Source organism: Phyllobates terribilis, unplaced genomic scaffold, assembly GCF_046119375.1.
Source record: "Phyllobates terribilis strain yellow unplaced genomic scaffold, ASM4611937v1 Scaffold_7__3_contigs__length_470593459, whole genome shotgun sequence".
Taxonomy (NCBI): domain Eukaryota; kingdom Metazoa; phylum Chordata; class Amphibia; order Anura; family Dendrobatidae; genus Phyllobates; species Phyllobates terribilis.
The window spans coordinates 106,201,120-107,354,552 of NW_027362767.1; the positions used below are offsets into that span (position 1 = coordinate 106,201,120).

Here is a 1,153,433-nt window from a genome sequence, read left to right on the forward strand (position 1 = left end):
CCCCAGTGAAGAACCTTCTCACGGTCAGGAGGCGCCACGAATGTCTTGCCGGGTGGAAGACGAGTCAAATCCAGGGGGGCCACATTCATCACCTTGGAGGGGTCGATAATGTGCATAGGCTCCTTCTCTTGGTCGGAGGACAGGAAGGATCGGGACAAGGCATCAGCTTTGTCCGCCGGGCGGAAATGAAGGATGAAATCGAAGCGGGCAAAAAACAAAGACCACCGGGCCTGACGTGGATTAAGTCTCTGGGCATTTTGGAGATATGCCAGGTTTTTGTGATCCGTGTAGATGATCACCGGGTATAGAGCCCCTTCAAGCAGGTAACGCCACTCCTCCAGCGCCAATTTAACGGCTAACAGTTCTCGGTCTCCAATGGAGTAATTGCGCTCAGAGGAGGAGAAGATTTTAGAGAAGAAGCCGCAGGTTACCATTCTCCCGGAAGAAGACTTTTGGGTGAGCACCGCTCCGGCTCCAGAGGAGGAAGCATCAACTTCCAGGTAGAACTGTTTGTTGCAGTCCGGACGGTGCAGCACAGGGGCAGAGGAGAAGGCTTGCTTCAGGGAAAGGAAGGCCTCCTCAGCTTCGGGTGGCCATACCTTGGGATTTGCTCCCTTACGGGTGAGCGCAGATATGGGCGCAGTCCGAGACGAGAAGTGAGGAATGAAGAGACGATAGTAATTAGCGAAGCCCAGGAATCGCTGTATCGCCTTCAAGCCCTCCGGCCGGGGCCACTTTAGGACAGCAGAGAGCTTCTCGGGATCCATTCGCAAACCCGTCTGGGAGATAACGTAGCCCAGAAATGGAAGAGAGGTCTGCTCAAAAAGGCACTTCTCGTATTTAGCATAGAGGTGGTTCTGCCTGAGCCTCAGCAGGACCTGACGAACATCCCTCCGGTGTGAGGGAAGATCCGGAGAGAAGACCAAGATATCGTCCAGGTATACCACCATGCAGGAGTAAAGAAGGTCACGGAAGATGTCGTTGACCAGTTCTTGGAAGACGGCGGGAGCATTGCAGAGACCGAAGGGCATCACACGGTACTCATAGTGTCCGTCACGGGTATTAAATGCCGTTTTCCACTCGTCTCCCTGACGGATACGGACCAGGTTATACGCTCCACGTAGATCCAGCTTGGAAAAGATCCTGGCGCCTTTAAGGCGATCAAATAACTCGGAGATGAGCGGAAGGGGGTATTTATTTTTAACCGTGATCTGATTGAGTCCTCTATAGTCAATACAGGGGCGTAGCGAGCCATCTTTTTTTTTGACAAAGAAGAATCCGGCTCCAGCCGGGGAAGTAGACTTCCGGATGAATCCCCTGGCCAGATTCTCCTCTATGTACTCAGACATGGCCCGGGTTTCGGCCGCAGACAACGGATAAATACGCCCACGGGGTGGAGTGGCGCCAGGAACCAGGTCAATCGGGCAATCATATGGCCTATGAGGTGGCAATGTCTCTGCTTCCTTCTTACCAAAGACGTCAGCATAGGTCCAGTAAGGAGCCGGAAGACCGGGTAAGTTAGCTGGGGTAGGTGGAGGACGAACCGGACGAACCGGAACCAGGCAGGTCTTATGGCAGTCCGGCCCCCACCGGAGTACTTCACCGGAATGCCAGTTCAACACGGGTTCGTGTGTTTGGAGCCAAGGTAGACCTAGCAATAGGGAGTGGGAGAGTCCGGGCAACACATGGAAGGAGATTACCTCAGAGTGCAGCATTCCCACCTGCAGGGTTATGGGTTCCGTGGCGAGCAGGATGGTCACCGGAAGGAGTCTTCCATCCACTGAGGCGACCGACAAGGGTTCAGACAGAGACTTGGTGGGAATACGGTATTTCTCAACCAGGGACTGGGAGATGAGGTTTCCAGCGGATCCAGAATCCAGGTGGGCGAGTTCAAAGTGACGGGTCTCTCCCCAGGAGATAGATACAGACAAAGTCAGGGTTGGAGAGGATTTATTTTTGTCTAGGGCAACCTCTCCGAGCGGTCCTAGACACTGGAGTTTCCCGGCCTCTCCGGGCAGGAACGAATCAAGTGCTCCTTACTGCCACAATAGAAGCAGCTCCCCTCGGCTCGGCGAGACTCCTGGCGAGATTTGACCATCTTGGTCTGGTCGACCTGCCCGGGGAGTGACAGAAGAGGAGACAAGTTTCTGGAAAGTAGGAGCTAGGCGGGGAAACCTTCTCTCTCGGGTGGTCTCTTTGGTGCGTTCTTGAAACCGGATGTCAATTCGGGTAGCCAACGACACCAGGTCATCCAGGGTAGTAGGAATATCCCGACCGGCGAGCTCATCTTTAATCCGACCGGAAAGGCCCTCCCAGAAGACGGACACCAGGGCCTCATTATCCCAGGCAAGCTCAGAAGCGAGGGTGCGGAACCGTATGGCATATTGGCCCACGGTGAGACTCCCTTGACGGAGACGTAGCAAAGAGGAGGCAGATGAGGTTTTTCGTCCCGGTTCATCGAAGACTCTCCGGAAAGCAATGAGGAAAGACGACAGGTCGGACACCAGGGGATCCCCTCTCTCCCACAGGGGGTTAAGCCATGCCAGTGCCTCCCCAGTGAGATGGGACATGATGAATGCCACTTTGGCCCGGTCGGAGATAAACTGGTGAGTCAAGAGTTCAAAGTGCAGGGTGCACTGGTTTATGAAGCCCCAAGCTTGAGCGGGGTCCCCTCCGAAGCGAGGAGGTGCAGACAGCCGGGGTCCGAGACAGGATGCCATGGTATTGGTGGGCAACGGTGCTGCCGGGGTGCGAGTCGTGACACTAGCGGTGGTTGCTGGTGGAGCAGACAGTGTGTCCAGGCGGGAGTTGACATTCCGAGGTGGTTCAGGATGGACTCCTGCTGGGATCTCTGACGGGAGAGTTCATGGTATAGGTCAGAGAGCGAGGGAGCTTGTGTGCCACCGGGTTCCATGGCCCGAGCAAACTGTAACGGGTCTGGGAGGCGGAACCTCTGAGCTACTATACAAGGGGGCGGTCCTTGTAAGGGAGCGGGTGGCGACCAGGCAGGCAGTCACAGCAGGTGACCGGGACAGCCTCTAGAAGAACGGGCAGGAGGTCACGGCAAGTGACCGGGGCAGTCTCTGGATGAACGGGCAGATGGTCACGGCAAGTGACCGGGGCAGTCTCTGGGTGAACGGGCAGATGGTCAGGGCAAGTGACCGGGGCAGTCTCTGGGTGAACGGGCAGATGGTCACGGCAAGTGACCGGGGCAGTCTCTGGGTGAACGGGCAGATGGTCACGGCAAGTGACCGGGGCAGTCTCTGGGTAAAGGGTTGGTACGACCTGTGGCGGCTGATGGTAGACGTGAGCTCCCAGGTGAGCAGGCGAGAGTCTCTGGATAAACGGGTGGTCACAGCATGTGACGGCGGAGCCTCCAGGAAGACCAACAGACAGGCGGCAGATGAGCGCTCCCAGGTGAGCGGGCAGAAGTCTCTGGACAGGCGGGTGGTCACAGCACGTGACGGCAGAGCCTCCGGGTAGGCTAGCAGACAGGCAGCAGATGAGCGCTCCCAGGTGAGCGGGCAGGAGTCACTGGACAGGCAGGTGGTCACAGCTCATGACGGCAGAGCATCCAGGTAGGCTAGCAGGCAGGTAGCAGGAGTGCGCTCCCAGGTGAGCGGGCAAGCTGGTCCATAGACAGACTGACAGGAGTAGTAAGGCAGACCGTCGGACCTCAGGCTAGCAGGCAGGTAGCAGGATATCAGGCAGGAATTAGACAGCAGACTGGCAGGAATCTGGCAGGTATCTGGCAGGTAACTGGCAACGGGACCTGAGGGCTGAAGCAGAGTAGTGAACAGTGCTACAACATTGCTCGGGCACCTCCAATTTGGAGGAGGTGCCTTTTATATGGGAGGTCCTCCGGCAATTGGCCGGGGACTCCTTAGGACGGCGCGCGCGGTCCCTTTAAGAGAGGGGGAGCGCGCGCGCGCGCGCACCCTAAGCACACTGCCGGGGAAGGAGCGCGTGCCGGAAGCAGCGGGGAGAGCAGCGCTGGAGGATGCCGCGCCAGGAGCGGGGAGGTGAGAGGGACGGCGTCTCTGCCTAGAACGGGGCAGAGACGCCGATGCTACAGGATAGCGGGAAACGGGGCCCACGTTTGCCCGCATAGATCCGCGGCAGCTGGACAGAATTTTGGTCACTGGTGGGGCATGAGCCAGAGAGAGGACAGAAGGGAGTCCTGTGCCATACTCCTGAATTGCCTGAGGGTTGACCGAGCCCCTCACCTTGTGGACGCAGCACGGCTTGGGCAGTCATTACCTATACAGAAGTGGCTTGGAGTATACGAACTGTGAGTAAAAGACCCTGGACTGCAACACGTTGTCTTTGAGTTTCTTACTTCGCCAGCACTAACGGTACTGGGACTCCCTGCACCACAACCCCCACCATCTACGCTCACTGCCCTGAGGCTACACTCCTCCCATGGGGAGTTATACTATTCTCTGCTGCACCCACAACACCAGCCTCAGCGGTCTGCCCTGCAGCGGCGGTTCACTCTGACCGCAATCCACGGGTGGCGTAGTCGGACATTTAAAACCTAACAAATAGACTGCCACAACATTTGGTCTGACCACCCTGAGCCACGGACCGGGTTGCCACTACTACCCCCATTATTGCCCTGTTGCCCGGCTCCGAGTGCCCCACGGCCCAGGGGGCGAGTCACAAGTCTCTTCCGGAGAGGTTGCTCAATGGGGCACTCCAAGGAGTGCAAATATTTACAAAGAAAAGTCTTTGGGCTGCGCATAGTCCTCAGCCACAGAGTTCTTGGGTACATATCACTTGAATTGTCCGTTAACGAAGGCAAAAATATAAGTTAAATGCATATAAAAGGCAATGAATACATGGCAATATACAAGATAATAGATACATATACATGAAAATACACAATATAATACAATATAACACAATACCCCAGGGGCAACTATCTACACTTGTCAGAAGTTCAACTATTTTACTCAGTGTATCTGACAGGGGGTTGACCTTTAGTACAACGTGTGGACCTGCGTGGTACTGGGATACGTGAGGCACTAGTATTTGCACTACCTCCCATTCTGTCAGTACTAGGTGTGGAGGGGCTACAAGACTGCCTTGACCTCTCTGCGGGACTGGCAAATATACCATTGTCTGGGCCCTCTTGCTCTTCTCCTACCGGGGATCCTTCGTCCAGGGATTCTTCTTGAGCTGGCTCTTCTGCAGCACTTACAGGTTCAACTTGCTGTGAAGAGTCCTCTGGCTGTTGAAAGAAGTGGATCACAGGTATTATTACTGCTCCTCCTAGTTGAGGCCAATCTGCCGGGAAATCTCCTAATTCAGTGTGTATTACTGTTTCTTTAGGTTCCTCCGGGATGAGAGGCACTTCTCCTTGGGGCTTTAGCAGATCTGGACACAACTTCAGGTGGTCTCTAGATACGGTTGCAGTCGTTCTTCCTCCGTCTCTACTACTTAGGCAGGTCTTCCTATTATCGAATCTTGACTGTAACACAGTGTAGGGTTCTCTCTCCCACTGGTCATCAAGTTTGTGGTTTCTTCTCTTCCTTTTTAACACTACTTCACCAGGTGTGAAGGGTTCTGCTGGGACACCTCTGTTGTATTGAGCTTCCTGCTTGTCCCTCACCCGAGTGAGACTGTCTTCGACACAGGCTTGTATTCTTCTGTACTGCTCCTGTCTGGTCATGTCCCAGTCCTCAGTGGTCACATCTGCTTGGAGTTCTACAACACCGAGCTCCAGGTCCATGGGCAACTTTCCTGGTCTTGCTCGCAAGAGATATGCTGGAGTGCAATTGGTGGAACTTACAGGTATGTGATTGTACAGGTCTACCAGGTCAGGTAGTAGGTCTGGCCACTGGTTTCTCTCCTCAAGTGGTAAGGTCTTCAGCAGGTCAATGACGGTGTTGTTCATCTTTTCACAGAGACCATTGGTTTGTGGGTGGTACGGTGTAGTTCTTATCTTCTTACACCCGTAGAGATGGCAGAACTCCTTGAACAACTCAGCCTCAAAGGCCGGGCCTTGGTCCGTCAACACCTGCTCAGGGTATCCATGGGGTCTGCAGAAACACACCTGGAATGTTTTCGCTGCTGTCTCTGCCATCAGGTCCTTGACGGGGGTGACCACCAGGAACCTGGAGTTGTGATCCACCATGGTCAGGGCATAGGAGTACCCTGACCTGCTGGGTGACAGCTTGACATGGTCCAGAGCCACGATCTCCAGGGGTCGAGTCATCTTGATGGGTTGCAGGGGTGCCTTCTGGCTGCTGTAGTCTTTTCTTCTGAGGCTACAGGGTCCACAGTTTCGGCACCACCGCTCAATGGAGCTGCGTATTCCTACCCAGTAGAATCAACACTTCAGCAGGGTCTCTATCTTCTTCCAGCCAAAGTGCCCCGCCTGATCGTGGTAGGCCTCCAACACCATTTGGATGTCTGTCTTGGGGACCACTATCTGCCATACCATCTCATGGGTTTTTGGATTGACGTACCTCCGGCACAGCTTCTCACGGTAGATAAACAGCCGGCTTCTCTCGTTCCACAGCTGCTTTGCCTGAAGAGACACTTCCTTCTCCAGAGAGGAACCTTCTTGGGTTATCAGCTCCTTGATACGGCTGACAACCGGGTCACTGTCCTGGGTCTCTTTCCAGCTGTGGTGAGGCAAAGGGTTTAACGTCTTCCCACGCTGCCTCCTGGAGGCTCGTTGCTCGCGGATCATCCCATTCCAGTGAAAGGCAGGTATCTCAAGCTCCTCCAGGTCATCCACTTCTTCTTCTGTGTCTGACTGGTGAGGCATCCTGGACAGGGCATCGGCATTGGCGTTCTTGCAGCCCGCCTGGTATTTAATTGTGAATTGGTAGTTTGACAGCCGAGCCATCCATCGCTGCTCCATGGCTCCCAGCTTGGCTGTTTCAAGATGGGTCAAGGGGTTATTGTCTGTGTAGGCAGTGAACTTGCTGGAGGCTAGGTAGTGCTTGAACCTTTCAGTGATGGCCCAGACCAAGGCCAGGAACTCTAACTTAAAGCTACTATAGTTCTCTGGGTTCTTCTCGGTCGGGTGGAGCTTCCTACTTGCGTATGCAATCACTTTCTCTTGGCCATTCTGCTTCTGACTTAGAACAGCCCCCAGTCCTTCGTTGCTGGCATCAGTATACAGTAGGAACGGTTGGCTGTAGTCAGGGTAGACTAGGATCTCATCGCCTGTCAGGATCTCCTTCATCTCCTGAAATGACTCGGCTTGCTCTTTACCCCAATGGAATGGGGGATTTCTGCCTTTGGGGGACTGTCCTACCAGGAGGTCTTGCAGAGGGGCTGCTTTCTTAGTGTAGTCTTTTACAAACCTCTGGTAGTATCCTACTAGTCCCAGGAACTGATGCACCTCCTTGAGGTTCTTCGGCTCTGGCCACTTCTGGATGGCAGTGACCTTATCCGGGTCTGGTGCTACCCCTTCTGGACTGACAATATGCCCCAGGTACTGTACCTTTCTCTTGAGCAGGTGGCACTTTGAGGGCTTCAGCTTCATGCCATACCAGGACAGTGACTCAAATACCTCCGCCAGGGGCTTCAAGTGGTCCTCATACGTCTTGGAGTACACTATCACGTCATCCAGGTATAGTAACATAGTCTCGAAGTTGCGGTGTCCCAGGCAGCACTCCATCAATCTCTGAAACGTTCCGGGGGCATTGCAGAGTCCAAACGGCATACTGTTGAACTCGCAGAGTCCCATCGGAGTGGTGAAGGCCATCTTCTCCCGATCCTCCTCAGCCACAGCTACTTGCCAGTACCCACTAGTGAGGTCAAGGGTGGAGAAGTAATTTGCAGACTTCAAGGCAGCCAGGGATTCCTCAATACGTGGTAAAGGGTATGCATCTCTATGTGTAATGCGATTTACTGGTCTGTAATCTACACACATTCTCACGCTTCCATCCTTTTTCCTGACTAGCACTAGGGGAGCTGCCCAGGGACTCCAACTATCCCTTACTACTCCTGCCTTCTTCATGTCGTGCAACATCTCCTTTGCCTTCCGGTAGTATGCTGGTGGTATAGGCCTGTAACGTTCTTTGATGGGTGGATGATCACCTGTGGGGATGTGATGTTGTACCCCCTTAATCCTCCCAAAGTCAAGTGGGTGTTTACTGAATACCTGCGTGTATTCCTGAACCACCCGGTGTACACCCTGCTTCTGGTGGGCAGGAGTGGTATCTGTCCCAACATGGAGCTGTTGACACCAATCCTCCATCTGGGTTGCCGGGTCATTATCCTCCACTTCGTCTGATGAGGTTAAGGACTCCGCCGTGTGAATGGAGTTATTTACAGCATGTAACTTGGCAACAGTGGCATAGCGTGGTAACCTGACCTCATCTTCCCCATAGTTGAGAAGACGGACGGGCACCCTCCCATTGCGTACATCCACTACCCCTCTGGCAGTAAAGAGTGTAGGTCTGTGTAGTGCCGGCGTCCCTGCCCTCTGCTAGGCAGGGACGCTGCTCCCCTCACCGCTCTGCTCCGTGCCCGGCATCCTCCCCCCGCTCTGCTGTCAGCGCGCGCTCCGTCCCGGCGTCCTCCTCCTGCTCTGCTCTCAGCGCGCGCTCCTTCCCGGCCCCTGTGCTTAGGGCGCGCGCGCGCTTCCCTCCTCTTAAAGGGGCCGCGCGCGCCGCCCTAAAGAGTCCCCGGCCAATGGCCGGAGGACTTCATCATATATAAGGCACCTCCTCCAAAATGGAGGTGCCCGAGCAATGTTGTTTGCACCTGTGTCTCACCTGTGCTTCAGCCCTCAGGTCCCGTTGCCAGTTACCTGCCAGTTACCTGCCTGATTCCTGCCTGAATACTTGTTACCTGTCTGCCAGTCTGAGGTCCGACGGTCTGCCTTACTACTCCTGTCAGTCTGTCTAAAGGACCAGCTTGCCCGCTCACCTGGGAGCGCTTCTCCGTTATCTGCCTGCTTGCCAGCCCGGAGGCTCCGTTGTCACGTGCTGTGACCACCAGCTATCTCAGAGACTCTTGCCCGCTCACCTGGGAGCGCATCTCCGTTACCTGCCTGCTTGCCAGCCCGGAGGTCCCGTTGTCACGTGCGGTGACCACCAGCTATTCCAGAGACTCTTGCCCGCTCACCTGGGAGCGCTTCTCCGTTACCTACCTGCCTGCCAGCCCGGAGGTTCCGCCGTCACGTGCCGTGACCACCTGCTATTCCAGAGACTCTCGCTTGCTCACCTGGGAGCACACATCTACCATCTGCCTGCTAGCCTACCCGGAGGCTCTGCCATCACAGGTCGTACCTACCCCTTACCCAGAGACTGCCCTGATCACTTGCCGTAACTCCCTGTCCGTTCACCCAGAGACTGCCACCCGCTCCCTTACAAGGGCCGCCCCCTTGTATAGTAGCTCAGAGGTTCCGCCTCCCGGACCCGTTACAGTCTGTGCTCTGAGCTAAGGGGTTCTACTACCGCCTGGTAGCTCTGTCCTTTAAGACCTATTGCTGCTCTACACCAGATAAGCATTTCACTCATTGGGGGGATCACAATGGGTATGGGGTCTGTTACCCGCACATTACCAATCTCACCACCGGATAGCTTTACTTGCTGCTGATACATCAGGGCTCGGATCTCCTTCTGGATCGCTTTCTCTGCCCCGGTCTGGCGGCGTTAGCGAGCTGTTGAAGCAAAAACACCACTTCATCCAAACAGTTACCAACAATGTTAGTGCCTAGTACCATATTCAGTCCTGAGTCATCAGAGACAGTCTCTACTACTATGAGTTCCTGGTCCTTCAGCTCCATTCTCCCCACTTTTACCGTCACATCCTTAACCCCGACTAGGTTAAGAGGGAGGCCGTTGGAGGCATATACTGAAAAATCTGGGTTCGGGGGTTGGAGACTGTCCATGGACCAGTATCTCTTGTAAAGGACATCAGGCATAATTGTTACCTGAGATCCAGTGTCCAGCAGGGCTGGTATCGCAATGCCGTCCAGGATTATGGACAGGAAAGGTCTTCCTCCCACGTACCTGCTGTGCCAGTCTGAGGGGCCTGCTGAGTCTATTCCTGGGTGTCGGCCCTGGGACCCAGGGTCTTCTCGTTTAAAGGACAGCTCTGGATGGTGTGACCTGACTTGTGGCAGACAGGGTCTCTCGGTGGACGGCGTTGGTCGCTGATCCTCCCAGGGGGTGGCATTGTCCTCTTTCTCCTTCTCATCCAGGGGACATCCTCAGGGCTGTCTGCTAGCAGGATCCTTCCTTCCTCCTCGGGCTCCGTCCGCAGCTGCAGGGCACTCAGTACAGTGGTCAGGGTTTTGCTCAACTGACGCACTTCAGAGCGCAGGCTGTCCAGCTCACTAGGGGACTTTGCTTGCACCTTGGCTTCAGCAGCCACTGGGGAAAAGGTGGACGCTGCAGGCACTGGTGTGGCCCCACCCTGGTAACATTGGATAGCAGTTGTTTCCAGGGGTTGCAGTCCTTTTATAGCCATGTCCCTAAGGGTTTCAAAGGTGGCATCTGGATGATCCAGGGACCACCAACGCACAGTCCTGCTCTCCTCTTGGGACCTCAGTCCCCGTATAAACTGTTCCTTCAGCATTCTATTTTCATCATTGATGATGGTTGGACTAACCTGTTTCAGAGCTCGCAGGGCCCCTTGTAAATGCCAGGCATAGTCCCGAACACTGTCTTCCGGTTTCTGAGAGCAGTTGTAGAACCTCATCCGGAGGTCTGTCTCAGTACGGTTCTCAAAGACAGTCTGTAACTTTTTAAAGATGGCGGACACTGACTCCTGGTCTGCGGCCGACCTGGTTTCTACTTCTCGCTCCGCAGCACCAGTCAATTGTCCTAATACAACAGCGGCTCTTTGCTTGCCTGTCATAGAGTACATGTCCAGTATACCGCATATTTTCCCTTTAAATCCAGACAGGGTATCTGGTTTGCCGCTGTACTAGGGGAGCCACTTCGCTCTAGGGATGTACGGTAGGGCCATGGGTATGACAGGGGTTACAGGCCCTGCTGGTGGAGCGGCTGCTTCGGCCTGCTCGGCGTCGGGCGCGGGTTGAGCGTCAGGGTGATTAACCGGTATTCCAGCGTTGTGCTGTTCCTCGGACATTCTGGCGCCCCCCTAGCGAACCGTGGCCTACCTTCTTTACTTTTCTTCCGGTAGGTCGCAGCTCCGCAGGGGACGGTCTTCTTCAGGACCTTGCGTCTCTTGCGTCCTACGTCAGAGCGCTCACTGGTGCTCCTTCCAGGACCTGGCGCTTCCTGGCTTGACGTCGAGGCGTGGGGCGTGTCCAGGGCTTTGCGCGCTTTTACAGGTACGCCTCTCAGTTTCCCACGGTTACGCCCTTCTTCTCGCTCGGTGGCCCAACAATGGCGGCAATCTTCGCCACAGTTAAATACACAGTTTTTGATTAAAGGCGCACAGTACCCGGTGGCAACGGGCACAACACTCCGTCGTTGCAGCGGGCACGGAATCCTGTTCGTGACACCAGGAAAGAGATGATGCGCCCAGGGGATGGGGAGGACTCGGCGCCCGGGCCTTGTTGTTAGCTTTGGAAGGGGATGTTGCGGCAGTCGGCTCCCGGGCCCGTACCCTGGGCCTCTCTTTTAAAGGGTGGTTAATTATGTGGAAGTTCGTGACGCCACCTGTGGTATCTGGTGAGGATTACCAGCGCTGCGGCAGCCCACTGAGGCCGGTGTTCTGGCAGCTAAGATGGTGTAGCTCCCCACAGGTGGAGCTGGGCCTCAGGGCAGCATAGGTATAGGGAACGCAGGGATGCCGGACAGAGGAAACTCAGCCAGATCTATGGAAGGATAGGCAAACACACAGTTCACTTCAGTACCTTTTACTGATGGAAGTTCAGGCACATCCCGGAGCACTGTAAGGTGAAGGGTGCATATCAGGATTCTCCCCAGTGAGCGGGTATAGGGCCTCCTGTTTCTTGCCTTTGTGTGGTAAGTTTCTGACCCGCCTGGAGCTAGGCCTAACTTTGTCTCTGTCCTGCACCGGCTGACTTTGTGGTAGGGCCTTCTCTTGGAGTACACGCTCCCAGATTGCGGGGCTTCTGTGACTCCTGGCTCTGGTACGTTTCAGCTCTTGGGTGATCCTGAGACCTGAAGTCTTCCTGGGGTCTCCGGTTGTCTCTACAGGGGGGTATACGGCCCTGTAGACGCGGACCCGGTGTCCGGTATATGTTTTCTGGGGTGAGCTTGTACAGCTCCTCTGCCCCCAATGCTACTCACTCCTCTAGCCTTCGACCTCTCTCGGGGCCCTCACTAGGCTATACACACTAGCGGCAGCTTGCCGCGCTTCACCGCTCTTATGGCGTCGGCACGCCGTAGGCTCACTAGTCTGAGCTCTCTCTGGACTGAGCTCCACTGCAGGCCGTCCTCTCTCAGGCACATCTACTGCAGGAACTGACTTATACTGAGCTCGACTCTGTATTCAGACCTGTACTTGCTGAACTCTCCAGAGGAACTGACTGCCTAGCTCCACCCTCCGCATATATAACCCTATCCGGGCTCCCTCTGGTGGTCTGAGGTGGAAGGTGGAGGTGTGTGTATGCTGTGAGGGCCTCTTGTGGAGGAATCAGTCCATGCACCCCTCTAGGATCTGTGGCACGATTGCGCAGCAGGGGCGCCACAGACGCAAACACGGGGAGAACATACAAAGCCCTTCCAGATGTTGTCCTTGCTGGGATTTGAACCCAAGATCCCAGCGCTGCAAGGCTTCAGTGCTAACCACTGATCCATTGTGCTGCCGTTCACCCTCTAATATCTAACAGGCTGGAGAAATTTGCACCTACAGCCACTCTACGTTCAGCTCCTTTGTGAGAAAATGTATTTGGACAGCCACTCAGTCTACCAAATAAAATTCCTGAGAAGGAAATTGGGGATGGCTTCGCTACTGGTACTGGGGGCAGTGCTAATACCATGGCGTCGTACCATAGTTTGCTGGAAATATTCCAGGCTGGAAGGAGGCAAGCAAATTCCCTCAGAAAAGTACCAGCAGTAATGTTCAGGCCACATTTCAAGTGCAAGCAGCTTTAGAGGACTTCCTTGAAGAAATGACACACAGGGTAGATATGGTTTCCCTTTATGCCAGTCCTTTCACTGAGCTAAATACAACTCTTAGCGAAAAAAAGTTGTGGACTGGCTCCGTACTGTCCCTGGCCACATTCACCTGTTCACGTGTTTGTGGTTAGGCGGTCCTTCCCAGTAAGTGCACTGGGGAGGTCACGGGTAATGTTGTGAGACCCATGCTTGTGGAAGGTGGAGGCGATACCGGGAAATATCGTGGCGACTGGGGACCGAGTATGGACACCCGGCCGCCGCTGGCATGAGGTTATGAAAAGCTTCCGCCTCCACGAGCCTGAAGGCCACATTTCAAGTGCAAGCAGCTGTCAAAAATTTGGCAGTATAGTATTGCAGCCTGTGGGTGGGTGGCTGCCTGCATACTTGCGCTTGTATTCCAAGGAATGGGGAAGGGACAACTGAACGCTGCACTGGGACAAGGATGTGGACGGTGATTGTTGCAAGTCTGCAATGACAGGTGCATGGTGGGAGGCATCTTCACATGCGCCAAGGATCACTTCTGATGGGCACACTTTTAGGCAGTGACTCAGGAGTCAGAGATGTTTCCAGAGGTCTTCCCCATGCTGTTCCCATGTCTTTTCAGCACTGTATGCATGTGTCTGATGATGTGTCACACATCTCATGGCCAGATAAGGTTGTAAAATGTTAAAATGACATTTCCTGGTGAATGCATTTGTCTTGGTTGAAAGCAATGCAAAAGTGCAAAAACGCATCAAAAACATTACGTGTCAACATAACACAAGGTGTGGAGGAGTATTTTTGTTTTTGGTTATTTATTTTGCCTTATATACAGTCATATGAAAAAGTTTGGGCACCCCTATTAATCTTAAGCTTAATGTTTTATAAAAAATTGTGTTTTTGCAACAGCTATTTCAGTTTGATATATGTAATAACTGTTGGACACAGTAATGTTTCTGCCTTGAAATGAGGTTTATTGTGCTAACAGAAAATGTGCAATCTGCATTCAAACAAAATTTGACCGGTGCATAAGTATGGGCACCCTTATCATTTTCTTGTTTTAAATACTCCTGCCTACTTTTTACTGACTTACTAAAGCACTTTTTTTGGTTTTGTAACCTCATTGAGCTTTGAACTTTATAGCCAGGTGTATGCAATCATGACAAAAGCTACTTAAAGTGGCCACTTGCAAGTTGTTCTCCTGTTTGAATCTCCTCTGAAGAGTGGCATCATGGGCTCCTCAAAACAACTGTCAAATGATCTGAAAACAAAGATTATTCAACATAGTTGTTCAGGGGAAGGATACAAAAAGCTGTCTCAGAGATTTAACCTGTCAGTTTCCACTGTGAGGAACATAGTAAGGAAATGGAAGAACATAGGGACAGTTCTTGTTAAGGCCAGAAGTGTCAGGACAAGAAAAACATCAGAAAGGCAGAGAAGAAGAATGGTGAGATCAGTCAAGGACAATCCTCAGACCACCTCCAGAGAGCTGCAGCATCAACTTGCTGCAGATGGTGTCACTGTGCATCGGTCAACTATACAACGCACTTTGCACAAGGAGAAGCTGTATGGGAGAGTGATACGAAAGAAGCCGTTTCTGCAAGTACGCACAAACAGAGTCGGCTGAGGTATGCAAAAGCACATTGGAAGAAGCCTATTTCTTTTTGGAAGAAGGTCCTGTGGACTGATGAAACCAAGATTGAGTTGTTTGGTCATACAAAAAGGCGTTATGCATGGCAGCAAAAAAACACAGCATTCCAAGAAAAACACTTGCTACCCACAGTAAAATTTGGTAGAGGTTCCATCATGCTTTGGGGCTGTGTGGTCAATGCCGGCACTGGGAATCTTGTTAAAGTTGAGGGACGCATGGATTCCACTCAGTATCAGCAGATTCTTGGCAATAGTGTTCAAGAATCAGTGATAAAGTTGAAGTTACGCAGTGGATGGATCTTTCAGCAAGACAATGATCCAAAACACCGCTCCAAATCTACTCAGGCATTCATGCAGAGGAACAATTACAATGTTCTGGAATGGCCATCCCAGTCCCCAGACCTGAATATCATTGAACATCTGTGGGATCATTTGAAGAGGCTGTCCATGCTCGGCGACCATCAAACTTAACTGAACTGGAATTGTTTTGTAAAGAGGAATGGTCAAAAATTCCTTCATCCAGGATCCAGGAACTCATTAAAAGCTACAGGAAGCGACTAGAGGCTGTTATTTTTGCAAAAGGAGGATCTACTAAATATTAATGTCACTTTTCTGGTGAGGTGCCCATACTTATGCACCTGTAAAATTTTGTTTGAATGCAGATTGCACATTTTCTGTTAGTACAATAAACCTCATTTCAAGGCAGAAACATTACTGTATCCAACAGTTATTACATATATCAAACTGAAATAGCTGTTGCAAAAACACCAATTTTTATAAAACATTAAGCTTAAGATTAATAGGGGTGCCCAAACTTTTTCATATGACTGTAATTGCTTTCATACAGTTTAATGCCCCCCCACATACCCCTCAAAATATTATAATGGCCCTACATAGCCTTCCATATAGTATAATAAGCCACTCATAATCATTCATATAGTATAATGAGCCCCCCATAATCCTCCATATAGTATAATGCGCGCCCATAATCCTCCATATAGTGTAATGAACTTCCCATGGTCCTCCATAGAATATAATGCACTCCGTATAGTCCTCCATACAGTATATTACACACCCCATAGGGTAAAATGCAGGCCCAATATAGTATAATGCACCCCACAGTCCTGCAGAATTATGGCCACCACATACTCACTGATTTAAAAATACCATATATTTTAAATAAGCCGACCTGAGTATAAGCCGAGGCCCCTAATTTTACCACAAGAAAACAGTGAAAATGTATTGACTCGGGTATACGCCTAGGGTGGGAAATGCAGCAGCTACTGGTAAATTTCCCCATCCTGGTACGTATGGCACCCCTCATCCCCCAATCCTGTTACATATGGCACCCCTCATCCCCCAATCCTGGTGCATATGGCACCCCTCATCCCCCAATCCTGGTATGTGTAGCCTCCTCATCCCCCAATCCTGGTATGTATAGCACCCCTCATCCCCCAATCCTGGTATGTGTAGCCCCCTCATCCCCCAATCCTGGTAAGCATGGCCTCTTCATCCCCAATCCTGGTATGTGTAGCCCCCTCATCCCCCGATCCTAGTATGCATGGCCCCCTCATTCCTCAATCCTGGTATTTGTGGGCTCCCTCATCCCCCAATTCTGGTATGCATAGGACCCCTCATCCCCCAATCCTGCCATGTGTAGCCCCCTCATGCCCCAATCCTAGTATGCATGGCCCCTTCATTCCCCAATCCTGGTATGTGCGGCCAACTCATCCCCCAATCCTGGTATGTGTGGGCCCCCTCATCCCCCAATCCTGGGATGTGTGGGCCCCCTCATCATCCAATCCTGGTATGCATGGCCTCCTCATCCCCCAATCCTGCCATGTGTAGCCCCCTCATCCCCCAATCCTAGTATGCATGGCCCCTTCATTCCCCAATCCTGGTATGTGCGGCCAAGTCATCCCCCAATCCTGGTATGTGTGGGCCCCCTCTTCCCCCAATCCTGGTATGTGTGGCCCCCTCATCCCCCAATCCTGATATGTGCTCGCCCCCTCATCCCCCAATCCTGGTATGCATGGCCTCCTCATCCCCCAATCCTGGTATGTGTGGGCACCCTCATTCCCCAATCTTTCTATGCATAGGACCCCTCATCCCCCAATCCTGGTATGTATAGGACCCCTCATCCCCCAATCCTAGTATGCATTGCCTCCCCATTCCCCAATCCTTGTATGTGTAGCCCCCTCATTGGCCAATCCTGGTATGTATGGCCTCCTCATCCCCACAATCCTGGTATGTATGGCGTCCTCATCCCCCAATCCTCGTATGTGTGTCCCAATCACATTACGAATAAAAAAAAAAATAAAAACTTATACTCACCTTCCTTACTCACCTCTGCTCCAGCGCTGTGTCCTGTCTGCCAGCAGCTCATGTCAGCATCTGATCAGCATGCGCTCTCAAATGCTGATGTGAGCTGCTGCTGTCGGCACATTCACTCCTCTCCACGCTGGGACTATGGGAGTGAAGAAGAGTGAATATGCATTCTCTTTAGTAGCAGGCACTGTCAGATGGAGCCGCGGCTCAGCGCTCCTCCATGCCCGCTACTAAAGAGAATGAATATTCGCTCTTCTCCATGCCCATGGGAGTGGAGAAGAGGGATTATTCATGTCTCTTTAGCACCGGGCACATGTGGTAGCTGCAGCAGCGGCTACTGCGTGTGCCCTGCTCCTCCGCCGCCACAACCTCCCTCCCCCTAATACCCACCTATCCTCCTCGTTTCCCTGCTGCTTCGGGGCCTTCCCGACTCACGGACCCCATAGCAGTGGCGAGACCTGCTGCCATTGGCGGTACCCACTGCCTAAGTCGTTTGTGACCAAAGTGAGGAGTTAAATAATGGGAGCTGAAACAAGAACTTTTACACTTTTAAGCGCTTCATTTTTTTCTACCTTTTACTATTCTTTACATTTTTTTTTATTGGATAATGTATAGCAGGATTCGAGGTTTCCTTCATTCTGCTGTAAGCATGCCCAATTGGAAAACCGGTTTGTTGGTGAATACTACTGTGGTGAATGTGAGCATGTTGCCCACTTGGAAGATTAGCGTTCTTTAAGTTCCAAATGCAGCACTGGTTGATTTACAATCTTGAGAGGAACATGATTCTCACTGACAAAGCATTCAGTGGCGTAGATGGAGATGTGGGTCTGGATGGGCAAGCAAATAGCAGGGTTAATGCTGTGAATTGGAATGGAAAAGGCCTACAAAAAGGAAGGCCACTTCCGTTTCTGTACTTCCAAGCAAAATTGCTAAATATGATAATTAGTGATGAGTAAGCACTAAAATGCTCGGGTACTCGTTGCTCAGGTAGAGCAAATTAGAATACTCGGGTGCTCGACCCGAGCAACGAGCCCAATGTAAGTCTAGGGGAAACTCGAGCATTTTTCAGGCGGCTTCCCCCGGCGGTCTGCAGAGGGCCTAAAAATTGCCCAAATCGATGGGAACAATGCTCAAATGACATGGGAACAGCATGGGGAAGACCCCTGGAAGCATCTCTGACTCCCAGATCACTGTTGTCAGCAAAGTTGTCAAAGTGTTATGCCACTTTTTCGGACTCCCAATAAAACATACAAAAACGAAACCAAAATGGATTTTCCTGGGAAATATGTTAAGGAACATCCTTTCCAGGGTAATGACTTGTACAGTCATATGAAAAAGTTTGGGCACCCCTATTAATCTTAAGCTTAATGTTTTATAAAAATTGGTGTTTTTGCAACAGCTATTTCAGTTTGATATATGTAATAACTGTTGGATACAGTAATGTTTCTGCCTTGAAATGAGGTTTATTGTACTAACAGAAAATGTGCAATCTGCATTCAAACAAAATTTTACAGGTGCATAAGTATGGGCACCTCACCAGAAAAGTGACATTAATATTTAGTAGATCCTCCTTTTGCAAAAATAACAGCCTCTAGTCGCTTCCTGTAGCTTTTAATGAGTTCCTGGATCCTGGATGAAGGAATTTTTGACCATTCCTCTTTACAAAACAATTCCAGTTCAGTTAAGTTTGATGGTCGCCGAGCATGGACAGCCTCTTCAAATGATCCCACAGATGTTCAATGATATTCAGGTCTGGGGACTGGGATGGCCATTCCAGAACATTGTAATTGTTCCTCTGCATGAATGCCTGAGTAGATTTGGAGCGGTGTTTTGGATCATTGTCTTGCTGAAAGATCCATCCACTGCGTAACTTCAACTTTATCACTGATTCTTGAACACTATTGCCAAGAATCTGCTGATACTGAGTGGAATCCATGCGTCCCTCAACTTTAACAAGATTCCCAGTGCCGGCATTGACCACACAGCCCCAAAGCATGATGGAACCTCCACCAAATTTTACTGTGGGTAGCAAGTGTTTTTCTTGGAATGCTGTGTTTTTTTGCTGCCATGCATAACGCCTTTTTGTATGACCAAACAACTCAATCTTGGTTTCATCAGTCCACAGGACCTTCTTCCAAAAAGAAATAGGCTTCTTCCAATGTGCTTTTGCATACCTCAGCCGACTCTGTTTGTGCGTACTTGCAGAAACGGCTTCTTTCGCATCACTCTCCCATACAGCTTCTCCTTGTGCAAAGTGCGTTGTATAGTTGACCGATGCACAGTGACACCATCTGCAGCAAGTTGATGCTGCAGCTCTCTGGAGGTGGTCTGAGGATTGTCCTTGACTGATCTCACCATTCTTCTTCTCTGCCTTTCTGATGTTTTTCTTGTCCTGACACTTCTGGCCTTAACAAGAACTGTCCCTATGTTCTTCCATTTCCTTACTATGTTCCTCACAGTGGAAACTGACAGGTTAAATCTCTGAGACAACTTTTTGTATCCTTCCCCTGAACAACTATGTTGAATAATCTTTGTTTTCAGATCATTTGACAGTTGTTTTGAGGAGCCCATGATGCCACTCTTCAGAGGAGATTCAAACAGGAGAACAACTTGCAAGTGGCCACTTTAAGTAGCTTTTCTCATGATTGCATACACCTGGCTATAAAGTTCAAAGCTCAATGAGGTTACAAAACCAAAAAAAGTGCTTTAGTAAGTCAGTAAAAAGTAGGCAGGAGTATTTAAAACAAGAAAATGATAAGGGTGCCCATACTTATGCACCGGTCAAATTTTGTTTGAATGCAGATTGCACATTTTCTGTTAGCACAATAAACCTCATTTCAAGGCAGAAACATTACTGTGTCCAACAGTTATTACATATATCAAACTGAAATAGCTGTTGCAAAAACACCATTTTTTATAAAACATTAAGCTTAAGATTAATAGGGGTGCCCAAACTTTTTCATATGACTGTATATGGTGTGAAGGTTTGTGTGGGGTCCATCATACTGTTTGGAGGGCTACTGCGGGCCATTATACTGTATGTAGGCCCATTATACTGTATGGAGGGCTGTGTGGGGCCATTATACTGTATGGAGGGCTGTGTGGGAGTCACAGTTGGGGGATCATACTGTGTTGGGGTCACCATACTTTGCCTTGGGAGTTGAGGTCGGGCACAGTACGGGTCATTATACTGTGCATGTGGAAGCTAATGTGGATAAATGCACCATGGGGGTATCATACTGTGCTGGGGGGGGCACTTTTATTGGCATCATACTTTATGGGGCAATGAAAGAGGAATCTAGGACTTCAGCAGGAGGACAATTACTAAGTAAAGGCTGGAAAGTTGCGAGATCTGCTCTTCTGTGACACAGACAAATATTTGTTTACCTTTTTTTTGGGGGGGGGCCCAATTAGAACTTCTACTATGGGGCCCCATGATTTCTATATACGCCCTGCACTTAGGTCACCAAGACTGAGAAGATGCAGATTGAGTAATTTTGTTGAATTTAAGCACCTGAGAAAAAATAATTCCTCTTCCTAATTAAACACAACATTTGGGAAAAAAATAGTTTTAAATTGTCAAGCCTTATAACAAAAACTGTGCAAAACAAAACCTTGTTAACTGGTATGGGCAAAAAAAAACATGTTAATTGCAACATTCAACTTGTTTACGGATTCTCAATCAACTGCAAGAGCTCTCATTTTTTAACTCCCCACCTTGTTCATAAAATATTTATATAACTATCGTCTCTTAGACTACTGGGAGCCTATAATTCCTTACAATTTATCCTATCCCTCTTGGCAGCTCTCAGATACCTGCAAGCTTCCCCTCTGTAGCTACTCAATGCAGCCCTAGGGGCAAAGTAAGCAGGGTCGGTCTGGGGTGTCTGGAATTGACTCTAGGGGCCCACCTACAGCAATATGCAAATATCTGTTAGCCGCTATCCCTGTTATATTGGAGCATTGATTGGCGGCTCCTGCACATCTAATGTGCACCACTATAACTGGGACGTACAGTTATGTTAGTTTGCATTAAAGAGCTTCTTTGGTTAAAACAAGTTATCACCGATCCATGGGCTCCACAGGATCGGTGATCACTTATTGATCGTTTGGGTCCGAACATTGGAAACCACACCGATTGGAATAATGGTGAAGTTTTATCCCTGACAGAACACTTATCCCCATTTTAAAATGCAGCGACAGGTGGGACATCTGACCGCAGCCTCATTTATTCTCTTGGGGGCTTCCAAAAAAGAGCAACGCTCACAGCCACTGAGGGAATGAATGGATCAGTGGTCGAGTCACACATGAGCTCCAGTCTAATGGGGAGAAAAGCTCCATATTCCGCCAATTGGTGCAGGTCCCAGCAGTCAGACCCCCACCAATCAATAAGTTATCACTTATCCTGTGGAGAGGTGATTACTTGTTTTCACCGGAGAACCCCTGTAAGCGCATCTCTGACGCTCTGGTCCAAGTATTTAATCTCTAAGGCCACGGCCCGACTATCAATGTTCGGTTAGTATTTTTTCTCACGAGTGGGAGCCAAAACCAGGTGAGGAACAATCAGAGGAAAGGTATAATATAAACAAGTCACCAATTCTGCATTTATCACCCACTCCTGGTTTTGGCTCCGACTCCTGAGGAAAAAATACTGACTGAACACTGACCAAATACTGATAGTGGGGCCATGGCCTTATGGAAAAAAATCTTTTCCTAGTTAATATCAGCGAGAACAAATGACGCCATACACAACATAATCCACTATACCAACACCAATAATACCACATACAAAAGGGACAAATATCGCCACACCATGACCAGACCACATATTACCGCCACAAAGTGACCGAATAATACCACATACAAGGAACAAATACAGCCACACCATGACTGGACCACATATTACCACTATAAAGTGACCGAGCAATGCCACATACAAGGAACAAATACTGCCACACCATGACCAGATCACAAACTACCACCACATAGTGACCAAATAATACAATACTGATCATGAATACAAGCCACAATACTAACAACACTGTCACTATACACATGAGCTCTGTATATAGTGTCAGTGTACAGGTAATACAGTGATCACCGGTGACATTATACACAGGAGCTCTGTATATAGTGTCAGTGTACAGGTAATACGGTGATCACCGGTGACATTATACACAGGAGTTCTGTATATAGTGTATAGGTAATGCAAAAAGTTTGGACACACATTCTCATGTAAAGATTTTTCTGTATTTTCATGACTATGAAAATTGTACATTCACACTGAAGGCATCAAAACTATGAATTAACACATGTGGAATTATATACTTAACAAAAAAGTGTGAAACACCTGAAAATATGTCTTATATTCTAGGTTCTTCAAAGTAGCCACATTTTGCTTTGATGACTGCTTTGCACACTCTTGGCATTCTCTTGATGAGCTTCAAGAGGTAGTCACCGGAAATGGTCTTCCAACAATCTTGAAGGAGTTCCCAGAGATGCTTAGCACTTGTTGGCCCTTTTGCCTTCACTCTGCGGTCCAGCTCACCCCAAACCATCTTGATTGGGTTCAGGTCTGGTGTCTGTGGAGGCCAGGTCATCTGGCGTAGCACCCCATCACTCTCCTTCTTGGTCAAATAGCCCTTACACAGCCCGGAGGTGTGTTTGGGGTCATTGTCCTGTTGAAAAATAAATGATGGTCCAACTAAACACAAACCGGATGGAATGGCATGCCGCTGCAAGATCCTGTGGTAGCCATGCTGGTTCAGTATGCCTTCAATTTTGAATAAATCCCCAACAGCGTCACCAGTAAAGCACCCCCACACCATCACACCTCCTCCTCCATGCTTCACGGTGGGAACCAGGCATGTAGAGTCCATCCGTTCACCTTTTCTGCGTCTCAGAACCAAAGATCTCAAATTTGGACTCATTAGACCAAAGTACAGATTTCCACTGGTCTAATGTCCATTCCTTGTGTTCTTTAGCCCAAACAAGTCTCTTCTGCTTTTGCCTGTCCTTAGCAGTGGTTTCCTAGCAGCTATTTTACCATGAAGGCCTGCTGCACAAAGTCTCCTCTTAACAGTTGCTGAAGAGATGTGTCTGCTGCTAGAACTCTGTGTGGCATTGACCTGGTCTCTAATCTGAGCTGCTGTTAACTTGCAATTTCTGAGGCTGGTGACTCGGATAAACTTATCCTCAGAAGCAGAGGTGACTCTTGGTCTTCCTTTCCTGGGGCGGTCCTCATGTGAGCCAGTTTCTTTTCAGCGCTTGATGGTTTTTGCAACTGCACTTGGGTAAACTTTCAAAGTTTGCCCAATTTTTCGGACTGGCTGACTTTCATTTCTTAAAGTAATGATGGCCACTCGTTTTTCTTTACTTAGCTGCTTTTTTCTTGCCATAATACAAATTCTAACAGTCTGTTCAGTAGGACTATGAGCTGTCTATCCACCTGACTTCTGCACAACACAACTGATGGTCCCAACCTCATTTATAAGGAAAGAAATCCCACTTATTAAACCTGACAGGGCACACCTGTGAAGTGAAAACCATTTCCAGTGACTACTTCTTGAAGCTTATCAAGAGAATGCCAAGAGTGTGCAAAGCAGTCATCAAAGCAAAAGGTGGCTACTTTGAAGAACCTAGAATATAAGACATATTTTCAGCTGTTTCACACTTTTTTGTTAAGTATATAATTCAACATGTGTTAATTCATAGTTTTGATGCCTTCAGTGTGAATTTACAATTTTCATAGTCATGAAAATACAGAAAAATCTTTAAATGAGAAGGTGTGTCCAAACTTTTGGTCTGTACTGTACACAGGAGCTCTGTATATACTATTTAGTGTAAGTGTACATGTAATACACTAGTAACAAAGAAAATGACGGCACTTCCACTACAAGAAATCGGTGTGAACAGGTGCTTACTAAGAGGAGCTACCTCCATGTACAATGAACAAACAAAGTAGCACTCTGTAACGCTGAGTATGTAAATATGAAGTATGAAATATGAATAGCATTACTGCTGTAGAATATAGAAATAAATGAGAAATCTTAGCGCATAAATTGGCCAATTCATGTGTACCTGACAGCCGCGATAAGGCGTTTCTCGATGTCAGGACCTTACAATGTGAATACCTCTATAAGGGACATCCGTCTGCTTATGTGTGAGAAAGTAAGATCCTGATACAATTAAAACCACCTGCGGCATGGGCGTGGAGTGCTCAGTCAAAGCTTAAATCTAGTAACAAAGAAAATGACGGCACCTCCATGTATCCATCCAGGTCCCCATGTGTCCAGCCTGCCCCCTCCACCTCCATGTATCCATCCAGGTCCCCATGTGTCCAGCCTGCCCCCCCTCACCTCCATGTGTCCATCCTGCCCCCCCTCACCTCCATGTATCCATCCAGGTCCCCATGTGTCCAGCCTGCCCCCCCTCACCTCCATGTACCCATCCTACGCCCCCCTCACCTCCATGCATCCATCCAGTTCCCCATTTGTTCAGCCTGCCCCTCTCACCTTCATGTATCCATCCAGGTCCCCATGTGTTCAGCCTGCCCCCCCTCACCTCCATGTATCCATCCTACCCCCTGTGTCCAGCCTGCTCCCCCTTACCTCCATTTATCCATCCACGGTCCCCATGTGTCCAGCCTTCCCCCCCTCACCTCCATATATCTGTCCAGGTCCCCATGTGTCCAGCCTGCCCCCCCTCATCTCCATGTATCCATCCAGGTCCCCATGTGTTCAGCCAGCCCCCCCTCACCTCCATGTATCCATCCAGGTCCCCATGTGTCCAGCCTGCCCCCCCACCTCCTTGTATCCATCCAGGTCCCTATGTGTTCAGCCTGCCCCCCTCACCTCCTTGTATCCATCTTGCACCCTATGTGTCCAGCCTGCCACCCCCCCTCACCTCCATGTATCCATCCAGGTCCCCGTGTGTCCAGCCTGCCCCCCCCTCACCTCCATGTATCCATCCAGGTCCCCATGTGTCCAGCCTGCCCCCCTCATCTCCATGTATCCATCCAGGTCCCCATGTGTTCAGCCTGCCCCCCCCTCACCTCCATGTATCCATCCAGGTTCCCATGTGTCCAGCCTGCCCCCCCCCTCATCTCCATGTATCCATCCAGGTCCCCATGTGTTCAGCCTGCCCCCCCTCACCTCCATGTATCCATCCAGGTCCCCATATGTCCAGCCTGCCCCCCCTCACCTCCATATACCCATCCTACACCCTGTGTCCAGCCTGCTACCCCCCTCACCTCCATGTATCCATCCAGGTCCCCATGTGTCCAGCCTGCCCCCCCTCACCTTCATGTATCCATCCAGGTCCCTATGTGTTCAGCCTGCCCCCCCCACACCTTCTTGTATCCATCCTACGCCCTATGTGTCCAGCCTGCCACCCCCCCTCACCTCCATGTATCCATCCAGGTCCTCGTGTGTCCAGCCTGCCCCCCCTCACCTCCATGCATCCATCCAGGTCCCCATTTGTTCAGCCTGCCCCTCTCACCTTCATGTATCCATCTAGGTCCCCATGTGTCCAGCCTGCTACCCCCTCACCTCCATGCATCCATCCAGTTCCCCATGTGTCCAGCCTGCCCCCCCTCACCTCCATGTATCCATCCTGGTCTCCATGTGTCCAGCCTGCCCCCCCTCACCTCCATGTACCCATCCTACGCCCTGTGTCCAGCCTGCTACCCCCTCACCTTCTTGTATCCCTCCAGGTCCCAATTTGTCCAGCCTGCCCCCCCTCACCTCTATGTATCCATCCAGGTCCCCATGTGTCCAGCCTGCCCCCCCCTCACCTCCTTGTATCCATCTTACGACCTATGTGTCCAGCCTGCCACGCCCCCTCACCTCCATGTATCCATCCAGGTCCCCGTGTGTCCTGTCTGCCCCCCCTCACCTCCATGTATCCATCCTAGGCCCTATGTGTCCATCCTGCCCCCCCATCACCTCCATGTACCCATCCTACGCCCTGTGTACAGTCTGATACCCCCTCACCTCCTTGTATCCATCCAGGTCCCCATGTGTCCAGCCTGGCCCCCGTCACCCTATGTATCCATCCTAGGCCCTATGTGTCCAGCCTGCCCCCCCCATATATGCATGATGGCCAATGCTGGGAACATTCACCCAGAAAAACGTGGATATTGCACTTGACTTGAAATTGAATCAGAGAAAGCTGTAGCTAGGCCTGCAACCTTGTTTCCAGGGTGATGGTGAGAGAGCAGAATGCAGGTCACCACATACCCAGCCAGGGAGCCGGCGTTAAAAGGTCAAGAGCGCAGGAGAGAAGAGGGCGGTGTGTGGTGCCAGTGCGGTGTTACATACCTGGAAATGAGCTGATGTTACAAGGCCAACTCCAAGGGGAGCAGGAGTCAGGACTGGAGAGCAGAGAGCGGCATCAGCGTATCAAAAGCCGGCCGGGAAGCAGGGAGAGCAGAGCGCCACGTCAGTGTGTCACCTGACAAAACACCACTGCCAGCCACCAGTGGAAAAGCAGAGCATGGTGCGTGTCACCGCACACCAAGAACACGTCCTCCTGTCATGTGAACATGCGCGTCACCCGCTGTCACCACTGAATAGTATGTGTGCCACACGTGATGCTACATTTACTTTGGCTCCGCTTTTAAAGGGCCCACAATTTTAAAGGGCTCTCGCTACCAATTCTCTTACTCACTCATCGGGGCCCACCGGGAATTTTCCCGCTATCCCGCCAGGCCAGTCCGACCCTGAAAGTAAGCGTAGCCAGGGACCTAGGCAGTATAGGTTGTGTAGGCCCACATTAGTCACCTGATGTGTCTTGTAAACTATCACAAACGTGATCATAGTTTGGTGGTGCTTTTCTGCAAAGTGTGCAGGACGACTGCAATGTGTAGCATCGGCGTCTCTGCCCCGTTCTAGGCAGAGACGCCGTCCCTCTCACCTCCCCGCTCCTGGCGCGGCATCCTCCAGCGCTGCTCTCCCCGCTGCTTCCGGCACGCGCTCCTTCCCCGGCAGTGTGCTTAGGGCGCGCGCGCGCGCGCTCCCCCTCTCTTAAAGGGACCGCGCGCGCCGTCCTAAGGAGTCCCCGGCCAATTGCCGGAGGACCTCCCATATAAAAGGCACCTCCTCCAAATTGGAGGTGCCCGAGCAATGTTGTAGCACTGTTCACTACTCTGCTTCAGCCCTCAGGTCCCGTTGCCAGTTACCTGCCAGATACCTGCCAGATTCCTGCCAGTCTGCTGTCTAATTCCTGCCTGATATCCTGCTACCTGCCTGCTAGCCTGAGGTCCGACGGTCTGCCTTACTACTCCTGTCAGTCTGTCTATGGACCAGCTTGCCCGCTCACCTGGGAGCGCACTCCTGCTACCTGCCTGCTAGCCTACCTGGAGGCTCTGCCGTCACGAGCTGTGACCACCTGCCTGTCCAGTGACTCCTGCCCGCTCACCTGGGAGCGCTCATCTGCTGCCTGTCTGCTAGCCTACCTGGAGGCTCTGCCGTCACATGCTGTGACCACCCGCCTGTCCAGAGACTTCTGCCCGCTCACCTGGGAGCGCTCATCTGCCGCCTGTCTGTTGGTCTTCCTGGAGGCTCCGCCGTCACATGCTGTGACCACCCGTTTATCCAGAGACTCTCGCCTGCTCACCTGGGAGCTCACGTCTACCATCAGCCGCCACAGGTCGTACCAACCCTTTACCCAGAGACTGCCCCGGTCACTTGCCGTGACCATCTGCCCGTTCACCCAGAGACTGCCCCGGTCACTTGCCGTGACCATCTGCCCGTTCACCCAGAGACTGCCCCGGTCACTTGCCCTGACCATCTGCCCGTTCACCCAGAGACTGCCCCGGTCACTTGCCGTGACCATCTGCCCGTTCATCCAGAGACTGCCCCGGTCACTTGCCGTGACCTCCTGCCCGTTCTTCTAGAGACTGTCCCGGTCACCTGCTGTGACTGCCTGCCTGGTCGCCACCCACTCCCTTACAAGGACCGCCCCCTTGTATAGTAGCTCAGAGGTTCCGCCTCCCAGACCCGTTACAGTTTGCTCGGGCCATGGAACCCGGTGGCACCCAAGCTCCCTCGCTCTCTGACCTATACCATGAACTCTCCCGTCAGAGATCCCAGCAGGAGTCCATCCTGAACCACCTGCGGAATGTCAACTCCCGCCTGGACACACTGTCTGCTCCACCAGCAACCACCGCTAGTGTCACGACTCGCACCCCGGCAGCACCGTTGCCCACCAATACCATGGCATCCTGTCTCGGACCCCGGCTGTCTGCACCTCCTCGCTTCGGAGGGGACCCCGCTCAAGCTCGGGGCTTCATAAACCAGTGCACCCTGCACTTTGAACTCTTGACTCACCAGTTTATCTCCGACCGGGCCAAAGTGGCATTCATCATGTCCCATCTCACTGGGGAGGCACTGGCATGGCTTAACCCCCTGTGGGAGAGAGGGGATCCCCTGGTGTCCGACCTGTCGTCTTTCCTCATTGCTTTCCGGAGAGTCTTCGATGAACCGGGACGAAAAACCTCATCTGCCTCCTCTTTGCTTCGTCTCCGTCAAGGGAGTCTCACCGTGGGCCAATATGCCATACGGTTCCGCACCCTCGCTTCTGAGCTTGCCTGGGATAATGAGGCCCTGGTGTCCGTCTTCTGGGAGGGCCTTTCCGGTCGGATTAAAGATGAGCTCGCCGGTCGGGATATTCCTACCACCCTGGATGACCTGGTGTCGTTGGCTACCCGAATTGACATCCGGTTTCAAGAACGCACCAAAGAGACCACCCGAGAGAGAAGGTTTCCCCGCCTAGCTCCTACTTTCCAGAAACCTGTCTCCTCTTCTGTCACTCCCCGGGCACACTCACCCGAGCCCATGCAGGTCGACCAGACCAAGATGGTCAAATCTCGCCAGGAGTCTCGCCGAGCCGAGGGGAGCTGCTTCTATTGTGGCAGTAAGGAGCACTTGATTCGTTCCTGCCCGGAGAGGCCGGTAAACTCCAGTGTCTAGGACCGCTCGGAGAGGTCGCCCTAGACAAAAATAAATCCTCTCCAACCCTGACTTTGTCTGTATCTATCTCCTGGGGAGAGACCCGTCACTTTGAACTCGCCCACCTGGATTCTGGATCCGCTGGAAACCTCATCTCCCAGTCCCTGGTTGAGAAATACCGTATTCCCACCAAGTCTCTGGCTGAACCCTTGTCGGTCGCCTCAGTGGATGGAAGACTCCTTCCGGTGACCATCCTGCTCGCCACGGAACCCATAACCCTGCAGGTGGGAATGCTGCACTCTGAGGTAATCTCCTTCCATGTGTTGCCCGGACTCTCCCACTCCCTATTGCTAGGTCTACCTTGGCTCCAAACACACGAACCCGTGTTGAACTGGCATTCCGGTGAAGTACTCCGGTGGGGGCCGGACTGCCATAAGACCTGCCTGGTTCCGGTTCGTCCGGTTCGTCCTCCACCTACCCCAGCTAACTTACCCGGTCTTCCGGCTCCTTACTGGACCTATGCTGACGTCTTTGGCAAGAAGGAAGCAGAGACATTGCCACCTCATAGGCCATATGATTGCCCGATTGACCTGGTTCCTGGCGCCACTCCACCCCGTGGGCGTATTTATCCGTTGTCTGCGGCCGAAACCCGGGCCATGTCTGAGTACATAGAGGAGAATCTGGCCAGGGGATTCATCCGGAAGTCTACTTCCCCGGCTGGAGCCGGATTCTTCTTTGTCAAAAAAAAAGATGGCTCGCTACGCCCCTGTATTGACTATAGAGGACTCAATCAGATCACGGTTAAAAATAAATACCCCCTTCCGCTCATCTCCGAGTTATTTGATCGCCTTAAAGGCACCAGGATCTTTTCCAAGCTGGATCTACGTGGAGCGTATAACCTGGTCCGTATCCGTCAGGGAGACGAGTGGAAAACGGCATTTAATACCCGTGACGGACACTATGAGTACCGTGTGATGCCCTTCGGTCTCTGCAATGCTCCCGCCGTCTTCCAAGAACTGGTCAACGACATCTTCCGTGACCTTCTTTACTCCTGCGTGGTGGTATACCTGGACGATATCTTGGTCTTCTCTCCGGATCTTCCCTCACACCGGAGGGATGTTCGTCAGGTCCTGCTGAGGCTCAGGCAGAACCACCTCTATGCTAAATACGAGAAGTGCCTTTTTGAGCAGACCTCTCTTCCATTTCTGGGCTACGTTATCTCCCAGATGGGTTTGCGAATGGATCCCGAGAAGCTCTCTGCTGTCCTAAAGTGGCTCCGGCCGGAGGGCTTGAAGGCGATACAGCGATTCCTGGGCTTCGCTAATTACTATCGTCTCTTCATTCCTCACTTCTCGTCTCGGACTGCGCCCATATCTGCGCTCACCCGTAAGGGAGCAAATCCCAAGGTATGGCCACCCGAAGCTGAGGAGGCCTTCCTTTCCCTGAAGCAAGCCTTCTCCTCTGCCCCTGTGCTGCACCGTCCAGACTGCAACAAACAGTTCTACCTGGAAGTTGATGCTTCCTCCTCTGGAGCCGGAGCGGTGCTCACCCAAAAGTCTTCTTCCGGGAGAATGGTAACCTGCGGCTTCTTCTCTAAAATCTTCTCCTCCTCTGAGCGCAATTACTCCATTGGAGACCGAGAACTGTTAGCCGTTAAATTGGCGCTGGAGGAGTGGCGTTACCTGCTTGAAGGGGCTCTATACCCGGTGATCATCTACACGGATCACAAAAACCTGGCATATCTCCAAAATGCCCAGAGACTTAATCCACGTCAGGCCCGGTGGTCTTTGTTTTTTGCCCGCTTCGATTTCATCCTTCATTTCCGCCCGGCGGACAAGAATGTCAAAGCTGATGCCTTGTCCCGATCCTTCCTGTCCTCCGACCAAGAGGAGGAGCCTATGCACATTATCGACCCCTCCAAGGTGATGAATGTGGCCCCCCTGGATTTGACTCGTCTTCCACCCGGCAAGACGTTCGTGGTGCCTCCTGACCGTGAGAAGGTTCTTCACTGGGGTCATTCTTCTAAACTTGCTGGCCATGCCGGCCAAAAAAAGACCTTCCTACTCATTTCCCGGCATTACTGGTGGTCTACCCTGCGTAAGGATGTGGTGGACTTCGTCTCTGCATGTTCATCTTGTGGCCGCAACAAGGTTCCCAGACACTTACCAGCTGGTCATCTCCTGCCGCTTCCCATACCTGTTGCCCCGTGGCAACACATCGCTATGGACTTCATTACCGATCTTCCTGTCTCTGCCGGATGTACTGTCATTTGGGTGGTCGCTGACCGCTTTTCTAAAATGGCCCACTTCATTCCCCTGCCTGGTCTTCCATCTGCACCTGAGCTGGCTAAGGACTTTATCCGCCATATCTTCCGTCTTCATGGCCTACCCCTCCACATCGTGTCGGATCGAGGAGTTCAGTTCACCTCGCGCTTCTGGAGAGCCACATGTAAACTGCTGGACGTCACCCTGGACTTCTCCTCCGCTTACCACCCTCAGTCCAATGGTCAAGTGGAGCGGATCAATCAGATCCTTACCAGCTATCTCCGGCACTTTGTTAATGCCCACCATTCTGATTGGGTGGACCTCCTCCCTTGGGCCGAGTTCTCTTACAATAACCACGAGAGCGAGTCCTCTTCCAAATCCCCGTTCTTTGTTGTCTTTGGCCAGCACCCCCGGATTCCGTTTCCCGTCTCCGCCTCTGTGGACAACCCTGCCGCGCAGTCTCTTGTCAGCGAGTTTTCTACCATTTGGGAAAGTACTAGATCCGCACTTCTTCTGTCCTCCGAGCGGATGAAGAGATATGCTGATAAGAGACGTCTGGATCCGCCTCAATTCCGTCCGGGAGACAAGGTTTGGCTCTCCTCCAAACATGTGTGGCTCAAGATACCCTCCTACAAGTTAGGTCCTCGCTTCATCGGCCCATTCGAAATCCTCAGGCAAATAAATCCGGTGGCCTACAAACTGAAACTCCCGGCCACCTTACGGATTCCTAACTCCTTCCATGTGTCTCTCCTCAAACCCGTTGTCTTTAACTCTTTTTCCAATAATCCAGGTGCCCCTCCTGCTCCGGTTTCCGCTGATGACGTCTTTGAGGTAGAGAGTATTCTGGCCTCCAAGAGGGTAAGAGGAAAGACCTTTTTTCTGGTAGATTGGAGGGGGTTTGGTCCTGAGGAGAGAACTTGGGAACCCAGGGAGAACATCAACGCCCCGCTTCTCCTTGAGAAATTTCTTTCTGGCCAAAAAAAGAGGGGGCCTAAAGGGGGGGGGGTACTGTAGCATCGGCGTCTCTGCCCCGTTCTAGGCAGAGACGCCGTCCCTCTCACCTCCCCGCTCCTGGCGCGGCATCCTCCAGCGCTGCTCTCCCCGCTGCTTCCGGCACGCGCTCCTTCCCCGGCAGTGTGCTTAGGGCGCGCGCGCGCTCCCCCTCTCTTAAAGGGACCGCGCGCGCCGTCCTAAGGAGTTCCCGGCCAATTGCCGGAGGACCTCCCATATAAAAGGCACCTCCTCCAAATTGGAGGTGCCCGAGCAATGTTGTAGCACTGTTCACTACTCTGCTTCAGCCCTCAGGTCCCGTTGCCAGTTACCTGCCAGATACCTGCCAGATTCCTGCCAGTCTGCTGTCTAATTCCTGCCTGATATCCTGCTACCTGCCTGCTAGCCTGAGGTCCGACGGTCTGCCTTACTACTCCTGTCAGTCTGTCTATGGACCAGCTTGCCCGCTCACCTGGGAGCGCACTCCTGCTACCTGCCTGCTAGCCTACCTGGAGGCTCTGCCGTCACGAGCTGTGACCACCTGCCTGTCCAGTGACTCCTGCCCGCTCACCTGGGAGCGCTCATCTGCTGCCTGTCTGCTAGCCTACCTGGAGGCTCTGCCGTCACGTGCTGTGACCACCCGCCTGTCCAGAGACTTCTGCCCGCTCACCTGGGAGCGCTCATCTGCCGCCTGTCTGTTGGTCTTCCTGGAGGCTCCGCCGTCACATGCTGTGACCACCCGTTTATCCAGAGACTCTCGCCTGCTCACCTGGGAGCTCACGTCTACCATCAGCCGCCACAGGTCGTACCAACCCTTTACCCAGAGACTGCCCCGGTCACTTGCCGTGACCATCTGCCCGTTCACCCAGAGACTGCCCCGGTCACTTGCCGTGACCATCTGCCCGTTCACCCAGAGACTGCCCCGGTCACTTGCCCTGACCATCTGCCCGTTCACCCAGAGACTGCCCCGGTCACTTGCCGTGACCATCTGCCCGTTCATCCAGAGACTGCCCCGGTCACTTGCCGTGACCTCCTGCCCGTTCTTCTAGAGACTGTCCCGGTCACCTGCTGTGACTGCCTGCCTGGTCGCCACCCGCTCCCTTACAAGGACCGCCCCCTTGTATAGTAGCTCAGAGGTTCCGCCTCCCAGACCCGTTACATATCCTATATGGTGCCTTCCTAGCAAGTTTGGCGGGGGGTCGCACCAATAAATGATCACGACCTCCGGTTCTTGGCTGAGGGATGATTTACCTCCACCAATTTGGGATCCGGTACGCTTATTCTGCCTGACCCTTCACCCGTTATCTCGTGGGTTCTTAGGGTCCCTTCTGCCTTCTTGTTTCTGAGCCTTTCTACTTCTCTGTCTCTTCTCCTTCTTTCCTGTTCCTTCTTCTCCTCATTCCCTCGGCCTCTTCTCCAGGCCTACTTCTCCTTCCTTCCTCCTCTCTGGCCCCGGCCTTTTCTCTAGGCCTGCCTCTGAGCAGAGCTCCTACAGAGCCTCTGCTCCCTGTCACCTCTCCACTGAACTTCTCTTTCTTTTTCTCCTCCCTGAACTAAGATGGTGCCCGCCTTATATACCTCCTCCTCTGTGTGTGAGCTCAGGTGACCAACACCCAATGAGCTCCTACCTATGCTCAGAACCCAACCCCTATCTGCTCCTACACCACTGGGTTTTCCTCCCCCCTTCCCACTCCAGCCAGGGACATAGTCAGATGTGCCTGCATAAATATATAAATGGGAGCACTGTAGAGCTGTCCCCCGGAAATGGGGTGTGTGTGGTGTATGCAGCTAACTGAGCACTGGTCCATACTCCATCCTTACCCGGGAGTGGAATACCACACCTCTGGTTGAGGTGCAATACCCCTGTAGCAACCGAACCCTCGGGGCACTACACTTGGACTTCTAGGTTGCTTATTCCAATACATATATTTATTTATTACTTATTAATGTTATATGCAACATTTAAGAATGTGCCTCTCATAAAGGGTAGATTGTTATAATAGTTGTTTCAAAATGTACTTCAGCCCGGGAGTGCTGAACTTTGCTAGGGGGGAATGTGGCGCCCTTGCTACGCATTCGTGCCACAGATCCTAGAGGGGTGCATGGATGGATTCCTCCACAAGAGGCCCTCACAGCATACACACACCTCCACCTTCCACCTCAGACCACCAGAGGGAGCCCGGATAGGGTTATATATGCAGAGGGTGGAGCTAGGCAGTCAGTTCCTCTGGAGAGTTCAGCAAGTACAGGTCTGAATACAGAGTCGAGCTCAGTCTAAGTCAGTTCCTGCAGTAGATGTGCCTGAGAGAGGATGGCCTGCAGTGGAGCTCAGTCCAGAAAGAGCTCAGACTAGTGAGCCTACAGCGTGCCGACGCCATAAGAGCGGTGTAGCGCGGCAAGCTGCCGCTAGTGTGTATAGCCTAGTGAGGGCCCCGAGAGAGGCCGAAGGCTAGAGGAGTGAGTAGCATTGGGGGCAGAGGAGCTGTACAAGCTCACCCCAGAAAACATATACCGGACACCGGGTCCGCGTCTACAGGGCCGTATACCCCCCTGTAGAGAAAACCGGAGACCCCAGGAAGACTTCAGGTCCCAGGATCACCCAAGAGCTGATACGTACCAGAGCCAGGAGTCACGGAAGCCCCGCAATCTGGGAGCGTGTACTCCAAGAGAAGGCCCTACCACAAAGTCAGCCGGTGCAGGACAGAGACAAAGTTAGGCCTAGCTCCAGGCAGGTCAGAAACTTACCACACAAAGGCAAGAAACAGGAGGCCCTATACCCGCTCACTGGGGAGAATCCTGATATGTGTAACGGGTCTGGGAGGCGGAACCTCTGAGCTACTATACAAGAGGGCGGTCCTTGTAAGGGAGCGGGTGGCGACCAGGCAGGCAGTCACAGCAGGTGACCGGGACAGTCTCTGGAAGAACGGGAGATGGTCACGGCGAGTGATCGGGGCAGTCTCTGGGTAAAGGGTAGATGGTCACGACAACTGACCGGGGCAGTCTCTGGGTAAAGGGTTGGTACGACCTGTGGCGGCTGATGGTAGACGTGAGCTCCCAGGTGAGCAGGCGAGAGTCTCTGGATAAACGGGTGGTCACAGCATGTGACGGCGGAGCCTCCAGGAAGACCAACAGACAGGCGGCAGATGAGCGCTCCCAGGTGAGCGGGCAGAAGTCTCTGGACAGGCGGGTGGTCACAGCACGTGACGGCAGAGCCTCCAGGTAGGCTAGCAGACAGGCAGCAGATGAGCGCTCCCAGGTGAGCGGGCAGGAGTCACTGGACAGGCAGGTGGTTACAGCACGTGACGGCGGAGCCTCCAGGTAGGCTAGCAGGCAGGTAGCAGATGTGCGCTCCCAGGTGAGCGGGCAAGCTGGTCCATAGACAGACTGACAGGAGTTGGAAGGCAGACCGTCGGACCTCAGGCAAGCAGGCAGGTAGCTGATGTGCGCTCCCAGGTGAGCGGGCAAGCTGGTCCTTAGACAGACTGACAGGAGTTGTAAGGCAGACCGTCGGACCTCAGGCTAGCAGGCATGTAGCAGAATATCAGGCAGGAATAAGACAGCAAGCTGGCAGGAATCTGGCAGGTATCTGGCAGGTAACTGGCAACGGGACCTGAGGGCTGAAGCAGAGTAGTGAACAGTGCAACAACATTGCTCGGGCACCTCCATTTTGGAGGAGGTGCCTTAAATATGGTGAAGTCCTCCGGCCATTGGCCGGGGACTCCTTAGGACGGCGCGCGCGGCCCCTTTAAGAGGGAGGGAGAGCGCGCGCGCGCGCCCTAAGCACAGTGGCCGGGAAGGAGCGCGCGCTGCCAGCAGAGCGGGAGGAGGACGCCGGGCACGGAGCAGAGAGGTGAGGGGAACAGCGTCCCTGCCTAGCAGAGGGCAGGGACGCCGGCGCAACAGTACCCCCCCCTTTAGGCCCCCCCTTTTTTAGGCCAGACAGAAATTTAGCAAGGATAAGAGGGGCATGGATGTTCTCCCGGGGCTCCCACGTTCTCTCCTCAGGACCAAACCCCTTCCAATCTACTAGAAAAAAGGTCTCTCCTCTTACCCTTTTGGTGGCAAGAATGTTCTCTACCTCAAACTCGTCCTCAGCAGAAACCGGAGCAGGAGGCGTACCTGTAGACTTGGAAAAAGAGTTAAGTACCACAGGTTTGAGGAGAGATACATGGAAGGAGTTAGGGATCTGTAAGTTGGCCGGAAGTTTCAATTTATAGGCCACCGGGTTGATCTGACTGATGACCTCCAGAGGACCGATGAACCGAGGCCCTAACTTGTAAGAAGGTATCTTGAGTCGGACATATTTAGATGAGAGCCAGACTTTATCTCCAGGACGAAATTGTGGAGGATCCAGGCGTTTTTTGTCAGCGTGTCTTTTCATCCGTTCGGACGACTGAAGGAGTGCGGATCGGGTACTCTCCCAAATGGAGGAAAATTTGCTAACGAGAGATTCCGCAGCCGGGTTGTCCACAGAGGTGGAGACAGGAAAAGGAATCCGAGGATGCTGACCGAAGACTACAAAAAACGGGGATTTGGAGGAGGATTCGCTCTCGTGATTGTTATAAGAGAACTCGGCCCATGGTAGGAGATCCACCCAGTCTGAATGATGGGCATTAACGAAGTGCCGGAGGTAACTGGTCAGGTTCTGATTGATCCGCTCCACTTGACCATTGGACTGTGGGTGGTAAGCGGAAGAGAAGTCCAGGGTGACGTCTAGCAGTTTACAAGTGGCTCTCCAGAAGCGTGAGGTGAACTGTACCCCACGATCCGACACGATATGGAGGGGCAGGCCATGAAGATGAAAGATGTGACGAATAAAGTCTTTAGCTAGCTCGGGTGCAGACGGGAGGCCTGGCAGGGGAACGAAATGAGCCATCTTGGAGAAGCGGTCAGCGACCACCCAAATGACCGTACAACCGGCAGAGACTGGGAGGTCAGTTATAAAGTCCATTGCTATATGCTGCCAGGGGGCAGCAGGTACAGAAAGCGGAAGGAGGCGACCGGCTGGCAGATGTCTCGGAACCTTGTTGCGGGCGCAGGACACACAGGCAGAAACAAAGTCTATTACGTCCTTGTGCAGGGTAGGCCACCAGTAGTGCCGGGTAATAAGCTGGAGGGTCTTTTTCTGACCGGCGTGGCCAGCCAGTTTAGACGAGTGACCCCAGTGAAGGATCTTCTCCCGATCAGGTACTGATACGAACGTCTTTCTGGGAGGGAGACGATTTAGACTCACGAGAGCCACCTGCATTACTCTGGCGGGATCGATGATGTGTTTCGGATCTTCCTCGAGATCAGACACCAGAAAGGATCGAGACAAGGCGTCCGCCTTGACGTTTTTGTCAGCCGGGCGAAAATGAAGAACAAAATCAAAGCGAGCAAAAAACAAGGACCACCGGGCTTGGCGCTGGTTAAGTCTCTGGGCATGCTGGAGGTAAGCCAAGTTCTTGTGGTCAGTGTAAATTATTAAAGGGTGAAGAGCCCCCTCGAGCAGGTAACGCCACTCCTCCAAGGCCAGTTTGATGGCCAATAACTCTCGGTCTCCTATGGAATAATTGCGCTCTGAGGAGGAGAAGAGTTTAGAGAAGAAGCCGCAAGTTACCATCCTCCCGGAAGATGATTTTTGAGTAAGTACCACTCTGGCTCCAGAGGAGGAGGCGTCAACTTCCAGGAAGAACTGCTTGTTGCCGTCCGGGCGATGCAGCACCGGGGCGGAAGAGAAGGCCTGTTTTAAGGAAAGAAAGGCCTCCTCTGCTTCGGGCGGCCACTCTTTGGGATTAGTACCCTTACGGGTGAGCGCGGAAATTGGGGCAGTCCGGGAAGAGAAGTGTGGTATGAAGAGGCGGTAGTAGTTGGCGAAGCCCAGGAACCGCTGAATGGCCTTCAACCCCTCCGGTCGAGGCCATTTCTCGATGGCAGACAGTTTCTCTGGATCCATTCGTAGGCCGGTCTGAGAAATAATGTAGCCCAAAAACGGAAGCGAGGTCTGCTCAAAGAGGCACTTCTCATATTTAGCGAAGAGGTGATTCTGCCTGAGCCTGAGCAGGACCTGACGAACGTCCCTCCGGTGAGTCTGGCGATCCGGAGAGAAGACCAAGATGTCGTCCAGGTACACCACTACGCAGGAGTAGAGAAGGTCCCGGAAGATGTCATTGACCAACTCTTGAAAGACGGCAGGAGCGTTACAGAGACCAAAGGGCATTACCAGATATTCATAGTGGCCGTCCCGGGTGTTGAATGCCGTCTTCCATTCATCCCCCTGTCGGATACGAACCAGGTTGTACGCCCCACGGAGGTCCAGTTTGGTGAAGATTCTAGCCCCCCTCAGACGATCAAATAACTCCGGAATGAGCGGAAGGGGGTACTTATTCTTCACCGTGATCTGGTTAAGGCCTCTATAGTCTATACAGGGACGGAGAGAGCCGTCCTTCTTTTTGACGAAAAAGAAGCCTGCTCCCGCCGGGGAGGTAGATTTCTGGATGAATCCCCTGGCCAGATTCTCCTCAATATATTCGGACATCGACCGGGTCTCAGCAGCGGATAATGGATAAATACGCCCACGGGGAGGAGTAGTACCGGGTAACAGGTCGATAGGGCAGTCGTATGGTCTATGAGGGGGTAGTGTCTCTGCCTCCTTTTTATTAAAGACATCAGCATAAGACCAATAAGGAATCGGAAGTCCAGGTAGATTAGCTGGGGTAGGAGAAGGACGGACGGGATGGACGGGAACCAGACAGGTCTTATGGCAGTCCTGTCCCCAGCGAAGGACTTCTCCGGTCTGCCAGTCAAGCACGGGTGCATGTCTCTGGAGCCAAGGTAGACCTAGCAAGAGGGCGTGAGAGAGTCCAGGCAGAACATGAAAGGAGATACTCTCAGAATGCAGCATTCCCACCTGCAAAGTAATGGATTCGGTGATGAGTTGGATGGGGCGTGGTAAGAGACCCCATCCACGGCAGCAACAGACAAGGGTACAGCCAGAGGTTTGGTGGGGATGCGGTATTTCTCTACCAGGGACTGTGAAATAAGATTCCCGGCTGCTCCAGAGTCAAGTTGGGCTAGTTCGAAATAACGGTTCTCCCCGCAGACGATTGAGACTGACAGTAGCAGAGATGGAGAGGATTTATTCTTGTCTAGGTCGACCTCTCTGAGCGAACCTAGACACAGGCGTTTCCCGACCTCTCCGGGCAGGCACGGATCCGGTGCTCCTTACTGCCACAGTAGAAGCAGCTCCCCTCGGCACGGCGTATGTCCTGACGGGTTTTGACCATCTTGGTCTGGTCGACCTGCATAGGCTCAGGAGAGTGTACCTGGGGAGAGACGGAGTGAATGACGGGTTTCTGAAAAGTAGGAGCTAGACGTGGAAACCTCCTCTCACGGGTGACCTCTTTGGCACGCTCCTGGAACCGTAGGTCAATCCGGGTGGCAAGAGTTATTAGGTCATCGAGAGTGGTAGGAATGTCCCGACCAGCAAGTTCATCTTTAATACGGCCGGACAGACCCTCCCAGAAGACGGATACCAGAGCGTCGTTATCCCAGGCCAGCTCTGAGGCAAGGGTACGGAACCGTATGGCATATTGGCCCACGGTGAGACTTCCCTGACGAAGGCGTAGCAGTGATGATGCGGATGAGGTCCTCCGTCCGGGTTCGTCGAAGACTTTCCGGAAAGCCGTGAGAAAGGCAGACAAGTCGGACACCAGGGGGTCTCTTCTCTCCCATAGAGGATTTAGCCAGGCCAGGGCCTCCCCGGTGAGATGGGACATGATGAAGGCAATTTTGGCCCGGTCGGAGTTAAACTGGTGGGACAGGAGTTCAAAGTGCAGGGTGCACTGATTTATGAAGCCCCGAGCCTGGGCGGAGTCGCCTCCGAAGCGAGGAGGTGCAGAAAGCCGGGGTCCGGGGTAGGATACCATGGTATTAGTGGGCAGTGGAGCTGCCGGATTGCGAGTCATGGCACTGGCGGAGGTTGCTGGCGGATCAGTCAGAGTGTCCAGGCGAGAATTGACATTCCGCAGGTGACCCAGGATGGACTCCTGTTGGGACATCTGACGGGACAGTTCATGACACAGGTCCGAGAGCGAGGGAGCTTGGGTGCCACCGGGTTCCATGGCCCGAGCAAACTGTAACGGGTCTGGGAGGCGGAACCTCTGAGCTACTATACAAGAGGGTGGTCCTTGTAAGGGAGCGGGTGGCGACCAGGCAGGCAGTCACAGCAGGAGACCGGGACAGTCTCTGGAAGAACGGGCAGATGGTCACGGCAAGTGATCGGGGCAGTCTCTGGGTAAAGGGTAGATGGTCACGACAAGTGACCGGGGCAGTCTCTGGGTAAAGGGTTGGTACGACCTGTGGCGGCTGATGGTAGACGTGAGCTCCCAGGTGAGCAGGCGAGAGTCTCTGGATAAACCGGTGGTCACAGCATGTGACGGCGGAGCCTCCAGGAAGACCAACAGACAGGCGGCAGATGAGCGCTCCCAGGTGAGCGGGCAGAAGTCTCTGGACAGGCGGGTGGTCACAGCACGTGACGGCAGAGCCTCCAGGTAGGCTAGCAGACAGGCAGCAGATGAGCGCTCCCAGGTGAGCGGGCAGGAGTCACTGGACAGGCAGGTGGTTACAGCACGTGACGGCGGAGCCTCCAGGTAGGCTAGCAGGCAGGTAGCAGAAGTGCGCTCCCAGGTGAGCGGGCAAGCTGGTCCATAGACAGACTGACAGGAGTTGGAAGGCAGACCGTCGGACCTCAGGCAAGCAGGCAGGTAGCTGATGTGCGCTCCCAGGTGAGCGGGCAAGCTGGTCCTTAGACAGACTGACAGGAGTTGTAAGGCAGACCGTCGGACCTCAGGCTAGCAGGCACGTAGCAGAATATCAGGCAGGAATAAGACAGCAAGCTGGCAGGAATCTGGCAGGTATCTGGCAGGTAACTGGCAACGGGACCTGAGGGCTGAAGCAGAGTAGTGAACAGTGCAACAACATTGCTCGGGCACCTCCATTTGGAGGAGGTGCCTTAAATATGGTGAAGTCCTCCGGCCATTGGCCGGGGACTCCTTAGGACGGCGCGCGCGGCCCCTTTAAGAGGGAGGGAGAGCGCGCGCGCCCTAAGCACAGTGGCCGGGAAGGAGCGCGCGCTGCCAGCAGAGCGGGAGGAGGATGCCAGGCACGGAGCAGAGAGGTGAGGGGAATAGCGTCCCTGCCTAGCAGAGGGCAGGGACGCCGGCGCTACAATATGCACCCTTCACCTTACAGTGCTCCGGGATGTGCCTGAACTTCCATCAGTAAAAGGTACTGAAGTGAACTGTGTGTTTGCCTATCCTTCCATAGATCCAGCTGGGTCTCCTCTGTCCTGCATCCCTGCGATCCCTATACCTACGCTGCTCTGAGGCCCAGCTCCACCTGTGGGGAGCTACACAATCTTAGCTGCCAGAACACTGGCCTCAGTGGGCTGCTGCAGCGCTGGTGATCCTCACCAGATACCACAGGTGGCGTCACGAACTTCCACATAATTATCCACCCTTTAAAAGAGAGGCCCAGGGTACGGGCCCGGGAGCTGACTGTCGCGACATCCCCCCCAGAGCTAACAACAAGGCCCGGGCGCCGAGTCCTCCCCATCCCCTGGGCGCGTCACGTCTGTTTCCTCCTCAGTAAAAAAAGCAGCCATAGAGTGTCCGGGAACCTTCCCACACACTTTTCTTAGCCAGGACTGCTTCTCGGCAGGGTTGGACGGTCCCACCAGGGAATCCTCTGATGTGCCTTGGCTTCTACCTCAGGAGAGTTCCTGACAGCACTAACTTTGCAGCTGTTATGGGGCTCTTGAGCGGGTGAGAAAGGTTAACCCTCAGAATCAAATCCTCTGGTGGGCACAATGTTTTTCAATCTGAAACAGCTTCTCAGTGGGAGTTGTATTTCACCACAGCCATATTCTTTAGCTCGGTGAAAGGACTGGCATAGAGGGAAACCGTATCTACCCTGGCTGTCATTTCTCTGTCACCAGGTTCTGCCCATTGTCACACACGACCATGCCTGGCTGTATGTTCAGTGGTGAGAGCCACAGATTAGGCTGCTGTGTTACAGCTTTCAACAACTCTGCAGCGCTGGGCAGTTTGTCAATTAAGCTTGTTATCTTTAGCACAGCCTGTTGCCGCTTGGCCAAGGCAGTGCTGCAGTGCTGTCATCTTGTGACTGATATGGTCATTTCGGAGATGGAGGTGCATAAGCTGAACAATGTGATTACATTGAGGTTAAATTGATGACGCTGTTTTTTATACTAAAGAAAGATCCTATTGTTTTGTTTTTTTTACATTATTTTTTAAGACAAATGCATTCACCGCGAAATGTCATTTTTACATTTTACAACCTTATCTGGCAATGTGGTGTGTGACATATCCTTTTTAATTTATGATGGAGGGACTCTGAAAGTCATAAAGCCTATTTTTATAGGGACATCAGATGGCCCTTACTATTCTTAAAAGGCCAGCAGTCGGCCCTAGCTATTGTTAGAGAGCCATCAGCCGGCTATGCTTTGTTGTTTCCATTATTAACAAGTGGGTCTCCTATACTGTTATTGCTTATTCAGTGACTGCAAGGGCTGCCAAAAATTTGGACACAACCCAATACCCCTTTGAAGAAACATAAACTAGGGTCTTAGTAAAAAAAATATTCCCATTATAAAGGAGCGGGTCTCCTATATTGGTAATGCCCATGCTGTGACTGCAAGGGCTGCCAAAATTTGGGAAAAACCCCACTAAGAATTTAAAGACACATAGAGCAGGGCCACAGTAACAAGGTAAGACATGTTCCTATTAGAAAGGAGAGGGTCTGCTATACAGTTATAGGGTATGCAGTGAGTCCAACGGCTGACCAATTTTAGGAAAAACCCCACTAAGAATTTAAAAACACATGGAGCAGGGCCACAGTAACAAGGTACGACATGTTCTTATTAGAAAGGAGAGGGTCTGCTATACAGTTATAGGGTATGCAGTGAGTCCAAAGCCTGACCAATTTTAAGAAAAACCTCACTAAGAATTTAAAGACACATAGAGCAGGGCCACGGTAACGACAAATTCCCATTAGAAAGGAGAGAGTCTCCCATAGTGTTGGCCTATGCAGTGAATGCAAGGGCTGCCAAAAATTTGGAGGCACTTCAATGCCCCATGGAAGAGACATGGAGGAGGGCCTCATAAAAAAATGTTCCCATTAGAAAGGAGCTCCTATACTTGTAATGCCCATGCACTAAGTGTATGGGCTGACAAACTTTTATCCCTGGGGGGTATACATGAACATACTGTATAAAAAATTTTTTTACGGGCATCAAAAACACCCTTTAAAAAAATTATGTGGGTATTGCATCACGGACCATGGTCACCCTGATGATATGGTGGTGGAGGATGAGGAGAAGGAGGAGGACAAGAGCAAATAGACAAAATCAGGAAGCGTATACCCATGTGTGGGTGTGAAAAGGTGCATGGGAATACACCTCCCAAGAAAAGACACTGGATTTGAGTTTATGTTACGCTGCTATCATTCGGTGGTGTTGGGAAGTCTGGCCCAATCCAGCCCTTGTTCATTTTTATAAGAGTCAGCCTGTCAGCATTTACAGTTGACAGGCGGATGCGCTTATCAGTTATAATTCCACCAGCAGCACTAAAAACCCGCTCTGATAAAATGCTGGCGGCAGGGCAGGCCAGGACCTCCAAGGCATAGAGAGCCAGTTCATTCCACGTATCCAGCTTAGATACCCAATAATCAGCATCTTCCCAAACTTTCCACTCCTTGTGAGAGTACCCCGCGCCTCATGGCTTGTGCGATGGGAGCGTCTGAGAAAACTCTCCCAGAACTTTGACAGTGTTCCCCTGCCTCTGCAGGATTGAAGTTGTGTCTCTCTCACCTGTACTCCTTGGTTGTCCAACGAAGTGTGCCCTCTGCCGCCAGCGTTTTCAGATGGGAATATTTTTAATAGTTCCACAACAAGGGCCTTCTGGTACAGCCCCATTTTTGTAGACCTGTCCGCCTCAGGAATAAGAGATATAAAGTTCTCCTTGTAGCATGGGTCTAGAAGTGTCACCAACCAGTAATGACTGTCACCCCAAATTTTGAGAACGCGAGGGTCATGGGAAAGGCAGCGTAACATAAACTCAGCCATGCGTGCCAGACTACTAACAGGCAAGACTTCTGTGTCCTCACCAAGAGCATGACTGACCATGCTCTCCTCCTCCTCCTCCTCTCTGTCCTCTGGCCATTCACGCTGAACAGACGGTATGACAGCTGTGCAGGTAGCACCATCTATAGTGCATGAAACTAGCTCCTGTCCTTCCTCTTCCTCCTCCTCTTGCTCATTGTCACCCAATCCATGTTAGGATGAGATGAGGCTGGGCTGTGTAATCACCCTGTATGGTTCCTTGCTCCATCTCATCGTGCTCCGCCTGCAATGCATCCTCTTTGATTGTGAGCAGAGAGCGTTTCAGAAGACAGAGAAGCGGGATGGTGATGCTAATTATGGCGTCATCGCTGCTCCCCATCTTGGTGGAGTCTTCAAAGTTTTGGAGGATGGTACATATGTCTGACATCCATGTCCACTCCTGAGGTCTTATGTGTGGAGTCTGAACTGAATACCGACGGCCTTGTTGATGCTGGTACTCAACACCTGCCCTCTCCTGCTCACAAATCCTTCCCAACATCTGCAGTGTAGAGTTCCAACGCGTGCGGACATCACACATCAGTCCGTGAGCCGGAAGCTACAAACGCTGCTGAAATACTGCAAGGGCGGCGGAAGCTGTAGCTGACTTTCTAAAATGGGCACACAGGCGGCATACTTTAACAAGCAGATCTAGCAGCTCCGGGTAGGATTTGAGAAACCGCTAAACCACGAGGTTAAGCACATGGGCCAGGCATGGTACCTGTGTGAGCTTGCCTCGCCTCAGAGCCGCCACCAGGTTCCGGCCATTGTCACACACCACCATGCCTGGCTGTAGGTTCAGCTGTGTGAGCCACAGATCTGCTTGCTGTTTCAGAGCTATCCACAACTCTTCAGCATTGTGCGTTTTTTCACCTAAGCATATTAGCTTCAGCACAGCCTGTTACCGCTTGGCTGAGGCAGTGCTGCAGTGCTTCCAGCTTGTGACTGATGTGGTCATTTTGGAGATGGAGGCTGAAGAGGAGGAGGAGGCTGAGGATGATGAGGTGCAGGAGCTGTAGACCGTGGGGGCAACTCTGATTGACCTAGGGCCCGCAATCCTTGGCGTCGGGAAGACGTGTTCCATCCCAATGTCCGACTGGGTCTCGGCTTCCACTATGTTAACCCAGTGTGCCGTCAGCGAGCTGTACCATCCCTACCCACAAGCACTTGTCCACGTGTCCGTGGTTAGGTGGACTTTACCGGTAACTGCGTTGTTGAGAGCACAGCTAATGTTTTGGGACACGTGCTTGTGTAATGCGGGGATGGCAGACCGGGAGAAATAGTGGTGGCTGGGGACCGATTACCGAGTGACAGCCGTCGCCATCAGGTTGCGGAATGCTTTCGTCTCCACGAGCCTAAAAGGCAACATTTCGAGTGCAAGCAGTCGTGAAATGTGAGAATTTAGTAGTGTGGCCTGTGGGGCGTTGGCTGCATATTTGCGCTTGCGTTCAAAGGATTGAGGTATAGACAACTGAACGCTGCGCTGGGACAAGGACATGGACGTGCTTCCTGATGCTACTACTTGAGAGTGTGCAAGGACAGGTGCAGGGCAGGAGGCATCTTCGCATGCACCATGGACAGGGGATTGGCTTGCATGCACAACAGCGGAAGAAGCAATGGTGCCACCCGCAGACACTGTTCCTGGACCCTGGGGTTCGGCCCACAAAGTCAGGTGCTTTGCTGCCATGTGCCTGATCATGCTGGTCGTTTTGCCACCCCTGCTGATGCTGGCCTGGCAGGTGGTGCAAATGGCCTTTTTGTGGTTATCGAAAGAGTCTTTAAAAAACAACCAGACTCGGGAAGACCTAACAGTTGTACTGGCAACTTTCTTCGTGTTGGTGTTACGGGGAACGGTTGCCTGCCTTCTATTTGTGGCCACCACACTGCTTCTTCCTGCCTGTTGAGGTGCTCTACCTGCCTCCCCCTGTGTGCTGCTGTCCTCGCTCTGCATGTCCTCCTGCCAGGTTGGGTCAGTTATTATATCATCCACCACCTCGTCTTCCACTTCCACACCCTGGTCCTCCTCCTGACTTTCTGGCAATTGTGTCTCATCATCGTCCACCTCTTGTGACACTTTCCCACCGTCGCCTTCATGTGACCGTGGCTGCTCAAATATTTGGACATCGCTACGCGCGATCTCCTCTTGCCCCGCTTCAAGTGGACCGGGCGAGAGGCCCGAATCTATAAATGGAAAAGTGAACAGCTCTTCAGAGTGTCCAAGTTTGGGATCAGTTGTCTCTGGGTACTCGGCATGGTGGGAGGAAAGAGGATCAGGGTGAGGAATATCTGGTCCAGACTCACGGCTACTGAGACTTGCAGGTGTGGAAGACAGGGTGGTGGTGGGTAAGTGACTGGAAGCATTATCTGCTATCCAACCAACAACCTTTTAACATTGCTCTGGGTTCAATAGTGGTGTGCTGTGGTTCCCTAAAAATTGCTCATTTTAAATTGAGGATAGTATCTTCCACGCTCACTACAAATGACTGAGTTTGGAGTGAACTTATATGTGATCCGTGTGATGTAGAAAACAGAGTTTGAAATATCTAGCCTGTAGGTAAGTAGTTTGAACAGCAAACTGGTGTGAATTGCTTCACTGACACACTGAAGGAAATTTTTAATGGAGGCCAGAAATGGCAGTATTTTCTGACAATGTATATGTGATCCGTTTGACGGAGAAAACACAGTTTTAAGTAACTGGATTTCTAGTGCTGTAATATGGAAAGGACCTGGCTGTATTCTGCAGTGCCAACAAGCAAATGGCGCAGAAAAAACAGTGTTCTCTGGATTGCTTTTTAAGCAAATAATGAGGATTAAGATCCAAACAAAAGTATTCTTGGCCCCTGAGACCTGGGCCTTTGTATAGAAATATCTAACAGCAGCAGAAGGCAGAATTGGAATGGAGCCTCTTGTGCTATATGCACTGCAGTCTGCTATATACACTGCCTGTCTATACACCCTGCCTGCCTGATATCTCTGAAGATGGATTAGTCCTCAGAAGGACTGTTTGTTAAGATGGATATGTGTAATGTACGGTTTTTCTCCCTACACTACCTAATACACTATCAAATCTCTCCTTGACACAGCAGCCACTCTCCCTACCCTGTCTGATCCGGAGTGACTGTGACGAGCATGGCGGCTCCAGGTCTGATATAGACCTGATGATGCTGTGTGGCCAGCCAATCACTATAATGCCCACAACCAACATGGCTACGGCATTACAGTGCATGGCAGGCAATCCCTGCATGTTCATTGGCTCTCTAAAGAGCGCCAAACATGCAGGGAGGGGACCCGAGTTCCCGCCCAGCAACCCGGAAATACTCGGCGAGTACCGTGCATCTCGAGCAGTGAGATGCTCGGGCGAGCACCGAACAGTAGCGAGCATGCTTGCTCATCACTAATGATAACGATACAGTGGTCTCAGTCTCAGAAATGCTAAGCATAATAGATACCGCTCTTCCTGACAGCCAAGAGGACAGCCAATCTGGTAGCTGGGGGGATGATAATGAAGGTGACGCGCCCCCTGGGCCATATTCTTTAGGGGAATACCCGGAGCCGGATCAGATGGGGGTTGTAGTCTCCGAGTGGCTGTGACCCGGTCCGTGCCCAGGGTGTCAAGCTCAGTGTGTGGCAGTCCTATGATGTTACTGGATGTTCTTTATGTCGACTACGCCACCCGTTGGATTGCGGTCACTACGGCCGCCGCTGCAGCAGGGTCCGCTGAGGCTGATGGTGTTGGTGCAGCTTTAGATAGTATAACCCCCAACGGGAGGGGTATGGCCTCAGGGGGTCAGGTGCAGAGGATGGGGGTTGTGGTGGTGCAGCGTAGATGATAAGTAAAGACAGAGTCGGGTTGTGCAGTTCAGGGTGTTTACTTACTGCAGATATTCCGGTCACTCCGGCCTTGAGTGACCACCCGAGCCGTGCTGCGTCCACCAGGTCCTGGATTCAGCCAACCCCCAAGCAAGTCCGGAGCGTGTCCCTGAGCCCTCCTTCTTGTCCTTTCTTCTGGCCGTCCCCACCAGGGATCCACCTAAGTCCAGCTCCCTCGGGCCTTCTGTTGGGCGACCCTTGGCCTTGGGTTCCCTGACCCTACACGTGGTTTGCCTTCAGGGTGGATGTGGTGGGTGGCCGTGGCAGATCCTGCCCACGGCCTCCGGTCTCTGGCTGAGGTGTGCTTAAGCCCCCACCAGTTTGGGATCCGGTACCCTATTGCCAACTCTTCACCCTAGGTTTGTATGTGGGTTCTCAGAGTTCCTTCTTGTTTCCCCCTCTGGGTCTTTCTTGCTCCACTCTCACTCTCTCTGGGGCTTCTCTGCTCTCTGCTCTCTTCCTCTGACTTCTCACAGACTGACCCTGATCTTAGATGGTGCCCACCTTAAATACTCCCTCTATGTGTGAGCTCAGGTGACCAGCACCCAATGAGCTCCTATCTTTACCCAGGCTGCTCCCCCTATCTGCCCCTACACTACTGGGATGTACCACCCCCCTCCCACTCCAGCCAGGAACAGACTCGGTCGTACCTGCACATTTCTAAGTGGGAGTACCGTTGGTCTGTTCCTCGGAAATGGGATGTGTGTAGTGCATGCAGCTTTCTGAGCTCAGCTCCACACTCCATCCTTACCCGGGAGTGGAATATCACACCTCTGGGTTGAGGTGCAATACCCCTGTAGCAGCCGAATCCTCAGGGTGCTACATTCCCCCCTGGTAAATCACAGCACGTCCTCGGGCTGTAAGATATAAAACATCATCCAAACATACAATTTTTTTTTTTCATAAACAACATAATAAAACATATAAAACATATATATTAGCAGCATCATAAAACTTTTCATATTAACATTCTTGTTTCTGGTTCCTCCTCCGGACACTGTGCAACGTGTGCCCGGGAAAAGTGCAACAGTTTCTCTTAGAAAAATGGTTTTCCTATAAAACCGGTAGGGGGCGCTTTAGGAAGCGCAACTATATACAAAAGGGGTAGTGGCCGCTCTCAGTCCTCGGCCAGGTAATGGGAATAGGGATGACCGCTCTCAGTCCTCGGTCAGTGGGATTAAGGGAAATACGGGTAACAGTTCAATTCGCTGGTCCCAACGGGGACTATATTAGCAACAGTTCACTGTGCCCCGACGGGCAACTATATACAGCTTGTACTCTGCTGTACTTAACGACGGCGTCCTCCTGCTCTTTCTTTGTGGTTACCTTTAGCTTCAGACCCGTCCGGGTCCTCTTGCTCTTCCTCACACCGCAGCTCCTCCTCCGTCAGGCGATGCACATGGAGGGCGTAGGGTCCTTTGGCACACTTGTGCCGGGTGAAGGTGACCTCGTCCCCTATATACAGGTCACGTCCTCTGTGTCCCTCCGGTAGGTGGGACTCAACGTCTCTTCTTGTCACGAAGACGTCGCCTGGGGTGCGGTGATCTCGGATGAAGCCCCACCCGTCCTGCATATTGAACTTGATCACAGTCCCGGTGGAAGGGGGACCATGAGCTGCACGGGGACTCCTCCTGACCCGGCTCTTCTGCTCCGCGCTCTTTATTTGGGCTTGTTGTTCCCGGACCCGCCTCTCTCTCCGCTCCCTCTCGAAGACCTCGAGTTGCTGCCGGCAGCACTCTGCACGTTCCGCTGCAGCTGCCCGAGTCTCCTGAGTGAACCCCATGAGATCTTCTCCGGTGGGGTCCCACTCAAACTGTGCCTCCTCTAGCGGGGGCGAGGTCCTTTTTACGGGCTTTGGAACCGGAATCAGGGGCTCGTCTAGGGCTCTCTCTTTCCGGAGTCGGGGATGGTGAAACTCCGGTGGCCATATAAAGGGCTGCCCATCTGGGCACGTATGTTGGGCGAACAGATCTTCTCCCAGATGCGGCACTCTTGGTTTTATGGGCGCGGTGGTGGTGGCGCCCGGGTTGCCCAGGCCTTGCGGCCAGGCCTGGGGCACCTGGAAAGTGAAGGGCACCGTAAGGACGGCGGCGCCCTGGGCTACTTGGCCCTGCGACCAGGCCGGGGGCTCCGCGGAGGTAGGGGGCGCTGTTGGTATTGCGGCGCCCGGGGGTACTAGGCCTTGCGACCAGGCCGATGGTACTTCCTGCTTGGTCACGCTTGGGGTCGAGGCGTGTGACGTCACAGGGGTCGCGGCTGCGGCTTCCGGTTGAGGCCTAGTCTGTGGCGGTGACGTTGCGGTTACGGGCACGGCAGGGGGTACTTCGGGCTCTGCGACGGGGAGCTGGGGCAGGCACGCGGTTTCCCGGTTTGGGGTAGAAACGTCCCCTTTACCTGCCTCCTTTCGTTCGGCTCCCTTCTCGGCGCCGTCTCCTGCCTTCAGTCCTCCTGCGCCATCCTCAGAGGCGGTCTGTCTCCTCGTCTCGGGTGGCGTGCTCCGCTGACGAGTTCTTGTCTGCTGGGCCATCTCACGGCTCCACTCCGCCAACGTCTCTCGTTGCACCCGGGCCATCCTCCGTGCGAGGCCCTCCAGCGCAGTCTGTGCACACTCCCGATCTCGGGGGAGCTGTGCCAGGACCTCCACTAAGCCTAGTGGGGTCGTTGCTTCTAGCAGGCTCCTGACCAACGGGTCGGTGCTGCTCTGCTCTCCTTCCGTTGTCTCCAGCAGGCTCCTGGCCAGCGGGCCGGTGCTGCTCTGCTCTTCTTCCATCTCCGGGTAAGCTTCTTCTGGACTCAGCTCTAGGCTTCTTGTCTCCGGGTGCGCTCTCTCCAGACTGCTCCAGGCGACACCCATCTTTGCTCTCTTCTTCTCAGTCCTCCCACTTCGAGGGCGGTCCCGGGGCCACTTGGTGATTGTCAGCTCCAGGGGCAGTTCTTTCACGCTGACAGACACTTCCAGCATCACAGTCTCTGTTGGTGGGGGCGGTTTCCACTTTTGGCGCCATTTTCGGTCCTGGCCCACGATGGGAGGCGGCCTCTTGCCATCCTCTGGCACGCCCATAATGGCGTCCGCTCTGACAAGGCGGGAAACCTTTGGAAATGGCGGGAATCGTCTCCCAGTGGCGGGAAACTCTGCAGATGGCGGGAAAAAGCTGTTAATGGCGGACAACTGGTGGGAATCGACCTGTGATGGAGTCCGATGGCGGGGACCCTCCGGAACCGGCAGGAGACTTCTTTTTGAGGTAAACTCGTTCTTTTCTTCAGGCACGCAGTACCCGGTTGTTGTGGGCACGTAATCCTGCCGACTACGCCAAAGTTGACGCGCCCCCTGGGCCATATTCTTTAGGGGAATACCCGGAGCCGGATCAGATGGGGGTTGTAGTCTCCGAGTGGCTGTGACCCGGTCCGTGCCCAGGGTGTCAAGCTCAGTGTGTGGCAGTCCTATGATGTTACTGGATGTTCTTTATGTCGACTACGCCACCCGTTGGATTGCGGTCACTACGGCCGCCGCTGCAGCAGGGTCCGCTGAGGCTGATGGTGTTGGTGCAGCTTTAGATAGTATAACCCCCAACGGGAGGGGTATGGCCTCAGGGGGTCAGGTGCAGAGGATGGGGGTTGTGGTGGTGCAGCGTAGATGATAAGTAAAGACAGAGTCGGGTTGTGCAGTTCAGGGTGTTTACTTACTGCAGATATTCCGGTCACTCCGGCCTTGAGTGACCACCCGAGCCGTGCTGCGTCCACCAGGTCCTGGATTCAGCCAACCCCCAAGCAAGTCCGGAGCGTGTCCCTGAGCCCTCCTTCTTGTCCTTTCTTCTGGCCGTCCCCACCAGGGATCCACCTAAGTCCAGCTCCCTCGGGCCTTCTGTTGGGCGACCCTTGGCCTTGGGTTCCCTGACCCTACACGTGGTTTGCCTTCAGGGTGGATGTGGTGGGTGGCCGTGGCAGATCCTGCCCACGGCCTCCGGTCTCTGGCTGAGGTGTGCTTAAGCCCCCACCAGTTTGGGATCCGGTACCCTATTGCCAACTCTTCACCCTAGGTTTGTATGTGGGTTCTCAGAGTTCCTTCTTGTTTCCCCCTCTGGGTCTTTCTTGCTCCACTCTCACTCTCTCTGGGGCTTCTCTGCTCTCTGCTCTCTTCCTCTGACTTCTCACAGACTGACCCTGATCTTAGATGGTGCCCACCTTAAATACTCCCTCTATGTGTGAGCTCAGGTGACCAGCACCCAATGAGCTCCTATCTTTACCCAGGCTGCTCCCCCTATCTGCCCCTACACTACTGGGATGTACCACCCCCCTCCCACTCCAGCCAGGAACAGACTCGGTCGTACCTGCACATTTCTAAGTGGGAGTACCGTTGGTCTGTTCCTCGGAAATGGGATGTGTGTAGTGCATGCAGCTTTCTGAGCTCAGCTCCACACTCCATCCTTACCCGGGAGTGGAATATCACACCTCTGGGTTGAGGTGCAATACCCCTGTAGCAGCCGAATCCTCAGGGTGCTACAAAGGTACTGTAGGTTAAGCATTTGGTAGTTGGTAGGGGATTCTATATTCAGGAAGACAGAACAATTTGTCATCAAGACTGCCTCAAATGAGTAGTTTACTGTCTCCCTGGTGCCAGGGTCTTGCATATGGTTGAACGGGTTGATACATTTCATTGAGAAGATTGTGTTGTTCCAGTTGGCGTGGTCCATGTGGGAAACAAAGACAGAAAAACTGGTAAGTGGAAGATCCTTAGAAATCACTTAAAAAAATGTATACTCGATTCAGAAAGACCAGCTAGAGCTGAGGGGGCAAGTCTAGCATTTAACCCCTTTAACCCCCAGTTCAGCGCGGGCTCCGGTGCTGAGCCTGCACTAAACCGGGCACATGTCTTTATACAGCGGACATGTGTCCGCAACAGCCGTGGGTGGAATCGTGATCCACCCACCGCTGTTAACTAGTTAAATCTGCTGTCAATCTCTGACAGAGGCATTTAACACCGCCACACCGGAATCGCGTCACTTACCCCGCCCATCGGTGACCCCGTCACATGATCGCGGGTCACCAATGGGTTGGCATGTCAACCCGGAGTCTGCAAGAGACCCCTGTGGTTGTCATGTCCAGATTGCTATGAGCGCCGCCCAGTGGTTGGCGCTCATAGCAAGTGAACAAATCTGCTAGTTGCAAGCAATGTGCTCATCGCCTATATATAGCAGAGCTGATCAGGCAAGTGCTGCTTTTAGTCTCCCACGGAGACTATTGAAGCAAGCAAAAAGTTTAAAAAATGTTTTTAAAAATATAAAAAAATAAAAATATATAAAAAATATATAAGTTTAAATCACCCCCCCTTTCGTCCCATTCAAAATAAAACAATAAAAGAAAAACCCCACATGCACATATTCAGTATCGCCCCGTTCTTAATCGCCCTATTTACCAATATTAAAAAAGAATTAATCTGATAGGTAAACGGCGTAATGATAAAAAAATCTAAATGCCAGAATTACGTTTTTTTGGTCGCCGCAACATTGCAATAAAATGCAATAATGGGCAATCAAAACATTGGTTCTACTCCAAAATGATATCAATAAAAATGTCAGCTTGGTGCACAAAAAATAAGCCCTCACCCGGCCCTAGATCACGAAAAATGGAGACGCTACAGGTCTCGGAAAATTGCGCTTTTTTTTTTTTAGCAAACTTTGAATTTCTTTTTCACCACTGAAATAAAAAAGAACCTATACATGTTTGATGTCTATGAACTTTTAATGACCTGGATAATAATAATAGAAGGTCAGTTTAAGCATTCAGTGAATGTGGTAACAAAAAAACCCAGAAAACAACTGTGGAATTGCACTGTTTTTGCAATTTCACTGCACTTGGAATTGTTTTCCCGTTTTCCAGTACACGATATGGTAAAACCAGTGATGCCATTCAAAAGTACAACTCGTCCTGCAAAAAATAAGCCCTCACATGGCCATATTGACAGAAAATTAAAAAAGTTATGGCTCTGGGAACAAGAGGAGCAAAAAATTAAAACGGAAAATAGACTTTAAAAACTTCGAAATGCTAAATATAATCTGTAAACAAGTTATTAAATCAGCTAAATTATAAAATGAATAGTGGATAGGCAATAACGACATGACATTATGAGCTCTGGCATGGATGCGTCTGGGAGTCCTGGTCAGTGGTGAGGTGAGTGGATTGGGATTTTTTTCTGAACATCCTAAGTTGGTAACTAGGAGTCGTATGCAAGTTAGATGTTCATAAGTCTGCCTGTAGTTTGTATTAACTTTTAACGGTTTAAAAAAAAAATCTGAACTTTTTGGTGTGTTCAGCCATTTAATAATGTGGTGAACAAGGGAAAGTGTCTTTTTTTTATCACTCTGTGTTTTGTGCGTATGTTGTTTCCAGGCTTCCATTTGTGGTCTACGTCGGATTCATTTCAATGTGATCATTTGTGGCACCCTGCTTTTCACAGGTACCACAGGACCCAAAAGGGTGCATGGACGGACTTCTCCACAAGAGGCCCTCATTACATACAAACACCTCCACCCTTCCACCTCATACCACCAGAGGGAGCTCGTTAGGGATATATATATATGGAGGGTGGAGCCAGGCAGTTCAGTCAGTCAGAGAGTCTCTCAGTCTGAGAGGAGAGCGTGCTTATGCTGAAAGCAGCGAAGACGCAGCACGTCTGCTGCTCTATTGAGGGCCCCGAGTGTGGCCAAAGGCAAAGAGGAGAGGACAGAGTCGTTGAGGGGGCAGAGACGCATCATAGGCTCACCCCGAGTACACAAACCGGACACCAGGTCCGCGCCTACAGGGTCCCTTTATACCCAGCAGGGATCACCGGCATACCAGGAGGACTAAAAGTCCCTGGCCGACCTGAAGCTAAACCCATTACAGGACCAGGAACCATGAAGGCCCCGGCACCCAGGGATAGTGGTTGCCAGTGGAAGGTCCTAATACCAAGCGACAGGTGAAGAGAGCAACACGATACAGAAGCTAGGCCCAGTTGCAGGCTGGCCAGGAGCTTAGAGAGAGGGAGACACGGACCAGGAGGCCCTATACCCGCTCATTGGAGAGAAGTCCTGAAGTGCACCTGTAGCACCCGAGGGCTCGGCTGCTACAGGGGTATTGCACCTCGACCCAGAGGTGTGATATTCCACTCCCGGGTAAGGATGGAGTGTGGACCAGGACTCGTTTAGCTGCATGCACCACACACACCCCATTTCCGAGGGACAGGTCAACGGTGCTCCCACTAGACAGAAGTGCAGGCACGACAGCATCTGTCCCTGGCTGGAGTGGGGCGGGGGGTGGAATACCCAGTGGTGTAGGAGCAGATAGGGGTGGGTTTCTGGGCATAGGTAGGAGCCCATTGGTTGCTAGTCATCTGGGCTCGGGTGTCAGAAGGAGGTATATAAGGTGGGCACCATCTTAGAGTCAGTGTTAAGAGTGAGAGGAGAAGACAGGAAGCAGAGCCTCTGCATGGGCTCTGCTCCGCAGGCAGGCCTTGTCAGAAGGCTGGAGCCTGAGAGAGAGAAGAAAGAACAGAAAGGAAAGTAAGAAAGGAACTGGAACAGAGGAGAAAGGAAGCAAGGAACACAGAGAAAGGCCCAGAGACACGAGGACAGAAGGAACCCCATATGCCCAGGAGATTGCGGGTGAAGGGTTGGCAGAACAGGGTACCGGAACCCAAACTGGTGGAGGCAACAGATTCCTCAGCCAAAGACCGGAGGTTGTTACCACATCTTGGTGTGACCCCTCACTACATCCACCAGGAAAGCATACCGCAAAGGGTCAGGGAAACCGGAGATAGGTTTCGCCAAGAGAAGGCCCAAGGGAGCTGGACAAAGGTGGGTCACTGGTGGGGACGGCCAGAGAAAGGAAAGGAAGGGAGCCCTGTGCCACGCTCTGGAATTGCCTGGGAGTTGGTCGAGTCCCTTGCCTGGTGAACGCAGCACGGCTCAGGCGGTCCCTCATGTGCACAAGTGACCAGAATAACAACCGTGAGTAAAGCATTGGAAACTGCAATTACAAGTCTCTGTGTTTCATCGCCGCACCAGCACCATCAGTAATGGGATGCTCACACAATAACTCCCAACATTCACTCTAGCTGCCCTGAGGCAATACTTCTCCCGTGGGGAGTCATCCCATTCCTGGCTGCGCATATAACATCAGCCTCAGCAGTCTGCAGTGCAGCGGCGGTCCCCACTGACCGCAATCCACGGGTGGCGTAGTCGGACAATTACAATACCAATAGACTGCCACTGGTTTGACCGCCCTGGGCACGGACCGGGTCACCGCCACGGAAGACTACAACCCCCCCAGCGATCCGGCTCCGGGTATCCCCCTGCACAGCACAGGCCCAGGGGGCGCGTCACACCCTTCCTACCGAGTACCCTGGACCGTACCTGACATCCGCACCAGTAAAGGTATTGAAGCGAATCCCCTGTCTCTGTCAGTTACTCCTGCTGCGCCATCCTGACTGCACTACAAGCCACAGCATCACCACCCACCATCAAACTCTACACTGCCCTGAGGCCCACTCCACCTGTGGGGAGCTGTTCCATCCTAGCTGCCCTATCAACTGCCTCAGAGGTCTGCAGCAGCGCTGGTACAAATTACCAGAAACCACAGGTGGCGTCACGATCAAACTACAAAACCCATAAAAACTATCCCCTTTTTGTTGACCACCCTGGCCACGGACCGGGCCAGCCACTGTGACATATTCCCCCCCAGCATCCATAGGCCCGGACACCGAGTACCCCACTGCCCTGGGGGCGCGTTACATTTAATTCCATATTTCAATATCAGGAAGTTGTCTAAACAGGAGAGATTGACTTCCTTACTACAAAAGAGAGCAAATTTTGGACTGTTCAACTGGGTAGGATAACATGACCAATGTATCTATATTGAAGAAGTTCAAAATGTGTGGATTCACCTAAGTTGGGATGAAAAACTATGTCCAAAATTTTGGTCTTATGTGTTCTTGTAGATTAGCTCTTTGACTGTCCTACAGTCCTACAGGAGAGCACAATCTTGCATTAGCCGTGGTCAGTGTGTACCTTAGAACACTATTTTCCAAACTCCAGTCCTCTTGTCCCCCAACAGATCATGTTTTCAAGATTTCCTTAGTATGGCACAGATGAAAGAATTATTTTTAAGGCATCACAAATTGCCACATATTCTCCCCCCTGGGCCATACTATGGAACTCCTGAAAACATGATCTGTTGAGGGGCCAAGAGGACGGAGTTTGGGAAACACTGCCTTAGAACAAAACAAGTACAAATCCCATTATCGACATATGTTTTCTCAGCATTATTGTACTAATTACATGTTGTTGACTTCTGTTTGATCTACACACTGTTGGTAGCCATCTGTGTAACTAATTCTGACCGGACGTCATATACAGGTGAGGTGGCCATTTCTGGATGCTTCACACAAGCTGCTTTTACTCCACTTTATTATTTTTCTCATGAAAGTTAGGAAAAATTACAGAAATGGCCATAAAGAAAAGTTTTCCCCCAAAGATAATATTAATATTTCCATTAGTTTCCTTTTCTCAAAATTATCAGCTTAAATCTTCAACTCTTAACTGTAAAGTGCCATATCATCGATATCTCTATCCATTCTCGAGGCTCTTAGTGAAATTTTAGTTGTGTTGAGAGGCATTAATTCAACACGGCTTCTCTGCTATAGTCTACACTATTGCTAGACTGTGATGGAATGGTTTTGATGGCACTGAACTGTTGTAAATTTCCATTGTACTTATGTTTGTTTTTATTTTGGCAGCTTCATTTCACAAAACTACATTTAAAGCCATTAAGTATTTTTTTTAAATAAATTGTGGTTTATATTGAAATTTGGAATTTGCCTTCAAAAGACAAAAGAAGCCTGTCTTGTCTTATTTTTTGGCTTCTAAGTAAATTTTAAAGCTTTTTAACAAACGATAGTAAAACATGACGATAAATATGCAACTTTGAATGATTCACTTGTCTCAAGTTTCCTGAAATTATTTTGAGACATTTTCTAGCTTTTTTCTGTCCAACTCATCTGTGATTCCTTCTGCAACACGAACGAGGGATATCGATGGAGCACGCTCGAGTCCTAACCGGGTGTCTTTGGCGTCCTCGTAAAAAATGTTTGTGCTGCCGCGGCTGCATGTTATCACCAGCGGCAGCACATGCAGGGATTGCTTAACAAACAAGCAATCCCTGCATGTGTTACAGATAGTGAACAGTCATGAAACATGCTGCTGCAGAGATGCAAACATATTTTACGAGAATGCCAAAAACACTCGGTTAGAACTCGAGCGTGCTCGGATAACACCTTATCCGAGCACGTTCGCTCATCACTAAAAATTTGGCTCTTAGAAGTGAGGAATAATTAAGATAGTAGAAATGAAAATTGGCAGTGGTGGGAAGGGTTTAAATCATGTTTGTATTTTAAATGTATTCAATTGAATGTTATTTTTTTACATAAATATCTATATTACAAAAAATCCTAAAATCTTTCAATTTTTCACAATGGTGCCACCCACCCAACACACATTTGTGCACGCACATTAGGTAGCTTTTGGATGAACAATGGTTTGGCTGATCTTTTTGCCAGCAGCTATCTTGCGAAACTTTTCCATACACAAGAGCGTTGACACAGCCGAGAGCTCCTGTGTTCTCTATGAGAGAGCCGCTGCCAGATAACTCTGGTGGAGACTTATGTCTTAGAGAATAAAAGGATTGGCAATTTGAAATCAGGAATGTCGGATTCTTACCATCAACTGTCAGGGTTGAAGCAGGTTATCGCATACACATTAAACGATCAGCCGTATCCATCGGTGATGGAAAATTCTCCCAACATTGGTCTAATGTGTATGGGTTCTTTAAGTCTATAATAGACTCATTCTCCTTGTTTTGTATAGATCATTTTTCATTAGCCTTGGCATTGTCATTATAGACAGGATATCAATAACAGATAACACATGTAAATACAGTACATAACACAGGATCCATCATTCACAAAAGATGATGGTCTCAACTGACTTCCTCTCCCTCCCTGCTGAGTGACCTCTGCACAGATTACAGAGCATGCCATAAAACTCTCCTATAGAACTATATAGACTATTGCCTGCCATGGTTCTTGTGGCTGCTTTAAAGCATGTCTCAAAATTCTGCTACCTAAAATTCAGACAAGAAGGCCGCCCCCCGTAATCATGTATAAAAGAAAAATAAAAAATGTACAATCCGAAAATTAAAACAGACTACAAAAATAAGAAAAAGAATATGTTTCACTATCTGGTTTAATTATTACAGGTAATACATTCCTTTGAGAGCCATTTTCACCAGAAATTATCGTTCTGTCATTACTGTCAGCAGCACATCCCTGTTTATACAAAGGGATGTGCTGCCAACCAAAAATAATTTTTAGGTCTACATAAAAGATATGATCAACCAAGCATTTGCTTTTCCGTTGACTGATCGCTGGCATGTTTACATGCAGCGAGTGGGAATGATCACTCCTACGAGCGTTCATTTGGCCGATCATCGTCTCGAGTAAAAAAGCTTTAGGCAGTTAAATAGAAATTTCAAACTCCCAAGGGAAGAAAACTATTCCCAACTTTTTATTTATTTGTGATACCTTAAATAACATAAAAATGCTCTTTTGCTTGGAAATGTAACATGTAAGCTCGGTTATTTACTTTAGTTGGAGGTTTTTTTTAAATTAATTTGGTAATAAATATTGTTTATGCCAGTGGTTGACATATTCTTGCATCCTTACATCTATCATTTAGCTTTTCATGATCTGTGTACTGTTGAACTAATTGTAAAAAGACCAACACGATTACTTTCTGAGGCTGAAAGTTTTATACGACTATATAATTAGGGATTTCTCTAAATTAGAATATGCAGCTTATGTAAATGACTTGTAATTGCAGCTATGAATTAGCGTCATTTTATCAACTCTGGCTCACTCTGAATAATGATTGAAAAGCTACCACAGATTCATATGGCATAACACTGTATAGCCCACTGTACATTTTCAGAATCGTCTCAAACTACTGTGCAGATTTCCTTGGTTTAAATTCACCCCATGCACTGTACATTTTTATATGCATTGCTTATACATTTCATGGAAATATTCAATATTTCAAACGGAAAAATACATTTTGCATACATTATATAGAAAACGTAATTTTACTGATTAATAGACTAAAGTGCTGTTATATATAGAATTGCCAGAAAGTTTTACTCCTCATTGAGAGAGAAAGTTTGTAGCACTAACACAGTCTAAGGGTGAAAATCCAAATCTGATCTCAACTAGGTCTATAATAGATAATATCTAAAAAATAAATGGCAGCTCTCCTCCAATAAGTGACAAAATAAGGTGCCTTTAAGTGCATATCAAGTCTGCCAAAAGCATGTGGGAAAACGTATTATGGTCTGACAAGACCAAGGTTGAACTTTTCTGACATGATTTCAAAAGCTATGTGTAGCAGAAAACCAGCACTGTGCATCATCAAAAAAAAAACATACCCACAGTGAAGCATAGTGGAGGCAGCATTATGCTTTGGGGTTGTTTTTCAGCAGCAGGAACTGGGGCTTAAATCAAAGTGAAGGGAATTATGAACAGTTCCAAATATCAATCAAATTTGCATCAAAACCTTAAGGACTCTGCTAAAAATCTGAAGATGAAGATGGATTTATTAATTTACCTTTAAGGGCCACAGTGATTCCGAGCTTGTCTCCGAATCACCAAAAGAATGGCTTTGCCAGGAGAAGATTATAGTTTTGGAATGGCCCAGCCACAGCCCAGACCTGAATTCAATTGAAAATCTGTGGGTGTCCTGTAGTGGGTGCTGTACACAGGAGATGCCTTTTCAATCTTACAGATTTGGAGCTACTGCAAGGAAGAGTGGGCAATGATTGCCAATTCTAGCTGTGCCATGCTTATAGGTTCCTACGTAAAAGACTGAATGCTGTCATAAATTCATAGGGTACTTCAACAAAGTATTAGTTGATTGTGTGCATATTTATGCAACTGCATTATTTTAGTTTGTTATTTTTCTTTTTCCAACCAAAAAGATTTCAGTTTATTTTTCAATTGAATTGTAAAAATTATGGGTGACATTAAAGGTGGAAAAAGCACTGAAATGGGACCACTTGGGGACTCATCGGTTTATTTCTGTTAATGTTGATGATTATGGCTTACAGCCAATGAGAACACAAAAGTCATTATCTCAGTAAATTAGAATACTTTAGAACAACAGCTTGAAAAATGTTTTTAAAATCCGAAAAGTTGGCCTACTGAAATGTATGATCAGTAAATGTCCTCAATACTTGGTCGGGGCTCCTTTTGCATCAATTACTGCATCAATACGGCGTGGCATGGAGGCGATCAGCCTGTGGCACTGCTGAGGTGTTATGGAAGACCAGGTTGCTTTGATAGCAGCCTTCAGCTCGTCTGCATTGTTGGGTCTGGTGTCTCATCTTCTTCTTGACAATACGCCATAGATTCTCTATGGGGTTAAGGTTAGGCGAGTTTGCTGGCCAATCAAGCACAGTGATACTGTTGTGTGTAAACCAGGTATTGGTACTTTTGGCAGTGTGGACAGGTGCCAAGTCCTGCTGGAGAATGAAATTTCCATCTCCAAAAATCTTGTCGGCAGAGGGAAGCATGAAGTGCTCCAAAATTTCCTGGTAGACAGCTGCGCTGACTTTGGTCTTGATAAAACACAGTGGACCTACACCAGCAGATGACATGGCTCCCCAAACCATCACTGATTGTGGAAACTTCACACTAGACCTCAAGCAGCTTGGATTGTGGCCTCTCTACTCTTCCTCCAGACTCTGGGACCTTGATTTCCAAATGAAATGCAAAATTTACTTTCATCTGAAAACAACACCTTGGATCACTGAGCAACAGCCCAGGTATTTTTCTTCTTGACCCAGGTAAGACGCTTCTGGCGTTGTCTATTGGTCATGAGTGGCTTGATACAAGGAATGTGACACTTGTAGCCCATGTCCTGGATACGTCTGTGTGTGGTGGCTCTTGAAGCAATGACTCCAGCAGCAGTCCACTACTTGTGAATCTACCCCAAATTTTTGAATGGCCTTTTCATAACAATCCTTTCAAGGCTGCAGTTATCCCGGTTGCTTGCGCACCTTTTTCTACTACACTTTTTCCTTCCACTCAACTTTCCATTAATATGCTTGGATACAGTACTCTGAACAGCCAGCTTCTTTTGCAATGTCCTTTTGTAGCTTACCCTCCTTGTGGAGTGTGTCAATGACTGCCTTCTGGACATCTATCAAGTCAGCAGTCTTCCCCATGATTGTGGAGCATACTGAAACAGACTAAGGAACCTTTTTAAATGCTTAGGAAGCCTTTGCAGGTGTTTTTTGCTAATTATTCTAATTTACTGAGATAATGACTTTTGTGTTTTCATTGGCTGTAAGCCATAATCATCAACATTAACAGAAATAAACACTTGAAATAGATCACTCTGTGTGTAATGACTCTATATAATACGAGTTTCGCTTTTTGTATTGAAGAACTGAAATAAATTACCTTTTTGATGATATTCTAATTTAGTGAGATGCACCTGTATACACACACACACATATATATATATATAGGTTTATAAACATGATTGTAGTTCTTTTTTTGGTACTCTTGCTTTTAACATAGAGTCAGATATGGACAATGGACTCTATTGTATTTCTCATGACATGGGAAAAGAGGTATTAATGGTACTATACAATTAAATCCATAACACAGGTTATTGGCCCAATAAGATAAGTAACTCTATGTTTACATACATTAATTTCTATTTCTTCTGCCCTTTGTGTTCCGTTTCCTGCCTTTCTCTACTTGCTCATTTATTACTCTTTTGTGACATTTCTATAAACAAATATATATAAATATTCATTTAACTACTTTGGTTAGTAAACATTTTAGCATTTTCATTATAGATATTTGTCATCCACATAGACAGGCAAGAACGAGATTCAACAGTTAAGATGCAATTATGCAGTCTCTTGTTAGGTAAAAACAACGGATGTTAATAAGAACGTGGAAATATCTATGCAAAATATGTAAATAGTGAGAAAGGTCAACCAATATGGAGCTTACTCTATATAATATTGGAGTTACTTAACATAAACCTCCAATTATTGCTCTGAAGTCCCACACAAAGAATTTTCTTGGAATGTGTATATATAGTAATAAAAAAAGTGTTACGGAATGTATATGGTTTGATGCGCAGAATAGCACACATCATACACTGTATTAAATTCAATGAAAATCCTTACAATATAAGATGATAGAGATAGCAGGGATTGTACATGCATTAGAAGCATGGGTGACTCAGTGAATAAATAAGAACACAAAATAAGGGTTCAGTACAAAAATAATTATTTGTTTCATTTTTTATGGGGACAAAGATTTAGGAGCCTTTGGGCAAAGTGGTTATCATGACTTTGTTGTTGGGTATCCCGGGGCCAGGGGCTCCTTCTCTTCCCTAATGCTAGGGGCGCCCTAGCTATCCCTGCTCCCCAGATTACTTCTAATGGTGAAGATGCTGGGGCCAGGTACCTTGTTGAGCTCCTGAATCTGTCCTTAATCTGTTCCCTCTCACAACCAGGGAAGTGGGGAGTAGTAGTGTATGAAAATACACAAATCAGACTTACAAGGGAATACGTACCGGGATAAAGAAAAATACCAATCATACAAATATGCACTCACAAACAACAAAGTGGAACACCGGGGAGTGAAGGCAGGAAAAAAACAAATAGGAGAGGATGAGGATTAGCGCACAACTGAATAACCAAGCAACGGTTTTTAGATAAACACTCCAAATGCCTCCTCAAACAACCAACTCCCTCAGCTCAAGAACCAGGCAGCATGAAACTAACACTGGCATCCCTGATAGCCAGCGGCGAGTATATATAGGAGAGGGGAGTGGCCAACACTGAACAGCTGAGACCATCATTGGTGGAAAACTCTAGAAGTTCTCAACTGAACAGTTTAACCCCTACACTGCTAGCAGAAATCTGCATGGTTTAATATGATCATGAGATGTTTCTAATCAGTGCAGGAGAATGTGAAATCAGATGCTGTGGTCTTCTGGCAGCTCTCTGTCACGGTAAACCCATGACTGTGGTCTTATATCACAGGACGCATTACGAATCCTTTTCACATCTCTACTCAATGAAAGCTAAGCACTGATTGGTTTAGGTTTGCACAAAGGACTCTTTTAACCGCATGAAGACTTTTTCTATGTTACATAACTTTGAACATTGTCTGGCTTTTCTTTACCAAGGTTTTTTTATGCCTTCAACTATTACTTTTTTCTTATTCAATTCAAATTCCTTAAAAACTGTGTTCAAGCATACCTAGAAGAATTGATGCTGTTTTGAAGGCAAATGGCGATCACACCAAATATTGATTTGAGTTAGATTTCTCTTTTTTGCATTTATAAAAATAAACTACTGTCACTTCTATTTTTTTAAAGGGAATCTGTCAGCAGGTTTTTGCTATGAAATCTTAGAGCAGCATGATGTAGGGGCTGAGAGCCTGATTTCAGAATGTTTTGGCAAAGCGGAGATTATCACGATGTGCGGGCTGCGTTCACAGAAATGATGAGATCGAGAGATTATAAGCAAAGTCATTTATTCACACCAACGCATTTCGGCATTCTAAATAATGATCATATTACATAATAATAGGTGGTATTAAAGAGATATATTACCGGACTAATGTAAAGAGTAGATAAATACGGAAATAGCTATAGATAAATGACAAAGCATATAATTTATCATAGGAACAGAGCTTACAAATGAATCAATATGAGTAAATGTGCAAGTGCATTAACGTACAAAAATGCACATAAATGTACATCAATGTACCTATTACCTTATGCTATATAAACAATCCAAAAAATTGTCTGTAACATATCACATAGGTGTTTTAATTGTCATATTGCATAATAATGCAATTGGAGCAGATAAATATTCACCAAAACCAGACACGAAAGGAGAAATTTGGAGCTAAAGCAACATATTTGCTGAAAAATCTTAATATTTCATTTTCACGACCCCATATTATAGCACTTTATGAAGCACCTGTGGCTTCAAGAAGCTCATCACACCCCTAAATAAATTACTTAAAGGGCGTAGATTCCAAAATAAGGTCATTAATGGAGGATTCTGCTGTTTTGGCACCCAAGGGGTTCTGCAAATGAGACACGGCATCTGCAATTTATTCCTAACAAATTTTCACTCAAAAAGTCAAATAGTGATTCTTCAGCTCATCTTTCCGAGCCCGGCCGTGCACCCAAACATTAGTTTCCGACCACATATTGGAGTATTTAGAAGAGATTGCACTAATTTTGGGGTCAAATTTATTTTGTTACCCTTGTGAAAATGAAAAATTTGGGGATAAAGCAAAAATGTTATTACATTTTTTTTTTTATCTTCTTCGACTTTGGGTTAATTCCTGTAAAGAAAATTAAGGGTTAGCAAACTTTCTGAACACATTTTTTAATACTTTGTGTAGTGCAGTTTTTAAAATGGGGTCTTGTTTGGGAGTATTCTGACATATAGACCCCTCAAAGTCACTTGAAGCGATCCCGAAAAAAAAGTTTTGGAAATGTCATTGAAAAAAATGAAAAATTGCTGCTCAATATTTAACCCTCAAAAATGATGATGTCTTAAAGTTGGCATTTGTGAAATGAAATTTAGGAACTTATTTGTGTGGTATGACCATCTGTTTTAAGAGAAAGCAAAGTTTTCATCTCACCATCTGCAGCAGGAGATCAACAGCCAGGTTCAATCAATGACTAGAGATGAGCGGACCCGTGAAAGTTCAGGTTCGTTGAGTTTGACAGAACTTTGGTCCAAAGTTCGGTTCGGGTGCCAGAACTGTACCCGAACCCCATAAAAATAAATGGGGACCCAAACTTTGGAGCTGGAAAATGTCTCTCTCCCTCCCTCCCTCTCTCTTTCTCTCCTCCCCAGACTCCCGAACTGTAAAACGGACTACCAGGAGAAGTCTGTGTTCGGAGGTTCAGCACCCAGAACTTAACAGCTCGGGTTTACTTATCTCTGTCCATGACGCAATCAAAGAAGTAGAGAAAGCCAGTATCAACTAATAAAACCACAGATCTTTATTTTCTTTCTAATTTAAAAGAATACTGGAGACAGGTATCACTATGTCAGATCCAGGTGACTGAGTGAGTGATTAGACCTGCCAGAGGAGGCAAGATATGGCGTAAACTCCTTAACACGGGAGCATATTGGATATTTATCTTCCAAACTCATCATCTCAATGGTTTAAATAATGGGCAAGAATTTTCTCTTGAAGGAGTTGTCTTCCTTTGTGTACATTTTTTTTCTTACTTAAATGTATGTAATTGGGGCTAAAAATTATTTTTGCAATTGTCCTTCGCTAAAAATTTTGCACCTTTTGCCTCCTATAGCCGCTGTGTTAAGCTGTCTATTAGAGATGAGCGTTGTTCTACTCGAACTGTTCGCCAATCTCAAATTCGAGCTGTTTTGGGCGGTGTTCGAGCCGTTCGGCGAACACGAACAATTTGAGAAAAATTCGGCTGTTCGAGGTTATGTTCGATAACTGTTCGTGCACCAAAATCATAACTGGATTTTTTCTCAGTAATGATGAAAATTAATGTTAATACGCAGTTTGAGTGTACAGCGGGGTGGGGGGAGGGGCAGGGGATGGATCTCTGCAGGAACAATGAAGATCTCCATTTTTTTTTCTCTTTCCCGCATTTGCAGTGGGGAGGTGCAATCTGTCAGCCTATCAGCAGCGCACACATGGAGCGAAGTGCTTTTTTTCACACAAGCAAGGGCATGTGTCATTGGCAGTGTATGTCACATGTCCTTGCCCTATAAGACCAAGCCATTTTCCCCGTCGCCACCATTTTCTCACTGCTGCAGCTGCGTGTTAGACGGCACCGCTGTTGCTGTGTGCGCTATACCTTGTTAATTTCAAGCCAATTTTCGCACAAATATACAGATAGCTTGGGAGTAGGGAATAGTTGTGATTGCAGTCCTTTTAAGGACTAGGTTACAGCATTTCCTACGACTTTTATCAGGGAGGTCTGTGCTCTTAAATAGATAGGTTGTGGGAGTAAAGACTAATTGTAATTGGAGTCCTTTTCAGGACTAGGTTACATGAGTTCCTATCAGTTTTTGCTAGGCAGGTCTGTGCCAGTGCTGTGCAAGTTTTTTTCACAGCATTTGGCTGAATCTAGCAAAGCTAATCCTTTTTGGCCTATTGCAGAGTGTGTTAGTCAGTGGAGTAGCCTATCTGTGTTGCAAGATATACCACCTGTGTATAGAATACCATTTTTTTTACTGCACCTAGTGAAGTAAAATCTTTTGGGCATAGCATCATTCTATTAGTCCATCTATACTGACCTCCATCAGGTTGCAAACTGAATATAATTTTTTTCTGCATCTAGCTCTGAAAAAATATTTGGCCTTCTAGCAGTGTGTGGGACTTGGTCTATTAGTCCATCTATACTGACCTCCAACAGGTTGCAAATTAAAAATAATTTTTTTCTTCATTTAGCTCTGAAAAAATATTTGGGCTTCTAGCAGTGTGTGGGACTTGTTCTATTAGTCCTTCTATACTGACCTCCAGCAGGTTGCAAATTGAATATAATTTTTTTCTGCATCTAGCTCTGAAAAAATAGTTGGGCTTCTAGCGGTGTGTGGGACTTGGTCTATTAGTCCATCTATACTGACCTCCATCAGGTTGCAAATTAAAAATATTTTTTTTCTGCATCTAGCTCTGAAAAAATATTTGGGCTTCTAGCAGTGTGTGGGACTTGGTCTATTAGTCCATCTATACTGACCTCCATCAGGTTGCAAATTAAAAATAATTTTTATCTGCATCTACAGTACCTCTGAAAAAATATTTGGGCTTCTAGCTGTGTGTGGGACTATTTGTATTAGTCCATCTATACTGACCTCCATCAGGTTGCAAACTGAATATATTTTTTTCTGCATCTACCTCTGAAAAAATATTTGGTCTTCTAGTAGTGTGTCGGACTTTCTCTATTAGTCCATCTATACTGACCTCCATCAGGTTGCAAATTAAAACTAATTTTTATCTGCATCTACAGTACCTCTGAAAAAATATTTGGGCTTCTAGCTGTGTGTGGGACTATTTGTATTAGTCCATCTATACTGACCTCCATCAGGTTGCAAATTCAAAATAATTTTTTTCTGCATCTAACCCAGCCAATAGTTTTGGCCTAATACCACAGTTTGGCCACTCAGCTCTGCTCGGTTACCATCCATTGTTTTTTTGTGCAAACAACTCCAGAGTTGTGAATTAGTTAACCACCAAAATGAGTGGAAAAAGGCCTGCTGCTGGTGGAAAGGGGAATAGGCGTGTTGGGAAGGGGAAAAAAGGTTGTGTCCGTGGGGTAGGTGTTAAAGCAACAGTAACATCTGCAGAAGAAAGACCATCTTCCAGCCAAACTAAAATGTCTACTTCTTTTAGCGGACAATGTGATAAGATCCCTTTCTTACGGCCACGCCAATCGCTACAAATTCCAGATGAGGCACAAAAACAGCAGGTGCTTCAACGAATATCAAGTGCTCCTTTAAGTGGGCTCTCCTCCACATCAACTTCAACATCACAAATACTCCAGTCCTCAAAGGTGTCACCCAAATCGCACTTGCTTCCTCACAGCTCCCAAATCTCCAGCTGCCCGTCTGAGTATGAGGTAGAACAGATGGTTGAGTCTGCAGAGCTGTTTACTCATACTATAGCCTGGGAATCAGAGGTCGACTCCAGCGCTTCTGTGAATCCAGACGAGGAAATGATCTGCACTGATGCCGAGAATCTTTATGAGTCGGATCCAGGACCAGACGCAGAAGGTTCTGACCATAATGTAGACCCTCATTCCCAAACTGTAACTCCTGTTGGTGGAGACAATGAGGAAGACGATGATAAGACTCAAATACCTGATTGGAGCGACAACTTTAGTTTTTTGTCAGGGCAGGAACAGGTTGGCTCTGAGGACGACGGGTGTGATAACGCACAGGGTGATGATGATGAGGTCGGAGATCCCACTTACTGTCAACCCACAGTCAGCCAAGAGATGAGGTCAGCAGAGGAGGTGGAGGAAGATGCTAGTGACGACGAGGTCAGGTTGCGCCTTCCTGGACAGAGACGTAGTACTGGAAGCACGTCAACAACTGCATCCTCAAACACAACTCTGCCTCTCACCACAAGTCGTGGTGGCTCTTCAGGTCGCATGGGTGCTAAGCCTTGCATAGCCTGGGCATTTTTTCAGATCGATAAAGATGACCCAACTCGTGTTATCTGTAACATTTGTCAGCAAAAGCTAAGTAGAGGCCAAAAAATACATAGTTTGAGTACTTCATGCATGAACCGGCACATGGACATGAAGCATAAGTTGCAGTGGGAAGCTCAGTGTGCTACAATGCGGCCTAGCCGGCCGGGCCAATCACCGTCTGCCATATCTTGTGCATCCGCGGCCTGTTCATCCTCTGTGACTGGGGGGACAGCAGTCACACCTGTTTTGGGGCGCAGACCTGCCACCTCTTTACCCGCAACAGCCAGCGTGATTGGCAGGTCATCATTTTCTTTGGAGGTGGTAACACCAGCTGGTGTTGAGCGCTGTCCGACATCGATAGCACCACCTTTGGATCAAGGCAACCTAACATGTCCGCCTGCATCTTCCTCACAGACCGGCAGTTTGCCGGGGACACCCTTATCAACCCCGTCTAAGCACAATAGCCAGCCCTCGGTCCCTCAGATGTGGACAAGTAAAAGACCATTTCCTCCTAGCCATGAGAAAGCTAAGAGGTTGAATTTCACCATCTGCAAGCTCTTGGCTACAGAAATGCTGCCTTTCCGCCTGGTGGACACAGAGGATTTTCGAGACCTTATGTCCGTCGCAGTGCCCCAGTACCAGATACCCAGTCGGCACTACTTCTCAAAGAAAGGTGTGCCTGCGCTCCACCAGCATGTCGCACACAACATCACCGCTTCTTTGAGAAACTCTGTGTGTGACAGGGTGCATTTCACCACAGACACTTGGACGAGTAGGCATGGACAGGGGCGTTACATGTCGCTGACTGGGCACTGGGTAACTATGGTGACAGCAGGACAAGGGGCTGCTGTCCAAGTCTTGCCGTCCCCACGAGTTGTGCGTCAATCCTCTTTATGTCAAAGTTCCTCCACTGCTTCTGCCTCCTCAACCTCCTCTCGGTCTTCCACCTGCACCCAAAGCCTGTCTGGTCATGCCACAAGCTTTCTAACTGCGCAGAAGGGATCCTGCACACCTCCTTACTATGCTGGCAGTAGGGCTCAACGTCATCAGGCGGTTTTTACTTTGAAATGTCTGGGAAATGTGAGTCACACAGCTGAGGAGTTGTGGTCAGCTCTGGAGAACCAATTTCATGAATGGTTGTCTCCACTGGACCTGAAACCAGGGAAGGCCGTGTGCGACAATGCTGCAAACCTGGGTGCGGCCCTTCGCCGGGGCAATGTCACACACGTGCCTTGTATGGCTCACGTGTTGAACCTGGTTGTCCAGCAATTTTTAGCCCACTATCCCAGACTAGATGGCCTTCTGCAGAGGGCACGGTCGCTGTGTGCTCACTTCCGCCGTTCGCATCCCGCAGCTCAGCGACTTACATCTCTACAGAAGTCGTTGGGCCTGCCACTTCACCGGCTAAAATGCGATGTGCCTACCCGGTGGAATTCAACTCTGCACATGTTGCAGCGACTGTGGCAGCACCGACAAGCCCTGGTGCAATACGTTCTGACGTATAGCCTGGGCCAACGAGATTCAGAGGTGGGGCAAATCACGCTGGAGGAGTGGTCTCAGATCAGGGACCTATGCACCCTTCTGCACAGTTTTGAAATGGCGACGAAGATGTTTAGTGCTGACGATGCCATTATCAGCATGACTATTCCGGTGATTTACATGCTGGAGCACATGTTAAACAGAATTCGGAGTCAGGTGGTGGCACAAGAGGAGGTGGAGGAAGTAGAGGGGGAGGAGTTGTATGCGGAAGGGCTAACATCTGCAAGGTCCAGACGGTCGGCAGCACCAAGGCGGCAGGCATGTGAGGGTGGGGGAGATGGTTTTACCAGGGCGCATGGTAGCAGCCAAACTAGTGAGGAAGGTGCAGGAGCCCAGGAAGAAGTGGAGGACGAACTGATGGAAGACTCATCAGATGAGGGAGACCTTGATCACATTTCTGTTGTGCGAGGTTGGGGGGAGAGGACAGAGGAAGGAAGCATGATTGTTACCTCGCCACCAACACAACAGGGACTTGGTGCTCCTGGATGAGCAACACACATGAGTGCCTTCTTGCTGCACTACCTGCAACATGACCCTCGAATTGTAAGAATTAGAAATAATCCTGACTACTGGGTTGCCACACTGTTAGATCCCCGGTACAAAAGTAAATTTGCCGAAATTATTCCTGCCATAGAAAGGGATGCACGCATGCAGGAGTATCAGCAGAGACTGTTGCAGAATCTTACATGTGCTTTTCCACAAAATACCAGTGGTGCACGTAGTGAATCTCACAGTTCCAACTTGCCAACCGTGGGACCGTCAAGTGTTCAGCACTCAAACCGTAACAGAACCACAGTATCTGCTGGTAACATCAATTTTGCGGAATCATTTCACCACTTTTTTAGCCCATCCTTTGCAAGGCCACAGGAGACAAGAAGTCTGACACATAGTCAACGCCTAGAGACGATGGTACAGGAGTATCTCCAAGTAAACATTGAAGCCACGACTGTGTCACTGGACCCTTGCTCTTTTTGGGCTTCCAATCTGGATAAATGGCCGGAGCTAGCCACTTACGCCTTGGAGATCTTGTCATGCCCCGCAGCCAGCGTTCTGTCTGAACGTGTGTTCAGCGCTGCTGGTGGTGTGCTGACAGATAAGTGCACGCGGCTCTCCACTGATAATGTAGACAGACTCACGTTCATAAAGATGAACAAATCATGGATCCGAAACGACTTTTCTACCCCTGTGTCATCCTGGGGAGAGTAAAAGCTTGATGATTGGTTAAAATCACCCTACCAACCGTTTTAAGCTTTCAAATTACTAATCATGTTTATCTGTATCTTGACTGGAAAATAATTTGGGCTTTGTAGCAGTGTGCAGCACTGATCCTATTAGGCCATCTATACTAAAGCTTCACCAGATTTAAAATTAAAAATAATTTTTAGCTGCATCTAGCCCGGAAAATAATTTTGGGGCTCCGAGATGCGCAAGGCACATAAGTGCCTTCTTGCTGCACTACCTGGAGCATGACCCTCATATTGTCAGAATTCGAAGTAATCATGACTACTGGGTTGCCACACTCTTAGATCCCCCAAACTTTTCGATCAACCTTTTCATTTTAATAAAGACCAAAAAAATGGTCATTTTTGAAATTATAAGCATTAGCAGGTTGTTAGAAACTGAAATCAAACAGTTTTCAACTCAAAACTTTATTCTAGGTGATGTTACATTTTCACATAGGACCCCTTGTTCGAAAGGAGCTTCTGAACTCTCTCGTCCATTGAATTTGTCAGGTTTTGGATGGTTTCTGCTTCAATTGTTTTGCATGAGGACAGAATACCCTCCCAGAGCTGTTGCTTAGATGTGAACTGCCTCCCGCCATCATAGACACTCCTTTTAATGATGCTCCAAAGGTTCTGAATGGGGTAGAGGTCAGGGGAGCATGGGGGTCACACCATAAGTTTGTCCCCTTTTATGCCCATATCAGCCAGAGATGCAGATGTTTTATGTGCAGCATGAGATGGTGCATTATCATGCAGAAAAATGATCTTGCTGTGAAATACACGGTTCTTCTTCTTGAACCATGGCAGGAAGTGCTGTTTGAGAAAATCCACATACATTATGGAGTTCATCTTTAGCGCCTTCAGGGATCCTAAAGGGGCCGACAATCTCTCTCCCCATGATTCCAGCCCAAAACATTACTCCACCTCCTCCTTGTTGGCGCTGTAGCCGTGTTTGCGTGGGGTGTCCATCAACCAGCCATCCTCCACTCCATCCATCTGGACCATCGAGCGCTGCACGGCACTCATCCGTGAACAAAACAGTTTTGAAATCAGTCTTCATGTAATGTTTGGCCCACTGGAGCCGTTTCTGCTTGTGTGAAGTGGATAGAGGAGGTCGACAGGATGGCGCATGCACAGCTGCAAACCTCTGAAGGACCCTGCATCTTGTTGTTCGGGGGACGTTGGAGGCACAAGCAGCTTCAAAAACTTGTCTGCTGCTATGACAAGGCTTTTTTGCCGCTGCTCTTTCAACCTGACGTAATTGCCTGTAGGAAAGAGTCCTCAATTTGCCCTTATCAGCACGCACACGTGTGTACTGTGAATCAGCTACATACTTCTTGATTGCCAAGACACTTCATCCTGATCATCGCACAATGTTGATTGTAGTCATGCCTTGACCTAAACACTCCACAATTTGTTGCTTCTCAGCAGCCGACACATCCTTTTTCTTTCCCATTTTGGCAGAAAATGTAGGCTGCTTAATAATGTGAGAGAGCCTTCTTAAGTAGTCTTGCCTTTCATTGGACACACCTGCCAAACTAATTAGCACAGGTGTCTGCAATTGCTTACAGTGATATAAAGATCCCTGACACACATCACCATCAATGAGTTTAACTGACAAACAAACAAATTCTTCCCTTATCACTCCTAAACACTTTTTGTATAATAATTTGGAACGCAGTGTACATGTGCTTTTCCACAAAACACCAGTGGTTCACGTAGTGAATCTTACAGTTCTAACTTGCCAACCGTGGTCTGTATGGAGTTGTTCAATAAAGGGCCCAAAATTAAGATAACATAGATGGGAGAGGTTTCTATGAATAGGAATTCCTAAGTATTTGCTACCCTGTGAGGGCCAGGCAAAGGGAAAGTTGGACTGGATGGAATCCTATATGGATTTGGGGAGGGAGACATCGAGGGCCTCAGACTTCGCTGCATTGATTTTAAAATTTTACCATGTAACAAAGTGATCTATTTCAGCCATAACAGCATGGATGGATATATGTGATTGAGTGATATATACTAGGACATCATCAGCAAATAGAGAGCACTTGTACTCGGTGCCTCCCACCTCAATCCACCTAATATTGGGGTTATGGCGAATTGATGAGAGCAGGTGCTCCGTCACTAGGATGTATAAGAGAGGGGACAGAGGACATCACTGCCTTGTCCCATTGGTGATTGTGAAAGGTGATGAAAATGTTCTGACGCACCCCCTGGGCCTTGGGACACCCGGAGCCGGACCCTTTTTGGTGGATGCTGGTGGTTGTAGTCTTCGTGGCGGCGACCCGGTTCCGTGGCTCAGGGCGGTCAAACCAGTGGCGGATCTATTTATGTGGTTTTCATGTTTAAATGTCCGACTACGCCACCCGTGGATTGCGGTCAGAGTGAACCGCCGCTACAGGGCAGACCACTGAGGCTGGTGTTGTGGGTGCAGCAGAGCGTAGCATAACTCCCCACGGGAGGAGTATAGCCTCAGGGCAGTGTATGCGGAGGATGGGGGTGATGGTGCAGGGCAGCAGCAGTAACGACACGGAGTCAGTGATGCAGTTCAGGGCCTTTACTCACAGTTCTTATTATCCAGACCACGTCTGCAGGTAACGGCTGCCCACGTCGTACTGTGCTCACCAGGTGAGGGGCTCAGACAACTCCCAGATAACTTTGGAGCACTTCACAGGACCCCCTTTGTGTGTCCTTTGTCTGGCCTTTCTTACCAACACTTCTGTCCGGCTGCCTCGGGCCTCCTCTTGGTAAACTTGGCGCCAGTTTCCCTGACCCTATGTGGTGCCTTCCTAGCGGGTGTAGCGAGGGGCTGCGCCACATAAAATGTCAGAGCCTCCGGTTTCTAGCTGAGGGTCGTTTCCTGCCTCCACTAGTTCGGGGACCGGTCTCCCCCTTTGGGCTGACCCCTCCACGCAGGTGGATTCGGGCATGCGGTGGCGACTTGCCCGTCCGCACCCCTGGGATCCCTTCATTCCTCGTTCCTGGAGCCTTCTCCGCTCCTCTTCCTTCCTTCTCCCTCTTCCAGGCCTGGGCCTCTGTTACTAGGTCCGCCTCCGGAGCAGAGCTCATGCAGAGCCCCTGCTCCCTGCCACTTCTGCTCAGACTTCTCTGCACTGAACTAAGATGGTGCCCACCTTTTATACTCCCTTCTCAATGCACCCAGGAACTGCTTCCTCCCTGCTCCTGCACTACAGGGTTCCCCTTCCTCAGTGTTCCCTCCCCCCACTCCAGCCAGGGACAGGGACTGTCGTGCCCATCTCAGGGGCATATTGGTCGCCCTGCCCCACGGCAATGTGGTGTAATGCATGCAGGTGTCGGGTCCTGATCCACACTCCATCCTTACCTGAGAGTGAGATATCACACCTATGGGTGAGGTGCAATACGTCTGTAGCAACCGAGCCCTCAGGGTGCTACAGTTCCATTTATCTTCAGCCTAGGTGACGTATTGCGATACAGGGCCGTGATTTTGGCTATAAAAGGGTCCCCTAGACCCCTACCCCAAGCTTTTTAAGAGAATCATATATGGCGTGCCAGGAGACTCTATGGAATGCTTTCTCAGCATCCAACGAGAGTATCTAATTACAAATTTTTAACTGCATCTAGCCCAGGAAATACTTTGTGCCTAGTAGCAGTGTCTGCTAGTGAGCGGATTATCCCGGCTGTTAAGCAAGCTGCACCACCTGTAGTTTAGACACTTAATTTTTTCAAAGGAAATGCTTCGGGAATAGCCTGAAACTTATCATATAGTGATAAATTAAGAAGAAAATAAAAATCTTTGGTTTTATTCGTTCATGCTGGCTTCTTCGAATGACTGTTTTATGTGCAAAGAAAAAATAGAACTTTTAAAATTGCTAATTTTTGAAAGCTTTCGTCAATAAATGCAAATGATATTGATTTAACTATACCACGTATCACGCCCACAGGTGGCGTATGTGGTTTGCGGACCTACTGTGCCACGGGACATGGCTTACCTAGGAGCGGAGTTGCTAAGCAACTACCTGGTTTTCACTGGCGCTCCTGATGGTGGAGTCAGTTTGAGCTGCAGGTAGCCACCAGGTAAAAACTCCTAGGCAGTGGCAGGTACTGCCGCTGCTGACCCCAAAGGGGCAGGTACGCTGGCACAGACTGGATTCGGAATCACAGACAAAGCTGGATTCAGAGCCTGTTCAGACAGGTGAGGCTTCAGGGCTCAGGTACTGCCAGACCTTCCAACTGGGGAGGGTGCCTTTTAAACAAGATGTCTCCCAGCTATTGGCTGGGGGCATTTTCACAGTATGCTCACTGCCCCTTTAAGAACAGGTGAGCGTGAGCGCACACTAGGTGCGCTGCTGAGAAGCCTGTGGGCGTGCACAACAAGCAGGGAGAGGGAAGGAGGAGACGGGGAGCTTGCCGCACAGCCGGGGTGGTATGTTGGCGTCACTGCATGGAGCGGGAAGGGGAACCAAGCAGGGGCACTGGCATTAGTGTTACACTACAAACGTAAAGTACAATCCGTCATGAAAAGAAAAACAATCTCAGAATAACTGGGATAAGTAGAATCATGCCAGAGTTACTACAACTTAAAGTGACACATCTGATATGAAAAAAAAATGACCTGATCAGGAAGGGTAAAACTGGTTTTGATAGTAAAGGGTTAAAACCTCAGTCGCTGGTAAATCGGTGCAGATTTTTGGTGTAGTCATCTTGCTAAGTCTACACCTTTGTAGAAATAAGTGTACAATAGCATATCCTTCCAAATTAAACAGCATGATAGAGGTGATACATTTCATGAGATAATTGGGACAAGGAAAGATTTGATGATATGATGGGGTGTTATATTTTGTCATATTATTACTTTTTCAGTTGCATAAATATAGAAAATTATTTTAATCCCTAACTCTTTCATACATTTAGCACCTGATTTCCTGAATCTGAATTTGATCTTTCCTGGTTTAATGCCTTTATAATGGAACTGATGCACTCTAGTTTGACAGGGTCTCATCACAAAATAGGAGAACAAAGCATGACTTTTTACTTTAGGCTATTTCAATCCAACCCTTTCTCAGTTCTCCAAAAGGAACAAGTGAGACGTCTTACAGGACAGGGCAGGTTTCTGCCTCTAATCTATGAAGAGGTCACATGAATGGCCCGATTTATATCGCGGTTCTGACGAATGAGAACAAGCACTGATTTCCGCCAGACAAACGCACAGTTTAGTCCTCTTCTGTAACCAGGTTCTTTCTGTCTCTCTCACTGCTACAAGAATGTAATTAAGCTGTCAGATTGAAACTTTTGATATCAATCTTGATCTGCTCTCTCAGACAAGTATTCCTGAAACATTATATCATAAACAAGCAGCATGTTTAATTAAACAACTGCTGAAGTGCAACAGAGAATGTACGTCTTAATGGAATAATAGATACAAGCCATGGAAATTGCAAAGTGCATTTTAAAAATATTTTTTAAGTAGCGATAATTCCGACTTAAAAGGCGGTAAAGAGACTGATACATTTATTGGCTCATTTGTGAAAACAGGAGGTTGTTTTGCACCTAAGTATATAAATTATTATGTTTCTGCGTTCAGTAAAAAAAAAAAAGAACAAATTCTACTTTTTTTTTTTTCAAAAAGTTAGATGTCGAACATAGACATTTACTGTTCTTAACCCCTTAACGACAACACGGCATGTTTTTATACAGCAAACACAAAAAGGCTACATTCTGCAACTGCCTAACATAGAGCTCTAATATCAGCTGAGCAGAATATCGTGCAGTCATAGATTCTCCACATATATTGTTTTTTCTATCTTTTTTCAGCGATGCTGGGCCTAACTAGACTGGGCAAACTGTGATTTTAATATCAGTCGCATTATCATTGATTTTCGATCTGCAGCTAGGCTTTCTCTGCAGGGTCTGACTGGCCCACCTGAGTACCAAAACATCTTCTCTGACGCCACAATAAGCCTCAAAGTGGTTGTCCAGCCCTAAGCTACAAGTCTACAGAGATTCTGTCTGGTTATCGACTTGTGAATCTTCACATCGCGTGCACTGCGCACTGTGAGGGTTCTCAGATGCTGGTGCCGTTATGTGATTTGCATACATGTGGTCACGTGCCGACTAGACTTGTTCAATCTCACTCAATGGAAGTGTATTGAGCAAGGCTGGACACATCTAGTCGGTGTCTGGCCGGAAGTATGCAAATCACATACTTAAGGTCACAGACCTACCGCTCAAGGAGAATCCTCACAGCGCTCAGTGCTCGCAAAGTGAGGATTCACAAGTCTTCAGTCACATAGACTTGTAGCCCAAGGCCGGACAACTCCTTTAAACAGAAGAATACCCCTCCAACTGTATTCTTTTTCATATAAAGTACCTCTAAACACAAGGCCCAGGTCTTAATGTGACAGTAGTGAACTTGGATCAACCCACTGATTTCAAAGAAATGAGATTCTTTTTTCTAACTACTATATGTTGGGAGAAAAATGGATTGGGCACATAAAGAGGTTGACTTGAGAAGAGCTGCTGACACCCACTGATTACCCCTGTGCCCTCTTACAAAAGGAGTATCCTTGAACTGTTTAAAGATAATGGTTTCACTGGTTATTATATGGCATGTTTTATTCCTGTTTTTATAAGTTGCAGAAAATGACGTTTGAGTTGACCATTTGGGTCCACCTTGCATTCACTGCCTACCATAGAAATAATGAATAATATGGAGTCAGGCAGGTCTAAAATATTTCATATAGTTATGTACAATGCAGGTCCCTGTGTTTTTAATTGTGATCAAAGTGTAATTATGTGAGTGTATTACGTCAGCAGTGGGAACACAGGCAGTTTGAATTTTGTAAGTCACACAGTAGAAGCCATAACTAAAATCCACTGGATCTCTGTTCTAGGTAGGTCTGCAGACTAGAAGGAGGGAACAACCACACGTTATGGTCAGTTGGAGGTAGTTGTATGTCGATTTCCATATAGCTCATATTACACACCTGTCCTTGGTATTCCGGTCCATGCATCCTTCCCTTGGGTTTGCTGCCCTCTTTTGTGGTCCACTTTGGGTTTTTCAAGTTTCCCGGTATGGATCAATGACATCATCTCCCTACACCTACTTAAAGCCCATTAATACACACATCTTTGTCTTGGGATTAAGACTCCTAGTCCTATGCTAGGAGTACTCCACCATCCATGCTGTTTGTGAGCCTTTACAGTCCTCGCTTCCTGCTTGCCGCATCAATGCCTGGGGTCCATATGCCAATGGACCTAAGGCTTAGAGGATTCACCTCACTTGTGATCAATGAAAGCATCTATAGTCAGTATTAGAAAGCTCTGCGGTGGTTTGAGACAATGGAGAGAACTGATGTCTGAACCATTGAGTATGTGGTGGTCTGAGGCAGTGAGGAAAACTGTGACCCATCCTGTGGGTTTTAGGCTATGTTCACACATGTTGTGTATTTTTTACGTCACAAATCTGGAGCAAAACTGATCTCTGGCAGGAAATCAGCTGCGTCAAAAATGTAGATTTTGCTGCGTTTTTTGTGGGGTTTTTTCACTGTCCTTCTCTGTCTCTATTTAGGCATGTACATAAAGTTCTATAAAAAAAAAAGAACCCCATTCTATTTTGCCATAAAAAACGCTGACGCAAATTTTGGTGCATTTTTTCAGCGCTTTTTTCACCACTCATTACTTCCTATGGGAGAAAAAAGGCAGAAAGAAGTGACATGCTCTATTTTCTAAAAACATAACCAAGGCACAAAATACGCAACAAAAAAAAACAAGATTTGTGAACAGAGAATTTGGTTTCTCATAGACTTTGCTGGTACTGCAAAACGCAGCTGAAAATTTGCATAAAAATCTGCAGCAAAATACGCTGAAAAACCCAACATGTGTGAACATAGCTTTACTGTGCAAATGGGATCAACATTAATGATTGGTCCAAGAGAGAGAAACTCTAGATTGCACCCAGTGAGATAATGGCAGGATGTGCCATGTTGAGTGTCCTAAAATCCAAAGTTGTTGAACTTTGCCTGTTATATTTATAAAATGACACTTACCTTTTAGTTTTTCGAAAAAAGTTCTTCTTCAGTTATGAAGTGTAAACAGCAAGTTCTGTAATCATTGTTGCGATGTAACCACCAAGCTCTATACCGCAATCCAATCTGCAACCAGTAAGAATAGCTCTTCTCTCCGGTACTGTAAACAGTCAAAGATGACATATAAAAAACAAACTAAGCCATTTGTATGCATGTTGAATTTCAATATGGCTGATCTTTTTTTCTTTAAGCACCACTCCAGCGGTTTCTTTTTCAGTGTTGGAGTGGTGCTTTTAATCTAAGGACCCTGCCAATAGTCTTATACTTACCCACCACTGTCTTCACCTTTTATCTGCGCCGTGCCGGTCCTGCAGCATCATCTTTAGTCAGCAACTTCTGACTGGCCGGAAGTCAGAAGCTGCGGTCACAAGCTCTCAATGTAAGTCTATGAGAGCCAGAATAAGTGTCCCATAGATTTGCATTGAAAAGTGACTTCCGGCAAACATTGGAGCGATCTGAAGGTCACAAACTGCTGGAACTGATGGGAGCAGCAGCGATAGATGGTGAAGACTGCAGCTGATAAGTATGAGACTAGGGGCAGGGATCTTAGACTTGAAGCACCACTACAGCGCTGCAATAAAAAAAAATATCGGAGTGGTGCTTTAAGAGAGACAAGTTGCTACTAGAGGTGTGTGGCAGTGATTTACTCATGTCTCCCCATTAACAAGACCTGCGTAATCAGCTGAAGAGTATGTGTATGGGATACTTGAGAAGAATAATTGTTGACTGAACGAGCATTCGGCCAACAGCTTTTAAGTGGCCAACTTAAAAAAACATCAGCAAAAAGAAGGAAAAACAATTATAATACAAATTGTATAGCCTGTGAAGAGCCTTTATCATAGGCTATGTTCACATGTTCAGTATTTGGTCAGTATTTTACATCAGTATTTGTAAGACAAATCCAGGAGTGGACCAGTTAGAGGAAAAGTATAATAGAAACACGTCACCACTTCTGCATTTTTCACCCACTCCTGGTTTTGGCTTACATATACTGATGTAAAATACTGACCAAATACTGAACGTGTGAACGTGGCATTAAAGGGTTTTTTTCCTGAATATTTATCACTTATTCATGTTCCTGTGTCCCCCTTGTTAATGGAGAGGTAATGTGTATGTGTGACCACCACTTTAATCACTGTGCACTGCTACTCCCGTAGACCAATAGAGCAGTGGTCATGCATGCTCACTACTAGGGAGGAGCAGACCCGAGGAAGTTTGGGTTCTGGTACTCGACCCAAACTTTAATCTAAAGTCCGGTTCGGGTACCTGAACTTGAACCAGAACCCGAACCCCAATGAAAAAAATGGAAACCAGAACTGCGAATCTGGAAAATCTCTCTCTCTTTCGTCCCTGGATGACCCCCGGAACTCCGAACATTAAAACAGACTTCCGGGAGAAGTCAGTGTTCAGTACCGGACATTACCGGTATGAAACCTGAACTTTTAAGTTCGCTCATCTCTACTCACTACCATTCTATTCACATGGGACTATGGGACCCTCATTCTCAGGATCAGTGGGAGTCCCTACAGTTGGATAAATAGGAGATAGATGTTAGAAGGGAACCGGTCATCTGAGTCATACTGACCAATCCTCGAGCAGCATGAATCATATTCTAGTTCCATAAAGGCACTAGACTATCAAAAGTATAAATCTAGTAAACAGCTTTAATGCAAAAAATGTTAAGTAAATGCTGATGAATTTTCACTCTTTTTAGAAGAATTAAAAACCTAACATCACAAACTTAGTGAACTCTTTCACTATGGTTATAAAAAAAAATCAGACCTTCCAGTCTTCAGCTACACTCCCCTGCCTATACTGAAATGCTTACAGTATACAATAAGGAGGCATACAATAGACTATGCCATTTCTTTCAGGTAGGAAATTTGAGCATTTTTTGGTAGAACGGCTCAGTTTAACCTTGTGCAATGGTGCATTGAGGGTAATGAGCAACATTCCTAAATGAGTCTCTAGAATTCGGGCACTCTCTGAAACATAGGAACTCAAATGCGATAGTCTTGTTTTTACAAGATGCTACTGGGGAAAAGCATGTAGAACTAATAAATTAGGAATGTAAGAAAATAGGTAAATATCAGCATTGTAATGTCAGGCCAAATCCTGTTATTTGAGTAACCATTTCTGTGACAGAAGTTACTTACAAATAATATAGAATATTGTGTTATTTTTTATTTTAATAATTTAAAGCTAAGGTAGAAACTAGAAACTAAACAATATTTCCAAAAAGAAAATATACAAAAAAATATATGTTATATATATTTTATGTGTCCAGTGATTAAAAACATACCGTATATTTCGTAGATACGAAAAAATAATGAGTGTTATAAATTTGTACAAACCAGATAATAATTACCTTTATTTTAAGACTTTTCGGGAGAGAGAAGAAATTCTTATATTGAGTGAACAAAACTTTTAAATGCAGGGTTGTACAAAAGTTGTAGAAAAGCAATAATGGCGTCCATGGTTAGAAGAAGTTCACATTCTCTACTCCCTTCACCATAAGAACCATGCAGACCTAAAGGGCAGCCTTCAAGGCATGTGGTCATATATTAACCATTGATATGAGTCTGAGGGCATGTGCATAGACCTGCAATCAAGACTACATTCATTAGTACATCCGTATTGCTGGATGGCTTCATTCCCAATCTTGGAAGAAATATACAGTTGTAGTTTATTTCACTGGCGGACACAGACAGAAAGGGCCCCTGTGCAAGAACAATATATGGGCCCTTTGCAGTCCAATTGCTCATCATAATGCACAATTCCAGCAGATTTGGAGGTGGCAGAGGCCCCCTTACCTCTTGGTCCCTTATGTGGCTGCACAGATGGCACCAATATGTCCACCCCTGGTTTATTCACTTTACCAATCTTTCACTACAGATTGGTGAAGAAAAAGAAAATACATGTAATTTCCAAAAACTAATTGCACAAAGAGTCATGCTTACATATTATCTAACAATTCTGAATCCCAGAAGTTACTGGTAGACATATGAAGTAGACATTATCCTATTGAGTCACCAAGTAGTAGACACAGGAAACTAACAAACCTTAAAATATTTGTATCAAGATTTGAAGTTGTCACTTATCCATGCGTTTTGGGGATAACTCCCTGATTTCACCAAACCCCAGATTAGGGCTATGAAAAGCCATGTCTGAACGGAGTAGAGGTCGGGCATGTGCACCTTTGATTTATTCATTCTATTTGGGACTACTTGCAGGTTAACTGGACTTCCCTGCCTATACACATCAGCCATAACAATAAAAACAGCTGTCTTTTATTGCTTTGTACAGTTTACATTCAACAAGGTATGGACTTTACAAGACCTATGGAGGTGTCATGATGTACCTAGCACCAAGACAGGGACGCAGTCACCAGGTGTTTGCTAAATTTTCTGATTGCAGTATAATGTAGGAAAAGTGACCCTGATTCCAGAGATGTATCGCTAAGTTTACTGGGTGCAGCAGTTGTGACAATGTCCTGTAGCCCATCCCAGCCTTGTGCAGGTCTACCATTTTGTCCTTGGTGTCCTTTGACAGCTCTTTGGTCTTGGCCATGGTGGAGAGGTTGGAGTGTGATGGATTGTGTGGACAGGTGTCTTTCATACAGGTAACAAGTTCAGACATGTGCAATTAATACATGTAATGAGTGCAGAGTAGGAGGCTTCTTAAAGAAAAACTAACAGGGCTGTGAGAGCCAGAATTCTTGCTGGTTGGTGATCAAATACTTATTTCATGCAATAAAATGCAAATTAATTATGTAAAAATCGTACAGTGTAATTTTCTGGTTTTTATTTTTAGATTCTGTCTCTCACAGGTGAAGTGTACCTACGATAAAAATTACCGACCTCTCTACTCTCTGTAGGAGGGAAAACTTGCAAAATCAGCAATGTATCAAATACTTATTTTCCCCGCTATATATAGAGTTGTGCTCAAAACTTTACATACCCCAGCAGAATTTTTTTATCTTTTTAAATCTTAATGACAACCAAAAACACCCAAAGGACCCTGATCAAAAGTTCACATACCCTGGTGATTTTGGCCTGATAACATGTACAGAATTTGACACAAATGGGTTGACACAAAAGAGAAAACACAGTAGTTTGACAATAAATGGCTTCACCCAACCAATAACCATGAGTGGAGAAAAATATTTTTTTTATCATTCATATTCTCTGAAACAAGACCAAGAAAGGAAAAATTCTGTCTAACTGTAACTTGGGCAAGTGGCCACCCTGCCCCCCTTAGCTATGTACCAACATATTCAGCGAATTGATGTTTCTTTTCAGGAAGCTTGCTAAGAAAATGTAGACATTGATTAGTAGCACAAGTCTGAAGACCATTGTTCCAGACAAAACCATGAATAATAGTACTGAAAGCAATCACTTTTATTGTTTCCCCATTGATCTTTTTCTGTTGACCTGGTATGATTTATTATCTTCATGTAGTATTGTTTAAATTGTTGTAATTTGTATTTGTGTAGAACCATTTATACACATAAAGCTGCACTGCAATTGTTGTATCATTGATCTTGCTTGTCTCTTGTTTTCAATCATGGTAAGGCTACTGTTTTTGTGTGCAACATTAGAAATTTGTAAATCCATTACATGTATTTTATGTGGGATAAAATGACAATAAGAATATAACAAACAAGTTTCACATTAATCTTGTAAAGTCTGATAGATGTATATTCCATATTTAATGAGACAAAAAACATTCATATTTCGTCAATAAGCCTAAGACTTTTAACTAAAGATGATCGGATCTATTGAAATTATAACTTGGCAGGTTTGACAAATTTCCCAAAAAAATAGATTCACAGCAAACTGCAATTCTGTAAAGCCTTCAATTGCCCTGAAAAGATGTTTACAACACCTGAGGTCTCCAAGGATTTTATCCAACATTTTTAAGCTTTTTAGCATAAATATAGATTTAGTAATATCAAAGTGGCTTTTTACCACAGAAAAGGATAGCAATCTGGTAGTACCCAATAGCCCATTTAATAACACTTTTAGGCCTTTCCTGTTGTTAAAATCAAAAAATGGTCCAAAAATTATCCCTCCTAATAATTTGTAATCAATCAGACTCTTCTGCGCAGAACACTGACTCAAGCAGATGGTGTCGTTGTCAGAGGTAACATGATCCTTCTGTAACTGAGGCGAGTGATGTGATATATATTACATTATACCGAGCAAACTTACAGGCTTTTCCTGTTTTTAAAATTAAAAGAGGTCCAAAAATCATCCCTCTGAATCCTTTGTAATTAATCAAACTGTTCTCTGCAGAACACTGACTCAAAATAATGGTGTCGCTGACAGAGGTAACATAAACCTTCTGTGACTGAGGCGAGTGATGCGACAAATATTCCATTATACTCTCCATTTCCTCGACAATAATATGATTGCTAGATGCAAAGGAGGCCAATTGTTATGTGTTCGGTAGTACTGCTGTCTGGACGTCTGTTGCTAGTGATGGTGGTGCTTCTGATGCTGCTAGTAACTCCAACATTTTTAGCTGTGATATATATATTTGTAATTATAATTAAAATTCTGCAAGACCTGTCAATCACACTGAGTCTGGCACTGCTGCTCTACTTTCTATTTCCTTCTAAATTGAATCTCTGTATTATTCACAGACTTTAACACTCATCTTCTTGTGTGCTTCAACACATAACTGTCTAGAGTATTTGTCCAATACCCTATCTCTGGCTGCACTCATACTTTTTTTCACTTGGTGGCAAATAAGGATGAGCAAATATAAAGAAATTTAAATTCATCACATTTGCTTGATTCAGGCTGGGAAAATTGATTTGTAGCACATTTATTCAATGCAAATGAAGTGTATATTATTATTTTCTGGGGTCTCTCTAGACCCCATTGCATAATAGACATAATTAAAACAAAAAAAATTATACTCATCTGGCTTTTGCATGGCCTGACGCTCAGTGCATCTTTGGCACAAATGATTAACTGGAAGAGGCTGCTCTTGTGACTTGACAGAAGAAGACTACCTGAATGGAGCGGGGCTGCACATGACAGCCGTCAAGGCCGGCTCCAGGTTTTCGTGGGCCCCGGGCGAAAGAGTCTCAGTAGGCCCCTTTAACACATAGCACCATTCAGAAGGCACAGATATGGCAGAGAAATATATATATAGTACAAGGCCAAAGATTTCACTTACTTCTTACATTACATGAGTGATATCTATTGTAAATTCTACAACATCTCAGAAACCGGCGAATCCTCGCAGCGCACAGTGCAGACCAGACAGTATAGTCCTCCATACAGTATTATGGGCCCCATATAATGCTCCATACAGAATACTGGCCCCCATATAATGCTCCATACAGGATACTGGCCCCCATAAAATGCTCCATACAGAATAGTGGCCCCCATATAATGCTCCATGCAGGATGGGCCCCTATATAATTCTGCATGCAGAATACTGGCCCCCATATAATGCTCCATGCAGAATACTGGCCCCCATATAATGCTGCATGCAGAATACTGCCCTCAATGCTTCCATACATAAAAAAATAAAAAACTCACCTCACCTTTCTTGCTGCCGCTGCTCTGCTCTGGACTCCTCAGCATCGCCGTCTTCCCGCTCTCTGCGATGTGACTGCTCAGCAGAGGGCGCACTGGAAAGACGTTATGGCGCCCTCTGACCTGAGACGTCACAGTCAGGAGACGCGGAAAAGGCCAGAGCTGCGGGGAACAGGGAGAGGTAAATATAGTGCCAGCTGGGGCCCTGAGCAAGTGGGGGAGCCCATTCATAGGCACTGGCACTGGACTTCTCTGCTCACAGGCCCCATAGCGTGCCGGGGTGCCTGGCAGCGAATGGGCCCCCCCGCCTGCTCAGGCCTTCCGGCACTTGCCCGGGTGCTGACGCCGTGCCTGACAGCAGTACAGGTGAGGGCTGTCTTATAAATTATGTCACCCCTTCTGGGTCCTCTATAATTCATCAAAATAGTATCTGGCTATTTTGTGGTTTTTCTTGAACCAAATCATCAAACAATTGGAGCAAATCCAAATTTTTTGTAAAATTTGAGCCAAACTTGATTATCCTTAACTGACTTGCTAATCTCTACTGGCAAATCTTCTCTCTATTAGGGTTGTCCCATTTCAATGTTTGCTATGGGTCCTTGCCACTGCACTTCCAGCTATGATATCACACACATGCATAGATAGTTCAATAAGTGACATCTTGCAACTTTTTCTTCAAATTTCTGCACACTTCCTTTCCCAGAGCAATGTGCTGAAACCCTTAGCTCAAAGTCCTACCCAAAGTTGCCAACCATACATAGAGGAAAAATATATTTCTGTACTGTGTTAGCCAGTAGATAGAAAAATATTAAAATTTGAGAGTTCTCAGTGGTTGATGCCTTTTAATGTCTAACTGAAAAGTTGGCAACAAATATCAGCTTTCAAGACTACTTTTGTCTCTTCGTCCGGCATAGTACTATGCCACTGAGGACTCTCACATTTTAATATTTTGCAACCCTACATAAAATTCCTGGATACTCTGGAAAGGCAGGTCCATTTTTTTTTAAGTGTCTGTAAAAATGTTTTGACTTGTCCAAGATTATAGATGAGCGAACCCGAACTTAAAAGTTCGAGGCTCGTATCGGACAGTCAGTATCCAGTGCTAAACGCCAAACACAGACTTCCCTCGGAAGTCCGTTGCAATGATCGCAGTTCCAGGGGAAGTCCATTGCAGAGAGAGAGAGAATTTTCCAGCTCAAAAGTTTGGGTCTTCATTGTTTTCAACGTGGTTCGGGTTCTGGTTCAAGTTCGGGTAAAGTTCTGGCACCAGAATCAAACTTTGGAATAAAGTTTGAAATGAGCGAACCCGAACTTAAAAGTTCGAGGCTCGTATCGGACAGTCAGTATCCAGTGCCAAACGCCAAACACAGACTTCCCTCGGAAGTCTGTTGCAATGATCGCAGTTCCAGGGGAAGTCCATTGCAGAGAGAGAGAGAATTTTCCAGCTCAAAAGTTTGGGTCTTCATTGTTTTCAACGTGGTTCGGGTTCTGGTTCAAGTTCGGGTAAAGTTCTGGCACCAGAATCGAACTTTGGAATAAAGTTTGAATACGGTAGCAGAACCCGAATTTCCATGGGTCTGCTCATCGATATCAAGATACTTTTTTATGCTGGAAGCTTGTACAGGTGTTTATGATTTTAATTATCACCATTGTACAGGTCACAGTAACTGTTTTTATATCATTACTTTGACCTATGAATGTGGATTACTTCTAATCTGAAAAATGCTCTCCGTGAATTTTGGATAAGTTGTGCGGAACAAACGAAAAAGTCAGGTTGGTGATTCAGTGATCACATTTGTGTGTAATAATTCCATGTTTTTGTTACGTAATAGAAGTGCAGGGGACAAATTCATCACATGATAGAAACAAGATGTTGCCAGTGGACCACATTAATTGTAATGTTGCACTATTTTTTCCTGTAAAAATGATGGCATCAACAATGGAGGCTCCTAATGGAGTCTCTGACACAGATGTCTACAGAGCCTTACCCAGTTTCTGTCTATGGAGGCACACTGATGTAGAATCGTTTATTAAACAGTCATGAGTCTTGCAAAACGAACACCTTAGTCACCTGGTTCAGACATTTTCATGATCCTAAATATTTTCCTTAAAGTTTAAAAAGGTGTTTCAGGTTAAACAAGACATCACCTACTTCCTGGATAGGTGGTAATTGTTAGCTAGGAGTGGGTTTCACCTCTGAAACCCCCACTTACCACCATAATGGGGGACTTATGTCCCTTGTTTTCCCATAATGGCAAGATCAAGGTTTGGAGGAGTTGAATAGTGCTCCAAATTGCATGTGCAGCCTACTGTTCAACTCAAGTACTTGACACTGAAGATACGCAACGATATCCAAGTACTGCCCTATGCTCACTTCAACGCTGTCATAGACTTCAGTAAAGTGCAGGGGGAATATGTAGCCTGCTTTTCTCTTAATTTTTTTGGGCTTCCTAGTAGAACGAGAGACACCTGGGTGAAATTACTATATCATATCCTATAGACTAGTTACAAAGCACAAATAAGTACCCGAAAGCAGGCTAAAAATGCCAATTAGTCCTATCAGTAGGTCTCCTAAATATCTCTTTGGTGCTCTGTGATAGGAACCCATAAAGCATGACTGATTAGTAAGCAATAAGTCATCTTTGGGACTATTCCTGTAAGACATCATATCTAAGTGTAACTTTCATTTGACTTTAGATGCATGCATCAATCTTCATTTACACATGGTAAATATTTAAAGGGTTTGTCAAGATATGGGATGAAAGTCTGTAGTCATGCATGAGACTGCATTCTTATGAATCTTTAAGCGCATACCGCACACTGTCAGGATTCTCCGGTGTTGGTGGTGAGAGCGGGTGGTTCTTTGACTGCAAGTTTACTATTTGCATACATGCAGTCACATGTCAACTAGTCGTTCTTGGCCACGGTAAACACTTTTACTTGCACTGAAGCACACTGCGCACACCTAGTCACTCAACTATGCAAATCACGTGACTGTTTGTTCTCACCATCGGTGCCGGAAAATTTGGCAGCGCGCACACTGTGCGCTTTGAAGATTCAGAAGTCTGCAGTCACATAGAGTGATTACAGACTGTCATCCCAAATCTCGGTGCATACCTGCGCATCCTAGGCAAACTCGAGTAACGAGCACTTGTGCTTATCACTACATATTGTATATATATATATATATCACTGCATACTATATATATATATATATATATATATATATATATATATATATATTCACATACACACACATACATGTATCTAAAATGTAAATTAAATATATATTTACTTTACTTTCATGGAGCAGCTCTGACAATTTATTGCAGTTCTCAGTGACTGTGAAAACATGTATTCCAATGATTATGAAAGGAAGGTGTATTATACTGCCATATCTGTCAGCAATGGGAGATTACATTTGTTCGGCATAATGTTTTTTAGAATCATTGTTTTTTTAAGCACAATGCATTAAAAAGCATATTCCCTAATAACAAAGGCAAAATCAGCAAGTGGCAGCAAACTCGCTTCTGCTCAATGTTCTACTACAAAGCAAAAGCAACAATAATTGCTAACTATCAATATCGAAAACAATAATGCAGCAGCAGAAAAGGTCATTTTGCTATGAAGATTACACTGCTAAGAAGAAAGCGCGCGTACGAAGCCTAATAACAAAATAATGTCTGCGAGCTCTGGGCTTGTACATTTCCATCGGGACCACAGGTTTGGAGTAAACGTCGCCCAGTGTGCTCATACCTTTCTTGCAATAAGAGATTTAAGAAAAAAAAAAATCAACAAGGCTCAGACATTCCTTCAAAATCCAGCACTGAACCGCGAAAGAATGAAGATGGGCCCTATTTATTTATTTTTTTTTTTTTTTACTCCTCCTCCTCTCTTTCTGGGTGAAACAGGTTCCCTATCAGTTAGTTAGAGGCGACAGTCTGTCTGCTGGTGGTAAGACGATACGCTCAATGTTAGAGTGAAGCCGACAGGATTCCTGGCTTGAAAAGCACAGATATTGATCTGACTCAAGCACCTAAACAATACCTCACCTGTTTGCCTTGTCCATACCTTATTTTGCGCAGTTAAATGCTTGTTTTGTTTAACTTTTCTTTTATTCCTGTGGATCTGAGCTTTGATACACTTTGGGGAGTAGGTAAACAGAGAGAGTCATGTATGGACATCCTCGTAACGGGGATGATTTTTTTCGACCACCCCTCCCTGCCGCCGGAGAACAGCGCTCTTCTTGAAAATTATAAGCAACACGGAGAATAAGAAACCATACACAAAGACGTTTGATGTTCTACTCAGTGTCCAATAACACCAAAAGTGAGAGACAAGCTAATTACAACCCTGTATGCCTCAGTTGAAATCTCTTAAACTGGAACATATCAAAGACTTTTTTTAATGTTATTAAATCTGTTCTTCTTATTATTTTTCTTCATCTTCTTCTTCTTTTTCTTCTTATTTGTCTTTTAGTTCTTCGTCTTGTTCTGTCTTTTTCTTTTTCTTCTTCTTCGTCTTTTTCTTCATCTTCTTAGTCTTCTTTCTCTTCTTTGTCTTTTACTTCTTTGTGTTTTACTTCTTTTTCTTTGTCTTTTTCTTCTTCGTCTTCTTCTTCATCTTTTTCTTTGTCTTCTTCTTCATCTTTTTCTTTGTCTTCTTCTTTCTCTTTTTCTTCTTCATCGTCGTTTTCTTCTTAGTCTTTTTTTTCTTTGTCTTCTTCTTTGTCTTTTTCTTTCTCTTTGTCCTCATAGGTACCAAGTATAAGAAGTAAAAAAAAACCTCTGTTTAAGATTCTGCTCACTTGACGGAGGACAATGCGTTACTGCGGCAGTACAAAAAAAAAGAAAAAAGGAGACTGTGTGCTTTCATTTTACCCGGCAAATTATTGTATAAATATATTTCTACTCTTTATTATTAGCTGGAGATCCCCGCTGACAATGCATGCAAATCTCGCCAGCAGGCCCTGGGATTTATAATTGCGTTATGTTTGAAACTAATAACCATAAACAGAAATTCTAACAAAACAAATGAACATTTTGCCACCCCGGCGCTACTGGATACGAGGCAGGCTTGTGTATATAGTCTGACACTTGCTGTTGCATAATTTGCATACACGGTAGCGTGTTTCCACGTAGGTGACAAGCGAAGAAAGTGAGATATTAGGTCCTCTCCTATTGGGGGGGAGATGCAACCGGTTGCTAAGCAACGTATTATTGGCCCCTCCAGTTGCAAAAAAAAAAAAAAAAACAGAAAATGGAACCGCTGCTTAAAACAACTTTATTCCAGCAATACTGCAAATCAAAAGCATTCAGAGCGATGTTGGACGAGGGGGCTATTAATTACGGGTTGTTACTGCTAATATTATGACAGCTAAATCTGCATATCTTGCTTATTAGTAGTCAGGTAAGTAAGCCTGTAAATAAATTAGATGCAGGGATACACAAATGATGCGTATACATTAATAGCACCACACCTTATACCAACGTGCAATGATTAAAATCTGCATTAACCTTATTTTATGGTCTTGGGTGAAGCATACCGCTCCCTTTTTGCAGAGCGGTATGCATCACCAAAGTGGTCGTGAAGCATCCCTCCATTTCTATATTTTTTCCCCGCTACATCTGGCACTCTTTTTGTGTAATTGTATAGAAGTAATGCTGCTATTTCTGTCCCTGTTTACACGTTCCAGTTTTGCAAACAGATATGAGAGAAAGCTGTCCTGCGATGAATAAAGCGAGATCTCTGCTCCCTCTCTCGTCCCCATCCATGACATACGTACAATAGTCAACTGGTTCCATAGAGGGAAAATGATGGCATTTATTAACTAAACATCAAAAATGTCGCCACCTAATGTATTTAAATCCAAATAATGCAATTCCAGGATGGAAACGGATTAATATCCTTACATGAAAGGGATCAGAAGTAAATTACAAAAGTTACCATTTTCATTTACTGGCAATTATATTGCTATTAATTACATTGCATGTTCAATATCATCGCATGGTAAAGAAGCAGTAATTAGGATGGTAGAAGAAGACGTGACTAATAAAGCTCATCATTAATTTAGGTGTGTGAGCACTTATGCAAAAAAAGCCCAGGGTGCCAGGGGCAAACTCGATAGTCGCCTTCATTCTTGGTGGCTCCCGAGCTGAATCCGTCTCACCGTTTCAGGCTGGCTTAACACTTGCAGCTATTATATACCTAGCACATATGGAATGTTTATTTGATGCAACAATTAAAATACTCATTATTACATGTAAATGATTTTGCTTTAGGGATACTCTGTGACAAGTGAGTTTAAATTCATCAGTCAGCTTTATCCTATTTCCTAGCGAATGTAGCAAAATTCACTTATAGGCTAAGTTCACACCACCATATGATCAGTCCGAGTGATGTCCGTGGAAAAAAAATGACAGCAATCTGGACTGATGTTAATAAGACGACCATTTTTTTTTTTTAACATGGAACGAATGTCTGCCTGAAACAAATGGCAGCCTGCACTAGTGTCTTCCGAATGTCGGTGGGTGTGCAAAAAACCCCCCAAAAAAACAGATCCCATATGGATCATCCGTGTAAGATATAGAACAAATAGGTCAGATCAGGGAAACATGCAGTGTCGCAGGAAAATCAAATTGAAAAGGAGGGGAATTCCAGCATTGTAGAATTAATTTCCATATCCATTCGATCATCTGTGTAATCATGCCATTATTAAAGAAGCACTCCTCCTCCTCCCATCAAAGTTTTCATCCTCTTAATATATTGTAATCATCATATCATATAGCACTGTGTACTTATTTTGCCTTTCTACCCAGATAATTCTTCTCTTTTCTCTGCTTTATGTAGAAACCGGAAGTTTCTTTTCCCGACATTTATCATCCCCCTCTTCTCTTACTGACCCAGAAAGAAGCCCCCCCTCCAATGCGTTTCTGCCTCCATGGCAATGGCAGTTACACCTTGGAGTGACCGCGCAGAGTGCTGCCTGGTCTAAAAATGCAGTACCTGGCAATGCAACTTTTGCGTGCTGTTTAGACCTATTGTGTTTTTTTTTTAACCCCGCATATGGACTTTGGGTCCTTATATGCTCATATTCTTAAGTACGCTGATGAGGCCTCGCCATTGAGGCAGAAACGCGTTTCAGTTTGGGGTTACTTATGTATATAGGTTACACTTGGGCACTGCTTTTGTGAGAGCAGGAGACATACAGGACACGACAGGATATAGAAGGAACATTTATTGTACCCGTCTGCTTCGGCTTGCCCGTCTCTGTGTTGAGGGCCCGCCTGGAGTCATCACTTTGGGCGAGATCGTGATTTTTTTAATGAGCACTGGCACTGTGAGCACTTTATTATTTGGAGAGTGTTGCATTTGGCATAATTATTTTAATATATCTAATAAAAGTTAGGTTTTATATAAATTCTTTGCTGCATACAACAAATTGTTGTCATCTTACCATAACTACTATGCTGGAAACAAGAGGCCTATGGTTTGTTCACTCATTGTAGTAGAGAGGAGAGGTAAGTTATCTTTGTTTCTTAAAGGGGTTGTCTACTTAGCATGCTTTAGAATAAAAAATGTTTACTCTCCTACTGTATCAATCCTGCAGTCAATATTGTTACATCTTGTTTCGGTCACATCGACACATGGGAGCACTGCAGCCAATCATTCACCAGTCAAATGACTCTTCCTGCTAGAAGAGGAAGCAAGAGACTGGCGTTTTGCATACTTACGGCCACATTTCGACTAGACTTGTCCAACCCCGCTCAATGCACTTGCATTGAGCGAGGCCGAGCCCATCTAGTTGGCATGTGGCTGCATGTATGAACATCACATACTTGCAGTAATGCACCCGCTGCTCCCAGAGCCTCACAGAGAATCCTTACATGACTGCCTGCTCCTGACACCGTTACTGGAGAATCCTTATGGCGTAGAGTGTGCACAATGTGAGGATTCACAAGTCTGCAGTCACATAGAATGACTGCAGACTTATAACCTAGAGATGGACAACCCCTTTAAAGACGAGCTCGAATATAGAAACAATTTCACTACATGATCAAATTGCCAATCACCAGAGGCCTTATCCCCTCAGTATTTGTTCACTATATTAAATCAGTAGGTGTAATCCAAAATCCGGAATGGAACCAACAGAGAGAAAATCTCATTGAAAGGCTCTCACTTGACCTGTGTTCTGGAGCTGACAAAACTAAAGAAAAATCTGTCCCAAAATGCTGACATTGTGAACAAGGACTTATTAACTGTAGTGTTAATAACCCAAGTGTGGTGAGCCTTAATTTTGCATAAGTGGTACTTATATTGGTTTCCTTACAAAATAGCAAGCTCTCTGTCATAATTTAGACAATACTAATTAGCTTTCCTTCCCTCGGTTAATTTGAATATTGTCAACCTTCATGGAATTTTGTATGGAGGTCTGCCATCTCCTCTAACTTGGCCAATGCCATACATATTAGACAGAAGTTGGTTGATGGTTGAACAGTTGATGAATGAATGTTCATCTTCGGGATGATCGTTAGGCAGCCATACACATTTTAGTCCATATTGCCAGTTACAGTAATTCAAAATGGCCATACATGTTCAATCATAAAAAGATCAATGATCCCTCTTCTGGGAATATTTCAGAAACATTCGGAGAACAACCCCATTTCAGAAAGATCTTGTCTGGACTAGCGTCTATCGGATGAATATTTTAAACTAAGCTGACTTTTTTCTAGTTGATAACAGTTTGTTATTGGCCAAAGGGTATATATCACCAAGTTTTTGCTACAAATCTGACAGCAATATAATGTAGAGACAAAGACCCTAATTCCAACAATGTGCCACTTACTGGACTGTTTGCTGTAGTTGTGATAAAATCAGCTTTATCAGCAGGAGATTATCATTAAAGGACCAGTAAACCTGCTGCCAGGTAGTCCTCCATAGTCAGGAGCTCTGTTTGACCCCACCGCTGATTGTCAGCTTTCTGCCTATGCATAGGGATTTCACAATGAGTAGTGGTGATCACAAGAGGACCAGACATGTGTCGGTGAGTAGCGGAGGGGCCAGAGAGGTGAGTATAAGGATTTTTCTTTATTTTTAATATCATACGTTTATTATGCTCTGTGATCTGGACCATAATGAGGGACATTAAATTAGCGGAGAATAAATTCTTTGTGCATCAAATTTCCCGGGAAAATCGTCGCAAACAGGCAAATTAGAATTTTGCCTGATCCGCTCATCACTAATGAGTAGAGATGAGCGAACCCAAACTTAAAAGTTCAAGGTTCGTACTGGACAGTTAGTGTCCGGTGCTAAACGCTGAAAACGGACTTCTCCTGGAAGTTCGTTGTAATGTTCGGAGTTCTGGGGGAAGAGGAAAGTGAGAGAATTTTTCAATTTTCCAGATCAAAAGTTGTTTCTAATGGGGTTCGGGTTCCAATTCAAGTCCGGGTACAGTTCTGGTACCTGAGCCGAACTTTGGAATGAAGTTCGGGTCGGGTACCAGAACCTGAACTTCCATGGGTCCACTCATCCCTACTAATGAGTTCATTCATTTTTTTCTAATGTGTGTGTGGTTCTTTCATCAGATAATCTTTTTTTACTATGCTCAAATTATGTAGGCAGTAGTAACTACATTTATTTCTTCTATAGCACCAACATATTCCATTGCACTGAAGATAGTCATCATTCACTTTAGTTGCCATTCCCCAGTGATATCACAATCTAGTTTCCATCACACAAACACACACGGGGACCAATTTTGGAAACAACCATTGAATCAATATTTTTGGAGTGTGAGCAGAGACCAGAGAACCTCAATCTGCATGGATTTGAATCGAAGACCTGAAATAAAGTTTACAAAAGTTAACTTTTTTCTTTCAAACAAAACTTTTCATCAGCTTTTACTCTCAAATGTGTTAACTTTGGTTTAAATACCTGCAGAAAACATGAACGTAATTAACAATTTGCAGATATTTGATCTACAGAAAAAAAAAAAAAGAATGTAGGTTTTACCGCACCTACACCATAGAAAAGAGTGCTTTGCTAGCTGTAGTGCTTGCTTTGCACATGTCACTGCCAGAACAATGTAAGATCAATTTGTTCGCAGAGATATGACCAAAGCTGTGACAATAGGGAACACGAGTATCAGCTTATGAGGCAATAGAAATGCAATTTCTGGAGGCTACGCATGACCAAAAAAAAAAGGTCTGATGGTGGTGAGAGTTTGAAACCCGAGAGAAGGAAAGCAATTGACTGAAGTTTGGAAAGAGTGTTGACTGATCCCCATGTTGGAAAGGAACTGATGAAAGACAGTGGAAGTCCTGAATCAGTGTGGCATATTTTATATAGCGTAGGATACCTAGAAAAAAAAGACAAACTCTTGTAACCGTATTTGTAAGCTTAACGTGTTGGTAATAGACTGAAATATAAGGGAAGATAGTTACAACTTATAGACCAGAAGGAAAACATTTACAGCATATACAGTATAATAGAGCAGGGTTTAACCCCTTTACGACATAGGGCGTATTAGTACGTATCTGTGCCCTGGGCCTTATGGACCAGATACGCATTAATACGCCCTATCTTTAATGCAGCACCGCGACCGAAGTCGCGGTGATAGCATTAAAATTCCGGTGCCATCTTACCTTAGGGTAGATGGCGCCAGCATCTCGGGGGGTGTCGCCACCCCTTCACACTCACGATCGCTGTGATTGCCTGTTCAGAATTGAACAGCCAATCACAGCATTTCTCACTGTTTCCGGCAATCAGATTGCCGGAAACAGTGATGTGCAGCCTAGGATCGGTGCTCCTAAACTGCTCTCCCCAAACTGCTAGGATCGGTGCGATCGCCGATCAAATCGATTGCACCGATCACAGCAGGACCGCGCGGTAACATGGCGGTCACGGGGTGGTGACCGGCTTGTGACTTGCCTGTCACCTCCCCATGACCCCCTGTGATGTCAAAGAAGCCCCAGCCAGCTCTGATTGGAGTGATCGATGATGACATCGATCACTCCAATCAGAGTACCTGAACACAGGTGACAGGGCAGTCACAGGGCGGTGACCGGCTTGTGACCTGCCTGTCCCCTCCCTGTGACCCCCTGTGGTGCATGCCCAGGTCCCAGCCATCTCTGATTGGTGCGATTGATGTCATCATCGATCGCACCAATCAGAGTACCTGACAGGGAGGTGACCGGGTGGTGACCGGCCTGTGACCTGCCTGTCACCACCCTGTGACCGCCCTGTAGATCCTCACACTTGGTGAGGATTTCTACAGAGCGGTCACATCTGATCTGCGCTGTGCTGGGCCTTGTAGTGCCACAGAATCTTCTGTTACACTACAAGACCTTTCTCCTACCTGCTCCAGTCGCTGCTGCTGCTCCGGCATCCTGCTGCGGTCTCCAGGGTCCTGGATCTCCTGCTCCGGCGTCCTGCTGCTGTCTCCAGGTTGCTGGGTCTCCAACTACGGCATCCTGCTGCTGTCTCCAGGGTCCTGAGTCTCCAGCTCCTTATCCTGCTGCTGCGGATCCTGCTCCAGAGCCTCTTCCAGAACCTGCTGCTGATCCTGCTGAAAGAAGAAGAGAGAAGCCTTTGGTAAGTCCATCTCTGTTCTCCCCTCATCCACCCCTCTCCCCCCCTCCTCCTCTCCCCCCTCCTTTTACCCCCAATCATCCACCCCCCCAGTTTTTTTTTTTTTTTCGTGCGTCCTGCAGCGGCCGAGCGCTGAGCAGTGTCTACGTCACTGATCAACGTCCGTACTCGCTGCTTTTCAGGACTTTTTCTTGTCCCTGTCAATTCTCCCCCCACCACCTTTGCACCACATCCGCGCACATACCCAGTAGCTGCCAAGAGTTGATTGGTGACATAGTTCACCGATCCGCACTCGTGCTCGCTGTTTGCACCACCTATGGTAGTTCCTTTTTTTCTCTTTTTTCAGAAAAAAAAAGTTCACACCAAGCACACTGACACACACACACTCTAAATAAAGTACTGACACACACACACCACATACACGAGAGAAAAAAATGTCCGGCTCACCCCAAACTCGCTATTCAGCGGAGGAGGCATATGCTATTGTTGCCTCCGACACTGAGACTGACAGCGAGGGCGAGGATCCCACATTTCTTTACTTTTCCGACGCCTCATCGTCCTCCTCTTCCTCCTCTTCTTCCTCCTCTTCCTCCTCAGGTGCTGCTGGACCGCCCCGCAGTCGTCGCAGGAGAGAAGATGTTCCAGCGCCCCCCACTACTGACCCCATATGGACCTTGCACCCCAAAAATTTTGAGCCACTGATTCCTGATTTCGTGGTGGAATCAGGAATCAAGTTTGACACCACCGGCCTCACAGAAATACACTTTTTCAAAGTCTTTTTCTCTGAGGATTTTATAAACCTCATGGTGGGCCAAACTAATTTGTATGCTCATCAATTTTTGGAACAAAACCCCTCTTCATCATTTTCTAACTGGTCTCCTGTAGATGCAGAAGAAATGATGAAGTTTTGGGGCCTGGCCCTTCATATGAGGATCCTGAAAAAGACAGAGGTTCGGCAATACTGGAGTGTTGACGTTTTGTATTACACTCCAGTGTTCCGAATGGTCATGACCCGGACACGTTTTGAGGCCATCCGCAAGTTCTTGCATTACCAAGATAATGCAAGGTGTCCTGCACGCGATGACCCGAACTTTTCAAAGTTCGGCTGGTCATCGAGCACTTCAACAACAAGTTTGGTGAAGTGTACGTGCCCCAAAGGGACATCTGCGTGGATGAGTCCTTAATTTCTTTTAAGGGGCGGCTTGGATTCCGGCAGTACCTGCCCAGTAAAACGTCCAGGTACGGGATCAAGCTGTATAAACTTTGTGAGAGTACCTCAGGGTACACTCACAAGTTTAGAGTTTATGAAGGGAAGGACTCCCGGATTGAACCCCCTGAATGCCCCCCTGTTCTGGGAGTGAGTGGGAAAATTTTGTGGGACTTGGTGCACCCACTGCTGGATAAAGGTTATCACCTGTACGTGGATAATTTTTATACAAGTATCCCGCTCTTAAAGTTCCTCTCTGCGCGACATACCGCAGCTTGTGGTGCTGTCCGCAAAAATCAGAAAGGCCTCCCAAAGACGCTAATTGGGCAGCTGCTCAGAAGGGGTGAGAGCAGAGCCCAATGTAGCGACCACCTGTTGGTGGTCAAGTACAAGGACAAGAGGGATGTCCTTCTCTTTACCACCATACATGGTGATGGCAGCACCCTCAGCACTGTAAGAGGTTCCACTACACAGGTCGCCAAAAAAGACTGCGTAGTGGGGTACAACAAGTACATGGGGGGAGTTGATCTCTCCGATCAAGTCCTCCAGCCATACAGTGCTTTGAGAAAGGCCAAGGTATGGTATAAGAAGCAGGCCGTGCACATTGTTCAGATGGCAATGCACAACGCTTTCCTTCTGTCAAAATGTGCAGGCCAGACTTCTACGTCGTACCTTCACTTCCAGGAGACAGTTATCAAGGCCCTGATATTTGGCAGTGGTGGCGGAGCGGGCAACACTACTTCTGGAACTGAAGGACCTCGAATTGTACCGGGCCAGCATTTCCCGGGGCAGATCCCTCACAGCGGAAAAAAGGTAAGTCACAAAAGAAGTGCCGAGTGTGTTACCGAAGGGGAATACGCAAGGACACCATTTACCAATGTGACACCTGCCCCGACAAACCTGGCCTCTGCATGAAAGACTGCTTCAAAAAGTACCATACTTCCATGGACTATTGAATTAATTTCTGACGTATGACAACCTGACGAACACTACACAGCTGACATAGTGTTCGTCAGGTTGTCATGCTTCAGTTGTGTAGTGTTTGTCTGGTTGTCCTACACAACTGGCGTATAACACTACATTATAAAATTGACAAATCAGGTATCCGTTCCAAAAAGGGGGCACTTGTTGGGCATTTCCACTGTTTAGGCACATCAGGGGCTCTGAGAACGTGACATGACGCCCGCAGACCATTCCATCAAAGTCTGCATTCCAAAGTGTCACTCCTTGCCTTCCGAGCCCTGACATGCGCCCAAACAGTAGTTTTCTCCAACACATGGGGTATCAGCGTACTCAGGAGAAATTGCACAACAACTTTTGGGGTCCAATTTCTCCTAGTACCCTCGTGAAAATAAAAATATTGCGGTTAAAAGAGCGTTTTTGTGGAAAAAAAATGATTTTTTTTTTTCACGGCTCTACGTTATAAACCTTTGCAAAACACTTGGTGGTTCAAAGTGCTCACCACACATCTAGATAAGTTCCCTGAGGGGTCTAGTTTCCAAAATGGGGTCACTTGTGGGGGAGCTCCAATGTTTAGGCACACAGGGGCTCTCCAAACGCGACATGGTGTCCGCTAACAAATTGGAACCATATCGCGTTTGGAGAGCCCCTGTGTGCCTAAACATTAGAGCTCCCCCACAAGTGACCCGATTTTGGAAACTAGACCCCCAAGGCACATATCTAGATGCATAGTGAGCACTTGGAACCCCCAGGTGCTTCACAAATTAATCTGTAAAAATAGAAAAGTGTTTTTTTTTCCACTTTTTCATTTTTACAAATCAATTTGTGATGCACCTGGGGGTTCCAAGTGCTCACTATGCATCTAGATAGGTGCCATGGGGGGTCTAGTTTCCAAAATGGGGTCACTTGTGGGGGAGTTCCAATGTTTAGGCACACAGGGGCTCTCCAAACGCGACATGGTGTCCGCTAACAAATTGAATGGAAAATCGGCTCAAATTGTTAGCGGACACCATGTTGCGTTTGGAGAGCCCCTGTGTGCCTAAACATTGGAGCTCCCCCACAAGTGACCCCATTTTGGAAACTAGACCCCCCAAGGCACCTATCTAGATGCATAGTGAGCACTTGAAACCCCCAGGTGCTTCACAAATGAATCCGTAAAAATAAAAAAGTGTTTTTTTTTCCACTTTTTCATTTTTACAAATCAATTTGTGAAGCACCTGGGGGTTCCAAGTGCTCACTATGCATCTAGATAGGTGCCTTGGGGGGTCTAGTTTCCAAAATGGGGTCACTTGTGGGGGAGCTCCAATGTTTAGGCACACAGGGGCTCTCCAAACGCGACATGGCGTCCGCTAATTATTCAAGCAAATTTTACAATCAAAAAGTCAAATGGCGCTCCTTCCCTTCCGAGCCCTGTCGTGCGCCCAAACAGTGGTTTTTCACCACATATGGGGTATCTGCGTGCCCAGGGGAAATTGCACAACAAATTTTGGGGTCCATTTTCTCTTGTTACCCCTGCAAAAATAAAAAAAATTGGGTCTAAAGTAACATTTTTGTGAAAAAAGTTAAATGTTAATTTTTTTCTTCCACATTCCAAAAATTCCTGTGAAGCACCTGAAGGGTTAATAAAGTTCTTGAATGTGGTTTTGAGCACCTTGAGGGGTGCAGTTTTTAGAATGGTGTCACTTTTGGGTATTTTCTGTCATAAAGACCTCTCAAAGTGACTGCAAATGTGATGTGGTCCCTAAAAAAATGGTTTTGTAAATTTTGGTGGAAAAATGAGAAATCGCTGGTCAACTTTTAACCCTTATAGCTCCCTAACAAAAAAAAATGTTGGTTCCAAAATTGTGCTGATATAAAGTAATCATGTGGGAAATCTTATTTATTAACTATTTTGTGTGACATATCTCTCTGATTTAAGGGCATAAAAATTCAAATTTTGAAAATTGCAAAATTTTCAAAATTTTCACCAAATTTCCATTTTTTTCACAAATAAACGCAAGTGATATCGAAGAAATTTTACTACAATCATGAAGTAGAATATGTCACGAAAAAAAAATCTCAGAATCAGGGGGATCCGTTGAAGCGTTCCAGGGTAATTACCTCATAAAGTGACAGTGGTCAGAATTGTAAAAATTGGCCTGGTCATTAACGTGCAAACCATCCTCGGGGGTAAAGGGGTTAATACAACTTTCCAACTTTTGAAAATAAATATTGAGGAGATGCCAAAAATGGGAGCAAAATTGGAGCACAATGTGGAAAATGTTTTCCCTATGCGCTGTTCAATATAAAGGACAAGCTAATAATACACATTTCGATCAAGAATTATACATATGACTTTCGTTCGGCATACCCCAAAAATGAATGTGGACCTTGTAACATAAGCACTAATTAAAGTGTATCCCCTTAAAAGGGTTGTCCCATGAACAAAGTACATTTTAATCAATAGATCTTCGTATAATAATAAGTGTCACAAATGGGGTGTTAAATAAAATGTTCCTGTTCTGAGATAATCTTATAAATGTGCCCCTGCTGTGTACTGTGTAATGGCTGTGTGTGACAGTACAGGAATATGGACTGATCATACCACAGCTCCTGGAAAGGCGAGGAACCAAAAGAGAGTATATAGACATTACAGCAGGGGATAACAGCTGATTCTTTGAGGTAAAACCCTGTTTAAAACTGGCAGGGAAATGTTTTACCTCACAGAAAGCAGCAGTTGTGATCCCGTGCTGTAATGTCTGTATACTCTTTTGCTTCATCCCCTGCCCAGGAGCTGTGGTATGATCAGACCATGTTCCTGCACGGTCAGACACAGCCATTACACAGTACACAGCAGGGGCACATTTATAAGATTATCTCAGCACAGGAAAAATTTTTAGCACTTCCAATTGTGGAACTTATTTTTATTCCAAGATCTATTAATTAAAATGTACTTTGTTCATGGGAAAACCCCTTTAATACTGACCCGGCTGAGCTTTTTATACAGACATCAAATCAGAAACCTCTGTACACAGATCCTAGGCTAGAACAGTCTTCTATACAAACAAGACTCCATCTTGTCTTGTACACAGACCCCTTAATTAAAAAAAACAGCTGTTTTAGCTGTAGATGAGATGTATTATATATGAGCACCCTAATCTTTGTGAATTGACTAATATGCAATAATGAAGCCCCTCTCGAAATATACTGCAAACATTCATATGGTGACCATTGAACTGTCTGCATCAGTGCACATGTCTATACATAGCCCTTGTGAGTGGTCTGTGCAATATAAAGGAAAACTATACAGCAGAAGCTAAACGTTTGGTTTTCTGTGAGCAAGAGCTGTGTTCAGCTTGAGATGCATTGGAGGTTTGCACACAGCGTCGAACTAGGGTGCCAAGGGCCCACCAGTAACCTCATGTCACGATGCTGTTGTCTGACAACTCGGGACCAGGGGCTCCTACCCTGTCCCTAACACTAGGGGCACCCTATATATCCCTGTCCCCCAGGTTACTTCAGATGGTGAAGATGCTGGGGCCACGTACCTTGCTGCTCTCATGAATCAGTCCTTATCTGTCCCCTCCCCCACTCAGTGAAGTGGGGAGAAATAGTGTATGTAAATACACCAATCAGACAACAAGGGTGGATGTACAGGGGCAATTGAAAATACCAAACACACAAAATTTGCACTCACAGACAACAGAGGAAAAACACCAAAGGGATTAGGAGGGTAAACAAAAATAGAAGAGGATGGGACATATGCACACAACCAAAACACCAAGTAACAGTCACAGAACAACTCTCCTTAAATCCTCTACTGAACACTGACACCTCCACTCCTTCACCAAGCAGTGCAAGACTTAACACTAGCAATCCAGATTGCCAGAGCAGAGACTATACAGGAGAGCGGAGTGGCTGATGCTGCACAGCTGAGAACTTCCAGAAGGAAGCTTCAGAGACTAAAAGCTGAGAAGATTAACTCCTGCACTGCTGAAAGAAACTTGCACCATTTAATAAGAGGGAGAAGTGCTTCTACTCAACTCAGGTGCTGCTGTCTTCTGGCTCCTCTCTGTCACGGTAAACCCGTGACACCTCAACTCCAGGGCCCCACTTTTCAGCTACATGCAAATATGACTTTATTCTCATTCACAAATTTCTATATAAATAAACTGGGTTTATTCTGAAATGAATAAGATGCTGCCTTCATCTGTACATAGTGAATCAAGTGTATTGCTCAGATAAAAAGCTGATGGCCCACTCCTGCACAGGGGCCCACCGGAGGATCCTCCTGTTCTCCTGTGGGCAAGTCTGTGCCTTGCACACATGTTTTGGCATTGCCAATATGTGGATTACATTTATTTAAAAGATAGAATAAAGCTTTGGAAAATTCAAACTCATCCTACAAAAAAAAAGCCCTCATATAGCTATACTGACAAAAATTAAAAACGTCTTGGGTCTTGGAAGACTGAGACAAAAAAGCATGAAAAAGCGCCCATTTTTTAAGAGGTTAAAAAATGTTTCCACTGCATCTTATAGAGGTTGTCCAGACTGAAATGAAATGTCTGTGCGCACACTGTCACAATTCTTCTGTATTGTACGTGAGGGTGGGTGGTTATGTGACTATGTCTATGCCAGACAATGACTATATTCATCTAGCTTCTTTCACTTCTCTTCTGGGGTGCGGATATTCTTGACTCAGACAGAAGATGCTTGACTCCTATGGAACGAGAAGGCTGTGGCTGCTTGTTGGCTGCAGCCATCACATGATAACACGGATGGATGTTGTTGGTGGCGAAAAGCGAAAAGAGTTAGGAGAGCAGAAGAACGGCGCTTCTCAGGGAGGTGGGTACAAGGTTTTTATTTTATTATACCTCATTGGGCCAAAAGAGCTTTACTTAAAACACCTTTAAAACCCATAACAATCAACTTCATCAAGGCGGTATTAGTGATGAGTGAGTATGTTCTGTTCACCCTTTTGGTGAGCATGCTCGGCTGCTTGCAAAGTATCTTCAGCGTGCTCAGGTGTTATGTTTGAGTTGAGCTATGTGCATGATTTGCGACTGTTTGATAGCTTTACTACATGTGAGGAATGCCTAAGAAACATGCATTCCTCACAATGTATTAAAGCTGTCAAACAGTCGCAAATCATGCACACAGCCGACCCAAACATAACACCCGGGCACGCTGAAGATACTCGGGAAACACCCGAGCATGCTCGTAAATCTTGAGTAACGAGCATGCTCGCTCATCACTAGGCGGTACGCTATATAAAAAATAAATAAAAATGCATTTTTCCCACAGGAGAACATCTCTGTAAAATGGTGCTGTGTGGTCACCATTCCTCTTCTACTGTCCAAAATGTCATGGTCTTGCAAGAGGTCAATGAAAAAGTTGACTGACAGATTCATTAGATTCCACAATTAACATTACATCGATTATATTCTACTTCTTATGTTTATATGTTAAACTATAGTAAAACATAACATTTACCTGTTGGTTGTAATACAAAAAAAAATCAAAGAATTGCTAACGCATGTGTTTCTTCTACCTCCTCCTGATGATGCTTGTAACAATCTCTCTGTGATTGTTTTGTTCTAAATGAGTTGTTAAGAAACAGAGTGTCTCCCTCTGAGAGAACTTTGCAGTCAGTGAAATTCAGTGTGAAAACACATTCCCATTTTAATATTTCATTAAGCGATACAATGAGCCAGATATTTTAATTAATAGTTATATTGTACATGTCTCTCGGTTGGAGATTGCACTCTGTCAGCATTTTATGTGTGGAAGGGAGACATACTTTGACCTTTGATTCAATCAAACTTCACATCTGCTTGTACGTGATTTTCATATCATAAAATATTATCAGCTTTTAAGAAAATCATTTTCTGTAATGATTCTCTTGGCTTCTGATGAATAAAGCTTAAAAGGAGACCTTTAGCTTTTTGGCTTTATTGGATACATAGTCCTAACATGAAGTTAGGAGCCTTGGTGTATAGTAAGAGGAAAAAAGGAAATGATGTTAATTATACATTTTTTATTGTCTAAACTGTTTGCTTCAATAACGTGGTGGAGAGGATTAACCAGTAAGAGGCCTCTCACCTAGCCAAATCCGATCTCCTGATTTGCACTGAGGAGAAGTAACACCCAGAAACATGTTTCTGCAAATGGAATTTCTGGTTTGGCTTGACTTTTAGAGTTCGTTCACACTAGCGTATGAAAAAAAATCTGTCCCCTTCTCATCCAGGAAAATGGGCCAATTTTTTCTCACTTGTTATCCGTGTGCTGTCCGCATGCGATCCATTTTTTTTACTCAGCAGCTTTTAATCATTTACAGGGCCAGTTACAGTTTCCTATGCTACACAATTGTAATGTATCTGTAAAAATTGGATGCCATACTGATGGTCCGAATGGTGTGCAATTTTTTTCTCGCATCCATCAGGATTTCAGAGTGAATGCTGTGATTTTTTTTCTCATGCTGAATACAACTGAGAAAAAATACGCAGATCTGCACTACCTCATTGAATGACATTGGTTTTACTAACTGACCTTTGTTGGAGTAGTGGTATTGCAACCACTAGGGACAGCACCGGCAAGTAGCGTAGTCAGGAATCGGTACACAGGGACAGCAGCATAGTCTGGAAGGATTTAGCAGGTTGCTTGGTCAGGAAAAGTCAGGAATTGGTACACAGGAACAGCAGTATAGGCATGTATGAGGCAGAAGGTGAAGCGAGAGCTTGACTAAAGGCTGGGAGCTCAATAATCTCACAAGGAAGGAGGTGCCAGACCAGGTTTAAATAGGGTGTTGAATCAGGAACTCACAGGATGCAGCCAATCAGAAACAACACAGGGTGGAGCCACTCAGGAACAACACAGGTACTAGAATCTAGGTTAGCCAGGAACTGTCCAGCGAGCTGAATAGCTCAGAGGGAAGAGCCGCTGCCTGGTGCATAAGAACTGCTGGGTTCGAGTCCTGACAATTGGTCTGAGTGCAATCCAATTTTTTATGGGATTGCACTTGTCCGATTTATACTCTAGTGTGAGTGAACCCTTAAGATTGATACATTCAATAGGTGGCACCAGAGATCAAGTCCTCTTCAATCTGAGGGGGCTATTTGCATATTAAAATTTACAGAGGAGCATTGAATGGCCTATAAGTATCCTTACACCGACTTGACACTCTGCGCAAGGAAAAGCGTTCCTTCTTGTCTCCTCCAACAAATGTGTTGATTATAACTTTGTCCATTCTTAGCACTCCTAAAAGTGCATTTACTTCACATGATTGTGTGACATTAAACAACCATTGATCTTCAAATATTTAATAGCTTGTTGACATAGGTAGACCGATCTTAGCACGTCACAGCACTTTGACAGCCGGTCCTGCACTGATGCACTGCAGAGTCAGCTGTCAGTCAAAGTGCCAGGGTGTGTTTACAGTGCCACTCCCAGTAAATTGAGCGATGACTAGTGTTGAGCGATACCTTCCGATATCAGGAAATATCGTATCGGATTGGATCGGGCCGATACCCAAAAAGTATCGGATATCGCCGATTCCGATACCGGAAACCAATGCAAGTCAATGGGACACAAATATCGGAATGAAAATAAACCCTTTCTTTCCTTGTAGGTTAATTCTACATGAAGTAAAACAACTAAGAATAATGTAGAATGACATGAAAAGCCGGCAATTCATCAGCGGCATTCACCGGTACCCGACAATTTACAACAGAAAGAATAGAGCTTCACACATAGATTAGATAGATAGAAACATGTCAGTCACATATCTATGAAGTACAGTGATAGAGTTGCTTACAGAACTTGTCATTTAGTGTAAAGGATTTATTTAAAAAAATAATAGTGTTTTCATGCACCGTCTCTTTAAAAAAGCCGGCCGGCAATTCAGCATCTGTACCCGACAATTTAGAATAGAAAGAATAGAGCATAACACATAGATTAGATACATAGAAACATGTCAGTCACATATATATGCAGTACAGTGACAGTGTTGATTACTGTACTTGTCATTTAGTGTTAAAATAAAGGATTTATTTAAAAAAAAATTGGCGTGGGGTTCCCCTTAATTTTAGGCTCTAGCGGAGGTTAAGCAGACAGCTGGGGCAAATGTTTGAAGCCTGGGAAGGGGGTAATACCCACGGAGCTTCCCAGGCTACTAATATCAGCCCCCAGCTGAATACCTAGCCTTTACTAGCTATTAAAATGGGGGACCCCCCCAAAAAAAATAACGTGGGGTCCCCCCTAATTTAATAGCTAGCAAAGGCTAGACAGACAGCTGGGGGCTGATTTTAATAGCCCAGGAAGGGTGCCATGAATATTGGCCCCCTCCCAGGCCAGAAACACCAGCCGTCAGCCGCCCCAGAAATGGCGCATCCATAGGAGAAGACACGGAGGAGCGCAAGCATGCCTGTGCTTCTCAGTGTCTGGCAATTTTTTTAAAATTATTTCATGAAATAATTTTTTTAAAAAAGGGCTTCCCTATATTGTTGTGTCCGGCCAGGTACAAATAGGCAGCACACTGAATTTTCCCACGCTGTCAGTGACGTGCATGAGGTGACGATCTCCTGCAATAAAAGTAAAATAATAAAGCAACCTCATCCTTACCTTTCCATGGTTCCCACGACGGCTCCAGCTCTGCTACATCGAGATGACAGGCTGGACTGCAGCAGAACGCTGCCATCCAGCCTGTCATCCCGCAGACACTGAGAAGTGCAGGCATACTTGCACTCCTCAGTGTCTGGCTGTGACGGCATCCAGATGAGCCGAGTTCATGTCCAATGAACTCGGCGCACCTCATGCACGTCACTGACAGCGTGGGAAAATTCTCACGCTGAAGCGCTGAGTGCAGGAGAATTTTCCCACGCTGTCAGTGACGTGCATGAGGTGAGCTGAGTTCATTGGACATGACCTCGGCTCATCTTTATGCCGTCACAGCCTGACACTGAGGAGCGCAAGCATGCCTGCGCTTCTCAGTGTCTGCGGGATGACAGGCTGGATGGCAGCTTTCTGCTGCGGTCCAGCCAGTCATCTCGATGTAGCAGAGCTGAAGCTGTCCTGGGAACCATGGAAAGTTAAGGATGAGGTTGCTTTATTATTTTTCTTTTATTGCAGGAGATCGTTGGCTTCAGCTGGAATGGGCGTGACGGTAAGTATGGTTTAATTTAGAACAATAAAGAATTGTGTGTTTATTTCAATTAAAGGACTTTTTTCTGGGTGTTTGTGTTTTTTTTAAATACTTTACTAGAAATTCATGGCGGTCATGTCTAATATTGGCGTGACCCCATGAATTTCGGGCTTAGGGCCAGCTGATAATGCCAAGCTGGCCTTAACCCCTTTATTACCCAGTGAGCCACCGCACCAGGGCCCTGGATGAGTTGGGTACAGCGCCAGAAGATGGCGCTTCTATGAACGCGCCATTTTCCGGGGCGGCTGCGGACTGCAATTTGCAGCGGGTGGGGCCCAGAAAGCTTGGGCCTCCCTGCGCTGCAGATTCCAGCCCCCAGCTGCCTAGTTGTACCTGGCTGGACACAAAAATAGGGCGAAGCCCCACGTATTTTTTTTTTTAAATTATTTCATGAAATTCATGGAATAATTAAGAAAAAAAGGGCTTCCCTATATTGTTGTGTCCGGCTAGGTACAAATAGGCAGCTGGTGGTTGGGCGCAGCCCGTTCCTGCCTGCTGTACCTGACTGGACACAAATATAGGGCGAAGCCCCACATCAATTTTTTTTAATTATTTCATGAATTTCCTGAAATAATTTAAAAAAAATTGACGTGGGGCTTTGCACTATATTTGTGTCCAGCCAGGTACAGCAGGCAGGAACGGGCTGCCCCCAACCACCAGCTGCCTATTTGTACCTGGTTGGACACAACAATATAGGGAAGCCCTTTTTTTCTTAATTATTCCATGAATTTCATGAAATAATTTAAAAAAAAAAAAACGTGGAGCTTCTCCCTATTTTTGTGTCCAGCCAGGTACAACTAGGCAGCTGGGGGATGGAATCTGCAGCGCAGGGAGGCCCAAGCTTTCTGCCCCCCCCCCTGAAAATTGCAGTCCGCAGCCGCCCCGGAAAATGGCGCGTTCATAGAAGCTGGATGCTGTACCTGGCTGGCATACAAAAATATGGCGAAGCCCACGTCAAAAGTTTTGGGAAAAATTAATTAAAAAATAAATAATAATTTAGGGACTGCATCTTTATTAACTCCTCAAACGTCATTTAGTGTTAAAATAAAGGATTTATTTAAAAAAAAAAATGGCGTGTGATCCCCCATAATTTTAGTCTCTAGCGGAGGTTAAGCAGACGGCTGGGGCAGATGTTTGAAGCCTGGGAAGGGGATAAAACCCACGGAGCTTCCCAGGCTACTAATATCAGCCCCCAGCTGAATACCTAGCCTTTAATAGCTATTAAAATGGGGGACCCCCCCCAAAAAAAATGACGTGGGGTCCCCCCTATTTTAATAGCTAGCAAAGGCTAGGCAGACAGCTGGGGGCTGATATTAATAGCCCAGGAAGGGTGCCATGAATAATGGCCCCCTCCCAGGCTAGAAACACCAGCCATCAGCCGCCCCAGAAATGGCGCATCCATATGATGCGCCAATTCTGGCACTTAGCCTCGCTCTTCCACGCTGCCCTGGTGCGGTGGCAGGGGGTAATAGTGGTGGGGTTCATGTCAGCGCCAGCTGCCATGAAGCCCAGGTTAGTAATGATGGGCGTCTATGAGACACCCCCATTACTAACCTACAAAGTGTTAAAAAGAAAAAACACACTACACCCAGAAAAAAATAATTTATTTGAAATAAAACATACAATTTTATTTACCGTAATTCTTAGTTTACTAAAAATAATAGTTACCTGTCCACGTTCCTGCGCTGATCTCCCATGCACAGCTGTCACATCTGGAGATGGTGACAGCTGTGCATGGCTGCTGTAAGCTCACGATGCCGGGAACACGTCCGCTCCTGGCAGCAGGAGCCACTGACTGAGGTCACCGGAGTGCATTCAGGCAGCGCAGCTCCGGAGACCTCCTTTATGGCAGTGCTGTACCGTGGGAATTTCTCACGATACAGCAGGGCCGTAAAGCAGCTAACCGGAGCAGCGCTGCCTGAACTCCGGCGAACCCGCTTATGCAATGACGGGGCTGCTTTACGGCCCCGTCATTCTAGCGGCGGCAGCGGTTCAGAGCGGTCACATTCTATGTGGCTGCTCTAAACTGGAGATCTTCGTGGGACACTCGTGGACTACTACGGAGGGGTAAGGATAAGGTTGTGGTTTCTTATTTTATATTTTATTACAGGAGATCGATGGCTTCGGGGAATTAGGTGTCTAGGTGAGTATAGGTGTAGTTTTTTATTTTTTACTTTATTTTAGGTGGCGATCGACGGGGACAGGTAATGTATGAACTAATTTATTGTAGGTAACCACTGTCCACCAATGACATGTATTTAAAATTTATTGGGGCACAGTAGGGCAATTTAAATAGCAGGATCAGGCTGATGGGAACTACTGCTCCCATCGAGCTGATCCTGCTGGCACGAGTGGACGGGGGACAGACATAGGCCGATGGGAGTAGTAGTGTCACATCGGCCTATGTCTGCCTGCACGCACACACCCGCACACATCGCAGACACCACGCACACCCGCAGACACCGCGCACACCCGCACACACCCACAAACATCGCACAGACACCCCGCACACACACGCAGACATCGCACACACACCCCGCACACACACGCAGACATCGCACACACACCCCGCACACACACTAATCATGACCGGTCTGATGGTCTGGGAGGTGAGGCTGACCTGTGCGGCCGTGGGAAAGTTCATGTGAGTTCATGCAGTCAAGCATGAACTCACATGAACCCTCTGAGGGCACCGCGGCTACTTCAAATGAACAGCTGATCGGCATCACCTGATACCTCAGCTGTTCATTTGAAATAACCGGCGGGAAAGAGCAGCACAGAACGGGAAAGCCGGCGGTGAAGTCTTTTCACTGCCGGCTTCCCCGCCTGGGTCCTTCGCTCCTTGGTGCTGCGCTCCCCGCCCGGTCCTAACTTACGATCGGGATGGGAGGTGGCGAGGGGAGCGGAGGATCGGGGTGGGAGGCTGCGGGGAAGCAGTATGGGGCTGTGTGATTGTTTAAAAGCCGGCGGCTTTTTACCGCGCGCCGGCTTTTAAACAATCAGGAGAATTCTCCCCCGCTGGGATGGCATTCTGATGACAGGCTGGATCTCAGCTGAGCGCTGCCATCCAGCTTGTCATCCTTCAGAGACACTGCAGAGCGCAGGCATTATGGGAACTTCCGATTCCAGTATTCGATATTGTAAAAGTATCGGAATTAAGTATCGGAATTCCGATACTGTGAATATCGGCCGATACCAGATATTTCAGTATCGGAATGCTCAACACTAGTCATCAGTAGTGATGGGCGAGCACTAAAATGCTCGGGTGCTCGATGCTCGGGTCGAACACATTGGAATACTCGGGTGCTCGACTCAAGCAACGAGCCCAATGTAAGTCTATGGAAACTCGAGCATTTTTCAGACGGCTCCCCCCGGCGGTCTGCAGAGGGCCTAAAAATTGCCCAAATCGATGGGAACAGTGCTCAAATGACATGGGGACAGCATGGGGAAGACCCCTGGAAGCATTTCTCACTCCCAGGTCATTTCTGTCAACAACGTTGTCAGAGGTATTACGCCACTTTTATGGACTCACAATAAAACATACCAAAACAAAACCAAAATGGATTTTCCTGGGAAATATGTAAAGTAACATCCTTTCCAGGGTAATGACTTGAATATAAAGCAAAATAAATAACCAAAACAAAAATACTCCTCCACACCTTGGGCTATGTTCACATGCAGCGTTTTTGATGCATTTTTTCAATTTTGCATTGCTTTCAACCGTGAAAAAAAGCATGCACCAGGAAATTATATTTTAAAATTTTACAACCTTATCTGGCCATGAGTGTGTGAGATATCAGCAGACACATCCTGTTTCATTTATGAAGGAGGGACTCTGAAAGTCACAAAGCCTATTTTTATAGGGCCATCATGCGACCTTTACTATTCTTAAAGGGCCAGCAATCGGCCCTCACTATTCTTAGAGAGCCATCAGCCGGCTATGTTTTATTGTTTCCATTACTAAAGAGTGGGTCTCCTATACCATTATTGCGTATGCAGTGAGTGGCAGGGTTGCCCAAAATTTGGATGCACCCCAATACCCCTTTGAAGAGACTTAGAGGAGGGCCTCCTGAAAACAATGTTCCCATTATTAGGAAGTGGGTCTCCCATTGTGTTTGACTATGCAGTGAATGCAAGGGTTGCCAAAAATTTGGAGGCACTCCAATGACCCTTGGAAGAGACGTGGATGTCAGATGGTGGTGGAGGATAAGGAGAAGGAGGAGGACAAGAGCTAACAGACAAAATCAGGAAGCGTATACCCATGTGTTAGTGTGAAGAAGTGCATGGGAATACACCTCCCAAAAAAAGACACTGGATTTGAGTTTATGTTACGCTGCTATCATACGGTGGTGTTGAGAAGTCTGGCGCAATCCAGCCCTTGTTCATTTTTATAAGAGTCAGCCTGTCAGCATTTTCAGTTGACAGGCGGATGCGCTCATCAGTTATAATTCCACCAGTGGCACTAAAAACCCGCTCTGATAAAACGCTGGTGGCAGGGCAGGCAGGACCTCCAAGGCATAGAGAGCCAGTTCATTCCACGTGTCCAGCTTGGATACCCAATAATTATAAGGCACAGAGGAATCACAGAGGACGTTGGTACGGTCGGCAAGGTACTCCCTCAGCATCTTCCCAAACTTTGCACTCCTTGTGAGAGTACCCCATGCCTCAGGGCTTGTGCGATGGGAGGGGCTGAGAAAATTCTCCCAGAACTTTGACAGTGTTCCCCTGCCTCTGCTGGATTGAAGTTGTGTCTCTCTCGCCTGTACCCCTTGGTTGTCCAACGAAGTGTGACCTCTGCTGCCAGAGTTTTCAGATGGGAATTTTTTTAATAGTTCCACAACAAGGGCCTTCTGGTACAGACCCATTTTTGTAGACCTGTCCGCCTCAGGAATAAGAGATATAAAGTTCTCCTTCTAGCGTGGGTCTAGAAGTGTCACCAACCAGTAATGAATGTCACCCAAAATTTTGAGAATGCGACGGTCATGGGAAAGGCAGCGTAACATAAACTCAGCCATTCGTGCCAGACTACTAACAGGCAAGACTTCCGTGTCCTCACCAAGAGGATGACTGACCATGCTTTCCTCCTCTCTGTCCTCTGGCCATCCACGCTGAACAGACGGCATGACAGCTGTGCAGGTAGTACCGTCTATAGTGCATGAAACTAGCTCCTGTTCTTCCTCCTCCTCTTCCTCATTGTCACCCAAACCACGTTGGGATGAGATATGGCTGGGCTATGTGTAAAAATAGGCTAGACCCTCTTTGCAGTCTCCTGCTAATTAAAATCGCCTGTGCCAAATGGGATGAGTGCACATACAAAAAAAAAGAGGGTCTAGCCTATTTTTGCTCTCACTTGAGAGCTTGAGGAAGGTGAGTCACAATACTCCTTTCATGTGGTGTTGGTGCAGTGTGTCGGCCATTGTTGCTGTGGTTTTGTGCTTGTGGGGCAGCGTGGCCTGGAGTCATGGGGACTCGGTCTTGCAGGATGGGTGCTGTGAGGAACCAGGCCGCCCGCCTTGCTGGTGCATTGTCGCTGCGGTGGTGGTTGGCGCACGACTCCACTCCCGTTCAGGCAGGAAATGTTAGGACCCACTACGAGGTTTGCCGTGACGTGGCAGTGGGATTCCTACAGTCTGATCAGAATGTTAAACTAAGAACCTAATGTTCAGTTATATATATTTTTGCCAAGAGGCATTAGATCAAATGTATGATTTTTTGGAGGTGCGGTCCATGCTCCCATTTTTTTGTCTTGCTGCCATGTGCCTGATCATGCTGGTGGTGGTCAGGCTGCTAGTTTTGCCACCATTGCTGATGCTGGCCTGGCAAGTGGTGCAAATGGCCTTTTTAGGGTTATCGGCAGTGTCTTTAAAAAACCACCAGACTCGGGAAGACCCAACAGTTGTACTGGCAACTTCCTTCGTGTTGGTGTTAAGGGGAACGGTTGCCTGCCTTTTGTCTGCGGCCACCACACTGCTTCTTCCTGCCTGTTGCGGTGCTCTGCCTCCCTCACTCTGTGTGCTGCTGTCCTCACTCTGCATGTCCTCCTGCCAGGTTAGGTCAGTTACTATATCATCCACCCCCTCGTCTTCCACTTAGGCTCCCCCACGTCCTCCTCCTGACTTTCTGGCAATTGTGTCTCATCATCATCCTCCTCTTGTGACACTTTCCCACCGTCGCCTTCGTGTGACCATGGCTGCTCAAATATTTGGGCATCGCTACATGCGACCTCCTCTTGCCCCGCTTCAAGTGGACCAGGCGAGAGGCCCGAATCTATAAATGGAAAACTGAACAGCTCTTCAGAGTGTCCAAGTGTCGGATCAGTTGTCTCCGGGCACTCGGCATGGTGGGAGGAAGGAGGATCAAGGTGAGGAATATGCGGTCCAGACTTTCGGCTACTGAGACTTGACTGTGTGGAAGACAGGGTGGTGGTGGTGGTGGTGGCTAAGTGACTGGAAGCATTATCTGCTATCCAACCAACAACCTTTTGAGACTGCTCTGGGTTCAATAGTGTTGTGCTGTGGTCCCCTGGGCATTGGGACAGGAAGGTTGGGTGAGAAGATGTGGGTGTTTGTTGTGGCACAATTTCAGCTTGCCCACGGCCTTGGCATCTGCATGCACCATCACCATCACATCCAGTACCCCGTTCCTTGCCACGCACCTTGCCCATTTTAAATGGAGGACAATATCTTCCACGCTCACTACAAATGTCAGAATTTGGAGTGAAGTTATATGTAATCCGTGTGATGAAGAAACTACAGTTTTAAATACCTGGCCTGTAGATAACTATTTTGAACAGCAAACCAGTGCCAAAAACTTTCCTGACACACTGGAAAAAAATTAGAATGGAGGACAAAAATGGCAGTATTTTCAATGCAATTATATGTGATCCGTGTGACGGACAAACCATAGTTTTAAATAGCTGGATTTTTAGCGCTGTAACATAGAAAGGATCTGGCTGTATTCTGCAGTGCCAACAAGCAAATGGCACAGAAAAACAGTGTTCTCTGGATTGCTTTTTAAACAAATAATGAGGATTAAGATCCAAAAAAAAGTATTCCTGGCCCCTGAGACCTGGGCCTTTGTCTCGTCCTGCCCTGCTCTTGCTCACCGCTCCAGGCGGTCTCGTCCTGCCCTGCTCTTGCTCACCGCTCCAGGCGGTCTCGTCCTGCCCTGCTCTTGCTCACCGCTCCAGGCGGTCTCGTCCTGCCCTGCTCTTGCTCACCGCTCCAGGCGGTCTCGTCCTGCCCTGCTCTTGCTCACCGCTCTGGGCGGTCTCGTCCTGCCCTGCTCTCGCTCACCTCTCTGGGCGGCCTCACTCTGCTGTGTTTGTCCGCCACATCTGTGGTTCTGTTCCAGAGTCCCAGTGTGTACTGGGTCCTATCCCGCCTGTGTTCCTACCTGCTAGTGCCTTCCTGTCTGCACTCTAGCCGTGCTTGCCTGTACCCCCCTGCCTCCATACCCGCCTGCCTGCATACCAGTTGTGCCAGCCTAACCAGTCTGTTCCTGTATTCCCCTGTGTGGGTCAACAGCCGTGTCCGGGGTCTGTCCTGGAGTAGCACCTGGTCCCTCTGCTCGGTTCCTCCTTGGTGCACTGGCGTCGTATGCCGTCGTGCGACCCTGGTCGGATCGGGTGAATACCTAGTTACGCCCCTCCAGGCATTCACTCTCCGGCACGGTCCAGTGGGATCACACTCACACGCCGCTCAGTCCGGGCGTGTGCATTACACAAATCTCTCGCTAGCTCAGCAGCTCCTCTCCCTACACAGCCTGATTCCAGAGTGACTGTGACGAGCACAGCGGTGCCAGGTCTGATATAGACCTGATGACGCTGTGCGGCCAGCCAATCACTGTAATGCCACAACCAACTTGGCTGCAGCATTATAATGAGTGTCGTAAGACAGACTTGAGCAGCAAATTCAGAGACAAGTCTACTAAGTGGGGGAAGGAAGTATTTTTTCTTTAGTAAGAAATATTTCAAAGTTTATTATCTTCACTTATGCTATATTGATTTATAAAACAAAATTGAAACCACAGTTATTCTTTAATGTTGCAGTTAACTCTAGCTAGTGCAGGGATGTCAAACTTAAACACATAGAGGGCCAAAATGAAAAAACTTGAACCAAGTCACGGGCCAACCAGTATACAGTATAATGGGCCCCACATAGTCCTCTGTACAGTATAATGGCCCCACACAGTGCTCCATGCAGTATAATGGGCCCAACATAGTCCTCCATATAGAATAATGGGCACCACATAGTCCTCCATACAGTATAATGGTCACCACATAGTCCTCAATACAGTATAATGGGCCTTACATAGTGCTCCATACAGAATAATGGGCCCACATAGTCCTCCATACAGGATAATGGGCCCCACATAGTCCTCCGTACAGTATAATAGCATCACACAGTCTTCAATACAGTATAATGGGCCCCACATAGTCCTCCATACAGAATAATGGGCCCCACATAGTCCTCCATACAGTATAATGGACCACACATAGTCCTCCATACAGAATAATGGGCCCCACATAGTCTTCCATACAGTATAATGGGCCCCACATAGTCCTCCATACAGTATAATGGGCCGCACATAGTCCTCCATACAGTATAATGGCCTGACATAGCTTTCCATACAGAATTATGGCCCCACATAGTCCTCCATACAGTATAATGGGCCCCACATAGTCCTCCATACAGTATAATGGGCCCCACATAGTCCTCCATACAGTATAATGGCTCCACATTTTCCTCCATACAGAATAATGGGCCCCACATAGTCCTCCATACAGTATAATGGGCCCCACATAGTCCTCCATACAGTATAATGGCTCCACATTTTCCTCCATACAGTATAATGGGCCCCACATAGTGCTCCATACAGAATAATGGGCCCCACATAGTCCTCCATATAGAATAATAGCCCCACATAGGGGTGGCGGTTCTGGTATCTGGGGCCAAATATAACCACCCTGTGGGCCAGATCTGGCCCACGGGCCAGAGTTTGACATGTGTGAGCTAGTGCTATATGCTTAAACTTTCTAGAATATAATTTAAACAGTCCTAAACATACAGTAATTGTACAATGGCAGGTCACTAATAGTTTCACAGCACCCTCAGGTCAATGTTATGTTCACACACCTCTGGACAGTAATAAGTTTACACAACAGAACTTGTTGCAGTAAACTAATAATTCACACTTATAAAACAACTTTCCATATGCACAGGAGGCCAGTGACTACTGCTTCTCACCCTATTCCTAAGAGTCTTCCTATAACTTATTCCTCTTAATTAGAGATGAGCAAATAAATTTGAGGGGAACTGAATTCTACTTGGTTTTTACAAAAAGCCATTTTGGAAAAAATTCAGATTTTTTGTAATTCGCCTCTGCGCGGACTTAACAGAATGACAGCCATCAGCCACTACTTTTCTGGACCATAAAAAGCCACCAAAATGTAAAAAAAAATAAAATCCTTATATGCATCTTACCGCCCCCCTGCCCGTCACTGTCATTCGTCCACTCGTCCAATCTTTGTCACATCTTAAGATTGCCACTGTTTGTGTTGCATTCCCCGGGCCACTCATGCTGGGCCAGGGCTTCTGGGTCTAACCAGGCCCCGGAGGGTTCTGGCTTGCACGCTGGGTCATGGCATACACCATGAGGTTGTGACCTTTGGCGCTCACTTGTACAGAGCCATATTGTGCCTCATCTGACCCGGAAGTCCAGGCCCAACATAAATTCAACATGAGAGGCTGCAATCTGAAGATGTGATGTTGACCGGACAGGTGACAGTGAAGAGCGAAGGGGCCAGAGAGGTGAATTGTGAAGTGAGCATAAGGATATTTTTTATTTTTTACATATTATATCTATTTTGCTCTGGGGTCTAAAGATACCCCAGAGAATTATAAGGGAGATTAAATTCACAGAGAATAACTTCTCCGTGAATCGAATTTCCCAGGAAAATCTGCACGAACAGGCAAATTCGAATTTTGCCTGATTTGCTCATGTCTACTCTTAAGGCTTCTGTAGCCATGTGAAAAAACGTATTTCTGAAATTTTATTTCAGAAACTATTTTGACTATGTCCATTATTTATGTGAGCTCAAGGTCTGAAAGTTTTGAAAAAAAAACAGAATAGATTAGCTTCAAAGTCCCATTGACCATTTTCTCGCCTGATTAGGTCTCGTTCGGAAGTCCAATTTTACTCATACATGAAAGCTTCTACTGGCCATTGCAATGTTAAAATCAGACAGCTCATGAATTGTACATGGATGACATTCGTGTTCTGTCCAGGATTTTCATGGTCCTGTATGGGTGATTCTGATTATTGATTAGGATCAAAACGGACATTTTTTTGTATGTTTTTGCAGAAATATTACACAGACATGTGAATAGCACCATGGACTATAGTGAGTGTGTGTTCTATCCATAAAAAACATGGATAAAACACGTACATGAAAACGGATGTCTGAATGAGCCCTTACTGTATATCTGCAAGTGATCATCACCTTTTAGCATCACCATAAATGTTTGTCATCCTTATCAGTTTCCAAAAAATCTACTTAGTGTAAAAGAGTAAATAGAAGTCAGTGAATTTAGAAAAAAAGCGCAAAAATAAACCAAATAAACCAAGATAACACAACATTTTTGGCTTCCCTATGTAATACACACCTATATCTCACAAAGGAGAGATAGAGATTTATACTAACAATGTGTTTGCTTGAATATGGAATTGAATATAAATCTTTACTTCAATGTACGAAAGCTAGACGGTAAAATAGTTACATACTCCTCTGTATTAAGACATGATTAAGATGATTCAGATTAACATTTGCCCCTGTGTGATAGATCACAAAAATATGACTCTGTTCCTTCCCAACCTTTATATTTGGCTTGACAGTCATAGCAAAAATTATTGCTGTCACTGAATGCTAAATTGTAGACTTTAAAGAGCAAGTAGAGCCGGCATTTGACATTAACATATATCAAAGACTGTGTAATACTGAGCTGAGTAATATACCCAAGACACAAGATTTAAACTTAACTAAATATGTCAATCATGTCGTATTTCTCTCCTCTACAGTAGGTTGCCATGCAACAGAGGAACTTTTCTAAATCAATTGATGGAAACATTTACAGGCTTGCTCAGGATAAATGCAGTGCGTGGATTGGTAGCTATACTGCATAAGAACTACCTGTCCCTTTTGTATATATCTGTCTACATTACAGCTTTCATAACTTATACATGGACCAGAGCTTCACATGGTGGCATATGTAAGAAATAAGGGAATATTATTTTCTTGTACTGGATTGTGCGGTTATTGATCACCAATAACCTAAATTAGAGTGTATTGTATGCATGAATAGGTAGAGAACTGTCAATCAAAGCCGGAGAGAAGCAGCCAGGAACCCACTTCTGTGATTAGTAGTGTTGAGCATTCCGATACTGAAATATCGGGTATCGGCCAATATTCGCGGTATCGGAATTCCGATACTTAATTCCGATACTTTTGCAATATCGTATACCGGAATCGGAAGTTCCCATAATGCAATGAGCCATTTTCATTTTATTCAGCCAATGAGGATCCTAAGAAGTGTGGGCACATCCTGTTAGGCATGTAGGCATCTTAACTAATGGCATGGCTGTGATTGGCTGCTGAAATGATGTCATGATGCACTATAAAAGCCGCCGCCGCCATTTTGAGCTCACTCTGCTGTGAATTCAGTTAGGGATAGGACGCTGTTGTTCTGAGGGACAGTTTTAGCTACCTATTTGGTCTATTCTGCTTTACCCAAGCTACTTTATAAATCGCTGTGCCTTGCAGTGCTAGTGCACAGTTCTCTGTGCTGTTCACCGCTGTCTGCAAGCTCTCTGTGTGTGAGTGCAGCTCACCCTGTAGTGTGTGCTTCAACCACGTCTGGTTGTAGTGCACTCAGTGTGTGTCACTGCCTCATACATTGTCCTTTTTTGCCAATTCATAATTTTTCCTGATTTCTCCTATTAGTGTGGTGGTTCCATCCGTATTCAGCTAAATTGGTTCCAAACACACTATATAGGAGTAGTTAGAGAAATTTTTTTGGTCTTGCAGCGCTAGTGCACAGTGCTCTGCATCTGTACTGTTCACCGCTGTCTGCAAGGTCTGGTGTGTGAGTGCAGCTCACCCTGTAGTGTGTGCTTCAGCCACGTCTGGTTGTAGTGCACTCAGTGTGTGTCACTGCCTCATACATTGTCCTTTTTTGCCAATTCATAATTTTTCCTGATTTCTCCTATTAGTGTGGTGGTTCCATCCGTATTCAGCTAAATTGGTTCCAAACACACTATATAGGAGTAGTTAGAGGAGCCTTTCTGCAGCATTGGGCCCTGCAGCCCCAGCCAGATTAGTATTAGCCTATTTTTTGCAGCCTCATCTATTGCATTGTAGGTTACCTTCCTACATTGTAATAGCTACAAAAAGTTTGTGATACTATCGTTATTACATCTTTAGGCACATCCAGTGTCTTTTTGTGACAAAAAAAACCTAAATAAAGTTCACCAAACACTCCACTTTACAGTTGTGTAGGCCACATTAGCTCTTATTAAAGTCTAGTCCACACTTTATAAAATGAGTGTTTCTTATACCTGTTAGCAGCTGTTCAGGAATAAGCACACTAAGCCCTTAGTACTTTTCTGCCTATCTTTATCAGTCTACCAAGATTAAGAAGGCAGGGAGTAAGGCATGTGGTCGTGGGCGTGGGCGTGGAGTTTCTGCAGGGAGAGGACGTGAGGATTCTGTGCCTGCAGGGAGAGGACGTGGGGATTCTGTGCCTGCTGCGGGCACCAGTGACTCAGCATCCCCCAGTTTTACCAGGGAACAGTCCTTTATGCGCAGCTTTGTAGGAGCTAGCCGTACCCCACTGCTGCGCGAGGACCAAATTGAAGCCGTTGTCGGATGGATGGCAGCTAACGCATCGACTTCAATTAGTTCCAGATCCTCTCAGGTCCTGAGCACTGAAGAGCACCCATCTGTCTCTTCACCACCTGCCAAATTGCCCAGGCAGTCAGAGAGCCCTGGACAGGAGCCATCTCTACTTCTGTTCTCTGAATCTCTTGGCTTGGAAAGAGGGGGCCAACCAAGCAGAATTCGAGAATTTGAAGAAGAGGTAGTATGCAGTGATGCGCAACCGTTTTGTCTCTCTGAATCTGAAGAGGCGGGTGGGCCAGTGCCTATGGTCAGCAGCACACCTCAGTACGCATCTGATGATGAGACTCAGGTGCCACTTTCTGGTGCGTACTGTGCTGTCGAGACTACCCAGGAGAAGCAGTTGTTTGAAGAGGGTGGTGTAGATGATGAGGTCCTTGACCCATCATGGCGTGAGGGACAGGAAGGTGGTGGGAGCAGCTCTGAGGAAGAGATTCCCCGAACAGCCCAAAAAGGAGGGAGAGGGAGGGGGCAGACTTGGTTGCCTGTAGCCTCCACTTCGGCACCCATTAGGAGCATGGCTCTTCCAAAATCCAAAGCGGGTGCTCCCAAGACTTGCAGTGCCTGGTCATTTTTTGACACAGTTGCAGATGACATTTGCTTTGTCAAATGCAAGCTGTGTAATCAGAAGGTGAAAAGAGGGAAAAGTGTCAGCAACCTCAATACCACAAATATGTGGAAACATGTGCGGACCAAGCACGTGGTGGAGTTACAAAAACACACTGAAGACCTAGGCCAACCTACAGCGCCACCTACCACCTCTTCAGCTCGTGTTGTAGCCTCTTCCTCCAGCTCACACACAGCTGGTTCGGCTTCCTCACAGGATCGCCATGGAAGAATCTCTGGCACTGTTGTACAGAGACACAGTGTAATTCCACCCACAGCACCACTTTCCCAGTCATCCTCACACTCCCAGGCCAGTCTACAGCCATCGTTAGCACAGGCATGGGAGAAAAGGCGCCCATACTCGGCAAACCACCCCCGAGCACAGGCTCTGAATGCTGGCATTGCTAAACTACTGGCCCTTGAAATGCTATCATTCAGGCTGGTGGAGACTGACACATTCCGTAACTTTATGGCATTGGCAGTCCCACAATACAACGTGCCCAGCCGATTTTATTTCAGCATGCAAGCCGTCCCTGCCCTGCAACATCATGTGGAGGGAAAAATTAAACATGCACTACAAAACGCCGTCAGTAGCAAGGTCCACCTGACCACCGATGCGTGGACCAGTAAGCATGGACAGGGACGATACCTTTCCCTCACTGCCCATTGGGTAAATGTTGTGGAGCCGGGTAAAGATCTTGAGAGTGGCGCTGTACGTGTTCTGCCAACTCCAAGGATTGCAGGAATCCAGTCTGTACACATTGACTCCTCCTCATACTCCAGTTCCTCTGAATCAGCGCTGCAGGAGCCGTCACGGTCTACCTCCACATCGAACGGTTACCTGTTATGGTGACCAATATGAGCACAGCCGTGGCCAAACGTCAACAGGCCGTATTAAAATTAATTTCTTTGGGGAATCGAAGCCACACAGCGCAGGAGCTCTGGAATGCCATCAAGCAGCAGAGCGACGTGTGGTTTGTGCCAGCGAATCTCCAGCCAGGCATGGTAGTGTGTGACAATGGCCGAAATCTGGTGGCAGCTCTGGGCCTAGGCAACCTCACTCACATCCCATGTCTGGCACATGTGCTCAACTTGGTCGTGCAGAGTTTTTTGAGGGACTATCCGGATCTTGATGCACTGCTTCACAAGGTCCGCATAGAGTGCGCTCACTTGCAGCGTTCCAGCAATGCAAGATCACGCATTGCAGCTCTGCAGCGCCGATTACATCTTCCGGAACATCGCATCATATGTGACCTACCCACCAGGTGGAATTCAACGTTACATATGTTGGAGAGGTTGTGTGAGCAGCAGGCAGCAGTAATGGAGTACCAGCTGCAGCAGGCGCAAACAAGTCGCAGTGCGCGCCGTTCACATTTCACCACCACTGAGTGGGCCTCTATGAAGTACATTTGTCACGTTTTGCGTGCCTTCGATTATTCCACGCGGATGGCGAGTGCAGATGATGCACTAGTCAGCATGACTATCCCCCTTATCTGCCTGCTTGAAAAAACACTGCAAGCACTAAGGGACGAGGTTTTGGAAGAGGTGGAGGATGAGGAGTCACAAATGCCATCTGCTTCTCTACAGTCTGCGCAACGTGGTTCCTCACAAAGGCCTAGGCAGGGGACACTTTGTGAGGAGGATGAGGAGGAGTCAATGGATGAGGAAGACATCTGTCCAGAGGAGGGAGGTACACAATGCTCTGGTAGTCAGTATCTAGAGCGAGGGTGGGGTGATGCAGAGCAGGCAGAGATCACGCCTCAAGCAGGGGACAGCGTTTCTTGGCCAGTTGGCAGTCTGCAGCACATGGTTGATTTCATGCTGCAGTGCCTGAGAAACGACCGCCGCATCGCCCACATTCTCAACACGGCTGATTATTGGGTGTCCACCCTCCTAGATCCTCGCTACCGGGACAACTTACAAAGCCTCATAACACCGTTGAACCGGGAGCGTAAAATGCGGGAGTACCAAGACGCACTGGTGCATTCCATCATGTTCTCCATTCCAACCGAGAGCAGTTCTGCTAGTGCTTTACAAAGCAGCTCAGTGCGTCGAGGCAGTGGAGGAAGCTCTGCACAAAGAGGGAGCAGAAGCAGCGCCTCAGCACAAGGCAAGACCAGTATGGCCGAAATGTGGCAAAGTTTTGTGTCTCCGCCGCCACAAATGTCTACACCATCACAGACGGCTCCAGTCCGCAGGAGGCAACGTTTCCGTCAGATGGTGACAGACTACATGTCTTGCCCTCTTAGTGTACTCCCAGACGGCTCTACTCCCTTCAAGTTTTGGGTCTGTAAGCTAGATACATGGCCAGAGCTAAGTCAGTATGCATTGGAGGTGCTAGCTTGCCCTGCTGCTAGTGCATTATCGGAACGCGTCTTTAGTGCCGCAGGTGGTGTACTAACAGACCGTCGCATGCGACTATCCTCCGATAACGTTGACCGGCTTACTTTTCTCAAAATGAACAAGGCCTGGATCTCTCATGAATTTGCCAGTCCTCTTCCAGAATAAATAATTGGTTGGCAACAGTATCCAGGTCTCCTGTTCTGTTCATGTTTCTACCACCTGAACTGTAATCCCTGAGCTCCAACACCGCCAGTTGGCGCTCGGAAGTGCCGTCTGCACAGTCAACACTTGCTGCCATGTCAATGGGGTTCAGTAACGTCAGCTGTTCCCCTGCTGTGCGGACGGCAATTTCTTCTGCTCTGTCCACATTCTCACTACTACAGATTTTAAAGTTGCTCCAATTACACCTCTGGCTCCTCTGTTTTCAGTATTATACCTGAGCTCCAACACCGCCAGTTGGCGCTCTGAAGTGCCGTCTGCACAGTCAACACTTGCTGCCGTGTTATTGGGGTTCAGTAACGTCAGCTGTTCCCCTGCTGTGCGGACGGCAATTTCTCCTGCTCTGTCCACATTCTCACTACTACAGATTTTAAAGTTGCTCCAATTACACCTCTGGCTCCTCTGTTTTCAGTATTATCCCTGAGCTCCAACACCGCCAGTTGGCGCTCGGAAGTGCCGTCTGCACAGTCAACACTTGCTGCCGTGTTATTGGGGTTCAGTAACGTCAGCTGTTCCCCTGCTGTGCGGACGGCAATTTCTCCTGCTCTGTCCACATTCTCACTACTACAGATTTTAAAGTTGCTCCAATTACACCTCTGGCTCCTCTGTTTTCAGTATTATCCCTGAGCTCCAACACCACCAGTTGGCGCTCGGAAGTGCCGTCTGCACAGTCAACACTTGCTGCCGTGTTATTGGGGTTCAGTAACGTCAGCTGTTCCCCTGCTGTGCGGACGGCAATTTCTCCTGCTCTGTCCACATTCTCACTACTACAGATTTTAAAGTTGCTCCAATTACACCTCTGGCTCCTCTGTTTTCAGTATTATCCCTGAGCTCCAACACCGCCAGTTGGCGCTCGGAAGTGCCGTCTGCACAGTCAACACTTGCTGCCGTGTTATTGGGGTTCAGTAACGTCAGCTGTTCCCCTGCTGTGCGGACGGCAATTTCTCCTGCTCTGTCCACATTCTCACTACTACAGATTTTAAAGTTGCTCCAATTATACCTCTGGCTCCTCTGTTTTCAGTATTATCCCTGAGCTCCAACACCGCCAGTTGGCGCTCGGAAGTGCCGTCTGCACAGTCAACACTTGCTGCCATGTTATTGGGGTTCAGTAACGTCAGCTGTTCCCCTGCTGTGCGGACGGCAATTTCTCCTGCTCTGTCCACATTCTCACTACTACAGATTTTAAAGTTGCTCCAATTACACCTCTGGCTCCTCTGTTTTCAGTATTATCTCTGAGCTCGAAACACCGCCAGTTGGCGCTCGGAAGTGCCGTCTGCACAGTCAACACTTGCTGCCGTGTTATTGGGGTTCAGTAACGTCAGCTGATCCCCAGCTGTGTGTCCGGCAAATTCTCCTGCTTTGTCCACATCCACTGTACTACGGATTTAAAACCTCCTCCAAATACACCTCTGGCTCCTCTGTTTTTAGTATTTACCCTGGGCTCCAATACCGCTAGTTGCTGCTCAGAAGTGCCGTCTGCACAGTCAACGCTTGCTCCAGTGTTATTGGGGTTCAGTAACGTCAGCTGATCCCCAGCTGTGTGTCCGGCAAATTCTCCTGCTTTGTCCACATCCACTGTACTACGGATTTAAAACCTCCTCCAAATACACCTCTGGCTCCTCTGTTTTAAGTATTTACCCTGGGCTCCAATACCGCTAGTTGCTGCTCAGAAGTGCCGTCTGCACAGTCAACACTTGCTGCCGTGTTATTGGGGTTCAGTAACGTCAGCTGTTCCCCTGCTGTGCGGACGGCAATTTCTCCTGCTCTGTCCACATTCTCACTACTACAGATTTTAAAGTTGCTCCAATTACACCTCTGGCTCCTCTGTTTTCAGTATTATCCCTGAGCTCCAACACCGCCAGTTGGCGCTCGGAAGTGCCGTCTGCACAGTCAACACTTGCTTCCGTGTTATTGGGGTTCAGTAACGTCAGCTGTTCCCCTGCTGTGCGGACGGCAATTTCTCCTGCTCTGTCCACATTCTCACTACTACAGATTTTAAAGTTGCTCCAATTACACCTCTGGCTCCTCTGTTTTCAGTATTATCCCTGAGCTCCAACACCGCCAGTTGGCGCTCGGAAGTGCCGTCTGCACAGTCAACACTTGCTGCCGTGTTATTGGGGTTCAGTAACATCAGCTGTTCCCCTGCTGTGCGGACGGCAATTTCTCCTGCTCTGTCCACATTCTCACTACTACAGATTTTAAAGTTGCTCCAATTACACCTCTGGCTCCTCTGTTTTCAGTATTATCCCTGAGCTCCAACACCGCCAGTTGGCGCTCGGAAGTGCCGTCTGCACAGTCAACACTTGCTGCCGTGTTATTGGGGTTCAGTAACGTCAGCTGTTCCCCTGCTGTGCGGACGGCAATTTCTCCTGCTCTGTCCACATTCTCACTACTACAGATTTTAAAGTTGCTCCAATTACACCTCTGGCTCCTCTGTTTTCAGTATTATCCCTGAGCTTCAACACCGCCAGTTGGCGCTCGGAAGTGCCGTCTGCACAGTCAACACTTGCTGCCGTGTTATTGGGGTTCAGTAACGTCAGCTGTTCCCCTGCTGTGCGGACGGCAATTTCTCCTGCTCTGTCCACATTCTCACTACTACAGATTTTAAAGTTGCTCCAATTACACCTCTGGCTCCTCTGTTTTCAGTATTATCCCTGAGCTCCAACACCGCCAGTTGGCGCTCGGAAGTGCCGTCTGCACAGTCAACACTTGCTGCCGTGTTATTGGGGTTCAGTAACGTCAGCTGTTCCCCTGCTGTGCGGACGGCAATTTCTCCTGCTCTGTCCACATTCTCACTACTACAGATTTTAAAGTTGCTCCAATTACACCTCTGGCTCCTCTGTTTTCAGTATTATCCCTGAGCTCCAACACCGCCAGTTGGCGCTCGGAAGTGCCGTCTGCACAGTCAACACTTGCTGCCGTGTTATTGGGGTTCAGTAACGTCAGCTGTTCCCCTGCTGTGCGGACGGCAATTTCTCCTGCTCTGTCCACATTCTCACTACTACAGATTTTAAAGTTGCTCCAATTACACCTCTGGCTCCTCTGTTTTCAGTATTATCCCTGAGCTCCAACACCGCCAGTTGGCGCTCGGAAGTGCCGTCTGCACAGTCAACACTTGCTGCCGTGTTATTGGGGTTCAGTAACGTCAGCTGTTCCCCTGCTGTGCGGACGGCAATTTCTCCTGCTCTGTCCACATTCTCACTACTACAGATTTTAAAGTTGCTCCAATTACACCTCTGGCTCCTCTGTTTTCAGTATTATCCCTGAGCTCCAACACCGCCAGTTGGCGCTCGGAAGTGCCGTCTGCACAGTCAACACTTGCTGCCGTGTTATTGGGGTTCAGTAACGTCAGCTGATCCCCAGCTGTGTGTCCGGCAAATTCTCCTGCTTTGTCCACATCCACTGTACTACGGATTTAAAACCTCCTCCAAATACACCTCTGGCTCCTCTGTTTTTACTATTTACCCTGGGCTCCAATACCGCTAGTTGCTGCTCAGATGTGCCGTATGCACAGTCAACGCTTGCTCCAGTGTTATTGAGGTTCAGTAACGTCAGCTGATCCCCAGCTGTGTGTCCGGCAAATTCTCCTGCTTTGTCCACATCCACTGTACTACGGATTTAAAACCTCCTCCAAATACACCTCTGGCTCCTCTGTTTTTAGTATTTACCCTGGGCTCCAATACCGCTAGTTGCTGCTCAGAAGTGCCGTCTGCACAGTCAACGCTTGCTCCAGTGTTATTGGGGTTCAGTAACGTCAGCTGATCCCCAGCTGTGTGTCCGGCAAATTCTCCTGCTTTGTCCACATCCACTGTACTACGGATTTAAAACTTGCTCCAATTACACCTCTGGCTCCACTCTGTTTTTAGTATTTACCCTGGGTTCCAGCACCGCCAGCTGGTTCTCGGTAGTTCCATTTGCTCTTGTACCTTCTACTACCCATCCGGGTTCCAGCACCGTCAGCTGGTTCTCGGCAGTGACTTTGGCATGGGTACTCCCTCCTGCCCAGCCTGGTTCCAGCACGCCAGCTGTTTCCGGGTAGTGTCAACGTCACTTTGCCTCCAATGCGTTGTCCTGTCGTGTTGCGGTCGGGTTAGCCGACTCTATGGTGCCTGCAGTTTAGGTGACTCCTATGTGGGCTGCGGGATCTGGCAATGAAGACTGGTTCCATAGTGCCAATAGGACAAGCACCCCCTGTAGGACTGTGGGTTTTGGTAACTGCGGCCGGCTCGCGGCCTTGAACTTTTTTTTACATGGGTACCTTCTGCTACCCATCCGGGTTCCAGTTCCGTCAGCTGGTTCTCGGCAGTGCCTTTGGATTAGGTGCCTCCTTCTCGGTATCCAAGTTCCACCAACGTCTGCTGGTCCTTGGTAGTGCTTTCTGGCACAGGTACCTCCTGCTTAGTAACCGAGTTCCAGTACCGTCAGCTGGTCTTCGGCAGTTCCATTGGCTCTTGTACCTTCTGCTACCCATCCAGGTTCCAGTACCGTCAGCTGGTCCTCGGTAGTTCCATTTGCTCTTGTACTTTCTACTACCCATCCGGGTTCCAGTACCGTCAGCTGGTTCTCGGCAGTGACTTTGGCATGGGTACTCCCTCCTGTCCAGCCTGGTTCCAGCACGCCAGCTGTTTCCGAGTAGTGTCAACGTCACTTTGCCTCCAATGCGTTGTCCTGTTGTGTTGCGGTCGGGTTAGCCGACTCTATGGTGCCTGCAGTTTAGGTGACTCCTATGTGGGCTGCGGGATCTGGCAATGAAGGCTGGTTCCATAGTGCCAATAGGACAAGCACCCCCTGTAGGACTGTGGGTTTTGGTAACTGCGGCCGGCTCGCGGCCTTGAACTTTTTTTTACATGGGTACCTTCTGCTACCCATCCGGGTTCCAGTACCGTCAGCTGGTTCTCGGCAGTGCCTTTGGATTAGGTGCCTCCTTCTCGGTATCCAAGTTCCACCAACGTCTGCTGGTCCTTGGTAGTGCTTTCTGGCAAAGGTACCTCCTGCTTAGTAACCGAGTTCCAGTACCGTCAGCTGGTCTTCGGCAGTTCCATTGGCTCTTGTACCTTCTGCTACCCATCTGGGTTCCAGTATCGTCAGCTGGTCCTTGGTAGTTCCTCAGCTTTCTTGTACCTTCTGCTACATTTCCAAGTTCTAGCTTTTTGAAATGGTTCTTGGTAATCACTCTAGATCTCCCTGACGAGGACCCTGAAGACGAGGACCCTGAAGACCAACCCTAAGAAGACGAGGACCCCGAAGACGACGACCCTGAAGACCACCCCGAAGAAGACGAGGACCCTGAACACCACCCCGAAGAAGACGAGGTCCCTGAAGACCACCCCGAAGAAGACGAGGACCCCGAATACGAGGACCCAGAAGACCAACCCGAAGAAGACGAGGACCCCGAAGATGAGGACCCCCGAAGACGACGACCCTGAAGACCACCCCGAAGAAGACCAAGAAGATGACCCTGAAGAAGTTGACCAAGAGGACAAAGAAGAGAAGACAAGCACCAAGATACAGAAGAACAAGAGACAGAAATACAAGAAGCTGCAGAACAAAAAGCAGAAGAACATTAAGCATAAGACTAAAAATCAGAGCAAAAGATAATATCTAAATTATAAGCAGAAGATGACTAAGCAGTGTATGGGGGTGAGTCCGTTCCTCCTCGTGGTGCCCCTGGAAAAGACCTGCTGCTGCAGGCCAAACTGAACGCGGACAAATCCTGTTGTAAATCTTTTGTGACGGGCAGAACGAAAGGTGTAATGTCCAACCTTTTATAGATAACAACTACAGGAATGCCTGCCACAAATAAGAATATGATGAAGAAGAAGAAGATGAAGAAGATGAAGAAGTAGAATATGAAGAATGTAAAAAAAAAGAATAATACGAAGAAGGTGAAGAAGAAGAAGATGAAGAAGGTGAAGAAGAAGTGGATGAAAAAGATGCTGAGGATGATGAAGGAGAAAGTGTGGGAGAAGTTTAAAAGAAGGTGAAGAGCATGGAAGTAGTGAAACATAAATATCTGACAAAATATAAAAATACTTAACATAGTCAATATTTCCGTAACTCAGAATGTCTTAATAAAAAATATTAATTCCTGCTATTCCATTTGATTGGGCTAAACCTCTATGCCTTTATTGTCTCCTCCACCTCCCCCAATACTTTCTACATTATTCTTAGTTGTTTTCCTTCATGTAGAATTAACCTACAAGGAAAGAAAGGGTTTATTTTCATTCCGATATTTCTGTGCCATTGACTTGCATTGGTTTCCGGTATCGGAATCGGCGATATCCGATACTTTTTCGGTATCGGTCCGATCCAATCCGATCCGATATTTCCCGATATCGGAAGGTATCGCTCAACACTAGTGATTAGTCTTCTTTGTCACCTTGTTCATTTCCATCTCTACCACCTCAAATCCATCTCTTCTTCAACACTAGTGTTCTTCTCCATCTCATTTTCTTCCACCTCACCTCCATCTTTTCTCCACCACTAGTACTCTTCTAGTGTTGAGCGAGTATGTTCGGTTAACCCTTTCGCTGAGTATACTCGGCAGAGCACCGAGTATTTATAGAATGCTCGGGCTTTAAGTTTTCGTCGCTCCGTGAACATGATTTGCGACTGTTTGACAGATTTAATACATGTGAGGAATGTCTGTTTTTCCAGCATTCCTCACATGTATTAAATCTGTCAAACAGTTGCAAATCATGTTCAAGGAGCGACGAAAACTTAAAGCCCGAGCATTCTATAAATGCTCGGTGCTCGGCCGAGAATACTCGGCGAAAGGATTAACTGAACATACTCGCTCAACACTACTCTTCTCCACTTCATTCTCTTTCAGCTCACCTCTGCCTCTTCTCCACCTCTAGTCCTCTTCTCATTTTGTTCACGTCCTCCTCTTCCACCTCCCTTCCACCTCTTCTCTACCCCCATTCACCTTCTCCATCTTGTTCTGTTCCGCCTCTTACATATCACCTCCACCTCTTCTCTACCATTAGTCCTCTTCCCTACTTCATTCTCTTCCAACTCACCTCCACCACTAGTCCTCTTCTACATCTCATTCTCTGCCACCTCACTTCCGCCTCTAGTCCTCTTCTCCATCTCGTTTACTTCCACCTCACCTCCTCCTCTTCTTCACCACCAGTCATCTTCTTCATTTCTTTCTTTTCCACCTCACTTCCACTTCTTCACCACTAGTCCTTTTTTCCACCTCCTTCCCAGTTCTCTGCCACAGCATTTCAGAGTAAAATATGGATAAATGTAACAATGGTGCCTGTCTTTGATCCATGATGTCTATGGTTCAAATCATCTGACTGTTAGAACCTTGCTGTTAGGTTTTTTTTCCTTTGCTGGTCACATGACCTTGTTGGCCTATTTAATCCTGCTCCGCCCTTCTGGCTTTGCTGGACTTCATTGTATATCTACTTTCTAGCTAGCCTGTGCTCTGTATCTAACTCTGTTAGTTTGCTTGGTCTACGGACCTCTATGTTCTATCTATTTTGTTTGTTCGTCTGTCTGCTACTATTTCTGTTAGGAGGTGTCCCATATTCCTCCCAGTCCTTAGTACTTGTAGGGATTCCCTCCTCACATCTATAGGTCTCCGTACAGACTAGATTAGGACTTTAGCAGGTCTGATCGCAGGATCAGGTTCCCTGTTACATCGTAGGGATTCAGCTGAGTCTTATAGTAGGGACAGATCTCCTCTCTTTCCTTAGCTTTGGTAGCAAGAACATAACAGTAAGTCCAGCCTGCAAATTCTCTAAGGAAAGATTTATTTATTTATTTATTTTTTTTTTGTTCCATCATGGTGTCGGTTCAGGATTTGGCTAAACACCTGCAGGGACTCTCTCTGGAAGTGGCCGAGCTCCGTCAGCACGTGAGTAACTGTCCTGGAGCATATTTCTTGGAGCCTAAGGTATGTTTGCCGGATTTATTTTTTGGTGAACATCGAGAATTTTTTTCATTTAAAAATGCTTGCTTATTGTATTTTCGTTTGAGACCCAAGTCCTCTGGGGATGAATCCCAGCGCGTAGGGTTCATAATGTCACTTTTGCGCAAAGAGCCTCAGGAGTGGGCCTTTTCTTTGCAACCTAGTGATACATGCTTCAGATCAGTGGATAGTTTTTTTTCTGCTTTAGGACTATTATATGATGATCCTGACCGTGTGGCATCAGCTGAGACTGAGTTGAGACGTTTAAAACAAGGATCAGGTAATGTCGAAAAATATTGTACTCATTTTCGTCGTTGGTCCACTCAAACAGGGTGGAACGATTCTGCTCTGAAAAGTCTATTTCTTGCTGGGCTCAGTGAAAGGGTTAAAGACCTGCTAATTGCTTATCCTACACCTGAGGATTTGCAACAGGCTATGCAATTAGCTATACGGGTGGATAGAAGACTGCGTGCTAGGGTTAATGAAAGCAAATCCTCTGCTATGTCAGTTTCTGGTTATGATAATGTGTGTACTAACAGTGGTGAACCGATGGAGATTGGATCGGTGGCACCTCGCTCTCAAGAAAAAGACCGTCGTTTTTCAGAAGGCTTGTGTTTCTATTGCGGAAAATCTGGTCATTTGATTAAAGGCTGTGAGCTTCGTATGAAGAAAGAAAAAAAAATGGTCAGTCACGCCCGTATTGCCTGTTTAAATTCCAAGGGTATATTTTTAGCTGCTTCCACGATTGCTCAGGAAAAATTAATGGAATTTTGGGTGTTTGTTGATTGCGGGTCTACACTGAATGTAATTGATGGGGGATTCGTGGAAAAACTCAATTTAAAACCTGAACCTTTATCATCCCCCATTGCTGTGGTTTCTGTGGATGGCTCCCCTTTGAAGAATATTACTCTCAAGGTCAGTGAATTTCCTCTCACTATTAATGGTGTTCACCATGAGAAATTGGATTTGGTAGTGTTGAATAACTTGCCTTCTCCAGTAATATTGGGTTTGCCCTGGTTAAAATTTCACAATCCTGTACTGGATTGGTCTACCAGTGAAATTAAATCCTGGAGCCATAAATGTTATGACAAGTGTTGTAACGGGCGTATTGCAGCTTTGGATAGGGGAGAATTGCCTGTTCCTATTCAGGATTTTTGGAGAGTTTTTTCTCAGAAGGAATCGCAGGTTTTGCCTCCCCATAGAGACTATGATTGTTCTATTGAATTTGTCCCTGGAGCGACTCTTCCTAAAAGTCGTTTATTTAACCTTACCATTCCTGAGAGGAAGGCTTTGGAGGAATACATACAGACAAGTTTGGCCGCCGGTCACATTAGGCCCTCTAAGTCTCCTGTGGCGGTTGGATTTTTTTTTGTAAAAAAAAAGGACGGCGGTTTACGTCCTTGTCTGGATTTTCGTGAGATTAACAAAATTACGGTACGCAATCCTTACCCACTGCCATTGATTCCTGATCTGTTTAACCAGTTATTGGGGGCCAAGTGGTTCTCTAAAATTGACCTTAAGGGGGCATACAATCTGTTGCGCATGAAGGAGGGTGATGAATGGAAGACTGCTTTTAACACTCCTGTGGGTCATTTTGAGAATCTGGTTATGCCTTTTGGTCTTACTAATGCTCCTGCATTTTTTCAGAATCTGATTAATGACATCCTTAGACCTTTGATCGGTAAAAATGTGGTTGTGTATTTGGATGACATTTTGATTTATTCGCCAGATCTGGAGTCTCATTGGCGGAGCGTGCGTGAGGTATTACAGTTATTAATGGACAATTCGCTTTTTGCTAAGCTGGAGAAATGTGAGTTCGCTGTACAGAGAATTAGTTTTTTGGGCTACATTATCTCCAGCAAAGGTTTTGAGATGGATCCGGTTAAGGTTCAGGCTGTGCAGGAATGGCCTAGGCCTATTGGTTTGAAATCGATACAGAGGTTTTTGGGTTTCGCCAATTACTACAGAAAATTCATAAAAATTTTTTCTAGTATTGTCAAACCTCTGACTGATCTCACCAGGAAAGGTGCTGATGCGGTTCAGTGGTCTTCTGAGGCCATTGAAGCTTTTGTGTATCTCAAGGAGAGGTTCACCTCTGCTCCCATCCTTATGCAGCCTGATGTTACTAGGCCGTTTTTGGTTGAGGTTGATGCTTCCTCTGTGGGGGTTGGCGCAGTATTGTCTCAGGATAACGGGGATGGATTACATCCCTGTGCCTTTTTTTCAAAAAAATTTTCGGAGACTGAACTGAATTACGATATTGGTAATCGGGAATTATTGGCTATTAAACTCGCATTTGAACACTGGCGCCACTTCTTGGAAGGTGCGGAATTTCCCGTTCAGGTTCTTACGGATCATAAAAATCTGATATATCTTGATGCTGCCAAGCGCCTGAATGCCCGTCAGGCTAGGTGGGCACTGTTTTTCTCGCGGTTTAATTTCTCCGTTACTTACATCCCTGGTACTAAGAATGTTAAGGCGGATGCCTTGTCTCGCAGTTTTTCTCCGATAGTCGGTGCTGAGAAAGAGGAAAACATTTTACAAGAAGGTGTTGTGATAGCTGCTTTAGACTCCGTTTTGGAAGATGAGATTCTTAAAGCACAGGAGAATGCCCCATCTAACACTCCTCATGGGAGGTTGTTTGTGCCTGGGACCTTTAGGAGAGATTTGTTTGTTGAGTGTCACGAATCTCGGTTGGCAGGTCATCCCGGAATCTCTGAGACCAAGAGACTGGTGGGTCGCAGTTTTTGGTGGCCTGGATGGCAGAAGGAAGTCATTAAGTGGGTGCGCCAATGTACTATATGTGCTAGATCTAAGTCCTCACATACTCCTGCTGCGGGGTTGCTTTGTCCTTTGGAGGTCCCCAGTGCTCCTTGGACACATTTGGCTATGGACTTTATAACTGACCTTCCCTCCTCTGAGGGTTTTACTGTCATCTGGGTGGTCGTGGACCGTTTTAGCAAGATGTGTCACTTGGTTCCCTTCGTCAAACTGCCCTGCGCTAAAACTCTCGCTAAGGCCTTTGTCAAGGAAATTGTCAGACTTCATGGAGTTCCTACTGACATTGTTTCTGATAGGGGTCCTCAGTTCGTGGCTCGTTTTTGGCGTGCCTTTTGTGACAGGTTGGGAATTCATTTGTCGTTTTCGTCCGGATATCATCCTGAATCTAATGGCCAGACAGAAAGGAAAAACCAGGATGTTGAGCAGTTCTTGCGTTGTTTTGTGGCAGACAATCAAGAGGGGTGGTCTGAGTTTCTGCCACTTGCCGAATTTGCTCTGAACAATCATACATCTTCTTCTGCTGGTTGTTCGCCTTTTTTTTGTTGTTCTGGGAGACATCCGTCGTTTGGGTCGTTCTCCAAGTTGGGATCTGCCGTGCCTGAGGAGGAGAATTTTTCCGGTGATTTGGAAAGAGTTTGGACGGATGTGCGTGGTAATCTTCAGGAGGCCAACAGAAAATCTAAAGACTACTTTGATAGGAAACGACAGGAGGTTTTGTTCGCTGTTGGTGACATGGTTTGGTTGTCCTCTAGGAATCTGCGGTTGAGGATTCCTTCTAAGAAATTGGGTCCCAAGTTTGTAGGGCCCTTTAAGGTGCTTCAGGTTGTCAACCAATCTGCTGTTAGGTTGGAGGTTCCTACCTCCTGGAGAATTAATCCGGTCTTTCATGTCTCTCTGTTAAAAAAAGCTGTTGTGTCGGATGGTGACGCCTCTGCCTCTGTTCCTCCGGTGGTGGAGGACGGGGAATATGAAATTTCTCGCATCCTTGACTCTAGACGTTATAGAGGTAGTTTGCAGTATCTTGTGGCCTGGAAAGGTTTCGGACCCGAGGATAACTCTTGGGTGAGGTCAGATGATGTTTCCGCGTCCAGACTTATCAGAGCGTTTCACAGGAGATTTCCTGATAAGCCTGGTCCTAGGGGATCCGGAGGATCCTCTTAGAAGGGGGGGTACTGTTAGAACCTTGCTGTTAGGTTTTTTTTCCTTTGCTGGTCACATGACCTTGTTGGCCTATTTAATCCTGCTCCGCCCTTCTGGCTTTGCTGGACTTCATTGTATATCTACTTTCTAGCTAGCCTGTGCTCTGTATCTAACTCTGTTAGTTTGCTTGGTCTACGGACCTCTATGTTCTATCTATTTTGTTTGTTCGTCTGTCTGCTACTATTTCTGTTAGGAGGTGTCCCATATTCCTCCCAGTCCTTAGTACTTGTAGGGATTCCCTCCTCACATCTATAGGTCTCCGTACAGACTAGATTAGGACTTTAGCAGGTCTGATCGCAGGATCAGGTTCCCTGTTACATCGTAGGGATTCAGCTGAGTCTTATAGTAGGGACAGATCTCCTCTCTTTCCTTAGCTTTGGTAGCAAGAACATAACACTGACAAGTTCCACTTAAGAATATCTCATTGGCACACATTATGCCATACAGTAAATATATTTAAAGGTTGACACCAACTGAAGTCAACGAAATAGCCACTTTAATATGTACCATGGAGGTTTGTCCATGTTGCTAAAATGTTGTCTCTGGTGAAAAGTGACCCACTCCAGAAAAGTGTAGGGTAACAGGAATGTCATCTTCAAGAGCAGAACAGTGGCTCAGTGGTTAGTAGAGATCACAATGGAGTATGTTTCCCCAGATTTGCTTCCACATTCTAAAAATATACTTTTAGGTAAAATGCTATAGATTAGATATATTTTAGATTAGCGGCCCACTGGTGACAGTGCCCATATGAGTGTTGAGATTCACAATACCCATGTGAGTGTTGTGCTGAATAATATATTGGCTCCTTTAAATGAACATAATTATTCAAACTGTTACTGCAACATTTACAAAGTGGAAGTGGAAACTATACTTGTTAGTAAAATAATGGTATCAATCAGTAGTTATTATAGTGATGTCAATCAGCATCTAAAAGGGTCCTCCACCGTCTCTGTACACCACTGGTTGTGACCTGCCTTCCTTTATACATGCTTTGGTGGACAGCTCTATTAAAGTTAAGAAATTCAGATTTTTGGGTTGTAACTGGAAGAAACCTTTCCTAAAATTAGAGTCAAAATAATCATGACAATGCTACATTTTAGAACATTACATTGATAAAGTCTAGATTTCTAGAATGAAGGGGTCTATAGAGAAATCATCCCCTTTGGCAGCGCTCACAGATTCCATTTTCTAGAAATTTCACATAATATTCTAAAGACCATCCTGATCAATAATAATAGCTGCAAACAAAGGGCAAAACGTTTATAGTTCATGGCAAACCAGTCAAATTCCCGGTAAATGCACATAGAAACAATCGATCGTCCCTAAATTAAAATTTCTATGTGTCTATGACGAAGCAAAAATGTTGATACATAAGAAACCAAGTTATGTCATAGCTCATTCAGTCTAAAAGATTTCATATACTTGGTATTTGAGACAAAAGCGTCATTTATATATACACCCCCAATGTGTTTTATGACTTTGTCTGGCACAAACCTTATCTTAAGTTGTATAACAAACTGCCTGAGCTTCTAGACAAGGGGGTTAAGTGATTATATGTCATAGTGTGTAGCTTTTACATTGACACTTTCCAGATTCTGACATCTCTCGGCAAAGAAATCACTTGTCTGTTAAAATTACTTTTAAAAAGCTGTCAAAATTGGAAGACCTGCTGTCAGGAATAGCAGGAGAAAAACACTAAAAAATATTATCTCCTGGTGTTGCCCTCCCAGGAATACAAGCAGAGGTGCAGAATGAGACTGGAATTGGCATGTATCTGTGGATGTCGTGTCACTGCTCAGTTTCAGAAGGTCGGGAGATTGAAAGTTCTAGGCAATTGTACGTAAAGAAGGGAATAACTGTGGTCATACCGTACAACTAAAATGTTGGCGCACGTAGTGTAAATGGAACCTACAGAGACCATATTCACTAAAGTTGGCTAAACCCAATGTATTTCAACATGACCGATAGACCATCCAACGTGTATTTGATGGCCATCTGATTTTCATTCAGCCTATGTAGGCAAAAGAAGATGTATGCTCTACTGAATCTAGCATACATGTGTATGGGAAAGTCATAAAGAATGGCTGTTTGGCTGAATAGCCGTCTGCTGTACGAGCATTTGACCAAGGGCGTAACGATACCGATCGCAGAGAGTACAACTGGGCCTGTGTTGGAGGAGGGCTTGCCAATGCCAGCACCGTTTTCAGCTGAATGTGCATCCAAGGGAGCACATTCAACTGAAGTGTATTGCTGCGTAGGAACCCACCGGGTCCCTGCACTGCAATACATACCACCTGCCAACCAGAGGCCAGCAGCTGATGTCAACATGCCAGTCAAGAGCGGAGAATGGCAGTGATGTCATGTGCTGCCCGTGCTGCCCGTGCCATGGAAGAGGACGAGGCACATTGTTATAGCAATGGAAGGTAAGAAGAATTATTTTTTTATTTTTTTTATTTAATGTATTGGAAAAAAAGAGGCAGAACATTATAACAGGACATTATACCAGGAAGGGGCCTAGGATGGGAAGCATTACATCAGGGACATTATTCCAGGAAGGGGCTCAGGACAGGGGATATTATAACATGAAGGGGCACAGGATGGGGGACATTATACTAGGAAGGGGGACATTATACCAGGAAAGGGCCCAGGATTGGGGACATTGTAACAGGAAGAAGTCCAAGACAGGGGACATTATAACAGGAAGGGGCACAGGATGGGGACTAATGATATCAGGAAGGGGGAATGGTATAATGATACCAGAAGGGGGACATTATACCAGGAAGAGGCCCAGGACAGGGGATATTATAACATGAAGGGGTATATGATGGAGGTAATTATACAAGGAAGGGGCCCAGGATTAAAAACATTATTACAGGATGGGGGCCATGATGTGGGAGATTATTACAGAAAACTGGCAGGACGAGGGGCAGTATTGCATGGGGGGGTGAACAACTAAGCATGCATGTCATTATAGGATCTAGAATGCTAAAAGGGCCCATACATCTGATCAACATGCAGGTGGGGGCCCAGGTGCAAATTTTGCACCTGGGCCAATTGGACTCCCCTGCATTTGACCAATAGCTATTGAATATGCATGACAATCTCTCTTGTGGAGTATGCCAAGATATATATAAGAAACCAATGGTTCCATACAGCTCTATCTTTTTATACAGAATCAGTAGGAATATCTTCTGTATTGAATTACTAGGATTGCATTCACAAACTTCATTACTGGGTCTTGTTTTTGGATGAAACAGATGTCATGTTTTTTCTGTTATATTGCTGGGCATTATGTATTTATTGTCTGCTTCATGATAATCTGATTCAATACAAATCAATTTTTGGACATTTCTAAATAGGGAATGTATGATTTATTATACCACCAGAAATTAACCATGTTAGCAACCCAATTTAAACAAGCTTTAAAATTTATACATACAGTGCCTACAAGTAGTATTCAACCCCCTGCAGATTTAGCTGGTTGACACATGCGGCATTGTGACATTTGTACTGTAGATCAGCCTGGAAGTGGGAAATGCACTGCAGCAAATATTGTTGTTTTTTTTTTTTTTTTTTTTTTTTTTTTTTTTAAAACGTTAAAAGTTAACTCAGAGTGTCATTTATTATTCAACCCCTCAAACCACAAGAATTCAGTTTGGTCCCCCTAAGGTATTAAGAAGTAGTTCAGGCACCAAGAATAATGAGCTTCACATGTGTGGATTAAAGATCTCTTTTGCCAGCCTTTTCTGACTATTTAAGACACTCCCCAAACTTGTGAACAGCACTCAGACATGGTCAACATGGGAAAGACAAAGGAGCATTCCAAGGCCATCAGAGACAAGATCGTGGAGGGTCACAAGGCTGGCAAGGGGTACAAAACCCTTTCCAAGGAGTTTGGCCTACCTGTCTCCACTGTTGGGAGCATCATCCGTAAGTGGAAGGCTTATGGAACTACTGTTAGCCTTCCACGGCCTGGACAGTCTTTGAAAGTGTCCTCCCTTGCCGAGGTCAGGCTTGTCCGAAGAGTCAAGGCTAACCCAAGGACAACAAGGAAGGAGCTCCGGGAAGATCTCATGGCAGTGGGGACATTGGTTTCAGTCAATACCATAAGTAACGTACTCCACCGCAATGGTCTCCGTTCCAGACGAGCCCGTAAGGTACCTTTACTTTCAAAGCGTCATGTCAAGGCTCGTCTACAGTTTGCTCATGATCACTTGGAGGACTCTGAGACAGACTGGTTCTAGGTTCTATGGTCTGATGAGACCAAGATCGAGATCTTTGGTGCCAACCACACACGTAATGTTTGGAGACTGGATGGCACTGCATACGACCCCAAGAATACCATCCCTACAGTCAAGCATGGTGGTGGCAGCATCATGCTGTGGGGCTGTTTCTCAGCCAAGGGGCCTGGCCATCTGGTCCACATCCATGGGAAGATGGATAGCACGGCCTACCTGGAGATTTTGGCCAAGAACCTCCGCTCCTCCATCAAGGATCTTAAGATGGGTCGTAATTTCATCTTCCAACAAGACAACGACCCAAAGCACACAGCCAAGAAAACCAAGGCCTGGTTCAAGAGGGAAAAAGTCAAGGTGTTGGAGTGGCCTAGTCAGTCTCCTGACCTTAACCCAATTGAAAACTTGTGGAAGGAGCTCAAGAATAAAGTCCACATGAGACACCCAAAGAACCTAGATAACTTGGAGAAGATCTGCATGGAGGAGTGGGCCAAGATAACTCCACAGACCTGTGCCGGCCTGATCAGGTCTTATAAAACACGATTATTAGCTGTAATTGCAAACAAGGGTTATTCCACAAAATATTAAACATAGGGGTTGTATAATAATTGACCCACACTTTTATGTTTAAAATTTATTAAAATTCAACTGAGCAACATAACTTTTTGGTTTGTAAGATTTATGCTTCTGTTCATAAATCCTACTCTCATTTGCAGTTTGAAGGCTCTAACTTATTTGCATCTTATCAAACCAGCTAAATCTGCAGGGGGTTGAATACTACTTGTAGGCACTGTAAGTAAAAGGGAAGCACATGTCAAAATATTGTAAGTCCCGAAACTATAAAAAACAATAGAAAATAAGACATGAAAATAATAGAGCACTGCTTGTCTTCAAAATGTAACAAAATAGACCCTATAAGGGTGAAATTGGCATGTCCGGGAAGAAATATATCCCAGATTTGCCAATCTAAGCCAACTCGTGAAATACATAAATACATAGGAGAAAAACGAGTAGATAGGCATAAGAAATGTATAAATTTTTATTCCATCAAATTTAAAAGCGTACATAGTAGAGAGAAAGAAAAATTGACATAATACGGATAATATAGAAACACTAATTAAATTACCAGTGAAAATAAACAACATTGATTATATAGCAGCAGGCTGATGTGTCAAGATGATTGGACGAGTACAATAGTATATCAGGCAGTAATCTATAAATATTCCATATTCATCGGATATACGTTTGCCACAAGTTTCCATCTCAATGATGTTCACACCAACAAGTAATCAGATATGTGCCACATAAAATGTATATAGGTAGTCTCTTATAACAAAGAGTGTCAGAAGAGGGGACGGTAGAGTGCGCACAGTATCAACCCCCAATAGACACACATGTGATCACAGAAGGATGAGAACAACATAAACAATATAGAATAAAGTTAATGTATCAAGGCAATCCGATGAGTATAGTATTATATCAGAAAATAGTCCATAGGTGTTACCATGATCATAGGGGAACGCACAGAGATATCTCTGTGCGTTCCCCTATGCACCTTACCTTCTCTCTGACATATTGTGCGGTAAGCGATTACCTCTTATTATTCTATGTGATATATATTTGATTATTTGTGGCAACTACTGAGTTGGACGCCTAACGTATGTGGCAAGTGTCAATTTATTGATCATGGTAACACCTATGGACTATTTTCTGATATAATACTATACTCATCGGATTGCCTTGATACATTAACTTTATTCTATATTGTTTATGTTGTTCTCATCCTTCTGTGATCACATGTGTGTCTATTGGGGGTTGATACTGTGCGCACTCTACCGTCCCCTCTTCTGACACTCTTTGTTATAAGAGACTACCTATATACATTTTATGTGGCACATATCTGATTACTTGTTGGTGTGAACATCATTGAGATGGAAACTTGTGGCAAACGTATATCCGATGAATATGGAATATTTATAGATTACTGCCTGATATACTATTGTACTCGTCCAATCATCTTGACACATCAGCCTGCTGCTATATAATCAATGTTGTTTATTTTCACTGGTAATTTAATTAGTGTTTCTATATTATCCGTATTATGTCAATTTTTCTTTCTCTCTACTATGTACGCTTTTAAATTTGATGGAATAAAAATGTATACATTTCTTATGCCTATCTACTCGTTTTTCTCCTATGTATTTATTGTCTTCAAAATGGTAGTGATGATAGCAATTTTACTAATGCTAGAGATGAGCAAAAGGGTTCCCAGGAACCTGATTAATATTTTGTGGTAGTCAGACAAGGGTCGTGCAAACTTCCTCAGCCAGCACTTTTAAAAGTTCATTGTCAGAGGTGCCAAGGAGGTCATCATTTGAGTGGCTAAGGAATCTTTTTGCTTAACTCAACTCAAGTGTCTCATGAAAGCACGGCTAGAAAGCCATGTTGTAACTTGGTGCAGGTAGGCAGGGCCGGCTCCAGGTTTTTGTGGGCCCTGGGCGAAAGAGTCTCAGTGGGCCCCTTTAACACATACCACGATTCATGATGCACGGATACAGCAGAAAAAAAAAAATATATATATGTATGTATATATATATAGTACAATGCCAAAGATTTCACTTCTTACATTACATGAGCGATATCTATAGTAGATTCTACAACAGCTCAGAAACCGGCAAATCCTCACAGCGCACAGTGCAGACCGGACAGTATAGTCCTCCATACAGTATTATGGGCATCACTAACTCCTCCATACAGTATTATGGGCACAATATATTGCTCCATACAGAATAATGGACCCCATTTAATGCTCCATACAGAATAACGGCCCTCATATAACGCTCCATACAGGATACTGGCCCCCATATAACGCTCCATACAGGATACTGGTCCCCATATAATGCCCCATGCAGGATGTCACTCCCCCCATATAATTCCCCATGCAGGATGTCACTTCCCTCCCCCCAAATAATACCCCATGCAGGATGTCACTCAGGATGTCACTTCCCCCCATATAATGCCCCATGCAGGATGTCACTCCCCCCCCATATAATGCCAAATGCAGGATGTCACTTCCCCCCTATATAATGCCCCATGCAGGATGTCACTTCCCCCCATATAATACCCCATGCAGGATGTCACTCCCCCCATATAATCCATATAATGCCCCATGCAGGATGTCGCTCAGGATGACACTCCCCCCCCTATAATGCCCCATGCAGGATGTCACTCCCCCCCATATAATGCCCCATGCAGGATGTCACTTCCCCCCCATATAATACCCCATGCAGGATGTCACTTCCCCCCCATATAATGCCCCATGCAGGATGTCACCCCCCATATAATGCCCCATGCAGGATGTCACTCCCCCCTCCCGTATAATGCCCCATGAAGGATGTCACTCCCACCCCACATAATGCCCTATGCAAGATGTCACTCCCCCCCATATAATGCCCCATGCAGGATGTCACTCCCCCCCCCGTATAATGCCCCATGCAGGATGTCACTTCCCCCCCTCATATAATGCCCCATGCAGGATGTCATCACCCCGTCATCATATAATGCCCCATGTGTCCATACATATAGAAAAAAAAATCAAACACTCACCTTAATTCCCCTCACCTGCTGCCGCTGCTCTCGACTCCTCACCCGCGCCGGCGTCTTCCCACTCTGCGCTGTGATGGCTCAGCAGAGGGCACTGTGGAAAGACGTCACCGCACCCTCTGACCTGAAACGTCAGTCAGAGGACGCGGAAGATGCAGGAGCTGCTGCGGAGGAACGGGGAGAGGTAAGTATTGTGCCACCAGCTGCCTGGGCCCTGAGCAAGCAGGAGGCGGGGGTGGGCGCTGGCACTGGCACCGCACAGCTCACGGGTCCCATTGCGCACAGGGGTGCTAGATGGCGAGTGGGTTCCCCCCGCCTGCTCAGGGCCCCGGCACTTGCCCGGGTGTGCCGGGTGATGACGCTGGGCCTGCAGGTTGGTTTCCGTGGGCGAGGCACTCGTCTTCCATGCCTCAGCATGCTACATGAAAATGGGGGTCCTGACTATGTGCATTCTTCATTTCATTTGGGCAATATGCCGCTGCAGACTGAATAATGCTGCTAGATAAGGTAGGCCAGCACCAGATGTTAGAGAACAAACTTAGGGAGACCAAAGTCTAAAATAAAGGCTATGTTCACACATTGTGTTTTTTTCAGCGTTTTTTATGTGTTTTCTATGCAAATTTTCTGCTGCGTTTTACAGTACCAGCAATGTCTATTTGTTTCCAGAAATCTCATGCACACACCTTGGTTTTTGTTTGATCAGTATTTTGTGCTTTGCATGATTTTTCGCAGAAAAGAGCATATCACTTCTTTCATCGTTTTATTCAGCGTTTTTCACCCATTTGAAGTAATGTGTGGTGAAAAAAAGCTGAAAAAACGCCAATCTGAACATAGCTATCAGATTTTGTTGCGTTTTTAGTGAAAAAAAGGCAATTACAACAGTGGGTCAAACTTTTTTATTTTTGTGATTTTACCATCTTGTCTTGGTCACCTGAGATGGCAGTTTGGATTAGGACAGTTTAATTAAATTAGTAATGCGCACACAGTAAACATTGGCTGAGCTTAATGTGAGATTGAACAATACCTGTGGCCCACGGACATGTGAAATTGAACAATGCCTGAGCAATTCAATGGCAGATCATAGAGTGAAAATAAATAGTGTCATAATGCACCGCCAGTGTCTTAGGTAAACTATTCCTGAACAATTCACCTCCCCACACTGTTACATTTGAAATTCTGGTTAATATGGTTTCACATATGTCTTGCATTGGCCTGTGTTCATTCTTCTGTGGTGGAAGCAAAACTGAACTTTGGGATCCTGAAAAACGTGACAAAAATGCACCCAAAAAATGCAGCAAAAAACAAGGAAAGAAACAAGCAAAATCCTGAACAAACCTTCCTGGCAAGAGACCAGGTTGTGCTGTAGAAAAAAAATGCTGAAAAAACGCAATGTGTGAACATAGTCTAAACTTGTTTTTACTAAATGAACTTGATAAGAACTATGTACATCAGATAAAAGGTACATTTCTTCATACAGGTTTCTCTTGCTTTAAGCAGGCATGGGCACTTCACAATTACATTTAATAACGCTTAATTTCTCTTGCTTTTTACACTCTTGCATCTCATGAACAATCCAGCAAACAATTATGAGTCTTCCCCTAAGGGCCGCACGGTTTGAGGGGTAATGCTTCGACCACTCCCAGCTACTCTCAGTTCCCAACTGACTAATGAGGACCCCATTGTTTGAGGTGCGTTGGTACAACTCTTCACTAGAACCTTGAAAGTCCGCTGTTCTTGGTAGGAGAGTTTAGGTCCCAACATGGTGACCATTGCTTATTTTCAATACACACAATTAAATTCCCTTTCACTGTAGATAACTGTTCACCAAAGTCCTGCTGATACAATTCCTTCTCACTCAATCCAATTTAAATGTGCCTCCTACTTCCCCTGGGTTAAGCTCGGTACCGTTTAGGTAGCCTCCCTGGCATGGGTTCCAATCTGTCACATTGTTCCATCAAATCTTCCAGTCAGATATCTCTTAAAGTTTCCTTTGTACTCATGATGTATTATCTTATGTCCTGTGGTCTTCGCTCTTCACACACATCACAGCAAAACATGTCATTCTGCCAACTGTCACAACTTAGGTCTGTCTTTGCTGAACACTGGGCACTAACTGACTCACTACCAGGAAGTCATCTTCTGTCTTCCCACATAGCCCCCCCCCATTCTGGGCTAGTCCCAACTGTTAGTCTATTCCCCAACTAAGTGCATGCAAACTACTAAACAGACAAAATGTCATTTAAAACAGGGTGATGCATTATTTTCAAACTCATAACTTCAAGGAGAGTGTGGGCAGCACCTCCACTTCCTACATCAGTACAGGATTTAACTGAAGGCAAGAAGAGAATAACAAAGAATTTTCAGAATGTTGCCAAAGAGGAAATCTCAAGCTTAGATGTTATACCCTAACTTGGAATCTCAAGCTTGGCCCTTATGCCATATGAATGTGATCGTGGATAATTACACAATTGCTGGGGCTCTGACGGCTGGGACCCTACCAAACCCAGAAACTGGTCATTCATCATGTGCACTGCCAATCCATTCACTTTTTTAGGCATGCTGAAGACTAGACGAGCTCTGCACTTGGCTATTTCCAGCGGTCCCAGTGGTGCAAAGGATCCACCACCACTCCATTCACCTAGAGCTCTTTTGAGCCCCTATTCTTGGGATTTGTGAGAGTCCAAGCAGTCAGACCCTCAATAATCAGTAAGTTATCCCCTATCCAAACAAAGTAACTTTCATACTTGATACAACCCTATTAGGTGCTGTGAGGTTTAGTTGGGACAGAAGCGCACAATAGGGCAATAGCGGAAGAGAAATTAGAGAAGGTGATAGTAATGGTAGCGGTCACCTGGTGGGTTTGCATAGGGACAAAACAACCAGAACAGCTTAAGAATCCGTGATTGCAGCCCCGTGGCTGGAAGAAAAATTGTTCCAGATAGCAATTCATTTTAGTGGAGATACCACGGCACCGAGGCTGGGTTTTTGGAAATAAAGAATCCTCGATGGTATAAAATTAAGGTTTTTATTACACCAATGTGTTTCGGTGCCATACTAGTGCTTTTATAAGGTAAAAATACAAATGTTACATGAAGTATATATTTACTGTGCTAATCTTTTAAATCGCATCCTCAATTATTACCCATTTTCATTAAATCCAAAAGGATTTATGCAAAAGGAGGCGCACAATCTTATTCTGTATAGCTGCAACACATTTGGGACATTTTATAAGAGAGCGGTTTTAACAATTAGTAATAAAGTATTTGATGCAGCCGTTAAGAAAATTTGACCTCTTTCTACTTTGTCTTTTTGACATTAGGCTAAAGGAATGCCAAGTGTGGATATTGAATAGAGAGGGTAGAAAGCCTCAGCGCCAGCCATCAGAATAGGCTTTTTAGAGATAGGATTATAATCATCCTAGTGTTGACCTGTCGAGTACCTTTTGCTGTTCTCTAATTGTGTAGGAGAAGGTGATAATAAGAACACAGTAAAGAGGATCACCATGTTCTCTTCTCACTTTCACTAAGCTGATAAAAGTCATAGGACAGGGACAAGTTGAGGCTAGTCAAGACTTAAGGTTTACTGTCAGGAGCACTGAGATGAGATCTGAAAGGTAAAGGACAAAGTAAGTCCTCCTAATAACTTTCCCTAACTTTAGTCATGACATCTCCTCTAAAGTTACATAAAATCACTGATAAAGAAAACTAATTGTTAAACTTCCGCTTTCAAAATTTCATCTTCTTTTTATCAATATTCCTTTATTATTTTCTGCATAGAGGGTTGTGTATGGGTATATCATGATGTAAGGAGTTGGTTTGCCAAAAACATTAAGAATATTCTCTAAGACTCTAAGAATATAAAACTCATAGCTAATTGAAAATTATTGGGTTATTATAGTTTATTAAGGCTTTTATAAATATTTCCATTCCATTTTGAAATTTGTACTAGTATGTCATTAATTTTGTTTTATGGTTATGCTTAACAGCAAGGTGATGAAAACCACAGTGAGCTTGGCACTGGTTAACAAGTTGTGGAGTCTAATGCCTGATATTCACCCTTTACAATGATCTGGACTTCACTGCAGGACATCCCCAGGTCACAAAATCTGGAGTAGTCTCTGACTGGAAGTTATGGCAGATGAGGAAGATATGGTCAAAGATGGAGCAGGGTCCTACACAGAAGTCAGACAAATGGAGAACAACAAAGCAGAGGATGTGGTTGGAAACAGGTCAGGAACAAGCCAAGGTCAATATATAACGAAAGAACAACTAGTCAAAGAGCAAAATAGAAGTTAAATGATCCAAAGATCAGCATCAAATATGAAGATAAATAAGGAAAGAACCCAGAAGAAAGGAGAGGTAATAAGCAAGATCAAAACCAAGCAGTAGCACATTGTATTATAGAACAGAACCAGGTAGCCTAAACTAATAAATGGCACCTGATTGGTTCATATAGAGCTCACCGTGCTCTGATTGGCCACACAGCCAGATCTCCTGATCCAGTGAGTCTATGAGTCTATTGATATTTATTACCATTTAACGGCCATCGGCACGATATCAAGCCATGGCGACTTGATGGATGAACGATCTGTAGGAAGATCGGTCTTGTGTAAGCCTAGATAGGTTCACTAGGGTCTTCGCCGTTATTTTGATTGTATCAAGTCATCGGGTTGCTGGTCTTCCTCTTTGCTTTGTTCCTTCTATTCTTCTGACCATGATGTCCTTCTACAGTGATTGCTCTTTTTGTATAATGTGTCCAAAGTAGGCAAGTCGTAGCTTGGTGATCCTTTGCTTCGAGTGACATGTCTGGCTTGATTTGTTCCAAGATTGATTTGTTTGTTCTTCTTGCCATTCATGCTATTGATAATATCCTTCTCCAGCACCACATTTCGAAGGCATCGATTCTTCAGTCTTGTTTCTTTATCGTCCAGGTTTCGCATCCATATGTTACTGCAGAAAAGACCAGACTATGTCTTCTTCGGCCTTGAAATATTTCTCTATTAAGATTGTTGAAATAGCCAAGTACACAGATAGACTGGACAACCATGTTCATTTTACATAGAAAGCACAAGACCCCCATTTACGACCTCTATCACGTTTTTTGACTGTGGAGGTCATAATGTTAGCTTTAGACATTCTATATGTACAGTATGTGTACTAATATAAGAGCACTAACACACACAAAAGATGGGTTGGCAATGTCTGTTTAGACAAAAAGATCCAATCACAAGAAAGATGATCCCAAAAAATACAAGACTTCAATGATTACATAAAAGAAAAAAAGCCGACTCTTGACTACATTATACATGGCCCTAGAGATTAGTTTACGTCAAGAAAATAAATTGGCAAGAGCTCCAAAGAGACTCGGGCGTCTATCTGTACAACAGACTACATTTTATAAAAATACAACAATATTTCCATAATAATGAATTCTATTAAAAATTTCAATATTCTACAATGTGATTTCTTATTTTTTTTTTGCTTTTGCAGAACAATACCCCTATTATAAATGGTCGTAAAATGTATTTAAAAATTCTTCTTTTTGAAATATTATATACTTAAAATACAATCTTTACTATTATAAAAAAGATATAAATCACCATATCTCTCAGTATCTATATATGAAGAAGAGTTATCTGGGACTATATTTAAGCCAAACACGAAAATTGTTTTCTGGTCTCAGTGTTCAAGCGTCTAAAAAGATCTAGCATTTATTGGCAAAATCTACATTTTACGAAGACACTCATTTTTTTTCAGGCAGTTCCATGATGTGTGACCAATTATTCCGTAATAGCCAGCTTGTGTAACCCTTAACACCCCGCTCAAGATTTCACTTCAATTGCAAGCAGGCGAGAGCCCAGTTGATGTGCCAATATCTCAATCTATGTCATTTGTAACATTTGAAGCGTTTGTGAGCCTCCTGCAAATCTCTTGTGAGCACCTCTGCTTTTCACAAACCTCATTTAGCAATGCAAGGCTTCTATTCTCATCCCTGATGGGCGGCAATTTGCTTGTTGTTTTTAATTGCATGGAGATGCTCCTTAAGGCACCCAATTTGAGAATTCGCAAGGTTTGCCTCTGGAGGCTGATTATTAACAAAACATATATATTAATTTGAGAGCTAACAAGCTGGATGAGATTCAGGCCGTACTATCAATTTGATCCTACCACAAGAGACACAGAAATTAGATCGGGGAACCTTGTAGGTTTTCCCATAATAAAGACTTATTTGAACAATATGGTGAAGAAATTAGAGAACGCACATGGTAATATGCCAGTACACATGCATATGGCCTTGGACGGAGCAATAAACATGGGAACGTATAATTGTCCATGGCTCCACTTCAAGTGTCATAATAATTGAAAAGCGTTTCTCCTAGCAGGACTATTGTGTGAATCTCAGTAGTGTATCGTAGGGTTACATTCTAGCCGTAGACCACTTGTCTTTCCATTGTGTTGGAATATAAATATTCCGCTCTACAGCTGGTAACCCGACTTGCGATTTCCCGAGTAACGTGAATATTTTCACCCATCTATTGCTAAAATATGTGTGTTCAACGTACTATTTATTGTTGCAACTCTTTTGAATATTTTGACTTAATGCTGGGAAAAAAATGAAAAACGACTCAACAGGATGGCAAAATAATTACGCTGCGTTTTTTCATGTGCCGTGAACCCAACGTAGAGAAGCTTCTATCCATTCTTCAGACATCTGTGCATCAGAGAGAGCATGAGAATTGAATCTTTTCTAATTGTGCACTGGCTACACAATTAAAATCTCACCTTGTGCTAATAACACAGTGAAACCTATACTTAAAACCACCTGTCAAAGAAGAGAGACATCTGATAACACAGGCTGCCTAATGTAAGCAATACATGCTTGTGTTTTTATCTAGTTTTTTTTTTTTTTTTTCTTTTTTCCTGACCTGTCACAGGAGAGTGCCTGTTATCTGTGGATTAAGTACTGCTCAGCGAGAGAACAGCACAGGTAGCACACATCAAAACTCGCCTGCTAATTAACACCACAGCACATAAATATAACAGCATGGCTGCCGGCCAGGAGAAAAACTCTTCTTTATGTAGCAGAACAGCGGCAAAAGGGTCTGGCCTTTAAAGTTGGTGCCATCCAAGAGAAAGTCACTGAGCCATGGAAAACTCTCGTCATTTCAATATCATTGTGTCAAGGGTAAGGTCGTATATATTACGCTTTCATCTGTGTACAAACATTATATAAAAGTATAGATTTAATAAACAGGTATAACCTCTACAGTATATGCATTATTTTTTGGACTATAGGACGCACCTTACCATAAGATGCTCCCTTGTTTAGACAGCAGAAAATAGGAAAAACATTTTTCTTATTAATAAAAACTTCCCTTTTGGGTGTAAAGTGGAGGGATCACTAATATTAATGCAAAAGGGTAGAGAAGGGAAGTAATAAATCTATTGTTAGTGTTTCTTTGCAGTGTGTGTATTAATACCCACAGCTCTGCTACATATGTACATATAGACACACAGCTCTGCTACATATGCACATAGAGACACACAGTTCTGCTACCTGCAGATATAGATACACACAGCTCTGCTACATATACTTATAGCTCTGCTACATAAGCAAAAATTCATACACAGCTCTGCTACATGCAAATATAGACACAAAGCTCTACTACATATGCATATATAGACACACAGCTTTGCTACATGCAAATGTAGACACACAGCTCTGCTACATATGCACCTATACATACACATCTCTGCTACATATGCACATATAAACACACACAGCTCTGCTACATATGCACATATAAACACACAGAGATATAGACATGCACAGCTTTGCTACATATTGTGAGGCAGTGACGGGGATCGTATACGAGGGATGGTATATATCCCACAGAATGTGTACAGAGACCTACTTAACCCATTGAAGTGCATTGCAGTCACAGACACACCTGCGGCTGCAACGCAGGAATGAAGGTGAGCATTGACCTGGTCAGGCTATCTGGCTAAGGCAGATTAGTAAAACCCGGAAGGGCCTTCATTTCTTGGAGGAGGCTACAGGAAGGCAGTGCGGCGGCCTCCTCCCTCCAACCCAGGTTTTCCAATGGCTCTTGCCACAGGTCCTTTAAAAACCCTGCATTAAGGATTAGGAGTGTTCAATATTGGGACCTGCTAGGAGTATAGCAGGAAAGCTTGGTGGGCCTGTGTGTAGCTGAACCCACACCTGGGAAGGCTCTGCACCTGTCAGGCTCTAGGCGGCCCGGCAGTTGCCCACGGCAACCGTTATTTATGGACTTATGGTAACCCGGCTGCGAACCGGAGGACTTTCTGTTTCCCATAAGTTGCTGAATAAAAGCTGTTTATATTGGACTTGCTTGGGTCACTGCCTCAGTTACTGCATGTTGTGAACACCACCGCCTTACAGCATGGTGGAGAATGAGGGCATTGTGACTGAGGCATACCCCACCGGCAGCTGCATGACCACATTCCGGCCTGCCACCTTTCAGCCCAACCCCGTGGACAAAATGGAGGAGCTGTTAAAGCAGCTGGTACTCACCCAGCAGCAGCTGCGGCAGTCGCAGTGGCAACAGCAGGATCAGCACCAGAGTCTCCAACAGCAACAGCAGGAGCAGCACCTGAGTCTCCAACGGCAACAGCAGGAGCGGGAGCAGCAGCATAATCAGCAGCAGCTACTGTACCAGCAGCAGCAAAAAACAAATGAACTGTTGCTGCAACAGACTGCTGCCCTGAGGGAAACGGCCACAACACCAATTCCGGAACGTGGAGAGGCCCGGGACAAGATTTGCTCAGTGTTGAGGAAGATGGGACCGAAGGACGACGTGGAAGCATTCCTGACCGTCTACAAACGCACATCAAAGCGGGAAAACCTACTAGATGGCCAGTGGGCGGAAGTGGTGGCTCCGTTTTTGGTCGGTGATTCACAGAAGGCCTACTTCGACCTCAGTTGGGAGGACGCCCAGGACTACCAGAGGCTCAAAGGTGAGATCCTTGCCCGGCTGGGGGTCAATACGTACGTGAGGGCTCAGCGCGTGTTTTCATGGGCCTTTGTGGAGACCCGACCCTCCCGGTCTCAGGCTTATAACCTTTTTCAGCTGGTCAAGAGGTGGCTTCAGCCTGAGTCTTTGACTCCAGCCCAGATGGTGGAGAGGGTGGTGGTCGACCGGCTGGTAAGGACTCTGCCGGCCGCTATCCAACGTTGGGTGGGGCAAGGAGACCCCGGCACCCTCGACCAGGTGGTCAGCCTGATCGAGCGCTACTCGACCACTCAGGACTTTATCCGGGACTCTGCCCCCACGCGACTGTCATGCCGATCCCGGTCAACCCAGGAACCGGGAAGGAGGTCGTGTCCTTCTGCTGAGGACAGTCAGCACCGTACCCGTGCTGAAGGGGTACCCCGGAGTGAGAGTAGCAGGAGACCGGTTCCCTCCCAAACGGTCATAAGAACTAACAGTACCCCCACCATTAGGTGCTATCTGCTACCTGACTACGGAGCCCATGGACTGCGGGTATAACCGCCGAGTCTCAATATACGCCCAAACCGTCTGCACTGCGAGTGCCGACCCCTCGGACAATGAACCCCAATTGTGCCAGGCACTGGTTAATGGGTAACCCACAGAGGCCCTCCTAGACTCGGGGAGCCTAGTGACTTTGGTGCATGGGTCTCTGGTGGCAGGAGACAACCCCAGTGGACGGACAGTTGGGGTTGTGTGTATCCATGGGGACCTCCGAGAGTACCCAACCATGGAGGTAGTTTTGTCCACACCATGTGGCGACATAAAATATGTGGTGAGGGTGGTAAAAACTCTTCCCTATGGGACTGTGTTGGGAAGAGACTTGCCCCTGTTCTGGATTGTGTGGAAAAACAAAATCAATTCTCCCCCGGTAAAATTTATTACAGGCGCTGTACCCGATGAACCCGAGTCAGGGGTACCTGCTGTAGTGGTGTGCAACCTAGGGACAGAGTGTGACCCCGATAGGTCTCCCCTAGAGGTGCTGGCAGGAGAGGTCGAGCTTGAAGTGTCCTGGGGCACGTTTGGGACAGCTCAGCTACAGGATCCCACCCTGACTCGGGCGCGGGTAAGGGTGTTAGAGGTAAATTGCGTAGCTCAACAGTCCGATGCAGATACTGTATTTCCACGCATGGTAGTCAATGGTGAGTTGCTCTATAGGGTAGACAAAATCAGGGATGAGGTCATGGAACAGTTAATGGTACCTAAGTTGTATCGTCGGGCGGTTCTGGAGATGGCACACTGTTACGCTCACGCCCGGACTGACTGGCGTGAGCGTGATTAATGGTCCCACTGGACCACGAACCGAGAAGTGCCTGGAGGGGCATGACTAGGGGCCTTGCCAGATCCGACCACGAACACACGGCGGCTTAATCGACTCCGTGGTCCGAGGAGGGACATGGGAGGTGGCCCAGGTGCTACTCCAGGTCAGACCCCGGTCACAGCTGTTGACCCACACTGGGGAATGCAGGAATGGGCAGGTTTGGCTGGTATGCAGACAGGCAGGTGCTGGCAGGCATGACTGGTATGCAGACAGGTGGGTACTGGCAGGCACGGCTGGTATGCAGGCAGGTGGGTACCGGCAGGCACGGCTGGTATGCAGGCAGGCGGGTACTGGCAGGCACAGCTGGTATGCAGGCAGGCGGGTACTGGCAGGCGCGGCTGGTATACAGACAGGCGGGTAATTGCAGGTAGGAAAACAGGCTGGATAGGGACCAGTACAGACTGGGATACAGGAACAGAGCTGCAGGTGCGGTGGAAAATCAGAGCAGAGCCGCAGGCGCGGAGGACAAGCAGAGCAGAACAGAGCAGAACCGCAGACGCGGAGGACAAGCGGAGCAGAGCAGAGCAGAACCGCAGACGCGGAGGACAAGCAGGGCAGAGCAGAACCGCAGACGTGGAGGACAAGCAGGGCAGAGCAGAACCGCAGACGCGGAGGACAAGCGAAGCAGAGCAGAGCCGCAGACGCTGAGGACAAGCGGAGCACAGCAGAGCAGAACCGCAGACGCGGAGGACAAGCGGAGCAGAGATGAGCAGAACCGCAGACGCAAAGGACAAGTGGAGCAGAGCAGAGCAGAACCACAGACGTGGAGGACAAGCAGAGCAGAGATGAGCAGAACCGCAGACGCGGAGGACAGGCGGAGCAGAGATGAGCAGAACCGCAGACGCGGAGGACAAGCGGAGCAGAGCAGAGTTAAGCTGCAGGTGCAGAGGGCAAGAAGAGTAGAGCGGAGCAGAGCCGCAGGTGCAGAGGACAAGCGGAGCAGAGCAGAGCGGAGCAGGGCAGCAGGTGCAGGTAGACAGGACAGGGCACTGTTCACATGGAACAGACTGGGAAGCACAGGAAGATAGCTAGAACAAAGGAGGTAGATATGGAGGCAGGGAAACGGGACAAGCAGAACCAGATACACACAAGGTACTTGCAATGAAGTAGCGAGTGGACACAAAACTCACAAACAGAAGTACAGAGACAATGAGTTGGAGTTAGGTGCAGGTTCAGACACTGCAGGAAAAGAGAAGAATCGGACATAGAGACAAACAGGTAATGGGCAAGGACACAGTTCAGACAGGAACTGAACCTGGAACAAGCTACAGGAACGAGCCTGGGTACTCAGCCCCCAGGGTGGGGGAAACAGACTAAAAGTCACAGATACAGGTAACGAGCCTGGGTACTCTGCCCCCAGGGTGGCGGAAACAGACTAGAAATCACAGAGACAGGTAACAGGCCTGGGTACTCAGCCGCCAGGGTGGCGGAAACAGACAAGCTACAGGACAGGACCTGGCAACTCAGTTGCACAGAACACACTGAAAGTGTTGCTCAGGCACCTCCTACTGGGTGGAGGGCGTTTAAGTATCCAGTGACTCACAGCAATAGGCTGGGGAAGCATTAGGAATGCGCACACTGTAACTTTAAGAATCAGGAAGTAACAGGGCCACCGCCCTAAGTAATCAGACAAGAGACATGCACACAGCAAGTAATGGAGCAAAGTGTGCAGCCCGGACTGATAGGTAAGTTGGCAGTCTTGCATGGTGGGAGATGGTAAGCCATGCCAGCACGCCGCCAGGGATGTTACACACACACACATACACACACACCTGCTGGGTGGACACTTCGGGGTTAAAAAGACGCAAGAACGTATCTTGCAGCGGTTCTTTTGGTCTAGGATTTACACGGAGGTCCAAAAGTACTGCGAATCCTGCCCCGAATGTCAACTGACCACACACACCGCCAGTTTCCGTAGACCATTGGTACCTCTGCCAGTGATAGAGGTACCTTTTGAACGGATTGCAATGGACTTGGTAGGGTCCATTGTAAAATCCGCTCGTGGCCACCAACATATACTTGTGGTCGTCGACTATGCTACCCGGTACCCGGAGGCTGTACCGCTACACCACACCTCGGCGAAACTGATTGCACGGGAGCAGTTTGCCATGTTCTGTCGCCTTTGTCTACCCAAGAAGATCCTGACGGATCAAGGGACCCCTTTTATGTCCAAGATAACAAGGGAACTGTGCAAACTGCTAAAAATAAAACAATCGCGCACCTCGGTGTACCACCCTCAAACAGACGGGTAAGTAGAACGGTTCAATAAAACCCTCAAGTCCATGTTAAAAAAGGTGGTGTAGCATCGGCGTCTCTGCCCCCTGCCATGTATGTATGTAATAAATAATCCCGGCACACAAAATAGGAAGACAAGAAAATAATGTGCAAAAAAGAAGGTGACGGCGCGACGGTCCGTATACCCAACACGGCACACAACCAAGCCCGATATCTACTGCATACTCCATCCTTGGGGATAACGGAACACTGTTTCTATTCAAATAAGAATTGCCTATATGCACAGGTTTGCTCTTTCCATATATTGTGATTCTCCCCAAATTCCTAGACGGACTATATGCCATATAGCATTTCGAGAACACTTACGTACAATGAACTAGAGCCCTATTAGGCTTACCTCACCGGGCTATCAGGACCCAAACGTGGGTTGTCCTATTGAGCCACACTAATGGCTTTTCCTGAAAATGCTTGATTTGAGATCCTTGTCACTGATGAAAATCATGTTATGATTGAAACGATCGTCGGATATTTTTCTTGGATATAATCAATAAAAGAACCTTCTTTTTTGCACATTATTTTCTTGTCTTCCTATTTTGTGTGCCGGGATTATTTATTACATATTTGGACCTTTTTCCCTGAGCACCAGTACATTATCGGTTGAGCACAGCTTTATCTTTAATTATTGTAGGAAAAGAAAATCCCGGCACTCACGTGTTGATAATCAGTTGATTTATTCCACAACTCACACAAGACGTTTCAGCCTGTCCAAGGCTTTTTTCAATTGAAAAAAGCCTTGGACAGGCTGAAACGTCTTGTGTGAGTTGTGGAATAAATCAACTGATTATCAACACGTGAGTGCCGGGATTTTCTTTTCCTACAGACATTGTTTTCCACGTGCACCACTCTAGCTATACGGAGTGCCGACTATTCCTTTTTGATATTATCTTTAATTATTGTCTGCCCCCTGCAGGCCGAGATACCGTCCCCCTTACCGCCGCAGTCCTGCTCCAGCATCTTCCGGCCTCCCTTCAGCTGCTTCTGGTGCACGCAGCTTCCCTGGCCCTGTGCTTAGGGCGCACGCTCCCTCTCTCTTAAAGGGGCCGTGCACGCCATCCTAAAAAGTCCCCAGCCAATCACCAGAGGGCTTTCCCTATAAGAGGCACCTCCTCCAATATGGCGGTGCCTGTGCAATGTTGTTGCTTTGTGATTCTTACTTTGCTTCAGCCCCCAGGTCCTCTGCAAGTCAGTCCTGTTTGCCAGTCTGATCTTCTGCTCAGTCCGCTAGCCTGACTTCTCTTCTGCCTGACAGTCTGTCTCCAGTCCAGTCCGCCTGTCTGTCTATGGGCTCTGCCCGCCTGCTTACCTGGAAGCACCTGCCTGTTACCTGCCTTGCCTGCCAGCCCGCTTACCTGGAAGCACCTGCCTTTTACCTGCCGTGCCTGCCTGCCCGCTTACCTGGAAGCACCTGCCTGTTACCTGCCGTGCCTGCCAGCCCGCTTACCTGGAAGCACCTGCCTTTTACCTGCCGTGCCTGCCTGCCCACTTACCTGGAAGCACCAGCCAGCTACTTGCTGTGCCGCCAGCTTGCCTACCTGGAACTCTCGCCTGTCTATCTGCCTAATCAGCCTGCTTGTCTACCCGGACCACCTTGTCAGCCTGCCAGCCGAAGCTCATCCGCTGTACTTGTCAGTTCCTGCCTTCTGACCTGTGGGAGTCACCTGCTCTCATACAAGGTCGGTCCCAGAGTGGCACCTGGTCCCTCTGCTCGGTTCCTCCCTGGTTCACGGAGTCGACTGAGCCGCCATGCGACCTTGGTCAGACCGAGTTGATACTTAGTCACGCCCCTCTGGCCCCTCCTTGCACCGCAGCACAGAGGTTCCACCACCCGGATCCGTAACAGGTGGTTTCTAAGGATAGAAGGGATTGGGACATGTTGCTACCCTATTTGATGTTTGCTGTCCGTGAGGTACCCCAGGATTCCACAGGGTTCTCTCCCTTTGAGTTATTGTATGGCAGACACCCTAGGGGTCTGTTGGACGTAGCCAAAGAGACGTGGGAACAAGAGCCGACTCCACATAGGAGTATAATTGAACACGTGGCTAATATGCAGGACCGGATCGCGGCTGTCATGCCCATCGTGAAAGAACATCTGTTAGATGCCCAGGCAGCATAGAAGTGTACATATAATAAAAGAGCCACAGTCAGGTCTTTTAACAAGGGTGACCGGGTGTTAGTACTGTTACCCACAGCTGAGAGTAAGCTCATGGTCAAGTGGCAAGGGCCATATGAGGTTCGAGAAAAGATGGGGGAGGCCGTTATTTATGGACTTTTGTTAACCCGGCTGCGAACAGGAGGACTTTCTGTTTATCCGTAAGTTGCTGAATAAAAGCTGTTTATGTTGGACTTGCTTGGGTCACTGCCTCAGTTACTGCACGGTGTGAACACCGCTGCCTTACAATATGCACATATAGACACACAGCTCTGCTACATATGCATATGTACACACAGCTCTACTTCATATCCACATATAGACACACAGCTTTGCTACATGCAGATATAGAAACACACAGCTCTGCTACATATGCATATATACACACAGCTCTGCTTCATATTCACATATAGACACACAGCTCTGCTACATATGCACATATAGACACACAGCTCTGCTACATGCAGATATAGAAACACACAGCTCTGCTACATATACATATGTACACACAGCTCTACTTCATATCCACGTATAGACACACAGCTTTGCTACATGCAGATATAGAAACACACAGCTCTGCTACATATGCATATATACACACAGCTCTGCTTCATATTCACATATAGACACACACAGCTTTGCTACATATGCACATATAGACACACAGCTCTGCTACATGCACATTTACTTATCTTAACACACTTACACACACTATACATTACCACATCTTGCAGTTCTTGGTTAGGACGTGAACGGAGGCTGCAGGAGCAGAGCAGCTGAAGGACCTTCCACTAGATTAATTCAAGGACCTTTAAAGTCATGTGATTAGTCATATGACCTGAAAGGTCCTTGAGTTAATCGGGTGGAAGGTCTTCCTGTTGCCCAGCTCCTGCAGCCTCTGTTCAGGTAGCTTCCTCTACTGCTCTGCACCAATCATATAGATCAGTGTCGGGCAGGAGGAGACACAGCAGCGCTCTCTGTGATCAGGAAGGACAACATGTCATCATTCTACTCCATCACAGAAAGCTGCCTCCAGGCTATAAGACGCACACACTATTTAGCAAAAGTTTTTCTTGTTAAAAAGTACAACTTATACTCTGAAAAATATGGTAATTTACAAGACTATGGGCAAGTCAGGACCGGCATTTTAGCGCTATGAGAATGGTAATAAACAGGGTGTTTAATATGGTATATAGGTCCATCATCAAAAATATCTTAACCCCATAGGGGCACATGGTGAGGGGTGATGATTTCACTGTAATGTTTTTTAACCTCCTCATTGAACCCTACTGCAAGTATTTGGTGGGCACCCAAGGGGGTTTAATGACTACTGGTTATTAAATGATTAAGAACAGGTCTTGATGATTTCTGTAAAGTGCTGTGGAATTAATGTCACTATATTAGTGAGTAAAATAAATAAATACTTGTTTCAAACGTGTCATCAATAATGACTATGTCTGTCTGTATGGATGTTTTAAGATGTTCATAATAGAGGCTGGAAGATTTTAAAATGAATCTGCTTTTAGGATCAACCTTCCTTGTCTATATGGGCATGCAGGTTATATTGAATTGAGCAAAATGATACCTTAATATCTGTGATCCACTGTCTTATTCCAGAGAAATACAAATTTTTCTTAATATGTAAATGAGCTGTTAAAATCTATGTGCTGGACATAGATCTGCCTGAGAATCTGCTACCACAGATTATTTTATATACAAAGAGTCGTTACCAGTGTGAGACATGTTGTGACTGACAGTTTGCTCTCCTGATCTACATGTCTCACACAGGTAACGCCCCCTTTCATTTAAAATAATCTCTGGAGGCGGAGTCTCAGAGAGATCTATGTCCGGCCCAGAGACCTTAACAGCTAATTTACATATTTAAAAAAATGTGGATTTCTCTGAAATAAAACATCAGATCGCAGATATCAAGGTGTCATTTTATTCTGCTTTCTATGACCTACATGCTCATATAGCCAGCTTAGGAGGGTTGATCCTACTGACAGATTCCCTTTAACTCTTTTAAAGCGCAGGATTGAATTTCCTTTTCTATTACTATGTTTAACAGGCACAATATGTGGCAGTATTAATTTTAGGAAGTACAATCTGTGGCAATATTATTTTTAATATTTTTAGGGGGCAGAGGATGAGCCAGTATTATTTTTTGGAGGCACAGTATGTGTATTAATATTATTTTTAGAAGGTAAAGCATGTGGCTGTTTTATTCTCAGTAAAAAGTTGGTGGCAATACTATTTTTAGGTGCAGAGTATGTAGTATTTTTTTTTTTAGGATGCACAGTACGTGACAGTCTGGGAACAGTCTGTGGAAATATTAGTTTTAGGAGGCACAGAAAGTGTCAGTATTATTTTTAAGAGGCACCATATGTAGCAATATTATTTTTAGCAGGTACAGTATGTAGCAATACTATTTTTAGGATGCACAGTATCTAGCAATATTATTTTTAGGAGGCACAGTATGTAGCAGCATAATTTTTAGAAGGCACAGTATGTTGCAGTATCATTTTTAGGAGGTACTGTATGTGTTAGTTTTATTCTCATGGAACAGTCTGTGGCAATGCTATTTTTAGGAAGCACAGCATGTGGCAACATTATTTTTAGGAAGTACATTAACAGTATTATTCTCAGTAAACAGCTTGTAGCAATATAACTTTTTAGGGACAGTACATGGCATTATTATTTTTAGGAGGCATAGTATGTGGCAAAACAATTTTTAGGGAGCACAGTGAGTATCAGAATAAGACGTTTGTCACCATGCTCTGGTTGAGGCCCTACTGAAAGTGAAGAGCTGAGATGCTTCAGCAACACACTGCAAACTCAGAGAAGAGGTCACATTGAGTCACTGAATGTCATCGTGTATTGTGCTTATTGTGGATATAGCAGCAAGTGAAAAATGTAAATGTGTCCACAATGCTATTTGTTGTGAGAAAAAGCATTCAACCCTTTTTTTATGCTGATATGCCTATATGGTATTTGCCGTTACTTCCTCTTGTGGTCGGCATTCCACAGTCTGACTGCTCTGACTGTAAAGAATCCTTTCCTGTTTAGGTGCCGGAATCGCCTTTCTTCCACCCGCAAGGAGTGCCCCCTGGTCCTTAGTATGGTCTTTGGAAGGAATAAGTGATGTGCTAGTCCTTTGTACTGACCACACATATTTATACATATAAATGAGATCTCCTCTGAGACGTCTTTTTTTTTAGCTAAACAAACCCAACTTTTCCAGCCTCTCATCATATTAATGGCCTTCCATCCATTGTAATAATCTATTTGCCGCCTCTGAACTAACTTTAACTTGCCAATACACTTTTTAAAATGTGAAGCCCAAAACTGGATCTCGTGTTCTAGATGTGGCCTCACCAGTGATTTATAAAGGGCTAAAAGTACATTGGAATCACAGGTTTTTCTCTCTCTTTTTATACACCCTAAAATCTTGTTTGCTTTTGCAGCTGCTGCTTGACATTGAGTACTGCTGCTCCGCTTACTAGTAATCAGAATACCCAAGTCCTTCTCCTGTTCTGTACTCCCGAGTATATGACCAGTTAAAAAATAATTCATTCTGCCACAAATGTTTTGAGGAAATCTGCATGAACACATGCAGATTTTTCCCAATTTTTGTTTGCAGATTCATTTTACTAAATTTTGTTTTTTTCTACACATTCCTAAAGTTTTGATACAATTTTGATTCTATTAGAATCAATTTACTCATCTCTACTATAAACAAAACAAGTGGGCACACGTATTTTCTTGCTGGTCATGGTGGAGTCAGACGCTCGTGATTCATTAAGAGGAGCATGCTTCTTAATAAATCAGGATTGTCTGATGAGTGGCGCACACCTCCATCTGCCACGCCATAAATCTTACTCCAGTTTGTGCCAGAGTAGTGTTGAGCGAACATGCTGGACACTGCTCGGTACTCGCCCGAGCATCACGCTACTCGGGATGTTCGGCGAGCACCGAGCATTTCCGGGTTACTCGGGCGGGAGCTCGGGTCTCCGCCCTGCATGTTTGGCGCTCTTTACAGAGCCAATGAACATGCAGGGATTGCCAGACAGTCACTGTAATGCTGCAGCCATGTTGGTTGTGGGCATTACAGTGATTGGCTGGCCGCACAGCGTCACCTCGAGTATTTAAAACGGGGCGCCGCCTTCTTGGACACAGTCGCTCCGGATCAGACAGTGTAGGGACAGCGCTGCTGATTTAGGGAGAGATATAAACTGCAAAATAGTTAGTGTAGGGTCTGTAAAGGCTGCCAGAACAAACAAACAGTCCTTTTCAGGACTAATATCCATCCCAGATACCAGGCAGGCAGGCTGTATAGGAGACACAGTGGTTATACCAGCAAACGCTGCATTACAGTCCTGTGTGCTCCTGTTGCTGAAATTGCTGGACTTAGCACCAGGTGTCGGGGGCCAGGAAAAATCCTTTTTTTTTCATCTAAATCCTCCTTTTTTTTTCCTCCTTCACACTGTACAAATACCCGTCTTATTAACCTTTTGGTGTGTGCCCCCCCCCCCCCCCAAAAAAAAGCGTGTCTCTGATTTTTCAGACACAAATATAACTGTTGAAAATAGTCTGGTGTAGGCTAGAGATACAGAAGTGTTGTTTAGCACTTCCACGGTTCAAACCTCTGTATTATTCATTTTGGGCCATTTGTATCTAAAAAAAAAAGCAGTTTGAGTGTGTCGCTCACTGTTCAGCCGCAAATATCTCTATTTAAAAAAGTGTGGTATACCCAAGTAAACAAAAACTGTGGTTTTGCCATCCCACGGTAAAAAATCTCTATTATTCAGCTTTTGGTATTTTTTTCCGTAAAGAAAAACAGTAGTGTCTCCTGACTGTTGTGACACAAAAATATATCTGTTGAAAATAGTCTTGTGTAGGCCCAACATCCCAGTGTGGTTTCGCAGTTCCACGGGTCAAATCGCTGTACTATCCAGTTTTGGGCCTTTGGTATCTAAAAAAAAAGCAGTTTGAGTGTGTCGCTCACTGTTCAGCCGCAAATATCTCTATTTAAAAAAGTGTGGTATACCCCAGTAAACAATAACTGTGGTTTTCCTCTTCCACGGTTCTAATCTACTCTTTATTACCCTTTTTCCATTGATAGTGCAAGTGTAAGCTATTTTACTTCATTTACAATGGGCAAGGCGCGTGGCAAGGGACGTGGAAGTGGACGTTCTGGTGATGGTTCGTGCAGAGGACGGGGCCGTGGCCAAGGTGAAAATGTGCCACAACTAACAGCCACATCTTCTCGCTCCCACTTCTTGACCGAATTACTAGGGAAGCACAGAACAACACCAGTATTGAGAACTGATCAGTGTGAACAGGTTATTAATTGGATAGCAGATAATACTTCCAGTTACCTGGGCACCACCACCTCCGGTCTGTCTTCCACACGGTCAACTCTTAGTAGCCGTGAGTCTCGACCGCATACTCCTCCTCACCCTGATGCTCCTTCCTCCCACCATGCCGAGTGTCGTCAGACAGCAAGTGATCCCACACTTGGACACTCTGAAGAGCTGTTCACTGGTCCATTTCCATATTTGGGCCCCTCGCCTGATACGCTTGAAGTGGTGGAAGAGGAGATCCCATGTTGCGATGCCCAAATATTTGAACAGCCACGGCCACAGGAAGTCGACGTTGGCAATCTGTCACAAGAGGTGGACGATGACGAGACACAATTGCCAGGAAGTGAGGAGGAGGATCGTGGTGCGCAAGTGGAAGAGGAGGAGGTGGTGGATGATCTAGTAACTGACCCAACGTGGAAGGAGGACATGCAGAGTGAGGCAAGCAGCACACAGGGGGAGGGAGGCAGAGTACCCCAACAGGCAGGAAGAAGCAGTGTGGTGGCCGCAGACAGAAGGCAGGCAACCGTTCCCCGTAACACCAACTCGAGGGACGTTGCCAGTACAAGCGGTAGGTCTTCCAGAGTCAGAAATTTTTTAAAGACTCTGCTGATAACCCCAAAAAGGCCATATGTTCCACCTGCCATGCCAGCATCAGCAGGGGTGACAAAACAACCACCCTGACCACCACCAGCATGATCACGCACATGGCAGCAAAGCACCCGACTTTGTGGGGCGAAACCCAGGGTCCGCGACCAGTGTCAGCGGGTGTCACCACTGCTTCTTCCACTGTTGTGCATGCAATAGAACCCCCTGTTGTGTGTGCAAGGCAATCCCCTGTCCATACTGCATGTAAAGATGCCCCCTCCTCTCAGTCTTCACTTGTTATGGCAGTTTCTCAAGAAACAGCATCAACGTCCACGTCCACGTCCCACCGCAGCGTTCAATTGTCCATATCCCAGACCTTTGAACGAAAGCGGAAATTCGCAGCTAACGCCCCACAGGCCACAGTCCTAAATTCACACATTTCACGACTGCTTGCATTGGAAATGCTGCCTTTTATGCTGGTGGAGACTGAATCCTTCCGCAATCTTATGGCCGTGGCTGTCCCTCGGTACTCGGTCCCCAGCCGACACTATTTTGCCCGGTGTGCCATCCCCGCACTACACAAGCACGTGTCCCAAAGCATCTGCCGTGCCCTCAACAACGCAGTTACTGGGAGAGTCCACCTGACAATGGACACGTGGACAATTGCTTGTGGCCAGGGACGGTACATCTCTCTGATGGCAGACTGAGTAAACATAGTGGAAGACGGGACCCAGTCGGACCTTGGGACGGAACACATCCTCCCCACACCGAGGATTGCGGGCCCTATGTCAGTCAGAGTTGCCCCCACAGTGTACAGCTCCTGCGCATCCTCCTCCTCCTCCTCATGTTCAGCCTCCATCTCAGATATCACCACTAGTGTTGAGCGATACCTTCCGATATCGGGAAATATCGGATCGGATTGGATCGGACCGATACCGAAAAAGTATCGGATATCGCCGATTCCGATACCGGAAACCAATGCAAGTCAATGGGACAGAAATATCGGAATGAAAATAAACCCTTTCTTTCCTTGTAGGTTAATTCTACATGAAGGAAAACAACTAAGAATAATGTAGAATGTATTGGGGGAGGTGGGGGAGACAATAAAGGCATAGAGGTTTAGCCCAATCAAATGGAATAGCAGGAATTAATATTTTTTTTAAGACGTTCTGAGTTACGGAAATATTGACTATGTTAAGTATTTTTATATTTTGTCAGATATTTATGTTTCACTACTTCCATGCTCTTCACCTTCTTTTTTACTTCTCCCACACTTTCTCCTTCATCATTCTCAGCATCTTTTTCATCCTCTTCTTCTTCACCTTCTTCATCTTCTTCTTCTTCACCTTCTTCGTATTATTCTTTTTTTTTACATTCTTCATATTCTACTTCTTCATCTTCTTCATATTCTTCTCTTCATCATATTCTTATTTGTGACAGGCATTCCTGTAGTTGTTATCTATAAAAGGTTGGACATTACACCTTTCGTTCTGCCCGTCACAAAAGATTTACAACAGGATTTGTCCGCGTTCAGTTTGGCCTGCAGCAGCAGGTCTTTTCCAGGGGCACCACGAGGAGGAACGGACTCATCCCCATACACTGCTTAGTCATCTTCTGCTTATAATTTAGATATTATCTTTTGCTCTGATTTTTAGTCTTATGCTTAATGTTCTTCCGCTTTTTGTTCTGCAGCTTCTTGGTTTTCTGTCTCTTGTTCTTCTGTATCTTGGTGCTTGTCTTCTCTTCTTTGTCCTCTTGGTCAACTTCTTCAGGGTCATCTTCTTGGTCTTCTTCGGGGTGGTCTTCAGGGTCGTCGTCTTCGGGGGTCCTCGTCTTCGGGGTCCTCGTCTTCTTCGGGTTGGTCTTCTGGGTCCTCGTCTTCGGAGTCCTCGTCTTCTTCGGGGTGGTCTTCAGGGTCCTCGTCTTCTTCGGGGTGGTCTTCAGGGTCCTCGTCTTCTTCGGAGTGGTCTTCAGGGTCCTCGTCTTCAGGGTTGATGTCTTCGGGGTCCTCGTCTTCTTAGGGTTGGTCTTCAGGGTCCTCGTCTTCAGGGTCGTTGTCTTCGGGGTCCTCGTCTTCTTAGGGTTGGTCTTCAGGGTCCTCGTCTTCAGGGTCCTCGTCAGGGAGATCCAGAGTGATTACCAAGAACCATTTCAAAAAGCTTGAACTTGGAAATGTAGCAGAAGGTACAAGAAAGCTGAGGAACTACCGAGAACCAGCTGACGATACTGGAACCCGGATGGGTAGCAGAAGGTACAAGAGCCAATGGAACTGCCGAAGACCAGTTGACGGTACTGGAACTCGGTTACTAAGCAGGAGGTACCTGTGCCAGAAAGCACTACCAAGGACCAGCAGACGTTGGTGGAACTTGGATACCGAGAAGGAGGCACCTAATCCAAAGGCACTGCCGAGAACCAGCTGACGGTACTGGAACCCGGATGGGTAGTAGAAGGTACAAGAGCAAATGGAACTACCGAGGACCAGCTGACGGTACTGGAACCCGGATGGGTAGCAGAAGGTACAAAAGCCAATGGAATTGCCGAAGACCAGCTGACGGTACTGGAACTCGGTTACTAAGCAGGAGGTACCTGTGCCAGAAAGCACTACCAAGGACCAGCAGACGTTGGTGGAACTTGGATACCGAGAAGGAGGCACCTAATCCAAAGGCACCATAGAGTCGGCTAACCCGACCGCAACACGACAGGACAACGCATTGGAGGCAAAGTGACGTTGACACTACCCGGAAACAGCTGGCGTGCTGGAACCAGGCTGGACAGGAGGGAGTACCCGTGCCAAAGACACTGCCGAGAGCCAGCTGACGGTACTGGAACCCGATGGGTAGTAGAAGGTACAAGAGCCAATGGAACTGCCGAAGACCAGCTGACGGTACTGGAACTCGGTTACTAAGCAGGAGGTACCTGTGCCAGAAAGCACTACCAAGGACCAGCAGATGTTGGTGGAACTTGGATACCGAGAAGGAGGCACCTAATCCAAAGGCACTGCCGAGAACCAGCTGACGGTACTGGAACCCGGATGGGTAGCAGAAGGTACCCATGTAAAAAAAAGTTCAAGGCCGCGAGCCGGCCGCAGTTACCAAGACCAACAGTCCTACAGGGGGTGCTTGTCCTATTGGCACTATGGAACCAGCCTTCATTGCCAGATCCCGCAGCCCACATAGGAGTCACCTAAACTGCAGGCACCATACAGTCGGCTAACTCGACCGCAACACGACAGGACAACGCATTGGAGGCAAAGTGACGTTGACACTACCCGGAAACAGCTGGCGTGCTGGAACCAGGCTGGGCAGGAGGGAGTACCCATGCCAAAGTCACTGCCGAGAACCAGCTGACGGTACTGGAAACCGGATGGGTAGTAGAAGGTACAAGAGCAAATGGAACTACCGAGGACCAGCTGACGGTACTGGAACCTGGATGGGTAGCAGAAGGTACAAGAGCCAATGGAACTGCCGAAGACCAGCTGACGGTACTGGAACTCTGTTACTAAGCAGGAGGTACCTGTGCCAGAAAGCACTACCAAGGACCAGCAGACGTTGGTGGAACTTGGATACCGAGAAGGAGGCACCTAATCCAAAGGCACTGCCGAGAAACAGCTGACGGTACTGGAACCCGGATGAGTAGCAGAAGGTACCCATGTAAAAAAAGGTTCAAGGCCGCGAGCCGGCCGCAGTTACCAAAACCCACAGTCCTACAGGGGGTGCTTGTCCTATTGGCACTATGGATCCAGCCTTCATTGCCAGATCCCGCAGCCCACATAGGAGTCACCTAAACTGCAGGCACCATAGAGTCGGCTAACCCGACCGCAACACGACAGCACAACGCATTGGAGGCAAAGTGACATTGACACTACCCGGAAACAGCTGGCGTGCTGGAACCAGGCTGGGCATGAGGGAGTACCCGTGCCAAAGACACTGCCGAGAACCAGCTGACGGTACTGGAACCCAGATGGGTAGTAGAACGTACAAGAGCCAATGGAACTGCCGAAGACCAGCTGACGGTACTGGAACTCGGTTACTAAGCAGGAGGTACCTGTGCCAGAAAGCACTACCAAGGACCAGCAGACGTTGGTGGAACTTGGATACTGAGAAGGAGGCACCTAATCCAAAGGCACTGCCGAGAACCAGCTGACGGTACTGGAACCCGGATGGGTAGTAGAAGGTACAAGAGCAAATGGAACTACCGAGGACCAGCTGACGGTACTGGAACCCGGATGGGTAGCAGAAGGTACAAGAGCCAATGGAATTGCCGAAGACCAGCTGACGGTACTGGAACTCGGTTACTAAGCAGGAGGTACCTGTGCCAGAAAGCACTACCAAGGACCAGCAGACGTTGGTGGAACTTGGATACTGAGAAGGAGGCACCTAATCCAAAGGCACTGCCGAGAACCAGCTGACGGTACTGGAACCCGGATGGGTAGCAGAAGGTACCCATGTAAAAAAAAGTTCAAGGCCGCGAGCCGGCCGCAGTTACCAAAACCAACAGTCCTACAGGGGGTGCTTGTCCTATTGGCACTATGGAACCAGCCTTCATTGCCAGATCCCGCAGCCCACATAGGAGTCACCTAAACTGCAGGCACCATAGAGTCGGCTAACCCGACCGCAACACGACAGGACAACGCATTGGAGGCAAAGTGACGTTGACACTACCCGGAAACAGCTGGCGTGCTGGAACCAGGCTGGGCAGGAGGGAGTACCCGTGCCAAAGACACTGCCGAGAACCAGCTGACGGTACTGGAACCCGGATGGGTAGTAGAAGGTACAAGAGCCAATGGAACTGCCGAAGACCAGCTGACGGTACTGGAACTCGGTTACTAAGCAGGAGGTACCTGTGCCAGAAAGCACTACCAAGGACCAGCAGACGTTGGTGGAACTTGGATACCGAGAAGGAGGCACCTAATCCAAAGGCACTGCCGAGAACCAGCTGACGGTACTGGAACCCGGATGGGTAGCAGAAGGTACCCATGTAAAAAAAAGTTCAAGGCCGCGAGCCGGCCGCAGTTACCAAGACCAACAGTCCTACAGGGGGTGCTTGTCCTATTGGCACTATGGAACCAGCCTTCATTGCCAGATCCCGCAGCCCACATAGGAGTCACCTAAACTGCAGGCACCATACAGTCGGCTAACTCGACCGCAACACGACAGGACAACGCATTGGAGGCAAAGTGATGTTGACACTACCCGGAAACAGCTGGCGTGCTGGAACCAGGCTGGGCAGGAGGGAGTACCCATGCCAAAGTCACTGCCGAGAACCAGCTGACGGTACTGGAACCCGGATGGGTAGTAGAAGGTACAAGAGCAAATGGAACTACCGAGGACCAGCTGACGGTACTGGAACCTGGATGGGTAGCAGAAGGTACAAGAGCCAATGGAACTGCCGAAGACCAGCTGACGGTACTGGAACTCTGTTACTAAGCAGGAGGTACCTGTGCCAGAAAGCACTACCAAGGACCAGCAGACGTTGGTGGAACTTGGATACTGAGAAGGAGGCACCTAATCCAAAGGCACTGCCGAGAACCAGCTGACGGTACTGGAACCCGGATGGGTAGTAGAAGGTACAAGAGCAAATGGAACTACCGAGGACCAGCTGACGGTACTGGAACCCGGATGGGTAGCAGAAGGTACAAGAGCCAATGGAATTGCCGAAGACCAGCTGACGGTACTGGAACTCGGTTACTAAGCAGGAGGTACCTGTGCCAGAAAGCACTACCAAGGACCAGCAGACGTTGGTGGAACTTGGATACTGAGAAGGAGGCACCTAATCCAAAGGCACTGCCGTGAACCAGCTGACGGTACTGGAACCCGGATGGGTAGCAGAAGGTACCCATGTAAAAAAAAGTTCAAGGCCGCGAGCCGGCCACAGTTACCAAAACCAACAGTCCTACAGGGGGTGCTTGTCCTATTGGCACTATGGAACCAGCCTTCATTGCCAGATCCCGCAGCCCACATAGGAGTCACCTAAACTGCAGGCACCATAGAGTCGGCTAACCCGACCGCAACACGACAGGACAACGCATTGGAGGCAAAGTGACGTTGACACTACCCGGAAACAGCTGGCGTGCTGGAACCAGGCTGGGCAGGAGGGAGTACCCGTGCCAAAGACACTGCCGAGAACCAGCTGACGGTACTGGAACCCGGATGGGTAGTAGAAGGTACAAGAGCCAATGGAACTGCCGAAGACCAGCTGACGGTACTGGAACTCGGTTACTAAGCAGGAGGTACCTGTGCCAGAAAGCACTACCAAGGACCAGCAGACGTTGGTGGAACTTGGATACCGAGAAGGAGGCACCTAATCCAAAGGCACTGCCGAGAACCAGCTGACGGTACTGGAACCCGGATGGGTAGCAGAAGGTACCCATGTAAAAAAAAGTTCAAGGCCCAAGCCGGCCGCAGTTACCAAAACCAACAGTCCTACAGGGGGTGCTTGTCCTATTGTTACTATGGAACCAGCCTTCATTGCCAGATCCCGCAGCCCACATAGGAGTCACCTAAACTGCAGGCACCATAGAGTCGGCTAACTCGACCGCAACACGACAGGACAACGCATTGGAGGCAAAGTGACGTTGACACTACCCGGAAACAGCTGGCGTGCTGGAACCAGGCTGGGCAGGAGGGAGTACCCATGCCAAAGTCACTGCCGAGAACCAGCTGACGGTACTGGAACCCGGATGGGTAGTAGAAGGTACAAGAGCAAATGGAACTACCGAGGACCAGCTGACGGTACTGGAACCTGGATGGGTAGCAGAAGGTACAAGAGCCAATGGAACTGCCGAAGACCAGCTGACGGTACTGGAACTCTGTTACTAAGCAGGAGGTACCTGTGCCAGAAAGCACTACCAAGGACCAGCAGACGTTGGTGGAACTTGGATACCGAGAAGGAGGCACCTAATCCAAAGGCACTGCCGAGAACCAGCTGACGGTACTGGAACCCGGATGAGTAGCAGAAGGTACCCATGTAAAAAAAAGTTCAAGGCCGCGAGCCGGCCGCAGTTACCAAAACCCACAGTCCTACAGGGGGTGCTTGTCCTATTGGCACTATGGAACCAGCCTTCATTGCCAGATCCCGCAGCCCACATAGGAGTCACCTAAACTGCACGCACCATAGAGTCGGCTAACCCGACCGCAACACGACAGGACAACGCATTGGAGGCAAAGTGACATTGACACTACCCGGAAACAGATGGCGTGCTGGAACCAGGCTGGGCAGGAGGGAGTACCCGTGCCAAAGACACTGCCGAGAACCAGCTGACGGTACTGGAACCCAGATGGATAGTAGAACGTACAAGAGCCAATGGAACTGCCGAAGACCAGCTGACGGTACTGGAACTCGGTTACTAAGCAGGAGGTACCTGTGCCAGAAAGCACTACCAAGGACCAGCAGAAGTTGGTGGAACTTGGATACCGAGAAGGAGGCACCTAATCCAAAGGCACTGCCGAGAACCAGCTGACGGTACTGGAACCCGGATGGGTAGCAGAAGGTACCCATGTAAAAAAAAGTTCAAGGCCGCGAGCCTGCCGCAGTTACCAAAACCCACAGTCCTACAGGGGGTGCTTGTCCTATTGGCACTATGGAACCAGCCTTCATTGCCTGATCCCGCAGCCCACATAGGAGTCACCTAAACTGCAGGCACCATAGAGTCGGCTAACCCGACCGCAACACGACAGGACAATGCATTGGAGGCAAAGTGACGTTGACACTACCCGGAAACAGCTGGCGTGCTGGAACCAGGCTGGGCAGGAGGGAGTGCCCGTGCCAAAGACACTGCCGAGAACCAGCTGACGGTACTGGAACCCGGATGGGTAGTAGAAGGTACAAGAGCCAATGGAACTGCCGAAGACCAGCTGACGGTACTGGAACTCGGTTACTAAGCAGGAGGTACCTGTGCCAGAAAGCACTACCAAGGACCAGCAGACGTTGGTGGAACTTGGATACCGAGAAGGAGGCACATAATCCAAAGGCACTACCGAGAACCAGATGACGGTACTGGAACCCGGATGGGTAGCAGAAGGTACCCATGTAAAAAAAAGTTCAAGGCCGCAAGCCGGCCGCAGTTACCAAAACCCACAGTTCTACAGGGGGTGCTTGTCCTATTGGCACTATGGAACCAGCCTTCATTGCCAGATCCCGCAGCCCACATAGGAGTCACCTAAACTGCAGGCACCATAGAGTCGGCTAACCCGACCGCAACACGACAGGACAACGCATTGGAGGCAAAATGATTTTGACACTACCCGGAAACAGCTGGCGTGCTGGAACCAGGCTGGGCAGGAGGGAGTACCCGTGCCAAGGTCACTGCCGAGAACCAGCTGACGGTACTGGAACCCGGATGGGTAGTAGAAGGTACAAGAGCAAATTGAACTACCGAGGACCAGCTGACGGTACTGGAACCCGGATGGGTAGCAGAAGGTACAAGAGCCATTGGAACTGCCGAAGACCAGCTGACGGTACTGGAACTCGGTTACTAAGCAGGAGGTACCTGTGCCAGAAAGCACTACCAAGAACCAGGAGACGTTGGTGGAACTTGGATACCGAGAAGGAAGCACCTAATCCAAAGGCACTGCCGAGAACCAGCTGACGGTACTGGAACCCGGATGGGTAGTAGAAGGTACAAGAGCAAATGGAACTACCGAGAACCAGCTGGCGGTGCTGGAACCCAGGGTAAATACTAAAAACAGAGTGGAGCCAGAGGTTTAATTGGAGCAAGTTTTAAATCAGTAGTACAGTGGATGTGGACAAAGCAGGAGAATTTGCCGGACACACAGCAGGGGAACAGCTGACGTTACTGAACCCCAATAACACTGGAGCAAGCGTTGACTGTGCAGACGGCACTTCTGAGCAGCAACTAGCGGTATTGGAGCCCAGGGTAACACTGGTCCAAGCATCGGTGGTCAGGTGGACCTTGCTACTGACGGCGTTTTGTAGCGCATGTTTAATTTGTCCCTCCACATGATGTTGCAGGGCAGGGACGGCTTGCCTGCTGAAATAAAATTGGCTGGGCACGTTGTATTGTGGGACTGCCAATGCCAAAAAGTTACGGAATGTGTCAGTCTCCACCAGCCTGAATGATAGCATTTCAAGGGCCAGTAGTTTAGCAATGCCAGCATTCAGAGCCTGTGCTCGGGGGTGGTTTGCCGAGTATGGGCGCCTTTTCTCCCATGCCTGTGCTAACGATGGCTGTAGACTGGCCTGGGAGTGTGAGGATGACTGGGAAAGTGGTGCTGTGGGTGGAATTACACTGTGTCTCTGTACAACAGTGCCAGAGATTCTTCCATGGCGATCCTGTGAGGAAGCCGAACCAGCTGTGTGTGAGCTGGAGGAAGAGGCTACAACACGAGCTGAAGAGGTGGTAGGTGGCGCTGTAGGTTGGCCTAGGTCTTCAGTGTGTTTTTGTAACTCCACCACGTGCTTGGTCCGCACATGTTTCCACATATTTGTGGTATTGAGGTTGCTGACACTTTTCCCTCTTTTCACCTTCTGATTACACAGCTTGCATTTGACAAAGCAAATGTCATCTGCAACTGTGTCAAAAAAGGACCAGGCACTGCAAGTCTTGGGAGCGCCCGATTTGGATTTTGGAAGAGCCATGCTCCTAATGGGTGCCGAAGTGGATGCTACAGGCAACCAAGTCTGCCCCCTCCCTCTCCCTCCTTTTTGGGCTGTTCGGGGAATCTCTTCCTCAGAGCTGCTCCCACCACCTTCCTGTCCCTCACGCCATGATGGGTCAAGGACCTCATCATCTACACCACCCTCTTCAAACAACTGCTTCTCCTGGGTAGTCTCGACAGCACAGTACGCACCAGAAAGTGGCACCTGAGTCTCATCATCAGATGCGTACTGAGGTGTGCTGCTGACCATAGGCACTGGCCCACCCGCCTCTTCAGATTCAGAGAGACAAAACGGTTGCGCATCACTGCATACTACCTCTTCTTCAAATTCTCGAATTCTGCTTGGCTGGCCCCCTCTTTCCAAGCCAAGAGATTCAGAGAACAGAAGTAGAGATGGCTCCTGTCCAGGGCTCTCTGACTGCCTGGGCCATTTGGCAGGTGGTTAAGAGACAGATGGGTGCTCTTCAGTGCTCAGGACCTGAGAGGATCTGGAACTAATTGAAGCCGATGCGTTAGCTGCCATCCATCCGACAACGGCTTCAATTTGGTCCTCCCGCAGCAGTGGGGTACGGCTAGCTCCTACAAAGCTGCGCATAAAGGACTGTTCCCTGGTAAAACTGGGGGATGCTGAGTCACTGGTGCCCGCAGCAGGCACAGAATCCCCACGTCCTCTCCCTGCAGGCACAGAATCCTCACGTCCTCTCCCTGCAGAAACTCCACGCCCACGCCCACGACCACATGCCTTACTCTCTGCCTTCTTCATCTTGGTAGACTGATAAAGATAGGCAGAAAAGTACTAAGGGCTTAGTGTGCTTATTCCTGAACAGCTGCTAACAGGTATAAGAAACACTAATTTTATAAAGTGTGGACTAGACTTTAATATGAGCTAATGTGGCCTATACAACTGTAAAGTGGAGTGTTTGGTGAACTTTATTTAGTTTTTTTTTGTCACAAAAAGACACTGGATATGCCTAAAGATGTAATAACGATAGTATCACAAACTTTTTGTAGCTATTACAATGTAGGAATGTAACCTACAATGCAATAGATGAGGCTGCAAAAAATAGGCTAATACTAATCTGGCTGGGGCTGCAGGGCCCAATGCTGCAGAAAGGCTCCTCTAACTACTCCTATATAGTGTGTTTGGAACCAGTTTAGCTGAATACGGATGGAACCACCACACTAATAGGAGAAATCAGGAAAAATTATGAATTGGCAAAAAAGGACAATGTATGAGGCAGTGACACACACTGAGTGCACTACAACCAGACGTGGTTGAAGCACACACTACAGGGTGAGCTGCACTCACACACCAGACCTTGCAGACAGCGGTGAACAGTACAGATGCAGAGCACTGTGCACTAGCGCTGCAAGACCAAAAAAATTTCTCTATCTACTCCTATATAGTGTGTTTGGAACAAATTTAGCTGAATACGGATGGAACCACCACACTAATAGGAGATATCAGGAAAAATTATGTATTGGCAAAAAAGGACAATGTATGAGGCAGTGACACACACTGAGTGCACTACAACCAGACGTGGTTGAAGCACACACTACAGGGTGAGCTGCACTCACACACCAGACCTTGCAGACAGCGGTGAACAGTACAGATGCAGAGCACTGTGCACTAGCGCTGCAAGACCAAAAAAATTCTCTATCTACTCCTATATAGTGCGTTTGGAACAAATTTAGCTGAATACGGATGGAACCACCACACTAATAGGAGATATCAGGAAAAATTATGAATTGGCAAAAAAGGACAATGTATGAGGCAGTGACACACACTGAGTGCACTATAACCAGACGTGGCTGAAGCACACACTACAGGGTGAGCTGCACTCACACACAGAGACCTTGCAGAAAGCGGTGAACAGCACAGAGAACTGTGCACTAGCACTGCAAGGCACAGCGATTTATAAAGTAGCTTGGGTAAAGCAGAATAGACCAAATAGGTAGCTAAAACTGTCCCTCAGAACAACAGCATCCTATCCCTAACTGAATTCACAGCAGAGTGAGCTCAAAATGGCGGCGGCGGCTTTTATAGTGCATCATGACATCATTTCAGCAGCCAATCACAGCCATGCCATTAGTTAAGATGCCTACATGCCTAACAGGATGTGCCCACACTTCTTAGGATCCTCATTGGCTGAATAAAATGAAAATGGCTCATTGCATTATGGGAACTTCCGATTCCGGTATACGATATTGCAAAAGTATCGAAATTAAGTATCGGAATTCCGATACCACGAATATCGGCCGATACCCGATATTTCAGTATCGGAATGCTCAACACTAATCACCACATAAGTTACAAGCTGGAAGCATTGCAGTACTGCCTCCGCCAAGCGGCAACAGGCTGTGTTGAAACTCATAAGCTTAGGTGATAAACCTCACACTGCTTGTGAGTTTTGGACAGCTGTGAAAGAGCAGGCAGATCTGTGGCTGAGACCGCTGAACCTACATCCCGGCATGGTCGTGTGTGACAATGGCCGTAACCTGGTGGCGAGGTGAGATCACACACGTACCATGCCTGGCTCATGTGCGGTTTCTTAAATCGTACCCCGAGTTGCCAGATCTGCTCGTGAAAGTACGCCGCCTGTCAGCTCATTTTCGCAAGTCGGCTACAGCTTCCGCCGCCCTTGCTGTGTTGCAGCAGCGTTTGCAGCTTCCGGCACACCGACTGGTGTGTGATGTCCCCACATGTTGGAACTCTACCCTCCACATGTTGCAAAGGATTTGTGAGCAGAAGAGAGCAGTTGTGGAGTACCAGCTGCAACAAGGCCGTCGATATTCAGGTCAGACTCCACACATAAGACCTCAGGAGTGGACCTGGATGTCTGACATCTGTACCATCTTGACAAACTTTGAGGAGTCCACCCAGATGGTGAGTGGCGATGACGCCATCATTAGCGTCAGCATCCCACTTGTCTGTCTTTTGCAATGCTCTCTGCAGAGAATTAAAAAGGAGGCATTGCAGCCAGAGTATGATGAGATGGATCAAGAAGCCGTAGCGGGCGATTACACACAGCCCAGCCTCATCTCATTCCAACGTGCATTGGGGGACAATGAGGGAGAGGAGGAGGAGGAAGAACAGGAGCTGCTATCATGCGTTGTAGACGGTAGTACCTGTACAAGTGTCATACCGTCGGTTCAGCGTGGGAGGCCTGAGGACAGGGGGGAGGAGGAAGAGGAGGAGGAGGAGGAGAGAGCATGGTCAGTCGTCATCTTGGTGAGGACACGGAAATCTTGCCCGTTACCAGTCTGGCACGCATGGCTGACTTTATGTTACGCTGCCTTAACCGTGACCCTCGCGTTGTCAAAATGTTGGGTGACAGTCATTACTGGTTGGTGACACTTGTAGACCCCCGCTACAAGGAGAACTTTCCCTCTCTTATTCCTGAGGTGGAGAGGTCTACAAAAATGGGGCAATACCAGAAGGCCCTTGCTGCAGAACTCTTAAAAAAATTCCCATCTGAACACGCTAGCGGCAGAGGTCACAGTTCGTTGCCCAACCAAGGCCTACAGGCGAGAGAGATGCAACTCCAATCCAGCAGAGGCAGGGGAACACTGTCAATGTTCTGGGAAAGTTTTCTGACACCCGCCCAGCTTACAGGCCCTGAGGCGCTGGGTACTCTCACAAGGAGTGGAAAGTTTCAAAAGATGGTGAGGGAGTACCTTGCCTATCGTACCAGCATCCTCTGTGAGTCCTCTGTGCCTTTTAATTATTGGGTATCCAAGCTGGACACTTGGAATGAACTCGCTCTGTACGCCTTTGAGGTCCTGGCCTGCCCTGCCGCTAGCGTGTTATCGGAGCTTGTTTTTAGTGCCGCTGGGGGAATTATAACTGATAAGAGCACTCGCCTGTCAACTGACAATGCTGACAAGCTGACCCTTATCAAAATGAACAAGGGCTGGATTGGGCCAGACTTCTCATCACCACCAAATGACAGCAGAGTAACGTAAAGTCAAATCCACTGTGTTATTTCGGGAGGTGTATTCACATGCACCGCTTCACACCCACACATGGGTATACGTTTCCTCGTTTCGGCTGTTTAATCTTCTTCTCCTTAACCTCAGCCTCCACCACCACTATACCACCAGGGTGCCAGCATTGCAAGTTCCTCCGTCCTTATTTTTGGCAGCTTTTGCTTGCAAGGCATAAGCAAATACTATGGGACACCCACTCCCCAATAATGGGACTTATGTTTGTAATATGCTGTACTGCATGGCTCTTGTAAGGGGCATTGCAAGTTGCTCCGTCCTAATTTTTGGCAGCTTTTGCTGGGAAAGCATAAGCAAATACCATGGGACACCCACTCCCCAATAATGGGACTTATGTTTGTAATATGCTGTACTGCATATGACGCGCCCCCTGGGCCATGTGTACACGTGTGTGGGATACCCGGTGCCGGGTCTCTGGGGTCTGTAGTCTCCGTGGCGGTGACCCGGTCCCGTGGCTCAGGCTTGTCAAACCAGTGGCAGTCTTTCTTAGGTTTTGAGGTTAATTGTCCGACTGCGCCACCCGTGGATTGCGGTCAGGGAGTACCACCGCTGCGAGGCAGACCGCTGAGGCTGGTGTTGTGTGCGCAGCATAGAATGGGATAACTCCCCTCGGGAGGAGTATAGCCTCAGGGCAGTGAGTGTGGATGATGGGGGTGATGGTGCACGAGCGCAGCAGGAATGACTCAGAGTCTTTGCAGTGCAGTTCAGGGTCTTTACTGATGATTATAAGGTAGACCCTCCTGGGAGTACTGGCTAGCATAAGAGACCTGGTCAGTCTGTGAGCAAGCAGGAGTTCCCCTGGCCAGGTGGAGTTGTAGGCCTCCCCGTCTGTCTGCACTCTTCCTGGCTACCTTGCTGTAAGCGGGTAGAAGTAGCCCACGTCCCTGAGTGTACCGTGTAGTGCTCACCCGTATGGCTGGTGACTTGGGGCCTTCTGTTAACCCCCGTTGGGGGTTATACCATCACTGCTGCACATATACCACCGGCCTCAGCGGACTGCTCTGCAGCGGCGGCGTCAAAGCCGCACTCAACGGGTGGCGTAGTCGACAATCAAATTAACATCTACTGCCATAGACTGCCACTTAGTTTGACACCCTGGGCACGGACCGGGTCACCGCCACAAGGACTACTACCCCCATCGAGATCCGGCTCTGGGTATCCCTTGCACATGGCCCAGGGGGTGCGTCACAAGGAATGGGGGAGGTACAATTGAACACTTCCCTGGGACTAGAACTTGCATGGGGATAGTTGCAAGTCTGCATCTTCTGATGCGGTAAGGATCACTTATGATGGGCACACTTTTAGACAGTGACCTGGGAGTCAGAGATGCTTCCAGGGGTCTTCCCCATGCTGTTCCCTTGTCTTTTCAACACTTTATGCATGTGTCACACAGCACATGGCCAGATAAGGTTGTAAAATGTTAAAATGACATTTCACGGTGAATGCATTTGTCATAGTTGAAAGCAATACAAAAGTGCAAAAACGCATAAAAAATGCTACTTGTGAACATAGCCGAAGGTGTGGAGGAGTATTTTTGTTTTTGGTCATTTATTTTAACTTATACACAAGTCTTTACCCTGGAAAGGATGTTCCTTAACATATTTCACAGGAAAAAAGTTTCACTTTCGTTTTTGAACGTTTTATTGTGAGCCTGTAAAAGTGGCTTAATACCTCTGACCGCGTTGTTGACAGCAGTGACCTGGGGGTCAGAAATGCTTCCTGGGGCGATCCCCATGCTGTCCCCATGCCATTTGAGCACTGTCACTATCGTTTTGGGCACTTGTTAGGCTTTTAAAAGAATGCCGGGGGTGCCACCGCAAAAATGCTCTAGTCTCCCATAGACTAACATTGGGCTCGTTGCTCGGGTCGAGCACCGGAGTATCACGGCGAGCTCGGCCCGAGCTTCGAGCACCCGAGCATTTTAGTGCTCGCTCAACACTATGCCAGAGTAAGATTTTGGCAATAAGAACCGCCACAGCTTGCTATGAATTAGAGGAGCTGAGGCATCACAACCCCGCGGCGCCCCCTCCTTGACAATAAAGTTCAACTCTGGGGAATGGTACAAATACCTATAATGTGTGGTAAGACAACTCACTCGGCTGCTTTCAGAAGTAGACTCAGGAAATGGCTTCCTCTGCAGGTTTATTGTAATGGCATAAAGCCATGCAGCTCCAGCAAAATAAACACGGCCTTTCTGGCATAACGACAAAACAAAAGATAATGATAGCACAGTCCATATGTGTGTGGGGTTCGCCTACACAAGTTATAGCACACTCTTCAGCTCCTCCTGAACAGAATCTTTCCAATCTGGAGACTTGCCTCCCCAGACACACAACTACTGAAAAAAAAATAGTGACTGAGCATTTAACCTTGTTCAGCCACCCCCTGAGGTGGAGGTAGGGTGAATGACTTCCCACCCATCTCTATTTTATTCACACAAAACCACTCCCTTTAAGTGATTTAACTCCCCAACCTATAACATGCTGGAGGAAAGTTGTTGGTTCAGTTCGCTAAGGCTAGCTGCCGAGGCGAAACATACCCCCCCTCACATATAACACCAGTGACTGTCACAAATTATAAAATCAATAAATGTTTCAATTTATATCACAAATATGTAAAACGATTCCAAACCAGAGCTTCACTTTCCACATATTCCACCAAATGATGTTTCAGTTTCTTTGAGAAACCTAACTCCTAAACTATCTATAGGGGAGGTACAGATTGAAGAAACACATAACTGCAGGAATACACTACACACAGGGTTTGCTTGTAGTCTGAAAACATAGAAACACAGATAAGGTTGTGTAGAAAAATAAAATCATATTAAGCCATGAGATTATAACACTGATATGTACCAAAGCAGATCATCACTTTTTACAGTTTGTTACTGTATATAAAAGCTAAGTACATTTATGCACTTTATAAAATTTGCCCAAAACAAACAAACGAAAAAAAAAATCCTACAAAGCCAAAAAAGCTACAAAGCTACACAGATTTATTTGTCATATTATGATACATAAAAAAGGATTTGGAAAAACGGCAAAGGGAAGAGTAAATATTTTTGTCAATTAATTGGCAAAGTGGCCACAGAATAACAGGCCAGACATTTGTGTTATTGTTTATTCATTATCATCATATGTATTAGCTAATTCCACTAACATAAGTGAATGTAGAATCTGCCTTGTTAAAAACACAGCAGGGGGTGTTGCATCATTCCAAAAGCACAGAATCGCTCATCTGACTGTAATGACGGATGTCTGTATGCAAACACTGGACACGTCTTATAGTAGAACACGACTTTACTGATTTACTTGTTGATGCAAACAGATGAGCAGCTCCGGGAACAAGTCCGATACAACAATTATAAAATGGATACAACCCATAACAGATTATGGAAGTCTTTGTTTAATAGTTTTTTAACTGGGCTCAACTGAGATGGCTTATTGATAGTCATAATTGTTCTATGGTGGGAACTATTCCATAGTCTTTTACTTTAAGGCTATGTTCACATGTCCTGCAATCATCCGTTAGATCCAATCCGACAGAAATCCTTAGACAAAAAAATTAGGCAGACAACTTTTTTGTCAGGCAAAAAAAAACAAAACGGATTTCTACTGGATCGTTTTTTTTTTTAATTAAAATCTTTTTAAAACGTATCCGTTAAATAGACATCTGTTTTCTTGCAACTGCTCCAGTAAGCAAAAAATGGATCCTTTTCAAATGAAAGAAAAAAAGGATCTGTTTTCCATAGACGGATCCAGTTGAAATCAGTTTTTTTTGCCGGACAAAATCTTGTCTGTGCAACTTTTTCGTCAACTGATTGCTGCTGGATCCGTTCTAAGGGATGATTACTGGACATGTGAACATAGCTTCATGGTATCAGTGCACCAGGAAGCTGCGTAATAATGTGGGGCTTCCTTGTAGATCCACTATTTAATCTGTGTGGTCGCTAACATACTCGTACATACTTAGGTAATGTATCTTAACAATATGGAAAATAAGAATAAAAGAGTTTTAACAACAAGTATTTTCGGCTAGGCTGTATTTAACCACTTCGCGCCAGAGCCTGTTTTTGCCTTCGTGACCAGGCCAATTTTTTCAATTCTGACCACTGTCATTTTATGAAGTAATTACTCTGGAACGCTTAAACGGATTCCCCTGATTCTGAGATTGTTTTTTCGTGACATATTGTACTTCATGATTGTGGTAAAATTTCTTCGATATCACTTGCATTTATTTGTGAAAAAATCGGAAATTTGTCGAAAATGTTGAAAATTTTGCAATTTTAAAACTTTGAATTTTCATGCCCTTAAATCAAAGAGATATGTCACGCAAAATAGTTAATAAATAACATTTCCCACATGTCTACTTTACAACAGCACAATTTTGGAACCAAAATTTTTTTTTGTTAGGAAGCTATAAGGGTTAAAAGTTGACCACCGATTTCTCATTTTTCCAACAAAATTTTCAAAAAAATTTTTTTAGGGACCACATCTTATTTGAAGTGACATTGAGGGGCCTTTATGACAGAAAATACCCAAAAGTGACACCATTCTAAAAACGGCACCCCTCAAGGTGCTCAAAACTACATTCAAGAAGTTTATTAACCCTTCAGGTGTTTCACAGGAATTTTTGGAATGTGGAAGAAAACAATGAATATTTAACTTTATTTCACAAAAATGTTACTTTAGACCCAATTTTTTTATTCTCACAAGGGTAACAGGAAAAAATGGACTACACAATTTGTAGTGCAATTTCTCATGAGCACGCTAATACCCCATATGTGAGGGAAAACCACTGTTTGGGCGCACGGCAGGGTTCGGAAGGGAAGGAGCGCCATTAGACTTTTTGAATGTAAAATTTGTTTGAATAATTAGCAGACGCCATGTTGCGTTTGGAGAGCTCCTGATGTTCCTAAACAGTGGAAACCCCCCACAAGTGACACCATTTTGGAAACTACACCCCTTAGGGAACTTATCTAGATGCATGGTGAGCACCTTGAACCCCCAGGTGCTTCACAGAAGTTTATAATATTGAGCCGTAAAAATAAAATTTTCACATTTTTCCCACAAAAATGTTTTTCATCCCTTAATTTTGCTTTATCATAAGGGTAATAAGATAAATTGCACCATGAAATTTGTTGTGCAATTTCTCCTGAACACGCTGATACCCCATATGTGGAGGAAAACCACTGTTTGGGCGCACGGCAGGGTTTGGAAGGGAAGGAGCGCCATTTGACTTTTTGAATGTAAAATTTGCTTGAATAATTAGCAGATGCCATGTTGCATTTGGGGAGCCCCTAATGTGCCTAAACAGTGGAAACCCCCCACAAGTGACACCATTTTGGAAACTAGACCCCTTAGGGAACTTATCTAGATGTGTGGTGAGCACCTTGCACAACCAGGTGCTTCACAGAAGTTTATAATATTGAGCCGTAAAAATAACATTTTCACATTTTTCCCACAAAAAATGTTTTTCATCCCCTAATTTTGTATTATCATAAGGGTAACAGGATAAATTGCACCATGAAATTTGTTGTGCAATTTCTCCTGAGTACGCCGATACCCCATATGTGGGGGAAAACCACTGCTTTGGCGTACGGTAGGGTTCGGAAGAGAAAGGAGCGCTATGTTGGCTGGGATAGGTTGCAGACACCATGTCACATTTGAAGAGTCGCTGACATGCCGAAACAGCAGAAACCCCCACAAAGGACCCCATTTTGTAAACTACACCTCTCAAGGAATTCATCTAGGGAAGTAGTGAGTATTTTTTAATTTATACCATTGGGCAGTGAAGAAAGCATAACTAAATTTTTACCACAAAAATTGGGTAAAAATGGTGCCGAAATGTGTCACACAATTTCTTCTAAAAGTGGCAATATCCCATATGTGGCTGTATCGTACCGCTCAGCCATACGGCGAGATCTGGGAGGGATGGAGCACTATTTGACAATTGGAGAACAAATTATTGTAGAATAGGCATTTGGATTTGGGAGCACAAAATTTTCAGAATTTCTTTTGGGGGGCAAGGGCCATTTCGCTTTTCCAGAGTCTTTCTGCTACCAGTAACTTGGAATATTTTTAACAGATGACGGACCAGAGTGGGGACTAGCTTTTTTTGAGGACTGAGTTGAAGCTTTTATTGGGAACATTTTACATATTGTTTATCCGGCGCTCTAGGCTGAGCACTTACATCGGGGTTTCCATCTAAATTTCCAAGTGATGTAATTCAGATGAAACCCCTGCAGGATCCATTCACTATAATGAGGCAGCAGAGTTACTCTGGACTCCGTCTGGCCTCTGTTTAGCGGTGTCCTTTTTTTCAGAAGTGCACAAAACTGTGGCCAACCGCACTTTTATGCACGCCTAAAAAAACTGACACCGTGGGATCACAGGCCAGACGGCATCCACAGTGGCCTATTTCTGCCTCATTACAGGGAATCTTCCGTCATGGGTTCCGGCTGAATCACATATTTCAGAGATTTACACGGAAACTCTGGCTGAAGTGCTCAGCGCAGAGCGCAGGATAAATGTGAGCAGAGCCTTACTGCGATCTTTGGGAGACATAATAAACAAATCAGTAGCAGGTGAAGAATTGTTTTTTTTTATTTTTTACGCCGTTCATCATGCGATATAAGTGATGAGATTACTTTATTCTTCGGGTCGGTGCGATTACAGAGATACCAGATTTATATCGTGTTTTTATGACTGACGGCTGTCACACACTAAAAGACGCTTTTTTTTGCAAAATCTAGTTTTTACATTGCCATATTTTGAGAGCTATAATTTTTCCATATTTCGACCGACAGTGTCATGTGATGACTTGTTTTTTGCGGGACGAGTTGACATTTTTATTGGTACCATTTTTGGGTACGTGACATTTTTTGATCGCTTTCTATTCCATTTTTTGGGAGGTAAAATTAACAAAAACAAACAATTCAGGAATTGTTTTTTGAGGTTTTTTTTATGCCGTTCTGCTTGTGGTAAAAGTGATAAGGCAGCATTATTCTTTGGGTCAGTACGTTTACAGCGATACTACACTTACCGTATATTTTTTTATGTTTTGGCGCTTTTACACAATAAAACAATTTTATAGAAAAAATATTTTTTTTGCATCGCTTTATTCTGAGAGCTATAACTTTTTGATTTTTCGGCTGATGGAGCTGTATGGCAGTTTTTATTTTGCGGAACAAGATGACGTTTTCAGCGGTACCATTTTTATTTCCATTTTGCTTTTTGATCGCATTTTTTTCAACTTTTTGTTTGGCGATATGATGAAAAAGCATAGTTTTTTGCTCAGTTTTTTATTTATTTTTATTACGGTGTGCACAGAAGGAGTTAATTAGTGTGACAGTTTTATAGATCGGGTTGTTTTGGATGCGGCGATACCAAATATGTGTACTTTTTTTGTTTTTGCATAAATATATGGATTTATTGGTTTAATATTTTATTTATTTATTTTTATTTATTTTGTGATTTTTTTTAAACAGTTTGAAAACATTTTTTAGTCTTTTTTTTACATTTTTACTTAGTCCCTGTATGGGACATTAATTTTTATTTTTCTAATCACTGTTCTCATGCAATGCAATAGACATGTATTGCATTGCATGAGAGCTTTGCTGACAGTTTCACAGTCAGTGTCTCCTGCTACACTTCAGCTGCAGGCTGAGTCTAGAAGGACACCGTACATGGCAGACACAGAGGCGGTCATGTGACCTCCGGCTGCCAAGACAACGGCAGGTCCTGTCAGACATCAGGGGGCCGTCAGAGAGGTAAGTGGACGACCCCCTTTCCTCTCACTATCTTCTAAATGCTGCGATCACTATAGATCATGGCATCTAGAAGATAGCAAAGGGTTAACATCATTGGGACCTGATCCAGTCATCTGAACTGCAACCGCAGCGCCTGCAGAACCCTGGAGGTCCTGAGCGCTGCGGGACGACGTTTATATACAGTGGGCGGTCGGGAAGAGGTTAAGTACTATGTTTTGCAAATAGTTTGAGAGAACTAGATGTAATATACTGTATGTGGATGTGGCGCCCCTGAGGGTTCAGTCGCCACAGAGGTACTGCACCTCACTCAGAGGTGTGGTGTCTCCTACTCTCAGGTAAGGAGGGAGTGCTGCCCGGAACCTCAACACCCGCATTCAACACTACACTGCTCCAGGCCGGCTGGAAGGGCAAGATGCACTGTGTTTCCTGCTGAGCCCTGTCCCTGGCTGGAGTGGGGGGAACCAAAGGTAGGGGGAACCAGTAGTGGATGTAGATGGAGGAAGTAGAGTAGGGGAACACCATTGTAGGAGGTATATAAAGGGAAGCCATCTTAGGGTGGCAGAAGAGAACAGAATGGTCAGTCAGTGGAGAAGTGAGTGAGAAGTAAGGTGGGGAGCAGAGTCTCGTTAGGAGCTCTGCTCCACAAGTGGGGCCTAGTGATAGAGGCCCAGGAGGGGAGCAGAGGAGAAAGGCTCTGTTCTACTGAAGGAATCCCAGGGGGTACGGGGAGTGCAGGACGGCACCCGTATGCCCCGAATCTGCCAGGTGTCAGAGGGATCAAGCCACAAGAAGGGGACCGGCCCCTGGACCAGCCGTGTTACTGCAGGTCTCGGCTGGAAAAACCGGAGGCTTCTGACTTTTATAGTGCAGTTGCCACAGCCTCATCCTAGTCACCGTGAGGGTCAAGTAGGTCCGGGAACTCCAGGTTTCTCAGAGGGACTTCAGAGCACCCGAGCGGGGCTGAGTGTGGGGAAGCGCAGGGCAGGAGGGAGAAGACCCAGCATGAGAAGTCGGTCTAGCAAGGAACATAAGGAAAGCGGGGTTCCGTCAAGCGCTCCTGACATATCTGAGGTAGAGCTGAACCCCCGGTCTGGTGAACGCAGCGCGACGTGGGAGGCTGACACCCGTACAGTGTACCTGTGGAACTTACATAAGAACTGTGAGTTAAAACTCGGATGACTGCACTGCACTGCCTCCGTCAATTATTTCAGCTACGCCATCTCTCCCTCCGCACTACAAGCCCCAGCATCACCACCATCTACACCTACACTGCCCCAGGGGCCTGCTCTGCCTGTGGGGAGCAGAAACATCCCAGCTGCCATCCCATCACCCCCCGGAGGTCTGCAGCAGCGCTGGTAATCCTTACCAGGTTCCACAGGTGGCCTCACAAACTATTTACTTTATTTTTATTTCTATCCAAGTTCCAATCCCCTTTTTCAAGAGTGACCCCAGGGTACGGGCCCGGGAGCCAACCACCGCGACATCCCCAAACCAGGTAAAGGCCTGGGTACCGAGTCGTCCCCATCCCGTGGGCGCGTCATGGTCATGCGCTGCTTTGGCCTCCCCCTATTTTTCTGTTTTTCTTTGCAATCAGGCATAACAAGAACACACCAAATCACATTCTCTTAATTAACAGATAGTTTAGAGTTATTTAGAAATATGCAAAAAAAAATTAAACAATTTTAGTTTCTTTCCTTTTTTTTTACTTTTCTGTCCCTGTCTATACTGTGGTAGGATGACTCGTGCGGCCGCTTCTGTAAGTAGACTCAGGAACCAGGTTTTCTCTGCAGGCTTTATTATATGGCATAAAGCCCTGCAACTCCAGCAAATATAAACACTGCCTTACTGGCAAAACAACAAAGCAAAAGATAAATGGTAGCACAGTCCATATGTGTGTGTGCGGTTCGCCCACACAGGTTTTGTCTAGCCTTCAGATCCTTACTGAGCTATGGCTGTCCAGTCCAGTCTGGAGACCTAGCCTCTCCAAACACAACACAGAGGAAAAAAAAAGCAGGACTGAACATTTGAAGTTTGCTTAGCCACACCCTGAGGGGGAGGTATGGGGAATGACTTCCCTCCCTCTCTACATCATTCCCATAAAACCACACCCTTTAAAAGAGCAAACACACAGCACATAACATGCTGGCAGAAATTCAGTAGGTCTTAATTCACACAGGAGAGCATCCTGAGTGACACATACCTCCCCTCGCATTTAATACCAGTGACTCTGTCACATATTCCCTCCCTCTGCCCAAAGCCGGGGGTTTGGGCACCTTTAGACACCAAGCAAGGAATTCTGGAGAGGGCATCAGCATTAGCATGTAACTTCCCACGTGAAAATGAAAGTCTTGGAGACCTAATAACCACCTAGTTACTCGGGCATTCTTACCCTTTTTTTCCCTCAACCATCTCAAAGGGGCATGGTCTGAAACCAATTTAAACTTTCTACCAAGTAGGTAATACCTTAGGTTATCTATGACCCATTTTGTTGCTAGGCATTTGTTCTCTACAATGGCATAATTTTTCTCGCAGGATGAGAGTTTCCGGCTAAAAAGGAACACAGGTACTTTAGATGCAGTGACACAGAAGCACAGAGCAGCCAATACAGGGTTAATAAACAGGGAAAGTTTATGATAACAAGGTGAATCTCCATGCAGGGAGTAACAGGGGAAAATATGGGGAAATAGCAGGTATTAGTCTGTAACTGACAGTTTTCAGTTTAACTAGATGTAGCAGAGTCAAACCGGTAACAAATGACAGTTTTTTTCACTTAGCTGACTTGTGTCCTCTACAAGGCAGTTGCCAGCTGGTACTGGTGACGCTGTCTTCAGGCTTCCCCGCTCAAACAGTGCTCCGTCTTCTGGCGGCAGTGGGTGGTCTCCGGTTTTACCCGCTGAGCCCCTAGTCCATAACAGTGCACCTCACGAGCTCAGCTCCACGGACCCTGCGTCTCTTCTCCCTACAGTCAGCTTGACTCCTCCGGTCCACTGCACTCGGATCCCTAGCTCCAAGTCCTGTAGCCAGGAGCCTGGACCCTCTCACACTGCTCTGCTCCTCAGGACCCAGCTTCGCTTTCCAGCGCAAACGTCCTCTTCTCTCCCTCTCTCTCGTCACACCAGGAGTCGCTCTGTCACCTGACCTCCCAGCTCTCTCTCTTGACACACCCCCTGCTTCCCTGTCACATGACTCCTCTGCTTGCAGCCTGTCTTCCCCCTGCAACAAGAGGTACGGCCCCGGCAGTTCCGGATCCCTTGTTCTGAAAGCACTCACACCCCGGTTTTCCCCCTTACACATATACAGGATGGGATGCTCTTCGCCATTTATCTCCTGCGACAAAACAGCTTCTAGGCCAACCTCTGAGGCATCTGTCTGGAACACAAATTCTTTAGTGAAGTCTGGTGCGACCAGGACCGGCTGCTTAAAGAGCAGCTTCTGCTGTTGGAACGCCATCTCAGTTTCAACTGTCCATTTCGCCATTGTTGTTTTTGTGCCTTTCAGGAGGTCTGTCAGTGGTGCGGCAATCATGACAAAAGTTGTGATAAACCGCCGGTAATATCCCATGATTCCAAGAAACGCTGTCACCTGCTTCTTGGAGAGCGGTTGCGGCCAATTCTGAATTGCCTTGATCTTATTGACCTGTGGTTTAATTTCACCTCTCCCGACGACATAGCCTAAGTACTTGGCCTCCTCCTTCCCAATGGCACACTTTCTCGGATTTATGGTAACTCCTGCCTTCCTTAGAGCATCCAGAATCGCCTGTACCTTTGGCAGATGACTAGCCCAGTCTGGGCTAAACACGACAATGTCATCAAGGTAGGCTGCGGCATACTTCTTATGTGGGCTGAGAATCCGATCCATGGCCCTCTCTAAGGTGGCTGGTGCCCCCTGCACTCTGAAAGGCATTTGGGTGTACTGGAAGCATCCATCAGGTGTTCTTCTTGGCCCTCTGGGACATGGGGATCTGCCAGTAGCCCTTCGTCAAGTCGAGGGTGGTAATGTATCTCGCAGGTCCAAGCCTCTCGATGAGTTAATTGACACGGGGCATCAGGTATGCGTCACAGTTGGAAACCTCATTCATCCTGCGGTAGTCGTTACAAAATCTCAACTCCCTGTCGGGCTTTGGCACGAGAACGATGGGACTCGGCCATCAGCTCTTCGATTCCTCTATCACGCCGAGGTCCAGCATCCTCTTCACCTCAGCTAAGATTACCTCATGGCGGGCTTCAGGAATCCTATAGGGTTTGAGGTTTACCCTAACATGCACTTCAATCAGCACGTCACGCTCGACCACCTCTGTACGCATTGGCAACTCCGAGAACAGGTCACGGTTCCATTCCAGCAGCTCTCTACAATGTTGCTTCTGTGCCGGCGATAGAGTCTCTGCTATCGTGACATCCTCAACTTTGGCTTTCAGACTGGCTGCCAAAACAAGAAGCCTCCAGCGTTTCCCAATCTCGCCACAGATTGAGCAAGTTCACATGGTACACTTTGGGAAGCTTTCTTCGGCCAGGCTGGTGAACTTTGTAGTTCACTTTACTGAGTTTCTCCACCACCTCATACGGGTCTTGCCATTTGGCCAGGAACTTGCTCTCAACGCTGGGAAAAAGCACCAGAACACAATCCCCAGGCTGGAACTGCTTCAGCCTCGCTGACTGGCTATAGACTCTTGACTGGGCCTCTTGTGCCTGGAGGCGATGAGCCTTCACGACTGGCATCACTTTCGCCATTCTCTCCTGCATCTGGGCGACATGTTCTATGATGCTCCAGTGGGGCGTAACCTCGGCTTCCCAGGTTTCCTTGGCAATATCCAGGAGCCCTCGCAGATGTCATCCATACACTAACTCAAACGGGGAGACACCTGTAGAGGCTTGTGGGACCTCTCAAAGAGAAGAGTAGGAACGGTAGCACGTAGTCCAAGTCACGACCGTCCTTCTCTACGACCGTTTTGAGCATCGCTTTTAAGATTTTATTAAAGCGTTCTACCAGGCCGTCTGTCTGCGGATGGTAGATGGAGGTTTGCAGCTGGGTAATCTGAAGGACTTTACACAGCTCCTTCATTATTTTGCTCATGATCAGGGTTCCTTGGTCAGTTAGTATCTCCTTTGGCAGTCCGGTCCTGGCATATATATGGACAAGTTCGCGGGCTATGCTTCTACTCGACGAGTTCCTCAGTGGTACCACTTCTGGGTACCAGGTCACATAGTCCATGACCATCAGGATGTATTGGTGGCCCCGGGCTGATTTGACTAAGGGCTCCACAAGGTCCATGGCAATCCTCTCAAAGGGGATTTCTATCACAGGTAGGGGGATTAAAGGACTACAGAAGTGGGAGGAGGACGCAGTTATCTGGCCGATGGGGTAGGACCTACAATAGTTCAGGATCTCCCGTTAATACCCTGGCCAATTAAACCTCCTCAGTATCCTCTCCTGAGTTTTCTCGACTCCCAGGTGTCCCCCCAGAACATGAGAATGGGCCATATCTAATACCCTCTGTCGGTAAGGCCCTGGAACTAACAGCTGCTCAACTATCTCATCACCCCTTGGTTTGGTCACCCGATACAATAACTCCCCCTGAACTGCGAAGGGTGGGTACCTGGTGTCTGCCCCCGGCTCTTGAGCAACCCGATTACAGACAGTAACATTGTCCCATGCCCCCTTCAAGGTCAAGTCCCAAACTTGAGCAGACCCAAAGTTCTCTCCTGTCGCCTCTAACTCAGGGAGGTCGGCCTCCTCGGTCACAGTCTCATACTCGTCGCCATCAAGGACACACAATGGGAACTCATCCCCTTCAGATGTCGACAGGGGTATTTCCTTAGGGACCTGGGATTTTTCCACGCGAATCAGTCTTGTACCTTTCCCCCACAAGTCCCAGAACAATGGGAAATCATGCCCCAATATGACGGAATGTATGAGGTCCTTAACCACCCCGACCTTGTGGGTTTGGGCACCACAGTCTGTTCCCACTGTCACTGTGGCCACATGGTAGTCCTTGGTGTCCCCATGTATGCAGCGGACGCCCACAGTCTTGGCAGAGATCAGCTGATGGGGAAGGTTGGCACTGATTAGGGTCACTAGATTCCCTGAAGCACAGTATGTGGTGTGTATGTTCTGGTGACCGAAAAAGATGTTCAATGGATGCTGGTGGACTGTTGATTTTTCTTACCTACACTAAGCACAGTTACTTTCCTGTGCATATATTTCCAATGAGCAGCATATGGAATTGTCCAATCAGTCAGTATCATACAGATAATGGACTGTAACTATTACCTAATGTATACTGTCATAGCTTTTAAACTGCCTGCCTAATACTGTATAGGTTGGCCTCAAAGTGTGTTGTGCTATTCGGCTCTAAAGCCATTCATATTAGAGAGATATCAACCGAACAATCATTCGTCCAACATCTCTCTCTCCTAATTCCCTCATTCACAAGAATTCATCAACTCCCAAAGAACAATAGAATCATCCATTGAAAATCCAACAGGCTGGATCCTTCTTTCTTGCCCCAATATCATCTTAAGAGGGAAAGTTGGGAGATCCCCATATGAAAAAGACTGTTGGCCAATCCCACCGATATCGGCAGGTCTGCATGGATTGCACTTGCTTTTCCAGCACATTTTACAGATGCCTACTAGTATTGAGCACAAGTGCTTGTTACTCCAGTATCGTGGGTGCTCTAGGGACATGTTCGAGTCTCCGCGGCCGCATGTTTCGCAGCTGTTTGACAGCCACAAAACAGGCAGGGATTGCCTGACAAACATGGGAAACTCGAATAACGAGTATTTGCCCTCATCACTAATGCCTACTAGATTGAGATCTTGGGAGTTTGAAGGTCAAGTCAAAAGCTAGAACTTTATTACATGTGCTTCAGACAATTGTTGAACAAATTTTGCAGTGTGGCAGGATGCATAATCCCGTTGAAAGAGACCACTGCCTTTAGGGAATACCATTGCCGTGAAGAGGTGTACTTTGCCTTCAACAGTGCTTCATAGCTGGTAAATGTCAAGGTAGCATTCACATGGATGCCAGGTACCAAGGAATTAAATTTGCTTGTACAAAAACGTGCTGTTGACTTTAGGCACAGGCAGTGGGGTGAGGAATGTTCAAGTTTTAGGAACAGACAAGGGCTTATAGCATTCTTAACCCGCCACTGACCATGGAGCCATTGCCAGCTTGCTTTCTTTCAGTAGTGCATCTTGGTGACATCTTTTCTCCAAGTGAGCAACATACATTCACCGTGATTCATCAGAGCAGGTCATCGTCCATATAAAACCTGGCTATGTGCCCCATGGTGCAGTTCTGATGCTAGTATAGCACCTGAAGGTTATTTGGGCTATATGGACATACTGTCTGAACTAGACTATATTTTCTGACACATTTCTAGCATAGCCAGAATTAAAAATTTCAAAAATGTGTAACTTAGTAGCTTTTTGAAACACAGAGTCTAGACCACAACCCACAAGCATTAGACAAGGTCACTGCTTTACTGGAACACATCACAAAACTAGCCATCATAAAGGTTTCCCATATTCTTATGCATTCGCACATTTTTTTCAATTGCCTTAACTTCAAGAACACTTTCTGCATAATTCCCCCTACCCCATGACAGGGGCCATTGTGACAAAATAATAAACGTTATTCACTTCACCTGTTAATAGTGTTAATGTTATAGCCCATCAGTGATCAGTAAATTTTAATGCTTATTTCATCATCAAAATGATCCATATAACCAGACCAGTCCTATATGAAATGACTCTAAACATTGTATAACAGCAACACTGTAAACTACATGGATATCAATAGTTAATACAATGCATTTCTGATTTGTTGCAAAGGGCAGCACAGGATTAAGCTCCATCCCTAGAGTAAACTGTTGCCATATATTTATAGGTCCATATGATTCTGCAAGATGGCAGTAAAAACAACACTTTGAGACTAAAGCTTCTTTTTATGGATTAATCTATAATTTAAATCCCATGATGCCAGCCATACTGAATTAAAGCAGCATACACACGATTTCTGAATCCGCACAAATTGCAACAATCAGTTATTTCATTTTAAATATTAATAACTTATTTTAATAAATAATAATGTTCAGCTGCATGGATTGTAGCTGACTTGCCTGGTAAAGGTGCTATATAGATGCCTACAAAATTGCAGCTTAAATAGGTGCCCTTTGCAGCCAATCAGATTCCAGTGACTTAAGTTGTCCAATAAAGACATGGATCTGATAGGTTGATATATGAAAGTTATGATTTATGTAAGCACTATGTAGCGGGTAAAGTGGTGGTAGAGAGAGTACTGGTAGTCCACAAAATTGTGGCATTTCATAAGTTTAGGGGGCATGATAAAGAAGCACTCCTCAAAGTTTTTATCCTCTTAATTGATTGCAATCATCAGATTATATAGCACTTTGGGCTTATAATTGCTCATTTTGCCTTTCTGCCCAGTTAATTCTTCTCTTTTCCATTAGGTCTATGACATCACGTGATTAAAAACTGACTAGCTGAATCCGTCTATTCTTTAAGTAGAAACAGGAAGACTCTTACCTACATGAGTCATCATTAGAACTACAATCCTACATCACTGCAAAGTCCCTAGCAGCCCAGTTCCACCAACTCTTCAACTCCTCATCCAGCTGCTCAGCTCCTCTGTCCTACCAGGGTCTTTGCAGGGATGTAGAATTATAGTTCTAACGATGACTCATGAAAGGAAGAGAGACCTCCTGTTTCTAGATAGTGCTTAGAAGAATTCAGATAGCCTGTTTTTATCATGTGATATCATAGACCTAATGGAAAAGAGAAGAATTAACTGGGTAGAAAGGCAAAATGATCAATTGTAAGTACACAGAGCTATGTAATATGATGACTGCAATATATTAAGAGGATAAAAACTTTGATGGGAGTGCATCTTTCATAAAAAATATTCCACTTGACTAAATTTCAAGTTACGCATAGACTTATCTTTAAGTAATCTAATAGCAGTTTTTATATACATTATATTAACATTGCCATACCAATAATGGGATATAATGTAGCATTTCTGCAAAATAATGGAAACACAATTTACTATTTAATTGCTCAGTAATTAAAGAAGAGTTTTATCATTGTACAAAAATAGTCATTAACAAAATGTAGTTAATGGACAATGCTGTGCATAGTGCAGCTGGTCCCACATATTAGATGAAGATTTGCCAAAAACTGTATTTTTGGTGAGATCTAATGTGAACAAAGCTGTTTGTAACCGTGTGAGATATTCCACTTTCCCTATCCTTTGTGGAAAAAACGTGCATGATTAGCACTGATACAACTGCGTTTTTACAGTGAATTCGGAAGGCATAGCAATTGGATGACTTATCTAATGTATCAGGCTGGTACAACTCTGTACACAAAGTGAAGATTTTACCAGCTCCATAGACACCAAATAGCATGAAAATGACCTGCAGCAGACAAAATAAATGTGTTGTCGGAACCAACTGTTCATAAAGCAAAACATTTCTTGAAGTAGCCTACAATATATGCAAGTATGCCCCATGCTGATTGCACTTAGAGCCACACAAGGTCCAGATGACAGCATGATTAGCTGTAAAACAGGATAACAGAGCATAATATGTATTACCAATAATCTTGGAAAACAAATAAGGCATATATTTATTTGTGTGCATTATTTAGTTCACATAAAACATGCAAATGTATAAATAAGACCAACATAGTATGTATTCAGAGGAAGCAAACTCGGGCTCATGCATTTATTGCCATCAGAAGAGCTTCAGGAAGAGCCTAAACCCTGTGATATGCCTATTTAGGGGGCTGATTCATAAACCTCGCAGCATGCACCACCCTGGACTAAGGGTCCAATATATGGAGTAACTGGCACTACTAAACGACCTTTACTGGTCAGTAGTCATTTTATAGCCTTGCTGTCCCATCTCCACCAGAATCCGCTCCTGCGACTTCTGGTTCAGTCTCCTGGCGCCGCCATATTCACTTTGCAGGCAGTGCTGGTGACAGAGGAGATGTCAGAACCTGAAGTTCTGAATATCGCAGACTCTGTCCAGCCAATAAGGTTGGAGAGGCTGGGACCTACAGTGCTGTCCAATCTGACAGTATGGGTGTGCCTGCCATCCAGCTGGAATTATCAGCTTCCTGCTCTTGCCAATTGGAGAGCACCCCACCCTACTGAAGCTTCCAGCTTACTGCTAGAAGCTGCCAGATATAGCTTTGTGCTTCCCTGGTTTGGTCGGTGATTTCTGCTCCTGTTCAGGATTAGTGTCTTGTTTTGACCTCGGCTTGTTATTTGATGTTTCTTCTGGCTGATGATTTTGTACCTTTGCTGCGCTCCTGGTTTTGCCCCAACTACCTAACCATCCTTCTTGTCAGCTTGCGCCACCGAACAGCAGCTGATTCTGTAGCCCTTTCCCAAGGGTCTCTGTGTAAGTCCAGATACCTGTATATGGGTTAAAGGGTGAAGGCCAGGTCAACCCCTTGGCTCTGGGAAACAGAGTAGCTTGCGCCAAGCCTGTTTGTGGTAGCCATTTTAGAGCTGTCAATCAACCATTGACAGGGGCACCTGACACTTGTACACAAGGAGACCAAAGTGAATGATGCGTACTGAGCGATCTATGATAGATCTGTAGTGGATCACGCAGTGTGCATATGACGCGCCCCTGGGCCTACTTGGTGTAGAGTTGCGCACGCGGGGACTACCCGGAGCCGGGCCTGTTGGGGGTAGTAGTCTCGTGGCGGTGACCCGGTCCGTGCCCAGGGAGTCAAACTGTGTGGCTGAGTAGTAGCAGTAGATGTTGGACGACTACGCCACCCGTTGAATGCAGCTATGGAGCTGCCGCTGCAGGGCAGACCGCTGAGGCCGGTGGTACGATTGTGCAGCGTAGATGGTATAACCCCCAACGGGATGGGTATGGCCTCAGGGCAGCCGACGTGGATGATGGGGGTAACAGGAACCACTCAGAGACGATGCGGTGTAGTTCAGGGTCTTTACTGGTGATAAAGATAGACCCTCCCGGAGTACTGGCTAGCGATCGGGGCCTGGTCAGTCTTTGAGCAGATGGGATTTCCCCTGGCCAGGCGGAGTTGTAGGCCTCCCCAACTAATTGTACTCTTCTGGCTACCTTGCTAGAGGCGGGTAAAAGTAGCCCACGTCCCTGAGTGTACCGTGTGGTGCTCACCCGTATGGCCGGTGACTCGGGACCTTCTAGTGGCTTCCGCTCCACGACGGCGGTGCTGGTCCCACGCGTGTGACCGTGCCTTCGGGTTTCTTGGCCAGAGGACCTGAAATCCCCTGCCGGTCGGTTTCTGCTGCTGGGTAAGGATTAGTCCCCACAGCCTCGGACTCCGGGTCCGGTGGTAACTCTTCAATCAGGGCGAGCTCTTCAGCTGCCAGCCCCTGATTCCTTGTAGCACTGCTCCCACTGAGCTCCTGATCTTTCTTTCCTATAGCTGCTCCTCTTCTTAACTCTCCTTCTTAACTAACTAACCCTGCCTCAGCCCCAGTTTTATATAGGGGAAGTTCTTCCCCTCCCAGGACTGGGCAGGAGGTGTGGCATGCACAGGATTCCTGACCAAGAGACCCCCCACCTGCTCTCAGACGTAATATCTCTATTACTGTGGCAACCAGACCCCTGGGGTGTCACATTCCCCCCTAGTGAAAGTTAGTACTCCGGGACTAAACATATTTTTGTAACATAACAAATTACAAACAGAAACAACGCAATAAAGAAAAACATTAGGATGGTCACGGCGTGTCCGCAACCGGGTGCAGTTTTTCAAGAAAACAAGGGTGTCCATTTCACCAAAAACAGGGAGACGTAACCAGGTAGGGGTCTGTCCTGCCCCGAGTCCTTATCAGTCTTTTAGTCCATCCTGGGTTACGCTCCAACTATATGCAAAAAGGATTCCCGGTAAATCCACCAAAGACTCCTATGAAATAACTAGAAACACATAATTATTTACAAGTAACAGACAGGTGACCTCAATAAAACAATTTAAACACTTCAAATCCTCCAACGTGCGGGTAACTGGCCTGTAGTGGCCCTAGTGGACCTACGGAGCTGACTGTCTGGCCCTGAACTACAGGGTGTAGGAGCTGTCAAGGGTAAACTGGGCAGCTGTTTACGGGCTCTTTGGCTCACTAGGGGTACGGCAGGCTCACTATGAGCAGAGGGTTAATCCTCCTGTTCTGCTTGTGTGGAGTCTGCTGCCTCCTGGACCGGCTGCTCTTCCAGCTCTACCTGTTGCTCCGTAGGCACTTGGGATGCTGGTTGGAGGAACGTGAGGACGGGTACCACAACTGCACCATTGACTTGAGTCCAGGACCGAGGGAAGTCTCCGAGCACAGTACTAACCATATCTTCCCTTTCCTCTACGGGTCGAGGGTCTTCTTGCTCTCCTTCTGGGTTCCGTAGCTGTTCGGGACACTTCTTCAGGTGATCCCGGGATACAATGGCTGTGGTTTCCCCTCCGTCTTTACTGATGGTACAAACCTTCGGGTTGTCGTGGCTTGAGGGCAGTACGGTGTACGGGTCCTTCTCCCACTGGTCGTCCAACTTGTGGAGCCGTCTCTTCCTCTTCAAGACCTGCTCTCCGGGTACCAGGGGAACAGCGGGAGCATACTGGTTGTAAGTTTTCTCTTGTCTTTCCCTAGCGAGACAGAGACTTCGCTCCACGCTCTCCTGTACTTTCCGGTACTGCTGCTGCCTCTCTGTGTCCCAGTCTGCTTCCGGTGAAGTGTCCTCGGGTGTCAGGACTCCCATCTCCAGGTCAACAGGTAGCTTACCAGGCCTTGCCCTCATTAGGTAAGCCGGGGTACAGTTGGTGGAACCTACAGGGATGTAGTTGTATAGGTCCACCAGGTCGGGCAGCTTCTCAGGCCACAGACTGCGTTCTTCCAGGGGCAACGTTTTCAGAAGATCCATTACCACCTGGTTCATTTTCTCACAAAGTCCATTAGTTTGCGGATGATAGGGTGTCGTCCTTATCTTCCGGCAGCCATACAGATTGCAGAATTCCTGGAAGACCTCCGCTTCAAAGGCAGGTCCCTGATCCGTCAGCACTTGGTCCGGGTACCCGTGTGGACGGCAGAAATGCTGCTGGAAGGCTCTAGCTGCCGTTTGAGCTGTTAAGTCCTTAACGGGGACGACAACCAAGAACCGGGAGTAATGATCCACAATGGTTAACGCGTAGACGTAGCCACATCTGCTTGGGGTCAGTTTTACATGATCCAAGGCTACCAGTTCCAACGGCTGCTTGGTGACGATGGACTGAAGGGGGGTCTTCTGGCTGGCACGGTCCTTCCTTCTTAGGTTGCACGGGCCACAGTCTCTGCACCACCTCTCGATGGTTCCCCTCATGCCTACCCAGTGGAACCGCCCGCGCAGCAGGAACTCCAACTTCTTCCATCCGAAGTGTCCAGCCCCGTCGTGGTATGCCTCCATCACCATGGCTGCGTCTCTTCGTGGCACCACTACTTGCCAGATTAGTTCATGCGTCCGGGAGTTAACCATTCTGCGGCACAACTTCCCCTTGTAAAGGAACAGTCGACTCTTCTCAGCCCACAGTTGTTTGGCTTCCTCCGGAGCATCTGGGTCAAGGCGAGCCTCTGGCCGAGTCAGCATCTCCTTCACCAGTCGGACGGCAGGGTCACTGTCTTGCGTTTCCTCCCAGTTGTAGTGAGGCAAGGGGTTAAACGTAGCGGCTTGCTTACTCCTTACCCGATGGGAATACTGGATAGTCCCATGACGGTGGAACGCGGGGAGTTCGACTTCTTCCAGCCCCTCTGAATCTTCTCCTACGTCCGGTAGGTTTGGCATCCTGGACAGGGCGTCCGCGTTGGTATTGGAGCGTCCTGCCCGGTATTTGATTGTGAACTCGTAGTTGGACAGACGGGCCATCCATCTCTGCTCTAAGGCACCGAGTCTTGCCGTGTCCAGGTGTGTCAACGGGTTGTTATCCGTGTACACGGTGAACCGGGAAGAAGCGAGGTAGTGCTTAAAGCGTTCGGTGACTGCCCACACCACTGCCAGGAACTCTAGCTTAAATGAGCTGTAATTCTCAGGGTTTCTTTCGGTGGGTCGCAGTTTTCGACTGGCATAAGCGATTACTCGTTCTTTCCCCTGCTGGATCTGGGACAGTACGGCTCCTAGCCCGATGTTACTTGCGTCGGTGTAGAGGATAAAGGGCTGGCTGTAATCAGGGTACGCCAGGATTTCATCCCCCGTGAGGGCCATCTTCAGCTGGCGGAAGGACTCTTCTTCTAACTTCTCCCATTTGAAGGGCGGCTTCTGGTTCTTGGCCTTCCGGGACTGGCCTATCAGGAGGTCCTGCATAGGAGCTGCCTTTTTGGTGAAACCGGGGATGAATCTGCGGTAATAGCCTACCAACCCGAGGAACTGCCGCACTTCCTTTACACTGGAGGGACTTGGCCATTCCTTAATTGCGGTGATCTTATCAGGGTCGGGAGCCACTCCGTCAGCGCTCACCACGTGTCCCAGGTACTGCACCTTTGGCTTCAGGAGGTGACACTTGGAGGGTTTCACCTTTAGGCCGTAACTTGCCAGGGCTTCGAACACTTCCGCCAGGTGTTTCAGGTGGTCCTCGTAGGTCTTGGAATAGACGATGACATCGTCCAGGTATAACAGGACCGTCTCAAAGTTTCGGTGTCCCAGACAGCATTCCATCAATCGCTGGAAGGTTCCTGGTGCGTTGCAGAGTCCGAACGGCATGCAGGTAAACTCGCTAAGTCCCATCGGGGTGGTGAATGCGGTCTTCTCCTGGTCCGCCTCTGCTACAGGAACCTGCCAGTACCCGCTAGTGAGATCCAAGGTGGAGAAGAAGTTAGCAGATTTTAAAGCAGCCAAAGACTCCTCTATCCTTGGTAACGGGTACGCATCTTTGTGTGTGATACGGTTGATTTTCCGGTAATCTACACACATTCTCATGGTGTTGTCTTTCTTTTTGACCAAGACTAGTGGAGCTGCCCAGGGGCTACAGCTATCCCTGATTACCCCAGCCTCCTTCATGTCTCTAAGCATCCCCTTGGCGTGTTGGTAGTGTGCAGGGGGTACGGGTCGATACCTCTCTTTTATGGGAGGATGGTCTCCCGTGGGGATGTGGTGTTCTACCCCCTTGACTCGCCCGAAGTCTAACGGGTGTTTACTAAACACTCTCTCGTACTCTCGAACCACCCGGTAGACTCCCTGTTTCTGGTGGGAGGGAGTGGAGTCAGTACCCAAATGTAGTTGCTGACACCAATCCCCCATTATTTTCGTAGAGCCGTTACCTTCCTCCGGGTGAGATGGAGGCAAGGGTTCCACAGACTGTATAGAATTTTGGTTGATAGTATATAATTTGGCTAGCGTAGCATACCGGGGCAGGTATACTTCCCTTTTCCCGATATTTATTATACGAACGGGCACCCTCCCATGGCGTACATCAACTACCCCCCGTGCTGTCAAAATGGTGGGCCTACTGTCTGAGTAGACTGGTTCTACCATGGCCTGGTAATCTCTACCTCTCAGACCAATAGCTGCCCGGCACCAAATCATCATTTCACTTTTCGGGGGCATGGCAATAGGGAAAGGGTCACACATTCTTACGCTACCAATCTCACCACCGGAGAGTTCCACCTGTTGCCGTCGCATCAGTGCCCGGATCTCTTTCTGGAGCACTCGCTGCTGGCCGGAGCTGGCGTTCTAGGCAACCTGCTGTAAAATGAAAATCACCTCTGCAAGACAATTTTCAATCACATTAGTTCCTAGAGTTATCTTTGGGTGACTCTCGCGCTTGTCAATGTCTACAATGATCAGTCCTTGTGCTGCCAGTTCGACTCTACCGATTTTAATGGTCATTTCTTTAAATCCGATCTGTGGCATGGGCTGACCATTACTGGCGATGATACTCAAGTCGTCGTCTGGATAGCGGGTTATATCCGAGTCATTCCAGTACTGCTTGAAGAGCACGTACGGGATGGTGGTGACCTGTGACCCGGTGTCCAGTAGGGCACTCATAGGGATGCCATCCAGTACCACAGGCAAGACTGGACGTCCTCCCACATATTTGTCGCGCCAGTTCGATGGGCCTGGTGATCTTTTTCCTGGGGGTTGGCCCTCTACCCAAGGTTGTGCCAGTTTAAAGGACAGTACCTTGCCATATGTCCGGGTTGATTGCAGCGGCGGCAGATAGGTTGTCCGTCCTCGTTGTATCGGTCGCTGGGTCTTCCTCTGGCCGGTGGGGTCCTCCTTGGTCGACGCCACGGGATGTCCTCCGGTCCGGATGCCAGCTGGATCTTCCCTGGAGTGGAAACCTGTAAAGACTGCACAGTTCGGGTTAGCGCAGCAACGCTTTTAGCTAGCTCTTGGACCTGATGGTGCAGGTCTGGAGCCGGGTCATTGCTCAAAGCCTGCGCATCAGCTCCCACAGGCCCTGCCGACAAGGGCGCCGCCTCCTGGTGGTAAGTGGTAGTAGGGCGCCTGTGGGTCACAACGCCACCCGGTGCCGGTTCTCGGAGCACCCGGATGGCTCTGTCCTTGAACTGTGCAAAGTCTAGATGAGGATCCTGTAAGGCCATTGCCCGCAACTGGGTTCGGTGGGCATTGCAATATAATCCCTCTATAAATTGTTCGGTCAACAGCCTGTCCTCGTTTCCCATGCCGTCAGGGTCGGTCTGCTTAATGGCTCTCAGGGCCTCTTGTAGGTTTAGTGCATAGTCCCTTATACTCTCATGTGCTCGCTGCTTGCACCCATAGAATCTAAGCTTAATCTCGGCTGAGGTTCGGGTATCAAAGGTTTCCCTCAGCCGGGTTAGTATCCCTGCGACAGTCCTCCTCCCAGGTGGCCAGGACTTTACCTCCCTTTGGGCTGCCCCGGTTAGTTGGGCCACCAGGATGCTCACTTTTTGCTCTTCTGTGAGGGGGTACACCTGGAAGAGGCTATCCAGCTTTTCTTTAAAGTCATTCAGGGTATGTGACTCCCCTGAGTACTGGGGTAGCCAGGCTGCTCCCGGGATATAGGGCATGGTGAAAGGCATGACTGCAGCAGCGGTGGCGCTGGCGGGGGTTGAGGCAGTGAAGCTCTCCTCCGTATCCGACATCTTTCTCCCCCCCTAGTGGACCGTGGCCTACCTTGCGATGATCATCTTCCGTAGGCCGCGGCTCCGCAGTGGATCGTCAGGGTTGAGGACCTTCCGTCGCGCTCCTGTGACGTCGGCGTCTGCTGGGCTCCTTCCAGGACCTTACGCAACGTCCTGACGTGAGGCGGGGCTTCAGTTCTCGCGCGCTTTCAGAGTCCACGCCCCTCTTCTTCCCGCGCGGCGTCTTCAAGATGGCGTCCAATGGCGGGAAAACTCCACAGATGGCGGGAAGAAGGCAGAAGATGGCGCCGGATGGCGGGAAAACTTCGCGGATGGCGGGAAGAAGGTAGAAGATGGCGCCGGATGGCGGGAAACCTCCACGGATGGCGGGAATCTTCACCACTGGTAAGTTTGAACAGTCTCTTTCAGGCACGCAGTACCCGGTGGTTGCGGGCACGAAATCCTGCCGACTACGCCAAAAGTTGACGCGCCCCTGGGCCTACTTGGTGTAGCGTTGCGCACGCGGGGACTACCCGGAGCCGGGCCTGTTGGGGGTAGTAGTCTCGTGGCGGTGACCCGGTCCGTGCCCAGGGAGTCAAACTGTGTGGCTGAGTAGTAGCAGTAGATGTTGGACGACTACGCCACCCGTTGAATGCAGCTATGGAGCTGCCGCTGCAGGGCAGACCGCTGAGGCCGGTGGTATGATTGTGCAGCGTAGATGGTATAACCCCCAACGGGAGGGGTATGGCCTCAGGGCAGCCGACGTGGATGATGGGGGTAACAGGAACCACTCAGAGACGATGCGGTGTAGTTCAGGGTCTTTACTGGTGATAAAGATAGACCCTCCCGGAGTACTGGCTAGCGATCGGGGCCTGGTCAGTCTTTGAGCAGATGGGATTTCCCCTGGCCAGGCGGAGTTGTAGGCCTCCCCAACTAATTGTACTCTTCTGGCTACCTTGCTAGAGGCGGGTAAAAGTAGCCCACGTCCCTGAGTGTACCGTGTGGTGCTCACCCGTATGGCCGGTGACTCGGGACCTTCTAGTGGCTTCCGCTCCACGACGGCGGTGCTGGTCCCACGCGTGTGACCGTGCCTTCGGGTTTCTTGGCCAGAGGACCTGAAATCCCCTGCCGGTCGGTTTCTGCTGCTGGGTAAGGATTAGTCCCCACAGCCTCGGACTCCGGGTCCAGTGGTAACTCTTAAATCAGGGCGAGCTCTTCAGCTGCCAGCCCCTGATTCCTTGTAGCACTGCTCCCACTGAGCTCCTGATCTTTCTTTCCTATAGCTGCTCCTCTTCTTAACTCTCCTTCTTAACTAACTAACCCTGCCTCAGCCCCAGTTTTATATAGGGGAAGTTCTTCCCCTCCCAGGACTGGGCAGGAGGTGTGGCATGCACAGGATTCCTGACCAAGAGACCTCCCACCTGCTCTCAGACGTAATATCTCTATTACTGTGGCAACCAGACCCCTGGGGTGTCACACATAAGCTGTCATAGTTCATGGCAGCGCGAGTCCTACTTACATAGGATGTTGCACCGCCGAGATTGATAATTTTTTGTGCTGCGCAAAAGATAATTTCACTCTCGTTTACGATTTTTTGTCAGTATAAATGCAGCTTTAGAATAACACATTGCATAATTGTTCCCAAGTACCCAGTTATATGTCCTTTTACAGTGCTGATTATCACAAATGAGCATTGCTAAGAACATACAGTCTAAACAGGCTGCTGATCGCTCAACGAACGGACGAAACGCTCGTTCATCAGGTGGATAGTTCTTTTGTGCAGCAAAAAATATCATTGTTCTCAGCAGCACTCGTACTGTGTAAACAGATCATTAAGTGCGTATCGGAAGCTAAGTGAGCCTTTGTAAACGACAGCCAATCGGCAAGCATGTTGCTGGTCAGCAGTCACTTAACACTGCTCATCATTGTTACTTATTCTTCCACAGATCTTGGATTTGGAGACTCTCTAGAATTTCTTACCCAAAGTTTCTTTCAATGTTACATTGTGCCCTGACAATATGAACTAGTGTGGTTAAGTGTGACCTGAAAAGGGGACATGGCCTGTCAAAAAGAGTGTAAAAAAATCTCCTAAACCACAGTTTTTTAAATTTGGCACAAATGATTAAAAAGAACACAGCAACTCCTTCCCTCATGCAAACTTCAAATGAAGGAAGACTGAGATTTACCAATATTCTAATGAATTCTTTCATGAAAACAAAATATTTATTGTGCCATATATCATTCTGTTATGCTCTTGCGTCATTTTAAAGGCCAAGTTCAGCTTCTTTCCCCTATGGCTGCCGTTCTTTGCAGTACACCATGTTGGGTCTTAAAAATGGCCTGGCGTTCCTTAGTAACAAGGCCAGATTAAATAAATTCCTGTGTCTGAGTATTGACTCTGTAATACACTCAGCTGCTGTTTGGAGTTTGCCACCATCCAGTGTCTTCTGTTGCCATCATCTCAGACTCCAATGATTTGCTCAATTTGCACTTAACACTCATCAAGACCTGCTGGTTAACCCATTGTTTGCTGTAAGCTTCTTGCACTGCATCTTAGAGACTGGTTGCATTATGTGGCATTCAATTTTGCAAACTCCTGTGATTTCTACAAACCCTCAGACCTACTAGTTAACCCTCTAGCATCACAAACTGTTATTAAAGACGGTTCACATTAAGCTATAATTTGCTGTGGATCTTGCCACCTTCATCTGTATCCTACTTAAGACAGGGTAATTTTCCTCTATATCTGTCCTTCTGCTATCCATGTGGATGGAGAGCTGGAGAGCAAATACGAGCAAATAGGGTGTTATCCAACAACACTTAATTTATTTAAAAACATGCTAACCTGATGTAATAGAAACGATGCATTTTAATAGGTATTTAGCTGCTGCAGATCCACGTGTCACCAGACTGATTGCAGATTAAGAATCAAAAATTGGTGGATCTTTCCCCGCTGCTGAAGAAACAAAAAAAAATCCGGTGCCAAGAGATGTATTAATGCAGTTTTTATTTGACACGTTTCGAAGTAAATCACACTTCTTCTGGAAATAACCATATAAGACTTCAGCCATCTAGCATTGCCTGTTGTCCAAGTTCTCGCAATTTCATGTCCCTTGCAGCCTACTCTGCCAATGCCCTGGATCTATGTGTCCACCCTGACCGGCAACTTTTTGAATCCAGCCAAACATATTCATTGTTCCCTAGTAAAATGGTATAGCATAAAAATGCAACAGCTGTAGGAATTCCACCACTAAATTCCTTCATAGGTAACCATTGCGATTTAGTTTTTAGATTTATTGCCTTTTTTCCTTTTTGTCTGATTTTAGCCTTTTTACAGGTTGAAGCTTTTGATCATGTGTCCTGACAGGACGTGACATATAACGCTGACCGATTTGTTTCCTACACATGCAATGATTAAAGGCTTTTGTCTGAAACGCGTTTGATAATAACTTCTCCCCATGGGGGTTGTGACTTCTATCTTCCATTCTTATATTTTTAATACTTACCAAATAAGTTTGATTTTTAACGAAAATCCTGACTTTGGAATCCTTGTTCTTCGACAACACAAACAAAATCAGGTATGTTGCTAAACCACAGATTATTTTTGTCAAGTCTGTACGGAAGATATGCAACATAATGACTATACAGTAAACAATCGCATCCCTAGTTGTGTTTCGTCAACATCTGATGGACTCTTCATTAGAGATGAGCGTTGTTCGACTCGAACTGTTCGCCAATCTCAAATTCGAGCTGTTTTGGGCGGTGTTCGAGCCGTTCGGCGAACACGAACGATTTGAGAAAAATTCGGCTGTTCGAGGTTATGTTCGATAACTGTTCGTGCACCAAAATCATAACTGGATTTTTTCTCAGTAATGATGAAAATTAATGTTAATATGCAGTTTGAGTGTACAGCGGGGTGGGGGGAGGGGCAGGGGATGGATCTCTGCAGGAATAATGAAGATCTCCATTTTTTTTTCTCTTTCCCGCATTTACAGTGGGGAGGTGCAATCTGTCAGCCTATCAGCAGCGCACACACGGAGCGAAGTGCTTTTTTTCACACAAGCAAGGGCATGTGTCATTGGCAGTGTATGTCACATGTCCTTGCCCTATAAGACCAAGCCATTTTCCCCGTCGCCACCATTTTCTCACTGCTGCAGCTGCGTGTTAGACGGCACCGCTGTTGCTGTGTGCGCTATACCTTGTTAATTTCAAGCCAATTTTCGCACAAATCTACAGATAGCTTTGGAGTAGGGAATAGTTGTGATTGCAGTCCTTTTAAGGACTAGGTTACAGCATTTCTTACGACTTTTATCAGGCAGGTCTGTGCTCTTAAATAGATAGATTGTGGGAGTAAAGACTAATTGTAATTGCAGTCCTTTTCAGGACTAGGTTACATCAGTTCCTATCAGTTTTTGCCAGGCAGGTCTGTGCCAGTGCTGTGCAAGTTTTTTTCACAGCATTTGGCTGAATCTAGCAAAGCTAATCCTTTTTGGCCTATTGCAGAGTGTGTTAGTCAGTGGAGTAGCCTATCTGTGTTGCAAGATATACCACCTGTGTATAGAATACCAATTTTTTTACTGCACCTAGTGAAGTAAAATCTTTTGGGCATAGCATCATTCTATTAGTCCATCTATACTGACCTCCATCAGGTTGCAAATTGAATATAATTTTTTTATGCATCTAGCTCTGAAAAAATATTTGGGCTTCTAGCAGTGTGTGGGACTTGTTCTATTAGTCCATCTATACTGACCTCCATCAGGTTGCAAACTGAATATAATTATTTTCTGCATCTAGCTCTGAAAAAATATTTGGGCTTCTAGCAGTGTGTGGGACTTGTTCTATTAGTCCATCTATACTGACCTCTATCAAGTTGCAAACTGAATATAATTTTTTTCTGCATCTAGCTATGAAAAAATATTTGGCCTTCTAGCAGTGTGTGGTACTTGTTCTATTAGTCCATCTATACTGACCTCCATCACGCTGCAAATTCAAAATAATTTTTTGTTTGCATCTAGCTCTGAAAAAATATTTGGCCTTCTAGCAGTGTGTGGGACTTTCTCTATTAGTCCATCTATACTGACCTCCATCAGGTTGCAAATTAAAAATAATTTATATCTGCATCTAGCTCTGAAAAAATATTTGGCCTTCTAGCAGTGTGTGGGACTTTCTCTATTAGTCCATCTATACTGACCTCCATCAGGTTGCAAATTAAAAATAATTTTTATCTGCATCTAGCTCTGAAAAAATATTTGGCCTTCTAGCAGTGTGTGGGACTTTCACTATTAGTACATCTATACTGACCTCCATCAGGTTGCAAATTAAAAATAATTTTTTGTCTGCATCTAGCTCTGAAAAAATATTTGGCCTTCTAGCAGTGTGTGGGACTTTCTCTATTAGTCCATCTATACTGACCTCCATCAGGTTGCAAATTAAAAATAATTTTTATCTGCATCTACCTCTGAAAAAATATTTGGCCTTCTACCTGTGTGTGGGACTTGTTCTATTAGTCCATCTATACTGACCTCCATCAGGTTGCAAACTGAATATAATTTTTTTCTGCATCTAGCTCTGAAAAAATATTTGGCCTTCTAGCAGTGTGTGGGACTTTCTCTATTAGTCCATCTATACTGACCTCCATCTGGTTGCAAATTAAAAATAATTTATATCTGCATCTAGCTCTGAAAAAATATTTGGCCTTCTAGCAGTGTGTGGGACTTTCTCTATTAGTCCATCTATACTGACCTCCATCAGGTTGCAAATTAAAAATAATTTTTTGTCTGCATCTAGCTCTGAAAAAATATTTGGCCTTCTAGCAGTGTGTGGGACTTTCTCTATTAGTCCATCTATACTGACCTCCATCAGGTTGCAAACTGAATATATTTTTTTTCTGCATCTACCTCTGAAAAAATATTTGGGCTTCTAGCTGTGTGTAGGACTTGTTCTTGTTCTATTAGTCCATCTATACTGACCTCCATCAGGTTGCAAACTGAATACAATTTTTTTCTGCATCTACCTCTGAAAAAATATTTGGGCTTCTAGCTGTGTGTGGGACTTGTTCTATTAGTCCATCTATACTGACCTTCATCAGGTTGCAAATTGAATATAATTTTTTTCTGCATCTAACCCAGCCAATAGTTTTGGCCTAATACCACAGTTTGGCCACTCAGCTCTGCTCGGTTCCCATCCATTGTTTTTTTGTGCAAACAACTCCAGAGTTGTGAATTAGTTAACCACCAAAATGAGTGGAAAAAGGCCTGCTGCTGGTGGAAACAGGAATAGGCGTGTTGGGAAGGGGAAAAAAGGTTGTGTCCGTGGGGTAGGTGTTAAAGCAACAGTAACATCTGCAGAAGAAAGACCATCTTCCAGCCAAACTAAAATGTCTACTTCTTTTAGTGGACAATGTGATAAGATCCCTTTCTTACGGCCACGCCAATCGCTACAAATTCCAGATGAGGCACAAAAACAGCAGGTGCTTCAACGGATATCAAGTGCTCCTTTAAGTGGGCTCTCCTCCACATCAACTTCAACATCACAAATACTCCAGTCCTCAAAGGTGTCACCCCAATCGCACTTGCTTCCTCACAGCTCCCAAATCTCCAGCTGCCCGTCTGAGTATGAGGTAGAACAGATGGTTGAGTCTGCAGAGCTGTTTACTCATACTATAGCCTGGGAATCAGAGGTAGACTCCAGCGCTTCTGTGAATCCAGACGAGGAAATGATCTGCACTGATGCCCAGAATCTTTATGAGTCGGATCCAGGACCAGACGCAGAAGGTTCTGACCATAATGTAGACCCTCATTCCCAAACTGTAACTCCTGTTGGTGGAGACAATGAGGAAGACGATGATGAGACTCAAATACCTGATTGGAGCGACAACTTTAGTTTTTTGTCAGGGCAGGAACAGGTCGGCTCTGAGGACGACGGGTGTGATAACGCACAGAGTGATGATGATGAGGTTGGAGATCCCACTTACTGTCAACCCACAGTCAGCCAAGAGATGAGGTCAGCAGAGGAGGTGGAGGAAGATGCTAGTGACGACGAGGTCAGGTTGCGCCTTCCTGGACAGAGACGTAGTACTGGAAGCACGTCAACAACTGCATCCTCAAACACAACTCTGCCTCTCACCACAAGTCGTGGTGGCTCTTCAGGTCGCATGGGTGCTAAGCCTTGCATAGCCTGGGCATTTTTTCAGATCGATAAAGATGACCCAACTCGTGTTATCTGTAACATTTGTCAGCAAAAGCTAAGTAGAGGCCAAAAAATACATAGTTTGAGTACTTCATGCATGAACCGGCACATGGACATGAAGCATAAGTTGCAGTGGGAAGCTCAGTGTGCTACAATGCGGCCTAGCCGGCCGGGCCAACCACCGTCTGCCATATCTTGTGCATCCGCGGCCTCTTCATCCTCTGTGACTGGGGGGACAGCAGTCACACCTGTTTTGGGGCGCAGACCTGCCACCTCTTTACCCGCAACAGCCAGCGTGATTGGCAGGTCATCATTTTCTTTGGAGGTGGTAACACCAGCTGGTGTTGAGCGCTGTCCGACATCGATAGCACCACCTTTGGATCAAGGCAACCTAACATGTCCACCTGCATCTTCCTCACAGACCGGCAGTTTGCCGGGGACACCCTTATCAACCCCGTCTAAGCACAATAGCCAGCCCTCGGTCCCTCAGATGTGGACAAGTAAAAGACCATTTCCTCCTAGCCATGAGAAAGCTAAGAGGTTGAATTTCACCATCTGCAAGCTCTTGGCTACAGAAATGCTGCCTTTCCGTCTGGTGGACACAGAGGATTTTCGAAACCTTATGTCCGTCGTAGTGCCCCAGTACCAGATGCCCAGTCGGCACTACTTCTCAACGAAAGGTGTGCCTGCGCTCCACCAGCATGTCGCACACAACATCACCGCTTCTTTGAGAAACTCTGTGTGTGACAGGGTGCATTTCACCACAGACACTTGGACGAGTAGGCATGGACAGGGGCGTTACATGTCACTGACTGGGCACTGGGTAACTATGGTGGCAGCAGGACAAGGGGCTGCTGTCCAAGTCTTGCCGTCCCCACGAGTTGTGCATCAATCCTCTTTATGTCAAACTTCCTCCACTGCTTCTGCCTCCTCAACCTCCTCTCGGTCTTCCACCTGCACCCAAAGCCTGTCTGGTCATGCCACAAGCTTTCTAACTGCGCAGAAGGGATCCTGTACACCTCCTTACTATGCTGGCAGTAGGGCTCAACGTCATTCAGGCGGTTTTTACTTTGAAATGTCTGGGAAATGTGAGTCACACAGCTGAGGAGTTGTGGTCAGCTCTGGAGAACCAATTTCATGAATGGTTGTCTCCACTGGACCTGAAACCAGGGAAGGCTGTGTGCGACAATGCTGCAAACCTGGGTGCAGCCCTTCGCCGGGGCAATGTCACACACGTGCCTTGTATGGCTCACGTGTTGAACCTGGTTGTCCAGCAATTTTTAGCCCACTATCCCAGACTAGATGGCCTTCTGCAGAGGGCACGGTCGCTGTGTGCTCACTTCCGCCGTTCGCATCCCGCAGCTCAGCGACTTACATCTCTACAGAAGTCGTTGGGCCTGCCACTTCACCGGCTAAAATGCGATGTGCCTACCCGGTGGAATTCAACTCTGCACATGTTGCAGCGACTGTGGCAGCACCGACAAGCCCTAGTGCAATACGTTCTGACGTATAGCCTGGGCCAACGAGATCCAGAGGTGGGGCAAATCACGCTGGAGGAGTGGTCTCAGATCAGGGACCTATGCACCCTTCTGCACAGTTTTGAAATGGCGACGAAGATGTTTAGTGCTGACGATGCCATTATCAGCATGACTATTCCGGTGATTTACATGCTGGAGCACATGTTAAACAGAATTTGGAGTCAGGTGGTGGCACAAGAGGAGGTGGAGGAAGTAGAGGAGGAAGAGTTGTATGCAGAAGGGCTAACATCTGCAAGGTCCAGACGGTCAGCAGCACCAAGGCGGCAGGCATGTGAGGGTGGGGGAGATGGTTTTACCAGGGCGCATGGTAGCAGCCAAACTAGTGAGGAAGGTGCAGGAGCCCAGGAAGAAGTGGAGGACGAACTGATGGAAGACTCATCAGATGAGGGAGACCTTGATCACATTTCTGTTGTGCGAGGTTGGGGGGAGAGGACAGAGGAAGGAAGCATGATTGTTACCTCGCCACCAACACAACAGGGACTTGGTGCTCCTGGATGCGCAACACACATGAGTGCCTTCTTGCTGCACTACCTGCAACATGACCCTCGAATTGTGAGAATTAGAAATAATCCTGACTACTGCGTTGCCACACTGTTAGATCCCCGTTACAAAAGTAAATTTGCAGAAATTATTCCTGCCATAGAAAGGGATGCATGCATGCAGGAGTATCAGCAGAGACTGTTGCAGAATCTTACATGTGCTTTTCCACAAAACACCAGTGGTGCACGTAGTGAATCTCACAGTTCCAACTTGCCAACCGTGGGACCGTCAAGTGTTCAGCACTCAAACCGTAACAGAACCACAGTATCTGCTGGTAACATCAATTTTGCGGAATCATTTCACCACTTTTTTAGCCCATCCTTTGCAAGGCCACAGGAGACAAGAAGTCTGACACATAGTCAACGCCTAGAGACGATGGTACAGGAGTATCTCCAAGTAAACATTGAAGCCATGACTGTGTCACTGGACCCTTGCTCTTTTTGGGCTTCCAATCTGCATAAATGGCTGGAGCTAGCCACTTACGCCTTGGAGATCTTGTCATGCCCCGCAGCCAGCGTTCTGTCTGAACATGTGTTCAGCGCTGCTGGTGGTGTGCTGACAGATAAGCGCACGCGGCTCTCCACTGATAATGTAGACAGACTCACGTTCATAAAGATGAACAAATCATGGATCCGAAACGACTTTTCTACCCCTGTGTCATACTGGGGAGAGTAAAAGCTTGATGATTGGTTAAAATCACCCTACCAACCGTTTTAAGCTTTCAAATTACTAATCATGTTTATCTGTATCTTGGCTGGAAAATAATTTGGGCTTTGTAGCAGTGTGCAGCACTGATTCTATTAGGCCATTTATAATAAGCTCCACCAGATTTAAAATTACTAATCATGTTTATCTGTATCTTGACTGGAAAATAATTTGGGCTTTGTAGCAGTGTGCAGCACTGATCCTATTAGGCCATCTATAGTAAGCTCCACCAGATTTAAAATTAATAATAATTTTTAGCTGCATCTAGCCCGGAAAATAATTTTGGGGCTCCGAGATGCGCAAGACACATAAGTGCCTTCTTGCTGCACTACCTGCAACATGACCCTCATATTGTCAGAATTCGAAGTAATCATGACTACTGGGTTGCCACACTCTTAGATCCCCCAAACTTTTCGATCAACCTTTTCATTTTAATAAAGACCAAAAAAATGGTCATTTTTGAAATTATAAGCATTAGCAGGTTATTAGAAACTGAAATCAAACAGTTTTCAACTCAAAACTTTATTCTAGGTGATGTTACATTTTCACATAGGACCCCTTGTTCGAAAGGAGCTTCTGAACTCTCTCGTCCATTGAATTTGTCAGGTTTTGGATGGTTTCTGCTTCAATTGTTTTGCATGAGGACAGAATACCCTCCCAGAGCTGTTGCTTAGATGTGAACTGCCTCCCGCCATCATAGACACTCCTTTTGATGATGCTCCAGAGGTTCTGAATGGGGTAGAGGTCAGAGGAGCATGGGGGTCACACCATAAGTTTGTCCCCTTTTATGCCCATATCAGCCAGAGATGCAGATGTTTTATGTGCAGCATGAGATGGTGCATTATCATGCAAAAAAATGATCTTGCTGTGAAATACACGGTTCTTCTTCTTGAACCATGGCAGGAAGTGCTGTTTGAGAAAATCCACATACATTATGGAGTTCATCTTTAGCGCCTTCAGGGATCCTAAAGGGGCTGACAATCTCTCTCCCCATGATTCCAGCCGAAAACATTACTCCACCTGCTCCTTGTTGGCGCTGTAGCCGTGTTTGCGTGGGGTGTCCGTCAACCAGCCATCCTCCACTCCATCCATCTGGACCATCGAGCACTGCACGGCATACATCCGTGAACAAAACAGTTTTGAAATCAGTCTTCATGTAATGTTTGGCCCACTGGAGCCGTTTCTGCTTGTGTGAAGTGGATAGAGGAGGTCGACAGGATGGCGTATGCACAGCTGCAAACCTCTGAAGGACCCTGCATCTTGTTGTTCGGGGGACGTTGGAGGCACCAGCAGCTTCAAAAACTTGTCTGCTGCTATGACAAGGCTTTTTTGACGCTGCTCTTTTAACCTGACGTAATTGCCTGTAGGAAAGAGTCCTCAATTTGCCCTTATCAGCACGCACACGTGTGTACTGTGAATCAGCTACATACTTCTTGATTGCCAAGACACTTCATCCTGATCATCGCACAATGTTGATTGTAGTCATGCCTTGACCTAAACACTCCACAATTTGTTGCTTCTCAGCAGCCGACACATCCTTTTTCTTTCCCATTTTGGCAGAAAATGTAGGCTGCTTAATAATGTGAGACAGCCTTCTTAAGTAGTCTTGCCTTTCATTGGACACACCTGCCAAACTAATTAGCACAGGTGTCTGCAATTGCTTACAGTGATATAAAGAGCCCTGACACACATCACCATCAATGAGTTTAACTGACAAATTCTTCCCTCATCACTCCTAAACACTTTTTGCATAATAATTTGGAACACAGTGTACATGTGCTTTTCCACAAAACACCAGTGGTTCACGTAGTGAATCTTACAGTTCTAACTTGCCAACCGTGGTCTGTATGGAGTTGTTCAATAAAGGGCCCAAAATTAAGATAACATAGATGGGAGAGGTCTCTATGAATAGGAATTCCTAAGTATTTGATACCCTGTGAGGGCCAGGCAAAGGGAAAGTTGGACTGGATGGAATCCTATTTGGATTTGGGGAGGGAGACATCGAGGGCCTCAGACTTCGCTGCATTGATTTTAAAATTTGACCATGTAACAAAGTGATCTATTTCAGCCATAACAGCATGGATGGATATATGTGATTGAGTGATATATACTAGGACATCATCAGCAAATAGAGAGCACTTGTAGTCGGTGCCTCCCACCTCAATCCACCTAATATTGGGGTTATGGCGAATTGATGAGAGCAGGTGCTCCGTCACTAGGATGTATAAGAGAGGGGACAGAGGACATCCCTGCCTTGTCCCATTGGTGATTGTGAAAGGTGATGAAAATGTTCTGATGCACCCCCTGGGCCTTGGGACACCCGGAGCCGGACCCTTTTTGGTGGATGCTGGTGGTTGTAGTCTTCGTGGCGGCGACCCGGTTCCGTGGCTCAGGGTGGTCAAACCAGTGGCGGAACTATTTATGTGGTTTTGATGTTTAAATGTCCGACTACGCCACCCGTGGATTGCGGTCAGAGTGAACCGCCGCTGCAGGGCAGACCGCTGAGGCTGGTGTTGTGGGTGCAGCAGAGCGTAGCATAACTCCCCACGGGAGGAGTATAGCCTCAGGGCAGTGTATGCGGAGGATGGGGGTGATGGTGCAGGGCAGCAGCAGTAACGACACGGAGTCAGTGATGCAGTCCAGGGCCTTTACTCACAGTTCTTATTATCCAGACCACGTCTGCAGGTAACGGATGCCCACGTCATACTGTGCTCACCAGGTGAGGGGCTCAGACAACTCCCAGATAACTTTGGAGCGCTTCACAGGACCCCCTTTGTGTGTCTTTTGTCTGGCCTTTCTTACCAACCCTTCTGTCCGGCTGCCTCGGGCCTCCTCTTGGTAAACTTGGCGCCAGTTTCCCTGACCCTATGTGGTGACTTCCTAGCGGGTGTAGCGAGGGGCTGCGCCACATAAAATGTCACAGCCTCAAGTTTCTAGCTGAGGGTCGTTTCCTGCCTCCACTAGTTTCGGGGACCGGTCTCCCCCTTTGGCCTGACCCCTCCACGCAGGTGGATTCGGGTGTGCGGTGGCGACTCGCCCGTCCGCACCCCTGGGATCCCTTCATTCCTCGTTCCTGGAGCCTTCTCCGCTCCTCTTCCTTCCTTCTCCCTCTTCCAGGCCTGGGCCTCTGTTACTAGGCCCGCCTCCGGAGCAGAGCTCATGCAGAGCCCCTGCTCCCTGCCACTTCTGCTCAGACTTCTCTGCACTGAACTAAGATGGTGCCCACCTTTTATACTCCCTTCTCAATGCACCCAGGAACTGCTTCCTCCCTGCTCCTGCACTACAGGGTTCCCCTTCCTCAGTGTTCCCTCCCCCCACTCCAGCCAGGGACAGGGACTGTCGTGCCCATCTCAGAGGCATATTGGTCGCCCTGCCCCACGGCAATGTGGTGTAATGCATGCAGGTGTCGGGTCCTGATCCACACTCCATCCTTACCTGAGAGTGAGATATCACACCTCTGGGTGAGGTGCAATACCTCTGTAGCAACCGAGCCCTCAGGGTGCTACAGTTCCATTTATCTTCAGCCTAGGTGACGTATTGTGATGCAGGGCCGTGATTTTGGCTATAAAAGGGTCCCCTAGACCCCTACCCCAAGCTTTTTAAGAGAATCATATATGGCGTGCCAGGAGACTCTATGGAATGCTTTCTCAGCATCCAACGAGAGTATCTAATTACAAATTTTTAACTGCATCTAGCCCAGGAAATACTTTGTGCCTAGTAGCAGTGTCTGCTAGTCAGCGGATTATCCCGGCTGTTAAGCAAGCTACACCACCTGTAGTTTGGACACTTAATTTTTTCAAAGGAAATGCTTCGGGACCACGGGATACTCAGTGAAGAGCATCAGGAGGCACCCCAAGGCATAGGGGCTGGGACTGGCAATAGGATGCCTTGCGGTGGACAGCCGAGCTCGATCCTTATAAAAGCTTTTTAACTGCAGCAGCTTTAGTGGACGCTACTGGAGCTGGAATTACGCGGCTGCTGGCATGAGACTTGCCCTCCAATAGATCCTTGTAAATGGATTTAAAGTGTATTCATTCAAATTAGAGAGACAATTTAAATTAAAAAGCTTAGAGCTGCCTCCACCACAGGGGGGCTCGCTCGACCCACCAGCGGACAGGCACCAGTATTGGGAGAGGGGGGCTGGCCGTCAGGGTTCACCGCGGCTCTGGCACAAACCCGGCGACACGGAGGTGGCACGGGCAGGAGCGGACTGAACGTGTCGGCTTCTCACTTTTTGGATTTTAGAAGGGCATGACATGCCTATATCTGTGTCTCCCCCTCCTTTTACTCCTCCACCTCTTTTCTTTTCGCATGACTATATGTACTTGTCACTTTTCCATGTGTTAGTTGTGTCTTCTGAGCAGTTTGTCAGCTTTTGGACACCTTTGAAGGTGTTTTCTATGTGTTTCTATGTGTTTTTGTTTGCCTGCCATTGGTTTTAACGGTGTTCGAAGGTGTTCGACGAACAGTTCGGTGAACACACGGGTGTTCGACGAACCAAACCGAACTCGAACACTACGGGGGTGGCTCAACACTACTCTTCATCAGTAAGATCCACCTCATTGTTTGAATCATATCAGTGTAGAAAAAACTTTATTGACTTGTGACCATCTTAAGAAGAGACTATGAACAGCTTTGTCCCAGCAACTGTATATATGCAAAAAAATATTTTATTCTGGTACATGCCCCTTATGAAAGTGCTCCAAAGGGGTGCAAAGCAATAAGGAACCTACAAGACTGAAGGCGTTTGTAATATATAGCAAGCATAGAAAATTGAGGTAGTCTTGGAAAACCTCAATTTTAGTGATCACCTATTTACATAAGAAGATTCCTTTCTCTGCCTTTTCCTGGAAAAAAACAAGATTGTCAAGGGAAGGAACAAGGTAGGACTAGGTTCACTACTGTTAGCTTTGGAATGGTAGCCCTATTCAAGTAAATATACATTGCACCTTTCAGGGTGGAGCAGGAGCACTAATCCTTTCTTTTGTATGTCCAAATAAACACACACTTCTCAATGTCCAAAGCTGTAGGAGAAGGTTATAAACTTATCATTAGTTATAGAAATGTAGAGATCTACTGGCCCATATTTATCTTGCTATGACTTGGTAGCTAGCTCTCTAAGAAAGCAGGTATTAGATGCTTGGATGGAGCTTACCTCTCTCTGTGTGGAGCAGGTTAAGAGTTTAACTCGTATAACATAACAAACATGAATAAACACTACTGACAATCAATGGCTATGCTTCACTGCATACAAATTCATGGGAAATGCAAGTTCATGGATAGAGTTTTAACGTCACAACTTCTTCAGATACTGACTAAGCCTACACACATGAAACAATAAAGTTCACTCTGTTCAAGTACATTTGACGTCTAAGGTTCGGCTTACAGGTTGATAAACATGTAATACAAATGTTGTATATTAGCGTTATTGTAAGTTGTGACAATAGGTTTATGATAGAATTTAGAAATGGCTTCAGAAGACATAAGCGAAAAAAATCTCAAACATTGGAAAGGACGTAATAATGTAATGTGAAGTGTCGCTGTAGAGATCTGAGGTTGTGGGTTGTAAGTAGAGATGAGCGTTGTTCTACTCGAACTGTTCGCCAATCTCAAATTCGAGCTGTTTTGGGCGGTGTTCGAGCCGTTCGGCGAACACGAACAATTTGAGAAAAATTCGGCTGTTCGAGGTTATGTTCGATAACTGTTCGTGCACCAAAATCATAACTGGATTTTTTCTCAGTAATGATGAAAATTAATGTTAATACGCAGTTTGAGTGTACAGCGGGGCGGGGGGAGGGGCAGGGGATGGATCTCTGCAGGAACAATGAAGATCTCCATTTTTTTTTCTCTTTCCCGCATTTACAGTGGGGAGGTGCAATCTGTCAGCCTATCAGCAGCGCACACACGGAGCGAAGTGCTTTTTTTCACACAAGCAAGGGCATGTGTCATTGGCAGTGTATGTCACATGTCCTTGCCCTATAAGACCAAGCCATTTTCCCCGTCGCCACCATTTTCTCACTGCTGCAGCTGCGTGTTAGACGGCACCGCTGTTGCTGTGTGCGCTATACCTTGTTAATTTCAAGCCAATTTTCGCACAAATCTACAGATAGCTTGGGAGTAGGGAATAGTTGTGATTGCAGTCCTTTTAAGGACTAGGTTACAGCATTTCCTACGACTTTTATCAGGCAGGTCTGTGCTCTTAAATAGATAGGTTGTGGGAGTAAAGACTAATTGTAATTGGAGTCCTTTTCAGGACTAGGTTACATCAGTTCCTATCAGTTTTTGCCAGGCAGGTCTGTGCCAGTGCTGTGCAAGTTTTTTTCACAGCATTTGGCTGAATCTAGCAAAGCTAATCCTTTTTGGCCTATTGCAGAGTGTGTTAGTCAGTGGAGTACCCTATCTGTGTTGCAAGATATACCACCTGTGTATAGAATACCAATTTTTTTACTGCACCTAGTGAAGTAAAATCTTTTGGGCATAGCATCATTCTATTAGTCCATCTATACTGACCTCCATCAGGTTGCAAACTGAATCTAATTTTTTTCTGCATCTAGCTCTGAAAAAATATTTGGCCTTCTAGCAGTGTGTCGGACTTTCTCAATTAGTCCATCTATACTGACCTCCATCAGGTTGCAAATACAAAATAATTTTTATCTGCATCTACAGTACCTCTGAAAAAATATTTGGGCTTCTAGCTGTGTGTGGGACTTGTTGTATTAGTCCATCTATGCTGACCTCCATCAGGTTGCAAACTGAATATATTTTTTTCTGCATCTACCTCTGAAAAAATATTGGGCTTCTAGCTGTGTGTGGGACTTGTTGTATTAGTCCATCTATACTGACCTCCATCAGGTTGCAAACTGAATATATTTTTTTCTGCATCTACCTCTGAAAAAATATTGGGCTTCTAGCTGTGTGTGGGACTTGTTGTATTAGTCCATCTATACTGACCTCCATCAGGTTGCAAACTGAATATATTTTTTTCTGCATCTACCTCTGAAAAAATATTGGGCTTCTAGCTGTGTGTGGGACTTGTTGTATTAGTCCATCTATACTGACCTCCATCAGGTTGCAAACTGAATATATTTTTTTCTGCATCTAACTCTGAAAAAATATTGGGCTTCTAGCTGTGTGTGGGACTTGTTGTATTAGTCCATCTATACTGACCTCCATCAGGTTGCAAATTGAATATAATTTTTTTCTGCATCTAACCCAGCCAATAGTTTTGGCCTAATACCACAGTTTGGCCACTCAGCTCTGCTCGGTTACCATCCATTGTTTTTTTGTGCAAACAAATCCAGAGTTGTGAATTAGTTAACCACCAAAATCAGTGGAAAAAGGCCTGCTGCTGGTGGAAAGGGGAATAGGCGTGTTGGGAAGGGGAAAAAAGGTTGTGTCCGTGGGGTAGGTGTTAAAGCAACAGTAACATCTGCAGAAGAAAGACCATCTTCCAGCCAAACTAAAATGTCTACTTCTTTTAGCGGACAATGTGATAAGATCCCTTTCTTACGGCCACGCCAATCACTACAAATTCCAGATGAGGCACAAAAACAGCAGGTGCTTCAACGGATATCAAGTGCTCCTTTAAGTGGGCTCTCCTCCACATCAACTTCAACATCACAAATACTCCAGTCCTCAAAGGTGTCACCCAAATCGCACTTGCTTCCTCACAGCTCCCAAATCTCCAGCTGCCCGTCTGAGTATGAGGTAGAACAGATGGTTGAGTCTGCAGAGCTGTTTACTCATACTATAGCCTGGGAATCAGAGGTCGACTCCAGCGCTTCTGTGAATCCAGACGAGGAAATGATCTGCACTGATGCCCAGAATCCTTATGAGTCGGATCCAGGACCAGACGCAGAAGGTTCTGACCATAATGTAGACCCTCATTCCCAAACTGTAACTCCTGTTGGTGGAGACAATGAGGAAGACGATGATAAGACTCAAATACCTGATTGGAGCGACAACTTTAGTTTTTTGTCAGGGCAGGAACAGGTTGGCTCTGAGGACGACGGGTGTGATAACACACAGGGTGATGATGATGAGGTTGGAGATCCCACTTACTGTCAACCCACAGTCAGCCAAGAGATGAGGTCAGCAGAGGAGGTGGAGGAAGATGCTAGTGACGACGAGGTCAGGTTGCGCCTTCCTGGACAGAGACGTAGTACTGGAAGCACGTCAACAACTGCATCCTCAAACACAACTCTGCCTCTCACCACAAGTCGTGGTGGCTCTTCAGGTCGCATGGGTGCTAAGCCTTGCATAGCCTGGGCATTTTTTCAGATCGATAAAAATGACCCAACTCGTGTTATCTGTAACATTTGTCAGCAAAAGCTAAGTAGAGGCCAAAAAATACATAGTTTGAGTACTTCATGCATGAACCGGCACATGGACATGAAACATAAGTTGCAGTGGGAAGCTCAGTGTGCTACAATGCGGCCTAGCCGGCCGGGCCAACCACCGTCTGCCATATCTTGTGCATCCGCGGCCTATTCATCCTCTGTGACTGGGGGGACAGCAGTCACACCTGTTTTGGGGCGCAGACCTGCCACCTCTTTACCCGAAACAGCCAGCGTGATTGCCAGGTCATCATTTTCTTTGGAGGTGGTAACACCAGCTGGTGTTGAGCGCTGTCTGACATCGATAGCACCACCTTTGGATCAAGGCAACCTAACATGTCCGCCTGCATCTTCCTCACAGACCGGCAGTTTGCCGGGGACACCCTTATCAACCCCGTCTAAGCACAATAGCCAGCCCTCGGTCCCTCAGATGTGGACAAGTAAAAGACCATTTCTGTTATGTTCTGCTACCAAAGCTAAGGAAAGAGAGGAGATCTGTCCCTACTATAGGACTCAGCTGAATCCCTACGATGTAACAGGGAACCTGATCCTGCGATCAGACCTGCTAAAGTCCTAATCTAGTCTGTACGGAGACCTATAGATGTGGGGAGGGAATCCCTACAAGTACTAAGGACTGGGAGGAATATGGGACACCTCCTAACAGAAATAGTAGCAGACAGACGAACAAACAAAATAGATAGAACATAGAGGTCCGTAGACCAAGCAAACTAACAGAGTTAGATACAGAGCACAGGCTAGCTAGAAAGTAGATATACAATGAAGTCCAGCAAAGCCAGAAGGGCGGAGCAGGATTAAATAGGCCAACAAGGTCATGTGACCAGCAAAGGAAAAAAAACCTAACAGCAAGGTTCTAACAGTACCCCCCCTTCTAAGAGGATCCTCCGGATCCCCTAGGACCAGGCTTATCAGGAAATCTCCTGTGAAACGCTCTGATAAGTCTGGACGCGGAAACATCATCTGACCTCACCCAAGAGTTATCCTCGGGTCTGAAACCTTTCCAGGCCACAAGATACTGCAAACTACCTCTATACCGTCTAGAGTCAAGGATGCGAGAAATTTCATATTCCCCGTCCTCCACCACCGGAGGAACAGAGGCAGAGGCGTCACCATCCGACACAACAGCTTTTTTTAACAGAGAGACATGAAAAACCGGATTAATTCTCCAGGAGGTAGGAACCTCCAACCTAACAGCAGATTGGTTGACAACCTGAAGCACCTTAAAGGGCCCTACAAACTTGGGACCCAATTTCTTAGAAGGAATCCTCAACCGCAGATTCCTAGAGGACAACCAAACCATGTCACCAACAGCGAACAAAACCTCCTGTCGTTTCCTATCAAAGTAGTCTTTAGATTTTCTGTTGGCCCCCTGAAGATTACCACGCACATCCGTCCAAACTCTTTCCAAATCACCGGAAAAATTCTCCTCCTCAGGCACGGCAGATCCCAACTTGGAGAACGACCCAAACGACGGATGTCTCCCAGAACAACAAAAAAAAGGCGAACAACCAGCAGAAGAAGATGTATGATTGTTCAGAGCAAATTCGGCAAGTGGCAGAAACTCAGACCACCCCTCTTGATTGTCTGCCACAAAACAACGCAAGAACTGCTCAACATCCTGGTTTTTCCTTTCTGTCTGGCCATTAGATTCAGGATGATATCCGGACGAAAACGACAAATGAATTCCCAACCTGTCACAAAAGGCACGCCAAAAACGAGCCACGAACTGAGGACTCCTATCAGAAACAATGTCAGTAGGAACGCCATGAAGTCTGACAATTTCCTTGACAAAGGCCTTAGCGAGAGTTTTAGCGCAGGGCAGTTTGACGAAGGGAACCAAGTGACACATCTTGCTAAAACGGTCCACGACCACCCAGATGACAGTAAAACCCTCAGAGGGGGGAAGGTCAGTTATAAAGTCCATAGCCAAATGTGTCCAAGGAGCACTGGGGACCTCCAAAGGACAAAGCAACCCCGCAGCAGGAGTATGTGAGGACTTAGATCTAGCACATATAGTACATTGGCGCACCCACTTAATGACTTCCTTCTGCCATCCAGGCCACCAAAAACTGCGACCCACCAGTCTCTTGGTCTCAGAGATTCCGGGATGACCTGCCAACCGAGATTCGTGACACTCAACAAACAAATCTCTCCTAAAGGTCCCAGGCACAAACAACCTCCCATGAGGAGTGTTAGATGGGGCATTCTCCTGAGCTTTAAGAATCTCATCTTCCAAAACGGAGTCTAAAGCAGCTATCACAACACCTTCTTGTAAAATGTTTTCCTCTTTCTCAGCACCGACTATGGGAGAAAAACTGCGAGACAAGGCATCCGCCTTAACATTCTTAGTACCAGGGATGTAAGTAACGGAGAAATTAAACCGCGAGAATAACAGTGCCCACCTAGCCTGACGGGCATTCAGGCGCTTGGCAGCATCAAGATATATCAGATTTTTATGATCCGTAAGAACCTGAACGGGAAATTCCGCACCTTCCAAGAAGTGGCGCCAGTGTTCAAATGCGAGTTTAATAGCCAATAATTCCCGATTACCAATATCGTAATTCAATTCAGTCTCCGAAAATTTTTTTGAAAAAAAGGCACAGGGATGTAATCCATCCCCGTTATCCTGAGACAATACTGCGCCAACCCCCACAGAGGAAGCATCAACCTCAACCAAAAACGGCCTAGTAACATCAGGCTGCATAAGGATGGGAGCAGAGGTGAACCTCTCTTTGAGATACACAAAAGCTTCAATGGCCTCAGAAGACCACTGAACCGCATCAGCACCTTTCCTGGTGAGATCAGTCAGAGGTTTGACAATACTAGAAAATTTTTTTATGAATTTTCTATAGTAATTGGCGAAACCCAAAAACCTCTGTATCGATTTCAAACCAATAGGCCTAGGCCATTCCTGCACAGCCTGAACCTTAACCGGATCCATCTCAAAACCTTTGCTGGAGATAATGTAGCCCAAAAAACTAATTCTCTGTACAGCGAACTCACATTTCTCCAGCTTAGCAAAAAGCGAATTGTCCATTAATAACTGTAATACCTCACGCACGCTCCGCCAATGAGACTCCAGATCTGGCGAATAAATCAAAATGTCATCCAAATACACAACCACATTTTTACCGATCAAAGGTCTAAGGATGTCATTAATCAGATTCTGAAAAAATGCAGGAGCATTAGTAAGACCAAAAGGCATAACCAGATTCTCAAAATGACCCACAGGAGTGTTAAAAGCAGTCTTCCATTCATCCGTATAGCTAATTGCATAGCCTGTTGCAAATCCTCAGGTGTAGGATAAGCAATTAGCAGGTCTTTAACCCTTTCACTGAGCCCAGCAAGAAATAGACTTTTCAGAGCAGAATCGTTCCACCCTGTTTGAGTGGACCAACGACGAAAATGTGTACAATATTTTTCCACATTACCTGATCCTTGTTTTAAACGTCTCAACTCAGTCTCAGCTGATGCGACACGGTCAGGATCATCATATAATAGTCCCAAAGCAGAAAAAAAACTATCCACTGATCTGAAGCATGAATCACTAGGTTGCAAATAAAAGGCCCACTCCTGAGGCTCTTTGCGCAAAAGTGACATTATGAACCCTACGCGCTGGGATTCATCCCCAGAGGACTTAGGTCTCAAACGAAAATACAATAAGCAAGCATTTTTAAATGAAAAAAATTCTCGGTGTTCACCAAAAAATAAATCCGGCAAACATACCTTAGGCTCCAAGAAATGTGCTCCAGGACAGTTACTCACGTGCTGACGGAGCTCGGCCACCTCCAGAGAGAGTCCCTGCAGGCGATGAGCCAAATCCTGAACCGACACCATGATGGAACAGAAAAATCTTTCCTTAGAGAATTTGCTGGCTGGACTTACTGTTATGTTCTGCTACCAAAGCTAAGGAAAGAGAGGAGATCTGTCCCTACTATAGGACTCAGCTGAATCCCTACGATGTAACAGGGAACCTGATCCTGCGATCAGACCTGCTAAAGTCCTAATCTAGTCTGTACGGAGACCTATAGATGTGGGGAGGGAATCCCTACAAGTACTAAGGACTGGGAGGAATATGGGACACCTCCTAACAGAAATAGTAGCAGACAGACGAACAAACAAAATAGATAGAACATAGAGGTCCGTAGACCAAGCAAACTAACAGAGTTAGATACAGAGCACAGGCTAGCTAGAAAGTAGATATACAATGAAGTCCAGCAAAGCCAGAAGGGCGGAGCAGGATTAAATAGGCCAACAAGGTCATGTGACCAGCAAAGGAAAAAAAACCTAACAGCAAGGTTCTAACAATTTCCTCCTAGCCATGAGAAAGCTAAGAGGTTGAATTTCACCATCTGCAAGCTCTTGGCTACAGAAATGCTGCCTTTCCGCCTGGTGGACACAGAGGATTTTCGAGACCTTATGTCCGTCGCAGTGCCCCAGTACCAGATGCCCAGTCGGCACTACTTCTCAAAGAAAGGTGTGCCTGCGCTCCACCAGCATGTCGCACACAACATCACCGCTTCTTTTAGAAACTCTGTGTGTGACAGGGTGCATTTCACCACAGACACTTGGACGAGTAGGCATGGACAGGGGCGTTACATGTCGCTGACTGGGCACTGGGTAACTATGGTGGCAGCAGGACAAGGGGCTGCTGTCCAAGTCTTGCCGTCCCCACGAGTTGTGCGTCAATCCTCTTTATGTCAAAGTTCCTCCACTGCTTCTGCCTCCTCAACCTCCTCTCGGTCTTCCACCTGCACCCAAAGCCTGTCTGGTCATGCCACAAGCTTTCTAACTGCGCAGAAGGGATCCTGCACACCTCCTTACTATGCTGGCAGTAGGGCTCAACGTCATCAGGCGGTTTTTACTTTGAAATGTCTGGGAAATGTGAGTCACACAGCTGAGGAGTTGTGGTCAGCTCTGGAGAACCAATTTCATGAATGGTTGTCTCCACTGGACCTGAAACCAGGGAAGGCCGTGTGCGACAATGCTGCAAACCTGGGTGCGGCCCTTCGCCGGGGCAATGTCACACACGTGCCTTGTATGGCTCACGTGTTGAACCTGGTTGTCCAGCAATTTTTAGCCCACTATCCCAGACTAGATGGCCTTCTGCAGAGGGCACGGTCGCTGTGTGCTCACTTCCGCCGTTCGCATCCCGCAGCTCAGCGACTTACATCTCTACAGAAGTCGTTGGGCCTGCCACTTCACCGGCTAAAATGCGATGTGCCTACCCGGTGGAATTCAACTCTGCACATGTTGCAGCGACTGTGGCAGCACCGACAAGCCCTGGTGCAATACGTTCTGACGTATAGCCTGGGCCAATGAGATTCAGAGGTGGGGCAAATCGCGCTGAAGGAGTGGTCTCAGATCAGGGACCTATGCACCCTTCTGCACAGTTTTGAAATGGCGACGAAGATGTTTAGTGCTGACGATGCCATTATCAGCATGACTATTCTGGTGATTTACATGCTGGAGCACATGTTAAACAGAATTCGGAGTCAGGTGGTGGCACAAGAGGAGGTGGAGGAAGTAGAGGAGGAGGAGTTGTATGCGGAAGGGCTAACATCTGCAAGGTCCAGACGGTCGGCAGCACCAAGGCGGCAGGCATGTGAGGGTGGGGGAGATGGTTTTACCAGGGCGCATGGTAGCAGCCAAACTAGTGAGGAAGGTGCAGGAGCCCAGGAAGAAGTGGAGGACGAACTGATGGAAGACTCATCAGATGAGGGAGACCTTGATCACATTTCTGTTGTGCGAGGTTGGGGGGAGAGGACAGAGGAAGGAAGCATGATTGTTACCTCGCCACCAACACAACAGGGACTTGGTGCTCCTGGATGCGCAACACACATGAGTGCCTTCTTGCTGCACTACCTGCAACATGACCCTCGAATTGTGAGAATTAGAAATAATCCTGACTACTGGGTTGCCACACTGTTAGATCCCCGGTACAAAAGTAAATTTGCCGAAATTATTCCTGCCATAGAAAGGGATGCACGCATGCAGGAGTATCAGCAGAGACTGTTGCAGAATCTTACATGTGCTTTTCCACAAAATACCAGTGGTGCACGTAGTGAATCTCACAGTTCCAACTTGCCAACCGTGGGACCGTCAAGTGTTCAGCACTCAAACCGTAACAGAACCACAGTATCTGCTGGTAACATCAATTTTGCGGAATCATTTCACCACTTTTTTAGCCCATCCTTTGCAAGGCCACAGGAGACAAGAAGTCTGACACATAGTCAACGCCTAGAGACGATGGTACAGGAGTATCTCCAAGTAAACATTGAAGCCACGACTGTGTCACTGGACCCTTGCTCTTTTTGGGCTTCCAATCTGGATAAATGGCCGGAGCTAGCCACTTACGCCTTGGAGATCTTGTCATGCCCCGCAGCCAGCGTTCTGTCTGAACGTGTGTTCAGCGCTGCTGGTGGTGTGCTGACAGATAAGCGCACGCGGCTCTCCACTGATAATGTAGACAGACTCACGTTCATAAAGATGAACAAATCATGGATCCGAAACGACTTTTCTACCCCTGTGTCATCCTGGGGAGAGTAAAAGCTTGATGATTGGTTAAAATCACCCTACCAACCGTTTTAAGCTTTCAAATTACTAATCATGTTTATCTGTATCTTGACTGGAAAATAATTTGGGCTTTGTAGCAGTGTGCAGCACTGATCCTATTAGGCCATCTATAATAAGCTCCACCAGATTTAAAATTAAAAATAATTTTTAGCTGCATCTAGCCCGGAAAATAATTTTGGGGCTCCGAGATGCGCAAGACACATAAGTGCCTTCTTGCTGCACTACCTGCAGCATGACCCTCATATTGTCAGAATTCGAAGTAATCATGACTACTGGGTTGCCACACTCTTAGATCCCCCGAACTTTTCGATCAACCTTTTCATTTTAATAAAGACCAAAAAAATGGTCATTTTTGAAATTATAAGCATTAGCAGGTTGTTAGAAACTGAAATCAAACAGTTTTCAACTCAAAACTTTATTGTAGGTGATGTTACATTTTCACATAGGACCCCTTGTTCGAAAGGAGCTTCTGAACTCTCTCGTCCATTGAATTTGTCAGGTTTTGGATGGTTTCTGCTTCAATTGTTTTGCATGAGGACAGAATACCCTCCCAGAGCTGTTGCTTAGATGTGAACTGCCTCTCGCCATCATAGACACTCCTTTTAATGATGCTCCAAAGGTTCTGAATGGGGTAGAGGTCAGGGGAGCATGGGGGTCACACCATAAGTTTGTCCCCTTTTATGCCCATATCAGCCAGAGATGCAGATGTTTTATGTGCAGCATGAGATGGTGCATTATCATGCAGAAAAATGATCTTGCTGTGAAATACACGGTTCTTCTTCTTGAACCATGGCAGGAAGTGCTGTTTGAGAAAATCCACATACATTATGGAGTTCATCTTTAGCGCCTTCAGGGATCCTAAAGGGGCTGACAATCTCTCTCCCCATGATTCCAGCCCAAAACATTACTCCACCTCCTCCTTGTTGGCGCTGTAGCCGTGTTTGCGTGGGGTGTCCATCAACCAGCCATCCTCCACTCCATCCATCTGGACCATCGAGCGCTGCACGGCACTCATCCGTGAACAAAACAGTTTTGAAATCAGTCTTCATGTAATGTTTGGCCCACTGGAGCCGTTTCTGCTTGTGTGAAGTGGATAGAGGAGGTCGACAGGATGGCGTATGCACAGCTGCAAACCTCTGAAGGACCCTGCATCTTGTTGTTCGGGGGACGTTGGAGGCACCAGCAGCTTCAAAAACTTGTCTGCTGCTATGACAAGGCTTTCTTGCCGCTGCTCTTTTAACCTGACGTAATTGCCTGTAGGAAAGAGTCCTCAATTTGCCCTTATCAGCACGCACACGTGTGTACTGTGAATCAGTTACATACTTCTTGATTGCCAAGACACTTCATCCTGATCATCGCACAATGTTGATTGTAGTCATGCCTTGACCTAAACACTCCACAATTTGTTGCTTCTCAGCAGCCGACACATCCTTTTTCTTTCCCATTTTGGCAGAAAATGTAGGCTGCTTAATAATGTGAGACAGCCTTCTTAAGTAGTCTTGCCTTTCATTGGACACACCTGCCAAACTAATTAGCACAGGTGTCTGCAATTGCTTACAGTGATATAAAGAGCCCTGACACACATCACCATCAATGAGTTTAACTGACAAACAAACAAATTCTTCCCTCATCACTCCTAAACACTTTTTGCATAATAATTTGGAACGCAGTGTACATGTGCTTTTCCATAAAACACCAGTGGTTCACGTAGTGAATCTTACAGTTCTAACTTGCCAACCGTGGTCTATATGGAATTGTTCAATAAAGGGCCCAAAATTAAGATAACATAGATGGGAGAGGTCTCTATGAATAGGAATTCCTAAGTATTTGATACCCTGTGAGGGCCAGGCAAAGGGAAAGTTGGACTGGATGGAATCCTATATGGATTTGGGGAGGGAGACATCGAGGGCCTCAGACTTCGCTGCATTGATTTTAAAATTTTACCATGTAACAAAGTGATCTATTTCAGCCATAACAGCAGGGATGGATATATGTGATTGAGTGATATATACTAGGACATCATCAGCAAATAGAGAGCACTTGTACTCGGTGCCTCCCACCTCAATCCAGCTAATATTGGGGTTATGGCGAATTGATGAGAGCAGGTGCTCCGTCACTAGGATGTATAAGAGAGGGGACAGAGGACATCCCTGCCTTGTCCCATTGGTGATTGTGAAAGGTGATGAAAATGTTCTGACGCACCCCCTGGGCCTTGGGACACCCGGAGCCGGACCCTTTTTGGTGGATGCTGGTGGTTGTAGTCTTCGTGGCGGCGACCCGGTTCCGTGGCTCAGGGCGGTCAAACCAGTGGCGGAACTATTTATGTGGTTTTGATGTTTAAATGTCCGACTACGCCAACCGTGGATTGCGGTCAGAGTGAACCGCCGCTACAGGGCAGACCGCTGAGGCTGGTGTTGTGGGTGCAGCAGAGCGTAGCATAACTCCCCACGGGAGGAGTATAGCCTCAGGGCAGTGTATGCGGAGGATGGGGGTGATGGTGCAGGGCAGCAGCAGTAACGACACGGAGTCAGTGATGCAGTCCAGGGCCTTTACTCACAGTTCTTATTATCCAGACCACGTCTGCAGGTAACGGCTGCCCACGTCATACTGTGCTCACCAGGTGAGGGGCTCAGACAACTCCCAGATAACTTTGGAGCACTTCACAGGACCCCCTTTGTGTGTCCTTTGTCTGGCCTTTCTTACCAACACTTCTGTCCGGCTGCCTCGGGCCTCCTCTTGGTAAACTTGGCGCCAGTTTCCCTGACCCTATGTGGTGCCTTCCTAGCGGGTGTAGCGAGGGGCTGCGCCACATAAAATGTCAGAGCCTCCGGTTTCTAGCTGAGGGTCGTTTCCTGCCTCCACTAGTTCGGGGACCGGTCTCCCCCTTTGGCCTGACCCCTCCACGCAGGTGGATTCGGGCGTGCGGTGGCGACTCGCCCGTCCGCACCCCTGGGATCCCTTCATTCCTCGTTCCTGGAGCCTTCTCCGCTCCTCTTCCTTCCTTCTCCCTCTTCCAGGCCTGGGCCTCTGTTACTAGGCCCGCCTCCGGAGCAGAGCTCATGCAGAGCCCCTGCTCCCTGCCACTTCTGCTCAGACTTCTCTGCACTGAACTAAGATGGTGCCCACCTTTTATACTCCCTTCTCAATGCACCCAGGAACTGCTTCCTCCCTGCTCCTGCACTACAGGGTTCCCCTTCCTCAGTGTTCCCTCCCCCCACTCCAGCCAGGGACAGGGACTGTCGTGCCCATCTCAGGGGCATATTGGTCGCCCTGCCCCACGGCAATGTGGTGTAATGCATGCAGGTGTCGGGTCCTGATCCACACTCCATCCTTACCTGAGAGTGAGATATCACACCTCTGGGTGAGGTGCAATACGTCTGTAGCAACCGAGCCCTCAGGGTGCTACAGTTCCATTTATCTTCAGCCTAGGTGAGATATTGCGATACAGGGCCGTGATTTTGGCTATAAAAGGGTCCCCTAGACCCCTACCCCAAGCTTTTTAAGAGAATCATATATGGCGTGCCAGGAGACTCTATGGAATGCTTTCTCAGCATCCAACGAGAGTATCTAATTACAAATTTTTAACTGCATCTAGCCCAGGAAATACTTTGTGCCTAGTAGCAGTGTCTGCTAGTCAGCGGATTATCCCGGCTGTTAAGCAAGCTACACCACCTGTAGTTTAGACACTTAATTTTTTCAAAGGAAATGCTTCGGGACCATGGGATACTTAGTGAAGAGCATCAGGAGGCACCCCAAGGCATAGGGGCTGGGTCTGGCAGTAGGATGCCTTGCGGTGGACAGCCGAGCTCGATCCTTATAAAAGCTTTTTAACTGCAGCAGCTTTAGTGGACGCTACTGGAGCTGGAATTACCGCGGCTGCTGGCATGAGACTTGCCCTCCAATAGATCCTTGTAAATGGATTTAAAGTGTATTCATTCAAATTAGAGAGACAATTTAAATTAAAAAGCTTAGAGCTGCCTCCACCACAGGGGGGCCCGCTCGACCCACCAGCGGACAGGCACCAGTATTGGGAGAGGGGGGCTGGCCGTCAGGGTTCACCGCGGCTCTGCACAAACCCGGCGACACGGAGGTGGCACGGGCAGGAGCGGACTGGCCGTGTCGGCTTCTCACTTTTTGGATTTTAGAAGGGCATGACATGCCTATATCTGTGTCTCCCCCTCCTTTTACTCCTCCACCTCTTTTATTTTCGCATGACTATATGTACTTGTCACTTTTCCATGTGTTAGTTATGTCTTCTGAGCAGTTTGTCAGCTTTTGGACACCTTTGAAGGTGTTTTCTATGTGTTTCTATGTGTTTTTGTTTGCCTGCCATTGGTTTTAACGGTGTTTTAACGGTGTTCGAAGGTGTTCGACGAACAGTTCGACGAACAGTTCGGCGAACACACGGGTGTTCGACGAACCGAACCGAACTCGAACACTACGGGGGTGGCTCAACACTAGTTGTAAGTAATCACCTAGGCAGGTCTCCATCCTCTTCCTTCAATCCTCCCACACAACTCTCTACATGTCTCCACTTTCTTTCACTGGGATCAGTCCCCTCCCCGGTCAGAAGTGATCACATCCTCCCCCTTAAACATTCACTGTTCGCTAAAGCAATGAAGAATATTCTAGAAGCCTTCATCTGAGACTGCATGTAAGACCCCCTGTGGTGACGGCTCCACTGTGTCTCAATCCACACTCACCTAATGAGACCACTGGCTGTTGAAACAATGGACTCCTGAGATAAAGATAAGATTAGTGGAATGCTGTACATTTTACAAGTGAATCTTACATACTGACAAGTAAGCAGAACTATATAAAACATAACAAGTAAATCACTAATAATACACAATAATAATATTGACAAAAATGGTGGTCCGTTGCTGGAAAAGTATCATAGTCTTTAGTAAGTGGGCAGCTCCCCACATACCTCCCCCACTTTTTCAGCACGGACACGAATGTAAGAGGTCTCCCCTTTATGAGAACGAAACTTTGTATCATCCAGTTTCCTCAAAGCATATTCCATGTCGTCCTTGTTAATATACTCCACAGTCCCCATTCCACCCTGGTATACGTCAGTGTAATAGACATCTCCCACTTCTCTCATATGGTCTTTCAGATCCTGCCAACTTCCAGATGGGGGAAGCCCTGAGACAAGGACTCTGTATTTAGTTCGCTGGATCAGGGGTCTGTCCTTTCCACGGGGTCCTCCATATTCCCCCCCTGATCCCCAGTTTGTCCTGGGAAACTCCCAACGTGCCCAATGAGAACCATACTTGTATCCATTTCGACCACCCCCAGAGTGCTGACACCCAGTTAGGGGAATGGTCACTTGATGGCCTGGTAAAGGGAGCTTTGGGGGGACAGTATCTGGGCTGACCAGGGTGATGGTAGATCCAGTGTCCCGAAGTCCCTGGGCCTCCTCCCTGATGTCATTTCCCTCCCCCAGGTCACATTCCTTCATGGTAGCAGTTATTGTATTTTGAGTATTACTCACCACAGGTGGGGGGTTAGTCTGCAGATAGTGCCGCTTTCTCTCGGCTGAAGCATTTAGAGCCAGTCTTTGGCTTTGGGTTACGACATTTGCCCAGTGGCACACCAATCTTCCTCCTAGGTTGTGATGTGGGCTAGAATGTTCCCAGCATTCCCTGGCAAAATGCCCCATGCGTCCACAGTTATGGCAGTTAAGCCTTCCTCGCCCCAACACCGGCCGTACTTGGGGGCTTGGGCAACCTCCCCCTCTTTGTGAAGTCCAAACTCCCTGCCGTTCCTCCTCTGGCCAGTCCATGGGTTTCAGTGGCCTCCCTGTAAGCTCCTGTTCCCGACTCACTGGGGCTGTACTTCCACGTTGCCCTGGTCGAATAGCAGACCAATCATCAGCCAATTTTGCAGCCTCATCCAGGCTGAGTGGTTTTCTATCTGCCACCCATTCTTTTAAATTACCTGGGAGCTTTGACATAAATTGTTCCAGCATGATTATATCCATTACATGTTCTGCTTCCCGAGCCCTCAGTCCTTCTATCCACCAAATACATGCCTTACATAGTGTGTTGGCAACTCCCGATGTGTGTGTGCAGCGGGCTTGTCAGTCTCCCGAAATTTCCTCTGGTAGGTTTCCGGCATGACCGCATACCTCTCTAGTAATGTGCTGCGAATGGTAGCATAACATCTCTGATCCCCAGAAGTCAAGTTATTAAAAGCTTCTCTTGCTTTTCCGGTCAGGCCAACACTCAAAAATCTGGGCCAGTCACAGACTGATACCTCATGCAGCATACAGAGGTTCTCAAATAACCGGAGATGTTCATCAATATCCAAGGTGTCCTCATTGAACTGTGGTATATCCCGGTACCTTAAAGGTATGGGTCCCTCTCTCCTGTTATCCACTGTCCTCTGTGCTGGGGCGGGTGGGGGGTACTGCTACGTGCAACCCAGATATTTGCTTAACCCGGCCGCCCGCTCTTTCTCCGTAGCCCGATCTCCTAGCGCGTCCAGCATCCGCCTCTACTCGGACGGTCAAACCTCCACCATCTGGATGACAGCCTTGACTGTTGTCCCTCATCCACGTCTGAACTGACCTCCTCAAGTGGTTGTTCCTGGTCCCAATCGTCCAAGCGTTGCATTAGGGTCGCCCGATTGTCCTCCGGCAACCACTCTAGTTCTCTCTCAGAGTAAAGGGCTCTCAGTTTCTCCTTCTTGAGCCTCTTGTAGATGGAGTCTGCCATTTCTTCTGCCAAGTCACCTCTCAGTAACTTTCCCTGGTATGCTGTCCAGAGATAGGTGATCCCACCGCTTGCCACCACTTGTAAAGACCTGAGGTTGTGGGTTGTAAGTAATCACCTAGGCAGGTTAACGATGCAACAAAATTTTATTGATCACAGCCACAGTAATAAAGCAATTCCAGGTAAATGGCCAAAATACCGTTCTCTCAGTCCTCAAATTCCCAATCTGGGTTCAGTAGTTCCACTGGCTTTGTATAAGGCCATACCCACTGTCTCACAACTTTTGGTTGGCCCACAGATTTCGTATCTCCAGCCAGTATAGTCTGCAGCCACAGTCCATGATCCTCTAGACGGCCGATAAAACTATGAAAGCACAGGTATCCAGTAGCAGCAGTCCTTTTAAGAAAGTGTAAATCCAAACGACATAATCCATAATAGTAACATGTTTATCCATTCATCCTTCCAAGTCCACGTTCTCCATCCTCTTCCTTCAATCCTCCCACACAACTCTCTACATGTCTCCACTTTCTTTCACTGGGATCAGTCCCCTCCCAGGTCAGAAGTGATCACACCCACCCCCTTAAACATTCACTGTTTGCTAAAACAATGAAGAATATTCTAGAAGCCTTCACCTGAGACTGCATGTAAGACCCCCTGTGGTGACTGCTCCACTGTGTCTCAATCCACACTCACCTAATGAGACCATTGGCTGTTGAAACAATGGACTCCTGAGATAAAGATAAGATTAGTGGAATGCTGGACATTTTACAAGTGAATCTTACATACTGACAAGTAAGCAGAACGATATAAAACATAACAAGTAAAACACTAATAATACACAATAATAATAGTGACAAAAATGGTGGTCCGTTGCTGGAAAAGTATCATAGTCTTTAGTAAGTGGGCAGCTCCTCACAGTCGCGAATATGGATGTGCTATAAAAGCACGCATAATAATAAATAAATAACACCATAGTGAGAGCTCTGCTTAGATCATCACAATTTTCCATCTTCTTGTGTTTTTCTTTTGCAAGCTGGTGTTAGATAGTTATTAGCTGAAGAAGACTTATCCCCCCCCCAATACATATTAGACTAATATCGGCTGAACCCACCGATATCACCACATTCAGTCTACAGTTGACTATGTATGGGAGCCCTAGACAATAGTGTCAGTGGAAGTATCGATCTGACATGTCATATTTTGGACTGTTGATCGTAAGCCACTGCCAGAAATGTTTGGTCACAAGTCTCTCATGGAAAACACGGCAGCGCCCAGATGAACGAACAATGCTGTTTATGGGAGAGCTGGCCGAGATGGCTGTCCACTGAATGTTCAGATGAATCATCGTTTGGCCAACAGCCTTTTAATGTGTCTTTATTAGCACAGCTGACGGTTAGTTTGGTCTCATTGGTGAGAGAGAAGTAAGCTACTACCAGATAACTTTGGAATGGCTTACGAAGGGATTCTGGTCAAATTCAAAATACGTGATTCTTCTTTCTCCTGACATGTAAAAAGTTGTAAGCTTCCCACACACATGAGATGGTGGACTTCCAGCTGGAATTGGCTGTTATGGCCAACTTTTATCTAATGTGTCTTGGGTTTTGGGCTTTCAGTGCTGCACATTTTATCAGGAAGAAGATAAGGACAAGACACAAATACTCTTTACCCAAGAGTCAACAATCAGCACTTATGGTTGAAGTCCAGGCATCTTGCCACCATACAGATTGTGAAGACTGCTCTGAAGGACTCCATTGATTTGACTGAGCGCCATATGATGCTATGTTTCTCCAGCAGAGGCCATTGGAAGAGAAATTTCATAGAAACTTGATAACGAGAACAACATCGTTGTTGTAGATTTTGCCTATTTTAAACCTCTACTAGAATAAACATTGCAAATACTTAAATATTAATTATTACATTATTAATAATTAATTATTAAATTGAATCTGTAACCCCCTGAGACTTATCAGACCTCTAATATGGGGCATACAGGTCTGTATAGATTTACATTTCTATCACCGGTATGCCCTGTGACAAAGTCACTGGCAGAATACTGGAGGAGAGATATGTTTCACTGAGGCTGTTAATGACCAGAATTGAGGACGGGAGGTTATTCACCATATCTCCACCCCAGGCTGTTGTCTGGGGGCTTTAAATAGCCAGTCTTTTCACTCAGGTGTGGCTCAGTATCTGGAGGCCAGCTCCAGAGAGAGGAGTTTGTGTTTGTTTCTGCTAACCTGAACCGTGTGGTATTTGCTAATCCTGAGTGGCCGGACCCTGGCCGGTGCAAAGAACTTTGCTGGACATTTTCTTATTTTGTTTTGCCGTTATGCCAGATAGGCTGTGTTTATTTTAATGAACTCTACATTGGTTTATGCTGCTTAATAAACCAACTGAAAATTTAAAGAGACAGTGTTCCATTTCTACCTCCATGTGCAGCCGAGTGAGCAGATCTACCACAGCCCATATTAGAGGTCTGATAAGTCCCAGGTGGTGACAGAGTCCCTTTAATAAATTATTATGAAATTATTGAAGGCTTCAATATGGGAGTTCAGATACCCAAATAATCTCTTTTTCAACATTGATTTTCTAGCAGCGTTCATCTGGTTACATACATTTAGCCTTCTATGTGCTAATACAATGAGTTCATTTAGAGATGAGCTGCTCAAGGAAAATTAAAATTCACCTGTTCACGGGAATTTCACTGGGAAATTCGATTCGCAGAGAAGTTATTCTTCACAAAGTTAATGTCCATTATTAAATTCTGGGATCTTTACAGTCCCCAGAGTATAATAAACGTAAGATGTAAGAAATAAAAAAATACTGATTCTCACCTCACTGCACACCTCTCTGGCTGCTTCCACTGCTGCCTGCCTGAAGTATAGTCCTCTGCAACTCCATTGAATCACATCTTAGGCCCCACTGTTCACTCTAGGCTGGGGCTTTAGGTCATGATTATGCTTTGGAGTAAGCGCAGTGAACACCAGGGCCTGCTCACAGCTGGAAGCCCAGCCTAGCGCAAACAGTGGGCTGGAGATGAGATGCAATGCGATGGAGGCACGGAGGATTGGACAGTGGGCACGGAGGAACAGGGACAGATAGGAAAGAGAAGTAGGCAGCAAAAGATTAAAAAGAAAAGAAATCCATATATCTCACTGGTCACCTTGTCACCTCTCACTGGTCATCGGTCACCTTGTTGCTCCCTGCTCACTATCTAGCCCTATGCGCTTCCGTTGTGTCGCATCTCCAGTCTTGTATTCACTCTAGGCCAGGGCATCCGCCAGTGAGTAGGCTCCAGAGCATACAGTTGAACGTGATGTTATGAAGGTGTGGCGGACTGGACAGTGGGAAGGACGCAGCGGGCGGCAGACGAAGAGGTGAGCAATGAGTAGGTTTTCTTTTCCTTTCTAACCTTTCGCTGGCCCTATACTGTTCAGCAAGATGGCGGTCACAGCTGGCCACCATTTTACTGAATTCTCACTTAGCGAATTAGAAAAAAATCCATATTCTCCACGATGCAGATTTTTTTGTAAAATTCATGTAGAATTCAATTCCACTTGAATAAATTCGGTCATCTCTAACTGCACTAGTTTGGCATGCAAAACAGAATATTACACCGAACATGTCATAAACATGCACTTCATGGGTATATAAAAGAGTGTGGGAAGTAAGGAAAGGTTCTTATCTTTTTACATATTAATTAGTATGTCAGACATTTTGAGATTTGTGAGAAATTTCACTGAAATGAATTGGATTTTCCTTTTTCCCCATAAAGTGGATACGAATCCAATGTAATATACACTGTACAGATGGAGGCATTACCAGTTATTTCGGTTTTGTTACTTTTTCCAGGTTTTAGTTTATTTATATTAAACTGATGTCATTAAAACGAATTCTGTCCTTTTAAGTCTAACTGCTTTTAGTGATGACAGCCTTGCTGGAACTGCACAGCTGATGTCGGCCTCCAATAAATGAACACTGCATGTGATTGCTGCATCCAGTTTCATACAACCATCTAAGGGGCCACCGCATGGCACTTGCAGGAATTCCAGAGCTTCCACAGATGGAGCGATCATTACTAATAATACAATATTATTTGGTCATTTCTGTTTATGCTTAGGGATGGAAATCTATTCAAATCAAAAAATAAATCATGGTCTGTAGTAGTTATATGTGCAGCAAAATTATTAAGAGACTGAGAATCTGCAAATTAAGGCTCAGAAAATGTATAATTCTTTTTTACCATGAGCTGAATGATTATCCCATAGCAAAATACTTTTGTATGTATTATAAAGATAATTATTCCAACGTAGGAATGCTTATCTGACTTTGAGCAAATTTCTGCATTTAAGGTCATCTTAAACGGGGTGACATTTTTTGCCATCATCTTCAGATGTTAAAGAGGTTGTTCACTACTTTAACATTGATGGCCCATCCTTAGGATAGGTCAACAATGTCTGATCGGCTGGGATCTGACACCCGGCACCCCTGCTGATTAGCTGTCATGGATGTTGGTGGCTGCTGGGCAGAAGCACTTGCGGAGCTGGCCGTCTACAGTACTTGTAGTGGCCATAGCAGGGTACTACACATCTGCCTCCTATTGATTTGAATAGGAGGTGGATGTGTAGTAACCTGCGGCGGTCACTACAAGTGGTCGCAAAGCTGTGCAAGGAAGCACCGCAGGCTGGGGGCTACCGCCGGCAATCACTGCTGATTGGCAGGGGTGCCGGGTGTCGGACCCCCGCCAATCAGACATTGATGACCTACCCTAAGGATATGCCATCAATGTAAAAGTAGTGGACGACCTCTTTAATCCATTTATGCTGTTTCTATACTGCCTGTATATTCTGCAGCACTTTACTTTGCATGTGAACTTGGGGGACTAAGCAACCTCATTCTCATGATAGGTGAAGAAGGGTCTCAGTAGTGAGAATGACACTAAATAGATATTAATGGGGTGGTAGCAAGATTACAAATTATCATCTATCCACAAGATAGGCAGTAAGCTGCTGATCACTGGGTGTCACATCATTCCCAAAACAGAATCTTGAGTCCCCTCCTCCCATTTGAATGGAGCTATAGTGCTTCCGATGATGTCACATTGATAGAGCAGCTTCTTCTCTTCCCCTCTGCTCTGTCGATGGGGCATCACCGCTGAAGTCATGCTCCCTGCTGCCTATTTGCGGGGAGCCAACTGTCAGCATGATGTCAGAACAGTAGACCAAAAAAGGAAGAGCTACTCTGTTGATGCGAGGTCAAATGAAGCATAAGAATTGCAGGTAGCAGTAGTCTATGATCTCTCTGAGCAGACAGAGATCAGCGCCGGGCAGAAAAGGAGGTAGTTAGTTATTACCTGCCTGTAAGATCTTAGCCCCATGAGGAATAATAAGTAAAGTCCCAGATAAACCCTTTAAAGTGGTTGTCCTGGATTTTCACAAAAGTATGCAGTTTGACTATGGAGAAAAGACAAATTAGTTAGCACTCCATATGGTTCCGTGGTGCACGTGGAAGAAGCCTGTTATGGGCTGATTGATCACAATAAGCAGCTAATTATTCCACACGTGAGTGCTGGGATCTTCCTTGGTTTGATCTGCAGTTTGACTATACACTTGCGAATCCACACATCGCACACAGCACGCGCTGTCAAGATTCACCTGTGCCAGCATCGGGAGCAGGCGGTAATGTGACTGAAAGCATGTAATATGCATACTCCTGTCCATATTCCAACTCTCTCAATACAAGTAAATTGACCAGTTAGTCAGCAAGGGCATAATTATAGGGGTACAGATGTTTAAAATGAACTTTGAAGCCTGGCAAGCGCAACAGAAGACCATAACTTTAAATGACACTTGAGCATTTAGATCTGTGAGGCATATTGAAATTGATACTTGAGAAATTTACGTTTTCTCTGCTCATTTTTAATAGGAACACCCAGTGGTGTACCGATAGTGGTTGCAGAGGTTGTGACCGCGACCGGGACCCTGCTTGAGGAGGGCCAGTCAATGCTGTCCATATTGCAGCTGGATGTGTGTCCAAGGACTCACATTCAGCTGAAATGCATTGTGGTGCTGAGACCCACTGGGTTCCTGCACCACAATACATGCCGCCGACCAAACACTGGCAGCTAATGCCAGCATGCAAGTTACTGTCAACACATGGCAGTGATGTCATGTGCTGCCCATTAATTGCAATCTGAAGTCAGCTGCAAGCTCCTGCACTGGCTACAGAAAAGGATGCCACACAAGGGGAGTATAATTATTTATTTTTATGCGTTAATGAACAGCGGCGGGACGGGGACATGTATAGCAGGAAGGAGCCCAGGATGGGGGACATATATACCAGGAAGTGTCTCAGGATGGGCGATGTACTATAAATACCAGGACGGGAGACATATCAGGAAAGGGCCCAGGAAGGGGGATATATATACCAGTAAGAGGCGCTGGATAGAGGACATATATACAGGATAAGCCCAGGACAGGAGACATATATACCAGGATGGAGAGCATATATAACAAGAAGGGGTCCAGGATGGGAGACATATATACCAGGATGGAGGACATACTGTATATGTGGCGCCCCTGAGGGTTCGACCGCCACAGGGATGCTGCACTTCTTCAATGGAGTGTGGTGTTCCTCCTCTGAGGTAAGGCCAGTGTGATAGTCGTGACCCAACCTTTTGCACCCAACACCACATTTCTCCACCAGAGGGAACTAGTATACACTAGGTGCTGCTCCCCTGGTTACAGGGAGACTGGGGAACCAAGAGTGAGGGGAACAAGTTAGTGGGTGAGGGTGGAGGACTTACAAGTTAGTTACACTTTAGATTTCATATTTAATAAAAAGCCATCTTTGATGTTGGTCGGTCGGTCTTTGACTGTTCTTAAGTCGTGATCTCCCACCCTGATAGTGGACCCTGTGTGGGCCTGCAGAGGTCGGAGACACAGCCCTCGTACCCCGTCCTTGGGACGAGAGGCAGGTTGCAGACGGGGAATGTCTCGACCCGGTCAAGGATCAGGACCAAGAAGGCCCGGAGCTTAAGAGTGTGGCTCCAAAGCAAATGGATCCCAGGCAGGATGCAGACGGAGCGGTGTACACCACCTGTCCTCGCCGACCTGATATATTCAGTTGGACTCCGGCTGCAAGAGGGGTACCAGCCCTCGACACCCGACCTTGCTACTCTACGTCCTGGACGGGAAAGCCCGGTAGGCTCAGAGGATCCCACCGGGTATCGGACGGAGCGGAGCTGCCACCCGTACCCTTGTTCTGAGAGGAGATCAGAGGGAGACCCGGCCTATTTGCACACACACGGACAGGAAAGGATTCGGTCTGTAGTTCAGGAACACTCTGCGGTAGGGTCGCGACTGAATGCTGGACTTACTCGGAGGTTGTCGGACCCCCGTCCCTGGTGACCGCAGGACTCCGCGGGGAGCAGGGAGTCGCCTTCCTTTGCCATCTAAGTGAGTAAAGCCTTGGAAGTTCACCCCTATGGCCTCCGGACTGTTATTTCTGTGCCACACCGCGGGATGCGGGATCTCTTTTCCTTAACTACTACCCCCCTCCATCCTGTCCCTCTGCCCTGAGGCCTTGCTCTGCCTGTGGGGAGTAGTAAGAACTTTGGCTGCAGTACCACCAGGCCTCAGCGGACTGCAGCAGCGCTGGTGACCCTTCACCAGGCACCACAGGTGGCGTAGTCGTTAATCAGCCACTCAACCCGGACAAGCCCATACCATCTCTTTCTAATGTGACGGCCCTGAGCACGGGTCAGGCCCGGGCCACGGCTGCATCCCACCTCTCCATCACGGGGCCCGACACCGAGTCCCCCAACACCCAGGATAAATCACGGGCTTTACGAGTAGAGGCGTCACAACCTGGCATAGTCGGCAGGATCGCGTGCCCGCAGCATAGGAAGAAGTGCCCATTGCTATCGGGTACTGTGTGCCTTACACCTTGAACAGTCGTTTTCAACTTAAAATGGCGCCCGCCCAAGTAGAACAGGCGCCATAATGCTCTGAAAAGACTGTCTTTGAACGCCTCTCATCGTGGGCTGGGCTCCCGCTAGGCGCCAAAAATGTGGACTGCCCCTTCCATCAGAGACTGTCCGCGGGGTAATGTCCGTCAAACTGGATGGGCCGAACAAAGGCGGGCCTGTCATCATTCCGCCCAGGAACCGCCCCGAAAGAGTAGGAAGAAGAAAAGCAACAAGGTGCGGCCATTGCAGTCGGAGCTTGGCAATCAACAGAGGCAGACATGGACTGCAGAGGACCCGCATCAACCTGTTCTTACCCCGCTACCCGCACCAGCAGTAACCTGGCCCGAGGCTGAGGAGTGGGCCCGGGAAAACCAGGGGGGGGCGACCTAATGGGCTTCCCCCAGGAGACCCGGGCTGAAGCGCGGAGGAGGAGCCAGTGGTGCAGTGATCAGATATTCCAGCTCGCACGGGAGCAGCGTCAGCGGGAGCAGCGTTGCGAGCGCCTTGAGGTACGGGCCAAAGCTGCCAAATCCCGGGCGCGTCAGGAGGCGGCCACCCATCCCAGCACCCGAATGGAAGGCCGAGTCGTCCGTTTTCACCATGAGGCGGGGTGGGGGTTCATCCGATGTCCCCAGCACCAGGACGATGTGTTCGTCAGTCGGCGGGACGTTGAGCCGCGCCTAAAGAAGGGACATCCTGGCCGGAACCTCTTCCCGGGCGATACAGTGACTTTCTCTCGCCACCAGGGGGTGCGAGGGTGGTATGCCCTGGACGTCCACAAAGTGTCCGTGAGCGACGCCACCCCACGCTCAGCCTCAGGGGACCGGCTAGCCTCCGTCGGGAGGAATGAGCCCTTTGCAAGGGACGAGTCCGAGATTTGAAGAAGCCCCCGGCTGTTTCCGTTTTTGTTTACAAGTTTAATATGTTGACTTTTTCTATTATTGCTTAATTTCTTACCCGGCTTCTAGAGACACATGTCCCTGCAGACTGGCAGCAGACAGACTCTTTAAATTGTAAATAGTTTGCATCTCTTTAGGTGCTCCATATTGGTTTTATACAAAACCGCAGATATTTTCTACCTCAAGACCTCAGAAGAAAAACCTGTCAGTATGGCTCTCCGGGAGGTCCAACTCGGGATTTTCATGCCCTGCAACCACCCCAGGGCCCAGGTTGGGGGTTTAGGACGGGTCCCTCGCACTTCTGAACTGACTCTGCGTCCTTGCACTTTTATCTGTCTGTTTGCACGAATGTCTTCGGAAAATGCTAGCACTTTTATAATTTTATACCTTTGTACTTTTATACTGTATACCCTGTTATGCAACGTTTAAGGATATGTGCCTCCCATAAAGGGATGATAGTTTTTCTTGTTATATTAAAAAAGAAATTTCCTGGGTGTTACTTCTTTTGCAGCCCGCGTACGTTCTGTGTTTTACCAGGGGAGAATGTGGCGCCCCTGAGGGTTCGACCGCCACAGGGATGCTGCACTTCTTCAATGGAGTGTGGTGTTCCTCCTCTGAGGTAAGGCCAGTGTGATAGTCGTGACCCAACCTTTTGCATCCAACACCTCATTTCTCCACCAGAGGGAGCTAATATGCACTAGGTGCTGCTCCCCTGGTTACTGGGTGACTGGGGAACCAAGAATGAGGGGAACCAGTTAGTGGGTGAGGGTGGAGGACTTACAAGTTAGTTACACTTTAGATTTCATATTTAATAAAAAGCCATCTTTGATGTTGGTCGGTCGGTCTTTGGGCTGTTCTTCTGTGCTGTCAAATACTGTGTGTAATATGACCTCCCTCCCGGAGCGCAGATCCTGTGTGGGCCTGCGCCGGCAAGGGACACAGCCCTCGTACCCTGGCCTTGGGACGAGAGGTAGGTTGTAGACAAGGAATGTCTCAACCCGGCCAAGGACCAAGATCAAGAAGGCCCGGAGCTTAAGAGTGTGGCTCCACAGCAAATGGATCCCAGGCAGGATGCAGACAGAGTGGTGTACGCCACCTGTCCTCGCCAACCTGATATATTCAGAGGGACTCCGGCTGCAAGAGGGGTACCGGCCCCCGACCTTGCTACTCTATGTCCTGGACGAGAAAGCTCGGTTAGGCCCAGAGGATCCCACCGGGTATCGGACGGAGCGGAGCTGCCACCCATACCCTTGTTCTGAGAGGAGATTAGAGGGAGACCCGGCCTATTTTCACACACACGGACAGGAAAGGATTCGGTCTGTAGTTCAGGTCCACTCTGCGGTAGGGTCGCGACTGAATGCTGGACTTACTCGGAGGTTGTCGGACCCCCGTCCCTGGTGACCGCAGGACTCCGCGGGGAGCAGGGAGTCGCCTTCCTTTGCCATCTAAGTGAGTAAAGCCTTGGAATTTCACCCCTATGGCCTCCGGACTGTTATTTCTGCGCCACACAGCGGGATGCGGGATCTCTTTTCCTTAACTACTACCCCCCTCCATCCTGTCCCTCTGCCCTGAGGCATTGCTCCACCTGTGGGGAGTAGTAAGAACTTTGGCCGCAGTACCACCAGGCCTCAGGAGACTGCAGCGGAGCTGGTGACCCTTCACCAGGCACCACAGGTGGCGTAGTCGTTAATCAGCCACTCAACCCGGACAAGCCCATACCATCTCTTTCTAATGTGACAGGCCTGAGCACGGGTCGGGCCCGGGCCACGGCTGCATCCCACCTCTCCATCACGGGGCCCGACACCGAGTCCCCCAACACCCAGGGTAAAGCACGGGCTTTACGAGTAGAGGCGTCACATATATAACAGGAAGGGGCCTAGGATGGGGGACATTTAGCTATGAAGGGGCCCAGGCTGAGGGACATATATACCAGGTCGGGCGACATATATGCCGGGATGGTCCCAGGATGGGGGACATATATACTAGGAGGGGGCACAGAATGGGGTACATACATACCTGGAAAGGGCCCAGGATGAGGGACATTAGTACAGGGTGAGGGAGGGGATCAAATCACTTGTCCTTATTGGATTTAGAATGCTAAAAGGGCCCATACATCTCACCAACGTGCAGCGGGCGGGGGGGACATCGAGCTCTAGTTACGCCACTGGGAATACCCCTTTAATAATGCCCTATCTTTTGATTTGTTGGGGTTTGATTGATGTATGAATTCTATTTCTGGTTTAACCCTTTCACTAATAATAGCAATCATCACAGCAGATGTAAAGATATACTCTTGTTGTAAAATAGTAAAACACAGTTTAGAGGTTTTCCTTTGATAAAAAAAAAAATGATTGGAAAATGCCTGGTTTCCAAGCATGTGCCACATAGGAGTCCTGTTTCTATAGTAAAGAGTAAAGGGGTTAATTTCTTCTGCAGCATCCACTAACAATCTGAAAAGGCTCTGGCAGCATAGGCATCTGTTTCACCAGATTCCCTATGACTCACTGTTCCTTTTTAAGCAGCTACAAACCTATACTTTGGCCAAAGTTCACACGGTGAGACATATTCAATGGGAAACAACAACTGTTGTTTGAGCTAAATGCTTCCGAAAAGTAAAAGTGGTATTTATAAATGCAGCCCGTGAAAACAGTGTATTGTGCTTTGCCTTAAGTGCGGGTGGCAAGAAGGGATTATAAAGTGTTATTTGTGTTAAAACTGGATGCAGTTGCAAGTGTGTATTTACTGATGTCTGTTTGCAGAGAAAGTGCTTTTAAAGAAAGATTGAGGAAAATAATAAGGCGCATTTAAATGCTCCTGAAGAAGCTAAATTTACACGGACCATCATTCTTACTTTGTCAGTACTTACGTAACAGGTTGATGTCATAATATCAAAAGGGAAAAAATGATATATCTTTATTATAAATGGAAACCAAAGCAAAAGTAAAATAAATTCCCCCTTTAAATAATAATAAAAAAATAATCACAGAATATTGATATTACAGAATACTAAGGCTCTGATTCATGAAGACTGGTCCCTTTCTAGATCAGTGTTAATGAAGACTGCACTGGAGTGAGATTTTGGAATGTGTGGCAGTTCTTGCCATCCATTTGTGAGGTCAGACAATGGCTTTAGACGACAGGGCCTGGCTTGCTCTCTCCATTCTAGTAAATTCCAAAAGTTGTGGATGGGGTTGAGGCCAGGGCTCTGTGCAGACCAGTCATGTTCTTCGCACCACACTGACCCAACAATGTCTTTTTGGGTCTTTTCCAAACTATTCCTACAAAGTTGGAAGCAAACCCCCTGAGGAAGCCTACGCGAAACATGTGTTGGGGTTAAGGATATGCACAGGAGCCCTTCAGAATATGGGTAAACACTCATACTTTTTGAATTAACTAATACTCTGTCTTTTTTGGATTTTGCAAGGTTTTGTTCTAATAGTAATTATCACTTGATTGTCACTGTGACTATGCCATTTTTAAATACAATTATTGGCTCCTATGTTTGTGTATTGTCTATTGGAATTTCTGTCTTTGAATTTTGACATTTCTTATACCTTTATTGACCTGATTTCACTATACAGTAGGACTTGTTATCCATGATCTTCGGCCTCTCTGTGTCCTTTTCCTTTGAGTCTTCACCTTGGACCCCATTTTTTAACTATTTCTTTTGTATTCATTTAAACTTTTTTGAAGTATCTTGGATCTTTTTGGCATGTAATAAAATCTATGTATTTCTTTACTTATACGTTTGTGATTTTATGACTCCATACATATAGGATCTATTAATTCATTGAAGTTTTTCCCATACAACTAAATTAATATTTGAGGACTTGATTATTCCCCCAATTTTATATATTTTCAAACTCTTTATGGCTAATTTAAAAAGTTGCAAGCATACAATTATCCTGTTGTCCAACTGTTAACTCTGCAATTTTACGTCGCTGAGTTTTTGTTGTTCCTAAACGCGTCCAGTTTTCAATAATAACACAGTTGACCGTGGAATATTTAGAAAAGAAGAAATATCATAACTTGACTTGTTGGTTTTATACCACTTGCATTTTAGTTGTATTTTTGGATGCACAGTACAATTTTTGTGATTCATTTTATCCATTTTTAGTCTTATCATATGTTACATAGTGACATCCTATTACAAGAACTAGATTGGTATCAGAAAGCTCTTAATAATGACCCTTTTTATGACAAATGTTTGTAAAATGAGACAGTATGGTGGGGGGGCTGATTGTTAAACACCTATGGCAGAGGCGTACCTAGCAGGGGAGGGTCCCACCAGCAAATTGGCGAGTTAGTGAGTTCTCTGAGCCATGCTTATTTCTTGCGTCTTCCCAGGAGCAGAAAGAGCACTCAACACATTTTTATACTATCATTGTCATCTCTGTTATTACATTACTTTGCATATGTCTTTTTAATCGTATCTGTTCCAGCACAACGGACAGGGATGAAAACTTAACCCATCTTGAAAAGACATTTTTAAACCAAGGCTACCACCCCACCTCCATTGATGACCAGATCATTAAAGCCACAAGGATCCCTAGAAGTCAATTATTTCAATACGGAGAAAAACCTCTGGTGGTGACCTACAACCTACAGCTTGAGATATTGAGAAAAACTGCTAAAAAACGTCACCAAATCCTACACAAGGATGACCGGCAAAAAACAATATTCAAAAGACCCTCCCTTGCTGTGCTACAGGCAACTTCCAAATTTAAGAAACATTATGATCCAAAGTTCAATGCCCTCAGATACACCAAGAGGAACTTTTCCTTGTGAAGAGCTGTAAAACCTGCACCCATGTAGAGACTGGACAGGACCGGACAGGATACAGATTCCCAACACACAACAGGGCTATAATATTCCTGGGACTTTCACATGTTCCTCTTCCAATGTGGGGTACTTAAAGAAGTTTTCCCACGAACAAAAGTTCATTTTAATCCATGGCTGTGTCTGACCGTGTACAGAACATGGTCTGATCATACCACAGCTCCTGGGCAGGGGAGGAAGAAAAAGAATATACAGACATTACAGCAGGGGATCACAGAGGATTCATTTTGTGATGGAAAATATTGTTTAAAAACAGGCAGTGAAGTATTTACCTCACAAAGTGAATCCTCTTTGATCCCACGCTGTAATGTCTGTATTGTCTTTTCCTTCATCCCCTGCCCAGGAGCTCTGATATGTTCCTGCACGGTCAGACACAGACAATTATTAAAATGAACTTTTGTTTGTGGGGAAAACCCCTTTAATTCTGTGCACTATATGTCCTATTGGGGGTCTCTATGTGGGAGAAACAGGACAGAAACTGAGAGCAAGGATGAGGTCTCATCGCCAAACGATTACAGATAAAAAAAAAAACATGTACCGATGGCCAAACATTCTGTGGTCCAGGACACAATATCAACAATATGAAAGTTGTCGTATTAAAAGGCAACTTAAAGTCACAGAAAAATTGAAGGGTTTGGGAATACAAACTGACTACAGTCTTTGACACCCTCCACACAGGAATAAATCTGTCAGGAGGATTTATGACTCACTACATAATCTGAGGAATCTGCTCCAGAGACAATGAAGGCACCAGGCCTCTGATCTTACATGGACATTGGGACCATAAAATGTTCACACCACTAATCCAATTAAGGATTCACTCTCTAAGCTCAGTTTGTTTATTTAAATGTCCATTTATTATGCCATGCATCTGCTATTTCTTTTTTTTTTGTGTGTGCATATATTTGGGTTTCTTCATATATTTTGCTATACCATGCCTGAGGAAGAGACCTAAGATGTCTCGAAAGCTTGCCTTGTAACATAATTTATTTTATTTCTGTTAGCCATTAAAATGTATCATTGTAACATACCTGGTGGCATCCTTGCATAGTGGTCCATCTCCCACTCCCACTGTGCAAGAGCGCGCACTTGATCTCCAGTCCAGTCTGCTAGCCTGGCTTCCCTCCATGCTGTCTGCTTGCCTCTGTTTCTGCTGCTTAAGGGCGGCGCCCGATCACTTCCTGCTTCTTGTAGCTGCTGCAGGCACACCCCTTGTGCGTCCTCAGCCTATTGCTGTCTGTCACCTGGTATTTAACCCAGCTCCTCCCTGGAATCCATGCCTGAGCATTGTGTTCTGTCAGTTGGCTTCCAGTCACTGATCTGCCAGGTCTTGTCTATGCTTCCTGCCTTGCGGTATCAGTTCCCGTGTCTGAACTGTGTCCTGTCTGAACCATCTTCTAGCCTGTTGTCTTCTGTCTATCCTGGAGGTTGTATTTCCAGGCCAGTGTGAACATGCTCCTAGCCTGCTCTTTCCGCCTTCTAGGGGCCGCATACCTAGACCCGTTCCTGTATCTTGCCTGTTCCTGTCTGAACACGCTCCTAGCCTTTTCGTTCCGCCTTCTAGGGGCCGCATACCTAGACCCGCTCCTGTATCTTGCTGCTGTGTCTGTTCTTGTCTGAATACTCTCCTAGCCTGCTACCCGTTTTTCTCTATGTCCGTACCTTCCCTTTTCCTGCAGAATCTGATTCAGTACCTAACTCCTACTCGTTGTCCCTGTACTCCCGTTTGTGAGTTTAGAGTCCACTCGCTACTTCATTGCAAGTATCCTGTGTGTACCTGGTTCTGCCTTTCCCTTCCAGTCTGTTCCGTGTGAACAGAGCCCTGTCCCCTCTGCTCTGCCTTGCTCACCGCTCCGGCGGTTCTTGCCTGCTCTGCCTTGCTCGCTGCTCCGGCAGTCTCGCTCTGCTCTGACCCTTTGCTCGCTGCTCCAGCGGTCTCGCTCTGCTCTGACCCTTTGCTCGCTGCTCCGGCAGTCTCGCTCTGCTCTGACCCTTTGCTCGCTGCTCCGCAAGTCTCGCTCTGCTCTGACCCTTTGCTCGCTGCTCCGGCAGTCTCGTCCTGCTCCTCTCTCTCTCACCGCTCCAGGCGGCCTTGTCCTGCTCTTCTCTCGCTCACCGCTCCGGCGGTCTCATCTTGTTCTGCTCTTGCTCGCCGCTCTGGGCGGCCTCACTCTGCTGTTTGTCCACCGCATCTGCGGTTCTGTTCCTGAGTCCCAGTCTGTACTGGGTCCTATCCACTCGGTGCTCCAACCTGTCGTACCTGCCAGTACCTCCCTGCCTGCATACCAGTCGTGCTTACCAGCATCCGCCAGTCTGCATACCAGCCGTGTCTGCCTATACCCAGCAGTCTGTGTGCCAGCCTAACCAGCCTGTTCCTGTATTCCCCTGTGTGGGTCAACAGCCGTGTCCGGGTTCTGTCCTGGAGTAGCACCAGGTCCCTCTGCTCGGTTCCTCCTTGGTGCACTGGCGTCGTATGCCGTCGTGCGACCCTGGTCGTATCGGGTGGATACTTAGTTACGCCCCTCCAGGCATTCACTCTCCGGCACGGTCCAGTGGAATCACTACATATACACGCACGCGCCACTCAGCCCGGGCGTGTGCATTACAATCATAACTACAAGATTATCTTGTTTTTCTCACTGAGAGCAATCTTTGATGGCTGCAACATGGCCGCAAAGACTTTATCATGGTGATGTATTATATATATATATATACACATACACAGTCATGGCCAAAAGAGTGGGCACCCATAAATTTGTTCCAGAAAATGAAATATTTTTGGGATCATTGTCCTGCTGGAAGACCCATGACCTAGGATGGAAACCCAGCTTTCTGACACTGGGCACTACATTGCGACCCAAAATCCTTTGGTAATCTTCAGATTTTATGATGCCTCGCACAGTCAAGATGCCCAGTGACAGTGTGGTGCCCCTGAGGGTTCAGTCGCCACAGAGGTACTGCACCTCACCCAGAGGTGTGGTGTCTCCTTCTCTCAGGTAAGCAGGGAGTGCTGCCCGGAACCCCAACACCCGCATCCAACACTACACTGCTCCAGGCCGGCTGGAGGGGCAACATGCGTGCGTGCTGAGCCCTGACCCAGGCTGGAGTGGGGGGAACCCAGAGGTAGGGGGAACCAGTAGTGGGTGTGGGTGGAGGAAGCAGTTTAGGGGAGCACCCTTGAAGGAGGTATAAAAAGGGAAGCCATCTTGGAGAGGACAGAAGGAGAGTTCAGTGAGAGAAGTCAGTCTGGGAGCAGAGTCTCTTAGGAGCTCTGCTCCACAAGTTGGGGCCTAGTGCTAGAGGCCCAGGAGGGGAGCAGAGGAGTAGGCTCCGTTCTAGTAAAGGGATCCCAGGGGGTACGGCGAGTGCGGGACGGCACCCGTACGCCCCGAATCTGTCAGAAGACAGAGGGATCGTAGGCCGCGAGAAGGGGACCGGCCCCTGGACCAGTCGTGTAACTCCAAGTCTCGGCTGGAAAAACCGGAGGCTTCTGGCTTATATAGTCAGTTGCCAAAAGCCTCATTCTAATCTCCGAGGGTCAAGCAGGTCTGGGAACTCCAGTAAGACAGGAGGGACATCAGAGCACCCGAGCGGGATTGAGAGTGGGGAAGCGCAGGGCAGGAGGGAGAAGACCCAGCGTGAAGACGGTCTAGCAAGGAGCACAAGAAAGGGGGGTTCCATCAGGTGCTCCTAATTTGCCTGAGGAAGAGCTGAACCCCTACCTGGTGAACGCAGCACGACGTGGGAAGGCTGGCACCCGTACAGTGCACCAGTGGAGCTGTCATAAGAACTGTGAGTAAAGACTCGGATGACTGCACCGTGCTGCCTCCGTCCATTGTTTCATCTGCGCCATCCCCCCCCCCCCCTGCACTACAACGCCCAGCGCAACCATTACCTATACTTCCCTGGAGCTAGCTCTTCCTGTGGAGAGCCATACCATCCCTGCTGCAGTAACATTAGCTTCAGAGGACTGCTCCGCAGTGGCTGCTCCCTTTAGCCGCATTCCACAGGTGTTGTCACGAACACTTTACAAATCCCCTATAAATAATTCCCCTTTTTGTTGACCGCCCTGGGCCACGGACCGGGCCAGCCACCATGGTATCCCCCACCAGCATCCCTAGGCCCGGCTGCCGAGTACCCCACGGCCCAGGGGGCGCGTCAACAGAGGCAGAAAAACTGCCATAAAACATCTTTGAACCACCATTATATTTGACTGTAGATATTGTGTTCTTTTCTTTATAGGTCTTCATAGGTCAACAGTAGAATGATGTGCTTTATCAAAAAGCTGAATTTTGGTCTCATCTTTCCACAAGAATTTTTACCATTAAGATTTTGGCTTACTCACATACATTTTGGCAAACTGCAGTATAGCATTTTATGCCTTTGAGTCAGCAGTGGGTCTCCTGCCATAGCGTTTCATTTCATTCAAATGTCGATGGATAGTTTGCGCTGACACTGATGCACCCTGAGCCTGCAGGACAGCTTGAATTTCTTTGGAACTTGATTGGGGCTGCTTATACACCATCCGGACTATCCTATGTTGCCACCTTTCATCAATTTTTCTCTGCTGTCCATGTCCAGAGATATTAGCTACAGTGCAATGGGTTGTAAATTTCTTGATTATGTTGCGCATTGTGAACAAAGGAACATCAAGATCTCTGGAGATGGACTTGTAACATTGAGATTGTTGATATTGTTCAATAATTTTGGTTCTTAAATCCTCAGACAGTTCTCTTCTCCTCTTTCTGGTATATACGGTATATATTGTTATATATATATACACAGGGTGGTCCAAAAGAAGGTGGACAGAAAGTGTAATAAGGTTATGAAGGGGGAGATTTATCAAACATGGTATAAAGTGAAACTGGCTCAGTTGCCCTTAGCAACCAATCAGATTCCAATTTTCATGCCTTACAAAGTTTATAGTCGAAAACCAAAAAGTGTCAGTGATTTGAAAATTACATAAGAGATGCATTGCAAGAAATTAATACCCGAAGAGACTTGTGCAAAAAAGTTTGTAGAAGCGTAAGAGGCAGAGTTCAAAGCTGTGCAAATTGTAATGGAAAACAGTTTGAGCGCCTGCGTTGATAAAATTTAAGGGCTTTTGTATTATTGTTCAGAATAAAATTTAATTGTCAATGTTATGCTTGTGTTAGTAAATATAATTTTATATATAAATCAAAATAAATGTTATTATTTTCTGGCCACCTACTTTTGGACCACCCTGTATATATATATACAGTGGATAAAATAAGTATTGCACATGTCACCATTTTTCTAGGAAGATATATTTCTAAAGGTCATCCAATGCAAATAAATAGAAAATGAAAAACCGGAACTTATTCCAAACGCATACCTTTTTTGCAGTCCAATGAGAGTCAGTCACAAATACCCAGGGATCACTAATTAGCAGGTGCTCTGCCCGAAGAAAGATTTTTCCTTTGATATCGTGTTAGTAAATAGAAGGCAAATATTTGGACCCGTTGAAGCACCAACTTGATGCGAAACGACCGTTGTCCTGAAGGACCCCCGCTTCCCCGGCTCCATGTTTTAAAATTGTATGTAAAGAATAAAGGATCTTCATATTTAATCGCTTGCTGCAGTGCCAACTTCTATCTACTAACAGGATATCATATTTCTAAAGGTTCTCATGACTAGTGTTGAGCCACCCCCGTAGTGTTCGAGTTCGGTTCGGTTCGTCGAACACCCGTGTGTTCGCCGAACTGTTCGTCGAACTGTTCGTCGAACACCTTCAAACACCGTTAAAACCAATGGCAGGCAAACAAAAACACATAGAAACACAAAGAAAACAGGTGTCCAAAAGCTGACAAACTGCTCAGATGACACAACTAACACATGGAAAAGTGACAAGTACATATAGTCATGCGAAAAGAAAAGAGGTGGAGGAGTAAAAGGAGGGGGAGACACAGATATAGGCATGTCATGCCCTTCTAAAATCCAAAAAGTGAGAAGCCGACACGTTCAGTCCGCTCCTGCCCGTGCCACCTCCGTGTCGCCGGGTTTGTGCCAGAGCCGCGGTGAACCTTGACGGCCAGCCCCCCTCTCCCAATACTGGTGCCTGTCCGCTGGTGGGTCGAGCGAGCCCCCCTGTGGTGGAGGCAGCTCTAAGCTTTTTAATTTAAATTGTCTCTCTAATTTGAATGAATACACTTTAAATCCATTTACAAGGATCTATTGGAGGGCAAGTCTCATGCCAGCAGCCGCGTAATTCCAGCTCCAGTAGCGTCCACTAAAGCTGCTGCAGTTAAAAAGCTTTAATAAGGATCGAGCTCGGCTGTCCACCGCAAGGCATCCTACTGCCAGTCCCAGCCCCTATGCCTTGGGGTGCCTCCTGATGCTCTTCACTGAGTATCCCGTGGTCCCGAAGCATTTCCTTTGAAAAAATTAAGTGTCCAAACTACAGGTGGTGTAGCTTGCTTAACAGCCGGGATAATCCGCTGACTAGCAGACACTGCTACTAGGCACAAAGTATTTCCTGGGCTAGATGCAGTTAAAAATTTGTAATTAGATACTCTCATTGGATGCTGAGAAAGCATTCCATAGAGTCTCCTGGCACGCCATATATGATTCTCTTAAAAAGCTTGGGGTAGGGGTCTAGGGGACCCTTTTATAGCCAAAATCATGGCCCTGTATCACAATACGTCACCTAGGCTGAAGATAAATGGAACTGTAGCACCCTGAGGGCTCGGTTGCTACAGAGGTATTGCACCTCACCCAGAGGTGTGATATCTCACTCTCAGGTAAGGATGGAGTGTGGATCAGGACCCGACACCTGCATGCATTACACCACATTGCCGTGGGGCAGGGCGACCAATATGCCTCTGAGATGGGCACGACAGTCCCTGTCCCTGGCTGGAGTGGGGGGAGGGAACACTGAGGAAGGGGAACCCTGTAGTGCAGGAGCAGGGAGGAAGCAGTTCCTGGGTGCATTGAGAAGGGAGTATAAAAGGTGGGCACCATCTTAGTTCAGTGCAGAGAAGTCTGAGCAGAAGTGGCAGGGAGCAGGGGCTCTGCATGAGCTCTGCTCCGGAGGTGGGCCTAGTAACAGAGGCCCAGGCCTGGAAGAGGGAGAAGGAAGGAAGAGGAGTGGAGAAGGCTCCAGGAACGAGGAATGAAGAGATCCCAGGGGTGCGGACGGGCGAGTCGCCACCGCACGCCCGAATCCACCTGCGTGGAGGGGTCAGACCAAAGGGGGAGACCGGTCCCTGAAACTAGTGGAGGCAGGAAACGACCCTCAGCTAGAAACCGGAGGCTGTGACATTTTATGTGGCGCAGCCCCTCGCTACACCCACTAGGAAGGCACAACATAGGGTCAGGGAAACTGGCACCAAGTTTACCAAGAGGAGGCCCGAGGCAGCCGGACAGAAGGGTTGGTAAGAAAGGCCAGACAAAGGACACACAAAGGGGGTCCTGTGAAGCGCTCCAAAGTTATCTGGGAGTTGTCCAAGCCCCTCACCTGGTGAGCACAGTACGACGTGGGCAGCCGTTACCTGCAGACGTGGTCTGGATAATAAGAACTGTGAGTAAAGGCCCTGGACTGCATCACTGACTCCGTGTCGTTACTGCTGCTGCCCTGCACCATCACCCCCATCCTCCGCATACACTGCCCTGAGGCTATACTCCTCCCGTGGGGAGTTATGCTACGCTCTGCTGCACCCACAACATCAGCCTCAGCGGTCTGCCCTGCAGCGGCGGTTCACTCTGACCGCAATCCACGGGTGGCGTAGTCGGACATTTAAACATCAAAACCACATAAATAGTTCCGCCACTGGTTTGACCATCGTGAGCCACGGAACCGGGTCGCCGCCACGAAGACTACAACCACCAGCATCCACCAAAAAGGGTCTGGCTCCGGGTGTCCCTTTGCCTGGCCCTCACAGGGTATCAAATACTTAGGAATTCCTATTCATAGAGACCTCTCCCATCTATGTTATCTTAATTTTGGGCCCTTTATTGAACAACTCCATACAGACCACGGTTGGCAAGTTAGAACTGTAAGATTCACTACGTGAACCACTGGTGTTTTGTGGAAAAGCACATGTACACTGTGTTCCAAATTATTATGCAAAAAGTGTTTAGGAATGATAAGGGAAGAATTTGTTTGTTTGTCAGTTAAACTCATTGATGGTGATGTGTGTCAGGGCTCTATATATCACTGTAAGCAATTGCAGACACCTGTGCTAATTAGTTTGGCAGGTGTGTCCAATGAAAGGCAAGACTACTTAAGAAGGCTGTCTCACATTATTAAGCAGCCTACATTTTCTGCCAAAATGGGAAAGAAAAAGGATGTGTCGGCTGCTGAGAAGCAACAAATTGTGGAGTGTTTAGGTCAAGGCATGACTACAATCAACATTGTGCGATGATCAGGATGAAGTGTCTTGGCAATCAAGAAGTATGTAGCTGATTCACAGTACACACGTGTGCGTGCTGATAAGGGCAAATTGAGGACTCTTTCCTACAGGCAATTACGTCAGGTTAAAAGAGCAGCGTCAAAAAAGCCTTGTCATAGCAGCAGACAAGTTTTTGAAGCTGCTGGTGCCTCCAACGTCCCCCGAACAACAAGATGCAGGGTCCTTCAGAGGTTTGCAGCTGTGCATACGCCATCCTGTCGACCTCCTCTATCCACTTCACACAAGCAGAAACGGCTCCAGTGGGCCAAACATTACATGAAGACTGATTTCAAAACTGTTTTGTTCACGGATGAGTGCCGTGCAGCGCTCGATGGTCCAGATGGATGGAGTGGAGGATGGCTGGTTGATGGACACCCCACGCAAACACGGCTACAGCGCCAACAAGGAGGAGGTGGAGTAATGTTTTCGGCTGGAATCATGGGGAGAGAGATTGTCGGCCCCTTTAGGATACCTGAAGGCGCTAAAGATGAACTCCATAATGTATGTGGATTTTCTCAAACAGCACTTCCTGCCATGGTTCAAGAAGAAGAACCGTGTATTTCACAGCAAGATTATTTTTTTGCATGATAATGCACCATCTCATGCTGCACATAAAACATCTGCATCTCTGGCTGATATGGGCATAAAATGTTATGTTCTGCTACCAGAGCTAAGGAAAGAGAGGAGATCTGTCCCTACGATAGAACTCAGCTGAATCCCTACGATGTAACAGGGAACCTGATCCTGCGATCAGACCTGCTAAAGTCCTAAGCTAGTCTGTACGGAGACCTATAGATGTGGGGAAGGAATCCCTACAAGTACTAAGGACTGGGAGGAAAATGGGACACCTCCTAACAGAAATAGTAGCAGACAGACGAACAAACAAAATATATAGAACATAGAGGTCCGTAGACCAAGCAAACTAACAGAGTTAGATACAGAGCACAGGCTAGCTAGAAAGTAGTTATACAATGAAGTCCAGCAAAGCCAGAAGGGCGGAGCAGGATTAAATAGGCCAACAAGGTCATGTGACCAGCAAAGGAAAAAACCTAAGAGCAAGGTTCTAACAGTACCCCCCCTTCTAAGAGGATCCTCCGGATCCCCTAGGACCAGGCTTATCAGGAAATCTCCTGTGAAACGCTCTGATAAGTCTGGACGCGGAAACATCATCTGACCTCACCCAAGAGTTATCCTCGGGTCCGAAACCTTTCCAGGCCACAAGATACTGCAAACTACCTCTATACCGTCTATGTTATGATCTGCTACCAGAGCTAAGGAAAGAGAGGAGATCTGTCCCTACGATAGAACTCAGCTTAATCCCTACGATGTAACAGGGGACCTGATCCTGCGATCAGACCTGCTAAAGTCCTAATCTAGTCTGTACGGAGACCTATAGATGTGGGGAGGGAATCCCTACAAGTACTAAGGACTGGGAGGAATATGGGACACCTCCTAACAGAAATAGTAGCAGACAGACGAACAAACAAAATAGATAGAACATAGAGGTCCGTAGACCAAGCAAACTAACAGAGTTAGATACAGAGCACAGGCTAGCTAGAAAGTAGATATACAATGAAGTCCAGCAAAGCCAGAAGGGCGGAGCAGGATTAAATAGGCCAACAAGGTCATGTGACCAGCAAAGGAAAAAAAACCTAACAGCAAGGTTCTAACAGTACCCCCCCTTCTAAGAGGATCCTCCGGATCCCCTAGGACCAGGCTTATCAGGAAATCTCCTGTGAAACGCTCTGATAAGTCTGGACGCGGAAACATCATCTGACCTCACCCAAGAGTTATCCTCGGGTCCGAAACCTTTCCAGGCCACAAGATACTGCAAACTACCTCTATACCGTCTAGAGTCAAGGATGCGAGAAATTTCATATACCCCGTCCTCCACCACCGGAGGAACAGAGGCAGAGGCGTCACCATCCGACACAACAGCTTTTTGTAAAATGTTTTCCTCTTTCTCAGCACCGACTATGGGAGAAAAACTGCGAGACAAGGCATCCGCCTTAACATTCTTAGTACCAGGGATGTAAGTAACGGAGAAATTAAACCGCGAGAAAAACAGTGCCCACCTAGCCTGACGGGCATTCAGGCGCTTGGCAGCATCAAGATATATCAGATTTTTATGATCCGTAAGAACCTGAACGGGAAATTCCGCACCTTCCAAGAAGTGGCGCCAGTGTTCAAATGCGAGTTTAATAGCCAATAATTCCCGATTACCAATATCGTAATTCAATTCAGTCTCCGAAAATTTTTTTGAAAAAAAGGCACAGGGATGTAATCCATCCCCGTTATCCTGAGACAATACTGCGCCAACCCCCACAGAGGAAGCATCAACCTCAACCAAAAACGGCCTAGTAACATCAGGCTGCATAAGGATGGGAGCAGAGGTGAACCTCTCTTTGAGATACACAAAAGCTTCAATGGCCTCAGAAGACCACTGAACCGCATCAGCACCTTTCCTGGTGAGATCAGTCAGAGGTTTGACAATACTAGAAAAATTTTTTATGAATTTTCTATAGTAATTGGCGAAACCCAAAAACCTCTGTATCGATTTCAAACCAATAGGCCTAGGCCATTCCTGCACAGCCTGAACCTTAACCGGATCCATCTCAAAACCTTTGCTGGAGATAATGTAGCCCAAAAAACTAATTCTCTGTACAGCGAACTCACATTTCTCCAGCTTAGCAAAAAGCGAATTGTCCATTAATAACTGTAATACCTCACGCACGCTCCGCCAATGAGACTCCAGATCTGGCGAATAAATCAAAATGTCATCCAAATACACAACCACATTTTTACCGATCAAAGGTCTAAGGATGTCATTAATCAGATTCTGAAAAAAATGCAGGAGCATTAGTAAGACCAAAAGGCATAACCAGATTCTCAAAATGACCCACAGGAGTGTTAAAAGCAGTCTTCCATTCATCACCCTCCTTCATGCGCAACAGATTGTATGCCCCCTTAAGGTCAATTTTAGAGAACCACTTGGCCCCCAATAACTGGTTAAACAGATCAGGAATCAATGGCAGTGGGTAAGGATTGCGTACCGTAATTTTGTTAATCTCACGAAAATCCAGACAAGGACGTAAACCGCCGTCCTTTTTTTTTACAAAAAAAAATCCAACCGCCACAGGAGACTTAGAGGGCCTAATGTGACCGGCGGCCAAGCTTGTCTGTATGTATTCCTCCAAAGCCTTCCTCTCAGGAATAGTAAGGTTAAATAAACGACTCTTAGGAAGAGTCGCTCCAGGGACAAATTCAATAGAACAATCATAGTCTCTATGGGGAGGCAAAACCTGCGATTCTTTCTCAGAAAAAAACTCTCCAAAAATCCTGAATAGGAACAGGCAATTCTCCCCTATCCAAAGCTGCAATACGCCCGTTACAACACTTGTCATAACATTTATGGCTCCAGGATTTAATTTCACTGGTAGACCAATCCAGTACAGGATTGTGAAATTTTAACCAGGGCAAACCCAATATTACTGGAGAAGGCAAGTTATTCAACACTACCAAATCCAATTTCTCATGGTGAACACCATTAATAGTGAGAGGAAATTCACTGACCTTGAGAGTAATATTCTTCAAAGGGGAGCCATCCACAGAAACCACAGCAATGGGGGATGATAAAGGTTCAGGTTTTAAATTGAGTTTTTCCACGAATCCCCCATCAATTACATTCAGTGTAGACCCGCAATCAACAAACACCCGAAATTCCATTAATTTTTCCTGAGCAATCGTGGAAGCAGCTAAAAATACACCCTTGGAATTTAAACAGGCAATACGGGCGTGACTGACCATTTTTTTTTCTTTCTTCATACGAAGCTCACAGCCTTTAATCAAATGACCAGATTTTCCGCAATAGAAACACAAGCCTTCCGAAAAACGACGGTCTTTTTCTTGAGAGCGAGGTGCCACCGATCCAATCTCCATCGGTTCACCACTGTTAGTACACACATTATCATAACCAGAAACTGACATAGCAGAGGATTTGCTCTCATTAACCCTAGCACGCAGTCTTCTATCCACCCGTATAGCTAATTGCATAGCCTGTTGCAAATCCTCAGGTGTAGGATAAGCAATTAGCAGGTCTTTAACCCTTTCACTGAGCCCAGCAAGAAATAGACTTTTCAGAGCAGAATCGTTCCACCCTGTTTGAGTGGACCAACGACGAAAATGTGTACAATATTTTTCCACATTACCTGATCCTTGTTTTAAACGTCTCAACTCAGTCTCAGCTGATGCGACACGGTCAGGATCATCATATAATAATCTTAAAGCAGAAAAAAAACTATCCACTGATCTGAAGCATGAATCACTAGGTTGCAAAGAAAAGGCCCACTCCTGAGGCTCTTTGCGCAAAAGTGACATTATGAACCCTACGCGCTGGGATTCATCCCCAGAGGACTTAGGTCTCAAACGAAAATACAATAAGCAAGCATTTTTAAATGAAAAAAATTCTCGGTGTTCACCAAAAAATAAATCCGGCAAACATACCTTAGGCTCCAAGAAATGTGCTCCAGGACAGTTACTCACGTGCTGACGGAGCTCGGCCACCTCCAGAGAGAGTCCCTGCAGGCGATGAGCCAAATCCTGAACCGACACCATGATGGAACAGAAAAATCTTTCCTTAGAGAATTTGCTGGCTGGACTTACTGTTATGATCTGCTACCAGAGCTAAGGAAAGAGAGGAGATCTGTCCCTACGATAGAACTCAGCTTAATCCCTACGATGTAACAGGGGACCTGATCCTGCGATCAGACCTGCTAAAGTCCTAATCTAGTCTGTACGGAGACCTATAGATGTGGGGAGGGAATCCCTACAAGTACTAAGGACTGGGAGGAATATGGGACACCTCCTAACAGAAATAGTAGCAGACAGACGAACAAACAAAATAGATAGAACATAGAGGTCCGTAGACCAAGCAAACTAACAGAGTTAGATACAGAGCACAGGCTAGCTAGAAAGTAGATATACAATGAAGTCCAGCAAAGCCAGAAGGGCGGAGCAGGATTAAATAGGCCAACAAGGTCATGTGACCAGCAAAGGAAAAAAAAACTAACAGCAAGGTTCTAACAGTCTAGAGTTAAGGATGCGAGAAATTTCATATTCCCCGTCCTCCACCACCGGAGGAACAGAGGCAGAGGCGTCACCATCCGACACAACAGCTTTTTTTTAACAGAGAGACATGAAATACCGGATTAATTCTCCAGGAGGTAGGAAACTCCAACCTAACAGCAGATTGGTTGACAACCTGAAGCACCTTAAAGGGCCCTACAAACTTGGGACCCAATTTCTTAGAAGGAATCCTCAACCGCAGATTCCTAGAGGACAACCAAACCATGTCACCAACAGCGAACAAAACCTCCTGTCGTTTCCTATCAAAGTAGTCTTTAGATTTTCTGTTGGCCTCCTGAAGATTACCACGCACATCCGTCCAAACTCTCTCCAAATCACCGGAAAAATTCTCCTCCTCAGGCACGGCAGATCCCAACTTGGAGAACGACCCAAACGACGGATGTCTCCCAGAACAACAAAAAAAAGGCGAACAACCAGCAGAAGAAGATGTATGATTGTTCAGAGCAAATTCATCAAGTGGCAGAAACTCAGACCACCCCTCTTGATTGTCTGCCACAAAACAACGCAAGAACTGCTCAACATCCTGTTTTTTCCTTTCTGTCTGGCCATTAGATTCAGGATGATATCCGGACGAGAACGACAAATGAACTCCCAACCTGTCACAAAAGGCACGCCAAAAACGAGCCACGAACTGAGGACCCCTATCAGAAACAATGTCAGTAGGAACGCCATGAAGTCTGACAATTTCCTTGACAAAGGCCTTAGCGAGAGTTTTAGCGCAGGGCAGTTTGACGAAGGGAACCAAGTGACACATCTTGCTAAAACGGTCCACGACCACCCAGATAACAGTAAAACCCTCAGAGGGGGGAAGGTCAGTTATAAAGTCCATAGCCAAATGTGTCCAAGGAGCACTGGGAACCTCCAAAGGACAAAGCAACCCCGCAGCAGGAGTATGTGAGGACTTAGACCTAGCACATATAGTACATTGACGCACCCACTTAATGACCTCCTTCTGCCATCCAGGCCACCAAAAACTGCGACCCACCAGTCTCTTGGTCTCAGAGATTCCGGGATGACCTGCCAACCGAGACTCGTGACACTCAACAAACAAATCTCTCCTAAAGGTCCCAGGCACAAACAACCTCCCATGAGGAGTGTTAGATGGGGCATTCTCCTGTGCTTTAAGAATCTCATCTTCCAAAACGGAGTCCAAAGCAGCTATCACAACACCTTCTTGTAAAATGTTCTCCTCTTTCTCAGCACCGACTATGGGAGAAAAACTGCGAGACAAGGCATCCGCCTTAACATTCTTAGTACCAGGGATGTAAGTAACGGAGAAATTAAACCGCGAGAAAAACAGTGCCCACCTAGCCTGACGGGCATTCAGGCGCTTGGCAGCATCAAGATATATCAGATTTTTATGATCTGTAAGAACCTGAACGGGAAATTCCGCACCTTCCAAGAAGTGGCGCCAGTGTTCAAATGCGAGTTTAATAGCCAGCAATTCCCGATTACCAATATCGTAATTCAGTTCAGTCTCCGAAAATTTTTTTGAAAAAAAGGCACAGGGATGTAATCCATCCCCGTTATCCTGAGACAATACTGCGCCAACCCCCACAGAGGAAGCATCAACCTCAACCAAAAACGGCTTAGTCACATCAGGCTGCATAAGGATGGGAGCAGAGGTGAACCTCTCCTTGAGATACACAAAAGCTTCAATGGCCTCAGAAGACCACTGAACCGCATCAGCACCTTTCCTGGTGAGATCGGTCAGAGGTTTGACAATACTAGAAAATTTTTTTATGAATTTTCTGTAAAAATTGGCGAAACCTAAAAACCTCTGTATCGATTTCAAACCAATAGGCCTAGGCCATTCCTGTACAGCTTGAACTTTCACCGGGTCCATCTCAAAACCATCGCTGGAGATAATGTAACCCAAAAAACTAATTCTCTGTACAGCGAACTCACATTTCTCCAGCTTAGCAAAAAGCGAATTGTCCATTAATAACTGTAATACCTCACGTACGCTTCGCCAATGAGACTCCAGATCCGGCGAATAAATCAAAATGTCATCCAAATACACAACCACACTTTTGCCGATCAAAGGTCTAAGGATGTCATTAATAAGATTCTGAAAAAATGCAGGAGCATTAGTAAGACCAAAAGGCATAACCAGATTCTCAAAATGACCCACAGGAGTGTTAAAAGCAGTCTTCCATTCATCACCCTCCTTCATGCGCAACAGATTGTATGCCCCCTTAAGGTCAATTTTAGAGAACCACTTGGCCCCCATTAACTGGTTAAACAGATCAGGAATCAATGGCAGTGGGTAAGGATTGCGTACAGTAATTTTGTTAATCTCACGAAAATCCAGACAAGGACGTAAACCGCCGTCCTTTTTTTTTACAAAAAAAAATCCAACCGCCACAGGAGACTTAGAGGGCCTAATGTGACCGGCGGCCAAGCTTGTCTGTATGTATTCCTCCAAAGCCTTTCTCTCAGGAATAGTAAGGTTAAATAAACGACTTTTAGGAAGAGTCGCTCCAGGGACAAATTCAATAGAACAATCATAGTCTCTATGGGGAGGCAAAACCTGCGATTCCTTCTCAGAAAAAACTCTCCAAAAATCCTGAATAGGAACAGGCAATTCTCCCCTATCCAAAGCTGCAATACGCCCGTTACAACACTTGTCATAACATCTATGGCTCCAGGATTTAATTTCACTGGTAGACCAATCCAGTACAGGATTGTGAAATTTTAACCAGGGCAATCCCAATATTACTGGAGAAGGCAAGTTATTCAACACTACCAAATCCAATTTCTCATGGTGAACACCATTAATAGAGAGAGGAAATTCACAGACCTTGAGAGTAATATTCTTCAAAGGGGAACCATCCACAGAAACCACAGCAATGGGGGATGATAAAGGTTCGGGTTTTAAATTGAGTCTTTCCAAGAATCCCCCATCAATTACATTCAGAGTAGACCCGCAATCAACAAACACCCGAAATTCCATTAATTTTTCCTGAGCAATCGTGGAAGCAGCTAAAAATACACCCTTGGAATTTAAACAGGCAATACGGGCATGACTGACCATTTTTTTTTTCTTTCTTCATACGAAGCTCACAGCCTTTAATCAAATGACCAGATTTTCCGCAATAGAAACACAAGCCTTCAAAAAATCTTCGGTCTTTTTCTTGAGAGCGAGGTGCCACCGATCCAATCTCCATCGGTTCACCACTGTTAGTACACACATTCTCATAACCAGAAACTGACATAGCAGAGGATTTGCTCTCATTAACCCTTGCACGCAGTCTCCTATCCACCCGTATAGCTAATTGCATAGCCTGTTGCAAATCTTCAGGTGTAGGATAAGCAATTAGCAGGTCTTTAACCCTTTCATTGAGCCCAGCAAGAAATAGACTTTTCAGAGCAGAATCGTTCCACCCTGTTTGAGTAGACCAACGACGGAAATGAGTACAATATTTTTCCACATTACCTGATCCCTGTTTCAAACGTCTCAACTCAGTCTCAGCTGATGAGACACGGTCAGGATCATCATATAATAGTCCCAAAGCAGAAAAAAAAACTATCCACTGATCTGAAGCATGTATCACTAGGTTGCAAAGAAAAGGCCCACTCCTGAGGCTCTTTGCGCAAAAGTGACATTATGAACCCTATGCGCTGGGATTCATCCCCAGAGGACTTGGGTCTCAAACGAAAATACAATAAGCAAGCATTTTTAAATGAAAAAAATTCTCGGTGTTCACCAAAAAATAAATCCGGCAAACATACCTTAGGCTCCAAGAAATGTGCTCCAGGACAGTTACTCACGTGCTGACGGAGCTCGGCCACCTCCAGAGAGAGTCCCTGCAGGCGATGAGCCAAATCCTGAACCGACACCATGATGGAACAGAAAAATCTTTCCTTAGAGAATTTGCAGGCTGGACTTACTGTTATGTTCTGCTACCAGAGCTAAGGAAAGAGAGGAGATCTGTCCCTACGATAGAACTCAGCTGAATCCCTACGATGTAACAGGGAACCTGATCCTGCGATCAGACCTGCTAAAGTCCTAAGCTAGTCTGTACGGAGACCTATAGATGTGGGGAAGGAATCCCTACAAGTACTAAGGACTGGGATGAAAATGGGACACCTCCTAACAGAAATAGTAGCAGACAGACGAACAAACAAAATATATAGAACATAGAGGTCCGTAGACCAAGCAAACTAGCAGAGTTAGATACAGAGCACAGGCTAGCTAGAAAGTAGTTATACAATGAAGTCCAGCAAAGCCAGAAGGGCGGAGCAGGATTAAATAGGCCAACAAGGTCATGTGACCAGCAAAGGAAAAAACCTAAGAGCAAGGTTCTAACATAAAAGGGGACAAACTTATGGTGTGACCCCCATGCTCCCCTGACCTCTACCCCATTCAGAACCTCTGGAGCATCATCAAAAGGAGTGTCTATGATGGCGGGAGGCAGTTCACATCTAAGCAACAGCTCTGGGAGGGTATTCTGTCCTCATGCAAAACAATTGAAGCAGAAACCATCCAAAACCTGACAAATTCAATGGACGAGAGAGTTCAGAAGCTCCTTTCGAACAAGGGGTCCTATGTGAAAATGTAACATCACCTAGAATAAAGTTTTGAGTTGAAAACTGTTTGATTTCAGTTTCTAATAACCTGCTAATGCTTATAATTTCAAAAATGACCATTTTTTTGGTCTTTATTAAAATGAAAAGGTTGATCGAAAAGCTTGGGGGATCTAAGAGTGTGGCAACCCAGTAGTCATGATTACTTCGAATTCTGACAATATGAGGGTCATGTTGCAGGTAGTGCAGCAAGAAGGCACTTATGTGTCTTGCGCATCTCGGAGCCCCAAAATTATTTTCCGGGCTAGATGCAGCTAAATATTATTATTAATTTTAAATCTGGTGGAGCTTAGTATAGATGGCCTAATAGGATCAGTGCTGCACACTGCTACAAAGCCCAAATTATTTTCCAGTCAAGATACAGATAAACATGATTAGTAATTTTAAATCTGGTGGAGCTTATTATAGATGGCCTAATAGAATCAGTGCTGCACACTGCTACAAAGCCCAAATTATTTTCCAGCCAAGATACAGATAAACATGATTAGTAATTTGAAAGCTTAAAACGGTTGGTAGGGTGATTTTAACCAATCATCAAGCTTTTACTCTCCCCAGGATGACACAGGGGTAGAAAAGTCGTTTCGGATCCATGATTTGTTCATCTTTATGAACGTGAGTCTGTCTACATTATCAGTGGAGAGCCGCGTGCGCTTATCTGTCAGCACACCACCAGCAGCGCTGAACACACGTTCAGACAGAACGCTGGCTGCGGGGCATGACAAGATCTCCAAGGCGTAAGTGGCTAGCTCCGGCCATTTATCCAGATTGGAAGCCCAAAAAGAGCAAGGGTCCAGTGACACAGTCATGGCTTCAATGTTTACTTGGAGATACTCCTGTACCATCGTCTCTAGGCGTTGACTATGTGTCAGACTTCTTGTCTCCTGTGGCCTTGCAAAGGATGGGCTAAAAAAGTGGTGAAATGATTCCGCAAAATTGATGTTACCAGCAGATACTGTGGTTCTGTTACGGTTTGAGTGCTGAACTCTTGAGGGTCCCACGGTTGGCAAGTTGGAACTGTGAGATTCACTACGTGCACCACTGGTGTTTTGTGGAAAAGCACATGTAAGATTCTGCAACAGTCTCTGCGGATACTCCTGCATGCGTGCATCCCTTTCTATGGCAGGAATAATTTCTGCAAATTTACTTTTGTACCGGGGATCTAACAGTGTGGCAACCCAGTAGTCAGGATTATTTCTAATTCTCACAATTCGAGGGTCATGTTGCAGGTAGTGCAGCAAGAAGGCACTCATGTGTGTTGCGCATCCAGGAGCACCAAGTCCCTGTTGTGTTGGTGGCGAGGTAACAATCATGCTTCCTTCCTCTGTCCTCTCCCCCCAACCTCGCACAACAGAAATGTGATCAAGGTCTCCCTCATCTGATGAGTCTTCCATCAGTTCGTCCTCCACTTCTTCCTGGGCTCCTGCACCTTCCTCACTAGTTTGGCTGCTACCATGCGCCCTGGTAAAACCATCTCCCCCACCCTCACATGCCTGCCGCCTTGGTGCTGCCGACCGTCTGGACCTTGCAGATGTTAGCCCTTCCGCATACAACTCCTCCTCCTCTACTTCCTCCACCTCCTCTTGTGCCACCACCTGACTCCGAATTCTGTTTAACATGTGCTCCAGCATGTAAATCACCGGAATAGTCATGCTGATAATGGCATCGTCAGCACTAAACATCTTCGTCGCCATTTCAAAACTGTGCAGAAGGGTGCATAGGTCCCTGATCTGAGACCACTCCTCCAGCGTGATTTGCCCCACCTCTGGATCTCGTTGGCCCAGGCTATACGTCAGAACGTATTGCACCAGGGCTTGTCGGTGCTGCCACAGTCACTGCAACATGTGCAGAGTTGAATTCCACTGGGTAGGCACATCGCATTTTAGCCGGTGAAGTGGCAGGCCCAACGACTTCTGTAGAGATGTAAGTCGCTGAGCTGCGGGATGCGAATGGCGGAAGTGAGCACACAGCGACCGTGCCCTCTGCAGAAGGCCATCTAGTCTGGGATAGTGGGCTAAAAATTGCTGGACAACCAGGTTCAACACGTGAGCCATACAAGGCACGTGTGTGACATTGCCCCGGCGAAGGGCCGCACCCAGGTTTGCAGCATTGTCGCACACGGCCTTCCCTGGTTTCAGGTCCAGTGGAGACAACCATTCATGAAATTGGTTCTCCAGAGCTGACCACAACTCCTCAGCTGTGTGACTCACATTTCCCAGACATTTCAAAGTAAAAACCGCCTGATGACGTTGAGCCCTACTGCCAGCATAGTAAGGAGGTGTGCAGGATCCCTTCTGCGCAGTTAGAAAGCTTGTGGCATGACCAGACAGGCTTTGGGTGCAGGTGGAAGACCGAGAGGAGGTTGAGGAGGCAGAAGCAGTGGAGGAACTTTGACATAAAGAGGATTGACGCACAACTCGTGGGGACAGCAAGACTTAGACAGCAGCCCCTTGTCTTGCTGTCACCATAGTTACCCAGTGCCCAGTCAGCGACATGTAATGCCCCTGTCCATGCCTACTCGTCCAAGTGTCTGTGGTGAAATGCACCCTGTCACACACAGAGTTTCTCAAAGAAGCGGTGATGTTGTGTGCGACATGCTGGTGGAGCGCAGGCACACCTTTCTTTGAGAAGTAGTGCCGACTGGGCATCTGGTACTGGGGCACTGCGACGGACATAAGGCCTCAAAAATCCTCTGTGTCCACCAGGCGGAAAGGCAGCATTTCTGTAGCCAAGAACTTGCAGATGGTGAAATTCAACCTCTTAGCTTTCTCATGGCTAGGAGGAAATGGTCTTTTACTTGTCCACATCTGAGGGACCGAGGGCTGGCTATTGTGCTTAGACGGGGTTGATAAGGGTGTCCCCGGCAAACTGCCGGTCTGTGAGGAAGATGCAGGCGGACATGTTAGGTTGCCTTGATCCAAAGGTGGTGCTATCGATGTCGGACAGCGCTCAACACCAGCTGGTGTTACCACCTCCAAAGAAAATGATGACCTGCCAATCACGCTGGCTGTTGCGGGTAAAGAGGTGGCAGGTCTGCGCCCCAAAACAGGTGTGACTGCTGTCCCCCCAGTCACAGAGGATGAAGAGGCCGCGGATGCACAAGATATGGCAGACGGTGGTTGGCCCGGCCGGCTAGGCCGCATTGTAGCACACTGAGCTTCCCACTGCAACTTATGCTTCATGTCCATGTGCCGGTTCATGCATGAAGTACTCAAACTATGTATTTTTTGGCCTCTACTTAGCTTTTGCTGACAAATGTTACAGATAACACGAGTTGGGTCATCTTTATCGATCTGAAAAAATGCCCAGTCTATGCAAGGCTTAGCACCCATGCGACCTGAAGAGCCACCACGACTTGTGGTGAGAGGCAGAGTTGTGTTTGAGGATGCAGTTGTTGACGTGCTTCCAGTACTTCGTCTCTGTCCAGGAAGGCGCAACCTGACCTCGTCGTCACTAGCATCTTCCTCCACCTCCTCTGTTGACCTCATCTCTTGGCTGACTGTGGGTTGACAGTAAGTGGGATCTCCAAACTCATCATCATCACCCTGTGCGTTATCACACCCGTCGAGCTCAGAGCCAACCTGTTCCTGCCCTGACAAAAAACTAAAGTTGTCGCTCCAATCAGGTATTTGAGTCTCATCATCGTCTTCCTCATTGTCTCCACCAACAGGAGTTACAGTTTGGGAATGAGGGTCTACATTATGGTCAGAACCTTCTGCGTCTGGTCCTGGATCCGACTCATAAAGATTCTGGGCATCAGTGCAGATCATTTCCTCGTCTGAATTCACAGAAGCGCTGGAGTCGACCTCTGATTCCCAGGCTATAGTATGAGTAAACAGCTCTGCAGACTCAACCATCTGTTCTACCTCATACTCAGACGGGCAGCTGGAGATTTGGGAGCTGTGAGGAAGCAAGTGCGATTGGGGTGACACCTTTGAGGACTGGAGTATTTGTGATGTTGAAGTTGATGTGGAGGAGAGCCCACTTAAAGGAGCACTTGATATCCGTTGAAGCACCTGCTGTTTTTGTGCCTCATCTGGAATTTGTAGCGATTGGCGTGGCCGTAAGAAAGGGATCTTATCACATTGTCCGCTAAAAGAAGTAGACATTTTAGTTTGGCTGGAAGATGGTCTTTCTTCTGCAGATGTTACTGTTGCTTTATCACCTACCCCACGGACACAACCTTTTTTCCCCTTCCCAACAAGCCTATTCCCCTTTCCACCAGCAGCAGGCCTTTTTCCACTCATTTTGGTGGTTAACTAATTCACAACTCTGGAGTTGTTTGCACAAAAAAACAATGGATGGGAACCGAGCAGAGCTGAGTGGCCAAACTGTGGTATTAGGCCAAAACTATTGGCTGGGTTAGATGCAGAAAAAAATTATTTTTAATTTGCAGCCTGATGGAGGTCAGCATAGATGGACTAATAGAGAAAGTCCCACACACTGCTAGAAGGCCAAATATTTTTTCAGAGCTAGATGCAGACAAAAAATTATTTTTAATTTGCAACCTGATGGAGGTCAGTATAGATGGACTAATAGAGAAAGTCCCACACACTGCTAGAAGGCCAAATATTTTTTCAGAGCTAGATGCAGACAAAAAATTATTTTTAATTTGCAACCTGATGGAGGTCAGTATAGATGGACTAATAGAGAAAGTCCCACACACTGCTAGAAGGCCAAATATATTTTCAGAGCTAGATGCAGATAAAAATTATTTTTAATTTGCAACCTGATGGAGGTCAGTATAGATGGACTAATAGAGAAAGTCCCACACACTGCTAGAAGGCCAAATATTTTTTCAGAGCTAGATGCAGAAAAAAATTATATTCAGTTTGCAACCTGATGGAGGTCAGTATAGATGGACTAATAGAACAAGTCCCACACACAGCTAGAAGCCCAAATATTTTTTCAGAGGTAGATGCAGATAAAAATTATTTTAAATTTGCAACCTGATGGAGGTCAGTATAGATGGACTAATAGAGAAAGTCCCACACACTGCTAGAAGGCCAAATATTTTTTCAGAGCTAGATGCAGACAAAAAATTATTTTGAATTTGCAGCGTGATGGAGGTCAGTATAGATGGACTAATAGAACAAGTCCCACACACTGCTAGAAGGCCAAATATTTTTTCAGAGCTAGATGCAGAAAAAAATTATATTCAATTTGCAACCTGATGGAGGTCAGTATAGATGGACTAATAGAATGATGCTATGCCCAAAAGATTTTACTTCACTAGGTGCAGTAAAAAAATTGGTATTCTATACACAGGTGGTATATCTTGCAACACAGATAGGCTACTCCACTGACTAACACACTCTGCAATAGGCCAAAAAGGATTAGCTTTGCTAGATTCAGCCAAATGCTGTGAAAAAAACTTGCACAGCACTGGCACAGACCTGCCTGGCAAAAACTGATAGGAACTGATGTAACCTAGTCCTGAAAAGGACTGCAATTACAATTAGTCTTTACTCCCACAATCTATCTATTTAAGAGCACAGACCTGCCTGATAAAAGTCGTAGGAAATGCTGTAACCTAGTCCTTAAAAGGACTGCAATCACAACTATTCCCTACTCCCAAGCTATCTGTAGATTTGTGCGAAAATTGGCTTGAAATTAACAAGGTATAGCGCACACAGCAACAGCGGTGCCGTCTAACACGCAGCTGCAGCAGTGAGAAAATGGTGGCGACGGGGAAAATGGCTTGGTCTTATAGGGCAAGGACATGTGACATACACTGCCAATGACACATGCCCTTGCTTGTGTGAAAAAAAGCACTTCGCTCCGTGTGTGCGCTGCTGATAGGCTGACAGATTGCACCTCCCCACTGTAAATGCGGGAAAGAGAAAAAAAAATGGAGATCTTCATTATTCCTGCAGAGATCCATCCCCTGCCCCTCCCCCCACCCCGCTGTACACTCAAACTGCGTATTAACATTAATTTTCATCATTACTGAGAAAAAATCCAGTTATGATTTTGGTGCACGAACAGTTATCGAACAAAACCTCGAACAGCCGAATTTTTCTCAAATCGTTCGTGTTCGCCGAACGGCTCGAACACCGCCCCAAACAGCTCGAATTTGAGATTGGCGAACAGTTCGAGTCGAACAACGCTCATCTCTACTCATGACATGAAATTCTCACCAGATGTCGGTAACAACCCATCCACTCCACAAAGGCTAAGAAATCAAACCATAGATGTCATAAATTATGTGTAATAATGAGAAATGATACAGGGAAAAAGTATTGAACACGCGTATTGAAATGTATTTAATACTTGGTACAAAAGCCTTTGTTGGTGATGACAGATTCAGGACGTCTCCTGCATGGGGAAACTAGTTGCAGGCATTCCTCAGGTGGAATTTTGTCCCATTCTTCCACACAAACACTCTTAAAATAAAGAAGATCTCGTGGGCTTTTTCTATGAAGTCTGAGTTTTAGTTCATTCCATAAATTTTCTATTGGATTCAGGTCAGGTGATTGGCTGGGCTATTCTAGCAGCTTTACTTTCTTTTTCTGAAACTAATTGAGAGTTTCCTTGACTATGTGTTTGGGATCATTGTCTTGCTGAAATGTCAACCCACATTTCATCTTCATCATTCCGGCAGATGGCAGCAGATTTTTATCAAGAATGTCTCTGTACATTTGTCCATTCGTTCTTCCTTCAATTACCGTACATGAAGTTTGCCAGAGCTGAATGCTGAAAGACAGCCCCACACCATGATGTTCCACTTCCAAACTTCACTGTTGGTATGGTGTTTATAATGTGTGTATTATGATATCCAACGTGTTCAATTTTGGTTTCATCTGACCAGATTATATTTTCCTAGTATTTCACAGGCTTGTCTAAATGTTGTTCAACAAACAGTAAATGCATTTGAATATGCATTTTGCTCAGCATTAGAGTCTTGCCTGGTGATCGTGCATGCAGGCCTTGGATGTTGAGTGCATTACTTATTGTTTTCTTTGAAACAATTGTACCTGCTGAGTCCAGGTCTTTTTGTAGCACTCCACAGATGGTCCTTGTCTCTTGAATAACTCTTTGGATAATTCTTTTCACGTTTCTGACTGAAATCTTATGTGGAGCACATGGTCATGGCCGGTTTTTGGTGAAATTATGGTCTTTCCATTTCTGGATTATTGCCCCAACAGTGCTCACTGTAATCTTCAGTTGATTAGAAATTCTTCTTTCAAAGCCATCAGTATGTTTTGTAACAATAAGGTTGTGAAGGTCTTGAGAAAGCTCGCTGGTTTTACATATCATGATGTTTCTTCTGTGGCACCCTGGTAATGAGACACCATCAGTTGAACCAGCTGATATCATTTTTTGCTAAGTGGTAGGATTGCTCTCTCATTACTGATAGATTTCAGCTGGTGTCGTGACTTTACATGGCTTTTTGCACCTCTTATTCTTCATGTGTTCAATATTTCAATAATTTTTCCCTGTGTCACTCCTCATTATTACATATAACTTAATTTATGGACATCTATGATTTGATTTCTTTGCCTGTGAGGACTGGATGAGTTATTACCAACATCTGATGAGAATTTCATGGCAATAGCAACTTTAGAAATATATTTACTTAGAAAATTGGTGACGTGTTTGTGACGGATCAACCCCGTACTCCAAGATTTTGCCACATGGGGGTTGTCGTAGCGCCTATGCAGCAAATGGGACATAATGTTATAAATTGGGGTGAATATTGTGGATCGCATATTGTTGGACATTCTGTGATGTGACCGAAGCACTCTTGGCCCCCACCTTCCTGTGCTCACTTAGCAGTGGCAAACAGACAATGTGCTGATTAATGGGTTGTTGCATAACTGCTGTCTGGGAACCTAATGTGGGTATTATCTGGTGAGAACAATGGGTGCTAAAAATAGCCTGTGTGATTCTCTATAAAACCTGCTTGTGAGAATAAAAGTTGAGTACATCTTGGAGACACTGTGCGATAGTCATATTTTATATATCCCAGTGTAAGAAAAGCCTTTCCATGTCAGGGGCCTGCAGAAGAAGATTGGACATCTGCGGATGGGGTAACTAGCTCCCGTCACAGTGCTCAATACTTACTTCACCCACTGTATATATATATATATATATATATATATATATATATATATATATATATATATATATATATATACTGCTCAAAAAAATAAAGGGAACACTCAAATAACACAGCCTAGATCTGAATGAATGCAATATTCTCATTGAATACTTTGTTCTGTACAAAAATCACACAAAAATCATCAATGGAAATCAAATTTATTAACCAATGGAGGCCTGGATTTGGAGTCACCCCCAAAACTAAAGTGGAAAAACACACTATAGGCTGATGCAACTTTGATGTAATGCTCTTAAAATAAGTCAAAATGAGGCTCAGTATTGTGTGTGGCCTTCACGTGACTGTATGACCTCCCTACACCGCCTAGGCATGCTCCTGATGAGGTTGCGGATTGTCTCCTGTGGGATCTCCTCCCAGACCTGGACTAAAGCATCTGCCAACTCCTGGACAGTCTGTGGTGCAATGTGACGTTGGTGGATGGAGCGAGACATGATGTCCCAGATGTGCTCAATCGGATTTGGGTCTGGGGAACGGGCGGGCCAGTCCATAGCTTCAATGCCTTCATCTTGCAGGAACTGCTGACACACTCCAGCCACATGAGGTCTGGCATTGTCCTGCATTAGGAGGAACCCAGGGCCAACCGCACCAGCATATGGTCCCACAAGGGGTCTGAGGATCTCACCTCGGTACCTAACGGCAGTCAGGCTACCTCTGGCGAGCACCTGGAGGGCTGTGCGGCCCTCCAAAGAAATGCCACCCCACACCATTACTGACCCACTGCCAAACCGGTCATGCTGAAGGATGTTGCAGGCAGCAGATCGCTCTCCACGGCGTCTCCAGACTCTGTCACGTCTGTCACATGTGCTCAGTCTGAACCTGCTTTCATCTGTGAAGCGCACAGGGTGCCAGTGGCGACTGTGCCAATCCTGGTGTTCTGTGACTTGGAAGAAGATTCGCTCTCATGGTTGTTATAGGAGAACTCGGCCCATGGTAGGAGCTCTACCCAATCGGTATGGTGAGCGTTGACGAAGTGCCGGAGGAAGCTGATAAGGATATGGTTGATACGTTCCACTTGGCCATTGGACAGAGGATGATAAGCAGAGGAGAAATCCAGGGAGACATTCAGCAGCTTACACATAGCTTTCCAGAAGCGCAAAGTGACCCCTCGATCAGACACAATGTGGAGGGGTAGGCCGTGGAGACGAAAGATGTGATGGATGAAGTCCTTAGCCAGCACAAATGCAGACGGGAGACCAGGCAGAGGGATAAAGTGGGCCATTTTAGAAAAGCTGTCAGCGACCACCCAAATGACAGTACAACCGGCAGAAACAGGGAGATCAGTAATAAAGTCCATAGCAATGTGTTGCCACGGGGCAGCAGGTATGGGAAGAGGCAGGAGACGGCTGGCTGGAAGATGTCTGGGAACCTTGTTGCGGGCACAGGATGAACAGGCCGTGACAAAGTCTACAACATCCTTGCGCAGGGAAGGCCACCAGTAATGCCGGGTAATGAGCAGGAAGGTCTTCCTCTGGCCAACATGGCCAGCTAGTTTAGATGAATGACCCCAGTGAAGAACCTTGTTACGATCTGTAACTGCTACAAACGTCTTACCGGGTGGGAGACGAGACAGGTCCAACGGAGCCACATTCATCACTTTGGAGGGATCGATGATATGCATAGGCTCCTCCTCTTGATCGGAAGACAGAAAGGATCGGGACAAAGCGTCGGCTTTAACGTTCTTGTCCGCAGGGTGGTAATGTAGGGTAAAGTTGAAACGGGCGAAGAACAAAGACCACCGGGCCTGATGCGGATTGAGTCTTTGGGCATTTTGCAGAGCCCCCTCTAGCAGGTAACGCCCCTCCTCCAGCGCCAATTTGATGGCTAGTAGTTCTCGGTCTCCTATGGAGTAGTTGCGGTCGGACAAGGAGAAGAGCTTGGAGAAGAAGCCGCAGGTTACCATTCTCCCGGACAGAGATTTCTGGGTGAGCACCGCTCCGGCTCAAGAAGAGGAAGCATCAACTTCCAGAAAAAACTGTTTGTTGCAATCCGGATGGTGCAGCACCGGGGCAGAAGAAAAGGCTTGTTTTAAGGAGAGGAAGGCCTCCTCCGCTTCGGACGTCCATTCCTTAGGATTTGCTCCCTTACGGGTGAGCGCAGAGATGGGTGCAGTCCGGGAAGAGAAATGTGGGATGAAAAGGCGGTATTAGTTAGCGAAGCCCAGGAATTGCTGAATCGCCTTCATCCCCTCCAGTCGGGGCCACTTTAAGATGGCAAAGACCTTCTCGGGTCCATCCGTAGATCAGTCTTAGAGATAATATAGCCCAGGAATGGAAGAGAGGTTTGCTCGAAGAGGCATATCTCAAATTTTACGTATAGGTGATTCTGCCTGAGCCTAAGCAGGACCTGATGAACATCCCTCCGGTGTGTGGGTAGATCCGGAGATGTCGTCCAGGTAAGTTAACTAGTTCTTGGAAGACGGCTGGAGCATTACAGAGGTGGAAGGGCATCACATGGTATTCATAGTGGTCGTCCCGCGTATTGAATGCCATCTTCCACTCGTCTCCTTGGCGGATCCGGACCAAGTTAAACGCCCCACGAAGATCGAGCTTGGTGAAATCTTCGCAGTCGAACAGCTCAGAGATGAGCGGCAGGGGGTATTTGTTTTTGATGGTAATCTGGATGAGTCCCCTATAATCAATACAGGGGCATAGTGAACCGTCTTTCTTTTTTACGAAGATGAATCCTGCTCCAGCCGGGGAGGTAGATTTCTGGATGAATCCCTTAGCCAGATTTTCTTCGATATACTCAGACATGGCCCGGGTTTCGGCCAGCGACAAGGGGTAGAAACGCCCACAGGGTGGAGAGGCACAGGGTACCAGGTCGATAGGGCAATCATATGGCCTATGAGGTGGCAGTGTCTCTGCTTCCTTCTTGTCGAAGACATCTGCATAGGACCAGTAAGATGTCAGTAGACCAGGTAAATTAGCCGGAGTAGACGGAGGTCGAGCTGGACGGACCGGAACCAGGCAGGACTCATGGCATTCCTGACCCCAACGAAGCACTTCACCAGATCTCCAATTCAGGACGGGCTCATGTTTCTGAAGCCAGGGCAGACCAAGCAGGAGAGCGTGAGAGAGACTGGACAGCACGTGAAAGGAGATCTTCTCCGAGTGCAGCATTCCCACCTGAAGGGTTACAGGCTCTGTGATGAGCAGGATGTTCACTGGAAGAGGCCTCCCGTCCACAGAGGCGACCGCCAATGGTTCAGCCAGACGTATAGTAGGAATCTGGTACCGCTCCACTACCGCCTGTGAGAAGAGATTCCCGGCGGATCCGGAATCCAGGTAGGCTGCCTCAAAGAAGCGTGCCTTGCCACTGGAAATACAAACAGATAGAGTCAATGATGGAGAGGTTTTACTCTTGTCTAGGAAGACCTCTCCAAGCGGTCCTAGACACTGGAGTTTTCCGACTTCACCGGACATGAACTGATCTGATGCTCTTTATTGCCGCAATAGAAGCAACTCCCCTCCGCTCGGCGTGTCTCCAGGCGAGATTTGGCCATCTTGGTTTGGTCAACTTGCATGGGTTCAGGCGAGCGTGCCCTGGGAATTGTTGGTTGCGGTACTGGCTCTTGGAAGGTTGGTGCGAGATGCGGAAATCTACTCTCCCGGGTTGTCTCCTTGGCACGTTCCTGGAAACGGATGTCAATCTGGGTAGCCAACGACTCTAGGTCGTCCAGGGTGGAAGGAATGTCCCGACCGGCTAGTTCATCCTTAATCTGTCTGGAAAGACCTTCCCAGAAGACGGACACCAGGGGCTCATTGGTCCAAGCAAGCTCCGATGCCAGGGTCCGGAAATGTATTGCAAACTGACCCACTGTGAGACTCCATTGACGGAGATGGAGAAGAGCGGAGGCAGTAGAGGATTTTTGTCCTGGTTCATTGAAGACCTTCCGGAAGGCAGTGAGGAAAGCAGGTAGATTAGACACCAGGGGGTCCCCTTTCTCCCACAGGGGGTTTAGCCATGCCAGTGCTTCTCCGGTGAGGTGAGACATGATAAATGCCACCTTGGCCCGGTCAGAGATGAACTGGTGTGCCAGGAGCTAAAAGTGCAGGATGCACTGATTGATGAAGCCCTGAGCTAGGGCAGGGTCGCCAGCAAAACTTGGGGGTGCCGAGAGCCAGGATCCATAGCTGGACGCCATAGTGATACTGGGTTGTGGTGCCGCCGGAGCCGGTGCCGCTCGGCTAGAGACAGACACAGACGGGATGGACAGCGTGTCCAGGCGTGAGTTAACAGTCCATAGAAAATACAGGATAGTCTCCTGTTGGGCTCTCTGACGTGAGACCCCTGGTGCAGGTCAGAGAGCGAGGGGCCTGGGGGCCACCGGGTTCCATGGCCCATGCAAACGGTTATGGATCCGGGTGGTGGAACCTCTGTGCTGCAGTGCAAGGAGGGACCAGAGGGGTGTAACTAGGTATCAACTTGGACTGACCAAGGTCGCACGGCGGCTCACTCGACTCCGTGAACCAGGGAAGGACCGAGCAGAGGGACCAGGTGCTACTCTGGGCCAGTCCTTGCATGAGAGCAGGTGACTCCCATGGGTCAGAAGGCAGGGACTGACCGGTACAGCAGATGAGTACGGCAGGCAGGCTGACGGGTGATCAGGGTAGAATGACTGGCAGACACCATGGGTAACTGGCAGGAGCCTCCAGGTAGGCAGGCTGGTAGGCACGGCAGGTAACAAGCAGGAGCCTCCAGGTAGACTGGCTGGTAGGTACGGCAGGTAACTGGTACGCTCTCCGGGTAGGCCCGACTTGCCTGGCCCATAGACAGACTGGCGGGTTGGACCGTTGTACTTAGCTGGCGAAAACAGGTAGCAGGTAAAGGCTCTGGATAAGTGGACTGGCAAAGCCCATAGACCGACTGGCGGACTGGACTGTAAGCAGACTGTCGGGCTGGACTGGTAGTCAGGCTGGCAGACTGGACTGGTAGTCAGGCTGGCAGCGGGACCTGAGGGCTGAAGCAGAGTTAGTACACAGAGCATCAACCTTGCACGGGCACCTCCATTTTGGAGGAGGTGCCTTTTATATGAGAAGTCCTCCGGCCATTGGCCGGGGACTCCTTAGGACGGCGCGTGTGGCCCCTTTAAGAGGGAGGGAGCACGCGTGCTTTAAGCACAGTGCCCGGGAAGCTGCACGCGCCGGCAGCAGCAGGAGAGCCGGAAGACGCCGGGCCAGGAGCGCGGCGGTAAGGGAGACGGCGTCTCTGCCTGTCAGGGGGCAGAGACACCGATGCTACATTGCCCACAGGAAAATTACCCTCAGGGATAGTTGCCCACACAGAAAAGAAAATTACCCACATGGAAAATTGCCCACACAGAAAATTACCCACCCGGAAAATTGCCCACAAAGACAAAATAACAAAAGTTTATTAAAACAGTTTATTATTGGAGCACAGACGCCGGCTGAGGAGACTACTTCTCCCCTCAGCGGGGCCTGCTCCCGCTGTTATCAGCAGGAACGGCCGTAGGCTGATTGGAGGAGTAGTCTCCCATGGGCAATTCTTTGTGCATTTTTGCCGCGTTTTTGACTCATTGACTTGACTTGAGTCAGTCAAATCCGCAGCAAAAATCCGCTGCAAATCCGCAAATATTTTTATACCTGCGTTTTTGCTGCGCATTTGACTGACTCAATTGAAGTCAATGGGTGAAAAACGCTGCAAAAACGCACAAAGAATTGACATGCTGCAGATTTAAAACAATGACAATCCTGTCAGGAAAATTCCTGATCATGTTAACAGCACTTCAGGATTGTCATTGCATTAGCTGGCACAAGGATTCCCTAGTGTTTTTGGCCCATTTCCGCATGGAGAAAACACACCAAGAATGCACAGTGTGCATATAGCCTAGCACTGCTAAAATAGTTTTTGGGGTAAACAATCCCTAGGTGTAAGTGACTGCAAAGACTGAACCCCTAGAGTTTTACCATTCCTTAGCTGAAAGATCATTGAATACTAAAGGGATTGCCAACCTCCTCTTCATCACCCAAAAAAATTAACAAACAAAACAAAGACGGACTAATATATTGTTGACCTATCTGTAGGTTAGCTCATCAATGTGAGATCATCAGGTGTCTGTGTGGCGCCCCTGTGGGTCCAGTTGCCACAGAGGTACTGCATCTCAGCTAGAGGTGTGGTACCCCACTCTTCGGTAAGGAGGGAGTACTACCCATACACCTACATCCAACACTACACTACTCCAGACCAGGAGGAGGGGCAAGATGCACTTGGTCACAGCTGAGCCCTGTCCCTGGCTGGAAGGGAGGGAACCAAGAGAGAGGGAACCTTGTAGTGGGTGTGGGTGGAGGAAGAAGTTTAGGGAGCACAGAGGGTAGGAGTATAAAAAGAAGGGTAGAAAGTTCTAGAAGGAGTTCAAAGGGGAGTTCTGCTTAGGAGCAGTTCAGTTTGGTCCTGCTCAGGAGAGCAGAGAAGTGGGGCCTAGTGAGAGAGGCCCAGGAGGAGGAAAGTGAAGAAAGAAGACAGGAGCAGTGAGGAGGGCTCCAGAGAGACAGAAGGAATCCTAGGGGCATGGCGAGTGCGGGAGGCCACCCGTGCGCCCGAATTCACGCTGACGTGAAGGGATCAGGCCGCAGTATTCATGTGTATATTTAACTTATATTTCTTCCCTTTGATTGGACAATCTAAGTGAAATGGACACTTTAACCCTAACCTGCTTATTCCTCATATATGAACTTTGTGGCTGAGGACTTTGTGCAGCCCAAAGACTTTGTATTGTAAATATTTGCGATCCCTGGAGTGCCCCTTTGAGCAACCTCTCCGGAAGAGACTTGGACTTTCTAGTTGCTCCTTGCCAATTATTTATTGCATTATATATATGTATTCATTACTAACTTGTTATGCAACGTTCGAGTGTCCTAACCTCCCATAAAGGGAAGCTTGTTATTTTTGTTATTACAAAATGTGCTTCAGCCCGGGAGTGCTGAGTTCAACTAGGGGAGAATGTGACGCCCTGCTGTGCATGGAGTCACAGACCCAAGGGGGGTGCATTTTAGGTTTTCTCCACAAGAGGCCCTCAGAGCATGCACACACCTCCACCCTACCTCAGAACCACCAGAGGGAGCCCTACAAGGAGATATAAATAGGGGTGGTGGAGCTAGGCAGGAGAGGACTCAGCAGGTTTCTGCAGTGAGAGAGGAGTCTGGAGTCTGCTGCAGCCTGAGACAGAGAGACAGTGTGTCAGCAGGTTCTGCAAGCAGTCTAGCAGAGCAGAGAAGGAGACAGCTAGGAGCGTTGCCGACGCTCTAGAGAGCGGCAGAAGAGGCAGCCAGCTAACTGCCAGTGTGTGTAGCCTAGTGAGGGCCCAGAGTAGGCCGAAGGCTAGTGGAACAGTAGTGTTGGGGACAGAGGAGCTTCATAAGCTCACCCCAGAAATATACCGGACACCGGCTCCGAGTCTGCAGAGCAGTATACCCTCTGTGGAAAACAGCCGGATCTTTCCTGGAAGATTTCAGGTCTCAGGATAGCCCAGGAGCTGACACATAGCAGGACCAGGAACATGGAGGCTCCGCCATACCAGGAGCGTGCTCTTCAGCAAAAGGCCCTAACACCAAGTCAGCCGACGTATCACAAGAACTAAGTTGGGCCTAGTTTCAGACGGGCCATAAACTACACGAAGCGGCAAGGATACAGGAGGCCCTATACCTGCTCACTGGGGAGAGACCTGCAGTGCACCCCTCACCCTACAGTGCTCCGTGCGGTACCGCAACTCCACCAGTAAAAAGGTACTGAAGCCAAACGTGAGTGTGTCTCCCATTTTTCCTTGGACCCGGCTGGGTCACCGCCATATCGTGCACCTTACCAAACACCTCTGCCCTGAGGCCTAGCTCCACCTGTGGGGAGCTACACCATCATAGCTGCCGTAACACCGGCCTCAGTGGACTGCCGCAGCGCTGGTGGTCCTCACCAGACACCACAGGTGGCGTCACGAACTTCGACATTTCATTTTCCTTTTTTCCCTTTTTAAGAGAGACCCCAGGGTACGGGCCCGGGAGCCGACCACCGCAACATCCCCCAAGACCAGGCATTAAGGCCCGGGCGCCGAGTAGTCCCCATCCCCTGAGCGCTACATCTCTCTAACTGGCGTCACAAACAGGATTGCGTGCCCGCGGCAACGGAAAGAGTTGTGCCCGTTGCCACCGGGTACTGTGCACCTTAAGAAACTGTAAAACTCGCAGTGGAGAAGCTTTTCCCGCCATTTTCTGGAGTTTCCCGCCACTGGCCGCCATCTTTCCAGTCACCGCGCGAGAAGAAGGACGTAACCGCGGGAAAACTAGGGGGCGTAACCGCTGAAAGCGCGCGAAGTTGAGGACACGCCCCACGCACTGACGCAGCGTCAAGTCCTGGCAGGAAAACCCAGCGAACGCGCTGACGTGGAACGTAAGCGACGCAAGGTCCTATCAGCAGACCGTCACCTGCGGAGCTGAGGCCTACAGAAGGAAGGTAGGCCACGGTTCACTAGGGGGGGCGCCAAGATGTTGCAGCAACAGCCCGACGTCGCTGCCCAGGCTGACAGCCCCGATGATGTACCCGCAGCCGCCGCCGTGCAGGACGGAGCAGCCGCCTCATTACCAGGGCCTGTAGCCCCTATCGTACCATTGACTTTACCGTACATGCCCGGAGCAAAGTGGCTCCCCCAGTACAGCGGCAAGCCGGACACCCTGTCTGGATTCAAGCGCAAAATATGCAGCATCCTGGACATATATTCTATGACGGGCAAACAAAAGCTGCAGTAGTTGTGGGACAATTGACTGGTGCTGCGGAGAGGGAAGTAGAAACTTGGACGGCCGCAGACCAGGAATCAGTGTCCGTAATTTTCGAAAAGTTACAGACTGCCTTCAAGGACCGCACTGAAGCAGACCTCCGGATGAGGTTCTACCAATGCTCTCAGAAACCGGAAGACAGCGTTCGGGACTACGCCCGCCGCTTACAAGGGGCCCTGCGGGCTCTAAAACTGGTTAGTCTAATTAGCATAACTAATGAGAGTAAAATGCTAAAAGAACAATTTGTCCGGGGGCTGAGGTCCCAAGCGGAGAGCCGGACTGTGCGTTGGTGGTCCTTGGACCATCCAGATGCTACCTTTGACACCCTTAAGGACATGGCTATCAAGGGACTACAACCCCTGGAGACAGCAGATACGTCTATCCAGCGTTACCAGGGTGGGGCCACTCCAACGCCAGCAGCACCCACCTTTTCCCCGCTGGCTGCTGAAGCCAAAGTCCAGGCAGCGCCCCCTACTGAGCTGGACTGTCTGCGCTCAGAAGTGCGCCAGCTGACCAAAACCTGGCCACTGTGATGAGTGCCCTGCAGCTACGGACGGAGCCAGAGACGGAGGGAAAGATCCTGCTAGCCGACTGCCCTGAGTATGTTCCCTGGATGAACTGGAGGAGAAGGAGGACGTTGCCACCCTGGAGGAGGACGTCGCCACCACGGAGGAGGACAACGCCACCCCCAGGAAGGGCCAACAACCAGCATCATCCTCGCCAAGAGTTCGTCTGTCACCGCTGCCAGAAGGCAGGTCACACAGTGCACCAGTGTCCTTTAAACGAGCGAACCCTGGGTCCGAGGGCCAGCACCCAGGAATAGACTCAGCAGGCCCCTCAGACTGGCACCGCAGGTTCGTGGGAGGAAGACCTTTCTTATCCATCATACTGGACGGCATTGCGATACCTGCCCTGCTGGACACCGGATCCCAGGTAACAATCATACCTGATATCCTCTATAGGAAATACTGGTCCATGGACAGTCTCCAGCCCCCAAACCCAGACTTTTCAGTATATGCCTCTAACGGCCTCCCTCTTGACCTACTTGGGGTTAAGAATGTAGCAGTAAAAGTGGGGAGAGTGGAGTTAAAGGACCAGGGACTCATTGTGGTGAAGACTGCCCATGAGGAAAATGGACTGAATATGGTACTAGGCACTAACATTGTTGGTAACTGTTTGGAGGAGGTTGTGTTTTTACTCCAACAGCTCGCTGACGTTGCTAGACCAGGGCAGAAGAGAGCGATCCAGAAGGAGATCCGAGCCCTGACGTACCAGCAGCAAGTGAAGCTGACCGGTGGTGAGATTGGTAATGTGCGGGTAACAGAACCGATACCCATTGTGATTCCCCCAATGAGTGAAATGCTTATCTGGTGTAGAGCAGCAATAGGTCTTAAAGGACAGAGCTACCAGGCGGTAGTAGAACCCCTTAGCTCAGAGCACAGACTTACACTCTTGACTGCCAGGGGGGTAGTAGATGTACGCAATGGGAGGGTGCCCGTCTGCCTTTTTAACTATGGGGAAGACGAGGTCAGATTACCATGTTATGCCACTATTGCCAAACTCTACACTGTAAATAATAACTCTATTCACACGGCGGAGTCCTTAACCTTCCCAGACCAAGTGGAGGATAATGACCCTACAATACAGGTGGAGGATTGGTGTCAACAGCTCCACGTTGGGACAGACACCACTCCTGCCCACCAGAAACAGGGAGTACACCAGGTGGTTCAGGAATACGCGCAGGTATTCAGCAAACACCCACTTGACTTTGGGAGGATTAAGGGGGTACAACATCACATCCCCACAGGCAACCATCCCCCCATCAAGGAACGGTACAGGCCTATACCTCCAGCACACTACCAGAAAGCCAAGGAGATGTTGCATGACATGAAGAAGGCAGGGGTAGTAAGGGATAGTTGTAGTCCCTGGGCAGCTCCCCTAGTTCTAGTCAGGAGAAAGGATGGAAGCATGAGAATGTGTGTAGATTACAGACAAGTAAATCGCATTACACATAAAGATGCATACCCTTTACCACATATTGAGGAATCCCTGGCTGCCTTGAAGTCTGCAAATTACTTTTCCACCCTTGACCTCACTAGTGGGTACTGGCAAGTAGCTGTGGCTGAGGAGGATCGGGAGAAGACGGCCTTCACCACCCCGATGGGACTCTGCGAGTTCAACAGTATGCCATTTGGACTCTGCAATGCCCCCGGAACGTTCCAGAGATTGATGGAGTGCTGCCTGAGACACCGCAACTTCGAGACTGTGTTACTATACCTGGATGACATGATTGTGTACTCCAAGATGTATGAGGACCACTTGAAGCACCTGGCGGAGGTATTTGAGTCACTGTCCCTGTATGTAATGAAGTTGAAGCCCTCCAAGTGCCACCTGCTCAAGAAGAAGGTACAGTACCTGGGACACATTGTCAGAGCAGAAGGGGTAGCACCAGACCCAGAGAAGGTCACTGCCATCCAGAAATGGCCGGAGCCGAAGAACCTCAAGGAGGTGCGTCAGTTCCTGGGACTGATAGGATACTACCGGAGGTTTGTAAAAGATTACACCAAGAGAGCAGCACCTCTGCAAGACCTCCTGGTAGGACAGTTCCCCAAAGGCAGAAATCCCCCGTTCTACTGGGGTAAAGAACAGGCTGAATCATTTCAAGAAATGAAGGAGATCCTGACAGGTGATGAGATCCTAGCCTACCCTGACTACAGCCAACCGTTCCTGCTGTATATTGATGCCAGCAATGAAGGATTGGGAGCTGTCCTAAGTCAGAAGCAGAATGGCCCGGAGAAAGTCATTGCGTATGCAAGCAGGAAGCTCCGTCCGACTGAGAGGAACCCAGAGAACTATAGCAACTTCAAGTTGGAGTTCCTGGCCTTGGTCTGGGCCATCACAGAAAGGTTCAAGCACTACCTAGCCTCCAGCAAGTTTACTGCCTACACTGACAATAACCCCTTAACTCATCTTGAAACAGCCAAGCTGGGAGCCATGGAACAACGATGGATGGCTCGGCTGTCAAACTACCAATTCACCATAAAGTACCGGGCGGGCCGCAAGAACGCCAACGCCGATGCCCTGTCCAGGATGCCTCACCAGTCAGACACAGAAGAAGAAGTGGATGACCTGGAAGAGGTTGAACTACCTGCCTTCCACCGGAATGGTATGGCCCACGAGCTACGAGCCTCCAGGAAGCAACGCGGTAAGGCGTTAAACCCCTTGCCTCACCACAGCTGGAAAGAGACCCAGGACAGCGACCCGGTTGTCAGCCGTATCAAGGAGCTGATAACCCAAGAAGGTTCTTCCTTGGAGAATGATGCGTCTCTCCAAGCAAAGCAGCTGTGGAATGAGAGAAGCCGGTTGTTTATCTACCGTGAGAAGTTGTGCCGGAGGTACGTCAATTCCAAAACCCACGAGATGGTGTGGCAGATAGTGGTCCGCAAGACGGACATCCAGATGGTGTTGGAGGCCTACCACGATCAGGCGGGGCACTTTGGCTGGAAAAAGCTAGAGACCCTGTTGAAGTGTCGATTCTACTGGGTGGGGATGCGCAGCTCCATTGAGAGGTGGTGCAGAGACTGTGGACCCTGTAGCCTCAGAAGAAAAGACTACAGCAGCCAGAAGGCACCCCTGCAACCCATCAAGACGACTCGCTCTCTGGAGATCGTGGCCCTGGACCATGTCAAGTTGTCACCCAGTCGGTCAGGATACTCCTATGCCCTGACCATGGTGGATCACTACTCCAGGTTCCTGGTGGTCGCCCCTGTCAAAGACCTGACAGCAGAGACAGCAGCTAAGACATTCCAAGTGTACTTCTGCAGGCCCCATGGATACCCTGAGCAGGTACTGACTGACCAAGGCCCGGCCTTTGAGGCTGAATTGTTCAAAGAGTTCTGCCATTTGTACGGGTGTAAAAAGATCAGGACTATACCGTACCACCCCCAAACTAACGGTCTCTGTGAAAAGATGAATAACATCATCATCGATCTACTGAAGACCATACCACTAGAAGAGAGAAACCAGTGGCCAGACCTACTACCTGACCTAGTGGATCTGTATAATCACATACCAGTAAGTTCCACCAATTGCACTCCGGCATATCTCATGCGGGCAAGACCTGGGAAGTTGCCCATGGACCTGGAGCTTGGTGTTGTAGAACCTGAAGCTGATGTGACCACTGAGGACTGGGACCCGACCAGACAGGAGCAGTACAGGAGAGTCCAAGCCTCTGTCGAAGACAGTCTCACTCGGGTGAGGGATAAACAAGAGGCACAATACAACAGAAGTGCACCAGCAGAACCCTTCACACCAGGAGAAGTGGTATTGAAAAGGAAGCGGAGGAACCACAAGCTTGATGACCAGTGGGAGAGAGAACCCTACACTGTGTTGAATTCAAGGTTTGACAACAGGAAGACGTGTTTGATCAGCAAAGATGGAGGGAGAACCACTGCAACAGTATCTCGGGACCACCTGAAGTTGTGTCCGGATCTGCTTAAACCCCAAGAAGAAGTGCCTCTCATCATCCAGGAGGAACCTGAAGAAGCAGTAATTCATACTGACTTAGGCGACTTCCCGGCAGATTGGCCTCAAATAGGAGGAGCGGTAATCGTCCCAGTACTCCACTTCTTCCAACAACCAGAAAACTCCCCACAGCAAGTTGAACCTGCTAATACTGGAGAAGAGCCTGCTCAAGAAGGATCACCGGCGGGAGCAGAGCAAGAAGGCCCAGCAAACGGTATACTTGCCAGTCTGTTAGGGAGGTCAAAACACACCAGCAGTCCATCTATATCTAGTATTGACCACATGGGAAATAGTGCAAACACTAGTGTCTCACGCATCCCGTTTCTTCGCAGATCAACCAGCACCACACAAGGTCAAACCCCTGCTAGATATAGAATCTAAAATAGAAGCAATGATTTATGTAGATAGTTACCCCTGAGATATTATGTATTATACTGCATATTGTATTCATGTGTGTATTTAACGTCTATTTCTTCCCTTTGATTGGACAATCTAAGTGAAATGGACACTTTAACCCTAACCTGCTTATTCTTCATATAAGAACTTTGTGGCTGAGGACTTTGTGCAGCCCAAAGACTTTGTATTGTAAATATTTGCGATCCCTGGAGTGCCCCTTTGAGCAACCTCTCCGGAAGAGACTTGGACTTTCTAGTTGCTCATTGCCAATTATTTATTGCATTATATATATGTATTCATTACTAACTTGTTATGCAATGTTCGAGTGTCCTAACCTCCCATAAAGGGAAGCTTGTTATTTTTGTTATTACAAAATGTGCTTCAGCCCGGGAGTGCTGAGTTCAACTAGGGGGGAATGTGACGCCCTGCTGTGCATGGAGTCACAGACCCAAGGGGGGTGCATTTTAGGTTTTCTCCACAAGAGGCCCTCAGAGCATGCACACACCTCCACCCTACCTCAGAACCACCAGAGGGAGCCCTACAGGGAGATATAAATAGGGGTGGTGGAGCTGGCAGGAGAGGACTCAGCAGGTTTCTGCAGTGAGAGAGGAGTCTGGAGTCTGCTGCAGCCTGAGACAGAGAGACAGTGTGTCAGCAGGTTCTGCAAGCAGTCTAGCAGAGCAGAGAAGGAGACAGCTAGGAGCGTTGCCGACGCTCTAGAGAGCGGCAGAAGAGGCAGCCAGCTAACTGCCAGTGTGTGTAGCCTAGTGAGGGCCCAGAGTAGGCCGAAGGCTAGTGGAACAGTAGTGTTGGGGACAGAGGAGCTTCATAAGCTCACCCCAGAAATATACCGGACACCGGCTCCGAGTCTGCAGAGCAGTATACCCTCTGTGGAAAACAGCCGGATCTTTCCTGGAAGATTTCAGGATAGCCCAGGAGCAGACACGTAGCAGGACCAGGAGGCACAGAGGCTCCGCCATACCAGGAGTGTGCTCTTCAGCAAAAGGCCCTAACACCAAGTCAGCCGGCGTATCACAAGAACTAAGTTGGGCCTAGTTTCAGACGGGCCATAAACTACACGAAGCGGCAAGGATACAGGAGGCCCTATACCTGCTCACTGGGGAGAGACCTGCAGTGCACCCCTCACCCTACAGTGCTCCGGGCGGTACCGCAACTCCACCAGTAAAAAGGTACTGAAGCCAAACGTGAGTGTGTCTACCATTTTTCCTTGGACCCGGCTGGGTCACCGCCATATCGTGCACCTTACCAAACACCGCTGCCCTGAGGCCTAGCTCCACCTGTGGGGAGCTACACCATCATAGCTGCCGTAACACCGGCCTCAGTGGACTGCCGCAGAGCTGGTGGTCCTCACCAGACACCACAGGTGGCGTTACGAACTTCGACATTTCATTTTCCTTTTTCCCCTTTTTAAGAGAGACCCCAGGGTACGGGCCTGGGAGCCGACCACCGCAACATCCCCCAAGACCAGGCATTAAGGCCCGGGCGCCGAGTAGTCCCCATCCCCTGGGCGCTACAATTGTAACTTGGAGCAGCTTAACAACTGTGAGTAAAGCCTGAAGACTGTGCCCCACTGTGTTCTTGACTAATTACTGCATCACCAGCCCTGCACTAGACTGTCCCTGCCGGCAACATCTACCTCATCAATTACCATATTCTGCCCTGGAGCTTAGCTCTGCCCGTGGAGAGCTGAACCAACTCTGCTGCGTCACCATCAGCTCCAGTGGATCTGCACAGCAGCGGCGGTCCCATATAGCCGCATACCACGGGTGGCGTCACCAACATTATCCCAAAAACTTTATTCCCCTTTTTTCTTTAATTATTTGACCACCCGGGGCCACAGACCGGGTCACTGCTGCCGTGACTACCCCAAAAAAGGACCGGCCCGGCTACCAAGTACCCCACGACCGCAGGGGGCGCGTCATCTGACATTCATCGTCTCTACTGATCAGCTGATATTTGCTTTGGCAGCTTTTAACAACTACGAAACTGTGCCTATATGAGTGGTCGTAATCATGGATGCTTAAGCTACTGCAATGCTCTGCACATGTGGTAAGCGACATAGCAAATCAGAAGAAATATACTACATTTCTAATTGAAGGTATTTGCTAATATTATTATTATTACTCCTACTACATATTGGTATAGGATGTTGGAGAAGAGAATACCCCTTTAACAAAAGTTAACTCATTATGTGCCAATACTTTGACTGCAAATATCTCCTCAACGGAGAGGCGAAATAAAAAAAAAAATAACCCAAACGTTTTTTTCCGCTCTGCAGCCACTATTACATCCTGTGTCCAGTTCAACGTGAAAAAATTGGTGAAAGGTCCTCATAAACTGGATGATCCGTACCATGCTTAATGCTGTGAATATTTGGAAACATTCCGATGTTGTGAGCTCCCCATTGCTTACAGATGTATTTCATTCCTGATACTTTTGCTGAAAATAAAAAAATAGAGATCTGAATATAAGACGTTCACATCTATCTAGAGACGGTAACTGACAGTGCCTCAAGAGGCAAAACACTTTTTTGGAATGGTGATGCACTGTTTAATTTACATGCTGACCCTTCTCTTTGGCGCTCATGTTTAAGTACATATCAGATCTCCTTTGACTCCCACCAGTAAATTCCATTACCGGTCGTCCTTTGCCTGTCCCACAATGCTCTGCCTTCTCCGTATGAGGCCTTAGAGTCCAAGTGAATTCCATCCCTTCTGCCACACAGTGCCGAATCTACACTATTTCTTCTCCCTCCGAGCCCGAAGCCTCCTATCACAGACGGACGCCATCTACTAACTCCAATAATTTCACCATGCTGTGTCTATGCATCTACTAGGCCTTGCCTCATTTATTCAGAAATGAGCAATTGCCATGGCAACGGCAGGCCTCACTTGGCATTGCTCATCTAAAAGTGTAATGATTCTGTAAAGCCAGAGTCCCACGTACACCTCCCAAAAAATACAAATTGCCTTTCCTTTCCATCCTGAGCACATCGTTCAGAAATCACACAGTATCTATCAATTTCTAAGTAGATACTGTAAAAATGTTTTCAATCCATTTCTGCACTAGCTTGTAAGATGGAGGTAATATGGGACTGCCTTGGTCTGGCTCTGACAGTAAGCCTTTTTTTTTAAGTTGTTCACGGCATCTGTTTGGTGCACATCACTCATCAAACCTTGGGCACAGTACCTGCCATTTGTTTGATGAAGTCACACTATTTGTATTAAGTGTTGCTTCGAAATTGCCAGTACATATTAAAAACAGGTAATAAGGTAAAACGTGGTAGACAAGAGGAAAAAATACCAGCAAATGAATACGGAAAAGTGTTCACTCACAACGCAGGGTGACAAAGCGGAATAATAAAATGAATACGTTTATTAAAATGGAAATGAGCCATAAAAAGAAAATTTGTGTTCATGACCATATTGCTGCTAAGGTCCATATACAAACCCATGAGCCATCTTACATGGGTACATGAAAAAAGAGTAACAATGCCCTATAATAGTCTCATATCAGAAGTTTTTTTTTTTTTTTTGCTAGGGTCTTCGGGTAAGGTCTCGTGCACACAACCGTAAAAATTGGACGAGCGATATCCGTCGTTTTAACAAAAAGCACTCATGCCCATGTAATTCTATGGGGCTATCCAACTTTTGCCTTAAGTAAACAATGGTGCAGCGGTCTCAGGGAGCGCCAAAGGAATACTGGACAATTTAATAGATGACAACCGACTTTTATTCTTCCTCCAATACCACTGCGACTCTAGTGGCAGTGGTATTGGAGGAAGAATAAAAGTCGGTTGCCATCTATTAAATTGTCCAGTATTCCTTTGGCGCTCCCTGAGACCGCTGCACCATTGTTTACTTGTGAAATATCTCCATACGGAGCCAAAGCGGCAGGAGCAGCCTGGTCTATTTGGATGTGTGAGGACCTGCGGTTATCCAGCCACCGGGTTAAACTACTGAGGACCTGCGGTGACGTGGTATCTGGTCCGGCAGGATCGTGTGACCACTTGAGGAGCACGGAGTTGCGAGGCAAACACCGACAGGACGGTACTACAAATAGAGGTGACCCGGAGCCTCATTAATCACCCGCTTAATCTTGGTTGTGTAGATGTACACAACCATCACAGGTGAGTGTACTGGCACTTTTTAAATTATTTAAATAGCCCTGTGAGTCTACACATGCGCCCTTTCTTTTCTTTTCGCAACTTTTGCCTTAGACTGAGTGGAAAAAAAATGTAGCATGCACGATTTGCCCCCGAGAATCAGTTGGTACTCGCCCATTCAATTCCACAGAACCATTGGGAAAAATCAGCCCGCACTGAGATGACATCCAAGCGCAGTCCGATTTTCATGGACTGACATTAGAAAGGAGGTGGGGAAACTTTTTTTTTGTTCTGCCCACTTCTGAGAAAATTGGATCAAACTGTAATCAGAGTGTGATTAGCATGATCGTACTGATTTTCTCGGATGAGAAGAAAATGGTTGTGTGACCCTAGACTAAGGAGGAGAGCCAAATACAACCACAAGGGCACGGCACTAAGCTGATCACATCTGCTCCTCCAATTAGTGATCAGTGGATACTTCAACACCCCAGATTTCCACCAATTAAAACCCATGACAAGTCAAAGGTCCGGTCAGCTTCAGATCAGCACCTGCAAGTTCTATGGCAAAGAGCTTGTAAGCACTACACTCCTAGTCTAGGAGACCTGCCACCTCTGCTAGACTGTAGCAGTAGCCAGTAACATAGGCATTGAGCAGTACACTACAGAATTAAAAATCTCTCCAATTTTGAGAAACAAAAGGAATTTAACAAGGTAAATAGCAAAGTTTCTTGTTTTTACAAACTTATTATGTATGATTATGAGAAACCCCCATTAAATTATCATGCCACTAACTGACCATTTTATAATAAAATTAACTAATCAAGCTCTTATCTCTGGCTGTGGTAGTGTACTGTAACATTATTTCTCTACATATTATCCACCATATAGATTACAATTGAAAACAGATTTTAATAAGTGTTGAGTGAGCACTAAAATGCTCGGGTGCTCGAAGCTCGGGCCCAGCTCGCCGTGATACTTGGGTGCTCGACCCAAGCCACGAGCCCAATGTTAGTCTACGGGAGACCTGAGCATTTTTGCGGCGGCACCCCCGGCAGTCTGTAGAAAGCCTAAAAAGTGCCCAAAACTATAATGACAGTGCTCAAATGACATGGGGACAGCATGGGGATCGCCCCAGGAAGCATTTCTGACCCCCAGGTCACTGCTGTCAACAGCATGGTCAGAGGTATTAAGCCACTTTAACGGGCTCACAAGAAAACGTTCAAAAAAGAAACAAACTCTTTTTCTGTGAAATATGTTAAGGAACATTCTTTCCAGGGTAAAGACTTGTGTATAAGGTAAAATAAATAACCAGAAACAAAAATACTCCTCCACACCTTGGGCTATGTTCACAAGTAGCATTTTTTATGCGTTTTTGCACTTCTGTATTGCTTTCAACCGTGACAAATGCATTCACCGGAAAATGTCATTTTAACATTTTACAACCTTATCTGGCCATGTGCTGTGTGACACATGCATACAGTGCTGAAAAGACATGGGAACAGCATGGGGAAGACCCCTGGAAGCATCTCTGACACCGAGGTCACTGCCTAAAAGTATGCCCATCAGAAGTGATCCTTGCCGCATCAGAAGATGCAGACTTGCAACTATCCCCGTTCAAGTCCTTGTCCCCGGGCAGTGTTCAATTGTACCTCCACCATTACTTGCAATGCAAGCGCAAATATGCAGCCAACCACCCACCCACCCGCAGGCTGCAATACTATACTGCTTGCTTGCACTTGAAATGGGGTCTTTTAGTTTGGAGGAGGCCGAAGCTGGCCACTACCTCATGGCTGCTTCAGCAGCGAGGTCTCCATACTCAGTCCCCAGCCGCCACTATTTGTCCCGGTAACCTTCCCCACACTTTTCTTAACCTGGCCTGCTTTAGGGCAGCATTGGACGAGCCCACCAGACAACCAGACTCCTCTGGTGGGCCCTGGCTTCTCCATCAGGGGAGTTGAGAGTGCCAAGGTGAGGAGCATGATGATGATGATAGAAGTTAGCATCTGCTTTGTTTTCTTGGAATGCAAGCGTAAGTGTGCAGCCTGCCACCCACCCACACCCAGGCTGCAATACCATACTGCTAGCTTGCTTGCACTTGAAATGAGGCCTTTTAGGCTTGTGGAGGCAGACGTCGGCCACCATGTCATGGCTGCATCGACGGCCTGATATCCATACTCAGTCCCCAGCCGCCCGGCAGCCGGGTGTCCACACTCGGTCCCCAGCCGCCCCTACTTGTCCCGGTGCGCCTTATACACAAGCTCGCATACCAAAACATTACCTGTGCCCTCCCCAGTGCATTTAGTGGGAAGGACAGCCTATTCCTCTGTAGTGTGTGCACGCCAAACCCCTGCTCATGGTACATGCGAAGATGCCTCCCGCCCTGCACCTGTCGTTGCAGACTTGCAACTATCCCCGTGCAAGTCCTTGTCCCAGGGCAGTGTTCAATTGTACCTCCCCCATTTCTTGCAATGCAAGCGCAAGTATGCAGCCTGCCACCCACCTACCCCCAAGACTGCAATACCATACTGCTTGCTTGCACTTGAAATTGGGCCTTTTAGGCATGTGGAGGCGGAATCTGGCCACCACGTCATGGCTGCGTCGGTGGCCTGGTATCCATACTCAGTCCCCAGCCGCCCGGGCGTCCACGCTTGGTCCCCAGCCGCCAGGGGGCGGCCGGGTGTCCATACTCGGTCCCCAGCCGCCCTGCGGCCGGGTGCCCACACACGGTCCCCAGCCGCCTGGGGGCAGCCGGGTGTCCATAAACGGTCCCCAGCCGCCCCTATTTGTCCCGGTGTGCCTTATACACAAGCGTGCATACCAAAACATTACTTGTGCCCTCCCTAGTGCATTTAGTGGGAGGAACAGCCTAACCACAAACACGTGGACAAGTGAATGTGGCCAGGGATGGTCCATCTCACTGACGCCTTCACACTGGGATAATATTGTGGAAGCCGGGACACAGTTGGACACTGGGATGCAACACGTCCTCCAGACATAGAGGATTGCGGGTCCTGGGTCAATCAGGCTTCAACACAAAGTTCAGAAGGTAGACAGCAGCAGTGGTCGGCCTCCTACACAATGAGTAAATTATTCATGATCATGAGGCCATCCATCTCCTTAGCTTTCTTTCCTTGGAATGCAAGCGCATGTATGTAGTAGCGGCTAGGCCTGAGGTGGTCAGCGTTGTGGCGCATATCCTACCTCCTCCGAGGATTGCTGGATGTTTTCCTGCTACTATCCCAGTTCTATGACTCCCGTTAAAACAAAGCTTCAGGTGATGAATGATGGATGAGGTGGTGGCAAAGGAGAAAGAGCAGGAGGAACAGGGACCATTCACATCAATATCAGGCCAGTCAACCACACATGTCTTGTAGGATATGTTTCTGTACCAAAAGGAGCGGTTCGGCTACACAGTTATAGGGCATACAGTGAGTGCAATGCCTACTAAAAATTTTGAGGCACTCCAATGCCCCTTGGAAATGACATGGAGGTCAGAGGGCCTTAACTAAACCGTTTTTTCCATTTATAGCAACTGGGTCTCCTGTGCACTATTGGCCTAAGCAGTGAATGGAAGGCTTTCCAAAAATTATGAGGAACTGCAATGGCCCTTGAAACAGACGTGGATTACAGCATACTAAAAACCTTCTACCCATTATTGGGGAGTGAGTCTCCCTTAGTGTTCGCCTGGGCATTGAAAAGCAAAAGCTGACTAAAATTAGGAGGAAATGCAATGCCAGTTGGAAGAGTCGTGGAGGTTAGAGGTAATTAAAAACAACATTTCAATGCCCCTTGGAAGAGCTGTGGAGCTCAGAGTGGTTTAACAAGACGGTTTTAATACCCCTTGGAAGAGACGTGGAGGTCACAGTAGCTTAACAAGACGGTTTTAATGCCCCTTGGAAGAGTGGTGGAGGTTACAGTGGAATAAAAAGACAATATCAATGCCCCGTGGAAGAGACGTGGAGGTCACAGTAGCTTAACAAGACGGTTTTAATGCCCCTTGGACGAGTGGTGGAGGTCACAGAGGAATAAAAAGACAATATCCATGCCCCTTGGAAGAGACGTGGAGGTCACAGTAGCTTAACAAGACGGTTTTAATGCCCTTTGGAAGGGTGGTAGAGGTCGCAGTGGAATAAAAAGACAATATCAATGCCCCTTGGAAGAGACGTGGAGGTCACAGTAGCTTAACAAGACTATTTTAATGCCCCTTACAAGAGCCATTCAGTACAGCATATTAAAAGCATTATTCCCATTATTGCGGAGTGGGTCACCCATAGTCTTTGCCTATGCCTTCCAAGCAAAAGCTGTCAAAAATTAGGAAAGAGGAGCTTGCAATGCCCCTTACAAGAGCCATGCAGTACAGCATATTAAAAACATTATTCCCATTATTGGGGAGTGGGTCTCCCATAGTCTTTGCCTATGCCTTCCAAGCAAAAGCTGCCAAAAATTAGGACAGAGGAACTTGCAATGCTGGCAACATGGACCACGGTCACCCTGGTGGTATAGTGGTGGTGGAGGCAGAGGATAAGGAGAAGAGCAAAAAACAGCTGAAATGAGGAAGCAAATACCCATGTGTGGGTGTGAATCGGTGCATGGGAATACACCTCCCGAAAAAACACAGTGGATTTGACTTTATGTTACTCTGCTGTCATTTGGTGGTGATGAGAAGTCTGTCCCAATCCAGCCCTTGTTCATTTTCATAAGGGTCAGCTTGTCAGCATTGTCAGTTGACAGGCGAGTGCGCTTTTCAGTTATAATTCCCCCCAGCGGCACTAAAAACACGCTCCGATAACACTCTAGCGGCAGGGCAAGCCAGGACCTCCAAGGCGTACAGAACGAGTTCATTCCAAGTGTCCAGCTTGGATACCCAATAATTAAAAGGCACAGAGGAATCACGGAGGACGCTGGTACGGTCCGCAAGGTACTCCCTCACCATCTTTTGAAACTTTCCACTCCTTGTGAGAGTACCCCGCGCCTCAGGGCCTGTAAGCGGTGCGGGTCTCAGAAAACTGTCCCAGAACATGGACAGTAATCCCCTGCCTCTGCTGGATTGGAGTTGTGTCTCTCTCGCCTGTACGTCTTGGTTGGGCAACGAACTGTGACCTCTGCCGCTAGCGTGTTCAGATGGGAATTTTTTGAACAGTTCCGTAGCAAGGGCTTTGTGGTACTGCCCCATTTTTGTAGACCTCTCCATCTCAGGAATAAGAGAGTGAAAGTTCTCCTTGTAGCGGGGTTCTAAAAGTGTCACCAACCAGTAATGAATGTCACCCAACATTTTGACAACGCGAGGGTCACGGTTAAGGCAGCGTAACATAAAGTCAGCCATGCGTGCCAGACTGGTAACAGGCAAGACTTCCGTGTCCTCACCAAGATGATGACTGACCATGCGCTCCTCCTCCTCCTCCTCCCCCCTGTCCTCAGGCTACCCATGCTGAACCGACGGTATGACAGTTGTACAGGTACTACTGTCTACAGCGCATGATACCAGCTCCTGTTCTTCCACCTCCTCTTCTCCCTCATTGTCCCCCAATGCACGTTGGGATGAGATGAGGCTGGGCTGTGTGTAATCGCCCACTACGGCTTCTTGATCCATCTCATCATACTCTGGCTGCAATGCCTACTCTTTAATTCTCTGCAGAGAGCGTTGCAAAAGACAGACAAGTGGGATGCTGACGCTAAAGATGGCATCATCGCCACTCACCATCTTGGTGGACTCCTCAAAGTTTGTCAGGATGGTACATATGTCAGACATCCAGGTCCACTCCTGAGGCCTTATGTATGGAGTCTGACCTGAATATCGACGGCCTTGTTGCAGCTGGTACTCCATAACTGCTCTCTTCTGCTCACAAATCCTTTGCAACATGTGGAAGGTAGAGTTCCAATGTGTGGGGACATCACACACCAGTTGGTGTGCCGGAAGTTGCAAACGCTGCTGCAACACAGCAAGGGCGGCAGAGGCTGTAGCCGACTTCCGAAAATGAGCTGACAGGCGGCGTACTTTGACGAGCAGATCTGGCAACTCGGGGTATGATTTAAGAAACCGCTGAACCACGAGGTTAAGTACATGAGCCAGGCATGGTACGTGTGTGATCTCACCTCGCCTCAGAGCCGCCACCAGGTTATGGCCATTGTCACACACCACCATGCCTGGATGTAGGTTCAGCGGTGTCAGCCACAGATCTGCCTGCTCTTTCACAGCTGTCCACAACTCACAAGCAGTGTGAGGTTTATCACCTAAGCTTATGAGTTTCAGCACAGCCTGTTGCCCCTTGGCTGTGGCAGTACTGCAGTGCTTCCAGCTTTTAACTGATGTGATATCTGAGATGGAGGCTGAATATGAGGAGGAGGAGGAGGAGGATGATGATGCGCAGGAGCTGTACACTGTGGGGGCAACTCTGACTGACATAGGGTCCGCAATCCTCTGTGTGGGGAGGATGTGTTCCGTCCCAAGGTCCGACTGGGTCTCGGCTTCCACTATGTTTACCCAGTGTGCCGTCAGGGAGATGTACCGTCCCTGGCCACAAGCACTTGTCCACGTGTCCGTTGTCAGGTGGACTCTCCCAGTAACTGCGTTGTTGAGGGCACGGCAGATGTTTTGGGACACGTGCTTGTGTAGTGCGGGGATGGCACACCGGGCAAAATAGTGTCGGCTGGGGACCGAGTACCGAGGGACGGCCACCGCCATAAGGTTGCGGAAGGATTCCATCTCCACCAGCCTGAAAAGGAGCATTTCCAACACAAGCAGTCGTGAAATGTGCGAATTTAGGACTGTGGCCTGTGGGGCATTGACTGCGAATTTGCGCTTTCATTCAAAGGTCTGGGATATGGACAATTGAATGCTGCGGTGGGACGTGGACGTTGATGCTGTTTCTTGAGAAACTGCCATAACAAGTAAAGATTGAGAGTAGGGGGCATCTTTACATGCAGTATGGACAGGGGATTGCCTTGCACACACAACAGCGGAAAAAGCAGTGGTGACACCCGCTGACACTGGTCGTGGACCCTGGGGTTTGCCCCACAAAGTCGGGTGCTTTGCTGACATGTGCCTGATCATGCTGGTGGTGGTCAGGCTGGTAGTTTTGTCACCCCTGCTGATGCTGACCTGGCAGGTGGTACAAATAGCCTTTTTCGGGTTATCAGTAGAGATGAGCGTTGTTCGACTCGAACTGTTCGCCAATCTCAAATTCGAGCTGTTTTGGGCGGCGTTCGAGCCGTTCGGCGAACACGAACGATTTGAGAAAAATTCGGCTGTTCGAGGTTATGTTCGATAACTGTTCGTGCACAAAAATCATAACTGGATTTTTTCTCAGTAATGATGAAAATTAATGTTAATACGCAGTTTGAGTGTACAGCGGGGTGGGGGGAGGGGCAGGGGATGGATCTCTGCAGGAATAATGAAGATCTCCATTTTTTTTTCTCTTTCCCGCATTTACAGTGGGGAGGTGCAATCTGTCAGCCTATCAGCAGCGCACACACGGAGCGAAGTACTTTTTTTCACACAAGCAAGGGCATGTGTCATTGGCAGTGTATGTCACATGTCCTTGCCCTATAAGACCAAGCCATTTTCCCCGTCGTCACCATTTTCTCACTGCTGCAGCTGCGTGTTAGACGGCACCGCTGTTGCTGTGTGTGCTATACCTTGTTAATTTCAAGCCAATTTTCGCACAAATATACAGATAGCTTGGGAGTAGGGAATAGTTGTGATTGCAGTCCTTTTAAGGACTAGGTTACAGCATTTCCTACGACTTTTATCAGGCAGGTCTGTGCTCTTAAATAGATAGATTGTGGGAGTAAAGACTAATTGTAATTGCAGTCCTTTTCAGGACTAGGTTACATCAGTTCCTATCAGTTTTTGCCAGGCAGGTCTGTGCCAGTGCTGTGCAAGTTTTTTTCACAGCATTTGGCTGAATCTAGCAAAGCTAATCCTTTTTGGCCTATTGCAGAGTGTGTTAGTCAGTGGAGTAGCCTATCTGTGTTGCAAGATATACCACCTGTGTATAGAATACCAATTTTTTTACTGCACCTAGTGAAGTAAAATCTTTTGGGCATAGCATCATTCTATTAGTCCATCTATACTGACCTCCATCAGGTTGCAAATTGAATATAATTTTTTTCTGCATCTAGCTCTGAAAAAATATTTGGGCTTCTAGCAGTGTGTGGGACTTGTTCTATTAGTCCATCTATACTGACCTCCATCAGGTTGCAAACTGAATATAATTTTTTTCTGCATCTAGCTCTGAAAAAATATTTGGCCTTCTAGCACTGTGTGGGACTTGTTCTATTAGTCCATCTATACTGACCTCCATCACGCTGCAAATTCAAAATAATTTTTTGTCTGCATCTAGCTCTGAAAAAATATTTGGCCTTCTAGCAGTGTGTGGGACTTTCTCTATTAGTCCATCTATACTGACCTCCATCAGGTTGCAAATTAAAAATAATTTTTATCTGCATCTACCTCTGAAAAAATATTTGGGCTTCTAGCTGTGTGTGGGACTGGTTCTATTAGTCCATCTATACTGACCTCCATCAGGTTGCAAACTGAATATAATTTTTTTCTGCATCTAGCTCTGAAAAAATATTTGGCCTTCTAGCAGTGTGTGGGACTTTCTCTATTAGTCCATCTATACTGACCTCCATCAGGTTGCAAATTAAAAATAATTTTTTGTCTGCATCTACATCTGAAAAAATATTTGGGCTTCTAGCTGTGTGTGGGACTTGTTCTATTAGTCCATCTATACTGACCTCCATCAGGTTGCAAACTGAATATATTTTTTTTCTGCATCTACCTCTGAAAAAATATTTGGGCTTCTAGCTGTGTGTAGGACTTGTTCTATTAGTCCATCTATACTGACCTCCATCAGGTTGCAAACTGAATACAATTTTTTTCTGCATCTACCTCTGAAAAAATATTTGGGCTTCTAGCTGTGTGTGGGACTTGTTCTATTAGTCCATCTATACTGACCTCCATCAGGTTGCAAATTGAATATAATTTTTTTCTGCATCTAACCCAGCCAATAGTTTTGGCCTAATACCACAGTTTGGCCACTCAGCTCTGCTCGATTCCCATCCATTGTTTTTTTGTGCAAACAACTCCAGAGTTGTGAATTAGTTAACCACCAAAATGAGTGGAAAAAGGCCTGCTGTTGGTGGAAAGGGGAAAAAAGGTTGTGTCCGTGGGGTAGGTGTTAAAGCAACAGTAACATCTGCAGAAGAAAGACCATCTTCCAGCCAAACTAAAATGTCTACTTCTTTTAGCGGACAATGTGATAAGATCCCTTTCTTACGGCCACGCCAATCGCTACAAATTCCAGATGAGGCACAAAAACAGCAGGTGCTTTAACGGATATCAAGTGCTCCTTTAAGTGGGCTCTCCTCCACATCAACTTCAACATCACAAATACTCCAGTCCTCAAAGGTGTCACCCCAATCGCACTTGCTTCCTCACAGCTCCCAAATCTCCAGCTGCCCGTCTGAGTATGAGGTAGAACAGATGGTTGAGTCTGCAGAGCTGTTTACTCATACTATAGCCTGGGAATCAGAGGTCGACTCCAGCGCTTCTGTGAATCCAGACGAGGAAATGATCTGCACTGATGCCCAGAATCTTTATGAGTCGGATCCAGGACCAGACGCAGAAGGTTCTGACCATAATGTAGACCCTCATTCCCAAACTGTAACTCCTGTTGGTGGAGACAATGAGGAAGACGATGATGAGACTCAAATACCTGATTGGAGCGACAACTTTAGTTTTTTGTCAGGGCAGGAAGAGGTTGGCTCTGAGGACGACGGGTGTGATAACGCACAGGGTGACGATGATGAGGTTGAAGATCCCACTTACTGTCAACCCACAGTCAGCCAAGAGATGAGGTCAGCAGAGGAGGTGGAGGAAGATGCTAGTGACGACGAGGTCAGGTTGCGCCTTCCTGGACAGAGACGTAGTACTGGAAGCACGTCAACAACTGCATCCTCAAACACAACTCTGCCTCTCACCACAAGTCGTGGTGGCTCTTCAGGTCGCATGGGTGCTAAGCCTTGCATAGCCTGGGCATTTTTTCAGATCGATAAAGATGACCCAACTCGTGTTATCTGTAACATTTGTCAGCAAAAGCTAAGTAGAGGCCAAAAAATACATAGTTTGAGTACTTCATGCATGAACCGGCACATGGACATGAAGCATAAGTTGCAGTGGGAAGCTCAGTGTGCTACAATGCGGCCTAGCCGGCCGGGCCAACCACCGTCTGCCATATCTTGTGCATCCGCGGCCTCTTTATCCTCTGTGACTGGGGGGACAGCAGTCATACCTGTTTTGGGGCTCAGACCTGCCACCTCTTTACCCGCAACAGCTAGTGTGATTGGCAGGTCATCATTTTCTTTGGAGGTGGTAACACCAGCTGGTGTTGAGTGCTGTTCGACATCGATAGCACCACCTTTGGATCAAGGCAACCTAACATGTCCGCCTGCATCTTCCTCACAGACCGGCAGTTTGCCGGGGACACCCTTATCAACCCCGTCTAAGCACAATAGCCAGCCCTCGGTCCCTCTGATGTGGACAAGTAAAAGACCATTTCCTCCTAGCCATGAGAAAGCTAAGAGGTTGAATTTCACCATCTGCAAGCTCTTGGCTACAGAAATGCTGCCTTTCCGCCTGGTGGACACAGAGGATTTTTGAGGCCTTATGTCCGTCGCAGTGCCCCAGTACCAGATGCCCAGTCGGCACTACTTCTCAAAGAAAGGTGTGCCTGCGCTCCACCAGCATGTCGCACACAACATCACCGCTTCTTTGAGAAACTCTGTGTGTGACAGGGTGCATTTCACCACAGACACTTGGACGAGTAGGCATGGACAGGGGAATTACATGTCGCTGACTGGGCACTGGGTAACTATGGTGGCAGCAGGACAAGGGGCTGCTGTCCAAGTCTTGCCGTCCCCACGAGTTGTGCGTCAATCCTCTTTATGTCAAAGTTCCTCCACTGCTTCTGCCTCCTCAACCTCCTCTCGGTCTTCCACCTGCACCCAAAGCCTGTCTGGTCATGCCACAAGCTTTCTAACTGCGCAGAAGGGATCCTGCACACCTCCTTACTATGCTGGCAGTAGGGCTCAACGTCATCAGGCGGTTTTTACTTTGAAATGTCTGGGAAATGTGAGTCACACAGCTGAGGAGTTGTGGTCAGCTCTGGAGAACCAATTTCATGAATGGTTGTCTCCACTGGACCTGAAACCAGGGAAGGCCGTGTGCGACAATGCTGCAAACCTGGGTGCGGCCCTTCGCCGGGGCAATGTCACACACGTGCCTTGTATGGCTCACGTGTTGAACCTGATTGTCCAGCAATTTTTAGCCCACTATCCCAGACTAGATGGCCTTCTGCAGAGCGCACGGTCGCTGTGTGCTCACTTACTCCGTTCGCATCCCGCAGCTCAGCGACTTACATCTCTACAGAAGTCGTTGGGCCTGCCACTTCACCGGCTAAAATGCGATGTGCCTACCCGGTGGAATTCAACTCTGCACATGTTGCAGTGACTGTGGCAGCACCGACAAGCCCTGGTGCAATACGTTCTGACGTATAGCCTGGGCCAACGAGATCCAGAGGTGGGGCAAATCACGCTGGAGGAGTGGTCTCAGATCAGGGACCTATGCACCCTTCTGCACAGTTTTGAAATGGCGACGAAGATGTTTAGTGCTGACGATGCCATTATCAGCATGACTATTCCGGTGATTTACATGCTGGAGCACATGTTAAACAGAATTCGGAGTCAGGTGGTGGCACAAGAGGAGGTGGAGGAAGTAGAGGAGGAGGAGTTGTATGCGGAAGGGCTAACATCTGCAAGGTCCAGACGGTCGGCAGCACCAAGGCGGCAGGCATGTGAGGGTGGAGGAGATGGTTTTACCAGGGCGCATGGTAGCAGCCAAACTAGTGAGGAAGGTGCAGGAGCCCAGGAAGAAGTGGAGGACGAACTGATGGAAGACTCATCAGATGAGGGAGACCTTGATCACATTTCTGTTGTGCGAGGTTGGGGGGAGAGGACAGAGGAAGGAAGCATGATTGCTACCTCGCCACCAACACAACAGGGACTTGGTGCTCCTGGATGCGCAACACACATGAGTGCCTTCTTGCTGCACTACCTGCAACATGACCCTCGAATTGTGAGAATTAGAAATAATCCTGACTACTGGGTTGCCACACTGTTAGATCCCCGGTACAAAAGTAAATTTGCAGAAATTATTCCTGCCATAGAAAGGGATGCACGCATGCAGGAGTATCAGCAGAGACTGTTGCAGAATCTTACATGTGCTTTTCCACAAAACACCAGTGGTGCACGTAGTGAATCTCACAGTTCCAACTTGCCAACCGTGGGACCGTCAAGTGTTCAGCACTCAAACCGTAACAGAACCACAGTATCTGCTGGTAACATCAATTTTGCGGAATCATTTCACCACTTTTTTAGCCCATCCTTTGCAAGGCCACAGGAGACAAGAAGTCTGACACATAGTCAACGCCTAGAGACGATGGTACAGGAGTATCTCCAAGTAAACATTGAAGCCATGACTGTGTCACTGGACCATTGCTCTTTTTGGGCTTCCAATCTGGATAAATGGCCGGAGCTAGCCACTTACGCCTTGGAGATCTTGTCATGCCCCGCAGCCAGCATTCTGTCTGAACGTGTGTTCAGCGCTGCTGGTGGTGTGCTGACAGATAAGCGCACGCGGCTCTCCACTGATAATGTAGACAGACTCACGCTCATAAAGATGAACAAATCATGGATCCGAAACGACTTTTCTACCCCTGTGTCATCCTGGGGAGAGTAAAAGCTTGATGATTGGTTAAAATCACCCTACCAACCGTTTTAAGCTTTCAAATTACTAATCATGTTTATCTATATCTTGACTGGAAAATAATTTGGGCTTTGTAGCAGTGCGCAGCACTGATCCTATTAGGCCATCTATACTAAGCTCCACCAGATTTAAGATTAATAAAAATTTTTAGCTGCATCTAGCCCGGAAAATAATTTTGGGGCTCCGAGATGCGCAAGACACATAAGTGCCTTCTTGCTGCACTACCTGCAACATGACCCTCATATTGTCAGAATTCGAAGTAATCATGACTACTGGGTTGCCACACTCTTAGATCCCCGAAACTTTTCGATCAACCTTTTCATTTTAATAAAGACCAAAAAAATGGTCATTTTTGAAATTATAAGCATTAGCAGGTTATTAGAAACTGAAATCAAACAGTTCTCAACTCAAAACTTTATTCTAGGTGATGTTACATTTTCACATAGGACCCCTTGTTCGAAAGGAGCTTCTGAACTCTCTCGTCCATTGAATTTGTCAGGTTTTGGATGGTTTCTGCTTCAATTGTTTTGCATGAGGACAGAATACCCTCCCAGAGCAGTTGCTTAGATGTGAACTGCCTCCCGCCATCATAGACACTCCTTTTGATGATGCTCCAGAGGTTCTGAATGGGGTAGAGGTCAGGGGAGCATGAGGGTCACACCATAAGTTTGTCCCCTTTTATGCCCATATCAGCCAGAGATGCAGATGTTTTATGTGCAGCATGAGATGGTGCATTATCATGCAAAAAAATGATCTTGCTGTGAAATACACGGTTCTTCTTCTTGAACCATGGCAGGAAGTGCTGTTTGAGAAAATCCACATACATTATGGAGTTCATCTTTAGCGCCTTCAGGTATCCTAAAGGGGCCGACAATCTCTCTCCCCATGATTCCAGCCCAAAACATTACTCCACCTCCTCCTTGTTGGCGCTGTAGCCGTGTTTGCGTGGGGTGTCCATCAACCAGCCATCCTCCACTCCATCCATCTGGACCATCGAGCGCTGCACGGCACTCATCCGTGAACAAAACAGTTTTGAAATCAGTCTTCATGTAATGTTTGGCCCACTGGAGCCGTTTCTGCTTGTGTGAAGTGGATAGAGGAGGTCGACAGGATGGCGTATGCACAGCTGCAAACCTCTGAAGGACCCTGCATCTTGTTGTTCGGGGGACGTTGGAGGCACCAGCAGCTTCAAAAACTTGTCTGCTGCTATGACAAGGCTTTTTTGACGCTGCTCTTTTAACCTGACGTAATTGCCTGTAGGAAAGAGTCCTCAATTTGCCCTTATCAGCACGCACACGTGTGTACTGTGAATCAGCTACATACTTCTTGATTGCCAAGACACTTCATCCTGATCATCGCACAATGTTGATTGTAGTCATGCCTTGACCTAAACACTCCACAATTTGTTGCTTCTCAGCAGCCGACACATCCTTTTTCTTTCCCATTTTGGCAGAAAATGTAGGCTGCTTAATAATGTGAGACAGCCTTCTTAAGTAGTCTTGCCTTTCATTGGACACACCTGCCAAACTAATTAGCACAGGTGTCTGCAATTGCTTACAGTGATATAAAGAGCCCTGACACACATCACCATCAATGAGTTTAACTGACAAACAAATTCTTCCCTCATCACTCCTAAACACTTTTTGCATAATAATTTGGAACACAGTGTACATGTGCTTTTCCACAAAACACCAGTGGTTCACGTAGTGAATCTTACAGTTCTAACTTGCCAACCGTGGTCTGTATGGAGTTGTTCAATAAAGGGCCCAAAATTAAGATAACATAGATGGGAGAGGTCTCTATGAATAGGAATTCCTAAGTATTTGATACCCTGTGAGGGCCAGGCAAAGGGAAAGTTGGACTGGATGGAATCCTATTTGGATTTGGGGAGGGAGACATCGAGGGCCTCAGACTTCGCTGCATTGATTTTAAAATTTGACCATGTAACAAAGTGATCTATTTCAGCCATAACAGCATGGATGGATATATGTGATTGAGAGATATATACTAGGACATCATCAGCAAATAGAGAGCACTTGTAGTCGGTGCCTCCCACCTCAATCCACCTAATATTGGGGTTATGGCGAATTGATGAGAGCAGGTGCTCCGTCACTAGGATGTATAAGAGAGGGGACAGAGGACATCCCTGCCTTGTCCCATTGGTGATTGTGAAAGGTGATGAAAATGTTCTGATGCACCCCCTGGGCCTTGGGACACCCGGAGCCGGACCCTTTTTGGTGGATGCTGGTGGTTGTAGTCTTCGTGGCGGCGACCCGGTTCCGTGGCTCAGGGTGGTCAAACCAGTGGCGGAACTATTTATGTGGTTTTGATGTTTAAATGTCCGACTACGCCACCCGTGGATTGTGGTCAGAGTGAACCGCCGCTGCAGGGCAGACCGCTGAGGCTGGTGTTGTGGGTGCAGCAGAGCGTAGCATAACTCCCCACGGGAGGAGTATAGCCTCAGGGCAGTGTATGCGGAGGATGGGGGTGATGGTGCAGGGCAGCAGCAGTAACGACACGGAGTCAGTGATGCAGTCCAGGGCCTTTACTCACAGTTCTTATTATCCAGACCACGTCTGCAGGTAACGGCTGCCCACGTCGTACTGTGCTCACCAGGTGAAGGGCTCAGACAACTCCCAGATAACTTTGGAGCGCTTCACAGGACCCCCTTTGTGTGTCCTTTGTCTGGCCTTTCTTACCAACCCTTCTGTCCGGCTGCCTCGGGCCTCCTCTTGGTAAACTTGGCGCCAGTTTCCCTGACCCTATGTGGTGCCTTCCTAGCGGGTGTAGCGAGGGGCTGCGCCACATAAAATGTCACAGCCTCCGGTTTCTAGCTGAGGGTCGTTTCCTGCCTCCACTAGTTTCGGGGACCGGTCTCCCCCTTTGGCCTGACCCCTCCACGCAGGTGGATTCGGGCGTGCGGTGGCGACTCGCCCGTCCGCACCCCTGGGATCCCTTCATTCCTCGTTCCTGGAGCCTTCTCCGCTCCTCTTCCTTCCTTCTCCCTCTTCCAGGCCTGGGCCTCTGTTACTAGGCCCGCCTCCGGAGCAGAGCTCATGCAGAGCCCCTGCTCCCTGCCACTTCTGCTCAGACTTCTCTGCACTGAACTAAGATGGTGCCCACCTTTTATACTCCCTTCTCAATACACCCAGGAACTGCTTCCTCCCTGCTCCTGCACTACAGGGTTCCCCTTCCTCAGTGTTCCCTCCCCCCACTCCAGCCAGGGACAGGGACTGTCGTGCCCATCTCAGAGGCATATTGGTCGCCCTGCCCCACGGCAATGTGGTGTAATGCATGCAGGTGTCGGGTCCTGATCCACACTCCATCCTTACCTGAGAGTGAGATATCACACCTCTGGGTGAGGTGCAATACCTCTGTAGCAACCGAGCCCTCAGGGTGCTACAGTTCCATTTATCTTCAGCCTAGGTGACGTATTGCGATACAGGGCCGTGATTTTGGCTATAAAAGGGTCCCCTAGACCCCTACCCCAAGCTTTTTAAGAGAATCATATATGGCGTGCCAGGAGACTCTATGGAATGCTTTCTCAGCATCCAACGAGAGTATCTAATTACAAATTTTTAACTGCATCTAGCCCAGGAAATACTTTGTGCCTAGTAGCAGTGTCTGCTAGTCAGCGGATTATCCCGGCTGTTAAGCAAGCTACACCACCTGTAGTTTGGACACTTAATTTTTTCAAAGGAAATGCTTCGGGACCACGGGATACTCAGTGAAGAGCATCAGGAGGCACCCCAAGGCATAGGGGCTGGGACTGGCAGTAGGATGCCTTGCGGTGGACAGCCGAGCTCGATCCTTATAGAAGCTTTTTAACTGCAGCAGCTTTAGTGGACGCTACTGGAGCTGGAATTACGTGGCTGCTGGCATGAGACTTGCCCTCCAATAGATCCTTGTAAATGGATTTAAAGTGTATTCATTGAAATTAGAGAGACAATTTAAATTAAAAAGCTTAGAGCTGCCTCCACCACAGGGGGGCTCGCTCGACCCACCAGCAGACAGGAACCAGTATTGGGAGAGGGGGGCTGGCCGTCAGGGTTCACTGCGGCTCTGGCACAAACCCGGCGACACGGAGGTGGCACGGGCAGGAGCGGACTGAACGTGTCGGCTTCTCACTTTTTGGATTTTAGAAGGGCATGACATGCCTATATCTGTGTCTCCCCCTCCTTTTACTCCTCCACCTCTTTTCTTTTCGCATGACTATATGTACTTGTCACTTTTCCATGTGTTAGTTGTGCCTTCTGAGCAGTTTGTCAGCTTTTGGACACCTTTGAAGGTGTTTTCTATGTGTTTCTATGTGTTTTTGTTTGCCTGCCATTGGTTTTAACGGTGTTCGAAGGTGTTCGACGAACAGTTCGACGAACAGTTCGGCGAACACACGGGTGTTCGACGAACCGAACTCGAACACTACGGGGGTGGCTCAACACTAGTTATCAGCAGAGTCTTTAAAAAAAATCCAGACTCTGGAAGACCTACCGGTTGTACTGGCAACGTCCCTCGTGTTGGTGTTATGGGGAACGGTTGCCCGCCTTCTGTCTGCGGCCACTACACTGCTTCTTCCTGCCTGTTGGGGTACTCTGCCTCCCTCCCCCTGTGTGCTGCTGGCCTCGCTCTGCGTGTCCTCCTGCCACATTGGGTCAGTTACTAGATCATCCACCACCTCCTCCTCTTCCAATTACACAACACGGTCCTCCTCCTCACTTCCTGGTAATTGTGTCTCGTCATTGTCCACCTCATGTGACAAATTGCCAGTGTCGACTTCCTGTGGCCGTGGCTGTTCAAATATTTGGCCATCGCTACATGGGATCTCTTCTTCCACCACTTCAAGCGGAGCAGGCGAGGGGCCCAAATATGGAAATGGACCAGTGAACAGCTCTTCAGAGTGTCCAACTGTGGGATCAGTTGCTGTCTGACGACACTCAGCATGGTGAGAGGAAGGAGCATCAGGGTGAGGAGGAGTGTGTGGTCGAGATTAGTGTTGAGTAGAGATGAGCGGTGTTCGACTCGAACTGTTCGGCAATCTCAAATTCGAGCTGTTTCGGGCAGTGTTCGAATCGTTCGACGAACTCGAACGATTTGCAAAAAATTTGGCTGTTCGAGGTTATGTTCGATAACTGTTCGTGCACCAAAAGCGTAACTGGATTTTTTCACAGTAATACTGTTAATTAGTGATGAGCGAGCATGCTCGGAGCTCGCCGAGTACTTTCGAGATGCTGGCGCTATTTAGAGCACCAATCATGGAGGGATTGTCTGCCACTCACTGTAGTGCCACAACCCTGGTGGTTGTGGCATTACAGTGGTTGCCCAAATCGATGGGAACAGTGCTCACAGTGAAACATGAAAAGCCGGCAATTCAGCAGCGGCATACACTGGTACCGCCAATTTAGAACAGAAAGAATAGAGAATCACACAGATTAGATAGATAGAAACATGTCAGTCACATATATAAGAAGTACAGTGACAGTGTTGGTTACTGTACTTGTCATTTAGTGTTAAAATAAAGTATTTATTAAAAAAAATTGACGTGGGGTTCCCCGTAATTTTAGTCTCTTGCAGAGGTTAAGCAGACGGCTGGGGCAGATGTTTGAAGCATGGGAAGGGGGTAATACCCACAGACCTTCCCAGGCTACTAATATCAGCCCCCAGCTGAATACCTAGCCTTTACTAGCTATTAAAATGGGGGACCCCCCCAAAAAAATGACGTGGGGTCCTCCCTATTTTAATAGCTAGCAAAGGCTAGGCAGACAGCTGGGGGTTGATATTAATAGCCCAGGAAGGGTGCCATGAATATCGGCTCCCTCCCAGGCTAGAAACACCAGCCGTCAGCCGCCACAGAAACGGCATTCTATAGGATGTCCCAATTCTGGCACTTAGCCTTGCTCTTCCTACTGCCCTGTAGCGGTGGCAGTGGGGTAATAGGGTTGGGGTCGAACACCGCTCGTCTCTAGTCGAGACTCACGGCTACTAACACTTGACCGTGTGGAAGACAGACCGGAGGTGGTGGTGCCCAGGTGACTGGAAGTTTTATCTGCTATCCAATTAATAACCTGTTCACACTGATCAGTTCGCAATAGTGGTGTTGTTGTGTGCTTCCATAGTAATTCGGTCAAGAACTGGGAGCGAGAAGATGTGGCTGTTGGTTGTGGCACATTTTCACCTTGGCCACGGCCCCGTCCTCTGCACGCACCATCACCAGAACGTCCAGTTACACGTCCCTTGCCACGCGCCTTGCTCATTGTAAATTAAGTAAAATAGCTTACACTCGCACTATCAATGGGAAAAGGGTAGTAAAAAGGAGATTTGAACCATGGAAGAGGAAAACCACAGTTCTAGTTATCTGGCCAAAACCAGACTCTTTTAAACAGATATATTTGTGTCTGAACACTCACAGACACACTCAATTTTTTTATTTTGGGGGGGGGGTGGGGAATACCAAAACGTTATTAAGACGGGTATTTGTACAGTCTGACTGAGGAAAAAAAAAAAAAGAGGATTTAGATGAGAAAAAAAAAGGATTTTCCCTGGCCTCTGAGACCGGGGGCTAAGTCTAGCAATTTGAGCAGCAGCAGCACACAGGACTGTATAATGCAGTGTTTGTTGGTATAACCACTGCGTCTCCTATACAGCCTGCCTGCCTGATATCTGGGATGGATATTAGTCCTGAGAAGGACTGTTTGTTTGATTTTTCAGGCTTTAGAGACCGTACACTACCTATTTCGCAGTATATATCTCTCCCTAGCTCAGCAGCACTCTCCCTACACTGTCTGATCCCGGGCGACTGTGTCCAAGATGGCGGCACCCGGTTTTAAATACTCGAGGTGACGCTGTGCGGCCAGCCAATCACTGTAATACCCACAACCAACATGGCTGCGGCATTACAGTGACTGGCTGGCAATCCCTGCATGTTCATTGGCTCTGTAAAGAGCGCCAAACATGCAGGGCGGAGACCCGAGTTCCCACCCGAGTAACCCGAAAATGCTCAGTGCTCGCCAAACATCCCGAGTAGTGAGATGCTTGGGCGAGTACCTGTAGCACCCTGAGGATTCGGCTGCTACAGGGGTATTGCACCTCAACCCAGAGGTGTGATATTCCACTCCCGGGTAAGGAAGGAGTGTGGAACTGAGCTCAGATAGACTGCATGCACTACATACATCCCATTCCAGAGGAGCAGGCCGACGGTACTCCCACTTAGAAATGTGCAGGTACAACCGAGCCTGTTCCTGGCTGGAGTGGGAGGGGGGTGGTACATCCCATGTAGTGTAGGGGCAGATAGGGGGAGCAGTCTGGGTAGTGATAGGAGCTCATTGGGTGCTGGTCACCTGAGCTCACACATAGAGGGATATATAAGGAGGGCACCAACTTAGATCAGGGTCAGACGCTGAGAACAAGTCAGTTGGAGAGGAGAGAGAAGGAAACAGCAGCCCTGGAGAGAGAGAGAGTGGAGCAGAGAAAGACCCAGAGGGGGAAGACTGAAGGGACCCAAGAACCCAAATTAGAACACCGGGTGAGGAGTCAGCAAGAGGGTACCGGAACCCAAGCTGGTGGGGGCAAAGACATTCCCCAGCCAGAGACCGGAGACCGTGGGCAGTGTCTGTCACGGTCACCCACCACATTCACCCCGAAGGCACACCACATGAAGGGTCAGGGAACCCAGGGCCAAGGGTGTCCCAAAAGAAGGCCCGAGGGAGCTGGACCTAGGTGAATCACTGGTGGGGACGGCTGAAGAAAGGACAGAGGGAGAGCTCAGGGCCACGCTCTGGACTTGTTTGGGGGTTGGCCGGATCCAGGACCTGGTGGACGCAGCACGGCTCGGGTGGTCACTAGCAGCTGGAGTGACCAGTACAACATCAGCAGTAAGTAAACATCCTTAACTGCACAACCCGAGTCTGTCTTCATTGCCGGCTGCATCGCACCACCACAACCCCCATCCTCTGCGCCTGTCCCCTCTGAGGCTATACCCCTCCCGTTGGGGGTTATCCCACCAAGCTGCGCATCCACCATCAGCCTCAGTGGACCCTGCTGCAGCGGCGGCCACAGTGACCGCATCACAACGGGTGGCGTAGTCGACACAAAAGAACTTTAGTAACATCTGTAAAGCTGCCACATAACACTTAGCTTGACGCCCTGGGCACGGGACCGGGTCACAGCCGCTCGGAGACTACAACCCCCCATCTGATCCGGTGCCGGGTATTCCCCTCAAAAAGGAATATGTCCCAGGGGGCGCGTCAACTTTGGCGTAGTCGGCAGGATTACGTGCCCGCAACACCCGGGTACTGCGTGCCTGAAGAAAAGTGCAAGTTTACCTCAGAAAGAAGTCTCCTGCCGGTTCCGGAGGGTCCACGCCATCGGACTCCATCACCAGTCGTTTCCCGCCGATTGTCCGCCATTTCCAACTTGTTCCCGCCATCTGCAGAGTTTCCCGCCACTGGGCGACGCTTCCCGCCAAAACCGCAGATTTCCCGCCTTGGAAGAGCAGCGGACGCCATTATGGGCGTGCCAAAGGAGGGCAAGAGGCCACATCCCATCGTGGGCCGGGACAGAAAATGGCGCCAAAAGTGGAAACCGCCCCCACCAACAGAGACTGTGATGCTGGAGGTGTCTGTCGGCGTGAAAGAACTCCCCCTGGAGCTGACAGTCACCGAGTTGCCCCGGGACCGCCCTCGAAGTGGGAGGAGACGAAAGAGAAGAGAAAAGATGGGTGTCGCTTGGAGCAGTCTGGAGCGAGCGCACCCGGAGGCAAGAGGTCTAACAAGGAGTAGCGGAGAAGCTCACCCGGAGATGGAAAGAAAGCAGAACAGCACCGGCCCGCTGGCCAGGAGTCTGCTAGAGACCGAGGAAGGAGGGCAGAGCAGCACCGGCCCGCTGGCCAGGAGCCTGCCGGAAGCCGAGCAGAGCAGCACCGACCCGATGGTCAGGAGCCTGCTAGAGTCCACAACCCCGCTAGGTCTAGCGGAGATCCTAGCGCAGCTCCCCCGAGACCGGGAGTGTGCACAAACTGCCCTGGAGGGCCTCGCACGGAGGATGGCCCGGGTACAGCGAGAGACATTGGCGGAGTGGAGCCGGGAGATGGCCCAGCAAACCAAGACCCGGAGCACGCCAGCCGAGATGAGGAAGCAGACCGCCTCTGAGGATGGCGCGGGAGGACCCAAGGCCGGAGACGGCGCCGAGGAGGGAGCCGAACGCATGGAGGCAGGTAAAGGGGACGCCTATACCCCAAGCCGTGACACCGCTTACCTGCCCCAGCTCCCCGTCGCAGAGCCCGAAAGTCCCCCTGCTGTGCCCGAAAACGCCATGTCACCGACGCAGACTAGGCCCCAACCGGAAGCCGCCGCCGCGACCCCTGTGACGTCACACGCCTCGACCCCGAGCGTGACCAAGCAGGAAGTACCACCAGCCTGGTCGCAGGGCCTAGAATTCCCGGGCGCCGCATCACCAACAGCGCCCCCTACCTCCGCGGAGCCTCCGGCCTGGCCGCAAGGCCAGGTAGCCTAGGGCGCCGCCGTCCTAACGGTGCCCTTCACCTTCCAGGTGCCCCAGGCCTGGCCGCAAGGCCTGGGCAACCCGGGCGCCACCACCACCGCGCCCGCGCCCGCAATACCTAGGGTGCCACACCTGGGGGAGGACCTCTTCGGCCAGCTCACATGGCCGGACGGGCGGCCCTTCATCTGGCCCGAAGGGTACCCTGAGCTGGAGCGGCAGCAAAGACTAGGGCCCTTGTGTGAGCCCCTAATCCCGGCTCCGAAGCCCGTGGCTCGGGTCTCGCCTCCTCTAGCAGAAGCCCAATTCGTGTGGGACCCCACGGGAGAAGATTTGATGGGGTTCACCAGAGAAACTCGGGCAGCCGCAGCTGAACGTACAGAGTGTTGCCGTCAACAGCTGGCAGAGTTTAAGAGAGAACGGGAGGAGAGGCGGGTCAGAGAACAACAGGCCCAAATCCAGAGCGCGGAGCAGAAGAGCCGGACTAGGAGGAACCCCCGTGCAGCGCATTGTCCCCGCACCATCGGGACAGTGATAAAGTTCAACCCGCAGCATGGGTGGGGCTTTATTCGGGACCGTAACAACCGCGGTGACGTTTTTGTGACCCGCAGAGACGTCGAGTCCCACCTGCCGGAAGGTCACAAAGGCCGTGACCTCTACGTCGGAGACGAGGTCACTTTCACCCGGCACAAGTGTGCCAAAGGACCTTACGCCCTCCACGTACACCGCTTGACGGAGGAGGAGTTGCGGTACGGGGAGGAGGAGCCAGAGGACCCGGACGGGTCTGAAGAAACATCATATCAAGAAAGAGCAGGAGGAAGACGCCGTTGAGTGCGGCAGAGAAGGAGCTGTAAATAGTTACCCAATCGGGGTATATAGAAACTGGAACTGTTGCTGCTGCTAAAATAGTCCCCGTTGGGACCAGTGAACTGTTTTACCCGTTAACCCCTTCATCCTACAGGCTGAGGACTGTGAGCAGCCATTCCCTACCCTCTACCTGGCCGAGGACTGAGAGCGGCCAACTTTCAACTTCCCCTGTATATAGTTGCGCGTCCTAAAGCGCCCCCTACCGGTTTTATAGAAAACCAGTTTTTCTAAGAGACTGTCGCACTTTTCCCGGACACACGTTGCACAGTGTCCGGAGGAGGAACCAGAGACAAGAGAAGTCTACGAGAATGTTTATATATAAAAAGTTTTATATATATATAATGTTTTATTATGTTTATGAAAAAAAAATGTATGTTTTTGGTGTTTTATGTCTTACAGCCCGAGGACGTGCTGTGATTTACCAGGGGGGAATGTAGCACCCTGAGGATTCGGCTGCTACAGGGGTATTGCACCTCAACCCAGAGGTGTGATATTCCACTCCCGGGTAAGGAAGGAGTGTGGAACTGAGCTCAGATAGACTGCATGCACTACATACATCCCATTCCAGAGGAGCAGGCCGACGGTACTCCCACTTAGAAATGTGCAGGTACAACCGAGCCTGTTCCTGGCTGGAGTGGGAGGGGGGTGGTACATCCCATGTAGTGTAGGGGCAGATAGGGGGAGCAGTCTGGGTAGTGATAGGAGCTCATTGGGTGCTGGTCACCTGAGCTCACACATAGAGGGATATATAAGGAGGGCACCAACTTAGATCAGGGTCAGACGCTGAGAACAAGTCAGTTGGAGAGGAGAGAGAAGGAAACAGCAGCCCTGGAGAGAGAGAGAGTGGAGCAGAGAAAGACCCAGAGGGGGAAGACTGAAGGGACCCAAGAACCCAAATTAGAACACCGGGTGAGGAGTCAGCAAGAGGGTACCGGAACCCAAGCTGGTGGGGGCAAAGACATTCCCCAGCCAGAGACCGGAGACCGTGGGCAGTGTCTGTCACGGTCACCCACCACATTCACCCCGAAGGCACACCACATGAAGGGTCAGGGAACCCAGGGCCAAGGGTGTCCCAAAAGAAGGCCCGAGGGAGCTGGACCTAGGTGAATCACTGGTGGGGACGGCTGAAGAAAGGACAGAGGGAGAGCTCAGGGCCACGCTCTGGACTTGTTTGGGGGTTGGCCGGATCCAGGACCTGGTGGACGCAGCACGGCTCGGGTGGTCACTAGCAGCTGGAGTGACCAGTACAACATCAGCAGTAAGTAAACATCCTTAACTGCACAACCCGAGTCTGTCTTCATTGCCGGCTGCATCGCACCACCACAACCCCCATCCTCTGCGCCTGTCCCCTCTGAGGCTATACCCCTCCCGTTGGGGGTTATCCCACCAAGCTGCGCATCCACCATCAGCCTCAGTGGACCCTGCTGCAGCGGCGGCCACAGTGACCGCATCACAACGGGTGGCGTAGTCGACACAAAAGAACTTTAGTAACATCTGTAAAGCTGCCACATAACACTTAGCTTGACGCCCTGGGCACGGGACCGGGTCACAGCCGCTCGGAGACTACAACCCCCCATCTGATCCGGTGCCGGGTATTCCCCTCAAAAAGGAATATGTCCCAGGGGGCGCGTCATACCGAGCAGTGTCGAGCATGCTCGCTCAACGCTAATTCTAATACATGCAAAAAGTCACAGCCCTCTAAAAAGTTACGACTGTAAGGCTTAAAAAAGACATGACTTGATAATATGACATTCAGTGAATTCATTCAGGCCCCTGTTAACTATGTTCCCACAACGAGATTTTGGTGAGTTTTTGATGCTACAGATTTTCTGCGCCATTTCTGCACCCATTAAGTAAAATAGGTTGCATGTTTGTTTTTTTTGTTTTTTAAAAAAAAAAAGAGTAAAAAACTCACCTAAAACTCATTGTAGAAAAGTAGCCTTAAACTTTTTAATTGAATTCTCTGTGAAAACTTTGTCAAGCAGAAAGTTCCATATTCTCAATGCTCTTATGGTAAATAATTATTTTCTACATCATAGTAGAAAACTAAGAAATTAAATCTTAATACATGGAGTTTATGTTTTAATCATAGTACAAAAAGTCACAAACATATCAGTAAATATTGTTGCCAATAAGTGTGCTATATTTATTGCCATATTCATGTTTGGGAACCTTTTTTTGGCTTGAAGAGTAACCATGTCCTTATAACATTTGCAGTGCTTTAAAAAATATAAATAAAAAAGTCTTTCCATTTTTTACAAAATTAATATTATTTAAAGGAAATCTGTCATCAGGTTTTTGCCACTTAATTTGAGAGCAGCATGAAGTCGACACAGAGACCCTGATTCCAGTGATGTGTCACTTACTGAGCTGCTGAGTGTAGTTTTTATAAAACCATTGTTTTATCAGCAGGAGATTATCACTAGAGGACTACTCGGTCTGCTGATCACTAGAAGGCTACTTTGGCCTTCCATCTTTGGTTTCCTGGGAAACCTGGGGTTCCGGTGGCCCCACCTAGGAGAGGGGGTAGTGTTATGATTCCTCCGCCCAGTGTGTCTTGGACACAGAAAGTGACAGGTCAGTCATCCAATCTAGTGCAGGAGCGTGCTGAGCTGTCGGTATTTGTATAGACAGGTCAGCTGTCCAATCGGAGACTGGGAGGTGCTGGGCTTCCTTCAGGTGTTCCCTGTTCTAAGTAACTACTACCCAGCTACTTAGCAAAGCTGTCAGTCCCAGATCTCTGCCAATCGTAGTATTTGCTTGGTGGTTCATGTTTGACTTGTATTCCTGTGCTCTGTTTGTTGACGTATTGCTGCTTGATCTTGGACCTCATTCTGACCATCTGTTTGCCTAGCCTCTTTGCTCTGATCCACTATCTTGCTGGTATTCTGACCTCTGACTTTGACCTTACTATGCCTTTGTCTTTCCCCTTTAGTTGATGACATGCTCTCTTGCTATCTGACCTTGGAACGTTTGACTACCCTGCCTCACAGCTTGTCCGAGAGTAGTGACTAGTGTTACATTATGATTAGCCATATACTTTTTTTCCCCACCAATGGATCCAGCTCGTACACTCTGTGATTAAGTGGCGAATCCGACATGGATGGTCCAGGATCTGGCCAGGGAGCATCAGAAGCTAGAATCTTCACAGTCCCAGCTGCCGGTTCAGTTTTCTAGTACTATGGGTTAGTGATGAGCGAGCATGCTTGCTACTGCTTGGTACTTGCCTGAGCATCTCACTGCTCGAGATGCTTGTGTGGCGCCCCTGTGGGTCCAGTTGCCACAGAGGTACTGCATCTCAACTAGATGTGTGGTACCCCATTCTCATGTAAGGAGGGAGCACTACCCGGGACCCACACACCTACATCCAACACTACACCACTCCAGACCAGCAGGCGGGGCAAGATGCACTTGGTCACTGCTGAGCCCTGTCCCTGGCTGGAAGGGGGGGAACCAAAAGAGAGGGAATCATATAGTGGGTGTAGGAAGAAGTTCAGGGGAGCACTGAAGTGGGAGTATAAAAGGAAGGTAGAAAGTTCTAGAATGGTCCAGTCCTGCTCAGGAGATCAAGGAAGGAGCTCAGTGGAGAGGAGTGAGAGAGGAGAGGGGCCCAGTCAGAGAGGCCCAGAAGGAGGAAAGTGAGGAAATGAGACAGGAGCAGCGAGGAGGGCTCCAGAGAGACAGAAGGGATCCCAGGGGCACGGCGTGTGCGGAGGCCACCCGTGCGCCTGAATTCACGCTGACGTGGAGGGATCAGGCTGCAGTAGGGAACCGGGCCTACCGCCACTGGCTTGGGACACTGGGTGTGAGGCGCAGGACAGGAGGGCGAGAGCCAGTGCAGTGAGACGACCTGGAGAGGTACACAGAGCGGGGTCCCGTCCAAGTGCTCCTGAGATACCTGAGAGATTGCTGGATCACTTCCCCGGAAGACACAGGATGACGTGGGTGGTTATAACCAGCTACAGCGGTAACCTGGAACTGCCTAGAACTGTGAGTAAAGCCTGAAGACTGCACCCCACTGTGTTCTTGACTCATTACGGCGTCACCAGCCCTGCACTACACTGCACCAACAACATCTACCCCTTAAATTCAGAGCTTTGCTCTGCCCGTGGAGAGCTGAACCAACTCTGCTGCATCACCATCAGCTCCAGTGGATCTGCACCGCAGCGGCGGCCCCATATAGCCACGGCCCCATATAGCCGCATACCATGGGTGGCGTCATGAACATTATCCCAAAAACTTTATTCCCCTTTTCTTTAATTATCTGACCGTCCAGGGCCATGGACCGGGACACTGCCACCGTGACTACCCCGAAAAGGACCGGCCTGGCTACCGAGTACCCCACGACCCCAGGGGGCGCGTCACTTGGCGCTCGGTAAGTACTTCCGGGATGCTTGAGAGTGAGTTCGGGTCCCCGTCCCGCATATTTGGTACTCTTTAGACAGCCAATTAACATTCAGGGATTGCCTACCACTCACTGTAATGCCGTAGCCATGTTGGTTGCTGCATTACAGTGATTGGATGGCCGCACAGCGGCCTGGTGACCTGGTGACCCTATGCTTGTCACTTGTCTACAGGCAGAGTAGGGAGAGCTGCTGCTGAGTGAGGGACAGAATTGGAAGTTTATTAGTTAGGTATAGGTATTCTACAGCAAGATATATATCCATTTGAACTAATAGTCCTTCTGCGGTAAGGACTAATCCAGCTGCATATATTACTGGTGATAGCAAAAGTTAGGCAGGCAGAGTTTGTGGACACTGTATATGACTCGCCCCCTGGGCCAAGGGGCACCCGGAACCGGGCTTCTGGGGGGGTTGTAGTATCCGTGGCGGTGACCCAGTTCCGTGGCTCAGGGTGGTCAGGCCAATGGCGGTATTTTGTGGGGGATTTAGGTTAATTGTCCGACTATGCCACCCGTGGATTGCGGTCAGCGCGGACCGCCGCTGCAAGGCAGACCGCTGGGGCCGATGGTGTGTGCAGCTGAGGTAGTGTGACTCCCCACGGGAAGAGTGGAGCCCCAGGGCAGTGTAGTAGATGATGGGAGCGATGGTGCGAGCGTCCCAGCACTAGTAGTGCTGGCGCGGCGATGAAGCACAGAGACGTGGGATTGCAGTTCAAAGGCTTTACTCACAGTTCTTTATATTCCAAATCACTTTGGTACCGGTAGTGACTGCCCAAGCCGTGCTGCGTCCACCAGGCAAGGGGCTCGGTCAACCCCCAGGCAATTCCAGAGTGTGGCACAGGACTCCCTTCGATTCCTTTCTCTGGCCGTGCCCCACCAGTGACACTACCTTTGTCCAGCTGCCTCGGGCCTTCTCTTGGGATGTTGGATGTCCACTTCCCTGACCCTATGTGGTATGCCTTTCTAGTAGGTGTAGTGAGGGGTCGCACCAAGATGTGATCACGACCACCGGTCCTTGGCTGAGGATTAGTCGCCTCCACCAACTTGGGATCCGGTCCCCTGTTCTGCTAACCCGTCACCCGCAATCTCCTGGGCCTTTCGGGTTCCTTCTGCCCTCGTGTCTCTGGGCCTCTCTTAGCGTTCTGTTCCTTTCTTCCTCTCCTTTCTGTTCCTCTCTGCTGTTTCTGGCCTTCACTCCAGGCCTGCCTCGTGGAGCTGGGTCCAGACTGAGCCACAGCTCCCTGTCAGCCCTCTCTGGCTGCGCTCCTTCTCTCCCTGAACAGACCCCTGAGCTAAGATGGTGCCCACCTTATATACCTCCCTCTCTGTGTATGAGCCCAGGTGACTTGCAACCAATGGGCTCCTACCTATGCCCAGAAACCCAACCCCTATCTGCTCCTACATCACTGGGTTTTCCTCCCCCCTCCCCACTCTAGCCAGGGACAGATGCTGTCGTGCCTGCACTTCTGTCTAGTGGGAGCATCGTTGAGCTGTCCCTCGGAAATGGGGTGTGTGTGATGCATGCAGCTTACTAAGTCTTGGTCCACACTCCATCCTTACCCGGGAGTGGAATATCACACCTCTGGTCTGAGGTGCAATACCCCTGTAGCGGCCGAACCCTCAGGGCGCTACATTCCCCCCTGGTAAATCACAGCACGTCCTCGGGATGGAAAAGAGCAAAAACAATTTAAAACATACAAAATTTTTGAATGCATTCCCATATAAGACATTAACTATTAACCCATCCCTTTATGGGAGGTATTCTTCTCTTCTTAACGTTTCTGGTTACATTTTCATACAACATCTTGCTAAGGCCACTGGAACTCTTCTATAAAACACTATGTAAAACTTTTTGCACTACTATTTTAGCAGCATATTAAACTTCTTCACATAAGACATTTTCAAGTAAAACATTTTTTTCAAAAACACATTCTTGAGTTCTGGCCGCGGTGCAACTTGCGACCAGGTGTTCCTTCTTCTTAAAGGTGCAACAGTCCAATTAATTTGTTCTGAGGTAGACGTTGCAGTCTTTTTATAAAACCAATAGGGGGCGCTTTAAGAAGCGCAACTATTTACAGGGGATTGGCCGTTCCCAGTCCTCGGCCAGGTAGAAAAGGGGGTATGGCTGTTCTCAGTCCCCAGCCAGATAACTTAGGGATATAGAGGGCAACTTTGACAGGTAACAGTCCTTTATCAGTTCCACATTAGTCCCAACGGGGACCACACTCCAATCTAGTAACAGTCCCAACAACAACTCTTATACCCTTACAGGTAACTATTTACAGTTCAGTTTACGTGCCCGGGAGTGGCGCAGTCAGGGTAGGGGGCGCTGGTGAGGCAGTGGCGCCCGGGTGCACTAGGCCTTGCGTCCCGGCCTGTGACGTCTCTCTTTTTATTGCGCCCGGGTTCAAAGGGCACAGCATGGGGCGAGGCGTGACAGTGACGCTTGCAGCCTGAGGCCTAGCTGGCGGCGGTGGAGGCGTGGTGTCAGGTACGGTCCCCGGGGCTTCGGGTCCCGCAACGGAAGGTGGGGGCAGGCTGGTGGCCTCAGGGTTTGGGGTGCTGACGTCCCCGTTACCTGCCTCAGTCTGTTTGGCCTCCTCCGCGGCGTCGTCCTCGGCCACTGGTCCTCCTTCACCGCCCTCGGAGGCAGGCGCGCTGTTCGGTCCTCGCGAGGTCTCCTGCTGGCGGGTTCCATGCTGCCGGGCCAACTCCTCCTTCCACCCGGCAAACACATCTCGCTGCGCCCGGACCATCCTCCGATTTAAATCTTCCAGCGCAGCTCGCGCACACTCTGGGTCTCTGGGCAGCTGTGCCAGTAACTCCGTTAGGCTGCACGGTGGTTCAGCCTGCAGCAGGCTGCGGGCCAGGGTGCTGGTGGGGTTTGCTGCTCCTTCCATCTCCGGGTGCGGTACGTCCAGACTGATCCAGGCCGCACCCGTCCCCACAGTTTTCTTTTCTGTCCGCCCCCATGGGGGGTGGTCTTGGGGCCACCTGTTGACAATCACCTTTAGGGGCAGCCCACCCACCTTGATGGACATCTCCACAGCTGTACTCATGGCTGTGGGGGGCGGGCTCCTTCTTTGGCGCCACTCTGGGACCTGGCCCACGATGGGAGGTGGCCTCCTGCTGTCCTTTGGTGCGCACATAATGGCGTCCGCTCTGCCGGGGCGGAAAAAACGTCTGAAGATGGCGGGAAAAGACCAAAGATGACGTCCGATGGCGGGAAACGACTCCGGATAGCGGGAAACTTCTCTTAGGTAAGTGCAAAGTCTCTTTTAGGCACGCAATACCCGTTAGTGGCGGGCTGGTAACGATCCTGCCGACTACGCCAAAGCTGACTCGCCCCCTGGGCCGAGGGGCACCCGGAACCGGGTTTCTAGGGGGGTTGTAGTATCCGTGGCGGTGACCCGGTCTCGTGGCTCAGGGTGGTCAGGCCAATGGCGGTATTTTGTGGGGGATTTAGGCTAATTGTCTGACTACGCCCCCCGTGGATTGCGGTCAGTGCGGACCGCCGCTGCAAGGCAGACCGCTGGGGCCGATGGTGTGTGCAGCTGAGGTAGTGTGACTCCCCACGGGAAGAGTGGAGCCCCAGGGCAGTGTAGTAGATGATGGGAGTGATGGTGCGAGCGTCCCAGCACTAGTAGTGCTGGCGAGGCGATGAAGCACAGAGACGTGGGATTGCAGTTCAAAGGCTTTACTCACAGTTCTTTATATTCCAAATCACTTCGGTACCGGTAGTGACTGCCCAAGCCGTGCTGCGTCCACCAGGCAAGGGGCTCGGTCAACCCCTAGGCAATTCCAGAGTGTGGCACAGGACTCCCTTCGATTCCTTTCTCTGGCCGTGCCCCACCAGTGACACTACCTTTGTCCAGCTGCCTCGGGCCTTCTCTTGGGATGTTGGATGTCCACTTCCCTGACCCTATGTGGTATGCCTTTCTAGTAGGTGTAGTGAGGGGTCGCACCAAGATGTGATCATGACCACCTGTCCTTGGCTGAGGATTAGTCGCCTCCACCAACTTGGGATCCGGTCCCCTGTTCTGCCAACCCGTCACCCGCAATCTTCTGGGCCTTTGGGGTTCCTTCTGCCCTCGTGTCTCTGGGCCTCTCTTAGCGTTCTGTTCCTTTCTTCCTCTCCTTTCTGTTCCTCTCTGCTGTTTCTGGCCTTCACTCCAGGCCTGCCTCGTGGAGCTGGGCCCAGACTGAGCCACAGCTCCCTGTCAGCCCTCTCTGGCTGCGCTCCTTCTCTCCCTGAACAGACCCCTGAGCTAAGATGGTGCCCACCTTATATACCTCCCTCTCTGTGTATGAGACCAGGTGACTTGCAACCAATGGGCTCCTACCTATGCCCAGAAACCCAACCCCTATCTGCTCCTACATCACTGGGTTTTCCTCCACCCTCCCCACTCCAGCCAGGGACAGATGCTGTCGTGCCTGCACTTCTGTCTAGTGGGAGCACCGTTGAGCTGTCCCTCGGAAATGAGGTGTGTGTGATGCATGCAGCTTACTGAGTCTTGGTCCACACTCCATCCTTACCCGGGAGTGGAATATCACACCTCTGGTCTGAGGTGCAATAGCCCTGTAGCGGCCGAACCCTCGGGGCGCTACATATACAGCACAATAGGGTCCACGTTCAGGGCTAGATATCAGGGCTAGTGATGAGCGCGCACTAAAATGCTTAGTTACTTGTTGCTCGAATCAAGCAAATTGGAATGCTCGAGTATTCGATCTGAACAACGAGCCCAAAGTGTAAGTATATGGAAAACTCGAACATTGTTCTGGCGCCCCCCCCCCCGGCGGTCTGCAGAGGGCCTAAAAATTGCCCAAATCGATGAAAACAGTGCTCAAATGACATGAGGACAGCATGGGGAAGACCTCTGTAAGCATCCTTGACTCCCAGTCCCAGGTCACTGCTGTGAACAACGTTGTCAGAGGTATTACGCCACTTTTACAGACTCACAATAAAACATACCAAAACGAAACCAAAATGGATTTTTCTGGCAAAAATGTTAAGGAACATCCAGGGGTGGATTAAGAGGGCCCTGGGTAGTTTAAAAGGCGTGGCCCCCCCAGGTACTCAGTGGATCACGTGACATGTCACATGATCCATTTTTGATAAATCATATGATAGTTTGAGTAACAGGTACTCTGGTGCATATCTGTAGAGAAAAAGATAGACAACGGCACACATAACGCACCGCGCAAATTTTTCCCTTATGTACAGAACTATATATAACATAACACTATATAAAATAGAGCAGGAGTGGGAGATTAATTTTCCCAAGGGGCCACATGAGAGACCATGACTGTTGTGGAGGCCGAACCAATAGGTTCAAATTAATTCTGCTCAATATTATTAGCATATTAATTGTACTTTTTTTTATATTAATTGCATGACTTAATACTGAGCACAATTAAGTATGCTGACGTCCCTCTATATACAGTATGATGCCGCACGTAGCTCCCTAGATAAAGTATGAGGCCACACGCAGTTCCCTATATACAGTATGAGGCCACACGCAATTCCCTATATACAGTATGAGGCCGCACGTAGCTCCCTAAATACAGTATGAGGCTGCATACAGTTCCCTATATACAGTATGAGGCCGCATGCAGCTCCCTATATACAGTATAAGGCAGCACGCAGCTCCCTAGATACAGAATGAGGCCGCACGCAGCTCCTTAGATAGAGTATGAGGCCGCAAGCAGCTCCTTAGATACAGTATGAGGCTACATGCAGCTCCCTATATACAATATGAGGTCGCTCGCAGCTCCCTATATACAGTATGAGGCCGCACGCAGCTCCCTAGATACAGAATGAGGCCGCACGCAGCTCCCTAGATAGAGTATGAGGCCGCAAGCAGCTCCTTAGATACAGTATGAGGCTGCACGCAGCTCCCTATTTACAATATGAGGTCGCTCGCAGCTCCCTATATACAGTATGAGGCCGCTCGCAGCTCCCTATATACAGTATGAGGCCGCTCGCAACTCCCTATATACAGTATGAAGTCGCTCGCAGCTCCCTATATACAATATGAGGCCGCACGCAGCTCCCTAGATACAGTATGAGGCCGCTCGCAGCTCCCTATATAAAATACGAGGCCGCTCGCAGCTCCCTATATACAGTATGAGGCCGCTTGCAGCTCCCTAGATATGGTACACACATGCAGTCACGCACACACACGGTCATGCACATGCAGTCATGTATACACATGCAGACTTGCACCCATACGGGTCACAGATACGTGCACACACACATATACAGGCATGAACACATTTGAAGAGTGCAGGAGACTTGAACCCCGGCCCAGCCCGCCCCTGCCTACCAGAATATGTGCACTGCACAATGCAAAAGAGAGGGGCAATACAGTCATGCCAACCCCCGAAGTGTGTATGCATGCATGTAATAAATATATATACTGTATATACAGTGCATTGTGAAAGTATTTGGCCCCCTTGAACTTTTCTACCTTTTGCCACATTTCTGGCTTCAAACATAAAGATATAAAATTCTAATTTTTTTGGGAAGAATCAACAACAAGTGGGACACAATCGTGAAGTGGAAAGAAATTTATTGGATATTTTAAACTTTTTAAAAAAAATAAAAAATGAAAAAAGTGGGGCGTGCAATATTATTCGGCCCCTTTACTTTCAGTGCAGCAAACTCACTCCAGAAGTTCAGTGAGGATCTCTGAATGATCCAATGCTGTCCTAAATGACTGGTAATGATAAATAGGATCCACCTGTGTGTAATCAAGTCTCCGTATAAATGCACCTGCTCTGTGATAGTCTCAGGGTTCTGTTTCAAGTGCAGAGAGCATCATGAAGACCAAGGAACACACCAGGCAGGTCCGAGATACTGTTGTGGTGAAGTTTAAAGCCGGATTTGGATACAAAAAGATTTCTCAAGTTTTAAACATCTCAAGGAGCACTGTGCAAGCGATCATATTGAAATGGAAGGAGTATCAGACCACTGCAAATCTACAAAGACCCGGCCGTCCCTCTAAACTTTCATCTCGAACAAGGAGAAGATTGATCAGAGATGCAGCCAAAAGGCCCATGATTACTCTGGATGAACTGCAGAGATCTACAGCTGAGGTGGGAGAGTCTGTCCATATGACAACAATCAGTTGCACACTGCACATATATGGCCTTTATGCAAGAGGGGCAAGAAGAAAGCCATTTCTCAAAGATATCCATAAAAAGTCTCAGTTGAAGTTTGCCACAAGCCATCTGGGAGACACACCAAACATGTGGAATAAGGTGCTCTGGTCAGATGAAACCAAAATCGAACATTTTGGCCACAATGCAAAACGATACGTTTGGCGTAAAAGCCATCACAGCTTATCACCCTCAAAACACCATCCCCACTGTCAAACATGGTGGTGGCAGTATCATGGTTTGGGCCTGCTTTTCTTCAGCAGGGACAGGGAAGATGGTTAAAATTGATGGGAAGATGGACGGAGCCAAATACAGGACCATTCTGGAAGAAAACCTGTTGGAGTCTGCAATAGACCTGAGACTGGGACGGAGATTTATCTTCCAACAAGACAATGATCCCAAACATAAAGCAAAATCTACAATGGAATGGTTCAAAAATAAACGTATCCAGGTGTTAGAATGGCCAAGTCAAAGTCCAGACCTGAATCCAATTGAGAATCTGTGGAAAGAGCTGAAAACTGCTGTTCACAAACACCCTCCATCCAACCTCAATGAGCTTGAGCGGTTTTGCAAGAAAGAATGGGCAAGAATTTCAGCCTCTCGATGTGCAACACTGATAGAGACATACCCCAAGTGACTTGCAGCTGTAATCGCAGCAAAAGGTGGCGCTACAAAGTATTAACTCAAGGGGGCCGAATAATATTGCACGCCCCACTTTTCATTTTTAATTTTTTTTAAAAAGTTTAAAATATCCAATAAATTTCGTTCCATTTCACAATTGTGTCCCACTTGTTGTTGATTCTTCCAAAAAACATTAGAATTTTATATCTTTATGTTTAAAGCCAGAAATGTGGCAAAAGGTAGGAAAGTTCAAGGGGGCCAAATACTTTCACAATGCACTGTATATACACTGCTCAAAAAAATAAAGGGAACACTTAAACAACAGAATATAACTCCAAGTAAATCAAACTTCAGTGGAATCAAAATGTCCACTTAGGAAGCAACACTGATTGACAATCAATTTCACATGCTGTTGTGCAAATGGAATAGACAATAGATGGAAATTATTGGCAATTATCAAGACACACTCAATGAAGGAGTGGTTCTGCAGGTGGGGACCACAGATCACATCTCAGTATCAATGCTTTCTGGCTGATGTTTTGGTCACTTTTGAATGTTGGTTGTGCTTTCACACTCGTGGTAGCATGAAACGGACTCTACAACCCACAGAAGTTGCTCAGGTAGTGCAGCTCATCCAGGATGGCACATCAATGCGAGCTGCGGGAAGGTTAGCTGTGTCTGTCAGCGTAGTGTCTAGAGGCTGGAGGCGCTGCCAGGAGACAGGCCAGTACACCAGGAGACGTGGAGGGGGTCATAGGAGAGCAACAACCCAGCAGCAGGACCGCTACCTCCACCTTTGTGCAAGGAGGAACAGGAGGAGCACTGCCAGAGCCCTGAAAAATGACCTCCCGAAGGCCACAAATGTGCATGTGTCTGCACAAATGGTTAGAAACCGACTCCATGAGGGTGGTATGAGTGCCCGACGTCCACAGATGGGGGTTGTGCTCACAGTCCAACATCGTGCGGGATGATTTGCATTTGCCACAGAACACCAGGATTGGCATAGTCGCCACTGGCGCCCTGTGCTCTTCACAGATGAAAGCAGGTTCACACTGAGCACATGTGACAGACGTGACAGAGTCTGGAGAAGTTATGGAGAGCGATTTGCTGCCTGCAACATCTTTCAGCATGACTGGTTTGGCAGTGGGTCAGTAATGGTGTGGGGTGGCATTTCTTTGAAGGGTCGCACAGCCCTATATGTGCTTGCCAGAGGTAGCCTGACTGCCATTAGGTACTGAGATGAGATCCTCAGACCCCTTGTGAGACCATATGCTGGTGTGGTTGACCCTGGGTTCCTCCTAAAGCAGGACAATGCCAGACCTCATGTGGCTGGAGTGTGTCAGCAGTTCCTGCAAGATGAAGGCATTGAAGCTATGGACTGGCCTGCCCGTTCCCCAGACCTGAATCCGATTGAGCACATCTGGGACATCATGTCTCGCTCCATCCACCGACGTCACTTTGCACCACAGACTGTCCAGGAGTTGGCGGATGCTTTAGTCCAGGTCTGGGAGGAGATCCCACAGGAGACCATCTGCAACCTCATCAGAATCATGCCTAGGCATTGTGGGGAGGTCATACAGGCACGTGGAGGCCACACACAATACTGAGCCTCATTTTGACTTGTTTTAAGGACATTACATCAAAGTTGGATCAGCCTGTAGTGTATTTTTCCACCTTTATTTTGAGGGTGACTTCAAATCCAGGCCTCCATTGGTTAATAAATTTGATTTCCATTGATGATTTTTGCGTGATTTTGTTGTCAGCACATTCAACTTTGTACAGAACAAAGTATTCAATGAGAATATTTCATTCATTCAGATCTAGGATGTGTTATTTGAGTGTTCCCTTTATTTTTTTGAGCAGTGTATATATATAATACACAATTCAACATACATAGAAATATTTATATATATACAGTACAGACCAAAACTTCCGTGTCCTCACCAAGAGGATGACTGACCATGCTCTCCTACTTATCTTTCTCTTCCTCTTCCTCCCTGTATTCAGGCCATCCACGCTGAACAGACGGTATGACAGTTGTGCAGGTCACACCGTCTATAGTGCAGGAAACTAGCTCCTGTTCTTCCTCCTCCGCCTCCTCTTCCTCATTGTCACGCAATGCACATTGGGATGAGAGGAGGCTGGGCTGTGTGGAAACACCCTGTATGGTTCCTTGCTTCATCTTATCGTGCTCCGCCTGCAATGCATCCTCTTTCATTGTGAGCAGACAGCATTTCAGAAGACAGAAGTGGGATGATGATGCTAATTATGGCATAATCGCAGCTCACCATCTTGGTGGAGTCCTCAAAGTTTTGGAGGATGGTACAGATGTTTGACATCCATGTCCACTCCTGTGGTCTTATGTATGGAGTCTGACCTGAATACAGATGGCCGTGTTGATACTGGTAGTCAACAACTGCCCTGTTCTGCTCACAAATCCTTCCCAATATCTGCAATGTAGAGTTACAATGCATGGGGACACCCGCACACAAGTCGGTGAGGTGGAAGCTGCAAATGCTGCTGAAGCATGACGGAATCTGTAGCTGACTTTCTAAAATGGGCACACATGAGGCATACTTTGACAAGCAGATCCAGCAGATCTGGGTAGGTTTTGAGTAACCGCTGAACCTCGAGGTTGAGCACATGGGGCAGGCATGGTACGTATGTGAGCTCGCCTCGCTTCAGAGCCGCCAGCAGGTTCCGGCCATTGTCACACACGACCATGCCTGGCTGTATGTTCAGCTGTGTCAGCCACAGATCTGCCTGCCCTTTTAGAGAGGTTCACAGCTCTTCAGCATTGTGCAGTTTGTCACCTAAACATATTAGCTTCAGCACAGCCTGTTGCCACTTGGCCGAGGCAGTGCTGCAGTGCTTCCAGCTTGTGACTGATGTGGTCATTTCGGAGATGGATGCTGAAGAGGAGGAGAAGGAGGTGAAGGAGCTGTAGACTGTGGGGGCAACCCTGATTGACCCAGGGCCCGCAATCCTCCAACTGGGTCTTGGCTTCCACTATATTAACCCAGTGTTCTGTCAGTGAGATGTACCATCCCTGCCCACAAGCACTTGTCCATGTGTCCGTGGTTAGGTAGACTTTCCCAGTAACTGTAATGTTATTGGACACGTGCTTGTGTAATGCGGGGGCGGCACACCAGGAGAAATAGTTGCAGCTGGGGACCGAGTACCGAGGGATGGCCACCGCCATCAGGTTGTGGTAAGTGTTAGAACCCTCCTGTTTGTTTTTGTTTCTATCTTGTGTTTTGCGGTCACGTGACCATCTTCCTATATATTCCAGCTCCGCCCTTCTGGCTTTGCTGGACTTCAGTGTTGTTTTGACTGTCTCTCTAGCCAGGTGCTTTTGTGCCTATCTATCTCTAGTTTGCTTGGTCCTCTGGGACCTCTAGTACTTTTTGTCAGTTTATCTTTTGCTCTGCAACAACTTCTGTTAGGAGGTGTCCCATTTTGTCCTAGTCCTTAGTTCCTTTAGGGACCCCTCCCTTTCTCTATAGGTCTCCGTTCAGACTAGCCGAGGACGAAGGCGGGTCTGTTCACAAGGAACAGGTAGCCTGCTACAACATAGGGGCTCTGCTTAGTCTTACTGTAGGGACAGCCCTCCCCTTCTTTCCTTAGCCTATGTTGCAGATCATATCAGTAAGCTTCCGTCTCTACGAACCTAAAAGGCAACATTTTGAGAGCAAGCATTCGCGAAATGTGTGAATTTACTAGTGTGGCCTTTGGGGCGTTGGCTGAGTATTTACGCTTGCGTTCCAAGGACCTATGGTAGGGATAACTGAATGCTGCGCTGGGATAAGGACGTGCTTGCTGATGGTGCTAGTTGAGAGTGTGCAATGACAGGAGCAGGGCGGGAGGCATCTTCGCATGCACCATGGACAGGGGATTGGCGTGCATGCACAACAGCGGAAGACGCAGTCATGTCACCCGCAGACACTGTTGCAGGACCTTGGAGCTCGGCCCACTTAGTCAGGTGCTTTGCTGCCATGTGCCTGGTCATGCTGGTGGTGGTCAGGCTGCTAGTTTTGCTACCCCTGCTGATGCTGGCCTGGTAGGTGGTGTGAATGGCCTTTTTGGGGTTATCTGCAGAGTCTTTAAAAACAAACAAAATTCGGGAAGACCTAACAGTTGTACTGACAACTTTTGTCATGTTGGTGTTACGGGAAACGCTTTCCCGCCTTGTTTCTGTGGCCACCACACTGCTTCTTCCTGCCTGTTGTGGTGCTACGCCTCCCTCCCCCTGTGTGCTGCTGTCCTTGCTCTCCATGTTCCCCTGCCAGATTGGGTCAGTTACTATATCATCCACCACCTCGTCTTCCACTTCCACACCCAGGTCCTCCTCCTGACTTTCTGGCAATTGTGTCTCATCATCATCCACCTCTTGAGACAGTAATTCCACTTTCCCATCGTTGCCGTCATGTGACTGTGGCTGCTCAAATATTTGGGCATCACTACACATGTTCTCCTCTTGCTCTTGACCCGCTTGAAGCTGTCCGGGCACTCGTCATAGTGGGAGGAAGGAGGATCAGAGTGAGTAATATGCGGTCCAGACTCATGGCTACAGAGACTTGACCATGTGGAAGACAGGGTGGTGGTGGTGGTGACAAAGTGATTGGAAGCATTATCTGCTATTCAACAAACAACCTTCTGACACTGCTCTGTGTTCAATAGTGGTGTTCTGCAGTCCCCTAGTAATTGGAACAGGAAGGTCGAGCGACAAGATGTGGGTGTTTGTTGTGGCACAATTTCAGTTATCCCACGGCCTCGGCCTCTGCATGTACCATCACCATCACATCCACTTCCCCGTCCCTTGCCACGCGCCTTGCCCATTTTAAATGGAGGACAATATTTTCCATGTTCACTACAAATGGCTGGATTTGAACTGCAGTTATATGTGATACGTCTGGCCTGTAGCTTATTATTCGTCACAAGACCTCGTGTGAATAGCTTCACTGACACACTGCAACAAAATGTAAATGGAGGCTAGAAATGGCTGAATTTGGACCGCAGTTATATGTGATACGTCTGACGGACAACCACTATTTTAAATACCGGGTCTGTAGTTTACTAATAATATTCTTCACAGTGACCTTGTGTGAATAGCTTTACTGACACACTGCAACAAATTGTAAATGGAGGCCAATATTTTCCACGTTCACTACAAATTTCTGGATTTTTATCGCTGTAATATGGAAAAGATCTGGCTGTATTCTGCAGTGTTAACAAGCAAATGGAGCAGAAAAATGGTGTACTCTGGATTGCTTTTTAAGCAAATAATCAGGATTAAGATAAAAAAAAATAGCCCTTACCGCTGATACCTGATGCTATGTCTACAAATATCTGCAAATGCAGGATCAGTCAGATCATGCAATGGACCCTCTTGTGCTGTATAAACTGTCTGCCACAAACCCTGCCTGCCTAACTCCAGCTCTCACCACTGAATATACATTACAGTCCAAAAGTTTGGACACACCCTCTCATTTAAAGATTTTTCTGTATTTTCTTGACTATGGAAGTTGTACATTCCCACTGAAGGCATCAAAACTATTAATTAACACATGTGGAATTATATACTTAACAAAAAAGCATGAAACAACTGAAAATATATTCCAGGTTCTTCAAAGTAGATGACTTTGATGACTGCTTTACACACTCTTGGCATTCTCTTAATGAGCTACAAGAGGTAGTCACCGGAAATGGTCTTCCAACAATCTTGAAGGAGTTCCCAGAGATGCTTAGCACTTGTGGGCCCTTTTGCCTTCACTCTGCGGTCCAGCTCAACCCAAACCATCTTGATTGGGTTTAGGTCTGGTGACTGTGGAGGCCGTAGCACCGCATCACTCTCCTTCTTGGTCAAATAGCCCTTACACAGCCTGGAGGTGTGTTTGGGGTCATTGTCCTGTTGAAAAATAAATGATGGTCCAACTAAACGCAAACCGGATGGAATAGCATGCCGCTGCAAGATGCTGTGGTAGCCATGCTGGTTCAGTATGCCTTCAATTTTGAATAAATCCCCAACAGTGTCAACAGCAAAGCACCCCCACACCATTACACCTCCTCCTCCATGCTTCACGGTGGGAACCAGGTATGTAGAGTCCATCCGTTCACCTTCTCTGCGTCGCACAAAGACAAGGTGGTTGGAACCAAAGATCTCAAATTTGGACTCATCAGACCAAAGCACAGATTTCCACTGGTCTAATGTCCATTCCTTGTGTTCTTTAGCCCAAACAAGTCTCTTCTGCTTGTTGCCTGTCCTTAGCAGTGGTTTCCTAGCAGCTATTTTACCATTAAGGCCTGCTGCACAAAGTCTCCTCTTAACAGTTGTTGTAGAGATGTGTCTGCTGCTAGAAGTCTGTGTGGCACTGACCTGGTCTCTAATCTGAGCTGCTGTTAGCCTGCGATTTCTGAGGCAGGTGACTCGGATAAAGTTATCCTCAGAAGAAGAGGTGACTCTTGGTCTTCCTTTCCTGGGGCGGTCCTCATGTGAGCCAGTTTCTTTGTAGCACTTGTTGATTTTTGCAACTGCACTTGGGGACACTTTCAAAGTTTTCCCAATTTTTCAGACTGACTGACCTTCATTTCTTAAAGTAATAATGGCCACTCGTTTTTCTTTACTTAGCTGCTTTTTTCTTGCCATAATACAAATTCTAACAGTTTATTCAGTAGGACTATCAGCTGTGTATCCACCTGCACAACGCAACTGATGGTCCCAACTGCATTTATAAGGCAAGAAATCCCACTTATTAAACCTGACAGGGCACACTTGTGAAGTGAAAACCATTTCCGGCGACTACCTCTTGAAGCTCATCAAGAGAATGCCAAGAGTGTGCAAAACAGTCATCAAAGCAAAAGGTGGCTACTTTGAAGAACCTAGAATATGACATATTTTCAGTTGTTTCACACTTTTTTGTTAAGTATATAATTCCACATGTGTTAATTCATAGTTTTGATGCCTTCAGTGTGAATGTACAATTTTCATAGTAATGAAAATACAGAAAAATCTTTAAATGAGAAGGCGTGTCCAAACTTTTGGTCTGTACTGTATGTTGCTGGATTAGTCCTTTAGAAGGACTGTTCAGATGGATATATAGATATCATGTGGAATACTTTTACTAACTATAAACAAGCAAATCTCTCCCTGACTCAGCAGCAGATCTCCCTACTCTGCCTGTTTCCGGGTAGACTGTGACGAGCCTAGTGCCACCGGGTCTTAAATAGACTCGATGATGCTATGCAGCCAGCCAATCACTGTAATGCCACAACCAACATGGCTACGGAATTACAGTGTGTGGCAAGTAATCCCTGCATGTTCATTGGCTCTGTAAAGAGCGCCAAACATGCAGGGAGGGAACCCGAGCTCCTGCCCGATCAACCCAGAAATATGCACCGAGCTTGTCGAGCACAGTGATGCATGGGCGAGTACCGAGTAGTGGCGAGCACGTTCGCTCATCACTAATTAGAGCTAATATTTCTTGCCCTTAATCCTGATTAAAAAGCAATACAGTACACCATTTTACTGCTTCATTTGCTTGCTTGCAGAATACAGCCATATTTTTTTGCATTGCTGTATTGTGAAAGCAGAGAAACTTTTCCATCATCAGACATGATCCCATATTACTGCCGCAATAATCATGGCATCTTTTGTAGCGTGCCAAATATTAACCTCCATTTTAAATCTGCCACTTGGATGTTTTTCATCCTATTCACACTTGGTCGCTGACCAATACCACATCTATAAGGCCACTTCCAAAAACTGTGGTTATCAGACGTGATCCCATATTACTGCAGTAATACTCATGACATTTTATTGAGCAGACCAAATATTACACTCTATTTAAAATGTGCAAGGCGTGTGGCAAGGGACGGGGAAGTGGACGTGATGGTGATGGTGCACGCAGAGGTCGAGGCTGTGGGCAAGATTAAAATGTGACTGCTGAGGGAGCACAACAAACACCAACATCATGTCAAACTACTAGTGTTGAGCGAGCATGTTCGACACTGCTCGGTACTCGCCCAAGCATCACGCTACTCGGGATGTTCGGCGAGCACCGAGCATTTCCGGGTTACTCGGGCGGGAGCTCGGGTCTCCGCCCTGCATGTGTGGCGCTCTTTACAGAGCCAATAAACATGCAGGGATTGCCAGCCAGTCACTGTAATGCCGCAGCCATGTTGGTTGTGGCCATTACAGTGATTGGCTGGCCACACAGCGTCACCTCGAGTATTTAAAACCGGGCGCCGCCATTTTGGACACAGACGCTCCGGATCAGACAGTGTAGGGACAGCGCTGCTGATTTAGGGAGAGATGTATCCTGCGAAATAGTTAGTGTAGGGTCTGTAAAGGCTGCCAGATCAAACAAACAGTCCTTCTCAGGACTAATATTCATCCCAGATATCAGGCAGGCAGGCTGTATAGGAGACGCAGTGGTTATACCAGCAAACGCTGTATTACAGTCCTGTGTGCTCCTGTTGCTGAAATTGCTGGACTTAGCTCCAGGCCTCGGGGGCCAGGAAAAATACTTTTTTTTTCATCTAAATCCTCTTTTTTTTTTCCTCCTTCACACTGTACAAATACCTGTCTTATTAACCTTTTGGTCCCCCCCCCGCCCAAAAAAAAAATAGTGTCTCTGATTTTTCAGACACAAATATATCTGTTGAAAATAGTCTGGTGTAGGCTAGAGAAACAGAAGTGTGGTTTTGCAGTTCCATGGGCCATTTGTATCTAAAAAAAACAGTATGAGTGTGTCGCTCACTGTTCAGCCGCAAATATATATATTTAAAAAAGTCTGGTATACTATACACCAGTAAATTATAACTGTGGTTTTGCTGTTCCACGGTAAGAAATCTCTATTATTCAGCTTTTCGTATTATTTCCGTAAAGAAAAACAGTAATATTTTCTCCCTGATAGTTCAGATTGTTTAAAAGAGACGGGTGTAGGCCAGAGAAATAGAACTGTGGTTTTCCTCTTCCACGGTTCTAATCTACTTTTTATTACCCTTTTTCCATTGATAATGCGAATGTAAGCTAATTAACTTACTTTACAATGGGCAAGGGGCGTGGCAAGGGACGTGGAAGTGGACGTTCTGGTGATGGTGCATGCAGAGGACGGGGCCGTGGCCAAGGTGAAAATGTGCCACAACCAACAGCCACATCTTCTCGCTCCCACTTCTTGACCGAATTACTAAGGAAGCACAGAACAACACCAGTATTGCGAACTGATCAGTGTGAACAGGTTATTAATTGGATAGCAGATAATACTTCCAGTTACCTGGGCACCACCACCTCCGGTCTGTCTTCCACACGGTCGACTCTTATTAGCCGTGAGTCTCGACCGCATACTCCTCCTCACCCTGATGCTCCTTCCTCCCACCATGCCGAGTTTCGTCAGACAGCAACTGATCCCACACTTGGACACTCTGAAGAGCTGTTCACTGGTCCATTTCCAGATTTGTGCCCCTCGCCTACTCCGCTTGAAGTGGTGGAAGAGGAGATCCCATGTAGCGATGCCCAAATATTTGAATAGCCAGGGCCACAGGAAGTCGACGCTGGCAATTTGTCACAAGAGGTGGACGATGATGAGACACAATTGCCAGGAAGTGAGGAGGAGGATCGTGGTGCGCAAGTGGAAGAGGAGGAGGTGGTGGATGATCTAGTAACTGACCCAACGTGGCAGGAGGACATGCAGAGTGAGGCCAGCAGCACATAGGGGGAGGGAGGCAGAGTACCCCAACAGGCAGGAAAAAGCAGTGTGGTGGCAGCAGACAGAAGGCGGGCAACCGTTCCCCGTAAAACGAGGGACTTTGCCAGTACAACCGGTAGGTCTACCAGAGTCTGGAATTTTTTTAAAGACTCTGCTGATAACACCAAAAAGGCCATTTGTACCACCTGCCATGCATCAGCAGGGGAGACAAAACTACCAGCCTGACCACCACCAGCATGATCAGGCACATGGCAGCAAAGCACCCGACTTTGTGGGCCGAACCCCAGGGTCCACGACCAGTGTCAGCTGGTGTCACCACTGCTTCTTCTGCTGTTGTGCGTGCAATAGAACCCCCTGTTGTGTGTGCAAGGCAATCCCCTGTCCATACTGCATGCAAAGATGCCCCCTCCTCTCAGTCTTCACTTGTTATGGCAGTTTCTCAAGAAACAACATCAACGTCCACGTCCACGTCCCACTGCAGCGTTCAATTGTCCATATCCCAGACCTTTGAACGAAAGTGGAAATTCGCAGCTAACGCCCCACAGGCCACAGTCCTAAATTCGCACATTTCACGACTGCTTGCGCTGGAAATGATGCCTTTTAGGCTGGTGGAGACGGAATCCTTCCGCAACCTTATGGCGGTGGCCGTCCCTCGGTACTCGGTCCCCAACCGACACTATTTTGCCCGGTGTGCCATCCCCGCACTACACAAGCACGTGTCCCAAAACATCTGCCGTGCCCTCAACAATGCAGTTACTGGGAGAGTCCACCTGACAACGGACACGTGGACAAGTGCTTATGGCCAGGGATGGTACATCTCCCTGACGGCACACTGGGTAAACATAGTGGAAGTTGGGACCCAGTAGGACCTTGGGACGGAACACATCCTCCCCACACCAAGGATTACGGGCCTTATGTCAGTCATAGTTGCCCACACAGTGTACAGCTCCTGTGCATCATCCTCCTCCTCCTCCTCATGTTCAGCCTCCATCTCAGATATCACCACATCCCTTACAAGCTGGAAGCACTGCAGTACTGCCTCCGCCAAGCGACAACAGGCTGTGCTGAAACTCCTAAGCTTAGGTGAGAAACTTCACACTGCTTGTGAGTTGTGGACAGCTATGAAAGAGCAGGCAGATCTGTGGTTGAGACCGCTGAACCTACATCCAGGCATGGTGGTGTGTGACAATAGCCGTAACCTGGTGGCGGCTCTGAGGCGAGGCGAGATCACACACGTACCATGCCTGGCTCATGTGCTTAACCTCGTGGTTCAGCGGTTTCTTAAATCGTACCCCGAGTTGCCAGATCTGTTGGTCAAAGTACGCCGCCTGTCAGCTCATTTTTGCAAGTCGGCTACAGCTTCCACCGCCCTTGCTGTGTTGCAGCAGCGTTTGCAACTTCCGTCACACCGACTGGTGTGTGATGTCCCCACACGTTGGAACTCTACCCTCCACATGTTGCAAAGGATTTGTGAGCAGAAGAGAGCAGTTGTGGAGTACCAGCTGCAACAAGGCCGTCGATATTCAGGTCAGACTCCACACATAAGACCTCAGGAGTGGACCTGGATGTCTGACATCTGTACCATCTTGACAAACTTTGAGGAGTCCACCCAGATGGTGAGTGGCGATGACGCCATCATTAGCGTCAGCATCCCACTTGTCTGTCTTTTGCAATGCTCTCTGCAGAGAATTAAAAAGGAGGCATTGCAGCCAGAGTATGATGAGATGGATCAAGAAGCCGTAGCGGGCGATTACACACAGCCCAGCCTCATCTCATCCCAACGTGCATTGGGGGACAATGAGGGAGAGGAGGAGGAGGAGGAAGAAGAACAGGAGCTTGTATCATGCGCTGTAGACGGTATTACCTGTACAACTGTCATACCGTCAGTTCAGCGTGGGTGGCCTGAGGACAGGGGGGAGGAGGAGGAGGAGGAGAGCATGGTCAGTCGTCATCTTGGTGAGGACACGGAAGTCTTGCCCGTTACCAGTCCGGCACGCATGGCTGACTTTATGTTACGCTGCCTTAACCATGACCCTTGCATTGTCAAAATGTTGGGTGACAGTCATTACTGGTTGGTGACACTTTTAGACACCCGCTACAAGGAGAACTTTCACTCTCTTATTCCTGAGGTGGAGAGGTCTACAAAAATGGGGCAGTACCAGAAGGCCCTTGCTGCAGAACTGTTAAAAAAATTCCCATCTGAACACGCTAGCGGCAGAGGTCACAGTTCATTGACCAACCAAGGCATACAAGTGAGAGAGAGGCAACTCCAATCCAGCAGAGGCAGGGGAACACTGTCAACGTTCTGGGACAGTTTTCTGAGACCCGCCCAGCTTACAGGCCCTGAGGCGCGGGGTACTCTCACAAGGAGTGAAAAGTTTCAAAAGATGGTGAGGGAGTACCTTGCCGACCGTACCAGCGTCCTCCGTGATTCCTCTGTGCCTTTTAATTATTGGGTATCCAAGCTGGACACTTGGAATGAACTCGCTCTGTGCGCCTTGGAGGTCCTGGCCTGCCCTGCCGCTAGCGTGTTATCGGAGCGTGTTTTTAGTGCCGCTGGGGGAATTATAACTGATAAGCGCACTCGCCTGTCAACTGACAATGCTGACAAGCTGACACTTATCAAAATGAACAAGGGCTGGATTGGGCCAGACTAATCATCACCACCAAATGACAGCAGAGTAACAAAGTCAAATCCACTGTGTTTTTCCGGGAGGTGTATTCACATACACCGCTTCACACCCACACATGGGTATACGCTTCCTCATTTTGGCTGTTTTATGTTCTTCTCCTTATCCTCAGTCTCCACCACCACTATACCACTAGGGTGACCAAGGTCCGTGTTGCCATTATTGAAAGTTCCTCCGTCCTTATTTTTGGCAGCTTTTGCTTGGAAGGCATAAGCAAATACTGTGGGAGACCCACTCCCCAATAATGGGAATAATGTTTGTAATATGCTGTACTGCATTGCTCTTGTAAGGGGCATTGCAATTTCCTCCGTTCTAATTTTTGGCAGCTTTTGCTTGGAAGGCATAAGCAAATACTATGGGAGACCCACTCCCCAATCATGGGAATAATGTTTGTAATATGCTGTACTGCATGGCTCTTGTAAGGGGCATTGCAAGTTCCTCCGTTCTAATTTTTGGCAGCTTTTGCTTGGAAGGCATAAGCAAAGACTATGGGAGACCCACTCCCCAATAATGGGAATAATGTTTTTAAGATGCTGTACTATATGGCTCTCGTAAGGGGCATTAAAATCGTCTTGTTAAGCTACTGCGACCTCCACCACTTTTCCGAGGGGCATTAAAAGCGTCTTGTTAAGCTACTGTGACCTCCACCACTTTTCTGAGGGGCATTAAAAGCATCTTGTTAAGCTACTGCGACCTCCACGTCTCTTCTAAGGGGCATTAAAAGCGTCTTGTTAAGCTACTGCGACATCCACCACTTTTCTGAGGGGCATTAAAAGCGTCTTGTTCAGCTACTGCGACCTCCACCACTTTTCCGAGGGGCACTAAATCAGTCTTGTTAAGCTACTGCGACCTCCACGTCTCTTCTGAGGGGCATTAAAAGCATCTTGTTAAGCTACTGCGACCTCCACCACTTTTCCGAGGGGCATTAAAAGCGTCTTGTTAAGCTACTGGGACCTCCACGTCTCTTCTGAGGGGCATTAAAAGCATCTTGTTAAGCTACTGCGACCTCCACCACTTTTCCGAGGGGCATTAAAAGCGTCTTGTTAAACTACTGGGACCTCCACGTCTCTTCTGAGGTGCATTAAAAGTGTCTTGTTAAGCTACTGCGACCTCCACCACTTTTCCGAGGGGCATTAAAAGAGTCTTATTAAGCTACTGTGACCTCCACCACTTTTCTGAGGGGCATTAAAAGCGTCTTGTTAAGCTACCGGGACCTCCACGTCTCTTCTGAGGGGTATTAAAAGCGTCTTGTTAAGCTACTGCGACCTCCACCACTTTTCCGAGGGGCATTAAAAGCATCTTGTTAAGCTACTGTGACCTCCACCACTTTTCCGAGGGGCATTAAAAGCGTCCTGTTAAGCTACTGGGACCTCCACCACTTTTCCGAGGGGCATTAAAACCATCTTGTTAAGCTACTGGGACCTCCACGTCTCTTCTGAGGGGCATTCAAACCATCTTGTTAAGCTACTGGGACCTCCACCTCTCTTCTGAGGGGCATTAAAAGCATCTTGTTAAGCTACTGTGACCTCCACATCTCTTCAAAGGGGCATTAAAAGCGTCTTCTTAAGCCACTCTGAATGCCACAGCTCTTCCAACGGGCATTGCATTTCCTCCTAATTTTAGTCAGCTTTTGCTTTTCAATAAAAAGGCGAAAACTAAGGGAGACCCACTCCCCAATAGTGGGTAGAAGGTTTTTAGTACGCTATAATCCATGTCTGTTCAAGGGGCATTGCAGTTCCTCATAATTTTTGTAAAGCCTTCCATTCACTGCTTAGGCCAACAGTGTACAGGAGACCCAGTTGCTATAAATGGAAAAAACGGTTTAGTTATGGCCCTCTGACCTCCATGTCATTTCCAAGGGGCATTGGAGTGCCTCGAAATTTTTGGTAGGCATTGCACTCACTGTATGCCCTATAACTGTGTAGCTGAACCGCTCATTTTGTTACAGAAACATATCCTACAAGACATATGTGGTTGACTGGCCTTATATTGATGTGAATGGTCCCTGATCCTCCTGCTCTTTCTCCTTTGCCACTACCTCATCCATCATTTATTACCTGAAGCTTTGTTTAAACGGGAGTCATAAAACTGGGATAGTAGCAGGAAAACATCCAGCAATCCTCAGAGTAGGTAGGATATGCGCCAAAACACTGACCACCTCAGGCCTAGCCGCTACTATATACATGCACTTGCATTCCAAGAAAACAAAGCAGATGCTAACTTCTATCATCATCATCATCATCATCATGGTCCTCACCTTGGCACTTTCAACTCCCCTGATGGAGAAGCCAGGGCCCACCGGAGGAGTCTGGTTCTCTGGTGGGCTCATCCAATACTGCCCAAAAGCAGGCCGGGCTAAGAAAAGTGTGTGGGGGGATGTTCCAAGGAGAAATAGGGGCGGCTGGGGACCGTTTATGGACACCCGGATGCCCCCAGGCAGCTGGGGACTGAATATGGACACCCGGCCGCCGGGCGGCTGGGGACTGAGTATGGATTCCAGGCCGCCAACGCAGCCATGACGTGGTGGCCAGATTCCGCCTCCACATCCCTAAAAGGCCCAATTTCAAGTGCAAGCAAGCAGTATGGTATTGCAGCCTGGGGGTGGGTGGGTGGTTGGCTGCATATTTGCGCTTGCATTCCAAGAAAACAAAGTAGATGCTAACTTGTATCATCATCATCATGGTCCTCACCTTGGTACTCTCAACTCCCCTGATGGAGAAGCCAGGGCCGACCGGAGGAGTCTGGTTCTCTGGTGGGCTCGTCCAATGCTGCCCTAAAGCAGGCCGGGCTAAGAAAAGTGTGTGGGGGGATGTTCCAAGGAGAAATAGGGGCTGCTGGGGACCATTTATGGACACCCGGCCGCCAGGCGGCTGGGGACTGAGTATGGATTCTAGGCTCCCAACGCAGCCATGACGTGGTGGCCAGATTCTGCCTCCACATGCCTAAAAGGCCCAATTTCAAGTGCAAACAAGCAGTATGGTATTGCAGCCTGGGGGTGGGTGGGTGGTTGGCTGCATATTTGCGCTTGCATTGCAAGGAATGGGGGAGGTACAATTGAACACTGCCCTGGGACAAGGACTTGCACGGGGATAGTTGCAAGTCTGCATCTTCTGATGTGGAAAGTATCACTTCTGATGGGCACACTTTTAGGCAGTGACCTGGGTGTCAGAGATACTTCCAGGGGTATTCCCCATGCTGTTACCATGTCTTTTTAGCACTGTATGCATGTGTCACACAGCACATGGCCATTTAAGGTTGTAAAATGTTAAAATTACATTTCCTGGTGAACGCATTTGTCACGGTTGAAAGCAATACAAAAGTGCAAAAACGCATAAAAATTGCTACTTGTGAACATAGCCCAAGGTGTGGAGGAGTATATTTTTGGGGGGTTATTTATTTTACCTTATACACAAGTCTTTACCCTGGAAAGGAACTTCCTTAACATATTTCACAGGAAAGCAGTTTCAGTTTCGTTTTTGAACGTTTTATTGTGAGCCCTTAAAAGTGGCTTAATACCTCTGACCACGTTGTTGACAGCATTGACCTGGGGGTCAGAAATGCTTCCTGGGGCGATCCCCATGCTGTCCCCATGTCATTTGAGCACTGTCACTATCGTTTTGGGCACTTGTTAGGCTTTTAAAAGACTGCCGGGGGTGCCGCCGCAAAAAGCCCGGGTCTCCCATAGACTAACATTGGGCTCGTTGCTCGGGTCGAGCACCCGAGTATCACGGCGAGCTCGGCCCGAGCTTCGAGCACCCGAGCATTTTAGTGCTCGCTCAACACTACAAACTACCTTCCTGTCCAAATTACTAGGGGGAAGAGGAAAACCACTCTTGAAGCCAGAGCAGTGTGAAAAGGTTGTTGGATGGATAGCTGATAATGCTTCCAGTCAGTTTGCCACCACCACCACCCTGTCTTCCATACGGTCAAGTCTCAGTAGCTGTGAGTCTGGACCACATATTCCTCACCCTGATCCCCCTTCCTCCACCATGCCGAGTGCCTGGAGACAACTGATCCCACACTTGGACACTCCAAAGAGCTGTTTATTTTTCCATTTATAGATTCGGGCCTCTCGCCTGGCCCGCTTCAAGAGGGGCAAGAGGAGATCGCATGTAGCGATGCCCAAATATTTGAGCAGCCACGGTCACACGAAGGCGATGGAGGGAAACTGTCGCAAAAGGTGGATGATGATAAGACACAATTGCCACCAAGTCAGGAGGAGGCCCAGGGTGCGTACGTGGAAGATTAGATGATGGACGATGAAGTCACTGACCCAACCTGGCAAGGTGACATGCATAGCAGGGACAGCACCACAACAGGCAGGAACAAACAGTGGGGTGGCCACAGAAACAAGGCGGGCAACTGTTCCTCGGAATCCCAACACGAGTGAAGTTGCCAGTCCAACTGTTAGGTGTTCCAGAGTCTGGCTCTTTTTTAAAGACTGTTCAGATAACCCCAAAAAGGCCATTTGCAACCTCTGCCATGCCAGTATCAGCAGGGGCAGCAAAACTACCAGTCTGATCACCACCAGCAAGCTCAAGCACATGACATCAAAGCAAATGACATCAAAGCACCGACTAGTTGGCCCGAATGCAAGGGGCCAGAAACAGTGTCTGTGGGTGACACCACTGCCTGTTCCGCTGCTGTGCGTGCACGCCAATTTGCTGTCCATGGAGCAGGCGAAGATGCCTCCTGCCCTGCACCTGTTGTTGCACACTTGCAACCATCATCATCAGCATCCACATCCTTGTCCCAACGCAGCGTTCAGTTGTCACTACCCCAGTTGTTTGAACGCAAGCGCAAATATGCAGCCAACGCCCCACAGGCCACAATACTAAACTCACACATTTCTCGAATGCTTGCACTTGAAATGTTGCCTTTTAGGCTCATGGAGACAGAATCTTTTTGCAACCTGATGGCAGTGGCCGTCCCTAGGTACTCTGTCCCCAGCCACCACTATTTTTCCTGGTGTGCTGTCCCTGCATTGCACAAGCACATGTCCCAGAACATTACCCGTGCCCTCAACAACACAGTTACTGGGAAGGTCCACCTAACCACGGACACATGGACAAGTGCTTGTGGTCAGGGATGGTACATCTTGCTGTCGGCACACTGGGTTAATATAGTGGAAGTCGGGACCCAGTCGAAGCCTGGGATGGAACATGTCCTCTCGACGCTGAGGATTGCAGGCCCTGGGTCAATCAGGGTTGCCCCCACATTCTACAGCTACTGCACCTCCTCCTCCTCGGTCTCCATCACCGAAATGACCACATCATTCGAAAGCTGCAAGCACTGCAGCACTGCCTCGGCTAAGTGGCAACAGGCACTGCTGAAGCTAATATGCTTAGGTGACAAACCGCACACCGCTCCAGAGTTGTTGACAGCTGTAAAAGAGCAGGCAGATCTGTGGCTGTCACCGCTGAACCTACAACAAGGCATGGTCATGTGTGACAATGGCTGGAATCTGGTGGCGGCTCTGAAGCTAGGCGAGCTCGCACACGTACCATACCTGCCCCATGTGCTTAACCTCGTGGTTCATCAGTTTCTCAAAACCTACCCAGACCTGCCTGAGCTGCTTGTCAAAGTATGCCACATGTGTGCCCATTTTCACCTTCAGCTTCCGCCACCCTCACGCTTCAGGAGCATTTGCAGCTTCCAGCTCACCGACTGGTGTGCGATGTCACCACACGTTGAAACGCAACCTTGCAGATGTTGGAAAGGATTTGTGAGCAGCAGAGGGCAGTTTTTGAGTACCAGCTTCAACATGCCCATCGTTATTCAGGTCAGCCTCCGCACATAAGAGCTAATGAGTGGGCATGGATGTCAGACATCTGTGCCATCCTCCAAAACTTTGAGGACTTCACCAAGATAGTGAGAGGCGATGATGCCATAATTAGCGTCACCATCCCTCTTCTCTGTCTACTGCATGGGAATTACCAGTATATGAGACCCGCTCCTTAACAATGGTAACAATTTTTTTAATGAGGACCTCCTCTATGTCTCTTCAAAGGGGTATTGGAGTGCGTCCAAATATTTTTCAGCCCTTGCAGTCACTGCATATGCAATAACAGTGTAGGAAACCCCCTCTTTTATAATGGGAACATTTTTTTTGCTGAGGCCCTCCTCTATGTCTCTTCAAAGGAGTATTGGGATGTGTCCAAATGTTTGGCAGCCCTTGCAGTCACTGCATTCGCAATAACAGTATAGGAGACCTTCTCCTTTATAATGGAAACAACAAAGCCTAGCCGGCTGATGGCCCTCTAACAATAGTGAGGGCCGACTGTTGGCCCTTTAACACTAGTAAGGACCACCTGATGGCCCTATAAAAGTAGGCTTTGTGAATTTCAGAGTCCCTCCTTCATAAAAGAAACAGGATGTGTCTGATCATGTCTCACACACCACATTGGCAGATAAGGTAGTAAAATGTTAAAATGACATTTACTGGTGAATGTATTTTTCACCGTTGAAAGCTATGCCAAAGTGCAAAAACACATCAAAAACACTACATGGGAACATAGTCCAAGGTGTAGAGGAGTATTTTTTTGTGTGTTTTTGTTGCCTTTTATACAAGTCATTACCCTGGAAAGAATGTCCCTTAATATTTTTTCCAGGAAAATCCATTTTGGCTTCGGTTTTGTATGTTTTATTGCTTGTAAAAGTGGTGTAATACTCTGACAACATTGTTGACAGCATTGACCTGGGAGTCAGAAATGCTTCCAGGGGTCTTCCCCATGCTATTCCCATGTCATTTCAGCACTGTTCCCATCGATTTGGGCAATTTGCTCCCTTAGTCTAGAGGGTCTGCCGGGTAACCGGAAAGACTTCAGAGATGTGTTCTTGGAAAAAGAGGCAGAGATTTCTTGATTCGCACCATGATAATATCCAGTTTGCTTTCTGAAAGCTTAGAGATAGAGAGAATTCTTTATTTGATAAATTGGAGAAATGTATCTTTTCTGTCCAAGCGATATTGTTCTTGGGGTTCATTGCATTAGCTGAAGGGTTTAACATGGATCTTGGAAAGGTGCAGGCCATAATTGATTGGGTTTAACCTAGTGGCCTTAAAGCATTTTTTATTTATCCTAGAGGGCACTGATGTGTCAGAGGCAGGATTGTTTTTTTCGCTGGAAATAATTGCCATAGTAGAATATATAAGATATAGGACGTAAAATCATAGTCCTCTTCTTTATCCTTATATAAATATTATTTGTGTTTGCACTTTACATCCGGTAGGACAGTATTTTAAATTGTTTTGTAAATTATACGTCATTTTAAGCAAAAATATTGAAAGCTATCTTTTAACTAATACCAGAGGGTGGATCTTAAGTTTTGGTCACTGGAGGCTATTTGGGCATTTAATAAATTAAAAGAGTGTTTCCAATCCGCTCCAGTTTAAATCCAATTTGATCTCCAGAAACTATTCATTGTGGAGATGGATGTTTCAGAGGTTGGGGTAGGGCTACATTTTCTCAAGATTCCAAAACACTGATCAACTTGCGACCATATGCATTTTTCTTTAGGAAATTTTCATCTGCCAAGAGAAATTATTTTGTTAAGAATAGCGAGCTACTCTGGGTTAAATTAGTTTTTGAACTATGGAGACATTTTTTGGAGGGGGCAATTCATCAAGTCACAGTGGTAACAGATCATAAAAATGTATCCCATATTAAATCAGCTAAACAGTTAATTCCAAGACTGGCCAGATGGTCCTTATTTTTTATCACGTTCAAGCCTGGGTCGAAGAATGTGAGGGCTGATGCTTTATCATGCAGCCTTGATTCTGTTTCTCCTCCAGAGCCTCCATCCGCCATTTTTCCTCAGGGCATTGTGGTTTCTATGGTACCCTCGAAGTTGGATGCGGAGATCCATAAAGCCCAGCCATTGGCCCCTTCCGCTACTCCAGGTTCCAACTTATTTGTGCCGGTGTACCTAAGATTGCGTCTGTTGCAGGAGTTTCATTATTCCATCTTGAGTGGTCATACTGGGGTTACTGCTACACAGAAAGCTATTGATAGACTCTTTTGGTTTTCATCCATGTACAATGATATTAAAAATTTTGTATCCGCTTGTGAAACTTGCACGCGTGCTACAGTCTGTCAAACAGCCAACCGGGAAATTGTCTCCACTGTCAATTCCAGAAAGATCCGTGAACTCATTTGTCTATGGATTTCATTATTTATTTGCCTACGTCTTGTGGTAAAACTATTATTTGGGTGGCAATTGACTGATTCAGTAAACAAGCTCACTATGTTCCATTATTGAGGTTACCTAATGCTGAAATGCTTTCCAGATTGTTTATCAATCATGTGGCAAGATTGCATGGTATTCCTTTGAACATTGTATCAGATGGGGGGGTGCAATTTGTCTCCAAATTCTGGAGAGCATTTTGTAAGAAATTGGCGATTGGTTTGTCATTCTCCTTTGCTTACCACCCTGAAGCCAATGGTCAGGCAGAAAGGACAAATGAGTAATTGGAATATATTTTTAGATGTTTCATTGCAATTCAGCAGGGGGACTGGTCCTCATTTTTAAGTCTTGCGGAGTTCGCCTTTAACAGTAGTGTAAGTCAGTCCACTGGAGCCTTGGCTTATTTTTTGCAATTATGGGTTTCATCCTGATTTTGGTGAATTTTCTAGGATGAGTTCTGGGTGTCCTGGAGTAGAGGTCGCCATACAGAAACTTGGAGATGTCTGGAGGGAGGTTCAAAATAATATTGGGATGGCTCAACCTCGTCAAAAACGGTAGGCCAATAGGAAACGTTCGATAACGTCTCCAAAGTAGGGAATAAGGTTTGGTTATCTTCCAAAAATATTAAGCTGAAAGTACCATTGGCAAAGTTGATTCCAAAATGTATTGGCTCATACGAGACTGTGGAGGTAGTCAGTCCGGTTGCCTTCAGATTAAAATGTCCTCAGTCTCTTCATGTCCCTAATGTGTTCCACAGATCCCTCTTAAAAAGTTTTTTCCTTCGATGTTGTCTGTCTTGTCCCCGCCTCCTCCAGTTTCTTTCAGTGGAGGTTTAGAGTATGTGGTGCAGAGGCTCGTGGATTCTCGGAGAGTCCAAAATTCCCTCCAATATCTTGTTCATTGGAGGGGATACGAACTTGAGGAAATATCCTGGGTTCTGGCTTGTTCTGTGAAGGCCAATCGTTTGGTCAGGACCTTCCATCTTCGGTTTCCTGGGAAACCTGGGGTTCCGGTGGCCCCACCTAGGAGAGGGGGTAGTGTTATGATTAGTGTTGATCGAGCACTAAAATGCTCGGGTGCTCGAAGCTCGGGCCGAGCTCGCCGTGATACTCGGGTGCTCAACCCGAGCAATGAGCCCAATGTTATTCTATGGGAGACCCGAGCATTTTTGCGGTGGCACCCCCAGCAGTCTTTTAAAAGCCTAACAAGTGCCCAAAACGATAGTGACAGTGCTCAAATGACATGGGGACAGCATGGGGATCACCCCAGGAAGCATTTTTGACCCCCAGGTCACTGCTGTCAACAACGTGGTCAGAGTTATTAAGCCACTTTTACGGGCTCACAATAAAACATTCAAAAACGAAACTGAAACTGCTTTCATGTGAAATATGTTAAGGAAGTTCATTTCCAGGGTAAAGACTTGTGTATAAGATAAAATAAATAACCAAAAACAAAAATACTCCTCCACACCTTGCGCTATGTTCACAAGTAGCATTTTTTATGCGTTTTTGCACTTTTGTATTTGTTTCAACTGTGACAAATGCATTCACGGGGAAATGTCATTTTAACATTTTACAACCTTATCTGGCCATGTGCTGTGTGACACATGCATAAAGTGCTGAAAAGACATGGGAACAGCATGGGGAAGACCCCTGGAAGCATCTCTGACACCCAGGTCACTGTCTAAAAGTGTGCCCATCATAAGTGATCCTTGCCGCATCAGAAGATGCAGACTTGCAACTATCCCCGTGCAAGTTCTAGTCCCAGGGCAGTGTTCAATTGTACCTCCCCCATTCCTTGCATTACAAGCGCAAGTATGCAGCCTGCCACCCACCCACCCCCAGGCTGCAATACTATACTGCTTGCTTGCTTGCACTTGAAATTGGGCCTTTTAGGCATGTGGAGGCGGAATCTGGCCACCACATCATGGCTGCATTGGCGGCCTGGAATCCATACTCAGTCCCCAGCCGCCTGGCAGCCGGGTGTCCATGCTCGGTCCCCAGCCGCCCCGCGGCCGGGTGTCCACACACGGTTCCCAGCCGCCTGGGGGCAGCCGGGTGTCCATAAACGGTCCCCAGCCGCCCCTATTTCTCCTTGGAACATCCCCCCACACACTTTTCTTAGCCCGGCCTGCTTTAGGGCAGCATTGGACGAGCCCACCAGAGAATCAGACTCCTCCGGTGGGCCCTGGCTTCTCCATCAGGGGAGTTGAGAGTGCCAAGGTGAGGCGCATGATGATGATGACAGAAGTTAGCATCTGCTATGTTTTCTTTTAATGCAAGTGTAAGTGTGCAGCCTGCCACCCACCCACCCCCAGACTGCAATGCCATACTGCTAGCTTGCACTTGAAATGGGGCCTTTTAGTTTGGAGGAGGCCGAAGCTGGCCACTACCTCATGGCTGCTTCGGCAGCGAGGTATCCATACTCAGTCCCCAGCCGCCCCTATTTGTCCTGGTGTGCCTTATACATAAGATTAAGCGCATATACCAAAACATTACCTGTGCCCTCCCCAGTGCATTTAGTGGGAAGAAGAGCCTATTCCGCTGTAGTGTGTGCATGCCAAACCCCTGTTCATGGTACATGCAAAGATGCCTCCCACCCTGCACCTGTCGTTGCAGACTTGCAACTATCCCCATTCAAGTCCTTGTCCCAGGGAAGTGTTCAATTGTACCTCTCCCATTCCTTGCAATGCAAGCTCAAGTATGCAGCCTGCCACCCACCCACCCCCAGGCTGCAATACCATACTGCTTGCTTGCTTGCACTTTAAATTGGGCCTTTTAGGCATGTGGAGGCGGAATCTGGCCACCACGCCATGGCTGCGTCGGTGGTCTGGTATCCATACTCAGTCCCCAGCCGCCCGGTGGCCGGATGTCCCCGCTTGCTCCCCAGCCTCCAGGGGAAGGCCGGGTGTCCATACTCTGTCCCCAGCCACCCCTATTTGTCCCGGTAACCTTTCCCACACTTTTCTTAGCCTGGCCTGCTTTAGGACAGCATTGGCCGAGCCCACCAGACAACCAGACTCCTCCGGTGGGCCCTGGCTTCTCCATCAGGGGAGTTGAGAGTGCCAAGGTGAGGAGCATGAGGAGGATGATAGAAGTTAGCATCTGCTTTGTTTTGTTGGAATGCAAGCGCATGTATGTAGTAGCGGCTAGGCCTGAGGTGGTCAGCGTTTAGGCGCATATCCTACCTCCTCCGAGGATTGCTGGATGTTTTCCTGCTACTATCCAAGTTCTATGACTCCCGTTAAAACAAAGCTTCAGGTGATAAATGATGGATGAGGTAGTGGCAAAGGAGAAAGAGCATGAGGAACAGGGACCATTCACATCAATATCAGGCCAGTCAACCAGATATGTCTTGTAGGATATGTTTCTGTAACAAAAGGAGTGGTTCGGCTACACAGTTATAGGGCATACAGTGAGTGCAATGCCTACCAAAAATTTCGAGGCACTCCAATGCCCCTTGGAAGTGACATGGAGGTCAGGGGGCCTTAACTAAACCTTTTTTTCCATTTATAGCAACTGGGTCTCCTGTGCACTGTTGGCCTAAGCAGTGAATGGAAGGCTTTCCAAAAATTATGAGGAACTGCAATGCCCCTTACAAGAGCCATGCAGTACAGCATATTACAAACATAAGTCTCATTATTGTGGAGTGGGTCTCCCATAGGATTTGCTTAAGCCTTCCAAGCAAAAGCTTCCAAAAATTAGGATGGAGCAACTTGCAATGCCCCTTACAAGAGCCATGCAGTACAGCATATTACAAACATAAGTCCCATTATTGGGGAGTGGGTCTCCCATAGGATTTGCTTATGCCTTCCAAGCAAAAGCTTCCAAAAATTAGGATGGAGCAACTTGCAATGCCCCTTACAAGAGCCATGCAGTACAGCATATTACAAACATAAGTACCATTATTGGGGAGTGGGTCTCCCACAGTCTTTGCTTATGCCTTCCAAGCAAAAGCTGACAAAAATAAGGACGGAGGAACTTGCAATGCTGGCACCCTGGTGGTATAGTGGTGGTGGAGGCTGAGGATAAGGAGAAGAACATAAAACTGCTGAAATGAGGAAGCGTATACCCATGTGTGGGTGTGAAGCGGTGCATGTGAATACACCTCCCGAAATAACACAGTGGATTTGACTTTATGTTACTCTGCTGTCATTTGGTGGTGATGAGAAGTCTGGCCCAATCCAGCCCTTGTTCATTTTCATAAGGGTCAGCTTGTCAGCATTGTCAGTTGACAGCGAGTGCGCTTATCAGTTATAATTCCCCCAGCGGCACTAAAAACACGCTCCGATAACACGCTAGCGGCAGGGCAGGCCAGGACCTCCAAGGCGTACAGAGCGAGTTCATTCCAAGTGTCCAGCTTGGATACCCAATAATTAAAAGGCACAGAGGAATCACGGAGGACGCTGGTACGGTCGGCAAGGTACTCCCTCACCATCTTTTGAAACTTTTCACTCCTTGTGAGAGTACCCCGCGCCTCAGGGTCTGTCCGAAGGGAGGGTCTGAGAAATCTGTCCCAGAATGTTGACAGTGTTCCCCTGCCTCTGCTGGATTGGAGTTGCATCTCTCTCGCCTGTACACTTTGGTTTGTCAACGAACTGTGACCTCTGCCGCTAGCGTGTTCAGATGGGAATTTTTTTAAGAGTTCTGCAGCAAGGGCCTTCTGGTACTGCCCCATTTTTGTAGACCTCTCCACCTCAGGAATAGTGTTGAGCCACCCCCGTAGTGTTCGAGTTCGGTTCGGTTCGTCGAACACCCGTGTGTTCGCCGAACTGTTCGTCGAACACCTTCGAACACCGTTAAAACCAATGGCAGGCAAACAAAAACACATAGAAACACATAGAAAACACCTTCAAAGGTGTCCAAAAGCTGACAAACTGCTCAGAAGACATAACTAACACATGGAAAAGTGACAAGTACATATAGTCATGCGAAAATAAAAGAGGTGGAGGAGTAAAAGGAGGGGGAGGCACAGATATAGGCATGTCATGCCCTTCTAAAATCCAAAAAGTGAGAAGCCGACACTGCCAGTCCGCTCCTGCCCGTGCCACCTCCGTGTCGCCGGGTTTGTGCCAGAGCCGCGGTGAACCCTGACGGCCAGCCCCCCTCTCCCAATACTGGTGCCTGTCCGCTGGTGGGTCGAGCGAGCCCCCCTGTGGTGGAGGCAGCTCTAAGCTTTTTAATTTAAATTGTCTCTCTAATTTGAATGAATACACTTTAAATCCATTTACAAGGATCTATTGGAGGGCAAGTCTCATGCCAGCAGCTGCGGTAATTCCAGCTCCAGTAGCGTCCACTAAAGCTGCTGCAGTTAAAAAGCTTTTATAAGGATCGAGCTCGGCTGTCCACCGCAAGGCATCCTACTGCCAGTCCCAGCCCCTATGCCTTGGGGTGCCTCCTGATGCTCTTCACTAAGTATCCCATGGTCCCGAAGCATTTCCTTTGAAAAAATTAAGTGTCTAAACTACAGGTGGTGTAGCTTGCTTAACAGCCGGGATAATCTGCTGACTAGCAGACACTGCTACTAGGCACAAAGTATTTCCTGGGCTAGATGCAGTTAAAAATTTGTAATTAGATACTCTCGTTGGATGCTGAGAAAGCATTCCATAGAGTCTCCTGGCACGCCATATATGATTCTCTTAAAAAGCTTGGGGTAGGGGTCTAGGGGACCCTTTTATAGCCAAAATCACGGCCCTGTATCGCAATACGTCACCTAGGCTGAAGATAAATGGAACTGTAGCACCCTGAGGGCTCGGTTGCTACAGACGTATTGCACCTCACCCAGAGGTGTGATATCTCACTCTCAGGTAAGGATGGAGTGTGGATCAGGACCCGACACCTGCATGCATTACACCACATTGCCGTGGGGCAGGGCGACCAATATGCCCCTGAGATGGGCACGACAGTCCCTGTCCCTGGCTGGAGTGGGGGGAGGGAACACTGAGGAAGGGGAACCCTGTAGTGCAGGAGCAGGGAGGAAGCAGTTCCTGGGTGCATTGAGAAGGGAGTATAAAAGGTGGGCACCATCTTAGTTCAGTGCAGAGAAGTCTGAGCAGAAGTGGCAGGGAGCAGGGGCTCTGCATGAGCTCTGCTCCGGAGGCGGGCCTAGTAACAGAGGCCCAGGCCTGGAAGAGGGAGAAGGAAGGAAGAGGAGCGGAGAAGGCTCCAGGAACGAGGAATGAAGGGATCCCAGGGGTGCGGACGGGCGAGTCGCCACCGCACGCCCGAATCCACCTGCGTGGAGGGGTCAGGCCAAAGGGGGAGACCGGTCCCCGAACTAGTGGAGGCAGGAAACGACCCTCAGCTAGAAACCGGAGGCTCTGACATTTTATGTGGCGCAGCCCCTCGCTACACCCACTAGGAAGGCACCACATAGGGTCAGGGAAACTGGCGCCAAGTTTACCAAGAGGAGGCCCGAGGCAGCCGGACAGAAGTGTTGGTAAGAAAGGCCAGACAAAGGACACACAAAGGGGGTCCTGTGAAGTGCTCCAAAGTTATCTGGGAGTTGTCTGAGCCCCTCACCTGGTGAGCACAGTACGACGTGGGCAGCCGTTACCTGCAGACGTGGTCTGGATAATAAGAACTGTGAGTAAAGGCCCTGGACTGCATCACTGACTCCGTGTCGTTACTGCTGCTGCCCTGCACCATCACCCCCATCCTCCGCATACACTGCCCTGAGGCTATACTCCTCCCGTGGGGAGTTATGCTACGCTCTGCTGCACCCACAACACCAGCCTCAGCGGTCTGCCCTGTAACGGCGGTTCACTCTGACCGCAATCCACGGGTGGCGTAGTCGGACATTTAAACATCAAAACCACATAAATAGTTCCGCCACTGGTTTGACCGCCCTGAGCCACGGAACCGGGTCGCCGCCACGAAGGCTACAACCACCAGCATCCACCAAAAGGGTCCGGCTCCGGGTGTCCCAAGGCCCAGGGGGTGCGTCAGAACATTTTCATCACCTTTCACAATCACCAATGGGACAAGGCAGGGATGTCCTCTGTCCCCTCTCTTATACATCCTAGTGACGGAGCACCTGCTCTCATCAATTCGCCATAACCCCAATATTAGGTGGATTGAGGTGGGAGGCACCGAGTACAAGTGCTCTCTATTTGCTGATGATGTCCTAGTATATATCACTCAATCACATATATCCATCCCTGCTGTTATGGCTGAAATAGATCACTTTGTTACATGGTAAAATTTTAAAATCAATGCAGCGAAGTCTGAGGCCCTCGATGTCTCCCTCCCCAAATCCATATAGGATTCCATCCAGTCCAACTTTCCCTTTGCCTGGCCCTCACAGGGTATCAAATACTTAGGAATTCCTATTCATAGAGACCTCTCCCATCTATGTTATCTTAATTTTGGGCCCTTTATTGAACAATTCCATACAGACCACGGTTGGCAAGTTAGAACTGTAAGATTCACTACGTGAACCACTGGTGTTTTGTGGAAAAGCACATGTACACTGCGTTCCAAATTATTATGCAAAAAGTGTTTAGGAGTGATAAGGGAAGAATTTGTTTGTCAGTTAAACTCATTGATGGTGATGTGTGTCAGGGCTCTTTATATCACTGTAAGCAATTGCAGACACCTGTGCTAATTAGTTTGGCAGGTGTGTCCAATGAAAGGCAAGACTACTTAAGAAGGCTCTCTCACATTATTAAGCAGCCTACATTTTCTGCCAAAATGGGAAAGAAAAAGGATGTGTCGGCTGCTGAGAAGCAACAAATTGTGGAGTGTTTAGGTCAAGGCATGACTACAATCAACATTGTGCGATGATCAGGATGAAGTGTCTTGGCAATCAAGAAGTATGTAGCTGATTCACAGTACACACGTGTGCGTGCTGATAAGGGCAAATTGAGGACTCTTTCCTACAGGCAATTACGTCAGGTTAAAAGAGCAGCGGCAAGAAAGCCTTGTCATAGCAGCAACGTCCCCCGAACAACAAGATGCAGGGTCCTTCAGAGGTTTGCAGCTGTGCATACGCCATCCTGTCGACCTCCTCTATCCACTTCACACAAGCAGAAGCGGCTCCAGTGGGCCAAACATTACATGAAGACTGATTTCAAAACTGTTTTGTTCATGGATGAGTGCCGTGCAGCGCTCGATGGTCCAGATGGATGGAGTGGAGGATGGCTGGTTGATGGACACCCCACGCAAACACGGCTACAGCGCCAACAAGGAGGAGGTGGAGTAATGTTTTGGGCTGGAATCATGGGGAGAGAGATTGTCGGCCCCTTTAGGATCCCTGAAGGCGCTAAAGATGAACTCCATAATGTATGTGGATTTTCTCAAACAGCACTTCCTGCCATGGTTCAAGAAGAAGAACCGTGTATTTCACAGCAAGATCATTTTTCTGCATGATAATGCACCATCTCATGCTGCACATAAAACATCTGCATCTCTGGCTGATATGGGCATAAAAGGGGACAAACTTATGGTGTGACCCCCATGCTCCCCTGACCTCTACCCCATTCAGAACCTTTGGAGCATCATTAAAAGGAGTGTCTATGATGGCGGGAGGCAGTTCACATCTAAGCAACAGCTCTGGGAGGGTATTCTGTCCTCATGCAAAACAATTGAAGCAGAAACCATCCAAAACCTGACAAATTCAATGGACGAGAGAGTTCAGAAGCTCCTTTCAAACAAGGGGTCCTATGTGAAAATGTAACATCACCTACAATAAAGTTTTGAGTTGAAAACTGTTTGATTTCAGTTTCTAACAACCTGCTAATGCTTATAATTTCAAAAATGACCATTTTTTTGGTCTTTATTAAAATGAAAAGGTTGATCGAAAAGTTTGGGGGATCTAAGAGTGTGGCAACCCAGTAGTCATGATTACTTCGAATACTGACAATATGAGGGTCATGCTGCAGGTAGTGCAGCAAGAAGGCACTTATGTGTCTTGCGCATCTCGGAGCCCCAAAATTATTTTCCGGGCTAAATGCAGCTAAAAATTATTTTTAATTTTAAATCTGGTGGAGCTTATTATAGATGGCCTAATAGGATCAGTGCTGCACACTGCTACAAAGCCCAAATTATTTTCCAGTCAAGATACAGATAAACATGATTAGTAATTTGAAAGCTTAAAACGGTTGGTAGGGTGATTTTAACCAATCATCAAGCTTTTACTCTCCCCAGGATGACACAGGGGTAGAAAAGTCATTTCGGATCCATGATTTGTTCATCTTTATGAACGTGAGTCTGTCTACATTATCAGTGGAGAGCCGCGTGCGCTTATCTGTCAGCACACCACCAGCAGCGCTGAACACACGTTCAGACAGAACGCTGGCTGCGGGGCATGACAAGATCTCCAAGGCGTAAGTGGCTAGCTCCGGCCATTTATCCAGATTGGAAGCCCAAAAAGAGCAAGGGTCCAGTGACACAGTCGTGGCTTCAATGTTTACTTGGAGATACTCCTGTACCATCGTCTCTAGGCGTTGACTATGTGTCAGACTTCTTGTCTCCTGTGGCCTTGCAAAGGATGGGCTAAAAAAGTGGTGAAATGATTCCGCAAAATTGATGTTACCAGCAGATACTGTGGTTCTGTTACGGTTTGAGTGCTGAACACTTGACGGTCCCACGGTTGGCAAGTTGGAACTGTGAGATTCACTACGTGCACCACTGGTATTTTGTGGAAAAGCACATGTAAGATTCTGCAACAGTCTCTGCTGATACTCCTGCATGCGTGCATCCCTTTCTATGGCAGGAATAATTTCTGCAAATTTACTTTTGTACCAGGGATCTAACAGTGTGGCAACCCAGTAGTCAGGATTATTTCTAATTCTCACAATTCGAGGGTCATGTTGCAGGTAGTGCAGCAAGAAGGCACTCATGTGTGTTGCGCATCCAGGAGCACCAAGTCCCTGTTGTGTTGGTGGCGAGGTAACAATCATGCTTCCTTCCTCTGTCCTCTCCCCCCAACCTCGCACAACAGAAATGTGATCAAGGTCTCCCTCATCTGATGAGTCTTCCATCAGTTCGTCCTCCACTTCTTCCTGGGCTCCTGCACCTTCCTCACTAGTTTGGCTGCTACCATGCGCCCTGGTAAAACCATCTCCCCCACCCTCACATGCCTGCCGCCTTGGTGCTGCCGACCGTCTGGACCTTGCAGATGTTAGCCCTTCCGCATACAACTCCTCCTCCTCTACTTCCTCCACCTCCTCTTGTGCCACCACCTGACTCCGAATTCTGTTTAACATGTGCTCCAGCATGTAAATCACCGGAATAATCATGCTGATAATGGCATCGTCAGCACTAAACATCTTCGTCGCCATTTCAAAACTGTGCAGAAGGGTGCATAGGTCCCTGATCTGAGACCACTCCTCCAGCGTGATTTGCCCCACCTCTGAATCTCGTTGGCCCAGGCTATACGTCAGAACGTATTGCACCAGGGCTTGTCGGTGCTGCCAGTCGCTGCAACATGTGCAGAGTTGAATTCCACCGGGTAGGCACATCGCATTTTAGCCGGTGAAGTGGCAGGCCCAACGACTTCTGTAGAGATGTAAGTCGCTGAGCTGCGGGATGCGAACGGCGGAAGTGAGCACACAGCGACCGTGCCCTCTGCAGAAGGCCATCTAGTCTGGGATAGTGGGCTAAAACTTGCTGGACAACCAGGTTCAACACGTGAGCCATACAAGGCACGTGTGTGACATTGCCCCGGCGAAGGGCCGCACCCAGGTTTGCAGCATTGTCGCACACGGCCTTCCCTGGTTTCAGGTCCAGTGGAGACAACCATTCATGAAATTGGTTCTCCAGAGCTGACCACAACTCCTCAGCTGTGTGACTCACATTTCCCAGACATTTCAAAGTAAAAACCGCCTGATGACGTTGAGCCCTACTGCCAGCATAGTAAGGAGGTGTGCAGGATCCCTTCTGCGCAGTTATAAAGCTTGTGGCATGACCAGACAGGCTTTGGGTGCAGGTGGAAGACCGAGAGGAGGTTGAGGAGGCAGAAGCAGTGGAGGAACTTTGACATAAAGAGGATTGACGCACAACTCGTGGGGACGGCAAGACTTGGACAGCAGCCCCTTGTCCTCCTGTCACCATAGTTACCCAGTGCCCAGTCAGCGACATGTAACGCCCCTGTCCATGCCTACTCGTCCAAGTGTCTGTGGTGAAATGCACCCTGTCACACACAGAGTTTCTCAAAGAAGCGGTGATGTTGTGTGCGACATGCTGGTGGAGCGTAGGCACACCTTTCTTTGAGAAGTAGTGCCGACTGGGCATCTGGTACTGGGGCACTGCGACGGACATAAGGTCTCGAAAATCCTCTGTGTCCACCAGGCGGAAAGGCAGCATTTCTGTAGCCAAGAGCTTGCAGATGGTGAAATTCAACCTCTTAGCTTTCTCATGGCTAGGAGGAAATGGTCTTTTACTTGTCCACATCTGAGGGACCGAGGGCTGGCTATTGTGCTTAGACGGGGTTGATAAGGGTGTCCCCGGCAAACTGCCGGTCTGTGAGGAAGATGCAGGCGGACATGTTAGGTTGCCTTGATCCAAAGGTGGTGCTATCGATGTCGGACAGCGCTCAACACCAGCTGGTGTTACCACCTCCAAAGAAAATGATGACCTGCCAATCACGCTGGCTGTTGCGGGTAAAGAGGTGGCAGGTCTGCGCCCAAAAACAGGTGTGACTGCTGTCCCCCCAGTCACAGAGGATGAAGAGGCCGCGGATGCACAAGATATGGCAGACGGTGGTTGGCCCGGCCGGCTAGGCCGCATTGTAGCACACTGAGCTTCCCACTGCAACTTATGCTTCATGTCCATGTGCCGGTTCATGCATGAAGTACTCAAACTATGTATTTTTTGGCCTCTACTTAGCTTTTGCTGACAAATGTTACAGATAACACGAGTTGGGTCATCTTTATCGATCTGAAAAAATGCCCAGGCTATGCAAGGCTTAGCACCCATGCGACCTGAAGAGCCACCACGACTTGTGGTGAGAGGCAGAGTTGTGTTTGAGGATGCAGTTGTTGACGTGCTTCCAGTACTACGTCTCTGTCCAGGAAGGCGCAACCTGACCTCGTCGTCACTAGCATCTTCCTCCACCTCCTCTGCTGACCTCATCTCTTGGCTGATTGTGGGTTGACAGTAAGTGGGATCTCCAACCTCATCATCATCACCCTGTGTGTTATCACACCCGTCGTCCTCAGAGCCAACCTGTTCCTGCCCTGACAAAAAACTAAAGTTGTCGCTCCAATCAGGTATTTGAGTCTTATCATCGTCTTCCTCATTGTCTCCACCAACAGGAGTTACAGTTTGGGAATGAGGGTCTACATTATGGTCAGAACCTTCTGCGTCTGGTCCTGGATCCGACTCAAAGATTCTGGGCATCAGTGCAGATAATTTCCTCGTCTGGATTCACAGAAGCGCTGGAGTCGACCTCTGATTCCCAGGCTATAGTATGAGTAAACAGCTCTGCAGACTCAACCATCTGTTCTACCTCATACTCAGACGGGCAGCTGGAGATTTGGGAGCTGTGAGGAAGCAAGTGCGATTTGGGTGACACCTTTGAGGACTGGAGTATTTGTGATGTTGAAGTTGATGTGGAGGAGAGCCCACTTAAAGGAGCACTTGATATCCGTTGAAGCACCTGTTGTTTTTGTGCCTCATCTGGAATTTGTAGCGATTGGCGTGGCCGTAAGAAAGGGATCTTATCACATTGTCCGCTAAAAGAAGTAGACATTTTAGTTTGGCTGGAAGATGGTCTTTCTTCTGCAGATGTTACTGTTGCTTTAACACCTACCCCACGGACACAACCTTTTTTCCCCTTCCCAACACGCATATTCCCCTTTCCACCAGCAGCAGGCATTTTTCCACTCATTTTGGTGGTTAACTAATTCACAACTCTGGAGTTGTTTGCACAAAAAATCAATGGATGGTAACCGAGCAGAGCTGAGTGGCCAAACTGTGGTATTAGGCCAAAACTATTGGCTGGGTTAGATGCAGAAAAAAATTATATTCAATTTGCAACCTGATGGAGGTCAGTATAGATGGACTAATACAACAAGTCCCACACACAGCTAGAAGCCCAATATTTTTTCAGAGGTAGATGCAGAAAAAAATATATTCAGTTTGCAACCTGATGGAGGTCAGTATAGATGGACTAATACAACAAGTCCCACACACAGCTAGAAGCCCAATATTTTTTCAGAGGTAGATGCAGAAAAAAATATATTCAGTTTGCAACCTGATGGAGGTCAGTATAGATGGACTAATACAACAAGTCCCACACACAGCTAGAAGCCCAAATATTTTTTCAGAGGTACTGTAGATGCAGATAAAAATTATTTTGAATTTGCAACCTGATGGAGGTCAGTATAGATGGACTAATAGAGAAAGTCCGACACACTGCTAGAAGGCCAAATATTTTTTCAGAGGTACTGTAGATGCAGATAAAAATTATTTTTAATTTGCAACCTGATGGAGTTCAGTATAGATGGACTAATAGAGAAAGTCCGACACACTACTAGAAGGCCAAATATTTTTTCAGAGCTAGATGCAGAAAAAAATTATATTCAGTTTGCAACCTGATGGAGGTCAGTATAGATGGACTAATACAACAAGTCCCACACACAGCTAGAAGCCCAATATTTTTTCAGAGGTAGATGCAGAAAAAAATATATTCAGTTTGCAACCTGATGGAGGTCAGTATAGATGGACTAATACAACAAGTCCCACACACAGCTAGAAGCCCAAATATTTTTTCAGAGGTACTGTAGATGCAGATAAAAATTATTTTGAATTTGCAACCTGATGGAGGTCAGTATAGATGGACTAATAGAGAAAGTCCGACACACTGCTAGAAGGCCAAATATTTTTTCAGAGGTACTGTAGATGCAGATAAAAATTATTTTTAATTTGCAACCTGATGGAGTTCAGTATAGATGGACTAATAGAGAAAGTCCGACACACTACTAGAAGGCCAAATATTTTTTCAGAGCTAGATGCAGAAAAAAATTATATTCAGTTTGCAACCTGATGGAGGTCAGTATAGATGGACTAATACAACAAGTCCCACACACAGCTAGAAGCCCAATATTTTTTCAGAGGTAGATGCAGAAAAAAATATATTCAGTTTGCAACCTGATGGAGGTCAGTATAGATGGACTAATACAACAAGTCCCACACACAGCTAGAAGCCCAATATTTTTTCAGAGGTAGATGCAGAAAAAAATATATTCAGTTTGCAACCTGATGGAGGTCAGTATAGATGGACTAATACAACAAGTCCCACACACAGCTAGTAGCCCAAATATTTTTTCAGAGGTACTGTAGATGCAGATAAAAATTATTTTGAATTTGCAACCTGATGGAGGTCAGTATAGATGGACTAATAGAGAAAGTCCGACACACTGCTAGAAGGCCAAATATTTTTTCAGAGCTAGATGCAGAAAAAAATTAGATTCAGTTTGCAACCTGATGGAGGTCAGTATAGATGGACTAATAGAATGATGCTATGCCCAAAAGATTTTACTTCACTAGGTGCAGTAAAAAAATTGGTATTCTATACACAGGTGGTATATCTTGCAACACAGATAGGCTACTCCACTGACTAACACACTCTGCAATAGGCCAAAAAGGACTAGCTTTGCTAGATTCAGCCAAATGCTGTGAAAAAAACTTGCATAGCACTGGCACAGACCTGCCTGGCAAAAACTGATAGGAACTCATGTAACCTAGTCCTGAAAAGGACTCCAATTACAATTAGTGTTTACTCCCACAACCTATCTATTTAAGAGCACAGACCTCCCTGATAAAAGTCGTAGGAAATGCTGTAACCTAGTCCTTAAAAGGACTGCAATCACAACTATTCCCTACTCCCAAGCTATCTGTATATTTGTGCGAAAATTGGCTTGAAATTAACAAGGTATAGCGCACACAGCAACAGCGGTGCTGTCTAACACGCAGCTGCAGCAGTGAGAAAATGGTGGCGACGGGGAAAATGGCTTGGTCTTATAGGGCAAGGACATGTGACATACACTGCCAATGACACATGCCCTTGCTTGTGTGAAAAAAAGCACTTCGCTCCGTGTGTGCGCTGCTGATAGGCTGACAGATTGCACCTCCCCACTGTAAATGCGGGAAAGAGAAAAAAAAATGGAGATCTTCATTGTTCCTGCAGAGATCCATCCCCTGCCCCTCCCCCCACCCCGCTGTACACTCAAACTGCGTATTAACATTAATTTTCATCATTACTGAGAAAAAATCCAGTTATGATTTTGGTGCACGAACAGTTATCGAACATAACCTCGAACAGCCGAATTTTTCTCAAATTGTTCGTGTTCGCCGAACGGCTCGAACACCGCCCAAAACGGCTCGAATTTGAGATTGGCGAACAGTTCGAGTAGAACAACGCTCATCTCTACTCAGGAATAAGAGAGTGAAAGTTCTCCTTGTAGCGGGGGTCTAAAAGTGTCAAAAACCAGTAATGACTGTCACCCAACATTTTGACAACGCGAGGGTCACGGTTAAGGCAGCGTAACATAAAGTCAGCCATGAGTGCCAGATTGGTAACGGGCAAGATTTCCGTGTCCTCACCAAGATGACGACTGACCATGCTCTCCTCCTCCTCCTCCTCCTCCCCCCTGATCTCAGGCCACCCACGCTGAACCGACGGTATGACACTTGTACAGGTACTACCGTTTAAAGCGCATGATTGCAGCTCCTGTTCTTCCTCCTCCTCCTCCTCCTCTCCCTCATTGTACCCCAATGCACGTTGGGATGAGATGAGGCTGGGCTGTGTGTAATCGCCCACTAAGGCTTCTTGATCCATCTCATCATACTCTGGTTGCAATGCCTCCTCTTTAATTCTCTGCAGAGAGCGTTGCAAAAGACAGACAAGTGGGATGCTGACACTAATGATGGCATCATCGCCACTCACCATCTTGGTGGCCTCCTCAAAGTTTGTCAGGATGGTACAGATGTCAGACATCCAGGTCCACTCCTGAGGTCTTATGTGTGGAGTCTGACCTGAATATCGACGGCCTTGTTGCATCTGGTACTCCACAACTGCTCTCTTCTGCTCACAAATCCTTTGCAACATGTGGAGGGTAGAGTTCCAATGTGTGGGGACATCACACACCAGTCGGTGTGCCGGAAGCTGCAAACGCTGCTGCTGCAACACAGCAAGGGTGGCGGAAGCTGTAGCCAACTTGCGAAAATGAGCTGACAGGCGGCGTACTTTCACGAGCAGATCTGGCAACTCGGGGTACGATTTAAGAAACCGCTGAACCACGAGGTTAAGCACATGAGCCAGGCATGGTACGTGTGTGATCTCACTTTGCCTCAGAGCCGCCACCAGGTTACGGCCATTGTCACACACGACCATGCCGGGATGTAGGTTCAGCGGTCTCAGCCACAGATCTGCCTGCTCTTTCACAGCTGTCCACAACTCACAAGCAGTGTGAGGTTTATCACCTAAGCTTATGAGTTTCAGCACAGCCTGTTGCCGCTTGGCGGAGGCAGTACTGCAGTGCTTCCAGCTTGTAACTGATGTGGTGATATCTGAGATGGAGGCTGAACATGAGGAGGAGGAGGAGGAGGATGATGCGCAGGAGCTATACACAGTGGGGGCAACTATGACTGACATAGGGCCCGCAATCCTCGGTGTGGGGAGGACGTGTTCCGTCCCATGGTCCGACTGGGTCCCGGCTTCCACTATGTTTACCCAGTGTGCCGTCAGAGAGATGTACCGTCCCTGGCCATAAGCACTTGTCCACGTGTCCGTTGTCAGGTGGACTCTCCCATTAACTGCGTTGTTGAGGGCACGGCAGATGCTTTGGGACACGTGCTTGTATAGTGCGGGGATGGCACACCGGGCAAAATAGTGTCGGCTGGGGACCGAGTACCGAGGGACGGCCACCGCCATAAGATTGCGGAAGGATTCCGTCTCCACCAGCCTAAAAGGCAGCATTTCCAATGCAAGCAGTCGTGAAATGTGCGAATTTAGGACTGTGGCCTGTGGGGCGTTTGCTGCAAATTTCCGCTTTCGTTCAAAGGTCTGGGATATGGACAATTGAACACTGTGGTGGGATGTAGACGTGGACGTTGATGCCGTTTCTTGAGAAACTGCCATAACAAGTGAAGACTGAGAGGAGGGGGCATCTTTGCATGCAGTATGGACAGGGGATTGCCTTGCACACACAACAGGGGGTTCTATTGCATGCACATAAGTGGAAGAAGCAGTGGTGACACCCGCTGACACTGGTCGTGGACCCTGGGTTTCGCCCCACAAAGTTGGGTGCTTTGCTGCCATGTGCCTGATCATGCTGGTGGTGGTCAGGCTGGTAGTTTTGTCACCCCTGCTGATGCTGGCATGGCAGGTGGAACATATGGCCTTTTTGGGGTTATCAGCAGAGTCTTTAAAAAAATTCCAGACTCAGTAAGACCTACAGGTTGTACTGGCAACGTCCCTCGTGTTGGTGTTACGGGGAACGGTTGCCAGCCTTCTGTCTGCGGCCAACACACTGCTTCTTCCTGCCTGTTGGGGTACTCTGCCTCCCTCCCCCTGTGTGCTGCTGGCCTCACTCTGCATGTCCTCCTGCCACGTTGGGTCAGTTACTAGATCATCCACCACCACCTCCTCCTCTTCCACTTGCGCACCACGATGCTCCTCCTCACTTCCTGGCAATTGTGTCTCGTCATCGTCCACCTCTTGTGACAAATTGCCAGCGTCGACTTCCTGTGGCCGTGGCTGTTCAAATATTTGGGCATCGCTACATGGGATCTCCTCTTCCACCACTTCAAGCGTATCAGGCGAGTGGCACAAATATGGAAATGGACCAGTGAACAGCTCTTCAGAGTGTCCAAGTGTGGGATCAATTGCTGTCTGACGACACTCGGCATGGTGGGAGGAAGGAGCATCAGGGTGAGGAGGAGTATGCTGTCGAGACTCATGGCTACTAAGAGTTGACCGCGTGGAAGACAGACCGGAGGTGGTGGTGCCCATGTAACTGGAAGTATTATCCGCTATCCAATTAATAACCTGTTCACACTGATCAGTTCTCAATACTGGTGTTCTTCTGTGCTTCCCTAGTAATTCGGTCAAGAAGTGGGAGCGAGAAGATGTGGCTGTTGGTTGTGGCACATTTTCACCTTGGCCACGGCCCCGTCCTCTGCACGAACCATGACCAGAACGTCCACTTCCACTTCCCTTGCCACGCGCCTTGCCCATTGTAAAGGAAGTAAAATAGCTTACACTTGCACTATCAATGGAAAAAGGGTAATAAAAAGTAGATTAGAACCGTGGAAGAGGAAAACCACAGTTCTATTTCTCTGGCCTACACCCGACTCTTTTAAACAATCTGAACAATCAGGGATAAACTATTACTGTTTTTCTTTACGTAAAAAATAACAAAACCTGAATAATAGAGATTTTTTACCTTGGGATGGCAAAACCACAGTTATTGTTTACTGGGGTATATCAGACTTTTTTAAATATATAGATTTGCGGTTGAACAGTGAGCGACACACTCAAACTGTGTTTTTTTAGATACCAAAGGCCCAAAACTGGATAGTACAGAGATTTGACCCGTGGAACTGCAAAACCACACTGGGATTTGTCGGGCCTACACCAGACTATTTTCAACAGATATATTTTTGTGTCACAACAGTCAGGAGACACTACTGTTTTTCTTTACGGAAAATATACCAACACCTGAATAATAGAGATTTTTTACCGTGGGATGGCAAAACCACAGTTATTGTTTACTGGGGTATACCAGGCTTTTTTAAATAGATATATTTGCAGCTGAACAGTGAGCGACACACTCAAACTGTTTTTTTTTAGATACAAATGGCCCAAAAGTGGATAATACAGAGGTTTGAACCGTGGAAGTACAAAACAACACTTCTGTTTCTCTAGCCTACACCTGACTATTTTCAACAGATAAATTTGTGTCTGAAAAATCAGAGACATGCTTTTTTTTTTGGGGGGGGGGACGGGACACCAAAAGGTTAATAAGACGGGTATTTGTACAGTGTGAAGGAGGAAAAAAAAAAGGGGATTTAGATGAAAAAAAAAGGATTTTTCCTGTCCCCTGAGACCTGGAGCTAAGTCCAGCAATTTCAGCAACAGGAGCAGCACACAGGACTGTAATGCAGCATTTCCTTGTATAACCACTGCGTCTCCTATACGGCCTGCATGCCTGATATCTGGGATGGATATTAGTCCTGAGAAGGACTGTTTGTTTGATCTGGCGCCCGGTTTTAAATACTCGAGGTGACGCTGTGCGGCCAGCCAATCACTGTAATGCCCACAACCAACATGGCTGCGGCATTACAGTGACTGGCTGGCAATCCCTGCATGTTCATTGGCTCTGTAAAGAGCGCCAAACATGCAGGGCGGAGACCCGAGCTCCCGCCCGAATAACCCGGAAATGCTCGGTGCTCGCCGAACATCCCGAGTAGCGTGATGCTCGGGCGAGTACCGAGCAGTGTCGAGCATGTTCGCTCAACACTAGTTATGATCCCTTCGCTCAGTGTGTCTTGGACGCAGTAAGTGACAGGTCAGTCATCAAATATAGTGGAGGGGCGTGCTGAGCTTTCAGAATTTTGATAGTGAAAAAGGTTGCCTGCTCACTGTATTTTGTAGTCCAGCATGCACGGAATAACGTTCTGACAAGCATAAAGACAACAGGAAAAGACAAAAATTCCAGCTTCTGGTATTAATGGTAAAAGTTTTGACTATTTATTCAAATATGATTAAGATTTCTGATTACTGTCCTATTTTCTTTGTTTTTCATCTTAATATCTATATACTTATTTTTGTGTTTCACTGTGTGATTTGTATTCAAGTGTTTCTCTGTGATCTGTGCATATTTTAATTGTCATGTGATCTTTATCCTATAGGCTTCACTCACACTGGTTTATAGGATTGATGGGATAATTTTCCCATCTGACCTTGAGGAACAAAGCTGGATTGCGTTTGAAATGTGTTGCCATTAGTGTTTCACAAACGTGCTCGGATAAGACGTTATCCGACCACGCTCGAGTCCTAATAGAGTGTCTTCGGCGTGCTTGCAAAATAGGTTCACATCGCCGCGGCTGTTAGACAGCCTCAACACATGCAGGGATTGCCTGTGGTCATGCAGCCACGGCCACGTGAACATACTTTGTGAGAACGCCGAAGATACTAGGCTAGGACTCGAGAGTACTCGGATAACTTTTTAGTATCACACATGTAAATTTTTGTGTTAAGCAATGTTTAATATTCTGCAAGGCTCCTTTTGCGTTCTATCTATAAAGAACTGTGCCAATTGTACATGTTTTAAAGGGAAACAATCATAAAATTACCTAATGTTTAAATCAGGTTTTTGTTTGAAATGTTTTTTTTTATCATATCTCAATCTGTATTAAAAATAAAAAATAGAAATCTTGCAATATTCACGCTGGCCACTGGGGCTTTTTTAGACTATAACTTCTTGTTTCAGGAAACAACACATGTGCATAGTCACAATGGTACATCTTTTGTATTGAAGTGTGCAAAGGTCATTATGAAGGGATGGGGAGCAGTGTCAAGTGTGATATCGCCTATTGTGATTGGTGGATCCTGTGTCAGATGGGGGAAGAGGTGTTACCTGTCATTGTCATCTGGCCTTTCATGATCAGAAGCTCTGCTGAAAGGAGAGGAGGTATGAATCTAAAAGAGCCCCAGTGGCCAGTGTAAATATTGCATCATTCATTATTTTTTATTTCATTTATTAAACATCATGATAGGAAAAAAATACATTAATAATTGTTTTAATACATGTAACATAGAAACCTGATGATTTTCTGATGATAGCTTCTCTTTAATATTCTGCAGGTTTCCTGTTGTGATCTATCCATGAAGAAATGTATCAATTGTACATGTGTTAAGTGTCCATCTTTGGCCATCTAAGATGATGGGAGATTCGGATTGTATTTAATGTCATGTCTATTGGATGTTGTTAAATATACAATAGAGACAAGAGTGACTTTCAATAATGAACCTAAGCTTCTTTTCTATAGGATATCGCTACAAACTGTCATAATAATGCCTCGTATTGAAAATTCTATCATTACTTGACTAGTAAGTACCAATTTCCTCATGGTAGTGACATGTCCTAGCCATCAATTAATAACTGCGCATTTCTAGCTTTTCACATTGACGTGTTGTTTGTAACCCACGGATCATGTTAAGACTAAGATTCTAATATATGAACATGATGTGATTGTATCTGCATCCACCGCACCTCCGTCAGTTTGATGCGTCTTTATTCGCTTGCTACAATGATCATTTCAAGACGTGTTATATCCTATTTTTTCTCTTGAGTTGTTTATACATTTCGCCGGAACAAATAAGCAAGTTAATGATATAATATGTTTATATGGGAGAGCATGGTGTCGATATAATGACCTTTTTTTTTTGTCATTGCTACGGTTTTGATTGAGTTAATTTTCTGCTGCTGTGAAAAGGTAAAAAAAAAAAATGCTAAAAGGAATAATAAACCATATAATACAATCCCAGCCCTAAGAAAAAAAAAAAAAAAGAGCTCATTTGCTACATGTTACTAAGCCGGTGTTAGGTAGAGGTACAGCAGAGGAAAAACATCCATTTTATTCTTATGTTTATGTCCAAAATAAACAGGATTCCGTCATTACAGCCTCGACTTTTGTAGGCGACTGACGCGCGCTGTAGGCTTTCCGAGGCTGGTAAAATAAATTAGTAATAAATGAGCTGCTGTTTAATAAAACAATTATCTCGCCCAAGGCTCCCGGAATAATCAGCTCTGCCTTCAAGCAGTAACCTTAGGAAATAATTTTAGGTTGAGTCGTATGCAGGTCTGACACAGATGATAATATACACACAGGAATTGAGACTGGCTTTGCTTTCTTCATGCTCTCCCCCCTGTACCTAAGAAACATATTAATCCATGTCACTGTTTTTAGAAATGCGGTGACAGAAATACACCTTTATTGTAATGTGGCTTTTTTTTTTTTTCTTTTAATGAGCGTCTGGGACGCAGCCTTCGTTCTCAGCAACAGAAGAAAAAAAAACGTAACAAAACACCTTTTTACATTAGGGAGGTGAGGTCTGCTGCTGGCTACATTTGTACACAGAAGTCTGTAAGCCAGGACTCAGCCAGCTGGGAAGAAAGAAAGCAAATTTTCCCTTTTTTTATTCACTAACTTCCCAAGCCCAATTATGCACTCGGATTCATAGGAGTTTCACAAACAAATAGCAGAGCCCTGCAGAGTTTTTTTTAACTCCAGCAGCGCACAACCAATTCAATGGCATTGAAGGCTTGAAGCTTGATCAATTCTTAATCACAGAGGAGAAAAGAATTATTCTCCGATTACAGTGCCTGCGCTGTTAGCAAGCCGCCTGCAATCATTTTTTTCCCTCTAAAGAACGGCATAGGCTGGCTTTTATTGACTCCCCACTTGCAAAATGTTTATGGCTTGTTAATATATATTTACCCCTCTACTTTTGCCTGCAAATCAACAACACTTAGCACAGTTTGGTTACACAGTGTCCAGAGGAAATGGCAGGAGGTTAGAATGGAGGCAAGCTTAGGAGATCAATATAAGACTGATTAGAGAGATGGGACCAAATTCACGGCTCTTAGATACAACATGGGGAGAGCAGGACTCAGGGCTGCAACTCTTTCTCCCTGGATAATGCACTTGCCGTTTCTCGGAGAACGTTGAAGAAGAAGAAGAAGAAGAAGAAGAAGAAGAAGAAGAAGAAGAAGAAGAAGAAGAAGAAGAAGAAGAAGAAGAAGAAGAAGAAGAAGAAGAAGAAGAAGAAGAAGAAGAAGAAGAAGAAGAAGAAGAAGAAGAAGAAGAAGAAGAAGAAGAAGAAGAAGAAGAAGAAGAAGAAGAAGAAGAAGAAGAAGAAGAAGAAGAAGAAGAACTCGCCTCGGCTGCTTATTTCGTCCGCCGTTATTTCATGTGCTCGTCTACTCGCGAGAAGGGGTTAAGCAGACTCTGGATGCTGGATGTACCACCAAACGTGTATTTTTTTTTTTTAAGAGCAAACTGTATTTTCTTTCAACCTATTAAGAGCTAATGCGACGGGGTATTGTGCCAAGCCCGGAATAGCTAATGAAACGCAGTCTATAGCTGGATAACGTTAACATTTCGCGAGCACAAAAAACTGTAATTGCCGGGGATTAAAATGTGCATTGTGTATACAATATATTTACATAAACTGCAGCCTGTAATCATTTGATGTTGGTATTTTACATGGAATAACTGCTAGGTGGTAAAAAAAAACCATTAAATGTAGCAACGTGCAAAAACAATAAACAAAAGCAGAGTGACACATACGCAAAGCTAATTAATAGCAACAACCGTGTCGTTACGTTGCAAAATGTAACTATTTTTTATAGGGAACAAGCAGAAGGTGACGGCCTTTTATACCTTCCGCTATCCTTACAGCTTGGTAATAAACTAGTAAACACCTGCTTTAAAGCAACCAAATAGGATGAACGCATTAAAATAATATAGGTGATTAACATGGAGAATGATATGGCCTTGTTTGCATAAATAGAAGATTACACGAGCATCTGTATACACGTGTGTACAGTATCAGTACACGATGTAAATTAGGCTTATTCATTTCATGGATAAATAAACAAGTATTTTCTTCTCATCTTCATAACAGGATCAATCAAACCACATATTACAGAATTTTTACAGCTCCCCCCCACCCCGTACGGCACGAAAAAAAAAAAGGAATATGCGTTCAATATTTATTTAATTAATGAATCTCCTCCTCCTGCAGAGACAGATCAAGGAGTTCACAGGCGCGGGCAGTAAGCCCATCTTCCTGATATGTCTCATTAGTGGTACACGATGATTAGTATTATGTGACTGTGATGTTCATTCGGTAGTCATATCTTGTACATAGAGCTGCACAGACAAAAACATTTTGCTGAGCAGATAAACATATTCATATCAACAGAGATTGATACGAATACAAGACATAAAAGGTAGATAAAGTGCTCGTAAAATGGGAAAAACAATGAAGCTCAACACAAATCATCAGTCTCATTAATGCTACCTAAAGTTACAATGCTTTGCTATACATGGAACAAACAATGAAGCTCAACACAAGTCATCAGTTTCATTAATGCCACCTAAAGTCACCTAGAAAATATTTTTAATGTCAGCTTCATAAGTATTTACTAGAATTAGAATTGGTTTATAGGTTGATCCATAGATAGAGCAATCACCGGAGAAGGACATCATTTTCAGAAGCATAGAAGGAACAAGGCGAAGAGGAAGACTAGCAACTCAATGGCTTGATACTGTCAAGGCCCGGGTGGACCTATCTAGGCTTGCACAAGATCGATCTTCCTACAGAACGTTCATCCATCAAGTCAAAATTGAGCCAAAGGCTGTTAAAAAAAACATAGGTTGATGGTCTGGCAGTGGTGGGCAATACAGAACAGAAATAATTGAGTGGAAAGTGTCAATGTTATATATATGGTACCAGTTCTGCCCAAACTCAAGATGTCAAGGTCTAGACTAGAACAAGTGAGAAAGCTAATGCCAAGACCTCATTCAGACATCCGTTTTATACATACGTGTTCTATGCGTGGTTTACCCATTAAAGTCTGTGGTTCTGTTCACATGTCCATGTTCTTTTGTTAACCATACGTTCACAAAAAAATCAAGGCGACTTATCAGTTTTTTGGAGCCACGGATCAAGTCTATTTTTTTATTTATTTACATAGCGCCATCATATTCCGCACTTAACATACATCTTCACTGTCCCCATTGGGGCTCACAATCTACATTCCCTATCAGTATGTCTTTGGAGAGTGGGAGGAAACCGGAGAACCCAGAGGAAACCCACGCAAACACAAGGAGAACATACAAACTCCTTGCAGATGTTGTCCTTGGTTTGAATTGAACCCAGGACCCCAGAGCAACAGTGCTAACCACTGAGCCACTGTGCTGTCCCACAGCCTATGGGTCCTTGAAGATCATGGACAGCACACGGGTGCAATTCATTGCAACGAATAAGACAAGTTTTGCATTTTTTTTTTCATACGTGAAAATCACTGGTAAAAACTGAAAAGCCGACCAAACACATGTGGACTCGTTTTTGCGTAGATGCAAATCACAGACATCTGAATGAGACCTAAAGTTCATTTTGCCGTTACTACACAAATATTTCACAGGTAAAATCTACACAATTAGTGGAGGAACTTGGTAAATATTTTCCATTATTTATTTTCTACAGATTTTGAGCTGATCTGTTGCATTTTTTGCATTTATACCCAAAGTGTAAGTACAAATTCTGTTAGTTCGTCCTGGAATCTGTATATGGTTTCCCTGTATACGGCACAGTTATGTGACCAAACAGCTGATGACATCTGCCCTCACATGATGCCCAGAAAACCAGCCGAATGTTGAATTCAGGAGAACGAAACATATGAAAAGTTAAGAAAAGCAAAGTTATTACCATTTAAAATGAAGTTATTGAACATAATATGTAAATTGTGGAATGGCATAAATCGTTTTTTTGCAGAAGTGAAGTTTTTTAGATGCTAAGTAACTGAATGCTACCTTAAAGAGGAGAACCTGATCAAATGTCAGGCACCACAAAGATAAAATAATTGTCCAAATTAAACTAAACCAATTAACTTAATGAAAAAGTTTTAAAAAGGCTGATTGCAGGAGTCGGCAGATAACATGCTATAAAGCAACTTCCGTCATGCCTACCGCAACCGTCCATGAACCCTGTTAGCATAGAGTGTGAAAACTTGGCATTGTGAAGTTCTGACTGTCTAATACAAGCGCCTTATAGAGCAGTTATGTATCATGTAATCCATTCGCTGGGTTATATCATGGAGATTTCCCATTGATAGGTCATCTTTAATATGAACAGACAAAAAATAAAAAGCCTCCATTCAACCTTGACAGTTGACGGGAACCCCCAGAAAAACTTTATGCCTACTTATAATCACCTGCGGACCAGGATATAGTAAAACTAATATTTAATATATATATTTTGCTTCTTAATGCAATGATCTTATCTCTTCCATGTAGCTGGACATTTTGCGATTCTTCCTTTACATTGGAAAGAAGGAAAGAAAGTAGGAAAGAAAATAGGAAAAGAGTGTAGGGAAGAAAGGAAGAAAGAAAGAAAGGTGAGAAAGCGAGAAAAGAAAGAAAGACAGAAAGACAGAAAGAAAGAAAGAAAGAAAGACAGAAAGAAAGAAAGAAAGAAAGGGAGGAAGAAGTAAAGAAAGAAAGAACCACAGTGAGAAAGAGAGAAAGAACAAAAGTGAGAAAGAAAGAAAAAGAAAGAAAGCACAAAAGTGAGAAAGAGAAAAAAGAAAGTAAGAAAAAAGGGAGGGAGAATGAAGAAAGGAAGAAAGAAAGAAGGAAAAAGAAAGAAAGAAAGGAAAAGAAAGAAAAAAGGGAGGGTGAAGGAAGAAAGAAAGAAGAAAAAAGAAAGAAAAGAAGGAAAAAAGAACAAAAGTGAGAAAAATAAAGAAGGAAAAAAAGGGAGGAAGAAGGAAGGAAGAAAGGCCAATAGAAAGGCACACTTTCCCTTTTCATTACAAAGATCGTGGCTTTGCCATAGTCCCAATAAGAAATGTGGGGGGACCCAAGTCACACAGCACATGAGTTAGGAGGCCAGAGTCTGCTGCATTATAATTGTGGGGAACATATATATATATATATATATATATATATATATATATACACACATACATACATATATATATATACACATACAGTATATATATACACATACAGTATATATATATATATATATATATATATATATATATATATATTTCAACATGAATTCTTCCTCCCATTGATTTCAATGAGAAATCCATTTTCCCATTGAAAAAGCGGTTCTGCATCTTTCCCAATAGGAGATCCACAGTAGAAATTAGAGTCATGTTGAAAATTCACTCATGTGAACCTGACCTAACAGTGCCTCCTCCCTGTTTTGAGGAGGGATCAAGAACCTATAGAACGTCTCTTTTTTTATAATGTTTTTGGCCTTTACAAGTAAAACATTAATATGAATAGTCAAAAATAATATAATTCTAAATGAATAAGTAAAAAATGCTATATTTTACCAGTCCCTTCCTCCAGCTTCACAGCATGAAATGTTAATATATCTAGAAATAACGAAGCCTCGGATTCGTATACATGGGGAATATGCAAATACTTAAACACATCATATAGACCCACAGAAAAGCCATGTAAAATTACAGCTTCCCTGTCCTTATCGGAGGTGTTTGCACAGCTAATCTCCCTGACAGCAACTCCACAAAGCAGAAAACAAGGGGGAAAGTGATGTGTGTCATTTATAAGACCGTATAATCAAAAAAAGAACATTTTAACCTTCTAAATTACAAATTCCTGCCTCTCCAGACTTGTGATATGGTACAAGTGAGATGTGGTTCTTCTGCAGGTTTGTACAGAAATGTTTTCATAAATGCCTTAATAAATGACTAATAATTTCAATAATTTCGACAGATGACTTTGACAGATTCTCTTGTGCTATAGAAATCAATGTTCTGAATAATACATCTATATTTTTACCCTAAGTGCGGATCGTCGCGTAAAACGTGGCCGTACCCTATGAAGCCTGCTCTCTTGCTTGCCGCATTGTGAAAAATCCTGATTAATAGCAGTAGGATAACGAGAAGCTAATGATTTCGAATGCGCCGGTGAGGATATGCTATAGATGAGAAGTGAACCTGGTAAAAAAAAAACCTTTGTACTGAAACTTTGGAATTTAAATTGTATCCAAATAAATTGCCGATGGAGTATACAGTATAAGTTTTCTTTATTAATTGCCAGCCTTTTATTTGTGAAAGAGGCTTCTCTGTATGTGAAAGGCTGGGTCCTGCTTAGCTGCAGGTTTTACAGTGAACCAGATCAATCCCAAACAGTAAATGGATATTATTAAACAGCAGGGGGTTGTGCAAACTGGGAAAGAGAACTCACAGAGGACTGTCTTTGAGCAGATCTAGGTAGCCTGCTGAGAGAGGGCAATTGCAGGCATGCTTTTTCCTGCCAATCTTCAGCGTTTTCCAATCTAGATACTATGGCAACGGAACCTAAGAACCATAAGCTTGCTAACAAGCTGTCTTGATGAAACTGTCTGCTTGCACAATTTCATGTGTTTAAACAGAATGAAGACGCGTATGGATCTTTGTCAAACTGATTATCATTTGGACAGTCGAATTAATAATTGTCTGCTGTGCATCATTTATTTTCCCCACCCCACATCCCCCCCCTCTTTTATTCTTTTTTTTTTTTTTTTAAAGACTCAAGCCTATCAGTGTCTCATTCAATTAAGCAAAACACAAATGTACGTGAGATGTTGCTGGAAGAGACTAAATATTTTTTTATATGTTGTAGGTGCATATTATATCACTGTAAGCACCAAGAATTTTACTGGTTGAGTCTATGGTCTCTATCATTTAGGCTGGGGTCACACGAGGGTATAAAAAAAATCTCATCCAGGAGAGTGGGACGATTTGTTTCTCACTTGTCATTCGTATAAAATCCGTTTTTTTTACAAAGCAGCTATTAATCATTGACAGGACCATTTACAGTTCCTTATCTTACAGAATTGTAATGTATCTGTAAAAAAATCGGTCAGAATGGCATCTGATTTTCTTCTTGCACCAAGGTTTGGACTGGCCCACAGGCGAACAGTAGAATCCTCCTGTGGGCCCCTCTGAAGAAGAGATAATGAGTAGTGCAGAAAAAAAAGAGTCATCTTATCATTCATTAATAATATAATCTTTTTATTTATATAGCGCCAACATACTCCGCAGCGCTTTACAATTCAGACAATTTACAGACATAATCGGCACTGTCCCCATTGGGGCTCACAATCTATATTCCCTATCAGTATGTCTTTGGAGTGTGGGAGGAAACCGGAGAACCAGGAGGAAACCCATGCAAACACGGGGAGAACATACAAACTCCTTGCAGATGTTGTCCTTGGTGGAACCCAGGACCCCAACGCTGCAAGGCTGCAGTGTTAACCACTGAGCCACCATGCATTAAACAAGCTAGCCAAATTAATATAACATAGAAGCAAAAGTAAATTTGTTTACTAGGGTCAGGTTATATTTGCATGTAGCTGAACAGTGGGCCCCAAGAATCAATGTAACTGGTGGGCATTTGCCAATCCAGTCCGACACTGCTTCCACCCATCTGATATCGGAGTCAGATCTCAACTTTCTGCAATTTTATACTCACAGCTGAGAAAAAATATGCAGATTTGCACTGCCTCATTGAATAACATTGATACCATTTTTTATTGGATTGCACTCGTTCGATTTATACAGTTTTTATAAGCGAGCCCTAACACATCCCAATCCCAACTTGTCAGTGATTTGACTTTTGAATGAACGTTGCTGCAAAATTTCCGTAAATCCAATGTACTTATTTACTCCTTCCACTAAGCATTGATATCTACACTGAACTTACACTTAAACCCTATCACGGCACAGGCGGCAAGCTGTTCCTGAGAAAGATTGACTGCTATCAGTACATTTCACCCTATTTTAACTACCTTGTACCGCAAAGCTTTATATCGTTGGCCAGAGTAAAATAATAATAGATTGTAGTTTGTGTCATTGCTGTGAGAGTATTTTCCTTTGTGTTACACATGTTTAATACACAGCAAGATGCTTTTATGAAAAGGGCTGTTTTGCTAAAAATATCCCTTTTATCCCTCTTGTTGCCTGAATGTACTAAAACAATTAGGAATTTTAGCATTTTAAATATATATTTTTTTATGCAGCCAGCTAACACATATTCCAGTATCAATCTAATAACCATTACATGTCAGAAGGAAATGACAAAATACAATATGCAGGGACATGTAGTTAACATTTTATTGACAATCAGATTATTAATACACATTGTACCTACTGGTGTTTTCCAGGCATATAAAGTGAATGCTGGTAATAATGTGTATTTTATTCAGCGGATATAATGCAAGAGAATGATTGTCTATCATCATCATTATGTCTCTTTATATTGTAGCATAGAAAGTAGATAAAATAATAATATATAAGATTACCATATAGTAAGCACAGATCTCCTGTACTCTAATATTAGGACCAACTAATATTCCTGAAACCAAAAAGTATCTGGTTGAATAAGAGAGATGCACCTAAGTATCATGAGATAAACCAAAAAGAAAAATGGTGTTAAAAAATATCTCACAAATATATCAACTTTACTGAGTATAAAATCTAACGGATTTTGTTAAAAAACAAGGTCAAAAACAGCGTTTCACCCAGCTTCATCAGGTGGCGTGTCCTGATGAAGCTGGGTGAAACGAGTGTTGGAGTGCAAGGCTACACATCTAACAGGGCTCTACATTATTATTATGTAAGTTTGCCTCCTATACTCTTCTATCTGATGTATATGTTAACCATGCACTGCAATAGATATCTGGGCATATTTATTATATACTGTTTATAGCCTTGGGAGGTTTGCTGTCAGCCCTCCATTGAGCTACCAAAATCCATTATATTTTATATTTAATAAAGCTGATATATTTGTGAGATATTTTGTACCACCATTTTTCTTTTTGCTATATCTGCTGTACTCCAAGTTTACTTCTCTGTTAAATGCTCGTTCTTGTGTTACATTATAGGTGATAATGTAATTCGTGTGTCCAAATATACAATGGGTGTCCCATTTGGAGATACATCGACAGTGCCTAGGTTATGTAGAAGCAGCACTCATGTCCTCAGCTCTGTCTCTAGTGCCTTCTAGTCATTTAGGCCACGGCCCCACTATCAGTATTTGGTCAGTATTTTTTTCTCAGTAGTGGGAGATAAAACCAGGTGAGAAACAATCAGAGAAAAGGTATAATAGAAACAAGTCACCAATTCTTCATTATCACCCACTCCTGGTTTTGGCTCCCACTCCTGAGAAAAAATACTGACCGAATACTGACCAAATACTGATTGTGGGACCGTGGCCTTAATGTGGTTTCAGTACAGCCATGCAGTTTTCATTCTCGATGCATTTCAAAGCTAGCAAACTTTTTCATTATTAGAACCAGAACACGGTTTGAACGAGCATCACATGCTTAAAACAAAGTTGTTTACTCACAGTTTTGGAAGGGTGCCAACAGTTTTATCCTGCCCATTTTCGGGGTTTTGTGTGAAATTATGTCCAATTTGCCTTTTTTTCTCTGTTTTTTTTGTGTTTTTCCAATACACACAAAGGAAATAAACATTTATAACAAAACATTTGTAATTGCAATAACTTTCTGGGAGAAATACTTCATTTTCTCTATATCTATATTTTATGTGTTTATACTTTTGCACACTGAAAACATTTTTTTGTACAAACTATTTTCTATTCCATCAACATATTCTGGGAGCTAAACTTCTACATTTTTCCTCTGACAGAGCTGTGTGAGGAGTGTTGTGTGTAATGAGATGATGTTTTTATCGAAACTTATTTGACGATCATACAACTTTTTAATCAATTTTTAAACCACTCATTTGTGTGACTGTATTCTGCAAAAAATGGCTTTTATTTGGCAAGTTTTCTATTACTTTTACTGTGTTCAGTAGTAGTGACTCTTCGGCACCTGCGCAGAAGAACAATGAAGCCTACGCCCATAGAAGGGCGGAAAAGGTGCGTATAATCGCGTATTGCAGGGCGCAGGCGCGGGATTCCCGGCCCACCACTACACATCACATGGCCCTGCGACGCTGATGGGAGGAGGGTGGTACGCAAATGAAGACTGGAGGCAGAGTTTTCTTCCAGACACCCTATGCCCCAGAGCCTGGAATAACTCATTAGCATAAAGTGATAAAAGATGATTTCTGGCCATCAAGAAAGCAGCTATGAGGCATACAGGAAGGACTATTTAAAAAATTCTATCACCCATATTATTAGGTTAAAAACATCCCAAGTGGTGACAGAATCCCTTTAAGACTCTAGTTTGGTGCACATGATGCTTAATCTGCTTCTATCCCTCTAACTACCACTTCATCCCTCCTGCTGCTCCCAAGATTCCTAACTGTGCCCCGTCCTTGCTCCCCACGTGCCATCCTTCCAGTTGCACCAACGCCGGGGGGTCCACGTACCTACATGGACTTAGAACCCTGTGGGTCCATTTCACAAGGTGACCCTCACATTGGGGATTGTTATATTTCCTATATTTTCCTCTCACTTGCATACTAGGCCCCAGAAAGGATATATCTCATGCAGGGAAAGTATATATATCATTAAACGTTTTAAGTCTAACAAAGTATTTCCGGTTAATGACTTCGGTAAATTCTGGATTTATTTTTTATGTAATAATAGCCAGGTTTGGATCAGGGCCGCTCTAACCCACCTGACCTTGTTTTTTTCATATTCAGTTCAGATTCATTAGGATTGGGGTATTTTTATGGTATCTACAGGGTTGCCACGTAATCAAATATTGGTCCATATCGGGGTTGCCAACTTGATTTTTTTTAATTTTATGTTGGACGTCAAAAAATCTAGGACGTCCAACATTTTTTTACAGACACATTGGAAAACCATAATAAATCATTAAGAGTTTAAAGCCATAAATGTCTAAAGTCCATAATTCTGATACGAAAGCATCAGCTGTAATCACTGTGAACTGTAAAATGATGATAATTACAGTCATATTAATCTGTAATAGAACATACAATCAGCACAACCGTCCAATTCATCCAATTCATCAACTGGAGACTCCAAGAAGTCCAACAATGTATTCCACAGAGAATGAATAAATTACGCTCACCAAGTAGTACCAATGTAACGGGTCTGGGAGGCGGAACCTCTGAGCTACTATACAAGGGGGCAGTCCTTGTAAGGGAGCGGGTGGCGACCAGGGAAGACGGGCAGGAGGTTATAGCAGGTGACCGGGACAGTCTCTGAGTGAACGGGCTGGAGGTCACGGCAAGTGACCGGGGCAGTCTCTGGATGAACGGGCTGATGGTCACGGCAAGTGACCGGGGCAGTCTCTGGATGAACGGGCAGATGGTCACGGCAAGTGACCGGGGCAGTCTCTGGATGAACGGGCAGATGGTCACGGCAAGTGACCGGGGCAGTCTCTAGGTAAAGGGTTGGTACGACCTGTGGCGGCTGATGATAGACGTGAGCTCCCAGGTGAGCAGGCGAGAGTCTCTGGATGAACGGGTGGTCACAGCATGTGACGGCGGAGCCTCCAGGAAGACCAACAGACAGGCGGCAGATGAGCGCTCCCAGGTGAGCGGGCAGAAGACTCTGGACAGGCGGGTGGTCACAGCACGTGACGGCAGAGCCTCCAGGTAGGCTAGCAGACAGGCAGCAGATGAGCGCTCCCAGGTGAGCGAGCAGGAGTCACTGGACAGGCAGGTGGTCACAGCACGTGACGGCGGAGCCTCCAGGTAGACTAGCAGGCAGGTAGCAGGTGTGTGCTCCCAGGTGAGCGGGCAAGCTGGTCCATAGACAGACTGACAGGAGTTGGAAGGCAGACCGTCGGACCTCGGGCAAGCAGGCAGGTGGCTGATGTGCGCTCCCAGGTGAGCGGGCAGACTGGTCCTTAGACAGACTGACAGGAGTAGTAAGGCAGACCGTCGGACCTCAGACTAGCAGGCAGGTAGCAGATAATCAAGCAGGAATCTGGCAGGTAACTGGCAACGGGACCTGAGGGCTGAAGCAGAGTAGTAAACAGTGCAACAACATTGCTCGGGCACCTCCATTTTGGAGGAGGTGCCTTATATATGGTGAAGTCCTCCGGCCATTGGCCGGGGACTCCTTAGGACGGCGCGCGCGGCCCCTTTAAGAGGGAGGGAGAGCGCGCGCGCGCGCCCTAAGCACAGTGGACGGGAAGGAGCGCGCGCTGCCAGCAGAGCGGGAGGAGGACGCCGGGCACGGAGCAGGGAGGTGAGGGGAACAGTGTCCCTGCCTAGCAGAGGGCAGGGACGCCGGCGCTACAACCAACATCCATGATTATATTGATTTATTTCATAGATAAAATAGTATATAGAGGTATATAGCAGTATTGGTCAGAAGGTTGTTATCAATTTATACAGGTTTCTCCACCGACACATCAAACTTTTTTTATGGACTGGGGAAAAAATACTCTACCAGGAATTTGAGGATCAATGCCAACCCTGGTCCATAATATGTGATCAGAGAGAAGATTTTTCCATAATCATTATTCTATTAAGAATTTCCTTTACTAATTATATGGATCAACATTTGGCTTTCCAGCTTGCTGCAATTTTTTAATGAACAGCAACATGGCTGTGTTAAATAAAAATAGTTATGGATCCATTTTCATATACAGTTATATGAAAAAGTTTGGGCACCCCTATTAATCTTAAGCTTAATGTTTTATAAAAATTGGTGTTTTTGCAGCAGCTATTTCAGTTTGATATATGTAATAACTGTTGGACACAGTAATGTTTCTGCCTTGAAATGAGGTTTATTGTACTAACAGAAAATGTGCAATCTGCATTCAAACAAAATTTGACAGGTGCATAAGTATGGGCACCCTTATCATTTTCTTGTTTTAAATACTCCTACCTACTTTTTACTGACTTACTAAAGTACTTTTTTTGGTTTTGTAACCTCATTGAGCTTTGAACTTCATAGCCAGGTGTATGCAATCATGAGAAAAGCTACTTAAAGTGGCCACTTGCAAGTTGTTCTCCTGTTTGAATCTCCTCTGAAGAGTGGCATCATGGGCTCCTCAAAACAACTGTCAAATGATCTGAAAACAAAGATTATTCAACATAGTTGTTCAGGGGAAGGATAGAAAAAGCGGTCTCAGAGATTTAACCTGTCAGTTTCCACTGTGAGGAACATAGTAAGGAAATGGAAGAACACAGGGACAGTTCTTGTTAAGGCCAGAAGTGGCAGGGCAAGAAAAACATCAGAAAGGCAGAGAAGAAAAATGGTGAGATCAGTCAAGGACAATCCTCAGACCACCTCCAGAGAACTGCAGCATCAACTTGCTGCAGATGGTGTCACTGTGCATCGGTCAACTATACAACGCAATTTGCACAAGGAGAAGCTGTATGGGAGAGTGATGCGAAAGAAGCCGTTTCTGCAAGCACGCCACAGAGTCGGCTGAGATATGCAAAAGCACATTTGGAGAAGTCAATTTCTTTTTGGAAGAAGGTCCTGTGGACTGATGAAACCAAGATTGAGTTGTTTGGTCATACAAAAAGGCGTTATGCATGGCGGCAAAAAAACACAGCATTCCAAGAAAAACACTTGCTACCCACAGTAAAATTTGGTGGAGGTTCCATCATGCTTTGGGCCTGTGTGGCCAATGCCGGCACCGGGAATCTTGTTAAAGTTGAGGGACGCATGGATTCCACTCAGTATCAGCAGATTCTTGACAATAATGTTCAAGAATCAGTGACAAAGTTGAAGTTACACAGGGGATGGATCTTTCAGCAAGACAATGATCCAAAACACCGCTCCAAATCTACTCAGGCATTCATGCAGAGGAACAATTACAATGTTCTGGAATGGCCATCCCAGTCCCCAGACCTGAATATCATTGAACATCTGTGGGATCATTTGAAGAGGGCTGTCCATGCTCGGCGACCATCAAACTTAACTGAACTGGAATTGTTTTGTAAAGAGGAATGGTCAAAAATACCTTCATCCAGGATCCAGGAACTCATTAAAAGCTACAGGAAGCGACTAGAGGCTGTTATTTTTGCAAAAGGAGGATCTACTAAATATTAATGTCACTTTTCTGGTGAGGTGCCCATACTTATGCACCTGTTAAATTTTGTTTGAATGCAGATTGCACATTTTCTGTTAGTACAATAAACCTCATTTCAAGGCAGAAACATTACTGTGTCCAACAGTTATTACATATATCAAACTGAAATAGCTGTTGCAAAAACACCAATTTTTATAAAACATTAAGCTTAAGATTAATAGGGGTGCCCAAACTTTTTCATATAACTGTATATTAATGAAAATCACAGTGGATAATTTGCTACATCTCTTAAAAAAGGAAAACCGAAGAAATGAGCTGAAACAACACATGTTGGTATAAATGAAATGTGTAGGTGCACATTCACACTGTGGCCATTTAACAGACAACATCTAGGATAAAAACAAAAGCAAATCCCCTGCAGTAAGTAAGTAAATAAATAGTAATAGTACATGGAAATAACATAGGTTACTCAGTTGACATTATTTTGATCAAAAGACCATAAAAGCCATCCTACCACGACAAGGTGTACCCAATCGGGATGGACCGTAACTCTTGTAGGTCACCTCACTATGTGTCAGCAAACCTTAAAATAGATGGCTGAAGAGCAGGATCATTCCAGACCTGACTTTTTTTACACCTGCATGTGGAAAGCTATATAGACAAGATGCACAGCCCAATAAAGGGCTTAGGAAGGGATAGCTTGACCACAGAGCACCCGAGGTCCATTTAAATAAAGGATTCTAAATTTTGTGTGAAATTCTTTTTTAAAACATTACTTGTTTGTTTTCTCATGATCACTTCAAATAAAACTAGGATCACTCAGTGTATATCATTGAAGCATCATTGGGTATAGTAGTAGTATAGATAAATGATCATTTAAAGGACATATCTGTCTTTCATGACAATCCATGTGTGTTATGCTAGAATGGGTTTACATGAACTGATTTGAAGCTTAAACAACCATCGATCGTTAAACATTTATTGACTGGTGACCATTTAATAGCCAGTTTAGACAGGGAGATCGTGCTTAAAGAGGTTGTCCACTACTATCTGATGAACTATCCCAAGGATAGGTCATCAATCAATCTTTGATGGGCCGGGGTGTTAGGAGGGCGGTTGCAGACAACTTTATATAAATGGAACGCAACCGACCCCGGGGTCCGCGATGCAGCCTGGTGGACTGCTGCCGAACACTTCCCGGGTGGAAAGGGAAGAAACCAACTAAACTGATAACCCGTCCATGTTAACAGCACACCGGACCGGGTAAAGCGGTACTCTCTATCTCCGATTTTGCTCTTTCATCCAGTGATTGGCACACTGTTTCCACTGCCTGATTTTCCTAGGAATGCTCGCACAATAATCTTTCGGAGTAAATGCACCTTTCGTTTTTTTGTAGCAATATCTACATTTTCTTAAGTAATATCTCAAGTACATGACCAAAACATGATTTTAAAACAGATCTGTTTTGTTAAAAGAATAAGAGATTTAACCACAATGAACCAGTATTGACTTGTAGGAAATGTTGGGTTTCAAAAAGAAAATGATGAACTGTAGCTGTAGATACAAGAGTAGCTGGAGATCATTACCAAAAGCAGTAGCTTGTTAACACCAGCAGGAGAGTTGTTACTTGAAGACACAAACTCCAGGAGCAACCAGGATAGCCCAGGGGCTAAACAATAGAAATAAGTAAACAATGATTCTAAAACCCAGCAGGCTCTAGCACCTTCATAGTGTGTAAATAATGTAGAATGCTAATGTCTTCTAATGTACAAGCAAGAACAACTGCACTACTTTCTTATTACACATCAGAAAGAATTACTGTACACAAACTTCAGGATTTTACTTCTTACCTAGTAAGAATGTATTGTGTTTAAAGAAGCAATCCACAAGTATCCAATCTATCTGTGGTACTGTGTAATACACGAACAGCACAAGACCAGCAGAGGGAAAGAATTAAACAATAGCAAAAAATGGCAAAAACAATAAAGGAAAGTAGCAGAAGAACGTACAAAAGCAGCCAAGAAAGTCTTGGACCAACCAACATGTAGGTAAGTTATTCAAAAAAAGTGAGGAAGTTATCAAAGTTGCTTCCACTTTTCCAAGTATGTTATATTTTTTTTGTCTGACGATTGTCAATCCATTCTACAGATTGATAAGGCTTTGTTCATTACTATTGGGTTTAGATATGTTGTCAACGGCCATTATACAATCACTGATCAGATACATGCAAGCTACTTATTCATACGATCGTGTGTGCACAGCATATCATTCTTCTCGGCAGTACATGTTCTGTATACACAATATTGTTTGCTGCCTAAAAATATCATTTTTTAGCTGGCTAAAATATCAGCGCATCTGACGAACAAGTGTTGCCTATCTGTGATTGCCTATCAGTTTTAAGCATTACAATTATTTGCCCATCTAAGCGAATCATAAGGTTGCATTTAAAGGGGTTGTCCACTACTTGGACAACCCCTTCTTGAGCTAAATGTTTGGCCCCGATAAAACAATAAAACTTATACTCACCTTCCTTGCTGGTGCCATTCCTGAGGTTTTGGCACTTGCCCGTCCCGGGGCTCCCATGCTGTTGTTGTGACATGTGACCCCGGCACCCAATCAGCGCTGGTGTCAGTGTCCCCACCTTCGGACAAATTGAACATGAAGAGAAAGTCGGGGCTGCAGCTGATCTCTGACTTCTTCATGTTCAATTCGACAAGAGGCGCTGACAGTGATGCCACCGCTGATTGGGCACCGGCGTCACGTGTCACAACAACATTGGAGACCCGGGACCGCGAGTGCCAATACTGCGGGAATGGCACCAGCACGGAAGGAGAGTATAGGCTTTATTATTTTATCGGGGCGAAGCATGGGGGGTGACAAGGAGTTGTCCAAGTAGTGGATAACTTCTTTAAACTGTCCGATCATAGCTGTTAAACGACTTCCAATCGGCTATTTACAAGCCGATCAGTGGTTGTTTAATGTCCTGTTTAGACAAGCTGGCCACACATAAAGGTTAATATGATTGTTCTGTGATTATGGGGCTTCATGTTTTTTGACAGCACTTGTCCTGCTTACATAGCACAATATTCTGCCGAGCGCAATGATTTTTAAACTTGCTTAAAAATCATATCACTTGACATACAAGTGTTTTGCTCATAGGGTGATTGCCACCCTGTATAGAAAGCCAATAATAAGGAAACGAGGGTTCAAAGGAATGCTTGTTCCCAATTATCATCCAGTATAAAAATGGGTTCTTGCATTAGGTGGTATAATTAATTCCTGCTGTCTGCAAAGAAGTCTGCCAGATGGTGAGACTTAATAAGTCCATCCTATCCATCATGTTGTACATTGGACTTACAGTATCATACAATATTTCTTCAGGTAGGATCAGCACTTTAAAAATAAGCTTTATGCTATTAATATACGCTTTTGCAGGAAGTACACAACTGGTTTACACTAGAAAAAATAGGAGCAGATGAGCCATTAGATACCCTCCAGGAATGGACCTACAGTCATGGCCGAAAGTGTTTACACCCTTGAAATTGTTCCAAAAAATGAAGTATTTCTCCCAGAAAATTATTGCAATTACACATGGTTTGATATACACGTTTATTTGCTTCGTGTTTATTGGAACAACACCAAAAATCAGAGGAAAAAAGGAAAATTGGAAATAATTTCACACACAACACCAAAAATTGGCTGGACAAAATATTTGGCACCCTCAACCTAATATTTGCTATACACCCTTTGGAATAAATAACTGCAATCAATCGCTTCCTTTAACCATTAACAAGCTTCTTATACCTCCCAACTGAGATTTCATACTGCTCTTCTTTTGTAAACTGCTCCAGGTCTCTCATTATTTGAAGGCGCCTTCTCCCAACAGCAATTGTAAGATCTCTCCACAGGTGTTCAATGGTATTTAGATCCAGACTCATTGTTGGCCACTTCAGAACTCTCCAGCACTTTGATTCCATCCATTTCTGGGTGCTTCTTGAAGTGTGTTTGGGTACATTGTCCTGCTAGATGATCGATGACCTAGGATGCAAACCCAGCTTTCTGACACTGCACACTACATTGCGACCCAAAATTCTTTGGTAATCTTCAGATTTCATGATGCCTTACACACAGTCAAGGCATCCAGTGCCAGAAGCAGAAAAACAACCCCAAAACATCTTTGAATCTCCACCATATTTGACTCTAGGTACTGTGTTCTTTTCTTTGTAGGCCTCATTCAATTTTCAGTAAACAGTAGAATGATGTTCTTTACCAAAAAGCTCTCCCGTGGTCTCATCTGTCCACAAGATGCTTTTTTAGAAGGATTTTGGCTTACTCACATACATTTTGGCAAACTGCAGTCTAGCTTTTTTATGTCTTTGTGTCAGCAGTGGGGTCCTTCTGGGTTTCCTGCCATAGCGTTTCATTTCATTCAAATACCGATGGATAGTTTGTGCTGACACTGATGTACTCTGAGACTGCAAGACAGCTTGAATTTCTTTGGAAATTGATTTGAGCTGCTTATCCACCATCCGGACTATCCTGCATTACAAACTTTCATCAATTTTTCTATGCCATCCACTTCCAGGGAGATTAGCTACAGTGCCATGGGTTGTAAACTTATTGATTATGATGCACACCATGGACAAAGAACATCAAGATCTCTGGAGATGGACTTTTAGCCTTGAGATTGTTGACATTTTTCAACAATTTTGGTTCTTAAGTCTTCAGACAGTTCTATTCTCCTTCTTCTGTTCTCCATGATTAGTGTAAACAAAAAATGGAAAGACCGGGTTAATTCTGCACCACCACTTGATCAAGGATGAGAGACAATCGGGATCCAGAAATGCGGTATATTTGTCAATGCATTTCAAAGTTTAAAACTTCTTTATCAGATAACAAATTAACAGCATTTCTAGATACCAATTATCTCTCATCCTTGATCCAAAGGCAGTGCCGAATTAACCATTTTTTTCCATTTTTTGTTTACATCAATTTGTGGATCTGCAGCAGCCATAAGCCTATTAGTGGTTCGGGCACACAACCATACAAGATGAGTACCATTATCTTTGGTCTCCCCACTGTTACTTAGATAAAACCCTGTTGAATTTATTGTTATTTCAGTTTTATTCACCTCTCAATGCTTATTGTGACACACACAGACACACAATGAAAAGGTTAAGTGAACTTCTACCCTTTTTATCTGTTTTCAGGTGAGATTTTGAAATTGCCCGCACCTGTTACTTGCCACAGGTAAGTTTGAACGAGCATCACATGCTTGAAATAAAGTTGTTTACCGACAAATTTGTAAAAAGTGATAACAATTTTGTCTGACTCATTTTTGGGGTTTTGTGTGAAATTATGTCCAATTTGTCTTTTGGTCTCTTTTTTGTGTTGTTCTAATACACACAAAGGAAATAAACATGTGTGTGACAAAACATGTGTAATTGCAATAATTTTCTAGGAGAAATACCTCATTTTCTGGAACAATTTCAAGGGTGCCAACACTTTCAGGCATAAATGTATGTCTACATTGAAATATGGCCTTTCTAAAATGTACCAAAAGGATGGCTCAAAAATTAAACTGCATATTTTGAAAGTGCATTAACTAATTTGAAATTAGGATTGCAAAAACTGTCAGGAATAATGAATCCCATATACATTTAACATTTGGTGCCTCCTTTTATTAACATACAGTTTGAAGATTTTATTCTTCCAAGTGACTGAAGCACATTAGACACTTGACCCTGTAATCCACTCTGTATACTGTTAATGACCCTCTGTTATCTCACTTCCATTAATCTAAGCTAATCTTTCTCCATTTCACCTATTCCCAAACCATTTGGTTTGTCGAGCTATTTATTCTTTTCTGCAAGTTTTGCTGATTTGCTGTTTGGTTTCCCTCGGTTTGTCATGTGCATGTCTTTATGTGCAGAAATACTGCTGAAATTGGCTGTATTTTCACCAAATCTAACTGGGCACCTCTAGACTTAAAGTGAATTTACCCTCTAAGATTATTATAAATGAACATTCCTATTATTGCTTGTTTCACGATGATCTTTCAGTCTAAACAGGCTGCTGATCCCCAGATGAATGATCAAAAACACTTGTTCATCGGGTAAAATCAAATGATTTTTTTGGTTTTCACAAAGCATCATCGTTCTTGGCGGCACTCAGTCCTATGTAAACACTACTTGCGCTACCAAGAACAATGGTACAATATGTGCACTGAACGATCTATTACAGATCGTTCAATGCTAGTAGTTAAGTGTGTTCTTCCAGTGCAAGCAAGCCATTAAATGACCGCCGATCGGTGAATATTTACGTATCGGCGGTTATTTGGTCATTTAACGCTGCCAAATTGGGAAGTGTAAACTCAACTTAAGTCGTCAATCTGATCAAAGTTTTACTCAATAAGTTTACTAACTTACTATTTTTGATAACTTGAATAGGAAGCATGTACAACTTATTTAATGTCTCTATACTCATTTTGAACACATAGTCCTCCAGTTTAGGATACAACCTGAGTTTTTAGCAGGTAGATTTACATAATTTGATTGTGTGCAGCCAAAATCTCAATTTTTATACAGTATCAGTCAAACATTTGGACACCCCTATTCTTGCAATGGTTTTCCTTGTTTTTTTTATTGGAATTTGCACATTGTACAGCAGATTCTGACTAAAGGCATACAAATCAGGAAGGAACACATATGGAAACATGGAGTAAAACACCAAAAAATGTGTTAAACCATTGATTCCTCAAAGAATCACCCTGTAACTCTGATGACAGGTTTTACTTCCAGCTTCATCAGGAAGTCATATGGATTGGCTTTCCAATGGTCTTGGAGGCATTCTTAGAAGAGCTGAATACTTGTTGGCTGCATTGCCTTCATTCTGCAGTCAAACTAATTTCTAACCATCTCAACTGGATTAAGGTCAAGTGATTGAGTAGGCTACGCCATCTGAAGCAGAGCAGCACTCCATCCATTGGTCACATAGCTTTACATAGCCTGCAGGTTTTTTAGGACATTGTTCTGTTGCAATAATCACACTAATTGGAAACTAGTTGGAATGGAATGTCATTGCAGAATGCTGTGGTAACCATGCTGGGTAAGTGTATCTTGAATTTTGAAAAAAATCATCAACAGTGTCACCTGCATTGCAACCCCACACCATCACACCTCCCCCCACATGCTTCATTGTGGGTATCACATTTGTACAGTCTTGGCTAAAAGTTTTGAGACTGACACAAAGTTTGGTTTTCACAAAATTGGCTGCTTCAATGTTATAAAGTCTTTTAGTCAGATGTTTCTGTGGTTGCTGAAGTACAATTAGAAGCATTTCATAAGTTTTTATACTTTTAATGACAAAAACATCAAGTTTTTGCAAAGATTCAATATCTACAGTGTTGCCCCTTATTTTTTAAGATTTGTACTATTTACTCTGGTATGATTTCTATCAACTTCTGGACTAAATCCTGACTTATGGCAACTCAATCTTGCCTAATCAGTGCTTAGAGCTTATTGCAACTTTTAGGTTTTTCTTTGTCCACTCTCTTTTTTTGTTAGGTTTGACCACAAGTCCTCATTGGGATTGAGATTTAGTGTCGCAAAATGTCAATGTTTTGTTAACCCACCTATTAATTATTATTAATTTTGCCTTCTGACATGGTGCTTCCTCATGCTGGAAAAAGCATTGTTCATCACCAAATTGTTCCTGGATGGTTTAGATACCATTCTTTATTCATTGAAGTGTTCCTAGTCCACTTCCTTGAAGGAAAAAACAATCCTAACAATCCTACATGTGAATGGCCTCAGAATGCTTCACTGTTTGCATCTTTGCATCAATTTGACCATAAAGCTTTGGTTCTCACAGTCTCCTCTGGACAGTTGATCTTGAAATGCATCTGCTACTTGATGTCTGTGCAACATTTATGAGAGCTTTGATCTGAGGTTCTGTCATTACATATTTTCTGAGACTGGTATCTCTGATGAACTTATCCTCTGCAGCAGAGGTAATTCTTGGTTTTCGATCCAGGGGTGGTTCTCATGAGAGCTAGTTTCATCATAGCAATTCGTGGTTTTCATGACTACTCTTGAGGATACGGTCAAGGTTCTTGAAATTTTCCAAATTGACTGACCTTTTGACTTAAGGTAATAATGAACTATAATTTCTTTTTACTTAGTTGAGTGGTTCTTGCGGTATTTTAGTTTTGAACAGTTGTGAAATAGGGTTCAGCACTGTATAGAACTGTGTACCAACACTTCCTCTGCAAAACACACCTGACAACTGCAAACACTTACTGAAGGACAGTGATTTCTCAAATAAAATGTTGACGAGAAATACCTATAGATTGGAAGCCATTCCAGGTGATTATCTGGTGAAGCTGCTTGAGAGAATGACAAGAGGGGTATTAAAGTTCAACACATTTTCTGGTTTGTTTCACATATGTTTCATTACTCCTTGTTTACATATTTTATCATTTGTGATTTTGCTGCCTTCAGTCTGAATCTGCTATATGCACATTCTAATAAGAATAAAAACGATTGTGTGAACAGGTGTGTCCAAAATGTTAACTAGCAGTTTAAGTATAGCAAATAGAGCAGTATTTCAATTCAAAATAATTTCATATATTCAATGCTTACCTATGTGTGCTCCTGTAATTTGTATGCTTATTTGCCTTCACACTGCAATGATAGCAGCCTGCACCAGCACATTTACCTCATATAGTTTGGAGGCTCTGGCCTTATATTTTTTTACTGACATTATGCCATTATACAATTTGAATTTGACTTAACAGTAAGAACAAGGTAAGATGTAAGTGGCATTTTTTATCTAGTTTCCAAATAAGTCCAAATGGTAAAGTAGTCATTTTAACAGGTCATTCTGAAAGATTGTTAGGTATATTCACACATTGATATCTTATACACATTTTTTAAAACGAATGAATATTGTATTGAAATAAAAGGAAAAAAATATTATTAGTTACATTGTTATTGTGCTTAAACGCTTAAAGGGAACCTGTCACCAGCTTTGTCATACAGCAGCTAAAACTATGATCTTATTCAGCACCAATGCTGCATTTCAGAAATGCTTATATAACCCCCTGACTCTCCCTGTATAGTTGTCCTGCGCTGTATGGTAATTGGTTTGGTATGATCTGATGGGCGTGGTTTCGGGCCTTTTCTTCCCTCCCCCAGCTGCTGCTCGCCGTCCTCCTTCTTTAATTGACGTGGAAGATACCTTGCATCATCCACATTGCCAGCCGAAATCTTGCGCCTGCGCACAAAATTCATGGCTCGCGCCTGCACACTATGCTTTGCCCTACTGTGGGTGCATGTGCACTTATGTTTTTGGCTCTCCTACAGTAGGGCAAAGCATAGTGCACAGACATGAGCCAGGATTTCTGTCCACAGGAGAAAGAGTTCGCCCGGCAATGAGGATGACGCAAGCCATCATCCACGTCAGTTAAAGAAGGAGGATGGAGAGCAGCAGCCGGGGAGAGGGATGAAGAGACCCGAAACCACGCCCATCAGACCAGACCAATCTGATTTCCATACAGCACAGGAGAACTTAAAAGGGTTTTTGGGGGTTTACAGGGGGAGTCAGGGGGTTATATAAGCATTTATGGAGTGCAGCACTGGGGCTGAAAAAGGACATAGTTTTAGTTGTTATTTGACAAAATTGGTGACAGGTTCCCTTTAAATCATTTGGATAAGTTGCATGATTTCATTTGTGGATTTCAAAAGTTTTACTTTTTGGAATTCACAGTTTTAGAAAAATTTTATATTTTTATAAGAAATCCCATTTTATTATATACTATATTCTAACTATTTTTCTACAAATTTCCTTTACTCCTCTATTTTTCTGTAATTTCAATAAGTCTATATTAGCTAGGGACTAAAATATATATGCTAATTTCTTTACAAATAATGTGATTATTTTGTATAATGCTCACAGGTCTATGCTTTACTTACTTGAGTGAAGGGTGTTTGCCTTCAGGAGGCGTATATGCCCGAAAATGATTCACGGCAGAGCGCACATTCACTCTGTCGGCACCATTATAGTCTATGGCCCCATCGACGCATACATCCGAATCCCATTTTGCAGGGGGGTTCGGACGTTAGCCCCGACAGGGCCACCCAACAGGTGCATGAACACAATGTGAAAGCACCCTAAATCATCTGACTTTGTGAGCTCTGCATCAAACTAGCTAATGAGAAACAAAAGCCTACAGTGGAAAAGCTATTGTAAGGCACAGCGGGGCACCTATGTGCAGTAATTAGGAAGTTAAGAAGGCTCAATTGCAGTTATACCTTTCACAACTTGCACAGACTATTTTAGAGCAATAAGAATTAGCTTGGTGATATTTTCTCCAAAGACAAGGTTTTTGTATAGTTAAATGACATCTGCCAACCTAAACACACATAATGTGAAAAAAAGGCAGAACAAGCAAAATATGTAAATATTAAAGGATTATACCAGAATTTTGGTATTTATCCATAGAGAATACATATCTAAAGGTCTGAAAACCCATTAAAACTCTTTTAATAACACAATTTCATATTACATAATTAACATGGTTAAAACATTTTTTTCCATCAAGCTCAACCAAGGGATGGGAAAGGACAAAGGGGTAGGGGTACATGTACAACCATGGTAAAGAAGCCTTGTCACCTCTGAAGACTGAATCTTTTTTTTCTCCAGATGGATGGAGACCCTCCTTTTCTTTTGAGGAGTTTTTACATAAAACTTTTTGTATGGGTCATTTATGTACTTATTAGTGATGAGCGAGCATAAAAATGCTCGATGATCGGGTCGAGCAAATTGGAATGCTCGAGTGATCGGTCCGAGTAACGAGCCCAATGTACACTCCCTGACAGAAGTTATGTCACTTATCCATGTTATGTAAATAAAAGATTATAACCCGACGTTAAATTCATACATTGGTTTTATAAATTACTACATTAATAAATTGTATGAATCATTGTTGAACCGCATGGATGCAGTCCTTCAAGCTCATGGAAGTCACACAAAATATTAACTATGACTCTAATAGCACCACAACTTCATTCACCAATGTAATGCAACGTATACTTGTATTTTAAGATAAATATTTGTTTGAATATCACATTACTTTTTGAAGGCGACAAAACTTTTGTCTTGCCAGAATCTGACCATTCTGATCAATGCTGAAATATTGATCATTTAATGAACAAATGATCAATATTTCAGCATTGATACCAATTTATTTTCTTAACCTAAACCAAATTTGGGAGGGTTTCAGCTTTCAAAAGAGTAATTTATAAAACCAATGGATGAATTTAATGTCAGGTTATAAGCTTTTAATTACATAACATGGATAAGCGACATAACTTCTGTCAGGGAGTGTAAGTCAATGGGATACTCGAGAATTTTTTTGGTAGCCCCCCCTGGCGGTCTAAAAATTACCCAAATTGATGGGAACAGTGCTCAAATGACATGGGAACAGTGCTCAAATGACATGGGAACAGCATGGGGAAGGCCCCTGGAAGCATTTCTGACTCCCAGCTCACTGCTGAAAACAATGTTGTCAGAGGTATTACACCACTTTTACAGACTCACAATAAAACATTTAAAAACTAAACCAAAATGGATTTTCCTGGGAAATATGTTAAGGAACATCCTTTCTGGGGTAATAACTTCTATATAAGGCAAAATAAATATACAAAAACAAAAATGCTCCTCCACACCTTAGGCTATGTTCACACGTAGCGTTTTTGATGCATTTTTGCACTTTGCATTGCTTTCAACCAAGACAAATGCATTCACCTGGAAATGTCATTTTTACATCTTTATCTGGCCATGTGGTGAGTGAGACAAGATCAGACACATGCATACAGTGCTGAAAAGACATGGGAACAGCATGGGGAAGACATCTGGAAGCATCTCTGACTCCCAGGTCACGGCCTACAAGTGTGCCCATCAGAAGTGATCTTTGGCGCATGCGAAGATGCCTCCCGCCATGCATTTGTCATTGCAGACTTGCAACAATGCAGACTTGCAACAATCACCATCAACGTCCTTGTCCCAGTGCAGCATTCAGTTGTCCCTACCCCATTCCTTGGAATCCTCCGGTGGGCCCTTGCTTCTCCTTCAGAAGAGTTCATAGGGCCGAGGTCGTGTTGATGATAGAGGTCGTGATGATGATAGAGGCCACCATCTCCTTAGCTTGCTGCTGGTACTTTTCTATGGGAATCAGCTTGGCTCCAACCAGCCTGGAATATTTCCAATGAACTATTGCACGACGCCATGGTATTAGCAGTGCCCCCAGTACCAGTAGCGAAATCATCCACAATATCCTTTTATTCTACCCAAATACATTAGTTTCTCAAAAAGGAGCTGAAGATACTGAGTGGCCCACACAAACAGCCATAGAGTGTCCGGGAACCTTCCCACACACTTTTCTTAGCCAGGGCTGCTTCTCTGCAGGGTTGAACAGGCCCACCAGAGAACCGGAGAATCCTCCAGTGGGCCCTGGCTTCTCCATCAGCAGAGTTCATAGTGCCGAGGTGAGGTCGTGATGATGATAAAGGCCACCATCTGCTTAGTTTTCGATTACTTGGAATGCAAGCGCAAGTATAGTAATAGTAATATTTTTATTTATATAGCGCCACCATATTCCGCAGCGCTTTACAATTCAGACAATTTACAGACATTATGGGCACTGTCCCCAGTGGGGCTCACAATCTACAGTATGCAGCCAGCCACCCATACACAGGCTGCAATACTAAACTGCCACATTTCTGGACAGCTGCTTACACTTGAAATGTTGCCTTTTAGGTTCGTGGAGGGGGAAGCTTTTCACAACCTCATGGCAGCGGCCAGGTCTCCATACTCTGTCCCCAGCCACCACTATTTCTCCCGGTGTCGTCCCTGCCTTTCACAAGCACGGGTCCCAGAACATTACTGCTGGAACTTTCCTGTGGAAATCTGCTTGCCTCCTACCAGCCTGGAATATTTCCAGTGAACTATGGTACGACGCCATGGTATTAGCACTGCCCCCAGTACCAGTAGCAAAGCCATCCCCAATTTCCTTTTCAGGAATTTTATTTGGTAGACTGAGTGTCTGCCAAAATACATTTTCTCACAAAGGAGCTGAAGATACAGATACAGAGTGGCAGCAAGTTTAAGTTTCCCCAGCCTGTTAGATATCAGAGGGTGAACGGCAGCACAGTGGCTCAGTGGTTAGCACTGAAGCCTTGCAGCGCTGGGATCCTGGGTTCAAATCCCAGCAAGGACAACATCTGCAAGGATTTTGTATGTTCTCCCTTATTTGCATGGGTCTCACCCTCAGTAAAAAAAGCAAAAAGCAGCCATAGAGTGTCCGGGAACCTTCCCACGCACTTTTCTTAGCCAGGGCTGCTTCTCAGCAGGGTTGGACGGTCCCATCAGAGAATCCTCGGGTGGGCCCTGGTTTCTCCATCAGGAGAATTTATGACAGCGCAAAGTTTGCAGCTGCTATGGGGCTCTTGAGCAGGGAAGAAAGGTGGGCCCTCAGAATCAAATCGTCAGGTGGGCCAAATGTTTTTCAGTCTGACACTGTTTCTCAATGAGAGTTATTTTTCCCCACAGCCATATTCTTTAGCTCGGTGAAAGGACTGGCATAGAGGGAAACTGTATCTACTCCTGCTGTCATTTCTCCGCCACCAGGTTCCGCCCATTGTCACACACGACCATGCCTGAATGTATGTTCAGCGGTGAGAGCCACAGATCAGGCTGCTGTGTTACAGCTTTCAACAACTCTGCAGCGGTGGGCGGTTTGTCACCTAAGCATTAAGCATGTTATCTTCAGCACAGCCTGTTGCCGCTTGGCCAAGGCAGTGCTGCAGTGCTGTCAGCTTGTGACTGATGCATTTCGGAGATGGAGGCCGAACTGGAGGAGGAGGTGCAGGAGCTGAACAATGTGATTACATTAAAGTTACATTGGCGAGTCTGTTTTTTATAATAAAGAAAGATCCTATTGTGTTTTCATTTTATTTTATTTTATTTTTCATGTCTCTTTAAATGTGTATTGGAGTGCGTCCTAATTTTTGGCAGCCCTTGAAATTGTTGCATATGTAATAACAGTATAGGAGACACACTCGTTAATAATGGGAAGGACAATTCAAATAGATTCTATATTCTAGAATATTAACGGTCTTATCTGAAATTCTTTTACGGGTGAGGTATCGCAGCATGGAGAGCGTATTACACTGATCCAGCCAGGTATTATTGCCTTATACTGCATGCTGCCCAAAAAGATTTAAAATCTATTCAATTCCCTATCGATAACGCTGTTAGAAGCATTTACAATAGGAACAGGTGCTACTATCTATAAATAGAGGACAATATTTTCCATGTTCACTACAAATGGCTGGATTTGAACCACAGTTATATGTGATACGTCTGACAGAGAACCACGGTTTTAAATAGCAGGACTGTAATTTTCTAATATTATTCTACACAGAGACCTAGTGTGAATAGCTTGACCGACACACTGCAACGGAATGGAAAGGGAAGAAATGTCTGGTTTTGGAAAAGTCTTATAGGTGATATGTCTGACAGAGAACCACAGTTTAAACAGCAGGCCTGTAATTTACTAATACTATTCTACACAGACACCTAGTGTGAATAGCTTGATTGACACACTGCATCAGAATGGAAATATTTTCCACGTTCAGTTCAAATTTCTGGATTTTTATCGCTTTAATATTTCATCCCGGTCAGACACCTCTCACCCAGCCAAACCAGATCTCACACTTTGCACTGATGAGAGGCAGTACCAAGAAACATTGTCTGCAAATTGAGATTTTGGTTTTGGCCTTAATCCTAAATCATGTGACAAGGTTTGTTAGAGAGTCGATATTGACTTTTAGGATTGCTACTTCCTATAGGTGGCACAATAGTTTTAGCCCCCTTCCTCTCTGAAGAGACAATTTGCACATTAGTTACATATCAAAAGCAAACAAACTTTTTAACCACGCAAACAAACAGTTAAACAAAATAGCCGGATAATTCTTCTAGGATATATATGCATATGATAACAATATATTGTGACTGTCGAGTTCTGAACTTCAGAAATGGGAGAGCTGTCTAGTTTGTGCGGATAATGTGGATGGACCCACGATGTTTGTATTTTTGCCTATAGTTATATTTTCTTCATACACTGCATTATCCTGTTCTTTACTTATTCAGTTTTAATATCCAATCTATCAGCCCAGCACAGTGATGCACTAGTTCTAAGGGTGAGTGCAGTAATGAGGCTCTGAGGGACATTTCTTTTCATATTACTACTAAGATGTGATCTATTAACTGCGCAGTTTGACAGGAGCTGAAACAACAGGAATTAATAAGGTCCTTTCCAAGGAAAGGTCAAACTGCACGATAAGGTAGAACAAAAGTTTGTATTGTCATTCTAACTTGTAGGTATATAATCTTTTTTAGAGTTTACAGGCAGGAATACACGCTATCTACATGAATATTTTATTTGCCAAATTCAGTTGGTTTAGACTAGAAAATTTTATGTAGCTGTCAAAAAATAGAAAAGCAGCACCGCATTGGAAGGCTTCTGTCATCCAATTCTAAGCCAAGGGATCACGCTGTGCTTGGTGGGATCCTGTAACCATGTATTAGGAATGGGCCTGGCCCCCTTAGGGATCTGAATTCAGTGACACATTAGATAAAACATATTTCATTCTTCCAACTATTTCAAAAGTTCTAACTTCAATTCTGAGACAAGAAGCTTCAGATGTGACAATTAAATAGGGGTCTGTTGATGGTGTGAGGTGACAATAATTTATTGCACTTGGTGAGATTTATAACTGTTATGTCAATTAAAAGGATGACTACACCATTTTTATTATGTCACTGCTGCATCAGTGATCTGCCTTGGAGGGTTCAACCATAACTCCCAAGAAGCATGCCCGCTGCCTTGGGGTCATATTCGACACTAACCTTTCCTTTACTCCCTATATCCGATCACTCACTCGCTCTTGTCACCTGCATCGTAAAAACATCTCCAGAATCCGATCTTTTCTCACTTTTGAAACTGCTAAAACTCTTATTGTCACTCTTATTCACTCTGGTCTGGACTACTGCAACTCTCTTCTGATCGGTCTCCCTCTTACCAAAATTTCCCCTCTCCAGTCTGTCCTGAATGCGGCAGCCAGGGTTGTATTTCTGTCCAGCCGCTTCACCGATGCCTCCACCTTGTGCCAGTCGTTACCCTGGTTACCCATTCGCTACAGGGTCCAATATAAACTCATTGCTCTCACCCACAAAGCTCTCCACAGTTCTGCACCACCTTATATCTCCTCTCTCATCTCAGTCTATCCTCCTACACGTGCCCTCCGTTCCACAAATGACCTAAGACTAACATCCCCCATAATCCGAACCTCGCACCTCCGTCTCCAAGACTTCTCTCGTGCTGCACCAGTTCTCTGGAATGCTCTACCCCAGACGATCTGATTGATGCCTAGCCCCAATGTCTTCAAGCGCGCTTTAAAAACCCATCTCTTTAAACAAGCCTACCACCTCAAATACCCAGTAAACTAACTTTCCCCTGTTCCCTTCTAAATACTATTCAGAATCTGCTCCCTACTGTTCATCTGTCTCTACACCCTCCATGCACACGATAACTGCACTCGGTAATTGAGTATTGCACTTGAACATACAGGCTGATGACCGGATCATACAGCTTTATATGATTATCCCGACTTATTATAATTGCCAGACCTGAAATAACAAGCACTTTCCACCTATTGTGTCCCCCCCATTTCCTTGTAGAATGTAAGCTTGCGTGCAGGGACTTCACTCCTGATGTAACTGTTTAAACTGTCTCACCTTGTATTGAATTTATTGTTTGTACATGTCCCTGTGACATACCTGGTGGCGGGCTTGCATAGTGCACCATCTCTTACTATGCAAGATGCCAATCTTTATTCTTCAGTCCAGTTTGCTAGCATGGCTTCTTTCCATGCTGGCTGTTTGTCTCTGTTCTGACTGCTTAGGGCGGCGGCCCGGTTACTTCCTGATTCTTGTAGCTGCTGTGGGCACACCCCTAATGCGTCCTCAGCCTATTGCTGTCTGTCACTGGATATTTAAACCAGCTTCACTTGGAAGCTGATGCCTGAGCAACTTCAACATTCAGTGTGCTCTTTGACTCTGAATGTGCCAGGTCCCGTTCTGTTTTTCTCCTGCCTGTCCGCCTTCTTGGAGGCTGTATTTCCAGGCCTGTCTGAACACGCTCCTAGCCTGTTCGTTTCTGCCTCTGGGGGCTGTATACCCAGGCTCGTTCCTGTATTTCGCTGCAGTAACAGTTCCTGTCTGAACTGTCTCCTAGCCTCTTACTTGTTTTGTCTCTTTGCCCGTTTCCTCCCTTTTTCTGCAGTGTCTGAACCAGCACTTGGCTATACCTAGGCTCGTTCCTGTATTTTGTTGTAGTAACAGTTCCTGTCTGAATTGTCTCCTAACCTGTTACTTGTTTTCGTCTCTATGTCCGTTTCCTCCCTTTTTGCTGCAGTGTCTGAACCAGCACTTGGCTTTACCTAGGCTCGTTCCTGTATTTCGTTGCAGTAACAGTTCCTGTCTGAACTGTCTCCTAACCTGTTACTTGTTTTGTCTCTATGTCCGTTTCCTCCCTTTTTGCTGCAGTGTCTGAACCAGCACTTGGCTTTATCTAGGCTCGTTCCCGTATTTTGTTGTAGTAACAGTTCCTGTCTGAACTGTCTCCTAACCTGTTACTTGTTTTGTCTCTATGTCCGTTTCCTCCCTTTTTGCTGCAGTGTCTGAACCAGCACTTTGCTTTACCTAGGCTTGTTCCTGTATTTCGTTGCAGTACAGTTCTTGTCTGAACTGTCTCCTAACCTGTTACCTGTTTTGTCGCTATGTCCGTTTCTTCTCTTTTTCTGCAGAGTCTGAACCTGCACCTAACTCCTACTCGTTGTCGCTGTACTTTCGTTTGTGAGTTTGGAGTCCACTCGCTACTTCTTTGCAAGTACCTTGAGTGTATCTGGTTCTGCGTTTCCATTCCAGTCTGTTCCGTGTGAACAGAGCCCTGTCCCCTCTGCTCTGTCTTTGCTCACCGCTTTGGCGGTTTATCCCTGCTCTGCCTTACTTACAGCTCTGGCGGTTTCTGCCCGCTCTGCTCTGCTTTGTCCACTCCACCGCATCTGAGGTTTCGCTCTGCTCAGCCTTGTCTACCGCATCTGCGGTTTCGCTCTGCTCAGCGCTGTCCACCGCATCTGCGGTTTCACTCTGCTCAGCCCTGTCCACCGCACTTGCGGTTTCGCTCTGCTCAGCCCTGTCCACCGCACTTGCGGTTTCGCTCTGCTCAGCCCTGTCCACCGCACTTGCGGTTTCGCTCTGCTCTGCCCTGTCCACCGCACTTGCGGTTTCGCTCTGCTCAGCCCTGTCCACCGCACTTGCGGTTTCGCTCTGCTCAGCCCTGTCCACCGCACTTGCGGTTTCGCTCTGCTCAGCCCTGTCCACCGCACTTGCGGTTTCGCTCTGCTCAGCCCTGTCCACCGCACTTGCGGTTTCGCTCTGCTCAGCCCTGTCCACCGCACTTGCGGTTTCGCTCTGCTCAGCCCTGTCCACAGCACTTGCGGTTTCGCTCTGCTCAGCCCTGTCCACAGCACTTGCGGTTTCGCTCTGCTCAGCCCTGTCCACAGCACTTGCGGCTTCGCTTTGCTCTGCTCTGCCTTGTCCACCGCGCTTGCGGTTTTGCTCTGCTCGGCCTTGTCCACCGCGCTTGCGGTTTCACTCTGCTCGGCCTTGTCCACCGCACCTGCAGTTTTGCTTTACTCTGCTTGATTACCGCATCTGCGGCTCTGAACCAGTCTCCTAGTCTGTACTGGACCCTACCCAGCCTGTGCTCTAACCTGCCTGTTCCTGTATTCCCCGGTGTGGGTCAACAGCCATGTCCGGGGTCTGACCTGGATTCGCACCTGGTCCCTCTGCTCGGTTCCTCCCTGGTGCACAGGCATCGTATGCCGTCGTGCGACCTTGGTCGGATCGGGTAGATACTTAGTTACGCCCCTCCAGGCACTCTCCGGTTCATGGTCCAGTGGGATCACTAAACACGCACACGCCAGTCTGTCCGGGCATGTGCATAACAGTCCTCGCTTAATTGTAAAGTGCTGTGGAATATGCTGGCGCTATATAAATAAAAATTATTATTATTATTATCTGCTGCATCGGTTTCTTTTTGTCCAGACAGAAAAGTAAGTACAGAGACCAAGTACAGAGACCAAAGGGAGAAATAAAAACCACTGTAACTGGAGCATCGGGGATCAGTAGGATAAGTTTAACTTACCAATATATTATTGTGTAAGGAGATCTACAAGTGAGAAGACTCACACAGTTAATGCCTAACAGAGTGTCTGCAAGAGAATACCGCCATCCACTTGTCAAAGTTGATAGGAAAAAGGAAAGCAGAGAGAATTGGATCTGCAGGAACTGAAGAGTGATGTGCATGTTGACTCGGGGAAGAGATTGGAGGAGACACCAGGTCAGGTGATAGCTGTGGCGCAGTTTATAATTATAAAAGACACTGGAGAGCAGTGAAAGGGAAGGAGTCGACACCTGAACCTGCAGCAGGATGAACACACGGTACAGTGAGGTTGGCTTATAACAGTCAATACAAGTGACTAGACCCAAGTGAAGAACTGAGTAACCAGACCCGAGTGGGGAACTGATTGACCAGACTGGAACCCAAACCAAGTTAAGAATTGAGTGACCAGACCTGAGTGAAGAACTGAATGACCAGACCTGAGTGGGGAACTGAGTGACCCGACTGGAACCCAAACCAAGGGAAGTATTGAGTGACCAGATCTGAGAGAAGTACCAAGTAAGTAGATCTGAGCAAAGGATCAAATGACCAGAGCCACGAGAAGCGAGCAGACCATGTTAGAGGGACATTTGTGAGATCCATGACGTTATATCCGTTTTAGCTGCTTCGACCTCAAGAAGTGGCTTGCGGTTAAATTGTAAAATATTTTATTGGTCTCTAATAGTGTTGAGCGAACATGCTCGACACTGCTCGGTACTCGCCTGAGCATCACGCTACTTGGGATGTTCGGCGAGCACTGAGCATTTCCGGGTTACTCGGGCGGGAGCTCAGGTCTCCGCCCTGCATGTTTGGCGCTCTTTACAGAACCAATGAACATGCAGGGATTGCCAGCCAGTCACTGTAATGCCGCAGCCATGTTGTTTGTGGGCATTACAGTGATTGGCTGGCCGCACAGCGTCACCTCGAGTATTTAAAACCGGGCGCCGCCATCTTGGACACAGATGGCTGGGATCAGACAGTGTAGGGACAGCGCTGCTGATTTAGGGAGAGATTTATACTGCGAAATAGTTAGTGTAGGGTCTGTAAAGGCTGCCAGATCAAACAAACAGTCCTTTCTCAGGACTAATATCCATCCCAGATATCAGGCAGGCAGGCAGGCAGGCTGTATAGGAGATGCAGTGGTTATACCAGCAAATGCTGCATTACAGTCCTGTGTGCTCCTGTTGCTGAAATTGCTGGACTTAGCTCCAGGTCTTGGGGGCCAGGAAAAATCCTTTTTTTTTTTTATCTAAATCCTCTTTTTTTTTTCCTCCTTCACATTGTACAAATACCCATCTTATTTACCTTTTGGCGTCCCCCCCCCCCCCCCCCCAAAAAAAAAAGTGTGTCTGTGACCGTTAAGACACAAATATATCTGTTGAAAATAGTCTGGTGTAGGCCAGAGAAACAGAAGTGTGGTTTTACAGTTCCACGGTTCAAACCTCTGTATTATCCACTTTTGGGCCATTTATATCTAAAAAAAAAAACAGTTTGAGTGTGTCTCTCACTGTTCAGCCGCAAATATATATATTTAAAAAAGTCTGGTATACACCAGTAAATTAGAACTGTGGTTTTGCCGTTCCACGGTAAAAAAATCTCTATTATTCAGCTTTTGTTATTTTTTCCGTAAAGAAAAACAGTAATAGTTTCTCCCTGACTATTCAGATTGTTTAAAAGAGTCGGGTGTAGGCCAGAGAAATAGAACTGTGGTTTTCCTCTTCCACGGTTCTAATCTCCTTTTTATTACCCTTTTTCCATTGATAGTGTGAGTGTAAGCTATTTTACTTCCTTTACAATGGGCAAGGTGCATGGCATGGGACATGGAACTGGACGTTCTGGTGATGGTGCGTGCAGAGGACGGGGCCATGGCCAAGGTGAAAATGTGCCACAACCAACAGCCACATCTTCTCGCTCCCACTTCTTGACCGAATTACTAGGGAAGCACAGAACAACACCAGTATTGCGAACTGATCAGTGTGAACAGGTTATTAATTGGATAGCAGATAATACTTCCAGTTACCTGGGCACCACCACCTCCGGTCTGTCTTCCACACGGTCGACTCTTAGTAGCCGTGAGTCTCGACAGCATACTCCTCCTCACCCTGATGCTCCTTCCTCCCACCATGCCGAGTGTCGTCAGACAGCAACTGATCCCACACTTGGACCCTCTGAAGAGCTGTTCACTGGTCCATTTCCAGATTTGTGCCCCTCGCCTGCTCCGCTTGAAGTGGTGGAAGAGGAGATCTCATATAGCGATGTCCAAATATTTGAACAGCCACGGCCACAGGAAGTCGACGCTGGCAATTTGTCACAAGAGGTGGACGATGACGAGACACAATTGCCAGGAAGTGAGGAGGAGGATCGTGTGCGCAAGTGGAAGAGGAGGAGGTGGTGGATGATCTAGTAACTGACCCAAAGTGGCAGGAGAACATGCAGAGCAAGGCCAGCAGCACACAGGGTGAGGGAGGCAGAGTACCCCAACAGGCAGGAAGAAGCAGTGAGGTGGCCGCACACAGAAGGCAGGCAACAGTTCCCTGTAACACCAACACGTGGGACGTTGCCAGTACAACCTGTAGGTCTTCCAGAGTCTGGAATTTTTAAAAGACTCTGCTGATAACCCCAAAAAGTCAATTTGTACCACCTGCCATGCCAGCATCAGCAGGGGTGACAAAACTACCAGCCTGACCACCACCAGCATGATCAGGCACATGGCAGCAAAGCACCCGACTTTGCGGGGCGAACCCCAGGGTCCACGACCAGTGTCAGCGGGTGTCACCACTGCTTCTTCCGCTGTTGTGCGTGCAATAGAACCCCCTGTTGTGTGTGCAAGGCAATCCCCTGTCCATACTGCATGCAAAGATGCCCCCTCCTCTCAGTCTTCACTTGTTATGGCAATTTCTCAAGAAACAGCATCAACGTCCTTGTCCACGTCCCACCGCAGCATTCAATTGTCCATATCCCAGACCTTTCAATGAAAGAGGAAATTCGCAGCTAATGCCCCACAGGCCACAGTGCTAAATTCGCACATTTCACGACTGCTTGCATTGGAAATGCTGCCTTTTGGGCTGGTGGAGACAGAATCCTTCCGCAACCTTATGGCGGTGGCCGTCCCTCGGTACTCTGTCCCCAGCCGACACTATTTTGCCCGGTGTGCCATCCCCGCACTACACAAGCACGTGTCCCAAAACATCTGCCGTGCCCTCAACAACGCAGTTACTGGGAGAGTCCACCTGACAACGGACATGTGGACAAGTGATTGTGGCCAGGGACGGTACATCTCCCTGACGGCACATAGGGTAAACATAGTGGAAGCCGGGACCCAGTCGGACCTTGGGACGGAACACATCCTCCCCACACTGAGGATTGTGGGCCCTATGTCAGTCAGAGTTGCCCCCACAGTGTACAGCTCCTGCGCATCATCCTCATCCTCCTCCTCCTCATGTTCAGCCTCCATCTCAGATATCACCACATCAGTTACAAGATGGAAGCACTGCAGTACTGCCTCCACCAAGCGGCAACAGGCTGTGCTGAAACTCATAAGCTTAGGTGAGAAACCTCACACTGCTTGTGAGTTGTGGACAGCTGTGAAAGAGCAGGCAGATCTGTGGCTGAGACCGCTGAACCTACATACAGGCATGGTCATGTGTGACAATGGCCGTAACCTGGTGGCGGCTCTGAGGCGAGGCGAGATCACACACGTACCATGCATGGCTCATGTGCTTAACCTCGTGGTTCAGCGGTTTCTTAAATCGTACCCCGAGATGCAAGATCTGCTCGTCAAAGTACGCTGCCTGTCAGCTCATTTTCGGAAGTCGGCTACAGCTTCTGCCGCCCTTGCTGTGTTGCAGCAGCATTTGCAGCTTTAGTCACACTGACTGGTGTGTGATGTCCCCACACATTGGAACTCTACCCTCCACATGTTGCAAAGGATTTGTGAGCAGAAGAGAGCAGTTGTGGAGTACCAGCTGCAACAAGGCCGTCGATATTCAGGTCAGACTCCACACAAGACCTCAGGAGTGGACCTGGATGTCTGACATATATACCCTCTTGACAAACTTTGAGGAGTCCACTAAGATGGTGGCGATGACGCCATCATTAGCGTCAGCATTCCACTTGTTTGTCTTTTGCAATGCTCTCTGCAGAGAATTAAAGAGGAGGCATTGCAGCCAGAGTATGATGAGATGGATCAAGAAGCCGTAGAGGTCGATGACACACAGCCCAGCCTCATCTCATCCCTTACGTGCATTGGGGGACAATGAGGGAGAGGAGGAGGAAGAACAGGAGCTTGTATCATGCGCTGTAGACGGTAGTACCTGTACAACTGTCATACCGTCGGTTCAGCGTGGGTGACCTGAGGACAGGGGAGAGAAGGAGGAGGAGGAGAAGAGCATGGTCAGTCGTCATCTTGGTGAGGACACGGAAGTCTTGCCCGTTACCAGTCTGGCACGCATGGCTGACTTTATGTTACACTGCTTTAACCGACCGTACCAGGGTCCTCCGTGATTCCTTTGTGCCTTTTAATTATTGGGTATCCAAGCTGGACACTTGGAATGAACTCGCTCTGTACGCCTTGGAGGTCCTGGCCTGCCCTGCCGCTAGCGTGTTATCGGAGCTTGTTTTTAGTGCCTCTGGGGGAATTATAACTGATAAGCGCACTCGCCTGTCAACTGACAATGCTGACAAGTTGACCCTTATGAAAATGAACAAGGGCTGGATTGGGCCAGACTTCTCATCACCACCAAATGACAGCAGAGTAACAAAGTCATATCCACTGTGTTATTTCGGGAGGTGCATTCACATGCACCGCTTCACACCCACACATGGGTATACGCTTCCTCATTTCGGCTGTTTTATGTTCTTCTCCTTATCCTCAGCCTCCACCACCACTATACCACCAGGGTGACCATGGTCCATGTTGTCATTATTGAAAGTTTCTCCGTCCTTATTTTTGTCAGCTTTTGCTTGGATGGCATAAGCAAAGACTGTAGGAGACCCACTCCCCAATAATGGGAATAATATTTTTAAGATGCCATACTGTATGGCTCTTGTAAGGGGCATTGCAAGTTCCTCCGTCCTAATTTTTGACCGCTTTTGCTTGGAAGGCACAAGCAAAGTCTGTGGGAGACCCACTCCCCAATAATGGGAATAATGTTTTTAAGATGCTGTACTATATGGCTCTTGTAAAGAGCATTAAAACCGTCTTGTTAATCTACTGCGACCTCCACGTCTCTTCCAAGGGGCATTCAAACCGTCTTGTTAAGCTACTGGGACTTCCACGTCTCTTTCGAAGGGCATTAAAACCATCTTGTTAAGCTACTGTGACCTCCACGACTCTTCTGAGGGGCATTACAACCGTCTTGTTAAGCTACTGTGACCTCCACGTCTCTTCCGAGGGGCATTTAAACTATCTTGTTAAGCTACTGTGACCTCCACCACTTTTCCAAGGGGCATTAAAACCGTCTTGGTAAGCTACTCTGACCTCCACCACTTTTCCAAGGGACATTAAAACCATCTTGTTAAGCTACTGTGACCTCCACGTCTCTTCAAAGGGGCATTAAAAGCATCTTCTTAAACCACTCTGAACTCCACAGCTCTTCCAAGGGGCATTGAAATGTTGTTTTTAATTACCTCTAACCTCCACGACTCTTCCAACGGGCATAGCATTTCCTCTTAATTTTAGTCAGCTTTTGCTTTTCAAAGCAAAGGCGAAAACTAAGGGAGACCCACTCCCCAATAATGTGTAGAAGGTTTTTAGTACGCTGTAATCCACGTCTGTTTCAAGGGGCATTGCAGCTCCTCATAATTTTTGGAAAGCCTTCCACTCACTGCTTAGGCCAACAGTGTACAGGAGACCCAGTTGCTATAAATGGAAAAAACGGTTTAGTTAAGGCCCTCTGACCTCCATGTCATTTCCAAGTGGCATTGGAGTGCCTCGAAATTTTTGGTAGGCATTGCACTCACTGCATGCCCTATAACTGTGTAGCCGAACCGCTCCTTTTGCTACAGAAACATATCCTACAAGACATATGTGGTTGACTGGCCTGATATTGATGTGAATGGTCCCTGTTCCTCCTGCTCTTTCTCCTTTGCCACCACCTCATCCATAATTTATCACCTGAAGCTTTGTTTTAATGGGAGTCATAGAACTGGGATAGTAGCAGGAAAACATCCAGCAATCCTCAGAGGAGGTAGGATATGCGCCAAAACGCTGACCACCTCAGGCCTAGCCGCTACTACATACATGCGCTTGCATGCCAAGAAAACAAAGCGGATGCTAACTTCTATCATCATCATCATGCTCCTCACCTTGGCACTCTCAACTCCCCTGATGGAGAAGCCAGGGCCCATCGGAGGAGTCTGGTTCTCTGGTGGGCTCGTCCAATGCTGCCCTAAAGCAGGCCAGGCTAAGAAAAGTGTGTGGGAAGGTGACAGGAGAAATAGGGGTGGCTGGGGACCATTTATGGACACCTGGCCGCCCCCAGGCGGCTTAGGACCGTGTGTGGACACCCGGGCACGGGGCAGCTAGGGACAGAGTACGGTCACCCGGCCGCCCCCTGCCGGCTGGGGACCGAGTGTGGACACCCGACCGCCGAGCGGCTGGGGACTGAGTATGGATACCAGGCCGCCAACGCAGCCATGACGTGGTGGCCAGATTCCGCCTCCACATGCCTAAAAGGCCCAATTTAAAGTGAAAGCAAGCAAGCAGTATGGTATTGCAGCCTGGGGGTGGGTGGGTGGCAGGCTGCATACTTGCGCTTGCATTGCAAGGAATGGGAGAGGTACAATTGAACACTGCCCTGGGACAAGGACTTGAACGGGGATAGTTGCAATTCTGCAACGACAGGTGCAGGTTGGGAGGCATCTTCGCATGTACCATGAACAGGGGTTTGGCATGCACACACTACAGCGGAATAGGCTGTCCTTCCCACTAAATGCACTGGGGAGGGTACAGGTAATGTTTTGGTATGCGCGCTTAATCTTATGTATAAGGCGCACTGGGACAAATAGGGGCGGCTGGGGACCGAGTATGGATACCTCGCTGCTGAAGCAGCCATGAGGTAGTGGCCAGCTTCGGCCTCCTCCAAACTAAAAGGCCCCATTTCAAGTGCAAGCTAGCAGTATGGCATTGCAGCCTGGGGGTGGGTGGGTGGCAGGCTGCACACTTACGCTTGCATTAAAAGAAAACAAAGCAGAAGCTAACTTCTATCATCATCATCATGCTCCTCACCTTGGCACTCTCAACTCCCCTGATGGAGAAGCCAGGGCCCACCGAAAGAGTCTGGTTCTCTGGTGGGCTCATCCAATGCTGCCCTAAAGCAGGCCAGGCTAAGAAAAGTGTGTGGGAAGGTGACAGGAGAAATAGGGGCGGCTGGGGACCGTTTATGGACACCCGGCCGCCCCCAGGTGGCTGGGGACTGTGTGTGGACACCCGGCCGCGGGGTGGCTGGGGACCGTGTGTGGACACCCGGCCGCGGGGTGGCTGGGGACCGAATATGGAAACCCGGCTGCCCCCTGAAGGCTGGGGACCGAGCGTGGACACCCGGCCGCCGGGAGGCTGGGGACTGAGTATGGATACCTCGCCGCCTGACGCAGCCATGAGGTAGTGGCCAGCTTCGACCTCCTCCAAACTAAAAGGCCCCATTTCAAATGCAAGCTAGCAGTATGGTATTGCAGCCTGCGGGTGGGTGGGTGGTTGGCTGCATATTTGCGCTTGCATTGCATGGAATGGGGGAGGTACAATTGAACACTGCCCTGGGACAAGGACTTGCATGGGGATAGTTGCAAGTCTGCATCTTCTGATGCGGCAAGGATCACTTCTGATGGGCACACTTTTAGGCAGTGACCTGGGTGTCAGAGATGCTTCCAGGGGTCTTCCCCATGCTGTTCCCATGTCTTTTCAGCACTGTATGCATGTGTCACACAGCACATGGCCAGATAAGGTTGTAAAATGTTAAAATGACATTTCACGGTGAATGCATTTGTCACGGTTGAAAGCAATACAAAAGTGCAAAAAACGCATAAAAAATGCTACTTGTGAACATAGCCCAAGGTGTGGAGAAGTATTTTTTGGGGGGGTTATTTATTTTACCTTATACACAAGTCTTTACCCTGGAAAGGAACTTCCTTAACATATTTCACAGGAAAGCAGTTTCAGTTTCGTTTTTGAATGTTTTATTGTGAGCCCTTAAAAGTGGCTTAATACCTCTGACAACATTGTTGACAGCAGTGACCTGGGGGTCAGAAATGCTTCCTGGGGCGATCCCCATGCTGTCCCCATGTCATTTGAGCACTGTCACTATCGTTTTGGGCTCTTGTTAGGCTTTTAAAAGACTGCCGGGGGTGCCGCCGCAAAAATGCTCGGGTCTCCCATAAACTAACATTGGGCTCGTTGCTTGGGTCGAGCCCCCGAGTATCACGGCGAGCTCGGCCCGAGCTTCGAGCACCTGAGCATTTTAGTGCTCGCTCAACACTAGTCACTAATAATCTGCTAACCTCATTTAATTGTGCATCCGAATCAAACTGTTGTGTTAGTGTAATAAATAATCCTTGGTTAAGTTACCACTGCATCCTCATCTTCTGCACTGTTGCATCTCAAGCACGTGTTTCCAAGTGATGGCTAGACAACCTATTTAAAGCAGATAAGGCACCAGAACTCAATGTCAATGGGGTTGGAAGTGATGCCATTTATTTGGCTGGTGTAAACAGCAAAAAGGAAAATAGGGCATCCAGGGCCAGGCATATGCTCTGCAGTCCATGTTATACTGTTATACATTATCTATTTTTACTCATTTATATATCGCTATTAATTTTAACAGAACTTTACAACATAATCATCACTGTCACCATTGGGGTTCAAATCTAAATTCTCTATCAGCATATCTTTTTTTTTTTGAGTGTTAGAGGAAACCCACACAAACACTGGGTGAACATAAAAACGTCTTGCAGATGTTGTCCTTGGGGGCATTTTACTCTTAGACTCAAGTACTACAGGGCTATAGTGCTAACCACTGAGCCCCCATGCTACCCAACTCAATATACAAATATTCAAACTAAGCAGTGCATAAGTATAATAAGAACTATTCGATGTGGTGCCAAAATAACAGTGGCATTTATTAGCCAAATAACTGCTTCATTCAGTGGTCACCAAAATTCACTTGCAAAAATTTCTAGTAGCAGAGCAACAAATGGTCTTAGTAAATACAAACATACAGTAATTCAATAACAGTTACATACATAAAGAAATTGCGAAACAGTGTAATACAATGTCTAAGTAATGATGCAGTACAATTTACAGTGGGTACGGAAAGTATTCAGACCCCTTTACATTTTTCACTCTGTTTCATTGCAGCCATTTGGTAAATCCTAAAAAGTTCATTTTTTTCTCATTAAAGTACACTCTGTACCCCATCTTGACTGAAGAAAACAGAAATGTAGAATTTTTTGCAAATTTATTAAAAAAGAAAAACTGAAATATCACATGGTCATAAGTATTCAGACCCTTCGTTCAGTATTGAGTAGAAGCACCCTTTTGAGCTAGTACAGCCATGAGTCTTCTTTGGAATGATGCAGCAAGTGTTTCACACCTAGATTTGGGGATCCTCTGCCATTCTTCCTTGCAGATCCTCTCCATTTCCATCAGGTTTGATGGTGAAAGTTGGTGGATAGCCATTTTCAGGTCTCTCCAGGGATGCTCAATTGGGTTTAGTTCAGGGCTCTGGCTGGGCCAGTCAAGAAGGGTCACAGAGTTGTTCTGAAGCCACTCCTTTGTTATTTTAGCTGTGTGCTTAGGGTCATTATCTTGTTGGAAGGTGAACCAAGTCTGAGGTCCAGAGCACTCTGGAAGAGGTTTTCATTCAGGATATCTCTGTAATTGGCCTCATTCATGTTTCCCTCAATTGCAACCAGTCGTCCTGTCCCTGCAGCTGAAAAACACATCCATAGCATAATGCTGCCACCACCATGTTTCACTGTTGGGATTGTATTGGGCAGGTGATGAGCAGTGTCTGGTTTTCTCCACACATGCTGCTTAGAATTATCACCAAAAAGTTCTATCTTCGTCTCATCAGACCAGAGAATCTTATTTCTCATAGTCTGGTAGTCCTTCATATGTTTTTGAGCAAACTCTATGCAGGCTTTCATATTTCTTGCACTGAGGAGAGGCTTCCGTCGGGCCACTCTGCCATAAAGGCACAACTGACGGTGGGCTGCAGTGAGAGTTGACTTTGTGGAACTTTCTCCCATCTCCCTACTACATCTCTGGAGCTCAGCCACAGTGATCTTGGGGTTCTTCTTTACCTCTCTCACCAAGGCTCTTCTCCCACAATTGTTCAGTTTGGCTGGACGGACAGGTCTAGAAAGACTTCTGGTGGTCTTAAACTTCTTCCATTTAAGGATTATGGAGGCCACTGTGCTCTTAGGAACCTTGAGCAATGCAGAAATTCTTTTGTAACCCTGGCCAGATCTGTGCCTTGCCACAATTCTGTCTCTGAGCTCCTTGGGCAGTTCCTTTGAGCTCATGATTCTCATTTGGTCTGACATGCACTGTGAGCTGTGAGGTGTTATATAGACAGGTGTGTGCCTTTCCAAATCAAGTCCTATCAGTTTAATTAAACACAGCTGGACTCCAATGAAGAAGTAGAACCATCTCAAGGAGGATCACAAGGGAATTGACAGCATGTGACTTAAATATGAGTGTCTGAGCAAAAGGTCTGAATACTTATGACCATGTGATATTTTAGTTTTCTTTTCAATACATTTTCTACATCTAAAATTTCTACATTTGTTTTTTTTTTAGTCAAGATGGGGTGCAGAGTGTACTTTAATGAGAAAAAAATGAACTTTTTAGAATTTACCAAATGGCTGCAATGAAACAGAGTGAAAAATTTAAAGGGGTCTGAATACTTTCCGTACCCACTGTATATCAATAGCCTCAGTAGTCAAAGTCACAAACCTGAAATCCCTGAAGACACACAAGTCTTACACTAATAAGGTCAACTGGGTTATCATACGCAGTAGAGTAAATACTGCTTCGTCACATGGCATATTGTGTCTATCTATTTTTTTTTATCTATTATGCTCACTTATATAGCGCCTTCATATTCCACAGCACTTTACAGATATTGTCAATGATGTCCCAATTGGAGCTCACAATCTACATTTCCTATCAGTATGTCTTTGAAGTGTAGGAGGAAACCGGAGAACCCGGAGAAAACCCACACAAACACGGGGAGAACATACAGACTCCTTGCAGATGTTGTCCTTGGTCGGATTTGAACCAAGGATCCCAGCGATGCAAAGCAACAGTGCTAACCACTGAGTTTATAAAATACCAATAGTTTTGTCATTGAATGTGGGATTGAATTAGTATGTGTCACAACATTTTTTTTAAATGTAAACTATATACAGTACCGGTCAAACGTTTGGACACACCTTTCTAGGAAATAGTTTTCCTTTGTGTTATTGGAATGCCACATTATAGATTCAGACTGAAGGCAACAAAATCATGAATCAGCAAATATGGAATAAAGAATTAAAGAAACGAGTGAAACAAACCAGAATACATATTAAACCATTGAACTCTCAAAGTACTCCTCTTTTCCTCTAATGACAGCACCTTAGAATTCTGTTAATTAGATCCACCAGATAGTCACCTAGAATGGCTTCTAATGAACAGGTATGCACCTTAAAGACTTCTTTTAAGGGGCATACCCCTACGGCTTTCAAAAGGTGTTTGCAACCATCAGGTGTGTTTTCAGAGGCAGTGTTGGTACACAGATTCATTAAGTGCTGAGCCCTATGTGACCACTGTTCTAAGCGAGAATATGAATTACCAAAAATTGCAACCCTAACTAATGAATAATGTATCCCCATAGTGCACCAAAACGCAAAATAAATAAAGAAAAAAATTGACAAGAACAAAATTATTGTCAAATCAGTATATTAAAAAATCAACATTTTCATTGGATATACAGTTTAAGAACAATTGGCACAAACAATCCCAGAATAAATATAATAACTAAAATTTGATGGATGAGCTAATGTGGGAAACCCCTATGAACAACTATATATATATATACACAGTACAGACCAAAAGTTTGGACACACCTTCTCATTTAAAGATTTTTCTGTATTTTCATGGCTATGAAAATTGTACATTCACACTGAAGGCATCAAAACTATGAATTAACACATGTGGAATTATATACTTAGCAAAAAAGTGTGAAACAACTGAAAATATGTCTTATATTCTAGGTTCTTCAAAGTAGCCACCTTTTGCTTTGATGACTGCTTTGCACACTCTTGGCATTCTCTTGATGAGCTTCAAGACGTAGTCACTGGAAATGGTCTTCCAACAATCTTGAAGGAGTTACCAGAGATGCTTAGCACTTGTTGGCCCTTTTGCCTTCACTCTGCGGTCCAGCTCACCCCAAACCATCTTAATTGGGTTCAGGTCTGGTGACTGTGGAGGCCAGGTCATCTGGCATAGCCCCCCATCACTCTCCTTCTTGGTCAAATAGCCCTTACACAGCCTGGAGGTGTGTTTGGGGTCATTGTCCTGTTGAAAAATAAATGATGGTCCAACTAAACGCAAACCGGATGGAATAGCATGCCGCTGCAAGATGCTCTAGTAGCCATGCTGGTTCAGTATGCCTTCAATTTTGAATAAATCCCCAACAGTGTCACCAGCAAAGCACCCCCACAACATCACACCTCCTCCTCCATGCTTCACGGTGGGAACCAGGCATGTAGAGTCCATCCGTTCACCTTTTCTGCGTCGCACAAAGGCACGGTGGTTGGAACCAAAGATCTCAAATTTGGACTCATCAGACCAAAGCACAGATTTCCACTGACCTAATGTCCATTCCTTGTGTTCTTTAGCCCAAACAAGTCTCTTCTGCTTGTTGCCTGTCCTTAGCAGTGGTTTCCTAGCAGCTATTTTACCATGAAGGCCTGCTGCACAAAGTCTCCTCTTAACAGTTGTTGCAGAGATGTGTCTGCTGCTAGAACTCTGTGTGGCATTGACCTGGTCTCTAATCTGAGCTGCTGGTAACCTGCGATTTCTGAGGCTGGTGACTCGGATAAACTTATCCTCAGAAGCAGAGGTGACTCTTGGTCTTCCTTTCCTGGGGCGGTCCTCATGTGAGCCAGTTTCTTTGTAGCGCTTGATGACTTTTGCAACTGCACTTGGGGACACTTTCAAAGATTTCCCAATTTTTCGCACTGACTGATCTTCATTTCTTAAAGTAATGATGGCCACTCGTTTTTCTTTACTTAGCTGCTTTTTTCTTGCCATAATACAAATTCTAACAGTCTATTCAGTAGGACTATCAGCTGTGTATCCACCTGACTTCTGCACAATACAACTGATGGTCCCAACCCCATTTATAAGGCAAGAAATCCCACTTATTAAACCTGACAGGGCACACCTGTGAAGTGAAAACCATTTCCAGTGACTACCTCTTGAAGATCATCAAGAGAATGCCAAGAGTGTGCAAAGCAGTTATCAAAGCAAAAGGTGGCTACTTTGAAGAACCAAGAATATAAGACATATTTTCAGTTGTTTCACACTTTTTTGTTAAGTATATAATTCCACATGTGTTAATTCATAGTTTTGATGCCTTCAGTGTTAATGTACAATATTCAAAGTCATGAAAATACAAAAAAATCTTTAAATGAGAAGGTGTGTCCAAACTTTTGGTCTGTACTGTATATATATACACACACATACACACACACAAAAAACATCAAGCGCTACAAAGAAACTGGCTCACAGGAGGACCGCCCCAGGAAAGGAAGACCAAGAGTCACCTCTGCTTCTGAGGATAAGTATATCAAAGTCACCAGCCTCAGAAATCACAGGTTAACAGCAGCTCAGATTAGAGACCAGGTCAATGCCACACAGAGTTCTAGCAGCAGACACATCTCTACAACAACTGGTAAGAGGAGACTTTGTGCAGCAGGCCTTCCTCTGAAAAATTTTTTTTTTTTCTTAAAAAATTGCTTCTCTCTCTCTCTCTCTCGCTCTATATATATATATATATATATATATATATATATATATATATAAATTGAGAGTATTCAAGCCTCCATCTAATGAAGTTATATAATAAAAAATAAAAAAATATATTACTACACTATAAAATAGTATTCCTATTTGTGGAGGGAATTGGATTGTAATGTATTCCCAATTAAACATCTGAGATTGGGGAGGAGGTGGGGACCTGTTGAAGGTTCCTTATCTGACCCAATAATCTCACTCCATGGATGAACCTAGGAATAGGGAATTCCATGGAAGGGTGCTTGGGTTATGTAATATATTATCCCTCAGTTCATTTATGGACACAGGAATTACTATTGAATATTTGTTATTATACAAATTGTTAACAAGATACTATCCCTGATAGTGAGACATGGTGTGTTTTATTATAAATGGGGGTTAACAATAGCGATTAGAGCATATATGGTGTTCAAATTTGAGGACAAACGTTTCATGGGTCTTGCCAACTGTTTTCATTAAATGATCAATATTTCAGCATTGATGCCAATTTATTTTCTTAACCAAAACCAAATTTGGGAGGGTTTCAGCTTTCAGAAGAGTAATTTATAAAACCAATGGATGAATTTAACGTCAGGTTTTAAGCTTTTATTTACATAACATGGATAAGTGACATAACTTCTGTCAGGGAGTATAGAGTCCATCCGTTCACCTTTTCTGCGTCGCACAAAGACACGGTGGTTGGAACCAAAGATCTCAAATTTGGACTCATCAGACCAAAGCACAGATTTCCACTGGTCTAATGTCCATTCCTTGTGTTCTTTAGCTCAAACAAGTCTCTTCTGCTTGTTGCCTGTCCTTAGCAGTGGTTTCCTAGCAGCTATTTTACCATGGAGGCCTGCTGCACAAAGTCTCCTTTTAACAGTTGTTGTAGAGATTTTTCTGCTGCTAGATCTCTGTGTGGCATTGACCTGGTCTCTAATCTGAGCTGCTGTTAACCTGCGATTTCTGAGGCTGGTGACTCGGATAAACTTATCCTCAGAAGCAGAGGTGACTCTTGGTCTTCCTTTCCTGGGGCGTTCCTCATGTGAGCCAGTTTCTTTGTAGCGCTTGATGGTTTTTGCAACTGTACTTGGGGACACTTTCAAAGTTTGCCCAATTTTTCGGACTGACGGACCTTCATTTCTTAAAGTAATGATGGCCACTCGTTTTTCTTTACTTAGAATTTGTATTATGGCAAGAAAAAAGCAGCTAAGAGTCTATTCAGTAGGACTATCAGCTGTGTATCCACCTGACTTCTGCACAACACAACTGATGGTCCCAACCCCATTTATAAGGCAAGAAATCCCACTTATTAAACCTGACAGGGCACACCTGTGAAGTGAAAACCATTTCCGGTGACTACCTCTTGAAGCTCATCAAGAGAATGCCAAGAGTGTGAAAGCAGTCATCAAAGCAAAAGGTGGCTACTTTGAAGAACCTAGAATACAAGACATATTTTCAGTTGTTTCACACTTTTTTGTTAAGTATATACTTCCACATGTGTTAATTCATAGTTTTGATGCCTTCAGTGTGAATGTACAATTTTCAAAGTCATGAAAATACAGAAAAATCTTTAAATGAGAAGGTGTGTCCAAACTTTTGGTCTGTACTGTACATACACATATATATAACAGGGTGTTTGGTGGGTGAACTTATGAACTTATTACTTATGTAGATATTTAACCTTCAACATATTTCTTTATTTCTTGATTGTTTGTGGGAAATGCTTACTCATATTTACCAGGCTTTGTCTCTGCATATGAACTTAACTATTTATATTTGTATGCAGTATATTGATTTGGGTCTTCACTATGAAATTGATTTTAGGAACACACAAATGTATATAGTCATGGTCGAAAGTGTTGGCACCCTTGATATTATTCCAGAAAATGAAGTATTTTGCCCAGAAAATTATTGCAATTACACAAGTTTTGTTATACACATGTTATTTCATTCTTTGCATTGTGTGTCTTTGTGTGCCACACTAAGCATGGAGAACAGAAAGAGGAGAAACGAACTGACTAAGGACTTGAGATCCAAAATTGTTGAAAAATATCAACAATCTCAAGGTTTCAAGTCCATCTCCAGGGATTTTGATGTTTGTTTGTTCACGGAACGCAACATAAATCAAGAAGTTTACAACCCATGGCACTGTAGCTAATAGTGATGGGTGGACCCGTGAATGTTTGGGTTTGTTGGGTTCAGCCGAATATCTACTAAATGTTTGGTTTGGGTACCAGAACAGTACCCGAACCCAGACCCCATTCATATGAATGGAGGCCCGAACATCCATGGTTTCCCAAGCTGTCATCTGTGTAACAGCGCAGGAAACAGGGGCTCTGATCAGCGGTAAGATCATTACCATCGGTCAGAGTGCTGCAGGATCTTGCGGTCAGATGTCAGCGTGAGCTCACAGGTGTGACTAGCAGTAAAAAGCTTACCACTGGTCACAGGCATTGGCTGATGAGACTACTACCCTCATCAGCCTATGCCTGCTGTCACTGATATCAGTGAGAGCAGGCCCGCTGATGGGAGTAGTCATCAGCCGGCGACTGTGCTCAAAGTAAAGAAAACAAAAGTTAAAATAAATATTGAAATAAAAATAAGAAACATAATTATACGCACCTTAATGACTAATCCTTGAAGCCCTTGTCCCCTGTAAAAAAAAAAACAAAAAAAAACCCCAAACACCATAATTCTCACCATAACACCTAATCCCCCATGCCATTGTCACCTATAAAAGAGAAAAAATAATAAACCACCATAATACTCACCTATCCGCCATAATCAATACTATTCCACGATGATCTGGATCACTTGTAGAGCAGTCACATCAGCTGATGTGACTGCTCTACCAGGAGAAGGCGTTTTTTTTTTTCATCTTTTTAATTTTGACTTTTATTCAAGTCATTATGCAGGAAAGAATGTTTCCTAATCCTAATTTTTTTTCCTGTAAAACCCATTTTATCTTTGGTTTTGAATGGTTTATTGTCAGTTTATAAAAGTGGAGTAATACTCTGACAACATTGTTCCCAGCAGCAATCTGGGAGTTAGAGATGAGTTTCCATCCACTTCAGTGATTTTCCTGCCTCTCCAGCCCTCCTGCTAGGGTCTTCGCGAAAAATGCTTGAGTTTCTCATTGACTTCCAATATACTTGGTACTCGAGTTGAGCCCGTCCGAGCATTCAACCTGCTTGATTCGAGTACCGAACACTCGAGCAATTTAGTGCTCGATCATCTCTAAAAACCATCAATTCCTATGATGAAAATGGCAATCATGATGACTACGTTTGGAAAGAAAGAACAATAATTATTACCTCTGCTTCAGAGGATAAGTTCATCAGTTACCAGCCTCAGAAATCACACATTGACAACACATCAGAAAACTGCCTCCATAAATAATGCACTGACACTGACATCAAATAGCAGACACATCTCAACATGAACTGTCCAGAGAAGACGGTGAGAAGCAGGCCTTTATGGTTGATTGACTGGAAAGAAGCCACTACTGAGGACCGCAAACAAGAAGAGGAGACTTGTTTGTACCAAGCAACACAAAGACTGGACATTTGATCAGTGAAAATTAGTACAGTAAATTTGAGATTTTTGGTATTAAATGACACAGAAAAGGTGAGTGGATAGTTTCTACATGTGTAGCGCCCATCGTCAAGTATGAATGGGGAGGTGTGATGGTGGGGAGGTGCTTTGCTACTGACTTTTAGTGATTTATTTCAAATTCAAGGCATACTTACTCAGCTTGGCTACCACAACATTCTGCAAGTACATCCCATTACATTTGGTTTGCACTTAGTTAGACCCTCATTTGTGTTACAACAAAACAATGACCTAAAACACAACTCCAGGCTACATAACAGCAAAGTGACCAAGAAGAAGAAGGATGGAGTGCTGCATTACATGACGTGGCCTCCAGAATCACTCAATACAACTAAGTTGGTTTGAGATTAGTTACACCCCAAAGTCTAACTAAGGCAAAGCAGCCAACAAGTGTTCGTCATCACCTCGGGGTACTCCTTAAAGACTGTTGGAAGCCATTCCAGTTGCCTGTCTGATGAAGCTTCTTTAGAGAATGCCAATGGTATGTCATTAGTGGAAAAGGAGAGAACTTTGAAAAGTCTAAGGCTTTACAGGTATTTTGGTTTGTTTCACACGTTTCTTTACTCCTTGTTTCCATATTCATTTGTGATTTTCATGTCTTCATTGAATCTACAATTTGCACATTCCAATGTGTGTTCATACTTTTAACCAGTACTGTATATCAGTAAAAAAAAAGTCTGATTAAAACATTTTTTTCAATGCCTTGTAGAGATAAGTTTTTGAAGTTTATATGTAAATTTCACCTTCATCCGAGTGGCATTAACAATCTGGATTCAGAGTGCTGTATATGACAAATGCTGCTCCCACAATGATGTACAATGCTCACACACTGCAGCTATCATTATTCTTGTCAAAGGGCTACATCCTTACATAGTACCAAAGAAGAAAAAGCCGAACAAATTGGTCATATGAAGACAGGACTAAGGCTGTTTGCCCACGATGTGTTTTTGGTGCGTATTGTGGTGCGTATTTGCAGCGCGTAAACGCTCCAGAAACGCATTGCATACCTTATCCCATGACTTCCTATGACATTCTGCAAGTTCTGTGCACATGGTCAGGATTTTTTCTGCGCAGATTTTACTCGCAGAAAAAATACAGACATGACCAATTCTTGTGCATTTCTGCATGCGTATTTGCCTATACAATGCATTGGAAAAACGCATGGCAAATATGCATGCAAATACACGTCAAATACGCATCAAAAACGCATGCGTTTTTCTGCCAAGGAGATGCAGAAATGCTCAGGAAAATTTCTGCTTCATTTCTGCATCGTAATGTTTCAAACTATAAAAAGCTTTTATTTATACAACTAGTGGTCATAAATGGCACTGCACTGAGGAGTGCACACACACACACACACAAGTTTATTGAAACATAGTTTAACATATATAAAAAAGCTAAAAAAACAACCGGATCAGGCACAACATATATATTGAGACTAATGAATATATCATGAATAATATACCAAGTCATGGATCAAACAAGGACATTAAACATAGAGCATAATTCTATATATAAATAATCCAGAGATACAGCTTGTAATTCATGTATAACATCCATAGGTGCTATTCAATAGGGACCAATAAGAATTTAAATATGAATAATAAAGGTATGGATTAGACAAAAAATAATGTCGGTGGTCTCCTATATTAAATAACACATTGATGACCTCAAGATCATATGGAGATAAACCAGTAAACAAGAGTGAATTGATGTCCCATGATCAGGTACCAGAAGATATATCTGCAGTTGTTGGGTAGAAATAGGATAAATCAACTGTCCGGAAGCCTGTGAGTGGCACGCCATAACCTTGGCATTTTTTGGACAATGTCAAGACACATCCCAACAGGTAACACCCAAATATCAATGTATTAATAAATGTTTAGAATTCCCAGGAATAATATAGCAATGGCATGGTGAAGATATAGATATATGAAAAGCTTCAAGATAATTCATATTCGCCTCTAAATTCACAAAAAAATGGATTGGCCATTAACCATTTTTTTTCTATTCAATTTGTGCAAATCTAGCAAACTTTTAGTTGCAATTTCCAGACTTAGAGGACCTGGGAAGAATTAAAGAATTTAAAAAATCAATACTCACCTTTCACAGGCTCTCACCATTCCCACGCAGCTTTGCCCCTGGTTTGGTTTGGTCTTCACTCAGAGGCCAGCGGGTTCCATCAAGTCTTTGGCACCTCCACCCACTAGGCCTCATACTACATCATGACGTGCATCCGTCTACGATGACATAACATTGCAAGGACTAGTGGGCATGGAGTTGGTGTAGACCCAATGGCGTGAAGAAGACCGGCAGCCTGAGAATGATGGCTACACAAGTACAAATGAGCAGGGAATTTCACAGATAATGCGAGAGTTGGGGAGAGGTGAGTATTATACTTTTGTCTTATTTTCACACTATGATTATAATCTTCTGGGATCTGGAGAGATCTAAGAGAATAATAAGACATTTGATAATCATCAAATAATTATGATGATATTTTAATTTTCTCATCAAATTTGAGCAAACTGCTGAATTCAAATTTTGACAGATTTGCTCATCACTACATGTAGAGTTAACAAGTAAAGATGATTGAGATTTGTTTTTTTTCAAATGGAATATGATTATTAAGAAAAACAGACAGTCAGGAGAGATAACAGGTCCTTTATACAGTGAGTGTCATTTAAACTCAATTGGTGCAATATTGTATTATGTTGTCTAAATAATATGGTAACCTATATTTTTATATCTGGTAATAGGAAATTTAAAGCCTTCCTTGTTCATGATATGCTAACCAAAACTGCTACTTACAGGAGAAAAGAGAAGAATTATGTAGGTAGAAAGCCAAAATGAGCAATTGTAAATGCACAATATGATGACTGCAATATATTAGGAGGATACAAATTTTGATGGAAGTGCTTCTTTAAATGGGTTTTCCCACGAACAAAAGTTCATTTTAATCAATAGATCTTGGAATAATAATAACTTCCACAATTGGATGTGTTTAAATAAAATGTTTCTGTGCTGAGATAATCCTATAAATGTGCCCCTGCTGTGTACTGTGTAATGGCTGTGTCTGACCGTGCAGGAACATGGTCTGTTCATACCACAGCATGAATGTATGTTCATGGGATTTTTTTTTTAAAGAGACATAAAATTTAATTAGATATAAATATCGGCAATGTGCTTATCTTTGTGTATAAGCTTACTGCCTAAATAAAAATATACTTTTACCATTAAGTAATCTTGTAGGAGTCCTATGATAATGTTTACTGGCCATATATTCTGTTGGTATCCACTTATCAACATTGTCTGAAAAAGATTAGACTTAAAGAGATTTTCTCACTAACAAAAGTACATTTTAATCAATAGTTCTTGGAATAATAATAATTTCCACAATTGGATGTGATTAAATAAAATGTTCCTGTGCTGAGATAATCTTGTAAATGTGCCCCTGCTGTGTACTGTGTAATGGCTGTGTCTGACCATACAGGGACAGGGTCTGATCATACCACAGCTCCTGGGCAGGGGATGAAGCAAGTGAGAGTATACAGACAATACAGCACGGAATCACAGCTGATACTGTCTGTGAGGTAAAACATTTCACTGCCTGTTTTTAACAATGTTTAACTTCAAAGAAAGAATTATTTGCAATCCCATGCTGTAATGTCTGTATACTCTCTTTTGCCTCCTCCCCTACCCAGGAGCTGTGGTATGATCAGACCCTGTCCCTGTACGGTCAGACACTGCCATTACACAGTACACAGCAGGGGCACATTTATAAGATTATCTCAGCACAGGAACATTTTATTTAATCACATCCAATTGTGGAAATTATTATTATTCCAAGAACTATTGATTAAAATGTACTTTTGTTAGTGAGAAAATCCCTTTAAGTCTAATCTTTTTCAGACAATGTTGATAAGTGGATACCAACAGAATATATGGCCAGTAAACATTATCATAGGACTCCTACAAGATTACTTAATGGTAAAAGTATATTTTTATTTAGGCAGTAAGCTTATACACAAAGATAAGCACATTGCCGATATTTATATCTAATTAAATTTTATGTCTCTTTAAAAAAAAATCCCATGAACATACTTTGCATGTAAACTCTAAATTTGTAATTGTATTTGCAATCTGGTAAACAGGAGTTAATATGGAGTAGGCATTAGCAGGGTCACTAGATATTGGCAAATATGTTTGTGTTTGTGTCTGCACTAATTTTCTGATTTGTGCAGCAGTAATGTAGTATTTATAAGATATTTGATGATGATATAACACAAACAATTTCTCTAATACAGAACCAAGATTGCAATCATGTAGAGCATCTAATTATTTTCTTGTTTTACACTGTCCAACGAAGAATTTTAGTTTTTACCAACAACTTTGGCTATGGTTTAACTATAAAGAACATAAAAAATAATATAGTTCTCGGCAAAGGAATCCAATGCATTATAGACTTGTCAAACTTGTAACCAAGATTAAATACAGAAAAAAAATCTAAATAAAATAAAACAGAGTTAAGGGTTAATATAAACAGAAGCAGCGGAATCATTCAACTCATGGACATTGTGGGAGAATAAACTATTTTACTTATGACAAACAGCAACAAATAATAACATTGTTAAACACCTGTCCCAGGTTTGGGCTCTGCTCCCCACACTCCGATCCCCTTTACTTTCTTGTGCTCCATGCCTGGCTTTGCAAGTAGCCCAGCAAACTCCCATGTGTTGAACTTCTTAGGCCTATGTAAGACCTCCCAAAACACACACTTGTGTTCTTGGTATTAAGACTTTTAGTTCGCCTGTGCACGGTTACTTGTTTGGAATCTCCAGGATGTCTCCTGGCTGCCTGTGGCTTCCAGTTCCTCAGTTACCTGTCTTCCTGTGGCTTTCACTACCTCTGCTACCTGTCTGCGGTTTCTTGGACATCTCTGTTGTGGCCACAGCTTTCAGTATCTCAGCTACCTGTCTACGGTCTTCCAAGACCTTTACTATATGTCCCAATGAGGTTTCCAGGATGTCTCCTCTCTACTTGCGGCTTCCAGTACCTCTGCTACTTGTCTGCAGTCTCTCGGATGTGTCTGGTCAGCCTGCAGCTTCCGGCACCTCAGCTGCCTGTCTAAAGTCTTCCAGTATCTCTTCTATGTCTCCGCCTGTAACTTCCAGGACATCTCTTGTCCACCTGTGGTACCTCTGCTACTTGTCAGCGATCTCCCGGATGTCTCCGGTCTGCCTGCGGCTTCTAGTACCTCAGCTACCTGTCTACAGTCTTCAATATTTTGATTAATTGCACTTGTGCTGAGATGAGTTGGTAAGGGGAAAGTGCCTGCGATGGCCTGACAGATTAGTATTGTCCTCTTACTTTGTCTTTGTCCCTATTTGTCCTGTTTGTCCAATTCAAGCAATGCAACTAGTGTTGGGAGAATTTATTCTAGTGGAATTGAATTCTACTCAAATTTTACAAAAATCCATAGTCTCCAAAATGCATATTTGTTGTAATTCACTTTGTGTGAATTTATAAAGTTTGGCGGCCAGCTGGCCACCATTTTGCTACACAGTAGACGGACTGCAAAAAGTTAAAAAAATGTAATGCTCACCTCATAGCTCACACTGTTCCCCGTACTGTTCTTGACGCCTTTTCTAATCAGTACCAAGTGTTGAAACCTCATTACTCTTTATGCTAGGCTGCCACGTTGTTAAATCATGATGTGCGGCATGATCTTATGACGTGCACTCTAGGCCAGGACTTCCAGCTGCGACTGGGCTAGGGACATCCTGGGCCCTAATCATAGCCGGAAGTCCCGGCCTAGCATGAAGATGCTGGTGCGGTGTGGGGAAGTGTTTTTTTTTCAGCATTTATTTTTTAGGATTTCAACATTTTTTTTCACCTCATCTTACATTTATCATGCTCTGAGGTCTATTCAGAGCCCAGAACATAATGAGGGATTCGCTGAGAATCAAATTTCTTGGTAAAATCTGTCGGGTTTGGCAAATTCAAATAGTGTCAGATCTGCTCATTTCTAGATGTAAGTTTATGATAGATTAATGATATTTGTCTTTTTAGATGTATCCTGCAATTTCTCTAACTTTTGCCGTCTCTACCCCTGAGGTATAGTGTTGAGCGAGCATGCTCGACACTGCTCGGTACTCGCCCGAGCATCTCACTACTTGGGATGTTCAGCGAGCACCGAGCCAATGAACATGCAGGGTTTGCCAGCCAGTCACTGTAATGCTGCAGCCATGTTGGTTGTGGGCATTACAGTGATTGGCTGGCCGCATAGTATCACCTCGAGTATTTAAAACCGGGCGCCGCCATCTTGGACACAGTCGCTCCGAATCAGACAGTGTAGGGAGAGTGCTGCTGAGCTAGGGAGAGATTTATACTGCGAAATAGGTAGTGTAGGATCTCTAAAGCCTGCAAAATCAAACAAACAGTCCTTCTGAGAACTAATATCCATCCCAGATATCAGGCAGGCAGGCTGTATAGGAGACGCAGTGGTTATACCAACAAACACTGCATTACAGTCTTGTGTGCTGCTGCTGCTCAAATTGCTAGACTTAGCCCCAGGTCTCAGGGGCCAGGAAAAATCCTTTTTTTTTTCATCTAAATCCTCTTTTTTTTTCAGTTTAGTTTTTGAACGTTTTATTGTGAGCCCGTAAAAGTGGCTTAATACCTCTGACCACGTTGTTGACAGCAGTGACCTGGGGGTCAGAAATGCTTCCTGGGGCGATCCCCATGCTGTCCCCATGTCATTTCAGCACTGTCACTATCGTTTTGGGCACTTTTTAGGCTTTCTACAGACTGCAGGGGGTGCCGCCACAAAAATGCTCAGGTCTCCCATAGACTAACATTTGCCTGGTTGCTCGGGTCGAGCACCCGAGTATCACGGTGAGCTCGGCCCGAGCTTCGAGCACCCGAGCATTTTAGTGCTCGCTCAACACTACTGAGGTATCCTCTATATTCTAAATTTACATAATAATTGCAGTTTAGAAATTCACCAGTTATGTAAGGATTTTTGCACGGATTTATACTTCTGATTTAATAATTTGCTACTCTCCATCAAATGTTTTGAAGTATAACTGTAAAATTGCTTTGTGTCATTAATACCTTTATAAATCATTTTAATTCATTTGAAAAATTGTCATAGGAAAACATGTGAAATAAAATAACTAATGAAATAAAATATTCACCCTATTATTTAACACTTTTGTGTTATGTCATCTAGAAACACTGAAATGCGTAGAATGGCCAATTGTCTTTTGTCACATATTAAGTCATTTTCAAAACTTCTGAGATTTGTCAAGCTGTTACCATGGCTCGTAGCAAAAATGTGAACGTGTACAAGACAAGATTGCACAAGGATGGCTTTACCAAGAAACCTGTAAAAAATTTCAGCAGGTGACTGGTAGAAATGCTGCGTAATACCACTGAAGAGAAGCATGTATCACAGCATTATGGGGTACCGAAAAAGAAAAGTATACCCTTCACTTGCAGTTCCTAGTAGTCATGCTTCAAGTGTTTTATGTATTGGGTATTGGCTAACAGGGTACCTAGCTCCAATAGGCGGCATTACATATTATTTCTTCTCGAGGGAAGCTATTTAAATAATTTTACCAATGAACCATTGCCAAAAGTCTCCATATTAGCTGAGTGCATTCATTGTAAAAAAGTACCCGAGTCACACTTTACCTTCACAAAGCTTTCTATGTCAAGAATGCCTAAATAATTCCACCAGAAATTCATGTTGTTGGACATTAGAGATAAGCTAATTTTTGAATTTTTTGAATTTCAAATCTGCAGACTTCACCAAATTTTCCCCCAAAAAATACATTTGTGGTGAATAAATTTGCTTAAATCTCAATATTTGTAATTGTACACATGGGGGAGAGGAGATAGGGAGAACCATGACAGAAAGAGATAGATAGGACCCCACTGACCATAAGAGCTTACATTCTACAGGAGAGAAAGAAAGGACCCCGTTGACCATAACAGCTTACACTCTACAGGGGAGAAAGAGAGATGGGGAACCCCACTGATCATAAGAGCTTTCACTCTACAGGAGAGAGAGAGGACACCGTTGACCATTACCATAAGAGCTTACATTCTACAAGAGAGAAAGAGAGAGAGGACCCCACTGATCAGAACAGCTTACACTCTATAGGAATGAGTGAGTGAGAGAGAGAGATTCTCACTGACCATAAGAGATTACACTCTACAGGAGAAAGAGAGGACCCCACTGATCATAAGAGCTTATACTCTACAAAAGAGAAAGAGAGGACACCACTGACTATAGGAGCTTATGCTGTATAGGAAGGAGAGAGAGAGAGAGGACCTCGCTGACAATAAGAGCTTACACTCTACAGGAGAAAGAGAAAGAGGACACCGCTGATCAGAAGAGCTTACACTCTACAAGAGAGAACCCCACTGATCAGAAGAGCTTACACTCTACAAGAGAGAACCACACTAATCAGAAGAGTTTACAGTCTACAATTAAGAGAGTAAGGACCCTGTGGATCAAAAGATCTTACACTCTATAGGAAAGAAACAAAGAAAGAGAGAGAAAGAAGCCAGCTGACCATAAGAGCTTATACTTTGGAAGAGAGTGAGAATCCTGCTGATCATAAGAGCTTGCACTCTATAGGAGCGAGAGAGGACCCTACTGACCATAAGAGCTGACACTGTACAGGAGAGAGGGAGGACCCTTCTTAACATAAGAGCTTATTCTATATAGGAGAGAGAGGACCCTGCTGACCATAAGAGCTTACACTCTACAGGAGAGAGAGAGGACCCTGCTGACCATAAAGGTTTACACTCTACAGAAGAGAGAACCCCGTTGACCATAAGAGCTTACACTCTACGGGAGAGAGAGAGAGGACCCCACTGACCATAAGAGTTTACAATGTACAGGAGAGAGAGGACTCCGCTGAAAATAAGATGTTGCACTCTATAGGAGCGAGAGGACTTCACTGATCATAACAGTTTAAACTCTACAGAAGAGAGGCACTTACCAAGGGATTCTGGAGATGGAAAATGACTATGTCATACAAACTGCGCTCTATTTGGAACCTATGATCTGTGATGGTGCCGGTACTGACCACCACTGTACAAGGAATGATAATATGCTAGATGTCATAGCTGCAAGGCATTATAATGCTTTGTTTGAATTCGGATAAAACCACAACTTTCAGTAAATTGTACTCAACCTCGATCCTCTGTGGATAGAGACGCTCATTTCTATCCTTCAAAGTCTATTTTTATCTGTTTGATGTACCTGTCTTGCATTGGTATAACCTCTTTTTTCCACCATGGACTTATATTTGTACAGGTTGCTAACTTTTCTTTATTGGACACAATAGCTATTTTTATTTTCCATAAGCAATATAAACAATAAAAAATGTCTCTTTTCCCACTTGCATTCAAAGGTTCAATCAGGGCTTGAAGGGAAGCGATCATCAGAAAATTACCTATTGGTTAAATCAAGTGTTACATGTTTTGTTATTTTTTACCCATATTTTATGATTTTTATAAAAAAAAAATAATTAAAATAATCTTGCAATTTTCATACTGACCACTGGGGATTTTTTAGACACGACATCCTGTCCTTTCAGGAACAGTTTTCAGCAAGGCTCCATATTATCACAGGCAGAAGAACAATGCCAGGTAACACCTTTATACACAGCTGAGAACTCAGGATCCACCAATCACAATAGGTGATATTACATCTGGCACTACTCAATCTCCCTTCACAATAACTTTTGCACACCCTCATTAGATGCTTCAATATAAAATATATGCCTTGGATGAGACCATGTACATGTGTTGTTTCCTGAAAGAATAGGAAGTTAGAGTCTAAAAAAGCCCCAGTGGCCAATGTGAAAATTACAAGATTTCTATTTTTTCATTTTAGTACAGATTATAATATGAAAAAAAATATTACCAAAAAAAAAAAACAATTAACACAAATTCCTAATATATTTTTATTTTAGTTTCTTTTTTTACAGAAAAAATAGTGCAGTTTGCAGACCAATTTTTGCCCCAACAAATGATCAGCCTTAATTATGCTAATAGGGGCTGGGCTATCAGTGTCTGTTTGGATGTTTTATGGCTCTATTATAAAAATTGGAATTGTGTGAACTGAGTCTTATGCATAAACAATAAAAAAAAAAATCACTGTTTTAATAAAGAGTATGAAAATATAACATAAACCCATCCAATTAAACATAAAGTAAATGATTTCAATGCAGCTCTTTAATTGTGCTCATGAAATTGAGCCTACTGATGACCCCTAATTACTAAGGGGTGAAGTAACTAGCATTATACCCAATGCGTAGTACAAAAAAAAAATATCATTCTAGATATTATGGCTCATACGGATATTTATTCACATTATTATATATAAACGATGTGGAATTTTCCTTTCTTAGCCTGTTATTAGGAGGGACTATTTTTTTTTGTTCTTTACTGATACATTTCCTTTGCTGTTAGTTGGTATCTGTAAATGCAAATTTATCGCATTACTTCCTAAATGAGATTTATACAGAAGATCTCTAGAAAATGGTAAATGCGTTGTGTTCTCTAGTCCAAGTGTTTAAAAGGATTTTTTTTTCCACCTTCTTGCATACATAGGAATTGTCAGTGAGAGAATAAAACCGAGTAGACTATACATTAAAATCACTTTAATCTCTGAGCTGTCATCTGCTGCTTCAAGAAATGCCAAGCTGCTATTGTTTAATGTCTGTCATTTAAAAAAAAAAAAAAACTAAGAAGTTATCTATCCTGTAAAATTATTAACTGATGCTAAAATTGCCTTGTAAGTATTAGGACAATAGCAATTTCGTAACAGCTGGGACACTGCCAATGCAAGATAAGTACATTTCGCTCCATAGACTCATAAAGTGCTTTGAAATGGTTTATGAGTGATGGGAGGATGCATTTTCTAAGTGAGGAAAGCAATGTTTTGTAGTAGGGAAAGGCTTGAAAAGCTGACACACAGCCATGCAAATGCCATTCTTTTCGGTAAGTAATTTGCTTTTTTCTTTCAAAGGCATAAATGGCATAGTTAGACACATTATTTTGTATATTGCATATAACAATACGAAATGCGCCAACCCAGCGAGCACATAACATTTCATATTGATAGAGGAATCTTGGATGGCGTGTGTGATTAACATAAATGTATACACACTCCACTAATGCCTTCCACAGTGCAAAGTAAAGTGGAAGAAAGTTGGGATGACTTACAGTGTACCTACGAACATGTGCAAGTGCCATCCTACAAATAGCTGCCCGCGACATTTTGAGATTTGTAAAATTACATTTGTTTAAGAATGCTCAGAACCAAGAGAGAGTAACTAGAAGACACATTTTGTGAATATTCTTCTTCACCCAATTCTCTATAATTTAACAGAAGCATTTTTCCTTGTTCCATTTTCTTTATCAGAAATTAGCGGCAATACTACATCTACCTGAGCTGAGATTAGAAACGACGGCCTCAACTTCATCATTGCCTTTGCACCTGTTTTTTTTGTTTTTGTTTAGTTTTGTGTGTTTTGTTCCTTTTTTTGCGTTTGGAAAGAAACAATAAAATTCAGCAAAAAGAATCCTGGAAATTGATATTTATTTAAAAAATCTTAAATGAAAAAAATATAAATTAAAAGCAAAAAAAAAAATCTAACACCATTAGAAAAAAGCAGACGCGTTTCAGACACAGTCCAAAAAATCCAGCAAAAAGAGTCCTAAAATTTCACATTTATTTTATTTAAAAAATATTAAAAGTAAAAAAAAAAAAAAATCCGTCTATCCAACACTAAGAAAAAGCAGACGCATTTCAGACACACAGTCGTAAAAGTCCAGCAAAAAGAGTCCTGAAATTTCACATTTATTTAAAAAATATTAAAAAGTAAAAAAAAAATCAATTTATCACCATTAGGAAAATTCAGACATATTTAATACACATTCCCAAAAATCCAGCAAAAATAGTCCTAAAATTTCACATTTATTTAAAAAATATTAAAAGTAAAAAAAAATCCATCTAACACCATTAGAAAAAAGGAGACGGGTTTCAAACACAGTCGTAAAAAAAGCAAAAAGAGTCCTAAAATTGTCACATTTATTTAAAAAATATTAAAAGTAAAAAAAAATCCATCTAACACAATTAGGAAAAAGCAGACATATTTCAAAAACAGTCCTTACTCATTACAGCAATGACTAAGGACTGTGTCTGAAATGCGTCTGAATTTTTTCTAATGGTGTTGGATGGCTTTTAATATATTTGAAATAAATGTGAATTTTTATAACTCTTTTTGCTGGATATTTTGTTACCAACCAAACAATAAAGGCAAAACTAGACAAAAAACAGGCAAAAAGGCAATAATGAATAAAGGACTCCTGGATCTTGCGTTACTATGAGTTTTGTGTGCAAATTGTATCCAGATCCCTTAGTTGAGCTGATGTTTCCTCTTATCTGGGCTTATTTCGTTTGCAGCCAATTCATTATTCTTTTTGTGCCTTTTTTAAATAAACGTTATATTTAATCATCTGGTTTTTTTGTTTGTTTTTAGCTCCACTTTCTGGGTAGAGATTAGTGCTTCCAGATGTTTTTGCCCGATTCATCATTTGTGACTTTTTAAAAAAGTTGCACAATTTGGCGCAACTCCACTTCAGTCCCCCCTCCCCACACAGCATATTTTTAAGTATGCCAGTACTTTTGGTGCAGTTTATGTTACTTTTGTCACCATGATTTGCAAAACCAGTTGAAGACCAGAAAAAAAGCCCATTTTTACATTTTGCACCAAATCCCTGATTGGCTCCATTTTGATGAATTTGGTGCCAAAAATGACATCTAATTCCACAAGACAAAAAAGAAAAATTACTTTAAAAACACAAGTGATGAATTGGGACCTATGTATTAGCCATGGAAGAAAAGTTGGAGTTGCTAAAAATGTCAACCACTGTCCATGAAAGAAAACATATACGTGTGCTTCAATTTAAATTAGTTTTCCCACTAGTAACGTGGGAGTGGAGGTGGGAGTTAGCCTAAGGATCGGGAGTATAACACTATATATGTGTATACATACACATGTATTTGTGGCTGTCTATGGTTCGCACTACATTTTTGTTTGTGGCATTGTTCGTATCCCCTTTGGTTGTCATTGTTCACCTTTGTGTCATTGTATGTGTCCATTGTCTGTCTCATTGTCTGTTTTTATATGGTTGTCTTTGTATTAGCATGTATGTTGTCTCACTTACAGACGCACATAGCGGACTATTACCTAGCTATTACCATTTTTGCCAATCATATAATTTTTCCCTCTTTCCCTTTATTTGTAAGCTCTTTCTGTTACTTTCCCCAGCGCTGTTTTTTGAACCTGTATTTCTTGGCGGACGCTGTGCTTGTATGGAACTCACAGGTTTCCTTGACCATGATCATGTGATGGGGGAGTTCCGGCTCGTCGGATATGGTGGACCACCCCCTTCCGGTTGCGTTCCACCGAGACCTCTAGGTGGAACACTTTTTACAAGGAAGGGGACGTTTTGGTCCCTTCCGGTTTGCTGGCGTCTTACCAGAACCTGAGTGAGACGCAGATCAACTACTTTAGCATCTACTCCAAAATAACCCTGCTTACTTTCGGTTATATCCTAACAGGATTTTGAGGTGAAACGCATCCCACATGGGAAGAAAAATTTATGCAGACTTTATATTAGGAGGTGAGCAAAACGCAGACCAATCACATCTGCTTTAACCCTAAATCAACCACGCCTTTCATCCATCAGCTGTAAAGGGTCACTATAATTAGATATCCTATAAAATGAACATTTGTCCATGGACTATTTACCCCTGACGAAGCTGTGGTTCAGCAGCGTAACGCGTAGGGTCGCCAAGTGCCTGCAAGTAATTATCACACTATGTGTTTTCCCTGGTTATAATTAATGTCCCCGAGGGGAAGTTTTCATCATCATTAGTATTTTATTGAGTAATTTCTAACTCTATTATATACATACCTGGGAATACCACCTTTTGGGACTCTTAATATACATTGTCCTATCTGCCTGCAGCATACAAAGGATTCCTTATCTTGGTCATTACGTCTGGACCCTTATTTGTAAAATAGTGTAATGCATTTTAAATGTTTTTAAGTTTTGTGTTTGTGGCTGTTTATATTATTTTTCAAAGAAAGTTCTTGTGATATTTTTCCAATTTGAGTGTGCATGGTTTCTATATTACCCTGCGTCTTTTCCTCTAGCAACATACCATTACTCCATGTTGGGTTACTGTAGCACCCCTTCCTTTTCTAATCTCTAGCTGTGCCTACCCATTATTTCTTTTTAATTCTGGGAGTTAGCCTAAGGTTTATGTAGATGGGAGGGATGAAGAAGGAGGGTATTTTCCTCTAGCTCTTCCCTCCTTCCCTTCTCTCAGTAATTTAACAATCTGTATTCACGGAATACAGATTTTTACGTGTGAATTGAGAATTTTGAAAATGAAAGATTAGTCCTGTGGAAGAAAGAAGCAGATTTCTCTGATAAAATATATTACAAAGTTGCTTATTTTCACGTCCAATATTGATTTATTAAATAAAAATTAAAGCGACGGTTACGCTTTAACAATGTATAAGTTAAAAAAGGCTTAAATGCGGATGGAATTCTGAAGTACATATTCTGGTTTCCTAGTTTTATCTGCGTCTCACCGATCTCCATAGACTTTAATGGCCAAGTCTGATCCACAAAACAGATGAAAGTAAGACGTTCTCGGAGTCTCACTGGGCGGAGACATGGACCTCCTTATAAAACTGATGGATCAATGAAACTTAATGAGTCAGTGCTGTCCGAGAAAAAAAATGGATAAAACATGGATGTCTGAATGTATCCTAGAGGAATAAAATGGACAGACACAGCCAGTGACGTCACTCATTGGCACCTCGAATCTGGAGCCATGATGTGGAAGAGAAGAACAACGGCTAGGGGAATATACATTGTTTTACACTCTGGACTATCACTTTCAACTTCTCTAATTTATAGATATAGTTTTTATTTTAACACCCCTTTAAGCCACCTCCTTGGGCAGGGTGTCCACTAGTCATCACCGTAATATGGTGCAGTGCCTCCACCCGAATCTTGCTGGGAGCTGTTGGAGAATTCAGAAGAGTCTTCATCTTTTGCAAGGGGTTGACTAGGGAGAACCCCAGTCCACACTCTGTACACCCACACAAAAGAGGAGTTTGAAAGACTTTATAGGTTTATTTATAGGGTATAAGGTACAGGGTATGCTTTGAAATAAGCCTGAATGTTAGGAGTAACGCTTCCCCTTTGAAGTACAACAGGCACAGTCCTAACTAATAAGACTTAACCTACATATGGCCTGCAGCCATGCAAATAGTATAATCCCAAGAAGGAGGAGCCCAGTTGCCATGGATGTTGGCACATTTTCAGGAACCGTTGGGCACTTATACAATGAAAACAAAATCCCATCCATGGCTGGTCTTGTCATAAACTCCTCATTCGTGGAACCACAAGTGCTCCCTTATAGATAACTTTAGTATACTTCCAAACATTGGATCCAAAAGTCTCAGCAGCAACTACTCACTCCTTGATGTAGCAAGTCGATAGTCACCCAGGTTTGCAGTCTGGGGCTTCAGGGTTCAGGTAACACAAGGAATGGAAGGCAGGATTTTCTATGTGGGAAGCCAGGCGGGGTTGGACAACTCCTGGCAACCTTGGTGGTCTGTAGTTGATCTTCAGAGCTCACTGTCCTCTCACACAGGACTGTAGAAATGTCAGCATGCACCCTGTGCTCCTGTTCTGGATCATCATCGTCTCTCTCCAGCAATGGCCGACAATACCCAGATTCTTCAGTGCAGTTAGATCCACCTTTCTTCCCCAGCTTGCTCAGCCAATCTGTCCTCTCCACTGCTGTTGTTGCTCCTCCTCTTCCAAGTTGAAGAGAAGATTTGGGGTTTCAGTCCAAGGCAAAGCAGCAAAATAGAGATGAATGTCTGTTACTGTGTGACACTGTCTGCTCCTAGCTGCACCAGTCTCTGTACACCATGCTCCCGCTACAGGGGTTACATTATAAACTTCTAATGAACCTTTAAGATTGTTATTTTGAGTTATAAAACATTATGAAATACTTTGAGGGGACAAAAACAATGCCTTCTTCTTACTTAAGTAGCCTGAAAATTACATCAAGATGAAATTTAAAGAGGCTCGAAATAAATCTTATGAAATACTTTGAAACACTGGAGCTAAAGCTTCAGATAAGATCGTACCTGTAAGTAAAACAGACATTTAATTAAAATAAAGAGCAAATCATAAAGCTGGTTGGGAAAGATATACCACAAGATTTTCATACTCTCATTTAACAACGCTTATGCTCTGGTAATGTAGATTCTAAACAAGGGCTTGTATGTAGTCATGTTTCTACCAAGCTCTAGTTACAAGGGGGATAAGCTGCTCTACTAAAAATTTGAGATGGCCAGGAAGCACCTTCAGAAAGGTTTGTTCAGATCCTCATGGACACTTAATGGGTTTTTCCAACATTGAATTTTTTTTTAATGTGTCTCTTTAATAAAAGATTTCCACATGGCTCTAAATATCTTTCATGGAATTTTGCTGTTTCCTCCAGACCATCCCAATGTCATTTCTGCACGTCTGTCTTTTACATGCAGCACTACCAGTCATCGCACCCCCCATTGACTGCAAAACATAACTTTATCTTGTCAAGTTTCCTAGTACTATCTTACAACTGCACATGCACTGACAAGGGACAGCTAATGTTCGGACACATCTGGAATGTATATGATATCAATTTTGAGGTTGCATGTATTGTGAGGTCCAGAAAAAAAAGCTAAGACTTTCAGTGTTGGACATTATAAGAAGTCTGAGCAACCAAGACTATGGGAGTAATAAGACTGATGCTAACATTGAGGGAGCTACAGAACAGTTGGTATGTTCGTAGACCAAAAGCCATGCCCTGTCTGGCATGGATGTTGGGGAAATGGGGAATTTTTCATGACAAGGTGGACACATGTTTTTATTTATAAATATGCAAAACCCCTCTATGATCACTTTTTGCTAAGCATCTATTATAAATACATCAATAAATAAAATGTGCTTTCTTCAGGGATCACTATTTCTATTGATTCATATTGTGGTTTATTTGCAGGTATGAAAGAGGTGGCATTATGCCCTTGAGCATGCAATAAGTAAAGCCCCTAAAAATACCAGTACTTACGACAATCCTGGTATTTCAATAATCAAAATCTTTATCCAATTCTTAATAGGACCTTTCACCAAATTTTTCATGTTGAACTGGAAACCTGATGTAATTGTGGTTGCAGAGATGAATAAAACATTTTTTAATGGCCTCTCTGTAGCTGAAATATTAGCAATCAAACTGTTCGGCACCTAATGAGTTACCTTTTGCTGCGTCCAAGTGGGTGTTATCAGAAAGCAATTCGTATAGGGAGTAGAAGTGCACACCCCTAGTAATAACAACTCATACAGGGAGAATAAGTGCACGCCTCCAGTGATAGCAACTCATACAGGGAGAAGAAGTGCACACCCCCAGTGATAGCAACTCATACAGGGAGAAGAAGTGCACACCCCGCAGTGATAGCAACTCATACAGGGAGAAGCAGTACATGCCCCCAGTGATAGCAACTCATCCAGGATGAAGCAGTATACTCCACCAGTGATAGCAACTAGTGATAAGCGAGCACTAAAATGCTCAGGTATTCGTTGCTCGGGTCGAGCAACTTGGAATTCTCGAGTGCTCGGTCTGAGTAACGAGCCCAATGTATGTCTATGGGAAACTCGAGCATTTTTCCGGCGGCTTCCCCCCGGCGGTCTGCAGAGGGCCTAAAAATTGCCCAAATCGATGGGAACAGTTTTCAAATGACATGAGAACAGCATGGGGAAGACCTTTGAAAGCATTTCTGACTTCCTGGTCACTGCTGCCAACAACGCTGTCAGAGGTATTACGCCATTTTTATGGACTCACAATAAAACATACAAAAACTAAACCAAAATTGATTTTCCTGGGAAAAATGTTAAGGAACATCCTTTCCAGGGTAATGACTTGTATATAAGGCAAAATAAATAACCAAAAACAAAAATACTCCTCCACACCTTCGGCTATGTTCACATGTAGTGTTTTTGATGTGTTTTTGTACTTTTGCATTGCTTTCAGCAGTGAAAAATGCATTCACCAGGAAATGTCATTTTAACATTTTACTACCTTATCTGGCCATGTGGTGTGTGAGACATCATCAGACATATCCGGTTTAATTTATGAAGGAGGGACTCTGAAAGTCACAAACAATATTTTTATAGTGCTATCAGGTGGCCCTTACTATTCTTAAAGGGCCAGCAGTCGGCTATGCTTTATTGTTCCCATTATTAAAGAGTGGGTCTCCTATACTGTTATTGCATATGCAATGACTGCAAGAGCTGCCAAAAATGTGGACGCATCCCAATACCCCTTTGAAGAGACATAGCGGAGGGTCTCAGTAAAAAAAAATGTTCCCATTATAATGGAGTGGGCTTCCTATAGTGGTAATACCATGCAGTGACTGCAAGGGCTATCAAAATTTGGGAAAAACCCCAATACCAATTTAAAGACACATAGAGCTGGGCCACAGTAATGACATGATCCCATTAGAAAGGAGTGGGTCTCCCAGACTGTTTCCCTATGCAGTGAATGCAACAGCTGCCAAAAATTTGGAGGCACTCCAATGCCCCTTACAAGAGAAGTAGATATGGTGATATAGTAGATATAATGGTGATATGGTGGTGGAGGATGAGGAGAAGGAGGAGGACAAGAGCAAATAGACAAAAATCAGGAAGCTTACACCCATGTCTGGGTGTGAAGATCAGGTGCATGTGAATAGAGCTAGACCTCCCAAAAAAAAGACACTGCATTTCAGTTTATGCTACGCTGCTCTCATTCGGTGGTGTTGAGAAGTCTGGCCCAATCCAGCCCTTGTTCATTTTTATAAGAGTCAGCCTGTCAGCATTTTCAGTTGACAGGCAGATGCGCCTATCGGTTATAATTCCACCAGCAGCAGTAAAAACCCGCTGTTAAGGGGACGGTTGCAAACAACTTTATTAAATAATGGAAAGCAACCGAACCCGGGGTCCGCGATGCAGCCTGGTGGACTGCGGCCGAACACCTTCCGGGTGAGAAGGTAAAACAACCAACTTAAAAAACAATCCCCTCCGTGTTAAAGCAGACCGGAACGGGAATAAGGATTCTCACTATCGCCGTTAACTGCAAGAGATGTGCTATACATTATTTATCTATGGTCCTGTTACAGCACAGGGACTACACAGTTGGCGCTAGGATGCGTGTGACTCACGCCGGCGAATACGTGCTCCCAGTCGGCGTGCTACCGGACTGAGGAGTATCACTCCACGTGGCTTACAGGTGGCACCAGGAATAGGGTGTCTGCAGACTACTCGGGGTCTAAGGCGACCCCTTTGTCGGAGCCAGACTGTCAGATGAAGCTACCTGCCTATTTCATCTAAGTCTGCCTATTTCCACTAAACCTGCCTGCCAGAAACTAAAGCACACGTGGAGCCCAAGAGACCAAGCGTCCACACAACACCATCACAGCTCAATGATCAGAGCGCGCCGCCATGTTTGTGGGCGGGCTTTTTAAAGATTAAGCCCTGCCACCGTCGCACCATTGGTGACGTCACCCGCGACCAATCAGGCGGTGCCAGGTCACCGGATCAGCTGACTCCCAAACCACCAATCACGTCATGTCATGGGCATGCTCAGTACAGAGAATCCTGAACTTAGGCTTTAGCAGCCCTGTCTCCCTCCGCAACCTATCCTTAATGTTGCTAGGAACAAAGAACCAAGAGACAACCTGTACTTCTCGTGGACCAGCTAGGCATTGGGACTGATGACGATGCTGAGCAGCATCAACCCCAGCTGGACAGGAATGGGAGACCACAGAAGGTTCTGGACCCATTTCAAATCCAGCAAACACCTAACATTATCTCCCTTCTAACATCCCCCTCCACTTGACGCTCATTCTTCTCAAAGAGCCGTGGAACATGAATGTGGTCCACCGATTCCCATGGGTGATGCTCAGATCCATGACCCCTCCCATGTACTGGGTAACCTTTTTTCCCCAGGAACAATCTTAGACCCCATAATAGCCTGCACCTCAAGATTATCACCCCTAGTGTCTGTAGCAGGTTGGGGTTCAGCGAGTTTTGTCAGGCGAACGGGTTTAAGGAGCGACACATGGAAAGTGTCGTGACTCCTCAGGTGTCGTGGTAACTGTAACCGGTACATTACAGAGTTTACTTGGGCCAAAATTTTGAAAGGACCAATAAAGCGGGGGGGGCAAACTTAGCAGATTCCTCACGTACTTTAGTATTGCGAGCCGTGAGCCACACTCTGTCGCCCGGATAGAATACGGGAGCAGGACGATGAAGAGTGTTAGCCGACTCTCTCATTCGATTCTGGGAGGCCAATACAGCCTCCTGACTATGGTCCCAAACCTCCCGCGCCTCCAGAGCCAAATCAATGACCCCAGGTTCCATAGGGGAAACTGGCATAGGAACCGGAACGCGCGGATGTTGGCCATTATTCAGAAGAAGTGGAGTCAGATCTGTGGAGTCCGCCATGGGTAACGGGTGGAGAAGGCCAGCCAGACTTTGACGGGATGCTTTACCTCTCACACAGAAGGCACATGCAAGAACATGTTCCTTAACGTCCTGGCGCCACCGGGGACACCAATAGGACCGTTGAAGGAACTTTGCGGTACATTTGACCCCAAAATGAGCTCCGATCTTAGGGGCATGTGCCCAGGAAAGCACCTCATTTTGTAGATTAGGGGGAACGAACGTCCTCCCCGAAGGAACCTGGTTTAAGGACACTGGAGCTTCCCTCCGCATACCTCCCGAAGGAATGGTGAGCCTGGGCTCGTCATCGTCCTCAGCCGTATCCATGGACTGGGACAAAAGGTGTTCCCGAGGGTTCTTTTTGACATAATCTGACAAGACCTGGGACTCGGGACAGAGAATCTGTGCCGGGGGCCACATCGGTAGAAGTGTCAGAGACTACCCTATGGGTGACTGTAACCATACACTGAGACACACAATTCTCACTCCAGAAAGAAATTCTCCCTGTATTCCAGTCAATGTGTGGAGTGTGACAACGTAAACATGGAAGACCCAATAACACCTCATCTAATCCACCGGGAATAATAAGAAAGGAGATAACCTCCCGGTGACCCTGAGGAAATGACATGGTGAGGGGAATCGACTGGTGGGTGATTTGCATGTCCAGGAGTGAACCGTTGACTACCCTAATGTTCATTGGTCTTGGCAGTAACTCTATAGGGATAGCATGCTTCTGGGCAAACGTAGATGACAAAAAATTGCCATCAGCGCCAGAATCCACCCACGCCTTGACAGTAACCGCGGTTGCTCCGAAGAACAATGTCACCTTATACAATAATATGGAGGAAGAAGCCCCAGAATATAACATACCTCCTCCAACGGTGGTTAGACACACTCATTTTCCCGACTGCTTGGAACCCTTATTAACGGGGTACTCCAAGAGATGTGCAGGTCGGGAACGAGAGGGGCTAGACTCAGTTCGGGATATATTCATAGCCTCATGCTCCGGGTCGGGAGTCGCGGGTTTGGAAATGGGTCTAGAGAAGGATGGTGCCAACCGACACTGGGGTCTGGAGACCTCCAGCTCTAACTTGTGTTCTGCATGACGCAAATCTATTCGGTTAGCGAGAGAGATTAACTCCTCCAGGGAGGTTGGAATCTCTCTGGTAGATAGAGCATTTTTAATATGCCCAGCCTGACCCTTCCAGAACACCGGGATTAAAGACCGCTCAGACCAATCCAATTCAGCCGCTAAGGTTCTGAACTGGATGGCATAGTGGCTGGCGGTGACCGAACCCTGTACCAACGCAAGAAGCTTGAGAGCTGTATCATGCGTGACCTGAGGACCTAGGAAAACACTCTTTAGGGCATTAAGAAAGAGGCCCGCATTAGCCACAACCGGGTCATTGCGCTCCCTCAGAGGGATAGCCCACTCCAGAGCCCTGTGGGAGAGTAACGAGATGACATAACCCACTTTGGACCTTTCGGAGGGGAACCGTGCCTCCATCATCTCCAATTGAATGGAGCATAGTTTAATAAAACCTCTGCAGAATCTGCAGTCTCCAGAAAATTTTTCCGGGAGAGCAAAACGGGGTAATGGAGCAATTGCAGCTGCCGCAGCATTTACCGCAGCCGTGTTAACCAGATTGGCCGCTTGAGAAGCCGCCTGGGTATCTACTGCAGTGATATCAGCTACCGGGTCAGCTTGTTCCAGAGTCCTAAGTCTGGCCTCAAGTTGCTGTATATAGCGCTGCAATTGCTGGTTGTCAGCCATGTTCGGCAAGACCCTGGCGCTCTGATACTGTTAAAGGGACGGTTGCAAACAACTTTATTAAATAATGGAAAGCAACCGAACCCGGGGTCCGCGATGCAGCCTGGTGGACTGCGGCCGAACACCTTCCGGGTGAGAAGGTAAAACAATCAACTTAAATAACAATTCCCTCCGTGTTAAAGCACACCGGAACGGGAATAAGGATTCGCACTATCTCCGTTAACTGCACGAGAGATGTGCGATAAATAATGTATCTGTAGTCCTGTTACAACACAGGGACTACACAGTTGGCGCTAGGATGCGTGTGACTCACGCCGACGAATACGTGCTCCCAACCGGCGTGCTACCGGACTGAGGTGTATCACTCCATGTAGCTTACAGGTGGTACCGGGAATAGGGTGTCTGCAGACTACTCGGGGTCTAAGGCGACCCCTTTGTCGGAGCCAGACTGTCAGATGAAGCTACCTGCCTATTTCATCTAAGTCTGCCTATTTCCACTAAACCTGCCTGCCAGAAACTAAAGCACACGTGGAGCCCAAGAGACCAAGCGCCCACACAACACCATCACAGCTCAATGATCAGAGCGCGCCGCCATGTTTGTGGGCGGGCTTTATAAAGATTAAGCCCTGCCCACCGTCGCACCATTGGTGACGTCACCCGCAACCAATCAGGCGGTGCCAGGTCACCGGATCAGCTGACTCCCAAACCACCAATCACAGTCCGCCATGTCATGGGCATGCTCAGTACAGAGAATCCTGGACTTAGGCTTTGGCAGCCCTGTCTCCCTCCGCAACCTATCCTTCGTGTTGCTAGGAACAAAGACCCAAAAGACCACCTGTACATCTTATGGACCAGCTAGGCGTTGGCACTGACGACGATGCTAAGCAGCATCAGCCCTGGCTGGACTGGAATGGGAGACCACAGAAGGTTCTGGACCCATTTTGAATCCTGCAAACGCCCAATGCCTAACACCCGCTCTGACAAAATGCTAGCAGCAGGGCAGGCCAGGACATTCAAGGTGTAGAGAGCCAGTTGATGCCTCATGTCCAGCTTGGTACACAATAATTCTAAGGCAAAGAGGAATCACATAGGACGTTGGTACGGTCGGCAAAGTACTCCTTCAGCAATTTCCAAAGCTTTTCCCTCCTTAGGAGAGTACCCAGCGCCTCAGGGCCTGTGCGATGGAAGGGTCTGAGAAAACTGTCCCAGAACTTTGACAGTGTTCCTCTGCCTCTGCTGGATTGCATTTGTGTCTCTCTCGCCTCTACTCCTTGGTTGTCCAACGAACTGTGACCTCTGCCACCAGCGTTTTCATATGGGAATTTTTTTAATAATTCCACAACAAGGGCATTCTGGTACTGCCCCATTTTATTAGGCCTGTCCGGCAAGGGAATAAGAGACAGAAAGTTCTCCTTGTAGCGTGGGTCTAGAAGTGCCATCAACCAGTAATGACTGTCACCCAAAATGTGGACACAGCGAGGGTCACGGGAAAGACAGCGTAACATAAACTCAGCCATGTGTGCCAGATTGCAAAGAGGTAAGACTTCCGTGTCCTCACCAAGAGGACCACTGATCATGCTCTCCCACTCATCCTCCTCCTTTTCCTCCTCCTTCCTTTCCTCAGGCCATCCACGCTGAACAGACGGTATGACAGTTGTGCAGGTAGTACTGTCTATAGCCGAGGAATCTAGCTCCTTTTCTGCCTCCTCCTCCTCCTCATTGTCACCCAATCCATGTTAGGATGAGATGAGGCTGGGCTGTGTGGAATCACCCTGTATGGTTCCTTGCTCTATCTCATTGCAATCTCATAGTGTTCTGCCTGCAATGCATCCTCTTTAATTGTGAGCAGAGAGCATTTCAGAAGACAGAGAAGTGGGATAGTGATGCTAATTATGGTGTCATCGCCGCTCATCATCTTGGTGGAGTACTAAAAGTTTTGGAGGATGGTACAGATGTCTGACATCCATGTCCACTTCTGAGGTCTTATGTGTGGAGTCTGACCTGAATATCGACGGCCGTGTTGATGCTGGTAGTCAACAACTGCCCTCTTCTGCTCACAAATCCTTCCCACATCTGCAATGTAGAGTTCCAATGCGTGGGGATATCACACACCAGTCGATGAGCTGGAAGTTGCAAATGCTGCTGAAGCACGGCAAGAGCGGCGGAAGCTGTAGCTGACTTTCTAAAATGGGCACACACGCGGCGCACTTTGACAAGCAGATGCGACAGATCTGGGTAGGTTGTGAGAAACCACTGAACCATGAGGTTAAGCACATGGGCCAGGCATGATACGTGTGCGAGGTCGCATCGCTTCAGAGCCGCCACCAGGTTCCCAGCCATTGTCACACATGACCATGCCTGGCTGTAGGGTCAGCGGTGTCAGCCACAACTCTTAAGCGGTGTGTGGTTTGTCACCTAATCATATTAGCTTCAGCACAGCCTGTTGCCGCTTGGCTGAGGCAGTGGTGCAGTGCTTCCAGCTTGTGACTGATGTGGTCATTTCGGAGATGGAGGCGCAAGAGGAAGAGGAGGAGATGCAGGAGCCGTAGAATGTGGGGGCAACCCTGATTGACCCAGGTATCCAGACAGTAACTTGAGCATCATCGCCAGTAATGGCTTGCCCGTGCCGCAGATGGGGTTCAAGGAGATGACCATTAAGATTGGTAAAGTTGAACTACCGGCACAGGGAGTGATTATTGTGGACATTGACCGTCGTGAAAGTCACCCTAAAATAACTGTGGGTACTAACGTGATTGAAAATGGTCTTTCAGAGGTAATTGAAATTCTACAACAGGTGGCGGTGAATGCTAGTTCCAGCCAACAGAGAGTCCTCAACAAAGAGATAAAAGCCCTGATGAGACGGCAGCAGGTAGAACTGTCTGGTGGTGAGATCGGTAGCGTAAGAATGAGTGACCCATTCCCCATTTCCATGCCTCCCAAAAGTGAAATGATGATCTGGTGTCAGACTGCAATCGGGTCGAGAGGTAGAGACTACCAAGCCATGGTAGAACCTGTGTACTCAGACAGCAGGCCCACCATTTTGACAGGCCGAGGGGTGGTTGATGTCATGGGAGGGTGCCCGTTCGCATTCTCAACATTGGGGAGAGGGAGGTACCCTTACCCAGGTACGCTACGCTTGCCAAACTGTTTGCTGTCGAACACAAAGCTATCAGGGCCGTGGAGCCTTTGCTTCCATCTCCACAGGCGGAGGGTAATGGCTCCCAGAAACAAAAGGAGGACTGGTGCCAGAAACTCCATGTGGGTGCTGACTCCACTCCCCTGCACCAAAAACAAGGAGTCTACCGGGTGGTTCAGGAGTACGAGAGAATTTTTAGTAAGCACCCGCTAGACTTCGGCCGAGTAAAGGGAGTGGAACACCACATCCCCACGGGGAGCCACCCACCAATAAAAGAGAGGCACAGACCTGTACCCCCTGCACATTATCAGAACGCAAAGGGCATGCTAAGAGAAATGAAAGAAGCTGGGGTCATTAGAGATAGCTGTAGTCATTGGGCAGCCCCCTTGGGTCTGGTAAAAAAAAAAGACGGCACCATGAGAATGTGCGTGGACTATAGACAAATCAACCGTATCACCCACAAAGACGCATATCCGCTGCCTAGAATAGAAGAGTCTTTAGCCGCACTAAAATCAGCTTACTTCTTTTCTACTTTGGACCTTACTAGCGGGTACTGGCAGGTTCCTGTGGCAGAGGCTGACAAGGAGAAGACAGCCTTCACCACCCCGATGGAACTGAGCGAGTTCAACTGTATGCCCTTCGGGCTCTGCAACGCACCAGGGACCTTCCAGAGGCTGATGGAATGCTGTCTAGGGCACCGAAATTTTGAGACGGTCCTACTTTACCTGGACGTCGTGATCGTCTATTCGAAGACCTACGAGGACCATCTAAAACACCTGGCAGAGGTGTTCGAAGCCCTGGCAGGCTATGGCCTGAAGGTGAAACCATCAAAGTGTCACCTGTTGAAACCGAAGGTCCAGTACCTAGGGCACGTGGTAAGTGCAGAAGGAGTAGCCCCCGACCCTGACAAGGTCACGGCAATCAAGAGCTGGCCAAGCCCCTCAAACACCAAAGAAGTGAGGCAATTTCTCGGGTTGGTAGGCTACTACCGAAGGTTCATCCCCGGGTTCACTAAGATGGCAGCCCCTATGCAGGACTTCCTGATAGGACAGTGTAAGTCCAGAAGCCAAAAGCCACCCTTCAAGTGGGACAAGCCGGAAGAGGAGTCCTTCCGCCAGTTGAAGATGGCCCTCACAGGGGATGAGATCCTGGCCTACCCTGATTATGGCCAGCCTTTTATCCTCCACATAGACGCCAGTAATGTGGGGCTGGGAGCCGTACTGTCGCAAAACCAACAGGGCAAAGAAAGGGTGATCGCGTATGCCAGCCGGAAGCTGAGGCCCACTGAAAGGAACCCGGAGAATTACAGCTCCTTCAAGCTAGAATTCTTGGCAGTGGTGTGGGCCATCACAGAACGGTTTAAGCATTACCTGGCCTCCGCAAAGTTCACCGTGTACACGGACAACAACCCGTTGACACACCTGGACAATGCAAGACTGGGTGACCTAGAACAGCGGTGGATGGCACGACTCTCGAATTATGACTTCGTGATCAAGTACCGGGCAGGCAAAACCAATGCCAACGCTGACGCCCTATCGAGAATGCCTCACTTACCTGAAGGTGACGAAGACCCAGAAGAGCTGGAGGAGGTAGAACTCCCTGCGTTTCACTGGTATGGAGCCGCTCAATACTCCCACGGCGTGAAGGAGGAAGATTTAACAACCGTTATGATCCATCCCCTACCTCACCACAGCTGGGCCGAGACCCAAGATAGTGACCCTGCAATCCGCACGGTGAAAGATCTGCTGACCCAGGAAGACGCCCGCTTAGATCCGGATGCTCCACAGGAAGCCAAGCAGCTATGGAAAGAGAAGGACAAGCTGTTCCTCTATGAAGGCAAGCTGTGCAGAAGACTTGTCAACCACCGGACACACGAGCTGACCTGGAAAGTCATGGTCCCAAGGCGGGATGCAGCTATGGTCCTGGGGGCTTACCATGACAGAGCGGGGCACTTCGGCTGGAAGAAACTGGAGTTCCTGCTAAGAGGACGGTTCTTCTGGGTCGGCATGAGAGGGGCTGTAGAAAAGTGGTGCAGAGACTGTGGCCCTTGTAACCTAAGGAGGAAGGACCGCACCAGCCAGAAGACACCCTTGAGACCCATCGTCACCACGCAGCCTCTTGAGCTGGTAGCTCTGGACCACATCAAATTGGCTCCATTTACATTTATGCCCTGACAATCGTGGACCACTATTCCCAATTTCTAGTGGTGGTCCCTGTAAAAGACTTGACAGCTCAAACGGCGGCCAGAGCCTTCCAGCAATACTTCTGCCGTCCACACGGGTATCCGGAACAGGTCCTGACAGACCAGGGTCCAGCGTTCGAGGCTGAAATCTTCCAAGAGTTCTGCAACCTCTATGGCTGTAAGAAGATTCAGACAACGCCTTACAACCCACAAACCAACGGGATGTGTGAACAAATGAACAATATAGTCATTGATCTCCTGAAGATGTTGCCCCTGGAGGAACGCAGCCTGTGGCCAGAAAAACTGCCGGATCTAATAGACTTATACAACCATATCCCGGTGAATGCTACAAACTGCACCCCGGCTTACCTGATGCGAGCCAGACCAGGTAAGCTGCCCATAGACCTGGAGATGGGAGTCCTAACACCCGAAGACACCTCCCCAGATGCGGACTGGGATACGGAAAGGCGACTGCAGTACAAGAAGGTACAGGAAAGTGTGGAGAAGAGCCTGGCCCAGGCGAGAGAAAAACAAGAGAGGCTCTTCAACCAACACGCCCCTGCTGGTCCCCTAGAACCTGGTGAGCAGGTCCTGAAGTGAAAGAGAAGGCTACATAAACTGGACGACCAGTGGGAAAGGGAACCCTACACCGTACTGCAGTCTGATCACGACAACACGAAAGTGTGCGTGATCACCAGGGATGGAGGAGAAACCACTAGTACCGTCTCCAGAGACCACGTAAAAATGTGCCCCAAGCAACTACGGAATGCAGAAGAGGATCAAAGTGACCTTGAACCCGCAGAGGACAAGGAAGAAATGATCAGCACCGTTCTTGGGGAGTTCCCTCAGTCCTGGACTTGAATAAACGATGCCATAGTGGTACCCGTCCTGCATTTCCTGCAACCAACTCAGCAACAACCTACACCAGGGCGGGAAAGTGAAGAAGAACAAGCAGTTCCAGAGGCAGAAGAGCCTGTACCAGTAGCCCAGGAGAATCAACCCTCTGCTGACAGTGAGCCTGCCATGCCTGCGGTAAGCCAGAGGACCCGCAGACAGCTGCCTGCCCTGCCTGTAAGTCTAGCCAGTGACTGTACCCTAAATGGTAGTGAAGAAAACCAGGTCGGACCAACACCAGACAGTGGGTTACGCAGGTCAACCAGGAGCACAAAGGGGCAGATACCCGCTCGCTGGAGAATATAGGGTGTACTAAAACTGTAAATAACCCTGTTGCCAAGTGTTGAAATGTTTGCAAAGTTACATGCATGATTAGTAATTGTGTATTTCAGTTTCTTACAGTTGCCGTAAGGACTCAAAGGTTATGAACTTTTAATAACCGGAACTTTGTATGGACTGCGTTCGGAGCCTAACCAAGGAATGAACTAAGACTGTAAGGGACTTGGGGCTAGGACAGACCCCCACCTGGCTAAGGCTCCCCGTTGTGTTGGTGATATGGACACCCGGTCACAGACTACACTGTGACCTTAAGAACTCAACCTGTGCGTCGTTTGTCTACTAATGTTTTATGGTCATGCATATTATTCTTGTTTCTTGTTTAGTCCCGGATGTTACTAAATTTTACTAGGGGGGAATGTGTCACCCTGGCCTGGATGCCACAAATGTATAATAAAGCTGGGTCTGAGAGCAAGGGGGAGGTTCTCTGGTCGAGGACCATTAGCATGCAATATCTCCTGTCCCAGGCCAGTAGGGGGAGCAGGCTGCCCCTATAAAGGCTGGTGCTGGGGGCAGGGTTAGAAAGAATTGGACAACCTGACTCTGGAGTGAGAGGTGTCCCAGAGCAGGGACAGACAGTTGTGTTGCAGCCTAAGAGGCCGTGTGGCAGTAGGAGAGCCACGAGCCAGGGACAAGAGGCGAAGCGAGCCTGTCCTGGCAGATAGAGAAACTAATCTACCAGACTTTGGTGTCTGAGGCTGTGAGGATTCCAAGTCCTACTGCAAAGAACCAGTCCGCAGGGGACTGTATATCCTTTGGCCTAAGAAGCCCGGAGGTTCCGCCACAGCAGAAGGGACCGGTGAAGCCACACCAGGCCAAGAGTAAAAAGGGACCCAAGTCGCCAGCCATACGGGCGAGAAGACACAGTGAGCTAAGGAACGTGGGCTATTACACCACAAGGAGGGAAATAGCCAGAGAGAGCGCAGAGAGCACGGTAGGCCTACACCCTCACCCTGATCAGGGCCAGCTTCCCACTTGTTCTCAGACATCCAGGCCCCCTCCTAGCTGGGCCTGTTTTTGGGTCGTTTCACCTGTTCTAATAAAGACCCTGAACTGTTTAAGAGGCCTCGTTTCCTGGCTGTTGCTGTCGGCATCATCCCCTCCATCATCCATTATATACTGCCCTGGGGCCATACTCCTCCCGTGGGGAGTTGTACTATTCAGTGCTGCACGTTTACATCTGCCCCAGCGGTCTGCACTGCAGCGGCGGTTAACCCTGACTGCAATCCACGGGTGGCGTAGTCGGACATTGCAAAACATATAGAAGACTGCCACTGGTCTGACCACCCTGAGCCACGGACCGGGTTGCCACTACTACCCCCATCATTGCCCTGTTGCCCGGATCCGAGTGCCCCACGGCCCAGGGGGCGAGTCACAAGCAAATCTCTCCCTGACTCAGCAGCAGCTCTCCCTACTCTGCCTGATTCCGGAGTGACTGCGACGAGCATGGCGGCGCCCGGTCTTATATAGACCTGATGATGCTGTGCGGCCAGCCAATCACTGTAATGCCCACAACCAACATGGCTACAACATTACAGTGCGTGGCAAGCAATCCCTGCATGTTCATTGGGTCTCTAAAGAGCACCAAACATGCCGGACAGGGACCCAAGTTCCCGCCCGAGCAACCTGGAAATACTCGCCGAGCTTGTCGAGTACCAAGCAGTGGCGAGCACATTAGCTCATCACTAATAGCAACTCATACAGGGAGAAGAAGTACATGCCCCCAGTGATAGCAACTCATACAGGGAGAAAAAGTACATGCCCCCAGTGATAGCAACTCATACAGGGAGAAAAAGTACATGCCCCCAGTGATAGCAAATTATACAGGATGAAGCAGTACACGTCCCCGATGATAGCAACTCATACAGGTATCAAATACTTTGATTTCTAATATCTCCACAACAGAGATATTAAATAAAAAAGAAAGCAAAAAACTTTTTTTTCCGCTCTGCAACCATTATTACATCCTTTGTCCAGTTTTACATGAAAAATGTGGTGAAAAGTCCTTTTTAATGATATGGCCATCTGAATAAGTTTCATCTTGATCACCATGGAAGACTAAAGATGGTTAACTCTAATGCCAGCTTATTTTAAAATACTTTTGGTCCTCTTCTATCCTCTTCCATTGAAGAAAAAAGGTGCTCATACATATTAGATGATCATTAGGCAACTATTTAATATGTATGGGGTGACTTGACCCTCTTCTGACAGGAGATGCTAAAGGAAAGAATGATTGTGAGCCACTATTGATACTACCTCAACCTTCCGATGTAATTTAGACAACTATGAATCTTAAGTGAACCAGTATGGTTTGATGGAGAATGCCAATGGTTTCTAAGAATTATTAAATGTAATCAATAAAAATAGCTTACTGTCAGCTGTATATAAGAAATTAGAAAGCACTCAAGGGGACACAGGATATGCACCAAGTAAAGTTAAATGGGAAAAGGACATTGGTTCACTGAGTGACACAGAGTGTGGTTTTATTATAAATGGATCTTATTGGACAATTTTCAATAAATCACTAAGTACCAACTCAAAATTTTGTGAGTAATAGACTATACAATATATTCTATCAAAAAAGCTTTCTAAATTCTCCCCAAAACATCCAGTAAAATTTTGTAAGCATGGGAGACCACGGGCAGGCTTTATCTACATGTTCTGGAAGTCTCAGGTTTTACTACTTTTCTGGAGCCAGCTTTGACTCTATCTGGAAAATAGATGTATACAGACTCGGCACTCAATGAGATAGAAATGGTGAAAATTTTAATCCATGCCATTCAAAAAGCATAAAGTACATTAATGTTTCGGCCCTGATTCTGGACCTTCATCAGAATGGTGTGGATTGCTGTGTGATGGCAGTCACCTTTATCATAGTGCTTATTGCACTTACACATGGTTCTCACAGCAATCTGCACAATTCTGATGAAGGACCAGAATCAGAGCTGAAACGTTAATGTACTTTAAATTTTTTGAATTACATAAATTAAAATTTTCACCATTTCTACTCCATACCATTGAGTGCCGAGTAATTATAGATCCATATCATGGTCTGAAGCCCTACTTGGGCCCCATCTCACTGCCGAGTGGCATTTTCCTTCATCATCCATGTGGAAAATAGTTTGCGGATTTAACTCCCGGATGCCCCCATAGTATAGATTTTTGTGAGGGTGGGGAGAGTCCAGTTGCTCTCCACTATGAGAAATTTATTTACAAAATTATTTTTCTTTGCAAAATTGGTAATATGAAAAAAGTAGATGAGTATAGAAATGTATTCTTTACCGGAGTGGAAGAGACTGATAGAAATATGCTATCTATAAAACCAGCAATAAATTTGCAAAGTTTTGGCAACTATGGAGAACCTGGAGTCGCTCTATGTTGGCTAATCCATAAAGGATTAGAAATGGGGAGCGAGGAGAAGGAAAGAGGAGAAAAGAGTAAGAAATGTTTTCTTCTGTTTCTATTTTTTTAGTTTTTTTTTTTCAATACTTTATCACTGGGTGGTAGGAAGGGTTAGATTAGGAACATCATACGTATATGTAATGATTGTGTTGATATATTTTCTCATACTACTTAATCAACAAAGTTTAAAAAAACTTGTTTACCTATCTCCCTAAAAAAATGTGTTTTTTTTATATTTCACGCTGAGATGTAGAATGACTTGGTAGCATCAATGGGCTACACATAATTACCCAGAAGGTAACTTGCATTTTTGAGTAAAGAATTATCAATTCTGATATATGGTATATAGATTTATTTAACCCCTTTACAACCCAAGGTGGTTTGCAAGTTAATGACCAGGCCAATTTTTACAATTCTGACCACTGTCAATTTATGAGGTAATTACTCTGGAACGATTCAACGGATCCCCCTGATTCTGAGAATGTTTTTTTCGCGACATATTGTACTTCATGATTGTGGTAAAATTTCGTCAATATCAGTTGCGCTTATTTGTGAAAAAAAAATGGAAATTTGGCGGAAATTTTGAAAATTTTGCAATTTTCAAAAATTGAATTTTTATGCCCTTAAATCATTGAGATATGTCACACAAAATAGTTAATAAATAATATTTCCCACATGTCTACTTTACATCAGCACAATTTTGGAACCAAATTTTTTTTTTTATTTATTGACCAGCGATTTCTCATTTTTCCAACAAAATTTACAAAACCATTTTTTTTAGGGACCACATCACATTTGAAGTCACTTTGAGGGGCCTTTATGACATAAAATACCCAAAAGTGACACTATTCTAAAAGCTGCACCCCTCAAGGTGCTCAAAACCACATTCAATAACTTTATTAACCCTTCAAGTGCTTCACAGAAATTTTTGGAATGTGGAAGAAAAAAATGAACATTTAATTATTTTCACAAAAATGTTAATTTAGACCCAATTTTATTTATTTTCGCAGGGGTAACAGGAAAAAATGGACCCCAAAATTTGTTGTACAATTTCCCCTGAGCACGCAGATACCCCATATGTGGGGGAAAATCATTGTTTGGGTGCACGGCAGGGTTCGGAAGGGAAGGAGCACCATTTGACTTTTTGATTGTAAAATTTGCTTGAATAATTAGCGGACACCATGTTGCGTTTGGAGAGCCCCTGATGTGCCTAAACAGTGGAAACCCACACAAGCAAAACCATTTTGTAAACTAGACCCCTCATGGAACTTATCTAGATGTGTGGTGAGCAACTTGAACCCCCATGTGCTTCACAGAAGTTTATAACATTGATCCGTAAAAATAAAATGTTCACATTTTTCCCACAAAAATGTTTTTCAGCCCCCAATTTTGCATTTTCATAAGGGTAACAGGAGAAATTGCACCATGCAGCTTGTTGTGCAATTTCTCCTGAGTAAGAAGATACCTGATATGTGAGGGAAAACTACTGCTTGGGCATACGGCAGGGTTCGGAAGGGAAGGAGCACCATTTGACTTTTAGAATTTTCTTGAATAATTAGCAGATGTGCCCCTGATGTGCCTAAACAGTGGAAACCCCCCACAAGTGACACCATTTTGGAAACTAGACCCCTCAGGAAACTTATCTAGATGTGTGATGAGCACCCTGAACACCCAAGTGCTTTGCAGAAGTTTATAACACGGAGCCGTGAAAATAAAAAAATCTAACTTTTTCCACAAAAATTATGTTTTAGCCTCAATTTTTTTTATTTTCACAAAGGTAAGAGGAGAAAATGGACCCCAAAAACTTTTGTGCAATTTCTCCTGAGTATGCCAATACCCCATATGTGGGAAGAATACAGTGTTTGGGCACACAGCAGAGTTCAGAAGGGAAGGAGCACTGTGTGACTTTTTGAACGCAAAATTGGCTGGAATTGAGAGCGGACGCTATGTCGCGTTTGGAGAGCCGCTGATGTGCCTAAATGGTGGAAACCCCCCACAAGTGACCCCATTTTGGAAACTATACCCCTCAAGGATTTTATCAAGGGGTATAGTGAACATTTTGAACCCAGAGGTACGACACAGAATTTGAAAACATTAGGTCATCAAATTGAATAAGTTGTCATTAGTCTTGAGGTATGCACCATGTATCGCTGGTGCTCGAGTGACCTGCTCGAGTCCCCGCCCGCATGTTTCACGGTTATTAGACACCCAAAAAAAAACATGCGGGGATCGCTCGTGCATGGCAGGCAATCTCTGCTAGGTTTTTTTGGCCGTGAAGCATATGGGGCGGAGACTCGAGCATGTCACTCGAGCACCTGCGATACTCAGTGCTTACCCGAGCACCTGATGCAAACTCAAGTAGCGAGCTCTTGCGCTCAACACTAGTCGCCATATCGTCACTTTTTTTTTTTACTTTTGAAAAAAATCACAACCCTAACTCTAGCCCAACCCTAACCCCAACCCCCAACCTAACCCCAGCCCTAACCCCAACACTAACCCTAGACCTGGGGAACGGGCGGGCCAGTCCATAGCTTCAATGCCTTCATCTTACAGGAACTGCTGACACACTCCAGCCACATGAGGTCTGGCATTGTCCTGCATTAGGAGGAACCCAGGGCCAACCGCATCGGCATATGATCTCACAAGGGGTCTGAGGATCTCATCTCGGTACCTAATGGCAGTCAGGCTACCTCTGGCAAGCACATGGAGGGCTGTGCGGCCCTCCAAGAAATGCCACCCCACACCATTACTGACCCACTCCCAAATCGGTCATCTGAAGGATGTTGCAGGCAGCAGATCGCTCTCCACGGCATATCCAGACTCTGTCACGTCTGTCACATGTGCTCAGTGTGAACCTGCTTTCATCTGTGAAGAGCACAGGGCACCAGTGGCGACATTGCCAAATCTGTTGTTCTGTAGCAAATGCGTCCTGCACGGTGTTGGGCTGTGAGCACAACCCCCATCTGTGGACGTCGGGCCCTCATAACACCCTCATGGAGTCGGTTTCTAACCGTTTGTGCAGACACATGAACATTTGTGGCCTGCTGGAGGTAATTTTTCAGGGCTCTGGCAGTGCTCCTCCTGTACTTCCTGTTCCTCCTTGCACAAAGGCGGAGGTAGCGGTCCTGCTGCTGGGTTGTTGCCCTCCTACGGCCCCCTTCACGTCTCCTGGTGTACTGGACTGTCTCCTAGTAGCGCCTCCAGCCTCTGGACCCTAAGCTGACAGACACAGCAAACCTTCTTGCCACAGCTCGCATTGATGTGCCATCCTGGATGAGCTGCACTACCTGAGCAACTTCTGTGGGTTGTAGAGTCTGTCTCATGCTACCACGAGTGTGAAAGCACAACCAACATTCAAAAGTGACCAAAACATCAGCCAGAAAGCATTGGTACTGAGATGTGGTCTGTGGTCCCCACCTGCGGAACCACTCCTTTATTGAGGGTGTCTTGATAATTGCCAATAATTTCTATCTATTGTCTATTCCATTTGCACACCTGCATGTGAAATTGGTTGTCAATCAGTGTTGCTTCCTAAGTGGACAGTTTGATTTCACAGAAGTTTGATTTACTTGGAGTTATATTCTGTTGTTTAAGTGTTCCCTTTATTTTTTTGAGTAGTGTATTTATTGATGGATACATTATATTTTTATTTTTGGTGGATTATTTTTTTTTTTTACTTTTTTTAAAAAAATGTTTCACTTTCTGACACTTTTTTTACTTCTATTCTTTGTTCCACTATGGGACTTTCACTTGTTTTATCCTGATCGCCTGCATAGCATAGAGATGGAGCACCATCCCTGTGCTATGCAGGTTGTCATCGCTGCAGATGAAGAAGATACTTTGGTCATGCACTGCTCATGACCAAATTATCTTCCTGCTGTCTGGTGACCCGGATGTTATCATGACGACATTGCGTGGTCATGGCAACATCCGGGAAGCCGCGGCAGACATCGCTGGACGCCGGCAGGAGAGGTGAGTATCTGCGATCACCTCCACTTGCCCCCGCAATGCTGCGATTGACTTCGATTGCAGCATTGTGGGGGTTAATGTGCCGGGAGTGGTGCGGGACTGCTCCCTGCACATAGCACCGGGTGTCAGCTGTGACAATCAGCTGACATCCGACAACCTGTGTGCGGGCGTGATCGCCAAGACGTACTTGTTAGAACCCTCCTGTTAGTTTTTTCCATGTTGTGTTTTGCGGTCACGTGACCACCTCCCTTTATATTCCAGCTCCGCCCTTCTGGCTGTGCTGGACTTCAGTGTTTGACTGGTTTTCTAGCCAGGTGCTTCGGTGCCTATCTCTGTCAGTTCGCTTGGTCCTTCTGGGACCTCTAGTACCTTTCGTCTTTTTGTGTTCTGCAACAACTTCTCTGTTTAGGAGGTGTCCCATTTTTGTTCCAGTCCTTAGTTCTTTTAGGGACCCCTCCCCTTATGCTATAGGTCTTCGTTCAGACTAGCTGAGGACTAAGGCAGGTCTGTTCGCTAGGAACAGGCTGCCCGCTACATCGTAGGGATTCAGCTTAGTCTTCGTGTAGGGACAGTTTTCCCCTATCTTTTCTTAGTACATGTTGCAGATCATAGCAGTAAGTCCAGCCCAAAAAACTAAAAGAAAAGAAATTCGGGGATCAGTATGGTTTCCGTCCAGTATTTGGTTCAATGCTTGCAGGTATTGCCTCTGGAGCGCATTTTGTGGAAACCAAGGTAGTACTGCCTGATGTTTTTTATGGTAAACAGCAAGATTTTTTTTCCTTTAAAAATGCTTATTATATTTTTGTTTGAGACCAAGGTCCTCTGGGAATGAATCACAGCGCATTGGTTTTATTATGTCACTTTTGTGCAAAGATCCACAGGGGTGGGCCTTTTCTCTCCAACCTAATGATCCATGCTTAAGGTCTGTTGTAGAATTTTTTTCTGCTATGGGGCTATTATATGAAGATCCTGGTCGAATCTCATCTGCTGAGGCAGAACTCAGGCTCTTGAATCAGGGGTCAGGTGATGTTTAAAATTATTGCACACACTTTAGAAGATGGGCTTCAGAAGTCAAATGGAATGATCCTGCTTGGAAATGTCTATTTCTTGCTGGTCTGAGTGAAAGGGTTAAGGATTTGCTAATTGCATTCCCCACACCTGAGACTCTGCAGGATGCCATGCAATTTGCTGTTCGTGTGGACAGGAGGCTGAGATTTAGGCAGAATGAGGTAAAGACTCCTGTAATGCCAGGTCCTAGTCCCCAGAAAATCTGCTCTGATGGCGGAGAACCGATGGAGGTTGGGGCGAAGTAACTCTCCTCTCAGGAAAGAGACCGCATGCTCGCCGAGGGATTGTGTCTTTATTGTGGTAAAGCTGACCATTTGATTAATAAATTGTGAGCTTCCTTTAAGTAAAGAAAAAAAAGAGGTCAGGTATACCCGTATAGCTTGTTTACGCTCTGCAAGAGTATTTCTTTCAGGGAGTACTACTTTGCAGGGAGATTTGATTGAATTTCACGTATTTGTGGATTGTGGTTCAACACTTAATGTGATTGATAAAGGGTTTTTGGAAAACCTTAAATTGAAATCCAAACCTTTGTCATCACCTATTTCTGTGATTGCAATTGATAACATTCCCTTGAAATGTATTACTCACAAGGTTGCTGCATTTCCCCTCACTATCAATGGAGTTCACCAAGAAATTTTGGACTTGGTTGTATTAGATAATTTACCCTTTCTGGTCGTTCTAGGTTTGCCTTGGTTATAACTGCACAATCCTTTACTGGACTGGTCTACTAATGTGATTAAGTCTTGGAGTCCGAAGTGCTATGATAAATGTTGTAATGGTCGCATTGCGGCTGTGGAAAAAGGGGAATTACCGGTACCTATTCAAGATTTTTGGAGGGTTTTTTCGGAGGAGGAGTCGCAAGTTTTACCTCCTCATAGGGATTATGATTGCGCCATTGAGTTTGTTCCAGGAGCTACTCTTCCCAAGAGTCGCTTGTTTAATCTGACTATCCCTGAAAGAAAGGCCTTGGAGGAATACATACAGACGAGCTTGGCTGCTGGTCACATTAGACCTTCTAAGTCGCCTGTGGCCGTTGGATTTTTCTTGGTTAAAAAAAAGGACCGGGGTTTACGTCCATGTCAGGATTTTCATGAAATTAATAAGATTACCGTACGCAATTCCTACCCATTGCCGTTAATTCCTGACTTGTTTAACCAGTTAGTGGGGGCCAAGTGGTTCTCTAAAATTGATCTCCAGGGGGCATACAATTTGCTACGAGTGAAGGAGGGTGATGAATGGAAAACTGCTTTTAACAGTGATGCCTTTTGGTCTTACCAATGCACCTGCATTTTTCAGAACCTTATTAATGACATCCTGAGACCTTTGATTGGTTAGAATGTGGTTGTGTATTTGGATGATATTTTGATTTATTCGCCAGATCTGGAGTCCCATTGGCAGAGTGTACATGAAGCTTTGCAGTTATTGAGTGATAATTCACTCTTTGCTAAGCTAGAGAAATGCGAGTTCGCTGTGCAGAAAATTAGTTTTTTGGGCTACACTGTCTCCAGCGAGGGCTTTGAGATGGACCCAGTGAAGGTTCAGGCTGTGCAGGAATGGCCTAGGCCTATTGGTTTGAAATCTATACAGAGATTTTTGGGTTTTGCCAATTATTACAGGAAATTCAATAAGAATTTTTCTGTAATTGTTAAGCCTCTAACCGATATCACGAGGAAAGGTGCGAATACGGTCCAATGGACTACTGAGGCCATTGAAGCGTTTAAGTATCTCAAAGAGAGGTTCAGTTTAACTCCTTATGCAGCCTGATGAGACCAAGCCTTTTTTGGTCGAGGTCAATGCTTCATTGGTGGGGGTCGGAGCAGTTTTGTCTCAGGAGAACAGGGATGGAGTACATCCTTATGCCTTCTTTTCAAAAAATTTTTCGGAAACCGAACTGAATTATGATGTTGGAAATTGGGAGTTGCAGGCTATTAAACTCGCGTTTGAACATTGGCATCATTTTTTGGAAGGCGCTAGATTTCCTATTCAGGTTTTCACAGATCATAAGCAGAGATTGTATACCATAGAATAGTTTCAACATGAGGGTTCAGCAGATGACAGAAACAGCAAGCAGAGATTGTATACCATAGAATAGTTTCAACATGAGGGTTCAGCAGATGACAGAAACAGCAAGCAGAGATTGTATACCATAGAATAGTTTCAACATGAGGGTTCAGCAGATGACAGAAACAGCAAGCAGAGATTGTATACCTGTGTGAAGATAGAAGACATGGATGGACGTTAGTCAGTTGCCATTAAAATGACTGTCAGAGACACTTGTCGAATAGGACACTTTGCTGAATAAGGACACGTGCATGCACCCCACACCACGTGCACCCCTTACAATGCATCTAGATTTATAGGAAGGACTATAGCATACAGCTCCCATGCTCTTTTGAATTTCCTGAAAAATCTCACTCTGTCCCATCCAAAGGTACTGCACAAGAAACCATGTCACAAATCCAAAAACTATCTGCTCTTTCTCTTTTTACTGCTACTACTCATTTCAGGGGACATCTCTCCTAACCCCGAACCACCCTCCACCAACCTCAACCTCTCCCCCACCTCACATCGAAACCCTGCTAACCTAATTAACATCAGCTGTACTCCTTCATCTCCCTCCTTCAACTGCGCACTGTGGAATCCACGGTCTGTATGCAACAAGCTTCCTTTCCTGCACAATTACTTTCTGTCCAACTCTCTCAATCTGCTGGCCCTCACTGAAACCTGGATCCAGGACTCTGACACAGTCTCCCCTGCTGCTATTTCTCATGGCGGCTTGCATTTTTCCCATTCCCCAAGACCTGCGAACAGACTTGGTGGTGGAGTCGGCTTACTCCTGTCCCCACAATGCACCTTCCAGGTCATCCCGCCAGTACCATCACTCTCATTCCCTTCTTTTGAGGTACACACCATCAGGCTCTTCCATCCCCTCTCCCTCAGAGTAGCGGTCGTATACCGTCCCCCAGGCTCACCCACCCAGTTCCTTGACCATTTTTCTGCCTGGCTGCCACACTTCATGTCCTCAGATTTACCAACCCTTATCCTGGGAGACTTCAACATCCCCATAAACAGCCCCACCTCCTCATCCGCATCCCAGCTTCTATCTTTAACCACTTCTCTCGGCCTCTCACAGCTTTCAACCTCTGAGACACACAAAGATGGAAACACCCTTGATCTGGTCTTTGTCCGGCTTAGTTCAATCCCCCACCTAAATAACTGCGCTCTTCCCCTCTCTGATCATAACATTCTCTCCTTCACGCTCACAAATCCTCGCCCACCCCAGCACACTCCTACCTATCACACATTCAGAAATCTACAAGCCATTAACCCTCATACACTCACAGACTCCCTTCACTCATCACTGTCCCCAATCTCCTCTTCTTCCTGTCCTAATCTGGCTGTAAACCACTACAATGACACTCTCAGAAGCATGCTGGACCAATTAGCGCCCCTCACCCTCAGAACCTCTAAACACAGAGCAAAACAGCCCTGGCTCACACCGCAAACCCGATTTCTCCAGCGATGCTCTAGAAGTGCCGAACGGCTATGGAGGAAAACTCGGACACCAGAAAACTTTATCCACTACAAATTTATGTTAAAAACATATAACTCTGCCCTTCACCTCGCCAAACAGACCTACTTCACCACCCTGATCTCCTCACTATCCAACAACCCCAAAAGACTCTTCGATACCTTTCACTCCCTCCTCAGTCCTAAAGCGCAGGCCCCCACCACGGACATTTGTGCTGAAGACCTGGCCTCCTACTTCACAGAGAAAATAGACACCATCCGTCAGGAAATCAGCTCCCAGCCACAAAGTGCCGTGACTCCCACCCCCCCGCACATCCCCTCTGGATCCCTCTCCACATTTGACCCAGTCACAGAAGACGAAGTCTCCAGGCTCCTCTCTTCTTCTCATCCCACCACATGCACCACTGACCCCATCCCCTCACATCTACTCCAGCCTCTTTCTTCAGTCGTCACTACTCATCTAACTAAAATCTTCAACCTCTCCCTCTCTTCGGGTATCTTCCCCTCCTCCTTCAAACACTCCATCATCACTACATTATTAAAAAAGCCCTCTCTTGACCCTTCCTGCACAAACAACTACAGACCAGTCTCCAATCTTCCCTTCATCTCTAAACTCTTGGAGCGCCTGGTCTACTCCCGCCTTACCAGCTACCTCTCCACTCACTCTCTTCTAGACCCATCACAGTCCGGCTTCCGCCCTTTACATTCTACAGAAACTGCACTCATCAAAGTAACCAATGACCTTCTGACAGCAAAACACAATGGTGACCACTCTTTGCTCATTCTTCTTGACCTCTCTGCAGCCTTTGACACCGTTGACCACCACCTCCTACTCTCTATGCTTCACTCAATCGGCATAAAGGACACTGCTCTCTCCTGGTTCTCCTCCTACCTATCTGACCGCTCTTTCAGTGTATCGTTCGCTGGCTCCACTTCTTCCCCTCTTCCTCTCACTATTGGGGTTCCTCAGGGTTCAGTCCTTGGCCCTCTTCTCTTCTCTCTCTACACAGCCCCAATTGGACAGACAATCAGCAAACTTGATTTGCAGTATCATCTTTATGCTGATGACACACAACTATACACCTCATCCCCTGACCTTACCCCCGCTGTACTACAGAACACCAGTGACTGTCTGGCCGCAGTTTCTAAAATCATGTCCGCTCTCTATCTGAAACTCAACCTCTCAAAAACTGAACTTCTTCTGTTCCCGCCGTCCACTCACCTCTCTAAATCTGACATCTCTCTCTCAGTGTGTGGCACCACAATAAGGCCGAGCAAGCAGGCGCGTTGCTTGGGCGTTGTGTTTGACACCAATCTCTCCTTCACCCTCCACATACAATCTCTTGCCCGCTCTTGTCGCTTGCACCTGAAGAACATCTCTAGAATCCGCCCCTTTCTCACCTTGGAAACAACAAAAACCCTCACTGTTGCCCTGATCCACTCCCGCCTTGACTACTGTAACTCTCTCTTAATTGGCCTCCCCCTCACTCGACTTTCCCCCCTCCAGTCCATCCTTATTGCTGCAGCCAGGGTCATCTATCTGGCTAATCTTTACTCAGACGCTTCCGCTCTGTGCCAGTCATTGCACTGGCTGCCCATGAATTATAGGATCCGATTTAAATTGCTTGTTCTCACCCACAAAGCTCTCCACAGTGTGGCACCCCCCTACATCTCTTCCCTCATCTCTGTCTATCGGCCTACCCGTTTTCTACGCTCTGCAAGCGACTTTCGACTAACATCCGCACTAATCCGTACCTCCCACTCCCGGCTTCAAGACTTCTCCCGAGCTGCACCTATTCTTTGGAATGCTCTACCCCAAGAAATTAGGATGAACCACAATTTACACAGTTTTAGGCGCTCCCTAAAAACACATCTGTTTAGGGTGGCCTATCACGTTCCCTAATCAAAGTCCTTTTATATTCTCATAGCCCATTCCTTATTTCTCCAAACATAAGTCTCCACCCAACCAAAAAGCACTAGATACTGGCTGGTGATAAGCTCATGCAGCCTCTATCTATCCCTCATCCCCTCAAGATGGCTGGACCATCCTTGTAAATAAGCCATTGTACTTTGTCACCCCCACCTCATTGTAGATTGTAAGCTCTTAGGAGCAGGGTCGTCATTATTTTTGCTGTAATTATTGTATTATCTTTAGCTATGTTACTTATGACTGTTGTACATGAACCTGTGAATTGTTAAGCGCTGCGGAATATGTTGGCGCTATATAAATAAAGATTATTATTATTATTATCATAAGAATTTGATCTACCTGGATGCTGCCAAGCGCTTGAATGCCCGTCAAGCTAGGTGGGCACTTTTTTTTTCTCGGTTTCATTTTTCTGTTACCTATATCCCTGGTACTAAGAATGTTAAAGCCGATGCTTTATCTCGCAGCTTCTCTCTTACGGTCGGTGCTGAGGAGGAGGAGAGCATTTTAAAGAAAGGAGTTGTGGTGGCGGCATTGGACTCCGTTTTGGAGAATGGGATTCTGAAAGCTCAAGATGAGGCTCCATCTAACACTCCCCATGGGAGGTTGTTCGTGCCTAGAACCTTTAGGAGAGATTTGTTTGTTGAGTGTCTTGAGTCTCGGTTGGCAAGTCATCCAGGAATTTCGGAGACTAAGAGACTTATCAGTCGCAGTTTTTGGTGACCTGGATGGCAGAAGGAAGTCATCAAGTGGGTGCGTCAATGTATGGTGTGTGCTTGGACAAAGGCTTCGTGGACCGTTTTAGTAAGATGTGTCATTTGGTTCCATTCATTAAGTTGCCCTGTGCCAAGACACTCGCTAAGGCATTAATTAAGGAGATTGTCAAGCTTCATGGTGTTCCCACGGATATTGTTTCTGATAGAGGACCTCAGTTTGTGGCTCTCTTTTGGTGTGCTTTTTGTGACAGGTTGGGAGTCCATTTGTCATTTTCGTCTGGGTATCTTCCTGAGTCTAATGGACAGACTGAAAGAAAGAACCAGGATGTTGAACAGTTTTTGTGTTGTTTTGTGGCGGATAATCAAGAGGGGTGGTCTGAGTTTCTGCCTCTCGCAGAATTTGCTCTAAGCAATCATACATCCTCCTCTGCTGGGTGTTCTCCCTTTTTTTGTTGTACTGGGAGACATCCGTCTTTTGGTTTGTTCTCCATATTGGGGTCGGCGGTGCTGGAGGAGGAGAATTTTTCTGGTGATTTGGAGAGAATTTGGACTAATATACGTTGCAACCTTCAAGAGGTTAACAAGAAGTCCAAGAAGTATTTTGACAGGAAACGTAAGGAGGTTTTGTTTACTATGGATGACATGGTTTGGTTGTCCGCAAAGAACCTGCGGTTGAGGATTCCCTCTAAAAAACTGGGTCCTAAGTTTGTGGGTCCATTTAAAGTGCTTCAGGTTGTTAACCCATCTGCGGTTAGTTTGTATGTCCCTACTTCCTGGAAGATTAATCCTGTGTTTCATGTTTCTTTGTTGAAAAAGGCTGATGTATCTGATAGGGACGCCACTGTCACAGTTCCTCTTGTGGTAGAGGACGGCGAATATGAAATTTCTCATATCTTGAATTCTAGATGGCATAGAGGGAGATTACAGTATCTTGTCTCCTGGAAGGGTTTCGGTCCCAAAGATAACTCCTGGGTAAGGGCGGATGATGTCTCTGCTCCTAGGCTTGTTAGAGCTTTCCACAGTAGGTTTCCGGATAGACCTGGGCCTGGAGGATCCGGAGGATCCTCATAAAAAAGGGGGTACTATTAGAACCCTCCTGTTTGTTTTTTCCATGTTGTGTTTTACGGTCACGTGACCACCTGCCTTTATATTCCAGCTTCGCCCTTCTGGCTGTGCTGGACTTCAGTGTTTGACTGGTTTTCTAGCCAGGTGCTTCTGTGCCTTTCTCTGTCAGTTCGCTTGGTCCTTCTGGGACCTCTAGTACCTTTTGTCTTTTTGTGTTCTGCAACAACTTCTCTGTTTAGGAGGTGTCCCAATTTTGTTCCAGTCCTTAGTTCTTTTAGGGACCCCTCCCCTTATGCTATAGGTCTTCGTTGAGACTAGCCGAGGACTAAGGCGGGTCTGTTCGCTAGGAACAGGCTGCCCGCTACATCGTAGGGATTCAGCTTAGTCTTCGTGTAGGGACAGTTTTCCCCTATCTTTCCTTAGTACATGTTGCAGATCATAGCAGTACTAATTCGTGTCAGGCTCTTAAAGCCCAGGGCGCAGATACGTATTAGTACATCTTGGGCTTTAAAGGAGTTAAAGAAGCACTCCTCCTCACATCAAAATTTTTACTCTCTTAATATATTGCAGTCATGTTATATGGCACTGTGTAGCTACAATTGCTCATTTTGTCTTTCTACCCAGTTAATTCATCTCTTTTCCATTATGTCTATGACATCACATGATTAAAAACTGACTAGCAGAATCCTTCTAAGCACTATGTAGAAACAGAAGGTCAATTTTCTCTGCACAAGTCATGAGTCACTGCAAAAAGTCTATAGCCGAGGGTGGAGGAGGGAGCAGCTGTGTCAGGAGTTGAAGTTGAAGAGGGGAATGAGTCCTGCAGGGACAAGAGACTTCCTGTTTCCACATACAGCAGAGAAAAGAGAAGAATTAGCCGGATAGAAAGGCAAAATGAGCAAATGTAAGTGCACAGCGCTACATAATATGATGATTGCTATATATTAAGAGGATAAAAACTTTGATGACAGTGCTTATTTAATCAATTGTATAAAAAAATTGCATAAAGTTTTACAAGTTGTACAGGATTAAACGATTGAGGCTGCTCTATTCATCATTTTTATCTGAGCTTTCTTTGATTTTGCACCTTGCTTGTATTGAAACAAGTGGGGCTGAGTTGAACCCCTAAAAACGCTTTTTTTTTCCTTACTAATTAATCGAACTTATAAAAATTAATTTGGAAAGTGAAATTCTTGAAAGGCAAATAGGGATGTTCCTGGAAATCAAAAGCACCTCTAAGAACATATTATCATCAGCTTTAGTAGATGCCAACATACTTACATCAATCATATATTTGCATATATAGCGCATCATATTCACTGCCAGATGGGTTGAACCATCCATTTTACTCACCATGTCATTTTATAACTCTTCCATAAAACAGAATTACTATAAATCATTCCAAGACGCTATATGCTAGTAACGCAAGGCTTCAATAAGGTATTAGATAGCATCATTTTCTGGCTAATTATCATAATTACAGTCCAGTGCATGGATTTTTTTTTTCTTGACAAGTGTTAGCTAAAGATTTTAACAATTGCGAAAAACATGCAAATTGGTTTTAACAGCTGTTAAACTTTGAGAGATTCTATTTCTTTTTTAGAAAATAATTATGACTTCGGGATGGGAAAATGGATTGTACGCTTTCCGAATAGGGAATCACTGTCAGGGTTATTAATGGAAATATCAGTAAACCTATCTTTTCTGTGAGAGAAACATGTAGAAAGCAAGTTGCTTGCAGCATACCAAATATTGTACATAATGTGCACAGCATCATTGCCTGTCAGATGAACATTGTCTTTTTTCTGATCTATAGACATGCATCCAATGAGATGTTTTCCTTCAAATTACAGCAAATTGCATCTCATTGTCCATGTATTCCTAGATTAAGGCAGGAATTATTGCTTAGGGTCAGACTTATATGATTAGAACAGAAGGATTCTTTCCCCTGGGACAATTATTTATTGTATTTCTCTTTGACAAAAGGCTAAGATAAGTTTATGTTCATATATGTTGGATTTGAGTTTTCCAAATCCAACACGTATTGTACTACAAAATATGTAATATGCTGCAGATATACACAAGAATAATCCTCATTGAAAAAGGATAATCCACATAGCAATATGTAGCACCCTGGGGGCTCGGTTGCTACAGAGGTATTGCATCTCTTCCAGACGTGCGATATCTCAATCTCAGGTAAGGATGGAGTGTGGATCAGGACCCCGATACCTGCATGCATTACACCACATTTCTGAGGGGCAGGGCGACCGATATGCTCCAAGTAGAGCACGAGAGTCCCTGTCCCTGGCTGGAGTGGGGGCAGGGAACACCGAGGAAGGGGGAACCCTGTAGTGCAGGAGCAGGGAGGAAGCAGTTCCTGGGTACACCTAGAGGGAGGTACAAAAGGTGGACACCATCTTAGTTCAGGGGGGAAGTCGGTTCAGTTCAGTCAGAGAGAAGATGTGACAGAGCAGGACTCTGTGGAGCTCTGCTCCGGACGCGGGTCTAGCCTGTGATGCCCAGTCAGCACTGAAAGGAGAGAGAGTTGGGGAAAAGGAATGAAGAAGAGCGGAGGAGGCTCCAGGAACACAGAGGAAAGAAGGGACCCCAGGGGTGTGGACCGGCTGGTAGCCACCATACGCCCGCATCTACCTGAGTAGTGGGGTCAGGCCAAGGGGGGGACCGGTCCCCGAAACTAGTGGAGGCGGGGAACTACCCTCAACTAGAAACCGGAGGCTGTGACATTTCATATGGTGCAGCCCCTCACTACACGCGCTAGGAAGGCACCACATAGGTTCAGGGAAACTGGCGCCGAGGTTTACCCAGAGAAGGCCCGAGGCAGCCGGACAGAAGCGTGGTCACTGGTGGGGTATGACAGGCCAGAGGAAGGACACACAAAGGGGGTCCTGCGAAGCACTCCAAAATTATCTGAGAGTTGGCCGAGCCCCCTCACCTGGTGAACATGGTGCGACGCAGGAAGTTACAGCTGGCCGGAGTAACGTGGAATAACGAACTGTGAGTAAAGATCCTGAACTGCATTACAGAGACTCTGAGTCATTATTCCCGCGCACCATCACCCCCATCATCCACCTACACTGCCCTGGGGCTACACTTCTCCCGTGGGGAGTTATACCATTCCTGTGCTGCTCACCAACACCAGCGGTTCATCCTACGGGTGGCGTAGTCGGACATTTGAAAATAATGAAAACCATATCAATTGATTGCCACTGGATTGACCACCCTGAGCCACGGAACCGGGTCATCGCCACGGCGACTACAACCCCCAGCATCCCACAAAAGGCCCGGTTCCGGGTTCCCCACACGGCCCAGGGGGCGAGTCAAATATTCTTATACGTTTTTCAGATTGTAGAATCTACAAAACTAAGAAGGACGCCAATTTTTTCAGATTTACGCAAAACTTATTTACATAAATGGGATGCAGATTTCACTTGGATGCGAAATCTATGCCAAAATACACATAAAACTTGGCATCTCTAAACACACAAAACATGTGTGAACAAGCTCCTATACTTTGCATGTATACCAATTTATGCTTCAGCTTATTTCTTTGGTTTTGCTGTAGTTTATTGTAAATAGCACAAACAGGGGTGTGGCCTCCTTTTTTGAGCTAGGCTCTTCATTATATAGCTTGCAATGACTGGATGCCTGAGTAGTCAGACCTTGGCCCTACCTTGCCCCCATCTACAGGTAGTGAGGTAGTATCACGGGTGTGTCAGGTGTGACAGACAGTCATTCTGGATCCAGTTGTAGAAGGTCGTTGCGCTTTGCTCTGCAGGCACCTTCTTGATATTTCTATCTCTGCAGTGCAGTGATATTCTGCTCTCTCTAGGACCTAGCAGTTACCTTCACCTTCTGCTGCTAATTGACACACCCTTGCTGGATATTTAAATATCCTCAGTCTCTCCAGAGAGTCGCCAGTGATAGCTCTATTTTACTCAGCCAAGGCTTGAAGTACTAGTAGTCGGCTAGTGTCTTCTTGGAGGTTCCTTGGAGGATAGTTGGCGTGATCTCTCTGGTGTCTTCTCAAGCTAAGTGTTTCCCTTGTCTGTCTACCTGTTTGCCTTTAGTTGCAATGGGGGCTGACTAGTGCTCACCCCGTCCCCTCTCTATCTAGGGTCTATCGCTAGGGGCAGTCAGGATTAGGTTTCCTGCTCGGCGGTAAGTGTGGAACCTATATAGGGACGTTAGGGGAAAAAGGGGGCTGTCAGATCTGCCTAGGGGTCTCCACTCCCCCTTTCCCTAGTGTTTGTGCACTTTCCCTCACCTTGCGTGACAGGTAGTTTGACACAAGGTGAGCTCTTAATATTAGAGGATAGGACCATCCCGATTAGGGTACACCTTGTTGCAGTGGGAAGACTTTTATGCTTTTTTGATCAAAAACAGTGTTTACTAAGTACCCAATGTTATTTACATATACTATTACTATTAACTTACTGCAGGGTATATGCTCATTTTGCTTCTCTCTTAGGTTTTGTCTGTTAAATTGCCACAGAGTGAACATGCTTTTATACATTGAATAGTGTTGGTGTCACCTGCGCAGCTACACAGGGGCCCAAGAGGTAATGGGTCCACTTACACCTCTAAAGCATCAAGCTGCTTCTATCATAAACACATATAGGGCTGGATTATGATGAGTTGTAGGACTTCAAAGCCCCCATATTCTTTCTTGCATGGGGGCCCTCTTATATATGTGTCTGCCCCTTAAAGAATGTCAATATGTCACTTAGAATTTCTTCCTAAATTACACACCCCAACGCCAAGCCTGGGCCAAGAAATATCTGGAGACAGAATTTTCAAAGGTTTTATGGACTGATGAGATAAGAGTGACATTTGATGGACTAGATGGATGGGCCTGGAGCTGGTAGAATATGGATTTAAAGAAGCACTCCTCCTCCCATCAAAGTCTTTATCCTCTTAATTTTTTTCAGTCATCATATTATACAGCACTGTGTACTTACAATTGCTCATTTTGCCTTTCTACCCAGTTAATTCTTCTGTTTTCCATTAGTTCTATGACAAAGTGATTAAAAACTGACTAGCTGAATCCTTCTAAGCTCTGTGTAGAAACAGGAGGTCAATTTTCCCTGTATGATTCGTAACTCACTGCAAAATTCCCTGTCAGAGGGAAGTAGGGAGTTGAAGAGGGTAATGATTTTTACAGGGACAAGAGACTTCCTGTTTCTACATAGAGCAGAGAAAAGAGAAGAATTTACTGGGTAGAATTGTAAGTGCACAGTGCTACATAATATGATAATTGCAATATATTCAAAGGATAAAAAGTTTGATGAGAGTGCTTGTTTAAAATCAATTCCCAAATCTACTGCCTTGTTTTTAGAAGACACTTTCTTCAATAAGTGGTGCAGAAAAAAAAAGTCTGCATCTTTCAAGAAAACCATGTTTTTTCTGCAAGAAAATGCTCCATCGGAGCATTGAAGCCTTCAGTTCTCAGCTGCCATTAAAGGGCTCAAAAATGAAAGAATAATGATATGGCCCCTTCCTCATCTGACCTAAACCCTAAGGAGAACTTGTGGACCCTTCGTAAATGGGAGATTTATGGTGAAGGAAAACTGTTACCTCTCTGATCAGTATATACTGTACACCTCTACAGCAATAAAGAGGGATTGCAATTGATCCAATAAAAAACATATACCAGCATTTATTGAACATATAAATTACAAATCAATTAAAAACGAATAGTTTTATACAAGTCAGAAAGGGAAATATATGGGAACTCTACCTGATTAGCAAGTATTCCAAAGATACTGTAGAAAAGCAACCAAAACTAGCTGCCCTATTAAGAATCATACCAAGATGACACCAATAAAATTAAAACAGAAAACTAGTCATGGATAATCCAAAAGGACACATGAGAAAGAAAACAATAAATGTAACAAATCTAATATAGAACAGTATGTACAGCCCTATAGGGAAAATAAGCGATAATATTAATATAACATTTCAATAGGTAAGCATGGTGTCATTTCTATAGTTCATCCCCTCGGGTTGTTTGGCATCTAATTTAATTATCCAGAACGCCTCCCTAAGAAGCAATTTTTTTTGCCACTGTTCACCTCAATCTGGATGATTAACCTTTTCGATTCCAAAGAAGGTAAATCCCTGGATATTTCCATTATGTGTTTCTATAAACTGTTTTGTTACCCCCAAATATATCTCATTATTCTTACTGATATTTTAAAGATGTTCTGACATTCTTTTTTTTTCAGTTTGCGAATTGTGCATCCCACATGTTTAATGTTATTCAAATTGCATTGTATACTGTACAAACATGGTTGGTATTGCAATTAATAAAATAATTGATATTTGAATCATCATTGATCTTTTGTGCTTTATGAGCATATTGACATGTTACATTTTGTGCCTGTGAATTAAAAAAAAAAATTCATGGAAAGCCAGTTTTTTTTTCTGTTTGTGGTTTGTGATATGTAAGGAGATGGACATACTGCTCACGTTCCCCCTTGAAGAACATGCACATTGTTGTATTGTTTAATGTGAACTGTGACAATGCATTAACAGTGTTATTGTGTTCTGTCCGATAGTAGGGAGAGTTAATGTTTGGGACTAGCCCAGAGGGGGAGGGGATAAACTGAATGGACAGAGACTGTTTCCTGTCAGACCATCAGATATGGTCCAGTGTGCATTTGAAGTAAACCTAAGGTTTGGACTGTAAGCATAAAGTGGGTGTCCAAAAGTGAGGGGAGACCAAGAAAGCGGTTAGCATAAGCCAGAGAAAAAGAAAACTGACAGAAAGACAGAGTGGTTAATTAGAGATTGGTCCTGAGAGAGGACGCTTAGCAGTACCGCCCAGAGTATATAACTCAGGGAGGTAACGGGCCAAGTCGGACAGAGTACGTGAGGCGAAGAAAGTGCCCGGGCAGGAGTTACAAAACGTCAGTAGCAGTGAAGTGAAGTACCAGCCATATTGGCAACATAGTTCACTTGAGGGGAAAGAAGATGCAGAACTGTGGGTTGAGAATTGAACTCTTGCTAACTGGACTGTAGTACTGAGCTGGGTTGTGGTGAATGAAAGTGATGCAGTGTAGATAGAGAACAAATGAATAACGAGAAAGGAATAGAGACTGTGTGTGAGAAATGCTCCATATTGTGAAGGAAACGTTCATAAAGTTGTGTACACACTACATACTTTATATAATCTCCACAAAGTTATCGTTAAGTAAAAAGTTTAATTTTCGACTTGTGGTCTCCCTCATTGAAGTCTTCAATATCTGGTCCTGGCCAACCTAAGTCATCGGTAACATGTGGCCTGTAAAGAATTGCTAAAGAGGGGGAAAACCGTGACTCCATCGTGGAACGAGCAGACCATGCAATTTTTCCAGTTATTTTTAATACAGAAGAGCTGCCTTTAAAGAAACCTGGGATTCTTGTTACTAAAAGCTGAAGAGGTCGGTCCACCCAATGCTCAAACTCTCATTTAACGACCCTATGCCAGAAATAATGGAGTGTGGGGGATATCAATTTATGAGCTTTTGGGAGGCCATGAAATATGGGAATAACAGAGGACTCTTTCAAAATAAATTGACTAGTTCTTTGGTCAAAAATGCCCATTTTTTTTAACTTCCTGTACTAGTTGAAAAAGTACATTTTTACCTGTGTCTGAGGCAGGGGCGGACATATCACTGGTGCAACCTGTGCGGCCGCACATGGGCCCAAGAGGTAAAGGGGCCCATTTCTACCTCCAAAGCAGGTGCAATTTTGCATTTTTAGGAGCTCTTGGGCTGCAAGGGGCCCATATATTGTTCTTGCACAGGGGCCCTTTTCTTTCTGTGTCCGCCAGTGGTCTGAGGGGTCAGAAGCAATGCGTCTATAAGTTGTATTATCATCAAGTATATTGTAGACCTGTTGTTCATAAAGTGTTTCATCCAATACTACAATACAACTTGGTTTGTTGGATTTTTTAAAAATGAAATTTGTATTGGGTTTTAATTTTTTATTAGAAAGTTTTTTTTTATTACATTTGTGATGCAGCCACTTTGGAAAATAGATTTTTTAGATCCCTTTCGACGAAGGATTGAAATAGATCCAGTGCAGGAACTCGAGACTCCGTGGGGTAATAAAGAGGATTGAAGATGTCAGTTCTATTTTTTTAGAAACTTCCTCTGGTTTCCCAAGTGTCTTCAGAACATGTTGGTGCACTGCAGGAGACTGAGATGAGAGTCCACCGAAACCAGCAGTAATAGTATTAATCTCAATCTGTTTCAGAACCACGGTGCCATCCACTCTGCAGTCAACCATGATCGATTAATACCTGGAAACACAGTCTGAGACAAGCCTTCATTCAGCACATGTCTAAAAATTTCGAAAAGATGGTGGCAGGATCTGGTGAGTGCTGCTGTAATGGTCTGCAGATCAAAATGTCACAGGCTCCATGTCACTGGTGGAGAGGCGATGCTAGAGAGACTTCTGTAGCTCCAAAATGTTCGATTTATGGGCAGATGTATATAACAATGCAAAGCTGCTTAAGGAAACAGCCGTCATTACTATTGATACAGTCCTCCTGCAAGGAATAGTTATGAGAACGAAGAAGAGTCAGAATTCATCAGATGCGGTGAATTTTGCTCATTTCACTTTGCTTCCTTCTCCTGTACCGAGAGCCCTTTTTGAACAAGCAAAGTCCATCTAAGAAGATTTCAAGGTGGATAGTCTCAGCCAAAGCATATTGTTCTTAAAACATGAGGTCAGAAAAAACATTATCTTTGGAGAGAAAATTGTTAGATCTATAAAAAGAGTCAGATAAAGATTTATTTTGATCGAAAAAATGTCTTTAAATTGTAAGGAATCTGGCAAATTTGATAAAGTCCATAAGGGTCTCAAACAAGTAAAAATTTTGATAAGGTACAAAATTCAAACCTTTGGATAATACCGTCATTTCTGATGTTGACAAAATTGTAGGTGTCAAAATAATAATGCTCTAAAAGAGGTCATGGAAAATTATGGTGTGCGTTCCTTCCCCCATATTGGATATTTGGGTAAACTTAGATTTTCTCTTGAACTGATTGAAACTCCTCCTCTTTGGCATTTTTGTGTCATTGTTTCTTCTAATAGAAAAATCGAATATGGGATCAACTGGACCCAAACTGCCACCAAATGATTCAGAGGTGTCTCCTTCAGAGGTTGTGAATTTAACATGTTTAGTTTCTCCTATAATAAGTGTTTTTTAAATGGATTTAGGCGTTGATTGAGACTTGTCTCGTTTCCATTGATAAACTTTATCATGTTTATAGTCCAAACAAACTCTTTGAAACTTTCTCTTCTTAATGACCATGATGTTTTCCTCAAGTTTGGGAATATTACGCTATAAACGAGCATTTAGATCTTTGTATTCAGAGGTAGTAGACTAATTGCATATGGAGGATTGAACAGAATCCATTTCACTTTTGAGAGATTTTGATCTTACTTCCTCATTTTTAATAATTAAAGAGGTTGTCCACTACTTTATTATTGATGACCTATCCTCAATGTCTGATCGGTTGGGGTCCAACACCCAGCTTCCCCGTCAATCAGCTTCTCTCGGTGTCGCCAGCCTGAAGTGCTCAATTGCGGTGCTGTTCAGTCTTCTGATAGTGGCCGTGGCAAGGTGCTACACATCCTCCTCCTATTTGAATCAATAGGAGGAGGATGTGCAGGACCCTGCCGCGGTAACAGCAGTGGACGGAGCAGCTCCTCTATTGAGCATTTCAGGCCGGCAGCCACTGCCTCCGACACCGAGAACAGCTGATCGGCAAAAGTGCCGGGTGTCAGACCCAGACCGATCAGACATTGATGACCTATCCTAAGGATAAGTCATCAACACTAAAGTAGTGGACAACCTCCAAATTCATCAATTCCAATGAACATTTTGATAGTATATCATTCAATCAGTCATGAATTTATCTGAAAAAAATATATGTTGGAACTTTTTTTTATCCAGAGACCTCTCAGGATCATTTGTCCTTCCACATAGGTATTAAAAGTGTTACGATCCCAAACATGTGCGGAGCTCCTGACTAAAAAGTTTCACTAAAAACGTGCCATTAACTCTGAGTTCCAAACATGTTGTGATGTCTTGATTATATCAAAAAGTCCTCCTGCCCCTCTATTATATTAAATAAGATATCCAATAATTCTTTGATAGACTCTCTGACTAAGGGTGTCAGCTCCAGAAACATATTGAGTACACTGCCATTGACCATTATGGATTTTGTATTGTTTTAACCAGCATGAATACTTTTCAAGACAAATACATGGTCTGGAAATATTGTATATACCCGTAAATACATATGACCCATGATTTAAACATATGTGTTATACAAGCAATGCTATTTATATGGTCTGCGCATATCCATTTCTTTAAACTATCCGTCCATCTATGTGGAGCACAACATGCCTGTGATAACCTATTCAATTCTACAACAACTTTATAATGTTCCAATTTACGGGAAATTGAACCTGCAGATTGACATTGATGGACCTTTTCTACAAAAATAGATTTTCCACTGTGGACCGTTTCACTATATGGTATATCCAATTTTGCAAAAACTATTACTTGGTTTTGTGCATTTAGCACCAGATGAATCTTTGTTAGGGCAAATGCAGATGACCGTTTTATGTCTATCCGAGAAAATCAACTGATTATGCTAATGAGACTCTGATCAGAGTTTGAACAGAGGGTGATCAGAGTTACATCTGATTTTCTCAGAGGTGGAGAGAAAAAAAAGAAGTTTCTTCACCTTCTCCATTTAGTCAGTCCGTAAAAATTGGATGGCACTCAAATAAAATCTGAGTGCGGTTTGATTTTTTTCACGGACCCATAGACTTGAACAAGCGAGTGCCATCTGATTTTCGGCAAATCGTGCATGCTGAGATTGGCTTCCTTGGAAGAAAAAATTGGACATGTGCACAGCCATTTAGAATAACATTGGTCCAAGTGCTATCCGTCAAAATCATGGATAGCACTCGTCCGATTTATACAGTCGTCGGCACAAGCCCTTATGTTTAGTATTAAGTACTGAAGAGGTTTCTTAATTCGAACATACATCTGACGCATTAAACTATTCTACTTTTTTATGTAATACATATTTTTTTTACATTTATTTTATTTGATATGTCTCAAATTTGAATGTTATAGTGAGAAATCAGATGCCAGGAATCAGAACTAAGCACTGTCAACCTACCATTTCTATTTACTTGTCTTTTATTCCTAAGGTGCTACCTACTACAGCCATTACCGGTTGAATGAGATAATTTCCCCCTTCTTCGTTTTAAACAACTTTCAGTAGGTCGACCCCTATAAAGTAGGGGAATTAATGATTTTCAGTGATTGTATCTGATTACATCTCCCTTTTTCTGCTCGAAAAACCACGCTAATCATGTCAAGAAAATTTTGTCCTAATCAAGCCAAATTTGACAAAGCCCCCTCCCTTCTTTCACTTCACAAATTCCTTTTCTTACAAAATAGCTTTCTGCCTTTGCTACAGTGTTGAATGTACATTGTTACTTCCAGGTGGCTTTAAATATGTTTAAGTACCGAGAGTATCTTTCCCACCCACCTCAATCTTCACAGCTACTTAGTGTGTTAGGAATATATAGGGAATAACATCGCATCCAACAAAAATTCTATATTTTATTAGAAAAGAGTCTAACGCAGCCAATTTCCTGTTAGAACCACTCATAATTTGCTGAGTGGTTGCACAAACCTGTAGCCATTGCAATTTATCGTTCTCTTTGATTAATCCCACTTGGGCACAGAACTGGTGCCCGAGATGAGTGGCAAATATAATTTAACAGTTTCTGATTCTTTGATGCCAACAAGACAAAAAATTATTTCATTTTTTTTGAAGTTGGAATCTAGAGTAATTGTTCAATAAGCAAATGAAGTAATAAAAAAAAATATGACAGCAATTAAATGCCATTTAGAATTTGTACCCAGACGTAAAAATTCGAGAGCTTGGGTTGGAAAACAAGCTGTGCCCACTATATTCAGCTTGATTGCAATGCCAGGTTAAAAAAATCGAATACTTTAATTATTCTATAGATCAGTAATATGATCATGACTATGTGATTTCCTGTGACCACAACTTTAGATCTGATTTTCACATGAAAAAAAAACTGTGGCAAAAAACAAACAAAAAAAAAACTGTGGCTAATATATAGTATCATTAGAAAAAAAAAAGGAAACATTTGGGATCTGGAAAGCAAAACAATAGCATTTCATGGTGATGCGCACTTTTCAATACTTCTAATGGATTAACAGTCCTTGAAAACAGGTTATTATAGGGTTTATAATTTTGAACAACTGCTATTTTGCACAAATACTCATCACGAATAGATGGTTGTATTAATACATACAAATATATCATATCCAATTCTGTACACGACATGACAAAGTGAAAAAACGTTAGTAAACCTATTTAGACCAAAGAATTATGGGCTCTTCCATCAATCAACATAACCTATACACAAACTAGGAGTGATGGCCATAATCATGTAAAAAGTATATATTTTATTAATACAAATCAAAACACATAAAAACACTTAAAGGAGAATAACAGATGCAGGCTCTTAAACAATCAGGTAGACTCCACGGTGAATTGTCAACCAATAAAGTACATCACACTATGGAATCCATGGGTGGAAATCCATCCTACACATACATATGAATAGTGCTAGATTCAATACTATAAATGTGCTGTAAACTATGCCTGGTGTAAAACAATGTGTGTGTATATATTATACACACGTGGTCATAATTGTTGGTACCCCTCGTTTAATGAAAGAAAAACCCACAATGGTCACAGAAATAACTTGAATCTGACAAAAGTAATAATAAATTAAAAATCTATGAAAATGAAAGTCAGACATTGCTTTTCAACCCTGCTTCCACAGAACTTGTTAAAACATTAAACTTATGAAATAGGCCTGGACAGAAATGATGGTACTCTTCTTAACTTTTTATATTGTTGAACAACCTTTTGAGGCAATCGATGCAATAAAACGATTCCTGAAACGGTCAATGAATCTTCTGCACCTCTCGACAAGGTATTTTGGCCCACTCCTCATGAGCAAACTGCTCCAGTTGTCTCATGTTTGAAGGTTGCCTTTTCCACACAGCATGTTTCAGCTCTTTCCAAAGATGCTCAATAGGATTTAGGTCAGGGCTCATAGAAGGCCACTTCAGAATAGTCCAGTGTTTTCCTCTTAGCCATTCTTGGGTGTTTTTATCTGTGTGTTTTGAATCATTATCCTGTTGCAAGACCCATGACCTGCGAATGAGACTAAGCTTTCTGAAACTGGGCAGCACATTTCTCTCTAGAATCCCTTGACAGTCTTGAGATTTCATTGTACCCTGCACAGATTCAAGACACCCTGTGCCAGGTGAAGCAAAGCAGCCCCAGAACATAACAGAGCCTCCACCATGTTTCACAGTAGGGACAGTGTTCTTTTCTTGATATGCTTCATTTTTCCATCTGTGAACATAGAGCTGATGTGCCTTGCCAAAAACTTCCATTTTTGTCTCATCTGTCCATAGGACATTCTCCCACAAGCTTTGTGGCTGGTCAACATGTAGTTTGGCAAATTCCAGTCTGGCTTTTTTATGATTTTTTTTCAACAATGGTGTTCTCCTTGGTCATCTCCCATGAAGTCCGCTTTGGATCAAACAATGACAGATGGTGCGATCTGACACTGATGTTCCTTGAGCTTGAAGTTCACCTTTAATCTCTTTAGAAGTTTTCCTGGGCTCTTTTGTTACCATTCGTATTATCCGTCTCTTTGATTTGTCATCAATCTTCCTCCTGCGGCCACGTCCAGGGAGGTTGGGTACTGTCCCATGGATCTTAAATTTCTGAATAATATGTGCAACTGTAGCCATAGGAACATCAAGCTGCTTGGAGATGGTCTTATAACCTTTACCTTGAACATACTTGTCTATAATTTTCCTTCTAATCTCCTGAGACAACTCTTTCCTTTTCTTCCTCTGGTCCATGTTGAGTGTGGTACACACCGTGTCACCAAACAGCACAGTGAGTATCTGTAGCCCTATATACAGGCCCACTGGCTGATTACAAGATTGTAGACACCTGTGATGCTAATTAGTGGACACAACTTGATTTAACATGTCCCTTTTGTCACATTATTTTCAGGGGTACCATAATTTCTGTCCAGGCCTATTTCATGAGTTTAATTTTTTTTTTAATTCTATGGAAGCAGGGTTGAAAAGCAATGTCTGACTTTCATTTGTTCATTTTCATAGATTTTTAATTTATTATTACCTTTTGTCAGATTCGAGTTATTTCTGTGACCATTCTGGGTTTTTCTTTCATTAAACGAGGGGTACCAACAATTTTGACCACGTTTATATATACTACAAGATCAGAGAGATTAAAAAATCCTACATCCAGTGCACAGCTTAGCATATATTCAAGAAATAACTCATAAATGGTAGATACTGGAGGAGAAAGATGACAAATAAATATAAGGTACGTATACAAGCTGAGTGGTGGCCAAAAGAGAACTCCTGACGCGCATTTCGCATTCTGCTTACTCCAAGGGGTAACTTAAGGGATGTCTAGGCAGGTTTACATACATATGCCATAGCGTGGCTGTGCGCGGCGTTCGCTTCCCCAGGATCGCTACCCGGAAGTCGTCAGGTCTGAGTCTGACGTCACGGCAGTGAAAAACCGGCTGGGTGTCACATCGAGCATTTATGACTTATTACCTGCATTTAATGGGAACATTTGATGGCATACTCTAGTATCCTGACTGGAACCAGGGTAGTGACAATCTTTGCTTTTTCCAGGAACCCTTGCTACAGCAATATGAGCAGAGACAATGGTATATGTACTGTTTTATTTAGCCTTAATGGTGTTTTTGCTTCAAGGCTCCTTCTAGTCTTACCTTCTAGCTATTTTGAGTTATCAGACGTTGCGTTCCTCCTGACATCCCCTGCCAATGTATCTCCTGCTAAGGTACATAGTCTATTTTTTTTAAAAAAGACTTCGGTACGAACTTTTAACTTGCAATATGTAGTATCGGCGTCTCTGCCCCCTGCCAGGCAGAGACTCCATCCCACTCACCTCCTCGCTTCCCGTGCTCCCCGCTCTGCGTTCTCCAGCGCTCCTCTTCCTGCTGCCGGCGCGCGCAGCTCCCCAGGCACTGTGCTTAGGGCGCTCCCTCCCTCTTAAAGGGGCCGCGCGTTCCGTCCTAAGGAGTCCTGGGCTAATAGCCGAGGGTCCTCCCATATATAAGGCACCTCTTCCAAAATGGAGGTGCCCGAGCAATAGTTGTCGCACAGTGTTACTTACCTCTGCTTCAACCATCAGGTCCCACTGCTAGCCTGACTACTAGTCCTGCCAGCCTGTTACCTGCCCGGTTCCTGCCGTGTCTGCCAGCCCGCTTACCTGGAAGCACCTGCCTGTTACCTGCCGTGCCTACCTGGAGGCTCCTGCCGTCACTTGCCGTGACCACCTGTCAGCCTACCCGGAGGCTCCTGCCCGTCACTTGCCGTGACCACCTGACAGCCTACCTAAAGGCTCCTGCCATCACTTGCTGTGACCACCTGTCAGCCTACCCGGAGGCTCCTGTCCGCCACTTGCCGTGACCACCTGACAGCTTACCTAGAGGCTCCTGCCTGTCACCTGCCGTGACCACCTGACAGCCTACCTAGAGGCTCCCGCCTGTCGCCTGCCGTGTCTGCCAGTTCATCCACCAGGACCACTCGTCAGCCTGCCTGCTGTGCCCATCCGCTATACCGATCAGTCTCAGCCATCTGACCCGTGGGAGTCACCTGCTCTCTTATGAGGTCGTCCCCAGAGTAGCACCTGGTCCCTCGACTCGGTCCCTCCCAGGTCACGGAGTCATTAGCCGCCGTACGACCTGGGTCGGTCCGAGTTGATACTTAGTTACGCCCCTCTGGGTCCCTCCTTGCACCGCAGCACAGAGGTTCCACCTCCCGGATCCATAACATAATAAAGCTACATTTAAATACTACTACAGTGAACTACTACTTTTTTCAGCAGCACCACGGTCAACCAGAAATGTCCAACTCCTTTCACTCCTCAATATATTTGTGAAACCAACAAATATGCCATGCAACCAAATATACTAAATATACAATTTATTAGATAATTTATTTACAAGGAAACATATAAAAAATAGTTTAGGAGAAAGATATTGCACAAAAGATGGCTAGAGGAGCATGATATAGGGGTGCAACACAATTCTAAGTACATCAAATATAATATAAAAAACTAAATAATCAAGTGATGATAAAACTATATTATACGTTTGCCCAATATATTATACAGGGTGACTCTGGATATATAAACAGGTTGTAAAAAGCGACTTTTGCAAGAGGTACATAGGCAAGTAAAAATAAATACACATGCAAAATGTATAAAATCACAGGCTATGGACCTGGTAGTATCAAATAAGGTGACAAGTGCTGCAGAGTGATAAATAATTCAGAAATAAAGATCACCATACTGTGCCAAGGGCAAAGTGAGCTCACCAATACATAGCCTGATCCAGATGAGCAAACAAGAAATTAAACTAAATATATAATAGGTGGATGGATGTAAACAGTGTATGGATCCCCAACAAACTTATGTTCCACTCCGCACATTGTTTACATCTGGATACCAATTGAGATGATAATAGCCAATCATGGGGATACCGGGCATAAGGTCGGAAACCCAAAAGTTTTCCATTGATGACCTATTTTAAAAGAAATCTGTCAGTAGAGTAATCCCTTTTCAGCTGTCTATATGGGCATGTAGGTCATAGAAAGCTGAATAAAATGATACCTTGATATCTGCGATCTGATGTCTTATTAAGGAGAAATCCACGTTTTTCTTATATGTAAATGACATCTTCCAGGCATATATTAGGGACACGGCGGACGTCCTTACGCGGGTCGATGGCGTCCTTCTGGATGGTGGGGTACTGCTTGTCACAGCAGATGTAGAAAGCCTGTACACCTGTATCGAGCATGCCACTGGTCTGGAGTCGGTCCGCCTTTTCCTCGGGGCATCCGATTTGGGCGGCCCTTTGTGTGGACTGATCGTCGAGCTCTTGCAATTTGTCCTGACCCATAATTATTTTTTGTTTAAAGATGCAGTATATCTGCAGAAACGGGGCACAGCTATGGGGGCGGCCTGCGCGCCCTCGTACGCTAACCTTTTCCTGGGAGCATGGGAAAGGTATATTTTTGGCGATGAGGGCGCGGGGGCCACGGACCAAATTTTATGCTGGCTCCGTTACATTGATGATATTTTGTTTTTTTGGCGAGGGACAGTGCAGCAGCTCGACGAATTCATGGTCCAATTGAATCAGAACACATGGGGCATTAAGCTGACATATAAATTTCACACCACCAAAATTGACTTCTTGGATGTCGAGCTGGAGGTTGATGATGGGAGGTGCCTCCAGACCGACATTTTTAGGAAGTCTACGTCAGTTAATGCCCTAATACATGCTGACACGGCACATCATCCAACTACTATAAGGGCCGTCCCCGTTGGGCAGTTCCTGAGGGCGAGGCGGATCTGCTCCTCTGAACTTAAATTTGAGCGTCAGGCCGTGGACTTGAAGCTCAGATTTAGACAACGAGGGTACAGCAACAGATGTATCAAGCATGGATACGATAGGGCTAGGCGAACCCCACGTAACAATCTATTATACTCGAATGCTGTTAAAGGGTTGGAGACCGGAAAAGTAAAAATTAGGTATATTTCTAATTATAACCATGAGTGGGAAAATATGAGGAAGATCATGACCAAGCACTGGGACATCTTGGCAACCGACCCCTCCCTGGGACCAATTCTTGGGGATCGTCCCCTTATGACCCCGAGACGGGCCAAAAATCTTAAAGACCTCCTAGTCTCGAGTCACTATGTTCCGATACAACCAAATCCTTTTGGTTCTCGTGGACCGACCCTTGTAACTTTTCCCTGCGGTCGTTGTCTTGCCTGCACCAATGTCGCGCGCAGCAGCACGTTCACGTCTTCAGATGGCAACAGACATTTTAAAATAAGACACTATATTTCATGTGGCACTAGCAATGTCATATATTATGCCATGTGCGACTGCCCCCTGATCTATATTGGACTTACATCCAGGGAACTGAGAATACGTGTGCGTGAGCATGTGCGCGACATTGGTGCGGCCAGGACAGCGACTGATGTCAATGAACTCAAAAGCATTCCCAGGCACTTTAGGGCTGCCCATAATTGCGACCCTCGCTGTTTCAAAGTGCGGGGGATAGACGTGATACATTTGGGTGCGCGGGGTGGCAATGTCAAAAAGATTTTGGCGCAGGTTGAAGCTAAGTGGATAGTGACCCTTGGGACATTGCGCCCCGTGGACTAAATGAGTCCCTCTCCTTCTCCTCCTTTTTATGACATTAAGTTACCTATAGTTGATCCTATATCATACAATGATCCCCCCCTCTCTACCTTCACTGTGCCTGAGGGATATACATGTCTAGTTTGGGGTTTATTTTTTTGTTTTTTGTTTTTGCTTTTAATTTATTCTCTATTTTTAATTTGTTTATATATTCTTTCAGCTTTTTTTCAGATAATGCATAACTTCTCTTTTTGCACCTTATTGGACTGATCTTTACTTATTCAAAATGACTGTGTGATGCAGATGTTCCATAGGAAATGAAGGATGGGATGACAGAATGAGGGGAAAAAGACAAAGAAAAAGGCCACTGATGGACAAACTGTCATGGATATTGTGCTATAAAATGAAATTTCCTGTTTTATTCCTGTTCTGCCTTTTCTTTCTTGTGTACATATAATCTTTAGGCGAGTGCTGCTGCCCTGTGACGTGGTGCGCATGCGCCTGCCTCCCTGCTGTTGGACACGCCTCCAGCTGTCTGTATGACGTCCGCGCGCGGTCGGGCACCTCCGCTCTTTGAGCGGCGTGCGCGGTGGTTTCTTGACGGCTTGGGGGCGTTGCCTGACGTGGGTCTTGGCGGGCGCATGCGCCGTTTTCGCGTCGCTGGGACACCCGCACACGCCCCCATCACACCCGTGACTGGTCACGTGAGCGCTCACGTGACCGGCGCCAACAGTTCAAAAGGGTCCCTCCTCCCCATCACTGTTACCGCCCCTTGAGAAAGCGGCCTTAGCTGCCGCGAAATGCGCGTCGGGGACGCACGTGATTTTTCTGAACTACCCACTGACCGCCCACCACCACCCCTGGTAAGATATTCATCTCCCTCATGCCCATTTATAGTGACACATCTCCTCTGGCACTCTGCTTAAATAAGTTTAAGAGGTCACTTCCCACTTTTGGTAGGAGTGGGGGGTAGGGGTAGGGAAGGGAATGTGTGGAGAGGCTCTCCTATTTACCCAACTCTGTATAAATACAAACATGCATGCTGCACTTCAATTGATAAGCTTGGCTTGGCTGCTTTTCTTTTTCTTTTTTCTGCAGTGCACTATTGAGTGCGCCACCAGTGTTTGGTTTAACAATAGCTTATCAATCTTGACATGATGTTGTACCCTATTTAAACAAATTTTATGCCCATTACTTATACTCTACTGGTCAAGAATTTTAGATGCAGTGCTTTTCTACTTTAATGGAAAAACCTTTTTTCCACTATAGAGTTGTGTTTATTTGATTGAGCATCTAATACTGAGGCAGGTCCGTGTTGGTTAATTCAGATATTTCATTGCCCACCTTGCTCTTTACTTGCTTATTATCTAATTTTTTTCTTTTTTGATTATACACTTGTTTTAATTAATTGTGTCAATAAAATATGTGTCTCTTTTTAAACCACGATGACTCTGCTTTCCTCTTGTTAAATTATGTGAGGATGCTGCCTGGAAGATAACTGTATCACTGTGAGCTTATTTTAAATAAAAAGGGGGATATACCAGTATGACACGTGTACCGTATTTTTCTGACTGTTACACACTTTTTTCCCCAAAATTTGGCAGGTAAATGGGGGTGCGTCTTATATGTGGGGGGGAACGGTGGAGCGGTGTTATATGAGGCAGGAACAGGGATGCCGCTGCAGGAAGCTGGCGGCGGTCTTCAGAAAAATGGTGCTACTGGTGGTGCTAGCAGCGTCATTTTGCTGGAGACTGCGGGAGGTCAATCTGAGCCTGCACCGCCGCAAGCGCCATTTTGCTGGAGAACACTGGGACATGAATGTGCTCAAGCGCCGCCCACGGCAAAGGCAGTGTTAGCGCAAAATTTGAAAAAGGAGGCTCGTGCAAATCGTGATGACAACGTGGCTCTGCAGCTGTGTAAAACCACGCTCCCATCATGCTTGGACGTATATATATTTATATAGAGATTTTATCCATTTATAATGAATAAATTGGGGAGGAAGTCCAAATCTTGCACCGGGACCCATCAGACTCTAGTTAAGCTATTGCTCGTATCTATGATATTCTATGGGGCTGTGCGCATGTCTGATTTTTTTCTCGGACCAAGTGGTCCATGTAAAAAGTTGGAGACATGACTGATTTTGATATGACTAATGGATCAAAATAAGCAATGCAAGTCTATGGGTATGTGAAAAAATATCGGACCACACTCGAATGGCATCTTAATATAGTCCAATTTTCACAAACTGACAGAATAAGGAAGGTGGAATAACTTTTTTTTTCTCCTCGTCCGAGAAAAACTGATTTCTCTCTGATCAAAGTCTGATCAGAGTAATCTGACTTTTTATCTCAAATGTGAAGTAATTGGTAGAGTGAACCTACCCTTATTGTGTGACAACAATGGCTCCTAATTTGCCCAGTATATCAGAACCAATACTCCAGTAAACAAGAGAAGAATATAATGTTCAATGAGTCAGCTTGGCACTCTGTCAAAAGCCACGACTGCAAGATAGTTCTGTAGGTTCTAGAAGTGTTTGAGAAAAAGTCTGTTTAGTGATTATCAAAGTTAAAAAGTAGTTTTACTGTGCGAGTCACATCCTCGCTCTAGTTTTACCAATGTCTCCATTGAAGAATGAGGAAATCTGAATATAAATGAAAGCTTTTATCTTAAACTGCAGATTTCATTTTATTACAATATGTGCAAAACACTTGGAAACTAGAATAGAACTGCCCATGTGAAAGAAAAAAGGCTCCTTAACTGGAAAGAAACCAAATCTCGACCCAGGAGGACACTCAAAAAGTCTTTGCTCAGACAAAATGTACTTTCATCCTTTCCTGCAAAACCTAGAATAAAAACAAAATGAGGAAATACCCTATAGTAAGTAAAGAAGTAAACAGTACATGTAAATAACACCGGGTACGTAGTTGACACTATTTAGATCAAAAGAGCATAAAAGCTATCCCACCATGACAAGGTGTACCCAATCAGGATGGTCCTAACCCTAGGAGTTCATCTTGCTATGTGTCAGGCCTCAAAATATAAGGGGCAGAGCAGGACCCAGATCTAAGTGTTTCAACACCTGCCCATAGAAAGCTATATAGAAAAGATGAACAACCCAAAAAGGGGAGCCACACCCCTGTATGTACAAAGTACAAAAAACTAAAGCAAAACCAAAGAAATGAGTCGGAACACGTTAGTATAATGTATAGGTGCACATTCACACTGTGGTGTCACATCATCTCTCTAGTTTTACCAAATGTCGCCACTAAAAACGTAGAAAATCTGAATATAAATGAGAATTTGTTTCTAAACTGCACATTTGATTTTGTTACAATGTGTGCAAGACACTTAGAAACCAGACCAGAACTACCCATGTGAAAGAAAAAAAATCCTCCTTAACTGGAAAGAAACCAAAATCATGGCCCAGGAGGACACTCAAAAAGTCATTGCTCAGACCAAATGTACTTTCCTCCTTCCCTAGTGCTGCCTCATAAATAAATAAAAATAACAAATATACTTAACGTATTACCAGTTTTCTCTAAAGAATGTCCTGTTTCCTGTCAGTGCGTTTTCATTGGCAGATCATAGTGTCTATTATTTGTCCTCTATGTATAGCATAGTCATCACATCTCACTCAGTGAGTTTATATCTGGACTGGATGCATTTCATTCTACAACGTTAAAGTTTGATTATGCTAACCAGCGACGTGTTACAAATGCCTATGAATGGTCTGCTCAGTGCATATATTTATACTCATTTTTCCTTCTCCCGTAGTCACAGCTCAATTTCTGACAGTGCCAACAAGTGTGAATAGCTGCACAGGAAGTAAGCGGAATACAACTGCCAACAACTCCAAGTGTTCCGTCATGACCTCTTTACTATGAAACCATTTGGCATGAGCTAGTTACAAAAATAAAATGCCAAAGTTTCTAAATCTGTTCATCTTTCCATTTCATTTGGTAACTAGATGGTAAGAACCTGTAGAGGTTTTTCCTTAATAAGAAATGCATTTTTAGAAAGTTGAAGGCTGTGGAATCAACCTAAAGATCATAGAAAGGGTGTCGATGGAGAAATGAAAGACCAGCGCTATAAAAGGGGCAATTTTCATGTTTACTATTAGGTTCCGTATTTCCATTGTCAACACTGGTTCCAGAAGACAAGAGCTGAGACATTACATTATCATTCCCTATACTTTTTGTTAAAATAACAGAAATTGGCAGGAATGTTATTTTTACCATTTTTCTTCTGCTGATAATCATGAACGCAAAGATCATTAAATTTCCAATTCACTGAATCTAACACATATAGTTGTACGTATATAGTCGTCAGTGAGATTCATTAAGTTTTTGTAAATGTTAAAAACTTTTTTTATTGTTGAATCTATTGTGTACTTTTGACTTTATTGGATATGTACCCAAACTGGAAGATTGCAAACCCAATTGTCTGTAACCACAAGTATAAAATTCGTTGATAATGTACCATTATCGTTCTGGCTGAAATATTGATTTCCTCTGGGGAATTCATCTTGCTATGGCATTTTCCAGCCCCACTGACTCCTATTCAGGTCATTAGGCAGCAATATATACCGATCACAAAACAACAGCTCTCGTCATTAGTACTAAATGCACAATTTAGTTTGATGTTCCAAGAAAAGTGAAAAGACGCCTGTTTTTTTAAGGGACTAATTGACAGAGGTGTAGAAATACGAAGAAGCTAAACTCAAAATGAAGGGGAAACTGGGATCCAGCGATGCTCATTGTAAAACCGTGTTTTCGTGCTACACGTGCATGCGTTAAGTAAGCAGCCTACGGGTCCTTTCCTACATCAGAAATTCTAATTCACCACAGCTGCCTCATGAATTATTATTTTCTCAATGACATTTTGCAGGCGCCAAGCAAAAAAAAAAACAAACAAACAAATGTAAATGATCAAGCTGGTTTTCGCGCTCATTATGACACAAAGATGATGTTCAGTTGGCATCCCTGGCTGAAAGTTCTCCGAGTTCCCAGTAACAAGCCGGAGACCTAAAAATACATTGTATCCTTCACTAAAAGAAGCCTAGTAAGATTTTCTACCACTCTCATTGGTAGAAAAGAATGGAATTTCCATTTTGTCAACTGGAATTCCGAACAGGAAGTGACATATGTCAGGCACTTCCTGTTTTATCTCCTCCTCCAGTCTTTAGACTTCCTTAAGCGGCTGCGCCTCACACAACAGCCTAACAGAATCCTAATAGATGTGCGAGTTGGAAGATATTTCATCCTTTTATCAAATGTGGGTGAGGAGCAAATTTATTCTTGACGGCTCCGTAACCTTCATCCATTCATTAATGTTTACTACGAGCAGCCATTGCTGATACAAACGACATCTCATTTTTTTTTTTTGAGACGGCAAGATGTGTTTTCAGCTGACATAATTCAATTTCTCCTCCTTCCACTGTGCTGTGGAAACCTGTGAGCTCATGTGGAAATAAGAAGACAATTAGGCATTGTAACAATGCTTTGTAACATCACTGGTGTAGGAGATGAGAACGCAAGACTTCTGTGATAATCATGAACCATTCATGGATGTCTCTTCATTCATATATCATAAATTATATATAAAGTACAAACACTCGACAAGCAACTCTAAAATAGAAGACGGAATACATATTTTATGGTCTATTATAACTCAAATATGTGTGCCTTAGATACATAAAACAAGCAACTACATTTCTTTATTTAGTTTGAGCAGTCATCCAATATTACTATATGGAAGATTTTATAACCACTTTTCATATAATAAGGAATTGGAGAAAATTGAAACCATAAATGTTCCAATAATATATGATTGAGTTTTCTGTAACAACGTTTCAGCAAGTAAAAAGATAAACATTGGACTATTATTAAAATTAATCACTATAAGAAAAGTTACTAAATACTAAACTTACTATGTTAAATGTAGTGCTTCCAAATAGGATGGAAAAAAGGGCAGTAAAAATGTAACTTATATTGTGAAGTCGATTATAGCTCAAGAAATGTCATTCTTAGGGTATGTTACGGATTTGGTGCAGACATTTCTGCCCCATTTATACCTCTCTTGGAAGAATTCGATTCTGCTGCATTTTTTACATGCGTTTTTGTTGCTTATTTTTCCTCGTTTGGGTGAAATCTGCAGCAAAAACTTTGAAAGAATTGAAAAGTCTGCAAGGAAAAATAATTAAAGTGTTCATGAGATTACAAGATTCTAAGATTCAAGATTCACTTTTCTGGCATCAGGAAACCCTTCAGGTTTCGTTACAAATCTGCACAGAAAAAAACCCGACAAAAACGCAACGTGTTCACGCAGCTTTATTCAGTTTAGGGGAAACATTCCAAAAAAAATTGTACGTAAAAGCTAAAATAAACTGAAACTCAACCTTAAGAAATACCTGGTACCTCTTTTGAGGGCAACCTATTGGGTTTATAGAAAGAAAGGTGTCTTCAAGTAAAAGGTTTTTTGGCTACTAATATGTTTTCAAAACTGAACTTGAGTGGTTCCAGACTTAAGACTAGTAAAGGAACGTCGTACGATCTTGTTCGGAAAGTAGCTACTTGTGCTTGCCGTTAATGGTGTGCACGTTACATAGCAAGATACATGCAGAAGGAGCTTCCGTTCTACAAAAATGACAATTTCCAATATCTTCTGCTTTCGCGGCATGAATTGGTTAAACAAACACATTGACTTGTTATAAAAAAAAATTAAGAAAAACCCTTCTTCAGTTGCTGCACCTCTCTGACAGATCATCCTTGTCACCTTTTGTCTTGCATCTTCTCACCACCTTCTAACATCTCTTGGCCCAGTGGACAACTTTGTATCCCTTTTGTTTTCACTAGACACCTCACTACTCCTCACAGTCCATTGCCATCTGTCTATGCATCGCTGTGCCGCTGAGTAGTGTAGGATTTCGAAGACAAACAAATCTGTGTGTGATTTAACTGTTCACCAATGAAATGATGAACTGCCATCTGCTGTTTTTAGATTGGAAACCTTCAAAAACAACAATGGAAATATATACATTCGATATATTGTATCTTATTCGGAATGTTATCTCACCCCGATACATTTGTGAGATGATGCCTTCCGCAGCAAGCAGTGATTTTCTGTTCTATTGTACGCACACGTTGCCAAAGTCACCGAAACATTCAGAAAGAGAGAAAAGGGATATAACAATGGAAAGTGTTTTGTTTTTTTATGGAGGGGGGGCATTTTTTTTTTTATAGAAATATCCATTCGGTGCAAGGTAAACTTTCTGATAAAGGAGTGTAGACTCTAGGATGAACAGAAACATTTTGATGTGTTTTAATTCTCTATCCGACAAGCAATGTACAATATATAGTTTTCAATATAAAATAGTGTTTATGAATAATGGAACATTGTATTATCTCGACTCAAGAGAATACAAAAATAAAATCACCTTCCTCACTGGCGTATCTCTTTGTAATTCTTTCCATGGTGGGATGTTCCTGCTTACCCAGCTGTATTGTGTTTTTTTTTTTTTTGCATCTCATTTGATATTTACATGTGTCAATTTTACTACGGATGTTTTCTAAAAAAAAAAAAAGATTATATAGATGATCAGCCTTAGGATAAGGTCACACGACTGTATATTCTCTCAATTCAGACTTGGACTGGCCCACAGGAAAACAGGAGAATCCTCCGGTGGGCCCCCTCTTATATGAGCAGTACTTGGCACAATATACTGAATCACTATGTACAGACAAAGGCTGCATCTTATTCATTTAACAATCTACCCAGTTCATTGTTATAGAAATGTGTGATTTAGGATAAGGTCACCTTTGCTTCTAGGTGAAAAGTGGGGCCCTGTAGATGGTTACTGGTGGGCCCTTGGCTCCCCAGTCCAACTCTACTCTCAATTGAGAAAATCAGTCCGATTATGTTAAACACATTCTGATCAGAGTTTCATCAGATTGTGATTATTGTGTGATCCAGTTTTGGGATCACACAATGAGGAGAAGATTGAAAAAAAACAAATTTCTCCATCTTCTCCATTCAGTCAATCTGTGAAAATCGTATTGCATCCAGATGTCATCCAAATGCGGTCCGATTTTCTTTGATGGACCCATTGACTTGCATGGCCGAGTGAGATCTGAATATTGGATGCAATTCGTGCCTGCTGAAATGTTTTCCTCGGACAGACTCACTCTGATGAAAAAAATCAGACATGAGTACAGCCCCATAGAATAATATTGGATCACACTCAGACCAAAAACAGAGTTGTCTGAACAAGCCCTTAGGATCTGATGTGACTATGCCCACGGTCCTCAATAGCTGACACACCAAAGCAGTGCAAAGGTGGATATACAATTGGTACAACCTGTGGCCAAGAGGCAAGGGGGCCCACTTTTACCTCCAAATCTGCAAATTGCTTCTGTCTCAGACACATTATTGGACTGCAAAGGGCCCATATGTTGTTTGGGCACAGAAGCCCCCTTCTTTTTCGGCAGCAGTGGACTACCCCTGAAAGAACACTTAGAGGATGCTTTCTGGTACATTGACTGCATTCAATGCTCACCATCTCACATTAAACAATTGGCTGGTTCACATGACTACTATCAATTCAGAGCCCAGAACTGACAAAGACATAATGGCTGGAAAAACCTCTCTTCTCCAGAAGGTAACGAAGTATAAGCATCCACAGGTGGCTTTCTACCTTTCTACGGGTAACTTTCTATCCCATTTACTTTCAATGAGAGCTCTTATTAGGTAGAATTCCATAATATCCTCTGGAGGCATCTTCTTTTGCATGTCACAGAATTAGTTAATACAATTTAGTAAGTACAATATTCCCTTTCTTTTATATGAAAATCTATTCTTGTGCCTGATAGCTATCCATTGAAAATGTTAAAGGGGTTGTCTGGGACTTTAACATTGATGGCCTAAGCAGTTCCAGGCCGCCGCCAACACCGGGAACAGCTAATCAATGGGAGTGCCGGATGTCGCACCTCCATGGATCAGACATTGATGGCCTAAGCAGTTCCGGCCGCCGCCAACACTGGGAACAGCTAATCAATGGGAGTGCCGGATGTCGCACCTCCATGGATCAGACATTGATGGCCTAAGCAGTTCCGGCCGCCGCCAACACTGGGAACAGCTAATCAATGGGAGTGCCGGATGTCGCACCTCCATGGATCAGACATTGATGGCCTAAGCAGTTCCGGCCGCCGTCAACACCAGGAACAGCTAATCAATGGGAGTGCCGGATGTTGCACCTCCATGGATCAGACATTGATGGCCTCTCCTAAGGATAGGCCATCAATGTTAAAGTCCCAGACAACCCCTTTAAAGCAAAAGTAGGACTATAAAAGAGATACATCAATGAGCATATCAGCATGCATAGTGATTGTTACACATTGACTACAGGAATAAATATTTGTGTCTTATCAACATGAAAATAAAACAAATAAATACGATTGTCTCGTTAGATTTATTAATGAATGAAAGGACCTTTACAAAAGTCCACCAGGTGATATTTAAAAAATTAGATTTCTACGACAATGCCGATTTCCTTCTTGTAATGTTTTGAAGAATATAGACTTCAGGACTTTCTGTCACAGATAAATGTGTGACTAAAATGCAGACAGACAACATAAATGTTGTTTTATTCTATAACAGGATGTCACTCATCGGATTCCAAGCTCCCTCCTTTTAATTGCTGAACACTAGCAGTGCCTCCTACTCCGCTGCTTACGGAGAAGTGGCCAAGTAGGAGGCAATGATGCCTGAAGTCTTGTGCGCCGCTCTGCTCTAGCTGTGTGTGTTTTCTGTTTTCAGCGGCATACCCTGCACACAATCCCTCCTAAGTGCCTGTTTGTGTGCAGGGGGAGAGGCTCTGATTTCTGGCTGTGACAAGCTTGGCTTGGCTACCTTGTACAAGCGTTTCGCAGGCTTTCAGACCCTTCTGCTGACAGCCTGCTGGGCTGATCCACAGCACTTCACATGATGGGCTGCTTGTTGTCTGATAACCTTTGTGTTGCGTTAACAGGATGCCTGTGTGTGAATGAGATGTTCCATAGATAAATGATTATCCTGTATACAAATAAATAAAATGCAAATGCGGTTTGTAACGATGGCTGGGGGCAAGATGAGCCTTCTGTTGTGTTTCTCCGTGCCCCCCTATGAGAGTGTAGGCGTTCTTGTGCCACCCTGTGTGTATGGAAGTGCTCTTTTCTTTTGCCTCGGTTCCAGGAATTAGATGGCTCTGCCAACGTGGCAGTGCTGTCACCAAGCAAGGAGCTTCCTGAGGAACAGATGGTACAAGCAGGGAGAAAGGAGGTGCCAACTGCCATCCCACGGGCACTTGGCACCTGTGTTCCAATAAATGTGATCCAATTGACTTATGCGCCAGGCTCTGTTCCATCTGAACAATAGCGCCGCCCGTCCATTGGCAGTGAAAAGGGCCACAGAACCGAAGGATGTGGAAGCACAAATCAGTTAGTCATTCTTGGACTACATCAAAACATTGATTTTTTTTTTGTTCTGTGTACCACAGTCAATATATATATAAGCCACGCTCATCCAATGGTTAAAAGATCCACAACACAAATTAACTTATGAAATCAAGATTGTACAACACAGTTTCCTAACGTCTATTCTGCAGATTATTGTGCAGCCCCTAATAACAAAGATATTTAAAAAAAAAATAAAAAAAAAACAGTTTTCATGGGAATAATTTCAGTTAATTGTCAGCTTGGCCTTACGCCATTACATCTTATTTCCTTGAGCTGCCAATGCAATTTTACAGAAAAAGCACAAAGGATATCCAGACAACCAGAATGTTTTTAGCCCTGAAGCGAAAGTAAATAAACAGATAAATGTAGAACTTAGAGTTCTGGATTACTACATGTTTTAGAAAATGCTACATTGTTGCATAGAAACTGTGATGAGATTCTAAAATGTTTCTGACCACCATAATTGTAGGAAAAGAAGCAGGCATTTAAGAGTATCCTTATTATTTAGGAATAATGGCAAATCTATTCATGGACAGTGTCTGGTATTGCAGTAAAGCATGATTTATTTCTGAAAAATTGTTAAATAGAATATTTTTGTCTTATCCCATACAGCCCCTTTAAGAGGGACGGTGTGACGCTGAGTCAGTAAATTGTCTCTCCAGAGAGGAAGAGGACCAGAACTCTAGTGCCATCTATAGGAAGTAGCAATCCTAAAAGTCAATAGTGACCCTATAACAAGCCTTGTCACATGACTTAGGATATAAGCCAGAACCAGAAACTCGATTTGCAGACACTGCGTTTCGGGGTACTGCTCCTCGTCGGTGCAAAATGTGAGTTCTGGTTTGGCTGGGTGAGAAGCGTCTGACCAGTGTCTAAGGGGTAACATTTCTCCTTGCGGAGAGTGACATGTTAAGCTAATAAGTTAATGTAAGAGCACTAAGCTGTCTACTAACAATTGCTACACCTACAGAACAGCCCTGTTCTCTTACACCCTTCTTTTTCTTTGCTGGGGTTCTGTAAATCACCTTCTTTGGGCCTGGGCTGCAATATATTGAGTTTTCTTCAATTGGGTGGACTGCACTTGCTACTTAAAGGTTATTCTCAAGTGGTCTCTTGCGCAGCACATAACATCTCATTCTCCTCACTTCATGGTATCTGGCAGGGCGGGCTCTCCTCCTTGAGTGACAGCTCTGGTGAGAAGCAGAGCTGTAGCATTAGTAGAACTATAAAGCTCATCACAAGTTCTGCTATAACACATTCATCTATCAGTGGCTTGTTTTTGAGTGCGCGCTGCTATCACTATATTTAGTGTAGAAATAAACTGGAGAACAAAAAGGAGAATAGGGTCTTACTCTTACCCAATAATAGGAGGCAAAAGACCAGCAAGAAATTGCTCACCATGTTCAGTTGTGTTACACACAACATAATGAGGATTGGTTAAATCAGCTGCTGCAGATCCAGGGGTTGTAAAACCATACATAGACAGAAGTATGTGGTTCCCCTGTGCTGCTGATAAAGATCCAAAGGAGAAAATGTGATGCTGTTTTATTATCAACGTGTTTCGAAGTCATTCAACTTCTTCATCAGGATACAACCACAATCAGCCAGATGATTTTACAATGCGTTGATAATAAAAGCACATCAAGTTTATTGTGTCTCTTTGATTTCTTCTTTGGATCTTTATCAGCAGCATAGAGGAACCGCATATTCTTTGTACTTCTGTCTATCACTGTATTTACAAGTAGAGGTAACAGGGCATTTGAACAAGCACATAGAACTGAGTCTTAATTGGAAGATTTGCCCTGAAAACTGCCGATTGTGGAGGCTGGCAATTTTGCAAGATTTATAACAGCAGCTTGGCAGGAGCTGAGAGTTAGGGTAGGGCAGGGCAAGTAAGCAGCTAACTATATATATATATGGGCTGGCTGGCATGTCAGAAGTTAACTCTCTCCTGGAATGTAACTACTGTACACACTCTGCCAGGGTCTGGACTGGCTCTATGGAAATAAGCTGCACACAATGAGAGATAAAAGTTCTCATTGCAGGAAAATGACAGCAGATACAAAAGTAAGTCAATTGCAAACTTGCTTATTTTCAAGCTAATTAACAAATTAAATGTAATAACTGGAAAATATACCTTTAACACTTAAAATCAATTAGTAGCACTACAAAAAGTCACATGGTAACTCAGGCCTTACAGAGGAGCCCTACTTTCAAAGATGCAACTAGCTATAGACAGTGTTCAACTACTTTCAGCAGACCCATAGACAATGAATGGAGCAGGGATCAAGTATTGGCACCTCCATTACATTTAAGATAAGGCTCTGCAGAGCCTGATTCTAATGTTACAGAGCCCACTTTGTTGCAGTTTTGAGGACATCAGAAGGTGAGTATAAACTTTATTTTTTATTTTAAATTCTTTTTTTTTACAGATTCTATGGTATCCAGGTCTGGATGAGACTCTCCTCTCAGACCTGGGTACCATCCGCACATTAGAACGCGCCAATTACGCTAGTACAGATGCAGTCTTGCGGAATTGGCGCGTTCTAATGCAAGTCAATGGCGGCGATTACGATGCGTGTCCGCAAAATTAATGGACATGCTGCGTATTTTTGAGTGCAGCATAAACGCTGCGGAAAAATACGCAGTATGGGCATTGAAAGTGCGGAATTGCATTGGAGACCATGGGGGAACGTTTACCAAGCGTTTACGCTGTGGAAATTCCACAGCATAAATGCTTGGAAAACGCATCGTGGGCACACAGCCTTAGGCTAAGGTTACACGGAGACTTTGGCCAAGACACAGATCGCATGGCCAAAGATCACTATGTGTCGCTACTACATTGCATTGTAATACAAGTGTGCTTATTAAGACCAAAAGGCAACTTGCTTGTTGTGGCACCAGAGGCGTAGCTAGGGTTTTGGTTCGGGGGGGCGAAACTTCTGAGTGGGCCCTTAACCATGTAACCCTGATTACAGCTATGGTGGCGCACACAGATAGTGGATGTATGAAAACCTCAGCAGATGACCGCACTGTTACTAAAAATAATCTCTGTACAAAGACCAGCACTGATACTACCGCCATATGGTGACATATATTGAGAGATGCCAGTCCTGCAGAACATAAAAGAGATCACAGCACAGTTATATAGTATAACTTACAGCTGACGATCTTTCTGATTAAATTGTTCATTTTTCCCGTGTTTTCCATCTGGCCCAGACCAACAAGACAACTTCTCCATCCAGGACTCAGAGTCTCAGGTCTGCAGAGATCACAACAAAGACACGTTTTCCTCCTTTAATTTCAGGCCCCGTCCCCATCTATTCCCAACCTGCACAAACTCCTCCTCCTGCTGATACCCAAATACTGTACCCAAGTACATGTCCCTATCACTGCACCTGCTGTGTGCCCTCTAGATCGTTAAACAAACCTCTAGAATATAGTAATGCCGTGTGCAAGTGCCCTAGAAAACAGTGACCACATTGTGTCCCCTAGAAAGTAATAATGCCCTCTGTGTGCCCCTCTGACAGTCACAATAACCCGAGTTCCCCTATAAAGAGAAGTGCCCACTTAACATTTAATAATGTCCTGAGTCGCCCCCATGTACAGCTGCCCTCTACACAGTATGATGCTCTCCTATACATAGTATAATGCCCCCTCACTGTGCAGTACCCCCCACACAGTATGCTGGCCCCTAAGTAACCTCCAAACTGATGTCTCCCACACTGTATGGTGGCCCCCACACTGTGCAAAGACCCCACATTATCTCCCACACTCTATGATGGCTCCCCACATTATACAAAAAACCCACATTATCTCTCACACTGTATGAAAGCCTCCACACTGTGCAAAGACCCCACATTATCTCCCACATTGTATGATGGCCCCCACACTGTGCAAAGACCCCCATTATCTCCCACACTGTAGGACCCTAACTGTAATCCCCACACTACATATAGTATAATGCACCAGATAGTCCTTCATATAGTATAATCCCCTCATAGGCAGCATCCGTAGCATAATCCCCCCCATAGGCAGTCTGTAGCATAATCCCCACCCCATAGGCAGTCTGTAGCATAACCCCCACCCCATAATCAGTCTGTAGCATAATCTCCCCACCATAGGCAGTCTGTAGTATAATCCCCCCATAGGCAGAGTCTGTAGCATAATCCCCCCATAGGCAGTCTGTAGCATAATCCCCCCATAGGCAGAGTCTGTAGTATAATCCCCCCATAGGCAGAGTCTGTAGCATAATCCCCCCATAGGCAGTCTGTAGCATAATCTCCCCCCCATAATCAGTCTGTTGCATAATCTCCCCACCATAGGCAGTCTGTAGCATAATCCCCCCATAGGCAGAGTCTGTAGTATAATCCCCCCATAGGCAGAGTCTGTAGCATAATTCCCCCCATAGGCAGTCTATAGCATAATCGCCCCATAGGCAGTCTGTAGCATAATCCCCCCATAGGCAGTCTGTAGCATAATCCCCCCCATAGGCAGACTGTAGCATAACCCCCCCCCAAAGGCAGACTGTAGCATAATCCCTTCCCATAGGCAGTCTGTAGCATAATCCCCCCCATAGGCAGTCTGTAGCATAATCCCCCCCATAGGCAGTCTGTAGCATAGTCCCCCCATAGGCAGTCTGTAGTATAATCTCCTGCCCCCATAGGCAGTCTGTAGTATAATCTCCTCCCCCCATAAGCAAAGTATGTAGCATAATATCCCTTCCCCCAATTGGAAAAATAAATAAATAAACACAGTATTCACCTCTCCTCCTTGTTCCCTTGCTGCTCCGAGCGCCAGGCCCACAGACATCTTCAGCACAGCGGCCAGGTGCCAGGTCATGACGTCATTGACTTCAGACGCAGAGGGGGGACTGATGGGAGAGGGAGCATCGTGCTCCTTCTCTCATCAGTTAACTTGAGGTGGTGACGGGCAGGGGAGCCCGATGCTGGCACCGGGTCCCCCCACCTCCTGTTCAAGGGCCGCATATCGGCCGCCAGGCAGTGCAGGGACATCCAGTGTCAGCACTCACTCTCCCCGTGGCTCCAAGCTGTTGTTGTGACACGTGACGCCGGCACCCAATCAGTGCTGGCCTCACTGCCCCCACCTACATACAGATTGAATATGAAGAGGAAGTCCTGGATGCAGCTGCTCTCTGATTTCCTGTTCATGTTCAATCAGTACGTAGGCGGTGATAGTGATGCCAGCGCTGATTTGGCTCCTGGCACCACGTGTCATTCCACCGCACCAGAGCTCTGGGACTTCAAGTGCCGACACTGCTGGAACAGCGCCAGCATGGGAGGGGAGTATAATTTTTTTTTATTTTAGCTCAAGAAGGGGTTATCCTAGTAGCGGCAACCCCTTTAATATATTGCAGTCATCATATTATATACAATGCTGCTCACCATTTATTGGCACCCCTACATTTTTCAATAAACTATACAATATCTTCAGAAACAAATGGAAATGCACCAAAGTTATATCCTCAGGATTTAATTAGTGGTCCAAAGTAATACAACAATAAAACATTGAAATTGCAACATGAAAGCTGAAAAACAAAGAAGGTCTAAGGGGTAACGACTTCAGCTCACCCCAAAGATTTTCAATGGGATTGAAGTCAGGACTCATTGCTGGCCATTTTAAAAGTCCATTTTTTTCTTTTTCAACCGTTCCTGTGTACATTTGGATGTGTGCTTTGGGTTATTGTCTTGCTGGAGGACCCATGATCTTTGACAAGTTCTAAAATCTCTTGATAATTCTCTGATTTCATGATTCCTGTGATATGGTCAAGACCTGCAGTCCAAGATGCAGCAAAGCAACCCCACAGCATTATCGATCCTTCACCATGTTTAACTGTTGGTAAGGTGTTCTTTCCTTTTAAGCTTCATTGCACCATCTGTAAACAAACTGTTGCTTTGCATTGACAAAAAGCTCTATTTTTGTTTCATCTGTCCACAGAACATATTCACAGAAGGATTGTGGTTTATCAAATACTATTTGGCTAAGATCAGTCATTCCTTTTTATGTCTTTTCTTCAGCAATAGTTTCTTCCTTGGCCTTTTCCCATAAAGCTCTGCTTGGTTTAGTGTGCGGCATATGGTACTCGTTAAAACCATGATCCCAGACTGTCCCTGATTGGCCTTCAAGTCTTTGGATGTTTGACGCGGTGTTTTTTCCACCATTTGCACCAACCTTTGAAGACATCTCTTATCAATTTTCCTCTTTCCCCCACATCCAGGGAGTTTCTTGATGGTTCCGTACTTGACAAACTTCTTAATAACATTGCGAACTGTGGAAACTGGGATACCACGGTCTTTGGAGGTGGCCTTATACCCTTTGGAAGTCTTGTGTTTGCTAATAATAGCAGTTCTGATGTCCTCAGATAGTGTTATGTTCTGCTACCAAAGCTAAGGAAAGAGAGGAGATCTGTCCCTACTATAGGACTTAGCTGAATCCCTACGATGTAACAGGGAACCTGATCCTGCGATCAGACCTGCTAAAGTCCTAATCTAGTCTGTACGGAGACCTATAGATGTGGGGAGGGAATCCCTACAAGTACTAAGGACTGGGAGGAATATGGGACACCTCCTAACAGAAATAGTAGCAGACAGACGAACAAACAAAATAGATAAAACATAGAGGTCCGTAGACCAAGCAAACTAACAGAGTTAGATACAGAGCACAGGCTAGCTAGAAAGTAGATATACAATGAAGTCCAGCAAAGCCAGAAGGGCGGAGCAGGATTAAATAGGCCAACAAGGTCATGTGACCAGCAAAGGAAAAAAAACCTAACAGCAAGGTTCTAACAGTACCCCCCCTTCTAAGAGGATCCTCCGGATCCTCTAGGACCAGGCTTATCAGGAAATCTCCTGTGAAACGCTCTGATAAGTCTGGACGCGGAAACATCATCTGACCTCACCCAAGAGTTATCCTCGGGTCCGAAACCTTTCCAGGCCACAAGATACTGCAAACTACCTCTATACCGTCTAGAGTCAAGGATGCGAGAAATTTCATATTCCCCATCCTCCACCACCGGAGGAACAGAGGCAGAGGCCTCACCATCCGACACAACAGCTTTTTTTAACAGAGAGACATGAAAGACCGGATTAATTCTCCAGGAGGTAGGAACCTCCAACCTAACAGCAGATTGGTTGACAACCTGAAGCACCTTAAAGGGCCCTTCAAACTTGGGACCCAATTTCTTAGAAGGAATCCTCAACCGCAGATTCCTAGAGGACAACCAAACCATGTCACCAACAGCGAACAAAACCTCCTGTCGTTTCCTATCAAAGTAGTCTTTAGATTTTCTGTTGGCCTCCTGAAGATTACCACGCACATCCGTCCAAACTCTTTCCAAATCACCGGAAAAATTCTCCTCCTCAGGCACGGCAGATCCCAACTTGGAGAACGACCCAAACGACGGATGTCTCCCAGAACAACAAAAAAAAAGGCGAACAACCAGCAGAAGAAGATGTATGATTGTTCAGAGCAAATTCGGCAAGTGGCAGAAACTCAGACCACCCCTCTTGATTGTCTGCCACAAAACAACGCAAGAACTGCTCAACATCCTGGTTTTTCCTTTCTGTCTGGCCATTAGATTCAGGATGATATCCGGACGAAAACGACAAATGAATTCCCAACCTGTCACAAAAGGCACGCCAAAAACGAGCCACGAACTGAGGACCCCTATCAGAAACAATGTCAGTAGGAACGCCATGAAGTCTGACAATTTCCTTGACAAAGGCCTTAGCGAGAGTTTTAGCGCAGGGCAGTTTGACGAAGGGAACCAAGTGACACATCTTGCTAAAACGGTCCACGACCACCCAGATGACAGTAAAACCCTCAGAGGGGGGAAGGTCAGTTATAAAGTCCATAGCCAAATGTGTCCAAGGAGCACTGGGGACCTCCAAAGGACAAAGCAACCCCGCAGCAGGAGTATGTGAGGACTTAGATCTAGCACATATAGTACATTGACGCAACAGATTGTATGCCCCCTTAAGGTCAATTTTAGAGAACCACTTGGCCCCCAATAACTGGTTAAACAGATCAGGAATCAATGGCAGTGGGTAAGGATTGCGTACCGTAATTTTGTTAATCTCACGAAAATCCAGACAAGGACGTAAACCGCCGTCCTTTTTTTTTACAAAAAAAAATCCAACCGCCACAGGAGACTTAGAGGGCCTAATGTGACCGGCGGCCAAACTTGTCTGTATGTATTCCTCCAAAGCCTTCCTCTCAGGAATAGTAAGGTTAAATAAACGACTTTTAGGAAGAGTCGCTCCAGGGACAAATTCAATAGATAGAACATAGAGGTCCGTAGACCAAGCAAACTAACAGAGTTAGATACAGAGCACAGGCTAGCTAGAAAGTAGATATACAATGAAGTCCAGCAAAGCCAGAAGGGCGGAGCAGGATTAAATAGGCCAACAAGGTCATGTGACCAGCAAAGGAAAAAAAACCTAACAGCAAGGTTCTAACAGATAGCTTCTTTGTCTTTGCCATTGTGACAAAGGAACAGGGCCTACCACGTGTCTTTTTAAAACACTGAAGTCATCATTCATTGGTTAATTCATGTCACATGGGCACCGACAATTAATCACAGGTGAATCTCTTTTGTGATTTACCACAGGCAAGTCAAAATGTGTTTCCATACTAAATTAATGTAAAGGGTGCCAATACCAGTGTCACAGCAAGCTTTAAGTTTTTCTAATTTTCCCTCCCATTGTTTTTGGTTTAAAATTATTGTTTATCATTTGCTCTTTTGTATTTAACACGAGTCTCTATACAAAAAACTGTTTCACTTGGTTCATTTTTTTAGGAGATATTCCACATTATATACTGTAGGGCGGTGGTGTTCACACAGTGCGATTAAACAGGCAGTGACTCAAGAATGTCCAACTTAAAGGTTGTTGTCCAAAAAAACCACAAATTAAAGGCAGCTTTATCGTCCGGATAAGACCTCCAATACAGTCAGTATAACACAACCTCGTTTCCGTGGGCGACTGCACTGCTGAATTACTCAAGGTGCATCAGGTACGTTGCCTTCACTGGCCTGTGTTCAGCTTCACACAGGCTGGTAGTGCAGAGCCTCCTGTTCTGCTGCTAGCAAACAAAATACTGACACACCCAAACTTTTGCTGCAGGTTTTTAAATGAAAACTGTGGACATAAGCCACATGCAAGATCCAGGCTGGAGGGAGTAAACCGCCCCACTGCTATCCTGTAGTTCACTCCAAAAATAAAAACCCATGCCGGATTTTCTTAAATCTGACTTAGCCAAATGGTTTGACCAAGTCCAAACGTCACTTTTATTTTGCATTGCAACCACAGCTGTGACTGCAATACACTCCAGTGGGTTCAATATGCCTCTATGTGCATCCTGGGGGATACATACCATCCCTCACATATGATCCCCCTCACTGCCTCACAGTACTTAAACTACATGGGTGCCAATAACGATGAGCTGGACTGTAGAACTGTGTATTTACAATTGCTCATTTTGCTTTTCTACCCAGCAGTTTTCTCTGCTTTATGTAGAAACAGGAAATATCGTATCCCTGCACTTATTTCCAACTCCTCCCTCCTCCCCCTGCCATACAGGAAAACTCTCTCTACATAAAGCTTAGAAGGATTTAGAGAGTGTGTTTTTAATCACATGATGTCACAAACCTAATGGAAAAGAGAAGAATTAACTGGATAGAATTGCAAAATGAGCAATTGTACATACACAGTGCTATATAACATGATGACTGCAATATTTTAGGAGGCTAAAACCTTTGATGGGAGTGCTTCTTTAAAGTTAGAATAAACCACAATGGTCACTGAAATAACTTGAAACTGAAAAAAGTAATTTTCAATTTAAATTTATAGAATATCAACTAATGAAACCTTGCTTTTGAATTGTGGCGCAACAGAAAAACAAAGCAAACAAACTAATGAAAATGGCCTGGACAAAAATGATGGCACACTTAACTTAATATTTTGTTGCACAACCTTTTGAGGCAATTAATGCAAACAAACAATTTCTGTAACTCTCAGTGAGACTTCTGCACCTGTCCACAGGTATTTTGGCCCAGTCCTCATAAGCAAACTCCTCACGTCTCAGGTGTGACGGTGACTTCTCCTGACTGCAGGTTTCAGCTTCTACCACAGATGTTCAATAGGATTTAGATCAGGTCTCATAGAAGGCCACTTCAAAATAGCCCAATGCGATGCTCTTAGCCATTCTTGGATGTATTTAGCGGTGTTTTGAGCAGCATATTTGGCTCAAGAATGCCTTATAGTATTGAGATTTAATGGTACCTTGCACAAATTTAAGACACTCCGTGCCAGAAGCAGCATAGCAGCCCCAAAACATAACCAAGCTGCCTCCATATGTCACAATAGGTATAATGTTCTTTTCTTTGTAGGATTCATTTTTGTGTCTGTGAACATAGAGCTGGTGTAACTTGCCAAAAAGATGCAGTTTTGTCTCATCTGTTGAAAAGACATTTTCCCAAAAGCTTTGTGACTTATCAGTATGCACTTTGGCAAATCCGGTCTTGCAAGTTTGTGATTTGCTTTCAACAATGGTTCCCTCCTCGGTTGTCTTCCATGAAGTCCACTTTGGACAAGACCGTGACGGATGGTGCAATCTTACACTGATGTACCTTGACCTTGGAGCTCACCTCTAATCTCTTTGGAAGTTGTTCTGGGCTCTTTAGTTACCTTACGTATTCTCTATCTCTTCAATTTGTTATCAATTTTCCTTTTGCGGCCAGGTCCAGGGAGGTTGTCTACAGTCCCATAGACCTTAATCTTCTGAATAATATGTGCAACAGTAGTAACAGGAACATCAAGCTGTTTTTATATGGTCTTATAGTCTTTACCTGTAAATGTTTGTCAATAATTTTCTTTCTAATTTGAGACAGCTCTCTCTTCAGCTTTCTTCGGTCACATGTTCAGTGTAGTAGACACCACGATACCAAACAGCACAGTGACTACTTTTCACCCTTTAGGCAGACTGACTGATTACAAGTTTGTAGACACCTGTGATGCTTATTATAGGACACATAAATGTTAGTTTAATAGGTCCCAACGGCCAAATTATTTTCAATCTTTTCTAGGGAAACCATAATATTTTTGTCCAGATCATTTTCATATGGTTTTTTTTTTCCGTTCAACTACAATTCCAAGGCTACGTCTCATTTTCTTTAGTTGATATTCAGTAAATTTAAGTGTGACGAACATGTAAAAGAATAAGAAATCAGGAAGGGACGGAAACACTTTTTCACACCACTGTATAAGTTATATACTGTGTATGTACAGTATGTATATATTAAAAAAAAAATCTTCATTCTGTGATATGTGACAACTTAGTCTTTCATGGTCATTCAGAAGACTTTGGATGTGCGTTTTCTCAGCTTTTTCTGTGAGCTTTTGTAGCCCAGAGTTGACTAAATATATCGATTTTAAAAGAAGTCAGACAGATTTCATATTACAGACACATTACGAGACATTTTCCATTCCAGTGTAATACAAGATGGAATATGGAAGCGGCTGTGAATGAGGAATGTGTCCACTAGTCTCTTTACGTGTCACAAAGGGCACTTTAGCAGTAGTACTAAGGCCATCAGTTCCTGGCAGGGACACCGTATCCCTGAGAGACAGAAGCACGTAATTGTAGGCAACAGCTTTCATCATCTGTGCTTCTATTTTGAAAGATCATATGCAGCCCTGTTATTGTATGAAAAATGTCCGAGCTATGTTCTGCATTACAAGAATAAAATCACTGCATGCAAAACAGAATGTTGCTGTCACTTTAAGGTGTCTATGCAATTATTGGTGACATTTATCTGCAATACAAAAATGATTTTATACATGGTTTATGATGCCTGCTCTACCATATTCACGAGTTCTGGCTTTATCATGTTAGGAGGACTTGTAATCACTTCAAAGACATACTGATAAGAATTTCAATCGTGAGCCCCAATGGGGACAGTGATGATGAGGTCTAGAATATGATGGCGCTATGAAAATATCAAAATAAGGGTATATCAAATAATGATAACACAAGGTTTGTCAGCCATTTAGGGCATTTCATAAAGTATACACCATGCCGATGGATACATACATAGCCCCCGATTCATCAGGACAGACATATTTTACTCCGGTATTGTTGAGGGGGCGGTGGCGTGTCAGGCACCATGCTTCTCAGTAAATCAAGCAAGGCTCAAAAAACGTGCGCCTCTATGTGTACCTCATCAAAAATCTAACTGGAGTAAGATGTGGTATAAGGGATTTGCTACTATCCGTCATGCAAGCACTACCCACTTTGTCAGAGTTGGGCAAAAATGGCGTGAAAACTGCAAAAGTCATCAAATTTTGGCACAGTCAAACATTGCTCAAAAATTCTTTGACTCTTCAAAGCTTTTTATGATCGTTTCCTAGTGTAAAAGCTTTGATGAATCAATGGCAGAATGATACAGAATAACCTATTGTGGCTGCACATACTGAAATTAGGAAAAAAAAATCTATTAGGAAATACATCCCTATAAGGGCAGGTGCAGACGAGCGTATTTTTGTCATCGGAGAAAATTGGATCAATTATGTTTATCACACTTTGATCAGAGTTTGAACATAGTGTGATCCAATTTTCACGGATGTGGAGACATGAAAAAAAAGAAATTCTCCATATTCTACATTCTGTCAGTCCGTGAAAATCGGATCGCACGTAGATGTCATCCGAGTGCAGTACCATGTTTTCCATTGGCCCATAGCCATGAATGGACAAGTACCATCTGATTATAAAAGGCAATTTGTGCAGGCTGCGATTTTTTCCTCAGACTGAGTTGGCCCATACAATAATATGGAGATGCTTGCTGTCTGTCAAAGCGACGGATAGCACTTGTCTGATTTTTACAGTCCTTACGATGTATGATGACACTCAGTTAGGGTGCACTTAATTTGTGCGCATAAAAAAAATTATATTTATTCCTTTTTTTTTTTCCCTAAAGACCAATATATCTTATGTTCTTAATTAGTTTTAACTGTATAAATTGTTTGAATAAAAGATGAAATATCAGTTTGTCCACATATAATAAAAAAGACTTATGGGAAACTATAAGGGCTCCCTCACACTGAAAAAAACGGATACCAAACGGGGGGCAACTGAGTGTTGTCCGATATTTTTATAGACTAGCATTGGAAAGTTTGATCTGAGACTTAGATCAAAATCAGACATGTCTCGGTGATTTTGTGCCGGCCACACGGTCTGCAAAAATGCACAGAAATATGAACAGCTCTATAGACTATAATAGGTATGAGTTCTGTTAGTGGAAACCACAGACAGTGCTCGTACGAGAAAAACTGACATCTGAATGAGCCCTAAGGTAAATGTGATGCTGATTAAGAGTTATTACTTCTAGGGAAGAATGGCCGACATAGTGAGAGGACACAACCAAAAGTCAATGCATGGTTTTGCTTATGAAGGGGCATATGTTACCTTTACAGATGCAGCAGAATACTGTTCAGACACTGCACAATGGGGTATGTTGGATATGGGGAAGAAGAGGCTGTTTGTTATTGTGGCAGAAAAAGTTTTTTTTCTTCTGAGAATCTGCTACTTGTTAACGCCATGAAATTTTCCATGTAGACTCCGTGTAGATTTTGTGCACATGGCAAAATCATGTCCGTAGTTGTGGCAGTAATCAGAGCCCCTACGGACTGTATGGTTTCAGGAACTTTTAAACCCATAAAAAGAAATGTTTGTAGCTGAGAATACTTCTGTCATACTGAATGCTACTGTAGGAAGAAAGTTATGTTTTTTTGTTTTGTTTTGTACTAATTTGTAGTTCAGCACTCATAGTTTGAGATGAGCAGATCAGGCAAAATTTTATATTTGCCTGTTCGATCGGATGTTCCCGGGAAATATGAATTTAATGTCCCTTATTATGCCTTAGAGCTAGTGTTAAACGAGCATGCTCGACACTACTCGGTACTCGCCCGAGCATATCACTACTCGGGATGTTCGGCGAGCACCGAGCATTTCCGGGTTACTCGGGCGGGAGCTCGGGTCTCCGCCCTGCATGTTTGGCACTCTTTACAGAGCAAATGAACATGCAGGGATTGCCAGCCAGTGCTGCAGCCATGTTGTTTGTGGGTATTACAGTGATTGGCTGGCCGCACAGCGTCACCTCGAGTATTTAAAACCGGGCGTCGCCATCTTGGACACAGTCGCCCTGGATCAGACAGTGTAGGGTCAGTGCTGCTGAGTTAGGGAGAGATTTATAGTGCGAAATAGGTAGTATAGGGTCTCTAAAGCCTGCCAAATCAAACAAACAAACAGTCCTTCTCAGGACTAATATCCATCCCAGATACCAGGCAGGCAGGCAGGCTGTATAGGAGATGCAGTGGTTATACCAAAACCAGGGATTGAAGCTTGAAGAGGACAATTTGCATATTCCAGGTGCCTTCTGGGAAAAGCGAAGAGTCTCCTTCAGCTAGAAGATCGTTGGGTACAGCCAGGACCAGCTGCTTGGAAAGCATCGCCAAACCGCGCGATGTTAATCCTAGGGTATCACAAGAAAGAAGGGTATCACAAGAAAGAAGACAGACATCAAGTCAGCAGGGACAAGGAGCAACATGGCAGATGTGACAACCTACATGGTGAGCTGCAACATGTGCTACATGTTCACAGATCGACCAGAAGCTGAAACCAACTTCACCTGCCAGAAGTGTAGACTACTGGCTCTTTTAGAAGAAAAGGTGCGGGGACTGGAAGAAAGAATTGCGACATTAAAACTCATCAAGGAAAATGAAGACTTCCTGGACAGAACAGAAGCGTCACTACTGGTCACGGAAAGTGAAGGAAGCGTCAGAGAACCTCCAGAGGCAGACAAGTGAAGGCAAGTGACCAAAAGAAGCAAGAAGACCATGGAGACACCACCATCCACACAACTGAGAAACAGATTCCAAGGACTTGTGGAGGACGAAGATGGCACACCTAAGGATGAGGAACTACCAGCAAGCAAAAAAGAAAAGAGCACCCAGAAACACCCAGAAGCGACAAGAAAAAGGACAGCCAAGAAGGGAAGAAGAGTGGTGGGAGACTCACTACTGAGAGGAACAGAAGCAGCTATCTGCAGACCGGACATAACCGCAAGAGAAGTATGCTGCCTCCCAGGGGCGAAGATCAAGGATGTTACCGATAGGATACCGAAGCTCATCAGTTCCAAGGATGTCCACCCATTTCTTCTGATACATGTTGGCACCAATGACACGGCAAAGAAGGACCTACTGACAATCTGCAAGGACTTTGAAGCATTGGGGAAGAAAGTAAAAGAACTGGATGCGCAGGTAGTTTTTTCTTCTATCCTTCCAGTGGACGGGCATGGCGTCAGGAGATGGAACAGGATCCTTGATGTGAACAACTGGCTGAGACGATGGTGCAGACAACAAGGATTTGGATTCCTGGACCACGGTGTGAATTACCTCTATGACGGACTCCTTGCCAGAGACGGACTACACCTTAACAAACCCGGGAAGCACACATTCGCCAGGAGACTCGCAACACTCATCAGGAGGGCGTTAAACTAGAAGAAGAGGGGATGGGAAGAAAAACGCCGGACACGAACATGCAACCAGAGAACATACTAATGAAAGATATGAAGTGCGACAAAGAAGGTCCAAGACAAGATACTTGGAAGGGAGGTAAGAAAATTTCTAATACAATCCACAGGGAGAAGATTGGAACAAAACAAAATCGTGTAAACTGCGTGCTAGCAAATGCAAGGAGCCTGACAAACAAGATGGATGAACTGGAAGCCGAAATATCTACAGGTAACTATGACATAGTGGGAATAACCGAGACATGGTTAGATGAAAGCTATGACTGGGCAGTTAACTTACAGGGTTACAGTCTGTTTAGAAGGGATCGAAGAAGTCGGAAAGGGGGTGGAGTCTGTCTGTATGTAAAGACGTGTCTAAAGCCTACAATACGGGAGGATGTATGGGAGGGAAATGAGGAGGTCGAGTCTTTATGGGTGGAGATACATGGGGCAAAAAACAATAATAAAATTATCATAGGAGTCTGTTATAAACCACCAAATATAGCAGAAGCCACGGAAAGTCTATTAATGAGACAAATAGACGAAGTAGCAAAAAATAACGAGGTGATTATTATGGGGGACATCAACTACCCCGATATAGACTGGGAAACCGAAAGCTGTAGATCTCAGAAAGGAAACAGGTTTCTGTCAATTATCAAAGGCAATTATTTGTCACAACTTGTGCAGGAACCAACTAGAGGAACGGCCCTTTTAGACTTAATATTAACTAACAGGCCTGACAGAATAACTGAGGTGCAGGTCGGGGGGCACCTGAGAAATAGTGACCACAACATTATACAATTCCACATGTGCTTCAGTAGGGTGCCCAGCAAGGGAGTCACAAAAACACTGAACTTCAGGAGGGCAAAGTTTGATCAGCTAAGAGAAGCCCTTCACTTTATAGACTGGGATAGTATCTTTAGTAATACGAGCACGGATAGAAAATGGGAAATTTTCAAAACAGTCCTACATAGTCACTGTAGAAGGTACATACCTTATGGGAATAAAAGGGCTAGGAATAGGATGAAGCCAATATGGCTAAATAAGGAAGTCAAGAGGGCAATGAAAAACAAAAAAAGGGCTTTTGGTAAACTTAAACAAGAAGACAGCGAGGAAGCGCTAATATCTTATAGGGAAAACAACAAAATCTGTAAGAAACAAATAAGAATAGCAAAAGAGGAGACAGAGAGACTAATTGCCAAGGAAAGTAAAACGAATCCCAAACTGTTCTTTAACTATATAAACTGTAAAAGGTTTAAAACTGATGGAGTTGGCCCATTGAAAAATAACCTGGGTAAAATCATAGAGGGCGATGAGGGTAAAGCAAACCTACTCAATAGCTTCTTCTCCACTGTTTTCACAAAAGAAAACAATTTATTGGAGGAAATGCAGAGTGATAAAGTAAACCCTCCGCTAAATATCACCCACCTAACCCAGGAGGAAGTTCAGAAACGCCTAAATAATATCAAAATAGACAAGTCACCAGGCCCAGATGGCATACACCCCCGGGTACTAAAAGAATTAAGTAATGTGATAGACAGACCGCTGTATCTTATATTCAAGCACTCTTTATGGACAGGGACTGTCCCACTAGACTGGCGCCAAGCAAATGTGGTACCAATATTCAAAAAGGGGTCTAAAAGTGACCCTGGGAACTATAGACCAGTAAGCTTAACGTCTGTTGTGGGTAAATTGTTTGAAGGATTTCTTAGAGATGCTATTGTAGAATATCTTAATGATAATAACTGTCTAACTCCATATCAACATGGATTCATGAGGGATCGCTCCTGCCAAACAAACCTGATCGCCTTCTACGAGGAGGTGAGCTCACAGCTGGACCGGGGAGAGTCAGTGGATGTTGTATACCTTGACTTCTCCAAAGCATTTGATACCGTGCCACACAAAAGGTTGGTATATAAAATGAGAATGCTTGGTCTGGGGGATAATGTGTGCAAGTGGGTGAATAGCTGGCTGAGTGATAGAAAGCAGAGGGTGGTTATCAATGGAGTAAGCTCAGGGGGTCAGAGTTACTAGCGGGGTGCCTCAAGGGTCTGTCTTGGGCCCTATATTATTTAATATATTTATTAATGATCTAGTGGAAGGGTTGCATAGTATAATAGCAATATCTGGTAAGGCCGCACTTAGAATATTGTGCACAGTTCTGGGCTCCGGTGCTCAGGAAAGACATATTGGAGCTAGAGAGGGTACAAAGGAGGGCGACTAAGGTAATAAAGGGAATGGAGGGACTAGAATACCCAGAGAGGTTGTCAAAATTAGGCCTATTTACGTTGGAAAAGAGAAGGCTTAGGGGAGACCTCATAAACATGTATAAATACATCAGGGGGCAGTACAGAGATCTCTCCCATGACCTGTTTATGCCAAGGATGGTGACAAAGACGAGGGGGCACACTATGCGTCTGGAGGAAAGGAGGTTCCTGCACCAGCATAGAAGGGGATTCTTTAAGGTCAGAGCCGTGAGACTCTGGAACTCTCTGGGAGAGGAAGTGGCGATGTCCAACTCACTTAATGAGTTCAAGAGAGGCCTGGACGCCTTTCTTGAGAACAATAAAATTACATCTTATGCTTAGTTAATTAATCCAGGGATTTAATCTGACTGCCAGATTGGTGTCGGAAAGTGAATTTTTCCTCAATGACGTAAATTGGCCTATACCGCATGGTTTTTTTTTGCCTTCCCCTGGATCAATGCTGCGGAATAGCTGCAGTGCACAAGAAATAGGCTGAACTGGATAGACGCTTGTCTTTTTTCGGCCTTATAAACTATATACCAGCAAACGCTGCATTACAGTCCTGTGTGCTCCTGCTGGTCAAATTGCTAGACTTATCCCCCGGTCTCAGGGGCCAGGAAAAATTCTTTTTTTTTCATCTAAATCCTGTATTTTTTTTTTCCTCAGTCAGACTGTACAAATATGCATCTTATTAACCTTTAGGTATCCCCCCCCCCCCAAAAAAAAAATAAAAATAAAAATTGAGTGCGTCTGTGACTGTTCAGACACCAATATATCTGTTTAAAAGATTCTGGTGTAGGCCAGATAACTAGAACGGTTGTTTTGCAGTTCCACGGTTCAAATCTCTGTATTATCCTGCTTTTGGCCTTTTTTCCGTAAAAAAAAACAGTAATAGTGTCTCCCTGACTGTTCAGACACAAATATATCTGTTTAAAAGATTCTGGTGTAGGCCAGAGAAATAGAACTGTTGTTTTCCTCTTCCACGGTTCTAATCTCCTTTTTATTACCCTTTTTCCATTGATAGTGCGAGTGTAAGCTATTTTGCTTCATTTACAATGGGCAAGGCGCGTGGCAAGGGAAGTGGAACTGGATGTTCTGGTGATGGTGTGTGTAGAGGACGGGGCCGTGGCCAAGGTGAAAATGTGCAACAACCAACAGCCACATCTTCTCGCTCCCACTTCTTGACCGAATTACTAGGGAAGCACACTACAACACCAGTATTGCGAACTGATAAGTGTGAATAGGTTATTAATTGGATAGCAGATAATACTTCCAGTTACCAGGGCACCACCACCTCCGGTCTGTCTTCCACATGGTCAAGTTTTAGTAGCCGTGAGTATTGACCGCATTCTCCTCCTCACCCTGATGCTCCTTCCTCTTACCATGCCGAGTGTCGTCAGACAGCCACTGATCCCACAGTTGGACACTCTGAAAAGCTGTTCACTGGTCCATTTCCATATTTGTGCCCCTCGCCTGCTCCGCTTTAAGTGGTGGAAGAGGAGATCCCATGTAGCGATGCCCAAATATTTGAACAGCCACGGCCACAGGAAGTCGACGCTGGCAATTTGTCATAAGAGGTGGACGATGACGAGACACAATTGCCAGGAAGTGAGGAGGAGGATCGTGGTGCGCAAGTGGAAGAGGAGGAGGTGGTGGATGATCTAGTAACTGACCCAACGTGGCAGGAGGACACGCAGAGCGAGGCCAGCAGCACACAGGGGGAGGGAGGCAGAGTACCCCCACAGGCAGAAAGAAGCAGTGTGGTGGCCGCACACAGAAGGCGGGCACAAGTTCCCCGTAACACCAACACGAGGGACGTTGCCAGTACAACCGGTAGGTCTTCCAGAGTCTGGAATTTTTTTTAAAGACTCTGCTGATAACCCCAAAAAGGCCATTTGTACCACCTGTCATGCCAGCATCAGCAGGGGTGACAAAACTACCAGCCTGACCACCACCAGCATGATCAGGCACATGGCAGCAAAGCACCCGACTTTGTGGGGCGAACCCCAGGGTCCACGACCAGTGTCAGCGGGTGTCACCACTGCTTCTTCCGCTGTTGTGCGTGTAAGAGAACCCCCTGTTCTGCGTGCCATGCAATCCCCTGTCCATACTGCATGCAAAGATGCCCCCTCCTCTCAGTCTTCACTTGTTATGGCAGTTTCTCAAGAAGCAGCATCAACGTCCATGTCCCACCGCAGCTTTCAATTGTCCATATCCCAGACCTTTGAGCGAAAGCGCAAATTCGCAGCCAACGCCCCACAGGCCACAGTCCTAAATTCTCACATTTCACGACTGCTTGTGTTGGAAATGCTGCCTTTTAGGCTGGTGGAGACGGAATCCTTCCGCAACCTTATGGCGGTGGCCGTCCCTCGGTACTCGGTCCCCAGCCGACACTATTTTGCCCAGTGTGCCATCCCCACACTACACAAGCATGTGTCCCAAAACATCTGCCGTGCCCTCAACAACGCAGTTACTGGGAGAGTCCACCTGACAACGGACACGTGGACTAGTGCTTGTGGCCAGGGACGGTACATCTCCCTGACGGCACACTGGGTAAACATAGTGGAAGCCGGGACCCAGTCGGACCTTGGGATGGAACACATCCTCCCCACACCGAGGATTGCGGGCCCTATGTCAGTCAGAGTTGCCCTCACAGTGTACAGCTCCTACGCATCATCCTCCTCCTACTCATGTTCAGCCTCCATCTCAGATATCACCACATCAGTTACAAGCTGGAAGCACTGCAGTACTGCCTCAGCCAAGCGGCAACAGGCTGTGCTAAAACTCATAAGCTTAGGTGATAAACCTCACACTGCTTGTGAGTTGTGGACAGCTGTGAAAGAGCAGGCAGATCTGTGGCTGAGACCGCTAAACCTACATCCAGGCATGGTCGTGTGTGTGACAATGGCCATAACCTGGTGGCGGCTCTGAGGCGAGGCGAGATCACAGACGTACCATGCCTGGCTCATGTGCTTAACCTCGTGGTTCAGCGGTTTCTAAAATCGTACCCCGAGTTGCCAGATCTGCTCGTCAAAGTACGCTGCCTGTCAGCTCATTTTCGGAAGTCGTCTACAGCTTCTGCCGCCCTTGCTGTGTTGCAGCAGCGTTTGCAGCTTCCGGCACACCGACTGGTGAGTGATGTCCCCACACGTTGGTACTCTACTAGGGTTGAGCGAGTATGTTCTGTTCGAGTATGCTCGGACCGAGCTCTGAGTATTTACAGCTGCTCGGTGATCAGGTTAAATCGCTCCCGTGTGCATGATTTGCAACTGTTTCACAGCTTTATTACATGTGAGAAATGTGTAAGAAATAGACATTCCTCCCATGTAATAAAGCTGTCAAACAGTTGCAAATCATGCACACGGGAGCGATTTAACCTTATCACCGAGCAGCTGTAAATACTCGGAGCTCTGCCCGAGCATACTCGGCGAAAGGGTTAATAGAACATACTCGCTCACACTAAACTCTACCCTCCACATGTTGCAAAGGATTTGTGAGCAGAAGAGAGCAGTTGTGGAGTACCAGCTGCAACAAGGCCGTCGATATTCAGGTCAGACTCCACACATAAGACCTCAGGAGTGGACCTGGATGTCTGACATATGTACCATCCTGACAAACTTTGAGGAGTCCACCAAGATGGTGAGTGGCAATGACGCCATCATTAGCGTCAGCATTCCACTTGTCTGTCTTTTGCAACGCTCTCTGCAGAGAATTAAAGAGGAGGCATTGCAGCCAAAGTATGATGAGATGGATCAAGAAGCCGTAACGGGCGATAACACACAGCCCGGCCTCATCTCATCCCAACGTGCATTGGGGGACAATGAGGTAGAGGAGGAGGAGGAGGAAGAACAGGAGCTGGTATCATGCGCTGTAGACGGTAGTACCTGTACAACTGTCATACCGTCGGTTCAGCGTGGGTGCCCTGAGGACAGGGGGGAGGAGGAGGAGAGCATGGTCAGTCGTCATCTTGGTGAGGACACGGAAATCTTGCCCGTTACCAGTCTGGCACGCATGGCTGACTTTATGTTACGCTGCCTTAACCGTGACCCTCGCGTTGTCAAAATGTTGGGTGACAGTCATTACTGGTTGGTGACACTTTTGACCCCCGCTACAAGGAGAACTTTCACTCTCTTATTCCTGAGGTGGAGAGGTCTACAAAAATGGGGCAGTACCAGAAGGCCCTTGCTGCAGAACTGTTAAAAAAAATTCCCATCTGAACACGCTAGCGGCAGAGGTCACAGTTCGTTGCCCAACCAAGGCGTACATGGGAGAGAGACGCAACTCCAATCCAGCAGAGGCAGGGGAACACTGTCAACGTTCTGGGACAGTTTTCTTAGACCCACCCAGCTTACAGGCCCTGGGGCGCGGGGTACTCTCACAAGGAGTGGAAAGTTTCAAAAGATGATGAGGGAGTACCTTGCCGACCCTACCAGCGTCCTCCGTGATTCCTCTGAGCCTTTTAATTATTGGGTATCCAAGCTGGACATTTGGAATGAACTCACTCAGTATGCCTTGGAGGTCCTGGCCTGCCCTGCCGCTAGCATGTTATCGGAGCGTGTTTTAAGTGCCGCTGGGGGAATTATAACTGATAAGCGCACTCGCCTGTCAACTGACAATGCTGACAAGCTGACCCTTATCAAAATGAACAGGGCTGGATTGGGCCAGACTTCTCATCACCACCAAATGACAGCAGAGTAACAAAGTCAAAACCACTGTGTTATTTCAGGAGGTGTATTCCCATGCACTGCTTCACACCCACACATGGGTATACGCTTCCTCATTTCGGCTGTATTTTGCTCTTCTCCTTATCCTCAGCCTCCACCACCACTATACCACCAGGGTGACCATGGTCAGTGTTGCCAGCATTGCAAGTTCCTCCGTCCTAATTTTTTGCAGCTTTTGCTTGGAAGGCATAGGCAAAGACTATGGGAGACCCACTCCCCAATAATGGGTATAATGTTTTTAATATGCTGCATTGCATGGCTCTTGTTTGCCAGCATTGCAAGTTCCTCCGTCCTAATTTTTGGCAGCTTTTGCTTGGAAGGCATAGGCAAAGACTATGGGAGACCCACTCCCCAATATTGGGAATAATGTTTTTAATATGCTGTACTGCACGGTTCTTGTAAGGGGCATGAAAACAGTCTTGTTAAACCACTCTGAACTCCACAGCTCTTCCAAGGGGCATTGAAATGTTGTTTTTAATGACCTCTAACCTCCACGACTCTTCCAACGGGCATTGCATTTCCTCCTAATTTTTGTCAGCTTTTGCTTTTCAATGCAAAGGTGAAAACTAAGGGAGACCCACTCCCCAATAATGGGTAGAAGGTTTTTAGTACGCTGTAATCCACGTTTGTTTCAAGGGGCATTGCAGTTCCTCATAATTTTTGGAAAGCCTTCCATTCACTGCTTAGGCCAACAGTGTACAGGAGACCCAGTTGCTACAAATGGAAAAAACGGCTTAGTTAAGGCCCTCTGACCTCCATGTCACTTCCAAGGGGCATTGGAGTGCCTCCAAATTTTTGGTAGGCATTGCACTCACTGTATGCCCTATAACTGTGTAGCCGAACCGCTCCTTTTGGTACAGGAACATATCCTACAAGACATGTGTGGTTAACTGGCCTGATATTGATGTGAATGGTTCCTGTTCCTCCTGCTCTTTCTCGTTTGCCACCACCTCATCCATCATTCATCACCTGAAGCTTTGTTTTAATGGGAGTCATAGAACTGGGATAGTAGCAGGAAAACATCCAGCAATCCTCGGAGGAGGTAGGATATGCGTCAAAACGCTGACCACCTCAGGCCTAGCCGCTACTACATACATGCGCTTGCATTCCAAGGAACAGAAAGCTAAGGAGATGGATGGCCTCATGATCATGAATAATTTACTCGTTGTGCAGGAGGCCGACCACTGCTGCTGTCTTCCTTCTGAACTTTGTGTTGAAGCCTGATTGACCCAGGACCCGCAATCCTCTATGTCTGGAGGACGTGTTGCATCCCAGTGTCCAACTGTGTCCCGGCTTCCACAATATTAACCCAGTGTGAAGGCATCAGTGAGATGGACCATCCCTGGCCACATTCACTTGTCCACGTGTTTGTGGTTAGGCTGTCCCTCAAATAGGGGCGGCTGGGGATCGCGTGTGGGCACCCGGCCGCGGGGCGGCTGTGGACCGAGTATGGACACCCGTCCGCCCCCTGGCGGCTGGGGACCAAGTGTGGACTGAGTATGGATACCAGGCCGCCGACGCAGCCATGACGTGGTGGCCAGATTCCGCCTCCACATGCCTAAAAGGCCCAATTTCAAGTGCAAGCAAGCAAGCAGTATAGTATTGCAGCCTGGGGGTGGGTGGGTGGCAGACTGCATACTTGCGCTTGCATTGCAAGGAATGGGGAGGTACAATTGAACACTACCCTGGGACAAGGACTTGCACGGGGATAGTTGCAAGTCTGCATCTTCTGATGCGGCAAGGATCACTTCTGATGGGCACACTTTTAGGCAGTGACCAGGGTGTCAGAGATTCTTCCAAGGGTCTTCCCCATGCTGTTCCCATGTCTTTTCAGCACTGTATGCATGTGTCACACAGCACATAGCCAGATAAGGTTGTAAAATGTTAAAATGACATTTCCCGGTGAATGCATTTGTCAGGGTTGAAAGCAATACAAAAGTGCAAAAATGCATAAAAAATGCTACTTGTGAACATAACCAAAAACAAAAATACTCCTCCACACCTTGGGCTATTTATTTTACCTTATACACAAGTCTTTACCCTGGAAAGGATGTTCCTTAATATATTTCACAGCAAAACCGTTTTAGTATCATTTTTGAACGTTTTATTGTGAGCCCGTAAAAGTGGCTTAATACCTCTGACCACGTTGTTGACAGCAGTGACCTGGGGCTCAGAAATGCTTCCTGGGGCAATCCCCATGCTGTCCCCATGTGATTTGAGCACTGTCACTATCGTTTTGGGCACTTTTTAGGCTTTCTACAGACTGCCGGGGGTGCCGCCGCAAAAATGCTCGGGTCTCCCATAGACTAACATTGGGCTCGTTGCTCGGGTCGAGCACCCGAGTATCACGGTGAGCTCGGCCGGAGCTTCGAGCACCCGAGCATTTTAGTGCTCGCTCAACACTACTTAGGGCCTCTCTAGACCCTGGAACATAATAAATGTAAGATGTAGAAAAATGAAAAGAAAAAACTTTTTGCTCACCACATTGCTTATCTATCTGGCCCATCCAGAACCCACGAGATAACGGGTGAAGGGTTGGCAGAGCAGGGTACCGGAACCCAAATTGGTGGAGGCGACTAATCCTCAGCCAAAACCGGAGGTTGTGACCACATCTTGGTGCGACCCCTCACTACATCCACCAGGAAAGCATACCACATAGGGTCAGGGAAACCGGAGAGAGGTTTCGCCAACAGAAGGCCCGAGGAAGCTGAACAAAGGTGGGTCACTGGTGGGGACGGCCAAAGAAGGGAAGAGAAGGGAGCCCTGTGCCACGCTCAGGAATTGCCTGGGAGTTGTTCGAGCCCCTTGCCTGGTGAACGCAGCACGGCTCAGGCGGTCCTTCATGTGCACAAGTGACCTGGATGAGAACTGTGAGTAAAGCATTGGAAACTGCCACCACACGTCTCTGTGTTTCATCGCCGCACCAGCACCATTAGTACTGGGACGCTCACACCATCACTACCATCATCTACTCTAGCTGTCCTGAGGCAATACTTCTCCTGTGGGGAGTTATCCCATTCTTGGCTGCGCATATAACATCAGCCTCAGCGGTCTGCAGTGCAGCGGCGGTCCCCACTGACCGCAATCCACGGGTGGCGTAGTCGGACAATTACAATACAAATAGACTGCCACTGGTTTGACCACCCTGAGCCACGGACCGGGTCACCGCCACACGGAGACTACAACCCCCAGCATCCTACAACAGTCCCGGTTTCGGGTTCCCAGCACAGGCCCAGGGGGCGAGTCAGATATATGGGACAGGGCCTGGGACAGGGCTTGGACCAGCATTTCTAGCTTAAACATTTATCAGTAACAGGTGGATAAGTCACAGGTGTAAGCCTCGGAGATGCTTGCCAAATTCAGGCAACACACATGAAGGAGACCCAACTTGGAGTCCTAACAATTACATTTAGGGGCAGACACCAAAAAAGTTGCATCAATTGACCCACAGTAGAAATTTTATAATGGCACAGCAGCAGTCAGGCATGGGTCATGCATGAGACAGGGTCTGGGCCAGCATATACAGCTTTGAATTTAAGTTCAAATTAAGAGGTGGGTGAGGGGCCGGTGTAGGCCTGATGTGCTGGGAGCCCTGATACCTCATGCAACAGCTCAAACTGCTTTTCTGCTCAGCCACCCTCAGGTGGCACAAGTATCAGTTTCGTAGACTACTTATGTTTAAAAAATGTAAGGATATTAACCCCAGATATTTCCCCAGAGTAAAAATGGTATAATGGGGCTCAGACACCCCTTCCACTACAGGCAACCCACAAGATGGAGACCATACTTGGAGACTCCACATTTTGAAAAATTGTTAGTAACATCCACAGCAGTAGCAACAACAGGCACAGAAGCCACGATAAAGGTGTCGCAGACAGCAGTAACGTGACATCAATGCAGTACACTAAAAACTACACCATCACCTTGTCTGCGACTGGGGTGGAAAAGTCATTGGAGATCCATAACTTGATGAAACTTAGGCTGTCTACACTTTCAGGGGAAAGCCGGATGCGTTTATCCATTAGAACACGACCAGCAGCGCTGAAGACATGTTCTGAGAGAACGCTGGCTGCCGGGCATGACAAAACCTCCAAGGCGTGAAAGGCGCCATTTTTGAAGACCAAAATGCAAAAGGATCCTAACACCCCCTGATGTCATTGATATTGAGCTAGAGATACTCCTGCACCGTCCTCTCCAGTCGTTCACTATGTGTCAGACTTGTACTTTGTTCTCCTGGTGCATGGGCTGGTCTAAAAAATGTGTGAAACGACTAACAGAAAATGCTTCTGCCACTTACACTGTGGCTGCTGCTAATGTTTTTTTGTTGCTGACTTGACATTCTCGGAGTTGGAAGTCTAGAACTGCAATGAACACTGTGTGCCTCACTGCTGTCTTGGGGAAAGCCACTCTTAAGATTGTCTTCAAGCGTGTTTTAATACTCCAGCAATGGCGCGCATCCCTTTCCAGGGGGGGGAAGCACCTGGCAAAATTTACTCTTGTACCGTGGATCTAACAGAGTGGCAACCCAGTAGTCAACACTATTTCTAATCCTAACAATACGGGCATCATGTTGCAGATAGTGCAGCATGAAGGCACTCATGTGTCGGGCGCTTCCATGAGGTCCAAGTCCTTGGTGTGTTGGTGACAGGGTAACACTCAAGCTTGCTTCCTCTGTCACCTCCCGCCAACCAAGTACAACAGATGGCCCTGATCTACAAGGCATACAACTGTGCAGCTGCCAAAGAAAAAGAGTCGAGTAGCCCATCCAGTAGCATAAGTTGTCAGTTATCTTTGGATAGGATGAGCCTGTGTTTGTTCAGTAGAGCTTTCAGTAACATTACCACCTACCCAACGTACACCAAGCCTATTCTTCCTGCTACCATGACCTCGCTTTTTCCCACTCATGTTGGATGCATCCTTCTCCTCTTTTAACTAGCTGTTTCACAACCCTAGGCCCAGATCTGTCAGTCACCTGTCACTAAATTAACAATCAGTATTTATTTGCTGAGTTAGTGTGGCTGGACCACAGAATTAGCACAAAAGATTTATATGCTAAAATGTGGATTGGTGTCTGGACCACACAATTAGCACAAAGGATTTAGATGCTGTAATTCTGTGCCTGTTGCTAGTGCTGCTGATGTTACTAAAAAAATTTTGAAATGTGGAGACTCCAAGTTGGGTCTTCATCTGATGGGTTGCCTGTAGAGGAAGGGGTGTCAGAGCCCCATTATACTATTTTTACTATGGGGAAATTAATAATGTCTGTAAAATTTTGTGGAATTATTGGCTTGCCTGTCACGCCTTAGAAGTTTTGTCATGGGCGATAGCCAGCGTTCTCTCAGAACGTGTCTTCAGTGCTGTTGGTGTGTTCATGGATAATCGCATCTGGCTGTCCCCTGAAAATGTAGACTGCCTAACTTACATCAAGATGAACAAGTTATGGTTCTCCATGAACGTTTGCACTTTTGAAATGTCTAGGCTCCAAGTTATTTCTCCATCTGATGAGTCCCATTATACTATATCTACTATGGGTAAATTGATAATGTCTGTAAATGCTGTGGAATTATTGGCGCTATATAAGTGAATAAAATAAATAGAAATTGATACCACTTTTGTGGTATCTGCCCATAATTATTGGAAATGTTTGGTCTGCAAGTTGGTTCTCCTTGATGTGTATTGCCTGAATTTGGCAGAGCTCTCAGAGCACCAGGCCTACACCTGTCACTCATCTACCAGTTACTGATCAAATTTTAAGTTAAAAATGCTGCTCCAATCCTGAAATGTGTCAAGGTTTCAGGATCACGCTATTAGCGCAACCAATTTAGATTCTTAAATGTGGACTCCTGGCTGTAGCACAATACTAGCACAAGATGATTAAAAGCTGAAATGTGGTCTAGCTTCTTTAGCACGGTAGTAACAGAATAAAAAATGATTTTATCATGTGAACCCCTGTATGGAGCAGAATATCAGCAACAAAGAATTAAAAGATGAAATGTAACCTGTTTTAGGTAGCATGGTAGTAAGAAAACCAATTTTGATTTTATCATGTGTACCCCTGTACGGAGAACAATATCAGCACCAAAGAAATAAAAGATGAAATGTAGCCTGTTTTAGGTAGCACGATAGTAAGAAAACCAATGTCGATTTTATCGTACATACCCCTGTATGGAGAACAATATCAGCACCAAAAAATTTCAAACTGACATCTGGCCCACTGTATCACATTACTAACAGAAGAAATTTGATTTTTTTACTGGGAACGAGCTATGCATACAGCTGAAATTCACTGCCACAAATGACAAGCTGAGATGTGGCGTGCAGTATCACATTAGTAACAGGAAAAATTTGATTTTTAAAGATGTACTTGTGCATGGAGCACAATAGAAGCTGTGCACAACAGAGTTCTATGCTGAAATGTGCTCTGTTGTCTTTGTCTGGACCTCACTAGTGGCAGAAAAAAAAATGCTGGAAGGTCAATTTCACAGTCACACAGGATCCTATCTATCTAAACTATAAACTATCTGACTTAGAAGCAACCGCCTAGCTAACTATCTAAAATCGCTCAGTATCCAGGAGCAGACAAGGAGTAGCCTCTCTGATCTGTTATACTGACAAAATGGCACTAAAACAACATGTCCGCTCTTTATATAGAGAGGGACATGTGATTTCAGCAGCCAATGGCACAAGCCCTTGTGTTTGGAAATTGTGGATGGTTCCTGGGCCCTGATTGGCTAGCCGCAATTTGCACACATTAAGTTAGGGAAAAAAAAATTTGATTACCAGCACGCTGCTCCTCTGACCTCTCCTCACCCCCTCCCCTCATCAAACACGCCCCCCCTCCCCATCATACAGCACCTCTATCCTAGCCAAAGTGTTGAAAATATTGAAGTGGAAATGCAATAATTTGCCGGATTTTTACCGAATTTTGCCGATTTTAAGTAAAAATGCTTGTGTGTCCGACCACGAATCCGAATGTGCAATGTTAGTGCCAAATTTGAAGTTGCCGAACGTTTTTCAAACATGTTCGCTCATCTCTAATGAAGACTAATTAAATGAATCGCAAAAAATACAATCTAGAAATTGATACTATAAAAACTGAAACAGCAAACCAAAATTTGTGTCAGTCTTAAACCTTTTGGCCACAAATGTATACGGAGTGTAAGTGAGGAGTCAGGTGGCAGTATAACTCGGACGAGGATCATGAAGCCATGCTCGGACTGGTCGTCACCTCTCCTGACCTTAGTGTGATAGAGTAACATATTAACATTGAATTAGAAAAGACATTAGATAATAACAATTATAGGAATAATAAAAGTTCTGAAAATAATAGAACATGCCATGGGTTAGAAGAGGGATAAGGGTATGGGGTGTTGGGCTGAATATGGAGGTTGTAGAAAGGTAAATTTAGGGAGTCGTGCTTTAATGTTCGCGATATTTGTAATTTAAGGGTGTATCTAATAAATATATATGGGTTTATATAGGCATAAAAGCTGTTATTTTCCTTGTTCAATGAAATTTAAAATGAAAGCATTTACAATATTGAATTATATTGGTTCAAAAGAGGTTGAGCTTTGAAATATGAACCATTTATTCAAGAGTTTGTTTTTATTTCTGGTACGAGACAATAGAATCTTTTCTAATCTGTATATAAGGTTCAGCTCAGTGGTCCATTTTAGGAAATAAGGGGGATGTATATCCTTCCAGTGTCTTGCAATAGTGATTTATAAACTCATTATTCAGCTTATTTTTTTCCAGAACAGTCCTGGCGCTCAACAGCCCTGGGTCCCCAACAGACTTTAGTAACTTATTGGAGCCCATTGGGTATTGGCATATTGTCCATCTTATTAATGGCAAAAAATAGGTCTCCAAACACACACATGATGCAGATATACTGTACTTTCATTATATATTAATGTGGCTGCCATATTAGTTGGCATTTTTAAGTTACAAAATAGAAAAATATATAGGGCCTATACACCTTTAGTATTAAATGAATGCACAAGAGCACAAACACTCTATGTGGCCAATATTCTAACATATACATTTACGATGCTTCAGCACACTGTGACTAAAGAATACATGAACTCCAATATTGCTATAAATGTTAAAAACATAAGGCACTTAGTTACAGTTTTTAGATCAAAGAGCGCAAAAAACATCCAACCATGTCAAGGTGACCTTTTAATATAGATGTTCCTAACCACCAAGTGTCCTACCTCTCCATGTGACAGACTAGCCTCATGTGAATGGGGAGTTTAAAGGAAACCAGGCATAGCTCGTAATTAAAACCTTGTATGAGTAGATGGGTGGATAAGGGTGCTAAGCCCTTGAGGGTGCCAGACACTTCATATGTACTATACACAAAAAAGAAAAAATATAGGACCTGCACACCTTTAGTATTGAATTAATGTACAGGATCACAGGCCTGGTTTGACACATGGAGAGATGGAACAATAGTGTTTTGGGACCATCTATATTAAAAATGTACACATTGATGTGGTTGGATGACTTTTGCATTCTTTGATCAAAAATAGTACCTTACATTGTTAACATGTACTGTATAGCAATATTGTCATTTTTAAGTTATCTTTCAGAAGCAAATGGCATAGTGGTCAAATCCTTTCCAATGAGACACTGAAGACCTCTGAAGAAGACTATTTAAAACAGTTCCAAGAAGCTCAAGAATTAGAGATAGGCCATCAATGATTGTTCCTGGATAACCTTTTTAACTTTGATGATTTTACGACTGACATTAAATGGACATACTAAACTACATCTATTACTAGGCGAGCCCTAAAAACTTTTTAAAACTCCAGTAATGTGGCTCATGGTGGCTGCATGCATTGATATTAGACCTACTTTCATTGTACCAGAAAAACAACACAATTCCGATTCTGAGCCCAGACTGTTCCCTCTGCGTAAATAATACACATTTCGCACATTTATCAATTAGCATTGGAGAGCCCTGGGATCTGCACCTTTGTGTACTCAGAATTGTAAATTGCTAATCCAGGTAAGGCAGTAATTGGAGCCTGGCGTGGTGTGAAATGCTGGTGTCATCACTTCAGTCTCCCTCTACCTGTAAATCTGAGTTGGGATCGCACATCTCCTGACTGAAGTGACAGGCCTGACAAATCAATCCTCACGGGCTCCGTCTTCACACCAAGCGAGTGTTGCAATATACGTCAATTAATATTGCTTCTTTATTTTCAGCATGGCGACAGCCCTGGCACAATAAGAGAATGGCTGTCATACTGGAAACCACAAGAAGGGACAAAGAAATGCATTGGTTTTCATTTAAAGTGTCTCCGGAGAATATCTTGAGGTTGTGGTCTCAAACGAGGCAGCTCCGAGGAAAAGCTAAGAATGACTAAAGCATTTTTTTTCATTTTGATATTGCATTTTTAGGAATCTCTCGTTGGAATCCTTCCCCTTAGAGTAGAAGGAAATTAAATTTGTGATATGATTTAACAAATCTAGAAAAAAAAATCCTTGTTCATTGGATTGGTGGCTTCTTGATATTTGTATTTCAGAAAATACAAGAAAAATCGTAGGAGAAGGAAAGCTGCTCTTATATACATCAATAGTCAAATTAGACATTTGATTGTAGGATCACTGAAGGACAGGGCGTTCACGTATGTAGATATGGAAACCATCCATGATGGATGACTAAGGCTTTTGCAAGGATTTGGGGGCACTGGTTAACACTGTATGGGGGAATTTGTAAGTGGTAGAAGTCCACTGGGAAGCTGTGGTTGGCACTTTTTGAGGCCACTGGCTTTAATTCTAACAACAGAATGTGGCTTTTTAGGAATGCTTGTGGATAGCATAGAGATAAGGTAACACTATTTTTGGAGACACTAGCTTCAAACGTATGAATGGACAAAACAAATGTTTCTAATGACTTTTTTACACCTATCCAAGGAAGTAGGCATCCTTTGTGTCGAGAGGAAAAAGGTTTTGGTTGTCACATAGGCAGATTCTTTACTGTACAAGCAGTGAGACTATAGAACTCTCTGTCACGTGATGTTGTAATGGTTGATTCAATCATCTAGTTCAAAGGGGGCCTGGATGTGGTTTTTGAAAAATATAATAGTACAGACTATGAGTACTAGACTCTGCTTTGGGATATTGATCCAGGGAACTCATCTGATTGACATATCTGGAGCCAAGAAGGATGGTTTATATTAATATGTGCCAAATTTGCCTTTGATTCATACGGTTTTTGCCTTTCTCTGGATCAATGTATCAAGATTATAGGATGAACTTTATGGACGTATGTCTTCTTTCAATGTTAACTTGAACTCAGGGTCAATTTGACTGGTATTGTTGGATTATAGGTGATCGAAGGTAGATAGATAAAAAGTATATGTATATATAGTGTTTCCCTGAAAATAAGATCTACCCCTGAAAATAAGTCCTAGCATAATTTTTTGGGATTTTTGGAGTATGCTTGAAATATTAGCCCTATTTCAAAAATAAGCCCTAGTTACAGTCAGGTTTGGCCTTGGGAGCGGGGGAAACTGGGCAATTTCTCAGGGCCCCAACTCTCTTAGGGGCCCTCAGCATTTCAGTTGGAGATTGCTTAAAGATCCTTAGTGACATCATTTCATATGACTATGATGTCACCAAAGGCCCTTTAACTGAAGGAGTCTAGAGGAATTAGGCTGGTATGTACTGTGTGTGCATATACAGTTAAACCAGAAGTTTACAAACACTATATAAAAAGACACATATGCATGTTTTTCTCAATATCTGACATGAAATCAGAATAAACCTTTCCCATTTTAGGTCAATTAGGATTACCATAATTTTTAGTGTTTGCCAAATGCCAGAATAATGAGAGAGAGAGAGAGAATGTTTTAAGGCATTTTTATTACTTAAAAAAGGGAAGGAGGGAGCCTTCCCTCAGTAAGAGCTTTGAATCTGGGTCGTGGCTGCGTCTTCCAGCATGGCAATGACCCGAAACACACAGTCAGGGAACTAAGGAGTGGCTCCGTAAGAAGCATTTCAAGATCCTGGAGTGGCCTAGCTAGTCTCCAGACCTGAACCCAATAGAAAGTCTTTGGCGGGAGCTGAAATTCAATGTTGCCCAGTGACAGCCCTGAAACATCTGGAGAAGATCTATATGGAGGAGTGGGCCAAAATCCCTGCTGCATTGTGTGCAAACCTGGTCAAGATCTACAGGAAACGTCTGACCTCTATAATTCCAAATAAAGGTTTCTGTACCAAATATTAAGTTCTGTTTTTCTATTGCATCAAATACTTATTTCATGCAATAAAATGCAAATTAATTAGGTAAAAATCATACAATGTGATTTTCTGTTTTTTATATTTAGATTCTGTCTCTCACAGTTGAAGTGTACCTATGATTAAAATTACAGACCTCTCCATTCTCTGTAGGTGGAAAAACTTGCAAAATCGTCAGTGTATCAAATACTTATTTTCCCCACTGTATATATATATACACACACACACACACACACACACACCATATTTTTCAGGTTATAAGATGCACTTTTTTCCCCCAAAATGTGAGAGGAAAAAGGGGGTGCGTCTTATAATTCAAAGGTATCTTATCTGGGGCACGATGGCGGTGGAGCGGGGTCACAGGAGCCCGGGTGGTGATAGGAGGAGTGGGGCGATGCTGCAGGCCCGGTCCTCTGAGAAGATGTTGGCGCCGGTGAACATAGGTACTCTCTCCAGTACATATCCCTTTGGTGGGCTTCAGAAAAATGGCCGCCGGAGACGCCGCATGTGCAAATTGAGATCTCGAGAGATGAGAGGATGGGGACCGCAGCATCGCCCCACTCCCACTCCCGCTGACCTCCTGAAGCAGCAACCCTGGCTCCTGTGTCCCCGGTCCACCGCCGCCGCCCCAAGGTAAGCTACCGTTAAAACGGATTATAAAGGTGCACCACCATTTTATTTAAAAATGTTTTTTTTCCTAATTTCCACCCCAAAATTTGGGGTGCATTTTATAATCCGTTGTTTCTTATAATCCACAAACTAACAATGTCCATAATAGGATTCATGTTATTTATATCTAATCCTTAAATTTCTTCTCACTTCTAGCATAACATAGGTACGTTAACTTTGCTTACAAGCTGCTAACGAATTGCGCCCACTAAACAGTAGTATAAACTCTGAACTGTGAGTGTCCACAGTTCATTCGGAAATGAAAATGAAATGTATACCAAGTTCTAATTTTCAAATGTAGCTTACACAACATCACTGTTGTTAAATTGTGGCAAATTTACGCTGAGTGGTACCTAAAAAGACGCTAACACAAACAGGTGTGAAGTACTTTGCATTACACATTATCTAAACATTAGCTGTTTCTCCAGCCTTAATTATATGATGTGGACTTAACTTGCTCTTTTAGGGGAAAAAAAATCCCTATTTAAATAAAATCTATGTGATCTGCTTATCATAATTAGCCAAAACAATATTTTATAGACCATGTAGAGTAACATGCAAGAAAATCTGTGCTCATAGTAACCCATTGTAGGAAAATACTCTACAGAAAAACAACTGTAGGTAAGAATGCTATAATTCTTTGGTATTACAGGTGTACCGATCTACCCCACCAAGATGTGACATATTAACACACAATGTGAATTTAGGTATTCAATATTCCATATTCATATGCAAGCTATAGGTAGCAGGTAGCCATTTTTAAAAGCTGTTGGACAAGCACCCCTACATACACATTCAGTTCAGTCATGTATGTATGGTTTTAAAAGTGTACCTGTCATTTCAAGTGATTTACTTTGCAGCATTGTTTTGGATACCTGCCTAAAACTTTTGTGCAGTCTAGTATATACAGTGGGGGGAAAAAGTATTTGATACACTGCCGATTTTGCAAGTTTTCCCATCTACAAAGAGTAGAGAGGTCTGTAATTTTTTTATCGTAGGTACACTTCACCTGTGAGACACAATCTAAAAATAAAACCCAGAAAATCACATTGTATGATTTTTGCATAATTAATTTGCATTTTATTGCATAAAATAAGTATTTGATCACCTATCAGCCAGCAAGAATTCTGGCTCTCACAGACCTGTTAATTTTTTTAAAGAAGCCCTCGTACACTGCACTCATTACATGTAATAATTGTACCTGCTTGAACTCATTACCTATATAGAAGACACCTGTCCGCACACACTGAGCAGGTCTTGCATGTGCTGCTCAGACCCTGCTGGAGTCAGAGGAAAGCACATAATTTAAACGGCTGAAACCGTGCTGTATATGGACTGGTTCTTTTGAGCTTTTGTTCAGTTATACCTTTTTGAACCTGAAAGAGGCTGTGATATTTTGTTTCCTGACTGGTTTACGGACATTTAATAAACCACCAGTTTGCTTGAACCCGCGAGCTGCATCCCTGTGTGTGTGAGCCAACGTCTACCACAGAGCCGATCCCTCACAATATGTTTTTTATTGCCGTCATATACTTATAAAGTGCACCTCAAATTATAAAAAAAACTTCCCATAATTTATTAGCACAACAGGTGATAAAAAAAACATTGATAATTACAAAAGGAGGCATTTTCTGTTGTATCACAAACTTCTCCCAATCGCCAACTGCGTCCTGCACTAATCATTCACTCAGTCTCAATTCCCTGATAAAAGCTCACTTGAACAGAAACCTTGACAACTGAAAACCATTAAAACAAGACTTTAAAACATAACTAAATCAGGTGAACAACTCCCAATAACAATGACACAATGCTGAAAACAACGAGCACACGAGTCTTATGAATATTGCACATTTAAGTTGCATTTACACTAAAAGATAATCACGAATGAGTTAAAAAGAACCCTTAGGCACGATTTTGTAACTTAAAGTAAAGACATGGCTGTAATACTGATTACATTGTTACCTTTGGTGTATACATCCACTTTGTTGTTCTTCTGTAATCGGCATTTGATGTTTTCTGCTAATTAGATTTCGGTGCACAGGGGCCGGACTGTGCACAGGGTCTTCTCCTCCCCGTCTGTGATTCCCAGACTCCTCCACCTGGCCCACTCCACCTGGAAGAATGGGCCAAAATCACACCTGAGTAATGCATGTAACTAGTTTCTCTGCACAGGAGGCATCTTCAAGCTGTTCAATACTTTTTCCCAGTGTCATTTCTCATTATTACACATTTATGGACATCTATGGTTTGATTTCTTTGCCTGTGTGGATGGATGGGTTGTTACAGCCATCTGTTCAATACTTATTTCACTAGCGGTAACAATACTGATACCACTGATCGCACTCGTCTCATGTATACATATACTTGTGCCCTTCAATATAACAATACTGATAACACTGAGCGCACTTGTCTATTGTATACATCTACTTGTGCCCTTGAATAGAACAATGCTGCTAACACAGAGCACACTCGTCTCATGTATACATATACATGCGCCCTTCTATAGAACAATGCTGCTAACACAGAGCACACTCATTTCATGTATACATATACTTGTGCCCTTCAATATAAACAATACTGATACCACTGATCGCACTCGTCTCATGTATACATATATTTGCGCCCTTCAATATAACAATGCTGGTAACACAGAGCGCACTCGTCTCAAGTATACATATACTTGTGCCCCTCAATATAACAATACTGATACCACTGATCGCACTGGTCTTATGTATACATATACTTGTACCCTTCAATATAACAATACTGATACCACTGATCGCACTGGTCTTATGTATACATATACTTGTACCCTTCAATATAACAATGCTGCTAACACTGAGCGCACTCGTCTCATGTATACATCTACTTGTACCCTTCAATATAACAATGCTGCTAACACTGAGCGCACTCGTCTCATGTATACATATACTTGTGCCCTTCTATATAACAATGCTGCTAACACTGAGCGTACTCGTCTCATGTATACATATACTTGCGCCCTTCTATATAACAATGCTGCTAACACAGAGCATACTCGTCTCATGTATACATATACTTGTGCCCTTCAATATAAACAATACTGATAATACGGAGCGCACTCGTCTATTGTAGACATATACTTGCGCCCTTCAATATAACAATGCTGGTAACACAGAGCGCACTCGTCTCAAGTATACATATACTTGTGCCCCTCAATATAACAATACTGATACCACTGATCGCACTGGTCTTATGTATACATATACTTGTACCCTTCAATATAACAATACTGATACCACTGATCGCACTGGTCTTATGTGTACATATACTTGTACCCTTCAATATAACAATGCTGCTAACACAGAGCGCACTCGTCTCATCTATACATATACTTGTGCCCTTCAATATAACAATGCTGCTAACACTGAGCGCACTCGTCTCATGAATACATATACTTGCGCCCTTCTATATAACAATGCTGCTAACACTGAGCGTACTCGTCTCATGTATACATATACTTGCGCCCTTCTATATAACAATGCTGCTAACACTGAGTGCACTCGTCTCATGTATACATATACTTGCGCCCTTCTATATAACAACGCTGCTAACACTGAGCGCACTCGTCTCATGTATACATATACTTGCGCCCTTCTATATAACAATGCTGCTAACACTGAGCATACTCGTCTCATGTATACATATACTTGCGCCCTTCTATATAACAATGCTGCTAACACTGAGCATACTCGTCTCATGTATACATATACTTGCGCCCTTCTATATAACAATGCTGCTAACACTGAGCATACTCGTCTCATGTATACATATACTTGCGCCCTTCTATATAACAACGCTGCTAACACTGAGCGTACTCATCTCATGTATACATATACTTGCGCCCTTCTATATAACAATGCTGCTAACACTGAGCGTACTCGTCTCATGTATACATATACTTGCGCCCTTCTATATAACAATGCTGCTAACACTGAGCACACTCGTCTCAAGTATCCATATACTTGTACCCTTCAATATAATAATACTGATACCACTGATCGCACTCGTCTTATGTATACATATACTCGCGCCCTTCTATATAACAATGCTGCTAACACAGAGCGCACTCGTCTCATGTATACATATACTTGTGCCCTTCAATATAACAATGCTGCTAACACAGAGCGTACTCATCTCATGTATACATATACTTGCGCCCTTCTATATAACAATGCTGCTAACACTGAGCATACTCGTCTCATGTATACATATACTTGCGCCCTTCAATATAACAATGCCGCTAACACTGAGCGTACTCGTCTCATGTATACATATACTTGCGCCCTTCTATATAACAATGCAGCTAACACTGAGCGTACTCGTTTCATGCATACATATACTTGCGCCCTTCTATATAACAATGCTGCTAACACTGAGCACACTCGTCTCATGTATACATATACTTGTGCCCTTCAATATAACAATGCTGCTAAAACTGAGCGCACTCGTCTCATGTATACATATACTTGTGCCCTTGAATATAACAATGCTGCTAACACCGAGCGCACTCGTCTCATGTATACATCTACTTGTACCCTTCAATATAACAATACTGATAACACTGAGCGTACTCATCTCATGTATACATATACTTGTGCCCTTCAATATAACAATGCTGCTAACACTGAGCGCACTCGTCTCATGTATACATATACTTGCGCCCTTCTATATAACAATGCTGCTAACACTGAGCGTACTCATCTCATGTATACATATACTTGCGCCCTTCTATATAACAATGCTGCTAACACTGAGCGCACTCGTCTCATGTATACATATACTTGCGCCCTTCTATATAACAATACTGATAATACTGAGTCTATTGTATACATATACTTGCGCCCTTCAATATAACAATACTGATAATACTGAGTCTATTGTATACATATACTTGCGCCCTTCAATATAACAATACTGATACCACTGATCGCACTCGTCTTATGTATACATATACTTGTGCCCTTCAATATAACAATGCTGCTAACACAAAGCGTACTCGTCTCATGTCTACATATACATTCGCACTTCTTTATAACAATACTGCTAACACTGAGCATACTCGTCTCATGTATACATATACTTGCGCCCTTCTATATAACAATGCTGCTAACACTGAGCGCACTCGTCTCATGTATACATATACTTGCGCCCTTCTATATAACAATGCTGCTAACACTGAGCATACTCGTCTCATGTATACATATACTTGCGCCCTTCTATATAACAATGCTGCTAACACAGAGCGCACTCGTCTCATGTATACATATACTTGTGTCCTTCAATATAACAATGCTGCTAACACTGAGCGTACTCGTCTCATGTCTACATATACATTCGCACTTCTTTATAACAATACTGCTAACACTGAGCGTACTCGTCTCATGTATACATATTCGTGCGCCCTTCTATATAACAATGCTGCTAACACTGAGTGTACTCGTCTCATGTATACGTATACTTGCGCCCTTCTATATAACACGCTGCTAACACTGAGCGTACTCGTCTCATGTATACATATACTTGCGCCCTTCTATATAACAATGCTGCTAAGGCTATGTGCCCACGTTGCGGACCTGAAGCGTATTTTTTACGCTTCTCCCTGGCGGGAAAATCGCATGCAGATATTACATGCGGTTTTCCCGCCAGGTAGAAGCGTTTGTGAGGCGTCTTTGCATGCATTTCCGCATGTGGGTTATCAAGCACTTCTCCAAGCATCACTTGGAAAAGTGCTTGACAACTTGTTCAGAATGGTAAAAAATAAAAAAATAAACTTTATACTCACCTTCTGATGCATTCTCTGCCCCGTCCGGAGGCTTGAGCGGCTCACGCTGTTGTGTGCAGGACCTGCGGTGACGTCATTGAGTCATGTGGTGGGTCACATGACTCAATGACGTGGCAGGTCCTTCAGACAACAGCGCGACGGAGGGAAAACATCAGAAGATAAGTATAAACTTTATTTTATTCTTTTTTTTTACAGGTTCTTTGGTACCCAGGTCTGGATGAGAGTCTCCTCTCATCCAGACTTGGGTACCATCCGCACATTGATTCCGCAGCGCTTCCGCAAAATTAATGAACATGCTGCGGATTTTTGACCGCAACATATACGCTGCGGAAAAATCCGCAGCATGGGCATTGGCATTGCGGAATGCCATTGGGGACCATGGGGTGCGGATATACATGCGTTTTTCAAGCGTTTACGCTGCGGAAATTCCGCAGCATATACGCTTGAAAAACGCTACGTGGGCACACAGCCTAACACTGAGCGTACTCGTCTCATGTATACATCTACTTGTGCCCTTCTATATAACAATGCAGCTAACACTGAGCGCTCTCGTCTCATGTATACATCTACTTGTGCCCCTCAATATAACAATGCTGATACCACTGAGCACACTCATCTCATGTATACATCTACTTATGCCCTTGAATATAACAACATTACTGATAACACTGAGATCACTCATCTCATGTATAAATATACCTGTGCCCTTCCTTTTGCAATGCTGATAACACAGAGCACACTTGTCTCATGTATACATTTTCTGGAAGCACCATTCTGGTTTTATTGTTTGTTTGTTGTAATTAAAAAGGTGCCATCAACAGAAATGAAAGCAAACTAACAGACGATATAGATGCTTTCCTCCCAGTGCTCTGATTTAACTCTCACTCCACTATCTCCTTTTCCTCACACTTTCCTTATGCAAGTTGACATCACTGTCCTACATGTATTCTGTCAGGTTTCATCAAGAAATTGACAAAGCTGCAAAAAACTTCACGGATTTCCCATTTAGACACAGCATCCCGTAATATGTTTGTGTATGCTGTCCATGAATCAAACAAACATCATCAAATATGAGCAAAATGTTTAATCAGACTCTAAGGCCCTACTGATATCTATTAAAAATATACAGAATAAAGAGTTATATCAGATGTACCCTACACATTGGACTGTTTGCCAATCCTGCAGGAAAAGATGGGCTTGGCTGTTATTAATTTAATGTGTAAAGACTGTTTAATAGGAATTTTTTGACTTTTACAAAAGTGTTCACCAAGTGATCAGATAGTAGTCAAAAAAATTTAATTAGCACTCACCCTCTTTCAGTCAAGCGCCGGCTCATGTCACTGCTCCTGTGTTTTGCTTCAGTAGTGAAGTCACGACTAGAGTGGGCATCACCATTGCAGCCTGACACTGTGCTTGGTGGTTCTTGTTTTTGATTGCATGATTCACAGAGTTAATTTATTGTCTGCAACAATGATGAGAGATGTTTTCTTGACATCACTGCTTCTGCCAAATCACAGATGCCGGAGCAGGCAGTGGCCCGAGAGAGAATAAGTACTATCTCTGTTTATTTTCTACTCTCAAGATCAAAAGTCAAAAATCACAATCTCAACTCAAAATGTAAGAGTCACGCTGGGTATGGGGGAATCCAGGGTGTAACAGCAGGAAAAGGGAAGGGGATCCTACAAGTAGGAAAGGGGGAGTGGAGACCCCTAAACAGCTCAAACGACAAACCTTGTCTCCCCTATGGACCCTATATAGGTTCTGCACCTATCACCGAGCAGGAAACCTGGCCCTAGCTAACCCTAAAGCTAGGCCCTAGATAGGGAAGGGGAGTGGTGAGCACTAGTCAGCCCCACTGAAAACTAAAGTACACACAAGGGAAACGAGCAGGGGAATACACTTAACTTCAAGATGACACCTGAGAGCACACGGCAATAATCCACAAGGGAACTCCAAAAAAATTCTAGCCGATTTCTAGAATTCCAGGCCTGAATAAATAAGAATCAATATCACCAGCAACTCTGGAGAAACTGAGTGTATTTAAGGATACAACAAGGGCGTGCTAGTTAGCAGCAGAAGGTGAGGATCACCACTGGTCCTAAAGGTAGAATCACCAAGCAAGGTGAGGATCACCACTGGGTCCTAAAGGGAGAGGGATCATCAAGATGTTTGCAAGGCCAAAAGCTGCAAAGTTCTACAGCAGTCACACCTGACATACCCGTGACAGTAAGTCATACATAAACACATGTCATTGTAAAAGGTAGACAATATGATTTTCACTTTTAACATTATTTTCAAGATTTTTGCTAATACCCAGAATCTGTGTGTCTGAATGGGGCTAAGCTTTAAGCCAATGCCACACACACAATATAGACAATTATAACAAAGGAGCAATTCTGATAGCAAAATTATATTTGGACATTGTTAGATTGCAATTCTTGAAAGAATTAATAAATTGTAACTTAATTACCATTATACTATAAATATCATAGTTAATGTCTCCATGTAAGGGGAAATAGCAAGCTATGGTTATATAGCTCTTATTTACTTTCAACATTTTCAATTCTTTAAAAAGATATGATAAGCTCCGTCTTGAATGAAGAATACTCAATAGGATTATCAGGGACCTTGTGTTTTCATTTACCAAGATGGCTTTCTGTGTTGTTTTTTTCTACAGGACAATATTATCATTCCAATCTCTTGTTTATTCTGTTAAGTGGTAATCTAAATAACAGATTTTGTTGAATTTCTTTCTGCTGACTGTTTTTACACTTTTTTTTACCTCTACCCTCCAACATATTTGAGCCTATCTCATGAAACAAAAAAAGTCACAGCTCAAGTTGGAATTTTAAATACTGCACAGATTTCTAGAATTATATCATACACAGTAATAATGAATTTGCAGAAGAAGAATATTCTGCCATAAAGTTAGTAAGATTTGTTTCTATGCCTGACCTATTGTACTTAATTCTGTTTCTCTTTAGGGCAAGTTTAAAAATATAAAAATTGAAGGAAAAAAAATATAAATATGGACAATCATATAGAGATCAAAAAATGTCCCCTAAGAAAATCAACATCTCAAGGACTTGCCAGCTCCAAAGATTCCAGAGGAGAAGACCAGACCAGTAGGAGCAACAGGGCCAAACCAGAGCGATGAACAGATGAGGATTGGGGGATGGAAGTATAATGTTACACTTTTATAATAATTTTATAATAAATATATGTATATATTTTTTTAAGTTAGTTTTTTTCTTTTCAAAAGTTTTAAGCAGTCCTAAGAATACTTTAAAAAAAATTAGAGGTGTTAATAGTTTATTTTTTATCAATTAACAAAATACAAAGCAAATAAACAAAAGAGAAATCTAAATCAAATACCGTAAATATTTGGTGTCACCACCCAGGTACAGTTGCAAGAAATTTTGGAAGGAACTCAGCAGGGAGGTTCTTCAAAACATCTTGGAGAACTAACCACAGATCTTCTGTAGAGGTCGCTTGTGCAAAACTTTCTGTCTCTTCATGTGATCTCTCACAGCCTCAATGATGGTGAGATCAGGGCTCTCTGGGGCCAAATCATCACCCCCACGTCATTTTGTTTTTCTTTATGCTGGGGATGGTTCTTAATGACATTTCCTGCATGTTAGGGCTCAATGTTCTGCTACCAGATAAATTTAGAGCCAATCAGCCCATCCCTGGTTTTATTGCATGATGGATAAGTAACTTCTGCAACAGACAAATATCCAAATATTTAAATTTTTCACCGATCACTGCAGAACACCTGCTGCCATTTTTCTGTTCCCAGTTTCTATGTTTTCATTTATATTTGAGCCGCTTGTTCTTGTTTCTATGTTGAAGGTATGACTTTTTGGCCACAATTCTTTCATGAAGACCACTTCTGGCTATACTTTTGTGTACAGTAGATGGGTGTTACTGTGCACTACTGGTTACCAGTTCCGAGTTGATGATACTGCTGGTTATCTTCAGATTTCAAAGAGAGGTAAGCATGATACATCCTTCATTTGCTGCATTAAGTTTCCTTGGCCAACCAAAGTGTCTATTGCCCACAATGTTGCTCATTTCTTGCTGCTTCTTCAAAAGAGCTTGAACAGCACATCTTGAAACCCCAATCTGCTTTGAAATCTTTGCCTGGGAAGAGACCTTGCTGATGCAGTATAACTACCTTGTGTCTTAGTGCTGTACTCAGCACTGCCATGGTGTATGACCTGTGATATGAAACTGTCTTCTACAACCTCACCTTTGTAGCAGAGTTTAGTTGTTCCTCCCCAGTTTTAAGCCTCCTACACAATTGCTTCCTTCTGTTTCAGTTAATGGCTGTTTTTAACCTACATATGAAAATGATTATCACCTGTTTAGTATAACTAGTTACTCATACACCTGACTATAATAATACAAAATCCCTGATTTTTGCAAGTATATCTCGATGAATTGATGCTGCTTTGAAGGCAAAAGGTTGGTGACACCAAAATTGATTTGACTTAGATTTTTCTTTTGTTCATTCACTCTGCATTTTGTTAATTGATAAAAAATAGACCATTAACACTTCCATTTTTGAAAGCATTCTTAGGTGTAGAAAAAAAATCTGCAAAGTATCTAAAACCTTTGCACATTAATGTGAAAATTAAAAATATTTTTTTATACCTATATTAATTATTTTATATTCTACTCCGCTTGTCTTTGACCTGAAAAATGTTATATCGTCTAATAAATAATTACGACATTAACTTTAGTTAAAGATCAACTCATAATAAAAAAAAGGAATTTGCATACTGCTACCAGGCTGTAGTCAATCAACAAAGGCATATATATATATATATATATATATATATATATATAGGAATGTAGACATTGGACATCATTTCAAAAATATGAAAATTTGGGCTATGATAACATTTTATGCTGTGACTGAGATAAGTGATGTGCCATATATTCCATAGCACCCACTGCTTCATCCCCATTAATTTCTTAGCTGGTGAGCAAAAACGTCCAGTGGTGGGCTATATTTCATAGTACAACTTGCAGGACGGGTGGGGCCGCCAGTGGCGGTGGTGGTGTTTCTGCCAGCAGCCCCCACATTTTTAGCTGTAGTATGTTTTTTTTTGTTTTTTTTCTGATACACTACCTCTTTCATTGCTATTTTTTACCATAGTTTTGTACAAAATGTATCATTAACCTTTGACAATCTTTTGAGCCCAAATACATTCCCTTGCCAAAAAAAATGTAATACGAAATCCTAGATAGGGAGATACACATGCATAAAGCAAAATGTGGCAGCAGACCGCAGTATAGATGTGCTGTGTACAGTTGTAAAATTGGACTAGTAAAACAAGTGCAAAAACAAACATGCACAGTTCAATGCTTACATTTTTTACATTTTTTTTGTTAAATTTTTTCATCAAAATTCAATCATGTTCCAAAAATTCCAAATTAAGAATTGCTTGGTAAGTACACAACTTAAAATCCAGCATTTGCAACAAGGCTATATAAGGTCACATTAGCCTTTTGTGACTGATATAATCCTCTGCAATGTGTAAATGTGCTCTTTGATTATTCAATTTGATTTAGTCGTATTGCATATAGTTAAAATTTGCCATAATCTGTGAAAAAATTGACTCAATTTCGATTTGTATCAAATTAATTCAATAATATCTAATATACACATATTGCTAAGGCGCACAGGGCAAAGTGGCTTTTTAACCATTGGAGACTTCAGGCACAGGTAGTAAAAAAAAAAATAACTGATGCACCCCTAGTCCCTACAGGGCCCTACATTTTAGCCTAGTCAGTCTTTCAATTAATAACAACGTTGTCCGAGGTACAATGATGTGGTCTTCCACAAACAGTTGCCAGAAGGTTGGAAGCACAAACTTGTCTAAAATGTCATGTTATGTTGGATTTTAAAAACTTAGTCCAAAGCAAAACCAAAGGATGTTTTACACTAATGCTCTTATTATGCAAAAGTAGTAAATACTGTAGATATTTGGTATTACTACAATTGTATCAATCCACAAAATAAAGATGAAAGTCCTGTCTCTGGCAAGGACATATCTACACAGGGAACCTTTGGGGGAGGTTTCTCAGATGCTGTTGTGATTGTTCCACTTTCTCCATGTTGATTCTCCTTCTCCAACTCAGGACATGGGGAGAAGATCCTGTGTCTCTCCATCCTCATTAAATGCCTTTATACAATATTTACTTAATTATTTATGATAGACCAAATTTTAAAAACTCTCTCAGTATTCAAACTTTCAACCTATATTATACAAGGCAGCAACCACAGGTTGCACTGGTAATAAGACAAATTTTTTATGCCTAAAGAGCTAAATGGTATACTTCTTCCTTACAGGCATACTGTACTGATACATCTCTATATATCTGTAATATAGTAATATTTCCAACCAAATAACTTTAAAAAAAATATGAAAAACAATTACAATAATCACACTTTGAAAAAAAAAAAAGACATCACAAATCAGTAATAACAAACATACTTTGCTTTCATGCCATCGTAACAACCTGTACAATACAGTGAACAGTATATTTACGATCATTTTCAAATAGCGTAAAAAATTGTGATTATTATTTTCTCCATTATATCCATAAAAAAGTAAACATAAAATTATAACGCATTTATTATAAAGCAATTAAAATGACAGGTCATCTCTCAAAAAACAAGACATAATTTAGTGAAGTTTATTTAAAAAAAATGATGGCTGTTACAACTTTGAATGAATGACCCCAAAAATTTTCTAGTGATGTAAACAAATACATAATTACATTTTTGTGATGCATGTGGGTATTTTATATACAGTATGCTTGTGTGCATGTTTGTACTCTGTATATACATTTGTAGTGTGTATGGTGTTTTAGCCTGTGCTTATTTTATTGTATTGTACCTAGTGTGAATATGCATTACAATCTAGCTCATCATAGAAAAAGCAAAAACTCATACAGCCACATTGATGAAAAAATTTGTAGAGCCTCTTGTATACAGTGATGCGTAAAAAAAGTCAAAAAACACCTGTCCGGTAGTTAAGAATAAGGATGACTGAGCATGCTCGGATAAGGAGTTATCCGAGCGTGCTTGGGTTTGGATAGAGGAGCCGGTGTACTCAAGTCAAATGCTTGGGTACCCACGGCCGCATGTATCGTGGCTGATACACTGCCGCTAAACATGCGGAGAATGCAAGATACATGGGCATTATCCGAGCAGGTTCGCTCATCCCTAGTTAGGAATCATTGAACTCTTTAATAAGACCCATACTGTTAGGCTATGTCCCCACAATGAGTTTTTGGTGAGTTTTTCACGCTGCGTATTTTCGAAAAAATGCAAGTAAACTATTTTACTTAATGGGTGCAGAAAGTTTTCAAGATCAAAAGCTCACCAAATACTCATCATGGGAACGTAGCCTTACCGATGATTGTCCATAAGGAGTGCTTGGCTATGGGATTAATTTTGTACATCTCTTTGCAAAGTGTATGGCTTAAACAACTGGGGCTAATAATTTGGAGGGGCACATATACTTTTAGCCATATAGTGCATATCCCGTACAGGAATTAACGAGTACCGCCTGTATGGCCTTGAGTCAGTGTTGCAATGTTATACACTTTACCACCATGTTATCATTGTTATGTGTTCCCAGGTTGACATCCGGTGTGATCATGAGATGTGATACATTTCTCACAGCTTTGTACCGATAAAGTGTCAGCATATGTTAAGAAAAGGATCCACCATGGTACCATGCAGAACAACATGAATAACCTACGTGTATGATGCAATAGATAGATAAACCATGACAGATGATCGATAGATACTACCAAGAGGATAAAGCTAAATATAAATTGATTTAATAAAAAATAGGAATGTTTATGATGACACATACATCCCCGTGTTTGGAGGCATGGAGGGTGCAACGTTCACTTGCTCTAATATCTACAGATTGTAAAATAGTTCTCTCTCTGTCTGTTTGCACTCGGCTTCTTTCCTTTTTAGGAACATGTTAAACGGCAGTGTTCAGTAATTTGTCATTTTCACGTTAGGATTCTGCATAGGAAGAGGTTAAGTGTTAGATATTAAACAAGACACAATCACACATAAAAGCCACCTGAAGACGCCGAAGCCCATTCTGAAAAGCACAAGGCACAGGCTTTCATGGGGCTTGTTTTTGCATATTGTCACATAAAATGTGTTATCTTGCTAGCTTCAAAACCTTTTTTTTCCTCTTTACATTACCATCTGTTGCAGGAATCTAAACTTTGAAAACAAATTTAATTGATAGAGCAAGGCATTATGGGTAAGTCTTGGCTTTATGCCGGCAATTAGAATGGCATCACTAAAGATATGGCTGAAGTTGAAAAAAAAAAAAAAAGCCCAAATATTTTCAGACAGCCATTTTGAATTGCTACAAGTTTTTACAAACTCGAAATAGCAACTAGCGTAGATGAAGAAAAATGAAAAATGATCTATTTTAACACTCTTTTTAAAGAGAGCCTGTCACATCCAGAAATGCTAAATCTGCAGGTAAATAGCATTTAAATCATGGTAGGCTGGTTTACTGGAGCAGCAGCTATAGGGAGAAAAGGAAATTTGTCTCGAGTCATTTGGCCGATTCAGGGGAGTATGAGAAACCTATCACAATACAATGAGCACACTGTAATCACTACCCTGAATATTCACTGACAGCCAGCTCTGCACACGCATACTGCAGAGCAGGCTGTCAATGTGCTCGAGTGATAAAAGCACACTCACTGTAAGCCCCAAAATCTAGGCAGACATTATTTAAATGGCATTTACCTGCAGACTATCACTAACTTCAGGTAGTGTTTCAGGAGGTGACAGGTTCCCTTTAAAGGTATATTAAAGATGTGTTTTTTTAAGACAGATAGACATGTTAAAATATCATCACTAGACCTTTCATCCTTATTAGCTGAGCCAATCACAGAAGCTCTACAATTAGCTGATGTAGATGACATCCAAGAGCAGCTTTAGGTTTCACATGCACCCATAGACTTGTATGGGTGCGAACCGATTATCAGATGCACCCAGAGCATGTTGTGATTGTTTTTTCTCCGTCGTGCCGAATCAGCATGAGAAAATCATCGCAGATCTGCACTTCCCCACAGTATAACATTAGGCTCGAGTGGAATCCGATAAAACATCCCTTAGTCTGTCACTTAACTTTGATTAATCCTTTAAAACTTCCTTTTTTGGGGGCAGCGCAAACTGCAATGAAAAAAATTGATCCTACTAATGCTGCTGGCAATCATGCACAGGGATGTATAAAAAAAATGATACCATAAATATGTCAATCTATCATATGTTCTGTGTTGTGTTACCTAGACTGTGAGCAATTTTTTTGTCAGCAGAGGTATTAAAAAGAACCTGTCAGCACAATTTTGTAATGTAAAATAAAGATGTAGCTGTTATGGCGCAGTAATACTGATTACATTTATGCCGTTGGTGAAGAAATCCGCTATGTTGTTCTTTATCAATCACCATTTGAATTTTTCTGCCAATTAGATTTCAGTGCACAGGGGCCAGACTGTACATGGGGTCTTCTCTTCCCTGTCTGTGACTGCCCCAGCCAATCCGCCTGCCTCTGGTCTGTGTTTCTCCGGCCCCTCTGCTTGCCCTTCATTCTGTGATTCCCCAGCCCCTTCGCCTGCCTCCGGTCTGTGATTCCCCGTCCCCTCCGCCTGCCTCCGGTCTGATTCCTCTGCTTCTCCGGCTGCCCCCTATCTATGATTCCCCGGCTTCTCGAGCTGCCCCCGGTCTATGAATGACCAGACCTATTTTTACTAGTACAGGGAAACAGGTTTTCGATGGCTTGGTATGCCAAAGTTAGGCTTTTCAACTGGAGTCTCTGGGCAACAGGGAGCCAGCACAGGGATTGATAGAGGGGAGAAGCCTGCAAATAGCAGGGTGACAGGTGGATTAATCACCCAGCACAGTTTAGGATAAATTGGAGGGGTGCGAGAGTGGTAGAAGGGAGGCCACAGAGCAGGAGCTTGTAGTAGTCGAGGCGGGAGATGAGGGCGTGCACGGGTGTTTTTCTACATTCATGGTTGAGGAATGTGTGGATCCCGAGATACTTTGAAGATGGAGCCAGCAGCAAGTGGAAAGGGCTTGGATCTAATGTTTGAAGGACAGATCAGAGTCAAGCTTGCAGGACTGGGGAAAGTGGGCATCCATTCACTTTGATGATAGGTCAGTTTGGGGGGTTAATGAGATGGTGGAAACATGATGCATTCTGTTTTATCCATGATAATTTTTACAAATCTAGCAGAGAAGAAAGATGAAATACAGGACACACATTGTGGGACTCTGGTTAGCAAGGAGGTGATATCAGGTCCAGAGAGGTAGATCTGTGTGTCATCAGCATAGAAGTGATACTGAAAGCCGTGAGACCATGAACTGTCCCAGGCCGAAGGTGTAGATGGAGAAGAGCCTGGGGCCTACAAATGAACCTTAGGGGACACCGATATATAGGGGATGAGATGAGGATGTGGTGTGTGAGTGGGAGACACTGAATGTCCTGTCAGTTAAGTATGAAAAGATCCAAGACAGGGCCAAGTCTGTGATGCCGAGAGTCTGTAGTAAGAGGCCATGGTCTACTATGTTGCAGGCAGATGACAGGTCTAGGAGGAGAAAGACAGAGTAGTCTGGTTGGATTTGGCAGTTAGTAGGTTGTTGGTGACTTTAGTCAGGGCAGTTTCAGTGGAATGGTGAGGTCGGAAGACTGATTGTAAGCGGTCAAACAGGGAGCAGGAGAAGAGGTGGGAGGACAGTTCAAAATAGACGTGTTGATCCAGTAGTTTGGTGGCATAGGGGAGAAGTGAGATGGGGCGATAGCTAAACATAGGATTGGTCAAGGGAGGGATTTTGGAGGATGGGTGGGATCGAGGTATGTTTGAATCATGAGGGGAAGAAGCCAGTTGTTATTGACAGGTAGAAGAGGAAGGTTAGGCTAGGGATGAAGACTGTGGTATGGTTTGGAATGAGGTGGAATGGTATTAGGTCAAGTTCACAGGTGGTGAGATGTGATTTGGAGAGTAAAGATGATCTTCCGTGATGACGGAGAAGCTGGTTTTGGAGGAGGAGAGTAGAGTCGTTATGTGAAGGAGCTGTTGGGACTTTAAGCAAAAGCTTTGCCCTATGTTGTCAATCTTCTGCTTAAAGAATGAGTCTAAGTCTTCAGCTGTGATGAGAGGAGGGGAGAGGGAGGGAGATCTGGTGGACAGAGGAGGGACTTGAAAGTACTGAATAGCGGTTTAGGGTTTTGAGACATGTATGATATGAGAGATGAGAAGTAGGTTTGTTTTTCTGCAGTGAACTATTGTGCAGCATTTTGAAAACTTCTCTTACTGGACTCCACTCCCTTTCTTTGGCAGGCGCACAGCAGTATGCCTTGTAGATGAGGGGCAGGAAGAAGATGTGATCCAGTAGATGACAAGCGCTCCTCTTCCTCGACCTTAACATCACACACAGTACAGTCCTCAGAGGTGCCACCCCAATTACCCTTGTTTTCACCCACGTCACAACTCTCCAACCGGCCAACTGACTGTGGAGAAGCACAAATGGGTGAGTCTGCAGAGCTGTTCACACATTCTATTCTGGGGCATCAGAGGTCTGATCTAAAGCTTCACAGAACCAAGAGGGGGAAAGCATGTGTAGCGATGCCCAAAAGTTTTCAGTTGATCCGGGCCCGGACAAAGTAGGGTCCGAGAAGAATCCAAACCCTCGTCACCAGGCGTTAACCCCTGGGGGTGGGCATGGATGGGTTGGAGAAAGGAATTGTAAGCAGCAAGACAGGGAGTCAGTGGAACACTTAATAGATGACGGCCGTTTTGCGTGTATAAGCGCTTCAGCAGGTCACTGTTGCTGCAGTGACCTGTTGAAGCGCTTATACGGGTGAAGCAGCCGTCATCTATTAAGTGTTCCACTGACTCCCTGCTTTACTGTTTTAAAGTGATGAAATAAAGAAGAAATTTTTATTTACTGGTGAGTGTGTGCTATATTCTTTCATATGATGTGCCTGGACTCTGTTATCAAACAAAGTACTCAGTTCACAAGGGAGAGGTGTTTGTGCTCCTGAATCAGAGATTGTGTAGGTGCAATGGTGCCAGTGTTTGTTTTTTCTATGAACTGATAATAAGACTACAGTGGTTGGAAAACTAACCTACTAAACAGCTAGAGTTGGAGAACTAAACCACTACACACCAAGGTGTCACCAGCAAGTGTTGGAATCCCCAAGGCTTGTTGGACAAACATCTGTATCTATCACTTCCTCCAGTGCTTCTGTATCCTCCACCTCCTCTAGGGCCTCCACCTGCATCCTCAACCCCTCCTTACTGAGACACACGTTCCAACAGTGCAGACAGAATCCCCCCACCTCCGTACTGCACACCCAGGTCTCACCGCAATCAGGAAGTGTTAAAATTAATATGCCTTGGAGATCGCAGTCATACAGCTGAAGAGTTGTGGACAGATCTCCAGGCCGAATTTGAACAATGGCTGTCTCCACTGAACCTGGAGCAAGGGAAGGCTGTGTGCGATAATGGTGCAAACCCGGTGGCGCCCCTATGCCGGGGCAACCTCAGAGACGTGCCTTGCATGGCTCGCATCCTCAACCTGATGGTACAGCAATTTTTCCGCCACTATCCTGGCCTGGATGCGCTGCTGCAGAAACCACGGTTTCTGTGTGCTCACTTAAAACTATAAAAAGCCAGACTACTAGACAACGAGCAAACTTCTTCATGATGATAGAGGCCACCAACTCCTTAGCTTGCTGGTACTTTCTGTGGGAATGAGCTTGTCTCCAACCAGCCAGGAATATCCAGTGAATGGTACGCAACGGTTTGGTATTAGCACCCATTACCAGAAGCAAAGCCATCCACAATTTCCTCAGGAACTTTATTTGGTAGACTGGCTGAGCAAACATTAGTTTCTCACAAAGTAGCTGACGACACTGAGTGGCATTAGGTGCAAGTTTCTCCAGCATGTTATTGTTAGATATCAGAAGGAGAACATAACTGGGCTTTGGCAAGGTGCCATATTGCATCTTAACTCCTATAGACACTGCACTTGCAGCCTTACATTCTACAGGATGGTGGGGAAGGAGACAGTAGGTCATGAAGTTGCATTAGCTCCAGTGGTGTTGAGGTGAGGTGGCAGCTGTAGGCTGTCTTGAAGAGATGGGTTTTCAGGTTGTGTTTGAAGGATCCGAATGTGGTGGCTAATCGGACGCGTTGAGGTACAGAATTCCAGAGGATGGGGGATATTTGGTAGAAGCATTGGAGGTGATTGGGTGAGGAACAGATAAGTGTGGAAAGAAGTAGGTCTTGGGAGGACCGGACATTACGTAAGGGAATATATCGGGAGATTAGTTCAGAGATGTACAGAGAAGAAAGGTTAGGGATGGCTTTGTACGTCAGTGTTAATAGTTTGAACTGGATACGCTGGGCAATTGGGAGCCAGTGAAGGGATCTCATAGATTGCAATATTATGGATTTCTGGAGCCAGTCCACAGTAAAAAAAAAGCAGCCATAGAGTGTCAGGGAACCTTCCCACACACTTTTCTTAGCCAGGGCTGCTTCTCGGCAGGGTTGGCCGGGCCCACCAGAGAACCGGAGAATCCTCCGGTGGGCCCTGGCTTCTCCATCAGGAGAGTTTATAGTGCAAACTTTTCAGGTTGTGGTGATGATGATGAGGCCATCCATCTCCTTAGTTTTCTGTTACTTGGAATGCAAGCTTAAGTATGCAGTCAGCCACTCATCCACAGGCCACAATACTACGTGTCACATTGCTGGACAGCTGCTTGCACTTGAAATGTTGCCTTTTAGGCTCGTGGAGGCGGAAGCTTTTCACAACCTCATGGCGGCGGCCGGGTCTCTATACTCGGTCCCCAGCTGCCACTATTTCTCCCGGTGTCGTCCCCGCCTCCCACAAGCACGGGTCCCAGAAGATTACCCGTGCCCTCCCCAGTGCACTTAGTGGGAAGGACCGCCTAACCACAAACACGTGGACAAGTGAATGTGGCCAGGGACAGTACGGAGCCAGTCCACAGTAAAAAAACAGCTATAGAGTGTTCGGGAACCTTCCCACACACTTTTCTTAGCCAGGGATGCTTCTCGGCAGGGTTGGACGGGCCCACCAGAGAACTGTAGAATCCTCTGGTTGGCCCTGGCTTCTCCTTCAGGAGCGTTCATAGCATAAACCTTGCAGCTGCTATGGGGCTCTTTAGCGGGGGAGAAAGGTGGTCCTGCAGAATTAAATCCTCTGGTGGGCCCAATGTTCTTCAGTCTGACACTGCTTCTCGGTGAGAGTTGTATTTCACCAGAGCCATATTCTTTAGCTCGGTGAAAGGACTGGCATAGATGGAAACCGTATCTACTCTGGCTGTCATTTCTCCCAGGAAGTTCTCTAATGCAGCTTGTTGCATAAGCAATGGCAGCCAGTCCAACATCAGCTCACACTTCTCAGTGGTACTTAGTCACAGACAAAGATCTTTCTTTACACCTTGAATTTAATTACTACAGAGCTGGACAATGGCCTGATCTGCAATGCATTTTGAGAAATAACGTGCATAAGCAAAGCCATGGTTTAGGCCACTGAAAGTCATTAAGCAAAACTCATACAGCTTTCCCACAGACTGAAGAGGGGTATTAAGACTTCCAAGACAGCCAAGAGTTCCCTGTCCTCCCCAAGAGGACAACTGTCCATGTTTTCCTACTCATCCTCAATAACACCCAATCCTCATTGAGATGAGGCTGGGCTGCATAGCTCCTTGCTCCGCCTGCAATGCCTCCTCTTTAATTATGAGCAGCAAGTGTTTCAGTAGACAGAGAAGTGGGATGGCGACGCTAATTATGGCGTCATCACAGCACACCATCTTGATAGAGTCCTGAAAGTCTTGGAGGATGACACAGATGTCAGACATCCATGCCAACTCATCAGTTCTTATGTGCGGAGGCTAACCTGAATGCCGATAGGCGTGTTGAAGCTGGTACTCAACTGCCTTCTGCTGCTCACAAATCCTTCCCAACATCAGCAACGCTGATTTCCAACATGTGGTGACATTGCACAACAGTCGGTGAGCTGGAAGCTACATATGCTGCTGAAGCACTGCCAGGGTGGTGGAAGCTAGAGCTGACTTTCTGAAATGGGCACACTCGCGTTGTGCTTTCACAAGCAGCTCTGGCAGATCTGGGTAGGTTTTGAGAAATCGCTGAACCACTAAGTTGGGCACATTTAGTGCTCTCTCATTACTAATGTGAACCCCTGTATGGAGAACAATATCAGCACCGAAAAATTAAAAGATGAAATATAGCCTGCTTTATATACCATGGTACTAAGAAAACCAATTTTGATTATATCTTGTGTACCCCTGTGACACAAATATTTGCACCAAAGAAGTAATGTCACTAGAGTAGAACTAGTATATTGGTGACTGACAACTCTTCCACTACAGCCAAACCCAATAGACCCAAGCAGGATTCCCCACATTTCCAAAAATTAGTGGCAGACACCAGCAAAGTGGCATTAATTTCACTACAGTAGAAATTGTAGAATTAGGAACCAAAACCTCTTCCATTACAGCCAACCCAGCAGATGGAGACTCAATCAGAAGTGCACCATCCTCTCCAGTTGTTCACCACATGTCAGACTTGTACTCTGTTGTGCAGGTGAATGAGCTGGTCTAAAAAATGTGTGAAATTACTGATAGAAATTTCTTCTGCCACTTACAATACTGCTGCTAATATTTTGGCGTTGATGAATTGACGTGCCGGAAGTTGGAAGTGTAGAACTGCGATGAACTCTGTGTGCCTCACTGCTCACTGGGGGAAAACCTATCTTAAGGTTGTGTAAAAGAGTGCATTCGTGGGTCACTTTCCAGGTCAGGAAGCATCTGGCAAAATTTACTCTTATAACGTGGATCTAACAAAGTGGCAACCCAGTCGTCAGCACTATTTTGAATCATAACTATAAGGGAATCATATTGCATATAGTGCAGCAAGAACGCACTCATATGTCGGCCTCTTTCCTGAGGTTCAAGCCCATGCTGTGTTGGTGGATGGCTAATTCTAATGCTTGTTTCCTTTGTCCCCTCCCTCAAAACACGAACAGAAAGGGGATGATTGTCCTTTTAATGTTCTGACTGTTGCTAGTCCATCACCTCTTCCTCTTCCATTTGTTCCTCGCCTTCACTAATACCTTCACTAACAGTTTTTCTGGTATCGCCAACCCCCCGCGATCACAGTGAACCACCCTCCCTTGACACCCTGAGATGTCCCCTAGTGTATGACGTTAATAACAGAATAAAGTATTTTTTTTATGTGGATGAGGCCTATATAACATATGAGATATTCTCCAAAATAATTCAAACTGAGATATCCCATGCAGTATAACGTTAGGAATTGTATAACATAGAATATATGCTCCAAGATATTTCCAACTCAGATCTAGCCTGCTGTATCACGTTAGTCAAAGTAAAAAATAGATTTATTTACTCTGCATAAGTTCTGCATACAGCTGAATTTCACCGCCACTAAAGGACTAGGTGGCTTATAGCAGAGTGTAACACGTCTGCGACACAAAAAAATCTTTGGTGGAGTGTGGCTAACAACAGAAAAAAAAACTTTTTTTACTCTGAAAACAGCTGAGTTTCACCCACCAAAAAATGACAAACTGGGCTAACACAGCTTGCACTATCACATTAGCAAATGAAAATAAAAGGTTTTTGTGTTCTGCACTCAGAAGCTCGGCATTGATAAGCTCTGCTGATAGCTGAATTTTAACCCCACAAAATCAAAAAGTGGCCTACAAGGGCTTGCTTGCTTTATCACATTAGCAAGTGCAAAAATAGATTGCAGGTCTACATAGAGCACAGACCATATAACTGACGAGCCCCCTTGTGCCGTGGGGTACTCGGTAGCCGGGCCTGTCGGTCCTGGGGATGTCACGGTGGCAGTGACCCGGTCCGTGACCCAGGGCGGTCAATTAAAGGAAAAGTAAAAGGGGAATAAAGTTTTTAAAGATAACGTTCGTGACGCCACCTGTGGTATGCGGCTATATGGGGCCGCCGCTGCGGTGCAGATCCACTGGAGCTGATGGTGACGAGGCAGAGTTGGTTCAGCTCTCCAGAGGCAGAGCTAGGCTCATGGGCAGTATATGAAGAATTGTGGAGGTAGATGTTGTTGGTGCGGTGTAATGCAGGGCTGAGGATGCAGATAATGACCAGACAACAAATTAATGGCGGTTTCCTCTATTTTTAGCAGACCGGGGCACGGGTACTAGCTGGTAGTGGAGGTCCGGGCGGCCTGGAAGCAAGTTGGGGATCTACCTCACCTGGTGGAGTTGTAGGCCTTCTCTCTAGTGTTGAGCCACCCCCGTAGTGTTCGAGTTCGGTTCGGTTCGTCGAACACCCGTGTGTTCGCCGAACTGTTCGTCGAACACCTTCGAACACCGTTAAAACCAATGGCAGGCAAACAAAAACACATAGAAACACATAGAAAACACCTTCAAAGGTGTCCAAAAGCTGACAAACTGCTCAGAAGACACAACTAACACATGGAAAAGTGACAAGTACATATAGTCATGCGAAAAGAAAAGAGGTGTAGGAGTAAAAGGAGGGGGAGACACAGATATAGGCATGTCATGCCCTTCTAAAATCCAAAAAGTGAGAAGCCAAGACGGCCAGTCCGCTCCTGCCCGTGCCACCTCCGTGTCGCCGGGTTTGTGCCAGAGCCGCGGTGAACCCTGACGGCCAGCCCCCCTCTCCCAATACTGGTGCCTGTCCGCTGGTGGGTCGAGAGAGCCCCCCTGTGGTGGAGGCAGCTCTAAGCTTTTTAATTTAAATTGTCCCTCTAATTTGAATGAATACACTTTAAATCCATTTACAAGGATCTATTGGAGGGCAAGTCTCATGCCAGCAGCCGCGTAATTCCAGCTCCAGTAGCGTCCACTAAAGCTGCTGCAGTTAAAAAGCTTTTATAAGGATCGAGCTCGGCTGTCCACCGCAAGGCATCCTAGTGCCAGTCCCAGCCCCTATGCCTTGGGGTGCCTCCTGATGCTCTTCACTAAGTATCCCGTGGTCCCGAAGCATTTCCTTTGAAAAAATTAAGTGTCCAAACTACAGGTGGTGTAGCTTGCTTAACAGCCGGGATAATCCGCTGACTAGCAGACACTGCTACTAGGCACAAAGTATTTCCTGGGCTAGATGCAGTTAAAAATTTGTAAGTAGATACTCTCGTTGGATGCTGAGAAAGCATTCCATAGAGTCTCCTGGCACGCCATATATGATTCTCTTAAAAAGCTTGGGGTAGGGGTCTAGGGGACCCTTTTATAGCCAAAATCACGGCCCTGTATCACAATACGTCACCTAGGCTGAAGATAAATGGAACTGTAGCACCGAGGGCTCGGTTGCTACAGACGTATTGCACCTCACCCAGAGGTGTGATATCTCACTCTCAGATAAGGATGGAGTGTGGATCAGGACCCGACACCTGCATGCATTACACCACATTGCCGTGGGGCAGGGCGACCAATATGCCCCTGAGATGGGCACGACAGTCCCTGTCCCTGGCTGGAGTGGGGGGAGGGAACACTGAGGAAGGGGAAACCTGCAGTGCAGGAGCAGGGAGGAAGCAGTTCCTGGGTGCATTGAGAAGGAAGTATAAAAGGTGGGCACCATCTTAGTTCAGTGCAGAGAAGTCTGAGCAGAAGTGGCAGGGAGCAGGGGCTCTGCATGAGCTCTGCTCCGGAGGCGGGCCTAGTAACAGAGGCCCAGGCCTGCAAGAGGGAGAAGGAAGGAAGAGGAGCGGAGAAGGCTCCAGGAACGAGGAATGAAGGGATCCCAGGGGTGCGGACGGGCGAGTCGCCACCGCATGCCCGAATCCACCTGCGTGGAGGGGTCAGGCCAAAGGGGGAGACCGGTCCCCGAACTAGTGGAGGCAGGAAACGACCCTCAGCTAGAAACCGGAGGCTCTGACATTTTATGTGGCGCAGCCCCTTGCTCCACCCGCTAGGAAGGCACCACATAGGGTCAGGGAAACTGGCGCCAAGTTTACCAAGAGGAGGCCCGAGGCAGCCGGACAGAAGTGTTGGTAAGAAAGGCCAGACAAAGGACACACAAAGGGGGTCCTGTGAAGCGCTCCAAAGTTATCTGGGAGTTGTCTGAGCCCCTCACCTGGTGAGCACAGTACGACGTGGGCAGCCGTTACCTGCAGACGTGGTCTGGATAATAAGAACTGTGAGTAAAGGCCCTGAACTGCATCACTGACTCCGTGTCGTTACTGCTGCTGCCCTGCACCATCACCCCCATCCTCCGCATACACTGCCCTGAGGCTATACTCCTCCCGTGGGGAGTTATGCTACGCTCTGCTGCACCCACAACACCAGCCTTAGCGGTCTGCCCTGTAGCGGCGGTTCACTCTGACCGCAATCCACGGGTGGCGTAGTCGGACATTTAAACATCAAAACCACATAAATAGTTCCGCCACTGGTTTGACCGCCCTGAGCCACGGAACCGGGTCGCCGCCACGAAGACTACAACCACCAGCATCCACCAAAAAGGGTCCGGCTCCGGGTGTCCCAAGGCCCAGGGGGTGCGTCAGAACATTTTCATCACCTTTCACAATCACCAATGGGACAAGGCAGGGATGTCCTCTGTCCCCTCTCTTATACATCCTAGTGACGGAGCACCTGCTCTCATCAATTCGCCATAACCCCAATATTAGGTGGATTGAGGTGGGAGGCACCGAGTACAAGTGCTCTCTATTTGCTGATGATGTCCTAGTATATATCACTCAATCACATATATCCATCCCTGCTGTTATGGCTGAAATAGATCACTTTGTTACATGGTAAAATTTTAAAATCAATGCAGCGAAGTCTGAGGCCCTCGATGTCTACCTCCCTAAATCCATATAGGATTCCATCCAGTCCAACTTTCCCTTTGCCTGGCCCTCACAGGGTATCAAATACTTAGGAATTCCTATTCATAGAGACCTCTCCCATCTATGTTATCTTAATTTTGGGCCCTTTATTGAACAATTCCATACAGACCACGGTTGGCAAGTTAGAACTGTAAGATTCACTACGTGAACCACTGGTGTTTTGTGGAAAAGCACATGTACACCGCGTTCCAAATTATTATGCAAAAAGTGTTTAGGAGTGATAAGGGAAGAATTTGTTTGTTTGTCAGTTAAACTCATTGATGGTGATGTGTGTCAGGGCTCTTTATATCACTGTAAGCAATTGCAGACACCTGTGCTAATTAGTTTGGCAGGTGTGTCCAATGAAAGGCAAGACTACTTAAGAAGGCTCTCTCACATTATTAAGCAGCCTACATTTTCTGCCAAAATGGGAAAGAAAAAGGATGTGTCGGCTGCTGAGAAGCAACAAATTGTGGAGTGTTTAGGTCAAGGCATGACTACAATCAACATTGTGCGATGATCAGGATGAAGTGTCTTGGCAATCAAGAAGTATGTAGCTGATTCACAGTACACACGTGTGCGTGCTGATAAGGGCAAATTGAGGACTCTTTCCTACAGGCAATTACGTCAGGTTGAAACAGCAGCGGCAAAAAAGCCTTGTCATAGCAGCAGACAAGTTTTTGAAGCTGCTTGTGCCTCCAACGTCCCCTGAACAACAAGATGCAGGGTCCTTCAGAGGTTTGCAGCTGTGCATACGCCATCCTGTCGACCTCCTCTATCCACTTCACACAAGCAGAAACGGCTCCAGTGGGCCAAACATTACATGAAGACTGATTTCAAAACTGTTTTGTTCACGGATGAGTGCCGTGCAGCGCTCGATGGTCCAGATGAATGGAGTGGAGGATGGCTGGTTGATGGACACCCCACGCAAACACGGCTACAGCACCAACAAGGAGGAGGTGGAGTAATGTTTTGGGCTGGAATCATGGGGAGAGAGATTGTCGGCCCCTTTAGGATCCCTGAAGGCGCTAAAGATGAACTCCATAATGTATGTGGATTTTCTCAAACAGCACTTCCTGCCATGGTTCAAGAAGAAGAACCGTGTATTTCACAGCAAGATCATTTTTCTGCATGATAATGCACCATCTCATGCTGCACATAAAACATCTGCATCTCTGGCTGATATGGGCATAAAAGGGGACAAACTTATGGTGTGACCCCCATGCTCCCCTGACCTCTACCCCATTCAGAACCTTTGGAGCATCATTAAAAGGAGTGTCTATGATGGCGGGAGGCAGTTCACATCTAAGCAACAGCTCTGGGAGGGTATTCTGTCCTCATGCAAAACAATTGAAGCAGAAACCATCCAAAACCTGACAAATTCAATGGACGAGAGAGTTCAGAAGCTCCTTTCGAACAAGGGGTCCTATGTGAAAATGTAACATCACCTAGAATAAAGTTTTGAGTTGAAAACTGTTTGATTTCAGTTTCTAACAACCTGCTAATGCTTATAATTTCAAAAATGACCATTTTTTTGGTCTTTATTAAAATGAAAAGGTTGATCGAAAAGTTTGGGGGATCTAAGAGTGTGGCAACCCAGTAGTTATGATTACTTCGAATTCTGACAATATGAGGGTCATGCTGCAGGTAGTGCAGCAAGAAGGCACTTATGTGTCTTGCGCATCTCGGAGCCCCAAAATTATTTTCCGGGCTAGATGCAGCTAAAAATTATTTTTAATTTTAAATCTGGTGAAGCTTATTATAGATGGCCTAATAGGATCAGTGCTGCACACTGCTACAAAGCCCAAATTATTTTCCAGTCAAGATACAGATAAACATGATTAGTAATTTGAAAGCTTAAAACGGTTGGTAGGGTGATTTTAACCAATCATCAAGCTTTTACTCTCCCCAGGATGACACAGGGGTAGAAAAGTCGTTTTGGATCCATGATTTGTTCATCTTTATGAACGTGAGTCTGTCTACATTATCAGTGGAGAGCCGCGTGCGCTTATCTGTCAGCACACCACCAGCAGCGCTGAACACACGTTCAGACAGAATGCTGGCTGCGGGGCATGACAAGATCTCCAAGGCGTAAGTGGCTAGCTCCGGCCATTTATCCAGATTGGAAGCCCAAAAAGAGCAAGGGTCCAGTGACACAGTCGTGGCTTCAATGTTTACTTGGAGATACTCCTGTACCATCGTCTCTAGGCGTTGACTATGTGTCAGACTTCTTGTCTCCTGTGGCCTTGCAAAGGATGGGCTAAAAAAGTGGTGAAATGATTCCGCAAAATTGATGTTACCAGCAGATACTGTGGTTCTGTTACGGTTTGAGTGCTGAACACTTGACGGTCCCACGGTTGGCAAGTTGGAACTGTGAGATTCACTACGTGCACCACTGGTATTTTGTGGAAAAGCACATGTAAGATTCTGCAACAGTCTCTGCTGATACTCCTGCATGCGTGCATCCCTTTCTATGGCAGGAATAATTTCTGCAAATTTACTTTTGTACCGGGGATCTAACAGTGTGGCAACCCAGTAGTCAGGATTATTTCTAATTCTCACAATTCGAGGGTCATGTTGCAGGTAGTGCAGCAAGAAGGCACTCATGTGTGTTGCGCATCCAGGAGCACCAAGTCCCTGTTGTGTTGGTGGCGAGGTAACAATCATGCTTCCTTCCTCTGTCCTCTCCCCCCAACCTCGCACAACATAAATGTGATCAAGGTCTCCCTCATCTGATGAGTCTTCCATCAGTTCGTCCTCCACTTCTTCCTGGGCTCCTGCACCTTCCTCACTAGTTTGGCTGCTACCATGCGCCCTGGTAAAACCATCTCCCCCACCCTCACATGCCTGCCGCCTTGGTGCTGCCGACCGTCTGGACCTTGCAGATGTTAGCCCTTCCGCATACAACTCCTCCTCCTCTACTTCCTCCACCTCCTCTTGTGCCACCACCTGACTCCGAATTCTGTTTAACATGTGCTCCAGCATGTAAATCACCGGAATAGTCATGCTGATAATGGCATCGTCAGCACTAAACATCTTCGTCGCCATTTCAAAACTGTGCAGAAGGGTGCATAGGTCCCTGATCTGAGACCACTCCTCCAGCGTGATTTGCCCCACCTCTGAATCTCGTTGGCCCAGGCTATACGTCAGAACGTATTGCACCAGGGCTTGTCGGTGCTGCCACAGTCGCTGCAACATGTGCAGAGTTGAATTCCACCGGGTAGGCACATCGCATTTTAGCCGGTGAAGTGGCAGGCCCAACGACTTCTGTAGAAATGTAAGTCGCTGAGCTGCGGGATGCGAACGGCGGAAGTGAGCACACAGCGACCGTGCCCTCTGCAGAAGGCCATCTAGTCTGGGATAGTGGGCTAAAAATTGCTGGACAACCAGGTTCAACACGTGAGCCATACAAGGCACGTGTGTGACATTGCCCCGGCGAAGGGCCGCACCCAGGTTTGCAGCATTGTCGCACACGGCCTTCCCTGGTTTCAGGTCCAGTGGAGACAACCATTCATGAAATTGGTTCTCCAGAGCTGACCACAACTCCTCAGCTGTGTGACTCACATTTCCCAGACATTTCAATGTAAAAACCGCCTGATGACGTTGAGCCCTACTGCCAGCATAGTAAGGAGGTGTGCAGGATCCCTTCTGCGCAGTTAGAAAGCTTGTGGCATGACCAGACAGGCTTTGGGTGCAGGTGGAAGACCGAGAGGAGGTTGAGGAGGCAGAAGCAGTGGAGGAAAAATGACATAAAGAGGATTGACGCACAACTCGTGGGGACGGCAAGACTTGGACAGCAGCCCCTTGTCCTGCTGTCACCATAGTTACCCAGTGCCCAGTCAGCGACATGTAACGCCCCTGTCCATGCCTACTCGTCCAAGTGTCTGTGGTGAAATGCACCCTGTCACACACAGAGTTTCTCAAAGAAGCGGTGATGTTGTGTGCGACATGCTGGTGGAGCGCAGGCACACCTTTCTTTGAGAAGTAGTGCCGACTGGGCATCTGGTACTGGGGCACTGCGACGGACATAAGGTCTCGAAAATCCTCTGTGTCCACCAGGCGGAAAGGCAGCATTTCTGTAGCCAAGAGCTTGCAGATGGTGAAATTCAACCTCTTAGCTTTCTCATGGCTAGGAGGAAATGGTCTTTTACTTGTCCACATCTGAGGGACCGAGGGCTGGCTATTGTGCTTAGACGGGGTTGATAAGGGTGTCCCCGGCAAACTGCCGGTCTGTGAGGAAGATGCAGGCGGACATGTTAGGTTGCCTTGATCCAAAGGTGGTGCTATCGATGTCGGACAGCGCTCAACACCAGCTGGTGTTACCACCTCCAAAGAAAATGATGACCTGCCAATCACGCTGGCTGTTGCGGGTAAAGAGGTGGCAGGTCTGCGCCCCAAAACAGGTGTGACTGCTGTCCCCCCAGTCACAGAGGATGAAGAGGCCGCGGATGCACAAGATATGGCAGACGGTGGTTGGCCCGGCCGGCTAGACCGCATTGTAGCACACTGAGCTTCCCACTGCAACTTATGCTTCATGTCCATGTGCCGGTTCATGCATGAAGTACTCAAACTATGTATTTTTTGGCCTCTACTTAGCTTTTGCTGACAAATGTTACAGATAACACGAGTTGGGTCATCTTTATCGATCTGAAAAAATGCCCAGGCTATGCAAGGCTTAGCACCCATGCGACCTGAAGAGCCACCACGACTTGTGGTGAGAGGCAGAGTTGTGTTTGAGGATGCAGTTGTTGACGTGCTTCCAGTACTACGTCTCTGTCCAGGAAACCTGACCTCGTCGTCACTAGCATCTTCCTCCACCTCCTCTGCTGACCTCATCTCTTGGCTGACTGTGGGTTGACAGTAAGTGGGATCTCCGACCTCATCATCATCACCCTGTGCGTTATCACACCCGTCGTCCTCAGAGCCAACCTGTTCCTGCACTGACAAAAAACTAAAGTTGTCGCTCCAATCAGGTATTTGAGTCTTATCATCGTCTTCCTCATTGTCTCCACCAACAGGAGTTACAGTTTGGGAATGAGGGTCTACATTATGGTCAGAACCTTCTGCGTCTGGTCCTGGATCCGACTCATAAAGATTCTGGGCATCAGTGCAGATCATTTCCTCGTCTGGATTCACAGAAGCGCTGGAGTCGACCTCTGATTCCCAGGCTATAGTATGAGTAAACAGCTCTGCAGACTCAACCATCTGTTCTACCTCATACTCAGACGGGCAGCTGGAGATTTGGGAGCTGTGAGGAAGCAAGTGCGATTTGGGTGACACCTTTGAGGACTGGAGTATTTGTGATGTTGAAGTTGATGTGGAGGAGAGCCCACTTAAAGGAGCACTTGATATCCGTTGAAGCACCTGCTGTTTTTGTGCCTCATCTGGAATTTATAGCGATTGGCGTGGCCGTAAGAAAGGGATCTTATCACATTGTCCGCTAAAAGAAGTAGACATTTTAGTTTGGCTGGAAGATGGTCTTTCTTCTGCACCTACCCCACGGACACAACCTTTTTTCCCCTTCCCAACACGCCTATTCCCCTTTCCACCAGCAGCAGGCCTTTTTCCACTCATTTTGGTGGTTAACTAATTCACAACTCTGGAGTTGTTTGCACAAAAAAACAATGGATGGTAACCGAGCAGAGCTGAGTGGCCAAACTGTGGTATTAGGCCAAAACTATTGGCTGGGTTAGATGCAGAAAAAAATTATTTTTAATTTGCAACCTGATGGAGGTCAGTATAGATGGACTAATAGACCAAGTCCCACACACTGCTAGAAGCCCAAATATTTTTTCAGAGCTAGATGCAGAAAAAAATTATTTTTAATTTGCAACCTGATGGAGGTCAGTATAGATGGACTAATAGACCAAGTCCCACACACCGCTAGAAGCCCAAATATTTTTTCAGAGCTAGATGCAGAAAAAAATTATATTCAATTTGCAACCTGCTGGAGGTCAGTATAGAAGGACTAATAGAACAAGTCCCACACACTGCCAGAAGCCCAAATATTTTTTCAGAGCTAAATGAAGAAAAAAATTATTTTTAATTTGCAACCTGATGGAGGTCAGTATAGATGGACTAATAGACCAAGTCCCACACACCGCTAGAAGCCCAAATATTTTTTCAGAGCTAGATGCAGAAAAAAATTATATTCAATTTGCAACCTGCTGGAGGTCAGTATAGAAGGACTAATAGAACAAGTCCCACACACTGCTAGAAGCCCAAATATTTTTTCAGAGCTAAATGAAGAAAAAAATTATTTTTAATTTGCAACCTGATGGAGGTCAGTATAGATGGACTAATAGACCAAGTCCCACACACCGCTAGAAGCCCAAATATTTTTTCAGAGCTGGATGCAGAAAATTTTTTTATTCAATTTGCAACCTGATGGAGGTCAGTATAGATGGACTAATAGACCAAGTCCCACACACTGCTAGAAGCCCAAATATTTTTTCAGAGCTAGATGCAGAAAAAAATTATTTTTAATTTGCAACCTGATGGAGGTCAGTATAGATGGACTAATAGACCAAGTCCCACACACTGCTAGAAGCCCAAATATTTTTTCAGAGCTAGATGCAGAAAAAAATTATTTTTAATTTGCAACCTGATGGAGGTCAGTATAGATGGACTAATAGACCAAGTCCCACACACTGCTAGAAGCCCAAATATTTTTTCAGAGCTAGATGCAGAAAAAAAATATTTTTAATTTGCAACCTGATGGAGGTCAGTATAGATGGACTAATAGACCAAGTCCCACACACCGCTAGAAGCCCAAATATTTTTTCAGAGCTAGATGCAGAAAAAAATTATATTCAATTTGCAACCTGCTGGAGGTCAGTATAGAAGGACTAATAGAACAAGTCCCACACACTGCTAGAAGCCCAAATATTTTTTCAGAGCTAAATGAAGAAAAAAATTATTTTTAATTTGCAACCTGATGGAGGTCAGTATAGATGGACTAATAGACCAAGTCCCACACACTGCTAGAAGCCCAAATATTTTTTCAGAGCTAGATGCAGAAAAAAATTATATTCAGTTTGCAACCTGATGGAGGTCAGTATAGATGGACTAATAGAATGATGCTATGCCCAAAAGATTTTACTTCACTAGGTGCAGTAAAAAAATTGGTATTCTATACACAGGTGGTATATCTTGCAACACAGATAGGCTACTCCACTGACTAACACACTCTGCAATAGGCCAAAAAGGATTAGCTTTGCTAGATTCAGCCAAATGCTGTGAAAAAAACTTGCACAGCACTGGCACAGACCTGCCTGGCAAAAACTGATAGGAACTGATGTAACCTAGTCCTGAAAAGGACTCCAATTACAATTAGTCTTTACTCCCACAATCTATCTATTTAAGAGCACAGACCTGCCTGATAAAAGTCGTAGGAAATGCTGTAACCTAGTCCTTAAAAGGACTGCAATCACAACTATTCCCTACTCCCAAGCTATCTGTATATTTGTGCGAAAATTGGCTTGAAATTAACAAGGTATAGCGCACACAGCAACAGCGGTGCCGTCTAACACGCAGCTGCAGCAGTGAGAAAATGGTGGCGACGGGGAAAATGGCTTGGTCTTATAGGGCAAGGACATGTGACATACACTGCCAATGACACATGCCCTTGCTTGTGTGAAAAAAAGCACTTCGCTCCGTGTGTGTGACGCGCCCCCTGGGACATATTCCTTTTTGAGGGGAATACCCGGCACCGGATCAGATGGGGGGTTGTAGTCTCCGAGCGGCTGTGACCCGGTCCCGTGCCCAGGGCGTCAAGCTAAGTGTTATGTGGCAGTCCTACAGATGTTATTAAGTTCTTTTGTGTCGACTACGCCACCCGTTGTGATGCGGTCACTGTGGCCGCCGCTGCAGCAGGGTCCGCTGAGGCTGATGGTGGGTGCGCAGCTTGGTGAGATAACCCCCAACGGGAGGGGTATAGCCTCAGAGGGGACAGGCGCAGAGGATGGGGGTTGTGGTGGTGCGGTGCAGCCAGCAATGAAGACAGACTCGGGTTGTGCAGTTAAGGGTGTTTACTTACTGCTGATGTTTCGGTCACTCCAGCTGCTAGTGACCACCCGAGCCGTGCTGCGTCCACCAGGTCCTGGGTCCGGCCAACCCCCAAACAAGTCCAGAGCGTGGCCCTGAGCTCTCCCTCTGTCCTTTCTTCAGCCGTCCCCACCAGTGATTCACCTAGGTCCAGCTCCCTCGGGCCTTCTTTTGGGACACCCTTGGCCCTGGGTTCCCTGACCCTTCGTGTGGTGTGCCTTCGGGGTGAATGTGGTGGGTGACCGTGACAGACACTGCCCACGGTCTCCGGTCTCTGGCTGGGGAATGTCTTTGCCCCCACCAGCTTGGGTTCCGGTACCCTCTTGCTGACTCCTCACCCGGTGCTCTAATTTGGGTTCTTGGGTCCCTTCAGTCTTCCCCCTCTGGGTCTTTCTCTTTCTTTCTCCTCTCTCTCTCTCTAGGGCTGCTGTTTCCTTCTCTCTCTTCTCCAACTGACTTGTTCTCAGCGTCTGACCCTGATTCTAGTTGGTGCCCTCCTTATATATCCCTCTATGTGTGAGCTCAGGTGACCAGCACCCAATGAGCTCCTATCACTACCCAGACTACTCCCCCTATCTGCCCCTACACTACATGGGATGTACCACCCCCCTCCCACTCCAGCCAGGAACAGGCTCGGTTGTACCTGCACATTTCCAAGTGGGAGTACCGTCGGCCTGCTCCTCTGGAATGGGATGTATGTAGTGCATGCAGCCTACTAGCTCAGTTCCACACTCCTTCCTTACCCGGGAGTGGAATATCACACCTCTGGGTTGAGGTGCAATACCCCTGTAGCAGCCGAATCCTCAGGGTGCTACATTCCCCCCTGGTAAATCACAGCACGTCCTCGGGCTGTAAGACAAAAACACCAAAACATACAAAATTTTTATATGAACATATAAAACATATAAACATTATATATATATAAAACTTTTTATATAAACATTCTCGTAGACTTCTCTTGTCTCTGGTTCCTCCTCCGGACACTGTGCAACGTGTGTCCGGGAAAAGTGCGACAGCCTCTTAGAAAAATCTGGTTTTCTTATAAAACCGGTAGGGGGCGCTTTAGGACGCGCAACTATATACAGGGGAAGTTGGCCGCTCTCAGTCCTCGGCCAGGTAGAGGGAAGGGAATGGCTGCTCACAGTCCTCAGCCTGTAGGATGAAGGGGTTAACGGGTAAACAGTTCACTGGTCCCAACGGGGACTATTTTAGCAGCAACAGTTTCAGTTTCTATATACCCCGATTGGGTAACTTATTTACAGCTCCTGCTCTGCCGCACTCAACGGCGTCTTCCTCCTGCTCTTTCTTGTAATGATGTTTCTTCAGACCCGTCCGGGTCCTCTGGCTCCTCCTCCCCGTACCGCAACTCCTCCTCCGTCAAGCGGTGTACATGGAGGGCGTAAGGTCCTTTGGCACACTTGTGCCGGGTGAAGGTGACCTCGTCTCCTATGTAGAGGTCACGACCTCTGTGCCCCTCCGGCAGATGGGACTCCACGTCTCTGCGCGTGACAAAGACGTCGCCGGGGGTGTTGTTGTCTCGAATGAAGCCCCACCCGTGCTGCTGGTTGAACTTTATCACTGTCCCGATGGTGCGGGGACAATGCGCTGCACGGGGGTTCCTCCTAGTCCGGCTCTTCTGCTCCGCGCTCTGGATTTGGGCCTGTTGTTCTCTGACCCGCCTCTCCTCCCGTTCTCTCTTAAACTCTGCCAGCTGTTGACGGTAACACTCTGTACGTTCAGCTGCGGCTGCCCGAGTTTCTCCGGTGAACCCCATCAAATCTTCTCCCGTGGGGTCCCACACGAATTGGGCTTCTGCTAGAGGAGGCGAGACCCGAGCCACGGGCTTCGGAGCCGGGATTAGGGGCTCACACAAGGGCCCTAGTCTTTGCTGCCGCTCCAGCTCAGGGTACCCTTCGGGCCAGATGAAGGGCCGCCCGTCCGGCCATGTGAGCTGGCCGAAGAGGTCCTCCCCCAGGTGTGGCACCCTAGGTATTACGGGCGCGGGCGCGGTGGTGGTGGCGCCCGGGTTGCCCAGGCCTTGCGGCCAGGCCTGGGGCACCTGGAAGGTGAAGGGCACCGTTAGGACGGCGGCGCCCTGGGCTCCCTGGCCTTGCGGCCAGGCCGGAGGCTCCGCGGAGGTAGGGGGCGCTGTTGGTGGTGCGGCGCCCGGGGGTACTAGGCCTTGCGACCAGGCTGGTGGTAATTCCTGCTTTGTCACGCTCCGGGTCGGTGCGTGTGACGTCACAGGGGTCGCGGCGGCGGCTTCCGGTCGGGGCCTAGTCCATGGCGGTGACCTGGCGGCTACGGGCACAGCAGGGGGACTTTCGGGCTCTGCGACGGGGAGCTGGGGCAGGTAAGCGGTGTCACGGCTTGGGGTATAGGCGTCCCCTTTACCTGCCTCCATGCATTCGGCTCCCTCCTCGGCGTCGTCTCCGGCCTTGGGTCCTCCCGCGCCATCCTCAGAGGCGGTCTGCTTCCTCTTCCAGGGTAGCGTGCTCCGTTGACTGGTCTCTGCTTGCTGGGTCATCTCCCGGCTCCACTCCGCCAGTATCTCGCGCTGTACCCGGGCCATCCTCCTTGCGAGGCCCTCCAGGGCAGTCTGTGCACACTCCCGGTCTCGGGGGAGCTGCGCTAAGATCTCCGCTAGACCTAGCGGGGTTGTGGACTCTAGCAGGCTCCTGACCATCGGGTCGGTGCTGCTCTGCTCTGCTTCCTCGGTCTCTAGCAGACTCCTGGCCAGCGGGCCGGTGCTGTTCTGCTTTCTTTCCATCTCCGGGTGAGCTCCTCCGCTACTCCTTGTTAGACCTCTTGCCTCCGGGTGCGCTCGCTCCAGACTGCTCCAAGCGACACCCATCTTTTCTCTTCTCTTTCGTCTCCTCCCACTTCGAGGGCGGTCCCGGGGCAACTCGGTGACTGTCAGCTCCAGGGGGAGTTCTTTCACACTGACAGACACCTCCAGCATCACAGTCTCTGTTGGTGGGGGCGGTTTCCACTTTTGGCGCCATTTTCTGTCCTGGCCCACGATGGGAGGCGGCCTCTTGCTCTCCTTTGGCACGCCCATAATGGCGTCCGCTGCTCTTCCAAGGCGGGAAATCTGCGGTTTTGGCGGGAAGCGTCGCCCAGTGGCGGGAAACTCTGCAGATGGCGGGAACAAGTTGGAAATGGCGGACAATCGGCGGGAAACGACTGGTGATGGAGTCCGATGGCGTGGACCCTCCGGAACCGGCGGGAGACTTCTTTCTGAGGTAAACTTGCACTTTTCTTCAGGCACGCAGTACCCGGGTGTTGCGGGCACGTAATCCTGCCGACTACGCCAAAGTTGACGCGCCCCCTGGGACATATTCCTTTTTGAGGGGAATACCCGGCACCGGATCAGATGGGGGGTTGTAGTCTCCGAGCGGCTGTGACCCGGTCCCGTGCCCAGGGCGTCAAGCTAAGTGTTATGTGGCAGTCCTACAGATGTTATTAAGTTCTTTTGTGTCGACTACGCCACCCGTTGTGATGCGGTCACTGTGGCCGCCGCTGCAGCAGGGTCCGCTGAGGCTGATGGTGGGTGCGCAGCTTGGTGAGATAACCCCCAACGGGAGGGGTATAGCCTCAGAGGGGACAGGCGCAGAGGATGGGGGTTGTGGTGGTGCGGTGCAGCCAGCAATGAAGACAGACTCGGGTTGTGCAGTTAAGGGTGTTTACTTACTGCTGATGTTTCGGTCACTCCAGCTGCTAGTGACCACCCGAGCCGTGCTGCGTCCACCAGGTCCTGGGTCCGGCCAACCCCCAAACAAGTCCAGAGCGTGGCCCTGAGCTCTCCCTCTGTCCTTTCTTCAGCCGTCCCCACCAGTGATTCACCTAGGTCCAGCTCCCTCGGGCCTTCTTTTGGGACACCCTTGGCCCTGGGTTCCCTGACCCTTCGTGTGGTGTGCCTTCGGGGTGAATGTGGTGGGTGACCGTGACAGACACTGCCCACGGTCTCCGGTCTCTGGCTGGGGAATGTCTTTGCCCCCACCAGCTTGGGTTCCGGTACCCTCTTGCTGACTCCTCACCCGGTGCTCTAATTTGGGTTCTTGGGTCCCTTCAGTCTTCCCCCTCTGGGTCTTTCTCTTTCTTTCTCCTCTCTCTCTCTCTAGGGCTGCTGTTTCCTTCTCTCTCTTCTCCAACTGACTTGTTCTCAGCGTCTGACCCTGATTCTAGTTGGTGCCCTCCTTATATATCCCTCTATGTGTGAGCTCAGGTGACCAGCACCCAATGAGCTCCTATCACTACCCAGACTACTCCCCCTATCTGCCCCTACACTACATGGGATGTACCACCCCCCTCCCACTCCAGCCAGGAACAGGCTCGGTTGTACCTGCACATTTCCAAGTGGGAGTACCGTCGGCCTGCTCCTCTGGAATGGGATGTATGTAGTGCATGCAGTCTATCTGAGCTCAGTTCCACACTCCTTCCTTACCCGGGAGTGGAATATCACACCTCTGGGTTGAGGTGCAATACCCCTGTAGCAGCCGAATCCTCAGGGTGCTACATGTGCGCTGCTGATAGGCTGACAGATTGCACCTCCCCACTGCAAATGCGGGAAAGAGAAAAAAAAATGGAGATCTTCATTGTTCCTGCAGAGATCCATCCCCTGCCCCTCCCCCCGCCCCGCTGTACACTCAAACTGCGTATTAACATTAATTTTCATCATTACTGAGAAAAAATCCAGTTATGATTTTGGTGCACGAACAGTTATCGAACATAACCTCGAACAGCCGAATTTTTCTCAAATTGTTCGTGTTCGCCGACCGGCTCGAACACCGCCCAAAACAGCTCGAATTTGAGATTGGCGAACAGTTCGAGTAGAACAATGCTCATCTCTACTTCTCTCTGTGCTATTCTCTTTGGCCCTGCTGCTTGAAGCTATGCTGCGGCCCTCGTTCCTGAGTAAAACGTCTTTTTCCTCACCCGTATGGCAGGCAGCTCGGGCCTTCCTCAAGTGTCGCTCCCACGTGGCGGCGCTGGGCCCTATAATGCTGCTGCGCCAACGGGCATCTGGTGGAGCCAGGAGACCTGCAGTCTCCTGTCCTCTGGATTCTGCTGCTGGGCCTTCAGTGCCCCACAACCACGGACTCCGGTGTCTGGTTCCTTTGCGCCTCTCTCTGGGGTGAGCTTGTTCACAGCTCCCTTCCCCAGGTCCTTCCTCGTCACTGCCTTGTCTCCAACTCCTCTCAACTAACTCTCACTAACCCCGCCTCCAGGTTCCAATTTAAAGGCGGAAGAGCTCCCCCTTCTGGTCTGGAGCCAGGAAAGTGTTGTATGCCGGTAAACCTGATTAGGGGACCCTTCCTTGCTTCCAGGCATGGCATCACCCCCTGTGAGGGAGGCAATGCCACTGTGGCAACCAACCGGTGCACAACACTGTTCTATGCCAAAGGCCCTGCTCTTTCTGTAAGAATCTCAGTAATTGCACAAAAACAAAAAAAAGGGCTGCAAAGTACACAGCACAGGGCTTATCTACACTATCTGATTTCCACAGAAGCGCCCATCTATCTAGCTAATATCTCTCATTACACAGGACAGAGCACACTGAGCAGCATCTGTCTCCTTCAGTGACATGCATGAAATAGCGCTAAGGAAACATGGCTGGTTTTTATCTGGAAAGGACATGTGATTTCAGCAGCCAATTGCAGAAGCCCTTGTGTCTGGGACACTGTGGATACTGCCTGCGCTCTGATTGGCTAGCCGCACTTTCCTGACTTAAATTACCGCCTACGGGAAAAAAAAAAAAACAACACGCCGCTGATCTGACCTGTTCTGAGCTATCACCAGTCCCCCCACTCATCTGACACGTCTGCCCGCTAATCATACGCAAGCACTATTGTAGAAAAACTGTAAAAAACGCTGTAGTTGCCCCACAATCATGTAACCACGTAAATTCGACGAAAGTTACAGATTTTCCAGAATTTAACAAATTTTGTTCGCCTTTCCGATCATTAATCCGAATGTGCCACATTCATGTCAAACTTAAGTTTGGAGATCGGATCTCGAACATATTCGCTCATCACTACTTCTGATGTCTACTAGCGTTCCAAAATACTGTATTTCAGAAGTGTCATAGCTATAATTCTCTCCCAAAAGTTCCAGCATCACTATCTATAAAGAACCCAAAGAACACAAAATAACAGTTGAAAACAGGTAGTGCCCCCATACTGTTCCTCAGATAAAAATAAAGTACCATACACTAAAAGTATTCTTCTTTGTACCTTACTAAGTACCCCGCACAGAAATAAGGGTCCTCAATAATATTGATCCCAGAGTACACAAGCAGTAGTGGTGTCTCCTTTGGGTCCCATACAGAAAGCCTTCTTTCACACAAAAGTAGCTGCAATAATGTTTTTACCACCATTATGTCAAAAATAAAGACTCACTAAGTCTATGTGCCCACTTAGCAGATTTGATGCAGAGCGTTTTTGCCTATCTCTGGCAGAAAAACGTATGCAGATTTACATACGTTTTTTCTGCCAAAGAGAAGCGCTTTTTCAGCATTTTTTACATGCATTTTCGCATGCGTTTTTTCAAGCACTTTTCCAAGCGATTTTGAGCATCACTTGGAGAAGTGCTTAACAAGTTGGTCACACAATATAAATCCATGCAACCGGCATGGAGTTATATTGTGTGACCAAATTAGATGCTTTAAATGCAGCATCTATAGTAAAAAAAAAAAAAAAAAGAATTAAAAAGTTAAAAATAAAAAAAACCCTGTATACTCACCTCTACCGCGATTACGCTGCAAATTCGCTGCCATTGAGTAACATGGAAAAGCAGTAAACCCGCAGGTATATGTGGATTTGCTGCATTTCAATTAAATTCAATGGCCGCGAATTTGCAACGTAATTGCGGTGCGTGTGGTACCCGGGATGAAGAGGAGACTACAACTCCTCTTCACCCCGGCTAACACGCGGTGAAAAAAAGAAATAAAAAAGTTAAAAATAAAAAAAACTGTATATTCACCTCTCCGGCGGCCCGAAGTGCTTGAAAAAACGCATGCGAAAACGCTTCTCTCTGGCAGAAAAAAACGCATGTAAATCTGCATGTAAATCTGCACGCGTTTTTTTCTGCCAGAGAGAGGCAAAAACGCTCTGCATCAAATCTGCTACGTGGGCACATAGTCAAATGTTCATGCTGCGTTTTGCAACGCAATTCGAATTTGGCGCGCTAAGTAGCGCATCATGTGCACAGCACATCCGAATTCACATTGCTTTGCATGGTAGCGTTTTCGCGGCCATTAAAACGCTACATGGGCACATGGCCTAAGGCTCTAAGGTGTGGATGAAACCTTATTGCTCCACTTAGGTCATATTCATATTTATGGAAACACTGAATTGTTCCACTGCCATTTTTTTCTGCATGTGCCTGAACCAAAATACTCAATTTTTTTCCTCATTTTTTTAAAATACATTATTAGTGTGGATTCGAGATAGAATTTTATTGTAATGCAGAAACACAGGCTCTCCACAGAATTCTGTAGAAAAAAAAGGAACAAAAAAACAAAACACAGTTCCACAGCATTTTTAAATGCACAATGGCCTTGAATTTTCATGAAATCACATCCACTTTGAATGAAATGTTACCTGCAGCAGATTTTCCACACAAAAAACATTGTAAGTTACATCCTTGTCTGAACAGGCTCCTACTGCTGCTGCTTCTGTTTCTAGACGGTGCCGTACTTCAACTACGAATGCCACTGGGCGACGCAAGTGTGATTGAGGGAAACTTTAGTATAGCTGGGTCTTGTGGTTTCTCCAGCCAGTAACCAGTGTTTGGCAGCAGAGAGCTGATCAGATGTTGCTAGCTCTTTGCTGGGAGCCTTTGTTGGGCCACACCCTATTTAACCCCCCAGCAGTCTATTACAAGCTGCTAGTTGTACTTACCTTGGTCCACAATTAGGATATGTTCACATCATGTTTCATTCACTCATCGGTGGCTCCTTCTGGGTTTATGTCTGAATTGAAGCTCTGAAAAATGGAATTTGAACATTTGCACTGATGGGGCCATTGACTTGAATGATGCAGACGGGGTCACATTGTTCTCTGTCGGGCATCGTTTTCGGCAGTATCCATCTATTTGAAGTGGGCACCAAAACGTGGTCAACTACGTTTTGATGCCCACTTCAAGTAATCGGATACTGATGAAAATGATGTATGGCATAGTACACAGTGACTCCATCCTTACAGTCAATGGTCCTATCAGTGCAAAAATTTTCCAGCGCTGACAGAGTCACCCATGAGGGAATAAAACGCTGCGGAAATACACTAAAAACACATGAATCCACACATGATTTTATCAGTAAAGTTTTGTCAAAGCCAAATACCAGGAAATATCAAAAATCAAGCAGATTTATTTAACCCCTTTACCCCCGAGGGTGGTTTGCACGTTAATGACCCGGTCAATTTTTACAATTCTGACCACTGTCAATTTATGAGATAATAACTCTGGAAAGCTTCAACGGATCCCACTGATTCTAATACTGTTTTTTCATGACATATTGTACGTCATGAAAGTGGTAACATTTCTTTAATATGACTTGTATTTATTTGTGAAAAAATCGGAAAATTGGTTAAAATTTTGAAAATTTAGCAATTTTCAAAATTTGAATTTTCATGCCCTTAAATCCGAGAAATATGTCACACAAAATAGTTAATAAATAACGTTTCCCACATGTCTACTTTACATCAGCACAATTTTGGAAACAAATTTTATTTTGGTTAGGAAGTTATAAGGGTTGAAAGTTGACCAGCGATTTCTAATTTTTCCAACAAAATTTACAAAACCATTTTTTTAGGGACCACATCACATTTGAAGTGACTTTGAGGGGCCTTTATGATAGAAAATACCCAAAAGTGACACCATTCTAAAAACTGCACCCCTCAAGGTGCTCAAAACCACATTCAAAAAGTTTATTAACCCTTCAGGTGCTTCACAGGAATTTTTGGAATGTGGAAGAAAAAAATGAACATTAAACTTTTTTTCACAAAAATGCTACTTTAGACCACAATTTTTTTATTTTCCCAAGGGTATCAGGAAAAAATGGACCACAAAATTTGTTGAACAATTCCTCCTGAGCACACCAATACTCCATATGTGGGGGAAAACCACTGTTTGGGCGCATGGCAGGGTTTCGGAAGGGAAGGAGCGCCATTTGACTTTTTGAATGTAAAATTTGCTTGAATAATTAGCGCATGTCATGTTGCTTTTTGAGAGCCCCTGATGCACCTAAACAGTGCAAACCCCCCACAAGTGACCCCATTTTGGAAACTACACCCCTCATGGATTTTATCAAGGGGTATAGTGAACATTTTGAACCCAGAGGTATGACACAGAATTTGATAACATTAGGTCATCATATTGAATAAGTTGTCATTAATCTTGAGCGCAAGTGCTCACTACTTGAGTTTGCATCGGGAACCGTGTATCACGGATGCATGAGTCCCCACCCCACATGTTTCACGGTTATTAGACACCCAAAAAAAACATGCTGGGATCGCTCATGTATGGCAGGCAATCTCTGCGAGGTTTTTTTGGCTGTATAACAGATGCAAAACATATGGGGCAGAAACGCGAGCATGTCACTCGAGCACCCGCGATACTCAGTGCATACCCGAGCACCCGATGCAAACTCAAGTAGCGAGCACTTGCGATCACACTAGTCGCCATATCGTTGTCATTTTTTTCTTTCCTTTTGAAAAAATCCCAACCCCAACAGAACCCTAACCCCAACCCTAATACAACCCCAACCCATCCATAACCCTAGCCCAACCCTAACCCTAGCACAACCCTAGTCCTAGCCCAACCTTAGCCCAACCCTAGCCCAACCCTAGCCCAACCCTAGGCCAACTCTAGCCCAACCCTAGCCCTAACCCTAGCCCAACCCTAACCCTAGCCCATCCCTAACCCTAGCCCAACCCTAACCCTAGAATTTATTTTTTACGCCGTTCCTCGTGTGGCATAAATGATTAGACGACTGTATTCTTCGGGTCGGTGTGATTACAGCGATACCAGATTCATATCGAGTTTGTATGATTGACAGCTGTCACCCTCTGAAAGACGCTTTTTTTTTTTGCAAAGACCAGTTGTTGTATCTCCATATTTTGAGCGCTATAATTTTTCCATATTTCGGCCGACACAGTCATGTGACGGCTTGTTTTTTGCAAGTTGCCATTTTTATTGGTACCATTTTCGGGCACGTGATATTTTTTGATCGCTTTCTATTCTGATTTTTGGGAGGCAGAATAAACAAAAAACAATAATACTGGAATTGTTTGTTTTTTTTAAGTTTTTTATGCTGTTCTGCGTGTGATAAAATAAAGCAGCTTTGTTCTTCTGGTCAGTACATTTACAGCGATACTACATTTACATAATTTTTCAATGTTTTGGTGTTTTTACACAATAAAAACTATTTTAGTTTTTTTTTGTATCACTTTATAACTTTTTTAATTTTCAGGTGATGGAGCTGTATGGAGGCTTGTTTTTTGTGGGACAAGATGACGTTTTCAGTGGTAGAATTTTTATTTGCATTCTTCTTTTTTATCACATTTTATTGCATTTTTTGTTTGGCGGTATGATGATAAAGCATCGTTTTTTGCTTTGCTTTTTTTACCATGTTCACTAAAGTGGTTAACTAGTGGGACAGTTTTATAGGTCAGGTCATTCCAGATGCGGCGATACCACATATGTGCACTTTTATTGTTTTTTGTTTTTTCATAATCATTAGTGTTGAGCGAACATACTCGACACTGCTCGGTACTCGCCCGAGCTTCACGCTACTCGGGATGTTCGGCGAGCACCGAGCATTTCCGGGTTACTCAGGCGGGAGCTCGGGTCTCCGCCCTGCATGTTTGGCACTCTTTACAGAGCCAATGAACATGCAGGGATTGCCAGCCAGTCACTGTAATGCCGCAGCCATGTTGTTTGTGGGCATTACAGTGATTGGCTGGCCGCACAGCGTCACCTCGAGTATTTAAAACCGGGCGCCGCCATCTTGGACACAGTCGCTCCGGATCAGACAGTGTAGGGACAGCGTTGCTGATTTAGGGAGAGATACATCCTGAAAAATAGTTAGTGTAGGGTCTGTAAAGGCTGCCAGAACAAACAAACAGTCCTTCTCAGGACTAATATCCATCCCAGGTATATCAGGCAGGCAGGCAGGCTGTATAGGAGACGCAGTGGTTATACCAGCAAACGCTGCATTACAGTCCTGTGTGCTGCTCCTGTTGCTGAAATTGCTGGACTTAGCTCCAGGTCCCGGGGTCAGGAAAAATCCTTTTTTTCTATCTAAATCCTCTTTTTTTTTTTTCCTCCTTCACAATGTACAAATACCCATCTTATTAACCTTTTGGTGTCCCCCCCCCCTCAAAAAAAAAAAAAAGTGTGCCTCTGATTTTTCAGACACAAATATATCTGTTGAAAATAGTCTGGTGTAGGCCAGAGAGACAGAAGTGGGCTTTTGCTGTTCCACGGTAAAAAATCTCTATTATCCTGCTTTTTGCATTTTTTGCTGTAAAAAAAAAAAATAATAGTGTCTCCCTGATTTTTCAGACACAAATATATCTGTTGAAAATAGTCTGGTGTAGGCCCGAGAAATACAAGTGTGGTTTTGCAGTTCCACGGTACAAACCTCTGTATTATCCACTTTTGGGCCATTTGTATCTAAAAAAAACAGTTTGAGTGTGTCGCTCACTGTTCAGCCGCAAATATATATATATTTTAAAAAGCCTGGCATACACCAGTAAATTATAACTGTGGTTTTGCTGTTCCACAGTAAAAAATCTCTATTATCCTGCTTTTGGCATTTTTTGCCGTAAAAAATAAATAGTGTCTCCTGATTGTTCAGACACAAATATATCTGTTGAAAATAGTCTGGTGTAGGCCCGAGAAATACAAGTGTGGCTTTGCAGTTTCACGGTTCAAACCTCTGTATTATCCACTTTTGGGCCATTTGTATCTAAAAAAACCAGTTTGAGTGTGTCGCTCACTGTTCATCTGCAAATATCTCTATTTAAAAAAAGTGTGGTATACCCCAGTAAACAATAACTGTGGTTTTGCCATCCCAAGGTAAAAAATCTCTATTATTCAGATTTTGGTAGTTTTTTCCATAAAGAAAAACAGTAGTGTCTCCTGACTGTTGTGACACAAAAATATATCTGTTGAAAATAGTCTTGTGTAGGCCCGACATCCCAGTGTGGTTTCGCAGTTCCACGGGTCAAATCGCTGTACTATCCAGTTTTGGGCCTTTGGTAACTAAAAAAAAAGCAGTTTGAGTGTGTCGCTCACTGTTCAGCTGCAAATATCTCTATTTAAAAAAGTGTGGTATACCCCAGTAAACAATAACTGTGGTTTTCCTCTTCCACGGTTCTAATCTACTCTTTATTACCCTTTTTCCATTGATAGTGCAAGTGTAAGCTATTTTACTTCATTTACAATGGGCAAGGCGCGTGGCAAGGGACGTGGAAGTGGATGTTCTGGTGATGGTTCGTGCAGAGGACGGGGCCGTGGCCAAGGTGAAAATGTGCCACAACCAACAGCCACATCTTCTCGCTCCCACTTCTTGACCGAATTACTAGGGAAGCATAGAACAACACCAGTATTGAGAACTGATCAGTGTGAACAGGTTATTAATTGGATAGCAGACAATACTTCCAGTTACCTGGGCACCACCACCTCTGGTCTGTCTTCCACGCGGTCAACTCTTAGTAGCCGTGAGTCTCGATCGCATACTCCTCCTCACCCTGATGCTCCTTCCTCCCACCATGCCGAGTGTCGTCAGACTGCAAGTGATCCCACACTTGGACACTCTGAAGAGCTGTTCACTGGTCCATTTCCATATTTGGGCCCCTCGCCTGATACGCTTGAAGTGGTGGAAGAGGAGATCCCATGTTGCGATGCCCAAATATTTGAACAGCCACGGTCACAGGAAGTCGACATTGGCAATCTGTCACAAGAGGTGGACGATGACGAGACACAATTGCCAGGAAGTGAGGAGGAGGATCGTGGTGCGCAAGTGGAAGAGGAGGAGGTGGTGGATGATCTAGTAACTGACCCAACATGGAAGGAGGACATGCAGAGTGAGGCCAGCAGCACACAGGGGGAGGGAGGCAGAGTACCCCAACAGGCAGGAAGAAGCAGTGTGGTGGCCGCACACAGAAGGCAGGCAACCGTTCCCCGTAACACCAACACGAGGGACGTTGCCAGTACAAGCGGTAGGTCTTCCAGAGTCTGGAATTTTTTTAAAGACTCTGCTGATAACCCCAAAAAGGCCATATGTTCCACCTGCCATGCCAGCATCAGCAGGGGTGTAAAAAACTACCAGCCTGACCACCACCAGCATGATCAGGCACATGGCAGCAAAGCACCCGACTTTGTGGGGCGAAACCCAGGGTCCACGACCAGTGTCAGCGGGTGTCACCACTGCTTCTTCCACTGTTGTGCGTGCAATAGAACCCCCTGTTGAGTGTGCAAGGCAATCCCCTGTCCATACTGCATGTAAAGATGCCCCCTCCTCTCAGTCTTCACTTGTTATGGCAGTTTCTCAAGAAACAGCATCAACGTCCACGTCCACGTCCCACCGCAGCGTTCAATTGTCCATATCCCAGACCTTTAAACGAAAGCGGAAATTCGCAGCTAACGGCCCACAGGCCACAGTCCTAAATTCGCACATTTCACGACTGCTTGCATTGGAAATGCTGCCTTTTAGGCTGGTGGAGACGGAATCCTTCCGCAATCTTATGGCGGTGGCCGTCCCTCGGTACTCGGTCCCCAGCCGACACTATTTTGCCCGGTGTGCCATCCCCGCACTACACAAGCACGTGTCCCAAAGCATCTGCCGTGCCCTCAACAACGCAGTTACTGGGAGAGTCCACCTGACAACGGACACGTGGACAAGTGCTTGTGGCCAGGGACGGTACATCTCTCTGACGGCACACTAGGTAAACATAGTGGAAGCCGGGACCCAGTCGGACCTTGGGATGGAACACATCCTCCCCACACCGAGGATTGCGGGCCCTATGTCAGTCTGAGTTGCCCCCACAGTGTACAGCTCCTGCGCATCCTTCTCCTCCTCCTCCTCCTCATGTTCAGCCTCCATCTCAGATATCACCACATTAGTTACAAGCTGGAAGCATTGCAGTACTGCCTCCGCCAAGCGGCAACAGGCTGTGCTGAAACTCATAAGCTTAGGTGATAAACCTCACACTGCTTGTGAGTTGTGGACAGCTGTGAAAGAGCAGACAGATCTGTGGCTGAGACCGCTGAACCTACATCCCGGCATGGTCGTGTGTGACAATGGCCGTAACCTGGTGGCGGCTCTGAGGCGAGGTGAGATCACACACGTACCATGCCTGGCTCATGTGCTTAACCTCGTGGTTCAGCGGTTTCTTAAATCATACCCCGAGTTGCCAGATCTGCTCGTGAAAGTACGCCGCCTGTCAGCTCATTTTCGCAAGTCGGCTACAGCTTCCGCCGCCCTTGCTGTGTTGCAGTAGCGTTTGCAGCTTCCGGCACACCGACTGGTGTGTGATGTCCCCATACATTGGAACTCTACCCTCCACATGTTGCAAAGGATTTGTGAGCAGAAAAGAGCAGTTGTGGAGTACCAGCTGCAACAAGGCCGTCGATATTCAGGTCAGACTCCACACATAAGACCTCAGGAGTGGACCTGGATGTCTGACATATGTACCATCCTGACAAACTTTGAGGAGGCCACCAAGATGGTGAGTGGCGATGACGCCATCATTAGTGTCAGCATCCCACTTGTCTGTCTTTTGCAACGCCCTCTGCAGAGAATTAAAGAGGAGGCATTGCAGCCAGAGTATGATGAGATGGATCAAGAAGCCATAGCGGGCGATTACACACAGCCCAGCCTCATCTCATCCCATCTTGCATTGGGGGAAAATGAGGTAGAGGAGGAGGAGGAGGAGGAAGAACAGGAGCTGCTATCATGCGTTGTAGACGGTACTACCTGTACAAGTGTCATACCGTCGGTTCAGTGTGGGTGGCCTGAGGACAGGGGGGAGGAGGAAGAGGAGGAGGAGGAGGAGAGCATGGTCAGTCGTCATCTTGGTGAGGACACGGAAATCTTGCCCGTTACCAGTCTGGCACGCATGGCTGACTTTATGTTACGCTGCCTTAACCGTGACCCTCGCGTTGTCAAAATGTTGGGTGACAGTCATTACTGGTTGGTGACACTTGTAGACCCCCGCTACAAGGAGGACTTTCACTCTCTTATTCCTGAGGTGGAGAGGTCTACAAAAATGGGGCAATACCAGAAGCCCCTTGCTGCAGAACTGTTAAAAAAATTCCCATCTGAACACGCTAGCAGCAGAGGTCACAGTTCGTTGCCCAACCAAGGCGTACAGGCGAGAGAGATGCAACTCCAATCCAGCAGAGGCAGGGGAACACTGTCAACGTTCTGGGACAGTTTTCTGACACCCGCCCAGCTTACAGGCCCTGAGGCGCGGGGTACTCTCACAAGGAGTGGAAAGTTTCAAAAGATGGTGAGGGAGTACCTTGCCGATCATACCAGCGTCCTCCGTGATTCCTCTGTGCCTTTTAATTATTGGGTATCCAAGCTGGACACTTGGAATGAACTCGCTCTGTACGCCTTGGAGGTCCTGGCCTGCCCTGCCGCTAGCGTGTTATCGGAGCGTGTTTTTAGTGCCGCTGGGGGAATTATAACTGATAAGCGCACTCGCCTGTCAACTGACAATGCTGACAAGCTGACCCTTATCAAAATGAACAAGGGCTGGATTGGGCCAGACTTCTCATCACCACCAAATGACAGCAGAGTAACATAAAGTCAAATCCACTGTGTTATTTCGGGAGGTGTATTCACATGCACCGCTTCACACCCACACATGGGTATACGCTTCCTCGTTTCGGCTGTTTAATCTTCTTCTCCTTATACTCAGCCTGCACCACCACTATACCACCAGGGTGCCAGCATTGCAAGTTCCTCCGTCCTAATTTTTGGCAGCTTTTGCTGGGAAAGCATAAGCAAATACTATGGGAGACCCACTCCCCAATAATGGGACTTATGTTTGTAATATGCTGTACTGCATGGCTCTTGTAAGGGGCATTGCAAGTTGCTCTGTCCTAATTTTTGGCAGCTTTTGCTGGGAAAGCATAAGCAAATACTATGGGAGACCCACTCCCCAATAATGGGACTTATGTTTGTAATATGCTGTACTGCATGGCTCTTGTAAGGAGCATTGCAAGTTGCTCCGTCCTAATTTTTGGCAGCTTTTGCTTGCAAGGCATAAGCAAATACTATGGGAGACCCACTCCCCAATAATGGGACTTATGTTTGTAATATGCTGTACTGCATGGCTCTTGTAAGGGGCATTGCAAGTTGCTTCGTCCTAATTTTTGGCAGCTTTTGCTTGCAAGGCATAAGCAAATACTATGGGAGACCCACTCCCCAATAATGGGACTTATGTTTGTAATATGCTGTACTGCATGGCTCTTGTAAGGGGCATTGCAAGTTGCTCCGTCCTAATTTTTGGCAGCTTTTGCTTGCAAGGCATAAGCAAATACTATGGGACACCCACTCCCCAATAATGGGACTTATGTTTGTAATATGCTGTACTGCATGGCTCTTGTAAGGGGCATTGCAAGTTGCTCCGTCCTAATTTTTGGCAGCTTTTGCTGGGAAAGCATAAGCAAATACTATGGGAGACCCACTCCCCAATAATGGGACTTATGTTTGTAATATGATGTACTGCATGGCTCTTGTAAGGGGCATTGCAAGTTGCTCCGTCCTAATTTTTGGCAGCTTTTGCTGGGAAAGCATAAGCAAATACTATGGGAGACCCACTCCCCAATAATGGGACTTATGTTTGTAATATGCTGTACTGCATGGCTCTTGTAAGGGGCATTGCAAGTTGCTCCATCCCAATTTTTGGCAGCTTTTGCTGGGAAAGCATAAGCAAATACTATGGGAGGCTCACTCCCCAATAATGGGACTTATGTTTGTAATATGCTGTACTGCATGGCTCTTGTAAGGGGCATTGCAAGTTGCTCCGTCCTAATTTTTGGCAGCTTTTGCTTGCAAGGCATAAGCAAATACTATGGGACACCCACTCCCCAATAATGGGACTTATGTTTGTAATATGCTGTACTGCATGTGACGCGCCCCCTGGGCCGTGTGTACACGTGTGTGGGATACCCGGTGCCGGGTCTCTGGGGTCTGTAGTCTCCGTGGCGGTGACCCGGTCCCGTGGCTCAGGCTGGTCAAACCAGTGGCAGTCTTTCTTAGGTTTTGAGGTTAATTGTCCGACTGCGCCACCCGTGGATTGCGGTCAGGGAGTACCACCGCTGCGAGGCAGACCGCTGAGGCTGGTGTTGTGTGCGCAGCATAGAATGGGATAACTCCCCTCGGGAGGAGTATAGCCTCAGGGCAGTGAGTGTGGATGATGGGGGTGATGGTGCACGAGCGCAGCAGGAACGACTCAGAGTCTTTGCAGTTCAGTTCAGGGTCTTTACTGATGATTATAAGGTAGACCCTCCCGGGAGTACTGGCTAGCATAAGAGGCCTGGTCAGTCTGTGAGCAAGCAGGAGTTCCCCTGGCCAGGTGGAGTTGTAGGCCTCCCCGTCTGTCTGCACTCTTCCTGGCTACCTTGCTGTAAGCAGGAAGAAGTAGCCCACGTCCCTGAGTGTACCGTGTAGTGCTCACCCGTATGGCTGGTGACTTGGGGCCTTCTGTTAGCCTCCGCCCCACGACGGCGGTGCTGGTCCCTTGCTTGTGACTGAGCCTCCGGGCTTCTATGGCCAGAGGACCTGAAATCCCCTGCCGGCTGGTTTCTGCTGCTGGATATATAAGTCCTCACAGCTTCGGACTCCTGTGTCCGGTTCCTATTGTCTTCTGCCAGGACGAGCTCTGCTCAGCTTCCAGCCCCTGGTCTTTAGCTCCTAGCTCCTACAGAGCTCCTTGCTGTTACTTTCCCTTGCTCGCACTCTGACTCTGACTGTTCTCTGACTCGCTCAACCCCGCCCCAGATCCAGTTTATAAGGGCAGAATTCTCTCCCAGGACTGGGGCAGGAGGATGTTGCATGTTTAAGGGATCCTGGCCAGGAAACCTCCCACTTGCTCTCCGACGTAATATCTCTATTACTGTGGTGACCAGACCCCTGGGGTGCCACACATGGCTCTTGTAAGGGGCATTGCAGTTCCTCATAATTTTTGGAAAGCCTTCCATTCACTGCTTAGGCCAACAGTGCACGGGAGACCCAGTTGCTATAAATCGAAAAAAAGGTTTAGTTAACGCCCTCTGACCTCCATATCATTTCCAAGGGGCATTGGAGTGGCTCGAAATTTTTGGTAGGCATTGCACTCACTGTATGCCCTATAACTGTGTAGCCGAACCGCTCCTTTTGTTACAGAAACATATCCTACAAGACATATCTGGTTGACTGGCCTGATATTGATGTGAATGGTCCCTGTTCCTCCTGCTCTTTCTCCTTTGCCACCACCTCATCCATCATTTATCACCTGAAGCTTTGTTTTAACAGGAGTCATAGAACTGGGATAGTAGCAGGAAAACATCCAGCAATCCTCGGAGGAGGTAGGATATGCGCCAAAACGCGGACCACCTCAGGCCTAGCCGCTACTACATACATGCGCTTGCATTCCAAGAAAACAAAGCAGATGCTAACTTCTATCATCATCATCATGCTCCTCACCTAGGCACTCTCAACTCCCCTGATGGAGAAGCCAGGGCCCACCGGAGGAGTCTGGTTCTCTGGTGGGCTCGTCCAATGCTGCCCTAAAGCAGGCCAGGCTAAGAAAAGTGTGGGGGAAGGTGACAGGAGAAATCAGGGCGGCTGGGGACCGAGTATGGACACCTGGCCACCACCTGGCAGCTGGGGACCGAGCGTGGACACCCGGCCGCCGGGCGGCTGGGGACAGAGTATGGATACCTCGCTGCCGAAGCGGCCATGAGGTAGTGGCCAGCTTCGGCCTCCTCCAAACTAAAAGGCCCCATTTCAAGTGAAAGCTAGCAGTATGGTATTGCAGCCTGCGGGTGGGTGGGTGGTTGGCTGCATATTTTCGCTTGCATTGCAAGGAATGGGGGAGGTACAATTGAACACTGCCCTGGGACAAGGACTTGCACGGGGATAGTTGCAAGTCTGCATCTTCTGATGGGCACACTTTTAGACAGTGACCTGGGGGTCAGAGATGCTTCCAGGGTTCTTCCCCATGCTGATCCCTTGTCTTTTCAGCACTGTATGCATGTGTCACACAGCACATGGCCAGATAAGGTTGTAAAATGTTAAAATGACATTTCCCGGTGAACGCATTTGTCACGGTTGAAAGCAATACAAAAGTGCAAAAACGCATGAAAAATGCTACTTGTGAACATATCCCAAGGTGTGGAGGAGTATTTTTGTTTTTGGTTATTTATTTTACCTTATACACAAGTTTTTACCCTGGAAAGGAAATTCCTTAACATATTTCACAGGAAAACCGTTTCAGTTTCGTTTTTGAACGTTTTATTGTGAGCCTGTAAAAGTGCCTTAATACCTCTGACCACGTTGTTGACAGCAGTGACCTGGGGGTCAGAAATGCTTCCAGGGGCGATCCCCATGCTGTCCCCATGTCATTTGAGCACAGTCACTATTGTTTTGGGCACTTTTTAGGCTTTCTACAGACTGCCGGGGGAGCCGCCGCAAAAATGTTCGGGTCTGCCATAGACTAACATTGGGCTCGTTGCTCGGGTCGAGCACCCGAGTATCACAGTGAGCTCGGCCCGAACTTCGAGCACCCGAGCATTTTAGTGCTCGCTCAACACTAATAATCATATTTATTTATGTGTACAATATATTTTTCTTTTTTTATTATTATTTTTTCATTTTTTTTTTTTATATTTTTACAATTTTTTTTTCATTTTTTTTCACTTTCTCACACTTTTGGAACTTTTATACTTTGTCCCACTATGGGACTTTCACTTTTTTCAGTCTGATAGGCTGTATGATGAGGAGTATAAAACGCTCTCCACTGCGCTGCCAGCTAGTCCACGTGGAGACACCATACCTATGGTTCCAACAAAGGCTTTTAAATCTCTTTTTATTAAATTCTTGTCTGTTACAAATTAAAATCAACATGTTTTGAAGTTTTGCCCAACTTCATCAGGATAAGGTAAGACAAATCTCTGTAAAGCGTTGATTTTAATTCGCAACAGACAAGAATTTAATAAAATGAGATTTAAAATCCCGTATTGGAACCATAAGTATGGTGTCTCCACGTGGACTAGCCGGCAGCGCAGTGGAAACCGTTTTGTACTCCTCATCACATTGATTCCTGATCCCAGTGATCTACGGTTGTGCAGCAGCTGGTACATACTTACATTAAGTTGTAGGTTGCAACCTGCTAAGGTGAGTGCATTTTCAATATTTTTGCACTGCTTTTAATCAGTTAAAGCCCTATGTAGCGCTCATTACTTTTCCAGTAATTTTATTTTGATCGGCTGTATAACACAGGAATGCAGCAGCATATATACAGCCAGTCAGCGCTGCACAGGGAGAAATTACTTTGATTGTGCACTGCGCATGATCAAAGTAACTTCTTGCTATCTAGTGATCATGACGACATCTGGAACACTATGACAACCACCAGGACCCGGCTCAGACATCGCAGGACGCCAGAGAGGAGGTAACTATCAGCGCTTACCTCCCCTTGCCACCGGAATGCTGCGATTGACTTAGATCGACTTCGGTGGTTAATGTGCATGGAGTGGTGCGGCACCGCTCCTTGCACATAGTACTGGGTGTCAGCTGTGACAATCAGTTGACACCCGGCGCCAATCGCCCCGCACCGCTTGTGTGCGGGCGTGATCACAGTATGAAGTAATAGTACGTCCCTGGCCCAATAGGCCCAGGGCACAAGGATGTACTATTACCACATACGTCAGAAAGAGGTTAAAACATGACGTACAAACAAGACAAAAAGGCGTCAAAAACGCATGTAACCTAATTTAGCGAATAGGTGCAGAAATGCTGTAGAAAATCGGAAACATCAAAATCTCACCAAATACTCATCGTGGGAACTTATCTACGTGAGTTTTCGATGTTGCGGATTTTTTGTAGCACCTATTAGGTAAATTAAGTTACTTGTGCTTTTTTCAGTGTAGTTTTTACATGCATTTTTATCGCATTTTTGCCTGCAGTTTTTGTCACTTTATGGTATGTCATGGTTTGAATAAAGCCGCTTTAATTTTGATACTTTCTGGTTTCTGGCTTTTTTGATATACTCGGCGAATATATAATCGGCGAATTACATTTACTTTTAGTGTGTTTCCACAGCAGGAATGGACTAAAAACGCATATTTTTTACCTGCGTATTTTCTGCATGTAATGTAAATCTATGGGGAAAATCCACACATAAAAGTCAGAGTACCTGCAATACAGATTCACATGTTGTGGATTTCAAAAACACAGTGCCGGTCAGTTTAAGAAAAAAAAGGGGACAGGAGATTTCTACAAATCCTATCTACTTTGTTGGAACTGCAAGACGCTGAATTTTTGTGCATCAAAAACACACAGCGTCAAAAAACTCGTCGTGGGAAGTAAATGTTATAGAACCCTCCTTCTGTTCCAAAACAGTAATAAAACACGATGTAACACTGCACGATGAAAATATCCATCTTTGTGCCCTCTAACAGGTAACAGTGTCCTCTTTTTGCCCAAGAAAATTATAAAACTTGCTCCAAAGATGAATGGAGCGGCTACAGACTCTGAGGTCAACATAGGCAATGTGATGCAACGCCATCATTGCTTTTCCTGTGTCAAGATAAATGCGTGGTCGTGTACAAGTGCGGAAAGTTGCCTATAAGGGCTCGTTCACAAGACCGGATTTTCTGTCCGTGAAAAAAACTTTATTCAATGGGGCAGTGGGAATGAGCAATTTTTTTTCACTGACAGTGCGTGAAAAAAAATCGCAGCATGCTTTAGTTTCTTCTGTGAATCGGATGAGAATCATCCATTCGAGTCTATTTGTGCATTAAAAAAATCTGAGAAGTCTATATAGGTTTCAATTGAGAGAAACAAACTGACAAGGAAAGTCATACACTGTATACTATATAGCTCCAATACCAAAGCCAAACTGTCTCCATATACAGATATTTTTATATGTATGGCAGTGGCTGAAACATTGTTTATTATTTTTCAGAAAAAGTAGAATAATAACATGTTCCCATTATATTTATTGCATTCCTAATTATTGACCGAGTTCCACTGAAGGATAATTCATTGGCACTATGATTAGTTATATTCTGGAGAAGTTTTAGCTTTTCGAAAGAATCCACCTTCGAGAGATCCTCACACACTTGTCTTAGTAGCCCCAAGCATTAAATGAAATGGAAAGACCAACAGAGGGGGGAGGCTTCTAATCTCCAAATGTTATCTTCCTCAAGGTGGTGATTTTCAAGTGCTTTTCCTATCAAATACTTAATCTGAGTGGCTTCTTCACACCTGTGGAGGAAAGGAATCATTTTACCTTGTGACTATACAGGAGGTTTGTTTGTTCTAGAAGATAAGGTGTTAACCCTTCCACAGCAAATGGCTTCTTTTCAGATCGGAATCTATCTAAATGCTCCTAAGAATTGGAGGAAGCATTCCTCAAACCAGGCAGGATTATTGCAGATCTTTGTTTATCACAGTAAAAGACTCTCAGAATAAAGCGCTCACTAGTGTTGATAGAGCACTGAAATGCTCGAGTGCGCAGTACTCGAATCGAGTAGGTCGGATGCTTGGACATGGTCGAATCAAGTAGTGAGGATAATGGAAGTGAATGTGAAGCTCGAGCATTTTTATGGAGGATGGACGGTCCTCTCTTTCGACTTCTACAGCTCACAAAGAGTCCCGCTGATAGAGGAGTCCCTGCGCTCCAAGTACGAGGATCAGATGATTCAAATGAGCTTCTTACGGGGACTTGAGCACCATAAGATACTCGGCACTGATTGATACTTGATCGAGCACCCCGACGCTCTATCGAGTATCAAGAACTGCCGAGCACGATCGCCCATCAATAGTGCTCACCTATACCGGGCATCTCCAGCCTACAATATACTATTTTTCATTACATCTTTGCAAATAAAAATGTATCAAGTCTATTGTTATCAATTTCAAAATGTATTGTAGTGCTGATGATGATATACCAATTTTAGGCTAAGTTCCCATGATGCGTTTTTGATGCTTTGTATTTTCATAGAGCTCCATAAAAGTGGATGGGATTTATAAAAATCTCATCCACTGTGCTTTTATTATTATTATTTATTTTTTTACACAGGATTAACTGACCTGTGGGACGGTTTTTTTTAATCGGCAACATGTCAATCGTTTTGAGAGTACACTGAGTTTTATACATGGATTTTTCCACTAGAATTGCATTAGGTGCGGAAATTCTGAAAGTAAAGAATGCATACGCGTTTATAGTGCATTTCCGCTGCAGAAACATACTAAAAATGCATGCAATCCGCACATATAAAAATACAAGTGTATGGGTATGTGAACGCGTTAAGTATTTGCTGCATTTTTGTAACATTTTTTCTGCATAGTCTTGTCAAAAAGACTGAAGCATTTCCTAGTGCCAACAACGCGAAAGAGAATCCTGAAATCTCATGATCAAGACGCTTTTTTTTTCCTTGCAGATCTGAAGCCATTTCAAATCTGCAGTTTGTCAATTCTTTTGCAGCAGATTTCACTCATAATGACAGAGAAAAAAAACTATAACCACGTAAAAAATGCACTTTTTTCATGCAGCATTTATCCTGCCAAGAGATACATTTTTGATGTAGAAATGTCTGCAACAAATACTTAATGGACCACTCCAGCGTTTTTTATTTTTTCAGCGTTGGAGTGGTAGTGCCTCCAGTCACTCTCATGCATATACTTACCCTCCTGTATCTTCCCCATTTTTCAGCACTGTTTCGGTCCCGTGGTGCCATCTTGTGAATGCAGCTTCTGACTGGCCGGAAGTCAGAAGTTACATCACAAGCTCTCAATGCAAGTCTATAAGAGCCAGAACGAGGCCAGAATGAGGCTCTCATAGACTTACATTGATTAGTGACTAGTGTTGAGCGAGCATGCTCGACACTGCTCGGTACTCGTCCGAGCATCATGCTACTCGGGATGTTCGGCGAGCACCGAGCATTTCCGGGTTACTCGGGCGGGAGCTCGGGTCTCCGCCCTGCATGTTTGGCACTCTTTACAGAGCCAATGAACATGCAGGGATTGTCAGCCAGTCACTGTAATGCCGCAGCCATGTTGTTTGTGGGCATTACAGTGATTGGCTGGCCGCACAGCGTCACCTCGACTATTTAAAACCGGGCGCCGCCATCTTGGACACAGTCGCTCCGGATCAGACAGTGTAGGGACAGCGCTGCTGATTTAGGGAGAGATATATCCTGCGAAATAGTTAACGTAGGGTCTGTAAAGGCTGCCAGATCAAACAAACAGTTCTTCTCAGGACTAATATCTATCCCAGATATCAGGCAGGCAGGCAGGCTGTATAGGAGACGCAGTGGTTATACCAGCAAACGCTGCATTACAGTCCTGTGTGCTCCTGTTGCTGAAATTGCTGGACTTAGCTCCAGGTCTCGGGGGCCAGGAAAAATCCTTTTTTTTTTCATCTAAATCCTCTTTTTTTTTTCCTCCTTCACACTGTACAAATACCCGTCTTATAAACCTTTTGGTGTCGCCCCCCCCCCAAAAAAAAAGTGTGTCTCCGATTGTTCAGACACAAATATATCTGTTGAAAATAGTCTGGTATACACCAGTAAATTATAACTGTGGTTTTGCTGTTCCACGGTAAAAAATCTCTATTATCCTGCTTTTGGCATTTTTTGCCGTAAAAAAAAACTAATAGTGTCTCCCTGATTTTTCAGACACAAATATATCTGTTGAAAATAGTCTGGTGTAGGCCCGAGAAATACAAGTGTGGTTTTGCAGTTCCACGGGTCAAATCTCTGTATTATCCTGCTTTTTTGCATTTTTTGCTGTAAAGAAAAGCAGTAGTGTCTCCTGATTGTTCAAACACAAATATATCTGTTGAACATAGTCTGGTGTAGGCCCGAGAAATACAAGTGTGGTTTTGCAGTTCCATGGGTAAAATCTCTGTATTATCCTGCATTTTTGCATTTTTTGCTGTAAAGAAAAAGAGTAGTGTCTCCTGATTGTTCAGACACAAATATATCTGTTGAAAATAGTCTGGTGTAGGCCCAAGAAATACAAGTGTGGTTTTGCAGTTCGATGGGTCAAACCTCTGTATTATCCTGCTTTTTTGCATTTTTTGCTGTAAAGAAAAACAGTAGTGTCTCCTGATTGTTCAGACACAAATATATCTTTTGAAAATAGTCTGGTGTAGGCCCGAGAAATACAAGTGTGGTTTTGCAGTTGCACGGGTCAAATCTCTGTATTATCCTGCTTTTTGCTTTTTTTTTTTTCTATTATTCAGCTTTTGGTATTTTTTCCATAAAGAAAAACAGTAATAGTTTCTCCCTGATTGTTCAGATTGTTTAAAAGAGTCGGGTGTAGGCCAGAGAAATAGAACTGTGGTTTTCCTCTTCCACGGTTCTAATCTACTTTTTATTACCCTTTTTCCATTGATAGTGCGAGTGTAAGCTATTTTACTTCCTTTACAATGGGCAAGGCGCATTGTAAGGGACGTGGAACTGGACGTTCTGGTAATGGTGCGTGCAGAGGACGGGGCCGTGGCCAAGGTGAAAATGTGCCACAACCAACAGCCACATCTTCTCGCTCCCACTTCTTGACCGAATTACTAGGGAAGCACAGAACAACACCAGTATTGCGAACTGATCAGTGTGAACAGGTTATTAATTGGATAGCAGATAATACTTCCAGTTACCTGGGCACCACCACCTCCAGTCTGTCTTCCACACGGTCAACTCTTAGTAGCTGTGAGTCTCGACTGCATATGACTCGCCCCCTGGGCCGTGGGGCACTCGAGACCGAACTTCAGGGAAATGCTGGGAGTAGTAGTGGCGACCCGGTCCCATGGCTCAGGGTGGTCAGACCAGTGGCAGTCTTTTATATGTTTTAGGTAATGTCCGACTACGCCACCCGTGGATTGCGGTCAGGGAGGACCGCCGCTGCAAGGCAGACCACTGAGGCTGGTGTTGGGGATGCAGCAGGGAATAGTACAACTCCCCACGGGAGGAGTGTTGCCTCAGGGCAGTGTAATAGGATGCTGGGGGTGATGGTGCAGGCGCAGCAGTAACCACACAGAGTCCAATAATGCAGTCCAGGGTCTTTTACTGCAGATCTTATCACAGACCCACCAGGAGTACAGGGTAGGAATGGACCTGGGTGTCTGAAGGCATTCGGGCGAGCTCTGCTGGTCAGGGTGAGTGGGTAGGCCTACCGTTATCTCTCTGCCCTTGCTGACTATCTCCCCCTTTAGTGGTAAGATAGCCCACATCCCTGACCTTGCCGTGTACTACGCCTGTATGGCTTGTGACTCGGGCCTTAGGTACCTGTAGCTTCTCCGTGCTGTACCGGTCCCTCTTTGTGGCGGAGCCTCCAGGCTTCTTGGCCAAGGGACCTGAAATCCCTTGCGGGTTGGTTATCTGCTGCAGGGCTTGCAACCCTGACAGCCTCGGACCCCAGTGTCCGGTTGTGTGGTCTCTCTCTGCCAGGACCGGCTCTCGTCGCCTCTGTCCCTGGCTTTCTGTTCCTCCTTTGCCTCCTGGACTCCTCAGCTGCGGTTGACCTGTCCCTCTCTTCTGGGAACCCTTCTGGATGCTTCAGAAGTGGGTCCTGGTCTCCCTAACCCTGCCCTCAGTACCAGTTTTTATAGGGGCAGCCTGCTCCCCCTACTGGCCTGGGACAGGAGGTGCTGCATGCAAATGGTCCATGACCAGAGAACCTCCCTCCTGCTCTCAGACACAGCCTTACAAGTTTGTGGCATCCAGGCCTGGGGTGACACACATACTCTTCCTCACCCTGATGCTCCTTCCTCCCACCATGCTGAGTGTCGTCAGACAGCAACTGATCCCACACTTGGACACTCTAAAGAGCTGTTCACTGGTCCATTTCCAGATTTGTGCCCCTCGCCTGCTCCGCTTGAAGTGGTGGAAGAGGAGATCCCATGTAGCGATGCCCAAATATTTGAACAGCTACGGCCACAGGAAGCCGACGCTGGCAATTTGTCATAAGAGGTGGACGATGACGAGACACAATTGCCAGGAAGTGAGGAGGAGGATCGTGGTGCGCAAGTGGAAGAGGAGGAGGTGGTGGATGATCTAGTAACTGACCTAACGTGGCAGGAGGACATGCAGAGCAAGGCCAGCAGCACACAGGGTGAGGGAGGCAGAGTACCCCAACAGGCAGGAAGAAGCAGTGCGGTGGCCGCACACAGAAGGCAGCCAACAGTTACCCGTAACACCAACACGAGGGACGTTGCCAGTACAACCTGTAAGTCTTCCAGAGTCTGGAATTTTTTTAAAGACTCTGCTGATAACCCCAAAAAGGCCATTTGTTCCACCTTCCATGCCAGCATCAGAAGGGGTGACAAAACTACCAGCCTGACTACCACCAGCATGATCAGGCACATGGCAGCAAAGCACCCGACTGTGTGGGGCGAACCCCAGGGTCCACGACCAGTGTCAGCGGGTGTCACCACTGCTTCTTCCGCTGTTGTGCATGCAATAGAACCCCCTGTTGTGTGTGCAAGGCAATCCCCTGTCCATACTGCATGTAAAGATGCCCCCTCCTCTCAATCTTCACTTGTTATGGCAGTTTCTCAAGAAACAGCATCAACGTCCACGTCCCACCACAGCGTTCAATTGTCCATATCCCAGACCTTTGAACGAAAGCGGAAATTCGCAGCTAACGCCCCACAGGCCACAGTCCTAAATTCGCACATTTCATGACTGCTTGCGCTGGAAATGCTGCCTTTTAGGCTGGTGGAGACGGAATCCTTCCGCAACCTTATGGCGGTGGCCGTCCCTCGGTACTCGGTCCCTAGCCGAGACTATTTTGCCCGGTGTGCCATCCCCGCACTACACAGCACGTGTCCCAAAACATCTGTTGTGCCCTCAACAACGCAGTTACTGGGAGAGTCCACCTCACAACGGACACGTGGAGCAGTGCTTGTGGCCAGGGACGGTACCTCTCCCTGACGGCACACTGGGTAAACATAGTGGAAGCCGAGACCCAGTCGGAGCTTGGGACAGAACACATCCTTCCCACACCGAGGATTGCGGGCCCTATGTCAGTCAGAGTTGCCCCCACAGTGTACAGCTCCTGTGCATCATCCTCCTCCTCCTCATGTTCAGCCTCCATCTCAGATATCACCACATCTGTTACAAGCTGGAAGTACTGCAGTACTGCCCCCGCCAAGCGGCAACAGGCTGTGCTGAAACTCATAAGCTTAGGTGAGAAACCTCATACTGCTTGTGAGTTGTGGACAGCTGTGAAAGAGCAGGCAGATCTGTGTCTGAGACCGCTGAACCTACATCCAGGCATGGACGTGTGTGACAATGGCCGTAACCTGGTGGCGGCTCTGAGGCGAGGCGAAATCACACACGTACCATGCCTGGCTCATGAGCTTAACCTCGTGGTTCAGCGGTTTCTTAAATCGAACCCCGAGTTGCCAGATCTGCTCGTCAAAGTACGCCGCCTGTCAGCTCATTTTCGCAAGTCGGCTACAGCTTCCGCCGCCCTTGCTGTTTTGCAGCAGCATTTGCAGCTTCCGTCACACCGACTGGTGTGTGATGTCCCCTCACGTTGGAACTCTACCCTCCACATGTTGCAAAGGATTTGTGAGCAGAAGAGAGCAGTTGTGAAGTACCAGCTGCAACAAGGCCGTCGATATTCAGGTCAGACTCCACACATAAGACCTCAGGAGTGGACCTGGATGTCTGACATATGTACCATCTTGACAAACTTTGAGGAGTCCACCAAGATGGTGAGTGGCGATGACGCCATCATTAGCGTCAGCATTCCACTTGTCTGTCTTTTGCAACGCTCTCTGCAGAGAATGAAAGAGGAGGCATTGCAGCCAGAGAATGATGAGATGGATCAAGAAGCCGTAGCGGTCGATTACACACAGCCCAGCCTCATCTCATCACAACGTGCATTGGGGGACAATAATAATCTTTACTTTTATATAGCGCTAACATATTCTGCAGCGCTTTACATACATTATCGTTGCTGTCCCCATCGGGGCTCACAATCTAGATTCCCTATCAGTATGTCTTTGGAGTGTGGGAGGAAACCGGAGAACTCGGGGGAAACCCACGCAAACAAGGGGAGAACATAAAAACTCCTTGCAGATGTTGTCCATGGTGGGATTTGAACCCAGGACCCCTGCGCTGCAAGGCTGCAGTGCTAACCACTGTGGGAGGAGGAGGAGGAGGAGGAGGAGGAGGCATGGTCAGTCGTCATCTTGGTGAGGACACGGATGTCTTGCCCGTTACCAGTCTGGCACGCATGGCTGACTTTATGTTACGCTGCCTTAACCGTGACCCTCGCGTTGTCAAAATGTTGGGTGACAGTTATTACTGGTTGGTGACACTTTTAGACCCCCGCTACAAGGAGAACTTTCACTCTCTTATTCCTGAGGTGGAGAGGTCTACAAAAATGGGGCAGTACCAGAAGGCCCTTGCTGCAGAACTGTTAAAAAAATTCCCATCTGAACACGCTAGCGGCAGAGGTCACAGTTCGTTGACCAACCAAGGCGTACAAGCGAGAGAGAGGCAACTCCAATCCAGCAGAGTCAGGGGAACACTGTCAACGTTCTGGGACAGTTTTCTGAGACCTGCCCAGCTTACAGGCCCTGAGGCGTGGGGTACTCTCACAAGGAGTGGAAAGTTTCAAAAGATGGTGAGGAAGTACCTTGCCAACCGTACCAGCGTCCTCCGTGATTCCTCTGTGCCTTTTAATTATTGGGTATCCAAGCTGGACACTTGGAATGAACTTGCTCTGTACGCCTTGGAGGTCCTGGCCTGCCCTGCTGCTAGCATGTTATCGGAGCGTGTTTTTAGTGCCGCTGGGGGAATTATAACTGATAAGCGCACTCGCCTGTCAACTGACAATGCTGACAAGCTGACCCTTATCAAAATGAACAAGGGCTGGATTGGGCCAGACTTCTCATCACCACCAAATGACAGCAGAGTAACAGAAAGTCAAATCCACTGTGTTATTTCGGGAGGTGTATTCACATGCACCGCTTCACACCCACACATGGGTATACGCTTCTTCATTTCGGCTGTTTTATGTTCTTCTCCTTATCCTCAGCCTCCACCACCACTATACCACCAGGGTGACCGTGGTCCGTGTTGGCATTATTGAAAGTTCCTCCGTCCTTATTTTTGTCAGCTTTTGCTTGGAAGGCATAAGCAAAGACTGTGGGAGACACACTCCCCAATAATGGAAGTAATATTTTTAAGATGCTGTACTGTATGGCTCTTGGAAGGGGCATTAAAAGCGTCTTGTTAAGCTACTGCGACCTCCAACACTTTTCCGAGGGGCATTCAAACAGTCTTGTTAAGCTACTGCGACCTCTACCACTTTTCCAAGGGGCATTAAAAGCGTCGTTAAACCACTCTGAACTCCACAGCTCTTCCAAGGGGCATTGAAATGTTGTTTTTAATTAACTCTAACCTCCACGACTCTTCGAATGGGCATTGCATTTTCTCCTAATTTTTGGCAGCTTTTGCTTGGAAGGCATAAGCAAATACTATGGGAGACCCACTCCCCAATAGTGGGAATAATGTTTGTAATATGCTGTACTGCATGTGACTCGCCCCCTGGGCCTGTGCTGTGCAGGGGATACCCGGAGCCGGATCGCTGGGGGTTGTAGTCTCAGTGTGGTGGTGACCCGGTCCATGCCCAGGGCGGTCAAACCAGTGTCAGTCTGAGGTAATAACAATGTCCGACTACGCCACCCGTGGATTGTGGTCAGTGGGGACCGCCGCTGCGCTGCAGACCGCTGAGGCTGATGTTGTTTGCGCAGCCGAGTATGGGATAACTCCCCACGGGAGAAGTATTGCCTCAGGGCAGCTAATGTTAGATGATGGGGTGATGGTGTGAGCGTCCCGGTAGTAACGGTGCTGGTGCGGCGATGAAACACAGAGACGTGTGGTGCAGTTCAGGGTCTTTACTGGTGGTATAAAGCAGACCCTCCCGGGAGTACTGGTTAGCAGTAGGGGCCTGGTCAGTCTGTGAGCAAGCAGGGTCTCCCCTGGCCAGGTGGAGTTGTAGGCCTCCCCGACTATCTGCAATCTTTCCTGGCTACCTTGCTCTATGCGGGTAGAAGTAGCCCACGTCCCTGAGTATACCGTGTGGTGCTCACCCGTATGGCCGGTGACTTGGGGCCTTCCGTTAGCCTCCGCTTCACGATGGCGGTGCTGGTCCCTTGCTTGTGACCGTGCCTTCGGGTTTCTAAGGCCAGAGGACATGGAATCCCCTGCCGGTTGGATTCTGCTGCTGGACCTGCATGTCCCCACAGCCTCAGACTCCGTGTCCGGGTTTAGTGTCTTCAGCCATGGCGAGCTTTCTAGCTTCCAGCCTCTGGCACTCGCTCCTGCTCCTACAGAGCTCCTGTTGTCACTTTCCCTGTGTCTGCTGTCCTTCAGACCTGACTGCGTCTCTGTCTGGGACTTCACTCACTAATACCGCCCCAGACCCAGTTTATAAGGGCAGATTCCTCCCCTCCCAGGTCTGGGTGGGCCGTGTTGCATGTTTAGGGCTCCTGACCAGAGAAACCTCCCACTTGCTCTCAGACATAATATTTCTATTACTGTGGCAACCAGACCCCTGGGGTGCCACATTCCCCCCTAGTAAATTTTAGTACTCCGGGACTAAACACATTTTTAAAGAAACATAAATACAAGGGTATAACAATAATACAATAACATATTTACAAGAAGCTTTAGTTCTTTAAAGGTCACGGCGTGTCCGCAACCGGGTGTCCATATCACCCAAGGTGAAGTTTTAAGCGAAGTAGGGGACCTGTCCAAAGCAAACCCCTTGCGTTGGCCTTGGGCATGGCTGCAAGGCTGGAGCTAGCTACTTTGGGCCGCAAGGAGGCCACGCCAGACAGGTTTTCTCTTCTGCGGCCGTCTTCTCAAGAGGCACCAAGGTGCAACTATCTACAAAATTGTTCCGGTTATCCAGTGTCCATAACCTGTTAGTCCAAAGAAATCTGCAGGGTAACTGAGAAACATAATTAATAACAGGCAACAAACATAAACCATAAACAGTTAAACAGATAAATTCACAGTGCATTAGTTTAGATTTTCCAGCGAGCGGGCATCTGACCTCTAGTGACTCTAGTGGACCTACGGAGCTCACTAACTGGTCCTGCACTACAGGGTGTAGGAGGTGTTATGGGCAAGCTGGGCAGCTGTCTGCGCACTCTTTGGCTCACTAGGGGCACGGCAGGCTCGCTACTAGCAGAGGGTTGATTCTCCTGGTCTGCTGCTATGGATTCTTCTGCCTCCTGGGCCGGCTGCTCTTCCAGCTCTACCTGGTCTTCTGTAGGCACTTGAGGGGCTGGCTGGAGAAAGGTGAGGATGGGCAACACGATAGCGTTGTTTACTTGTGTCCAGGACCGGGGAAAGTCTCCGAGTACGGTGGTGATCATTTCCTCCTTTTTCTCTACGGGTTGAGGGTCTTCCTGATCTTCATCCGTGCTTTGCAACTTCTCGGGGCACTTTTTCAGGTGGTCTCTGGAGACAGTGGCTGTGGTCTCTCCTCCATCCTTGCTGATGACGTACACCTTTGGATTATTGTGACTTGAGGGCAGTACGGTGTACGGGTCCTTTTCCCACTGGTCGTCCAACTTATGGAGCCGCCTTTTCCTTTTCAAGACCTGCTCTCCAGGTACCAGGGGAACAGCGGGAGCATGTTGGTTATAAGTCCTTTCCTGCCTTTCTCTTGATTGACAGAGACTTCGCTCGACGCTCTCCTGTACTTTCCGGTACTGCTGCTGCAGTTCTGTATCCCAGTCTGCCTCTGGCGAGGTGTCCTCGGGTATCAGGACTCCCATATCCAGGTCAACAGGCAGCTTACCAGGTCTTGCTCGCATTAGGTAAGCAGGGGTACAGTTGGTGGAACCTACAGGGATGTGGTTATACAGGTCCACCAGATCGGGCAGTTTCTCAGGCCACAGACTGCGTTCTTCCAGGGGCAATGTTTTTAGCAGATCTATCACCACCTGGTTCATCTTTTTCGCAGAGTCCATTGGTTTGGGGTGATAGGGCGTTGTTCTTATCTTCTTGCAGCCATACAAGTTGCAGAACTCCTGGAAGACCTCCGCTTCGAAGGCTGGTCCTTGGTCCGTCAGCACTTGGTCCGGGTACCCGTGTGGGCGGCAGAAGTGCAGCTGGAAGGCTCTGGCTGCTGTCTGAGCCGTCAGGTCTATGACCGGGACCACCACCAGGAATCGGGAGTAGTGATCCACGATGGTTAGGGTGTAGACATACCCGCTTCTGCTTGGAGCCAGTTTAACATGGTCCAGAGCGACCAGTTCCAGCGGCTGCCTGGTGATGATGGGCTGCAGGGGAGTCCTCTGGCTGGCACGGTCCCTTCTTCTTAGATTGCACGGGCCACGGTCTCTACACCACCTCTCAATGGCTCCTCTCATGCCTATCCAGTAGAACCGTTCACGCAGCAGGAACTCCAGCTTCTTCCATCCGAAGTGCCCTGCCCCATTGTGGTAGGCCTCCAGCACCATAGCTGCGTCCCGTCTCGGTACCACAACCTGCCATATCAGCTCATGTGTCCGGGAATTGACCATTCTGCGGCATAACTTCTCCTTGTAGAGGAACAGTCTGTTCTTCTCTGTCCACAGTTGCTTGGTCTCTTCTGGAGCGTCTAGGTCCAGGCGGGCGTCAGCCTGGATCAGCATCTCCTTCACTAGACGGACTGCGGGGTCACTGTCTTGCGTCTCCGCCCAGTTGTAGTGGGGTAAGGGGTTGAACGTAGCGGATCGCTGGCCCCTCACACGGTGGGAATACTGGGTAATCCCATGACGGTGAAACGCAGGGAGTTCGACCTCTTCCAATTCTTATGGATCCTCCCCTTCGTCCGGTAGGTTTGGCATCCTGGACAGGGCGTCTGCGTTGGTATTGGAGCGCCCTGCCCGGTACTTGATCGTGAACTCAAAATTGGACAGGCGGGCCATCCATCTCTGCTCCAGGGCACCCAGTCTTGCAGTGTCCAGGTGTGTCAACGGGTTGTTGTCCGTGTACACGGTGAACCTGGAAGAGGCAAGGTTATGCTTAAAACGTTCGGTTACTGCCCACACCACTGCCAGGAACTCTAGCTTGAACGAGCTGTAATTCTCAGGGTTTCTTTCCGTGGGTCGCAGTTTTCGGCTGGCGTAAGCAATTACCCGTTCTCTTCCCTGCTGGATCTTGGACAGTACGGCGCCTAGCCCGATGTTGCTTGCGTCCGTGTAGAGGATAAAGGGCTGGCTGTAATCAGGGTATGCCAGGATTTCATCCCCCGTGAGGGCCATCTTCAGCTGGCGGAAGGACTCCTCTTCCAGCTTTTCCCATTTGAAGGGTGGCTTCTGGTTTTTGGCCTTCCTGAACTGGCCTATCAGGAGGTCCTGCATAGGAGCTGCCTTCTTGGTAAAACCGGGAATGAATCTTCGGTAGTAGCCTACCAACCCGAGGAACTGCCGCACTTCCTTTATGCTGGATGGTCTTGGCCAGTCCTTGATCACGGTGATCTTGTCAGGGTCGGGAGCCACTCTGTCAGCACTCACCACGTGTCCCAGGTACTGTACCTTTGGCTTCAGTAGATGACACTTCGAGGGTTTTACCTTTATTCCATAGTTTGCCAGGGCTTCAAACACTTCTGCCAGGTGTTCTAGATGGTCCTCATAGGACTTGGAATAGACGATGACGTCATCCAGGTATAATAGGACCGTCTCGAAGTTCCGGTGTCCCAGACAGCATTCCATCAACCGTTGGAAGGTTCCTGGTGCGTTGCAGAGCCCGAATGGCATACAGTTAAATTCGCTGAGTCCCATCGGGGTGGTGAATGCGGTTTTCTCCCGGTCCGCCTCTGCTACAGGAACCTGCCAGTACCCGCTAGTGAGATCCAAAGTAGAGAAGAAGTTAGCAGATTTTAATGCAGCTAAGGACTCTTCTATCCTCGGTAACGGGTACGCATCTTTGTGTGTGATACGGTTGACCTTCCTGTAGTCTACACACATTCTCATGATGTTGTCTTTCTTTTTCACTAAGACTAGTGGAGCTGCCCAGGGGCTACAGCTGTCCCTAATTACCCCAGCCTCCTTCATGTCTGTTAGCATCCCCTTGGCGTGTTGATAGTGTGCAGGGGGTACGGGTCGGTATCTCTCCTTTATGGGAGGATGGTCTCCCATGGGGATGTGATGTTCTACCCCTTTTACTCGCCCGAAGTCTAGCGGGTGTTTGCTAAACACTCTCTCGTACTCCTGAACCACCCGATAGACTCTCTGTTTTTGGTGTGAGGGAGTGGAGTCAGTACCCAAATGCAGTTGCTGAGACCAGTCCTCCATTGGTTTCTTAGAGCCGTTACCTTCCTCTGGTTGAGATGGAGGCAAGGGTTCCACGGCCTGCACAGAGTTCTGGTTGATGGTGAACAATTTGGCTAGCGTGGCATACCGGGGCAGGTATACTTCTCTCTCCCCGATATTGATGATGCGGACGTCGACCACCCCCCGTGCTGTCAAAATGGTGGGCCTACTGTCTGAGTAGACGGGTTCTACCATTGCTTGGTAGTCTCTACCTCTTAGACCAATAGCTGCCCGGCACCAAATCATCATCTCACTTTTCGGGGGCATGGCAATAGGGAACGGGTCACACATTCTCACGCTACCTATCTCACCACCAGATAGTTCCACCTGTTGCCGCTTCATCAGTGCTCGGATCTCTTTTTGGAGCACACGCTGCTGGCTGGAACTGGCGTTCTTGGCAACCTGCTGCAAAATAAGAATCACCTCTGCAAGACAGTTTTCAATTACGTTAGTACCTAGGGTTATTTTTGGGTGACTCTCGCGACGGTCAATGTCCACAATGATAAGTCCTTGTGCCGGCAGTTCAACTTTACCGACCTTGATGGTCACTTCCTTAAATCCTATCTGTGGCACGGGCTGACCATTGCTGGCGATAATGCTCAGGTCGTCATCTGGGTAGCGGGTTATGTCCGAATCACTCCAGTACCACTTGAAGAGCACGTACTGGATGGTGGTGACCTGTGACCCGGTGTCTAGTAGGGCACTCATAGGAATGCCATCCAGTACCACAGGCAAGACCGGACGTCCCCCTACGTATTTTTCACGCCAGTTCGATGGGCCTGATGATCTTATGCCTGGGGGTTGGCCCTCTACCCCAGGTTGTGCCCGTTTAAATGACAGTACCTTGCCATATGTCCGGGTTGATTGCAGCGGCGGCAGATGGGTCGTCCGTCCTCGCTGTATCTGTTGCTGGGTCTTCCTCTGGCCGGTGGGGTCCTCCTCAGTCGGCGCCACGGGACGTCCTCCGGTCCGGATGCCAGCTGGATCTTTCCTGGAGAAGAGACCTGCAAAGACTGCACAGTTCTGGTTAGCGCGGCAACGCTCTTAGTCAGCTCTTGGACCTGATGGTGCAGGTCCGTAGCCGGGTTATTTTTCAAAGCCTGCGCATCAGCTCTCACAGGCCCTGCAGACAAGGGCGCCGTGTCCTGGTGATAAGTGATAGCAGGGCGCCTGTGGGTCACAGCGCCACCTGGTGCCGGTTCTCGGAGCACCCGGATGGCTCTGTCCTTGAACTGTGCAAAGTCCAGGTCAGGGTCCTGTAAGGCCATTGCCCGCAACTGGGTTCGGTGGGCATTGCACAGTAGACCCTCAATAAATTGTTCGGTCAACAGCTTGTCTTCATTTCCCACGCTGTCAGGATCTGCCTGCTTAATGGCTCTCAGGGCCTCTTGTACGTTTAGAGCATAGTCTCTTATACTTTCATGTGCCTGTTGTTTGCACCCGTAAAATCTTAGTTTTATCTCGGCTGAGGTGCGGGTGTCAAATGTGTCTTTCAGCCGGGCTAGTATCTCTCTGACAGTCCTCTTCTTCCCAGGTGACCAGGACTTTACCTCCCTTTGGGCTGCCCCCATTAACTGGGCCACCAGAATGCTCACTTTTTGCTCTTCTGTGAGGGGGTATACCTGGAAGAGGCTATCAAGTCTTTCCCTAAAGTCACTCAGGGTATGTGACTCCCCTGAGTACTGGGGTAGCCAGGTTGCCCCCGGCATATAGGGCATGGTGAATGGCATGACCTCTGCAGCGGTTGCGCTGGCGGCTGGTGTGGCGGTGGAGCTCCCCTCGGTGTCCGACATCCTCCTTCCCCCCTAGTGGACCGTGGCCTACCTTGCGATGCTCTTCTTCCGTAGGCCGCGGCTCCGCAGTCGATCGTCAGGGTTGAGGACCTGGCGTCGCGCTCCGATGACGTCAGCGTCGCTCTTCCTCCCTTCCAGGACCTTGGGCAGCGTCAGTGCGTGGGGCGTACCTTCGGATCTCGCGCGCTTTCGGCGTCCACGCCCCTCTTCTTCCAGCGCGGCGTCCCGAAGATGGCGTCCGAAGGCAGGATGCAGCTGCGGATGGCGGGAAGAAGGCGGGAAACGGTCCAAGATGGCGTCCGATGGCGGGAAACGACTCCGGACGGTGGGAAACTTCACCACAGGTAAGTATAAAAGTCTTCTTCAGGCACGCAGTACCCGGTGGTTGCGGGCACGAAATCCTGCTGACTACGCCAAAGTTGACGTGCCCCCTGGGCCTGTGCTGTGCAGGGGATACCCGGAGCCGGATCGCTGGGGGTTGTAGTCTCAGTGTGGCGGTGACCCGGTCCGTGCCCAGGGCGGTCAAACCAGTGTCGGTCTGAGGTAATAACAATGTCCGACTACGCCACCCGTGGATTGCGGTCAGTGGGGACCACCGCAGCGCTGCAGACCGCTGAGGCTGATGTTGTTTGCGCAGTCGAGTATGGGATAACTCCCCACGGGAGAAGTATTGCCTCAGGGCAGCTAGTGTGGATGATGGGAGTGATGGTGTGAGCGTCACAGTTCTGATGGTGCTGGTGCGGCGATGAAACACAGAGTCGTGTGGTGCAGTTCAGGGTCTTTACTGGTGGTATAAAGCAGACCCTCCCGGGAGTACTGGTTAGCAGTAGGGGCCTGGTCAGTCTGTGAGCAAGCAGGATCTCTCCTGGCCAGGTGGAGTTGTAGGCCTCCCCGACTATCTGCACTCTTTCCTGGCTACCTTGCTCTATGTGGGTAGAAGTAGCCCACGTCCCTGAGTATACCGTGTGGTGCTCACCCGTATGGCCGGTGACTTGGGGCCTTCCGTTAGCCTCCGCTTCACGATGGCGGTGCTGGTCCCTTGCTTGTGACCGTGCCTTCGGGTTTCTAAGGCCAGAGGACATGGAATCCCCTGCCGGTTGGATTCTGCTGCTGGACCTGGATGTCCCCACAGCCTCGGACTCCGTGTCCGGGTTTAGTGTCTTCAGCCAAGGCGAGCTTTCTAGCTTCCAGCCTCTGGCACTCGCTCCTGCTCCTACAGAGCTCCTGTTGTCACTTTCCCTGTGTCTGCTGTCCTTCAGACCTGACTGCGTCTCTGTCTGGGACTTCACTCACTAATCCCGCTCCAGACCCAGTTTATAAGGGCAGATTCCTCCCCTCCCAGGTCTGGTTGGGCCGTGTTGCATGCTTAGGGCTCCTGACCAGAGAAACCTCCCACTTGCTCTCAGACATAATATTTCTATTACTGTGGCAACCAGACCCCTGGGGTGCCACACATGGCTCTTGTAAGGGGCATTGCAAGTTCCTCCGTCCTAATTTTGGGCAGCTTTTGCTTGGAAGGCATAAGCAAAGACTATGGGAGACACACTCCCCAATAATGGGAATAATGTTTGTAATATGCTGTACTGCATGGCTCTTGTAAGGGGCATTGCAAGTTCCTCCGTCCTAATTTTTGGCAGCTTTTGCTTGGAAGGCATAAGCAAAGACTATGGGAGACACACTCATCAATAATGGGAATAATGTTTGTAATATGCTGTACTGCATGGCTCTTGTAAAGGGCATTGCAAGTTCCTCCGTCCTAATTTTTGGCAGCTTTTGCTTGGAAGGCATAAGCAAATACTATGGGAGACCCACTCCCCAATAATGGGAATAATGTTTGTAATATGCTGTACTGCATGGCTCTTGTAAGGGGCATTGCAAGTTCCTCCGCCCTAATTTTTGGCAGCTTTTGCTTGGAAGGCATAAGCAAAGACTATGGGAGACACACTCCCCAATAATTGGAATAATGTTTTTAAGATGCTGTACTCTATGGCTCTTGTAAGGGGCATTAAAAGCGTCTTGTTAAGCTACTGCGACCTCCACCACTTTTCAGAGGGGCATTAAAACCTTCTTGTTATGCTACTGTGACCTCCACGTCTCTTCCAAGGGGCATTCAAACCATCTTGTTAAGCTACTGTGACCTCCACGGCTCTTCCAAGGGGCATTAAAACCGTCTTGTTAAGCTACTCTGACCTCCACGTCTCTTCAAAGGGGCATTAAAACCATCTTGTTAAGCTACTGTGACCTCCACGTCTCTTCAAAGGGGCATTAAAAGCGTCTTCTTAAGCCACCCTGAACTCCACAGCTCTTCCAAGGGGCATTGAAATGTTGTTTTTAATTACCTCTAACCTCCACGACTCTTCCAACGGGCTTTGCATGTCCTCCTAATTTTAGTCAGCTTTTGCTTTTCAATGCAAAGGCGAAAACTAAGGGAGACCCACTCCCCAATAATGGGTAGAATGTTTTTAGTACGCTGTAATCCACGTCTGTTTCAAGGGGCATTGCAGTTCCTCATAATTTTTGTTAAGCCTTCCATTCACTGCTTAGGCCAACAATGTACAGGAGACCCAGTTGCTATAAATGGAACAAACAGTTTAATTAAGGCCCTTTGACCTCCATATCATTTCCAAGGGGCATTGGAGTGCCTCAAAATTTTTGGTAGGCATTGCACTCACTGTATGCCCTATAACTGTGTAGCCGAACAGCTCCTTTTGTTACAGAAACATATCCTACAAGACATATGTGGTTGACTGGCCTGATATTGATGTGAATGTTCCCTGTTCCTCCTGCTCTTTCTCCTTTGCCACTACCTCATCCATCATTTATCACCTGAAGCTTTGTTTTAACAGGAGTCATAGAACTGGGATAGTAGCAGGAAAACATCCAACAATCCTCGGAGGAGGTAGGATATGCGCCAAAACGCTGACCACCTTAGGCCTAGCCACTACTATATACATGCGCTTGCATTCCAAGAAAACAAACCAGATGCTAACTTGTATCATCATCATCATGGTCCTCACCTTAGCACTCTCAACTCCCCTGATGGAGAAGCCAGGGCCCACCGGAGGAGTCTGGTTTTCTGGTGGGCTCGTCCAATGCTGCCCTAAAGCAGGCCAGGCTAAGAAAAGTGTGTGGGGGGATGTTCCAAGGAGAAATAGGGGCGGCTGGGGACCATGTGTGGACACCCGGACGCGGGGTGGCTGGGGTCCGAGTGTGGACACCCGGCTGCCGGGCGGCTCGGGACTGAGTATGGATTCCAGGCCGCCAACGCAGCCATGACGTGGTGGCCAGATTCCGCCTCCACATGCCTAAAAGGCCCAATTTCAAATGCAAGCCAGCAAGCAGTATAGTATTGCAGCCTGGGGGTGGGTGGGTGGGTGGCAGGCTGCATACTTGCGCTTGCATTGCAAAGAATGGGAGAGGTACAATTGAACACTGCCCTGGGACAAGGACTTGAACGGGGATAGTTGCAAGTCTGCAATGACAGGTGCAGGGTGGGAAGCATCTTCGCATGTACCAGGAACAGGGGTTTGGCATGCACACACTACAGCAGAATAGGCTGTCCATCCCACTAAATGCACTGAGGAGGGCACAGGTAATGTTTTGGTATGCGCGCTTAATCTTATATATAAGGCACACCGGGACAAATAGGGGCGGCTGGGGACTGAGTATGGATACCTCGCTGCCGAAGCAGCCATGAGTTAGTGGCCAGCTTCGGCCTCCCCAAACTAAAAGGCCCCATTTCAAGTGCAAGCTAGCAGTATGGCATTGCAGCCTGGGGGTGGGTGGGTGGCAGGCTGCACACTTACGCTTGTGTGGCACCCCAGGGGTCTGGTTGCCACAATAATAGAGATATTATGTCTGAGAGCAAGTGGGAGGTTTCTCTGGTCAAGGGCCCTAAGCATGCAACACGGCCCACCCAGACCTGGGAGGGGAGGAATCTGCCCTTATAAACTGGGTCTGGGGCGGGATTAGGTAGTGGAGTTACAGACACAGGGAAAGTGACAACAGGAGCTCTGTAGGAGCAGGAGCGAGTGCCAGAGGCTGGAAGCTAGAAAGCTCGCCTTGGCTGAAGACACTAAACCCGGACACGGAGTCCGAGGCTGTGGGGACATCCAGGTCCAGCAGCAGAATCCAACCGGCAGGGGATTCCATGTCCTCTGGCCTTAGAAACCCGAAGGCACGGTCACAAGCAAGGGACCAGCACCGCCATCATGAAGCGGAGGCTAACGGAAGGCCCCAAGTCACCGGCCATACGGGTGAGCACCACACGGTATACTCAGGGACGTGGGCTACTTCTACCCGCATAGAGCAAGGTAGCCAAGAAAGATTGCAGATAGTCGGGGAGGCCTACAACTCCACCTGGCCAGGGGAGACCCTGCTTGCTCACAGACTGACCAGGCCCCTACTGCTAACCAGTACTCCCGGGAGGGTCTGCTTTATACCACCAGTAAAGACCCTGAACTGCACCACACGTCTCTGTGTTTCATCGCCGCACCAGCACCGTTACTACCGGGACGCTCACACTATCACCCCATCATCTAACATTAGCTGCCCTGAGGCAATACTTCTCCCGTGGGGAGTTATTCCATACTCGGCTGCGCAAATTACATCAACCTCAGCGGTCTGCAGCACAGCGGCGGTCCCCACTGACCGCAATCCACGGGTGGCGTAGTCGGACATTTGTCATCACACTCAGACTGCCACTGGTTTGACCGCCCTTGGCACGGACCGGGTCACCGCCACACTGAGACTACAACCCCCAGCGATCCGGCTCCGGGTAACCCCCTGCACAGCACAGGCCCAGGGGGCGCGTCACTTGCATTAAAAGAAAACAAAGCAGATGCTAACTTCTATCATCAACATCATGCTCCTCACCTTGGCACTCTCAACTCCCCTGATGGAAAAGCCAGGGCCCACCGGAAGAGTCTGATTCTCTGGTGGGCTCGTCCAATGCTGCCCTAAAGCAGGCCAGGCTAAAAAAAGTGTGTGGGAGGATGTTCCAAGGAGAAATATGGGCGGCTGGGGACCGTTTATGGACACCCGGCTGCCCCCAGGCGGCTGGGGACCGTGCGTGGACACCCGGCCGCAGGGGCGGCTGGGGACCAAGTATGGACACCCGGCCGTCCCCTGGCGGCTGGGGACCAAGTGTGGACACCCGGCCGCCGGGCCCCTGGGGACTGAGTATGGATACCAGGCCGCCAACGCAGCCATGACTTGGTGGCCAGATTCAGCCTCCACATGCCTAAAAGGCCCAATTTCAAGTGCAAGCAAGCAGTATGGTATTGCTGCCTGGGGGTGGGTGGGTGGTTGGCTGCATATTTGCGTTTGCATTGCAAGGAATGGGGGAGGTACAATTGAACATTGCCCTGGGACAAGCACTTGCACGGGGATAGTTGCAAGTCTGCATCTTCTGATGCGGCAAGGATGACTTCTGATGGGCACACTTTTAGGCAGTGTCCTCAGTGTCAGAGATGCTTCCAGGGGTCTTCCCCATGCTGCTCCCATGTCTTTTCAGCACTGTATGCATGTGTCACACAGCACATGGCCAGATGAGGTTGTAAAATGTTAAAATGACATTTCCCGGTGAATACATTTGTCACGGTTGAAAGCAATACAAAAGTGCAAAAACGCATAAAAAATGCTACTTGTGAACATAGCCCAAGGTGTGGAGGAGTATTTTTTTGGGGGGTTATTTATTTTACCTTATACACAAGTCTTTACCCTGGAAAGGAACTTCCTTAACATATTTCACAGGAAAGCAGTTTCAGTTTCGTTTTTGAACGTTTTATTGTGAACCCTTAAAAGTGGCTTAATACCTCTGACCACGTTGTTGACAGCAGTGACCTGGGGGTCAGAAATGCTTCCTGGGGCGATCCCCATGCTGTCCCCATGTCATTTGAGCACTGTCACTATCGTTTTGGGCACTTGTTAGGCTTTTAAAAGACTGCCGGGGGTGCCGCCGCAAAAATGCTCAGGTCTCCCATAGGCTAACATTGGGCTCGTTGCTCGGGTTGAGCACCCGAGTATCATGGCAAGCTCGGCCTGAGCTTCAAGCACCCGAGCATTTTAGTGCTCGCTCAACACTATTAGTGACCTCTGACGAGCTCCATGAATCACTGGAGCATCTGGCAGGTCACAAACTGCAGGAGACGGACCGAGGCATCAGCAAAAACAGAAGAAAATGCCGAAAGGTGAGTATCAGACAGGGAGCAGGGAACCTGGATTTTAAGCACCTCCCCAGCGGTGAAATAAAAAAAACCACTGCAGTGGTGCTTTAATTTGAGCACATACCCTATTTCTAGTTCATAGAAATTATGTACCCTTCTTGCTAAGGCCCATTTTCATTTTTGCTGTTTCTGTTTTGTCTCCAGTTCTTTCAGGTACTGGAGTGAGATTTTTGGCATAGAGAACATCCCCCATCCCGCCCCAGAGGGGAGAAACTGAGTTGCGCCAAAATTTAGACAATTTTCACAGATTTTACGCCAGAGTTCTGTCATGAAAGCTTTGTTGAATTGGGCCCTACATGTTTATTTGTTATTTTTTTTACATTTCTTTAGTTGTAAGAGAAAAAAGGGTGCGATTAAATTTTTAAGCAAGAAAAAAGGATGGCGATTGGTGTATCAATTTTTTTTTTTCTTTATTTTTTTGTATTTTTAACAACTTTTTTTTCCACTTCTCACTTTAACTTATAGTCTTAGGATATGTGTTTATACTAAACAAATAGTATAACTGGCTTATGTGGGGTTCACATTGCGTTTGTTTGTGTTCCCCATATCAGTGGCTTGATCAGGGCTAACATATGAAACTCTAGAATATAGGTTTCAGGGGTATGCACTGATGGGGCTATTGACTTTATTGATGAAGGTGGAATCATTGTATGCTTTGTTGGACATATTTTTTTCAAATGCAGTCAACTGAGGGTTGGTGTTTTTATTCTGGAAGGGGACCAATATCCATGGCACCTTCCCAGCCTATTAATATCAGCCCGCAGCTGTCTGTTTAGCCTTTGCTGGTTAGTAACATTAGGGGGCCCCACAATTTTTTTGGGGGGTCCCCCTTTGCTTACCAGTGAAGGCTATGCAGACATCTGTGATGTGATATTAATTGTTTGGGAAGATTCATGGATATTGGCCCTTTCCCAGAATAATAACACCAGCCCCCAGCTGTCGGCTTTCCCTCAGCTGGTTAGGAAAATTAATGGGGTTTCCGCCGCCATTTTTCAAAATTATTTATTTATTCAAAAAATACATTTACAGTAAGCTCCAGCGCAGTATGTAAAAGTAAAAAAATGAATAAAAAAAAGACGTGTGGTCTCCACTATTCTTGATAACCAGCTTGGGTAAAGCTCCCAGCTGTCTGCTTTAGCTTGGCTGGTTTTCAAAAATGGGTGAACCCCACTCTATTTTTTTTTAAAGTATTTATGCCAATACTTGACATGGCTGTGATTAAACCGGAAGTGCCCACACCTCAAAAGCTTGTAGATTCGCTGCCGAACCCGAACAGTAACACAGACTTCCTGGAGAAGTCCGTGCTCAGGGTCCGTGCACGGACACTAGGTGTCCGGTAATGACCACAAACTTTACCGTTCGGGTTCGTCCATCCCTGTTAGAGAGGATATTCAGCAGAGTGGGTACCTTTGTCATATCAAAGTGGACCAGGTTAATCACTGCAAGTGTGCAAAATCTTACTTTTGTCAAAATTAATTATGTATGGATCAGTGCTGATTTTCATTGACCTATAGCTGATGCCAATGATTTAGTCGGCCATACCATCTGCTTGCCTGTCCACTGCCTGTCTTCTACATAGTTTTACTGCTGCCACTGCCAATGGCCCATTTTCAACCATGTCATCCATACTGTAGTACTGCTGCTGTTAGATGGCCCTACTCTGCCAAACATCTCATTGTCTGCCCTGTCATAATTCTCTATCATGTAGCCACAGCCACACATTTCCTGGCTGTCCACTGTGTTTTATAGTGATATGTAACCAAAAAAGAGCCAAGAATGGAGAAGTGAAACCAATATCCACAAAATATCGTGAAGGACACTGCTCACACTAATACAAAAACAAAGGAATACTGTTTAAGAATGAAACATATAATGATATTTTATTAAATAACAGACAATATTCCAAAATAAGTAAATATAGAGAATATATATGAAAATAGATGACTAAGATAAAAGGTACGGTCGGGGGTGAGCAAAAGCAAACCCCAACAAAGAGAAAGGAGGACTCAACCCTCCTGCAGACAGCTATCCGTATAATGTGTCCAAGTGCGAGTCCTGGGGCTCATGCCCAGATCATAGACTACACAAGGACACAGGAAAGTGCAATGACTAGGTATAAGCAAGTAAAGAGTGTGACCAATCTGGTCAGTAGAACCAGATAAGTACAAAAATCACATAGACGTCCACATAGTATATGGTCACACAATACCTTGAGTCATATTGAGATATAGAGGTATACGGTCTGCAGAACGGGAAATAAACAGCGCGCTGTTTATTTCCCGTTCTGCAGACCATATACCTCTATATACTGTACTGCTGCTGGAGCTGCCGTTGCTATCCTACACATGCCAGAAAATGTATTGCCTGCCTTGTCATAATTCTCTACCATGAGGCTTCTGATGCTGCCAGTGCACAGACATGCCAACAACACATCTCCTGGCTTCCTACTCTATTTTATAGTGCTATACTCTACTTCTGGGAAATGCACTCTCCTGAGGGTACACAAACATGAAACAGTTCCTAAAATGGGACTAAATTTTTTAAAGGATAGCTTGTTCATGTTCCCTAAAAAATGGATATTTTTTTTAAGGATTGAAAATAAACCTTTTCAATTGTTTAATCATTTTGAGAATAGCAGACCTATTGGGGTTCCCAAAAAAGCCATTGCCTCTTCACTTTCTAAACAGTACAGCTGTTTTTGTTCCTTAAAGAATGGGATAATTTTTGGACAGATTGTGAGAAAGCTACAGCTTCTTCATTTAGCAAATAAAAAAGTTTGATACTCAAAAAATTGGTATCATCTTTACACCTCTCTGTGTGAAAAAGTTTTTTTCGTTTTCATTGCCCATGTATAATCAACTGCAAGATAAGCATCTGAACAAAAAGGGATAATTTTGGGACCATTTTTGCTATTTAAGTAGCCTATTAAGTCTGATACTGTAGTGTGTTGCTAAATAGCTTGTTACTTACCACCAGTTACTGTTACTATCCGTTTTCTCCAAGCCTGAAAGAGTGAAGTCACTTGGGCATTAATAAGGCTGTGTTAAAGAGTTTAAAAGGGGCTCAATACAGATCATATGAAACCTCAGAGTTTTATACATGTTTTTTTCAGGGCAATTAAATGCTTTGCAGTATTGAGATTTCCAGCAAATGTGTGCATAGCATATCAAATTTTTGAGAAAATTCGGCAAAGTGGGTAAATTCAAATTTTAAAAGATCTGCTCATCTCATAAATATACTGTAAGCAGGGGCGGAACTACTGCCGGTGGTGCAGGGGGCCCCTTGCCGGGCTGCTAATATTGAGGGCAATCTGGCCCGCTTCTCAGAGACCGAAGCTCCAGGGAGCCCATGGCTAGATTGCCCTCTAGTGTGCGGGTGGGCAGGGAGCGATCCCTGCTGCTCCGCTGCTGACAGGAGGAAAATGGCAGCGGAGCTGCAGAGATCCGTCCTCTCCTTCCTGCCCGGTGCTTCCTCCCTGACACAGGCTCACGCAGCTTGATGACGTCATCAAGCAGCATTACAGCGGGAGCGTGCTGAGAGGAAAGTTGTGTTTTTTTTTGTACTGATACACTGGGGAGAGGAACAGGAGAATGAGGGAAGATGGGGGAGAGCAATGATGGGTAGAGCAGTGATGGGCAGAGCAATGATGGGCAGAGCAATGATGGGCAGAGTAATGATCAGGATGGTGGGGATGGGGAGATGAATGATGAGTATGATTGGGATGGGGAGAGTAATGATGGAGAGAGCAATGATGGGGATGGTGGGGATGGGGAGAGCTATGATGTGGATGGGCAGAGCAATGATATGCAGAACAGTGATGGGGAGATCAATGATGGGAAGAGCAATGATGGGAAGAGCAATGATGAGGATGGTGGGGATAAGGAGAGCAATGATGAGGATGGTGGGGATGGGGAGAGCAATGATGGAGATGGTGGGGACGGGGAGAGCATTGATGAGGATGGTGGGGATGGGGAGAGCAATGATGAAGATAGTGGGGATGGGGAGAGCAATGATGGGGAGAGCAATGATGGGATGGTGGGGATGGGGAGAGCAACGATGAGGATGGTGGGGAAGGGGAGAGCAATGATGGGGCTGGGAAGAGCAATGATGGGGGTTGCTGGGAGAGAGCAAAGATGGGGATGCGGTGCTGAAAGAGAGCAATGATGGGGGTACTGGGAGAGAGCAATGATGGAGGTGCGGGGAGAGAGCAATGACGGGGTGCTGGGAGAGAGCAATGATGGGATACTGGAAGACAGAAATTATAGGGGTACTGGGAGAGAGCAATGATGGGAGTGCTGGGAGAGATCAATAATGGGGGTGCTGGGAGAGAGCAATGATGGGGGTGCTGGGAAAGAGAAATTAAGGGGGTACTGGGAGAGAGCAGTAATGGGGTGCTGGGAGAGAGCAATGATGGGGGGTTTCACTTTGCTTGTACTGTAAAGCCTTTTATATTTTCCATGTGCGCATAGTCTTGCAGTTAATTAGGGAGAGTCACGGAGACTGAATAATTAATATTATTGGCTGGTGGAGATTATAGTTAATGGGGGGCACAGTGCTGCTGATCACTTTATATTTTGATTACTAAGTGGCTAACAGTATATTAATGGGGGGGTACATATCTGTAGTCAGGGGCACAGTGTGGGGTCGACACATGTATATATACAATATATATGACCTTGTTATTTTCTAGGCTGGAGATCATCATGACAAGACGAGCCATGGCTGGGAGATGTCGAGCAATGATGGGCAGAGCAATGATGGAGAGAGCAATGATGGTCAGAGCAATGATGGGAAAAGCAATGATGGGCAGAGCAATGATGAGGATGGTGAGGATAGGAAGAGCAATGATGAGGATGGTGGGGATGGTGAGAGCAATGATGGGGAGAGCAATAATGGGGATGGTGGGGATGGGGAGAGCAATGATGAGGATGGTGGGGATGGGGAGAGCAATGATGGGGCTGGGGAGAGCAATGACGGGGGTTGCTGGGAAACAGCAATGATGGGGGTGCGGTGCTGGGAGAGAGCAATGACGGGGTACTGGGAGAGAGCAATGACGGGGTGCTGGGAGAGAGCAATGACGGGGTGCTGGGAGAGAGCAATGATGGGGGTGCTGGGAGAGAGCAATGACAGGGTTGCTGTGAGAGAGCAATGATGGGGGTGCTGGGAGAGAGCAATGATGGGGGTGCTGGGAAAGAGCAATGACGTGGGTACTGGGAGAGAGCAATGATGGGCTGCTGGGAGAGAGCAATCATGGGGAGAGCAATAATGGGGATGGTGGGGATGGGGAGAGCAATGATGAGGATGGTGGGGATGGGGAGAGCAATGATGGGGCTGGGGAGAGCAATGACGGGGGTTGCTGGGAAACAGCAATGATGGGGGTGCGGTGCTGGGAGAGAGCAATGACGGGGTACTGGGAGAGAGCAATGACGGGGTGCTGGGAGAGAGCAATGACGGGGGTGCTGGGAGAGAGCAATGACGGGGGTGCTGGGAGAGAGCAATGATGGGAGTGCTGGGGGAGAGCAATGATGGGGGTGCTGGGAGAGGGCAATGATGGGGGTGCTGAGAAAGAGCAATGACGTGGGTACTGGGAGAGAGCAATGATGGGGGTGCTGGGAGAGAGCAGTGATGGGGGTTTCACTTTGCTTGTACTGTAAAGCCTTGTATATTTTCCATGTGCACGTAGCCTTACAGTTAATTGGGGAGAGTCACGGAGACTGAATAATTAATATTATTGGCTGGTGGAGATTATAGTTAATGGGGGGCACAGTGCTGCTGATCACTTTATATTTTGATTACTAAGTGGCTAATAGTATATTAATGGGGGTGGTACATATCTGTAGTCAGGGGCGCAGTGTGGGGGAGACACATGTATGTATAGAATATATATGACCTTTTATTTTCTAGGCTGGAGATCATCGTGACAAGATGAGTTGTGGCTGGGAGATGTCGACATCAAGGTCTGACCAGATGGAGAAGAAACAGCAGAAACCGACTCTAAACAGATGAGACTTCAGCGCTAAGTGTCTGGATGTAAATATTATTCTGTATCTGCACTGTGTGACTTGGAGTGATAATGTTATCTGTAAAATCCCTTAAGGCCCTGTCACACATAACGAGATCGCTAGCGAGATCGTTGATACGTCACGGTTTTTGTAATGCAATAGCGATCTTGCTAGCGATCTCGTTATGTCTGACAGGTAGCAACGATCAGGCCCCTGCTGTGAGATCGCTGGTCGTTACAAAGCTTCCTGGACCATTCCTGGGTCGTTGCGCTCCCGCTGGGCAGTGTGCATTGCTGTATTTGACACCTTATCAACGACCTCGTTAGCGATTCAGACACGTAGGCGAGCATAAATTGGACTTTTCCGCGCCCCTCGTCCCCGATTGGTGGTCGCTACAGCATTCTCATTTTCCGCCGTGCATAAAGAAGGCAACAGAATAGCGATTCCATCCTTTGTTTCTGACCTCGTGCTGGATTGCAGATCCTAGCAGAATTCTCCGGGCTCTTGATATCCGTTCATTCAACTGAGTCACAGTACAGTCCCTATCAAGGTGTGGATCGTTGAAATGGCTGCTGTGTGAAAGCGTCCCAACAACAGCCGAGATCGTTAGTTAGATCGCTGGGGCGGCCAAAATCGTTGGGAAGTTCTGCATGTTTGACAGCTCCCCAGCGATCACGAAACGACTCTCCAGCGATCCCAAAACCGTGACGTAATAACGATCTCGCTAGTGATCTCGTTATGTGTGCCGGGGCCTTAAGGCTGCATTCTCACATTTGTGTGAAATGCCTGTGTGCTGCCAGATTTTTTTATAGGATGGTCTACGGACTCGTAGAGTTTTATAGATCCATTCACACATCCATGAAAATTACGGATCTGAGAATGAGATCTGTGAGGGTCAGAGAATGTCCTGTTCTGATCTGATTTTGAGGATCAGAATAGGACTTGCTCAATGCGTCTGTAAAAGCGGGCAGCACACTGACACTGCACACAGATGCAGAAATGTAGCCTTATTATGTATAGCACAGTCCCTTAGTATATAGTGTACTCACTTATTATGTATAGCGACATCCTTAGTTATATAGTTTCCTCTTTTATTATGTATAGCACCCTTCCTTATTACGTACCATCCTCTCTAGTTATACATGGTGCCGTCTCTTATTATATAACTTCCTCTGCTGTTATGTACTGTGCTGTCCCTTACATAGCGTATTCTTTTTAATTTTTTCAGTCACAGCGCCCTCTTTTATTACATAGTCGTCTCTTCTTAGATATAAAATGACTGCTAATGGAGCAGCCGGTGACCAGAAGACCAGTCCATCAGCTCCTCCATTAGAAAAGAAGATTTCTAATGGATCTAACAAGAGAGGATGGTATGTAATAAAGAACAGGGCACTATATTATCTGATATGTAAGGGATGGTGCTGTACATAACAAGAGAGGGCACTGTGTAATAAGGGATGGCAATATACATAATAAGGAGGCAATGTAAGCGGTATATACGTGTGTGTGGCTATATATACATCTGTAGCTTTGTCGCCATAAAAGGTGGGGAGCCCAGAAGCATTTCTTGCACAGGGGTCCCCAGCAGTCAGTGTCCGCCCCTGACTGTAGGGTTAATAAATAAAAAGTTTAGAGAAGCTATAGACTGCTGCAACTCCACAGTTTCCTCTACTCCATTTAACTACAAGGCATTTTTGTGGCTGCCATGTCTGTTTTTGTGGAGAGTGTTCATTGTTTGTTATTTTTTACACTTTGTCATAAGAGTTTTAGAGATTGTAGCTCAGAGAACACACACTGTGTATGTACACACAAAAGGCATCCCAGCTACTACCCTATTTGGCTAATCTTTATGTCAAAGATCATTTAGCGTCTTAAATTACGTCTTTCAAGCACTTAGAACGGGTTTAAGTGACCACTTCACCATCATAAACATTTTAAATGCTGTCACTCACAGACCGCTGCTTGCACTTTTCTCTTGTTTATTTTTCTTTTTAATTATGGAAAGAAACAGACAAATAGCCACTTCACCGAAATGTCTGAGGAGAATCCCAAGGTGCCATGTGCATTACGAGTAAACAAAGAACAAGCCAAATCAAGTTTCCCTGACTGAGATCCCCACATTGGGCTTTGTACACATTCTAAACATGGCAACAATTCATGAAAACAAAAGAAAACTACAATAGATTATAGATGATTAATAGGGACCATGCACATAGCACAGCTACAGGTACAGATCTTATATGGAGGCACAGAGGGGCCGATTCATCAAAGCTTTTACACCAAAAAAGTGATACAAAAGCTCTGAAAAGTCACATTTTTGCACAACACAGATTGCACAAAAATTGAGCAACTTTTGGTGCTTTCGTGACACTTTGGATCAGTTCTGTCAAAATATACAGAGTTGGGGAGGAACTAGGCTGGAACATGGCTATGCTCCTTGTCGAATCCATCATATCTGCTGGCATATTCTGGCGCAGCGCACAACGACACATGGCACTTACTAGAGACTCCAAATTCATTAAGTGGCGTTCTCCTCTTAATGAATTTGGTGCTGTGTACTTGGTCAAGACTGGGGTTATGCAAGTTTGGGTTGTGAAAGTCTTGATGAATCAGCCCTAAAGTCTCTAAACTTACCTATTCAGACTTTTAGACATTGCATGTGATATTTTCCCTAGAAATATCAATTCTGCATGAATTCATGAAAAATTATGGGTCCATAGAGGAACAGTAATGGTCCAGAGCAGACAATTCCTACCTTGCGTAAGACTTAGTAATAGGCACTAAACTTAACTTGAAGTGTTCTTTTCATTTCATACATAAACTATAAAAAAGCATAATCCCTCATCCACACAATTTAAAACTCTTTTTGGTGAACATACCAGTCTTATATGTATTGGAAGTGTCCATGTTCTCAGAATCTCTATAATTTGCTATTCAGAAAACTTCCTCTTTATGAGCATTCTATCAGAATTATAAATGCAGGTACTTTTGTTCCCTTGCTTCCCAGAATGCATTGCTCCTGCCATTGTCCAATGGATTGCCTGTCCCTAACTGAAAGCCATTATGTCTGCTTACAGTTTGACAGGTGGAAGAGTTAGAGCAGAGAGAAAAAGATCACCTTATGTAATCTGTCTCAATCTCTTTGCTGTTAGAGGTGGATTGTACTTGACAACAGGCAGTGAACAGCAAAACCAAAGAAAAGAGCAGGACTATAATCTGGTATACATGCACAGTGTAAGAGCACATTCACACTGTGGACATTTCCCAGACAAAACCCAAGAAAAACAAAACAAAATACCATATACCCTACAGCAAGTAAATAATTAAATCGTTATAGTACATGTAAATAACACAGGGTACTTTGTTAACGGTATTTTGATCAAAAAAGCATAAAAGACATCCCACCGTTACATGGTGTACCCATCGGGACGATCCTAACCTGTCACTAGTATTAAAACCTTACTTTGTGTCAAACGACCGCAATGTGAACAAGGGCAGAGCAGGACAGGGTCCCGGCTTAGCCACCGATCCATGGGAAGCTACACAGATGAAATATTTAGCTCAGAAAGGGGGACAACACCCCTCTGTGTACAAAGTACAATAGATTTCTTTTGGTTTTACTCTAGACATTGTGACAAAGTCACTGGCAAAGTACTGAAGGGGAGATATGTAGCACTGAGATTAATAGCTCCAGTAATAAAGACATAGGAAAAATGTTCCAGCACACAAAGTGATAAGGGGTTAATCAGCCATGTTTAATGCTAGGGAGATTAAACACCTGCAGAGAGGGAGGAGGTCAGAGGATAAATCCCCAGCCTTTTAGAGCATTCGGTGAGGGGTGGGTCTGAAGGTGAAAACTCTGGAGCTGTTATTGTCATATGAAGGAAAGCTAAACCTTGAGTGGTTACCCATAGCAAGAAGGACTGTGCCATACATTATGTTTTGTTTTCCTTTTAGGCCGGGAAGGCTGTGTTTGTTTTGCTAATGTTGCCGTGATTTATGCAGTTCCCTTAATAAACCAAAAGAAGATTTAAAGAGACAGCGTTTCTGTATCTACCTCTATGTGCAACCAAGTGAGCCGATCTACCACACCATGTACAAATACAGTACTCTTATGTGTTCGGAATACATAGAATTCTTTTCCTACGGACACATACTGTATAGTAAGTCTCGAGGACCAATATTATAGGAAGTCATGTATTTGGCTGCGCTTTGTGTGCCTGTTGATAAGAAACAGTTATATATTCTAAATTTGTAGTTATATATTGTCTCATATGGACTACACTTTTGCATATGCCGAAATGGGATTCACAAAGTGGGGACTATCATTTTGGTCAGGACTTGGGTTTGTGCTCAAGTTGCATTTCTTGTTGTGTTTTTTTTTTTCTGCACAGTTTTGTCACAAAACCTGAAGGATTTCCCAGTTCCCAGCAAAACTAATGAGGTCATTAATTGCTTATTTTTTCATTGCAGATTTATATCTGCAGCATGTCAATTCTCTCAGCATTTTTTCTGCAGATTTCACCCATACCAATGAGTGAGGAAAAATCTGCAACAAAAATGGATGAAAAAAATGCAACAAAAGTGAAGCAAAACCACTCCTATTTTATGCTGCATTTTTTTCTGCCAAGAGATGCAGAAATGGTGCAGAAATTTCTGCAGCTAAGGCTATGTTCACCCGTTTTTGCGGCTTTTTTATGAACCTTTTCAGCTGCGTGTTACAGTACCAGCAAAGTCTATGAGATTTCAAATATCTCATGCACACACCTTGGTATTTTTTCCTGACTGTTTTGTTAAAGAGCTGTTTTTTTTTTTTTTTACAAAATGCAGCATGTCACTTATTTCAGCTTTTTTTCAGCGTTTTTGCAGGGTTTTTCATCCATTGCTTTAGTGCAAAAGCGCTGCAAAAACACAACGTGTGACCATAGCCTAATACTTAGCGGTGCACGTACCCTTTCAGTTCCTCGCTTTTAGCATAGGACAGAATTTACAGTTTATTTAGCATTTGTTTTCCTAGATTGGTTTATCAATATTGAACCTGAATTAACTAGAGATAGAACAGCTAGAGGAGTTTTACAACCTCATGTGAGCGCCTTTATCTTTCTGACTGTGATATAGAAGAGAAATAGAAAGTATCAGCAGTGAATTCCTCAGCTTGCCTGGAGACTTTAGGTCATTAACAGGCCACTAGAGCAGGTTGGAGTTACAGTCAATTGAGATGCGGAAATATCCTAAATGGCTCTAATGCAGCAACTAAGTGCTTCTTAAATTCCAGAACTTTTACTCGAGCAAAGTGAATCTGCAATGCTATCTGTATATGCTATGTGCTTTAAGGAGAGGAATGACATGGGTAGAAGAAGATGGGGGGCTACACTGACAACAAACACTGGCTGAATTCGCTTGTGTTATGTTTAGCAGCATGAAACTAATTTGTCAGTTTATGAAAAGGAAATTGAGTCTGACCTGTTGTGTTTAAACAAGAGTAGCTAAAACGCCTGCCCATGTTTCTTTACAATTTATTATCAGAAAATTGTACATGCAATATTCTGTACAGATGATCTAACTGCAGCCGTAGATTATGCCATACTGCAATGTAGTGACACAAGACCTTTGCCTTTGCTTCGGCATCATGAATGCTCTGCTTAATTTATCATTTTATAAATAGCCAACAATCTTGTAACTTCAAAAAATCAGTGCGGGAATCCCATCTGCCAATTAGCACAGTATACTGTAACTGCAGAGTAAAATAAACTTGTCTAGGGGGGCCAATTTCCCTAAAAATGGTCATTTCTTGACAACCCCGTTTGCAGTTGAAAAGGTTTGAGCACATGATCGCCACATGTCCATCCCTAGAAACCACCGGCGATCATGCTACTAAAGGGGACCGATGTCCAAAGTAATTTTCATCCCTATCTATTTAGTGCCATAATCTAATCTATTTTCTAATATAATTGAATTAAAAATTCCCTATCCTTCCCTCACTACACTAACTGCTTTTCTATTTATTTTTTTTTACTTCCTTTTTTGATGAAGCTTCGTTTGAGAATCCCAGTGCATGCTGGGATATTCAAACAAAGAGTCATCAGGGGGTGGACAATGAGGTCACAGCCTCTGCCTCCATCCAGAAACAAAGCGTCATCAGTGACACATGATATTCACTGTGCACAATGACAGTGCGCTCTCTCGGCAGTTCAGAGCAGCAGTAAAGAGTGCATTGTCATAATATCATGCTGAGACCAGTAATCTCACCTGCGGGGGCGGCACTGGTCTCTGTAGGCCAGGTATTCTGACAATGTGATCTGTTGCCGGCTCATTACTGCTAATGTGAGCCAACAGAATGCGCTGTCATTGTGCACAGTGCACATCACTCAGAAACTAGCCCAGCCCCTGAAGTGAAGTGAGATTCTCAAATAAAGTGTCTTCAAAAAGGAAGAGAAAAAAAATCTAGAAAATAAGTTAGATAGTGTAGTGAGGAAAGGATAGGGAATTTTTAATTGAAGTATATTAGAAAATAATTTAGATTATGGCACTAAATGGATAGGGATTTAGGATGAAAATTTCTTTGGACTTCGGACCACCCCTTTATGATATTTTCCCTGAAGCAATAGCTGCTGGAAAGTGTGGTTTTACATAGCAAGACTACGTTTTTATCTGAAGTTACGTTGGATTTTTAGAAGTTACTTTTTTATTTCAAATATTTTACAAAGAAAATTCTCATTTGAAATATTTCCCAGTTAAAATTTTCATGGAAAAAGCAATAATGGAATTAATTGACATTTACACGCAATGTGAAAGATATAACTGCTAGTAACAAATTAAGGCCCCTATTCATATTGATTTAAAGTTACAAAAACCCAATGCCTGCGGGGGGATCAGCTGGCCAACTAATGGTATAGGGATCCCCCAACTTTCCTCTTCATGAAATCATGAGACATAACGATGAGGCGTTTGAAATTTAAACGACAAATCTTTGCTTATCATTGGAGATAAATTATTCCAGAGGTATCTAGCTGCAGCTTACTCTCCTCTCCCCATAGATAAAGACAGGCAGAGACAGGCATGTAAATGTAATGGGCTGGAGTATGAGAGGGGAGGGTTTGAAGAGAGCTGTTAGACACAGTAGAGTTCAGTCTGCAGCTATATTTACAAAGATATTTACCATAGATAGGTTCATTTAATTTTAAATAGGAAAATAAACTCATATTCTATATGTACAACTGGTATAACAATTATCTTTTCAAGTGAGAGGAGCCTGACCGCTCTTAATAGAGCTTCTATGGACAGACTTGGCACAAGCTACTCAACTTAAAAGGGTTGTCTGGTCCAAATCGATAAGTCTGCAGTCACTGTGTGTGACTGCAGACTTATGAATCCCCTCAGTGCACGCACGCACACACTTTGCCACTTCGCCCGGTTTCTGAGTCGGGACCAGAGGGTATATATGAGTTATACATACTCCCGGCCAGAGGGCGCGGCCTCACTCTCTATACACTTGTATGGAGCGAGGCTGCACCCTCTAGTTGGCCATGCCCACTGAACGGCCGCCTCTCTTGATGGGGAACGGCATCGCTCCATACCAATGTATAGAGAGTGAGGCCGCGCCCACTAGACGGGCCGTGTCCGGGAGTATGTAAAACACATACAGGCTCAGAAATCGGCCAATACCCGCAGTGCATAGTGCGTGCTTTAAGGGGATTCATAAGTCTGCAGTCACAAAGAGTGACTGCAGACTTATCAATTTGAACCGGACAACCCCTTTAAGTAAATCCCAGAGGTACATTGGCACTCACCATAGAACTCCTACACGGTGATCTAGACTTAGACGAGGCACCCTGTGTTATGTATGACGCACCCCTGGGCCTGTGTCGCGCAGCGTTGCGCACGCGGGAGCTTACCCGGAGCCGGATCTGTTGAGGGTTGTAGTCTCGTGGCGGTGACCCGGTCCGTGCCCAGGGAGTCAGACTAAGTGGCGCTGTATTAGTGGTAGATGTTGTACGACTACGCCACCCGTTGAATGCAGCGAAGGAGCTGCCGCTGCAGGGCAGACCGCTGAGGCCGGTGGTAGGATTGTGCAGCGTGATAGTATAACCCCCAACGGGAGGGGTATGGCCTCAGGGCAGCCGACGTGGATGATGGGGGTAGCAGGAACCACTCAGAGACGGTACGGTGTAGTTCAGGGTCTTTACTGGTGACAACGATAGACCCTCCCGGAGTACTGGCTAGCGATTGGGGCCTGGTCAGTCCTTGAGCAGATGGGATCTCCCCTGGCCAGGCGGAGTTGTAGGCCTCCCAAACTAACGATACTCTTCTGGCTACCTTGCTAGAAGCGGGTATAAGTAGCCCACGTCCCTGAGTGTACCGTGTGGTGCTCACCCGTATGGTCGGTGACTCGGGGCCTTCTAGTAGCTTCCGCTCCACGACGGCGGTGCTGGTCCCACGCGTGTGACCGTGCCTTCGGGTTTCTGGGCCAGAGGACCTGCAATCCCCTGCCGGTCGGTTTCTGCTGCTGGATAGGAGTTAGTCCCCACAGCCTCGGACTCCGGGTCCGGTGATAACTTCTCAGTCAGGGCGAGCTCTGCAGCTGCCAGCCCCTGACTCCTTGTAACACTGCTCCCACAGAGCTCCTGATGTTCTTTCCTATATCTGCTTCTCTTCTCTGTCTCTACTTCTTCTCTACTCACTAACCCTGCCTCAGCCCTAGGTTTATATAGGGGAAGTTCTTCCCCTCCCAGGACTGGGCAGAAGGTGTGGCATGCACAGGATCCCTGACCTAGAGACCTCCCACCTGCTCTCAGACATAACATTGCCGTTACTGTGGAAACCAGACCCCTGGGGTGCCACATTTACATGGAGTGGCTGCTGGCCGGTAGAGTGAGATGGCAGAAGAGGTTAATTTTAAAACCAGAGAAGGCATTAGCAAAACAAAACAGGACACAGAGGGAAAATAAAGAGGTAGACAAGGTCAAAACTAGGAGGAAGGGGTTAGAGGTAGAATCGTAAGGCAAAGAAAGGATCAAGTCAGTCCGGGGTCAGCAACGAACTAAAACATGCAAGAAGATAAACCTATAACTGACAGCTTGCAGCAGGCTGCTGAGGTTTTATAAAGACTCTCTGCAGTAAGACATGAAATCTCTGACTTGGCAGCACCATAAGTCCCAACCACACCAATGTTAAACAAGCAAGCCCACCAGTCAGCAGTCTGTATTCTGTGCTTAACTTCTATGGAAATGAATGGAGAAAACCACACACATCTTTATTTCCAACATGACCCTGTTCCTGAGAAGATAGTAGTGTGACCAGCTTCTTTCAGACATATGCCATAAATGTCCTTGATTTGATTATAGAAGTACACACGTGGTCAAAATTGTTGGTACCACTCATTTAATGAAAGAAAAACCCACAATGGTCACAGAAATAACTTGAATCTGACAAAAGTAATAATAAATTAAAAATCTATGAAAATGATCAAATGAAAGTCAGACATTGCTTTTCAACCCTGTTTCCACAGAATTTAAAAAAAATTAAACTCATGAAATAGGCCTGGACAGAAATGATGGTACCCCTGAAAATAATGTGACAAAAGGGACATGTTAAATCAAGTTGTGTCCACTAATTATCATCACAGGTGTCTACAATCTTGTAATCAGTCAGTGGGCCTGTATATAGGGCTAAAGATACTCACTGTGCTGTTTGGTGACACGGTGTGTACCACATTCAACATGGACCAGAGAAAGCAAAGGAAAGAGTTGTCTCAGGAGATTAGAAAGAAAATTATAGACAAGCATGTTAAAGGTAAAGGTTATAAGACCATCTCCAAGCAGCTTGATGTTCCTGTGACTACAGTTGCACATATTATTCAGAAATTTAAGATCCATAGGACTGTAGCAAACTTCCCTGGACGTGGCCGCAGGAGGAAAATTGATGACAAATCAAAGAGATGGATAATATGAATGGTAATAAAAGAGTCCAGGATAACTTCTAAAGAGATTAAAGGTGAACTTCAAGCTCAAGGAACATCAGTGTCAGATTGCACCATCCGTCGTTGTTTGATCCAAAGTGGACTTCACGGGAGATGACCAAGGAGAACACCACTGTTGAAAAAAAATCATAAAAAGCCAGACTGGAATTTGTCAAACTACATGTTGACAAGCCACAACGTTTCTGGAAGAATGTCCTATGGACAGATGAGACAAAAATGGAAGTTTTTGGTAAGGCACATCAGCTCTATGTTCACAGACGGAAAAATGAAGCATATCAAGAAAAGAACACTGTCCCTACTGTGAAACATGGAGGAGGCTCTGTTATGTTCTGGGGCTGCTTTGCTGCATCTGGCACAGGGTGTCTTGAATCAGTGCAGGGTACAATGAAATCTCAAGACTATTAAGGGATTCTAGAGAGAAATGTGCTGTCCAGTGTCAGAAAACTTGGTCTCAGTCGCAGATCATGGGTCTTGCAACAGGATAATGACCCAAAACACACAGCTAAAAACACCCAAGAATGGCTAAGAGGAAAACATTGAAATATTCTGAAGTAGCCTTCTATGAGCTCTGACCTAAATCCTATTGAGCATCTTTGGAAAGGGCTGAAACATGCCGTCTGGAAAAGGCAACCTTCAAACATGAGACAACTGGAGCAGTTTGCTCATGAGGAGTGGGCTAAAATACCTGTCGAGAGATGCAGAAGTCTCATTGACACTTACAGGAATCGTTTGATTGCAGTGATTGCCTCAAAAAGTTGTTCAACAAAATATTAAGTTAAGAAGAACCATCATGATTTAACATGCCCCTTTTGTCACATTATTTTCAGGGGTACCATCATTTCTGTCCAGGCCTATTTCATGAGTTTTTTTTTTTTTTTTAATTCTGTGGAAGCAGGGCTGAAAAGCAATGTCTGACTTTCACTTGTTCATTTTTATAGATTTTTAATTTATTATTACTTTTGTCAGATTCAAGTTATTTCTGTGACCACTGTGGGTTTTTCTTTCATTAAACGAGGGGTACCAACAATTTTGACCACGTGTGTGTATATACAAGTCAAAACTATATTTCTTGTATATATTTTTTGCACTCAGAGTATAAGCAAACATGAAAAGAGGCAAGTTCAATAGTCACTCCGGCAATATATAAAGAAAGATGATCTTTTCTACTCTCCATTCATGTTTCGTTGCAACATCCTAAAAGTTATTAACCTATAAAAGCTTCTATTATTTTAGGTGTGCTAAATACTAAAGTGTACGATGACTGCTGACATAGTTCAATAAGGCTTGTATAGTTCATAGTTCAATAGGTTTGATGACAGCCATCTTCCAACTGCAGTTTCCAACCTGCCAGATAATAATCCTCTTGACTTCTTTTGCTATTTTTGTTTTAACTTGGGTTGATTCATGTATTCTCTAATAATATCCTTCTGGAAAGCCAGGTTAATCTTCCAGAGGATCTGCGGATGGATGTGTGTGTCAAAGAGTAGCATAATACAGTAAAACGTCGCCAGGAGCCCAACTCTTTGAGAAGACCAAACCTGAAACACCATTTTTTGTCATCAATGTGTAAGTACATTATTATATAGCGTTTAAACACTTTTCTTGTTTCCTACATCCGAGCACTGACGCAACCCCTGAATGCCTAATAGGGGAGCAATGAGCCACTTACTGGTGAATGCAGACTGTGTTATTGACACATTTCGGGGGGGGGGGGTTATCCTTTTGTGTGTTTATTTGTTAACTGTATGAAACACTTGAACCAGTAATTCCATTTAGAGGACCACCCATCGACCACCCATGGACCACCCATGGAAAAAAAAAAACATTTTTTAGTTGGTTGTCTTAAAAACGTTTGTTTTTTATGACCTAAATTTACACCTAAATACAGTTTGCTGAGATGTAATACATATTTTTAGGTCTGCCAAGTCATACCTCCATACACTTCTTAGCCTGATTACAAAAATGAACAAATCATTTTGCATATTTAGAAGTGCCATCCAAGCTCGGATTGGCCCACAGGAAAATCCTCCGGTAGGCTCCGGTGAAGTAGTGCTGATGCTATTATACTTGCTTCACAATTTGCATAAAAAGGGTATAATTTAATCATTTATTAAACAAGCTAGCCTAATTAATATTACATAGAAGCAAAAGTAAATGTGTGGACTAGGGTCAGGTGATTTTTGCATGTAGCTGAACAGTGGATCCCAAAAATCATTGTTACTGGCGGGCCTTTGCCAACCCAGTCCGACACTGATGCCATCTACAACGTACCAAAGCCTGTGCAATAGAACCTACAAGACCAATGGCAAGAGTGCCAGCCTCAACAGTCCCCATACAGTCAGTGTGGTGCAATCCTTATCCGTGTTCATATAACAGTCTACACCTGCAAAGAGAAAAGTGAAGGACTACCCGCATCAGCAGTGAGGAGACACAAAAAACAGTCTTCAAAAAAGTGGAGAACTAAACCCAAATGAAACATCTGCACTAAGATGCATTCTACATGTTTCCAACTAAAAGTTTACTGAGCAGAGCACTTGATTGGTTCAAAAGTGAAAAGACCGAGGACCCGTGAGGATGACAGTATTGTTGGTCCAAGTACGATCCAACAATACATCGGATTGCACTTGGAGCGATGTTATTCTGTGGGGCTGTGCACATATCCGATTTTTTCCTCGGATCGAGTCTGTCCGAAGAAAAAAATCATAGCATCCGTAAATTGGATCACACTCGGCCATGAAAGTTAATGAGTTTGTGGTAAAAACTGGAGGGCATTTTGATGACATCCAAGTGTGGTCTGATTTTCATGGACTGACAGAATGGAGAAGATGGAGACATTTTTTTTTTCCATCTTCTCAACAGACAAGAGAATCGGAGCACACTATGGTCACACTCTGATCAAACTCCGATCAGAGTGTGATTAGCATAAATGGAGTAATTTTTTTATCGGATGAGAGAAAATATGGTTGTGCTACCCTAACCCAAGGGTCCTTTTTTGAGCTGAATATACAAATTTTCCTAATTTTTGACTCATTTCATGATTTTCTCATTGATAGGAAACATCAGGCAAATCAACTTCAGCGTCATTTTCAGCTATCTAATCGAAAACAATGTGGTACACTGGCAATACGATTTAATGGATTCAACTGTTTATTTAAGGCTGATTCATCCTGATAAACCAGAGGATAAAACCTATTAATATCTAATTGGCTGATACAAATGTACATGATTCAGTATCAGTATTCATCTGTAAGGCCTCGGTCCCGCTATCAGTATTTGGTCAGTATTTTTTCTCAGGAGTGAGATCCAAAACCGGGTGAGGAACAATCAGGGAAAAGGTATAATAGAAACACGTCACCAATTCTGCATTTATCACCCACTCCTGATTTTGGCTCCCACTTCTGAGAAAAAATACTGACCAAATACTGACCGAATACTGACTAAATCTGATAGTGGGGCCGTGGCCTTATGTAATGCCCAGAATCACTCATGATTTAAAGGTCCATTTCCCAACAGTTCCCAATAATCTCGCGGTGTAAACAGGCTGCTGATCATACAACAAATGAGAAAAATGCTCGTTCATCAGGTGAAATAAAGTTTTATGGTGTAGAATAGATTGTTTATAGTGAGAGACACCTGTCACTCCAGGGCAGCAGGCGGGAACAAACTGGGGCAACCCACCTGTCCAACTAGTCTTCCGTGCAGCTTTTTTTAAACTATGCTTTTCTCTGAAACGCCGCATTGTCTCTGAGTCAAACATACTGTGCTGAAATCATTATCCAGTGCCTGATTCATGGTGCCTGTGGAGTTCCCTGCTCCTAGCATTATACTCACCAGCCACAGTCTTCTGCTCTTCCTGGTGCCACTCCGGTCCCACTTCACCAACTTGTGACCACAACTTCTGACTGACCGGAAGTCACGGGTAATGATCACAAGTTCTCTGTGTAAGTCTATGAGGTCCTCGTTCTGACTCTCAAAGACATACATTGAGTAGTGACCTTCGGATCGTCCAGCAAACACTGGAACGATCCAGCAGGTCACAACTAGTAGAAGACGACCAAAGCAGTGGCAAGAACAGAAGAAGATGGTGGCTGGTGAGTATGAGACTGGGGACAGGAAACTTACATTAGTGACACCACTCCAGCTCTGCAATAAAAATAAAAAACCGCTGGAGTGGTGCTTTAACACCAGGTTCCAAAACACTGATGACAAGAGCCCTTTTTTTTTTGCATACGTGAAAATGACAGATGTCTAGATGAGGCTTAAACTCAATCAGATATCCACATGTCATATGTTACAGTTCACATGATACGCGAGGTGGATATCTGTATGTTTTAATTGCATAAAATAAAGAGACAAATGTTTTTCATGGACACCATCTTTCTGTAGATTGGTTGTAACGAAAAAAAATAGCACAATAAAAATAGTAAAAGATGGTATGAAAATGCTTGAAATTCGGGTTATTTTTTTTGCATCCATTTAAATATGTTAAAAAGTAATGTGAATCAGTCTTATACTTTGTAGTGTCCAAATTATTTCAGAGCATCGTATTAACTAGCAAGTAATTAAAAGACTAAATCGAAGATAAACTAACTGAAGATATAAGGAAGTGATCAAAGTAGGCAAGGTTTGATCCAATACTCTGATAAATCTCTTCGCTCTCCAAATTTCTTTCTCTTCTTTCTTTTTATCTGTTTCTTGTACGGTTTCTTATTTTGTCTTTGGTGAATGTAGTTTATAGATGGCTAGAGGGTAAGTGTGGTAGAAAGGAGATATCCAGCTCTAAATCATGTGTCTACAAGAATAGTGGAGAACGTCCGCGGGCAGAGGATTCACAGGGCTGTTTGACAACATTACACAAAGCCCTCTTTGATCCTTCATTACCTGGAACATCATCTCTCTGTGTCTTATTTTGGCACGGACTGCCAGATTACTGCACATAAAGAGTGGGTGCTTTTGTCTGGTGCTCTCAGTTTAACAGCCCCATTAGCTACTCATAAAGCAGAAGAAAAATGAGTCCTTTACCAATGTCCAAATACTACTTCTTTACAAGTAACATACATTTACAGTATAAATCCAGACCAAAGAGAAATTATTATTCTACCTACAACAACGAGGCAACATTAATGCCACCGATTGCGGTTTACTCTGTAAGGCCGCGTTCACACGTTCGGTATGTGGTCAGTATTTTACATCAGTATTTGAAAGTCAACACCAGGAATGGGTGAAAAATGCAGAAGTGGTGACGTGTTTCCTCTGGAACAATCAGAGGAAAAGCATAATAGAAACAGTAATTTATTTATTTTTTGATGAGTTTTCAGAGCAAAAACTGAGTGGAAAGTGAAAGTTTTGACTTTTTGAAGATTTGGAGTATTTTCTCGCAGTTTCTACTCCAAAATCTCCCCCCAAAAACCTCAGTGTAAACATAACTTAAGGGACAGCCCAGAAAAATCACCCCATAAAATGGACATGGTGCACAGTAATGTCAAAGCGACTTTGCTGTGCACATGTTCCATCTTATACCACTTATTTTAATAGGTTTCCGGGTTCAGAAACACTGAAGTGGATAAAAAAGTAAGATGCTCATTCTTCAAGTTGCTTTCACAAGGAAGCCATCTGCGCCTTATACTTAAAGGGCAACAAACAAGAGAACCACAGGACGTCGGGTCCAATTATCAGTATGACAATGATTGGGATAAATAAAAAACCTTTATTAAAGTACTGGTTATAGTGGCACTACAAGCACAAGAATGCCCGCATTCAAGCATACATCCAAATACAAAAATTTGATGTGTAAATCATGATTAAAGGACCAAATAGAAAATGAACATATGGACAATGTTATAAATATGGTATATAGAAATGTTTTTGTGCTTATACTTAAAGGGGTATTCCCATCTCCAAAACCTTATTCCAATATGTAGTAGGTGTAATAATATTAGCAAATACTTCCAATTAGAAATGTAGTATAGTTCTTCTGATTCACTATGTCTCTTTCCTCATGTGCAGGCATTGCAGGACCTTAGGTATCCATGGTTACGACCACTGATATAGTAACAGTTAGCTAGTTGTTAGTAGTCGTAATCCTGGATACCTAAGGTCCTACAATGCCTGCACATGAGGAAAGAGATGAAGTAAATCAGAAGAACTATACTACATTTCTAATTGAAGGTATATGCTAATATTATTATTATTGCACCTACTATATATTGGGACAGGATCTTGGAGATGGGAATACCCCTTTAAAGTTAATGCCAGTGGCGGCAGAGCCACTGCAAGAACAACAGTGAAGCTACCGGTGAAGTTGGCTGGGAAAACTCGACTGCGGCGCTGGCGTCGAATTGAAAAAGACAACTGGCGTTTGCCTTAAGGGGCTTCGCCTGGGAAAACTCGACTGCTGTGCCAGTGTTTAAATGACACCTTGCGCTCATACTCTCACACTGTGGTACGATGGCCTAATGCCGCAATAATACACAGATTGTCTTGGACATGAGGTCTAGATTTTGCCACAATATCATTAAAAACTGCAAAATCTACAACTTTTAAAAAAGTGGCGTTATAAACCAAAACTTTATCGGGGTGAAGTCAGACACGGTCAAGTCTGTTCTTCATGTACTTTGTTTTTGGAATAAAAGAGGATACATACGCAGCAATATTAAAGGAATTGTCCACTACTAGGACAACCCCTCCTTGATCTAAATGTTTGGCCCCAATAAAAATAAAAAAGCCTATACTCACCTCCCGTGCCAGCGCCATTCCTGCGGTCTCAGCACTCGCGTTCCCGGGGCTCACGTGCGGTTGTATGACACGTGGTGCCAGGCGCCCAATCAGTGCTGGCGTCACTGGCCCCGCCTCCTGTCGAATTGAACATGAAGAGGAAGTCAGAGATCAGCTGCAGCCCGGACTTCCTCTTCATGTTCGATTTGTTCGGCGGAGACAGTGACGCTGTAACACGGGTACTTTAGATGCAGTGACACAGAAACACAGAGCAGCCAATACGGGGTTAATAAACAGGGGAAGTTTATAATAACAAGGTAAATCTCCACGCAGGGAGCAACAAGGAAAATATGGGGGGAAAACAAGGAAAATAGCAGGTGAAAGGCTATAACTAACAGTTCAGTCTGACAAGATGTAGCAGAGCCGAACTGGCTGTAAACGTCAGTTTGTACACTTAGCTGACTCTTGCTCCTCACAAGGCAGTCGCTAGCGGATGCAGATGATGATTTCTTCAGGCTTCCCCGCCCAAACAATGCTCCGTCTTCTGGCGGCAGCGGGCAGTCTCCGGTTTTACCCGCTGAGCCCCTAGTCCATAACACGGCACCTCACGTGCCTCGGCTCCACGGACCCTGCGTCCCTTGTCTCTATAGTTGGGCTTGACTCCTCCGGTCCACTGCACCCGACTTCTGCTCCCAGTACTCCAGCCAGGAGCCTGGACCCTCTCACACTGTTTTCCTGCGCAGGACTCAGCTCCACTTTCCCGTGCAAAACGTCCTCATCTCTTCTTCTCTCCAGTCACACCAGGAGTCCCTCAGTCACCTGACTTCCCAGCTCTGTCTCTGGACACGCCCCCAACTTCCCAGTCACATGACTCCTGTGCTCGCAGTCTGTCTCCCCCCTGCAACAGGAGGTACGGCCCTGGCAGTTCCGGATCCCTTGCTCTGAAAGCACTTACACCCCGGTCTTCCCCCTTACAATGCCAGTGCTGATTGGGGGCCGGGGACCACGTACAACAACACATTGACACTTAGATCAAGAAGGGGTTGTCCAAGTAGTGGACAATCCCTTTAAGAAGAGATGGTGTAATAATTGTGAGGCAGTGACCGGGATCGTATACGAGGGACGTTATATATCCCCCAGAATGTGTACAGAGACCTATTAAATCCATTGGAGTGCATTGCAGTCACACACACAGCTGCGGCTGCAATGCAGGAATGAAGGTGAGCAATGACCTGGTCAGACTACCTGGCTAAGGCAGATTAAGTAAAACCCGGCAAGGCCTTCATTTCTTGGAGGAGGTCACAGGAGGCAGTGGGGCGGCCTCCTCCCTCCAACCTGGGTTTTCCAGTGGCTCTTGCCACAGGTCCTTTAAAACTCCTGCACTAACTATTAGTGTTGTTCTATGTTGGAACCTGCTAGGAGCACAGCAGGATAGCTCAGCAGGACTGTGTGTGGCTGAACCACTGCCTAGGAAAGCTCTGCACCTGTCAGGCTCTGAGCGGCCCGGCGCGGCTGTAGGCCCCGGCAACCATTGTGTATGGACTTTCTGGTAACCCGGCTGCGAACCGGAGGACTTTCTGTTAACCCGTGAGTGGCTGAAATAAAAGCTGTTTATGTTGGACTTGCTTGGGTCACTGCCTCAGTTACTGCACGGTGTGAACACCGCCGCCTTACAGCTTGGTGGAGAATGCGGGCATAGTGACTGAGGCATACCCCACCGGCCGCTGCATGACCACAATTCGGCCTGCCACCTTTCAGTTCCACCCCATGGACAAAATGGAGGAGCTGTTTAAGCAGCTGGTACTCACCCAGCAGCAGCGGCAACAGCAGGAGCAGTATCTGAGCCTCCAATGGCAACAGCAGGAGCTGCACCAGGATCTCCAACGGCAGCAGCAGAAAACAAATGAACTGATGATGCAACAGATTGCTGCCCTGCGGGAGACGCCAACGGCATCAGCCCCGGAACGTCGAGACGCCCGGGACAAGGTTCGCTCAGCGTTTAGGAAGATGGGACCGGAGGACGACGTGGAAGCCTTCCTTACCATCTACGAACGCACAGCAGAGCGGGAAAACCTGCCAGCCGACCAGTGGGCGGAAGTGGTGGCTCCGTTTTGGTTGGCGATGCGCAGAAGGCCTGTTTCGACCTCAGCCAGGAGGACGCCCAGGACTACCAGAGGCTCAAAGGTGAGATTCTTGCCCGACTGGGGGTCAATACATATGTGAGGGCTCAGCGTGTGTTTTCGTGGGCCTATGTGGAGACCCGACCTGCCCGGTCTCAGGCTTATGACCTCCTGCAGCTGGTAAAGAGGTGGCTCCAACCTGAGACTTTGTCCCCAGCCCAGATAGTGGAGAGGGTGGTGGTTGACCGGCTGGTGAGGACTCTGCCAGTCGCTATCCAACGTTGGATGGGGCAAGGGGACCCCGGCACCCTCGACCAGGTGGTCAGTTTGGTCGAGCGCTACTCGGCTACTCAGGACTTCATTCGAGACTCCGCCCCCTCTCGGCTGTCACGCCGATCCCTGCCAACCCAGGAGTCGGGAAAGGGGTCGCGTCCCTCTGCTGGGGACAGTCAGCACCGTACCCGTGCTGAAGGGGAACCCCGGAGTTTGAGTGGCAGGAGACCGGTTCCCTCCCAAACTGTCATAAGACCTAACAGTACCACCACCCTTAGGTGCTGGCGGTGTCAGGGGCTGGGACATGTGATTGCTAATTGTCCCCTAACTACGGAACCCATGGACTGCGGATATAACCGCCGGGTCTCAATGTACGCCCAGACCGTCTGCACAGCGAGCGCCGAGAACCCGGGACAGTGAACTCCAACTATGCCAGGTACTGGTTAATGGGTACCCCACGGAGGCTCTCCTGGACTCAGGGAGCCTTGTTACTTTGGTACATGGGTCGTTGGTGGCAGGAGACAACCCCGGTGAACGGCCCGTTGGGGTTGTGTGTATCCATGGGGACCTGCGAGAGTACCCAACTGAGGAAGTAGTCCTTTCCACGCCGTGTGGAGAAATAAAACATGTGGTAGGGGTGGTAAAAACTCTTCCCTATGGGACTGTGTTGGGAAGAGACTTGCCCCTGTTCTGGACTCTGTGGAAAAACAAAATCCACTCTCCCCCGGTAAAATGTATTACAGGCGTTGTACCCGATGAACCGGAGCCAGGGGAACCTGCCGTAGGGGTGTCCAACCTAGGGACAGAGTGTGACCCCGATAGGTTTCCCTTAGAGGTGCTAGCAGGAGAGGTCGAGGAGATCCCATCGATCCCCGAGCTGGAAGTGTCCCGGGCCACGTTTGGGACGGCTCAGCTACAGGATCCCACCCAGGCTCAGGTGCGGGAAAGGGTGTTAGAGGTAAATGGCGTAGCTCAACAGCCCGGTGCCGATACTGTATTTCCACTCATGGTAATCAACAGTGAGTTGCTCTATAGGATCAGTTAGTGGCACCTCAGTCATACCGTCGGGCGATTCTCGAGATGGCACACTAACACCTGCTGGGTGGACACTTAGGGGTAAAAAAGACGCTAGAACGTATCTTGCTGCGGTTCTTTTGGCCTGGGGTTTACGCGGAGGTCAAAAGGTACTGCGAATCCTGCCCCGAATGTCAGTTGACCACACCCACTGCAAGTTTCCGTAGCCCATTGGTACCCCTGCCGGTGATAGAGGTACCTTTTGAACGGATTGCAATGGACTTGGTTGGACCCATTGTAAAATCCGCCCGTGGACACCAACATATACTGGTAGTCGTCGACTATGCCATTCTTTACCCAGAAGCTATACCACTACGCCACACCTCGGCAAAACTGATTGCACGGGAGCTGTTTGCCATGTTCTGTCGCCTTGGACTACCCAAGGAGATCCTGACGGATCAGGGGACCCCCTTTATGTCCAAAGTGACAAAGGAACTATGCAAATTGCTAAAAATTAAACAATTGCGCCCCTCGGTGTACCACCCTCAAACCGACGGGCTAGTTGAACGGTTCAATAAAACCCTCAAGTCCATGTTAAAAAGGGTGCTTTCTAAGGATGGAAGGGATTGGGACATGTTGTTACCTTATTTGATGTTCGCCATCCGTGAGGTACCCCAGGCTTCCACAGGGTTCTCTCCCTTTGAGTTATTGTACGGCAGACACCCTAGGGGTCTGTTGGACGTAGCCAAAGAGACATGGGAACAATAGCCAACTCCGCATAGGAGTATAATTGAACACGTGGCTAGTATGCAGGACCGGATCGCGGCGGTCATGCCCATCGTGAAAGAGCATCTGTTAGATGCCCAGGCTGCTCAGAGGCGCACATATAATAAAAGAGCCAGAGTCAGAACTTTTAACAAGGGTGATCGGGTGTTAGTACTGGTACCCACAGCCGAGAGTAAGTTCTTGGCCAAGTGGCAAGGACCATATGAGATTCGAGAAAAAGTAGGGGAGGTAAATTACCGGGTGTATCAGCCCGGAAGGAGGAAACCTGAGCAGCTTTACCATGTAAACCTGCTAAAGCCTTGGAAAGATCGAGAGTGTTTAGTTACAGACGTCACCCCGGACATATCACCAGAGAATTCTCCACCTTCAGCCAGGGAAGCATCCGAGGGGGAGGTCAGGATAAGTGATGCCCTCACTAAACAGCAGCGACGGGAGGCTCGCTCGCTGGTGCAGCACAATACCGACGTGTTCTCAGAGCTACCAGGTAGGACTACGGTTATCCAACATGACATTGTCACCGAACCTGGGGTACGGGTACGAATAAGACCGTACCGGGTACCCGAGGCCCGGAGGCAAGCCAACACGGCTGAGGTAAAACAAATGCTTCAGTTAGGCGTCATAGAGGAATCACGGAGTGAGTGGGCTAGCCCCATCGTACTGATTCCAAAACCAGACGGATCATTATGCTTCTGTAACGATTTCCGGAAATTGAATGAAGTGTCAAAGTTCGACCTTTATCCAATGCCCCGGGTGGATGAGCTGATTGAGAGACTGGGGCAGGCCCAGTACTTTACCACGCTCGATCTCACCATGGGTTACTGGCAGGTACCTCTCACAGATTCGGCGAAGGAAAAGACTGCCTTCGTAACTCCAGAAGGTCTATACCACTATGTGGTCTTACCTTTTGGGTTACATGGGGCCCCGGCTACATTTCAGAGGTTGACGGACATAGTGCTCAAGCCTCATCAGGAGTATGCGTCCGCGTATCTAGATGATATTATCATCTTTAGCACCAACTGGCATACGCACCTATCACAGGTACAGGCAGTGCTGGATTCTCTCAGAGCCGCAGGGTTAACGGCAAACCCAAAAAAATGTGCGATAGGGCTAGAGGAAGCCCGATATTTGGGGTATGTGATAGGTCGAGGAGCTATCAAGCCCCAAATCAATAAAGTTGAGGCTATAAAAAACTGGCCTAAACCGTCAAGTACAAAACAGGTGAGGTTGGAACCTGCTAGGAGCACAGCAGGGGAGCTCAGCAGGATAGAGGGTGGCTGAACCCCTGCCTAGGAAGGCTCTGCACCTGTCAGGCTCTGAGCGGCCCGGCGCGGCCGTTGTCCCCGGCAACCATTGTGTATGGACTTTCTGGTAACCCGGCTGCGAACCGGAGGACTTTCTGTTAACCCGTGAGTTGCTGAAATAAAAGCTGTTTATGTTGGACTTGCTTGGGTCACTGCCTCAGTTATTGCACGGTGTGAACACCGCCGCCTTACATAATCAAGACACGTTTTATACGCCATATTTTGAGATTCGTCTAGAACATTTTTTTCTGAAATGCAAAATACAGTAATTCTGCCTCTAAGAAGTACTGTGCCATTTCGTGTTTAAAGAGTAATCGTTGTTTTAATTTTTTTTCATAAATCAAAAGTACACATAAAAATAAGTGACTTTGTAATATATTTTATCAGAGAAATCTGCTTCTTTCTCTGCCATTTTCAAAATTCTGAATTCCCGGGTAAAATCTGTATTCGGTGAAGACAGATTGTTATATCACTCAGATAGGAGATGACAGTTGGTACTGATGAGTTTCTATGTAGAAAGAAGAGAAGAGGAGGAGGGAGGAGCTAGATACCATAGAATCTTAGATAAAACAGATGCCATCTCCTATCTCAGTGATGTGAAATGTAAAGGTACAGTTTTGAAAAAAATAGGAAAAATAGACTTTGTCTGAATTTCTGTCTTCTTTAACCAAGTACAACTTTTCTCAAGAGTAACCCTCATTGTAAAATACTAAATTTGTGTGTTTGGAGCTGATAGCGCTTCCAGTGTAATCCTGAGAGGAACACATGACGGTGCATACAAAGATTCTCATTGTGCAAATGTGGCACAAAGTAAAATAGACCCGCAGTATTTCTATTCCAGGAAAATCTTTCCAAAATTCTCACCACTCTGGGCATGATCTGGTGATATTACAGCATTTGTAGCATGTGAGGTTTGAGTGAGATGTGAAAATCACACAGAAAAATAACATGTAAATGGTGTGATTATGAATAATGCCACACAATTCAGTAGCGTTTCTGGAGAAATCCTATAATTCACATGCATTATTTAGTGCCAGCTGAAAAAACATGGAGTTAAGATGCAATACTTTACATGGTACAGAATGGGCAATCTACACGAGGCACTCACTACAAGTAACTAAAGAAAAGTTCCTGATTCGACCATTTAGATGCTACTGATGGATGTGAAAATATTCACAATATAGCAAAGCTATAACTTCTAGCTATCACCATTTAGAAGATATGTGCTGTTTATAGCCGCCTATATTTTGTTAATGCAATGTTACGATTCTCTTATTAGATTATCATGGGCCAGGAGCTCCTTCCCTGTCCCTAACACCTGGGGCGCCCTAAATATCCCTGTTCCCCAAACTACTTCTGATGGTGAATTTGCTGGGACCACGTACCTTGCTGACCTCCTAAATCAGCCCTATATCTGTCCCTCTCTCACATACAGGGAAGTGGGAAGGAATAGTGAATGTACAGTGGTGGCCAAAAGTATTGGCACCCCTGCAATTCTGTCAGATAATACTCAGTTTCTTCCTGAAAATGATTGCAATCACAAATTCTTTGGTATTATTATCTTCATTTAATTCGTCTTCAATGAAAAAACACAAAAAGAATTGTCCTAAAGCCAAATTGGATATAATTCCACACCAAACCTAAAAAAGCGGGTGGATAAAAGTATTGGCACTGTTTGAAAAATCATGGGATGCTTCTCTAATTCGTGTAATTAACAGCACCTGTAACTTACCTGTGGCACCTGACAGGTGTTGGCAATAACTAAATAACACTTGCAGCCAGTTAACATGAATTAAAGTTGACTCAACCTCTGTCCTGTGTCCTTGTGTGTACCACATTGAGCATGGAGAAAAGAAAGAAGACCAAAGAACTGTCTGAGGACTTGCGAAACCAAATTGTGAGGAAGCATGAGCAATCTCAAGGCTACAAGTCCATTTCCAAAGTCCTGAATCTTCCTGTGTCTTCCGTGCGCTGTGTCATCAAGAAGTTTAAAGCCCATGGCACTGTGGCTAACCTCCCTAGATGTGGACGGAAAAGAAAAATTGACGAGAGATTTCAACGCAAGATTGTGCGGATGGTGGATAAATAACCTCGACTAACATCCAAACAAGTTCAAGCTGCCCTGCAGTCTGAGGGTACAACAGTGTCAACCCGTACTATCCGTCGGCGTCTGAATGAAAAGGGACTGTATGGTAGGATACCCAGGAAGACCCCACTTCTTACCCCGAGACATAAAAAAGCCAGGCAAAACTTACCTGAGAAAGCCTAAAACGTTTTGAAAGAATGTTCTCTGGTCAGATGAGACAAAAGTAGAGCTTTTTGGGAAAAAAGCATCAACATAGAGTGTACAGGGAAAAAAAAGAGGCATTCAAAGAAAAGAACACAGTCCCTACAGTCAAACATGGCGGAGGTTCCCTGATGTTTTGGGGTTGCTTTGCTGCCTCTGGCACTGGACTGCTTGACCGTGTGCATGGCATTATGAAGTCTGAAGACTACCAACAAATTTTGCAGCATAATGTAGGGCCCAGTGTGAGAAAGCTGGGTCTCCCTCAGAGGTCATGGGTCTTCCAGCAGGACAATGACCCAAAACACACTTCCAAAAGCACTATAAAATGGTTTGAGAGAAAGCACTGGAGACTTCTAAGGTGGCCAGCAATGAGTCCAGACCTGAATCCCATAGAACACCTGTGGAGAGATCTCAAAATGGCAGTTTGGAGAAGGCACCCTTCAAATATCAGGGACCTGGAGCAGTTTGCCAAAGAAGAATGGTCTACAATTCCAGCAGAGCATTGTAAGAAACTCATTGATGGTTACCGGAAGCGGTTGCTCAAAGTTATTTTGGCTAAAGGTTGTGCAACCAAGTATTAGGCTGAGGGTGCCAATACTTTTGTCTGGCCCATTTTTGGAGTTTTGTGTGAAATGATCAATGATTTGATTTTTGCTTCATTCTCTTTTGTGTTTTTTCCTTGCAAGCAAATTAAATGAAGATAATAAGTCGTGGTAAACCAGTGACATGCAATGCTGAAAGTTGCTGTTGTGTCTGTATAAGTACTACTCTGCATAATGTAACGCTAGCTTCCATCAAGACTTTGTATAAAATGGTTTCCATTTTAATGGATGCTGAAAATCTGCACATGCGAGGTATGAACAGGTGCAATAACTTTAGCAAATAGTGAAGTGTAAAATGTACTTCCATGATCTAGGGGCATGAGGACTAGTGATTTATTTATTTATTATACTCGGTTATATAGCGCCATTATTTCCACAGCGCTTCACAGATATCATCATCACTGTCCCCATTGGGGCTCACAATCTAAATTCCCTATTAGTAGCTCTTTGGAGTGTGGGAGGAAACCGGAAAACCCGGAGGAAACCCACGCAAACACGGGGAGAACATACAAAATCTTTGCAGATGTTGTCTTTGACATTGCCAAAATCCAAAGTTATCCCCTATCTCTGGAACAGTGGATAACTTATTGATTGCTGAGAGTCCAACCGCTGGGATCCCAAAAAACAGGGCTCTAAATTCAAGGAACTGGGCTCTGCAGAACCATGACTTCCAAAGAGTAGAGGTGAACATGTTCAACCGTCACTCCATTAATTGTCTATGGGACTGCTGGAAATAGCTGAGTGCTGTATTTTGCTTTCTCTTGATCCAGAACCCCATTCTTGGAATTGCTGAGGTTCCCATCAGTCGGATACCCAGTATTCAGAAATGTATCATCTATTTTGTAGATAGGGAATAACTTTTGATTCTAGGAATAATCATTTAAGCCTAAGAACATCTAAAAAAAATTGTCCAAGCTTTATCCAGAAAACTTGGATGATTTTTCTTCTTGTTTGTTATTTGTAAGGCATCGGTTTTTACATCAGAAGTTATTAAAAATGTACAAGACTAAGTACGGTTTCCGATATTAAAGAATCACTCCAGAGTTTTTTTATTGCAGCCCTGGAGTGGTGCTACTAATTTAAGGTTCCTGACCCCAGTGCTATAGTTACCCGACGCTAGCTTCACCTTCTATCAGTGCCTCTCCGGTCGTTCTTCAGCAGTTTGTGTCCTGCTGGATAATTCCAGTGTTAGCTGGGCGAGCTGGAGGTCACTTTTCAGTGTAAGTTTAGAAGATCCTCGTTCTGGCTCTCACAGTCTTACATTGAGAGCTTGTGACCGTTACTTCTGACTTCTGACCAGTAAGAATTTGCTGTCACAAAATTGAGGCACGGGACCGGAATGGCGCTGATAAAAGGTGAAGACAGCAGTGGGTAAGTATAAGACTAGGGTCAGGGACTTTAGATTGGTAGCACCACTCCAGCACTGAAAAAAAAAAGAACCACGGGAGTGGTGCGTAAAAATCGGATGCTATAGTGGGGCATCCAGAGATGTGAAAGAGTGAATGGGAGAGTCTCATCCAAAATATGGAAAAAAACGAGTGCATGCTGCGATTCATGCGCAGATTCGGTCCCTTAAAGAAAAATAGCTCATCTGAAAAGCCCCAGTGAATAACCTTATTCAGAATGTTGTCCGTTTTTTTACACTCGAACTGGAACTGAAAATACTATTGTGTGAACTCAGCCTAAGAGTTTGGAAATGTCACGCAGAAATTGAAAGGTATCTCATTTTAATATTTGCTATGTATATACCACTGGGCTGCTATAAATGTGATCTCACTCAATGAATAAAGCTATTAGAGGCTGGTGGCCCAACTTCGCGCCTCTTTCCCTGTTCGGTTTTTCTTAGACTTTGGAACTTATAATACTACTTTTATTATTTTTGCGAGGTACTGTATGATTTTACGTAATGATAATCGACAGTAGATTGATATATAAAAGATATGCAACCAGGTGGGGGGAGGGTGATAAAAATAATTCTTTAAAGAGCAGCTCGGCTGTCGCTGCAGTTGTCCCTATATTGGAACTTGTGTGAGTTTTTTTGTAATCTGCCCATATAGCTCTGACTGCATGAATGATGTATGAATAGGTAAAAAAAAAAAAAGCTGTAATTTCACTTTGAGAAACTTTTCGGTGTGAATCATTTAAAAAAAAAAAAAGTGCACAAAAGTATTCGATTTTTTTCATTTCCCAAAGGTATTTCGGAAAGATTAACGACAATGATGCTTATAATGTTGCATATCACGCTCTTTAAGTATTGCCATCTTAGCTTTTAGGGCCATGAAGATCTCAATGCGATCTCTCCAGGTGTAAGAGGGTTAATATAAGGGCAGCTGAAACCCTGCCGCAAATTCCAAAACAGAAGAACTTCACATGCCCAAAGCTTAAATATTACACCAAAGCAATCACACTGTCACTGCCAGCCTCTTATTACGAGAGCTAGGAGCTCGGTAATAGCAGGTAACAGCGCCGGAGCTCTTTCCACTGTGAATGTGAGAAGGGAGGGAAGAGGGGGAATAGAGGAAGACCAGGCATCATTTTTTCCCTCTCCTAAGAAATCCATTATATCACATTAAAAACATTTTATCTTGTTAGCAATTTTCCATGGTGCTTTACAGGGTGACCGCTTGGCATTAGAATCTAGGTAATAAGATATAAAAGTCTCCTTTTTAGATGGCTTTGAATATAATTTTAAGGCACTGTGAAACCAATACAGGAGTTTTAGATAGCATTAGGGAACTTTATTTTTCCCAGAAAGACATTTCATGAAAGTAACAGCAGAACGTACAGTGGCCTCAAGTATGAGATTGTATTTGTTGACAGGCGGAACGAGGCGCGCAGAAATAGTGAAAGGCGCCTCGTCCCTCTCACATTCCTTACCGATTCTTTCACATTCTGTGACTCGCCCATACTGCGAAATTGGCCATACATTGATTTCACGTAAAATGACAACTTTCAATTATTCCGTCTCCTCGTACGTGAGTTATGGGACTTTGATTGTAATGGTTTATAATTAAAGATAGAGAAGTTTTTGAGCTATCCATATTGCACTGATCTTCCCTGATCTTCTTCTTCGTATGCTTTGCTTATAGAACGCCATCGTATTGCTTATTCCATATCAAGGCTGAACTCAATAGGGCTCACAATCTACATTCCCTATCAGTATGTCTTTGGAGTGTGGAAAGAAACTTGAGAACACGGAGAAAACCCACACAAACACGGGGAGAACATACAAATTCATTTGGGGGATTTGAACCTAGGACCCCAGCGCTGCAAAGCAACAGTGCCAACCACTGAGCCACCTTGCTGCCTGTTGTAACACATTGATGGACTACGCAAAAAATTGGTGGCTTTTCCGTCTTTCTATACGGAGCAAAGTTAGTTCTTTGCTTCAGTTTGGAAACAAAACAATCTGTTTAGATGCTTCCAAAATGTTAGTTGAAAGTACGATTTAAAGGGGTTTTCGGTGATTTTAATATTGATGATCGGTAGCTGTTCAGCTCCCCCACTGATCAGCTGATTAATCAAGCACGCAGTACCATTCACAGCCACATTTACAGACCAGTGATATTTCCAATGTGCCAGGGTACCGTCTATCTACAGATTGTCACCAATTTCATCCTAATAACTCATCAATATGTCCCCCCAAAAAAAACCTTTAGGGTATGTGCACATTAAGTCTTTTTACTGAGTTTTTGGAGTGTAAAATGAGCATAAACTCCAAAAACAATTTTTTTCCTTTTTGGGCAGGATTTGGAGAGTTTCCAATCAGTTTTTGCTCCAAAAATGCCTAAAAGATCTACATGTAAGCATAGTCTAATGGTATGTGCACACATCACTATTGAGATGCCGGTGCAGCCTTCTAGTTTTTCCTGACTAAGCTGCTTCAGAAAAACATTGGCAGTCGTTTTCCTGAGGCACCTTTCCTGTCGTTTGCCGCTGCCACTTTTCACCAAGTATTTCAACCATAGAGAATGGGTGGCTTCCGCCAGAAAGAATGAGCATGTCAATTCTTTTTTTCCAAACCCTGAAGCGGTTAAAAGAAGTGACATAAGACAGAATATGTGCACAGCAATGTCATTTTGACATTGCTGTGCATTATGTTCACTCTATGGGGCATTTTTTGCTGTGCTTTTTCAAGTGGATTGTGGGAGGAATCCGCCTAAAAAATATGCTGTGTGCACATACCCTTAGCGTAGATTAACACTCTGAATTTTTGTTTCAAATGAACCTGTCATCAGAACGATATGGGGTTAATCTGCAGGGTAATAGCATTATAACCTGCATGGCGCCAGCACTTAGCCAAACTCTGCGGGGAGAAAATTAACTTTATTCTCCCCGCTAGCGTTCCGGTTTCAGTCACAGGTGCGGCTCCGGCGCGGGTTCAGTCACTGCTGTGAGTATAGAGACCGGCGGCTGTAACTGTGCCCCCCACTCTGACTGTCACTCCCTCTGCATTGGGGCCGGCTGTAAGTCAAGGCTGGGGCACGGCTACAGAGTGGTGACTGAACCAGCATCGGCGCAGCCTCTGTGACTGAAACCAGAAGGCTGCCGAGGGGAATGAAGTTCAATTTCTCCCCACAGCGTTTGGCTAAGTGCAGGCGCCGGGCAGGTTATAACGCTATTAGCCTGCAGATTAACCCCATATCTGCAGGTTAATAGCGTTTTTTTTCTGTTGACTGGTTCCATTTAAGTTTTTTTCTATAAGTTATTCTTGGCCAAATTACTACTGCCAGATGCTACTGCGATGCCTATAGTCCAGTATGAATTGCACTCCATACAGCGTGCTTTGTTTTGTGGCTTTGTGGCTTTACAAAATGCAGCTTGTTTTCTATATGAGATTTTTTTTCTCTTACACTTCACCATAAGAAAAAATGCATGTTACAAGTGGAGTCAAAATAAAAGGGTTCCCCTAAAAATACTTAAAAATTCTTTACAAAGAATAATATATGCTGAAAAAAGTTTGGGTGATGGAGGCCTCATAGTTTTATAAGTTATGGGTTTGGTATAAAAAAAAAATGCAAGTTTATATCCTTCTGCCATATTATACTGGTGCCCATGGAGTAAAGACAATTTTTGATTTTTTTTTTAAAGTGACAGACACTTTTCAGAACCATTATCACTTTTCTTTCTCTATTCATCATGCCAGGTCAGGCAAAGGGCATTACTCTGCAGGAAGAGACCATGAGCAAAGTGAGAGCGCCTTCCAAATTCCAAATCTTGGTAAACTGTAAAGCATAATAATAGAAAAATACCGAATAAAAATAAATATTTTAGCAAATTTCTATTTTTATTGACAATTCAACTTAAAGACTTTTGTTGTACCACTGACATCGATGGATGGCTGGCTCCAGCTTTTACCATGCAGCTCCATTTTTTATGAATTTAGAATATCTTCATAGGCCTCCTGATGAACCAGACACAGTTGGGGAAACGCGTCGAGGCGCTAATATGATATAAGATAAGTCTATCAACTTACTTTTTGTTAAAATGTTTATTAATATCTCCCATATACCTTGATTAGAAATAGGAGCTACTATGTATTAGAATAGGCAGTCACCTTTATACCTTGTTTAGATCATCCGATAGGGATTAACAGGGAGAGACAGGGCCAGCCGCCCTTGAGTGGAGGCGCCAAACACGCAATATTAGGGTGCCAACCCCCACGCTAGGCAGGAGTCAATTAGTGGCATATCATGGCTTGTTAAGGCCATTATATCATTTTGGGAACTTTACTGTCTTCTAGTAAGACAACAGTATATTTTAATACACAGGATTTTTTTTTGGTGTGTTTTTTAATTAACTAAATAAAATCTATTGTTTTAGAGGGAATATATGTTCACGAATTAGCAATCTCCTCATATATAGTGAATACTTTTTTTCAGCTTTTTGTACCAATGACATCCACATAGACCATCAGTGGATTTGCTTTTACATAGCTATGACTTGTATTGTAATAATTGCCGGTTTGGCTTTGAAGGGTTAATCAACCCAACATTATGTCTTTTATGATAGATTGATCTACAAATAAAGCATTTTGTATTCATTTTTCAGAATCCTTCTTTGGTACTTTTGAACTTGAAAGACCATACAGAATGAATTTTGCCTCCAGGCCTGAATTTGACAGGGGAAAGGAGAAGCCTCTTAAAGATAGTTAGAAGGCCATTGGGTTGCCTGACGTACCTGCATCATGTTACATAGTGGGATGCATTTGCAGACAGGCCATCCTGTTGTTGCATGCATTATTCACTTGTCTTGGTGGGCTAAGGTCTGGCCATTTTAAGAGAAGCGTTTTATCAAACACTATGGCTGAATGTTGATGAGACACTAAGTCTAAAGCATCTTTAGAAATTTTCAGCAGTGGAGACAATGAAATACTTCGTCAAATCATAGATTACAGTTCACAATAAATAGCTACTTTTGACTGGCTGAAGGGACAGGTTCCTTCTCAGGCTCCCTGTTGTTTTTGGGCCCTGAGGGGATGGGCTGCAGATCACAGGGGGTATCACTCGTCAGGAGTGCCGGGTCTCGAGTGACAGAGTACAGGCAGTGCAATTAATCTGATATGACAAGTGACAATCTGTTATGTTTTGTGTCGAATGCAAACATACAAATGTTTGCAATGAGCTTAGGGGCTGGATATGACAGCTCACATCATTTTTATTACCTTTTCCAGTGCCACGCATTGCATTAACTACATCAGCGCCTGTAGTTTTTAAGAAACATTTTTTCGAAATCCAAAATGAGGATAGAAAGGACAAGACAATAGGAAGAGAAATCTAAAGAAAATCAATATATTTAGTAAAGCTAATGTGCGTAGGAACAGTCTCCATAGTCCTCCTCAAGTTACTGCTATGTTGACCTCATCCATAAAGAAGTCAATTGTAAAACCATGCTGGGAAATTATTGGGAAAAGCTGGAAGAGCAATTCAATGGAAATTTTTTCATGTTTAATTTACCAAAAAAAAATTAACTATAAAAGAGATTCCTGAAAGAGAAGAAGCCTTTTTTTGCAAAAAAAAAAAAAGGAAAAAAGATGCAAGTTGCCTTCAAAGACACTGGCTGACCACCACTAAGACCACCTTGTGCAGACAGCAGTAATCTACAACCTATGGAATATTCTTGGCAGGGCTCACAATCTGATTTCTCGATTTCAGATGCATGTTGATCCTGATCAGATGTAAAGGGGTTGTCCAAGATCAACAGAATTAGGATAAATGCAGATAATGGTGTAAAATAATAAAATTAACTTAGTCGTAAGGATGAGCAAATCTGATAAAATTAAATTTGTCAGATTCATTGAAATGTATTTACCATGAATACAATTACTTTGAAAGCCATTTTTTTTATAATCTGACTTCTTTCCAACCCCAGAGCATAATAAACAGTGAAGTAAAAAAACAAAAAATATTATACTCACCTCACCCCTTAGCTGTCCTGACACTGCTTCACCTGCCCAGTCGTCTACTTGCTCGCTTCCTCCTTGTCACGCAAGGTGAGAGAAAGACTAAGTGCAACATGAAGGGAAGAAGGGGAGGAAGCCCAAACACTAGGGAAGGGGGAGAGTGGAAGCACCTAGGCAGATCTAATATCACCCTGCCTACCCTATTGTCCCTATATAGGTTCCACACCTATCGCTGAGCAGGAACCTAAGCCCTGAATGTCCCTAGAGCTTGGCCCTAGATAGGGAGGGGACAGGGTGAGCACTAGTCAGGCCCCACTACAAACTAAAGACAACAAGGTAGATAAACAAAGGGGATACACTTAGCTTGAGCATACACCAGAGAGATAACCCCAACTGTCCTCCAAGTGCACCAAAGAAGAAACTAGTCAACTGCTAGTGCTCCAAGCCAACATAGAGGTACATAGAACTATCACCGGTGATTCCCTGGAGAAACTGAGATTATTTAACTACCCAGCAAGGGTGTGTCAATAAGCAGCAGAAGGTGGAGGTCGCTGCTGGGTCCTAAAGGAAGAAGGATATAGCACACCACAGAGATGAGGGAATCAAGAAGGCGTCTGCAATGCCAAATGCAGTGACCTTCTACAGTCGGCTACAGAGCGACTGTCTGTCACACCTGACATACCCATGGCACTCCCTCTGGCATTGGTCTCCTTTTTCGTCTTCAGTCTTCTTGATTCATTGGTGACTCTGGCACTGTCTAGGCCTTCAGTGACGTCAAGATGTCCCGTGAGGCCCAATGACCGCTGAAATCACTAAAGAGTAAGAAGACTGAAGATGAAGGAAAAGATCAGAGCCGGAACGATTTGCATCTAATTTATTCAACATGAATCAAACAGCTGGTGAACGCTTTAATTATGATCTAGGGTCTTTCCAGAACTCAGAGTATAATAAACAGGAGCGTTAAAAAATAAAAAAAATATTATACTCAGCTCACCTCTCACCTGACTTTGGGCCGCAGCTCCCCGCCTGGTCCTCTACTGGCTATGATCTTCTCTTTTGTCTTCAGTCTTCTTCACTCTTCACCACCTCCAGTGATCACTGGGCTTCAAGGGAAGTCATAATATCACTGGAGGTTTAGTCAATGCAGAGGAATCAAAGAGTGAAGAACATTGAAGACAAAAAAGAAGATTGGTACCAGAGGGAAGAATTGAGCCAGCGGAGGACAGGGTAGGGGCTGTGAGGAGTGAGATGCGTATGTTTTTTTTTAAATTATTATTATTTAATCTATTTCCACGTCTTAAAAGAATCAAGCAAAATAGTGCCCAGTAGAATACTATTCAGCCTAATTTGAGCAAAACGAATTACAAAAATGTTGGTTTCTTGCGAATCGAAATTATTTTGTGAGATTTGAAGTGAATTAGATTCGCCTTGAATCGATTTGCTCATATCTACTCAACGGTTAAGTGCCATCTACCTCAGAGTGTGATTAAACTAATCACACTCTGATCAGAGTTTGATCAAAGTTTGATCAGTGTGATCCAATTTTCTCGGACGTGGAGAAGAAGTTTTTTTTTTCCCATTCTATCAGTCTGTGAAAATCGGACATAAACATAAATGGCTGAGTGCAGTCTGAAAATTTGATGCAACTCATGCATACTGCACTTTTTTCCCAAGACATGTGCACGGCCCCATAGAATAACATGGAGACGATTGCTATCAGTCAAAATATCGTATAGCACTTGTCCAATTTTGATGGTCGCGTGCATGAGGCCATAAGGTTAACAATTGGCTGTAGCTCTGTAAAAAGACAGATGGGGAGTAGAGGAGAAGAGTCGAAGGAGTAATAAAGGATATTTCATTTCATTTTACAATATAGTTTTCCTTTGTCTAATTTTTTTCCAAGCTTGGACATCTCCCTTATTACCATTCCAACGGATAGGTGATAACTTATGGATCTGTAGGAGTCAGACCACTGAGACCACCAATAATACGTCGGAATAGAAAGTTGGCTGTGCAAGCGCACCACTGCCCATTCTGCACTTTTTATGATCTGTAAGACTTTGTTAGTTCCATAGCAGATGAAAGGATTTGGGCCACCACAACTCCATTCCATCGGGGCACATCGAAGCTAGTTCTCAAGATCGGAACCCCAGAAACCTAAAAGTTATTGTCACCTATCTTTTAGGCAGTGTCACGGGTGTGTCAGGTGTGATAGACAATCGCTCTGGATCCGGCTGTAGAAGGTCACTGCGCTTGGCATTGCAGACGCCTTCTTGATCATCTCATCTCTGAAGTATAGTTATATCCTCTTTCCTTTAGACCCAGCAGCTACCTCCACCTTCTGCTGCTGATTGACACACCCTTGCTTGGTAGTTAAAAACTCTCAGTTTCTCCAGAGAGCTGCCGGTGATAGTTCTATGTACCTCTGTGCAGACTTGGAGTTCTGGCAGTTGGCTAGTCTTGTCTTTGGTGCCCTTGGAGGACAGTTGGCGTTATCTCTCTGGTGTAAGCTCAAGCTAAGTATATCCTCTTAGGGGTCTCCACTCCCCCTTTCCTTAGTTGTTGGGCTCCCTTTCCCCTCTTCCCGTCATTGTACACTTATTCCTTCCCTCACCATGAGTGACAGGTAGATTATAACTTAGAATGATGGCAACTAGTAATGGGCAAGCACTAAAATGCTCGGGTGCTCGATGCTCGGGTCGAGCACATTGGAACACTCGGGTGCTCGACCCGAGCAACGAGCCCAATGTAAGTCTATGGGAAACTCGAGCATTTTTCTGGCGGCTCCCCCGGAGGTCTGCAGAGGGCCTAAAAATTGCCAAATCGATGGGAACAGTGCTCAAATGACATGGGAACAGCATGCGGAAGACCCCTGGAAGCATTTCTGACTCCCAGGTCACTTCTGTCAACAACGTTGTCAGAGGTATTACGCCACTTTTACGGACTCACAATAAAACATACAAAAAAAAAACTAAAATGGATTTTCCTGGCTAATGACTTGTATATAAAGCAAAATAAATAACCAAAAACAAAAATGCTCCTCCACACCTTTTTGATGCACTTTTGCATTGCTTTCAACCGTGAAAAATGCATTCACCAGGAAATGTCGATTTAACATTTTACAATCTTATTTGGCCATGTGGTGTGTGAGATATCATCAGACACACCGTGTTTCATTTATGCAGGAGGGACTCTGAAAGTCACAAAGCCTATTTTTATAGGGCCATCATTCGGCCTTTACTATTCTTAAAGGGCCAGCAGTCGGCCCTCACTATTCTTAGAGAGCCATCAGCCGGTTATGTTTTATTTTTCCCATAACTAAAGAGTGGGTCTCCTATACTGTTATTGCGCATGAGACTTAGAGGAGGGCCTCCTGAAAACAATGTTCCCATTATTAGGAAGTAGGTCTCCCATTTTGTTTGCCTATGCAGTGAATGCAAGGGTTGCCAAAAATTTGGAGGCACTCCAATGCCTCTTGGAAGAGACGTAGAGGAGGGCCTCCTGAAAAAATTTTTTCCCATTATTAGGAAGTGGGTCTCCCATTGTGTTTGCCTATGCAGTGAATGCAAGGGCTGCCAAAAATTGGGAGGCACTCCAATGCCCCTTGGAAGAGACGTGGAGGAGGGCCTCATAAATAAATGTTCCCATTAGAAAGGAGCGGGTCTCCTATACTTGTAATGCCCATGTACTAAGTGTATGGGCTGACAAATATTTACCCCTGGGGTATACATGAACATACTGTATAAAAAAAAATTTTTTACAGGCATCATAAACACCCTTTAAAAAAATTATGTGGGTGTTGCACCACGGTCACCCTGGTGATATGGTGGTGGAGGATGAGGAGGAGGAGGAGGACAACAGCAAATAGCCAAAATCAGGAAGCGTATACCCATGTGTGGGTGTGAAAAGGTGCATGGGAATATACCTCCCATAAAAAGACACTGGATTTGAGTTTATGTTACGTTGCTATTATTCAGTGGTGTTGAGAAGTCTGGCCCCATCCAGCCCTTGTTCATTTTTATAAGAGTCAGCCTGTCAGCATTTTCAGTTGACAGGCGGATGCGCTTATCAGTTATAATTCCACCAGCGGCACTAAAAACCCGCTCTGATAAAACGCTAGCGGCAGAGCAGCCCAGGACCTCCAAGGCGTAGATAGCCAGTTCATTCCACGTATCCAGCTTGGATACCAAATAATTATAAGGAACAGAGGAATCATGGAGGACGTTGGTATGGTTGGCAAGGTACTCCCTGAGCATCTTCCCAAACTTTGCACTCCTTGTGAGAGTACCTTGTGCCTCAGGGCTTGTGCAATGGGAGGGGCTGAGAAAATTCTCCCAGAACTTTGACAGTGTTCCCCTGCCTCTGCTGGATTGAAGTTGTGTCTCTCTCGCCAGTACTCCTTGGTTGTCCAACGAACTGTGACCTCTGCCGCCAGCGTTTTCAGATGGGAATTTTTTAATAGTTCCGCAACAGGGGCCTTCTGGTACTGCCCCATTTTTGTAGACCTGTCCGCATTAGGAATTAGAGATATAAAGTTCTCCTTGTAGAGTCGGTCTAGAAGTGTCACCAACCAGTAATGAATGTCACCCAAAATTTTGAAACCGCGAGGGTCATGGGAAACGCAGCGTAACATAAACTCAGCCATGCGTGCCTGACTGCTAACAGGCAAGACTTCCGTGTCCTCACCAAGAGGATGACTGACCATGCTGTCCTCCTCCTCTCTGTCCTCTGGCCATCCATGCTGAACGGACGGTATGACAGTTGTGCAGGTAGTACCGTCTATAGCGCATTAAACTAGCTCCTGTTCTTCCTCCTCCTCCTCCTCCTCCTCTTCCTCATTGTCACCCAATCCATGTTGGGATGAGATGAGGCTGGGCTGTGTGTAATCACCCTGTATGGTTCCTTGCTCTATCTCATCGTGCTCCGCCTGCAATGCATCCTCTTTGATTCTGAGCAGAGAGCATTTCAGAAGACAGAGAAGCGGGATGGTGACGCTAATTATGGCATCATCGCCACTCGTCATCTTGGTGGAGTCCTCAAAATTTTGGAGGATGTTACATATATCTGACATCCATGTCCACTCCTGAGGTCTTATGTGTGGAGTCTGAACTGAATACCGACGGCCTTGTTGATGCTGGTACTCAACAACTGCCCTCTTCTGCTCACAAATCCTCCCAACATCTGCAGTGTAGAGTTCCAACGTGTGGGGACATCACACACCAGTCTGTGAGCTGGAAGCTGTAAACGCTGCTGAAACACGGCAAGGGTGGCTGTTGGTGACTTTCTAAAATAGGCATACAGGCGGCGTACTTTAACAAGCAGATCCGGCAGCTCCGGGTAGGATTTGAGAAACCGCTGAACCACGAGGTTAAGCACATGTGCCAGGCATGGTACGTGTGTGAGCTCGCCTCGCCTCAGAGCCGCCACCAGGTTCCGGCCATTGTCACAAATGACCATGTCTGGCTGTAGTTTCAGCGGTGTGAGCCACAGATCTGCTTGCTCTTTCAGAGCTGTCCACAAGTCTTCAGCATTGTGCGGTTTGTCACCTAAGCATATTAGCTTCAGCACAGCCTGTTGTCGCTTGGCCGAGACAGTGCTGCAGTGCTTCCAGCTTGTGACTGATGTGGTCATTTAGGAGATGGAGACTGAAGAGGAGGAGGAGGCTGAGGAGGATGAGGTGCAGGAGCTGTAGACCATGGGGGCAACCCTGATTAACCTAGGGCTCGAAATCCTTGGCGCCGTGAGGACGTGTTCCATCCCACGGTCCAACTGGGTCCCAGCTTCCACTATGTTAACCCAGTGTGCCATCAGCGAGATGTACCGTCCCTGCCCACAAACACTTTCCACGTGTCCGTAGTTAGGTTGACTTTCCCGGCAACTGCGTTGTTGAGGGCATAGCTAATGTTTTGGGACACGTGCTTGTGTAATGCGGGGACGGCACACTGGGAGAAATAGTGGCGGCTGGGGACAGAGTACCGAGAGACGGCCGCCGCCATCAGGTTGCGGAATGCTTCCGTCTCCACGAGCCTAAAAGGCAACATTTTGAGCGCAAGCAGTCGTGAAATGTGGGAATTTAGTAGTGTGGCCTGTGAGGCGTTGGCTGTGTATTTGCGCTTGCATTCCAAGGACTGGGGTACAGACAACTGAACGCTGCGCTGGAACAAGGATAGGACGTGCTTCCTGATGCTGCTACTTGAGCGTGTGCAATGACAGGTGCAGGGCAGGAGGCATCTTCGCATGCACCATGGACAGGGGATTGGCTTGCATGCACAACAGAGGAAGAAGCAATGGTGCCACCCGCAGACATTGTTCCTGGACCCTGGGGCTTGGCCCAGAAAGTCGGGTGCTTTGCTGCCATGTGATCATCCTGGTGGTGGTCAGGCTGCTAGTTTTGACACCCCTGCTGATGCTGGCCTGGCAGGTGGTGCAAATGGCCTTTTTGAGGTTTATCGGCAGAGTCTTTAAAAAACAACCAGACTCGGGAAGACCTAACAGTTGTACTGGCAACTTCCTTCGTGTTGGTGTTACGGGGAATAGTTGCCCACCTTCTGTCTGCGGCCACCACACTGCTTCTTCCTGCCTGTTGGGGTGCTCTGCCTCCCTCCCCCTGTGTGCTTCTGTCCTCGCTCTGCACATCCTCCTGCCATGTCTGCCACGTTGGGTCAGTTACTATATCATCCACCAATTCGTCTTCCACTTCCGCACCCTGGTCCTCTTCCTGACTTTCTGGCAATTGTGTCTCATCATCGTTCATCTCTTGTGAAACTTTCCCACTGTCACCTTCGTGTGACCGTGGCTGCTCAAATATTCGGGCATCGCTACATGTGATCTCCTCTTGCCCCGCTTCAAGTGGACCGGGCGAGAGGCCCGAATCTATAAATGGAAAACTGAACAGCTCTTCAGAGTGTCCAAGTGAGGGATCAGTTGTCTCTGGGCACTCGGCATAGTGGGAGGAAGGAGGATCAGGGTGAGGAATATGCAGTCCAGACTCACGGCTACTGAGACTTGACCGTGTGGAAGATAGGGTGGTTGTGGTGGTTTCAAAGTGACTGGAAGCATTATCCGCTATCCAACCAACAACCTTTTGACACTGCTCTGGGTTCAATAGTGGTGTGCTGCGGTCCCCTAGTAATTGGGACAGGAAGGTTGGGCAAGAAGATGTGGGTGTTTGTTGTGGCACAATTTCAGCTTGCCCACGGCCTCGGCCTCTGCATGCACCATCACCATCACCATCACGTCCAGTTCCCCGTCCCTTGCCACGCACCTTGCCCATTTTAAATGGAGGACAATATCTTCCACTCTCACTACAAATGGCTGAATTTGGAGCGAAGTTATATGTAATCCGTGTGATGGAGAAACCACAGTTTTAAATACCTGGCCTATAGGTTACTATTTTGAACAGCAAACTGGTGCCAAAAACTTTGCTGACACACGGAAAAAAAATTTGAATGGAGGCCAAAAATGGCAGTATTTTCAGCGCAATTATATGTGATCCATGTGACGGACAAACCACAGTTTTAAATAGTTGGATTTTTAGCGCTGTAATATGGAAAGGACCTGGCTGTATTCTGCAGTGCCGACAAGCAAATGGAGCAGAAAAACGGTGCTCTCTGGATTGCTTTTTAAGCAAATAATGAGGATTAAGATCCCAAAAAAATTATTCCTGGCCCCTGAGACCTGGGCTTATTTCTAGAAATATCTAACAGCAGCAGAAGACAGAACTGGAATGGAGCCTCTTGTGCTATGCGCACTGCAGTCTGCTATATACCCTGCCTGCCTGCCTACATACACTGCCTGCCTGATATCTCTGCAGATGGATTAGTCCTCAGAAGGACTGTTTGTTGAGATGGATATGTGTCTCTAATTTAGTTTGGAACACTTACACTAACTTGAAACAAGCAAATCTCTCCCTGACACAGCAGCAGCTCTCCCTACACTGTCTGATTCCAGAGTGACTATGACGAGCACAGTGGCGCCAGGTCTGATATTGACCTGATGACGCTGTGCGGCCAGCCAATCACTGTGATGTCACAACCACCATGGCTCCGGCATTACAGTGAGTGGCAAGCAATCCCTGCATGTTGATTGGCTCTCTAAAGAGCGCCAAACATGCAGGGAGGGGACCCGAGCATCCGCCCGAGCATCTTGCAAGAACTTGGCGAGCGCCGAGCATCTCGAGTACTGAGATGCTCGGGCGAGTACCGAGTATTTGCGAGTATGCTTGCTCATCACTAATGGCAACCTTTTAACCTCAGGACACAATAATGCTTATTAATGGTCCTTTTTGCTGCTCATGTTCATTCAATCTAATATTGTCCGGAGTTAAAATGTCAGAAATTTAAATAAACATAAATGAAATATTTTTCTTATTCATATAACAGGTGGAAAATAAAACATATTGACACAACTTACCGCTTTATATTCCAACTTGTAGCATAATAACAGGTATTACAATGAAATACATGTGTAATACATCTGATTCTATTGATGCATAACCTGTTACAGAGAAGTGTGGAAGGTCTGCCATGGCCAGGAGCACATCAACACCTCTTTTTTATTTAAAATTGTTTAATTTAGTTAACCCTTTCTACACGTGACCTTATACTGTTGTGCTTGCCTTGTGATTCCATTCTGCATAGACTATTTATTTTCCAATATGCAAGATTCAGTTTTACATTCAGTTAGTAGGGAAATAAAAAAAAAAGTATAGCATTAAAAGTTTTAGTAATTGGAAGCGTTCCAAGGGTGAAAAGGGTCGTTGCCCCATCACAAAGTCATTTTATAAGGGTGTGTTTGGGACGCATTCTTAAATTTCCTTTTGCTCAAGGGTTGAGAAAGACAGACAATAGGCTGCGGTGCTGGATAAAATATCAAGTTGTCTGCCAGGTTACACTGCCTTTGTTCTTTAGAGAGATTTCTTTAGCATTTGTTTACTTAATTCCTACTAGTATTCCCTACCATTTCTGTTTTTATATGTTTAAAGCATGAATCTACTTTATTATAGCGGCGTAATTATGAAAAGGCTATAATTACAATAGTAATTAATCAAAACATCCTAACATTCATTTTGCCATGGAATGCATTTATAATGAAACAATCCAGTTTTATTGTTAGAATTATGCTTTGATTATATAGCGCCATCATATTCCGCAGCGCTTTACACTCATTATCATTGCTGTCCCCATTGGGGCTTATAATCTAGATCCCCTATCAGTATGTCTTTGGAGGGTGGGCAGAAACCGAAAAACCCGGAGGAAACCCACACAAACACGGAGAACATACAAACCCCTTACAGATGTTGTCCTTGGTGGGATTTCAACCCAGGACCCCAGCGCTTCAAAGCAACAGTGCTAACATACAATAAATTATACAGTGCTCATATAAAATTATTTAAAGTGTCATCAGACATTATTTAAGATGACTCCATGACAAAAAATATCAGATAAAAGCTATCTAATGGGCATCCTCTTATAGCTGCTGCACGTTGGGGCGCCTCCAAGCCGAAAGTGGTGGCTTGTTGAGAAGTTCATTTGTATTCGCATCTGAAATGAATGAATGAATGCAGCCCGCTTCCTCCGCAAAGAATTTTCGGTGCCTACTGGCAAATATGAGCCTGGTCAAATATATAACAGAAATTAACATTTCTTATTGTACCAAGGTTTTGTTAGAATTTGGCAGTAATGCCAATAATATCCTATCAGTAACAATTTCAATATATTTTTCTATAAAATTTTCTTTGCATGAAAATTGGAGTCAAGAATGTAAAAAAATTGAATATATGTTTTCTTTAGCGACACTATTTAAAAGGAACCTGTCGTATCTCCAAGCACTATTAACTTATAGATATGGGGTTAATCTGTAGGCTAATAGAGTTGTAAAGTTGTGCGGCTCCTGCACTGAAAACCGGGCTACTGGTAGGAAATTAACTTTATTCCTCCCGGCAGCCTCCGGCTTTCAGTCATAGAGGCGCTTCCGGTGCAGCTTCAGTCACTGTTCCATACATAGCGAGTGCCGACTGGTACCACATCCCAGCACTGACTGTTAGCCGGTTTTGCACTGATGCACTGACTGCTGTCAGTCAGTGCTTGGGTGTGGTTACAGCTATGTACTGAGCTGTGACTGAAGCCACACCTCTATGACTGAAAGCCGGAGGCTACAAGGAGGAAAAAAGTTCATTTCCTCCCAGTAGCCGGACTTTCAGTACAGCTTTAGAATGCTATTAGCCTGCAAATTGACCTCATATCTGTAAGTTATTAGCGTTTTTGACATGAGAAGTTCTCTTTAAAGTCTTTTCACTCTGTATATTTGCTCCTTGTTACAGTACAGACTCTACAATATAGAGGCTAGGACTATTATCTCCATAATACTAATGTATTCCATGGTAAGAAATGCATGACAAAATCCACCCTTTCTGTTATATCCTTACTCTACACGGGCATCAGTGGGTGGTCACATTTAGTCATTCACCAAGACATGCACCAACTAAAGCTTTGCTCGGGGTAAAGGAAAAAAAAACTATTTTTTTTCTTTTATAATTTTTCTTTTTGTTATGAGATTATTTTCTTTTTATTGCATTGACAACAGAAAATAGTTTCCACATGCAACCAGCAGAGCTTTGAAAGCCGCTATACACAATGAACCAAATGACATGAAATAAGTTGAAATTGGTTCATAAACAGAAAAGTTTTTGTTAAGCTACTCAACTTTTTATGTAGACTTCAAAAACTGAATTGTTAAAAATGTAACTAAGTATTAACTGAAAAAAAGATGTCTCAGGACTTGCTGATGTTCATTTACTAATTTACTAGTCCTCTAGTGATAATCTTCTGCTGAAAAACTCACTGGAATCAGGGTCTCTGTCTCTACATTCTGCTACTCTCATATTAAGTAGCAAAATTGCCTTTAACCCCTTCATGACATGACGATTTTCCATTTTTTGCTCCCCTTTTTTCAAGCCTATAACTTTTTTTTCATTTTTCCATGAACATAGCCGTATGAGTTGTTGATGTTTGCGGGATGAGTTGTATATGAGTTGTACATTTGATTGACACCATTCATTCAACCACATAGTGTACTGGAAAATGAGAAAAAAAGTCCCAAATGCGTTGAAATTGCAAAAAAAGTGCAATTCCATAATTTTAGGGTTTTTTTTATTTACCATGTTCACTATATAGTAAAACTGAGCGGGCAATATGATTCTCCGGGTCATTACAAGTACACAGATACCAAACATGTAAAGTTTTTTTCATTTAAGTAGTGACAAAAAATTCGTAAATTTGTAAAAAAAAAAATAATAATTTTTGCTTTTGTCGACATTTTCCGAGGCCCATGATGTTTTGCAGAATCTGGGGCTCGTTCGAGGCTTATTTTTTGCACCCTGAGCTGATGTTTTTACTGATACCATTTTAGGGTAGATACGATGTTTGGATTGCCGCTTATTGCATTTTATTGCAATGTTGCAGTGGCCAAAAAAAACGTAATTCTGGTGTTTTGATTTTTTTTTGCCATTTATCAATTGATTCATTTACTTTATATTTTGATAGGTTAGACTTTACAAACACCAGGATACCAAATATGTGTATTTTTAGTTTGTTTTTCCTTTATTTCTAAGGCTGTGTGCCCACGATGCGTTTTTTAAGCGTTTCCGCAGCGGCAAAAATGCTGCAGAAACGCTTAAAAAATGCTTGGTAGAAGGCCTGCCATGTTCCCTAATGATAATCCGCATGTGCTGTGCATATGCTGCGGAAATTTCCGCTGCGAATTATCATTGCGGAAAAAAGCGCAGCATTACCAATTATTTTGCGGAAGCGCGGCGTTTTTGCCGCCATTGACTTGCATTAGACCGCATGGATTACGCATCACTGTATATGTAGATGCGCATTCTATGCGTTCTAATGTGCGGATGGTACCCGGGTGTGGAGGACAGGAGACTCTCCTCCGGACCCGGGTACCATAGGACCTGTAAAAAAATAATAAAATAAAAAATAAATATATACTTACCTTCTGATGGCCCCCGATGCGCTCCTCCTCACATGCCGGCAGTTCGCAATAGACTGAAGGACCTGTGGTGACGTCATAGTCATGTGACGGGTCACGCAATGCTGACGTCGGCAGGTCCTTCAGTGTACCGCGATCTGCCGGCAGCCAGGACAGAGGGACGCAAGACTGCGGGGGCCATCAGAAGGTAAGTATAGATTTAATTTTATTTTCTACCATTCTCTCGGGTCACACTATATAAATCCATGCTGGTTGCATGGATTTATATAGTGTGACCAAGTTGACAAGTACTTTCCAAGTGATGCTAAAATCGCTTGGAAAGCGCTTGATAACCCGCATGCCGAAATGCAAGTGAAGAACGCTTCACATCCGCATGTCCCTGGCAGGAAAACACATGTACAATCCGCATGTACAATCCGCATGCGTTTTTTTCTGCCAGGGAGATGCAGAAACGCTCAGGAAAAAATCCTGAGCATTTCTGCATCCTGGGCACATAGCCCCATAGGGCAAAAGAGGGTTGATTTGAACATGCTTTTTTTATTTTCTCATTTTTTAAAAAAGTTTTTTTTCACTTTTTTCATTCTTACAGTTTTTTAGTCCACTTCGGGAACTTGAAACTACGATCGACTGGTCGCTTCTACTACATGTGCATCTCACTAAATTAGAATATCATCAAAAAGTTAATTTATTTCAGTTCTTCAATACAAAAAGTATTTATTTCTGTTAATCTTGATGATTATGGCTTACAGCCAATATAAACACAAAAGTCATTATCTCAGTAAATTAGAATAATTAACCAAAAACACCAGCAAAGGCTTCCTAAGCATTTAAAAAGGTCCCTTAGTCTGTTTCAGTAGGCTCCACATTCATGGGGAAGACTGCTGACTTGACAGATGTCCAGAAGGCAGTCATTACTTTACATAGCAGTGCATCACCACAGCTATGTACAGAGAAAATCTCAATCGTTTATGAACACCAGCAATGGGCTAGCTTTCACAGGAGAATCATAATGACAGACACGGGGGTCATGAACAGACCCTCGGCTGTCATGACAACCTATCGGCGCCCCGCCATGCATGCATGCCAATTGGAGCATGGAATGACGTGACCTCCTGCCAGCATGTGTTAATTGCTGCTATCAGAGATTGACAGCGGGATTTAACAGAGAACATTATGGAGCACCTCCAGTATTTCTGCTATCTGCTTCCTGGTCTCCTGTCTGCCTCCAGGCTCCAGTACCTCTGCTATCTGCTTCCTGATCTCCTGTCTGCCTCCGGCCTCCAGTATCTCTGCTACCTGCTTCCTGGTCTCCTGTCTGCCTCTGGCCTCCAGTATCTCTGCTACCTGCTTCCTGGTCTCCTGTCTGCCTCCAGCCTCCAGTACCTCTGCTATCTGCTTCCTGGTCTCCTGTCTGCCTCCGGCCTCCAGTATCTCTGCTACCTGCTGCCTGGTCTCCTGTCTGCCTCCGGCCTCCAGTATCTCTGCTACCTGCTTCCTGGTTTCCTGTCTGCCTGCGGCTTCCAGTGCTTCTACTGCCCATTTCCCGCGTGCCTCACCTGCCTGCTGCACTGATGCCTGTGGCCATGCCCAACCGGACCTTGGACTTTTAGCATCCACCTCACCAGGTGAGCAAAAACACTATCCTACACAGCTTTTTTATTTGCTGGGATCTGCTTCATTGCTACAGTGTTCCTCCTGACATGCTGAACTCTGCTTCATCACTGAATTTTGCTACATCGCTTCAGTGAGCCTCCTGATCTACACTGTGTTCAGAATTATTAGGCAAGTTGTATTTTAGAGGATTATTTTTATTATTGATCAACAACTATGTTCTCAATCAACCCAAAAGACTCATAAATATCCAAGCTTAATATTTTTGGAAGTTGGAGTGGGTTTTTTTTAGATTTGGCTATCTTAGGAGGATATCTGTTTGTGCAGGTAACTATTACTGTCCCGAATTATTAGGCAACTTAATAAAAAACAAATATAATCCCATTTCACTTGTTTATTTTCACCAGGTAAACCAATATCAGTGCACAAAATTTAGAAATAAACATTTCTGACATGCAAAAACAAAAAACAAAATAATTAGTGATCAATATAGCCACCTTTCTTTATGATGACACTCAACAGCCTTCCATCCATAGATTCTGTCAGTCGATTGATCTGTTTTCGATCAACATTGCGTGCAGCAGCCACCACAGCCTCCCAGACACTGTTCCGAGAGGTGTACTGTTTTCCCTCCCTGTAGATCTCACATTTTATGATGGACCATAGGTTCTCTATGGAGTTCAGATCAGGTGAACAAGGGGCCCATGTCATTATTTTTTCTTCTTTTAGACCTTTACTGGCCAGCCACGCTGTGGAGTAGTTGGATGCATGTGATGGCGCATTGTCCTGCATGAAAATCATGTTTTTCTTGAATGATACTGACTTCTTCCTGTATCACTGCTTGAAGAAGTTGTCTTCCAGAAACTGGCAGTAGGTCTGGGAGTTGAGCTTCACTCCATCCTCAACCTGAAAAGGTCCCACAAGTTCATCTTTGATGATACCAGCTCATACCAGTACCCCACCTCCACCTTGCTGGCTTCTGAGTCGGAGTGGAGCTCTCTGCCCTTTACTGATTCAGCCTCTGGCCCATCAAGAGTCACTCTCATTTCATCAGTCCATAAAATCTTTGAAAAATCAGTCTTAAGATATTTCTTGAACCATTCTTGAAGTTTTATCTTATGTTTCTTGTTCAAAGGTAGTCGTTTTTCAGCCTTCCTTACCTTGGTCATGTCCCTGAGTATTGCACACCTTGTGCTTTATGATACTCCAGTAACGTTGCAGCTCTGAAATATGGCAAAACTGGTGGCGAATGGCATCTTGGCAGCTTCACGCTTCATTTTCCTCAATTCATGGGCAGTTATTTTGTGCCTTTTTGGCCAACACGCTTCTTGCGACCTTGTTGGCTATTTTCCATGAAACGCTTAATTGTTCGGTGATCACGCTTCAAAAGTTTGGAAATTTCAAGACTGCTGCATCCCTCTGCAAGACATCTCACAATTTTGGACTTTTCAGAGCCCGTCAAAACTCTCTTCTGACCTATTTTGCCAAAGGAAAGGAAGTTGCCTAATAATTAAGCACACCTTATATAGGGTGTTGATGTCATTAGTCAACACCCCTCCTCATTACAGAGAAGCACATCACCAGATTTACTTAATTGGTAGTTGGCTCTCAAGCCTATGCAGCTTGGAGTAGGACAACATGTATAAAAAGTATCATGTGATCAAAATACTCATTTGCCTAATAATTCAGAACACAGTGTATTCTGCTCTGCCACTTCTGCTCTGCATCTCCAGTCTACATCCAGTTTCTACAGTCTTCGTAATTCCAACTAAACTGTCTCACTGTACCCACATCATGCGTTCATGCTGCATTAAAACTGCTACTCCAGATCGAGGGTTTCGAGAACCGACCAGGTGAGACATAAGAGTAACATCTTGCCACTTAGAATGCTGCAATAAGTTTAGTTAGTGGCAAAAATGGTTCATTTTTATTCTGTGATTAATTGCTTTGCCATAAAAAAAACCCAGTGGTTGTGCCCAATTTTTAACTAAAACTGCTACACTGAAATGAAAGTTTGTGCTATTCCACCCATCTTACCAAGATGATGGAAATCTCATAATAGCTAGAGATAGATCTTCACCCATTAGGCCAGGTGAAGAAGACCATGTATTCTCTCATCCGAGAGAATTGGGTTAATTATGCAAATGACACTCTGATCAGTGTGATCATAGTATGATCTGATTCTTTCGGATGAGGAGAAGATGGATGAAAAAGTTTCTCCATCTTCTCAATTCTGTCAGTTCGCGGAAATCAAACTCCAATCAGATGTCATCCGAGATGCAGTCCGATGTTTTCCATGGAATCATTGACTTGCATGGCCGATCCGAATATTGGATCAAACTCTGGCATGCCGTGATTTTTTTCCCCCAGAAAGAAAAAATTGAACTTGTGCACGGCCCCATAGTATAACTCTGGTCCAAGTGAGTTTTGTCGAATCGCACTCGAATCAAAAATATGGCTATGTACATGAGCCCTTATAGTAAATATCAGTATTTAAGAAATTAAAATGTTAATGTAAAAAATTGTATTTTTTTTTGTGACGTTATATGGCATATGGATATGAGTTGTTGGAAGCAATGCTAATTAGGTCCGAATGGCCAATTTGTAAGGTTTGTACCACACTAGTTAGAATCGGCATCAGCATACCGTGTGGGAGTTATTTCCTTGTGTCTCTTGGGCATTGTCAGCAGGTTATCTGTACTGTAGAGCTTCTATATATACATGTATATATAAGGATCCAGTATCGCACACGTTCTGCCACCGCCATTGTGTAGAATAGAATTATTTCATGAAATTGAGTAAATTGCTGCAGCCCGTGCTCTATAATGGCTGTATCAGATTTGCTTTATAACAATGATAAAACACACATCTGATGGATGGCTCGGATGACGGCAAGGCTGAGCACTTTACATTGTCGTATTCAATAAGCTCTGTAATGAGTTTTCATTTGGATGTCTGTACTGAGCTTCGAGCATAACAATTATGACCAGTCTGAAATGCCCGGGTGATAGTTTGCGTGACTTTTGCAGGTGCTTCATTCCTGTATTCTTGTAATGTTCTAAAACACGACGTCAGTGGGATGCCATGTTCAGGGTATTGGTTATTAGCTGGAGGAGCGCATCTCAAAGGCGAGACAGTAGGGAAAGTCATAGAGACAACTGGTGTTGCTAGGAAACCACATCTTAGGCCAATTTAGCTGGGTTTTATTTTCTCTTCTTTCCTCCCGCTCTTAAGAAACACTGTCTGTTTTGATGCAGAAACAAATGAACAGCCTTTTATGTAAGCATTAAAATATGTCCAAGAACTCATCATGGCCACTTTGGTCAAGGAGAGATGGACACCTCAGGTCAAACCACTACTTAAAGCTGGGATATAAATGAGTAAAGCGCTGGCGGTCGTGACATGAGGACATTCACAAATGCTGAAGTCTTTTCTTCTCTCTTTGGAAATCTAAGTTTTCAATAGCTGAAAGCTAATTATAACAACAGCTGCAGAACAAAGGTAAACCAGATCTGGCCAAATAATTTCTAATTCATAAGATTTTCCAGCAGCAGACATCTGAAAAATCATTCAGTTAGGGTTAACAGGTGGGAATGCAAAAGGAAATGTGGCGCCCCTGAGGGTTCGGTCGCCAGAGACGTATTGCATCTTACCCAGAGGTGTGGTATCTCACTCTCAGGTAAGGAAGGAGTATGGCTCAGGACCATAACACTGCATTCACTACACCACATTTCCGGTCGACAGGGCGACAATGCTCCTAAGGGAGAGCACAACTGTCCCTGATCCCTGGCTGGAGTGGGGAGGATCCACTTAGAGAGGGGGAACTATGTAGTGGATGGGTGGAGGACGTAGATCCTGGGAGCACAGTGGTAAGAGGTATAATAGGAAGGAACCATCTTGGTTCATCTGTCAGAAGTAGTGAGTTCCAGTCAGATAGACTGAGGAGGAGTCAGGGAGCAGAGGCTCTGTATGAGCTCTGCTCCACGGACGGGCCTAGTCAGGAGGCCTGAGCCAGGGAGAGAGAGAAGAGGGAGCAGGATGGCTCCAGGAACAAGGAGAGAAGGGACCCTAGGGGTACGGGCCGTGCAGAAGGCCACCCGTACGCCCGCTGCTACCAGGAGGTAGAGGGGTCAGGCCAGAATAGGGAACCAGATCCCTCAACTAGTGGAGAAACATTGAAGGCTCAGCTAGAAACCGGCGGTTACAGTGTCTAACGTGCTGCAACCATAATCCACACCAGTGGCCCTAAGAAGGTGTCCACATAGGACCAGGGGACGGAACATACGTCGCCCGCTAAGGCCCGAGGGTACCGGATAGAAGTGGCGCTGGGTGTGAGGTACAGGAAGAGGCCAGAGGAAGGTACACAGAATGGGGTCCTGATAAGTGCTCTGGAGATATCTGAGGGTGGACTGAACCCCTTACTGAGTACGCACAGCACGACGTGGGAAGTTGCTTGCACGTCTGTAACTTGGAAGTTGATAACCGTGAGTAAAGACCCTGGTACTGCACTGCAAAGACTCTGTGTTGTCATTACTGATACATCGCACTACAACCATCATCATCCATACACGCTGCCCTGAAGCTACACTCAACCTGTGGGGAGTTACATCACCTTGCTGCACACACCATCAGCTTCAGCGGCCTGCTCCGCAGCGGCGGTTCCCAATAACCGCGTTCCACAGGTGGCGTAGTCGGACATTAACCTCACACAAATAGACTGCCACTGGTTTGACCGCCCTGCGTCATGGACCGGGTCACCGCCACGGTGACTACAACCCCCCAGCATCTACAAGGCCCGGCTCTGGGTATCCCTACGGCCCAGGGGGCGCGTCAGAAATACTTTAGTAAATAGGCCAGATGTCTTCTCCATATTTAACGTGGCATCGGGCAGTAGTCGTGGGCAAAGCACTCGTCTCCAGCGCTCCGTCACATTACATAAAAGTGGAGGTCCTAGTTGGGTGTGTGGACTTGTACTGTGAGGGCCTTACGCCCGTGCAGGTCGCATGTAACCAATGTTGCTGGTTTGCCACGACCAGATGTTTCACAGTTCAATGAGAGAGACCACCATTCAAAAATAAATTATTTATTTAACTGCAACTTAATAAAGGTTAAATACAAGGGATAATGGGTATAAAGTCTTATGGATGTTTCATTTACAGTTTGAAGCATTTTCCACACATTATCCTTCCTCAGTAGTTTACTTCAGGGCATTCTATGGCCACAGATTCTCCATTCTTCACCACAACCGAGCTTTAATGCTACAGTCTTGATTAGAAAGTGTCTTCTACTTGCTCTGCGGTTTTGCGTCATTTTTCAGACTGCTGGCGCCCTGGAACACCTGCTATGCTCCCACTAGTCCCAGATACTCAGTCATGTTTACGCAATTATCTTCTGCGTTACAACCTCAGGGTCTTGTGGATAAGTGTCCTCTCCTAGGACGCGTCTCCGGAAGGCCACTCTGTCTCTCTATCATTTATCCTCAGGATCTGGCTATCCCTCCTGTTGAGTCTCCTCTCATTCAGGGTCACCCTCAAATGCAGCACTATACACTTTGGACACTCCATCCTCTCTCTGTGCACTCCAGGCCTTATCTAAGTTTCTATCAGGAAACAGTCACTTTTCCTTACACTAGACCCTCCTATTATGGGCTAGTCCCAACCATTAACTCTAACTGTTCGTATAGTCACCTACACATTGTGATAAGACAACTCGCTCGGTCGCTTCCGGAAGTAGACTCAGGAACCGGGTTTTCTCTGCAGGCTTTATTATATGGCATAAAGCCTTGCAACTCCAGCAAAAATAAACACGGCCTTACTGGCAAAACGACAAAACAAAAGATAAACTATAGTACAGTCCATATGTATAGGGAATACGCCCACACAGGGTGTAATTCCAGCCTTCAGCTCCGTCCTGAGCTGAAGTTTTCCCAGTCTGGAGACTTTGCCTCTCCAGACCACAACACAGAAAAAAAACAGGACTGAACATTTAAACCATGCTCAGCCACACCGAGTGACACAGTTTTTCCCGCTCTGCTACCCTTTCAAACACAGTTAGAAATGCCTCAACATCATCCCCTGGGGTCATCTTTTGCAACGCATGCCTTACTGCCTTCCGGACGTATGAGACATCACCTGGAGTTGGGGGAGGGGAGGCCTTTCTGCTGCGAACTTCCCCCGCTAGAAGTTCCATCTGCCTTTGTTGCTGCTGAATCTGCTGCATCAGGAGTTTATTGGTCTCTTGCTGTGCTTGTTGGCTCTGCAACTGCTGCTCCCGTTGCTGCTGTAGAACCTACCAGTGCTGCTATTGTAGGCTCTGCTGGTTCTGCAAGTGCAGTTGATGTTGCTGTTGTTGGCTTTGAAGCAAGTGCTTGAGGAGCTCCTCCATGCTGCCGGACACCTCTGGCTGGCTGGCGGCCTTTACCCAGGACATCCACTGATCTCTGTGGCAGGTACATGTGTTTCTGGAATCGTGCTCGCACTCTCACACCAACTGTGGTAAGACGATTTGCTCGGCCGCTTCCGGAAGTAGACTCAGGCAGGCTTTATTATGTGGCATAACTGCAGCAAAAATAGACATGGCCTTACTGGCAAAACGACAAAACAAAAGATAAACGATATCACAGTCCATATGTATGGGGAGTACACCCACACAGGGTGTAATCCCAGCCTTCAGCTCCGTCCTGAGCTGAAGCTTTCCCAGTGTGGAGACCTTGCCTCTCCAGACCACAACACAGAAAAAAAAACAGGACTGAACATTTAAACCATGCTCAGCCACACCCTGAGTGACACATCAGTGACTCTGTCACAACATATACTAACACACTATACTATGTACATTACACCACAATACCATTAACACTCATCACATTACACGATATTCACAAAAAGGCACAGGGCACAATTCACCTAACAATGCGGCAATAAAACTTGTCTTCAGGGGGGAAAGTGAGCAGCATGTCCATACCTTTACATGCATATGGAAAATTATACATGAGTATGAATGGCCTTTCGGGGATTCTTAGTGAGAAAAGCTTAGAATCCAGAGACCAACTCTGGCGAAATAAGGGCTTTGAGGCTTCTACTATGGATTGTTCTCTGAGGGAAAGCAATCATAATCAATCAGAAGGTTAGTTCCTGATTACTTAGTACTAGAGATGATCAAATTGAATTCACTAAATTTTACACGGAAATTCGAGTTGCATCAAAGTTATTTGCCGCAAATTGAATGTTCGTTATTGTACTCTGGGGTCTTTCCAGACCCGAGAGCATAATAGATATAGGTTGTAAAAAATGTAACAAAAAATAATAGAATACTTACAGTACCTCACCACTGACCTATCCCACTGTCCTCACAGCCCACTGTCTTGTCTTCTATAGTTTGGGTCAGCATTTCCGGCTCAACCAGGCCCCGGATGTTCCGTCATGCCATGCCGTCACGGCGCACTTCTTTACGTCACCCAAGGTCTAATCAGCGCCTCTAGGGATGCACCTCGGGGATGTTAGACGCCTGGGTGACCCAGAAGTCCTGGCCCAGAATGAAGAAGACCAAAGAACATGCATGCAACCGGGGAAGGCAAAAAGAAAAAGTTACAGACAGGCTACAGGGGTGGCGGGTACAGGTGATTTTTTTTTTCACTTTTTCACAACCCTCTACAATACAGCAAAATGGCAGCCGCAGCTGGCTGACATATAGCTGAAATCGAGCAAAGCAAATAAAAAAAAAATCTGTTTTCTGGAAAATAAGAATTTTAATAAATTTTGAAGAGAATTAAATTCCACACAAATAAATTAGCTCATCTTTACTTAGTACATATGTTTGGGATGCTACTGCTGTTATACTGTTATATGGTGGGTAGGGAACTGTCTAGAGATATGTCAAGTGACTATAGACTAGCCGAAGGGTATCTACATACAGACTTTGCTAAAATGCAGCTTCCTCAGCATTAAATAAGGACAAGGCATTCAGTAGGTATAAAAATGCAAGTGTAACCTGGACATGACTGTAGTTTACGCCCCTCACATTATGTGCTGGACATGACAGTCATGACTGTCCAACATACATGTTATCAGAAGTGCTGGAATGGTGTAGGTTCACCTGCGCTGCCGACCATAGATGGTAAGAAAGGACGGGAGTCCGAAAGTCAGATGTTGCACTTTATTGGTCAACGTGTTTCGGAGTTTCAAACTCCTTCATCAGGACAAAACCACGGTAATGAACATAGTATATGGCATAAAAGTATACATAGACATCTAACCTGAAGGAAGTGATTTGAATGAGAAAAACTCATTCAAATAGCTTCCTTTAGGCTAGATGTCATTCCTGGTTATATGACTTTTTGGGTCCAGTGCTTTGCCGCCCTAATTTGAACCACATGTCTATATATAATTGTATGCCATCTACTATGTTCATTACCGTGGTTTTGTCATGATGAAGGAGTTTGAAACTCCGAAACGCGTTGAGTAATAAACCGAAACATCTTACTTTCGGACTCCGGTTCTTTCTTACCATCTACGGTCGGCAGAGCAGGTGAACCCACACCATTCCAGCACTTCTGATTTCCTTCTCGTGGGTCTGCAGTAGCCTAAAACTCTCTTAGTGGTTGTGTGCACACAACCTTACAAAGTGAGGAAGCTAATGTGTTTTATTTCCACACCTTTTACCCAGATAAGACCCTATTGTGCTTTCTGTCCCTTCCAGGTTCATTCAATTTCAACATACATGTTATGGGATATGATTAGGAAACTTTTGTAAGGAGGAAGGAAAGTCCTTGTGCTACATGGACTCCATGCTTTTAAATATGGCAGGGTACTTTGTAGATATTCTCTTTCGTAAGTAGTGTTTCTGTATCACACCAGTGGAATACAGAGGTACAGTAGGTCTCAATACAGTTGTATAGGTGTGTAACATGGCGCGGGGCGGTAGCTGTGGGTGAGGTACTCGTCTCTTACGCCCCGACATGTTACATGAAGGTGGGGGTCCAGGCTGGGTGTGTAGCATTGTGGTATGTAGGTGCTACGCCCCTGGAGGCCTCATGTAACTGATGACTTGGGTTGACCAGGACCAGATGTTTGACAGTTCAATAAGGGATACCACCAGTCAAAAATAAACTTTTTACTGAGCGATAAATTGGCGAGGATTATATATAGAAGATAGCGGGTACACATCTTAATGAACGTTTCCCTTTACAATGCAAAGCATTTTCCACACCCAATATCAATTCCTTCCTCTTTACTTCCTTGTCCTCCATCTTCAACGTTCCTTTACAGTTCACCACAATCCAGCTCAGTACTACAACCCGGCTAGCAAGAATCCTATTCTCAACCCGTGGTTCTGCGTCTTCTTTCCCCTCTAGGAAACTATATTGCCAGTATGGCCGGTACTTATCTCTTCTGTCTCTGACACTCTCAAACTTCCGCTCAGGGCACACTCTTCATCTTACGTACTCTGTCCCCTCTAAGCCCATTACCTCTGTGACTTATAAACTCTGGGCCATACTGCTAGGCATCCTGACCCAGGACCAGTCTCCAATAGATCTCTCAGTTCTTTCGGTCTCTTCTCTCTCTTTCTCTCCGCTAGGATCTCGCTATACTCTGTCTCTGTCTCCTCTCTCGTTAGGGTCACCGACGTCATGCGACACTGCTCACATTAGACCTTAGGTCCTCTTACTATACACTATGGGCCCTTTCTAACGTTCTGACTTCTGACAGGAAACTGTCTCTTTCTCGTCAGATTCGCCCCTCTAAATCTGGGCTGGTCCCAATCATTAACTCTTGCTTTGCCTCCTGACAAACAACACACATCATTAACTGCATTAACACATAGCACAATTCACATTCCACATTATATTAACACTGTTATTCAAGGGGGAACATGGGAAATATGACAATCTCCTTACATGTGCTGCCAATGATATCCCTACAGGGGGCTTAGCAGTCATATTTATGACCAGTCCCTAAAGGTAAAGGAGGCCGTTGCCACACCAAGACCATTGGAGCTTGTCACAAAAGATATTAAAACCAGACATTGCCAACTCATTGCATTAAGTTGTGGTTAGAAGGTACTAACAGTAACGTGGGAGGTACTAACATTTTGCAGTCAGCGCCACAATTTACATTACTGAATAGTAAAGTGTAATACATAGTGCTATCCTGGGAAGCTATAGAAGGAGTCAGAGCACCAAACATATATGAAAAATATGAGTCAGTGAGCTGCAAACGAGAATGAAAAAGAAAGAAAATGAAAAAAACTATTTAATGTTTACTGGTAATAAGACTGATGATATCAAAAGAATAAATAACTGCAATATTTTAATTTACTTTGATCATAGTCAGGCCCAGAATGATGAAAGTAGCTAAAATCTTGCCTTGTTGAGGTCCTTGTTAAGCTGTTCCATGGACCTGGCCATGGCCACCAGAAAAGTATGATTGCTCTAAGTCTGCAGCTCCGACTTCTGGTTGGCAGCATTCACACATTAAAGGAAAGTTCACAATGTGAAATTCTGCCCTGGACCCTTCCTACTATTTATTATTACATGTTTCCTGCATTTAGAAACCTTGCTAGTCACCAATTTTGTCTTCTGACTTTGTAGTGGGTAGCCCATCCAGATGACACCACCAATGATTATAGGATACTACTCGCTCAAGAGAGTGTTTTTTTGGTCTAATATGTCATTGTTATCCAAGAAAATATCCAGTGAAGAATTACATGCATGGTGGTTGATTCCAGGCCTGGACAAGACATTGATTTTAAACAAACTCTGTCTCTAGTTTTTTTGTTACACCAGGACAATGTATGGGTTTTTTTTTACTCTAGTTTCGATAAAATCACTGTTTTAGCAGTAGGCGATTATCCTTAAAAAAAACGTAAACTTGCTGCTATGTAATCCTCTATATTCATGAGCCCTGTCTAACCCCACCACCACCTCCACTGATTGGCAGTGGGCGGAGTTATACAGAGCTCAGCATTCAGAGACTTAAAGAAGGTAAACAGTGATGTTATCTAAACTGCAGCAATCAGCCCAGTAAGTGACACATTGCTGGAATCAGGGCGACAACCTGATGACACATTCCCTTTCATGTTTTAAAGGGGTTTTAAAGGGGCGGATGTACCTCCGCTCTAGCCTCCATCTTTGGGGAAAGAAACAGTCAAGCATGTTGTATTTTACTGGTTTCTGAAGAAAGAAAAGACAGTGTCAAAGTGACCGGTGTAGCATACCTGGCGGCGTTCTTGCATGGTGTTCCATCTCTCATCATGCAAGATCGCAAACTTCATCTCCCGCCCAGCTTCCTGGTCTGGCTTCTTTCCTTGTGCTCTGCTCTGCTCCACTTTGGCTGCATAGGGCGACGCCCGCTGAACTTCCTGTTTCTTGTACCTGCTGCGGACACGCCCCTGTTGCACCTTCAGCCTATTGCTGTCCATCTTTGGGTATTTATACCACCTTCTTCCTCAAGATGGCACCTGAGCATTGTTTCTTGTCAGTTGGCTTTTTGTCTCTGACATGCCAGGTCCTATCCTGTTTTCCTGCCTGTTTTCCAGTTCTGTGTCTGAACTGTGGTCTGTTCTTGTGAACACGCTTCTTGCCTGTTCTTTCGCCTTCTAGGGGCCGTATTCCTAGATCTGCCTGTCTGTGCCTTGCGGTATCTGTTCCCGTCTGAACAGAGTCCTGTTTGTGTCTCTGCCTTGTGGTATCTGTTCCCGTCTGAACAGAGTCCTGTTTGTGTCCCTGCCTTGCGGTATCTGTTCCCGTCTGAACAGAGTCCTGTTTGTGTTCCTGCCTTGCTGTCTCTGTTCCTGTTCCTCTGTTCCCTGTTGTCTGTGCCTCGTTTCTACTTTAACCTTGTCTCCCTTTTCCCTCTATGTCTGTTTTCTGCGTCCTTCTGCAGAGTCTGAACCCGCTCCTAAATTCCTTCTCGTCGTCTCTGTACCTCTGTTGTGAATTTAGTGTACGCTCGCTACTTCTATGTAAGTACTGTGCGTGCTTCTGGTTCTGCCTTTCCTTCTCCGTCTGTTCTTTGGGAACAGAGTCCTATCCCCTTGCCTTGTTTACCGCTCTGCAGTGTCCGCTCTGCTCCTGCTTAGCTTGCCGCTCTTGCGGTTTCTGCTCTGCTCCTGCCTTGTTTACCGCTCTGCGGTGTCCGCTCTGCTCCTGCTTAGCTTGCCGCTCTTGCGGTTTTCACTCTGCTCTTGCCTTGCTTGCCGCTCCTGCGGTTTCTGCTCTGCTCTTATCTTGCTTACTGCTTCTGCGGTTTCCGCCCTGCCCTGCTTCTGCCTGCTGCTCCGGCAGTCCTGTCCTGCCCTGCTTGTGCTCGCTGCTCCTGCAGCCCCGTCCTGCTCTGTTCTTGCCCACCGCTTCGGGCGTTCCCTCTCTGCTGTGGTTGTCTACCGCATCTGCGGTTCTGTGACCCAGTCTGTACTGGGTTTTAACCTCTCTGTGCTCCAGCCCATCATTTCGGCCAGTACCTCCCTGCCTGCATATTCGCCTGTATCCACCCATCTGCATATGTAGCACCCTGAGGATTCGGCTGCTACAGGGGTATTACACCTCAAGCCAGAGGTGTGGTATTCCACTCCCGGGTAAGGATGGAGTGTGGAACTGAGCTCAGTAGGCTGCATGCACTACATACATCCCATTTCCGGGGGACAGACCAATGGTACTCCCACTAGAGAAATGTGCAGCTACGACAGCGTCTGTCCCTGGCTGGAGTGGGAGGGGGGTGGAACATCCCAGTAGTGTAGGGGCAGATAGGGGGAGCAGTCTGGGTAATGCTAGGAGCTCATTGGGTGCTGGTCACCTGAGCTCACACATAGAGGGAGTATATAAGGTGGGAACCATCTTAGAACAGGGTCTTTTGTAGAGGTTTGGTCAGACAAGCAGAGCAGCTCAGCCAGCTCCAAGGCCAAGAGAGTGAGAGAGAGGAGAAAAGAAGGACCCAGAGGGGGAGAAGAGGGAACTCCAAGAACCCAAAATTAGACCAGAGGGTGAAGAGTTGGCACAAGGGTACCGGATCCCAAGCTGGTGGAGGGCACTAATCCTTAGCCAGAGACCGGAGGTCGTGGGCAGGATCTGCTACGACCACCCACTAAATCCACCCGGAAGGCAAACCAAGAATAGGGTCAGGGAACCCAGAGACAAGGGTTTTACCAACAAGAGGCCCGAGGGAGCCGGACTTAGGTGGATCCCTGGTGGGGAAGGCCAGAGAGAAGGACAAGTCAGAAAGGGAGCTCAGGAACACGCTCCAGAATCACCTGGGGGTTGGCCGAGTCCAGGACCTGGTGGACGCAGCACGGCTCGGGCGGTCACTCAAGGCCGGAGTGACCAACACAAAAGCAGTAAGTAAAAACCCTGAACTGCACAGCCCGACTCTGAGTTTCATTACCATCTTCACTGCACCTCTACAACCACCATCCTCTGCAACTGACCCCCTGAGGCTATACCCCTCCCGTTGGGGGTTATACTACCTGAGCTGCACACACACCACCAGCCTCAGCGGACCCTGCTGCAGCGGCGGCCGTAGTGACCGCAAATCAACGGGTGGCGTAGTCGACACTAAAGAACATCCAGTAACATCTGTAGGACTGCCACACACTGAGCTTGACACCCTGGGCACGGACCGGGTCACCGCCACTCGGAGACTACAACCCCCATCTGATCCAGCTCCGGGTATCCCCCAAACAACACTGGCCCAGGGGGCGCGTCACATACCTGCCGTGTTTGCTTACATCCACCAGTCTGTGCCAGTCTAACCTGCCTGTTCCAGTAATACCAGTGTGGGTCAACCCCCGTGTCCGGAGTTTGACCTGGAGTAGCACCTAGTCCCTCTGCCCGGTTTCTCCCTGGTGCACTGGCGTCGTATGCCGTCGTGCCACCTTGGTCGGATCGGCCAGATACTTAGTCACGCCCCTCCAGGCACTCTCCGGTCCATGGTTCAGTGGAACCACAACACCCGCACACGCCAGTCAGTCCGGGCGTGTGCATAACAACCGGCAACCAGAATTCCTCATAGAGATAACATATATAAATGGCTGCTTGATCCAGGATCCTAAGACAGAAGCTTTTTTATTGTAGCTTTAGGCTGTATGATAATATGATTACTTGCTCATTTTCTCGGAGTTGGAGAGGAAAAATAAAAGTTTCTCCATCCGTGAAAATCGGACGATTACTCAGATGTTATCTGAGTGCGATCCAATGTTTTCTACGGACTCATGGACATGAATTGGCGAGTGCGATCCGTTATCGATGGCAAATTGTGCATGCTGAAATATTTTTCCTTGGACCACTCGGTCCGAGGAAAAAATTATATGTGTGCAAAATGACAGATAGCACTTGTGCAGGTTATACAGTCATCTTCACAAGCCCTAATACATAGCGAGGTTGATCCACCAGAATGGGAACAGTCCATTTAGAGCAGATCTCTGACTCATGGAGGGGATTCCAGAGCTTTGGACACCCCCTATGCCCTAACTGGCCATAAAGTTAAGGGTTCTCTTCATATGACATTTCAGAGGCGGATAAATCATTGGGGCAACCTGTGCCGCACAGGGGTCTAAGATGTAAGGGGACCCATTTTCAGCTCCAAAACAGTTGGAATGATGCATTATGAGCTATTGGACTGCAAAGGGCCCATATATTGTTCTTGCACAGGGGCCTCTTCTATCTGTGTCCATCAGTGAAACACTTTATATGGCACAAAGTAAAGAACAACAACGTTTTTTTGCTGTATGTGCAATAAAGCAAGGAAACTTTGTTGTTCTTCAATTTGTTACGTTAATATGTTATATATAGTATAACAATGCTACTCACTTGGGAGCGGAAGGAGGTATCATAAGAACCGTTTCTATTTAAAAAGTCCTGCTGGTTTATTTTACTCTTCATAAACCGCATCACAGGAGAACTTAAATACATCCCTTATCCAGCAGAAAGTGAAACATAAAGTAAAAAGTCCATACAATAGTGCGGGTTCGCCCACTTAGAATTAGAGTCCAGCTGTTTAGCCCTGAGCAAAGACACACAATCCTGGAGGTCTGCACACCTCCACACACAGACATCTGTGAGACAAACAGGTCCCATTTTACAATGTGAACCACACCCAGGTGGAGATATAGTGAGCAACTGTCCAGACTAACTCTTCAGCTGCTCACAATCAACTCAGACCTGTCATTGTCGATTAACCCCTCTTAGTACTATGTGTACTAGAGCATTATTCCAGGTTTACATCACAGAGGATATCCACCTCTGTGATACATACCTACCATCTACTATGTGTCCGGCAGCCATCTTTCAGTAGGTAGTAATAATAATATCACATCTAAATAAATTTTTCATTTTTTTATGGAAGTACATGGATTTTTGCATCACACTAGATAAAGACATACTTCCTTCTGTCACAGGTGCATTTTGTGAACTCTTTGTATATAATTCAGTTTCAGGCTCCCATCCAAGAGGTAAGAAGTGCAGGGACCGCCTGCTGTGTGACAATTTTTAATTTAAAAAGCGAGAAAGGAAGAAGCTTCTAGGAGCCATGGAACGAATATATTAATAATTAAGATTTAAAGTTTCCTTCCTTTTGACTCAATCAAATATGTTTATTTACCTGTAAAGGGAAACTTTTCTAGATGAGTTTCCATCTATGTAGTGTAACAGTAAAGAGTGGCTCAGTAGGTGGCTCGTAACAGCCTGTGCCTACGGTCTTTATAGACATGCACATACAAGACTTGGCTTGGGGCCCCTGATAAGGTTGAGCACCGCTGTAACAGTGCACCATGGTCTTCATCTGCCTTTTTTTTTTATAATAAACTAAATTGTAGGATACCGATATCAACCGTGACAAATGAAAAATGACTAGACCTGGCAAATCCACCATATCCAATCAACAATACCTTCTAAATCACTGCATGAATTCGATTTCCTATATATGCTTATTACAAAGCGCTTGTTGTCAAACACACTTGACAAGTCCTTGGGGAACTGACTAAGTAAGGACAACAATTGGCCAGGTTCTCATTTCGACTCAATCACCTGAGAACCATTCTGTAGAGCATCATCTGTCGCCACCACCACAAGGCTTGGATTACCTCTTCTACTTATTGTTTACCTGCATAACTTTTTTTCTCCTTCGAGTCAATTCTCTTTCCAGTTAAAATGACTTGTTGATGACAATGACGACAAGCTGTTCTATAGGGGCGGCCTTCTCGCTTATCTTACCATAGTATTCATCTATGTCTTTTTTTTTTTTTTCCCCGTGGTCTCTTTCGTTTCTTCTTATGTTTCTGAGAATTTTCTCCCCTAGCCAGATGTTATCCGCTTTTGTTTCTCTGCTGCGAGCATAAACATTATAATCACATACAGACAACAGCACAGCTACAATATTTAGAAAACATTTTTCACACCTCCTTATTAAGAGAGATTATGACTCATAGCTATGCCATTGTCTCAGCCAGCCTCCCCGCAGCAGACAGCCCCAGACCGACATCTGAAAACACACTGGAGCTGGAGGAAAGCTCGCAGACCTGAAACCGCTACGCTATTGTTTATGCTTATTAGCCTTTAAAACATTTATGTCCTTTTATATCTGTGAACACTATGTATTACCGACATGTAGAGCCGGACCTAGCCTTCATCATGACTGGCAGAGCAAATGAAATGTCTCATTTTCACATTTTGTTTAGTAGGAGCAGAGTGATTGTACATAAAAAAAAAAAAAAAAACAGTAGGGGAAAAACTAGTGGTGTTAATGGCAATCCGTGAGTTAATTACTTACGTTTCTAAATCTTTACTTTCAGGCCTTGCTCCCACTTGAGTATAAATCGGATGAGTGCAATGCGAGAAAGAAATCACATTGCGCTCGTACCAATGTTAATCAATGAGTTAGTGCTGATCTGCGAGTTTTTCCTCAGCTGTAATCGGGGTTAGTGATGAGCGAGTATGTTGGGTTAACCCTTTCGGTGAGTATGCTCGGGTGAATACCGAGTGTCTTCAGCGTGCTCGGTGATATGTTTGAATCACTCCCGTGTGCATGATTTGCGACTGTTTGACAGCTATAATACATACTGAAGATACGCTGTACTCGCCTGAGTATACTCACCGAAAGGGTTAACCGAACATACTCGCTCATAACTACTTTTAGTGCCTTTCATGTAGATTTTATTCTGCAGCTTTTTAGGCATGTTTAACTTAATAAATAAATAAATGGGAAAAAAACAATGTGGGGTCCCCCCTATTTTCTGAAACCAGCAAAGGTAAAGCAGACAGCTGTGAGCTGATGTCAGGCTGGGAAGGTCCTAGGTTATTTGGCCCTCCTCAGCTTAAAAATACCAGCCTGCAGCCGCCCTAGAAGTGGCGCATTACATTAGATGTGCCAATTCTGGCGCTTTGATTTCACACTTACTTATTGCCCCGGTGCAGTGACAATTGGGGTAATGTGGCTTGGGGTTGATGTCAGCTCTGAATTGTCCAGAAAACAGCTGACATCAAGCCCAATAATGGAGAGGTGTCTATCAGACACCCCTATTAATAACCCAGTAATAAAAAGTAAAATACACACACACAAAATTACTTTATTAAAAAAAAAAATCCCTGACTCTTTCCCTGGTTCACCAATATATATATAAAAAAAACATGCAGGTCCAATGTACAGTCATGGCCAAAAGTATTGAGAATGAGACAAATAGTAATTTTTCCAAAGTTTACTGCTTCATTTTTTGTAATGGCAATTTGCATATACTCCTGAATGTCAAAGAGTGATCAGCTTAACAGCAATTACTGTACTTGCAAAGTCAATATTTGCCCAGAAAATGAACTTTAACCCCCAAAACACATTTCAACATCATTGTAGTCCTGCCTTAAAAGGAGCAGCTAACATCGTTTTAGTGATTGATCCATTAACACAGGTGTGGGTGTTGATGAGGACAGGGCTGGCGATCAATCAGTCATGATTAAGTAAGAATGACATCACTGGACACTTTAAAAGGAGGCTGGTTCTTGGTATCATTGTTTCTCTTCAGTTAACCATGGTTATCTCTAAAGAAACACATGCAGCCATCATTGCACTGCACAAAAATGGCCTAACAGGGAAGAGTATTGCAGCTACAAAGATTGCACCTCAGTCAACAATCTATCGCATCATCAAGAACTTCACGGAGAGAGCTTCCATTGTTGTCAAAAAGGCTCCAGGGCGCCCAAGAAAGACCAGCCAGCGCCAGGACCGTATCTTTAAACTGTTTCAGCTGCGGGATCGGACTACCAGCAGTGCAGAGCTTGCTCAGGAATGGCAGCAGGCTGGTGTGAGCGCTTCTGCACGCACTGTGAGGCGGAGACTCTTTGAGCAAGGGCTGGTTTCAAGGAGGGCAGCAAAGAAGCCACTTCTCTCCAGAAAAAACATCAGGGACCGACTGATATTCTGCAAAAGGCACAGGGAGTGGACTGCTGAGGACTGGGGCAAAGTCATTTTCTCTGATGAATCCCCTTTTCGATTGTTTGGGACATCTGGAAAACAGCTTATTTGGAGAAGAAGAGGTGAGCGCTACCACCAGTCTTGTCTCATGCCAACTGTAAAGCATCCTGAAACCATTCATGTGTGGGGTTGCTTCTCAGCCAAGGGAATCGGCTCACTTACAGTCTTGCCTAAAAACACAGCCATGAATAAAGAATGGTACCAGAATGTCCTCCAAGAGCAACTTCTCCCAACCGTCCAAGAGCAGTTTGGCGCCCAACAATGCCTTTTCCAGCATGATGGAGCACCTTGCCATAAAGCAAAGGTGATAACTAAATGGCTCATGGAACAAAACATAGAGATTTTTGGTCCATGGCCTGGAAACTCCCCAGATCTTAATCCCATTGAGAACTTGTGGTCAATCATCAAGAAACGGGTGGACAAACAAAAACCAACAAATTCTGGCAAAATGCAAGCATTGATTATGCAAGAATGGACTGCTATCAGTCAGGATTTGGTCCAAAAGTTGATTGAGAGCATGCCAAGGAGAATTACAGAGGTCTTGAAGAAGAAGGGGCAAAACTGCAAATATTGACTTGCTGCATTAACTCATTCTAACTGTCAATATAATCTAATGGTACTCATAATATGATTGCAATTATATTTCTGTAGGTGATATAAACATCAGACCAACACTAATAAAAACCAGAGGCCAGCAGATCATGTGAAAATATAATTTTGGTGTCATTCTCAAAACTTTTGGCCATGACTGTAGTCAACTGATTTCGACGTAGTCCACATATGGAAAGTAACGTTTGTAATGTTACCACTCATCAGAGTCGCAGGGTCACATAGAGCAAAGGAAAAGTACCAGAATTGGCGCATTTAATGTGATGCGCCACTTTTGGGGCAGCTATGGGCTGTTTTTTTTACACTGGAAAGGGCCCTACAAACATGGACCTTCCAAGTCTCATATTATCAGCTCAAAGCTGTCTGCTTTACCTTTGCTGGTTTCATAAAATAGGGGGAAACCCCATATAGCTTTTTAATTAATTAAATAATTAGGTAGAACAAGCCTAAAAAGCAGTACAATAAACTCAACATGAAAGGCATTAATGGGTGCAAGTTTATAATATGTAGGGGGTGTGTGAAATTAAATATCTGCAGGATATCTTTATATTCTATCTATCTGTTTACATAAGATTGCTTTATTATTTATGACAACTAGCTTTAAGTTACATAAAGTATTATAGTTAGTAAAAGATGATGTTAAAAATACTTTGCATACAGATTGCATATGCATATCATACGGATTCTAGGAGAAAAACAATCGCACACGCGCATGGCACTTGTAAGACATCAGATGTGAGCGAGCCCTCAACCTAAAAGTGGGATTATGGTCGATTGCCATTAAAGGGTTGTCTGGCCTTAAGCTACAAGTCTGCAGACAGACAATGTGACTGCGGACTTTTGAATCCTCACATTGTGTGCACTGCACACTCTCAGGGTTCACTGGCGCTGGGAGTGGGCAGTCATATGTCCAAAAGTATATGATTTTACATAATTCTGGTCACATTCCGACTAGAATTGCATACTTGGGGCCACATTCTGACTAGACATGTCTGGTCTCGCTCAATATGCCTGCATTGGGCAAGACCATGCACGTCTTGTCAGGACATGACTGCATATATTCAAATCGCATACTTGAGGTTGCTCACCCTCATCTCTCAACCCAAGTGTGACAGCTTCATAGATATATATGAAGCTGTCACGCCTGGATCGGGAGACGCATCGGATCAATGATCACGCACATCTGACAGACTCCTATCTTAAATTTTTTAGCAAACTGCTACCAAAAACATGAAATGACAGGAAGGAGATGTGTATGTGAAGATATTTTTCATAATCTTAACATTTTTTACAAAATGCAAACCACTGGTATCACTGGGAAAAAAAATTAAAGTCAATGAAAATGCAAATTTTTCCCTGCATAGTGAATAGTAGAGCTATGGTGTGGAGTCTACCTCTAACAGCGGAGCGTGATCATCATTATATCCATTGTACGGAAATGCTTCGTTGTAACTCCGGAGAGCCACAACAATCAGATCTGATTGTTTTCAGAGCTACAGAGGTGACGATTATCATTAATAATTGGTAAATAGTTCAGATATTTAAGTGCCATCTTTACAATACATACAAAGCAGCCAAAAAACAGTGTTTTTAGAAAATTACCAAAGCATTGTTTTTTTAACAAGTTTTAGGAAGTATTAAGATATTGATACAACTACTAACAATATGGTGCCATGTGGTACATGTGTTTTTTACTGCAGTGACTTTTAGTCATTTTCATAGGGCTAATATATTTTTTTACAATACATGTACTATATAGCATCATTTCATGAGTTTACATCATTCCATTGTGAAGAGACAAGGATCTACCAAAGAGTATAGGACGTGAGCAGAAATCTGTATATATGGAAGCACGGTGGCTCAGTGGTTAACACTGCAGCCCTGTAGCGCTGGGGTCCTGGGTCCAAATCCCACCAAGGACAACATCTGCAAGGAGTTTGTATGTTCTCCCCGTGTTTGCATGGGTTTCCTCCGGGTTTTCCGGTTTCCTCCCACATTCCAAAGACATCCTGATAGGGAATGTAGATTGTGAGCCCCAATGGGGACAGTGATGATGTCTGCAAAGCGCTGTGGAATTAATGGCGCTATATAAGTAGAATAAGTAAATAAATAAATATGGATCTTTTTTTTTTTTTAAATCTGCAAAAACACTTTTTTAAAGGGGGTTCTTACTAAATATATATTTGACATATTGTTGCGATTAATGTTTGATAAGTAGGGGTCAGTGTGGCATGTTTGGCCTCCTAAAAAGTCAATCAAAACTGAAGAGCTGAAGGGGCAAAAATAGTTCCTTAGTAATATTGTGGGTTACAGTTAAATTAGACAAAATGTACAATTTAGGGGAGGAAGGTTGAACTTGATGGACCTAGGTCTTTATTCAATCTATGATACTCTGTTACTATGTTACTTTGCCACGTAAAGAGATTGTCCACTACTTTAGCATTGATGACTTATCCTTAGGATAGGTCATCAATGTCTGATCGGTCGGGGTCCGACACCCAGCACCCCCACTGACCAGCTGTTATTGGTGTCGGCTGCAGCGGCTGGCCAGAAATGCTCACTTGGGGAGCTGGCTGTCTTCTGACAGTGGCCAAGACTGGGTGCTGCACATTCAAATCAATAGGGGGTGGATGTGCAGTACCCTTCAGCGGCCACTATCAGAAGACGGAGTAGCTCTGCAAGTGAGTACTTGCGGCCGCCGTTGCCACCGATTACACCTCATCGACAGGGGGTGACGGGTGTCGAAACCCGACCGATCAGACATGATATAGGTCATCAATGCTAAAGTAGCGGACAACCTCTTTAATTCCAGCAAATGATATCACAGATGAGTCACAAAAGTCAGACCCCTACCAAACTAGAAATTTACTGCAAGTCCTAGCAGTAGTTGTCTAGCACAATGGGTAGATAGACGTCAAAGTCTGCTACTGAGGATAAATAGGGGTCCTAACGGTCTATACCCATGATTAAGACGCGATGGCATCACATCGCTTCTACTAAAATACAAAATTCCTTTAAAATGTGCAAAATCGCCATTATTGACTAGCATATGTCAATTGACCATTAGTGGGCTGAGAGTTTTTTTTATAATATGTATATATAAATATATAAATATTTACAGAATGTTTTCCAGTTTTACACTTTGTTCTTGTCAATGCCGCCTCCTCATTAACTTGTTAAAAAGTTCTTTCTTTCCCAAGACAACGAAAAGAAAGCGCAGCTGAAATGTGACCACATTGCATAATGTCTGTGTTTTCTGCTGGAACCATTGTTGCCTGCACAGGAAAATACATTTCCAGGGAAAACAAAGAAACAATTTGATTGGTTTTGGTTGCGAGTGTGTGATATCAAGGAGTGATCAGGCATACAAAGCTTTTTTTTTTTCTCTATCATCTACTTTTTCTTCAGTCAAAACAATGAAGCTGAGTATTTTCTGTGCTCTTGGGAGATTTATATACAATTTATATCAGCAATGGCATCGTAGGGAGAACAAAAGTTAAAAAAAAAAAAAAAATTACAGATTTCCAGGGATGCTAAGCACCTCATTCGTAAGTCTTCCTATGCATCTACTGACAGCTGATGGCTGGATTAAACAAAAAGACCAGTAACTTGGGCTATTAGCTTCAAGCAATCATGTCCCATTATTGCAATTATGTGGGTAAATGCATACAATCACGTTATGTATCTCACATCCCTGTTGGAGAAATCCTTTCGTTTCGGGGGGTTCCTGCCTGCGGTAATGGGCAAATATTTATACAGTATTTTTTTCTTATGTTCCCTACTAACACGCACATTTGTATCAGCGCAGAATCTTGTAGCATATCTGCAAATCATTGCTGAAGAATCACCTATTCCAAAAATCAAATAAAAATATGAAAAATTAGGAAAATATAATAAAATGACATATTATATCCATTTTACAAGAAATGGAAAAATAATTGTGTTGTGTCAGAAAAAAAAACAAAAAACAATATATGTACTGTACATTAATACAAACACTGTCTTCATAAAATATAAAGGAGCTTAAAGGGGCTGTCCAGTCCAAACTGACAAGGGGTGTGGATGAGTTACACATACTCCCGGCCAGAGCTCGTCTAGTTGGCGCGGTCTCGCTCTATATACTAGTATTAAGGCAAGTCTGAATTTTTTTTATTATGCTATGATTAAGAGCGGTTCACCGCTCGAAACGCGTCAGTTTTTTATCTCCTTCAATAACTTTTTTATATTACCTACGGAGGGATGTGCAGAATTTCCTCTTCTACTGCCCATTATTGCTACAAACTGCCAGCTGAGTACTGCACCCGCACTGTTGGTTTATTTCAAGTGGATATCTCTATTAGCAATGTTTGTGGGCTTCCCACCCCCTTTTTTGTTGATTTGGTGATGACCATGCCCACTTGGCTAAAAAAGACTAGATTTACACATAGAGCGACAGAGAGAAGGGGGTTGTTGGCTCCTGGGTGCTGGAATTCATCAAAGTAATTCCCAGGGGTAAGGATGACATTTTTTTGTTTTAATTTGTTTCATTATTTTTGCAACTTTTTGCAATTTTTGCAATTTTTGGGTTCAGAGTAGAATTTACTCCTTCTTCAAGCATAATCGTGCCGAAAACTACCCGCCCAGGTGAGCCACCAATTTTCCAGCCCATCCGCACCTACAGGTAACTGTATCACACAGGGAGAGCCTTTTTTCTTCCCTCCTAGATTTACATATAGGCTAGAGAGGCCAAAGTTCAGAAAAAGAGGGGTGCAGGAACAAGCATAGAACATCAAATGCAGGAGAACAATGGCATTTATAATGTCCTGTATCTATATTAAAGGGGTATTCCCATCTCCAATATCCTATCCCAATATGTAGTAGATGTAATAATAATCATATTATCAAATACCTCCAATTAGAAATGTAGTATAGTTCTTCTGATTCTCTATGTCGCTTACCCCATGTACAGGGCATTGTAGTAGATTAGGTATCCATGGTTACGACCACTCATATAGTGACAGTTAGATAGTTGATAGTGGTCATAACCGTGGCTACCTAAGATGCTGCAATGCCCTGCGCATAGGGTAATAGACATAGTGAATCAGAAGAACTATGCTGCATTATTAATTGGAGGAATTTGCAAATGTTATTATTATACCTACTACATATTGGGATAGGATCTTAGAGATGGGAATATGTCTTTAAATGTCACATCGCTGTAAATTTTCACTGCAAAATGGCACCAAAAACGAATTTGATCGGCACATGACCTGTGTTAATAAAGTTTTGTCAAAACCAAATACCAGAAAGTATCAAAAACAAAACAGCTTTATTTAAAAAAAAAAAAAAAGAGACAAAGCCGCAGCGTCAAAAAAGCAAAAAAAAACGCTTGGAAAAAAAAACGCACTCAAAAACACAATGAAAAAAAAACCCTGCAATTAACCTAATTTATTTAGCAAGTGCAGAAAGGTAACAGAAAATCTGCAACATCAAAAACTCACCAAAAGCTCATCATGTGAACTGGTTGCTACCGTGTTGCAGCCATACTATGGGTTGCTGACTCTTGATCCAATGTGTTTTGGGGTCTCCCAGTGTTGGAGGAGATAAGAATCGGGCAGTTGGATTTTTGGAGAAAAAAAGCCACCGCCAGAAGCGTCTGACAGGGACATACTCCATTATTCCTACTATACATGCCATTGCTACTTCTGTAACACTAAGAAGATATGTCACACTGCCTTACTTATTTAATTCTTGTATAAATGATAATCCTGGTTTATACTGAGCAGAAAAACTTTTAAAATTAGAGATCTCTTCTATACAGCCATAAGGGTATAGCTGTCACTGCGGAGGTGAGATACCCATATGTTACTGGCAACATTAATAGTATTTTATATTTGCTTCAGTTTACTTGTCATTAACGCCTCTGCACCAGGGGCTAATTTGCCCTTTTCTGAAACTTTGCGGACAGATGTCTCTCTCAATCTGATTTCTTTCTGCATTTTTTTTTATTAACAATGTTCCAATAAAATCCACAAGTATGTGACATTTTGTATACACCAGGAAAATATTAGAATATTATAGATAGATTACTGAGGTCATTGCCTTTTTTGCAGATGTGAGATAACTATATACTGTATGTGTGTACAGCTTATACAGTGGTGTGAAAAAGTGTTTGCCTCCTTCCTGATTTCTTATTGTTTTGCATGTTTGTCACAGTTAAATGTTTCAGATCACAAAACAAATTTACATATTAGACAAAGATAACACAAGTAACCACAAAATGCAGTTTTTAAATGAAAGTCCTTATTATTAAGGGAAAAAGAAATCCAAACCTACAGGGACCTGTGTCAGAAATTGATTACCCCCCCCCATCCCTTAAAACATGAATTAACTTAGTTTATTACATCGTTGGGAAGCAGAGTTCAATTTCCCTAGCCACACACAGGTCTGATTACTGCCACACCTGTTCTTAATCAAGAAATCACTTAAGTAGGACCTGCATGACAAAGTGAAGTAAACCAAAAGAACCTCAGAAGCTAGACATCATGCTGTGATACAAAGGAATTCAGGAATAATGGAGAAACAAAGTAATTGAGATCTATCAGTCTGGAAAAGATTATTAAGTCATTTTTAAAGCTTTGGGACTCCAGCAAACCACAGTGAGAGTCATTATCCACAAATGACGAAAACATGGAACAGTGGTGAACCTTCCCAGGAGTGGCCCGCGGACCAAAATTACCCCAAGAGAGCAGAGACAACTCATCCAAGAGGTCACAAAAGACCCCACAACAACATCCAAAGAACTGCAGGCATCACTTGCCTCAGTTAAGGTCAGTGTTCATGACTCCACCATAAGAAAGAGACTGGGCAAAAATGGCATGCATGACAGAGTGCCAAGACGAAAACCACTGCTGAACAAAAAGAACAAAGTCTCGTTTCAATTTTGCCAGAAAACATCTTGACTTTTGGGAAAATACTCTGTGGACTGAAGAGACAAAAGTTTAACTTTTTGGAAGGTGTATTTCCCATTACATCTGGTGTAGAAGTAACACAGCATTTCAGAAAAGGAACATCATATTAACAGTAAAATATGGTGGTGGTAGTGTGATGGTCTGCGCCTGTTTTGCTGCTTCAGGACCTGGAAGACTTGCTGTGGTAAATGGAACCATGAATTCTGCTGTCTACCAAAAAATCCTGAAGGAGAATGTCCGGCCATCTGATTATGACCTCAAGCTGAAGCACACTTGGATTATGCAGCAGAACAATGATCCAAAACACACCAGCAAGTCCACCTCTGAATGGCTTAACAAACACAAAATTAAGACTTTGGAGTAGCGTAGTCAAAGTCCTGATCTTAATCCGATTGAGATGCTGTGGCATGACCTTAAAGAGCCGGTTCATGCTCGGAAACCCTCTAATGTGGCTGAATTACAACAATTTTGCAAAGATGAGTGTCCAAAATTCTTCCAGAGCGTTGTAAAAGACCCATTGCCAGTTATCGCAAACACTTGATTGCAGTTGTTCCTGCTAAGGGCGGCCCAACCAGTTATTAAGTTTAGGGGGCAATCAATTTTTCACACAGGGCCCTGTAGGTTTGGATTTCTTTTCTTCTTAATAATAAAGAACTTAATTTAAAAACTGCATTTTGTGTTTACTTGTGTTATCTTTGTCTAATATTTAAATTTGTTTTGTGATCTGAAACATTTAAGTGTGACAAACATGCAAAAGAATAAGAAATCAGGAACGGGCGAACACTTTTTCACACTACTGCATTTTACATACAGCACTGTAGAATATGTTAGTGCTATATAAATAAGAAGCAATAAATAGGTTGTGAGCCTGATCCACAAATCCTTGCATGCTGAAAGCCAATCCATAAATACAGGATAATATTATTATCTGCCTTGGTGAAAGACCTCACCACCGCCAGTGAATAAGCCCTGTTCTGTAGGTGCACACTTGTCTTGTTAGACAGCTGTGATTGATGAGTCAGTGACTACAAGAAAATTGCTTCCCATGAATTATTCAGCAAGTCTTCTCTTTGTCGTTCCACAGGCTGATAGGACGCGTGGCAAGCTAAGCACAATTCACTTGCAGATCAGGAACAAGCAGGTATTAAAAATAGCTTTGTGACAACATTGCCTCTCCGGATCATGTTTGGACTTTCTGCTGCCTGTGTTGAAAATGTGGGGAGATAAAAACTCCCCTAAATCAGAGGGGGTTTAGAAGGCAGATGTTGCACTGATAAAGCAATGTCATCATCTCGGCTGTGAAACAATATCCAGAGCTGTGTTTAATATATTCCAAAGGATGCAGCAGGGTTGGTAACATATCTGCAAGAATACATGCGCTTCTTGGGCCGTCAATAGGAGACCATTGTAAAAGTGCGAACTGATATTCCTTCCATTGTTGGAGAATTAGTTCATAACAGATTATTTACAAGTGAATTTAAAATCTGGAACTGTATTAGTAACATCACAACCAACCTCTATCGTAGAAAAATTGGGATTCAAAAGACACGTGCGACAATTAAAAAATGTGATTATTCTGTGCCATCACTTTGGTTCTACGTACTTTAATATAAAAGGGTTATCCTACAAAAGACCCGTATCGTCTATCCACAGGATCTCAGACATCTCAGTCTGTCCCAGAGCTTGACTTGTAGTCTTGATGTTGCTGAACCCACTAATCAGAGAGGTGCCCAGGATGCCAGGAGGGAGTAGAAAGTTCTCAGGGCTCTGGTCCGGCTACCACAAAGTACCAAATCGGTTGCTGGAACAAGGTCTTGCAAAACATTTTAAACCGAAAAAGGAGGAGGGGAAGTAGGTAACTATCAGTACCAGAGATTTCATATATATATATATATATATATATATATGTATATATATATATATATATATATAGTAAATTCTATAAATAGTACAATTTAAATGAGAACAATAGAGACCAAGGGATAGAAAACCATAATCAATCAATTATTATACATAATAAGAATTACAAAGTGGACATAGGTGAGAAAAGACGGCTAAAAAATAGCAGAAGATGGAACTAGATCCTGCTAAAGAGACAGTACCTCCCAACATACTGGTCTCCCATGGAGATCTATAGCATTCAATCCACTAGATCTTTGTTACAAAACTATAAATGTGTGTATTCAAGCTAAAATAGCAATACCTTGGAACATCGTGGACATAGCGTGGGAGACACAGGAGGGGAAGTAATGGCACCTCAACGCTCGTTTCGCCTGACTGGCTTCGTTAGGAGGGACCAGAGTGAGCTGCCTGTGATTCAAAGGGAGGATAGGCGTCATCCCCTCCATCACCAGAGTGCGCCGCCTGCGGTGTGTCCCAAGGTATTGATATTTTAGCTACCCAATTCCTCTCCTACTTTTTTTGGTTTAATATACACTGCTCAAAAAAATAAAGGGAACACTTAAACAACAGAATATAACTCCTAGTAGATCAAACTTCTGTGAAATCAAACTGTCCGCTTAGGAAGCAACACTGATTGACAATCAATTTCACATGCTGTTGTGCAAATGGAGTAGACAATAGATGAAAATTATTGGCAATTATCAAGACACCCTCAATAAAGGAGTGGTTCTGCAGGTGGGGACCACAGACCACATCTCAGTACCAATGCTTTCTGGCTGATGTTTTAGTCACTTTTGAATGTTGGTTGTGCTTTCACACTGGTGGTTGCATGAGATGGACTCTACAACCCACAGAAGTTGCTCAGGTAGTGAAGCTCATCCAGGATGGCACATCAATGCGAGCTGTGGCAAGAAGGTTTGCTGTGTCTGTCAGCGTAGTGTTCAGAGGCTGGAGGCGCTACCAGGAGACAGGCCAGTACACCAGGAGACGTGGAGGGGGACGTAGGAGGGCAACAACCCAGCAATAGGACCGCTACCTCCGCCTTTGTGCAAGGAGGAAGAGGAGAAGCACTGCCAGAGCCCTGCAAAATGACCTCCAGCAGGCCACAAATGTGCATGCGTCTGCACAAACAGTTAGAAACCGACTCCATGAGGGTGGTATGAGGGCCTGACGTCCACAGATGGGGGATTTGCTCACAGCCCAACTCCGTGCAGGACGCTTGGCATTTGCCACAGAACACAAGGATTGGCAAAGTCGCCACTGGCGCCCTGTGCTCTTCACAGATAAGAGCAGGTTCACACTGAGCACATGTGACAGACGTGACAGAGTCTGGAGACGCCGTGGAGAGTGATCTGCTGCCTGCAACATCCTTCAGCATGACCGGTTTGGCAGTGGGTCAGTAATGGTGTGGGGTGGCATTTCTTTGGAGGGCCGCACAGCCCTCCATGTGCTCGCCAGAGGTAGCTTGACTGCCATTAGGTACCGAGATAAGATCCTCAGACCCCTTGTGAGACCATATGCTGGTGTGGTTGGCCCTGGGTTCCTCCTAATGCAGGACAATGCCAGACCTCATGTGGCTGGAGTGTGTCAGCAGTTCCTGCAAGATGAAGGCATTGAAGCCATTGACTGGCCCGCCCGTTCCCCAGACCTGAATCCGATTGAGCACATCTGGGACATCATGTCTCGCTCCATCCACCACTGCACCACAGACTGTCCAGGAGTTGGCGGATGCTTTAGTCCAGGTCTGGGAGGAGATCCCACAGGAGACCATCCGCTACCTCATCAGGAGCATGCCCAGGCATTGTAGGGAGGTCATACAGGCACGTGGAGGCCACACACAATACTCAGCCTCATCAGGAGCATGCCCAGGCTTTGTAGGGAGGTCACACAGGCACGTGGAGGCCACACACAATACTGAGCCTCATTTTGACTTGTTTTAAGGACATTACATCAAAGTTGGATCAGCCTGTAGTGTGTTTTTTCCACCTTAATTTTGGGGGTGACTGCAAATCCAGGCCTCCATTGGTTAATAAATTTGATTTCCATTGATGATTTTTGTGCGATTTTGTTGTCAGCACATTCAACTTTGTACAGAACAAAGGATTCAATGAGAATATTTCATTCATTCACATCTAGGATGTGTTATTTGAGTGTTCCCCCTATTTTTTTGAGCTGTGTATATTTGGGATAGTATTTTGTAGGTTAATACTTACAAAACATTTTGCTCAACTCTAATTATTAATACATTGTTTTTACTGGAAGCAAAAAGTAATCTACAGAAATATATTTCATAATTAGACAAATAGCTATTCTTTATTATAATGCCATTAGTGGAGTTATTACTTTTACGTACATGTCAACCTTTGAATCGACAACTGCAGAATATTTAGAATCTGATCCATATTTACATCAAAATGCATTTAAAAAAACCCTGCAAATGTAAATTAACATAAACCCTACCTCTAAAAGAAGACCCTTATCCGTTTGAGCATATTAAGCTTGCCACATCATGGAGTAGTGGCAAGTTATTTTTCACTTCTGTTGCAGGGATATTATCTTGTGAATGTTTAGATTCTAATTTCCACTTCAACCAAGGAAGGGGTTAGCAGATATTTGTCTTTGTAGTGTTTAGTTTCCAAGTATATTATGCTGCACAATCATATTCAGGAAGTGTCATCCAGGAGAGTAAAAAAGAACACATCTGCCAGAGAAGCTTACAGCAGGCTTTCTTCCATGGGTCATGTAATAACTAAAAGCCCTGCTCTCCTCTGTGATCACTGCACCTACTGTGTATAGTATAGCAGAGCTATGTGTCATTACACACACCTCTGGCAGCTTTAATTTCAGGGCACTGTTAGCTCATCTCTACTCACCCTCACCCCGCACTGACTGCTGTGAGATGAAAGCTGCAAGATGTGTTTGTAATGACACATAGCTCTGCTCTACTCACCCTCATCCTGCACTGACTGCTGTGAGATGAAAGCTGCAAGATGTGTTTGTAATGACATATAGCTCTGCTCTACTCACCCTTATCCCACACTGACTGCTATGAGATGAAAACTGCAAGATGTGTTTGTAATGACACATAGCTCTGCTCTACTCACCCACATCCCATACTGACTGCTGTGAGATGGAAGCTGAAAGACGTGTTTGTAATGACACATAGCTCTGCGCTACTCATCCTCATCCCACGCTGATTGCTGTGAGGTGAAAGCTGCAAGAGGTGTTAGTAATAACACATAACTCTACTTTATATTGCTTTATTCTACACATTGGGTACAAAGATCACAGAGGAGAACAGTTCTATGTGTCATTAAATTTCTCATAGGAGAAAGCCTGCTCTAAACTTCTCTAGGGCGTATTCTCCCCCTCCCCCCCCCTAATGACATCTCCTGCTTATGATTGGGCAATGTTAAGCAGGGGGTAAAGTCCCTGTATCCCTTTGCTGAAGGGAAAATTAGAATCTAAACTTTACAAGGTAATTTCTCTGCAATGGAGCGGAGGAATTCAAAAATAAAAACTACATTTTATTAAGCTCTGCAGCCATTATTCCATGATGTGGTCAGTTTAATATCCTAAAACTGGTGAAAGGTCCTCCTTAAAGTGTCTGAAATGGGAAAATAAAGCTTTCTATACAAATTATTTGAATCTGTTAAATTCAACAATGATGAGAAGATTATCTAAAGGGTAGGGGAACAGCCAGACAGTCCTATGATGCCGAGCATGAAAAAAGAAGGATTTCAACATGGATGATTGGGAGAGATGGCAGTGAGATGAAAGGCATTTTAAATGATATCTAATGTATATGACCAGCCTTAAAACACTAGAGATTTTGTACAATCACAAAAACTGATTTTTCATCCAACTATCATGATATGAACTAGTTTGGCAGAGCCCGAGCAATTGTTGTGGTAAGGTTGAACTGTCGTGGTAGGGTGACATAGTTAATAAAGTCGTCCATACCAAAACACAAGTAATTATACCATCAATAGAAGCCCCAACTATATGAGATATCGTGGCTGAGATGGATCAGTCATTTTGTCGTAATTGTCATTTTAGCTCATGATCTTATCATCCATGAACAACCATTCTATACTGTTCATTCAAAAAATAGCCATCGAAAATCTACAATGTACGGTCAACCACAAATGGCCATGGGAGCTTAGGTTCCTAGCTGACTATAGTCTGTAGTCTATACCCTATGGGGAAGTCTGTAGTCTGCTAGAGTTACATACACAGGAATATGAAGTTTCACTGTCAGACCTAATGTATTTTGTGAATCCATCCCATCGCTACAATACTGTAATTCAGAAGACCCATCGTTTCGTTAATATGGAAAAGCAAATATTTCACATTACAATGTGTATCAACAGGCAGGGGCTGACGAGCATACCCAAGATAACTTGCCTTTTCCCAGTGAACATTTATATACAGGAGAAAGCTGGATATTAAATAGGTCTATAAAACAGAGCACTAAATCTCTAAAACTACAGCCTTCCTGCTTCGAAGCTGATCCAAACACTTATCATTAAGTGCCTGCAATGTTAGGGCAGCTTTGCTCATTTCAACAGAGATAGAGCTAAAAGCAGAAAATGATAGAGGATGCTATAAACCAGGTGAGATTTCCATTCCCTTCAGATTTCAGATACATCTTTTTCAGTTAACCCCTCCACTGCAAGAAAGATTTGTATATCTATGGGGTTGACAGTTGAAACTGCTTGCACAAAATATTCCTGCTGCACCTCCGCAGTTGTAGGACCAAGATTGTCAATTTTTGTTGTTGTTTTTTTAAATGCAAATTTTATGACTTAGAACTCATGAGCTAAGAAAAAAAAATGACTTTAGGCAATCAATTTTTTTTTAACGGCCTTCAGCCATGGCAACTTGATGGATGAACATTCTGTAGGAAGATCCATCTAGTGCAAGCCTAGATGGGTCCACCAGGGTCTTCTCCATCGTTATCTTGATGGTATCAAGCCATCGGGTTGCTGGTTTTCCTCTTCGCCTTGGTCCTTCTATCTTTCCAACCATGATGTTGAATGAATGATGTTCCATCAGAACAGGTACCTGCCCACTTATTATTGCATCGTAAACTATGTTGTTATCATAGACCACACAGGACAAACAATCAACTCAACTCAAAAAACAGACCCCAATGAAAAGTCATTGGCCCAAATTCAACTCCAAAAGGGTTTATTATTTTCTTTTCCCATTATTGCATTAGAGTCAGACCCATGAGGTCCCTTTGGTATTCTGGTGGGACAGATCAAGCCTGTAATTACATTACATATGGTTTATATGACTATCAGTAATATATAGATACAAGATATTATGCCTGATCTTGCTTCTCAGATTACAGAGCTTAAATGAGACACATAGTTAGAGGAGTTTTCCACTACAAAAAAATATGACCTATCCTTATAATGGGTGATCAATAAGAGATGGGAGCAAATCTGAAGCTGATCTGCAGCCACAGCTGGTAAAGGATGATTAGTGGGGGTATTGGGTGTCAGACCCCCACCAATCTAATATTGATAGGATAGGTCATCAATTTCTTGGTAGTGGAAAACTCCTTTATAGGATGGGTACAAGTTTAAAGGGAATCTGACAGGTCCCCCATGGCCTCCAAACCTCAGTATGTGCAGACTAGACGATGGGGCATTTATTTCTCCAGACTAGTCGTCCCATTCACCATCTTATCACGCCGCTGTGGGCGTGATAACATGATTTGCAAGACGCGGCGTCCTTGCCATCCCTCTGCAAATCTCACACGAGCGCACAAATTTTTTTATTACACGTCAGTGCTACTCTGAAGCCAGGTGTACTCTTCCTGGCTTCAGAGGCACACTGCACTTGTCCGGAAACACAGAAGCCTGACGTCAGAAGAACTGACCTAACAGAGATGTCCTTCGGCAAGTCGGCAACTGATCTTCGGCTCCTCCGTGGACATAAGGCTTCTTCTTTGCTATAATCTGCCACAGTTTGTGTGCTTTGCAGAGATATCTGCATTCGCAAAGAACAAATACCATGATTTAAAAAGTCTCATATGACACTGTCACTATACCTGATGGATGCTCATGTGAACCTTGGTCACCCTGCTGTTTATTGGTGCATTGCATGAGTAGCGGGTCATGATAGATGTCACATCAAATTCACATTGAAGGGTTTGGTTGGCACTGGTGATATTCTAGTGCACGCTGACAATAAGCATGAGTGGATTTCCCTTCAAGGAGACTGGAAAGAAGTCTTGGATTAGGTAGTCAGTGAGTGGATTTCAAGAGACCCCAACTAATGTACATATATTTCCTACCATACAGAATCTAATTCAGTAAGACTGAGTAAATTTAGCACATATTAACCAATCTATTATCCTTGTTGGTACATATTATTCCTCATTTCCATTCATCCAGCCATCTAGTTTTTTTTCTCTCCAGTGTAAGAAGGAAGACTTGCCTAGGGACAGGTGCGGAGCGCCGACGCCGGAACTGCCAGGGTGCTGCCCAGTGTTGCCAGGGGGCGGGATTAAGAGTGCTGGGGGACAGTGGAGAGGGACAGAAGAAAGGAAGTCAGGTGTCTGGGCTCGCGCGAAAGAGACAGTTGGTTGTGGAGAGCAGACCGGCAGTTAGGGAGAAACAGTCTGTCCTGCCGACAACGAGAGAGAGACGTGCTGCCCTGTCCTCGGTGAAATAGAGACGTGCTGACCTGTCTGCGGTGATGGATGAACGGGTGACACAGCTTGCCGCAAAACAAGGGGCATGTGGTCTGTACCGGGCCTACAGAAAGTGATCGTTTAGTTACCTGCATCACCACAGTTTTCCACACATCTGACGGTGACCTACGGGTGAGGACGCACCCGGGATTAGTGATCCTAACGCAGTTTGTTGTACGCCAGAGGAGCTTGCTACGGCTCTTAAAAGGAGTCGTGACCGCTGTCGTGTGGTCAAAAGGACTGGGGGCCCAGTGGGTGAAACCCGAGACCGTCCACTGCCGCCAGAAGACGGACACCCTCCGGAGTGAGTGTCAGAAGACGGACGTAGTTATCGCTAAAGGACAGATAAGTGCAAGCCTCCAGTAATCTACCTTCTCTTATTCAGCCTGAACTTTTGGGGCTGCGCCGTATTGTTCATCTTTTCCGTGTTATAGTTAAACCACAATCGTTTATTGTCCGATTTTACTCTTTTATTGTTGTGTTACTTAAATTTACACTCCCTGCGTGGAGAAAACAAATCTTGAATTAAACCTCTGCCATACTCTCTGCGTGCTGTGTGCGGCATCCGAGCCTTTTAACATTTGTCGTAGTCGGCAGGATATCGTCCCCAGACGCAGTTGCAGGCATGGCAGACCAGGCCTGCGCGAGAGCCCCTACAGCTAGCCTACCCCTGGGCACCATGTTGAATAATCTCCCAAAGTTTACCGGAGATAACATGATGCTGTGGGATTGGGTAGAACTGGTTGAGAGCATGTTACGGATGCACCAAATGACCCCCGACATGCAAGCAAAGATAGCTTTGCTGGCTTTAGAAGGAGAAGCTCGACAGTCAGTAATGTTTCGTTCCCCCACTGGCCAAAATACGGTGGAAAAGGTGGTGCGGATCCTAGAAGAAATGCATGGGGACCCTACTAATGTGGCAGAGTGAAGGATGCGACTGTTCCAACAGGTACAAAGGGAGGGGGAGACTGTGACCCATTATGTCAACGCCCTACAGAGTGTGTACACTTACATCACTAGGAAAACGAACCTAGAAAACGTGGGAGTGGGGCCCCCGGACTTAGTACTTAGGGACCAGTTCGTAGCCGGCCTCAGAGATGCGCAGCTGAGACAGGCCTTGCGAGAGCACTTGTGCACCAACCCACGTATGACATTTCTGGAGGCAGGGGCAGAGTCCTGCGTGAGGGAACAGGAGATGGGGGTAGTGACCCTGGCAGGGATGGTCCGGGGCAATGCAGTGCCCCCGTCGCCCACGGCCGAACCAGAATGGGCCCGAGAGATGCGGTGGGAGATCCAAGAAATGCAAGAAGAGTGGTACAATATTCGAGTGGCTCAATCAGTGAGAGCCGGAACAGTTGACCTGAGACCCCGGGCGAAGTAAAGGACGAGCCCAGACCCCGGGTTGGAACAAAGCCCAATCGGGTGGCCCGACGACCCCCTGCAGACAGGGGACCAACATGTTGGAATTGTGGGGGCATGGGGCATTACGCCAGGAGCTGTGCCAGTCGAGGAAGGCCTCTGTCCCGGCAGCCGTTTAACTGACGGGCTCCGGGTGTGAGGGACGCAACCTGGAGCGGAGGAAGGCAGATAGTCCCGAAGACTTAATATCCATGAGCCCGACAGTGTGGGCCGAGCTTGGCGGATGGGCGGTTCACTGCTTGATCGACACGGGATCTCAAGTGACCACCATGGGAGAAACTTATTTCTGTCAGCGGTACCCAGAGATGGCACGAAATGAAGGGGGTCCCTTGATAAAGCTCACAGCCGCTAACCAACTGCCCATTCCAGTCACAGGAGTAGTGTGGCTACGCATCCGGGTGTGCGGACAAGATGTGGAAATAAAAGGAGTCATCCTGACAGGCGGAGATGCCAGCCCAGGACCACCAGTGACCTTTGGTATGAACATGCTGAAGGAAATCGGGCAGATGCTGATTAGGGAACCACGAGAGCTCACGCTAGGGCGGTGGAACTCTAGAGCCCCTCAAAGGAAGGCCCTCCAGCAGCTGATCAGGGTTGCCCAGGCGCAAGAGACCTCGAGTGGGGGAAAAGTTCTGGGAAAGGTGATAATACCTGCCACCAACACGCTCACCTTACCAGCAGGACAGACAGTCCTCACTTTGCCAGTCCGAGCCTGCACCCCACTAGAAGGGGTAGAGATTCAGATCGAGTCAACCACCGTGGACAAGGTGCCTCCGGGTCTATTGGTAGCGCGGACCTTGGCTACTGTCCATAAGGGAAACGTGGTGGTACGATGCGTGAACCTGAATCCGAGTGAGCTCATTCTTCCCACCAGTACCGAAATGGCCCAGATCCTGGGGATGCCAGAACAGCTGGAACCTCCAGATGCGATACAATTGTTAGCCGTAAGGGGGGATCCCTGGACCCTGGCGATCACCGTACGATCGGGGTCTCCTCGAACTCAGACTAAGGACAGTCGAAGGATCCTAGAACAGATGCGTGCTGATTTGACAGGGCTCATGACGGAACAGGTGTACCAGGTCGAAGAGATGCTGGGACGGTACCAGGATGTCTTTGCCCGACATGAGGACGAATTTGGATGTACCGAGGCCATCACCCATGAGATCCCTACGGGAAATGCTGTTCCGGTACGGGAACGGTATAGACAGATACCCCTGCAAATGTACCAGAAGGTGAAGGAAATGCTAGCCCATATGATACAAAACGGGGTGATTCGGGAAAGCCAGAGCCCATGGGCGGCTCCAATCGTCCTGGTCAGGAAGAAGGATGGAACCCTACAATTCTGTGTGGACCACAGGCGGCTAAATGCTTGCACCATAAGAGACTCGTACCATTTACCCAGGATCCAGGAGTCTCTATCCGCCCTAGGCAAGGCAAAATACTTCTCTTCCCTGGATCTGGCAAGTGCCAGTGGCTGAACACGACCGCACCAAGACATCATCCGTGTTGCCCATGGGACTCTTTGAGTTTAATCGGATGCCTTTTGGCCTAACCAACGCTCCCGGGACCTTTCAACGCTTGATAGAGAGATGTTTAGGCGATCTGAACTTTGAGGCCACACTGATCTACCTCGATGACATCATCGTCTATGCGTCTACGTTCCAAGAACATCTACGACGACTGGAGCAAGTCTTGAGTCGCCTTCGAAATCACGGCCTGAAGGTGAAGCCACAAAAACGTCATATATTTCGCAAGCAGGTTGAGTACCTCGGGCACACAGTGTCCAGTGAAGGAGTCAGGCCCACTCGGGAGAAAGTGGCCGCCGTGCAAGAGTGGCCCACCCCGAAGACTGTAAAGGACGTGCGGGCCTTCCTAAGATTCGCAGGGTATTACCGCAGATTCGTGAATAATTTCACGCGCATTGCTAATCTGCTATTGGAGCTCCTTCAAGGGATACCTGTGGGCTCAAAAAATCAAACAGTGAAATGGGGAAGAGAACAGGAGGAGGCCTTTAGGGCCTTGAAGATGGCCCTGACGGAAGCTCCCATACTGGCCTACGCAGACTTTTCTCAGCCCTTCGTTCTTCACACCGATAGAAGTCTCCTTGGTCTAGGGGCCGTGCTGTCGCAGGAGCAGGAGGGGAGAGAGCGGGTGATAGCATATGCGAGTCGCTCCCTCTGAGACTCGGAGAAGAACCCAGACAATTACAGCTCCTTTAAACTGGAATTGTTGGCCCTAGTGTGGGCAATGACAGAAAAGTTTTCGGAGTACTTGTCGGGGTCTGAAGTGTTGGTGAAGACAGACAACAACCTGTTGGCTCATCTGGAGAAAGCGAAGTTGGGAGCCCTGGAACAATGATGGGTGGCTTGCATGGCTCGGTACCGGTATAAGATCACCTACCGGCCTAGGGCTGAAAACACGCATGCTGATGCCCTCTCCAGGGTGACCCATGAGCACCCCGACCGAGATGAAGAACTGGAGGCCAAAGAGGTGCCAGCTTCCGGGGGGTTGGCAGCCCATTGTCCGCTATGCAGGGACAGATTGGGGAAGTGAAAGAAGGACACATGTTGGGGCGGCCCAGGGACGAGTGGGTATGGATACAGCAAATGGATGGAGAGATTGCACGGTTGCAACATTGGATGGCTTTGAAACAAGTCCCTAACCGCGACGAAAGGGGGACCCTGACGCCAGAGGGGCTGAAGATGCTGCAGCAGTGGGAGAGACTGAGCCTGCAGGACAGCTTGTTGTACAGACGGGTCCAGTTGGTACGGGAGTTCGGCCCCACTTGGCAAGTAGTGGTTCCAGAGAGGGTGATCGGGACACTGGCCAAGGAAGCACACGAGCGGGGAGCACACTTTGGACCCGAAAAGACCTTCCAGTGGCTGCAGAGACTGGTGTACCACCCCCAGCTAAGAGTTGCAGTGGAGAATGTCTGCCAGAAGTGCCGGAGTTGTGAGTTGGTGAAAACCCCAGAGCAGCGGGCCCCCGTCCAGACCATTGTGACGGCTGCACCCTTAGAGGTGACGATAGTGGCTGCGATCCCCAGTCTCACATCGCCCACAGCTTCCCACACGAGAGAGGAGGGCCCACCGCTTCGTCAGGCTGGGCCAGGCGAAGTTGGAAACCCAGTGACTCTCAAGTACCCTGCGCTCCAACTGCGTTACGCCGGTCCGAACGATCTACGGCTAGTGTGCCGCCTATCCGCTACAATCAGGATCAGTTCATCTGGCAGCGTATCATCCAAGAGGTCAGAGAGTGTGAGCGCCTGGTGAAAAAACTCTCGCCCGTGGAATGGCGAGCTCAAAGGGAGTGGGAGTGTAAGAAGGAAGACTTGCCTAGGGACAGGTGCGGAGCTCCGGCGCCTGAACTGCCAGGGTCCTGCCCAGTGTTGCCAGGGGACGGGATTAAGAGTGCACGGGGGACTTCCTGGACAGTGCTAGGGGACAGAGGAGAGGGACGGAAGAAAGGAAGTCAGGTGTCTGGGCTCGCGTGAAAGAGACAGTTGGTTGTGGAGAGCAGACCAGCAGTTGGGGAGAAACAGTCTGTCCTGCCGACAACGAGAGAGAGACGTGCTGCCCTGTCCTCGGTGAAATAGAGACGTGCTGACCTGTCTGCGGTGACGGACGAACGGGTGACACAGCTTGCCACAAAACAAGGGTCGTGCCGGCTGTACCGGGCCTACAGAAAGTGATCGTTCAGTTACCTGCATCACCACAGTTTTCCAGACATCTGACGGTGACCTACGGGTGAGGACACACCCGGGATTAGTGATCCTAACGCAGTTTGTTGTATGCCGGATGAGCTTGCTACGGCTCTTAAAAGGAGTCGTGACCGCTGTCGTGTGATCAAAAGGAGTGGGGGCCCAGTGGGTGAAACCCGAGACCGTCCACTGCCGCCAGAAGACGGACACCCTCCAGAGTGAGTGTCTGAAGACGGACGTAGTTATCGCTAAGGGACAGATAACTGCAAGCCTCCAGTAATCTACCTTCTCTTATTCAGCCTGAACTTTTGGGACTACGCCGTATTGTTCATCCTTTCCGTGTTATAGTTAAACCACAATCGTTTATTGTCCGATTTTACTGTTTTATTGTTGTGTTACTTAAATTTACACTCCCTGCGTGCAGAAACCAAATCTTGAATTAAACCTCTGCCATACTCTCTGCGTGCTGTGTGCGGCATCCGAGCCTGTTAACACCAGCATGGTACAGAAATGCCAGATAGAAATTCCATTCCTCCGGCACAGTGGTTGCTGCATCAATTTGGTTTTAGAGTCAATCAGAAAACGTTAAATGCATCGTCTTCTGATTCAGCTATGGACGTCAGACCAATGTGAAGAGTGAACAACTTAGCCCAAAGTTTTGCATCAGTTGTTTCCCGGTTCGGAATTCCTGTTTGTAGATTATCGACTTGTGTAAACAGACCGGTAAACAACGGTTGAACAAAAAAAATCGGTGACCATCAGGTGATTGGGTTGTCGATGACAGCACTAAAATAATCAATATTGGCAGCTCACTTTAACAGGAAATGAGCTGCTACTAATGATGAAAGTGCACAGAATAATTGTATTAACAATAGTTCTAAGCACAAAAAATCCTGGTCATTCTGTCTAAACAGACCATTAAACTACCACCTATTGGTATCGGTATATTGCCAATCGGTGCCATGGCTTACGGGCCATGTTTGGCAAGTATAAATGGATCTTTGGTGTGGCTTTCTATATAGTGATTGAGAGTACAGGCTGCATTTTTTTATCCTAAATAAAGTTTGTATGTTACTAGCTGGACATTATTATTATACTATAGCTGCTATTGACATTTATTATTTTACAACATAAAAAGTTGGAATTTAATGGAAAATAAATAGCCACACAATAAAAAAAGATCTCTTCCTACTTGATATACAATTTATGTCAAAGAGAACCTGTCCCGAAACGACATTGAACGACAGATATAGGGATAGTCTGCAGGTAAGCAGCATTACAATCATGTCTGCCTGGTTCCATTACTGGAGCAGCAGCAACATGGAGAAAATTATGTTTTATCCTCCCTGCAGCCGCTCACTTCCAGTCATCTGAACTGTGCAGGGAGCAGTTACACTCACTGTTTACTAGATCAGTCCTCCAGTCCTCACGGGCATGGCCCCCAACAGATCATCTGTTCAGGATCTCTTTAGTATTGCACAGGTGATAGAATTACTATTAAGGCATCAGGTTCTCTCACCTGAGTAATGCGAAGGATATTCTGAAAACATGACATGCTGGGGACCATGAGGACGAGGTTTGGGAAACACTGCACTAGACTGTGTTATAATCTCTTCCTTACACATTGATTGACAGCCTGCTGCACTGCATACCTGCTGCACCTTCATTGGCAGTCAATCAATGTTCCGGGAAGTGATTACAACACGCTCGCTGTATTGGGGGCAGGCATTATAACCGCACCCTGCACCTCTCTAATGACTGGAAATGAACAGCCACAGGGACAACATAGATTAATTTTCTCCTTGTAGCCACTGCTCTGTTAAAGAAGCACTCCCCCGTCAAAGTTTTCACCCTCTTAATATACTGCTGTCATTATTTTATATGGCACTGTGTACTTACAATTGCTCATTTTGCCTTTCTAACTAGTAAATTCTTCTCATTTCTCTGCTTTATGTAGAAATAGGAAGTCTCATTTCCTAGCATTTATCATTCCCCTGCTTCAACTCCTGACCCAGCTGCTCCCTCCTCCCCCTGCCAGGGACTTTTGCAGTGACTAATGACTCATGCAGAGAAGTAGTCCCATCAGCCGGTGCTTGTGACCCGCGGTAAGCTTTTTACCGCAGGTCACAGTGACAGCAGCAGGATCACACTGACATTTGACAGCGTGATCCCGCGGTGCTGTGACCGGTGCTAACTATGTTACCGCAGATCAAAGCCCCTGTTTCCTGCGCTGTCACATAAATGTCATCTGTGGGACAGCGCGGGAAACTACTGATCTTCGGGTTCGTGCTAGGGCTTGGGTGCCCGAAACGAACCTTTATTTGATGCTCGGGTTTTGTCTACGTTTGCTCATCTCTAGTCATTAACGGTGCTGTTTATAAAAGTATATACAGACAATGACAACATTGTTGGGACCCTTCTGTTAAAGAAGCCCTCCTACTCCCAACAAAGTTTTTATCCTCTTAATATACTGCAGTCATCATCTTATATAGCACTATGTACTTACAATTGCTAATTTTTCCTTTCTACCCAGATAATTCTTCTCTTTTCTATGCTCTATATAGAAACATGAAGTTTCTTGTCCCTGCATTTATCTTTAACTCCCAATCCAGCTGCTCCCTCCTCCCCCTGCCATAGACTTTTGCAGTGACTTATGACTCATACAGGGAAAATTGACCTCCTGTTTCTACATAGAGCTTAGAAGGATTCCGCTAGTCAGTTTTTAATCCTGTGATGTCATAGATCTAATGGAAAAGAGAAAAATTACTGGGTAGAAAGGCAAAATGAGCAATTGTAAGTGCACAGTGCTATATAATATGATGATTGCTATATATTAAGAGGGTAAAACTGTTGATGGGAGGAGAAGTGCTTTAAGGTGGCCAAGCATGCATTTAACACTATTTTCCTGCAGATTAATCCAATATCTGCATGTAAATAACGTTTTTTTCGCATGACAGATTCTCTTTAAGGCTTCCAGGAACAAATTAAAGAGTTAACAGTAAACTTAATGATACAGAGGGGGGGGGGGGGGAAAGCCAAAGAGAAAGACTGCATGGATCGTCCAAGCAAACTGATACTTGGTGTGACACCAGAAATAAACAGAGCAAGTAAATGGATGCTATCAATAGATAGAATCTGTCAATACACCCACTTAACGTTTCAGAAAGACACTGCAGCTGCACAGATGCAAAGGAAGAGATCTCAGTCTGTATGTGAAAGCTCCTAGGCAAACAGCTTTCTTTTACAAGGATTTTCTCAATGGCCAATTCAAAACGGACCAGCGTAGATTTTAAGACGCCATTAGCAGAAATACAGAGGGTTACAAGTAGCTAATTTTTCTCTGAAAAATCACTGTAGGTGATCCTGCAGAAGAGCTATGATCACATGAGTATTCAGGAGCAATAATGGAAAGATACCATAGGGCATCTTAAATATTGGTTAAGTGTTCATTCTTTGCATATGATATCCATAAATTACTGTACATCTTCTGCAAGTTATCCATCGCTGTAGATTCTCTTCTAGCAAATGTTCTTGCAGTCTCTTTCTCTTATGTTGAAGACGCCCTTTGCTGGTACATCTCCCCTACTACTGGATCAAGGCATGATCCTGTGATTGCATTGATTCATGTGCTCCAATCACAGCACAGGCAAAACTTAAGAGGGTTGTTCATCGTTAGGCTACAAGTCTGCACTCACTCTAAGTGCCTGCAGACTTGTGAATCCTCACATCGCGCACACTGGAAGCTGTGAGGATACTCCAGTGTCGGCCCCGGAAGTGAGCGATTTGTATACTTCCGGCCACATTCTGACTAGACGTGTCCAGCCTCACTCAATACTCTTGCATTGCGTTTAGTCGGCATGTGACCGCATGTATTCAAATCACAGAGTGACTGTAAATTTTTACCCTAAGGCACAAACCCTTTTCACCTCATGACTCTGCAGCCACTAAAGAGTGATGTGAGGGGTGAACATACCATTGGTGCAACCTGTGCAGACGCAGAGGAGGCCAAGAGGTAAGGGGGCCACTACTACCTCCAAAGTAGCAAGCAACTTTTGCCACAGTCACATTATTGGACTGCAAAGGGCCTATGTACTTTTTTTTTGGCCAGGGGGGTTCTCTTCTATCTGTGTCCACTTCTGGGTGGTGCAAGTGAAATGGAAGCAGTGGGAGAGAGCAGCCAAGAGGGTGCAATAGGCAGGCAGTGATGTGTAGAGCAAAACTGAAAAAAAATTCTATGAGTTGATCTTGAATTTTTTGAATTGCAGCAAGTATACAGTGGGCAGAAAGGCAATGATGTCAGTGAAATAAAGACTGATAACAAAGAATAAGAGGGCACCACCATGATGAGAGGAGTGCCACCTATGTATATAAAAAAGACAATGTATATAGACAACAGTGTACAATACAAAGTTATATTGTGGCACCGTGTTAGCCAGAAAATTCGATGTAAATACTTTTATGTCCAAAAATGACAAAAGTATTCTTGGAGTGATACCTTTATTGGCTAACCAGCATATAATATATAATTTTTTTTTTCTGGTTAGCCAATGAAGGTTTCACTCCAAGAATACTTTTGTCATTTTTGGACATAAAAGTATTTACATTGACAACAGTGAAATAAAGGGAAAACTGAAAAATTACAAAGATCTTAATAGTTTACATCAGGCATCAAATTTATAGATTTGACATTTTTGATCTTTGCTTTATACAGATTTGATAGTAATTGGACACTAACTAAGAAAGTGATACAAGGTTGCTAGCAAAGTAGTTTGGAATTACAAAGGCCCATGATGACAATTTTAGCATTTTATGATAATGTTACAGGCAGAGCATTTATACATTGTGTGCAGCCAACATTATCGGCTGCACCCAATACAAAAAGCTCCGTTCTCAAGCTTAATTCCACTTGCGGAGACGTGAAGTGATTCATTAATCAAGACCAGTGTTTTTTTGACAACAGATAATTAATTCAGTCCGTCTGAGAACTGCAACACGAAGCATAAAAAGTCCCGGGCTGAGTAATCTTTACTGGAAGAAATGGCCAGTGTTAGTGCAGTGTCTCGTTGTGTCCATTTCTATATAAAATAAAGGGAAGAGACAATGTAGAAAAAAAAAAAAATTATATATATATATATATATATATATATACATACACATACATACAGTGGTGGCCAAAAGTATTGGCACCCCTGCAATTCTGTCAGATAATACTCAGTTTCTTCCTGAAAATGATTGCAATCACAAATTCTTTGGTATTATTCTCTTCATTTAATATTTGTCTTCAATGAAAAAACACAAAAAGATTTGTCCTAAAGCCAAATTGGATATAATTCCACACCAAACCTAAAAAAGGGGGTGGACAAAAGTATTGGCACTGTTTTAAAAATCATGTGATGCTTCTCTAATTCGTGTAATTAACAGCACCTGTAACTTACCTGTGGCACCTAACAGGTGTTGGCAATAACTAAATCACACTTGCAGCCAGTTAACATGGATTAAAGTTGACTCAACCTCTGTCCTGTGTCCTTGAGTGTACCACATTGAGCATGGAGAAAAGAAAGAAGGCCAAAGAACTGTCTGAGGACTTGAGAAACCAAATTGTGAGGAAGCATGAGCAATCTCAAGGCTACAAGTCCATCTCCAAAGACCTGAATGTTCCTGTGTCTTCCGTGCGCAGTGTCATCAAGAAGTGTAAAGCCCATGGCACTGTGGCTAACCTCCCTAGATGTGGACGGAAAAGAAAAATTGACGAGAGATTTCAACGCAAGATTGTGCGGATGGTGGATAAAGAACCTCGACTAACATCCAAACAAGTTCAAGCTGCCCTGCAGTCCGAGGGTACCACAGTGTCAACCCGTACTATCCGTCGACGTCTGAATGAAAAGGGACTGTATGGTAGGATACCCAGGAAGACCCCACTTCTTACCCCGAGACATAAAAAAGCCAGGCTGGAGTTTGCCAAAACTTACCTGAGAAAGCCTAAAACGTTTTGGAAGAATGTTCTCTGGTCAGATGAGACAAAAGTAGAGCTTTTTGGGAAAAAGCATCAACATAGAGTGTACAGGGGAAAAAAAGAGGCATTCAAAGAAAAGAACACGGTCCCTACAGTCAAACATGGCAGAGGTTCCCTGATGTTTTGGGGTTGCTTTGCTGCCTCTGGCACTGGACTGCTTGACCGTGTGCATGACATTATGAAGTCTGAAGACTACCAACAAATTTTGCAGCATAATGTAGGGCCCAGTGTGAGAAAGCTGGGTCTCCCTCAGAGGTCATGGGTCTTCCAGCAGGACAATGACCCAAAACACACTTCCAAAAGCACTATAAAATGGTTTTAGAGAAAGTACTGGAGACTTCTAAGGTGGCCAGCAATGAGTCCAGACCTGAATCCCATAGAACACCTGTGGAGAGATCTCAAAATGGCAGTTTGGAGAAGGCACCCTTCAAATATCAGGGACCTGGAGCAGTTTGCCAAAGAAGAATGGTCTACAATTCCAGCAGAGCATTGTAAGAAACTCATTGATGGTTACTGGAAGCGGTTGTTCGTAGTTATTTTGGCTAAAGGTTGTGCAACCAAGTATTAGGCTGAGGGTGCCAATACTTTTGTCTGGCCCATTTTTGGAGTTTTGTGTGAAATGATCAATGATTTGATTTTTGCTTCATTCTCTTTTGTGTTTTTTCCTTGCAAGCAAATTAAATAAAGATAATAAGACTAGAGATGAGCGGTGTTCGACTAGAACTGTTCGCCAATCTCAAATTCGAGCTGTTTTGGGCGGTGTTCGAGTTGTTCAACGAACCCGAACGATTTGCAAAAAATTCGGCTGTTCGAGGTTATGTTCGATAACTGTTCGTGCACCAAAAGCGTGTCCTGCATGTCTGGTGCTATTTAGAGCACCAATCATGCAGGGATTGTCTGCCACTCACTGTAATGCCACAGCCATGGTGGTTGTGGCATTACAGTGATTGCCCAAATCGATGGGAACAGTGCCAACAGTGAAACATGAAAAGCCGGCAATTCAGCAGCGGCATACACCGGTACCCGACAATTTAGAACCGAAAGAATAGAGCATCACACATAGATTAGATAGATAGAAACATGTCAGCCACATATATACGAAGTACAGTGAAAGTGCTGCTTACTGTACTTGTCATTTAGCGTAAAGGATTCATCAAAAAAAATAATAGTGTTTTCATGCACCGTCTCTTTAAAAAAGCCGGCCGGCAATTCAGCAGCGGTACCCGACAATTTAGAATAGAAGGAATAGAGAATCACACATAGATTAGATAGATAGAAACATGTCAGTCACATATATATGAAGTACAGTGACAGTGTTGCTTACTGTACTTGTCATTTAGTGTAAAGGATTTATTAAAAAAAATAATAGTGTTTTCATGCACCGTCTCTTTAAGAAAGCCGGCCGGCAATTCAGCATCTGTACCCGACAATTTATAACAGACAGAATAGAGCTTCACACATAGATTAGATAGATAGAAACATGTCAGTCACATATATATGAAGTACAGTGATAGTGTTGGTTACTGTACTTGTCATTTAGTATTAAAATAAAGGATTTATTATTAAAAAAATTGGCGTGGGGTTCCCCTTAATTTTAGGCTCTAGCGGAGGTTAAGCAGACAGCTGGGGCAGATGTTTGAAGCCTGGGAAGGGGGTAATACCCACGGAGCTTCCCAGGCTACTAATATCAGCCCCCAGCTGAATACATAGCCTTTACTAGCTATTAAAATGGGGACCCCCCCCAAAAAATGACGTGGGGTCCCCCCTAATTTAATAGCTAGCAAAGGCTAGGCAGACAGCTGGGGGCTGATATTAATAGCCCAGGAAGGGAGCCATGAATATTGGCCCCCTCCCAGGCTAGAAACACCAGCCGTCAGCCGCCCCAGAAATGGCGCATCCATAGGATGCGCCAATTCTGGCACTTAGCCTCGCTCTTCCACGCTGCCCTGGTGCGGTGGCAGTGGGGTAATAGGGCTGGGGTTGATGTCAGCTTATAATGCCAGCTGACATCAAGCCCAGGTTAGTAATGGAGAGGCGTCTATAAGACACCCCCATTACTAACCCCATAGTCAAAGTTAAAAAAAACACAAACACCCAGAATAAAGTCCTTTAATTGAAATAAAGACACAATTCTTTATTGTTCTAAATTAAACCATACTTACCGTCACACCCATTCCAGCTGAAGCCAACGATCTCCTGTAATAAAAATAAAATAATAAAGCAACCTCATCCTTACCTTTCCATGGTTCCCATGACAGCTTCAGCTCTGCTACATCGAGATGACAGGCTGGACCGCAGCAGAACGCTGCCATCCAGCCTGTCATCCCGCAGACACTGAGAAGAGCAGGCTTGCTTGCGCTCCACATTGTCTCTCTGTGACGGCATAAAGATGAGCCGAGGTCATGTCCAATGAACTCGGCTCACCTCATGCACGTCACTGACAGCGTGGGAAAATTCTCACGCTGAAGCGCTGAGTGCAGGAGAATTTTCCCACGCTGTCAGTGAGGTGCATAAGGTGAGCTGAGTTCATTGGACATGAGCTCACCTCATGCACGTCACTGACAGCGTGGGAGAATTCTCCTGCACTCAGCACTTCAGCGTGAGAATTTTCCCACGCTGTCAGTGACGTGCATGAGGTGAGCTGAGTTCATTGGACATGAACTCGGCTCATCTGGATGCCGTCACAGCGAGACACTGAGGAGCGCAAGCAAGCCTGCTCTTCTCAGTGTCTGCGGCATGACAGGCTGGATGGCAGCGTTCTGCTGCGGTCCAGCCTGTCATCTCGATGTAGCAGAGCTGAAGCTGTCGTGGGAACCATGGAAAGGTAAGGATGAGGTTGGTTTATTATTTTTCTTTTATTGCAGGAGATCGTTGGCTTCAGCTGGAATGGGCGTGATGGTAAGTATAGTTTAATTTAGAACAATAAAGAATTGTGTGTTTATTTCAATTAAAGGACTTTTTTCTGGGTGTTGTGTTTTTTTTAAATACTTTACTAGAAATTCATGGCGGTCATGTCTAATACTGGCGTGACCCCATGAATTTTGGGCTTGGGGCCAGCTGATAATACCAAGCTGGCCCTAACCCCTTTATTACCCAGTGAGCCACCGCACCAGGGCCCTGGATGAGTTGGGTACAGCGCCAGAAGATGGCGCTTCTATGAACGCGCCATTTTCCGGGGTGGCTGCGGACTGCAATTTGCAGCGGGGGGGGGCCCAGAAAGCTTGGGCCTCCCTGCGCTGCAGATTCCAGCCCCCAGCTGCCGAGTTGTACCTGGCTGGACACAAAAATAGGGCGAAGCCCCACGTATTTTTTTTTAAATTATTTCATGAAATTCATGAAATAATTAAAAAAAAAGGCCTTCCCTATATTGTTGTGTCCGGCCAGGTACAAATAGTCAGCTGGTGGTTGGGGGCAGCCCGTTCCTGCCTGCTGTACCTGGCTGGACACAAATATAGTGCGAAGCCCCACTTCAATTTTTTTTAATTATTTCATGAAATAATTAAGAAAAAAAGGCTTCCCTATATTGTTGTGTCCGGCCAGGTACAAATAGGCAGCTGGTGGTTGGGGGCAGCCCGTTCCTGCCTGCTGTACCTGGCTGGACACAAATATAGTGCGAAGCCCCACTTCAATTTTTTTTAATTATTTCAGGAAATTCATGAAATAATTAAAAAAAAATTGACGTGGGGCTTCGCACTATATTTGTGTCCAGCCAGGTACAGCAGGCAGGAACGGGCAGCCCCCAACCACCAGCTGCCTATTTGTACCTGGCCGGACACAACAATATAGGGAAGCCCTTTTTTTCTTAATTTTTCATGAAATAATTTAAAGAAAATTGACGTGGGGCTTCACCCTGTTTTGTGTCCAGACAGGTACAACTATGCAGCTGGGGGCTGGAATCCGCAGCGCAGGGAGGCCCAAGCTTTCTGGGCCACCCCCGCTGCAAATTGCAGTCCGCAGCCACCCCGGAAAATGGCGCGTTCATAGAAGCGCCATCTTCTGGCGCTGTACCCAACTCATCCAGGGCCCTGATGCGGTGGCTCACTGGGTAATAAAGGGGTTAGGGCCAGCTTGGCATTATCAGCTGGCCCTAAGCCCAAAATTCATGGGGTCACGCCAATATTAGACATGACCACCATGAATTTCTAGTAAAGTATTTAAAAAAAACACAACACCCAGAAAAAAGTCCTTTAATTGAAATAAACACACAATTCTTTATTGTTCTAAATTAAACCATACTTACCGTCACGCCCATTCCAGCTGAAGCCAACGATCTCCTGAAATAAAAGAAAAATAATAAAGCAACCTCATCCTTACCTTTCCATGGTTCCCATGACAGCTTCAGCTCTGCTACATCGAGATGACAGGCTGGACCGCAGCAGAACGCTGCCATCCAGCCTGTCATCCCGCAGACACTGAGAAGCGCAGGCTTGCTTGCGCTCCACAGTGTCTCTCTGTGAGGGCATCCAGATGAGCCGAGTTAATGTCCAATGAACTCGGCTCACCTCATGCACGTCACTGACAGCGTGGGAAAATTCTCCTGCACTCAGCGCTTCAGCGTGGGAGAATTCTCACACTGAAGCGCTGAGTGCAGGAGAATTCTCCCACGCTGTCAGTGACGTGCAGGAGGTGAGCTGAGTTCATTGGACATGAGCTCACCTTATGCACGTCACTGACAGCGTGGGAAAATTCTCCTGCACTCAGCGCTTCAGCGTGAGAATTTTCCCACGCTGTCAGTGACGTGCATTAGGTGCGCCGAGTTCATTGGACATGAACTCGTCTCATCTTTATGCCGTCACAGCCAGACACTGCAGAGAGCAAGCAAGCCTGCGCTTCTCAGTGTCTGCGGGATGACAGGCTGGATGGCAGCGTTCTGCTGCGGTCCAGCCTGTCATCTCGATGTAGCAGAGCTGAAGCTGTCGTGGGAGCCATGGAAAGGTAAGGATGATGTTGCTTTATTATTTTTCTTTTATTGCAGGAGATCGTTGGCTTCAGCTGGAATGGGCGTGACGGTAAGTATGGTTTAATTTAGAACAATAAAGGATTGTGTCTTTATTTCAATTAAAGGACTTTATTCTGGGTGTTTGTGTTTTCTTTTAACTTTGACTATGGGGTTAGTAATGGGGGTGTCTTATAGACGCCTCTCCATTACTAACCTGGGCTTGATGTCAGCTGGCATTATAAGCTGACATCAACCCCAGCCCTATTACCCCCTGCCACCGCTACAGGGCAGTGGGAAGAGCGAGGCTAAGTGCCAGAATTGGCGCATCCTATGAATGCGCCATTTCTGGGGCGGCTGACAGCTGGTGTTTCTAGCCTGGGAGGGGGCCAATATTCATGGCACCCTTCCTGGGCTATTAATATCAGCCCCCAGCTGTCTGCCTAGCCTTTGCTAGCTATTAAATTAGGGGGGACCCCACGTCATTTTTTTGGGGGGGTCCCCCATTTTAATAGCTAGTAAAGGCTATGTATTCAGCTGGGGGCTCATATTAGTAGCCTGGGAAGCTCCGTGGGTATTACCCCCTTCCCAGGCTTCAAACATCTGCCCCAGCTGTCTGCTTAACCTCCGCTAGAGACTAAAATTAAGGGGAACCCCACGCCAATTTTTTTTAATAATAAATCCTTTATTTTAATACTAAATGACAAGTACAGTAACCAACACTATCACTGTACTTCATATATATGTGACTGACATGTTTCTATCTATCTATCTAATCTATGTGTGAAGCTCTATTCTGTCTGTTATAAATTGTCGGGTACAGATGCTGAATTGCAGGCCGGCTTTTTTAAAGAGACGGTGCACGAAAACACTAATATTTTTTTAAATAAATCCTTTACACTAAATGACAAGTACAGTAAGCAACACTGTCACAGTACTTCATATATATGTGACTGACATGTTTCTATCTATCTAATCTATGTGTGAAGCTCTATTCTGTCTGTTATAAATTGTCGGGTACAGATGCTGAATTGCCGGCCGGCTTTTTTAAAGAGACGGTGCACGAAAACACTAATATTTTTTTAAATAAATCCTTTACACTAAATGACAAGTACAGTAAGCAACACTGTCACAGTACTTCATATATATGTGACTGACATGTTTCTATCTATCTAATCTATGTGTGAAGCTCTATTCTGTCTGTTATAAATTGTCGGGTACAGATGCTGAATTGCCGGCCGGCTTTTTTAAAGAGACGGTGCATGAAAACACTATTATATTTTTTAATAAATCCTTTACACTAAATGACAAGTACAGTAAGCAACACTGTCACTGTACTTCATATATATGTGACTGACATGTTTCTATCTATCTAATCTATGTGTGATGCTCTATTCCTTCTTGTCTAAATTGTCGGTTACCGGTGTATGCCGCTGCTGAATTGCCGGCCGGCTTTTTTAAAGAAAGCATCTTCTGAGCAGTTTGTCAGCTTTTGGACACCTTTGAAGGTGTTTTCTATGTGTTTCTATGTGTTTTTGTTTGCCTGCCATTGGTTTTAACGGTGTTCAACGGTGTTCTAAGGTTTTCGACGAACAGTTCCTCGAACATCCCGGTGTTCGACGAACCGAACCGAACCCGAACACTACGGGGGTGGCTCAACACTAAATAAGACCAAAGAATTTGTGATTGCAATCATTTTCAGGAAGAAACTGAGTATTATCTGACAGAATTGCAGGGGTGGCAATACTTTTGGCCACCACTGTGTATGTATGAATATTATACAGATAAGTGCAAAGGTTGTAATGATCTTCCGTGGGATTACCGATGGAAGAAAAATATTTACTCCCCATAATCACTACTTTATCTCCCAAATCTTCACATTTGATATCCGTAAATATTGTCATACTTATCATGTATCAGCTGTAAAAGTAGAAAATATATAGTGAATATGTCAGAAAATATGGCACGTGTTTGTACATTACACATACTGAGATCACAGAGCGTTTTATTGTAAGGGTCGTGACTAAACAACTAATATATGCTAATTTATGCATAAACATATTTAAAGTGCTACTTTCCAACAAATGAAAAGTGTACACATGTAACAGATTGGAGCTTTATTTTAGGCTTTCTTCCAGCTCAAATTGCAACATATATAGTAAGTGACTGCACTGTCAGATTGTAGGGAATAAGGAATAGGCGTCATACAAATAATATTATTGATACATGATTCTTAACCAAGTTTAAGGTATTAAAGGGGGTTGTCAAATATAGAAAAAAAATAAGGCATGGTGGCATACTCATCTTGTAGTGGTCAAGTGATTAGAAGTGCACGTCATAAGAGAAACTTCTGATGAGAAGCTCTTCTAGCAATCTGACTGCTGCAGACAATCACAGGCTGCAACAGTTGTCTGACAGGTGCAAACGTCAGGAGTGGCCTGTGCTGGATCCACAGGGGAGCTTAAAGGGAATCTGTCAGTAGGCTCTGAGAGCAGCATAATTTTTGGACAGAGACCCTGATTCTAGCGATGTGTAACTGGGTGCAGCAGTTGTGGCACAATTATAGTTCTTAAATGTAGCACAGAGCAGAGCTCAGAAAGTCAGCTCCACCTACACCAGGCTCTGTATGTACATTGTCTATTGACAGGAAGCTGCTTATCAGTGAAGAGGGAGTGGTCAGACCAGGGCTCATGTGCACTGTAGTCCAGGCAGTGACAATCTCCTGGTGATTAAACATATATTGTATGGAAACAACAGCACACAGCCTAATAAGTGACACATCCCCGAATTCAACATCTCAGCCCCTACATCATGCTACCCTCAAATTACATAGCGAAAACCTGCTGACATATTCCCTTTAAGGGGAGTATGCCAATCATTTTATTTTAAACACATTCTTGTATGTATGGAGTCACTGGTATGATATATGAGGGGAGTAGTGTTGAGCGAGTATGTTCTGTCCGAGTATGCTCGGGCCGAGCTCCGAGTATTTACAGCTGCTCGGTGATATGGTTGAATCGCTCCCGTGTGCATGATTTGCAACTGTTTGACAGCTTTATTACATGTGAGGAATGTGTAAGAAGCAGACATTCCTCACATGTCATAAAACTGTCAAGCAGTTGCAAATCATGGACACGGGAGTGATTCAACCATATCACCGGGCAGCTGTAAATACTCGGAGCTCGGCCCGAGCATACTTGGCGAAAGGGTTAATAGAACATACTCGCTCACTAGAGGGGAGGTATGTGTCACTCAGGTTGCTCTCCTGTGTGAACTGAAACTTACTAAATTTCTGCCAGCATGTTATATGCTGGGGGTTAACTCTCTTAAAGGGTTTAGTTTTATGGAAATGGCAAAGAGGGTGGGAGGCCATTTCCCCTACCTCACCTCAGGGTGTGGCTGAGCCGGGTTAAATACTCAGTCAGTAGTTTGCTCTGTGTAGTGTGTGGCCTGGAGAGTGAAGTCTCCAGGCTGTGTTGGGCTGAAGCCAGTGAGAAACACCGGAGGACTGTTCAGGGCCTGTTTATTTTTTATGGGACGCAGCTGGAGTTTATGCGGCATAATAAACCTGCAGGAAGTTTTACCCGAACTGATTATCAGCTGACTCTAGTGGTGACTGCAGTCAGGCAGTTGTGATCACTTTAAGGTTATATTTTAGCATTTTTTTGCTATGCAATCTGAGTATGGTATAGGGTAGGGGCTGAGACACAGATTTCAGGGATGTGTCACTTATTAGGCTGTGTGCTGTTGTTTCCATACAATGAAGGTTTTATCAACAGGAGATTATTACTGGCCAGACCAGCTCCCTCATGCCAAGTAGTCTGACCACGCTACCCTTCTCTGATTAGCAGCTCACTGTCAATTAACAATGTACACATAGAGAGCTGTGCTGTGAGCGGGGGCAGCTTTCAATGTTCTGCTACATGCTACATCTAAAAACTCTGATTGTGTTACAACTAAGTGACACATCACTGGAATCAGGGTTTCTTTTCCTACATTATGCTGTTCCCAGATGAGGTAGCAAAAACCTGGTGACAGATTACTTTTAGCCCCTTCACCAGCTTGCAATTTTCCATTTTGAGTTTTCGTTTTTTGCCCCCCTTCTTCTCAGGGCCATAACTTTTATATTTTTTCTGTCAACATAGGCATGAGTGAAATATTTTTTTGCGGGACGAGTTGTACTTTTAAATAATACCATTGATTTTAACATATAGTGTACTGAAAACTGGAAAAAAAATCCAAGTGCGGTGAAATTGCAAAAAAAGTTCAATTCCACAATTGCTTTTTGTTTTTACCATGTTCACTAAATGCTAAAACCGACCCGCCATTATGATTCCCCAGGTGATTACGAGTTCGCAGATATCAGACATGTATAGGTTCCTTTTTATTTAAGTGATGAAAAAAAATCCAACATTTGTAAGAAAAAAAAATGTTGCCATTTTCTGAGCCCTGTAGCATCTCCATTTTTCGGGATCTGGGGCTGGCCGAGGACTTATTTTTTGCGCACCGAGCTGATGTTTTTATTGATATCATTTTGGGGTAGATCCGATGTTTTGAGCACCTGTTTTTGCATTTTGCAATGTTGCAGCAACCAAAAAAATCTTAATTCTGGTGTTTTGATTTTTTTCCTCGTTACGCCGTTTACTGATCGGATTAATTTACTTTAGATTTTTAAAGATCGGACATTTCTGAACTCAGCAATACCAAATATGTGTATTTTGTTATTATTTTCTTTTGAATGGGGCAAAATGGGGGTGATTTGAACTTTTATGTTTTTTTTTTTAAGGTGGTTTAAAACTTTTTTCTTACTTTTTACTTTCTTCAATTGTCTCCTTAGGAGACTTGAAGCTGCGATCATCAGATCACTTGTGCTACACATAGCAGGGCTTTGTCCTTGCTATAGAACTACCAGAGAAAAAAGCGAAGACCGAATCAACAATTCTGTAGCAAAAAATGGTCAATATTTATTATGATACAAAGATCAGACATATACAAAGGTCAGTACAATATTATAAAAAAGGACAATAAAATCAATAACAGCCCTCTCCACATGTGACTCCACACAGGGACCCATAATATAGGTAATCCATGGCAGACCTAGATCCTATGTATTTACTTAGTTATATCATATCTGCTGTATATATAACACGTATAAGCATTGGAATGGATACTATATATGCTGATTACCCTCACTGCTGTGTGATAGAAACCAATAGAAGTCATTTACCATATCACCCTCCTATTATCTACAATTATTGTCATGTGCGGTGCACTAGATGAATAGAGGGAACATAGGAGTCCCCATTGAATGCTTACCGCAACTCTCCAGTATCCAAATGTAATCACCAGGGGGCAATAACACTGTTAGGGGTCCATAATGGGGAGGCACATGTCGAGAGTGTTATTGCCCCCTGGTGATTACATTTGGATACTGGAGAGTTGCGGTAAGCATTCAATGGGGACTCTTATGTTCCCTCTATTCATCTAGTGCAACGCACATGACAATAATAGTAGATAATAGGAGGGTGATATGGTAAATGACTTCTATTGGTTTCTATCACACAGCAGTGAGGGTAATCAGCATATATAGTATCCATTCCAATGCTTATACGTGTTATATATACAGCAGATATGATATAACTAAGTAAATACATAGGATCTAGGTCTGCCATGGATTACCTATATTATGGGTCCCTGTGTGGAGTCACATGTGGAGAGGGCTGTTATTGATTTTATTGTCCTTTTTTATAATATTGTACTGACCTTTATATATGTCTGATCTTTGTATCATAATAAATATTGACCATTTTTTGCTACAGAATTGTTGATTCGGTCTTCGCTTTTTTCTCTGGTAGTTCTATATTTTGGCGATGGAGTCGCATTTAGTCCATATAGGGTAGTAATTAATAAAAGGTACATATCATACCTATATCTACACACATGGTGTGATTTATACTACCCATTTATGATTGGTGTTCTTTTTTGTCCTTGCTATGTATAGCATAAATTAAGATCACCTATGAACGCCGGCCTAGGAGATTTACAATGAAAGGCACTGGGGTCTTCTGCAGACCACCAGCTGTCTTGAAAACCCACCGGCTCCCCGTGATGACGTGGAAACAGGCCCTGATGGGCATGTCTTATGACGTGCTTCCGGCTCGTGCGAATAATAGAATAATTATTAGAATAATTAACAAAAAAAACCTTTCAAAGGCTTCCTAAGCATTTAAAAAGGTCACATAGTCTGTTTCAGTAGGCTCCACAATCATGGGAAAGACTGCTGGCTTGACAGATGTCCAGAAGGCAGTCACTGACACACTCCTCAAGGTCGCAGAGTTCCAATTTTCATTTGGAGATCAAGGTGCAGAGTCTGGAGGAAGAGTGGAGAGGCCACAATCCAAGCTGCTGGAGGTCTAGTGTGAAGTTTCCACAATCAGTGATGGTTTGGGAGCCATGTCATCTGCTGGTGTAGGTCCACTGTGTTTTATCAAGACTAATGTTGAGACAATTTGTTCAGTATTTCAAATTCGGGTTTGTGTTTGGGGTTCCGGTTTGTTTGCAACAAAAAAATCGGCTCCGCCCATATACACTGGATCCAGTGTTCAAGAGCCATGTAGCTCAAAACGCGTATGGACTGATTCCTGTTATACATATCACCCCTCTTTATTGCTTTGTTGTCTGAGATGCCCAATTTTTCAGCAATTTTATTTTTAAAGGATTTCCAATAAAGATTTTGTGAATTTTTAATTACTCCGGTATGCTGAGCTGGTTCCAACTCTAATTTCCTCAATTACCTTCAGCGCTGTGCAGCAGCGGGGATACTGTGCTCCTCCCGGATTGGAACAGCATCTGAGGGGTGAGCTGAATTTTTCCCTATTATTTATTACCAAAAATCTAATGACAGATTCCCTTTAGGTTACTTTCCCACGATGAGCTTTTTGTGAGTTTTTGATGTTGCAGATTTTCTGCACCATTTCTGCGCCCATTAAGTAAAATAGGTTACTTACATTTTTTTGAAAATACGCTACTTAAAAAAACTCACCAAAAATACATAGTGGGAACGTAGCCTTAGGATACATTCTCAAGAGTTTTGATTTTGCTTATTTTCTGCACCATTTCTGCAACCATTAATTAAAATAGGTTACTTGGTTTTTTTTTCCCGAAAATACACTGCGTAAAAAAACTCATCAAAAACTCATCATAGGAACATAGCTTGGTCCCAATTCATCAGTTTTCTCCAGTGTCCTAAGGGTAGGTGCACGTGGTGTCTATTAGACACCGACGTATGCACTGAGATTTCGAAGAAGAAGTCGCCCCAGGAAAATGCTGGCCGTGAAGAGTCTTCTTTGGTGTCCTTTTAAGACGTTTTTAGTGCTGGTGTCTCTTCTTTTTTGCTGTATGTATAAAATAATGATCAGATAAATTGGGGTCTTAGGGTTTGTGCTCAGAATATAAAATGTTATGCTCTTACTTTCTTTGTGAAGTGTTTAGCAATTAGTGAAAATCTAAGTAGCAGCTTTGATGGAAATCAGCCATTCGGAGTACCTGCTTTAATACACTAAATACCAGATGTAATACTCTCAGTGTGTAAAGTGTTAACTGCCAATCTCTAGAGTTGAAATGAAGTGACTGCAAGCTCTTCGGATCAGCAAATGAATAGTAATACCATGTGGCCACATTACAAAAAAAGGAAATGAATGAATAATGAATATACTTCAGTATTGGAATTTGCATGAAAAAAGATGCATTTGATTGGCATAAAAGGGCTGTGCGTTTGGTGTCCCTCTCTGAAACCCCTTGTCATAAGACAGCTCCATACCCTCTTCCCTTATGCCATCTGCTTGGGATCTGTCCTTGGACAAGCATTCAGTGTCCTGTTAATTAGCTGTCTGGGAGGGGCTGCAATGGGACCCTATTGTGAACAACTATGAGAAAAAGGTTCCACACTTCCATAGAGAGAGAAAATACTCAGCAATTACAGATAGGGTGATACAGCTCTGACCTCCTGCCAGTAATTAAGACCGATCCTATGAGGGCAGGAGTCTAGTGATCTAGTTACTGTCTGTACTACTTGCAGACAGACAAGATAATCACTATGAACATTAGATCATTTATACATCAAAAATAGAAGTATTACATGGACATATGGAGGGTAATTTCTAGCAGTGTAATTCTATATTTAAATTGCATGTCTTGTATTTTTTACACATATTTGTATTGATTTTTATACCCCGTCCAGTTCTGAATAAAGCACAAATAATGTGTGATAGCAAAATCTTTCTATAAGAGTGCAGACATTATCTCAAGAAAGGTCTAAAAGAAATAGGAAAATAGGACATGATGGTAAAATATAAATCCAAAGACATCAGACAATATTGACTCACAATCAGCATCAGATATGGTCATTTATCTCCTAGGCCTCATTCAGACGTCCGTGTTTCCAGTACATGTGGTATCCGCTTTTTTTCACGGATACAACACTTACCCATTATATATTATGATGCTGTTCACATGTCCACTTTTTTTGGCAGCAAGGATGATAATGGCCAAAACAAGTCTATGGGGGAAAACAGACACGGATGACACACTGATGGTACAAACGGACACACGGATGACACTGATTGTTAAAACGGACACACGGATGACACACTGATGGTATAAACGGACACAAACATGACACACTGATGGTACAAACGGACATACGGATGACACACTGATGGGAAAAACGAACACACGAATGACACACTGATGGTACAAACGGACACACGGATGACACACTGATGGTAAAAACGAACACACTGATGACACACTGATGGTAAAAACCGACACACTGATGACACACTCATGGTGCAAACGGACATAAGGATGACACACTGATGGTAAAAACGGACACACTGATGGTAAAAACGGACACACGGATGACACACTGATGGTAGAAACGGACACACGGATGACACACTGATGGTAAAAACGGACACACGGATGACACACTGATGGTAGAAACGGACACACGGATGACACACTGATGGTAAAAACGGACACACGGATGACACACTGATGGTAGAAACGGACACACGGATGACACACTGATGGTAGAAACGGACACACTGATGACACACTCATGGTACAAACGGACATAAGGATGACACACTGATGGTAAAAACGGACACACGGATGACACACTGATGGTAAAAACGGACACACGGATGACACACTGATGGTAAAAACGGGCACACTGATGGTAAAAATGGACACACGGGTGACACTGCCTAATCACAGCAGTCAAAATGGATGGGGTGGTTGTTACCTCTGGTGATAAACACTTTTGGTGCATATTGGCTGAACAAGAGTTACTGACCAATCGGTGCCAAAAGGGTTGATTTAAAATAACAATCACCACTCTGTGCACCATCTTTTCCTCAGAACTGGCATGCAGAGTGGTTGTAGACCCCCTCTGTGGACCTGAGAAAAATAAAAATCATTGGTAGCCAGTGCAATCCTCTTGCGATCTCCTGTGACTCTTGCGATTCTGTGCTGTGTGCTGTGCTGCGTGCTGTCTGCTGTGTGAACGATCTGTGATCACAACAGCAGCACTTCCCAAATCCTTATTCCAGCTCCCCCATCCCTCCACCTTGAATGCCCCCCTGTCCTGGGGGTGAGTGGGAAAATTGTGTGGGAATTGGTGCACCCACTGCTGGATAAGGGTTATTATCACTTCTACGTCGATAACTTTTTCACCGTCATCCCACTCTAATATCCTTTCTGCCAGTGGTACAGTTGCATATGGCACTGTGCAAAAAAATAAGAGAAGCCTCCTTAAACTGTCAATTGGGCAACTGCTGAGAAAGGGCAACAGAGTCCAATGTAGCGACAACAAGCTGGTGGTCAAGTATAAGGACAAAAGCGATGTCCTTATCTTGACCACCATACACCGTGACAACACCTCCCTTGTCACTCTCCGAGGAACCACAAGAAAAGTCCCAAAGCCAGATTGTATCTTGGATTATAATAAGTACATGTGGGGTGTAGATCTCTCAGATCAGGTCTTCAAACCTTCCAGTGCCATGCGAAAAGCAAAAGTATGAAACAAAAAGTTGGCCATGCACCTTGTACAGATGGCTCTGTACAATCCTTTTGTACTGTTTTGATGTGCAGGCAATACAGAGAGCTTCCTTCAGTTTCGGGAGGAAGTCATCAAGGCCCTAATATTTGCTACTGAGGAAGGTGAGGGTCCCAGTACTTCTGAAACTGATAGTGCCTGCTTTGTAAAAAGTCAACATTTTCCTGGTGAGGTTCCCCAACTGCGAGGAAGGGAAGAACACAAACAAGGTGCAGAGTATATTCCAAGAGGGTGATACAAAAGGACACTATTTACTATTGTGAAACCTGGCCTGAGAAACCTGGCCTTTGCATTAAAGATTCCTTCAAAGCGCATCACATGTCCATAAATTGATAAAATTTGCTTTTACCATTTTAAAACACCACACTTTTATAATCTGAGTAAGTTGTACTTTGCACAACTTACACATGCCACCACATTATAAATTCATACACCAGTAAAATCAAAAGCATTATTATCATTATTATAACTATGCCTCTAGATAATTCCTCAAGGGGTCTAGTTACCAAAATGTGGTTACCTGTGGGGGTGTTTCACTGTTTAGGCACATCAGGGCGCTACAAACGCTACATGGCATCCTTTATTGATTCCAGACAATTTTTCGTGCTCCAAAAGCCAAATGGAGCTTCTTCCCTTTTAAGCCCTGCCATGCGCCCAAACAGTAGTTTTCCACCACATATGGGGTATTGGCGTACTCAGGAGAAATTGCACAACAAGTTATATGGTGAATTTTCTTCTGCTACCCTTGTGACCATGCAAAAATTGGGGCTAAAGTAACATTTTTGTGGGAAAAAGTAAAATTTTCATTTTTTGCTTCCATATTGCTTTAATTCCTGTGAAGCACCTGAAGCGTTAATCAACTTATTGAATTTGGTTTTGAGCAGTTTGAAGGGTGCAGTTTTCAGAATGGTGTCACTTTTTGGTATTTTCTGTCACCTAGACACCTCAAAATCACTTCAAATGTAATGTGTTTCCTAAAAAAATGGTTTTATAAATTTTCTTGGAAAAATGAGAAATTGCTTATAAACCTTTAACCGCTCTAACTTACTAACAAGAAAAAATTAAGTTTGAAAAATTGTGCTGCTTTAAAGTAGACATGTGGAAAATTGTATTTATTAACTATTTTGTGTGTCTCTCTGATTTAAGGGCATACAAATTAATAAATAGTTTTGAAAATTTCAAAATTTTTGCCAAATTTCTGATTTTTTTTTCACTAATAAATGCATAAAATATCGACCTAAATTTACCACTAACATGAAGTACAATGTGTTATAAAAAACAGTCTTAGAATCACTAGGATTCATTGAAGCGTTCCAGAGTTATTACCACATAAAGTCACACTGGTCAGAATTGAAAAAATTGGCCTGGTCAGGAAGGTGAAAACAGGTTTCGGGGCGAAGGGGTTAATGTATGTAGTGCATGGATGTCTCTACTTTTTTTTCTCTACTTTTTATAGTAGATTTAATAATAAATAGTGCCTTTTTCACACGCCCCACACAATACACATGTAGAAGAACCACTTACACAAACATCTCCAATAAAATAAAAATGGCCTATTTGTCAATAAGACGCTATTCACCAGAGGAGGCATATGCTTTCCATGTTTCCGACACAGATTCAGGCAGGGAGGAAGATTTCACATTCCTCTTTTTTTCTTACTCCTCCTCATCTTCATCTAGTGAGGTGGGACCCACAGCAAGACACCCTAGGACCGAGGCAACCCTTCCAGCAATCGATCCCATATGGACCCCAACCACCCTCCCCTTCTCCCTCCGAAAATTAGCAGCCTGTTATTCCGGATTTCATGGGCAGCTCAGGAATCCAATTTGATGCTACAGTCCTCACTGAAATGTACTTTTTCAAATTCATTTTCAACGAGAATAAATCTTATGGTGGCCCCGACAAATTTCTATCAATTGTTCACCCAAAAACCCAAGTCATCATATGTCAGATGGACACCTGTAAATGCAGCAGAATTGAGTCTTATGATCAGATCAGCTGTCATGTGCGGGGAAAGATGCGGGCTCAGCGTCGGAGCCCGCATCAAAGGTGGTGACTAGACCTTTGACATACCTATACGTCAAAGGTCGTGAAGGGGTTAAGGACCCAGACATATAATTTTACCATTTAATATACTGAAAAATGAGAAGCGTAAAATGTTGAAGAAAATGAAAATTCTGACATTGCTTTTTGGGTTTTCTTTTTACTTTTTCATTTGATGGCAAAAATTATATATCGTATATATCGTATCTGGCACTATGATTGTCTAGATCAGTATGATTATGGTGATACTAAATCTATACGGATTATTTTCTATTTTAGTGGTTAAAAAACATAGAACCATGTAAAAGAAAATATTTTGTGTTGCAGTTTTCTGAGACCCGAAACTTTTTTTATTTTTCCATTCATGGACCTGAGTGAGGGATTGTTTTTTACCTGATGAGCTGATGCTTTTATTGATATATTTTTGGGCACATATAACATCTTGACTTTTTTTGGGGGAAGTGCAATTCATTTTTTTGCTTTTTAACATTTAACATACAGTCAAACATGTAGGCGCCAGCAATGGCATAATTTAAATGCCGCTGTCAGATATTGACAGTTCCTGATCTCTTAGTGACCTATGATAAAAATGTCATAGGTCACTAAGGGTTTAAAGAAGCTGGGAACCAAGCCGTCGCTTTCTTTGCCATAGCAGCCAAGGGCCTACTGAAGGTCCCAGAGTCTGCGATGTTAGTATACTTATGAATCCTAGCCAATGGGTAATTGTACTTGTACTGTAAAAGCAATCAAGTGTTCATAGGTTCAAGTCCCCTAACAAATATTAAAAAAATATGTAAAAAAAAAAACATTACAAATATAAAAAAGAAAACTAAAATTATGTATAAAAGTTTAAAACTAACCCATTTATGGTGTCCAAAGTGATAAAATATACAAATATATATTCCATACTATGAATGCCGAAACAGGAAAATAAAATTGAGATGGCAAAATCACTGTTTTTTGTTTATCTCCACAAAAAATAGAACAAACAGATCAGAAATGTAATTTGTTTGGACGCCAAAATCATAAAAATGAAAACTACATCTAGCCCTGCAAAAAATATTACAACTTGTCCAATAAATAAAAAAAGAGGAGCGCTATCATAATATGGCGACTGAAACTAATTTTTTGGGGGAAGTTAATTTTTTTAAGTAGTCAAACAAAGGAGTGGAGACACGAGGGTCAGTGGGTGCTCTCGTCCGCTAGCCTGGCTGTTTTAAGAAAGACTGCATGGACCAGTGCTCATCCCACTGAACGGCCATTCTCCTACCCACTCAGCAGAATACTGCTCAGACAACACGTATCCCATGGATCCTGGAAGCTGATGAAGGTGAACAGTGTGGCACCGCCTCCCCCACAATTCTTCAGCTCGATGGTATGTATCCGCCCATACCGATGGAACAACTCTTCTAGCTCCTTCTCCCGCTTGAGGCTCTGGGTCCCAATGCGACCAATAGAGATGAGCGTTGTTCTACTCGAACTGTTCGCCAATCTCAAATTCGAGCTGTTTTGGGCGGTGTTCGAGCCGTTCGGCGAACACGAACAATTTGAGAAAAATTCGGCTGTTCGAGGTTATGTTCGATAACTGTTCGTGCACCAAAATCATAACTGGATTTTTTCTCAGTAATGATGAAAATTAATGTTAATACACAGTTTGAGTGTACAGCGGGGTGGGGGGAGGGGCAGGGGATGGATCTCTGCAGGAACAATGAAGATCTCCATTTTTTTTTCTCTTTCCCGCATTTACAGTGGGGAGGTGCAATCTGTCAGCCTATCAGCAGCGCACACACGGAGCGAAGTGCTTTTTTTCACACAAGCAAGGGCATGTGTCATTGGCAGTGTATGTCACATGTCCTTGCCCTATAAGACCAAGCCATTTTCCCCGTCGCCACCATTTTCTCACTGCTGCAGCTGCGTGTTAGACGGCACCGCTGTTGCTGTGTGCGCTATACCTTGTTAATTTCAAGCCAATTTTCGCACAAATATACAGATAGCTTGGGAGTAGGGAATAGTTGTGATTGCAGTCCTTTTAAGGACTAGGTTACAGCATTTCCTACGACTTTTATCAGGGAGGTCTGTGCTCTTAAATAGATCGGTTGTGGGAGTAAAGACTAATTGTAATTGGAGTCCTTTTCAGGACTAGGTTACATGAGTTCCTATCAGTTTTTGCCAGGCAGGTCTGTGCCAGTGCTGTGCAAGTTTTTTTCACAGCATTTGGCTGAATCTAGCAAAGCTAATCCTTTTTGGCCTATTGCAGAGTGTGTTAGTCAGTGGAGTAGCCTATCTGTGTTGCAAGATATACCACCTGTGTATAGAATACCAATTTTTTTACTGCACCTAGTGAAGTAAAATCTTTTGGGCATAGCATCATTCTATTAGTCCATCTATACTGACCTCCATCAGGTTGCAAATTAAAACTAATTTTTATCTGCATCTACAGTACCTCTGAAAAAATATTTGGGCTTCTAGCAGTGTGTGGGACTTGTTCTATTAGTCCATCTATACTGACCTTCATCAGGTTGCAAACTGAATATATTTTTTTCTGCATCTACCTCTGAAAAAATATTGGGCTTCTAGCTGTGTGTGGGTCTTGTTCTATTAATCCATCTATACTGACCTCCATCAGGTTGCAAACTGAATATAATTTTTTTCTGCATCTAGCTCTGAAAAAATATTTGGGCTTCTAGCTGTGTGTGGGACTTGTTGTATTAGTCCATCTATACTGACCTCCATCAGGTTGCAAACTGAATATATTTTTTTCTGCATCTACCTCTGAAAAAATATTTGGCCTTCTAGTAGTGTGTCGGACTTTCTCTATTAGTCCATCTATACTGACCTCCATCAGGTTGCAAATTAAAAATAATTTTTATCTGCATCTACAGTACCTCTGAAAAAATATTTGGGCTTCTAGCAGTGTGTGGGACTTGTTCTATTAGTCCATCTATACTGACCTCCATCAGGTTGCAAACTGAATATAGTTTTTTCTGCATCTACCTCTGAAAAAATATTGGGCTTCTAGCTGTGTGTGGGTCTTGTTCTATTAATCCATCTATACTGACCTCCATCAGGTTGCAAACTGAATATATTTTTTTCTGCATCTACCTCTGAAAAAATATTTGGCCTTCTAGTAGTGTGTCGGACTTTCTCTATTAGTCCATCTATACTGACCTCCATCAGGTTGCAAATTAAAACTAATTTTTATCTGCATCTACAGTACCTCTGAAAAAATATTTGGGCTTCTAGCAGTGTGTGGGACTTGTTCTATTAGTCCATCTATACTGACCTCCATTAGGTTGCAAACTGAATATATTTTTTTCTGCATCTACCTCTGAAAAAATATTGGGCTTCTAGCTGTGTGTGGGTCTTGTTCTATTAATCCATCTATACTGACCTCCATCAGGTTGCAAACTGAATATATTTTTTTCTGCATCTAGCTCTGAAAAAATATTTGGCCTTCTAGTAGTGTGTCGGACTTTCTCTATTAGTCCATCTATACTGACCTCCATCAGGTTGCAAATTAAAACTAATTTTTATCTGCATCTACAGTACCTCTGAAAAAATATTTGGGCTTCTAGCAGTGTGTGGGACTTGTTCTATTAGTCCATCTATACTGACCTCCATCAGGTTGCAAACTGAATATATTTTTTTCTGCATCTACCTCTGAAAAAATATTGGGCTTCTAGCTGTGTGGGGGTCTTGTTCTATTAATCCATCTATACTGACCTCCATCAGGTTGCAAACTGAATATATTTTTTTCTGCATCTACCTCTGAAAAAATATTTGGCCTTCTAGTAGTGTGTCGGACTTTCTCTATTAGTCCATCTATACTGACCTCCATCAGGTTGCAAATTCAAAATAATTTTTTTCTGCATCTAACCCAGCCAATAGTTTTGGCCTAATACCACAGTTTGGCCACTCAGCTCTGCTCGGTTACCATCCATTGTTTTTTTGTGCAAACAACTCCAGAGTTGTTAATTAGTTAACCACCAAAATGAGTGGAAAAAGGCCTGCTGCTGGTGGAAAGGGGAATAGGCGTGTTGGGAAGGGGAAAAAAGGTTGTGTCCGTGGGGTAGGTGTTAAAGCAACAGTAACATCTGCAGAAGAAAGACCATCTTCCAGCCAAACTAAAATGTCTACTTCTTTTAGCGGACAATGTGATAAGATCCCTTTCTTACGGCCACGCCAATCGCTACAAATTCCAGATGAGGCACAAAAACAGCAGGTGCTTCAACGGATATCAAGTGCTCCTTTAAGTGGGCTCTCCTCCACATCAACTTCAACATCACAAATACTCCAGTCCTCAAAGGTGTCACCCAAATCGCACTTGCTTCCTCACAGCTCCCAAATCTCCAGCTGCCCGTCTGAGTATGAGGTAGAACAGATGGTTGAGTCTGCAGAGCTGTTTACTCATACTATAGCCTGGGAATCAGAGGTCGACTCCAGCGCTTCTGTGAATCCAGACGAGGAAATGATCTGCACTGATGCCCAGAATCTTTATGAGTCGGATCCAGGACCAGACGCAGAAGGTTCTGACCATAATGTAGACCCTCATTCCCAAACTGTAACTCCTGTTGGTGGAGACAATGAGGAAGACGATGATAAGACTCAAATACCTGATTGGAGCGACAACTTTAGTTTTTTGTCAGGGCAGGAACAGGTTGGCTCTGAGGACGACGGGTGTGATAACGCACAGGGTGATGATGATGAGGTCGGAGATCCCACTTACTGTCAACCCACAGTCAGCCAAGAGATGAGGTCAGCAGAGGAGGTGGAGGAAGATGCTAGTGACGACGAGGTCAGGTTGCGCCTTCCTGGACAGAGACGTAGTACTGGAAGCACGTCAACAACTGCATCCTCAAACACAACTCTGCCTCTCACCACAAGTCGTGGTGGCTCTTCAGGTCGCATGGGTGCTAAGCCTTGCATAGCCTGGGCATTTTTTCAGATCGATAAAGATGACCCAACTCGTGTTATCTGTAACATTTGTCAGCAAAAGCTAAGTAGAGGCCAAAAAATACATAGTTTGAGTACTTCATGCATGAACCGGCACATGGACATGAAGCATAAGTTGCAGTGGGAAGCTCAGTGTGCTACAATGCGGCCTAGCCGGCCGGGCCAACCACCGTCTGCCATATCTTGTGCATCCGCGGCCTCTTCATCCTCTGTGACTGGGGGGACAGCAGTCACACCTGTTTTGGGGCGCAGACCTGCCACCTCTTTACCCGCAACAGCCAGCGTGATTGGCAGGTCATCATTTTCTTTGGAGGTGGTAACACCAGCTGGTGTTGAGCGCTGTCCGACATCGATAGCACCACCTTTGGATCAAGGCAACCTAACATGTCCGCCTGCATCTTCCTCACAGACCGGCAGTTTGCCGGGGACACCTTTATCAACCCCGTCTAAGCACAATAGCCAGCCCTCGGTCCCTCAGATGTGGACAAGTAAAAGACCATTTCCTCCTAGCCATGAGAAAGCTAAGAGGTTGAATTTCACCATCTTCAAGCTCTTGGCTACAGAAATGCTGCCTTTCCGCCTGGTGGACACAGAGGATTTTCGAGACCTTATGTCCGTCGCAGTGCCCCAGTACCAGATGCCCAGTCGGCACTACTTCTCAAAGAAAGGTGTGCCTGCGCTCCACCAGCATGTCGCACACAACATCACCGCTTCTTTGAGAAACTCTGTGTGTGACAGGGTGCATTTCACCACAGACACTTGGACGAGTAGGCATGGACAGGGGCGTTACATGTCGCTGACTGGGCACTGGGTAACTATGGTGACAGCAGGACAAGGGGCTGCTGTCCAAGTCTTGCCGTCCCCACGAGTTGTGCGTCAATCCTCTTTATGTCAAAGTTCCTCCACTGCTTCTGCCTTCTCAACCTCCTCTCGGTCTTCCACCTGCACCCAAAGCCTGTCTGGTCATGCCACAAGCTTTCTAACTGCGCAGAAGGGATCCTGCACACCTCCTTACTATGCTGGCAGTAGGGCTCAACGTCATCAGGCGGTTTTTACATTGAAATGTCTGGGAAATGTGAGTCACACAGCTGAGGAGTTGTGGTCAGCTCTGGAGAACCAATTTCATGAATGGTTGTCTCCACTGGACCTGAAACCAGGGAAGGCCGTGTGCGACAATGCTGCAAACCTGGGTGCGGCCCTTCGCCGGGGCAATGTCACACACGTGCCTTGTATGGCTCACGTGTTGAACCTGGTTGTCCAGCAATTTTTAGCCCACTATCCCAGACTAGATGGCCTTCTGCAGAGGGCACGGTCGCTGTGTGCTCATTTCCGCCGTTCGCATCCCGCAGCTCAGCGACTTACATCTCTACAGAAGTCGTTGGGCCTGCCACTTCACCGGCTAAAATGCGATGTGCCTACCCGGTGGAATTCAACTCTGCACATGTTGCAGCGACTGTGGCAGCACCGACAAGCCCTGGTGCAATACGTTCTGACGTATAGCCTGGGCCAACGAGATTCAGAGGTGGGGCAAATCACGCTGGAGGAGTGGTCTCAGATCAGGGACCTATGCACCCTTCTGCACAGTTTTGAAATGGCGACGAAGATGTTTAGTGCTGACGATGCCATTATCAGCATGACTATTCCGGTGATTTACATGCTGGAGCACATGTTAAACAGAATTCGGAGTCAGGTGGTGGCACAAGAGGAGGTGGAGGAAGTAGAGGAGGAGGAGTTGTATGCGGAAGGGCTAACATCTGCAAGGTCCAGAAGGTCGGCAGCACCAAGGCGGCAGGCATGTGAGGGTGGGGGAGATGGTTTTACCAGGGCGCATGGTAGCAGCCAAACTAGTGAGGAAGGTGCAGGAGCCCAGGAAGAAGTGGAGGACGAACTGATGGAAGACTCATCAGATGAGGGAGACCTTGATCACATTTCTGTTGTGCGAGGTTGGGGGGAGAGGACAGAGGAAGGAAGCATGATTGTTACCTCGCCACCAACACAACAGGGACTTGGTGCTCCTGGATGCGCAACACACATGAGTGCCTTCTTGCTGCACTACCTGCAACATGACCCTCGAATTGTGAGAATTAGAAATAATCCTGACTACTGGGTTGCCACACTGTTAGATCCCCGGTACAAAAGTAAATTTGCAGAAATTATTCCTGCCATAGAAAGGGATGCACGCATGCAGGAGTATCAGCAGAGACTGTTGCAGAATCTTACATGTGCTTTTCCACAAAATACCAGTGGTGCACGTAGTGAATCTCACAGTTCCAACTTGCCAACCGTGGGACCGTCAAGTGTTCAGCACTCAAACCGTGACAGAACCACAGTATCTGCTGGTAACATCAATTTTGCGGAATCATTTCACCACTTTTTTAGCCCATCCTTTGCAAGGCCACAGGAGACAAGAAGTCTGACACATAGTCAACGCCTAGAGACGATGGTACAGGAGTATCTCCAAGTAAACATTGAAGCCACGACTGTGTCACTGGACCCTTGCTCTTTCTGGGCTTCCAATCTGGATAAATGGCCGGAGCTAGCCACTTACGCCTTGGAGATCTTGTCATGCCCCGCAGCCAGCGTTCTGTCTGAACGTGTGTTCAGCGCTGCTGGTGGTGTGCTGACAGATAAGCGCACGCGGCTCTCCACTGATAATGTAGACAGACTCACGTTCATAAAGATGAACAAATCATGGATCCGAAACGACTTTTCTACCCCTGTGTCATCCTGGGGAGAGTAAAAGCTTGATGATTGGTTAAAATCACCCTACCAAACGTTTTAAGCTTTCAAATTACTAATCATGTTTATCTGTATCTTGACTGGAAAATAATTTGGGCTTTGTAGCAGTGTGCAGCACTGATCCTATTAGGCCATCTATAATAAGCTCCACCAGATTTAAAATTAAAAATAATTTTTAGCTGCATCTAGCCCGGAAAATAATTTTGGGGCTCCGAGATGCGCAAGACACATAAGTGCCTTCTTGCTGCACTACCTGCAGCATGACCCTCATATTGTCAGAATTCGAAGTAATCATGACTACTGGGTTGCCACACTCTTAGATCCCCCAAACTTTTCGATCAACCTTTTCATTTTAATAAAGACCAAAAAAATGGTCATTTTTGAAATTATAAGCATTAGCAGGTTGTTAGAAACTGAAATCAAACAGTTTTCAACTCAAAACTTTATTCTAGGTGATGTTACATTTTCACATAGGACCCCTTGTTCGAAAGGAGCTTCTGAACTCTCTCGTCCATTGAATTTGTCAGGTTTTGGATGGTTTCTGCTTCAATTGTTTTGCATGAGGACAGAATACCCTCCCAGAGCTGTTGCTTAGATGTGAACTGCCTCCCGCCATCATAGACACTCCTTTTAATGATGCTCCAAAGGTTCTGAATGGGGTAGAGGTCAGGGGAGCATGGGGGTCACACCATAAGTTTGTCCCCTTTTATGCCCATATCAGCCAGAGATGCAGATGTTTTATGTGCAGCATGAGATGGTGCATTATCATGCAGAAAAATGATCTTGCTGTGAAATACACGGTTCTTCTTCTTGAACCATGGCAGGAAGTGCTGTTTGAGAAAATCCACATACATTATGGAGTTCATCTTTAGCGCCTTCAGGGATCCTAAAGGGGCCGACAATCTCTCTCCCCATGATTCCAGCCCAAAACATTACTCCACCTCCTCCTTGTTGGCGCTGTAGCCGTGTTTGCGTGGGGTGTCCATCAACCAGCCATCCTCCACTCCATCCATCTGGACCATCGAGCGCTGCACGGCACTCATCCGTGAACAAAACAGTTTTGAAATCAGTCTTCATGTAATGTTTGGCCCACTGGAGCCGTTTCTGCTTGTGTGAAGTGGATAGAGGAGGTCGACAGGATGGCGTATGCACAGCTGCAAACCTCTGAAGGACCCTGCATCTTGTTGTTCGGGGGACGTTGGAGGCACAAGCAGCTTCAAAAACTTGTCTGCTGCTATGACAAGGCTTTTTTGCCGCTGCTCTTTCAACCTGACGTAATTGCCTGTAGGAAAGAGTCCTCAATTTGCCCTTATCAGCACGCACACGTGTGTACTGTGAATCAGCTACATACTTCTTGATTGCCAAGACACTTCATCCTGATCATCGCACAATGTTGATTGTAGTCATGCCTTGACCTAAACACTCCACAATTTGTTGCTTCTCAGCAGCCGACACATCCTTTTTCTTTCCCATTTTGGCAGAAAATGTAGGCTGCTTAATAATGTGAGAGAGCCTTCTTAAGTAGTCTTGCCTTTCATTGGACACACCTGCCAAACTAATTAGCACAGGTGTCTGCAATTGCTTACAGTGATATAAAGAGCCCTGACACACATCACCATCAATGAGTTTAACTGACAAACAAACAAATTCTTCCCTTATCACTCCTAAACACTTTTTGCATAATAATTTGGAACGCGGTGTACATGTGCTTTTCCACAAAACACCAGCGGTTCACGTAGTGAATCTTACAGTTCTAACTTGCCAACCGTGGTCTGTATGGAATTGTTCAATAAAGGGCCCAAAATTAAGATAACATAGATGGGAGAGGTCTCTATGAATAGGAATTCCTAAGTATTTGATACCCTGTGAGGGCCAGGCAAAGGGAAAGTTGGACTGGATGGAATCCTATATGGATTTGGGGAGGGAGACATCGAGGGCCTCAGACTTCGCTGCATTGATTTTAAAATTTTACCATGTAACAAAGTGATCTATTTCAGCCATAACAGCATGGATGGATATATGTGATTGAGTGATATATACTAGGACATCATCAGCAAATAGAGAGCACTTGTACTCGGTGCCTCCCACCTCAATCCACCTAATATTGGGGTTATGGCGAATTGATGAGAGCAGGTGCTCCGTCACTAGGATGTATAAGAGAGGGGACAGAGGACATCCCTGCCTTGTCCCATTGGTGATTGTGAAAGGTGATGAAAATGTTCTGACGCACCCCCTGGGCCTTGGGACACCCGGAGCCGGACCCTTTTTGGTGGATGTTGGTGGTTGTAGTCTTCGTGGCGGCGACCCGGTTCAGTGGCTCAGGGCGGTCAAACCAGTGGCGGAACTATTTATGTGGTTTTGATGTTTAAATGTCCGACTACGCCACCCGTGGATTGCGGTCAGAGTGAACCGCCACTACAGGGCAGACCGCTGAGGCTGGTGTTGTGGGTGCAGCAGAGCGTAGCATAACTCCCCACGGGTGGAGTATAGCCTCAGGGCAGTGTATGCGGAGGATGGGGGTGATGGTGCAGGGCAGCAGCAGTAACGACACGGAGTCAGTGATGCAGTCCAGGGCCTTTACTCACAGTTCTTATTATCCAGACCACGTCTGCAGGTAACGGCTGCCCACGTCGTACTGTGCTCACCAGGTGAGGGGCTCAGACAACTCCCAGATAACTTTGGAGCACTTCACAGGACCCCCTTTGTGTGTCCTTTGTCTGGCCTTTCTTACCAACACTTCTGTCCGGCTGCCTCGGGCCTCCTCTTGGTAAACTTGGCGCCAGTTTCCCTGACCCTATGTGGTGCCTTCCTAGCGGGTGTAGCGAGGGGCTGCGCCACATAAAATGTCAGAGCCTCCGGTTTCTAGCTGAGGGTCGTTTCCTGCCTCCACTAGTTCGGGGACCGGTCTCCCCCTTTGGCCTGACCCCTCCACGCAGGTGGATTCGGGCGTGCGGTGGCGACTCGCCCGTCCGCACCCCTGGGATCCCTTCATTCCTCGTTCCTGGAGCCTTCTCCGCTCCTCTTCCTTCCTTCTCCCTCTTCCAGGCCTGGGCCTCTGTTACTAGGCCCGCCTCCGGAGCAGAGCTCATGCAGAGCCCCTGCTCCCTGCCACTTCTGCTCAGACTTCTCTGCACTGAACTAAGATGGTGCCCACCTTTTATACTCCCTTCTCAATGCACCCAGGAACTGCTTCCTCCCTGCTCCTGCACTACAGGGTTCCCCTTCCTCAGTGTTCCCTCCCCCCACTCCAGCCAGGGACAGGGACTGTCGTGCCCATCTCAGGGGCATATTGGTCGCCCTGCCCCACGGCAATGTGGTGTAATGCATGCAGGTGTCGGGTCCTGATCCACACTCCATCCTTACCTGAGAGTGAGATATCACACCTCTGGGTGAGGTGCAATACGTCTGTAGCAACCGAGCCCTCAGGGTGCTACAGTTCCATTTATCTTCAGCCTAGGTGACGTATTGCGATACAGGGCCGTGATTTTGGCTATAAAAGGGTCCCCTAGACCCCTACCCCAAGCTTTTTAAGAGAATCATATATGGCGTGCCAGGAGACTCTATGGAATGCTTTCTCAGCATCCAACGAGAGTATCTAATTACAAATTTTTAACTGCATCTAGCCCAGGAAATACTTTGTGCCTAGTAGCAGTGTCTGCTAGTCAGCGGATTATCCCGGCTGTTAAGCAAGCTACACCACCTGTAGTTTAGACACTTAATTTTTTCAAAGGAAATGCTTCGGGACCATGGGATACTCAGTGAAGAGCATCAGGAGGCACCCCAAGGCATAGGGGCTGGGACTGGCAGTAGGATGCCTTGCGGTGGACAGCCGAGCTCGATCCTTATAAAAGCTTTTTAACTGCAGCAGCTTTAGTGGACGCTACTGGAGCTGGAATTACGCGGCTGCTGGCATGAGACTTGCCCTCCAATAGATCCTTGTAAATGGATTTAAAGTGTATTCATTCAAATTAGAGAGACAATTTAAATTAAAAAGCTTAGAGCTGCCTCCACCACAGGGGGGCTCGCTCGACCCACCAGCGGACAGGCACCAGTATTGGGAGAGGGGGGCTGGCCATCAGGGTTCACCGCGGCTCTGGCACAAACCCGGCGACACGGAGGTGGCACGAGCAGGAGCGGACTGGCCGTGTCGGCTTCTCACTTTTTGGATTTTAGAAGGGCATGACATGCCTATATCTGTGTCTCCCCCTCCTTTTACTCCTCCACCTCTTTTATTTTCGCATGACTATATGTACTTGTCACTTTTCCATGTGTTAGTTGTGTCTTCTGAGCAGTTTGTCAGCTTTTGGACACCTTTGAAGGTGTTTTCTATGTGTTTCTATGTTTTTTTGTTTGCCTGCCATTGGTTTTAACGGTGTTCGAAGGTGTTCGACGAACAGTTCGACGAACAGTTCGGCGAACACACGGGTGTTCGACGAACCGAACCGAACTCGAACACTACGGGGGTGGCTCAACACTAGCGACCAACAACTCTTGGATTTGGGTTGCTTGGGACTAATACTGGATCCTTGATTTGGCAAGCAGTTCAATTCCCCCAGGTCAAACTCATCATCCTCCACAACATTCTGGGCATCTAAAAAAGTACCAATTCCTGGATTAAATCCAACTGAGTGCCGGTGGCCCTGTATTCAATCCGTCAAAGCTGGCACAACTCCCGCAGTTGCAGTTTCCTGTTGAGGTTGTATGTGGAGACACGAGGGTCAGTGAGTGTTCTCATCCGCTGGTAAGGCTGTCTTTAGAAAGACCGCATGGACCAGTGATCATCCCACTGAACGCTCATAGTCTTAAACCCATGGGCATAATACTATTCAGACAACACGGGGTGAGGGTAGCACAGTGTGGCAATACTTTATTGAACTACAAACAGACAATAACATATAGTACAGTCCCAGCAAGTACATAAGATGGTGTAAATGACAGAGTCTCACCCTTCTACTGGCTCGCTGGGGATTAGAACATCTGTGACTTCAGGGCTTCCAGGGCCAACTACCCCAACCAATGGCACCCCCCTTTTGGCGGGCACCCACAGAGAGGAGGTAGCAACAAGGTTAGGAAGCTGACAGAGTACATTGAGATATGTGGCCAGGTGACCCGATTGTCCCAACCTGGGCTCTTCAAATGTCTTTGAGGGTTCAGTGATGGTCATTTGAGCAGATCTGTATTCCTCCAGTTGGTGTCATGCTTCCTTGGTTGCTGTCCTGTAGAGTCTCAAATCTGTATTCCTACGGTTGGAGCCATGGTGCCTTATCTACAGTCATGTAGAGTCTCAAATCTGTATTTCTCCGGTTGAAGCTACAGTGCCTTGGCTACTGTCATGTACAGTCTCTGGAAACAGAGGCAGATCCCTCTTTTATAGTCCACAGCTTTTATTCAAGCCATTATCCACAGGTTTGCAGGAGGTGTAAGGAGGTCATCTCATTGTTCGAGTGTTCAAATAACATCCATATTTTTTCCTTCAATGTTTGCAGAACAACAAGCTGCATGGACTAATACAATAGGTAGTCAGCAGGCATTAACCAAATTAACAAACATCAATTGTTCAATTAACTGACACCTTTTGTCCCTCAAGGATAGCAGAACAATAAGCTGATGGGACGGATACAATAGTTAGTCAACAAACATTCAACAAATCAACAAATATCTATTCAAGAATCAACATTCAGAATCATATGAACAATGATTTATGTCTCTTGACCTACTGAAAAATACGTCTGGCATAATTAAGAATAAATGTTGTGTCGTCACACTATATCCATTCCGGTCCTCTTCTCAAGGCCGAGCAGGTGGGGTTGGATATGGTGGCATCTGAAACCTGCTGTATATGCCTCACCTATGGTATGCTGGGTAGGTCTATCTGCCTCCCTTGTTGTGGAGCCCTTGGATGGTGTCTATGAACATCATTCCCTTTCAGCTCACCTGGATCAGTCGGGCTGTGTAGTATCCCACCGTTGCCACCAAGTGTGGAGACACGAGGGTTAGTGGATGCTCTCGTCTGCTGGCCTGGCTGTCTTCAGAAAGACCACATGGACACCCGTTCTCCTTCCCCGTGGGCAGAATACTACTCAGACAATATAGAGTGAGGGTAACACAGTGGGGTGATACTTTATTGGTTCACCAACAATCATAACATATGGTACAGTTCCAGCAAGTACATACAATGATGCAAATGACAGAGTCTCACCCTTCCGCTGGCTTGGGAATTAGAACATCTGCGACTTCATGGCATGAAGGGCCAACTAACCCAACCAATAGCACCCCGCTTTTAGTGGGCACCCATAGAGAGGAAGCAGCGGCAAGCTTAGGAAGCTGACAGAGTCCATTAATTTATGTGGCCAGGTGACCTGATGTCCCAACTTGGCTTCTCCAAATGTCTCCGTGAGTTCAAGTAATGGGCAGTGGATCAAATCTGTATTCCTCCGGTTGGACCCATGTTGCCTTGGCTTCTCTCTTCTAGAGTCTAGAGTCTCACTGGAAACAGACAGATCCTGCTTTTATAGTCCACAGCTCTTATTCAGGGCTTTCTCCACAAGTTGGGGGTGGGGTGGGAGGAGGTCATCTCTCATTGTTCTAGTGTTCAATTTACCTGCATATTTTGTCCTTCAATGATTGCAGAAGAACAAGCTGCATGGACTGATACAATAGGTAGTCAGCAGGCATTCACCGAATTAACAAACATCATTTGTTCAATTAACCTGCGCATTTGTCCCTCAAGGATAGCCGAACAATAAGCTGTATGAGCTGATACAATAGGTAATCAGCAGCCTTTCAACAAATCAACCAACATCAATTCAATCTTCAACAAGAGTCAACGTTCAGGATCATATGAACAATAGCTCATGTGCCTGGGCCTACTGAATAATACGTCTGGCATAATTAAGAATAAACGGGGTGTCGTCACAACAGTTATGTACAGTACTGTTCAAATGTTTTAGGCAGTTGTTGAAAAAATATTACAAAGTAAGAATGCTTTAAAAAAATAGAAGTTTTACTAGTTTATTTTTATCAATTAACAAAATGAAAAGTAAATGAACAAAAGAGAAATCTAAATCAAATCAATATTTTATGTGACCGCCCTTTGCCTTCAAAACAGCAGTCGCATAATGGCTGAGTCTGCTCCATACATGGTTGGTTCTAGCTGTGTTATACACCTGACACCTTCCTGAAACTGCTGCAATGAGAGATAACTTATAGTGGTAGTTAAACCCTTTGGGTGTCAAGGTCAAGATATCAGTGGATAGACAGCTAAAGGCTGCTGCTCTTCTACCTCCATCACCCCCACTGTGGGGGCTGATGCATTTTTACAGCAGGCGGGGTCCCAAAGAAGGTCCCCTTTTCTGTCCCCGATACTACTCATCTCCTATCCCATCTCAATGACAGATCTGAGGAGAAAACACAAATGAAAAGTATGCTCACCATAGAAAAGAAATAGATGTAATAGATTTATTGCATCATTAGGCAAAGTTCTGAGACAATACCTTACAATAAATAATTAAAAACAATAAGAAATAAAACTAAAACTTAATTTGATTCTAAAAAAATATTAGCCTGTAATAGCCCATAAAAAGTGTACCAAAGAACTTCTCACAGTCACAAAATCAAACGACCCATAATGCTCTATTAATGGAGAAAGTGGCTTTGTGCATATGTAGCACCCTGAGGATTCGGCTGCTACAGGGGTATTGCACCTCAATCCAGAGGTGTGATATTCCACTCCCGGGTAAGGATGGAGTGTGGAACTGAGCTCGGTAGGCTGCATGCACTACACACATCCCATTTCCGAGGAGCAGACCGACGGTACTCCCACTTAGAAATGTGCAGGTACGACCGAGTCTGTTCCTGGCTGGAGTGGGAGGGGGGTGGTACATCCCAAGTAGTGTAGGGGCAGATAGGGGGAGCAGCCTGGGTAAAGTTAGGAGCTCATTGGGTGCTGGTCACCTGAGCTCACACATAGAGGGTGTATATAAGGTGGGCACCAACTAAGAACAGGGTCAGATGCAGAGAGAAAGTCAGGAGCAGAGGAGAAGAAAGACCCAGAGTGAGAGAGGAGAAGAGAGAGACCCAGAGGGGGGAAACAGCAGAAAAGGACTCCAAGATCCCAACTTAAATCCCCGGGTGAAGAGTCGGCATCAGGGTACCGGAACCCAAGCTGGTGGGGGCAAAAACACACCCCAGCCAGAGACCGGAGACCGTGGGCAGCGTTTGCCACGGTCACCCACCACATCCACCACGAAGGCATACCACGAGGAGGGTCAGGGAACCCAAGGCCAAGGGTCTCCCAACAGAAGGCCCGAGGGAGCTGGACCTGGGTGGATCAATAGTGGGGACGGCCAGAGAACGGGACAGAAGGAGAGCTCAGGGCCACGCTCCGGACTTGTTTGGGGGTTGGCTGGATCCAGGACCTGGTGGACGCAGCACGGCTCGGGTGGTCACTCGAAGCTGGAGTGACCAGTACAACATCTGCAGTAAGTAAACACCCTTAACTGCACAACCCGACTCTGTCTTCACTGCCGTCTGCACTGCACCACCACAACCCCCATCCTCTGCACCTGTCCCCCCTGAGGCTATACCCCTCCCGTTGGGGGTTATTCCACCAAGCTGCGCACCCATCATCAGCCTCAGCGGACCCTGCTGCAGCGGCGGCCACAGTGACCGCATCACAACGGGTGGCGTAGTCGACACAAAAGAACTCTTAATAACATCTGTAGGACTGCCACATAACCCTGAGTTTGACGCCCTGGGCACGGGCCGGGTCACAGCCGCTCGGAGACTACAACCCCCCATCTGATCCGGTGCCGGGTATTCCCCTCAAAAAGGAATATGTCCCAGGGGGCGCGTCAACTTTGGCGTAGTCGGCAGGATTACGTGCCCGCAACACCCGGGTACTGCGTGCCTGAAGAAAAGTGCAAGTTTACCTCAGAAAGAAGTCTCCCGCCGGTTCCGGAGGGTCCACGCCATCGGACCCCATCACAGGTCGTTTCCCGCCGATTGTCCGCCATTTCCAGCTTGTTCCCGCCATCTGCAGAGTTTCCCGCCACTGGGCGACGCTTCCCGCCAAATCCGAAGATTTCCCGCCTTGGAAGAGCAGCGGACGCCATTATGGGCGTGCCAAAGGAGGGCAAGAGGCCGCCTCCCATCGTGGGCCAGGACAGAAAATGGCGCCAAAAGTGGAAACCGCCCCCACCAACAGAGACTGTGATGCTGGAGGTGTCTGTCAGCGTGAAAGAACTACCCCTGGAGCTGACAGTCACCGAGTTGCCCCGGGACCGCCCTCGAAGTGGGAGGAGACGAAAGAAAAGAACGAAGATGGGTGCCGCCTGGAGCAGTCTGGAGCGAGCGCACCCGGAGGCAAGAAGCCTGGAGAGGAGTAGCAGAGAAGCTTACCCGGAGATGGAGAGAAAGCAGAACAGCACCGGCCCGCTGGCCAGGAGTCTGCTAGAGACCGAGGAAGGAGAGCGGAGCAGCACCGGCCCGCTGGCCAGGAGCCTGCTGGAAGAAGAGCAGAGCAGCACCGACCCGTTGGTCAGGAGCCTGCTAGACACCACGACCCCACTAGGCCTAGTGGAGGTCCTTGCACAGCTCCCCCAAGACCGGGAGTGTGCACAGACTGCCCTGGAGGGCCTCGCACGGAGGATGGCCCGGGTACAGCGCGAGATATTGGCGGAATGGAGCCGGGAGATGGCCCAGCAAGCTGAGACCAGTCAACGGAGCACGCTACCCTGGAAGAGGAAACAGACCGCCTCTGAGGATGGCGCGGGAGGACCAAAGGCCGGAGACGGCGCCGAGAAGGGAGCCGGACGCAAGGAGGCAGGTAAAGGGGACGCCTATACCCCAAGCCGGGAAACCGCCCACCTGCCCCAGCTCCCCGTCGCAGAGCCCGAAAGTCCCCCTGCTGTGCCCGTAGCCGCCATGTCACCGCTATGGACTAGGCCCCGACCGGAAGCCGCCGCAGCGACCCCTGTGACGTTACGCGCCTCGACCCGGAGCGTGACAAAGCAGGAAATACCACCAGCCTGGTCGCAAGGCCTAGTACCCCCGGGCGCCGCATCACCAACAGCGCCCCCTACCTCCGCGGAGCCTCCGGCCTGGTCGCAAGGCCAGGTAGCCCAGGGCGCCGCCGTATTAACGGTGCCCTTCACCTTCCAGGTGCCCCAGGCCTGGCCGCAAGGCCTGGGCAATCCGGGCGCCACCACCACCGCGCCCGCGCCCGTAAAACCAAGGGTGCCACACCTGGGGGAGGACTTGTTCAGCCAGCTCACATGGCCGGACGGGCGGCCCTTCATCTGGCCCGAAGAATTCCATGAGCTGGAACGGCAGCAGAGACTAGGGCCCTTGTGTGAGCCCCTGATTCCGGCTCCGAAGCCCGTGGCACGGGTCTCGCCTCCTCTGGAAGAAGCCCAATTTGAGTGGGACCCCACCGGAGAAGACCTAATGGGGTTCACTCAGGAAACCAGGGCAGCTGCAGCGGAGCGTGCTGAGTGTTGCCGACAGCAGCTCGAAGAGTTTGCGAGGGAGCGGAGAGAGAGGCGGGTCCGGGAGCAACAGGCCCAAGTACGGAGCGCCGAGCAGAAGAGCCGAACCAGGAGGGACCCCCGTGCAGCGCACAGTCCCCGTACCACCGGGACTGTAATAAAGTTTAACCTGCAGCATGGGTGGGGCTTCATCAGAGACAACAACACCCCCGGCGACGTCTTTGTCACGCGCAGAGATGTGGAGTCCCATCTGCCGGAGGGGCACAGAGGTCGTGACCTTTATATCGGGGACGAGGTCACCTTTACCCGGCACAAGTGTGCCAAAGGACCTTACGCCCTCCATGTGCATCGCCTGACGGAGGAGGAGTTGCGGTGCGAGGAGGAGGAGCAAGAGGACCCGGACGGGTCTGAAGTTACAACCAGCTACAAGCAAAGAGCAGGAGGAAGACGCCGTTGAGTGCGGCAGAGCAGTAGATGTAAATAGTTACCCGACCGGGTACCAAAGAAACTGTTGCTACATATATATAGTCCCCGTTGGGACCAGCATGAGTGAACTGTTTACCCGTTATTCCGTATTCATACCAGGCTGAGGACTGTGAGCAGCCATTCCCTTCCCTTTACCTGGCCGAGGACTGAGAGCGGCCAACTTCCCCTGTATATAGTTGCGCTTCCTAAAGCGCCCCCTACCGGTTTTATAGGAAAACCAGTTTTCCAGAGAGACTGTCGCACTTTACCCGGTCACACGTTGCACAGTGACCGGAGGAGGAGCCAGAGGCGACGAGAATGTTTTATATTGATATATATATATATGTTGTTTTATATGTTTTATATGTTTATGAAAAATTTGTATGTTTTTGGTGTTATGTCTTACAGCCCGAGGACGTGCTGTGATTTACCAGGGGGGAATGTAGCACCCTGAGGATTCGGCTGCTACAGGGGTATTGCACCTCAATCCAGAGGTGTGATATTCCACTCCCGGGTAAGGATGGAGTGTGGAACTGAGCTCGGTAGGCTGCATGCACTACACACATCCCATTTCCGAGGAGCAGACCGACGGTACTCCCACTTAGAAATGTGCAGGTACGACCGAGTCTGTTCCTGGCTGGAGTGGGAGGGGGGTGGTACATCCCAAGTAGTGTAGGGGCAGATAGGGGGAGCAGCCTGGGTAAAGTTAGGAGCTCATTGGGTGCTGGTCACCTGAGCTCACACATAGAGGGTGTATATAAGGTGGGCACCAACTAAGAACAGGGTCAGATGCAGAGAGAAAGTCAGGAGCAGAGGAGAAGAAAGACCCAGAGTGAGAGAGGAGAAGAGAGAGACCCAGAGGGGGGAAACAGCAGAAAAGGACTCCAAGATCCCAACTTAAATCCCCGGGTGAAGAGTCGGCATCAGGGTACCGGAACCCAAGCTGGTGGGGGCAAAAACACACCCCAGCCAGAGACCGGAGACCGTGGGCAGCGTTTGCCACGGTCACCCACCACATCCACCACGAAGGCATACCACGAGGAGGGTCAGGGAACCCAAGGCCAAGGGTCTCCCAACAGAAGGCCCGAGGGAGCTGGACCTGGGTGGATCAATAGTGGGGACGGCCAGAGAACGGGACAGAAGGAGAGCACAGGGCCACGCTCCGGACTTGTTTGGGGGTTGGCTGGATCCAGGACCTGGTGGACGCAGCACGGCTCGGGTGGTCACTCGAAGCTGGAGTGACCAGTACAACATCTGCAGTAAGTAAACACCCTTAACTGCACAACCCGACTCTGTCTTCACTGCCGTCTGCACTGCACCACCACAACCCCCATCCTCTGCACCTGTCCCCCCTGAGGCTATACCCCTCCCGTTGGGGGTTATTCCACCAAGCTGCGCACCCATCATCAGCCTCAGCGGACCCTGCTGCAGCGGCGGCCACAGTGACCGCATCACAACGGGTGGCGTAGTCGACACAAAAGAACTCTTAATAACATCTGTAGGACTGCCACATAACCCTGAGTTTGACGCCCTGGGCACGGGCCGGGTCACAGCCGCTCGGAGACTACAACCCCCCATCTGATCCGGTGCCGGGTATTCCCCTCAAAAAGGAATATGTCCCAGGGGGCGCGTCACATATAGTAAAACTTCACAATATATAGCAATATAATGATATAATGTCATATCCAACAAGGTAAACAGTATTGTAGCCCAGTTAGTGTATACTGAAATCTTGGAGAGATTATATTAGGAAAGATGGGTGTCAGAAGGATGTTCTCTATTACATTGTGCATGCTGCAGTTTCCTACCTAGCATAATTGACAAGCTGCAGCTTGTACTAAGCAGTGTGAGATCTCACCAGCAGCAGGGAGGAGGGACACTGAGGAGCTTGTCAATCAGCCTAGGTGGGTGGAGATTGAGACCATCTCCTGGATACCCTTGGACTCATGAGCTCTTTTGCTCTCTAGCTGGACTCAATGTTTAAAAAATAATTATATAGACATCCCGACATGGATGTTAAAAGTATGACCTAATCTATTAAATAACGTAGATGACTTTTATTATGTAATCTAGTGACAGCTCCTCTATAAGTCCTATGTATTGCAAGGTAGGGCCTCAATGTATCAAACTTGTTTTTCCAGCACATTTCACTGATACTGGGCTGAATTGAGATCTGGACTCAAGTCAAGTCTTTATCATATTCTTAAACCTCATGAAAGTATTCTTGTATGAGAGGTCTATATGGCACTCACCATATCTTGAAAACTTTTCTTTATTCCATCTTCTTTAAACATAACAAAAGTAGTAATGCTTTCAAGGGAGGGAGCTGGAGCTCAGAGGTAACGGCTCTTTTGCTGCCACTGCTAAAAGTGCCATTACTCTTGTCCTTTTTAACAAAGATGGAAGAAAGAAAAGTTTATCCACTGTTTAAACAAAATTTCCACATTTTTTTAGTTTTTCTGAGAAAATTGTACCCCACCTACTTTGTATAGCTCCCCTGTACATAGGAAGCAGGAGTATTCCTAGGATTAAGCAGTGACAATATATATATTTTTTCTACTGCCACTTATTAATTATTATTAATTCTCCAACATGCTAACTTCTTGATTTCTTCCTTGTTTAATCTGAAAATATCTGACAATGTAGCTGCTCCAATTTGGAGTTAATAAGACCCGAATTCAGAATAATTTATACCCAACTCCCGATTGAAATCCGGCTCTGTTGTGAATCAGTTCAGAGACGGCTGTCAGTCAGTGTCGGGGCATCCTTACAGCTGCCACAGTCAGTGCCGTGAGCAGTGATTGTAATTGCTCGGGGCACGCCCGCATGACTGAAAGCACCCGGGAGAAATAAAGTTCATTTTCTCCTGGTTGCAGTGCTTTCAGTACCACGACCAGGCGCCTTCATAATGCTATTAACCTGCAGATGAATCCTCTATCTGCAGCTTAATAGTGTTAATAATGTTAACACTATTATAGTGTTAATAGTGATATCGGACCTGACATTTTCTTTTTAAAACAGAAAAAAACGTACTTGAATCTTGTCATTACACGCACCAGGCACATGTGAGAATGCAAATCCTCCCCATATTGTTTGACACTGTAAGAGTGTAGTAGAAGAAGAAACACCCCATGAAGATTTAATTATTCCTGCGATATACTGAATTAATGCATTCCTTATTGTGACATGCAGAAGTAGTGCTGTTGCTTCAAAAGCATCCAGCAACTATTAGAAATAACACAAGCACAGGAGACAGGAAGTTTTGATCTTCAGAAGCATCCAGCAACTAGAGGGGTTAACACAGTCACAGGAGACAGGGAGTGTTTTAGCAGAGCCCCAGGGGGATTGTGGTGAACTTGTTATTGTAGTCTGGCTGAAGCTGAAGAGAAAGGTGGTGTGTTATCTGTTTCTGACAGAAGACAACTGAACAGGATTCAGATCAGGAGAGAAACTCCCCCCTCCAACTCCATGCAAGATAAAGAATGCGGTGTACTATTGTGTCCTTGTGAAGGAAAAGCCTGCTGTTTATGCATAGAAGTGTTCTGCTAAGAGATCTAATCTGTGCTGAATTATGCTACTGAAGAGACTGTAATACTGTATCTTGTGACGAAACTACTGTATTGTTACTGGAGCCGGTTGCTCAAGAAACGCAGACTGTACTGTAATGAAGATTGTTGCTGTAATATCCCTGAATTGCACTGGCCGTGCTTCAGATTAAATTCCACTTTTAAACTGTTGAAAGAGACTCTTATCAGATGTGTCTGGTCAGCAACTGAATCTATCGTGTGCCTGAGAGAAGCTGCAGCCTATGGTCGCCCTGAGTAACGGTTCCCCCAGGATTCCAAAGAATTCATGAAACCAGTCTTGCCCTATCTGAACCTAGCGGCGTGCGTGTAACATTATGTGTTGATGATTGATTTAACTGTCAATGTATTATTGCTACCTTACCATACAAAAAAAATATGGGGAAAGTGAAATTGACTTTGCACAGGAAGCAGAAGGGGTATTACTTAGCCAAGTCCTGTAGCTGGGAGGAGTATCAGGAAGCAAAAAGGGATTTTTTTCTAGTTTCAGTCTGCTAGGGCTTATTCAGACTTTTGTTTTTCGTTCCAATTATTTTTTTGTAGAGCCGTGTTCAATATTGATCCGATCTCAAAATCACCAGTGCAAGTCCATGGGTCTGTGAAAAAAAATCAGACAGCAGTTGTATCAGGGGCGGACACTGACTGCTTGGGGCCCCTGTGCAAGAAATGTATCTGGGCCCCCCACCTTTTAAAACTGCAAAGTTACAGATGTATATATAGCCACACACACACATATATACCTCTTACATAGCCTCCTTTATTATGTATATTGCCATCCCTTATTATACAGTGCCCTCTCTTGTTATGTACAGCACCTTCCCTTACATATTGGATTATTTATAGCCCCTTGTCTTTATTACATACCGTCCTCTCTTGTTAGATATATAATGCAATAACGGCTGACGGAGCAGGGGAAAGCTTCATTTCTAATGGAGGAGCTGATGGACTAGTCTTCTTGTCCATCAGCAGCTCCATCAGCAGTCATTATATATTTAACAAGAGACAACTATTTAATAAAGAGAGGGCGCTGTGACTGACAAAAATAACAAGAATACGCTATGTAAGGGACATCACTGTACATAACAGCAGAGGAAGCTATATAATAAGGGACTGCACCATATATAACTAGAGAGGATGGTAGGTAATAAGGGACGGTGTTATACATAATAAAGGATGAAACTATATAACTAAGGATGGCGCTATACATAATAAGTGAGTACACTATATACGAAGGGACTGTGCTATACATAATAAGGCTACATTCCTGCATCTGTGTGCAGTGTTGTGTGCTGCCCGCTTTTACAGACGCATTGAGCATCTCCTATTCTAATCCTCAAAATCAGATCAGAACAGGACATTCTCTGACCCTCACAGATCTCATTCTCAGATCCGTGATTTTCATGGATGTGTGAATGGATCTATAAAACTCTATGAGTCCGTGGACCATCGGATAAAAAAAATCTGCCAGCACACGGACATTTCACCCAAATGTGAGAATGCAGCCTAAGGGATTTTACAGATAACATTATCACTCCAAGTCACACAGTGCAGATATAGAATAATATTTACATCCAGGTACTTACCGCTGACGTCTCATCTGATCAGAATAGGCTTCTGCTGCTTCTTCTCCATCTGGTCAGACCTTCATGTCGACATCTCCCAGCCACGTCTCGTCTGGTCACGATGATCTCCAGCCTAGAAAATAACAAGGTCACATATATTGTACATATACACATGCGTTTCACCTGCACTGCGACCCTTACTACAGATATGTACCCCCCATTAATATACTATTAGCCACTTAGTAATCAAAATGTAAAGTGATAAGCAGCACTGTGCCCCCCATTAATTATAATCTCCACCAGCCAATAATATAAATTATTTAGTCTCTGTGACTCTCCCCAATTAACTGTAAAGCTACGTGCACAAGGAAAATATACAAGGCTTTACAGTACAAGCAAAGTGAAACCCCCATCAATGCTCTCTCCCAGCACCCCCATCAATGCTCTCCCCATCCCCACCATCTTCATCATTGCTCTCCCCATCTCCACCATCATCATTGCTCTCCCCATCCCCATCATTGCTCTCCCCAGCCCCGCCATCCCCATCATTGCTCTCCCCATCATGCTCATCATTGCTCTCCCCATCTTCACCATTGCTCTTCCCAGCTCCATCTTTGCTCTCCCCAGCCCCATCATTGCTCTTCTCATCATTGCTCTCCCCATCATTGCTCACCCCAGCCCCATCATTGCTCTCCGCATCATTGCTCACCCCAGCCCCATCATTGCTCTTCCCAGCCCCACCATTGCTCTTCCCAGCCCCATCATTCCTCTCCCCATCCTCATCATTGCTCTCCCTATCCCCATCATTGTTCACCCCAGCCCCATCATTGCTCTTCCCAGCCCCATCATTGCTCACTCCAGCCCCATCATTGCTCTTCCCAGCCCCATTATTCCTCTCCCCATCCTCATCATTGCTCTCCCCAGCACAATCATTGCTCTCCCCAGCACAATCATTGCTCACCCCAGCCCCATCATTGCTCACCCCAACCTCATCGTTGCTCACCCTAGCCCCATCATTGCTCTCCCCATCATTGCTCACCCCAGCCCCATCATTGCTCTTCCCAGCACCATCATTGCTCTCCCCATCATTGCCCACTCCAGCCCCATCATTGCTCACCCCAACCCCATCATTGCTCTTCCCAGGCCCATGATTGCTCACCCCAGCCCCATCATTCCTCGCCCCATCCTCATCATTGCTCTCCCCAGCACCATAATTGCTCTCTTCAGCCCCATCTTTGCTCACCCCAACCTCATCATTGCTCACCCCAGCCCCATCATTGCTCACTCCAGCCCCATCATTGCTCTTTCCAGCCCCATCATTGCTCTCCCCATCATTGCTCACCCCAGCCCCATCATTGCTCTTCCCAGGCCCATCATTCCTTTCCTCCCCATCCTCATCATTGCTCTCCCCAGCACCATCATTGCTCTCCCCAGCACCATCATTGCTCACCCAAGCCCCATAATTGCTCTATTCAGCCCAATAATTGCTCACCCCAACCTCATCATTGCTCACCTCAGCCCCGCCATTGCTCTTCCCAGCTCCATCATTGCTCTCCCCAGCCCCATCATTGCTCTTCCTATCCCCACCATTGCTCATCCCAACCTCATCATTGCTCTCCTCAGCCCCATCATTGCTCTCCCCAGCCCCATAATTTCTCTCCCCATCCCCATCATTTCTCACGCCAGCCCCATCATTGCTCACGCCAGCTCCGTCATTGCTCTCCCCAGCCACGTCATTGCTCTCCCCAGCCCCATCATTGCTCACCCCAGCCCTGCCATTGCTCTCCCCAACCCCATCAGTGCTCTTCCTATTCCCACCATTGCTCACCCCAATCTCATCATTGCTCTCCCCAGCCCCATAATTGCTCTCCCCAGCCCCATCATTGCTCTCCCCAGCCCCGTCATTGCTCTCCCCAGCCCCGTCATTGCTCTCCCCAGCCCCGTCATTTCTTTCCCCTTCCCCGTCATTGCTCACCCCAGCCCCGTCATTGCTCTCCTCAGCCCCATCATAGCTCTCCCCACCTCCTCTCATTCTACTGTTCCTCTCCCAGCATGTCAGTATATATATAAAAAAAAACCACACACACACAACTTACCTCTCAGCACGCTCCCCTGCAGCATCCTCCTCATCTCCGGTAACTTTCTCCATGATACAGGCCCGCGCTGCATGATGACGTCATCAAGCAGCGCGGGCCTGTGTCAGGGAGGAAGCGCTGGGTAGGAAGCAGAGGTGAGGACGGATCCCTCCAACTCTGCTGCCATTTTCCTCCTGTCAGCAGCGGATCTGGGGCACCGAGTAGCAGGCCAGATTGCCCTCATCATTAGCCAACCGGCAAGGGTCCCCTCTGCACCGCCGGGTCCCGGTGCAGTTGCACCGGCTGCACCGGCAGTATGTCCGCCCCTGAGTTGGATGACATCTGAGTAGTGTTGAGCGAGCATGCTCGACACTGCTCGGTACTCGCCTGAGCATCTCACTACTCAGGATGTTCAGCGAGCACCGAGCATTTCCGGGTTACTTGGGCGGGAGCTTGGGTCTCTGCCCTGCATGTTTGGCACTCTTTACAGAGCCAATGAACATGCAGGGATTGCCAGCCAGTCACTGTAATGCCGCAGCCATGTTGTTTGTGGGCATTACAGTGATTGGCTGGCCGCACAGCGTCACCTCGAGTATTTAAAACCGGGCGCCGCCATCTTGGACACAGTCACTCCGGATCAGACAGTGTAGGGTCAGTGCTGCAGAGCTAGGGAGAGATTTATACTGCAAAATAGTTAGTGTAGGGTCTCTAAAGACGGACAAATCAAACAAACAGTCCTTCTCAGGACTAATATCCATCCCAGATATCAGGCAGGCAGGCAGGCAGGCAGGCTGTATAGGAGACGCAGTGGTTATACCAACAAACACTGCATTACAGTCCTGTGTGCTTCTGCTGGTAAAATTGCTAGACTTATCCCCAGGTCTCAGGAGCCAGGAAAAATCCTTTTTTTTTTCATCTAAATCCTGTTTTTTTTTTTTCCCTCAGTCAGACTGTACAAATTCCCGTCTTATTAACCTTTTGGTATTTCCCTCCCCCCCCCCAAAAAAAAATAAATTTAGTGTCTCGCTGACTGTTCAGACACTAATATATCTGTTTAAAAGAGTCTGGTATAGGCCAGAGAACTAGAACTGTGTTTTTCCTCTTCCACGGTTCAAATCTCCTTTTTATTACCCTTTTGCCATTGATAGTGCGAGTGTAAGCTATTTTACTTTATTTACAATGGGCAAGGCGCGTGGCAAGGGACGTGGAACTGGACGTTCTGGTGATGGTGCGTGCAGAGGATGGGGCCGTGGCCAAGGTGAAAATGTGCCACAACCAACAGCCACATTTTCTCGCTCCCAGTTCTTGACCGAATTACTAGGGAAGCACACAACAGCACCACTATTGCGAATTGATCAGTGTGAACAGGTTATTAATTGGATAGCAGATAATACTTCCAGTTACCTGGGCACCACCACCTCCGGTCTGTCTTCCACACGGTCAAGTGCTAGTAGCCGTGAGTCTCGACTGCATACTCCTCCTCACTCTGATGCTCCTTCCTCCCACCATGCTGAGTGTCGTCAGACGGCAACTGATCCCACACTTGGACACTCTGAAGAGCTGTTCACTGGTCCATTTCCATGTTTGTGCCCCTCGCCTGCTCCGCTTGAAGTGGTGGAAGAGGAGATTCCATGTAGCGATGGCCAAATATTTGAACAGCCACGGCCACAGGAAGGCGACGCTGGCAATTTGTCACAAGAGGTGGACGATGACGAGACACAATTGCCACGAAATGAGGAGGAGGACCGTGGAGCGGAAGTGGAAGAGGAGGAGGTGGTGGAAGATCTAGTAACTGACCCAACGTGGCAGGAGGACACGCAGAGCAAGGCCAGCAGCACACAGGGGGAGGGAGGCAGAGTACCCCAACAGGCAGGAAGAAGCAGTGTAGTGGCCGCAGACAGTAGGCGGGAAACCGTTCCCCGTAACACCAACAGGAGGGACGTTGCCAGGACAACCGGTAGGTCTTCCAGAGTCAGGAATTTTTTTAAAGACTCTGCTAATAACCCTAAAAAGGCCATTTGTACCACCTGCCATGCCAGCATCAGCAGGGGTGACAAAACTACCAGCCTGACCACCACCAGCATGATCAGGCACATGGCAGCAAAGCACCCGACTTTGTGGGGCGAACCCCAGGTCCATGACCAGTGTCAGCGGGTGTCACTACTGCTTCTTCCGCTGTTGTGCGTGTAAGAGAACCCCCTGTTGTGCATGGAAGGCTATCCCCTGTCCATACTGCATGCAAAGATGCCCCCTCCACTCAGTCTTCACTTGTTATGGCAGTTTCTCAAGAAACTGCAGTACTGCCTCAGCCAAGCGGCAACAGGCTGTGCTGAAACTCATAAGCTTAGGTGATAAACCTCACACTGCTTGTGAGTTGTGGACAGCTGTGAAAGAGGTAGTGTGTGACAATGGCCGTAACCTGGTGGCGGCTCTGAGGCGAGGCGAGATCACACACGTACCATGCCTGGCTCATGTGCTTAACCTCGTGGTTCAGCGGTTTCTTAAATCGTACCCCGAGTTGCCAGATCTGCTCGTCAAAGTACGCCGCCTGTCAGCTCATTTTCGGAAGTCGTCTACAGCTTCCGCCGCCCTTACTGTGTGGCAGCAGCGTTTGCAGCTTCCGGCACACCGACTGGTGTGTGATGTCCCCACATGTTGGAACTCTACCCTCCACATGTTGCAAAGGATTTGTGAGCAGAAGAGAGCAGTTGTGGAGTACCAGCTGCAACAAGGCCGTCGATATTCAGGTCAGACTCCACACATAGGACCTCAGGAGTGGACCTGGATGTCTGACATATGTACCATCCTGACAAACTTTAAGGAGTCCACCAAGATGGTGAGTGGCGATGACGCCATCATTAGCATCAGCATCCACTTGTCTGTCTTTTGCAACGCTATCTGCAGAGAATTAAAGAGGAGGCATTGCAGCCAGAGTATGATGAGATGGATCAAGAAGCCGTAGCGGGCGATTACACACAGCCCAGCCTCATCTCATCCCAACGTGCATTGGGGGACAATGAGGGAGAGGAGGAGGAAGAACAGGAACTGGTGTCATGCGCTGTAGACGGTAGTACCTGTACAACTGTCATACCGTCGGTTCAGTATGGGTGGCCTGAGGACAGGTGGGAGGAGGAGGAGGAAAGCATGGTCAGTCGTCATCTTGGTGAGGACACGGAAGTCTTGCCTGTTACCAGTCTGGCACGCATGGCTGACTTTATGTTACGCTGCCTTAACCGTGACCCTCGCGTTGTCAAAATGTTGGGTGACAGTCATTACTGGTTGGTAACACTTTTAGACCCCCGCTACAAGGAGAACTTTTACTCTCTTACTCCTGAGGTAGAGAGGTCTACAAAAATGGGGCAGTACCAGAAGGCCCTTGCTGCAGAACTGTTAAAAAAATTCCCATCTGAACAGCTAGCAGCAGAGGTCACAGTTCGTTGCCCAGCCAAGGTGTAGAGGGGAGAGAGACACAACTCCAATCCAGCAGAGGCAGGGGAACACTGTCAACGTTCTGGGACAGTTTTCTGAGACCCGCCCAGCTTACAGGCCCTGAGGCGCGGGGTACTCTCACAAGGAGTGGAAAGTTTCAAAAGATAGTGAGGGAGTACCTTGCTGACCGTACCAGCGTCCTCCGTGATTCCTCTGTGCCTTTTAATTATTGGGTATCCAAGCTGGACACTTGGAATGAACTCGTTCTGTACACCTTGGAGGTCCTGGCCTGCTCTGCCGCTAGCGTGTTATCGGAGCGTATTTTTAGTGCCGCTGGGGGAATTATAACTGATAAGCGCACTCGCCTGTCAACTGACAATGCTGACAAGCTGACCCTTATCAAAATGATCAAGGGCTGGATTGGGCCAGACTTCTCATCACCACCAAATGACAGCAGAGTAACATAAAGTCAAATCCAATGTGTTGTTTCGGGAGGTGCATTCCAATGCACCGCTTCACACCCACACATGGGTATACGCTTCCTCATTTTGGCTGTTTTTTACTCTTCTCCTTATCCTCAGCCTCCACCACCACTATACCACCAGGGTGACCGTGGTCCGTGTTGCCAGCATTGCAAGTTCCTCCGTCCTAATTTTTGGCAGCTTTTGCTTGGAAGGCATAGGCAAAGACTATGGGAGACGCACTCCCCAATAATGGAAATAATGTTTTTAACATGCTGTACTGCATGGCTCTTTTAAGGGGCATTAAAACCATCTTGTTAAGCTACTGCGACCTCCACCACTCTTCCAAGGGGCATTGATATTGTCTTTTTATTCCACTGTAACCTCCACCACTCTTCCAAGGGGCATTAAAACCGTCTTGTTAAGCTACTGTGACCTCCACGTCTCTTCCACGGGGCATTGATATTGTCTTTTTATTCCACTGCGACCTCCACCACTCTTCCAAGGGGCATTAAAACCATGTTGTTAAGCTACTGCGACCTCCACAACTCTTCCAAGGGGCATTGATATTGTCTTTTTATTCCACTGCGACCGCCACCACTCTTCCAAGGGGCATTAAAACCGTCTTGTTAAACTACTGTGACCTCCATGTCTCTTCCAAGGAGCATTAAAAGCGTCTTGTTAAACCACTCTGAACTCCACAGCTCTTCCAAGGGGCATTGAAATGTTGTTTTTAATTAACTCTAACCTCCACGACTCTTCCAACGGGCAATGCATTTCCTCCTAATTTTAGTCAGCTTTTGCTTTTCAATGCATAGGCGAATACTAAGGGAGACCCACTCCCCAATAATGGGTAGAAGGTTTTTAGTATGCTGTAATCCACGTCTGTTTCAAGGTGCATTGCAGTTCCTCATAATTTTTGGAAAGCCTTCCATTCACTGCTTAGGCCAACAGTGTACAGGAGACCCAGTTGCTGTAAATGGAAAAAACGGTTTAGTTAAGGCCCTCTGACCTCCATGTCACTTCCAAGGGGCATTGGAGTGCCTCGAAATTTTTGGTAGGCATTGCACTCACTGTATGCCCTTTAACTGTGTAGCCGAACCGCTCCTTTTGGTACAGAAACATATCCTACAAGACATATCTGGTTGACTGGCCTGATATTGATGTGAATGGTCCCTGTTCCTCCTGCTCTTTCTCCTTTGCCACCACCTCATCCATCATTCATCACCTGAAGCTTTGTTTTAACGGGAGTCATAGAACTGGGATAGTAGCAGGAAAACATCCAGCAATCCTCGGAGGAGGTAGGATATGCGCCAAAAAGCTGACCACCTCAGGCCTAGCTGCTACTACATACATGCGCTTGCTTTCCAAGGAACAGAAAGCTAAGGAGATGGATGGCCTCATGATCATGAATAATTTACTCATTGTGTAGGAGGCCGACCACTGCTGCTGTCTACCTTCTGAACTGTGTGTTGAAGCCTGATTGACCCAGGACCCGCAATCCTCTATGTCTGGAGGATGTGTTGCATCCCAGTGTTCAACTGTGTCCCGGCTTCCACAATATTAACCCAGTGTGAAGGTGTTAGTGAGATGGACCATCCCTGGCCACATTCACTTGTCCACATGTTTGTGGTTTGGCTGTCCTTCAAATAGGGGCGGCTGGGGACCGCTTATGGACACGTGGTGGCCAGATTCCGCCTCCACATGCCTAAAAGGCCCAATTTCAAGTGCAAGCAAGCAAGCAGTATGGTATTGCAGCCTGGGGGTGGGTGGGTGGCAGGCTGCATACTTGCGCTTGCATTGCAAGGAATGGGGGAGGTACAATTGAACACTGCCCTGGGACAAGGACTTGCACGGGGATAGTTGTAAGTCTGCATCTTCTGATGCGGCAAAGATCACTTCTGATGGGCACACTTTTAGGCAGTGACCTGGGTGTCAGAGATGCTTCCAGGGGTCTTCCCCATGCTGTTCCCATGCACTGTATGCATGTGTCACACAGCACATGGCCAGATAAGGTTGTAAAATGTTAAAATGACATTTCCCGGTGAATGCATTTGTCACGGTTGAAAGCAATACAAAAGTGCAAAAACGCATAAAAAATGCTACTTGTTAACATAGCCCAAGGTGTGGAGGAGTATTTTTGTTTTTGGTTATTTATTTTACCTTATACACAAGTCTTTACCCTGGAAAGGAAGTTCCTTAACATATTTCACAGGAAAACAGTTTCAGTTTAGTTTTTGATCGTTTTATTGTGATCCCGTAAAAGTGGCTTAATACCTCTGACCACGTTATTGACAGCAGTGACCTGGGGGTCAGAAATGCTTTCTGGGGCGATCCCCATGCTGTCCCCATGTCATTTGAGCACTGTCACTATCGTTTTGGGCACTTGTTAGGCTTTCTACAGACTGCCGGGGGAGCCGCCGCAAAAATGCTCGGGTCTCCCATAGACTAACATTGGTCTCATTGCTCGGGTCAAGCACCCGAGTATCACGGTGAGCTCGGCCCGAGCTTCGAGCACCCGAGCATTTTAGTGCTCACTTAACACTACATCTGAGTACTGTCTGTTTTTTATAGACTAATAGATTGTAGAGTTTATTTTTTTGGTTTGTTTCTCATCCGAGAAAAATGGATGGAACTCATTCAAAACTCTGATGAAACTCTGAATAAAATCATGCTTTAAAAACACAGACATCTGTATGAGCCCTTAGTTGAAGATACAGTGAAGCCAGTCACAGGTGTGGTAAAGAAATAGGCTGCAATCCAAGCATATGTGTGGAAAATAAAGGAGAAACAGAGCCCTAGCTGACAAGAAAGCAACTAGGTAGTATTTTGGCAGTTGGATCTGGAAAGACAGCAGTCAAGTCTGGGAGCCCATGAGAAGTCTGGAGGACAAGAAACTGACAGGTGAGCTCAGCTATGACGGTACAGAGCTAAAGGTCTGAAAGAAGTAGCTGTAGATTAGTGGGGACCCTGAGATAGCAAACTGGAATAAAGGGAATGTGGCGGCATGTAGGCCAGATCTCTAAACTTTACTAAAAGGAAGACTTGACTTGCCAGGCTGCACTGAAGTGAGCTGTGATCAGAAAAAAAAGCAAGTTAGAAATGAATGGCCCCATTCATGTGTGTTGAAAAACTGCTATACTTCTCACAAGATATATGCCGCCATCGGTAACTACAAAGCGTGTGCCTCTGTGTAATGCAGCAGATTTAAAAGTCAAAAATAATACTCGCTACCTAATGTATATATGTTCCATGTGTTTCAGCAGTAAACTCCAACTCCAGTTCATTTTTATATACTGGAGTGACTCCTTCCTTTCTAAGCTACTGGGTCCTAGTTTACGGTACTATCAAAAAAAATATGGTCAGGAGGAAGAATCTTTAAAAGGGACATTGACACACACACACCCAGGGATCCATTTCACTAGTGTATGGGGGTCGCAGAAGAACATCTCGGCCCTGCCACTCCTTACAACACATTCACATCCTTTGCCAATAAACCACGAGACCTCTTCATGCTAGGTATCACAAACACTCCAATACGCAATGCCCCAAAAAATAAAACAATAGAAAAGGCTACTCTGAATAATGAAAATGTGATCTCCTAAGGGTTTCTCTACCTAATAACTTTGAAATGCATAATAACCTAGTTAACAAATGAATATATCTTGGGCTCCTGGCGTCCGATCTGGCCCTCTCCTTCTAACAATCTTTCACCACCAGCTTCACCAAAATAATTTTCAGCACATTCCTTAACTGCTACATTTCTAGAATTTTAGTTCCAGAGAGACTATGTTTGATAAATATTAGCTCTAAGTTCCACTAAAGAAAGGACACCTTGTTGTGTCTGGTGGGCTCTCATCAATTGGCCAATTAAAGTGCTAAGTACCTTCATTTTATAAGTATACTGTAGCTAATATGCCAGTGATGAATTCCAAATTTAATATATTGAATGTTTACATGCATCTTAGTGCTACATGTGCAGCTGTATTCTTTTGTTTGTATATACTGAATTTATATAAATTGAAGTATTGTAGTATATAGTACAAGTGAGCAAACAATCGCAAATCCAAGTCTCCTATGTGTACTAAGAAATTAAGTAACAAATAATAAAGTTTAAAAAAAAAAACGTTTGAATTGTCTCTTTCTCAATCCAAAAATAAATAAAAAATAATATAAATATTTGGTATTGTTGCATCCATAAAGAATCCCATCTATCAAGCTATAAAGTTATTTTACCCATAAAATACTTTCTTCAGAGAAAGTGAAAAAAAAATGTAACACCTGTATTGTTGTTTTCACTGTTTTATCAGCAGGAGATCATCATTAGAGGACTAGTAAACCTGCTTCCATGTAGTCCTCCATACTCATGAGCTCCGCCCACATCACTGATTGGCAGCTTTCTGCCTATGCACGGTGATTCCCTTTAAGGGGCTAAAGTCAGTAATAGATTATATAGAAGTCTCTTGATAAAGTAATACTGGTGACAAAGTTCTCTATAGCAGAATAATGGGATTGCTCTTCAGTTTAATATATGTTGTATTTATCACCATAATTATCAACGGGCAGTGTATGGTATTATTTAGGTGGGTAAAGCTGGTGTAATACCACATTTAGCCCATTATCAAAGGAGGCGCTGTCTCTGGGAGAAAACAAGCATATTTTAACATTCTCATACAATCCCTTTAAAATTCTAGGTCTGTGGTCTGTGAAATTTCCTAACTTATCGCGAGGTCAAGAATTAAGTACATATGATCATAGAAAGAGCTGGGAAAGCCAAGCTTGTGTTAACACCGCGGTTTTTGCAGTTGTACCTTTATATTTCACTTTTGCAATATTGACTTCTGCAGTTTTGTCCGACCAGGCCCTTGTCTCTTTTTTCTTCTAGCTTTTGCTCGGGTGCTCGGGTTCGCTGGCGCTGCTGTGAGAAGCAGGAGGATGGATTGCATTGGCAGATGTGTTTCTATGACAGGTAACCTGATCACACAGCCCCATCTGTCTCATTCTCTTCAATTCACACATCATGAAGAAGGGAAAATAAAATATCAAAGATTTCGGAGAGATCTTACTTTCTGCTAGGAAAAAAAAACATACATGATTGGCCTGCGGAGCTTGTTAAGCTAAGCAGAATATGGCGAGAGACGATCATTTACATAGGTTCCCACATCATTAAGATTTTAAACTCTTTGTTTAATGAGACAATCTCAACACCAGTCTTGGCAAAGATTCCTAAAAACATCCCAAATGGAGTCTTACCGTAAATGTAAAAGCATCAAACACCAGTCAGACTACAGAAATACTGCTGAAAAGCAGAGGGCAAAAGGGCTTTTTCCCAGGGCATTTTGCAGATAACGTCTATTTCAGGTGGGCAAACTCACCAAGTATTTCAAGAAGAAGGCAAATCCGGGAACTCCGGCTATTTTCTACCCCTTGATCTGTCTTTTTTAGTGTTTTTTTTGTTAGTTTCTTGAGCACTTTTTCAACAATTTTGAAAACGGTTGAAAATTTTCCTGCGTTTTTGTGGTGTCTTTTTTAACTGGCATTTTCTGGATGATTTTCAACAATAAATAAACTTTTAGCATCTTTTTTTTCAAGCAAAAACACTGACATAAGTATTAAAAAAAGAGCGTCTTTTGAGCCTTCCCAATGACTTCTATTATAACGTACAGAGCATCTTCAGAGCGGAGAACTCCTGAAGAATGGACCACTTGTGACCCTGAGTCACTTTTCACGGCCAGGCCATGAGACGGGATAGTCAAGGAGTCCGAAGTCAAAGTCAGGAGGGTACGTCATAAACAGAGGGAAGAGGCAAAGGCGTAGTCAGATATCGTTCCGTAGGTCAGAATACCAAGAAGGATAGAGGATCAGAGCAGAAGGGGTTAAACAGACGGATGGTCAGAACAAGGTCCAAGGTCAGGCAACAGAAGATCAATGCACAGAACACTAGGCACAGAGAAACAAATCTCACACAAGCTGAATGTACATCTGGCAGAGGTCTGGAAGAAACAGCTCAGTTAAGTAGCCAGGCATTCACCTGGGATAATGAACACCTGAAGATAGCCAGTGCCTCCCAGTCTCAGATTGGACAGCCGAGCTGTCAATCACCACACTGAGCAATTGCACGCCCCTGTACCAGATTGGATGGTCGAGCTTTCAATCCCAGTATTAACAGCTTCAGCACGCCCCTGTACAAGATTGGACGGCTGAGCTGTCAGCAACTGCGTCCCAGACACACCACTCACTACTTTTAGCTTCCTGGTGGCTTTGGAAACCTGAAGCACTTAAAAGATTTATATTTTTGCTGCTAATTGATTGGTAAAAATGACGTAGCAGCATGATTCTACAGGTCAGAACGATTTTGGAGAAACCAAATTTGAAAAAAAGTTTGTTTTATTTAGTGGTGAAAAAAATTAGTGCAAGTCTTGTAACGTTTTTCCATTGATGGAGCTGTGTGGAAGCTTGCTTGTTGTATTGCGAACTAAAGGGTTTTTTATACCAATTTGGGGTACATACGACCACTGTTTTTTTTTGCATTTTTTTTAGGGAAGTGTAGTGACTGAAAAACCACAATTCTGGCATTTTGATCTTTTTCTCTTAAAAGTGTCTACAGCATGGATTTATTATTATTATATTTTGATAAACCACAATTTTTGCAGATACGTTGATACCAAATATGTTCATTGTTTTCTCTTAATTTATTTATTTTTTTATGCAGAAATAATGGGGGATTTAATTTTTTGATCTTTTTAAAACTGTTGTTTTTTTTTTCTTCATTTTTTTATTGTATTTTTTTAGTTTACTTACCTAACTTGAAACTGTGATCTTCCGATCCATTATACTATAAACTGCAATACAGCAGTTAGTGAAAATGATGGTCTCCTATGAAGATAAGCCTGTTGCTGAGCTGCACAAGAGTACCAAGATGGCAGCAAAAATCATAATTAGAAAAATAAAAAATGTCTTACTTATTAAATCCCCCACAAGTACAGCAGCGATACATCAATGGTCCCTAATGATATGTTACCCCAGGAATGGCAACAAACACTGGCAATCACTGTGGCATCAGCGCTAGGGATGCAGATTAATGTTTTTTTTTTTAATAGTATTTCCTGCTGTTTTTTAAATCAAAAATTCATGTAAGGAAATTTCAAACAACCAAAATTCCCTGAAGAAATATTGCAGTATTTTCACCAAACTTTCTCAAACCATCCCTTAGAGATGTTCAGTTTTCACTCCAAATATGGTGGCTCTAACCCTAGTTTCCTATGCCAGCATTAATGCCAATTATTACAAATCTGGGTATTTTCAAATGTCATAAAGAGTCATATAACTTTCAGCCAAAGGCACAACTTTCAAACATAAAATACAGTAATTTTCCAAATATTGCTTTATTTCTAAGCCATATATGATGGATGTTAATTGATAGCATTGATGTTTCTGCCAACCTCAATATTGGCACAACCGTAAAATAAAGACAGCCTCCTAGATTGTTAAATCGGTAAAATTGACAATATATTTTAAAGTCCATATTTTGCCACGGTGTTCAATATTTAGTGATGGGCTGGACTGGGATGGGGGTGAGAGGTGCATATTAGAGATGAGCGTTGTTCTACTCGAACTGTTCGTCAATCTCAAATTCGAGCTGTTTTGGGCGGTGTTCGAGCCGGTCGGCGAACACGAACAATTTGAGAAAAATTCGGCTGTTCGAGGTTATGTTCGATAACTGTTCGTGCACCAAAATCATAACTGGATTTTTTCTCAGTAATGATGAAAATTAATGTTAATACGCAGTTTGAGTGTACAGCGGGGCGGGGGGAGGGGCAGGGGATGGATCTCTGCAGGAACAATGAAGATCTCCATTTTTTTTTCTCTTTCCCGCATTTGCAGTGGGGAGGTGCAATCTGTCAGCCTATCAGCAGCGCACACACGGAGCGAAGTGCTTTTTTTCACACAAGCAAGGGCATGTGTGATTGGCAGTGTATGTCACATGTCCTTGCCCTATAAGACCAAGCCATTTTCCCCATCGCCACCATTTTCTCACTGCTGCAGCTGCGTGTTAGACGGCACCGCTGTTGCTGTATGCGCTATACCTTGTTAATTTCAAGCCAATTTTCGCACAAATATACAGATAGCTTGGGAGTAGGGAATAGTTGTGATTGCAGTCCTTTTAAGGACTAGGTTACAGCATTTCCTACGACTTTTATCAAGCAGGTCTGTGCTCTTAAATAGATAGATTGTGGGAGTAAAGACTAATTGTAATTGGAGTCCTTTTCAGGACTAGGTTACATCAGTTCCTATCAGTTTTTGCCAGGCAGGTCTGTGCCAGTGCTGTGCAAGTTTTTTTCACAGCATTTGGCTGAATCTAGCAAAGCTAATCCTTTTTGGCCTATTGCAGAGTGTGTTAGTCAGTGGAGTAGCCTATCTGTGTTGCAAGATATACCACCTGTGTATAGAATACCAATTTTTTTACTGCACCTAGTGAAGTAAAATCTTTTGGGCATAGCATCATTCTATTAGTCCATCTATACTGACCTCCATCAGGTTGCAAATTAAAAATAATTTTTTTCTGCATCTAGCTCTGAAAAAATATTTGGGCTTCTAGCAGTGTGTGGGACTTGGTCTATTAGTCCATCTATACTGACCTGCATCAGGTTGCAAATTAAAAATAATTTTTTTCTTCATTTATCTCTGAAAAAATATTTGGGCTTCTAGCAGCGTGTGGGACTTGTTCTATTAGTCCATCTATACTGACCTCCATCAGGTTGCAAATTAAAAATAATTTTTTTCTGCATCTAGCTCTGAAAAAATATTTAGGCTTCTAGCAGTGTGTGGGACTTGGTCTATTAGTCCATCTATACTGACCTCCATCAGGTTGCAAATTAAAAATATTTTTTTTCTGCATCTAGCTCTGAAAAAATATTTGGGCTTCTAGCAGTGTGTGGGACTTGGTCTATTAGTCCATCTATACTGACCTCCATCAGGTTGCAAATTAAAAATAATTTTTTTCTGCATCTAGCTCTGAAAAAATATTTGGGCTTCTAGCAGTGTGTGGGACTTGGTCTATTAGTCCATCTATACTGACCTCCATCAGGTTGCAAATTGAATAAAAAAAATTTCTGCATCTAGCTCTGAAAAAATATTTGGGCTTCTAGCGGTGTGTGGGACTTGGTCTATTAGTCCATCTATACTGACCTCCATCAGGTTGCAAATTAAAAATAATTTTTTTCTGCATCTAGCTCTGAAAAAATATTTGGGCTTCTAGCAGTGTGTGGGACTTGGTCTATTAGTCCATCTATACTGACCTCCATCAGGTTGCAAATTAAAAATATTTTTTTTCTTCATTTAGCTCTGAAAAAATATTTGGGCTTCTAGCAGTGTGTGGGACTTGTTCTATTAGTCCTTCTATACTGACCTCCAGCAGGTTGCAAATTGAATATAATTTTTTTCTGCATCTAGCTCTGAAAAAATATTTGGGCTTCTAGCGGTGTGTGGGACTTGGTCTATTAGTCCATCTATACTGACCTCCATCAGGTTGCAAATTAAAAATAATTTTTTTCTGCATCTAGCTCTGAAAAAATATTTGGGCTTCTAGCAGTGTGTGGGACTTGGTCTATTAGTCCATCTATACTGACCTCCATCAGGTTGCAAATTAAAAATAATATTTTTCTTCATTTATCTCTGAAAAAATATTTGGGCTTCTAGCAGCGTGTGGGACTTGTTCTATTAGTCCATCTATACTGACCTCCATCAGGTTGCAAATTAAAAATAATTTTTTTCTGCATCTAGCTCTGAAAAAATATTTGGGCTTCTAGCAGTGTGTGGGACTTGGTCTATTAGTCCATCTATACTGACCTCCATCAGGTTGCAAATTAAAAATAATTTTTTTCTTCATTTATCTCTGAAAAAATATTTGGGCTTCTAGCAGCGTGTGGGACTTGTTCTATTAGTCCATCTATACTGACCTCCATCAGGTTGCAAATTAAAAATAATTTTTTTCTGCATCTAGCTCTGAAAAAATATTTGGGCTTCTAGCAGTGTGTGGGACTTGGTCTATTAGTCCATCTATACTGACCTCCATCAGGTTGCAATTTAAAAATAATTTTTTTCTTCATTTAGCTCTGAAAAAATATTTGGGCTTCTAGCAGTGTGTGGGACTTGTTCTATTAGTCCTTCTATACTGACCTCCAGCAGGTTGCAAATTGAATATAATTTTTTTCTGCATCTAGCTCTGAAAAAATATTTGGGCTTCTAGCGGTGTGTGGGACTTGGTCTATTAGTCCATCTATACTGACCTCCATCAGGTTGCAAATTAAAAATAATTTTTTTCTGCATCTAACCCAGCCAATAGTTTTGGCCTAATACCACAGTTTGGCCACTCAGCTCTGCTCGGTTACCATCCATTGTTTTTTTGTGCAAACAACTCCAGAGTTGTGAATTAGTTAACCACCAAAATGAGTGGAAAAAGGCCTGCTGCTGGTGGAAAGGGGAATAGGCGTGTTGGGAAGGGGAAAAAAGGTTGTGTCCGTGGGGTAGGTGCAGAAGAAAGACCATCTTCCAGCCAAACTAAAATGTCTACTTCTTTTAGCGGACAATGTGATAAGATCCCTTTCTTACGGCCACACCAATCGCTACAAATTCCAGATGAGGCACAAAAACAGCAGGTGCTTCAACGGATATCAAGTGCTCCTTTAAGTGGGCTCTCCTCCACATCAAATTCAACATCACAAATACTCCAGTCCTCAAAGGTGTCACCCAAATCGCACTTGCTTCCTCACAGCTCCCAAATCTCCAGCTGCCCGTCTGAGTATGAGGTAGAACAGATGGTTGAGTCTGCAGAGCTGTTTACTCATACTATAGCCTGGGAATCAGAGGTCCACTCCAGCGCTTCTGTGAATCCAGACGAGGAAATGATCTGCACTGATGCCCAGAATCTTTATGAGTCGGATCCAGGACCAGACGCAGAAGGTTCTGACCATAATGTAGACCCTCATTCCCAAACTGTAACTCCTGTTGGTGGAGACAATGAGGAAGACGATGATAAGACTCAAATACCTGATTGGAGCGACAACTTTAGTTTTTTGTCAGTGCAGGAACAGGTTGGCTCTGAGGACGACGGGTGTGATAACGCACAAGGTGATGATGATGAGGTCGGAGATCCCACTTACTGTCAACCCACAGTCAGCCAAGAGATGAGGTCAGCAGAGGAGGTGGAGGAAGATGCTAGTGACGACGAGGTCAGGTTGCGCCTTCCTGGACAGAGACGTAGTACTGGAAGCACGTCAACAACTGCATCCTCAAACACAACTCTGCCTCTCACCACAAGTCGTGGTGGCTCTTCAGGTCGCATGGGTGCTAAGCCTTGCATAGCCTGGGCATTTTTTCAGATCGATAAAGATGACCCAACTCGTGTTATCTGTAACATTTGTCAGCAAAAGCTAAGTAGAGGCCAAAAAATACATAGTTTGAGTACTTCATGCATGAACCGGCACATGGACATGAAGCATAAGTTGCAGTGGGAAGCTCAGTGTGCTACAATGCGGCCTAGCCGGCCGGGCCAACCACCGTCTGCCATATCTTGTGCATCCGCGGCCTCTTCATCCTCTGTGACTGGGGGGACAGCAGTCACACCTGTTTTGGGGCGCAGACCTGCCACCTCTTTACCCGCAACAGCCAGCGTGATTGGCAGGTCATCATTTTCTTTGGAGGTGGTAACACCAGCTGGTCTTGAGCGCTGTCCGACATCGATAGCACCACCTTTGGATCAAGGCAACCTAACATGTCCGCCTGCATCTTCCTCACAGACCGGCAGTTTGCCGGGGACACCCTTATCAACCCCGTCTAAGCACAATAGCCAGCCCTCGGTCCCTCAGATGTGGACAAGTAAAAGACCATTTCCTCCTAGCCATGAGAAAGCTAAGAGGTTGAATTTCACCATCTGCAAGCTCTTGGCTACAGAAATGCTGCCTTTCCGCCTGGTGGACACAGAGGATTTTCGAGACCTTATGTCCGTCGCAGTGCCCCAGTACCAGATGCCCAGTCGGCACTACTTCTCAAAGAAAGGTGTGCCTGCGCTCCACCAGCATGTCGCACACAACATCACCGCTTCTTTGAGAAACTCTGTGTGTGACAGGGTGCATTTCACCACAGACACTTGAACGAGTAGGCATGGATAGGGGCGTTACATGTCGCTGACTGGGCACTGGGTAACTATGGTGACAGCAGGACAAGGGGCTGCTGTCCAAGTCTTGCCGTCCCCACGAGTTGTGCGTCAATCCTCTTTATGTCAAAGTTCCTCCACTGCTTCTGCCTCCTCAACCTCCTCTCGGTCTTCCACCTGCACCCAAAGCCTGTCTGGTCATGCCACAAGCTTTCTAACTGCGCAGAAGGGATCCTGCACACCTCCTTACTATGCTGGCAGTAGGGCTCAACGTCATCAGGCGGTTTTTACATTGAAATGTCTGGGAAATGTGAGTCACACAGCTGAGGAGTTGTGGTCAGCTCTGGAGAACCAATTTCATGAATGGTTGTCTCCACTGGACCTGAAACCAGGGAAGGCCGTGTGCGACAATGCTGCAAACCTGGGTGCGGCCCTTCGCCGGGGCAATGTCACACACGTGCCTTGTATGGCTCACGTGTTGAACCTGGTTGTCCAGCAATTTTTAGCCCACTATCCCAGACTAGATGGCCTTCTGCAGAGGGCACGGTCGCTGTGTGCTCACTTCCGCCGTTCGCATCCCGCAGCTCAGCGACTTACATCTCTACAGAAGTCGTTGGGCCTGCCACTTCACCGGCTAAAATGCGATGTGCCTACCCGGTGGAATTCAACTCTGCACATGTTGCAGCGACTGTGGCAGCACCGACAAGCCCTGGTGCAATACGTTCTGACGTATAGCCTGGGCCAATGAGATTCAGAGGTGGGGCAAATCACGCTGGAGGAGTGGTCTCAGATCAGGGACCTATGCACCCTTCTGCACAGTTTTGAAATGGCGACGAAGATGTTTAGTGCTGACGATGCCATTATCAGCATGACTATTCCGGTGATTTACATGCTGGAGCACATGTTAAACAGAATTCGGAGTCAGGTGGTGGCACAAGAGGAGGTGGAGGAAGTAGAGGAGGAGGAGTTGTATGCGGAAGGGCTAACATCTGCAAGGTCCAGACGGTCGGCAGCACCAAGGCGGCAGGCATGTGAGGGTGGGGGAGATGATTTTACCAGGGCGCATGGTAGCAGCCAAACTAGTGAGGAAGGTGCAGGAGCCCAGGAAGAAGTGGAGGACGAACTGATGGAAGACTCATCAGATGAGGGAGACCTTGATCACTGTAACATACCTGGCGGCGTCCTTGCATGGTGGTCCATCTCCCACTGTGCAAGAGGGCGCACTTGATCTCCTGTCCAGAATGTCTCTCTGGCTTCCCTCCATGCTGTCTGTTTTTGTCTGTTTCTGCTGCTTAAGGGCAGCGCCCGATCACTTCCTGCCTTTTGTACCTGCTGTGGGTCACACCCCTTGTGCGTCCTCAGCCTATTGCTGTCTGTCACCTGGTATATAGCTCAGCAGCTCCCTTCTATCCCTGCCTGAGCATAGTGTTTCCTTCAGTGTGTGCTTGCACTCTGAAGGTGCCAGGTCCCGTCTCTTGTCTCCTGCTTTTTGTGTCGGTTCCCGTGTCTGAACTGAGTCCTGTATGTCTCCTGCTTTGCGGTATCAGCTCCCGTGTCTGAACTGTGTCCTGTATGTCTCCTGCTTTGCGGTATCAGCTCCCGTGTCTGAACTGAGTCCTGTATGTCTCCTGCTTTGCGGTTTCAGCTCCCGTGTCTGAACTGAGTCCTGTATGTCTCCTGCTTTGCGGTATCAGCTCCCGTGTCTGAACTGTGTCCTTTTTGTGTTCTCTGGTCTGTCCTGTCTGAACACGCTCCTTGCCTGTTCGTTCCGCCTTCTAGTGGCCGATTTCCTAGACCCGCTCCTGCGTCTGGTCTGTCCTGTCTGAACACGCTCCTTGCCTGTTCGTTCCGCCTCTCTGGGGGCCGTATTCCCAGACCCGCTCCTGTATCCCTCTGCAGTGTCGGTCTCCTCCGTACACTCAGTTCCAGTCTGAACTCTCTCCTGTCCTTTACCTGTTTTGCCTCTATGTCCGTTCCCTTCCTTTTTCTGCAGAGTCTGAACTCGTACCTAACTCCTGCTTGTTGTCTCTGCAAGTACTGTGTGAGTATCTGGCTCTGTCTTTCCCTTCCTGTCTGTTCCGTGTGAACAGAGCCCTGTCCTCCCTGCTCAGCCTTGTCTGCACTCTAGCTGTGCTTGCCTGTAACCCTCTGCCTGTATTGTTCCTGAGTCCCGGTGTGTACTGGGTCCTATCCCGCCTGTGTTCCTACCTGCTAGTGCCTCCCTGTCTGCACTCTAGCTGTGCTTGCCTTTACCCCCCTGCCTGCATACCCGCCTGCCTGCATACCAGTCGTGCCTGCCTATACCCACCAGTCTGTGTGCCAGCCTACCAGCCTGTTCCTGTATTCCCCTGTGTGGGTCAACAGCCGTGTCCGGGGTCTGTCCTGGAGTAGCACCTGGTCCCTCTGCTCGGTTCCTCCTTGGTGCACTGGCGTCGTATGCCGTCGTGCGACCCTGGTCGGATCGGGTGAATACTTAGTCACGCCCCTCCAGGCATTCACTCTCCGGCACGGTCCAGTGGAATCACTACAATCACACGCACACGCCGCTTAGCCCGGGCGTGTGCATAACAATCACATTTCTGTTGTGCGAGGTTGGGGGGAGAGGACAGAGGAAGGAAGCATGATTGTTACCTCGCCACCAACACAACAGGGACTTGGTGCTCCTGGATGCGCAACACACATGAGTGCCTTCTTGCTGCACTACCTGCAACATGACCCTCGAATTGTGAGAATTAGAAATAATCCTGACTACTGGGTTGCCACACTGTTAGATCCCCGGTACAAAAGTAAATTTGCAGAAATTATTCCTGCCATAGAAAGGGATGCACGCATGCAGGAGTATCAGCAGAGACTGTTGCAGAATCTTACATGTGCTTTTCCACAAAATACCAGTGGTGCACGTAGTGAATCTCACAGTTCCAACTTGCCAACCGTGGGACCGTCAAGTGTTCAGCACTCAAACCGTAACAGAACCACAGTATCTGCTGGTAACATCAATTTTGCGGAATCATTTCACCACTTTTTTAGCCCATCCTTTGCAAGGCCACAGGAGACAAGAAGTCTGACACATAGTCAACGCCTAGAGACGATGGTACAGGAGTATCTCCAAGTAAACATTGAAGCCACGACTGTGTCACTGGACCCTTGCTCTTTTTGGGCTTCCAATCTGGATAAATGGCCGGAGCTAGCCACTTACGCCTTGGAGATCTTGTCATGTCCCGCAGCCAGCGTTCTGTCTGAATGTGTGTTCAGCGCTGCTGGTGGTGTGCTGACAGATAAGCGCACGCGGCTCTCCACTGATAATGTAGACAGACTCACGTTCATAAAGATGAACAAATCATGGATCCGAAACGACTTTTCTACCCCTGTGTCATCCTGGGGAGAGTAAAAGCTTGATGATTGGTTAAAATCACCCTACCAACCGTTTTAAGCTTTCAAATTACTAATCATGTTTATCTGTATCTTGACTGGAAAATAATTTGGGCTTTGTAGCAGTGTGCAGCACTGATCCTATTAGGCCATCTATAATAAGCTTCACCAGATTTAAAATTAAAAATAATTTTTAGCTGCATCTAGCCCGGAAAATAATTTTGGGGCTCCGAGATGCGCAAGACACATAAGTGCCTTCTTGCTGCACTACCTGCAGCATGACCCTCATATTGTCAGAATTCGAAGTAATCATGACTACTGGGTTGCCACACTCTTAGATCCCTCAAACTTTTCGATCAACCTTTTCATTTTAATAAAGACCAAAAAAATGGTCATTTTTGAAATTATAAGCATTAGCAGGTTGTTAGAAACTGAAATCAAACAGTTTTCAACTCAAAACTTTATTCTAGGTGATGTTACATTTTCACATAGGACCCCTTGTTCGAAAGGAGCTTCTGAACTCTCTCGTCCATTGAATTTGTCAGGTTTTGGATGGTTTCTGCTTCAATTGTTTTGCATGAGGACAGAATACCCTCCCAGAGCTGTTGCTTAGATGTGAACTGCCTCCCGCCATCATAGACACTCCTTTTAATGATGCTCCAAAGGTTCTGAATGGGGTAGAGGTCAGGGGAGCATGGGGGTCACACCATAAGTTTGTCCCCTTTTATGCCCATATCAGCCAGAGATGCAGATGTTTTATGTGCAGCATGAGATGGTGCATTATCATGCAGAAAAATGATCTTGCTGTGAAATACACGGTTCTTCTTCTTGAACCATGGCAGGAAGTGCTGTTTGAGAAAATCCACATACATTATGGAGTTCATCTTTAGCGCCTTCAGGGATCCTAAACGGGCCGACAATCTCTCTCCCCATGATTCCAGCCCAAAACATTACTCCACCTCCTCCTTGTTGGCGCTGTAGCCGTGTTTGCGTGGGGTGTCCATCAACCAGCCATCCTCCACTCCATTCATCTGGACCATCGAGCGCTGCACGGCACTCATCCGTGAACAAAACAGTTTTGAAATCAGTCTTCATGTAATGTTTGGCCCACTGGAGCCGTTTCTGCTTGTGTGAAGTGGATAGAGGAGGTCGACAGGATGGCGTATGCACAGCTGCAAACCTCTGAAGGACCCTGCATCTTGTTGTTCGGGGGACGTTGGAGGCACAAGCAGCTTCAAAAACTTGTCTGCTGCTATGACAAGGCTTTTTTGCCGCTGCTCTTTCAACCTGACGTAATTGCCTGTAGGAAAGAGTCCTCAATTTGCCCTTATCAGCACGCACACGTGTGTACTGTGAATCAGCTACATACTTCTTGATTGCCAAGACACTTCATCCTGATCATCGCACAATGTTGATTGTAGTCATGCCTTGACCTAAACACTCCACAATTTGTTGCTTCTCAGCAGCCGACACATCCTTTTTCTTTCCCATTTTGGCAGAAAATGTAGGCTGCTTAATAATGTGAGAGAGCCTTCTTAAGTAGTCTTGCCTTTCATTGGACACACCTGCCAAACTAATTAGCACAGGTGTCTGCAATTGCTTACAGTGATATAAAGAGCCCTGACACACATCACCATCAATGAGTTTAACTGACAAACAAACAAATTCTTCCCTTATCACTCCTAAACACTTTTTGCATAATAATTTGGAACGCGGTGTACATGTGCTTTTCCACAAAACACCAGTGGTTCACGTAGTGAATCTTACAGTTCTAACTTGCCAACCGTGGTCTGTATGGAATTGTTCAATAAAGGGCCCAAAATTAAGATAACATAGATGGGAGAGGTTTCTATGAATAGGAATTCCTAAGTATTTGATACCCTGTGAGGGCCAGGCAAAGGGAAAGTTGGACTGGATGGAATCCTATATGGATTTAGGGAGGGAGACATCGAGGGCCTCAGACTTCGCTGCATTGATTTTAAAATTTTACCATGTAACAAAGTGATCTCTTTCAGCCATAACAGCAGGGATGGATATATGTGATTGAGTGATATATACTAGGACATCATCAGCAAATAGAGAGCACTTGTACTCGGTGCCTCCCACCTCAATCCACCTAATATTGGGGTTATGGCGAATTGATGAGAGCAGGTGCTCCGTCACTAGGATGTATAAGAGAGGGGACAGAGGACATCCCTGCCTTGTCCCATTGGTGATTGTGAAAGGTGATGAAAATGTTCTGACGCACCCCCTGGGCCTTGGGACACCCGGAGCCGGACCCTTTTTGGTGGATGCTGGTGGTTGTAGTCTTCGTGGCGGCGATCCGGTTCCGTGGCTCAGGGCGGTCAAACCAGTGGCGGAACTATTTATGTGGTTTTGATGTTTAAATGTCCGACTACGCCACCCGTGGATTGCGGTCAGAGTGAACCGCCGCTACAGGGCAGACCGCTAAGGCTGGTGTTGTGGGTGCAGCAGAGCGTAGCATAACTCCCCACGGGAGGAGTATAGCCTCAGGGCAGTGTATGCGGAGGATGGGGGTGATGGTGCAGGGCAGCAGCAGTAACGACACGGAGTCAGTGATGCAGTTCAGGGCCTTTACTCACAGTTCTTATTATCCAGACCACGTCTGCAGGTAACGGCTGCCCACGTCGTACTGTGCTCACCAGGTGAGGGGCTCAGACAACTCCCAGATAACTTTGGAGCGCTTCACAGGACCCCCTTTGTGTGTCCTTTGTCTGGCCTTTCTTACCAACACTTCTGTCCAGCTGCCTCGGGCCTCCTCTTGGTAAACTTGGCGCCAGTTTCCCTGACCCTATGTGGTGCCTTCCTAGCGGGTGGAGCAAGGGGCTGCGCCACATAAAATGTCAGAGCCTCCGGTTTCTAGCTGAGGGTCGTTTCCTGCCTCCACTAGTTCGGGGACCGGTCTCCCCCTTTGGCCTGACCCCTCCACGCAGGTGGATTCGGGCGTGCGGTGGCGACTCGCCCGTCCGCACCCCTGGGATCCCTTCATTCCTCGTTCCTGGAGCCTTCTCCGCTCCTCTTCCTTCCTTCTCCCTCTTGCAGGCCTGGGCCTCTGTTACTAGGCCCACCTCCGGAGCAGAGCTCATGCAGAGCCCCTGCTCCCTGCCACTTCTGCTCAGACTTCTCTGCACTGAACTAAGATGGTGCCCACCTTTTATACTCCCTTCTCAATGCACCCAGGAACTGCTTCCTCCCTGCTCCTGCACTGCAGGGTTCCCCTTCCTCAGTGTTCCCTCCCCCCACTCCAGCCAGGGACAGGGACTGTCGTGCCCATCTCAGGGGCATATTGGTCGCCCTGCCCCACAGCAATGTGGTGTAATGCATGCAGGTGTCGGGTCCTGATCCACACTCCATCGTTATCAGAGAGTGAGATATCACACCTCTGGGTGAGGTGCAATACGTCTGTAGCAACCGAGCCCTCGATGCTACAGTTCCATTTATCTTCAGCCTAGGTGACGTATTGTGATACAGGGCCGTGATTTTGGCTATAAAAGGGTCCCCTAGACCCCTACCCCAAGCTTTTTAAGAGAATCATATATGGCGTGCCAGGAGACTCTATGGAATGCTTTCTCAGCATCCAACGAGAGTATCTACTTACAAATTTTTAACTGCATCTAGCCCAGGAAATACTTTGTGCCTAGTAGCAGTGTCTGCTAGTCAGCGGATTATCCCGGCTGTTAAGCAAGCTACACCACCTGTAGTTTGGACACTTAATTTTTTCAAAGGAAATGCTTCGGGACCACGGGATACTCAGTGAAGAGCATCAGGAGGCACCCCAAGGCATAGGGGCTGGGACTGGCACTAGGATGCCTTGCGGTGGACAGCCGAGCTCGATCCTTATAAAAGCTTTTTAACTGCAGCAGCTTTAGTGGACGCTACTGGAGCTGGAATTACGCGGCTGCTGGCATGAGACTTGCCCTCCAATAGATCCTTGTAAATGGATTTAAAGTGTATTCATTCAAATTAGAGGGACAATTTAAATTAAAAAGCTTAGAGCTGCCTCCACCACAGGGGGGCTCTCTCGACCCACCAGCGGACAGGCACCAGTATTGGGAGAGGGGGGCTGGCCGTCAGGGTTCACCGCGGCTCTGGCACAAACCCGGCGACACAGAGGTGGCACGGGCAGGAGCGGACTGGCCGTCTCGGCTTCTCACTTTTTGGATTTTAGAAGGGCATGACATGCCTATATCTGTGTCTCCCCCTCCTTTTACTCCTCCACCTCTTTTCTTTTCGCATGACTATATGTACTTGTCACTTTTCCATGTGTTAGTTGTGTCTTCTGAGCAGTTTGTCAGCTTTTGGACACCTTTGAAGGTGTTTTCTATGTGTTTCTATGTGTTTTTGTTTGCCTGCCATTGGTTTTAACGGTGTTCGAAGGTGTTCGACGAACAGTTCGACGAACAGTTCGGCGAACACACGGGTGTTCGACGAACCGAACCGAACTCGAACACTACGGGGGTGGCTCAACACTAGTGCATATGCCCCCAGGTCAGTCGCCTAGTATCTGTTTAGGGCTGCCTAGCCACAGGGTGCTTTAGCAGAATTTACCTTTAAATCACCACAACTGCATCACAATGTGTTTGTGGTTCATCTTCCATATTGTGAGGAGTCCACAGATGATTTAAAGAGGACCTGTCACTTGCTCAAAAAATTGAGTTAAAAACATTTTCTGTTTTGCACTGCATCTTTCCATTGCATGGATAATCATATTTTATGCTTTTGGAGCTCAGTATATATGATGATTTGCTGAGTCTGGTAGGGGGAGGTGAAATCGTTTTCTCCCAGAGAAGACTCTGAAGAAAGCCCAGTTGCACTACAAGCAGAGATTTCACATAGTGCTCTCCAAAAGTAACCAATGTGAATATCACTGCAATGGAGCAGAAATGGAAAAAATGGCAGAATCATGGAAGCTTAGGGATTTTTACCAGGTATTTAGCTCATTTGTCTTAAGCAACAGACAGGTCGTCTTTAAAGCAAAGTACTAGACTAATAATTGTTTATAGCTGCCCGGCCAACAAGTATTTTAGTGGCATTGTACCTTTAAATCTGCTGCCTTAATAGAATCTGTACGTGCCCATGCATTATGCTGTGCGCGTCTGAAGATATGCTTCTTGCTCCCTGCTGAAAAGAAGTATGGGTCTGAGAGGAGTGATGGGGCTGTATCTAGAGGGGCTGAAAAGTGATGCACTGCAGGAGAAAGTAGTTTATACAGGGACTGAGGAAGAATGCACTGCAGGATGAGCTTTATATAGACAGGCGGAGGAGCAATGTACTGCACTTCAGGATGAGACTGTACATAGAAGGGCTGAGAGGAATGATGTGCTGAAGGATGGAGCTATACAGTAGATACAAAAAGTCTAAACACCAGATTTTTGTCATATAAAAAATCATACCAAAAATAATAATTTCAGAACTTTTTCCACCTTTAATGTCACCCATAATTAGTATAATTCATTTGAAAAACAAATTCAAATCTTTACTAATAGAAAAAGAAAGAAAAATGACAAAACTAATGTAGTTGCATAAATATTAAACCCCTTAGGCTATGTGCCCCCGATGCAGAAATGCTGCATATTTTTTCTGCATCTCCCTGACAGGAAAAACACATGCGGATTTTACACTCTTTTTTCCTGCCAGGTAGAAGAGTTTGTCAAGCGTTTTTGCATGTGACGCGCCCCCTGGGCCTTGGGGTACTCGGCAGCCAGGCCGGTTGGTGCTGGGGTTGTCACGGTAGCGGGACCCGGTCCGTGACCCAGGGCGGTCAGTAAAAGGGGATGTTGAAAAAAGGGGAATTAAAGTTTTTATATATAATGCTCATGACGCCACCTGTGGTATGCGGCTATATGGGGCCGCCGATGCAGTGCAGATCCTCTGGAGCTGTTGGTGACGCAGCAGAGTTGGTTCAGCTCTCCACAGGCAGAGCTTAGCTCCAGGGCGGTGCAGTGATGGTTAATGAGGTAGATGATGCTGTGCAGTGTAGTGCAGGTGATGGTGCAGATAATAATTCTAGGACACAGTGGGGTGCAGTCTCCAAGGTTTACTCACAGTTGTTGCATTCCAGGTTCCCAGCGCCAGGGTAACCTCCCATGCCGTCCTGTTTACCAAGGCAGGGGTTCAGCAAACTCTGAGGTGTTTCAGGAGTATGACTCGCCCCCTGGGCCGTGGGGCACTCGGAACCGGTCTTCAGGGCAATGCTGGGAGTAGTAGTGGCGACCCGGTCCCGTGGCTCAGGGTGGTCAGACCAGTGGTAGTCTATGATGTGCTGTAGGTAATGTCCGACTACGCCACCCATGGATTGCGGTCAGGGCTAACCGCCGCTGCAGTGCAGACCGCTGGGGCTGATATAAATGTGCAGCACTGAATAGTTCAACTCCCCACGGGAGGAGTATGGCCCCAGGGCAGTGTATATAATGGATGATGGAGGGGATGATTCCGACCGCGTTAGCCAGGAAACGGAGGCCTCTTAAACAGTTCAGGGTCTTTATTAGAACAGGTAATATAACCCAGAAACAGGCCCGGCTAGGAGGGGGCCTGGATGTCTGAGAACAAGTGGGAAGCTGGCCCTGGTCAGGGTGAGGGTGTAGGCCTACCGTGCTCTCTGTGCTCCTTCTGGCTATTTCCCTTCTGGTAATGTAACAGCCCACGTTCCCGAGCTCACCGTGTCCTCTCGCCCGTATGGCTTGCAACTTGGGTCCCTTTCTACTCCCGGCCTGGTGCGGCTTTGCTGGTCCCTTCTGCTGTGGCGGAGCCTCCGGGCTTCTTAGGCCAAGGAACATACAGTCCCCTGCGGACTGGTTATCTGCTGTAGGACCTGGAACCCTCCCAGCCTCAGACACCAAAGTCTGGTAGATTAGTTGCTTTATCTGCCAGGACAGGCTCACTTCGCCTTTGTCCCTGGCTCGTGGCTCTCCTACTGCCACACGGCCTCTTAGGCTGCAACACAACTGTCTGTCCCTGCTCTGGGACACCTCTCTATCTTGAGACAGGTTGTCCAGGTCTCCCTAACCCTGCCCCCAGCTCCAGCTTTTATAGGGGCAGCCTGCTCCCCCTACTGGTCTTGGACAGGAGGTGCTGCATGCTAATGATCCTTGACTAGAGGACCTCCCCCTTGCTCTCAGACACAGCTTTATTATATTTGTGGCATCCAGGCCAGGGTGACACAAGTACATAATGGGACCCCAGTCTGTGTGCCTTCCTCGGTCGTCTTCCTGCGCTGGCTCTCACCCTCCTGCCCTGCGCCTCGCAACCAGTGTCCCAAGCCAGTAACCTCAGATTTTGGCGGGCAACCTGCAGTCCCCTGAATCCTGTGTGGCTACCTTTTCAGCGATTTAGTTGCGGCTGTGAGCAACTACACCCTGAAAGTGCAGAAGCCTCCGGTTTCTAGCTGAGCCTTGTAGTTCTCCACTAGTTTAGGGGCTGGTCCCCTCTGCAGCCTGATCCCTCCACGCTCCTGCAGATTCGGGCACACGGGTGGCTTCCGCACTCGCCGTGCCCCTGGGATCCCCTCGCTCCTGGAGCCTTCCTCTGCTCCCTCCCTCTTCAGTCTCTCCTCCTGGGCCTCTAAATCTAGGCCCTCTTCCCTGAGCAGAGCTCCTACAGAGCTCCTGCTCCCACTACTTCTCCTGACTGTTCTGACCACTCCCAAGATGGCTCCCCTTTTTATACTCCTGCTGAAGTGCTCCCCTGTACTTCTTCCTCCACCCACACCCACTGCATGGTTCCACCCTCCAGCCAGGGACCAGGGACTGTGCTCTCCCTTAGGAGCAATCTCGCCCTTCCCTCCTGAAGTGTAATGGCTGCAAGTGTGTGGGTCCCAGGCAGTACTCCATCCTTACCTGAGAGTGAGATACCATACCTCTGGGTGAGATGCAGTACCTCTGTGGTGACTGAACCCACAGGGGCCCCACACATGCATTTGTGCATGCGGGTTATCAAGCGCTCTTCCCAGCGATTTTAGCATCACTTGGAAAAGTGCTTGACAACTTGGTCACACTATATAAATCCATGCAACTGGCATGGATTAATATAGTGTGACCAAGTTAATAGTTAAAAAAGAATAAAAATGGTAAAAAATAAAAAAAAAACATTATACTCACCTTCTGATGGCCCGCGGTCTTCTCTCCGGTGCGTCCGGTCTCTCGTACGGCTCGCAGTGGTGTAAAAGAACCTTCCATGACGTCATTTAGTCATGTGACAGGTCACGCGACCGCCGACGTCCTGTCACATGACTAAATGACATAATGGAAGGTCCTATTACACCATCGCGAGCCACCGGGGAGCCAAGACGCACCACAGAGGAGACCGGGGGCCATCAGAAGGTGAGTATAATGTATATTTTTTATTTTAAATTCTTTTTTTTAACAGGTTCTATGGTACCCGGGTCTGGAGAGGGTACCATCCGCACATTGAATCGCTTAATATCCGCATGTGCACATGTAGTCATGCGGATATTAAGCGATTCAATGCAAGTCAATGGCGGCAATTACACTGCGTGTCCGCAAAATTAATGGACATGCTGTGGATTTTTCCGCAGCGGAAATTTCCGTAGCATGTGCAAAGCACATGCGGATTATCATTGGGCACATATTACCAAACGTTTTTTAAGTGTTTTCGCTGCAGAAATTCCGTGTCAAAAACGCTTGAAAAACGCATAGTGGGCACGTAGCCTTAAACTAATACTTTGTTGAAATACCTTTTCAATTTATAACAGCATTTAGTCTTTTTGGGTAGGAGTCTATCAGTATGTCACATGTAGAATTGGCAATCTTTACTCGCTCTTTCTTGCAGCAAAACTCCAAATCTGTCGGATATCAAAGGCATCTCCTGTGTACAGCGCCCTCTTTAGGTAATCCACATATTTTCAATTAGATTCATGTATGGGCTCTGGCTGGGCCATTCCAAATCTTTAATCTTCTGGTGAAGCCATTCTTTTGTTGATTTGGAAGTATGCTTAGGGTCGTTGCTATGCTAAATGAGGAAATTCCTCTTCATCTTTCCCTTTTTAGCAGAGGCTGACCAATGTTTTTCTTGTCTTTTCATTAATTTTTGTGGGACATCCAATTCTAGGTAATGTCACCGTTGTGCCAAATTTAAGCCACTTTTTGATGACCGTCTTCAGTGTTCCGTGGTATATTTAATGCCCAGGAAATGTTTTTGTACCCTTCTACTGACTGATAACTTTCAAAAAGGAGATCCCTTTGCTGTGTTGTAAGCTGTTTATGGACCATGGTTTTTACTGTAAAATGCAACTTAGAAAATGTGAGGAAAATCGTACTAGAACAGCTAAACTTTTTATAGGGTTCATCAGAATCACTGTAAATGATGGCAGCTGTGTACTTACTACTATTTAATATGAGTTTAAATGTGACTGGATTCCGAATACAACCACATCCCCAATTATAAGAGGCTGTTCACACTTATGCAACCACATTATTTTGTTTTGATATTTTATATTTCCCCTCAGAATGATTTCAGTTTGGCTTTTCAATGGATTTGTACAGAATATTGGTGACAGTAAAGTGTATGTATTTATATAATAGGGGTGCACTGTGTGGGATGTTAGAATTTGGGATGGATATTGAATAAAGGGCATTCCTTAGGGTATATCTTGCTGATTGCTCGGGATCTATGACCCTAGAAATTCCAAAAGCAGTGTTCTGGAATGGAACCCAGAGAACGGGGCTTTGCAGTAGTGATGGGTCGTTCACAAATGAACTGAGACAAAGAGCTGCTTCTCCCTGCTGTGAACAAAGGGAGCTGGAACCCGGGGTGAACACATATTTTATAGGGATCCATTTAGGATCCAACAGAGTTGGCTATTTCTATTGATCGGAGATCATCAAAAAAAGCCAAACTGTCCATCACTGCTTTGCAGTCCCATCCAGAATGGACTGGTGGGCACTGGGGCACATTGTTAATGGACACAAGGTTTTGCAGAAATTGTGCAGCCATTAACAATAAGTAAACCATTTGTAATTAACCGAGTGCTATGTGAGACCCAAGCCTAAGGATGGGCCATGGGACTCATGGAATGGACCAGTACTTTGTGTTAGTCCCAAGGCTAAAATTTGTCAGCAGCCCCTGCCTTAGTTCCTTTCTACACCTGCTGTACATCTAAGCTGCTAACGCTACGTACTTGTCCAATATAGGAACAAAAAACACTGATTAAATAGGCTGCGCTGCTGGATGAATTGCTGCACGCTATATGAATAGTGATGGGCGAACCCGTGGATGTTCAGGTCCAGCGAGTCCGGCCGAACATCTATAAAAAGTTTGGTTCAGGTACCAGAACAGTACCTGAAGTTGAACCCGGACCCCAGGGGCTCGAACATCCATGGTTTCCCAGACACTGGCTCCGATGACGGTAAGATCATTACCACCGGTCAGAGCGCTGCAAGCTCACGCTGTCAGATGATAGCATGGGCCCGCAGCTGTTACTGTGGCCGGCAATAAAAATCTTACCGCTGGTCACAGGCGTCGGCTGATGAGGGTACTACTGCTATCAGTCTATGCCTGCTATCGCCGATAACTGCGACAGCAGGCGCCGCTGATATTCATCAGCCGGCACTTGTGCTCCAAGTAAAAAATAAATCTATATTTATAAATAAATAAATATTGAAATAAAAATAAATAATCATTATACGCACCTTAACGCCTAATCCCTGATGCCCTTGTCACCTGTAAAAGATAAAAGATAAAAAATAATAAAGCACCATAATACTCACCTGTCTGCCGTGAAGATAACCTATGTGACTGTTCTCCTCGGCAGCTGTCTCACACTGATAGGAGCGTAATCGCTCCTGCAGTGTATAGTGTGACGCTCGCAAGCCCTGCCCTGGGAAGATGGGGTACTCGGAGCCGGGTCAGATGTTGAGAACGGGGATGCAGTCGTGGCCTGGACCCGTTCCGTGCCCAGGGCCGTCACATTGAAAATGATGTTAGGGCTTTCCGGGTTGAGTGGTAATTGTCGACTACGCCACCTGTGGTGTCTGGTGATGCGCCACCAGCGCCGCTACAGTCCGCTGAGGCCCGATGTCATGGCGGCTAAAGTTCTCGCTGCTCCCCACAGGCGGAGCGCGGCCTCAGGGCAGGCAAGGCAGGATGAAGGGGGTAGTAGTAGTAGCGCGGGGAGTGCGGGCACCGCGTCGCGTGCTATGGCGCGTAATGAACAGTCCGGAGGCCATAGGGATGAATTTCCAAGGCTTTACTCACAGTTCTCATAAGCAGCGCAAGGCTTCTCCCTGCTCCTCGCGGAGTCCTGCGGCCACCAGGGACGGGGGTCAGACTACCTCCGAGGAAGTCCAGTGTGAGGTAGCATCCCTACACCAGAGTGTTCCTGCACTACAGAATTTACCCCTTCCCGTCTGTGCGTGTGTAGATAGGCCGGGTCTCCCTCTGAGCTCCTCTCAGGTGTAGGGCTCGGGTGGCAAATCCTCTCCATCCGAAGCCCGCCGGGATCCTCAGGGCCTAACCAGGCTTTCCCGTTCTGGACATAGAGTACAAGGTCGGGTGTCGGGGGCCGGAACCCCTCTTGGAGCCGGAATCCCTCTGAATAGATCAGGTAGGCGAGGACAGGTGGAGTACTGCATCCTCCCCGGGACCCATTTGCTAGGGAACCACACTCTAAAGCTCCCGGGCCTTCCTGATCCTGGTCCTTGGCCGGGTTGAGACATTCCTCATCTGCAACCTACCTCTCGTCCCATAGATCGGGGTACGAAGGCTGTGTCCCATGCCGGTGCAGGCCCACACAGGATCTGCGCTCCCGGAGGGAAGTCACTTTACACACAGTATTTTGACAGCACAGTACGACCACTTGACAGGACAGGTCCACACAGAACCAAAAGGACCAGCAAGAGACCGAAGGACCAGAAAGAACCAAGATCAAAGATGGCATACTATTAAATATGAAATTAGAAGTGTAACTAACTAACTGTTCCTCCACCCACACCCACTAACTGGTTCCTACCACTTTGTGTTCTCCAGTCTCCCTGTAACCAGGGGAGCCGCACCTAGTGCATACTAGCTCCCTCTGGTGGAAATGTGGTGTTGGATGCAAAAGGCTGGAACACTACCATCACATCAGGCTTACCTCAGAGGAGGAACACCACACTCCATTAAAGAAGTGCAGCATTCCTGTGGCGGCCGAACCCTCAGGGGCGCCACAATAGCGCTGAGCTGCGGTTAGAAAGTTCACCGGAGTTCATCAGCTGATGACCCTCGGTGATCTCACTTATGGTGCCGCTGCTGCGTGAGAAAGTGAGAAACAGTAAAGTTCAAAGTCCATGCCCGAAAACTAGGTGTTCGGTATGGACCCCGAACTTTACTGTTCGGGTTCGCCCATCTCTAGAAATGAAGAATGTTCTTTTATTCAGGCAATGCATTTCAACTCCGAAATGGCGTCTTTCTCAAGAAAACAAAAATTACTTGCATTGTTCCATTGCGTTTTTGGTTTTTTTTTTATCACGTTTTTGACGCTGCGTTTTTTGTCTCTTGTTGGTATGTCATGTTTTAAATAAAGCTGTTTTGTTTTTTATAGTTCCTGATATTTGACTTTGACAAAACTTTATTGATACATTCATGTGCGGATTACATTCGTTTTTTATGTGTTTCTGCCAAGGAAATGCACTAAAAGCACATATGCGTTTTTTACCTGTGTTTTTTCCCCATCTAATGCAAGTCTGTGGGGAAACTCCACACATAAAACTCAGCGTACCTGCAAGAGAGATTGTCATGTTGCAGATTTGAAACACGTACCGCTGGTCAGTTTACATTGAGTAAAATACAAGGACAGTGGGCATGAGATTTCTATAAATCCCATCCATTTTGACACATCGAAAATATCCATCTGACCGCTCACGCCGATGAGCCGAGGAGAATGATTCGCTGCAGCGAGAGAGCCCCGGACCTCCGCTGAGCTCACTGAGCGGTGTCCTGTCACTCAGTGAGCTCAGCGGAGGTCGGGGGATCGCTTGCTGCAGCGAGTTATTCTCCTCTGCTCCTTGGCATGAGCGGTCATATGGATTACAGCGGGGGACACTTAGGACAGGTGAGTATAAGGATTTTTTTATTTTATTCTTATTTTTTACAGGTTTTGGACACAGAGAGAGCAGAATACAACTGTCAACATTGTCACTTGCTCATGTTGATCTTAGTGCCGGCAAGGGATAGTGATGACAGATGCCTGCAGAACCCGGCACTTGGGAACAGCGCGAACTGTACCACTGATTCCCAGGTGTCGGTACGTGTCACACAGATGGCACAAGGATGTCATCCGTGTGTCATCAATGTCAGCGTGTTTTGCCAATGGACACCTGGTCCATGAAAACACACTGACATGAGCACAGACCCATTCATCTGAATGGGTCTACGTGTGTCAGTGTCTCCAGTACGTGTGGAAATGGACACCACAAGTACCGGACACACTAACGTGTGAAAGAGGCCTAAAAGGGCTAAAAAGTAAAAGTAAAAATGGGAAAAAAAGTATAAAAGTTTAAATCACCTCACCACCCCTCTTTTTCCCCCTTTCAAAAATAAACTAATACATTTTTGTTTTAAATAAACAAATCATGACCAAAAAAAGTCTGATCTATCAGAATATACATTTATTTAAATTGTAAATGCCAAAAAGAAAAAAAAATCATAGTTGCCATTTTTTGGTAGATGCACTTTACAAAAAATGCAATAAGAATCAATCAAAACATCCTATGTACTCCATATGAATAAGTAAAAACATCAGCATTGCGTGCAAAAAAAAACAAGGTCTCCCATGGGTCCATCAATGAAAAATTAAAAAATCTAATGGCGATACAAGCATTTTTTTTTTTCATTTCTGAAATTTTTTCACCACAAAAAGATCGCCATTGCCGTAATTATACTGACCTGCCACGTCATTTTTGCCACAGAATGAACTTCGTAAAAACCAAAATCCCAAAAAACAATGTTATATTTGCCCAAAAATATCCTTAAACAGGCGCAGGACTGATTCTATATTAAAATGAACAGTTTTAAGCTCTACCTGGACTCATAAAATATTCATTTTAAATATCAGGTTTATACAATCATTCCAAAAGTATAATTACACCAGCCTCATCAAGTCAAAGAGATCTATTTTAATGAGGATGCAGTCTATATTATGAAATCTGATGGTGACAAATTCTCATACGATGAAGATCAGATAAAGAAATACATTACCCATGTCAAATAGTTTTAGCTGCTTAGTGATGTGCAGCATTAAATAAAACCCAAAGGTGAACGCCCAAACACGGAACATGGTGCACATCATACAGACGGGGTTGGCTAAAGCTTCTACCCAAAGACTATTTGAGAAAGTCATCTTTTAGTCAGCTTTTTCCAAGTGGTGAAATTGCCTGTCACATTTATAAAGCCCATCTGTCTGTTTACAACTGAGAAAGTTTTGTATGAACAAGGGTAGGTGGTAACTTTCACATTTGGAAGGTGTAGGAAAAGCCAAATCTCTCTTTTTGGCAAGCAGAGATAAAGGAATATAAGAAACACACCCATACATGAGCCACAGCGAGAAGACAGATGTCCTGTTAATATTCTCCAAGAATTAGGGCTGGGAATTTATACTAGTCATTGACTATGAAATCCTTTCCAAAAAAAACAAGTAAAACAATTGTGACTTTTAGCAAGACGCCTAAATAATGAGGCCTCGTCTGTCTGCTACATACTGCGGAGAAGTGCTAGTGTAATAATAGAATGGCAGACGTAATTATACAAAGATAGATAGATAGATAGATAGATAGATAGATAGATAGATAGATAGATAGATAGATAGATAGATAGATAGATAGATAGATGTTAGTCTATGGGAGACCCGAGCATTTTTGCGGCAGCACCCCGGACAGTCTGTAGAAAGCCTAAAAAGTGCCCAAAACGATAGTGACAGTGCTCAAATTACATGGGGACAGCATGGGGATAGGGGTAAAGACTTGTGTATAAGGTAAAATAAATAACCAAAAACAAAAATACTCCTCCACACCTTGCGCTATGTTCACAAGTAGCATTTTTTATGCGTTTTTGCACTTTTGCATTGCTTTCAACCGTGACAAATGCATTCACCGGGAAATGTCATTTTAACATTTTACAACCTTATCTGGCCATGTGCTGTGTGACACATGCATACAGTGCTGAAAAGACATGGGAACAGCATGGGGAAGACCCCTGGAAGCATCTCTGACACCCAGGTCACTGCCTAAAAGTGTGCCCATCAGAAGTGATCTTTGCCGCATCAGAAGATGCAGACTTACAACTATCCCCGTGCAAGTCCTTGTCCCAGGGCAGTGTTCAATTGTACCTCCCCCATTCCTTGCAATGCAAGCGCAAGTATGCAGCCTGCCACCCACCCACCCCCAGGCTGCAATACCATACTGCTTGCTTGCACTTGAAATTGGGCCTTTTAGGCATGTGGAGGCGGAATCTGGCCACCACGTGTCCATAAACGGTCCCCAGCCGCCCCTATTTGAAGGACAGCCAAACCACAAACATGTGGACAAGTGAATGTGGCCAGGGATGGTCCATCTCACTAACACCTTCACACTGGGTTAATATTGTGGAAGCCGGGACACAGTTGGACACTGGGATGCAACACATCCTCCAGACATAGAGGATTGCGGGTCCTGGGTCAATCAGGCTTCAACGCAAAGTTCAAAAGGTAGACAGCAGCCTCCTACACAACGAGTAAATTATTCATGATCATGAAGCTATCCATCTCCTTAGCTTTCTGATCCTTGGAATGCAAGCGCATGTATGTAGTAGCGGCTAGGCCTGAGGTGGACAGCGTTTTGGCGCATATCCTTCCTCCTCCGAGGATTGCTGGATGTTTTCCTGCTACTATCCCAGTTCTATGACTCCCGTTAAAACAAAGCTTCAGGTGATGTGACGCGCCCCTGGGCCTGTGTCGCGCTGCGTTGCGCACGTGGGAGCTTACCCGGAGCCGGATCTGTTTAGGGTTGTAGTCTCGTGGCGGTGACCCGGTCCGTGCCCAGGGAGTCAAACTGGACGGCAGTCTGTTAGCGGTAGAAAATGGTTGATGACTACGCCACCCGTTGAATGCAGCCAGGGGGCTGCTGCTGCAGGGCAGACCGCTGAGGCCGGTGGAAGGATGGTGCAGCGTGATAGTATAACCCCCAACGGGAGGGGTATGGCCTCAGGGCAGCCGACGTGGATGATGGGGGTAGCAGGAACCACTCAGAGACGGTATGGTAGCGTTCAGGGTCTTTACTGGTAACAACGATAGACCCTCCCGGAGTACTTGCTAGCGAACGGGGCCTGGTCAGTCCTTGAGCAGATGGGATCTCCCCTGGCCAGGCGTAGTTGTAGGCCTCCCAAGCTGACTGTACTCTTCTGGCTACCTTGCTGGAAGCTGATGTAAGTAGCCCACGTCCCTGAGTGTACCGTGTGGTGCTCACCCGTATGGCCGGTGACTCGGGGCCTTCTAATGGCTTCCGCTCCACGATGGCGGTGCTGGTCCCACGCGTGTGACCGGGCCTTCGGGCTTCTGGGCCAGGGGACCTGAAATCCCCTGCCTGACGGATTCTGCTGCTGGGTAGAAGTTAGTCCCCACAGCCTCGGACTCCGGGTCCGGTAAAGAATCTTCTTAGTCAGGGCGAGCTCTTTAGCTGCCAGCCCCTGACTCCTTGTGACTCTGCTGCTTCCTATGCTGCTCTTGTCTCTACTCTTCCTGGACTCACTAACCCTGCCTCAGCCCCGGGTTTATACAGGGGAAGTTCTTCCCCTCCCAAGGCTGGGCAGGAGGTGTGGCATGCACAGGATCCCTGACCAAAGGACCTCCCACCTGCTCTCAGACGTAATATCTCTATCACTGTGACAACCAGACCCCTGGGGTGTCACACTCCCCCCTAGTGAAATTTAGTACTCCGGGACTAAACACTTTTTAGAAAAATATAACAAGGTATATCAAAGAACAATAAAATACAATAAGGAAACACAATAAGATGGTCACGGATGTCCGCAACCGGGTGCAGTCTTTGAAGAAAAGCAAAGGTGTCCATTTCACCAACACAGGGAGACGTAACCAGGTAGGGGTCTGTCCTACCCCGAGTCCTTAACAGTCTCTAGTCCATCCTGGGTTACGCTCCAACTATATACAAAGGATTCCCGGTAAATCCACCGAAGACTCCTAAAAACAACTAGAAACACAAAATTACACACAAGCAACAATAAACAGGTAAACATTGTAAAACAACTTAAACATTTAGATCCTCCAACGTGCGGGTAACTGGCCTCTAGTGGCCCTAGTGGACCTACGGAGCTGACTGTCTGGCCCTGAACTACAGGGTGTAGGAGCTGTCAAGGGTAAACTGGGCAGCTGTCTACCGGCTCTTTGTCTCACTAGGGGTACGGCAGGCTCACTATAAGCAGAGGGTGGATTCTCCTGTTCCGCTTGGGTGGAGTCTTCTGCCTCCTGGACCGGCTGCTCTTCCAGCTCTACCCGTTGCTCCGTAGGTTCTTGGGATGATGGTTGGAGGAAGGTGAGTACGGGTACCACAACTGCACCATTGACTTGAGTCCAAGACCGAGGGAAGTCCCCGAGCACGGTACTAACCATATCTTCCCTTTCTTCCACGGGTCGATGGTCTTCCTGTTCCTCCTCAGGGTTCCTCAGTTGTTCGGGGCACTTCTTCAGGTGGTCCCGGGATACAATGGCTGTGGTTTCCCCTCCGTCTTTACTGATGGTACAGACCTTCGGGTTCTCGTGGCTTGAGGGCAGTACGGTGTACGGGTCCTTCTCCCACTGGTCGTCCAACTTGTGGAGCCGTCTCTTCCTCTTCAAGACCTGCTCTCCGGGTACCAGGGGAACAGCGGGAGCATACTGGTTGTAAGTCTTCTCTTGTCTTTCCCTAGCCTGACAGAGACTTCGCTCCACGCTCTCCTGTACTTTCCGGTACTGCTGCTGCCTCTCTGTGTCCCAGTCTGTTTCTGGTGAAGTGTCCTCGGGCGTCAGGACTCCCATTTCCAGGTCAACAGGTAACTTACCAGGTCTTGCCCTCATTAAGTAAGCCGGGGTACAGTTGGTGGAACCTACCGGGATGTGGTTGTATAGGTCCACCAGATCGGGCAACTTCTCAGGCCACAGACTGCGTTCTTCCAGGGGCAACGTTTTTAGAAGATCCATTACCACCTGGTTCATTTTCTCACAAAGTCCATTAGTTTGCGGATGGTAGGGTGTCGTCCTTATCTTCCGGCAGCCATACAGATTGCAGAATTCCTGGAAGACCTCCGCTTCAAAGGCAGGTCCCTGGTCCGTCAACACTTGGTCCGGGTACCCGTGTGGACGGCAAAAGTGCTGCTGGAAGGCTCTAGCTGCTGTTCGAGCCGTTAAGTCCTTGACGGGGACGACAACCAGAAACCGGGAGTAATGATCCACGATGGTTAACGCGTAGACGTAGCCACTTCTGCTGGGGGTCAGTTTTACATGATCCAAGGCTACCAGTTCCAACGGTTGCCGGGTGACGATGGACTGCAGGGGAGTCTTCTGGCTGGCCCGGTCCTTCCTTCTCAGATTGCACGGGCCACAGTCTCTGCACCACTTCTCGATGGTTCCCCTCATGCCTACCCAGTGGAACCGCTCGCGCAGCAGGAACTCCAGCTTTTTCCACCCGAAGTGTCCAGCTCCGTCGTGGTATGCCTCCATCACCATGGCTGCGTCTCTTCGTGGCACCACTACTTGCCAGAGTAGTTCATGCGTCCTGGAGTTAACCATTCTGCGGCACAACTTCCCCTTGTAAAGGAACAGTCGACTCTTCTCTGCCCATAGTTGTTTGGCTTCCTCTGGAGCGTCTGATTCCAGGCTAGCCTCCGGGCGAGTCAGCATCTCCTTCACCAGTCGGACGGCAGGGTCGCTGTCTTGCGTTTCCGCCCAGTTGTAGTGAGGTAAGGGGTTCAACGTAGCAGCCTGCTTACTCCTTACCCGGTGGGAATACTGGATAGTCCCATGACGGTGGAACGCAGGGAGTTCAACTTCTTCCAGTCCCTCCGGATCTTCTCCTCCGTCCGGCAGGTTGGGCATCCTGGACAGGGCGTCCGCGTTGGTATTGGAGCGCCCTGCCCGGTATTTAATTGTGAACTCGTAGTTGGACAGACGGGCCATCCACCTCTGCTCCAGGGCACCGAGTCTTGCCGTGTCCAGGTGTGTCAGCGGGTTGTTATCCGTGTATACGGTGAACCGGGAAGAAGCGAGGTAATGCTTAAAGCGCTCGGTGACTGCCCATACCACGGCCAGGAACTCTAGCTTAAATGAGCTATAATTCTCGGGATTCCTTTCGGTGGGTCGCAGTTTTCGGCTGGCATAGGCGATTACTCGCTCTTTCCCCTGCTGAATCTGGGACAGTACGGCTCCTAGCCCGACGTTACTGGCGTCGGTGTAGAGGATGAAGGGCTGGCTATAGTCCGGATACGCCAAGATTTCATCCCCCGTGAGGGCCATCTTCAGCTGGCGGAAGGACTCTTCCTCTAGCTCTTCCCATTTGAAGGGCGGCTTCTGGTTCTTGGCCTTCCGGGACTGGCCTATCAGGAGGTCCTGCATAGGCGCCGCCTTTTTGGTGAAACCGGGAATAAACCTTCGGTAGTAGCCTACCAACCCTAGGAACTGCCGCACTTCTTTTACGCTGGAAGGGCTTGGCCATCCTTTGATTGCGGTGATCTTATCGGGGTCGGGAGCCACTCCGTCAGCGCTCACCACGTGTCCCAGGTATTGCACCTTTGGTTTCAGGAGGTGACACTTGGAGGGTTTCACCTTTAGGCCGTAACTCGCCAGAGCTTCGAACACCTCCGCCAGGTGTTTCAGGTGGTCCTCATAAGTTTTGGAGTATACGATGACATCGTCCAGGTACAACAGGACCGTCTCGAAGTTTCTGTGGCCCAGACAGCACTCCATTAATCGTTGGAAGGTTCCTGGGGCGTTGCAGAGTCCGAACGGCATGCAGGTGAACTCGCTAAGTCCCATCGGGGTGGTGAATGCGGTCTTCTCCCGGTCCGCCTCTGCTACAGGAACCTGCCAGTACCCGCTAGTGAGATCCAAGGTAGAGAAGAAGTTAGCAGATCTTAAAGCAGCCAATGACTCCTCTATCCTTGGTAAGGGGTACGCATCCTTGTGTGTGATACGGTTGATTTTCCGGTAATCTACACACATCCTCATGGTGTTGTCTTTCTTTTTGACTAAAACTAGTGGGGCTGCCCAGGGGCTACAGCTATCCCGGATTACCCCAGCCTCCTTCATGTCTCTAAGCATCCCCTTGGCGTGTTGGTAATGTGCAGGGGGTACGGGTCGATACCTCTCTTTTATGGGAGGATGATCTCCCGTGGGGATGCGGTGTTCTACCCCCTTGACTCGCCCGAAGTCTAACGGGTGTTTACTAAACACTCTCTCATACTCTTGAACCACCCGATAGACTCCTTGTTTCTGGTGTGAGGGAGTGGAGTCAGTACCCAGATGTAGTTGCTGACACCAGTCCTCCATGTCTTTCTTAGAGCCGTTACCTTCCTCCGGGTGAGATGGAGGCAAGGGTTCCACAGATTGTATAGAATTTTGATTAGTGGTATATAATTTGGCTAGCGTGGCATACCGGGGCAGGTACACTTCCCTCTCCCCGATATTTATTATGCGAACGGGCACCCTCCCATGGCGTACATTGACCACCCCCCGTGCTGTCAAAATGGTGGGCCTACTGTCTGAGTAAACTGGTTCTACCATTGCCTGGTAATCTCTACCTCTCAGACCAATAGCTGCCCGGCACCAAATCATCATTTCACTTTTTGGGGGCATGGCAATAGGAAAAGGGTCACACATTCTTACGCTACCAATCTCACCGCCGGAGAGTTCCACTTGTTGCCGTTGCATCAGTGCCCGGATCTCTTTCTGGAGCACCCGCTGCTCGCCGGAGCTGGCATTCTTGGCAACCTGCTGTAAAAGGAAAATCACCTCTGCAAGACAATTTTCAATTACATTAGTTCCTAGAGTTATTTTTGGGTGACTCTCATGTTTGTCAATATCTACAATGATCACTCCCTGTGCGGCCAGTTCGACTCTACCAATTTTGATGGTCACCTCTTTAAATCCGATCTGTGGCACGGGCTGACCATTGCTGGCGATGATACTCAAGTCGTCGTCAGGGTAGCGGGTAATATCCGAGTCAATCCAGTACTGCTTGAAGAGCACGTACGGGATGGTGGTGACCTGTGACCCGGTGTCCAGTAGGGCACTCATGGGAATGCCATCCAGTACCACAGGCAAGACTGGACGTCCTCCCACATATCTGTCGCGCCAGTTCGATGGGCCTGGTGATCTTTTTCCTGGGGGTTGGCCCTCTACCCCAGGTTGTGCCCGTTTAAAGAACAGTACCTTTCCATATGTCCGGGTTGATTGCAGCGGCGGCAGATGGGTCGTCCGTCCTCGCTGTATCGGTCACTGGGTCTTCCTCTGGCCGGTGGGGTCCTCCTTGGTCGACCCCACGGGATGTCCTCCGGTCCGGATGCCAGCTGGATCGTGGAAACCTGTAAAGACTGCACAGTTCGGGTTAGCGCAGCAACGCTTTTAGCTAGCTCTTGGACCTGATGGTGTAGGTCTGGAGCCGGGTCATTGTCCAAAGCCTGCGCATCAGCTCCCACAGGTCCTGCTGACAAGGGCGCCGCCTCCTGGTAGTAAGTGGTAGTGGGGCGTCTGTGGGTCACAACGCCACCTGGTGCCGGTTCTCGGAGCACCCGGATGGCTCTGTCCTTGAACTGTGCAAATTCTAGATGAGGGTCCTGTAAGGCCATTGCCCGCAACTGGGTGCGGTGGGCATTGCAATATAAACCCTCTATAAATTGTTCGGTCAACAGCCTGTCCTCGTTTCCCACTCCATTAGGGTCGGTCTGCTTAATGGCCCTCAGGGCCTCTTGTAGGTTGAGTGCATAGTCCCTTATACTCTCATGCGCTCGCTGCTTGCACCCGTAGAATCTAAGTTTAATCTCGGCTGAGGTGCGGGTATCAAAGGTGTCCTTCAGCCGGGTTAGTATCCCTGCGACAGTCTTCCTCCCAGGTGGCCAGGATTTTACTTCCCTTTTGGCTGCCCCAGTTAGTTGGGCCACCAGGATGCTCACTTTTTGCTCTTCTGTGAGGGGGTACACCTGGAAGAGGCTATCCAGCTTTTCTCTAAAGTCATGCAGGGTATGTGACTCCCCTGAGTACTGGGGTAGCCAAGCTGCTCCCGGGATATAGGGCATGGTGAAGGGCATAACTGCAACAGCGGTAGCGCTGGCGGGGGTTGAGGCAGTGGAGCTCTCCTCCGTATCCGACATCTTCCTCCCCCCTAGTGGACCGTGGCCTACCTTGCGATGATCCTGTTCCGTAGGCCGCGGCTCCGCAGTGGATCGTCAGGGTTGAGGACCTTCCGTCGCGCTCCTGTGACGTCGGCGTCTGCTGGGCTCCTTCCAGGACCTTACGCAACGTCCGGACGTGAGGCGGGGCTTCAGTTCTCGCGCGCTTTCGGAGTCCACACCCCTCTTCTTCCCGTGCGGCGTCCTCAAGATGGCGTCCAATGGCGGGAAAACTCCACGGATGGCGGGAAGAAGGCTGAAGATGGCGCCGGATGGCGGGAAACTTCACCGATGGCGGGAAGAAGGCTGAAGATGGCGCCGGATGGCGGGAATCTTCACCGATGGCGGGAATCTTCACCACTGGTAAGTTTGAACAGTCTTTGCTTTTCAGGCACGCAGTACCCGGTGGTTGCGGGCACGTGATCCTGCCGACTACGCCAAAGTTGACGCGCCCCTGGGCCTGTGTCGCGCTGCGTTGCGCACGCGGGAGCTTACCCGGAGCCGGATCTGTTTAGGGTTGTAGTCTCGTGGCGGTGACCCGGTCCGTGCCCAGGGAGTCAAACTGGACGGCAGTCTGTTAGCGGTAGAAAATGGTTGATGACTACGCCACCCGTTGAATGCAGCCAGGGGGCTGCTGCTGCAGGGCAGACCGCTGAGGCCGGTGGAAGGATGGTGCAGCGTGATAGTATAACCCCCAACGGGAGGGGTATGGCCTCAGGGCAGCCGACGTGGATGATGGGGGTAGCAGGAACCACTCAGAGACGGTATGGTAGCGTTCAGGGTCTTTACTGGTAACAACGATAGACCCTCCCGGAGTACTTGCTAGCGAACGGGGCCTGGTCAGTCCTTGAGCAGATGGGATCTCCCCTGGCCAGGCGTAGTTGTAGGCCTCCCAAGCTGACTGTACTCTTCTGGCTACCTTGCTGGAAGCTGATGTAAGTAGCCCACGTCCCTGAGTGTACCGTGTGGTGCTCACCCGTATGGCCGGTGACTCGGGGCCTTCTAATGGCTTCCGCTCCACGATGGCGGTGCTGGTCCCACGCGTGTGACCGGGCCTTCGGGCTTCTGGGCCAGGGGACCTGAAATCCCCTGCCTGACGGATTCTGCTGCTGGGTAGAAGTTAGTCCCCACAGCCTCGGACTCCGGGTCCGGTAAAGAATCTTCTTAGTCAGGGCGAGCTCTTTAGCTGCCAGCCCCTGACTCCTTGTGACTCTGCTGCTTCCTATGCTGCTCTTGTCTCTACTCTTCCTGGACTCACTAACCCTGCCTCAGCCCCGGGTTTATACAGGGGAAGTTCTTCCCCTCCCAAGGCTGGGCAGGAGGTGTGGCATGCACAGGATCCCTGACCAAAGGACCTCCCACCTGCTCTCAGACGTAATATCTCTATCACTGTGACAACCAGACCCCTGGGGTGTCACAGATGAATGATGGATGAGGTGGTGGCAAAGGAGAAAGAGCAGGAGGAACAGGGACCATTCACATCAATATCAGGCCAGTCAACCACACATGTCTTGTAGGATATTTTTCTGTACCAAAAGGAGCGGTTCGGCTACACAGTTATAGGGCATACAGTGAGTGCAATGCCTACCAAAAATTTCGAGGCACTCTAATGCCCCTTGGAAGTGACGTGGAGGTCAGAGGGACTTAACTAAACCGTTATTTCCATTTATAGCAACTGGGTCTCCTGTACACTGTTGGCCTAAACAGTGAATGGAAGGCTTTACAAAAATTATGAGGAACTGCAATTCCCCTTGAAACAGACGTGGATTACAGCGTACTAAAGACCTTCTACCCATTATTGGGGAGTGGGTCTCCCTTAGTGTTCGTCTATGCATTGAAAAGCAAAAGCTGACTAAAATTAGGAGGAAATGCAGTGCCTGTTGGAAGAGTCGTGGAGGTTAGAGTTAATTAAAAACAACATTTCAATGCCCATTGGAAGAGCTGTGGAGTTCAGAGTGGTTTAACAAGATGGTTTTAATGCCCCTTGGAAGAGTGGTGGAGGTCGCAGTGGAATAAAAAGACAATATCAATGCCCTGTGGAAGAGACGTGGAGGTCACAGTAGATTAACACGACGGTTTTAATGCCCCTTGGAAGAGACGTGGAGGTCGCAGCAGCTTAACAAGATGGTTTTAATGCCCTTTGGAAGAGTGGTGGAGGTCGCAGTGGAATAAAAAGACAATATCAATCCCCCTTGGAAGAGTGGTGGAGGTCACAGTAACTTAACAAGATGGTTTTAATGCCCCTTGGAAGAGACTTGGAGGTCACAGTAGCTTAACAAGATGGTTTAAATGCCCCTTGGAAGAGACGTGGAGGTCACAGTGGAATAAAAGACAATATCAATGCCCCTTAGAAGAGTGGTGGAGGTCGCAGTAGCTTAACAAGACGGTTTTAATGCCCCTTGGTAGAGTGGTGGAGGTCGCAATAGCTTAACAAGATGGTTTTAATGCCCCTTGGAAGAGTGGTGGAGGTCGCAGTAGCTTAACAAGACGGTTTTAATGCCCCTTGGAAGAGTGGTGGAGGTCGCAGTAGCTTAACAAGATGGTTTAAATGCCCCTTGGAAGAGACATAGAGGTCACAGTGGAATAAAAAGACAATATCAATACCCCTTGGAATAGTGGTGGAGGTCGCAGTAGCTTAGCAAGATAGTTTTAATGCCCCTTGGAAGAGCGGTGGAGGTCGCAGTAGCTTAACAAGATGGTTTTAATGCCCCTTGGAAGAGTGGTGGAGGTCGCAGTAGCTTAACAAGACGGTTTAAATGCCCCTTGGAAGAGACGTGGAGGTCACAGTGAAATAAAAAGAAAATATCAATGCCCCTTGGAAGAGTGGTGGATGTCGCAGTAGCTTAACAAGACAGTTTTAATGCCCTTCGGAGGAGTGGTGGAGGTCGCAGTAGCTTAACAAGACAGTTTTAATGCCCCTTGGAAGAGCGGTGGAGGTCGCAGTAGCTTAACAAGACGGTTTTAATGCCCTTTGGAAGAGCGGTGGAGGTCGCAGTAGCTTAACAAGACGGTTTTAATGCCCCTTGGAAAAGTGGTGGAGGTCGCAGTGGAATAAAAAGACAATATCAATGCCCCTTGGAATAGTGGGGGAGGTCGCAGTAGCTTAACAAGACAGTATTAATGCCCCTTGGAAGAGTGGTGGAGGTCGCAGTAGCTTAACAAGATGGTTTTAATGCCACTTGGAAGAGACGTGGAGGTCACAGTGGAATAAAAAGACAATATCAATGCCCCTTGGAAGAGTGGTGGAGGTCGCAGTAGCTTAACAAGACGGTTTTAATGCCCTTTGGAAAAGCGGTGGAGGTCGCAGTAGCTTAAAAAGACGGTTTTAATGCCCCTTAGAAGAGTGGTGGAGGTCGCAGTGGAATGAAAAGACAATATCAATGCCCCTTGGAATAGTGGGGGTGGTCGCAGTAGCTTAACAAGACAGTATTAATGCCCCTTGGAAGAGTGGTGGAGGTCGCAGTAGCTTAACAAGATGGTTTTAATGCCACTTGGAAGAGACGTGAAAGTCACAGTGGAATAAAAAGACAATATCAATGCCCCTTGGAAGAGTGGTGGAGGTCGCAGTAGCTTAACAAGACGGTTTTAATGCCCTTTGGAAGAGCGATGGAGGTCGCAGTAGCTTAACAAGACGGTTTTAATGCCCCTTGGAAAAGTGGTGGAGGTCGCAGTGGAATGAAAAGACAATATCAATGCCCCTTGGAATAGTGGGGGAGGTCGCAGTAGCTTAACAAGACAGTATTAATGCCCCTTGGAAGAGTGGTGTAGGTCGCAGTGGCTTAACAAGACAGTTTTAAAGCCCCTTGGAAGAGCGGCGGAGGTCGCAGTAGCTTAACAAGACGGTTTTAATGCCCTTTGGAAGAGCGGTGGAGGTCGCAGTAGCTTAACAAGACGGTTTTAATGCCCCTTGGAAAAGTGGTGGAGGTCGCAGTGGAATAAAAAGACAATATCAATGCCCCTTGGAATAGTGGGGGAGGTCGCAGTAGCTTAACAAGACGGTATTAATGCCCCTTGGAAGAGTGGTGGAGGTCGCAGTAGCTTAACAAGATGTTTTAAATGCCCCTTGGAAGAGACGTAGAGGTCACAGTGGAATAAAAAGACAATATCAATGCCCCTTGGAAGAGTGGTGGAGGTCGCAGTAGCTTAACAAGATGGTTTTAATGCCCCTTGGAAGAGTCGTGGAGGTTAGAGTTAATTAAAAACAACATTTCAATGCCCCTAGGAAGAGCGGTGGAGGTCGCAGTAGCTTAACAAGACGGTTTTAATGCTCCTTGGAAGAGTGGTGGAGGTCGCAGTAGCTTAACAAGACAGTTTTAATGCCCCTTGGAAGAGTGGTTTTTAGGTCGCAGTGGAATAAAAAGACAATATCAATGCCCTGTGGAAGATACGTGGAGGTCACAGTAGCTTAACAAGACGGTTTTAATGCCCCTTGGAAGAGACGTGGAGGTCACAGTAACTTAACAAGACGGTTTTAATGCCCCTTGGAAGAGACGTGGAGGTCAGAGTGGTTTAACAAGATGGTTTTAATGCCCCTTGGAAGAGACGTGGAGGTCAGAGTGGTTTAACAAGACTGTTTTAATGCCCCTTGGAAGAGACGTGGATTTCAGAGTAGCTTAACAAGACGGTTTTCATGCCCCGTACAAGAGCCATGCAGTACAGCATATTCAAAACATTATTCCCATTATTGGGGAGTGGGTCTCCCATAGTCTTTGCCTATGCCTTCCAAGCAAAAGCTGCCAAAAATTAGGACGGAGGAACTTGCAATGCTGGCAACACGGCCCACGGTCACCCTGGTGGTATAGTGGTGTTGGAGGCTGAGGATAAGGAGAAGAGCAAAATACAGACGAAATGAGGAAGCGTATACCTATATGTGGGTGTGAAGTGGTGAATGGGAATACACCTCCCGAAATAACACAGTGCAATTGACTTTGTTACTCTGCTGTCATTTGGTGGTGATGAGAAGTCTGGCCCAATCCAGCCCTTGTTCATTTTGATAAGGGTCAGCTTGTCAGCATTGTCAGTTGACAGGCGAGTGCGCTTATCAGTTATAATTCCCCCAGCGGCACTAAAAACACGCTCCGATAACACGCTAGCAGCAGGGCAGGCCAGAACCTCCAAGGAGTACAGAGAGAATTCATTCAAAGTGTCCAGCTTTGATACCCAATAATTAAAAGGCACAGAGGAATCACACTGGTACGGTCGGCAAGGTACTCCCTCACCATCTTTTGAAACTTTCCACTCCTTGTGAAAGTACCCCGCGCCTCAGGGCCTGTAAGCTGGGCAGGTCTCAGAAAACTGTCCCAGAATGTTGACAGTGTTTCCCTGCCTCTGCTGGATTGGAGTTGCATCTCTCTCGCCTGTACGCCTTTGTTGGGCAACGAACTGTGACCTCTGCCGCTAGCGTGTTCCGATGGGAATTTTTTTAACAGTTCTGCAGCAAGGGCCTTCTGGTACTGCCACATTTTTGTAGACCTCTCCACCTCAGGAATAAGAAAGTGAAAGTTCTCCTTGTAGCGGGGGTCTAAAAGTGTCACCAACCAGTAATGACTGTCACCCAACATTTTGACAACGCGAGGGTCACGGTTAAGGCAGCGTAACATAAAGTCAGCCATGTGTGCCAGACTGGTAATGGGCAAGACTTCCGTGTCCTCACCAAGATGACGACTGACCATGCTCTCCTCCTCCTCCTCTTCCCCCCTGTCCTCAGGCCACCCACACTGAACCGACCGTATGACAGTTGTACTGGTACTACCGTCTACGGCGCATACCAGCTCCTCTTCTTCCTCCTCCTCCTCCTCCCCCTCAATGTCCCCCAATGCACGTTGGGATGAGATGAGGCTGGGCTGTGTGTAATCGCCCATTACGGCTTCTTGATCCATCTCATCATACTCTGGCTGCAATGCCTACTCTTTAATTTTCTGCAGAGAGCGTTGCAAAAGACAGACAAGTGGGATGCTGACGCTAATGATGGCATCATCGCCACTCACCATCTTGGTGGACTCCTCAAAGTTTGTCAGGATGGTACATATGTCAGACATCCAGGTCCACTCCTGAGGTCTTATGTGTGGAGTCTGACCTGAATATCGATGGCCTTGTTGCAGCTGGTACTCCACAACTGCTTTCTTCTGCTCACAAATCCTTTGCAACATGTGGAGGGTAGAGTTCCAACGTGTGGGGACATCACACACCAGTCGGTGTGCCGGAAGCTGCAAACGCTGCTGCAACACAGCAAGGGCGGTGGAAGCTGTAGCCGACTTCCGAAAATGAGCTGACAGGCGGCGTACTTTGACAAGCAGATCTGGCAACTCGGGGTACGATTTAAGAAACCACTGAACCACGAGGTTAAGCACATGAGCCAGGCATGGTACGTGTGATCTCGCCTCGCCTCAGAGCCGCCACCAGGTTACGGCCATTGTCACACACAACCATGCCTGGATGTAGGTTCAGCGGTCTCAGGCACAGATCTGCCTGCTCTTTCACAGCTGTCCACAACTCACAAGCAGTGTGAGGTTTATCACAGCCTGTTGTCGCTTGGCTGAGGCAGTAATGCAGTGCTTCCAGCTTGTAACTGATGTGGTGATATCTGAGATGGAGGCTGAACATGAGGAGGAGGAGGAGGATGATGCGCAGGAGCTGTACACTGTGGGGGCAACTCTGACTGACATAGGACCCGCAATCCTCGGTGTGGGGAGGATGTGTTCCGTCCCAAGGTCCAACTGGGTCCCGGCTTCCACTATGTTTACCCAGTGTGCCGTCAGGGAGATGTACCGTCCCTGGCCACAAGCACTTGTCCACGTGTCTGTTGTCAGGTGGACTCTCCCAGTAACTGCGTTGTTGAGGGCACGGCAGATGTTTTGGGACACGTGCTTGTGTAGTGCAGGGATGGCACAATGGGCAAAATAGTGTCGGCTGGGGACCGAGTACCGAGGGACAGCCACCGCCATAAGGTTGCGGAAGGATTCCATCTCCACCAGCCTAAAAGGCAGCATTTCCAAGCCAAGCAGTCGTGAAATGTGCAAATTTAGGACTGTGGCCTGTGGGGCGTTGGCTGCGAATTTGCGCTTTCGTTCAAAGCTCTGGGATATGGACAATTGAACGCTGCGGTGGGACGTGGACGTGGACGGTGATGCTGTTTCTTGAGAAACTGCCATAACAAGTGAAGTCTGAGAGGAGGGGGCATCTTTGCATGCAGTATGGACAGGGGATTGGCTTGCACGCACAACAGGGGGTTCTCTTACACGCACAACAGCGGAAGAAGCAGTGGTGACACCCGCTGACACTGGTCGTGGACCCTGGGGTTCACCCCACAAAGTCGGATGCTTTGCTGACATGTGCCTGATCATGCTGGTGGTGGTCAAGCTGGTAGTTTTGTCACCCCTGCTGATGCTGGCATTGCTGGTGGTACAAATGGCCTTTTTGGGGTTATCAGCAGAGTCTTTAAAAAAATTCCAGACCCTGGAAGACCTACAGGTTGTACTGGCAACGTCCCTCGTGTTGGTGTTACCGGGAACTGTTGCCCGCCTTCTGTGTGCGGCCACCACACTGCTTCTTCCTGCCTGTTGGGAGTACTCTGCCTCCCTCCCCCTGTGTGCTGCTGGCCTCGCTCTGCGTGTCCTCCTGCCACTTTGGGTCAGTTACTTGTTCATCCACGACCTCCTCCTCTTCTACTTGCGCACCACGATCCTCCTCCTCACTTCCTGGCAAATGTGTCTCTTCATCGTCCACCTCTTGTGACAAATTGCCAGCGTCGACTTCCTCTGGCCGTGGCTGTTCAAATATTTGGGCATCGCTACATGGGATCTCCTCTTCCACCACTTCAAGCGGAGCAGGCGAGGGGCACAAATATGGAAATGGACCAGTGAACAGCTCTTCAGAGTGTCCAAGTGTGGGATCAGTTGCTGTCTGAGGACACTCGGCATGGTGGGAGGAAGGAGCATCAGGATGAGGAGGAGTATGCGATCGAGACTCACGGCTACTAAAACTTAACCATATGGAAGACAGACCAGAGGTGGTGGTGCCCAGGTAACTGGAAGTATTATCTGCTAACCAATTAATAATCAGTTCGCAATACTGGTGTTGTAGTGTGCTTCCCTAGTAATTCGGCCAAGAAGTGGGAGTGAGAAGATGTGGCTGTTGGTTGTGGCACATTTTCTCCTTGGCCATGGCCCCATCCTCTACACGCACCATCACCAGAATGTCCAGTTCCACGTCCCTTGCCACGCGCCTTGTCCATTGTAAATGAAGTAAAATAGCTTACACTCGCACTATCAATGGAAAAAGGGTAATAAAAAGGAGATTAGAACCGTGGAAGAGGAAAACCACAGTTCTATTTCTATGGACTACACCAGAATCTTTTAAACAGATATATTTGTGTCTGAGCAGTCAGGGAGACACTATTACTGTTTTTTTTATGTAAAAAAGGCCAAAAGCTGGATAATACTGAGATTTGAACCGTGGAACTGCAAAACCAAACTTCTAGCTATCTGGCCTATACCAGAATATTTTAAACAGATATATTGGTGTCTGAACAGTCACAGACACACTTAATTTTTTTCTTTTGGGTGGGGGAATACCAAAAGGTTAATAAGACGCGTATTTGTACAGTCTGACTGAGGAAAAAAAAATACAGGATTTAGATGAAAAAAAAAAAGATTTTTCCTGGCCCCTGAGATCAGGGGATATGTCTAGCAATTTGACTATCAGGAGTAGTGTTGAGCCACCCCCGTAGTGTTCGAGTTCGGTTCGGTTCGTCGAACACCCGTGTGTTCGCCGAACTGTTCGAACTGTTAGTCGAACACCTTCAAACACCGTTAAAACCAATGGCAGGCAAACAAAAACACATAGAAACACATAGAAAACACCTTCAAAGGTGTCCAAAAGCTGACAAACTGCTCAGAAGACACAACTAACACATGGAAAAGTGACAAGTACATATAGTCATGCGAAAAGAAAAGAGGTGGAGGAGTAAAAGGAGGGGGAGACACAGATATAGGCATGTCATGCCCTTCTAAAATCCAAAAAGTGAGAAGCCGACACGTTCAGTCCGCTCCTGCCCGTGCCACCTCCGCGTCGCCGGGTTTGTGCCAGAGCCGCGGTGAACCCTGACGGCCAGCCCCCCTCTCCCAATACTGGTGCCTGTCCGCTGGTGGGTCGAGCGAGCCCCACTGTGGTGGAGGCAGCTCTAAGCTTTTTAATTTAAATTGTCTCTCTAATTTGAATGAATACACTTTAAATCCATTTACAAGGATCTATTGGAGGGCAAGTCTCATGCCAGCAGCCGCGTAATTCCAGCTCCAGTAGCGTCCACTAAAGCTGCTGCAGTTAAAAAGCTTTTATAAGGATCGAGCTCGGCTGTCCACCGCAAGGCATCCTACTGCCAGTCCCAGCCCCTATGCCTTGGGGTGCCTCCTGATGCTCTTCACTGAGTATCCCATGGTCCCGAAGCATTTCCTTTGAAAAAATTAAGTGTCTAAACTACAGGTGGTGTAGCTTGCTTAACAGCCGGGATAATCCGCTGACTAGCAGACACTGCTACTAGGCACAAAGTATTTCCTGGGCTAGATGCAGTTAAAAATTTGTAATTAGATACTCTCGTTGGATGCTGAGAAAGCATTCCATAGAGTCTCCTGGCACGCCATATATGATTCTCTTAAAAAGCTTGGGGTAGGGGTCTAGGGGACCCTTTTATAGCCAAAATCACGGCCCTGTATCGCAATACGTCACCTAGGCTGAAGATAAATGGAACTGTAGCACCCTGAGGGCTCGGTTGCTACAGAGGTATTGCACCTCACCCAGAGGTGTGATATCTCACTCTCAGGTAAGGATGTAGTGTGGATCAGGACCCGACACCTGCATGCATTACACCACATTGCCGTGGGGCAGGGCGACCAATATGCCCCTGAGATGGGCACGACAGTCCCTGTCCCTGACTGGAGTGGGGGGAGGGAACACTGAGGAAGGGGAACCCTGTAGTGCAGGAGCAGGGAGGAAGCAGTTCCTGGGTGCATTGAGAAGGGAGTATAAAAGGTGGGCACCATCTTAATTCAGTGCAGAGAAGTCTGAGCAGAAGTGGCAGGGAGCAGGGGCTCTGCATGAGCTCTGCTCCGGAGGCGGGCCTAGTAACAGAGGCCCAGGCCTGGAAGAGGGAGAAGGAAGGAAGAGGAGTGGAGAAGGCTCCAGGAACGAGGAACGAAGGGATCCCAGGGGTGCGGACGGGCGAGTCGCCACCGCACGCCCGAATCCACCTGCGTGGAGGGGTCAGGCCAAAGGGGGAGACCGGTCCCCGAAACTAGTGGAGGCAGGAAACGACCCTCAGCTAGAAACAGGAGGCTGTGACATTTTATGTGGCGCAGCCCCTCGCTACACCCGCTAGGAAGGCACCACATAGGGTCAGGGAAACTGGCGCCAAGTTTACCAAGAGGAGGCCCGAGGCAGCCGGACAGAAGGGTTGGTAAGAAAGGCCAGACAAAGGACACACAAAGGGGGTCCTGTGAAGCGCTCCAAAGTTATCTGGGAGTTGTCTGAGCCCCTCACCTGGTGAGCACAGTACGACGTGGGCAGCCGTTACCTGCAGACGTGGTCTGGATAATAAGAACTGTGAGTAAAGGCCCTGGACTGCATCACTGACTCCGTGTCGTTACTGCTGCTGCCCTGCACCATCACCCCCATCCTCCGCATACACTGCCCTGAGGCTATACTCCTCCCGTGGGGAGTTATGCTACGCTCTGCTGCACCCACAACACCAGCCTCAGCGGTCTGCCCTGGAGCGGCGGTTCTCTCTGACAGCAATCCACGGGTGGCGTAGTCGGACATTTAAACATCAAAACCACATAAATAGTTCCGCCACTGGTTTGACCGCCCTGAGCCACGGAACCGGGTCGCCGCCACGGAGACTACAACCACCAGCATCCACCAAAAAGGGTCCGGCTCCGGGTGTCCCAAGGCCCAGGGGGCGCGTCAGAACATTTTCATCACCTTTCACAATCACCAATGGGACAAGGCAGGGATGTTCTCTGTCCCCTCTCTTATACATCCTAGTGACGGAGCACCTGCTCTCATCAATTCGCCATAACCCCAATATTAGGTGGATTGAGGTGGGAGGCACCGAGTACAAGTGCTCTCTATTTGCTGATGATGTCCTAGTATATATCACTCAATCACATATATCCATCCATGCTGTTATGGCTGAAATAGATCACTTTGTTACATGGTCAAATTTTAAAATCAATGCAGCGAAGTCTGAGGCCCTCGATGTCTCCCTCCCCAAATCCATATAGGATTCCATCCAGTCCAACTTTCCCTTTGCCTGGCCCTCACAGGGTATCAAATACTTAGGAATTCCTATTCATAGAGACCTCTCCCATCTATGTTATCTTAATTTTGGGCCCTTTATTGAACAACTCCATACAGACCACGATTGGCAAGTTAGAACTGTAAGATTCACTACGTGAACCACTGGTGTTTTGTGGAAAAGCACATGTACACTGTGTTCCAAATTATTATGCAAAAAGTGTTTAGGAGTGATAAGGGAAGAATTTGTTTGTTTGTCAGTTAAACTCATTGATGGTGATGTGTGTCAGGGCTCTTTATATCACTGTAAGCAATTGCAGACACCTGTGCTAATTAGTTTGGCAGGTGTGTCCAATGAAAGGCAAGACTACTTAAGAAGGCTGTCTCACATTATTAAGCAGTCTAGATTTTCTGCCAAAATGGGAAAGAAAAACGATGTGTCGGCTGCTGAGAAGCAACAAATTGTGGAGTGTTAAGGTCAAGGCATGACTACAATCAACATTGTGCGATGATCAGGATGAAGTGTCTTGGCAATCAAGAAGTATGTAGCTGATTCACAGTACACACGTGTGCGTGCTGATAAGGGCAAATTGAGGACTCTTTCCTATAGGCAATTACGTCAGGTTGAAAGAGCAGCGGCAAAAAAGCCTTGTCATAGCAGCAGACAAGTTTTTGAAGCTGCTGGTGCCTCCAACGTCCCCCGAACAACAAGATGCAGGGTCCTTCAGAGGTTTGCAGCTGTGTATACGCCATCCTATCGACCTCCTCTATCCACTTCACACAAGCAGAAACGGCTCCAGTGGGCCAAACATTACATGAAGACTGATTTCAAAACTGTTTTGTTCACGGATGAGTGCCGTGCAGCGCTCGATGGTCCAGATGGATGGAGTGGAGGATGGCTGGTTGATGGACACCCCACGCAAACACGGCTACAGCGCCAACAAGGAGGAGGTGGAGTAATGTTTTTTGCTGGAATCATGGGGAGAGAGATTGTCGGCCCCTTTAGGATCCCTGAAGGCGCTAAAGATGAACTCCATAATGTATGTGGATTTTCTCAAACAGCACTTCCTGCCATGGTTCAAGAAGAAGAACCGTGTATTTCACAGCAAGATCATTTTTTTGCATGATAATGCACCATCTCATGCTGCACATAAAACATCTGCATCTCTGGCTGATATGGGCATAAAAGGGGACAAACATATGGTGTGACCCCCATGCTCCCCTGACCTCTACCCCATTCAGAACCTTTGGAGCATCATTAAAAGGAGTGTCTATGATGGCGGGAGGCAGTTCACATCTAAGCAACAGCTCTGGGAGGGTATTCTGTCCTCATGCAAAACAATTGAAGCAGAAACCATCCAAAACCTGACAAATTCAATGGACGAGAGAGTTCAGAAGCTCCTTTCGAACAAGGGGTCCTATGTGAAAATGTAACATCACCTAGAATAAAGTTTTGAGTTGAAAACTCATTGCTGACAAATGTTACAGATAACACGAGTTGGGTCATCTTTATCGATCTGAAAAAATGCCCAGGCTATGCAAGGCTTAGCACCCATGCGACCTGAAGAGCCACCACGACTTGTGGTGAGAGGCAGAGTTGTGTTTGAGGATGCAGTTGTTGACGTGCTTCCAGTACTACGTCTCTGTCCAGGAAGGCGCAACCTGACCTCGTCGTCACTAGCATCTTCCTCCACCTCCTCTGCTGACCTCATCTCTTGGCTGACTGTGGGTTGACAGTAAGTGGGATCTCCAACCTCATCATCATCACCCTGTGCGTTATCACACCCGTCGTCCTCAGAGCCAACCTGTTCCTGCCCTGACAAAAAACTAAAGTTGTCGCTCCAATCAGGTATTTGAGTCTTATCATCGTCTTCCTCATTGTCTCCACCAACAGGAGTTACAGTTTGGGAATGAGGGTCTACATTATGGTCAGAACCTTCTGCGTCTGGTCCTGGATCCGACTCATAAAGATTCTGGGCATCAGTGCAGATCATTTCCTCGTCTGGATTCACAGAAGCGCTGGAGTGGACCTCTGATTCCCAGGCTATAGTATGAGTAAACAGCTCTGCAGACTCAACCATCTGTTCTACCTCATACTCAGACGGGCAGCTGGAGATTTGGGAGCTGTGAGGAAGCAAGTGCGATTGGGGTGACACCTTTGAGGACTGGAGTATTTGTGATGTTGAAGTTGATGTGGAGGAGAGCCCACTTAAAGGAGCACTTGATATCTGTTGAAGCACCTGCTGTTTTTGTGCCTCATCTGGAATTTGTAGCGATTGGCGTGGCCGTAAGAAAGGGATCTTATCACATTGTCCGCTACAAGAAGTAGACATTTTAGTTTGGCTGGAAGATGGTCTTTCTTCTGCAGATGTTACTGTTGCTTTAACACCTACCCCACGGACACAACCTTTTTTCCCCTTCCCAACACACCTATTCCCCTTTCCACCAGCAGCAGGCCTTTTTCCACTCATTTTGGTGGTTAACTAATTCACAACTCTGGAGTTGTTTGCACAAAAAAACAATGGATGGGAACCGAGCAGAGCTGAGTGGCCAAACTGTGGTATTAGGCCAAAACTATTGGCTGGGTTAGATGCAGAAAAAAATTATATTCAATTTGCAACCTGATGGAGGTCAGTATAGATGGACTAATAGAACAAGTCCCATACACAGCTAGAAGCCCAAATATTTTTTCAGAGGTAGATGCAGAAAAAAATATATTCAGTTTGCAACCTGATGGAGGTCAGTATAGATGGAGTAATAGAACAAGTCCCACACACAGCTAGAAGCCCAAATATTTTTTCAGAGGTAGATGCAGATAAAAATTATTTTTAATTTGCAACCTGATGGAGGTCAGTATAGATGGACTAATAGAGAAAGTCCCACACACTGCTAGAAAGCCAAATATTTTTTCAGAGCTAGATGCAGATAAAAATTATATTCAATTTGCAACCTGATGGAGGTCAGTATAGATGGACTAATAGAGAAAGTCCCACACACTGCTAGAAGGCCAAATATTTTTTCAGAGCTAGATGCAGATAAAAATTATATTTAATTTGCAACCTGATGGAGGTCAGTATAGATGGACTAATAGAACAAGTCCCACACACAGCTAGAAGCCCAAATATTTTTTCAGAGGTACTGTAGATGCAGATAAAAATTATTTTTAATTTGCAACCTGATGGAGGTCAGTATAGATGGACTAATAGAGAAAGTCCCACACACTGCTAGAAGGCCAAATATTTTTTCAGAGCTAGATGCAGAAAAAAATTATATTCAGTTTGCAACCTGATGGAGGTCAGTATAGATGGACTAATAGAGAAAGTCCCACACACTGCTAGAAGGCCACATATTTTTTCAGAGGTAGATGCAGAAAAAAATATATTCAGTTTGCAACCTGATGGAGGTCTGTATAGATGGATTAATAGAACAAGTCCCACACACAGCTAGAAGCCCAATATTTTTTCAGAGGTAGATGCAGAAAAAAATATATTCAGTTTGCAACCTGATGGAGGTCAGTATAGATGGACTAATAGAACAAGTCCCACACACTGCTAGAAGCCCAATATTTTTTCAGAGGTAGATGCAGAAAAAATATAGATTATTATTATATTCAGTTTGTAACCTGATGGAGGTCTGTACAGATGGATTAATAGAACAAGTCCCACACACAGCTAGAAGCCCAATATTTTTTCAGAGGTAGATGCAGAAAAAAATATATTCAGTTTGCAACCTGATGGAGGTCAGTATAGATGGACTAATAGAGAAAATCCCACACACTGCTAGAAGGCCAATATTTTTTCAGAGCTAGATGCAGAAAAAAATTATATTCAATTTGCAACCTGATGGAGGTCAGTATAGATGGACTAATAGAATGATGCTATGCCCAAAAGATTTTACTTCACTAGGTGCAGTAAAAAAATTGGTATTCTATACACAGGTGGTATATCTTGCAACACAGATAGGCTACTCCACTGACTAACACACTCTGCAATAGGCCAAAAAGGATTAGCTTTGATAGATTCAGCCAAATGCTGTGAAAAAAACTTGCACAGCACTGGCACAGACCTGCCTGGCAAAAACTGATAGGAACTGATGTAACCTAGTCCTGAAAAGGACTCCAATTACAATTAGTCTTTACTCCCACAATCTATCTATTTAATTGCACAGACCTGCCTGATAAAAGTCGTAGGAAATGCTGTAACCTAGTCCTTAAAAGGACTGCAATCACAACTATTCCCTACTCCCAAGCTATCTGTAGATTTGTGCGAAAATTGGCTTGAAATTAACAAGGTATAGCGCACACAGCAACAGCGGTGCCGTCTAACACGCAGCTGCAGCAGTGAGAAAATGGTGGCGACGGGGAAAATGGCTTGGTCTTATAGGGCAAGGACATGTGACATACACTGCCAATGACACATGCCCTTGCTTGTGTGAAAAAAAGCACTTCGCTCCGTGTGTGCGCTGCTGATAGGCTGACAGATTGCACCTCCCCACTGTAAATGCGGGAAAGAGAAAAAAAAATGGAGATCTTCATTATTCCTACAGAGATCCATCCCCTGCCCCTCCCTCCACCCCGCTGTACACTCAAACTGCGTATTAACATTAATTTTCATCATTACTGAGAAAAAATACAGTTATGATTTTGGTGCACGAACAGTTATCGAACATAACCTCGAACAGCCGAATTTTTCTCAAATTGTTCGTGTTCGCCGAACGGCTCGAACACCGCCCAAAACAGCTCGAATTTGAGATTGGCGAACAGTTCGAGTAGAACAACGCTCATCTCTAATCAGGAGCACACAGGACTGTAATGCAGCGTTTGCTGGTATAACCACTGTGTCTCCTATACATCCTGCCAGGCTGCCTGATATCTGGGATGGATATTAGTCCTGAGAAGGACTGTTTGTTTGATTTTGCAGGCTTTAGAGACCCTACACTAACTATTTCGCAGTATAAATCTCTCCCTAGCTCTGCAGCACTGACCCTACACTGTCTGATCGGGAGCGACTGTGTCCAAGATGGCGGCGCCCGGTTTTAAATACTCGAGGTGACACTGTGCGGCCAGCCAATCACTGTAATGCCCACAAACAACATGGCTGAGGCATTACAGTGACTGGCTGGCAATCCCTGCATGTTCATTGGCTCTGTAAAGAGCGCCAAACGTGCAGGGCGGAGACCCGAGCTCCCGCCCAAGTAACCCGGAAATGCTCGGTGCTCGCCGAACATCCCGAGTAGTGAGATGCTCGGGCGAGTGCCGACCAGTGTTGAGCATGCTCGCTCAACACTATTCTTTGCCCAAACACTCAAACAAATAAAAAGAAACAGGATGCCTCCTATCCCTCTGAGACCCGCCCCTCCATAAGCCTATTAGGGCCTATTTCACTAAGAAGTCCTTTGTCAAATTTCTGTAACCTCATAACTAGTGTTGAGCATTCCGATACTGAAATATCGGGTATCGGCCGATATTCGCGATATCGGAATTCCGATACTTTTAGAATATCGTATACCGGAATCGGAAGTTCCCATAATGCAATGAGCCAGTTTCATTTTATTCAGCCAATGAGGATCCCAAGAAGTGTGGGCACATCCTGTTAGGCATGTAGGCATGTTAACTAATGGCATGGCTGTGATTGGCTGCTGAAATGATGTCATGATGCACTATAAAAGCCGCCGCCACCATTTTGAGCTCACTCTGCTGTGAATTCAGTTAGGGATAGGACGCTGTTATTCTGAGGGACAGTTTTAGCTACCTATTTGCTCGATTCTGCTTTACCCAAGCTACTTTATAAATCGCTGTGCCTTGCAGCGCTAGTGCATAGTTCTCTGCGCTGTTCACCGCTGTCTGCAAGGTCTGTGTGTGTGAGTGCAGCTCACGCTGTAGTGTGTGCTTCAGCCAAGTCTGATTGTAGTGTGCTCAGTGTGCATCACTGCCTCATACATTGTCCTTTTTTGCTAATTCATAATTTTTCCTGATATCTCCTATTAGTGTGGTGGTTCCATCCGTATTGAGCTAAATTGGTTCCAAACACACTATATAGGAGTAGATAGAGAATTTTATTTTTTGTCTTGCAGCGCTAGTGCACAGTGCTCTGCATCTGTACTGTTCACCGCTGTCTGCAAGCTCTCTGTGTGTGAGTGCAGCTCACCCTGTAGTGTGTGCTTCAACCACGTCTGGTTGTAGTGCGCTTAGCGTGCGTCACTGCCTCATACATTGTCCTTTTTTGCTAATTGATCATTTTTCCTGATTTCTCCTATTAGTGTGGTGGTTCCATCCGTATTCAGCTAAATTGGTTCCAAACACAATATATAGGAGTAGATAGAGGAGCCTTTCTGCAGCATTGTGCTCTGCAGCCCCAGCCAGATTAGTATTAGCCTATTTTTTGCAGCCTCATCTATTGCATTGTAGGTTACCTTCCTGCATTGTAATAGCTACAAAAAGTTTGTGATACTATCGGTATTACATCTTTGGGCACATCCAGTGTCTTTTTGTGACAAAAAAAACCTAAATAAAGTTCACCAAACACTCCACTTTACAGTTGTGTAGGCCACATTAGCTCATATTAAAGTCTAGTCCACACTTTATAAAATTAGTGTTTCTTATACCTGTTAGCAGCTGTTCAGGAATAAGCACACTAAGCCCTTAGTACTTTTCTGCCTATCTTTATCAGTCTACCAAGATGAAGAAGGCAGGGAGTAAGGCATGTGGTCGTGGTCGTGGGCGTGGGCGTGGAGTTTCTGCAGGGAGAGGACGTGAGGATTCTGTGCCTGCTGCGGGCACCAGTGACTCAGCTTCCCTCAGTTTCACCAGGGAACAGTCCTTTATGCGCAGCTTTGTTGGAGCTAGCCGCACCCCACTGCTGCGGGACGACCAAATTGAAGTCGTTGTCGGATGGATGGCAGCTAACGCATCGACTTCAATTAGTTCCAGATCCTCTCAGGTACTGAGCACTGAAGAGCACCCATCTGTCTCTTCACCACCTGCCAAATTGCCCAGGAAGTCAGAGAGCCCTGGACAGGAGCCATCTCTACTTCTGTTCTCTGAATCTCTTGGCTTGGAAAGACGGGGCCAGCCAAGCAGAATTCGAGAATTTGAAGAAGAGGTAGTATGCAGTGATGCGCAACCGTTTTGTCTCTCTGAATCTGAAGAGGCGGGTGGGCCAGTGCCTATGGTCAGCAGCACACCTCAGTACGCATCTGATGATGAGACTCAGGTGCCAGTTTCTGGTGCGTACTGTGCTGTCGAGACTACCCAGGAGAAGCAGTTGTTTGAAGAGGGTGGTGTAGATGATGAGGTCCTTGACCCATCATGGCGTGAGGGACAGGAAGGTGGTGGGAGCAGCTCTGAGGAAGAGATTCCCCGAACGGCCCAAAAAGGAGGGAGAGGGAGGGGGCAGACTTGGTTGCCTGTAGCCTCCACTTCGGCACCCATTAGGTGCATGGCTCTTCCAAAATCCAAAGCGGGCACTCCCAAGACTTGCAGTGCCTGGTCCTTTTTTGAAACAGTTGCAGATGACATTTGCTTTGTCAAATGCAAGCTGTGTAATCAGAAGGTGAAAAGAGGGAAAAGTGTCAGCAACCTCAATACCACAAATATGTGGAAACATGTGCGGACCAAGCACATGGTGGAGTTACAAAAACACACTGAAGACCTAGGCCAACCTACAGCGCCACCTACCACCTCTTCAGCTCGTGTTGTAGCCTCTTCCTCCAACTCACACACAGCTGGTTCGGCTTCCTCACAGGATCGCCATGGAAGAACCCCTGGCACTGTTGTACAGAGACACAGTGTAATTCCACCCACATCACCACTTTCCCTGTCATCCTCACACTCCCAGGCCAGTCTACAGCCATCGTTAGCACAGGCATGGGAGAAAAGGCGCCCATACTCGGCAAACCACCCCCGAGCACAGGCTCTGAATGCTGGCATTGCTAAGCTACTGGCCCTTGAAATGCTATCATTCAGGCTGGTGGAGACTGACACCTTCCGTAACTTTATGGCATTGGCAGTCCCACAATACAACGTGCCCAGCCGCTTTTATTTCAGCTGGCAAGCCATCCCTGCCCTGCAACAGCATGTGGAGGGAAAAATTAAACATGCGCTGCAAAACGCCGTCAGTAGCAAGGTCCACCTGACCACCGATGCTTGGACAACTAAGCAAGGACAGGGACGATACCTTTCCCTCACTGCCCATTGGGTAAATGTTGTGGAGCTGGGTACAGATCTTGAGAGTGGCGCTGTACATGTTCTGCCAACTCCAAGGATTGCAGGAATCCAGTCTGTACACATTGACTCCTCCTCATACTCCAGTTCCTCTGAATCAGTGCTGCAGGAGCCGTCACGGTCTACCTCCACATCGACCCGTGAACGGTTACCTGTTATGATGACCGATATGAGCACAGCCGTGGCCAAACGTCAACAGGCCGTATTAAAATTTATTTCTTTGGGGAATCGAAGCCACACAGCGCAGGAGCTCTGGAATGCCATCAAGCAGCAGAGCGACGTGTGGTTTGTGCCAGCGAATCTCCAGCCAGGCATGGTAGTGTGTGACAATGGCCGAAATCTGGTGGCAGCTCTGGGCCTAGGCAACCTCACTCACATCCCATGTCTGGCAGATGTGCTCAACTTGGTCGTGCAGAGTTTTTTGAGGGACTATCCGGATCTTGATGCACTGCTTCACAAGGTCCGCATAGAGTGCGCTCACTTGCGGCATTCCAGCAACGCAAGATCGCGCATTGCAGCGCCGATTACATCTTCCGGAACATCGCATCATATGTGACCTACCCACCAGGTGGAATTCAACGTTACATATGTTGGAGAGGTTGTATGAGCAGCAGACAGCAGTAATGGAGTACCAGCTGCAGCAGGCGCAAACAAGTCGCAGTACGCGCCGTTCACACTTCACCACCACTGAGTGGGCCTCTATGAAGGACATTTGCCACGTTTTGCGTGCCTTCGATTATTCCACGCGGATGGCGAGTGCAGATGATGCACTAGTCAGCATGACTATCCCCCTTATCTGCCTGCTTGAAAAAACACTGCAAGCACTAAGGGACGAGGTTTTGGAAGAGGTGGAGGATGAGGAGTCACAAATGCCATCTGCTTCTGTACAGTCTGCGCAATGTGGTTCCTCACAAGGGCCTAGGCAGGGGACACTTTGTGAGGAGGATGAGGAGGAGTCAATGGAGGAGGAAGACGTACACAATGCTCTAGTAGTCAGTATCTAGAGCGAGGGTGGGGTGATGCAGAGCAGGCAGAGATCATGCCTCAAGCAGGGGACAGCGTTTCTTGGCCAGTTGGCAGTCTGCAGCACATGGTTGATTTCATGCTGCAGTGCCTGAGAAACGACCGCCGCATCGCCCACATTCTCAACACGGCTGATTATTGGGTGTCCACCCTCCTAGATCCTCGCTACCGGGACAACTTACAAAGCCTCATAACACCGTTGAACTGGGAGCGTAAAATGCGGGAGTACCAAGACGCACTGGTGCATTCCATCATGTTCTCCATTACAACCGAGAGCAGTGCTGCTAGTGCTTTAGTGCCGCAGGTGGTGTACTAACAGACCGTCGCATGCGACTATCCTCCGATAACGTTGACCGGCTTACTTTTCTCAAAATGAACAAGGCCTGGATCTCGCATGAATTTGCCAGTCCTCTTCCAGAATAAATAATTGGTTGGAAACAGTATCCAGGTCTCCTGTTGTGTTCATGTTTCTACCACATGAACTGTAATCCCTGAGCTCCAACACCGCTAGTTGCTGCTCAGAAGTGCCATCTGCACAGTCAATGCTTGCTCCAGTGTTATTGGGGTTCAGTAACGTCAGCTGATCCCCAGCTGTGTGTCCGGCAAATTCTCCTGCTCTGTCCACATCCACTGTACTACAGATTTAAAACTTGCTCCAATTACACCTCTGGCTCCTCTGCTTTTAGTATTTACCCTGGGCTCCAACACCGCTAGTTGCTGCTCAGAAGTGCCGTCTGCACAGTCAACGCTTGCTCCAGTGTTATTGTGGTTCAGTAACGTCAGCTGATCCCCAGCTGTGTGTACGGCAATTTCTCCTGCTCTGTCCACATTCACACTATTACAGATTTTAAACTTGCTCCAATTAGGCCTCTGGCTCCACTCTGTTTTTAGTATTTACCCTGGGTTCCAGCACCGCCAGCTGTTTCCCAGCAGTGTCTTTGGCACGGGTACTCCCTCCTGCCCAGCCTGGTTCCAGCACGCCAGCTGTTTCCGGGTAGTGTCAACGTCACTTTGCCTCCAATACGTTGTCCTGTCGTGTTGCGGTCGGGTTAGCCGACTCTATGGTGCCTGCAGTTTAGGTGACTCCTATGTGGGCTGCGGGATCTGGCAATGAAGGCTGGTTCCACAGTGCCAATAAGACAAGCACCCCCTGTAGGAATGTGGGTTTCGGTAACTGCAGCCGGCTCGCGGCCTTGCAACTTTTTTTTTCATGGGTACCTTCTGCTACCCATCCGGGTTCCAGTACCGTCAGCTGGTTCTCGGCAGTGCCTTTGGCTTAGGTGCCTCCTTCTCGGTATCCAAGTTCCACCAACGTCTGCTGGTCCTTGGTAGTGTTTTGTGGCACAGGTACCTCCTGCTTAGTAACCGGGTTCCAGTACCGTCAGCTTGTCCTCGGTAGTTCCATTGGCTCTTGTACCTTTTGCTACCCATCCGGGTTCCAGTACCGTCAGCTGGTTCCCAGCAGTGTCTTTGGCACGGGTACTCCCTCCTGCCCAGACTGGTTCCAGCACGCCAGCTGTTTCCGGGTAGTGTCAACGTCACTTTGCCTCCAATACGTTGTCCTGTCGTGTTGCGGTCGGGTTAGCCGACTCTATGGTGCCTGCAGTTTAGGAGACTCCTATGTGGGCTGCAGGATCTGGCAATGAAGGCTGGTTCCATAGTGCCAATAAGACAAGCACCCCCTGTAGGACTGTGGGTTTCGGTAACTGCGGCCAGCTCGCGGCCTTGCAACTTTTTTTTTCATGGGTACCTTCTGCTACCCATCCGGGTTCCAGTACCGTCAGCTGGTTCTCGGCAGTGCCTTTGGCTTAGGTGCCTCCTTCTCGGTATCCAAGTTCCACCAACGTCTACTGGTCCTTTGGTAGTGCTTTGTGGCACAGGTACCTCCTGCTTAGTAACCGGGTTCCAGTACCGTCAGCTGGTCCTCGGTAGTTCCATTGTCTCTTGTACCTTCTGCTACCCATCCGGGTTCCAGTACCGTCAGCTGGTTCCCGGCAGTGTCTTTGGCACGGGTTAGCCGACTCTATGGTGCCTGCAGTTTAGGTGACTCCTATGTGGGCTGCGGGATCTGGCAATGAAGGCTGGTTCCATAGTGGCAATAAAACAAGCACCCCCTGTAGGATTGTGGGTTTCGGTAACTGCGGCCGGCTCGCGGCTAGAGATGAGCGTTGTTCTACTCGAACTGTTCGCCAATCTCAAATTCGAGCTGTTTTGGGCGGTGTTCGAGCCGGTCGGCGAACACGAACAATTTGAGAAAAATTCGGCTGTTCGAGGTTATGTTCGATAACTGTTCGTGCACCAAAATCATAACTGGATTTTTTCTCAGTAATGATGAAAATTAATGTTAATACGCAGTTTGAGTGTACAGCGGGGCGGGGGGAGGGGCAGGGGATGGATCTCTGCAGGAACAATGAAGATCTCCATTTTTTTTTCTCTTTCCCGCATTTGCAGTGGGGAGGTGCAATCTGTCAGCCTATCAGCAGCGCACACACGGAGCGAAGTGCTTTTTTTCACACAAGCAAGGGCATGTGTGATTGGCAGTGTATGTCACATGTCCTTGCCCTATAAGACCAAGCCATTTTCCCCGTCGCCACCATTTTCTCACTGCTGCAGCTGCGTGTTAGACGGCACCGCTGTTGCTGTGTGTGCTATACCTTGTTAATTTCAAGCCAATTTTCGCACAAATATACAGATAGCTTGGGAGTAGGGAATAGTTGTGATTGCAGTCCTTTTAAGGACTAGGTTACAGCATTTCCTATGACTTTTATCAGGGAGGTCTGTGCTCTTAAATAGATAGGTTGTGGGAGTAAAGACTAATTGTAATTGGAGTCCTTTTCAGGACTAGGTTACATCAGTTCCTATCAGTTTTTGCCAGGCAGGTCTGTGCCAGTGCTGTGCAAGTTTTTTTCACAGCATTTGGCTGAATCTAGCAAAGCTAATCCTTTTTGGCCTATTGCAGAGTGTGTTAGTCAGTGGAGTAGCCTATCTGTGTTGCAAGATATAACACCTGTGTATAGAATACCAATTTTTTTACTGCACCTAGTGAAGTAAAATCTTTTGGGCATAGCATCATTCTATTAGTCCATCTATACTGACCTCCATCAGGTTGCAAACTGAATATAATTTTTTTCTGCATCTAGCTCTGAAAAAATATTTGGGCTTCTAGCGGTGTGTGGGACTTGGTCTATTAGTCCATCTATACTGACCTCCATCAGGTTGCAAATTAAAAATAATTTTTTTCTGCATCTACCTCTGAAAAAATATTTGGGCTTCTAGCGGTGTGTGGGACTTGGTCTATTAGTCCATCTATACTGACCTCCATCAGGTTGCAAATTAAAAATAATTTTTTTCTGCATCTAGCTCTGAAAAAATATTTGGGCTTCTAGCAGTGTGTGGGACTTGGTCTATTAGTCCATCTATACTGACCTCCATCAGGTTGCAAATTAAAAATAATTTTTTTCTGCATCTAGCTCTGAAAAAATATTTGGGCTTCTAGCAGTGTGTGGGACTTGGTCTATTAGTCCATCTATACTGACCTCCATCAGGTTGCAAATTAAAAATAATTTTTTTCTGCATCTAGCTCTGAAAAAATATTTGGGCTTCTAGCGGTGTGTGGGACTTGGTCTATTAGTCCATCTATACTGACCTCCATCAGGTTGCAAATTAAAAATAATTTTTTTCTGCATCTAGCTCTGAAAAAATATTTGGGCTTCTAGCAGTGTGTGGGACTTGGTCTATTAGTCCATCTATACTGACCTACATCAGGTTGCAAATTAAAAATAATTTTTTTCTGCATCTAGCTCTGAAAAAATATTTGGGCTTCTAGCGGTGTGTGGGACTTGGTCTATTAGTCCATCTATACTGACCTCCATCAGGTTGCAAATTAAAAATATTTTTTTTCTGCATCTAGCTCTGAAAAAATATTTGGGCTTCTAGCAGTGTGTGGGACTTGGTCTATTAGTCCATCTATACTGACCTACATCAGGTTGCAAATTAAAAATAATTTTTTTCTGCATCTAGCTCTGAAAAAATATTTGGGCTTCTAGCGGTGTGTGGGACTTGGTCTATTAGTCCATCTATACTGACCTCCATCAGGTTGCAAATTAAAAATAATTTTTTTCTGCATCTAACCCAGCCAATAGTTTTGGCCTAATACCACAGTTTGGCCACTCAGCTCTGCTCGGTTACCATCCATTGTTTCTTTGTGCAAACAACTCCAGAGTTGTGAATTAGTTAACCACCAAAATTAGTGGAAAAAGGCCTGCTGCTGGTGGAAAGGGGAATAGGCGTGTTGGGAAGGGGAAAAAAGGTTGTGTCCGTGGGGTAGGTGCAGAAGAAAGACCATCTTCCAGCCAAACTAAAATGTCTACTTCTTTTAGCGGACAATGTGATAAGATCCCTTTCTTACGGCCACGCCAATCGCTACAAATTCCAGATGAGGCACAAAAACAGCAGGTGCTTCAACGGATATCAAGTGCTCCTTTAAGTGGGCTCTCCTCCACATCAACTTCAACATCACAAATACTCCAGTCCTCAAAGGTGTCACCCAAATCGCACTTGCTTCCTCACAGCTCCCAAATCTCCAGCTGCCCGTCTGAGTATGAGGTAGAACAGATGGTTGAGTCTGCAGAGCTGTTTACTCATACTATAGCCTGGGAATCAGAGGTCGACTCCAGCGCTTCTGTGAATCCAGACGAGGAAATGATCTGCACTGATGCCCAGAATCTTTATGAGTCGGATCCAGGACCAGACGCAGAAGGTTCTGACCATAATGTAGACCCTCATTCCCAAACTGTAACTCCTGTTGGTGGAGACAATGAGGAAGACGATGATAAGACTCAAATACCTGATTGGAGCGACAACTTTAGTTTTTTGTCAGGGCAGGAACAGGTTGGCTCTGAGGACGACGGGTGTGATAACGCACAGGGTGATGATGATGAGGTCGGAGATCCCACTTACTGTCAACCCACAGTCAGCCAAGAGATGAGGTCAGCAGAGGAGGTGGAGGAAGATGCTAGTGACGACGAGGTCAGGTTGCGCCTTCCTGGACAGAGACGTAGTACTGGAAGCACGTCAACAACTGCATCCTCAAACACAACTCTGCCTCTCACCACAAGTCGTGGTGGCTCTTCAGGTCGCATGGGTGCTAAGCCTTGCATAGCCTGGGCATTTTTTCAGATCGATAAAGATGACCCAACTCGTGTTATCTGTAACATTTGTCAGCAAAAGCTAAGTAGAGGCCAAAAAATACATAGTTTGAGTACTTCATGCATGAACCGGCACATGGACATGAAGCATAAGTTGCAGTGGGAAGCTCAGTGTGCTACAATGCGGCCTAGCCGGCCGGGCCAATCACCGTCTGCCATATCTTGTGCATCCGCGGCCTCTTCATCCTCTGTGACTGGGGGGACAGCAGTCACACCTGTTTTGGGGCGCAGACCTGCCACCTCTTTACCCGCAACAGCCAGCGTGATTGGCAGGTCATCATTTTCTTTGGAGGTGGTAACACCAGCTGGTGTTGAGCGCTGTCCGACATCGATAGCACCACCTTTGGATCAAGGCAACCTAACATGTCCGCCTGCATCTTCCTCACAGACCGGCAGTTTGCCGGGGACACCCTTATCAACCCCGTCTAAGCACAATAGCCAGCCCTCGGTCCCTCAGATGTGGACAAGTAAAAGACCATTTCCTCCTAGCCATGAGAAAGCTAAGAGGTTGAATTTCACCATCTGCAAGCTCTTGGCTACAGAAATGCTGCCTTTCCGCCTGGTGGACACAGAGGATTTTCGAGACCTTATGTCCGTCGCAGTGCCCCAGTACCAGATGCCCAGTCGGCACTACTTCTCAAAGAAAGGTGTGCCTGCGCTCCACCAGCATGTCGCACACAACATCACCGCTTCTTTGAGAAACTCTGTGTGTGAGAGGGTGCATTTCACCACAGACACTTGGACGAGTAGGCATGGACAGGGGCGTTACATGTCGCTGCCTGGGCACTGGGTAACTATGGTGACAGCAGGACAAGGGGCTGCTGTCCAAGTCTTGCCGTCCCCACGAGTTGTGCGTCAATCCTCTTTATGTCAAAGTTCCTCCACTGCTTCTGCCTCCTCAACCTCCTCTCGGTCTTCCACCTGCACCCAAAGCCTGTCTGGTCATGCCACAAGCTTTCTAACTGCGCAGAAGGGATCCTGCACACCTCCTTACTATGCTGGCAGTAGGGCTCAACGTCATCAGGCGGTTTTTACATTGAAATGTCTGGGAAATGTGAGTCACACAGCTGAGGAGTTGTGGTCAGCTCTGGAGAACCAATTTCATGAATGGTTGTCTCCACTGGACCTGAAACCAGGGAAGGCCGTGTGCGACAATGCTGCAAACCTGGGTGCGGCCCTTCGCCGGGGCAATGTCACACACGTGCCTTGTATGGCTCACGTGTTGAACCTGGTTGTCCAGCAATTTTTAGCCCACTATCCCAGACTAGATGGCCTTCTGCAGAGGGCACGGTCGCTGTGTGCTCACTTCCGCCGTTCGCATCCCGCAGCTCAGCGACTTACATCTCTACAGAAGTCGTTGGGCCTGCCACTTCACCGGCTAAAATGCGATGTGCCTACCCGGTGGAATTCAACTCTGCACATGTTGCAGCGACTGTGGCAGCACCGACAAGCCCTGGTGCAATACGTTCTGACGTATAGCCTGGGCCAACGAGATTCAGAGGTGGGGCAAATCACGCTGGAGGAGTGGTCTCAGATCAGGGACCTATGCACCCTTCTGCACAGTTTTGAAATGGCGACGAAGATGTTTAGTGCTGACGATGCCATTATCAGCATGACTATTCCGGTGATTTACATGCTGGAGCACATGTTAAACAGAATTCGGAGTCAGGTGGTGGCACAAGAGGAGGTGGAGGAAGTAGAGGAGGAGGAGTTGTATGCGGAAGGGCTAACATCTGCAAGGTCCAGACGGTCGGCAGCACCAAGGCGGCAGGCATGTGAGGGTGGGGGAGATGGTTTTACCAGGGCGCATGGTAGCAGCCAAACTAGTGAGGAAGGTGCAGGAGCCCAGGAAGAAGTGGAGGACGAACTGATGGAAGACTCATCAGATGAGGGAGACCTTGATCACATTTCTGTTGTGCGAGGTTGGGGGGAGAGGACAGAGGAAGGAAGCATGATTGTTACCTCGCCACCAACACAACAGGGACTTGGTGCTCCTGGATGCGCAACACACATGAGTGCCTTCTTGCTGCACTACCTGCAACATGACCCTCGAATTGTGAGAATTAGAAATAATCCTGACTACTGGGTTGCCACACTGTTAGATCCCCGGTACAAAAGTAAATTTGCAGAAATTATTCCTGCCATAGAAAGGGATGCACGCATGCAGGAGTATCAGCAGAGACTGTTGCAGAATCTTACATGTGCTTTTCCACAAAATACCAGTGGTGCACGTAGTGAATCTCACAGTTCCAACTTGCCAACCGTGGGACCGTCAAGTGTTCAGCACTCAAACCGTAACAGAACCACAGTATCTGCTGGTAACATCAATTTTGCGGAATCATTTCACCACTTTTTTAGCCCATCCTTTGCAAGGCCACAGGAGACAAGAAGTCTGACACATAGTCAACGCCTAGAGACGATGGTACAGGAGTATCTCCAAGTAAACATTGAAGCCACGACTGTGTCACTGGACCCTTGCTCTTTTTGGGCTTCCAATCTGGATAAATGGCCGGAGCTAGCCACTTACGCCTTGGAGATCTTGTCATGCCCCGCAGCCAGCATTCTGTCTGAACGTGTGTTCAGCGCTGCTGGTGGTGTGCTGACAGATAAGCGCACGCGGCTCTCCACTGATAATGTAGACAGACTCACGTTCATAAAGATGAACAAATCATGGATCCGAAACGACTTTTCTACCCCTGTGTCATCCTGGGGAGAGTAAAAGCTTGATGATTGGTTAAAATCACCCTACCAAACGTTTTAAGCTTTCAAATTACTAATCATGTTTATCTGTATCTTGACTGGAAAATAATTTGGGCTTTGTAGCAGTGTGCAGCACTGATCCTATTAGGCCATCTATAATAAGCTTCACCAGATTTAAAATTAAAAATAATTTTTAGCTGCATCTAGCCCGGAAAATAATTTTGGGGCTCCGAGATGCGCAAGACACATAAGTGCCTTCTTGCTGCACTACCTGCAGCATGACCCTCATATTGTCAGAATTCGAAGTAATCATGACTACTGGGTTGCCACACTCTTAGATCCCCCAAACTTTTCGATCAACCTTTTCATTTTAATAAAGACCAAAAAAATGGTCATTTTTGAAATTATAAGCATTAGCAGGTTGTTAGAAACTGAAATCAAACAGTTTTCAACTCAAAACTTTATTCTAGGTGATGTTACATTTTCACATAGGACCCCTTGTTCGAAAGGAGCTTCTGAACTCTCTCGTCCATTGAATTTGTCAGGTTTTGGATGGTTTCTGCTTCAATTGTTTTGCATGAGGACAGAATACCCTCCCAGAGCTGTTGCTTAGATGTGAACTGCCTCCCGCCATCATAGACACTCCTTTTAATGATGCTCCAAAGGTTCTGAATGGGGTAGAGGTCAGGGGAGCATGGGGGTCACACCATAAGTTTGTCCCCTTTTATGCCCATATCAGCCAGAGATGCAGATGTTTTATGTGCAGCATGAGATGGTGCATTATCATGCAGAAAAATGATCTTGCTGTGAAATACACGGTTCTTCTTCTTGAACCATGGCAGGAAGTGCTGTTTGAGAAAATCCACATACATTATGGAGTTCATCTTTAGCGCCTTCAGGGATCCTAAAGGGGCCGACAATCTCTCTCCCCATGATTCCAGCCCAAAACATTACTCCACCTCCTCCTTGTTGGCGCTGTAGCCGTGTTTGCGTGGGGTGTCCATCAACCAGCCATCCTCCACTCCATTCATCTGGACCATCGAGCGCTGCACGGCACTCATCCGTGAACAAAACAGTTTTGAAATCAGTCTTCATGTAATGTTTGGCCCACTGGAGCTGTTTTTGCTTGTGTGAAGTGGATAGAGGAGGTCGACAGGATGGCGCATGCACAGCTGCAAACCTCTGAAGGACCCTGCATCTTGTTGTTCGGGGGACGTTGGAGGCACAAGCAGCTTCAAAAACTTGTCTGCTGCTATGACAAGGCTTTTTTGCCGCTGCTCTTTCAACCTGACGTAATTGCCTGTAGGAAAGAGTCCTCAATTTGCCCTTATCAGCACGCACACGTGTGTACTGTGAGTCAGCTACATACTTCTTGATTGCCAGGACACTTCATCCTGATCATCGCACAATGTTGATTGTAGTCATGCCTTGACCTAAACACTCCACAATTTGTTGCTTCTCAGCAGCCGACACATCCTTTTTCTTTCCCATTTTGGCAGAAAATGTAGGCTGCTTAATAATGTGAGAGAGCCTTCTTAAGTAGTCTTGCCTTTCATTGGACACACCTGCCAAACTAATTAGCACAGGTGTCTGCAATTGCTTACAGTGATATAAAGAGCCCTGACACACATCACCATCAATGAGTTTAACTGACAAACAAACAAATTCTTCCCTTATCACTCCTAAACACTTTTTGTATAATAATTTGGAACGCAGTGTACATGTGCTTTTCCACAAAACACCAGTGGTTCACGTAGTGAATCTTACAGTTCTAACTTGCCAACCGTGGTCTGTATGGAGTTGTTCAATAAAGGGCCCAAAATTAAGATAACATAGATGGGAGAGGTCTCTATGAATAGGAATTCCTAAGTATTTGATACCCTGTGAGGGCCAGGCAAAGGGAAAGTTGGACTGGATGGAATCCTATATGGATTTGGGGAGGGAGACATCGAGGGCCTCAGACTTCGCTGCATTGATTTTAAAATTTTACCATGTAACAAAGTGATCTATTTCAGCCATAACAGCATGGATGGATATATGTGATTGAGTGATATATACTAGGACATCATCAGCAAATAGAGAGCACTTGTACTCGGTGCCTCCCACCTCAATCCACCTAATATTGGGGTTATGGCGAATTGATGAGAGCAGGTGCTCCGTCACTAGGATGTATAAGAGAGGGGACAGAGGACATCACTGCCTTGTCCCATTGGTGATTGTGAAAGGTGATGAAAATGTTCTGACGCACCCCCTGGGCCTTGGGACACCCGGAGCCGGACCCTTTTTGGTGGATGCTGGTGGTTGTAGTCTTCGTGGCGGCGACCCAGTTCCGTGGCTCAGGGCGGTCAAACCAGTGGCGGAACTATTTATGTGGTTTTCATGTTTAAATGTCCGACTACGCCACCCGTGGATTGCGGTCAGAGTGAACCGCCGCTACAGGGCAGACCACTGAGGCTGGTGTTGTGGGTGCAGCAGAGCGTAGCATAACTCCCCACGGGAGGAGTATAGCCTCAGGGCAGTGTATGCGGAGGATGGGGGTGATGGTGCAGGGCAGCAGCAGTAACGACACGGAGTCAGTGATGCAGTTCAGGGCCTTTACTCACAGTTCTTATTATCCAGACCACGTCTGCAGGTAACGGCTGCCCACGTCGTACTGTGCTCACCAGGTGAGGGGCTCAGACAACTCCCAGATAACTTTGGAGCACTTCACAGGACCCCCTTTGTGTGTCCTTTGTCTGGCCTTTCTTACCAACACTTCTGTCCGGCTGCCTCGGGCCTCCTCTTGGTAAACTTGGCGCCAGTTTCCCTGACCCTATGTGGTGCCTTCCTAGCGGGTGTAGCGAGGGGCTGCGCCACATAAAATGTCAGAGCCTCCGGTTTCTAGCTGAGGGTCGTTTCCTGCCTCCACTAGTTCGGGGACCGGTCTCCCCCTTTGGCCTGACCCCTCCACGCAGGTGGATTCGGGCGTGCGGTGGCGACTCGCCCGTCCGCACCCCTGGGATCCCTTCATTCCTCGTTCCTGGAGCCTTCTCCGCTCCTCTTCCTTCCTTCTCCCTCTTCCAGGCCTGGGCCTCTGTTACTAGGCCCGCCTCCGGAGCAGAGCTCATGCAGAGCCCCTGCTCCCTGCCACTTCTGCTCAGACTTCTCTGCACTGAACTAAGATGGTGCCCACCTTTTATACTCCCTTCTCAATGCACCCAGGAACTGCTTCCTCCCTGCTCCTGCACTACAGGGTTCCCCTTCCTCAGTGTTCCCTCCCCCCACTCCAGCCAGGGACAGGGACTGTCGTGCCCATCTCAGGGGCATATTGGTCGCCCTGCCCCACGGCAATGTGGTGTAATGCATGCAGGTGTCGGGTCCTGATCCACACTCCATCCTTACCTGAGAGTGAGATATCACACCTCTGGGTGAGGTGCAATACGTCTTTAGCAACCGAGCCCTCAGGGTGCTACAGTTCCATTTATCTTCAGCCTAGGTGACGTATTGCGATACAGGGCCGTGATTTTGGCTATAAAAGGGTCCCCTAGACCCCTACCCCAAGCTTTTTAAGAGAATCATATATGGCGTGCCAGGAGACTCTATGGAATGCTTTCTCAGCATCCAACGAGAGTATCTAATTACAAATTTTTAACTGCATCTAGCCCAGGAAATACTTTGTGCCTAGTAGCAGTGTCTGCTAGTAAGCGGATTATCCCGGCTGTTAAGCAAGCTGCACCACCTGTAGTTTAGACACTTAATTTTTTCAAAGGAAATGCTTCGGGACCATGGGATACTTAGTGAAGAGCATCAGGAGGCACCCCAAGGCATAGGGGCTGGGACTGGCAGTAGGATGCCTTGCGGTGGACAGCCGAGCTCGATCCTTATAAAAGCTTTTTAACTGCAGCAGCTTTAGTGGACGCTACTGGAGCTGGAATTACCGCGGCTGCTGGCATGAGACTTGCCCTCCAATAGATCCTTGTAAATGGATTTAAAGTGTATTCATTCAAATTAGAGAGACAATTTAAATTAAAAAGCTTAGAGCTGCCTCCACCACAGGGGGGCTCGCTCGACCCACCAGCGGACAGGCACCAGTGTTGGGAGAGGGGGGCTGGCCATCAGGGTTCACCGCGGCTCTGGCACAAACCCGGCGACACGGAGGTGGCACGGGCAGGAGCGGACTGGCCGTGTCGGCTTCTCACTTTTTGGATTTTAGAAGGGCATGACATGCCTATATCTGTGTCTCCCCCTCCTTTTACTCCTCCACCTCTTTTATTTTCGCATGACTATATGTACTTGTCACTTTTCCATGTGTTAGTTATGTCTTCTGAGCAGTTTGTCAGCTTTTGGACACCTTTGAAGGTGTTTTCTATGTGTTTCTATGTGTTTTTGTTTGCCTGCCATTGGTTTTAACGGTGTTCGAAGGTGTTCGACGAACAGTTCGGCGAACACACGGGTGTTCGACGAACCGAACCGAACTCGAACACTACGGGGGTGGCTCAACACTACTCGCGGCCTTGCAACTTTTTTTTTCATGGGTACCTTCTACTACCCATACGGGTGGGTTCCAGTACCGTCAGCTGGTTCTCGGCAGTGCCTTTGGCTTAGGTGCCTCCTTCTCGGTATCCAAGTTCCACCAACGTCTACTGGTCCTTTGGTAGTGCTTTGTGGCACAGGTACCTCCTGCTTAGTAACCGGGTTCCAGTACCATCAGCTGGTCCTCGGTAGTTCCATTGGCTCTTGTACCTTCTGCTACCCGTCCGGGTTCCAGTACCATCAGCTGGTTCTCGGCAGTTCCTCAGCCTTCTTGTACCTTCTGCTACATTTCCAAGTTCAAGCTTTTTTAAATGGTTCTAGGTAATCACTCTGGATCTCCCTGACGAGGACCCTGAAGACGAGGACCCTGAAGACCACCCCGAAGACCAGGAACCCGAAGATGAGGACCCTGAAGACCACCCCGAAGACAACGACCCTGAAGACGACAACCCTGAAGACCACCCCGAAGAAGACGAAGACCCCAAAGACGACGACTCTGAAGACGACGACCCTGAAGACCACCCCGAAGAAGACCAAGAAGATGACCTTGAAGAAGATGACCAAGAGGACAAAGAACAAGACAACCACCAAGATACAGAAGAACAAGAAACAGAAAACCAAGAAGCAGAAGTACAAGAAGCTGCAGAACAAAAAGCGGAAGAACATTAAGCATAAAACTAAAAATCAGAGCAAAAGATATTATCTAAATTATAAGCAGAAGATGACTAAGCAGTGTATGGGGGTGAGTTCGTTCCTCCTCGTGGTGCCCCTGGAGAAGACCTGCTGCTGCAGGCCAAACTGAACGCGGACAAATCCTGTTGTAAATCTTTTGTGACGGGCAGAACGAAAGGTGTAATGTTCAAACTTTTATAGATAACAACTACAGGAATGCCTGTCACAAATAAGAATATGATGAAGAAGAAGAATATAAAGAAGATGAAGAAGTAGAATATGAAGAAGAATAATAGTTGAATAAGAAGAATATGAAGAATGTAAAAAAAAAATGAATAATACAAAGAAGGTGAAAAAGAAGAAGATGAAGAAGGTGAAGAAGAAGTTGATGAAAAAGATGCTGATGCTGAGGATGATGAAGGAGAAAGTGTGGGAGAAGTAAAAAAGAAGGTGAAGAGCATAGAAGTAGTGAAACATAAATATCTGACAAAATATAAAAAAACTTAACATAGTCAATATTTCCGTAACTCGGAACGTCTTAAAAAAAAAAAAAAATTCCTGCTATTCCATTTGATTGGGCTAAAACTCTATGCCTTTATTGTCTCCCCCACCTCCCCCAATACATTCTACACTATTCTTAGTTCCAGGCAATGTGAACTGAGGTCTAAGATGGTAGACATGCAAGAAATAGGAGCATGTTCACACTAGCAAAACAGAAACAAAACCTACAAAAGACAAAAGACAAAAATATATCTCATACCCTACCATCATTATATATAAATGTAAAGCAAAGTTGCATAATAAATATAGGGTACTTAGTGAACTATTTTTGATCAAAAAAGGTATACAAGCCGTCCCACCAGCGGCAAGGTGACCCTAAATTGGGACGGTACCTATACTGCCTATATTAAAAACCTTACTGTATATCAAAGTTGAAGCAATGCATATAAAAGGGTAGACAAATAGGACCGGGTCCCAACTCCAGACCACCCAGGCCCGTGGTAAGCTACATATATACCAGTCAGCTCAACAAAGGGGATGCCACACCCTTAAATTGCACAGAATGCAAACAAGACAAAAAACCAGGCAATGTGAACTGAGGTCTAAGATGGTAGACATGCAAGAAATAGGAGCATGTTCACACTAGCAAAAAAGAAACAAAACCTACAAAAGACAAAAGACAAAAATATATCTCATACCCTACCATCATTATATATAAATGTAAAGCAAAGTTGCATAATAAATATAGGGTACTTAGTGAACTATTTTTGATCAAAAAAAGTATACAAGCCGTCCCACCAGCGGCAAGGTGACCCTAAATTGGGACGGTACCTATACTGCCTATATTAAAAACCTTACTGTATATCAAAGTTGAAGCAATGCATATAAAAGGGTAGACAAATAGGACCGGGTCCCAACTCCAGACCACCCAGGCCCGTGGTAAGCTACATATATACCAGTCAGCTCAACAAAGGGGATGCCACACCCTTAAATTGCACAGAATGCAAACAAGACAAAAAACCAGGCAATGTGAACTGAGGTCTAAGATGGTAGACATGCAAGAAATAGGAGCATGTTCACACTAGCAAAAAAGAAACAAAACCTACAAAAGACAAAAGACAAAAATATATCTCATACCCTACCATCATTATATACAAATGTAAAGCAAAGTTGCATAACCGTCCCAATTTAGGGTCACCTTGCCGCTGGTGGGACGGCTTGTATACTTTTTTTGATCAAAAATAGTTCACTAAGTACCCTATATTTATTATGCAACTTTGCTTTACATTTATATATAATGATGGTAGGGTATGAGATATATTTTTGTCTTTTGTAGGTTTTGTTTCTTTTTTGCTAGTGTGAACATGCTCCTATTTCTTGCATGTCTACCATCTTAGACCTCAGTTCACATTGCCTGGTTTTTTGTCTTGTTTGTATTCTGTGCAATTTAAGGATGTGGCATCCCCTTTGTTGAGCTGACTGGTATATATGTAGCTTACCACGGGCCTGGGTGGTCTGGAGTTGGGACCCGGTCCTATTTGTCTACCCTTTTATATGCATTGCTTCAACTTTGATATACAGTAAGGTTTTTAATATAGGCAGTATAGGTACCGTCCCAATTTAGGGTCACCTTGCCGCTGGTGGGACGGCTTGTATACTTTTTTTGATCAAAAATAGTTCACTAAGTACCCTATATTTATTATGCAACTTTGCTTTACATTTGTAGCGCTGGCGTCCCTGCCCTCTGCTAGGCAGGGACGCTGCTCCCCTCACCGCTCTGCTGTCAGCGCGCGCTCCGTCCCGGCGTCCTCCTCCTGCTCTGCTGTCAGCGCGCGCTCCGTCCCGGCGTCCTCCTCCTGCTCTGCTCTCAGCGCGCGCTCCTTCCCGGCCCCTGTGCTTAGGGCGCGCGCGCTCCCCTCCTCTTAAAGGGGCCGCGCGCGCCGCCCTAAAGAGTCCCCGGCCAATGGCCGGAGGACTTCATCATATATAAGGCACCTCCTCCAAAATGGAGGTGCCCGAGCAATGTTGTTTGCACCTGTGTCTCACCTGTGCTTCAGCCCTCAGGGCCCGTTGCCAGTTACCTGCCAGTTACCTGCCAGTTTCCTGCCAGTTACCTGCCTGATTCCTGCCTGAATACCTGTTACCTGTCTGCCAGTCTGAGGTCCGACGGTCTGCCTTACTACTCCTGTCAGTCTGTCTAAAGGACCAGCCTGCCCGCTCACCTGGGAGCGCATATCAGCTACCTGCCTGCTTGCCTGAGGTCCGACGGTCTGCCTTACTACTCCGGTCAGTCTGTCTATGGACCAGCTTGCCCGCTCACCTGGGAGCGCTTCTCCGTTATCTGCCTGCTTGCCAGCCCGGAGGCTCCGTTGTCACGTGCTGTGACCACCAGCTATCTCAGAGACTCTTGCCCGCTCACCTGGGAGCGCATCTCCGTTACCTGCCTGCTTGCCAGCCCGGAGGTCCCGTTGTCACGTGCGGTGACCACCAGCTATTCCAGAGACTTTTGCCCACTCACCTGGGAGCGCTTCTCCGTTACCTACCTGCCTGCCAGCCCGGAGGTTCCGCCGTCACGTGCCGTGACCACCTGCTATTCCAGAGACTCTCGCTTGCTCACCTGGGAGCACACATCTACCATCTGCCTGCTAGCCTACCCGGAGGCTCTGCCATCACAGGTCGTACCTACCCCTTACCCAGAGACTGCCCTGATCACTTGCCGTAACTCCCTGTCCGTTCACCTAGAGACTGCCACCCGCTCCCTTACAAGGGCCGCCCCCTTGTATAGTAGCTCAGAGGTTCCGCCTCCCGGACCCGTTACAGTTTGCTCGGGCCATGGAACCCGGTGGCACCCAAGCTCCCTCGCTCACGGACCTGTGTCATGAACTGTCCCGTCTAAGGTCCCAACAGGAGTCCATCCTGGGTCACCTGCGGAATGTCAATACTCGCCTGGATACTCTGACAACACCACCTGCAACTACGGCCAGTACCATGGTATCCTTTTCCGGACCCCGGCTCTCTGCACCTCCTCGCTTCGGAGGCGACTCCGTCCTGGCTCGGGGCTTCATAAATCAGTGCACCCTGCATTTTGAACTATTGTCCCACCAGTTTAACTCCGACCGAGCCAAAATTGCATTCATCATGTCCCATCTCACCGGGGAGGCTCTGGCCTGGCTAAATCCTCTATGGGAGAGAGGAGACCCCCTGGTGTCCGACTTGCCTGCCTTTCTCACGGCTTTCCGGAAAGCCTTCGACGAACCCGGACGGAGGACCTCATCCGCATCATCTCTGCTACGCCTCCGTCAGGGAAGCCTCACCGTGGGTCAATATGCCATACGGTTCCGTACCCTTGCCTCGGAGCTGGCCTGGGATAACGAAGCTCTGGTATCCGTCTTCTGGGAGGGTCTGTCCGGCCGTATTAAAGATGAACTTGCTGGTCGGGACATTCCTACCACTCTCGATGACCTAATAATTCTTGCCACCCGGATTGACCTACGGTTCCAGGAACGTGCCAAAGAGGTCACCCGTGAAAAGGGGCTTCCACGTCTGGTTCCTACTTTTCTGAAACCCGTCACTCCTTCCGTTTCTCCCCAGGTACACTCTCCTGAGCCTATGCAGGTCGACCAGACCAAGATGGTCAAATCCCGTCAGGACTTTCGCCGTGCCGAGGGGAGCTGCTTCTACTGTGGCAGTAAGGAGCATCGGATCCGTGCCTGCCCGGAGAGGTCGGGAGAACGCCTGTGTCTAGGTTCGCTCAGAGGACTTGATCTAGACAAAAATAAATCCTCTCCATCCCTGCTGCTGTCTGTCTCAATCATCTGCGGGGAGAATCGTTATTCCGAACTAGCCCAACTTGACTCTGGAGCAGCCGGAAATCTTATTTCACTGTCCCTGGTGGAGAAATACCGCATCCCCACCAAACCTCTGGCTGTACCCTTGTCTGTTGTTGCCGTGGATGGGGGCCTCTTATCTCGCCCCATCCAATTCATCACCGAATCCATTACTCTGCAAGTGGGTATGCTGCATTCAGAGAGTATCTCCCTTCACGTTCTGCCTGGACTCTCTCACGCCCTCTTGCTAGGTCTGCCTTGGCTCCAGAGACATGCACCCGTGCTTGACTGGCAAACCGGAGAAGTCCTTCGCTGGGGACAAGACTGTCATAAAACCTGTCTGGTTCCCGTCCATTCCGTCCGTCCCTCTCCTATCCCAGCTAATCTACCTGGACTTCCGATTCCTTATTGGTCTTGTGCTGATGTCTTTGATATGGAGGAGGCAGAGACATTACCACCTCATAGACCATGTGACTGCCCCATCGATCCCGCCAGAGTAATGCAGGTGGCTCCCGTGAGTCTAAATTGTCTCCCTCCTGGTAAGACGTTCGTATCGGTACCTGATCGGGAGAGGATCCTACACTGGGGTCATTCGTCTAAACTAGCTGGCCACGCCGGTCAGAAAAAGACCCTCCAGCTTATTACCCGGCACTACTGGTGGCCTAACCTGCACAAGGATGTTATGGACTTTGTTTCTGCCTGTGTGTCCTGCGCCCGCAACAAGGTTCCGAGACACCTGTCGGCCGGCCGCCTTCTTCCTCTGCCAGCACCTGCTGCCCCCTGGCAGCATATAGCGATGGACTTCGTAACTGATCTGCCCGTCTCTGCCGGTTGTACGGTCATTTGGGTGGTCGCTGACCGCTTTTCCAAGATGGCTCACTTCATTCCCCTGCCAGGTCTTCCGTCTGCACCCGAGCTGGCTAGAGTCTTTATCCGCCACATCTTCCGTCTTCATGGCCTGCCCCGTCACATCGTGTCGGATCGAGGAGTACAGTTCACTTCTCGTTTCTGGAGAGCCACTTGTAAATTGCTAGACGTCACTCTGGACTTCTCCTCCGCTTACCACCCACAGTCTAATGGTCAAGTGGAGCGGATCAATCAGAACCTGACCAGTTACCTCCGGCACTTCGTTAATGCTCACCATTCTGACTGGGTGGATCTCCTGCCATGGGCCGAATTCTCGTACAACAATCACGAGAGCGAGTCTTCCTCCATATGGGAGAGTACCCGGTCCGCACTCCTTCTGTCATCCGAGCGTATGAAAAGGCACGCTGACAAAGGACGTCTGGATCCTCCTCAATTCCGTCCTGGGGATAAAGTCTGGCTCTCGTCCAAATATGTCCGGCTCAAGATCCCTTCCTATAAGTTGGGGCCTCGGTTCATCGGCCCACTGGAGGTTATCAGTCAGATCAACCCGGTGGCCTATAAATTGAAACTCCCGGCCAACTTACGGATCCCTAACTCCTTCCATGTATCTCTCCTCAAACCTGTGGTACTTAACTCTTTTTCTAAGTCTACAGGTACGCCTCTTGCTCCGGTTTCTGCTGAGGACGAGTTTGAGGTAGAGAACATTCTTGCCACCAAAAGGGTAAGAGGAAAGACCTTTTTCTTGGTAGATTGGAGGGGGTTTGGTCCTGAGGAGAGAACGTGGGAGCCCCGGGAGAATATCCATGCCCCTCTCATCCTAGCTAAATTTCTGTCTGGCCTAAAAAAGGGGGGGCCTAAAGGGGGGGGTACTGTAGCGCTGGCGTCCCTGCCCTCTGCTAGGCAGGGACGCTGCTCCCCTCACCGCTCTGCTGTCAGCGCGCGCTCCGTCCCGGCGTCCTCCTCCTGCTCTGCTGTCAGCGCGCGCTCCGTCCCGGCGTCCTCCTCCTGCTCTGCTCTCAGCGCGCGCTCCTTCCCGGCCCCTGTGCTTAGGGCGCGCGCGCGCGCGCTCCCCTCCTCTTAAAGGGGCCGCGCGCGCCGCCCTAAAGAGTCCCCGGCCAATGGCCGGAGGACTTCATCATATATAAGGCACCTCCTCCAAAATGGAGGTGCCCGAGCAATGTTGTTTGCACCTGTGTCTCACCTGTGCTTCAGCCCTCAGGTCCCGTTGCCAGTTACCTGCCAGTTACCTGCCAGTTTCCTGCCAGTTACCTGCCTGATTCCTGCCTGAATACCTGTTACCTGTCTGCCAGTCTGAGGTCCGACGGTCTGCCTTACTACTCCTGTCAGTCTGTCTAAAGGACCAGCCTGCCCGCTCACCTGGGAGCGCATATCAGCTACCTGCCTGCTTGCCTGAGGTCCGACGGTCTGCCTTACTACTCCGGTCAGTCTGTCTATGGACCAGCTTGCCCGCTCACCTGGGAGCGCTTCTCCGTTATCTGCCTGCTTGCCAGCCCGGAGGCTCCGTTGTCACGTGCTGTGACCACCAGCTATCTCAGAGACTCTTGCCCGCTCACCTGGGAGCGCATCTCCGTTACCTGCCTGCTTGCCAGCCCGGAGGTCCCGTTGTCACGTGCGGTGACCACCAGCTATTCCAGAGACTTTTGCCCGCTCACCTGGGAGCGCTTCTCCGTTACCTACCTGCCTGCCAGCCCGGAGGTTCCGCCGTCACGTGCCGTGACCACCTGCTATTCCAGAGACTCTCGCTTGCTCACCTGGGAGCACACATCTACCATCTGCCTGCTAGCCTACCCGGAGGCTCTGCCATCACAGGTCGTACCTACCCCTTACCCAGAGACTGCCCTGATCACTTGCCGTAACTCCCTGTCCGTTCACCTAGAGACTGCCACCCGCTCCCTTACAAGGGCCGCCCCCTTGTATAGTAGCTCAGAGGTTCCGCCTCCCGGACCCGTTACAACATTTATATATAATGATGGTAGGGTATGAGATATATTTTTGTCTTTTGTAGGTTTTGTTTCTTTTTTGCTAGTGTGAACATGCTCCTATTTCTTGCATGTCTACCATCTTAGACCTCAGTTCACATTGCCTGTTTTTTTGTCTTGTTTGCATTCTGTGCAATTTAAGGGTGTGGCATCCCCTTTGTTGAGCTGACTGGTATATATGTAGCTTACCACGGGCCTGGGTGGTCTGGAGTTGGGACCCGGTCCTATTTGTCTACCCTTTTATATGCATTGCTTCAACTTTGATATACAGTAAGGTTTTTAATATAGGCAGTATAGGTACCGTCCCAATTTAGGGTCACCTTGCCGCTGGTGGGACGGCTTGTATACTTTTTTTGATCAAAAATAGTTCACTAAGTACCCTATATTTATTATGCAACTTTGCTTTACATTTATATATAATGATGGTAGGGTATGAGATATATTTTTGTCTTTTGTCTTTTGTAGGTTTTGTTTCTTTTTTGCTAGTGTGAACATGCTCCTATTTCTTGCATGTCTACCATCTTAGACCTCAGTTCACATTGCCTGGTTTTTTGTCTTGTTTGCATTCTGTGCAATTTAAGGGTGTGGCATCCCCTTTGTTGAGCTGACTGGTATATATGTAGCTTACCACGGGCCTGGGTGGTCTGGAGTTGGGACCCGGTCCTATTTGTCTACCCTTTTATATGCATTGCTTCAACTTTGATATACAGTAAGGTTTTTAATATAGGCAGTATAGGTACCGTCCCAATTTAGGGTCACCTTGCCGCTGGTGGGACGGCTTGTATACTTTTTTTGATCAAAAATAGTTCACTAAGTACCCTATATTTATTATGCAACTTTGCTTTACATTTATATATAATGATGGTAGGGTATGAGATATATTTTTGTCTTTTGTCTTTTGTAGGTTTTGTTACTATTCTTAGTTGTTTTCCTTCATGTAGAATTAACCTACAAGGAAAGAAAGGGTTTATTTTTATTCCGATATTTCTGTCCCATTGACTTGCATTGGGTTCCGGTATCGGAATCGGCGATATCCGATACTTTTTGAGTATCGGTCCGATCCAATCCGATCCGATATTTCCCGATATCAGAAGGTATTGCTCAACACTGCTCATAACTTAAAACCAAAAGCTACACCCAAAATCAAGCAATTAACCTTTGCCAAAGACCATTTTTCGAATGCCTCCCTGCTCAGCCACAGCAACAATAGGCCTACCTGATCATCTTCCAAGAATGCTCTACCAAACGATGCTAATCACTTCTCCCAGAGTTGCCAAGCCAACTGATACACTACCCATGTATTAGCAGAAAGAGATGACCTAATCAGGGATTCACAAAGTCATCTAAATAATGTAGAATGGATTCAGAACCTGAAACATTGTGAACTAGCCACTCCAAAAAGGTACTAAATGCTTAAAACAACAAACAAGAGAGAACATCCTATTGGTAAGCAACGATCAACAAAATATCCCCATCCCAAAAACAGTCCAATAACCGCACACTGTTGGGATGAACTGGCAAAAATCTTAAGGCCAATTCCACATCCATCTTAGGGTATGTGCCCACGATGCAGAAATGAAGCAGAAAATGTCTGCAGCGTTTCTGCATGTTCTTGGCAGTGAAAAACGCTTGCGGATTTTGCAAGCGTTTTTGATGCGTTTTTGCAGCGTTTTTACATGCGGGTTTGACTTGCGTTTTTCAAATGCATTGGGACCTCAAATCCGCATGCAGAAACGCACAAATAATGGACATGCTGCGGATTTTTCCCCAAGGAAAATCCGCTGCAGAAAATTCCGCAGCATAGGCACAGAACATGCAGATTTTCATTGGGGATCATGGGGCACGGATTACCAAGCGTTTTGCAAGCGTTTACGCTGCGGAAAATCTGCATCAAAAACGCTTGAAAAACGCATAGTGGGCACACAGCCTTAGCCATTAAATTGCTTTTTCCAAACCTCCTAATACACCTCAACAAAGGATGTGTATACCACAGAACAAATCATCATTAATTGACAAACCCCGAGAATAGGAAAGATGATGAATCAGTCAAAACTTGTTTGGCTTCTTTTCAGGGACAATTCCTAATGGAAAAATTACTAGATCCGGCAGCAGAAGAGTATCAAATGGCTTGGCTATCCGAGCCAGGGCGACCTCCTTCGCCAACTTCTCCTATACAACTGCTGAATGCTGGTATGCAAATTTTAAGTTCTTAAGAATGCAAAGAATTAAAAATGGGGGGGAGCAGAATCCTAAAACCTACATTGAAACCTGCTATCAACAAATCCGCTTTCTCCCGATCGATAAACCTATTTAGATAAGGAAGCATCGCCGTTAGCTTGACCTGCGTCACTCTCTTGAGGATATTTGGAAGCTGTCTTCCCCTTGCCTTTTTAAAATATCGTAGGTCCCTTTGCAATCATCCATTACAATGTGAGCAGAGGTGCTTGAACTTACAACTAGCCCCAAACTTACACTGGCTTTTGTTAAATTGACAAAGAAGTCCCAGCTTCTGCGGAACCGCTTGCCTGGATTGACTACCAGCTTCCTGACTTCCCAACTGGCCGGCAGAACCGGCCCCCCCTTGAAAGGAATGGCCAAAGCTAGTTGGAGTCATCACGCGCAACCAATGGCCAATGTATGGCCAGGTGAATAGCTTTCCTCTGACGAAACTGTTCGTCAAATCTCAACCACGCCTGACCCCCATACACCCTGTGTGCCTCACCAATGCAATCCATATAGCAAAAGATGGGGAACAATTTTCAGGCACCTTATCACCACTAATACTTGCTAAGATCGCAAAGGTTTGCAACCAGTTAGTGAAAGGCTGCGGGATCAGGCGCAATCTGCACTTCTCTTCCCCTTCATTTTTGTCATCATCCTTTTTCACCTTATCTAAATCAAAATTTTCCAGCAGTAGCAGGGAAAAAAATGTTGACGTATTCAATTTACCAAATTTTATCCTTTACCTCTTTTTTAAGGTGAGCACCCAGGGGACCTTCAAAGTAAACATACATTTTGTCCCGTGCCCTATCGTCGAAATGAATCCTATCCTCCTTTTCTTTCTCCATCTGTACCTATACCGACACCGGAACCCTAACTTGGGACAATTCCCAAGACAATGTGGCCCCTCACTCTGCATACTCACACCAGGGGGGACCCATGCACCCAAGTGCCCCATATTACGCCTACCACCCTCCAGACAGGCCAAAAAATCCCTGACACTCCTCAGCAAATTTCTAATCCTGTCACCTGCTACATTATCTCCATTTGCTATATTCCTGACTTCTAATGACGTACCTAATAACCCTCCCACCTTGCTACCCTCTATGACATTAAAATAGGAGAAAACGGACAAAACATGGAGTAATACTCATGAGGCCATATGGGAGCTGTGATTCCACCAGCCGGATATCCAGAATCCAGATGATCGTCTTCGAATTCGGTGCTGTTATTTCTTCTAGCTGAACCTTCAGCTGATAGGGAACTTGCTGGGGATGGGAGGCGAGGCCCCTGTCCATGGGACCCATAAGGCTACAGAGCGCCCTTGGAGGATGGAGCCGTAGAAGGGAGTTGACCAAAGAGCTGCCTGTGCGGAGGATACCCTGCAGAGCATAACCCTCTATATGATCCTTGCATGCCCTGCATCGGGGGACGGTCATCAGATCGTGCTGGAGTGGGGCACCCAAAAGGAGCATTGAAGCAATAGCCTGCCGTTGAGATGTAATGTTTTGCATAATTAGCAGCTGCAGGCTCCACCCCATCACAGGCTGAGGCCTATTAACTGCCGCTGGACTCAGCCGCGTGCATGGATTCCTCCCACGCCGAGGCCTGGTGGCTTATGCACATCACATGGAGTGGAGAGTCCCTGGAAGGGCAGACACCGGCGGTGCCGATGCTGAGCCTGTGGAGCTAGGTCAGGGAACAGTTGCATCGGGGGGCCAAGATCTCTGGGGGCACCACTCAGGCAGCGATGATGTCGCCACGGCTCCCTCTTCACCTGTTCTTCCACCCAGCCTGGAGGATGCGTGTCGGCAGCCGTCCTCAGACACTCTAGGAGCAGGTCGACCAATGCCATTGAAAGTAGGAGATGAGGGTTATGGGCACTACTACAAAGGGCCCAGAGAGCAGGATAACTGCTAGCTCCTCCCCAACTAGCCTTATCAAGGCTAACAATCACCTCCCCCATCAGAATTAACCCCACCTCCTTCCCAAACCTTTGCCAACCCAGCCTCTTTCCACTGTCCAGGCCTGAGACTCTGGCCTTTCTATACACAAAGATAAAGTTCTTTATTTTGTTCCCTGACATTTAGAGGTCTCTGGTGGAGGGACCGTTCTTTTTATCCTGGAGACTGTATTAGTCAATTTGCCAACATACACACTCATTGCTGTATTGTCTCCACAAGAGCTTCCCATTTTTCTTCTATTGGTGTCTCACGATATAAATCAAAGTGATGCATGGGTGTCACCGGAAAGTCCAAGGTGATTCTTGGGCATCACCAAACAGAAAAAGGTGATGAGTGGATCCCACTAAACATATCATGGTAAAGATTAGGTCTCTCCAAACAAACCAACATGAAAAATGGGTCTCACCAACAAGTCCAAGGTGATTCTTGGGCACCACCAAACAGACCAAGGAGATGACTGGACATCACAAAACAGATCATGGTGATCACTAGGTTTCTCCAAACTAGCTAATGTGAAGAATGGTTCTCACCAGAAAGTCAAATGTGATTCTTGGTCCTCACCGAATAGGCCAAGGAGATGACTGGGCTTCATCAGAAAGGTCAAGACGATTAATGGGCCTAACCAGACAGATCAGGATGATGGCTAGGCCTCAATGAACATATCAAGGTGATCACCGTGACTCACCAACCAAACCAAAGTGATGCATGAACCTCTTAAGGTAGATCAGGAAATTCTTGGACCTGACCAAACTGATCAAGGTGATTACTAGGGCTCAGTAAAGGAAATAGGGTGATGCTTGGGTGTCACCAGAAAGTCCAAGGTGATTCCTAGTCAAAAAATAAACAAAAGTCACTGTTTAATAAAACCCTTTTTAGATTGGGCACTATTTCTCAGTTCAGGGAGCTAGGTACTGAATGTATGGGTTTTGGTTGACATGGCTCAGTTTTGGGTTTTGTAAGTATCACTTTTGGAAATTTTAAGAGGGAGTCAGACAGACGTAGATGATTTTCATCTGTATTGTCATCCGTGTGTCCATTTTTTTAGAGCCATGTGACATCCGTGTGACATCTATTTTCATACATCAACAGTTTATAATGTACACGATCAAATCCAGTTTGGTAAGTTAATAAGTGCAATGTGTTTGTAAGTATCGGATGCTTCACAGATGATCTGTATGAGATCCAATTTTTTTTATGTGCACTCATAGATTTGAATGGATGAGTTTCACTTAGAATATGGAAGAGAATACTGCACGCTGCATTTTATTTTTTTCATGCCAGTCTTTGTGAAAAAAGTATCCTCTGAACAGCCCTATTGATTTACATTGGTCAGTGTGTGATCCGATTTTTACTAGGACAACACACGTCCGTATTATACAATCATCTGAACAAGCCGTAACACTAAGATAAAACTACGTCCACTTGTATTAGGAGGATCTGTCTACCAAATCTAAAAAACTTTTATATTTGAGTCTTTAACAATGAACCAGATTCTACAATCTGATTAAAACAGGTATTTTCTGCTTCTCACTAAAGGATAGAAGGTAGAATGCAAAAAAATATATATTATTTTGCGTGTCAGTTTATATCAGTGACGTAGAAAGAAATCAAAGAAAGAAATGCTTGTAAGTAAGAGATCTGATTCATAAAAAAATTAAAATTAAAATGAAAAATGTAATATTTCTCCTCCCTGAAACTAATGGGATATAAGAAGCTTTAGAACAGATTGACAATAGGATAACATAATAGGATTTGATGTGACAAATAATACTGTCCCCCCTCCACCCTCCGACTCACCGACGTGTGATGGTTAATGTAGCCTAAATCTCAATACATATAGGAACTGTTAGTGAAGAATAAGCTAAATATATAGTAATCAGTGACATTTCCAGTAAAAAAATGATTCCTATACCCCACTGTTACATTCACATCGGACATGCTATCTATGCATAGGAGGAAGATTTAAAACCACATAGTCCCGGTTAGGCGTTTTTCGTTGAACTTAGGTCACGGACGGTGATTGGATAATGGTATTTGATTGTACTGTAAGTCAGAGAAGAGAACTGAACCATTGTCACCAAGGATCTCCCAGTGAATGTGAATAAATTCTAATGAACCATAAAACTATAGAAATGTTATGGATTGCTATACTGTAGCTTCAATCAATGAGCATCTCCTGCTGTGATTATTGGTGGACTGATGGGCATCCCGACTCTAATTCACAACCCCGAGGATCAGAAGGGAAATAAAGGAACATCAGTGTCAGGGACCATTCATCTTTACTTCCATTGTGGAGGAAAATGCTATATAATGTATTCAATTGCAATACCACTATTCTCTAATAACATTTTGACCCCCATGAATTGAGGCCATCCAGTGATTGGAGTTGAGTTCCAAGGATGCCAGGTGAATTATGGATAAGTGCAATCAGCGCTGATACTGTTATCCTGAATTATTTCTTTATTTTTTTTTAAGTGCTAAAGGCAGTATTGTGTGGGGTGGTATTTGAGGGGTTAAACAGGCAACATTTTGCTCCTGTTTTATTTAATGCTTACTAATAAGGGAAAAGAACAATGACCATTTCAAACAATACAAAGAGATAAAATATACTATCTAGGCTGATATTCTTCGTATACATAGGGAGAAGGATATTGACCCGGCGACTTAAGAACTTTGCCTGGAGTTCTGTGACTTTAGCATTTCTGCGCTTTCTTCCTACATAAAGCAGCTTCAGCTGATGGAGCCAATGGGAAAGCCGCTTTCATCTTCACATTACTAGCATTTTAGTTAATTAATTGAGCCCCTGGAAGAGTCTCAGTGTAAATATCATTTTAGCAGTTTAATAACAGCGCTGACTCACTTTGGACTCCTCTGATGCCTCGCACTATGGACTTCTCGTTGGCAAGTATGCCACCTACTGGTCCAATGCAGACAGCGCAGGAGATATCTTCTTGATTTTAGGAGTATGCGACAATAGGATCAACTTCTTTGTGGGTCATTGATATTCCAGAGGTTTCTTTCTCCCCGATGAAATATTGAGAATTCGAAGATGTGATTGTGACACAACAGAAAGATTCACCGAATATAGACACAATACAATCGAGTGCTAATTCACATAGGTTTAAGAGAAAGGAAACGATGTGATTGTAAAGACGGGGATTTTTTTTTTTACAATTTGTTTTATCATAAGGTTCATCCTTTTTCATCATGTTATTTTTATACATTAAGAATCCGTAAAATAAAAAGGAACTGTATTAAGAATATTGTATATTCCGCTAATGACAGATATCATATCGTCTTTCCCGTCTACCTATTTCATGCTACACTGATAGAAATAATGATTTTAAATTATAGGGATTTTCGCAATGCATCATAAGCATCACTCCGTGACTGTAAGATTTCAACAAGTTTGCCAAGACACAATTGGGAGGATTTGTCAAGACAGGTATTCAACCTAGTTGCCATAAAAAAAAAGTTTAGTGTTTTTTTTTGTCTTTTTGTGCTTTTCTTATACAGTGATCAGAAAAGTGGGCAAAAGTTTACAGGAGAGGACATTTATGGACCAACTGATTTGCTATAATTTATACCAGAAACTTGCCTAAATTCTAGCACAAATTTACACTAGACAAATATGAGCTAAATTTGTGTCTTAAATAGAATTTGTCAGCAGTTTTTTTTTAATTTAATCTAAAAGCAGCATAATAGAGGGCAGGTGAGCCTGATTCCAATGATGTATCACTTGGTTTACTGGGTGCAGCAGTTGTGATACAATCAGAGTTCTTAGATGTAGCATGTAGCAGAGCGCAAAAGCTGCCCCCGCCCACATCAATCTCTCTATGTATATTGTCTATTGACAATGAGCTGCTTATCACAGGAGGGGGCGTGGTCAGACCACTGCTCATGTGAGCACCAATCCTGGTAATGATATTCCCCAGGCGATAAAACCTTCATTGTAAGTAAACAATAATTCACAGGCAAAAAAGTGACACATCATTGAAATTTGTGTTTCAGCCCCTATCTCCTGCTGTCTTCATATTAAATAGCAAAAACCTCCTGCTGACAGATTCCCTTTAATAAATTTGACACATATTACTTCAGTACACAGCTGCTTAAACCAAGGTTGACAAGTAGATCACTGATCTGCATAAAACTGCGAGGTTGAGGCAACCTCAGCAGTGCTACCAATTTACAAGGAATGACTTAACAGAAAATTACAGTGTTTAAATCAGGTTTTTGTGTTAAATTATTTTTTTTTAAGATTTTTGGCAATTTTTTTTTCATATCACAATTTTAATTAAAAAGTCCAAATTAGAAATGTATCAATTTTCACACTGGTCACTTGAGTGTTTTAGACTCTGATATCCTGTTATTTCAGGAAATTAACATGTACACTGACTGCAATGAAGAGCTATCTTTTGTTGTGAAGCATCTAATGAGCGTGTGCATTGTAATGGGAGGGGCAGCGGGATCAGATGTGACATCACTCATTGTGATTGGTGGATCCTGTGCTATCAGCTGTGTATAGAGGTGTTACCTGTCATTGTCATCCTCGGCTGATAATGAAACTGCTGTAAGCACTTCCTGACAAGACAGGAAGTACAAATCTAAAAAAGCCCCAGTGGCCAGTGTGAGAATTGCAGGTTTATTAATATTGTTCTTATTCTTGTCACACAAAAATCTGATTTAAATAGTATGTCAGTAAGATAATGTTACAAACAGCCATTATTCAATGTTTGAACATCTACAACATAATGCCACCATACAGTGCTAAAATTAATATTGCCATATAATTAATATTACATTTGGCATTCGTTACAAACATTTTATTCTAGGCTATCTGTTGAGGTCCTCTTAGCAGTGGTATGGCTCATGGCTCAGGGGGTTGGACGTGATGACCCTGGAGGTCCCTTCCAACTCTAACATTCTATGATTCTATTTTCCACACAAGTTGCAAATCCCTAAGACAGGCTCTGTTGAATTACAAAAGTCCTCCCCACAATTGGGTTTTCATGTAAATTGTTGGATGCACTCAACAAATATGGTGTACATCATTGATTGGAGTAGGAACCTCTTTTGATACATGTGAATATATAATATTTCTCTGCATCTTCCACAAAAACAAACTTCAGTAGTTAAAAAAAAATCCATAGCTGCATCTCTCCCTCTGTGTTCCCGTGATACTTATGCCGTGAGAGCGGAGGGGAAAGATAATATTGCAGATTAACTTGGTTTTCATATAAGAATGCATGCTGCGAGAGGAGGATCGGCAGGTCGGAGACATTTGATAGGCTCAAAAGTTCCAACACAGCTCTGAGATCACACATTTACAGAAATTATGTAAAAGGATTCAAGACCTCCAACTTTGCAGGTTGCACACAACATTTCTGCACAGCTTAGTTTTTACTTATCCTGAATTTTTTATCTTTGAGGTATGTGCACACAATGACTTTTACATGCGGGCTTACTCACTGAATTTTTCAAGTAGAAGTCGCTCCAGGGAACATTGGTGTTGTTTTTTCCTGAATCGTCTTTTCATGCATTTTTTTTAACTTCTTTGCTGAGCGCATTTTGGTTATTTTTAATCATCAGTGTTTTTTTAAGCCTTCCCCCTGCCATGTATTGCAAAGGATAAAGAATCTTCAAAGCAGAAGATGCCTAATGTATGGTCAGATCTCTTTGGAAACCTGAAGCAGTTAAAAGATGCTCATAAGACTGAACAGCAAATTGTTTTTATATAGAAATGCATATGTTTATACTTTTGAGCATTTCCTAACCGATTGGCTTGGACTCACCTGAAGAAGACACATAACTTTAAAAATGCTGAAGAGAAACTGATCCCATAGTTTCCTATAAGATCGCTCCCGTTCATCCGGCACATCAGTTGATGCACCAGATGATTCAAGGAGCCGGAACAAAAATACCTGCATGTTTAATATTTTTTTTTTGGGCTCCAAGGTTTTCCATTAAAAACTAGTTCAAAAGCTGTAAGACAACTGATACAATTTTGATATCAGTTGCGATCAGGTGAGGCACGAAGAAAACTGATCCTAAAGCAAGAGATAAATGGAAACCCAGCCTAATACTCCTGACCTGCCACTGGAGTAGAAAAAGAAGACACTTAGGGTGAGATGTAAACAGTCATCATTTATTAACCATGACATCCCTTAAACATGATAGAGCGAATGTTCTTAATGCCTTCATCTCATCACCTGGAGGAGGCCAGACCTTTCTCACTGTAGTCGGTGTGACTCTGCCTGATACAGCGGAGATGGACTGAAGGGATTTCTGAGTATAGACTAGATACTTTATGATGTAAACTATGACCCCTATTAATTGTTTTTCATTTTACATATTTGTAGCCATAAAAAGGAATAAAAAAAAAATTGCTACTAGTTGCTGTCCAGGTACTGTGAAACTGTAACTCTCATCATTTGCAGTATAATACTAATGTGTCTTCCTTTGTGGCAGAAGGACCATTGAGCCCCCTCAGCTACCAGGTATGGGTGTTACTGCTACATCTGCTCCCCTATAGACATCTTCATGATAGTCTACCATAAGCTGCCGCCGATGCTTTATGGACTTGTGAATTCTGAATTTCTTCAAATCCACAGTAATTCAATGTCTTGGTTGATATCCAAGAGCCAGTGATTTGCGTTTGTCTTAAAAAACTAATTTTATCAATTTGACAAATGTGTTTTAAACCATTTTTATTAATTAGAATTTTTTAACATACGCAGTGTCTTGTGATTTATTACTATTAGCACACACGAGTAGTAATAGAGTATTGTTATTACAGTAATTAGTAAATTATGTAGTTATGTAATTATAGTTGTTTTGCCAATGTACAATACAATATTGCCAGCTTACCATCTCTGATATTATAAGAGCACCATGTAAGAGAAATGAGGCTGTGCTGCAATACCAAAGATGGCCTGTGTACAAGAGCGGTGCAATTTTTGTTATTGTAACCAATATTAATGCACTTCAGAATGGGTAATTAAATACAAAGAAAAAACAAAATGTATTTATTTAAAGCGCACCTGTCAGCAGGATTGTGCTTAGTAAACTACATACACTGTCAGGTGGGTGCCCTTACACTGAGTATGATACCTTTGTTGATGAAATCCGTCCATTGGTTCTTTAATAATCTTTATTTTCATTTCTGAGATAATAATATGCTCGTGCTTTGCTGGCGGCCTTTGGGGCTACTGCGCATGCGCGGGGGGCCATATTGCTGCAGGCAAATTTATTTTTCCTCCAGCAAAATGGCACCGCTAGGGGCGTTTACGCAGTAGCATCTATCGGCAAGCGATAGATGCTACTGCGCACGCGCGGGTGGCGGGGGACATTTTGGTGCATGTAGATTTCAGGTTTGGCACACAAATTACACAGGCAGTATGTAAAATAGTAGGCAGGTCAATGAAGGCACAGTGACCTGTCAGAAGGCAGAGATATGAATACCTAAGCAGAACACCAGTTACAGCCCCTCCCCAAAGGCCGTCCCGAAGCACGAGCATATCATTATCTCAGAAATGAAAATAAAGATTATTAGAGAACCACTGGATGGATTTCATCAACAAAGGTATCATTTTACTCAGTGTAACGGCGCCCACCTGACAGAGTATGTGCTTTGCTAAGCACAATCTTGCTGACAGGTGCGCTTTAATTCCACTGGTCCTTTCAGCCGAATGCTCCTCAAATTGTCATAGACATAATGGAGGAAAAGTACCACCTTTCGTTTTCCATTGGGCTTCTGAAAAATGAGAGGCGAATATAAGTTATCCCTGTCTTTCGCAACTATCAGAGATGAGCGAACCGAATATTAAAGTTCAGCGTTTGTACTGGACACTTACTGTCCAGTGCTAAATGCCGAACACGAACTTTCCCCAGAAGTCCATTGAAATGTTCAGAGTTACAGGGGAAGAGAGAGGGAGCAAGAGAGAAAGAAAGAGAGGGTTTTTTTTGTTTCCAGATTCAAAGTTCAGGTCTTAATTGTTTTCAATGGGGTTCAGGTTCTGATTTAAGTTCAGGTACTGTTCTGGTAACTGAACCGAACTTTGCACTAAAGTTCGGCAACTTCCACTGGTCCACTCATCCCTAGCAACTAGTGCACCTTAGACTAATGTTAGTGATAAACTGATAATTTTTTTTATAATAAACCAGAACTGAAAATCGCTATTAATTAAGTGTTGTAAGAATCATCGGTTTTGATTGATGAAAAATATTTACCATTGGTGGTATTACAATCTCCATAACTCCCATGGAGTTTAATAGAAAAGGTCTAGATTATAGGCAGCAGGGAGTGGAATTTTGGTATGGGCACCAACAATTTACTATTTTTCATCCTGTTCAGTTAATAAATGGTTAAATGGAACCTTGCACAAGAACAGGTGGTATGGAATAGGGCAGTATAAAATATTCTCAAAGATGCCTATTATAACACAATATGCTGCACCACTGAACAAAAATTTGGCTTTTGTTGATCTGCAGATTAGATCCGTTAATGCACTAGTTGGCGTATCTGTCACGACACAGTTGTCGGGTGACCAGGGATCAGGGGCTCCTACCCTGTCCCTAACACTAGGGGGCGCCCTAGCTTGCCCTATTCCCTGGGATACCTCTGAAGGTGAGGATGCCGGGGCCTCCACCCTTGCCCTAACTCCTGAGTAAGCCCTCCGTCTGTTCACAACCCCCACCCGGAGAAGAGGAGTGCTACTGTGCACCATTGTACACCAACCCGACAAACAAGGCAACACGGACAAGGGTTAACATAAAACTCCAGGCACACAAAATATTCACTCACATATAAGAGAGGAAAACACCGGGTGTGAAGGTAGGAGGATAAACCAAAATGGAGAAGGAATAAGGAATTTCCATGCATACAAACCAAACAACTGTCATAAATAATTCCTCCAACTCTCCTACTCATAAGTAGTCCTCTCCCTCCGTTAGCCATGCAGAAAATGCTATCTCTGACAATGACTCCAAGCCAGAGCCCAGTATATATAGGAGCGGGGATTGACTAACACTGGACAGCTGAGAGGTTAAATGAAAATAAGCTTCCAGGAGCTCACCACTGAGCAGTTTAACCCCTGCACTGCTGAAAGAAACCTGCACCATTTAATATGAAGGCGAAGGGCTTCTAATGAGTGCAGGAGTGAGAGGAATCAGACGCTGCGGTCTTCTGGCTCCTCTGTGTCGCGGTAAATCCGTGACAGTATCAGTGCACTTGTAGCCTACGGGTTCTCTTCGCTTCTCACTGCCGGCGCTGTCCCCACCACCTCCATTCTTGTTTGACAACAGAGACAGAAGCTTTTCTGCATGACACTACCTTTACTCTCTACTGTTAGGCAAGAATTGGGGATGTCGTAAGCTGGGAGAAGGAAAGAGGAGCCATAGACTGCTAGTACACTGATGGGCTAACGAGTATTTGTGGACTTGAATTTGCAAATCATTAAAGGTTGTAATTTGGTGCAGCGGATAATGCTGTAATAGGCATCTTTCATAATGCCATGTTTTGCACAAGGGTAGTGTTACTGACAAACTCCCTTACTGGATTGACTTCCTACAAGTCAGTATGTGTCGTTACAAGCAGATCTGGCAGCATTGGATGCATCTGCAGTGAGCAAATGAAACTGCTGGGGCTAGTAATATTTATTTTACTCACTTATATAGCGCCATTCATTTCCAAGCGCTTTACAGACATCATCATCACTGTCCCCATTGGGGTTCACAATCTATATTCCCTATCAGTATGTCTTTGGAGTGTGGGATGAAACCGGAGAACCCGTAGAAAACCTACGCAAACACGGAGAACATACAAACCCCCTGTAGATGTTGTCCTTGGTGGGATCAGTTGGATACTAGGGCTGCAAAGCAACAGTGCTAACCACTGAGCCACCGTGCAGCCTTCAGTACACCTTGTTTCAATGCACATGCATCTATGCAGCTAGAGCTGGCTTATACAACACATCCTTAAGGAATGTCATTTAAGCTAGGACTGCATGACTCCTCAGGATCCCAGGACCACCCACATGACTCTTCTTCGGTAATATGCTTACAGCAGACATTGTATTATAAGCTCACTCTATATACACATGCAGACTCTTCTGACAGGGGCATGTTTAGAAAGCTATTCCCCATCAGTACAACAGCATGGGCAGGTTTAGTGACAGAAAATCTAGTGACAGCTTCACTTTAAAGGGAAGCTGACAGCTGGTACATTCTTCCTGATCCCAAGCATCATGTATCAGACACCGGCTATATGATTTCAGCCAGGTATGTCTGACTCTGAAACACTGCCGCATATAAAAGAAAAATGTACTCTAAAAGCCGTCGAGGACTAGTTGGACAGATGGTTCAACAGAGGCTTCTTCTCGCCCGGTTCCTTTATAGTGGACAGGTTTCTCCTTCCACGAGTGTGTGTATAGGGAGAGACCTGTCAGTCATTGGCAGTGGGCGGGAAATGCCACAGTGGACCCGCCTTTTCGACTAGCCCTTCGTGAGCTCTTAAAGTATGTTTTTCTTAGAAACGCCGAAGTGTGTCCGAGTCAAACATACATGGCTGAAATCATACAGCCAGTGTCTAATACATGGTGCCCATGGATTTGACAGCATGTATCAGCTGTTAGGTTCCCTTTAAGTTTGTACACCCCTTTGTAGAAATGTAGCCTGGATATCCAAGCCTTCACAGTGAAAATCAGTTACCAACGCACTTGGTTGAGCTGGAGCAAGTTGATGCCCTGTGACCAGTTAAAAGGCCGCACACAATCACGTTGCTTGTTTCCTTTTCTCAATGCATAAAATAGTAAAAAGCCTGCAGCTATGAGTGCTGATCGTGGAGTGCCACTGGACTTTGCGGGAACCAGAATAGGTGAATCTTGTGAACTGTCCACTTTTTAATGTGGGCATTTTCTATATGGCACAGCTATATATGCGGCACTTAGGATGCATCCGTATATGGCACAGTTTCAGGGTAAAACTATATGATACAATTTATATGTGGGTGGCATGGAGGCTCAGTGGTCAGCACTGCAGCCTTGCAGCGCTGGGGTCCTGGATTCAAATCCCACCAAGGACAACATCTACAAGGAGTTTGTATGTTCTCCCTATGTTTGTGTGGGTTTCCTCCGGGTTCTCCGGTTTCCTTCCACACTCCAAAGACATATTGATAGGGAATGTATATTGTGAGCCCAAATACGGACAGTGATAATAATGTCTGTAAATTGTGTGAATTGTAAAGCGCTGCGGAATATGTTGGCGCTGTATAAATAAAAACATTATTAATATTATTATTATGAGAACTTGGGAGCACTGCCTACATTACTACATTACTACAATTTCTTATTGTGCTGTTTATTTTAAAGTGCCTGTCTAGTCAGAGGATACTTATAACCCTCCATAGAATGTCATCAGTATCAGTGGGAGTCCGATACCTGGCACCTCCACTGATCAGCTGTTATAAGTGTAAGGTGCCCCAGCGAGGTAGTCGTGGGCGAGCTGTAGCTCCCTCTCGCTTTGGCACCCTACAGACAATTCGTGTCTTCTCTCTGATGTGTGGCTGTGTATGTGGTGCTCTCCACTTACTTCAAACCATCTGATCGCGGCTGTCTCCAGGCATTTCTCTTCTGGGACCAAGGCAGCAATAAATTCAGAGGACACGAGGTTCTTAACCAGAACTTGGACTTTACTTGGGGAAGAGGAATATGTACAATATTTACAGGCAGATATAATGGATAAGGCCCAACAGGTTATTATCTCTCTCACAGGCGCTGGCAACATCTTCAGCCCTGGTTCCCTCTTTGAGTGAAGCATCTCTGTGACTCTATCTCTAGCCCAAGAGACTCTTCCGTAATACTAACAGTGATCTGGATCCGATCTCTCCCCCACGTCTTAGCCTGGAGTCCTATTTATCTTCTTCTGCTTCCTGCAGACTAGAAGTGCCCCGGGTCCTCAACACTTTCTTTGAGTTTCTCCGGCCGGCTAACAGGACTCTTGCTCTTGCGTAGGGAGACTTTCACACTAGTGATCCCACTGCCTGAGGGTGTAGAGCTCCCGTCTACCCTAGCAGCCACATATATTCAGGCTGCCCGTAATGGTCACTGTCCTATCTCTCACTGAAGAATTACTTCCTGATTCTGGAAACTAAACAGAGATTTTCCTAATGTGCCCACCCTCAGTGAGCTGTCATCACACAGCATTAACTCATCCCTCTCTGTAACACTGCTAGCAGACTCAACCTGACATCTGCACCCAGGACAGTGGCATCTTGTGGCTGTTTACAGGTACTGCAGCCCACAATGAATTATGCCAGGAACAAGCTCTATATCACTCAAGGCTTGATCCGGGCACTAAGTTCCCCCTCTACTCTACTGACTGGACCACTGAAGCTAACCCCTTAGCTTGGCCTACCACAGTTCAGAGAGGATTAACTAAGGGAACATTTTCTTTAACTACTTCAGTGCCTAGGGAAGGCTACATCCTTCCCCACTATTACATTCCCCAACACTTTAATGTTGGTCGTCCCCGACCACACTAAACAATCAACAAAAATCAGCAGCTATGACATCATATCACATTACTATAGTTACTAAAACACTTTAGTATATGACTGGTCCTGAAGTCGTCTTCTTCGATGGGAGACCGGCCCTTCTCGGTTAAGGGCCCCGGAACAGCAATTCAGGACAGTCCATTATCAACTTTTCAAAACTTCTCAGAGGTACCGGTCCTTCTTGGTAAGGACCCTGGAAACACAGTGTCCATGTCCATATTTTTAAGACAGGTCAACACCTCAATAGCCCCCATTCTCCTTCAAGGGCTGCATTCTGAGGCACACAGTCACAGGTAACACCCATGAGTCTCTTTCTTCTTGGCCCTAGCGGGGGTCACCGGTTCTTCCCGCTAGGCCGCAAGTCTCTTAGATTTAGAGGATATCCATCCTCAAGGTGTGCCTCAGCATTTTAAATTCCAGCAGAAAAAGGCGCAACAAGCGCAACAAAAAGAAAAATAAAGAGTAAAAACAAAAAGAGCAGCTCTCTTAGACACACAACTTAGTGCTGCTTAAGGCCTTCCTGGCCTGGAAGGTAGGGGAACAGTCCTCATATTCTTTTTCAGGAAGAAAAAAACACACAGGCCTTCTGGCCATGAAGGTATAAACAGTCCTTCCTAGAATAACAAAGGCAAGGCGCCTTAAACTTTGTTTCCTGAGACTCGACTGGTCTCCAGCCTTTAAATAAGGGTTCCTCGGAACTCGACCCCTCAGAATAGCCTGCTGGATGAATCGAGAAACTGCAACTGCCCAGAGGACACCTTGCTCACTGCTCAGGTGTCTCCTGGAATTTCTCCATCTTCTTCCAGACTCCTCTCAGGCAGAACCAAGCCACTTCCAGCTGAAGTTATCAGTGGAACTACCTGCACATCTGCATCAGGCTCCCAGAGTGAAGTCAATGCCCAAAGTCCTTCCTGAAGCTCCTCTACCATCTTCCTCCCCTCGGCATACCACAGCTCTATGCTTCTGAGGAATTCACCGCAGCTTCTTTGGGTTGGCAACTGAGCAGCATGCAATAGTTGCTGGCCTGCGTCCGGCCTTACTGAACGGGATGGAGCTGAGGCTTGCATTACTTCTGCAGTGGGCTCCACCTCTTCTTGGTATTCTAGAGCGGTCACGGACTCTCCAGTCCCTGGAGCGGTGTACACTGAGTGCCTCCCTTCAGGCTGAGCCACAGTATCAGGGGATGGTAGTATCTCTGGAACTACTTGATCACGGTTATCAGGTCCCCAGGGCAGACAAAAGACTCCAAGTCTCCGCCAGTACGCGTCCACTGCATACGGGTCCCCATATTCACTCTCACCGCTCATGTCTTCCATCTCTTGATCATCATCGCCAATGCTCATTCTCAATACAGGCTGGGCTCTTGCCTCGTGATCACGATGTGTCATCACAACTAATATCTTCCCCAGCTCCTTACCTCTCATGGGCTGGGACGAAAATGGCGCCGGTCGCTCTCCGGTGCCGCGCGTCCTGTGCGTCCAACTCCTCCTCTTCCTGAGCCGGCCTTCTGACGCGACCGCCGCGTGACTCGTCACTCTCAGAACCTCCTCCTTCAGCCGCGCCCCTTCTCTGTGCGCGCTGATACTCACTGGGCCGGACTTCGCTTTACGCCGCGCCCTCTTCCTCACTGGACGTCCCATCCTGGGTGTCACGCTGTCTCTGTATACTGGAGGTAGGGGGCCTAAGCTGACCCTAAGCTGGGGCCCTGACTAATCCCTCAACCTGGAGGTACTGTTAAAGGTACAGAGGTCCAGGCCGCCAGCGTAACCCCTACCTCCTGAGGATCCCTGCACCTAAGTAATCTAGTCCTGAGAAGGACCCCGATCACAACAAAAGGGGACAAGTAATAATATGCCCACACACAGTACTTAGACGAACGAGACAGTACAAGGGAAAAACCAAAACCACCTTGCATACAAAAACTACACAACTACAACAGAGGGAACACCAACGGGAAAGGAGATAAATGATAAAGCGAGGAAGGGAAAAAACTCTCCGAATACACTTATCTCAGAAACTCCAAAAACCACGATCCGCTCTGTTAGTCTGCATGAAATGCTTTCACCGACACTTCCCTAACAGACCAGCAGGCATTTGAAGGAGTCTCACTACAGCAGCATTGATTGCAGCTGGGCGAAGCTGGACCTCGTCTAGCACAGAGAGAGAGAGAATTAACTCCCTCACTGCCGAAAAACACAAAGCACCAAAAAGTCAGCTGCGAGAAGTCAGGCTGTGTAATCGTGACGATCTTCGTGGCGACACACCCGTGACAGTACCCCCCCTTCTACGAGGGGCCTCTGGACCCTCAGGGCCAGGTTTATCCGGGTGAGTCGTGTGGAAGGCCCGAACTAATCGGTCTGCGTTAATATCCGACGCAGGAACCCACATCCTCTCCTCAGGACCATACCCTTTCCAATGAACCAGGTACTGAAGGGACCGGCGATTAAAGTGTGAATCGATGACCCTCGATACCTGGAACTCCAAGTTACCATTGACCACCACTGGAGGGGGAGGTAAAGGTGACGGTACCACCGGCGCCACATACCTCTTAAGCAACGATCTGTGGAACACGTTGTGAATTTCAAACGTAGGGGGGAGGTCAAGACGGAATGCCACCGGATTAATTATAGAACTGATTCTGTACGGCCCGATGAACCTGGGACCCAGTTTCCAGGAGGGAACCTTAAGTTTTATATTCCTGGTAGACAACCATACCCGATCGTTCACACTTAGGTCCGGACCAGACACTCTCCTCCTATCAGCCATACGTTTGTATCGGTTCCCCATAGTATTCAGATTCTTCAGCACCCCTCTCCATACTGAAGCGAGTGATGAGGAAAATCGTTCCTCCTCAGGAACCCCCGAAGAGCCCCCCCTACTGAAAGTACAAAACTGGGGGTGAAAACCATATGCCCCAAAAAACGGGGACTTACCAGTGGACTCGCTCCGCCTATTATTAAGAGCAAACTCTGCCAGAGGTAAGAAAGAAGCCCAGTCCTCCCGGTTCTCTGACACAAAACACCGGAGATATGTCTCCAAGCTCTGGTTCATTCGTTCCGTCTGACCATTGGTCTGAGGATGAAAAGCCGATGAGAACGACAAATGCATCCCCCGCCGTGCACAAAACGCCTTCCAGAACTTGGACACAAACTGAGACCCCCGATCAGACTGTTAGAACCTTGCTCTTAGTTTTTTTTCCTTTGCTGGTCACATGACCTTGTTGGCCTATTTAATCCTGCTCCGCCCTTCTGGCTTTGCTGGACTTCATTGTATATCTACTTTCTAGCTAGCCTGTGCTCTGTATCTAGCTCTGTTAGTTTGCTTGGTCTACGGACCTCTATGTTCTATCTATTTTGTTTGTTCGTCTGTCTGCTACTATTTCTGTTAGGAGGTGTCCCATATTCCTCCCAGTCCTTAGTACTTGTAGGGATTCCCTCCCCACATCTATAGGTCTCCGTACAGACTAGATTAGGACTTTAGCAGGTCTGATCGCAGGATCAGGTTCCCTGTTACATCGTAGGGATTCAGCTGAGTCCTATAGTAGGGACAGATCTCCTCTCTTTCCTTAGCTTTGGTAGCAGAACATAACAGTAAGTCCAGCCTGCAAATTCTCTAAGGAAAGATTTTTTTTTTTTTTTTTTTGTTCCATCATGGTGTCGGTTCAGGATTTGGCTAAACACCTGCAGGGACTCTCTCTGGAAGTGGCCGAGCTCCGTCAGGACGTGAGTAACTGTCCTGGAGCATATTTCTTGGAGCCTAAGGTATGTTTGCCGGATTTATTTTTTGGTGAACATCGAGAATTTTTTTCATTTAAAAATGCTTGCTTATTGTATTTTCGTTTGAGACCCAAGTCCTCTGGGGATGAATCCCAGCGCGTAGGGTTCATAATGTCACTTTTGCGCAAAGAGCCTCAGGAGTGGGCCTTTTCTTTGCAACCTAGTGATACATGCTTCAGATCAGTGGATAGTTTTTTTTCTGCTTTAGGATTATTATATGATGATCCTGACCGTGTGGCATCAGCTGAGACTTAGTTGAGACGTTTAAAACAAGGATCAGGTAATGTGGAAAAATATTGTACTCATTTTCGTCGTTGGTCCACTCAAACAGGGTGGAACGATTCTGCTCTGAAAAGTCTATTTCTTGCTGGGCTCAGTGAAAGGGTTAAAGACCTGCTAATTGCTTATCCTACACCTGAGGATTTGCAACAGGCTATGCAATTAGCTATACGGGTGGATAGAAGACTGCGTGCTAGGGTTAATGAGAGCAAATCCTCTGCTATGTCAGTTTCTGGTTATGAGAATGTGTGTACTAACAGTGGTGAACCGATGGAGATTGGATCGGTGGCACCTCGCTCTCAAGAAAAAGACCGTCGTTTTTCGGAAGGCTTGTGTTTCTATTGCGGAAAATCTGGTCATTTGATTAAAGGCTGTGAGCTTCGTATGAAGAAAGAAAAAAAAATGGTCAGTCACGCCCGTATTGCCTGTTTAAATTCCAAGGGTATATTTTTAGCTGCTTCCACGATTGCTCAGGAAAAATTAATGGAATTTCGGGTGTTTGTTGATTGCGGGTCTACACTGAATGTAATTGATGGGGGATTCGTGGAAAAACTCAATTTAAAACCTGAACCTTTATCATCCCCCATTGCTGTGGTTTCTGTGGATGGCTCCCCTTTGAAGAATATTACTCTCAAGGTCAGTGAATTTCCTCTCACTATTAATGGTGTTCACCATGAGAAATTGGATTTGGTAGTGTTGAATAACTTGCCTTCTCCAGTAATATTGGGTTTGCCCTGGTTAAAATTTCACAATCCTGTACTGGATTGGTCTACCAGTGAAATTAAATCCTGGAGCCATAAATGTTATGACAAGTGTTGTAACGGGCGTATTGCAGCTTTGGATAGGGGAGAATTGCCTGTTCCTATTCAGGATTTTTGGAGAGTTTTTTCTGAGAAGGAATCGCAGGTTTTGCCTCCCCATAGAGACTATGATTGTTCTATTGAATTTGTCCCTGGAGCGACTCTTCCTAAAAGTCGTTTATTTAACCTTACTATTCCTGAGAGGAAGGCTTTGGAGGAATACATACGGACAAGTTTGGCCGCCGGTCACATTAGGCCCTCTAAGTCTCCTGTGGCGGTTGGATTTTTTTTTTGTAAAAAAAAAAAGGACGGCGGTTTACGTCCTTGTCTGGATTTTCGTGAGGTTAACAAAATTACGGTACGCAATCCTTACCCACTGCCATTGATTCCTGATCTGTTTAACCAGTTATTGGGGGCCAAGTGGTTCTCTAAAATTGACCTTAAGGGGGCATACAATCTGTTGCGCATGAAGGAGGGTGATAAATGGAAGACTGCTTTTAACACTCCTGTGGGTCATTTTGAGAATCTGGTTATGCCTTTTGGTCTTACTAATGCTCCTGCATTTTTTCAGAATCTGATTAATGACATCCTTAGACCTTTGATCGGTAAAAATGTGGTTGTGTATTTGGATGACATTTTGATTTATTCGCCAGATCTGGAGTCTCATTGGCGGAGCGTGCGTGAGGTATTACAGTTATTAATGGACAATTCGCTTTTTGCTAAGCTGGAGAAATGTGAGTTCGCTGTACAGAGAATTAGTTTTTTGGGCTACATTATCTCCAGCAAAGGTTTTGAGATGGATCCGGTTAAGGTTCAGGCTGTGCAGGAATGGCCTAGGCCTATTGGTTTGAAATCGATACAGAGGTTTTTGGGTTTCGCCAATTACTATAGAAAATTCATAAAAAAAATTTCTAGTATTGTCAAACCTCTGACTGATCTCACCAGGAAAGGTGCTGATGCGGTTCAGTGGTCTTCTGAGGCCATTGAAGCTTTTGTGTATCTCAAGGAGAGGTTCACCTCTGCTCCCATCCTTATGCAGCCTGATGTTACTAGGCCGTTTTTGGTTGAGGTTGATGCTTCCTCTGTGGGGGTTGGCGCAGTATTGTCTCAGGATAACGGGGATGGATTACATCCCTGTGCCTTTTTTTCAAAAAAATTTTCGGAGACTGAATTGAATTACGATATTGGTAATCGGGAATTATTGGCTATTAAACTCGCATTTGAACACTGGCGCCACTTCTTGGAAGGTGCGGAATTTCCCGTTCAGGTTCTTACGGATCATAAAAATCTGATATATCTTGATGCTGCTAAGCGCCTGAATGCCCGTCAGGCTAGGTGGGCACTGTTTTTCTCGCGGTTTAATTTCTCCGTTACTTACATCCCTGGTACTAAGAATGTTAAGGCGGATGCCTTGTCTCGCAGTTTTTCTCCCATAGTCGGTGCTGAGAAAGAGGAAAACATTTTACAAGAAGGTGTTGTGATAGCTGCTTTAGACTCCGTTTTGGAAGATGAGATTCTTAAAGCTCAGGAGAATGCCCCATCTAACACTCCTCATGGGAGGTTGTTTGTGCCTGGGACCTTTAGGAGAGATTTGTTTGTTGAGTGTCACGAATCTCGGTTGGCAGGTCATCCCGGAATCTCTGAGACCAAGAGACTGGTGGGTCGCAGTTTTTGGTGGCCTGGATGGCAGAAGGAAGTCATTAAGTGGGTGCGCCAATGTACTATATGTGCTAGATCTAAGTCCTCACATACTCCTGCTGCGGGGTTACTTTGTCCTTTGGAGGTCCCCAGTGCTCCTTGGACACATTTGGCTATGGACTTTATAACTGACCTTCCCCCCTCTGAGGGTTTTACTGTCATCTGGGTGGTCGTGGACCGTTTTAGCAAGATGTGTCACTTGGTTCCCTTCGTCAAACTGCCCTGCGCTAAAACTCTCGCTAAGGCCTTTGTCAAGGAAATTGTCAGACTTCATGGCGTTCCTACTGACATTGTTTCTGATAGGGGTCCTCAGTTCGTGGCTCGTTTTTGGCGTGCCTTTTGTGACAGGTTGGGAATTCATTTGTCGTTTTCGTCCGGATATCATCCTGAATCTAATGGCCAGACAGAAAGGAAAAACCAGGATGTTGAGCAGTTCTTGCGTTGTTTTGTGGCAGACAATCAAGAGGGGTGGTCTGAGTTTCTGCCACTTGCCGAATTTGCTCTGAACAATCATACATCTTCTTCTGCTGGTTGTTCGCCTTTTTTTTGTTGTTCTGGGAGACATCCGTCGTTTGGGTCGTTCTCCAAGTTGGGATCTGCCGTGCCTGAGGAGGAGAATTTTTCCGGTGATTTGGAAAGAGTTTGGACGGATGTGCATGGTAATCTTCAGGAGGCCAACAGAAAATCTAAAGACTACTTTGATAGGAAACGACAGGAAGTTTTGTTCACTGTTGGTGACATGGTTTGGTTGTCCTCTAGGAATCTGCGGTTGAGGATTCCTTCTAAGAAATTGGGTCCCAAGTTTGTAGGGCCCTTTAAGGTGCTTCAGGTTGTCAACCAATCTGCTGTTAGGTTGGAGGTTCCTACCTCCTGGAGAATTAATCCGGTCTTTCATGTCTCTCTGTTAAAAAAAGCTGTTGTGTCGGATGGTGACGCCTCTGCCTCTGTTCCTCCGGTGGTGGAGGACGGGGAATATGAAATTTCTCGCATCCTTAACTCTAGACGGTATAGAGGTAGTTTGCAGTATCTTGTGGCCTGGAAAGGTTTCGGTCCGGAGGATAACTCTTGGGTGAGGTCGGATGATGTTTCCGCGTCCAGACTTATCAGAGCGTTTCACAGGAGAATTCCTGATAAGCCTGGTCCTAGGGGATCCGGAGGATCCTCTTAGAAGGGGGGGTACTGTTAGAACCTTGCTCTTAGTTTTTTTTCCTTTGCTGGTCACATGACCTTGTTGGCCTATTTAATCCTGCTCCGCCCTTCTGGCTTTGCTGGACTTCATTGTATATCTACTTTCTAGCTAGCCTGTGCTCTGTATCTAGCTCTGTTAGTTTGCTTGGTCTACGGACCTCTATGTTCTATCTATTTTGTTTGTTCGTCTGTCTGCTACTATTTCTGTTAGGAGGTGTCCCATATTCCTCCCAGTCCTTAGTACTTGTAGGGATTCCCTCCCCACATCTATAGGTCTCCGTACAGACTAGATTAGGACTTTAGCAGGTCTGATCGCAGGATCAGGTTCCCTGTTACATCGTAGGGATTCAGCTGAGTCCTATAGTAGGGACAGATCTCCTCTCTTTCCTTAGCTTTGGTAGCAGAACATAACACAGACACCACCTCGGAGGGTACCCCGTGAAGCCTCACAATCTCCCCAATGAACACCTGCGCAAGAGTTTTAGCATTAGGGAGAGCAGGAAGAGCGATAAAATGTGCCATCTTGCTGAACCTGTCCACTACAACGAGTATGACCGTTTTACCCGAAGACGGAGGGAGGTCCGTAATAAAGTCCATAGACAGATGAGTCCAAGGACGCTCCGGGATCTTCAAAGGTAAGAGGGCCCCAGACGGACGGGTATGTGTGGTCTTAGAGCGCGCACAAACCCCACAGGACGCGACAAAAGTTACCACCTCCTTATGTAAGTTAGGCCACCAAAACCGACGCGAGAGGAGATCCACAGTTGCTTTACTCCCCGGGTGTCCTGCAAAAACTGAGTTATGGTGTGCCTCGATCACCTTTTGTCGCAACTGATCTGGAACAAACAGTCTCCCTGGAGGTCCAACAGGGGCGTCCCCCTGAGCCTCCAATACCTCCTCCTCCAGCTCAGAGCATACTGCCGAAACCACCACCCCCTCCTGAAGGATAGGAATCGGGTCGTCCGTATTCCCGGCCCCAGGGAAACTACGAGATAAGGCATCCGCCTTTACATTTTTTGACCCAGGACGATATGTAACGACAAAATTAAACCTGGTAAAAAACAATGACCACCTAGCTTGTCTGGGATTCAGACGTTTCGCGGACTCCAGATATAGCAGGTTCTTGTGATCGGTGATGACGGTGACCGGATGGACTGCCCCCTCCAAAAAATGGCGCCACTCCTCAAAAGCTAACTTAATGGCCAAGAGTTCCCTATTGCCGACATCGTAATTTCTCTCAGCGGACGACAATTTTTTAGAGAAAAAGGCGCACGGATGCCACTTACCAGGGGACGAACCTTGTGACAATACTGCTCCCACCCCTACCTCGGAAGCGTCTACCTCTACAATGAATGGCTGTGACGCATCAGGTTGAATGAGTATGGGTGCCGAGGCAAAACATTTTTTCAAGGAGGAGAATGCTTGACAAGCCTTGTCAGACCACCTAGAAAAATCCGTCCCCTTTTTAGTCATGTCTGTGAGAGGCTTAACCATGGACGAGAAATTACGAATGAACTTCCGGTAATAATTAGCAAACCCCAGGAAACGTTGTAGTGCCTTAAGATTCTCTGGCCGATCCCACTCAAGAACTGCCCGCACTTTCCCAGGGTCCATACGAAAACCGGACGCTGAAACCAGGAAGCCTAAAAACTGGAGTTCCTGTACGGCGAACACACACTTTTCCCATTTGGCATACAGTTTATTATCCCGCAAGATCTGTAACACCTGCCTAACGTGCTCCTGATGAGACACCAGATCCGGCGAGTAAATTAAGATATCATCCAGATATATGACAACAAACTGTCCCACCAGGCGGCGAAAAATGTCATTAACAAAGTGTTGGAACACCGCCGGGGCATTAGTCAGACCGAATGGCATGACAAGGTTCTCATAATGCCCCTCCGGAGTGTTAAACGCCGTCTTCCACTCATCCCCCTCCTTCATCCTAATCAGATTGTACGCCCCCCTGAGATCCAACTTAGAGAACCATTTGGCGCCCACGATCTGATTAAAGAGATCGGGAATAAGTGGGAGCGGATACGGATCTCGGACCGTAATCCGATTAAGTTCACGGAAATCCAGGCAAGGGCGTAGGCCTCCATCTTTCTTCTTAACAAAGAAGAACCCCGCAGCCACCGGTGAAGATGAAGGTCTAATATGCCCCTTAGCCAGACTTTCTGAAATATAATCCTTCATGGCCTGCCTCTCAGGACCAGAAAGGTTATACAACCTAGCTTTAGGTAACTTGGCCTCAGGGAGCAGTTTTACAGAACAGTCATACTCGCGATGAGGAGGTAGTTCCTGACACCCTTTCTCCGAGAATACATCCTCAAAGTCCGCCAGAAATGGAGGTAAGACCCAAGGAGTAACCGCACCGATGACCGTGTTCATGCAGTTTTTATTACAGAATTTACTCCATTGGCTTATCTCTCTGGTTTGCCAATTAATAACCGGGTTATGCTTAGTTAACCAAGGAAGGCCCAACACTATAGGAGTGGGAAGACCCTCCAACACGTAGCAAGACAACAGTTCTTTATGTATCGCCCCCACTTGAAGTTTTACGTCATGCACAGCTTGCAAAAAACTTCCCTGACCGAGAGGCCTGGCATCGATCGAGAATATGGGGATGGGTTTAGCCAACTCACTCAATCGCATACCTTGAACCCGGGCAAACCGAGCATCAACCAGATTAGCCCCGGCCCCACTATCCAGAAGAACAGATATCCTCTCAGTTCTCGTACCCACCACCACCTCCGCCGGTACGAGAAATTGAGACGAACCTAGGGACGAAATACCTACTCCCAGATTGCCGTCCACCACACAACCTGGGATCAACAGTTTTCCGACGACTCTTCACTCTGCAAGGGACGGGATGGACACCCCCCAATAAAATGTCCCTTTCTCCCGCAGAAGAAACACCTTCCTGTCTTATGGCGCACCACCGGTCCCCTCCCCCGAAATGATGTCCCTCCTAATTGCATAGGCTCCTCTGGACTGACCAGGGGAACCACCATATGAGGGGACCTTGTAGGAGGTGGAGTCATCACAGGGGGTAGAGTTATCCCGCACCTCTCCCGAAGCCGTCTGTCAACGCGAATAGCAAGGGCCATAGCGGCTTCCAGTGACGCGGGAGAGTCATACTGTGCCAACACATCCTGTAATTTGTCGGATAAACCTTGACAAAACTGGCTCCTAAGAGCCGGGTCATTCCACTGGGTGTCCGTGGCCCACCTACGGAACTCCGAACAGAATTCCTCCGCCGGACGATCTCCCTGCTGAATCCTACGTAACTTAGACTCAGCAAGGGAGATCCGATCTGGGTCATCATATACGAGTCCCAGAGCAGCGAAAAACCTATCCACTGACTGGAGAGCCGGGGAGCCCGGGGGAAGAGAGAACGCCCAAGATTGTGGGTCCCCTTGTAGGAGCGAGATGACAATTCCCACCCTTTGTTCTTCACTCCCCGATGACCGAGGCCGCAGCCGAAAGTACAACTTGCATGCCTCCCGGAAAACAAAAAACTTGTCCCGCCCCCCAGTGAACCTGTCAGGGAGAGCTACTTTAGGTTCTGGTCCGGCTTGCTCCTGAGGATACAAAACCTTGGACCTAACGTCCGCCAGCTCCATGGACAAACTCTGCAACTGCCGAGCTAGACCGGCTACTGGATCCATGGTAGCTGGAGAAAAACTAAGTGGTCGGTGAAAATGTCACGCTGTCTCTGTATACTGGAGGTAGGGGGCCTAAGCTGACCCTAAGCTGGGGCCCTGACTAATCCCTCAACCTGGAGGTACTGTTAAAGGTACAGAGGTCCAGGCCGCCAGCGTAACCCCTACCTCCTGAGGATCCCTGCACCTAAGTAATCTAGTCCTGAGAAGGACCCCGATCACAACAAAAGGGGACAAGTAATAATATGCCCACACACAGTACTTAGACGAACGAGACAGTACAAGGGAAAAACCAAAACCACCTTGCATACAAAAACTACACAACTACAACAGAGGGAACACCAACGGGAAAGGAGATAAATGATAAAGCGAGGAAGGGAAAAAACTCTCCGAATACACTTATCTCAGAAACTCCAAAAACCACGATCCGCTCTGTTAGTCTGCATGAAATGCTTTCACCGACACTTCCCTAACAGACCAGCAGGCATTTGAAGGAGTCTCACTACAGCAGCATTGATTGCAGCTGGGCGAGGCTGGACCTCGTCTAGCACAGAGACAGAGAGAATTAACTCCCTCACTGCCGAAAAACACAAAGCACCAAAAAGTCAGCTGCGAGAAGTCAGGCTGTGTAATCGTGACGATCTTCGTGGCGACACACCCGTGACACTGGGACGTATCTTCACTGCTGGGCCCATCCTTCTTTGGGCTGGAACTCGTGGGGGCTGGACATCTTTTCGTGCTCTCCGGCGCCATCCACTCCCACGATAGGCGGTTCTTCTCCCAGACTTTACCGCCACTGTCACCATCTTGGAATCCATGCTTCGGGCCGCCATCTTGGGCCGCATGCCTTCCAACACTTTCTCCTCAGTGTTCTGCGTCGGCTCTTCCCCGCTTTCTTCATGTGAGGAGCTCGCATCCTGCCGACTACGCCAAATGTAAGGTGCCCCAGCGAGGTAGTCGTGGGCGAGCTGTAGCTCCCTCTCGCTTTGGCACCCTACAGACAATTCGTGTCTTCCCTCTGATGTGTGGCTGTGTATGTGGTGCTCTCCACTTACTTCAAACTATCTGATCGCGGCAGTCTCCAGGCATTTCTCTTCTGGGACCAAGGCAGCAATAAATTCAGAGGACACAAGGTTCTTAACCAGAACTTGGACTTTACTTGGGGAAGAGGAATATGTACAATATTTACAGGCAGATATAATGGATAAGGCCCGACAGGTTATTATCTCTCTCACAGGCGCTGGCAACATCTTCAGCCCTGGTTCCCTCTTTGAGTGAAGCATCTCTGTGACTCTATCTCTAGCCCAAGAGACTCTTCCGTAATACTAACAGTGATCTGGATCCGATCTCTCCTCCACGTCTTAGCCTGGAGTCCTATTTATCTTCTTCTGCTTCCTGCAGACTAGAAGTGCCTCGGGTCCTCAACACTTTCTTTGAGTTTCTCCGGCCGGCTAACAGGACTCTTGCTCTTGCGTAGGGAGACTTTCACACTAGTGATCCCACTGCCTGAGGGTGTAGAGCTCCCGTCTACCCTAGCAGCCACATATATTCAGGCTGCCCGTAATGGTCACTGTCCTATCTCTCACTGAAGAATTACTTCCTGATTCTGGAAACTAAACAGAGATTTTCCTAATGTGCCCACCCTCAGTGAGCTGTCATCACACAGCATTAACTCATCCCTCTCTGTAACACTGCTAGCAGACTCAACCTGACATCTGCACCCAGGACAGTGGCATCTTGTGGCTGTTTACAGGTACTGCAGCCCACAATGAATTATGCCAGGAACAAGCTCTATATCACTCAAGGCTTGATCCGGGCACTAAGTTCCCCCTCTACTCTACTGACTGGACCACTGAAGCTAACCCCTTAGCTTGGCCTACCACAGTTCAGAGAGGATTAACTAAGGGAACATTTTCCTTAACTACTTCAGTGCCTAGGGAAGGCTATATCCTTCCCCACTATTATATAAGCTCTGGATGTAAACACATTGATCAGAGCTGCAATGCACAGCTTCATTTAATCTGTAGCGCTGCTGCCAGGTACTGCAGAGCAACTCCTTCTCTAATGAATAAAAGCTGATCTGCAATACCCAGTAGTGACAACTGCAAATGAAATGGAACTGCGTATTAATATATACACTCGGCCAGGCTTATAACAGCTGACCGGTGGGGGTGCCCACACAATTCTAATCCATGGATAGGTCATCATCAACATTTTCTGACTGAACAAACCCTTTAAGTCATTTTAAGGAGTATTTTCGATATGGCTGTACTGTCAGACACTTAAAAGAGAACATTTTATAATCTAGTAACTGTATCTGTAGGATGCTACTTATTGTGAGACACCGTGTGTAATGTTAGTTAGTATCGGTTACCTTCTTTTACTATAGAACCTAGTATAAAAACAAAATGAGCAAAACCCTGCAGTAAGTAAATAAATAAATAGTAATAGTACATGCCACTATTTTAATAAAATGAGTTTAAAAGTCACCCCACTGTGACAAGGTGTAACCAATCAGGATGGACCCTAACTCTTGTAGTTCACCTCACTATGTGTCAGCAGACGTCAAAATAGACGGGGAAGTAGCAGGGCCCAGAACTGACCATTTTGCACCTGTCAGTGAAAAGCCATGTAGACAAGATGCACAGCCCAAAAATGGAGGGGCCACGCCCCTATATGTACAAAGTACAAAAAACTAAAGCAAAACCAAATAAATGGGCTGGCACTTACTGTATATTAGTATAAGTGCAATGTGTAGGTGCACATTCACACTGCAGCCAATTAACAGATAAAAACAAAATGAACAAAATACCCTTTGGTTTTGCTTCTTTTACTGTAGTACTGTATTTCGGGGCATACTATGGGGAGGGAATGGTATTCAGGGTGGTGCTATTTAAGGGGGAGCAAGATGTACAGTACAGACCAAAGGTTTGGACACACCTTCTCATTTAAAGATTTTTCTGTATTTTCATGACTATGAAAATTGTACATTCACACTGAAGGCATCAAAACTATTATACTTGTCTGCTTATAATTGCATCTGATTAATATCAATTTGTGCAATCTGCCACGTGATGATGCACCGCAGATGGTCTGCGTGGCACCTGACTATTATGTGCTCACTGTATCCAGACCTAGCATGGAGGTAATGTTCATTTACAGAGGTGGTAATATTGGTATTTATAGGTTTTATTCAGCAATTTTATGGTATTATTTGGATATTTTCTGTTGGTGTTTGGTAACATGCATATGTGATGCCCCTGAGGGTTCAGTCGCCACAGAGGTACTGCACCTCACCCACTCCTTCTCTCAGGTAAGGAGGGAGTGCTGCCCGGAACCCCAACACCTGCATCCAACACTACACTGCTCCAGACCGTCTGGAAGGGCAACATGCAAGTGCGTAGCTGTTGAGCCCTGTCCCTGGCTGGAGTGGGGGGAACCCAGAGGTAGGGAGGAACCAGTAGTGGGTGTGGGTGGAGGAAGTAGTTTAGGGGAGCACTATAGAGTGAGATATAAAAAGGGAAGCCATCTTAGGGTGGCAGTTGAGATCAGTTCAGTAAGTGGGAGAAGTCAGTCTGAGAGCAGAGTCTCTTTGGGACCTTTGCTCCACAGGTGGGGCCGGGGAGCAGAGGAGTAGGCTCCGATCTACAGATGGGATGCTAGGGGGTACGGTGAGTGCAGGACGGCACCCGTAAGCCCCGCATCTGTCAGAAGACAGAGGGATCGTAGGCCGCAAGAAGGGAACCGGCCGCTGGTCCAGCCGTGTTACTCTAGGTCTCGGCTGGGAAAAACGGAGGCTTCTGGCTTATATAGTCAGTTGCTGAAGCCTCATTCTAATCTCCGTGAGGGTCAAGCAGGTCTGGGAACTCCAACAAGACAGGAGGGACTTCAGAGCACCCGAGCGGGATTGAGAGTGGGAAGCGCAGGGCAGGAGGGAAAAAGACCCAGTGTGAAGACGGTCTAGCTAGGAACACAAGAAAGTGGGGTTCCGTCAGGTGCTCCTAATCTGCCTGAGGAAGTGCTGAACCCCTGCCTGGTGAACGCGGCGCGACGTGGGAGGCTGACATATGTACAGTGCACCAGTGGAACTGTCATAAGAACTGTGAGTAAAAACTCGGATGACTGCACCGTACTGCCTCCGTCCTTTCTTTCATCTGCGCCATCCTTCCCTCCCGGTACTACAATGCCCAGCGCAACCTACACTTCCTACACTGCCCTGGAGCTAGCTCTACCTGTGGAGAGCCACACCATCCCTGCTGCCAAAACACCAGCTCCAGAGGACTGCTCCGCAGTGGCGGCACCCCTTTAGCCGCAATCCACAGGTGGCGTCACGAACACTTTCCAAATCCCCTATTAAATAATCCCACTTTTGAGTGACCGCCCTGGGCCACGGACCGGGCCTGCCACCGTGATATCCCCCAGCAACCAGAGGCCCGGCTGCCAAGTACCCCACAGCCCTAGGGGTGTGTCACATACTAGGAGTAAGAACTTTCATAGTTCGAAACGCGTCAGTGCATTAATTTTTAATCAATTTTTGCAATAAAGGTTGTTTTTTAATTTTTTCCTGATTTTTCCACGGTTGGGTGCTGGACTATATACCCTTTTTTTTCCTTGTGGCCGATACAAAATTTCAGTCCGTGCACTAACGGAGGATACCATCAGGAATGAGTGAGTAAGCTGGATAAATATAGTTTTTCTTTTTTTCTGCATTGGTGTTTGGTAACAGTATGAAGGTATTTTTGAGACATGGAAAAGCCATTACAGAAGGGACCTTTCTTACCTTTGCTCGAGAGTAGAGAAGAGTGAATTAGGCAAAATTCAAATTAGCCTGTTCCTCCAGTTTTACTCGAGAAATTCTATTTGTAAAAAAATTATTCTCTAGGAACTGAGGTCTCTCAAGACCACACAGCATAATATAAGATGTAAAAAATTTAAAAAAATATACTCACCTTACAGCCCACCTCTCCGGTCGCTCAATTCCTCACCATTAGCCGATGTCACACACAGTGTGGGAAAGACTAAGTGCAACACGAGGGGATGAGGGGAGGGTAGCCCAAACACTAGGTAAGGGGGAGTGAAAATCGCTAGGCAGATCTAATATCACCCTACCTGTCCTACCGTCCCTATATAGGTTCCACACCTATCACCGAAAAGGAAACATAATCCCTGTATATCCCTAGAGCTAGGCCCTAGATAGGGAGGGGGTCTGAGCACTGGTCAGTCCCCACTATAAACTAAAGACAACAAGGTAGACAAACAAAGGGGGGAAACTTATCTTGAGCAGACACCAGATAGATAACACCAAACATCCTCCAAGGGCACCAGAGGGGAAGCTAGCCGACTGCAGTTGCTCCAAGCCTTCACAAGGGAAAATGTAAATATCACCTGCGACTACCTGAAGCAGACTGAGAGTTAATAAACACCCAGACCAGGGTGTGTCAATCAGAGCAGGAGGGAGGTTGCTTCTGGGTCCAAAAGTAAGAAGAATTAAGAAGGCGTCTGCAATGTCAAATGCAGTAACCTTCTGCAGCCAGATCCAGAGTGACTGTTACATCTGACACACCTGTGACAGTACCCCCCATCTACGAGTGGCCTCCGGACACTCAGAACCAGGTTTCTCAGGATAAGAGGTGTGGAATGGACGAATCAGCCTGGGGGCATTCACTTCTGATGCTGAAATCTACATCCTTTCCTCTCGACCATAACCCTTCCAATGCACCAAGTATTGTAGTGAACGACGTTGGAGACGAGAATCTTCAATCCTCAAAATCTGAAACTCCAGATTACCATCAACCATTATTAGGGGCAGCGGTAGGGGTGAGGACTCAAGAGGTTCTACATATTTCTTGAGCAGAGATCTGTGAAAGACATTGTGGATATTAAGGGCCTGAGGTAGCTCAAGACAAAACGCTGCTGGGTTTATGACTGCGGTTATTTTATAAGGACCAATAAATCTAGGTCCCAGCTTACAAGAAGGAACCTTCAACTTGATATTCCTGGTAGACAACCACACAAAGTCATTCACATTCAGGTGCGGACCTGGCAAGTATTTCCTGTCAGCCATACGTACCTGTCTCCCATGATCTTTAAATTACTCAGAACCCCTGCGCCACACCGAGGAGAGCAACAAAGCAAAACGTTCTTCCTCAGGAAATTACGAAGCTCCTCCCCCACTAAAGGTACAAAACTGTGGATGGTAACCGTATGCACCAAAGAATGGTGTCCTGCGAGTGGATTCTTGATAATTATTAATGGCAAATTCTGCCAGCAGTAAGTAGAATGCCCAATCCTCCTGATTTTCGGAGACGAAACACCTGAGGTAGGTCTCCAAATTCTGATTGACGCGCTCGGTCTGTCCATTTGACTGAGGGAGGAAAGCAGAGAAAAAGGAGAGCTGCACCCCCAGTCGAGAACAAATTGCTTTCCAGAACTTGGAAACAAACTGGGTCACCCGATCTGACATCACATCGGAGGGAACCCTGTAAAGCTTCACAATCTCATTTATAAACACCTGAGCAAGTGACTTGCCATTTGAAAGTGCAGGTAATGCGATGAAGTGAACTATTTTACTGAACCTATCTACAACCACCAAAACCACCGTTTAGCCTGCAGAAACCAGTAGATCAGTAATAAAATCCATGGACAAGTGTGTCCATGGCCTACTACGAATAGGTAGCGGAAGAAGAGTACCAGACAGCCAGGTATGCGAAACCTTAGAACGTGCGCAAATACTACAAGCAGATACATGTTCAATCACATCCTGAGTCGCTGGCGCTGAGTCGATGACTAAGATAGGAATGGGCTTAGCTGAAGTACAGCAAGCAAGACCATGAGCTTTCACAAACTCAGCATCAATCATGCTGACTCCAGCTCTACTGTCAACAAACACAGAAATTTTCTCTCTTTTTCTCTGTAGCACCACCTCTGCTGTCAGGACAAACTGGGAACTGCAGGTTGACAAAAAATGCACCCCTTGCTTATCCAAATCCAGACAACCAAGGGTTAATCATGTTTCCTTTTGCTTAGAAATCAAAGAACAGGCCCCAATAAAATGTCCCTTTTTTCCACAAAAGAAAACACACGCCCTTTTTTTTGCGGACCTCCAGGGAAATGTACGATGCAGAGGCACCCCCTAACTACATGGGTTCTTCCACTTCCCCCAGTACTAGTTCACCACCAGACCACCTCCCCCCCCGGCAAAGGAGCATTACCCCGAAAAGAAGGCTCTGGAGAAGTTGGCCTCACCCACCTATCCCGAAGGCGTCTATCAACACTTATAGCCAATGACATGGCAGCCTCCAAGGACTCTGGGGTTTCATACACTGCCAAAGCATCTTTCAACCTTTCAGTAAGGCCCTGGCAAAATTGGCTTCTAAGAGCTGGGTCATTCCATTTTGTATCAGTTGCCCATCTGCGGAATTCGGAGTTGTACGTCTCCACTGACTGATTTGAAGGCGACGCAACCTGGCCTCAGCCAAAGAGATTCGGTCAGGGTCATCATAAATGAGGGCTAGAGCCCCGAAAAGCCCCTCCACAGACTGGAGACAAACTGAACCCTGCGGAAAAGAGAAAGCCCAGGATTGAGGATCTCCTTGCAGCAATGAGATCACAATTCCTACTCTTTGCTCCTCAACTCCGCAAGAGTAAGGACGAAGTTTAAAATATAGTTTGCAAGCTTCCTTGAACACAAAAAACTTGTCCCTACCTCCTGAAAACCTGTCTGGGAGGGCAACCTTGGCTTCAAGCTGGATCGGCCGACCTGCAGAGACCCCAACATTAGGGACTTGCATCCGCTGTTGCTGCTGCTGAACCTCATAGCGGAGGTCAGTCACCTCCTGAAACAGCCTGTGCAGCTGCTCTGACAGCTCAGCAATGGGATCCATGAACTAAGAAAAAAAAGGATTAAGAAGGCGTCTGCAATGCCAAACGCAGTTACTTTCTGCAGCCAGATCCAGAGTGACTGTCTGCTACATCTGACACACCCATGACAGCCGATCCTTGCTGCATCTTCTTATCCAGCTCACACTGAAATCCCCAGGCCTATTCACACTAGGCTAGAACTTTCAGGCCTGACACCCTGGTGGGTTCTACCCAAGTGCACAAAAGATCACAACGTCATGGCGTTACACCGTGCAACGAGACCTTGTGCATGCAGGGATTTCAGCACTCACATAAGTGATAAGGAGACATGATGATATCAGGGCTGCAATGAAACAAAGAGTGAAAAATTTAAAGGGGTCTGAATACTTTCCGTACCCACTGTATATGTCTTTGTGTGGACACCCAGTATTTCTAAGGCCACGGCCGCACTATTAGTATTTGGTCAGTATTTTTTTCTCAGGAGTGGGAGCCAAAACTAGGAGTGGGTGATAAATGCAGAATTGGTGACTTGTTTCTATTATACCTTTTCTCTGATTGTTCCTCACCTGGTTTTGGCTCCCACTCCTGAAAAAAATACTGACCAAACACTGACAAAATACTGATAGCGGGGCTATGGCCTTAACCAAATTCAAGAAGAGAAAACGATGGACACTTGTGTTTCACCTCCAGCAGTCATCTGGTGGATGGGGTGGGCAGTGGATCACGGTCCCCTGTTTTAGAGATGACTTGAGTCTCAGTGATTAGTACCTTCACAGATCTAACATTTATTAGCTATCTAGTGGATTGGTATTGTTGATGGATGTTTTTAGCTGGAGTGTCACTTTCATAAAGTGCTGCATAGTGTGCTGTCTATTCCACAACGTGTAAATCTAGAAGTGGGAAACAGAGCGCACAATAGGGTGATATCCTATGGAGGAAGAGTAGGAAAGTGCTGGACACGCTCACCTGATGGAGTTGTGACAGGCACAACTCCTATGTAGGCATGAAGAAAAACAGCTGCTGCTGCCCCGTGGCTGGTAGATAAATCCTCCAGGAGATATTGGATCCAGTTGGATAAAAGTTTTTTCATTCACAACGTTTTTCAACGCCGTATCGGCGTCTTTAGGAAGTGAAAAAAAATCTATTCTACAACAGAACACATGACTTTTGGAGAACACAGATTGCTGCTGAGACAGGACTCACCTGCAGTTGTTGAACACCCCCTTTTTTGATGATAAATAATGATTAAAGGGATTGTCCACTACTTGAACAACCCCTTCTTGATCTAAATATTTGGCCCTGATAAAATAAAAAAGCCTATACTCACCTCCTGTGCAGGAGCCGTTCCAGCGGTGTCGGCACTTGCAGTTCTGCGGCTCTTGTACGGTTGGTGTGATACATGACTCCAGCGCCCAATCAGCGTTGACGTCACTGTTCCCACCCCCTGTCGAATTGAAGATGAAGTCCAGGCTACAGCTGTTCTCTGGCTTCTTTTTCCTCTTCAATTCGACAGGAGTCGGGGACAGGGACGCCAGCGCTGATTGGGCGCTGGCATCACGTGTCACAACAACCGCACGGGAGCCCTGGAGAGAGCGAGTGCTGACACAGAGGGAACGGTGCAGGCACAGGAGGCGAATATAGACTTTTTTATTTTATCAGGGCCAAGCGTGGGGTATGAGAAGGAGTTGTACAAGTAGTGGACAACTTCTTTAAATTATTAACAAAATTGGTTGTGGAAATATGTGACAAATAGGGACGTATTTACACTAAGGCCATGTTCACACGTTCAGTATTTTTCAGTATTTTACATCAATAAGTAAAAAAAAATAAGCGGTGCACGTGTTTCTATTATACTTTTCCTCTGATTTTGGCTTACAAGTACTTATATAAAATACTGACCAAATACTGAACGTCTGAACGTGGTCTTAGTGAGCAGAACATCATGAGTTGTAATTACGGCCCTGCTTCTGTGTAAGGCTACTTTCACACTATGTTTCAAACTCTTTTTCTGTGCACAGAACTCTGGTTGAGCCATTGAGTGTAATGAGCAAACATCGTCCAAAGTCTGCAACTTTGTATTTTGTTTGCTTTTCTTTTCCATCTGTGGCCGCTTTTTATGCTGGGTACAATAGTGACTGACTTTAGAATCCATTTTTCTGATTACATGCAATGGCCCTATTAGGGTTCCACCTTGGATATGGACAGAGTCCCCTGACATAGACAGCAAAGGAGTCTTAAAGGGACTCTGTAGGCACAAAATAACAGTTCAAACCAAGTACAGGCACTCGGTGCATCATGCCGTGGCCAAGAATTTATATACACCTTCCCCACCTGCTTATTTTCCATCTCTACACCCTTCTCCAGCTCTATGAAACTAGAGCTGTCAATTAAAGAAAAGGGGGTGGAGATGGAGAGAAAACAAGCAGGTGGAAAGGTGTCCTTAAATATTTGGCCATGACAAGGTGCACCGAGCGGCATGACTTAGTTTGAACAGTCATCCTGTGCTGACAGAGTCCCTTTAAACATCCTAAATTCTCCCTTATCGGATTCCTTTTTTCCTGCTCTGACTATATTCAAAAAATTTGTTAAAAAAGTAAAGACCAGTAATGTATTTTTTTGTGTGTTTCATTGAAAGTACATGTGTGGTACAATATGAGGATGCAATTGTTACCTTTTTGCATCAGATCTTCACTTACGTGTTATTTCAAAACATTACATAAAATAACCATTGGACAAGAAAAAAAATGATGGAAAAGTGGCAGCAACATTATTTTGCCCTATTATACTTTCTATTGTGCTGTAATTACTATTTTTCTATATTAATTATACTAAGTAATATGCAATGCGCTATCCTTTAATTCGTTAATGGAACGCTTCCGAATTCTAATTCGACTAGAAGAACTAATAAATGTTACAATACTTGGGAATAAATCTCCTCTTCTGCATCCCAGTCACCTCCATGTGCCCCCGCCCCGGTGTTCCCTGTGCAGTCCTATAGGGGACATCGGTGCAGACGCTCCCCCCAGCCATTCACCTGTCGTTGCAGCAGTCTGTCGCAGCATGCACTCAGGCATGTTTGGCAATGTCTGTTTATAGCATCTGTCAGCCGATACACAAGAAACAAAAAGACTCATGAAAACTGATCTGCTCCTTTTTGCTGAATATTTAATGCTGGCTGCACCTAAGAAAAGGCGAAAAAATCTTTTCTTTTTTTTTTTTCCCATGCTTGTCTTCTTGCCCTCTTTAATTTTCCCTCGGGAAGGATGGGTTTCAGCCTTGGTTGCTTGAAGAGCCCATTTACTCGGAAAAGATCTTTAATAACCCCCTGTTTTGGCGTTCTTCCTGTCTCTGCAAGAGTACATTTATTTCATCCTAGCCACCTTCTAGCAGACTTTTGTGTATATATTTTCAGGGAAATTTGATTGCTTGTATAGATTTTTAAATCAGTTTTTCGGATCAAGTTCAGAAATATGTAAACTGTTTTCCTTGTTGCGAGCAACTCTGTAATGAGTCTCTTTCAATGGCATCAAGTGATCTCCAAGCAAGGCCTAAGCAGATTAAAGCAGGCAGTAATTGGAAAGCAAGTAACCTTTCCAAGACCAATTGCAAGAAATTTAAGCCTCCTTCCAAATGTTTATTAAATTGAGGCCATATTCACACTTATTGTGGTCTGAAATATGAACCAGTATTTTCTGTCCTGGGGTGACTGACTTTATAGAACGTTAATGTACTCATAATGTACAATATTGTATGGCTGTTTTAGATGGGCAGAAGTGGTGATTACATTTGGATTGAATAAACTGCATTAAAGACCGTTCTTCCCCCAGCAAAGGCCGATGGAACAAGAAATACACTTAAAACATTCGGCTTCTTCTGGCTCACCGCATATAACCCGTTCCATGCTGGGCTGATCAGCAAGTCATTGCTTTACAGAAAAAGACTGGTACATTGGAAATAATGGCTTGTGTAGGCCAACCCTGGGAATATGGGGCACAGGCAATTCTGCGTCTCTCTTTACTATTACATATACAATAGTTGCACCATTACAAATTAATATATAGTTTCTCCTACCCTTTTTTTGCCTGTAACGCCCACCCCATGTTTTTTATTTCTAATATACATGTTTGTGACGAACAGGGTGCTGTAAATGAGATAATCACATTTATTATGCACATGCCGAGATAAGACCGGGCTTCATATGGCAGTAATGGCTCGGAATATTGTTGTTGTTATTCTTTATATGGTGAGAACAGATTCTGCAGAGTTGTTACAAAATAACTAAAAATTTATAAATATATAAAATTACTAGTTTTGATTTTAAAACAAAAAAAAAACAGGTACAAATATAAGCTTGTGGAAAGACATATAGTTAATACTAAAGGGGTTGTCCACCTTTAGGGACTTTTTTTTTACGTAAAGGGAATCTGTCAGCAAGTTTTTGCTACTACACCTGAGAGCAGCGTAATCTAGGCAAAGAGAAGCTGAATCCAATGATGTATCACTTAGATTACTGGGTGCAGCGGTTGTGACGCAATCAGAGCTTTTAGATTTAGATTGAAGCAGAGCTGAGGAAGCTAACCCCGCCCACACCACAGCTAACCCCGCCCACACCAGGCTCTCTGTGTACAAAGTCTATAGACAGTGAGGTGCTTAGTTGCCAGACTAGTCCAGCAATGTTAATCCCTTAGTGATAAATCCTTCACAGTTAGTAAACAGCAGCACGCACTTTGACAAGTGACACATTCCTGAGTTCTGTGTTTCAGCCTCTATATCCTGTTGTCTTCAGAATACACAGCAAAAACCTGCTGACAGATTCCCTTTAGATGCATAAATGTAAGGCTAAAAATGATTTCTGCTATTTAATTTCATTCAATATTTTGCACTGTTTGACTTTTATAGATTTTTTGTTTCCTGCACATTAAAGTTGGATGTGGTCTGTGGCCATAAATCGCCTTAGAGTATAAGAAACACTCCAATTGGTACCATCAGAACAGATTGATGGATTTCCCAGTCCCAGCAAAGTGAATGAGAATCCTGATGTCTCATGCACACATTGCTTATTTGTGACTTGCAGATTTAAATCTGTAGCAGGTCAATTCTTTCAGTGTTTTTGCTGCAGATTTCACCCAAACTAATGAGTGTGGGAAAATCTGCCCAGAAAATACAAGGAAATAACGCAGCAAAAACGTATGTTTTTGCTGCTGCCTTTCTCCTGCCAAGAGATGCAGAAATCACTGCACCAAATCATTAATGTCTGTACGTACCCTGAAGGCTCAAGCAGACGTCTGCGCAAACCGCTAATGCTGCTCTCCGGACCTTAACATGAGAGCTTCATGTATGTGCAGTATGCATGTGAGGCTGTCACACTTGGGTCGGTAGAGCCGCGGCCCGTCCATGCATTGCGGTACAATCTCGGACCGATTTGCACAGATGTCTTCATGACCCTTAAACTGAGGAATAGAAAAACGATTTGGCAGATCTACTAAGTTTCCAGGCCAGTTATTGGCTAAATTTCCTTTTCTTTTAACATGATCTAATAAACTGTTGTTTTTAACCATATTTTTTTTCTTGGTTTGAATTTGCTGCTGGATAATCTTTCTTCTATTACTTGGACAACTTACTTACAGCTGACCAAAAGGGGTTGTCCACTGCTAGGACAAACCCTTCTTCATCTAAATGTTTGGCCTTGATAAAATAAAAGTATATACTCACCTCCTGTGCTGGCGCCATTTCAGCAGTGTCGGTAATTACAATCCCAGGGCTCTCGTGCAGTTGTTATTACACCTGAGCCCGGCGCCCATTCAGCGCTGGCTTCACTGTCCCTACCTTCGGACAAATCCTACATCAAGATGAAGTGAGAGAGCAGCCGCAGCCCTGACCTCCTCTTGATGTTCGATTTTTCCGAAGACGGGAACAGCGCTGATTGGGCGCCAGCCTCACATGTCATAACAACCAAAGAAGAACCCTGTGAACGCAAGTGCCGACACCGCTGGAACGGTGCCGGCACGAGAGGGGAGTATAAACTTTTTTATTTTATCATGGCCAAGTGTGGGGTATGAGAAGGGGTTGTTGAAGTAGTGTACAACTTCTTTAAGTCTTCCTCTGTGCACCGTCCATGGGATATGTCCATTACTAAAGATACCATTAAGGGTGAGCGGAAAACTACCTATTTTAGGTATATCTTAGGAAAGTCATAAAATGTTCTTGATTTCTTCAATGACTCTTGCTCTTTGATAAAGTTGAAGCATATTTAAACTGTCTAGTCTGAGGTTAGAAATGTGCTCCAAAATTTTGGAACATTTTTGGCAGTTGGCCATATCTCTTTCCATTGAAGCTTTGCCCCTTTGTCCTATGAACCACAGTAAGAGAGCAGTCAGACATGCACGGACTGGCCGGCGGCTCTCCTGACCTGAGCGTGGCAGCTGCGTAGAAATACAGGCTGTCACACTCGAGTCAGGAGTGCTGCCGGCCAGTCCGAGCATTGCGATACAATCATCATCCGTGTTATAAGGCCGTCCGACTGCGCCCTTAGTGTCTAAAACGAATGATAAATATTTTGCAAGGAATTTAAGACCATTTTTTGTGATGATTTATTATAGTAAATCTGCTCAATATCTCAATCAGCCCTAGACACGGTTGACAATGCAACAATGTAATTAAAAAATCCCTCAAATTTCTGATTCCCATATTTTCAAAAATAGCACATCCCCTCTAATTGCTGCACAGGTAAATAATTGATCCACATAATATGGCATATTTTCATCACATTATGATCTGAATCATGGACCAAGCAAAGTTTGCTTATATAGTTCAAGTAGACACATCAGTAGATGAGTGTTCATAATTGACCCAGGGGTATGGAGAGGTGTTACAGATCCTCTGCTCCTCAGTGTCATTCAACAGTAGAAAAATGTCTTTAAAAGATTTTATCTGTTTCTGTATCTAATTCTCCTTATTAGTCCTAATATTAATAGAGGTGTGTGTGATATCTTTCTTCAGCACAGCATGCCCGAGGCTCCGTCCTTCCCAGCAGTTCCATATCAGATCCTATTAACATCACATGTCACTGCTTAATTGCATTATTACAAGTGAAGAAATTGCAGCACATCTCTAATTGGACTTGCTAAGATATGACCCAGCATCAGATTTGTCTTAAGATTTATATTGTCACAAGACGTTTATACCATCAACCCTTTCAGTTGTTATTACTATTTATGGGAAATGCAGACATCAACCTAAATATTACGTATATTTTAATACAACCGTATTTGTTTCCAAAAGGAAATCTGTGCTGATAATAGCCAATGTGTTCTCATAAGAATATATTAGAAACTAGAAATTTGTCGAATTTGCAAAGTAGGTGCAAGAAATCTCATTGTCAGGTGCTGGATTCAAGCCCCTAGCGATTCTGCTTTCTTACGCATGGGAGTCATACTTTATTTTTATTGTTCTTTGGAGAAACAGAAAAGATTCATTCATTCAATGTATATAGGAGCCTTATTAACAGCCTATTACTACTACTACACTTACTAGCACTTCTCATCAGTTTATTGGAAAAGTTATCCTTGTGTACCAATAAGAAAAGGGCACAAAGACTGGTTATATCAGTGACAATCCTACATTTGGGTCCCAAAGACACTCTCTTTCTGTCCAGGTAGATCAGTGTTTCGCAAACTCTAGTCCTCAGGGGCCCCAACACATCATGTTTTCAGGATCTCCTTAGTATTGCTCAGGTGAGGGAACCTGTGACAATTTCTGATGTCTTGATAATAATCCCATCACCTGTGCAATACTACGGAAATCCTGAAAAAAGATCTGTTTGGGACCCTGAGGACTGGCGTTTGGGAAACTCTGATGTAGATCATATAACATTTGATTTTTTTGAAGGCAAAATTTTAGTAAGGGTATATTCGCACGGTTTTTTTTTTGGTCATCTATTTGTAGTGGATTCTGCTTTAACACTATCTGAATAATTATCCTATTCATTCCAAAGGAAAAACACGCCTATAGTATATTTTTTTTCCGTGTGTTTGCTCCATTTAACTACTGAATCAATTGAAATGCCCCATGCACAAAAATAGCACTAAAAACATCAGAAAGCACGCAAAAAGCTTAGCTTTTCTAAGCATTAAAAAGTGGATTTTTTTCAACTAAAATAACCTTCTGAGTAAATACAGTATACCCTAACAAGCCCAGAAACATCAACCTGCTTCCCTGGCTTGTACTTAGACCTTTCGCATACCAAAGTTTATATAGAAAATGCCAAAATTTACAAATTTTGTTTATTATGATCCCTTAGTTCCAGCCACTATCACATTTTAAGTCTTGGGCAGTGTTTTTGGTGTAAGTTGCTAAGTTGCATATGACAGTGCAGTAATCAACCTTCAGGACTCAATCACACGAGCATATACATCGGATGAGTGCTCTCTGATGCTTTATAGGATAGCACTCGGACAAATGTTATACTATAGGGCAGTGTAAATTTGCAATTTTTTTTTCTCATGCCGATTCGGCATGCTGTAAGTGGCTCCATATATCAGATCACTCGCAGTCATACTAGTCTATGGGTGCGTATAAAATATCAGACCTCATCAGATGTCATCTGAGTCACAGACAATGGTAAAGATGGAGAAATTAAGTTCTCCGTCTTCTCCTCACCTGGGATACGATTTTCTCATGAAAGCCAAAATTAGATCACAGTAAACTGACACTCGACTCAAACTCTGACATTTATATAATCGAGCCGATCCTCTCGCATGAGAGAATTATCGCTCGTGTGACCCCGGCCTTAAAGGGGTTGTCTGGGACCCAACTACAGATGGCCTATTCTCAGGATAGGCCATAATTGGCAACTCTCCTGAGGATTTCGTTTGTATTCTGGAAAAAGGTGAAACCTCCCTCCTGGAAGAGTGTAAAAATATCAATGATGTCCAGCAACACCAATCGGATCCTGTCAGAAGGCTGTTATAGTAGGGCTATACCATCTTTAAAAAGGGCCTTTCACCACTTTTGTCACGTTAAACTGCCTTCCTCATGCTTAAGGGGCTGAAGAGCTGAATAAAACTTATTTTTAATTTTTTTAAATTTTCCTCTCCATTGCAGAGATATTGGCTGCTAAAATTTAGGGTGCCTAATATGCTAATTTTCCCTTCAACCAAAGAGAAGATATTCAGAGACTCTTCTCTGGGGGCACTTATAATTCTCCAGAAGGAAAAAAAGTAAGAAGGCAAGTAGGAAACAAAAAGTAAACACCCAAAAAGAAAGTTAAAACCAGCTTTTTCACTGTGATTTGATGTGTATAACCTTATCACATTGAGATCTTTTCACTCCTGGGGCTTACTGTCATTACAGGTACTGGGAGAGGGGAGCTGTGCTGTAATGTCATTACATACAAAGCTCTGCATCTATCCATGGTGTCAGGGAATAATGTCCCTATACCTGGGATAGATCCAGAGCATTGTATGTGACTAACACTGCTAGCTCAACCATCTTCATCACTGCTCATTGCCGCAGCTCTCTTCCAGGGCTGTCATGTCATTACATACAATGCTCTGCATTTATCCCGGGTATTTAGGAATAATACCCCAATATCTAGGATAGATCTTCAGTGTTGTATGTAGCAAATGACCCGCCCCCTGGGCCGTGGGGCACTCGGAGCCGGGCAATCGGGAAACGATGGGGGTAGTAGTGGCAACCCGGTTCCGTGGCTCAGGGTGGTCAGACCATTGGTAGTCTGCCATGCGCTGTTGGTAATGTCCGACTACGCCACCCGTGGATTGCGGTCAGTGCGAACCGCCGCTGCAAGGCAGACCGCTGGGGCTGATGGTGTATGCAGCTGGGGTAGTGTGACTCCCCACGGGAAGAGTGCGGCCCCAGGGCAGTATAGTAGAAGATGGGGGTGATGGTGTAGGGCGTCCCAGCGCCGTTAGTGCTGGAGGAGCAAGGAGCACACAGACAACAGGTTGCAGTCCAGGGTCTTTACTCGAACAGGTGAACTGACCCACAAACAGGCCCGGCTAGGAGGGGTGCCTGGACGTCTGAGAGCAAACGGGAAATTGGCCCTGGTCAAGGTGAGGGTGTAGGCCTACCGTGCTCTCTGCACTCCTTCTGGCTATTTCCTCCTTATAGGGTAACAGTCCACGTTCCCGAGCTCACCGTGTCTTCTCGCCCGTATGGCCTGCAACTTGGGTCCCTTTCTATTCCCGGCCTGTTACGGCTTTGCTGGTCCCTTCTGGTGTGGCGGAACCTCCGGGCTTCTTAGGCCAAGGAACATACAGTCCCCTGCGGACTGGTTATCTGCTGTAGGACGTGGAATCCTCACAGCCTCAGGCGCCAAAGTCTGGTAAATTGGGTTCTTTGTCTGCCAGGACAGGTGCACTTCACCTCTTGTCCCTGGCTTGTGGCTCTCCTACAGCCACAAGTCCTCTTAGGGTGCAGTACAACTGTCTCTCCCTGCTCTGGGACACCTCTCAATCCAGAGACAGGTCGTCCAGTTCTCCCTAACCCTTCCCCCAGTTCCAGCTTTTATAGGGGCAGCCTGCTCCCCCTACTGGCCTGAGACAGGAGGTATTGCATGCTAATGTTCCCCTGACCAGAGAACCTCCCCCTTGCTCTCAGACACAGCTTTATTATATTTGTGGCATCCAGGCCAGGGTGACACATTCCCCCCTAGTAGAATTTAATACTCCGGGACTAAACAGTAAACAAAGATAATATACATGACTATAAAACATTAGTAGACAAACGACGCACAGGTTGAGTTCTTAAGGTCACAGTGTGGTCTGTGACCGGGTGTCCATCTCACCAACACAACGGGGAGCCTTAACCAGGTGGGGGTCTGTCCTAGCCCCAAGTCCTTTACAGCCTTAGTTCATTCCTTGGTCAGGCTCTGAACGCAGTCCATACAAAGTCCCGGTTATTAAAAGTCCATAACCTTTGAGTCCGTATGTTAACTATAAAAAACTGAAACACAGAATTACCAATCATGCATGTAACTTTGCAAACATTTCAACACTTGGCAACAAGGTTATTTACAGTTTTAGTGCACCCTATATTCTTCAGCGAGCGGGTATCTGCCCCTTTGTGCTCCTGGTTGACGTGCGTAACCCACTGTCTGGTGGTGGACCGACCTGGCTTTCCCCACTAGCGTTAGGGGTACAGCTACCAGCTGGACTTACAGGAAGGGCAGGCAGCTGTCTGCGGGTCCTTTGGCTTACCGCAGGCATGAAAGGCTCACTGTCAGCAGAGGGTTGACTCTCCTGGGCTGCTGGTACCGGCTCTTCCGCCTCTGGAACTGATTGCTCTTCTTCGCCTTCCGGCTCTGGTGTAGGTTGTTGCTGAGCCGGTTGCAGGAAATGCAGGACGGGTACCACTATGGCATCGTTTATTCGAGTCCAGGACTGAGGGAACTCTCCGAGAACGGTGCTGATCATTTCTTCCTTGTTCTCTGCGGGATCAAGGTCATTTTGATCCTCTTCTGCACTACGGAGTTGCTCGGGGCATCTTTTAAGGTGGTCTCTGGAGATGGTACTAGTGGTTTCTCCTCCATACCTGGTGATCACGCACACCTTCGAGTTGTCGTGGTCAGACTGCAGTACGGTGTAGGGTTCCCTTTACCACTGGTCATCCAACTTATGTAGCCTTCTCTTTCGCTTCAGGACCTGCTCACCAGGTTCTAGGGGACCATCAGGGGCGTGTTGGTTGAAGAGTCTTTCTTGCTTTTCTCTCACCTGGGCCAGGCTCTTCTCCACACTCTCCTGTACCTTCTTGTACTGCAGTCACCTCTCCGTATCCCAGTCCGCATCCGAGGAGGTGTCCTCAAGTGTTAGGACTCCCATCTCCAGGTCTACGGGCAGCTTACCTGGTCTAGCTCGCATCAGGTAAGCCGGGGTGCAGTTTGTAGCATTCACCGGGATATGGTTGTATAAGTCTATTAGATCCGGCAGTTTTTCTGGCCACAGGCTGCGTTCCTCCAGGGGCAATGTCTTCAGGAGATCAATGACTATATTGTTCATTTTCTCACACATCCCGTTGGTTTGTGGGTGGTAAGGCGTTGTCCGAATCTTCTTACAGCCATAGAGGTTGCAGAACTCTTGGAAGATTTCAGCCTCGAACGCTGGACCCTGGTCTGTCAGGACCTGTTCCGTATACCCGTGTGGACGGCAGAAGTATTGCTGGAAGGCTCTGGCCGCTGTTTGGGCTGTCAAGTCATTTACCGGGACCACCACTAGAAAATGGGAATAGTGGTCCACGATTGTCAGGGCATAGATGTATCCTGACCGGCTTGGAGCCAATGTGACGTGGTCCAGAGCTACCAGCTCAAGAGGCTGCGTGGTGACGATGGGCCTCAAGGGTGTCTTCTGGCTGGCACGATCCTTCCTCCTTAAGTTACAAGGGCCACAGTCCCTGCACCACTTCTCTACAGCCCCTCTCATGCTGACCTAAAAGAACCGTCCTCTTAGCAGGAACTCCAGCTTCTTCCAACCGAAGTGCCCCGATCTGTCATGGTGAGCCCCCAGGACCATAGCTGCATCCCGCCTTGGGACCACAACTTGCCAGGTCAGCTCGTGTGTCCGGTGGTTGACAAGTCTTCTGCACAGCTTGCCTTCATAGAGGAACAGCTTGCTCTTCTCTTTCCATAGCTGCTTGGAGCATCCGGATCTAAGCGGGCGTCTTCCTGGGTCAGCAGATCTTTCACCAGGCGGATTGCAGGGTCACTATCTTGGGTCTCGGCCCAGCTGTGGTGAGGTAGGGGATTGATCATAACGGTTGTTAAATCTTCCTCCTTCACGCAGTGGGAGTATTGAGCGGCCCCATACCGGTGAAACGAGGGGAGTTCTACCTCCTCCAGCTCTTCTGGGTCTTCGTCACCTTCAGGTAAGTGAGGCATTCTCGATAGGGCGTCAGCGTTGGCATTGGTTATGCCTGCCCGGTACTTGATCACGAAATCATAATTGGAGAGACGGGCTATCCACCGCTGTTCCAGGGCACCAAGTCTTGCACTGTCTAGGTGTGTTAACGGGTTGTTATCCGTATACACAGTGAACTTTGCGGAGGCCAGGTAATGCTTCAAGCGTTCCGTTACGGCCCACACCACTGCCAAGAATTCTAGCTTGAAGGAGCTGTAATTCTCCGGGTTCCTCTCGGTGGGCCTCAGCTTCCAGCTGACGTACGCGATCACCCTTTCTCTGCCCTGTTGGTTTTCTGACAGTACGGCTCCCAGTCCCACATTACGGGCGTCTGTGTGGAGAATAAAAGGCTGGCCATAATCAGGGTAGGCCAGGATCTCATCCCCTGTGAGGGCCATCTTCAACTGGCGGAAGGACTCCTCTTCCAGTTTATCCCACTTGAAGGGTGGCTTTTGGCTTCTGGACTTAGACTGTCCTATCAGGAGGTCCTGCATAGAAGCTGCTATCTTAGTGAACCCGGGGATGAACCTTCGGAAGTAGCCTACCAACCCGAGGAACTGCCTCACTTCTTTGATGTGCGAGGGGCTTGGCCAGCTCTTGATTGCTGTGACCTTGTCAGAGTCGGGGGCTACTCCTTCCGTACTTACCACGTGCCCTAGGTACTGGACCTTTGGTTTCAACAGGTGACACTTTCACCTTCAGGCCATAGCCTGCCAGGGCTTCGAACACCTCGGCCAGGTGCTTTAGATGGTCCTCGTAAGTCTTCGAATAGACGATCACGTCGTCCAGGTAAAGGAGGACCGTCTCGAAGTTTCGGTGCCCTAGACAGCATTCCATCAGCCTCTGGAAGGTCCCTGGTGCATTGCAGAGCCCGAAGGGCATACAGTTGAACTCGCTCAGTCCCATCGGGGTGGTGAAGGCGGTCTTCTCCTTGTCAGCCTCTGCCACAGGAACCTGCCAGTACCCGCTAGTAAGGTCCAAAGTAGAAAAGAAGTAAGCTGATTTTAGTGTGGCTAAAGACTCCTCTATTCTAGGCAGCGGATATGCGTCTTTGTGGGTTATACGGTTGATTTGTCTATAGTCTACGCACATTCTCATGGTGCCATCTTTCTTTTTCACCAGAACCAAGGGGACTGACCAGGGGCTACAGCTATCTCTAATGACCCCAGCGTCTTTCATTTCTCTTAGCATGCCCTTTGCGTTCTGATAATGCGCAGGGGGTACAGGTCTGTGTCTCTCTTTTATTGGTGGGTGGCTCCCTGTGGGGATGTGGTGTTCTATCCCTTTTACTCTTCCGAAGTCTAGTGGGTGCTTACTAAAAATTCTCTCGTACTCCTGTACCACCCGGTAGGCTCCTTGTTTTTGGTGCAGGGGAGTGGAGTCAGCACCCACATGGAGTTTCTGGCACCAGTCCTCCTTTTGTTTCTGGGAGCCATTACCCTCCGCCTGTGGAGATGAAGGCAAGGGTTCCACGGCCCTGATAGCTTTGTGCTCAACCGCAAACAGTTTGGCAAGTGTAGCGTAGCTGGGTAAATGTACCTCCCTCTCCCCAATGTTGAGGATGCGGACAGGCACCCTCCCATGACGGACATCAACCACCCCCCGGGCTGTCAAAATGGTGGGCCTGCTGTCCGAGTACACGGGTTCTACCATGGCTTGGTAGTCTCTACCTCTCAACCCGATTGCAGTCCGACACCAGATCATCATTTCACTTTTGGGAGGCATGGAAATGGGGAATGGGTCACTCATTCTTACGCTACCGATCTCACCAACAGACAGTTCTACTTGCTGCCGTCTCATCAGGGCTTTTATCTCTTTGTTGAGGACTCTCTGTTGGCTGGAACTAGCATTCACCGCCACCTGTTGTAGAATTACAATTTCCTCTGAAAGACAATTTTCAATCACGTTAGTACCCACAGTTATTTTAGGGTGACTTTCACGACGGTCGATGTCCACAATAATCACTCCCTGTGCCGGTAGTTCAACTTTACCAATCTTAATGGTCATCTCTTTGAACCCCATCTGTGGCACGGGCAAGCCATTACTGGCAATGATGCTCAAGTCACTGTCTGGATACCGTGTTATATCAGCATCAGTCCAATACTGCTTAAAAAGTACATAAGGGATAGTAGTTACTTGCGACCCGGTATCCAGCAAGGCACTCATGGGGATACCGTCCAGCACCACGGGTAAAACCGGGCGCCCCCCAATGTACTTATTGCGCCAATTGTAAGGGCCTGGTGATCTTATGCCTGAGGGTTGGCCCTCTGCCCCAGGTTGGACCCGTTTAAATTACAGTACCTGGAAATGTGTCCGGGCTGGTTGCATCGACTGCAAATGGGCTGTCCATCCTCTGTGTAGCGGTCTGTGGGCCTCCCTCGGAACGACGGGGTCCTCCACTGTTGACGCCACGGGACATCCTCCGGACTTGAAGCCAACTCGATGGGTCTTGACGGGTCCACTTATAACGCCTGGACGGTCCTGGTCAACGCCGCGACGCTCCTGGTCAGCTCCTGGACTTGGTGATGCAGATCTTTCGACGGGGCTTGGTTCAGGGCCTGTGCATCGGCCCCCACAGAGTCCATAGAGGAGGGCGCCGCCTCCTGGTGGTAGGTGAGAGCAGGGCGCCGGGGGTTTATAGCGCCACTTGTTGCGGGTCCACGGAGCACCCTTATGGCCCTGTCCTTGAATTGGGCAAAGGTCAGGTCAGGGTTCTGAAAGAACATGAGGCGCAGCTGGGTCCTGTGGGCGCTAGACAGCAGACCTTCTATGAACTGCTCTGTTAGTAGCTTATCCGTATCCTGCACGCTGCCAGGGTCAGCTTGTTGGATGGCCCTCAAGGCTTCCTGCAAATTTAGGGCATAGTCTCTGATGCTGTCCTGTGTCCGCTGCTTACATCCATAGAACCTCATTTTAATTTCAGCGGAGGTACGTGTGTCAAAGGTACCCCACAGCCGGGCCAGAATACCCTTCACAGTTCTTTTCTCCTCAGCGGGCCATGACTTTACCTCCCTTTGGGCTGCGCCAGTTAACTGCCCTGTCAGTATGCTAACCTTCTGTTCCTCTGTCAGGGGGTAAACTTGGAATAAACTGTACAGCCTTTCCTTAAAGTCAGTTAGGGCATGGGGCTCCCCTGAATACTTAGGCAGCCAGGCCGCTCCAGGGATGTAAGGCAGGTGAAAATGGCATCACCGCTGCTGCAGCTGCGCTGGTAGTAGTGGGCGCCTCCGTGTCCGACATCTTCCTCCCCCCTAGTTAAGCGTGGCCTACCTTCCGACGATCCTCTTCTGTAGGCCGCGGCTCCGCTGGTGCTGCTCTGGACGAGGACGTCGTGTCCTGGTGACGTCAGCGTCGCTCTCTCTCCCTTCCAGGACCTTGCGCAGCGTCGGTGCGTGGGGCGAAGCTTCGGGTCTCGCGCGGTTTGGACGTCCACGCCCCTCTTCTTCCTGCGTGGCATCCTGAAGATGGCGTCCGATGGCGGGAAAACGGCTGAAGATGGCGGGAACCGACAGAAGATGGCGGGAGACGGCTCCGGATGGCGGGAAACCTCTTCTTCAGGTACGTGTACAGTCTTTTTCAGGCACGCAATACCCGTTTGTGGCGGGTTGGTTACTATCCTGCCGACTACGCCAAAGCTGACTCGCCCCCTGGGCCGTGGGGCACTCGGAGCCGGGCAATCGGGAAACGATGGGGGTAGTAGTGGCAACCCGGTTCCGTGGCTCAGGGTGGTCAGACCATTGGTAGTCTGCCATGCGCTTTTGGTAATGTCCGACTACGCCACCCATGGATTGCGGTCAGTGCGAACCGCCGCTGCAGGGCAGACCGCTGGGGCTGATGGTGTATGCAGCTGGGGTAGTGTGACTCCCCACGGGAAGAGTGCGGCCCCAGGGCAGTATAGTAGAAGATGGGGGTGATGGTGTAGGGCGTCCCAGCGCCGTTAGTGCTGGAGGAGCAAGGAGCACACAGACAACAGGTTTCAGTCCAGGGTCTTTACTCGAACAGGTGAACTGACCCACAAACAGGCCCGGCTAGGAGGGGTGCCTGGACGTCTGAGAGCAAACGGGAAATTGGCCCTGGTCAAGGTGAGGGTGTAGGCCTACCGTGCTCTCTGCACTCCTTCTGGCTATTTCCTCCTTATAGGGTAACAGTCCACGTTCCCGAGCTCACCGTGTCTTCTCGCCCGTATGGCCTGCAACTTGGGTCCCTTTCTATTCCCGGCCTGGTACGGCTTTGCTCGTCCCTTCTGGTGTGGCGGAACCTCCGGGCTTCTTAGGCCAAGGAACATACAGTCCCCTGCGGACTGGATATCTGCTGTAGGACGTGGAATCCTCACAGCCTCAGACGCCAAAGTCTGGTAAATTGGGTTCTTTGTCTGCCAGGACAGGCGCACTTCACCTCTTGTCCCTGGCTTGTGGCTCTCCTATGGCAACATTTTCTCTTAGGGTGCAATACAACTGTCTCTCCCTGCTCTGGGACACCTCTCAATCCAGAGACAGGTCGTCCAGTTCTCCCTAACCCTGCCCCCAGTTCCAGCTTTTATAGGGGCAGCCTGCTCCCCCTACTGACCTGAGACAGGAGGTATTGCATGCTAATGTTCCCCTGACCAGAGAACCTCCCCCTTGCTCTCAGACACAGCTTTATTATATTTGTGGCATCCAGGCCAGGGTGACACACAAACACTGCTTGCACAATCATCTTCATTACTGCTCTCCGCTGCTGCTCTCCTCTCCCAGCACTGTCATGTCATTATGAACAACTCTCGGATTTATCCCAGGTACTGAGGAATAATGCACCGAAATCTGGGACAGATCCTGAGCGATGTATGTGACAAACGCTGCTTGTATGATCATCTCCATCACTGCTTCCCGCTGCAGCTCTCCTCTTCCAACACTGTTACATCATTACATTCAACACTTTGGATCTATCCCAGGTGTTGAGGAATCATTCCCCAATATCTGGGATAGATCCAGAGAGTTTTACATGACAAACACTGCTCACGTGATCATCTTCATCACTGCAGCACTCCTCTGTAACGACATGACAGTGCTGAGAGAGGAGAGCAGTAGTGGGGAGCAGTGATGAAGATTGTGATAAATATAGACACATGAATCTTACAAGATCACAGTGAAAAGCATTGTTCTGACCTTCTCTGGAGGCATTTTCTTTTCTTTTGTATGACACTGCTTTCTAATGATTGGTCAACGTCAAACTGGTTGAAAAAGTAAACATTCCCCGAAAAAAAATCTTTGTTAACCCTTTGGTTGAAGGAGTGAAGGGGAAAGTATCATATTAAGAAGACAATATTTCTGCAACGGAGAAGAGAAGTAAAAACATTGAAAACTGTGTTATCTACTTTATCACGAGGTAGTAGGCAGATTAACGTGCAAAAAGGGGTGAAAGGTCCTCTTCGTGGACAGATTAAAATGAGTATTTTTTTTTTTCAAAAGATTTCATAAACAAGGCGTTAAATCCTGCTCTTAAGATCTTATGAGGTATAAATGCACAGTACATAATAGATCTATTACATACATCCAGATGTGTGTACACACGAGTATACTAAACATGTCATATTATTTTACCATGCACAGAATCACATTCATTTGAAATGCTGACACTAATGCATCCATGGTGTTCAAATCTGAAAACTCTCTCGTCTCACCCTGCCAGCAGAATAGCTACACTTATAGAAAAAGCATTCGGTCTGCCCTAAGGAAAAATACCGCTAACAATGCTCATTTTCTCTTATGCTTTTGTTGTATTGTTTTCAGTTTACATATCATAAGCAATCTAGTTATCTACATGGTAAGTGTTTCTGCATTATGTGCAAACATAAAGGCAGGAAAATGTATTAAGATTTTAGTGTCAGCATAGTATACGGACAGTAACTATGGAAACGCCAGAGTTCAAAGAGTAAGGATATATTCTGCCTGCTAATGCTTTTTCGCTGCTAGATCGTCATTGTTATTTTAGTTATACTCTTAATATATTTTGTGGTCCTGAATAGAGACAAACACAAATATGCGTGAGTCACGTAATGGGGTCAGAGCAAATCATTAGCAAAATCGTTTCCTACCACGGTAAATCCATAAAGTGAAGTACAGATTATATATATATACTCATTTATTAAATCAGTCTTCTATTTTGCTTGTTGTACAGTATTGTACTTGCATTATAATAAATGTATATTACCTCTTCACTGTAAAGTTAAAGTTCCGCTTTCCATCACAACTTACAGAAGATGGCCAGAGCGACTCCGAGAACAGAAGAAGACGGCGGTCGGTGAGTATAATGGGACTTAAATTAGTGGCACCACTTCAGCACTGCAATAAAAAAAAACAATGGAGTGGTGTTATAACACATAGACAGGGGTATCCAGGCTTGGACTGGCCCACAGGAGAACAGGAGAATCCTCTGGTGGGCCCCCTCTTATATTGGCACAATATACTGAATCACTATGTACAAAGGCAGCATCTTATTCATTTACCAATCTACTCAGTTCATTGGTATAGAAATTTGTGATTGAGGATAATGTCACTTTTACATGTAGATGAAAAGTGGCGCCCTGGAGTTGGTTACTGGTGGACCCTTAGCACCCCAGTCCGACACTGAGTATAGCTAGGAAGAGCCAAAGAGAGACACCAAAAAAACATCCTTCCCTTGGTCAAAGTACTAGGGAAGCAAAAGGAATCTTTGCTCTGGGTGACGGATAGCGGAGCTTCAACTTTAATGTGAAGTAGTAATATGCATTTATTATAATACAAGTACAATACTGTACAACAAGCAAAATAGAAGACTGATTCAGTAAATATACAGTATGTGTGTATATATATATATATAAAAGAAAAAATATATATGTGTATATATATATGTATATATATATATATATTTTTATATATTTATATATATATATATATATATATTTATTGAAACCAGAAGTTTACATACACTATATAAAAAGACACATGTGCATGTTTTTCTCATTATCTGACATGAAATCAGAATAAACCTTTCCCGTTTTAGGTCAATTAGGATTACCATCATTTTTAATATTTTCCAAATGCCAGAATAATGAGAGAGAATGTTTTAAGGCATTTTTATTACTTACTGCAAAGTCAAAAGTTCACATACATTTCATTAGTATTTGGTACCATTCCCTTAAACTGAATGACTTGTGTCAAACGTTTGGGATCTCCTTCCACAAGCTATGTGTCAGCAGCCTTCAGAATAAATGGGGGCAGAGCAGGACCCAGACCTGACCATTCAGACACCTGCCCATCGAAATCTATACAGCCCAAAAAGGGGGGCCATACCCCTGTATGTACAAAGTACATGAAAAAACAAAGAAATTGGCTAGTACACAGCTTTAGATTTACTGTTGACACATACTTGAAGTTAAATGAAAAAGGGTTGTCTGGATGGAACAACCTGCTTAATATACAGTTGCAATAAAAAATTATTCAGTCTATTGCAAATTATTTTTATTAGCAAAATTTACAAACTTTCTGCTGTTTGAAATAAACCAGAACAATATAATTTGCTCAACAAAACTAATATAACACCCCGACAAATGTGTTTTTTTCAAGCCATGAGGAGTCTTAGCCAATCCTCATGGGCATTGCCCTCCAGTTCACTAATATTTTTGGGTTTGTTTGCTGGAACAACAGTTTTAAAACCCCATCAAATATTTACTATGGGGTTCAAGTCACCAGTACTCCAGAATCTTTCAGGATGTCTTATGAAAAAAAGCCTTGGTTGACTTTGGAGGTATGCTTAGGATCAATGTAATGTTGAAAGGTCCAGTGACCTTCAAGCTTCAGCTTTGTCACAAAAACGTGACCGTTTCTCTCAGCATTTTCTGATACTTCATTGAATTTATCTTACTCTTCACACACTGCAGGTTTCCAGTGACAGAGGAAGCAAAGGAACCTTAGCGCATCACCGAGTCACCGCCATAATAAGCAGGATGTTCTTTCCAGTGTATGCTTCATTCTTCTTCCAGGTGTACCGTTGATCCATTGGCCTGGAAAATTCCAGTTTTATTTCATTGCTCCACAGAATAGAATCCTCAAGTCTCTGTGACTTGTTTATATGGATTTGAACATTTTGGAGTTCACTTTTCTTGAACATTTCTTGGTCATTAGAGGTGCACATCTCTAAACTTTTTGGATGACAGTCTTGACTAGTGTTGAGCCACCCCCGTAGTGTTCGAGTTCGGTTCGGTTCGTCGAACACCCGTGTGTTCGCCGAACTGTTCGTCGAACTGTTCGTCGAACACCTTCGAACACCGTTAAAACCAATGGCAGGCAAACAAAAACACATAGAAACACATAGAAAACACCTTCAAAGGTGTCCAAAAGCTGACAAACTGCTCAGAAGACACAACTAACACATGGAAAAGTGACAAGTACATATAGTCATGCGAAAATAAAAGAGGTGGAGGAGTAAAAGGAGGGGGAGACACAGATATAGGCATGTCATGCCCTTCTAAAATCCAAAAAGTGAGAAGCCGACACGGCCAGTCCGCTCCTGCCCGTGCCACCTCCGTGTCGCCGGGTTTGTGCCAGAGCCGCGGTGAACCCTGATGGCCAGCCCCCCTCTCCCAATACTGGTGCCTGTCCGCTGGTGGGTCGAGCGAGCCCCCCTGTGGTGGAGGCAGCTCTAAGCTTTTTAATTTAAATTGTCTCTCTAATTTGAATGAATACACTTTAAATCCATTTACAAGGATCTATTGGAGGGCAAGTCTCATGCCAGCAGCCGCGTAATTCCAGCTCCAGTAGCGTCCACTAAAGCTGCTGCAGTTAAAAAGCTTTTATAAGGATCGAGCTCGGCTGTCCACCGCAAGGCATCCTACTGCCAGTCCCAGCCCCTATGCCTTGGGGTGCCTCCTGATGCTCTTCACTGAGTATCCCATGGTCCCGAAGCATTTCCTTTGAAAAAATTAAGTGTCTAAACTACAGGTGGTGTAGCTTGCTTAACAGCCGGGATAATCCGCTGACTAGCAGACACTGCTACTAGGCACAAAGTATTTCCTGGGCTAGATGCAGTTAAAAATTTGTAATTAGATACTCTCGTTGGATGCTGAGAAAGCATTCCATAGAGTCTCCTGGCACGCCATATATGATTCTCTTAAAAAGCTTGGGGTAGGGGTCTAGGGGACCCTTTTATAGCCAAAATCACGGCCCTGTATCGCAATACGTCACCTAGGCTGAAGATAAATGGAACTGTAGCACCCTGAGGGCTCGGTTGCTACAGACGTATTGCACCTCACCCAGAGGTGTGATATCTCACTCTCAGGTAAGGATGGAGTGTGGATCAGGACCCGACACCTGCATGCATTACACCACATTGCCGTGGGGCAGGGCGACCAATATGCCCCTGAGATGGGCACGACAGTCCCTGTCCCTGGCTGGAGTGGGGGGAGGGAACACTGAGGAAGGGGAACCCTGTAGTGCAGGAGCAGGGAGGAAGCAGTTCCTGGGTGCATTGAGAAGGGAGTATAAAAGGTGGGCACCATCTTAGTTCAGTGCAGAGAAGTCTGAGCAGAAGTGGCAGGGAGCAGGGGCTCTGCATGAGCTCTGCTCCGGAGGCGGGCCTAGTAACAGAGGCCCAGGCCTGGAAGAGGGAGAAGGGAGGAAGAGGAGCGGAGAAGGCTCCAGGAACGAGGAATGAAGGGATCCCAGGGGTGCTGTGAGTAAACTGTGAGTAAAGGCCCTGGACTGCATCACTGACTCCGTGTCGTTACTGCTGCTGCCCTGCACCATCACCCCCATCCTCCGCATACACTGCCCTGAGGCTATACTCCTCCCGTGGGGAGTTATGCTACGCTCTGCTGCACCCACAACACCAGCCTCAGCGGTCTGCCCTGTAGCGGCGGTTCACTCTGACCGCAATCCACGGGTGGCGTAGTCGGACATTTAAACATCAAAACCACATAAATAGTTCCACCACTGGTTTGACCGCCCTGAGCCACGGAACCGGGTCGCCGCCACGAAGACTGCAACCACCAGCATCCACCAAAAAGGGTCCGGCTCCGGGTGTCCCAAGGCCCAGGGGGTGCGGCAGAACATTTTCATCACCTTTCACAATCACCAAAGGGACAAGGCAGGGATGTCCTCTGTCCCCGCTCTTATACATCCTAGTGACGGAGCACCTGCTCTCATCAATTCGCCATAACCCCAATATTAGGTGGATTGAGGTGGGAGGCACCGAGTACAAGTGCTCTCTATTTGCTGATGATGTCCTAGTATATATCACTCAATCACATATATCCATCCATGCTGTTATGGCTGAAATAGATCACTTTGTTACATGGTAAAATTTTAAAATCAATGCAGCGAAGTCTGAGGCCCTCGTTGTCTCCCTCCCCAAATCCATATAGGATTCCATCCAGTCCTACTTTCCCTTTGCCTGGCCCTCACAGGGTATCAAATACTTAGGAATTCCTATTCATAGAAACCTCTCCCATCTATGTTATCTTAATTTTGGGCCCTTTATTGAACAATTCCATACAGACCACGGTTGGCAAGTTAGAACTGTAAGATTCACTACGTGAACCGCTGGTGTTTTGTGGAAAAGCACATGTACACCGCGTTCCAAATTATTATGCAAAAAGTGTTTAGGAGTGATAAGGGAAGAATTTGTTTGTTTGTCAGTTAAACTCATTGATGGTGATGTGTGTCAGGGCTCTTTATATCACTGTAAGCAATTGCAGACACCTGTGCTAATTAGTTTGGCAGGTGTGTCCAATGAAAGGCAAGACTACTTAAGAAGGCTCTCTCACATTATTAAGCAGCCTACATTTTCTGCCAAAATGGGAAAGAAAAAGGATGTGTCGGCTGCTGAGAAGCAACAAATTGTGGAGTGTTTAGGTCAAGGCATGACTACAATCAACATTGTGCGATGATCAGGATGAAGTGTCTTGGCAATCAAGAAGTATGTAGCTGATTCACAGTACACACGTGTGCGTGCTGATAAGGGCAAATTGAGGACTCTTTCCTACAGGCAATTACGTCAGGTTGAAAGAGCAGCGGCAAAAAAGCCTTGTCATAGCAGCAGACAAGTTTTTGAAGCTGCTTGTGCCTCCAACGTCCCCCGAACAACAAGATGCAGGGTCCTTCAGAGGTTTGCAGCTGTGCATACGCCATCCTGTCGACCTCCTCTATCCACTTCACACAAGCAGAAACGGCTCCAGTGGGCCAAACATTACATGAAGACTGATTTCAAAACTGTTTTGTTCACGGATGAGTGCCGTGCAGCGCTCGATGGTCCAGATGGATGGAGTGGAGGATGGCTGGTTGATGGACACCCCACGCAAACACGGCTACAGCGCCAACAAGGAGGAGGTGGAGTAATGTTTTGGGCTGGAATCATGGGGAGAGAGATTGTCGGCCCCTTTAGGATCCCTGAAGGCGCTAAAGATGAACTCCATAATGTATGTGGATTTTCTCAAACAGCACTTCCTGCCATGGTTCAAGAAGAAGAACCGTGTATTTCACAGCAAGATCATTTTTCTGCATGATAATGCACCATCTCATGCTGCACATAAAACATCTGCATCTCTGGCTGATATGGGCATAAAAGGGGACAAACTTATGGTGTAACCCCCATGCTCCCCTGACCTCTACCCCATTCAGAACCTTTGGAGCATCATTAAAAGGAGTGTCTATGATGGCGGGAGGCAGTTCACATCTAAGCAACAGCTCTGGGAGGGTATTCTGTCCTCATGCAAAACAATTGAAGCAGAAACCATCCAAAACCTGACAAATTCAATGGACGAGAGAGTTCAGAAGCTCCTTTCGAACAAGGGGTCCTATGTGAAAATGTAACATCACCTAGAATAAAGTTTTGAGTTGAAAACTGTTTGATTTCAGTTTCTAACAACCTGCTAATGCTTATAATTTCAAAAATGACCATTTTTTGGTCTTTATTAAAATGAAAAGGTTGATCGAAAAGTTTGGGGGATCTAAGAGTGTGGCAACCCAGTAGTCATGATTACTTCGAATTCTGACAATATGAGGGTCATGCTGCAGGTAGTGCAGCAAGAAGGCACTTATGTGTCTTGCGCATCTCGGAGCCCCAAAATTATTTTCCGGGCTAGATGCAGCTAAAAATTATTTTTAATTTTAAATCTGGTGGAGCTTATTATAGATGGCCTAATAGGATTAGTGCTGCACACTGCTAGAAAGCCCAAATTATTTTCCAGTCAAGATACAGATAAACATGATTAGTAATTTGAAAGCTTAAAACGTTTGGTAGGGTGATTTTAACCAATCATCAAGCTTTTACTCTCCCCAGGATGACACAGGGGTAGAAAAGTCGTTTCGGATCCATGATTTGTTCATCTTTATGAACGTGAGTCTGTCTACATTATCAGTGGAGAGCCGCGTGCGCTTATCTGTCAGCACACCATCAGCAGCGCTGAACACACGTTCAGACAGAACGCTGGCTGCGGGGCATGACAAGATCTCCAAGGCGTAAGTGGCTAGCTCCGGCCATTTATCCAGATTGGAAGCCCAAAAAGAGCAAGGGTCCAGTGACACAGTCGTGGCTTCAATGTTTACTTGGAGATACTCCTGTACCATCGTCTCTAGGCGTTGACTATGTGTCAGACTTCTTGTCTCCTGTGGCCTTGCAAAGGATGGGCTAAAAAAGTGGTGAAATGATTCCGCAAAATTGATGTTACCAGCAGATACTGTGGTTCTGTTACGGTTTGAGTGCTGAACACTTGACGGTCCCACGGTTGGCAAGTTGGAACTGTGAGATTCACTACGTGCACCACTGGTATTTTGTGGAAAAGCACATGTAAGATTCTGCAACAGTCTCTGCTGATACTCCTGCATGCGTGCATCCCTTTCTATGGCAGGAATAATTTCTGCAAATTTACTTTTGTACCGGGGATCTAACAGTGTGGCAACCCAGTAGTCAGGATTATTTCTAATTCTCACAATTCGAGGGTCATGTTGCAGGTAGTGCAGCAAGAAGGCACTCATGTGTGTTGCGCATCCAGGAGCACCGAGTCCCTGTTGTGTTGGTGGCGAGGTAACAATCATGCTTCCTTCCTCTGTCCTCTCCCCCCAACCTCGCACAACAGAAATGTGATCAAGGTCTCCCTCATCTGATGAGTCTTCCATCAGTTCGTCCTCCACTTCTTCCTGGGCTCCTGCACCTTCCTCACTAGTTTGGCTGCTACCATGCGCCCTGGTTAAACCATGTCCCCCACCCTCACATGCCTGCCGCCTTGGTGCTGCCGACCTTCTGGACCTTGCAGATGTTAGCCCTTCCGCATACAACTCCTCCTCCTCTACTTCCTCCACCTCCTCTTGTGCCACCACCTGACTCCGAATTCTGTTTAACATGTGCTCCAGCATGTAAATCACCGGAATAGTCATGCTGATAATGGCATCGTCAGCACTAAACATCTTCGTCGCCATTTCAAAACTGTGCAGAAGGGTGCATAGGTCCCTGATCTGAGACCACTCCTCCAGCGTGATTTGCCCCACCTCTGAATCTCGTTGGCCCAGGCTATACGTCAGAACGTATTGCACCAGGGCTTGTCGGTGCTGCCACAGTCGCTGCAACATGTGCAGAGTTGAATTCCACCGGGTAGGCACATCGCATTTTAGCCGGTGAAGTGGCAGGCCCAACGACTTCTGTAGAGATGTAAGTCGCTGAGCTGCGGGATGCGAACGGCGGAAGTGAGCACACAGCGACCGTGCCCTCTGCAGAAGGCCATCTAGTCTGGGATAGTGGGCTAAAAATTGCTGGACAACCAGGTTCAACACGTGAGCCATACAAGGCACGTGTGTGACATTGCCCCGGCGAAGGGCCGCACCCAGGTTTGCAGCATTGTCGCACACGGCCTTCCCTGGTTTCAGGTCCAGTGGAGACAACCATTCATGAAATTGGTTCTCCAGAGCTGACCACAACTCCTCAGCTGTGTGACTTTACATTTCCCAGACATTTCAATGTAAAAACCGCCTGATGACGTTGAGCCCTACTGCCAGCATAGTAAGGAGGTGTGCAGGATCCCTTCTGCGCAGTTAGAAAGCTTGTGGCATGACCAGACAGGCTTTGGGTGCAGGTGGAAGACCGAGAGGAGGTTGAGGAGGCAGAAGCAGTGGAGGAACTTTGACATAAAGAGGATTGACGCACAACTCGTGGGGACGGCAAGACTTGGACAGCAGCCCCTTGTCCTGCTGTCACCATAGTTACCCAGTGCCCAGTCAGCGACATGTAACGCCCCTGTCCATGCCTACTCGTCCAAGTGTCTGTGGTGAAATGCACCCTGTCACACACAGAGTTTCTCAAAGAAGCGGTGATGTTGTGTGCGACATGCTGGTGGAGCGCAGGCACACCTTTCTTTGAGAAGTAGTGCCGACTGGGCATCTGGTACTGGGGCACTGCGACGGACATAAGGTCTCGAAAATCCTCTGTGTCCACCAGGCGGAAAGGCAGCATTTCTGTAGCCAAGAGCTTGCAGATGGTGAAATTCAACCTCTTAGCTTTCTCATGGCTAGGAGGAAATGGTCTTTTACTTGTCCACATCTGAGGGACCGAGGGCTGGCTATTGTGCTTAGACGGGGTTGATAAGGGTGTCCCCGGCAAACTGCCGGTCTGTGAGGAAGATGCAGGCGGACATGTTAGGTTGCCTTCATCCAAAGGTGGTGCTATCGATGTCGGACAGCGCTCAACACCAGCTGGTGTTACCACCTCCAAAGAAAATGATGACCTGCCAATCACGCTGGCTGTTGCGGGTAAAGAGGTGGCAGGTCTGCGCCCCAAAACAGGTGTGACTGCTGTCCCCCCAGTCACAGAGGATGAAGAGGCCGCGGATGCACAAGATATGGCAGACGGTGGTTGGCCCGGCCGGCTAGGCCGCATTGTAGCACACTGAGCTTCCCACTGCAACTTATGCTTCATGTCCATGTGCCGGTTCATGCATGAAGTACTCAAACTATGTATTTTTTGGCCTCTACTTAGCTTTTGCTGACAAATGTTACAGATAACACGAGTTGGGTCATCTTTATCGATCTGAAAAAATGCCCAGGCTATGCAAGGCTTAGCACCCATGCGACCTGAAGAGCCACCACGACTTGTGGTGAGAGGCAGAGTTGTGTTTGAAGATGCAGTTGTTGACGTGCTTCCAGTACTACGTCTCTGTCCAGGAAGGCGCAACCTGACCTCGTCGTCACTAGCATCTTCCTCCACCTCCTCTGCTGACCTCATCTCTTGGCTGACTGTGGGTTGACAGTAAGTGGGATCTCCGACCTCATCATCATCACCCTGTGCGTTATCACACCCGTCGTCCTCAGAGCCAACCTGTTCCTGCCCTGACAAAAAACTAAAGTTGTCGCTCCAATCAGGTATTTGAGTCTTATCATCGTCTTCCTCATTGTCTCCACCAACAGGAGTTACAGTTTGGGAATGAGGGTCTACATTATGGTCAGAACCTTCTGCGTCTGGTCCTGGATCCGAGTCATAAAGATTCTGGGCATCAGTGCAGATCATTTCCTCATCTGGATTCACAGAAGCGCTGGAGTCGACCTCTGATTCCCAGGCTATAGTATGAGTAAACAGCTCTGCAGACTCAACCATCTGTTCTACCTCATACTCAGACGGGCAGCTGGAGATTTGGGAGCTGTGAGGAAGCAAGTGCGATTTGGGTGACACCTTTGAGGACTGGAGTATTTGTGATGTTGAAGTTGATGTGGAGGAGAGCCCACTTAAAGGAGCACTTGATATCCGTTGAAGCACCTGCTGTTTTTGTGCCTCATCTGGAATTTGTAGCGATTGGCGTGGCCGTAAGAAAGGGATCTTATCACATTGTCCGCTAAAAGAAGTAGACATTTTAGTTTGGCTGGAAGATGGTCTTTCTTCTGCAGATGTTACTGTTGCTTTAACACCTACCCCACGGACACAACCTTTTTTCCCCTTCCCAACACGCCTACTCCCCTTTCCACCAGCAGCAGGCCTTTTTCCACTCATTTTGGTGGTTAACTAATTCACAACTCTGGAGTTGTTTGCACAAAAAAACAATGGATGGTAACCGAGCAGAGCTGAGTGGCCAAACTGTGGTATTAGGCCAAAACTATTGGCTGGGTTAGATGCAGAAAAAATTATTTTGAATTTGCAACCTGATGGAGGTCAGTATAGATGGACTAATAGAGAAAGTCCGACACACTACTAGAAGGCCAAATATTTTTTCAGAGGTAGATGCAGAAAAAAATATATTCAGTTTGCAACCTGATGCAGGTCAGTATAGATGGATTAATAGAACAAGACCCACACACAGCTAGAAGCCCAATATTTTTTCAGAGGTAGATGCAGAAAAAACTATATTCAGTTTGCAACCTGATGGAGGTCAGTATAGATGGACTAATAGAACAAGTCCCACACACTGCTAGAAGCCCAAATATTTTTTCAGAGGTACTGTAGATGCAGATAAAAATTAGTTTTAATTTGCAACCTGATGGAGGTCAGTATAGATGGACTAATAGAGAAAGTCCGACACACTACTAGACGGCCAAATATTTTTTCAGAGGTAGATGCAGAAAAAAATATATTCAGTTTGCAACCTGATGGAGGTCAGTATAGATGGATTAATAGAACAAGACCCACACACAGCTAGAAGCCCAATATTTTTTCAGAGGTAGATGCAGAAAAAAATATATTCAGTTTGCAACCTGATGGAGGTCAGTAGAGATGGACTAATAGAACAAGTCCCACACACTGCTAGAAGCCCAAATATTTTTTCAGAGGTACTGTAGATGCAGATAAAAATTAGTTTTAATTTGCAACCTGATGGAGGTCAGTATAGATGGACTAATAGAGAAAGTCCGACACACTACTAGAAGGCCAAATATTTTTTCAGAGGTAGATGCAGAAAAAAATATATTCAGTTTGCAACCTGATGGAGGTCAGTATAGATGGATTAATAGAACAAGACCCACACACAGCTAGAAGCCCAATATTTTTTCAGAGGTAGATGCAGAAAAAAATATATTCAGTTTGCAACCTGATGGAGGTCAGTATAGATGGACTAATAGAACAAGTCCCACACACAGCTAGAAGCCCAAATATTTTTTCAGAGGTACTGTAGATGCAGATAAAAATTAGTTTTAATTTGCAACCTGATGGAGGTCAGTATAGATGGACTAATAGAATGATGCTATGCCCAAAAGATTTTACTTCACTAGGTGCAGTAAAAAAATTGGTATTCTATACACAGGTGGTATATCTTGCAACACAGATAGGCTACTCCACTGACTAACACACTCTGCAATAGGCCAAAAAGGATTAGCTTTGCTAGATTCAGCCAAATGCTGTGAAAAAAACTTGCACAGCACTGGCACAGACCTGCCTGGCAAAAACTGATAGGAACTGATGTAACCTAGTCCTGAAAAGGACTCCAATTACAATTAGTCTTTACTCCCACAACCTATCTATTTAAGAGCACAGACCTCCCTGATAAAAGTCGTAGGAAATGCTGTAACCTAGTCCTTAAAAGGACTGCAATCACAACTATTCCCTACTCCCAAGCTATCTGTATATTTGTGCGAAAATTGGCTTGAAATTAACAAGGTATAGCGCACACAGCAACAGCGGTGCCGTCTAACACGCAGCTGCAGCAGTGAGAAAATGGTGGCGACGGGGAAAATGGCTTGGTCTTATAGGGCAAGGACATGTGACATACACTGCCAATGACACATGCCCTTGCTTGTGTGAAAAAAAGCACTTCGCTCCGTGTGTGCGCTGCTGATGGGCTGACAGATTGCACCTCCCCACTGTAAATGCGGGAAAGAGAAAAAAAAATGGAGATCTTCATTGTTCCTGCAGAGATCCATCCCCTGCCCCTCCCCCCACCCCGCTGTACACTCAAACTGCGTATTAACATTAATTTTCATCATTACTGAGAAAAAATCCAGTTATGATTTTGGTGCACGAACAGTTATCGAACATAACCTCGAACAGCCGAATTTTTCTCAAATTGTTCGTGTTCGCCGAACGGCTCGAACACCGCCCAAAACAGCTCGAATTTGAGATTGGCGAACAGTTCGAGTAGAACAACGCTCATCTCTAGTCTTGACATCCCAAGAATATTAGTGACCTGGAGGCCATTGCCCATGAGGAATGAACTAAGATTCTGTCACGGGTGTGTCAGAAGTGACAGGCAGTCGCCCTGCAGTTGGTGCAGGAAATCTCTTCATTTGGCATTACAGACAAATTCTTAGAAGCTGTCTCTCTAGGACCCAGCGGCTACCTTCCTCTGGCTAATTAACACCCTGGCCTGGGTGTATAAATACCTGCTGTGTGTCAGAGGGAGGTGCCGGCAATATTCACTTTTCTCCTTGTGAAGGCTTGAGCAAGAGCAGTACTTCTTCCTCTTTGGTCTAGAGGACGAGTGCGCATTTGTCTGGAGTCAACTAAAGCTAAGCAATTTTCCCTTGTTTGTTCCCCCTTGTTGTCTTTAGTGTTCAGTGGGGATCGACTAGCTCTCATCCCCTCCCTTCCTTAGCCAAGGCCAAATGCCAGGGAAAGATAGGGCGAGGTACGCGTGTGGCAATTGGTGAAGAACCAATATAGGGACATTAGTGGAGACAGAGTGATAACTAGATCAGCCTAGGAGGTCTGCACTTCCCCCTTTCCCTAGAGTCTGGGCTCCCTTTCCCTCTTCCCTTTGTGTTGCACTAAGTCTCTCACACCTTGCGTGTCAGATTCTTTAGGAACACTGACAGAAGTTAGTGTCTGAAATTTCATCACAGTTGCAACAGGTCATAATAGCCAAAAGGTGCTGTAATAAGAATTAAGTACTGTTGTCAAGAAGGGGATGAATAAGTCTGATACTGCAGTAATCATTAAAGTGACATTTTGTGCTGAATCATGAGAAAATACTTATAGTAGTTGTGCTATTAAAGTTACATTGATTTATTTCAAACTGCAGACAGTTTGCAAATTTTTCTAATAAACCTAATTACAATGGGATTTGAATGATGTTGATTGCAACTGTATGAAGAGATAGTAAGAATACGCTATTGGAAAAAAATAGACCTAACTTATTTTAGGAAGAGACATTAGTTGTAGGATATAAAGGAAAATCACATTTAAGAGTTTAGTAAACTATCTACAATCTAATGCACCCAGACACATTAATGCCTTTAGATGATGATTATTTTAACAAACAGTTACAAATAAAGTAATTAGAGGAATAGAAATAAAGGCAAAAAGTATATGCAGAAAAACAATTAAACAATGTAAATAAAAAGGGAGATTTTCAGGTCATTGAGTGCTCCCCCCCTCTCCCGGGCGCCTGCAAAGCTCACAAAATCTGAAACAGCCAAACACGATATTTCAACAATCTGTTAAACACTGAAACCAGCCTGCGTTCTTCCATTAACACTGCAATCAATTTTAAACAGCCATTTAAAGCTGTTGTAATACTTGTAACATAATAGCAATAATCTGGAGATGAGTTTTCCTGTGTTTTTTTTTTTTTATTCTTTTTTTTTTTTGCAATCTAGAAGAAAGTGATGCGGAAGGATGTCACCGATCAACTAAACTTTCATACACTTCTCTATATAACACAAAGTATAGTGCATGTACTTTGCATTTTATATTTACACATATTGTAAAAATATAGGTAGGAAATTGATGTATAACGCAGTGATATCACATCCCAATGAGGCGGACGCAGACAGCGCCGTGCAAGAACTGTATATGGCCCCCTCCTATCCCATAGGCCATCATAAAACACCTAATTACTTCTCTCTCTCCACCGGTAACTGTGAGCCATGAAGTTTATTAGCTTATGCTCTTTGCAATATAATTGATAGTAGGAAACTGCTTTAAAGATGACAGTGGCCCCCTAACCTAATGGTCCCCTACGTAGTTGCACAGATTGCTGTAATGTTGTGTTTGCCAATGTGTTAGTGACTAGATCGTTTTAGCTAATTGTTCGTAAGAAAATAATGAAATATATATTAAACCTTGATATGATTCTATTCTAAGAACATATGTTTGAGTCAAGCCGAAGATTTCTTGATATGTGAAGTCAACATAGCTATAGAAAATGTCAATAACGGGAGCAATCAACTGGAACAATAGAAGAAAGAAACGTAATGTTCTCATATTTATTGGTATTATTTTAAAAAAAAAAAAAAAGAGAAAATCTTTTGAAATTGAAATTTACCAGTTTTATAGGATTTTTCTAGAAAAAAAAATTGATTCACGTACTGTAGAATCAATTTTTTCTCGAATCACAAGTAATGGAAAGCCTCTAATTACTCTGAAAATACTTGTGGTTAAACCCCTTTCAAGCTCTTTAATGCAAATACAGACTTAGTAATGTCCAAGTGATGTCAACCTATATGTCTATGGGTAAACGGATGATAATCTGCGGAAACCAACAGCCTATTTAATAAAACACTGCGCTGACAGACATCAGCTCCCTGCCGTGGCCAATAGTAAGGTACCAGACCCACAAATACCCCCAGACTAGTTCTGAGAGCTGCCAGTTATAGCTTTACTAGCAATGGTTCACATCCCTCTCCAGGCCATATAGCTTTGTGTTTGGATCTTGGCCCATTTCCTGACTATTATTTTGTCGTCCGTATTTGTACTTTGTCTGCCCTCCTGCTTCTGATCCGACAACCTGACCACTCCTGCCAGACTGGTGAGTGACTAGAGATAGTTCTGTCCATGGTAGCCATTTTCAGAGCTGGCAGGCGACCACAGACAGAGCCATCTCATAGTTTCCCTCTGAAGTACTGCTGCATTTCAGAAAAAAACATACCTTTATAAGTTGGCCGGGTAGAATATGACTCGGATTACAAGTCCAAGAGGCCGGTCCCTAACAGACTCCTCTCTTTCCTGCTCATCTAGATTGACAGGTCTCCTCCTATGCACATGTAGCACCCTGAGGATTCGGCTGCTACAGGGGTATTGCACCTCAACCCAGAGGTGTGATATTCCACTCCCGGGTAAGGATGGAGTGTGGAACTGAGCTAGTAGGCTGCATGCACTACACACATCCCATTTCCGGGGAACAGACCGATGGTACTCCCACTAGAGAAATGTGCAGGTACGACAGTGTCTGTTCCTGGCTGGAGTGGGAGGGGGGTGGAACATCCCAGTAGTGTAGGGGCAGATAGGGGGAGCAGCCTGGGTAAAGCTAGGAGCTCATTGGGTGCTGGTCACCTGGGCTCACACATAGAGGGAGTATATAAGGTGGGCACCATCTTAGATCAGAGTCAGTCAGTCAGTCAGTTGTCAGTCTGTGAGACGTCAGTCTGTCAGAGTGTAACCTGAGAAGCAGAGCAGAGGAGAAGAGAGAGAGACCCAGAGGCGCAGAGGGAACCCCAAGAGCCCATAAGAGAGCTAATAGGGTGAAGGGTCGGCAACAGGGTACCGGATCCCAAGCTGGCAGAGGCTACAGCACACCTTAGCCAGGAACCGGAGGTCGTGGGCAGGATCTGCCATGATCACCCACTAAATCCACCCGGAAGGCAGACCAAGAATAGGGTCAGGGAGCCCAGAGGAGGCTTGACCAACAAGAGGCCCGAGGGAGCCGGACTTAGGTGGATCCCTGGTGGGAACGGCCAGAAGAAGGGAGAGACAGAAAGGAGCTCAGGAACACACTCCGGAGTTGCCTGGGAGTTGACCGAGTCCAGGACCTGGTGGACGCAGCACGGCTTGGGTGGTCACTGCTGTACACAGTGACCCGAGCAACACCAGTAAGTAAAACCCTGGAACTGCATTTTATGCCTCTGAGTCTCCTTGCTGCACCTTCACAACCACCATCCTCCACGGCTGACCCCCTGAGGCTATACCCCTCCCGTTGGGGGTTATACTACCTAAGCTGCACACACATCACCAGCCTCAGTGGACCCTGCTGCAGCGGCGGCCTTTTGACCGCAAATCAACGGGTGGCGTAGTCGACACAAAGAACTAATAACATCTGTAGGACTGCCACACACTGAGATTGACACCCTGGGCACGGACCGGGTCACAGCCACTCGGAGACTACAACCCCCATCTGATCCGGCTCCGGGTATCCCCAACAACACTGGCCCAGGGGGCGCGTCAACTTTGGCGTAGTCGGCAGGATAACGTGCCCGCAACAACCGGGTACTGCGTGCCTGAAGAAAAGTTCACCGTTACCTTAAAAAGAAGTCTCCCGCCGGTTCCGGAGGGTCCCCGCCAACGGGCCCCATCACAGGTCGTTTCCCGCCGGTTGTCCGCCATTTGCAGCTTTTTCCCGCCATCCATGGAGTTTCCCGCCACTGGGAGACGATTCCCGCCATTTCCGAAGATTTCCCGCCTTGGAAGAGCGGACGCCATTATGGGCGTGCCAGAGGGTGGCAAGAGGCCACCTCCCATCGTGGGCCAGGTCGAAGAATGGCGCCAAAAGCGGAAACCGCGCCCACCAACAGAGACTGTGATGCTGGAAGTGTCCATCAGCGTAAGAGAACTGCCCCTGGAACTGAAGTTGCCCCGGGACCACCCTCGATGTGGGCGGAGACAGAACAAGAGAACGAAGATGGGTGCAGCCTGGAGGAGTCTGGAGAGAGCGCACCCGGAGACAAGACGTCTGGAAGAGAGTCCAGAGAAAGCCTACCCGGAGATGGAGGGAGAGTCAGGCAGCACCGACCCAGTGGTCAGGAGCCAGTTGCAGGTCGCCACTCCAGAAGGCCTGCTGGAGATCCAAGCACAGCTCCCCCGAGACCGGGAGTGTGCACAGACCGCGCTGGAGGGCCTCGCACGGAGGATGGCCCGGGTGCAGCGAGAGACGTTGGCGGAGTGGAGCCGAGAGATGGCCCAGCAGACCGGAACCCGTCAGCGGAGCACGCCACCCGAGACGAGGAGACAGACCGCCTCTGAGGATGGCGCAGGAGGAATGAAGGCAGGAGACGGCGCCGAGAAGGGAGCTGAACGGACGGAGGCAGGTAAAGGGGACGTCTCTACCCCGAGCCGGGAAACCGCGTGCCTGCCCCAGCTCCCCGTCGCAGAGCCCGAAATTCCCCCTGCCGTGCCCGTCGCTGCATCGTCACCGCCGCCGACTAGGCCTCCACCGGAAACCGCGGCCGCGACCCCTGTGACGTCACACGCCTCGACCTCGAGCGTGGCCAAGCAGGAAATACCACCGGCCTGGTCGCAAGGCCTAGTACCTCCGGGCGCCGCAATACCAACAGCGCCCCCTACCTCCGCGGAGCCACCGGCCTGGTCGCAGGGCCGAGTAACCCAGGGTGCCGCCGTTCTTACGGTGCCCTTTGCCTTTAGGGTGCCCCAAGCCTGGTCGCAAGGCCTGGTCGACCCGGGCGCAGCTACCATCAACGCGCCCTCAACATCTAGAGTGCCGCACCTGGGTGAAGACCTGTTCGCCCAGCATACGTGCCCGGATGGGCAGCCCTTTGTATGGCCCCAGGAGTATATTCAGCTGGAACTCCAGAGAGCAAGGCCCATGTGCGAGCCCCTGATTCCGGTTCCGAAGCCCGCAAGGAGGACCTCGCCCCCGCTGGAGGAGGCACAGTTCGAGTGGGACCCCACTGGAGAAGACCTCATGGGGTTCACTCAGGAGACTCGGGCGGCCGCAGCAGAGCGTGCAGAGTGCTGCCGGCAGCAGCTCGAGGTCTTCGAGAGGGAGCGGAGAGAGAGGCGGGTCCGGGAACAGCAAATGCAGATAAGGAGCGCGGAGCAGAAGAGCCGGACCAGGAGGAAACCCCGTGCAGCTCATGGTCCCCGTGCCACCGGGACTGTGATAAAATTCAACATGCAGCACGGATGGGGCTTTATTAGAGACCATCAGACCCCCGGCGACGTCTTTGTAACCCGCAGAGACGTAGAAAGCCATCTGCCGGAGGGACACAGAGGTCGTGACCTGTATGTAGGGGACGAGGTCACCTTCACCCGGCACAAGTGTGCCAAAGGACCCTACGCCCTCCATGTGCATCGCCTGACGGAGGAGGAGCTGCGGTGTGAGGAGGAGCAAGAGGACCCGGACGGGTCTGAAGAATCTAAAGAAGGAGCAGGATGACGCCGTCGTTAAAGTACGGTAAAGAGACTGTACATAGTTACCCGTCAGGGTATAAGAACTGTTCTAGTTAAAATATAGTCTCCGTTGGGACCAGCCGATTGAACTGAAACCCGTGTGTCCCTATTCCCACTGACCGAGGACTGAGAGCGGTCAATCCTCCCTAATACCTGGCCGAGGACTGAGAGCGGCCATATCCCCTTGTATATAGTTGCGCTTCCTAAAGCGCCCCCTACCGGTTTTATAGGGAACTGTTTTATTCCAAGAGAGACTGTCGCACTTTACCCGGTCACAAGTTGCACAGTGACCGGAGGAACCAGAAACAAGAATGTTATTTATATGAAAAGTTTATTGCTGATATATATATATGATGTTTTCTATGTTTATGTTTATGAAAAAAATTGTATGTTTTGGATGTTTATATTTTACAGCCCGAGGACGTGCTGTGATTTACCAGGGGGGAATGTAGCACCCTGAGGATTCGGCTGCTACAGGGGTATTGCACCTCAACCCAGAGGTGTGATATTCCACTCCCGGGTAAGGATGGAGTGTGGAACTGAGCTAGTAGGCTGCATGCACTACACACATCCCATTTCCGGGGAACAGACCGATGGTACTCCCACTAGAGAAATGTGCAGGTACGACAGTGTCTGTTCCTGGCTGGAGTGGGAGGGGGGTGGAACATCCCAGTAGTGTAGGGGCAGATAGGGGGAGCAGCCTGGGTAAAGCTAGGAGCTCATTGGGTGCTGGTCACCTGGGCTCACACATAGAGGGAGTATATAAGGTGGGCACCATCTTAGATCAGAGTCAGTCAGTCAGTCAGTTGTCAGTCTGTGAGACGTCAGTCTGTCAGAGTGTAACCTGAGAAGCAGAGCAGAGGAGAAGAGAGAGAGACCCAGAGGCGCAGAGGGAACCCCAAGAGCCCATAAGAGAGCTAATAGGGTGAAGGGTCGGCAACAGGGTACCGGATCCCAAGCTGGCAGAGGCTACAGCACACCTTAGCCAGGAACCGGAGGTCGTGGGCAGGATCTGCCATGATCACCCACTAAATCCACCCGGAAGGCAGACCAAGAATAGGGTCAGGGAGCCCAGAGGAGGCTTGACCAACAAGAGGCCCGAGGGAGCCGGACTTAGGTGGATCCCTGGTGGGAACGGCCAGAAGAAGGGAGAGACAGAAAGGAGCTCAGGAACACACTCCGGAGTTGCCTGGGAGTTGACCGAGTCCAGGACCTGGTGGACGCAGCACGGCTTGGGTGGTCACTGCTGTACACAGTGACCCGAGCAACACCAGTAAGTAAAACCCTGGAACTGCATTTTATGCCTCTGAGTCTCCTTGCTGCACCTTCACAACCACCATCCTCCATGGCTGACCCCCTGAGGCTATACCCCTCCCGTTGGGGGTTATACTACCTAAGCTGCACACACATCACCAGCCTCAGTGGACCCTGCTGCAGCGGCGGCCTTTTGACCGCAAATCAACGGGTGGCGTAGTCGACACAAAGAACTAATAACATCTGTAGGACTGCCACACACTGAGCTTGACACCCTGGGCACGGACCGGGTCACAGCCACTCGGAGACTACAACCCCCATCTGATCCGGCTCCGGGTATCCCCAACAACACTGGCCCAGGGGGCGCGTCACACACACATACGGAAAGACAGGCAACTCAAGGAAAGTGGGGTGGATAGAAACTACTGGGAATTACTGGGAATAGCAAAGAAAATCCTTTGATAATAACCACATTGGTTCCTCATTCAACAGAACTTTCAAATTTTCAGTGTACAACTGCAACTGTAATGACCGGTCTTGTAGCTTAAAGGAAAACTGTCACAATGAAAATGCCGTCCAATCTGCAGGCATCATGTTATAGAGCAGGAGCAGTAGAGTAGACTGATCTATAGTTTTGTTAAAAAAGATTCAGTTTAACCTGTGCTTAAATCTCAGGTCTTCTGGGGCTTTTCAGTCAACTGGGTGGTCATAATCATGGATTGACAGCTTTTCTTCTATAATTGTGCATACAGTGATAGCTGTCATTCATTGAGTAGGACTGCCCTTGACTGAAAAGCCCATAAGAAAAGATATTTAGATGAATAAAACAAAGCTATTACTGAATCTTATCCCACAAAAATATATATATTTATCTATTCAGCTCCTCCTGATCTATAACATGCTGCATGAAGATTGGATTGCATTTTCAATGGGACTGGTGGACTTTAAGGAAGTGAATTTAAAGGGATTATTCTCTTTAGGTAAATGAATGTTCCCAGCTGCAGGTTGTTATAAAGAAACAAGCACAGCACTCACTACCACCGGTCCACCATTAGCCTCCACCACTGCTCCTGTTGCCTGTCATTGGCTGTGGCGATGGTGTCAAGTCAAAAAAGCTGCAATCTGTGACCACACGGGCTCTAAAAGGGGAGTTCCTTCTACACATGCAGAGCTGATGAGCTCACTGATTGGCTGCTGTGCTGTCAAAGTGGCGTCAGCACCGTAGCCAATGCCAGACATCAGCAGCGCTAGAGGCTTGCTGGTGGACCCGGGGAAGGTGAGTAGAGTACGATTTGTACCTTTATAATAGTCTGTTGCCGGGGACAGTCATTTACAGAAAGGGAACAACCCCTTTAATATCAACATTGATGAAGCCCTGTCTTTAGTAATGAGAATACATTTTAATTTATTTTGCTTGTGAATTTGCAGCTTTGCTCTTCTATACCACAAGCTGTATTCAATTTTAATAAATCACAAAGTCCAGACTGTAATGAGAGAGACCTAATGTGTTGCTCAGTAGGAAAGACACGTCTTTTATTATTGTTCTAGTCCTTTGTATTATATATCCATTGTTTTTGGAATGGTGATAATGTTTATTTTCAGGCAGCTATTACAAAACCTTTTCGAAAAATACAATAAAACAATACCAGTCATTTCATATATAATAACCCACTCACTAATGTAAAGCTATGTATATTCATGGCTAATAGTAGCTTTATTGAATTTTAGTCATACTGTTTTAGCTTTTGTTTTGTGTTTTTTTTTTTTTTTTGCATAGGCTGCATATTTTTGTCGTATTCAGAACAAGGGACGGAATGTCTTCCATAACCATGACTGCTTGATTTTGTACAGTAGACCAGTGTATGTGTTTTATAGCACAACAACAACATAAATGCAGCTTTGGATGTAATATACTTCCTATATACTATAGTTGGCAATAGCAATTTATTATGGGTCAACTGGTGAGGTGGATTATGTTAAACCCTAGGTCTGAATGAACTGCACAGTCAGAGGTGTTGGTGCTACGAGAAACAAGATACAACAACATTAGCAAGTTGACACCTGAAACAGCATGGAACAGTGGAGCCGGAACAGTGTGGAACAGCAGAGCAGGATATGTGAGACAGCACATGTAACCAGTGGCGTAACTAGAGTCCGATGGGCCCATTGCACAATTTGGACCTGCCCCCCACATGTTGGTCAGATGTATGGGCGCTTGTAGCATTCTAAATTCTATAAGGACATAAGAGTTGCCTCCCCCATTATGTAGCAATGTACATTGGGCTCTTTCCTGGTATATATGTCTCCCGTCCTGGGCCCAACCTGGTATATATGTTCCCCATCCTGGTATATATATGTTGCCCATCCTGGTATATGTCCCCCATTCCGCAGCTATTCTTTAACGCATAGAGAAAAAATGATTATACTCACCTTCCATACGCTCCCCAGCTGTGCGGCGTCCTCTTCTGAAGCAGGCAGCTAACTTGAGCGTGCAAGTGACAGGAGGGCATGTCATTGCCATGCACCTCCCAGTCACATGCATTCCAACATCAGCTGCTGGGCTCATATTGGCTGGTACCGTATGTTGCAGCGCATGGACAAGGCAGGTCTGTGCATCACAATACAGTTCCGAGGACGCACATCCAGTTGAAGTTTGCTCTGGCGTCGATGGTCCCCACTTTTTCACTGGCCCGGTCACGGTTATGACCTCTGTGACCGGGATCGTTATGCCCCTGCTTGTAACAGTAGAACTGGTACAGCGTGGAAGAGTGGAGCTGGACATGCTGGACAGCACATGTAACTGTTAAATGTGCTGTCCAACATATCCAGCTTCACTATTCCACGCTGTTCTAGCTCTACTGTTACACATGCGGTATAGCATATCCAGCTCCACTGTTCCAGCTCTACTGATCCATTTACATTCTACTGTACATATATGGTATATACAGTACAGACCAAAAGTTTGGACACACCTTCTCATTTAAAGATTTTTCTGTATTTTCATGACTATGAAAATTGTACATTCACACTGATGGCATCAAAACTATGAATTAACACATGTGGAATTATATAGTTAACAAAAAAGTGTGATACAACTGAAAATATGTCTTATATTCTAGGTTCTTCAAAGTAGCCACCTTTTCCTTTGATGACTGCTTTGCACACTCTTGGCATTCTCTTGATGAGCTTCAAGAGGTAGTCACCGGAAATGGTTTTCACTTCACAGGTGTGCCCAGTCAGGTTTAATAAGTGGGATTTCTTGCCTTATAAACGGGGTTGGGACCATCAGTTGTGTTGTGCAGCAGTCTGGTGGATACACAGCTGATAGTCCTACTGAATAGACTGTTAGAATTTGTATTATGGCAAGAGAACAGCAGCTAAGTAAAGAAAAACGAGTGGCCATTATTATTTTAAGAAATGAAGGTTAGTCAGTGCGAAAAAATGGGAAAACTTTGAAAGTGTCCACAAGTGCAGTTGCAAAAACCATCAAGCGCTACAAAGAAACTGGCTCACATGAGGACTGCCCCAGGAAAGGAAGACCAAGAGTCACCTCTGCTTCTGAGGATAAGTTTATCCGAGTCACCAGCCTCAGAAATCGCAGGTTAACAGCAGCTCAGATTAGAGACCAGGTCAATGCCACACAGAGTTCTAGCAGCAGACACATCTCTACAACAACTGTTAAGAGGAGACTTTGTGCAGCTGGCCTTCAAGGTAAAATAGCTGCTAGGAAACCACTGCTAAGGACAGGCAACAAGCAGAAGAGACTTGTTTGGGTTAAAGAACACAAGGAATGGACATTAGACCAGTGGAAATCTGTGCTTTGGTCTGATGAGTCCAAATTTGAGATCTTTGGTTCCAACCACCGTGTCTTTGTGCGACGCAGAAAAGGTGAACGGATGGACTCTACATGCCTGGTTCCCACAGTGAAGCATGGAGGAGGAGGTGTGATGGTGTGGGGGTGCTTTGCTGGTGATACTGTTGGGGATTTATTCAAAATTGAAGGCATACTGAACCAGCATGGCGACAACAGCATCTTGCAGCGGCATGCTATTCCATCCGGTTTGCGTTTAGTTGGACCATCATTTAATTTTTCAACAGGACAATGACCCCAAACACACCTCCAAGCTGTGCAAGGGCTATTTGACCAAGAGGGAGAGTGATGGGGTGCTGCGCCAGATGACCTGGCCTCCACAGTCACCAGACCTGAACCCAATCGAGATGGTTTGGGGTGAGCTGGACCGCAGAGTGAAGGCAAAAGGGCCAACAAGTGCTAAGCATCTCTGGGAACTCCTTCAAGATCGTTGAAAGACCATTTCCGGTGACTACCTCTTGACGCTCATCAAGAGAATGCCAAGAGTGTGCAAAGAAGTCATCAAAACAAAAGGTGGCTACTTTGAAGGACAGAGCAACTGAAGCTGCGTGCACCAGCAGCAGCTGCAGGGAGGCCGGAAGACGCCGGAGCAGAACCATGACAGTAAGGGGGACGGCGTCTCTGCCTGGCAGAGGGCAGAGACGCCGATGCTACAGTACCCTCCCCCTTTACGCCCCCTCTTTTTCTGGCCAGCAAGATATTCTTTAAGAAGAAGAGGGGCATGGATGTTCTCCTTGTATTCCCAAGACCTCTCCTCCAGGCCAAACCCCTTCCAACCCACAAGAAAAAAGGTTTTTCCTTTTACCCTTTTGGTGGCCAAAATGTTCTCTACCTCATAGACATCCTCAGCGGAGACTGGAGCTGGAGTGGTACCTGGATCGTCAGAAAACGAATTAAGAACAACTGGTTTGAGGAGAGATATGTGGAAGGAGTTGGGAATCAGTAAGGTGGCCGGAGTTTTAGCTTGTAAGCCACGGGATTGATTAGCTTGAGAACCTCAAACCGGCCGATGACCGCGGACCCAACTTATACGATGGTATTTTGAGCCGAACATGTTTGGAGCAGAGCCAGACCCTGTCTCCCGGACGGAATAGAGGCAGATCCAGACGTCTCTTATAGGCATGTTTCTTCATCCGTTCAGAGGACTGAAGAAGTGCGGATCTAGTGTCTTCCCAAATAGTAGAAAATTTGCTGACCATAGACTCCGCGGTAGGATTGTCCATAGAAGCGGAGACGGGAAACAGGATTCCGGGGTGTTGACCGTAGACCACAAAGAATGGGGATTTGGAAGAAGACTCACTCTCATGGTTGTTATAGGATAACTCGGCCCATGGTAGGAGCTCAACCCAATCGTTATGGTGAGCATTGACGAAATCCCGGAGAAAGCTGGTAAGGACTAGTGTTGAGCCACCCCCGTAGTGTTCGAGTTCGGTTCGGTTCGTCGAACACCCGTGTGTTCGCCGAACTGTTCGTCGAACTGTTCGTCGAACACCTTCGAACACCGTTAAAACCAATGGCAGGCAAACAAAAACACATAGAAACACATAGAAAACACCTTCAAAGGTGTCCAAAAGCTGACAAACTGCTCAGAAGACACAACTAACACATGGAAAAGTGACAAGTACATATAGTCATGCGAAAAGAAAAGAGGTGGAGGAGTAAAAGGAGGGGGAGACACAGATATAGGCATGTCATGCCCTTCTAAAATCCAAAAAGTGAGAAGCCGAGACGGCCAGTCCGCTCCTGCCCGTGCCACCTCCGTGTCGCCGGGTTTGTGCCAGAGCCGCGGTGAACCCTGACGGCCAGCCCCCCTCTCCCAATACTGGTGCCTGTCCGCTGGTGGGTCGAGAGAGCCCCCCTGTGGTGGAGGCAGCTCTAAGCTTTTTAATTTAAATTTTCCCTCTAATTTGAATGAATACACTTTAAATCCATTTACAAGGATCTATTGGAGGGCAAGTCTCATGCCAGCAGCCGCGTAATTCCAGCTCCAGTAGCGTCCACTAAAGCTGCTGCAGTTAAAAAGCTTTTATAAGGATCGAGCTCGGCTGTCCACCGCAAGGCATCCTAGTGCCAGTCCCAGCCCCTATGCCTTGGGGTGCCTCCTGATGCTCTTCACTAAGTATCCCGTGGTCCCGAAGCATTTCCTTTGAAAAAATTAAGTGTCCAAACTACAGGTGGTGTAGCTTGCTTAACAGCCGGGATAATCCGCTGACTAGCAGACACTGCTACTAGGCACAAAGTATTTCCTGGGCTAGATGCAGTTAAAAATTTGTAAGTAGATACTCTCGTTGGATGCTGAGAAAGCATTCCATAGAGTCTCCTGGCACGCCATATATGATTCTCTTAAAAAGCTTGGGGTAGGGGTCTAGGGGACCCTTTTATAGCCAAAATCACGGCCCTGTATCACAATACGTCACCTAGGCTGAAGATAAATGGAACTGTAGCACCGAGGGCTCGGTTGCTACAGACGTATTGCACCTCACCCAGAGGTGTGATATCTCACTCTCAGATAAGGATGGAGTGTGGATCAGGACCCGACACCTGCATGCATTACACCACATTGCCGTGGGGCAGGGCGACCAATATGCCCCTGAGATGGGCACGACAGTCCCTGTCCCTGGCTGGAGTGGGGGGAGGGAACACTGAGGAAGGGGAACCCTGCAGTGCAGGAGCAGGGAGGAAGCAGTTCCTGGGTGCATTGAGAAGGGAGTATAAAAGGTGGGCACCATCTTAGTTCAGTGCAGAGAAGTCTGAGCAGAAGTGGCAGGGAGCAGGGGCTCTGCATGAGCTCTGCTCCGGAGGCGGGCCTAGTAACAGAGGCCCAGGCCTGCAAGAGGGAGAAGGAAGGAAGAGGAGCGGAGAAGGCTCCAGGAACGAGGAATGAAGGGATCCCAGGGGTGCGGATGGGCGAGTCGCCACCGCACGCCCGAATCCACCTGCGTGGAGGGGTCAGGCCAAAGGGGGAGACCGGTCCCCGAACTAGTGGAGGCAGGAAACGACCCTCAGCTAGAAACCGGAGGCTCTGACATTTTATGTGGCGCAGCCCCTTGCTCCACCCGCTAGGAAGGCACCACATAGGGTCAGGGAAACTGGCGCCAAGTTTACCAAGAGGAGGCCCGAGGCAGCCGGACAGAAGTGTTGGTAAGAAAGGCCAGACAAAGGACACACAAAGGGGGTCCTGTGAAGCACTCCAAAGTTATCTGGGAGTTGTCTGAGCCCCTCACCTGGTGAGCACAGTACGACGTGGGCAGCCGTTACCTGCAGACGTGGTCTGGATAATAAGAACTGTGAGTAAAGGCCCTGAACTGCATCACTGACTCCGTGTCGTTACTGCTGATGCCCTGCACCATCACCCCCATCCTCCGCATACACTGCCCTGAGGCTACACTCCTCCCGTGGGGAGTTATGCTACGCTCTGCTGCACCCACAACACCAGCCTTAGCGGTCTGCCCTGTAGCGGCGGTTCACTCTGACCGCAATCCACGGGTGGCGTAGTCGGACATTTAAACATCAAAACCACATAAATAGTTCCGCCACTGGTTTGACCGCCCTGAGCCACGGAACCGGATCGCCGCCACGAAGACTACAACCACCAGCATCCACCAAAAAGGGTCCGGCTCCGGGTGTCCCAAGGCCCAGGGGGTGCGTCAGAACATTTTCATCACCTTTCACAATCACCAATGGGACAAGGCAGTGATGTCCTCTGTCCCCTCTCTTATACATCCTAGTGACGGAGCACCTGCTCTCATCAATTCGCCATAACCCCAATATTAGGTGGATTGAGGTGGGAGGCACCGAGTACAAGTGCTCTCTATTTGCTGATGATGTCCTAGTATATATCACTCAATCACATATATCCATCCCTGCTGTTATGGCTGAAATAGATCACTTTGTTACATGGTAAAATTTTAAAATCAATGCAGCGAAGTCTGAGGCCCTCGATGTCTCCCTCCCTAAATCCATATAGGATTCCATCCAGTCCAACTTTCCCTTTGCCTGGCCCTCACAGGGTATCAAATACTTAGGAATTCCTATTCATAGAGACCTCTCCCATCTATGTTATCTTAATTTTGGGCCCTTTATTGAACAATTCCATACAGACCACGGTTGGCAAGTTAGAACTGTAAGATTCACTACGTGAACCACTGGTGTTTTGTGGAAAAGCACATGTACACCGCGTTCCAAATTATTATGCAAAAAGTGTTTAGGAGTGATAAGGGAAGAATTTGTTTGTTTGTCAGTTAAACTCATTGATGGTGATGTGTGTCAGGGCTCTTTATATCACTGTAAGCAATTGCAGACACCTGTGCTAATTAGTTTGGCAGGTGTGTCCAATGAAAGGCAAGACTACTTAAGAAGGCTCTCTCACATTATTAAGCAGCCTACATTTTCTGCCAAAATGGGAAAGAAAAAGGATGTGTCGGCTGCTGAGAAGCAACAAATTGTGGAGTGTTTAGGTCAAGGCATGACTACAATCAACATTGTGCGATGATCAGGATGAAGTGTCTTGGCAATCAAGAAGTATGTAGCTGATTCACAGTACACACGTGTGCGTGCTGATAAGGGCAAATTGAGGACTCTTTCCTACAGGCAATTACGTCAGGTTGAAAGAGCAGCGGCAAAAAAGCCTTGTCATAGCAGCAGACAAGTTTTTGAAGCTGCTTGTGCCTCCAACGTCCCCCGAACAACAAGATGCAGGGTCCTTCAGAGGTTTGCAGCTGTGCATACGCCATCCTGTCGACCTCCTCTATCCACTTCACACAAGCAGAAACGGCTCCAGTGGGCCAAACATTACATGAAGACTGATTTCAAAACTGTTTTGTTCACGGATGAGTGCCGTGCAGCGCTCGATGGTCCAGATGAATGGAGTGGAGGATGGCTGGTTGATGGACACCCCACGCAAACACGGCTACAGCGCCAACAAGGAGGAGGTGGAGTAATGTTTTGGGCTGGAATCATGGGGAGAGAGATTGTCGGCCCCTTTAGGATCCCTGAAGGCGCTAAAGATGAACTCCATAATGTATGTGGATTTTCTCAAACAGCACTTCCTGCCATGGTTCAAGAAGAAGAACCGTGTATTTCACAGCAAGATCATTTTTCTGCATGATAATGCACCATCTCATGCTGCACATAAAACATCTGCATCTCTGGCTGATATGGGCATAAAAGGGGACAAACTTATGGTGTGACCCCCATGCTCCCCTGACCTCTACCCCATTCAGAACCTTTGGAGCATCATTAAAAGGAGTGTCTATGATGGCGGGAGGCAGTTCACATCTAAGCAACAGCTCTGGGAGGGTATTCTGTCCTCATGCAAAACAATTGAAGCAGAAACCATCCAAAACCTGACAAATTCAATGGACGAGAGAGTTCAGAAGCTCCTTTCGAACAAGGGGTCCTATGTGAAAATGTAACATCACCTAGAATAAAGTTTTGAGTTGAAAACTGTTTGATTTCAGTTTCTAACAACCTGCTAATGCTTATAATTTCAAAAATGACCATTTTTTTGGTCTTTATTAAAATGAAAAGGTTGATCGAAAAGTTTGGGGGATCTAAGAGTGTGGCAACCCAGTAGTCATGATTACTTCGAATTCTGACAATATGAGGGTCATGCTGCAGGTAGTGCAGCAAGAAGGCACTTATGTGTCTTGCGCATCTCGGAGCCCCAAAATTATTTTCCGGGCTAGATGCAGCTAAAAATTATTTTTAATTTTAAATCTGCTGAAGCTTATTATAGATGGCCTAATAGGATCAGTGCTGCACACTGCTACAAAGCCCAAATTATTTTCCAGTCAAGATACAGATAAACATGATTAGTAATTTGAAAGCTTAAAACGGTTGGTAGGGTGATTTTAACCAATCATCAAGCTTTTACTCTCCCCAGGATGACACAGGGGTAGAAAAGTCGTTTCGGATCCATGATTTGTTCATCTTTATGAACGTGAGTCTGTCTACATTATCAGTGGAGAGCCGCGTGCGCTTATCTGTCAGCACACCACCAGCAGCGCTGAACACACGTTCAGACAGAACGCTGGCTGCGGGGCATGACAAGATCTCCAAGGCGTAAGTGGCTAGCTCCGGCCATTTATCCAGATTGGAAGCCCAAAAAGAGCAAGGGTCCAGTGACACAGTCGTGGCTTCAATGTTTACTTGGAGATACTCCTGTACCATCGTCTCTAGGCGTTGACTATGTGTCAGACTTCTTGTCTCCTGTGGCCTTGCAAAGGATGGGCTAAAAAAGTGGTGAAATGATTCCGCAAAATTGATGTTACCAGCAGATACTGTGGTTCTGTTACGGTTTGAGTGCTGAACACTTGACGGTCCCACGGTTGGCAAGTTGGAACTGTGAGATTCACTACGTGCACCACTGGTATTTTGTGGAAAAGCACATGTAAGATTCTGCAACAGTCTCTGCTGATACTCCTGCATGCGTGCATCCCTTTCTATGGCAGGAATAATTTCTGCAAATTTACTTTTGTACCGGGGATCTAACAGTGTGGCAACCCAGTAGTCAGGATTATTTCTAATTCTCACAATTCGAGGGTCATGTTGCAGGTAGTGCAGCAAGAAGGCACTCATGTGTGTTGCGCATCCAGGAGCACCAAGTCCCTGTTGTGTTGGTGGCGAGGTAACAATCATGCTTCCTTCCTCTGTCCTCTCCCCCCAACCTCGCACAACAGAAATGTGATCAAGGTCTCCCTCATCTGATGAGTCTTCCATCAGTTCGTCCTCCACTTCTTCCTGGGCTCCTGCACCTTCCTCACTAGTTTGGCTGCTACCATGCGCCCTGGTTAAACCATCTCCCCCACCCTCACATGCCTGCCGCCTTGGTGCTGCCGACCGTCTGGACCTTGCAGATGTTAGCCCTTCCGCATACAACTCCTCCTCCTCTACTTCCTCCACCTCCTCTTGTGCCACCACCTGACTCCGAATTCTGTTTAACATGTGCTCCAGCATGTAAATCACCGGAATAGTCATGCTGATAATGGCATCGTCAGCACTAAACATCTTCGTCGCCATTTCAAAACTGTGCAGAAGGGTGCATAGGTCCCTGATCTGAGACCACTCCTCCAGCGTGATTTGCCCCACCTCTGAATCTCGTTGGCCCAGGCTATACGTCAGAAAGTATTGCACCAGGGCTTGTCGGTGCTGCCACAGTCGCTGCAACATGTGCAGAGTTGAATTCCACCGGGTAGGCACATCGCATTTTAGCCGGTGAAGTGGCAGGCCCAACGACTTCTGTAGAGATGTAAGTCGCTGAGCTGCGGGATGCGAACGGCGGAAGTGAGCACACAGCGACCGTGCCCTCTGCAGAAGGCCATCTAGTCTGGGATAGTGGGCTAAAAATTGCTGGACAACCAGGTTCAACACGTGAGCCATACAAGGCACGTGTGTGACATTGCCCCGGCGAAGGGCCGCACCCAGGTTTGCAGCATTGTCGCACACGGCCTTCCCTGGTTTCAGGTCCAGTGGAGACAACCATTCATGAAATTGGTTCTCCAGAGCTGACCACAACTCCTCAGCTGTGTGACTCACATTTCCCAGACATTTCAATGTAAAAACCGCCTGATGACGTTGAGCCCTACTGCCAGCATAGTAAGGAGGTGTGCAGGATCCCTTCTGCGCAGTTAGAAAGCTTGTGGCATGACCAGACAGGCTTTGGGTGCAGGTGGAAGACCGAGAGGAGGTTGAGGAGGCAGAAGCAGTGGAGGAAAAATGACATAAAGAGGATTGACGCACAACTCGTGGGGACGGCAAGACTTGGACAGCAGCCCCTTGTCCTGCTGTCACCATAGTTACCCAGTGCCCAGTCAGCGACATGTAACGCCCCTGTCCATGCCTACTCGTCCAAGTGTCTGTGGTGAAATGCACCCTGTCACACACAGAGTTTCTCAAAGAAGCGGTGATGTTGTGTGCGACATGCTGGTGGAGCGCAGGCACACCTTTCTTTGAGAAGTAGTGCCGACTGGGCATCTGGTACTGGGGCACTGCGACGGACATAAGGTCTCGAAAATCCTCTGTGTCCACCAGGCGGAAAGGCAGCATTTCTGTAGCCAAGAGCTTGCAGATGGTGAAATTCAACCTCTTAGCTTTCTCATGGCTAGGAGGAAATGGTCTTTTACTTGTCCACATCTGAGGGACCGAGGGCTGGCTATTGTGCTTAGACGGGGTTGATAAGGGTGTCCCCGGCAAACTGCCGGTCTGTGAGGAAGATGCAGGCGGACATGTTAGGTTGCCTTGATCCAAAGGTGGTGCTATCGATGTCGGACAGCGCTCAAGACCAGCTGGTGTTACCACCTCCAAAGAAAATGATGACCTGCCAATCACGCTGGCTGTTGCGGGTAAAGAGGTGGCAGGTCTGCGCCCCAAAACAGGTGTGACTGCTGTCCCCCCAGTCACAGAGGATGAAGAGGCCGCGGATGCACAAGATATGGCAGACGGTGGTTGGCCCGGCCGGCTAGACCGCATTGTAGCACACTGAGCTTCCCACTGCAACTTATGCTTCATGTCCATGTGCCGGTTCATGCATGAAGTACTCAAACTATGTATTTTTTGGCCTCTACTTAGCTTTTGCTGACAAATGTTACAGATAACACGAGTTGGGTCATCTTTATCGATCTGAAAAAATGCCCAGGCTATGCAAGGCTTAGCACCCATGCGACCTGAAGAGCCACCACGACTTGTGGTGAGAGGCAGAGTTGTGTTTGAGGATGCAGTTGTTGACGTGCTTCCAGTACTACGTCTCTGTCCAGGAAGGCGCAACCTGACCTCGTCGTCACTAGCATCTTCCTCCACCTCCTCTGCTGACCTCATCTCTTGGCTGACTGTGGGTTGACAGTAAGTGGGATCTCCGACCTCATCATCATCACCCTGTGCGTTATCACACCCGTCGTCCTCAGAGCCAACCTGTTCCTGCCCTGACAAAAAACTAAAGTTGTCGCTCCAATCAGGTATTTGAGTCTTATCATCGTCTTCCTCATTGTCTCCACCAACAGGAGTTACAGTTTGGGAATGAGGGTCTACATTATGGTCAGAACCTTCTGCGTCTGGTCCTGGATCCGACTCATAAAGATTCTGGGCATCAGTGCAGATCATTTCCTCGTCTGGATTCACAGAAGCGCTGGAGTCGACCTCTGATTCCCAGGCTATAGTATGAGTAAACAGCTCTGCAGACTCAACCATCTGTTCTACCTCATACTCAGACGGGCAGCTGGAGATTTGGGAGCTGTGAGGAAGCAAGTGCGATTTGGGTGACACCTTTGAGGACTGGAGTATTTGTGATGTTGAAGTTGATGTGGAGGAGAGCCCACTTAAAGGAGCACTTGATATCCGTTGAAGCACCTGCTGTTTTTGTGCCTCATCTGGAATTTGTAGCGATTGGCGTGGCCGTAAGAAAGGGATCTTATCACATTGTCCGCTAAAAGAAGTAGACATTTTAGTTTGGCTGAAAGATGGTCTTTCTTCTGCACCTACCCCACGGACACAACCTTTTTTCCCCTTCCCAACACGCCTATTCCCCTTTCCACCAGCAGCAGGCCTTTTTCCACTCATTTTGGTGGTTAACTAATTCACAACTCTGGAGTTGTTTGCACAAAAAAACAATGGATGGTAACCGAGCAGAGCTGAGTGGCCAAACTGTGGTATTAGGCCAAAACTATTGGCTGGGTTAGATGCAGAAAAAAATTATTTTTAATTTGCAACCTGATGGAGGTCAGTATAGATGGACTAATAGACCAAGTCCCACACACTGCTAGAAGCCCAAATATTTTTTCAGAGCTAGATGCAGAAAAAAATTATTTTTAATTTGCAACCTGATGGAGGTCAGTATAGATGGACTAATAGACCAAGTCCCACACACTGCTAGAAGCCCAAATATTTTTTCAGAGCTAGATGCAGAAAAAAATTATTTTTAATTTGCAACCTGATGGAGGTCAGTATAGATGGACTAATAGACCAAGTCCCACACACTGCTAGAAGCCCAAATATTTTTTCAGAGCTAGATGCAGAAAAAAATTATTTTTAATTTGCAACCTGATGGAGGTCAGTATAGATGGACTAATAGACCAAGTCCCACACACCGCTAGAAGCCCAAATATTTTTTCAGAGCTAGATGCAGAAATTTTTTTTATTCAATTTGCAACCTGATGGAGGTCAGTATAGATGGACTAATAGACCAAGTCCCACACACTGCTAGAAGCCCAAATATTTTTTCAGAGCTAGATGCAGAAAAAAATTATTTTTAATTTGCAACCTGATGGAGGTCAGTATAGATGGACTAATAGACCAAGTCCCACACACTGCTAGAAGCCCAAATATTTTTTCAGAGCTAGATGCAGAAAAAAATTATTTTTAATTTGCAACCTGATGGAGGTCAGTATAGATGGACTAATAGACCAAGTCCCACACACTGCTAGAAGCCCAAATATTTTTTCAGAGCTAGATGCAGAAAAAATTATTTTTAATTTGCAACCTGATGGAGGTCAGTATAGATGGACTAATAGACCAAGTCCCACACACTGCTAGAAGCCCAAATATTTTTTCAGAGCTAGATGCAGAAAAAAATTATTTTTAATTTGCAACCTGATGGAGGTCAGTATAGATGGACTAATAGACCAAGTCCCACACACTGCTAGAAGCCCAAATATTTTTTCAGAGCTAGATGCAGAAAAAAATTATTTTTAATTTGCAACCTGATGGAGGTCAGTATAGATGGACTAATAGACCAAGTCCCACACACCGCTAGAAGCCCAAATATTTTTTCAGAGCTAGATGCAGAAAATTTTTTTATTCAATTTGCAACCTGATGGAGGTCAGTATAGATGGACTAATAGACCAAGTCCCACACACTGCTAGAAGCCCAAATATTTTTTCAGAGCTAGATGCAGAAAAAAATTATTTTTAATTTGCAACCTGATGGAGGTCAGTATAGATGGACTAATAGACCAAGTCCCACACACTGCTAGAAGCCCAAATATTTTTTCAGAGCTAGATGCAGAAAAAAATTATTTTTAATTTGCAACCTGATGGAGGTCAGTATAGATGGACTAATAGACCAAGTCCCACACACTGCTAGAAGCCCAAATATTTTTTCAGAGCTAGATGCAGAAAAAAATTATTTTTAATTTGCAACCTGATGGAGGTCAGTATAGATGGACTAATAGACCAAGTCCCACACACTGCTAGAAGCCCAAATATTTTTTCAGAGCTAGATGCAGAAAAAAATTATTTTTAATTTGCAACCTGATGGAGGTCAGTATAGATGGACTAATAGAACAAGTCCCACACGCTGCTAGAAGCCCAAATATTTTTTCAGAGATAAATGAAGAAAAAAATTATTTTTAATTTGCAACCTGATGGAGGTCAGTATAGATGGACTAATAGACCAAGTCCCACACACTGCTAGAAGCCCAAATATTTTTTCAGAGCTAGATGCAGAAAAAAATTATTTTTAATTTGCAACCTGATGGAGGTCAGTATAGATGGACTAATAGACCAAGTCCCACACACCGCTAGAAGCCCAAATATTTTTTCAGAGCTAGATGCAGAAAAAAATTATATTCAGTTTGCAACCTGATGGAGGTCAGTATAGATGGACTAATAGAATGATGCTATGCCCAAAAGATTTTACTTCACTAGGTGCAGTAAAAAAATTGGTATTCTATACACAGGTGGTATATCTTGCAACACAGATAGGCTACTCCACTGACTAACACACTCTGCAATAGGCCAAAAAGGATTAGCTTTGCTAGATTCAGCCAAATGCTGTGAAAAAAACTTGCACAGCACTGGCACAGACCTGCCTGGCAAAAACTGATAGGAACTGATGTAACCTAGTCCTGAAAAGGACTCCAATTACAATTAGTCTTTACTCCCACAATCTATCTATTTAAGAGCACAGACCTGCCTGATAAAAGTCGTAGGAAATGCTGTAACCTAGTCCTTAAAAGGACTGCAATCACAACTATTCCCTACTCCCAAGCTATCTGTATATTTGTGCGAAAATTGGCTTGAAATTAACAAGGTATATCGCACACAGCAACAGCGGTGCCGTCTAACACGCAGCTGCAGCAGTGAGAAAATGGTGGCGACGGGGAAAATGGCTTGGTCTTATAGGGCAAGGACATGTGACATACACTGCCAATCACACATGCCCTTGCTTGTGTGAAAAAAAGCACTTCGCTCCGTGTGTGCGCTGCTGATAGGCTGACAGATTGCACCTCCCCACTGCAAATGCGGGAAAGAGAAAAAAAAATGGAGATCTTCATTGTTCCTGCAGAGATCCATCCCCTGCCCCTCCCCCCGCCCCGCTGTACACTCAAACTGCGTATTAACATTAATTTTCATCATTACTGAGAAAAAATCCAGTTATGATTTTGGTGCACGAACAGTTATCGAACATAACCTCGAACAGCCGAATTTTTCTCAAATTGTTCATGTTCGCCGACCGGCTCGAACACCGCCCAAAACAGCTCGAATTTGAGATTGGCGAACAGTTCGAGTAGAACAACGCTCATCTCTAGTAAGGACCTGGTTGATACGTTCCACTTAACCATTGGACTGGGGATGATAAGCAGAGGAGAAATCCAGGGTGACATCCAGCAGCTTACACGTAGCTCTCCAGAAGCGCGAAGTGAACTGTACCCCGCGATCAGACACAATGTGGAGGGGTAAGCCGTGGAGACGAAAGATGTGATGGATGAAGTCCTTAGCCAGCACAGACGCGAATTGGAGACCAGGCAGAGGGATGAAGTGAGCCATTTTAGAAAAGCGGTCAGCGACCACCCAAATGACCGTACAACGGCAGAAACAGGGAGATCTGTAATAAAGTCCATAGCAATGTGTTGCCATGGAGAGGAAGGTACAGATAGAGGCAGGAAACGGCCAGCGGGAAGATGCCTGGGAACTTTGTTATGGGCACAGGAGGAACAAGCCGAGACGAAAACCGCAACATCCTTGCGTAGCGAAGGCCACCAGTAATGTCGGGCGATGAGCAGGAAGGTCTTCCTCTAGCCAGCAGATCCAGAACAGCTACAAAAGTCTTACAAGGTGGAAGGTGTCACAGGTCAAACGGGGTCACAGTCATTACTTTGGAGGGGTCGATGATATGCAGAGGCTCCTCCTCTTGGTCGGAGGACAGGAAAGAGCGGGATAGAGCGTCGGCTTTAACGTTCTTGTCCGCAGGGCGGTAATGTAGAGAAAAGCAGAATCGGGCAAAGAACAGAGACCACTGGGCCTGACGTGGATTGAGTCTCTGGGCGTTTTGTAGATAGGCCAGGTTTTTGTGATCTGTGTAGATGATTACCGGGTGCAGAGCCCCTTCCAGCAGGTAGCGCCACTCCTCCAGCGCCAATTTGATGGCAAGCAGCTCACGATCTCCTATGGAGTAGTTGCGCTCGGACGAGGAGAAGAGCTTGAAGAAGAAGCCGCAGGTTAACATTCTCCTGGACGGGGATTTCTGAGTGAGCACTGCTCCGGCTCCGGAGGAGGAAGCATCAATCTCCAGGAAGAACTGTTTGTTGCAATCCAGACGGTGCAGCACAGGGGCGGAAGAGAAAGCTTGTTTTAGGGAGACAAAGGCCTCCTCCGCTTCGGAAGTCCATTCCTTGGGATTTGCTACCTTACGGGTGAGCACAGAAATGGGAGCGGTCCGGGAGGAGAAATGAGGAATGAAGAGGTGGTAATAATTTGCGAAGCCCAGGAATCGCTGAATCGCCTTTAACCCCTCCGGTCGGGGCCATTTTAAGACGGCAGAAACCTTCTCGGGATCCATCTGAAGACCAGTCTCGGAGATAATATATCCCAGGAACGGAAAGGAAGTCTGCTCGAAGAGACATTTTTCAAATTTTACGTAGAGACGGTTCTGCCGGAGCCTTAGCAGAACCTGACGAACATTCCTCCGGTGTGAGGGTAGATCCGGAGAGAAGACCAAGATATCATCCAGGTATACCACTACGTAAGAATACAAGAGGTCACGGAAAATGTCGTTAACTAGCTCCTGTAAGACGGCTGGGGCATTACAGAGACCATACGGCATGACGCGGTATTCATAGTGACCGTCCCGGGTGTTGAATGCCGTCTTCCACTCGTCTCCCTGGCGGATCCAGACCAAATTGTAAGCCCCACGTAGGTCGAGCTTGGCTAAGACCCTCGCGCCTTTAAGGCGGTCGAACAGCTCCGAGATTAGAGGCAGGGGGTACTTATTCTTGATGGTAATTTGGTTAAGCCCCCTGTAATCGATACACGGCCGTAGCGAGCCATCTTTCTTGTTAACGAAGAAGAATCCTGCTCCAGCCGGGGAAGTAGATTTCTAAATGAATCCCCTTGCAAGATTCTCCTCGATGTACTCAGACATGGCCCAGGTCTCAGCCAGCGACAAGGGGTAGATACGCCCGCGGTGAGGAGAAGCACCAGGTACTAGGTCGATGGGGCAATCATACGGCCTATGAGGTGGTAGTGTCTCAGCCTCTTTCTTATCGAAGACATCCACATAGGACCAGTAGGGTGCCGGCAGACCAGGTAGATTAGACGGAGTAGACGGAGGTCGAGCCGGGTGTATCGGAACCAGGCAGGTCTCATGGCAATCCTGGCCCCAACGGAGCACCTCACCAGATCGCCAATTCAGGACAGGTTTATGTTTCTGTAGCCAGGGTAGACCTAGCAAAAGGGAGTGAGAGAGACCGGATGGCACATGGAAGGAGATCCTCTCCGAGTGCAGCATTCCCACCTGAAGGGTTACGGGCTCTGTGACGAGCAAGATGGTCACCGGAAGGAGTCTCCCATCCACGGAAGCGACTGCCAATGGTTCGGCCAGACGTTTGGTGGGAATCTGATACTGCTCCACAAGGGACTGAGAAATGAGATTCCCAGCGGCTCCGGAATCCAGGTGGGCGGTCTCAAAGTAGCGGGTCACACCACTGGAAATAGAAACGGATAAGGTCAAGGACGAAGAGGATTTACTCTTGCCTAGGATGACCTCTCCGAGTGGTCCTAGACACTGGAGTTTCCTGGCTTCAGCGGACAGGAACGGATCAGATGCTCCTTACTGCCACAGTAGAACTAGCTCCCCTCGGCTCAGCGCGTCTCTTGGCGAGACTTGACCATCTTGGTCTGGTCAATCTGCATGGGTTCAGGTGAGCATGCCCGGGGAATTGCTGGTTGGAAGGCAGGTTTCAGGAAAACAGGGGCGAGACGAGGAAATCTTCTCTCCCGGGTAGTCTCCTTAACTCGTTCCAAGAAACGGATGTCAATCCGGGTAGCTAGTGACTCCAAGTCGTCCAGGGTGGAAGGAATGTCCTGGCCGGCTAGCTCGTCCTTGATCCGTCCGGAAAGACCCTCCCTGAAGGTGGACACCAGGGCCTTGTTGTTCCAGGCAAGCTCAGATGGAAAGGTACGGAACTGTATGGCATACTGGCCCACGGTGAAACTCCCTTGGTGGAGACGGAGCAGTGAGGAGGCAGTAGAAGTCCTTCGTCCGGGCTCATCGAAGAACTTTCGGAAGGCAGAGAGGAAAGCCGGAAGATCAGACACCAGGGGATCCCCTCTCTCCCATAGAGGGTTTAGCCATGCCAATGCTTCCCCGATGCGGTGAGACATGGATGAACGCCACCTTGGCCCAGTCGGAGGGAAACTGATGTGCTAGGAGTTCAAAGTGCAGCGTGCACTGGTTCAGAAAACCCCAACATACGACGGGGTCACCATCAAAACGTGGAGGCACAGAGAGCCGGGGTCCAGAGCTGAATGCCATGGCACTAATAGGCTGAGGCGCCGCTGGAGCGGGTGCCGCTCGGCTCGAGGCGGACACAGGTGGAATGGACAGAGTGTCCAGGCGGTAGTTGACAGACCGCAGGTAGATCAGGATAGTTTCCTGTCGGGATCTCTGATGAGAAACCTCCTGGTACAGGTCAGCAAGCGAAGGGGCCTGGGGGCCACCGGGTTCCATGGCCCGTGCAAACTGTTACGGATCCGGGTGGTGGAACCTCAGTGCTGCGGTGCAAGGAGGCGCCAGAGGGGCGTGACTAAGTATCTACTCGGCCCGACCAAGGTCGCACGGCGGCTCAGTCGACTCCGTGAACCAGGGAGGAACTGAGCAGAGGGACCAGGTGCCACTCTGGGACCGACCTTGTATGAGAGCAGGTGACTCCCACGGGTCAGAAGGCAGGAACTGACCGGTACAGCGGATGAGCTTGGCAGGCAGTCTGAGGGGTGGTCCGGGTAGACAAGCAGGCTGATTAGGCAGATAGTCAGGCAAATGTTCCAGGTAGACAAGCTGGCGGGCACAACAGGTAGCTGGCAGGTGCTTCCAGGTAAGCGGGCAGGAGGGCACAACAGATAGCTGGCATGTGCTTCCAGGTAAGCAGGCAGGTGCTTCCAGGTAAGCAGGCTGGCGGGCACGGCAGGTAACAGGCAGGTGCTTCCAGGTAAAGCAGGCTGGCGGGCACAGCAGGTAACAGGCAGGTGCTTCTAGGTAAGCGAGTGGGCAGAGCCCATAGACAGACTGGCAGACTGGACTGTAGACAGACTGTCAGGCTGGATAGTAGTCAGACTGGCGGACTGGACTGTAGAACAGGATGGCGGACAGGACTGACTTGCAGAGGACCTGAGGGCTAAAGCAAAGTAAGTAACACAAAGCAACAACCTTGCACGGGCACCTCCATATTGGAGGAGGTGCCTTTTATAGGGAAAGTCCTCCGGCCATTGGCCGGGGACTTTTTAGCCAGGGAAGCTGCGTACACCAGCAGCAGCTGCAGGGGGGCCCGAGGACACCGGAGCAGAACCGCGGCGGTAAGGGGGACTGCGTCTCTGCCTGGCAGAGGGCAGAGACGCCGATGCTACAGCCTGGAGTTCAGCACTTCAATGCGCATTAGCAAATCCTGTTGAGCTTGAAGCGGTACCTATACCCATTGTTCTCATAGGGGATCCTTCATTACTGCATATCATGTCTTTAAAAGCTCAGGCAACAGAAATAAAAGAGCACCAGGCACCCAACAGTAATTAATATTTTGCCTCCTTACATGCATGGCACTGTGCTTTGAACTCCAGTGACCTGTTTGTCTGTATGCATTAAGCAAGGCATGGCTTCAGAACTGTCAGGTTTTTGCAGCTGTTGTTTTGTGCCTTCCGGAGACATCTTGATGATAATAATGATAACAGTTACTGGGGGTACACATAGAAAATGCACACCCACTGTCTTGGCATTATATTTGACTCAGATCTTTCCATTACTCTCTCTCTACATCGGATCACTCACTCGATCATGTCACCTACACCTCAAAAAAATGTCTAGAATTCGACCTTTTCTTACCTTTTACTCTGCAAAAACTCTTACTTTTGCTCTTATTTATTCTCATCTGGACTATTGCAACTCATAATCAGTCTCCCTCTTACTAAATTCTCCCCTCTCCAATCCATTCTGAATGCAGCAGCCAGGATCATATTCCTGTCCAGTTGCTACACCGATGCCTCCACCCTGTGCCAGTCATTGCACTGGTTACCCATCTGCTACAGAATCCAATATAAACTCATCACTCTTATCCACAAAGCTCTTCACAGTTCTGCACCACCCAATATCTCCTCCCTCATCTCTGTCTATCACCCTACCTGTGCCCTCCGTTCTGCTAATGACCTAAGATTAACATCCTCAATAATCTGAACCGCCCATTCCGGTCTCCAAGACTTCTCGTGCGCTGCACCAATTCTCTGGAATGCATTACCCTAGACGATTTTATTAATTCCCAATACCCACAGTTTTAAGCTTGGCCTAAAAATAGAATGAGTCCTTACTGGTAATTCGGTTTCTAGAAGCCTTCCACGACAGCATTGGAGGATGTTGTCCACGCCCTATTGGGGGACAGGAACATAGAGAGATTAAAAGCCCCTCCACACCATCAATCCCCAGTGTTTACCAAGATCACCTGGAAAAATGGTTACCTGACAGGGAGGGAAATTCGTGCTGTCGTGGAAGGCTTCTATAAACCGAATTACCGGTAAGGACTAATTCTATTTTCTCAATACGCCTTCCACGACAGCATTGGAGGAATACCAACGATATTTTATTAGGGAGGGACAATAGCTTGTAGGACTTTCCTACCAAAGGCTAAATCCCTAGTGGATGATAAGTCTAATCTATAATGTTTAGAAAATGTATGAAGGGAAGACCATGTAGCTGCCCTGCAAATCTGCTCAGTAGAAGCGCCCGCTCTTTCAGCTCATGAAGTTGATGTGGATCTGGTAGAATGAGCTTTTAAGGCAATCGGTGGATTCATTTGTTGATTGCTATAAGCTTCCCCAATTGCCTTTTTGATCCAGTTTGCTATAGTGGACTTGGCCGCCTTCCTTCCTCTGTTCTGCCCTGAGTGTTGTATAAATAGGTTTCCATCCAATCTCCAAGACTCAGTTTGCTGAAGTTAATAAAGAACAACTCTGCGGACATCTAGGAGGTGGAACTCTGCTTCCTTTGGATTGGAAGGATTCTGGCAGAAGGAGGGAAGGATGATTTCCTGGGAACGATGGAAGTCCGTAACTACCTTTGGGAGAAAGGAAGGGTCCAGGCGAAGCGTAATCCTATCTTCGGTCACGTTCATGTAAGGTTCTCTGATAGAAAGGGCCTGAAGCTCTCCCACTCTCCGTGCTGAAGTGATGGCTACTAAGAAGGCAGTCTTATAAGAGAGAGTCTGTATTGAGCTAGAGGATAGAGGCTCAAAGGGAGAGGGGCGTAAACCCTTGAGTACCACATTTAGATCCCAGGATGGGACCTGAGACTGAATTTTTGAGTGAAGCCTGAGTGCTGAAGTTAAGAATCTCTTGATCCACCTATGAGAGGCTAAATCTTGGTCGAATATGGAACTTAGGGCTGAAATCTGCACCTTTAGAGTGCTAGGTTTGAGACCCAATTCCAATCCACTCTGTAGAAAATCAAGGATCCGAGCAATGTTGGGGTGTGAGGTGTCAGGAATATCCGGAGCGTACCATGATAGCAATTTTTTCCATATTTTGCCATATATCGCATTGGTTACTGGTTTCCTACTCTGTTGAAGAGTTTTTATAACTTCTTCTGAGAGACCTTTGGATCTTAAGATCTCGGCTTCAGTAACCAGGCTGCCAGGTTTAGTCATTAGATTGGGAAGGAACAGGGGCCATTGAGAGAGAAGATTGTTGACCTGTGGTAGTATTACCGGACCCTCTAGGCAAAGTTCTGTGATAGCCCCGAACCAAGGCCTTTTGGGCCACAGAGGGGTCACCAGAATTGTTGCCACTCTCTCTATCCTGACTTTCTGGATGGTTCTTGCTATCAGCGGTATCGGAGGGAACGCATAGACCTGCCTGAAATGCCAGGGATGGGCTAATGCATCCAAATTCATGGCCTTGTCTCGTCTGTCCAAAGAAAAGAAGAGGGGAAGTTTTGTGTTTGACCGACTGGCAAAGAGATCTACCTCGGGGAGACCCCATTTGGCTACCAGCGACTGGAAGATCTGAGGATTTGACTCGCCCCCTGGGCCGTGGGGCACTCGGATCCGGGCAATTAGGGAAACGGTGGGAGTAGTAGTGGCAACCCGGTTCCATGGCTCAGGGTGGTCAGGCCAGTGGTAGTCCGTTATGTGCTGATGATTATGTCCGACTACGCCGCCCGTGGATTTGCGGTCATTAGGTACCGCCGCTGCAAGGCAGACCGCTGGGGCTGATGAGGTGTGCAGCTGGGATGGTGTGACTCCCCACGGGAAGAGTGCGGCCCCAGGGCAGTGTAGTGGATGTTGGGAGTGATGGTAGTGAGAGTCCCGGTGCTGATAGTGCTGGAGGAGCAAGGAGCACACAGACAACAAGTTGCAGTCCAGGGTCTTTACTGAAACAGGTAAACTGACCCATAAACAGTCCCAGCTAGGAGGGGACCTGGATATCTGAGAGCAACGGGGAAATTGGCCCTGGTCAGGGTGAGGGTGTAGGCCTACCATGCTTTCTGCGCTCCTTCTGGCTATCTCCTCCTTATAGAGTAACAGCCCATGTTTCCGAGCTTTCCGTGTATTCTCGCCTGTATGGCCTGCGACGTGGGTTCCTTTCTGCTCCCAGCCTTGTACGGCTTTACTGGTCCCTTCGGTTGTGGCAGGGCCTCCAGGCTTCTTAGGCCAAGGAATATACAGTCCCTTGCGGACTGGTTCTCTGCTGGGGGATGTGGAATCCTTCCAGCCTCAGACACCAAAGTCTGGTAAATTAAGTCCTCTTTCTGCCAAGACAGGCTCTCTTCGCCTCTTGTCTCTGGCTTGTGGCTCTCCTCCTGCCACACTTCCTCTTAGGTGCAATCAACTTTCTGTCCCTGCTCCACTCTGGGACACGTCTCAGTGCTGAGACAGGCTTTCCAGTTCTCTCTAACCCTGCCCTCAGTACCTTTGGGAGAAAGGAAGGGTCCAGGCGAAGCGTAATCCTATCTTCGGTCACGTTCATGTAAGGTTCTCTGATAGAAAGGGCCTGAAGCTCTCCTACTCTCCGTGCTGAAGTGATGGCTACTAAGAAGGCAGTCTTATAAGAGAGAGTCTGTATTGAGCTAGAGGATAGAGGCTCAAAGGGAGAGGGGCGTAAACCCTTGAGTACCACATTTAGATCCCAGGATGGGACCTGAGACTGAATTTTTGAGTGAAGCCTGAGTGCTGAAGTTATGAATCTCTTGATCCACCTATGAGAGGCTAAATCTTGGTCGAATATGGAACTTAGGGCTGAAATCTGCACCTTTAGAGTGCTAGGTTTGAGACCCAATTCCAATCCACTCTGTAGAAAATCAAGGATCCGAGCAATGTTGGGGTGTGAGGTGTCAGGAATATCCGGAGCGTACCATGATAGCAATTTTTTCCATATTTTGCCATATATCGCATTGGTTACTGGTTTCCTACTCTGTTGAAGAGTTTTTATAACTTCTTCTGAGAGACCTTTGGATCTTAAGATCTCGGCTTCAGTAACCAGGCTGCCAGGTTTAGTCATTAGATTGGGAAGGAACAGGGGCCATTGAGAGAGAAGATTGTTGACCTGTGGTAGTATTACCGGACCCTCTAGGCAAAGTTCTGTGATAGCCCCGAACCAAGGCCTTTTGGGCCACAGAGGGGTCACCAGAATTGTTGCCACTCTCTCTATCCTGACTTTCTGGATGGTTCTTGCTATCAGCGGTATCGGAGGGAACGCATAGACCTGCCTGAAATGCCAGGGATGGGCTAATGCATCCAAATTCATGGCCTTGTCTCGTCTGTCCAAAGAAAAGAAGAGGGGAAGTTTTGTGTTTGACCGACTGGCAAAGAGATCTACCTCGGGGAGACCCCATTTGGCTACCAGCGACTGGAAGATCTGAGGATTTGACTCGCCCCCTGGGCCGTGGGGCACTCGGATCCGGGCAATTAGGGAAACGGTGGGAGTAGTAGTGGCAACCCGGTTCCATGGCTCAGGGTGGTCAGGCCAGTGGTAGTCCGTTATGTGCTGATGATTATGTCCGACTACGCCGCCCGTGGATTTGCGGTCATTAGGTACCGCCGCTGCAAGGCAGACCGCTGGGGCTGATGAGGTGTGCAGCTGGGATGGTGTGACTCCCCACGGGAAGAGTGCGGCCCCAGGGCAGTGTAGTGGATGTTGGGAGTGATGGTAGTGAGAGTCCCGGTGCTGATAGTGCTGGAGGAGCAAGGAGCACACAGACAACAAGTTGCAGTCCAGGGTCTTTACTGAAACAGGTAAACTGACCCATAAACAGTCCCAGCTAGGAGGGGACCTGGATATCTGAGAGCAACGGGGAAATTGGCCCTGGTCAGGGTGAGGGTGTAGGCCTACCATGCTTTCTGCGCTCCTTCTGGCTATCTCCTCCTTATAGAGTAACAGCCCATGTTTCCGAGCTTTCCGTGTATTCTCGCCTGTATGGCCTGCGACGTGGGTTCCTTTCTGCTCCCAGCCTTGTACGGCTTTACTGGTCCCTTCGGTTGTGGCAGGGCCTCCAGGCTTCTTAGGCCAAGGAATATACAGTCCCTTGCGGACTGGTTCTCTGCTGGGGGATGTGGAATCCTTCCAGCCTCAGACACCAAAGTCTGGTAAATTAAGTCCTCTTTCTGCCAAGACAGGCTCTCTTCGCCTCTTGTCTCTGGCTTGTGGCTCTCCTCCTGCCACACTTCCTCTTAGGTGCAATCAACTTTCTGTCCCTGCTCCACTCTGGGACACGTCTCAGTGCTGAGACAGGCTTTCCAGTTCTCTCTAACCCTGCCCTCAGTACCAGCTTTTATAGGGGCAGCCTGCTCCCCCTACTGGCCTGAGACAGGAGGCATTGCATGCTAATGTTTCCCTGACTAGAGAACCTCCCCCTTGCTCTCAGACACAGCTTTATTTACACTTGTGGCATCCAGGTAGGGTGACACAGATTCAGGCTCCATTCTCCTGGCTGGATATCTTCCCTGCTTAGAAAGTCTGCTCGGACGTTGTTTGAGCCTTTCAGGTGGATTGCTGAAAGTGATAGGAGATGACGTTCTGCCCAAAAAAATATTCGGTCTGCAATCTGTTTTAGGCTGTGTACCTTCGTACCTCCTTGATGACGAAGGAAGGCAACTGTGGTCACGTTGTCCGAGAGAATCTTGATGTGAGAACCCTGGATTAAGTCGACTGACGCTCTGAGCGTATTTTCTACCGCCATTAGCTCCCTGAAATTGGAAGATCTGGCACTGATCTCGGGACTCCATCTGCCTTGAAAGGGAATCTGGGCCACCATAGCTACCCAGCCTCGTAGACTGGCATCGGTAGTTACTGTAATCAGAGGGTCCTGGGTCCAAGAAACCCCCCTCTGAAGATTTCGGGAGCTTAGCCACCAATCCTTTGTCTGTTCCAGGATCTTAGGATATGATCCTGGAGAGGCGTTGAGTGGGCCTGGGCCCACAACACCGACTGGATACAGGCTGTCATAGACCCCAATACAGACATTGTCGCTCTCAACGTTGGATTCTCTTGGCGTCTGAAATTTGAGATTTTGGATCTGAGAGCTGTCTGATGCTCCAATGGTGGAAAGGACATCTGTTTGTTGGAGTCCAGAGATACACTTAGGAATTTCCTCCTTGATGAAGGGAGGAGTTCCGATTTTTTTAGGTTTGGAATCCAAACTAGAGACCGTAGGGTTCTTAAGTAGAGATGAGCGTTGTTCTACTCGAACTGTTCGCCAATCTCAAATTCGAGCTGTTTTGGGCGGTGTTCGAGCCGTTCGGCGAACACGAACAATTTGAGAAAAATTCGGCTGTTCGAGGTTATGTTCGATAACTGTTCGTGCACCAAAATCATAACTGGATTTTTTCTCAGTAATGATGAAAATTAATGTTAATACGCAGTTTGAGTGTACAGCGGGGTGGGGGGAGGAGCAGGGGATGGATCTCTGCAGGAACAATGAAGATCACCATTTTTTTTTCTCTTTCCCGCATTTGCAGTGGGGAGGTGCAATCTGTCAGCCTATCAGCAGCGCACACACGGAGCGAAGTGCTTTTTTTCACACAAGCAAGGGCATGTGTCATTGGCAGTGTATGTCACATGTCCTTGCCCTATAAGACCAAGCCATTTTCCCCGTCGCCACCATTTTCTCACTGCTGCAGCTGCGTGTTAGACGGCACCGCTGTTGCTGTGTGCGCTATACCTTGTTAATTTCAAGCCAATTTTCGCACAAATATACAGATAGCTTGGGAGTAGGGAATAGTTGTGATTGCAGTCCTTTTAAGGACTAGGTTACAGCATTTCCTACGACTTTTATCAGGGAGGTCTGTGCTCTTAAATAGATAGGTTGTGGGAGTAAAGACTAATTTTAATTGGAGTCCTTTTCAGGACTAGGTTACATCAGTTCCTATCAGTTTTTGCCAGGCAGGTCTGTGCCAGTGCTGTGGAAGTTTTTTTCACAGCATTTGGCTGAATCTAGCAAAGCTAATCCTTTTTGGCCTATTGCAGAGTGTGTTAGTCAGTGGAGTAGCCTATCTGTGTTGCAAGATATACCACCTGTGTATAGAATACCAATTTTTTTACTGCACCTAGTGAAGTAAAATCTTTTGGGCATAGCATCATTCTATTAGTCCATCTATACTGACCTCCATCAGGTTGCAAATTAAAACTAATTTTTATCTGCATCTACAGTACCTCTGAAAAAATATTTGGGCTTCTACCTGTGTGTGGGACTTGTTGTATTAGTCCATCTATACTGACCTCCATCAGGTTGCAAACTGAATATATTTTTTTCCTGCATCTACCTCTGAAAAAATATTGGGCTTCTAGCTGTGTGGTGTGGGTCTTGTTCTATTAATCCATCTATACTGACCTCCATCAGGTTGCAAACTGAATATAATTTTTTTCTGCATCTAGCTCTGAAAAAATATTTGGCCTTCTAGTAGTGTGTCGGACTTTCTCTATTAGTCCATCTATACTGACCTCCATCAGGTTGCAAATTAAAAATAATTTTTATCTGCATCTACAGTACCTCTGAAAAAATATTTGGGCTTCTAGCTGTGTGTGGGACTTGTTGTATTAGTCCATCTATACTGACCTCCATCAGGTTGCAAACTGAATATATTTTTTTCTGCATCTACCTCTGAAAAAATATTGGGCTTCTAGCTGTGTATGGGACTTGTTGTATTAGTCCATCTATACTGACCTCCATCAGGTTGCAAACTGAATATATTTTTTTCCTGCATCTACCTCTGAAAAAATATTGGGCTTCTAGCTGTGTGTGGGTCTTGTTCTATTAATCCATCTATACTGACCTCCATCAGGTTGCAAACTGAATATAATTTTTTTCTGCATCTAGCTCTGAAAAAATATTTGGCCTTCTAGTAGTGTGTCGGACTTTCTCTATTAGTCCATCTATGCTGACCTCCATCAGGTTGCAAACTGAATATATTTTTTTCCTGCATCTACCTCTGAAAAAATATTGGGCTTCTAGCTGTGTGTGGGTCTTGTTCTATTAATCCATCTATACTGACCTCCATCAGGTTGTAAATTCAAAATAATTTTTTTCTGCATCTAACCCAGCCAATAGTTTTGGCCTAATACCACAGTTTGGCCACTCAGCTCTGCTCGGTTACCATCCATTGTATTTTTGTGCAAACAACTCCAGAGTTGTGAATTAGTTAACCACCAAAATGAGTGGAAAAAGGCCTGCTGCTGGTGGAAAGGGGAATAGGCGTGTTGGGAAGGGGAAAAAAGGTTGTGTCCGTGGGGTAGGTGTTAAAGCAACAGTAACATCTGCAGAAGAAAGACCATCTTCCAGCCAAACTAAAATGTCTACTTCTTTTAGCGGACAATGTGATAAGATCCCTTTCTTACGGCCACGCCAATCGCTACAAATTCCAGATGAGGCACAAAAACAGCAGGTGCTTCAACGGATATCAAGTGCTCCTTTAAGTGGGCTCTCCTCCACATCAACTTCAACATCACAAATACTCCAGTCCTCAAAGGTGTCACCCCAATCGCACTTGCTTCCTCACAGCTCCCAAATCTCCAGCTGCCCGTCTGAGTATGAGGTAGAACAGATGGTTGAGTCTGCAGAGCTATTTACTCATACTATAGCCTGGGAATCAGAGGTCGACTCCAGCGCTTCTGTGAATCCAGACGAGGAAATGATCTGCACTGATGCCCAGAATCTTTATGAGTCGGATCCAGGACCAGACGCAGAAGGTTGTGACCATAATGTAGACCCTCATTCCCAAACTGTAACTCCTGTTGGTGGAGACAATGAGGAAGACGATGATAAGACTCAAATACCTGATTGGAGCGACAACTTTAGTTTTTTGTCAGGGCAGGAACAGGTTGGCTCTGAGGACGAGGGGTGTGATAACGCACAGGGTGATGATGATGAGGTCGGAGATCCCACTTACTGTCAACCCACAGTCAGCCAAGAGATGAGGTCAGCAGAGGAGGTGGAGGAAGATGCTAGTCACGACGAGGTCAGGTTGCGCCTTCCTGGACAGAGACGTAGTACTGGAAGCACGTCAACAACTGCATCCTCAAACACAACTCTGCCTCTCACCACAAGTCGTGGTGGCTCTTCAGGTCGCATGGGTGCTAAGCCTTGCATAGCCTGGGCATTTTTTCAGATCGATAAAGATGACCCAACTCGTGTTATCTGTAACATTTGTCAGCAAAAGCTAAGTAGAGGCCAAAAAATACATAGTTTGAGTACTTCATGCATGAACCGGCACATGGACATGAAGCATAAGTTGCAGTGGGAAGCTCAGTGTGCTACAATGCGGCCTAGTCGGCCGGGCCAACCACCGTCTGCCATATCTTGTGCATCCGCGGCCTCTTCATCCTCTGTGACTGGGGGGACAGCAGTCACACCTGTTTTGGGGCGCAGACCTGCCACCTCTTTACCCGCAACAGCCAGCGTGATTGGCAGGTCATCATTTTCTTTGGAGGTGGTAACACCAGCTGGTGTTGAGCGCTGTCCGACATCGATAGCACCACCTTTGGATCAAGGCAACCTAACATGTCCGCCTGCATCTTCCTCACAGACCGGCAGTTTGCCGGGGACACCCTTATCAACCCCGTCTAAGCACAATAGCCAGCCCTCGGTCCCTCAGATGTGGACAAGTAAAAGACCATTTCCTCCTAGCCATGAGAAAGCTAAGAGGTTGAATTTCACCATCTGCAAGCTCTTGGCTACAGAAATGCTGCCTTTCCGCCTGGTGGACACAGAGGATTTTCGAGACCTTATGTCCGTCGCAGTGCCCCAGTACCAGATGCCCAGTCGGCACTACTTCTCAAAGAAAGGTGTGCCTGCGCTCCACCAGCATGTCGCACATAACATCACCGCTTCTTTGAGAAACTCTGTGTGTGACAGGGTGCATTTCACCACAGACACTTGGACGAGTAGGCATGGACAGGGGCGTTACATGTCGCTGACTGGGCACTGGGTAACTATGGTGACAGCAGGACAAGGGGCTGCTGTCCAAGTCTTGCCGTCCCCACGAGTTGTGCGTCAATCCTCTTTATGTCAAAGTTCCTCCACTGCTTCTGCCTCCTCAACCTCCTCTCGGTCTTCCACCTGCGCCCAAAGCCTGTCTGGTCATGCCACAAGCTTTCTAACTGCGCAGAAGGGATCCTGCACACCTCCTTACTATGCTGGCAATAGGGCTCAACGTCATCAGGCGGTTTTTACATTGAAATGTCTGGGAAATGTGAGTCACACAGCTGAGTAGTTGTGGTCAGCTCTGGAGAACCAATTTCATGAATGGTTGTCTCCACTGGACCTGAAACCAGGGAAGGCCGTGTGCGACAATGCTGCAAACCTGGGTGCGGCCCTTCGCCGGGGCAATGTCACACACGTGCCTTGTATGGCTCACGTGTTGAACCTGGTTGTCCAGCAATTTTTAGCCCACTATCCCAGACTAGATGGCCTTCTGCAGAGGGCACGGTCGCTGTGTGCTCACTTCCGCCGTTCGCATCCCGCAGCTCAGCGACTTACATCTCTACAGAAGTCGTTGGGCCTGCCACTTCACCGGCTAAAATGCGATGTGCCTACCCGGTGGAATTCAACTCTGCACATGTTGCAGCGACTGTGGCAGCACCGACAAGCCCTGGTGCAATACGTTCTGACGTATAGCCTGGGCCAACGAGATTCAGAGGTGGGGCAAATCACGCTGGAGGAGTGGTCTCAGATCAGGGACCTATGCACCCTTCTGCACAGTTTTGAAATGGCGACGAAGATGTTTAGTGCTGACGATGCCATTATCAGCATGACTATTCCGGTGATTTACATGCTGGAGCACATGTTAAACAGAATTCGGAGTCAGGTGGTGGCACAAGAGGAGGTGGAGGAAGTAGACGAGGAGGAGTTGTATGCGGAAGGGCTAACATCTGCAAGGTCCAGACGGTCGGCAGCACCAAGGCGGCAGGCATGTGAGGGTGGGGGAGATGGTTTTACCAGGGCGCATGGTAGCAGCCAAACTAGTGAGGAAGGTGCAGGAGCCCAGGAAGAAGTGGAGGACGAACTGATGGAAGACTCATCAGATGAGGGAGACCTTGATCACATTTCTGTTGTGCGAGGTTGGGGGGAGAGGACAGAGGAAGGAAGCATGATTGTTACCTCGCCACCAACACAACAGGGACTTGGTGCTCCTGGATGCGCAACACACATGAGTGCCTTCTTGCTGCACTACCTGCAACATGACCCTCGAATTGTGAGAATTAGAAATAATCCTGACTACTGGGTTGCCACACTGTTAGATCCCCGGTACAAAAGTAAATTTGCAGAAATTATTCCTGCCATAGAAAGGGATGCACGCATGCAGGAGTATCAGCAGAGACTGTTGCAGAATCTTACATGTGCTTTTCCACAAAATACCAGTGGTGCAAGTAGTGAATCTCACAGTTCCAACTTGCCAACCGTGGGACCGTCAAGTGTTCAGCACTCAAACCGTAACAGAACCACAGTATCTGCTGGTAACATCAATTTTGCGGAATCATTTCACCACTTTTTTAGCCCATCCTTTGCAAGGCCACAGGAGACAAGAAGTCTGACACATAGTCAATGCCTAGAGACGATGGTACAGGAGTATCTCCAAGTAAACATTGAAGCCACGACTGTGTCACTGGACCCTTGCTCTTTTTGGGCTTCCAATCTGGATAAATGGCCGGAGCTAGCCACTTACGCCTTGGAGATCTTGTCATGCCCCGCAGCCAGCGTTCTGTCTGAACGTGTGTTCAGCGCTGCTGGTGGTGTGCTGACAGATAAGCGCACGCGGCTCTCCACTGATAATGTAGACAGACTCACGTTCATAAAGATGAACAAATCATGGATCCGAAACGACTTTTCTACCCCTGTGTCATCCTGGGGAGAGTAAAAGCTTGATGATTGGTTAAAATCACCCTACCAACCGTTTTAAGCTTTCAAATTACTAATCATGTTTATCTGTATCTTGACTGGAAAATAATTTGGGCTTTGTAGCAGTGTGCAGCACTGATCCTATTAGGCCATCTATACTAAAGCTTCACCAGATTTAAAATTAAAAATAATTTTTAGCTGCATCTAGCCCGGAAAATAATTTTGGGGCTCCGAGATGCGCAAGGCACATAAGTGCCTTCTTGCTGCACTACCTGCAGCATGACCCTCATATTGTCAGAATTCGAAGTAATCATGACTACTGGGTTGCCACACTCTTAGATCCCCCAAACTTTTCGATCAACCTTTTCATTTTAATAAAGACCAAAAAAATGGTCATTTTTGAAATTATAAGCATTGGCAGGTTGTTAGAAACTGAAATCAAACAGTTTTCAACTCAAAACTTTATTCTAGGTGATGTTACATTTTCACATAGGACCCCTTGTTCGAAAGGAGCTTCTGAACTCTCTCGTCCATTGAATTTGTCAGGTTTTGGATGGTTTCTGCTTCAATTGTTTTGCATGAGGACAGAATACCCTCCCAGAGCTGTTGCTTAGATGTGAACTGCCTCCCGCCATCATAGACACTCCTTTTAATGATGCTCCAAAGGTTCTGAATGGGGTAGAGGTCAGGGGAGCATGGGGGTCACACCATAAGTTTGTCCCCTTTTATGCCCATATCAGCCAGAGATGCAGATGTTTTATGTGCAGCATGAGATGGTGCATTATCATGCAGAAAAATGATCTTGCTGTGAAATACACGGTTCTTCTTCTTGAACCATGGCAGGAAGTGCTGTTTGAGAAAATCCACATACATTATGGAGTTCATCTTTAGCGCCTTCGGGTATCCTAAAGGGGCCGACAATCTCTCTCCCCATGATTCCAGCCCAAAACATTACTCCACCTCCTCCTTGTTGGCACTGTAGCCGTGTTTGCGTGGGGTGTCCATCAACCAGCCATCCTCCACTCCATCCATCTGGACCATCGAGCGCTGCACGGCACTCATCCGTGAACAAAACAGTTTTGAAATCAGTCTTCATGTAATGTTTGGCCCACTGGAGCCGTTTCTGCTTGTGTGAAGTGGATAGAGGAGGTCGACAGGATGGCGCATGCACAGCTGCAAACCTCTGAAGGACCCTGCATCTTGTTGTTCGGGGGACGTTGGAGGCACAAGCAGCTTCAAAAACTTGTCTGCTGCTATGACAAGGCTTTTTTGCCGCTGCTCTTTCAACCTGACGTAATTGCCTGTAGGAAAGAGTCCTCAATTTGCCCTTATCAGCACGCACACGTGTGTACTGTGAATCAGCTACATACTTCTTGATTGCCAAGACACTTCATCCTGATCATCGCACAATGTTGATTGTAGTCATGCCTTGACCTAAACACTCCACAATTTGTTGCTTCTCAGCAGCCGACACATCCTTTTTCTTTCCCATTTTGGCAGAAAATGTAGGCTGCTTAATATTGTGAGAGAGCCTTCTTAAGTAGTCTTGCCTTTCATTGGACACACCTGCCAAACTAATTAGCACAGGTGTCTGCAATTGCTTACAGTGATATAAAGAGCCCTGACACACATCACCATCAATGAGTTTAACTGACAAACAAACAAATTCTTCCCTTATCACTCCTAAACACTTTTTGCATAATAATTTGGAACACAGTGTACATGTGCTTTTCCACAAAACACCAGTGGTTCACGTAGTGAATCTTACAGTTCTAACTTGCCAACCGTGGTCTGTATGGAGTTGTTCAATAAAGGGCCCAAAATTAAGATAACATAGATGGGAGAGGTCTCTATGAATAGGAATTCCTAAGTATTTGATACCCTGTGAGGGCCAGGCAAAGGGAAAGTTGGACTGGATGGAATCCTATATGGATTTGGGGAGGGAGACATCGAGGGCCTCAGACTTCGCTGCATTGATTTTAAAATTTTACCATGTAACAAAGTGATCTATTTCAGCCATAACAGCATGGATGGATATATGTGATTGAGTGATATATACTAGGACATCATCAGCAAATAGAGAGCACTTGTACTCGGTGCCTCCCACCTCAATCCACCTAATATTGGGGTTATGGCGAATTGATGAGAGCAGGTGCTCCGTCACTAGGATGTATAAGAGAGGGGACAGAGGACATCACTGCCTTGTCCCATTGGTGATTGTGAAAGGTGATGAAAATGTTCTGACGCACCCCCTGGGCCTTGGGACACCCGGAGCCGGACCCTTTTTGGTGGATGCTGGTGGTTGTAGTCTTCGTGGCGGCGACCCGGTTCCGTGGCTCAGGGCGGTCAAACCAGTGGCGGAACTATTTATGTGGTTTTGATGTTTAAATGTCCGACTACGCCACCCGTGGATTGCGGTCAGAGTGAACCGCCGCTACAGGGCAGACCGCTGAGGCTGGTGTTGTGGGTGCAGCAGAGCGTAGCATAACTCCCCACGGGAGGAGTATAGCCTCAGGGCAGTGTATGCGGAGGATGGGGGTGATGGTGCAGGGCAGCAGCAGTAATGACACGGAGTCAGTGATGCAGTCCAGGGCCTTTACTCACAGTTCTTATTATCCAGAAAACGTCTGCAGGTAACGGCTGCCCACGTCGTACTGTGCTCACCAGGTGAGGGGCTCAGACAACTACCAGATAACTTTGGAGCACTTCACAGGACCCCCTTTGTGTGTCCTTTGTCTGGCCTTTCTTACCAACACTTCTGTCCGGCTGCCTCGGGCCTCCTCTTGGTAAACTTGGCGCCAGTTTCCCTGACCCTATGTGGTGCCTTCCTAGCGGGTGTAGCGAGGGGCTGCGCCACATAAAATGTCAGAGCCTCCGGTTTCTAGCTGAGGGTCGTTTCCTGCCTCCACTAGTTCGGGGACCGGTCTCCCCCTTTGGCCTGACCCCTCCACGCAGGTGGATTCGGGCGTGCGGTGGCAACTCGCCCGTCCGCACCCCTGGGATCCCTTCATTCCTCGTTCCTGGAGCCTTCTCCGCTCCTCTTCCTTCCTTCTCCCTCTTCCAGGCCTGGGCCTCTGTTACTAGGCCCGCCTCCGGAGCAGAGCTCATGCAGAGCCCCTGCTCCCTGCCACTTCTGCTCAGACTTCTCTGCACTGAACTAAGATGGTGCCCACCTTTTATACTCCCTTCTCAATGCACCCAGGAACTGCTTCCTCCCTGCTCCTGCACTACAGGGTTCCCCTTCCTCAGTGTTCCCTCCCCCCACTCCAGCCAGGGACAGGGACTGTCGTGCCCATCTCAGGGGCATATTGGTCGCCCTGCCCCACGGCAATGTGGTGTAATGCATGCAGGTGTCGGGTCCTGATCCACACTCCATCCTTACCTGAGAGTGAGATATCACACCTCTGGGTGAGGTGCAATATGTCTGTAGCAACCGAGCCCTCAGGGTGCTACAGTTCCATTTATCTTCAGCCTAGGTGACGTATTGCGATACAGGGCCATGATTTTGGCTATAAAAGGGTCCCCTAGACCCCTACCCCAAACTTTTTAAGAGAATCATATATGGCGTGCCAGGAGACTCTATGGAATGCTTTCTCAGCATCCAACGAGAGTATCTAATTACAAATTTTTAACTGCATCTAGCCCAGGAAATACTTTGTGCCTAGTAGCAGTGTCTGCTAGTCAGCGGATTATCCCGGCTGTTAAGCAAGCTGCACCACCTGTAGTTTAGACACTTAATTTTTTCAAAGGAAATGCTTCGGGACCATGGGATACTTAGTGAAGAGCATCAGGAGGCACCCCAAGGCATAGGGGCTGGGACTGGCAGTAGGATGCCTTGCGGTGGACAGCCGAGCTCGATCCTTATAAAAGCTTTTTAACTGCAGCAGCTTTAGTGGACGCTACTGGAGTTGGAATTACCGCGGCTGCTGGCATGAGACTTGCCCTCCAATAGATCCTTGTAAATGGATTTAAAGTGTATTCATTCAAATTAGAGAGACAATTTAAATTAAAAAGCTTAGAGCTGCCTCCACCACAGGGGGGCTCGCTCGACCCACCAGCGGACAGGCACCAGTATTGGGAGAGGGGGGCTGGCCGTCAGGGTTCACCGCGGCTCTGGCACAAACCCGGCGACACGGAGGTGGCACGGGCAGGAGCGGACTGGCCGTGTCGGCTTCTCACTTTTTGGATTTTAGAAGGGCAAGACATGCCTATATCTGTGTCTCCCCCTCCTTTTACTCCTCCACCTCTTTTATTTTCGCATGACTATATGTACTTGTCACTTTTCCATGTGTTAGTTATGTCTTCTGAGCAGTTTGTCAGCTTTTGGACACCTTTGAAGGTGTTTTCTATGTGTTTCTATGTGTTTTTGTTTGCCTGCCATTGGTTTTAACGGTGTTCGACGAACAGTTCGACGAACAGTTCGGCGAACACACGGGTGTTCGACGAACCGAACCGAACTCGAACACTACGGGGGTGGCTCAACACTATTCTTAAGGTTATAGAGACGTGAAGATTGAGAGCTGCTACTGAGGGAGCGACAATCAACATGTCTTCCAAGTATGGAATTATGCTTCTGGATGAGTGCGATGACTTCTGCCATGATCTTCGTAAACACCCGGGGTGCTGAAGAGATGCCGAAGGGCAGTACGTTGTACTGGTAGTGGACTGTTATATTGTCCCTGAGGACTGCAAACCGCAGGAACTTTCTGTGGGACTGATGAATCGACACATGGTAGAACGCATCCTTTAAATCTATAGTTGCCATGACTAAGTCTTTCCATATTAGAGGAATAGTTGATTTTATAGACTCCATCTTGAAACGTCGATATTTGATGTGATGGTTTAGGGACTTCAGGTTGATTATGATGCGTGGGGTCCCTGATGGCTTCCGTATTAGGAATATTTTTGAGTAGTGACCAGTCCCCTCCTGACCAGGGGGAACTAGAGACACCACTCCCGAATCCAGAAGGTTTTTTAGGGCGACCGATAGGAGATCCTGAGCCCCCCGAGAGGGAAGGGACGTGACCCTCAGGATCTGAGGGGGGCGACTCTCGAATTCCAATAGAAGACCCTCCTCGATGGTATTGAGGATCCACTGGCAGGAAGATATTGCCTGCCACTGGGGAAAGAAATTCGAAAGCCGCCCCCTACACGGACCAAGTCATTGTCTGTCCTGTTGCTGGTGTTGTTGATGGGGTACAAGGATGTTGCGACCCTTGCTGCCTTTGGGATAGCTCCAGCGCCCAGATTTTCCCTTTCCTCTGTACTGTGAGGGGTGACTTTGGGAAGGCTGAAAGGAACGTTTCTTAGCCTGTTTCTGTTCAGGAAGTATTTTCTTCCTGTCCGAGGCCTTTTCCAGGATTTCATCCAGGGCTGGGCCAAATACATATTTTCCTTGGAATGGAATGGAACAGAGCTTGTCTTTAGAGGTGACGTCCCCACTCCATGTTTTGAGCCATAGTGCACGGCGAGCAGTATTGAACAGGACAGCTGCCCTAGCCGCGATACGGACTGACTCAGCCGAGGCATCCGCTAAGAAAGCTGTGGCTTTTTGAAGGAGAGGGAAGGAGTCAAGTAGGTCTGCCCTGGACGTGCCCTGAGACAGGTGTTCCTCCAGTTGGGTCAGCCATTTGAAGAGGGATCTGGCCACACAAGTCAAGGAAATATTGACTTTGAGAGAGGCAGAGGAGGTTTCCCATGATTTTTTAAGGACGCTTTCCATTTTGCTGTCCAAAGGATCCTTTAATTGGGACGCGTCCTCAAAGGGAAGTGAGGTTTTTCTCACTACCCTAGCCACCTGGATGTCTACTTTGGGGACTTCCCATTCAAAACCATCACCCTCTAATGGAAACCTATGTTTTAATCCCGAAGGGGTGGAAAGGCGATTTTTCAGGGACTCCCATTCCTGTCGGATGAGATCCCTAATTACCTCATGGACTGGAAACCCAGTCTGTTTCTTGGTTTTAAGACCCATAAACATCTCGTCCTGAACAGAACAGGGAACCTCCACTTCTTCCAGCCCCATAGTGCCTCTAACAGCGTCCAGTAGTTCCTCTAAGTTGTCCGAGGAAAAATAATATCTACCGGTTTCGATTGCTTTGGCAGGCCCCACGAACGCCAATTCCTCAAAATCATCAGAGGCTGAGCTACTAGCATCCATAGAGATCACATCAGAGTCTAACTCTTGGATCTTCCTCTTCTTCCTGAGGAAGGACGCTAACGAAACGCGCGTCGGGGTGAGCGGTCTACAAACATAGTGAGAATACAAGCTGAGCGGGCACTTCAAGCCCCTATTTTGGTAAGCAACCATTTATATATACCAATTTAGTTACCTTTTGATCTATTGGGCTTTAGATCCAATTCCTACATATTTTTCATTCCTTTTTTTGCTTCTAGTAACTGTCACGCGACATATCCAATTTTATGCTGGTACTTTTCCACTTAATACAATTTTGCACATGCCTGGATGTGTTCACCTGCATTGACAGTTTACTAATCTAGTAGCCTGATACAAACAGATATATTCAGGTTTTCTTGATACATTTATTTTCATATGTCAATGCATCATTTATGTGTTTATAAGTTATTTGGATTTGTGCTAATTGCTCTGGCTAGTTATATGTATATACACTTTTTATATATATATTTTTAATATAATTATTTACGCTAAGTAGTGGATGCTCTTATCTGTGCCACCACACATCAAGTTTCAATAAAGATTTTTTCTTTCAATTATGACTATTTTGTCGGACAATTATTATTGGGTTTTGGTTTTCAATCATCCGATGGTCCAAATATTTGGTCCACGGTGACATAGTCTGCATCATGTGGATATTTAAGTTTAATATCCTACAGAAGTCTAAATTTATGTCATCTGTTTTTCCATTGCAATCCTCTCTTAGGGGGGAGGGCCTGGAGGAGGAATAGACAGGCAGGGCAGCAAAGGAGGCCTAGACCTCCTGTCTAACCACCTGGACCTCCTGTTTAACGAGTGATCTAAGCTCCTCGATAAGTGAGGGGTTTTCTTCTCTAATTATTTTATCCATACAGGGCTGACACAGCTTCTTCTTATAGGATGAGGACAACTTTTTTGTACAGATGCCACATCTATGGGGCTGGTCTTTATCCTTCTTAGAAGTGGGGGCCTTGTCCTCCTAAGAAAGGGGAGAGAAGGGGACCCGTGTGAAATAGAAGGAGGGGAGATCTAGTGTCATCTCAAAGGAGGCCGAGATAACCCCATAGTGACCACCCAGGTACTACTCACTGTAGCCGAGGGCAGGCTGGGCTCTGCAGATGCAGGGGTACAGGACCTATCAGCTTCCATAGTGGGAATATGGTGGGAATAGCCTTACCTTTTGGTGTCTTCAGGCGGGTTTTAAATAAAACCGTGCCTCCCAGCAAGGGACCTCAGTCCCCTCCCCCTTCCGGTCACTTTAAAGGGCCAATCCAGGTTTGGTATGGGCCTTTGGTCCTTCATTCAGCGTCCCTCGTGGAACGGCCCGACCGGAGCGATGGCCGCAGTGACGTTACCCGGCGCGCGCACGCCCAACCGCCCGCCGGTTCAGGAGCCTGGGATCCACATACAGTGTGGAATGCTCCGGCCGGAGCGGCAGGGCCGCGGAGACGCCACTTCCGGTGTGCGTGCGCGCGGCGACGTCACATCCGGCGCTCCAGGAAAGGGGAGATGCTGGAGGGCGGGAGTGGCCTCCAGCATGAATGATCCCCTGGCTTGCTTTACCCTCAGTGGGGCGCAGGAAGCCAGGGTGGTCCCCCAAGGGGGAGCAGCAAGGAGGGAGGAGGGAGCACCCCGACCGACCACTGCCCGGCACACAGTTAGGAAAAACAGTGCTGCCGCCCGACAGCACTGCAGGATCTCTCCATGCCCCAAGGGGGACAGGAAAACACTGGGGATTGACGGTGGGGAGGGGCTTTTAATCTCTCTATGTTCCTGTCCCCCAATAGGGCGCGGACAACATCCTCCAATGCTGTCATGGAAGGCGTATTGAGAAAACTCAATTTTTTAGATTGGCTTATCGCCTTACTTCACTTATGTAACTATTCCCGTTGTGCCCTCCCAAAATTTTCTTCCAAATCTGGACCCTCATAGCATCTGTCCACACACCCTCCACTTAATAGTCCTCTGTATCTGTACTGTACACACTGGTTGGTGACCGGTTCATGCAGCGTTATGTGAATACCCTATTTATTATATTGATGACTGGATCATACAATACAAGCACTTTTTACCATTTTTTTGTCCCCCCAATTTCTTCATAGATCATAGTTTATGAGCAGGGCTCTCACTCCTTTTGATAACTGTTCAGTTGTGTTACTCTGTAATGTCTTTATTGTCTGTACAAGTCCCCTCTGTAATGTAAAGTGCTGCGGAATATGTTGGCGCTGTATAAATAAAAAATATTATTATTATAGAAAATATGCAAGAGATAGGGGGAGGTTGACTATGTGCTGCAGGAAAATGTGACTGCTGCATGCTGTGCAGGGTTGATTGACTATGCTGTAAAGAAACTTGGTCCAAAGTTGGCTTTTGGGGCCATAGGACTCTTGTTGCTCCACTGCCAGCATTGTAAACTGTTATACATACTGAGCAATAGTCACATATACAGTATTAGCTTGATTATCTGTGTGCTTAGTTATGAACTCATCTGGGTCAGGTCTTCTGACCTTAGCTGTCTCACACCTACTTAAATATTAATGAAGACATTGCAACTGGATAGCAAAATGAACTCTGCTGCAGTTTTAGCAATTAATTTTATTGACAGAACAATCTGGCATCAGAGCGATGCCAACTTTTAATTCTCAAAGTTTTGTCAATATACCGCACTACTCATATATGTTAGGACATTACCAGTATCTGCCTGACTGTAGGAGTACAGTGAATAGTTAAATTTCTGGCACCAGTATCAGTTCCATGTTGGGAAAATGCTGTCCCATGGAGTCAGACAACACACCGCACCCCGATTCTTCATAAATACATCCTCGAATACATTCTCCTCTTCCTTCTGATATGAAATTATGCAGCAAACCCAGAATCTGTAATTGCTTGATCCATTGTATTTGGAGAAGAAAAAAAAAAACATCCTCCAACTGCACAAGCTTGCTAATAATGCGGAGAAACCATGAACTCGCCCACCATGTGGTCCAGCAGAGAATGCTGTGCCAGGTCTTATACATAAGAGTGTCTCGCAGTGTGCGGTTTATATTTAATGTGGATAGTTTTTACCCTGTGCAATCTATTACCAGAGGATCAATACTTAAGAAAGAGAAAAATCCATAAGGAGCAATCAGCTTATTGTTTAAAACGCATTTAATTTGCATGAGCAGTTTCATTCCAGCTACAGCTGGATGGCTTATGAAGAAGCTGCAAGTCTTCCGAATGGCTGGGAGTTAACTCACTCAGGTCCGGCGGCTTAAAAAACGTAAAAAAGTAGAAAATGCTAGCAATTTAAAGCTATCAATTTAAAGCTAATATACCGTAAAACAAATACACAACCAATTGTTTGCTTACACAATATTACAATGTTAAATGTTTTCTTTAAACTAATGTGATATATAAATATACAATATAGTAACTTGTTCATTTATCTTATTATTTTCTTTCCACTGAGTATATTGTCTATATAGATTGAAATTGCAACATCAAGAAGGAAAGGTAGAATTATGGAAATCACAGGATGAATATGTTAATAATCTGCGAATGGTGAAAAAATGGAAATAAAAATTAAAAAATATGGATTTATTCAGGATCAAATATGAAGGTCACAGACAGAAATCCCCGCACTTACACGCCTTGGTCGTTATTAGTGTTGAGCGAACATGCTCAACACTGCTCGGTACTCGCCCGAGCATCTCACTACTCGGGATGTTCGGCGAGCACCGAGCATTTCCGGGTTACTCGGGCGGGAGCTCGGGTCTCCGCCCTGCACGTTTGGCGCTCTTTACAGAGCCAATGAACATGCAGGGATTGCCAGCCAGTCACTGTAATGCCGCAGCCATGTTGTTTGTGGGCATTACAGTGATTGGCTGGCCGCACAGCGTCACCTCGAGTATTTAAAACCGGGCGCCGCCATCTTGGACACAGTCGCTCCAGATCAAACAGTGTAGGGACAGCGCTGCTGAGCTAGGGAGAGATTTATACTCCGAAATAGTTAGTGTAGGGTCTCTAAAGCCTGCAAAATCAAACAAATAGTCCTTCTCAGGACTAATATCCATCCCAGATATCAGGCAGGCAGGCTGTATAGGAGATGCAGTGGTTATACCAGCAAACGCTGCATTACAGTCCTGTGTGCTCCTGTTGGTCAAATTGCTAGACTTATCACCCCGGTCTCAGGGGCCAGGAAAAAATTTTTTTTTTCATCTAAATCCTGTATTTTTTTTTTCCTCATCCAGACTGTCCAAATACGCGTCTTATTAACCTTTTGTTCTCTCCCCCCAAAAAAAAAAATTGAGTGTGTCTGTGACTGTTCAGACACCAATATATCTGTTTAAAAGAGTCTGGTGTAGGCCAGAAAAATAGAACTGTGGTTTTGCAGTTCCACGGGTGAAATCTCTGTATTATCCAGCTTTTGGTATTTTTGCCATAAAGAAAAACAGTAATAGTGTCTCCCTGATTGTTCAGACACAAATATATCTGTTTGAAAGATTCTGGTGTAGGCCAGAAAAATATAACTGTGGTTTTGCAGTTCCACGGGTCAAATGTCTGTATTATCCAGCTTTTGGTATTTTTTCCGTAATGAAAAACAGTAATAGTGTCTCCCTGATTGTTCAGACACAAATATATCTGTTTGAAAGATTTTGGTGTAGACCAGAGAAATAGAACTGTGGTTTTCCTCTTCCACGGTTCTAATCTCCTTTTTATGACGCTTTTTCCATTGAGAGTGCGAGTGTAAGCTATTTTACTTAATTTACAATGGGCATGGCACGTGGCAAGGGACGTGGAATTGGACGTTCTGGTGATGGTGCGTGTAGAGGACGGGGCCGTGGCCAAGGTGAAAATGTGACACAACCAACAGCCACATCTTCTCGCTCGCACTTCTTGACCGAATTACTAGGGAACCACACTACAACACCAATATTGCGAACTGATCAGTGTGAACAGGTTATTAATTGGATAGCAGATAATACTTCCAGTAACCTAGGCACCACTACCTCTGGTCTGTCTTCCACACGGTCAAGTTTTAGTAGCCGTGAGTCTCGACCGCATACTCCTCCTCACCCTGATGCTCCTTCCTCCCACCATGCCGAGTGTCGTCAGACAGCAACTGATCCCACAGTTGGACACTCTGAAGAGCTGTTCCCTGGTCCATTTCCATATGTGTGCCCCTCGCCTTCTCCGCTTGAAGTGGTGGAAGTGGAGATCCCATGTAGCGATGCCCAAATATTTGAACAGCCACGGCCAGAGGAAGTCGAAGCAGGCAATTTGCCACAAGAGGTGGACGATGACGAGACACAAATGCCACGAAGTGAGGAGGAGGATCGTGGTTGCCAAGTGGAAGAGGAGGAGGTGGTGGATGATCTAGTAACTGACCCAACGTGGCAGGAGGACACGCAGAGCGAGGCCAGCAGCACACAGGGGGAGGGAGGCAGAGTACCCCAACAGGCAGGAAGAAGCAGTGTGGTGGCCGCACACAGAAGGCGGGCAACAGTTCCCCGTAACACCAACACGAGGGATGTTGCAAGTACAACCGGTAGGTCTTCCAGAGTCTGCATTTTTTTTAAAGACTCTGCTGATAACCCCAAAAAGGCCATTTGTACCACCTGCCATGCCAGCATCAGCAGGGGTGACAAAACTACCAGCCTGACCACCACCAGCATGATCAGGCACATGGCAGCAAAGCACCCGACTTTGTGGGGCGAACCCCAGAGTCCACGACCAGTGTCAGCGGGTGTCACCACTGCTTCTTCCGCTGTTGTGCGTGTAAGAGAACCCCCTGTTGTGCATGCAAGGCAATCCCCTGTCCATACTGCATGCAAAGATGCCCCCTCCTCTCAGTCTTCACTTGTTATGGCAGTTTCTCAAGAAACAGCATCAATGTCCACGTCCCACTGCAGCATTCAATTGTCCATATCCCAGACCTTTGAACGAAACGCAAATTTGCAGCCAATGCCCCACAGGCCACAGTCCTAAATTTCCATATTTCACGACTGCTTGCGCTGGAAATGCTGCCTTTTAGGCTGGTGGAGACGGAATCCTTCCGCAACCTTATGGCAGTGGCCGTCCCTCGGTACTCGGTCCCCAGCCGACACTATTTTGCCCGGTGTGCCATCCCCGCACTACACAAGCACGTGTCCCAAAACATCTGCCGTGCCCTCAACAGCGCAGTTACTGGGAGAGTCCACCTGACAACGGACACATGGACAAGTGCTTGTGGCTAGGGACGGTACATTTCCCTGACGGCACACTGGGTAAACATAGTGGAAGCCGGGACCCAGTCGGACCTTGGGACGGAAGACATCCTCCCCACACCGAGGATTGCGGGCCCTGTGTCAGTCAGAGTTGCCCCCACAGTGTACAGCTCCTGCACCTCATCCTCTTCCTCATGTTCAGCCTCCATCTCAGATATCAACCACATCAGTTACAAGCTGGAAGCACTGCAGTACTGCCTCAGCCAAGCGGCAACAGGCTGTGCTGAAACTCATAAGCTTAGGTGATAAACCTCACACTGCTTGTGAGTTGTGGACAGCAGCGAAAGAGCAGGCAGATCTGTTGCGGAGACCGCTGAACCTACATCCAGGCATGGTCGTGTGTGACAATGGCCGTAACCTGGTGGCGGCTCTGAGGCGAGGCGAGATCACACACGTACCATGCCTGTCTCATGTGCTTAACCTCGTGGTTCAGTGGTTTCTTAAATTGTACCCCGAGATGCTAGATCTGCTCGTCAAAGTACGCCACCTGTCAGCTCATTTTCGCAAGTCGGCTACAGCTTCCACCGCCCTTGCTGTGTTGCAGCAGCGTTTGCAGCTTCCGGCACACCGACTGGTGTGTGATGTCCCCACACGTTGGAACTCTACCATCCACATGTTGCAAAAGATTTGTGAGCAGAAGAGAGGAGTTGTGGAGTACCAGCTACAACAAGGCCGTCGATATTCAGGTCAGACTCCACACATAAGACCTCAGGAGTGGACCTGGATGTCTGACATATGTACCATCCTGACAAACTTTGAGGAGTCCACCAAGATGGTGAGTGGCGATGATGCCATCATTAGCGTCAGCATCCCACTTGTCTGTCTTTTGCAAAGTTCTGTGCAGAGAATTAAAGAGGAGGCATTGCAGCCAGAGTATGATGAGATGGATCAAGAAGCCGTAGCAGACGATTACACACAGCCCAGCCTCATCTCATCCCAACATGCATTAGGGGACAATGAGGAAGAGGAGGAGGAGGAGGAGGAAGAAGAACAGGAACTGGTATCATGCGCTGTAGACGGTAGTACCTGTACAACTGTCATACCGTCGGTTCAGCGTGGGTGGCCTGAGGACAGGGGGGAGGAGGAGGAGGAGGAGGAGGAAGAGAGCATGGTCAGTCGTCATCTTGGTGAGGACACGGAAGTCTTGCCCGTTACCACTCTGGCACGCATGGCTGACTTTCTGTTACGCTGCCTTAACCGTGACCCTCACGTTTTAAAAATGTTGGGTAACAGTCATTACTGGTTGGTGACACTTTTATACCCCCGCTACAAGGAGAACTTTCACTCTTATTCCTGAGGTTGAGAGGTCTACAAAAATGGGGCAGTACCAGAAGGCCCTTGCTGCAGAACTGTTAAAAAAATTCCCATCTGAACACGCTAGCGGCAGAGGTCACAGTTCGTTGTCCAACCAAGGCGAACAGGCGAGAGAGACGCAACATTGTCAACATTCTGGGACAGTTTTCTGAGACCCGCCCAGCTTACAGGCCCTGAGGCGTGGAGTACTCTCACCAGGAGTGGAAAGTTTCAAAAGATGGTGAGGGAGTACCTTGCCGACCGTACCAGCGTCCTCCGTGATTTCTCTGTGCCTTTTAATTATTGGGTATCCAAGCTGGACACTTGGAATGAACTCACTCTGTACGCCTTGGAGGTCCTGGCCTGCCCTGCCGCTAGCGTGTTATCGGAGCGTGTTTTTAGTGCCGCTGGGGGAATTATAACTGATAAGCGCACTCGCATGTCAACTGACAATGCTGACAAGCTGACCCTTATCAAAATGAACAAGGGCTGGATTGGGCCAGACTTCTCATCACCACCAAATGACAGCAGAGTAACAAAGTCAAATCCACTGTGTTATTTCGGGAGGTGTATTCCCATGCACGCTTCACACCAACACACTGGGAAACCCACTCCCCAATAATGGGAATAATGTTTTTAAGATGCTGTAATGCATGGCTCTTCCAAGGGGCATTTAAACCGTCTTGTTAAGCTACTGCAACCTCCACCATTCTTCCAAGGGGCATTAAAAATTCTTGTTAAGCTACCGAGCCCTCCACCGCTTTTCCAAGGAGCATTAAAACAGTCTTGTTAAGCTACTGCAACCTCCACGTCTCTTCCAAGGGGCATTAAAACCGTCTTGTTAAGCTATTGCGACCTCCACGTCTCTTCCAAGGGGCATTAATACCGTCTTGTTAAGCTACTGCGACCTCCACCACATTTTCAAGGGGCATTGATATTTTCTTTTTATTCCACTGCGTCCTCCACGTCTCTTCCAAGGGGCATTAAAGCTGTCTTGTTAAGCTACTGTGACCTCCACCACTTTTAGAAGGGGCATTTAAATTGTCTTTTTATTCCACTGCGACCTCCACTTCTCTTCCAAGGAGCATTAAAACCATCTTTTAAGCTACTGCGACCTCCACGTCTCTTCCAAGGGGCATTAAAACCATCTTGTTAAACTACTGCGACCTCCACCACTTTTCCCAGGGGCATTAAAACCATCTGCGACCTCCACCACATTTTCAAGGGGCATTGATATTGCCTTTTTATTCCACTGCGACCTCCACGTCTCTTCCGAGGGGCATTAAAACCGTCTTGTTAAGCTACTGCGTCCTCCACCACTTTTCCATGGGGCATTAAAACCATCTTGTTAAGCTACTGTGACCTCCACGTCTCTTCCAAGGGGCATTAAAACCGTCTTGTTAAGCTACTGCGACCTCCACCACATTTTCAAGGGGCATTGATATTGTCTTTTTATTCCACTGTGACCTCCACGTCTCTTCCAAGGTGCATTAAAACCGTCTTGTTAAGCTCCTGTGACCTCCACCACTTTTCCTAGGGGCATTAAAACCGTCTTGTTAAGCTACTGCGACCTCCACCACATTTTCAAGGGGCATTGATATTGTCTTTTTATTCCACTGCGACCTCCACATCTCTTCCAAGGGGCATTAAAACCGTCTTGTTAAGCTACTGCGACCTCCACGTCTCTTCCATGGGGCATTAAAACCGTCTTGTTAAGCTACTGCAACCTCCACGTCTCTTCCACGGGGCATTAAAACCGTCTTGTTAAGCTACTGCGACCTCCACGTCACTTCCAAGGGGCATTAACACGGTCTTGTTGAACCATTCTGAACACCACAGCTCTTCCAAGGGGCATCGAAATGTTGTTTTTAATTAACTTTAACCTCCATGACTCTTCCAACGGGCATTGCATTTCCTCCTAATTTTAGTCAGCTTTTGCTTTTCAATGCATGGGCGAACACTAAGGGCAACCCACGTCCCAATAATGGGTAGAAGGTTTTTAGTATGCTGTAATCCACGTCTGTTTCAAGGGCCATTGCAGTTCCTCATAATTTTTGGAAAGCCTTCCATTCACTGTTTAGGCCAACAGTGTACAGGAGACAAAGTTGCTATAAATGGAAAAAACGGTTTAGTTAAGGCCCTCTGACCTCCATGTCACTTCCAAGGGGCATTGGAGTGCCTCGAAATTTTTGGTAGGCATTGCACTCACTGTATGCCCTATAACTGTGTAGCCGAACCAATCCTTTTGGTACAGAAACATATCCTACAAGACATATCTGGTTGACTGGCCTGATATTGATATGAATGGTCCCTGTTCCTCCTGCTCTTTCTCCTTTGCCACCACCTCATCCATCATTCATCACCTGAAGCTTTGTTTTAACGGGAGTCATAGAACTGGGATAGTAGCAGGAAAACATCCAGCAATCCTTGGAGGAGGAAGGATATGCGCCAAAACGCTGTCCACCTCAGGCCTAGCCGCTACTACATACATGCGCTTGCATTCCAAGGATCAGAAAGCTAAGGAGATGGATAGCTTCATGATCATGAATAATTTACTCGTTGTGTAGGAGGCTGCTGTCTACCTTTTGAACTTTGCGTTGAAGCCTGATTGACCCAGGACCTGCAATCCTCTATGTCTGGAGGACATGTTGCATCCCAGTGTCCAACTGTGTCCCAGCTTCCACAATATTAACCCAGTGTGAAGGCGTGAGATGGACCATCCCTTACCACATTCACTTGTCCACGTGTTTGTGGTTAGACTGTCCTTCAAATAGGGGCAGCTGGGGACCGTTTATGGACACCCGGCCGCTCCCAGGCGGCTGGGGACCGTGTGTGGACACCCGGCCGCGGGGCGGCTGGGGACTGAGTATGGACACCCGGCCGCTCCCTGGCGACTGGGGACCAAGCGTGGACACCCGGCCGCCGGGCAGCTGGGGACTGAGTATGGATACCAGGCCGCCGACGCAGCCATAACGTGGTGGCCAGATTCTACCTCCACATGCCTAAAAGGCCCAATTTCAAGTGCAAGCAAGCTAGCAGTATGGTATTGCAGCCTGGGGGTGGGTGGGTGGCAGGTTGCACACTTACACTTGCATTCCAAGAAAACAAAGCAGATGCTAACTTCTATCATCATCATGCTCCTCACCTTGGCACTCTCAACTCCCCTGATGGAGAAGCCAGGGCCCACCGGAGGAGTCTGGTTCTCTGGTGGGCTCGTCCAATGCTGCCCTAAAGCAGGCCGGGCTAAGAAAAGTGTGTGGGGGGGTAAGTTGACAGCAGAAATAGGGGCGGCTGGAGACCATTTATGGACACCCGGCTGCCCCCCGGCGGCTGGGGACCGTGTGTGGACATCCGGCCGCGGGGCAGCTGGGGACCGAGTATGGACACCCGGTCGCCCTCTTGCGGCTGGGGACGGAGTATGGATACAAAGGCCGCCGCCGCAGCCATGATTGGCCAGATTCCGCCTACACATGCCTAAATGGCCCAATTTCAAGTGCAAGCAAGCTAGCAGTATGGTATTGCAGCCTGGGGGTGGGTGGGTGGCAGGCTGCATACTTGCGCTTGCATTGCAAGGAATGGGGGAGGTACAATTGAACACTGCCCTGGGACAAGGACTTGCACGGGGATAGTTGCAAGTCTGCATCTTCTGATGCGGCAAGGATGACTTCTGAAGGGCACACATTTAGGCAGTGACCGGGGTGTCAGAGATGCTTCCAGGGGTCTTCCCCATGCTGTTCCCATGTCTTTTCAGCACTGTATGCATGTGTCACACAGCACATGGCCAGATAAGATTGTAAAATGTTAAAATGACATTTCCCGGTGAATACATTTGTCACGGTTGAAAGCAATACAAAAGTGCAAAAACGCATAAAAAATGCTACTTGTGAACATAGCCCAAGGTGTGGAGGAGTATTTTTGTTTTTGGTTATTTATTTTACCTTATACACAAGTCTTTACCCTGGAAAGGAAGTTCCTTAACATATTTCACAGGAAAACCGTTTCAGTTTCGTTTTTTAACGTTTTATTGTGAGCCTGTAAAAGTGGCTTAATACCTCTGACCACGTTGTTGACAGCAGTGACCTGGGGGTCAGAAATGCTTCCTGGGGTGATGCCCATGCTGTCCCCATGTCTTTTGAGCACTGTCACTATCGTTTTGGGCACTTTTTAGGCTTTCTACAGACTGCCGGGGGTGCCGCCGCAAAAATGCTCGGGTCTCCCATAGACTAACATTGGCCTCGTTGCTCGGGTCGAGCACCCGAGTATCAAGGCGAGCTCGGCCTAAGCTTCGAGCACCCGAGCATTTTAGTGCTTGCTCAACACTAGTCGTTATCAATGAGGTTATTAATGGCTGTCTGAGGATTGTTCTGCTGTCCTGAATGGAGTTGGGATCCACTACTGGTATCTGTAACGGGTCTGGGAGGCGGAACCTCTGAGCTACTATACAAGGGGGCGGTCCTTGTAAGGGAGCGGGTGGCGACCAGGCAGGCAGTCACAGCAGGTGACCGGGACAGTCTCTGGAAGAACGGGCAGGAGGTCACGGCAAGTGACCGGGGCAGTCTCTGGATGAACGGGCAGAAGGTCACGGCAAGTGACCGGGGCAGTCTCTGGGTAAAGGGTTGGTACGACCTGTGGCGGCTGATGGTAGACGTGAGCTCCCAGGTGAGCAAGCGAGAGTCTCTGGATAAACGGGTGGTCACAGCATGTGACGGCGGAGCCTCCAGGAAGACCAACAGACAGGCAGCAGATGAGCGCTCCCAGGTGAGCGGGCAGAAGTCTCTGGACAGGCGGGTGGTCACAGCACGTGACGGCAGAGCCTCAGGTAGGCTAGCAGACAGGCAGCAGATGAGCGCTCCCAGGTGAGCGGGCAGGAGTCTCTGGACAGGCAGGTGGTCACAGCACGTGACGGCGGAGCCTCCAGGTAGGCTAGCAGGCAGGTAGCAGATGTGCGCTCCCAGGTGAGCGGGCAAGCTGGTCCATAGACAGACTGACAGGAGTTGGAAGGCAGACCGTCGGACCTCAGGCAAGCAGGCAGGTAGCTGATGTGCGCTCCCAGGTGAGCGGGCAAGCTGGTCCTTAGACAGACTGATAGGAGTTGGAAGGCAGACCGTCGGACCTCAGGCTAGCAGGCAGGTAGCAGAATATCAGGCAGGATTAAGACAGCAAGCTGGCAGGAATCTGGCAGGTAACTGGCAGGTAACTGGCAACGGGACCTGAGGGCTGAAGCAGAGTAGTGAACAGTGCAACAACATTGCTTGGGCACCTCCATTTTGGAGGAGGTGCCTTATATATGGTGAAGTCCTCCGGCCATTGGCCGGGGACTCCTTAGGACGGCGCGCGCGGCCCCTTTAAGAGGGAGGGAGCGCGCGCGCGCCCTAAGCACAGTGGCCGGGAAGGAGCGCGCGCTGCCAGCAGAGCGGGAGGAGGACGACGGGCTCGGAGCAGAGAGGTGAGGGGAACAGCGTCCCTGCCTAGCAGAGGGCAGGGACGCCGGCGCTACAGTATCTCCCTTTGCAATTTCCAACCAATGAGTCTCAAATGGGAGACAAGTCTGGAGATGCTGCAGACCATGGTTGCACGTTTGGGCCACACAGCTGCTCACAATAGCATGAGCAACACTCGGCCTGGTGTTGTTGTGTTGAAAAACGGCTACTGGGACACTTTGAAGAAATGGCCATAATTGGTTCCAATACCCAATTAATGTAACGCTGGGGTGTTAGTGCACCTTGAATGAAGACTAGTGGGATTTGGCTACCGTACATTATGCCACCGCACACCATAATCCTGGGAGTTGGACCGGTGTCATGTTCCCTTGTGAAAGCTGCCTCTTGGCATTGCCCACGTGGTCTCCAGACCAATTTCCGGCAATCATGGCATCCAAGGCAAATGTGAAACTCAAATAGGATACAGCTAAAAATGATGTCTGACAGAGCACATAATGACTCCACCTGCAGCATTACAGTCAAAGGCCTCGTCAGCTTTTACTCTCATCCTGTTTTCCAGGGTTTCAGAACTAAGCCCAGAATGAGCCACTGATGTGGGAATCAAACTCAGTGTGAACCAAGCCTTATGGTTATAGGACAGTGAAAGAAGGTATTGTATATCCACAATAAAAAGCAAGTAAAATGTAAAAAAAATCCTACTTAACCCCTTCACCATCTTGGGTTTTTCCATTTTCTTGAGTTTTTGCTCCACTTCTTCCTAGAGCCATAACTTTTTTATTTTTCCGACAATACGGGCTTGTTTTTTGCAGTACGAGTTGTACTTTGGAACTACACCATTGATTTTACCACATCGTGTACTGGAAAACAGAAAAAAAATTCCAAGTGTGGTGAAATTGCAAGAAAAAGAGCAATTCCACATTTTTTTTTTTACCATGTTCAGTAAATGGTAAAACTGACCTGCCATTATGATTCTCCAGGTCAGTACAAGTTCATAGATATCAAACATGTTATTTTTTATTTAAGTGGTGAAAAAAAATCTAGTTTGTAAAAAAAAAAAAAAATGGCACTATTTCCGAGACCCATAGCGTCTCCATTTTCCCGTATCTGGGGCTGGGTGAGGGCTTATTTTTTGAGTGCCGAGCTGATGTTTTTATTGATAGAATTTTGGGATAGATATGATGTTTGATCGCCCGTTATTGCATTTTATTGCAATGTTGTGGCAACTAAAAACCCGTGATTCTGGCGCTTTGATTATTTCTCTCATTACACCGTTTACCGATCAAATGAATTCTTTTATATATTGATAGATTGGGCGTTTCTGAACGCGGCGATACCAAAAATGTGTTTTTTTTATTTTTTTTAAATTGTTTTATTTTGAATGGGGAAAATTGGGAAATTTTATATTTTTTAAAAAAAATGTAAAAAGCTTTTTTTTTTTTCTTTTTTACTTTTTACTGACTTCAATAGTCTCCATGGGAGACTAGAAGCTGCGATCATCCAATCGCTTGTGCTGCACATAGCAAGGCTTCAGCTCTGCTATGTGCAGCAAAAATGCTCATCTGCTATGAGCGCTGGCCACAGGGCAGTGCTCATAGCAGATTGGCAATGACAACCACAGGGGTCTCTTGCAGACCCCGGGTTGTCATGCCAACTCATTGACGCCCCGCAATCATGTGACAGATGCGCCGATGGGCGGAGCTGGTGGCGCGCTTCCAGCGCACCCATGTTGAATGCCGCTGTCAGAGTTTGACAGCCGTATTTAACATGCTAACAGCGGCGGGTGGATCATGATCACGATCAAATCAGCTGACATGTGCTGGAAAAGATGCGGGCTCATCGCCGGAGCGCGCATCAAACAGGGGGAGGTGACCTATGACGTACCTATAAGTCATAGGTCGTAAAGGGGTTAAAAAGTAACATATTAACTAGGCTTGCGCATTATATCAATAGTGATCTGTCTGGAGCCCATTACCATTAAAGCCCCATTATACATGAGACTAACGTCGACCGAACCTGCCTATATCAGAAGGCTTGTCCAACAGTTCAATGTGCATGGGGGCCTCCCGACTTAAACCAAATAAAGTCAGTGGAGATAAGGATTTAGAATGTCCGGACTGCCAATCCTTTTGTTCACGGTGAGATAAGCTGCACCAGACGAGTGGGTTAGCAGCTCTCTCATAAAGAATACAGGCGCGCTTGTCAGAGAGAGCGTTCAAGTGTATGTAACAGTCAGGAGAACTAGCGGCGGGCCAAACAACAGGTATCTATTTTGTATGGGGCCTTTTTTTCCTGCCCAGGGGCCAAATCAGTAAATCTGTCTTTGTTTTAAAGAAAATGACAGTTTACTATTTAAATACCACATTAAACATGGTCATTAAGCAGTCTCCGAGTATGGTTCCACTCATTAGGTATGGATGCATGGGTTGCCCTTTTAATTATTTTAGGCAACATTTTGCTATCATAGAAACCAAAAAAATGCATAAAAAAAGGTGGCAGAACAATGCACCAAAAACACCAAGTGAGTTCATTCTAAGTTTTTTTTTACCATTAAATCTCTCCCTATATCCGATCACTCACTTGCTCATGCCACTTGCACCTTAAAAAAATCTCTAGAATTCTACCTTTTCTTACCTTAGAGTCTGCAAAACTCTTACTGTTGCGTTAGTTACAATAGTCCAGTCGAGAATAAATTATCTACTAATCGGTCTCCCTCTTACTAAACTCTCCCCTCTCCAGTCTACCCTGAATGCAGGAGCCAGGATCATACTCCTGTCCATCTGCTACACCGATGCCTCTACCCTGTGCCAGTCATTGCACTGGTTACCCATTCACTACAGAATCCAATATAAACTCATCACTCTTTGCCACAAAACTCTCCACAGTTCTGCACCACTCTACATCTCCTCCCTGATCTCTGTCTACCACGCTACCCATGCCCTCCGTTCAGCTAATGACTAGTGTTGAGCCACCCCCGTAGTGTTCGAGTTCGGTTCGGTTCGTCGAACACCCGTGTGTTCGCCGAACTGTTCGTCGAACTGTTCGTCGAACACCTTCGAACACCGTTAAAACCAATGGCAGGCAAACAAAAACACATAGAAACACATAGAAAACACCTTCAAAGGTGTCCAAAAGCTGACAAACTGCTCAGAAGACACAACTAACACATGGAAAAGTGACAAGTACATATAGTCATGCGAAAATAAAAGAGGTGGAGGAGTAAAAGGAGGGGGAGACACAGATATAGGCATGTCATGCCCTTCTAAAATCCAAAAAGTGAGAAGCCGACACGGCCAGTCCGCTCCTGCCCGTGCCACCTCCGTGTCGCCGGGTTTGTGCCAGAGCCGCGGTGAACCCTGATGGCCAGCCCCCCTCTCCCAATACTGGTGCCTGTCCGCTGGTGGGTCGAGCGAGCCCCCCTGTGGTGGAGGCAGCTCTAAGCTTTTTAATTTAAATTGTCTCTCTAATTTGAATGAATACACTTTAAATCCATTTACAAGGATCTATTGGACGGCAAGTCTCATGCCAGCAGCCGCGTAATTCCAGCTCCAGTAGCGTCCACTAAAGCTGCTGCAGTTAAAAAGCTTTTATAAGGATCGAGCTCGGCTGTCCACCGCAAGGCATCCTACTGCCAGTCCCAGCCCCTATGCCTTGGGGTGCCTCCTGATGCTCTTCACTGAGTATCCCATGGTCCCGAAGCATTTCCTTTGAAAAAATTAAGTGTCTAAACTACAGGTGGTGTAGCTTGCTTAACAGCCGGGATAATCCGCTGACTAGCAGACACTGCTACTAGGCACAAAGTATTTCCTGGGCTAGATGCAGTTAAAAATTTGTAATTAGATACTCTCGTTGGATGCTGAGAAAGCATTCCATAGAGTCTCCTGGCACGCCATATATGATTCTCTTAAAAAGCTTGGGGTAGGGGTCTAGGGGACCCTTTTATAGCCAAAATCACGGCCCTGTATCGCAATACGTCACCTAGGCTGAAGATAAATGGAACTGTAGCACCCTGAGGGCTCGGTTGCTACAGACGTATTGCACCTCACCCAGAGGTGTGATATCTCACTCTCAGGTAAGGATGGAGTGTGGATCAGGACCCGACACCTGCATGCATTACACCACATTGCCGTGGGGCAGGGCGACCAATATGCCCCTGAGATGGGCACGACAGTCCCTGTCCCTGGCTGGAGTGGGGGGAGGGAACACTGAGGAAGGGGAACCCTGTAGTGCAGGAGCAGGGAGGAAGCAGTTCCTGGGTGCATTGAGAAGGGAGTATAAAAGGTGGGCACCATCTTAGTTCAGTGCAGAGAAGTCTGAGCAGAAGTGGCAGGGAGCAGGGGCTCTGCATGAGCTCTGCTCCGGAGGCGGGCCTAGTAACAGAGGCCCAGGCCTGGAAGAGGGAGAAGGAAGGAAGAGGAGCGGAGAAGGCTCCAGGAACGAGGAATGAAGGGATCCCAGGGGTGCGGACGGGCGAGTCGCCACCGCACGCCCGAATCCACCTGCGTGGAGGGGTCAGGCCAAAGGGGGAGACCGGTCCCCGAACTAGTGGAGGCAGGAAACGACCCTCAGCTAGAAACCGGAGGCTCTGACATTTTATGTGGCGCAGCCCCTCGCTACACCCGCTAGGAAGGCACCACATAGGGTCAGGGAAACTGGCGCCAAGTTTACCAAGAGGAGGCCCGAGGCAGCCGGACAGAAGTGTTGGTAAGAAAGGCCAGACAAAGGACACACAAAGGGGATCCTGTGAAGTGCTCCAAAGTTATCTGGGAGTTGTCTGAGCCCCTCACCTGGTGAGCACAGTACGACGTGGGCAGCCGTTACCTGCAGACGTGGTCTGGATAATAAGAACTGTGAGTAAAGGCCCTGGACTGCATCACTGACTCCGTGTCGTTACTGCTGCTGCCCTGCACCATCACCCCCATCCTTCGCATACACTGCCCTGAGGCTATACTCCTCCCGTGGGGAGTTATGCTACGCTCTGCTGCACCCACAACACCAGCCTCAGCGGTCTGCCCTGTAGCGGCGGTTCACTCTGACCGCAATCCACGGGTGGCGTAGTCGGACATTTAAACATCAAAACCACATAAATAGTTCCGCCACTGGTTTGACCGCCCTGAGCCACGGAACCGGGTCGCCGCCACGAAGACTACAACCACCAGCATCCACCAAAAAGGGTCCGGCTCCGGGTGTCCCAAGGCCCAGGGGGTGCGTCAGAACATTTTCATCACCTTTCACAATCACCAATGGGACAAGGCAGGGATGTCCTCTGTCCCCTCTCTTATACATCCTAGTGACGGAGCACCTGCTCTCATCAATTCGCCATAACCCCAATATTAGGTGGATTGAGGTGGAAGGCACCGAGTACAAGTGCTCTCTATTTGCTGATGATGTCCTAGTATATATCACTCAATCACATATATCCATCCATGCTGTTATGGCTGAAATAGATCACTTTGTTACATGGTAAAATTTTAAAATCAATGCAGCGAAGTCTGAGGCCCTCGATGTCTCCCTCCCCAAATCCATATAGGATTCCATCCAGTCCAACTTTCCCTTTGCCTGGCCCTCACAGGGTATCAAATACTTAGGAATTCCTATTCATAGAGACCTCTTCCATCTATGTTATCTTAATTTTGGGCCCTTTATTGAACAATTCCATACAGACCACGGTTGGCAAGTTAGAACTGTAAGATTCACTACGTGAACCGCTGGTGTTTTGTGGAAAAGCACATGTACACCGCGTTCCAAATTATTATGCAAAAAGTGTTTAGGAGTGATAAGGGAAGAATTTGTTTGTTTGTCAGTTAAACTCATTGATGGTGATGTGTGTCAGGGCTCTTTATATCACTGTAAGCAATTGCAGACACCTGTGCTAATTAGTTTGGCAGGTGTGTCCAATGAAAGGCAAGACTACTTAAGAAGGCTCTCTCACATTATTAAGCAGCCTACATTTTCTGCCAAAATGGGAAAGAAAAAGGATGTGTCGGCTGCTGAGAAGCAACAAATTGTGGAGTGTTTAGGTCAAGGCATGACTACAATCAACATTGTGCGATGATCAGGATGAAGTGTCTTGGCAATCAAGAAGTATGTAGCTGATTCACAGTACACACGTGTGCGTGCTGATAAGGGCAAATTGAGGACTCTTTCCTACAGGCAATTACGTCAGGTTGAAAGAGCAGCGGCAAAAAAGCCTTGTCATAGCAGCAGACAAGTTTTTGAAGCTGCTTGTGCCTCCAACGTCCCCCGAACAACAAGATGCAGGGTCCTTCAGAGGTTTGCAGCTGTGCATACGCCATCCTGTCGACCTCCTCTATCCACTTCACACAAGCAGAAACGGCTCCAGTGGGCCAAACATTACATGAAGACTGATTTCAAAACTGTTTTGTTCACGGATGAGTGCCGTGCAGCGCTCGATGGTCCAGATGGATGGAGTGGAGGATGGCTGGTTGATGGGCACCCCACGCAAACACGGCTACAGCGCCAACAAGGAGGAGGTGGAGTAATGTTTTGGGCTGGAATCATGGGGAGAGAGATTGTCGGCCCCTTTAGGATCCCTGAAGGCGCTAAAGATGAACTCCATAATGTATGTGGATTTTCTCAAACAGCACTTCCTGCCATGGTTCAAGAAGAAGAACCGTGTATTTCACAGCAAGATCATTTTTCTGCATGATAATGCACCATCTCATGCTGCACATAAAACATCTGCATCTCTGGCTGATATGGGCATAAAAGGGGACAAACTTATGGTGTGACCCCCTTGCTCCCCTGACCTCTACCCCATTCAGAACCTTTGGAGCATCATTAAAAGGAGTGTCTATGATGGCGGGAGGCAGTTCACATCTAAGGAACAGCTCTGGGAGGGTATTCTGTCCTCATGCAAAACAATTGAAGCAGAAACCATCCAAAACCTGACAAATTCAATGGACGAGAGAGTTCAGAAGCTCCTTTCGAACAAGGGGTCCTATGTGAAAATGTAACATCACCTAGAATAAAGTTTTGAGTTGAAAACTGTTTGATTTCAGTTTCTAACAACCTGCTAATGCTTATAATTTCAAAAATGACCATTTTTTTGGTCTTTATTAAAATGAAAAGGTTGATCGAAAAGTTTGGGGGATCTAAGAGTGTGGCAACCCAGTAGTCATGATTACTTCGAATTCTGACAATATGAGGGTCATGCTGCAGGTAGTGCAGCAAGAAGGCACTTATGTGTCTTGCGCATCTCGGAGCCCCAAAATTATTTTCCGGGCTAGATGCAGCTAAAAATTATTTTTAATTTTAAATCTGGTGGAGCTTATTATAGATGGCCTAATAGGATCAGTGCTGCACACTGCTACAAAGCCCAAATTATTTTCCAGTCAAGATACAGATAAACATGATTAGTAATTTGAAAGCTTAAAACGTTTGGTAGGGTGATTTTAACCAATCATCAAGCTTTTACTCTCCCCAGGATGACACAGGGGTAGAAAAGTCGTTTCGGATCCATGATTTGTTCATCTTTATGAACGTGAGTCTGTCTACATTATCAGTGGAGAGCCGCGTGCGCTTATCTGTCAGCACACCACCAGCAGCGCTGAACACACGTTCAGACAGAACGCTGGCTGCGGGGCATGACAAGATCTCCAAGGCGTAAGTGGCTAGCTCCGGCCATTTATCCAGATTGGAAGCCCAAAAAGAGCAAGGGTCCAGTGACACAGTCGTGGCTTCAATGTTTACTTGGAGATACTCCTGTACCATCGTCTCTAGGCGTTGACTATGTGTCAGACTTCTTGTCTCCTGTGGCCTTGCAAAGGATGGACTAAAAAAGTGGTGAAATGATTCCGCAAAATTGATGTTACCAGCAGATACTGTGGTTCTGTTACGGTTTGAGTGCTGAACACTTGACGGTCCCACGGTTGGCAAGTTGGAACTGTGAGATTCACTACGTGCACCACTGGTATTTTGTGGAAAAGCACATGTAAGATTCTGCAACAGTCTCTGCTGATACTCCTGCATGCGTGCATCCCTTTCTATGGCAGGAATAATTTCTGCAAATTTACTTTTGTACCGGGGATCTAACAGTGTGGCAACCCAGTAGTCAGGATTATTTCTAATTCTCACAATTCGAGGGTCATGTTGCAGGTAGTGCAGCAAGAAGGCACTCATGTGTGTTGCGCATCCAGGAGCACCAAGTCCCTGTTGTGTTGGTGGCGAGGTAACAATCATGCTTCCTTCCTCTGTCCTCTCCCCCCAACCTCGCACAACAGAAATGTGATCAAGGTCTCCCTCATCTGATGAGTCTTCCATCAGTTCGTCCTCCACTTCTTCCTGGGCTCCTGCACCTTCCTCACTAGTTTGGCTGCTACCATGCGCCCTGGTAAAACCATCTCCCCCACCCTCACATGCCTGCCGCCTTGGTGCTGCCGACCGTCTGGACCTTGCAGATGTTAGCCCTTCCGCATACAACTCCTCCTCCTCTACTTCCTCCACCTCCTCTTGTGCCACCACCTGACTCCGAATTCTGTTTAACATGTGCTCCAGCATGTAAATCACCGGAATAGTCATGCTGATAATGGCATCGTCAGCACTAAACATCTTCGTCGCCATTTCAAAACTGTGCAGAAGGGTGCATAGGTCCCTGATCTGAGACCACTCCTCCAGCGTGATTTGCCCCACCTCTGAATCTCGTTGGCCCAGGCTATATGTCAGAACGTATTGCACCAGGGCTTGTCGGTGCTGCCACAGTCGCTGCAACATGTGCAGAGTTGAATTCCACCGGGTAGGCACATCGCATTTTAGCCGGTGAAGTGGCAGGCCCAACGACTTCTGTAGAGATGTAAGTCGCTGAGCTGCGGGATGCGAACGGCGGAAGTGAGCACACAGCGACCGTGCCCTCTGCAGAAGGCCATCTAGTCTGGGATAGTGGGCTAAAAATTGCTGGACAACCAGGTTCAACACGTGAGCCATACAAGGCACGTGTGTGACATTGCCCCGGCGAAGGGCCGCACCCAGGTTTGCAGCATTGTCGCACACGGCCTTCCCTGGTTTCAGGTCCAGTGGAGACAACCATTCATGAAATTGGTTCTCCAGAGCTGACCACAACTCCTCAGCTGTGTGACTCACATTTCCCAGACATTTCAATGTAAAAACCGCCTGATGACGTTGAGCCCTACTGCCAGCATAGTAAGGAGGTGTGCAGGATCCCTTCTGCGCAGTTAGAAAGCTTGTGGCATGACCAGACAGGCTTTGGGTGCAGGTGGAAGACCGAGAGGAGGTTGAGGAGGCAGAAGCAGTGGAGGAACTTTGACATAAAGAGGATTGACGCACAACTCGTGGGGACGGCAAGACTTGGACAGCAGCCCCTTGTCCTGCTGTCACCATAGTTACCCAGTGCCCAGTCAGCGACATGTAACGCCCCTGTCCATGCCTACTCGTCCAAGTGTCTGTGGTGAAATGCACCCTGTCACACACAGAGTTTCTCAAAGAAGCGGTGATGTTGTGTGCGACATGCTGGTGGAGCGCAGGCACACCTTTCTTTGAGAAGTAGTGCCGACTGGGCATCTGGTACTGGGGCACTGCGACGGACATAAGGTCTCGAAAATCCTCTGTGTCCACCAGGCGGAAAGGCAGCATTTCTGTAGCCAAGAGCTTGCAGATGGTGAAATTCAACCTCTTAGCTTTCTCATGGCTAGGAGGAAATGGTCTTTTACTTGTCCACATCTGAGGGACCGAGGGCTGGCTATTGTGCTTAGACGGGGTTGATAAGGGTGTCCCCGGCAAACTGCCGGTCTGTGAGGAAGATGCAGGCGGACATGTTAGGTTGCCTTGATCCAAAGGTGGTGCTATCGATGTCGGACAGCGCTCAACACCAGCTGGTGTTACCACCTCCAAAGAAAATGATGACCTGCCAATCACGCTGGCTGTTGCGGGTAAAGAGGTGGCAGGTCTGCGCCCCAAAACAGGTGTGACTGCTGTCCCCCCAGTCACAGAGGATGAAGAGGCCGCGGATGCACAAGATATGGCAGACGGTGGTTGGCCCGGCCGGCTAGGCCGCATTGTAGCACACTGAGCTTCCCACTGCAACTTATGCTTCATGTCCATGTGCTGGTTCATGCATGAAGTACTCAAACTATGTATTTTTTGGCCTCTACTTAGCTTTTGCTGACAAATGTTACAGATAACACGAGTTGGGTCATCTTTATCGATCTGAAAAAATGCCCAGGCTATGCAAGGCTTAGCACCCATGCGACCTGAAGAGCCACCATGACTTGTGGTGAGAGGCAGAGTTGTGTTTGAGGATGCAGTTGTTGACGTGCTTCCAGTACTACGTCTCTGTCCAGGAAGGCGCAACCTGACCTCGTCATCACTAGCATCTTCCTCCACCTCCTCTGCTGACCTCATCTCTTGGCTGATTGTGGGTTGACAGTAAGTGGGATCTCCGACCTCATCATCATCACCCTGTGCGTTATCACACCCGTCGTCCTCAGAGCCAACCTGTTCCTGCCCTGACAAAAAACTAAAGTTGTCGCTCCAATCAGGTATTTGAGTCTTATCATCGTCTTCCTCATTGTCTCCACCAACAGGAGTTACAGTTTGGGAATGAGGGTCTACATTATGGTCAGAACCTTCTGCGTCTGGTCCTGGATCCGACTCATAAAGATTCTGGGCATCAGTGCAGATCATTTCCTCGTCTGGATTCACAGAAGCGCTGGAGTCGACCTCTGATTCCCAGGCTATAGTATGAGTAAACAGCTCTGCAGACTCAACCATCTGTTCTACCTCATACTCAGACGGGCAGCTGGAGATTTGGGAGCTGTGAGGAAGCAAGTGCGATTGGGGTGACACCTTTGAGGACTGGAGAATTTGTGATGTTGAAGTTGATGTGGAGGAGAGCCCACTTAAAGGAGCACTTGATATCCGTTGAAGCACCTGCTGTTTTTGTGCCTCATCTGGAATTTGTAGCGATTGGCGTGGCCGTAAGAAAGGGAACTTATCACATTGTCCGCTAAAAGAAGTAGACATTTTAGTTTGGCTGGAAGATGGTCTTTCTTCTGCAGATGTTACTGTTGCTTTAACACCTACCCCACGGACACAACCTTTTTTCCCCTTCCCAACACGCCTATTCCCCTTTCCACCAGCAGCAGGCCTTTTTCCACTCATTTTGGTGGTTAACTAATTCACAACTCTGGAGTTGTTTGCACAAAAAAACAATGGATGGTAACCGAGCAGAGCTGAGTGGCCAAACTGTGGTATTAGGCCAAAACTATTGGCTGGGTTAGATGCAGAAAAAAATTATTTTGAATTTGCAACCTGATGGAGGTCAGTATAGATGGATTAATAGAACAAGACCCACACACAGCTAGAAGCCCAATATTTTTTCAGAGGTAGATGGAGAAAAAACTATATTCAGTTTGCAACCTGATGGAGGTCAGTATAGATGGACTAATAGAACAAGTCCCACACACTGCTAGAAGCCCAAATATTTTTTCAGAGGTACTGTAGATGCAGATAAAAATTAGTTTTAATTTGCAACCTGATGGAGGTCAGTATAGATGGACTAATAGAGAAAGTCCGACACACTACTGGAAGGCCAAATATTTTTTGAGAGGTAGATGCAGAAAAAAATATATTCAGTTTGCAACCTGATGGAGGTCAGTATAGATGGATTAATAGAACAAGACCCACACACAGCTAGAAGCCCAATATTTTTTCAGAGGTAGATGCAGAAAAAAATATATTCAGTTTGCAACCTGATGGAGGTCAGTATAGATGACTAATAGAACAAGTCCCACACACTGCTAGAAGCCCAAATATTTTTTCAGAGGTACTGTAGATGCAGATAAAAATTAGTTTTAATTTGCAACCTGATGGAGGTCAGTATAGATGGACTAATAGAGAAAGTCCGACACACTACTAGAAGGCCAAATATTTTTTCAGAGCTAGATGCAGAAAAAAATTATATTCAGTTTGCAACCTGATGGAGGTCAGTATAGATGGACTAATAGAGAAAGTCCGACACACTACTAGAAGGCCAAATATTTTTTCAGAGGTAGATGCAGAAAAAAATATATTCAGTTTGCAACCTGATGGAGGTCAGTATAGATGGATTAATAGAACAAGACCCACACACAGCTAGAAGCCCAATATTTTTTCAGAGGTAGATGCAGAAAAAACTATATTCAGTTTGCAACCTGATGGAGGTCAGTATAGATGGACTAATAGAACAAGTCCCACACACTGCTAGAAGCCCAAATATTTTTTCAGAGGTACTGTAGATGCAGATAAAAATTAGTTTTAATTTGCAACCTGATGGAGGTCAGTATAGATGGACTAATAGAGAAAGTCCGACACACTACTAGAAGGCCAAATATTTTTTCAGAGGTAGATGCAGAAAAAAATATATTCAGTTTGCAACCTGATGGAGGTCAGTATAGATGGATTAATAGAACAAGACCCACACACAGCTAGAAGCCCAATATTTTTTCAGAGGTAGATGCAGAAAAAAATATATTCAGTTTGCAACCTGATGGAGGTCAGTATAGATGGACTAATAGAACAAGTCCCACACACTGCTAGAAGCCCAAATATTTTTTCAGAGGTACTGTAGATGCAGATAAAAATTAGTTTTAATTTGCAACCTGATGGAGGTCAGTATAGATGGACTAATAGAATGATGCTTTGCCCAAAAGATTTTACTTCACTAGGTGCAGTAAAAAAATTGGTATTCTATACACAGGTGGTATATCTTGCAACACAGATAGGCTACTCCACTGACTAACACACTCTGCAATAGGCCAAAAAGTATTAGCTTTGCTAGATTCAGCCAAATGCTGTGAAAAAAACTTGCACAGCACTGGCACAGACCTGCCTGGCAAAAACTGATAGGAACTGATGTAACCTAGTCCTGAAAAGGACTGCAATTACAATTAGTCTTTACTCCCACAATCTATCTATTTAAGAGCACAGACCTCCCTGATAAAAGTCGTAGGAAATGCTGTAACCTAGTCCTTAAAAGGACTGCAATCACAACTATTCCCTACTCCCAAGCTATCTGTAGATTTGTGCGAAAATTGGCTTGAAATTAACAAGGTATAGCGCACACAGCAACAGCGGTGCCGTCTAACACGCAGCTGCAGCAGTGAGAAAATGGTGGCGACGGGGAAAATGGCTTGGTCTTATAGGGCAAGGACATGTGACATACACTGCCAATGACACATGCCCTTGCTTGTGTGAAAAAAAGCACTTCGCTCCGTGTGTGCGCTGCTGATAGGCTGACAGATTGCACCTCCCCACTGTAAATGCGGGAAAGAGAAAAAAAAATGGAGATCTTCATTGTTCCTGCAGAGATCCATCCCCTGCCCCTCCCCCCACCCCGCTGTACACTCAAACTGCGTATTAACATTAATTTTCATCATTACTGAGAAAAAATCCAGTTATGATTTTGGTGCACGAACAGTTATCGAACATAACCTCGAACAGCCGAATTTTTCTCAAATTGTTCGTGTTCGCCGAACGGCTCGAACACCGCCCAAAACAGCTCGAATTTGAGATTGGTGAACAGTTCGAGTAGAACAACGCTCATCTCTACTAATGACCTAAGACTAACATCCTCAATAATCTGAACCTCCCACTCCCCTCTGGAATGCACTACTCCGGACAATTTGATTTATTCCCAATACCCACAGTTTTAAGCAAGCCCTAAAAATGCAGCATTATCTAAATACCCTATTTATTATATTGATGGATGGACCGTACAATACAAGCATGTTTTACTGTTCACCTTTAATGTCTCCCCTCACTCCTCCTGGTATACATTGACTTGTGTGTTATTTTGTAATGTCTTTATTGTCTGTACAAATACCCTCTTAATTGTGAAGTGCTGCGGAATATGTTGGCGCTATAGAAATAAAATTATTATTATTGTTAAATATTAGATGACTACTTATTTTTAAAAAGCAATATTTGTTTAATGCTGAGTGATATTTTTAATTGCTCATCAACGATCAATCAGATTTTACAGATAACCCGGGAAGGGTCATGTAGAAAGTCAATCTGCCCGTATACAGGATCCCGGATTAATCACCTCTTTATCTGCTACAAATGCTTACTGCAACTGTCTCTGTAAGGTTTCAGTTTATATACACGATATGGTAAAATTGACATCTGCACCATTCAGCAAGAAAGAAAAACTGTGATTCCAACATATACAAAAGTGTCACTAAAGACTCAACAAAAAATTACTTAAAGGATCAGTTACATCTAAAATCGTGAAATCAATAACAATATTTTACCCCAGGTCCTTTCCTTCTGATAAGCAAAATCTTGACTTAAAAGCCCTATGAAAATTTAATGGCAAACCATGTGCTTTGGAAAATGATCAGGCTCGCACAGCTGTCTCTGTCTTTGTTTAACTCACTCAGACCTTCTGTTTAAATCCTTGTCGTCTCGGATTGAAGCGATTGGTGATAGAAAAACACAGACCATGCAACCCGTTGTCAAGATGGCAGTAACTGCAGAAGATGTTAAGGGCCCTGCTGGTACATCTACTGATGTTTCAAGCATCACTTGGGAAAGGGAGGGGGGCTCCTTTTTTTTTTCTTCCAGCTTCTATGGGAAAATGTTGGACAGCATGTTGAGATTCTTATTCCAAGCAGCTGTCACTTCCTAGCAATGTTCACATTATATCTTTCTTATTAAACAAGTTCTAGTGATAAAACCAGTATATAACATGCTGGTCTACACATGACACTACTATTCCAGATCTCATAGATTGCATGCTGACACATAATGATGCATTTATTCAAGACTACATAAATTATCACTTATCCACTGTTAGATCAGTGATGAACCCCCCACCAGTCGCCATAGTGGGTGATGTGTATGCCTCGTTCTCCGTTGTGGCCAGGAGTTGGATGGAGTAGCTGATCACACATGGACCCTACAGCTCAATTTCAAGTCTGTGGCACGGATGGAGACAGCCAAACGCATATGACGCGCCCCCTGGGCCATATTCTTTAGGGGAATACCCGGAGCCGGATCAGATGGGGGTTGTAGTCTCCGAGTGGCTGTGACCCGGTCCGTGCCCAGGGTGTCAAGCTCAGTGTGTGGCAGTCCTTACTGATGTTACTAAAGTTCTTTATGTCGACTACGCCACCCGTTGAATTGCGGTCACTACGGCCGCCGCTGCAGCAGGGTCCGCTGAGGCTGATGGTGTTTGTGCAGCCCAGGTAGTATAACCCCCAACGGGAGGGGTATAGCCTCAGGGGGTCAGGTGCAGAGGATGGTGGTTATGGAAGTGCAGGGATGATGGTAATGAGAGTCAGAGTCGGGTTGTGCAGTTCAGGGTTCTTTACTTACTGCAGATGTTCCGGTCACTCCGGCCTTGAGTGACCACCCGAGCCGTGCTGCGTCCACCAGGTCCTGGACTCGGCCAACCCCCAAGTAGTTCTGGAGCGTGGTTCTGAGCTCCCGTTCTGTCCTGTCCTCGTCTCTGGCCTTCCCCACCAGGGATCCACCTAAGTCCGGCTCCCTCGGGCCTTCTGTTGGCGAACCCTTGCCTCTGGGTTCCCTGACCCTATGCGTGGTCTGCCTTCCGGGTGGATATGGTGGGTGGCCGTGGCAGATGCTGCCCACGGCCTCCGGTCTCTGGCTGAGGTATGCTGTAGCCCCCACCAGTTTGGGATCCGGTACCCTGTTGCCAACTCTTCACCCTGTGGTTGTATTTGGGGTCTCAGAGTTCCTTCTTTCTCCCCCTCTGGGTCTTTCTTTCTCTCCTCTCTCACTCTTGGGCTGGGGCTGCTCTGCTCTTCTGCTCTCTTCCACTGCTCTGCAAAGACTTACTTCTCACAGACTGACTGACTGACTGTGGCTGACTGACCCTGATCTTAGATGGTGCCCACCTTAAATACTCCCTCTATGTGTGAGCTCAGGTGACCAGCACCCAATGAGCTCCTAGCTTTACCCAGGCTGCTCCCCCTATCTGCCCCTACACTACTGGGATGTACCACCCCCCTCCCACTCCAGCCAGGAACAGACTCTGTCGTACCTGCACATTTCTAAGTGGGAGTACCGTTGGTCTGTTCCTCGGAAATGGGATGTGTGTAGTGCATGCAGCTTTCTGAGCTCAGCTCCTCACTCCATCCTTACCCGGGAGTGGAATACCACACCTCTGGGTTGAGGTGCAATACCCCTGTAGCAGCCGAATCCTCAGGGTGCTACACATACATAGCCACACTCCGTTATCTTCATAGTCTTCATGCCATAGACTTTGAATGGAGCTGCAAGTAAGGATGAGCGAGTATACTCGTTACTATTCGGTACTCGCCGAATAGTACGGTACTGGGCTACACGTTACTCCCCGAGTTTCCTTGTGATTACTCGCTAGGAGTAACGAGTACAATGTAAGTCAATGGGAAATGCGAGTAAGCCGAGTAAGTGTCTGCTGGAGCCTATAAAGCGGTCTGGGGGCTGAGGAAAAGGCTGAAATGGGTGCATGATTGTTTAAAAGCCTTCGGTAAAAAGCCGCCGGCTTTTAAACAATCACTCAGCCCCATACTCGCTTCCCCGCAGCCTCCCATCCCGATCCTCCGCTCTCCCCGCCGCCTCCCATCCCGATCCTAAGTTGGGACCAGGGGGGAGCGAAGCACCAGGGAGCGGGGAGTGAAGGACCCAGGAGCAGGGAAGCCGGCAGTGAAAAGACTTCACCGCCGGCTTTCCCGTTCGGTGCTGCGCCCCCTGCTCCCTGATGTACACTCCCCGCTCCCTGGAGTGTGCATCAGGGAGCGGGGAGCGCAGCTGTAGCACCCCGAGGACTCGGCTGCTACAGGGGTATTGCACCTCGAACCAGAGGTGTGGTATTCCACTCCCGGGTAAGGATGGAGTGTGGACTAGAACTCAGTTAGCTGCATGCACCACATACATCCCATTTCCGGGGGACAGATCAACGGTACTCCCACAAGATAGATGTGCAGGTACGACAGCGTCTGTCCCTGGCTGGAGTGGGAGGGGGGGAGGAATATCCCAGTGGTGCAGGAGCAGAGAGGGGAGGGACTCTGGGCATAGGAAGCAGCCCATTGGTGGCTAGTCACCTGGGCTCGGGTGTCAGAGGGAGTATAAAAGGTGGGCACCATCTTAGGAGTTCAGTCAGACAGAAGAAGAGGAGAAGAGTAGTGACAGGGAGCAGCAGCCCTGTCTGGGTGCTGCTCCTGAAGGGAGCAAGAGAGAGAAAGACAAGAGGAAAGGAACAAGGAAGGAATGGAACCTGGAGAAAGGCCCAGAGACATGAAGGAAGAGGGAACCCGAACACGCTAGGAGTCAGCTGGTGAAGGGTTGGCAGATCAGGGTACCGGATCCCGAACTGGTGGAGGCCACTTATCCTCAGCCAGGAACCGGAGGTCGTGGCCACGTCTTGGCGCGACCACTCACTACACTCACCACGAAGGCACGCCACATAGGGTCAGGGAAACCGGAGATAGGTTTCGCCACCAGAAGGCCCGAGGAAGCTGGACATGGGTGGGTCCCTAGTGGGGACGGCCAGAGAAAGGAACGGAGAAAGGAGTTCAAGGTCACACTCTGGAACTGCCTGGGGGTTGGTCGAGCCCCGTACCTGGTGGACGCAGCACGGCTCGGGTCGTCATCACCTGCAGGACTGACACTGATAACATCTGTGAGTAAAGCATTGAAAACTGCAATCAGTCTCTGTGTTCCATCGCACTACCAGCACTAAAGGTACCGGGACGTCCTTTCTATCACTCCCTTCACCCGCACCAGCTGCCCTGAGGCCATACCTCTCCCGTTGGGGGTTATACCACCATTGCTGCACACATACCACCGGCCTCAGCGCACTGTTCTGCAGCGGCGGCCTTGCGACCGCAAATCAACGGGTGGCGTAGTCGACACTTAAACAACATCTACAAAGACTGCCACACACTTAGTTTGACCACCCTGGGCACGGACCGGGTCCCCGCCACTCGGAGACTACTACCCCCATCGGATCCGGCTCCGGGTATTCCCCCGCGCACACGTGCGCCGCACTACAGCACTGGCCCAGGGGGCGCGTCAACTTTGGCGTAGTCGGCAGGATCTCGTGCCCGTAACCACCGGGTACTGCGTGCCTGAAAAAGAGACTTTTTACTTACCTGTGGTGAAGTTTCCCGCCGTCTGGAGTCATTTCCCGCCATCCGGAGCCGATTCCCGCCATCCGACGCCATCTTCTGCCTTCTTCCCGCCATCCGTGGAGTTTTCCCGCCATTGGGCGCCATCTTGAGGACGCCGCGCGGGAAGAAGAGGGGTGTGGACTCCGAAAGCCCGCGAGAACTGAAGCCCCGCCTCACGTCCGGACGTTGCGTAAGGTCCTGGAAGGAGCCCAGTGACGCCGACGTCACAGGAGCGCGACGGAAGGTCCTCAACCCTGACGATCCACTGCGGAGCCGCGGCCTACGGAAGAGGATCATCGCCAGGTAGGCCACGGTCCACTAGGGGGGAGGGGGATGTCGGATACGGAGGAGAGCTTCACCGCCACAGCCGCCATACCAGATTGCAGAGCTGCTAGCGGTGCTCCAGAAGGAAGAACCGGAGTACGCGCGGGCCGCGCTGGAAGAGCTGAACAGGAGGATGATCTGGGCGCAACGAGACATGCTCGCCGGGTGGAAGGAGGAGTTGACCCGGCGCACGCTGACCTGCCAACCGGAGGTGCAGCCACCATCCGGCACCGCGTCGATCCCGAGAGGCAGCAGAAGCGGACCGGAGGCCGGGGACGACGCCGCGGGGGAGCCCGCAACGACAAGTAAGGGGAACGCCGTTACTCCGGGCCCTGAGGCCGCGGACCTGACCCTACCTCCCGCCGCGGGACCCGAAGTTCTGGGTGCCGCACCGCCCACCGTACCTCCACCACCAGTAGTCAGCCCTCCAGCAGCAAGCTCTGCAGCGGAGCCTCGCCCTGAACCGTGCTCCCCAACACCGGGCACGATCAGAAAGTCACCGGCCTGGTTAAAAGGCCGAGTGCCCGCGGGCGCTGCACCCCAGCCGGGGCCCCCAGTCGTGCCATCATTGGGGAAAGACCTGTATGAGCAGCACACCTGCCCGGATGGGACACCATTCGTCTGGCCGCCTGAGTACACCAACCCCCGCTCCAGGAAGAGTCATCCCGTAGGAGCAAGGGCCCCAGATGAACCGCTAATCCCAGCTCCGGAGCCCGTGGACCTCTCTTTACCCCGCTGGAGGACGCCCAATTCGAGGGGGACCCCACTGGAGAAGACCTGATGGGGTTCACTCAGGAGACCCGGGCGGGCGCCGCCCGGCGCTATGAGACCTGCCGCCAACAACTGGCAACGTTTGAGCGGGAGCGGAGAGAGAGGAAAGTGAAGGAGGGGTGGCTCCACATTAAAAACGTGGAGCAGAAGACAAGGACCCGCCAAGACCCCCCCGTACAGCTCACGGTCCCCGAGTCACCGGGACTGTTGTTAAGTTTCACATGGCATGTGGCTGGGGCATCATCCAAGACCCGAAGACCATAAGCCAGGTGTTTGTAAACAGGAGCGACGTAGAGTCCCACCTACCGGAGGGGCACAGTGGACGGGACCTGGTGCCTGGAGATACCGTCACCTATACCAGGCATAAGGGAGTGAAGGGGTGGTACTCCCTTCATGTCCACCGGGTCAAGGAAGAAAAGGAGCAATCGTACCAGGAGGAGGAGGAGAAAGAGGGCCCGGACAGGTCTGAACCTGAGGAAGAGAAAGGAGCGTGTGGAGCACACCGTTAATCATAAACGGTAAAAGAGGAGATGTAAATAGTTACCCGACCAGGTATAAGGACTGTTGTGGGACTGTTTCCACTAAGAGTGTGGTCCCCGTTGGGACAGAAAGAGAACTGTTGCCTATTTTTGCCCTAATCCCTAACCTGACCGAGGACTGAGAGCGGTCATCCCTTCCCTCTACCTGGCCGAAGACTGAGAGCGGCCAGATCCCAAGATCCCAAGAACCCGAGAATTCAAGAATGTTTTATTTGAGAATGCCTTAATGTGAAATTTGATATGATGCCAAAGTTTTACATAGTGTTTTTGTAAAAGAGTTCCGGTGGCATTAGCCAGCTGTTGAGAAAACCTCCCATAAAGGGATGGATGAAAGTTGATGTGTTTTATGTGTACGTACACTTTAAAAATTGTTTTTTACTCTATTTCAGCCCGAGGACGTGCTGTGGTTTACCAGGGGGGAATGTAGCACCCCGAGGACTCGGCTGCTACAGGGGTATTACACCTCGAACCAGAGGTGTGGTATTCCACTCCCGGGCAAGGATGGAGTGTGGACTAGAACTCAGTTAGCTGCATGCACCACATACATCCCATTTCCGGGGGACAGATCAACGGTACTCCCACAAGATAGATGTGCAGGTACGACAGCGTCTGTCCCTGGCTGGAGTGGGAGGGGGGGAGGAATATCCCAGTGGTGCAGGAGCAGAGAGGGGAGGGACTCTGGGCATAGGAAGCAGCCCATTGGTGGCTAGTCACCTGGGCTCGGGTGTCAGAGGGAGTATAAAAGGTGGGCACCATCTTAGGAGTTCAGTCAGACAGAAGAAGAGGAGAAGAGTAGTGACAGGGAGCAGCAGCCCTGTCTGGGTGCTGCTCCTGAAGGGAGCAAGAGAGAGAAAGACAAGAGGAAAGGAACAAGGAAGGAATGGAACCTGGAGAAAGGCCCAGAGACATGAAGGAAGAGGGAACCCGAACACGCTAGGAGTCAGCTGGTGAAGGGTTGGCAGATCAGGGTACCGGATCCCGAACTGGTGGAGGCCACTTATCCTCAGCCAGGAACCGGAGGTCATGGCCACGTCTTGGCGCGACCACTCACTACACTCACCACGAAGGCACGCCACATAGGGTCAGGGAAACCGGAGATAGGTTTCGCCACCAGAAGGCCCGAGGAAGCTGGACATGGGTAGGTCCCTAGTGGGGACGGCCAGAGAAAGGAACGGAGAAAGGAGTTCAAGGTCACACTCTGGAACTGCCTGGGGGTTGGTCGAGCCCCGTACCTGGTGGACGCAGCACGGCTCGGGTCGTCATCACCTGCAGGACTGACACTGATAACATCTGTGAGTAAAGCATTGAAAACTGCAATCAGTCTCTGTGTTCCATCGCACTACCAGCACTAAAGGTACCGGGACGCCCTTTCTATCACTCCCTTCACCCGCACCAGCTGCCCTGAGGCCATACCTCTCCCGTTGGGGGTTATACCACCATTGCTGCACACATACCACCGGCCTCAGCGGACTGTTCTGCAGCGGCGGCCTTGCGACCGCAAATCAACGGGTGGCGTAGTCGACACTTAAACAACATCTACAAAGACTGCCACACACTTAGTTTGACCACCCTGGGCACGGACCGGGTCCCCGCCACTCGGAGACTACTACCCCCATCGGATCCGGCTCCGGGTATTCCCCCGCGCACACGTGCGCCGCACTACAGCACTGGCCCAGGGGGCGCGTCACAGCACCGAACGGAAAAGCCGGCGGTGAGGTCTTTTCACTGCCGGCTTTCCCGCCGGTTATTTCAAATGAACAGCTGAGGTATCAGCTGATGCTGATCAGCTGTTCATTTGAAGTAGCCGCGGTGCCCTCAGAGGGTTCATGTGAGTTCATGCTTGACTGCATGAACTCACATCAACTTTCCCATGGCCGCACAGCTCAGCTACATCTCTAGTAGAGAATCTCTACCAGAGATGTAGCTGAGCTAAAGAAGAAGACTTCATTGGACTACATAGGATGGAAGATCATTTTTTTTAATAAAGATGGAGTCTCTAATTTTTTTTTTTGTTTTATTTCTAATAAAAAATTTATTTCTCTGTGTTGTGTTTTTTTTTATATTTCACTTAGAAATTCATGGCGGCCATGTCTAATATTGGCATGACCTCATGAATTTCGGGCTTAGGGCCAGCTGATAATACAAAGCTGGCCCTAACCCCTTTATTACCCAGTGAACCACCGCACCAGGGCCCTGGATGAGTTGGGTACAGCGCCAGAAGATGGCGCTTCTATGAACGCGCCATTTTCTGGGGTGCCTGCGGACTGCAATTCGCAGCGGGGGGGGGGCAGAAAGCTTGGACCTCCCTGCCCTGTAGATTCCAGCCCCCAGTTGCTTAGTTGTACCTGGCTGGACACAAAAATAGGGCGAAGCCCCAGTTCAAATTTTTTTTAATAGCTGGAATATAAAGGCAGATGGTTACGTGATCGCAAAACACAAGATGGAAAAAACAAACAGGAGGGTTCTAACAGTACCCCCTCTTTTATGAGGATCATCCGGATCTTCCAGGCCCAGGCCTATCCAGAAACCTCTTGTGGAAAGCTTTAACAAGCCAAGGAGCAGAGACATCATCCATCCTTACCCAGGAGTTGTCTTCGGGACCGAAACCCTTCCAGGAGACAAGATACTGTAATCTCCCTCTATGCCATCTAGAATTCAAGATACGAGAAATTTCATATTCGCCGTCTTCCACCACAGGAGGAACTGTGACAGTGGTGTCCCTATCTGATACATCAGCCTTTTTCAACAAGGAAACATGAAATACAGGATTAATCTTCCAGGAAGTAGGAAAATCCAACCTAACAGCAGACGGGTTAACAACCTGAAGCACTTTAATTGGACCCACAAACTTAGGACCCAGTTTTTTAGAGGGAATCCTCAACCGCAGGTTCTTTGAGGACAACCAAACCATGTCACCCACAGTAAACAAAACCTCCTTACATTTCCTGTCAAAATACTTCTTGGATTTCTTGTTAGCCTCTTGAAGGTTGCAACGTACATTAGTCCAAACTCTCTCCAAATCACCGGAAAAATTCTCCTCCTCCGACCCCAATTTGGAGAACGAACCAAAAGACGGATGTCTCCCAGTACAACTAAAAAAAAGGAGAACACCCAGCAGAGGTGGATGTATGATTGTTAACAGCAAATTCTGCGAGAGGTAGAAACTCAGACCACACCTCTTGATTGTCCGCCACAAAACAACGCAAAAACTGTTCAACATCCTGGTTCTTTCTTTCAGTCTGTCCATTAAACTCAGGATGATACCCAGACTAAAATGACAAATGGACTCCTAACCTGTCACAAAAAGCACGCCAAAAGCGAGCCACAAACTGAGGTCCTCTATCAGAAACAATATCCGTGGGAACGTCATGGAGCTTGACAATCTCCTTAACAAACGCCTTAGCGAGTGTCTTGGCGCGGGGCAACTTAATGAATGGAACCAAATGACACATCTTATTAAAACGGTCCACGACCACCTAGATGACAGTAAAACCCTCGGACACAGGAAGATCAGTAATAAAATCCATTGCGAGATGCGTCCAAGGCGCACTAGGAACCTCCAGAGGGCAAAGCAACCCCGCAGCAGGAGTATGTGAAGCCTTTGACCTAGCACACACAGTACATTGACGCACCCACTTAATGACTTCCCTCTGCCTTCCAGGCCACCAAAAACTGCGACTGATAAGTCTCTTAGTCTCTGAAATTCCTGGATGACCTGCCAACCGAGACTCATGACACTCCACAAACAAATCTCTCCTAAAGGCTCTAGGCACAAACAACCTCCCATGGGGAGTGTTAGATGGAGCATTATCTTGAGCTTTCAGAATCCCATTCTCCAAAACGGAGTCCAATGCCGCCACCACAACTCCTTTCTGTAAAATGCTCTCCTCCTCCTCGGCACCGACGGTAGGAGAGAAGCTGCGAGATAAAGTATCGGCTTTAACATTCTTAGTACCAGGGATATAGGTAACAGAAAAATGAAACCGAGAAAAAAAAAGTGCCCACCTAGCTGACGGTCATTCAAGCGCTTGGCAGCATCCAGATAGATCAAATTCTTAAGAGCTGTGAAAACCTAAATAGGAAATCTAGCGCCTTCCAAAAAATGACGCCAATGTTCAAACGCGAGTTTAATAGCCAGCAACTCCCAATTTCCAACATCATAATGCAGTTCGGTTTCCGAAAATATTTTCGAAAAGAAGGCACAAGGATGTACCCCATCCTTGTTCTCCTGAGACAAAACTGCTCTGACCCCCACCGATGAAGCATCGACCTCAATCAAAAAAGGCTTGGTCTCATCAGGCTGCATAAGGATAGGGGCAGAACTGAACCTCTCTTTGAGATACTCAAACACTTCAATGGCCTCAGTAGTCCACTGGGCCGTATTCGCACCTTTCCTGGTGAGATCGGGCAGAGGTTTAACAATTACAGAAAAATTCTTAATGAATTTCCTGTAATAACTGGCAAAACCAAAAAATCTCTGTATAGATTTCAACCTAATAGGCCTAGGCCATTCCTGCACAGCCTGAACCTTCACAGGGTCCATCTCAAAGCCCTCGCTGGAGACAATGTAGCCCAAAAACCTAATTTTCTGCACTGCAAACTCACATTTCTCCAGTTTAGCAAAGAGTGAATTATCACTCAATAACTGCAAAGCTTCACGAACACTCTGCCAATGGGACTCTAGATCTGGTGAATAAATCAAAATGTCATCCAAATACACAACCACATTCTTACCAATCAAAGGTCTCAGGATGTCATTAATAAGGTTCTGAAAAAATGCAGGTGCATTGGTAAGACCAAAAGGCATCACCAGATTCTCAAAATGACCTACCGGATTGTTAAAAGCAGTTTTCCATTCATCACCCTCCTTCAGTCGTAACAAACTGTATGCCCCCCGGAGATCAATTTTAGAGAACCACTTGGCTCCCACTAACTGGTTAAACAAGTCAGGAATTAACGGCAATGGGTAGGAATTGCGTACAGTAATCTTAATAATTTCACGAAACTCCAGACATGGACGTAAACCCCAGTCCTTTTTTTTAACACAGAAAAATCCAACGGCCACAGGCGACTTAGAAGGTCTAATGTGACCAGCAACCAGGCTAGTCTGTATGTATTCCTCCAAGGCCTTTCTTTCAGGGATAGTCAGATTAAACAAGCGACTCTTGGGAAGAGTAGCTCCAGGAACAAACTCAATGGCGCAATCATAATCCCTATGAGGAGGTAAAACTTGCGACTCCTCCTCTGAAAAAACCCTCCAAAAATCTTGAATAGGTAGCGGTAATTCCCCTTTTTCCACAGCCGCAATGCGACCATTACAACATTTATCATAGCACCTCAGACTCCAAGACTTAATCACATTAGTAGACCAGTCCAGCAAAGGATTGTGCAGTTTTAACCAAGGCAATCCTAGAACGACCGGAGATGGTAAATTATCTAATACAACCAAGTCCAAAATTTCTTGATGAACTCCATTGATAGTGAGAGGAAATGCAGCAACCTTGTGAGTAACACATTTCAAAGGAGTGTTATCAATTGCAATCACAGAAATAGGTGATGACAAAGGTTTGGATTTCAATTTAAGGTTTTCCAAAAACCTTTTAGCAATCACATTAAGTGTTGAACCACAATCCACAAATACCTGAAATTCAATCAAATGTTCCTGCAAAGTAGTACTCACAGAAAGAATTACTCCTGCACAGCGTAAGCAAGCTATACGGGCATAACGGAGCTTTTTTTTTTCTTTACTTAAACGATGCTCACAATACTTAATCAAATGGTCAGCTTTACCACAATAAAGACACAATCCCTCAGCAAACCTCCGGTCTCTTTCCTGAGAGGGGAGCGACTTCGCCCCAACCTCCATTGGTTCTCCGCCGTCAAAGCAGATTTTCTGGGGTCTAGGACCTGGCATTACAGGAGTCTTTACCTCATTCTGTCTAAATCTCAGTCTCCTATCCACACGAACAGCTAATTGCATGGCATCCTGCAAAGTCTCAGGTGCGGGGAATGCAATTAGCAAATCCTTAACCTTTTGACTCAGACCAGCAAGAAATAGACATTTCAGAGCTGGATCATTCCATTTAACTTCTGAGGCCCATCTTCTGAAGTGTGTGCAATAATTTTTAACATCACCTGACCCCTGATTCAAACGCCTGAGTTCTGCCTCAGCAGATGAGATTCGATCAGGATCGTCATATAATAGCCCCATAGCAGAAAAAAATTCTTCTACAGACCTTAAACATGGATCATTAGGTTGGAGAGAAAAGGCCCAAGCCTGTGGTTCTTTGCGCAAAAGTGACATAATAAAACCAATGCGCTGTGATTCATTCCCAGAGGACCTTGGTCTCAAGCGAAAATATAAAAACAAGCATTTTTAAAGGAAAAAAATCTTGCTGTTTACCTTAAAAACATCAGGCAGTCCTACCTTAGGTTCCACAAAATGCACTCCAGAACAGCTACTCACGTGTTGCTGAAGCTCGGCCACCTCCAGAGACAATCCCTGCAGGCGTTGAGCCAAATCCTGGATGGAAACCATACTGATCCCCGAATTTCTTTCCTTTTAGTTTTTTTGGGCTGGACTTACTGTTATGATCTGCAACATGAACTAAGGAAAGATAAGGGAAAACTGTCCCTACAGTAAAACTAAGCTGAATCCCTACGATGTAGCGGGCTGCCTGTTCCTAGTGAACAGACCCGCCTTAGTCCTCGGCTAGTCTGAACGAAGACCTATAGCATAAGGGGAGGGGTTCCTAAAAGAGCTAAGGACTGGGACACCTCCTAAACAGAGAAGTTGTTGCAGAACACAAAAAGACAAACAGACAAAAATGTACTAGAGGTCCCAGAAGGACCAAACGAACTGACAGAGAAAGGCACAGACGCATCTGGCTAGAGAAACAGTCAAACACTGAAGTCCAGCCCAGCCAAAAGGGCGGAGCTGGAATATAAAGGCAGATGGTCACGTGACCGCAAAACACAAGATGGAAAAAATAAACCGGAGGGTTCTAACAGCTGCACTGATCCTCCCTCCATTACATCAGTGTGCAGATCCATGGTGTTACTATCAGCCAGTCTCCTGATAATAACTGTTTCACTGCATATAACAGGGGACGTGGCCATGCCCTTCTTCTCAGACTGGCTGTTCCTCACAGAGGGGAGCTGTGAACACTGGTGTGTGACATATTGTCCCAGACAGGAGGGGGAGCAGTGAGGAGCAGCTCCTGTCACATGGAATTACAAGTGTTATAAAGATAATAGAAATGCACCAGGCATCTCATCTTTATAGTGTATAAGGGCAGGGACAGTACAAATTGTTTCATCTCCCCAGAGTACCCCTTTAAGAGATGTCAGTCAGTCTCTGATATTGGACATAGAGGATATATCCTGGTCAGATTTTTATTTTACATGGAATTGATCATTTATGCATTGCTTGACATGGTGAATTAAAATGAAAAATTAAATAGAGCATAATGTATGTCAAAATTTTGGGAGACCTCTGACAAAGCATAAGGTGCCTCATCAAATTTTGAGAAATGGAGCAATGGATAAGCTTTGCTATTTTACTTCAAAATGAGGCTGTGTGTACAAAGTGTTATTTAGATGCCGGCGCAAATAACGAGCTTTCCCAGATTAGTGGCTTTAGTAAAATACTGGCGATTGTCTTCCTGAAGTGGCTTCGCCAGTGGTATTGTCGTCGTAGATATGTCTCCACTGGCATCTTTCACTCTATACTTTCACGTATAAAGAGCAGCTTCCTAACTAGTGTTGAGCCACCCCCGTAGTGTTCGAGTTCGGTTCGGTTCGTCGAACACCCGTGTGTTCGCCGAACTGTTCGTCGAACACCTTCGAACACCGTTAAAACCAATGGCAGGCAAACAAAAACACATAGAAACACATAGAAAACACCTTCAAAGGTGTCCAAAAGCTGACAAACTGCTCAGAAGACACAACTAACACATGGAAAAGTGACAAGTACATATAGTCATGCGAAAAGAAAAGAGGTGGAGGAGTAAAAGGAGGGGGAGACACAGATATAGGCATGTCATGCCCTTCTAAAATCCAAAAAGTGAGAAGCCGACACGTTCAGTCCGCTCCTGCCCGTGCCACCTCCGCGTCGCCGGGTTTGTGCCAGAGCCACGGTGAACCCTGACGGCCAGCCCCCCTCTCCCAATACTGGTGCCTGTCCGCTGGTGGGTCGAGCGAGCCCCCCTGTGGTGGAGGCAGCTCTAAGCTTTTTAATTTAAATTGTCTCTCTAATTTGAATGAATACACTTTAAATCCATTTACAAGGATATATTGGAGGGCAAGTCTCATGCCAGCAGCCGCGTAATTCCAGCTCCAGTAGCGTCCACTAAAGCTGCTGCAGTTAAAAAGCTTTTATAAGGATCGAGCTCGGCTGTCCACCGCAAGGCATCCTACTGCCAGTCCCAGCCCCTATGCCTTGGGGTGCCTCCTGATGCTCTTCACTGAGTATCCCATGGTCCCGATGCATTTCCTTTGAAAAAATTAAGTGTCCAAACTACAGGTGGTGTAGCTTGCTTAACAGCCAGGATAATCCGCTGACTAGCAGACACTGCTACTAGGCACAAAGTATTTCCTGGGCTAGATGCAGTTAAAAATTTGTAATTAGATACTCTCGTGGGATGCTGAGAAAGCATTCCATAGAGTCTCCTGGCACGCCATATATGATTCTCTTAAAAAGCTTGGGGTAGGGGTCTAGGGGACCCTTTTATAGCCAAAATCACGGCCCTGTATCGCAATACATCACCTAGGCTGAAGATAAATGGAACTGTAGCACCCTGAGGGCTCGGTTGCTACAGAGGTATTGCACCTCACCCAGAGGTGTGATATCTCACTCTCAGGTAAGGATGTAGTGTGGATCAGGACCCGACACCTGCATGCATTACACCACATTGCCGTGGGGCAGGGTGACCAATATGCCCCTGAGATGGGCACGACAGTCCCTGTCCCTGACTGGAGTGGGGGGAGGGAACACTGAGGAAGGGGAACCCTGTAGTGCAGGAACAGGGAGCAAGCAGTTCCTGGGTGCATTGAGAAGGGAGTATAAAAGGTGGGCACCATCTTAGTTCAGTGCAGAGAAGTCTGAGCAGAAGTGGCAGGGAGCAGGGGCTCTGCATGAGCTCTGCTCCGGAGGCGGGCCTAGTAACAGAGGCCCAGGCCTGGAAGAGGGAGAAGGAAGGAAGAGGAGCGGAGAAGGCTCCAGGAACGAGGAACGAAGGGATCCCAGGGGTGCGGACGGGCGAGTCGCCACCGCACGCCCGAATCCACCTGCGTGGAGGGGTCAGGCCAAAGGGGGAGACCGGTCCCCGAAACTAGTGGAGGCAGGAAACGTCCCTCAGCTAGAAACAGGAGGCTGTGACATTTTATGTGGCGCAGCCCCTCGCTACACCCGCTAGGAAGGCACCACATAGGGTCAGGGAAACTGGCGCCAAGTTTACCAAGAGGAGGCCCGAGGCAGCCGAACAGAAGGGTTGGTAAGAAAGGCCAGACAAAGGACACACAAAGGGGGTCCTGTGAAGCGCTCCAAAGTTATCTGGGAGTTGTCTGAGCCCCTCACCTGGTGAGCACAGTACGACGTGGGCAGCCGTTACCTGCAGACGTGGTCTGGATAATAAGAACTGTGAGTAAAGGCCCTGGACTGCATCACTGACTCCGTGTCGTTACTGCTGCTGCCCTGCACCATCACCCCCATCCTCCGCATACACTGCCCTGAGGCTATACTCCTCCCGTGGGGAGTTATGCTACGCTCTGCTGCACCCACAACACCAGCCTCAGTGGTCTGCCCTGGAGCGGCGGTTCACTCTGACCGCAATCCACGGGTGGCGTAGTCGGACATTTAAACATCAAAACCACATAAATAGTTCCGCCACTGGTTTGACCGCCCTGAGCCACGGAACCGGGTCGCCGCCACGGAGACTACAACCACCAGCATCCACCAAAAAGGGTCCGGCTCCGGGTGTCCCAAGGCCCAGGGAGCGCGTCAGAACATTTTCATCACCTTTCACAATCACCAATGGGACAAGGCAGGGATGTTCTCTGCCCCCTCTCTTATACATCCTAGTGACGGAGCACCTGCTCTCATCAATTCGCCATAACCCCAATATTAGGTAGATTGAGGTGGGAGGCACCGAGTACAAGTGCTCTCTATTTGCTGATGATGTCCTAGTATATATCACTCAATCACATATATCCATCCATGCTGTTATGGCTGAAATAGATCACTTTGTTACATGGTCAAATTTTAAAATCAATGCAGCGAAGTCTGAGGCCCTCAATGTCTCCCTCCCCAAATCCATATAGGATTCCATCCAGTCCAACTTTCCCTTTGCCTGGCCCTCACAGGGTATCAAATACTTAGGAATTCCTATTCATAGAGACCTCTCCCATCTATGTTATCTTAATTTTGGGCCCTTTATTGAACAACTCCATACAGACCACGGTTGGCAAGTTAGAACTGTAAGATTCACTACGTGAACCACTGGTGTTTTGTGGAAAAGCACATGTACACTGTGTTCCAAATTATTATGCAAAAAGTGTTTAGGAGTGATAAGGGAAGAATTTGTTTGTTTGTCAGTTAAACTCATTGATGGTGATGTGTGTCAGGGCTCTTTATATCACAGTAAGCAATTGCAGACACCTGTGATAATTAGTTTGGCAGGTGTGTCCAATGAAAGGCAAGACTACTTAAGAAGGCTGTCTCACATTATTAAGCAGCCTACATTTTCTGCCAAAATGGGAAAGAAAAAGGATGTGTCGGCTGCTGAGAAGCAACAAATTGTGGAGTGTTTAGGTCAAGGCATGACTACAATCAACATTGTGCGATGATCAGGATGAAGTGTCTTGGCAATCAAGAAGTATGTAGCTGATTCACAGTACACACGTGTGCGTGCTGATAAGGGCAAATTGAGGACTCTTTCCTACAGGCAATTACGTCAGGTTGAAAGAGCAGCGGCAAAAAAGCCTTGTCATAGCAGCAGACAAGTTTTTGAAGCTGCTGGTGCCTCCAACGTCCTCCGAACAACAAGATGCAGGGTCCTTCAGAGGTTTGCAGCTGTGCATACGCCATCCTGTCGACCTCCTCTATCCACTTCACACAAGCAGAAACGGCTCCAGTGGGCCAAACATTACATGAAGACTGATTTCAAAACTGTTTTGTTCACAGATGAGTGCCGTGCAGCGCTCGATGGTCCAGATGGATGGAGTGGAGGATGGCTGGTTGATGGACACCTGTTATGCACACGCCCGGGCTGAGCCGCGTGTGCGTGTGATTGTAGTGATTCCACTGGACCGTGCCGGAGAGTGAATGCCTGGAGGGGCTTAACTAGGTATTCACCCGATCCGACCAGGGTCGCACGACGGCATACGACGCCAGTGCACCAAGGAGGAACCGAGCAAAGGGACCAGGTGCTACTCCAGGACAGACCCCGGACACGGCTGTTGACCCACACAGGGGAATACAGGAACAGACTGGTAGGCTGGCACACAGACTGGTGGGTATAGGCAGGCCCGACTGATATGCAGGCAGGCGGGTAAGCAGGCAGGGGGGTACAGGCAAGCACAGCTAGAGTGCAGACAGGGAGGCACTAGCAGGTAGGAACACAGGCGGGATAGGACCCAGTACACACTGGGACTCAGGAACAATACAGGCAGAGGGGTACAGGCAAGCACAGCTAGAGTGCAGACAGGGAGGCACTAGCAGGTAGGGACACTGGCGGGATAGGACCCAGTACACACTGGGACTCAGGAACAGAGCCACAGATGTGGCGGACAAACACAGCAGAGTGAGGCCGCCCAGAGAGGTGAGCGAGAACAGGGCAGGACAAGGCCGCCTGGAGCGGTGAGCAAGAGTAGAGCAGGACAAGGCCGCCAGGAGCGGTGAACAAAGGATCAAAGCTGAGCGAGACTGCTGGAGCAGTGAGCAAGAGTAAAGCAGGACGAGGCCGCCTGGAGCGGTGAGCAAGAGTGGAGCGAGACTGCCGGAGCAGCGAGCAAAAGGGTCAGAGCGGAGCAAGGCTGCCGGAGCAGCGAGCAAAGGAGTCAGAGCAGGCTAGAACCGCCGGAGCGGTAAGCAAAGGAGTCAGAGCAGACTAGAACCGCCGGAGCGGTGAGCAAAGGAGTCAGAGCAGACTAGAACCGCCGGAGCGGTGAGCAAAGGAGTCAGAGCAGACTAGAACCGCCGGAGCGGTGAGCAAAGGAGTCAGAGCAGACTAGAACCGCCGGAGCGGTGAGCAAAGGAGTCAGAGCAGGCTAGAACCGCCGGAGCAGTGAGCAAAGGAGTCAGAGCAGGCAAGGCTGAGTAGGGGGGACAGGGCTCTGTTCACACGGAACAGACAGGAAGGGAAAGGCAGAGCCAGACACCCACAGGGTACTTGCAGTGAAGTAGCGAGTGGACCACAAACTCACAAACGGGAGTACAGAGACAACAAGCAGGAGTTAGGTACGAGTACAGACTCTGCAGAAAAAGGAAAGGAACGGACATAGAGAAAAGACAGATGAAAGATAGGAGAGAGTACAGACTGGAACTGAGTGTACGGACGAGACCGACACAGGAGCGGGACACAGGAGCGGGTCTGGGAATACGGCCCTCAGAGAGGCGGGACAAACAGGCAAGGAGCGTGTTCAGACAGAACAGACAAGATACAGGAGCAGGTCTGGGTAATCGGCCCCCAGAGAGGCGGGACGAACAGGCAAGGAGCGTGTTCAGACAGGACAGACAAGATACAGGAACGGATCTAGGTAATCGGCCCCTAGAAGGCAGGAGGAACAGGCTAGGAGCGTGTTCAGACAGGCCTGGAAATACAGCCTCCAGGAAAGGCAGCAGGCAAGAGTACACAGACAGGACTCAGTTCAGACACGGGAACTGATACCGCAAGGCAGGAGACATAGACAGGACTCAGTTCAGACACGGGAACTGATACCGCAAGACAGGAGACAAAGAACGGGACCTGGCATCTTCAGAGTGAAGGCACACACTGAATGAAACACTATGCTCAGGCAGGGATAGATGGGAGCAGCTGAGCTATATACCAGGTGACAGACAGCAATAGGCTGAGGACGCACAAGGGGTGTGACCCACAGCAGGTACAAAAAGCAGGAAGTGATCGGGCGCCGCCCTTAAGCAGCAGAAACAGACACAAACAGACAGCATGGAGGGAAGCCAGAGAGACATTCTGGACTGGAGATCAAGTGCGCGCTCTTGCACAGTGGGAGATGGACCACCATGCAAGGACGCCGCCAGGTATGTTACAGTACCCCCCCCCCCTTACGCCCCCTCTTCTTCAGGCCTGCCAGAATCTTCCGCAGGGAATTCGAGGACCAGTCGTTCACTTCAAGGAGATCACTTCCACTGTCCACAGGAAAAACTGATCTCATCTGGTTAGCTAGGATGCTACCTCCTATCCAGCCATCCTCAGCAACAGACGAAACGGGTGGAGTACCAGGAACAGCACACAAGGAAGTCTCTCTCCACATATTTTCAGGTGGCACCCCAGAGGGTACAGGAGACAACTGGAAGTCCTTCACCGGGTTGGAGGGGGACAGAGACTTGGGGGTAATCTCTGCTTCGAGGTACATCTTGTCAAGCTCACGGGAAGAAATAGACGGGTTATCAGGTACATAATGAGGAAAAGTCACTGTCTCTTTGTTATCTGGTGGTACCCCGGAGGATTCAGGAAACAACTGGAGGTCCTCCGCCGGGTCAGAAGAGTGCAGAGGCTCAGAGAAAACATCTGCTTCAGAGTACACTAGGTCGGACTCACTGGACGAAGCAGGCGAGGTATCGGGTACCGAGTATAGGAAAGTCTCTGTCCATTCACCACCAGGTGGCACCCCGAAGGGTTCTGGAGACAACTGGCGGTCCTCCGCCTGGTCAGAGGGGTGTAGAGACTCACGGGTAACCTCTGCTTCAGAGTACACTAGGTCGGACTCACTGGACGAAGCAAGCGAGGTATCAGATCTAGGATATAGGAGAGTCTCTGTCCATTCACCACCAGGTGGCACCCAGAAGGGTTCTGGAGACAACTGGAGGTCCTCCGCCTGGTCGGAGGGGTGTAGAGACTCGGGAGTAACCACTGCTTCGGAGTACACTAGGTTGGACTCAGTGGACGAAGCGAGCGAGGTATCAGGTACAGAGTATAGGAGAGTCTCTGTCCTTTCGCTACCAGGTAGCACCCCGAAGGGTTCTGGGGACAACTGGAGGTCCTCCGCCTGGTCGGAGGGGTGTAGAGACTCGGGAGTAACCACTGCTTCGGAGTACACTAGGTTGGACTCAGTGGACGAAGCGAGCGAGGTATCAGGTACAGAGTATAGGAGAGTCTCTGTCCTTTCGCTACCAGGTAGCACCCCGAAGGGTTCAGGAGACAACTGGAGGTCCTCCGCCTGGTCAGAGGGGTGTAGAGACTCGGGGGTAACTACCACTTTGGGGTACCCATTGTCAGGCTCACAGGACGAAGCGGACAAAGTATTGAGTACCGGGTGTAGAGAAGTCTCTCTCCATTTGTCATCGAGTGGTATCCCGGAGGATTCAGGAGGCAACAGGGGGTCCTCCACCAGGTAGTAGAGGTGCACAGACTCTGAGGTAACCACAGCCTTGGAGCATCCTTGGACATGCACACCGGTTAAAGTGGGTGAAGCATCTGATGCCGGGTGCAGGAAGTTCTCCTGTGTGGAGTCTGGATGGGCAGAAGTCTCTTCGGGCAGGAGAACTGGTGCACTACCCACGCACATTACCCGTTGGGGCTTCTCCGGGATACAGGGAGATGAAGCTTCAGTAGGGACTTCAAGGATGGGGTCAGGAGGTCTCAGGGAGGACAGACCCTGGCGTGACGGCTTGCCTCTACGTCTAGCACGTCTGGACTGCCTCTTGAGGTTGGGAGAAGTATTCCGGAAAGCGTAGTCACCCTGTGAGGATTCTGGGTGAGCAGTAGTCTCATTGGGCTGGAGGACTATTGCGCTACCCACACACATTACCCGTCGGGGCTGCTCCGGGATATTGGGAAGTGAAGCTTCAGCAGGGGCTTCAGGGTTAGGGTCCTCGAAGACCATACGAAAGGCCACCAGGAAGGCCTGCAGGTCAAGGACGACAGGATCCCATGCTTCCCATAGGGGGGTGACCCATTTCAAGGCATCACCCGCTAGGTAGTCAATCATAAAGGCCACTTTAGCCCAATCGGAAGGAAAATAGAGAGGGTAGGCCTTAAAGTGTAGCATGCATTGCTCCACAAATGCACGACACTGTCTTGGATCCCCATAGTAACGTGGCGGATCCGCAGGAACGAGAGCTGATAGATCCATCTGGACGGTGCGTAATTCGCCTGGAACTCAGCTAAGGAAAAAAAAATTTATTTATTTATTTTAATGCATGTATTCGCTGGAAAACTTCTCAGAGAGCGAAGGCCGTGGGGCTCAACGGGAACCATGGCCTGAGCATGCTGTTATGCACACGCCCGGGCTGAGCGGCGTGTGCGTGTGATTGTAGTGATTCCACTGGACCGTGCCGGAGAGTGAATGCCTGGAGGGGCTTAACTAGGTATTCACCCGATCCGACCAGGGTCGCACGACGGCATACGACGCCAGTGCACCAAGGAGGAATCGAGCAAAGGGACCAGGTGCTACTCCAGGACAGACCCCGGACACGGCTGTTGACCCACACAGGGGAATACAGGAACAGACTGGTAGGCTGGCACACAGACTGGTGGGTATAGGCAGGCACGACTGGTATGCAGGCAGGCGGGTAAGCAGGCAGGGGGGTACAGGCAAGCACAGCTAGAGTGCAGACAGGGAGGCACTAGCAGGTAGGAACACAGGCGGGATAGGACCCAGTACACACTGGGACTCAGGAACAATACAGGCAGAGGGGTACAGGCAAGCACAGCTAGAGTGCAGACAGGGAGGCACTAGCAGGTAGGGACACTGGCGGGATAGGACCCAGTACACACTGGGACTCAGGAACAGAGCCACAGATGTGGCGGACAAGCACAGCAGAATGAGGCCGCCCAGAGAGGTGAGCGAGAACAGGGCAGGACAAGGCCGCCTGGAGCGGTGAGCAAGAGTAGAGCAGGACAAGGCCGCCAGGAGCGGTGAACAAAGGATCAAAGCTGAGCGAGACTGCTGGAGCAGTGAGCAAGAGTAAAGCAGGACGAGGCCGTCTGGAGCGGTGAGCAAGAGTGGAGCGAGACTGCCGGAGCAGCGAGCAAAAGGGTCAGAGCGGAGCAAGGCTGCCGGAGCAGCGAGCAAAGGAGTCAGAGCAGGCTAGAACCGCCGGAGCGGTAAGCAAAGGAGTCAGAGCAGACTAGAACCGCCGGAGCGGTGAGCAAAGGAGTCAGAGCAGACTAGAACCGCCGGAGCGGTGAGCAAAGGAGTCAGAGCAGACTAGAACCGCCGAAGCGGTGAGCAAAGGAGTCAGAGCAGACTAGAACCGCCGGAGCGGTGAGCAAAGGAGTCAGAGCAGGCTAGAACCGCCGGAGCAGTGAGCAAAGGAGTCAGAGCAGGCAAGGCTGAGTAGGGGGGACAGGGCTCTGTTCACACGGAACAGACAGGAAGGGAAAGGCAGAGCCAGACACCCACAGGGTACTTGCAGTGAAGTAGCGAGTGGACCACAAACTCACAAATGGGAGTACAGAGACAACAAGCAGGAGTTAGGTACGAGTACAGACTCTGCAGAAAAAGGAAAGGAACGGACATAGAGAAAAGACAGATGAAAGATAGGAGAGAGTACAGACTGGAACTGAGTGTACGGACGAGACCGACACAGGAGCGGGACACAGGAGCGGGTCTGGGAATACGGCCCCCAGAGAGGCGGGACGAACAGGCAAGGAGCGTGTTCAGACAGAACAGACAAGATACAGTAGCAGGTCTGGGTAATCGGCCCCCAGAGAGGCGGGACGAACAGGCAAGGAGCGTGTTCAGACAGGACAGACAAGATACAGGAACGGATCTAGGTAATCGGCCCCTAGAAGGCGGGAGGAACAGGCTAGGAGCGTGTTCAGACAGGCCTGGAAATACAGCCTCCAGGAAAGGCAGCAGGCAAGAGTACACAGACAGGACTCAGTTCAGACACGGGAACTGATACCGCAAGGCAGGAGACATAGACAGGACTCAGTTCAGACACGGGAACTGATACCGCAAGACAGGAGACAAAGAACGGGACCTGGCATCTTCAGAGTGAAGGCACACACTGAATGAAACACTATGCTCAGGCAGGGATAGATGGGAGCAGCTGAGCTATATACCAGGTGACAGACAGCAATAGGCTGAGGACGCACAAGGGGTGTGACCCACAGCAGGTACAAAAAGCAGGAAGTGATCGGGCACCGCCCTTAAGCAGCAGAAACAGACACAAACAGACAGCATGGAGGGAAGCCAGAGAGACATTCTGGACTGGAGATCAAGTGCGCGCTCTTGCACAGTGGGAGATGGACCACCATGCAAGGACGCCGCCAGGTATGTTACAACACCCCATGCAAACACGGCTACAGCGCCAACAAGGAGGAGGTGGAGTAATGTTTTGGGCTGGAATCATGGGGAGAGAGATTGTCGGCCCCTTTAGGATCCCTGAAGGCGCTAAAGATGAACTCCATAATGTATGTGGATTTTCTCAAACAGCACTTCCTGCCATGGTTCAAGAAGAAGAACCGTGTATTTCACAGCAAGATCATTTTTTTGCATGATAATGCACCATCTCATGCTGCACATAAAACATCTGCATCTCTGGCTGATATGGGCATAAAAGGGGACAAACTTATGGTGTGACCCCCATGCTCCCCTGACCTCTACCCCATTCAGAACCTTTGGAGCATCATTAAAAGGAGTGTCTATGATGGCGGGAGGCAGTTCACATCTAAGCAACAGCTCTGGGAGGGTATTCTGTCCTCATGCAAAACAATTGAAGCAGAAACCATCCAAAACCTGACAAATTCAATGGACGAGAGAGTTCAGAAGCTCCTTTCGAACAAGGGGTCCTATGTGAAAATGTAACATCACCTAGAATAAAGTTTTGAGTTGAAAACTGTTTGATTTCAGTTTCTAACAACCTGATAATGCTTATAATTTCAAAAATGACCATTTTTTTGGTCTTTATTAAAATGAAAAGGTTGATCGAAAAGTTTGGGGGATCTAAGAGTGTGGCAACCCAGTAGTCATGATTACTTCGAATTCTGACAATATGAGGGTCATGCTGCAGGTAGTGCAGCAAGAAGGCACTTATGTGTCTTGCGCATCTCGGAGCCCCAAAATTATTTTCCGGGCTAGATGCAGCTAAAAATTATTATTAATTTTAAATCTGGTGGAGCTTATTATAGATGGCCTAATAGAATCAGTGCTGCACATTGCTACAAAGCCCAAATTATTTTCCAGCCAAGATACAGATAAACATGATTAGTAATTTGAAAGCTTAAAACAGTTGGTAGGGTGATTTTAACCAATCATCAAGCTTTTACTCTCCCCAGGATGACACAGGGGTAGAAAAGTCGTTTCGGATCCATGATTTGTTCATCTTTATGAACGTGAGTCTGTCTACATTATCAGTGGAGAGCCGCGTGCGCTTATCTGTCAGCACACCACCAGCAGCGCTGAACACACGTTCAGACAGAACGCTGGCTGCGGGGCATGACAAGATCGCCAAGGCGTAAGTGGCTAGCTCCGGCCATTTATCCAGATTGGAAGCCCAAAAAGAGCAAGGGTCCAGTGACACAGTCATGGCTTCAATGTTTACTTGGAGATACTCCTGTACCATCATCTCTAGGCGTTGACTATGTGTCAGACTTCTTGTCTCCTGTGGCCTTGCAAAGGATGGGCTAAAAAAGTGGTGAAATGATTCCGCAATATTGATGTTACCAGCAGATACTGTGGTTCTGTTACGGTTTGAGTGCTGAACACTTGACGGTCCCACGGTTGGCAAGTTGGAACTGTGAGATTCACTACGTGCACCACTGGTATTTTGTGGAAAAGCACATGTAAGATTCTGCAACAGTCTCTGCTGATACTCCTGCATGCGTGCATCCCTTTCTATGGCAGGAATAATTTCTGCAAATTTACTTTTGTACCGGGGATCTAACAGTGTGGCAACCCAGTAGTCAGGATTATTTCTAATTCTCACAATTCGAGGGTCATGTTGCAGATAGTGCAGCAAGAAGGCACTCATGTGTGTTGCGCATCCAGGAGCACCAAGTCTCTGTTGTGTTGGTGGCGAGGTAACAATCATGCTTCCTTCCTCTGTCCTCTCCCCCCAACCTCGCACAACAGAAATGTGATCAAGGTCTCCCTCATCTGATGAGTCTTCCATCAGTTCGTCCTCCACTTCTTCCTGGGCTCCTGCACCTTCCTCACTAGTTTGGCTGCTACCATGCGCCCTGGTAAAACCATCTCCCCCACCCTCACATGCCTGCCGCCTTGGTGCTGCCGACCGTCTGGACCTTGCAGATGTTAGCCCTTCCGCATACAACTCCTCCTCCTCTACTTCCTCCACCTCCTCTTGTGCCACCACCTGACTCCGAATTCTGTTTAACATGTGCTCCAGCATGTAAATCACCGGAATAGTCATGCTGATAATGGCATCGTCAGCACTAAACATCTTCGTCGCCATTTCAAAACTGTGCAGAAGGGTGCATAGGTCCCTGATCTGAGACCACTCCTCCAGCGTGATTTGCCCCACCTCTGGATCTCGTTGGCCCAGGCTATACGTCAGAACGTATTGCATCAGGGCTTGTCGGTGCTGCCACAGTCGCTGCAACATGTGCAGAGTTGAATTCCACCGGGAAGGCACATCGCATTTTAGCCGGTGAAGTGGCAGGCCCAACGAATTCTGTAGAGATGTAAGTCGCTGAGCTGCGGGATGCGAACGGCGGAAGTGAGCACACAGCGACCGTGCCCTCTGCAGAAGGCCATCTAGTCTGGGATAGTGGGCTAAACATTGCTGGACAACCAGGTTCAACACGTGAGCCATGCAAGGCACGTGTGTGACATTGCCCCGGCGAAGGGCCGCACCCAGGTTTGCAGCATTGTCGCACACGGCCTTCCCTGGTTTCAGGTCCAGTGGAGACAACCATTCATGAAATTTGTTCTCCAGAGCTGACCACAACTCCTCAGCTGTGTGACTCACATTTCCCAGACATTTCAATGTAAAAACCGCCTGATGACGTTGAGCCCTACTGCCAGCATAGTAAGGAGGTGTGCAGGATCCCTTCTGCGCAGTTAGAAAGCTTGTGGCATGACCAGACAGGCTTTGGGTGCAGGTGGAAGACCGAGAGGAGGTTGAGGAGGCAGAAGCAGTGGAGGAACTTTGACATAAAGAGGATTGACGCACAACTCGTGGGGACGGCAAGACTTGGACAGCAGCCCCTTGTCCTGCTGTCACCATAGTTACCCAGTGCCCAGTCAGCGACATGTAACGCCCCTGTCCATGCCTACTCGTCCAAGTGTCTGTGGTGAAATGCACCCTGTCACACACAGAGTTTCTCAAAGAAGCGGTGATGTTGTGTGTGACATGCTGGTGGAGCGCAGGCACACTTTTCTTTGAGAAGTAGTGCCGACTGGGCATCTGGTACTGGGGCACTGCGACGGACATAAGGTCTCGAAAATCCTCTGTGTTCACCAGGCGGAAAGGCAGCATTTCTGTAGCCAAGAGCTTGCAGATGGTGAAATTCAACCTCTTAGCTTTCTCATGGCTAGGAGGAAATGGTCTTTTACTTGTCCACATCTGAGGGACCGAGGGCTGGCTATTGTGCTTAGACGGGGTTGATAAGGGTGTCCCCGGCAAACTGCCGGTCTGTGAGGAAGATGCAGGCGGACATGTTAGGTTGCCTTGATCCAAAGGTGGTGCTATCGATGTCGGACAGCGCTCAACACCAGCTGGTGTTACCACCTCCAAAGAAAATGATGACCTGCCAATTACGCTGGCTGTTGAGGGTAAAGAGGTGGCAGGTCTGCGCCCCAAAACAGGTGTGACTGCTGACCCCCCAGTCACAGAGGATGAAGAGGCCGCGGATGCACAAGATATGGCAGACGGTGGTTGGCCCGGCCGGCTAGGCCGCATTGTAGCACACTGAGCTTCCCACTGCAACTTATGCTTCATGTCCATGTGCCGGTTCATGCATGAAGTACTCAAACTATGCATTTTTTGGCCTCTACTTAGCTTTTGCTGACAAATGTTACAGATAACACGAGTTGGGTTATCTTTATCGATCTGAAAAAATGCCCAGGCTATGCAAGGCTTAGCACCCATGAGACCTGAAGAGCCACCACGACTTGTGGTGAGAGGCAGAGTTGTGTTTGAGGATGCAGTTCTTGACGTGCTTCCAGTACTACGTCTCTGTCCAGGAAGGCGCAACCTGACCTCGTCGTCACTAGCATCTTCCTCCACCTCCTCTGCTGACCTCATCTCTTGGCTGACTGTGGGTTGACAGTAAGTGAGATCTCCAACCTCATCATCATCACCCTGTGCGTTATCACACCCGTCATCCACAGAGCCAACCTGTTCCTGCCCTGACAAAAAACTAAAGTTGTCGCTCCAATCAGGTATTTGAGTCTTATCATCGTCTTCCTCATTGTCTCCACCAACAGGAGTTACAGTTTGGGAATGAGGGTCTACATTATGGTCAGAACCTTCTGCGTCTGGTCCTGGATCCGACTCAAAGATTCTGGGCATCAGTGCAGATCATTTCCTCGTCTGGATTCACAGAAGCGCTGGAGTCGACCTCTGATTCCCAGGCTATAGTATGAGTAAACAGCTCTGCAGACTCAACCATCTGTTCTACCTCATACTCAGACGGGCAGCTGGAGATTTGGGAGCTGTGAGGAAGCAAGTGCGATTGGGGTGACACCTTTGAGGACTGGAGTATTTGTGATGTTGAAGTTGATGTGGAGGAGAGCCCACTTAAAGGAGCACTTGATATCCGTTGAAGCACCTGCTGTTTTTGTGCCTCATCTGGAATTTGTAGCGATTGGCGTGGCCGTAAGAAAGGGATCTTATCACATTGTCCGCTAAAAGAAGTAGACAATTTAGTTTGGCTGGAAGATGGTCTTTCTTCTGCAGATGTTACTGTTGCTTTAACACCTACCCCACGGACACAACCTTTTTTCCCCTTCCCAACACGCCTATTCCCCTTTCCACCAGCAGCAGGCCTTTTTCCACTCATTTTGGTGGTTAACTATTTCACAACTCTGGAGTTGTTTGCACAAAAAAACAATGGATGGGAACCGAGCAGAGCTGAGTGGCCAAACTGTGGTATTAGGCCAAAACTATTGGCTGGGTTAGATGCAGAAAAAAATTATATTCAATTTGCAACCTGATGGAGGTCAGTATAGATGGACTAATAGAACAAGTCCCACACACAGCTAGAAGCCCAAATATTTTTTCAGAGGTAGATGCAGAAAAAAATTTTATTCAGTTTGCAACCTGATGGAGGTCTGTATAGATGGATTAATAGAACAAGTCCCACACACAGCTACAAGCCCAATATTTTTTCAGAGGTAGATGCAGAAAAAAAATATATTCAGTTTGCAACCTGATGGAGGTCAGTATAGATGGACTAATAGAGAAAGTCCCACACACTGCTAGAAGGCCAAATATTTTTTCAGAGCTAGATGCAGACAAAAAATTATTTTGAATTTGCAACCTGATGGAGGTCAGTATAGGTGGACTAATAGAACAAGTCCCACACACTGCTAGAAGGCCAAATATTTTTTCAGAGCTAGATGCAGAAAAAAATTATATTCAGTTTGCAACCTGATGGAGGTCTGTATAAATGGACTAATAGAACAAGTCCCACACACTGCTAGAAGGCCAAATATTTTTTCAGAGCTAGATGCAGATAAAAATTATTTTTAACTTGCAACCTGATGGAGGTCAGTATAGATGGACTAATAGAGAAAGTCCCACACACTGCTAGAAGGCCAAATATTTTTTCAGAGCTAGATGCAGATAAAAATTATATTCAATTTTCAACCTGATGGAGGTCAGTATAGATGGACTAATAGAAAAAGTCCCACACACAGCTAGAAGCCCAAATATTTTTTCAGAGGTACTGTAGATGCAGATAAAAATTATTTTTAATTTGCAACCTGATGGAGGTCAGTATAGATGGACTAATAGAGAAAGTCCCACACACTGCTAGAAGGCCAAATATTTTTTCAGAGCTAGATGCAGAAAAAAAATATATTCAGTTTGCAACCTGATGGAGGTCAGTATAGATGGACTAATAGAGAAAGTCCCACACACTGCTAGAAGGCCACATATTTTTTCAGAGGTAGATGCAGAAAAAAATATATTCAGTTTGCAACCTGATGGAGGTCTGTATAGATGGATTAATAGAACAAGTCCCACACACAGCTAGAAGCCCAATATTTTTTCAGAGGTGGATGCAGAAAAAAATATATTCAGGTTGCAACCTGATGGAGGTCAGTATAGATGGACTAATACAACAAGTCCCACACACAGCTAGAAGCCCAATATTTTTTCAGAGGTAGATGCAGAAAAAAATATATTCAGTTTGCAACCTGATGGAGGTCTGTATAAATGGATTAATACAACAAGTCCCACACACAGCTAGAAGCCCAATATTTTTTCAGAGGTAGATGCAGAAAAAAATATATTCAATTTGCAACCTGATGGAGGTCAGTATAGATGGACTAATACAACAAGTCCCACACACAGCTAGAAGCCCAATATTTTTTCAGAGCTAGATGCAGAAAAAAATTATATTCAATTTGCAACCTGATGAAGGTCAGTATAGATGGACTAATAGAATGATGCTATGCCCAAAAGATTTTACTTCACTAGGTGCAGTAAAAAAAATTGGTATTCTATACACAGGTGGTATATCTTGCAACACAGATAGGCTACTCCACTGACTAACACACTCTGCAATAGGCCAAAAAGGATTAGCTTTGCTAGATTCAGCCAAATGCTGTGAAAAAAACTTGCACAGCACTGGCACAGACCTGCCTGGCAAAAACTGATAGGAACTGATGTAACCTAGTCCTGAAAAGGACTCCAATTACAATTAGTCTTTACTCCCACAACCTATCTATTTAAGAGCACAGACCTGCCTGATAAAAGTCATAGGAAATGCTGTAACCTAGTCCTTAAAAGGACTGCAATCACAACTATTCCCTACTCCCAAGCTATCTGTAGATTTGTGCGAAAATTGGCTTGAAATTAACAAGGTATAGCGCACACAGCAACAGCGGTGCCGTCTAACACGCAGCTGCAGCAGTGAGAAAATGGTGGCGATGGGGAAAATGGCTTGGTCTTATAGGGCAAGGACATGTGATATACACTTCCAATGACACATGCACTTGCTTGTGTGAAAAAAAGCACTTCGCTCCGTGTGTGCGCTGCTGATAGGCTGACAGATTGCACCTCCCCACTGTAAATGCGGGAAAGAGAAAAAAAAAATGGAGATCTTCATTGTTCCTGCAGAGATCCATCCCCTGCCCCTCCCCCCACCCCGCTGTACACTCAAACTGCGTATTAACATTAATTTTCATCATTACTGAGAAAAAATCCAGTTATGATTTTGGTGCACGAACAGTTATCGAACATAACCTCGAACAGCCGAATTTTTCTCAAATTGTTCGTGTTCGCCGAACGGCTCGAACACCGCCCAAAACAGCTCGAATTTGAGATTGGCGAACAGTTCGAGTAGAACAACGCTCATCTCTATTCCTAACAAGACACCCAAAAAATGACCTGTCACTTCTTTAACTGCTGCAGGGCTTACAAACCCTCAAGCAATTAAAAGACGTAGCATAAGACACAAAATGTGCACAGAAAGGCTGTTTTGATATTGCTGTGCATTATTTTCATTTTATGGGGCACTTAAGTTGCTTTTTCAGAATTCACCTCTTAGACTCTTACTGTGTCATATAATTCCCACCTTATATGAACATATAATGTCAGAGTACATCCTCACACTATACAGTAGCTACTTGAAATTATTGCACAATATCTAAATAAATGAGGTAGACTTGCCCAAATTATACCACTATTTAGTGCCAAATAATACCAGAACTGGCAGGGTTGCCTAAACTCTTGTGCAGTCACTAATGAGTATGTTAGGAATTGTGCATTATGAGCATGTGGTAACAGGAACCTCTAAATCATACAGGTCAAACTCTGGTCCGAGGGCCAAATATGGCCTTGTAGAGTGGTTTTATTTGGCCCGCGACACCAGAACCACCACCGCTATGTGGGGCCATTATTCTGTATGGAGGACTATGTGGGGTCCATTATTCTGTATGGAGGACTATGTGGGGCCCATTATACTGTATGGAGGACTATGTGGGGTCCATTACTCTGTATGGAGGACTATGTGGGGCCCATTATTCTTTATGGAGGACTATGTGGGGCCCATTATACTGTATGGAGGACTATGTAGGGTCCATTACTCTATGTATGGAGGACTATGTGGGGTCCATTATTCTGTATGGAGGACTATGTGGGGTCCATTATTCTGTATGGAGGACTATGTGGGGCCCATTATTCTGTATACTGGTTGGTCTGCGACTTTGTCCAAGTTTTTTATTTTGGCCTTCTGTGTGTTTGAGTTTGACATCCCTGCTCTAAATCATTGACAACACGGAACAATAAACTTTTTTTTTTTGTTGTTTTTTTAGCTAAATTAAGGTCTATGGGAAATTCAGCGAATAAATGAAAATATATTGTGTGCTTTAATTCACTCTTCGTTGTGTGAATAAACCATTTATACTTAAAGAGAATCTGTCAACTGATTAATGTTGTCCGAACCACGGGCAACCTGAATCAGAGTCCTGTTCTTGCATTCCAAATATATATGTTTTACTCTTAAGAGTAAAAATACGAGGTTTCTAGTCTAAGACGACGGCTCCTGCCAGAGAGAAGTCAAGCTGAACTTGAAGGGAGAACTGGAACCTACTTCTTGGGCTTGTCATCTCATCCCCGGCCGTGCTTTCACCTATGTATTTCTCTAAAACGCTACAGTTTTTCAGAGTAAAACATAGATTTTTGTAAACAAAAACAAAGAACTTGGCACTCCAGGTTAGATGCAAAAAAGCAGGAATAGTTATTTTGGAAAGCAATCCACTGTATATGTAAGGGTGGTGGACTGTACTGTCGCGTTCCTTCCCTTGAAGACTAGAGATGGGCAAACTCGAACAGTAAAGTAAACACCTACTGTTCGGTCACCGACCTCGAACACAGACTTCCTCTGGAAGTCCGTTTTACTGTTCGGGTTTTGGTGTTTCCCGCGCTGTCACTTGACAGCACAGGAAACACAGGCTCTGATTGGCGGTAATAGCATTACCGCGGTCAGAGCGCTGTGGCTTCATGCTGACAGGTGTCAGCATGAAGCCACAGCTGTGACAGTGACCACGGTAAAAAGCTTACCATGGGTCATAGGCGCTGGCTGATGGTACTACTGCCACCATCAGCCGCAGCCCCCTGCCATAGGAAACAGCGAGTGCAGGCACCGGTGGATGGGAGCAGTAGATAAAAGAACACCATATTACAGGTGATCAAAGGAGTTCAACTCATTGCAAGCGTGGGGAAATACTCACTGCGCATGCGCGGACCTCATTTGCCGGCAATACACTGAGCTTCAGTGTATTGCCGGCTGCTGAACAGAGCTGTCACAGTTTACAATGTGGCCGTTCTCTTCATGGGACCCTCGCTATTTGGACTGTGGCGGACAGGTGAGGATGAGGTTGCTTTATCATGTTACTTTTATTACAGCTGATCATGGGCTTCGGGGATTAGGTGTAAGGTGAGTATATGGTGTTTTTTTTTTTTTTGCAGGGGCGGCGAACATCGGGAACAAGTTGTAGGTGAGTATAATGCGTTTTATTTTTATTTTATTTTTTTTTTATTAATTTCAACATTTTTTTTTTTAACTTTCAGCAGAGCACAGGCGCCTGCGGATGGGAGACTACTGCACCCATCCAATGGTGTCCGCGCTCGCTGTTTCCTATGGCAGAAGGTACCGGCTGATGGTGGTAGTAGAACCATCAGCTGGTGCCTATGACCCATGGTAAGCTTTTTACCGCGGGTCACTGTCACAGCTGTGGCTTCATGCTGACACCTATCAACACGATGCCACAACGCTCTGGCCGCGGTAATACTATTACCGCCTATCAGAGCCTGTGTTTCATGCGCTGTCACGCAAATGACAGCACTGGAAAGCAGGTAAATTCTGGTCCCCCATTCACATGATTGGGGTCCGTGTTTGGGTTCGGATACTGTTCTGGTACTCGAACCTGAACTTTTAAAAAACTGTTCGGTGTTCGGCTCAATTAGCCAAACCCGAACAGAAACGGGTTCGCCCATCACTACTGAAGACACCAATTGCGTCTATGTTGTATATTGTGAACAATGTCCTGCATCTTTGTGAATATCGTGATGTAATCTGCCATGTGAAATGTAATATGTTCCTGTGTAATATACAGGGTGGGCCATTTATATATATACACCTAAATAAAATGGGAATGGTTGGTGATATTAACTTCCTGTTTGTGGCACATTAGTATATGGGAGGGGGAAAACTTTTCCATATGGGTGGTGACTATGTCGGCCATTTTGAATCCAACTTTATTTTTTTCAATGGGAAGAGGGTCATGTGACACATCAAACTTCTTGAGAATTTCATAAGAAAAACAATGGTGTGCTTGATTTTAATGTAACTTTATTCTTTCATTAGTTATTTACAAGTTTATGACCACTTATAAAATGTGTTCAAAGTGCTGCCCATTTTGTTGGATTGTCAATGCAACCCTCTTCTCCCACTCTTGACACACTGATAGCAACACCGCTGAAGAAATGCTAGCACAGGCTTCCAGTATCCGTTGTTTCAGATGCTGCACATCTCGTTTCCTCACAGCATAGACAATTGCCTTCAGATGACCCCAAAGATAAAAGTCTAAGGGGTTCAGATCCGGAGACCTTGGTGGCCATTCAACTGGCATGACGACCAATCCACTTTCCAGGAAACTGTTTCCAGGTAACTGAGTTTTTCCAACACGATGGTGCACCACCACATTATGGGTGTCAGGTCTGAGCATTCCTACATAAACAGTTTCCTGGAAAGTGGATTAGTCGTCATGGGCCAGTTGAATGGCCACCAAGGTCTCCCGATCTGACCCCCTTAGACTTTAATGTTTGGTGTCATCTGAAGGCAATTGTCTATGCTGTGAAGATGCGAGATGTGCAGCATCTGAAACAACTGATACTGGAAGCCTGTGCTGCTGTGTTGCTATCAGTGTGTCAAGAGTGGGAGAAGAGGGTTACATTGATAATCTAACACAATGGGCAGCACTTTGAACACATTTTGTATGTGGTCATAAACTTGTAAAAAACTCATGAAAGAATAAAGTTACGTTAAAACCAAGCACACCATTGTGTTTCTTATGAAATTCTCAATATGTTTGATGTGTCACAAGACCCTCTTCCCATTGAAAAAAATAAAGTTGGATCCAAAATGGCCGACTTCAAAATGGCCACCATGGTCACCACCCATCTGGAAAAGTTTTTCCCCTCCCATATACTAATGTGCCACAAACAGGAAGTTGATATTACCAACCATTCCAATTTTATTTAGGTGTATCCATATAAATGGCCCACCCTGTATAGTAATATAGTGTTTATATGAAGTGTAATATGTATAGTGTAGAATGCAATAATGTCAGGTATTACAATGTATATTGGAATAAGATTAATAGTGTATATAGTTGACAATAGGGTACGTTAGAGTTAATGTCTGGGCCTAGCCCAAACAAAGGTTAGTGTTACTGAAAAGGAAGTGGTTTCCTGTTAGTTAGGGAGATAGAGTTGTGGAGTGCAGAGTGAGCAGAGCTGCATTAAAGGTGACTCTGAGTGAGAGGAAATTAAGAAGAAGGGATAGTACGATCCTAAAGAAAAGTGACAGAAAGAGAGAGATTGGCCTTCTGGAGATGGGTCCTAGGACAGGACGCCCAGCCGCAAGACTTTGAGCTTGTTACACAGAAGGTAAAGGGCCTTAGCAGTAGAGATGAGCGTTGTTCTACTCGAACTGTTCGCCAGTCTCAAATTCGAGCTGTTTTGGGCGGTGTTCGAGCCGTTCGGCGAACACGAACAATTTGAGAAAAATTCGGCTGTTCGAGGTTATGTTCGATAACTGTTCGTGCACCAAAATCATAACTGGATTTTTTCTCAGTAATGATGAAAATTAATGTTAATACGCAGTTTGAGTGTACAGCGGGGTGGGGGGAGGGGCAGGGGATGGATCTCTGCAGGAACAATGAAGATCTCCATTTTTTTTTCTCTTTCCCGCATTTACAGTGGGGAGGTGCAATCTGTCAGCCTATCAGCAGCGCACACACGGGGCGAAGTGCTTTTTTTCACACAAGCAAGGGCATGTGTCATTGGCAGTGTATGTCACATGTCCTTGCCCTATAAGACCAAGCCATTTTCCCCGTCGCCACCATTTTCTCACTGCTGCAGCTGCGTGTTAGATGGCACCGCTGTTGCTGTGTGCGCTATACCTTGTTAATTTCAAGCCAATTTTCGCACAAATCTACAGATAGCTTGGGAGTAGGGAATAGTTGTGATTGCAGTCCTTTTAAGGACTAGGTTACAGCATTTCCTATGACTTTTATCAGGCAGGTCTGTGCTCTTAAATAGATAGGTTGTGGGAGTAAAGACTAATTGTAATTGGAGTCCTTTTCAGGACTAGGTTACATCAGTTCCTAACAGTTTTTGCCAGACAGGTCTGTGCCAGTGCTGTGCAAGTTTTTTTCACAGCATATGGCTGAATCTAGCAAAGCTAATTCTTTTTGGCCTATTGCAGAGTGTGTTAGTTAGTGGAGTAGCCTATCTGTGTTGCAAGATATACCACCTGTGTATAAAATACCAATTTTTTTACTGCACCTAGTGAAGTAAAATCTTTTGGGCATAGCATCATTCTATTAGTCCATCTATACTGACCTCCATCAGGTTGCAAATTGAATATAATTTTTTTCTGCATCTAGCTCTGAAAAAATATTGGGCTTCTAGCAGTGTGTGGGACTTGTTGTATTAGTCCATCTATACTGACCTCCATCAGGTTGCAAACTGAATATATTTTTTTCTGCATCTACCTCTGAAAAAATATTGGGCTTCTAGCTGTGTGTGGGACTTGTTCTATTAATCCATCTATACAGACCTCCATCAGGTTGCAAACTGAATATATTTTTTTCTGCATCTACCTCTGAAAAAATATTGGGCTTCTAGCTGTGTGTGGGACTTGTTGTATTAGTCCATCTATACTGACCTCCATCAGGTTGCAAACTGAATATATTTTTTTCTGCATCTACCTCTGAAAAAATATTTGGCCTTCTAGCAGTGTGTGGGACTTTCTCTATTAGTCCATCTATACTGACCTCCATCAGGTTGCAAATTCAAAATATTTTTTTGTCTGCATCTAGCTCAGAAAAAATATTGGGCTTCTAGCTGTGTGTGGGACTTGTTGTATTAGTCCATCTATACTGACCTCCATCAGGTTGCAAATTAAAAATAATTTTTATCTGCATCTACAGCACCTCTGAAAAAATATTTGGGCTTCTAGCTGTGTGTGGGACTTGTTCTATTAGTCCATCTATACTGACCTCCATCAGGTTGCAAATTGAATATAATTTTTATCTGCATCTGTGGCACCCCAGGGGTCTGGTTTTCCACAGTAACAGCAATGTTATGTCTGAGAGCAGGTGGGAGGTCTCTTGGTCAGGGATCCTATGCATGCCACACCTCCTGCCCAGTCCTGGGAGGGGAAGAACTTCCCCTATATAAACCTAGGGCTGAGGCAGGGTGAGTGAGTAGAGAAGAAGCAGAGAAAAGAAGCAAATATAGGAAGAAACAACAGGAGCTCTGTGGGAGCAGTGTTACAAGGAGTCAGGGGCTGGCAGCTGCAGAGCTCGCCCTGACTGAGAAGTTATCACCGGACCCGGAGTCCGAGGCTGTGGGGACTAACTCCTATCCAGCAGCAGAAACCGACCGGCAGGGGATTGCAGGTCCTCTGGCCCAGAAACCCGAAGGCCCCGAGTCACCGGCCATACGGGTGAGCACCACACGGTACACTCAGGGACGTGGGCTACTTATACCCGCCTCTAGCAAGGTAGCCAGAAGAGTATCGTTAGTTTGGGAGGCCTACAACTCCGCCTGGCCAGGGGAGATCCCATCTGCTCAAGGACTGACCAGGCCCCAATCGCTAGCCAGTACTCCGGGAGGGTCTATCTTTGTCACCAGTAAAGACCCTGAACTACACAGTACCGTCTCCGAGTGGTTCCTGCTACCCCCATCATCCACGTCGGCTGCCCTGAGGCCATACCCCTCCCGTTGGGGGTTATACTATCACGCTGCACAATCCTACCACCGGCCTCAGCGGTCTGCCCTGCAGCAGCAGCTCCCTGGCTGCACTCAACGGGTGGCGTAGTCGTCCAACATCTACCGCTAAAACAGCGCCACTTAGTCTGACTCCCTGGGCACGGACCGGATCACCGCCACGAGACTACAACCCTCAACAGATCCGGCTCTGGGTAAGCTCCCGCGTGCGCAACGCAGCGCGACACAGGCCCAGGGGCGCGTCACATCTAGCTCTGAAAAAATATTTGGCCTTCTAGCAGTGTGTGGGACTTTCTCTATTAGTCCATCTATACTGACCTCCATCAGGTTGCAAATTGAAAATAATTTTTATCTGCATCTAGCTCTGAAAAAATATTTGGCCTTCTAGCAGTGTGTGGGACTTTCTCTATTAGTCCATCTATACTGACCTCCATCAGGTTGCAAATTGAATATAATTTTTATCTGCATCTAGCTCTGAAAAAATATTTGGCCTTCTAGCAGTGTCTGGGACTTTCTCTATTAGTCCATCTATACTGACCTCCATCAGGTTGCAAATTGAATATAATTTTTATCTGCATCTAGCTCTGAAAAAATATTTGGCCTTCTAGCAGTATGTGGGACTTTCTCTATTAGTCCATCTATACTGACCTCCATCAGGTTGCAAATTAAAAATAATTTTTATCTGCATCTACCTCTGAAAAAATATGTGGGCTTCTAGCAGTGTGTGGGACTCATTGTATTAGGCCATCTATACCAAGCTCCACCAGCTTTGAAATTAATAATAATTTTTAGCTGCATCTAGCCCTGAAAATAATTTTTCCCAATAGTGGTAGCAATAGAAATATGGGGCGCGCGCCTTGGTAACAAAAATATACGCTTCATAACACAAAACACCAGCCTAGCGCACTGCATTAATAAGATGGCATCATCGTCTCTCCCAGTGCTAGGCCTACTACGCAGGCTAGTATTCCTGTGCCTAAAACACAATGTATGGGTCCGCGCTAGCCACTATGCTGAGGGGTATAAAGCTGCTGCTAACGCTTTATAACAATTCAATTGGCAGATTTTCACAGAGCTCTTCCAAAACGCCCACCCATCGGGCAACAGTTGCCCACCCTCCCTATGGGATCTAGTGGCGAATAGTTGATGCCATTAATCAGAGCGTCAGTTGCCCCGTCAACGTGGCAAGCATACGGTAAGGCATGGGAAGAGTGGACACGACTAGTAGCAGGCAGACGGGTTGACCAATGTGAACAAGCCAGATCACAAGTCACCATAGAATTTCTCCACCAGCTAATGATGAGGGGCATATCAGGGGCGTCAGCGCAGCGGTGTCTGACCGGAGTAGCATTTCACTTCCAACTACTGAATTGGGGAGATGTGACAAAGATTCATCATCAGACAATCCATAAAAGGGTGGAAAAGGGGTCAGCCAAGTCAGGAATGTAGACGTCCCGTCCCGTGTCACTAAAACTGATTTCTCACATCTTATCCCTAACACCATTAACATGACACTCACAATTTGAAGCAACACTAATGTCTACTGCATTTGTGATCGCCTTCTTCGGGGCGCTATGTATAAGCGAATTAGTCCCTCAATCCAAAATTACCACCAGTGGACGCTTATTACACCAGGAAGTAGTCATAGCCAATAATGCAATACGTGTACGCATACACCAATCGAAAACGGTTCCAGCGGGCAGGGGTACTTGGGTACTTCTACAACCCACAAACGGTACACTGAGTCGGGTAACAATAGTAAAAACATATCTAACCATCAGATCACAAAGTAATTTCTTCGTATCACACATTGATGGAACGCCATTATCAAGATACCTGTTCCAAGCTATATTTAATAAATGCATAACATCGGCAGGGAACCACCCCAAAGATTACGGGACACACTCATTCCGCATAGGTGTGGCCACGGAAGCAGCAAGAGCAGGACTGTCAGAAACGGAAGTTCAGAGGATAGGGAGATGGCGATCCACGTGTTTGGCGAGATACATAAGACCGGACTTGTTATCCTAACGTGGTTTGTTTCTTTTACAGTTGACGCTAAGCCAACAGTGTGAGTGATAGGCCACTCGTATATATATTGGGCACAAAAAAGGGCGAAAGTCCGCCCAGGCGGGAGGAAATTAGAGTTTCATAACACATATTTCAACTGGAGAGGTATTAGAGGCCTGCTATGGCCACAGGTACTAATGGAGGTAATCAAGGTAGGGAGAGAGGCAAGAGGTCCGGTCATCTTAGTTATACAGGCCGGGGGAAACAACCTAGGTCATCACAACAGCGCATAACTAATGGCAATAATGAAACTAGACACTGAGCGCTTCAGAGAATTTTTCACAAAATTAGCTATAGTATGGTCAGAGATTGTGCCGATAGCGGTATGGCAAGGTGCGCGAGACATCACGGCCATCGAATGGACAAGGCGGGTAATAAATATTCGGATGGCAAAATTTAGAAGAGACAGAGGCGGTGTAGTGATACGACACCGACAACTGGAAGGAGATAAAGCAGGCCTCATACGGCCCGACGGTGTTCACTTAATAGATATTGGACTGGACATATTCCTGTCAGGACTCCAGGACGGAGTGGAACAAGCGTTAAGAGTGATGGGTGGGGGTCAGAGTCCTGCATACGAGTACGCTGGATCCTCCGTGGCCTGAAAATAGAAAGGACATGTTGGAGAGTTACACTTGTTGGCCAACTTGCCGGAGTGGGGACCCAGGGCATGCTGCAACAAGCTGAATTATTTTAGAAATAAAATGCCTTTCTAATGGAATGAGTATAAAGAGTTAATAAAGCTGTGAGCGATCCTCACCCATCCAGTTGTAAGAGTTACATTATTGGGTTGTCCATGAAAGGGGGGCGGTAGGGGGGCTGAGCATCTGGGTTTGGTTGGGGGTCCCCACAGTCTGCCTAGGCTAGATTAATTAAAAAATTCTTATTAGATACACAGGCGGTGCAGCTTGCTTCGCAGCTGGGCTACTACGCCCAAAGTATTGCCTAGGCTAGATGCAGTTAAAAATTCTATGCTGACTAGCAGACACTGAAGATTTGGAGCAGACCTCTGAGTAAACAGCTCTTCAGACTCAACCATCTGTGTTACCCCAAGCCATAGTGTATGTAGTTTCTTACAGTTAAAAGGGGGGGGGGTGCGACCCAACCCACCTGGAATTGACGATGCCAACGTCACGTAAGACACAGCAAGGGGACTCCCAAAATTGTGGCACAGACACCACTTAACCCTAGAACGCATACCTGTGGCCTTGCAGGCCCGCCCAGTTAATTGTTTTCTATTTTCTGCAAGATTGCTTTAGTTAGAATTTTGAAACTCTAGGTATTCTTCATGTATATAGTTGTTTGTCATTTGAGTTTGAGTTATTCCATGTTATTTGCACACGGGCCTAAAGGGCCCCAGGTATGTGAAAGTGTAGATTTTTATGGTCATGCGTTCTAGGGTTAAGTGGCATCAATTGCCCCACTGTTGCTTAAAACGGTTGGTGAGGTGATTTTACCAAATCCCCAAGCTTTTAGTCTCCCAAGGATGACACAGGGGTAGAAATGTCCTTGCGAATCCATGATTTGATCATCTTTATGAATGTGAGTCTGTCTACATTCTCAGTGGACAGCCGCGTGCGCTTATCTGTCAGCACACCACCAGCAGCGCTGAACACACGTTCAGAGAGAACGCTGGCTGCATGGCATGACAAGATCTCCAAGGCGTGAGTGGCGAGCTCCGGCGATTTTTCAAGATTGGAATAAGAAAATGAGCAAGGGTCCAGTGACACAGTCATGGCTTCGATGTTCACTTGGAGATTCTCCTGTACCATCCTCTCTAGGCATTGACTATGTGTCAGACTTCTTGTCTCCTGTGGCCTTGCAAAGGATGGTCTAAAAAAGTGGTGAAACGATTCCACAAAATTGCTGTTACCAGCAGATACTGTGTTACTGTTACTGTTTGAGTGATGAAGACTCGACAGTCCCACCGTTGGCAAGTTAGAACTGTGAGATTCACTACGTGCACCACTGGTGTTTTGTGGAAAAGCACATGTAAGATTCTGCAACAGATACTCCTGCATTCGTCAATACCTTTTTATGGCAGGAATTATTTCGGCAAATATACTTTTGTACCGGGGATCTAAGAGTGTGGCAACCCAGTAGTCGGGATTACTTCGAATTCTGACAATCCGGGGGTCATGTTGCAGGTAGTGCAGCAAGAAGGCACTCATGTGTCTTGCGCATCCAGAAGGACCAAGTCCTTGTTGTGTTGGTAGCGAGGTAAGAATCATGCTTCCTTCCTCTGCCCTCTCCCTCCAACCTCGCACAACAGAAATGTGATCAAGGTCTCCCTCATCTGATGAGTCTTCCATGCCCATTGCCAGTTCGTCCTCCACTTCTTCCTTGGCTCCTGCACCTTCCTCAACAGTTTGGCTGCTACCATGCGCCCTGGTTAATCCCTCTCCCCCACCCTCCCATGCCTGCCGCCTTGGTGCTGCCAACCGTCTGGACCTTGGAGATGTTATCCCTTCCGCATACGACTCCTCCTCTACTTCCTCCACCTCCTCTTGTCCCACCACCTGACTCCGAATTCTGTTTAACATGTGCTCCAGCATGTAAATCACCGTAATAGTCATGCTGATAATGGCATCGTCAGCACTAAACATCTTCGTCGCCATTTCAAGACTGTGCAGAAGGGTGCATAGGTCCCTGATCTGAGACCACTCCTCCAGCGTGATTTGCCCCACCTCTGGATCTCGTTGGCCCAGGCTATACGTCAGAACGTATTGCACCAGGGCTTGTCGGTGCTGCCACAGTCGCTGCAACATGTGCAGAGTTGAATTCCACCGTGTCGGCACATCGCATTTCAGCCGGTGAACTGGCAGGCCCAACGACTTCTGTAGAGATGTAAGTCGTTGAACTGCGGGATGCGAACGGCGGAAGTGAGCACACAGCGACCGTGCACTCTGCAGAAGGCCATCTAGTCCGGGATAGTGGGCTAAAAATTGCTGGACAACCAGGTTCAACACGTGAGCCATACAAGGCACGTGTGTGACATTGCCCCGGCGAAGTGCCGCACCCAGGTTTGCAGCATTGTCGCACATGGCCTTCCCTGGTTGCAGGTCCAGTGGAGACAACCTTTCATGAAACTGGGTCTCCAGAGCTGACCAAAACTCCTCAGCTGTGTGACTCACATTTCCCAGACTTTTCAAAGTAAACACTGATGCGTTGAGCCCTGCTGCCAGCATAGTAAGGAGGTGTGCAGGATTCCTTCTGCGCAGTTAGAAAGCAGGTGGCATTACCAGACAGGCTTTGGGTGCAGGTGGAGGACCGAGAGGAGGTTGAGGAGGCAGAAGCAGTGGAGGAAGTTCGAGATAAAGAGGATTAACACACAACTCGTGGGGACGGTAAGACTTGGACAGCAGCCCCTTGTCCTGCTGTCACCATAGTTACCCAGTGCCCAGTCAGCGACATGTAACGCCCCTGTCCATGCCTTCTCGTCCAAGTGTCTGTGGTGAAGTGAACCCTGTCACACACAGAGTTTCTCAAAGAAGCGGTGATGTTGTGTGCGACATGCTGGTGGAGCGCAGGCACACCTTTCTTTGAGAAGTAGTGCCGACTGGGCATCTGGTACTGGGGCACTGTGACGGACATAAGGTCTTGAAAATCCTCTGTGTCCTCCAGGTGGAAAGGCAGCATTTCTGTAGCCAACAGCTTGCAGATGGTGAAATTCAACCTCTTAGCTTTCTCATGGCTAGGAGGAAATGGTCTTTTACTTGTCCACATCTGAGGGACCGAGGGCTGGCTGTTGTACTTAGACGGTGTTGAGTAGGGTGTCCCCGGCAACTGCCGGTCTGTGAGGAAGATGCAGGCGGACATGTTAGGTTGCCTTGATCCAAAGGTGGTGCTCTCGATGTCGGAGAGCGCTCAACACTAGCAGGTGTTTCCACTTCCCAATGAACTGACGACCTGCCAATCACACTGGCTGTTGCGGGTAAAGAGGTGGCAGGTCTGCGTCCAAAAACATGTGTGACTGCTGTCCCCCCAGTCACAGAGGATGAAGAGGCTGCGGATGCACAAGATGGGGCAGACGGTGGTTGGCCCAGCCCGCTAGGCCGCATTGTAGCACAGTGAGCTTCCCACTGCAACTTATGCTTCATATCCATGTGACGGTACATGCATGAAGTACTCAAACTATGTATTTTTTGGCCTCTACTTAGCTTTTGCTGACAAATATTACAGATAACACGAGTTGGGTCATCCTTATCGATCTGAATAAATGCCCAGGCTATGCAAGGCTTAGAGCCCATGTGACCTGAAGAGCCACTACGACTTGTGGTCAGAGGCAGAGTTGTGGTTGAGGATGCAGTTGTTGACGTGCTTCCAGTACTCCGTCTCTGTTCAGGAAGGCGCAACCTAACCTCGTCGTCAATAGCATCTGTGATGCCCCGCTGCGCTTGGTATCACAGATCCTACAAGAGTGCATTGATGGAATCCTCCACAAGAGGCCCCCATAAACATTCACACATCTTCACCTTCCACCTCAGACCAGCAGAGGGAGCCCGTTAGGGATATAAATAGGGAAGGTGGAGCTAGGCAGTTCAGTTCCTCTGAAGAGTTCCTGCAGTAGAGAAGCCTAAGAGAGGTCAGTCTGCAGTGGAGCTCAGTCTAGTCTAGAGAACGCAGTTAATAGTTCAGCAGTGGAGCACGAGGCTCCTGCTTGCTAGATTCAGGGAGCCCAGATCGAGCTTAAGGTGTGCCGGTGCCGTAAGATCAGTGAAGCGCGGCAAGCTGCCGTTAGTGTGTATAGCCTAGTGAGGGCCCGAGTAGGCCGAAGGCGAGTGGCGAGTTAGTACATAAAGGGCAGAGGAGCTTAACCAGCTCACCCCGAAGCATTTACCGGACACAGGATCCGAGCTTACCGGTATCTCTATGACCCAGTAAGGCATAACCGGAATCCCTGGAGAATTACAAGTCCCAGGATCGCTAAGGTGCTGATATGTAACAGAGCCAGGAGACGCTTAGGCCCCGCATACTGGGAGCGTGAACTCCAAGAGAAGGCCCTACCACAAGGTCAGCCAGCGCAGGACAGAGACAAAGTTAGGCCTAGCTCCAGGCAGGTCAGAAACTTACTACGCAGAGGCAAGAAACAGGAGGCCCTACACCCGCTCATTGGGGAGGATCCTGATATGCACCCTTCACCCTACAGTGCTCCGGGATGTGCCTGAATTTCCACCAGTAAAAGGTACTGAAGTGACTACCGTGTCCGTTCCCGTTCTTGCTCTGACTAGTGTTGAGCCACCCCCGTAGTGTTCGGGTTCGGTTCGGTTCGTCGAACACCGGGATGTTCGAGAAACTGCTCGTCGAACTGTTCGTCGAACACCTTCGAACACCGTTAAAACCAATGGCAGGCAAACAAAAACACATAGAAACACATAGAAAACACCTTCAAAGGTGTCCAAAAGCTGACAAACTGCTCAGAAGACGCTTTCTTTAAAAAAGCCGGCCGGCTATTCAGCAGCGGCATACACCGGTACCCGACAATTTAGACATGAAGGAATAGAGCATCACACATAGATTAGATAGATAGAAACATGTCAGTCACATATATATGAAGTACAGTGACAGTGTTGCTTACTGTACTTGTCATTTAGTGTAAAGGATTTATTAAAAAATATAATAGTGTTTTCATGCACTGTCTCTTTAAAAAAGCCGGCCGGCAATTCAGCATCTGTACCCGACAATTTATAACAGACAGAATAGAGCTTCACACATAGATTAGATAGATAGAAACATGTCAGTCACATATATATGAAGTACAGTGATAGTGTTGGTTACTGTACTTGTCATTTAGTATTAAAATAAAGGATTTATTATTAAAAAAATTGGCGTGGGGTTCCCCTTAATTTTAGTCTCTAGCGGAGGTTAAGCAGACAGCTGGGGCAGATGTTTGAAGCCTGGGAAGGGGGTAATACCCACGGAGCTTCCCAGGCTACTAATATGAGCCCCCAGCTGAATACATAGCCTTTACTAGCTATTAAAATGGGGGACCCCCCCAAAAAAATGACGTGGGGTCCCCCCTAATTTAATAGCTAGCAAAGGCTAGGCAGACAGCTGGGGGCTGATATTAATAGCCCAGGAAGGGAGCCATGAATATTGCCCCCCTCCCAGGCTAGAAACACCAGCCGTCAGCCGCCCCAGAAATGGCGCATTCATAGGATGCGCCAATTCTGGCACTTAGCCTCGCTCTTCCACGCTGCCCTGTAGCGGTGGCAGGGGGTAATAGGGCTGGGGTTGATGTCAGCTTATAATGCCAGCTGACATCAAGCCCAGGTTAGTAATGGAGAGGCGTCTATAAGACACCCCCATTACTAACCCCATAGTCAAAGTTAAAAGAAAACACAAACACCCAGAATAAAGTCCTTTAATTGAAATAAAGACACAATCCTTTATTGTTCTAAATTAAACCATACTTACCATCATGCCCATTCCAGCTGAAGCCAACGATCTCCTGCAATAAAAGAAAAATAATAAAGCAACATCATCCTTACCTTTCCATGGTTCCCACGACAGCTTCAGCTCTGCTACATCGAGATGACAGGCTGGACCGCAGCAGAACGCTGCCATCCAGCCTGTCATCCCGCAGACACTGAGAAGCGCAGGCATGCTTGCGCTCCACATTGTCTCTCTGTGACGGCATAAAGATGAGACGAGTTCATGTCCAATGAAATCGGCGCACCTCATGCACGTCACTGACAGCGTTGGCTTCAGCTGGAATGGGCGTGATGGTAAGTATGGTTTAATTTAGAACAATAAAGAATTGTGTCTTTATTTCAATTAAAGGACTTTATTCTGGGTGTTTGTGTTTTTTTTAACTTTGACTATGGGGTTAGTAATGGGGGTGTCTTATAGACGCCTCTCCATTACTAACCTGGGCTTGATGTCAGCTGGCATTATAAGCTGACATCAACCCCAACCCTATTACCCCCTGCCACCGCACCAGGGCAGCGTGGAAGAGCGAGGCTAAGTGCCAGAATTGGCGCATCCTATGAATGCGCCATTTCTGGGGCGGCTGACGGCTGGTGTTTCTAGCCTGGGAGGGGGCCAATATTCATGGCTCCCTTCCTGGGCTATTAATATCAGCCCCCAGCTGTCTGCCTAGCCTTTGCTAGCTAATAAATTAGGGGGGACCCCACGTCATTTTTTTGGGGGGGTCCCCCATTTTAATAGCTAGTAAAGGCTATGTATTCAGCTGGGGGCTGAAATTAGTAGCCTGGGAAGCTCCGTGGGTATTACCCCCTTCCCAGGCTTCAAACATCTGCCCCAGCTGTCTGCTTAACCTCCACTAGAGCCTAAAATTAAGGGGAACCCCACGCCAATTTTTTTAATAATAAATCCTTTATTTTAATACTAAATGACAAGTACAGTAACCAACACTATCACTGTACTTCATATATATGTGACTGACATGTTTCTATCTATCTAATCTATGTGTGAAGCTCTATTCTGTCTGTTATAAATTGTCGGGTACAGATGCTGAATTGCCGGCCGGCTTTCTTAAAGAGACGGTGCATGAAAACACTATTATTTTTTTTAATAAATCCTTTACACTAAATGACAAGTACAGTAAGCAACACTGTCACAGTACTTCATATATATGTGACTGACATGTTTCTATCTATCTAATCTATGTGTGATACGCTATTCTTTCTGTTATATATTGTCGGGTACCGCTGCTGAATTGCCGGCCGGCTTTTTTAAAGAGACGGTGCATGAAAACACTATTATTTTTTTTGATAAATCCTTTACGCTAAATGACAAGTACAGTAAGCAACACTGTCACTGTACTTCATATATATGTGACTGACATGTTTATATCTATCTAATCTATGTGTGAAGCTCTATTCTTTCGGTTCTAAATTGTCGGGTACCGGTGTATGCGCTGATGAATTGCCGGCTTTTCATGTTTCACTGTTGGCACTGTTCCCATCGATTTGGGCAATCACTGTAATGCCACAACCACCATTGCTGTGGCATTACAGTGAGTGGCAGACAATCCCTGCATGATTGGTGCTCTAAATAGCGCCAGACATGCAGGACACGCTTTTGGTGCACGAACAGTTATCGAACATAACCTCGAACAGCCGAATTTTTTGCAAATCGTTCGGGTTCGTCGAACAACTCGAACACCACCCAAAACAGCTCGAATTTGAGATTGGCGAACAGTTCTAGTCGAACACCGCTCATCTCTAGCTCTGACCCAGCTGGGTCTCGCCTGTCCTGCATTCCCCCTGCATACGCTGCCCTGAGACCTAGCTCCACCTGTGGGGAGCTATACCATCGAGCTGCCTTATCACCGGCCTCAGTGGACTGCTGCAGCGCTGGTGCTTGTCACCAGATACCACAGGTGGCGTCATGAACTCTTATAAAATTAACAATTATCCACCCTTTTAAAGAGAGACCCCAGGGTAAGGGCCAGGGAGCCGACCACCGCGACATCCCCAAGGCCAGGCAAATGCCCGGGTACCGAGTCATCCCCATCCCCAGGGCTAGTCACATCCTCCTCCACCTCCTCTGCTGACCTCATCGACTGTCTGACTGTGGGTTGACAGTAAGTGGGATCTCCAAATGTCACGCTGTCTCTGTATACTGGAGGTAGGGGGCCTAAGCTGACCCTAAGCTGGGGCCCTGACTAATCCCTCAACCTGGAGGTACTGTTAAAGGTACAGAGGTCCAGGCCGCCAGCGTAACCCCTACCTCCTGAGGATCCCTGCACCTAAGTAATCTAGTCCTGAGAAGGACCCCGATCACAACAAAAGAGGACAAGTAATAATATGCCCACACACAGTACTTAGACGAACGAGACAGTACAAGGGAAAAACCAAAACCACCTTGCATACAAAAACTACACAACTACAACAGAGGGAACACCAACGGGAAAGGAGATAAATGATAAAGCGAGGAAGGGAAAAAAGACTCCAAATACACTTATCTCAGAAACTCCAAATACCACGATCCGCTCTGTAAGTCTGTATGAAATGCTTTCACCGACACTTCCCAAACAGACCAGCAGGCATTTGAAGGAGACTCACTACAGCAGCATTGATTGCAGCTGGGCGAGGCTGGACCTCGTCTAGCACAGAGAGAGAGAGAATTAACTCCCTCACTGCCGAAAACACAAAGCACCAAAAAGTCAGCTGCGAGAAGTCAGGCTGTGTAATCGTGACGATCTTCGTGGCGACACACCCGTGACAGTACCCCCCCTTCTACGAGGGGCCTCCGGACCCTCAGGGCCAGGTTTATCCGGGTGAGTCGTGTGGAAGGCCCGAACTAATCGGTCTGCGTTAATATCCGACGCAGGAACCCACATCCTCTCCTCAGGACCATACCCTTTCCAATGAACGAGGTACTGAAGGGACCGGCGATTAAAACGTGAATCGATGACCCTTGATACCTGGAACTCCAAGTTACCATTGACCACCACTGGAGGGGGAGGTAAAGGTGACGGTACCACCGGCGCCACATACCTCTTAAGCAACGATCTGTGGAACACGTTGTGAATTTTAAACGTAGGGGGGAGGTCAAGACGGAATGCCACCGGATTAATAATAGAACTGATTCTGTACGGCCCGATGAACCTGGGACCCAGTTTCCAGGAGGGAACCTTAAGTTTAATATTCCTGGTAGACAACCATACCCGATCGTTCACACTTAGGTCTGGACCAGACACTCTCCTCCTATCAGCCATATGTTTGTATCGGTTCCCCATAGTATTCAGATTCTTCAGCACCCCTCTCCATACTGAAGCGAGTGATGAGGAAAATCGTTCCTCCTCAGGAACCCCCGAAGAGCCCCCCCTACTGAAAGTACAAAACTGGGGGTGAAAACCATATGCCCCAAAAAACGGGGACTTACCAGTGGACTCGCTCCGCCTATTATTAAGAGCAAACTCTGCCAGAGGTAAGAAAGAAGCCCAGTCCTCCTGGTTCTCTGACACAAAACACCGGAGATATGTCTCCAAGCTCTGGTTCATACGTTCCGTCTGACCATTGGTCTGAGTGTGAAAAGCCGATGAGAATTACAAATGCATCCCCCGCCGTGCACAAAACGCCTTCCAGAACTTGGACACAAACTGAGACCCCCGATCAGACACCACATCGGAGGGTACCCCGTGAAGCCTCACAATCTCCCCAATGAACACCTGCGCAAGAGTTTTAGCATTAGGGAGAGCCGGAAGAGCGATAAAATGTGCCATCTTGCTGAACCTGTCCACTACAACGAGTATGACCGTTTTACCCGAAGACGGAGGGAGGTCCGTAATAAAGTCCATAGACAGATGAGTCCAAGGACGCTCCGGGATCTTCAAAGGTAAGAGGGCCCCAGACGGACGGGTATGTGAGGTCTTAGAGCGCGCACAAACCCCACAGGACGCGACAAAAGTTACCACCTCCTTATGTAAGTTAGGCCACCAAAACCGACGCGAGAGGAGATCCACAGTTGCTTTACTCCCCGGGTGTCCTGCCAAAACTGAGTTATGGTGTGCCTCGATCACCTTTTGTCGCAACTGATCTGGAACAAACAGTCTCCCCGGAGGTCCAACAGGGGCGTCCCCCTGAGCCTCCAATACCTCCTCCTCCAGCTCAGAGCATACTGCCGAAACCACCACCCCCTCCTGAAGGATAGGAATCGGGTCGTCCGTATTCCCGGCCCCAGGGAAACTGCGAGATAAGGCATCCGCCTTTACATTTTTTGACCCAGGACGATATGTAACGACAAAATTAAACCTGGTAAGAAACAATGACCACCTAGCTTGTCTGGGATTCAGACGTTTCGCGGACTCCAGATATAGCAGGTTCTTGTGATCGGTGATGACGGTGACCGGATGGACTGCCCCCTCCAAAAAATGGCGCCACTCCTCAAAAGCTAACTTAATGGCCAAGAGTTCCCTATTGCCGACATCGTAATTCCTCTCAGCGGGCGACAATTTTTTAGAGAAAAAGGCGCACGGATGCCACTTACCAGGGGACGAACCTTGTGACAATACTGCTCCCACCCCTACCTCGGAAGCGTCTACCTCTACAATGAATGGCTGTGACGCATCAGGTTGAATGAGTATGGGTGCCGAGGCAAAACATTTTTTCAAGCAGGAGAATGCTTGACAAGCCTTGTCAGACCACCTAGAAAAATCCGTCCCCTTTTTAGTCATGTCTGTGAGAGGCTTAACCATGGACGAGAAATTACGAATGAACTTCCGGTAATAATTAGCAAACCCCAGGAAACGTTGTAGTGCCTTAAGATTCTCTGGCCGATCCCACTCAAGAACTGCCCGCACTTTCCCAGGGTCCATACGAAAACCGGATGCTGAAACCAGGAAGCCTAAAAACTGGAGTTCCTGTACGGCGAACACACACTTTTCCCATTTGGCATACAGTTTATTATCCCGCAAGATCTGTAACACCTGCCTAACGTGCTCCTGATGAGACACCAGATCCGGCGAGTAAATTAAGATATCATCCAGATATATGACAACAAACTGTCCCACCAGGCGGCGAAAAATGTCATTAACAAAGTGTTGGAACACCGCCGGGGCATTAGTCAGACCGAATGGCATTACAAGGTTCTCATAATGCCCCTCCGGAGTGTTAAACGCCGTCTTCCACTCATCCCCCTCCTTCATCCTAATCAGATTGTACGCCCCCCTGAGAACCAACTTAGAGAACCATTTGGCGCCCACGATCTGATTAAAGAGATCGGGAATAAGTGGGAGTGGATACGGATCTCGGACCGTAATCCGATTAAGTTCACGGAAATCCAGGCAAGGGCGTAGGCCTCCATCTTTCTTCTTAACAAAGAAGAACCCCGCAGCCACCGGTGAAGATGAAGGTCTAATATGCCCCTTAGCCAGACTTTCTGAAATATAATCCTTCATGGCCTGCCTCTCAGGACCAGAAAGGTTATACAACCTAGCTTTAGGTAACTTGGCCTCAGGGAGCAATTTTACAGAACAGTCATACTCGCGATGAGGAGGTAGTTCCTGACACCCTTTCTCCGAGAATACATCCTCAAAGTCCGCCAGAAATGGAGGTAAGACCCAAGGAGTAACCGCACCGATGACCGTGTTCATGCAGTTTTTATTACAGAATTTACTCCATTGGCTTATCTCTCTGGTTTGCCAATTAATAACCGGGTTATGCTTAGTTAACCAAGGAAGGCCCAACACTATAGGAGTGGGAAGACCCTCCAACACGTAGCAAGACAACAGTTCTTTATGTATCGCCCCCACTTGAAGTTTTACGTCATGCACAGCTTGCAAAAAACTTCCCTGACCGAGAGGCCTGGCATCGATCGAGAATATGGGGATGGGTTTAGCCAACTCACTCAATCGCATACCTTGAACCCGGGCAAACCGAGCATCAACCAGATTAGCCCCGGCCCCACTATCCAGAAGAACAGATATCCTCTCAGTTCTCGTACCCACCACCACCTCCGCCGGTACGAGAAACTGAGACGAACCTAGGGACGAAATACCTACTCCCAGATTGCCGTCCACCACACAACCTGGGATCAACAGTTTTCCGACGACTCTTCACTCTGCAAGGGACGGGATGGACACCCCCCAATAAAATGTCCCTTTCTCCCGCAGAAGAAACACCTTCCTGTCTTATGGCGCACCACCGGTCCCCTCCCCCGAAATGATGTCCCTCCTAATTGCATAGGCTCCTCTGGACTGACCAGGGGAACCACCATATGAGGGGACCTTGTAGGAGGTGGAGTCATCACAGGGGGTCGAGTTATCCCGCACCTCTCCCGAAGCCGTCTGTCAACGCGAATAGCCAGGGCCATAGCGGCTTCCAGTGACGCGGGAGAGTCATACTGTGCCAACACATCCTGTAATTTGTCGGATAAACCTTGACAAAACTGGCTCCTAAGAGCCGGGTCATTCCACTGGGTGACCGTGGCCCACCTACGGAACTCCGAACAGAATTCCTCCGCCGGACGATCTCCCTGCTGGATCCTACGTAACTTAGACTCAGCAAGGGAGATCTGATCTGGGTCATCATATATGAGTCCCAGAGCAGCGAAAAACCTATCCACTGACTGGAGAGCCGGGGAGCCCGGGGGAAGAGAGAACGCCCAAGATTGTGGGTCCCCTTGTAGGAGCGAGATGACAATTCCCACCCTTTGTTCTTCACTCCCCGATGACCGAGGCCGCAGCCGAAAGTACAATTTGCATGCCTCCCGGAAAACAAAAAACTTGTCCCGCCCCCCAGTGAACCTGTCAGGGAGAGCTACTTTAGGTTCTGGTCCGGCTTGCTCCTGAGGATGCAAAACCTTGGACCTAACGTCCGCCAGCTCCATGGACAAACTCTGCAACTGCCGAGCTAGACCGGCTACTGGATCCATGGTAGCTGGAGAAAAACTAAGTGGGTCGGTGAAAATGTCACGCTGTCTTTGTATACTGGAGGTAGGGGGCCTAAGCTGACCCTAAGCTGGGGCCCTGACTAATCCCTCAACCTGGAGGTACTGTTAAAGGTACAGAGGTCCAGGCCGCCAGCGTAACCCCTACCTCCTGAGGATCCCTGCACCTAAGTAATCTAGTCCTGAGAAGGACCCCGATCACAACAAAAGAGGACAAGTAATAATATGCCCACACACAGTACTTAGACGAACGAGACAGTACAAGGGAAAAACCAAAACCACCTTGCATACAAAAACTACACAACTACAACAGAGGGAACACCAACGGGAAAGGAGATAAATGATAAAGCGAGGAAGGGAAAAAAGACTCCAAATACACTTATCTCAGAAACTCCAAATACCACGATCCGCTCTGTAAGTCTGTATGAAATGCTTTCACCGACACTTCCCAAACAGACCAGAAGGCATTTGAAGGAGACTCACTACAGCAGCATTGATTGCAGCTGGGCGAGGCTGGACCTCGTCTAGCACAGAGAGAGAGAGAATTAACTCCCTCACTGCCGAAAACACAAAGCACCAAAAAGTCAGCTGCGAGAAGTCAGGCTGTGTAATCGTGACGATCTTCGTGGCGACACACCCGTGACACCAACCTCGTCATCATCACCCTGTGTGTTATCACTAGAGATGAGCGGTGTTCGACTAGAACTGTTCGCCAATCTCAAATTCGAGCTGTTTTGGGCGGTGTTCGAGTTGTTCGACGAACCCGAACGATTTGCAAAAAATTCGGCTGTTCGAGGTTATGTTCGATAACTGTTCGTGCACCAAAAGCGTGTCCTGCATGTCTGGCGCTATTTAGAGCACCAATCATGCAGGGATTGTCTGCCACTCACTGTAATGCCACAGCCATGGTGGTTGTGGCATTACAGTGATTGCCCAAATCGATGGGAACAGTGCCAACAGTGAAACATGAAAAGCTGGCAATTCAGCAGCGGCATACACCAGTACCCGACAATTTAGAACCGAAAGAATAGAGCTTCACACATAGATTAGATAGATATAAACATGTCAGCCACATATATACGAAGTACAGTGAAAGTGCTGCTTACTGTACTTGTCATTTAACGTAAAGAATTTATCAAAAAAAATAATAGTGTTTTCATGCACCGTCTCTTTAAAAAAGCCGGCCGGCAATTCAGCAGCGGTACCCGACAATTTAGAATAGAAGGAATAGAGAATCACACATAGATTAGATAGATAGAAACATGTCAGTCACATATATATGTAGTACAGTGACAGTGTTGATTACTGTACTTGTCATTTAGTGTAAAGGATTTATCAAAAAAAATAATAGTGTTTTCATGCACCGTCTCTTTAAAAAAGCCGGCCGGCAATTCAGCATCTGTACCCAACAATTTAGAATAGAAGGAATAGAGAATCACACATAGAGTAGATAGATAGAAACATGTCAGTCACATATATATGAAGTACAGTGACAGTGTTGCTTACTGTACTTGTCATTTAGTGTAAAGGATTTATTAAAAAAAATAATAGTGTTTTCATGCACCGTCTCTTTAAGAAAGCCGGCCGGCAATTCAGCATCTGTACCCGACAATTTATAACAGACAGAATAGAGCTTCACACATAGATTAGATAGATAGAAACATGTCAGTCACATATATATGAAGTACAGTGATAGTGTTGGTTACTGTACTTGTCATTTAGTATTAAAATAAAGGATTTATTATTAAAAAAATTGGCGTGGGGTTCCCCTTAATTTTAGGCTCTAGCAGAGGTTAAGCAGACAGCTGGGGCAGATGTTTGAAGCCTGGGAAGGGGGTAATACCCACGGGGCTTCCCAGGCTACTAATATCAGCCCTCAGCTGAATACATAGCCTTTACTAGCTATTAAAATGGGGGACCCCCCCCCAAAAAATGACGTGGGGTCGCCCCTAATTTAATAGCTAGCAAAGGCTAGGCAGACAGCTGGGGGCTGATATTAATAGCCCAGGAAGGGAGCCATGAATATTGGCCCCCTCCCAGGCTAGAAACACCAGCCGTCAGCCGCCCCAGAAATGGCGCATTCATAGGATGCGCCAATTCTGGCACTTAGCCTCGCTCTTCCACGCTGCCCTGTAGCAGTGGCAGGGGGTAATAGGGCTGGGGTTGATGTCAGCTTATAATGCCAGCTGACATCAAGCCCAGGTTAGTAATGGAGAGGCGTCTATAAGACACCCCCATTACTAACCCCATAGTCAAAGTTAAAAAAAACACAAACACCCAGAATAAAGTCCTTTAATTGAAATAAAGACACAATTCTTTATTGTTCTAAATTAAACCATACTTACCATCACGCCCATTCCAGCTGAAGCCAACGATCTCCTGTAATAAAAATAAAATAATAAAGCAACCTCATCCTTACCTTTCCATGGTTCCCACGACAGCTTCAGCTCTGCTACATCGAGATGACAGGCTGGACCGCAGCAGAACGCCGCCATCCAGCCTGTCATCCCGCAGACACTGAGAAGAGCAGGCATGCTTGCGCTCCACATTGTCTCTCTGTGACGGCATAAAGATGAGCCGAGGTCATGTCCAATGAACTCGGCTCACCTCATGCACGTCACTTACAGCGTGGGAGAATTCTCACGCTGAAGCGCTGAGTGCAGGAGAATTTTCCCACGCTGTCAGTGAGGTGCATGAGGTGAGCTGAGTTCATTGGACATGAGCTCACCTCATGCACGTCACTGACAGCGTGGGAGAATTCTCCTGCACTCAGCACTTCAGCGTGAGAATTTTCCCACGCTGTCAGTGACGTGCATGAGGTGAGCCGAGTTCATTGGACATGACCTCGGCTCATCTGGATGCCGTCACAGCGAGACACTGAGGAGCGCAAGCATGCCTGCTCTTCTCAGTGTCTGCGGCATGACAGGCTGGATGGCAGCGTTCTGCTGCGGTCCAGCCTGTCATCTCGATGTAGCAGAGCTGAAGCTGTCGTGGGAACCATGGAATGGTAAGGATGAGGTTGGTTTATGATTTTTCTTTTATTGCAGGAGATCGTTGGCTTCAGCTGGAATGGGCGTGATGGTAAGTATAGTTTAATTTAGAACAATAAAGAATTGTGTGTTTATTTCAATTAAAGGACTTTATTCTGGGTGTTGTGTTTTTTTTAAATACTTTACTAGAAATTCATGGCGGTCATGTCTAATACTGGCGTGACCCCATGAATTTTGGGCTTGGGGCCAGCTGATAATACCAAGCTGGCCCTAACCCCTTTATTACCCAGTGAGCCACCGCACCAGGGCCCTGGATGAGTTGGGTACAGCGCCAGAAGATGGCGCTTCTATAAACGCGCCATTTTCCGGGGTGGCTGTGGACTGCAATTTGCAGCGGGGGGGGCCCAGAAAGCTTGGGCCTCCCTGCGCTGCAGATTCCAGCCCCCAGCTGCCTAGTTGTACCTGGCTGGACACAAAAATAAGGCGAAGCCCCACGTATTTTTTTTTTAATTATTTCATGAAATTCATGAAATAATTAAGAAAAAAAGGCCTTCCCTATATTGTTGTGTCCAGCCAGGTACAAATAGTCAGCTGGTGGTTGGGGGCAGCCCGTTCCTGCCTGCTGTACCTGGCTGGACACAAATATAGTGCGAAGCCCCACTTCAATTTTTTTTTATTATTTCATGAAATTCATGAAATAATTAAGCAAAAAAGGCCTTCCCTATATTGTTGTGTCCAGCCAGGTACAAATAGTCAGCTGGTGGTTGGGGGCAGCCCGTTCCTGCCTGCTGTACCTGGCTGGACACAAATATAGTGCGAAGCCCCACTTCAATTTTTTTAAATTACTTCAGGAAATTCATGAAATAATTAAAAAAAAATTGACGTGGGGCTTCGCACTATATTTGTGTCCAGTCAGGTGCAGCAGGCAGGAACGGGCTGCTCCCAACCACCAGCTGCCTATTTGTACCTGGCCGGACACAACAATATAGGGAAGCCCTTTTTTTCTTAATTATTTCATGAAATAATTTAAAGAAAATTGACGTGGGGCTTCGCCCTGTTTTTGTGTCCAGCCAGGTACAACTATGCAGCTGGGGGCTGGAATCTGCAGCGCAGGGAGGCCCAAGCTTTCTGGGCCACCCCCGCTGCAAATTGCAGTCCGCAGCCACCACGGAAAATGGCGCGTTCATAGAAGCGCCATCTTCTGGCGCTGTACCCAACTCATCCAGGGCCCTGATGCGGTGGCTCACTGGGTAATAAAGGGGTTAGGGCCAGCTTGGCATTATCAGCTGGCCCTAAGCCCAAAATTCATGGGGTCACGCCAATATTAGACATGACCACCATGAATTTCTAGTAAAGTATTTAAAAAAAACACAACACCCAGAAAAAAGTCCTTTAATTGAAATAAACACACAATTCTTTATTGTTCTAAATTAAACCATACTTACCGTCACGCCCATTCCAGCTGAAGCCAACGATCTCCTGAAATAAAAGAAAAATAATAAAGCAACATCATCCTTACCTTTCCATGGCTCCCATGACAGCTTCAGCTCTGCTACATCGAGATGACAGGCTGGACCGCAGCAGAACGCTGCCATCCAGCCTGTCATCCCGCAGACACTGAGAAGCGCAGGCTTGCTTGCGCTCCACAGTGTCTCTCTGTGAGGGCATCCAGATGAGCCGAGTTAATGTCCAATGAACTCGGCTCACCTCATGCACGTCACTGACAGCGTGGGAAAATTCTCCTGCACTCAGCGCTTCAGCGTGGGAGAATTCTCACACTGAAGCGCTGAGTGCAGGAGAATTCTCCCACGCTGTCAGTGACGTGCAGGAGGTGAGCTGAGTTCATTGGACATGAGCTCACCTTATGCACGTCACTGACAGCGTGGGAAAATTCTCCTGCACTCAGCGCTTCAGCGTGGGAGAATTCTCACGCTGAAGCGCTGAGTGCAGGAGAATTCTCCCACGCTGTCAGTGACGTGCAGGAGGTGAGCTGAGTTCATTGGACATGAGCTCACCTTATGCACGTCACTGACAGCGTGGGAGAATTCTCCTGCACTCAGCGCTTCAGCGTGAGAATTTTCCCACGCTGTCAGTGACGTGCATGAGGTGCGCCGAGTTCATTGGACATGAACTCGTCTCATCTTTATGCCGTCACAGCCAGACACTGCAGAGCGCAAGCAAGCCTGCACTTCTTAGTGTCTGCGGGATGATAGGCTGGATGGCAGCGTTCTGCTGCGGTCCAGCCTGTCATCTCGATGTAGCAGAGCTGAAGCTGTCGTGGGAACCATGGAAAGGTAAGGATGATGTTGCTTTATTATTTTTCTTTTATTGCAGGAGATCGTTGGCTTCAGCTGGAATGGGCGTGATGGTAAGTATGGTTTAATTTAGAACAATAAAGGATTGTGTCTTTATTTCAATTAAAGGACTTTATTCTGGGTGTTTGTGTTTTCTTTTAACTTTGACTATGGGGTTAGTAATGGGGGTGTCTTATAGACGCCTCTCCATTACTAACCTGGGCTTGATGTCAGCTGGCATTATAAGCTGACATCAACCCCAGCCCTATTACCCCCTGCCACCGCTACAGGGCAGCGTGGAAGAGCGAGGCTAAGTGCCAGAATTGGCGCATCCTATGAATGCGCCATTTCTGGGGCGGCTGACGGCTGGTGTTTCTAGCCTGGGAGGGGGCCAATATTCATGGCTCCCTTCCTGGGCTATTAATATCAGCCCCCAGCTGTCTGCCTAGCCTTTGCTAGCTATTAAATTAGGGGGGACCCCACGTCATTTTTTTGGGGGGGGGTCCCCCATTTTAATAGCTAGTAAAGGCTAGGTATTCAGCTGGGGGCTCATATTAGTAGCCTGGGAAGCTCTGTGGGTATTACCCCCTTCCCAGGCTTCAAACATCTGCCCCAGCTGTCTGCTTAACCTCCGCTAGAGACTAAAATTAAGGGGAACCCCACGCCAATTTTTTTTAATAATAAATCCTTTATTTTAATACTAAATGACAAGTACAGTAACCAACACTATCACTGTACTTCATATATATGTGACTGACATGTTTCTATCTATGTAATCTATGTGTGAACCTCTATTCTGTCTGTTATAAATTGTCGGGTACAGATGCTGAATTGCCGGCCGGCTTTTTTAAAGAGACGGTGCATGAAAACACTATTATTTTTTTTAATAAATCCTTTACACTAAATGACAAGTACAGTAAGCAACACTGTCACTGTACTTCATATATATGTGACTGACATGTTTCTATCTATCTAATCTATGTGTGAGGCTCTATTCCTTCTTGTCTAAATTGTCGGGTACCGGTGTATGCCGCTGCTGAATTGCCGGCCGGCTTTTTTAAAGAAAGCATCTTCTGAGCAGTTTGTCAGCTTTTGGACACATTTGAAGGTGTTTTCTATGTGTTTCTATGTGTTTTTGTTTGCCTGCCATTGGTTTTAACGGTGTTCGACGGTGTTCTAAGGTGTTCGACGAACAGTTCGACGAACAGTTCTTCGAACATCCCGGTGTTCGACGAACCGAACCGAACCCGAACACTACGGGGGTGGCTCAACACTAGTTATCACACCCGTCGCCCTCAGAGCCAACCTCTTCCTGCCCTGACCGAAAAGTCAAGTTGTCGCTCCAATCAGGTATTTGAGTCTCATCATCATCTTCATCATTGTCTCCACCAACAGGAGTTACAGTTTGGGAACAAGGGTCTACATTATGCTCAGAACCTTCTTCATCTGGTCCTGGATCCAACTTATAAAGATTCTGGGCATCGGATCAGATTATTTCCTCATCTGGATTAACAGAAGCTCTGGAGCAGACCTCCGTTTCCCAGGCTATAGTATGAGTAAACAGCTGGGCAGACTCAGCCATCTGTGTTACCCCATACTCAGACGGGCAGCTGGAGACTTGGGAGCTGTGAGGAAGCAAGTGCGATTGGGGTGACACCTCTGAGGACTGGAGTATTTGTGATGTTGAAATTGAGGTGATGGAGAGCCCACTTGAAGGAGCACTTGATATCCGTTGAAGCACCTGCTGTTTTTGTGCCTCATCTAGAATTTGTAGCGATGGGCGTGTCCGTAAGAATGGGATCGTATCACATTGTCCACGAAAAGAAGTCGACATCTTAGTTTGGCTGGAAGATGGTCTTTCTTCTGCAGATGTTACTCCCCCCCCCACCGTGGGGGGCCTCGACCCACCGGCGGACAGGCACCAGTATTGGGATAGGGGGGCTGGCCGTCAGGGTCCACCGCGGCTCTGGCACAAACCCGGCGACACAGAGGTGGCACAGGCAGGAACGGACTGGCCGTGTCGGCTTCTCACTTTTTGGATTTTAGAAGGGCATGACATGCCTATATCTGTGTCTCCCCCTCCTTTTACTCCTCCACCTCTTTTCTTTTCGCATGACTATATGTACTTGTCACTTTTCCATGTGTTAGTTGTGTCTTCTGAGCAGTTTGTCAGCTTTTGGACACCTTTGAAGGTGTTTTCTATGTGTTTCTATGTGTTTTTGTTTGCCTGCCATTGGTTTTAACGGTGTTCGAAGGTGTTCGACGAACAGTTCGGCGAACACACGGGTGTTCGACGAACCGAACCGAACTCGAACACTACGGGGGTGGCTCAACACTACTTAGCAGGACTGAGAGACTGGGACTAGTGAAGGGTCCCGAGTGGTAGATCCAGTGCACCAGTAGTGGAAGAAATAGGGTGCAGAACTGCTGAGCAAGTAAAGGAGACTTGTGAATGAGGACTGTAGTGTTAAAGCTAGGTTATGGCGAAGTACGGAGAAACAGTATGTTTTGAAAACCCTGAAGTATACTACAGAGGAAGGGTACCATGTGGAATAATGCTTCATACTGTAAAGAAAACATCCATAAGACTTTGTAGCCACCATCCCTTGTACATAAGCCTTTCCAAGTTCCCGTTCAGTAAAGACTTTATGTTTGAATGGTGGTCTCCCTCAATGAAATGTAGAATGTCTATCGACCCAGTTTTCTTTTGAACCTCCCCTCCAGACATCCCCAAGATTCTGTACGGCGACCTCCACCCCAAGACAATAAGAATTAATCCTAGAAAATTCACCAAAATGGGGATGAAAACCATAAATACAGAAAAACTGTGAAGTTCCAGTAGACTGATTTACTCGACTGTTAAAAGCAAATTCAGCGAGAGGTAAAAACGAAGACCAGTCCTCCTGCAGAGCTGCCACAAAGAACCTTAAAAATCGATACAAAGATTGATTTGTCCTTTCAGACTGACCGTTTCAGGGTGGAGAGCAGATGAAAATGATAAGTCAATCCCTAGTTTGCAGTCAAATTGTACGCCCCTATCATACACAATGCTAACAGGGATCCCATGTAACCTCATAATATGAGAAATAAATAACCTAGAGAGTGTCTCTGCATTAGATAATCTTGACAAAGGAACAAAATGGTAAGCCTCCAGGACCATAGCTGCATCTCGCCTTGGGACCATGACTTGCCAGGTCAGCTCGTGCGTCCGGTGGTTGACGAGTCTTCTGCACAGCTTACCTTCATAGGGGAACAGCCTGCTCTTCTATTTCCATAGTTGCTTGGCTTACTCTGGAGCATCCGGATGTAGAGGGGCGTCTTCTCGGGTCAGCAGGTCTTTCACCATGCGGATTGCAGGGTCACTATCTTGGGTCTCGGCCCAGATGTGGTGAGGTAGGGGATTGATCATGATGGTTGTTAAGTCTTCCTCCTTCACGCGGTGGGAGTATTGAGTGGCCCCATACCGGTGGAATGCAGGGAGCTCTACTTCCTCCAGCTCGTCCGGATCTTCTCCCTCATCGGGCAAGTGGGGCATTCTCGATAGGGTATCTGCATTAGCATTGGCTCGGCCAGTCCGGTATTTGATGGTGAAGTCATAATTTGCTAGCCGGGCCATCCACCGCTGCTCTAGGGCACCAAGTCTAGCATTGTCCAGATGCGTTAACGGATTGTTGTCCGTGTACGCAGTGAACTTTGCAGAGGCCAGGTAATGCTTGAAACGCTCCGTTACGGCCCACACCACTGCCAAGAATTCTAGCTTGAAAGAGCTGTAATTCTCCGGGTTTCTCTCGGTGGGTCTCAGCTTCCGGCTGGTGTACGCGATCACCCTTTCTCTGCCCTGTTGGTTTTGTGATAGCACGGCTCCCAGCCCCACATTACTGGCGTCCGTGTGGAGGATAAAAGGCTGGCTATAATCGGGGTAGGCCAGGATCTCATCCCCTGTGAGGGCCATCTTCAACTGGCGGAAGGACTCCTCTTCCGGCTTGTCCCACTTGAAGGGTGGCTTTTGGCTTCTGGACTTAGACTGTCCTATTAGGAGGTCCTGCATAGGGGCTGCCATCTTAGTGAACCCGGGATTGAACCTTCGGTAGTAGCCTACCAACCCGAGAAATTGCCTCACTTCTTTGATGTTAGAGGGGCTTGGCCAGCTCTTGATGGCTGTCACTTTGTCGGGGTCGGGGGCCACTCTCTCTGCACTCACCACGTGTCCCAGGTACTGGACCTTCGGTTTAAACAGGTGACACTTTGATGGTTTCACCTTCAGGCCATAGCCTGCCAGGGCTTCGAACACCTCGGCCAGGTGCTTTAGATGGTCCTCGTAAGTCTTCGAATAAACGATCACGTCGTCCAGGTAAAGGAGGACCGTCTCAAAGTTTCGGTGCCCTAGACAGCATTCCATCAGCCTCTGGAAGGTCCCTGGTGCATTGCAGAGCCCGAAGGGCACACAATTGAACTCGCTCAGTCCCATTGGGGTGGTGAAGGCGGTCTTCTCCTTGTCAGCCTCTGCCACAGGAAAGATCCAAAGTAGAGAAGAAGTTAGCTGATTTTAGGGCTGCTAAAGACTCCCCTATCCTAGGTAGCGGGTACGCGTCTTTATGGGTGATACGATTGACCTTTCTATAGTCCACGCACATTCTCATGGTACAGTCTTTATTTTTTACCAGAACCAAGGGGGCTGCCCAGGGGCTACAGCTATCTCTAATGACCCCAGCTTCTTTCATTTCTCTCAGCATGCCCTTTGTGTTCTGATAATGTGCAGGGGGTACAGGTCTGTGTCTCTCTTTTATTGGTGGGTGGCTCCCCGTGGGGATGTGGTGTTCTATCCCTCTTACTCTGCCGAAGTCTAGCGGGTGCTTACTAAAGATTCTCTCGTACTCCTGTACCACCCGGTGGACTCCTTGTTTTTGGTGCAGGGGAGTGGAGTCAGCACCCACATGGAGTTCCTGGCACCAGTCCTCCTTTTGTTTCTGGGAGCCATTACCCTCTGCTTGTGGAGATGGAGGCAAAGGTTCCACGGCCCTGATAGCTTTGTGCTCAACAGCAAACAGTTTGGCAAGTGTAGCGTACCTGGGTAAGTGTACCTCCCTCTCCCCAATGTTGAGAATGCGAATGGGCACCCTCCCATGACGGACATCAACCACCCCCGGGGCTGTCAAAATGGTGGGCCTGCTGTCTGAGTACACGAGTTCTACCATGGCTTGGTAGTCTCTGCCTCTCAACCCGATAGCAGTCCGACACCAGATCATCATTTCACTTTTAGAAGGCATGGAGATGGGGAATGGGTCACTCATTCTTACGCTACAGATCTCACCACCAGACAGTTCTACCTGCTGCCGTCTCATCAGAGCCTTTATCTCTTTGTTGAGGACTCTCTGTTGGCTGGAACTAGCATTCATCGCCACCTGCTGCAAAATCATAATTACTTCTGAAAGACAGTTTTCAATCACGTTAGTACCCACAGTTATTTTAGGGTGACTCTCAATGTCCACAATGATCACTCCCTGTGCCGGCAGTTCAACCTTACCAATCTTGATGGTCATCTCTCTGAACCCCACTTGCGGCACAGGTTGGCCATTGCTGGCGATGATGCTTAAGTCATCGTCTGGATAACGGGTTATATCGGCGTCATTCCAGTACCGCTTGAAAAGTACGTAGGGGATGGTAGTCACTTGAGACCCGGTGTCCAGCAGTGCACTCATGGGGATACCGTCCAGCACTACGGGTAAGACCGGGCATCCCCCCACGTACTTATCACGCCAATTAGACGGGCCTGGTGACCTTATGCCTGGGGGTTGGCCCTCTGCCCCAGGTCGGGCCCATTTAAAGTACAGTACCTAGCTATGTGTCCTGGCTGACTGCAACGGCGGCAAATCGGCTATCTATCCTCAGTGTAGCGGTCGGTGGGCCTCCCTCTGAACGGCGGGATCCTCCTTTGTCGACGCCACGGGACATCCTCCGGACTGGAAGCCAGCTTGATGGGTCCTGATGGGTCCACCTGTAATGACTGTACGGTCCTGGTCAATGAAGCAACACTTCTGGTTAGTTCCTGGACCTGATGGTGCAGGTCTGCAGGCGGGGATGGGTTTGAGACCTGCGCATCAGCCCCCACAAGGTCTGCAGGGTAGGGCGCCGCCCCCTGGTGGTAAGTAATGGCTGGGCGCCGGGAAGCTACAGCGCCACTTGGTGGGGGTTCTCGGAGCACCCGGATGGCCCTATCCTTGAACTGCGCAAAAGTCAAATCGGGGTTCTGTAGGGCCATGAGGCGCAGCTGGGTCCTGTGGGCGCTGGACCGCAGACCTTCTATGAACTGGTCAGTTAACAGCTTATCGGTGTCCTGCACGCTACCAGGGTCAGCTTGTTTGATAGCTCTCAGGGCTTCTTGCAGGTTCAAGGCATAGTCTCTGATACTGTCCTGGGCTCGCTGCTTACAGCCATAGAACCGCATTTTAATTTCTGCTGAGGTACGGGTATCAAAGGTACTCCGCAGCCGGGTCAGAATGTCCTTTACAGTCCTTTTCTCTTCATCTAACCATGATTTCACTTCCCGCTGGGCTGTATCGGTTAGCTGCCCCGTCAGAATGCTCACTTTCTGTTCTTCTGTCAGGGGGTAAACTTTAAATAAACTGTGCAGTCTTTCTTTAAAGTCAGTCAATGTATGGGATTCCCCTGAGTATTGGGGCAGCCAGGCTGCTCCGGGGATGTAGGGCATAGAGAACGGTATCACCGCTGCTGCAGCCACACTGCTTGTCGAGGGTCCCTTCGCGTCCGTCATCTTCTTCCCCCCTAGTTAAGCGTGGCCTACCTTCCGACGATCCTCTTCTGTAGGCCGCGGCTCCGCTGGTGCTGCTCCGGACGAGGACCTTGCGTCGCGTCCTGGTGATGTCAGAGTCACTCTCTCTCCCTTCCAGGACCTTCCAGGACCTTGCGCAGCGTCAGTGAGTAGGGCGGAGCTTCAGGTCTCACGCGGTTTGGACGTCCACGCCCCTCTTCTTCCCGCGCGGCGTCCTGCAGATGGCATCCGATGGCGGGAAAACGACTGAAGATGGTGGGAAACGGCTCCGGATGGCGAGAAACCTCTTTTTAAGGTACGTGTACAGTCTTTTTCAGGCGCGCAATACCCGTTTGTGGCGGGTTGGTCACAATCCTGCCGACTACGCCAAAACTGACTCGCCCCCTGGGCCGTGGGGCACTTGGAGCCGGGCAACAGGGCAATAATGGGGGTAGTAGTGGCAACCCGGTCCGTGGCTCAGGGTGGTCAGACCAAATGTTGTGGCAGTCTATTTGTAGGGTTTTAAATGTCCGACTACGCCACCCGTGGATTGCGGTCAGGGTTAACCGCCGCTGCAGTGCAGACCGCCGGGGCAGATGTAAATGTGCAGCACTGAATAGTACAACTCCCCACGGGAGGAGTATGGCCCCAGGGCAGTATATAGTTGAATGATGGAGGGGATGATTCCGACCGCAATGGCCAGGAAACGGAGGCCTCTTAAACAGTTCAGGGTCTTTATTAGAACAGGTGAGACGACCCAAAAACAGTCCCGGCTAGGAAGGGGCCTGGATGTCAGAGAACAAGTTGGAAGCTGGCCCTGGTCAGGGTGAGGGTGAAGGCCTACCGTACTCTCTGCGCTCTTTCTGGCTATTTCCCTCCTTGTGGTGTAACAGCCCATGTTCCTGAGCTCACCGTGTCTTCTCGCCCGTATGGCTTGCAACTTGGGTCCCTTTCTACTCTTGGCTTGGTGCAACTCTGCTGGTCCCTTCTGCTGTGGCGGAACCTCCGGGCTTCTTAGGCCAAGGAACATACAATCCCCTGCGGACTGGTTATTTGCTGTAGGACTTGGAATCTTAACAGCCTCGGACACCAAAGTCCGGTAGTTCAGTTTCTCTCTCAGCCAGGACAGGCTTCCCTCGCCTTCCGTCCCTGGCTTGTGGCTACTCTGCTGCCACTCGTCCTCCTCAGCCTCAGCTGAACTGGCTCTCCCTTCTCTGAGACACCTCTCAATCCAGAGACAGGTCGTCCAGAACTCTCTAACCCTGCCCCCAGTTCCAGCTTTTATAGGGGCAGCCTGCTCCCCCTACTGGCCTGGGACAGGAGGTGCTGCATGCTAATGGTCCCTGACCAGAGAACCTCCCCCTTGCTCTCAGACACAGCTTTATTATACATTTGTGGCATCCAGGCCAGGGTGACACACATCCTGCATAAATCAGCTGACAGGGTCCTTTTAGAGGGAATCTATCATCAGGTTTTTGCAGCCCCATCTCATACCAGCATGACGTACAGTACAGACCAAAAGTTTGGACACACCTTCTCATTTAAAGATGTTACTGTATTTTCATGACTATGAAAATTGTACATTCACACTGAGGTATCAAAACTATGAATTAACACATGTGGAATTATATACTTTACAAAAAAGTGTGAAACAACTGAAAATATGTCTTATATTCTAGGTTCTTCAAAGTAGCCACCTTTTGCTTAAATGACTATTTTGCACACTCTTGGCATTCTCTTGATGAGCTTCAAGAGGTAGTCACTGGAAATGGTCTTCCAACAATCTTGAAGGAGTTCCCAGAGATGCTTAGCACTTGTTGGCCCTTTTGCCTTCACTCTGCGGTCCAGCTCACCCCAAACCATCTTGATTGGGTTCAGGTCTGGTGACTGTGGAGGCCAGGTCATCTGGCGTAGCACCCCATCACTCTCTTTATTGGTCAAATAGCCCTTACACAGCCTGGAGGTGTGTTTGGGGTCATTGTCCTGTTGAAAAATAAATGATGGTCCAACTAAACGCAAACCGGATGGAATAGCATAACGCTGCAAGATGCTGTGGTAGCCATGCTGATTCAGTATGCCTTCAATTTTGAATAAATCCCCAACAGTGTCACCAGCAAAGCACCCCCACACCATCACACCTCCTCCTCCATGCTTCACGGTGGGAACCAGGCATGTAGAGTCCATCCGTTCACCTTTTCTGCGTCGCACAAAGACACGGTGTTTGGAACCAAAGATCTCAAATTTGGACTCATCAGACCAAAGCACAGATTTCCACTGGTCTAATGTCCATTCCTTGTGCTATTTAGCCCAAACAAGTCTCTTCTGCTTGTTTCCTGAACTTAGCAGTGGTTTCCTAGCAGCTATTTTACCATGAAGGCCTGCTGCACAAAGTCTCCTCTTAACAGTTGTTGAAGAGATGTGTCTGCTGCTAGAACTCTGTGTGGCATTGACCTGGTCTCTAAAATGAGCTGCTGTTAACCTGTGATTTCTGAGGCTGGTGACTCGGATAAACTTATCCTCAGAAGCAGAGGTGAATCTTGGTCTTCCTTTCTTGGGGCGGTCCTCATGTGAGCCAGTTTCTTTGTAGCGCTTGATGGTTTTTGCAACTGCACTTGGGGACACTTTCAAAGTTTGCCCAATTTTTCTGACTGACTGACCTGCATTTCTTAAAGTAATGATGGCCACTAATTTTTCTTTACTTAACTGCTTTTTTCTTGCCATAATACAAATTCTAACAGTCTATTCAGTAGGACTATCAGCTGTGTATCCACCAGACTTCTGCACAACTCAACTGATGGTCCCAACCCCATTTATAAGGCTAGAAATCCCACTTATTAAACCTGACAGGGCACACCTGTGAAGTGAAAACCATTTCCGGTGACTACCTCTTGAAGCTCATCAAGAGAATGCCAAGAGTGTGCAAAGCAGTCATCAATGCAAAAGGTGGCTACTTTGAAGAACCTAGAATCTAAGACATATTTTCAGTTGTTTCACACTTTTTTGTTAAGTATATAATTCCACACATGTTAATTCATAGTTTTGATGCCTTCAGTGTGAATGTACAATTTTCATAGTCATGAAAATACAGAACAATTTTTAAATGAGAAGGTGTGTCCAAACTTTTGGTCTGTATGTATGTGCAGAGACCCTGATTCCAGTGATGTATCACTTACTGGGTTTCTTGCTGTAGTTTTAATAAAATCCGTTTTCTCTGCTGCAGATCTAGCAGTTCTTTAAATGCAGAGCTGTGTATAACCCTGCCCACACAACTGATTGGCAGCTTTCTATGTGCACTGTGCATAGGCAGAAAGCTGCCAATCAGTGGTGGGGGTTGGGATATATGGAACTCGTGAATATGGAGTACAATCTGGCAGTATATTTAATAGTCCTCTTGTGATAATCTTTCTGATAAGAGTGTGACTTTATCAAAACTGCACCAAGCAGTACAGTAACTGACACATCGCTGGAATCAGGGTCTCTGCCTATACAGCATGCTGCTCTCAGATTAGGTGGCATAAACCCAGTGACAGATTTCCTTTAAACAGCCCAATGGCAAGAAAAAAAATTAGGAATAGTGTTCTTTTAAAGGATGTTTCACACTGACATGCCCATGTGTAATGGAATGGAATCCACCGTATACAGCTCTGAAACACGACATCAGTTTCCTCACTCATTGCATAGAGTTCTTGCAGATTGATCCTTTCCAAACTTTCATTAACAGTAAATAAGAGTGAGTGATCAGATACACTGGGCAGTGTCATCAGCATAGCAGGTTAAAAATGAATGCAGCACTCACTGAAATGAGTAGGCATCCTGACAAAACATAGAACTCAATAGCTTACATTAGCACAGGGCTGTTATTTTAACATTGGAGATCACATCATTTTTCACAAAGTTTTTTCCTAATCTGGCAGATTCTTACAGCCCAGTAAATTAGAACTCGTCATTTGTTACTCACAAGAAGGAAAGACAAATACACTCATGTTTAGTTTGGATGCTTGGTATTACCTAAATGTGGCCGTGTTTTCATCATCGATGCAGCCAGGGAAAGCACAGAATGAGAAACTCGGCCAAGTAAACCCCCTTTCATAAAGAGATCTGAATGTTTAACTACAACACGGTTTCCATTACAATTTCCGAAACTCAAACAATATCTACATCACATCTGTGTATGTCGTATCCATCTACCGATCTCATAACTTTCTATGTACTTCACGATCAATCACCTAGATGGGATATGCTTCTTGTCTATCTATCTGGTTATCACATGATCTACATAAAGACTATTTACTTTATCTATCTAATTATCAAATTATTTGATATCCATCAATCCATTTTTCCATGAGTGCACCTAGTTTCTTCTTGGTTACTTAAGACAAGCACAATGTCCCTCTTAGATGATTGATCACAGTCTGTCTGTGTTTCTATCTAATTAGGCATCAAATTATCTACATTATGACTATCTACTCTAATTATCTAATCTACTATATAATCGGCTTATCCCGTCTGTCTGTCCGTCCAGGAAATCCCGCGTCGCTGATTGGTCCGGCCGCGGCCAATCAGCGACGCGGGATTTCAGAACAAGATGGCGGGCGTTAGCGGCTCATCTGCCGCACGGAGGTAAGCGGCGATGCAGCCGGGAGATGACCGGCGCTAGCCGGTCATCTCCCGGCTGCTCGCAGCAGAAGTACCCCGACCGGCGGCCTAGGCGGCGCCGCTCCCCGGTCCTCCCTTCACACTAGCCGTTTGGAGATCAGCGGCCCTAGCCGCTGATCTCCCGACGGTAGCCGCATGGAGGTCAGCGGCGATGCAGCCGGGAGATGACCGGTGCTAGCCGGTCATCTCCCGGCTGCTCACAGCGGAAGTACAAGCACAGGCAGCGCCGCTCCCCGATCCTCACTAACACGGTTCGCTGATTGGTCGCGGCCGCCGGCCGTGACCAATCAGCGATATTGGCGCGAAATTTAAAACACCGCTGTCCTGATTGGTTGCGGCCGCCACCAATCAGCAACGAGCGCAGCCCGGCCGCGAATTGGCACCGGATTTGAAACACGCTTCGCTGATTGGTCACACCCGCCCGGCCGCGACCAATCAGCGATATTGGCGCGAAATTTAAAACACCGCTTCGAATTACGTGCTGGCTGTGCGTGGTCAGCGATGTTGTCACAAGCAGTATTGACAACATGACGTAATTGCAAAATTCATTAGGGGCCCCGGGGGGATACATTGGGGGGTTAATTTAAAGTAGTGCACAACCCATTTAAACACTGCTTCGCTGATTAGTCGCACCTGGTCGGCCGCATACATATTCTAGAATACCCGATGCATTAGAATCGGGCCACCATCTAGTATCTAAATATCCATTTATCCATGAGTTCATCTAATACTTTCAAGATCAATCACCTCAGAGATCTTGTATTTGCCTATTTACCGTATTTTTTGGACCATAAGACGCACTTTTTTCCACAATATTTGGGAGGAAAATAGTGCGTGCGTCTTATGGTACAAACGTTACCTGCGGTTGTGGTAGCGATGGTGGTAGCGGTGGTGGTAGCGGCAGCGGCGTTAGTGGCAGCAGAGGTGAGCTGCTGGGGCCGGCAACTGTGCCTGTCCGGTACTGGGGCTGGGATGCTGTGAGCGGCATGCGGCCTGCACAGGTTTCCGGTGTGTGCGGCCATCTTCCTAGAGCTGTGAGCTACAGGAAAATGGCCACCCAAGCCGGCGCATGCGTGGACCGGTAGCTCCGGCGGCCATTTTCCTGTAGATCACAGCTCTAGGAAGATGGCCACGCACACCGGAAACCTGCGCAGGCCGCACTGCTTCGCCACTCATAGCCCGGCACCGACCGCAGCCGGGTACAGGCCCCAGCCCAAGGCCCCGGCCTCAGCCAAAGACCCCGGCCCCAGCCAAAGACCCCGGCCCCAGCCAGAGGCCCCGACCGCAGCCAGAGGCCCCAGACTTGACGTTGGCCCCAGCCCCAGCCAGAGATCTCTGCCTTGGCCCCAGCTAGAGGCCCCAACCCCAGCCAGAGGCCCCAGCCAGAAGCCCCGGCCTCGGCGTTGGCCCCAGCCCCAGCCAGAGATCTCGGCCTTGGCCCCAGCCAGAGGCCCCAACCCCAGCCAGAGGCCCCAGCCAGAAGCCACGGCCTCGGCGTTGGCCCCAGCCAGAGGCCCCAGCCCCAGCCAGAGGCCTCTTCAAAGGAACCAGCCAGGCTAAGGGCCTCAGCCAGGCCCCAGCCCGGCACAGGCTCCACAGCATCTGACTCCTTCTGCTGCAGCTGCCAACTTCCTGAGGGACCCTACCTCCTGAGACCCTCACTTCACTCCCCCCAGGTAAGATACCATACCTATTCAGATTAAAAGATCCACCCCCATCTTATAAAAAATTTTTTTTCTATTTTCCAGCCCAAAATTTGGAGTGCGTCTTATGGTCCGGTGCGTCTTATAGTTCGAAAAACACGGTAATTACCTATCCTATGCCTATCTATCTAATTATCTATCTATCCATCCTACAATAGCTAATCCCTCTTGATTAGGGATGAGCGGACGGGTGGAAGTTCGGGTTCTGGTACCTGACCCAAACTTTTGAGAAAGCCCAGTTCGGGTACCAGAACAGTACCCGAACTTCCACCGGAACCCGAACCCCATTGAAAATAATGGTTACCAGAACTTGTAAGAGACAAAAATCTCTCTCTTCTCCGTGCCACCATGGACTTACCTCGAACACTGCACGGACATCAGGAGAAAGTCCCTGTTAGGCGTTCAGGACCGGAACAGTAACTATCCGATACAAATGCCAAAAACTTCTGTGGGGGTTCACCCATCTCTACTTTTGATTAGTCACCTAAGGAAGACATCTAGCTTTGGCTACACTTTATTTCTTGCCTCTCAACCTGTCAATCTTCTAATATTGACAAATTGACAAATTATTATGCAAATGCTATTTGTCTCTAATTTTCCTAAATGGTTGTGTGGCGCCCTGCTGCGCAATAGTGCCACAGATCCTAGAGGGGTGCATTAAAGGATTTCTCCACAAGAGGCCGCTCACAGCATACACACACCTCCACCCTACCTCAGACCACCAGAGGGAGCCCGGATAGGGATATAAATACGGAGGGTGGAGTTAGGCAGTTCAGTTCCTAGCCTGCTAGAGTACAGAGCAGCTAGGGAGTTCCTGCAGAGTGAGACACAGAAACAGGTCAGTCTGCAGTGGAGCTCAGTCTAGTTTCAGTTTGCAGTCTGGAGAACACAGCTAAAGGTTCAGCAGTGGAGCACGAGGCTCCTGCTAGTCTAAACTCAAGCAGCTCAGGTTAGTGAGCCAGGAGCGTTGCCGACGCTCAGAGAGTGGCAGAAGAGGCAGCCAGCTAACTGCCAGTGTGTATAGCCTAGTGAGGGCCCGAGTAGGCCGAAGGCAAGAGGAGTGAATAGCAATGGGGGCAGAGGAGCTTTACCAGCTCACCCCAAAAAGCATCTACCGGACACCGGGTCCAGGTCTACAGGGCAGTATATCCCCCTGTAGAGACAACTGGAGACCCCTGGAAGACTTCAGGTCCCGGGATCACCCAAGATCTGATACGTAACAGAGCCAGGAGCCACGCAGGCCCCGCAAGCTGGCAGAGTGCTCTCCAAAAGAAGGCCCTACCACAAGGTCAGCCGGTGCAGGATAGAAACCAAGTTAGGCCTAGCTCCAGGCAGGTCAGAAACTTACTACAGAGAGGCAAGAAACAGGAGGCCGTACACCCGCTCACTGGGGAGAATCCGGACGTGCACCACTCACCCTACAGTGCTACGGGGTGTCCCTGAACTAATTCCAGTAAAGGTACAGAAGTGACTTTCTTGTCTGCTCCCATTCTTGCTCTGACCCGGCTGGGTCCCCTCTGTCCTGCATCCCCCCTCCTACGCTGCCCTGAGGCCCTGCTCCACCTGTGGGGAGCAATACCATCTAAGCTGCCACAACACCGGCCTCAGCAGACTCCCGCAGCGCTGGTAACCCTCACCAGACACCACAGGTGGCGTCACGAACTTTGACATTTCATTTCCCCTTTTTTAAGAGAGACCCCAGGGTACGGGCCCGGGAGCCGACCACCCCGACATCCCCGAGATCAGGCAACAAGGCCTGGGTGCCGAGTCATCCCCATCCCCTGGGGGCCACAGTTGAAGCAAATGAGTCAGCATAATGTTCAAATCATCAATCGTTAAAACATAGAACATCTTTTTATTGGACAAACCTCCATGTACTGTTCCAAATTATTCTGCACCCAACAGTTTCCAAATGAAAATGGTCAATTGTTGAATTTGCAGCACTAAGAGGTGACATTTACTAAAATCAAAAGCTTTCTTAATCACAAACATCTGAACAGGTCATGTTATATGTTAACAAAGGGCTCCTCCTATGATATCACCTTCACAATTCTTGAATCCATTAAACTTGTGAGTTTTTGGATTGTTTCTGCTTGAATTTCTTTGCAGGATGACAGAATAGCCCCCTAGAGCTGCTGTTTTGATGTGAACTGCTTCCCACCCTCATAGATCTTTTTCTTGAGGATACTCCAGAGGTTCTCTATAGGGTTGAGGTTGGGGGAGGATGGTGGCCACACCATAAGTTTCTCTCCTTTTTTTTTATGCCCATAGCAGCCAATGACTTAGAGGTATTCTTTGCAGCATGAGATGGTGCATTGTCATGCATGAAGATTATTTTTTTATGGATGACACGGTTCTTCTTTTTGTACCATGGAAGAAAATGGTCAATCAGAAACGCTATAAACTTTGCCGGGGTCATTTTCACACCGTCAGGGACCCTAAAGGGGCCTACCAGCTCTCTCCCCATGATGCAGGCTCAAAACATGACTCCTCCATCATCTTGCTGACGTCGCAGCCTTGTTGGGACACAGTGGCCATACACCAACCATCCACTACTCCATCCATCTGGACCATCCAGAGTTGCACAGCACTCATCAGTAAACAAGATTATGTCGGGGTCCACTGAAATTGTTTCTGCTTGTGAGCACTGTTTAAGCTTGGCCGAATAGTAGGTTTATGCACAACTACAAGTCTTTGGAGGCTCCTACACCTTGAGCTTCGTGGGACTCAAGAGTAGAGATGAGCGGTGTTCGACTCGACCTGTTCGCCAATCTCAAATTCGAGCTGTTTTGGGCAGTGTTCGAGCCGTTCGGCGAACACGAACAATTTGAAAAAAATTCGGCTGTTCGAGGTTATGTTCAATAACTGTTCGTGCACCAAAATCATAACTGGATTTTTTCTCAGTAATGCTGAAAATTAATGTTAATACGCAGTTTGAGTCTACAGCGGGGCGGGGGGAGGGGCAGGGGATGGATCTCTGCATAAATAATGAAGATCTCCATTTGTTTTTCTCTTTCCCGCATTTACAGTGGGGAGGTGCAATCTGTCAGCCTATCAGCAGCGCACACACGGAGCGAACTGCTTTTTTTCACACACAATGTGTCATTGGCAGTGTATGTCACATGTCCTTGCCCTATAAGACCCAGCCATTTTCCACGTAGCCACCATTTTCTCACTGCTGCAGCTGCGTGTTAGACGGCACCGCTGTTGCTGTGTGCGCTATACCTTGTTAATTTCAAGCCAATTTTCTCACAAATCTACAGATAGCTTGGGAGTAGGGAATAGTTGTGATTGCAGTCCTTTTGAGGACTAGGTTACATCTTTCCTACGACTTTTATCAGGCAGGTCTGTGCTCTTAAATAGATAGGTAGGGAGTAAAGACTAATTGTAATTGCAGTCCTTTTGAGGGCTAGATTACATCAGTTCCTATCACTTTTATCAGGCAGGTCTGTGCTCTTAAATAGATAGGTTGGGAGTAAAGGCTAATTGTAATTGCAGTCCTTTTGAGGGCTAGGTTACATCAGTTCCTATCACTTTTTGCCAGGCAGGTCTGTGCCAGTGCTGTGCAAGTTTTTTTCACAGCATTTGGCTAAATCTAGCTAAGCAAATCCTTTTTGGCCTCTTGCAGTGTGTGTTAGTCAGTGGCGTAGCCTATCTGTGTTGCAAGCTACACCACCTGTGTATAGAATACAATTTTTTTTACTGCACCTAGCCAAGTAAAACCTTTTGGGCATAGCATCATTCTATTAGTCCATCTATACTAACCTCCACCAGGTTTCAAATACAAAATAATTTTTATCTGCATCTAGCTCTGAAAAAATATTTGGGCTTGTAGCAGTGTGTGGGACTTGCTCTATTAGTCCATCTATACTAACCTCCACCAGGTTTCAAATTCAAAATAATTTTTATCTGCATCTAGCTCTGAAAAAATATTTGGGCTTGTAGCAGTGTGTGGGACTTGTTCTGTTAGTCCATCTATACTAACCTCCGCCACCTGTGTTATGTTATAAAATTGTTTTACTGCATCTAACCCAGCCAATACTTTTGGGCTAATACCACAGTTTGGCCACTCAGCTCTGCTCGGTTCCCATCCATTGTTTTTTGTGCAAACAACTCCAGAGTTGACAATTAGTTAACCACCAAAATGAGTGGAAAAGGCTTGCTGCTGGTGGAAAGGGGAATAGGCATATTGGGAAGGGAAAAAAAGGTTGTGTTTGTGGGGTAGGTGTTAAAGCAACAGTAACATCTGCAGAAGAAAGGCCATCTTCCAGCCAAACTAAGATGTCTACTTCTTTTAGCGGACAATGTGATAAGATCCCTTTCTTATGGCCACGCCAATCGCTACAAATTCCAGATGAGGCACAAAAACAGCAGGTGCTTCAACGGATATCAAGTGCTCCTTTAAGTGGGCTCTCCTCCACCTCAACTTCAACATCACAAATACTCCAGTCCTCAGAGGTGTCACCCCAATCGCACTTGCTTCCTCACAGCTCCCAAGTCTCCAGCTGCCCGTCTGAGTATGAGGTAGAACAGATGGTTGAGTCTGCAGAGCTGTTTACTCATACTATAGCCTGGGAATCAGAGGTCGGCTCCAGAGCTTCTATGAATCCAGACCAGGAAATGATCTGCACTGATGCCCAGAATCTTTATGAGTCGGATCCAGGACCAGATGCAGAAGGTTCTGACCATAATGTAGACCCTCGTTCCCAAACTGTAACTCCTGTTGGTGGAGACAATGAGGAAGACGATGATGAGACTCAAATACCTGATTGGAGCGAAAACTTTAGTTTTTTGTCAGGGCAGGAAGAGGTTGGCTCTGAGGATAACACACAGGGTGATGATGACGAGGTTGGAGATCTCACTTACTGTCAACCCACAGTCAGCCAGTCGATGAGGTCAGCAGAGGAGGTGGAGGAGGATGCTAGTGACGACGATGTCAGGTTGCACCTTCCTGGACAGAGACGTAGTACTGGAAGCACGTCAACAACTGCATCCTCAAACACAACTCTGCCTCTGACCACAAGTTGTGGTGGCTCTTCAGGTCGCATGAGTGCTAAGCCTTGCATAGCCTGGGCATTTTTTCAGATCGATAAGGATGACCCAACTCGTGTTATCTGTAACATTTGTCAGCAAAAGCTAAGTAGAGGCCAAAAAATACATAGTTTGAGTACTTTATGCATGAACCGGCACATGGATATGAAGCATAAGTTGCAGTGGGAAGCTCACTGTGCTACAATGCGGCCTAGCCGGCCGGGCCAACCACCGTCTGCCATATCTTGTGCATCCCCGGCCTCTTCATCCTCTGTGACTGGGGAGACAGCAGTCACACCTGTTTTGGGACGCAGACCTGCCACCTCTTTACCCACAACAGCCAGCGTGATTGGTAGGTCATCATTTTCTTTGGAGGTGGAAACACCAGCTGGTGTTCAGCGCTGTCCGACATCGATAGCACCACCTTTGGATCAAGGCAACCTAACATGTCCGCCTGCATTTTCCTCACAGACCGGCAGTTTGCCGGGGACACTCTTCTCAACCCCGTCTAAGCACAACAGCCAGCCCTCGGTCCCTCAGATGTGGACAAGTAAAAGACCATTTCCTCCTAGCCATGAGAAAGCTAAGAGGTTGAATTTCACCATCTGCAAGCTCTTGGCTACAGAAATGCTGCCTTTCCGCCTGGTGGACACAGAGGATTTTCGAGACCTTATGTCTGTCGCAGTGCCCCAGTACCAGATGCCCAGTCGGCACTACTTCTCAAAGAAAGGTGTGCCTGCGCTCCACCAGCATGTTGCCCACAACATCACCGCTTCTTTGAGAAACTCTGTGTGTGACAGGGTGCATTTCACCACAGACACTTGGACGAGTAGGCATGGACAGGGGCGTTACATGTCGCTGACTGGGCACTGGGTAACTATGGTGACAGCAGGACAAGCGGCTGCTGTCCAAGTCTTGCCGTCCCCACGAGTTGTGCGTCAATCCTCTTTATGTCAAAGTTCCTCCACTGCTTCTGCCTCCTCAACCTCCTCTCGGTCCTCCACCTGCACCCAAAGCCTGTCTGGTCATGCCACAAGCTTTCTAACTGCGCAGAAGGGATCCTGCACACCTCCTTACTATGCTGGCAGCAGGGCTCAATGGCATCAGGCGGTTTTTACTTTGAAATGTCTGGGAAATGTGAGTCACACAGCTGAGGAGTTGTGGTCAGCTCTGGAGAACCAGTTTCATGAATGGTTGTCTCCACTCTACCTGAAACCAGGGAAGGCCGTGTGCGACAATGCTGCAAACCTGGGTGCGGCCCTTCGCCGGGGCAATGTCACACACGTGCCTTGTATGGCTCACGTGTTGAACCTGGTTGTCCAGCAATTTTTAGCCCACTATCCCGGACTAGATGGCCTTCTGCAGAGGGCACGGTCGCTGTGTGCTCACTTCCGCCGTTCGCATCCCGCAGCTCAGCGACTTACATCTCTACAGAAGTCGTTGGGCCTGCCACTTCACCGGCTAAAATGCGATGTGCCTACCTGGTGGAATTCAACTCTGCACATGTTGCAGCGACTGTGGCAGCACCGACAAGCCCTGGTGCAATATGTTCTGACGTATAGCCTGGGCCAACGAGATCCAGAGGTGGGGCAAATCACGCTGGAGGAGTGGTCTCAGATCAGGGACCTATGCACTCTTCTGCACAGATTTGAAATGGCGACGAAGATGTTTAGTGCTGACGATGCCATTATCAGCATGACTATTCCTGTGATTTACATGCTGGAGCACATGTTAAACAGAATTCGGAGTCAGGTGGTGGCACAAGAGGAGGTGGAGGAAGTAGAGGAGGAGGAGTTGTATGCGGAAGGGATAACATCTGCAAGGTCCAGACGGTCGGCAGCACCAAGGTGGGAGGCATGTGAAGGTGGGAGAGATGGTTTTACCAGGGCGCATGGTAGCAGCCAAACTAGTGAGGAAGGTGCAGGAGCCCAGGAAGAAGTGTAGGACGAACTGATGGAAGACTCATCAGATGAGGGAGACCTTGATCACATTTCTGTTGTGCGAGGTTGGGGGGAGAGGGCAGAGGAAGGAAGCATGATTGTTACCTCGCCACCAACACAACAGGGACTTGGTGCTCCTGGATGCGCAAGACACATGAGTGCCTTCTTGCTGCACTACCTGCAACATGACCCTCGAATTGTGAGAATTAGAAATAATCCTGACTACTGGGTTGCCATGCTGTTAGATCCACGGTACAAAAGTAAATTTGCAGAAATTATTCATGCCTTAGAAAGGGATGCACGCATGCAGGAGTATCATCAGAGACTGTTGCAGAATCTTACATGTGCTTTTCCACAAAACACCAGTGGTGCACATAGTGAATCTCACAGTTCCAACTTGCCAACCGTGGGACCGTCGAGTGTTCAGCACTCAAAATGTAACAGAAACACAGTATCTGCTGGTAACATTAATTTTGCAGAATCATTTCACCACTTTTTTAGCCCATCCTTTGCAAGGCCACAGGAGACAAGAAGTCTGACACATAGTCAACGCCTAGAGACGATGGTACAGGAGTATCTATAAGTAAACATCGAAGCCATGACTGTGTCACTGGACCCTTGCTCTTTTTGGGCTTCCAATCTGGATAAATGGCCGGAGCTTGCCACTTACGCCTTGGAGATCTTGTTATGCCCCACAGCCAGCGTTCTGTCTGAACGTGTGTTCAGCGCTGCTGGTGGTGTGCTGACAGATAAGCGCATGCGGCTCTCCACTGATAATGTAGACAGACTCACGTTCATAAAGATGAACAAATCATGGATCCGAAACGACTTTTCTACTCCTGTGTCATCCTGGGAGAGTAAAAGCTTGATGATTTGTTAAAATCACCTCACCAACCGTTTTAAGCTTTCAAATTACTAATCATGTTTATCTGTATCTTGGCTGGAAAATAATTTGGGCCTTGTAGCAGTGTGCAGTACTGATTCTATTAGGCCATCTATACTAAACTCCACCAGATTTAAAATTACTAATCATGTTTATCTGTATCTTAGCTGGAAAATAATTTGGGCCTTGTAACAGTTTGAAGTACTGATTCTATTAGGCCATCTATACTAAACTCCACCAGATTTAAAATTACTAATCATGTTTATCTGTATCTTGGCTGGAAAATAATTTGGGCCTTGTAGCAGTTTGCAGTACTGATTCTATTAGGCCATCTATACTAAACTCCACCAGATTTAAAATTACTAATCATGTTTATTGTATCTTGGCTGGAAAATTATTTGGGCCTTGTAGCAGTTTGCAATACTGATTCTATTAGGCCATCTATATTAAGCTCCACCAGCTTTCAAATTAATAATAATTTTTAGCTGCATCTAGCCCGGAAAATAATTTTGGGGCTCCTAGATGCGCAAGACACATGAGTGCCTTCTTGCTGCACTACCTGCAACATGACCCTCAGATTGTCAGAATTCGAAATAATCCTGACTACTGGGTTGCCACACTCTTAGATCCCCCACACTCTTCGATCAACATTTCATTTTAATAAATAACAAAAAAATTGTCATTTTTGAAATTATAAGCATTAGCAGGTTATTAGAAACTGAAATCAAACAGTTTTCAACTCAAAACTTTATTCTAGGTGTTGTTACATTTGCACATAGGACCCCTTGTTCGAAAGGAGCTTCTGAACTCTCTCGTCCATTGAATTTGTCAGGTTTTGGATGGTTTCTGCTTCAATTGTTTTGCATGAGGACAGAATACCCTCCCAGAGCTGTTGCTTAGATGTGAACTGCCTCCCGCCATCATAGACACTCCTTTTAATGATGCTCCATAGGTTCTCAATGGAGTTGAGGTCAGGGGAACATGGGGGTCACACCATAAGTTTGTTCCCTTTTATGCCCATATCAGCCAGAGATTCAGATGTGTTATGTGCTGCATGAGACGGTGCATTATCATGCATGAAAATGATCTTGCTGAGGAATACACGGTTCTTCTTCTTGAACCATGGAAGGAAGTGCTGTTTGAGAAACTCCACATACATTATGGAGTTCATCTTTACCCCTTCAGGGATCCTAAAGGGGCCGACAATCTCTCTCCCCATGATTCCAGCCCAAAACATTACTCCACCTCCTCCTTGTTGGCGCCGTAGCCGTGTTTGCATGGGGTGTCCATCAACCAGCCATCCTCCACTCCATCTATCTAGACCATCGAGCGTTGCACGGCACTCATCGGTGAACAAAACAGTTTTGAAGTCAGTCTTCATGTATTGTTTGGCCCACTGGAGCCGTTTCTGCTTGTGTACAGTGGATAGAGGAGGTAGACAGGATGGCTTACGCACAGCTGCAAACCTCTGAAGGACCCTGCATCTTGTGGTTCGGGGGATGTTGGAGGCACCAGCAGCTTCAAAAACTTGTCTGCTGCTATGACAAGGCTTTTTTGCCGCTGCTCTTTTAACCTGAAGTAATTGTCTGTAGGAAAGAGTCCTCAATTTTCCCTTATGAGCACGCACACGTGTGTACTGTGAATCAGCTACATACTTCTTGATTGTGCGATGATCAGGATGAAGTGTCTTGGCAATGTTGATTGTAGTCATGCCTTGACCTAAACACTCCACAATTTGTTGCTTCTCAGCAGCCGACACATCCTTTTTCTTTCCCATTTTGGCAGAAAATGTAGGCTGCTTAGTAATGTGGGACAGCCTTCTTAAGTAGTCTTGCATTTCATTGGACACACCTGCCAAACTAATTAGCACAGGTGTCTGCAATTGCTTACAGTGATATAAAGAGCCCTGACAAACATCACTATCAATGAGTTTAACTGACAAAAAAAAAAAAATCTTACCTTATCACTCCTAAACACTTTTTGCATAATAATTTGGAACACAGTGTACATGTGCTTTTCCACAAAATACCAGTGGTTCACGTAGTGAATCTTACAGTTCTAACTTGCCAACCGTGGTCTGTATGGAGTTGTTCAATAAAGGGCCCAAAATTAAGATAACATAGACGGGAGAGGTCTCTATGAATACGAATTCCTAAGTATCTGATACCTTGTGAGGGCCAGGCAAAGGGAAAGTTGTACTGGATGGAATCCTTTATGGATTTGGGGAGGGAGACATCGAGGGCCTCAGACTTCGCTGCATTGATTTTAAAATTTGACCATGCAACAAAGTGATCTATTTCAGCCACAACAGCAGGGATGGATATATGTGATTGAGTGATATATACTAGGACATCATCAGCAAATGCAGAGCACTTGTACTCGGTGCCTCCCACCTCAATCCACCTAATATTAGGGTTATGGCGAATTGATGAGAGCAGGTGCTCCGTCACTAGGATGTATAAGAGAGGGGACAGAGGACATCCCTGCCTTGTCCCATTGGTGATTATGAAAGGTGATGAAAATGTTCCATTTATCTTCAGCCTAGGTGACGTATTGCGATACAGGGCCGTGATTTTGCCTATAAAAGGGTCCCCTAGACCCCTACCCCAAGCTTTTTAAGAGAATAATATATGGCGTGCCAGGAGACTCTATGGAATGCTTTCTCAGCATCCGAGAGTATCTAATTACAAATTTTTAACTGCATCAAGCCCAGGAAATACTTTGTGCCTAGTAGCAGTGTCTGCTAGTCAGCGGATTATCCAAGCTGTTAAGCAAGCTACACCACCTGTAGTTTGGACACTTAATTTTTTCAAAGGAAATGCTTCGGGCCCCCGGGACACTCAGTGAAGAGCATCGGGGAGGCACCCCAAGGCACAGGGGCTGGGACTGGCGATAGGACGCCTTGAGGTGGACCGCCATGCTCGATCCTTATAAAAGCTTTTTAACTGCAGCAGCTTTAGTGGACGCTACTGGAGCTGGAATTACGCGGCTGCTGGCATGAGACTTGCCCTTCAATAGATCCTTGTAAAGGGATTTAAAGTGTATTCATTCAAATTAGAGAGACAATTTAAATTAAAAAGATTAGACCTGCCTCCACTGCAGGGGGGCTCACTTGACCCACCAGCGGACAGGCACCAGTATTGGGAGAGGGGGGCTGGCCGTCAGGGTCCACCGCGGCTCTGGCACAAACCCGGCAACACGGAGGTCGCACGGGCAGGAACGGACTGGCCGTGTCGGCTTCGCACTTTTTTGGTTTTAGAAGGGCATGACATGCCTATATCTGTGTCTCCCCCTCATTTTACTCCTCCACCTCTTTTCTTTTCGCATGACTATATGTACTTGTCACTTTTCCATGTGTTAGTTGTGTCTTCTGAGCAGTTTGTCAGCTTTTGGACACCTTTGAAGTGTTTTCTATGTGTTTTCTATGTGTTTCTATGTGTTTTTGTTTGCCTGCCATTGGTTTTAACGGTGTTCGACGAACAGTTCGACGAACATACGGGTGTTCGACGAACCGAACCGAACTCGAACACTACGGGGGTGGCTCAACACTACTCAAGAGGCATCAGCAGCTTCAAATACTTTTGTTTGCTGCTTTGTAATGGTATTTTAGCAGCTGCTCTATTAATCCAATGAATTTGTCTGGCAGAAACCTTCATCATTATGCCTTTATCTGCACGGACCCTATCTGTGCTATGTATCAGCCACAAATCTTTTCAATTTATGACGATCATGCTTAAGTTTTCATGAAAGATCTCATGTTTTCATACCTTGTCCAAGGTATTGCACTATTTACCACTTTTCAGCATCAGAGAGATCCTTTTCCTTTCCCATGTTGCTTGAAACCTGTGCTCTGCTTAATAATGTAGAATGTCCTTCTTAATTTGTTTTCCTTTAATTGGGCTCAACTGGCAAACTAATTATCACAGGTGTTAGAGATTGATTTCAGTGATCCAAAGAGCCCATGCGTTTATTTGAAAAACAAGAAATTACATCTCTATGACACTTAAATCTAATTTGCATAATAATTTGGAAAGCGATATAGTCCAACTGTAATCAAGGGTCCCTGTCGTTTCATGTAACTTTTACTTTTCATAATAGGCTTTTGTGTGGGTATATGAAGAATAACACTATTCCTATAAATTACATGACTGGTATCCTGCATTTTTCAATAGTTTTCCCTTTTCAGTGACCTCTAATTTTCAGTGACCTTTAATGAAAATGAAATCTTTTTATTTATATAGCGCCAACAAATTCCACAGCGCTTTACAATTCAGACAATTTACAGACATTATGGGCACTGTCCCGATAGGGAATGTAGATTGTGAGCCCCAATCAGTATGTCTTTGGAGTGTAGGAGGCAATCAGAGAACCCGGAGGAAACCCACACAAACACGGGGAGAACATACAAACTCCTTGCAGATGTTGTCCTTGGTGGGATTTGAACCCAGGACCCCAGCGCTGCAAGGCTGCAATGCTAACCACTGAGCTACAGTACTGCTTTTTAAAGTGGTTGTCCAAAACTAGGACCACCCCTTCTCAATCTGAGTGTTTTCCCCCGTCAAAATAAAAACATTCATACTCAACTCCCGTGCCGGCACCGTTCCAGCGGTGTTGGCGCTCGTTCTCTCTGTACTCAGTCAGTGCCGGCTTCTCTTTCCCCAACTTTGGACAATTAAGTAAGTGACAGGAAATGAGCGGCAGCCACCGTTGTGACTTCCTGTTAATTACTTAACAGTTGTAGTCAAGTGAGGAAATATATTACAAAGGTTTTTTTATATTCGTTTAAATAAGAGTGTTCACTTTACTAGGGCAAGTGATCTATTAAAGGGAATCTGTCACCAAGTTTCTGCTACCCCATCTGAAAGCAGCATGATGAAGGGGTAGAGGCCCTAACTCCAGTGATGTGACACTTACTGAGTTGCTTGCTGCGGCTTTGTTACAATCACTGTTTTATCTGCTGTAGATCTAACAGTTCTCTGAATGCGGAGCTCTCTATCACCCCTGATTGACAGCTTAGCACTGTGCATAGGCAGAAAGCTGCCAATCAATAGTGCGGATGGGGTTATACAAAGCTCATGAATATGGAGGACTACCCGACAAAAGATTTACTAGTCCTTTAGTGATAAAATCACTGGTTTATCAGTAGGTGATTATCAAAACTACAGCAAGCAGCCCAGTAACTTACAAATCACTGGAATCAGTGTCTCTTCCCCTACATTCTGCTGCTTTCAGATTAGGTGGCAAAAACCTGGTGACAAATTCCCTTTAATAGACCATAATAAGAGTTGGGCACTAACAGTGCATTCCAGCGCTGAAGGTCCATAACCAGAATTCAGGTCCATGCTGATAAGGAGGCATTCTTTCTTATAAAGGAATGGGTGTGTAATCGATATATTAGAGCAATGCCGCCATGTGTGCAATTCTCTTACCAGTTTATTATGCTTTATATAAAGATACCAGCTGGGAGAGGAGGGTGATGGAAGCACAGATATATAATAATTGACTCCTTTATGACAATCTATATAAAGCAATTTACAGAAACAATGCAGCAAGAAATTATCAATTATTATTCATTAGTCATAGCTGGAGTTAATTATTTACCTTTCTTCTTTATAGGTGCTGTATTCCTGGGAATTGTGAATGTTATTAAGTTTTTATTTGCAAGTTCTAAATGAGGAAATAATTTGTGCAGAAAATCTCCATGGTGACACGAGAGATATATCAATTTCTGTTCATTCCAACTGAAATCTTTCCCAACAATGGTTCCATATTGTATTTTCCAACAACATGTTTGTTATGTATTGATCACATTGATCCGAAACTTGAAGCCTTCCATGTCGTGAAAACTTTTATAAGCCTAACTTAGAAAGGGTACCAAAATACATGCAGCAGCTAGGTTGAATTTTATTATGAGAACACATTAAAATATAATACAGTGAAGTTTGCTTTGGTCGCTGACAGCATGGGTGGGATGCATTTAAAATATGTTTTTGAAATTTTTTTTTGTCTAAAAATAGTAGAAGAATTCAGACATCATCTACTGAGAGTACGATCACTTACACTGCACCGATTGCCCAACAATAGAAAGAGTGGGCTGTGTGTGGGAGTATTAAGTCATTGTATAGAAGTAATATTTAAAAGGGGTTGTCCACTACTTGGACAACCTCTTCTCAATCCCCATGTTTCCCCCTTTTAATTGTGCAGATCGCTCAACGAGCAAGAAAAATGTTCTTTCGTTGGGTGAAATTATTTTTAAACCGGCTTAAAAATTATCATTGTTGGCAGCACATTATCCTGTTTAAACAAGACGTGCTGTCGCGAACAATACCAACCTATGTATGAAGAGCTAACTGATCGTTCTGTGCACAACGGAAGTGAGAAAAGCCTGTCCAAGCAGACTATTAAACAACCGCCAATCATTTAACTACCATATTGGTGAAGTCTTAAACCATCCTTATATAACTGTGGGCCAGACATGCATTGTATTAGAAAAAGTTGAATAAGCTTCTGCCATAAACTTGTGGCAGTGGCTCATTACTCAACCCAAAAAATAAGGCTGTGAAATTCAACAAGCCAGTGTTCCTTTTACCTAACATGATCTGTTTTAGCAAAACCCAAAAAAAATGATCTGGGAACACATGTTGGTATAAGTGCAGTGTGTAGGTGCACATTCACACTGTGGCCATTTAACAGACAAAGATTAAAGTAAAAACAAATTGGCAAATACCCTGCCGTAAATAAATAGTAATAGTACATGTAAATAACATAGGGTACGGAGCTGACCCTATTTTGATCAAAAAAGCGTAAAAATCCATCCCACCATGGCAAGGTGTACCTAATCAGGATGGACCCCTAACTCTTGTAGTTCACATCACTATGTGTTAACAGACCTCAAAAAAGGACAGAGCAGAACCCAGTCCTGACTATTTTGCACCTTCCCATGAAAAGCCAAATAGACAAGGTGCAAAGCCCAAAAAGGGGGAGCCACACCCCTGTATGTACAAAGTACAAAAAATGTAAGCAAAACCAAAGAATTGTGCCGAATCACATGTTGGTATAAGTGTAGTGAGGTGAACTATAAGAAATAGGGTCCATCCTGATTGATTGCACCTTGTTGTGGTGGGATGGCTTTTACGCTTAGGTAACACTAGTTTGATCATGTTATTTACATGTACTATTACTATTTATTTACTTACTGCAGGGTATTTGCTCATTTTGTTTTTATCCTAGGTTATGATCTGTTGTAGGCCCCCATACACTTTAGATAGTTTTCAAATCCTGTTTAAATTTATGGAATTAGCCAACTTTACTTCAATATTTATAGGGGCCTGAAGCATTATCAGATATGACTGGTAGTTTTCTAAGTTCCCTGCCTGTTCAAGTGGGAAATCGCAACTTATTGTGGGTAGAAATCATCGAATCTGCCAAGATTCCAATTTGTCAAAGCGCATGGATTTTACAAGGAACTTCAATTTTCAGCAAATTTTATTATGCTTTGGGGTCTGTCCAGACTCAAGGGCATAAGAAACGTAAGTAAGAAAAAAAATAAACTAACATTCACCTCATTGCTCTCATTTTGTACCCCACTGCTCGACGTCTGCCATCCATTCGACAGAGCTTCTTTTTACCACCATCAGGCACTAAGCCGGAAAATCCCTACGCATGCATGTCATAGGGTTGGGTCACGTGTGCTGAGACGTCCCAGGCCTGATCACAGTCAGAAGTCCTGGTGTGCCATCACGGTGTTGCGACCTTACAACTCACATTTACAGGGACGTCCTGAACATGATCAGGTTTCAGCAATCGGTGGCCGTAAGAAGAGGTGCCAAGGACCAAGCGGGGAACAGCAAGAAGCGGTGGTCGGCCAGAGAGGTGAGATGAGTACTAGCTGATTTTTGTATTTTTAACATTTTGCAGGCCCTCTATGGTTCTGCTGGCTGCCATTTTGTTGAATTCGCTTAGAGTGAATCACAAAAAAAAATCCATATTCTGGAGAATGCAGATTTTTGTAAAATTTGAGTAGAATTCAATTCCACTTGAATAAATTCGCCCAACTCTAGTTGGGGTAATAGTTACCAGTCAGACTATAGAATGTCTGCATTCTGCTTTAAACTAAAGCTAAACATCAGAGCATTACGCAGAACCCAAGTGAGTCGTATCCGGTGCAGAAATTCATACACAATGTAGGGTACGAAAATCTGTATTTGAAGCCATTGAAACAAATGGTGGAGGTCACATGAGTGGTCATGACACAGAGGTTCTTACTTCTACTCTTTCTACCCTTTAACCCGTTCCATACAGGGCTATGGCAAAGAAGGTAAAAACAGGAATATATCAATTAATGTTGTTTTTCTTTTTTTCTCCTCCTAACAAAACAAAGCAATAGTAATCCCCTCTCAATCAACAAAACCTAACATAATGAGAGATTTGGGCGGGGAACTCATTGCATGGTGAATCTTTAAAAGGCTTAAGCCCCTGCAAAGCACCTTTTGTCTTTTCTTCATCCCTAATTACTATTTGTAAAAAGACATTGTGTCTTTGAGGAAGTGATGGGTATTACCTCTATAGGAACCACAGAGATGTGAAGAATAACCCATGGTCTTCAGTCAGTGGCTGGAATTATTGTTCCATGATGGGGGATTCATCAGCAAAAAAAACATGAACCTTGGTCCAATACAGAATTGAGAAGACTATCTGCTTATATGAAATCCTTGAGGGCCATGCATGTCTACAGCTAATCATACTAGCTCGGCTATTGGTAATTTCTGTAGTTGGATTGTTCACAGGAAACAGTGTTTTATGGACTAAATCGAGAAATAAAAGTTAACCTATATCTGCAGTCAATTCCTAACATTCACTTGAGGTATCATATTCACTTACAATGTATTAAAAATCAACAACCCCCCTCCCCCCAAATATATATCCTTCCATTTAAAAGAGATCAAACCCCTACTTTCTTATTGGGGCACAATTAGATACATTGGTCATTCAGGAACCTAATAAAGGTGGCTAAGAATCCGTAACGAAGTATTAATGGCACTGATACAGATTGTCAATCAGCATTGCAAGAGGCATATGTAAGAACGTGATTATGAGAAACTTATGACTGAGTCATGTTAGGTGGTATTATTATTGCGGTGAATTAGCTTTTAGGTGGATTCCTATTAGGCTAGGGTTACACGACCGATTTTCTCTCATAAGAGAAAATCGGGCCGATTATGCTAATCCCGCTCTGATCAAAGAATGATCAGAGGGTCATCTGTTTTTATCAAATGTGGTGAATTTTTTTAAAAAAACAAACCTCCATCTTCTCCATTAAGTGTGAAAATCGGACCGTGCACAGATGTCATCCGAGTGTGGTCCGATGTTTTCCACGAACTCATAGACATGAATAGGCAAGTGCCATCCGATTATCAGAGCCAACTTGTGCATGCTGCGAGTCGGTTCCAAAAAAAAGAAAAATTGATTAATTATTAAGACCCTGTGCCCATTCTTCACATTTATAAATATGTTCATGGGCAAAGGAGTGCACATGGAAGTGAGTTAGGCACAATGTTATCCTCTAAAATAATTACTTCCATAAGGGAACACCGGGGTATTATGTCATGCATTAAGATATCTTAAAGCAAATCTGCCACCGAATTTCCCAATTCAAACAGCATATAAGCTTACACAGAGCTCTTAGACCTGATGAAGCTGATGTACTTAGGCTGCATATTCCTTTTTGAATGTTTCCCTGCCTGATGTTTTCATGAGCATCTTAGCATCCAGTTTCAGCTTTTGCTGGACTGATAAAAATTCTTAATATCATACGGGAATGTTTTCAAAATGGAATATTCTGACATTTTGATGTGTATTTTTAATGTATTGTAGGGTTTCTACTAGCTTGGTTGCACTTGAGGTAGGCACAGGAAGCAGTTGCAGTAAAATGTCCAGGCTGGTTTATTAAAAACTTCATAAACCGCTCAGGAAAACTAAACAAAAAAAAACAGTCTCTTCCAGCACAAAGTGAAAGCACAAAGTATATAGTCCATACAGTAGTGCTTTGGTTAGTGTCCAGCTCTTTAGTACTTAGCAAACACGTGCAACACTGGAGGTCTGCACACCTCCACACACAGATACTTAATGAGACAACTGGTCTCCTTTTTATCTACTTACCACGCCCTAGGGTGGGTATGTGTGAGCAGGCAGTCCCTCCTATATCTTTGACTGCTTATAAACTTGGCCCTGGACATGCCCTATTAACGCTCTCAGCACTATACATGCTGGAGCCTGCTTTTCTAGGCTTACATCACTGAGGCTACCAGCCTTGATGATGCATATCTCCCCTCGAGGACCTGTCCGGCGGCCATCTTACAGTATATACACCAGCTCCATCATGTGCTTGATCCTCTTTGAGATTTTTTTTTCTTATAGATTCTGAATAAAGCTGTGAAAGACCTTACTGTGCTTCTGCAATAAATCAAAGGTACATGGAGGTGGAATATAGCCCTATTTAAAGGGGTTGTCCGGGATGCCATTGATGGCTTACAATTAGGCTAGGCCATCAATGTCTGATCTGAAACCACTATGGCTAAATAGAGCTGTATGGGGCGCAATAAGTGACAAAAAGAAAGCATTTAGAGAACTAAAGTAATTAGGTAGTGATGAGGCATTAAATAAATACAGAAAATTAAATAAATTCTATAAAAACCAAATCAAGGCAGCAAAGATTGAGACAGAGAGACTCATTGCCAGAGAAAGTAAAAATAATCCCAAAATATTCTTTAACTACATAAATAGTAAAAAACTAAAAAATGATAGTGTTGGCCCCCTTAAAAATAGTCTGGGTAAAATGGTGGATGAGGATGAGTAAAAAGCCAATATGCTAAATGATTTTTTTTCAACAGTATTTACACAAGAAAATCGCATGACAGAAAACATGATCAGTGATAACAAAAATTCTCCATTAAATGTCACTTGCTTAACCCAGCAGGAAGTACGGCGGCGTCTAAAAATCACTAAAAGTTGACAAATTCACGGGACCAGATGGGATACACCCGCGAGTACTGCAGGAATTAAGTAACGTCATAGATAGACCATTATTTTTAATCTTTACAGATTCCTTAATAACAGGGTCTGTACCACAGGACTGGCATACAGCAAATGTGGTGCCAATATTCAAAAAGGGTACAAAAACCGAACTTGGAAATTATAGGCCAGTAAAGCTTAACCTCTACTGTGGGTAAAATCCTGGAGGGCTTCCTAAGAGATGCTATACTAGAGTATCTGAAGAAGAATAACCTCATGACCCAATATCAACATGGGTTTACGAGGGACCGTTCCTGTCAAACTAATCTGATCAGCTTTTATGAGGAGGCAAGTTCTGGACTGGACCAAGGAAACGCAGTGGATGTTGTGTATATGGACTTTTCAAAAGCTTTTGATACGGTTCCACACAAAAGGTTGATACATAAAATGAGAACAATGGGGATAGGGGAAAATATATGTATGTGGGTTAAGAATTGGCTCAGTGATAGGAAACAAAGGGTGGTTATTAATGGAAAACACTCAGACTGGGTCTCAGTTAACAGTGGGTACCACAGGGGTCAGTATTGGGCCCCCTTCGTTATAACATATTTATTAATGACCTTGTAGGGGGCATACAGAGTAATATTTCAATATTTGCAGATGACACTAAACTCTGCAGGGTAATCAATACAGAGGAGGACAAATTTATATTACAGGAGGATCTATATAAACTAGAAGCTTGGGCTGATAAATGGCAAATGAGCTTTAATGGGGATAAATGTAAGGTAATGCACTTGGGCAGAGGACATAAAATGTATAATTATATGCTTAATTGTAAACCACTGGGCAAAACGGTAACTGAAAAAGACCTGGGTGTATTGGTGGACGACAAGCTCACGTTTGGTCGCCAGTGTCAGGCAGCTGCTGCAAAGGCAAATAAAATAATGGGATGCATTAAAAGAGGCATAGATGCTCATGAGGAGAACATAATTTTACCTCTATACAAGTCACTAGTGCGACCACACTTAGAATACTGTGTACAGTTCTGGTCTCCGGTGTATAAGAAAGACATAGCTGAACTAGAGAGGGTGCAGAGAAGAGCTACCAAGGTTATTAGAGGACTGGGGGGTCTGCAATACCAAGACAGGTTATTACACTTGGGGTTATTTACTGTGGAATAAAGAAGGCTTAGGGGTGATCTTATTACTATGTACAAGTATATGAGGGGACAGTACAAAGACCTTTCTACTGATCTTTTTACTCTGAGGCCAGAGACGGGGACAAGGGGGCATCTTCTACGTCTGGAGGAAAGAAGGTTTAATCATAGTCACAGACGGGGATTCTTTACTGTAAGAGCAGTGAGACTATGGAACTCTCTGCCGCATGATGTTGTAATGAGTGATTCACTTCTAACATTTAAGAAGGGCCTGGATGCCTTTCTTGAAAAGTATAATATTACAGGTTATAAATACTAGATTCCTTGATAGGGCGTTGATCCAGGGAACTAGTCTGATTGTCGTATGGAGTCGGGAAGGAATTTTTTTCTCCAATGTGGAGCTTAGTGTTTGCCACATGGGTTTTTTTGCATTCCTCTAGATCAACATGTTAGGCTATGGGTTGAACTAGATGGACTTAGTCTTCCTTCAACCTTAAAAACTATGTTACTATGTTACCCAGCTTCCCTGCTGATCAGTTCTAGGTGTCATCGGTGGCCAGAATTGCTCAGTTTTGGAGCTGCACAGCTCCACTGATGGAATAGTGGCCGTGGTCGGGTACTGCACATCCACCCCCTAATGGCCATGGTCACTATAGAGTTGACAGAACTGTGCTGTGCAGCTCCATAACTGAAGTTCCAGCAGCCACCGACACCAGGAACAGCTGATCAGTGGGGACCACACCCCCACTGATCAGACATTGATGACCTCGCCTAAGGGTAGGACGACAATGTTAAAGTCATGGAAAATTCCTTTAAGGCTAGGGCCACCAAAATATTGCTTCTTATGAAGCCATGTGCCATTTGTCAATCTGCATGCTACTTCTATAAATTGCAAAGGTTGGTTAAATATGTTAGCACTTTAATATTGCAGAAAATGAATACAGAGGCATCAAATATAGTGCGTCATTATGTTGCATTAGCACACATCTGGTAACACATTACTGTATTTTTCACATGGGAAAATCTCACCAAAATGTCACTTCATCTCCTTGATATATTGACTAATAATTTCATACAAAATTACTCTATGGGGTAATAATGCAAGTTACTAATTACTAAAATGTAACCCAATTAACTGAGTGCCTGGAAAACCAAGAAAGAAAAAAAATCACTGGAAAAAATCAATAATTTATTCCACACATTAATCCTTCTTTTCTTATTCCCCAAATTAACATGTCCAATGCAAGACGTAAGGAGAAGCCTTATTTAATGAAATGAATGGTAATGCTGACTGAATCAGCCTTACAAAGTAGTTTTGATTGTATTAGTGTTTTAGAAAAAGTATAGTCCATTTTTCAAATGAGGTGTAGAAAATGTGAACTGCTAAATGATGCGATTCTTTTTCTCCGTCCAGCATGATTTGAAATTAAAATATGAGGTTTCAGAAGTGCTTCCATTGATCTATGAAGAAATATTATAATGGCTCACTAAAAGCTAATGCCAAGTGCAACCAATTTACTTTTTTTTTGCTGTGGCCATTTGAATAGCTGATTTTTATATTTTATGCTGTATTTGATAAGAATTGTACAGCGCAAACTAAGAAATTGTGAGTCATATACTTTACAATTAATGAGGCTAAGGGAACACAGTGTATATAGTGGTTGGACCTCCTTAGGACTCATGCTTGATACTGCATTAGGGCTGAGTTAGAGTTCAGTGAGCCTTCTTGGGTACCAATATATGACTGATTTCATACAGAGTTTTTTATTGTCAGGTTCTGTGGTATGTTTCAGCAGAATCTAAATATATAGGATCATTTCACACTAGAGATAGTCCAATGGAGCTTTTACAGCAGTGTAAAGAGACTGTATGGCTTCTTATCATTGAGCCATACAGGTGCTATGCATGTGGTTGTGTCTTGCTAACAAGCGTAGCTTTGAGGACTAAAAGTCAAGGCTACCTGTTAACTTCTACAAAGACACAAGTCAGCTTCAAAACCAAAATGTGAAAGTTTGTTATCATCAAGGCATCAGGAATTCTCTCTCCTGTGCAATACTATGGAAATCCTGAACACAAGACCTGTTGGGGGCCATGAGGACTGGAGGTTGGGAAACATTAGTCTAACCCAATCTCTAGCTTTAATACTAGTTAGGGATAGAAAAAGTGTAAAAATAAAAAAGCAGCTCTTTGTAATGAATGAAGACAGTATTAAATCATGTGCACTGTACTTGAGGTGCAACAGCCATTGACAAACTCCTTAACAGCTTGGACCTTTGAGGGATCCATTTGGAAACCATTAGTAGACAAGATAGATCCAAGTAAGTTTACTTTTTGAACCAGGAAAACACATTTTCAAGTTTTACAAATAAAAAATTGTCTCTAGGTCTTTGGAGTACCATACATACATGTTGTAGCGCCGGCGTCCCTGCCCTCTGCTAGGCAGGGACGCTGTTCCCCTCACCTCTCTGCTCCGTGCCCGGCGTCCTCCTCCCGCTCTGCTGGCAGCGCGCGCTCCTTCCCGGCCACTGTGCTTAGGGCGCGTGCGCTCTCCCTCCCTCTTAAAGGGGCCGCGCGCGCCGTCCTAAGGAGTCCCCGGCCAATGGCCGGAGGACTTCACCATATATAAGGCACCTCCTCCAAAATGGAGGTGCCCGAGCAATGTTGTTGCACTGTTCACTACTCTGCTTCAGCCCTCAGGTCCCGTTGCCAGTTACCTGCCAGATACCTGCCAGATTCTTGCCAGCTTGCTGTCTTATTCCTCCCTGATATTCTGCTACCTGCCTGCTAGCCTGAGGTCCGACGGTCTGCCTTACTACTCCTGTCAGTCTGTCTAAGGACCAGCTTGCCCGCTCACCTGGGAGCGCACATCAACTACCTGCCTGCTTGCCTGAGGTCCGACGGTCTGCCTTCCAACTCTTGTCAGTCTGTCTATGGACCAGCTTGCCCGCTCACCTGGGAGCGCACATCTGCTACCTGCCTGCTAGCCTACCTGGAGGCTCTGCCGTCACGTGCTGTGACCACCTGCCTGTCCAGTGACTCCTGCCCGCTCACCTGGGAGCGCTCATCTGCTGCCTGTCTGCTAGCCTACCTGGAGGCTCTGCCGTCACGTGCTGTGACCACCCGCCTGTCCAGAGACTTCTGCCCGCTCACCTGGGAGCGCTCATCTGCCGCCTGTCTGTTGGTCTTCCTGGAGGCTCCGCCGTCACATGCTGTGACCACCCGTTTATCCAGAGACTCTCGCCTGCTCACCTGGGAGCTCACGTCTACCATCAGCCGCCACAGGTCGTACCAACCCTTTACCCAGAGACTGCCCCGGTCACTTGCCGTGACCATCTGCCCGTTCATCCAGAGACTGCCCCGGTCACTTGCCGTGACCTCCTGCCCGTTCTTCTAGAGACTGTCCCGGTCACCTGCTGTGACTGCCTGCCTGGTCGCCACCCGCTCCCTTACAAGGACCGCCCCCTTGTATAGTAGCTCAGAGGTTCCGCCTCCCAGACCCGTTACACATGTTATATAGCTTCAGACAAACTGATAAAGGCTTACATTTGTCCTGACACTCAGGGCTCCAGTGTACAATATCATTCTGGTGCCAGTCAAAAAACGAGTTACGTATACATAACTAAGAAATGCCCACAACACTAAGCACATACAGATTTTCAACAAGTAAAAATAAAATGGGTTCACAGTGTAGGATACTAATGTCAGAAACACCTCCTTAGTGACAAACTTCACCACACTCGGAGTGAGAGGTGTATTATCAATGACAGTGACTTTCACGGGAAAAAATATTTTTAGCAATGGTAGTTCAAGATCTTTTGCCATTTAGATGTCAACAAAATTTTATATTTTGTTGACAATCAATAAAGTCCTCAGTCCACACAAATTTTTCTAAATAAGATAAACAACCAGGAAAATACTTGTGCATTTAGGTGGGCATCCCCAGACTCACCTATTCGTTTTCCCACAGCAGCCATCTTATGCAGGCACGTAACCGATGACCAGATTACTCATAATAGAAGCAAAGACCCAACTCTTGCTGCCTGACTTCATGCGGTTGTTGAGATCGGGTAACTCAAATCTATATGGTTTTCTCAGATGGAGGAAAGGTCAGATATGTCTAAGACATAGGCAAAGAGTCATTCCGGTTTTTAAGATTAGTGAATGAAAATGGGTCTCCTGTGTGGCTGGTATGGATCCAATCAAAGATTCAAACAAACATGAGTAGTAGCATTGCGATTTATTTTCTATACTTTTCTAAGTAATCCAACTTCTTCTTCAGGAAAGAAGTTTTATTCAATATTAAGTATGAGTGCAATGCACTTACATGCCTTAGTATGCTATCAATTAAGTTATTGATGATTGTCTGAGGAAAGTTCTGCCATGCTGAAGTCACTTGGACATGCAAATCATCAAGATCAAGGTTCCATTGACCTCATGCTACCACTCCTAAAGGTTATCATGGAGCAGAGCAAAACAACAATGGAAGCTGAAATTGAGATCTGTCCTCTTCAGTGATGAGTCCTGCTTTTTTCTTGGATACTATGATAGCCCGAGAATGGTGGGCAGATATAATGGGTCAATACCATGAAGTAGCCTTCACAATGTAACATCGCAATGGTCATTCTCCAGAGATTATGGTTTGGGGTGACATAGTGTATGGTAACCGGACAATCCATTATGTCACCCAAACCATTCATTCCAGGTACACTAACAGATCAGCATTACATTGATTTGTTGGTGGTTCTCCAAAGTGTCTCAGGAGCAGTTTTTCAACATGACAATGCCAGGTCGCATTTTGCTCATGCTACTGTGGGCAGTCCCTATGGCCTAGAAATGCTACCATGACCTGCAATGAGTCCAGACATGTCTCCCATAGCACACATTTGGGATATCATTAGTCAGTAATTGCAAAGAGAGCTGCCAGCAGCGAATCTTGATGATTTGCCAAAGTGCATTTAGTGTGACAGAACATTCCCCAGGCAACCATTAATAAACTCATTAACAGCATACCGAGGCATGTACAGTGGCATGTAAAAGTTTGGGTACCCCTGTTCCAAGTTACTGTTATTGTGAACAGTTAAGCAAGTTGAAGATCAAATAATCTCTAAATGGCCTAAAGTTAAAGATGACACATTCCTTTGTATTTAAGGTAAAAAAATACATATTGTCTTTTTTTATATTTTGAAAATTACAAAAAGGAAAATGGACCGATGCAAAAGTTTGGACACCCTGCATGGTTAGTACCCAGTAGCACCCCCTTTTTGAAAGTATCACACCTTGTACCCCCTCGCTCCCAAATGTTCGATTTGCTGCATCTTGTACAGAAGTGGTTGCAGCCAGAGTCCTCCACCCCAGCCCAGATGGTAGAGCGGGTTGTAATGGACAGATTTATCCACTCCCTCCCCAGACCAGTGCAAACCTGCGTTGCCCAGGTGGACCCCCAAAACGCGTATGACTTAGTGGGCCTAGTAGAAAGGTACCAGAGGTCCCTGAGGAAGCCACACGTTGTTGCATCCCCATAATGGGGTACTCAGAAGGAGCCCGAATCTCAAAAGAGGGGTAGTAGAGCTGCCACTGAGAGGAGTTTGAGGTCCCAAGGAGTCACTGAGGGGTTGCCAAAAGTCACTGGTAAGGACTTGACCTGTTGGAGGTGTCACGGTCCTGGACACATAGCCGCCCGTTGTCTTATTTCCTCCGAATAGATGGACTGCAGTGTGGGGAGGCACAGTTTGTATTATGCCGATCCAGTCTACAGTGTGGACTGTCAGCCTGGTGAGGGGTCGCAGGCATGTCCCATAACAATCAGTGGGATCCTGGTGACAGGACTCTTGGACTCAGGGAGTTTGGTGACTCTGATTAGGGCCACATTCCCCACCCCGGGAAAAATGTGGGTGTCCGCTGTATTCATGGGGATGCCAAAGACTACCCTGTTGCCAGAGTGACTATAAAAACTAACTGCGGCGCTGAGTCCCATGAGGTGCGAGTAGTTAAGGACTTGCTACACCCAATGATATTAGGGCAGGACTTTAGCGTGTTTTGGGAATTATGGCAGAAAGCCGGCATACCACTTGACTTAGGAAGGAGCCGGTCCCACCATGTTGAATCCCCAATGCAGTTTGAGACAGATGAATCCCCCCTGTGTATCCTTGTCGGTGACGAGGACGAGACTTTGATCCAAGAGGCTGAGATTCCTGAGTAGGGAGTTTCTAGGGTGAATTTTGGTACTGCTGAGATGTAGGATCCCACATTGAAAAATGCATTTGATAATGTGTCTGTGATAAATGGGGAGACATCTGGGAGTATAAAAAAAATCAAGAGCAGATCCTGCAGAGGTTCTACTGGCCAGGAGGTCACAGAGAGATTGTTAATTACTGCTGGTCCTGCCCCACCGGCCAGCTAACTGCTCCCGTGTCCCACTTCCGAAGCCCTCAAGTGCCATTGCCTATTATAGAGGTCCCATTTGACCGGACTGCCATGAACCTTGTCGGGCCCCTGGTCAAGTCCGCCAGGGGGCACCAATACATCCTTGTAGTGTTGGACTGTGCAACTCGTTATCTGGAGGCGGTTCCTTAGAGAAACTCCTCTGCCAGGAGTATCGCCAGAGAGCTTGTGCATATATTCTCCCGGACGGGCCTGCCAAAGGAGATCCTGATGGACCAGGGAACTCCTTTTATGTCTAAGGTGATGAGGGAGTTGTGTAAGGCTCTCCAGATTGAACAACTCCAGACGTCTGTATACCATCTGCAGAAGTCTATGCTGAAGAAGGTCATGGAGAAGGATGGGTGAGACAGGGATTGCCTATTGCTATACCTGCTGTTCTCCATTAGATAATTTCCCCAGCGCTCTATGGGATTCTCACCGCTTGAGCTGCTATATGGACGGCACCCTCGGGGACTTCTGGACATAGCAATGGAGACCTGGGAAGCAGAGGTTACACCCCACCGGAGCGTCATTGAGCATGTGGCCCAAATGCAGGACCGGATTGGAAGGGTGATGCCAATTGTGAAGTAGAGCCTCCTACAGGCACAAGAAGCCCGGGCAAGGGCCTACAATTGGGCCGCAAGCCTGAGACAATTCAACCCTGGAGACCGGGTATTGGTATCAGAACCCACGGTCGAAAGTAAATTTCTGGCCAAGTGGCAAGGGCCGTAGGAGGTGGCCGAGAAGTTGAGTGAAGTCAATTATAAAATCCACCAGCCAGGAAGAAGAAAGCCATACCAGATCTACCACATCAACTTGCTTAAACCGTGGCAGGACAGGGAACCGGTGGAAGCTACATCTCTGGGGGCCAATCCTGAAGCCAGGGTCGAGGATGTCACAGTGGCAGAGAAACTATCACCGGCCCAGAAACAACAGTGCCGAGAACTGCTGCAGAGAAACTGAGACCTGTTCTCAGGGTTGCCAGGATGTATGCAGGTTGTGGAGCATGAGATCTTGACGGAACCGCATGTACGGGTGAACCAGAGGCTATATCGAATCCTCTAAGCCCGCCGCGAGGTGATCTCCATGGAGGTGCTGAGAATGTTGAGCCTGGGCGTCATCAAGGAGTCAAAGAGCGGCTGGTCCAGCCCCATTGTTCTTGTACTGAAGCCGGATGGAGAATGGCACTTCTGTAACAATTTCAGAAAACGAAATGAAGTGTCTAAGTTTGATGCCTATCCGATGCCCTGGGTCGATGTACTTATTGAAAGGCTGGGGCCTGTCAGGTACATCACTACCCTGGACCTAACAAAAGGGTACTGGCAAATTCTCCTGTCTCCAAGTGCCTAGGAGAAGACTGCCTTCTCTACACCCGACGGATGTTTTCAGTACACCAGGATGCTGTTTGGTCTGCAGGGAGCCCCAGCTACCTTCCAGAGGGCCATGGATCGGATCCTAGCCTCGCATAAGTGCGCCGCCGCTTACCTGGATGGCATCGTGATCTTCAGCCAAGGTTGGGGAAGTCACCTACAGAAGGTCCAAGCGGTACTGGATGAGCTGAGGAAGGCCGGCTTTACCATTAACCCGAAAAAGTGCGCTATGGGAAAAGAAGAGGCGAAATACTTGGGCTACATCTTCAGAATGGGCGAAATAAAGCCGCAAGTGAAGAAGGTTGAAGCAATCCAAAAGTGACTGCAACCGGCCTCCAAGAAACAGGTTCGGGCGTTTCTAGGAATTGTGGGATACTATTGGTGATTTATCTCAAATTTTGCCATGATAGCGGCAAACCTGACCGACCTGCTTAAAGGGGCAAAGACAGCAATGGCCAAATTGTCTGAAGAAACTGAGGGAGCGTTCCAGGAATTGAAACTCTCCCTGTGTAAGCAGGCAGTCTTGATTGCTCCTGACTTGAAAAAGGAGTTTGTGGTCCAGACGGACGCCTCGGAGGTTGGGTTAGGAGCCAGGTTGTCCCAAGAAGTGAACAGGGAGGTGTGGCGCCCCTGCTGCGCATGAGTGCCACAGATCCTAGAGGGGTGCATAGAAGGATTTCTCCACAAGAGGCCCCTCACAGCATTCACACACCTCCACCCTACCACCTCAGACCACCAGAGGGAGCCCGGATAGGGACATATATAGGGAGGGTGGAGTTAGGCAGTTCAGTTCCTAGCCTGCTAGAGTACAGAGCAGCTAGGGAGTTCCAGCTCAGACACAGAAGGAGTCAGTGCAGTCGAGCCAGAGCCTAGCAGTTCCTGCAGAAAGAGTTCAGTACAGTCTTTAGAGTGAGTCCAGACTAGAACTCACAGAGCTCAGGATAGAGAGCTAGGAGTGTGCCGACACTCAGAGTGGCGAAAAAGAGCAGCGTCCCGGCTGCAGTGTGTGTAGCCTAGTGAGGGCCCGAGCGGGGCCGAAGGCAGGTGGAAGAAAGTAACATAGGGGGCAGAGGAGCTTTACAAGCTCACCCCAGGAGCATATACCGGACACCGGGTCCAAGTCTACGTGGATCTTCATGACCAGTAGAAAACAACCGGAAGCCCTGGTGAACTACATGTCGCAGGATCACCAAAACATGATACATACCAGGGTCAGGAATCACGGAGACCCCAAAGAATAGGGAGAGTGATCTCCAACAGAAGGCCCTATCACCAAGTCAGCAGGTGCAGAACAGAAACCAAGTTAGGCCTAGCTCCAGGCAGGTCAGAAACTTACTACAGAGAGGCAAGAAACAGGAGGCCCTACGCCCGCTCACTGGGGAGAATCTGGACGTGCACCCCTCAACCTACAGTGCTCCGGGGTGTTCCTGAACTAAACACCAGTAAAGGTACAGAAGTGACTTTCGTGTGTGCTACTATTCTTGCTCTGACCCGGCTGGGTCGCCTCTGTCCTGCATCCCCCCTCCTACGCTGCCCTGAGGCCCTGCTCCACCTGTGGGGAGCGATACCATCTAAGCTGCCACAACACCGGCCTCAGTGGACTGCTGCAGCGCTGGTGATCCTCACGAGACACCACAGGTGGCGTCACGAACTTTGACATTTCCATTCCCCATCCATCTAACTATCCCCTTTTTAGTTGACCGCCCTGGGCCACGGGCCGGGCCAGCCACCGTGATACCACCCAAGCTTCTGAAGGCCCGGTGCCGAGTACCCCACGGCCCCGGGGGCGCGACAGAGGAACATCCCATCCTGTATTTGAACAGAAAACTCTCTGCCTGTGACAGAAACTATGCCATCATAGAAAAATAGTGCCTGTGGGCAAGTGGGCAGTTGACATCCTGAGGTATTACCTTTTAGGCTGGAAGTTCAGGTTAGTGTCAGACCATGCACCCCTTAGATGGATGAGGGAAAGGATAGGGAAGAATGCCCGAGTTACTAGGTGGTTTCTAAGGGATATGTGACAAAGTCACAGGCAGAATACTGGAGGGGAGATATGTTTCACTGAGGCTGTTAGCATGGAAGTCTTCTCCTGCATAGTAGGTGCAGAGAAGGTTAAGCAGACATATTTAAAAGGGCATGTTTTATAGGTGAATGGCTAAGTGTGGACGGAATGCCATTTACCATATCTCCACCCCAGGGAGTGGTCTGGGCTTTAAACAGCCAGCCTTGGGACTCAAGTGTAGTTTGATATCTGGAGGCCAGCTCCAGAGAGAGGAGCTTTTGTTTGTGCTAATCTGAACAGTGTGGTTTTTGATGATTCCTGAGTGGCTGTACCCCGCCTGGTGCAAGGACTTTGCTGGACATTTTCTTATTTTGTTATGCCATTATGCCAGATGCGCTGTGTTTATTTTTATGAACTTTACGTTGGTTTATGCAGTTCAATAAACCAACTGAAAATTTAAAGAGAACGCGTTAAAGAGCAGATCTACCACCAGGGCCGAAGTCAGCACCTGGCGCACCCGGGCAAGTGCCGGGGGCCTGAGCAGGCGGAGGGGCCCACTGCCATTGGGCACCCGCCGCGCTATGGGACCCATGAGCGGAGAAGAGCGGTGTCAGCCCCCACCACCCCCCTCCCACTTGCTCAGGGCCCCGGCAGCTGGCACAATACTTACCTCTCCCCGTGCCTCCGCAGCGTCTTCCGCGTCCTCTGACTGTGACGTCTCAGGTCAGAGGGCGCGGTGATGTCTTTACACCGCGCACGCTCTGTCCTGAGCTGTCACAGCGCAGAGTGGGAAGACGCGCGCAACGCTGGTCAGCAGCAGGTAAGAAGTGAGGTGAGTATTTGATTTTTTTTTTTTCATGTATGGGGGCATGGGGCATTATATGGTGTGGGGGGTGACATCCTGCATGAGGCATTATAAGGGAGGTGGGGGTGTGTGACATCCTGCATGGGGCATTATAAGGGATCGGGGGTGGGTGACATCCTGCATGAGTCATTATAAGGGAGGGGGGGTGTGTGACATCCTCATGGGGCATTAATTATGAGGTGAGGGGGGGTGCAACATCCTGCATGGGGCATTATAAGGGGGGTGACATCCTGCATGGGGCATTATAAGGGAGGAACAGCCTGCATGGAGCATTATATGGGGCCAGTATTCTGTATGGAGCATTATATAGGGGCCAGTATTCTGTATGGAGCGTTATATGGGGACCAGTATCCTGTATGGAGCGTTATATGGGGGTCAGTATCCTGTATGGGGCATTATATGGGGGCTAGTATCCTGTATGGAGCATTATATGGAGTCCATTATACTGTATGGAGCACTATACTGTCCGGTCTGCACTGTGCTTTGTGAGGATTCGCCGGTTTCTGAGCTATTGTGGAATTTACAATAGATATCGCTCATGTAATGTAAGAAGTGACATCTTTGCATTGTACTATACCTATATTTCTCTGCATTATCTGTGCATCATGAATCATGGTATGTGTTAAAGGGGCCCACTGAGACTCTTTCGCCCAGGGCCCACAAAAACCTGGAGCCGGCCCTGTCTACCACTATGTATATATATATATATATATATTGTGGCAGTGTCACTGGTTTTATATGTGAGGGAAGGAATGTGTCATTCAGGATGCTCTCCTGTGTGAACTAAGACCTACTTTATTTCCGCCAGCATGTTATATGCTGGTGGGTTTACTCTGTTAAAGGGTGTGCGGTTTTATGGGAATGACAAAGGGGGCGGGACGCCATTCCCCCTACTTCCCCTCAGGGTGTGGCTGAGCAATGTGTAAAAGCTCAGTCCTTTTTTTTTTCTCAGGAGTGTGGTCTGGAGAGTGAAGTCTCCAGACAGTGTTGTGGAAGCTGCAGAGCTTTTCACAAGGACTTTGCCTGTGCAGTATGTGCTACCGAGAGCGGGCGGAACCCGCTCACCTATGGACTGAGCTATATTTTGTTTTGTTTTCCCGTTTAACCCAAAGGGGCCTTGTTTATATTTCCTGAAGAGCCCTGCATGAGTTTATGCCAAATAATAAACCAGCAGAAAGGTAACGTGTGTCCTGAGTCTGCCTCCAGGAGAGCCGAGCGAGTCGTCTTGCCACAATATATTATATATATATATCTATATATATATCTATATATATATATATATATATCTATATATATATATATATATATATATATATATATATATATATATATATATACTGTTAGTATATATAATTAATTAAGTAAGGGATTGGTCTGATGAGAAATCAAGTTACTCGCTCAGAGTGGGTTACCAGAATAAATGAATATTCACATTATGGAGGATAATAGTAAAATCTCTGTATATCTCTGATATTTTTGGCGCAAAGTAATGTGCCCAGAAAAGTATAATTGTTTTCTTTAGATTATGTTATCATTCTACATATTTCTTTAGATACAGTATCATTCTAGATATAGGATCCAACTACAAGAAACAATAGGCAACAGAACTGATTGACAAACAGATGCAAATTGATTGTTTTATGCATCTGATGGACATTTAGTTTGTATCATAAAAGATGCAAAAATATAAAGGAAAAAAAAAAACACTTGTGTGAACAGGGTCTAAGTCATACCATATACATGGCACATTTGTTGGACAAAATCAATTCAGCACATATCTTTATTGGCTGAATCCATCATCGAGGAGAGGTAAATAAGAAATAAGCTGTTGACAGACATCTCTAGTGGTAGTGTATCTTCCCAGAACATAGGATTGGGCACACTGAAATTCGACATGCCCGGCATTCTTTTTCTCTAATGTTTGTGACCAATTTATTGAAATTTTCATACCATGGAGTCTCATGTGGATCTAAGTATGGTCCACTACAACCAGCATAGTCCTGGTGTTACAGATACAGGTGCTGAATTGTAAAATAGGCACGACCTTGTGAAAGTGAAGATCATTTTTTTTATGAAAAAGGGCTAAACTGCATTTTGCTCATCAAGAAATAAGTGAATTTTGAGAACAATTCAATAAGGATTGTTTTCCCGAATATGTCTGTGGCATCTGAGCTGTTTAACTGTATTTTATAAAAATGAATGAAAAAATAATATGCAGGTCCAATTTCAAAGGTCCACATTAGGAGAGTTTGATTTTACTGTAAATGCTTCTGTAGCTTAGCAGTTTAATGGCCTGCAGTCTGAAGCTATTGATTTTCCACTAGTATATCCTCAACTATAGATCATGGAACAAGTGGACTCTGACCTTTATTGTGTATTGTATAAGCAGCAGATGGTAAATAGTCATCAAGTGAAGGTATTCAAGCTGTCTACCATCTTATTCTTTAATTTGTGTGTGATAGGCTATGCAATCAGTTCGTACACTGGGCGACAGAAATCCTATATATATGCTCCTTAACACTGACATTATAACACCAAAAAGGACAAGCCATAAGGTTATCCAACTCGAGGAAGTAGCATATGTCGCGATGGCCTGCAAATGATCACATTTTCAAGTACCTAACTCCAATCTGTTGCATGGGGGTAGAAGTATAAAGCCAAATTGAAAGCAATTTTTTTAGCCACATAAAACCTAAAAAATAAGATTAAGTGTTCTGAGATGATTGTACAATGCTCCTTGCTTGTTGACTTGCCAGTTATCACCACTTGTCGCAAACTGAGGTGGTCAGAATCCTTGAACTGAGAGTCCTTGGTTTATGCCTCCAATAGATCACAACATGCATAGGCCGAGATGTAAGCACTGTTTCAAGTTGCAAGTCCCAGTGGTTTGGAGAAGAATAACTAACTGAAATGACAGTAAGAGAAGCACAAACCTCTTCAAAGATGGTCCATCAGATTAGAAGAATGGTACCCTAGTGATCCACTCTGTACTGCAAGAAAACAGGAAATGAAGAGACCGTTAGTAGACTGAATAGCTCGGAGCTGCTCAAGAGACAACTTAAGAATACCCCTTTATTCTGCACTTTATGCTTAAATTATGTAAAGGCTAATTAATCCATAACTGCTTTTATTGTTATATCACAGACTCATGTACTATAGAGCATTTAGAAAACATTAGAAATCATGTATCAATAGTGGCATTTGTGTCATACTTAACTTAGGCCTCATTCAGACATCTGTTTTTCTCATGTACAAGAAAAATGGAATGATTATTTTGATCAGAGTTTGATCAGAGTGTGGTCTGAGTGTCAACAGTTTTTCTTGTACATGGAGATAAAAAAAAAAAGTTTCTTTAACTGGTTAATAGAGATGAGCGTTGTTCTACTCGAACTGTTCGCCAATCTCAAATTCGAGCTGTTTTGGGCGGTGTTCGAGCCGTTCGGCGAACACGAACAATTTGAGAAAAATTCGGCTGTTCGAGGTTATGTTCGATAACTGTTCGTGCACCAAAATCATAACTGGATTTTTTCTCAGTAATGATGAAAATTAATGTTAATACGCAGTTTGAGTGTACAGCGGGGTGGGGGGAGGGGCAGGGGATGGATCTCTGCAGGAATAATGAAGATCTCCATTTTTTTTTCTCTTTCCCGCATTTACAGTGGGGAGGTGCAATCTGTCAGCCTATCAGCAGCGCACACACGGAGCAAAGTGCTTTTTTTCACACAAGCAAGGGCATGTGTCATTGGCAGTGTATGTCACATGTCCTTGCCCTATAAGACCAAGCCATTTTCCCCGTCGCCACCATTTTCTCACTGCTGCAGCTGCGTGTTAGACGGCACCGCTGTTGCTGTGTGCGCTATACCTTGTTAATTTCAAGCCAATTTTCGCACAAATATACAGATAGCTTGGGAGTAGGGAATAGTTGTGATTGCAGTCCTTTTAAGGACTAGGTTACAGCATTTCCTACGACTTTTATCAGGCAGGTCTGTGCTCTTAAATAGATAGGTTGTGGGAGTAAAGACTAATTGTAATTGGAGTCCTTTTCAGGACTAGGTTACATCAGTTCCTATCAGTTTTTGCCAGGCAGGTCTGTGCCAGTGCTGTGCAAGTTTTTTTCACAGCATTTGGCTGAATCTAGCAAAGCTAATCCTTTTTGGCCTATTGCAGAGTGTGTTAGTCAGTGGAGTAGCCTATCTGTGTTGCAAGATATACCACCTGTGTATAGAATACCAATTTTTTTACTGCACCTAGTGAAGTAAAATCTTTTGGGCATAGCATCATTCTATTAGTCCATCTATACTGACCTCCATCAGGTTGCAAACTGAATCAAATTTTTTTCTGCATCTAGCTCTGAAAAAATATTTGGCCTTCTAGCAGTGTGTGGGACTTGTTCTATTAGTCCACCTATACTGACCTCCATCAGGTTGCAAACTGAATATATTTTTTTCTGCATCTACCTCTGAAAAAATATTGGGCTTCTAGCTGTGTGTGGGACTTGTTGTATTAGTCCATCTATACTGACCTCCATCAGGTTGCAAACTGAATATATTTTTTTCTGCATCTACCTCTGAAAAAATATTGGGCTTCTAGCTGTGTGTGGGTCTTGTTCTATTAATCCATCTATACAGACCTCCATCAGGTTGCAAACTGAATATAATTTTTTTCTGCATCTAGCTCTGAAAAAATATTTGGCCTTCTAGTAGTGTGTTGGACTTTCTCTATTAGTCCATCTATACTGACCTCCATCAGGTTGCAAATTAAAAATAATTTTTATCTGCATCTACAGTACCTCAGAAAAAATATTTGGGCTTCTAGCTGTGTGTGGGACTTGTTGTATTAGTCCATCTATACTGACCTCCATCAGGTTGCAAACTGAATATATTTTTTTCTGCATCTAGCTCTGAAAAAATATTTGGCCTTCTAGTAGTGTGTTGGACTTTCTCTATTAGTCCATCTATACTGACCTCCATCAGGTTGCAAATTAAAAATAATTTTTATCTGCATCTACAGTACCTCTGAAAAAATATTTGGGCTTCTAGCTGTGTGTGGGACTTGTTGTATTAGTCCATCTATACTGACCTCCATCAGGTTGCAAACTGAATATATTTTTTTCTGCATCTACTTCTGAAAAAATATTGGGCTTCTAGCTGTGTGTGGGACTTGTTGTATTAGTCCATCTATACTGACCTCCATCAGGTTGCAAACTGAATATATTTTTTTCTGCATCTACCTCTGAAAAAATATTGGGCTTCTAGCTGTGTGTGGGTCTTGTTCTATTAATCCATCTATACAGACCTCCATCAGGTTGCAAACTGAATATAATTTTTTTCTGCATCTAGCTCTGAAAAAATATTTGGCCTTCTAGCAGTGTGTGGGACTTGTTCTATTAGTCCACCTATACTGACCTCCATCAGGTTGCAAATTCAAAATAATTTTTTGTATGCATCTAGCTCTGAAAAAATATTTGGCCTTCTAGCAGTGTGTGGGACTTTCTCTGTTAGTCCATCTATACTGACCTCCATCAGGTTGCAAATTAAAAATAATTTTTATCTGCATCTACAGTACCTCTGAAAAAATATTTGGGCTTCTAGCTGTGTGTGGGACTTGTTGTATTAGTCCATCTATACTGACCTCCATCAGGTTGCAAACTGAATATATTTTTTTCTGCATCTACCTCTGAAAAAATATTGGGCTTCTAGCTGTGTGTGGGTCTTGTTCTATTAATACATCTATACAGACCTCCATCAGGTTGCAAACTGAATATCATTTTTTTCTGCATCTACCTCTGAAAAAATATTGGGCTTCTAGCTGTGTGTGGGACTTGTTGTATTAGTCCATCTATACTGACCTCCATCAGGTTGCAAACTGAATATATTTTTTTCTGCATCTACCTCTGAAAAAATATTGGGCTTCTAGCTGTGTGTGGGTCTTGTTCTATTAATCCATCTATACAGACCTCCATCAGGTTGCAAACTGAATATAATTTTTTTCTGCATCTACCTCTGAAAAAATATTGGGCTTCTAGCTGTATGTGGGACTTGTTGTATTAGTCCATCTATACTGACCTCCATCAGGTTGCAAATTGAATATAATTTTTTTCTGCATCTAACCCAGCCAATAGTTTTGGCCTAATACCACAGTTTGGCCACTCAGCTCTGCTCGGTTACCATCCATTGTTTTTTTGTGCAAACAACTCCAGAGTTGTGAATTAGTTAACCACCAAAATGAGTGGAAAAAGGCCTGCTGCTGGTGGAAAGGGGAATAGGCGTGTTGGGAAGGGGAAAAAAGGTTGTGTCCGTGGGGTAGGTGTTAAAGCAACAGTAACATCTGCAGAAGAAAGACCATCTTCCAGCCAAACTAAAATGTCTACTTCTTTTAGCTGACAATGTGATAAGATCCCTTTCTTACGGCCACGCCAATCGCTACAAATTCCAGATGAGGCACAAAAACAGCAGGTGCTTCAACGGATATCAAGTGCTCCTTTAAGTGGGCTCTCCTCCACATCAACTTCAACATCACAAATACTCCAGTCCTCAAAGGTGTCACCCAAATCGCACTTGCTTCCTCACAGCTCCCAAATCTCCAGCTGCCCGTCTGAGTATGAGGTAGAACAGATGGTTGAGTCTGCAGAGCTGTTTACTCATACTATAGCCTGGGAATCAGAGGTCGACTCCAGCGCTTCTGTGAATCCAGACGAGGAAATGATCTGCACTGATGCCCAGAATCTTTATGAGTCGGATCCAGGACCAGACGCAGAAGGTTCTGACCATAATGTAGACCCTCATTCCCAAACTGTAACTCCTGTTGGTGGAGACAATGAGGAAGACGATGATAAGACTCAAATACCTGATTGGAGCGACAACTTTAGTTTTTTGTCAGGGCAGGAACAGGTTGGCTCTGAGGACGACGGGTGTGATAACACACAGGGTGATGATGATGAGGTTGGAGATCCCACTTACTGTCAACCCACAGTCAGCCAAGAGATGAGGTCAGCAGAGGAGGTGGAGGAAGATGCTAGTGACGACGAGGTCAGGTTGCGCCTTCCTGGACAGAGACGTAGTACTGGAAGCACGTCAACAACTGCATCCTCAAACACAACTCTGCCTCTCACCACAAGTCGTGGTGGCTCTTCAGGTCGCATGGGTGCTAAGCCTTGCATAGCCTGGGCATTTTTTCAGATCGATAAAGATGACCCAACTCGTGTTATCTGTAACATTTGTCAGCAAAAGCTAAGTAGAGGCCAAAAAATACATAGTTTGAGTACTTCATGCATGAACCGGCACATGGACATGAAGCATAAGTTGCAGTGGGAAGCTCAGTGTGCTACAATGCGGCCTAGCCGGCCGGGCCAACCACCGTCTGCCATATCTTGTGCATCCGCGGCCTCTTCATCCTCTGTGACTGGGGGGACAGCAGTCACACCTGTTTTGGGGCGTAGACCTGCCACCTCTTTACCCGCAACAGCCAGCGTGATTGGCAGGTCATCATTTTCTTTGGAGGTGGTAACACCAGCTGGTGTTGAGCGCTGTCCGACATCGATAGCACCACCTTTGGATCAAGGCAACCTAACATGTCCGCCTGCATCTTCCTCACACACCGGCAGTTTGCCGGGGACACCCTTATCAACCCCGTCTAAGCACAATAGCCAGCCCTCGGTCCCTCAGATGTGGACAAGTAAAAGACCATTTCCTCCTAGCCATGAGAAACCTAAGAGGTTGAATTTCACCATCTGCAAGCTCTTGACTACAGAAATGCTGCCTTTCCGCCTGGTGGACACAGAGGATTTTCGAGATCTTATGTCCGTCGCAGTGCCCCAGTACCAGATGCCCAGTCGGCACTACTTCTCAAAGAAAGGTGTGCCTGCGCTCCACCAGCATGTCGCACACAACATCACCGCTTCTTTGAGAAACTCTGTGTGTGACAGGGTGCATTTCACCACAGACACTTGGACGAGTAGGCATGGACAGGGGCGTTACATGTCGCTGACTGGGCACTGGGTAACTATGGTGACAGCAGGACAAGGGGCTGCTGTCCAAGTAAGTCTTGCCGTCCCCACGAGTTGTGCGTCAATCCTCTTTATGTCAAAGTTCCTCCACTGCTTCTGCCTCCTCAACCTCCTCTCGGTCTTCCACCTGCACCCAAAGCCTGTCTGGTCATGCCACAAGCTTTCTAACTGCGCAGAAGGGATCCTGCACACCTCCTTACTATGCTGGCAGTAGGGCTCAACGTCATCAGGCGGTTTTTACTTTGAAATGTCTGGGAAATGTGAGTCACACAGCTGAGGAGTTGTGGTCAGGTCTGGAGAACCAATTTCATGAATGGCTGTCTCCACTGGACCTGAAACCAGGGAAGGCTGTGTGCGACAATGCTGCAAACCTGGGTGCGGCCCTTCGCCGGGGCAATGTCACACACGTGCCTTGTATGGCTCACGTGTTGAACCTGGTTGTCCAGCAATTTTTATCCCACTATCCCAGACTAGATGGCCTTCTGCAGAGGGCACTGTCGCTGTGTGCTCACTTCCGCCGTTCGCATCCCGCAGCTCAGCGACTTACATCTCTACAGAAGTCGTTGGGCCTGCCACTTCACCGGCTAAAATGCGATGTGCCTACCCGGTGGAATTCAACTCTGCACATGTTGCAGCGACTGTGGCAGCACCGACAAGCCCTGGTGCAATACGTTCTGACGTATAGCCTGGGCCAACGAGATCCAGAGGTGGGGCAAATCACGCTGGAGGAGTGGTCTCAGATCAGGGACCTATGCACCCTTCTGCACAGTTTTGAAATGGCGACGAAGATGTTTAGTGCTGATGATGCCATTATCAGCATGACTATTCCGGTGATTTACATGCTGGAGCACATGTTAAACAGAATTCGGAGTCAGGTGGTGGCACAAGAGGAGGTGGAGGAAGTAGAGGAGGAGGAGTTGTATGCGGAAGGGCTAACATCTGCAAGGTCCAGACGGTCGGCAGCACCAAGGCGGCAGGCATGTGAGGGTGGGGGAGATGGTTTTACCAGGGCGCATGGTAGCAGCCAAACTAGTGAGGAAGGTGCAGGAGCCCAGGAAGAAGTGGAGGACGAACTGATGGAAGACTCATCAGATGAGGGAGACCTTGATCACATTTCTGTTGTGCGAGGTTGGGGGGATAGGACAGAGGAAGGAAGCATGATTGTTACCTCGCCACCAACACAACAGGGACTTGGTGCTCCTGGATGCGCAACACACATGAGTGCCTTCTTGCTGCACTACCTGCAACATGACCCTCGAATTGTGAGAATTAGAAATAATCCTGACTACTGGCTTGCCACACTGTTAGATCCCCGGTACAAAAGTTAATTTACCGAAATTATTCCTGCCATAGAAAGGGATGCACGCATGCAGGAGTATCAGCAGAGACTGTTGCAGAATCTTACATGTGCTTTTCCACAAAACACCAGTGGTGCACGTAGTGAATCTCACAGTTCCAACTTGCCAACCGTGGGACCGTCAAGTGTTCAGCACTCAAACCGTAACAGAACCACAGTATCTGCTGGTAACATCAATTTTGCGGAATCATTTCACCACTTTTTTAGCCCATCCTTTGCAAGGCCACAGGAGACAAGAAGTCTGACACATAGTCAACGCCTAGAGACGATGGTACAGGAGTATCTCCAAGTAAACATTGAAGCCACGACTGTGTCACTGGACCCTTGCTCTTTTTGGGCTTCCAATCTGGATAAATGGCCGGAGCTAGCCACTTACGCCTTGGAGATCTTGTCATGCCCCGCAGCCAGCGTTCTGTCTGAACGTGTGTTCAGCGCTGCTGGTGGTGTGCTGACAGATAAGCGCACGCGGCTCTCCACTGATAATGTAGACAGACTCACGTTCATAAAGATGAACAAATCATGGATCCGAAACAACTTTTCTACCCCTGTGTCATCCTGGGGAGAGTAAAAGCTTGATGATTGGTTAAAATCACCCTACCAACCGTTTTAAGCTTTCAAATTACTAATCATGTTTATCTGTATCTTGACTGGAAAATAATTTGGGCTTTGTAGCAGTGTGCAGCACTGATCCTATTAGGCCATCTATAATAAGCTCCACCAGATTTAAAATTAAAAATAATTTTTAGCTGCATCTAGCCCGGAAAATAATTTTGGGGCTCCGAGATGCGCAAGACACATAAGTGCCTTCTTGCTGCACTACCTGCAGCATGACCCTCATATTGTCAGAATTCGAAGTAATCATGACTACTGGGTTGCCACACTCTTAGATCCCCCAAACTTTTCGATCAACCTTTTCAGTTTAATAAAGACCAAAAAAATGGTCATTTTTGAAATTATAAGCATTAGCAGGTTGTTAGAAACTGAAATCAAACAGTTTTCAACTCAAAACTTTATTCTAGGTGATGTTACATTTTCACATAGGACCCCTTGTTCGAAAGGAGCTTCTGAACTCTCTCGTCCATTGAATTTGTCAGGTTTTGGATGGTTTCTGCTTCAATTGTTTTGCATGAGGACAGAATACCCTCCCAGAGCTGTTGCTTAGATGTGAACTGCCTCCCGCCATCATAGACACTCCTTTTAATGATGCTCCAAAGGTTCTGAATGGGGTAGAGGTCAGGGGAGCATGGGGGTTACACCATAAGTTTGTCCCCTTTTATGCCCATATCAGCCAGAGATGCAGATGTTTTATGTGCAGCATGAGATGGTGCATTATCATGCAGAAAAATGATCTTGCTGTGAAATACACGGTTCTTCTTCTTGAACCATGGCAGGAAGTGCTGTTTGAGAAAATCCACATACATTATGGAGTTCATCTTTAGCACCTTCAGGGATCCTAAAGGGGCCGACAATCTCTCTCCCCATGATTCCAGCCCAAAACATTACTCCACCTCCTCCTTGTTGGCGCTGTAGCCGTGTTTGCGTGGGGTGTCCATCAAGCAGCCATCCTCCACTCCATCCATCTGGACCATCGAGCGCTGCACGGCACTCATCCGTGAACAAAACAGTTTTGAAATCAGTCTTCATGTAATGTTTGGCCCACTGGAGCCGTTTCTGCTTGTGTGAAGTGGATAGAGGAGGTCGACAGGATGGCGTATGCACAGCTGCAAACCTCTGAAGGACCCTGCATCTTGTTGTTCGGGGGACGTTGGAGGCACAAGCAGCTTCAAAAACTTGTCTGCTGCTATGACAAGGCTTTTTTGCCGCTGCTCTTTCAACCTGACGTAATTGCCTGTAGGAAAGAGTCCTCAATTTGCCCTTATCAGCACGCACACGTGTGTACTGTGAATCAGCTACATACTTCTTGATTGCCAAGACACTTCATCCTGATCATCGCACAATGTTGATTGTAGTCATGCCTTGACCTAAACACTCCACAATTTGTTGCTTCTCAGCAGCCGACACATCCTTTTTCTTTCCCATTTTGGCAGAAAATGTAGGCTGCTTAATAATGTGAGAGAGCCTTCTTAAGTAGTCTTGCCTTTCATTGGACACACCTGCCAAACTAATTAGCACAGGTGTCTGCAATTGCTTACAGTGATATAAAGAGCCCTGACACACATCACCATCAATGAGTTTAACTGACAAACAAACAAATTCTTCCCTTATCACTCCTAAACACTTTTTGCATAATAATTTGGAACGCAGTGTACATGTGCTTTTCCACAAAACACCAGTGGTTCACGTAGTGAATCTTACAGTTCTAACTTGCCAACCGTGGTCTGTATGGAATTGTTCAATAAAGGGCCCAAAATTAAGATAACATAGATGGGAGAGGTCTCTATGAATAGGAATTCCTAAGTATTTGATACCCTGTGAGGGCCAGGCAAAGGGAAAGTTGGACTGGATGGAATCCTATATGGATTTGGGGAGGGAGACATCGAGGGCCTCAGACTTCGCTGCATTGATTTTAAAATTTTACCATGTAACAAAGTGATCTATTTCAGCCATAACAGCAGGGATGGATATATGTGATTGAGTGATATATACTAGGACATCATCAGCAAATAGAGAGCACTTGTACTCGGTGCCTCCCACCTCAATCCACCTAATATTGGGGTTATGGCGAATTGATGAGAGCAGGTGCTCCGTCACTAGGATGTATAAGAGAGGGGACAGAGGACATCCCTGCCTTGTCCCATTGGTGATTGTGAAAGGTGATGAAAATGTTCTGACGCACCCCCTGGGCCTTGGGACACCCGGAGCCGGACCCTTTTTGGTGGATGCTGGTGGTTGTAGTCTTCGTGGCGGCGACCCGGTTCCGTGGCTCAGGGCGGTCAAACCAGTGGCGGAACTATTTATGTGGTTTTGATGTTTAAATGTCCGACTACGCCACCCGTGGATTGCGGTCAGAGTGAACCGCCGCTACAGGGCAGACCGCTGAGGCTGGTGTTGTGGGTGCAGCAGAGCGTAGCATAACTCCCCACGGGAGGAGTATAGCCTCAGGGCAGTGTATGCGGAGGATGGGGGTGATGGTGCAGGGCAGCAGCAGTAACGACACGGAGTCAGTGATGCAGTCCAGGGCCTTTACTCACAGTTCTTATTATCCAGACCACGTCTGCAGGTAACGGCTGCCCACGTCGTACTGTGCTCACCAGGTGAGGGGCTCAGACAACTCCCAGATAACTTTGGAGCACTTCACAGGACCCCCTTTGTGTGTCCTTTGTCTGGCCTTTCTTACCAACACTTCTGTCCGGCTGCCTCGGGCCTCCTCTTGGTAAACTTGGCGCCAGTTTCCCTGACCCTATGTGGTGCCTTCCTAGCGGGTGTAGCGAGGGGCTGCGCCACATAAAATGTCAGAGCCTCCGGTTTCTAGCTGAGGGTCGTTTCCTGCCTCCACTCGCCCGTCCGCACCCCTGGGATCCCTTCATTCCTCGTTCCTGGAGCCTTCTCCGCTCCTCTTCCTTCCTTCTCCCTCTTCCAGGCCTGGGCCTCTGTTACTAGGCCCGCCTCCGGAGCAGAGCTCATGCAGAGCCCCTGCTCCCTGCCACTTCTGCTCAGACTTCTCTGCACTGAACTAAGATGGTGCCCACCTTTTATACTCCCTTCTCAATGCACCCAGGAACTGCTTCCTCCCTTCTCCTGCACTACAGGGTTCCCCTTCCTCAGTGTTCCCTCCCCCCACTCCAGCCAGGGACAGGGACTGTCGTGCCCATCTCAGGGGCATATTGGTCGCCCTGCCCCACGGCAATGTGGTGTAATGCATGCAGGTGTCGGGTCCTGATCCACACTCCATCCTTACCTGAGATTGAGATATCACACCTCTGGGTGAGGTGCAATACGTCTGTAGCAACCGAGCCCTCAGGGTGCTACAGTTCCATTTATCTTCAGCCTAGGTGACGTATTGCGATACAGGGCCGTGATTTTGGCTATAAAAGGGTCCCCTAGACCCCTACCCCAAGCTTTTTAAGAGAATCATATATGGCGTGCCAGGAGACTCTATGGAATGCTTTCTCAGCATCCAACGAGAGTATCTAATTACAAATTTTTAACTGCATCTAGCCCAGGAAATACTTTGTGCCTAGTAGCAGTGTCTGCTAGTCAGCGGATTATCCCGGCTGTTAAGCAAGCTACACCACCTGTAGTTTAGACACTTAATTTTTTCAAAGGAAATGCTTCGGGACCATGGGATACTTAGTGAAGAGCATCAGGAGGCACCCCAAGGCATAGGGGCTGGGACTGGCAGTAGGATGCCTTGCGGTGGACAGCCGAGCTCGATCCTTATAAAAGCTTTTTAACTGCAGCAGCTTTAGTGGACGCTACTGGAGCTGGAATTACCGCGGCTGCTGGCATGAGACTTGCCCTCCAATAGATCCTTGTAAATGGATTTAAAGTGTATTCATTCAAATTAGAGAGACAATTTAAATTAAAAAGCTTAGAGCTGCCTCCACCACAGGGGGGCTCGCTCGACCCACCAGCGGACAGGCACCAGTATTGGGAGAGGGGGGCTGGCCGTCAGGGTTCACCGCGGCTCTGGCACAAACCCGGTGACACGGAGGTGGCACGGGCAGGAGCGGACTGGCCGTGTCGGCTTCTCACTTTTTGGATTTTAGAAGGGCATGACATGCCTATATCTGTGTCTCCCCCTCCTTTTACTCCTCCACCTCTTTTATTTTCGCATGACTATATGTACTTGTCACTTTTCCATGTGTTAGTTATGTCTTCTGAGCAGTTTGTCAGCTTTTGGACACCTTTGAAGGTGTTTTCTATGTGTTTCTATGTGTTTTTGTTTGCCTGCCATTGGTTTTAACGGTGTTCGAAGGTGTTCGACGAACAGTTCGGCGAACACACGGGTGTTCGACGAACCGAACTCGAACACTACGGGGGTGGCTCAACACTACTGGTTAACTGGAATTGGAAGATTGATAGAAACCTTACCATTGCACACTAAACTTTTATCCATACACATCTCCAGAATTAACCCCACCCAGAAGTAATTAGGCACTTGTAACATATAGTACCATATATCTCTTAGGCTGCCTTCACATGTCTGTATTCCACGGTCCGTGTGAAGTCCATGATTTCTGTACTAGTCACAATTCTCCTGACCCAAACTCAAATGCTTCATATATCAGTAGACCCAAAGCTTGGAAATCTGTATATGGACTGTGAAACATGGACATGTGAACAAAGCCTAAGTAGTGGTTATACCATAGTACCACCATCTAAGTCTAATAACTTATCAATCTGATTTGTTACTTTCTATGTATTTTTTTGTCCAGTTAGACTCAAAATGTCCCTTTGGTCACCACAATCAAGCTCAGACTGGCCCACAGGCAAACAGGAGAATTCACCCGTAGGCCCCTGTGAAGGACTGCTAATAAACAGTGCTATTACACTTGATTCACAATTTGCAAAAAAAAAGTATATAATCATTAATTAAACAAGCTAGCCAAATTAATATTATATAGAATCAAAAATAAATTTGTGTACTAGGGTCAGGTTATTTTGTTTTGCATGTAGCTAAACAGTAGACCCCAAGAGTCAATGTAACTGGTGGGCCTTTGCCAACCCAGTCCGATGCTGACCACAATACCCCCATTATAGCTACTATACCCCATATCAGCCACAGTGCCAACTATGCCAGCCACAATACTGCCATGACAGCCACTTTGGTCTTTATCAGCCTCAATACCCCCATACTATTTACCATAATACCTAACTAAAATTCCACCAAATCAATCACAATTATCTAACCCAAATTTGTGCATGAATCCAGAAGTTTTTTAATATTTTATTTTTATTTATTTTCTATTTTTGTATACTGATGCCAAAATACGTCGAGAGAATATAATTTTTACACCTTTTAAAAAATAGAAAAATAGTTGCCAAAATGTTAGAATGTTGGCCAGCTGCTGTGGTGCAGATGTAGGAGTTACACCTACCCATTGGTGTCTGATGGGGTTTATGGATTTTGTATCAGGCTTTCAAGCTACAATTCAAGTTTGTACAAAATTTCCGCCAAGTTGTAATGTTCCGGTAAAGCCGACTATCATGATAAGCCGTAATATGCAGCCTACAAGTCATATGACATTGTTCTGAATATTTCATAGAATTTAGTAAAACAGGCTAAAATGCCTCAGGTCTTGTAAACTGCTCACACAGTCGATATTTCTTTCAGTTTTAATTTTCTGCTTGCGTCTGCATCTGTCAGGAAATGTGTTAATCCAGGTTTATTCTTTTAATGTAAATCACCACTTGGGGACATTGATGTAACCTCTAAAGCCTGGGAAGTTTTTGATGCTTGTAAAAATAATGTGCTTCAATACTTTTTTAATGAAAGTGATAATTTAATGAGAAAAGATTGAGGCTGAATTAAGGATTAAAAAAAGATGTCTTGTTGAGGTATTTGCAGAATATTTCATTACATTTTTGATTCACTTGTCAAATTTGTACTCTGTTGACTTCCCAATAAAAAGACTTTTTTAGGTAACCTGCTTTTCTGTATGTTTTTATTCATACTGAAGTCACGCTGTCTTCTTTATATAAACCTAAGCCGTAGCTGCCAGCTATGTAATGGTGACTTGAGTATTTTATAGTTGGACATAAATCAGTTTAGGACCATTTACCCTGTTCCTGACCAGATACATTTTCAGTTTTTTTTGTACATGAGGCTTAAACAGCTATAAAAAAAATTCTCTTTTAAATAATCAAATAATTTTTCTTCCTTATTTTTTGGGGATACATGTGGATTCATTTTTCTGTGATTGTCATGCTCTTGTTTTTCCCAATATCGGTGGGAAAATAATGGAAATACGTGTTTATTTTTCAATTATTTTTTTTGGTGATCACAAATGACAACTAAAAGACAATTAAAAAATTGTTCCCCTCTCTGTAAGAATATTTTTCAATATTGGGTATTTTTGGTGACTGGTAAGAGTGATTTGGATTGGCAGTGTTTTTTTTTTTATTAATTTATTTTTTCAGCTGCTTTTTATTTAATAATTTGTCATCTTTTCACAAAGTTATAAAAAAAACCTTTGAGGGACATTATAATATTTACTGTGTGTATAATATGAAGTGTGTGTAACTTACAGTGCGTGTGTAAAATAGTGTAAAAAGGACATTTGCTGCCGATAACATGATACTGTGTAGGGACAGAACAAAAGTATTAGCAATAGTTCAGTCCCCTTCATTTTTCATCAGGCCGTGTACCAGTAAACAAGCATTTAACAACTTTAATATGGTCATTGTGCACTAATTTAACCCCTTTATCCCCGAGGGTGGTTTGCACGTTAATGACCAGGCCAATTTTTACAATTCTGACCACTGTCACTTTATGAGGTAATTACTCTGGAACGCTTCAACGGATCCCCCTGATTCTGAGATTGTTTTTTCATGACATATTGTACTTCATGATTGTGGTAAAATTTCTTTGATATCACTTGCGTTTATTTGTGAAAAAAACGGAAATTTGGTGAAAATTTTGAAAATTTTGCAATTTTCAAAATTTTTATTTTTATGCCCCTAAATCAGAGAGATATGTCACACAAAATAGTTAATAAATAACATTTCCCACATGTGTACTTTACATCAGCACAATTTTGGAACCAAAGTTTTTTTTTGTTAGGGAGCTATAAGGGTTAAAAGTTGACCAGCGATTTCTCATTTTTCCAACAAAATTTACAAAACCATTTTTTTAGGGACCACATCACATTTGAAGTCACTTTGAGAGGTCTTTATGACAGAAAATACCCAAAAGTGACACCATTCTAAAAATTGCACCCCTCAAGGTGCTCAAAACCACATTCAAGAAGTTTATTAACCCTTCAGGTGCTTCACAGGAATTTTTGGAATGTGGAAGAAAAAAATGAACATTTAACTTTTTTCACAAAAATGTTACTTTAGACCCATTTTTTTTATTTTCACAGGGGTAACAAGAAAAAATTGACCCCAAAATTTCTTGTGCAATTTACCCTGGGCACGCATATACCCCATATGTGGGGAAAAAACACTGTTTGGGTGCACGGCAGGGCTCAGAAGGGAAGGAGCGCCATTTAACTCTTTGATTGTAAAATTTGCTTGAATAATTAGCGGACGCCATGTTGCGTTTGGAGAGCCCCTGATGTGCCTAAACAGTGGAAACCCCCCACAAGTGACCCAATTTTGGAAACTAGACCCCCCAAGGCACCTATCTAGATGCATAGTGAGCACTTGGAACCCCTAGGTGCTTCACAAATTGATTCGTAAAAATGAAAAAGTATTTTTTTTTCCACTTTTTCATTTTTACAAATCAATTTGTGAAGCACCTGGGGGTTCCAAGTGCTCACTATGCATCTAGGTAGGTGCCTTGGGAGGTCTAGTTTCCAAAATGGGGTAACTTGTGGGGGAGCTCCAATGTTTAGGCACACAGGGGCTCTCCAAACGCCACATGGTGTCCGCTAACAAATTGGAACAATGTCGCGTTTGGAGAGCCCCTGTGTGCCTAAACATTGGAGCTTCCCCACAAGTGACCCCATTTTTGAAACTAGACCATCCAAGGCACCTATCTAGATGCATAGTGAGCACTTGGAACCCCCAGGTGCTTCACAAATTGATTCGTAAATGAAAAAGTGAAAAAAAAAAACACTTTTTCATTTTTACGAATCAATTTGTGAAGCACCTGGGGGTTCCAAGTGCTCACTATGCATCTAGATAGGTGCCTTGGGTGGTCTAGTTTCCAAAATGGGGTCACTTGTGGGGGAGCTCCAATATTTAGGCACACAGGGGCTCTCTAAACGCAACATGGCATCCGCTAACAATTTGAGCCGATTTTCCATTCAATTTGTTAGCGGACACCATGTCGCGTTTGGAGAGCCCCTGATGTGCCTAAACAGTGGAGCTCCCCCACAAGTGACCCCATTTTGGAAACTATACCCCTCAAGGATTTTATTAAGGGGTATAGTGAACATTTTGAACCCTGAGGTACGACACGGAATTTGATAACATTAGGTCATCATATTGAATAAGTTGTCATTAGTCTTGAGCGCAAGTGCTCGCTACTTGAGTTTGCATCGGGTACTCAGGTATGCACCATGTACTGCGTGTGCTCGAGTGACATGCTCGAGTCCCTGCCCCGCATGTTTCATGGTTATTAGACACCCAAAAAAAAATGCGGGGATCGCTCGTGCATGGCAGGCAATCCCCGCAAAGTTTTTTTGGCCGCGAAGCATATGGGGCGGAGACTCGAGCATGTCACTCAAATACCCACGATACTCAATGCATACCAGAGCACCCGATGCAAACTCAAGTAGCGAGCACTTGCGCTCAACACTAGTCGCCATATCGTCATCTTTTTTTCTTACTTTTGAAAAAAATCCCAACCCCAACCCTAACCCCAACCCCAGCCCTAACCCTAGCACAACCCTAACCCTAGCACAACACTAACCCTAGCACAACACTAACCCTAACTCTAACCCTAGCCCTAGCCCAACCGCGATTACAGTGATACCAGAATCATATCGGGTTTTTATGATTGACAGCTGTCACACACTAAAAGACGCATTTTTTGTAAAATCTAGTTTTTGCATCGCCATATTTTGAGAGCTATAATTTTTCCATATTGTGGCAGATAGAGTCATGTGACAGCTTGTTTTTTGTGGGATGAGTTGACGTTTTTATTGGTGCCATTTTCAGGCACGTGACATTTTTTGATCGCTTTCTATTCCGATTTTTGGGAGGCAGAATAAACAAAAAACAACAATTCAGGAATTGTTTTTTTTTTTTATTTATTCTGTTCTGCGTGTGGTAAAATTGATAAGGTAGCTTTATTCTTTGGGTCAGTGCGTTTACAGCGGTACCACATTTATATTGTTTTTCTATGTTTTGGCGCTTTTACACAATAAAAGTTATTTTATAGAAAATATTATTTTTTTGCATTGTTTTATTCTGAGAGCTATAACTTTTTGACTTTTCGGATGATAGAGCTGTATGGCAGCTTGTTTTTTGCGGGACAAGATGATGTTTTCAGCGGTACCATTTTTATTTATATTTGTCTTTTTGATCGCGTCTTATTCCATTTTTTGTTTGGCGGTATGATGATAAAGCATTGTTTTTTGCTTTGTTTTTTATTTTATTTTTTTACCGTGTTCACTGAAGGGGTTAACTAGTGGGACAGTTTTATAGGTCAGGTCGTTCTGGACACAGCAATACCAAATATGTGAACTTTTATTTATTGTTTGCTTTTTTTTCATAATAATATTTATTGATGGGTACATTATATTTTGATTTTTGGTGGATTATTTTTTATTTTTTTTTTAAATATTTTTACAATTTTTTTTTTTTTTTTTTCACTTTCTGAGAGTTTTTACACTTTTTTACTTTGTCCCACTCTGGGACTTTAACTTTTTTTATTCTGATCGCCTGCACAGCATAGGGATGGAGCACCATCCCTGTGCCATGCAGGCAGTCAGCGCTGCACAGTGAGAACATTGTGTGGTCGTGCACTGCGCATGACCAAACAATGTTCCTGCTGCCTGGTGACCCGGATGTTGTCATGACGACATCGGGTCATCATGGCAACACCCGGGAAGCCGCGGCAGACACCGCTGGAGGCCGGAAGAGGAGGTGACTATTGCGATCACCTCCCCTTGCCTCTGCAATGCTGCGATCGACTTTGATCGCAGCATTTCGGGGGTTAATGTGCCGGGAGCGGTGCGGGACCGCTCCCTGCACATAGTACCGGGTGTCAGCTGTGACAATCAGCTGACACCCGACGGCGATCGCGCCCGCACAGCCTGTGTGCGCGCGCGATCGCGATGACGTACTAATACGGGTCAGGCTCTTAAAGCCCAGGGCACTGACGCGTATTAATACGTCATGGGCTGTAAAGGGGTTAAAGGGAATCTGCCAGCAGGTTTTTGCTATGTAATCTGAGGACAGCACGTGGTAGTGGTTAAAACACTGAATTCATGTGTCACTTATTAGACCTTGTTCTGTTGTTTACTTGCAATGAAGGTTTCATCATTAGGAGATAATTATTGCCCTGACCAAAAGGCAATCACTGGTCTGACCACACCCCTCCTCTGATAAGCAGATCACTGTAAATAGACTACTTACACAGAGAGCCTGGTGTGGGCGAGGGCAGCTTTCTAAGCTCTGCTGCTTGCTACATCTAAAGCTCTAATTTTGTTGCAACTGCAGCACCCAGTAAACTAAGTGATACATCACTGGAATCAGGGTCTTTTTTCCTAGATCGTACTGCTCGCAGATGAGGTAGCAAAAGCTAGGTGGTGCAGGAGCTGGAAAGCACAAAAGCGCAAATAGAGTCATAATCCGGTTTAAACTTAATAGGTTAAAAAAGGTTTTGCTAACCTGGTAGAGTTGTGTTCACACAACAATATGGAGGCATAGAATTACAGCTGTTGCAAGTCCACGGGTCATCTGACCGGTAAAACGTATAAGGGAATAAACGTGAACATTCCACGCTACTGGTAGGTAGAAATACAGATCCAGCTGGATCTATTGATTTTTCACTTTCATATTGATTTGAATAGGAGGCAGATGAGTAGTACCCTGCTGCGGCCACTATCAGAAGACAGAGCAGCTCCACAATTGAGCAGTTCAGGCCGGTGGCCACCGCCACCAACACCGAAAGCAGCTGATCGGCGGGGGTGCCAGGTGTCGGACCCAAACCAATTAGACATTGATGACCTATCCTATGGATAGGTGAATTTTTGACGTTGCACCATTTCTGCAACTATTATGTAAATTAGGTTACTTACATTTTTTATTGTTTTTGTGTGCGTTTTCTGACATGCGTTTTTATCACGTTTTTGACGCTGCGATTTTTGTCTATGTTTCGTGTGTCTTTCTTTAAATAAAGTTGCGTTTTTGATACTTCCTGTTTTTTGCTTTGACAAAACTTTATTCACATACTTAGGTGTGGATTACATGCATTTTTGATGAGTGTACGCTGTGGAAAAGCACTAAAAACGTGTAGTTTTTATTGCTGCGGATTTTCCTCATCTTATGTAAGTCTATGGGAGAAATCTGCACAGAAAACTAAGCGCACTCACAAGAGAAATTGACATGCTGCACTTGAAAAATGCACCACAGGTCAGTTTACGCAGTGTTAAAAAGAAGCACAGTTAGCATGAGATTTCTATGAATCACATTCACTCTGCAAAAACTGTAAGATGCTGCATTTTTTTGACAGCGTCAAAAATACATCAAAAGCTCATTGTGGGAACTTAACCTCAAAGGCAGATGATGGCTGAATAACACAGCCATCATCTGCCAGGAAAGATGCGCATGAAAGTGAGGAAGCCGGAATATGACGTACCAGTACATTATACTTCGGGGGTAAAGTTTATAAAGTGAGAGTTTGGAAGCAATGAGAAATTGGGAAATTTTGATGAAAGCGGTTACAGATAAGTCTCTTACATTACCGCTCAGGTTATTTGAGAACACGTAAAGAATTTTTGAAAAATATTGCCCGAAATAACCTTTGATATTAAGTATTAATTATCAAAGAAACTCTGACTGCACCAAAAGTAAACAAAATATGAATGCAATCATTAGGTGAAGCGGCGATTTATAATGGTTGATATCTTAGCAAGTGAAATTGCAGCAGTAAAGCACTCAGCCTGACAGGATGTCTGATACACATCCATTCTGAAAAAAAATAGTTTCCTTTTAAAAACTAAAAAAAATGCTTAGAAATATAAAAAAAAAAACAGCATTCTAGTATTTTTTCAAAACAACCCCTAAAGCTTTGTACCTTCATTTCTTTACAAATAAGGTAAAACATATTCTCCTTTCTGTTACAAGATAAACTGAATTGAAGCAAATATTCTCTTTTCCCATAAGCCTTAGTATTTTAATTATCCTGGTGGGATAAAACAGAATCAAACACTTCACAGTCAGCTCTGATTGTCACCTAAACTAGTTGTTAGAAATATAGATGTGTACTGTTTTTGCAATCACTGCCAACAGAGCCTAGCGAGGATGCAAATAAACAAGTGCTGCTGCTGTAATTAGTATTGTCTGAAAATCATTCATATAACATAGCAGAGGAAATGAAGGCAAGGAAGTCCTAGCAAGGAATTGGCAATGCAGGAGCTGCTGTAAGGCTGGGCACCCATGACAATATCTAGTAATAAGAATTGATGAAGACATAGGAATGAAACCAGAAGATAAGCTAATGTTCCTCAATTTGAACCACTGAGGAACCAAAAATAAACACTCTACTGATGTGGAGGATACAAAGAATGTGGAAGATGGCAACCAAAACCATCCCAGCTCCCACGCTCACCTGAAATGCATGTTAGAATCACATCATAATTTTATGCATGTGGTTCCAAAAGTTCAGGGGGACATCTTTTCAAATGTCTCTTTCTGAGCTTCACCAGACACAACTGATGATAGTCCTAAAATAACTTTGATCCAAGTGTGAACCTAACCAATCTATCTCTCATTGATCCCCCAAATTAATATGCATTCTCTTATGTTTCAGTAGCAACTCACTCGGGATAATTGGTAATACTAAAAACCACAACTGACCCTGCCGTTTCCTGTACAGACTAGAGATCTTGACCCTAGTAGCTACTGCTTGAGCTGAGTTAGCCCTAACCCCACGTGCTTCACGTTCCTCTTAAAGAACCGGAGGGCAGTGCAGAGTGTGAATTACCTACAAAAGGGAAAGTGTGGCGAAAAATAAAGACCCCAGAGTGAGTAGAATAAACAACATAATGCACAATAAAGTATAAATTATATGCCGCCTACTTCCAAAAAAAAAAAAAAAAAAAACAGAAGGTAGGTGCAAACTCTAGTTGGAATTTCTCTAACTGGCTCTAACTTACACCAGAATGGCTGAATGTCCTAATGAAAACAGTCACCAGCAGGAAATGCCAATAGAGGGACAGAATATAAATCCGCACCCAAAAGGTAATAGGACAGACAAATGAAAACACCTGGCTTATGATAAACAGACTGCAGCCAGAATAGCAGGATCTAAACACTGTTATACGCTTCTAAGAGGGACTCAAAAGACTGGTACTAAAACCAGCAAAGGCGCAGCCACAGATACACTTGGCGCAAGTGACTCGCCCCCTGGGCCGTGGGGCACTCGGATCCGGGCGGTAGGGAAACGATGGGAGTAGTAGTGGCAACCCGGTTCCGTGGCTCAGGGTGGTCAGACCAATGGTAGTCTGCTATGCTCTATTGATAATGTCCGACTACGCCACCCATGGATTGCGGTTATTAGGAACCGCCGCTGCATGCAGACCGCTGGGGCTGATGAGGTGTGCAGCTAGGGTAGTGTGACTCCCCACGGGAAGAGTGCGGCCCCAGGGCAGTATAATGGATGGTGTGAGTGATGGTAGTGAGAGTCCCAGTGCTGATAGTGCTGGAGGAGCAAGGAGCACGCAGACAACAGGTTGCAGTCCAGGGTCTTTTACTAGAACAGGTAAATTGACCCACAAACAGTCCCAGTTAGGAGGGGACCTGGATGTCTGAGAGCAACGGGGAAATTGGCCCTGGTCAGGGTGAGGGTGTAGGCCTACCGTGCTTTCTGTGCTCCTTCTGGCTATCTCCTCGTTATAGGGTAACAGCCCACGTTTCCGAGCTTTCCGTGTATTCTCGCCTGTATGGCCTGCGACGTGGGTTCCTTTCTGCTTCCAGCCTTGTACGGCTTTGCTGGTCCCTTCTGTTGTGGCAGGGCCTCCAGGCTTCTTAGGCCAAGGAATATACAGTCCCTTGCGGACTGGTTCTCTGCTGGAGAATGTGGAATCCTCCCAGCCTCAGACACCAAAGTCTGGTAAAGTAAGTCTTTTATCTGCCAAGACAGGCTCTCTTCGCCTCTTGTCTCTGGCTTGTGGCTCTCCTCCTGCCACACTTCCTCTTAGGTGCAATACAAAACTGTCTGTCCCTGCTCTGCTCTGGGACAAGTCTCAGTGCTGAGACAGGTCATCAAGTTCTCTCTAACCCTGCCCCCAGTACCAGCTTTTATAGGGGCAGCCAGCTCCCCCTACTGGCCTGAGACAGGAGGCATTGCATGCTAATGTTCCCCTGACTAGAGAACCTCCCCCTTGCTCTCAGACACAGCTTTATTACATTTTGTGGCATCCAGGCCAGGGTGACACACAAGCTGCCCAGCTAGGCGAGCCCAAGAAGGGCCAGGAATACTCTTCACCCAGCTCCCAGTAAATGGAAGGGGGACGTTTGGCAGAGCACTTCCCAAACCCACAGTCGCGTCTGGTGACACAGCTGGTGCTCAGTCTAGGGCCAGGTGAGTACCTCTGCTGGAACCCTAGAAAGCGTAACCAAAAGGAAAATGAGAAAATCCTGTTGTAATAGCAAAACCTAACACCACAAACCACCAAGCACATGGAAACTGCAGTAAACAGCAAAGGACTAAGCAGGGAGCAGGATTATATATTCGGCGTAATGATCAGGTGTTGACTACTTCCCAATCATCCCAAGACAACAACCACAGGCTGGACAAAAGCCCACTATTGCTCATTGCCAAACAAAGCAGCATCCTTCATTGCTTGGCAGCCAGGGACATAGCATCCCATCTTCCCTAGGCAGCGAAATCAGTGAGGGACATGGTATCCCATGTCCTCACACATCCCATAACACAAGAACTAGTGTTACACCAGATTGGGACCGCCTCCTGGCTCAGGACAATGGCGGTTCTTGCGACTGGACACGCGCCATACCGAACCACCTCCTTTACCAGGTGCGAGCATGGAACCATGATTCATAACAAACAACCTAGAGAAATTGTATGTCTGTTGTGGCTCGGAAAGAGAAGCCGACCACCAAACATAAACTCAAGGATTCAAACCCAGAAGCATGACACATACGTTTAAATCGATTGCACTTCTTTTTTTTCTACAAATGAAAGAGTAAGGGCTCATTCAGAAGTCCATTTTTTGCGTACAAGTGCTATCCGTGCTATGATAGTCTATGGGGCCATGCACATGTCCAATTTTATTCCTCGGACCAAGTGGTCCGCAGAAAATATCAGAGACGCGTCCAATTTTGCAAAATTGCAACTCAGATCAAAATCGGCATTGCAAGTCAATGGGTTGGTGAAAAAAATCTGACTGTACTCGAATTACATCCATGTGTAGTCCCATTTTCACAGACTGTTAGAATGAAAAAGATGAAGAAATATATATATTTTTTAAAATTTCTCTACTTCACAAATATTACTCCAGAAGGGGTAATGTGCTCCTGTTATGTGCTCCTTACCTAGCACTTGTAATAATTCCATACTTTTCCAGATTTGGAAAGGTGTGATTAAACATTTTTGTAAACTTTATACTTGTTTCCAAAGTATATGGTGAATTAAAAAGTGGTACTTATAATGGATGTGATAGTGTGAGAGAAAAAATACAATGCCACAGCTAATAATATGGGAAACGCAAGCAGGAGAAACACCAGAGGCACTGTTGGCACTAGCCATCCTAGCGGTAGTAGAACCAAACGCAGGACACAACTGGCCTCCTTTGTCTTTGGCAACTGTATTAGTGGGGAGGAAGTATTGGACATCGTAGAATATAGATCACTTATCTTGTCTCAGTCACAGCAGGTAGATGTTACTTCTGACAGCGACACAGCTTGAGTCAGTGTTCTGAATCAGGGTTTAAGCAAGATATTTCACTAAAATAACTTTTTTCCAGTTGATTTATTGGAGGAGACGAACAATTAATGTTTGTATTCTGATGACATGGTGTAAAAGGAAATGGAGAAGATGATTCAAATGCCTAACTTTTCTGCAACTTCCACATGTCCAAGTTCACCACAATATATGTCAAACCACCTTGATTTCACAGCTTTTTTTTTTTTAAAGAATCACATTCACTTAGCCTCTATAGAAGATACCGTACCTAGCGGCCATTAATAAAGCAGTCTCTGTTTTATTCTTTCATGTGGCAGAGACCATTGTTAACTCCTTGGAATTGATGTGATGCTGCAAGTTGCACTCCACTGTCAACAGTAGCAAATATGGCAAAGGATTTACATTTCTTTTATGACCCAGTCACTGTTTTGTACAGTGGTGATGCAGGACCAAAATCAGGCTCATCGGTTACTGGTGACACCTCCACACCAGGCAACACTTATGAACTTCCTCCACATCCACCTCAATGGACATCTTCCCGTCCCCACCCACCGTACTGCAGAATGGTTTTTCAAATGTCCCACAGGATGACTCCTATTCAAGTACAACTGGGTAACCTAGTATACGACAACACCAGAAACATTGTGAATGCCATGCAATTAAGCAAAGTAACACATGCTTGCTGCACTGTACATACCCTCAACATTTTTTAAAAATATATTCCAGCTGGAATAAGGCTTTACTCATTGTCAGAAGAGTGTGCAACCACTTGAACTATTGTTATGTGGCAAAGAATAACCGGCTGAGCCGCCATCTGATTTGCAAAGTTGCATTGTGACGGAATTCACCGCTGCATATTGTAACGGGTCTGGGAGGCGGAACCTCTGAGCTACTATACAAGGGGGCGGTCCTTGTAAGGGAGCGGGTGGCGACCAGGCAGGCAGTCACAGCAGGTGACCGGGACAGTCTCTGGAAGAACGGGCAGGAGATCACGGCAAGTGACTGGGGCAGTCTCTGGATGAACGGGAAGATGGTCACGGCAAGTGACCGGGGCAGTCTCTGGATGAACGGGCAGATGGTCACTGCAAGTGACCGGGGCAGTCTCTGGGTAAAGGGTTGGTACGACCTGTGGCGGCTGATGGTAGACGTGAGCTCCCAGGTGAGCAGGCGAGAGTCTCTGGATAAACGGGTGGTCACAGCATGTGACGGCGGAGCCTCCAGGAAGACCAACAGACAGGCGGCAGATGAGCGCTCCCAGGTGAGCGGGCAGAAGTCTCAGGACAGGCGGGTGGTCACAGCACGTGACGGCAGAGCCTCCAGGTAGGCTAGCAGACAGGCAGCAGATGAGCGCTCCCAGGTGAGCGGGCAGGAGTCACTGGACAGGCAGGTGGTCACAGCACGTGACGGCGGAGCCTCCAGGTAGGCTAGCAGGCAGGTAGCAGATGTGCGCTCCCAGGTGAGCGGGCAAGCTGGTCCATAGACAGACTGACAGGAGTTGGAAGGCAGACCGTCGGACCTCAGGCAAGCAGGCAGGTAGCTGATGTGCGCTCCCAGGTGAGCGGGCAAGCTGGTCCTTAGACAGACTGACAGGAGTTGTAAGACAGACCGTCGGACCTCAGGCTAGCAGGCAGGTAGCAGAATATCAGGCAGGAATAAGACAGCAAGCTGGCAGGAATCTGGCAGGTATCTGGCAGGTAACTGGCAACGGGACCTGAGGGCTGAAGCAGAGTAGTGAACAGTGCAACAACATTGCTCAGGCACCTCCATTTTGGAGGAGGTGCCTTATATATGGTGAAGTCCTCCGGCCATTGGCCGGGGACTCCTTAGGACGGCGGCCCCTTTAAGAGGGAGGGAGAGCGCGCGCGCGCGCCCTAAGCACAGTGGCCGGGAAGGAGCGCGCGCTGCCAGCAGAGCGGGAGGAGGACGCCGGGCACGGAGCAGAGAGGTGAGGGGAACAGCGTCCTTGCCTAGCAGAGGGCAGGGACGCCGGCGCTACAGTACCCCCCCCTTTAGGCCCCCCCTTTTTTAGGCCAGACAGAAATTTAGCAAGGATGAGCGGGGCATGGATGTTCTCCCGGGGCTCCCACGTTCTCTCCTCAGGACCAAACCCCTTCCAATCTACTAGAAAAAAGTTCTTTCCTCTTACCCTTTTGGTGGCAAGAATGTTCTCTACCTCAAACTCGTCCTCAGCAGAAACCGGAGCAGGAGGCGTACCTGTAGACTTGGAAAAAGAGTTAAGTACCACAGGTTTGAGGAGAGATACATGGAAGGAGTTAGGGATCCGTAAGTTGGCCAGGAGTTTCAATTTATAGGCCACCGGGTTGATCTGACTGATGACCTCCAGAGGACCGATGAACCGAGGCCCTAACTTGTAAGAAGGTATCTTGAGTCGGACATATTTAGATGAGAGCCAGACTTTATCTCCAGGACGAAATTGTAGAGGATCCAGGCGTTTTTTGTCAGCGTGTCTTTTCATCCATTCGGACGACTGAAGGAATGCGGATCGGGTACTCTCCCAAATGGAGGAAAATTTGCTAACGAGAGATTCCGCAGCCGGGTTGTCCACAGAGGTGGAGACAGGAAAAGGAATCCGAGGATGCTGACCGAAGACTACAAAAAACGGGGATTTGGAGGAGGATTCGCTCTCGTGATTGTTATAAGAGAACTCGGCCCATGGTAGGAGATCCACCCAGTCTGAATGATGGGCATTAATGAAGTGCCGGAGGTAACTGGTCAGGTTCTGATTGATCCGCTCCACTTGACCATTGGACTGTGGGTGGTAAGCGGAAGAGAAGTCCAGGGTGACGTCTAGCAGTTTACAAGTGGCTCTCCAGAAACGTGAGGTGAACTGTACCCCACGATCCGACACGATGTGGAGGGGCAGGCCATGAAGACGAAAGATGTGACGAATAAAGTCTTTCGCTAGCTCGGGTGCAGACGGGAGGCCTGGCAGGGGAACGAAATGAGCCATCTTGGAGAAGCGGTCAGCGACCACCCAAATGACCGTACAACCGGCAGAGACTGGGAGGTCAGTTATAAAGTCCATTGCTATATGCTGCCAAGGGGCAGCAGGTACAGAAAGCGGAAGGAGGCGACCGGCTGGCAGATGTCTCGGAACCTTGTTGCGGGCGCAGGACACACAGGCAGAAACAAAGTCTATTACGTCCTTGTGCAGGGTAGGCCACCAGTAGTGCCGGGTAATAAGCTGGAGGGTCTTTTTCTGACCGGCGTGGCCAGCCAGTTTAGACGAGTGACCCCAGTGAAGGATCTTCTCCCGATCAGGTACTGATACGAACGTCTTTCCGGGAGGGAGACGATTTAGACTCACGGGAGCCACATGCATTACTCTGGCGGGATCGATGATGTGTTTCGGATCTTCCTCGAGATCAGACACCAGAAAGGATCGAGACAAGGCGTCCGCCTTGACGTTTTTGTCAGCCGGGCGAAAATGAAGAACAAAATCAAAGCGAGCAAAAAACAAGGACCACCGGGCTTGGCGCGGGTTAAGTCTCTGGGCATGCTGGAGGTAAGCCAAGTTCTTGTGGTCAGTGTAAATTATTACCGGGTGAAGAGCCCCCTCGAGCAGGTAACGCCACTCTTCCAATGCCAGTTTGATGGCCAATAACTCTCGGTCTCCTATGTAATAATTGCGCTCTGAGGAGGAGAAGAGTTTAGAGAAGAAGCCGCAAGTTACCATCCTCCCGGAAGATGATTTTTGAGTAAGTACCGCTCCGGCTCCAGAGGAGGAGGCGTCAACTTCCAGGAAGAACTGCTTGTTGCCGTCCGGGCGATGCAGCACCGGGGCGGAAGAGAAGGCCTGTTTTAAGGAAAGAAAGGCCTCCTCTGCTTCGGGCGGCCACTCTTTGGGATTAGTACCCTTACGGGTGAGCGAGGAAATTGGGGCAGTCCGGGAAGAGAAGTGCGGTATAAAGAGGCGGTAGTAGTTGGCGAAGCCCAGGAACCGCTGAATGGCCTTCAACCCCTCCGGTCGAGGCCATTTCTCGATGGCAGACAGTTTCTCTGGATCCATTCGTAGGCCGGTCTGAGAAATAATGTAGCCCAAAAACGGAAGCGAGGTCTGCTCAAAGAGGCACTTCTCGTATTTAGCGAAGAGGTGATTCTGCCTGAGCCTGAGCAGGACCTGACGAACGTCCCTCCGGTGAGTCTGGAGATCCGGAGAGAAGACCAAGATGTCGTCCAGGTACACCACTACGCAGGAGTAGAGAAGGTCCCGGAAGATGTCATTGACCAACTCTTGAAAGACGGCAGGAGCGTTACAGAGACCAAAGGGCATTACCAGATATTCATAGTGGCCGTCCCGGGTGTTGAATGCCGTCTTCCATTCATCCCCCTGACGGATACGAACCAGGTTGTACGCCCCACGGAGGTCCAGTTTGGTGAAGATTCTAGCCCCCCTCAGACGATCAAATAACTCCGGAATGAGCGGAAGGGGGTACTTATTCTTCACCGTGATCTGGTTAAGGCCTCTATAGTCTATACAGGGACGGAGAGAGCCGTCCTTCTTTTTGACGAAAAAGAAGCCTGCTCCCGCCGGAGAGGTAGATTTCCGGATGAATCCCCTGGCCAGATTCTCCTCAATATATTCGGACATCGACCGGGTCTCAGCAGCGGATAATGGATAAATACGCCCACGGGGAGGAGTAGTACCAGGTAACAGGTCGATAGGGCAGTCGTATGGTCTATGAGGGGGTAGTGTCTCTGCCTCCTTTTTATTAAAGACATCAGCATAAGACCAATAAGGAATCGGAAGTCCAGGTAGATTAGCTGGGGTAGGAGAAGGACGGACGGGATGGACGGGAACCAGACAGGTCTTATGGCAGTCCTGTCCCCAACGAAGGACTTCTCCGGTCTGCCAGTCAAGCACGGGTGCATGTCTCTGGAGCCAAGGTAGACCTAGCAAGAGGGCGTGAGAGAGTCCAGGCAGAACATGAAAGGAGATACTCTCAGAATGCAGCATTCCCACCTGCAGAGTAATGGATTCGGTGATGAGTTGGATGGGGCGTGGTAAGAGACCCCCATCCACGGCAGCAACAGACAAGGGTACAGCCAGAGGTTTGGTGGGGATGCGGTATTTCTCTACCAGGGACTGTGAAATAAGATTCCCGGCTGCTCCAGAGTCAAGTTGGGCTAGTTCGAAATAACGGTTCTCCCCGCAGACGATTGAGACTGACAGCAGCAGAGATGGAGAGGATTTATTCTTGTCTAGGTCGACCTCTCTGAGCGAACCTAGACACAGGCGTTTCCCGACCTCTCCGGGCAGGCACGGATCCGGTGCTCCTTACTGCCACAGTAGAAGCAGCTCCCCTCGGCACGGCGTAAGTCCTGACGGGTTTTGACCGTCTTGGTCTGGTCGACCTGCATAGGCACAGGAGAGTGTACCTGGGGAGAGACGGAGGGAGTGACGGGTTTCTGAAAAGTAGGAGCTAGACGTGGAAACCTCCTCTCACGGGTGACCTCTTTGGCACGCTCCTGGAACCGTAGGTCAATCCGGGTGGCAAGAGTTATTAGGTCATCGAGAGTGGTAGGAATGTCCCGACCGGCAAGTTCATCTTTAATACGGCTGGACAGACCCTCCCAGAAGACGGATACCAGAGCGTCGTTATCCCAGGCCAGCTCCGAGGCAAGGGTACGCAACCGTATGGCATATTGGCCCACGGTGAGACTTCCCTGACGGAGGCGTAGCAGAGATGATGCGGATGAGGTCTTCCGTCCGGGTTCGTCGAAGACTTTCCGGAAAGCCGTGAGAAAGGCAGGGAAGTCGGACACCAGGGGGTCTCCTCTCTCCCATAGAGGATTTAGCCAGGCCAGGGCCTCCCCGGTGAGATGGGACATGATGAAGGCAATTTTGGCCCGGTCGGAGTTAAACTGGTGGGACAATAGTTCAAAGTGCAGGGTGCACTGATTTATGAAGCCCCGAGCCTGGGCGGAGTCGCCTCCGAAGCGAGGAGGTGCAGAAAGCCGGGGTCCGGGGTAGGATACCATGGTATTAGTGGGCAGCGGAGCTGCCGGATTGCGAGTCATGGCACTGGCGGAGGTTGCTGGCGGAGCAGTCAGAGTGTCCAGGCGAGAATTGACATTCCGCAGGTGACCCAGGATGGACTCCTGTTGGGACCTCTGACGGGACAGTTCATGACACAGGTCCGAGAGCGAGGGAGCTTGGGTGCCACCGGGTTCCATGGCCCGAGCAAACTGTAACGGGTCTGGGAAGCGGAACCTCTGAGCTACTATACAAGGGGGCGGTCCTTGTAAGGGAGCGGGTGGCGACCAGGCAGGCAGTCACAGCAGGTAACCGGGACAGTCTCTGGAAGAACGGGCAGGAGATCACGGCAAGTGACTGGGGCAGTCTCTGGATGAACGGGCAGATGTTCACGGCAAGTGACCGGGGCAGTGTCTGGATGAACGGGCAGATGGTCACGGCAAGTGACCTGGGCAGTCTCTGGGTAAAGGGTTGGTACGACCTGTGGCGGCTGATGGTAGACGTGAGCTCCCAGGTGAGCAGGCGAGAGTCTCTGGATAAACGGGTGGTCACAGCATGTGACGGCGGAGCCTCCAGGAAGACCAACAGACAGGCGGCAGATGAGCGCTCCCAGGTGAGCGGGCAGAAGTCTCTGGACAGGCGGGTGGTCACAGCACGTGACGGCAGAGCCTCCAGGTAGGCTAGCAGACAGGCAGCAGATGAGCGCTCCCAGGTGAGCGGGCAGGAGTCACTGGACAGGCAGGTGGTCACAGCACGTGACGGCGGAGCCTCCAGGTAGGCTAGCAGGCAGGTAGCAGATGTGCGCTCCCAGGTGAGCGGGCAAGCTGGTCCATAGACAGACTGACAGGAGTTGGAAGGCAGACCGTCGGACCTCAGGCAAGCAGGCAGGTAGCTGATGTGCGCTCCCAGGTGAGCGGGCAAGCTGGTCCTTAGACAGACTGACAGGAGTTGTAAGACAGACCGTCGGACCTCAGGCTAGCAGGCAGGTAGCAGAATATCAGGCAGGAATAAGACAGCAAGCTGGCAGGAATCTGGCAGGTATCTGGCAGGTAACTGGCAACGGGACCTGAGGGCTGAAGCAGAGTAGTGAACAGTGCAACAACATTGCTCGGGCACCTCCATTTTGGAGGAGGTGCCTTAGGACGGCGGCCCCTTTAAGAGGGAGGGAGAGCGCGCGCGCGCGCCCTAAGCACAGTGGCCAGGAAGGAGCGCGCGCTGCCAGCAGAGCGGGAGGAGGACGCCGGGCACGGAGCAGAGAGGTGAGGGGAACAGCGTCCCTGCCTAGCAGAGGGCCGGGACGCCGGCGCTACACATATATTACAGCATCTGTAAGAACAACATCCGGAGGTGAGGTGACATATAATATTCTGCAACATAGAAACTGGATCTTGTGTTACCTTGGTATCCATCATAAGTAGGAAAGTGATGAGGGCCGGTGTCACTTACTTAGGTCAAAAACAAAAATCTTTGGGTTTCAAGAACAAAGTTTTTAGCATATCTCAGTTTCTTGATAATTTGAGCTGAAACTAATTTTTTGCGGAGCATCATTTATGATGAACTTCCCTGGCAGGAACCTGTGCAGGAACAGTAAAAGAAGACAGAAGGGAAAGTAGCAACCATTTTAGGATTTTACAGCAGGTAAGAGCACACAACGTAACATTACATGTAGCTGATATAACGGCCTAAATTTAATTGTGGTGTACTATTGTGGAACTGAAAAACATTGGAAATGGAGCAGCAATCTCAGTCTGTGAATAATAATAATTCAAAGATTTAAGTGATGGAGGGGTGTTGGACCTTTAGAATCTGTGTGACTGTAAATTGATTAACCTGTAATATATCAGTATTTTAAAGTGGTTGTCCACAATTTGAACATCCCCCATCAATCACTATGTTTTCCCTAAGTACAATAGTAACACCTACACTTACCTCTGGTGCCAGTGCCGTTCCAGCGGTGACGGCACTGGCTGTCACAAGGCTTGCTTGACATTATGACACAAAATCCCTGCTGCCAATGAACAGCCATTTCACTGTCCCCTCCTCTGGACCAGAGAAAGAAAGCAGTCACACCTCTCACTTTCTCCGGTTGTCAATTACATCTGAAAAAGGGTGCAGTAAAGTGGTCGATGATTGGTTGCAGAGGTCACATGACATAATGTCATGCAAATGTAGTGCCCCTGCAGGTCCAGTTGCCACAGATGTACTGCATCTCACCCAGAGGTGTGGTACCCCACTCTCAGGTAAGGACGGAGAACTACTCGGGACCTACACACCCACATCCAATACACTCCACTTCAGTAGGGATTTTTCCGAAGGGAGACCACAGTCCCTGGTCCCTAGCTGGAGGGTGGACCTAGGTAGAGGAGGTGGGTGGAGGAAGTAGATCAGGGGAGCACCGACAGAAGGAGTATAAGAGGGAAGGGAACCATCTAGAAGCAGTCCAGTTCAGAGGAGAGAGAGTTGGGAGCAGGAGCTCTGGAGGAGCTCTGCTCAGGAGGAGTGGAGAAAGGAGCAGGGCCCTATCTGAGAGGCCCAGTAGGAGAGACTGAGAGAAGAGAGGAGCAGTGAGGAGGGCTCCAGGAGGAACCAAGGGGATCCCAGGGGAACCGTGAGTGCAGGAAGCCACCCGTGCGCCCGAATCTACACGGGAATAGAGGGATCAGGCCCCTAAACTAGTGGAGAACAATCAGGCTCAGCTAAATAACCGGAGGCTGCTGTATTTGCAAGGTGCAGCAGCCAACCACCACAATTACATCGCCGAAAAGGTGGCCTCATAGGGTCCAGGAGATTGCAAGTCGCCCCACAAGACCTGAGGCTACCGGCTTGGGACACTGATTGTGAGGCGCAGGGCAGGAGGGCGAGAGCCAGCGCAGGGAAGACGACAGGGAAAGGAACATAGAACGGGGTCCCGTTTAAGTACTCCTGAAATACTTGAGAGTTACTCAACCCCTTCCCTGGTGAACACAGGACGTGGGAGGTTACACACTGGCCCTGGTAGCCTGGAGTCTTGAACAACTGTGAGTAAACATTGAAGACTGCACCCCACTGGAATTATTGCTGCGCCATCACCAGCCCCTCACTGCACAGCACCAGCAACATCTACCTCATAAAACCCCTATATCCTGCCCTGGAGCTAAGCTCTGCCTGTGGAGGGCTGAACCAACTCTGCTGCGTCACCATCAGCTCCAGAGGATCTGCACCGCAGCGGCGGCTCCATATAGCCGCATACCACAGGTGCCGTCACAAACATTATCTCTAAAACTTATTTCCCCTTTTACTTTCCCCTTTAATTGACCGCCCTGGGTCACGGACCGGGTTACCGCCACTGTGACATCCCCCAGCATCGACCGGCCCGGCTACCGAGTACCACACGGCCCAGGGGGCAAGTCACAAGCCACAGAATAATTAGTGCTAACACCATGGTGCCAGCATCGGAGGTGAGTATTACTTTGTGGAAACCTAGTGATGGAAAAGGGATTAACAACCCCTTTAATAAGTGTTTTTTTATTCTTCACACTGTAAACAAGGAGGGCATTTTAATACCTTCTTTCCTAATTTTGCCACTGCAGAAAAATCCTAAAACCAAGGGTTGTGTGTCAGGTAAAATGTACTTCACGATTTGTGAGATGGACAAGCCATAAGCCATTTTTCACTTCTTATGCTATTTTGCATTTTTATTTTTTAAAGAGAACAGAAATCATTACAAAGTGTGCGTGTTATAACAAAAAAATATATATTTTTTCACACTGTCTTGTTATAATAGTTGTAACACCAATGCTGGCATCCCTGTGTAACGGGTCTGGGAGGCGGAACCTCTGAGCAACTATATAAGGAGGCGGTCCTTGTAAGGAAGCAGGTGGCTCCCAGGGAAGACGGGCAGGTAGTCACGGCAAGTGACAGGGACAGTCTCTGGGTAGAAGGGCAGGTAGTCACGGCAAGTGACAGGGACAGTCTCTGGGTAGAAGGGCAGGTAGTCACGGCAAGTGACAGGGACAGTCTCTGGGTAGACTAGCAGACAGGTAGCAGGTGGACGCTCCCAGGTGAGCGGGCAAGAGTCTCTGGACGGGCAGGTGGTCACGGCAAGTGACGGCTGAGCCTCCAGGTAGGCTAGCAGGCAGGTAGCAGGTGAGCGCTCCCAGGTGAGCGGGCAAGAGTCTCTGGACAGGCAGGTGGTCACGGAAAGTGATGGCAGAGCCTCCAGGTAGGCTAGCAGGCAGGTAGCAGGTGAGCGCTCCCAGGTGAGCGGGCAAGAGTCTCTGGACAGGCAGGTGGTCACGGCAAGTGACGGCAGAGCCTCCAGATAGGCTAGCAGGCGGGTAGCAGGTGGACGCTCCCAGGTGAGCGGGCAAGAGTCTCTGGACAGGCAGGTGGTCACGACAAGTGACGGCAGAGCCTCCAGGTAGGCTAGCGGGCAGGTAGCAGGTGAGCGCTCCCAGGTGAGCGGGCAGGCTGGTCCATAGACAGACTGACAGGTGTCAGAAGGCAGACCGTCGGACCGCAGGCTTGCAAGCAGGTAAGCGGATATCAGGCAGGTATCAAGCAGGAATCTGGCAGGTGACTGTCAGGTAACAAGCAGGAATCTGGCAGGTGACTGGCAGGTAACTGGTAACGGGACCTGAGGGCTGAAGCAGAGTGAAGGCTTTGCAACAACATTGCTCGGGCACCTCCATTTTGGAGGAGGTGCCTTATATATGGTGAAGTCCTCCGGCCATTGGCCGGGGACTCCTTAGGACGACGCGCGCGGCCCCTTTAAGAGAGGGGGAGCGCGCGTACCCTAAGCACCGTGGCCGGGAAGCAGCTCGCGCTGCCAGCAGAGCGGGAGGAAGACGCCGGGCACGGAGCGGAGAGGTGAGGGGAACAGCGTCCCTGCCTAACAGGAGGCAGGGACGCCGACACTACAGTAACCCCCCCTTTAGGCCCCCCCTTTTTTAGGCCAGAGAGAAATTTATCAAGGATGCCACGGGGCAGTAGGTACTGGAAGAGGAAGGAGGCGACCGGCTGGCAGGTGTCTCGGAACTTTGTTGCGGGCGCAGGACACACAGGCTGAAACAAAGTCTATTACATCCTTGTGCAGGGTAGGCCACCAGTAATGCCGGGTAATAAGCTGGAGGGTCTTTTTCTGACCGGCGTGGCCAGCTAGCTTAGACGAGTGACCCCAGGGTAGGACCTTCTTCCGATCAGGTACTGTTACGAACGTCTTACCGGGAGGGAGACGATTTAGATTCACGGGAGCCACCTGCATTACTCTGGCGGGATCAATGATGTGCTTCGGTTCCTCCTCTAGATCAGACACCAGGAAGGATCGGGACAAGGCGTCAGCTTTGATGTTTTTGTCTGCCGGGCGAAAATGAAGAACGAAATCAAAGCGGGCAAAAAACAAGGACCACCGGGCTTGGCGCGGGTTAAGTCTTTGGGCTCTCTGGAGGTAAGCCAAGTTCTTGTGGTCCGTGTAAATAATTACCGGGTGAAGAGCCCCCTCGAGCAGGTAACGCCACTCCTCCAGTGCCAGCTTAATGGCCAATAACTCTCGATCTCCTATAGAATAATTGCGCTCAGAAGAGGAGAAGAGTTTGGAGAAGAAGCCGCAAGTTACCATTCTTCCGGAAGGCGACTTTTGGGCAAGTACCGCTCCGGCTCCAGAGGAGGAGGCGTCAACTTCCAGGAAGAATTGTTTGTTGCCGTCCGGACGATGCAGCACCGGGGCGGAAGAGAAAGCCTGTTTTAAGGAAAGAAAGGCTTCCTCTGCTTCGGGCGGCCATTCTTTCGGATTAGTGCCCTTTCGGGTGAGCGCAGAGATTGGGGCAGTCCGGGAAGATAAGTGCGGTATGAAGAGGCGGTAGTAGTTGGCGAAACCCAGGAACCGCTGAATAGCTTTCAACCCCTCTGGTCGGGGCCACTTCTTGATGGCAGACAGTTTCTCAGGATCCATTCGTAGGCCGGTCTGAGAGATAATGTAGCCCAGAAACGGAAGCGAGGTCTGCTCAAAAAGGCACTTCTCATATTTAGTGTAGAGGTGGTTCTGCCTGAGCCTGAGCAGAACCTGACGAACATCCCTCCGGTGTGTGGGGAGATCCAGAGAGAAGACCAAGATGTCGTCCAGGTACACCACTAAGCGGGAGTAGAGAAGGTCCCGGAAGATGTCATTGACCAACTCTTGAAAGACGGCGGGAGCGTTACAGAGACCGAAGGGCATTACCAGGTATTCATAGTGGCCGTCCCGGGTGTTGAATGCCGTCTTCCATTCATCCCCCTGACGGATACGAACCAGGTTGTACGCCCCACGGAGGTCCAGTTTGGTGAAGATTCTAGCCCCCCTCAGACGGTCAAATAACTCCGGAATGAGCGGAAGGGGGTATTTATTCTTCACCGTGATCTGGTTAAGGCCTCTATAGTCTATACAGGGACGGAGTGAGCCGTCCTTCTTTTTGATGAAGAAGAAGCCTGCTCCCGCCAGGGAAGTAGGTTTCCGGATGAATCCCCGGGCCAGATTCTCCTCAATATATTCTGACATGGATCGGGTCTCAGCAGCGGACAAAGGGTAAATGCGCCCACGGGGAGGAGTAGCGCCGGGCATCAGGTCGTATGGTCTATGAGGGGGTAATGTCTCTGCCTCCTTTTTATTAAAGATGTCCACATACGACCAGTAAGGAGCCGGAAGACCAGGTAGATTGGCTGAAGTAGGAGAAGGACGGACAGGATGGACGGGAACTAAACAAGTCTTATGGCAGTCCTGTCCCCAGCGAAGGACTTCTCCGGTCTGCCAATCAAGCACGGGTGCATGTCTCTGAAGCCAAGGTAGGCCTAGTAAGAGGGCGTGAGAGAGTCCAGGCAGAACATGAAAGAAGATGCTCTCAGAGTGCAGCATTCCCACCTGCAGGGTTATGGATTCGGTGATGAGTTGGATGGGATGTGGTAAGAGGCCCCCATCCACGGCAGCGACAGATAAGGGTACAGCTAGAGGTTTGGTGGGAATGCGGTATTTCTCTACCAGAGACTGAGAAATGAGATTTCCGGCAGCTCCAGAGTCAAGTTGGGCTAGTTCAAAATAACGGTTCTCCCCGCAGATGATAGAGACCGACAGCAACAGAGATGGAGAGGGTTTACTCTGGTCTAGGACGACCTCTCTGAGCGATCCTAGACACAGGCGTTTCCCGACCTCTCCGGGCAGGAACGGATCCGGTGCCCCTTACTGCCACAGTAGAAGCAGCTCCCCACGGCACGGCGTAACTCTTGACGGGTTTTGACCATCTTGGTCTGGTCGACCTGCATAGGCTCAGGTGCGTGCGCCTGGGTAGTAACGGGAGAAGTGACAGGTTTCTGGAAGGTAGGGGCTAGACGTGGAAACCTCGTCTCACGGGTGACCTCTTTGGCGCGCTCCTGGAACCGGATGTCAATCCGGGTGGCAAGTGTTATTAAGTCGTCGAGAATGGTAGGAATGTCCCGACCGGCGAGTTCATCTTTAATACGGCCGGACAGACCCTCCCAAAAGACAGACACCAGGGCGTCGTTATCCCAGGCCAGCTCCGAAGCAAGGGTACGGAACCGTATGGCATATTGGCCCACGGTGAGATTTCCTTGATGGAGGCGTAGCAGAGATGATGCGGATGAGGTCTTCCGTCCGGGTTCGTCGAAGACTTTCCGGAAAGCCGTGAGAAAGGCTGGCAGGTCGGACACCAGGGGGTCTCCTCTCTCCCATAGAGGATTTAGCCAAGCCAGTGCCTCCCCCGTGAGATGGGACATAATGAAGGCTATTTTGGCCCGGTCGGAGATAAACTGATTGGACAGGAGTTCAAAGTGCAGGGTGCACTGGTTTATGAAGTCCCGGGCTTGAGCGGGATCGCCTCCGAAGCGAGGAGGTGCAGAAAGCCGGGGTCCGGGGCAGGATACCATGGTATTGGTGGGCAGCGGCGCTGCCGGGTTGCGAGTCATAACACTAGCGGTGGTTACTGGTGGAGCAGTCAGGGTGTCCAGGCGAGAGTTGACATTCCGCAGGTGACTCAGGATGGACTCCTGTTGGGACCTCTACCGGGATAGTTCATGACATAGGTCCGAGAGCGAGGGAGCTTGGGTGCCACCGGATTCCATGGCCCGAGCAAACTGTAACGGGTCTGGGAGGCGGAACCTCTGAGCAACTATACAAGGGGGCGGTCCTTGTAAGGAAGCGGGTGGCTCCCAGGGAAGACGGGCAGGTAGTCACGGCAAGTGACAGGGACAGTCTCTGGGTAGAAGGGCAGGTAGTCACGGCAAGTGACAGGGACAGTCTCTGGGTAGAAGGGCAGGTAGTCACGGCAAGTGACAGGGACAGTCTCTGGGTAGAAGGGCAGGTAGTCACGGCAAGTGACAGGGACAGTCTCTGGGTAGACTAGCAGACAGGTAGCAGGTGGACGCTCCCAGGTGCGCGGGCAAGAGTCTCTGGACAGGCAGGTGGTCATGGCAAGTGACGGCTGAGCCTCCAGGTAGGCTAGCAGGCAGGTAGCAGGTGAGCGCTCCCAGGTGAGCGGGCAAGAGTCTCTGGACAGGCAGGTGGTCACGGCAAGTGACGGCTGAGCCTCCAGGTAGGCTAGCAGTCAGGTAGCAGGTAGCGCTCCCAGGTGAGCGGGCAAGAGTCTCTTGACAGGCAGGTGGTCACGGCAAGTGACGGCAGAGCCTCCAGGTAGGCTAGCAGGCAGGTAGCAGGTGGACGCTCCCAGGTGAGCGGGCAAGAGTCTCCGGACAGGCAGGTGGTCACGGCAAGTGACGGCAGAGCCTCCAGGTAGGCTAGCAGGCAGGTAGCAGGTGAGCGCTCCCAGGTGATTGGGCAGGCTGGTCCATAGACAGACTGACAGGTGTTGGAAGGCAGACCGTCGGACCGCAGGCTTGCAAGCAGGTAAGCGGATATCAGGCAGGTATCAAGCAGGAATCTGGCAGGTGACTGGCAGGTAACAAGCAGGAATCTGGCAGGTGACTGGCAGGTAACTGGTAACGGGACCTGAGGGCTGAAGCAGAGTGAAGGCTTTGCAACAACATTGCTCGGGCAGCTCCATTTTGGAGGAGGTGCCTTATATATGGTGAAGTCCTCCGGCCATTGGCCGGGGACTCCTTAGGACAATGCGCACGGCCCCTTTAAGAGAGGGGGATCGCGCACGCGCCCTAAGCACCGTGGCCGGGAAGCAGCGCGCGCTGCCAGCAGAGCGGGAGGAAGACGCCGGGCACGGAGCGGAGAGGTGAGGGGAACAGCGTCCCTGCCTAGCAGGAGGCAGGGACGCCGATGCTACACCCTGCATAGCCCGACCCCGCCTAGGTACTCACCACCTCGGCAGCGTGGTGGTGTCCCCGTTTGCTGCTATGGCTTGCTTCTCTTCTGGGCCTGCACACGCCGCACACGTCTACCGGAGGAGCACCTAGTGCGCACGCTCCTGATTCTTAAAAGGGCAGCGTGTGCACTTTGAAAATGCCCCCAGTCAATATCTGGGATGCATCAGGTATATGATGGCACCTTATGCATGAGGGAGGTGCCTGAGCAACCCCTGTAGTTTTCCTACTTACTATGTGGGCAGCTAGTATGTACTAGTATCCCTGTCCTTGAGTCCCGTGTTGTCTGAACCAGAACCTGTTCCTGAAACCCATGTTGTCTGAACCAGAACCTGTTCCTCAAAACCTGTGTTGTCTGAACCAGAACCTGTTCCTGAAACCCATGTTGTCTGAACCAGAACCTGTTCATGAAACCCGTGTTGTCTGAACCAGAACCTGTTCATGAAACCCGCGTTGTCTGAACTAGGACCAGTGCCCGTCCTGTCTTGTGTTCCAGAATCCGTACCATCTTTACTGGCTCCGATATCTGTTATACCAGTATCCGAATCCTATTCTGCCAGTGACTCCAAGTCCGTGTCCGTGACTGCTATCCTGACCCTTGGGGTCAGCTGTTGCAGTACCGGGGACTGCCCAGGAGTGGTACCTGGTGGCTACCTGTAGCGCAAGCCTAACTCCATCATCAGGAGCTCTAATGAAAACCAGGTAGCCGTTTATCCACGCCCCTCATGGCACAGTGGGTCCACAATCCACGTGTGTGAGAATAGTCCAATATTAGACCCCAACATGCCACTTGTATAATGCGTCTTCTTGCAGGTTTACAATTTGGGCAGCTTAATGCATTGTATTGTTAAATAGGTGGTTTGTTACTAACGGCTAGCATCCATTTTCGCTTTGCCAGATAGGTTGAGGTCACATACCATTACTCAGGCTGTCTTTGCATTAAAGAGCTAAAAAAGAAGTTCAAAACTGCTGAAAAGTGGTTCAAAACTAGGAGGCTTCAAAGTGTTATACATGACTTTTCCTGACAATTAGAGGCTTTGCAGTATTATGTATTGAGATAATTGCGTTGTGAATCGAATTTTGGGGGAAAATTGGTTGAATATGGTGAATTTGAATCTCAGAAGATTTGTTCATCTCTATTCTGCACCGTGTATAATAAAGGTAATGTAAGTGAATAAATACAGTAATTGGAATGGACTCTATAAAAAGGTTTAAAAAAATCTAGTAAAGTAAAACTATTTAAATAAATATATATACACACACATTATCTATATGCACAGACAAGTACATACATTATCCTCATATCTACATATGTGCAATGCAATGTAATCACTTTGACATTTCATTTTCCACATTCTAAATTCACCCCAGAGAACTCCGGTTTTCCTCCTATCAACTCTTACACGTCTCATTTTCTTGGCAGCCGGCCTATGCATGGTGGGTTCTGTTTACCTTCTTAATGTTAAGCGCTAGGGAACTTTTGACTAAAAAAAAATGACATGCTAAAGATATGCCGAAACATTTTCAAATAAAAGCCAAGAGAAATGACCTGATGGCTTATTAATTGTTTAAGAGATGCTGTAATATTGCACTGCCTGTGTATACATATTGATTCCATCTGACATTGCGGAGATGAGGACTGAAACCCTCGCCTCTTACCTCCATGTCTCTTGGGAAAATTATTTCCACTTCTAGTTTTTTGTTTTTTTTTTAAATGATTTGGGAAGTCTTTCTTTTTTTTTTTTTAGCCCTCATGAGCTCATACTTGGAAGTCGTATACGTATTAACCACTTCCCAGAAACACACACATAAACATTTAGAAAACATAAACCTACTAGTCCAATAGAATACAACAGGATGCAAGAAAATAAGCAGTCATTTTCGTCTTATGAACTTAACTGATTTGCGTTGGATAAAAATGAAATAAAAATGTTTTTTTTTGGTGAATTTTAAAACTGAATACTCAAATATATTCTTCAGCCATTGATAATGAATAAATCAATTAGGTTTAGGGTATTAAGTTTTTTTTTCAAGTAATTATTATTACTGTTGTATTGGAATTACTTATATTACAGGCGTCTTAAAAAGAAATTCAATTGTTACTTGTCATTGTTTAAAGGGGAACTGTTCTTTCATTAAACTTTTCATGAATCAGTAGAACAGGCGAAAATATGAAACTTTGTAAAATGTCTTATCAGAAAAATAAGCATCTTTCTCCACTTACGAGTCACTTTTTCACCTCCGTCCTGCTTTCAATAATGATATTTTTTATTTCTATAGCGTCAACATATTCCGCAGCATTTTACAATTCAGACGGGACATGTACAGACAATAAAGACATTACGAAGAAGCACATAATTCAACAGATACACAGAGGAGTGAGGGCCCTGCTCTCGAGCTTGCAATCTATGAACTTACTCTGAAAAACCAGCTCAACTCCATCTTGTCAAGCAAGATAGACTGTCAGCTCACTTTGCTTTCTGGTTACACAGCCTATTAAACTCTATGGAGTCGGGAGTGGGGAGGAGGATCGAGGAGCAGAGTGAGAAAATTAGCAGAGGACGACACAGTAAGATTGTGTTGAGCTTTCTAACTAGTCTTTTACCTAACCTCAGAGACAGATTTACATCTGCACAGCTCACTACTGCTAATTTATGTAATGTCCTACAGGATGCTGCTGGATTTGTATGTGTACTAAAAATGGAAATAAGAGCATAAATCAATATCTGGGAGAGATCATAGCAGCTAGTCTTTTCCCAACAGGTCAGAGTCAATTGAAAATGAAGAGACAGTACTTAAAGAAGTAATACAGGATATAAGCCCCATAATGGCCAGAAATAGTGTTGTTTTTCAAGTATGCACACAGGACAATTTATTCCAAAAAGTGTGCTTAGTTTTACAATGACTCTTATAGAAGCTCATGTACTAAAACAAGTGCAACCATTTAGACTACTTTTTCAATTTTGTGACCGATAACTGATTCACTTTTTGATAAAATAGACGCCACTCTGAGCTCCAGTGCTCCTGCATGAGTGCAAGCCCAATAGGGAGCCTACGAGCCTCTCCACCACTCTGTGCAAGCGCTCACGTAGGTGCTCAACGTTCCTGTCTGCTGAGCATCACTGCCCCATGTGCAATAAAGATAACACTTCAAAGCATTTTTTTAATGGTCTGGAATGCCTCCAATTCCTTCTGCACATTCGAAAAATAGCTTTTATTCTACTTACAGTTCGGGCAGTCTGGTCCAATGGGCGTCTCTGGTCTTGATTTGACGCCTCCTCTCTTCTTACGATCACCATCCTCCTTTCCTGCTTTGTGTGGATGACGCGTGGTACATCATGCACACAGTGCCCTCCATGCACTTCTATCTGCCCTGCCGAGGGCAGAGCAAAGCGCTGTAGAGCGTATATGCCGGCTTTACTTCCGAGTCATCAACGCTCTTTGGACTTTCCTGGTGCATGCGCACTACAGTGCTTTACTCTGCCCTTGGCAAGGCAGAAAGAAGTGCACATTAGCAGAAGGGCGATGGAGGACTTTGTGTGGATGACGTAAGACACATCATCCACATGAAACATGGAAGGAGGACGGCAATTGTAAGAAGAGAGGTGGCGCCGGATAAAGACCAGAGACGCCCATCGGACTGGACCACCCCGTCTGTGAATATAATCAAAGCTCTTTTTTGGGATCTGCAGAGGGAATTTTGGACTTTTTTACAGCATTCCAGAATGTTGTAAAATGTATATGGGGAAAACCTGGTGACAGGTTCTCTTTAAATAAATCCATGTCCGTGTTTCTTTCCAAATTTTTTTTCCAATTTCAAGAACGTAAAACAACTGGATTCTTTCATCCAATGCTGGGATGCAATCTAGTTTTTCAAAGAACAAAAAAAAAAACAAGCTGTAATTTCATTAAGATAATTTTGTCATTTTTATAGGTTTTAATAAATTTAAATATCAAGTTACTTTAGACATTTTCACTTTAAATGTCCAATATGACTTAAAAATAAATCAGACTTGCACTCTAATATAACATGAATCATGATATACACGGTTTATAAGTGAAGCCACTCGTTCTCATGTCCACAATGCTGAGCGTGGTGGACGTGCAGCAGTCTGCAATACCCGTCCGTCAGCAGGCTTCAATTAGAAATGTCCTCTCCTTCTCTTAGTAAAACAAACTGTTTACTTACATAACCACACTGTTTACCCCAGCCAGTTAGCCAGCGGGAGGCTCAGGTCTTAAATTCACCAGTGAAAAAGGTCTTGGGATATAACAGGGGTCAAAAAATTTAACCCAAGCGAGGTGGGCCTAGTCTTCTGGTTTCAGTGAGAGGCAGTGGTATTTTTTTACACAAATCAATGGACACATTATAGGATCAACCCAAACTCACTTGTTGTTCAAACAGCCCCGAAACGGGATCCGTCGCCCACTTTTGTTAGTCTGGTATTAAATTTTACTCTGGAGAATAAAGTCATAGTCATTTTTAATGGACGGGGAATGCTTAGGTAATGTTACCAAGATGTAGGGATGTAAAAGCATCTTGGGTTTCTATATGAGGAAAGAAAGAGCGGAATGACTGCCATTAAGACTAGTGTAGGGGGTTGGGGCTGTGATCTGTACTCCTGTCCACAGTGTAATATGAAAAAGGAAGAATGTATGATGCACAAAAGATGAATGAATATAGATCCTCCCGTAGCAGAATGCAACCAAATTAAATCTAACTTGTAGATAATATTTGTGCTAAGATAGACGGATGGATGGATGGATGGATGGATGGATGGATGGATGGATGGATTTTAAAAAAAATGAAGGCAGCACACCATTTTAGGAAAAAGTAGAAAATGTGATTTAATAGCCCATTGGGGCTCAGCGGCGTTTCTCTTCAGTTGAGAACCTTTTCTCAATTGAACCGAAATATCACAGAGCCCCAATAGGCTATTAAATCACATTTTATACTTTGTCCTAAAATGCTCTGCTGCCTTAATTTTTTTTTAATTATTTGGAGGATTGGTCTATGCCTGGAAGGTTTGGCACCCATACTATTGCAATTATTTGCTAGTGCTGCTTTCAAATTTCTTTTTTATAGATAAGATAGATAGATAGATAGATAGATAGATAGATAGATAGATAGATAGATAGATAGATAGATAGATAGATAGATAGATAGATAGATGAAAATTTGTGCAGCACAAGCAATAGCAAAATATAAAGAAATGTGGGTGCAAAGCCCCCCAGGCAACTCCAAACCCTTAGCAATATCCAGGTAAATAGAGGCAGAACTCCGTGGTCAGAAAAAATAGTGATGATTTTATTGACCCATAGCGAAGGTGACGTTTCGTCCCAAATGAGGAACTTTATCAAGCTTGATAAAGTCCCTCATTTGAGACGAAACATCGCCATCACTATGGGTCAATAAAATCATCACTATTTTTTCTGACCACGGAGTTCTGCCTCTATTTACCTGGATATAGATAGATAGATACATATGAGATGATAGATAATGATAGATAGATTGATAGAATAGATAGATAGATAATAGATAGATATTAGATAGATATATGGATAGATAGATAGATAGATATTAGAAGATAGATAGATAGATAGACATGGAATTAATTCGATAGACAAGTACCAGGTCCCTTTTAGGTAATTGATCAAGAAAATTCTAAATGGACTCATAAACAAATGAAGAGCTTCCACCCCAAATTGAGACATAAATAATTAGCCCCTGATTTTCTGTCAATGTTCTGTTTTATCCATAATGGACGAGTGACACTGAAGGAGTAAAAGTCCATCATCTACAACCTAAGGCTAGTCCATGATAGCGCATTGCTTTCAGAGCAAAACAGATATCCGAACATATGCTAGGAGGCTTGTGAAAGCAGCTCCTTACAGAAACAGAGAAGAAGACTCCTTGGTTCTCAAGAGGAAAGGCCAAAGGGCACATCATGTCAATGAGGGTCAAGGGGTTTCTTCAGCTAATTGAGTGTCCTTTTGCTTCCTTCACGAGCATTAACCTTTAACCCTTTTCGACTAGAGGGGACAGTCGGAGCAATGAAGGGGTTAATCAAGACAAAAGAATTTTTTGTCCTTTTGTGATAACCATATCCTATCATTGGAAAGAAGACAATGACAACACTGACCATAAGGTACAAGCTCATAAACAAATGTTACGCTTTTGAGTGTACCCTACCCGCAGGTCCTGCCATTCACTATCTCAGGTTAGTTAGGTGGGTGTCAGTCCTGTGCAGGTAACTTTCCGCAATGTGATAGCACGTCGTTCTGCAATTACAAGCCATGAGCGTTCATGTGCGGTCAATGAGCAACTGCCATGGGCTAGATTAATATACCATGAATATTTTTATTCTCACAAGGCCTTTACATATAGCAGAGAAAAATGTTACTCTATGCTCTAACATTGTTCATTTATGCAGTTATCAGGGATTATTAGAAAAGGCAAATAGAAAAGAAATGTAAATCTATTTCATGCTGTCAATATCTGCCATGATACGATCATTACACCCATGTTTCTCGCAGACAATAGACAGTAGGACACAGATCAGCCTGGCTGAGTTTTAGTTTTTGGTTAAATATTTCAGATTTTTTTGTAACATTTTTAGGAGGCAAGATACGGACACATGAACCCTTCTTGAGGCCTCATCAAGACATCTACTCTACTCATGTACATGTCCTATCTGTGTAATAATCTATAGAGTTGTTCACATGCCCGAGTGTCTGCAAAAAAAAAACCGGAGACATCTGTTTTTGATTGAAGTCATGAATCAAACTCGCCCATTCAAAGCTCATGGGTCAGTGAAAAATGACAGCACTCGGATGCCAACTGTGTCATCCGAATTTTGGCCGATTTTTAATGTGTAATGGGTCAGAGAAGCTTGGAGTTTTTTGCCGTATTTCTGTATAAAAGAAAAGTGGATGTCACATTGATGGTGAAAGTAGACATCCAGACCAAAAAAATTATGAAAATTAAATCCAGCATACTGATGAAAATGGTCACTTTTTTCTCCTACGCAAAAAAAGTCAAGCCTGAATGAGACACAAGTTGCAGAGAAATCCTCATCTACCAATAACGATATGTAAAAAAAATATGTACTGGAAGATATTAAAGAAGTAATAATAATTATTATTTTTATTAAATAATAATAATAACAATATTTCTTTAATATATCCCTGTACAGATTGGTTTAGGCCACATTCACACATTCAGCATTTGGTCAGTATTTTACATTAGTATTTTTAAGGCCCCCTTCACATGTCCGTTTTGTATGTCCATATGTGGTCCGCTTTTTATGGACCACAAATATGGACATACGCACACCCATTGTATTCAATAGGTGTGCGCACATGTCAGGTTTTTTACATGGATATGTCAGGGTTTTTTGCGCAGCACGCACAAAATGCGTGCTGCACAAGTGAATATGGATGACATCCATATGTCATCAGTGTGACATGTACCGACGCCTGGGAATCAGTGGTACAGTTCGCGGTGATCCCCGGCACCAGCTGCTTAAGGTAACTCTCATCATAGTCCCCTTTGTCATCGCAGTTCACCATACAACACCGTGAGAAATGTCTCACGGTGAACTGCGATGATCTCACTGAGGTCACCACAGTTTAGAGCCCGCTCGCTGCAGCGAGTCATTCTCCCCTGTTCTTCAGCGTGAGTGGTCGCCTCATGCCACCGTTCATGCTGAAGAGCACATGTCGCTCAGATGGATTACGGTGTGGATCACTATGGATTCTTTCTACTTCTAACAGGTGCGGGATATTGTTGTTTTTTATTTTTGTATTTTTACTGGGGACAATGGCTTCAGAGGATTAGGTGTTTGGTGAGTATAACTGTGTTTTTTATTTTTAAATAAATGTGTAAAACTGGTTGTAGACTTTTATTTCAAATAAAGGATTTTTGTCAGGTTGTGTATTTATTTAAAAACTTTTACTATGGGGTTAGTAATGGGTGTGTCTTATAGATGCCTCTCCATTACTAACCCCTGGGATTCATGTCAGCTGCCAATACAAGGCTGACATGAACACCAACCCTATTACCTCACTTGCCACCGCACCAGGGCAAGTGGGAAGAGCCGAGGCTAAGCGTCACATTTTGCCCATCTCATTTCTGGGGCCGCTGAGGGTTGATGTTATTAGCCTCAGAGGGGGCCATGATCCCTGGCCCCTTCCCTGGCTATTAATATCAGCCCGCAGCTGTCTGTTTAGCCTTTGCTGTGTAGATTTTATAGGGGGACTCTACGTCAATTTTTTCTGGGGTCCCTCTGTAATCTAGCCAGTAAACACTAATCAAACAGCTGTGGGCTGTTAATAGCCAGGGAACATTTTGGACTACTGGCCCCTTCCCTGGCTAGTAATATCAGCTCCCAGTAGTCTGCTTTTCCTCTACTGGTTATGAAAATGATGAGGGAGCCCACGCCTTTTTAATTTAATTTTTTGTTTTACACTGGATGTACTCAGCAGACATTATTGTCTCCTGATTTCAGCGCGAGCACGGGTCAATGATGAGAGTTGCCTTCAGCAGCCGACACCTGGGATCAGCGCGAACTGTACTGCTTTTCCCAGGTGCCGGTACATGTCATATGGACATACGGACGGCACACGGATGTGTCACACGGACATACGAACACATAGATACATGGATGTCACACGTATGCCACACGTATGTCACATGCGGACATACGGATGGCATACAGACATGGACCACGGATCTCACCAGTACTGTTTTCTCCTGTATAGGAATCACCAGTACAAGTGAAGGAGGCCTAAGCCAAAATCATGAGTGGAACAATCAGAGGAAAAGGGTAATAGAAACATGTCACCACTTCAGTATTTATCACCCACTCTGGTAAAGAAACATGTTTTACTCTGTTATTTTTATAAAATGCTCGGGTGCTCGAAGCTCGGGCTGAGCTCACCATGATACTTGGGTGCTTGACCCGAGCAACGAGCCCAATGTTAGTCTATGGGAGATCCAAGCATTTTTGCGGCGGTACCCCCGGCAGTCTGTAGAAAGCCTAAAAAGTACCCAAAACAATAGTGACAGTGCTCAAAAGACATGGGGACAGCATGGGCATCGCCCCAGGAAGCATTTCTGACCCCCAGGTCACTGCTGTCAACAACGTGGTCAGAAGTATTAAGCCACTTTAACGGGCTCACAATAAAACGTTCAAAAACGAAACTGAAACGGTTGTCCTGTGAAATATGTTAAGGAACTTCCTTTCCAGGGTAAAGACTTGTGTATAAGGTAAAATAAATAACCCAAAACAAAAATACTCCTCCACACCTTGGGCTATGTTCACAAGTAGCATTTTTTATGCGTTTTTGCACTTTTGTATTGCTTTCAACCGTGACAAATGCATTCACCGGGAAATGTCATTTTAACATTTTACAATCTTATCTGGCCATGTGCTGTGTGACACATGCATACAGTGCTGAAAAGACATGGGAACAGCATGGGGAAGACCCCTGGAAGCATATCTGACACCCAGGTCACTGCCTAAAAGTGTCCACGCTCGGTCCCCAGCCGCCTCTATTTCTCCTTGAAACTTCCCCCACACTTTTCTTAGCCTGGCCTGCTTTAGGGCAGCATTGGACGAGCCCACCAGAGAACCAGACTCCTCCGGTGGGCCTTGGCTTCTCCATCAGGGGAGTTGAGAGTGCCAAGGTGAGGAGCATGATGGTGATGATAGAAGTTAGCGTCTGCTTTGTTTTCTTGGAATGCAAGCGCATGTATGTAGTAGCGGCTAGGCCTGAGGTGGTCAGCGTTTTGGCGCATATCCTACCTCCTCCGAGGATTGCTGGATGTTTTCTTGCTACTATCCCAGTTCTATGACTCCCGTTAAAACAAAGCTTCAGGTGATGAATGATGGATGAAGTGGTGGCAAAGGAGAAAGAGCAGGAGGAACAGGGACCATTCATATCAATATCAGGCCAGTCAACCACACATGTCTTGTAGGATATGTTTCTGTACCAAAAGGAGCGGTTTGGCTACACAGTTATAGGGCATGCAGTGCAATGCCTACCAAAAATTTTGAGGCACTCCAATGCCCCTTGGAAGTGACATGGAGGTCAGAGGGCCTTAACTAAACCGTTTTTTCCATTTATAGCAACTGGGCCTCCTGTGCACTGTTGGCCTAAGCAGTGAATGGAAGGCTTTCCAAAAATTATGAGGAATTGCAATGCCCCTTGAAACAGACATGGATTACAGCATACTAAAAACCTTCTACCCATTATTGGGGAGTGGGTCTCCCTTAGTGTTTGCCTATGCATTGAAAAGCAAAAGCTGACTAAAATTAGGAGGAAATGCAATGCCCGTTGGAAGAAAGGTGGAGGTCGCAGTGGAATAAAAAGACAATATCAATGCCCCTTGAAAAAGTGGTGGAGGTCCCAGTAGCTTAACAAGACAGTTTTAATGCCCCTGGGAAAAGTGGTGGAGGTCGCAGTAGCTTAACAAGACGGTTTTAATGCCCCTTACAAGAGCCATGCAGTACAGCATCTTAAAAACATTATTCCCATTATTTGGGAGTGGGTCTCCCATAGTCTTTGCCTATGCCTTCCAAGCAAAAGCGCCAAAAATTAGGACGGAAGAACTTGCAATGCTGGCAACACGGACCACGGTCACCCTGGTGGTATAGTGGTGGTGGAGGCTGAGGATAAGGAGAAGAGCAAAATACAGCCGAAATGAGGAAGCGTATACCCATGTGTGGGTGTGAAGCGGTGCATGGGAATACACCTCCCGAAATAACACAGTGGATTTGACTTTATGTTACTCTGCTGTCATTTGGTGGTGATGAGAAGTCTGGCCCAATCCAGCCCTTGTTCATTTTGATAAGGGTTAGCTTGTCAGAATTGTCAGTTGACAGGCGAGTGCGCTTATCAGTTATAATTCCCCCAGCGGCACTAAAAACACGCGCCGATAACACGCTAGTGGCAGGGCAGGCCAGGACCTCCAAGGCGTACAGAGCGAGTTCATTCCAAGTGTCCAGCTTGGATACCCAATAATTAAAAGGCACAGAGGAATCACGGAGGACGCTGGTACGGTCGGCTAGGTACTCCTTCACCATCTTTTGAAACTTTCCACACCTTGTGAGAGTACCCCGCACCTCAGGGCCTGTAAGCTGGGCGGGTGTCAGAAAACTGTCCAAGAATGTAGACAGTGTTCCCCTGCCTCTGCTGGATTGGAGTTGCGTCTCTCTCGCCTGTACGCCTTGGTTGGGCAACGAACTGTGACCTCTGCCACTAGCGTGTTCAGATGGGAATTTTTTTTAACAGTTCTGCAGCAAGGGCCTTCTGGTACTGCCCCATTTTTGTAGACCTCTACACCTCAGGAATAAGAGAGTGAAAGTTCTCCTTGTAACGGGGGTCTAAAAGTGTCACCAACCAGTAATGACTGTCACCCAACATTTTGACAACGCGAGGGTCACAGTTAAGGCAGCGTAACATAAAGTCAGCCATGCGTGCCAGACTGGTAACGAGCAAGACTTCCGTGTCCTCACCAAGATGACGACTGACCATGCTCTCCTCCTCCTCCTCCTCCCCCTTGTCCTCAGGCCACCCATGCTGAACCGACTGTATGACAGTTGTACAGGTACAGTCATGGCCAAAAGTATTGAGAATGAGACAAATAGTAATTTTTCCAAAGTTTACTGCTTCATTTTTTGCAATGGCAATTTGCATATACTCCTGAATGTCAAAGAGTGATCAGCTTAACAGCAATTACTGTACTTGCAAAGTCAATATTTGCCCAGAAAATGAACTTTAACCCCTAAAACACATTTCAACATCATTGCAGTCCTGCCTTAAAAGGAGCAGCTAACATCGTTTTAGTGATTGATCCATTAACACAGGTGTGGGTGTTGATGAGGACAGGGCTGGCGATCAGTCATGATTAAGTAAGAATGACATCACTGGACACTTTAAAAGGAGGCTGGTTCTTGGTATCATTGTTTCTCTTCAGTTAACCATGGTTATCTCTAAAGAAACACGTGCAGCCATCATTGCACTGCACAAAAATGGCCTAACAGGGAAGAGTATCGCAGCTACAAAGATTGCACCTCAGTCAACAATCTATCGCATCATCAAGAACTTCAAAGAGAGAGCTTCCATTGTTGTCAAAAAGGCTCCAGGGCGCCCAAGAAAGACCAGCAAGCGCCAGGACCGTATCTTAAAACTGTTTCAACTGCGGGATCGGACTACCAGCAGTGCCGAGCTTGCTCAGGAATGGCAGCAGGCTGGTGTGAGTGCTTCTGCACGCACTGTGAGGTGGAAACTCTTTGAGCAAGGGCTGGTTTCAAGGAGGGCAGCAAAGAAGCAACTTTTCTCCAGAAAAAACATCAGGGACCGACTGATATTCTGCAAAAGGTACAGGGAGTGGACTGCTGAGGACTGGGGCAAAGTCATTTTCTCTGATGAATCCCCTTTTCGATTGTTTGGGACATCTGGAAAACAGCTTATTCGGAGAAGAAGAGGTGAGCGCTACCACCAGTCTTGTCTCATGCCAACTGTAAAGCATCCTGAAACCATTCATGTGTGGGGTTGCTTCTCAGCCAAGGGAATCGGCTCACTCACAGTCTTGCCTAAAAACACAGCCATGAATAAAGAATGGTACCAGAATGTCCTCCAAGAGCAACTTCTCCCAACCGTCCAAGAGCAGTTTGGCGCCCAACAATGCCTTTTCCAGCATGATGGAGCACCTTGCCATAAAGCAAAGGTGATAACTAAATGGCTCATGGAACAAAACATAGAGATTTTGGGTCCATGGCCTGGAAACTCCCCAGATCTTAATCCCATTGAGAACTTGTGGTCAATCATCAAGAGACGGGTGGACAAACAAAAACCAACAAATTCTGGCAAAATGCAAGCATTGATTATGCAAGAATGGACTGCTATCAGTCAGGATTTGGTCCAAAAGTTGATTGAGAGCATGCCAGGGAGAATTACAGAGGTCTTGAAGAAGAAGGGGCAACACTGCAAATATTGACTTGCTGCATTAACTCATTCTAACTGTCAATATAACCTATTGGTACTCATAATATGATTGCAATTATATTTCTGTATGTGATATAAACATCAGACAAACACTAATAAAAACCAGAGGCCAGCAGATCATGTGAAAATATAATTTTGGTGTCATTCTCAAAACTTTTGGCCATGATTGTACTACCGTCTACAGCGCATGATACCAGCTCCTGTTCTTCCTCATCCTCCTCCTCTCGCTCAATGTCCCCCATTGCACGTTGGGATGAGATGAGGCTGGGCTGTGTGTAATCGCCCATTACGGGTTCTTGATCCATCTCATCATACTCTTGCTGCAATGTCTCCTCTTTAATTCTCTGCAGAGAGCGTTGCAAAAGACAGACAAGTGGGATGCTGACGCTAATGATGGCGTCATCGCCACTCACCATCTTGGTGGACTCCTCAAAGTTTGTCAGGATGGTACATATGTCAGACATCCAGGTCCACTCCTGAGGTCTTATGTGTGGAGTCTGACCTGAATATCAACGGCATTGTTGCAGCTGGTACTCCACAACTGCTCTCTTCTGCTCACAAATACTTTGCAACATGTGGAGGGTAGAGTTCCAACGTGTGGGGACATCACACACCAGTCGGTGTGACGGAAGCTGCAAACGCTGCTGCAACACAGCAAGGGCAGCGGAAGCTGTAGCCGACTTGCGAAAATGAGCTGACAGGCGGCGTACTTTCACGAGCAGATGTGGCAACTCTGGGTACGATTTAAGAAACCGCTGAACCATGAGGTTAAGCACATGAGCCAGGGATGGTACGTGTGTGATCTCGCCTCGCCTCAGAGCCGCCACCAGGTTACGGCCATTGTCACACACGACTATGCCTGGATGTAGGTTCAGCGGTCTCAGCCACAGATCTGCCTGCTCTTTCACAGCTGTCCACAACTCACAAGCAGTGTGAGGTTTATCACCTAAGCTTATGAGTTTCTGCACAGCCTGTTACTGCTTGGCTGAGGCAGTACTGCAGTGCTTCCAGCTTGTAACTGATGTGGTGATATCTGAGATGGAGGCTGAACATGAGGAGGAGGAGGATGATGCGCAGGAGCTGTACACTGTGGGGGCAACTCTGACTGACATAGGGCCCGCAATCCTCGGTGTGGGGAGGATGTGTTCCGTCCCAAGGTCCGACTGGGTCCCGGCTTCCACTATGTTTACCCAGTGTGCCGTCAGGGAGATGTACCGTCCCTGGCCACAAGCACTTTTCCACGTGTCCATTGTCAGGTGGACTCTCCCAGTAACTGAGTTGTTGAGGGCACGGCAGATGTTTTGGGACACGTGCTTGTGTAGTGCGGGGATGGCACACCGGGCAAAATAGTGTCGGCTGGGGACCGAGTACCGAGGGACGGCCACCGCCATAAGGTTGCGGAAGGATTCCGTCTCCATCAGCCTAAAAGGCAGCATTTCCAACGCAAGCAGTCATGAAATGTGCGAATTTAGGACTGTGGCCTGTGGGGCGTTGGCTGCGAATTTGCACTTTCGTTCAAAGCTCTGGGATATGGACAATTTAACGCTGCGGTGGGACGTGGACGTGGATGCTGTTTCTTGAGAAACTGCCATAACAAGTGAAGACTGAGAGGAGGGGGCATCTTTGCATGCAGTATGGACAGGGGATTGCCTTGCACGCACAACAGGGGGTTCTATTACACGCACAACACCGGAAGAAGCAGTGGTCACACCCGCTGACACTGGTCGTGGACCCTGGGGTTCGCCCCACAAAGTCGGGTGCTTTGCTGCCATGTGCCTGATCATGCTGGTGGTGGTCAGGCTGGTAGTTTTGTCACCCCTGCTGATGCTGGCATGGCAGGTAGTACAAATGGCCTTTTTGGGGTTATCAGCTGAGTCTTTAAAAAAATTCCAGACTCTGGAAGACCTACCGGTTGTACTGGCAACGTCCCTCGTGTTGGTGTTACGGGTAACTGTTGCCCGCCTTCTGTGTGCGGCCACCACACTGCTTCGTCCTGCCTGTTGGGGTACTCTGCCTCCCGCCCCCTGTGTGCTGCTGGCCTCGCTCTGCTTGTCATCCTGCCATGTTGGGTCAGTTACTAGATCTTCCACCACCTCCTCCTCTTCCACTTCTGCTCCACGGTCCTCCTCCTCACTTCGTGGCAATTGTGTCTCGTCATCGTCCACCTCTTGTGACAAATTGCCAGCGTCGACTTCCTGTGGCCGTGGCTGTTCAAATATTTGGGCATCGCTACATGGGATCTCCTCTTCCACCACTTCAAGCAGAGCAGGTGAGGGGCACAAATATGGAAATGGACCAGTGAACAGCTCTTCAGAGTGTCCAAGTGTGGGATCAGTTGCTGTCTGACGACACTCGGCATGGTGGGAGGAAGGAGCTTCAGGGTGAGGAGTATGCGGTCGAGACTCACGGCTACTAAAACTTGACTGTGTGGAAGACAGACTGGAGGTGGTGGTGCCCAGGTAACTGGAAGTATTATCTGCTATCCAATTAATAACCTGTTCACACTGATCAGTTCGCAATACTGGTATTGTAGTGTGCTTCCCTAGTAATTCGGTCAAGAAGTGGGAGCGAGAAGATGTGGCTGTTGGTTGTGGCACATTTTCACCTTGGCCACGGCCCCATCCTCTACACGCACCATCACCAGAACGTCCAGTTCCACGTCCCTTGCCATGCGTCTTGCCCATTGTAAAGGAAGTAAAATAGCTTACACTTGCACTATCAATGGAAAAAGGGTAACAAAAAGGAGATTAGAACCGTGGAAGAGGAAAACTACAGTTCTATTTCTCTGGCCTACACCAGAATCTTTTAAACAGATATATTTGTGACTGAACAGACAGGGAGACCCTATTACTGTTTTTTTTACGTAAAACAGGCCAAAAGCTGGATAATACAGAGATTTGAACCGTGGAACTGCAAAACTACAGTTCTAATTTACTGGCGTATACCAGACTTTTTTTAAATAGATATATTTGGGGCTGAACAGTCAGCGACACACTCAAACTGTTTTTTTTATTTAAAAAAGACCCAAAAGTGGATAATACAGAGATTTGATCCATGAAACTGCAAAACCACAGTTATAGTTATGTGGCGTACACCAGACTCTTTTAAACAGATATATTGGTGTCTGAACAGTCAGCGAGACACTATTACAGTTTTTTTTTTACGGCAAACAATGCCAAAAACAGGATAATACAGAGATTTGACCCGTGGAACTGCAAAACCACAGTTCTATTTTTCTGGCCTACACCAGACTCTTTTAAAACAGATATATTGGTGTCTGAACAGTCACAGACACACTCAATTGTTTTTTTGGGGGTGGGAATACCAAAAGGTTCATAAGACGCGTATTTGTACAGTATGACAGTATGAGTTAGATGAAAAAAAAAATAATTTTCCTGGCCCCTGAGACCGGGGTGATAAGTCTAGCAATTTAAACAACAGGAGCACACAGGACTGTAATGCAGTGTTTGCTGGTATAACCACTTTGTCTCCTATACAGCCTGCCTGCCTGCCTGATATCTGGGATGGATATTAGTCCTGAGAAGGACTGTTTGTTTGATTTGGCAGGCTTTAGAGACCCTACACTACCTATTTCGCACTATATATCTCTCCCTAACTCAGCAGCACTGACCCTACACTGGCTGATCCGGAGCGACTGTGTCCAAAATGGCGGCCCCCGGTTTTAAATACTCGAGGTGACGCTGTGCGGCCAGCCAATCATTGTAATGCCCACAAACAACATGGCTGCGGCATTACAGTGAATGGCTGGCAATCTCTGCATGTTCATTGGCCCTGTAAAGAGCGCCAAACGTGCAGGACGGAGACCCGAGCTCCCACCCGAGTAACCTGGAAATGCTCGGTGCTCGCCGAACATCCCGAGTAGCGTGATGCTCGGGCGAGTAACGAGCAGTGTCGAGCATGCTTGTTCAATACTACTTTTTACTTTTTTTTTTACTTTGCCTGCAGACATCTCAAATATTGTAAGGATGATAGAGTTGTCCAAACTTGGTGACAGCCTATCAAAAGCAATTTTATTTTCAAAAATACAGCCTATATTTGGCAGAAGAAAACTTGTTTTGGATAGGCTGTCTCCTGGTTTGGATGCTGTCTTTCATTCCTTTACTTGAATGTTTACAAAGTGGGGTTCCTTGGTTTTGGACCTTGCATCCCTCTGATGAAGGAGTGCTGCGAAACATATCCTCTAAGAGGACAAAAAACAAAGAGGGCACCACCCTATTAAAGGGATCAACCCTAGGCATACCATGCATGAACAAGAGAACCAAAGAAAAAAGAAGTATGCCAAATGAAAGGGATCCCCTATCAATAATAAATATTTATTTATTGAAATACAAGCCAAAAAATGAAAGAAGAACCCTAACATTTCTTCACATCATATAACAACAGTGAGTGGTTGAGTAATCTACAAACTAGAAACGATCCTATAACAATCCTGCAGGATTCTTACTTTTGTAGACGGTTTTGTCCATGATTGAGGAAATACCAGTGATGCTAAGAACATTTGCCCATGGAGCACTTAATCCCCACAAATAATTGTCTGTATTTCTCTGCCTCAGGGTAGTAAGTGCATAGTACAAGGCTACGAGAAGAGGGCAATGTGAGACAAGGACTATTAGAACTCATTTCCTTTCCAATACATTAATAATAAATAAGCTTAGTAATTACAAGTGTGATACATATGCTAAATCACTGGACTTGAGTAGATATGAAAGGAAATTGAGAATATCTCTAATACTAAAACACTAAACAATTAAAAAATACAAATAGACAAATGTTAAAATACAAGCAACAAATATTATATCACATTTGTGAAATTATAGCTTAGTTACATTAATTTACATTAGTCAATTACATTAATAATACTCCCTTGGCAAAAAGATAGATATTAAATTAAATTATATTGCGGAGTTAATATTTCACTAAAATAGCATTTAAATAGGCATCTGGAGCTTAAAGTGAACTTTCATTTGCTTTATGCTGCTCGATCTATGTGCAGCATGGATCAGACACTGAACGCACGTTTGCCAGTATGTTTTACTGGCCGGGGACTATGTGCTATGTGTGCCATTGCCAATGGGATCAAAGGGGAGAGAAACCTACGAGAATCTAGCACTCACCGGTAGTGTTGAGCATTCCGATACTGAAATATCGGGTATCGGCCGATATTCACTGTATCGGAATTCCGATACTTAATTCCGATACTTTTATAATATCGAATACCGGAATCGGAAGTTCCCATAATGCCTGCGCTCTGCAGTGTCTCTGAAGGATGACAAGCTGGATGGCAGCGCTCAGCTGCGATCCAGCTTGTCATCAGAATGCCATCCCAGCGTGGGAGAATTCTCCTGATTGTTTAAAAGCCGGCGCGGTAAAAAGCCGCCGGCTTTTAAACAATCACGCAGCCCCATACTGCTTCCCCGCAGCCTCCCACCCCGATCCTCCGCTCCCCTCGCCACCTCCCATCCCGATCGTAAATTAGGACCGGGCGGGGAGCGCAGCACCAAGGAGCGAAGGACCCGGGCGGGGAAGCCGGCAGTGAAAAGACTTCACCGCCGGCTTTCCCGTTCTGTGCTGCGCTTTCCCGCCGGTTATTTCAAATGAACAGCTGAGGTATCAGGTGATGCCGATCAGCTGTTCATTTGAAGTAGCCGCGGTGCCCTCAGAGGGTTCATGTGAGTTCATGCTTGACTGCATGAACTCACATGAACTTTCCCACGGCCGCACAGGTCAGCCTCACCTCCCGGACCCGTCATGATTAGTGTGTGCGGGGTGTGTGTGTGTGCGGGGTGTGTGTGCGGGTGTGTGTGCGGGGTGTGTGTGTGCGGGTGTGTGTGCGGGTGTGTGTGCGGGCAGACATAGGCCGATGTGACACTACTACTCCCATCGGCCTATGTCTGTCCCCCGTCCACTCCTGCCAGCAGGATCAGCTCGATGGGAGCAGTAGTTCCCATCAGCCTGATCCTGCTATTTAAATTGCCCTACTGTGTCCCCAATAAATGTTAAATACATGTCATTGGTGGCCAGTGGTTACCTAAAAGAAATTAGTTCATACATTACCTGTCCCCGCCGATCGCCACCTAAAATAAAGTAAAAAATAAAAAACTACACCTATACTCACCAAGACACCTAATTCCCCGAAGCCATCGATCTCCTGTAATAAAATATAAAATAATAAACCACAACCTTATCCTTACCCCTCTGTAGTAGTCCACGAGTGTCCCACGAAGATCTCCAGTTCAGAGCAGCCACATAGAATGTGACCGCTCTGAACCGCTGCCGCCGCTAGAATGACGGGGCCGTAAGGGTTCACCGGAGTTCAGGCAGCGCTGCTCCAGTTAGCTCCTTTACGGCACTGCTGTATCGTGAGAAATTCCCACGGTACAGCACTGCCGTAAAGGAGGTCTCCGGAGCTGCGCTGCCTGAATGCACTCCGGTGACCTCAGTCAGTGGCTCCCGCTGCCGGGAGCGGACGTGTTCCCGGCAGCGTGAGCTTACAGCAGCCATGCACAGCTGTCACCATCTCCAGATGTGACAGCTGTGCATGGGAGATCAGCGCAGGAACGTGGACAGGTAACTATTTTTTTTTTAGTAAACTAAGAATTAAATAAAATGGTGTTTTATTTCAAATAAATTATTTTTTTCTGGGTGTAGTGTGTTTTTTCTTTTTAACACTTTGTAGGTTAGTAATGGGGGTGTCATATAGACGGCCATCATTACTAACCTGGGCTTCATGGCAGCTGGCGCTGACATGAACCCCACCACTATTACCCCCTGCCACCGCACCAGGGCAGCGTGGAAGAGCGAGGCTAAGTGCCAGAATTGGCGCATCCTATGGATGCGCCATTTCTGGGGCGGCTGACGGCTGGTGTTTCTAGCCTGGGAGGGGGCCAATATTCATGGCACCCTTCCTGGGCTATTAATATCAGCCCCCAGCTGTCTGCCTAGCCTGTGCTAGCTATTAAATTAGGGGGGACCCCACGTCATTTTTTTTGGGGGGTCCCCCATTTTAATAGCTAGTAAAGGCTAGGTATTCAGCTGGGGGCTGATATTAGTAGCCTGGGAAGCTCCGTGGGTATTACCCCCTTCCCAGGCTTCAAACATTTGCCCCAGCTGTCTGCTTAACCTCCGCTAGAGCCTAAAATTAAGGGGAACCCCACGCCAATTTTTTTTTAAATAAATCCTTTATTTTAACACTAAATGACAAGTACAGTAATCAACACTGTCACTGTACTTCATATATATGTGACTGACATGTTTCTATCTATCTAATCTATGTGTGATTCTCTATTCCTTCTATTCTAAATTGTCGGGTACAGATGCTGAATTGCCGGCCGGCTTTCTTAAAGAGACGGTGCATGAAAACACTATTATTTTTTTAAATAAATCCTTTACACTAAATGACAAGTTCTGTAAGCAACACTGTCACTGTACTTCTTATATATGTGACTGACATGTTTCTATCTATCTAATCTATGTGTGAAGCTCTATTCTGTCTGTTATAAATTGTCGGGTACAGATGCTGAATTGCCGGCCGGCTTTTTTAAAGAGACGGTGCACGAAAACACTAATATTTTTTTTAATAAATCCTTTACACTAAATGACAAGTACAGTAAGCAACACTGTCACTGTACTTCATATATATGTGACTGACATGTTTCTATCTATCTAATCTATGTGTGAAGCTCTATTCTTTCTGTTGTAAATTGTCGGGTACCGGTGAATGCCGCTGATGAATTGCCGGCTTTTCATGTCATTCTACATTATTCTTAGTTGTTTTACTTCATGTAGAATTAACCTACAAGGAAAGAAAGGGTTTATTTTCATTCCGATATTTGTGTCCCATTGACTTGCATTGGTTTCCGGTATCGGAATCGGCGATATCCGATACTTTTTGGGTATCGGCCCGATCCAATCCGATACGATATTTCCTGATATCGGAAGGTATCGCTCAACACTACTCACCGGTTCTTCAAACTTCAAAGTCTTTATTTATGGCATAAAAAATTATTTGCAGGGAAGGATGTAGCACAGTGAATGGACGACGGCCGTTTCGCGCAGTGTGCGCTTCAACGGCTCCAGGACCCACCACCATAAATGTCGATCCAGCCTGAAACATGGCATCATTTCAGTGTAAAACACACATGGCTTTGGCAGGATGAATCTGACGAACGATTACCTAAAATGGTTTTTCATGATGCCATCATAATAAAATCACTTGATAATTGCATGCATGGGCTGTCAGGGGAAATAAACAGACGCAGAATCTGTGTCTCTACTACCCTCATCTAACTACATGTATCATTGTCAGCAATGGGCAAATAGTCAGCTAGTATTAGGCTATGTTCACACATGGCATTTTTGCAGTCTTTGTTTCTGCAGCCAAAGCCTTCACTCATAGCATTTTAAACATAGTTTATAACAATCTATAGTTATATAAAAGGAGAAAGAGTTATATCCCTAAGGGAAGAGTCAGACGGCCGTATAATTCGGAAGGGGATCAGAACGCAACACTCGGACTGGCGAGCGGCTCACTTGACCTGAGCGTGACAGCTGTATAGAAATATATGCTGTCACACTTGGGTCGAGAGAGCCACCAGCCAGTCCGAGCATTGCGTTCCGATCCTAGTCCAAGTTATACGACCGAATGACTCTTCCCTAAGTGAGTATTTTTACTATTTGCCCCAACTTTGCAAATATTTTTTTTTCAGAATTTCAAAAATTCAATAACGAACGTCAATTAGCTTTTATAAATATATTTCCATATAAAGTGCACATCAAATCAATATGCAGCATAGAAGTCAGGAGTACCAAAAAAGGGATATATAATACAGATGCAATTTCTAGGACTGATAATCACAAATGCTATTCATTTCAAAAGTATATACTAATGATAAAGTAAATCAATTTATGTTCACCTTTACCAGTCCCATCTTCTTCAGACTTATTTTTTTACCATTGCCAGATTGAAAGCAAATAAAAATTCATGTACCTGATAATAACCAAATTTTATAATTGTATTTTAATGTTTTTTACAAAGCGTATGTACATACAGAGTTTTTTGAGAATATTTTTGGAGCCTTTTTTGATAGCTGCCCAGCCGGATATTTCTCGATATACATTTAGTATCATTTTTTTGGGGGCTGAGCCTTATTTATTAGATTCATTCTTACATTATGTAGGTATAACAATTAATAGTATTTTATTATTGATAATGGATTTTTATTGAACATGAACTCTATTTACTGCGTATCTTTGTGCCTGATTGTGATCTTGTTCCTGGTGGATATTCCCATATAATCACATGTATCTTTATTCTTTAATTATAATTCATCTTTGTATATAGGGCTCCTTTTGTTCCCCTGCCTACTTTTAATTATGTCTTTTTCATGTGATGTTTTTAAGCCTTTTTAATCAATAAAATCATTAATATTGTGTCATTTTGGATTGTGTTTTCTTTTTTGGATACCAGGATAAGTAGTGGTTTTGTCTCTCCTTCAAGAAACAGCTGAAGACAAGAGCTGTTAAAATGCTTCAAATGCTTACTATTCATTTCTATTGTAAAATCACTTTGCGTTTCATATGTTCAGTGTTTTAAGTGTTTTTTTTTCCGATTTCAGGTTTTGCAAACGCCTGTTGGGAAAAAAGAAAGTGCATGTCACTTTTTTTTAAGCGAGTTCTTAAGGAGATTGAGGGTAAAAAAAAAACTCTTCAAAAACTTCTCAAAACCATTTTAGGAAAAGAGTTACTGCTTCAAAAACTGCCCAAAGAAATTTTTTTTCCAGAAGCGATTTCCACTGGAAAAATCTTAATTTTTGACCATCTCATAAAAACTCTCTGTGCACATACCCTTATGGGATCAGCAACTGCTCATTAACCCCTTCCCTGAGATGCATTCCAGGACCTTATGTCATGCTTCCGCCAGAAGCAAAACGGTGCTCCCTGAGAGCGAAGGGAAGGGGAGCTCTGCCACTAGGGAAAGATTAAAGGAGGACATCCCTGACACTTGCCATGTGCGACCCGAAGCTCCCTACCATCCCTAGATAGGTTCTTTCACCCCGTGCAATGATCACGCTCCTATACCAGTCTTACCCTAAGAATGACCCTGACTAGTGCGTAGGGCAGCAGGAACATTAGTCTTGTTCTAACTTAAAGACACAATGGGAAACAGACAGGGATAAAAACAGCAAACACGCAATGCACTCCCAGACTACAGAAAGGGGAAAGGGAAAGGGTTAGGTGAGGCAAACCAAATATGAGATAAGGTAAAACGCTCAAACTTCAAAACAGATATCTCCAGAGAGGATTACTAGATGATCTTTCTTCACATAGCTCACACCTCCAGCTCCAAACCAGGTTATAGCAAGCTATCACTGGCAACTACTCAAGCTAAGAGGTGAGCATTTATACCATGGGAGAGTGGAGAAATCAGAACAGTTGAGATAACTCAGGACAGAGAGCTCTAGGAGACAAACAGAACTGTTTAACCCTTGGAGCAAGGGAAATCTGCACAGCGAACTAGAAGGCAAAGCAGATTCATCCAGTGCAGGTGCACGTGTAGCCAGAAACCGCGATCCTCGAACCCATCTCTGTCGCGGTATCACCTTGACACCTTATTGACCAGAGGAAATTTAACAGTTTTGCTATGCCTTTATTTAACAGGTTAGAACTTTGTAGAAGTTGTTTGTATCACAATAAACTGGATATTGTCTTTATTTCAGGAGAAACAGAGCTTTCTTTTGGTGATAAATACGAAAAGTATATATTTCATTTTTTTTCATAAACCTTAATGGGTAAAAATCAGACGCCATACGGGGCCACAGTATAGCATCTGATTTTTACAGATACTGTACATTGGAGTTCTGTAACATAGGAAACTGTAAATGATTAATAGCTGATGCTTTAAAAAAAACTGATTGTATACGGATTGCACATGGTTGAAAGAAAAAAAATTGCCCCACTTTTATGAATGAAACTCTGAACCAATTTTTATGTAACATACCTGGCGGCATCCTTGCATGGTGGTCCATCTCCCACTGTGCAAGAGCGCGCACTTGATCTCCAGTCCAGAATGTCTCTCTGGCTTCCCTCCATGCTGTCTGTTTGTGTCTGTTTCTGCTGCTTAAGGGCGGCGCCCGATCACTTCCTGCTTTTTGTACCTGCTGTGGGTCACACCCCTTGTGCGTCCTCAGCCTATTGCTGTCTGTCACCTGGTATATAGCTCAGCTGCTCCCATCTATTCCTGCCTGAGCATAGTGTTTCATTCAGTGTGTGCTTGCACTCTGAAGGTGCCAGGTCCCGTTCTGTGTTCTCTTGTCTGCCTATCCTGGAGGCTGTATTTCCAGGCCTGTCTGAACACGCTCCTAGCCTGTTCCTCCTGCCTTCTAGGGGCCGATTACCTAGACCCGTTCCTGTATCTTGTCTGACCTGTCTGAACACGCTCCTAGCCTGTTCCTCCCGCCTTCTAGGGGCTGATTACCTAGACCCGCTCCTGTATCTTGTCTGTCCTGTCTGAACACGCTCCTTGCCTGTTCGTCCTGCCTCTCTGGGGGCCGTATTCCCAGACCCGCTCCTGTATTCCGATGCAGTGTTGGTTTCCTCCGTACACTCAGTTCCAGTCTGAACTCTCTCCTATCCTTTACCTGTTTTGCCTCTATGTCCGTTCCCTTCCTTTTTCTGCAGAGTCTGAACTCGTCCCTAACTCCTGCTTGTTGTCTCTGTACTCCCGTTTGTGAGTTTGTGGTCCACTCGCTACTTCTCTGCTAGTACCCTGTGGGTGTCTGGCTCTGCCTTTCCCTTCCTGTCTGTTCCGTGTGAACAGAGCCCTGTCCCCCATACTCAGCCTAGCCTGCTCTGACTCCTTTGCTCACCGCTCTGGCGGTTCTAGTCTGCTCTGACTCCTTTGCTCACCGCTCCGGCGGTTCTAGTCTGCTCTGACTCATTTGCTCACCGCTCCAGCGGTTCTAGTCTGCTCTGACTCCTTTGCTCACCGCTCCGGCGGTTCTAGCCTGCTCTGACTCCTTGCTCGCTGCTCCGCAGCCTTGCTCCGCTCTGACCCTTTTGCTCGCTGCTCCGGCAGCCTTGCTCCGCTCTGACCCTTTTGCCCGCTGCTCCGGCAGTCCCGTCCTGCCCTGCTTCTGCCCGCTGCTCCGGCAGTCCCGTCCTGCTCTGCTCTTGCCCTCGCTGCTCCGGCAGCCCCGTCCTGCTCTGTTCTTGCCCTCGCTGCTCCGGCAGCCCCGTCCTGCTCTGTTCTTGCCCTCGCTGCTCCGGCAGCCCCGTCCTGCTCTGTTCTTGCCCTCGCTGCTCCGGCAGCCCCGTCCTGCTCCGTTCTTGCCCTCGCTGCTCCTGCAGCCCCGTCCTGCTCCGTTCTTGCCCTCGCTGCTCCTGCAGCCCCGTCCTGCTCCGTTCTTGCCCTCGCTGCTCCTGCAGCCCCGTCCTGCTCCGTTCTTGCCCTCGCTGCTCCTGCAGCCCCGTCCTGCTCCGTTCTTGCCCTCGCTGCTCCTGCAGCCCCGTCCTGCTCCGTTCTTGCCCTCGTTGCTCCTGCAGCCCCGTCCTGCTCCGTTCTTGCCCTCGCTGCTCCTGCAGCCCCGTCCTGCTCCGTTCTTGCCCTCGCTGCTCCTGCAGCCCCGTCCTGCTCCGTTCTTGCCCTCGCTGCTCCTGCAGCCCCGTCCTGCTCCGTTCTTGCCCTCGCTGCTCCTGCAGCCCCGTCCTGCTCCGTTCTTGCCCTCGCTGCTCCTGCAGCCCCGTCCTGCTCCGTTCTTGCCCTCGCTGCTCCTGCAGCCCCGTCCTGCTCCGTTCTTGCCCTCGCTGCTCCTGCAGCCCCGTCCTGCTCCGTTCTTGCCCTCGCTGCTCCTGCAGCCCCGTCCTGCTCCGTTCTTGCCCTCGCTGCTCCTGCAGCCCCGTCCTGCTCCGTTCTTGCCCTCGCTGCTCCTGCAGCCCCGTCCTGCTCCGTTCTTGCCCTCGCTGCTCCTGCAGCCCCGTCCTGCTCCGTTCTTGCCCTCGCTGCTCCTGCAGCCCCGTCCTGCTCCGTTCTTGCCCTCGCTGCTCCTGCAGCCCCGTCCTGCTCCGTTCTTGCCCTCGCTGCTCCTGCAGCCCCGTCCTGCTCCGTTCTTGCCCTCGCTGCTCCTGCAGCCCCGTCCTGCTCCGTTCTTGCCCTCGCTGCTCCTGCAGCCCCGTCCTGCTCCGTTCTTGCCCTCGCTGCTCCTGCAGCCCCGTCCTGCTCCGTTCTTGCCCTCGCTGCTCCTGCAGCCCCGTCCTGCTCCGTTCTTGCCCTCGCTGCTCCTGCAGCCCCGTCCTGCTCCGTTCTTGCCCTCGCTGCTCCTGCAGCCCCGTCCTGCTCCGTTCTTGCCCTCGCTGCTCCTGCAGCCCCGTCCTGCTCCGTTCTTGCCCTCGCTGCTCCTGCAGCCCCGTCCTGCTCCGTTCTTGCCCTCGCTGCTCCTGCAGCCCCGTCCTGCTCCGTTCTTGCCCTCGCTGCTCCTGCAGCCCCGTCCTGCTCCGTTCTTGCCCTCGCTGCTCCTGCAGCCCCGTCCTGCTCCGTTCTTGCCCTCGCTGCTCCTGCAGCCCCGTCCTGCTCCGTTCTTGCCCTCGCTGCTCCTGCAGCCCCGTCCTGCTCCGTTCTTGCCCTCGCTGCTCCTGCAGCCCCGTCCTGCTCCGTTCTTGCCCTCGCTGCTCCTGCAGCCCCGTCCTGCTCCGTTCTTGCCCTCGCTGCTCCTGCAGCCCCGTCCTGCTCCGTTCTTGCCCTCGCTGCTCCTGCAGCCCCGTCCTGCTCCGTTCTTGCCCTCGCTGCTCCTGCAGCCCCGTCCTGCTCCGTTCTTGCCCTCGCTGCTCCTGCAGCCCCGTCCTGCTCCGTTCTTGCCCTCGCTGCTCCTGCAGCCCCGTCCTGCTCCGTTCTTGCCCTCGCTGCTCCTGCAGCCCCGTCCTGCTCCGTTCTTGCCCTCGCTGCTCCTGCAGCCCCGTCCTGCTCCGTTCTTGCCCTCGCTGCTCCTGCAGCCCCGTCCTGCTCCGTTCTTGCCCTCGCTGCTCCTGCAGCCCCGTCCTGCTCCGTTCTTGCCCTCGCTGCTCCTGCAGCCCCGTCCTGCTCTGTTCTTGCCCTCGCTGCTCCTGCAGCCCCGTCCTGCTCTGTTCTTGCCCTCGCTGCTCCTGCAGCCCCGTCCTGCTCTGTTCTTGCCCTCGCTGCTCCTGCAGCCCCGTCCTGCTCTGTTCTTGCCCTCGCTGCTCCTGCAGCCCCGTCCTGCTCTGTTCTTGCCCTCGCTGCTCCTGCAGCCCCGTCCTGCTCTGTTCTTGCCCTCGCTGCTCCTGCAGCCCCGTCCTGCTCTGTTCTTGCCCTCGCTGCTCCTGCAGCCCCGTCCTGCTCTGTTCTTGCCCTCGCTGCTCCTGCAGCCCCGTCCTGCTCTGTTCTTGCCCACCGCTTCGGGCGTTCCCTCTCTGCTGTGGTTGTCTACCGCATCTGCGGTTCTGTGACCCAGTCTGTACTGGGTCTTAACCTTTCTGTGCTCCAGCCCGTCCTTTCGGCCAGTACCTCCCTGCCTGCATACTCGCCTGTATCCACCCATCTGCATACCTGCCGTGTTTGCTTACATCCACCAGTCTGTGCCAGCCTAACCTGCCTGTTCCTGAGTCCCAGTGTGTACTGGGTCCTATCCCGCCTGTGTTCCTACCTGCTAGTGCCTCCCTGTCTGCACTCTAGCTGTGCTTGCCTGTACCCCTCTGCCTGTATTGTTCCTGAGTCCCAGTGTGTACTGGGTCCTATCCCGCCTGTGTTCCTACCTGCTAGTGCCTCCCTGTCTGCACTCTAGCTGCGCTTGCCTTTACCCGCCTGCCTGCATACCAGTCGTGCCTGCCTATACCCTCCAGTCTGTGCGCCAGCCTAACCAGCCTGTTCCAGTAATCCCTGTGTGGGTCAACCCCCGTGTCCGGAGTTTGACCTGGAGTAGCACCTGGTCCCTCTGCCCGGTTTCTCCCTGGTGCACTGGCGTCGTATGCCGTCGTGCCATCTTGGTCGGATCGGCCAGATACTTAGTCACGCCCCTCCAGGCACTCTCCGGTTCATGGTCCAGTGGAACCACAACACCCGCACACGCCAGTCAGTCCGGGCGTGTGCATAACATTTTATACTTTAACCTTCCACTTTAGCCTACTCTAAAGCACATTATTTGCATAAGTACACACCCTTATGTATATGAATAATGGCAGACTTTTTAGATTGGATCTGGAGTTTTCATTATTATCAGTGGTCACTAATTAGTAGGCAGGTGTTGATCTGTTGCTATGTGGTATATTTGCACCCCAGAAGGACGTCCATCCCAGCATTGTGGTAATCTCAGATCTGGCAGCCATTTATGTTTACTTATTAAGGTGATTCTGACATTGTATTTGCACCACATGTGGTCCACTACTATATAACAGTTGCACAACCTCAATTGCGCTGGAAAAGTTAAAAAAAAAAAAAAAATACAATCACTTTTCTACTGGATCTGTACCACTGCATCATACTGCAGACACATCTCCTGCCAGGTTCTCATCATGCTCTTTCGTCCGGGGGCTTTATGAGGCAACTGCAGCCAATCAGCAGTCTCTGTCCCAGCTGCAACATTCTGGCTCCCCCACATGTAAAACACAATAAAACAGAGTTAGCAAGGAGACATAATAAAAAAGTTCCCGACTAAGAAAAATACCCTTTGGGTTATTCATTATGTCAATGCCCTATGTTTGCCAAAAGTGGTCAAGTTTTTTTTGACTCTTTGATGATTTCATCATTGACATTAGAGATGAGCGGATTTTTTGAAATTCAAATTCATCAGCTTTGCCGAATTTTCAACAAAAATTTGATTTGGGGAGAATAAAATTACACAAATTTCTATACTAAAAGCTTGCAATTTCTCCTAAAAGATATGTGGGGAGAGGAGAGAGAGAGATCTCCACTGACCATAAGATCTTACACTCTACAGGAGAGAGAAGGAGGACACTGCTGACCATAAGAGCTTACACTCTACAGGAGAGAGAGATAGGAGCCTGCTGATCGTAAGAGCTTACACTCTACAGAAGAGAGGACCCCACTGACCATAAGAGCTTACACTCTACAGAAGAGAGAGAAGAACACCGCTGACCATAGGAGCTTACACTCTACAGGAGAGAGAGAGGACCCCACTGACCATAAGAGCTTACACTCTACAGGAGAGAGAAGGAGGACACTGCTGACCATAAGAGCTTACACTCTACAGGAGAGAGAGAGAGAGAGGACCCTGCTGACCATAAGAGTTTAACTCTACAGAAGAGAGGACCCCACTGACCATAAGAGCTTACACTCTACAGAAGAGAGAGAAGAACACCGCTGACCATAGGAGCTTACACTCTACAGGAGAGAGAGAGGACCCCACTGACCATAAGAGCTTACACTCTACAGGAGAGAGAGAGAGAGGAGCCTTCTGACCATAAGAGTTTAACTCTACAGCAGAGAGAGAAGAACCCCACTGACTATAGGAGCTTACACTCAACAGAAGAGAGATAGAAAGGACACCACTGACCAGAAGAGCTTAAACTCTGGAGAGAGAGACTTGCCCAGTGACTCTGGAGATGGAAAATGACTCTGCTATACAAACTGTGCTCCACTTGAAACCGCTGACCTGTGATGGCCCCAATACTGACCACCACTGTACAAGATATGATACTACGCTATATGTAGGGCATTTTGGGGAGGCTCGTGCAGCAATGAAAAATAACGGTAGCGTGCTCTTTGACACTTCAGCAGTGTGAGAAATTGTGCCGGACAAGTGCTTTTTTGGAGGGATTTATACAAATCGAATTTCAAAATGTTTGAATTCACGTGAAAATGTCACTCAACCTCAAACCTCTGCAAATCGATCAACTCCTCTATAATTGACATTCTTTCAATCCACAATTACTTTTGAGATGACTTGTTTTTCCACTATTTCTCATATAATATATTGCAATATTCTCTAGAAAGTAATTGTAAAAATAAAGTCCATTTTTCCAATGCTGAAATCTAAAGGAGATGGAGTACCTGGTGTGCATACGAAAATTACACAATCACACAAAACTGTGTGTTCCCCATTTAAGATATAATCTGAAATGTGGCAGGTGGATTGTAAGACATCTGTGACAAGACAGATATACTTACCATACATTTGATTCCTGTTCTTTCCCTCCAACCCCTTTGATCTATAGTCTCATTCGATCCTCTTCTGTACTTTATAATATTATGTTTGGAACTTTACTGCTGGATAATTGTATATGTATTTCTGTTTTCTACAAAATTACTATATTTATACTAGCTCTATAAAAATACATAACAAATTATAAGGGATAGATAGACACATGTGCACACCATTATATTTATCCAAAATAATGGTCTGGATGAAGATGCCATTAGAAGAAGCAAGGGATCACGTTTGCTGAAAGCTTGAAAAATGAAAGGTTAAATCTCGCAGCCTGTGTGAGGTTCCACATAAGACTGGTTTGTGTACAGAACTCTTTCAACATTTGGGATACGCGATCTTCTAAAGCCGGGGGGGCCAGGACAGCTTGGAATGTAACAGGCAGTGTGTTCCAGCTGTGCCGTGTTCCCATTACCCAAGTATATTGCCCAGAGCTTGACTACAACGTGGTCAATTATAATGCTATGTGCTTGACAATGAATTCATTACTCTGAGATCATTGGGAGTTTGATGGTTTCTAAAACAATTTAGAAAGAGATTATTTCCAGTACTTCTAATTAGATTTGGGCCAATTTATTCTATCCAATTTATTGGAGTTGAATTCTATTCGAATTTTACAAAAATCGTCATTCTCCAAAATGTTTTTCTTTTGTAATTTTTTCTCTGCAAATTGAGCAAAATGGTGCCACATTCTTAGTACATACAATTTAGGCCAAGATTTCCAGTTGTGACTAGGCACAGGACATCTCTGCGCAAGTGAGCAGTAAGGTCGTAGCAATGTCATGAAGTCACACCATGCGCTGTGACCTTACAATGCACAACCCAGGCTGGGAATACGGGCAAGGATGATCATTTGCATGCACAAGGATGTCCTGTGCCTAGTTTCGTCAAAAGTCTTAGCATGAAGATACCCAGGGTTCCAGCACACGAAAGCAGTAAGAAGAGGCGCCCAGAACCATAAGCATAACTGTGATAGGCAGAAGTGAGCGGTGAGGCGAGTATTAGTTTTTTGTTTTTTCTGTATCTTACATTTATTATGCCCTGGGGTCTCTCCAGACCACAAAGAACAATAAGGGGTATTCAATTAGAGGAAAATAAATTAGCTGAGAATAGAATTTCCCAGTAAAGCCCGGACAACTTGGTGAATTCGAATCTCGGCACATTTGCTCACCCTACTTCTAATACATCAGTCCCTTTTTCTTAAAAGAAGACTTTGCACATACCATTGTATAATAGAAGATGCGTTTTATTATAAGCCAAGATTCTTTTTTGTCTTGTGCCATTCGTTGACCTTTTTTCTCCAAATTCTTAAAAATGGCGCACGTTGCTCATGAATTTTGAACAAAATCTTTTGTGGCATAATCCTTTAAAATGTTGCTCTCAGTGGGAAAAACAAGATAATCTTGTAGTTATGATAACTTTTAAAGGCTAATAAAAATAAAATAAATGATGTTACAAGGCAAGCTTTCGGGACAACTTAGGTCCCTTCCTCAGGCCTGAGGAAGGGAAATAAGTTGTCCCGAAAGCTTGCCTTGTAACCTCATTTATTTTATTTTCATTAGCCATTAAAAAGGTATAACTACTAGTGATGAGCGAGCATGCTTGCTACTGCTCGGTGCTCGCTACTGTTCGGTGCTCGCCCGAGATGCTCGGTGCTCGCTGAGTATTTCCGAGATTGCTCGGCGGGAGCTCGGGTCCCCTCCCTGCATGTTTGGCGCTCTTTAGAGCGCCAATCAACATGCAGGGATTACCTGCCACACACTTTAATGCCGCAGCCATGTTAATTGTGGCATTAGAGTGATTGGCTGGCCGCACAGCATCATCAGATCTATATCAGACCTGGCGCCGCCGTGCTTGTCAGTCTATTCCGCAATCAGGCAGTGTAGGGAGAGGTGCTGCTGAGCTAGGGAGAGATGTGGTTGTTTATTAGTTAGTGTAGGTATTCTACAAGATTATCTACATATCCATCTCAACCAATAGTCCTTCTGAGGACTAATCCAGCTGCAGAGATATCATTGCTAGGCAGGCAGGGTACATAGCAGACTGCAGTGCACATAGCAAGAGGGTCCATTCCAGTTCTGTCTGCTGGTGCTTTTACAGATATTTGTAGAAATAGGCCCAGGTATCAGGAGCCAGGAATATTTTATTTTATTTTATTCCTGATTATTTGCTTAAAAAGCAATTCAGAGAACACAGTTTTTCTACACCATTTGCTTGTTGGCACTGCAGAATACAGCCAGGTCCTTTCCATATTACGCTAAAAATCCAGCTATTTAAAACTGTGGTTTGTCCGTCACACGGATCACATATAATTGCGCTGAAAATATTGCCATTTCTGGCCTCCAATGAAATTTTGTTGCAGTGTGTCAGCGAAGTTATTGACACCAGTTTGCTGTGAAAAATAGTTACCTAGAGGCCAGCTATTTAAAACTGCGGTTTGTCCGTCACATGGATCACATATAAGTTCGCTCCAAATTCAGCCATTTGTAGTGAGCGTGGAAGATATTGTCCTCCATTTAAAATGGGCAAGGCACGTGGCAAGGGACGAGGAACTGGACGTGATGGTGATGGTGCATGCAGAGGCTGAGGCTATGGGAAAGCTGAAATTGTGCCACAACAAACAACCATATCTTCTCGCTCGACCTTCCTGTCCCAATTAATAGTGGACCGCAGAACACCACTATTGAACACAGAGCAGTGTGAAAAGGTTATTGGTTGGATAGCGGATAATGCTTCCAGTCACTTAGCCACCACCACACAGTCATGTCTCAGTAGCTGTGAGTCTGGACCACATATTCCTCACTCTGATCCTCCTTCCTCCCACCATTCCGAGAGCCCAGAGACAACAGATCCCACACTTGGACACTCCGAAGAGCTGTTCACTTTTCCATTTATAGATTTGGGCCTCTCGTCTGGTCCACTTGAAGCGGGGCAAGAGGAGATCGCATGTAGCGATGCCCAAATATTTCAGCAGCCACGGTCATACGGAGGCGATGGTGGGAAAGTGTCATAAGAGGTGGACGATGATAAGACACAATTGTCAGAAAGTCAGGAGGAGGACCAGGGTGCGGAAGTGGAAGACGAGGTGGTGGATGATATAGTAAGTGACCCAACCTGGCAGGAGGACATGCAGAGTGAGGACAGCAGCACACAGGGGGAGGGAGGCAGAGCACCCCAACAGGCGGTAAGAAGCAGTGTGGTGGCTGCAGACAGAAGGCGTGAAACCGTTCCCCGTAATACCAACACAACCGAAGTTGTCAGTACAACTGTTAGGTCTTCCCGAGTCTGGTTGTTTTTTAACCCCTTTCTGACCCAGGGCTTATTAGTACGTATCTGTGCCCTGGGCCTTATGGGCCTGATACGTATTAATACACCCTGGCGATTTTGCCCGCACACAAGCGTTGCGGGCGAGATCGCCGCCGGGTGTCAGCTGATTGTCACAGTTGACACCCTGTGCTATGTGCAGGGAGTGGTCCCGGCACATTAAATTGATCGCAGCATTCCGGTGGCAAGAGGAGGTAAGCGCTATACTTACCTTCTTTGCCGGCATCCAGCGACGTCTGAATCCGGTCCCGGATGTTGCCATGGTGACCCGACGTCATCATGACAACATCCAGGTCACCAGGAGGCAGGAAGTTGCTTTGGTCATGCGCAGTGCACGACCAAAGTAACTTCTCCCTGTGCAGCGCTGACAGGCTGCATGGCATAGGGAGCTGCTGCTCTCTATGCCATGCAGGCGATCAGGCTGCAAAAAGTGAAAGTCCCATAGAGGGACAATGTGAAGAAGTAATAAACATGTCAGAAAGTGAAAAAAAAAATTAAAAAAAAAATTGTAAAAATATTTTAAAAAAAATGAAAAAAATAATAAAAAATATATATATATTGTACCCATAAATAAATAATCTTCTGAAAAAAAAAAAACAATAAAACTACATATATTTCATATCACCGCGTCCGGAACGACCTGACCTATAAAACTGTCCCACTAGTTAACCCCTTTAGTGAACATGGTAAAAAAAAAAACGAAACATAAAACTATGTTTTATCCTCATACCGCCAAACAAAAAATGGAATAAAAAGCAATCAAAAAGACGAATGTAAATAAAAATGGTACCACTGAAAACGTCATCTTGTCCCGCAAAAAACAAGCTGCAATACAGCTCCAACAACAGAAAAATATAAAAGTTATAGCTCTCAGAATAAAGCGATGCAAAAACAATTCTTTTCTCTATAAAATATTTTTATTGTGTAAAAGCGCCAAAATATAAAAAAAAAATGCAGTACCGCTGTAAACGTACTGACCCGAAGAATAAAGCCACCTTATCCATTTTACCACACGCAGAACGGCATAAAAAAAAAAAAAAAAAAAAAAAAAAAAACAATTCCTGAATTGTTGGCTTTTGTTTATTCTGCCTCCCAAAAATCGGAATAGAAAGCGATCAAAAAATGTCATTTGCCCGAAAATGATACCGATAAAAACGTCAACTTGTCCCACAAAAATAAAGCCATCACATGACTCTGTCGGCCAAAATATGGAAAAATTATAGCTCTCAAAATATGGCGATGCAAAAACTAGTCTTTGCAAAAAAATGCGTCTTTTAGTGTGTGACAGCTGTCAATCATAAAAACCCGATATGAATCTGGCATCGCTGTAATTGCACCGACCCGAAGAATAATGTCGTCTAATCATTTATACCACATGAGGAATGGCGTAAAAAATAAACTTTAGGGTTAGGGTTGTGCTAGGGTTTGGGTTAACGTTGGGCTAGGGTTAGGGTTGGGCTAGGGTTGGGGTTAGGGTTGGGGTTAGGGTTAGGCTAAGGTTAGGGTTAGGCTAAGGTTAAGGTTCGGGTTGGGGTTGGTAATTTTTCAGAAGTAAAGAAAAAAAAATGACGACGATATGGCGACTAGTGAGCGCAAGTACTCGCTACTTGAGTTTGCATCGGGTGCTTGGGTATGCACCGAGTGCTTGGGTATGCATCGAGTATGGTGGGTGCTCGAGTGACATGCTCGAGTCTCCTCCCCAAATGTTTTGCAGCTGTTATACAGCCAAAAAAACCTTGTCTAATAAAAAAAAACATGCGAGGCAGGGACTCCAGCATGTCACTTGAGCACCCGCGGTACTTGGTGCATACCCTAGTACCTGATGCAAACTCAAATAGCGAGCACTTGCACTCAAGACTAATGACAACTTATTCAATATGATGACCTAATGTTATCAAATTCTGTGTCGTACCTAGGGGTTCAAAATGTTCACTATACCCCTTGATAAAATCCTGGAGGGGTGTAGCTTCCAAAACGGAGTCACTGGGGGGAGGGTGGGGTGGTTTCCACTATTTAGGCACATCAGGGACTCCCCAAACGCAACCTTTTACCCTTGTGAAAATGCAAAATTGGAGGCTGAAAAACATTTTTGTTGAAAAAAATGTGAAAATGTTATTTTTACGCTTCAATGTTATAAACTTCTGTGAAGAACCTGGGGGTTCAGGGTGCTCACCACACATCTAGATAAGTTCCCTAAGGGGTCTAGTTTCCAAAATGGTGTCACTTGGGGGAGGTTTCCACTGTTTAGGCACATCAGGGGATCCCCAAACGCAACATGGCGTCCGCTAATTATTCAAGCAAATTTTACATTCAAAAAGTCAAATGGCGCTCCTTCCCTTCCGAACCCTGCCGTGCGCCCAAACAGTGGTTTTCCCCCACATATGGGGTATCGGCTTACTCAGGAGAAATTGCACAACAAATTGCATGGTGCAATTTCTCCTGTTACCCTTATGAAAATGCAAAATTGGGGGCCGAAAAACATTTTTGTTGGAAAAATGTGAAAAATTTATTTTTACGGCTCAATGTTATAAACTTCTGTGAAGCACCTGGGGGTTCAAGGTGCACACCACGCATCTAGATAAGTTCCCTAAGGGGTCTAGTTTCCAAAATGGTGTCACTTGTGGGGTGTTTCCACTGTTTAGGCACATCAGGGGCTCCCCAAGCAATGTTTTTTCCTCACATATGGGGTATCTGCGTGTTCAGGGGAAATTGCACAACAAATTTTGTGGTCCATTTTCTCCTGTTACCCCTGTGAAAATAAAAAAATTTGGGTCTAAAGTAACATTTTTGTGAAAAAAGTTAAAATGTTCATTTTTTTCTTCCACATTCCAAAAATTCCTGTGAAGCACCTGAAGGGTTAATAAACTTCTTGAATGTGGTTTTGAGCACCTTGAGGGGTGCAGTTTATAGAATGGTGTCACTTTTGGGTATTTCTGTCATAAAGGCCCCTCAAAGTCACGTCAAATGTGATGTGGTCTCTAAAAAAATGGTTTTGCAAATTTTGTTGTTAAAATGAGAAATCGCTGGTCAACTTTTAACCCTTATAGCTACCTACTAAAAAAAAATATGACGTGCCCCCTGGGCCGTGGGGTACTCGGCAGCCGGGCCTATGGTTGCTTGCAGGGGATATCACGGTGGCTGGCCTGGCCCGTGATTCAGGGCGGTCAGTAAAAAGGGGGAATATTTATATGGGATTTGGAAAGTTCGAGACACCACCTGTGGTGTCTGGTGAGGATCACCAGCGCTGCAACAGTCCTCTGAGGCAGATGTTAGGGCAGCTTGTGATGGGACGGCTCGCCACAGGTGGAGCAGGCCTCAGGGCAGTGTAGTGGGAGAGCGTGGGTTGCGCTGGGCGTTTTAGTGCAGGGGGAACAATGGCGCCGATGAAAGAATGGACGAAGGCAGTACAGTGCAGTCATCCGAGATTTTACTCACAATTCTTCAGACAGTCCACAGGTGCACTGTACAGGTGCAGGCCTCCCGCGTCACGCTGCGTTCACCGGGCAGGGGTTCAATCCTTCCTCAGGCAACTTGGGAATACCTGGCAGAACCCCACTTTCTCGTGTTCCTATTTTGACCGTCTTCACACTGGTCCTTCTCCCTCCTGCTCTGCGCTGCCCACTCTCAATCCTGTTCGGGTACTCTGTAGTCCCTCCTCTCCGTCGGAGTTACACAGACTTGCTTGACCCTCAAGGGACTAGAATGCGGCTACGATCCCTCTGTCTTCTGACAGATGCGGGGCGTACGGGTGCCATCCTGCACGCGCCGTACCCCCTGGGATCCCTTCCTAGAACAGAACCTACTCCCTGCTCCCCTCCGGGGCCTCCAGACTTGGCCCTACTTGTGGAGCAGAGCTCCTAATGAGACTCTGCTCCCGGACTGTTCTTCCAAACTGTCCCGAGCTGTTCTTCTGAACTGCTCCCTAAAACTATCTACTCCACTGAACTGCCACCCTAAGATGGCTTCCCTATCTTATACTCCTACCAACGTGCTCCCTCTAACTACTTCCTCCACCCACACCCACTACTGGTTCCCCCTACCTTTGGGTTCCCCCCACTCCAGCCAGGGTCAGGGCTCAGCAGCTGTGCTCAACATGTTGCCCCTCCAGCCGGCATGGAGCAGTGTAGTGTTGGATGCAGGTGTTTTGGGTTCCGTGCAGCACTCCCTCCTTACCTGAGAGAAGGGAGACACCACACCTCTGGGTGAGGTGCAGTACCTCTGTGGCGACTGAACCCTCAGGGGCGCCACAAATATTTGTTCCAAAATTGTGCTGATGTAAAGTAGACATGTGGGAAAGGTTATTTATTAACTATTTTGTGTGACATATCTCTTTGATTTAAGGGCATAAAAATTTAAATTTTGAAAATTGCAAAATTTCCAAAATTTTCGCCAAATTTCCGATTTTTTCACAAATAAACGCAAGTGATATCGAAGAAATTTTACCACTATCATGAAGTACAATATGTCACGAAAAAACAATCTCAGAATCAGGGGCATCCGTTGAAGCGTTCCAGAGTAATTACCTCATAAAGTGACAGTGGTCAGAATTGTAAAAATTGGCCTGGTCATTAACGTGCAAACCACCCTCGGGGGTAAAGGGGTTAAAGATTCTGCCGATATCCCCAAAAAGGCCATTTGCATCACCTGCCAGGTCAGCATCAGCAGGGGTAGCAAAACTACCAGCCTGACCACCACCAGCATGATCAGGCACATGGCAGCAAAGCACCCGACTTTGTGGGCCGAACCCCAGGGTCCAGGAACAGGGTCTGCGGGTGGCACGACTGCTTTGTCCGCTGTTCTGCGAGCAAACCAATCCCCTGTCCATAGTGCATGGGAAGATGCCTCCTGCCCTGCACCTGTGGTTGCACAATCTCAACTAGCACCATCAGCAAGCACGTCCTTGTCCCAGCGCAGCGTTCAGTTGTCCATACCCCAGTCCTTGGAACGCAAGCGCAAATACGCAAAAAACGCCCCACAGGCCACACTACTAAATTCCCACAATTCGCGACTGCTTGCATTCAAAATGTTGCCTTTTAGGCTCGTGGAGATGGCAGCTTTCTGCAACTTGATGGCGGCGGCCATCCCTCGGTACTCGGTCCCCAGCCGCCACTATTTCTCTCGGTGTGCCGTCCCCGCACTACACAAGCACGTGTCCCAAAACATTAGCCGTGCCCTC

General features: G+C 46.4%; 1 long non-coding RNA gene across 2 annotated transcripts; it reads right to left on the reverse strand.

Moving 5' to 3' along the window:
• Positions 1-149,325: 149,325 nt before the first annotated feature.
• Positions 149,326-886,963, reverse strand: LOC141152920 (uncharacterized). 2 transcript variants are annotated; one of them, XR_012247198.1, is made up of 3 exons: positions 886,865-886,963; positions 532,938-533,088; positions 149,326-150,662 (listed from the first exon to the last, which is right to left on the reverse strand). It is a non-coding gene; the product is annotated as an uncharacterized lncRNA (long non-coding RNA). The 2 variants fall into 2 exon arrangements; XR_012247197.1 differs by lacking the exon at positions 886,865-886,963 and adding an exon at positions 676,663-676,915.
• Positions 886,964-1,153,433: the final 266,470 nt, after the last annotated feature.